At 45.6% G+C, this 1,153,433-nt stretch overlaps 1 protein-coding gene across 4 annotated transcripts; it reads right to left on the bottom strand.

The window, feature by feature from the left end:
* Positions 1-473,164: 473,164 nt before the first annotated feature.
* ODF2L (outer dense fiber of sperm tails 2 like) lies at positions 473,165-1,057,144 on the bottom strand. Of its 4 annotated transcripts, XM_069641685.1 has the most exons (16): positions 1,056,992-1,057,144; positions 992,041-992,168; positions 931,960-932,091; positions 859,432-859,506; positions 841,920-841,991; positions 786,087-786,203; positions 753,980-754,165; positions 736,816-736,925; positions 703,645-703,780; positions 675,399-675,509; positions 650,743-650,847; positions 530,662-530,820; positions 504,396-504,481; positions 504,148-504,310; positions 484,250-484,375; positions 473,666-473,895 (listed from the first exon to the last, which is right to left on the bottom strand). In XM_069641685.1, exons 2-16 carry the CDS (start codon positions 992,134-992,136, stop codon positions 473,767-473,769), a joined length of 1,803 nt encoding a protein of 600 aa, XP_069497786.1. In that variant the 5' UTR covers positions 992,137-992,168; positions 1,056,992-1,057,144; the 3' UTR covers positions 473,666-473,766. The 4 variants fall into 4 exon arrangements, with proteins under 4 accessions (XP_069497789.1, XP_069497786.1, XP_069497787.1 ...); XM_069641688.1 differs by lacking the exon at positions 530,662-530,820 and having other exon boundaries at positions 473,165-473,895; positions 1,056,992-1,057,127; XM_069641686.1 differs by lacking the exon at positions 931,960-932,091 and having other exon boundaries at positions 1,056,992-1,057,127.
* Between the last annotated feature and the right edge of the window lie 96,289 nt (positions 1,057,145-1,153,433).

The raw sequence follows: 1,153,433 nt of genomic DNA, 5'->3' as shown, positions 1-1,153,433 counted from the left end.
TCGCTTGGGGGGGTTGAGTCTAGAAGATTTGTCAGGGCCTCTAGGTCTATGTTCTTCCAGTTTCTTCCCTTGCTAGTATGGAGTAATGACTTTGATGATGTTGGGCGGGTTAGGGATTTGATGTAGAATGGTATTAAGTAATGGTTGCTCCATGCCATTGGTGTAGGTGGCAGGGATGTGCATAATCCTTCCCTGCAGAATATTGCATCCAGGGTGAGTCCGGCATCGTGGGTGGGTCCATTTATTATTTGCTTGAAATGCAGCATTTCTGGGAGTGCACAGATTGTGTTTGCTGTGGACTCTTTTTCTTTTTCAAACCATATGTTGGAGTCTCCCAGTATGACTAGGTTGTCATGGTGTGTTGATAGCATGGCAACCGCGTCTGCTAGTTTTGTTGCAAAATTGGGGCTGTAAGAAGGTGGTCTGTAGATCAGGAGGAATACTATGCTGGTTTGGTTGTTGAGTATCTCTTGAAGAGGAGGGATTCATGGTCTTCTGTGTTGGTTGCGATGAGCTGAGATGCTTGGATGTGTTCTTTGTGTATGACTGCGATTCCGCCTCCTCTTCAGTTCTCACGGTTGACGTGTATTGATTTATAATTGTCTGGTATTTCTTCATTCGTGATGGCTTTGTAGTTGTCTGATAACCAGGTTTCTGTGAGAAAGAGCAAGTCTGTGCCTCCTTCGCTTAGAAGGTCATGGATTTATATTGAGTGTTTTTCCATGGATCTGACATTGAGAATATTTCAGTGTAGTTTGTTTGATTTTCCTTTCAAGTTGTTGTTTGTATTGTTTGTTTGGCCTGGTGTGTTGGCAGATGGGTTTCCATAGCTGTTGCATTTTTCCTGGTTGAACCTGTTGGGCAGGGTGGTTCTTTGGTGATAAGTCTCTTCGTTGAGTAGATGGATAAGGTTTATGGTGGGGTTGGTTGGTTGGTTTTGGTTCGTTCTGGGTGTTAAATTGTGTAGGTAACAATCCGTTGTTTCAGTCTTTGGTGATATATGGCATGTAGAGGGTGATGGTTTCCAACTTCTCCCTTATTCTGGTTGGGATGTTGTCCATGGTGTAGCCCTGGTTGTGGTGCTTTATTAGTTGTCGTGTTGTATTTTGGTGTCCTGTTGAGGTCTGTATTTGTAACATTTGTTGGTTGTTGATTTGTTGCTGCTGTGCCATTTTTGCTTGCCACGTAGTCATATGTGGAGAGGTAGTGGGCAATGTAGTCTGTATTTGCTCTGTTCTTTGCTTGTCTCCTCAGGCTATCTGGACTGTTAATTGTCCAGTTTTTCAGACTTGTGGGGTCATGCTGGTCGGTACCTTCCTGATCGGTTTGGGTTTTCTTATTGTTTCTGTTGTCGTTTATGGCTTCTTTGTCTTTCTTGTGGCGAGGCATGATGTTTGGAATGTGGGATGTATTACTTTGAGTGGGCATCTGTTGTAATGTGTCTTGCTAGCTGTGGGGATGACATCACTGTACATGGAATGTAGTGAGGTCAGTGTGAGTGTTGGTGTGTTGTGATCTGAAGAGGATTCTATTCGGGGCAGTTGGAGGTATGCTGACTTGGATAGGACATGCCAATGTTTTGTTCCTGGCAATTGAACTACAACAAACCTACTTAATAACTTACCTGCTGGCTCGGGTGTTCATCAGCTTCCAAGTTATTACACTGGCGACGAGTTTGGGATCCTATTGAGGAGGGCACAGGCCAGAACCAGGAAACATTGCCCTCAAGTGGAGGAGAAGTCCAGAGTTGTTTAGCTGGACTGCGTGGGTTCCTTCAGCAGGCCGGGTGTTGCTGAACAAGAGAGCCTGGTCGGCACATAGGTCGTTGTGCAAAGTAGCTTTGAGCCCGCTCGGCACACAATTCGGTGTGCAGCGTTGTAATGGCATTTGGTTGACAGTTATGCTGAGGTGACCTCAGCAGACCAACAGGCTGGCTGTCCGTGCCCTGGATGGTGCTCATTCTGTTTTCCATCGGGCGGAGAGGAGGAAGGAAGGAGAGAGCGTTTCGTTTTCTCTAAGCCCACCGTTGCCCCTGTTGTTAAGTGGTGCAGCACTCTTCTGCGTGTGGTGTGCGGGAACAGGGGTTGGAGCTGAACCAGCAGGCCGGGTGGTGCTGGTTGTTGCCTCCATTCCTTCTCCCCGAGCACCCTATCAGTGATACGCTTTCTGTTAACGGGTACCCAGCGTCTTGACAGGGGCTCCGGTCTGCAGCCGGCTGTCCAGGAACAACAAGTGGTAGCCTGTCCCTGCGGTGCGCTGGTGCCATGCGGCGCTGTGTGTAGGGGGGGCTTAGGACCATGAAGAGTGTACCCCCCGGCGTGGCGTAGTGCCTTGTGCAGTTGGCGTCCCGTGCCTGTGGCCAAGGCGCTGATGTTGACACTCTGCTTCCCGTGTGTGGAATGATGACGTTGGGAAGTCATCAATGTGCGTTCCAGCGTGCTTTGCTGGAACGCAGGAGAGAGGAGTTCCTGGAATTTTGGGTGCGCGAGAGGCGCGCAGTTTCAGTAGGAATTTCCGTTTGTCCCTTGTTTGCTGTTGGGAGTTCTCGTCCCTCTGATGAGGGAAGCAACGTTGGGTGCTTTAATTCCGTGTCAGAGACACGCGGCGATGAGAATTTGTTATGCTGCAAGTGTTTTGGACAAGTCTCAGAGACACGCGGTGATGCGTGTTTGTTGTTCCGCAAGTTTATCAGGCCAGGTACTATGGAGTGGTTGCCTTCGCCCTGTGACTGGAGTTCTGGTACTGCGCGGGCCTGGAAGCTTGCGGCCATGCAGTTTGCTCAATCACTGCGGTCCGTTGTGAGGAGGAGGACGCTCCGGTTCAGCAAGAATATTTTTCACTAGTGATGTTTATTTGTTCGAATGCCGGTTGTGTTTTGGGTTGCAGTGTGTTTCATGTGCCAGTGTGAGTGAGAGTGATGCGCGCGCTGGATGTTTGGTGTGTGTCAGTGGCTGTCTGTTAGGGTTGTGATTGTTGTATGCAACAAGTGAGTCAGAGTTAGTGTTTTGTGCAATGTATTTTTCTGTACATGATTATCGATTTCTTCCAGGTGGACTGAACTTTTAGGGTTTGGACTTGTGGGTGGGGGCACTCACATGTTTTTAGCAGAGTAATGTCTGCATTAATCTGCCAAAGGCCTAACATTTTTTTTACAGGTCGGGTGCCATTTGGCTTGGATGGACTCATGGGTGGGGGTGTCCGCGGGTGATTATGGTTTATCGGGCAGTCATTTCAATCCAAAAATGCTTTAAGACATTTCTCATCCTAATTGTTCAGTTATGTTATGTCTTATCTTTGGTAGCACTGAATATGCATGTGAAAGTCAATGGGTCTCATTACACGGTAGGCGGTAGGGGTTTACCGGTACCGGTAAGGGCACCGGTACCCGTAAACCCCTACCGCCTTACTACGAGTTCCCTTTGCGGGACCCGACTTTAACGGCTGGTTTTACCAGCCGTTAAAGTTGGGTGCCACAAAGGGACCTTGGAGCTAATTACGGTACCGCAATTTGCAGTACAGTAATTAGCACCTTCCCCATTCCCATTATGCCCTATGGGGGCAAAAATGGGAATGGGGAAGAGCCTTGGTGAATGGGGAATTACCGCCCCCGCTCACCTTGGAGTAGGGCGGTAATTCCGCCATCCACCAAGGCGGACACGGTATGATACCGGCGGCAACCATGGCGCTAATAGCACCATGGTTACCGCCTACCGTGTAATGAGGCCCAATGTATCTTTTAGCAGATATGCATAAGGTGTGTGGAGGTGTATATGGAGAGTGGAGGTGATCTATCCTTAGTGTGTGTGTATGTTAGCCAGTGCTCCAGATAAGATTTTGAGGTGGGAGTATTTTACTCCCTATTTTTAAACTTTGAGCGTAAATGTGATTTCAAGAGAATAAAAATGAGTTTTCTCCTTTGCAAGAGAGTAAAATGTATGTGACATCCAGCCGACGTATGGAAATCATTGCTATGTGGCAGCCTTCTGCATTGTGACAGAATACACCTTTCCTTATTTCTCTAATGTTTTGCCATTTGATCTCTCCTGTATATATTTAAATGTTGAAAGTGTTCTGGCTTCTGTCAAATAACCTGACCTTTGCACTGCCTTCTACTCTCAACTTGTGTGTAAATGTACACAGGAAAATAATAAAGCTGTCGTATTTACAAGATTTTCATGCGTACAAACGCCTAGTACGCACCTTATCTGGAGGCCTGATGTTAGCTGTGCTATTGTTACAGCGTGCCTCTGTTTGGGGTTTCAATAGCAACATGCAAGGTGGGGCCATTGGGTAGGTCCCATGTTGGTGAAGAGTCCTGCTGTTTTGCAGGTGGTTGGACCATGGGTCCAAGGTGAGTAGTGTGGTGTCCTGCGTTCACGCAGGAGGCTGGACCTGGGGTCCAGGTATGTGGTAGGTGTGCTGCGGGGGGCAGTAGGCTGGACCTGGGGTCCAAGGTATGTAGTAGGTGTGCTGCGGGTGGCAGAAGGCTGGACCTGGGGTCCAAGGTATGTAGTAGATGTGCTGCGGGTGGCAGTAGGCTGGGCCTGGGGTCCAAGGTATGGAGTGGTGTGCTGCGGGGGCAGTAGGCTGGACCTGGGGTCCTAGGTGATTGGTAGGTGTACTGCGCTGTGCAGTAGGCTGGACATGGGGTCCGTGGTGGTTGGTGTGTGTCTGGTTTAGGTGGTTGGTCCTGGATGTGTTTCCGCATTCTTGCAGGTTGTGTTCTCACTGGTTCAGGGTTTTGTGGTGTTGTGGTCCCCTTAGGGGTGCTGTGGTGAACTGTTCTACGTTGTTGTGCTTGTTGTTTCTCTGGAAGAGCTGTGTGGTTTGTGCCCGGGGGTGGCAGCCCTGGTGTCCTAGGGGGCAGACTAGGACGGAAGGAGTTTTGTGCACTAAGGGATGAGGATTGTTAGGTAGTTTTTCATGTGGACGCTGGGGCGTGGCAGGACCTAGGTTCCAAGGGGCAGCTTGGAACAGGTGGAGGTGCTTAGTTTTTTATTTTTGTTTCTCGATGGTTGCCAGTTCTGTTCATGGGAGGAGTTAGCCCTTAGTAGATTGCGTTGGGTTCCTCACTGTTTTTGTTTATAGAGGGTGGAGTGGAATTGGTGTTGTAGTTGGGTGTTGGAGTTGGTGTTGGGTTTTGGTTGACACGGGGGTGTTGTGTTTCCCAATTGGCACAGTTGTTAGTATTCTGGGGGTGCCGTGTAGGTATTGTTGGGTTCTTATTCTTTTGATGGAGCACTTTCCTGTTTCCTAGATTTACCTTGTAGTGTCCAGGGTTTTGGTGTTCTCTGGGGGCAGTTCTTGTCGCCAGTGCTGTTACTAGTTGGTGCATTACGTGCTGGCCACACATATATGTGGGGGTTTTGTCTGGTGGTGGTTTTGGTGTGCAATTTCTCTGATTCCAATAAAGGAAAGGAGGGAGAAGTGTTGTAATGGTCTTGCTAGCTGAGAGGATGACTTCACTGTACATGGAATGTATTGAGGTCAGTGTGAGTGGAGAGTTGGTGTGTTGTGATCTGAAGAGGATTTTATTCGGGGCAGTTGGAGGTATGCTGACTTGGATAGGACATGCCAATGTTTTGTTCCTGGCAATTGAACTACAATAAACCTACTTAATAACTTACCTGCTGGCTCGGGTGTTCATCAGCTTCCAAGTTATTACAGCATCCTCTTTGGATTGGTGTATTTCCTGGTCCTTGGGGATCAGTCTTTGCTGTTTGCGGTTAGTTGTTGATTGTAGTTGGTGAGGTAATGGATAGTTGAGATCTCAGTTCGAAGACCTTTCATGGTTCAGTTTGTGTATTGCTCTTTCTATTTTGGCTCCTGTGGTGTTTTGTTATTTATCTTGCAGGTTATGGTTGTTATACCATAGGTAGTCCAACAGTGTGGATTTACAGTGTTTATTCATTGATCAGCATATGTGTCTGTGTGTTCTGTGCACTTGAATTCCAAGTGTAAACATGTGTTTTTGCATACTTATGTGTGCTTGGTTCCCTTCTTCTATTTCCCAGTCCAAAAAGAACCAGTTTCAGTCCACAATAATCAATCCATGTTGGTGTAATCGATTTCTGATGTTTCCCAGTCCAGATCAAAGGATGTCTGAGATACGGGCCAGTCTCAGGCACTGCAAATCACCTGCGGAAGCCAGAGTCTTGCATGTTAAAATGCTTTGTATATCACAAGTGCCAACTCTAAGCAACAAAACCTGGGGTATGCAATTAAGTAATTAAGATGATAGTTAGACATCTTTATTTATTTATTTATTTACTTATTTTTAATGTGATATAGTTTTATAAACAAAAACTTTACACATAATTCAACAAATATATACAAATAATCAGACAATTCCTTAATACCTAAATTCATCATCTTAAAACATAATCATCCAGGTAAGCTCAAAAAGTAAATAAGTCATACAAGAAATAAATAAAATGAAGAAGAGACAGTATATATAAACATTCTACTCTAAATAGAGTTTTTTGCTGTTTTGCCTGAATAAATTAAAGGCAGAACTCTACCCCTCAGATAAGACATTTTTGTTTAGAACATCCAATCACATACCTATAAACTTAACAGGTTACTGTTGCTCAATCTTTTGTCAGCAATACACCATACTCTGTATAGTGCTAGATGTAGGCTAGCATTTAAAGTATTCATGCACCCCTGCCAAAACTCATCTTCCTTAATAAAGTTTAGGTCATGAACGTAATTGGTATAATGCTTAATATATATGAGACCCAACTTAGGACACAGCATCAGGACATGCCTGGCAGTTTCAAGTGATACATTGTTTTTGCAGATCCGGCAGGAGCATTCGGCTTTAGGTATTTTTCGTTCCTGGCCGATCACCGATAGCACCGGTAGATGGTTAATACGTAGTAGTTATAGGAAGCGCCTTAGATTTTCTGATGGGCACACATTTCAGTATCTTTGAGGCTTTTTATATGTGTACAATATATGAGAGATGAATCGTAGCTTATCAAGCTCTCTAGATGCTCGAAGTTCGATTGCCAGTCCCATAATTTCAGATGCTCACCCACCTTAAACTTCAGATATTGGAAGTCTTTCCCCCACTCCGGGGGCCATCCTATTGTCCTAAATAATGTGGTCATTTCTACCAAGAGCTTAGACTGTGTCACGATTCCTGCCCCCAGTCCCCCGGCATATCAGGCTGGAGCCAGGTCACGGCCACCTAGTCGGCCCCTAAGGGCCTCTCCATCTCCCCAGACACCTACTTAGACTCAGACTTGGTGCCTTTGGCACCAAGCTCACACACAGACGTGAGATCCACTTAGTATTGGACTTGCAATGTATTATGGGGCAATGGATGCCCCCATGTAATTCAGTTCCTTGAACTGGATGAGCGGTCTAGTCTTTCAGGTGTGGCTCAGCCCAGGGATACCTGGGATACCTACAGACTATTTAAACCACACCCGGCCTGAGAAACATGCTTTGCATTTCTCTGCACCTGCAGCGTGAAACTCACCGTGCTCGGATCTCCTGAAGAGGCCCACTTCTTTCTTCAGCGCCAGCGGACCTGCAAGAATAAGAACTTTGTTGCCAATACCTACCTCGAAGAGCATCCAACTTCTGTCCAGCTCTTCGCAGTCTTGCGGATTCCTACGGCAGAGTCATCTCCATCTCGGCATGCCGCGCCCTACCAAAGGGGAGAAGAATAGAAGAAAAGACGTTAGTAAGCATTCTGCAATACTTAGCTCTCTCGAATTTGCAGATAGGGTTTAATCCTTACCTGAACTCCCGTCGATCGGACAACTTCTGCTCCGGACCATCCCGCCGATCTGAAAAAGGGGAAAAGACACATCAGGTTAGCGCTAAATATTCTCATCTCGCTTCCATGCTGGGTTAGTGCGGCACCTAAAAGTACACGGAAAAGACGAACATTGGTTAGTGCTAAGGAAGCCAATAAGCATCACGCTCCGCATTCTTACTTACTTCAGCAGCGCATCACCATCCTCAAGACCTTCATCACCTAAGGAAAGAAGACACAGTATTAAAGGGACTAGAGCCATCAGAACCTTTGTAAGACTCATTCCAATTACCGGTCGAGCTGAAGCCGCAGCAAGCCCCATCCGCCGGGCCCGTGCCAGTGAAGCAACTAGGCACCCTCCAGCCCGCATTACCCAACGCACCCCTGCATCAAAGGCAGGACGGAGAGCGCCCCACATCAAAAAACAAGGTGAGGAGAGGTCCGGGGGAAGGTTGGGACCCAGGGAAGAAAAGGGGGGCCAGACAAGCAAGACCAATAGGGTATTGACCTCTGATAATACTGTGTTTCAGGCCCAGTGCTTGGTTGAGCAAGTCCAGGGAAGGGTTCGAAGTGGACGGAAGTACGGACCGGCTGAGTGGCGTCCCTGTGGATATCAGGTGAGCATTACAGACTGTTTGTTCACACTGATGTCTTCTTTCATAGTCGTCAATAAAAAATTGGTGGAATTTATCTGCGTTTTAATGAAGAGTTCTGCTCTCCTTTTCAACACCATAGATTTCAGTGAGAATAAACCAAGCTCTAGTTTCAGAACTGCCATTGGTATACCTTGCGGTAATCCCAGTAGCTTCTGCCAAAACTTGCCATCTATTATCTGTAGCCAATCTAAATTAGCATTGACAAAGTCCTCAAGTCCATATATCACCATGGGCACCAAACATTGCATATATAGATGGCGAGCGACCCAAATGGAATATCCACTCTGGTTTCGGGAGAATTGACAGATCATGGCAGTTATCTGGGCTGCTTTTGTTTTACGGTTTTGATGCAGATATCCATATTTCTTTTAGAGTCAAATTCCACTCCCACATATCTGTATGACTGAGTATATTGTATTTCGTGGCCACTCACATGCATGCGAGGGTGGCTGATTTTCCCGTGGGAATAGAGAATTATTTCCATTTTACTATGATTACTAAATCATTTATTTCTGCATATTCCCAGAGCCGCTCCGCAGATCGTGAGAGACCACTAAATGTGTGGTCAAATATGACCAGATCATCCACGTATGCCATCATCAAGCAGTGTTGGGTGCCCAATTTCGGGGGTCAGTTATGAGGAGCTCGAATGAAGTCAGGGATGTCCGATACAAACAAGTTGTACAGTGTGGGTGCAGTGACACACCCCTGCTTCACCCCCCAGAGTTGTTTTATAGGTCTGGTGACAGATCCACTCCCATCTAATCTCAGCTGCACAGTGGTGTTACAGTGAAGGAGCTGTAAGTAGTGAAGCACCCCTCAGGGCACGCCATTCCTTTCAACTTCTTCCACAGTTTGTCCCCACTAACAACATCGAAAGCTGCCTTAAAATCCACATATAAGGCGTACAGTGGGGGGATATTGGGTTGTAGGGCTTTATCTCTTAGATTATTCATAATTAACAGATTATGGGAACTTGAGTATCCAGCTCTGAATCCGCTTTGGAAGCGGTCCAGGACCCCTATTCCTTCAGCCCAACTTTATAGTTTCTGCAATAAAAGAGAGGAGAACATTTTACCGGAGAAGTCCAACATAGACAGTAGTCTATAATTTCCCAGATCAGATCTGTTTCCTTTTTTAAATACTGGCACTAATATTGCCGTCTGCCATGTCTCAGGAATTCTCCCTTCCCTGAGGACCTTTTCAATTAAGATTTTCAATAGATTGGCCCAGAAAACAGGACTGTTTTTCATAACAGTGTTTGCAAGTCCATTGGGTCCCGGTGCACGGGAGGTCTTGAGCCTGGAAATTCTATTTAGGAGTTCTGCCACACTCACGGAAAAGGGAGGGGGACCTGCTTGACCGATGGTAGTGCTCCCATTATCTCCACTGCAGTCCCATTACGCTTCTCGAGAAAGCCTACCCATTCCTCAGCATTTATGGGGTTAATCTGTGGAGTCACCCTGCTACCCCTCACCTCTCCAAGCAGAGTCCAGATGTTACGAGTATTTCTCAAGCATATAACTTGACCGTCTTTTGCCAGCATTTGAGTTCTTTAGGCCAGGACCTATATTGATTCTTTAGTTCTCTTATCTTATTGGGGCGGCAATCAGGGACCTGGTAGTGGTCCTTATTTTGCGTATTTCCCTTCTGAGCGTGCGTTTACCATCTCTTATTACTTTATCATAAAATGGTACAGAACCTGGCTTCCTAATAGTGTATAATGACCTTTTAGTAGCATATTTGCCCGTGAAGGCCCAAATCCATCCCTCCATGTCCTCAGATGGCATGGAGCTGAATAGGTGATAGTGCCCTTTATCCCAGTCTTCACTGTCCTGACTTGCTCTTATGATGTTATTTTCAGACCATATTAATGCGTGGATGCTTGGTTTGTTAGAGTATTGCCAGTCAGTGTAGCCTGGGATGTGCACATAATGTTTTCGAGAGTCATGCTAAGAGCTTCGTGGTCGCTCCAATCGTTCTCCAGGACTTTCATGTCTGCTACCAAAGAGGCCACTTCGGCACTGGTACAGATATAAGCAAGTGTACAACACGCTCCTCCCGCCCTTCAGGTATATTTCCCGGGGCGGTCACTAAGAGTCCGTCCATTAATAATCTCAAGGTCTTTTTACCTCCTCATCACAGTTATTATGTTGCATGAGCGGGTGTAATGATTAATTATTAGTGGTTCCAATTTCCCCCTTGATTTGGCAGTTAAAGTCACCCGCCAATATAACAAAATTGCTTTCCGTTTCATTTCTCCATTCACTTAGTAGATTGTGCAGAGAATCTTGTATTCATTCTCTACCAGTCGCCCTATGGGGGTTATACAGATTGATCAATACCAATTTCACCCAATTATCTTGTATAGGTATAACCACCTCCACAGCATTGATATCGTCTTCAGAGTTTGTAGGGATTGCTCTAGAGATGAGTGATTTTTCTTCCCCAATCATCAAACCTCCATATGGTGTTCCAAAATGACCCTTTTTTGCTGAAGTGCGGTATATCTTATATCCATCTAACACAATGGGGGTGAGTAGCCACGTTTCTTGCAACATAAAAAGGGCATTATCCATAATGAGTGATAGTGAACCATTATTTACAATAAAATGTTTGAAACCCCTAGTGTTCCAGGTCAACAGTGAACAAGTTCAAGGTTTACTCATAACCTGAGGTAAAGCATCTGCTAACCATTTCAGGGTTTTCTGTATATCGCTCATTTGTACATGTTTCCCTGTTGTTAATGTGGGCTTATAGCTTTTATTGTTCTTGGGAAACTTAGGCTTCATGGAAACCAGCGGATCACCATCTTCCGGATTAACATCCATCCCCAGTCTCACCTGAGCTAGGCTGTTCTTGTGTTTCCGTATGATTCACAATGAAGCCAAGACTTTACAGTGTAGTGCAGTCACATTTGGGTTGGTAGTATGGAGAGGTTCCATAAATGAGAAATCTTCAGAGAGAATCACTCTAAGTTGTGGTATTAGATGTAATTTGGTGAGCACAGCCCCCGCGTTAGCCACTTGCCTTTTGTTTTCTGATTTAGGTTTTTCACTATGCAGATCTTATTCTCCACTCTATTTTGAAGTCAACACTCTCTTGACTGGAGCTTGATGCATTTCTTTGAGGCGTAGAAAATAGATTGTCTTTGATGATGGAATTTTCAGTGGAGGCCGAAACTTGGCTATCGTTACTAACAATAGATTTATTTTTAGATTTTTCCGGCAATATCCAGCTCGTTGGCGTCTCAGGGCCCTTTTTTTGCAGTTTCTGGGTCTTTGGGGCTCTTTTCATGGCTTTTCTGGATTTCTGCTGTAGGTTGGCTGTATTAGGTAGCGGGGAAGCCACCTCTATCGGTACATCTTTCATTGCTGCTCTCTTAGCCATCCTTCATTGTTTCTTTGTGAGATATATTCTTTGCTCTTCATTCTGAATCACAGGTATTTCAATGTTTTCTGGGGCCTCAGTGGTCCCCTGCTCCTTCTTTTTTGGGTTGTCAGGTTCACATATCAGACCTGGATCAGGTCGATTGAGCTGTAAAACAGTATTCACCTGAATTCATTGAGAATTATTTTTAGGGCAAACTGCAGTGAAAATATGGATACTGTAGGTCAACAATTGCAGCCGCATTGGACTGAGATAACTCATTGGTAGGATATTCTGCCTGATTCACTGAGTCCTCAGTATCAATCCGTAGATTAAGGGATTCAGACGAGCGACCGGTATTTAAGGCAGTGGGAATGCTATTTGCCTCCTGGAGAACCTGTGCCTCTACCGTGATAGCAACTGCTTTCTGAGGTAACTCCATTGAACTATTATTGGAAGTTAAGTTATTTTAGGTTGGCACCTTCGATCTCTGAATGGATAGACACAGATCTAACAAAGAGTTATTGACAATGTCTTCAAAGTTTGTCAAATCTAGTGGTTGACTCCCATTATGCAACGAAGGAGTTGTCTCTTCGGTGGGCTTATTCTGATGTGCAGATACAGTTTTTTGGAATAAATCAGGAATAGTGCCTTGTTCGCTCAAAGACGATTTCATAATTTCCCCTTCTTTTGACTTGTTTAACTTCGTGTTTGGTTTTTTTGTATTACCTTTTCTCAAATTGTAGTTCGCTTTTGCGCCACATGTTTTGGGGGCATGGTCGCTGTGAGCAACAGATAAGGTACAAATAAAACAAGTTGATGCTTCTATGTCAGACAGAGTGCGATGTATGCTGGTATTCACAATTGCACTAGCCAAGAACAAGCACAAGTGGGGGCGCTGCTCGCCCAAGGGAGTTGATCACACAAGGATGTTATACAGAGGCGGACTTCCATTGGCAGTGTTCGCTATATTGTGAGCGGGATCAAAGAGGATAATATCCCCTGCAGTCTCCCGTAAGTAACAATATGCACACAGATGATAATTAGTTAGCAGGCGGGCTTACCGTACCATAAAACACGGCTCCTTATTTCAATGTTCGTGTGTACCTCACAGATTTCAGTCACAGGGGGGGCTCCTTCCCAATCCTTCCCACAAGTGACCACAAAGGACCACTTGCCCTCCAACTTCTCCGCGCACGCTCCTCGCACCAAATGGGTAAATGTAGTCTCTGCTGGTGAGTCTGGTGTTTCGCTCCGCCTCCAATTAATGGCAACTGAAGAAATCTTGCACCACAACCACAAAGGACCACTTGCCCTCCCACTTCTCCGCGCGCACTCCGCGCACCAAATGGGTAAATGTAGTCTCTGCTGGTGAGTCTGGCGTTTCGCTCCGCCTCCAATTAATGGCAACTGAAGAAATCTTGCACCACAACCACAAAGGACCACTTGTTCCTCCCCCTTCTCTGCCAAAAACATCTTTACAATTACAAGTTAAATACTTTACGTCAATAAAATAATTTTGAACTGAACATGTCTATCAACAGTGTAACGGGCTCCAAAGGGGTGTATGCCTGGAATATCGTGGAGTAGTCGCATTCGCTCAGATGAGTACCTGTATTCTCAAGTGGGGCCTTGTCACGGACGCTTTTGAATGATATTAGGATTAGGGAAAAAAATTAGTGATGCAAAAAAACATATTCCTTGAATGCCTTTTTTGGCCTCGTGATTATAGGTTTACGAATCGGCACTAGGGCTAAACATGGCAAAAATTCAGTGAAAGCATACATATTTACACTAGTGCAATTTTCTCCTAGTGCTAATTCCATGCAGAATTGCACTTGTTCCAGTGCAAATTTCCTATCATGTGGCACTGCCACCATAAATAGAAAATTTGCATCAAAGTCATACATTTATCAATGTATTTTTTCGCACTGGCCCTATGATGTTGTCATGTAGCAGCTCAGCTTGTCACATACATACAGGGTTGCTCTGGGGCAAGCCAGGACTGGAAAGATGCCACCAGCAACAGGGACGTCATTTCACCAAAATGCCAGTGGTAGCGGAAGTGACATCACACGGCCCTTGACCTCTGAAAGAACAGGACCTTTCGCCCCTTGACAAAACAGGAAGTGGCCTCACATATCATTGTTTCTAAGTACACTATGAAAAATATGGTTAGAGTATCACTGTAAAGTTATATACATTGCATACAATAATGGCTCACCATATGTATCATTAATCTCAGGGCATATAGGTCTATATTACCAAATTACTGCGAATGCAAGCACACATCAAAGGCCAAATGAAAATGATGTGTTATTATAAAGCACTTACGCTTAAGCACTTTATATAGAACAAATATACATACAATATCACTCAACCTCTGTTGCTACTCATGTATCACCTCAGAAGGATGAAAGGCTGAGTTGAGGTGTTTAAGAACAGACTAAATCGGGGTCTCACCCCCTGAAGCGTGCCTGAAATAAACCTTTAATGAGTCTAGCAATTATTGTATAGAATTCCAGAAAGGCACATTATTTTTTATTCCAATTTTGTTTATTTAGGGTCACTGTTCAAAGTGATACACTGATGCAACCCCCTGTTTTTTTGTTTTGTTTTAAGGGGCCTATAAAAGAAAGCCAACCGCTCCAGAAACAAAGAGCCACATGGCACTGGCCACAGCCAGCCCAGGAGCTTACATTTAAATTAAATTTTTAAAAAAATCTTTTTTAGGGGTAGCAAGGGAGACCACAGGGTAGCAAGGGAGACCTCAGGAGTCTCTGATGCAACCCCTGGTGACCCCCAAATGACGCCCTTGACCAGCAAGAAACACCTGAATGCCCTTAATAGGCAACGCATGCTCAACAAATGGGGTGGGAAAGACAGTCCAACATCACTTTGCCTAAGGTGTATAAAATACTTCCACTGGCGTACCAGAAAAAAACAACAGCATTCAATCACACGTGATCAGATAATAATGATATCTATTTCTTAAATAGCGCACCCATGGGTCTCAAAGCACTGGACTAACAGATGACATAATTACTCCACTGCGTGGTACTCAAGTGATCGACCTCAGAAGGATGAAAGGCTGATTTGACCTTGCAAGGATTCGAACCTGCCACAGCTATCTGTCCAGCACATGTACATGAAGCCAAGTGAAAAATATATGAACCTCAATAGCTTACAGATGCATGAGGATCAGTGTCGGTGATATGAGAGGCATTAGACCACCTGGCCAAGACAAAAACAATCATGGGTGCCCCAAGGAATATCAAGGTATATTATGTTATCTTGGTTCCACTGGGAAATGCAATCCTGAACACCTACAACCCATGGAGGCCCCACCAAAAGTCTGTACAAGAGCCCAGGTGATTGACATGCTATATCCTGAGACATGATGGGAAACCCTTACACAGACACTTGTCATAAAGACACGCCTGTATATATTTCAAGTTCTTAGTAGAAATAATCGCACTCATCCCCGTCGTTAAAGAGAGAAAAGATATTGTTCATTAAGAGAAGATAACACATTTTGAATATGGTTCGTGAAATTGCATCTACGTTCATCTCTTTTCTCATACTTTGATAATGTTGTGTCTCTTAGACACGTGACATAGCGGTTTGTCACAGTTTAAAACACAGGCTTCACTTGGGTTTGAAGAAACCACATTATACGTGTGTAATGCATGTGCGTGGTATATTCAGACCATGGTGATTCTATATCTTGAAAATATAAATATCACGCCATGTATAGCAATTGAGACACTACTCATTACTTTTAGTCATAGCATGCATTTTGCACCAACTAAGACATCCTATCCTATCATTTATCGTTGCAAGAAATGTATCCAATATCTATCATTTTAAAATTGGATGCCTTGCAGAAATACATGTTGAAGTTGGGTTTCTAATTCAGCGGCATCCGCGAGGGTGGAGTTGTTAGGGGGAAAATAGCTTCTGCATGGTGGAGCGCCATTACCTCAAGCCCTAACAACAGACATCAGCATCTCGCATTGCAATTAAAAAAGCCTTTGAGCGGACTGCAATCTTTCAGGACCCAAATTACAGGAATGCCTTTCTCTTTTGGGGGTATGAAAATCCATAAAACATTTAGAAGTCAAGGTTAATTGCAAAGTGTTGGTTATAAGATGGACTGCTTAGAGTGTACATTGCTAGAGTGAGGCCATTTTGTAGATAATGTGTTGCTTGAACCTATGAGATTCCTATTGAACAGCCAATACCGCTTAAGGCACGGGATGTTAAAAGTTGAAGCGGAAAACCACATTTGTAAAGTGATGTTTGGGTATTGTGGGCAGCGGTATGCTGGCAGCTTGTTTGCCAGAAGGTATATTGGTCAGTGTTGTCTAGCCCATCACAGGAGAGGGGGCAGTGCTCCAGCTCCTTTTAGCCACCACTGTGAGTGACTTTTTCCCGGAGTGACAGGAGGGATAAAGTGGCTTGGACCTTTTCACTGTACTGTGGATTTGTACTGGGGATATCTGGATAAACCATACCCAGTGCAAGTGCACAGAACAGGTCTGTGAAGAATTGCCATCTGACACGGGAGTAGAAGCTCTGGCTGTTTTAATGTGTATTTAATCGAAAATGATGCAGGTAATTCCATATCAGAGAGAGTGGTCTGCGCAGGTTCAGTGGGCACAAATGCCCTGTTACCACTGTCCTGTGAAAACAGCCAAGTCATTGCAGCATAGGGGCTGCATTTAAGATATGCACCTGTGTTACCAAAACTATTGCTATGAGAGCTACTACCCTGGTAGCAGTTGTAAACTTTAAATGTAAGCCTTACCTGAATTGAAGGTATGGTGGCCAGAATCTCTGATATTTCTTAAAGCCATATTTAATTGATATCACATATGTTTCATCTCTGTGAGCTCAGCTCATCTGTGGAATAGTTATGTGTGTTCAATAACAATTCATCACTACCACAGCCTCTGCTGCTCATACACTGCCTGAAGTGACGCTTAATAACGCAATTTTGTTTATTTAATTAGTACTCCTCTTTAGTTTGAAGCACTTTCCCACTTATGTAAATGTTACCTTTGTAAGGCACTGGTTTTGCTATACACATTTTGTTTCTTTTTGTTTTGTCCCTGGTATATGTCCTAATATTTTTACACCATCATAAACTGGCTCACTACTTGTTCTCATCTTTATGCTATTGCACAGGTACCCTTAGTGGGAATGCTTCTGCCATCTGTAAATGTTTTATTGTATGTCATTTTCGTTCAAAATTGACATCACCATTCTTCAAATAAATACAAGTACAAATACAAATTGGGGGCAGTGATAACCAGTGAGATGTGCAGTGCATCTGCTGTGTGATGGTTCCGGACCTAGTGTTGCATGTATCTGCCATTTGTTTTCATCCAGCCGCTTCAGTGACGCTCTTGTTCCGTAGCAGAGGCTGAGCTCTTGTCATGTTCTGTGTATCCCTACACTGCTGATACATGCCTTTGTGCAGTCCTGTAGTTGTGTGTATTGATCTGCAGGCGCAGGGGTGCAGCATGCTGTGAGCCTGGAGGCCAGGTCTCGTGAATTGCATCTCATCTGACATGGGACAACATGGAATATTGACCAGTTGATGTTGCAGCTTTTGGGGCTTGTCCCCATCCAAACGGTGGTGCAGTGTCATTCCCAGGCACACTGTCTGTAGTCCTTTCACCTGCATCAGGACCAAGTGATACAGTCCTCCGTAAGTAAAGGTAAACAGAAGCAGCCTTTCCCAGGCAGCCAGCCAGTGTGGCTCATGTGGTTACTGTTAAAAAGAAGGTAACACTGGAAATAGCTTGTTGGAAAATTAAGCTTTCTAAATAGAGCCCAAAAGTATGTCGTGGTGACTGCAGAATGGCAATATGGTTCCACTTTCAAAGAGGTCCCTGAAACACAGTTAATTGAAGCGTAGAATGTCACCCACCTATATTGTAAGCCTCCAACACTTATAAAGAACGCATACCCTGTATTCATCTAAGGCACATGATTTTTAGATTGAGAGTAATTATGCTACCGAGAATTTCTTTAGGTTATTACCAAGGATAGTTTTGCATCCTTAGAGTGGAAATGTGAAGTTTAGCCATGCGTCACACTCAGATAGAATGATGAGATATAGCCAAGTGTTACACTTAGATAGAATTGTGACGTTTAGCCATGCATCACACTTAGATAGAATTGTGAGGTTTAACAATGTGTCACACTTGGTGTGAAAATATGAGTTTAGCCATGTGTCACACTCGCATAGAATTCTGAGATATAGCCATGCGTAACACTTAAGATAGATTTATGAGATTTAGCCATGCATCACACTTAGGGCCTCATCACGAGTCTGGCGGTAACTCTTAAATGCGGCGGTAGCACTATTACAGCCGCATTTAAGGGTCCGCCAGATCATAGCCTTGGTGGATTCACCCCAGCTCTGAATTTGCCAATTTTCACGCTATTACCGCCGGCGGAAAATCCGCCGGCGGTAAGAGTGTGAATTTTCCCCAATGGGGACTTCCGAATTACTGAATGGGCATAAAGGGGAATGGGCGCTATTAGCAGCAGTGTTACCGCCCAACTCGTGATGAGACCCTTAGACAGAATTGTGAGATTGAACCATGAGTCACATTTAGATAGAAATTTGTGAAGTTTTGCCATGTGTCACACTTGGAGTGAAAATGTGAAGTTTAGCCATGCGTCACACTTAGACAGAACTGTGAGATTTAAACCTGTGTCACACTTAGATAGAATTCTGAAGTTTAGCCATGGTTCACACTTAGATAGAATTGTGAAGATTAACCATGCGTCAGACTAAGACAGAAGAATTATGGAGATTAGCCAATTGACACAACAGATAGGACAGTTCAGATTAGCCACATAGAATAACTTAGCCAAATCACTAATCACCCGCTTCTCCCTGCTCAAACACACCACCCGAACAGTGTACATGCCCACTAGGCTAGGAAACCTATACCCTAACACAAACCCAACACAAGCAACACACACTTCCAACAAACAAACCTGGACACTGGACCTTACCCGTACGGACACAACAAGCCAGTGCACACAACCTTAAACACATAAAACACATACACACCCCAACAAAACAAACAGTCACAGAGAAACATCCCAGGCATTGGACCTTACCCTTATGGATACAACAAGCCAGTGCCAAAAAAACCTAAATACAAGCAGTCTACACATAAAACACAGAAACACCCCCGACACAACAAACAGGAATTGGACCTTACCCGTATGGATAGAACAAGCCAGTGAACGCAACCTACCATCTGCAAGCCAACACACACAGACACCAGTTTCCCCTGGTGGTTCTGGACCTATCCTGTCCTGCTTCCCTCACTAACCACCCGTGTCCTCTTTCTTACAGAGCCACGGGAGCGCCTGGAGACTGCCCATGGGTGGTATCGGTGTGTGGTATATAGGAATATAACGTAACATAATATCCATCCATTTGAATTAGAGATAGACTCCCTATTAGCAAGGAAGACACAGGAGAATTTCTGGCTGGGTAGGTATTCCGAAATGTACAGAAGGCCAGAAAAGGTAACACTGAATATTTGTAAAGTTATGTAATCAAGTACTTGACAACAGCATGCAGTAGCAGAGATTTGCAATGGCATTATTGTTGACGTAATCTTCATTTACTCCTGGAGAGGGATTATTCGATTCAAAGAGAATTTACAAGGAAGAGCACAGTATTCCTCCTGATTTACTCCTGGAAAGAAAAGAATAAGTGATGAGCTAGCTACATGTAATACAACTAGTAGAGAGACAATGCTAAGTCGGATGACCAAATTTAGAATGACACTGACAACACCCAGAACCGACCAGAGGAACTCTTACTACAACAAGAGAGACAACGCTAAGTCGAATAGGATACAAGCGACACCTATGAGGACAGAAATCAGCAACCCTAGCCAACTCCAGCCAACAACCTCACCCGCCCCATAATTGCTACCAGGTATCATACTTGTATAGAGTTGTGTGAATGTTAGCATTTGCCACACTTGAGCTAAGTTGTGGACATTGGCATGGGCATTGACCGTATGGAGTTATGAATGAAGGCAGGTGGCGGCCCTGGACGTAATTGCAAGCGTTGGCATGTGCCACGGTTCGAAGGGGCTGGGAGCGATAGCCTGCATAAACAACTGAATACGATGATGAATGCCAACCACCCGCCACATATGGATGGAGTAGCCTTGGCTAGTCAATGTCGCGCACGGACTGGATTGGGAATGCTCTCTGAGCCAGATTTGAAGGGACACACAAACGTGTGCCTGCCCCGCATACAGAGAGGTGTCACGTAGGGGGCCGAGGCCGAACTTGGGTAAGGGTATGAATGTGAGTGTATGCCATGTGTGAAAGGGGCTGTGAGTATCGGACAGCCCAGATCAGGACAGATACGCAGAGACACTCCCGCACCCCACCTGAAGAGAATACGAATATTCAGCACCTCACTTCTGGACAGCAATGCCAAGTAACCAATCCACTAACAATTTCACCCCTCTGCTTACACCTCTCAAACTCTAACCAAACACAACCACAAGCCTACAACACAACAATCCGCACAAACTTCACTAAACTAGAACAACAAAACAAACCACACATAGACTCGCACAACAGCACATGACGACTACCAACCGCAAAACACCCCAAGCCCAGCCAACGACCCACCGGGCTGAGGCCGCCAACAGCACATCACTGCTCTCTTGCACTTTTCCAGCTTATTCCCACTAACTCACCCACCCTTCCCTTTTTTTTCAGAGCCACCTGAGCACCAGTGGACCACTCTGGTGGTGATAGTGTGCGGTACAAATATCCTTTAACATTAACACTTATAAAGCACAAACCATGGACCCGTAGGCATTAGGGTGCTGACAAACAAAAAAGTAGTTCATTAGTATTGACCGATGGGGGAGTTCGGAGCAGATAAACTAGAAGAGGTGATTATGTGAACATCCAAGTTTTTCAACTTTTTCTTGAAAGGTTCCAGCTTATTCTGGCATCTAAGATCAAGGGGGAGGTCATTCCATGCTTTGGGCGCAGAAATATAAAAAGCTCCCCTTTCCGTCCTCTTGGTTCTGCATTTGGTAATCGTTAAACGTTTCTGATTACTTGATCTAAGAGATCTGCTGGTGACTTTTTCCATGATGAGATCCTGCAGATATTTGGGCATGATGCCGAGGGTACATTTAAACATGATCACCAGGAGGTGGAAGCGTACTCAGGTCTCCACCGGGAGCCAGTGCAGAGCTCTTCTGGCAGTCGAAACATGGTCTTGTCGAGAGAGACCTATGACCACCCTTACTGCTCCATTCTGAATAACTTGTAATCTGTTACCTTCTGTTTTGCTACATCCCGCTAAGAGACTGCAACAATAGTCTATTTTTGCACCTGCAACAGCTCCAGCTATTGTTTCAGCATTAGCGTGTGTGATGAGGAGTCTGAGGTGAGCTAAAAGTATGATATAGTAGGCCGCTGCTGAGATGCAGTCTCGATGCCAACCGCAGTGAAATAATTGACACAGGGCTACTAAAGTTATGATTGATTGTAGCATAGCAAGGACTGGAGGAAGGCCAGGTAACTAAGGGGCACCCCGCACCTGGCCGACCATTCTGCATGCTGCTAAGCAAAGTAGTAAAGCATGCATGGGGTTTGTGCCAACCCAATCACAATGGACCAAATAATCTAGGGTCCTATAGTTGGTAGAACCAATAGGACGTTGTACTTTTAGTGACGTCTACAGTAGTCATTTTGAAGGAAGGGTTTAGACGCCCACCTGACAGTGTTTATACAATCCCCTCGCTCTGTTACCATATACAGATATAGTACCTACAGTAAAGTTACCTTTTCCAAACCAATACAATTGCATGTTAACTTTTGAGTGTTACACGTCAATGATGATGAGTTTTGAGTATAAATGTTACAACTTGTATGAAGTTCGTTGGAGTTGAAGCGGGAAGGAAGATCACATCACTGCTGACATCCATAACTCCCCGTTTGTACTTGTCATTAAACGACTCCCTTTGCCAAACCGTTTGAGTTGTCCTTACTGATTGGTGTTGGAGTAATAAATCTGCACCCCCATCCATCTCACGGGTGCTGCTATCTTGTCTTAAGTGCTTCTTAGCAAACTCCGTCTCTATGGGCTGGTCGGGGGTCTCAGAGTACACCTGGTAGCAGAGGATGATTATCTATTATCGATTAGAATAAGACACCCATTGGCCGTCGACATAAAGTAACTCTAGGTCCTGGGCAATATCACAAATCCTTTCCCATTCGGCTGAGTAGACTGTGAAACTCCCCGTAGACAGTGGTAATGTAAAGAACAAAATCTGCAGAACGAGGCCTGAAGGGACCTGTGTTCCCCACATAACACCTTCCCACTCCTACGGGCAGCTGAACGGGAGAAAATCGGAAGAAGGTAGTGACGAAGGCGGTGATCCCGAGGGTCCAGAGAGGAAACATGCAAACGGTAAATGGAAAAGACTTACAGGGTAATTCATAGAATTTCACAGAAAAGTGTCGCAAGCGGCTGGCGCAGAGTGTCCGCGTGCGATTGTGTGCACCAGGCACGTACGCTAAAACCGATTTCCGCGCACAGCGTATTCATGGATTCCATGCTCCCAAACCAGCCGTGGCGCAGAGAATCGCAGCGACCCTGCAGCAGCGCCAGTAACGCCCCCAAGAACGCCCTCGCGCATGGAAAAGCCATCAACATCGCTAAATCATCGCAAAGGGCTGCCCTAACCCTGGACCAGTTTACAGGGCTGCCAAACAAGGAACGCAAAGCGGGCAACCTTCATATCAGGAGTACGCGTGAAGTTTTACATGCGATTAGCCAGGGTACGTGTATTACAGGGGTAAGCGGGAAGTTCAACACGCGATTGTCCAGGGCACGTGTAATACAGGGGTACGCGGGAAGTTCAACACGCGATTTGGCAGGGTACGTGAATTAAAGGGGTGCGTGGGAATTATCACACGCCATTTTGCTGGGTACGTGTATTACAGGGGTGCGTGGGAATTATCACACGCAATTAGGCTGGGTGGGTCCTCACAGGTGTTCCCTATACACCCTCCACGGCCCCTGCAGGCAGCCCACAAAACAGGGGACTACCCTGCACACCTGCTCATGTCCCCCTGCACCCCCACCCCCCCCGCCACCAGGGGCACCCTCCACCAGGCCCCCACTCATGTCTCCCAGCGTGCTACGTGTATTTCAGGGGTGCGCGGGAAGTTCCACACGCGAATAGCCTGGGCGCGTGTATTTCAGGGGTGCGTGGGAAGTTCCACACGCGAATAGCCTGAGCGCATGCATTTCAGGGGTGCGCGGGAAGTTTTACACGCGATTTCAGCAGGGTACGTGTATTTCAGGGGTGCGCGGGAATTCTCACACGCGATTTGGCTTGGTACGTGTATTACAGTGGAGCGTGGGAAGTTACACACGCGATTAGGCTGGGTGGGTCCTCACAGGTGTTCCCAGTACACCCTCCACGGCCCCTGCAGGCAGCCCACAAAACAGGGGACTACCCTGCACACCTGCTCATGTCCCCCTGCACCCCCACCCCCCAGCAGTGCAGGGGCAGCCTCCACCAGGCCCCCACCCATGTCTCCCACCACCCCCACCCCCCAGCAGTGCAGGGGCAGCCTCCACCAGGCCCCCACTCATGTCTCCCACCACCCCATCCCCCAGCAGTGCAGGGGCATCCTCCACCAGGCCCCCACCCATGTCTCCCACCACCCCCACCCCCCAGCCACCAGGGGCATCCTCCACCAGGCCCCCACCCATGTCTCCCACCACCCCCACCCCCCAGCCACCAGGGGCATCCTCCACCAGGCCCCCACCCATGTCTCCCACCACCCCCACCCCCCAGCCACCACGGGCAGCCTCCACCAGGGCCCCACCCATGTCTCCCACCACCCCCACCCCCCAGCAGTGCAGGGGCAGCCTCCACCAGGCCCCCACTCATGTCTCCCACCACCCCCACCCCCCAGCAGTGCAGGGGCAGCCTCCACCAGGCCCCCACTCATGTCTCCCACCACCCCCACCCCCCAGCCACCAGGGGCAGCCTCCACCAGGCCCCCACCCATGTCTCCCACCACCCCCACCCCCCAGCACTGTGGGGCACCTGCCAGCAGGCCCCCACCCATGTCACCCACCACCCCACCCCCCAGCAGTGCAGGGGCAGCCTCCACCAGGCCCCCACCCATGTCACCCACCACCCCCACCCCCCAGCAGTGCAGGGGCAGCCTCCACCAGGCCCCCACTCATGTCTCCCACCACCCCCACCCCCCAGCCACCAGGGGCACCCTCCACCAGGCCCCCACTCATGCCTGACTCATGTCTCCCACCACCCCCACCCCCCAGCAGTGCAGGGGCATCCTCCACCAGGCCCCCACCCATGTCTCCCACCACCCCCACCCCCCAGCAGTGCAGGGGCACCCTCCACCAGGCCCCCACCCATGTCTCCCACCACCCCCACCCCCCCAGCACCGTGGGGCACCTGCCAGCAGGCCCCACCCATGTCTCCCACCACCCCCACCCCCCAGCAGTGCAGGGGCAGCCTCCACCAGGCCCCCACTCATGTCTACCACCACACCCACCTCCCAGCAGTGCAGGGGCATCCTCCACCAGGCCCCCACCCATGTCTCCCACCACCCCCACCCCCCAGCCACCAGGGGCATCCTCCACCAGGCCCCCACCCATGTCTCCCACCACCCCCACCCCCCAGCCACCAGGGGCACCCTCCACCAGGCCCCCACCCATGTCCCCCACCACCCCCACCCCCAGCCACCAGGGGCAGCCTCCACCAGGCCCCCACCCATGTCTCCCACCACCCCCACCCCCAGCAGTGCAGGGGCAGCCTCCACCAGGCCCCCACTCATGTCTCTCACCACCCCCACCCCCCAGCAGTGCAGGGGCAGCCTCCACCAGGCCCCCACTCATGTCTCCCACCACCCCCACCCCCCAGCCACCAGGGGCACCCTCCACCAGGCCCCCACTCATGCCCGCCTCATGTCTCCCACCACCCCCACCCCCCAGCCACCAGGGGCATCCTCCACCAGGCCCCCACCCATGTCTCCCACCACCCCCACCCCCCAGCCACCAGGGGCACCCTCCACCAGGCCCCCACCCATGTCTCCCACCACCCCACCCCCCAGCCACCAGGGGCAGCCTCCACCAGGCCCCCACCCATGTCTCCCACCACCCCCACCCCCCAGCAGTGCAGGGGCATCCTCCACCAGGCCCCCACCCATGTCTCCCACCACCCCCACCCCCCAGCAGTGCAGGGGCACCCTCCACCAGGCCCCCACCCATGTCTCCCACCACCCCCACCCCCCAGCAGTGCAGGGGCATCCTCCACCAGGCCCCCACCCATGTCTCCCACCACCCCCACCCCCCAGCAGTGCAGGGGCAGCCTCCACCAGGCCCCCACTCATGTCTCCCACCACCCCCACCCCCCAGCCACCAGGGGCAGCCTCCACCAGGCCCCCACCCATGTCTCCCACCACCCCCACCCCCCAGCACTGTGGGGCACCTGCCAGCAGGCCCCCACCCATGTCACCCACCACCTCCACCCCCCAGCAGTGCAGGGGCAGCCTCCACCAGGGCCCCACTCATGTCTCCCACCACCCCCACCCCCCAGCCACCAGGGGCACCCTCCACCAGGCCCCCACTCATGCCCGACTCATGTCTCCCACCACCCCCACCTCCCAGCAGTGCAGGGGCATCCTCCACCAGGCCCCCACCCATGTCTCCCACCACCCCCAGCCCCCAGCAGTGCAGGGGCACCCTCCACCAGGCCCCCACCCATGTCTCCCACCACCCCCACGCACTGTGGGGCACCTGCCAGCAGGCCCCCACCCATGTCACCCACCACCCCCACCCCCCAGCAGTGCAGGGGCAGCCTCCACCAGGCCCCCACTCATGTCTCCCACCACCCCCACCCCCCAGCAGTGCAGGGGCAGCCTCCACCAGGCCCCCACTCATGTCTCCCACCACCCCCACCCCCCAGCAGTGCAGGGGCATCCTCCACCAGGCCCCCACCCATGTCTCCCACCACCCCCACCCCCCAGCAGTGCAGGGGCAGCCTCCACCAGGCCCCCACTTATGTCTCCCACCACCCCCACCCCCCAGCCACCAGGGGCAGCCTCCACCAGGCCCCCACCCATGTCTCCCACCACCCCCACCCCCCAGCACTGTGGGGCACCTGCCAGCAGGCCCCCACCCATGTCACCCACCACCCCCACCCCCCAGCAGTGCAGGGGCAGCCTCCACCAGGCCCACACTCATGTCCCCTATCACCCCCACCCCCCCCGCCACCAGGGGCACCCTCCACCAGGCCCCCACTCATGTCTCCCAGCGTGCTACGTGTATTTCAGGGGTGCGCGGGAAGTTCCACACGCGAATGGCCTGGGCGCGTGTATTTCAGGGGTGCGCGGGAAGTTCCACACGCGAATAGCCTGAGCGCATGCATTTCAGGGGTGCGCGGGAAGTTTTACACGCGATTTCAGCAGGGTACGTGTATTTCAGGGGTGCGCGGGAATTCTCACACGCGATTTGGCTTGGTACGTGTATTACAGTGGTGCGTGGGAAGTTACACACGCGATTAGGCTGGGTGGGTCCTCACAGGTGTTCCCTGTACACCCTCCACGGCCCCTGCAGGCAGCCCACAAAACAGGGGACTACCCTGCACACCTGCTCATGTCCCCCTGCACCCCCACCCCCCAGCAGTGCAGGGGCAGCCTCCACCAGGCCCCCACCCATGTCTCCCACCACCCCCACCCCCCAGCAGTGCAGGGGCAGCCTCCACCAGGCCCACACTCATGTCCCCTATCACACCCACCCCCCGCCACCAGGGGCACCCTCCACCAGGCCCCCACCCATGTCTCCCACCACCCCCACCCCCCAGCAGTGCAGGGGTAGCAGGCAGTCAGGCAGCAGCAGGTGGGAGCGTGCTCGGGGCTATGGGGGGGCAGTAGTTCGGCCTTCCGGGCAGGAGCGTGGTATTCCGTGTGCGTACGCGTGGCCAGCTTGGTACGGAGTGATTTGGCACGTGAAAATCCTGCATGTCAGCGTGAAAACCGAGGAAAGGCCCTCAGCGCGTAAGCGCGTCTGTGACGTGACCCACACAGGTGTTTCCCACACAGCACGTGATGACAGAGCACACGTGGAAAGACTGCACGTCAGAGTGTAATCGCGTGTGATTGGTGGAAATGGCCCTACACGCAGAAGTGACAAAGCGTGTGATTGGTGGAAATGGCCCTACACGCAGAAGTGACAAAGCGTGTAATTGGTGGAAATGGCCCTACACGCAGAAGTGACAAAGCATGTAATTGGTGGAAATGGCCCTAGCGCGTACACGCCGCGTAAGTGACGCTGGACGTGTGGGCCTGTATAAAAGGTACGTGTAGAACACGTTTTCCTTGTACGTGCTTTTCGTGGAGAGCGAGTGGGTGAATTCTGTACTTCTTGTCGTTTCACACGCGATTTACTTCACGGCGTTTCAAGTTCGTATTCCCTGTTACCTCTGACAGCTTTTTCTCTTTTTTCTCTTTTACTGGTTTACCTGGGCCTGTTCCCTCAAACAGTGTTCCCTTCTACTGTTGTCCTGTCTCCTCAGACAGCGTACAAATCTTCTTTTGGCGGGGGTGTTGCCAACCAAACGTGCTCCTTTTACACGCTCGTTTACCAGGCAGACGGTGAGTCACGCACGTATCTAACATCTGTGCTTGCCCCGTGTGTAGCCTACCCCTTCAGAGGTCATTCTAGGCTGCGTGTGACACGCATACGTTCATTCTTGTGTTACTGGGTGCCACAGCGTAGTGCAGGTTTTTCTTTCTGCACACGTGGTCTAGGAGGGGTTGCGTGCACGTCATCTCCCTTTTTTGGGGCTCCTGTGCGTAGCGTGACCCGTCATCTTTCCCCAGGGGTTACAATCAGCCCTGCAAGAGCACTAGGGTACAATTACTATCTGGTACCCAACCCCTTTGACCCCCAATTGCCCAGGACAATAGTTTACAGCCACTCCCATACGCACATTTACATCAGTGCCATGGCTGGGAGGCGAGGATTCCGTAAGGGTGGCAAAGGTGGAAGAGCCACAAGTGGTGGCCGTGGTGGATCCGGTAGGGGACGTGGTCGTTACTTGCAGGGTGAGCCTGTCCCCCCATGTGTGGAGGACCAGTCAAGGGCACCCATAATCCCCCCCCCCTCCCGTTGAGGCTGATGTGGCTGACACCATCCATGCTCAGCCCTTGTTGGACCAGCCCATTGTGGCACCAGATCTGGCTGACTCCATGGCTGACTTCCAGGTCAGCAGGCCTATGACACGTGCGCTGGTGCACGTTGATGTCACCATGCCACGTGCATCTGGGCCAGCAAGGTCATCTGCTGCACCAAGGAGGCAGGGCGGAGAGGCTGCAGGGGCAGCTGCGGCTCCATCCACCCCAGCCCTCACACACCCAGCCAGGACAGTGTCGGTCCTAGTCCATGCTGCTGACATTCCCCCTGACACCATCACACTAGAGCCAATGCCTGCACCAACTCCCATGCTGAGTGTGCAATCCCACACTCCTGATACAGAGTCCACCAGGGCTCCTGCCCCTAGTGTCCAGAGCGGCGCAGGACACTCAGGATCACCACCACCTTCCAAGCGGAAGAGGAAGAGTGCTCGTCCGGCACAGGCTGATGCCCCAGACACGGCTACACAGTCCGGCCCGTCCAGGAAGCCCAGCTTCACGGATGACGAACTGAATGCACTTGTCGAGTATGTGTCCGCACATGACAACGAGATGGTCATTGTTGCAGGATCCAAGACCACACCTGCACAACGCCAGGCACACTGGCAGACCGTTGCGGACATCGTAAGTGCCCTTGGAATTGTGAGGCACACAGCCAATGATTGCTATAAGCGCTGGAATGACCTAAAGCGCAGAGCAAAGAGTAAGCTGGCCTCAAGTCATGCCGCAACTCTAGTGACTGGAGGTGGGTCTCCAGTAGTAGACATGGAACTCACTCCACATGAGTCAGTCGCTGGGACCTACGTCACGGAGGAACAGATCCAAGGCGTGGGAGATCTGGCTGATTACGAGGCATTGTCCGGTGAGTGCACATGCATGTGTGTGTCATCCATGTGCATGGTGTGTGTGTGAGGGCTTCTGTTTGTGTGCCAGGTGAGAGTGTGTGCGCCTGAGTCGTATGGGTCAGCCATGTGCTTCATGCAATCCTTCCTGCGCAGCTGCATTTGGCCATAGCAGTATTCCTTCTGCCAATAGTAGACATCTAGCCCAACTGCACGCCAGTTGCCCTTGAAGTGTCACCTTGCCACAACATAGTTGCTTATTTTTCACTGTTCATTCAGTCAGATTGTTTGCATTCCCCCACTTTTACTAGGCATGTCGCTGTCCACTAGTCACATGTCTGACATGGCTATGGTAAAGTGGAGTGACTTTGTTACCTGGATATCATTTGTACACACATGTCCCTGTGCAATTGGACCATTTCAGACTGGCAGCTCCAGGTGAAAAATCTGACCTGTTAGAATTAGAAAAGCGATTACATGCGGGAACTGGACTGAATGAATAGGTGCTGCCCTCCTCTCCATCTTCACTCAATAGCAATGGTACATGCCATCTGTGTGATGGCATGTGTGTTTCACCTGGCAATCACAGGCCAATGTGTGATGCCACTGCCAGGCAGCATGCAGAAAATGTGTTCATCTTCCATCTTGGTGTCATCAGTGTGTGCCATTTGCCTGCACTTCATACGCAGTGAGGGTGCATGCATGGGAGGGTTTTAGTCATGTGGGACATGTGTCAATCAAGTACTGGTTCTCTTGCTTCTCAGCCCTCATTGTGTGCCATGGTGCTAATGCCTGTTTCCATTTCTTTGTTTTTATGTCTTTGCAGGGGAAGACGCACCTGATACTGCTGGGGTTGTGGAGATGGTGCAGACCCAGGAGGGGTCCGAGGGCCGACCAACCACCAGTGAGGGACGTGGTGTGGTGGTGGGGGAGAACCCACAAGTGCTGCAGGTCGTGCTCTCAAGGGGTGTCTCTGGCTGCACCTCCCCCGAGCTGTACTCAGGTGTTGATTTGGATGAGACCTACGTGCCGTCGCAGGTGAGTGTTCCAGGGAGGGATTCTGTTCTGTCTCACCCACCTGCACCAGGGTCAGAACCCTCCATGGGGATGTCAGTGTTGGCAGCTACGCCTTTGGTGGTTACGGATGCAGGGTCACACTCCGCGACATCTGATCCTGTTCCTGGGCCAGCAGATCAGAGGGGGAATGCAGTCCTGCAGCCTCAGGCAGTGCCGGCACAGCAAGGCGCAGTTCGCCTTGCCCCAGACAGGTGTGGTGCCCGCCGACGTGGTGGCCGTACGCCACCTGGCAATACCGCATGGGAGCAATCCATTTACGGTATGGCAACCCAACAGGCTGCATCATCCGAGATGATGGCTCAGGCCATGGATAGGGTGGCCACTTCCATTGTCCCCCCAGAAAGGCTGATGGAGCGACTAGAGCAGGCAACCGACTCCATCTGCCAGTCACACAGGGAGGACATGTTGGGGTCCAACAGGGACAGGCGGGCGGCACTGGCGACTCTGCAGGAGGCCATCTCCATTGAGTCCCAGGGCCACAGGGAAGCCCTGAGGCAGGAGCTCCTTCACCTCAGGACGACTCTTGTTGAGCTTGAGGCTTCAACACACCAAAGGACAGAACAGCAGCTGGAGCGTCTCACCCGTACGCTCTCAGCTGAGATGCAGGCAACGAGGGCGGAGGTCCGGGCATCCCGTGAGTTGTTGCATGGGGACCTCCGCACACTCATCCTCCAGAACCAGACCATACCGCATGCTTGCAGCCATGGAGGAGCAGACTAGGGCCTTGCGTGGGCTGCCTCCCATAGTGCAACCACCTCCGGATGCAGCTGCACAGGGTGATAATAGCGACAGCAGTGATACTCCCACAATAGGGTAGCCGTGTGGGCCATGAGCCCATGGAGGTGTTTTATTTTCCCAGGATCCACGCAGGTGGGTTCTGGTGTGCATCCTGTCCTCGGACCTCCTGGGTGGCCTCCCCAACCCCCCCCGGGCCCATCAATGGCCATTTTTGATTGTTTCTTATTTTTATTTTTATTTTTATTTATTTTATTCCCTATTTTTTTGGGACGATTTGTTGGCTTCCGTGGTTCCTGTGGGCATACGCTGCATTGTGGCTGGGCACATGCAGGCTTGTAATGTATTTGGTTCAGATGCTTGGGTTTGAGTCACACACACCCCTCCTGCTTCCCGTTTCCATGGGCTTGCAAAGGGTGTGCCCAAGTGACAGTGAATTACACAGTGACGTTGGACTCCCATGAGCTGTGTGGGCAGTCTGTAGTCAATACTGTGTATACATTCCTAGTGCATATTGCTGTTGTGTTGTACACTGCATGTTGCATTGATGTGTAACTCATCTTCTGTGTCTACCTCCCAATTTGCAGGTCCCTTCCTCATGTCTACACAAGGACCTCTAGTCTGGAGATGGGGTCCATGTTGGCAGCAGTGCACCTACAACTCTACATGCACAGTTGGTAGTGGTGGGAGTGCAGGCATTTCCAGGTGGTGAGACTACTAATATGTAACATTTGTGATGTCATGTTAATGGTAGTACGTGCTCAAGTATGTTGTTGGTCCGGCATTGCTGTGAGCATTTCAGGTGTTGCAGGTTTCTAATAGGGACACTGTACATAGTGACACTAGTGTCATGTTGTGGGGATTACTTTGTTTACCTGCAAATAGCATGACATGGCACGGTGTGTCGTGTGGCGGTGCTGGGGTTGGGTTGGCTGACATGGCACTGTCCTCTTGTTGCATTTTGCAAGTGGCTATTCATTTTAGCTGCTTGAATGTGTAACTTCACAAAACTGCATTGGTGGTGTCTGTGTGGGTAGGGATGCACACATTGTGACACTTCCAGGTGAACAATCTCAGGCTGATATGGTATTCACGGTTCATTCTCCAGACATTCAGGATCAGTGTCAGGTTGAGTCATCATTGATTGTCAGATGGAATGTGCCAGGGCAGTGTGCACTCCACAGGGGTGTGATTTCTATGTGAAGTAATTAGCCACTAGCTGTGTACGGGCTGCCTCCCCCCGTGCCCTTTCCCCTCCCATGCGCAGCGGCTGTGCATGTGGTTGGGGATGTGGGGCCACCACCATGTCCACGGCCAGGCCCCGGCGTGTTGCAACGTTGTGCAGGACACATGCTGCCACTATGATCCTGCACACTACTGGGGGAGCGTATAACAGCTGGCCGCCAGAACGGTCAAGGGAGCGAAAGCGTGACTTTAGCACTCGAATGTGCGCTCCACTATGCCCCGGGTCGTAATGTGGGCTGTGTTATATCTTACCTCGGGTGGCGTGGTGGGGTTCCGAATTGGCCTCATCATGTGGGGGCTGAGAGGGTAGGCACTGTCCCCTGTGGAGGTGGTGATTGGTATCATTGGTGGGGTTGTGACCTTGCTCAGTATCCAACATGCATGCATGTGCAGTGGCATACATACTCACCAAGCAGCCATGTATCGCCATGCCGCCCAGCTTCTAGGTCCCGGCTTAGGGTGGACATTCGGTAAATGAAGCTGTCGTGGGTGGACCCGGGATAGTTGGCATATACTGAGGTGATGATTCCCTTGGCATTACATGCTACCTGCACGTTGATGGAATGCCAGTGCTTGCGGTTCATATAGATGTGCTCAGATGCACTGGGGGGACGTAGAGCCACATGGGTGCAGTCGATGGCACCTAGCACTTTGGGGAATCGTGCCACACCGTAAAAATCCAGGGCGGCAGCATGCCTTTCTGCAGGTGTTCTGGGCAGGTATATGTGCCTGCGGACTGATGGGCGTGCAGTGATGATGTCCAAGACCTGGTGTAGGCAGCATGACTGGGTGGCCTGTGACACCCCACCCACTATGGCACTTGTCCGCTGAAATGATCCAGTGGCTAAGAAGTGCAGTACATTGAGGACCTTCTCCAGGGGGCTGAGTGCTTGAGAGCACAGGGTGGGTGATGTGAGGTCATCCTCCCACTCACTCACCAGGTCCAGTATTATGTGTGGTGGAAACCTGTACCTCCCATACACCTGGTCATCAGGCATCCCGAAAAGGCTGGTTCTGGGTGTGAATATTCTGGCCCTGACTATCCTCCTCCTCCTCCTTTGGTAGCCCACTGCCACTGCTGCTAGGAACGGTATGTTCATCCTGGCGTCTGAGCTTGTTATTGTTAAAGTGCGCAAATTTATGCTTTGCGTGTGTTCTAGGCGAGCGTGTGACCCACGCACCCCTGGAATCCAGTTCCCAGTCCAATAGCGTGTGGAAATTCACACGCACCATGGGATACAGGTGTGCTGACGTACTTGCGTGTGTAAGTGCCCGCGCACCCATGAAATACACGTACATAGGCCAATCGTGTGTACGCGCACTTTTGTCCAATTACACGCGATGACACTCTGACGTGCAGTATTTCCACGTGTGCTCCGTCATCACGTGGTGAGTGGGGAACACCCGTGCGGGTCACGTCACAGACGCGCTTACGCGCTGAGGGACTCTGGTCCAATAGAATCGCATATGCGTGCTGACGCGCTTACGCGCTAAGGGCCTTTCCTCGGATTTCACGCTGACGTGCAGGATTTTCACGTGCCAAATCACTCCGTATCAAGCTGGCCACGCGAAAACACATGGAAGACCACGCTCCTGCCCAGAAGGCCGAGTTACTGCCCCCCAGTGCCCCGAGTAGCCTCCCACGTGCCATCTGCTGCTGCCTGCCTGCCTGCCTGCCGGCTGCCACCGTGCCCTGCCATTTGGTGCCTGCACATCAGCCATCTGCAGGGGTCCAGTTGCTGTGTCCACCCCTGCTGGAACTGAAGACTCCCGACTGGGATTACATCGCTCCACAGCCCAGCCCCAGGACCCAGTTGCCCACCCACACCTGCCTCTGGGGTTGCCATGTCGGGCACTTCCACATCTGGCACCAGTGGCAACCCCAGGCCAGAGGGGCAGAGGGGCACCAGCTTCACTGCCACCGAAGTTGGTGTCCTGGTGGAGCATGTCCTGGGGCAGTATGATGCCCTCTTTGGATCGTCCCGCGCCAGCAAGGAAGGACGGGAGAGGATCTGGGCCGACTGTGTGGTTGCCATCAACGCGGAGGGGGTGGCAACCCGCAACGTCCTGAAGATCAAGAAGCGCTGGGAGGACTTGAGGTCCAGGACCCTTGTGAAGGCCCGGCGCCTCGTGGAGGGGGGCCGGGGCCGCATGAGTTCCATCCAGATGAGGGTCCTGGAACGCGTACGCCCAGCGCTCCACGCCCAGATCCTTGAGAGGGAGGCCCGTCTGGAGTTGAGCGGTAAGTGTCCAAGCATTACTGTGTGAGACAGGGCATGTTGCGGTGTGCTGGTTCTATGATACTTGCCTGTATGTGTGCCATAGGCCATGTATGATGTATGTGTGCAGGGACATCATGGTAATGCATGTGCGACCAGTGATGTGTGACCCACATGGTTGTTGCATGTGTTCAAATGCCGCATGGGGAGCCCTATGCAGATTTTGAACATGAGAGCATGCCAGTCTCTGTACCTGGACATGGGTGGGGGTGAGGGATGGGTGCTGATGCCAGGTACATATATGGTAGCCATGTCTGTGTGCCTGACCTGCGTGTCTATGACTTGTGCATGCCTTGGATGCATGACACATGTTTGTGACAATGCACAGATTCAGTGAAGCAGCCAAATTACCCTTGTATCCGCTGTGTTTGGTGTGTTTGGGGCCAGATGGATGTGACTGAGGTGAAGTGTGTGCACGTGATAGGCATGAGCCATGATGCATGTGAGTTACATATCATTGAATGTTTCAAGAGTCCATTGGACATGCATGGAAATGTCCATGGCATGCACCATGCCTGTTACTGTGTGTGTTTTGCCTGGACTGACCCATGTGTTGTGGAGGGACATGATGGAAGTGTACTTTGACAGTGGTGCTCATCTGCTATTGCTTCCTGTCTAGGGGACCATTGTACAGTGCCCCGATGCTTGTGTTCTTTGTCTCCCTCTACGCAGCGGCTAGTGAAGAAGAGGTCAGAGACGGCGCTGTGGAGCAAGGCGGCGGGGATGCCCCCACGGCTGCAGCGGAAGGGGTGGGTGAGCCCCCACAGGGGCCTGCTACGGTGGGAGACGGTGAGGAGCCATCCAGGTTGGTGGTTTGCACAGAGGAGGAGGAGGCCGCCACTGGGGCACACATGGGGCCTGGTGGGGGCATCCCTGCTGGTGCAAGTGGTGCAGTCCAGGGCCAGGGGCAGGAGGCAGCACAGGTCACCGTGGAGGGGCCTGTGCATGTAGCTGTCCATGACCCTGTGAGTGCACCACCATGCACCAGCAGGGATGCCCCGTCCCAGGCCCGTCCGCAGGTAGAGGGGATGTCCATGTCACCTGACTCCCCTCCACCTGCGGACGTGGGAACCCCTGGCCGTGTGGAGAAGGTCCTGATTGGGGTCGCGATGCGCACGGCTGTGATTCGTGATGCCGTGCGTTCTTCCCGGGAGGAGCACGCACGTCATCACGAAGTGCACCGTGCCGACGTGGCCCAATTGGGATCGGCCATGTTCGGGGGTTTGCTGCATGTGTTGGCCAATCTGGCGGCCCTCTCCTCCTCTGTGCAGGCTATACACCAGTTGTTCTCCTTGCCGTCTTCCGGCCCAGATGCCACCAGGGCCCCCTGTGGACCTGCCCCGACCAATGCAGCCAGCGCGGTGGGGATCCCATCCCTGCCACAGTTGGGAGTCGGAGGTCCAGCAGGGGTGGACAACACAGCAACTGGACCCCAACAGATGGAAGATGTGACAGCATCATCGGGCAGGGCACGTCCATGACGGCGTCGGTGGTTTCCATCAGCCTGGATGCCGTCGTGCTGGCAGAGGCAGTGGCGTCGGAGGCAGCAGCAGGCTCGACATGGGAGGCATCATGGCTCGGGGCCATCAAGATCAGAGGGGCAGGCATCGGCCGGATGGCAGGGGAACCCTGAGATGGTGGTGTCTTCCGTGTGGGAGCAGTTGGTCCAGCGGATAGGTGCGGAGCGGCAGCGGGCGGAAGAGGAGCGGCTCACCATCGTCAGGGCGGAGTTCTCCATGCGTCGGGCGTTGAGGCGGGCTGAGTGCCTCGAGGAAGCTCGCAGGGAGTTTGAGCTGAACATGGGGTTATCCCTGCGAGACCTTGGGGCCAGGACAGAGTCCCGCCTCCAGGACATCGACATGGAGTTCGATGATGCCCTGGCCAGCAACATCACCGAGTGAGCCGCAGGACTTGCCCGCCGCCTTTGTATATAGTTATTTAGTTAGTTAGTGTTAGGTTTCCTTTATTCATTTTTTTTTTTTGGACCGCTCGGACAATGGCCACTTTTTTGTATATATTTTTTTCATTAGGTAGTAGTAGGTTTCATTTATGGTGTTGGGCTCATGGACCCTGGAATATTCGTGTATATAGTTTGCTTTTTGAAGAAACATTTTTTTTATTAATTATTGTGTTCACCATGAGGAAATGGTTTTTCATTATTTTCCTTCCACATGATATTGCTTTGGACAACATTTGTTTTTGGATTACTTTGTTTTTTTTATTTTTACATTTGTTCTCGGACATGGACCATTTATTTTGTTATCCCCATTGTTGTATGTTTGATTTGTTTACTTATTTTTCATCTTTAATACATGTTTTTTTAACTTTCACTTGTGGTATTTTCTCATTGGTTTCATACATGTCATGATATGGGTTTTGACATTCACTTGCACCCATTGTGTATGTGTGTGTGATGGACATGTGTTCATTCACATACTTGCCATTGGGGTTGTATCATGTAATTGCATTCACTATGTGGGTGGATGCAATCCTTGCCTGGGTGTTTGTGCTGGGTATGCTGCCCATTACTGCCATGATTGAGTATCGTCAGGACCTGGAGGCAGGGGGACATGTGTGGGTGCCTGGTGGAGGCTGCCCACGCACTGCTGGGGGGTGGGGGTGGTGGGAGACATGGGTGGGGGCCTGGTGGAGGATGCCCCTGCACTGCTGGGGGGTGGGGGTGGTGGGAGACATGGGTGGGGGCCTGGTGGAGGCTGCCCATGCACTGCTGGGGGGTGGGGGTGGTGGGAGACATGGGTCGGGGCCTGGTGGAGGATGCCCCTGCACTGCTGGGGGGTGGGGGTGGTGGGAGACATGGGTGGGGGCCTGGTGGAGGCTGCCCCTGCACTGCTGGGGGGTGGGGGTGGTGGGAGACATGAGTGGGGGCCTGGTGGAGGGTGCCCCTGGATGGTGGGGGGTGGGGGTGGTGGGAGACATGCGTGGGGGCCTGGTGGAGGATGCCCATGCACTGCTGGGGGGTGGGGGTGGTGGGTGACATGGGTGGGGGCCTGGTGGAGGGTGCCCCTGGATGGTGGGGGTGGGGATGGTGGGTGACGTGAGTGACATGGGTGGGGGCCTGGTGGAGGGTGCCCCTGGTGGCTAGGGGGTGGGGGTGGTGGGAGACATGGGTGGGGGCCTGGTGGAGGATGCCCCTGCACTGCTGGGGGGTGGCGGTGGTGGGTGACATGGGTGGGGGCCTGGTGGAGGCTGCCCCTGCACTGCTGGGGGGTGGGGGTGATGGGAGACATGAGTGGGGGCCTGGTGGGGGCTGCCCCTGCACTGCTGGGGGGTGGGGGTGGTCGGAGACATGAGTGGGGGCCTGGTGGAGGCTGCCCCTGGTGGCTGGGGGGTGGGGGTGGTGGGAGACATGAGTGGGGGCCTGGTGGAGGGTGCCCATGGTGGCAGGGGGGTGGGGGTGGTGGGAGACATGAGTGGGGGCCTGGTGGAGGCTGCCCCTGCACTGCTGGGGGGTGGGGGTGGTGGGAGACATGGGTGGGGGCCTGGTGGAGGGTGCCCCTGGTGGCTCGGGGGTGGGGGTGGTGGGAGACATGGGTGGGGGCCTGGTGGAGGGTGCCCCTGGTGGCTTGGGGGTGGGGGTGGTGGGAGACATGGGTGGGGGCCTGCTGGCAGGTGACCCACAGTGCTGGGGGGTGGGGGTGGTGGGAGACATGGGTGGGGGCCTGGTGGAGGGTACCCCTGGTGACTGGGGGGGGTGGGGGTGGTGGGAGACATGAGTGGGGGCCTGGTGGAGGCTGCCCCTGCACTGCTGGGGGGTGGGGGTGGTGGGAGACATGAGTGGGGGCCTGGTGGAGGGTGCCCTGGATGGTGGGGGGTGGGGGTGGTGGGAGACATGAGTGGGGGCCTGGTGGAGGATGCCCATGCACTGCTGGGGGGTGGGGGTGGTGGGTGAAATGGGTGGGGGCCTGGTGGAGGGTGCCCCTGGTGGCTGGGGGGTGGGGGTGGTGTTAGACATGGGTGGGGGCCTGGTGGAGGATGCCCCTGCATTGCTGGGGGGTGGGGGTGATGGGTGACATGGGTGGGGGCCTGGTGGAGGGTGCCCCTGCACTGCTGGGGGGTGGGGGTGGTGGGAGATATGAGTGGGGGCCTGGTGGGGGCTGCCCCTGCACTGCTGGGGGGTGGGGTGGTGGGAGACATGGGTGGGGGCCTGGTGGAGGGTGCCCCTGGTGGCTGGGGGGTGGGGGTGGTGGGTGACATGGGTGGGGGCCTGGTGGAGGGTGCCCCTGGTGGCTGGGGGGTGGGGGTGGTGGGAGACATGGGTGGGGGCCTGGTGGAGGGTGCCCCTGGATGGTGGGGGGTGGGGGTGGTGGGAGACATGAGTGGGGGCCTGCTGGGGGCTGCCCCTGCACTGCTGGGGGGTGGGGGTGGTGGGAGACATGGGTGGGGGCCTGGTGGAGGGTGCCCCTGGTGGCTGGGGGGTGGGGGTGGTGGGAGACATGGGTGGGGGCCTGGTGGAGGGTGCCCCTGGTGACTGGGGGGGTGGGGGTGGTGGGAGACATGAGTGGGGGCCTGGTGGAGGCTGCCCCTGCACTGCTGGGGGGTGGGGGTGGTGGGAGACTTGAGTGGGGGCCTGGTGGAGGGTGCCCCTGGATGGTGGGGGGTGGGGGTGGTGGGAGACATGAGTGGGGGCCTGGTGGAGGATGCCCATACACTGCAGGGGGGTGGGGGTGGTGGGTGACATGGGTGGGGGCCTGGTGGAGGGTGCCCCTGGTGGCTGGGGGGTGGGGGTGGTGGGAGACATGGGTGGGGGCCTGGTGGAGGATGCCCCTGCACTGCTGGGGGGTGGGGGTGGTGGGTGACATGGGTGGGGGCCTGGTGGAGGGTGCCCCTGCACTGCTGGGGGGTGGGGGTGGTGGGAGACATGAGTGGGGGCCTGGTGGGGGCTGCCCCTGCACTGCTGGGGGGTGGGGGTGGTGGGAGACATGGGTGGGGGCCTGGTGGAGGGTGCCCCTGGTGGCTGGGGGGGTGGGGGTGGTGGGTGACATGGGTGGGGGCCTGGTGGAGGGTGCCCCTGGTGGCTGGGGGGTGGGGGTGGTGGGAGACATGGGTGGGGGCCTGGTGGAGGGTGCCCCTGGATGGTGTGGGGTGGGGGTGGTGGGTGACATGGGTGGGGGCCTGGTGGAGGCTGCCCCTGCACTGCTGGGGGGTGGGGGTGGTGGGAGACATGAGTGGGGGCCTGGTGGAGGGTGCCCCTGGATGGTGGGGGGTGGGGGTGTTGGGAGACATGAGTGGGGGCCTGGTGGAGGATGCCCATGCACTGCTGGGGGGTGGGGGTGGTGGGAGACATGGGTGGGGGCCTGGTGGAGGATGCCCCTGCACTGCTGGGGGTGGGGGTGGTGGGTGACATGGGTGGGGGCCTGGTGGAGGCTGCCCCTGCACTGCTGGGGGGTGGGGGTGGTGGGAGACATGAGTGGGGGCCTGGTGGGGGCTGCCCCTGCACTGCTGGGGGGTGGGGGTGGTGGGAGACATGAGTGGGGGCCTGGTGGAGGCTGCCCCTGGTGGCTGGGGGGTGGGGGTGGTGGGAGACATGAGTGGGGGCCTGGTGGAGGGTGCCAATGGTGGCAGGGGGGTGGGGGTGGTGGGAGACATGAGTGGGGGCCTGGTGGAGGCTGCCCCTGCACTGCTGGGGGTGGGGGTGGTGGGAGACATGAGTGTGGGCCTGGTGGGGGCTGCCCCTGCACTGCTGGGGGGTGGGGGTGGTGGGAGACATGGGTGGGGGCCTGGTGGAGGGTGCCCCTGGTGGCTGGGGGGTGGGGGTGGTGGGTGACATGGGTGGGGGCCTGGTGGAGGGTGCCCCTGGTGGCTGGGGGGTGGGGGTGGTGGGAGACATGGGTGGGGGCCTGCTGGCAGGTGCCCCACAGTGCTGGGGGGTGGGGGTGGTGGGAGACATGGGTGGGGGCCTGGTGGAGGGTGCCCCTGGTGACTGGGGGGGTGGGGGTGGTGGGAGACATGAGTGGGGGCCTGGTGGAGGCTGCCCCTGCACTGCTGGGGGGTGGGGGTGGTGGGAGACATGAGTGGGGGCCTGGTGGAGGCTGCCCCTGGTGGCTGGGGGGTGGGGGTGGTGGGAGACATGAGTGGGGGCCTGGTGGAGGGTGCCCATGGTGGCAGGGGGGTGGGGGTGGTGGGAGACAAGAGTGGGGGCCTGGTGGAGGCTGCCCCTGCACTGCTGGGGGGTGGGGGTGGTGGGAGACATGAGTGGGGGCCTGGTGGGGGCTGCCCCTGCACTGCTGGGGGGTGGGGGTGGTGGGAGACATGGGTGGGGGCCTGGTGGAGGGTGCCCCTGGTGGCTGGGGGGTGGGGGTGGTGGGTGACATGGGTGGGGGCCTGGTGGAGGCTGCCCCTGGTGGCTGGGGGGTGTGGGTGGTGGGAGACATGGGTGGGGGCCTGCTGGCAGGTGCCCCACAGTGCTGGGGGGTGGGGGTGATGGGAGACATGGGTGGGGGCCTGGTGGAGGGTGCCCCTGGTGACTGGGGGGGTGGGGGTGGTGGGAGACATGAGTGGGGGCCTGGTGGAGGGTGCCCCTGGTGGCTGGGGGTGGTGGGAGACATGGGTGGGGGCCTGCTGGCAGGTGCCCCACAGTGCTGGGGGTGGGGGTGGTGGGAGACATGGGTGGGGGCCTGGTGGAGGGTGCCCCTGGTGACTGGGGGGGTGGGGGTGGTGGGAGACATGAGTGGGGGCCTGGTGGAGGCTGCCCCTGCACTGCTGGGGGGTGGGGGTGGTGGGAGACATGAGTGGGGGCCTGGTGGAGGCTGCCCCTGGTGGCTGGGGGGTGGGGGTGGTGGGAGACATGAGTGGGGGCCTGGTGGAGGGTGCCCATGGTGGCAGGGGGGTGGGGGTGGTGGGAGACATGAGTGGGGGCCTGGTGGAGGCTGCCCCTGCACTGCTGGGGGGTGGGGGTGGTGGGAGACATGAGTGGGGGCCTGGTGGGGGCTGCCCCTGCACTGCTGGGGGGTGGGGGTGGTGGGAGACATGGGTGGGGGCCTGGTGGAGGGTGCCCCTGGTGGCTGGGGGGTGGGGGTGGTGGGTGACATGGGTGGGGGCCTGGTGGAGGGTGCCCCTGGTGGCTGGGGGGTGGGGGTGGTGGGAGACATGGGTGGGGGCCTGCTGGCAGGTGCCCCACAGTGCTGGGGGGTGGGGGTGGTGGGAGACATGGGTGGGGGCCTGGTGGAGGGTGCCCCTGGTGACTGGGGGGGTGGGGGTGGTGGGAGACATGAGTGGGGGCCTGGTGGAGGCTGCCCCTGCACTGCTGGGGGGTGGGGGTGGTGGGAGACATGGGTGGGGGCCTGGTGGAGGGTGCCCCTGGTGACTGGGGGGGTGGGGGTGGTGGGAGACATGAGCAGGTGTGCAGGGTAGTCCCCTGTTTTGTGGGCTGCCTGCAGGGGCCGTCGAGGGTGTACAGGGAACACCTGTGAGGACCCACCCAGCCTAATCGCGTGTGTAACTTCCCACGCACCCCTGTAATACACGTACCAAGCCAAATCGCGTGTGATAATTCCCGCGCACCCGTGAAATACACGCGCCCAGGCTATTCGCGTGTGGAACTTCCCGCGCACCCCTGAAATACACGCGCCCAGGCTATTCGAGTGTGGAACTTCCCGCGCACCCCTGAAACACACGCGCCCAGGCTATTCGTGTGTGGAACTTCCCGCGCACCCCTGAAATACACGTACCCTGCTGAAATCGCGTGTAAAACTTCCCGCGCACCCCTGAAATACACGCGCCCAGGCCATTCGCGTGTTAAACTTCCCGCGCACCCCTGAAATACACGCGCCCAGGCTATTTGCGTGTTAAACTTCCCGCGCACCCCTGAAATACACGCGCCCAGGCTATTCACGTGTGGAACTTCCCGCGCACCCCTGTAATACACGCGCCCAGGCTATTCGCGTGTGGAACTTCCCGCGCACCCCTGAAATACACGCGCCCAGGCTATTCGCGTGTGGAACTTCCCGCGCACCCCTGAAATACACGCGCCCAGGCTATTAGTGTGTGGAACTTCCCGCACACCCCTGAAATACACGTACCCTGCTGAAATCGCGTGTAAAACTTCCCGCGCACCCCTGAAATACACGCGCCCAGGCTATTCGCGTGTTAAACTTCCCACGCACCCCTGAAATACACGCGCCCAGGCTATTCGCGTTTGGAACTTCCCGCGCACCCCTGAAATACACGCGCCCAGGCTATTCGCGTGTGGAACTTCCCGCGCACCCCTGAAATACACGCGCCCAGGCTATTCGCGTGTGGAACTTCCCGCGCACCCCTGAAATACACGTACCCTGCTGAAATCGCGTGTGGGACTTCCCGCGCACCCCTGAAATGCACGTACCCTGATGGAATCGCGTGTGGAACTTCCCGCGCACCCCTGAAATACACCTACCCTGATGGAATCGCGTGTGGAACTTCCCGCGCACCCCTGAAATCCACGTACCCGGCCAAATCGCGTGTGAGACTTCCCGCGCACCCCGGTATACATGCACACATTTGTCCTGGAGGGCCACAGTATAGGACATTCATCATGGCAGTATATAGGTGCTATTTGTTGGCGCACCTTTTGGCGCACATTTCTTACAGCCGCAGAGACGCTACCGCCTGCTTTCTTGTGGCGGTCGTGTTTGTGCCTGTGCGCTGGTTTGAGCGTGCGCTTTTTTGCCCTATTCTATTCCATGAATACGTGTTGTAGGTGAGCGTGTGGGCGTTCCGCGCACTTGTGCCCTGTACTTCCCCCGTGACGCCCACGTTTTTGCAAGTTGTTCCCCATTCCGAGTGTTACGCCCGTGTTCCGCCTACTTTTGTTGCGTGTGCCGCGCTATGTGCGAATTTCGCTGTGGCCTGTGCGATTTTCGCTGTGACCTGGCGCACGCTGTTAGATGGCCTGTGCGCCAACATGCGCGGCACACTTTTTTATCGCACATCCGCTGGTTTTCTCACGCACGGACTTCCATGAATCGACGTGCGCTGCTTTTCGTGCGATTTTCGCACTTGCACTGCGATTTTCGCTATTCCACTGCGATTCGCACGTTTTTGCCCACTTGCGCCGCGCTAATTATTCCATGAATCGGCCTGAAAGTGTTTTGGCAAAAGTGCATGCTTTAGAACAAGTAAAGGGAAAAGGTAACGGAGGGAGGAGGTAAAACAAAATATAGCTAGAAGTAGAGAAGAATGTATATATATATATATAGGGGGAAGGGAATAATGACTCAAGAATAATTAAGCAGATAGAGAAAAGATACCGGGGCGGACACCCGAGAAAAGACAGGTTACTGGGGAGAACACCCGAGAAGAGCGAGGATTTGCCTTATTCCTACACTAATATAGCAGCTAGAAGAAACTTGTATCCAGAGTCCCAAATAAAGGGGAACAAATAGTCTACCACAGCCCACAAAAGGGATAAGTTTAAACTCCATGTCGGGGTAATTTTAGAGGCAGAGATACATGTGACCAGCTGGAGTTCGCCTAGTCTGTTAACGTCTGTCTTATATGTTCATTGTTGTGACGTCATAGGAAGGAACATTTTCCCTCAAGGAACTAGCATAAAAACTGTGCAATTGGATATTTGGCAGGTTGTATAAGATAACCTGATGTTTTTTTGTGCAAAATAGAAGATATGAAATGTTGTGAAAAAATTGGGATTGGAGCTTGGAGTGATTGGTGCTCGCTCATATTGTTGGAATTGTTTATATCACGTGAAGCTTTGACAAGCGTCATATAAAGGGAAAGGCAACAGATTTAAGCATGGAGGACATAACTCCACTAGCGCACCTTTGCAAACAGTTGCCGAAACATGCACCTAAGCTGAAAAAATACAGTGTAGAATGGGTTAAAAGAACCGCCCACAAAATGTTCATGCCTTGGCCACAGGGCGGGTCCTTATCTAAAGCTGTCTTGCAACACATGACAACATACTTGCACACCACATACACGGGCAAAAAGCTGGACAAACACCTGGCTATTCTAGAGCTTTGGAAAATGTATGAACAGGGAAAGGAAGAGAAGCAGCCAATCGATTGGATACTTAATGTATGCACAGAGGGCGGTCAGACGCCTACCGCGCCACACGCCCCATCTGAATTGGAAATTGAAAACAATAAGGAAGAAGGGTTATACCCGCAAAGGGAACTTAAAGCAGCCACGGGGTATAGTAATCCAGCGTATGAGTCACCTACACAAAGTAGTGATGAAAATCAAGGTAACGATAAAGATAAGGATATCACCTCCACAGTCCCAAGGGAAAAGGAGAGCTACGATGACGAAAGAAGGGACCAGACCCAGACAAGTGCATCTCTCGATAAGGGGAGAGAAGGTAAAAGATGGAAAGGAAGCGAAGATAGAACTGATGAAATAGCATTCACAAAGAACGAACGGATGGGAGGGCAGATTCTATTGAAACTCGATGGCAAAGGCATTGATGATGCGAAACAAAAGGAGAGGCTAGACAATGTACAGAGAAAGGAGAAAGAGAAAGAATTGAGAGATGGAAGAATAAGGAAAAAAATAGGCAATGAGAACAGTTATATCGTGAAAAGCAAGAAAGACATCTCGATCACAAACAGAGAGCAGCCAATGATCAAGAGAGAGAGGAGCAGCATAAATTAGAAGCGCAAAGAATACGAGAAAAAAGAATAAAGAGACGAAGCGATGAGGAAATCTGAAGGGCATCTGAACGTAGAAACGAAAAGAAAAAGGAAGAAGATAGGGTCAGAGAAGAGGCGTGGAAGCGCAAAGAATTCAATGACGATGTAGAATGTAAGCAAAGATAGAGAGCACGAGATTTATAATATCTGGAGAGAGAGGATAAGAAACCTGAGCCAGTAGTAGATTGGGAAGACATCGAAGAATTCTTTCCTGAGTACGATTCAGTACCAGGCATGTCTAGGGCAAATATTGAAGATGACTTCGACACCAGAGGCATCAGAGAAACGATCAATAGAATATATGATGAAATGGCGTTAGAACAAATACCCCATGGGAAGGGAGAAGACGAGTGCCTAGAGAGAACTAAAATTTATGACACTGAGGACGTCTCCCGCTGAAGTGGAAATAGAGAACTATCTCTGGATAGACTAGAGATAAGTAGGAACAAAGAAGACGCAAGAAGTTGCACGAGTTGCGGACAGACCATGTCCGACACAGAAAAGTAGGAGCGTGAGGAGAAGGAGGAAGAGAGAAGGCGTGAAAGACAATTCCCAAGGGGAAAAGGGATAAGATGGTCAGACACTAGTGAGTCCGCACTGAGGGCATCAGAGTTAGCCAAAACGTCAAACCAACATGAAGAAGCATCTCACGGTCAGAGTGGGGTGTCTCCACCGCCCTATGTGAGCAGCCTTAGAACATTTCCAGGCAGGCAGCGATGCAGGAATATTATCCCTGCAATAGACAGGAGAACAATGAGAGAAGAGAGAGAGAGAGCTATACATCCCGATTTCTGTTACTCGAGAAAGGGGGAGCAAGACCACAATATATTCCATGGCCACACATGGATCGAGAAAATTTGAAAAACAAGCTTCCAATGTTGACATCAGGAGCCGGAAAACGGATAAACGAGTTCGAAAAAATGACAGGAGGGAACACGTTAGCTATAGGGGATATCAAGGGTCTCATAATCGCCATACTTGGTGAGAGAGCAGACGATGTGTGGACACGGGACACAATTAATACCGCGCATGACGGGGCTCCATTTAACAATTGCAGAGCCGCGGTACGGAAAGCACTAAGAGTGCTTTACCCAGACACTTCCAATATGGGAGCTATAATGACATGAAAAATGAAGGAGTCAGAGGATCCGTTGATTTACATACAGAATTTTCAAGATGCGTGGGTACTCGAGAATCATGAATCTGGGGGAAATCTATACCAGTGTTCTACCATATATTGTGCCAAGGGCTGCCAGAGCTGGTACAGAAACAGCTCAAGAAACTGGTAGGAATCAAGGCTAAACCATGGTCAGAAATACAGCTGGCCATCGCACACTATTGCAGGCTACTGCAAGAAAAGAATCGCAAAAAGGAAGCTGCACGAAAGGGTGAAGAGGCAAAACTAGTGCAGAAGAAATTGTCAAAATATGCTCTTGAGGGAGCCATGATAACTAGCACAGCTGAATCGAGCATGCAGCAGGTCAATAATCCACAGCAGAATAATCGGGGCAATACAGGGTTCTAACCCAGGGGAAGAGGATCTAGGGGAAGAGGATGGCAGAGTAATCAAGGAGGCTTCCAGAATAATCAAGGAGGTTTTCAAAATATGCAAAATGGCAATCAAGATATGTCAAACGGGTAAATGATCAGACCGCCGCCAGTATGTTGGCTGTGTGGAATGACAGGGCACTTAGCTCACGTGATGCAAAACGGCCAAGGAATAGGAGCAGTCATGGTGTATCCACCATGGTGTATCCACCAGCATTTTTTCAGCAGGGAGTTGCACAGAATCACATGGTACAACAGCAAATACCACAAGCACAGCAAAACCCACAACCTCAAAATGTAGTGAGTTTTTCACAAGGACAGTCTCAACAGTCATCGATGCAATTGTCACAATTGTCACAAACGATGAACACAGGGCAGACTGTGAACCCTGGAATGGGGGGTAACACTGGGAATTGGGGAAATTCATCAGCACAAGGTGGGCCAAAACTATATATGGACTAGGATAGCTCACTGGGAACCCTGATGTGTTCTATCCTATCCGTGACACCAGGCCCTCACCGGGAACCTAGGGTGGATGTTGTTATAGGTGATAAAGAATATTCCTTCTTTGTTGACTTGGGTGCAACACGTTCGTGCATAAGTGAAGGAAAGTTTTCCTTGTCCGGTGATGCCATAAATACTCAGAGTTTCACAGGAGCTACAAGTCGTGTTCCTTTCACAACGGCACTTCCAGTCTCTATAGGAGAATGTGAAATGAATGTGCCTTTATTATATTCATGGCAGACCCCAGTAAATATTTTGGGTCGAGATCTAATCACAAAGTTAAATATGACAATCTCATTCACGGAGGGGGGCATAATATGTTCAACTCCAGGAATGCACTATTCAAACGTATGCAAAATGATTATAGCATACGCAAGACACACATGAGGAATACACCATTAGAGCCCAAAATATTTGCATATGGAATATGTATGTTAATGGCAGGGCTGCCAGGCCTTACAGACAAAACCATGAGGACCCTAGATGAATTTCTATTCAGACCAAGAATACCGATGCACGAGGAAAAGGGACAAGTATTTCCCTTGATGATACAAACAGCTGCAGTACGAGGGAAAATGGCTTTAAAAGCTGGTTATGATGATGGAGGCCAGCAATTGTGCTCAGTAATTGCCATTGAAGAAGGATACCGATTGACTGACATCACTGATGACGATCTGTTTGAAGAGCAAGCAGATATGGGAGAGACAATAGTGGAGGTGAGTCTCACCGTTTAGGTGAGAATGATCAAAAGCGAAGTGCCTCAGAGAAGGATGTTGGCACGGAACCGTCCTGAATATTTTGATGACGACATGGCCCGAGTGCCTGTCTCAGTATGGACTACAGGCTCCTATGACGTATGATTACTGAAAGGAGTTTGAGGGGTGAGAATCAAACTGAAGCCAAGCGTAATTCTTCCAAAAGCACAGCAATATCCCATGTCCAGGGAGGCAGATGAAGGAATGTTTAAGACAATTTCTGCTATGATGGAGCAATGCATTTTAGTGACGTCAGAGTCATCATGCAATACTGTAGTTTATCCGATCAAAAAATCAAAGGGAGTGTCTTGGAGGCTAATCCAGGATTTACGTCCAATAAATGATATTGTTGAGGCCGAGTTCCCTTTAGTCCCGAACCCGGCAACAGTTTAATGTAATATACCTGTTGAGGCAAAATGTTTCACAGTGATTGACTTGAAAAATGCATTTTTCTCAATCCCGTTGCACCGTGACTCACAAGACCTGACGTCATTCACATTCAGACAGATGCGTCTGAAAAGCACAAGGCTACCTCAGGGGTACTGTGAGTCTCCTTCTATTTTTAACAGAGTCCTGCAGATGGACCAAAGCAATATTGCATTAGAAAGCATTGTCCTGCAATATGTGGATGACATCTTAATATGCAGCACGACAGAGGAGCAATGCAGACACGATTCTGTTCAGCTATTGACTATACTGGCTGAGAAAGGATATAAGGTTGACAAGGAAAAACTACAATATTTTCAGCACGAAGTGCTGTACATAGGCCAGCTGATCTCGCATGAAGGAAAAAGAGTGACCCCAGAAAGGGCTGAAGCATAATGAACACGGCTAAGCCACACACGATAAAACTGATGCAGAGCTTCTTAGGCCTGTGCAACTATGTCAGCTACAGCTCTTACACCAAGTCTTTACTTCAGGCCTTAAAGAAGGCCCAAGTGATAAAAGAAAAAATGGAATGGTCTGAGACCATGGAGGAAGAATTTGCTGAACTCAAAAGAGCTATTTGCACGGCACCAGTTTTAGGGATTCCCAATTATGTAGAGGAATTTTACCTGTTCTCACACATGAATGGTAGCATTATGATGGCAGTGCTCAAGCAGAGAACCACGTTGGAATACAATCCACTGGCATATTATAGTGGAAATTTTGACCCAGTGATGAGAGGCCATTTCTCTTGTGAGCAAAGTCTAGCTGCCGCAGCGTTCGCTATTGAAATAGCTACTACCATTATAATGGGATGCTCCGTGACGTTGTACGTCGAGCACTCACTATTTTGCTATCCTAGAGAAGCCTAAGGGCACACTGACATCTCTGAGAGCTTCTGCTTATGAAGTGATCATATCGAATCCTTAAATTAAGGTAGTCAGATGCAAAATAGTGAACCCATCTATGTTCATAGCAGAGCCAGTCACTGAAGGAGAGCCAGTACATGACTGTGCGAACTATGAAGAATTCTATGATGAAATACCCAGAGTAAAAGAAAATGCTTTGGCAGAAGGAGAAAGTGTCTTTATTAACTGTTCTTCGAGAATTGATCAACATTATGGGCAAAAATATATAGGAGTCGCTGTAATGAAACACATCGCAAATGGAGAATTTCGAGTACTCCTTAGTGTGCGAATACCATCTCATTACTCAGCACAGGCTGCAGAATTAGTGGCATTGATAAATGCCATTGAGAATCACACAGACCAGGAAGTAATGTTGTACGGTGACATCCACAGTGCACGCAGGCTTAGCGCGCTGGAAGAGGAGGGGCTACCTCCGAGCAGACGGCACATCAGTGCAGCATGCAGCCTTATTGGACAGGCTGATCAAGGCACTACAGCTCCCAGTGGGCATAGCGGTCGTGAAATGCGCCGCCCACACAAAAAGGACAGATTTTATCTCACGCAGAAATCAAGCAGCAGACACGGAAGCCAAACGTATGGCATCCAAAGGTGAAATGATCATGCAAGTGGAAGTCACACATACAAATGAGAGGATGATGGTTGCGCGGACCACACCTGAAAGCTATAAAAATCTAGGACAAACACAGTTGATGGAACTCCAAGGGGAGGCATAACAGGAAGAGAAAAATCTTTGGAAACGGTGAGGGTGTTCTTTAAACCCCTCTGACAGCTTGTGGTGACAAGACAGCACTGGTAAACTGCTAATGCCTATAGAGCAGTTAAAAATAGCGCTGGAACAGTTACATTACCCAGCACACGTGACAAAAGAGAATCTACCGGCAACGCTTGCAGAAGACTGGTACATACCGAATTTAACCGAGCATGTTGCATTTTTTATAGTATAATCTGCCAAAAATTCACAGCTGGGCACACATTAACAGTAATGAGAGGAGTCATCCCGAGGCCAAATGGGCCTTTTCAGCACTTGCATGTCGATTACGTTGACATGATTCAAGTATGTAACGGGTACAGATACCTAATTGTGGTGGTGTGTCCATTCTCTAGACTGATAGAAGCAGGTCCATGCACACACCCAGACACTACCTGTGCAGCCACATTTTTAGTAAGAGGTATTTCCCAGGTGGGGCGTGTGTGGTCATGAGATCAGATAATGGGGCTCAATTTGTAAATGAGATTTTCGAACAGATTAGCTTGCTGCTTGGTATAAAGCACACGTTCTCTTTGGTGTATCATCCGCAAGGTAAACGGATCTGTCAGAAGCTCAATAGCTTATGAAAGGAAAGGATAGCCAAGTTGAAGCTTACTCTAAGAAAGGGATGGTTGCACTGCCTTCCCATGGCACTGTATGCACTCAGGAATCAACCTGGTTCCGACCATCATGTTATGCCACACAAAATAGCCACAGGAAGAAGAATGCGCACTCCCCTGACACCCCAAGACAGAGCTGGATGTGATGACCAGTCAACAGGAGAAATCCTAGGATCTGAAATGCAAAATTACCTAAATTGCACGACATCTTGCCTTACTGTAATTTCAGACCACCTGCAGCGAAGACGAAAAGGGTGCAGGGCAGCACAGAACACAGAAGGATATACTACTACAGGCACAGCTCAAGGACTTTGTGTACCATCCGTTTTCGCTAGAGATACCATCCTGGTAAAGAACCATATGAGAAAAAGGTGGGACGAGCCCAGATTTAACGGTCCCTTTACAGTGGGAGACTGTACTCCTTTCGCAGTGAAACTATTAAGGAGAAGAGCTTGAATTTTTCTGGGCGATATCAAACCCTACATTGGGGAAGGACCCCTGCCTGCAGCCCAGCATGAGGAGATTACGAGCGACGGGGAAGAACCACAGCATGTGCAGACAAGATCGATGACGAGGAAAAAGGACGCCTGAGCAACGACAAAGTAAAGACAAAGGAACTTTTGTGAGATAGTTGTGGTTCCACTTTGGACAAAAAAAAGAGGATAAGGACAGATAACATGGACACTCTGTGCATCCTGGTTGCAGGGTGAAGAAGAACATTGCATTTATAAACCACAACATAATCTGTTGACTTTCAACTTTGGATTGAGGCACACTAAAACTGTGATGAGAAAATAACATGCCAAATTTTGATCGAGGACACATACATTTCAAGAAAATACAGTACCCTGATTCCTTCCACACAGAGACTTTGTTCACAATTACCTATGGTGTCCCGCAGTAGCAGCATCATCAAAGACGTGGTGACATACTTCGATCTAGTGCTAAAATCATACCCGTTACTGGTGGGGTGGCTCACAAGTGTCACTGACTTTCCTGAAAACGAAAAGATCATAAAGAGACTGCTTACTGTGATCGCCAAGCAATTCCTACTACTTCCTGAGTACAGCGAGGAAAAGCCAGATGTCCCAAGCAAAGAAGGAAGTAAATGAGCTTGTCAATACTCTCCAGGCGCCATCTTTGTGTGGGAGATCTCGATCACACTGAAAAATAATATACATTGTTTACTAATTGAATACCAGTCAAGTAATGAGAAACTAATTACTTTGAAACAAATTTACAGAACCAGCCTTCGTAGGTTAAACACTTCCTACTGGTAGTTTGATTGGACCTGTGAGGTTGAAACAGCTTTGGGGACTAGGTCCCGTTAGGAGTGCAGCATATGGCTACCGGCTGGCAACAGCCGGTGTGTGTCTTGTGCTTCAGTTTCCTGAATCTCGAGTGGCCTCGACATTCTCCCTGCTGCACCTGAAGTTTAACTTAATTTAATCACACAGATTTCTAAAGACTTTTTGACCTAATTGCCTCTAGTGAATTCTACAATTGTATTGTGCCTCCCAGCCCATACTTTGAGCAAATAGTTCCAAACATCAGCAAGACAGGACAAATGTCCCTGTCACCAGAAGACAGCAGGTTGGCCAGCAACGTTTTCTTTCGGTTAATCACTGATTTTCCAGAGCTAGTGGGGAGACCTGTATGTTGTCGTCCTCACCTTCCTCAGAGATCCAGCTAATGCTATACAGATGGGCATGCTCTTGCATCGAATATTGATGCAGGTGGAACTCTCCAACCATCAGCAGAACTATTTGAGAAGATTTTAAACTTTCCACCGAGGGACAGATCGAGAGAACATTGCCAGAGATTTCCTTTCATATTTTCCATTGTCAAAGACAATGGGCCTCATCACGACTTTGGCGATAACCCTTAAATCCGGCGGTCGCGCTATTACCGCCGGATTTAAGGGTCTGCAAATCAGGAATTCGGCGGATTTCGCCCCAGCTCTTGGCTGGGGGGAAATCCACCAAAAATTAGCGCTATTACCGCTGGCGGTAAGAGCGCACATTTTCCCCATTGAGCCCAATGGAGAATGGGTCATTGCCGAATGGGCTCAATGGGGAATGGGGAATTACATTACCGCCGAACTCGTGATCTGGCGCTTTTAGCGCCGGGGAGTTCAGCAGTGGGGCTTATACCGCCAGCGGTAATACCGCCGGCGTTACCACTAAAGTCATGATCAAGCCCAATATGTCTTCAGGAATGAAGCAGATAAGAGGCATAGACTGGGAGCTGACATACTTTGAACATCCACAGTAAAGAGACTTGATGCATTATTGCTTGATGTTGACACTTCCCGTAGCCTAGTAAAGGAACTGTATTCCGAGATAATAGACAATTCATTATTCACAAGAGGGGGGACAAGTGTGCAACACCTGGAACCCACAACAAAGAATCTGAAAGACAATATTGTTGAAAGGAGTATAGTAAAATTTAACATTTTGGCGAATGATCGAGATGGGGATCCAGAGCAGCAACCTTGTCCTCCCGCAGGAGGAAAGACGTCCACGTTTCTCTGGAAGTAAATGATGCCGCCTGACCTACAGCGGCATAATGTATTTGTGTATTATATTCATCATTGTTTTACTGTCATTAACGATCAGAACTGCATTTCTTATTGGTGCATAAAGCGTTCCAATTCCAGTGCAGCTGGAGAGACACATGGGAAAAGCTGAATTAGTGGAGAAACAAAAGAAAGTAGAAAAGAAGCCAGCAGGAATAACGTTAATGAACATTCCTGATACAAGCCAAGAGAAGATTCTTGAATGAGCAGAACTGATAACAGATTCACCATGGCCGCTCACAGCCAGAGCCACGAAGAGACACGAGGAGGTGAAGAATAAAGTCACAGACATAGCATGGACAAAACCATATGTTCCAGTGAAAGGGACAAGTGCAAGCTCCACAATACGACCATTTACAGGACCAATGCCAGAGTGGATATGGGCACTGCTAATCAGGAAGAAAAAGATATATGAGGACAAGGAAAGGGCTGCCAGACGTTTGTCTACACAAATGGCGCAGATGAGAAGGCCTACACCATGGATCGGGATACCTGAGAATCCTCTAGTAAAAAGAGCCATACAGAAGCATTCAGGGATGTAGTTATAGCAAACTACAAGAAAACATTAAGAATCAAGAGAAGCATGCATGGAGATGACAGTGAACTAAACGATAACTAAACGATTACTTGGACAGCACAGCACATTTGGAAAACAACATTTGGTACCAGCACATCAAAGAAGTTGGAAGACGAAGTTCAGAGGGAGAATGCTTTGTTTGTGCACTCCTACCATATAGCATGGGGAAGTCCAAGATCTTCGTAGCTGTAGAAGTTGATGTCCAGACAGCACACTGCCTTTCACACATAGCTATGTGCAAAACTAGTGGGTAGTTCATGGGCAGTGATGCCTCACTGAAATAGGCAACTGAAACATCCTATCCCGATGAAGATGATTATGTTCAAGACATTAGGACAAGAAATAGAGCTCAAACTAGAAATCACATGATCAGGTATGAGAAACCTGGAATAAAAGGAGCTGAAATTAGATGGGAAGTAAATCAGAAGCTAAATGTCAAAGGGAAAACTCCAGAAGAATCTCAAAGTTGGAAGAACAGAGGCCAAATGCACATTTGGGGAACAGTGCTTTCACCAGATGGATGGGAAAAAGGAGTAGTGATTTGCAGGGTATGAATGATCCTCGGAGCCTGCGAAGAAGCAGTTGAAAATTGACAAAGACTATGCCAACCATTGTGGCCAAAGCTTGCAAAGCTACTTACATGGGTCGAAGACAGAGGAGGACCTTTACAGAAAGTACCACTGGAAATCTCAAAATTGTGCTTCAGGAACAATGGCACAAGAAAGATGGGAGAGGGATCAGAATTGTGGACACATTTTTGATGCCCCAGGCATGGAATATGGAACTGCAGTAATTATGGATCACTATTGTACATGTGGATCCAAAGCATACATCAGAGAAACTGGGAGGTATATTCACAATAGTGAATGTCCATGTTCCAGCTTTGGTGATCCCGAGAGGTGACTTTAATATTGACAGTTTCCCAAAAGCAGATGCTCATCTGAGAAAGAAGAGATCTGTGAAGCTGATGGCTCGAATGAAGAGGGAAAATTACTTCTCTGCCAAATCTGAAGAAGCCTTTCATGCAATCCCATATGAACACAGACTGTTTAGCCTCACCTCATCAGTGTTCCTGACAATCCTCATCCCAAGATTCCAAGTTGGAGCAAATACTAAATGGTTATAGACCATCAACTCCACCATAAAGGGATTGAAAGCAATTAAGGAAGAGTTAAGAGCAATTCGATTAATGACTCTTCAGAGCAGATATGTCCTTGACATGATCCTAGCTGTGGATGGAGGAGTTTGTGCAAAAATCGGAGAATCATGTTGCACATTTATACCTTCTCACGATGAGGAAAATGGAACTCTAACAGAAGCCATAGGTATGCTGACAAAACTTCAGAACCAAATGATTGACGAGACAGACGAAGTTGATGATAACAGTTGGTTTGGATCACTATTCTCATGGGTTCCACAATGGATGGCAGATGCATTTAAGTTCCTGGGAGCCCTGCTAGTGATAATATTGCTAGGATTTTGTATTACTAAGATAATAATGTCCCAGTGCCAGAAAACTGCAAAGAAAGCCATATGGATGAAGATTGAAGTCCAGCTAGGATGGAAACCCAAACACATGACTGACGAAGAAATAAGAGACTTCATGAAGGCCAGCATTCATGCACCTGAGGGAACAAAGTTTCTCTATCCCAGGAAGCATCGAAACTATATGGGAAGATGGGTTTACTGCAGCCCAAATGGACGATGTCAGTTGATGACATGGAACAAGGATGACCATGTGAGAACAGCAGGAAGTTTAAAAGGAGCAATAAAAATATGTACTCCAAAGAGACACTTCTTTTTTATTTTTATTTTTTTATGTTGGTTGGCTAAATTAAATTAACCATTCAAAACACATTTTTACATAAAACTTCAAATTACAAATTACATCACATCACATTTGGAAGAGACAATGGGCCTCATTACGAGTATGGAGGTAGCCATGGTGCTATTAGCGCCATGGCTGCCTCCATACCGCAATCCGGGCCCGGGTTCCTCGAATGAGGAATTACCGGGCCATCGCAACCTTGGCGGACCCGGTAATTCCCCGTCCGAGGAGCCCGGACCCGGTCCATCCCCATTCCCATTCGAGCCCCCATAGGGCTCAATGGGAATGGGGATGGAGCTAACAACGGTCCTGTTAATGACAGGCCCGTTGTTAGCTCACAGGTCCCCTCGCGGGACCCGGTAAGGACGCGTGGTTTTTGCAGGCGCCCATTGCGGGTCCCGCGAGGAGACCTTGTAGTAGGGCGGAACGGGTTTACCGGCACCTTTACCGGTGCCGGTAAACCCATTCCGCCAACCTTATAGTGAGGCCCAATGACAAATTAAGAAGAATCGAAAAAGAAAAACACAAGGAAAAAAAGGGAAAGGGATATAAGAATCAATACAACAGGATACTTAACAGGCTTAATTTGAACGTAAAACCACAAACAAAATAAAACCGAAGCATATATGACAATTATTAATCCAGAATAAAATCCTGAATAAAATAAGCTTAGGCAGCTACATGTTCTTCTAGGTACAATGTGAACAACTTGATCGCTAAATGATCAGTCTAAAGGCAGTACTAAGCTTAAAAATTGCATAGTGGCTATTCTTAATGAAATTTTAGGGGTAGCAAACATTCATACCATAGTTCATCATCTGAACGCATCATATAATGTGTTTGGTTTAACTTGTGGAGGACAATTTTCCTTTGTTTTCTCAAGGCAACACACACAATTAGTATGTGTTTTAATGTCTCTTCCATTCTGTCAATTTTACAAAACCAACAGTACAAAGCATCAACATGGATTAGACCCCTTCTCAATAAGATTTGATTAGTTGGCCATAGGTTCATGCAAAATTTTAGGATTGGACTTCTGAGTGTATATGACGGACACTTCAGTAAGTAGTCAGCTGTTTGACTAAATTTTTCATGACCAAAAGATGGTCTATCAAAGTTTCTTAGCAGTAAGCGTTTCTGTTGGGTATAGTGCCAATCTAGTTGATATAATTTAAGCTTGGCTTTAGATGGATTATTGAGCAGAAGGTCTATAGTGAATGTTAGCTTCAGACAGATCAGAGAGGACACTAGCTCTCCAGTTTGCTGGAAAAGAGTGTGGAGATAACAATAGATAGTTTGCCAATATTGTAAGCATATTATTTGCAGCAAGACCCAATAAACATTTGCGAAAAAGACAGCATCTCTTCCAGGACACTTGGATGTGGATTGAAAGAATGCACAGCTCGAACCGCAAGAGAGCATTCGGCGTTGAGTTGGGGAGTTTGAGCACTTTTTTCCAGAATTGGGCTTCCGCTCTATCCCAATACAATGGCTTTTGTCTCAGCACCATAGGTAATGATGGGGATTACCTTCTGTTGAAAAAAGGTTAATACATGTGCACAAGAAAATTTACCAAACTTAGCCTGGAGGACCTTGGCCTGGGATATTAAGGTGAAGATTTTGCCAGTTATGCTACATTTGTGGGTATTATTTGCAGGAGAATTACTAAATATAACACCAAGATATTTGTAGTCATTGACTAAGACCAGTTTTCGATTCTGAAGGAACCACTCAGTGTTTTGTTTGTTTCATTTGACTTTTTCCCAATTCGATGACTTGGGTTTTCTCCAAATTAAATGTTAGATTGTTTTTAGTAGCAAAGATTTCTAGTTGGTTAAGTAGATTCTGCAAGCCACTTGACATTTGTGAAATGAAACCAGGTCATCTGCATAGAGAAGCCATGCGATCACCTGGTTACCAAGCTTTGGCGCATCATTTATTACCTTCAAAAATTCAACTCCCAAATCAAGAATAAATAAATTAAACAGAGTTGAGGCTAGAATGCAGACTTGCTTAAGGCCGTGTTTGATATGCATTCATTTTGATAATAGTCCACTCAAGTTCAATTTGACCTGCATTGTGGTATTTGTATGGAGCAGATTTATAAGTGAAATAAGAGAATGTGGGCAGCCAAAACTCAGCAATTTGTTGATTAGTAGTTGGCGGTCCACAGAGTCAAACGCAACTCAAAAGTCTACAAAGGCCAAGTACAGAGGTTGCCATCTTGTTGCATAGGCAGCTTTAATAGCATTGAGCGTGGTAATATTAATAGCAGTGCCAAGGCCCACAACAAAGCCAGTTTCAAAGGGATCTCTGCGATTTTCACTAGTAGTCCAAATGTTAAGATCTCTCAAAATGATACGGCTAAAAATCTTCCCAGGTGCATCAAGAAGTGCTATGGGACGATAACTGGTCGGATTCGTGTGATCACCTTTTTATAAATTTGCACCACTAAAGCTTGGAACCAGCATGTCAGAATGCGTTGCTTTGCTTGTATGGAGACAAAGATGGTATATAGGATATTTGCCCACAATTCAGGGTGCTGTTTTAAAACAAAATTTGAGAGGCCATCCGGTCCAGAGGCTCTTGAAGAACTGGCCTTATTTATGTAAAATAACACATATTCTCGATCAAAATTGAGAATGAAAGGAATATTAGTTGGCCTGAACGGCACCCGATCGGAGCTGGTTTGTGGGAGAGCATAGATGTTTGTAAAGTATTCCACCTAACTTTTTTCTGATACACCGTTTATTTGGGAAGATAACTGAGAGCACGTTGTAAGCGAATTAATTAACTTCCAGAGAGGTGTTTTTTTCCTGAATTGTGTGCAACCACCGCTCACCATCCCTTTGTCTACGAAAAAGAGACTTCCTAAGTCTAATGGATTGGTCGAAGGCATGGGTTGGACATGCATTATTGGATATCTTGCCACTAGATATGCCAGGGGATGCAAATAAATACATTTTGTCATGATATTCCGTGGAATCATACCCCTGCTCTAGGAGGAGATGATGGTCCTCCACTAGGTCATGATTAAAAGCTTCTAAAGAAAAACTGGTCCAATGCAGTCTGTTGTGCTGAGGATTTATGGTCAAAACTCCCAAATGTCGCTGTCGAGATTGGCTTGAGCTTAAACCATGATTTCAGCCAATAGCATCAAGTGATCACTAGATGAAGAGGGCAAAATAGTGAACTTAGAGCTCCGACCAAATAACGCTCTATCAACATACACGTAGTCAATAGTTGCTTTATGTGAACTACTTGACCACGTATGGGAAGGAGGGATATCACTTTTAAATGCTCCATTCAACATAATCAGATCCCATGTTTCTACAAAGTGAGACCACAAGGTGACCCGTTCGGAGTTCTTCTCCTTGGATGCTGCAAATATGCGAATATTCAAATCTTCAGCAAGAATGATGTGCGCAATATTCAGAATAATAACAATCTCTTCCAAAAGTGAGTTAAGATCCTTAAAAAAAGTAGAGGTTGAAATCGCAGCAGGATTCCAATAGAGATTAATAACTGCAAATTCGAGTGTTTGGATCAAAATTATAGTGCATTGCATAAAAGAATTCAGAGGAGGAAGATCTACTAAGCTAGTCATGGTGGAAATATTAGAAATGGTTACAAGACCAGACATTGGTCTGCCTTTTGGCCTTTCAAAGCAGGAACCAGATGAACATGGTAATTGTCCCAAGATCGGGGTGACACTAACCAAGTTGCTTGTAGGAGCAATAGGTCAAAATTTGTTAGAATATAATTTGAATTATTCAGTAAGTGCTTATGGCCTCTGGTATTCCAGCTCAAAAATGCTATTTATATGTCAAAGGGCATTGGTCTTCTGATCCTAGATACGCATTCTTACAGCAACAACAATTGGTGGGTTTCGTAATAGACGCTACACTTTCACATTTTAGACCTGAGGGACGAGATCCAACATCGTTGACTCTTTCAGGCTGTTGCGAGATCTCAATTAAGGGACTTTCACTAGTAGTGGGTGTTAGTCTAAAACCAAGGCCAAAGAGCGAGGATCTTGCAGATCAAATGGTGTTGAGGATAACGCGTGATCTTATCCAGAGACAGGATACAGTTGAGTCCTTATCATCAAGAAATTCTACCTGCTCAATATCTCGTGAGGCGATATCTTCTAGTGCCGGAATGTCAGAAAATAACGCCATAATACTCTTTCTATTCATAATGAATACTGGGAAGGAGCCACTGCGATAGCTTATGAATATTGAGTAAGGTTGTGTAGACTTTCTGTTTTTGATGCCTGGTGGTACTAATGCCTCTCCTCTACCATGAGATACCTCATATGGAGGGTTTGCGTTCTCAACCTCTACTGGCGATTTAAATGTAACACTCTTGGAGCCCACCCTCTGATCTAAGGAAAGTAAGGGATCAGAGTGAGAGCCATGACTAAGTGATCTCATGGAAGACTTGAGAACCTTCTGTTCCAAAGTTAATGCTACTAGGCAGTCTTTGATAGAGGATAATATGTTATCCTGCGTATTCACTTGGGATGAGAGAGCATCAGTTGTTGAGGGAAAACTTTCTATGACTACAACATTCTTTTCACATGTGGGAGAGGAAATGGCTAATCCAGTGCCTGCTTGGGAGCTCTGCAAAGGAAATTTGGAAATAATAAGAACAGGTTGCATCAATGGATGAGTCACAACTGGCACTGGATGAAATTGGCGCATGTAATCATCCACGGCTTTTCTAAGTTCTTGTGTGTTATGCAATGGAACAAAGCATTCAGTACCATTTAGAGCAGTCCCCTTAGAGGACAGTGTGGGATAAGCCACAAAGGGTGGACTCTCGGGACCAGCTCCAAATTCTTCAACGGCCTGCACCAACTCATCCAAAGGAGAATGTGTTACAATCACCTTGTGACCCCGTTTTTTACAGTTTTCTTTCTTTTCTTGTGCCAAGTTAGAATATTTTTTGGTTATAGCATTGGAAGCTAACATAGAGCATCTAGCTGGCTTAGAAAGTGATTTGAAAAACTGTTTCAATTGACCATTAGAGCCCACTCCTTTGGATTTTTGATTTTTTTAATTTTTTATCTTCGAGTTATGTTCGGGCCCAGAGTTAGATGCATTCATCAGCCCTTTCTTAGCATTTTTGGCAAAGATGGTATACGCCTCTTTGCAAGGCGGTACCATTTTTGTTGTAGATGGTTCGTGAGCAATATTAGCTGCAGGTGGTTCCTGCATAATCATTGGAGTCGGTAACAGTGCTACCAGGGCCACCACCATGGGTAACTCACGAATGATACCTTCAACAAAGGGAACAGCAGCCATTAGACATTGTATTGCCTTGTCAACAGAGCATAACTCGGGCTGGGGTCGAGAATGCTCAATTGCCACTTTGAGCAGAGAAGTGATTTCTGGGATCTGGTTTATCAGCGAAGTGGCATCCCTACCATCAAAAGCCTGCCTCAGAGCCAGGGAATCAGTAATTGATTTTTGCCAAATGGCAGTTTCTATGAGGCTGTCTGCAATAGAATTTGCTTTGGAATCAAGAGCTTCAAATAATTTAGCCAAAGACATTATTGCGATGTTCATAACTTCAAAAGTTATCATATGGGATTCTCTTTGAGAAAGACCCCAAAGTCGCAGCAGAAATTTCTCGCGCTGGGCTTCTTCGGGTTGGTAGAATAAAAGAGATCGAGATATGCAATTCTGATGGGCTTACATTCAGAAGTAGTACGGGAGATCTAGAGAGGTCGTGAACATCTTCCCTGGCCGAGAAGCAGGAGTTTGATGAATGTAAATCAATAACAGCATCATCAACATTATGCGTACCACTTTTAGACTTATTTGATAAGGGTAACATGTTGCCTGAGCGAGCATTTTGCAGAATCATGGTATCAGATAACGAGATATTACAAGGCAGTTTGCAAGCCTTATTGCTGGCATTCAAATCCGATACTGACGGTGAACTCATTAAAGTAGGTTTTATAACAGAACATTCTTGATTAACGGGTATGGGCTGTGCCTCTACATTCGAGACACTTAAGTTTGTTAAATCCGGCATCTGCGGCATCTGTGGGGCGCAAAGAGGCGAACCCAAAGTCCCGAATGTCACCAGCCGGAATATTAGAGTGGCTGCATTTCCTCCCGGCTCGTTGGTCCAAGTTACAGCCTTTAGTAAGAGGACTAGAGGACTTTGGCGTTAGCCGAGGTCCTTCCCCACTCTGGGAATCACACAATGCAAGCAGTCGTGCAGGACAAGGCATATCAGTGCACAGTGTGTAAGTTTTTGCTCTTTTATTGACCATGGTGTGGCAAAGATAGAGCAGACAAGAGGAACGATGAAAAAAAAGAAGCGTTGGTGTACAAAATCACACACAATTTAACAGAAAAATACAGAAGAAAAGAATGAAAAAAAAAGAAAACCCCAATCAAGGAAACACCTCGCACCAAGCGCCATGGCGAAGCGGCAAAGCAGGACTTTCCAGGGCTTCCACAGGTGCGCTTCTTCAGACCATCATGTATAGAGACACTTCTTCAGACCATCATGTATAGATCCAGAAGATGAAGAAGGAATGAACCCAGGTGATTAATTGAAGTTGAATACAGAAGAACTGAGTAAAATTAATCCAAAGACAGAAGTGAAGGTGGTCCGCCCAGAGGGGGGAGTGTAGAGGAGGTCCCAAATAAAGCCTGCACTCCAATTGTCCATTTTGAAGTTCCAGGAACGTTTACACCGAGATATGTGATGTATGATGAGCAAATAAACCAGCAGAGAGCCGCAGTAGGGCTCTGCCGAGTACCTATTAGAAAAACAGCACTTATTGACGTACCAATACCAAGGAAACCATGGACAGTAAGTACCCATTAAGAAAACCTTATCAACAAATGAAACAAAATGAAGATCGCCTAAGTACAGTCCCGGAAGAAACCAAGAAGGCCTTAATAGAAGACGAATGGTGACATCACGAGGGCCCAGACTGACTTGCAGATAGAAGAAATGACAAGCAGAGAATAATGCAAAGAGACGAAACGCCACGAATAAGGATATCGTGAACTTAAAGTAAAAGAACAATGTCAAAATGGAAGAAGTTTAAGCTGTAAGCAAGATGAAGATATTCGACCAGTTTACACCTGTAAATATGCTTGGAACCACAAGAAAGCTAAGAAAACAGTGCGGTTTGCTTTGCTTAGTAGAAGAATAGTGCGGCAAGCGCTATTATATATAATCTACCTGAAACAAAGCACTTTATTATAAGTTTATTTATACTATGCACAAGAAGCAGAATCACCCAGGTTACTAAAGGCAATACGAGAAAAGCATCACATTTAAGCAAAAACGAGAAGAGACGGCTGAAACAAAACTCAGCAGAGGCAACTTGTGCCAGGAGAGCCAAGGTCATACCAATAGAAGAAACGAACAGTAGCTACATCTAATTGAAACTAAGAACAGAATATACTGCCTCTGAAAGGTCGAGATAAGAAGGAGAAAGCAGGTGGTGGGTGAAACGAAAATCAAATACACAAATTGATGGAAAAGCAGCAATTTAGTGTGTCTGAATCACGTGACCAGCTGAACTAAGGGGCACCCAGCACCTGGCCGACCATTCAGCATGCTTCTAAGCAAAGTAGAAAAGTATGCATAGGGTTGGTGCCAACCCAATCACAATGGACCAAATAATCTAGGGTCCTATAGTTAGTAGAACCAATAGGACGTCGTACTTTAAGTGACCTCTACAGTAGTCATTTTGAAGGAAGGGTTTAGACGCCCACCTGACAGTGTTTACCCAATCCCCTCACACCGTTACCATATACAGATATAGTACCTATAATAAAGTTACCTTTTCCTAACCAATGGAATGCATGTTAACTTTTGAGTGTTACACGTCAATGATGATGAGTTTTGAGTATAAATGTTACAACTTGCATGAAGTCCGTTGGTGTTGAAGCGAGAAGGAAGATCGCATCACTCCTGACATCCATAACTCCCCGTTTTTTTAATTTGTCATTAAGCGGACTCCCTTTCCCAAACCGTTTGAGTTGTCCTTATTGATTGGTGATGGAGTAATAAATCTGCACCCCCATCCATCTCACGGGTGCTGCTATCTTGTCTTAAAGTGCTTCTGAGCAAACTCCAACTCTATGGGCCGGTCGGGTGTCTCAGAGTACAACTACATCCCGAACATGATCACCAACCATGGGGACGACACACTGCGTTTCGTCTGCATAACTGATGAACATGATCCCTCCTGATCCAACAAGGAAAAGAAGGGAGCTATAAATATATTATAGAGGCAAGGGGAAATACAGGCTCCCTGCGGGACACCATATTCAACCAACACAGGGAAGGCCTCAGCCTCCTCAAAGAAAACTCTACTTTCTCTGTTATTCAAGAAAGACGCAATCCACCAAATCGCTGTTGGGGAGAAATTGGCCACTTCCTCCAACCTGGCGACCAGTATTATGTGGTCAACCAGGTCAAAAGCAGCTGTTAGGTCCAGAAGCATCAACATGGAAGAGAGACCTTGTCCATCCATTGAGGGTTGAGAGAGTGGGGGTAGATGGGTGGGGGTAGAGCGAGTGGGGCTAGGGTTGGTCAGTGGGGTAGAGAGAGGTGGTAGGGTGGTTGGGTGGGTGGTTTTAAATGGGAGTGGGGGTAGGTTGCATAGGTGGGGGTGGAGCGTGTGTTGGGGTAGAGCAAGTAGGGTGGGTTAGATGGGTGGGGGTTGATAGTCAGTGAGTGGGTTGCTGCGGTAGACAGAGTTGGGGTGGGGTCAGTGGAGGTAGAGACAGATGGGGTGGAGTGGGTGGGTGGGTAGGGTAGAGAGAATAGGGGTAGGATGAGTGGGTAGGGTTTGGAAGCGTGGGTGTATGGTTACAGAGATTGGGAGTAGAGTGGGTGGGGGTACAGAGAGTGGGAGTAGATTGGGTGGGGTTACAGAGAGTGAGGGTATGTCAGATGGGTGGGGCTGGAGAGAGTGGGGTGGTGTGGGAAGGTGGGGACAGAGAATGGGGTGGAGTGAGTGGATGGGATTGAGAAATTGGGATTAAGTTGAGTGGATGGGGTTGAGGTGGATGGGGATTGAGAGAGTGGGTGTGGGGTGTGTGGTTGGGGTAGAGAGAGGGGTTAAGGTGTGTGGGTGGGTGTAGAGAGACAGGGGGTATGGTTGGTGGGGGAGATAGAGTGAAGGTAGGTTGGGTGGATGGGGCGAGAGAGTAGGGTGGACTGGGTTGGTGGGGTAGATAAATCGGTGGTACAGTAGATAGAGCTGGGTGAGGTGGATGGTTGGCATAGAGAGTGTGGGGGGTGGAGTAGGGTGGGGTAGAGAGAGTGGGGGTAGGGTGAGCAGTTGGGGATAGAGCGAGTGTGGGTAGGGTGGGCGTGTGGGGGTAAAGACTGTGGGGATGTGGTGGGGGAATGATTGCTAGCAGAACGAAAGTGGGTTGTGGTGGGAGAGTGAGTGGGAGTAGCGAGAGTGGGGGTGGGTGGTGGTGATAGTTGGTTGGGGGTATAAAACATGAAGGATAAAGCAGCCTCGGGAGGGCTTGCCAAAGGTAGCCCAAAATAGCCCAAACAAAACCCAACCAGCACTTGTAATGGGGGTGGGTGGTTGGGGATAGAGATATACGGCACGGGGTGGGTGGGGTTAGAGAAAGTGGGGGTGGAGGTAGAGAGAGGGGGCCTGAAAGGGTGGCTGTCCTTGACTTGTGTAATGCAAACAAATACACCATACCACCAAATGAAAGGACTTTCATCCAAACAGATCTAAATGTAACTTTGCAAAAGAGATGGTATGAAAGAATAGCACCTTCATCAGGTCTCGCCTTCAATAGCTTTAAAGATGCGGGTGCATGTGTGTGTGCAATTGATGGAGACTGCATTGGTAATGTCAGTGTGGTCCTGTTTAACTTTTGACAAGGAACAGTTTGAAGAAAAGGAAACAGTAGAAAAAAAGGAACATCTGGAAACCACTGTATGAGGGTCTTGAGTTGTTACTTCCACAGAGTTGCCAGATATTATGACAACTATAAAATCCTCAAAGTTAACGGGAAATGAAGAACAATATATTTGTGCCAAAACCAACTGAAAATCAATCAAGGCATTCTATCACCTGGTTACATAGCCACAAAACCCAATGACGCATTGTTTCTAACTATGACCCGGGGTTGCAATCAGTAGGAGTATTGTTCACAGAATAAAAAATGGTACTTTGCAGAGTGAAGCTACATCCAAAGTGGATAGACAGTCATTATTTCAGCTGTTAGTTTCACAGAAAATAATTTCGGCCATGCCCCTCTCAAGGAAGACCATGTAGGAATTCCCGAAACATAAGATGATCTCTTCAGTAGATTTGACTGGCCCAGGATTACAGTCACATTAATAAAACTGTCAGACATATACTGTCTGTGCTATCCCAATGGATCATTGGCAAACTCTACCAGTTATCTACGTATCCTTAAAAACTATTTCAAAGGATATTGAAGAATCAATGAAGCCATCAAAAAGTGACTTTTGCTATCAGAAACCTTTCCCCCTCGATCTAATACTACCCAACGTATGTTAAAAGCCCTAATTCCAACTGGCCACAGGGGGCGCACGGATGAGGTTCTCCTCCGTGTGAGCTCCAGTCCTGAGGTCTGAGAAGAGGCATGAGCCCCTGCTTTTAGACCACCCCACGGAAGAAAAAGTGACCCGGTGTTATGTCAAGGTCCCCCCACACGGAAATAATCCCAGAAGAAATCGGCTATAGGAAGCTGCTGAAATCGTCGAGAGTTTGTGACGACATCAGAAGTTACATCCACATGAAACCAAAACTCAAATTGGCACCAGCTTCAAACTAAAAAGAAACCGTGCAGCGTACTTTACCACTGAACTTCCTAGCCCTGGATCCACTATGCACCCACTGCCACCGTTCGGTGACGTGAACCAGCTTCCCTGTGAACGGAGAGGTAAGCAGCGCTGCAGTGTTTGGTGTACCCCGGGATTTCTGGGACTGCGCCCCGGCACGGACTAGGAATCGCCCACAACGAAAACGGGTCAAGTACCCTTGCGCCCAGATGACAACAGACACTGGTCGATCCTCACCTCCACCATCAGAGTGGGGCCCCCCATATGGTCCAGCACCCCCAGGGATTTGGAACTACGCACCGCTCAGAGTCCGAGCGGTGCTGCTGAAGGAATTAACCGCTGAAGATACTACGCCAGACTGCGGGCCATCCCGGGGTGCACCGAAGGTAGCTCGGTCACAGCGGCTGATGAACGCAGTGAGTGAATCCTGTCTGCTCTCATCCGATTGCGGACAATATCAGACACTGTAGTGCCACCGATCCCCTAAAGGCCCCGAGCTGACTGGGTACCACGCCACGCAACAAAGCAGTGCCGCCGGGGTGTGAGATTATCGTGAGTCCAATGGTGTACAGACTCATTTAACAAGCCTTAATACAACAAGGGGTACCGCATGTTGACAGCCCCGCGCAGGCCCCTACAACAGTAAAGTGCGCCACACCACACCAATTAACAGAACCGCCTGGATCAAGGGAATGCAAACTCCCAACTGAGCACGACCACAAATTGAATTACGCACCACGCTTCGAATAATTGCACATCCACATCCCCACAGCAGCCCCGGCCTTACAGTGTGCGCCGTACCACGTGGACAGAAGCTATTATGGTGGCAACAACAGGACTTGTCTCTCCCAATGCATGAACTCCTAGAGAGTCTCGTGATTTAATGGCTGATCTCACAAGTGCCACCTAAGGAACATGCAAGAGGAGCACGTCTAACCCCTTAGCACTCAAATACCATTAAGCAGTTCAGATTCTAGTCCGTAACACATCAGCCGGCTCCAGTGAACAGGACAAATACAAATCCCCGCTCCCTTGCCATAGTGGAGAGAAGAACAAGTGAGAAAACGTGAACATCCACACTCCATGGGCAAGTACACTGCTCTGGAGGCTCCCAAGTGTTGAACTGTATGCTGGCACAAAAAACGTACACTCCTGTGATCACGAAGATGACACAGTAATCTCCCCCTGGAGAAACTAAAGCGTATGGGAGCCAAAAAGGCCACCCCAACCCACATTTACTTTCCATTGTTTCGCCTGAACCTATAATGATTGGCAATCTATTCAGAAGTCACCCCTCTATTCGGCCCTCATGGTCACCACATCTCTGACGGTCCTACACACAGAGAACCTTACTCCTGGAATCAGCTTGGAGGCTCCCGAAGAAATTGCTTTAGTGATTGCAGCACTGTAAGCTACGACCCACATCTAAGTTGACCACAGCAGCCCTCTCTAAGCACACAATCAGCAAGAATAACCAGTACGAATCAGGGCAGGCTCATCCCCTCACCCGATGGCCTAGCGACGTCCCTACCCTACCACGGACTCCCTACACTTCTTTCTACATCACCTGCAAGGATAGTTGGAACACCCTGGGAGGACGCAGGACAAGGGACAGGACACCCATCCCCATTGACCCTTCTGTCCTGGTCATCGCCCTCTCATAGTGGAGTAGTTCCACCACCTCATACCACCTGGGAAAATCGAAGTGTGACGAACACTGCAACACTCCTGCACACCAACCAGAATACCACAGTCTCCAGTGACCTGCACTTTGTGCCTATGAACACTAAAGAAAAACTTGCATCCTACAAGTTCTCACCACAGCGTGTCTCCAATGCTCCCTCTCCCATTATCGAGATGGCATCCTCAGGGACAGAAGCCACTGCAACTAAATCAGAGGTTGCGGACCTGCTATCCGAAATGAAGAGTATGCGGGTGGACATAAGTGGGAAGATCGACAAAATAAAACATAGGATCGGCAAAATGGAGGAAAGACTCGAGGAGGTGGAGCACAATCAGACCTCCTTATCCACACTGGAAACACAAATGGACGCCAGACTTGCAGATATCGATATGAGGGAAGAGCAATTCCGGCTGAAGGTCGATGACCTTGAAAATCGCGAACAACGCAATAACATTTGCATATTCAGCGGTCTGGAAAGGGAAGTAGAAACAGAATCGGACCTAAAGAGAACACTACATACAATCTTGAAATTACTGTTTGCCGATGACTCGGTAGATGAGCCTAAGCTTGACTGCATCCATCGGGATGGAGGTGCTGCGGGTGGCCCCAGAACAATATTAGCCCGATTTCATAATTATGCAGATAAAGCCCGGGTTTTGGAAAAGGCCAGGAATACCACCCAGATTGTCATAGACACAACCAGTATCTCTATCTACCAGGACCTCTCCTGCCTCACCCTAGCTATGAGGAGGAAAGGCCTCCGGCTGACCAAATTCCTGGAGGAAAAGACAATAAGATACCAGTGGAGTTACCCTTTCTCATTGACATTTGAATGGGAGGGAGCCACGATAAAACTGAAAACTGAAAGGGATATTAATGGTTGTATAACAGGCTTACTTGGCGCACAGGATGGACCCTCAGCCCCCACAGAAGGTGGTAATCGAGACATAGAATGGAGGATCAAAGGACCAAATCGCCAGAGAATTCTGGGTTCCCGGAAATGTAGGCGGATGGAACACTGAACTCTATCCTTGAAACAGAAGGCGTCAAAGCAGCTCCGGCTCACAAGGGCAATTGGTGGTAGTGCCTGAGAATCTCCCAAGTAAAGTTGGAAACAAACAGTTGATGCCTACAGCTGAAAATAATGTCTGAAAGTAAGACTATAGTGGATAACGAAAAAAACGTGAATTGGGGTGTGGGGGGTCTGCGGGGGCACATTTTTTATTAGAGGCGTTAGGTTTTACGGACCAAATAGGTATGGTCCTCACTGGTGGTCCGAGGTTAACTGGGTGAGGTTAACCCAGCTGGATCGGATGCCGCACAGGGGGGATGGGGGGAGGGGGGAAGTTGTGGGTGGGAATTGGTCACGGCAGGTAAGTACGCATATGTAAGCAGTGACACCCTTTTTGGAATTGGTATCCATTGGGTAGGGCCTTTGATGGTGTGTTTGATAAATGACAATGTTGATAATGGTGAATAGCTTAGCAACTAAATCTGGTTACATAAAAGCTGGCACCCTGAACGTGAAGGGCCTCAACTCCCCCACTAAAAGAATGCTGGTTTCTCGCGCATTTAAAAGAGCCAATCTAGATATACTCTTTTTACAGGAAACCAGATACACACGCGGAGAAAGTGAAAGGTAACATACACTAAAACAGGATGTGAATATTGGGGGTCTGGTCCCTTACGGAAGGCGGGGGTTGGTATCTTGATCAAGAAAAATCTCAGACTCAAAGTCATGAAGACCTGGTCTGACGTAGGGGGACGAGCCATTGTCTTGGTGGGAAGAATATGTAATACGACCCTCACTCTTTCATCCCTCTATTCTCCCAATACGGGACAATCCCTCTTTTACGGGGCATGATCCCAAAAGTCATGCTGGAGGCGGAAGGAGAGGTCATCCTAGGAGGTGATTTTAATATGTGGGCCGACCCCTCCCTTGATAGGCAAGCCAGCAATCCAGCATCTAGCGAACCAGTTGATGGAGGTCGTGCAGAGGTTAACCAAATGATGTCCCTATATGGATTGCATTATATATGGCGCCTCCTACACCCTCAACAACCAGGGTACACTTTTTACTCAGCACCACACACCACATACAAAAGAATAGAGTATATATACCTCACCGCTGGTCTAAAAGAGATGGTATCAGCCTCAGAGATCTCTCTGATCTCCTGGTCTGACCACGACATGGTTACTACTGAAATAAGCTTTTTGGCTTACCCGTATAGAAATTCGAAATGGTGGTGTAATGATTCATTTTGGAAAGACCTGGTATTTCATGAACAGTTGGAGAAAGAGATAGCGGAATACTTTGAGCAAAATGACACAGGAGAAGTCTCCAGAAACACAGTATGGGAAGCTCAGAAAGCAACCTGGAAAGGCATACTGATTAAAGAAGGGGCTGAGAAAAAAAGGGAGAGAGCTCTTATTGAAAACAGACTCCGAAAGGAAATACCGCATCTAGACTCCCGGGCACAATCCAATGAGGAGGATAGGAGAGATAGGATTTCTGAGGAAGTTCAAAAGAGAGAGGAACTCCGGTGTCTGGGGGAAGGCCAAGTCACTCGAAAGCTCCAATTCTTAAAGCAGAAACAGAATAAAAAAGGCGACAAGGCAGACGCCCTCCTAGCCACACGGTTGAGAAGACAATGAACCGAGCGTTGGATCTCGGTCATTGAGAGGAAACATGACTCCCCAGCTACAAATTCTAATAGTATACCTGAGACCTTTGCTGACTTTTACGAGCACCTGTAAAAATCAGAGACCACGCAGGGGTGGGAGGAAATGCACAATTATATAAACGAGATAAAAATACACAAACTCTCACTTGACGATACAGATTTCCCGATAACATCTGAAGAAATTGAGTCTGCCATCAAACGGTTACCCCTAGGAAAGGCCCCTGGAAACGACGGTTATTCCGCAGGATTTTAGAAAACCTTCCGCACGTCCCTTCTCCCATTCATGGTAAAACTGTTCAACCATATTCTTCAGACGGGAATAGCTCCAGAATCTTTCTTTCAGGCAATCATCTCTGTTAACCCCAAGGAAGGTAAAGACCCCAAACGATGTGCATCCTATCGCCCCATCTCCTTACTTAACATATACGCTAAAATGTACACACATGTACTAGCAGCAAGACTCGAAACACACATGCCAGCACTGATTCACTCCGACCAGGTCGGATTTATCTTAGGCCAACAAGGGGCTGACACCACCCGCTAAACTTTACACCTGATACACAAAGCCCAGAAAATGCTGAATGCCCCTTCTCTGCTGTCCATAGACGCAGAGAAAGCATTCAACAGAGTGGAATGGAACTTTTTAGAGGTAGTATTGTGCAAAATAGGACTTAGCCAAACATTTAGAGTAAAAGAGGTATATACTGCCCCACAGGCTTCTGTCATGGTAAACACTGAATATTCAAGGTGGTTCACTGTGGAAAGAGGTACAATGCAGGGGTGTCCTCTCTCTGCGATACTGTTCGCCCTTTTGCTTGAACAGCTGACCCATAAGCTTCGAGCCGATGTCCTGGTCGAAGGTTCATGGTAAAAAATATAAATTGTCCCTTTATGCTGACTGCTCCACATCCAGAACCCCCTGACTTGTTTGTTTGTTTGTTTATTTATTTATTGTGCGCACCGGACCCTGAGATATCAGGGCGCAAGAGAACAAGGAAATTTACAGCTTGGTCATAGATGTTACAAGTTACAGGTTATAGAGCACTTCTATTCCCAGAGCTATACAAGAGATCGAGACATACGGTGCACTATCGGGATTCAAAATAAACCGGTCCAAATCAACTCTGTTCCCCCTTCATGACCTCACTAGAGAATCTGCCGTAAAACTTGCGGGACTAGACTTGGTAATGGGAGGCTCAACACTACGTTATTTGGGGATCAACCTGTCATGACAAATAAACGATATGAATGATGTCAACTTCCCACAGCTTCTCACAGCATTCCACAGAGACCTTGAAAAATGGCGATCGCTCACAATTTCATGGATGGGGCGGCTGAATGCCATCAAAATGGTATACCTCTCTCGCTTCTTGTACCCCTTCCAGGTTCTCCCTCTGAAGGTTCCCGACACATTTTTCAGGGAAGTGAAAGGTGCTATACTACACTTTCTGTGGGAAGAAAAGAAACCGAGAATGTCATATAATGTCCTGATCCTCCCGAAAGATACATGTGGAGCGGGTCTCCCAGACTTGAAAATGTATTATCGGGCAGCACAATTGAGAGTGTTGAGTCCCCATTTGAGAAAATAGAAAGGATCTACAATGGGTCCAGCTAGATAACGACAACTTGACACCGGCCACAGTAGCTGAATGGTTGTGGGTCCCTAGGTCCAAACTCGAAGACTCGAAGACTCAAAGAACACCCCATACTTGGCACTATTTGGGATATATGGAAGGAGGGAGGAGACATGATGGGGATCACTACGTCGGCATCTCCTCTGAGCCACACATGGACGCCAGGAATCTGAGATGACATACCCGATCATTCCATGTTTCAGAAATGGTTTGACGCTGGCCTGGAGAGGATAGGACAACTTTGGAGAGGAGGAGTATTTCAAGTGTTGACAATCCTTGAACTAGAGGAGGCACACCAGATACATCCAATCTTGGTATTCCTTTATATACGGCTCAAAGGCATGATAACTAGCGAGAAGTGGCGCACTAAAATACAGAGAGAACTGACACCGTTTGAAAAACTCCTTGACACTCTTACTGAAACCAAGGGTCTGATAACGCTCATGTATTCAAGATTCAGTCACAAAACTCAAACAAAGATGGGAACAAGACTTTGGCAGGGAATTCGATCAGAGCACTTGGGCTAAAATTTGCAGGACACCCTCACAGGTATCGATTGCTGCACAATATACATTGCACGCTCTGAAATTGCTTCCTAGATGGCAGTACGATCCCTATAGGCTATCCAAAATGTTTCAAACTATGAGCCCTGTATGCTGGAGAGAATGTGGTAAACAATCCACTTATTGACACATGTGGTGGGACTGTCCCGAGTACAGATATATTGGAATGAAGTTCTGGGCTGGATAAAACAGGTTGATGGTATAACTAGGGAACTGTCACCTCTCCTTATATTGTTTGCGTTAGAGGAGAACGAGGATGGGGTGATTAAACTTGGTGGACTCGCAGCCCCACTGCTCCTTGCGGCGCAAGCTTGCCTGGTAATTAGATGGAAAGCTTCCATCCAAGAAAGAATGGTTAGGAGTAGGAGTAGCTACCAACATATGGACAATGGAGAGAATTACAGCTGCACTCCATGGAAGATCTAAGAAACATGAAACATTGAGGAATGCCTTTGCAAATACGTTTGATACTGAATCGATAAACCACCCAGTATGAATGGTCTCCAGACGTTTGATAAATCTTTCCTCTTGCGTCAATGTCCTCATGATAAGGTACCTCCAGCTATGGACACAATGCCACGCTTAAGACAATGATATACTATATCCAGTTTGACATGTCATGTAAGAATATAAATCTGCCCCTACAAGATCCAGTATTCCATGCTAAACAAGTTGACCAATTGATACCACTGTCCGACCAAAGGGGGGGTGGCGGGTGCGCTGGGGGGAAACGGGGAATGTTAAAAGGTTTCGGTATCATAAGTGTATACTGCGAAGTATAATATTTGGTTCTTGGTATTGATGTTCCACTTATCCCATAAATGTAATATCATTTCTTGTTGTGAAAATTAATAAAACCAAATTTGAAAAAAAAACCCTAATTCCATAGCTATCTTGTCTTTTATGAGTTTTCAACACAAAATGCTAACAAACCAAAACTTCAGATTCATGTGCAAAATTATCATGAACACCTTTTTACACTTCAAGATACTATGTCCATCTATGTTTTACATGCAAAGCGATAACTTAGTTAGGTTGTTTAAAAAATAATAAAGACACTTTAAGGGTTCTTCTGGAAAAAGTTGTAGGTATGGGTGGATGAAATTGGGATGCCCTCTTGCCTGGGCTTCGGTTTGCAGTGAGAAATACCCCACAAGCCTTCAGAGGATTTTCACCATTTGGGTGGGTAGTCTCTGGGAAAAACCGTGTAATGCCATAGACATTGTAAAACATCTTAGTATTAGAAGTGTTGAGGAAGTATTCGGACAAAAAAAATTGATTTGGTAAATTTGGTCTGAATACTCAGGAAAAAATTAAGCTGATAGAATGTTTAGCATAGAAAAATCTCATAAAAGCCCATAGGAAACAAAAGAACTCCAACAATTAAACGGCCCAACTGGGAACATGCTGGGAGGCCTAAACTAATGAGTACATCATCCAATCGGAAAAAGAGAATGTGAGTATTATTATTATTATTATTATTATTATTATTGTTATTATTATTATTGTTGTAGTATTTATTGAGCGCAGACCTAGCTTCAAGAAGCAATGGAGCACTTTACAGGGAAATACAACAGTATAGATGCATAATGGAGCGCTTTTCAGAAGTAACAACAGAACAGATATACAGCGGGGTGTGGGATAAAGAGGGGCATATAGATGGGGTACAGCTGTACCGGCTGGCAGGGAGTAAAGGTGACACGATGGGCTATGTGATGGTCTAGGGGTTGAGGTGGAGAGATTCCTTGAAGAGATGGGTCTTGTGTTCTTTTCTGAATTGTAGGAGCGTGGGGGCGAGTCTGATACCGAGGGGGAGGAGGTTCCATAGTCTTGGGGCTTAGGCAAAGAAGGCTTGTTTTCTGGTCCTTTCCTTTTTGCAGTGGTGGATTTCAAGTGTGCACATGTCCTGGCTTCTAGTTGTGCGCTGTCCGCCAGACATGCTGAGTTTCTCTGCAAGATTGCTGGGTGACTGCCTTATAGATGATGCAGCAAGACTTGAAGGTGATTTGTGCATGCAGTTCAAAGTCTGTGCAAAGTAATTATGTACTGCAAAAATGACTATGCTCTGACTTTGCAGAGACTTTGCAGAGACTTTGTACTACAGAAATACACTTTGCACTTTACCATGAATCAGGGTTTGTGTTGGCAGTGCAGTCACTTTTCAGCAGTGCAAAGTCACTTTGAACTGTGCAAAAAATTCCATCAGTCGGGCCCTTCATATATAAATAGGTTGGATTGTAATTATAATTAGGAAAAGATAATTGAACTAAAACAAATAACATAATAAATAATGTAGATGCTTCTTGCTAATGCAAATTCCAGTGGGTGATTTCCCTGGGTTTATCTTTGAGGGAGCATTTCGTGAGCCCCGCCTTGGACTTCATTGTTCTCTAAGCATACTCACTGAACAACACCAAAGAGCTAAAAGCAAGTAAAACATGTCAGTCATAAGTTAACACATTTTGAAGAAGGTCACTCAATGCACGCCAATCACCACCAACACCATTGCAGTCTTTGCAGAACTGGGATGCAGTGGAAGGAAATGGGAGCCTGCTTGTAGCTTGTGAGCTGATAGCTAGCAGGGGTCACTAAAGAAGCAGACATGTTTCTGCTGGCAGCTAAATGAAATATTTTCTGAGTTGGCAGAAACAATGTACAGTAGCTCTTACCCAGATAGCAACAAGATAAATCACCATTTTAGATGGAGAAAGGCAGTTGGCAAACAGGTGTTAAATGAAGTTAGTGAGTCACACTTTTACATTTGCTTAGAAGTTATGATGATGGGGAGGTCAAAGAAAGACACATTTGCATGACTACAGTGCACAACATAATAGACAATACTGTGCATCCGTCATCCGGCAAAAAATACTGTTCTTGACATGCCTGTGTAATCATACAATGTTTAGAAAATGTAAAGCATTGCACATGATAAAGAGGCATAGAAAAACAACTATGCATAGAAGAAGTCATTTGGACATTGGGTGTCATTACAGCATCCTTGTGGCTGACTTGGTCAGCAGAATTAGTGTCATATCAGCTGGTAAGATAGGTCAGTGGACTGAGAGCTCTCTCTTGCGATCTGTGTGTGATCTGCAGGTCACAGGTTCAAATTCTAGCAAGGCAAACTCAGCCTTACGTGAGTACCAACATTGGTTAAGTCATACGTGTGTGTAAATAGGTTCTATGTACACCGCTATGGTGAAAGAGCTATATAAATAACAAATCATTATCATGAGATCAGTCTGTCGGGAGGAATTACTGTCAAAACACATTACATTCTTCCAGTTTTCAGTGGAATTATTGTTACCACATGCTTATTTTAATGCATAGCATCTGGCACATTATTGGTTGTAACCTCTGCCCTACTACACGTTGGCCCATGTCAGCTCCTACACGAAGGGGCATGCCATAGTCTATTGCTTGGATGGTTTTTCAGAGGATCCTTTGAAAGGTCTGTTAAAAACGACATGTCAGTCAAGCACGTTTCATATGAATACATTATAGCAGCATCAAAGGCATAATGAGGCAGTATTGCCTCTGTCTGTGGACAGAAAGGCCTTAAAAAGGTAGGTGATAAGACCCCAGATTTGCTGATGACACCCAGATCCTCCTCCCCCTGTCAGGGGACTACGAAGAGGACACACATGCAATCAACAAAATCTACCTGACAATCCAGGCTTGGATGGCCACGTACCAATGATGGAAAGACTGAGATCCGTGTAGTAGGTTCACCAGCAATGCTAAAGAAGCTCTTTCCCGACTACTCCTCCTTCATGATTGATGGCATAAATATCCCAGTCCCAGCTTTGGATAAAACTCTTGGAGTGCACCTGGATGCAACACTCAAAACATGTCAACGCAATCGCCTGTTCAGCAGCCTACACCACCAAGCTCCTCAACGTAGCTAGGCAATCCCTCACACCGGAGAGCTGCCTCACTATCACACGAGCGGTAACGTGAGTTAGACTAGATTACTGTAATGCCCTCTTTGCGGGCACATCCAAGGAAACATCAGCAAATTACAGGTAATCCCAAACCATGCACTACGCTCAGCTTTCAACATCCCGAGAAGTGACCACATCTCAGCAGCAAGGAAGGAAGCGCACTGGCATCCTATTCAGGAAAGGATTATCTTTAAAGTCCTTACTATCACACACAAATGTCTCTCAAATAAAGCCCCAGAGTATCTGGCACAAAGACTCAGCAGATCCAACACCTAAGGTCAAAAGAGCCAGAGAAGCGGGTGTCAGCTTCCCAGCAGTAGCTGCCACCCATCGGAATGTCCTTCCTCCATCGCTAAAAGCAGAAGAATCCCACAAGACCTTCAGGAAAGCTTTAAAAACATGGCTCTATGCCTACAACATTGACCTTTGGTAGCAGTGAGTTTCAGAGACGCTCAGCTGAGTCGCTGGTTCTACCCTTGACACACTCTACTATCTCTACCTGTGCGATGGCCTGGGCTTTTTTAATTTTTTGAAATGAAAATTAATGATAAGGGATCAACCTCCGAAAATGTGTGAGGCCATTCTCTGCTTGCCGGAGGACAAAGGCACAGTCACGTGTACTCTGGGAGGACACAGCCTAAAGGCGCCGTCCTCCCCGGTCATGTTCAGCTGGAATGTGACAGCCACGGGTACATCAAAAGCATCTCAGAGGGTGAAAGTGACACCTTCCTCTGCCCATGGTCAGCCTAATTAAAATATCAAAGGCTCCAAGGATCTGACTCTCTATTGTCTAGTTTGGCTGGTGGAAGCACATACTGATGAGAGTTAATTAAGGCAAGCCTGAGGAAGGGGCTTGTTCAGCAGAAATGACAACGGGGAGGCAGGACTAAGACCTCTTGGATATGCAATGTGTCAACTTGAAGCTGGCTTCCACCCGCTGTCTGAAAGGCAGCGAATGGAATGCCTGGGTGCACTATTTACAGTAGGCAACCCCTGCAGAGAGAACCCCTTTCAGAGGGAAGAAGTATGTGATTTAAGGGAGACAGGAAGTCTGCTCTCATCACAAACTTCAAGGGAGACCTGCGCTTTGATCATGAGTCACAGAGAGCTCAGTTCACCAGCGAGACACTTTGATCTACAATAGACAGGAAGATGGGTGGGACTTAGGAGTACATGTTGTCACCCCTTACCTTTCCTGTTGCAAAGCACTCTGGTACTGACCTCACACATAACAGAAGATTGTTGATGGGGACCCAGAATAGATTCATTAAGGTAGGCTTAGCCTGCACCAATCACTGTGGCCCATTTGGCTTTAAAAGAGGGCTGAGCCCCTCACTTAGGAGATCATCTGACGACTTCGAAAGGAGTAAGAAGAAGGACTCATTTGGATCCTGGCTGGAGGTACAGTCTACCTTGCATCTTCTGCCAGTGAAGGAAGGTCAGGATTTCCAAGAGGGAAGCAAGATCTCTCCCATAAACATCTCCCAGGGAACAGAGGGAGATACCGGACTCAGAGGACCTGGCCAGCAGCTGCAGAACTGGTACCCAGCCAGCACACAGCATGCCCTGCTAGGTTCTGCCAGCAAGCTTCCTAGGCAGAAAGTGCCAAAGAGTCACTTAACAAAGGACAAGGCCGTTACCTGCAAACACTCTCCTCAGCTTTGGGCCGTCTGCCTTAAGGATGACACGAGCACTGCGAAGAAGCTAGGAGGAGTGGCACAACAAGTATCAACCGGCATTAATCTTTTAAGGACATTTTCGAGACTGTCGAGCCCTCTAACCGAGACCGGCCGCACCACTGACTGTTGTCATGCTGCCGTAACTAAAACCATCCAAGACGCCTCAACCAGCATTCGAGATCCGCCAACCAGCACAGAGATAACGCTTCTTGAACCCGAGCCACCATGTAGGCGAACATGCAGCTGTCCGTCCAGCCTCATTTGCCGAACTGCCTGTGACCTGATACCCACAGATATCTCCCATATTGAACTCTGTTGCAGGAGCTGCAAAGCATCCTGGAACCGACTTGACGCTGTTGAGAATCAAGATCATCTCAAGCACCAGGTACATTATGGTTCTGTCCCCCTGGTCCTTCTCCGAAGGACCCTAGTGACATTCACGACCCATTGCTCCCTTGATGCTGAAACAAAATAACCTTGAACAGTTAAGACTGATTGCTTTACTGACTACCCTCCTGTCAGTATCCAGAGTGCTTCCCTTTCCTTCGTGAAACTGTCTGTCCTCTATTGTCCTTTACAGGGTGGGTTCAATTGTGTAGTGTGCTAGAACTGTCTGTTGTGATAATAATAATAATAATAATAATAATAATAATAATAATAATAATAATAATAATAATAATAATAATAATAATAATAATGTAGATATTTTTATACAACCTTGAAAGAACATTCCCTATTATCATTGGGTAATAATTGTATTTTCGCAAAAAGTTGCAACTAACCAACGATCCACAACCTTGTGGAGATAAGCATGCCGATCTGTCCACGTAACCAAAATAGGACAAGGAAGTTTATAATTTACTTGTGTTAAAATCTGTTCGGATCACTTTGGGTGTCCTAGAGGTGTCAGGCTGATTGATGGTTTAGAAACCGATATTCATCCCTGGACCACTGGTGCCCCGGAAGTTGATTTGTCACACTTGAACCCTAGGAGGACTTTTTAATGTGTGCTTATAACCATAATAAAGATGTATTGGGATGCACCTCCAATGTCTTGTGCAAGTTGAATCCTTGTATGCTTCATGACATTTACTAACCTCATTTTCTATCCTACCTCCATCCACACCACATTTCCTCAAAGATCTCTAAGATACAAAATACACTCACAGCCCTTATCTCCCTTCACTGCTTTTTCTCACCTTCTATAATTCCTACTACAACTTGTACGTATGTATTCCTTCACCCTCACCTTTGTTACTGAGATGACCCCTATGCTTCAGACGGCCAATGGTAGGTATCCCAGTAGGCCTCCGTGCCCCTGAAACTATTAAAGCAATTGCATCTGTTCCCTGCTCCTATGAATCTCCTCTCTTCAAATTCTCCCTCTTCTGGGGTCTTTCTCACCTGTTTGAAAACTGCCACTGTTCTACCTATCCAAATAAAACCTTCTATGGACTCGAATCATCTGTTGTTTATCAACCTGTGTTGGGATTTCCTGCAGACAGTGCACAGCAACAACACACCATGTTTCCTTTAGTATCTTTCCAGAAAATTGAATTGTTCCTTTCGGAATGCAGTTTGCATATTGCAGTATTACGCTCTATTACACACTATGAGTTCAAATGCATTAGTGTGCATCTCATGGCTCTATGGTTTCTATACGTCTGCAACTGCTGCTGTGTACTTGAATCAATAACACAGTATGTGTTACCTTTTCAAACGTGCATTAGGATTTCATATTCTGTTTGCTTTCCATAGTGTGAACATGCATTTAAAGTACAGGTTCATGACAGTATGTTCTGTGTTCTCTAGCTGACCACAGTCGCAGATTGGCCTCTCAAGTTGGAGACATGTAATATGACGCGCAACACACAGCCATAAGGCCCTTGAGGTCTGCGCATATACATACACATACCATGCCCAGTTACAAGCTCCAGACGGCTGCTGGATCTAGTTTCCCTGTCCTTGCAGCCAAACTTTGGAACACCATACCCACCGCACTCAGAACAGAACCTTCCTTCCATTCCTTTAAGAAGACACCTAAATTATGGCTACATGAGCTTGAGGCATTTGCTTTGTCCATTTAACCACTTTCATCACAGCAATCCTGTTTAACCTTGTTTTCCCAGCCCCCTATTCGCATGGTACTGTATTTTACTTGCCTGTGATGTTTGCATCGGCACTGTTATTGTATGCTGTGACCTTCCCCTTGGGAATACTGCCTCTTGATTGTATGTAATCACTTTTTGCCTCCTGATTATATGGAACCACCACCTTTATTATGCGCCCAGATGCCCCAGGGCAAGGTGCGCAATGCAAATACAAATTATGTCTGATATAAACTGTTATAAACTGGCCCTCATCTTTGCATGGTAGTTTTTGTTGAAACATGTTATATACATGGGCTGTAATCCACGCTACCCAGATGGCTGCCATTACTGTCACTCTTAACTAAAACTGGCAGTTAACCACTTCTGCTGGTAAGCCACAAATCACCCTGTCCTGCTTTATTTGTATTGATAGCCACTAGATTGCGTCTTGCCTAATAGGTTGTAATAAATAGGTGTATGCTAATATAGTTCTGGCTGGCAAATCTCTGTGCACTTCTGCTGTTCAGACACCAGAGTAAGCATGTGAAATGTGTAAGAGGCCTGGAAACCTAGTATTTTCTTTTATAAAATGGCCATTTTTTTAGACAACTCTGTCAGTGCCTGGAGAAGATGCTGAGAATGTGAGCGGGGAATAAGTGCCATCAAGGCAGAGTGGGTGGAACAGAGAGGAATGCAATGGATGCTGTGTTTGGGAGATGATCAAGAGGATGAGTGCAGAGCACAGAAGGATGCTCAGCACAACAGATGAGCACCGTGGGTGTGTGTGCTTGGAAGACAGGGCATTGGTTGTGGGCAGCTAGAAGCGCTTTTCATGTTTTTATATTATTTGTCATGCAAGGGATAGTTCGGGTTTTGCTGGTGGAGGGCTGAGCATAGAATGGATTTAAATGTTCTTAACTGCTTCACACTGTAGACACATGGTCAAGCCACAGGCCAGCTGATAAAAGAGCTGTTTCCATAGTTGAGTAAATGCAGTTACCATGTGTCTTCTTCCCACGCTTAGCGGTTTCCTTTTCAAGTAAGATTATTTTAATTATTGCTCTTGCATAATAAGATAATTGAAACATCATATTAAATATCTCCCCTTATTCTAATGCTTGTGTGTTTCACATTTTATGAAATAAAACTACGTGAACAACATTGTCAAGTGTGAAAGAGGTATTCGCTGAAAAAAATATTCGAAACATAAGAGAGCTTCAATGGCTTATTTAGAGGTCACTGCACTCTCTCGAGGGTTCTGCAACAAGTTAGTTGCTCTGCTGCAAACATTTTTCAGTTCCAGTAAATGGGCTGTAAACTCTGGAATGCAGCATTTGGGCTCCATCTACAGGATTCCATAAAAAACGCATCACGTGCCTCTCGTTTATTCACTAGTCCACTACTCCAAAACATTAGAGCAAGTGGTATTGAACAGGACCGTCAAAACCTTGAAACACATCAACATTATGAAGCCCTTCAATAAGGGTTCTGGTGTTGCTTCTTCACTAAAACAACCCTCATCGATGTCGCCAATCTCCGCATGAACTCTATGTCTACCTTCTGCATCACAGACCTTCTTCTCTGAGGTGGGTCCTCACTCGAAATAGAGGTGCTTCACGAGCCCCCTAAAAAAGAAAACTTCAACACTCTTCCCATTTTTTAAAACTCCTTCCCTAATCTGGGTATAAAAACATCTCTGACTCACTGAGACCTTCTGCTTTGCCTATCACAGTCTGTGTAAGGGTCACCTGCGGCCCCACTCCAGCATGCCATAGGTAAGTAGTATTGCACTATTTGCCCATGACTGTGCATAGCTTTCGGCTGTACAAATGCTCTTACCTTGGAGGATATTCCATGGCCACTTGGACAGATGATTGTATGCATGACCCGCTCAAGCATGGGTGACTCCTAATATAGTGAGGGCTCATCGCTGCATGTCAGAAATGATTATCAGCAATTGTCTTCTTTCTAGAATATATGCTAATGGTTTCTGCTGCTCCGACACTGTGACTAAAATGTAGTGTTCTAGCAATCAAGGCATAGCAACCAATATTTTGTATGACCTTCTAGAATAAGGGTACTGCTGGACAAACCCTGTCTCCATCTTCTCCCCGCTCCCATATTAAGGCGAGGCTAACATTTCGAATATGTACCGGGGCCCCCAGTGGGTTACAGCAATGGTCTTGGTGGGTTTTAGGAGACATACCCTTCCTCAGAGAGTGGTACTGCTGGGCACACCGTCTTTCCTGTGTACTCCACCTAAATCTCGTGGAGCCCTTTTTTACTTAGAAACCGGCAATGCAGGGCACATCTATTCTCTTGAGCCTCCTTTGGATCATGTGGGTCCCGTTCTAGACTAAAAAGAGGCCAGCAATGCTGGGTAAATCTGTTCTTTGAATGCCTTATGCACATATACAGTCACTAATTAATTAATTCATTCATATCACATTGTTCTTGTTCGGCTGTTAAGCTATCAAAGTAAACACAAAACAGATAAAAACAGGATCCAAGTTGATGTGATCAAAAAACAAAAAAAGTCTGAAACATTTAAAATACAGTAAATGTATGGAATCACAAGGCAGTGCTAAAGTGCATTGTGGTTGATTACAGTATTCAGAAGGTTTAAATCTGAGAACCAGACAAACTCTTTATAAAGTGCAGTAAAGAGACATTTAGCCAAAAACAGTGTGATTACTCTGGAGTTGCACAATTTAAGAGACCTAATTGCCTCCTCTACAAATCTGACGACTAATTTCTTGAGATGAGGTCTAAGCCATTTTTGTCTTGATGTTGGGTACAATGGACAAAAAAAACAGAAAGTGAGCTACAGTTGGAGCGGTATTGGGACAGTGTGGGCAAAGATGCCGTACGCCCACCTTGAAGTCAAAGTGGCGAGAAGTACAATATCAAAGTAGAACCTAGTTAATATAGTTCTATATTCTGGATTATCATTCCAAATTAGAAATTGTTTGGTGACCCAATATATTTTGATGTGCGGAAAAGATCTTGTTTTGGTTCTAAATGATCTTGAAAGTAAAAAATATCCCTGGGTCCATTAATTTAAGGCAGCTTTTAAATTGGATTTGGTTGAATGGGAAAATACATAACCAAGATTGAAAACCTTAGATTTTATGAATTTTAGCCATTTCCAATTACTGCCCTTAAGATAGTTTGAAATGGACCACAACATTATTTCATAGAGAAGATACTTGTCCCAGAGACTTCAGATTTGTCTCATAGATGATTGGGAGGAGTGACACTTCTATATACATGGGCAACAGTTTCACACTTGCACGAATCAACAATAGCTCTATGAGTAACCTCTGCTCGGCCATACCCACAGACCCTAACTGTGAGTGGCCCTATAACTCCATGCAATAGGTGGCAGTATCCTGTGCAGTGGCTTTATATAAATAGCACTGTCCCCTGATTTATTCATGAGGAAAATTGTCACCTCTGCCCTTTGGTGCAGGATACTTTCTCACTGTTTTAGTTGATCATGCCATAGACTGTTGGGAAAATGCATCTGTTCTGTGTTATTTTGAGTAAGCCTAGGCACACACATTGAAATGTGGTCCTCAGACTCCATTTTGGTTACTTTTCTCACTTATGCAGTTTTCATGTCACCTGCAGAAAAATAATTGCAACCTGAAAGGCTGGTGAATGCATTTCTTTAAATAATGCTTAGCTAATGGAATTTACCAGCTCTGAGCCTTGAGCAAACAGACACGGACAGAAAGAGAGAGATGAAGAATACTTCATGTCTCTCTTTTTTTCTCCGGCTTGTCGAAGCTAATTGTGCAACCAATGTTTAGGAAACATGGCGTACCATGCACATCCTTGGTGGGGCTAATTAAAGTAGTGAGCCGAACGTGAAGTGTCCTTCTTGGAAGAAGGGTAAACAGAAAAGAGTGGCCAGGAATGTTTCTATGCGTTGGGAACAGGGTAAACCTTAGTGCTCTCAGACAGTAAATTATACAAAGGTGGCGCAGAGCGAGGTACCACATGTTGCCATGATAAATGCATGCGGTACTTGGGTCATAAAATATGTATCATTTCAGCAACCAAAGCCGTTTTGAAGTGTACTTAAGGCTGTCTGTCTCCCATATGAATGCCCAGTTTCTCTATGGCTGTTCGCAGACATAGCTGAACCTGAGACCTGCTTGAAGCGAGAATAACATATTGTTGTATATTTTTTTCATGACTGGTGTTTTCTTCATTTACTTGCAGTAACAGTAACAAAATAGTAGCCTCCTTACAAACGCTTTCTGAATCGGCAGCAATAAGTAAGTCATCAATGTATCGTACGAGTGTAGAAGTGGAAGGTAATTCCAGCATATCTTATTGCTCCTTGAGGGCCCTGCTGTGCTTTAAATGCTAGGACTCTCAGTGCACCCTTGTGGCATTCGTGTGAAAGTAAAGGAGTGTCCACCAAAGGGAAAAAGCAAACAAATACCTGCTATCTGGGTGAATGGGGTTGTCAATGACTGTGAAATGCATTGCCGTTGCAGGAATCATAATCAGAATAGTGGTGATGTCGGGAACAATGGGAAACTGTGCTGCTTCTACCCTGTTAATCGCTCGAAGATCAATAACAAAACGGTAAGGTAACACAACAGGGCTATTGCATGTGCTACCAGAGAGTTCTTCCATCACACCTTGATGTTTTAAATCAGAGACAATACTTTTAAGTGCTTGCTCACCATCAATTGAAACTTATATGCACACCCTGGTAATGAAAATAATCCATTAAACAGATCTGTACACCATTCAGAATAAAGGCAGGGCTTAATGTCCTTGCTTTGGAATGTTGACACACTATCCCTAATGTTTTAGAATTAATGATAGTTAAATTTAAATGCTTGCTGAACTTCTCCAAGATCTCGAGTTGTTTTTAAACCAGCCAGGGTTTCATATAGAATGGCAACATATCTGCATAGAGTAAAACCCCTATTTTCATGCTGTCAATCACTGGGATATCGCTCTTTGGACTTTGGAGCAACTTTGCCAGGTTGTTTATGTACATTAAGATCAGGGATGGTGTCAATACGCACCCCTGATTCCCTTGTGTATGGGGAAAAAGGCTTTCCTTTCACCATTTTGGCCATATCTGACTAGCCCAATGTTTTCAGAATGAAGAAACTGTGCTAGTCTCAGTAGAAGGGAAGAGATGCCTGATTCTCTTAGAACCTGCCATAATTTTGGTCTGGCAAACTTATCGAAGGCTGATCTAAATTCTACAACATAATAAGTCGAAATGCTCCTTTTTAGCAATAATAGATTTAAAAATTAAAGTGATGAGTATAAAAACGTGTTAGATTGTGCCTCTGATCCTCCACCTGAGCCAGATAGCATCTTGTGTTCATCAGCCTATTCCTCCAGCTGAGCCATATATTTTAGCGGCAGAATCAGGTACATTTATATAGCCGCCCTAGAGTTAAGGTGAGTCAGACTCCCATAGGAACCTTGAAAGATTCTATTGTTAATAACCTTTGATTTGAGTAACAGATTTGGCCGAAATCTTGAAGTTGGTTAGGGATGCGCGGGCCCACCCAGACTGCAAAGTTTCATAATGATCCAGTAAAAAATAGAAATGTTATTTAATAGACAGAAATACGTTTTCCAAAGTTGCAGCATACTTCCCATTCATTTTCCCATACACAAACAAGGTAATTTTTTGCTGTACCGCACAGCCCAAACAGCTAGATGGATTTGACCCAGGTCCAAAACAACTTAGACACAAAGTGCTTAAAAGAGGCCTTCATGTGGTTTGAGGCTATTCCATACAGTCATTTTTATAATATTTCATGGTGAAGGGAGTGCCCCCTTCTCAATAATAGATAGTTATATCTCGGGTAAATTGCCAAAATCAGGGTTTTTTTTAGAAATGAAAGGGCTGTCATCTTTCTTTTTTCTCAATGCGAGAGATAGCTGTGGCTATAGCCTAAGTTATGGGAAAAACAAATACATGAAAAAAGCCATTTGAGGGTTAAAAAAAATTCAAATGCCACCGGTCTGGAGGTGGTGGGTGACTAAAGGGGACCAAGTGAAATTTGGGAGTTGGTCTAGGGACTGAGTTTGCAACACAAAGCTTTTCTGAAACCCCAGCTATATCAGCAAATAGCCAACATCTCAAAGCAAACTGCGTCACAGTAACAGTGTGTGTTTCAGGGGAAAGGAAGAGGGCAGGGGAGGAGGTGGTCTAGGGAGCTGGCACAGATGATGGGGGCACTTCATGAGGGGCTGGTGGGAAATAAAGCATTTTATTTTGGCCTGTTTTCCAATATTCTTCACTACGGAAAATACAGATAGCTGTGGTTATCTGTAGTTTGATACCCGGGGTTATAGTTGTTTTTTTAACAATATTTTTACAGCTATAGTGACGTCAGCGGTGAAAAATCACTGGCCATGGCCTGTGACATGATAGCAATCCAGATCTCCCACCCATGCAGTAACCAGGACAGACACTGCCTAGCTTCAAAGTGAGGAAGGGGCCAGCCCACTGAGGCCATGTTGCCTGATAAATGAACCAACGGTACAAGACCACTTACAGAAACGGGCCAGCCCTTTCCTTGCTTTGAAGCTAAGCAGGGTCAGTCCTGGTTACTGCATGGATGGGTAACCAAACTGGTATCCAGATGTTTTTTTTAAGCGTGCAATTGTCAGTCCTTCAAAGTTTACACTCAGAGACAATTTTTTGCCTTTTGCTGAATTGCATTCTGGTATTTGTAGTCTCTCAGTCAATAATACAACAAAAACAGATATTTTTACAGCTACAGTGGGTTTCTCATCCATGCAGCAAGCAGGACCAACACTGTTTAGCTTCAAAGCAAAGAATGGGTCAGCCCCGTAAAGCCATGTAGGCTAATAAATGAGCTCACCTTACAAGACCACTTAGAGCAACATGGCCTAAGGGGGCTGGATCCTTCTTTGCTTTGAAACTAAGGGTTGGTACCAGTTCCCATTTGTTAATACCCCACTGGCATGCTCCAATATGGACTTTCCCAAATTTGAATTTCAGCCCATTACCAATACCCCAGTAAGGTACTCAGTCAATTAAAACCCACTAACTGTAAGGGGGATGTCTGTCCTAGCTCAACAGTTAACGAATGTGGAAACCAACTTGCTCCTCTCATTACTAAATTCATAAACCTTTCCTTTAAAAAAGTATTGTCCCCACTAACATCAAAAAGGCCTGAATTTACCCACTAATAAAAAAAACCTACTCTGGACGAGAACATGCCAGGAAATTACCGACCATCACTTACATTCCTTACTTGCTGAAGATACTTGACAAAGTGGCACAGCTACAGATTGAGGAGTTTCCGCTTAGACATAATGTTCTGGGGCTAAAGAACAATCTGGCTTCCGACGAGGTTACAGCACTGAGTCATCCCTTCTTGACCTGAAGACCAATATGGTTAACATCTTTGAAAAAGGGAACTCAGCTTTACTTGTGCTATTAGATCTGTCTGCAGCATTGAGCTTGTGGATCATCCCATCCTTGCGGACCGACTACGTAGCATGGCACACTTTTCCATTGCCGCAACGAGATGGGTTCAATCATTTTTGTCGGGCCGAACTGCAACAGTCTTCTTTCAGGACTCATTGGCAGAAGAGGTGCGGGTCTCCAGCAGTGTCCCGCAGGGATCCTGCGTATAACCAACGCTGTTTAATATCTTCATGCTCCCACTGTTCAAACAACTGGATGCAGCAGAGATCATTTATGCTAATTACGCTGATCATACGCAGTGCCTTGTGCCAATGTCAGATGACTATATCACTGACTCCACTGCTCTAAACTGCTGTATCTATGTGGAGATACAAGCATGGATGCAGGTGAATAGACTAGCAATCAACGACTTGAAGACTGAATTTATGGTTGTGGGTACAGCTCCCCAACTACAGAAACTTAGTCATAAATATTGCCAATTCATTATAGCAGGCTGTCTGATTAAAACACAACCCAAGTTCAAGACTCTGGGAGTCACCCTTGATCAGAACTTGCAAGCACATGTCAGCAGCCTAGTCTCCTGTTCCTCTTACTACCTCAAACCTTAAGCCCAGCACCAGACTTTTTGAGCAGCACCAACTAACTGCACCATGATTGCCCACACTTTCATAGAGGCCAAGCTGGACTATTGTGCTAGCCTTCTGCTGGGGGTAGGCAAAGGGGAATTATCCCAATTAAAGGTTGTTCCAAATAATGCTGTGTGCATTGGGATGGGCTTGGCAGGGCGAACCATGTCTTCTAAGCCAGAAGGGCATTGCACTGGCTGCCAGTGAATAGCTGTGTCCTGTTTCACGTGCATTTCAGAACACACCAATGCCTCTATGGCTTGGGTCCAGAACATCTGGCCAAACATCTTCTATGGTTGCCTGCTCACAGGATATTGCGCTCAAACAACACCTCTCTTTTGGTGACACGATGGTCCAAATGCTCCTGTTAGACAGGAGTGTAATTTCCACATGCAGCCCCGAAGTTATGCTCCTCTCAATCTACGAGCATGCTTATCCTTCTCTGTTTTTAAAAGGGGCTTGAAAACAGCTCTTTTTTATTGAGTCCCCTTTGCTTTAGAATGATCCCGGCTGTTTCTTTCCCTTCTTTTTCTGTTGAGTATGTACATCCTGTTTAGTGCCCCCATGCCCTCAGCTCTGTCTATGCGCTATATAAATAAAACATATTTTTTAAAATGGATGGGATACAGTCGTCAAACCTGTATAGCTTGTGGTTTTTTAGTTTGAAATATCTCATAACACACGGTATCCACATTATGTTGCCTTTTGCTGAATTGCATTCTGCTATTTGTAGTCTCCCAATCAAGATAGGGGGGATAGTGCCACACTTGTACACTGTTTGCCTAACATAGTTCTATAAGGATTTATATATTTGAGTGACACTGTGGTATATGTACTTTTCAAGTTATCTTTAAAAAGCAGAGTATTGTAGAAAGCCAGACATTGGTGTGAGGAGGGGAAACGATGAGAGGGCAAGTAAGTCATGAGTATTTTCCCACGATGTAGCAAGAGAGTGTGCAATCCTGAACACTGGTGCAGTTATTTACCCCCGAGTGTGGCTGCTTTTCAGGGCACAAGTAAAGGACACATGTGGGTGGACAGCATAACCTCTCTACAGAGGGCAGATGCAGAACCAAGTGTTTGGGTACCAGGATTTTACTCAGGTTGTCATGTTCTCAGTGCAGACACTTACTCACAAGCCAAAAAAGCACTTGTTTCATATTGGGACTTTGTTTTCCAGGGAATATTTTACCACAGATTGCCGAGAATAAAGGGTGAGTACCAGCACATATCCAGTGGCAGTTAATGGTATGATAGAAGTGTTTACAAAGTGCATTCTCTTTAACTTCATAGAATTTGTAAAATGTTACTGCTGTTTTTTGGGTGTTTTCAAAAGGGTATGGTTTGGTCATTTGAAAATGTGTTTTTAAAAAAAGAGTCTTTGGGGGTCATTACAAGTTTGGAGGTAGCCATGGTGCTAATAGCACAATGGCTAACCCCTTACCGCATTCCGGGTCCGGGTTTCTAAAATGAGGAATTACCGGGCCATTCCAACCTTGGAGGACCCAGTAATTCCTCATTCAAGGAACCCAGGCCCTGAACATCCCCATTCCCAATCGAGCCCCCATAGGGCTCAATGGGAATGGGGAGCATGCTAATAACGGGTCCGTTATAAGCATGCTGGTCCTTTAGCGGCTTCCACTAAGGGCGCCTGATAAAACCAGCCGCCCTTAGGAGGACCCGCTAAAGGACCTCGTAATGCGACTGTAAGGGGTTAGCGGCACCAGCACCTTTACCGGTGCCGTTAACCCCTTACCTCCAACCTCATAATGACCCCCTTTATCTTGCATTGTATGTTACTGTATGGTTATCTATAAGCGAAAAAAGTTAGCATTTATTTGTTCTTTTGTGTTGTTTTGGTAATCTCGGTGTGTAATTTGTAAAAATAATGCGTGCCAGGGTCAACATTTTTCTTTGGCAGTGTTTTGTGCTTTAAGACATTCACTCAAGTAGGAAATAGTCCTGTGGGCTGCACTGGTGTAAGATATTTATGACCTGCAGTAGTGTAAGGTAACCTTTCTTCTAGTCAGATTCTGTAAGCATGAGCCATAGAAGTGGAAGCATTAATCATATAGAATTGATTTGATCACCAGTGTAAGCTTTTGTCAAATCAAATGGTTGCAGTATGCACTTAAGCAGTGCCCACATCCCTCACATATAATGTATATAACATTGGCCCTAGTAGTTAAACCCATACTCATAAAGAACATTGGCACAAGAAAAAGAGGCACACTATGGGCTTTGGCAGTGCACAATCAGCTCACATATAACAGTTGCAATATGGGTTTGTTCTGTAGCTGCCCTCTTGTGGATTAAGTGTAGTCCTTTTAAACATTCCCTTAAATACAAAAGAGGTTTATGGGGTACACTAGTTTAAGGTAACCTTCCCTCAACACAGCCTTGTAAGCATGATCTATTTAAATGCAAGCATTTATCATATAGAATAGTTGTAATATCCAGTTTAAGGTTCTTTGAAATAGAATGGTTGCCTTTATCAGTGTTAAAAGTGCCATTCTGGTAAGGGGTTAGGATAGTGCTGAATATTTTTTCAGGTTTGAGTCTTGTGAGTTTGGTGGGCTAGCAGAGCAAGAGTCTTTGTCCTTAGTAGAATAGGGACAGCGTGACTAGTAGAAATACAGATATCTTCATTCTTTATATTCTTATTATTGAATTTCATTTGATCTTCAATTTATGGATTTTTTCTGTTTTCTGTTTTAGAAGAGTAGTTATGTATGGAGTAATTATATTTGTTTGTTTACAGCATTGCTGAATTAACACTAGAGGATGTGCAGAACATGCTAGGGAAGAAATATTTTTAAATGTAGAAGGTATACCTACGTGCTAAATGATATTTGTTACTGAGAACTATTATTCTTTGTTATATTTTACATAAACATAAACAATAAACTCACATAATGTAGACTGTTCTGTACTTTCTTGTGTCTGCTTCTCTTCAGCATCGCCCTTCCAAATTTCCTCCTCTGTGGGATCATTTTCTTTTAGCCAGTCCATGTAGTTGTCCATTGTAGGATGAGAGTAAAAACACGGCCTGCTACCTCACTTGTTACAATGAACAATGGAAAAACATTTCTTGATGAAAGAAGGTGGTATTTTCTCAATGTCCTTTCTGATTGGGTCTTTATTGTTTCTATGGTAGGCAAGTGCCAATAGGATGTCAAGTACCTCAGGTGCTCTTTAGCTACTGAACCTGTAAACCACTGTCATTTTTGATTGATGTTTGTATGTGCCAATTATAAATGAGATTATATTGCCTCATTATCTTAATGACCTACTTTAGGGCTAATTAGCATATTTAAATAATACATGAAGGCACATTTATTGGTTGGATTAAGCATGGGTTGCAACCTAATGCGTGTTTTAAACCACAAGACTGGATATGAAGAACAGTTTGCAGGAAAACATGTAATTGTGTATGGCGATCTCCTACAGTTAGCACCAGTCAATGGCCAAGCCATTTTCAAAATGCTAGGTTACAAAGAATGCTGTACCACCCTCAGCAGAATAGGGAACATTAGTATGCAAATCCATGCATACTCCCGAGTAGAGTCCAGTCTGCTCCAGTCTACTCTGTTTTTTTGGTTCACTTATTGAGGAGCTGCAGCTACGTGTCACTGCGACTTTAATTGGAGTGCCCTCCCTTCAAATAGAGACTCCCGGCGCGAAGCGCCGCGCGGAGTCCCGAGTAGAGTCCAGTCTGCTCCAGTCTACTCTGTTTTTTTGGTTCACTTATTGAGGAGCTGCAGCTACGTGTCACTGCGACTTTAATTGGAGTGCCCTCCCTTCAAATAGAGACTCCCGGCGCGAAGCGCCGCGCGGAGTCCCGAGTAGAGTCCAGTCTGCTCCAGTCTACTCTGTTTTTTTGGTTCACTTATTGAGGAGCTGCAGCTACGTGTCACTGCGACTTTAATTGGAGTGCCCTCCCTTCAAATAGAGACTCCCGGCGCGAAGCGCCGCGCGGAGTCCCGAGTAGAGTCCAGTCTGCTCCAGTCTACTCTGTTTTTTTGGTTCACTTATTGAGGAGCTGCAGCTACGTGTCACTGCGACTTTAATTGGAGTGCCCTCCCTTCAAATAGAGACTCCCGGCGCGAAGCGCCGTGCGGAGTCCTGAGTAGAGTCCAGTCTGCTCCAGTCTACTCTGTGTTTTTGGTTCACTTATTGAGGAGCTGCAGCTACGTGTCACTGCGACTTTAATTGGAGTGCCCTCCCTTCAAATAGAGACTCCCGGCGCGAAGCGCCGCGCGGAGCCCTGAGTAGAGTCCAGTCTGCTCCAGTCCGCTACAGGACGTGAAAGGGAGAGACTCATGGCGGTGGCTCCTGGCCCGCTCACTCGTCAAAAGACCATACTACAGCGACGGCAGCTCGATACAGCAAAGCCCCATGAGGAAAACAAGGTAAGCGGTTACAAAGAACACTTCCAAAGAAATATGTCGAGCGCTCAAGTAGTACTCCCTCTAGCTATACTAGCCGCTAGATGCCGTACTGAAGTATCTGAGACCGACATCATGTCGCCGCCTCTGTCTGTGGCACTATCGAAACAATGTGGCAGCAATAAAACAATGTCTAAAGAACTGCCAATGGAAGGAAACAATGCCTTAATTGCATCCCCGTTTGACATCACTGATACGGAATTACTAGAGGTTAGAAATCCGGAGTATGACATGAAAAGTATGTCGAAATTCTATTAAAATCGCCTCAAATTCCATCAAGTGAAATAAACCGGACAAGTAGCTTGTCTAATAGCCACCAAAATGTTTTCCATCCACCCGCGCCAATATTATCGCAGGAAGATAGGCTTGAATTAGAATTACAATTGCCCGTCGTGCCAGCGACACAATTTATCAAGCCAACAAATGCATCGGATTCAAGCTGCGAGTTACAAAGTGGCACAAACGGCATTTTAATTGACCTTATTTCAAATAATTGTGTCTCTTCTACTTGCATGAACTCGCCTGTAGCCGTTAATGAGCTGTGCAATAAAGCACTCAAAACAAACAGTAGCAGCTGTGCTTCTACGCTGTTGGAGAACACGCAGGCTGAGGCGTTAGACATACCATCTCAGAAGTTCCATTTGAACATGCAGGCACCGGCTGGCGCTAAGCCGCTTCCAAATGAATTAGCAGCTCGAGAAGCCCGTGAAGTCCGATTAACAGAGCGCTTAAAAATGGACTTTGAAGCAATGAAGGAGAGGTTAGATGAGAGTTTTGCTAAAAACTTTCCATCGCCATCCACCTCACAGTCATCGAGGTATGGAAAATTAAAGGAATTGCAATCAGCGGGAAATTTAAATGACGTCCACTTTAACAACTCGAAAGAACGCACAAGTACACCACATAGGAAACTAGCTATCCCGATGATTGCTAAGAGCATACCAACACCACCAAAAAACCTGGAAGGGAACCCAAAAGAAAATAACAGTGCAGCAATGCCGAAACCAAGGAGTGCAGTGTATCATGTTTCCTCACACACTGGTATAGAAACACAGATTGAGATGGAAAATGGAAATAGCCTCGAAAGCAATCTTTCCACTGCGGCAACTTTACAATTACATAATAATGTATTGGCAGCCACTACAATAGCCCTTACACCATTCACGAAACTATATGAGTCCTTACATGAAGCAATAAAGGACCAAGGAGTGATGATTGAAAATCTAATAACAAAATTAACGACAATGGAATCGATCAATCAGCATCTTCAAAATCGACTAGATATTGAAGCAGAAGCATCCCTAAAATGGCAAAATCGCTTGAGTGACATTGCAATTAAAGAACTGACGGATAAATCTGATTTGATAGAGGCAGTACTAGAGGGTACTAAATGGATCCGTCATAATGCAAGAAATTCGGCTGCAACAGAGCTGCAATCTAGTACTCACAATACTAAGTGTGAGATGAACTATGCTCCAGTATTACACAATTCAGAGAGTGCCTTCTCACATATTACGAAAAAAAAGAATAATCAGTTGATTGCAACTAGTGACTCGACACAGGGTTCATTAGAGACTATTCAGCTGGCTTCTGAAAGTGCAATGTCAAAAAAACACCAAGATCCACAAGGTGCTGCTAAAGTACTGTCTGCGATAGTTTTAAATCCCATCCAGCAAGAAAAGTCTTTAGCGCCGAGTGTTTCGCAGTCTGGAAATGAACCAGCTCAAGGACAATTAGAAACTGATAAATCCCAAACTGCTGTGGTTAATAATGAGCAAGTTCCAAGTCCAACTTTGAACACAAAAAAGTTGATCTCTTATGGGATATTTACCGGTTCTGCCAAAACTTTGGTGTCTGCTGAGAAGGTAATACCACAAGTGCAACAAAAGAAGATATCAAAATCAAGGGCAACTAAATCGAACGATACCCAGACGAGAAGGTCCAACAGCTCTAAGAAATTTATAAGGAACTTATCAACACCTCCGAAGGTGGGCCTCTTTGAACGTAATAAGAAGGCTCTAACACAGGCTACATCAAAACTCAGTAGTGAAACTAAGATTAGCAATCATGATTTCCATACAGAAGTACATAAGAAAAATCCCAACAAACGTCCAAGAGTTGAAGTGGATGACTAAATAGACTCTCAATCAAATGTGTCTGTTGATCTATGTGATCTATCCACCTATTCAGTGGACGAAGGAGAAGAGTCAGAGCTAGCAAACGAAACTAAAGACCAGTCACTCACATTTAGTAGACAATCATTGGTGATTGTGAATAACCCAACTTCACGGTCAAGTGAAGCGAGAAAACCTCTAGTAGAAGATGCAAAGTCATGTCAAGTCCGTCAAAAGGAGGCTTTCAATGGTTTGAATATCAGTAAATCAAACCTAAAAACAATTCCTTCATTAATAGACAGACAAAACGACTATAAGCCCTGTACTTTAAATCCAAAATTGACGCATGCACAGCAAAGGAAACAAGTTAAAAATTCAACAACCGAGAATCATCAGTGTAAGAATGATAATCAGAAAACTATGTGGAAATTAGAACTTGAAAACATATTGAGTAACAAAAATGAAGTAAATCTCAATCGAAGAAATGTAATGAAACTCTTACACTGCATTCCCTCACTGAGGACAATAACTTCGGAAGACATCTCGATTGTCGAATACGTGACAGAAAAACGCTCTGATTGGGTGAGGCTGCACATACAATCTCAAATAATCAAAAAAACTTTACTGGCAGCAAAAGATGAACTTCTTTTCTTTGGATTTGAGCTGTCATCTGAGATTGAATTCGGCTCAACTGACAACGTAAAAGCATTTCATGAGCATGATAATGACTCTTGGAAAGGAGAGAGACGACGAACCGAACAGAGTATAAGCAAATCAAAGTCACCAATAAAAAAATCGATCAGAACAGATGTCACACAAAAGAGAAGATCTGAGATCTCTACATCGAGGCAATTCAACCATCATTAGCAGCAAATAAAACAGAAGGAGGTCCGTTATTCTCTGATTTCTTGGAACACAAGGGGCTTCACACATTTATTTAATGAATTGCCCTTTTCACTCCGAGAAAATCTGGCAATCTGTCTGCAGGAAACATGGTTGCGAGAAGTTCCTATAAGAGATGGATATGAAATCCTGTTAAATCCGGCGGGAAAAAACTGTAAAGGTCGTCCGTATTCAGGGCTAGTGACGATGATAAACATCAATAATGTATGGAAAGTGATCAGAAGTGAAAATCCAAATTTATTTGTGCAGAGCACACTATTGCAAAGTACGCAAAAGAAATATATGAAGATCTCTCAACTATTGATCATAAACACATATTGGAATCCGGCCATGATCTCAACCAGTGCATTTATAACATCAGTAACATCAATAATTGATATTTGTATGGCCGACTCAACAGACCTGACAGTCATTATTTGTGGAGACCTGAACTTTTCATGGTTTGAAAATTCAAAATGGCCCTTGTTACATACGTCTAATTTAAAGACACAGAAGAAAGCCCATGGGCAACGCTGGAAATCCGAACTCGAACTGAGGAATTGTCAAATGTTAAATGGAAATGTCAGAGGAGACATCCCAGCGAGTTACACTTGGCATCGGAATAAATCATATAAAACATTAGACTATATTTGGTCCACAAAAAATTTGTTACGTAAAATTGATCAGCTGAGAATTATAAGAACGAAAAATAGCGATCATGACGCTCTTAAGTTAATCTGGAAGATGCCCAGTGAATTTTTGGCAGCATCACAAACAGGGAACCTGGAGATTAACCAAGGTGCGAATAGATTGAGAATCAGCAAACAACAGATAAATACTTCAAAAAAAACTCTAATGTCTGATGCGAGAATGCCAAGAAGTCAAATAAATTATGCTCCATTGCTTCAGCAATTTAAAATCAAGAAACAGGGAAATAAAATCATCTCACATTTGAACAAACATGTCTACAGTGCTACAATTAGTGCAGCTAAAAAAATATTGCACAAGGACATCAGAGGCCTGAAAAAAAAGCTAGGTACACAATCGTTCAATGCTATTAAAACAAGGAAACAAAAATATCGAAATTGGCTGAAGTCATTTGCCCTAATTCGAGATCAAGAAAGAGCAGAAACGATACTAAATTTCATTAAGAAACATAACACCAGAGAGATATGGACAATTCTAAACCAAGGATCGCTAAATCAAAATGCTATGATGGCAAATGGAATCAATTCAGATATGTGGGAGAACCACTATACATTGGTATTCAAAAAATCATCTAAAATTACAGTGCCAACTATACCAATGAAGAAGACTAAATGGAATGTTTGCGAATCATCGGAAGATATCCAGTTGGCAATTGAAAAGCTAAATAATTCAAGAGCAGCGGGCCCAGATGGCATTACAAATATCATGCTCAAAGAAAACAAGGAAGCATGGTCTCAATTCATTGAAGAAATCTTCGCAAGAATTGCCAACATAAGAGAATTGCCAAAATCATGGAGCACTGCGATTGTAGTTCCGATTTTCAAGAAGGGCAATCGGGACGACCCTGCCAACTATCGCCCGATTGCCCTTCTTGATACAATCGGAAAGATCTTCGCAACCTTTTTACAAAGAAAACTGACCAAATGGGCTTCTGATGCAGGGATTGTGGACCACCGTCAGACGGGCTTCACGCAAGGGGTTGGCACAGAATTAAATCTAACCCTATTAAATATATTAAAACTAGAAGCAATACAAAAATCAAAAAATCTATTCCTTGCTTTTGTTGACTTACGGCAAGCATTCGATAGTATTAATCGGAACTTGCTGTGGGACAAACTTCGGAAATGGTCCTGCCCAGCAGAATTACTCGATCCTGTAATGGCTTTACATGAGAACACAAGAATTAGTGTTCGCATCAACGCCCAAGGAGATCTTACAAATGAAATAGAAACCAAAAAAGGTGTAAAGCAAGGATGCCCTTTGGCAGCCACGCTGTTTAAATTATTCATGGCAGACTTACCTATATCAATGCAGAAAACAAAATGCTTTCCCCTGAAAATAAACGGGCAACAGATCAGCTGGGCCATTTATGCTGATGATTTGGTTCTGATTGATTCAACTCCAATCGGAATGCAAAGACTACTAAATTCGCTTCAATTGTATCTGCAAAAAAACGTTCTTGAGGTGAATGTAGCGAAAACAAAAATCCTGGTATTCGGCCCTCAGCAAGGACAAAGAAATAAAAACTTCAAATGGATAATTGATGGCGAACAAATTGAAATAACTTCCACCATACGCTATTTAGGAGTCCTATTTAACAAATCCATTCGTGAATGGGACTGGGCTCAACAACTAATCAGTCGTATGTGAATGCTGTCTCTCCAAGGAGCAAAGTTACATGCCGAATATGGGAAATTTTCGCTAATTCCAGTCTTGACCTTCTATACACAAAAAGTGGTGCCAATGACAACTTTTGGGAGTGAAGCTGCTTGGAATTTGAATCAAGACATCTGGCCACGTTTGGAAGGAATTTTTTGGCGGAAAATATTAAAACTACCGTCAAATATTTCTGTATTAGCTATTCGCTATGAGTTATCGATAGAATCCTTGTATGGAATAGTTCTGTGGAGATCGGCAGCATTATTGAGGAAAATGCACCTATCCACATCTTCCCTTCCATATCACATCTTGGCTTCAACCAAGGAATTCCCTCATGATGGTCTGATTAAGAGCTGGGCTGACAAAGTCAGAGCGATTCTGCATCAAGCGGATATTAAGTTAGAAATGCTTTTAAAGCTACCGCAAGTAGCCAAGAAAAAACTAAGATTATGGATTTGGATTCAAGACGAAGACAAACGAAATTGCTTGGCTTCCTCCATATATAATGGACCAGTGACCCATGGAATCGATATAACATCAAAATATCTAAAATGATTTCCTTCACGATATCATCGCGATCAGTTTCTAACATTAAAATTAAATCTCTATAAAACAAAGGAGATGCTATGGCTGAAACGTGATAAGGGAACTGATACTAATATATGTAGATTCTGTAAGACACACATTGAATCCTCCAAACACCTAATAATTGAATGTACGGAATTAAAAGACACAAGATCTCTCTTCCTAAATAAATTCATCCCGTTGACCGGAAATATGGAAGAGTGGTGGCTGACATTGTTATCTGGAAACAACACCAATTTAATCTGTGCAGCAATTAACTACATGGATAAGATTTTAACAACGGCCTAATATGTAGTAGTTAAAGACTCGAGCTGCACAAAGACTGAGACTTTTTCTTTTTCTGCTTCGTTGAAATTGATATTGTCCTATATAAATTTAAGAATGGATATGGTGAAATGTCTTTGCAAAAGATAAGCAAGATAGAGATGTAAATTGTAATAAAAGTTTAGTTAAACTATATGTTACAATAAAAAAAAAATAAAAAAATGCTTACATTCTAAAGAACATACAAATTGGTGTATTTACTGAAAATGGAAAATCATCTTTACAAAGTAGACTATTAAATTAATTGTGTGGACAAAAAACATCAGGCCCTGAAGTAATGCAAAATGTAACAGAAAAAATCACAATGGGCCTCATTAAGAATCAGGCGTTAAGGGGTTAACGGCGCCGTAAACGGCGCCGACCCTTAACGCCTGATTCCGAGGTCCCTTTGCGCCATGGTGAGTTTAACGCCTGCTTTTTGCAGGCGTTAAAATCCATGGTGCTAAGGGACCATGGTGCTAATTACGCCACCGTAATTTACGGTGGCGTAATTAGCGCCTTCCCCACTCCCATTATGCCCTATGGGGCAAAAATGGGAATGGGGAAGGGTAAAATGGGAAATGGGGATTTACCGCCCCACTCACCTTGGAATGGGGCGGTAAATCCGCCATCCACCATGGTGTAAACATAGTTTACACCATGGTGGTAAGGGTACGACCCAGGCGGTAACTTACCGCCTGGGTCGTAATGAGGCCCAATGTGTGTGTTTAATTGCATCCATATAAACTGTGTCAATTTAATGACAAAATGCTCTTAAAGGAAATGCATAGTCCACATAAGCTGCACAGAATAATTTGAAGTGTGTCGCATGACACTCCCTATTTGTTAACATGCAACTGCACGTCTTAATATCATAGACAAATCTGTATGAAACACAGTTGCATTGGAAAAGGTATTAGCTCTTTGTCAAAACTGAAGAGTAATACTAAGATGCAACCTTGACAGAGAGCAAGCTTCAATTCATGGAGCCATTAATTATTTAGAATATACTAATGCAAAACTAGGTTTGTAGTTACTTAAGTGCTTAGTGTAGTGGTGCTGTACCCATGAACAAAGTACAATGCTATTTAATTTGCTTTCAAATATTTATTTATTTTTAGATAAGTGAGTTAAGTTTTTTTTTCTCTAATGAGAAGTTTTTATTGTGAAATGTATGGCATTGTCTTAAACAGATGTAAAACTGTTTCAACTGAGAAGATCAGACATTCATAAGGAAATAAGGTATTCATGTTTCTGTACTGTACTGTCATTGTTTCATATATTGTACATATCTCAAATTACAAAATACACATATATGTACATTTGTAATTTATTTTTTAAATGTTCATAGCCGCTGCTACATGCAAAGTGATGTGATTGGTCGAACCACACATGCGTATAATAGGGGAAAAGACTGGTGTGCGTAACCACAACTACATTTCTCCCAATCCCAGCCTTCGTGATAGCCATGGATACAATTACAGCTATGCCAGTAGCCATGGGTACAGGGGATACCAAAACTGTGGCTATGAAGAGAATGTTAATAATGAAACATTTGTATTCATAGGTTTGGTAGGTAGTCCTATAAAGTTCTATTTTTAGATATATTGGCCCTCATTCCGAGTTTGGAGGTAATCATGGCGCTATTAGCACCATGACTACCTCCAATACCGGTACCGAGTCTGCCTTGGTTCAATGGGGATTTACCGGTCTATTCCGACCTTTGCGGGACCAGTAAATCCCCATTGAAAAAGCCATTCCCCAATCCCATTTGAGCCCCCATAGGGCTCAATGGGAAGGCGCTAATAACGGTACCGCAAATTGCGGTACCGTTATTAGCTCTAAAGTCCCTTAACGGGTCCCGTCCTTAACGCCCGGTAAAACCAGGCGTTAAGGAAGGGACCCGCTAAGGGAACTCGGAATAGGGCGCAAAGGGATTACAGGCACCGGTCTCCTTACCGGTGCCCGGTACCCCTTTGCTCCCAACTCGGAATGAGGGCCATTGTGTGCATTGTTTGTGCCAAGTTACTGTAACACTTTAATGAGTTTCTGTCCATGAATCATAAATATAACTGTAAACATTTTTAAAAGTTAAATAAGTATGCACAGTTTTTGTAAAAATAATTATTTGAGGGGGAATGCAAAACTGACTGAACAGAGAAGATGAGATATCCATCCAAAAATTAAGGTAAGCCATTAGGGTGAATATCTTTGTATAAAATCAACTATGGCTAGTCGTCTGTGAGTGTTATATAATATCTAGTGGGCACAGCCAAAGGACATGGCAATTGGCCATGGCTAAGAATCATGGCCATTGTTGTCGAAAACATCTATGGAATAATAAAACCCTTGAAATTCAAGGGAAACATTTTAGTTGCAGGGACATTATGGTGAGAATTGAATGCAACAAAACCACCGAAATTAGGCTAAATCCACTTTAACTTCATGCCCCCTGTTGTACAGCCTATGACCACAATGATGACATCACAGATGACAACACTAATTACATTACAACAGTAACGGCACTAAGCATGGACTTCAGCCATGGTCAGTGTGCATGGCCAAATATATTTTAACACATTAATTGGCCACTAATCATGGTTTTTGGCAATGGATACTGGCCACGGCCTTTAGCCGTGCCCACTGTATATTTTAAAACACTAACAGGCCACCAACCATAGCCTTTGGCCATCACCAGTGGCTATGGCTGTGTCCACAGTTTATTATATACACTAACCAGCAACTAGACATGGCCTTCAATCCAATAATGGCCAGTGGACATGGCCTTTGGATGTGCCCACTATAAAGTCTAACATATAAATGGGCCAATACACATGGCCTTTCACCATGGCCATTGGCTACATCCTTTGGCAATGCTGATTGTCTATTTTAAAATACTAACATGCCACTAGCTATGACCTTCGGCCATTGCCCTCTGTATATTATACAACACTAACAAGCAATTAGCCATGGCCTTTGGCCTTGCCCAGTGTCCATGGCCTTTGGCCTTACCCACTGTATATTATAAAATGCTAACAGGCCTCTCACCCTAGCTTTCAGACTTGGCCAGTGGGCATTGATTTTGGCCATGTCTACTGTATATTTTAAAACACTAACCAGTAAATATCCATGGCCTTTGGCCGTGCTGATTGTATATTCTAACATATTAATGGGCACTAGACATGGCCTTTAGCCATAGCCAGTGGCCATGCTTTTTGACCTTTCCCACTGTATATTTTACAACACTAACCGACCACAATCTGTTGCCTTTGGTGATAGCCAGTGACCACAGCCTTCGTCATGGCCAAGTCCAAGGCCTAAATTGTTATTAAGATAATCAAAGTTTTAATGAGATAACTGTTATCAGTGATGCCAACTGTAATGTTATCATTGTGGTCATAGGCTGCAAAAACAGGAGCGCGAATTAAGGTGGCTATAGCTGAATTTGGTTATAGGTCAAAGTATTGAATCAAAAGGATCGAATGACAAAAGGGTTGAATCAAAAGGACCGAAAACAAAAGGTTCAAAAAAATATATTTTTTTTTAACTTTTTTTGGGGGGGGGGGGTTACCCCCACCCCCTGTTTTTGTGGTAAAAAAACACTTTTTCTACCTAAACGAAAACCACCCAAAAAATATATAATTAAAAACAAATTCAAACCTTTTGTTTTCGATCCTATTGACTCTCACCTTTTGCATTCGATCCTTTTGTGTTCAATCCTTTAACCGGACACTGCTGAATTTCACTGGCTTTGTTGATTAAGTTCTCACCTTAACATCCCTGCAACTAAATGATTTGCCTTGCACATATATATAGTTACATATAGACATATAACGGATCATATGTTTCATACAAAACATGGTGCTCTCAGACCGTATAGGGTCTGTGTTGTTAATTTCACATGTGCCTGGAATTTATAATCTCAGGGTTTGTATATAAATATTTACAGTGTATGAATAGTCAACACCTGTCAAGCAAACAGCAGTGTTGGTCAGGTGATTGAGGCAGAGGCCACAATTCCTGGTTGTTTCTCCCAGAAGGTGACCTGAATATGGCTCAAACGGATCGATGTCCGATAGTCGGAAATTCTGGAGCCCAACAGGTCAATGGGTCTAAACCATCCGACAGTGCTACCATGTGCACTGAAGGTCCTTAATCAGTAACATGTCATGTATGGATGGGATGCAGAATAACTCTTACAACAAATAATCAGACCGACTCAGGAAGTTGGTAAAAGGTCTCATTCAACTGTTTTGTTATCAATTGTTTAAAACAGGGAGTTACAAGGGTCATCAACAGACGTTTGCTCGAGCTCTCAATGCATTTCATGAAAAATTACACTTAAGTACTGAAAATGCATCATTATTGACGTCATGCTACGTGGCAAATAATGAAAACCTGTTGTGGTTGGATCAAGGGGAAACATCTAAGTATACCTACTATATAGGAATGGGTTGTGATTGGGTCTCTACAGTCAGGTGGACACATTTTATATTATTTAATCAATATACCCTACGATATACCTGGAGAATTCTTTTGAGAGTTGGATATGAAGGCTATATCATTCCTATTGGGTGGTGGGAGGAACGGAATTGCTCTACGCACCTTACAAAGAGATTACAGCAAGGGCGGGATGAGAGTTCCCCACTTTGAATATTACTACTTGGAAGGAAAACTGCAGTTTGGTGTGAATTGGCTGGGAGATCAGGCGTCACAGGACACCTTGCTATTGCAACCAATGATAGGCCAATACTTTTTAAAAGAGGTGCTGTGGGTGAAAGGGGTTACATTGCCTAGACCATCTGGATTATTGAAACGATAGCCATTATCAGAAACCAGAGTGTGCTACAGGGCGCTATGGAGACGCTTGCATGAAGAGAGTGTGGGAGTGAAAGCTTGGAATGCACTGACAGAAACCATGTTTGCCTCAGACAGTGATGGACTTGATTAATGTATAGGCATGTACTGGTGATCCGCAGGATAGACTATCAAAGGCTGAATGTAAAACACTGTAATAGAATAGAAGTTGGGGAATATTTTGCATATGGGAGTCCAGCTTAATCAAGATGGCAAGGCAAGTGGTGGAGAGACATTGGCCCAAGGGAATTTTGAGTTGATGCACACCTATATGACTGTAATGATATAGTGAAGACCTGCCTATTGTGTTTCTATCTGTTGATGTTTAAAAGAAAAAGAAAAAGAAAAGTAGCATAAGTTAATTAGGCAGTGATGGCATATGTTAATGTGACTGGCAACATGATATTCTTTGGGTGAACACACACTAAGATAAGGGGGCAGCACTTGCATGAATCATTGTGACTAGCCTCATGATATTCTTTGGGTGCAAGCAACATAAGGGGGTAAAACTGGCCTGTATTGTTGTGAATGGGATATGCTTTGGGCAAAAGTAGCATGATGGAGGGGAGTCAACATTGGCATATATAGTTGTGACCAACCTCATAATATTCTGAGGGCACTACCAGGATGAATATGTATTTTACAGTGACAATGAGAGCAAATATTGTTGAGACAGTTCTGATGATATATGCTGGGCACAAAAAGTATGAAACTGTGTTATAAGATGTCAGTGCTGACATATACTGTGGCAAAGGCACATGGCTTTGTTTGGTGATGGCCTGCATTAAAATGTGTTGCAAAATGTTCCTGTGTACTGTGGGCAAAGTGGATTTTATTGAAATATTTCATTTGACCACCCAAATAACTGACAGCAAATGTTATGACTTTTCACAGACTTCAACCGTAACCAGTGTCACACAGTGCACCATTTTAATGCATTATTTTACTACATTTCTTGGGGGTGAACGCCATAATATTTGTGTTTGTTCTGGTCAGAAAAAACATTGATGTCCACTTTATAAATACACTAGTCACCACTAGACGTACCTGAGGGAATGTGGCATAATAGTTAAACAGGAAAGATGCATAGTGATTGCACATCTGTGCCTTCTCTTTTTGCTGTTGTATGTTCTGTGTGTACGAGATGAAGATAGTTGTAGTGCTGTGTTCTAGCACCTTCAAGCATCTCTTGTGCTAGATGGAATTATCGATAAAGATCTCAGACCAAATAACCAAACAGACTCAAAGAATATAGCAAAATACTACTTTATTCTCAGTTTAATAATGCAGGGTCAACTGGCAAACATCAGACGGATGCTTGCACACTCACACACAAATGTCATTACACAGAGGTCTTATACCACACTATGATGTCATCCTACATGGCAAACCATTAAACTTATTAGTGGGATGGATTGGTTAGGGGAACATATCTAGTGTATATGGGTTAGTACTTGATTGGTTGTCTCTTACCTGTAAGACACACCTCAAACTACCTCTGAATACATATAGTACTGATTACAGCAGATTGATCTATGCAACATTTTATAGCAGGTTGTCCAATAGACCCACTGATTGGTTGGTATTCTCACCCAACCTTGGACTCTCGGCTCGGCTAGCAGCACGTAAGGAAACTGAAACCCAGGTGCTTGAATCACGTCAGATTAATCTCTACTTTCCCAATTAGTCCATCATCTCTCATCAGAATGGCCATGACCCAAAGTTTCATGTCAGTAGTTGATCTTGTAGCCTGATCTCTTTTCTAACACATTCAAGGGAGTATTAGTGCATCACTATCTTCATCTGAGGCTTAATGAATAGCCCTCGTCTTCGACTTCTGAGTCATATGTGAAGAGACCATGAATTTTCCATTCTAGCCTCTTATTTACTGCTATTTGATTTATTTATACTGAGTGTCACTGCTCCTCTTGGCCTTTAGAGACGTTCTCACTCTACCATGTATAGACTTTGTACACTATTAATTGTCCACTACTTGGCTCTTGCAGATGTGTTCTTCTCTTTTAATCTAAGAGGAATATGTCTCATCCATGGTTTACCCATCTGCCTCCCTTTAAAATAGCATCCTTGATTCCAAGCCAACATAGACTGCTCTTTGTTTTGCACACAAAGCTGTTCTTCCAGTGTCTCCTGACTCTGCAACCCTGATCTGTTTCTAAGGTATTTGTATTGAATATTTATACAAGCCGGTGTCGTTTTCCCATCCTAGCCACATTCTATATTCCTCTATAGCAAGCTTCTATGTATCTTTTCTACCTAGCATTACTATATTCAGTTACATCGTCATTCTTAAGTATTTTCATATTGTTTCAGTATGGCTTTGTATTGCTTCGTTATGACATAATTATATCCACGTCAGGTTTCACGGAGTGTTCCATGATGTCCAATCGTGCCTGCTGACAATCTTCCATATGGCATCCTTCCATACTTTCAAAGTGAGGGTACATTCGATATGGTTGTCCTAGTGCATATCATCTCTTGTACACTGAATGCCGTACAGGCATAACACATGGAGTCTCACATAGGGCCCTTTATCTGCTGTTGCAGTATGATGGTGATGAGAGGACAGGAGGTAGAGAAAATGCATCCAACTGCTCCTCTACATTCCCCCCTCTGGTTGAGTCCACAACACATTCATACTTTCATTTCTTTGGGACCCATATCTTTGTCACCCCCCTCAGGAGGCCTACATTCCTTATATGTTCATCCACACTCCAGGTGATGTGGCAGCAATCTCCTGATGGTGGACAGAACATCCACCATCCTACATATATGTGATGCTCCTTAGGCTAGTAGAACTGTTTCTGCTCACCAGTTCTAGCATCTATATCAATCATGATCTTCATCCCAATAGCTTTCTTGGCTATCTTCTGGCATTGTTTCAAGATGATCCTTATGAAATAAAATCCAGGCAATACCAACACTAGTACTACTCCAAGTAATGTGAAGCAGATGGGGAGCAGGTGCAAGTGGATCTAGGTCACCTGGCCTAAGTCCCACCCACCCGGTGTATTCCTTCCTGCCTGCCGCTCTTTTTTACCACTTAGCAAGCCCCGCCCACCTGGTGCTTTCCTGCTTCCCGCTCTTTTTCACCACTTAGCAAGCCACGCCCACCTGGTGCCTTCCTGCTTGCCGCTGTGTTTCCCAATTTATGGAGCCCTCCAGCTTCTTTTCCTTTGCAAATGGGGAGCAGGTGCAAGTGGATCTAGGTACTCATGGTGGCCCTGAATCATGCTGTTCCCATCTTCATCTTGTATCCTGGCTTGCAACATTATGTGTTACTACTGACTTCTGCAATTGTATTCGCTCTCCACTCTTGCTTCTCCACTCTTTTTGACTGCTTACTCTCTGTTCTCTCCTCCTTTCCCTTCTCCCTTTTCCTATCTCCTGCCCTTACTTTATCAGAATTGTCCCTGGACCTAATATGATAGCAACCTCGTCTGTTTCCTCCACCCCCATTACTGTTTTTTTCCTCCCTACCACCCCTCCAGCACTATCTGAAATGTCGTCAGGCCTAGTATGATAGTCGCTTGTTTTGTTCCTCCCCCCCCTTTCTGCACCCCTCTCCCTCACCTTTTGTTTTTCTCTGCCTCTACCAGAAATGTCGTCAGGCCTAGTACGGTAGTCGCCTGTCTGTTTCCATTTCCTTCCCACTCTCCCCCTCCCTTCCTTATCTATGTTTTAGCTCTTGCACTATCTGAAATGTCGTCAGGCCGAGTACGATAGTTAATTTCCCATCCTTAATATTCATGGCCTGTAAGAATGTGGTTGTTTTTTCCCTTGTTCCCTCCCTTGCCTTGAAGCGCTTTGAAACACATTGTGTATAGGCGCTATATAAATAAACTATCATATCATATCATAAGGCATGTTCCAACCAAGTTGGAATCCATAAGAACAGCTATCCTCTTCGGTCTTGTCAATGTAATGCTCTTTCTTTGTATGCAGGGTTGGCCACATCGTTATTGCTTATATCAAAGTCCCACTGTCTTCATCATGGGCAGGTATAAATGTACAGTAAGAAGGCCCAATCTTGGTGCACACGCCCCTCTCCGTTGCTGTAATTAAGTCCAGGACATACCGGTTCTGGAGGGCCATAAGCAAGATCACCCTCAACTCTTTTACTTGTATTGTTGTATTGATCATTTGCAGCAGCTCCCATATGGTGATTTGCAGCCACTTGGTGTTCACTGCAGTCTGAATTTCTGGCATATATAGCTGTAAATATTGCTGCTGTTCATCTGAACAAATTATGCTCATCTGGAATTTTAAATAGGCTTCTATTGGTTTTCCTGAGAAGTAATAATCTCTCCTATGTCTGCTTCGATGAAATTATCTTTTCTTCCTCAGGTATGTTTCCATTTTTGGGAAGTCTGTAATCTGCAGGTCACTTTGTGGTACTACTAAGGCTGGTATGCTTAACAGCACCAATGAACAGAAATCCTCCCAATTTTGGTGGCAACTTTATATATGCTCTTGATCCACAGGACCAATAATAGTACATCTTGACTGCTGTTCCTTACTTCATGCCTGGTACTTCAAAAATGCAGCTACATGTGTGGTTTTCTCCAACGTTCACTATGCCATTATTTCTGAAACATAAAGACGCATTCTTCAGGGGTAGTATCTGCAATGGTCCTCCCTCATCGTTGACCCATGTCACCAATCTTGCAATCTTAGGCCATTGGATTTTGCATTCCTTTTCTGCATTTGCCACAACGACTTCCCATTGTCTGGTTAATGATGTTGCTTTGCACACAAACAATCCTTCAGCCCATCCTTCAGGAGTAAGCACTGTTCCTTACATTTGTAGCTGCCTCCTTCCCCAGCATTCTTTCATTTCCTTCCCATTCTCATCCTTGCTTTGTAACATCTTGTATTCCTCAGTCTTGCTTCCTGCTCTATTTATTCCAGGCTGTTCATATTTTTTACTTGATGCATTGTTTCTTGCTTCTCTCATCACTTTATGTCTTGTACATAATTGTCTTCTCTTTGAGATGTCACTTTATACACCAACACTATAGATGCTGTTCTGCCTTGAACTGTCCTCTGGTTAGGCAACGTGCAAGGTGTGACAGGCAATGTACCTTTTTAACATCTATTGCTATCAATATTTTAGAGGTTGCCAAAGCATAAGGTATAAGGGAACACCCATAGCAGCTTTCATCTGACATTCTCCTTCCCACCTTTTTCATGAGCTGATATCATAGGTTATTCTTTAAATGAGCCAAATTGTCAATATATATCTTTATACCTTCATGATTTTCCCCAGCATCCCTTTTAAATCAAAATAAATGCCTGGTAAGCTTATAGAAAAATGCTGTTTGTGCTTTCATCAGGGGCAACAGTAAATGTTTCATTGTCATTCACCATATCTGTATTGTTTCTTATGACCTCTCTAGATGTCATAATAATCAGGAGGAAAACACATATCATAATGCAGAATGGTGACAATTAATATTCCATGGAAACTCATCGATTGTTTTGATGGCAATGAGTCTCTTATATTCTGAAACCTCCTCTTTTTTGCTCAAACTTTTAATATGTAACTCTATAAATCTTTATGAATCACACCTTTATATCATGAACAATTATTGTAAAAATAATATGATTGTTGTTAGGATTTCCAAGAAATGTTATAATGTTATAACGTTGACCTCTCTTCTTATTTTTGTTGGATAAGACTGTAATATGTAGGTAAAAACAGCATCCAAGAATGTGCGTAATGTTATTGCAATGGGTAACATAAAGATGAAGATGAAGTGTGCTTTTCTTCTTTCTGCTCTGGTACTTCAATGCATTGTCTCTTGAGCTTAGTCTGTTTACTTCTTGTCAAATGTGAAAAGATATTGGTGTTTACTCTAGGGTGATGCTGTGTCCTTCACTTTCCTTTTCATTACTCTTAGTCAAGGAACCAGTCTGCATACGTGGAACTTCTTGCTTCACTGTGGGTAGTTGTAGGAGGGGTCAGGGTTTTAACTTTATATGGCTTGATGTTGTGCAAATGAGGCCAGGCTCTTCATCCCTCTAACTTGGCTGCTGTTGGTGTAACTTCTTCCAGCTCGTATGGACCTTCAGAGTGGGGAGTACTCCAAGTGCGTACAAACCTTCGTACCACAACCTGGTCTCCTGGGTATAAAATGTGTTGCTTTAACAAATCCTCTGCTTCAATGGGTTGATCATCTTTGTCGCTTCTCTTTGACCTCTAGGCCTGTAGAGATATGAATGAAACACTTGCAGTAATTGTTGTTAGGTTCTCATACATCTCATCACCTAATTTCTTTGGTACACTATGGGCATCCGTTTTTAACCTAGTTGGAGTAGGAAGGGCGGTTCTCATGTGGCGTCCACTCACCAACTCATGAGGAGTTAGATGGTGATCTGATCCAGGCTGGTTCCACAAAGCATATAAGGCTAATGCTAGGCAATGTAGTCATCCCTTTTTGAACGTTTTCTTGATCTTTGCAATCCTCTCCTTTAATAATCGGTTTAATCGTTCACAAAACTCATTCGCCTGTGGGTGATAAGCAGAAGAAAATGTATGCTTAATATCTGATAGGAGAACTGATAGTTTGAACAACTCATTTACAAAATGTGGTCCATTGTCAGACAGCAAAACCTCACACACACACCATTTTAGGAACACTTCATGCACAAGGAACTTGGAAGCATATGTGGCATCATGGTGTGTGCATGGACCTGCCTTGATCATCTAGAAAAAGGATATACCACACCCGGTATATATCTGTAACCGTTGCATGTCAGCAGCATATCTACATAGTCTATATGTAGGTGCTGAAATGGGCCATTGGGTCTAGGAATTGCTCCTCTCACTGTTCACAAAGTGTGCCCTGCATTACATTTCTGGCACACAATGCATATTACAATAAACTGAGCCTCAGGCTCTAACAAATTTGGCGAAAACCACTCTTCAGCTTTTGTAGCAGCTAGACTCTCTCGAGTCACATGCGCAGGGTAGTAGTGCTGCTCCAGCTTTACCATCAATAATGCTAGAGGCATAACTGTCTTTCCAGCGCTATCCTGTCTCCACATTGCCTCAGTGGGGGATAAAGAACACCCCCTCCTTTTCCATAAATCCTTTGTTTCTTGTGGTGCTCGCCCTTGTATCTCAATTAACTGGACAATAGACAGCATGTTAAAGCCCTCTTTTACCAACATGCATCGTCCTGTCGTTTGTTTAACACTTTCAATTTCAAAAATAGAAATGGTTGGAAAATAGGCTGCCTTTTTGGCTTCTTAATCTGTGGCTTTGTTCCAACAAGAAATTAAATCTGTCCATTTAGAATGTGCTGCACATTTTACGACTGCTAGAGTCAATGGTGGAGTGCTAGTCCTTCTATAGGTTTATCCAATAGGGCTGTATGGTGCACTGGTGTGTTGTTTGTGCAGAGGACGCCCCTCCTTTTCCAGTATGATAGACTTGCATGTACGGTTGACGTCACATAGGTGGAGTCAGAGTACAAGTCACTTCCTCATCTTCGAATCTCTGAAGTGCAGCGATAAGCGCCATCAATTCTGCAGCCTTTGCTGAACAATGCGAAGGCAATCTCGCGCTTGTCACTACTTCTATTAACCCTCTTGATTCAGCTTTACTACCGCTGATCCAGTATGCCTTTCATCAGTCGTTTGGTACATTTTTGAAGAACCATCAATAAAAACAACTTCATACATCTCAAGGGCATTTTCTCTAGCGTGGGGAATTCAAATACTTTTTCAGTATACGTTGTGCAATCATGTACATAGTCATCCTTTCCTACTGGTTCAACTATGAACCTCGCTGGGTTCACTGTCTTACATCTGACAATTTTAATTGCAGGATTCAATATTATTACCTCGTATCCTGATGCTCTTTGTGTGCTCAATGTACTTTTGGGTTTCTTTAAAATCGCAAATAATGCATGGTCAACAAATAATGTTGCTGAACACCCCAGGTTACACTTGAAGCTTTTTCAATTTGAATGCAGCAGCAGCTAAATACTACTCAAAATGATAATGCCCTTTCATAACTGGATCTAAAATCCTACTATAATAGACTAATGGTTTGTGTCCATGTCCTAATTTCTTTTTGGGTAACAATTGCTGTCATGACTTATCCATTTGAATGGGAAAATAAATACAATCCTTCATGATAATCTGGAATTCCTAACACAGGGACTTTACTGGTCACCTTTTCAACTCTTCAAATCCTTCAGTCATCTCATCTGTCCATATTATTTTACTCTTGCCAACCTGTGCTTCTTTAAGCCCTTTTAAAAGTGGTCAAGAATTGGTACTCCAATCGAAAACCCAGGTCCTGTAATAATGACATAGGCCTATAAATTGTTGCATTTCCCTCATTGTTTTGGGTTCTGATGTCTTCATAATTGCTTCTGCTCTTTCGGCGTTACTTTCCTCCCCTGATGAGAAATGAAGTGTCCTTTATACAAGTAGTGTATCTTCTATTTGTCCTCTTTATGTCCTTTCTCTGAGAGGATGGTTATAAGTTTAATTGAATCTTCAATACATCTTTCTTCTGTCTCACTACACACCAAAATGGCAGCCACATTTTGAACTATTGCACTCTCAAGCTGAACATTGCCTAAGTCCATCTGGAGGACTCTATTAAAGATCGAAGGGGACTCACAGTACACCTGAGGTAATCAACTATGTTTCAGGTTCATTGTTCTATATGAACAGGAAGTCAAATCCTGTGAGTCTTCATGAAGGCAAATTGAAAAGAACGCATTCTTTAAATTTATGACTATAAAATGATGGGATGCTGCACAATACTGCTGTGGGATTTGGAACTAGCGGAAACTCAGCTATGATGACATTGTTTAGAGGCCGAAGGTCCTGAATAAATGTCCACAACCCCACCATCAATTTTCTCAATGGGTACGCAGCCGTGTTACATGGAGAATCAGATGGTACCAATATTTCTTGATTCATCAAGGTGAAAATGGTCTCAAATATATCTTCATACGCCTCTCTGGACGTGGGGTATTGCTTTGCACTTGGCAAAAGTGCTCCTGGTTTAAGCGTGATTTTAACTACTCCTATTCCTTTTATAAGACCCACATCATATGGACGTGTGGTCCATAAAATCTTTGGCACTTCCTCTAAATCTTAACAGTAAAAATAATGGTTTGTTTTTACCAACGCCATTCTCTGTGGTATTTCTCTATTCTCTACTTTTATCCAATAAGTGAGATATATGAAAAATACTAATTCATCATATGAGTACTCATCCTTAAACAACTCCTTGTCTGTCAAACCGGTCAGCTTGTATCCTTCAATGAGAATTATTACTGTTCTCCATCCTCTTCCCTCATCATCTGTCCCATGAAGAACCACCCATTCCTATTTAACCACTGCTGTTTCTAATTCCAAGAGGATAATCTGCCCTTCTTCATTATCCATAGGGATTTCTGGTATGAACAAAAATTCCTAAGGTATTTTTATTATGGGCAACCACGATAATAAAACAGTCACTCCATATAAAAATACGTCTGGGTCCAAAGAGGTATCTGGTCATTCTATTGAAAGGCAAACCATCTAACACTAAACCATTGAATTTTATCCATCGAAATAGCATTCCATAGAATGGCCATTTCATTGAATAAAATTTGATGGAACCATCGAAATGTAATGTTAAGATTAGGGGTTAGATTAGGGTTAGAGTTGGGTTAGGGTTAGGGTTGGGGCTAGGGTTAGATTTAGGGTTACATTAGGGTTAGGGTTGGGGCTAGGGTTATCTTAAGGGTTACATTAGGGTTAGGGTTGAGGTAGGGTTGGGGCAAGGGTTAGATTAAGGGTTACATTAGGGTTAGGGTTGGGGGTTAAGGTTGGGGCTAGGGTTAGATTAAGGGTTACATTAGGGTTGGAGTGAGGGTTAAAGTAAGGGTTACATTAGGGTTAGGGTTAGGGTTGGGGCTAGGCATAGGTTTAGGGTTGGGGGCTAGGGTTGGATTAAGGGTTACATTGGGGTTAGGGTTATGGTTGGGGCTAGGGTTAGGGTAAGGGTTGGGGCTAGGGTTAGATTAAGGGTTAATTTAGGGTTAGGGTTTTGACTAGGATTAGATTAAGGGTTATATTAGGGTTAGGGTTAGGGTTGGGGGGTGGGCGTGGGGATTGGGAGAGGGTGGGGGAACACTCCCCAATATACAAAACAAAATTAAAATGTTACAAGGAGCTGGCCAGTGCAGACATTTCAGCACTGGGCAGTTCCATGTAACATTTTAAAGTTACAGAAAAAAGCATTGAAATGCTATCTCTTACATGTAAAGTTGCATTTCCATCGAAACCAGTCCATTTATATTTTCAACTGACTGGTTTTCGATAGAAAGGCACTTTTACATGTAAAAGATAGCCTGTCGATGCTTTGACATTGGATGTCTTCTATTTGATGGTTTGGTATGTCGATCCTTTATTTTCGATTCAATCACTATAAACCTTCCAAAGAGTACCCTTGTAATGCTTTCTGGCCTGTGCAGGCTAATATAAATTTGCTCGCATTCATATAATGTATCCCTGGAGTGGAACACACTATTCCTTCATCAGTAAAAGATATTGGGCCTCAAGTGTAGTGGTCTGGAAACAAGGGTGCCGGTATGCTTACCGGAACCCTTGTTTCCAGACCGCCACACTACGAGTCTGCCTGCAGGTGCTGTTGTTCCCAGCAAAGTCAGACCTGGCAGGCACAACGGCCCCTGCAGGCAGACCTTTCACAGAAGCACCAGCACCGTTAGCAATGGTGCCGCGCTTCCGTCTCCTCACTCCCATGGTGTCCTATGGGTCTCCATGGGAAAGGGGAGTTACCAAACCCACTGCCTGACTTCCCACGCCACCGGGACTTGTAATGTCCCAGAGGCAGCAGATTCTGTGTTACTGGGTCAGGGGCAACCTGCCGGTGGCATTGGTGGGTTACCGCCAACCTCGGAATGAGGGCCACGGTCATGTAAAATTTCATACTTAAGTCACACCCTAATAGGTTAACTGGCGTTTACCTAGAATATAATAATGGCAGAGACATGTTGTGTTCTCCTTTAGAAATTGGTAATTCATCTGTAAATGCAACTAAACTCATTGCCCCAGAGAATCCCTGCACATTCCTTGCAATACCTGGCATTGGGTATTTTCCCTCATGTACACAGGAACACGTTGCTCCACTGTCCACAAGAAATGAAAATGTCTTGCCTCCTATTGTCACCTTTACCTTTGGTTCCTCTTGGTGGTCTGGCGTCACTGACAATAATGAACACATCAGGTCGATGATAGTTCTCCTATTTGGGCTTTCCTATTGTGGATATAAATTCATCCCTGTACCTGTGAAAGGAGATCCTACTACCACAGTCACACTCCCTAATTTGGGTACAGGTGCTTGCTGGACGCCTGAAGTCATATTCCATTGTGGCACCATGGCCTGCTGTGTCAGTGCTTTCTGCATTTGTACCTGTTGTTCTTGAATGTGTACTACTTGCTGTGTTTGCCTTGGTGGCGATTGAATTTGTAATGGCACTTACTGCATTTGCTGTGGTTGCAGCGCATATGTCTGAAACTGTGTGTGATCTTGGACATAATATTCATGTGGTTTCCGTATTATATTATGGAGCATAGCCCAGCCCCCCTCTTGGGGCTTGCCAATTTTGCTGAATGCCCCCTCTGCTTCTACATGTTCTGGCCATGTGTCCTATTCTTCCGCAATTCCAGAATTGTTGTGGTTGTCCTCCATTAAACCATCCTCTTCTCTGAGGATTTTGAAATCCACACTGTCCTCCTCGTCCTCTTGGCCCAATTCCTCTTCCTCTTGGCCAGAAATTGTACCCACTCTGATATGTGGGATACACTATGTTGTTTTGCTGCACTGATTGCATCTCCTGTGTCACCCCACCTTCATTACTTGAATATAAAGGCTCCCTCTATGGCTGTTTTTGACAACTTCTTCTGAACTAACTTTGCTTCCTCCTGCTTTCTACTCACGGCTTTCTTCTTATTTTTTTCCTGCATTAATCGGCAGTGATGCATGATCGTCAATTGTATTACTGGCTATGGCTTTGCTTCCATTCCCACCTGTTTCTTCAGCTGCTGTTGCACTGGCTCAGGCAATCCCTGACACAAAATGTAGTAAAATAATACTACTGTTTTAGCCCACGGTTCACGCGTCTCAAGGCACCAGCGCTTTTTTAATATCTTGAATGTAAGCAACAGGGTCTTCATCCTCCCCCATTTTCATAGTTATAATCGCAATCATATCTGATACATCGGGGTATTGTACTATGGGCACACACCATATATGTGCCCTGCAATTATTAAATGGCACTCCATTGTATGTGATGTTTTGTGCAGTAACACCTTCATATCCTGCTCGCTTCCAAATGTCATCAGCTTTCTCGCCTAAGATTGCTGCTAGCAATCCTTTTATGTCACCTATAGCTGACATCATTCGTGATGTCATTCTCTCGAGTACATAAATCTATTTTTCCCACACTGGAAGTTAAAGTAATTTACATCTTAAATTGTCTTTATCCATTTGTGGCCACAGTATACATTGTGGTCATCATCTCCTTTTCTCTAATAATGGGAATTGTGAAAATCCCGGTCCATATTCATACCTGCCAATACTTCACATCTTGCAGACGGGGCTAGTCATGCCTGTTTGCCTCCGTCCTGATAGTGCCCTGAATCTGCTTACATAAGGCTGAGATACATCCCCTGCTCAGCAAAATCATGCGTGTGGTCGCTCAGTATATGGTGTCGATTCTGGTGTTCTTTCTTTGGGTTCCTCTAAATCGGTCCATTTGACCCCTTTTTCTACACCCAAATCTTTTGAAAATATGCATGTGCTTTCCCTTCACATGCTTTCATTTTCTTCCTTTTCTTCGTCTGCCATTATTATGGCCTAGCTTGTATGACTATTATCCTTTTCCACATCATCAGGACCTAGTCTACTTAATATGCTTGTTTGTTAACGTCATCTGACCTACCTCCAGTTATTCTCTAAAGAGATCCTTCTACGTTCTCTTGGGTGCTATGCCCTTCTTTATCCCTCATTCGCCTATATAAATCCCCACATCATTTTTCGCACCTTCGTTTTAAAAAATGTTTTTATTTTATTTTGTTTTTGGTAGTAAAAATTAATTTACACCTTTACAAAAGATTTTATCAAATAACATCTCTAAACACTTTCCATAACCAATATTAAAATAATATCTGTAGTATTTACATGGAACATAAAACAAAATACAAACAGACAAGTATATGCATTCACTACAAATTAAAAGAACGCAAGATAACCTAATCAAGCGTTACATTGCAATCTTCAACAGTTCATCACACAATTCATCAGAATACAATTTAAAACAAAAATTCAAACAAAGATGTGGGTTCAATTTCATTACAATACTAATGTCGTTTGAATTCCCAACACCACTTCACAAGATTCATTAGAGGGGGTCTGGCAACCGTTTGTTCCATAAACGAATCAGAATACTTGGTACAATACAAATCCCACCAAGGCTCAACCATGTTAAACCGAGATTACTTCAAGTTCATGATTACATTCAACCTGGTATCAGGCACAATAAACGCAGTTACAGTTCTTAATAAACACCTACATCACATATAGTTTTTGCAGCATACGAGATATCATTTAAAATTGAAAGATCATCCTCAATCATGTTTACAAGTCTCACTGTTGCCAACACTATTGGGGTGCACTGGCCCCACATGCAATGCAGCCAAATCATGGTACGCTCAAAATGAGACTTGGTCACCAAAAAAGAGCCTAAACAGAGGAGCCTTTGTTGCTCAAAATGATCGCAATACGTGAACAAGTGTTCAAGAGTTTCAGACTCCTCACAATTGGAACAAAACCTGCGTGGTCCCAACATCCCATCTCTTTTACCCCTGACCAGTTCTTAAATCGTGATCCTGTATGGATAAGATCCAACTGGAATCTCATGTATGTCCTTCTGGTGTTCTTATCCGGAAAACACAGGATATAGGGCAGACGTAGAAAAAAGGCATGTCTAAATTTAGCACATGTGCCAAATTATGAATAGCCTGCAATTAGGTCCAAATTACGGGCCCAGGCGTTCCTATAGAACCTAGATTTAGCTTTCCGTGTGGAGACAATTGCTGCTGTGACATGTTCAAAGTACTCAGAATTTCGGACATGCGCATTTTAAATTTTAAGATTGATTCTGGCTGGTCTGCTTGAAGCATTACCCTAAAGTCCTCATAAAGAGAATTTGGCTGTGGCAAGAGCATTTTGCAGTATGTGTTAACCATGCGCCATTCATGTTTATCCGCCAGGGGATATAAACCCAATTCATGTAACACAATGGCATTAGGCAAGTACCCAGGAAGACCCAACACTTTTTTCCAAATTTTCCCCTGCAATGTATTCAAGATAGGACCCATATTCAACAGAGAGACATCAAGACTATACAGTAGGATAGGTTCTACTTTCATAGTGTAAAAGTATAACAGAGGCATGAGAGAGTACCTACAGTACTTAGAGAAGATGATTCTCATCTGGGCAGACAAATAATGCAGCTTAACAGTCAATGTACTTCGCACTTTGCGAGGTACATACTGCTTGATATATGGTAACCCAAGTAGGTAATCTCTCCCATGATGACCATAGGTTTGAGATTTATAGCATACTTGAACCTCATGGGTTTCTTCTTCTTTGTAAAGGCTATTATATGGGATTTAGCTGAATTAATGGTCAAATTATTGAGCATACAGTAATCTTGAAAGATATTTAATTTATTCTGTAGCCCAAAGAGTACCTTATCAAACAGGATGACATCATCGGCAAATGCCAACCAATTCAAGCACAACTTGCCTAGATTAACTGGGAATACATTTTCTCCCTCCCAAATTTTCTCAATGTCCGCCAGGTAAAGATTGAAGAGTACTGTGGCCAAATTACAGCCTTGCTTCACACCAAGTTCCGTTGAGATACTATCAGACAATAGGCCCTCCGAGTTAATACGCACCTTGTACAATGTATTTTGGTGGAGTGCGGCAATTATTGCTACCAGCTTAGATGGAATACCATAGGACAGCATCTTCCGCCAAAGGCAGGTAGGCAAGACGCTATCAAATGCAGCTGATAAGTCTAAAGATGCCATATAGGCTGCTCCATTGGCCTGATTACGAGATGCTGACAATAGATGTCGAAGAATCGATGCATTAAGCTGCATGCCCATATCTTTCCGAAAGCCCACCTGAGCTTTGGAAAGAATTCCTGCATTAGTGACATACTTCTCCAATTCCCTCAAAACTAGACGTGCAAATATTTTGGTCGCGGTATCTATCAAGGCAATTGGCCTGAAGTTGACTGGGTCATTAAGAGCACCCTTTTTGTGAATGGGAATCATTATTGCCATAAGCCAGGAGGCAGGTATGTTACTCGTATGATATAATAGCTGATAGCGAGGCAATAGATATCTGGCCCAAAATGGGGGTCATCCTTGTAAACACAAGGCGGCAGTCCATCAGGACCTGTCGCTTTAGAGATCTTTAGTTGTGCAATCGCCCAAATTATGTCACTAAGCTCCCATGGACACTCAGACGGAATCTTCAAGTGTAAATTCTCCAACTCCAACCTTCTATGTGCTTCTGGCAGCTCATATATTTCTATGAAAAATTGCTGCCATACAGGACCAGATATAGTCGCAGTCATGCGCTCGTTCACCTTGCCTGAGGGATTTCTTAAAGTAAAGCACATTTCCCTGGTGTTTCTCTTGCAAAGATGTTCCAACATCTGTTAGTTTGCAAGGGTATGAACTGCATGACGCAACATTTTCGGTTTTGACTTGAAGCATGCCATAATGGAATTTTTTTGTATTTTATAGGCTGATGGGTTTATGATACGGTGTCGTACCAACCGAAGCTCTCTATTTTTGTGAGTTTTTAATATCGTAACCTCTGCCAGATATTTATGTGCAGCTTTTGGTGAATTAGTTCCAAGACAATCCTTAGATAAGCTCACTAGATGCTTATGAATCATCATCAAATTCAATTCATTCATTTTCTCCACATTGACGACAGATAAACAGTCATCGTTTGACACCAACATATCACTATGGACCAGGAACACCATTTTACGACAGATGCTAGGATGCCATCGGACAGACAAAGTATGCCTATCACTTTCCAACAGTGTTGCAGGCACCGAAAGTTCATACGGGTCAACCCCAATATGAAGATTCGTGTTGAGCATACGATGGTCGCTCAGACCCACATCCAAAATCACGATTGGGTCAAGCAGTCCTGAGCATGTCCCTGATGCGAGCATGTAATCGATCAGGGACAAACATTGTCCACGCTGCCAGGAGGCTTTAATGCTGTGAGGTGCAAATGAAATTGGGTAGATACCCCACGATTAAAAAAACCTAACCCACACTTTGCCTCTGCTAGAAGCCTGTTGGGCATATAGATGAGAATGATAGACCAGGGGATTAGTTCCATCTATTCCTAGGCAGGAATTCAAATCTCCACCAATTAAGAGTTCATGCTTAGGAAAATGCAATGAAACCTTCTCCAGCATTTGAGTTAGTTCCAATAGGACTAACTCCATTGGAACGGCACTGGGATTCCAGTAAATGGATAACAAAATCAAAGCAGGTAACTTACTACCGATGGTATAGATTTCCACCAGTATACATGTGTCCGACTTGTCCACTAATCTTGAGGACACCTTCAAGCTATTTTTTATAAGAATGGCGATGCACCACATGGGCGCTCAGACAAATGTTGTCGCGCATAAACATTGAATGCGGTGTAACCATCCAACAGAATGTCCTGCATCGCCATAGTTTCCTGCAACAGTAGGATATCAGGTCTAAGATGAGCCACAACCCGTTCATGCCAAGCCTTAAGATTTCTCACGCTGCAGCAATTCCAAGATGCGACGGCGATTCCTGACAGTTATGAGTTTGGGGATTCAGATTTCATTACGGCTGCCACTATAATCAGAGGCTCCAACCATGATAAACCGCTTAACACGTGCGTTAGCAAAGCCAATTGTTGTGTTAATTCGTTGGCATGGGCCTCATATCTGGCCGATGGCAAACCTACGGCCAGTTCTTTGGGTGTCGGGAGGATAAAGTCTAGAAACGCCCACGCGCTCTCCATATCTGGAAATAGACACGGGGAGAGCCCCAATAACTCAAAGTCGTCTGAGAAGTCCAGAATCAATTTGGTTATAATCTGTGAATGGACTCTACATAGCACTCTATGGTTGTTATGTGATGCTAATTTTACCCAGTCCAAATCCTTGGACGTCAGATTTCTTAGAGAGGGAATCTGGAAAAATGAGTTAATCAAAAACGACCTATTAATCCTGGCTAGGCCATTTATCTCCAGATTACTTACCCATCCAAGTATCTGTTTCATGTCCTTTGGGGTCTCAGAAATGGACAACATGTCTTGAGGGCTTTCTACAAAAGGTATCCTCCCAGTTATTTCCTCCTCAGGTATAACATGAGCCACCTGGGCCAAGGAAGCAGGCAGTTCCGAAGCCGATGCTTCTTTCCCCTCATGAGCAACCTTATCCACAGCGCCAACTTCTTGTGTCACCAAATGATTGTGGCAACCCTCACGCTTGATCCCAGCGGACAGAGGGGCTGTGCCCTTTTTTGGAGCACTTACACAATCCACTTCTTCCTGCATCCGAGCAGCCATTTTTTTGCTTTCAATTGTTGGAAAAAAACTATGAAACTGGGATTGTGATTTAGTAATCGGAGTCCTAGGTGACTTAACAGATGACACTTGTACATTGCCACTTTTCAGTGCCTTGATCTGAAGGTGTTTTTTGCTTTCCTCATTTAAGTCTAGGAGATCTAATGCTAGATCATCCAAACTCACACCCGATTTACCACTTACAGTGGGCGTGGGTTCCTTGAGAGACTGCGAGCCATTTTCCAACATAACTTTTTGCCACTTTCTCCTGACTAATTTTGGCTAAATTTAAGCGTTTTTGGGTTCTTAGGAAAGACTTCTTCACCTTTCGAGGAGTAAAGTGCCTTCCCTCTTGCTCTATAGTGCCCACAACCAGGTCACTTGTCGACAAATGCACCGAAGGCTCTTTGATTGGTTGAGCATCAATAATGTTCGTCAATACAGAGGGACTATCCGGTGTTTGGCCATCACTACTAGCAGACTCCGTTCCTCCACAGAGCCCTGTAGTTACTGCGGGCTGAGATTTAGTGACCATGTTAAACAATAGGTGTTCAACCTGAAGCAGCTGATCGTGGTGAAGTTTGGTTACTTCCATACTTCAGTAATGCCATTTTCAGTAACCTCTCTATTCATTCTTTGTAACACATGCAAATACAATCTTTGTGGTAACAGTATCTGTGAGGGCCCATTTTCCGTTTGGGTGCCCTGAGATCGTGAGACGGAGACAGAAGGAACTTATGGATGTTCACCGGCAACCTTGATCATCTTTTTTTCAAATTGTGAAAAATAGAATGCTTTTGATTGCTCCTCCGCAAGTATAAAACCTTCCAATTTGGAAATGTTTTCTTTCATAAAGGCCAAGGAGCCCTGCATTTCCCGTATAGAGCAATGAGTTAATTCATGGCCTTTATCAAGAAGGTTAAGTATACCCGAAATTACTGGGAAGTTGAAGGGCTCATTCGAAAGGTTATCAGAGGGAGAATCCTCAGGCGTCGAAGAAGCCCTTATGTTCCCCTTAGATACACCTAGGCCAACATCATCATTCCCCAGTGAAAAGGTCCCCAAATCCTGGGGCAAGAAGGCCCCGTATGTATGTGCACATCCTTCATGGGAATTTACTTGATCCAAAGGAATACCCCCTCCCATTCCCATCAAGGAAGACCCTGGAGGATTCCTTCTAGGTTCACTATGATCTTTAAAGCTATATTCATTAGGAAGGTGAAAGTGAACTTGTTCTCGGAACGGGAAAGACCTAGAGGCAGGTGAAGACGCGCCAAGAGAAAGCCTCATGCGTTTACCCAATTCACTCATAATTGTTGGAGCAAGCATAGATGTGTCGGATACATAGGCAAAACCCTCCTGTGCATGCAATAAAATACAATTGCTATCATGTACGTGGGACAGTTGACAATCCACCTGTCCATCATTCTCATTGGCATCTTGGACTGTAAAGGTGGGAAGGGGCTGGCACAAAGCCCCTCCCTCTATCCGAGTTTCTGTGCCAACCACCAATCCCACCGTTAAATTAGAACCAGGTACACCTTCCTGATCTAAAGGTACTAATACCACTTGTGCTGAAATTGACATTGATAATAACGATTTTTGGTTAGAAGGCAACAGGGGTAAGGTACTATTGCCTAGTTTATTCCCTGAGTTCTTGCCAGGGACCTTGGGGGGGGGTTGCTGACTTATTGCTGCTTCTCAAAGCGCGACTCATGGTCTATTCCTAAACTCCCGCTGGTGTAAAATGGAATTTTCACTCACTAATAATATGGTCCCTCCGCTAAAATTAACACAACTGTGTAGGTTGAAACAGATCATGCACTAAACATTGTCTTCCCACTTAAGCTGTCACAGACTCTTTTGCAAATGTTCCATCACGACTTCCCTGGTAATTTCACTCCTAGTACTAAGGTACTGTCTAATATTAATTCAGCACAGTGTAGTTTAGGTGCAGCAAGCTCAAAAGACAACGTGAAACAAAGCAGAGGGGAAACTCTGATTTTTGCACCTTAATCAGAATAAGTAAGCCAGCACTTAAGGACACTTTATCACACACACATAGATCTCATTCTCAATATAAAGTAAATGTCAATGCATACACTTCTGTGTGTATTGGCTCCAAAGTCAACAGGGCAAGAAGGATCACCACGACCTCCTATGCAGTGTGCAGTTAAAATAATCCACAATTCAAGCCCCACAGACTTGCCTAAGGAGCCCATCTCTGGCAGGTTCACAGGCCTAAAGCCCACAGTCACCCGACAGCGGGGAACACTGAAGAACAACCAGAGATCAAACGTGAAACAGATTCACAAAAAGAGCCCACCCCTGGCAGGTTCAAAGGCCTAAAGCCCGCAGTCGCCAGACACTGGGGAGTACTAAGAGCTCCAAATATTCTAGCGAGGACATATTCACACGCTATCAGCTGCACCTTATCCTAAATGGTGAGGGTTCAAAGGCCCAAGGCCCACAGTCACACTCTGGCTGAGAATAAGAGGGCACACTGCGAATTACAGTTCCAGCCACACGTTTCCGTTGCGTGTACACAAGGGTCAGTATACACACTTGCCCTCTGTGAAAGGAAGCTCAAACACACATTACCCTTAGATGGTCAGTAGAAGCTTTTAAGTCAAAGTACAAAAAAGAAAGAAGGAGGAAAGGGTTCAAAGGCCTATAGCCCGCAGTGACCCTTTAAAAATAGAAGCCTCCAAAATAACAACTAATTTCCTCCACAAAGGTTCAAAGGAACAACGCCCACAGTCACCTTATATGTGGATTGAGGGATAGCGCTTTTAGAGCAGAGATACGAGCACATAAGATCGGAGCTCCAACTTCAAACGTGCCACTTGGGCGTAACTTAATGCCAATATGTGCTGGACAAGCACGCGCGTGACAGCCACTGCTCAGCTTCTCCCAACACACACCAAAAAGGAAAAAATGGGAAAACACAAAGCAGACCTCCCTCAAATTGCGTTTAGACCTATGGGAACACACGAGAAATGTCGAGTTACAGGAAGTCTTTGAAATGCCACTGGTCACGAGAACACAGGGGGCAAACAGATGCTATATCCAGAAATAATGAACCAATGTCGAGCTGCGACAGTACCAAAGTCAGTTGTCCATGTTCTTGGGCATTTAGAGTCTTATCAATGTACCCGGAGGGGCTCCACAGCACCACTCCACCACCAAACATGAAACACACTGCTGACACACCGCGCAAGCGCGGTGTGTTTATGGACGCTGGTCCCAATCGGTGGAAATAGAAAGAGGACTGCGTGGATGTGGCCCAAAGTTAATTCAATCCTATGGCAACACAGAAGGCAGGGAACAAGGTCCTCTCCCACGGACACCACGAAACACACTGCTGACACACCGCGCCGTGCTCCGCGCCTGCGCTGTGTGTTTATGGGCAGCGGTCGCAATCGGTGGAAATAGAAAGAGGACTGCGTGGAAGTGGTCCAAAGTTAATTAAATCCTATGGCAACACAGAAGGCAGGGAACAAGGTCCTCTCCCACGGACACCACGAAACACACTGCTGACACACCGCGCCTGTGCGGTGTGTTTATGGATGCCGGCCCCAATCGGTGGAAATAGAAAGAGGACTGCGTGGAAGTGGTCCAAAGTTAATTCAATCCTATGGCAACACAGTAGGCAGGGAACAAGGTCCTCTCCCACGGATGCACGAAACACACTTCGCGCCTTCTGTATCTCGTGCATCAGCCCATGATGGTATTCTTGGTACTCCTTGCAGCTCCATGCAGGGCTGTTGTGATACTCGTTCTTCCTCAAGCCGTTTTTGTGCTTCGATCGGCACTATGCTTCTAAGACATAGTTAATCTATCTCATCGTCTTTTAGTCCCCTACTACTGCTCATTTGTTCTTCCCTTCTTCATTTCCCTTAGTTCATCTTTCCTGCACCTTCTTTGCAACCTACGTTCTTGCATTCTTAGTGCTTCTGCCTCCTCTTGCCTCTTCTCTACTAGTCTCTCATTTTCTTTCCTTGCCTCAAACCCTTTTTGTTCTTCCCTTCGCTTGCATTCTCTTTCTTTCTCTTCTTTATATGCTCTGTCTTCTTCCCTTTTCCCCGTTCTTCTCTCTTCTCTTTCTCGAACCCCATCAATGCCCTTGTCATCCAGCTTGAGTAATATCTGTCTTCCCATCCATTTTTTCTGTACTATTTTCATTCCCTTAGCTTTGTGTCATGAGGGCTGGAGGCTGGAAGCTTTGGTCCCGATGGAAGCACCATTAAACTACACATTACGGCACCTCCAGCGCCGTTCTAGTAGTTACGTTTTGGGAGCATTCATAACGAGGTTAGCCACGCCCCCTCAGTGCGTTGCAACTATCTTCGTTTCCTCGCTCCACTGTAGTCGTATACTTCAGTGCTCCTAGCGTTCTCCAGCCTCAGTTTCCTCTTTCCTTCTGCATTGCCTTCCCTTCTGATTCTTACCTACTTGTCCTCCTGACTTTCGCTCCGGTATTTGTCTGCCATCTTTACCGTCTTACCGTCTCCTATTCCCCCCCCCCCTTGCCCTTTCTCCTACACCTGGTATTTCACGAGTTCCGGTGTTTTTTTTTACCTTTCTAACGGCTCGGTGAGTTTTCTCCGTAGAGATTGGGGGATCCTTTCTCTTAGCCCATTTCCCTCCTCATTCTTTCTTTTACTGTCGTACTTTCACTGTTATTTTTGCTCCATCTGTTCGCCTACCTGAAGCCCTTCCTCTTTAGCTTCCTGTGTCACTGGCTTACCTTCCATCTGGATACCGGGTGGTTGGTGAGGGCTTCCCCTCCTGGTTATACAGTCTACATACTGGGGAAACTCCTGCCCAGCCTCTACTACGGAACATTCTAGGAAATCTCCGACTCAGCCTTTGCTTAAGTACAGTTTGCGGAATCTCAAGACCAAGACTTTGGACACTCCTCCTCTTTCGGTTTCGGAATTGAATGCTACTGGGGTTTTTTATGCCGCTGGCTTTTTCCCCATATAGGGCTGTAGAGGGAAGGTGCCATATATTATTGCAGTCTGTTTTCTAATAGCAACCATTGTGGCGCATTCCTGAAACAGACCCTATCTCTTCTCAAAAAAAGGATATTCCAAAGAGACAACAGAACTACCCGGATTGGAATTATCCTCCAGTGAATCAGACACCGAGATACAGGTGAGCTCCACTCTTGACAGATTGCAACGCCCAAAAATGGCCACGGCAGAACAAGTCCAGGAGCTAATAAACGCTGTACAGAACTTTTCCCTCGAACTGCAGGGAGTTAAGGCAGAGAACGCTGTTCTCCGTCAAATGGCAGTCGCCAGAGAAGCCCACCAGACGGATTTACCACCCTTGTCCTTGGCAGCAGGAAAGTTTGATGGTTCACCCAAAAAGGTTAAGGAATTCCTGGATGCTTGCATGATATACTTTACCTTCAGACCTACTACTTATACTCTAGATCGCACTCGGATAGGATTTCTCATATCCAACATGATCGGAAACGCCCTTGCGTGGGCAACTCCGTTGGTCACGTCCAACAATCCTGTCTTACAAGACTATCATGCATTCACAACCCTGCTACGCCAAACCTTTGAAAGACAAGAGATTGGATTCTCTGCTGGAGAAGCCTTGTTTGATATTAAACAAGGTTCGATGGACTTAATGTCTTATATTTCTACCTTCAAGAAGCTGGCGGCGGAAGCGGGCTGGCCAGACACAGTGCAATACACCGCATTCAGAAGAGGTCTGCACGACGACCTGAAAGACGAATTGGCACGAGTTCCTAGACCGGCGACATTAACCGACTTGTACACTTTAGTCCTACAGATAGATTATCGACTCATGGAAAGACGATCTGAGAAAAGAAAAAACCGAACTCTTTCTATCCCTGGACCGTCACCTGTTTCCACCCAGGGGTCACATCGCTCTGGTGAAGAACCCATGCAGATTGGTACGACCAGGGGTCCTCTTTCAACCACAGAAAGAAACCGACGGAAGGAAAAGGGCTTATGTATGTACTGCGCGTCAGAAACACACTTCCTCAGGGATTGCCCGGAGGTTCCCCCGAGACGTCGGGGAAACGACGGACCCCGGTCTTAGAAGGAGCCACTTACCGGGGTTCAGTGGAAGGCTCACATTGTGCTCAGACGTCAGGTGAAGACGCCCGACTTATGGTCCTTCAAGTGTCACTCCAGTGGAAGAACTGTCCAAAAAAGAACGCCTTAGCCCTCATTGACAGTGGGGCGGCTGGTAATTTCTTAGACATCAATTGGGCTAAACAAGAAGGTATTCACCTGGTAAAAAAGACAGAGGAACAAAAGGTGGAAGGGGTGGATGGCCGTCCCTTATGTTCAGGACCCATTGTACAAGCTGCAGTCGACATCACGGTATGCATATCTCTTCATCAGGAAACCCTCACCTTTGATGTGATAAAAGCAGCACATTTTCCCATAATATTAGGAATCCCTTGGCTTCGTAAACACAATCCTGATATTAACTGGTCCCTCAACACCTTAAAATTCGAATCGGAGTACTGCTTCCAACACTGCTGCTCTTCCAAACAGACGGAAGCAACCGTTATCTCTAGCCCATCAGGAACTTCTGGTTCCCTTCGAGTTCTTAACATTCACCCCATTTTTCATGAGTTTGCTGATGTGTTTGAGGATAGAATACCCAAAGACTTGCCCCCTCATCGGTCCGAAGATTGTGCTATCGATCTCGTTCCGGGTACCACTGTACCCTTTGGACGTATGTTCTCTTTAACCTTCCCAGAAAAACAAGCATTGAGGACATATCTAGATCAAAACCTCCAAAACGGATTGATTCGTCCTTCCAAGTCTCCAGCAGGGGCTTCCTTATTCTTTATAGCCAAGAAGGACACGAGTGAACTACGCCCATGTATAGACTATAGGGGCTTAAACAAGATCACAGTGAGAGATCGCTACCCGATGCCTTTGATAAAAGATATCTTGGAGGCAGTTGAAGGATCATGTATATTTAGCAAGCTAGACCTTAGGGGTGCTTATCATCTCTTAAGGGTCAAGACTGGGGACGAATGGAAGACGGCATTTCGTACACCCTTTGGATTGTAAGAATATCGAGTAATGCCCTTTGGCTTGGTCAATGCCCCAGCAGCCTTTCAGAGGTTTATGGATCATCTTTTTGCTGATCTCTTATTTGTCTCAGTTATAGTATACTTAGACGACATCCTGGTCTTTTCTTGTAACCCTATTCAACATCAGGGCCATCTCACTGAAGTTATGGAACGCTTGAGACGCCATCAACTCTTGGCTAAACCGGAAAAATGTGTGATTGCAGTAACTTCGGTTCCCTATCTAGGTTTTATCCTATCGGAACATGGTATTAAGATGGATCCTTAAAAGGTCTCAGCTATTCTCTCCTGGCCAGCCCCCTCTTCGGTAAGGGAGGTACAGGCCTTTTTGGGTCTTTCAAATTTCTACAGACGATTTATCGTCAACTTTTCTGAGCAGGTTCTTCCGATAACAGCTCTACTAAAGAAGGATGTTCCCTTTATTTGGAATCACAACGCAGAACAAGCGTTCCTAGGATTAAAAAAGGCGTTTTGTTCGGCTCCGATTCTCAAACAGCCAGACCAACGAAGGCCCTTCGTGGTTGAAACTGATGCATCTGCAGGGGCAATAGGGGCTGTTCTCAAACAAGAACACGATGGTAAGGAACACCCAATAGCCTATCTTTCTCGCACGCTTACGCCTAGCGAAAACAACTACTCTGTTATAGAGAAAGAGCTTCTGGCCATTAAGCAGGCATGTTCAGACTGGAGACATCTTCTCCAAGGGTCAAGACATCCATTTGAGATTCGCACAGATCATAGCAATCTCAAAGTACTACAACAAATGGAGTGTAAGAACACCCGACAAGCCCGATGGGCTTACTTCTTTGCCCAATATGATTTCTTTATTACCTACCTCCCGGGCAGTAAGAATGTCCTAGCGGATAGTCTATCTCGTAGCCCCTCCAGTTGGGTTAATCCACCCTTTAAGGGGGAACTTTTGTTACCTGAGGTCCGAATCGTCCATACAATCTCAAGGTTTCTACAGGACGTCAAGGAAGCAACTCAGGTTGCTATACTACCTCTTTCCAAGCCAGTTCAGGAGCAATTATGCAAGAAAGAAGGACTGTGGTTCTACAAAGGAAAGCTTTTCATTCCCAACACCAAGCTACAGTCACGAGTCCTTCATTGGGGTCATGAATCACGGATCGCAGGTCACAAGGGCTTAACAGCTACTTCTGACCTGATCAGACGAATGTTCTGGTGGCCTAACATGTTGTCTGACATTCATTTATATGTAGGGTCTTGTCCTATCTGCGCCAGGAGCAAGGGTCTGACTTCAAAACCTGCTGGTTTATTGCACCAACCTAAACTTCCTACAGCTCCGTGGGCACATGTCTCTACCGACTTTGTGGTAGATCTCCCTAAGTCTCAAGGATACTCAGCAATCATGGTAACCATAGACAGCTTCAGTAAGATGGGCCATTTCTCACCACTGAAAGGAGTGCCTTCTGCTCCGGAGATGGCGCAGGTATTTCTAAAAGACATTGTCCGACTCCATGGTATCCCAGAAACTATTCTTTCGGACAGAGGTTCCCAGTTCACTTCTACCTTTTGGAAAACCTTATGTGATCTACTGGGAATAGAACGGGCCCTCACTTCAGGTTACCATCCACAATCGAATGGACAGACGGAGCGTCTCAACGCCACTATGGAGCAGTATCTTCGCTGTTTTGTTAACGAACAACAAGATAACTGGGTCTCTCTTCTTCCAATGGCCGAGTTCTCGTATAACAATACCCTTCACTCGGCTATTAAAATGACACCTTTTTTTTTGTGTGTTTGGTCATCATCCCCGTTCTTTTCCCTTGGATGATATCCAGGCTTCATGTCTACCCACGATAGACTCTCTCTTGGAAAACATTACCAGAACACAGAAGAACTCTCTTATCAACCTACAGGAAAGTAGAGCTCGATCTAAACATCAAGCTGATACACATCGGATCCAGAATCCTGACTGGCAAGTAGGGGATAGAGTCTGGCTTTCAACCAGATACTTACCTCGTTGGACACATCCTTCTAAATTCTCTCCCAAATATCTAGGCCCTTATACCATCACTGCTCGCATTAATCCTGTGGCTTTTCGATTGAAACTCCCTTCTCAGCTCAGCAGAATTCATCCAGTCTTCCACTCTTCTCTGTTGAAAAAGTTCATCCCAGACCCACACCACAGGAAAAGAAGAACCTTTCATTTAAAGGACACTAATCCACAGGCAGACGAATATGAAGTGGAGAGGATAATAGATTCAAGATACTACAGAGGTCGACTCCAGTACCTAGTGAGATGGAAAGGTTATTCTCAAGCAGAGGATTCTTGGGAACCTGTGACTAATCTCTCAGCTCCCAGATGTGTGCGACAGTTTCACGCCCTCTATCCGGGTAAGCCTGGGGTCGGTACCCCAAGAAGGAGGCATACTGTCATGAGGGCTGGAGGCTGGAAGCTTTGGTCCCGATGGAAGCACCATTAAACTACACATTACGGCACCTCCAGCGCCGTTCTAGTAGTTACGTTTTGGGAGCATTCATAACGAGGTTAGCCACGCCCCCTCAGTGCGTTGCAACTTTCTTCGTTTCCTCGCTCCACTGTAGTCGTATACTTCAGTGCTCCTAGCGTTCTCCAGCCTCAGTTTCCTCTTTCCTTCTGCATTGCCTTCCCTTCTGATTCTTACCTACTTGTCCTCCTGACTTTCGCTCCGGTATTTGTCTGCCATCTTTACCGTCTTACCGTCTCCTATTCCTCCCCCCCCTTGCCCTTTCTCCTACACCTGGTATTTCACGAGTTCCGGTGTTTTTTTTTACCTTTCTAACGGCTCGGTGAGTTTTCTCCGTAGAGATTGGGGGATCCTTTCTCTTAGCCCATTTCCCTCCTCATTCTTTCTTTTACTGTCGTACTTTCACTGTTATTTTTGCTCCATCTGTTCGCCTACCTGAAGCCCTTCCTCTTTAGCTTCCTGTGTCACTGGCTTACCTTCCATCTGGATACCGGGTGGTTGGTGAGGGCTTCCCCTCCTGGTTATACAGTCTACATACTGGGGAAACTCCTGCCCAGCCTCTACTACGGAACATTCTAGGAAATCTCCGACTCAGCCTTTGCTTAAGTACAGTTTGCGGAATCTCAAGACCAAGACTTTGGACACTCCTCCTCTTTCGGTTTCGGAATTGAATGCTACTGGGGTTTTTTATGCCGCTGGCTTTTTCCCCATATAGGGCTGTAGAGGGAAGGTGCCATATATTATTGCAGTCTGTTTTCTAATAGCAACCATTGTGGCGCATTCCCGAAACAGACCCTATCTCTTCTCAAAAAAAGGATATTCCAAAGAGACAACAGAACTACCCGGATTGGAATTATCCTCCAGTGAATCAGACACCGAGATACAGGTGAGCTCCACTCTTGACACTTTGTCCTTTATTTCTTGCAGATTCTTTGCTTCTTCCTCCATTTCCATCTGCTTATCTTGTCTGTCCTTCCTCCCGTCATGCTGTTTACTTTCATCACGTGTCAAGAAATATTTGCATTCTCTGCTTTTACTCTCTTCCTCATTGACCTCACTGTTATAAGCAGGGGATCATATATCGGAATAACGTACCGCACCGCTGCTATCAAATCCTTTAAAGGATAAAATCTATTCTCCTCTGTGTCTACTCTCTTGTTTTCAGTAGGGGAAAAGGGAGCTGAAGGCACTTTATCTCCCCTTTATACTGATTAAGCATCCACTTCTTCTCCACTGGAACTTCTTTCTCAGTCTGGTACATCTTCCCTAGCTCTAAAACAGACAACCTTTTCTTTAGGTTCTTTCCCTTATATGTAGCATGCAAATACATAGTCATATGTCGCAATACTGTTTTTGATGGCAATCCATCCTAAGGCCACGGCATGAGTGTCTTATTAGTCGTGCTTCAAACACATTCCGAAAAATATTTCCTTATCTTAGCTTTGTATCTTCGCAATGTCCTGAATAAGTGTAGAAGAGGAGTGTCTCCCATGGTGACAAGTCGATTTCGACTATCTATACTTACCCTATTTTTTATTCTTCTCTTTATGGTATCACATATACCACACTGATCAATTTGAACAGACACCATCAATTGCTGCTTAAGTATCCAAAAATCTAAATATTTTATATGCTTTTAAATTGCTACACAATGATATTCTATGTGCTCCTTCATTTACACTTTCTGTCACATTTTAATATCTTATTGTTCTAACATTGATATTTTAAGAGTCCCATGTATTTGCTTCCTGTGATTTTTATACTTCTGATTGACGTCAATCTCTTGATCAAAAAATTGAAAAATCACCTTCATTTGTTACCATGATTTTATATCTACTAGTTTAAACACAACAAAAGCTTTACACCTGCATATTTATAACCCCTCACATTTAGTATTTTAACAAATGTTTCTGCTTACACCTTCCTTTCCTATCTTTAGTAAAAGTATCTCATCTAATTTTTGCCCCATTTTGGAGGTTGATACGCACTCTTCTTGATGGCTTTGCCTTAGGAATCCCTAACACCCCTATTAGGAGTCTTTTTAGTGTGTACCCGTGTGTCTCCTTGGAACTGGTATCTACTTCTCTTCTCTACTTCTCTTTATAATCCCCAGAAATCCTGTTATTTTTGTACATATATATATATTATTTACAACACAGTCCCTCCCCCTATTTTTGCCACTTTCCATTTTTTACTCACATCCGTGGCCCAGCTCGAGTCCCTCGGTATCGACTCTCCCTGAACCGACCAGTTTGTCTTCTGTTCACGGGGCACCTACAGGGACCGGACAGGAATTTCATCAAAGGGGGACCTGACAACCGTATCCTTTTACACGTTTATTGTTGCGCGCCGTTCTCCACAGGAAGCTCAGCGGTCTTCTAGCTAATGGTGGGAGCAGCCAAAAGTCCAAAGATCTGGATCTGGGCCTAGATCTACTTGATCTGAAAAATCCACTCTGCGACCAACATGTGCTCTAGCACCTTGAGGCGTCTCTTGTACCAGATGGAATTACCAGTAAAGCTCTCAGACCGAATGACCGGACAGACTCAAGGAATATGGCAAAGTACTACTTTATTCTAAGATTAATAAAGCATGGTCAACTGGCATACCTCAGACAAATGCTTGCGCACTGACACACACAGGAATTTTTGAGGGGAATATATCTACTTATAGAATGTATATGGGTTAGTACTTCATTGTCTGTCTCTTATCTGTAAGACACACCTCAAACCACCTCTAAATACATATAACGCTGATTATAGTGAACAAAATGGCAGTGGATTGGTCTATGCAATATTGTATAGCAGGCTGCCCCATAGACCCACAGATTGGTTGGCATTCTCACCCAAACTTGGACTCTCAGCTCAGCTAGCCGCACGTAAGGAAACCGAAACCCAGATGCTTAAATCACGTCAGATTACTCCCTAATTTCCCTACTTTCCCAATTAGTCCATCATCACTCATCAGACCGGACATGAGACAGAGTTTCCCATCTGTAGTTGACTTTGTAGCCTACTCTCTGTTTTAGGACATTCAAGGGAGTATAAGCACATCACTATCTTTATCCAAGGCTTAATGAATAGCCCTTGTTTTTTACTTCTGAGTCGCATGTGAAGAGACCACGGAATTGTCAATTTCCGCCTCTTATTTACTGCTATTTGATTTAATTATACAAGTGTCATTGCTCCTATTTGCCTCTAGAGACTTGCTCACTCTACCTTGTATAGACTTTATACACTTTTAATTGTCCAATACTTGGCTCTTGCAGATGTGTTCTCTTTTAATCTAAGAGAAATACACCTCATCCATGGTTTATCTGCCTTGCTCACTGTGTGCTTAGCAGCTATTCCTTAAAAATAGCATCCTAGATCCCAAGCCAAAAGAGACTCCTCTTTGTTTTGCATACAAAGCTGTTATTCCAGCGTCTACTGACTCTGCAACCCTGATCTGTTTCTGAGGTAGTTGAAGTGAATATTTACACACGCCTGCATCCATTATTCATCTATGGCCATCCTAGATGTCATATACTCCTCTATAGCAAGTTACTATGTATCTCTTCTACCTTGCGTTACTGCGTATTTACACTTATTGGTCAGCAAGTTCCTTTATCTTCTTTTTCATTCATGATTACTTAATGTTTCTCTTATCGCTTCAGTTGTATTGTCACTCATAAGTATTTTCATATTGTTTCAGTATGTCTTTGTATAGCTTCTTTCTGACATCACTCTAGCCACATCTGATTTCACTCAGCGCTCCATGTTGTCCAATGGAGCATGCTGACATCCTTCCATACGGCATCCTCCCACACTTTCAGTGCGAGGTCACATTTGATGCGTTGTCTGAGTGCATATAGTCTCTCGTACACTGGAAGCGGTAAGGCATAGCTCATGGAGTCTCACATAGGGCCCTTCTCCTGCTGTTCCAGTATGATGGCAGTGAGGGGGAGGGAGTTAGGGAAAATGTACCCAACTGCTCCTCTACAGTGCTGCCGTTGTTCTCAGTGGAAGAGGCTTGCAAAATAGCAGCACATGCTATACCATCTATGTGAGAAGAAAACGTGCTTTTCTGTGTCCCGTGCTCCTTCTGTTTCCTAAGGCCACATATAATGACACTCTGGTGTTGTACTTGTTGATGCCTGAGGGAAACTTAACGCTGTTACCTATTCCCTGCCTTTTGTTAAATGGGGAAGCTTGCAGTGCTCCTACCCAGCCTGTAGTATCTGGGCATGTGGGTTGGGGATGGTCATCTTGACTGATGTTCTTTATTTCCATTCTATTTGTTATGGCAAAATCTATATGGAGTGAGAGAAATATTATTTGGGATTTACTTTTACGATTACATAAAGTGAGTGCATCTGTGTTTCTAAAAAAAGCACAAAAAGCACACAAACACAGGATCTTGCATAGACGGTACCTTTAATAGGACAAATCATATTCTTGTATGCTAGCGTCCAAGACCACAGTCAGTAGAGGACAAAAATATGAGTTAGAGCCGAATAAAGGCATCATCGCCACATGATCCTGGGCCTCATTACAACCAAGGCAATAAGGGGTTAACGGCGCCGTAAAAGGTGGCAGCTCCGTTAACCCCTTACCGCCTAATTACGAGGTCCCTTTGCGGGTCCCCACCTTAACGGCTGGTTTTACCAGCCGTTAAGGAAGGAACCCGCAAAGAGGCTTTCGAGGTAATTACAGTACTGCAATTTGCGGTACCGTAATTACCGCCTTCCCCATTCCCATTGAGCCCTATGGGGGCAAAAATGGGAATGGGGAAGGACCAATAGAGAATGGGGAATTATCACCCCGCCAACCTTGGAATGGGGCGGTAATTCCGCCATCCACCATGGCGCAATCAGTAAAATACCGGCATCAACCATGGCGCTAATGGCGCCATGGTTAACGCCTGGGTCATAATGAGGCCCCCTGTGTTGTTTCTTGCAAACGGTAAAAAGTGACACACTTGACGTGATTCCAGCCACTTGTCAAAAGAAGGTTTTAAACAGTAGGAGTAAAGGGAATGTTGTAGGTCATTCAAACTTTGTGAAGTTCCTTGCACTGGTGCTGCATCCATTTCAAGCCCCCAATCATCTTCTTGACACCCTTTCCCCAGTTGTTGCTGCCGCCTTCTGCCCTCGCCCACACACATCCCCTCACCTACTCCCTGAACTCTCCATCCCTCGACACACTCACTTGCATCCTGCTGATATGATATGGCATTTGTAACGTGCCTATACACAAGTGTTTCCAGGTGTGAGGGCCAAGTGACGTTGAGATCGCACAAGTGCAGGGCAGGGGAAAAGTGCCAGGGGAAAGGGGAGGAGGCAGTGATGTACATGGGACCACAACAATAACAATGAGTGCGGCCAGCAGGTGGCAGGTGCAAGGGTAAGTGCAGACAGCAGGTGCCCAAAAGTGCAGGTAGGGGCACTTTAGGGTTACAGATCCAGACCCAAGTGCAAGGGTTGCCGGGAGGCAGTTCAGGGGTGCAAATGGGCATACGCCCTTCCCCAGCATGCCGAAATGCTAATATCTATTACCCCCCTCAGAAGGGGCTTTGCTTGTAACTTCATCCGCAGCACATTAGCACTCAGCAAACCCCCATGCTCAGGCCTCATGGTTTAAATATTTAGTCTTTTCATCCAACAGTTTCCTTTTGGCTTACTGCACAAAAACCCAGACTCATTTAAAAGTGGAAAAGGTCGCTTTAATGTGACAGGCCAAAGCTTACAATCAAAACGCTTAACTGGCTCCATGGCCTAACAAGCTAAAGACATATTTGAACAAACAATTAAATAACATAAACATTTCCATTTTCCCCCAACAATTAAATAATTAAATAACCAATTTCCTCCCTAATGATCCCTTGGATCCTACCGTCTCCTTGCCCCTTTTCCAGGCGTCCCGCTTTCTCCCAGGGGCCATGCCCCTCCAGGCTCAATACCTGTTCCCCCGGGGTGACCTGCTTGTGCAAACAGCGCCACCCCCTCCTTTCCCGTGTCATTCCCCCATTGTGCTTCCCTCCCCCCACATCAAAAGGGGCCATGCCCCCGGCGCCCCAACCCACTTCGACCCCTTTTAAACTCCCCTCTGCACCAAACTCACCCTTCCTATGACCTGCAGCCAGCCTGACCTGCCACATCAGCAACATATATTACACACAAACTTTCACAATGCCCTGACCTGTCACACGAAACTACCAAACCTACCCTCCTAACAGACCCCCAAAACCATAAAAAACTCCCCATGACATCTAGAAAACCCCCCGCATAATCCCATGAACAATGGACCACCCCTATTCCATAACTGACATTACCCTAAAACCAAAATGAAGGGGTGGGAGGGCGGGACAATCACCAAGTCCTAACCGTCGCCTGCCTCCCGAACCTTCCCTGATCCCTTAAGTACCCCTAAGGAGGCGCTCTGCATCCCCACGGCCACTCGCTGGCCGTGTGCAGCGCCAAAAAACTCCCCGGGGGGAAACGCTTCGCGTTCCCTCCGGGGCCCCCCTTTTGGCTTACTGCACAAAAACCCAGACTCATTTAAAAGTGGAAAAGGTTGCTTTAATGTGACAGGCCAAAGATTACAATCAAAACGCTTAACTGGCTCCATGGCCTAACAAGCTAAAGACATATTTGAACAAACAATTAAATAACTTAAACATTTCCATTTTCCCCCAACAATTAAATAATTAAATAACCAATTTCCTCCCTAATGATCCCTTGGATCCTACCGTCTCCTTGCCCCTTTTCCAGGCGTCCCGCTTTCTCCCAGGGGCCATGCCCCTCCAAGCTCAATACATGTTCCCCCGGGGTGACCTGCTTGTGCAAACAGCGCCACCCCCTACTTTCCCGTGTCATTCCCCCCATTGTGCTTCCCTCCCCACACATCAAAAGGGGCCATGCCCCCGGCACCAGAAAAACCCTCCCCCGAGGAGTTCTTTCTGCCCCAACCGCCCCCCCCCAACTTTTCTACCTCAAACTTTTTACCCATTCTCCCAGCCAAGCACCCAAGTCCGCCAGGTAGTGCTTATTCCCATACACGGACAAGTGTACCCCAACCTCTCTAAAGATAAGGAGACCCTCATATGTTATTTCCTTATGGTCCATGACCTACACTGCCACCGAGGCACAAAATTTTACCCTTTCTCTGTTTATCCCCTTCCTGGCCCGTTCTATTGCTCCCCCCTTCTCACTCCCCTCCACACTCCTCGCGGCAACAACTTAGTCCATACCACCACTGCTTGAGGCCACATTTCCCGCACCCCCCCTAAGTCCCTCTTCAATTTCCTTAGCAGAGCCAACCCCGTATCTCTCACCAGGTCATTCTCCCCTGCATGCATAATCACCACATCTGGAACCCCAAGCGTTCCCTCATCCCTGCCAATATAGGAAGCAGCTGATCCCACCGCAGGCCCCCCAACCCGTGCCGTCTCACCACCACTTCCTTGTAACTGTACCCCTGTTACCTTCCAAAACCCCTTTTCTCCACTTCCTTCCCAGCCCACTTAACAATTGAATGGCCAACAAATCAAAACTTGCGCCAACTCCCCTTCCTTTCGCGCAGCATCTGAAAAAGAAAATACAAAATCACTGACAAGTCAAAAATATTTCAACAACAGTTGGCCCACAAAGTCCTAACCACCTTTTCAACATCCCCATTATCAAACTCCCTGCCGTACCCCTTATATTTCCCAGACCTCCAACGTCCCAATCTTTTCACCTTGTCTTCTGAAAAACCCAGCCCGGTACCCTCAGATGCTGCGCCCATCCTAAAGTAATGAGTCCCAAAATCCTCTTCCTTTTCTCCCACTGCCACCAACTCCTTCCGCGATATCCCTAGCACCTGGAACTGGGCATAAGACCTTGCTCCCACGACCCAGCCGAACCCAAGAGCCCCTTCCCTTCTTATCCGTCTTAGACCTTTTAATCTTGATGTCTAAACCTTCTTCTGTAATTTGAACATCTTCCCATTGCAGTCCCCCTACCCCCCCTTTTCCCCCGACCAACTCAAAAACCCTGAAAGCCCCCAAACAATAACCATGTAAAAACAAGTCGCAAACAGCTCCCCTACAAGCAATAAACCATTTGTTCCACTTGTTGTGCCCAGTTTATTCCTTTACATTCCTGCATTGTCCCCGCTGCACCGGGGGCCCACGTGCACCCCCGTCCATGCAGGCCCTTTAATTTATTACTCCTCTCGCCATTGCACCAGGGGCCAAACCTGCACCCCCGTCCATGCAGTCCCTTCCATATAACTCTTCAAGCTCCTCGCATCCATTACCACCTTTTTCCTGCCTGCACCAGGGGCCCTAATGCACCCCCGTCCACGCAGGCCCCTTTTCTGCCTTACTCCTCTCCACCGCTGCACCAGGGGCCAAACCTGCGCCCCCGTCCATGCAGTTCCTTCCATATCACCATCTTCAAGCTACTTGCGTCCATTACCACCTGTTCCCACCTGCACCAGGGGGGCTAGTGTACCCCCGTTCATGCAGGCCCCCCTTTTTTTTTATTTATTTATTTATTTATTTATTTATTTTTTATTTACTCCTCTCCACCGCTGCACCAGGGGCCAAACCTGCGCCCCCGTCCATGCAGACCATTACACATAAATTCCTCTTCCAGCACCTCGCTTCTCTTTTCCACTTTTATTTTTTTTATTTTTTTTTATTTTTTTATTTTTTTTTTTTAATTTAGCTGCACCAGGGGCCCTAGTGCACCCCCGTCCATGCAGACCCAACTCCTCACTTCCCCCTGCTGCACCAGAGGCGCTCCCTCACCTCCGTCCATGCAGCCTGAAGCCTACTCACCTTGTCGTGCGGCAAGCGTGAGGGCTTCACCACCGTCGACCCTGCCCTCCAAACGACAGCTACCTCTCCCTTAACAATTTCCACCGTTACCTCCCCCCTGGGCCCTCCCCTACCTACGCATCTTCCTCCTCACCTTTCTCCTGCCCCCTTTAATTTGCTCCCAACAAACCTTTCATCAAACCTTGTGCCCCCCACCTCCTTTACGATAAACTGAGCCCGACCTACCAGCACACCCCAATTTACCTGGCATGCGGTCCTTCCCCCCACTTCCTTGCCCCGCTCCTCGCCCTGACCCACTGTCCCCTGCCTGAAAACAATCTGTAACCGGATGCCGACCCGCACACCTGCTGCACTCGTGTTTAAATTTGCACATCCACCCCGTGCAGCTTTCTTTATTGAACGCCCAACATGCTGTTGAGGGCTGTCCTCCGCCTCCTCCCCCACCCTCTCATGGGCGGGGCGACCAAGAAAGGGCCGGTAAGGCACAGGCAGCCCACTTGCTGTGTGTAATGTCGGGGCAGGCCTCGTTGGAGCCTTCCATTGCAGCCAAAGATCCATGTCTATCTCCCCCAGACCGCCTGACTATCCTCCGCCATTCTCGCTCTGAATTCCTCATCATAGCGTACCCAGGCCAAACCCCCAAAACTCGTGAAAGCCTTCCTAATTACGTCCATATATTTAAGCAGGGCCACGCAACGCTCCGGAAATTTTTCACAGTACACACTGGCATAAATAATAAACGCTGACGTCCAATTCTCAATAGTCACCGGGACCCTTGGGCGTGAAGCCAGTTCCCTCTCTTCCTCCTTAGACCCCTCCCTTGCTCTCACTTCCCTATGGAGCAATTTAAAGACATCCACAAATTCCCCTGCCTGAATCTTCTCCCTGGTCGCTGCCATCAAGTGCGCCCCCAATGGTTTTGTTATCCCCATGTATGGCCATTTTTTCTCCTTTCTTTTCACTTCACACTCCTTATCCTTTCCAGCTTGCACTTCGAGCACCAATGTCTCCACCACCTTGTCCGTTTGGACCTCCACTGAGCAAATGCTCTTTTCAACCCCCTCGGCTCCAATGGCCTGCACACCAACTTCCTTCCTTACACATTGAAAACCAGCCCGTTCCTCCCCTGTCCACCTATTTGTAACCCCTCTCTGCCATGCAGATGACCATTCCCTTTCCCACTCACCTCTTTCCACACCTGCCACCTGCGGCCTGGCGTCCACACCGGTGCTCCTCCTCTCCATTCTTAGAGGGCTCCTACTGCGGGGACAAAACATGTCAGCACACTCACCCAGCCAATAGTTCCCTTGACCCCTTTCACCCCGACCACCCTGCACTTCCCTTTCCCTATCCCACCTTGAACTTCCTCTCTCCTCCCCCCTTTCCCTTTCCGCCCTGTAATCTTCCAATTCCCATTGCCCCACATATTCCTCCCAACCAACTTCATCACCCCTTAAATACCATTGTGGATGCGAGCTCATGCCCGGGATGATTTGATGATCTTCTTGCGAGCCCGGGGCGTCCGCCCCGCCACTCCTTTGACGTCTTCTCAGCGGGGTTCTGGGAACCCCTGCCTGGTCCTCTTCTCTCGGGCGAGGCGTTCCGACCTCCACCCTGAAATCCTCATTGCTAGGGGCTGTGCTGCGCCCTCTAGGCTCTCCTTGCGCTGACTGAGGCGGGGCCGTACTGAAACCCTCAACCTCCACCTGACCAGCGGGGGCTGCGCAGCGCCCTCCCTCATACTAACCGGGGGGGCCGTTCCGCGCCCCACTCTAACCTCCTCACTTGAAGGGCACCTCTCCCTCCTTTTCCCATCTGCACTCTTCTGCAGGTATTTACCCCCTCTTACACTTTGCCCTGTCACCCCCCTCTGCACCCCTTCACTGGCCCCCTTCTTATTCCTCTGAGCCACCTCATGACCCGAAATCATTTCTCCCCCTGACGCCCTCCTGTCTATCCCCTTTCTCAACTTCCCGCCCCTAGTTTCCCAAACCTCCCCTCTCCCCGCCGATGGGGTGCAAGCCACCATTGCCGCGAGAGCCCCTTCTGCCGCTGCTCTACTCTGCGGCCTACCACCACTTATCTCCCCCTCCCCCATGGCCTCTCCGCCTGTGACCTCCCCTACTGCCCCTCCCACTGGGCCCCAGATGCCCTACTAATTATTTCCAAAGCCTCCCTCAGAGCCTCAGCATCAACCCGGCCCTTTTTGCCGGCTCTCTGGCCCACCATCGTGCACTACTAATCTGGATGTGCACGACAATATATATGCCCCCTGAAAATGAACCTAACAAGCCTAAGCCCCCGAGCCAAAACTACCCGTGGACCTATCTCCAAACTGAACAAACACTAGCTTTGAAACTAGCTTTTTTTTTTTTTTTTTAAATTTATTTATTTATTTATTTATTTTTTATAGACCTACTTATTCAATGAAATTAATACTCTTTTTATTTATTTATTTATTTATTATTATTATTTTTTTTTTATAAACCCCCCCCACTTCCAACCCCCTCTGCACCCGGATAGCCCCCCTTTTTCCCACTCCCTTACGAGCTGCTTCGCTCGAAAACCCCCCCACAGGGCCCCTCCACCCCCCTGCTCAAAAACCCTTTCCTTTCCTTAAACCCCCTATTCCTACTTTCTCTTTATTTTTATAATTTTTTTTTTTTTTTTTTAAATACTGCCCCCCACCCCGTCAACCCCGCTCCACCGCCCGCCCCCTAGTGGCCCCAACGCCGCACCGCAGTGTCTTCCTATCCTCAATGGGATCGTAACAGGGGGAGCGGTCCCTTTAAGAGGGCCGCTCTGCCCCCTCCCTGCTGCACGCCGGCACCGCACGTGAGGAAAAGAAGCCCAGCACACGCGGGCTCAACTAACCCACGGCTCCCCTCACCCGACAAACTGCGTCCCCACACTAAAGAGCCGCGGGGGCCGGCAACATCAATGCCGAGCCCTGCGGGCCCACACTGCGGCCGTCGAGAGAATGCCCGCCCAGCTCCCTCACTAGAAGACCCAACTGCTGCCTCGAACGGCCCGAACCACCCGCCCTGCTGAAAACCAACCCGCGGGCGGCGGCTCCGGTAAGGAGGGGGCGGGGGGGTACCTTATGTACGGTACCCCCGACTATTCGGGGCCCGCGACCCCCGCCCTCATTATATTTATATATATATTTTTTTTTTTTTTATGCGGCGCCGCCGACACTCTCCCTCGGCCCTTATCCTGGCCCCCCCTGCTATCCCCTACCTCACACACCTTGTTAGGCCCCGCTACAGGGAAGGCTCGGGAGCAGGCGACAGGACAATCACCAAGTCCTAACCGTCGCCTGCCTCCCGAACCTTCCCTGATCCCTTAAGTACCCCTAAGGAGGCGCTCTGCATCCCCACGGCCACTCGCTGGCCGTGTGCAGCGCCAAAAAACTCCCTGGGGGGAAACGCTTTGCGTTCCCCCCGGGGCCCCCCTTCTAATATCCAGTGGTGGACTGAAGTAAATGATGTACGTTTAGCACAGTACTGCCGAATTAGGCGTGATGCTTGCACTGAGCATGGGTGTACCCCACATTACAACCATTTTAATATTTTTAAAAGGTCTCCCAAAGGTCTTGATGCACATAGTGCAGTCCTTTCTATTGGGAAGCCTGCAGGGCGTTAGAGTTATGGCCCTGCCACCTCTCAAACTGTGTGAATAGTCTGCGTGGCTCTGATTGACAGCTGGAGACTTGGCGAGGAGAGTGACCGGCCATCCAGTCAGTGGCAGGAAAGCTGAGGCTACACACGCTGGTAGGAACACGTTTTGTGTATGTGTGTATGTATGTATGCATGCATGCATGCATCTGAGGAGCAGTGGCGTCGCCAGGAATCAAATTTAGGAGGGGCACAGAGGGGGCCAAAGACAAAAGTTGGGGGGCGCAGACAAAAGCAGGGGTAGAACATGGTCACTGCTCGTCTTAGGTAGGGGGGGGGCACAGGGTTTCACAGGGGGGCCGACCCCCCAGACCCTCCCCTAGTGACGCCACTGCTGAGGAGTCTCTGAGTGCACGCAAGTGAATGTGTCTATGTGTGAATGCTTCCAGATGTGAATGTGTGTGCATGAGAACGAACGCAGCGATATGTATGTGTGTTCAGAGGTGAGCACAGATGTGTGTGTGTGTGTGTGTGTGTGTGTGTGGGTGGGTGTAAGGTTGGATAGATAATGAATACTGGTCTATCTTGGCACACTCAGCGAGTGAATGTTTTCTTGCAATGTTTTAGCATTTTTATTGCTGGAATTATGGCCAAAGCCAATGGGAGTGCTCTTATCTGGGGCTACTGCTAAAAATTTCCACAGGCACTATGGCATTTTTACTTAACAGTTGCATTGAAGGCATTTTGGTTAAAATCGATGTCAGAGTGGTCTTATGTAGTAACACATTCTGATATTGGCACAGCTAGCTTGGACATGTTTCTGTCCTGTGACATCACAGTGATTATGAGCATAGCAAACATGAGTGTGTTCTTAGAGTGTCACTACTGGCAATATTGGGCAGAGCCAAATGAACATGTTTTGTTACACTGGCAGAAAACTAGCATATGTTGTGGGCCAGCATGAGCATGTCCTCCAACATTAGCAAATGTATTACATATATTGTGTGAAAAATGTGTTGGAAATTGCTTGTGTGTACTGCTGGTGGCCTGTCCTGTACTAAATATTTTCATTACCCTACAAAACCCATTGTAAAGGGCTCGATTCATGGAATGTTTTGCACGGTTCAAGCTTTGCACTGTCGACACAAACCCTGATTCATGGAACTGTGCAAAGTGTATTTTTACTGTGCACAATCCAAGTCAGTGCATAGGCATTTTTGCAGGACCAAATGACTTTGCACGGGCTTTGCACGGCAAAAATACACTTTGCACAGCTCCAGGAATCAGTGGAGTGTCGGCAGTGCAAGTCACTTTTCAGCAGTGCTAAGTCACTCTGAACTGGGCACAAAACTCCACGAATCTGCCCTTTGTTTTGAGAACGAATTTTTGAAAAAGAAAGGTACAATGCAGCATTTAAAGCCTTTTTTTCAAATGTTTCTTGGGTGTCCAACCACGCAAACTCCTCTTGGTTGGTCCGGACTCCCTCGCTCGTGTACATGCATGGGAAGTATTTGCGTGCATCCAGAGACAAACATTGTCCTGCTGCCAAAACCATCATTGTTGCCCACCATCCGTGGTGCAGTGAGGTGTGCATTTTGTCGAATGCCTACTGTATTGTTAGTATAGGGTCTGGGGCTCTTGCAGTATGAGTGAACGCGATGGACTTTTGTGGGCACAGTCTTTTCTCTACTACCACTGAATTATATCTCCAATGCACCACTGCACAGCAGACGTCCAGAACAGAACATTATAAGAGAGCCCACATGTTCAAGCCAAACTCTCATCCATTCAGCTTGCCAATCTATGATGAAAATCACACAAAAAAGTACGTTATCAATAAAAAAGGGGAGTACTTGCAGAGCGAAGTGCTTTCAACAACACATCCGCACAGCTGCAGTCCACATTTAGGTAGCCACAAAATGCCAGTGTATAAGCGCTGTGGTTATCCTGTGCTTATATCTGCTTGTTACTGGCTTCCCCGAGGATTAACTCATCAAATCATGCCTGTTACAAATGGCATATTCCGTCCAGGATTGCTTTGCTCCTCTGCCTGCAGTGAAGTATTCGAATGAGCTACAGTGAGCAGATCCTGGCGCACATCGACAGCAACAGTAGTAGGTCTCTGCTTGTTAGGCCTCCCCCCACCTCTCCCCCTAATGAACAGCTGATGCATTCCTGGCATAGCAGAAGTAGACTGCATTGAATAGCACACAGCAAGGGCATGGGAGATAAAAACAGATAATTCTGATTTACAGTCTCTTTTCCCGAGATCCAGCTACTGGCCTATGAGCGGTTGAGCAGCATATCCCTCTGCACATCTCGGTGGGCGCTTTAGAGACATTCCGAAGGGATGCGGTAAGCTTCGGCGTGCCATCAGGGGCGACCAACGTGAAATGGGTGATCAAACGCTTCCAGGCCGCAATCTGATCATCACTCAACGAAAATAACAAAAAAAAGGGTGAGTCGGAATAGCAGTAGAGCACAAGAATTGAAGACATGTCTTTGTATATTCTACAACAATGTTATGAGCACATTTTGATGTGCACACTTGAAGCCCTTCGTTTAAGAAATGCCACAATAGACGCCAATGTAATCCAGTGTCTAGGGACGTCTGCTTACATTTGCTGTGGATCTGACTGAGAGACTGAATGTTGACTAACCCCCTCCGCACTCAGGATATCCTTAAACAGAGTCACCTGTGTATGTATTGCCACAGGGTGACACCTGCGATCAAGAAATACACGCCTCATCAGGAGTTGGGCGGTAGCCCTTAAATGTGGCGGTAACCCATTATCACTGCATGTAAATATCCACACAAGCTCCAAGCTGAGGGTAAATGTGCCCGAAAAATCCTGATTTTTGACACAATTACCCTGCGTTAATTCTGCCAGCGGTAATTGCGCAGAACATTCCCCATTCGGTCCAATGGACCGAATGGGGAATGGGGATTTGCAGTTACCGCACAACCCGTGATCCGGCGGTAATACCGCCAGATGGTTGGGCAGTAACGTGTTGTATCTTGTGTGTTATAATACGGAAGGGAGTGCACGCGCGTCTCTTGCATGTTGGAATGTTGGCGCGTGGGATTGGGTGACATGCGTGTGTTCGGAGGTCGACAGTTAGAGAATGCCTGCCTGGTGGGGGATGCCGGTGTCTCTCCGATGTTACCAGCTTGTATCTTAATGACAATAAAGACACCAAAAAGTATCACCTATGTGTTTTACCTGAGTGCGGTCCCACATTATTACACTGGCGACGAGGATTTGTGCTGCTGCGGAGGTGGCAACAGAGCGGGAGAAGACATTGCCCTCCAGTTGAGTATCCCACCCGGCGGGGCACTGGGCCCTGTCCGTCATCTTTTGGAGTATTCTGTCTGGCTGCCTACAGCGGGGGCCACCGAGATTGCGGAGCCCCTGGGTCCAGTGCCGAGGGTCTAGGGCCGACGGATTGATTTAGGCCTGAGGAGCGTCCTGTGGCTGTAGCAGGGACCACCAGAGTAACGGAGTTCCTGGGACCAGTCCTAAGGGTCCAGCATTTGGATCTGCAGCAGGGGGCCACCGGAGTCACCGAGCCCCTGGGTCCAGTGCTGAGGGTCCGGCGCCTGCAACTGTAGCGGGTGTCATCAGAGTTGCAGAGCCCCCGGGTCCAGTGGTTAGTGTCCGACCTTCGGTACGGTGCTGGAGTCCTTATTTCATGTGGAGGAGAGCTGTTTGGAGTGGTGGCGTTGAGAGCTTCCCTGATCCACTTTTAGAGATTCTGCGTTGGCCCCGAGGAGTGCGTCTTTGCCCGGCAGTCCGGTACATACTTCAATTTCCCTCAGCTGTTGGGTGAGCGGCGGACTGTTTTGCACAGGCTACGGTGTTTGGGAAATGGCCGCGGGGTCTCCATAGGAAAACACGATCGACGCTGTGCTGGGGCCCGTTCAATGAGCATTGAGCCTGGCTGTTGTGGGGAGAAGAGCCAGTGGAAGTGCATGCGTTCAAGTGGAGCGCAACGCATGCCCTGCTTTGGAACGCAGGGTTGGTGCGTTCGTAATGTGCAGCAATGTGACAGGAGAGCCTGGGGGACGGCTGCGCATGGACAATAACATCGGGGCGGAGGTGTCGTATGGTGACTGCAGTATTAAGGAACGAGATGATCAAAGTGCGTGTACTCCTGAACGAGATAGTGAAGTTGTTGCATTTGTTCATGCTGCGAGGAAGAGGAGCCTTGAGCAGGACAGCGGTGGCAAGTACTGTTCACATGCAAAAAGAAAAAGTGATCATAGGTGTCGACGTGTGGGACGGAAGGTTGTCACAAGGGTGGTTATTGTGACAGATTTGTTTCCCTTCTTTCCGTTCTTAAGGAATTGGATCCGGATTTACACGATTTTTATGTGAGAATTAATGATCTTACGTTAGTTGATGATTAACGCTATTATATGCTATATCGTTGTGCGAGGCCGGTATGAGTGCGTGGAGTGTATTTGTGGCCTTTGTTGTACTTGTTTTTCGTATGGGCCTGTATGGATGAGTGATTGTATGTGGTGTTTGTGGCGCTGTCATGTGTCAATTAAGGTGTGCAAAGATATGATATTGTTTTGCATTGTATTTCTCTTGCAGGGGGCGATGGGGCTGATTTCCTCCAAAAGAGTTGGGACTTCCTCTAAAGGTGGGTCTTCCTCTAATTGAGGAAGTTATGTTATTTACATGTACCTTGATGTTGTCTTACAAGTGCGGTGGAGATCCTATTTTCTCAAAGTTTTTGGGAAGGGTTGGACTCGAGGGTGGTAATTTTGGAAGGGATTTGTTTCTAATATTTAAGAATGTTTTACCGTTTTGATTGTGTAACGGTTCTGTCATGCCCTTTGACATTGGGCTGGACTTCTAAGTGGCAACAATGGGGTCATGGAAGGTTGCTGAAAAGTTTTAAGTGCTTCTTTATCTTTCATGTAATTGTTCAGTGTCACACGAACATTTTCAGTGAGGTATGCTGAGTGTTTGCGCGTGTTGTTATGCCTGCATGGATATGTCCAAGGTAGGGAAGTGTGCACGAATTGAGTACTTCTAAGGCCGGATAGTTATGAGTAGTTCGGAGCGCCGGGCTGGTTCAGAATACTAGGGTACGGTTTTAGTGATGCAGGCTTCTATTTGCTGCGGTTGTAGTTCTGAATGCCGGTTAGTTTGGGTCAATGCATTGTGCGGCTATTGGTGTCCGCACTGTAGAGTTTAATTCCAGTTGTTTTTGGCTTTTTTGTGTTCGTTTTAGCTGTAGAGGGAGCACTTTGATGTGATGCTTTTTTTGCCCCTATAGATGGACGGGCAGATCTATTGGGTGTGAGTAATAAAGAGTTTCTCCATGGCGTGTAGGGTGCCGGCCACGCCTTGCACGTTTTAAAGGGGGAGTTTTTTTATTTTTGGGTTTCTGCATATTTTATTTTTGTGCAGGTGTTGTGGTGCGATGGTGGTGGAGTGGTCATAAGGTGTTTAGTACCTGGTCATATATGGTCAGTGTTCCGCTTAGTGCAAAAGGTGTGCACTGAGTGCTTTATATCTGCAGAAGGGTATAGTTGTGTTGTATAAGGTTTTCAGGTCAAGGGGTTGTTTAGCGTTTGATTTTCTTTCTACTTGGTGGTTGATGGGATCCATTTGTGGTGCTTGTTTTGGGCTTTGGATGGCCGGGAGGGTCCATTTGCCGGTTGGTTAGTGCCCTAGCGTGGCAGGCTGGAGGCCCGGGTGGGATGTGAAGTGTGCACTTTTGGCTTTTGGGTTGTGTTAGTTTTGTTTTTAGGGTGTGTCAGGTGTGGCAAACCTGTGCTCCGAGGAGCAGCTCGGGCTTGGTGGTAGTGCATAGTGTTAGCATCCTCGAGGGTCTTGGTTCCATTGGGGTTTGAGAAGTAGGAATAGGGTGCCTTGTGAGTTCTTAGTGTTCCCGGTGGTAGGTTGTTGGTTGTTGGTTGGTTGTTTTAGGTGGGCGTTGGTATGGTGAACGTGAGTGCTATAGGTTTTATCATTTTTGGTTGGTTGCTTTAGGCAGGCGTTGGTATGGTGATAGCTGAAAGTTTACTATCTGGTTAGGCTGATAGATAGCGGGGCATAAGGCCTTCTGGTATTCTATGGTGGGGTTCTGTTTGCAGCATTCTGTTTTGCGGGTTGTATACGTGTGTTGATTCAGTTTACAGGTGGTGTGCATAGCGTGGTGGCCACATGTGCATTTTCAGTTTAGCTTTGTCCTCTTTAGATCTTTGATGAATCTGAGGAAGGCGAAGTGTTGTATCTTGTGTGTTATAATACGGAAGGGAGTGCACGCGCGTCTCTTGCATGTTGGAATGTTGACACATGGATTGGGTGACGTTCGTGTGTTCGGAGGTCGACAGTTAGAGAATGCCTGCCGGGTGGGGGATGCCGGTGTCTCTCCAATGTTACCAGCTTGTATCTTAATGACAATAAAGACACCGAAAAGTATCACCTATGTGTCTTACCTGAGTGCAGTCCCACATTATTACATAACGCAAATAGAGTTGGGCGGGCTCCTGGTCGGGAGACCGCCCAACTCGGGATTTGGCCCACTGTCTTTTAATAATGGTTTTATTGCAAGGTTGGCCAACTCAAAATGAACCAGGATCATCCCAGACAAAAAATATGTCAGGATGGTGTTCTCCTTAGAAGGGTTGTGTCCCTTCTTCCTGTCCAATGGGCTTGTATTACAAAAGCATTTTTCAATGGGAAAAGCACATTGCCCATTCTCTTTTGTGAGATGCAAATAGCTAGGTTCCCCAGCCTCAGAAGCAAAGGTTTAAATTCAAACAGTCTAAAGGATGTTTCTTTATGTTGCAGGTTTTAGGGTGACATGAAGTCTTCTTCAAGGTCTGATCTAGATTAGCTGTTTCATGTGAGCAGGCATATTGGGGGGCATAACAACAGAAAAAGCTAAAGAGGGATATTTGGGGTCTGGCTGGACTTCCTTCTGATCTCTCATTCCCCACCCCCACCCCTTTGAACACAGCCTCCCAATGCATACTTCCCTTGACCTCTGGTCCTGCGTAGGACCAAAGGGGTCCACCACAACCTGCCTGTTAGGATAGAAGTCATGAGACCGCAAACAAAAGATGGGTATTGTAGAAGCCAGCTGTCACGGCCACCACTGCAAGTTCGATCTTATGGCGCCCACCTTTCCCTGTCCATTTCAGGGGGATTCCCCTGCATCCCACCTTCCACTGTATGGCCCAACTGCCCCATTTCTGCCACACCCTCTACTTACGTGTGCCAGCCCTTCTGCCTCCTCTGACGCTCTCCAGGCCACTACCATGGAAGCCTGATGTGCATTGCGCAATGTGTAAGTATCTTCCAGACTATTAACAGCTTGCTCTTTCTAGCTAGTTATTGCCTCTTGCTCTCCTTTGTATCCTTTTCCTTGCTGTCCTATATTCCTGGCTTGGCTGTCCTTCCAAACCATGAGGTTTTGCCCCGCCTCCTCCATACCTCTTTTAATATCACTTTCAAATCTTCCTTGTGGTTTTCTCTCTCTAGTCTCTTCGCCATTTTCCACTGATTGTATCTCCTCTTTTTCAGTACCAGTCAGTGATGTTTCGACTGCTTCCTCCTGCAGCCGAGCTCCTACTCTACTCTTGGCTTCCACTCTCCCATGCTAATGTTATTTTCTCCTCCTTCCACCTACCATCTGCTAATGTGGTCACCTCCTCTTCTACTCCCTTAATTCTTAACACCTCCTGCTTTCCTCTTACTCTCTCTCTCACTGTCTCACTCTGCTAGTTCCTTCTCCCTGGTTACTATTTTATATTGGATGGTCCCTTCCTCTGATGTCATCCCCTCAACCTTCACCTTAAATGCCACTGCATTCTTTTTTTCACTCTCACCCTCTGGCGTTACCTCCTTCGCCTTAAATTGCTTAAATATCAGCCCTTTCTTCTGCTCACTGCTGTTATTACTCCCCTCATTCTCTCCAAGCTCTGCTTCTTCCAGTACTCTCCATTCTTCATCCCTCTCCAAACACAAGTCTTCTGCTTTTGCAAGGCAAACAATCTAACAGAACATTGGTGTTTTTATGAGATTCAAGGGAGCCGGCCAAGTCTATAATTCACCTGCCCACCATTTCGGATCTTACTCTTTCTCCACTGGCCGTCAGAGGCGCTGCCTCTCCTTCACTGAGCTCTTCACTGTTCCCAGAATGTGTTTTGCTGGCCGTGTGTATATTTGGGCTATGCTTTGTCTCACTTGATCGGGGGAGGGACCGGGGGGCCGGGGGAAGAACTAGTACTATTGTATCATGGAAGGGAAATGCCTTGCTGGGGAATAATGTTGCTCAAACTGTTCTTTTTGCAGTGAATTGTCAGCATTCAGGAAATTGAAATCTCACAACCATGTTCCCATGATGAGTTCACAATGGGTCCCGCATACTGTCAGAGGGGAGTTCTTTAATGAGCTGGGAAAGGTATCAGAAGTCACTGAACACTCGTTTAAGACACGAGTGAGGAAAATGTCTCCCTAAAGAGAAAGCCTCTTTTGTCAATATTATGAATTTGGGTCTGATCAGGAAGAGTTTTGTGCTCTCTCAGTTTGGATGGGAGCGCACTGAGATTTCTCTGCATGGTATTCGAAGGGGTTTGGGTTAGAGAAGAGGTGTCAAGACTATCATTCCCTTCAGGTCTAGGGTAGTGGGGTAGGTCATGACTCAGAGATATGGTCTGAGTTGCTGCACAGTGAATATCAGCAGTCATAGGTTGAGTACAAAGGTGGGGTACAATGGAGACCCAACCCCTAATACAAAATCCAAAAGGCTAATCCCCAGAGCAAGACACTGTCAACGTATATATAAACATTTTCTGAAGTGCAGCATAATGTGCTATTGTACTGCATCAAAAATATGCTACTCAGGACTAGTTGTCACGGTTTTATAACACGTGTGGGGTACATTTACCAGCCCAGCAGAACTTCCCCTACATCACCAAACTGCATTCTCAGCTGTAACAAAAATAATGGCTGTGCTGTGTCTGCTGAGCACATATTCCCTAGCACCAAAACTGCATGTTGCAGTTACAGAAATAATGGCTGTGCTATCTCTGCCGAGCACATATGGGGCGATATGGAACATGAAACACCAAGAGAATGGCTGCAAGTATTTTCTTCATGTGCACCTAAGAAAATAATTCAAAGGCAGCGCTGCTATGCGGCCAGCTCAAAACGTCCCACTGAAAAAGAAAATGATCTGTGTTTAAAAGGACTTTGCACCGGTGCTATTTTCATCTTTTCAACATTACAGTTTGGTTCCAGTAAAACACATTCATGACCATCTATCTTCAGGATGAACACCATCAAAGGAGGGCTATTCCTCCCTAAAAGACATTATGTGTCAAGTAAAATCTCAGTTCAGGCTTACGGCAAGCATTTACTATTGCAACAGAGTAACACAGGCCAAACTCTGCACAAGAAGCCCTCTCTCTCGCTTTGCTTATTTCAGTTGACAAGAACCCTTGTGTTGAACAGATTCCTGGGTATTAGAAATTGACGTGAGCTATTGAAATGTTCAGAATAAAGAAGCGAGGAAAACTGCATTTGTAAAGTGACATCCATGAAAAATTAACCCACGTGTAAAACTGTGATTTTGCCAAGCAGGAAAATGCCTTTTGAAAGTGAGCATGACATTTGGCTTGGGGTTTGTAAGGACTGTTTACTTTTGGGAACAAAGCCGGCCCATATGTGTGAAAAGACCTTTCACATAAAGACATTTATTTCAGTAATCTAAAGAAGCAGTAATGTAACATTTTGACAGCTTGAATGTAATTTTTACGCCAATAAAATGAGACAAGGTGTGTTATCCTAGCATGTGGGGGACGCGAACAACAGTAAAGTGACATTTCTGTAAAAAAGCGTACATGACACGGTTATGAAACTTAAATGCAAATATGCCCGACGCTGTTAGGCTCATGTGTATCTATTTGTAGGATGTTTGATCAAATATTTTCCATAGAAATTGCAAAAGAATGCCAGGAGAACAAAGCAATATCACACAAACTTGGCGTATGGCCAGGAATTTTCCTTGTGAAATATGGAATCTTTTTTTTTTTGATGATGACATTTGTGAATATAAGTGTTTTGTGTCATAACTGATTTTGGCAAAAGTAAATTTGGTAGAACAAAGCACAATGTAAAAAACACCCATACTAAAACTGTGTCACTTCCTTCAGTCCAATCTGCTTACAGGGAGGCAGCGACATCCACAAACTGACCTAGCGCTTCTTAGATGTAGGTCTAGCTTAGTTCTGCCCACATAGTAAAAATCCTCTTATGTCATCAGGTTTATAAAAGGAGGATGCTTCGGGGGGTCAGGACATTCAGAAATCCAACATTCAAGAATCCTTCATTCAAAAATCAACTAACAGAGATCCAGACATCCCACAATCACCCTGCAAGATTCCAAATTCCAGTACCAGGCCAGAGGTAGCAGATCCAGGCAGAACCACTGATCCAGAAATAAAACCTTACAAAATCCCAATAATTCAGGGAGAGCCCAGCTGATGCACCACACTGTCATCTGTGACCATACCCCCGTTGCCCCGCTGTGTCCCTAGAGGAGAGCCCAGCTGTTGCCCAAGTGACCAGATCTTTGTCCCGGGTCCCAAGGCCCGGCTGCTTGTCCTAACTACCCCATTCAAGGGTTTTTTGTAAGTATTACCCCTCCCCAATATCAAAACGCTGCATCCTTTACTCTGCTACCTTTCCATTTGTCCAGCCCTATAAGAAACTCTATAAGAAATACTATAAGTGGCCTAGTAACTTCTTAAAATTGTTAGAATCCTCTGTGTATCCTGTTCTTGGAAAAATCCAAGTTAGTCTCAATGTGTTAGCGTAATTCTTTCCAACATATTCATTTATCTGTGTAAGTCCCTTGTATTATTTGAAGTAAATCAATTAATTTCTCAGTTGAAAATTCACATTCATTATTGTTGCTATTCAAAAACAACCATTTTGTGGAGTGTTTTTACTAATTATAGTCACTAAAATAGTTTCAGTAAACAAAGCATTTTTGCTAACAAAACCGAGTTTGGCCGCAAAATTGGTTCCCTTGAAAACCCTATTTTCCTTCCCTATCAAGAATCTCATACTGTCACCCATCAAAAGTCACCCTTTCACTTTCATATTATACATGTTATGTGCCTTTGTACCGTAGCATTAAAACCGATTTACGATTATGTCTGTTTAGCTAATTTTTGAAGCCGTTTTGCTATTTTAAACCTGTGAAACGAAGCAATTGCAAATTTGCCACATGTGATTCTTGCTGCACTGGTTTTTTCTTCCAAAGGCAGTTTCCTAAACGGTATGCCAATTGTTTAGTATCTTGCCTTGTTGCTTGCAAATTTTCTTGCTTCTTTGATTCAGCCACACACATTCTTGCCCCTTTTTACCAACCCCCAACCCTCCTTTTCTTCCTTCCCTCTTTTCTCACCTGATGAGGTCACTAGACAAGTCCGATCTACGAAAGCCTTGTAAAAACAAGTTCCTCCCTGTCCCTCTAAAACCATCAAGGACCACATTGACACCCTCGTTCCGGCCCTTGTCGATTTTTGCAACCTATCCTTTGCCTCAGGATCTTTCTCCTCCCCTCTGAATCACTCCCTTGTGCATCCTCTTCTCAAGAAACCCACAGCAGATCCTTCCTGTCCGGCTAACTATCGCGCAATTTCCATTACTCTCTTTCTGGGCAAACTCCTGGAAAAGCTGTCTCCATGATTACCAGTCTGGCTTCAGATTGGCCAGATGCACAGAAACTGCTCTCCTGAGCATCCGTGAAGATTTGCTCTCCTACCTTGACTCTAACATTCCCTCTGTCCTCATTTTACTTGATCTCCCTGCGGCCTTCGACACGGTCAACCATACCATCCTGCTCAACTGTCTCCTTGATAACCTGGGTATCACTAATCAGGCTCTGGCCTGGCTGACCTCTTTCCTCTCTGATCGACCCACCCAGGTCCAACTTGGGTCCTTCCTATCATCTATCTTCCTCTCTACCTGTGGTGTTCCCCAGGGGTCTAACCACTTGCACTGGCTTTTCAACCAATACCTGGCAACTCTCGCCCACTGCATTGCCAGGTTCTGCTAAAATTTCCAGTGCTACGCTGACAACACTCAACTCATTTTCAGGCTTCCTTCGGCCACCTCCTCTCCTTCTCTCATCTCCAATTGCCTAACTGCCATTCAAGATTGGTGTGCCACCAATGATCTTTGTCTGAATGCCAGTAAGACGTAGATCCTCCTCATCGACACACCTTCACCATCCTTTCCTCTAACTCTCTGGCCAGCCTCCCTTGGCCCTCCTCCTACCTCAACCTAGGAGATAAAGAACCTCTTGGTCAACTTCGACTCCACAATTTCGTTCTCTGCCCACATCTCTGAGTTCTAAAAAAAAAAGGCAAACCTCCTACTGCACCTTATCAGAGGCACTCTGCCTTTCCTCTCCTTCCCCCAGAAGCTCACTGTCTCCCAAGTGCTGGTTCTCTCTAGGTTGGACTATTGTAACATCCTCTTTCTAAATCTACCTGCCTCTACTCTCCGCCCTCTGCAACTAATCCAGAACAGAAGTGCGAGACTTGTCCTTGGACTCAAGCCCTGGGATCGTATCGCTCCAGCTCTGAAATCTCTCCATTGGCTCCCGGTGGATGCAAGGATAAAATTTGAAATGCTCTGCCTTGTCTACAAGGCTGTTTGGGGCATGGGTCCAAAATACCTTCAGCTATCCTTCCGCAAATACCACCCCTCTTGAGCTCTTTGCTCCTCTGCCTCTAACTCCCTCAGGGTCAGTCGTTTTTCAAAGAAACAAACTGGGGGTAGATCTCGGCTGGGGCCTCCCTCTGGAACAGCCTCCCTGCCACTCTAAAACATGAGAACCATCTCTGGTTCCGGAAGCACCTCAAGACCTTCCTATTTGCTTCTGCCTTCACTCCCCTTTCCCCTGCTGATCTGCGCTCTCTTGACACTGTGCTCCTGGCCACCCTCTGTCCCCTGGTCCCAGGTACCTGATCACCCTGCCACCCTCCTGCACTGCCTCCTGGTCACCCCTTGCACTGGGGACTGTATCTGTACCCACACAGTCCCTCCCCCACTTTTCTTTCCTTCTTTGTCTGCCCTTATCAGACTCACCCAGTCTGCTGCCGTAAACACAGCACTTGCCACTTGCTGGATGCATTACATCTGTTTATTGCCTCTATTATTGCCCCAAATGGCCATCCATCCACTAGGAGCCCGTCTCCTGCTGCTTCAACAACACACTGTGCACTCTGATCCTGTGTGCCCACCTGCTACACAATCACCGTTAATGCCCACACTGGGGCCTGGATCCCTCTACCATCTGCCCAGCATTTGCCTCTACATTTGCCCTAAGGTGAGCACCCTGCTGCCCATCTCATGTGCCTGCTTTGTAGCCGACGCCACTGCCGCCTGATCAGCTGTTTTTGTCATTTGGAAGCTGCGCCTGGCCCCAAAATGGCCAGCGGAAAGCAGCCTGAAACCGAGGCTCGCATCGGTTGCTAAGCAACCATTTGTGATTTATTGTTAAAACGTCCACTGGCAGGCGGAAGGAAGCCGGGCTCAGGAAGAAGACCAGGAAAAAGGCCTTGTTTGCCTGCTCTGCCCCCATTTGCCATCCATCCACCTGGAGTCAGAGAGGGGAGGAACCCGTCTCCTGCTGCATCAACAACACACCATGCACCCTGATCCTGTGTGCCCACCTGCTACACATCGCCGTCAATGCCCACACTGGGGCCTGGATCCCTCTACCATCTGCCCAGCATTTGTCTCTACATTTGCCCTAAGGTGAGCACCATGCTGCCCATCTCATGTGCCTGCATTGCAGCCGACGCCGCTGCTGCCTGATCAGCTGTTTTTGTAATTTGGAAGCCGCGCCTGGCCCCTGTGGGATGGATTTACCCATGCATCCAAGCCCTACCTCAAAACTGTGCAGTACTGACATGGAAAACATCATGATGGCCAGAGTTTCCCAGAAAATGTACAGGGAAATGCATGAAGAATAGGCTGCCAACCATTTTTGCCGATGTTATGGGCACAGAAGGGCACTGCCTAAAAACCCCATTGGACTACCCACACAGTAGCCTGAAACCATTGGGAATGGAAAGGCTGATTGCCAAAAGCCACATAGAATTGTTGGGGATTCATTTTCTTAAATCCCAAAAAGGGTGCAGTACCAGTACTCACCACTATCCAAAAGCCGGCGTTTTAAAACAACACCAGATTTTACTTTTTGTAAAACTGAATAAATGAACCCAAAGCAAGCCAAAGAAAGACTTACTGAGAGGTAGATCCAATGTAAAGTTATATTCTGAAGTGACTTGAAGGTTTATAACAAGACTGGCTGAGCTGTGGATTTCAGCAGTTTAAGTAAATTTGGACTGAAAGACACTAAAAATCTAAATGTTTAAAAGAAATGAGTGACCTACTTTGAGTGTCACATAGGTTGCAATTGTTTAAATGTCATAGTTTGAACTTAGAATCAGCATTCTAGCTGCATATGTAAAAAAATTGTCTTGACTTAAACTGGGGAACAAAAAGTGACATTTTATCTGAAACCTGGCTTAAGGAACTGAATTCTGCCCACCAGCCACCCCCATCAGGAGTGAAACTTGAGTCACAGCTGTGTTCCCAGGCCTATCTGCCTTTTGCTGGCCACACTAAGGATATGCCATCTCTCTGATAATTGAATTAAGGGGAGCCCCCACAGAATACAGGAGCTCTGAACAAAGCCCTGTCCTGACTCAGGCAAAGGTTTTATTACGGGGGCTGTAAAAGTAGCTTCCTCCTGAAGCAAAGGGGAGGAGCACTGCCTGTGAGAGCAAGCTGGCTTGGCAGAACTGGAAAAACCAGAAATTCAACCTTGTGCTGGGGGAAAACCACACCCCTTTGGGGCCAGAACATAACTCTAAAAAGATGAATAACTCATAGTACGGACTTGTGAAAATTATTTAAATGACACCATAATTCTTGTGATTTTTCTGCCCACATTTTAAGAGGTTTTTAGAACCGGTGGTATGTTCAGGGGGGTTTTAGCGGAAAAGAGGATATTACCCAAAATGTGTGCATGTGAAAAATCTGACACTTCATCAACTAATGTCCATACTCCTTGCGCACATGTGTGTAAATTTGGGGTAATGTCCGGTATTGCAAACCAGTTAAAAAGTGCAAAATATTGCCATTTCTGAATGCAAGCTCCCAGGAAGAGCAGAGTTTGCACAGGGGATACCTCCTGTGATATGTGAGGGGTGCATATGATTTTAAAACAATATGTACCTCTGCAAATATGTATTTGGTTCAAATCTAGATTTGTGTGCAAGTTGACAGGAGGAGTGGACTTTCTGCAGGCTGTAAAATGACATCACTCTGACACAACTTAGCTCCCCCAATCAGGGGAGAAATGAAAGCTTGGCCAATGATAAGTGGAGAGGGGTAGAGCCTAGTGATGCTGCACACACACCCATTTTGAAAACACATAAAAGCAGACAGACAGGACAGATAGGGACCTTCAAATCCATTTGCTGCGGGACGCTCTGCCGGGAAAATCCATACTTGCCTCCATCAACATCCAGAGATCCAGACTTCAAATCCCTCAATCTCCAGAATCCAGAAGCAGTGCTGTACCCAGAGAGAGAGAGCAGAGCTGACCCAGGCCAATGTTAGCAGAACCAAAGAGCTGAACCGGAGTCCAGTCCAAAACCTGACCAGATCCGTGGCGAGGCCCATTTAATTCAAGAATATAGTGTGAGTACATAGTAGACTGTGCAGAACCAATCTCTTAGTTAAAATAATATAATTCAATCTATTTAATCTAAGTAAAACTGTCTCCTAACTGTCACCTGTCATTTGTAAAGCTGTCACCTGTCATTTTCTAGTTGCAAGCTGCACTTGTCTTTTTTTGAACTTTAAAATTTCAAATCTGAAAAACGACCTTTATTTAATCGCCCATATCTCTGTGACCGTTTGTGCTAGAGACTTGCAGTAACTTTCCTCAGAAAGCTTAGAATCGTGGCTTTTCTAGGAACCTATAGTTTTGCCGCAATCGTGAAAAATGCACTCGCGAATTTACCGAGATTTGCAAATTTCTCCACGTGTAAAAATCTGCTGCTGCTTGCCTTTCAGTTGCCAAAAATTCGTTTAACCTGCTAGTTACATCCTAGATCCTTGCTAAAGTGAGCCTGGACTAATATTAACTTGATTTCACTCACCCTGAACCTCCTAGAGGGAATTAAAAGCATTTTAGCATATTTTTTTCTACATTGCCAGCACATTTAAAAGCATTTGGGCCTGTGTTTTCAACTTCTGTAGTCTAAGTTGCTGGGTGAACTGAATCACATTTGATTGCATTTCTGAGAACTGTGTGCCTTCCTTCCATTTCCTTGCATAGCATAAAAAGGGGGGGGTGAATGGTCCAAGAAAGTGATTACATTGTCTTTTGCTGAAATCCTATCAAGTTATTTTCTGTACTGCATTTCATTCCACATTGCATCCATCTGAAACCATAAAAGTATTGTTGCTATCTTATCCATTTCATGTCAACTCCTTAGTGATTATCAAGAAGTGTGCTAGTGCCAGATTCTCCGTTGTTAATCTTTATCATACCAGATTAAGTGTGATATCCAATTATTAATTTATTATAAAGCGTGATATAATATATATTGTTTAAGTTATCAAATAAACCTTTAAACTTGCAAAACAGAACTACTTCTTGGCTCAGTGGGGTCAGGGGGATTCCAAGGGAGGGGTGTTATATAGGGGTAGTCATCCAGAACGCATGAACTGGACATAAAGATATATCAATAAGGGTTTTCATTCAGTATTCTAGACTAGGCGTTGACTTGGCTGTAGTGCTGAATTGAATCCTCTTACACCCCAAAATGGGAGAGTTGCATCGGTTGCTAAGCAACCCATCATGATTTATTGTTAACACTTCCGCCGGCAGGCGGAGTAAGCCGGCCTCAGGAAGAAGGCCACGGAAAAGGCCTTGTTTGCTGTTGTTCGCTGGAGAGCGCCGCTTGTCGCCCAGTCCACTTGATAAAGCGAGCCTCTACAACAGCCTACAACTAAGGTACTGTCTCACTGTACTTGTTCGCCATACCATCACTGTACCGATTATCACCTGAGCATTAGACACACAAACTATAAGTTAGCCATTATGTCCGTAGTACCCCAACTACCCATTGTGCTACCTGTTTGGATCCATTGCTTTGCCGATACCTTGTAGTTACTGGATTTTACTGCATAGCTGATCCTAGTATTACTTCCAACTACTATTAATCAAATAAATCATTACTGTATACATTTCCAAGTCGCAGATAGGTGAAGCCAGCTAGCACTACTCACCTACCACAAGCAAACCTGCTATCAACCTCCGAGTGCCACTGATGATACGTTGCTCACTGCTAAATCTGGTAACAGCCCTTTGTAAGAGATCCTGTCCATTGTGCCAATTTTGAACCTGCCTACTGCTAGTAATTTTGCTCATTTTGCCAATTTTAAACCTGCCTACTGCTAGTAACTTTGCCCATTGTGCCAAATTTAAACCTGCCTACTGCTAGTAATGTTGCCCATTGTGCCAATTTTGAACCTGCCTACTGCTAGTAATTTTGCCCATTGTGCCAATTTTGAAACTGCCTACTGCTAATAATTTTGCCCATTGTGCCAATTTTGTACCTGCCTACTGCTAATAGTTTTTGCCATTGTGCCAATTTTTAACCTGCCTATGGTAGAGAGCCCACCTTCTGTGTTGCTTTGAGGTAGCCCATTGATATCTTGCCCTGAGTCAACTCTCGAACCAGCCTTACCCAGCCTACTGTCTCACCACCATGTCCTCATTCCATAGAGCTACTCTGGTCTTGGTCTCATTCTTCCCTTAATTCACTCAGTCACCCCAACCTACTCTCTACCACCTCTCCACCCACACTCAACCTCAGACCATCTAGTATAGCACTCTCAAACACTGTAACTAGTGACTCACTCAGCCCCCTCGAATGGCTTCATCATTTCGCCACACCACCAACACCTCTTATCCCTCTCTCAGTCCACGCCAGGAACCAGAGATTAGGCTCTTGCTTCCTCAACCACAAAGCCACCCCTATGTCTAAAAAACCTCATCTCAATACCAGTAGAGGTACAACTCATCCTCTCCCCCAAAACCAGATTACCACACCGCATAATGCGACCCCCAAAACCGGATTACCACACTGCATAATGCGACCCCGAAATTACCTAACACCACATCCTTTCAATATTAAAGGAGCCCTTATCAATGCTCTCTCCCTTGTTGCCCATGCCTCTGAGATCACTGACTTTATTATTGCAAACAGCCTAGACTTCCTGGCTGTTACAGAAATATGGCTTCATCAGGCAGCAGGGCCTGCACTCTCTCTAGCCCTACCTGAAGGCTATACCATTATCAGGGCAGATAGAACATCAGGCAAAGGCAGAGGAGTGACCTTCATTGTCAAAACCCAACTATCCCTCAGAGCCATTCCCCTTGCTAGCTTCCCTTCTGAAGAACTCCTATCAGTGAAACTAACTCTCGCACCCACCCAAACAATACTCTTGCTTCTTATCTACCACCAACCTGGCCGCTCTCCCTCCTTTGAGGAGGTCATCCTGAACCTCCTTTCCACCCATACCAAACTTGGATCCCAAACTATCCTCTTAAGAGATCTGAACCTCGGCCTCCAAGACCCTAATGACCATCATGCCCTAGCCGTGGACAACTCCATCTCTAATTTGGGCTTTATAGACAGAATCACAACACCCATCCATTCCAAAGGCAGAACACCAGACTGGGTATCTGACCTTAACTGCTCCATCTCCATTATCCAAAATGAACCTGTAGCCTGGTCAGAACATCATCTTATCCTATTCTCCATCCCTGGATCCTCTCCAGCCACAGCCACCTTAGCACCCCCCCTTGCTATCCAGAAACTGTCGCAACATAACTATTGACAGCCTCCAGCCTCTCATCAGCGACATCCTCAATGAGACTAAATTCAGTAACCTCGACCCGCCCAACTTGGTAGACCTCTACAATAACACTCTTAAATCTGCACTTGATATTGTGGCCCCTCTTAAACACAGGAAAGCCAAACCTTTGGCTCTCCTTAATAAATGGTTCACCCCCGAACTAAAGAGTCTGAGAAACACAAAAAGATCAGCTGAATCCACCTGCCGTAAATCCCCGTCCATCTTCAACAAAACTCCATTTATGTCAGCTTCTGCTATCTACAAAGCAGCTATTCTGTCTGCCAAAAAAGAAACCTACAACTCTAGAATCCATAATTCAAAATCCAGTACTAAGGAACTCTTCAGCATCCTAAAAGAGCTCAAATCCCCTGCTCCACCCACACAAGACTGCAATAAAGACGCACAGTGGTGCACTAAAATACAGCAAGCTCTCGCAGACAAAATCACTTTACTCCAAAATAAGATCAATGCTAAAAGGCAAGCCTCACCCTTGGCTCCCAGCCTGCCCCTGACCCAGTGAAAATCCCTCATCCACGCACTCCTTTCACCTTTTCACAAGCCACCTCCAAGGAAGTTGAAGACATCATAAAAAGTATGAAACCTTCTCATTGCCAAGGCGATATTTGCCCTGTCTCCGTGATTAAACAAGATGCCAAAGACTTAGCCCCCTTCATCACCACACTGATAAATTCCTCATTTGCCTCCAATCAAGTACCCTACAACCTCAAGGAAGCCTGGGTTATGCCTCTACTAAAAGAAAACAACCTCGACCGAAATGTCCCCACCAACTATAGGCCCATCAGCACCGTCCCGTCCCTTCTAAAAACTCTGGATCATGTGGCTTATCTGCAAATTCAGAAGCATCTAGAGGAGAATGAACTCCTTGGACTTAGACAATCAGGCTTCAGACCCAGACATGAAACTGAGAAAAGCCTCCTTGATCTAAAGATCCAAATGGACGAGGCGAAGGACAATGGTGAGTTAGCAATCATCTTACTCCTTGACTTATCTGCTGCCTTCTACCTCGTCGACCACCAAATTCTCATCAAACACCTTAACACAACAGCAACATTTTCCATTAATGCGTCTGCCTGGGTTAAATCTTTCTTATCAAATAGGACCACCAGAGTCTTCTCGCCGTCAGCTTCAGCATACCCCACACCAATACTCTGTGGCATCCCTCAGGGATCTTGTGTGTCACCCACACTTTGCAATATATTTACAAAGCTACTCTCCGACCGCCTGGTCAACTTGGGTGTCATCTACGCTAACTATGCAGATGACACCCAAGTCCGCATTCCACTATGGGCTGTTGCGACCATGATTCCAAACTGCTATACAACAACTATCTCGAAATCCAAGACTGGATGGCCACCAACAGTCTTTGCCTCAATGACAACAAGACAGAGTTGATGATCGTGGGTACTCAAGCACGAGGAGTAGACTCAACACTAGATACTCTTCCTTCGTCATTGACGGTAATATAATCAACTTCCCTAAAGAGATAAAAACACTCGGGGTCTACCTTGACTCATCTCTCTCTCTCAAAAAACAGGTAAACAGTGTAGCTTCCTCCACGGCCTATACCAATAAACTAATCTACAGTTGTAAAGCATACTTATACACAAGCAGCTGCCTAACGTTGGCTAGAGCACTTGTGCTTTCTAAACTCGATTACTGCAACACATTATTCTTGGGTTCATCTGAACATAATCTAAATAAACTCCAGGTACTCCAAAATAACTCTCTGAGAGCAGCTTTCAGCCTTCTCAGATCTTGCCATATTTCCTCTCACAGACAGAATGCCAACTGGCTACCCATCCGTGACAGAATCACATTACACACCTTGACCATCACACACAAATGCCTTACAAACTCATCCCGAAATACCTGGCAGACAAAATTTGTATACACCAACCCACATACACCACCAGATCATCTCACACCCACAACCTGGTGGTACCAAGATTCAATATAAAAACAGCCAGCGGAGCCAGCTTCCCAGTCCAAGCTGCCAAACAATGGAACTCTATACCCATCCCTCTCAGACAGGAACCCTCTTTCCTGACCTTTAAAGCCAGTATAAAAACTTGGCTGAGCAACAAGTCTCATCAATAAGAGGCCTCCACCATGCTAACTGACCATTGCCTATGTATGCTTCTGCTCATCTTTTGTTTGTCATACTACTGTATATTATCTTCTAGTGACCCACCTGTAACCAGGGTCCCCCTTGTTGTCTCTACACTGGATTGTAATAGGCCTGCCTTATCTGTATGTAACCATTACGTTTTTCAAACACCCAGTCAACTCAGGGTTTAGTGCGCCATATAAATAATAAATAAATACAAAATACAAATACAATTCATCTATTTATTTTTATTTATTTATTTGTATGTATTATTATTTATCTTTTCTCCTGTGCTCTGCACTTTCCACTCTCCCCCTTCCATGCACTTTTCCTCTTTCCCTCTCCCATGCATGTTCTAAATGTCACTGAGCCTAGTAAGATCATTGTTTTGTTCCAAACTGTTCCCCTCCCTTGCCAGGTTGCGCTCAGAAACACTTGTGTACAAGCACGATACAAATAGAATATCAATATCAAATATCAATATCCGATCAACCTCAATCTGATTTTTCCTCCTATTTAGGGATGGTAGGTCGGATTTTCAATCCGATTTTTGCATACTATACCTAACTCCTTGCTACTCCTCTGCGCCCACACAGAATTTTGTTAGCAGGCGTTTGAGGGGGTGTTGCAGAAGGAATGCTTAACTGTGGTGCCATTTAAAAGCATTAGCCAAAAGTAATCTTGCTTTCTTTCAATTGTGCATTGTGTATCTTAGGTTAGAAGGTTAAACTAAGTGTATTCTGTCATTTTCCTGTGTAATTATCACCACCCTGGTGATTTCTACCCTACACTGAATGTGTTTGATTTTATTCATAATTATAAATAAATGAATATTTCATTATTACACACCGGCCTGGTTCATGGTCCATTGCGACACAGGGTGTACGTTAAGGGGGGTGTGAGACGGGTTGGCTGCCTTCTTAAAGATTGAATCTGAATGAAACAAACTTAAAAGTGTTTTAATTGTGCGCTGCATCTATGGCCAGCAGAAAGAGTCCTGGTCTGGAGTGTGCCACATATTTAAAATCTTTAATACACGGCACACTGCAGCCAGGGACTCCTTCCCAGACAATGAACGTGGCGCACCAACATTTTTTTTTTACCTTTAATAAACCACGGATTTGTTTTGAGGAGGCCCCAACCTGTCTCGCACCCACCTTTTACAAAAACCCTGTGCCACAATGGATTAGGAACCAGGTCGGTGTGTATCAATACAATATTTATCAATTTATTATATAATGGACAAAAAATTCAAAATACAATTTTATAGCAAACACCAGTGTTGTGACACACAATGCAATGCTTCCTACAGAACAATTGGTCCAGAAATCCTACACAGTTCACATGAATCTTTAATGGCAAACAGGAAAAATAATGTTAAATCATGTGATAGTACTAAAGTTAAGCACCCCCCCTGCAACACTCACCCCCAAACATCAGCTAACTTAATTGCCTTTGGATGGAAGGCAGTGGCAAGGAGAAAGGATAATGAGAGAAAAATCGAATGTAGAATACCCGCCCACCACCCCAAGGTGGGAAGTCAGAAAAGAAAATGAAAACCTGATTTTTGAGCAAAACGGCAGAATAGGATTTGCTTGTGCCTCACAGCTCACAACCGCGGTGGGACAGCTAGAAAGGAAATTTGTGATGCTATGCTTGAGGAGATAAGGAAGCCAAAAGACTACTACTCAGCAGACCAGGGCAACATGAAAACAAGGTTGGAAAATCGATTTTGGGGAAGAAAGTCAATGCAAAAGAAAACCACACACAGCAAAATGGAAATTCGCTTTACACTGGAATTGTGATGACAGGCAGCTAAGAAAAAGGAAGAGCTGTCAGAATCAGAAATCAGTTTTAAGGACCAAAACAGAGGCACATAACAGATAGGATTCTAGAAGAAAAAAAGGATTGCTCTCAATGGAACTATGGTTTGGGTTTTTTAATGGGACAGATGCAAATTCGGGATTCAGTGGGTAAGGCACACAAGACACGGGCAAATTCGGTTTTCAGTGACTATGACCAATTCTATTGACTACATTTTAAAGACTATAGTTATTAAAGAAAGACACTGGACACAAAGGGGTTAATTTTGAAGTTTTACCAGCTCGCACCGTGAATTCCTTTATAGGGGAATTAATTGATTTACTTCAAAATTAGACTAAAGACTTACACAGACAACTGAAAGATTTATCAAAGGAATGCACTAACAAACCAAGACTCATACAGATTCTTCAATGGAAAGGTGAAAGAATGGGATTTCCTATGGGATTTTCTATGGGATTGATGTTACAAAGAGAGGAGTATGAAATTTGGGGCTGGGGTTGTTTGCTAATTACAAAGTAAGCCCTGGTGTGGGATTCAGGAAAGTCAGCGGGATCTCAGGACCCTCAGCACAGCTAGGCAAGGGTCTAGTCTCTGCACTCTCTTGGAAGGGATCAGCTGCCTCCTCTACGTCCTCCTCCTGTCTCCCCATATTTGTGTGTGTGTGTTTGCTCTGATCCTTGTGTCTAGTCCAGACCCTTCCTTTATACCCCAAATGACATCATTTATTTTACAATCTAGGGGAAGTACCGTATAATTACTCCTTCCATGGGATAGGACAGCCTACCATTCTTCCCTCTGCCCCCTGGCATCATTGGTTCAAGGGAGAGAGCATAATTTGTCTGTTTGCTCATTATGACAGTTCTTTATTTCTCAGGTCCACTTTTTAGCAAAACTGAGCTATGCATCATACCTTCAAACTTATACTAGTCACCACCATAAGGAGTAGATAGGCATTTTCAGGGGGGCACAGGGAATTAGACAGTCCGATCGCCAACACTGTGCAAGGTAGCATAGCCCTTTTGAGCATTTTTGCCTTTTTCATTAAATACTTAACAGTTACAATTCTGCAAATGATCAAGCATATCCATAATGTACATCTCCATCTTCCTACCGATTGTCATATTTATCCCATTTTAAAATCAGCCAGAAACAAGTCTTGACTGGCCATTTTAGTTCACAAAGTGCTAGGAAAATGCACTTAGTCTCTTAACATCCACCTGGAAATTGCATGGAAAAATAGCATAAAACAAAAATGTTTTCTTATTCTGAGTGCTGGGAAAAAATGCCTAAAATTAATCACTATTTTAGTGTCAATTTGGATGATGTCTCTCCCAGCTTGCAACAAAGAACTTTAATTGTACCCTTTGAAGTATGGCAGTTTGTCCTTCGGAGTGTGTGGTCAAGCACTAGCCACGCTTTGTATTCTTTGTCTTTCTGCTAGGACTGCCTGCTAGTCTGGAAGAACATGTAATTATCACACCCTCAGCAACCTCATATGTCATTGTTGGATAGTTCACTTATGAGTGTGACTTCCAGTGGGAGGCCAGGCTTCCAATTCAGCACAAAAACTGGTTTTACTAGTATTCTGAGCCTCTGCCAAGTTGATTGAAGCCTTGTGGCGGAAAAACGTAATATTCATGGCTTTGTAAGCCCCCACTCCCAACATATTCACTGACAATTCTGTGCAAGCAAAGCTACCCTTTTCACAGTGGTTTTTAAAATACGTTTTCCTTTTTCCTCTTTTACAGCCGTATTTCATCCAATGTTTGAAAATGCGGTTATGTAAGTCAGAAGATTCTTGAGGTTTATCCTTCATTAATGGGTTTGCATTTGTAGTTGATCCATAGACACGGAGGGGTATGCCACCTTTTCATTGATGTGACATGAAATGAAAAGTAAAAGCTAATCCGTATTTCATTAGTAATGTTTTGAGCACTGCGGTTTACATCAAAGGGAAAACAAAGCCGTGTCAAGTTGCATTTTTATGAAATCCTTGCTCCTCATGTGAATTAACAGTCGGACAAGGCCGTTTTCTTGATGTAGTGCATAACATTTTGTGATGCAGATGAAATGCAACAAACACAGGGCCATTTCCAATGCAGTGCATAACTTCTTGTTGTTCAGATGAAAGGAACAACAATTGTATGTCTGTTTTCCGGGATGCAGTGTTCACATGCTTGCCACCCATGTGCCAGAGAGAACACAACACAGCCATTTCTGGTGGCAATGTTTAAATGCGGTTTTTAGGGGAAGAATTTCTGTTAGGGCCTGTAAATGCACTCCACAGATTCCAACCCTGCTCTTCCGTGACTTTTTGTTGGGGAAGAGTAGGGCAGAGTGGGGTTTCTTTCGGGGGAATTCTCCTTCATCAGGGTGTGGTGCTCCAGGATCCCTTTCCATCTTAGCGTTGGAGATTGCGGCGCATAAACCTATTTCCTTCCTTCCCGTCCAGGTCCCTGGGGTGTCCCTCTCCAGGCTAAAATGTAAGGAAGTTATTTCTCTAATGGAAGATAAAAAACAACAAGTTTTAGTACTTTTTACTGACATGATTCACGGAAGATTTACAACAATGGAACAACGACACCAATAATGGTTGGAATTTTTATTACATTTTTATCTTTGTATTCTTTTTCCATATATCACTTTATTCCTCTTTTTCATTTTTATAACACCACCAAGAAAATGACTCCCCGTTATATAAATATACCTATGCTTCTAAATACTTCTGTCTGCTTTTCTCCTCCTTTCTTTTCATTTTTCTGATGGTTCCTCTACTCAGTTTTCATTTGGCTCATCAATCAGCTGCAAAGCGTGTCTGCGGTGACTGCTTTTCAACTGATTGATGTGGAACCATTTTTCTTCTGACAGTTCTCCTTTTGGATGCAGATCTTCTAGGCGACAGGTGAGATTTTGTCTACAATTTAAAGGGGCCCCGCAAGGGGGGAGGAATTTCCGCTCCTTGGTCTAGTTCTGCTGAAAATTGTACAAGTAGACCCTGTCTCCTACTTGATATTCTTTTTTAGTCGTTTTTAAATCATAGTGGGTTTTCATCCCCTCTGCCGATTTTTCCAGATTCCGCTGAGCATTCGCAAAAGCATGCTGAAGGTGTTTTCTCAGTTTCTCAATATATTCATGTGTTGTGGACACATTAATCAGTGTCTGCTCTTGTGTTCTGTAGAGCAGATGCTGGGGTAGCACCATTTTACGTGCAGTCATTAGCTCAAATGGAGACATTTTGGTTGCAGAAGATGGTGTAGACCTGAAGGCCATCAGGACAAGCAGTAGTCGGTTGTCACAACTAGGCCCAGAGTCTGCCACAAACTTTGTAAGAATGCTCACAATTGTTTTATTGTACCTCTCAACTCCTCCACTAGAGGCTAGGTGGTAGGCAATGTGGAGTTTTCCCTTTACCCCAAGTATCTCCCACATCTTTATCATCACCTCGCTGGTGAAGTGAGTTCCCCAGTCCGACTCAATCCTTTAGGGAAGGCTGACACGCTAGAAGATGTGGTCGATCATCAGGGCAGCTGCTGTTTCTGCCTTGAAATGTGCGTCCGGGAGTCATTCCACCCATTTGGTAAACATGCATGTTACTGTTAACATATACTTGATTCCCCTAGAGGAGCGAATCACGGGCCTGATGAAATCTACTTGTAAATCTGACCAAGGCAGTATCAACCCCCTTTTCTGGAGGGGAGCTTGGTGTGTGAGTGAACCTGGCTGAAATTGTGCAGACACAAGACACCCCTTCAAATATTGGTTGAGGTCCTGCCCCATGTGTGGCCAGTATGCAAACTGTGGCTAGTTTGAAACCGCTGATGACCGGCTGTGGCCGCATCAGGCTTCAGAATGAAGTAGGTACCACCCACTGGTCACATCCATAGATGATCTCCTTACCAACAAACCGTCTTGGATTAGAAACATTTTGGGGAACTTCATCAACACCCGGAGATCCTCTTTCCTGACATAATCGGTTTTGGTCAGAGGAAAATTCACGGGGTCTTCAATGTGTTGATAAAATTCCCAATAATCTGATCCCCTTTTTGTGCCATGATCAAATCAGCATCTGGGGTCTCCTTACTCCACTGAGCAGTTCAGAGGTCATTTTGGGTGAGTGTTTAAGACCTGGTGATGGCAGTGACCTGGATTTCCCCCAGCAGGGACTCGATCCCCCTGGATGGCTCCGGTTTTGGCCAACTGGTCAGCCAGGTAATTTCCGGTTTTGTCTATTCCCTCTTTTCTGGAATGACTCTCGATCTTTTTCGAGCAGATGGTCATCTCATTAGAGGTGACCAGATCATCAATGGTCTGTATTAGTTTGCCATGCTTGAGTGGATTATGGTTTGCACACAGCATGCCTCTGGGTTTTCAATTAATCAAGTGCTCCACGAACCCGTTCAGTACATAATCTGAATCAGTGATTATGATCAGTTCGTGGAGTCGATGTTGCATGGCAGTGAGGATGGCCTGGTGAAATGCCATGAACTCTGCCATCTGACTACTGCAGGGACTGATCTTTTACTCAGCGGAGGGCTCCGGGGCATCATTCACTCAGGCATTCCCAACGCCGGCTACCAGTTCCTTTCCCCGTTGTTGTCAACATGGTAGGAGCACCTGTCCACATAAACTGTGGGCACCCCCCGGCATGTATCTTCTTCATAGACTTTTTGTGGGGAATTGAGGTGCGCCTCCATGTTGTCTTGAATTATGAGACTTTCGTCCTCAAGACAGTTTTCTCAGGCACAATCATGCATGAGTAATGCTCACCTGGTATCCACAGGGAAGTCTTCCGACTTGGTTGGACCACTCCTGACCTGTACTCGCCTCCCCAGGGTTCTCATTCTGCCAAGGATCTTGTCTGAAATACAGGAGTTCTGGTTTAGCCCACAATCTCTTTCTCTTTGGGCCCACCTCCCTTGTGAACCCCAACGACCCCTTTAGAGTTTTCCTCACCTTGGATTTCATTAAGGTTCGCTCTCCGTCCTGCAATTCTGTGCAGGGGTGCTTTGTAAATGGGCGCTTCGCTGCCGAGTTGCTTCACTGGCGCAGCCCCGAGAGTCCAGACCTGCTGCAACTCTGTTCTTCAGGTAAGTCTATTGTTCTTAATTATTTGTCTGTAAAGGTAGTTGCCCTTATGAATGTCCTCCTTCTCTCATAGGTGTAGAAGGGATGATGAAGACGTCGAGCTGGTTGAGAGGGCGGTGCTCGAGATGGTAAGTGAATGCGCAGAGCGCGGCGCTATGTGCGCTTTTGCAGTTTGCTAACCTGTGTTATTCTTCTCTTGCAGGCTGCCGAGATGTTCTGGATCTTGAGCGGCCGGGCGGATGCTGAGCAATGAGTGGATGTTTTCCAGACTACCGATGAGAAGGTATGGGAGCTACCCGCTTTGCCTTTCTCTTGCAGGTTGATGGAGGCTGGCGCGGAATAAACTGACAGCGAGTTCCGCTCAGGTAAGCGTGCTTCCGAATGATGCTTGAATGAGGGATGTGAACCTTTACTAATATTGTCTTTCTCTTTCCTCCTCCAGGTTGCTGCTTTTCAGCAAGGACGAGCTTCAGAGGTGACACTGGAGCAGTCGACAGGAGCTGGATTGAAGCAGGTAAGGATGGCTAATGGTGTTCTTCTTCTCTTCCTTGCAAGTGCAGGCCAGGAATTCTGAGGACAGATCGCGGTGAACGTCACGCTGCGAGTGCAGAGCAACGCAAAGTGTGTGCTGCAGCTCGGGCGTGGCTTAAATAGCCTGCAGGTATCCCAGGTGCCTTCAGGCCTGACCACACCCTAGATGCTAGACCGCATGGTTCAGTTCTGAACTGAACCATGTGGGGGCAGCCATGTTGTTCCATTCCCATTGAGAGCTCCAGCTCCTTCTTCTGCCTTATGAGCCTGGCACCAAAGGTACCAGGACTGACTCCAGGAGAGTCTTGGGGGTCATGATTGGGCCTTTGAGGCCATGCAGGGACACTGTGATGCGGCCCAGAGCCCCGAGTACCAGGGCCTGGGGCTATGGCCATGACAGCATGTCAGCCAAACCTTGCGCAAGGAGACTCTGCTTGTTTTGGCCATATCTGACCTCCACAGGAAAGCCTTGCATGGACAGAATCCAGAAAGTAATTCTGGAATTACTCACATTCCCTGCCCGGATTCTGTCACTTTGGCGATATTGCAAAGGGTGGTCAGGAGTCTCGACGATGATGTGCTCCCCCTGGATGAACGGGTGGTCATTTTTCAATGCCCATACTGTTGCCAGGAATGCCTTCTCACAATTGTTGAATTTTTCCTCCAAAGAGGATAAAGTCTTACTTGCATAGGAGATGTTCAAGAACCCCGTCTCCAAGAACTACTGCTTGTTTTTGACGGGGTAAGCTAGACAAGGTGCTTGTGAGAGGCTTCTCTTCAGTTGTTTCACTACCTCGGCTTGTTCTGGACCCCACTCCCAGTTGACCCCAGCCTTTAGTAAATGGACCAGGGGTCTTGTGACCTCTGCATAATCCTCAAATAACTTTTTACTGTATTAGTAAGTCCAAGAAGGCTCCTTAGTTCATGCAGAGTGGTGGGGTCTTTCAGTTTTAATAATGATTCCACTTTTTTCACCTGGGGCCAGAGACCCTTAGCAGAGATTTCATGTCCAAAGAAGTTTACACATGTCCACCACCACTTTACATTATGAAAGGACAGTTTCACTCCGGAAACCTTCAACTGGGTCAGAACATAGTGGATTTCTGCTATGTGTTCTTCCACAGTTGAGCTTTTAATTAGGACATCGTCCACATAGGCCAGGTTACCCCTTTCACCCAAGTCAGACATGGCCTTATGCATAAAGATGTTAAATTAATTGCCGGAGTTTATATATCCGAAGGGAGTCTGGGTCCATATGTACTGCTGCCCTCCCCAAAGGTGAAGACCAGCTTGTACTGGTATCCATTGGTAAGGTCAATGGCGGAGTACACCTTTGACCCCTGGATCTTGGCCAGTCCCTGGTCAATGTCGGGAAGAGGCCATCAGGACATGTGGACCCATTTGTTCAGCTCCCTAAGGTCTGCGCATAGTCTCCATTGGCCATTAGGTTTGAGGATCCCCAGTACCGGATTGTTAATGGTACTGTGGACTGGATGAATTATCCCACAGGACTCTAGATTCTTTATGATTTCTGTAAGGGGCTCCATAGACGTGACAGGCAATCGATATTGCTTCCCGAATACGGAAGTTATCCCAGGGTCTGTGGGAATTGAGGTAGAAAATATTCTGATTGGCTATCGCCGGGGCTTTACCTGACCGGGAATCCCTCTTCTGGGATTCCTATCCTTTGTTCACGGTGAGGGGCGTGGCAGCCTCTCAGCCAATGAGGAGGCACGAAATGGGGCAATCCCCGCTCCAAGCCTCCACAGGGCTGGAGGCTGCCATCGTCCCCAGCTGGGGGTTCAGGTATGTATTTTCTTTCTTCGATGCCCCTCCCCTGCAAACTATCCCCTCACACTTAACTTATTTTTTCTCCTTTTTCGGGAGCGAACGCGCTGGGAACACTTCTATCCCCAGCGCGTCTGCTCCCGATGACTGCCATGGAAAGGGAAAACTGACTCTGTTTTCCTTTTCCCGGCGGCCATTTCTTTTGGGTTTTTTTCTGTTCATAAACGCTGGAGCATTTCAGAACAGAAAAAATGCTATTAGTACCCGGGTCTTGCGGGCCGGGGTACTAATAGCAATAAGCCCCTCGCTGACTCAGTAATGCCCCCATGGCTTAGGGCGTATTGCTTAATTGCTACTGCCCACTGTCAGGTCAGAGGCTTTCCTCTCCTGGTAGGTTAGTTTCTAGGGCAGGTCTTCACCTTCTTACAGTCACAACATGTTTTTGCCACACTGGTTGTCAGTATAATCGTTCAAAGTTAGACAATACTTGTGGCTGTAAAAGGGCTTTTATTATTATTATTATTATTATTATTATTATTATTATTATTATTATTATTATTATTATTATGATGAAGCTGTATGCAGTGTTTGTCAATCTGAAGATAGCATTCAATAGTGTCCCAAGACGCTTACCTGATGTCAGAGGAACAGGGGTTCAGGTCCTGGGTTCTTTTGGTCCAAATAGGTCCAAACATGCTTTGCCCTTTTCTGCAACTGCCCTTAATTTAGGATGCGCAGGTGAGAGACGTCCTTGATCCAAGAGTTAAGAAAGGGAAGGAAGGAGCAGGACTATAAAGATGGGTGGGTCTTAGGCCACATTTTAGCTACCTTCCACTTTTAAAATGCCAACTAATTAATGATGTGGATTTGCATTGGTTATTTACATCATGCGGTACATGGAAATCAATGCATTATGTAAAGAGTCCACATTTACCTCATCCAATTCTTTCTATGTCCCCCTATACGTTTTTTATCCAATGCAATTCCAACTCATAAATAAATGATGTTTTAAGCATGATTGGGCCGAAGGTGAAGCTAATATTTCGTCTTCGATGAATACAATACTGAAAATCTTCCACCTGGAATAAGAAGGATTTGGAGAAATGTTCAACCGTTTAGTCCAAGCAATCATTTGCAAGCCAGGGTTGTCAACTGGAGGCATGCCAATGTTGTGCGTGTGTCTGTGATGTAAAGCTATTCATGTTGCATGCTTAAAGAGATGTATAATAAAGGAAGGAATTCAACTACCTTCCATCACAGACAGCAAAAAACCCAAAATATCACCTGCGGAAAAGTGATTTTGAAATAAAGACAACGGTCCAAGTTTTAATGACCACATTGCAGCCAAAAATCAAAATAACATGCCTAATAACTTAGGGGAAGATATTTTTAAGCACTGGCAGTTCCCACAAAAAAGATGCAGTGAATGTTCTATTAACAGGGCTTGTATCTTGCAAACATTACGCATTGCCGCGTCGCAAGGATAGCACTGGGGCAACGTGCTGAGCACCACTGGTTCTTACCCCAGTCTTGCCCTTAGCAGTTGGACTTCGACATCAAGCACCGATATAAGAACCACATTGTTGTTTTAAATGACATACTGAACGCATAGCTTCACTGCTCGTGTAAATATGGAACGCAATCTGACATCAATTGCAGCAGAAAAAAGGAATAGCTGCATTCTTTTAATAAGAATTGAAAAATACATTATTCCAGAAGGAGGGCAGGCAGCCCTCTCTCCAATATTGCTGCCCTCCTCCATCACAATGGCTCATGCTGATTTGTAGCAGACAGGCAATTTCTGAAGACACAAAGAAATCAGCATATAAAGGTTACAAAACTATTTTTCTTGAGCTAAATGATATAACTCACTTATTGGTCACCCATTTGTGCATGCCACAAATTAAGTACTGAAAAGGCAGTAGGTTCAAATGAATTTCGATGGGTCATCTATTGCAATGACGGCAGCCAATAAGGTTATCCAGGATTTGGTGTCTAGGGAGTAACATGCCACACCTAATCCTATGGGTTGCCTAATAGAGGTGTAAGTATTTGAAGTCTTGGTCTGCCCGCTGTACTCATTCCCCATTGTACTTTCCTGGGCTCCGTACTCCTTTGAAACAAATGGCAGACTCTAAAGGATGGCCAGCAAGATTGGTGAAGCAATTCGAGTCACCTAGCACCACCATTATTATTTGGCCTAGAAGTAATTGGTGTGTGAGGAATCATTGCAGCAAATATTCTTTTGCAGGAATACTTCTCTGCACCCACTTCCTTCGTTCAATAGGTATAAGTTAGAAGAATTTATTTTTATTTGCAGCTATTTGCAGAAAAAGCACCATTTAACATGCTAATAATCACATATGCATAGTTAAATACAAAGGAAATCCGATTTGTGGGCATCTAATTGTGCAAAACCCCAACTTTGAGACGCTTGCACAGTTTTGTGGTATTCTTTACGAAGTATTTAAAGCGAAAGTCCTGCAACTTCACAAAGCCCTAATAATGATGCAAGAACCTGACATGGGTAACAAATAGCCCTACCTCTATTTCGTGAGTACCCATACGAGTGTCCCAAGAAGAAAGGGCCAAATAGTTGGGGAAGAACCCAAGGAGAGATCACCTGATTTCCCCTGAAACAGGTATCTGGGGAGTAGTGTTCACAGAGCCCATGAATTTGATTGGTTGTGTACTAAACCAAACTCCCTCTCTGGGCTGCCCTAAAGGCACTGGCCTGTCCAGCATTAAGCTTCCCAGCCCTGTTAGCTTCAGCTCAGTATTCTTTACTAGGAGACCCTAGTCTACAGCCCGTAACAAGGTGACTCAACTGGTGCCAGCACCGCCATCTAGGTAGGCTCACTGTATAGAACTACTGGTGGAGCCATGAGGTTTTTTGTAGGTTCAAGGCAATCAAAGCTACCTATGTCTCTGAACCACAGTTTATCAGCACAGAGGTCAGAGTAATACAGAGTAATACAAAGTGTCCTTCTCATTAATGAAAAATGTATATGAGAACATTGAAATATTACATTTCCTGACTAATGTCAATCCAAGTGCTCCACTGGTAAACTTCACAGAAGTAACAGGAATGTTTCAATTGATTTACTAAAATCAATTCTGCCAAAGTAAAATTGTAATCCCATGGTGAGGTCCCACCTCAGTAAACTAATTCCAATGTGTATTCCTCACAAGTGAATATTAAGATCCATCTAAACAATTATGTCCCTCCTATAATCAGGATTTTTCAATCCAAGGTGAACATCAGTTGCAAAGCTTTTAACGCCTATACCTTGAAAGAATGGCTTTGAATATTCAGTACTTTCAAAGAATATAGTCAAAGCCCATCAAAAAACCTAGATCCTTTTATATTCTTATCAATCTGATTTTTGATCTGAATGTAGGTCAGAGACCACAACCTCTCAGGTATTCTGAGATAAAGTGAGGATTCTGGATATGCAATGCCGTTTCTGTTGTGTAAAACCAAAACCATATGAGTTTTTTGAGTTTGACAAACATTTAAACCTTCCCAGAAGGTTCTTCATGGAGAGTTGAGTTTTGCCTGGAGTAAGAAAGTAGCCCTAAGCAAGGACGAAGGGGACCAGGCTACTGCGGCTACTGCTATCCCCCACAGAGCCATATAGCGTGCCCCAGTGACCTATTTCTAATGCTGTTGGAAAAGAATAAACAAAAAACTGTCAATCATTCTTAGGGGTGCTGGAGAGTATGGGGGTTGTGAAGAGAGGTCAGTGGTGGCAGTGTCGGATGAGGATTAGCTTGTTCACACTTTTGCTTCAGAAAACAACACAATTCTACGGGTAACATTTGGAGAATCTCACCCACGACTAAATGTGGACAGGGAAGTGTCTGTTTGGCATCGAACATGACTCACTGAGATTTGGTCTCTATTTACCTCATAAGGATGGCGAACTAGGGCCATGTTCTTGAATTAGTTATCCGAGTTTATTAGAAAAGTATGTCCATGTGGGATCTGTCAGATGTTGAACCGGCCCATGTCTGTTGGTGACTGCAGTAGGGGGTATCTTGTCTCTTGTGCTCTTAAACATCTGCTTGGCATGACTGGAGACATGCCCCATGGCTCAGGTATCCCAGTACATCACTATACTGATGATGCCCAGCCCCATCTTAAAGGGACCTAAGTTAGTGATATTCGCTTCCTGAAATTGCAAATTGGTTGTCTCAACCTGTTCTAAATCTGAATCCTGAAAAAGCAAATGGATTCTTATCCTTTCCTCGACTTCTTTCCCCACCATCTGTTCAAAACATTCACATCATTGTCCTCTGTGGGGATCTGGTCCAAACCTGCCCCTACAATGAGATCTCTGGGTCTAACATTTAACTGTCAGCTGAATATCAAATCTGTAAGGATATTTGGCGTGTTACAGCACAGAGTACAGCACTACTACACAGGTAGCAAACAGCACAGAGTACAGCACTACTACACAGGTAGCAAACAGCACAGAGTACAGCACTACTGCACAGGTAGCAATTTTTTTTTGCAGCACCACCACAAGGGTGCGGTGCATTGCTATATGTGTTACCAGATTAACAAGAAAAGACAGGCTATTCAGTCAAAAACGATTTTAACATATAAGATGCAAATCTATTCTTACAGTTAAAAGCACACGTGCTCATTTAAAAATGCACACTATTTTTCACCTGAAATGCCTATGGTGCGAGAGACACATTTGAAAATAACAACTAACATAACTTATAACTAACCTGACTAATGAAACATAATCCACTAATAAAAAAATGTGTCTCCACTGCAGAATTAGGCCTATTCTGAAAGTGAACTTTTAAACGCACATCCATTTTTTTTTCTGTTCTCTCTGCTGCCCTGTCCATATAACTACAGGAAGCAAATGGGCTCGAAAGAACAGGAAATCAGTTGGTTACAAAGTATTACTATAAAAATGAGCCATTGTGTAGAGAAGGAGGAGATGGCGTGATTAATTCTGATTGGAGCAGCGTCATAGCAAGTATCATGCTAGAGGGAGTGATCAGGTTTTTGCTGGGGGGAGTTTGAGGAAGAAGAAAGGCAGTCAAGATTTGGCAGAGCTGGAAGAAGGACCTTTCCCCTGGCTGGAGCATTCCTATCTGCAAAAGCTGAGAATTCCAGGCAATGACCCCGGTTTGAGAACGAAAAGCGTTCGTTTTCACTGGGGTTAATCTTCAAGGGAGCCACATTCAGAAAGAGAACAACTAAAGAGATAAGGTAATTACAGAAGTGTGGGAGCTTAGTGTGTACGAGAATATGCAGTCAGTGTAGGATTCCTGTGCATGCCTTAATCAAATGCTAATGTTGCAATTTGAGTTCTGTTCTCCGCCACTCTCTTTGCAGTGTGTCATAGACAAAGCTGTTACTGTGCTATTGTATTTATTTCTGTAAAGAATGAGATCGTGTTTAAATGCAACTTTTATAATACAGAAAAATATTTGAAAGCAGACGGGTGGTGTGTTTACTATTTACCATTACAATGCTGATGATGTGGGGAGATTTTTAAACAATGCAATGGTCATTTTAAGACAGATGTGTGCATGTCAGATTCAGTATGAACAGTTGTGAGTGACTGTAGCATAGCTCGTTGGAGGTACATGAGCCAACGGGAAGAGAGACTCTCTGGACATAGTTCCCTACCGTATATAAGGTAGTGGAAATTACCACAAAATTACCGCATATAGCTCTCTGTCGTAAATAAATCAGTGAGATTGCCCATGGTGGCACACTAACACTAATGCTAACATTGAAAATGTGGTATTCCTGAAATGTAGGCCTGAGGTCTCTCTAGTGATTACACGAAAAATCTAAGCAAAGATAAGGGATTCTGGACATTGGGGCCACCAATAAAACAAGGGAATAATGCTCACCAAAATACCACCAACCACGCCTACCAACCACGCATACCAAATATGCATGCCTGGGTGCTGAAATAGTGCATGTCCACTGTACTATTGTTGCACATGGCCAAATCTGAATACAAGGAGTGATTATTGCTAAGTTATTTTTCGGCGGTAATAAAATACCGTCAGGCCCCAAATCTCCACAAAATACCCTACATATTTATGGTGCGTTGCAGGCCAGGAAAGTAGAGTACCTACTGGGCGTGGCAAGCGTGTCTCACACTGCCATTTGCACATTAAAGGGAACCCATTTTATAATAGCAGTGTGCCACTAAAAACGAATTTCAGAATGTCACGAAGGGAAACCACATTCTCAGATCTAGTGCAATATTTAGAGGCAAAGTTATTTGCACATGGGAATTGGTCATCGAATAGCACGTTGGAATGGAGTAACCGCATTCAGGGTGAGGTGCAGAAAGAAAAATTAGACAATATTTTTGCAGAAGGCAGCATAATTCAGGTCTGCCTTACAAGATTATTGAATGCAGCCGATAAAAGTGCAGAGAAAGACTGTTTAATACGGCTATGCGGCAAAATATGGTTTATTTTAAACAAGTCCCTGCGAATGCAAGAGAATGATACTCAGCTAATTAACAGGTTAAAGACTGAATTAGAGGGGGCAAGTAAAAATCAGGAAATGTTGAGAGCAGAATTGGATGTATGCCAAAAAGACATGCAATTAAAATGCAGAGACTTTGATACTCAGTTATCCAAAAGCAAGAAACAATTTGAAGATAGTGAGCAAGAATTGGCACACTTAAAAGCCTTAGTGGATCACATTAGGCAGGATAAAGATGAGGTTGTTTCAGAAATGCAGATTTTACAAAAAGAACATTGTGAAAAAGAAGGTGATCTCCAGAGTGCAGAACAAGAAATGATTAAAATGATTCAAGAAAGAGACAAGAGAAATAAAGAGTTCAATGAATGCCAAATGCAAATGTGCGATATGCAGGAGGTGATTAATAAAATGAATGGGGAAAACAACTATTTGCAAGATGAAGCCAACAGACTCCTTAAAAGGTGTAAGGACTTAGAACAGCAAATGTGCATTCCCAGGTCCCAGGAGAGGCGGCAGGGTACCACATTCAATGGAGTGGAGGTGAATACTAGCTCTGCCCAAAGAGCTAGTGCTCCAGTGACTGGGCCGGTGACTGAACTTGGTTGCAGCGCCCTTGGGGGATTTGATACTCCCATTGGGGGCAGCCACCAATCTCATACACCTGAAAACAGGATTGAATCACAAAATAGTGCAATTCCATGCATTGCAACAAGTAGCCCCATAAAAATAATGAAATCCATTAAAGCCCTGATCAAACCATTTAAAAAGGGAGGTGAATGCTGCATTGAGGATCACTTAGAAGCGGTGCATGACATTTTTAAAGCACTCCAGATACCTAAGGAACAGTACAGACAATATTTTCATTTAACTTTAGATGCCCCGACGGCCAGCATCATAAGGGGATTAAATGAACAGCAGAATATGACATGGCTGGAGTTTGAAAAAGAAATTAGGCGTCATTTTTCTCCTTTTCAGTCATTGCAGGAGGCAAAGAAAGTCGCGTACACAATTACTGCTGGACCTAATATATCCCCTCGCCAATTTTTACAAGACTTAAAAAGAGCATTTTCTCGCTTTGATGCATCTTTTGACTCAAATTCCAATGAGTTTAAAACTGCATACTTCTATGGGCTACAGAAAGACATCATATCCCAATTGGTCCGTGAATTTGACCGTGACAAGTCCCTTGAATGGATTGTACATCAAAGCACAAAACTATATGAGGTACTCTATTGTCAGGGTAGAGAAAGTGATAAAATGAAAGATACTAGACCGAAATCTAAAGAACCCTCAGCCACAGTAATGGAAATCAGGTCAGCCAAAATGTCCCTTGAGTCTGCTCAAAGCCAAGGTAAAAATAATGTAACACCTGAACAAAGGGGTAATCAACAAAGATCGCCATTTCCTGTACCAATGTTCCAATCACATGATCCTAGTAATAGAGAGAGCTACATCAGCCCTAGGTATTTAGGGGACAGACCCCGGGTAGGATATCGGCCTGATATGGCAGGTATGAACAATAACCAGAGACAAAATCAAGATCAAAGAAATGATGGTCCCTACCAGTCATTGGGGACACAGAGCAGATTTGATCCCAGCACCATGATATATGGTAATCAGGATAGGCCCCGATATGTGGATCGATTTACTGATAATGGAAATCAACATAGGGGCCAGTACCCACAATCTGAGAGACAGGACATGAGGCAAAACGTGAACTACAGTCCACGCCAGTACAATGATTCCCCACCAGGGGACTATAATCAAAGGATGGGTGCAACCCGCTCCCCTCCACAAATGAATCAAGAGTTCAGAAACCATCCCAACCGACATCAATCACCTGAGAGGTATCAGAATAGATCCAATCAGGGGGAAAACAACCAATATCGACCTAGGCCACAGAAAGAGGATCCTAGAGAGATGGAAAGGTTCCAGTGCCTTGAGGCCCAAGTGAAAATGTTAGCTGAGCAAATAGGAAAGCTCTATACAGCGCAAAAACAACCTTCCAAAGAGGGGGCTGATGGCCATAGCAATGACCGGGGGGCTTCCGAAAAGTGACTAAGTACTCATGATAACTGCAGTGCCAAAATGACAGATTGCTCTAATATAATTTTGCATAACGACTCTGAGATGCCTAATGGATTAAAAATGAAAGTACCAGTAAATGAAATTGTGACAGAAAGTGCAAATACTTCTAAAAAAGAGGTACGGTTTAACTTAGAGCTAAATAAAACAGTAAAGATTTGCACAAATGAAAAAGAAACATTAGGAATTCCAAAAGACAAAGGAACAGATTTAAGAAAAATGACTCATGCATGGGGAATACCAGTGAACAGGGAGTAAGTGGGGATGCTAAAGCTCCTTCCCTGGGCAAGCAAAACAATGACCAAACACAGACAGAAAAAGGAAATACTCACAAGGAGGGTACAAGTCAATCACCTGAAGAATTCTTTGAGCCACATATTTTTGAAGAGGCTGAAAGGGCTGGTATTACACTAAATGATCACAAATGCACAGAATTAAAAAATGACAAATTGCTGAATGATGTTGTTACACATGTTCAGTTGGAGGATTGTAATGTGGTCTCTGATGTTACCCAGATGGATGGGCGAACAGTGGCCACACTCCAAAAAACCTCTGAACATGGAGAAATGAATAAAATCTCTCGCACAGAAATGGGTAAAAAGGAGGGAAAAATGTCTTTTCATTTACCAATGTGCTTAGCCAAAAGTGAAAAAGACCTGAGAAAGGTGAGCCCTGAAATCAGTAAGAATTCACATTTCTTATGTGTATTAGAGGAAGTTGAGGACAGATATTATGCACCCATCACTGTAGAAGAAAAATGCCACACCTTTGCTATGATTGACACTGGTGCACAGGCCACAATTATGTCCAAGGAGCTGGTAAAGAGTATCAATGAAGGGAGACCTCCACAGAGTCAGATCACAGTGAAGGAAAATCAAGGCCCAGTGCATAACTTTAATGGGGAGGGGGTGCCCATCATAGGTGTAACTGAGGTTGACATAAAAATAGAAAAGCATAGAATGAAACAAGAGGTATTGATCACATCTATTTGTGAAATTCCATTTCTGATGGGGACAGATTGCCTGAAAAGATTGTCTCCTCTCATAGATGGGGTGAATGGAGTGCTGTGGTCCTTAACCAAAAAACCATTGAGGCCTAAGAAACTAAAATCACAAAACAGCAATATAAATGAATGTCACACCGTTGCCAAAACAAATGATGCTGTGGAGGTATATCTCCAGAATAGCTGCATACCTAGTATCACTGTCATATTAATGTGTCAAGACAAAATACAGAGCGACAATGAAAAACTACCTGTACAAATATACTTGGACCCAAGGAAAGATTGGCAGACTGCCATAGATGAGCACACATTATGTTTTTATCTAAAAGAGAAAACGTGCAAACAGGATATTGCTCCTAAAACCGATTCAGAAAAACACATTACCACTCTGGCAGAAATACACATGGAAGATGAGCAACCATGGGTTCATGTTGGTATAAATGACTATCTTAAAACAATAAAAGCCACTTTAGCGCTTGGACATGAAAGGAGTTTCATTAATGAGAAATTGTTGCAAAAAAATTATGGAGAGGGAAGAAATCCCGAAATGTAGGATTAAAAACCAATATGTTTCTGGGTTGGACAGTCCAGACTTTGAAAACCGAATTGCAGGCAGATGCATGCTTAAAATTAGCATTGGGCAGAAAACAATTTACCATAATGTCTGGATAGTGAGTGGAGCACAAAATGAATTTTACATGGGAAATGACATCATGCACAGAATGTGTATGGTGTTAGATTTCCTTAATCAAAAAATATGGTCACGCCTAGGTGGTCCGGCACCTGAATTTGAAGACAAAAGAAGGGCTTATCATTGCGCACAACTGGTTCCTTATGCAATCGAATTACAAATGAGGAAAAATACTATTATTCCTGCATTTACAAAACAGTTTGCAATAACACTGAAATGCAAAAATGGACAGCAGATGAAAGGCTCTGATGCATTTGTATGCCTGAATGAGTCCATAAAACAGCAAGGCCTGGATTATGAATACATTCCATTGGTAGACATTGGTGAGGGATCTGTAAAAATCATGGTAAATAATAAAGGTTGTCAGGATATTCATTTAGAGGAAAACTCCCCATTAGGAATGGCCATACAAAAATCACATTATACAGCAGATTTAAATAACATGGTGATTGGGAATATTCCTGAAAAATATGTAGATGCCAAGGGCGAGTTGCCAGAACACCTGGACTCTCAGCCCAAACGAATATTTAAAATTCATTCTGTGTATCCTTATGATTCAAATGAGACGGTGTGCTGCCATCAAGAGGATTGCATAATATTTAATTTAAATGAAAATGAAACAGAAAATCAGCCCATTGAAGTGGAAGCTGATATGCCAAAATATTTAAAAGTGGCAGCTTTACAAAAAGACACAGCCACACAGTTAGAAGAAAGCGCCGAGATTCCCTTACCAGAAGATTTTCCAGAATTTTCAAAAATGGTAGAAGAGCAGGTCTCCTTAGCGGATGCATGTGAAAGCGATAAGGATAGGGACAACCTGAGGGAAATATTTATGGAGTTTAAGGCTGTATTTGCAAAAGATGCTTATGACTGTGGTTTAACTGATTTACATGTGGCCACACTACCAGAAGGGTGTAGCAGAAACCCAGTGTTTGTACGCCAGTATAGACTACCGCTGGCATGTTTAGAATAATTGGCAGAGATTATAAAAAATTTGGATTCACGGGGAATCATCAGGCCCATTCATAGCACATCCAATACACCTATTTTAGGTGTATTGAAGCCAAATGGTCAATGGCGGCTATGTGCAGACTTGAGAGAGTTAAATAAAAGAGTACCAATATCTAGATGGCCACTGCCATTCATTGATCAGGGCCTAGCTCAGATACATGGTTCAAATGTATTTACCACATTAGATCTCACCTCTGGATATTGGTGCGTGCCATTGGCAGAGGAGATACAGAATTTATTTTCCTTTACATTTGACAGGACTCAATATGCCTGGCTTAGAGCTCCGTTCGGGTACATCAATAGTGGGAGTGAATTTGGCATATTTTTGAGAAAGGCCATGCCGGATGCAGCGGAAAGAGGAACAATAGTTTATGTGGACGATGTCCTGATAAAAAATGAAAGTTTGAAAAGCCATTTTGATGAAATAAGACATGTACTTGGCCAATTGCAGAAAGCAGGCGCCAAAGTATCTTTGCAAAAAGCACAATGGTGCAAGAAAAAAGTGAACTTTCTAGGGCATGAAGTGACTGAACATGGGCTAAATCCACAAAAGAAGAAAATAGAGGCCATACAAAGATTAAAAGATCCTAAAAATGTGAAAGGAGTAAAAAGTTTATTAGGGATGACAGGCTATAACAGAAAGTTCATTGAGAATTATGCAGAAATCACTCAACCATTGACTAAACTGCTTAAACTAAATACTCCCTGGAGATGGGAAAAAGGGCAGTCTGATGCAGTGGCTAAATTAAAGGAATGTCTTGTAAAGGCACCATGTTTAGCATACCCCATAAAGGACAGGGATTTCTTTATAGAAATAGGTTTTTCTGAACATTGTATGTCAGCAGTGTTATCACAAAAACACGATTTGAATCACAAAACCATTGCATATGCAAGTAAGGCATTTTCCCAAGTTGAAATGAAATTTAATGAATGTGAAAAGGCCCTATTAACCACTGTGTGGGCGCTACAACAATTCCGCCCCATTGTTCAGGGAGAAAAGGTGATTATTGAAACAAATCATCAACCTTTGCAATTTTTAGAGAGTAAAAGAATTAGATAAGGCAATCTAGCGCAATCCAGAATCACTTCATGGACGCTGGCATTACAAGGTTTTCCCGTAGAAGTGAGATATGGACAAAATAAAAAGAGCCCAATTGCTCAAGGGTTAGCTGACTTACATGACTGTGCAGCTGAACAAATACCAAATGAAATGGAAGTGGAAACTAGTTTGCAGGAATTTGAACAATCACCACACAAAGCTTTTGATGAAAAAACATGCAAGGATTTGCCAACTGTATATGTGGATGGTTGTGCTTTTCACATTGAAAATGACAGTAATAAACAGTTAGTGGCAGGAATAGGAAATATCTGGTTGAAATGTGAAGGCGTCCCCAGTATAGGGGATAGGAGCAGTCAGGTGGTGGAATTGGCAGCCATTTATAAAGCAATTGCTACTGCAGTTGATAAAAAGTTCAGTGAAATTGTCCTGGTGACTGATTCTGACTATGCACGGAATAGCTTTGTGGAGTATTTGCCTGGTTGGAAAGCAAGAGGCATGGTTACATACAACAAAAAGCCACTTAAACATGGAAAAATGATACAAGCCATAGACAAATTGGTGTCAGAAAATAATTTAACAATATACTGGAGAAAAATTCGTGGGCATTTAAAAACACCAGGAGAGGATAAGGAGGGAAATGATAAGGCAGACCACCTGGCTAAGATTGGGGCTGTGATGGGAGAATTGCTACCTATTGATTATTTAATGGGTGAAATACAAATTGATGCAGTCACACGTTCTAAAGCACCAAAGGAGGTAGATCAACCGGTGGTGCAGTGGAGTCATGACACGCCAGACCAAGATTTGATTGAGGCACAAAAGAATGATCAAATTTTGGAAATCTATTATAATCATTTGATAGACCCCGAACAAAATCCTTTAACAGAAAATGATTGTATGGGAAAAGAAGAGTTGAGGGTGCTATTAAAGAACAAAACACGAATTAGATTACAGGATGGACTCATGATTAGAGAGTCCATAACAGGGCAAATACAGTGGGTAGTACCCCTTTCATTCAGAGGACTAATGCTACACCATGCACATGATGCCATAACTGCAGGCCATAGAGGTTCACAAAAAACATTAGAAATACTAAAAGATTATGCTTACTGGCCACATATGTCCCAAGATGTGGAATTATATACTAGAGGATGTCTAGTATGCGCCCAATTTAAACCTGCTTCACCAATGCATAGAGCACCATTGATGAAAAGAGGCCTAACTCTCCCATGGTCAGATTTGCAAATAGACTATGTAGGTCCTTTAAAAAGGTCGAGCAGGGGACACCGTTATATTTTGAGTGTGGTATGTTTGATGTCGAAGTGGATTGAATGCATTCCTGCACCAGATTGTAGTGCGCAAACAGCAGCCACATTGCTGGTGAACCATGTGTTCTCAAGGTTTGGGTTGCCACAAAGAATTGAGTCAGACAGAGGAAGTCATTTCACAAGTACTCTAATGAGTAAGGTATGGCAAATACTAGGTGTGAAAAGGAAACTACATATCGCATATCGGGCGGCGTCTTCAGGTACAGTTGAAAGAAGCAATAGGTCTGTTGTGGATATTTTAAAGAAATTTGTGGCAGAAGCAGGTTCCAGCTGGGATTTACGTTTACCGTTGGTTTTGATGGCAATCAGATCGACTCCTGCCAAAGCAACAGGTGTTAGCCCTCATGAGGTCTTGACAGGTAGGAAAATGGTGTTACCACAACACCTACTATACAGAACACATGAGCAAACTCTTGTGAGTGCATCCACAGTTCATGAATATATTGATGAACTGAGGAGGCATTTGCAACATGCATTTGCTTTTGTGCAGAGAAATCTGGAAAGAGCCGCTGACAGTGAAAAGTCTTATTATGACAAAAAGACATCAGTAAAGGAATACAGTGTAGGGGATCAGGTGTACAAGTTTCATTTTGGAAAAAGTAAACAGAAAAATTCTAAATTTCTAGCAGCCTGGCAGGGGCCATTTCGAATTATAGATAAGGTCTCTCCTGTGGTTTATAAAATTTTGAAAAATGAAGGTGAAACAGCAATAGAGCAGTTTGTCCATGTAAATCAAATCAAACCATGCCATCCCAGACATGAGATCAGGCAGCTTGAGCATGTAGAAACAGATAAAGTCCCTTGAACACAAAAAGAGAAAATAAATGGGTGTAATCAGGAGGCAGTGACAAAGAAGTTAAAAAAAAAAAGTTGATTGTTATGATGGTACATAAACACTGTAATATATGTAAAAATATATAATATAAATAAATAAATAAATAAATGCACATATAATGGAAGCTCATGGTTGGTGTGCAGAGAGAAAGTGTGTTAAATATTGAATATCTGCTTGTTTTCTTTTAACTTGTGTTTAATTTCAGAAAAAAAAAAAAAAAGGAAATATTTTTACCAAGCATGTTTTATTTTTGGCAAAAGGATGAAGTTAGTATTATGCTATGTACTTAATTTGTTTATTTTCTATTTTGATTTAGACAATTAACATTATTTGGTCGGAGGTTCCGGGATCAGAGCCCACGGGAGAGACGACGGAGTCCTGGAGTCCCCTGGATGAAGACCAAAAGATGCCTGCCTCCAGGTGGAGGTGAAGACAAGATAACCAGAATGCTGAAAAAGATGACTCCTATGGACCTAAGATTGCCAAGATGAAAGTGTACTCGAATGAACCAAATAACATCGCTGGTCGGGACATATCAGAGACAGACAAGAGTGCTGACATATGGAGTTCCACGTATTTATTATTTTCATTATTTATTTTAATTTGTTATATTAATTATTTGTTTTGGTTAGTTGTTTTATTTCATTGTTTTTAATTGACTTGAAAAATCTAAACTTAGAGTAATGCCACTTCCACTGAGAAGGCAAATGTAGAACATTTTGTAAACTAATGCACTCAGATGAATGTGTTGATTGCAAATTTTTCATTGATGCACATGAATATTCATTTTGTTGGATTGCTATATTGTAAAAGAAAAAAAGAGAGAACAAATTGTTTTTAGGAATTGGCTTGGATTATAGCCAAGTTCTAAAAACAAAAGGAGGGTATGTAAGGATATTTGGCGTGTTACAGCACAGAGTACAGCACTACTACACAGGTAGCAAACAGCACAGAGTACAGCACTACTACACAGGTAGCAAACAGCACAGAGTACAGCACTACTGCACAGGTAGCAATTTTTTTTTGCAGCACCACCACAAGGGTGCGGTGCATTGCTATATGTGTTACCAGATTAACAAGAAAAGACAGGCTATTCAGTCAAAAAGGATTTTAACATATAAGATGCAAATCTATTCTTACAGTTAAAAGCACACGTGCTCATTTAAAAATGCACACTATTTTTCACCTGAAATGCCTATGGTGCGAGAGACACATTTGAAAATAACAACTAACATAACTTATAACTAACCTGACTAATGAAACATAATCCACTAATAAAAAAATGTGTCTCCACTGCAGAATTAGGCCTATTCTGAAAGTGAACTTTTAAACGCACATCCATTTTTTTTTTCTGTTCTCTCTGCTGCCCTGTCCATATAACTACAGGAAGCAAATGGGCTCGAAAGAACAGGAAATCAGTTGGTTACAAAGTATTACTATAAAAATGAGCCATTGTGTAGAGAAGGAGGAGATGGCGTGATTAATTCTGATTGGAGCAGCGTCATAGCAAGTATCATGCTAGAGGGAGTGATCAGGTTTTTGCTGGGGGGAGTTTGAGGAAGAAGAAAGGCAGTCAAGATTTGGCAGAGCTGGAAGAAGGACCTTTCCCCTGGCTGGAGCATTCCTATCTGCAAAAGCTGAGAATTCCAGGCAATGACCCCGGTTTGAGAACGAAAAGCGTTCGTTTTCACTGGGGTTAATCTTCAAGGGAGCCACATTCAGAAAGAGAACAACTAAAGAGATAAGGTAATTACAGAAGTGTGGGAGCTTAGTGTGTACGAGAATATGCAGTCAGTGTAGGATTCCTGTGCATGCCTTAATCAAATGCTAATGTTGCAATTTGAGTTCTGTTCTCCGCCACTCTCTTTGCAGTGTGTCATAGACAAAGCTGTTACTGTGCTATTGTATTTATTTCTGTAAAGAATGAGATCGTGTTTAAATGCAACTTTTATAATACAGAAAAATATTTGAAAGCAGACGGGTGGTGTGTTTACTATTTACCATTACAATGCTGATGATGTGGGGAGATTTTTAAACAATGCAATGGTCGTTTTAAGACAGATGTGTGCATGTCAGATTCAGTATGAACAGTTGTGAGTGACTGTAGCATAGCTCGTTGGAGGTACATGAGCCAACGGGAAGAGAGACTCTCTGGACATAGTTCCCTACCGTATATAAGGTAGTGGAAATTACCACAAAATTACCGCATATAGCTCTCTGTCGTAAATAAGTCAGTGAGATTGCCCATGGTGGCACACTAACACTAATGCTAACATTGAAAATGTGGTATTCCTGAAATGTAGGCCTGAGGTCTCTCTAGTGATTACACGAAAAATCTAAGCAAAGATAAGGGATTCTGGACATTGGGGCCACCAATAAAATAAGGGAATAATGCTCACCAAAATACCACCAACCACGCCTACCAACCACACATACCAAATATGCATGCCTGGGTGCTGAAATAGTGCATGTCCACTGTACTATTGTTGCACATGGCCAAATCTGAATACAAGGAGTGATTATTGCTAAGTTATTTTTCGGCGGTAATAAAATACCGTCAGGCCCCAAATCTCCACAAAATACCCTACAAATCCCATATTGGCAAAATAGCCCAGTCCTGTTTTTATCAACTTTCTGTTTTAAAAAAATGTCTCGCTCTCTCTGCATTTCGTAACCACTCACCAGGCCCTGTTCATTTCCGGACTGGACAGTGGCAATGCGTTTCTAAATCATCTTCCTGGCTCTCCTATAACCCCTTCCAAATCTGTCTTGAACCCGGCGGCACACATTATCACTTGATCATGCAAATGTAATCACATCATGCCCGTTCTCCGCCATCACCACTGGTTGCCTATCCATATTGTCATTGACTATAATTAATGATGCATTACATTCTTTTGACAGACCAAATACCTTGATTAAAAACTGAAGAGGCTCTAGCATCGCCCACAGCGGAGACTGTATCCCACTTAATTTGCCTGGAATTCCCTTTCTCCCTATATAAGACTTATTTCATGATCGGTAGCACTTCAGTCATGCAATAAAAATAGCACAGTTTAAGAAATCCTTTTCTTGGTGATCCTCTGGGACTATAATTTTCTCTCTTTTGGTGGGGTTGCATTTGTTAGGGACCTGCTTTGCTATGCTATGCTTTGGGCTATTATATTGTAATGGTGTTATTTTTGATTTGTTTGTTCTTTGTTTATACCTGGTTATACTTGTTTCATTGAATGTGAATGTACATCACCTCATCACCATTTACTATTAGATAACGTTTAAGATTTCCCAAAATCACATCCCAAAAACTAGAGATCCAAAATCTAGAAGTTTCTAGATTTTTATATTCCAAAAAACAGCACACATTTAAATTATAGAACTCAAAACTTCTATTGCCCAGATTGTCTAAATGGTTGTTACAGATTTCTCTAACCAAAACAGTCTAAAAGCCCTTCACTTTGCTTCACATTACTTTACCTTAATTTTTATAACACACCAGATCACCCAAAGGTCTCAAGGGTCTTCACTTTTGATATTCTAAACAAGTTATTTTATGCAACCTTCTGTAAAACCTCAACTTACATATAAGTGGTGGCACTACTTGCTGTGCATTTTTAGGTTTTGCAACATGGTAGTTGTACGTTTGCTACTGTTGCACTTTCACTTCACCATTGGAGAACTGTATAATTAATCAAAGGTGAAATGGAAAGTTTATCAATGTTCCATTTTCCAGTTTACTACCAGTGACATCTTATTAGTTCTCGTGCAATTTCATTGTCTTCCCTCTGTGAAAAATCAAATTCTGTATGAAGAGAATCCATACTTCATATAAGTTATGGCTGTACAGGTCTTTTCTCACATTCTATATCAAAGAGAGAATAAATGATATCCATTTGTGGGAGTCATCGTATCTACACTCACAGTACATTATAATACATGCCAGTGGCCACGGCCAAATAGGTTTCTTTTGGGCCCACTAGCAATGGCCTTCAGCCATGGCCACTCTACGTGTTGCAACAATAGCTTTATTTGGGGCCCACTAGCCATGGACTTTGGCCTTTGACCGTGGCCACTGTACACGTTACACCAATACATTTCTTTGGGGCCCATGCACCAATAGGTATCTCTGTTGCTCACTAGCCATGGCATTCAGCCAAAACCAGTTGTTACAGCTGTTGCCGTGGCCACTCTTCATGTTGCACCAAAAGCTTTCTTTGGGGCTCTCCAGCCATGGATTTTGGTCTTGGCCACTTTACCTATTCAACAATAGATGTCTTTGGGGCCCACTAGCTATGGCCTTTGGCAAGGGAGAGGGGCCACAAACTTTGGCTGTGGTCAATGTACATGATGCACCAATACATTTCTTTGGGGCCCACTAGCCAAGGCCTTCGGCCACTGTAGATGTTGCACCAATAGATTTCTTTGGGGCCCACTAGCCATGGCTTCGGCCTTAGCCACAGTACTTCTTGCACCAATAGGTTTCTTTGGAGCTACATGCCATGGCCTTCGGCCAAGACCAGTGCCCATGGCCGTCGGCCTTGCCAACTGTACATGTTGCACCAATAGTTTTCCATTTTCAACTCCACCTCCTCAGAGGTATCCTTCCTTTCCTCACTTTTCCCCAAAAGCTCAATGTTTCTTGAGCTCTGGTTCTCTCTGGGCTGGACTATTGCAACAGTCTTTTCCTTAAACTACCTTCTTCCTCTCTCTGCCCCCTCCAGCTTATCAGAATAGGGCCGGAAGACTTATCCTTGGCCTCAAAGCCAGGGACTGTATCTCTCCAGCCCTAAAATCTCTCCACTGCACCCGGTTTCTGCAAGGATCAAATTGAAATCCACCTGCATCATCCATAAGGCTGTTTGGGCCAGGTACCATGCTATCTGCAAATTGCTCTCACCAAATACTCTCCATCAAGATCTTCACATTCTTCCGGCTCCAACTCTCTGGTAGGATATTTTTTTCCTCGGCTGGCACCCTCCTCTGGAAAAGCCTCCCCCTTCCTCTCCGTCTTGAGCCAAATCTCTTAAAATTCTGGAAGCTCCTCAAGACTTTCCTCTTTACCTCCTCCTTCCCCCTTGCCCTCTCGTGCTAAACCCCACAGTTGCTGAGATTGGTGGCATGTGCCCTTATGTGTCCTTATGGATCCTGGCCGTCCGTCCAATCACCTCAGCCTCTTCCTGGCCCCAGAACCTGCCTTTGGGCACACAGGCCTGCACTTATTGTATTGGCAGTGGACCACTCTTTACCAAGTGAGCTCTACCAGGCACTTACCTGTTGCCTGCATCTGACTCTTTGGCACTTCAAGTCGGACATGGTACAGGAGCATTCTCTGGCCTCTGAGAATCTTGTGGGGCAAGCCTGCGAGGGCTGTGTTGGAGTGGAGTTGAAGATGTGTCAGTCAAGTGTCAGTGAAGGGCCATAGTAAATATTATAGGAAATAACAGGCACATTTTTGTAACCTCTGCTTCTCTATGGGTGCAAAGAGTGAAGATTTGCTAATTGAGATTGTTACTCATGAAACAGTGTTGTCTGTTCAAACCATTTTCCAGTGCATTGAAAATCTTCAGGCATTTACATTCATATATTTTTCATGCATTTTCTGTCATAAAGTTTCCTGGCATCCTTGCAATTTACAGTCATTAGGGGTGTACTCTGGCTCTGAAAAGTGCTCACCAACGGGCGTGTAATTATTACATCTTCTGAAGATGCATCCACGTACATAGTTTCTGGACAGTTTCCCCAACATAGTAACCCCTCCGGGCATTTCATACAGACAATGAGATACACAACATTGCTGGATGCACATGACAAACCTCCTGTAATTATGCATTGCTGCTCTGTGTGGGGTATCTTGATTGTATTTGAACTGTAGATACATGGACAAACAAGACAACTTTTGTTTTTTCAGCGCATGGTTTAATTTTGTGTGATATATGTATTTGCTTCTTATCACCATTTCTTTGAAATTGGCTGCCTGTCTCAAAGCAAGCAGCAGCATTTAAGAGAAACCCTCACGCAATCCTTCATCGTGATGCAAATTGGTTTGTAGTTAATGAGCAATCTTGAAGAGGGATTCTAACTCTGGATTGTATGTGCACTCAATTATGGGATCTGTTTGCTCATTGTACCAGGAGGTTGCTGTGAGCGATCCTTATTGCACTGTGGACCTGGCAGTCCACAATTCTGCACTTTATTCATGGTTTAGGAACTCAAAACATAAATCTTGAACGTTGTTATGCATATGCATAAGCATATATAAATATAGGATATAATCATTAGAAGTTGTAGTATTTTCTCTGCACAGTTGTCTATGCGCCCACGAGGGGCCTAGCCGAACGGCAGTGTTAATTGAGATTCAAGAAAGCCAAATCCCTTTGTTACGTAGCCCACTGTATCTCAGAATACAAAATGGCAACTTTTCCCTCACTATCTGGCTACTCCAGAAACATAATGAACAAATATCCCTTTGTGGGAAATACTATTGCTAATCATGGCCTCATTGTCATGATCTAATGACATTCCGGACAATGGCCCTCGTTAGGACTCCGGCGCTAAACCATGGTGCTATTAGCACCATGGTCCATGCCGGAGTCCGCCATGGAGAAAGGGGAAATTACCACCCCATTCCAAGGTTAGCGGGGGGGGGTAATTCCCCCTTTCTGCATGACCCTTCCCCATTCCCATTTTTGCCCCATAGGGCTCAATGGGGAAGGTGGCAATTACAGCACCGCAAATTGCGGTACCATAATTGCCATCAAGGTCCCTTTGCGGGTCCCTACTTTAACGGCTGGAGCTGCAAAGGGACCTTGTAGTAAGGCGTTAAGGGGTTAACGGCGCTGCAGCCTTTTACAGCGCCGTTAACCCCTTAATTCTGGGGTCGTAATGACCCCAATGACTTATGTGAATGTAGTGATAGACCCCCAACAGCAGAAGCAATTAGGTGCCCGATGGAGCCCTCATGACGGAAGATGTATCCTAATTTTCTGCATTGGTTTCAATAACCATGTAAACTGGTGTATGTAAGTGTTGTGCCTTGAAGATAATCAACATTAAAATGAGCCAGTTCATTGATTAGTCGGTTTATAGGCAAGGTTTCAAATACATAGTTTTGAAATGCAATACTTTCGAAACAAAAGGATCGAGAAAAAAAATTCGAACGCACGTTTTTATTTTGGGAGGTGTCCCCCCCTAAACACCCGTTTTTTGGGGAAAACCCACTCATTTTTCATATACAAAACCCCAACAAAAAATACATTTAAAAAAAAGTATTTGAATTTTTGTTTTTCGATCCTTTCGTTTCGAAAGTATTGCATTTCTATACTATGTATTCGAAACTTTGACTGGACACCTGATTAGTCATATATGTTACTGTGTTGAGACGCTTGGCGCAGGTGCCTGCCTTATTACATCTGTTTCAGCACTCTCTGGCAGATGCCTAAACACTGAGAGGGGTGGGTGGACAAATATGACACTGGAAAGCTTCATTTCTTTTTTCCACTGCTCGATATTGTCACTGATGAGAGCTGCCAGGCACATAAGGGCTGTGAAGCGTGGGTAGAAGATAGAAAGTACACTATATTCTGTGAAGCATGCAGCCATTTTCGAGTAATATTGAAGTTGCCGTAGTCTTGGCTTTGACCAGTTGCATTACTGAGTCCATCGGCTGAACACAAAATTGCACCCCTGGGAGCCAAACTCACTTCTGGTCTGATATCTTTTCAGACTGAAGAAATTGATCCCAGCCATTTAATTCATACCCTGTTTCTAATCACAGGCTGTGCATGCCACAGAGGTGCAGATCCTTGAAGGAGTGCCTTCCACAGCTTCTCAAGTGAGCAGATTTGAATTATCTTGACATTCAGTGATTTCACAGATTGGCCCCAAGTATGGACACAACCCCAACCTAAATATACATAGAGGTACAATTCAATCCAATAGATCATATGCTTGACATTCCCAAGGCTGCAAAGAGCCATGGTTTGAAATACAGAAGGGATATCCCTTACATTGGTAGGAACATGGGAGAATAACTAGCACACAGGGGTGTTCCTACCAGTTGTCATTCAGCATCTATTTAGCAATTTCTTCATATGAAGCTGATTCAATACATAATGGCCTCTCATTCAACAAAATTGAGATTGTTAGGTGTGTTATTGGTGTCTTGATTTAATCAAGAGCATTTCATTTAGAGCATAAGTATCAATCATCATAGTGCATAATTTCACATCATTTTTTGAAAGAGTTCATTGTAGGTTTACACACAGACAAGATTCCCGAAGGAAGTGTGCAGGGACATAATACACTTCAGACTACATTGTATGTACATAATTCCGGAATTGATGTAAGAGGCAGAGAGAGTGGCACCTAAGTGAGCCAATAGTAATGGAGCTTTTGACAGAGTTTTGACAGTTAAATGCTCAAAGGTTCTGGTAAGGGAACCACTCATTATGCCCCAGGACTAGGGATTTTCCTTGGAAAATCTCTTTGGGGGCCTTGCCAATAGGTGGTGAGGGTGCTTCCCACATACAAAACAGATATTTATTTATATTCTGAATGTGTATGGTTTTTGCTCACAGTGCGTATGGGATTATCCCATGCAATAGTTAATGGTGATTTTAGGCATCTGTCAGAAAGTTGTAGAAAAGTGGCATTCAAATTTCAGGGCTGTACAGTGGGGGTTTGAGACTTTAAAAAGAGATTATGGTGACTTATTTTAATAGAAAATAAAGCAGTCATAGCTGGAGCAGGGTGGGCTGGGATACAGCATTTATAGTCAGGGGTGGGGGGGCTGGGAGGTCAGTATACACACGTTTAAATCCCACTGGTGTAAACTGAGAGATCAACTGAAGAATGCTACCAATTCTCTGCATACTCAATGCGTACATTTTAACAAAAGTGATAAACTGTTGATAGGAACAAAAGGGTGGAGTTGTCAAATGGTTACTTGCAATTTAAGCAGGATCATTATAACATTAAGGTGATTTACTTTTTGGAAGTGAACCCCACAGGCACCATAATCTGTGATTTTCTTCAGCACATCGCAACCCCTACACAACCTCCGTAGAGAAGGCCTATGTTAGAATTGCATATCGCAGCTCATCCATAATGGACGACAGGATGTCCATCCACCCATTTTGGACTAGCGTCACTAAGCGCTTCCTCGGCTGCTTGCCTGGGCCAGCTTGAACTGTCAATGGAAAACAATTTCCCTTTGACAGTTCATACCCCAGCGTGCATGCCCAATGGGTTATCCAAGGCAAGGGGTGCTTACTTCCCAGCCTTCCATGGTCCATTGGGGATGCTGGCTTCGGTACTGCAGCTCTGAATGTGTGAGGGGGCGCTCCTGTGCATCCCCACACATTTAGACCTGTCAGGGAGTCCTCCACGGGACGATCGGATGCCAGCCCTTGGTTCATGTTCATGCTGAGACAGAGCAGGAGAGCGTCAGGGGACCTGGTGGAGAAATTTTGGACCTGGGCAGCATGTAAGAAAATAAATGTGAGCGTGGATGCGTTAATGAAAGCATGTACGTTGGTGGGTGCATCGGAGGATGTGAGCATGAATGTCTATGGGTGCGTGCGTGAGTGTGCATTTGGGTGAAAAATGTACCTCCCTCCCCCACAGCACCAGCACAGTGAGTGGGCCCTTGATTTGGGGATGAATCAGAAGCCCGCTCAACAGCACCTTGAGTGACGCTCACTCTGCTGGTGAGTGGGCCTTCGATTTGGGTAACTAAATGGAGCAGAGGCCTGCTCACCAGCATGGTGAGGGGAGCTGGCTTTTTAATTTTGGGATTTATCAGAGGTCCGCTCACCGACACGGTGAGCAGCACTTAGAAGTGCTTAGAAAGGGGGGATTCTGGCACAAAGTGATATATAAGAGAATTAATTATTATTATATTTATTATTATTTCTGATGTCATTATTTCATTTTATATTATTCTGACTGTGCTTAAATGTTGCTATGTTGCATTGTGTCTTTTGGTGTTTCAGCGCATGATGTACTACGACACCAGGCTCATCACAGGCTATCTTTGCCTTTGAAGGCAGAATACTATTAGATAGCTCGCCTGGAGACAAACACATATCTGTCTCCAATCAACACATAATGGGATCACTGGTGGCATATTCCACCACAGACCTAACTCCTAGCCCAGAGCTTTTGGGAGCCCGTACCTTTTTTTCAACAGTACTTGTAAACTGACATTCAAAGTACAAATGACACTTGATGTGCCATTCCACCGTTGTACCCTCAGACAATTCTTCCCTTATTTCTCCTACTCTCACAGACACAGCAATCTTGGCTATCATCCTCTCCTGCTTAGAGTACGCCAATTTCCTCTATCTGGGTGCTTTCGCCTATCAACTCAGAAAGCTCGAGCAGGTCCAAACCTCTGCAGTCAGACTCCTCCTTGCCCTCTCACCCACAGAACACATCACTCCTGCCCTTAGAGTGCTACACTGGGTTCCTTCCTTTGAGCAGACGGGTGACCTACGAGGCCATGTGCATTACACACCATGCTCTCCACAAGGTAGGCCCTGAATTTCTCCAACACAAGCTCACACAGTACCAGCCCATCAGAAACCTTAGATCTGGCTCTGCAATCCTCCTTGTGCCCCCCCCCCCTCCTTCAATTCCACTAGAGTTGGAGGATCCACCTTCCCCGTTCAAGCTCCCATCCTGAGTAACTCCCTGTCACTCAATATCTGCTGCAATGATGACTACCTCTCCTTCAAAACCTGGTTATTCCCTCCAGAAACCTGCAATTGTTCCCCATTTCACACTAAGCTTCATGACACCTAGGTTTTGACACTGTCAGTGCCTCCCCAATATATTCCTCAGACCACGGTAAAGTATAATCGCGGAGCAGACAAGACGATCTGATTACATGACTACATCAACAGCAGAGATCCAAATGAGGCTCAAAGTATGCATTCATGAACCACTTTGGTGGACAAAGGCTGCAGGCACGGCCGTCTACCTGCATGCATCTGCCTCCATACACCAGACTGAAACACAAAGCACAACATCTCTGCCATCAGAATGCAGCTACATCTTATGACAAAAGAATTCAGTCTAGCTAGACACATAACAAGACTATCATACTTACGTACTCTCCTGACCACCTCTCAGCACCCACTACTACTCCCTATTTATATGGTACAAAGTATCTTGGCAAATTACTTCTGATTAATGTATTTCTTTATTCACATTGCTATCGGCCTAAATAGGAACAATTTGCATGTCACTACTTTCTCCATGGTATGGCACTAGACAGAAAACATACTGCCCATTAACAATGTTTTAGTTAAGCCGAGCACATGGTGACATATGATGGCATGCCTGGCTATGTTGAAGCATGTATATGCTTCTGTAGGCATCAAGGATATGATGTTAGTAGCAAAGTGGTTTGGATGATTACCTCTTGAAGGAGAGCAGTAATGGGAGCTGGCTTCAAATCACACTGCTGCCAATGCATTTTTGAAATGGCCTTTATTTTGTTACTTTTACAAGTACAGTAGAACAAACAACATATACTTTGGGTTGTAGTGCATATATGCTTGGAGTATCAGTTAGCCTCATGGAGTATTAGTCGTCTGTTCTATTCTTGTACAGACCAGATGACTAATACAGAACTCTAACCACCACTCCCAGGAACCATACCATGCCCGATGGGAACAGTGTTTGTGTGTTTTAGTGATAAATATTTGGGGTGCACAGATGGCACTGTAAATAGTCATATGTTAACCTCCTTCATATTTACGTTCAAATACATCCTTACAGAGTACCTCTGGTGTGACTAAGCTCTGCTTTCTTTGTTTTACACCCATAAAATAAAGACCATTCCTAGTTCACTAGGTTCATCATGTTCATATAGCTAGGTTTTTGCACAATGCCATTTTCAGCAGCTCAAGCCACTTGTTTTGATTGAAAATACTTTGTCAGTTTTCTGATCGCACCCTAATCTCAAGAGTCAATTCCAGCTATGAGGTAGCCACATAATACCAAAAGACACAATAGAAAAACATAAAAGTAACCTCTAAGGAGCCTCAAATAAATTGAAAAAAGCATAAGCAGGTTTTTCAATTCTGAACCGCAATACTTGCTTCAGCATAATGGATGTGTTTGGCTGCAGGAGCTGATGCATACTGGCTGTGATGTAGGTAAGTGAGCTGGGACAGTTTACAGATGGTGACTACTTCCCAGGGTTCCTTCAGGCTTTGTAGACATGCTGAGGCCAGTGCCTCAGTGTAGCAAGAGCTGGCGTTTAGCCTCTACCTGAGTTTACGTTATGAATGAATAAGGGCGCCATGGAAGGAGGTGCTGATGCTTCTTTTCAGAGTTACCACTGTCAGGAAAGAAGTCCCTGCCTGGTCCCTCTGGCATAGGTGGAAGAGGGTACCTACTTGTTGGTTATCTCCAGTAACATGCTGCTCTCCTGTCTCTTCTAATAGAACTAGAAACAATGGTCTACGGCTCCTTAAAGATGGCGTATCTCTCTCTGACACCAGAACTTCACAGTATGTACTGTATAACTGCCAGAGATGGTGAACGATATGCGTCGCTTCTGCGCAGATACTGGCGCTCTTGTATGCTTGTGTTTTGACTTCTTGCAAATTTCCCTGAGTTTAGTAAATTCCTCGACTCTCCCATTCTGCTTCTACACTTCCACCACTTTCTGCATCTACTCACGGAGCCACTGCTCCATTTTGCATGCTGCTGCCTTGTCAATTGGGGATCTATCTAGTTGCGCTTACCTCCAGTTGCTGCTTTCATTCTGCGCAGCTCTCCTGCAGCTAATTCCTATCTACAATCATGCTCTCCTGCAGCAGCTCCTCTTTCTTCAAGTTTGCCGCAGCTACTCTTCAACTCTGCATCCTCTGGTTCTCAGGTACGGGCACCCTCTCCACGTTGGCTCCATTCCATTGAACTGCTTATCCTCTCCTTTGTGCTCACCTGCTTATGGCCGATGATCCAAGAATTCTACTGGTCAGTAAGCTATCCCTTCTGGCAAAAATATGGATTTTGACATCTGCAGACTCCTGGAGCTTCCAGTTTGTATTTTTCCCACTTTAGAGCGTTTTCCCTGAGAGTGCAAGCCTTCCTGTTCCCATCAGGAGGCAGACGCTTTCTGGGGATTTCAACCAAAGGAACAGAAATCAGCCCAGCCATCAAGAAGAAAGTCAGTGGTTGCTTTAATTATCATTCAAACTATGGCAACTGCCATAAGAGACTTAGGCAACAACTATAACAAGCCAATGCATTTTCTATGTTATTTATGGCCTGCACTGCATGGGATGAAGGGCAACTCCATGAGGATTATATTAGCAGTGAGTGGGCCTCATTACAAGTGTACCGGTCCGGTAATAATGGTGGGCACAGCAGCCACGGTACGCAGACCGTAACGGAAGGACCGGTACCGTTAATAACGGTGCCGATGCTTCCGTGGTCCCCACTCACATAGAGTCTTATGGGAGTATGTGAATGCGGATTAACAGAATTACCGGCGTCTGACTTCCCAGCCACCGCAGTTGTAATAGTAATACCGGCGCCTGTAATTTCTTTCGGGTCTAGCGGCAACCCACCGGTATCAACGGCAGGGCTAAACGACAGACCTGTAATGAGGCCCAGTGTCTTTTATTTAATTTTTTCATTCTTTTTAGTAGGTAAGCAGGGCGAGACACTCAAGCAGGAGCGAATAAAGTTTTAGTACCGGAGCACATGTAGAACCAACAGAAGAGCAATCATTTTTGGATATCTTTCCAGTACACAATAGAGCTGATGACATATAGGAGCAAAAAGTAGAACCTATTTGTTTCAGGTCTTGTGAGCGCTCGACATCCAGGTGGCCGTGCTGGTCATGAGGCACTTGGAGTGTGGTTCATCTGAGCTGGGAGCACCAGGCTATATAGCAGCTGATCGTGGTAATGGTATTGTTTATTTATAAAGCACCTAGACAAAAGGCAAGTGTTTCAAAGGGCTCTTGTCCTCCATATACAGGATGCATCCATGACTACGAGGTTCTTCCATTCCTTTGCACAAGTGTTCTGGTCTGTGCTTTCGTAGGTGCTAATAGCAACTTCCAACTCATTTCCTTTGCCTTAAGCACTTCATCAATGCTGAAGTTAGCCAGTTTGGCCTGTTGCAGCTCAGTTCCTGTCAAATTGGTTAGCTCTGGCATGATCAGGCCAGTGACAGCACAGTATCCTTTCAAGGATCTCAGCGGCAGTCTCCCTAAGACAGTTCCTCAATCAAGCTCAGTCTGGATGTCAGCTTTATTCATGTGCACAGAGAGCCCACACTGCTGCTACTGGGACACATTCATGATCATTGGAGTCTTCTGCCTCAGGGTAAGGAGGTCATCAGGTGCATTCTGGTGATGCTGCTGACACCTGGGCAATACACCAGCCGGATGCTGTAAGCTGAGGGGGCAGCTTGCCAGCAATATGCGCTGGAGCCCAACTCATACGTTTGCCCGTTATATATATATATATATATATTACACAGCCACGGTGGTAGTGGCTGTGTAGTTATGGTTAAGTTGCTGTTTCCATAGGAAGCACACTTTTTGGGCGGATTATAACTTCGCTCCCCCTGGACAAATCCTCACCAAACTTTGCAAAAGAAGTATATGGGCCAATTTTTTTGAAAAGTTTGGTGATGTTTGGTTCAGGGGGGGAAAGTTATAGGGGAGTCCCAAAACGTCTTTTTTTTCCCATAGACTGAATGGGGGAAAAACTTTGCGCACGCCTACAGGCCAAACCGCTGGACGGATTTTCACCAAATTAGTGGCAGGGGCAGGGGCTTGGTCCCGAAAGCGTGCCTTTGTAAATTTGGTGACAATCCGTCCAGTAGTTTTCTTTAAAACGAACAAGAAGTAGGTCTAAAAAAATTAATGATATCTATATCCGCTCAGCGGTCACACTTCCCTGTTCGCTCCGCGGACAAGATAACAATTGGCTAAGGGGCTGGCGTCATGACCGTGGACACGTGACATCTCCGCCGATTGGCTGGAGTGAGGCGTGATGTGCGTCAGATTGTTTGGGTGCGCCCGACATCTTGGATCCACCGACAGCGCAGCGGTGAAATGCGGTTTTGGAAACTGTTTTGGTGTGTCAGAGTGCATGGGGAGGTTCAGAGAGTAAGAGATGGGTGAAATACTGTATTTGTTTAGGCAGCAGGTGTTAATGATGTATTCCATATGCCCGCCTTGTCTGGGATGTTTGTAAGTACTGGAAATGAGGGGTATCATAAGGATAGTACTTCAATCCGTGGTGTGCGCAGGCAACTTGAAACTGTTCTAAGGACACGCGTGGTGTTAGCGAACATTAAAATTGAGTACATGCCGTAGTTAAAAAAAAAATGTGTGATATGCTGCAGTGGTTGTGGCCAGGGCCTAGAGTCTTGGGTGCATGTCCGTAGGCCGTAGGCCGTTGGCCATACTCCCAAGACGCTAGGCCTGGCCACAAGCACCGCAGCATATCGCAGCAATAGATACACCCGTAGTATCGAACATCAATCAGGTGGTTGTGGGGAGGGCCTACAATCTTGGGTGCATGACCAAAGGCCATGCACACAAGACCAAATTTATACTTAGTGAAGTTACAAGCCACAATGGGTGCGGTATGCTGTGGTGGATGTGGCCAGGACATAGAGCCAAAGGCCATACACCCATGAACAAAGTTATAAGCACTGGAGTTATAAGCCAACATGGGTTTTATACAGTGCGGTGGTTGTGGGCAGGACATAGAGTTTTGGGTGCATGGCTGCAGGCCGTAGGCCATACACCCAAGAGTGTAGACCCTGCCTACAATCACTGCAGCATATCACTTTCATACATCACACCCATACAATTGATTATGTAGCTGGTAGGTGTGGGCAGGACCTAGAGTCCTGGGTGCAAATTGAGTACATGCTACAGTTAAAATGTTTCATTCTATGGGTGTGCTAATGATTTATAAGCCACCATGGGTGTAATATGCTGCGGTGGTTGTGGCCAGGGCCTAGAGTCTTGGTTGCATGGCCGTAGGTTGTAGGCCGTAGGGCATACTTCCAGGACTCTAGGCCCTGGCCACAACCATTGCAGCATATCACAGCAATAGATACACTCGTAGTGTCGGTTATCAATCGGATGGTTGTGGGGAGCGTGTACAGTCTTGGGTGCATGGCCAAAGGCCAAAGGCCATGCACCCAAGAACAAAGTTATAAGCACTGGAGTTATAAGCCACTATGGGTTTTATATATTGCACACCCATACACTCATGTGTCTGTGGCCTTACATTCAAGACTCTAGGCTCTGGCCATAAACACTGCAGCATATCACAGCTATAGATACATGCGTAGTATCAAACATCAATCAGGTGGTTGTGGGGAGGTCATGCTAAAGTGCATGAATGTGAGTCTTGGGTCCATGGCCAAAGGCCATGCATCAAAGATGAAATGTATACATACTGAAGATTTAAGCCACAATGGGTGTGATATGCTGCAGTGGTTGTGGGCAGGACCTAGAGTCTTGGGTGCATGGTTTTTCAATATTGCTTGTACTTCTTGAGATAGTACACCAACTCTAATACTTTTTAAAATGTGGCATAAGTGAGATATTCAGATTGACGCATGTTTTCTGTTAATTCTCTGTATTGGAAATGTTGCCAAAGGTTGACATTTTCTATGCTGCCAACAGTTTTACTGCAGAGTTGTGTCCTAAGGTTTTAGAAATAGGTTCACCTTTCACTGGTGTCAATTGTAGAAGATCTCCGAAAACAATAATGTGTTTCCCTGCAAATAGTTCTTCGTAGTTTGTTTTAAGTACTTCTTGCAATCTGAGGTGAATCAAAGCCACCATTAGATTGGAGACCATGCTCACTTCATCTATTAGTAGCATTTTCATTTGTTTTAATACTCTGCGTAGTTCCATTGCAGCTCCTGAAGAAAGTTTGTAATAGTCTAATTTGTTTTGGTGTTCTACTGGAAGGAGTAGTAATCGGTGTAAAGTGACACCGCCTATGTTGTAGGCAGCTAAACCTGTGGGGGCAGTTACAACAGCTGACAGTTTGTTGTTTGTCAATTGTTTAAGGAAGTTGCTGATGATTTTGAATAAGAATGTTTTACCTGACCCAGCCTCACCACTGACGTACCGCAGTATAGGTTTGTAATTTTGGCAGGTACATTCTTTATTTTCGTGTTGTACGCCATGTGCAATTTCTTTTGTTACTTCTTCAAAAATGGTGCGCTGATCTTTGTTAAGTTTTGCTTGTAGTACAGTAAAGTCTTCTACATTTTCTTCATAGTGACACGTGGTGTTTTCCACTTCTGGCACAGCTAATTCTGCCTCATTTGCTATTAGTGGCTGTCCTAGTGGTTCTTGACTTCCCTTTACAGAAGGTTGACTACTATCAGAAGTGTCCTTATCTAGTTGGTCCTGAAGTTCTTCTTCATGTTGCTGTTCATTGTGCAACATTGTATTGTACTGGGTAAAGTATCTTCATAGCAGTCATAGTTATCTAGTATCGCTTCCTCTTTTCTCCATGGTTTAAAAAGTTGTAGCAGTGACATGTAATATAGTTCTTTCTGTTGAGGAGTTTTTAATGACAATTTGACATGATTAATTAAGCTTCGTTTGGTAAGTTTCACTAAGCTGCCTTCACAATCTGTCACTCTATATCTACCTTTGCTTTCATCGGGTTTTATATTATTTTTGTATGCAAAGTTTTGAGCTATGTGGTATAGACACATGTTTTCCAAAGTGGTACTCCTGTTCGGATAGTATGTGTCCTGTAAATTGTTTTTTAATATGTCTTGTCTGTTGGGATCATTTCTGGCAATTGTTTCTATGTCTTCATATGATTTCAGAACTCTTTTTCTAGATTTAGCAGGACCAAGACATAGCCATACTATGTTTTCTGATTTTCCATACAAAGCAGTACCGGTTAAACAATCTGCCGCTTCATAGGTGCCACATTCTCTATGAGACAGCATTTTTATGCCTAGGGTGTACAATTTCTGAGATAGTTTTTTGTCTGATGATAGGTCATTCCACAGGTCGTGAAGCTCTGTTTTTTCTGCTTTTGTTAAGTAGGCTTTAACATATCGTGCAACTGCAATCGAATTGTCTGCAATGTACTGCACATCTATGTTTGCATTCCATAAGAGGGCAATGATTGCATTGTAATCATTGATATATTTTGATTTTTCTGTTCTTTTTATGTAATACGTGTTCTTAGGTGATTTACCTTTAACACTATGTTGATCTGAAGACATGAAGTTGTTCACTTCACCTGTTTTTGTAACTGGTCTAGGGAAACCAAAGTGGCATTTGGTGTAGTATTGTCCTTTGTATTTGCGACAGCAATATTTGCCACATTTGTGTCTTTGAAATTGTAAAATCTGTCCATGAAGGTCACTATGTGTCCGTTGTGAAGGGATTTCACAAGTGACATATTTTTGGATAAACTGCAAAACAGTGGCATCACTGTCCTGACAAAATTTAGGCACACCTTTGATCCATAATAGCATGTGAATATGTGGTTCTCCTCTGGCTTGGTATTCTTTTCTCCAAAAGAAGTGTTGCACTTCTCCGAGGGGAGGAACCGTTTTATTACAAATAAAGTGTAGCATAGCAATGAAACGATGATGGAAATATCTTGACACATTAACAGGATCTAGAGAACAAAGTTCTCCAGGTGTTAGTATATCTATGTTGGTTTTGTTGTTGTTTGCTATGTGTAGGAACTCATGTAAATCTTCCCATGCATACTCTGCACAACTTAATTTAACAAACCAAGTGGGTGGTCCAAGGTTTCTGATCATACAACGTACATCTCTGTGCCGTCGGAACCAGTATTCTTTCGTACCACGCATGTTTGCAAACGGATTTGTTATACTTAATTGTAAAACCTCATCTTTTTGTTGCACTTTTTGTATTAATTGCGTAGCTGACATATTTTGAAAGTGGGTTCCAGATTTCAATATGTGTGCAACTCCGTAACATAGGGTTGCTAGTTCACTTTCAAGGAGTAGGTGAAATATGTATTCCACATTTTGTCTAAATCTGGGATCGTGAGAATACGTTTGTAATGAGCAGTATTCTGATGCCGTAATCTGAGTGGGTCTATCATCGTATCTTCCGCCTTTGCCAGTAGGAAATAGCAGTGGAAAAGCACGTGCTTCTATACTTTTTTCCCATATGCTCATTGGTGACCCTTTGGTTTGTCGCATTTAGTATGTTTCTAGTACATCATCTATGCTCTCATTAGAATGAAATGGATGAATTGTGTAATAGTCCAAAAGAGTGGATAATGCAGCAGGATCCAGAAGTTCAAATTGACCAGTTTCTGATGACTCTTGAATTATTTCAGTTGTTTCTCTTAAGCTTTTTTCAATATTTATTTCTTTGTAGTATTTGTTATTGTCTTTCAGATATTGCAGGGCTTGTCTAACTTTATGTAAGTCCACCAGTTGTTGCCTGATTGTTTTGTCTTTTGTTGGTACACCATTTACTAAGACAATTAAAGAATGCTCTATTGGACGTTGCACTCCTAGAGTGTGCACATTTTGTGTCAGATCTAATGGCAAATAAACTACTTTACCACAAATGCCTTTCACCAATTCAGAGGGAGGTAACTTTGCTGTTTTTGGTTGCAGGCATATTATTGCTTGAAATGGGTGAACTGTTTGAAATATGATGCTCTCATACAAATTGAGTTGTTGCAGGGGTTTTGGTAGTGGGAATAATTCCAAATTATTTGTGATAGCACATGAAGGAGTTTGGTTGTTGTCCAGTTATGTAGTGCAGTAACTGCAACATATTAGGGGTTCACTTATTTGGCATGTGTTTTCTGCTAAAAGGTAGAGAGTTAATTCAAACCATTTGGAATCTTCATTGTCTTCTATTTTGTACGTTACGTCTATAGGTTTTGTGTTCCTTTTGTAAAACGTTCTGTGGCAACACACACACACACACATGGTTTGGTACTTCAGCCGATGTACTTTTAAATTTTAGTATTTCTTTTTTGTATGTGTGGAATAGAAGTTTGCTATGTGCAGAATTGTTGCTAGTCTGTGCTAAAACTATTGCATTTTGTAAGTGGCTTTCACTTCCAAAATATTTTCTCTGGATATGGTTGATTTCTTCTTGTAGGTATTTGGGTGTACCATGTAGAAGAGTGTTATTTAAATTGGCCAATTCTAAAGCTGGACTTTTAGCATAGTACAGTTTGTACACTAGATTTCTTACACTTGAATGATGTATTAATATTCTTTTGATATCATGGAAGGTGTTTTTGCAAATAGGTCCTGAAATGCAGGCTAATGAATGCCCTTGTAGTCCTGTGTATTTGCGTGCTGGACAGATATCCATATTTTGCAGCACTTTCAATTTGATTTTGTCTTTACCTTTCACATAATGATTGAGGAACTGATGTAAAGATTTGAAAGATGTGTTAGGAATGTTACACATTGAAGTGCACGGCCATTTGTACACTGGACGGTCTGGTTCAGTTGAATGGAGAGGTAATTCTGAGTTTTCAGGGGATACTTTTGTAAGCAGTGTTTCTTGTTGCATGATGGTATTATTGATTTTTTCATACCCTCGTCCACTGCTATGGATGGCAATTGTGTTTGTTTGATTTTGTTTATATGCTTCTTCATTAAAATATGGTTCTGTGGTCGTTGTGTGACTCCATTCACCTCCACAAATATGTAAGAAATTATTTTTGACATTCCGTTTATTGAGAAGTTTCTTTTGTAGTTTAGTACTTAGTTTTGTTAGTGGTTTCATTCTATTTAACACTAAAATAAATAACTTTCTTTTGAGAAGGATTGCACTGTCTACGAGAGCTTGTAGGATTTATTTTCTACGTTAGGTTTTAAAGGTTGCGGATGATTTCGCTCCTCTTATTAGATTCTGAAGGACTCTGTGGTGAAACATTTTTGCTAAAATACTTTTTTTACTATGGGTTCTTGTTACTATATCAGGATTCATAGGAGCATTGTTAGCAGTACTGGTAGCCTATTTTTTGTAAAGCGTTTTCTGTTTTGTGCCAAATTTTGATAGAGGAGCCAAAGTTTTGGTAGTTGAAGCTTTCTTTGCTGTGGCAAATGACTGTATGAGCTGTTTTGTTCCAACGTTCTCTACAAGCTCTGCTAGAGATGGATGCTTACTTTGGACACTTTTATTTTCATTTGCTCTATTTCTGCGTTCCTTTCTACGGACTTGCTTTTTGGTAGACATTTTTTGGGGTCTGTTGAAAAAAAGAAGGCATGGTTTGGTCTGTTGTACAATGTATGTGTGCTGTGTGCATGTTAATGTTAAAGGATATTTGTACCGCGCACTATCACCACCGGAGTAGTCCCTTGGTGCTCTGGTGGCTCTGAAAGAGGAGGGGAGGTTGAGTTAGTGGGAGGAAGCAGGAAAAGTGCAAGAGAGCAGTGATGTGCTGTTGGCGGCCTCAGCCCTGTGGGTCCGTTGGCTGGGCCAGGGGTGTTTGCGGCCCTTATTCGTTGTGTACTGTTGTGCAAGGCTATGTGTGTTTTTTGTTTTGTTGTTGTAATGTAGTGAAGTTTGTGCGGTTTGTTGTGCTGTAGGTTTTGGTTGTGTTTGGTTTGGAGTTTGAGAGGTGTATGCAGAAAGGGAAGTTGTTAGTAGGGTTGGTTAGTTTACGTCTCTATCCTGAATTGAAGCGTTCGGCTTTTTTTTTTTAGTCTCCCCTATTGCGGCTCTGTCCAGATCTGGGTCTGACTGGCATACAGGTTCCTTACTCCTCTAGCCCCCGCCTCTAACATGCTCTCTCATAGCTCCTCTTATCTTCCATTCATACTCCTGTGGCCATTGCACCTGCCAACGACAACCTCTCGGGTAGCGGGGTGATTGCATGAGTGCATGAGTTTGATGGGGAAGCTGTTTGTGGTGGTATGTGAATGTGCATTGGGCAGTTACAATGAGTTGTGAGGGCTATTTTTCTGTTTGTATATTACTACACTGTGCTTCAGATGAGAGTAGAAAGTGAGCTAGTTGTGAGGAGAAGCATTAATAGTAAACGTAATGGTATAACATTAAAACAGCTATTTGTTTTGTAGTAGTAACAAGTAGTAAAGCTTCTGTATGTTATTTGTGTTCCAAAAACACAGGGATTTCTGTGCCATTCTGCCTGTTATTCTTTGTTTAATAAATGGGGATTTGTGGGTAGAATGGTTCAGAAATCAATGTTTGTTTTGGTTTGCAAATTACATAAATAACCCACACAGTCTCTTTGAGGAACAGTAAGAATATAAAGGTAGTACTGTACTTACTTTTTTTGCGGAATGGCCAGGTTTCTTCGGATATGTTGTTTGCAATGTAGATGCTGGTGATTTTCAGGAGAGTAGTCTTCACTGCAATTGTAAAAGGAAGAAGTTAGTAACTTTGTGTGTTTAAAGCAGTGATGTTAATGTACACGTTCATTTTGCATCTTTCACCAGAGTATTCTCCTTTGATATCTCAACAAAGTGCATTTGTGCATTTTATTTCACTATGTGCAGCCTTTATATGTTATTTGCAGTATGTTAGTTCAACCTGCTTTGCAAATGAGCACAATATTCAGGTCATGAAATCCCCCTTTTTTTTAAGCTGTGTTTTCTATAGCACAGAGAGGTTTGTAAGTGATAGGTCATTATAATAGATGGGAAAAATTTGACTACTTTCATATTGTAAGTATGAATGCCAAAAATCGGGAGAACCTCAGAGGGAGTTGTCATCACAGCAATCAGGAACGTTTATGTTTCTCATACGATCGCATTAGAATTAGCAGTAATTTAGGCGGTAGACAGTAAAAAATGGTGACATTTTCTAATGGAAAATCGAGTTTTGCGCCTAAATCGGGAGGGTTGGTACATCTGTATAGGTTATATGGGAGACAGTAAGAAGTAGTGCAGTTTCTCAATGAACAATTGGAAGTCTTGCACTTAAAGGGGGGGCGTTGGTATGTATTGGCTATGTAGATTTAGTGGCATTAATTTGTTTAAATGAAATCATAAGGGTTGCACATGTTCTCTGAATAAAATATGCATACCTGTACTTTGTACTCATGCATGTGCGGATGCATGGAGCTGTAAGGAGAAATCTGCAACACTTGCACAGTAATTTTTGAAGTAGGTGCTTTGCAATGATATGCGATTTGGATTCAGAGTGATCAACAGTTCATTTGAAGTGTGGATTCTGATGACGGAGTTAGATGTAGAGATCTTGAATGTGATTGGTGGATGGTTGTGTGACTGCTTAGCTGTGTCCAATGAGGGAATGGAGTCGCGAGTGACGTGGAAAGGGTAGAAGGACTGGCTAAGAGTTACATGCCGCACATAGACCGCACTTGTCCGTGGGTAGGGCGTGGCACATACGGGGTTCTACAGCAAATCCAGCATGGAAAGGGGACTGTAGGCATCAGCCAATCAGATGTTAACATTGTTCATTTATGTCGAAAGACGGTGCGTGTAGTGATGATGGCAGAGGTGGAGACAGTCAGGGTGTTGGTGCTCAGAGATATTTTTGTCCGTGGTTTGCAGCACTATTCCGAAAGTAGGCATGTGGCACACAATTTCGATGTTAGAGGAGTGGAGGTGGTGTGGAGCGCTGCGACTGATTGCAATGTTGCGGCAATTCTCCAAGTTTGCAGAGATATGCGTAGGAGGACCAGTCCCTGTGTGGTAGTTTTGCACTACGTTGCTTGCCATTTGGGCTACATGACTTCACCTACTTTGTTGGAAGATTTGGTACAATTGGTGCAAGCGTTCATTAATAGTTAAAACCCAATAAAGATATTATAATATCTTTCCAACTGCGAAAGTAATTTTTTCTGCCTTACTCACTAGAGTAAAATGGGACAACAGTTCTGTTTTCTGTCCTGATCAAAGTATTGGGAGGTGTACCATTTTCTAATGTGGAAGTACACTGGCATGGAGTGCGTGGAATGAAGTGGCTGGACTTGGTACCTCTATGTGCTACTTTACAGACAGAGCGGCATCCTGATATTATTATCATTCATTGTGGAGGAAACCGTTTAGGACATGTCTCTGGAATTTGTTTGCAATTTGCAATGAAGGAAGGACTTGCGAAGGTCATGGACATGTTTCCAAATTGCCAAGTAGTTTTTTCCCCTATTGCACAAAGACAAATGGGGCTGCGTTCTTCTGCATTTGGTCCACAAATGGAGAACGCGAGGCACAATGTCAGTAAGGCCGTTTGTGCTTTGCTAAGAGCTGTTGGCATGTCCTCATTCCACAATGAAAACATTTGGTTTCGCAGCACTTTCATTTTTCGCAGAGATGAAGTCCATCTCACATATGCTGGCAATCAGATTTTTCTTTGAAATTTTCAAAATGCATTGCAACCTTTTTTGGATTTATAGTAACCTATTTGGCAATCTGTTTTTTCAAATCCACAGTTTTTGAAACACACAAATCACAACCAAAAGGCTCTTTTCAGAACCACCACTTACTCCCAGCGAAAAGTGCATTTGTTGTGCTCCGCTCGCACCCTCCATTATCGTGCGTCCTACGACTGTCTGCTGACTTTTTGAAAAATGCACGTGGGCCTACACCTGCCACTTGATAGTTTCATTGTTAAACTGAGAAAGGCGGCTTTGAAAAGAGCCTTTTTTGTAATTTTTGTTGTTTTCCATTTTTTTTTTTTTAACACACGACACACTAGAAGAGGAGGGTGAGGGAGGGTAAGGGAGACCAACCACGGGGATAAGAAAGAGCAGGTGGAGAGAGAAAGATGTAGGTTGGACTTTTCTTAGGTAGGGAGCAGTTCTTCTGGTGCTCCGTGACCGTAGTCTCAAAAGCACTTCGAAGGGTCTCCCCCCTGCAGAGTACTGCATCGCAGTACATACACAATATTGTGACCCTTGCAAGGTAACGGTCAAAAGCATTGCGAATGGCCTGTGAGGCAGCTGGAGGAATGCGCTCTCCCACAGGAGTGTCTCTTGTGGTGAGAGGATCGGACGCAGAGGATGCTGCGGAGGAACTCAACCTACTATGTTCTTCACATGGTACCACCTTGCGAATGTCCGCACTGTGGAACGAAGTTAGGTGTCGCTTCATGGTTGTCATACCAAAGCTGTATGCACCAGGTCTCCCGCGACTCAGCACCAAATCGCACTGGTTACACCTGACCTGGTTTGCACGTGCTTTTGGTACGTTACCACAAACGGTAAACAACCGCCACACCCACGACTCCCGGCGAGTGCTTGTAGTGCGGAGTTCCTCCACCTCATTCTCTTCTTCCTCTTCTTCCTCCCTCTCTACATCCTCAAGCCTATTTCCCTCTGCAGGCCCTTGGGGAGGTGGTGGTGGTGGAGAGTTTGGGGGTGGAGCTGAGGCTAACGAAGCAACAGCAGCCGTTAGGATTGGTCGGCTAATCTTCGCTACAGCAGTAAAGGCAGCACAACTCAATCTGTTATAGCGAGAAGTACAATGAAGATGAGCTTGGGGGTGTGGCTTTTTATAGGGGTGGAGGGGTGGAGGGGTGCGCCTCGTGACCATATTGATCACTCCAAAGCGTTGCAAAAATTCTAAACAATGCGTTGAAAGGTAGGGCCATTGTATGGGACATGTAAAATGGTGATTTTATACTGTAAAAGTATTTCCCATGTCTATATAACTTATTTTGAAATGTTGCGGAAGTACACAAACTGCGCAAATTAGGCCCCACGCTCAGCGTGGGTGTGGTCACATGATGACATTGTGAACACATCTGCAAAGGAAATGGGTGCCCGCTGGACACCACATGCAGCGTAACGGATGTGCGCATGCGCGCAGGTGTTCTACGGGCAGTGTTCGGGTCCTGAAACGAATTAAAAGTGCAACACAAGTGAGACGGACAGTTACGCACAGGCACAATGTTCGCAGTACTTATGGGTGTGATGCACATATGTGTAGATGTTCTGCTGACTGTACGGCCAGGTACAGTGTCCTTAGGACACCTCCATTTTGTTTGACTAAGGACATGCCAGCCTCCGTGCCTGTTCTACGGACAGTTCCGTCTTGGCTGCGGACGGTACGGACAGGTATAGTGTCGTTAGGACACTCCCATTTTGTTTATTTACAAACATCGTGAACAGCTGGTTTGTTTTAAAACCATGTTTTATCTTGGTTTTGACCAGTACCGAGAGGTAAAATGTCCTTAGGAGTTCCCCATTTTGTTCATTTATGGACAACGTGGACACCTGGTGCGTTCTAAGATTAGTTCCATCTTGGTTCCAAATGGTACGGGTAGGGATATTGCCCTTAGAACATCCATATTATATTGATTACAGCAGGTCGAACAGGCGCGCTGTCCGCAGACATTTTAACTCCTTTTTTAAAAACATTTTTTATCCAAATCATTCCACTACAACTAACATAAAAAATGTTCAATACACACACATACATCAATCAAGAGTAATAGAGGGGGAAGCAGATACTGAAACAAATATAGGGGAATTAGGGTTTAACACAGGCTGGTTGTGAGGGGATGATGGGATGGATGTTTCGTCAAAACTTTTATGTTCTTCTTGAGGGTTGGGGGATGGTTCACTAGGAAATGGAGAAGGGGGACAGGTACAGGTGTGGCAGTGATATCTTATTTTTCCTCTCACATATTCCTCCACAAATTGCCTTAATCTGTTAAAATTCTCATTTAGTATGTCCATTTTCTCTTCTATCCATTTCAGGCTGTCTTGCTCTGTGTCCTTTGGTGGACTTTCTTCTTTTTTTACCTGGTCTGTTAAAAATAAATATATATATATATATATATGTTAAATGCCCCTAAAATACTGAGTATTAAATTTGCTTATGCAGAGAAGGTGTACCATTATTATCGCTATCTTCCGATATTTCCTCATGCAGAGAATTCTCCTCCAGCCACTCCAAAGTACTGCACATTTCTGTGTCAAAACAACAGAAATACATTATTTTCTCTGCACCTTATACAAAAAAGTACACACACATAAGAAAAATGAAGTTCACTTACTATTTTCTTGTAATTTGTCTTCTTTGTGCTGTGTGCGTCTACCGTCACTCCTGGCTGCACAGTTTCTGTGAGGTAATTACGTTGGCGGCCTATCTTTTTTTGTTATGGTATAATCCATTTTATTCAACATGGTAATTAAATGAATGGGTAATGTGTGAGACGTGTAGTTTCGAATGGTTACTTATTACTACTTATAAATGTGTTTATGTGCTCCTTTTTAAACTTGTGCATTTTACATATGGCATAATAGAACAATTTCAGATACCCCCTGACTGTTTGGGTAGTGTTGATATCGTCCGTGCCTTTCAAATATCATTAGCAAGGGGGTTCTTTATGTTCTATGTTACATGTATATAAAGTAAGGGAATTATAGTACATATCTCCCAAATTCACATCAGGAAAGTGTATATTGAGTAAAAAAAACTTTTGTTAACGAGATGTTATGATTAAGTTGCCCTACTAAATAAACTATGAAATTCAGTAAAAAAAACTTTGCTAACGGGACGTTATGGTTAAGTTGCCCTACTAAAAACCTGTCAAATTCATCAGTGATGTCATCAATGACATGTGTAATGTCATCTTTGATGTCCTGGGTGTTAGTGTTGGCAGTGCACAGTGGTGCGGGCAGTTATGGTTGCTTAGCCTACCATAACTGGCGAATTTCAGGGGGTTTTCGGTTTTACTCCAAACCATAATGTCACGTTTGTAAAGTTTTTTTGGTGAATTTGACAGGTTTTTAGTAGTGCAACTTAACCATACGTCCCTTTAACAACGTTTTTTTACTGAATAAATATATATATATATATATATATATATATATATATATATATATATATATATATATATATATATATCTCATACCCATAAGATTTTGTCTATAAGGCTGTATTTATTTTGATAGAAACATCAAATGGTCTTATATGTAATTGTCTTGTTTTCATGGCAAATCAAATGATTAGCAAAGAACAAATGCAAATTGCACGTGACCCACTTCGGGTGCTGAAGAACTGATTTGTCAAAATAAATACAGCCGCATAGGCAAAATCTTATGGGTATGCACTGTGAAATTTGTACCCTCTTGAATAACCATTGGTAACTCTTTTGGTGAGCGCGGCAAGTAGAGGACATTTACCTTTTCCTGTCCTTAACCAATAGGTGACCTAGGGAAGTCACCAGATCCTTCACTATTGAAGCTCGGCATTTTTTAACCATCTGTATCCAATAATACACAAGTGAATGCGCACTCAAGATTAGGTTCCCTACCCAGTGATCTTCTTACTTATACAGATGGCTTGAAAAGTACACAAATCATAATGAACCAACTTGACAAATATAGAAATCCTTATAGAAATGTGTTAAGCAAAAAGCATATGATGGTAGATTAATTTGCCCCATCTGATTTCAAAGACTACAATTAACGCAAAGCAAGTGAACGTGAGCCTTATAATGTTCTGCAGGATTACAAATGTACTTTCATGACTTAAAGACAGAACAGAATATGGAGTTTCCAGATGAGCCTTTGTGCGAGTGGCTCTATGTCATTTCATCAACAGATTTCTTTTCGATGGTTTTTTGTGAATATTTTTCAATGAAAAAACTAGTCGAATATTTTTTTTTATTTTTGGGGGGTTCCCCCCTAAGCTCCCCACCCCTTATTGTTTCTTCTCTATTCCCGAACCCCCGAGCCCCTTATATGCACCCCCCACTGTATTTTTCTATGATTTTTTTCACATTGAAAAATTTTCGTAAAAAACCCATCAAAAAAAGTCTGGCGGTGAAAGGACGTTGTACCATGCAAATACGTAATATGTTGTGCCCCCCTTACCAAGAATCGCTATAGGTTTACATGCAGGTTGTGGGGGCACTTCTGCACTCCTCTAAGCTCGTTGAGGCACCAAGGGAGTGGCTGTTGGATAGTTTGGGAGGCTATTTCCATTGGGGTGGACAGAAATAACCAATGTTTAAGTGGTATGAAAGTTTGTAGGGAAATTAATTGCCTAACTCTTTTGGGGGTGCTTTGCGTTATGCTGTCTCCATGTTCTGTTATCACTGTTAATTTTGCTACTATCCTCTTCTATAGCATACCTGTGGACATCAGTTATGAAATTAGGCAATGCATCTTGGCATATGGCAAAATTACGCAATGGTATACTGTTGTTATCTATGAGCAATTGTAAAGTATCAAAAACAAACGTGCACGTTAATGTTCTTATTTGAAGTCTAGCCAAAGCAATTATACAACTTCGGCAATCTAAGAAAGTGATTGAAAACAATGCCTGCATGCTATACAGTTTTCGGACTAACAGTTATGGGACATAATGTTGTCAAATGTAGCATAACAGCTATGTGAGGACTGGAATGTTCCATGCCCTTTCAGTTCCTCTACACTGACGTGCTCTGCTGGGTAGCCAGTTAACTGATTGCTGAAAAACGTGCACTCTCTGATTAGAGGAATTCATTTTGATTGATCCAGAAATATACAAATATTCCGCAAACATATTCTTTGGGTTTAGCTAGAAAACCTATCTGGATTTGACTATTTGAGGGCTGATAAGCCCAGCCCACTTCTGACATCCCCTGTGACCTGTATTAGATCTTAGCGCTGCTATGTTGCACCGTGTGCCCCTGGGTTTTGTCTCTGTAATGGATTGCGGAGACCTCTGAAGATAGCGTGGGCATTGCTTGCGTCAAACATTCGAAATCCTTGCTGGAGATTATTTCCCACAAGAATGCAAACAAGATATGATATGTTATTTATAACGTACCCAGAGGTTTCTAAGCGTCGACCCGGGGATTGAACCTGTGTTGCTCCGTGTCGTCTTGCTTCCAAAGCGAGCACGTTGCCCCTAAGCTATCCTCCCGTGATGAAGCTATGTCTTTCCATTGCAGTGCCATAGGCTGGGGCAGTCCTTCAAAAGCATGCAGCTGGAAAGTGTTCGTTTAAAGGCAAACCTTAAATAGTGAACCATGTCAGGCAAACGTGTTCTGGCATATGTGTACGAATATGGAAAATGCAGTGAGTTTCAGGTGGGCAATGACGCGTGATTACAGGGAGAAAACTTGGGGAATGACCGTGATCTACTCAGTAGCCACGCGCTCATGCAGGTCCCTTGAATCATCAGAAGCAGCACTGCAGTAGTTCAAGTAAAAATAGAGTGGGCACATTATGGGGGCCAGTTCGACTGTCTAATTTGTTTTCAATAATGCTAGGAGCTTCTGTTTGAGGGATACTTGTATATATGCGATTTGAGGCGTATTGGCGAGTAGCGTGTTATAAATCATTGGTTTAAGCAGACAGACCTACTCTGTGGCCCACAAACTTGCCGCCCCTACAGGAGTGAAGCGCGGGATCTAGTGGTTGACCATGAATTGAGCTACTTGGGTTTCACGGATGGGGTGAAACCTGTAAGGCTCAACTCTGCGAGCGTCTTCATTTCAATATCATGCGCATTGTAGTCATGTGGACATTACATTTCCAAAGTGAGGCAAGTTATTTGCTTGTCATTTGTGAATTGGTCACTTTATGCTTACAAGGTATTCACAAAAGAAAGACTAGTGCTTAGTCAATGTGGTCGCAATTCATCTGTTTTTCAGCCATTCAAAATGTCAGTTTATTTGCCGCATCGCCAGTATTCTGATGTATTCCGGATCCAGCGAAACACTTTTGGTTTAGACAAATTTGAAATCCTCTAAAAGTAAGTTGTGTGTTCATCCCAGACTTGGAGCGCAATCTACAACCTGAATTCAGCGTTTACAATGAAAGCTTCATAGAGGTTTTCTAAGGTATGCATTGACAGACGTCCAGGGAAGGTTGTTACTGTATACGCTTGAGGCATGAAGAAAACGTTTAAAGCATGCAATACAGCACGCTTTTGTTGATATTCTGAAGGGCGCCAGTTAATTAAACATTAGCAATTACCTAACAGACTGGTAGCTATTATGCAAATAAAAGAACAATTTATTTCATTCCAAATCCAAGGCCGTCCAAGACACCCACTCAGTCACATAAAAACTCTATTCAATAAATATAGCCCTTATTACTATGCCAAAAAGCAAAGCTTTATTCGGCGAGCCTCTTCGTTCTCATTGCAGCATGTTCTTGTGGTTAGGCAATGAAAGATCCGGTTCCAAAAGTATTTTCCCTTCTCCCTGAAGTGAACGTGGTGGTAAGTTATGCTGATGACATTTTGGGATACAAGGGAAGGCCACTAAAGTCTCCCAAGGATTGCAGTCACATGCCTGTAAATGAGGAGACTGAGAATTGCAGCATGCGGCTCAGACGGCCACTTTGCTCGATTTTTAATATTGATATTATGGACCTATGTGATCAGGTTTCTTACATTTCCAGGTTTTTTTTTTATACAAAAGGGATAGCAAATATACGAAATAAATATCATGGATGTAATGGGTAATGAGGCATGGCCATAAGGAGTGCCATATTCTTGATATAGGGTGCGCCATAATATAAAGTAAGTATATTTGGAAGTCGAGTACTAACTCCACTAGTTTCATTTCATTAAATTTATAATGTGCTTTTCACCAAAAGCGCTGAACAAAATTTACACAAAAAGAGAAGAAGAGAGGAAAAAGCAGCATTAAGTGGAAAGAGACGACAAGTGAGGTACTTTCAAACTGAGATTGAAAAATGCAAGGAGACGTAGAAGAACGAGCAGAGAGGAAGAGAATTCAGGGGTTTAGGGGCTAGAAGAGCAAATGAATGGAAACGAGACGAAACACAAGGGGGTTTAGGAACAGTGAAAAGGAATAGATTCTGTGATCGAAGAGACTGAGAAGGAATGTAGAACGACACTAATGAAGAAAGATGGGGAGAGACAGACCATGGGTACATTTAAAAACAATTGATAAAGAAGACGTCATTCGAAAGGAAGAAATGAAATGGAGAGTAAGGAGGAAGTAATTGAGGAATGAGGGGGTAAATAAAAAAGGAGACGAACTGAGGAATTATAAACAGAGCAGAGAGGAAGACAATGTTAGGCAGATACACAAGCAGAGGAGATGAACTGTAGTCAATGCGAGAAACAAACAGGGAAGAGAGAAGAATTTTAGTAGCATGAAAAGAGAGGTAAGAACGAGCACGACTAATGCTGATAAGGGCACTGCGAAAGGAACGGGCAATAGAAGTCATATGGAGTGAGAAAGAGAGCAAAGGAGCCTAAATAACACCCATGTTATGCACAGATGAGGATGAGGAAAAAGGCAAAGAAAATGGAGGAAAGGAGAGGCATGGATGTGGAAGAATAGAACCTCAGTCTAAGAAGGGGTGAGGTGAAGAAAATGAGAAGACATCCACTTCTGAACGGCAGAAAGACAGTTCGACATGGTATCCGGTCATTGCATCGACAACCGAAGCATCGGCAGCCAAACCATCTAAAACAGAGCATCTTAAAAAAACAACATCTAATGCATTTTTTTTTAGACGGGCAGGGTCATGTCAACACAAATGTTTAGTTTAATAAAAATGGGTTTTAAAGGTTAAAGAAAGGGGTTGGGGGGCATTAAAAAAATAATAATACGCTAGATGCTTTTTTTAATGCTTTTTTTAGATGGTATGGCATTAGATGCTTTGGCTGTCAATGGAATAACTATAAACCGTTTGACACAGTAGAGTGAAGCATAAACTGGAAAGAAGAAAAGCAGAAAAAGATTTAAGTGTCATCTGCACACAGATGAAATGAGAGATTAAATGAGAAATTGAGAGCAGAGAGGGGGGGCAGTATAAAGAGAAAAAAGGAGATGACCAAGTACAAAGCCTTGAGGGACATCATAGGGGGTGAGGGGAGTAGAGCAGTGTCCAGCCGAGGTAACAGAGTAGGACTGCTGAGAAAGATAGGAGTGAAACCATTTAAGAACAGAACCAGAGAGGCCCAAAGTGGAAAGAGAATAGATAAGAAGAGAGAGATCAACAGTATTGAATGCTGCAGAAAGATCAAGAAGAATAAGGATAGATGAAAACCTGGAATGACAAGCAGACAGAAGAGAGTTAGAGACATACAAGGGGGCAGTCTCTGTGGAATGAGAAGGACGAAGACCTGATTGAAGTGGTGGGAGGAGAGAATGAAGATTCTGATAGCTAGCAACCTGAGCATAGGTGGCCCGCTCAAGCATTCTAGAGAGGAAAGGAAGAAGCGAGATAGGGTGAAAATTGGCAGAAATAGAGGGATCGCATGAAGCTTTCTTCAGGAGTGGGAGAATAAGTGCATGCTTAAAAGTAATAGGAAAGCAGGAATTTGAGAAAGAAAAATGAATACGAGAAATAAGATAAGGAAGAAGATGAGGTTAGAGCTGGGAAATAAGAGCAGAGGAAAGAAGATCAGAAGGGAAATCGTTAGGGTGATTGCAAGTGGGAAGAGCAGAGGCATCAGAGTCAGCAAGAGCAGAGAACGAGGAAAGAGTTTGAATATATTGTAGGAGAGGAGGAAGGTGGCGGAGTACCAGTGAGAGTAAAGGTAGAGCAAAGATTAGCTACTTTAGAATTAAAGTAGTTGGCAAAGTCACATGTGGTAAGTAATGAAAGAGTGGATGGGTCAGGAGATTTAGGAGAAAGGATATTGTGGAGACGTTGAAAGAGATGACGAGGGTGATGATAGTGGGAAACAGAGTTCCGAAAAGTATGATTACTTTGCAGCAAGTACAGCGGAATCAAAAGAGGAATGTAGAGATGAAAGCACAATAAGTCGATGGGAGACTGAGAATGTTTCTAGTGCAGCTCAGCTTTACGCAGACGGCAGCGGAGAGAGATGAGGTCAAGAGAAAGCCAAGGCTGGGAGATTTTTCGAGTAGGAGAAAAGGACCACAGAGGGAAGGCAGGATTAAGTACAGTCCACAAAATGGAATGCAGAGTGTTAGTAGCCGCATCAGAAGAGAGGGAAGAAAAGGTGGAAATAGATAGAAGAGAAGAATACAAAGAAGAAAGAAAAGAGGCAGAGTCAAAAGGACTAAGATTACAGCGAGTAAAGGTAGGCGGAGAGGATGAGGAAGGAGGCAGAGCAGGAGTATAGAGAGAAAAGGAAAGTAAACGATGGTCAGAAGCATAGAAGGGACACAAATACAACAGTAAAGAGGATGGAACTGAAGAGAAAATTAAATCAAGACAGGAACCAGACTGATGAGAGGGGGCTCGGGGATGAGAAAAATGCAAGTTCTATGGCCTTTTTTCCACACACACCCCTTAATGTACCCAGGTAACGTTAGAAGCAGTCATTTCCAAATACAGCAGAGAACACACACGAGCCTGGATGGGTTCTTCCCAATTCAATACCATTCAGGTGCAATACAATACTACACAAACACATGTGCCTCAGCAGACGAGTTGAGCAAAATAAAAAAGAAACCTTTTAGATCAAAAGTACTTGGGAGTTTCCTTAAATAATACCTTAGAAGAACGATCATCCTGCTGACTCTGCAAATAAAACAGTGACCATTTATGTTCCTAAATTATGGAGAATATAAATGAAATTTCAGTCAGATAGATACAAAATTCAACCTGGGCCTGAAAGTACGGAGAGGAACTATGGCTCAACCAATGTATCGAAATCGAGGGGGCACTTAAAACAGCGAAGAAAGAGTTTTTAGAAAACCTAGCTTTGGTGGAAGCCAAAGAAAAGCAAGCATTTTCCAAGCCAATGGTTTCAGCATTTGATGTTATTCACTTCATTTTACTTCGATAGGCAAGCATACAGTTAATACTTGGGCCATACATACCCAGTTACTCAAAAAGACTCTACGAATGTTTGCGTATACATGATATCAGTAATAGACATAGTACAAAGACTTCAGTTCACTGCGGAAAATGGAAGTCTTTATACTATGTTTATTACTAATGCCACATGTCAGCAAACACAAACTTGCAGACATCTTTAGAACTTGGTGATGGGAAGTGTGAGCTATGGTGAGCACGGATGGAGATAGGCAGGGGCAAGATAGAATTGAATCTGGGCACTGACAGGGACAAGTTAGAAATGCTTGGTAGGAGCAAGCAAGCAGGGGCAAGCTAGGGTGAGGGCAGGTAGTGTTGAGCTAGGAGGAAGAGTCTATAACCTTCCTCCTCAACTCCACTTACCACTGAGCCACAATTGTGTCATTCATTCTGTCAGACAAATGGCGTTCGCTACCTTCTTCACATAGTCAGCCATCTCCGCCTATTGCCATCTGCTCAACATCTGCCTAATTTAACTTTCTACAAAACCATGACTGATGAACTTCTCCTTAGCGTGCTGACCTACCACACGCTCAATCACCCCATTATCTTCCAATACTCCTTCCAATGCCTAAAACAATGTGTTATATACTTCTTTGTAATGGCGCGAGCAAGCAAGTAGATAATGTGAGTGGAGCAATATGCCATGAGGAGAAATAGCCAATTAAAACAGTGCAAACATTCACATTGTGATTTGCCAGGTTAGAGGTAAGAGGTGGCCAAACACTGCTGCACATCGGTTGCAAGGTGCCTGTGCAGAAGATCGTATCTACATGGCTTCTGGCCTCTCCTTCTTCAGGCCACTGCTTCGGTGGTAAAGAACTTGAACACAGGGATTATCTGGTCTTTATGAAGCTATATTTGGAAGACAGTGATGGGTGTGTGACATAAAGAGAGAGAGACTGACTTTGTGCAAGTGTTCTGAGAGACTGAGTGCGAGAGTTCTTCGCACTACAAGCAAATATGTGCCTCTGGGCAAGTCTACAAGTGTGTGTGCATGCTTGTGCCCTACTGGAACAGTGTGGAAAGCAGTATGGTGGTAATATGTGAACATGCACTCTGAGCTTTACCTGCCGAATGTGGAAATCTACACAATGGGCCTCATTACGAGGTGGGCGGTAACTGATTACCGGCACCGGTAAGGGCACCGGTGCCGGTAATCCCTTACCGCCCTACTACGAGTTACCTTTGCGGGTCCTTCCTTAACACCTGCTTTTTGCAGGCGTTAAGGACGGGACCCACAAAGGGACACCGGGGTCAATTTGCGGTACCGTTATTGCCGCCTTCCCCCCTTCCCATTGAGCCCTATGGGGGCTCAAATGGGAATGGGGAATGGCCCTGGTGAATGGGGAATTACCGGTCCCTCCGACCTCAGAATGGACCGGTAATTACTGCATTCACCAGGCCGGAGTCGGAAGGGTTTTGGAGGCAGCCATGGCGCTAATAGCGCCATGGCTACCTCCAACCTCGTAATGAGGCCCAATATGTGATTTCCTTCGGCGTGTAGACACTGGAATTATCGATAATAGCTCTACTGACTGAAGACTAAGGCCCTTATTAACAGAGCGTTTTTCAATGGGGTTTTGCCATTATAAAATGCTTCTCTGAATTAGGCACTAAGACTGTAAGATCTGTAACCTGCGGGTAGTCTTTACGCTGCACCATCTCTATTACAGGAAGCAGCCTCAGCACGGCTGGCACATTGAGCAGCCCTTGACTAATTGAGCATCTCCGGTCCATTCAAACAGCTAAATGGGCAGAATGGCATAGACTTATTTACAGCCCAGGCCTAGGACAGCAGGCATTTTATTTTCAATTTACTGGCTATTTTTTTTACAAATAAAGCCAATTGTGTTTCTCCCAGTCTGGCCGATCCACAACAATGCAAGTAATTTTGAGTTGTTAGCAGTCATTCCACTCAGACAGCCAAAGTCTTTGATGGCCAAACGTGTATATATGCTTGATATTTGCAAAAGATTTTTTGTTTTGTTTATTAAAAAAGGGAAATGCGTTCTAAACCCAGCGTGCTTTAGGTATTTATTGATTCAGTCACACACCTCATAGACATATATGACAGATATAAAGCTATTTGGTCATTCTTATCTTCCCAAAATGCTCTTTAATATGCAAAACAGCCAAAACCTCAGTGGTTTTATTGGTGCCACTTGACATTATCATTGGAGTTATTTCTAATCAATACACACATACCCTGTGTTAAGCAATTATTTTTGTATTTATATACACAACATGCATTTTTTTAAGCCACTGCAAAAAATGGGGTTTTCCCTTCAGAAAAGTAAAGGTTAAAAATGGTGCATAATTTTACAATATTAAAGGCATGGCTATACTTAAGTCAAGCACAGAGTTCCGATAGGTGGCCCTAAAAGGATGTTCAGAAGCATTAATTTCCCTCCCCAGCCCCACATTTCATAGGTCTGTGGCCGCCCAAAAAGTGTAAGCATGAAATAGATTGCAAAGAAGTTAAAATGGCGAAGAGTGAAATTGAACGCGCAAGTCCATCTAGAAACCTTTGAACGGATACCAAAAGTCTTAAAGTGGGTCCCAAAGGTACACACTGTTTCACAGCTGTAACAGTGTCCTGTAAAGATATCCATTCAGCCATCTTTACAGCAGCTGCTCAGTGCTAAGCAGGAAAATTGCATCCCTGCTGGGTTCATCATGTGTCTTTGATGACATTCTGCTACACACTCTGTACTACCAGGAGAACCAACTGAAAAGTATGTCACAGAATGCATTACCTAACTGTGATGCTTATGAGTAATCGTTACATTAATAATATTTCAAATACAAGTTGGATTGTTACTGTGAAACAGTACTTCAAATGACAGCAGGACATTTATATTGATACCCACACATCTCATAATGTTACTATGGATTTTACAGTCACACCAGCCATGTTAAATTACCTTAACCACAAACTGGCAACCCATAGCCTAAACTACACCCACATAGGTAATATTGTGCTGGAACTCCCGATCCATTGCTCACTTTTACTCTTGGAGTGTTGGGTATGTTGAACAATTGCACAAATAGCAATGATCAAAACAGTATGTACCACTTCATTTGTTATAGAAGGTGCTTGCATTGTGCAGCTACGAGGAATGCTGTTGCTGCCCACACCTGAATTGAATGTTCAGGGTCGCCCTTACTCCACCATGAGAATGCACAGCCAAAGATTCCAAGAACATTTTCCAACTGTCTTTACTCTACTGAAGTGTTTAGGCCCAGGCAGAGTTTACATATTTCACTTGTATTTTTCCCATATTTTAAGGGTGTTCCAGCCTATGGGATTGGAGGTACATCGGCTGCAGCAGGTAACTTGCCTTAGTTCCATTTGTCTCCCTGTTAACACCAGTGCTGTAACCATGAGAAAGGGGTTGTGTTCTTTTTATTCAACATTTTTATAAGGTGTGCCTCTACCACCTGCATATATTCCATCTGTAAACTTTACCATTTGACAAGACTGGATGTGGACATTTTGTTATGTTGCATTAATAATACAGACCAGTCTAGGTGCTTCTCATAGAGTGGCCAGCGGCAATTTGTGAGAGAAACCAGGTATTAGCATTGAAACCAAAATCCCTCATTCCAACCTTCTCTCAATTGTGTCCAGTTGGCAGAGAGCTTATGTTCTTATCGATTCCTGTAAAAAAAAAAAAGAAAATCGGATTTAACCAAAAGTAGAGAATTGGCCGTAACAATTACGCCTAGTGAGCTCAACTGTAGAACAAAGTGCCTTCCCCAATTCTTGTGCAGCAGAGGTCTGAAAGCATTCCTTTAAATAACATAACATAGAAAATGAAAGGCTTGAACTAATAGCGAGGAAGCAATAACGTCTAATCCCTGCAACCCTGCAACCTTAACATCCAAATAATAGTTTGAGGGTTGAAGGGGTGTTGTTTGGCCAACACGGACAGAGTTTGTTGAAGGGGTGGAATCTGGTGAAGGTGCAGAGTCTGGCAGAGGTGGAGTAAAGTTGGGGGGTGCACTCATTTGGACCTATGGAAGCAGAAAACCTAAATACACCACTGCAGACTTGCACATTAAAGCACATACTGCAAAGCACCCACATAGTATTGGCAACATCTGCAATTATGAGAGCAATACCCATTTGTAAATACAGGCTTTGTTTACATTTACAGTCATTTTCTGTTTAGAATATTTCTCTTCACGCTGCTCACAAGTCAATACATCCTGCACTTAATTTCGTAGATCTGTAAAACAATGTTTTTTCTTTGGAACGGAAGAACTCCCATAATCACAGCCTACTTCTTCTGTGGAAGGAGGGAGGCAACTGGGGTTATCTTCGAGTTTTTTACTTCATCTTCCTATAGTAATCGGTGCTGCACAAATCTTCCCTGCCACAGATGCAGATACATGGGGAAAACACAACTGTTACTGTTTTTACAAGGTTTATTTAACTTTTGAATGGAGGGGCATCTGCAAGGAAATAAGTACCTCTTTTAACCGGTGGGTGATACACTGCTCTCCTCCCCACCCATCACCCCTGCTACCCACTGAAAATGTGCTTCTCATGAACTAAGCCATTTATTTCCTTCCAGCCTGACAGAGGTGCAGATAAAATGATTTGTAACGGACATGTTTATAGTTGTTTTAGTCATTTTGTTATGGGCACAGGCTATTCTAGTTTAACTGCTTCAACATCAACATCCAACAGTCCCACCCCTCATCCAGGGACAAGAAACAAAATGTTTTTAATAATCATGCTTTTATTAAAATCAAATGGTGTTAAATGTCCTGGATCCTCAATACCTCCAACTCTCTCTTTGTAAATCACTTCCTACTCAAGCTCTTCGCTCCTCCACCTCCAACTCCCTCGGGGTCAGTCGCTGAAACAAGGCTGAAACACGTGTATGGGGTTGCTGTTGGTACTCTTGTTCAGAAGAGAATTGCCATAGCCATAGCATTTCGGTGCTGGACTGCCCATGTGGTCGGGACAAAGACTGATATGAAAATGGATATTTGCCATCTGTGAAAGGTGAAAGGTACAGTGAGCAAAAAGCAGATGGCTAGGAACTCTCAAAGTGGTTAATAACCACTGAACAGGTTATCATGCCGTGTTCTTTCGAGAGAGGGGCACCTGCTACCTTTTTTTGCATTTAACGAATTAGGCCTTTCCCAAAAAACATGCTTTTAAATAGGTGATTTTGCACTTCTTCATGAAAAAGCACATTTAAACTGAATCCTTTACATCAGAGTTTCCTCTACAGTACATATTTTATTCAGTACCAGTTCTACTCTTAAATGCTGATTTGTTTGCTGTCTGGAAGTAAGTATCCAGCCTTTATTTACAGTTTTCTCTGCACAGCTGAAATTGTTACATGTTTTGCGATTTTAGCCACATTTTTCCTGTGGAAATGAAAACAATGCTGCTGGGCTGCCTTTTTCATGAAGTACATTTCTTAGCTGCTGTCAGTCAATGAGGCCCGGCTTCTCTGGCCACACTGGATGATCTGTACCCTTTTAATTTCAATGGTTCACTGGAAAATTAATGGATCTAGCGCCAAAACAGCACTTTGAAGATTGCATAAACTGCATTTTAAAAGGCCTTTTCGGTTTTTAGCCCAATTCTGTGGCCTTGCTTCATGTTAAATGTAACAGCACCCACTGGCATTCTCCTGCAGTGGGATTTCTGTTATCACCCCCACTTTGACTGTGTGGCAATGGGTGTGCAGCCTTTTGTGATTGTGACCCACACGCAGTTTTCCAGATTGTTGCGTGCACAGGGGTTAGCGCATCAGTTTTGGCTGTTTCTTTCCACCTTGGGAAAGTGGTGCACATCGGCATGGGTAAAAATATCCCACATAGGCCCCCCCCCCGACTTTGGCTTGACTTCCAGTCGTGGGGAAGTCGGGCACGTGGGATTTTTTCTTTCTGTCCATGTGAAGACACTGGTTCCCTCTCCGATCATCAGTTGATGCAAAACACTCTCCTCACCAGCTCTGGTTGGAATGGGAAGATACTCCCATCTTCTCTTATGTTTTCTTTTCCAGTGTGGTGCAACACTCTGGATCTCTTGGGTTCTTCCTCCCGGGTCCCCGAGGAGGTCCTTCTTGGTGATTAGGTGTACTTGGTGCAATACTAGAAAAGAGAACATAACCCGGTTATGAAAATGTTCCCACTACTGTTCCCAGGGGGATTTCAGCAGTGGGAAAGACGGATGCATTTAATGACAATTTACAATATTCCCTGCATGCATTCAATAACAATTAAAAATATTCCTCGCATGTATTCAATGACAATTAAAAAAATTACCATGTTTCATCGTTCTCTCTCTCCAGGTTTCCATAGGCTCTTCTATTTGCCGCAAAGTGTGCTTGGGATGACAACTCTTTAGCTGGTTTATGTGGACCCACTTGTCTTCCCCTTCTGTCAAATTTCCCTTGGGGATGCGGACTCTGTAGGTGACTGGTGAGATTTTGTCCAACATTTCAAAAGGTCCCTGCAAGCTGGGCAAAAATGTGTACTTCTTGGCTTGGTTCTTTTGGAAATTGTACAAGTAGACCCTGTCTCCTACTTGATATTCCTTTTTGGTTGTTTTAAAGTCATAGTGGGTCTTCATACTATCTGCAGATCTTTCTAGATTCCGCTGAGCGTACACAAAAGCATGTTGAAGGTGTTTTCTCAGATTCTCAACATACTCATGAGTTGTGGAGGCATTTATTAAGGTCTACTCTTGGGTTCTATAGAGCAGATGCTGGGGTAGCACCATCCTTCGTCCAGTCATCAGCTCAAATGGAGACATTTTTGTTTCAGAAGAAGGGGTAGATCTGATGGCCATCAGGACAAGGGGTAATCAAATATACCAACTTGGCCCAGAGTCTGCCACAAACTTTTTAAATATGCTCACAATGGTTTTATCGTACCCTTCAACTCCACTGCTAGAGGACAGCGGTATGCAATGTGTAATTTCCTTTTTACCCCAAGTATCTCCCACATCTTTGTCCTCACTTCGCTGGTGAAGTGACTACCTCGGTCTGACTCAATCCTTTGGGGTAGTCCAAAATGCGAGAAGATGTGATTGATCATCAGGGCAGCTGCTGTTTCTGCCTTGCAATTTGGGGCCGGGAGACATTCCACCCATTTAGTAAACAAGTATGTTACAGTTAACATATACTTGTTACCTCTAGAGGAGCGAATCACGGGCCTGATGAAATCGACTTGCAAATCTGATCAAGGCAGTGTCATCCCCCTCTTTTGGAGGGGAGCACGGTGGGTGAGTGATGTTGGCTGAAATTGTGCACACACAAGACACCCCTTCAAGCATTGGTCGAGGTACTAGCCCATGTGTGGCCAGTATACAACCTCTCACAAGATTTATAATGTAGTATGAAACCCCTGATGACCGGCTGTGGCCGCATCATGGCCGTGACTTAGCATCAGGCTTCGGAATGAGGTAAGGCCCACCCACTGGTCACAGCCAGATATGGATCTCCTCACCAATAAACCGTCTTGGATTCGGAAGATTTCTGGACATTTCATCAACACTCGGAGGTCCTCCTTCCCGATGCAATCGCTATCCGTCAGGGGAAAGTTCTCAGGGTGCTCAATGTGTTGATAAAACTTACCAGTGATTAGATCCCCTTTTTGAGCTGTGATTAAATCAGCATCTGGGGTCTCCTTACTCCACTGGGCAGTTGAGAGTTCATTGTGAGCATTTGTCTGGGACCTAGTGATAGCAGTGACCTGGATTTCCCCCAACAGGCACTCGATATCAAGTAGATCCCCTTGTATGGCTCTGGTTTTGGCCAGCTGATCAGCTAAGTCATTTCCAGTAGATGGTCACCCCAATAGAGGTGACCAGTTCATCAATATTTTGTATTAATTTCCCACGTTTTAGTGGTTTGTTGTTAGCACATAGCATGCCTCTGGTTTTCCAATTAACCAGGTGCTCCACGAAACCATTCCGGACATAATCTGAATCAGAGATTATGACCAGTTCGTGGAGTTGGTGTTGGACAGCAGTGAAGATGGCTTGATGTACTGCCATCAGCTCTGCCACCTGACTACTGTGGGGACCGATTTTGTACCCAGCGGAGGTTCCTGGGCATCATTCAACCAGGCATTCCCCATCCCGACCACTAGTTACTTCTCCCCGTTGTTGTCAACATGGTAGGAGCACCACATAGACAGTGGGCATTCCTTCACACTTGTCTTCTTCATAGACCTTGTGTGGGGAATGGAGGTACACCTCCATGTTGTCCTTAATTTTAAGACTTTCGTCCTCGAGACAGTTTTCTTTGGCACAATCATGCAAGTCAGCCAGACCCTGAGCGAGGGGACTCTTCTTGTTTTGGCCATATCTGACCTCCACAGGAAAGACTTGCATTGACAGAATCCAGGAAGTAATTTGGGAATTACTTACATTTCCGGCCCGGATTCTGTCACTTTGAAGATATTGCAGAGGCTGGTGTGGAGTCTCCAATATGATGTGTTCCCCCTGGATGAACGGGTGGTAATTCTTCAATGCCCACACTGTTGCCAGGAGTGCCTTCTCACAATCGTTGAATTTTTCCTCTACAGAGGATAAAGTCTTACTTGCATAGGAGATGAATTTATTGACCTGGTCAACATATGGATCAGGGGTCTTGTGATCTCTGCATAATCCTCAATTAACTTTCTACTGTAATTAGTCAGTCCAAGGAGGCTCCTTAGCTCATGCAGAATTGTGGGGGTCTTTTAGTTTCAGCAGTGCTTCTACTTTCTTTTCCTGAGGACAGAGACCCACAGGAGTCTCATGCCCCAAGAAATTGTCAGGGTCCTGCACCACTGTGCCTTTTGGAAAGATAGTTTTGCTCCGGCAACCCTCAACTGTGTCAGAACATGACGGATCTCCACTATGTGTTCCTCTACAGTTGAGCATTTGATCAGAACATCATCTACATAGGCCAGGTTACCCCTTTCACACAAGTCGGGCATGGCCTTATGCAAGAAGATATTAAATTAATTGCCGGAGTTGATGTATCTGAAGGGAGTCTGGTTCCAAGTGTACTTCTGCCCCCCGAAGGTAAAGGCCAGCTTGTATTGGTCCTCCCTACTGACAGGTATGGTCCAGAACCTATTGGTCAGGTCAATGGCAGTGTATAGTTGTGACCCCTGGATCTGGGCCAGCCCTTGGTCAATGTAGGGAAGAGGCCATCTGGACGTGTGGACTCATTTGTTCAGCTTCCTTAGGTCAGCACAGAGTCTCCACTGGCCATTGGTTTTAAAATCTCCAGCACCGTATTATTAAAGGTGCTGTGGACTGGACGAAAAATCCCATGGGACTAGAGGTTTTTAATTATTTCTGTGAGGGCTCCATGGATGTAAGAGGCAAGTGATATTGCTTCACAAACACTGGAGTCATACCAGAGTCCGTGGGAATTTTTGCTGTATGGATTTCGGTGCGACCACAGTCATAGGAGTCCACCGCAAAGAGATCCTGAAAATCTAAGAAAACTTATTTCAACTTTTGATTTTGCTCCAGAGTCTCACAGGCATCAGCTAGTTTGTCTCTCCCTTCAACCATCTGCCTGAAGTCCGGAAAGACCACTGGCTTGGCTATCTCATCGGCCTCCTCCAGATGGGTGGAGAAGTCTCTGGTTAAAGTATTGACCTGGACTGAGGGTTCCAGGCAGGGAAGGCAGTCCTTGTGGACTTGGAAGATCACCTCATCCCTCCTGAAGTCACAGGTCACCTCTTCCTTACCATAAGGGCAGGAAGAGTACATCAGGAAATTCCCCCCTGCCGGGTGAAGATCCTGTCTGTTGTTGTGTCATTGTCGCTATCACTGTCAATTCAGTCATTGGGGATTGGTCCTATCAGTTCATTACCTAAATCTATGAAAAAATGTTGGTCATCAATTGCCATTCCAACAATGGTGCCTGTGCCCAGAGTGATACTCCTAAGGTCGCTGTTATCCACCACTATTGCAATGGTGTTGTGTTTTAGATTGACTAATGGTGTTGGGTTTAACCCCAACTCTTGCTGGTGGAGATGGGTGTTGAGGTGAACATATGCGTCAGGATTTTGCAGTTTCTGTCCTCTTTCAATTTTTACTTTAAGTGAGAATAGTTGGGTCCGTTCTGGGATGGTGACTTCCTCTCCAATTTGAACTTTAACTGCATACGGCAGCAGTTGAGCTGACCGAAATGCTTTCTCTGGATCATCAAAGTCCAGGACCAGGATTTGAAGTTTATCAGGTCCAAACTAATGGCAAAGCGATTGAGAATGTCACTGCCTAAATAAAATGTAGCAGGGACATCTCGCATGACGCAACAGTTATGTAATATGCTTTTGTTGCCCATCGAAATTTTGAGCATACTCTTGCTAGGCAGGAGATGTTTGGAATTGGGAGTTTCCATGCCCATTTCCCATTTGTCTATCAATTTAAAGGTCAGAATGGCTGGATCTCTTGGGAGTTTTCAGAACGTGGCTTCGCTGTTCAAGCTCTTAACGTTGTTCATGCACACTCAGGCGAGAGCAATGCCCTTCCCCTCATTTAACTGAATAGGGATAAACAACTGTTCTCCAATTTTCTGAAGTCAGCTAAACTTTGAGCTAGTTTCTCATCATTTTGGACTATGGAAGTGGGATTTTCTGATTGTGAATTGATATAGAATTTGAGAGTATTTCCTTCCAGTGTAGAATGCCACTTGAGACTGGAAGGAAGGTTGATTTTCAGAAATAGAGAGGAATTCCTATCACCTGTTTGTTGTCCTACAGCAATTACTGTCACGTCAGGGATTTGGTTGTTTTGAAAATGGAATTCAATATGATCCTGTTTTTGTTCAACCATGTGGCATGTGCCATTTAAACTAACATGGTTGACGCTATGTTTTAATTTTATTGGACGGTTAGTCTGGGTCCAGAGGATTTGTTTACACAGTCTATAAGGGGAGACAAATACAAATATATACAAATATACAATCTACGCAGGATGTCATTCCCCAGAAAACATGGTGTGCCCTCCGGAGTCACAACTATAACGGATTGTTTACCATGTGTCACCCAATTTTAATTTCTAAATCCGCAGTCCCCTCGACAGGAATTTTCTTCCAATCAAAGTTCTGGAGTTGTCCAGAAAGAGGAGTGAGAAGGATCTGGTATCTCTTCCCCCTTCCTGAATTCAGCTGATCAAAGGCTCTCTTTGACAGAAGAGTGGCTTGGGATCCAGTGTCAAAAATGTACATTGCCCTTGTACTTGGACTGGGGCATAAAATCTTCCCTCCTTCTCCTCAAGGGGGGAAAGTTAATGTGCATTTTGGGCCAGTTTGTGGGTTAGTTTCTTGATCCTTGCTTCTGACATTTGGGTAGTTTGGGCAGGATTCTGTGTGAGAGCTTGGGGATCTGTAAGAAAAATGTGGCAGTTGGATATTTGGGGAGTTTTGGGCTCCCCTGGTTCTGATTCTGGGCTGCCCCCCCCCTCCCCTTTTTGGAGGCAGTCACCAGAAAATGTTTGGGCAGTGTGGTTTTCCAAGCAATCATTCTGGGGTTTAATGGTGGGCGATTTTAACTCATACCCCACATTTATCCAGTCTTCACTAGGATCCCTCGGGACCCATTTTTCTTTGGGAGGAGTTCCCCCATCCCTGAAGGAGAAGATCCTTTTCCCAGATTCCTCTGAGGGCCACTCTCCTTTAAATTGGAGGACACTAACCGCCTCCACAAAATGGGTCTTTTTAGGCCCTTTATTTCTCCTACCCGCCCTCTGTTCCTTGGGTTGCAGACTTTCGGGGGCAGGAGATTTCAGTTCTGGTTCCTGGGTTTCCAGGGGCTTTTCAAAAGTGGGGAAGGAAGCTTCCTCTAAGGCTTTACACTCCTATTGCCCCCGTGCCTCCTCCTTTTGAACCAGTGAATTGTCAGAGTTCTCTCCCCGTCTTTGCTCTGGAGTACCAGGCCCTTTGTTTGTGGAGTTCTGAGCCGCCATGTTCATCTGAGGGTTCTGCTGAGCCCTCAACATGTCACCCAGATCCTGGGGCAAGTTCTGGACCTGGCGATCCAGTTGGGACACCCGCTCTGGCTGGTACGGGGGTCTCTGGTCCATCCTATGTGGATCATGGGAAGGGTAACTGTCCCTTCTCCCATAATAGCCAGCGTTGGGATAGTTCTGGTAACCCTCCACCCTTGGTCTCCCTCTCCCAGATTGGGCTGTCTGGGCTCAGGAAAGTGGGGAAAGAAAGGAGGGTTGTTTTGTGGGTTGAGGTTTTGCGGGTACCGGGGAAAGAAGCTCAACCCCGTATTTGGGTGATTACTGCCTTCCTGGGGAAAGTTAGGAGAGATGTTTCCTGGATTGGTAGATACCTGGTTGGATTCCTCCCCTTGGGCTGGGGGAGTCCACACATACCCCAGGATGGGTTTGTTGCCGTTGTATCAAGGGCTCATGTAGTCCGGGGAGTTAGGGGTCCCATTTGTGGGATTACCTCCCTGACTACCTGTCTGGGATTGGCCCGAGGGCCTTCTGGTTCTTTGGTTGGGTAATTGCTGTGCAGGTATATTTTTAGGCCCCCCCATCTGCAGATCTAAATTGGGGGCAACCTTCACCTCTGCCACCCTAGCAGCAGCAGGGGTGGCAGGTTTGGAGTTTTTATTGGTGTTTTTGTTCTCTACAGGTTTCTGCACTTCATAAATACGGGTCGCCTGTTCAATGACCCAGTCTAGTGATCTCTTCTCGTGAAAGTCCCTCACCAGCTGGGTCATGATGTATTTGGGGAGTGCATGGAAGAAGTAACTAACTAACTAGCAAAAAAAGTTTTTAAATAGCGCACACTCACCCAAAGGCCTCTGGGCACTCACAAAGACAAACAACATGCATAACACATAGGCTCATATGGGAAGAAAGTTGCTTAGGGTAGCGACTAACAGAATCATTAGGAGAGTGGCTGAGGTTAACAGGTGCCAGTGAGTGACTTTCGGCATCAAAGACAAATGTCTTAAGGCATTTTCTCAACTGTTGTAGTGTTGTACATTGTTTCAGATATAATGGAGGCATGTTCCATTTTTTTGGGGCCCAGACATCGAAACTTGCTTCACCTAGTTTCTTCAGGAAGGTGCGTGGTTGAACAAGTAGCATCTGACTATTGGAACGCAACATGTGCTTGGGGATGTCTGTTTTGATCCTTGATTTCAGGTATGCTGTGGCTTTGCCTGAAAGACATTTGAAGACTATCACTAGCCCTTTAAATTTCAGCCGTTGCTCAATAGAGAGCCAGTGTAGTTTTTTTCAATGATCGGTAATGTGGGATTGACGGCTTAGTCCACAAACCACTCGAACGGCTCCATTTTGTATTGTTTGAAGACTTCTGATGTTCCCTTTAGAGGTGCCTGTTAGGAGGCTATTGCAGTAGTCTAGTTTAGTATTAGCTATTGCTGCTGCAATAGACGCTCTGTTAGCTTCTGACAGATAGGGACGTATTTGCCACAAAAGTTGAGTGAAGAAGCTACATGATGATTTAAGGTAGGAAACATGTTTCTGGAATGTTAAATGGTCCTGGGGCAAGTTCACACCCAGAGCCTTCACATAATCAGATACAGGGATGCTATTCCCGCCTATTATAAAGGCCGTATAGCATGGGTCCAGTTTTTTTTTTATCCTATGAGGTGTGCTGATGACTAGCAACTCCGTTTTTTTGTCATTAAGGGCAAGGAAGTTAAGATCCATCCACTTCTGGATTGCCTCATAAATCTTACTTACAGCTAGGTCATCTTTATAGATCCCAGATAGTTTAATAACTATCTGGGTGTCATTGGCATAGTTTGCAAACTTAATACCCAAAGATTTTAACAGGTCACATAGACATTTAATATATATATTAAAAAGTAAGGGGGACAGGCATGATCCCTGAGGGACGCCACATGTGACGGGAACTTTCATAGACTGCGCACCCGGAAGTACCTCGAAGTATACTGTTTACTGTGGAGTCCCTGGATGAACACGCTTACGCCGCCCATGGAGGTTCCTGTCAGTGTGATCTTTACCGCAGCGAAGTGCTGACAAAAGGGAGGACGTCTATACAAGCAACACAGAAGTTGCCTGACCAAATTACGCTGTGATTGGCTTGGTTGCCCTAGCCCCGCCCCCGATCCCACCCCACAGCAGCTAGAAGTTCCCAGTGTGCAGCGCACACGCGCGCACACCCGGACGTACCTCGAAGTACACTGTTTACTGTGGAGTCCCTGGATGAACACGCTTACGCTGCCCGTGGAGGTTCCTGTCAGTGTGATCTTTACCGCGACAAAGTGCTGACAAAAGAGAGGACGTCTATACAAGCAACACAGAAGTTGCCTGACCAAGTAATTCTCCTCTCATGCTACTTTGAACTTGTTGATTGAATTGATTGAGTGCCCTCTGCTACACAGAGGATATTGAAGGATATTGAAGGAGACGCAGACGCTGCGTGTGTGTAAACTCTTTAGCCAATCCTTGCTAGCATCATGACACCCTCTCATTTCTTCTTTTGATTGTAGTTACGCTGTGATTGGCTTGGTCGCCTTAGCCCCGCCCCCGATCCCGCCCCACAGCAGCTAGAAGTTCCCAGTGTGCAGCGCACCCGTGCACGCACCTGAAGTACCTTGAAGTATACCGTTTAGTGTTAACTGTGAACGGTGAGTGGTAGGCAGCATACTGTTATAGACTACAACCCTTTCTATGATAGACTTTTTATTCATTAAGAGAACGTAGAATTCTCCCCTACTGTGGTAAGCAAAGTCTTAACACTTTCAGCAAAGACATGGAATTACGCTCCACAAAAAACATGTATGAGCAATGGTATGATCCAGGAAATGCTAAAATAAAACAAGCTCATGTAGAAAACTCTAATAATTTAAAGGCACCTAGAAATAGTGGAGCATGTAAACGCAAAATTATATCTCAACCTGGTCTCCTGACAGACTGTAAACTTGCTAAAATGACTACCTTCTTCAATAAAATAGAGCAACCAATGACCAAAGTGATGCGAGCAGCAACTCCATCTATGACTGCTAAAGAAATAGAATGCAGTACCTCTTAAATTATGAGCGAACTTTCCATAGTTTTTCCATGTATCAGTAGAAAACTACTGACGCAAGTGATACGTTCTACCATACCTGCTAACTCAGAGATGAATTCTACTGCCTTGGTTAAACCCAGTATAACTGAGAGTACCTACCCTGAAATTCCTACTGAGTATATTTTTGAAGAAAATGACAAAGAAATTATTGAATTTCTAAATCCTGGTGAGCGGTTTGAGATTGACCCAAACTCTGGATTCATTGTGATTGGTCAAACCTGTTTGGCCATTAGCAATAACATTCCAGAACTACGATTGGATAGCGCTCAAGAAAAGAAAGTCAGTACTAGTAAAATAGAGATACTAGATGAGACAAGTTTTATGAGCATGAATACAGAAGAGCTATTCCAAGCACTTGCAAATGTTCTAGTGACACTAGTTGAAACATTTGACTCTATAGAAAGTAAACTAGCAATACTTTGTTAATTATCGTATGACATTAGCACTAGAAATCAACACAAGGTCTGTGAGCAAAGTACAAATACTGAGAATGTAAGAGAAAAAGAAGAAATACAAGAAGAAGCAAAAAACAATGATTTAATCAGACCTAAGCAGCTAGATGAGTACAATAATGAATATAATGTGTTAGAACATCGTGCAACAATAAAGAAAAAAGGAGGAACTAAAGTGAAAAGTCAAAATCAAAGCTCTAAAAGACAAGTACAAATAAAAAAGAATGGCAAGAAAAAAAGCTATGGACAAGCAGCCATATATGGCACTTTTAAGTCTAAGCAAGTAAATAATGGATGTATAGTTGAGGTTCATCAAAGTGGCGAAATAAGCAATTATGATCCTGATGAGAATGTGAACAAAGAGATGGCTAGAATAAATAATTCTAAACAATTGTCAATGTCTAAAGAACCTAATTTTGCTGGAGATCATAAAGTCACAATACATGAAAATCCTAGGAAAAATAGCGTCAAAGCCATAAGTAAAAAAATGAAAAATGCTAGTGATGCAGATATTAGAGAGTTTTTTTCTAATCCTCTTAAGAAACAACTGAACAGAGCGAAAAAGAACTACCAGGTCCCCAAAAAAAGGCAGAGACGAAGAAATGTAAAAAACAGAAAAAAGGAGGGTCCCATTGATGATATACTAATCGATGTACATAAGCTTTATGAGAATACTATATGCTCACTGTTAGGCAGAAACCTGTGCAGTTCCATCTGGGACCACTGCAAAAGATTTAAGACTACAAGTGTTTGTCAGTAACCCCACTTGGTAGCAGTCCGTACCACACAGATTCACTTGGTAGCTGTGGCTGAGCAGTCAGACTTCCCTCAAGAAGAGTTAGGCAGTATACAGAGTATTCGCAATAGGTCAAAGGAGCACAATAGAACAAGTAAACACTGACCAGAGCTTGGTGTAAAAGAGATATATTTATTTATTTAAAACCACATCTAGTAAAACACACAGGCACTAAGGTTAAGCAGTTACGAAACAGGGTCACTAAAAGATATACACTCCCTTAAAAGAATATTAGACAAGTCTTAGGTAAAGCCCCACTTATTTTCAGACAGCGGTGAGCGCTTAACGCAGATGGCACTCTAATCATTCGTTTTAAAAAGGGAGAGAAAAGCAGAGTATAATTTGAAACAGATCCCAACACTTCCACAAGAATACAACAAGAGAGGAAGGCAAAGTAAAACCGTGAAGTTAGAGTTCAGGAGGCCGGATCCACTTTAAGAGGATCAGAACGAAATGTGTTCAAGGTCACACTTTTGCAGTGCACAAAAGTCTTGAAAGGGTTCAAAAAAGAGTTGGACCAGAGAAAGGGACCAGTTAGAAGGTCAAGGCGGCCAACCCAGTCCAGAAGGTTAAGGGATTATTATTACCTTGTAGCAATCTTTAGAAAGGGAGGCCTGGCGGACACAGTACCTTAAAGTGGTGAGAATACTCCAGCGGGGGCAGTTGCTCCTGGCAGCGGATGCAAGTCGGTGCTTCGTCCGGGGGAAGAGAGGATCTCGCTGGGGAGGAAGACAGGAGTCCATTGCACTGCCAGGGAAGAAACCAGCCGCGGAGTTCTCAGGTAAAAGGAGCGGTCCTTTGATTTGCGGTCCAGTGATAAGTGGCTGTCCGGTTGCCAGGCTGATTGGCATGGACAATTCGACCACAAGACCTCCGGGGATGCGAGGAAAAGAAGGTAAACTGGATGTGCCCACCAGTCAGGCGAAGAAGCCTCTCCAGCCGGGAGATCTTCTCTGTCATCGGGAAGTGGTGAGTCAGTTCCGCAGGGCTCCACTGATGGTGTCGTTGTGGTAGGTCAGCTCAGCTTCTCCCTTGTCGGATTCTCAGGTCCTGTGGTGACTTCTGAAGTTCCAGTCCCTAAAGCCCTGCTTTTATGCAGCACACCCCCATTCACTCAGCCTCGCTGTTAATCAAACATGCTAAATGGTGAGCCGGCCGGCTCACCACTTGGGCCAATCACACAAGAGTGCGACTTGAGTTACCAAGGTAACTCAGTCCAGGGTGCCTAAACCCCCTCCCACACACCCTGTGGTACCCAGACAGAGTGGCACCACTTTTGGAGGCTTCTGTGGAGAAGCCCGCCAAAAAGTGGAACAAAGGGCTCGACTTGGGTTGGAGTTCAGAAGAGAACATAAACGCCATTTTAGAATCGAATCCTGGCAAAAAATACCAACCGGCGAATTAGTATTAATTAAATTAACCGGTGGTATGTTCGAGGCTATGAGAATTAAATAATTAAAGTTGGTAGCCTCGAACAATGGGAAAATCCCATAGGGATATATTTGCGGTTGAATATAAAAAGTAGTATCCACTGCCACCAGCCAAAACTCGATCAGGGGGGACGGAGACGTGCCCCCTCGACTAATAGACCCTGGGGCAATCAAATTGCCCCAACCAGTACGTCCACAATATGATGGTTTGTACCGGTTTCTGTTAATAATTTGGGACTAGTAAAGCCAATGGTGACTTTACATGCCCTGGGAGACAGTAGTCATTCCCAGGGTATGGAGTCTATGGTGGGGTGTCACTATGACACCCCTGTGTCACTGCACGGAGGGTGCTGTGTAACACACATAGTAAAAACACATGAGGCCCTATGGAGTAAAGGACCCCATAGCCCATAAAACACATTAACTGTCAAAGGAACACCATAAATCATGTCCAAGAGTGGGAGAAAAAGAGTCTCACTCTTGGCAGGAGAAAAAAACAAACTCCAGAAATCCAGCAAAGCTGCTGGGGGACTCACTAGGTTAGGAAATTCAGCCTAAAGAGAGAATTCTCCCTAACACTCACCCCCCCCCCCCCAGACTAAGGGACAGGAGGATTTAATCCACTCCTGGATGAATCTCATACCTCTAGTCGATGACATACATCCTAGAGAGACCATCAGCAATTTGGTGGTGAGACCCTGACCTGTGCTCAATGGTGAAATCAAACCCTTGCAGGCAGATTGACCATCTCAATAGTTTTGGGTTTTCCCCTTTCATTTGCATTAACCATCTAAAGGGTTGGTGGTCAGTCTGAATGACAAAAGTAGAACCATACAAGTATGGCCTAAACATTTTCAGAGCCCACAAAACAGCAAAACACTCTTGTTCAATGGTTGCCCACCTTGTTTCAGGATCCTTCAATTTTCTACTGATGAAGCAAATGGGGTGCTCCCTACCTTTCCCATCCAGTTGACTGAGGACTGCACCTATTCCTATATTTGAAGCATATGTTTGCACAATGAAAGTTTGGTGGTAGTCAGGAGCTCTGCGTACTGGGGCTTGGCAAAGAGCCTTTTTCAGGGTTTCAAAGGCCTGATTGCATTCCTCATTCCACCTAACCTTTTTAGGGAATTTAGGAGAGGAGATGACATTCAGTGGAGAAGCTATGGACCCATAGTTCTCAATGAAATTCCTGTAATACCCAGTGAGGCCTAAGAAGGCTCTCACCTGAGTATGAGTAGTAGGTGTTGTCCAATTTTGCACAGCTTCAATCTTACTGGGCAAAGGCCTTATTTCTCCACCTCCTACCTCATGTCCAAGGTAGACCACTTTACTCTGTCCAGTCTGGCATTTACTCGCCTTTATGGTCAGATTGGCCTTTCCAAAACCCGGCAAAACATATCTTAGGTGGTCCATATGTTCTTCCCAGGAATTGCTAAACATTGCTATGTCATCCATGTATGCCATGCAGAAGTCCTCCATCCCAGTCAGAACCTGGTTTACCATCCTTTGAAATGTAGCAGGTGCATTTTTCAATGCACGAGGCATAACCTTAAACTGGTATAAGCCAACTGGGGTAGAAAATGCAGTTTTCTCCTTGGCATGGTCTGTCAGGGCTATTTGCCAATAGCCTGACGTCAAGTCAAATGTGCTCAGGAACTTGGCTGCACCAAGTCTATCCACCAACTCATCTGTCCTTGGCAAAGGGTGGGCATCAGTCTTAGTGACTGCATTAAGAGCTTGGTAATCCACACAGAATCTAAGTTCTTTAGATCCTGCCTTTGGTACTAACACAACTGGGCTAGACCATGGACTAGTAGAGGGCTCTATTGCCCCGAGATCAAGCATCTTGCTGACCTCACCTTTGATGTGGGTTCTTACATTTTCTAACATTCGATATCCTCTGCTCTTGACTGGCAGACAGTCACCAGTGAGTATGTCATGCTGTCCCCAAGGGGTTAAGCCTGGTGAAAGTGAGAACAGGGAGGCAAACTGATTCAACATGGATTTGCACTCTTCCTGTTGCTCAGGTGTCAGATTTGAAGAGAGATTTACTCCTTCAATCTTTTCGTCTAAAGGTAAGCCTCTGAGGAGATCAGGAAGAACTTCACTCTATTCTTCTTCCTCTGATGATGCTAGAAGCAAAGCTCCTACATCAGGTCTGGAGACATACGCTTTTAGTCTGTTGGTGTGGAAGACTGTTGGAGCCTCCTTGGGATTGCCCAAGTCCACCAGATAGTTGACCTCTCCAAGTTTACCCACAACTTTGAAGGGTCCCATCCATTTGTCTTGCAAGGCCCTCTGCCTTGTTGGAATCATAACGAGAACTAGCTGGTCCTGAGTAAACTCAACCATGTTAGCCTTTTGGTCATGCCAGTGCTTGACCAATGCTTGTCCAGCATTCAAGTTATCACTTGCTTCTGCCATCAGTTGTGACATTCTCCTTCGGAGGCCTATCACATAGTCAGTCACTCTGACTGGCTTGGGGGAAGGAGCACTCTCCAACCCCTCCTTGATCAGGGCCAATGGACCTCGGACCGGATGACCATAAAGAAGTTCAAAGGGAGAATAACCTACTCCCTCCTGAGGGACTTCTCTATAAGCAAAGAGAAGGCATGGCAGTAGAAGGTCCCACTTTCTGTTAAGGGGCCCTCTAAAGCACCTATCATGCTCATCATGGTACTGTTGAACCTTTCAACCATTCCATTTGTCTGAGGGTGGTATGCGGTTGAGAACTTGTAAGTAACTCCGCAGGTTTTCCACATGGCTTTCATGTAGTGGGACATACAATTCGACCCCCTGTCAGAGATTACATCCTTAGGAAACCCAACCCTGGTAAAAATACCAAGGAGGGCCTTAGACACAGCCGGAGCTGTAACAGTCCTCATAGGAATTGCCTCAGGGTACCTAGTAGCATGGTCTACTACAACAAGAATAAACCTGTTGCCTGAGGAGGTTGGAGGATCAAGGGGACTAACAATGTCAATCCCTACTCTCTCAAATGGGACTCCCACTACAGGGAGAGGCACTAAAGGTGCCACATTCTTGGAGCCAACCTTACCAGAAGTCTGGCAGGTGTGGCAGCTCCTGCAGTACTTATCTACTTCAGCCCCCATCTTTGCACAATAAAAGTAGAGTGAGAGCCTTTCCTTAGTCTTCTTGAAACTCAAGTGACCAGCCAAAGGAATCTCATGGGCTAACTGCAAGAACTGTGGTCTGTTCTCTTGGGGTACTACAAGTCATTTGTTGTCCCCAGGTGCAGACTCCGTTGGTTCACTGTAGAAGAGGCCATCTTCCCAGTGTAACCTATATTTCCCAGGCTCTTGCCCTTCAGCCTGAGCATCTGCCTGGTGGCGAAGACCTTGCAGAGTTGGACATTCTCTCTGTCCCTTACCAAAGTCTGCCCTGTTGGGTCCACCTTCTGCCAGTAAAGACTGCAGCTCAGGATGGTCAACAGGATCCAAATCTCCAATGAGTTCCTGGCCTTCCACTAGCTCTTCTTCAGAGTCTATTTCAACCACACAGGGTTGTACCTCCCTCTCAGCCTCAGCTGGAGGGGGAGTTACTGGTGTAACTTTGGACAACCTAGGGGAAGTCCTTGTTGGCTGCACTGGAGTGCTGGCTGTGAGGTTCTTTTTATATGTTTTAGGTTTCCCTTTTCCTTCTAGTTTCTTAGAGACAGCAGCTGACATCTCCAGCGGAGTAGGAGTGATCTCTTTCTTCATCACCTCCTTGGGAGTACCTCTCATGGTTCGCTCCCTTGCAGGTCTGGTGAGCTCCTGCAACCTTTTACTAGGAGGTCTGGGAGTATGTGACACTACTCCAAGAGTTTTTAAGTCATTACCCAGCAGAACCCTTCCTGGCACCTCACTTTGTATGCTGACAGGTATTTTCACAGTCATGTCATTACACTGGATGAGAACTGGTAATTGGGGAAGCATCTGCACAGGCCCTCAAGCTAACTTGGTGAGGCGTTTGGGTGCCTTAGCAACATCCTCAGCCTGAAAAAAAGATTTGTCCACCACAGTTATGCTGGCCCCAGTGTCCCTAATGGCAGGAGTCTCCTGACCATTCACCTGGACACTGCCCTTATAATACTCTTTAGTATTATCTGGGATAGAATTATAGACATCTAAGTTCTGTTGTTCCCACAACCCCAGAGACACTAAAGAAACACTGGCTGAGACTCCAATGGGTTCATCAGCCAGCAATAGAAAGTTTCCACTTGCCATTTCTACTTCCTCCTCTGGAGCGAAGGCTAAGGAGACAAGCTGGACCCCTGAAGGTTTACCCTTACATCTGGGATCACCTTTCACATGGTCAGTAGAGCCACAAACAAAGCATTTACCAAATGTTTTCTGGAATGGTGGCTTGTTCTGACTTCCTTCTGGTTTGGCACCAGGAGGTACACTAGCCTGATTTGGTTTCCCTTGTGGCTTACCCTTTTGGTTTTGTTTGGGGCCCTCTTTGGGATTGGAATTATTAGAATTCTCTTTGGAGTCCTTTTTTGGCTGTTTTCCCTCTTCCTTTTTCTGAGTAGCCCCAAAATCCTTGCGAGTGGCCCGGTTGGCAACCCATAAGTCAGCAGCCTTAGCTAATTTCCTGGAATCAAATTCCTTTGAATCAGCCAAGTGCTGTCTGAGCTCAGGAGAGCAGGCATCATAAATTGACTCCAACATTACAAGATTCTTCATTGCTTCGTAAGTGTTAACTCTGTAACACTTAATCCATCCCTCTACGTTTTTCAAACTTTCACTCACCCAGGTAGCCCAAGGGGTACCATCATGCTTTTTGAGGGTCCTAAACCTCTTAAGGTACTGGGAAGGGGTCTTCCCAAATCTAGCTATCAAAGCTAGTTTCACACATTCATAATCCTTCTTATCCACATCCCCCAACTCCATTACCACATCAGTTGCAACAGGGGGAAGCCTAGAGAACAACCAGGGAAGTAACTCATTCCCTGTGATGTCCTGGAGCCCATGATTATACTCAAACATTTGTAACCAATCCAACACATCCAACTAAGGCTCATAAATACCCACTAATTCCTTAGGCATCCAGGGCCTTTTGGGACTGGAACTCCTAGAGGAACCAGAGGAGAGAGAATCATTTTCCACAGACAACTTCTTCATTTCTAGTTCATGATTAAGCTCTATTTCTCTGAGTCTTAACTCAGCTTGCTTCTGCTCAGCCTGGGCATTCATTCTTCTGAACTCTAGCTCTTGGTTTCTTTCAGATTGAGCAATAAAACGTTTGTACTCTAATTCAAGCTTCATTTTTTCAAGTTCAAAATAAGTAGGGTTACATGTAGGACCTGGTATAGGCCGAGTAGGTACAGTAGGTAAGGCAGACAGAGGCTCAGAGTGGCTAACTTCATTAGGTTCACTTTCCTCTTCTGACTCATTATCAAGACTTTGATTCAGATCAATACCATCACTGTTTTCTACATTTGCTAGGGGGGTAGATTCCTCTGTACCTCCCAGACTTTGGTTTTCTAACAATCTTTCTATAGGTTCCATTTTCTTGCCCTTCTCAGAGAGATTCTTATGTCTACACAATACTTTTAAGCAATCAGCAGTTTTGGCAGACAATGATTCTAGGGTATAACTCTCCATAGCAGACATATTTAGAAAATCAGCTTTTTAGTGCTAAACTCTGTGGTTAGTTTTCCTAAAGTGTTCAAAAACCACTCTAAAGTGTATACTCAATACAAATCCCACCGCTGTACACCAGTGTTAGGCAGAAACCTGTGCAGTTCCCTCTGGGACCACTGCAAAAGATTTAAGACTACAGGTGTTTGTCAGTAAACCCACTTGGTAGCAGTCCGTACCACACAGATTTACTTGGTAGCTGTGGCTGAGCAGTCAGACTTCTCTCAGGAAGAGTTAGGCAGTATACAGAGTATTCACAATAGGTCAAAAGAGCACAGTAGAACAAGTCAACACTGACCAGAGCTTGGTGTAAAGAAGATATAATTATTTATTTAAAACCACATCTAGTAAAACACACAGGCACTAAGGTTAAGCAGTTAAGAAACACAGTCACTGAAAGATATACACTCCCTTAAAAGAATATTAGGCAAGTCTTAAGTAAAGCCCCACGTATTTTCAGACAGCGGTGAGCGCTTAACGCAGATGGCACTCTAATAATTCGCTTTAAAAAGGGAGAGAAAAGCAGAGTATAATTTGAAACAGATCCCAACACTTCCACAAGAACACAACAAGAGAGGAAGGCAAAGTAAAACTGTGAAGTTAGAGATCAGGAAGCCGGATCCACTTTAAGAGAATCAGAACGAAATGTGTTCAAGGTCACACGGTTGCAGTGCACACAAGTCTTGAAAGGGTTCAAAAAAGAGTTGGACCAAAGAAAGGGACCAGTTAGATGGTCAAGGCGGCCAGTCCAGTCCAGAATGTTAACGGATTATTATTACCTTGTAGCAATCTTTAGAAAGGGAGGCCTGGTGGACACAGTACCTTAAAGTGGTGAGAATACTCCAGCGGGGGAAGTTGCTCCTGGCAGCGGATGCAAGTCGGTGCTTCATCCGGGGGAAGAGAGGATCTCGTCGGGGAGGAAGACAGGAGTCCGTTGCACTGCCAGGGAAGAAACCAGCCGCGGACTTCTCAGGTAAAAGGAGCGGTCCTTTGATTTGCGGTCCAGTGGTAAGTGGCTATCCAGTTGCCGGGGTGCTTGGCACGGGCAATTCGACCACAAGTCCTCCGGGGATGCGAGGAAAAGAAGGTAAACTGGTTGTGCCCACCAGTCAGGGGAAGAAGCCTCTCCAGCCGGGAGATCTTCTCTGTCATCGGGAAGTGGTGAGTCGGTTCCGCAGGGCTCCACCGGTGGTGTCGTCGTGGTAGGTCGGCTCAGCTTCTCCCTCATTGGATTCTCAGGTCCTGTGGCGACTTCTGAAGTTCCAGTCCCCAAAGCCTTGCTTTTATGCAGCACACCCCCATTCACTCAGCCTAGCTGTCAATCAAACATGCTAAGTGGTGAGCCGGCCGGCTCACCAATTGGTCCATTCACACAAGAGTGCGACTTGAGTTACCAAGTCCAGGGTGCCTAAACCCCCTCCCACACCTCCTGTGGTACCCAGACAGAGTGGCACCACTTTTGGAGGCTTCTGTGGAGAAGCCCGCCAAAAAGTGGAACAAAGGGCTCGACTTGGGTTGGAGTCACAGAAGAGAACACCACCGCCATTTTAGAATCGAGTCCTGGCAAAAAATACCAACCAGCAAATTAATATTAATTAAATAAACCGGCGGTATGTTCGAGGTTATGAGAATTAAATAATTAAAGTTGGTAGCCTCGAACAATGGGAAAATCCCACAGGGATATATTCGCGGTCGGATATAAAAAGTAGTATCCACTGGCACCAGCCAAGACTCGATCAGGGGGGACGGAGACGTGCCCCCTCGACTAATAGACCCCAAGGCAATCGAATTGCCCCGACCAGTACATCCACAACATGATGGTTTGTACCGGTTTCTGTTAATAATTTGGGACTAGTAAAGCCAATGGTGACTTTACATGCCCTGGGAGACAGTAGTCAGTCCCAGGGTATGGAGTCTATGGTGGGGTGTCACTATGACACCCCTGTGTCACTGCACGGAGGGTGCTGTGTAACACACATAGTAAAAACACATGAGGCCCTATGGAGTAAAGGACCCCATAGCCCATAAAACACATTAACTGTCAAAGGAACACCATAAATCATGTCCAAGAGTGGGAGAAAAAGAGTCTCACTCTTGGCAGGAGAAAAAAACAAACTCCAGAAATCCAGCAAAGCTGCTGGGGGACTCACTAGGTTAGGAAATTCAGCCTAAAGAGAGACTTCTCCCTAACACTCACAAGGTGAAAATGGAAGAACAAATAAGATACAAGTAAATAAGAATGGGGAGGAAATGATTGAAAAACCAAGACAAACGAAGACAACTAATGAAAATGAGGAAAAAACAACCACACAAAAATGGGATGAATCGGGTGAGAGAAGACGGGTGATACAAATTGAAAAAATAGATACAGCCGATAATGTTGTCCTGAATAGAAGACAAATCCTTGCACTATGTTCTTCCATCGTCCCCTTGTGTACGATTGTCTCAGATGACTTTAAAATAGTAGATCAGCTGGTAAGCACTACTAGAACAGCCACAAATATATGGCGCTTTGAATGGTCAATACATGAATTTATATTGAGTCAAGGTAAATTGTTTGAGAAACTAGGATATACCTGTGAAGAAAGTTATATGTCAAAAGTAAAATATGAAAAAGAAAACTGTAGAAAAAAGGTTAAAATGAACAATCATGAGGGTAAAATGAATAATGTAGATGCAACAAATCATCAGATGACATGTGAAGAAATAGCCACTAGACCGATTGACAAAACAATCCCTGATGGATACTGGCAATGGCTCCCTGTAGCATTCAAATCCCACTTTGAAGCGAGTCCCTGATGAAAATGAACTTATACTATCTTGGAACAAGTGAGGGAATGCGCACTATACATCAGAAGATGGACTCTTAGACAATATAAATATGTTTAGAGATATCGCACTACAAGAAACTTGGATTGTAAAAGAATGTGAACTTGATGGGCGCAGTAATTTTACATGCAATGCTACTCAAGGACCTAGAGTTCGACCGAAAGGAGGACTAATGGTTTCCATCAAATCACTATGGACTGGAAATAAACATACTGAATCCACTAACATGGTATTAATAGTGACTGTTTCCTGCATTGCGTCAATTACAGAAAAATGTGTATTTATTAACATATACAATCCACCTGGCGGAAAACATAATAAAGAGAATATACTAACAACTGCTAAAATACTTGATGAATTTAGCAATAAAATCCCTATGATAATAGTGGGTGATCTAAACATAAAATTAAACTGCGAGTCTGAAGCGCTACTAGAACAACGGAACTCTGAACCTTTTGCTATACAAAATAGCTCTAGGGAAAGTAAGGCGTGGCTATCTTTATTAAATAAATATCATCTGACTGTACTAAATGGTAATACCTCTGGAGACAGTATGAAATATGTGACTAGAATATGTGGAAAGAGTATGAGCACCCTTGAATATTTGATTGTGAACATAAAAGCACAAGCGATAGTTACCGATATGATGGTAGTATGTACAGAAGAAAGTGACCACATGCCTCTATATCTTTTGCTAAAAGGGAAATTAATAATCAATAACCGATACCAATCGAACGGTGAGATTGGGGTAAATATGGCAGGTAACTATATTAAATGGAATCCCTCTAATATTTTAAAAGGCAACGCAAGCGCAATTCCGCTTTTAGATACTTTCAATGAGAAGTATGATAAAACTCCAATGAAATTAGAGAGTGATATCTTTGATGAATTTAAAGATGTAACAAATAAAATCCAGGCTAAAGTTATGGTAAAGCGTAAGTATAGATCAATAAATTAAAAATGGAATTTGACTCATCATAAGAAATTCGACAACAACATTCATATAAGAAAGAAACAGCTAAGGACAAATATTTGTGAATGTATAAATGAGAGTGCAAAAGATGGTACCGTGAAGATTCGTAACCTCAAGAGTCAATATAAGCGATGGAAAAATGGCCATCAGAAAAAGAAAAAAGGAGAGATATGGCTGAAAGTGGCCAATGCAGCAACAAATAAAAATGATCAAGAAATGTGGGCTATTATAAATAATAAGAAAGATAAAACTCTCCCGGTTAATTGTATTCCAGAGAGTAGCTGGAATGCTCATGTTAAAAAAACGTAACAATGAGGAAATGATCTGGAACGGAACGTATACTATTGCTTCACTGACAATACTAATTAAGACACTGCCTAAATCGAGAGCTGCAGGACCAGTTAGTACATGCAATGCCCTCTTGATGCAAACACCTGAAAGATGTGTAAAGGTGTTGTATATTCTATTTCAATGGATAGGTAAATTTGGAAAAGTTCCTGATTCATGGAAAGAGTATAATATTACCTATATATAAGAAAGGCCCATGCAAAGACCCAGGAAACTATAGAATGTAGCAATGCTTGATATCCCTGCAAAACTATTTGCAAAAATATTGTTAAATGAGTTAAATCAATGGATATCCAGCAATGCGATACTTCCCGATAATCATTCTGGATTTAGAGCAAAGTCATCAACATCACATAATATATCAATTTTAGTCAGTGCATTAGAATACTCTTGGAAGATTTGTAAACTGCCTATATATGTTGCCTATATAGATTTTTCCGCAGCATTTGATACGGTATCTCGTAACAAATTATGGAACAAATTGACAAAATGGGGTATCCCACATGCTCTGCTACATATGATACAACTATTATATCAGGACACATCTGTCAGAGTGCGTCTAGATATAGAAGGGAAATTGTCTGAAGCCATATCTACGACACGCGGTGTTAAACAAGGATGTACTTTAGCCGCAACACTGTTTAATTTATATTTAGCCGATATTTTAAGAAAAAAAGGTCCAACTAATGCTATGAATGATGTCAAATTGGGCGTAGCGAGGCTGGGTTGGCTTGGTTACGCTGATGATCTTCTATTAATAGAGTACACCCCGAAAGGACTACAAGAAAAATTGAATTAACTTGAAAGTTTTGCAAAAGCCAATGATTTAATTATCAATGATTTTGATAAAACCAAAATTATGATGTTTGACTATAAGATGATGAAGAGTAATAAAAACCCAATATGGCGGATAAATAAGAGACTGAAGTCGTAAATGAATACAAATATTTGGGTATCATCATAGACGACAAACTCAAATGGAAAAAGCATTGGAATGAAACTAAGAGGAAGTGCAAGATTGCTACGATGGTGTAAAGCACATTTATTGGAGGGCAGGGGAATATCTCTATCAGTACTGTGATGAAACTGTATTCTACAAAAATAGTAGCATGTTTGGTGTATGGTGCTGAAATATGGGGCTGCTATTTTAAATATGAAATCGAGAAATGTGAAGCAAATATTTTAAATCTTTTATTGAGGATGCCCAAAAATCTTAATTCACAAATGAGCAATTCTACACAGATGTAAGTAAGCAGCAGGTATTCAGGAATAAGAGCAGATTACAGTGTTTGAATATAATCTTCCCTCCCCAAACAAGAGAGAAAAGCATTTTTGGGAAATGTACACTTTTTAAAATGACAGTTGAAAATTGCTTTGTGAAACAATGAAAAGTGTGCAAAAATCCTTAAATTGAAAGAAATTCCTATGGGAACAACACTGAACAGGTTCTAACCAACATAAGCTTCAATATGATCAACAAAACACACTTTACATCAGAATGGATGTTAAGAAACACTTTGAATGGGAAAAGAGGCATGTAAACCTTTTGCAAAAATGTGAATTCGCGCCTAAATTTCACTATGCAATTATTAATAGAAATGGGTCAAATACACAGTTTCGCAATGCGGTTTTTGGTTGTGGATGTAGCTAAAGGTGTTAGGTTTAACTGAGAGTTGTAATTAAGTCTCTAGCTATACAATTGAAGAAGGTATGTAATTTTAATGAGAGGCGTTTTTGAAAAAATAGAACAGGGAAAAGCAGAAATTTGGTTTTAAAAACGACAGATTAGTTTTACTTAAACTATATTATTGACTAAGAAAAAGAGAATGCCACCCTTTAATCTCCACAGTTGCGCACGGTCACTTGTCACTCTGCATGTGGCGGATACTACGTTTTTTGGGATGGGAATTACTTTATTTAATCCAAATAACTAATGGTTTATGGTCTGATGAAACAAATGAGAGAAATTCAGTGCTAACACTAGGGATTACAAACAGGGTTGCAAAAATGGATCTGACAATATCAGAGGTTCTTAAATTAAAGAGAGGATGGGTTATAGATTAGGATAGGACAATGCAAATATACTATGGGTTACTAGGATTCGTATTGATACTTACAGTCCACTGTAATTCAAGATTGGACTGTTAGTTTCTGGTCATCACGGATCGGTCTACAGGCAGCAGGGTACCTCTGGTGGAATTGGATCAGCTGGGCGGTTCTGGTCAATTTGACGGCACCTCAGATGGGATTGGATTGGATTGGCCCTTCTGGTCACTGGACACTGTAGTTTAGCGGAATTGCGAGTTCAGCAGGCAAGCAGGAATTGTAGCAAGCCAGACTGGATCAGAATGATTCCCCTGAAGTTTGTTTTGGGATGGTTTCAGGATTTGAGCCTAGCTGAAAAGAGTTCAGCAAATGCTGGGCCTTGGTTTTGCAAAGTAGTCTGGAATCAGGACAAGAAGAAAAGTTCTGCAACAGGATGAAGAAGTCAGGATCAGAGCGTCACGCGGAAATCAGGATGTAGTCAGGAATCAGTGTGTGTCTGTGTGTGGTGACGTTCCTATATTTATCATGCCAAGTGACATCACTCAGTTTATGGTAGGGGCAGAATTTCAAACCACACTCGCACGGCTCCAAGGCGCATGCCTCTTTCTGGTTGGAAGTCAGAAAGAGCTGTCATATTTTATGATGTGATTTGGGAACTCCTATAATGATTTGAACCACAATGTAACTTTCCCATAAATACACCTTTATATAATTATGCCCTCTAATAAAATCAGACACCTACATTACATATTTTGTAAGTTATCCTGACATCTAACTCCCATCTCAGTGAGAGCTAGCTTTGTCGTTCTGTGAAATCTTGTCAATTTGAATCATAACAGTTTGGCCTAACAATTCCTAATTCAGTACATATCTGGGCAATTACCCCTAGAACACGGGTATACAATATTATATTTGCAGCATCAATAGTTTTGCCACAGTTATTCTTTTTGTGTAACTTTGGATCCTTATGTAGTACAGGGTTCACTCACGTCTTCACAGAAAGAGCATAAAATTAGATTTACAACTACCAATTTTTAGATTTCTCCTCCCTCATGTTGCAAAGTTCCAGGTTTTCAAAACTTAATCACTTAATCACGCATTTTAAACAACAAATATCTTTGAGCAGTTTTTTTTTCTTCTTTCAACTGGCAACAGCTGTCAAATTCCTTTGATCAGGGTAGGGGTCCAGAGGGAAGTTTTCTGCCCCTCCCCTGAAGGGATCTGTGCTCAGTCTGCCATTGTCTTTGGCTGGACCCCAGACGAATGTCTAATTAGTTCATTGTTCTAAATATGTGAGAACCTCCTGCAGCAATTAAGCCTTCCTGCTAGCATTGGAGTGTCAACATGAGGTGTCATCTTTCCCAGGCTGTGCACTGTCAAGTCAGAATTAATTATTTAATTAACTCCAGACTGGATTTTGGCTTTAAGATTCACCTAAATCTTTCATGTAAAACATAAAAATGAACACATTTTATAGAGGATTTTGACATTCAAAGATTTAGGCCTTTCCCAAAAACATGCTTTTAAACAGGTGATTTTGCACTTCTTCATGGAAAAAGCACATTTAAACTGAACCCTTTACATCAGAGTTTCCTCTGCAGTACACATTTTATTCAGCACCAGTTCTTCTCTTAAATGCTGAGATTTGTTTGCAGTCTGGAAGTAAGTATGCAGCCTCTGCTTTGAGTTTTCTCTGCAGAGCTGAAATTGTTACACATTTTGCCATTTTAGCCACATTTTTCCTGTGGAACTGAAAACAATGTTGCTGGGGTGCCTTTTTCATGAAGTACATTTCTTAGCTGCTGTCAGTCAATGAGGCCCGGCTTCTCTGGCCACAATGGATGATCTGTACCCTTTTAATTTAATGTTTTACTGGAAAACTAATGGATCTAGTGCCAAAACAGCACTTTGAAGATTGCAAAAGCTGAATTTTAAAAGGCACTTTCGGTTTTTAGCCCAAATCTTTGGCCTTGCTTCATGTTAAATCTAACAGCACCCACTGGCATTCTCCTGCAGTGAGAATTCTGTTGTCGCCCCCACTTTGACTGTGTGGCAGGGGTGTGCAGCCTTTTGTGATTGTGACCCACATGCAGTTTTGCAGATTTTTTGCATGCACTGGGGTTGGCGCGTCCATTTTGGCTGTTTCTTTTCACCTTGGTAAAGTGGTGCAGTGGGGCACATCAGCATAGGTAAAAATATCCCACACGTTTACTGCTATTCTTTGAATTTATAGGCACTATGATGCAAGAAGGAAAGTGCAAAGTTTCAAAGGTGGATACGAGAAAGAATACAGGTGTGCAAGAGATTTGAAAGAGGAATAGAGCAAGGGAGGAAGTGATTGAGAGAGGGTGCCATTGATGATGAGCTAGAGGAAATATGAGCAAGATTGAGAGAGTAAGGAATAAAGTGAAAGTGTGAGCGGGGAATGGGAGGGGTAGAGTTGGAATACAGAGTGGTAGGGTGCATGGGTGGGGTAAAAAGAGGGAGGAGGGTTGAGTAGAGAGTGGGTGGGGGTAGAGATAGTTGGGATGGGGTAGAGAGAGTGGAGGTGGTTTAGGTAAGGTAGAACGAGTGGGGTGGGTGGAAGTATACAGATGGTGGGTATATAGAGAGAGTTGGGGTCAGTGAGTAGGAGTAGAGAGGTTGGGGTAAAATAAGTGTGGGTAAAGATAACGAGGATAGGGTGGTTGAGTGTAGAGAGTGGGGGTAGGGTGGGTTAGTGGGGGTAGAGAGTGAGGGTATGGTCGAGGGACTGGGGGTATGAAGAGTAGGGGTAGGTTGGGTGGGTGGGAGTATAGAGGGTAGGGTAGAGAGATTGAGGGTGGTAGAGAGAGAGTGGGGTACAGATGGGGTAGTGAGAGTGCTGGTAGGGTGGGGCAGAGAGAGGTTGGGTGGGTGTAGAGAAAGTGGGGGATGGGTGGATGTTCACTGGGAATGTAGAGAGTGGGGAGGGTTCGTCGGGATAGGGTGGGTGGTGGAGGTAGAGAGTGTAGGGGTACAGTAGATGGGTGGAGGAAGACAGGGATAGGTTAAGGGTAGAGGGAGTGGAGGTGGGTGGTGATAGAGAGAGTGGAGGTGGGATGTGTGATGAAAACATCTGACTTCATGATCACAGACACATCTAGGCACATGGGGATAGGTCAAGGGGAACTCAGACAGATTGAACAGAGAATACAGGTGGGGTAGATTAATGAATTTGAATGTTAGGATTGATGAATCTCTGGGAGTGCAAACAGAGGATTATAAAGATAGATGACAGGGTAAGATCATGACGCTGGAGAGATGAATGGATGATTTTGATGCACTATACAGTAGCTTGGCTTACGCACTAGGCAGGGTATGTGAGCAAAAAGAATGCTCCTGATGGTAACAATTACCAGTGGTGGGTGTTAACTCAAAAAGGGATTTGCTCAGAAGTGATGTTGAACATCACTGTGAACTAATTAAGTGACACTTGTCATCTAGATTTAACTACCCGGAACTACATGTCATTCTGGTATAAATGCGTGGGAATGGCAAAAGAACACCCGGCAATGGGTGTTAGGAGCCCAGTTCATCTGGATCCAGGCATTGCTTTACAATAAACTGTGCTCTATCTCACTTCATACCTTTTTGGAGTCCCTCACAAGTTTCAGTGGTAGGTGTGGGGCTATTGTCACTGTGCATGTTGTGTAAGGGAGTCTTGCACTATCTATGTTGTTTGTGAGATGAGGTGCCACTGTCCATGCTGTGCCTGTGGTGCTTGATGGAGCCTTGCACAGGCCATGCTGTGTCTGGCCAATTCCAGGAAAGCTTGCAGTGTGCAAGTGATGCTTGCACTGCCGATAAAGTAACAGTTCTGTTTGATTGAACCAAGCACTGCTCAGTACAGAGCTGTTTTGGGCAAGCACAGGTTACCCTGCCCAAGCTATATTTTACTTCTTTCTGTACAGGGATAGCTTGCACTGTCCATGATAAATATGAAGTGGGGGTTAGCCCATAATATGCATGTTTTGCACATGGAGGGACACTGACACTGCCCGTCTTCCACTCTTCTTTAAAAATTAAAAATAAAAAGGGATGTAGAGCTAACGTTAAACCTTGACTCCATTTTCACAACCAATGAGGCATAAAACACTGAATTGACAAGTAATTGGAGAGAATAGAGCCCATGGCATCATGCAAGAGGGTCAGGAAGGGGTAGGAGCTCATAACATGGCAGATGGGATCTGAGAGACGGAAGAATAGACGGGGCCAATATGCATCAAGTGCTACCATCAGGGTTTATCACCAATTGTTTCTTCCATTCCTCTTCAGATAAAGACTACTACATCTCCCCCTAAATGAAAGTTTTAAACTGGTAAAATGTCCCTGCAACCCTACAATGGCAAAATGTAGCCAGAAATAGATGAAATGCAGAGAACATTTATATAGCCTTCCTTGTGAGGTGTTACCCATTGTGATCAAGGTAGTCCCGTGTTTTTATGATTAACTTTTTGGAAAATCTTGTCATCCTATGCTCACAACACCGAGCAGAAAAAAAAATACTGGACGCACAGCTCATCCCCCCAATATAGACCTCCTTTTCCGGGAACCAGGTTCTTTCTTCTGGAGTCAAGCGGTGCAAATTTGCATAGGAGGGATTATCTCTGAAGTTAAAGCTTGTCTTAATACGGCACGGTCAACATCACTTACTTTTCACTTCTTAAACTCCATTTCCCCACCACCAAGCCATAGTGTTACCACATGAGAAATTGCTAATGTCGGGACTAAGCACATACGTATTTTCTTTTTCCTTTGCTTGGAATGCAAAGGCACTGTAGTCATCTACCCTGCAATGAGATAACTTGAGCTCCCTGCATTGGTTGCAGGGGTGCTCTGAAGGACGACATTGGGGCCTTTCATATTTTTCAAATAGGGCTCTAAGGGCCCAACAGATCCCCATCTGTTGCTTTAATTGCATCTTTATGTTTCGTGGTAATGCAAATCACACCCTTCAAAAGACTAAATGAAGTCTACTTAGCAATGCGGTTGGCTCCGGCGATTGGGTTGCATGGCAACAAACACGAGGCCTCACAGTCTTAATCATTTGGTTCAAGTGAACAAACATTTCCCAGCCATCCAGAGGAAAATGCTGAACATATGAACTACATTCCTACTTATTCAGAATGCATGAACCTTTAGAATAGTTTTTAATTAAAGTTCTGATCTATGTACCTAGAAGTGCTTGTTATGGGTGTGTCCCGATTCATGCAACATACACTTGAACACCATATGAGGCAGAATTTAAGATGCACACAGGTTATTTATTAAGAAGTACCCCTCGGCGTGTTTAGTCTTTACAGTGGGTGAAGTGTGATGTTTTTGCAGGAGAGCATTTTTTGAACGGCGGTGTCATTAAAAGCTAAGGGAGGCATTGTACTTTGTGAAAGACTGTTATAGCATATTCCAATGCGGGTGACACCTTCTAAATTAGGCCCTTAATCCATTTTAGTCAGAAACAGCATGGCGAGAGGGAGTGCACTCACAATATAACAAAATAAACATCATTAGCTCTCTCTTCAAATGCTGAAAGAAAATGGCTGCGACCCTACAGTAGAGATACTTAAAAATCTGGAGGAACTATTGCAGAAAGCTGAGGAACTAGGTTGGATAAGCGAAAAAACAAGATCTTTTCTCACTAACAAGCATCCGAGAATACCTAACTTTTATACTCTGCCTAAGATACACAAACATTTAACCAAACCACCAGGCAGAACGATAGTCTCCGGTGTGGATAGCTTATTACAACCATTAGGGCAGTATATAGATCAATTCTTGCAACCACTCATCCAGAAAACTGATACCTATATCAAGGACACCACCCATTTCTTGGAGAAATTGAGAAGCAAAAAGCATACAGCGAACTCGATTATGTTCACCATTGACGTAAAGAGCTTATACACGTCTATCCCACACAACCTGGGCATGGATGCAATAGAATGGCTACTCCTTAAAGAAGGTGATCTGAAGGCAATAAAGGAATTCATTCTGGTATTACTACAGTTTATTTCAGAAAACTCTTATTTTCAATACAGGAACACATTTTTCATACAAACATCTGGTACAGCCCTGGGGGCCTCCATGGCGCCCGCATTTGCAAACACTTTTATGCATAAATTCAAAAAGGATCACATTTTGGATCATGCTATTTGGAGGAACTACATCTCGATGTGGGTGAGGTTTATTGATGATATTTTTGGGATATGGATTGGTACAGAGGACACCCTAAATGATTTTTTCATTTATCTGAATAGTATTGACCAACGGATACAATTCACACATGTGATCTCTAAAACAGAAATACATTTTTTGGATGTGGATATTCGAATTCGGAATAACAGTTTTTCGACTAATATCTACAGAAAAGAAACTGACCGTAATAATCTGCTACACCGCTTAAGCTTCCACCAGCCGAGTCTTATCAGAAACTTACCATTCAGCCAGATGATGAGAGTGAAACGAATTGTTAATGATCAAACAACATTTGAAAAAGAGATTGAGAACATGGGTGGAAGATTTGAAGCAAGAGGGTATAAACCCTTAGAGATAGAGGCAGCAAAAGAACGTTTGATGAAACCCCAGAGCAGGGTAACACAAATGAACAAAAAGGAACCAAATATAGTCTACGTTTCATGTCACTCTATACAAAGTAACAGGATCAAAAATGTGATTAAAAAGAACTGGTGCACGTTGACTAACGACATGCGAGTGGAACATCTGTTAGAGAACTGCCTACCTTTGCCTACGAAAGAAGTGCGAATCTAAGAGACAGACTGGTGAAAACAAGACCTGGAAAGAAACTGCTAGAGACAACAAGAAAAGGGACATACTCATGCTTGCATTGCAGTAACTGCAATTTTGTAACTAAAGGAGATACCATAGACCATCCACGTACAGGTGGAAAGATCAGACTAAAGCATTATGCGACATGTGATACACCAAATATAATTTATGGAATCAAATGCCCATTTGGCATGTATTATGTAGGTCAATCTAAGAGACCAGGAAAGTTACGATGGAACGAGCACAGTTCATTCATTCGGAACAACAATATAAATTCAGCTGTGGCAAGACATTGGAATTCAATGAAACACAACATCAGCCAGATGAGGATACAAGTTCTGGAAGTTATTCAACAACATAATGCTCATGAAGACCTGGGGAGAAAACTAAATCAACACAAGTCGTTTTGGATAGATCGACTTGACTCCCTGAGACCAGGGGGTATAAATGAAGAGATCAACTATGTGTGCTTTTTGTAGTCACCTATTGGTAACGTGTAACACACCTAATGGAACACCTTTAACAATTTTGCAAGCCTAATGCACTACCAACAAAGGGTCCACGTCATGTCGCGCAGGGAATCAACCCCCTGTGGGACGTAAGGCAGTGCCCTTGACTGCCAGCCAGTGGATCCGTGGTCTTGGAACAATAGAAATGTGATTCGAGCTGATGGACAATCGGAATGTAATTGTATATACATGCATACACGGTATATATAATGTAAGAGGCACACAGGCAAATAAGAGATTTTGACACTTAGTAACACTTGAGACAAACCCAGAATATCCGATTGGGGAATGAGATAGATCAGAGATAATATTTATGTGAAAAACATGAAGCAATGCATTGGTTTCCACTGTATGCAACACACACTTCATTACATGATTAGGAACACTACCTCGAAGGTCTATGCGCAAGCGCAGTACCCGTAATGTAGTGTGTCCCCAACACACATGCACGGTAGAGATTTACATCCTCAGTACACATATGAACTTTAGAATATCTACCTTTTTTGTCACCAATAACATTAAAATTAAATAAAGATAATGTCCGCGAGTGCTTATAGGCGTAAGGACTGAGGGAGGCCCTCTGGAGAATAGTATGGTGAGAAAACAAGAGATAGAAGCTTAAATGCATGCGCAGAAAAAATAGTGTTTTATAAATGCCACCAGCGACGGCGGCAGCTCCTTTTGAGCAGCCAGCGCGTCGGCACAGCACGTAGAGTAAGAGGTAAGAACTGAATGAGGGTCATGGAAATAGATCTTCTGAGGATAAGTAGAATACAATGATATGAGGTCCTAAACTCGAGCTTTTTAACCAACAGGGAAGTGTGTTGCTTAAGAGGAAACATAGCAGAGTGGGAATACACTCTGGATGATTAAAGGCGACCAGGTGGTAAACTAAAGCCATATTTATATACTTGAATACAGTGGCAAAATGATGAGATAATGTGTTACAATGAATTTCTCTTTTTTCCGTTTTATTCTAAATATTACCTTGGACTGCAACAATCATTGGGTATGAGCAACTCACTTATTTTTGTTGCATCTTATTCAAAAATGATGAATTGGGAATGAATTACATTAACGTATAATGTTGTGATGATGGGCTCTATATTGATGAAAAAACAGCAGTTTTAATAGCAGGGGCGTTGCTAAGGGGGGGCTAAGGGGGCTATAGCCCCTGATCTTTTGGTTGTACCCCCGGATAGAATCTCAGGAGCTACAGCCAAAAGACTAGCTAGCCCCCAGTCCCAACAGTTCCGACATCAGCTTAGCCCCGGGTCTTTTCCAGACCTAGCAACTCCCCTGGTTAATAGCCCTGATGATGGACGGATGTCCGAAATGCATTGGCTGATATTATGTGACACTGACGAGTCAGGGAATAAATAACGATATTTGAAAAACTACACAAGGAACTGTGAACTTATGATTTAAAAGCAAATTTAATATATGAAAGCGAGTTAATTGATTTGAATATTGTTTGGAACCCCGGAAAGGGTCTTGCGATTGAGCTCATCCAGGAACGAAAGCTGTTCGTTCCTACTTTTTTGGATTATGCTATAACCTTGTGCCTAGGCTAAAGGGTGAGCTCCCATACAAAGTGTGAGAAATAACTGAATTGGTGAACTACTTAAAAGACTCAGCGGTGCCCATCCTACCCCAAAATCCTGCGTTGGGGAAACAAACACAGACTGGAGACTCAATCACATCCTTCTGACATCACAAAACTGCAGATCCAATCAGGTACTGCTTACAACACAACCGACTAGAACAACATCCACAAATAAGTACATGGGCATTTTCAGAGACATTTTGGAACAAAACATAACCATAACTAACTTGTTTATTTGGAATACAAAATACAACAAAATATGTAACATAACTTAAAAGCTGAGGTAAACATTTTTTTAAAGCATCAATCAAGTCAAATAATGTTTTATTAACATTAACATATGGCATCTGCCATTTTGGAAGTAGACATTGCTGACAAATTCAGCACACAATACAAATGCAGGTAAAGGGTGCAAAAAGGGTGTGGTTTTGGGTGGACAATAGTATAGATTTGACTTACAGATGGGCATTAAATGGATGGGACACACAGACAAACAGCACAAATGCATTATCTTATGTCATCTGCATGTAACAGCATTCTAGACCCTCATTCAAAGCCCCTATTTTAAGCTCTTATGTTAATGCTCTTATTTTAATTACAATAATAGTTTACGCTTAAAGGTAGCACTTTCACAATTTGGTATAGTTGATTTATTTCAAAGAAGAACTGCTATTTACTTGAAAAGGTAGATGGGTGTTTGTGACAATGCATTAGTTAAACCTTAGCAGACACTTTAAATGGCAAGTATACGAATTACAAAATGCATTTTCATTTTAAAATATTAAAGAAATGTTATCTAATTTTTGCAATGTTGCAATTTTGCTAAAATCAGTCACTTAAGTAATGTCAACATTGAAAGGAATCTGCGTTTTACTAACAATGCTTGGGAGTGTTGACATATGGTTAAAACCTTAATTTCTGTGCGTTTTAATATTTGGAATGGGTGAAAACTGTTGGATTTAAAGTGTCATGTTATGTTTTACAGTGACAACTGATAAGGGAACCTGGCTCCACTCACAGATTTCTGGGATCCTATTTCCCCTACCCTCAACGCCATGTCCAGCTCCCTTTTTGCTATGAGCAGAGATGCACATTTGGGATATATATGCAGACTATAGTTTTTTATAGAGCAAGAATCTTGTAACCCCACTCTTAATTTGTAAAATCAAGCAAACCAGGGCTGACAGATCCTGCTAAAATGTCGCATCTGCAATCCCTGATAGTGTTGATTTAATAGTTCAGAACTTGAACATTGCACAATAGTTTATCAGCGCAATCAAGCAGAAAATGGGGTGGTCAGAGACATCCAGCTGTGGGGACTCATCTATATAGCGTTACAAGATAGTGGGAGTGCAAAGAGGATGGCACAAGGATATGGTGTCTTAAATGACAAAGGTGTACTCACAAAACATAAAAGTCTTCATTATGCTCCAACTTGTTGTGATCAAAAGAAAATAAAAGTATTTTACAAAGTCTGGGCATGTCTAACCCTGCATCAGTGTCCAGCACTTTTTCCATGAGTTGTGGGTGTTTGGGTTTCTAAACCCTCTTGTGTTTGTCCAGGGTGCAATCGTTGCAAGGCCTATGAGTCCCAGCCCAGTAGAACTCGTTAGATCTTTTAGAGTAGCTCTAGGCATTATTGGATCTTCCTCTAGATGGTGTCACTGTCTTAGGGTCTGCGATAGAGGCTCAGGGGATCAGTTCTCACCTGTCCACCTCCCTGCTCAAGGGTCCCCGCCCCACATTCATGCCGCACCAGTTCTTACCTCGTCTGAACTCTGCTATGGTCTATCCTGATCTACTTGAGTATCAGCAAGATATTTGTATATCATTCTACACTAATTCAAAAACTATATTGTAATGTTTCATCTCACACTAACTGCCAAAAAAACATAATGAAATATCAGAGGTATGATTTCAAAATACCAAAACCAATGCAATTTTTAATACAGTTTAATCATAAACAAATAATTTCTCTAAGGTTTTGAGATAAAACCACTTTATGGGCTTCTTCAAAGCCAGTGTTTTTAAGTAATATTGGTAACAAAGCTAAGGGACAGTAATACCAACCAATTCACAACAATCAATTGATCATTATTTGAGAGGAACAGGGAAAAGGGGAAGAAAATTAAGGTGAAACAACAGAAATTAACTCCCATTGCAAAGTGTGTATGCTACAGTTTGGTTTAATTCTATTTGAAAATCTATGGCCTGATTTACATAAAAACTTTTAAATGGGAAAGTCCCATTAAAAACATTCTTGTAAATCAGGCCCTTAATGTAATGTAACTCTTTTATTGCATATTATAATGAATTGTATTAGGGATGTCAGAGTACACTCCATCTATTCTCTATGGAGTCCTTTTGCATACTGTTCTCATGCACCTGGATATCAATGGCTGCCTGTGCTCCTATTAATTCAATTAACTTGGATGGCTGCTGCTTTGTATCCTAGGAATTGTTATCACATTCCTGTGTTCCATACACCAACAACTCACTTCCATGCGTCTGACCTTGGCACGTGCTACAAACTACTGCCTGGCCAGCTTCAAAGCTTCTTAAATAAATGTCTTTTTATGTATTTAGCAGCTCATCTGAGGCCTCTTTAACTTCTCCTGCAGACTCTGTGCTGGGAAAATGGTTGCATTCCTGTGCTTCTCGCCTCTATATTGATCTATATTTGTGTCTGATCATGTTAGATTCACCTTGTGTATCTGCCATAGGTTGGTTTCCCTGCCCGTCTATGCAGCATTTTACCTGCCTATAATTTCATCTGCCCTATCATTGTAGTGAGTCCCTCTCTTGGTATCCTGTAATCCTCATCCCTTCTATGCTATATGCAGCACAATACTTGTGCTTTCTGCTATATAACTGTGATCCCTACAAGTGTTGTGCAACATACCCAATTCCTTATGGCAGAAGACTCATAGGATGGTAGGGCTGCTTCAACTGGTATGGTTTCTCACCTGTATGATAATGGTGAGGACTAGGGGCAAGCATTGGTACTTGGATATGCATCCGAGTAGGGGCAGCAGGTGATCCCTGTATATTCATCTGCCCCATTGCACTATTTCTTTTAAAGGATACAACTTTATTATCTATGCATGGTAGTTGTGTCTCACTAGAGAGCTAGAATGCATCTCTAAATGGGTCAACCCTATGGAGAGGGTTACCTTTAAGGTTATGTGTCTCCCCCTTGTCTTCCCGGTGGTCATTGCTGTCTGTAGGGGTGGTTGGAGTGTGAATGCTCCTATGACTGTCACCTGGCTAGTCATGGGGATCTGTAGGAGTGTCCCATGTTTAAGTGCTCCTGTAATATCCTTTTTTGTGGTTATTGTGTTCATAAGACTGGCAGGGGTGTAATGGCTCCTGTGTCTGTCCCTCTGGTGATCAGCTGTGTCTGTAGGAACGGGTGGGCTGTACATACTCACATGATTGTCTCATACCTTAGTGCGAGGACCCAGTTGGTGTGGTCTGGGGATCCCCACACACCTCTTTCAGTTCCAGCATACAGTAGCTCGGGGCAGCCACCAGCTCTTTTGACCACCTTTCTGTTAGTTTCCAAGGTTAGGCAAAGCAATTAATTACAATACCCACAGTTTATGCCATTCCATGGTGGCATATCAGCTAGGCAATGGTGGGCTCCAGTACTCAATAATGTTTTCCAATGTTTTACCCTCATATGCCATTCAATGTACACTGCATAATACAAGATAAATTGACTTTCATGGCAGGTAGTACAGCCTAAATACTACCCCGCTCATTGACTGCACATTGGGTATCATTTCTTTGGTGTGGCTTCTTTGCCATATGCTATTTTCCAATCCTAGCGTGTCAATTTGTTTGTAATTATGTTTTCTCATGACCCTTTTTTCGTTTTTGTTTCATCCTTATTGGATTCTTGCTGCTCCTCCATTCCAGATCTCCTGTTACCCAGTTGCTGCTACCTTCAAGCATTGCTTCACCTGCATCTCCTGCCTACAGAAATGTTCCCATTCCTCAATACTTTAAACAAGCTCTGCTACTCAATAATGCAGCCAATGATGTCTATTCCTCATCCAGAACTAGAGGTAATCCAGAAACAGCAGTAATCTCCCAGCTTCAAGCTGCCTCACGGCTGGAGGCCGCCATCTTTCCCTGCCGGGGAACAAGGTAAGTGTGGTGCCCCAACCACTCGCCTCCCTCCTACCCTATCCACAGAATTCCCTCCCCACCACCACCCCCACTGACCTTCTTTAAAGTCCATTTCGGGAGCGGACGCGCTGGAAACACTTCTGTACCCAGCGTGTCCGATCCGGATCTGCGGCAGGCTGTAATGGAAAGGAAGAAGGGGCTATACGTAGTCCCTTCTTCCTTTCCATGGCAGTAATTAGTTTTGTTTACTTTTTTTAATGGGTGCCATGGAAAGAGCGAAGGAACTACCCGTAGTCCCTTCTCCCTTTTTCCATGGCAGCCATTTTTTTGTTGGCTTTTTTCAATGGTGCCATGAAAAGTGAAAACGGACTTCGTTTTCCCTTCCCCGGCAGCCATCTTTTTTACATGTTTTTTTCTGTTCCGAAACACTGGAGCATTTCGGAACAGAAACAAAAATACTTTTAGTACCCCGGTCTTACTGGTGAGGGTACTAATAGCAATAAGCCTCTCACAGGGGGGACATTACCACTTCAAGGTAATGCCCTGGGGCCCATAGTTACAGGGCCGAGTGAAGTGGTAATGCCCCCCCCTGTTCGGGGCTTATTGCTTAAATGGTGTAGAGCATTTGGGATTACGGTTGACAAAGATCCGTCCACCTATACTTATGCTTCCAAAATTACAGATTCTGCAACCCAATAATCACCTTAGAATGGACATTTTATCAAATTTCACATACTTGACTTTCCTTAACTGGTCACAAATTGACATGCACACTCAAAATCTGCTGCATCAACCTTAAGATTATGGTATTAGGCCAACTCGGCTTTTTGGCAGCTATGTTGGTTTTTACCAGCAGTCTCAATCGCAAAATATCTATATTTAAATATTCCAACCTTGTATTTTGTCTGCTTCCTTCTTTAGTTGCCGTATGAAAGCTTTAAACACACAGCTGTTTACATTGTACCTCCATTTTGCATCTGATGTTTTTTCTCGTATTCTGTATTTTTCGATGATATTTTGATCATGTTTCCTATGATTTTGTGCAATATTGCTATTGATACATTTGTCTCTTTTACATTGAACTAGATGTAAATGGCTCACCTTCATAGATTTTAAAATTCAATATTTAAAAAATAATGACAGGGGTTTACAATTCATAAAGATTTATGGACAATAGGGAAGGCCTTCTGTTAGGAGTTTTATGCAAGTTGCTGTCCATGACAAAACCTGGAAAAGCCCACCATAGGTGGCAGGGTTACACCTCTTTGTTTAGGCCTGCACCACCCAAAGCTTTGGTAGCAATTGCTGATAAGCCAGGCTTAGTCTACAGAGGGAGAAGGACTGTAGAGACGCACTTAGTACTTAGAGCATACGCTTAGTCCAAGGAAATACTGATACACTAGACGTTATATAAAATTAGTGATTTATTTCATATGCACTAGGGCAGTAGAAATAAGTTAGGTAAGTATTATTCACACAGTGATATCACAGTAGAATAAAAGCTAGCACACTTTAAAAACAAATGTAAGGTAGCACAAAGTGAGAGAAACTACTGATACCAACTCAGCAAATTCTAGATCAACTCTTATACCTCAGTTAACCACTGCTTAATCTTACAAAGTCCAACCGTATACTAGGTGACTCACACAGAGTCAAAGGGGACACTGGGGATCCAGAGGCCAAAATCTGAGAAGGAAGGAAGCAGGTAAGCAGCAGACAGAGCAGTCTATGAAGGTTTCTTTAGGTGTGCCAGTAAGTAACAGTTAGTTTTATCAAGTTAGGGGACCAATGGGCGGTTCACCCAATGGGACTTAGGATGCCCTGGAGGGGGGTGAAAGTAACAACTTAAATGCAGCCCTTCAGGAACACAAGAACAACGCAGCGAGGCCAAGATACGTACCTAGGTTTGGGACAGTACCTTTGCAATGACGAACTTGGTGCAGCAGGCTGGTCCCCAAGGTGAGGCAACAGTTGTCCCTGGTTCGGATTTCTCGGTTTGGTGGCTGAAGTAGTAACGTTGGAGGGAACAGATGGATGCACTCGAGTAGTGGGATGCCCAGCAGTTCCTCTTCGCAACACTGGTGCTTTGGAGCCCTTCACAGACTTCAGGTCAGTGATGGTTGTCATCTGATAGGCTTCTCTTCAGTTATTGGTGCACGAATCAGCTGAGGGGATGTCTAGGAGCAAGAAAGAGTCACTGCAGACCCAGAAGGATGTACACAAGGTTCAAGCCCCAAACTGCACTTCACAAAACATTGCACCACAAAATGGCACAGGTCACAAGGTATTTGGAGTTTGCAACCTAGGAATGCTGCAGCTCAATGCATGTGGTCATGACAATGATTCGGCTCACCAGTCCATGTGAGGGAGGCATCTTCAAGAGATCTTTCCTGTCACTCAGAATTTGGGCTTGAGTCTGCAGCAGTCAATCAACGGCTCTGGTGGTCGCTTGGAAGTTGCTGGCAAGTCCGTCTACAAATTCCTCTTTGGATCTTTAGTCCAGTGGTCGACTCTGAGGTTCACCTCCAGGACCCTTGCCTTTTATGCATGAAAACTGGCTAAGCCCACCAATCACAAGGCAAGCCTTTCACGCAAATCTGGGGTGGTTGTCCAAGGGAACAGCCAGCCTCCCAGTTTAAACTGGTACCAGGTAGGCACACGGCAGGACAAAGACCACAGAAGTTTCCGGTATCTTCCCCACTTCCTGTGCTTTCAGGCACTGATAGAGCCTTGGCGTGCTTTCAAAGGGAAGCCCATCAAACACAAAAGACCCTTCAAAAGCTCTCCTACCCAGGCAGGTATTTGAAGGAGAAAGTAAGAACATGTCATCATGAACAGGGATTAAAAAGGTACAGCCACCATTTTAGGCAGCATTTGACAAAAGTCCACAAAATGTTGTGCAAAAAGTACACTGCCCCCAGCCTGTCAGATGAACTCTTACCAGTAACTAAAATATTTCCCCTGAGCACTCAACATAAGGTAGGGTGTGCTGACCTCACAAAATAAAATACAGGAGCAAAAAAAAGGTGTCCCTCCTGCCCTGGTAACATGTGTTAACACACTTAAAATAAAAATGAAATCTGAAGGAGCTTCCAGCAACAATGCACAGAAGGTGCTGTGTGCTGCAACAATAAAATGTACATTGCCTAACTGCCCAAATTGTAGTGAGCCCAACTATGAGCCCGAATGGCTAAGCCTAAGCCCAAAGAGAATGCGGCGGGCTCAGGTCAACAGCCCCAAGGAGACAAAGGAAGCCTGCAGTTCTGTTGGAGCCGGGGGTAACCCCAAAAGTGGGTACCATGGCTAGCGATACCGGGGGCAAACACTGCACCACCCCAATGAGTAAAGAGGACATTGTGCAGTGCCTGATATTGTTTTAAGAAAAATTCATGGCAACTTTCCAAAAGCAGTTGGATCACTTAAGGAGGAGATTCAGCAATCAATTAAGGAAGCCAAGGCAGACTTCACCTAGATTCGGCAACAAACTGACATTAATGAAAGGGATTTAGCAGACAACGCCAGAACAAGTGGGGAGCTGTTAGAGGACCTCCGCAGAATGGCTACCAACTAGGAGCTGCAGTGCGAGGACTTGGAGAACTACTCCAGATGATCCAATATCAGAGTAAGGAACTACCCGTGGAAGTGGGAGATGGAGACCTGAGGAGGGGCATGCAAGGGATCCTCAGCGAACTGCTGCACAGACTAAACAAGGTACATTGCATAATCCCTAACAGATGCTGCCTAGTCGATGGCCCTGAGATATGGTCATGGCGCTGGCCAACTAACAACAACAAGAAACAATCCTCACTAATTTCTGGAAGAGGGGCCGTCTTGGGTGAAAGGAGTGGAGGACAGCTGTACCAGGATCCGGTGTTGTAAACCCTCCAAAAACACAAGGAAATGAGCCAAGTGAAGAGAGAACTCACTAAAAGAGGGGTGTGATACCTTCCCATTTGGACTGATCTTTCAATTGGAAGGCGCACAACAGCACATTACAATGCAGAGAGAGGCCTTGTCACTACTGCACCTAAAGGAGGAGGATTTGGACGCAAACACAGGAACGAACACACAGAAGAAGAATAAATCTTATCCAATGTTTGCAGAAACCTAGAGGTCCTAGAGCAAGTACCAACAAGTGTGACGCTGGAGGAGACGGTCCACCATGAGACTGGGGGAAGGTGTACAGGAGGCAACGATCTCGAAGGTTAAGAAGAGAGGGGGGAAGGGCTTCGTAGACAGCAAGGAAGAGATTGGTGCCAAATAGTAAGGTGGAGGAAGCTTCACAAAGAGAATTTTCCTCTCTGAGATGGGTTGTGGGTAGTTGAAGTTCTTTTTTGGGATCGGGGAGTGGGCAGTGGGCAGTGGGCTAGAGGGTAGCCCAGGGGGGATTTTCAAGTCAAGTGGCTGACCCTGAGCATCAGTTGCTCAGGACCCTTAGTGGTTTACCATGTCTCTAGCGGTAGGGAATTAGAGAATTTAGGGGTGATGGGGGTTGGGTGATATGAGGGGGCAGGGAGGGAAGGGGGTTCCAAGGATTCCAGGGAGGTGTCTCAGCTCGAGAGGTAGCACATAAGAAGAGTTGGATCAATGCAGCCATGCAGAGGTATGGGGTGGAGCGAATTAAGCATCCCAAGTACTACTGATATGGGGCTCAAAGTGGTCGTTCCGTCACAGAATATATGGGGACTTGACTACCCAGTCAAGTGAAAGAAAGTAGAACACCACTTTAGATACCACAATCCAGACTTAGTAACATTTCATGAGACTCACATAGAAAAGAGATATAGATAGGGGGTGAAGATGAAACACTACCAAACAGTTACCTAGCAAACAACTCAAGCACAATGGGTGGGGTGCCTATTGCATTTAAGAACACAGTGAATTTTAAGCTAACAAAAAAGCAGGACGACAAAAAAGGAAGAATCTTATTCCTTTGCGGCCACTTAGCTCAGGTTAAGTTTACAATTTCCACAGTGTATGCTCCCAATATGGGCAGAATGGGTTCTTAACATATTATAGCAGCTTTGGAAGAATTTGCAGAGGGGGAGGTGATTCTAACGGGGGACTGCAACCTGCCTTGGCAAGCTGAAATAGATAGGAGCGGAACCAGACTGGCAGGAAGTGGGAGAGGCCTCAAAGGACTTGATGGCAGCAATGCATAGGATCGTCCGAGAGCCTCAGGAAGGACTCTCTGCGGAGCAAAGCAAGAACATACATAGCTCTCCCCTGTCCACCATATCCTCTCTAGAATAGATTACATCCGACTATCGCCAGAATTTATGGGCAAAGTAACAGTAGCAGAAATAGGAATCATAACAGTGCCTGATCATGGTCCAGTAGGCATCGAATTGGACCTCCTGGTGGTGAAGAATATACTGTGGGGTTGGAGCTTCCCAGGGAGCTCCTTCAGGATCAAATGGTAATGGGGGAAAAAGAGCCTGAAATAGCAGAGTACTTCGGGAACAATCCTCCGAACGTAACATCTGAACGTACCAAATGGGACACCTTCAAGGCAGTGATTAGGGGAAAGATGATAGCTTTAAAGGCAGAAAGAGCCAAACTACTGAAGAGGCTTGAAAATGATCTCGACTAGGAGCTGAACATCAGAGAAAAGGCAGCAGCAGAACACCCACATTGGGAGGCACTGGGGGAATACAGGGGTCAAAAAGAGATGTTCCGAACCAAAATGGCAGAAAAAGCAATTTTAGCAACAAGGCAGCAATACTACTCACACAGGGCAATAAACAGGAAAAATGTTGACTAGTGCCCTGAGAGAAAAAAAGGCTTCTCTGGTAGTGGTCTGGCAGGGGTGAGGGTAGAGAGCAAGGCAGGGGTGAGAGTTGCCCAAACTATAGCTATCCAGAAGGACTTTCTCTCCTTCTATGACAAACTGTATGCAACAGAATGCCCAGAGCTAGAGGTCCAACGGGATTGCTTAAATTCAATCAACCTATCAAAACATACCCAGGTGGATAGTCTTCATCTGGAAGTGGATATCACATTTGAGGAGGTGAACAAGGCAAACTACCCCTGAATAAGTCTCTGGGTCCGGATAGCTTCCAGTCCATATTTTATAAGACTTTTAGGAACGTACTAGCTCCCATAATGGTGAAACTCTTTAAGACATTCCAAATGAAGGGGTCAATTGCCCCATCAATGGGGGAGGCCAAATTGATATTAATTCCTAAGCTGCAAAAGGACCCCGCAAAATGTGGGTCGTACCGGCCCATCGCGCTTATAAATAATGATGCAAAAAGGTATGCGAAGTAGCAAATAGTTTGGAATGCTTAATCCCCATCCTAATAGGAACAGATCAATCAGGGTTTGTGAGTGGCAGACAAACATTTGACAGTAACTGCAGGGTAGCCCATATAGTCAAAAAAGCAAATAAAACAGAGATCAAGGCAGCCCTATTGTTGCTTGATGCCATAAATGCATTCAACTGGATCGAATGGTCGTTCCTCTTTGCCACCATGGAAAATATGGGATTCGGCATGAACTTCCCAAAAATGGATTAGGTACAACTATGTATCACCATCAGTATGCTTGGCAATACACAGGTAACTGTCAGGGAGGATAGTCTGCAAAGAGGCACAAAACAAGGCCTCCCCCTATCCACGCTCATGTACATGATATTCTATGAACTGTTGCTGGTATGCATGAGGGCACTTCAGAGGGGTGCCCTTCAGGGCAAGGGTGCACAAGATCATGGCCTTCGCAGATGACATGTTGATGGTCCTCACTGATCTCTGTCGTCACTGCGGGTAGTTGTGGGAGAGCTGGAAAGGTTTCGCACCGTGGCAGGTCTCAACATAAATTTAGAAAAATTGGAAATCCTCAACCTGAATCTAGCGGGAGGTGCCCTTAAGGAGGCAAAGGAAAGTTTGCCATTTAAATGGCCTTAAGAAGGGATTAGATATTTGGCAGTCACCTTGATGAGAACCTTGGACTCACTGTACACATCTAACTATCCCCCGTTACTTGAAGAAGTGAAAAACGATCTGTACAAATGGAATACAATAAACATCTCCTGAATGTGTCAAATAGCGACAATCAAAATATTGATACTTCCCAAAGTGCTCTACCATTTTCAACCCCTGCCTATTCCTCTTCCCCCATCATTCTTCAAGGACATTTGAAAGTTGATGGGAGATTTTGTCTGGAAGGGGAGGAGACCTAGGGTATCAAGAACAGTGTTATGCTGCCCAAGAACAAGGAGGGTCTGGCCTTTCCCAACTTTGAAGCATACTATGAAGCCACCCAAATAAGAATGATAAGGGAGTGGTTCTTCTCAGCCCCGAACCAAATGTGGACAGCAATGGACAGAGCAATACTGGGGACACCCCAACACGAGGTACTATGGCTCACAGGTTTAGTGGAAGTACCTGGGAAGAGCTAGTCAGGAAGCGCCACCTATCTACCTTTCCTTCACCATTCACATCCCTTTTACGGAATAAGCTATTCCTCGCAGGGTGGGAGAACCAGGCATTGGACAAATGGGAGGAGGTAGGGTGTAGGAGGATCCGAGATCTTTTCCAGGGGCAATTGGTATGCTCATTTGTAGAGTGCAAAGAAGACTTCCAACTAACGGAAAATGGCTGACATCTATAATCAACCTGTGTCATTGGATCACTAACCCAGAAATTAAGTAGGCCGCTACTAGAGATTTCACTCCATTGGAGAAATATATCTTGATTCAATTAGGCACCAAACACCTCATATCATCTTTATATACTCTAATAGTGGAGCCCAGAACACACCACTACCTGCAGTATATAGAAAAATGGGAATCCACATATCAGGAAGAGCCAGACATGGGACAATGGGAGACGCTGTGGGCCTGATATCCCCAAACAGCAAGAGCAATGCAAATCAGAGAAATCTGGTATAACATGATGGTGAGTTGGCACTACACACCCACAAAGTTACATGCTATGAAGTGAACTCCAGTATACCAGCAGGGTGCTGGAGGGGATGCATGGTGAGTGGGGGGGGGGGGTATTGGCTGCATGTATCGTGGTCCTGCCTGAGGACCCGGGGGTTGTGGGAGGGGAAGGGAGCAGTGTTGCCCAAAATGCTGGGGTTCCCAATACCAGATGCAATCACCTTGCATTAATTAGGAATGTTGCCCCCAAATCGGGCCAGGGTAGGCTTTCAAGGGTGGACAGGAAACTTGTGGGGATCCTTTTATCCTCTGTACTGCTGCTCATCGCTAATAACTGGAAAAGTGCCAATGCCCTACCTATCAAGGGTGGGTGTGTAAGATTGGGAATTTGTTGCATTAGAGTGAATGACTCACTCACTCATTGTTGAATGATCTAGCACCGTTTCGGCAGGAGTGGGCTAAAATTCTGTCTTGCCTACATGACGATGGCATGCAACAATGGTGCCCACAAAGACTTCGACTCTTGGACTTGAGCTGAAGAGGGAGATTTGCCGCAAATGGTTAAATGGAAAGTTGCTGGAATCCTTGGGTGGAGGGAGGGAAGAGAGAAGAGGGAGTTTACAGCATTGCACTGGGAATAATGAAGGTATCATAGTTCTGCTGTTTTATGCTCTTTATTGGAAAACGAATAAATATAAATTTTAAAAAAAGTTAAACATATTTTCAGTTATTTTGCTGAACTGAAAAAAACGAAGGGCTTTGTGTGGTGATAAAATAATGATCGCACACAAGACTGCCTGCCACTACACGAGGCTTTGTAAAAAAGAAACACTGAGTAATTGCATCAATTGAAAATGTCAGGAATGATGAAATGCAGAAGCAATGCTTTGAGTGCAAAGCAGACTTATAAACGATGGAAACACACAACGGGCGCAACTACCCCATGCAAACAACACTCCCAATTGTCCAGATGAGGCTTAATTGAGATGTATGAGGGAACATGCCTTGACCTTTCAGTTTGTTTGTAACCTTTTCAACATTACATCACTAAACAAAATAAATGCAATCAAACATTCCATCGATGTTTTTGCTGTGAGGTCAACACATTTTATGACCTATCGCCACAACTGCCCGAGCATACCAATCCGTCCGATGGACGGACTTTGAGACTAAATTAAACCCTGCTTCCCTTTATACTCATTGTTTGCAGGGTCGGACTGCCCTATAGGGCAACTGGGCCATGCCCGAACCAAAAAGGGAAAATGCGAGTGGGGGCCCGTTTATTTGGGTCTGAGTGGTCCACTTTTTTGGCCAATAGTCTGATGAGTTACTTCACCATGCGCAGAGCAGTTTTGGCCAGTGTTACTGAATGCATAATGTTTAAAAACAGTCCCAAAAGGATTAATTACCATTTGCAGCTGTGGGCCACTTTTTCATTGGTGCCCGAGACAATTTTAAGCCCGAGTCTGACCCTGGTTGCCTGGCAGTAGAGTTGCTATCGAGACTGAAAACGCTGCATAGTAGTAAAACGGAGCAACATATCAAATGTTGTGTATTGTGGCATCTGTCGCAGTTGTTTTGGGTTATTTTTTTCTTATTTTTTTTTTTAATCCGCATTTGGTTTCCTATTTCGGCATTATTTAATAGTTGTGGTTATTCATAAAAACGACAAAATAACGAGAAAACCAGCCTATCCCCTATTCATATCCACTTAATGCAGCAAACAGGATGTGGCAAACAGGAAGTGCTAAAAGTGACTCAAGGGATTCAAATGACAACCCCAAGCGTTTGGATGGAGGTGCTTGCGCAATCCTGAACGCCTCATAGGTCCCGATTGAGGGACACCCTCCAAACTGTGCAACAATGGCTAAGGCAGCAAACCACAAAGGCCCGATGGCATAACTTGAAGTTGGGGAAATTTTGCCTCCCCATTTGCCTTTTGAACATCAGCTTTTGTCTAAAAATCATAAATGCTCCCTTCCCTCATGAACGTTAATACAATTTTGTCCATTGTTAAAAGAAATGGGTGCTGAGCAAACAAATGTTGCAAAAAACTATGTAAAAAGTGCCTAGTTACTTGACTGCCTTGTTTGTTGAGTAGATACCATCATTGAAATTGACGATTGTATTCATTCAGATAAAATTCTGAGTAAACTGCTCATAAAAAGAATACAACAAAGTGTCTTAAATTATCTTCCAGTAAAAAGTAATACTGATGTAAATTACTATAATTTTCTTTTATTGTATATGGTTAATAGAAAATATAACCCTTCACAAATCCAGCATAAAATACCAACTTTTAGTAAAGAGAAAAAAAAACTAAAAAAACAGTAAACAAGAAATCGTACAGTTTGCAACCGCCAAATCTTATCTATACAAAAAAGTTCACATTGTATTTAAAAATAAAGGAAACATTTTAAAGTTCTATTGTACAGTCCTCCAGCATCTTAACAACGGCAATCGTCTTTTTGTGTGAGTGTCCATCCGTCAAGCTTTCCCAGAGACGGTCTTGTGCCCAAAATGTTACCTCGGACATATATCTACTGAGAAATTGATGCCTTGAATTTCACGTACCCCCGCACTCCATCATCATATGTTTGATTATTTGATTTTCCGGCTTGGCACATGACTGGCATAGACTCACTGCGGAGACTCCCAATCCTCTTCTCGCCAAAATTCCCCCGTGTGTAAAATGTTCAACCTCAATCTGAAGAATTTATTCCTTATTCTCCAATCAGGGAATTTTATTAAGTATTTACTGAGAAAACCCCATTTCCTTTCCACTCTTTGAAAGGGATTAGGATGCGGCCCTGACCGTATTTTCTCTAGGGTCCTGATCCAATCCATTTCCTCCCATTTTTTTTTTGCCTTTAATGGGTTTTCCTCCAACAGTGATGAATCTATGTCTGCCCATTCCTGCCACTCCGTTGCCAATAAGACAAGACTCTCCAGCTGGTGAGAGTTGCCAGCCTCTAGATATTTTCTCATATCCGTGTATAAAGATTGATCATGAGAGAGCCTGATACAGTGGTACAAAATCAACAGTTTCCATTCCACTTGTGATTTTAATGATCTTAAACCAAGCTCAATTCTAATATTGTCCATTGATAGGCTCATTGGTAAGCCCAAAGCATGTTTCCAGACTAAACCTTCCCATTTATTCCATGCTGTATTCCACAGGTAAGGTTTAGCCTCTAACCCATATAATATGACATGAATAATTTTGGCCTGGTAAAACTTGGACATGTATGAATGAAAACTTGCCATTTTTCCAAAGGATTTTTTTCATCTGAGCTGCTAGGGGTTTTATTTTTCTCTCAAGGTAGGACTCCACCTTGCATTGTGACGGTGTGGCATAGATTTTATATCCCAGGTAAACCAATTCCTCCACCCTCGTAATTGCCTCCCCCTCTATTGACCAGCCGGGAAAAGCGATTTTCTTATTTATTTGCCTGAAAATCAACACCCTTGATTTATTAGAGTTCAGGGAGAGCCCATTTTCAACTGCGTAGTTGGTAATCCCATTTAGTAGATGTTGTAGTCCAATAGCTGTTTTATCTAGGACTACTACATCATCGGCGTAGGCCAGCCAAAATATTTTCTTGCCATTTAAGGAAGGACTGGCCAACGCCGCAAATGCCAAAAATTCCCCCATATCAGAAGTGTACAAATTAAAAAATAGCGTGGCCCCAAGGCAGCCTTGTCTAACTCCCCAGTTCACTCTCACAGGTTCTGATAGATGACCATCCGCATCTAATCTCACCCTAATATTGTTATCCTTATGGAATTCTATAAGCATCGCCAGGAGCCCTTCTGGGATGCCTTTTGCTCTCAATTTCCTCCACAACCTACCCCTGTCCACTTGGTCAAAAGCCCTAGAAAAATCTACCCAGGCCCCATGAAGTTGTTCACCTCCCTTACGCTGAGTTTTTTCACTCAGAAGATTTAAGGCAATGCCATTCACTGCCGTTGAGAGTCCCCTCCTAAACCAAGTTTGACATTGCGAGAGCATTCTAACTTTTTCTCCCATGCTTCCAGTTCCTCTAGCAAGATTTTCATAAAAATCTTGCTATCAATATCCAGCAAGGCGATGGGATGATAGTTTTTTGCCGCATCCCTATCGCCCCGCTTGAATAATGGGATAACTGTTGCAGTGCGCCAAGATGTCGGTAGTTTCTGAGCCAGAATTTCCCTAAAATGCCAATTGAGCAGTCTTGCCCAGAGCCTTCTAGAATGATGACTGATAATATTTCAGTAAATATAGGTGTGCAAGGGACGGGAGTGCCCATGAGGTTTGGACACTTGGTTTGTTTCTAAGGTTCTAAATGCAAGCAATGAGCTGAAGAGACGACACACGAATACGCTGGTTCAGGGCACTACATCCTCAACGGTCTGTGCACATGGGTCAGCAGCAGCATATGACTAGGTATACTGTAAAATGGGTCCCAGTTGGCTGGAGTGATGGGGGGAGGGGTTCATAGACATTATAGGGATGGTATGGTAGATGTTGTAGGTTTTAGTATTATCCAGAACGGTATAGATTTGCTTTAGGGGGCAAAGAGAAAGGGACAGTGGTATTTCAACCAGCAATAACAGTTGAGCTACAGGGTGGTCCTCAGGACGGTGAGAGATTAGCGGTGAGATCTTGGGTTGGGGTCAGGATGAAAGGGAATGAAGAGGTTAGCAGGATAGTGATGTTGAAATTGAGAGTCTAGTGCCTGGTTGAAGTCCATGAAGGCTTTCTGAAAAAAGAGGTGGTGGAGAAAAAGCTTTAAGGGAAGACCTGACTTTGGCAATATATGGGGCTAGCAAGCCAGGTTTAAATGTATATTTAATGTTGCGTATATAGGAGAAAGGAAAGCAAAGGTTTGGCAAACACAGAAAGTATACAAAGTAGTGGTCGTAGGGCACAGGATTGATGAAGGGGCAGAGTACAAGACAAAAACACTATATCAAGAGAGTTACCTTGAAGTGCCTGGAGGATTGTGGAGTAGAAACAAGGAGTAAGGAGTAGTCAGAGATGGAAGAGTGAAGTTGCAGGTGTTTGCAATTGGATACATTTCAAATGTGTATTTACTCATGAGTATAATCAGGGCCCTCAGAGGGTAGTGTAAGCAAAGCATGGTATCAACAGTAAGTACTAGTTCAAGAAGTGTGATTGGAGAGTAACACGAATGAAGACCACTGAGGCACATGGATTAAGGATTTGAAAGTAAGGTAGCCTGTGATATTGATTACATTATCGTTTATTTTTTTTAGCATCCATCTACTTTATTTGCCACACGCGAGGCTTCGAGCACGGACGTGGGGAATACACACCAAGTTACCTTATGACTTTGTGTTAGTCTTGCATGATTATTTGCAGTAGGTACGTTGTAATATTATAGTTGGGGAACCACATATGCACAATTGTAGATCACATAAGTACAAGAGAGTGATGTCGAGATGGACTATATGTTAACAGCATAATATGGTGCTGTGCAGCATACGCGGACAGCAGATTGGGTTTCAAGAGCTAGTGGTTTGTATCAATATGGTGATAGTTCCAAGGTGGACAATGGTATCCATTACTAATCTCAAACATTCGTGCATTTTTCTTTTTTGTTTTATAGTTTTTATTGAAGTATATCATGTACAGATATAAATTCATTATATCTACGGCATAATGCAGTAATCCATTGACTACAAAACCACTTAATGATCAACAGTTAAACAAATGTTGCTATATATAAAGGTTAAGAATATTCAGCTAGAGTACTGACTAGCAATAGAAAGATTGTAATAAGGCTTACTTAAACCACAATGAAGTATAGCCATATGTTATGCGCAACTTAGTGTGGAAACAATTCTGCATCCTTATATGTAGAAATGGGGGAGGACAAACGCATGACAAAGACATAACAAACACGAGAAGATGGGAGAGATTGGGGGAAGGGGGCTGAATAAGGACGAGAGGCACTTTTGCGATTAATATAAATATTCAATAATGTATCAGGTGTAATATTCATATATTAACAGATCTTTGGAGCATCCGAGGAGTGTTATACATTAGGCAAAATCACCTTCCATGTGTGGTTGCATTAAAGTGATCAAGATAACAAATGAAAAATGACCATTTAGCATTGTATTTAGGTATAGCATTGAGATTGTTAGCCATGCACAATTCCATCCGTTGTGTGAGACAAACGTTATTCCACCAGCTTTTGATGCACAATTAACGTGAGTTTTTCCAATTAGCAGTTATACTTTTCAGAGCAAGAGAAATAAAGAGATCATATAGCTTAGCAGCACCTGTTGGTAAATCGGTGTTAATAGCGAGGTTTACTAAAACAATATTCATGAAAGAAAGTGGAATGCGTGTTCAAAAGCGACAAATCTCACAAGTCTTATTTGGGATGTCTAGCAGAAACGAGCCTTATTGACACTTGGAGGATTTCTCATCCTACGCAACTAGATTACACCTTCGTGTATTTTTCGATCTCTCTTTTTTTTCTTGTTTTCTTTCTTTTGTGTTTAAATTTTTTATTGTATTTTGTATTTTGTATCTTCAATATCATTTGGGGCTAATTGGTCATGCTAATTGTATGCCGACAGGTGCGTTTATTCTATATTTTATTTGGAACTTGCGCATTCAATGTTGAATGAGACTACTTATTGAATGATTTCTTTGTCAACTAAAACATGGGGATATGGATGACTGATCTTTTTGACATTGTTTTTATGGAAATGGTCTTGGTTATGATATCCTTTGAACCATGGGATGATTACATTTTATTGAATGACGGGTTGTAAACGGGAATTAATTATTGTGCAGTTTCCTACTTATGTTGCGGGGTGGTGCATTTTCATTGTTAATGGATTACTAATGGTGGCTACGTGTTGTGATTTGTTTTAACCTGATCCGGACATTTTGGTTTCCTGTAACAAATTAGCCCGGGTAAATGGGTAAAAGATTGTTTGTTTGTAAACATAAGGAGCTACTGGCCCTGAAGATGGACCGAGGTTCTGAAATCCATTGGCGTTTCTAGTTTATATTGGCAAAGGCTGTGTAATACATTTGGGATTTTTTGAAAAACTATATATGGATTGGAGTATTATTTGTAATATAATTAAAACCCACTAAGAGAGTTGGATATAATAAGTCTATTATCCTCAACTAAATGTCAAATCTAGTTATCAAACTAGACTAAGGGAGTGCGAACTTGCACCAATGGTAACTTATACCTTGGTCCACAGTGCTATCAACAGTAAGACAGACACAAAGGACCACAGTTCAAAGGTGTTTTTTGAACCTCAACAAGGCTGTGATAAACGACTATCTAATCCTAAATCTACAGATGAGAGCAAGTTACGACCACCAAATAATAATAATGCAGTGCTAGTCGAGTCTCGTAAAAATAAAAGGGCCGATACTAAAAAACCTATTGCCAATCCTTACTGCTAAATACAGATAGCGTGGGGTAGTGTTCATGAAAAAGAAAGAAGTATTCACAAAATGATGTCAGGATTTTCAGGCCATTGGCCTCCCTTCCGTACATTTTCAGCACAGGACAGGCGGTTCACTCGAGAAAAGCACATACTCTGGCTTCTCTGGCACGAGGATACAGTTCCATTACCAGCATCAGGGCCTTTTGCGCCCGAGTCCCTTTACTTATGAAAGTCTCTTGATTCAGAGGGCCTGATGTACCAAAACAAAACACAAAGTTCCTTTCCTTTTATAAGTACTCAATTCAGGTGATTCACCCTGGATCCCCCTCAGCCGGGTTCAGATACCTTTTTATATCACAATCATTACTGTGGATCCCCCTCACCTGGGCTCATATCCCCCTTCTTACAATGTTCAGAGAATATTCTTTCACAGGTGATTCACGATTCACCCCGAATCCTTCTGAGCCGAGCTCAGCTCTTTCCTCTTACACAATTAGTCTCCCTCAGCCGGGCTCGGACCAATTTCAGTTTGCATTAAACTGTGGAAGACTTTTGAATGTGCACAGGGTTTAGCTTGACCCGTTGCAGGACCACTTCAATCTCAAATTTCTCTTTTCACAGTCGCCAACCAGTTGGAAACCTAACAGAGACCTTCGAATGAGCACCCACGTGAAGCCGGACCACACTGTTTACGGTATTTTTCATGGCCTCCAAAGTTCAGTCCCTCCTCTGGTTTTCAATTATATTTGCGTCGCTCGTCACATACGTTTCACACACTGTTTTCTTTAGATTTCTTCATACATTGTTGCTGCTTGCAACCTTGGGTTTAACAGAGGCTGGTTTGGTATCAGTCTCTCCAACTCACCGGCTGTGCTGTCTTTACTGGCACTGCTTTTTTGTAGGAGTCAAGTACAGTACCATGGCAGCAATCGCTCCACCCTGCCTTAGTTATCGGCATGGGAGAGCCCTGGACACTTCCGACGCACAATGCAGTTTTCTTGAGCTTTAGTCCCAGGTCTTAGGTTTCTTATTTTCCAAGGTTCACGAAAGTAACGGTCTGGAAACAGTCAAGGACACTTCCCTCCTTGCAACCCTTTCTGGTGTTGCCATCTTTCTCCTCATATTGAATTGCCATCTTGGAATGGCTGCCTCCTCGTGTGCTTTGCCTCGCTCAGAGTGTGTTTTCGTGGTCCGCCTTTTATCCGTGTGGGGAAGTGTGATGGAGGACTGAAGAACAAAACTGTGCATTGCCACACAGTAGCCCCATATGCACTCTAAAAGGGACAGAGTCCCAGATCAAACTTAAGAGATCTATCGTCCTAATATCCCAGAATGTGGGATATATACAGGAGTGTAGATTGTACCACAAATGTAATTGAATTCAGTAAGCTAAAAAATAAGACAGGAGAGTGGGTGGTTTTCAGTAATGCATAGTAAGACAGCCAGTATCAACTGACTTAGCTGTGCACACTTCAAAGGAAAATACCAATATGTATATAAAGTGTTTTTAATGCAGAACAAGATATAAAATAAATCTACTCTTTCCACAAACTGTGTTCATTTCTGACATGTACAATCCTTGTCAGGTATTTCAAAGCAACATCAAAACATATAACATATAACCCATTCAAATGTATATCCTCTTGTTAAGCAGAAGAATTCACTCCACATAATTTTCAAAATGCATGCATTAGAACACCATTAAATATGAAGTACCAAAACATAAGTACATTGAATGACCAGTGTTTACAACATACACAGTAGGCCATATAAAGAAAGTCCTATTAGTCCATGTAAGCAATCCTAAATAGCACCATTGGGTCTACTCTGTTGCCAACGCGTTTTAGATTTACAAATAATCCATCTTCAGGGCCATGATTGCTATTGGTTCCAAAATATCGAAATTTTCCACTATGTCGGAGCCTAAAGAATTATAAAGAAGATAATTATTAAGGGTTCAAAGTGTAAACTCAACTAGGTAAGTGTAATGGATGTCAGGTGTGTTTGTAATGATCAGTAACTGCCTGACCTTCCCCGGCCGTTGTATTGCGACATGTCAGGTATACGGCTCTAGTGTTAGTCCATTTTCGCTCAGGGTGAGCTGTCTGTGAGAAAGTGTTTATGTTGGGAAAGAGGGGGGATTAGTTCCTAAGTATCCTACGTCGGGAAAAAGGGTTACAGGGAAGGGGATACCGCGTCTCACCATACGGTGTGCCACTCCCACAAGACCCCTCATCCAGGGGATCCTCCTGCACTGGTCTACCCCTAGCAACTGGATCCAAAAGTGATGGCCATAGATCCCAGGGGACTAGTGGGTGAGACACTTTCTAGTTTATCACAGTAGATATTCTAGTAGAAAATCAAGGAGGGGAAAGAAGGAATGGAATGCATCAGCGATGTTCTATGTTGAGAGGGGTTGGTGGAAGATGACCTGAGATAGGTTCAAAGGAAGAGGGAGCTAAGAGGATGATTGCAGTGGTCATGCTAATCCTGGTTTAAATTCCACTCACATACTTAACCAGATAAGGAGAGTGGGAGAATGTAGCAGAATTGATGTGCAGAGCTTCAAGTCTTGCCCTGTTGTAAGGGTAATCATGTTTCTGTTGTGGCCATGATGGAGAGTTATGGGTGGTGGGAGTAAACATTTTCTTTAAGGAAATAGGTTTATTTTTAGAAAGATTACATTTCCGGATCCCAAAAGTGAGATAAATGGGAGGCCGAGGAAGAGGTGGCAAGATCAGCTACCCCGCAAAAGAGATGACACGGGTAAATTACGTTGGAGTGTGTGTGGGTGAAGAGAGTCGAAGTGCCTTTCATGAGGTAAGAGGAATGAGGGTGGGGTAAGTGGGAAGGAAGGATGAAGCAGTGGGAGAATGGTGAAGGGGAGCCTATCTAAAGCCCAGGTGAAGAGCAGTAAGCGGGGGACTTTGGGAATTAGAAAGCACATCGCACAGATGGTTGGTTAGTTAATAGAGGTTTATTAGATCAGGACTTGCATACTTAGTGAACAGCTGCAGTGACTGGCTGCCTGCTTGCCTCCGAGTTCTACAGGGCACCAGCCCCATGCCCCACCCAGTCCACCCCCTTCCTCGCACTTAGCATATGTACCCACTCCCACTGCACCCCATGCAATCCCTGGCACTTGCCCTCCTGGCTTCCCATTAGCATTTGCATAGCCCTTGTGGCCCTCTCCCCCCTCCTGCACACCCCCCTTTCGTTTGCACTTTCTCCTCTTTACTCTTCACTCCCCTTCCCATCTTTGTACTTTGCACCTCGCCCTACCAGCACTCCCCCGCCCCTTGCACTTCTTGGTACTGCACTTGCATGATCCAAATGTCACAAAGCCTAGTAGGACCATTATCGTTATCTTTCTCCCTTCCACACCCTCCCCCTTATTGTCTTGTGGCACCTTGAAACACCATTTGTTGTATCAAATCAAATATCCAATAAAATAAAATAAAATAGTAACAGCCTTAACAAAGACCCCGGGGCATTACCTGATGCTGTAATGACCCCCTGGCGAGGGGCATATTGTTATTAGTACCACAGCCCATTAGACCAGGTTACTAATAATGTTTTTTACGGTTGCGAGATGCTTCGCGTTGAAACCCTAATCTAACCCGAATTTAATCTAGGCTGGACTATTCCAGTGCTCTATTCTTCTATCTTCCATCTAAGCATCTACATTCCTTACAGATTGAGCACTATTCTGACTGATCTTTAAACTTTGAAGGCCTACGCTGCTTGGCCCCTCAGTATCTTGCTGCTAAAATGTAGCAATATGAACCATCTTGAGCTCTCTAGTCGGAGAATAAGCAACTACCATCTTCCAAATCTAAATCAATATATGACAGAACATTTTGGTTGATTGAGCCCTCCATTTGGAACCCACTGCCTCTTCAGTTGTACTCGCAAAATGTTTTGGGCCTTTTCAGAGATAACTAAAACTTTTCTGTTAGGGATATAGCAAGCTTATTTTAAGGCTATATTTTATAGTTGATGTTCCACCGGCAACTAGATGAAGTAATCCTGCATTGTGTGCTACATAAATGTGTGTAAACAAACAATCAAAATGATGTGGAAGGAAAGAGGTTTGGCCAACCCGGCGAACGTGCAAACGGATTCAACGCTTTGTCTGACTGCCCTTTACTTGCTTTTTGATTGGATAGACGTTCTAGCAGGTAACATTTGGGGAAGGGCCATTGGCAAGTGATTACCAGTGCCCCAATGGGCTGTGAATTTGCTGAGGTGCAAATGAATATGTGGTGCAGCTTCATTGCTTTTAGGGGAAGGGTCTATTCAGCTGCTTCTTTTGTTTTTGTGTTTGAGACTGGTCTAACAGCAAACCCTGGTGTATCCTGGATGCTGGTGGTTGGGTCCTGGTCCTGTGATTGGCTAGTAGCCAATGTGCAGTGCTGGTGCTGAGGAAGCGAATATATGGTGCTACTCCATTGCTCAAAGTGTCTTCTTCCAATGCTTCTTTTGTAGGATTGTAGGAAATGCTGCTCGGCATGATCTAGATGTTGACATCCTGGTCCCATTCACGTGGTTGACTGGTAACTATTGGGCTGCGCAAGCGCCTAGGTATCCATTATTCTGAGGTGCTTGTTACTCTGTAGTCTATGCATCTAGGAACCATATCTAGAGCTGTTACCGCAAAGTTAAAATAAAGAGTATTTTGTACTGGGTGAGACATCCATTTTCTATGCAATAGTTTTGTACCATTATATATTTGAGTACGCTCAAAACCCAAGGGAAGGTAGTGATGTCACATAGCTTGCCATACACACCAAGACAGGGATCTGCATCCTCTGGCTTGCCAGATGTTTTGGACTACAACTCACATGATCCCTCACCATTGACTAGTATGGGTGTAATTGATGAGAGTTGTAATCCAAACATCGGGCAAGCCAAAGGTTGCAGTGTTCTTTACTGAAATAAACATAAACCGTGTCCACAAAAAAAGTCCAATCCCAAAGCACATATTGAAAACTGGTATCAGGGTTCCAGAGATAAGTCCAATTGTAGTAGGAAGAGAGGAAATCACTGACATGTACCGCTTCCTAATGAGAAGAATGTCGAGAAGTGTAAATTGATAAAAATCACACTTTACAATAATGGTACAAAAGATACACTTAAGAGAAAAAGCCTGGCCGAATGACTTGCCATTGCAAGACTGATTGTATAACCCCACCCCAGTCCAAGCCGAAGAGAAAGATTGTGCACGGTTCATAAGATTAAATAATGTGCTTGTGTAACAGGCTGGTGTGGTAGATTGTTATCTTAACTCACTACCCTACAATAGAGCTGAGTTAATTCTATGTTTTCAAGTATGATATTTCATTTCTCTCATGAACTATTGATATATTTAAAGAATTTTTCTCACTATCTTTGTAAACCACTTAAGGTTTTATAGGTTTTTCTTCAAATAATATTTCAGTTCTATACCTTCCCTTCCCTATACTCCTATTGTGTTTTGGTTTACTTTGCCTTCTAATATCATCTGGCCTATGTTCTCCTTATCTCAGGAGTAGCCAGCAAAGGTGTTCAAGGTTTTACTTTTTCCTGATGGATCATTGCCGACTACTGACGAATGCGGACGGCAGCTTTGTAGCTCCTCTCTGCCGCTCGCTGACATCCTAAACTATCCTGACTTCTACCAACCTCGTAAACAGAGGCAGCAATGCAGGCAAGTGTGATGTGCCTCGATCCACAGCTGTGACAGCATGGGATTCAGTTGGCAGCGACCCACAGAGCAAACAAGTTCCAACATGGCTGCATTCCGTGCTTGTTGACAATCTGAACGCCGCATGATACTGGGCCTCCACATGCAAGACCGAGCGCCTTCAGTGAGCTTGGTGACCCTCCCTGCTCACCTGGGGGTGCTGGTGCATGGTTTGTCCCCCGGATGGAGATAGGGGACAGATGGCCCATTCTGTCTGACCTCATGGTGGCCCCCTCCCCTACTCCCATGCGATGATGGCCTAGAAAGGCACACGGTCCAAGGGACCATCTCTGCAGGCCTTTGTCCATGCCTACCCCTACCCCTTTCCCTTCCCTCCATTTGGCCTGTCTGAAGTGGACCTCTTGTTGGTGTAGGGGCATGGTGAGACTGCTAAATTTTGGTGGCTGGTGGGACTAACAAGAATTGGGCGAGGTGGCAGTGACAGGATCTGTGATTCTGAAAATAAAGAGTAGGACCCCCCTTGCCTAAAGGACATTACACTGCAACTTTGTCCCATGGCCTGAGGTGGCCCTCAATCGCCAGGAGAACCCTCCTTTTTTGTCACTGTGTGGGTCGGCATGGAGCACAGCAGGCCGCTGTGTGGAGTAGCAATCTGGAGACACATCAGGATGCTGCCATGTCTGGAAAAAAGGGGCCCCATACTGGATCCCAGCAACCTAAAAAGGAAAAATGTTTGATGCCTCTAGGTCGTACACAGCCTGCTGAGAAGGCATCCATTCCTCCTTCAGGCGTGGAGACCCAGAGGGGTGCAGAGGACAGAATTGCTGAGTTCTCATTCCTCCTTCGGACGTGGAGACCCAGAGGGGCGCAGAGGACAGAATTGCTGAGTTCTTAATGGCAGTAGAGAGCAGCCAGATGGCCTTTGAAGCCAAAATAGGTTCAATTGGTGAGGAATTAAATCTTGTCCATGCTGATATGCATAAGACCTGAGAAAAGCAGAAAGCCAGCGATTAAATGTTGATGGTCATTGAGGAGGAAGTTGTAACACCAAAGCAACAGATTCGGGACCAGGTGCAAACGACAAAGACATGATTGAGGAGGGTCGATCCAGTAGGAAAAGCCTATGCATAGTTAGGCTTTCGGAGGGTGCAGAAGGAGGTTTCATGGAGGTCTTTTTGGAGCGATGGACACAGGATAGTTTTGGCACTAAGGGCCTATTGCAATGGTTTGTGGTGGAGCATGCTCATAGAGTCCCATCACAGAAACCGTAAATGGAATCCAGGTCCAGACCCATAGTTTCTAGAATACTTAACTACTGTGATCGTTTTGTGCTCCTGCAGACAGCGAGATGGAAAGAGCCCATCTACATGGACAATACTTTGGTCGTTCTATTCCCAGATTATACAAAAAAGGTGCTACGACAACAGCAAGACTTTGAAGAAATTAAACGTGCTCAGACGGGTCATGAGATACAATACATGCTTTTGTGTCTGGCTAGGCTTAAGACCATCCATGGTGATAGCCACTGGTACTGCCAGAGGAGGCGTAGGACAAAACAGAGGGAAAGTGGACCACAAAGGTGGACAATGAAAGGATGGGTAACAAAAGGTATCTAAATTCGAGGAAAGGACACCGAAGATGCCAGCAGAGAGGAGAAGCTGGGGTTTATGTCACAGGAGCTGCAAAGGTCACGTTAGCGGGAGACGCCACTATGCAGTTTGCTGGAAAGGAAGGAGATGGATCGGTGGGTGGGGGAGGCAGTGATATTTCTGAGGGGGACATGCAGCAATTGCTTGAATGACCTCTGGAGTGAATGGCAGGGAGAATCCTGCTTGGCGGGTATTGTTGGGGTTACAAATGTTATGCTAACATACTGAGGTTGGGTTATGGATCACTGAAGGTGGGCTACATGCGGAAATGGGGCTCTTGTTCTTGCGCTTGAATGAACCGACGGTCCCACATCTCTGAGGCTAGACGCTCACTACATTGGCTTCCAGTTGAAGCACATATCACATTCAGACTTCTCATCATTACCTTCAAATGAAGATTGGCGAGCATGCCTATCTACCTTCAAGAGCATATCAAGGAGAAGCCTAACTGTATAAATCTTAGGTCCAGCAAACCTAACTTTATATTCCTGCCTAGATGCAAAACTAAGAAGGTACAGACGGGAGCCTTCTTTAGCGCTGCCCCCTCGACTTGGAACTTAATGCCACTGGCAATGTGAGGTCATTCCCCTCTATCCATTTTTTAGAAAGAGTTAAAGACCTTGCGCTTCCGCTGTTCAGGGCCTATAGGCCCTGGCGTATACTCCTGGATTCACTTCATCCCAATCGGTATTTCTTGCTCTACTTGTTTGCTTGTATCTTTGTCTGCACCCTCACGCCTAAGGCTTCATGGCAGTGCATTACAAATAAACTAAAGTAAAAGTAAAGGATTACCCTGCTTTGTGAGATATCCTAAGCATATGCTGATAGTTTTTCCAGTATGGTTTTCCCAGCACACCTTCAAGAATTGTGCAGGCATACATCCTTTGCTTATTAGGCCTCATCTGACTCCCAGTTATACTATTAAAGATATTAAAGTCATATTTGGAAAACTTAGAGCATCTTCAGCCAAGAGATCATACATGTATGGGCATGGGAGAATGACTTGTGAGATATGCATAACTTAGCATCAGCTTCTATGGGCATTTTTCGATTAGAGGTTTGAAGTTATTCCTTATTTTCTTATAATTCTATTTTTAGAGGAATACCCTTCTACATTTTTGGTTAACATGATATTCATGGATTAACCATCTTTCCACAATCAGAATATCCATCAAATTAGCGTTTTAGTCAAGAATTAGCCATTCTTCCAGTCATGTCTTACAACGCATCCTTTGTTCTTTAGCTATTTCTTGCTGGAGTCTCTCTGGCTAGACGGATTCCATGGAATTATAATTATAGGCCTTAGTTCTCATTCTCCCACCCTCTACAGGTCTCCCAATCACTTATCGGTCTTATAGCTATTCTTCAAAAAGCCCTAAATGTTCCTAGCAACCCTGGGAGAGCTCAATATCCCAATTACTTGCAGATGGTGGACAATAACCGCAATCACATTAAAAAGAAAAAGGCATTGCTTATAAGAAGGTTCAGAGAGAAGTACCACAAATAGAGGAACAAGACAAATATGAAGGGACAATATGTAGTACTAATGAAAATGGACACTGTGATCATGTCCCCTGTCTTATCTTGGGGACCCATGGTGGGGTGGTCAAAAGGGGAAGTGCTAGCCTAAGAAAGTGGCATCTGAGCCTGGACGAAATATATGGGGGGGTTCCAGATCACCCTCACTTGCTCCCCACACCAATTCGGGGTACAGTCACATGGATGCTTAGCTTCTGCCACATCTACAAATACAAAAAAAAACACCAAGGGTTTAGACACAAGGCAAGTGATACCACCACCAACCCTAAACATGCCAGGGACCCCCACAAGTTAAACAATAATACCCAAACCCCCTAAGGAGAAACCTTCTCGGGAGGCTGACACACTACGAGGGCCATCCAAGTCCCCTATTTAGACCCAAACATGCAGCTTAGAAATTGAAGCCCACCTGTATAATATAATAACGTTGCAACATTTCAAAGGGCCAGGCAAACGAGAAAATACATTTCCTTCCTAGGCACTGAGACGGAGAGAAACATTCTGCATTGTAATGCATACTCATGCAGTCTATGGAGGTGCGCGATTTCGCCCGAATAATGAATTAGTTCACAAGATCAAAGAGTAAACAAACCCCAGTCTCCCAGTATTACCAGCATTGCAAGGATCACAAAGTTACATCTCCCCCAACAAAGACACTGTAAATCGACCAGGCCATAATGCATACCAAAAACACTGTTATAAAAGAGAGATTGTGATTAAATGGCAACCCACCATTTAAGCAGGCCACCCCTTTTGCAAAAGATGTGAATCAAACTGACCTGTATCTCACTGCAATGTGAGATAAAAGAAGGAACAAAAAAGCAGGAAACACATCATGAAAAAAGTGGCAGCAAGGACATAGAGGGAAACAGGAGAATGTCCCAATGACAAAGAAGGCAAAGGAGTCTGGGAGCAAGACCAATTCTTTCGGTGTGATCACAGAGGCCAGATGGCTTATTTGAAGACTTGCCTAAACCAACAGAAGTGTAATTATTGTGGCTGCTGGGAACACTGCACTAGAGGGTGCATCAGGGAAAGTTAAGAACTACCCAAATACACCATTGTATGAGTTGGTAATGTGTGTCCAAGACAAAGAAGAAGTGGAGTATGATGTTGCAGGATGTTGTGCAGGAGTGAGCATTCTGATGAGGGTGGGAGACTCAGGTTTACAGTGTACCATAGATTCAGATGATGGGGCTGTGAAGCATATAGGAGTAGGGAGCTATACGAACATCTACAAAAGACAGACATTATCCCTGGGGCATAAACCAAGGAGTGCTGCTTAGACAATCTGCTTTGGTACAGTCTGAATACAAGGGACAAATGACAAAATAAATGCTCTACATAGTAGAGAAGAGCTTGCCTATGCAAGGTTCATGAGGCCAACATGCTCTCGAAGATAAATTAAACTCCGTGTTGAGAAAGCACTTAAGTGGAAGGAAGACGTCTCTTGAAGGTAGTAAGGTTCCCTGAGTTTTTCAATTGTGGCATATAAAGAGTGAAGTAGTATATTTTAGGATACATTTCAAGGATGATGCCATATTGCTAAAACATTTTATTGGTTCTTAGACAAAACATGCTAACAAAACAGTGGTTTGAGGGACATCTTACCCCACCTACCTTCACTGGTTGATACAACACACACTTTAATTAGTATAACAGGGTTCTTACACCTTAACTAGTTACATGTTTGCATAACTGCATAATAGATCAACTTGGTTCTAGTGTCCACAGGATGTCATTGCTAATTAAACCAACCCCACATCGCAGGCAGCACGTCAGTGGACTTCCTCCCAGTTCTGCCAGATTTTAGTGCTTTCTCAAGGCAGCCTCTTGCGGTGTATACTTTGTGCTCCATTGCGATGCATATGTCTACATCAGTGGTCCATTGCTCATAGTCTGGCGTTATAGCACAGCCCCACATCTACGCTATGTTTCTTTTGATCAGCGCGACAGTGGTGGAAGCAGCTTTTCGTACCGTGATAGTTCACCCTCATCTTCCATCCCCAGCAGGAGCAGTTTCGGATCCCTGGGAATCACTTTGCCCATGACTCTAGCTAACACGTTACAGCACGCTTGCAAATATTGTGGGATGTGAGTACATTCCCAGAGTATATGGAAGAAGGTTCCTTCCTCAGTTTTACAGCGCCGACATTTTGGATCAGTAGTTTTACCCCACCTGAATAGCGCCACTCTTGGGTAATATACCCGATGCAGTATTTTTAATTGGACTAGCCTGAGTCTGGCTGAAATAGCTATCTCCTGGGGGAACATCAACGAGTTGACCCATTTCTCTGGAAGTATGGCTCCCACATCTCTTTCCCATTTCACTTTTAGACTGGACAGTTCATTCGTGGCAAAGGAAGTTATGGCATTGTATAGCACCAATGTTACTTTGTGTTTAATTATTTCTGGGAATAGGTTGCGTTCCATTGGCGTGTATTCAGAAATGTCGTTCAGGGCAGGGAGGTGGGCCAGTAGTGCGTGTTTTAGCTGTGTGTAGTGATATTGTTCAGGTTGGGGGAGATTACATTGCTGTCTTTCACAACATCTCCTATTTTTAGTATTCCTTGGTTTAGCCAAGTGGACCATCTAGGGAGTTTGTTCACCTCTGGGAGGTTCCTGTTGTTCCATAGTGGTTGTGCTGTGGTTAGTTTTTTATCCCATCTGATATGTTTGTGTATGTCATCCCATATTTGCGTGATGTGTGATGACATAGTTGGGGTGGCCGATGTATTCTTTTCTCGATAGAGGTATCTCATAATGGGTCTTTCCAGCGCATCGGTTTCAGATAGTCTATTGTGTGGTAGTGAGATATCTCCATGGAGCTTGTCATTTACAACTGCCATCTGGCTGGCCCAGTAGTATGTCTGTAAACGGGGTAGCCCGATTCCACCTTCCCATATGGATCTTTGGAGGGTTGTGAGTGCCAGACGTGGGTGGCCCCCATCCCACAATTGTTTCCCAAGTTTTTGGTCAATTTTTCTAAACTTGGTGCAATGTATAGAGGGGCATTTTGTAGTATGTATAGGAAGCGGGGCAGGGCTATCATCTTAAAGAGTGCTGCTCTGCCTAGTAGTGTTAGCGGGAGGGATGTCCAATGTTGTACGTCTTCCAAGAGTCAATTCGTTACAGGATGCAGGTTTTTGGATACATAGTCATTGAGGTTATTTGTGACCTGTATACGCAGGTATCTGAAGTGTTCCTTTTCCACTCGATAGGGGCAGTCGGTTGGCATTATGTCTACCCCTTCTCCCAGCGGAAACAGTGTGGATTTAGACCAATTGACACACAGGCCGCTAAAGGTGCTGTACCTTTCTAACAGGCGTGTCATAGTGCTGTAGGATCTAATCAGGTCTTTCAAGTATATTAATAGATCGTCCGCATACAAGGACACTTTGTCTTCCCACCCGTCCACCCAACAAAAGCCCTCCCATGTCTTTGAGGATCTCAGCAATTCCGCTAGTGGTTCAATCGCCAGCGCAAAGATCAAGGCCGACAGAGGGCAGCCCTGTCTTGTCCCTTTCCCTAGTTCAAAGGGGGCTGATACCCATCCATTTACTCTCATTACTGCTTGCGGGGCGTTGTAAAGGAGTCTCACCCAGCTCATGAATTGTGGGCCAAAGCCCATACGATGCATTATCTCCCAAATCGACTCCCAGTGGACCGAATCAAAGGCCTTTTCGAAGTCCATGGCTAGCACGGCTAAGGGGCCCTGGAGAGTTGGTATCTTCTCTAACGCTGAGTGTAGCCTATGGATGTTCATCCGGATGGATCTCTGCGGCATGAATCTGCATTGTTCTGGGTGGAACAGCGTAGGTATGAACTGTTGTAATCAGTTGGCCAGCACCAACGCTCGTCTTCTGTAATTCACGTGTATATCTCTGTCTGTATATTATGCATGTATATAACGTTGCTCACGTTGTTTGTATATAACCTTTCTGTATATAAGCTGCTATATAAAATGTATATTTGTACAAGTTGCGCCCGGATGCTCTTGGGCCGGATGGTGCGCGTTACAAATAAACAAACAAACCTTTGCAAGTAGTTTGTCTTTGCTGTTTATAAGAGATCTAGGTCTATATGAGCTACACCTGTCCAGTGGTTTGTCTGGTTTTGGTATCACTATTATAGGGAAGAGGTTACCCCGAGCACGTGAGTCTTCATACATCCGCAACAGGTGCGGAGTTATCACGTTCGCACCTATCTTCTTCCATACTTCGATCGGGAAGCCGTTTGAACCCATGGTCTTGCCGGATTGTAATTCTGACATTGCGGTGGTTAACTCGTCCTCCGTGATGGCTTTTTCTAGCAGTTCTAGCTGGCCAGATTCAAGGGTTGGGAGTGTGTTGTCGTATGATAGAGGTGTCAATGGGGGCAGTCCCGGTCTGTCTCTAGTGGCCCCGAATCTTGGGTGGTAATTCCCCTCATTTGTCTAAGACCCTCATCCCTGCGTTCCAGCCATGCCAGCATTTTACCTGCTTTGTCCCCCATTTCATACAACGTGGCTCGCATTGCATTATGGACCTGCTTCACGTTGTCTAGCGCTATGTTTTGTAGCTGTTTCTGCGCCAACTGAAGCGCGCGGTGTGTTTCTGCTTGGTCACTAGTTAGATGTGCTGTCTCTGCATGAGTTACTTGTGTCTCGGCGTCGTGTAATGCTTTTAGGTGTTTCTTCCTGTGTGCCATGGACCAGGAGATAATTTCGCCCCTAAGCACAGTTTTATACGCCTCCCATAGTGTCACCGGATTGTCTACAGAGCCTGTGTTCAATTCAAAGTATGTCTTTGTGATGTTCTGGATTTGTTCTACCAGCTCTGGAAGCCTAAGTATTAGTTATTTAGTCGCCAGAGGAGTGGGGGTTTGGTCTGTTGGTGCTGATCCCCATTATCAGAGGTGAGTGGTCTGATATGCCTCTGGGAAGCAGTCACGCCTCATTCACTAGATGTAAATCCGCTGAGGGGAGAGAAGGGAGAAAGAAATAGTCTAAGCTTGATAGCGAGGTGTGGGCTCCGGAGTGATGTGAATATTCCCTCGTGTCAAGGTGTACGTTCTGCCATACATCTCGGAGTCCCAAAGCGTCAGTGAACGTATCGAGTTTAGAACGTGTGGCAGGGTTTCTATTGCGGAGGTGTGTGCGGTCAAGTACTGTACTCATGACTTCGTTGAAGTCTCCTCCGGTGATCATAAGGTCCGAGGAGTCTCCAGCAACTATAGGTGCGATGTCTTTAATTAAGGGGGACAGTAGATTAGGGGGTGCATAGACTGCTAGCATTGCAATGTTTCGTTCCCAGAGCGTCCCTGTTATGTATACAAATCTACCCCTGTGTCTTGAGTAACAGTGGTAAGAGTAAAGGGAAGCCTTTTATGTATTAGGATTAGTACCCCACGGGAGCCCATATTGAAACCGACATGTATCGCTACGCGGTAGTTGGTGCGCTTAAATAAAGAACAGTTTGAGCCACCAGATCGGTTTCGGTTAGAAACACGGCATCCGGCGAGTGGCGGTTTAACAGCTGTAATACTAGGCGCCTCTTAAGGCTGCTGCCAAGCCCATTTACATTCCAGGTCATAAATCATATGGTTCTGGTGTCATTTCTATTGGAGGTTATCGTTCTTTGTGGTAGGAACAGGACGTGACACATTGTGTTAGCTTACATGATGCCATATTGTGTGTTGCTATAGTGTTGGGTGGCATACTGTGTTTACAGGCAGTGGAGTCTGCGGGAGAGCCTGTTGGTTTACCATATCTCATTGATACATAGTCATGCCCTGCACCTCTTAGACCCAGTGTGAACTTAAACTGCACAACTTCAACACGAACATAAACACATAACCATCTTGCCCCCCACGCTATACTTCGCCCTTTTCGAAGCATCTGTCGCCTGAACCTTGAACTGATACTGATGCCAGCCAAAGTGGCTGGCAATCAGACTAACAAACCCCCCCTGTCTAGTGTGGTACATCAAAAGAACAAACCGTGGTGTGGGGGGCTGCCTTCGTGGCCACCACCATAAGGTCTTCCCTTCATTAACAGTTTGTGATGCTGCAGAACTAGTGGTTCATTGTTTGCTGTCAGCGGTTCTTTGCATTGCGAGGGTGTTCCGCCGGCTGTGGCAGTGGTTGTCTCTCTTGCCGTGCTCGTGGGTTTCTCTGTCTGCTGTTTCTCAATGTCCTCCAATACCCCCCCAATGTGTTGTTCTGCCCATCTCCAGGCCGCCTTTGGATCAGTGAAGTGAACCGTTGTTCCATTGTGATATATTTTTAGTTGGGCTGTGAACAGAAGGCCATATTTCACGTTAGGAGCCTGCAATTGTTTCTTTAGCTGGTCAAAGGACTGCCTCGCTTTTTGAACTTCCCTGGTCTAATCGGGGAAGAAGGCAATTCTCGCTCCATTGTAGGTCAGGGTGCCCTTAGCCCTTGCTCTCTGGAGTAGTGCGTCACGGTCTCTATAATTGAGGAGTTTGCCAATCACTGTTCGAGGCGGTGCAGCCAGGATCGGCTTTCCAGATGGAATGTGGTGCGCTCTCTCAATTGAGAAGAATTTTGAGAAGGAGTAAGGTTCGAACATGTCTGAGAGCCATTGCTCAAGGAAAATTTCCATGCTCGGGCCTTCCGTATTTTCGGGCAAGCCAAGGATTCTGACATTTTTGCGCCTTGATCGGCCTTCCCTTTCATCTACCCTTTCCGCCATTGCTTTTAGGTCTGCTTTGACTCTGTGTAGTTGTTGTAGCACTCTTATTCCTTCCTCCGCATCGGATTTGCGTTGCTCTACCTCCCCGATGCAAGACGTTAGCTTTTGTAGGTCATGACGTAGGAGAGACACGTCCATACTTATGCCATCCATCTTTTGCTCCATGGAGGCGCGGGAGTCTGCTATGGCTGCCATGATGTCCTTTTGGGAAAGTGTAGTCTCTAGGCCGGGGGCGTTGTTGATTGGTTCTGGTTCATCTAGGTTTTGCGTGGTATATTGATCCATTTTGGGCTGTACGTAGTACTTTTTCACCTTGTCTTTGCCCATGATTGGCGCAGGGTGTGTTAGTATCAGGTATCGTCAGTCCCTGATCGACAAGGCCTCTTCTCAATTTGTTGCACGTTTCCTGTTTGGCAGTGTTAATTTTAGGAGCAGGTCAGGCAGTCCCTCCTATCCGAGCTAGTCAAGCGTAGGGCGTGTTGGCTCCTTGCCCGCGTTCTATTATGCTGGCTGCAGGGATCAGTGGTGTGGTAGTCAATATGCCAGTGGGCAGTATATGGCTCCTCTTTCCTCTATATTTATTTTGTCCATCTACCAGGCGCAGGTCATTCACTTGGTTGTGCAAATGTTCTCAGCAATACTGTTGCTTATGTAGAGTTTGGTATGGTATGTAGAGTTTGGTATGGTTACATAAGCAATTCTGTTGCTTATGTAGAGTTTGGTATGGTATGTAGAGTTTGGTATGGTTACCGCCAGATAACCGTACATTCCAGTTTGTTTCACCAGGCCTTGCCTTCTGTGTCGTTGTCCTGCACAGCTGGGATTACGGCCTGGGATTTCAAGTCTCCTTGACAGACATATTGCTGGCCATTTCAAAACAATGTATTGTACTTCAGCACCACCAGTTGTTACGGGCCACTGTTTTACACAGAGTAAATGTTCCTAGGCACCAAGGCCTCCTTGTTGTGGCGGTATGAGGGGCAGATCCAAGCGGTGTAAGTGCACTGTCAACCACCCCAGAGCCACTCCAGGACAAACACACCAACTGCAGCGTTGCCCAGTATTCAGGCCCTCTGCTGCGTATGTTCATCAGGCACAGGACTATTTCCCCATCTTTCCGGTGTTCCGCCCCTCTACTCCAGGGCACCGCCGGTGTGCCGCAGTAACCGACCTAGGGAGGGCAGCGCGGGCCATCCGGAGATTAGCGCATGAAGCGGCCAAACGATGTGCGCCTTTCATGCAGTGTAGGGGTCTCCCAGCAAGCAGCCCCTCACCCTGGCAGGCGATCCTGGTGGCTCGTGGGGTGTATCTTTCCACAGGCTTCAGAGTGCTATTAGTCGCTGGGTGGGGCGCCTCCTATGCGTTCAGGTCTCTTACGTGCGTGGCAAGTTGGTTGCTTCTCGCAGTGGCATTCATGGACCTTCTTCCAAGCCATCTGCTTACATCTGGTGGAATACCAGCTCCACGCGGTCCGCTCAGCAGGCACGGCTTCAGAAGCTCCCAGTGCCCTCCCAGCCGCATCAACGCAGTTTTGTGATGGCACTAGCATGCTGTCCTTCTGGGCTGGCTCCACTCTCCCTGACGTGGTACAGTGCAGCTGCTGCTCTGTCTTCTGCCGCACAGGGGATGTCGGCTCGTCGGGTTGCAGTCACAGGCCCTCCCCCGCGGCCATTTTGGTTATAGGCTGCCGCAATGCTGTTTGTTTGTGAGGCGCTGGAGATTGAGCTAACGGGTGTCTACAGCATTCCCCCGCTCACGCTGGCCTCTTCAGATGTTCCGGTTTCCGTCGTTATTTTTTAGCACGGAATCAGAAACGAAAACAGGTTGTTTTATCAGGATGTCTTGTGGCGGGCACGGGAGCCGAGGGGACTCACGTCCTCATCGCTTCTCTGCTGGCCACACCCCCTAAGAATGATGCCATATTGGAAGTACATAAAGCAAGGAATATACCCAAAGACAGCAGGGATGAGGTTGAGAACAAATTGGGGTGGCTGGTGCGAGAGTGTATAATGAAATCAGTCAATGCTGCACTCTGGGTGGCACCAACAAGGGTGGCAACAAAGACCACTGACCAGATTAGGATTTGTGTGGACCCAAGAGATCTCAGAAAGCATATTGGGATAGGGAGGTTTTCATTGCCTTACATTACGTCCCTTTGCAACCCGAGTCAAGAAAACTGATCCCCTTTATTTATTTCTATTTTTATTCACAATCTTTTGTTGCCTGTACCTCTATATAAGAATGTCTTCAGGTTGGCACCAGCAGCCATGATATTCCAAATGTAAGGAATTCTCAGGTGGGCCTGCAGTATTTTGGTGTTTCCAGATGATGTTCAGATGTGGGGGAAAGATCTGAAAGAACATGATGACTGCATAGAAACAAACATTTAACGACAGCTGATTTACCACAGAGCAAAAAAGAGCATTTCTGGTACTGGCAGATGTGGCGAGTCAGAAGGACACCGTCTCTCAGATACTTTGGTTTATTCAAATGAAAAATGGAACACCTAACTTTCCCTTTATCTCTGGGTGGTACCTGACTATTTCAATAACTAAGGTGCTTGTCTATCAGTTTTGGATGTCCAAAAATAAACATGTCTGCTGTCCAAAGCTAGCCTAACTAACCCTACCACTAAGAAAACTAACTTAGGTAAGGAGAATGACTCCCTTTGCCTGAGAGTACTTCTAGTACCAGTCTTTAGTATACAATTTGCAAATAATACTCTTTGACTTATTTTGTTAGTATCTGTAATTCCCTTAAGGGAATGTTGCAATTCCTTTCTTCACCTTGGTTGCCTTTTGGCTCTTTCTTGGTCTGTCTGGGCTTTTGATCGTAAACCTGCTGAGGGAAAATAGTTTTTCTGCATTCCTCTGGTTTGCATCTGGTAAATGTCTGTAGGCTCTGAGCCCTCTCTCTCTTTGTCCTTAATAGTATGTTGTTCTGGTTCAGGATATCACTTTGTTTTCCTCTTTTACCAGTTTATTGGGTCCCACTGGTTCTCTCTCTTTTAGTCCAGTTTCTCCTCAAGTTTCTCCCTTGACTCATGATATTTGTTTCTACTTATTTGTGAGGTTAACTCTTTTTCATATATTCTACTGTGACGAGTTAACTCGTGGGTGCTAATGATTTTCTCTTGATTTACACTCTTGATGTTCATTTGTTCTCACAGTGAAATATATCTCCTGTTGTCTACTGTGACGAGGTGGCAGTGTATTACAATAATTGCAGCTTGATGCACATTCTTTATGGTTACTTTGGTTCAGAATTTACTCTCCTCTGTGTCTTATGCTGGGGCAAGTTCGTTGTATAATATGTGGATTCACTGAAGTCTCCCCATACCTCCCATTTGCCCAGTTACCTTCTTTCTTGGCAGGGAACTTTGCTGGAGGCTTTCGCTCTAGGTCTCCCTCCCTCTTGGTGTGTGTCACAAATGCTGTCTTCTCTACATTGATTGTGTTCTTGCTCTCTCTCCTTTTTATGTGTTGCTGCTGTCCTGGACCGCCCTCCTTAACACACTGTTCTTCTTGACTGTTGGCAGTCTCAGTGATGTTCCTCGCACCAAGGGTCCACCACAGATTGGCTCCCGTGGTCTCGCCACAAACCCTTTTTCAACTTGAGCTCCTGCCCTCTGGATTGCTGGTGTCTCAGGTACTCTGCAACTCTGACATCCTGACCAACTCCTGCAATCAAGTTTAAAACTTGTGGGATTCTCGCTCTCCACTCTCAAAAGGTGTAGCATAGCTTCAGGCCTCCCGACTACCTACACGTACTTTCCTCTCTCTCGTCTCCTGCTTCTCTCTCACTCCCTAGAAGCGCATTCTTAAATCTCCTTGTCCCAGTGAAGTGGACATCCTGATTTGAAGGGAAACAACCTTTCCTCCCAAGATAATGAAATCCCTTTGTAGTTTCTTCATCGCAGTCTTTACAATTCATATTTATTTGTGTGTAAACACATCCCATGTATATCATGGTGTGGCCAGCCTGAGGAGTTCCTCATGGGAATGGGAGTCTTTATCCCCTAAGGGGGAGTCTCTCCTGGTGAGGTCCCACTTGCCTCTACCCTTAGGGAGGCCATAACGGAGGGTGCTCACCTCCCTATTCTGACAGGAAGCGACTACCCTTTTGGAAGATTGGGGAGAAGGGATACATTCTCTCGTTAGTCACACAGAGTACTACTGGAAGTTTTTAGACACATTTTCAGACCGCACCTTCCCACTATGGAAGAACACGAAGAGTGATGGCAGCTTTGGTTGGAATGAGGAATGTTGCAAGTTCCTCAGGAAGAATAAAGATTAAATCTGTTAAGCCCCAGTGAGGTTTGGCACAAGCCATCCTTAATTATCATTTTAGACGTTAGTGTGAGTAGGCTGGAGGCAGCGCTCCTCCATATGCAAGTTGTCAAGGAAAACTTACATAATTTGCCTCCATAGCAGAAGTACAGTTAAGTGGTTATAGAATGAGAGCTCCTGGCACGTGTATGTCATGAGAAGGCATTGCAAAGGTGGTGCAAACCTAGAATGGATCAGAAGCCCATAAACTGAAGTATTTACCAAGACAGTCCTGGTAAAAGCATGTCTGCAGATTGAAGATATATTGAAGATTGATAAGAATTTGAGACCAGTCATCTACCCAGGAAGCAGAATTCTGTGGCAAATAGATTTCCTTGGCGGCAACTGGAAGATGAGCAAATGCAGGTGGATGGGAAGTGTGTGGCAAGAATAAAGAATATACAGACTCCACCCAAGCACTTACGTTACTTTGCAGCAAAACTCATCTTATGCTACAAAGTACTTGATGCTTGTATTAGTTATAAATTAGTAATATATGTAAAGTAAGTGCTCTTGTATAGACCCTGTATGCCACTATTGGTGGTTTCGCTGCACTTGGCTTTGGAAGAGAGAACGGGGGCAGGGTTTATTAGTGGGACGTTGGGAAAGGGAAACAACAATTTTGCTGATTAATGGGGTGGTTCCTGTGGCACCAGAGGGTGCCCTATGGGTGGCAGGCTTGCTGTCATGAAACATAGCTGGGGCAAGGGGAATATTTGAAAGGGAAGACACTGTGGAGTTCCTACAGACCTACAATGTCATCCTTTTGCAAGAGACCTGGGCATTGGATACCCCCCTCCTAGATGGGTATGTATCCTACGGGATATCAGCAAAGAAAAATGCTAGAGGCAGATGTTTTGGGTGTCTGGCCTTCTTGATCAAGGCCTCTTTAACCTGCAGGGTAAGGGTAGTTAAGACACATATGGACTACCTACAGCTGTTATGCATCTTCCCAAACCGGGGAGGACACGGCAGTGATCTTAAACCTTTATAATAGCCTGCATAAAGCAGAGGTGGATAGGCTGGAAACGCTCAAGGTTTTTTCCTGATGAGCTTTCAATAAATAGGAGGAATCGTACAGTGAACTGTACATGGGGAGGAGATTTTAACCTCACAATGGTTGTCAGACCACCTGAGGATCTGCTCGACCTGTTTGAGGATCGGTCACAGAACATCCCCTTCCCAACAATGAAAGATGACCTGGTATGTGCAAAGTGCCTGCGGGTGTGTATCCGGCTTATAGAAATGGGGGGATGCGCTCAGTAAACAGACTCAGGGGTCCCGATATACCAGGAAATTACACCTTTACTAATCACCAGGGCTCCTCTACCATAGATTACTTCTGCATCTCATTAGAGGTTTGGGACAGGATAGAGGGATGTGAAGTGTTGATGGACCCTAGTAGTGTCCACCACCCATTTAGCCTGAAAATGATTGGTGTTCTGGGGGTGGTGGGGAGGTGGGGGGGGGATTTGGCTACCAAGATAGCTTTGCGTGCATGGTAAAAAAACAAATGTCGTCTCCAACAGGAAAATCTAATAGGCAAGCATTTGGGATACTTACCTACAAATAGACACTATGGCAGAGAATATATCCCTCATCCATGGCATCCTAGATAGTAATGTGAATATAGGGCAGGTTGTGGAACTGTTCACAAAGTTACTGGGGGCACTGACTAAGGGCTTCATGGCACAGCCCAGTGGTTTGATGAGTCTTGTTCCCTTGCAAAGAAATCACTTCTGAGGATTTTGAAATCACCAACCAGCACGAGGGGGGAGATTCCTCATGCTAGAGCGAACTATCGCCTGGTGCTGGAGAGAAGGAAACACAAACTTGAAGAGGATGCTTGGGAGGGTTTCTTAGAAGCATCACGGCACAATGACCAGAAAGCTTTCTGGCAATTTGTGAAAGGGAGCCCAACACCCAGAGCAATGGTGAGGCCTAGAGGTACGCATCTGGAAGAGGCAGCTTGGGTGGAGTATTTTGGCAATCTGGAGGAGGAGTACTTGCAGAAAGGCACGGGAGAAGCTGCACCTCATTGCATTTTTGGGTGGAGAATGTTTTTCTCGGGCCATCACTCAATAGGCCTGTAACCAAGCCCTGGGTCTTGATGCTGTCTCTTTGGACCTGTTTCAGGATCAGTTAGACCTTTGGACCCTTTTGTTGACCATAGTGTTTAATGCTTGTATGGATTCGGGTTCTTTCCTACCTTCGTGGAAATCGACCATTATTTTTCCCATCTTAAAGAAAGGGGACCTTGCTAGTCCCACGTCTTATAGACCTATTTCCCTTTTAGACACATTCTTTAAAAATTTGGGAGGGTACTTCTGGGACACATTGAGTCCTGGTTATCGGAGAAGGTAGTTCTCTGAACAAAGTTGATTGATCGAAGCTGTGGGCCATGCTCAGGTCCATTGGATGCCCGGAGGAAGTTTTAGCTGTGTTACAAGAACTTCACAGGAAGAACCAGGCTTGTGTTCGCAGCGGTACTGGTGGACAATGCACTACGTGCTTCATGGTGGGATGTGTGGATTCATCAAGGCTGTGTTTTAGCCCCAATTTGTTTCACCTTGTACATCAATGGACTTTTAAAGGCACTGGTGGATAGGGGGGCAGACTTTCTGAATTTGGGGGAGAGGCCTTTTCCAGTCCTGGCCTACGCAGATGATACCGTGTTAATAGCCAGGACTCTCGGCGCCTTCCAGATCCTGATTTCCGCCTATGCAGCCTTTATGAAAAATCTGGGGCTTAAAATAAACACCATGCAATCAGCAGTAATGGGATGTGTGGAAAGAAAGAGGCCGGCGAAGATGTGTCCTATGATCTGCAACAGGGAGATAATCGCCAGAGTCAAGAGATTTGATTTTCTGGGGTTCAGATTCTCAGAGCAGTCATATAGACTACCCATATAAAAAAGAAATCAGTGAAGCTAAGCCAGCAAGTGGGAGCGATTTTGCGCTTTTTGTCCCGCTGTCAGGGTCAACCACTGGACATAGTATTAGAAGTCTACGAAGCACAGAGCAGGGCTGCGACCTTGTATGGAGCACCATTATGGGGTTTCCTAAAAGCTCCCGAGATTCAGTTCAAGAAGAATACGTTTTTCAGAAGGCTACTGGGACGCCTGGGATCCACTCCCTGTATCGCTCTTCATAGGGAACTAGGAATGGATTTCTGGGAGGACCAATAGGCCTTGGCTCCGATTACTTTTTGGCTTCATCTTTGGGTGAACGAACAAGCTAATCTATGTCACTTCATTATCAGGACGCTAATGGCAAGGGATAATTGGAGGGTGGAGGGTCTTTATGGACAAAGCTCTGTCCAGAAGTAATATTTGGGTAGTTTCCCCACCTGACAACCTGTTGACCATCAGACAAATGAGATCCTGCAAAATAATTTTGGGTCAGGCATTAAAGGAGAAAAGGGATTTTATGGAGTTTGCTACTAATTCGGACAGTGTACACGCAGTGATCAGTAGGGTGAAGGAGATCCAGCCCTATCTCCTCCAGGGTTCTAAAGGGGGAGATCATTGGCTGATCATGCATGCCAGATTGTACTGCCTAAAGCTAAGGGGAACAACAGCTAAATGGATTGGGTATTCTGATTCACCAGGATGCCCGGTGTGCGGGCAGATAGAGAGGACCTGAACCACCTCCTATTGTTCGGCCTAGCATACAACATTGTTAGAAGGTCCACTCTATTGCCGGTCCTTAGACCATCTAATATCCACTCCTATACGTCGACAGTGCTGTTTCTCTTGGCTGCGTACTCTGTATTGACAGTGTGGGCACTATTATCCTTTTTGAAAAGAGCCATGTATCAAATAAAGGGGAGCGTGGCCCAACTGAACTAAAATTAATGGTTATAATCCAGGTTAATGCATTGTGCACTTTAATCTATTGAATATGTGTTGGTTACTATGAATTGGCAGTATTTTTTTGTTCTTTTTTTTTTTTAGATGGAGTTGTGTTTCAAAATTGTCTTTTTAGATATGGACACCGTATTTTAAGTAAGAAGAAATTGCAAATTTTGATATGTAATGTGTTTTGTATTTTTATGTGTTTGATGGACTAACTGTTCTGACTAAACATATTGACTGACTGAGATATGAAACCCGAGGTGTTAATGGGTGCCAACTTACTTTCAATGGGTTTGGAGGAAGAAACTTGGGAGAATGTTATCCATAGGGAAGAGCCTAAGATCTGATAGACTACAGAGCATTGGGACTGGCTAGCCGCTGATGTGGGAGAATGCAACAGGGCTAAAGAGGAGAGCTTCAACGTGGCTCAGTTAGAGTTGATGTGCTAATGGCTAGAGCTTTAGTGGCTTTCTGTGGGAGGTTTGTGTGCGTAGTGTAAGGTAGAAAGAGCATATAGCATGGTTTTATCGAAGTAAATGAATCTGTGATAATTTACTTTACCAGGATCACTTTGTGGGGAAGTAAAAAAAATAAATAATAAGATATATATATATATTCAGTGAAAAAACTTTGTTAAAGGGACGTTATGGTTCCAAGTAAAACCGAAAAACCCCTGAAATTCGCCAGTTATGGTAAGCTAAGCAACCATAACTCGTGCCACCACTGTACACTGCTAAGACTAACACCCATTACATCACTGATGACATCATAAATGTCATTGATGACATCACTGATGACATCACCACACGTGTATTTACTTTTCATGAAATGTGTGTACAAGGGATTCTTATTATAAATATTGAGAAAAAACTGTCAAGGATCATTGGAATAAATATCATGAACTAATTAGTGTATTAAGCAATTCATTGATATAAATAGCATTGCATTATATTATGAAGTTCTATCCAGTATACTAAGCTACTCATGCAGAAACATAGGCATTGTGTGCAGCATATATGATGAAGGTACAATATTCATAATGTTGAAATGTTGAATAATGAAATGATAACTGTTTTCTTATTAGAGTTTTGCGTACTGTGAAATATGTAATAAATAACTAATAAAAGCCATGTATTACATAATTGCAATATTACAAACAAAACACAAAGAGACAATAACACATACAAATATGGGTATATGCAGGGAAGTGAAGTAAGCAAAAAAGCAGAAGTAGTAGCAGAAATAATTCATAACCTAACTGATTATCTTTATGCAAATACATGATTGCTCTGTTTCAAAGCTGCTATTTATCCTATGTACATTTATTACATGATGTGACTGGACCCTAAGGAAAGTAGTGTGAGTACAATGTATACAATTATGAGCATATAGAAGGAAAATACAGTAATAAAAAAACAACAGAACTATCAGAAAGTGCTGATAACTCTACTGATTATCTTCATGCACAGAAAGAATTGCTGTTTTTCAAGCTTGTGTCTTCCCATATGTATATGTTTCATATGATATTACTGGACCCTAAGGGAATTACTGTAAGAACATACTTGAAGGATAAGTCTACAAATTTAGTACGTTTACAATTTTTAGTTCATGACTGTTACTGAAGAAAACCATGTGGCCTACATGTGTCAGAAAAGGAAAAAAGAGGGAGACAGACATGTGATGTCATCAGTGATGTCATCAATGACATTTGTGATGTCATTTTTGATGTCGTGGGTGTTAGTCTTAAAAAAGTTTTTTCACTGAATTTCATAGGTGTTTAGTAGCGCAACTTAACCATAACGTCCCTTTAACAAGGTTTTTTCACTGAATTTCATAGGTTTTTAGTAGCGCAACTTGACAATAATAACTGACTTTATGTACATGTAAAATGGAACATACTGAACCCCCTCTACTGAATTTGATGTCCGTGAACTCTTTTAATGTCCGCGGACATGTTCGAACAACAGCACCACTACCCAAAAAGTCTGGGGGGGGTATGTTTAATTGTTATATCATAACATATGAACATTTTACAAAATCACAAACCAGTACACATACACATTATATGTAGTAACAAATAAGAAGTGTTACCCATATATATAACACACTAACCATTCATTTAAATACAATATTTTCTGAAATGGAATATACCAAAAGAAGAAAGATAGGCTTCCAACATGATTACCTCACAGAAACTCCACAACTAAGAACAACAGCAGATCTATACACCATTCAGAACACACCTTACCTGAAATAGTAAGTGTACTGTTTTTTACTCATATATGTTTTAAGCTTTCTGTATTACATACAAAAAAGAATGATATTATGTGTTTTTTCTCACAGAAATGTCTAGTACTCTGGAGTGGCTAGAGGAGCATTTCCCACATGAGGATATGTCAGAAGATAGTGAATCTAATAGTAGACACTTTACTATATAAACCAATTAATTAATATTATTTTATATACATTTAACATATATATTTTTTTTTGTACAGAACATACAAAAATTGAAAATACTAATGAAAAAGCTGTATTGGATAAGACTCTTCAGCACATAGAAGAAAAAATTGACCTACTCTTGCCAAATTTTAATAATTTAAAAAACTTTGTGGAGGATCACTTCAAACAAACAGCTACATACCATTGTCCCACATGTACCTGTCCCCCCTCACCATATCCCAGTCAATTATCCCCAAACCCTCTCCATGAACCAAAACGTTTTAATGAGACTTCATCCCTTCTTCACCTCATATAAATCCTATTGAAACCCCTAATTCTCCTGATTTTGTCTCAGTTTCTCCCTCACCTTCTCTGTCATAAATTTAACATACATGTAAAATAAAGTAAAATTATTATATTGTGTCCTAATTCATTTCTTGTTTTTTTTTTTTAAAAAGCAATTCAGTTGTCCGCGGACAGCGCGGGTGTCCTGAATGTCCGTAAAGAAATGAAAATGGAGGTGTCCTAAGAACACTATACTTGTCCGTACTATTCACTAGCAAGTTGAAACTGTTCTAAGAACACACGCGGTGTCCTGAAATAGTCGTCAATGGACGAAATGTGGGTGTCCTGACAACGCTGTCCATATTGTTCGCTGGCAAGATGAAAGTATTCTTAGAACATATTATGTGTCCTAAAATGTTTGTAAAGAAACAAAATGGAAGTGTCCTGAGGACGCTATGCCTATCCGTATTGTTCACAAGCAAGTTGAAACTGTTCTAAGAACACAGGCTTTGTCCTAAAATGTTCATAAAGAAACAAAATGGGAGTGTCCTTAGGACACTCTGCCTGTCCGTATTGTTCGCAGGCAAGTTGAAACTGTTCTAAGAACACATGCAGTGTCCTGAAATGTTCGTCAATGGACAAAATGTCGGTGTCCTGAGGACACTGTCCGTATTGTTCGCTGGCAAGATGAAAGTGTTCTTAGAACAAATTATGTATCCTGGGATGTTCGTAAATAAACAAAATGGGGGTATCCTGAGGACGCTATGCCTGGCCGTATTGTTCGCAGGCAAGTTGAAATTGTTCTAAGAACACAGGCTGTGTCCTTAAATGCTCATAAAGAAAGACAATAGGAGTTTCCTGAGGACGCTCTCCCTGTATGTATTTTTTGCAGGCAAGTTGAAACTGTTCTAAGAACACACGCAATGTCCTGATATGTTCGTCAATGCATAAAATGTGGGTGTCCTGACGACGCTGTCTGTATTGTTCGCTGGCAAGATGAAAGTGTTCTTAGAACATATTATGTGTCCTGGGATGTTCGTAAATAAACAAAATGGGGGTGTCTTGAGGATGCTATGCCTGTCCGTACTGTTCATAGGCAGGTTGAAACTGTTCTCAGAACACATCAAGTGTCCCGGAATGTTCGTAAATAAACAAAATGGGGATGTCCTGAGGGTGCTATGCCGGTCTGTATTGTTCGCAGACACGTTGAAACTGTTCTAAGAACAAACGCCTGTCCATAACTGTTTGTTTCACTTGTGACGCACTTTTAATCACTCCAGGAAACGAACAGTGTCCGTAGAACACCAACGCGCATGCGCAAAATAGTTTCAGTGCATTTGGTGTCCTGCGAACACCCGCTCCCTTCGCGGGCATGTTCGCAAAGCTATCATGTGACCGCGCCCACGATCAGCGTATGTTCTGATTGCGAACACTGTTCGTGTCCCCGAACAATTTAAAACTACATTTTCAAGTGATCTACAAAATTTTCCAACAAAAACTCACCATAGAACAAGTCCCACATAGTAATCCTGAGTTTCTACACACTTTTTGTGACTTTTAGAACCCTTTTTTCTGTTCGATCTGTCCGCGGACAGCGCGCATGTTCGCGAACCGCGCACAAGCACACCTTTAAAAGACCACGCCCAGAGCTCATTCCCGATGTGTTTCTGGCTATCCTACAGAGCACAGCACATTTTGCTGCCAATTTGCAGATTTCCATCACAAACTTGATGGCATCCGTGGCTCCACTACTGCCACCTGGTGCTGCATCTGCCTCAGCACCACCCCCAGCCCCTCCACCACCACCACCACCCCCCCAAGGGCCTGAAGAGGGGAACAGGAGTGAGGATGCACAGGAGGAAGAAGAGGATGATGAGAATGAGGTAGTGGAAGTCCCTACTACCAGCACTCGGCGTGAGTCTTGGGTGTGGCGGTTATTTACCATTCATGGTAATGGTCCTAAGGCGCGTGCGAACCAAGTCACCTGCAATGAGTGCAAAATGGTACTCAGTCATGGGAGGCATGGTTCATACAGCTTTGGGACAACTACCATGAAGCGACACCTAAAGTCATTCCACTCGGGGGTCGTTCGCACAGTTGTACCTTGCGAGGAGCGTAGCAGGTTGACTTCCTCTACTTCATCCTCTGTTTCCGATTCTGTCACCACAAGGAACACTCCTGTGGGACAGCGTATTCCTCAAGGTGCCTCACAGGCCATATACAATGCTGATGACCCTTACCTTTCGAGGGTCACAGTTGTGTGTATATACTGCAACGCAGTACTATGCAGGGGGAGAGACTTCGTAGCGCTTTTGAGGCTATAGTTTCAGAGCACAAAAAGGTCTGCTCACTACCCAAGTGAAACCCACTCTACATCTTCCTCTCTCAGCTCACCCTTTCTTATCCCTGTGGTTGGTGTCCCCCCTTACCCTCCTTTCCCCTCCTCTCCTAGTGTGTCTTGTATAAAAAAAAAAAAATTAAAACAACAAAAATCCAAAAAAAGGACTCTTTTCAGAGCCGCCTTTTACAGTTAAAAAATAGAAGTGAAAATAAATGAAGCAGGACTCTATTTTTTAGAAGTCCGGGACATCTAAAATTTTGGGGTGCTACCCTATCAAAACCATTGCAGTTTTATCTGGGAGGAAGTGGTGGCTCTGAAAAGAGCCTTTTGGTGGTGTTTATTTGTGTTTGAAAAATTTGAAATGCTCACCACCTACTGTAAAATGGATGCTGTAATTCCAAAAAAGGTTGCAATGCATTTTATACATTTCTCAAAGAAATCTGAGTGCCAGCATAAGTAAGATCGACTCCATCTCTGCGAAAAATGTATGTAGTACGAAGCATAATATTTTCATTGTGAAAAGAGGACATGCCAAAATCTCTTAGAAAGGCAAAACAGCCTTATTGACATTGCACCTTGCTTTCTCCATTTGTGGACCAAATGAAGAAGAACAAAGCCCCATTTGTCTCTGCGCAATCCGTGGAAAAATTACTTGAGAATTTGGAAACATGTCCATGACCTTCCCAAGTCCTTCTTTCATTGCAAATTGCAAAGAAATTCCAGACACATTTCCTAAACTGTTCCCTCCACAATGAATTACAATTATGTTTGGATGTTGCTCTGTCTCCAAAGTAGCACAGAGAGGTAGCAAGTCCAACCACTTAATTCCACATACTCAATGCCAGTGCACTTCCACATGTGGGAATCCAAGATCTACAGCTACTCCACAGCTTTCTGCATGCACCTTCAACCAATGTATCCACAAGTCTCCCAAAATCCAAACAATGTGTTTTTTGAAACACACAGCCATAGCTATCTGTTCTTCTCTCAGCAAAATGAATATCTGAGAAACTCTCTCCTGGCACAACACACCCACTAAACTTTCCTGACCAATCCCTTTCTCTGCTCATTCTCATTTGCATGGCTCCCCAACCCAAAAATCCCTGGATGTAACACCCGATATCCGCGGACTACCGGCATGTCCGCAGACATATCGTAACATGAACAGTCCTTCTACCATTCCCTTTTCACTTTCTGTGCCATTCCCTCATTGGATATAGCTAAGAAGTCACATGAACATCCACCAATCACATCCAAGACCTCTACATCTAACTGCATCATCATAGATCAGCACTTTAAATGTACTGTTAATCTCTCTGAGTACAAGTGTCATATCATTGGAAAGCACCTTCTACCAGAAATACTGTACAAGTCTCCAAGAATTCTACTTGCAGCTGCATGCATATCCATATGCATGAACACAAACTACAGGTATGCATATTTTCTATATGGTACATGTACAATTTTAATCGATTCATATCAACAGATTAACTGACGTTTAGCTTGTATAATCTATAAAATGAATTTACTGTCATTTTTTCCATCTCCTAAAATCAACTGTCACTTCCAAACCTATCTGCTATTTAATTTCTTTTTACACACACATTTCAAAGCATGTTGAACTAACATATTTAAAGTACAATATGAAGAGTTAACATACTCAAACAAAATTTCATGCACACAGTATGTTCAAAAATCAAACAACAATACTTGTACAAAAATGTAAACATTTATTTACTTATATTTATATGATGCATAAGCAGACCATGGCATTGAGGCGCTGTTACTTACAAGAGCTTAGTTACAGAAATAGTGGTATTCAATGGTACATTATGAATTCCACAAGGCATACAAATGATATTTTGGTTGGTACAGTTAGTCATTACAATACAGTGTATGCATTAAGAACATATGATATGTATTCAACTGGTGCAACACATTTTATGTGAATAAGATAGTTTTCATGATTTTGAGGAAGGCGCTGAGGGTCAATGTCAATTAAAAAAATCAACGTCTAAATTAAAAACAAGGAATTTTGTTTGTATATAGCATTATTTGTTTCCTTTACAATTGCAGTGAAGACCATTCTCCTGAAAAGAAGCAACCGAATATGAAGTACAAAGAACAACTAAGAAGAAACCTGCTCATTTCAGAAAAAAAGTAAGTTGAATACCACCATATTATTTGTACTATTATTCAAACACACTGTAAGGTTAATTCATGCTATTTCTGTGTCTAAAAATAGAGATTGTGCACCATTCTGTTTACAAATCCCCATTTCTTAAACAGAGATTTACAGGCAGAATGACACACAATTTCTTAGTTTTTCGACACACATATAACCCAACTCAACCCCTGGAATTTTGATATTATAGAACAAACAACTGTTTTAATTGTATACCATTAGATTTACTATTTCTACTTCTCCACACCACCAGCTTACTTTCTACTATCATCTGAACCCCAGTTTAGTAGCACATAAATTCAAGAATAGCCATCCCAACTAGTTGTAATTGCCCAATGCACAATCACACACCATTACATACATCTTTATTATCTTACTCACACACTCATGCAAACAGCACACATACATTAAGAACACCCCAACCCATACCTTCTTTATTTTTTTCAACAGACCCTAAATAATGCCTACCAAAAATCAAGTCCGTAGAAAGCAATGCAGAAACAGAGAAAATGAAAATAGAAGTGTCCAAAACAAGCATCCATCTCTAGCAGAATTTGTAAGAAAAGTTAAAACAAAACAACTAATACAGTCATTTAAAGAAACAAAACAAGCTTCAAGTACAGAAACGTTGCCTTCTCTATCAAAATGTAAAACAAACCACAGAACAATTAACAAACAATCAGCTACTACTACAGATAAAACTGCTCCTATAAATCTTGATATAGTGCAAACTAAGCATACCAAAAAAAAGTATTTTAGCAAAAATGTTCTGTCACAGAGTCCTGCAAAATCTTATAAAAACAGGAGAGAAATCAAACTCAACCCTTAAAACCTATCGTAGGAAATTAATCTTAGAAGCGTTGATAGACAGTTCAATCCTTCTCAAAAGAAAGTTATTTATTTTAGTGTTAAACAAAATAAAACCACTAACAAAACTAATGACTAAATTACAAAAAAGACTTCTCAATAAACAAAATGTCAACAGAAATAACTTCTTAAGTATCTGTGGAGGTGAATGGAGTCGCACTACGAGCACAGAACCATACTTTAATGAAGAAGCATACAAACAAAAGCAAAAAAATACAATTGCCATACATAGCAGTGGACGAGGTTATGAAAAAGTTAATAATACCATAATGGAACAAGAAATACTGCTTATAAAAATATCCCCAGAAAACTTAGAATTACCTCTCCATTCAACTGAATCAGAACGTCTAGTATACAAATGGCCATGCATGTCAATGCGTAACATTCCCAAAGAATCTTTCAAGTCTTTACGCCAATCCCTCAATCAATATGTGAAAGGCAAAGACAAAATGAAAATTAAACTACTGCAAAATATGGATACCTTTCCAGTGCGCAAGTACACAGGACTACAAGGACGTTCATTGGCCTGCATTTCAGGACCTAAATGCAAAATCACCTTACATTATATCAAAATGATATCAACACATCATTCAACTATAAGAAATCTAGTCTATAAACTGTACTATGCTAAAAGTCCTGCTTTAGAACTAGCCAATTTAAATAACATTCTTCTACATGGTACAGCAAAAGGCCTACTTGAAGAAATCGACTATATCAGGAAAAAATATTTTGCAAGTGAAAGCCACTTACAGAATGAAATAGCTTTAAAGCAAATTAGCAACAATTCTATGCATGGCAAACTTCTACTACACACATACAAAAAAGAAATACTGAAATTTAAAAGTACATCTGCTGAAATACCAATCCATGTGTGTGTTTGTTGCCATAGAACTTTCTATAAAAGTAACACAAAATCTGCAGACCTAACATAAAATAGAAAACAATGAAGATTCTAAATGGTTTGAATTAGCTCTCTACCTTGTAGCAGAAAACCAATACGAAATAACGGACCCCTTAATACTTTTGCAGTTACTGCACTACAAAACTTGACAACAACCAAACTCCTTCATGTGCTATCACAAATAATTTGGAATTATTTCCAATACCAAAACCCCTACAACAACCCAATTTATATGAGAGCATCATAATTCAAACAGTGCACCCCTTTCAAGCAATAATACGCCTTCAACCAAAAACAGCAAAATTACCTCCCTCTGAATTAGTGAAAGGTATACGTGGAAAAGTAGTGTATTTACCATTAAATTTAAAAGAAAATGTGCACACTGTAGGAGCGCAACGGCCAATGGAGCAATCTTTAATTATCTTAGTAAATGATGTACCTACAAAATACAACAGAAATTGGCAGATTTACATAAAGTTAGACAAGCTTTGCAATATCTAAAAGACAATAATGAATACTACAAAGAAATTAATATTGAATAAAACTTGAAGGATACCACTGAAATAATTCAAGAGACACAAGAAGCTGGTCAATTTGAGCTCCTAGACACTGCTACAATATCCAATACTTTAGACCATTATACAATTCACCCATTGCATTCTAATGACACCGTTGAAGATGCACTAGAAACGTGCCAAATGCGTCAAACAAAATGATCACCAATCAGCATATGGGAAAAAAGTATAGAAGCACGTGCTTCTCCCCTACTTTTTCCTACTGGCAAAGGAGGAAGGTACGATGATAGACCTATTCAAATAACAGCATCAGAATATCGCTCATTACAGATGTATTCTGAAGGTCCCAGATTAGACAAAATGTGGAATACATATTCCACCTACTCTGTGAAAGTGAACTAGCAACTTTATGTTACGGAGTTGCACACACATTAAAATCAGGATCCCACTTTCAAAATATGTCATCTACACAATTATTACAAAAAGTGCAACAAAAAGATGAGGTTTTATAATCAAATATTACAAATCTATTAGCAAATATGCGTGGTACTAAAGAATACTGGTTTCGACGTCATGGAGATGTACGTTGTATGATAGAAACCTTGGCCCACCCACTTGGTTTGTTACATTAAGTTGTGCAGAATATGCATGGGAAGATTTACATGATTTCCTACGCATATCAAACAAAAAGAAAACAAACATAGATATACTAAGACCTGGAGAACTTTGTTCTCTAGATCCTGTTAATGTTTCAAGATATTTTCACCATCGCTTCATTGCTATGCTACACTTTATTTGTAATAAAACTGCTCCTCCCCTTGAAGAAGTGCAACACTTCTTTTGGAGAAAACAATACCAAGCCAGAGGAGCACCACATATCCACATGCTTTTATGGATTAAAGATGCTCCTAAATTTGGTCAAGACAGTGACGTCACTGTTTTACAGTTTATTGAAAAATATGTCACTTGTCAAATTCCATCAGAAGCAACAAATAGTGATCTTCAAGCACAAATTTTACAATTTCAAAGACACAAATGTGGCAAATAGTGTCATCGGAAATACAAAAACAAAGAGAAATACTACACCAAATGCCGCTTTGGTTTCCCTAGACCGGTTACAAAAACAGGGCAAGTGAACAACTTCATGTCTTCAGTTAGACATATTACATAAAAAGAACAGAAGAAGAAAAATATATCAATGATTACAATGCAATCATTGCCCACTTATGGAATGCAAACATAGAGGTGCAGTACATTGCAGACATTTCCACTGCAGTTGCACAACATGTTACAGCATACTTAACCAAAGCAGAAAAAACAGAGCTACAAGACCTCGGGAATGACCTGTCATCAGACAAAACACTGTCTCAACAATTATACAGCTTGGGCATAAAAATGTTCTCCCATAGAGACTGTGGCTCCTATGAAGCAGACGATTGTTTAACTGGTACTGCTTTGTATGGACAATCTGAAAATATAGTATGGCTAAGTCTTGGTCCTGCTAAATCTAGAAAAAGAGTTCTAAAATCATATGAAGATATAGAAACAATAGCCAAACATGATCCCATGCTGGACACATACTACCCAAACAGAAGTACCACTTTGGAAACCATGTGTCTATACCACACAGCCCAAAACTTCACATACAAAAATAATATAAAACCCGATGATAAAAAAAAGGTAGATACAGAGTGGCAAATTCTGAAGGCAGCTTAGTAAAACTCACCAAACCAAATGTAATTAATCATATCAAATTGTCATTAAAGACTCCTCACATAAAGAACTATATTACATGTCCCTGCTACAACTCTTTAAACCATGGAGAAAAGAAGAAGAAATAATAGATAACTATGACTCCTATGAAGACGCTTTCAAAGCACAATGAACAGCAACACTGAGAAGAACTGCAGACCCAACTAGATAAGGACACTCCTGACAGTAGTCAACCTTCTCTAACAGGAAGTCAAGAACCAATGGGAGAGCCACTGATAACAAATGAGGCAGAATTAGCTATGACAGAAGTAGAAAACACCATGTGTCAGTATGAAGATAAAAAAGACTCAACTATACTACAATCAACACTAAACAATGAAAAACGTAGCATTTTTGAAGAAGTAACAAAAGAAATTGCACATGGTGTACAAAATGAAAACAAAGAATGCACCTGCCAAAATTACAAACCTATACTACTGTACGTCAGCGGTGAAGCTGGTTCTGGCAAAACATTCTTAATCAAAATCATCAGTAACTTCCTTCAACAATTGACAAACAACAAACTGTCAGCTGTTGTCACTGTCCCCACAGGTTTAGCTGCCTACAACATAGGCGGTGTCACTTTATACCGATTACTACTCCTGCCAGTAGAACACCAAAACAAATTAGACTATTACAAACTTTCTACAGAAGCTGCAATGGAACTACGCAGAGTATTAAAACATATGAAAATGCTACTAATAGATGAAGTGAGCATGGTCTCCAACCTAATGTTGGCCTTGATTCACCTCAGATTACAAGAAGTACTCAAAACAAACTATGAAGAGCTCTTTGGAGGAAAACACATTATTGTTTTCAGAGATCTTCAATTGACACCAGTGAAAGGTGAGCCTATTTTTAAAACCTTAGGACACAAACTCTGCTGTAAAACTGTTGGCAGCATTGGAAATGTCAACCTTTGGCAACATTTCCAATACAGAGAATTAACAGAAAACATGCGGCAATCTGAAGATCTCACTTATGCCAACATCTTAAAAAGTATTAGAGTTGGTATATTATCTCAAGAAGCACAAGCAATATTGAAAACCCTGCACACTCATGCACTTTATGGCCATAATGCATGTGCTACAGATGTTATGGAACAATTAGCCAACAAAAATATCAATTGTATGGCCTTAATGCCAACTCTTGCAAGCTGTTTCAAATTCAACTAAACAATGTTAAAAAAAGAAATTCAACCAATAATTGAAATTAGCGCCACAGACAAACTAGACATACATGGTATGACACTACCCATGTGTGAACAAGCCAAAACGAGACTAAATAGTTTAGAAAGTTCAATCTCCAAAACAGCTGGATTGGAAAAAATATTAAAATTATCCTTAAATTGCAGAGAAATGCTTAAACGTAATCTTGACGTGGATCAAGGACTAGTTAATGGAGCACTGGGTACAGTTGTTGGCTTTCAAACATACCCACGTGACAAAAATATTCAGTTTGTCAATATTCTCTTTGACGAACTTTCAGAAGTGAAAAGGATAGGACGCTCAACAGCTCGATTCCTTCTCTTCAAAGACATGTATGTATGAAGAGAACAATTTTCTCTAACTCTTGCATACGCAGTCACCATTCATAAATCACAGGGTCTTACACTAGACAAAGCATTGATAGACATTGGTAACACAGTCTTTAAAGAAGGCATGAGCTACGTAGCACTATCACGCTTACGTACACTTGACAGTCTATTTCTAATTAACTTTGATGCAAGTAAAGTGAACGCTGATATTCCCTGCATTTCAGAATACAATATACTTCGTTCACTATACACCCCCATCTAAAAACATATCCTATTCCACAAAAAGTAAAATGTTCTAAAAGAAAACTAAATCAAACAGAAATGCAACAGGATGTCACTGCAAATCCTCCAAAGAGATTAAAAGAAACTAATACTTCATCAAGTACCACAATCAAAAAAGAACCTATTAGGGAAAGTAAACCAGGTACTTCTTCAAAGAAGGAAAACAAACTCCAAAAAAAGCACTCAGATACAGAACTACCTGGTCCATTTAAACTTTCAAATGTAAATGGTGTAAGTTGCTATGCAAATGTAGCAATGAATATTCTATTTCAATTACCACAAATAGTTGACAACATTTACTTACACAGTACAGACCAATTGTGTTTTCAAATGTTAGTACTTCATAGAAATGCAACAAACAATCCTGACAGCACGTATAGTGTTTATGGAATAAGACAACAATTGGACTACTCTACTGGAATGTTGAAATTCACTATAAACTCACAGGAAGATCCAAAAGCATTTCTAATGTACTTACTACAAGTACTGGAAAACAAAAGCATACCTATAAATGAAATCTTCCAAATTTCACACGTGTGGAAACATACATGCACTCTGTGCAACAATGTGACACAAGAACAAATCCCCAATGAGCGCTTTGTGTATGTACCAATACCTAATTGTGAATCCGTTCCAATTCAGCAACTTGTACAAAATACAAACCATGATAGATTACGTACTACCTGCAATTCGGATAAACGCTCCACCTTACTAATACAAACACATAGTAAATACGTAATACTAATGCTTCTATGTTACAATGCAGATGGTACCAAAAACAACTGCAAGCTGACTGGATTCACACATGGTCAAGTATCACTTGGTAAAAAAACCTTCACAACAATAGGTATAATCTACCACGCAGGAGCCACAACCAATGCAGGTCACTATACTGCATATATAAAAAAGAATTGTGGAGGGTTCGAATGTAATGATAGTACTATTACTCTAAAGCAGAGATTACCTGCAAATCTTACAAACGCTTATTTTATCTTCTTAAAACCAAAATGTATTAATTAAACTGTACTTAAACATTAACTGAACTTTTATTAGAAAACTATAAACTGTTACAATATGCCAACAGCTATATAACTGCCCCAAGATTCTACAACAACTAAACAGATAAATGAATACCACTAAATTATATCAAAAAATAGACAGTTAGAATACGCCAAATGGTATCTAACTACCCCAAAATTTTACAATATCCGAACAGATAAATCAATACCACTTCATTATAATTTCTTAAAACCAAAATGTATTAACTAAACTGTACTTAAACATTAACTAAACTTCTATTAGAAAACTATAAACTGTTACAATATGCCAACAGCTATATAACTGCCCCAAGATTCTACAACAACTAAACAGATAAATGAATACCACTAAATTATATAAAAAAATAAACAGTTAGAATACACCAACTGGTATCTAACTACCCCAAGATTTTCAATAACCAAACAGATAAATCAATACCACTACATTATAACAAAAAATAGACTGTTAGAATATGTCAACAGGTATCTAACTGCTCCAAAAATCTGCAACAAAAAGATTTATCTTTGTGAAAACAAACAGACAAATAGACTGTAGCATAACAAAAACGTTTTTTTTTTTAATCCAAAATGGATTTTTTTTTCTCCCACAGACCCAATGATTTTACCAACAAACACAGAAACTGAGCAAATTGCACAGTACACTGGTTTGTAATCTACTAAATATGAGGGTAAACAAAATAATTGAAAATTCAATGTTATAAGTTGTTACAAAATACCAATACTAACATGATCTTTTCTTTTATCACAGAAATAACCAAGAAATACATGTACTCCAGTTACTAAACCAAACAGTAAATATATTATATTAAGTACAACCATAACAGCAAATCACACCCATAGTGACTTATAACTTTGTTGCCTTTAAATTTGATCTTGTCCATGCACCCAAGACTGTAGACCCTGCCCACAACCACCACAGCATATCACCCCCATAGTGGCTTATAACTTTGTTGCTTATAAATTTATTCTTGGGTCCAAAAGTTATAAGCCACTATGGGTGTGATATGCCGCGGTGGTTGTGGCCAGGGCACAGAGTACCCTGATGCTTGTGTTCTATGTCTCCCTCTACACAGCGGCAAGTGAAGAAGAGGGCGGAGACGGCGCTGTGGAGCAAAGCGGCGGGGATGCCCCCACGGCTGCAGCGGAAGGGGTGGGTGAGCCCCCACAGGGGCTTGCAACAGCGGAAGACGGTGTGGAGCCATCCAGGTTGGTGGTTTCCACAGAGGAGGAGGAGGCCGCTACTGAGGTGCACATGGGGCCTGGTGGGGGCATCCCTGCTGGTGCTAGTGGTGCAGTCCAGGGGCAGGAGGCAGCACAGTTTCCGTGGAGGGGCCTGTGTATGTCACTGTCCCTGACACTGTGACTGCACCACCATGCACCAGCAGGGATGCCCCATCCCAGGCCCGTCCGCAGGTAGGGGGGATGTCCATGTCATCTGACTCCCCTCCACCTGCGGACGAGGGGACCCGTGGCCGTATGGAGAAGGTCCAGATTGGTGTTGCGTTGCGCACGGGTGTCATTTGTGATGACGTGTATGCTTCCCGGGAGGAGCTTGCACGTCATCACGAAGAGCACCATGCCAACGTGGCCCAGTTGGGATCGGCCGTGGTCGGGGATTTCATATATGTGTCGACCAATCTGGCGGCCCTCTCCTCCTCTGTGGAGACTATACGCCAGTCGTTCTCCATGCCGTCTTCCGGATGCCACCAGGGCCCCCTGTGGATCCCATCCCCGCCACAGTCGGGAGTCAGAGGTCCAGCAGGGGTGGACACCACAGCAACTGGACCCCAGCAGATGGAGGATGTGCCGGCATCATTGGGCAGGGCAGGTGCACAACGGCGTCGGTGGTTTCCATCTGCCTGGATGCCGTCGTACTGGCAGAGGCAGTTGCGTCGGAGGCAGCAGCGGAGTCAACGTGGGAGGCATCAAGGCTCAGGGCAATCTACATCGGAGGGGCAGGCATCGGCCGGAGGGCAGGAGGACCCAGGACGGGAAGTGTCTTCCGTGTGGCAGCGGTTGGGCCAGCAGATAGGTGCGGAGCGGCGGCGGGCGGAAGAGGTGTGTCTCACGATGGTCAGGGCGGAGAACTCCATGCGGAGGGCCCTGAGGCGGGCCGAGTGCCTCGAGGGAATCCGCAGGGAGTTGGAGGAGGACATGTCGGCGTCCCTGCGGACCCTCTGGGCCATGGAACAGGAGTTCGATGATGCCCTGGTCCGGGACACCACGGAGTGAGCCGCTGGACTAGCCCACCGCCTTTGTATATAGTTAGTGTTAGGTTTTATTTTTTTTTTTTTAATTTGGGGCGCTTGGACTATGCCCCACTTTTTTGTATATAGTTATTAGTTAGGTAGTTTTTATTGTAGGTTTCATTTACATCTTTGGGATCATGGACCATGGATTTGCTCTTTGTACATAGTTTGACAGTGGATTTGTGGCCTTCATCTTTTATTATTTTTTTCACCATGGAGCAATGGATTTTCACTTTACTTTCCCTCTGGATTTGCTTTGTTGGACAGTGACTTTGGACACAATTTATTTACGGTTATTTTGGAGTCCCATTTTCGTTATTTATTATTGTTTTTGTGGACATGCTGTATTTTGATATTTGTTGCCATTATTGATTGTTTAGATTTCAATCACTTCATTTACAATGTAATACATTTTTGTTTCTTACTTCAATTTGTGGACTACTCTCATTGGTTTCATGCCTGTCAGAATGTGGGTTTTCACAGTCATGTGTTGCCATTGTGTGGGTCTGACGGATTTATACTCATGCGCATACTGCTTATTTGTTATCTATCATGTAATGGGTATTTCCATTTTGAATGGATGTAAAGCTTGGTTGGGTGTTTGGACTGGGGTGGCATGGGGTGTGATTTGGGTGGGCATGGGAGCCTGGGATCTGGATTGTGATGACGTGTTGGCTGGGGGACATGTGTGGGGGCCTGCTGGCAGGAGCCCCACACTGCTGGGGGTTGGGGGTGGTGGGAGACATGTGTGGGGGCCTGGTGGAGGGTGCCCCTGGCTGCTGGGGGGTGGGGGTGCAGGGGGACATGAGTGGGGGCCTGGTGGAGGGTGCCCCTGACTGCTGGGGGGTGGGGTGGTGGGAGACATGTGTGTGGGCCTGCTGGCAGGTGCCCCTGACTGCTGGGGGGTGGGGGTGGTGGGAGACATGTGTGGGGGCCTGGTGGAGGGTGCCCCTGGATGCTGGTGGGTGGGGGTGCAGGGGGACATGAGTGGGGGCCTGGTGGAGAGTGCCCCTGGCTGCTGGGGGGTGGGGGTACAGGGGGACATGAGTTGGACATGATTGGGGGCCTGGTGGAGGGTGTCCCTGGATGCTGGTGGGTGGGGGTGCAGGGGGACATGAGTGGGGGCCTGGTGGAGGGTGCCCCTGGCTGCTGGGGGGTGGGGGTGCAGGGTACCTGAGTGGGGGCCTGGTGGAGGGTGCCCCTGGCTGCTGGGGGGTGGGGGTGCAGGGGGACATGAGTGGGGGCCTGGTGGAGGGTGCCCCTGGCTGCTGGGGGGTGGGGTGCAGGGGGACATGAGTGGGGGCCTGGTGGAGGCTGCCCCTGGCTGCTGGGGGGTGGGGGGGGTGGGAGACATGAGTGGGGGTCTGGTGGAGGGTGCCCCTGGATGCTGGTGGGTGGGGGTGCAGGGGGACATGAGTTGGACATGAGTGGGGGCCTGGTGGAGGCTGCCCCTGACTGGTGGGGGTGGTGGGAAACATGAGTGGGGGCTTGGTGGAGGGTGCCCCTGACTGCTGGGGGGTGGGGGTGCAGGGGGACATGAGTGGGGGCCTGGTGGAGGGTGCCCCTGAATGCTGGGGGGTGGGGGTGGTGGGAGACATGAGTGGGGGCCTGGTGGAGGGTGCCCCTGGCTGCTGGTGGGTGGGGGTGCAGGGGGACATGTGTGTGGGCCTGCTGGCAGGTGCCCCTGACTGCTGTGGGGTGGGGGTGGTGGGAGACAGGTGTGGGGGCCTGGCGGAGGGTGCCCCTGGCTTCTGGGGGGTGGGGGTGCAGGGGGACCTGAGTGGGGGCCTGGTGGAGGCTGCCCCTGGCTGCTGGGGGGTGGGGGTGCAGGGGGACATGAGTGGGGGCCTGGTGGAGGGTGCCCCTGGCTGCTGGGGGCTGGGGTGCAGAGGGACATGAGTGGGGGCCTGGTGGAGGGTGCCCCTGACTGCTGGGGGGTGGGGGTGCAGGGGGACATGAGTGGGGGCCTGGTGGAGGGTGCCTCTGACTGCTGGGGGATGGGGGTGGTGGGAGACATGTGTGTGGGCCTGCTTGCAGGTGCCCCTGACTGCTGGGGGGTGGGGGTGGTGGGAGACATGTGTGGGGGCTTGGTGGAGGGTGCCCCTGGATGCTGGTGGGTGGGGGTGCAGGGGGACATGAGTGGGGGCCTGGTGGAGGGTGCCCCTGACTGCTGGGGGGTGGGGGTGCAGGGGGACATGAGTGGGGGCCTGGTGGAGGGTGCCCCTGACTGCTGGGGGGTGGGGGTGCAGGGGGACATGAGTGGGGGCCTGGTGGAGGGTGCCCCTGACTGCTGGGGGGTGGGGTGGTGGGAGACATGTGTGGGGGCCTGGTGGAGGGTGCCCCTGGATGCTGGTGGGTGGGGGTGCAGGGGGACATGAGTGGGGGCCTGGTGGAGGGTGCCCCTGACTGCTGGGGGGTGGGGGTGCAGGGGGACATGAGTGGGGGCCTGGTGGAGGGTGCCCCTGACTGCTGGGGGGTGGGGGTGCAGGGGGACATGAGTGGGGGCCTGGTGGAGGTTGCCCCTGACTGGTGGGGGTGGTGGGAGACATGTGTGGGGGCCTGGTGGAGGGTGCCCCTGGTTGCTGGTGGGCGGGGGTGCTGGGAGACATGCGTTGGTGATCTGTAGTGCAAGGTGACATGTGGGTTGGCTGGGGGGCATGGCCATGGTGGATGGGCTGCCTGCGGGACATGAGCAGGGGTGCAGGGTAGTCCCCTGTGGTGTGGGCTGCCTGCAGGGGCCGTGGAGGGTGTAGAGGGAACACCTGGGAGGACCCACACGGTCAATTCACGTGTAGTACTACCCGGCACCCCCGGAATCCACGTACCCTGCTGAAATTGCGTGTGGAACTTCCTGCGCACCCCGGAATACACGTACCCTGCAGAATTAGCGTGTGGAACATCACGCGCACCCCAGAATCCGCGTACCCTGCTGAAATCGCGTGTGGAACTTCCCGCGCGCCCCGGAATATACGTACCCAGGCCAATCGCCTGTGGGACTTCCCGCGCACCCCGGAATACACGTACCCAGGCCAATCGCGTGTGGGACTTCCCACGCACCCTGGAATACACGGACCCAGGCAATTCGCGTGTGGAACTTCCTGCGCACCCCGGAATACACGTACCCAGCCAATCGCGTGTGGGACTTCCCACGCACCCCGGAATACACGTACCCAGGCAAATCGCGTGTGGGACTTTCCGCGCACCCCAGAATACACGTACCCAGGCAAATCGCGTGTGGGACTTTCCGCGCAGCACAGAATACACGCACATGCTATTTTTCACACAGCGGGTGTCCATGTTTGTCGTATACCCCCCTTTGCACGTCATTTGTCTTAGAGGGCCACAGTATGTGACATTCATCATAGCTGTATATAGGTGCTTTTTGCTGGCGCACATTTTGGCGCACATTTATTTCAGGGGCAGGGACACTACCGCCTGCTTTCTTGTGGCGGACGTGTTTGGGCCTGTGTGCTGGTTTGACTGTGCGCTGGTTTGCCCTATTGGATTCCATGAATACGTGTTGTAGGCGAGCATGTGGGCGGTCTGCGCACTTGCCTCCTGTACTTCCCCCGTGACGCCCACATTTTGATGGGTTGTTTGTTGTGTGCGCCGCGCTATGTGCGATTTTGCTGTGGCCGTGGCGCACGCCGTTAGATATCCTGTGCGCCGGCGTGCGCGGCACACTTTTTCAGCGCACGGCCTTCCATGAATCGATGTGCGCTGGTTTCCCTGCGATTTTCGCACTTGCACTGCGATTTTCGCACTTTTACTGCGATTCCCACATTTTGGCACCTCTGCGCGGGAATTTTCGGCGCACATTAATTTCATGAATCGACGCCTTAATGTGTTTAATTGAATTGTCATAAATTGCACTGCATGTTTGGTTTGTATTGTTGTTCGGTTTGAATAAAAATAATTTTAAAAAAAATTAAAAAATAATAATCTTAAGGAATTGCAGTTCAAGGTCCCTTGTAGGAACAGGATGCTCAGTTCTCTGCGAATAGATGCTACAGGCGTAGAAGCCGGAAGGCCGAGAACTGTTCTCCAATAGTAAGCTTCGAGTTTAGGCCACATTTCTCACGGGAGCAGTATCATTGCCTCTGTACCGTAGGTTATGGCAGGGACAGCTTTCATTTTATAAAAGTCAATCGCTGGTATCGTTGAAAAGCGTCCTAGCTTTTGCTTGATTGCTTTTCCTTGTATAGCAAGTTTCCTGTTTTTTGTTCTTAGATGTTCTTGCATAGCTGTTTCTTTTTTGGTATTGTCAAGTGTGATGCCCAGGTACTTTAAGCTTTGGACTTTTTCGATCTCCGCCGATTAGAAGAACCATTTTAGTTTTTCAGTTTTCTTTGTTGTTTTTTCCAATGTGACTATTTTTGTTTTCCCTTTGTTTACTTCCAAGTTGTTGGTTGTTGTGTATACATGAAGGTTATCGAGTTGGCGCTGTAATCATATAGGCGTTTGGTCAATCAGTATGAGGATGTCGGCAGAGAGTAATCTGCTGATTTTGTGTTGACCCAACCACGGTGGAAACGATCTCGCAGAGGTTTCTGATGTTTGAAAGTCACCAAGATAGGCCAAAAAGAGTGCGGGGGCCAATGGGCACCCCTGCTTGACTCCCCTTTGGATCACAATAGTTTTTGATAGGGATCCTTGACAGTTTAGTCTGACTCGTACTGATGTGTTTGTGTGCAGAGATTTGATGGAGTTCAGTATGGCTTCGGGACAGGACCATTTATTCAGTTTACTCCATAGTAGGGACCTGTCAACTCTGTCGAACGTTTGAGAAAAGTCGATGAAGGCCAGATGTAGCCGGGGCCACCCTTCTAGCACTTTGGTTTTCAGAATGCTTATTAAGAGGATGTTAACTGCGGTTCCCAGGTTCTTTTTAAATCCAGATTGAAATGGATCGTTGCATGGAGCGTCGTGGCCCCATGTTTGGAACCTTTTCAGTAACATGGAGCCAAATAACTTTCCTATGGGGTCAAGAAGCGCTATGGGTCGATAATTTGCGGGATCATTGATGTCGCCCTTCTTGTATATTGGTATGATCGTAGCTGTAGTCCAAGAAGCAGGGATTGATTTTGATTCTGAGCATCTTGAGAATACTTGACTTATGAAAGTAGCCCAGGCTTCCGAGTGGGATATTAGGTCAATGTTTGTAATGCCTTCTGGTCCCGGTGCCCTTGAGTTTTTTAGATTGCTTATTAGATCGAGGATTTCTTCTTGGTTGCTGAGTTTAACCCAAGGGGTCTCTTGGCTTGCTGACGTAGGAAAATTCAGGCCCACAGGTAGTTTAAAAGTTTCCTTTATGTACTTTTCCCAGGTTACTTCGCCAATCACATTTTGGATGTTTGTGCTCCTGATGGATAGCTTAGAGTTTAACAATGACCAGAATTCTCTCACATTTTTTGTACAGATGGATCTCAGTGTGGCTTTGGAATCCTGTTGATATAGGGTTCTTTGATGTGATTTTAGCAAAGAGCAGTAGGTGGATTTTGCTTTCGCTTTGGCGGTTTTCGCTTAGTTTATGCCGAGTTTAGCTGCAAGTCTAGTGGCTTTTCGGTATTCTCGTCGTTTTTCTACTAGCAATGTATCGTACGAGTGCTTCACCGATGTAGAGGGTGGTCTCGTCTGGCCGTGCTTCTTGTATGTTGTTAACAGAGGGCCGTAGTCAGTCACGTACTCCTGTTCACTGGATTTGCCTTGTTGTGCTTGTTTAACAGATCTTTGATGTCTTTGACTGAGAGTCATAGTCTGTTTCCTTGTGCGTTTAGTTCAGGCTGATAGGTCAACATAACCACTGGGTCGTTTGTACTTTGCCACGATGCAATTAAAGGATTGTGGTCACTGGCCTTGGTTTGTTTCACCTCAAAGGGCGTGATCAGGTCCAAGAACGGTCACGAAATGAATATGTGGTCGATTGATGACTGAGACACGCCGTTGGACCAAGTCGATGGTCGGGACTGGTCAGGAAAAACCGAATCCAGACTTTGGAACTGTCTAGATTTCATTAGATCGTGCCACTGCATACCTCTGAGATCGGCCGGGGTCAAGGATTTTTTAGGTTTTTGTAGTGAGCATACAGCGTTTAGGTCTCCACAAATTAATATGCGTGTCAATGAGTGGGCTATTAAGATCTCATACATTTCTGATTCCATTTCTCTGAGGAAGGTTGACGGTTCTATTTTAGCTGGGTCCCAGTATGTGTTTAGGATAGCTAGGGGCATGCTTTGTTCTTTCTTATCACGGTCACTTTGGTGAGACCATTTTAGCAGTACTGCTAAAAGGTGTTGATTTGCACTTAAGACTTTTTCCAGCTTTAAACCATGTCCCATGCGGATAGCTGTCAAGAGGCCAGACAAAGGACGGCCTTTTGTGCTTTTTAGGGCCGGTGTCAAGGAGAGGTCGTACCCATCTAGAATTGGTAGTTTCGTTAGCTACGTTTCTTGTAGGCAAAGTATATCTTACTCACCAAGATGGATTTCATCCGGGGCGGTCAAGTGTTGAAAACCCCTGGTGTTCCAAGAACAAAGACGAATTGTGTGTCTAACTACTTCTGTTGGCTGCTGCTCTTTGAGGCTGTAGTCCGAGTTCTTGAGTTGCTATTTGGACTTCCTTAATGTAAGAGCTTTAGGAAGCCAGGCCCATAGGCCCATGGCAGTCGCCTTGGACGTGAGTGTGACCTGATCCAGTGACGTGGTTTGAACCAGTTGACTGAACGTTTTTTGCAGAACCTGCGACGATGGGCTACTGGTTGTAGTTGATCGGGTGTTGGTGTCGATATTTTGCCCTTTTTCGCCATCTTCTAGTTGGATTTGGCTTGACCCTTCGAGTATGATTTTTCACGATCAAAGGTAGTTTGGTCGTGCATTGCGGTAGAGTTGTGCTTGCTCTGATTTGGTATTACAGAGGAACGCTCCGTGTTTCTTCGATGGTTCTTTTGGGAGCTTTCTTTGCTTGGTGAATGCTGAGTTTGTGGCCTTTCATTTCCCCTTGAAGTGTGGGACTTACTGCGTGAATGTTCACTGATGTTGTTTGACTCGGTAATATCGTAACCCAGTCTCAGTAGTTCTCTAGCTTCTCTTCTTAATAGGTCTTTGATCGATGCTGATGTAATATGGAGGTAGGTTTGCACCCTCCCTTTCTTATGGCTCGGGTCAACGATCTTTAGGTCGTCAGTGTTTATTGTCCTCAGCTTTGGTACGTGGTTAAACAGGATTAGCACTGAACTTCGGTTTAGGATCACATTGTTGTGGTTTCCCTGGATTTGTTTTAGTTTAAGAACCCACCGCTGTTCTTGTGTGGAGTTGGAGATCTTACGATATTTTTCTGTTTTAGATCAGTAATGGGGTGCGGTTCTTCCTGATTTCCGGGAGTCGGTGTCAGATTTTGCCCTGGGAGTGGCTTTCTCTTGTATCTGGTGAGTCCGAGTGTGGTTTCTGTGTGGCGAGAGTCTAGGTCTGGAGTCTTTCGCCGTTTGAAAGGGAGACATTGTCAGACTTTGGTTTTTGCTCCAGTTTGCAGGCAAATGATCACTTATTTGCATTTGAGGTTTCTTCAAGTTTTGATTTATTTTATTACGATTTTCTTCTAGCATAAGGAAAAGTGAAGTTTGCTTTGGATTTACTTCTTCTAAGCTGTCAGCTGAGCTTTGAGGGAGCCCCACGAAAGTTACTGTTCTTCCAGGAGTTTCGGGTACTTCCTCGATAGGATCGTTCTGGGGACACTCATCGAGGTGTTGACTAATATTCATCAAGGGCTCCAGGGCCATGAATTCTTCAGTCGTTTTAGGAGATTGTGTATCCGCGCTTGGAATGATTGAGGCACTCTGGATTAAAGGAGGACTGGTATCTCTCCTTACAGGTGCGGGCCTTTCTCTACTCAAGTTCGTTTTGAGTTTACTCGAAGTTGCAAGTTGTTTCATGAGCTTCGTAACTTGTTTTTCACACTTTTTGTTTAAGTCCTTTTCTACTATATTTTTCTTGAAAATCAGTAAAGGATGGTCGGCACTTTGGCCCACAATGGTGTTTCCTGAGTCCGAGGGGATGGTGTCATCCACTACCAGCACCACTACCTTGCTCGCTCCTTTGACTTGAGTTGTTGTTGCCATTTTCATTTGAATTGCTTCGGTTTGGGTTTGTGATATTATTATCTAAATGGGATAGATCTAATTGAGGATAGGAGGATCTATCAATATTGTCAAAGAAGGATGTAGTGTTGTTATGGGAAATAGAGTTCTCAGCGGTGTATAGGTTAGTATAAAAGTTCTTAAAGCAGTTAGGAATCTCATTAGGATGATGAAATATGGTACCAGATGAGTCTTTAATATGGGAGATAAAGCATTTTTTCTTTTTTTGTTTCCAAGTAAGAGGCAAGTTGCTTTCCTGCTTTATTGGAAATTTGATAGATTTTCGTTTTATATTTAAGAATGGTTCCTGCTGCAAGATTAGTAATCTCCTTATTAATTAGAAAGCGTATGGCTAATACCTGATGAAGGTTAATATGGTTGGAGTCGCCATAATACTGTTGTTCAGCTAAGGTGAGCTGAGACTAAAGGTCATCCATATGTTTTTTGCGCATGGCTTTCTTTTTCCCTGAATAGGCCATAATATGACCTCTCAGAGCTGCCTTAAAAGCATCTCAATTATTTACAACTGATGTATCACAATCTAGCTTTTCAGCATAGAATAGTTGGATAAAAGATTCAACGGATAGGATAAATTGAGGATCTTGTAAGAGAAAATGATTACGTTTCCAACGAGATGATGGTTTATGTACGTCCGAAAGACTGAAGGATGTACACACTGGGGCGTGGTCGGATATAATTATATTTTCTATTTTAGAGTCAACAATGGAACCGGTAAGAATTTTGGAAGAGAAAATGTAATCTAGGCGGGAGAGGGTGTTATGTGGGGAAGAGTGGAAAGTATAGTCTAGTTATGTGGGATGTGATAATCTACATGTATCAATGAGGCCGGTTTGAGCTAAACAACCCAAAAAGGATTTGTGTGATTCATTGTTTTTGAATTGACAACTAGATGTTCTATCAAGAAAAGGATCAAGGACCTGATTCATATCCCCACATAAAATTAAGTTTGTGAAATTATTTTGAAGTATCAACTCTTTAATGGAAGACCAAAAATTGGGATTAGGGTTGGTGGGACCGTAAATGTTCAAAATGGTAAACAGTGTAGAGTCTATCTGTAGTTTGACCCACACCCATCTACCAACAGTATCAGAATCATGATCAAGAACTTTAAAGGATAATTTCTTGCTAATTAAAATAGCTACACCATTTTTCTTAGCAAAAGCGGGACTAGAAATGATTTATTTCACCCAGCGGGACTTCAATTTCAGCGCTTCCTTGTTGGAAAGATGTGTTTCTTGTATACAGGCTATGGAAGGTTTGAATTTGTTAAAATGAGAAATGACCTAACATCTCTTGATGGGGTTATTACAACCTTTGATGTTCCATGTGACACTTTAAAATCATTGTAATTGCTCAAGAATTATGATAATATAACCTAAAACCTTGTAAATGAACAACTTTGGTGCCAAAAATGGCATATTGAATCATGTAAATTCATAATGGGACTCAAGAGGGTGACACAATGGGTTGAGGGGAGGGAGGTGGGGGGTCCGATCATGAGATAATACTGAATGGTGTAAAACAATAAAACAGCAATGAGGATCATTGGATAAGGGAGACAACAGGTAAGTAATATAACAGGGATGGGCAACGCCCGCTGAGTCGTCAAAAAGAGAGCAAATTAAAAACGACTCAGGATAGAAGAAGGACGTAGTAGGGGCACCCGTCCCGAAAGTTATAGTAAGATAATAATCATTGCATCATACATATGATAAGAAGGCTTATGGGGGGGGAGTATAATTTAGTAATGGGCTATGTAGAGGTACCAGCTCGAGATGACATATCAATCCTTCAGATTTGATGGAACGAATGAAAGCTCTGAGGTCAGCTGGATCATCAAACATATTTGTACGACCTTCATGAGTTACTTTAAATGAGCAAGGGTGGTAAAGACCATATCTGATAAGTTGTTTTAATGCTGGACAGAAGGATTGAAAAAAAATTCTGTGCTGAGCAGTGCTTTTGGCAACATTTTGTGATATGTTTATCTTATTGCCATTCCAAATGAGGAGTTTGCGTTCCTTGGCGGCAGACAAGATGAGCTTAAGTTGGGAGTATTCCAGAAGACAAAAGATCAGCGTTCTGGACGAGGCTTTAGAGGATGTAGAGCTTTGTAATTTACCAATCCTGTGAGCCCTTTGTATGTTTATTACTAAATCAGGAGGTAAGTGGAGCAGGGTGGAGAGAATGTTTTGTAGAAAAGCAATGGTATTACTCACCTCTGAGCCCTCTGGCAAACCTGAAATGCAAAGATTGTTGCGTCGGTTGCGATTTTCTAAATCTTCATTATGTCTTTGGAGGTCTTTAATTGACTTTCGAGTAATACCACTCTAGGAGAAACTTCCTCAACAAAACCAACTCTTCTTTCCACTTCATCCATTCTATTTTCAAAGCTTTTCCATCTATCATCCAGTTGTTGCAATTTTTGATTAGTGGTCTTAATGAATGGTTTAAGTGACCTAATTTCAGATAAGATGATATCAATGTTAGGATCGGAGATTCCTTGCGGAGGAGGTGAGTCACTTTTGGGTCTCTTAAGGTTGGAAGCTGAGTTGTATGGTTCTTTGGTGGTTGTCATATTTTTCTTGTTGACAGCCATATTGTTTGCAGAGATATATAATATATAGATTTTTGGAGAATTTGACTGAGCGTATAGAAGTTGATACGCCCGAACGTGCTTATATTGACATAAGCACATACCAAAAATCAGTGATTCAAGGGGCTAAAGGAAGACTAGTTGAAGAGTCTTCTGGTCTTGGAAACCACAGCTCTGCAGATGTAGAATACCTCAGTTTACAGTTATTCCACCCATATTATGCATTATATTATGCATTAAGTGTTATTTCCGTTAAAAGAAATGAAATGCAAACACTAAAAAGTAATAAGGCGTAAACTGAGGAGTGATTTATGAAAAGTCATTAGCCATGTGGTCATGTGGTATCAGAAATAAATTCAGCAGAAGCTTGTTTCTTTTTCACAAATGTCCCCCAGTGTGCACTTTTAAGTTCAGGCAGGAAGGCTATTAAAAAATGACTATTGCACACTCAAATGTCTTTCAAAGCATCTTCCCATATGGCAGAACACAGAAAGAGTAAAAGACTGTTTGTCTAAATGTTGAGGTAAATGCCGGGTGCACTTTGATAAAATATTCAGAGTGCTATTAAATATTGAATAGTTTATTCTTAAAATAATATTGTTAACATATATCTTTGCCCTGTAAGTATCCAATGATTGATAAGGACGATTGTACAATTAAAAGAAAACGTTGTGTGAAGGCAGTTGAGACAAAAAAGTGATCCTGTACCTTTAAATGGTGTGGGTTTCTAAAGGCACGTCATATACCCTCCTCACCTTTTCCTTCTTTTCTATTTTTGTTCCCTCCTTGGCCAGCAGGCGGCTGCCTTGGGAAGAAGCAGCTGCCTAGGCCGCAGCCGGCACCTCTCCTGGAACACGCCACCGAAAGTCTCCACAGAGAAGGCGGGTACCCTCGTGGACAGTCACCGTAGGTGGACCTTCAGGGCATATGAAGTTCGAAACAAAGGGCAGCACGATGTCAGGAAAGCCGCCGGGGCATGCTCCAGAGTTCGCAGATGTAGCGGGAGTAAAAGGTAAGTAATATTATACACAGTTAATGTATAATGCCATTATATTTATTATGATGGGACAGAGCAGAGCCGCTACTCGTCAGGCCATGCCCCCCATTTTTAGACTTTTAATTTACATTCTAACTATAAAAACAGTGTGTAAAATGATGACTATGCACGGTCCAGTTTACATCCATTCAACCTTGCAGTCAATGGGGTAAATTACTATAAATGGTCTGTGGCAGCAGAGTCTTTGCTCAAGGGTGAGTGATTGTCATTACACCAATCATAGGTGTTCTAGCCTCTCAAATCTTCAAGACTACAATTAAAACTTCCAAAGCCTGACTCTCCTGGAAGTGCAAGTGCTGTTCAAAAACAAACAAATGAAAGTTACATTTTAATTGAAATAGAAACTCAGCAAAACCTGTCCCTGTGATAATCCAGATAGGTATTTAACTTCATGTAGCGCTACATACATAGTTCGCCCAACATCTAGGCACTGTGATTATTATACCTCAGTCGATACTCAGTTAACTGACCTCTGAAGGATGCTAGCAAATAAGATAGCTCAGCCAGTTGAGCATTCGCTGCTGCGGTCTGTACCTGATCTGTAGTTACAGGTTCGAATCCCGGCAAGACCGACTCAGCCTTCCATCCCTTCAAGGTCGATAAAGGAGTACCGATTTCGGTTTGGTGATAATTGTGATAAATATGTTCTATGTACAGTGCTTTGCCAAAAGGCTATATAAATAAACATTTGACCATGAGATTAGACATAGAATTTAGCATGGAGTCCTTGCCTCCCTGCACTGTTGGATCATAACATTGGCATACAATTATGTAGTAATAGATCCAGGAAATGAGGTCTTTCATTAAACATCAAAAGACAATTCTGCTATCGAACCTCAAAACACAAAATGCAATTCATGTTTGCTTTACTATGTAATTGGCTAGGTTTTTGTGTTTTCAACATTGAAATATATACAGGACAGATCAAATGGCCAGACATTAGAGAAATAATGAAAGGTGTACACTGTCCCAATGCAGAAAGTTGCCGCATAGTAATGATGTCCATACAGTTTTGCACACATCGGCTGGATGTCACCTACATTTTACTCTCTTGCAAAGGAGAAAAGTCATTTTCACTCTCTTAAAATCACATTTACTCTCAAAGTTTAAAATTCGGGAGTAAAATACTCCCACCTAAAATCTTATCTGGAGCACTGATCTTAGTGCCAATGCATGGGAGCCTAGCACTTAATTCCTCAGTAAGCTCTGCACACAGGGCACCAGAAAATTCATGTAAGACAGTGTCAGGGGCCTGACAGAAATCAGTGATTTTGGTGGTGTGCTTAGTACAGGGTGTCAGTTCTACAATGGCAACAGTCCGTTGTGGGCAGCCATATGATAGGTGCTGTGTGCTGTTGGAAGCTGACTCTAGTGTTACTGTCAAATCAATCTGATCCAATTCACCTCCCTTCCCCCCTATAGTGTTAGGGTCAGGTCGAATAGTGCAATTGTTTTCCACTTCTCCTTCAGAGGTGGTCATAAGCAGAGAAGATTCTGGGGCCATATTAGTTGCTTTTCGCATGACTGGCACGCTTAAAAGCCTGTGCCTTGGCAGCGGTACTTGCTCGACGCTTTGTTGTGACAGTCTATAACAAGCACTGTGAGGGATGGGGATCTATTGCGTCACTTGTAAACAGAGTATTTCACAGTTATGGGATTACCGGCCAATGTCGGCCCGATAATGCAAGGCGCCAAAGAAGGTAGGAGGGTTATCCATCTACGCCCTCATGCCCAAACAATGAAACACTCTGCACACATTGCGCACTTCTCATGGAGTGTGGTATATGTTGTCCTCCTCTTCCTCAAGCTGGTAGCAATTGAAATGGAAAAAACACTGTTGAATTCCAGTTCAATGCGCCAGCCACAGCCTCCACCGAAAACACTCTGCACACTCATAAAATGTATACAACCTGATAATGGAAAAATATCTAACCATTCCTCCTGGATATGCCATTCTAAGGTCTGACCGACTAGTTCAACCCGGCAGAGGAGTCACCATTGTCTCCAAACCCTCCATACCCATCCAAGCCTACTCTCTACCCGCCTCTGCAAGGCTACAACCTCTTAATCACCAAACTGGAACCAAGCCCCCCGAACCATTATCAATATCCTTCTCCTTTACCACCAGCCCAATAACCTCAACTCAACAGATACCAACATCCCTCATCTCCTCACACCACTCATCAAGCCGGACACTAAATTCATACTACTCAGAGACATCAATCTTGGATTTAATTTAAGGATAATGCTGACACGGGTGCCACTGCCCTTACCACCACACTACAATAGATGAACTTTGTCCAAGCAATCAGAACCCTCACGCACGTCAAAGGCCAGATCCATGACTGGATCCTGCACCTTAAGACTATTGTTACAGTCACCACCATTGACCCTGTTCCGTCGACAGACTAGTCCTTAATCCATTTCCTCCTACCACTAAAGTCCAGGAGGTGTGTAAAGACAGCATTCACCTCCCCATAACCTTGAGACACACTGGCCAATTTACAACAGAGCTCCCTGAAGCCACCATCACCTCCTTCCACGCAGCACAGCTCGACAGCAAATGACCCTGAAGCCAGTCTCACTGCCTAAACATCTTGCCATTACATATACTTGACCTCCATGAACCTCTCAAAATTACACTCCTAAAAAACCCACTAATCACAATTAGTTTACAGAAGAACTGATATACCTTCACAGACACAAAACGGCCCAATAGCACCTCTGGAGAACAAATCCCTTCACAGCACATAAAGAAGGTTTCTGCTTCACAGCTAAAATGTGCAAAGCTGCCAGCATTACCACCAAATCCAGCATTTACAATTCCAGAATCAGTGAGGCCAGCTACAACACCAAGGAGCTCTTCAAAGTCTTCAAAGAACTTGAATCCCCAGCACCCCCGTGGTCAGATTCCCTAAAGACAAAACTTGGTGTACAACCGTCCAATCAGCACTGACCAGCAAAAACGTCAAGTTGAGAAATATAACCATCCTTAAGAAAACCATGCTATCCTCAAATGTTGATTCTCCTCTTCCCCAAGAAAAACTCACTGTTGCCACCCCCTACTACTTTCCAATTCACCCAAGTCTCCCCTCATGACATCCATTCTATCATACAGCACCTGAAACCATCAAACTGGCTTTAGACCTATACACAGTAGGGAGGCTGGCCTACTTGACCATTAAGATCCAGCTTGACAGCCTTTTTGACTCCTCCTACTTGACCTCTTTGCAGTCTTTGATCTTGTCGACCATGACATTCTGTGCCAGCACTAAGTTCAATTTCTCCAGTGATGCCGCCAGCTGGATCAAATCCTTTCATAGCGAGCACTCCGCCAGTGTCTTCGTCGGCCCTGAAGCTGCCAACCCTATTCCCGTGCCTTATGGTGTCCCTCAGGGGCCCTGCATTTCACCAGTCCTATACAATATGTACACTAAACCCCTTTTTGACCACCTCTACAATCTCACTGGAAACTACACCCTTGTGTCTGCGAGCATGTTCCATGTCTATGGCATCATTCAGACATGGATAGCTGAACACTATCTCTGCCTGAAAAATGACAAGACAGAGCTCCTCATTGTAGGATCCCCACATCGGCTTAAACGCCTGCATGCAGCATTTGCATCCTTCTCCATCAATGACAATATCACTGTTGTCTCTAGTCATGTAAAAACCCTGGGCGTCTATCTACATGTGAAGCTATCCATGTACAGACATATTAAGGTCCTAGCCTCTTCAGCACCCTACACCACCAAGCTCATTAACCTCGGAGAAATGTCCTGTCCTCCGGCAATTTTGCTTCCCTTTATAGGGCCATCATTGGCAGCAAATTAGATTATTGTATTGCCATCCTTTCAGGAATGACCACCAAAAAATCTAGCTAAATTCCAACTGATTCAAAACAATGCCCTTTGGGCTGCCCAGGGCCTAACGCAAACTGACCACATATCCCAAGGTAGATGGGAGGCTCACTGGCTGCCAATCAAAGTCTACATCAAGTTTAAGATCTTATAGATAACCCACAGATGCATCCACAATTCTGCTCCTGCTTTCCTCTTTCAGCGCATCTCCAAAAGATCTAAACGTTGCTGTCTGCAATCCTCCTCCACCCTGGCGTTAGCCACACCCAGATACTCCAGAAAGAGAGTGGGGGAGCCCACTTTACTGTCACTGCTTCCACCATGTGGAATGTCCTCCCCCTCATCCAAGAAGAACCATTTTACCTAACCTTTAGAAAAACACTACAGACTTGGCTCTTCTACAAATATGACTCAGACTGCAAGCGGGTGCAATCTATGATTCCACCTCACCCTGCCTGCTTACCTTTCAACTGTTTCTTTTACTTCTGTGCCTTCATAAACTGTAATAGCACCATGATATTTCCGGGTCTGGGTGCTATCAAGAAATGCAATAAATAAATAACTAACTAAATTGCAATGAACGGTATGTTTAGAGTAGTTAGATACCCGTTAGCGAATTCTAACTGTATTGGATTTTATAGGTACTACTGTAGTACTATGGATGTATTATATAAGTATAAGTGTGATGGTATGCTTGAAGTGTATTGTAATGAAGGCTATATCTATTGTAGTTAGATACCCATTGGAGTGTTCTGTGTATTGTAGTGTAGTTTAATGAGAAAATGTGGGTTGCAAGAATATTAGGTATGCATTTTTTAGATTTGCTGGAACCTATTTTTTTGATTAATTGAAGTGTTGTTACATTCAAACCAACCACTGCATTTTTTGACATATGTAGTATAGTAGCCTGAAGTGGTTGTAGCATCAGTGTGGTATATTAGGCCTACTTGTGTGAAGATTTTCTTACCAAGAGATACTTGACCGTGTTTAAAGCTAGTGAGCTTGCAATTATTTTTGGTACCATCGACATTATACCTTATGACCATTACTATAACATATTGGCCATTTACATCTATTTGTATGCTGGGCCGATTATCTGAATTGCAAAAAGAGCATAATATGCCATAGTTTGCAGTTTGTAGAAGGTGGTAAAATAGAATGGATTCAGAAGTTGTTATAGATAGATACACAAATCATTTATTAGGTATGTGCTCTTGGTTGCAGAGAGTGAATGTATGTATCCACGCATATCAAATCTGGAAGATTTCATTTATAGGGATGTTTTTGTTTTTTAGTTCTTGTAGTAAGTACATTAGGATCTTTCTGTGTGTGTATAGTACATTTATTAATTCCTATCCAGTGTTCCAATTATTGCCTTATACCGGAGACACTGTAGGTGCTATCAGAATGATTTGTCACATTTTTATGAAGGGGGAGCATTTGCAAACACAACTGGTCTGAAACATTCAAGTAAAAGTTAACAATTAGTGGCAATTGGAAAAGAAGATTGATTGCTACAGTTACATAGCAATTTACTCCAGTTGTGTTCCGGAATGTAAATGGAACACAGAGTTTTTCCTCTGTATCCTTTCATGGGCCTGCAGTTGTTTTTGGACTAGAGAGATTGTTCTCTGTATCTTTTGATAGACCTGCAGTTGGTTTTGGACCAAAGAGTCTTGTGTTTCTATCATTTGATTGACTGCAGTCATTTGTTTTTTGGGTGGGATTGCAAGGAGATCTGCTATAGCTTCTGGTTTATTAGTTCTCTTTTTAACGGTTTTCTTTTTTGAGGCACATTGTACATAGCTAGAAGGGGGAGTACAGTACACGTAGCCTGTTATGTTCTAGGATACAAAGAATTTCAGCATTGACTTTTATCGCATCAGAATTAACTAGGAATTGACCATTGAGTGTACGGAGATGTGAACGTACTACGTAACTCAACCCTTATTCGAAGACTGTGCTGCCAATGTCCATCAGTGCATGGAGTTAGACCTTGCGACATGTGAATAGTGACAGCATATGCAAGAGATGGATACAATTGTTCTCTGCATACATGCATGTCTTTGAATAGAAGGAAACGTGGTATTGTGTGGCCTATTTTGTTAACTTCTGCAATGTTGTCAAAGTGGATCTTGACAAACTGAAGGTTGTTGTTGTGTGGATATTTTTGGAAGCCAACAACTGTACCAATTTCTCCATTGACTAAACATTGTTCTATGTTAGGTTTTAGAATTACTCTTCAGTTTAGACACAGAGTTAATCATTTTTCTAATCCAGCTTTATTGGGGATACATTTTTCTAAGCTATTTATTTGAGCTGTTGCTTGTTGACACATAGCAAGTGTCATGCCATGCACTTCTAGTTTGTCTGTGGAGCAGATACGCATTAGGGGTTCCATTTGTTTTTTCAACATATGTTTTTTGTCCATACAGCTCATGGATTACTCTACTTTTTTAAGATGGACCATTTCTAATGTTTTTTAAAATGTTAGCATAGGCTAGATCTGCAAACTGATTCATGTTTTAGGTCAGTTCACTGTATCAAAAATGCTGGCAGAGATGTATATTCCTAATGTGACCGAGTGTATTACAGCATAATTTGTATCCTAATGTTTTGAAAATGGGTTAGCCTTTTACTGGTGTTAACTGCAGGAGGTATTCCTGCACTCTGAGATTAATTAAAGCCAGCATGAGGCTGAAAACCATGCTTACTTCATCAACTAGGAGGACTTTGATTTGTTGCAGAATTCTGCGTACTTCAGTAGCAGCTTCTACTGACAACTTGTAGTATTCCAATGTGTTTTGGTGTTTTACTGGGAGGAAAAGTAGTGAGTTTAAAGTTACACCTCCCATGTTGTAGGCCTGTGGGGGCTGTTACAAACGCTGAAAGGTTATTTATTACACCTTGGAGACATCTCCTGATTATTTTAATTAAGAAGGTTTTGCCAGAACCAGCTCCACCACTTCATACAAGAGCAGAGGTTTATAATTTGTATAGCTACAAGTTTTAGTTTCATGTTTAAGTCCATGTTCAATTTGTTCAGTAACTTCCAGATAAATGGTGAGTTGTTCATCATTTAGTGATTTGAGTACTGACAAACCTTCTTCAGATTTTTTAGATTGATACATGGTGTGTTCTACTTCAGTCATGGCTATTTTGGCTTCATTTTGAAGGAGTGGTTCTCTCTAAGAGAAGTTTGACTGCCTTCAGGAGTATCTTTATCTAGTATAGTTTCAATGTCTTTCTCTTGTTGGCATTCACCAGCCAACATTTGTTTGTATTGTTTACAATTGGCATTTGTTATACTGCTTTTGTTTGCCAGCAGCTTCAAATGCGTCATGGTCACCTAATAATTCTTCTTCTTTTCTCCAAGGTTTGAAAGGTTGCATTAGGGCCCTGTAATAAAGTTCTCTATGTTGTCGAGATTCAAATGATAACTTTACATGATTAATTAGGCTGGTCTTGATAAGTTTTACTAGGCTCCCTTCACAAGTTGAGACTGAAATTTGCCAATTCTCTCATCTGGCATAACAATATTTTTGTAGTAGTAGTTTTGGGCTATGTCATACAGACACATGTTTTCCAAAACAGTACTGGATAGTATGTGCCAATTACATTGTTTTAAAAATGTTGTGGCACTTGTTTTTATCTCTTGGTAGGATTTTAGTACCCTTTTTCCGGATGAGGCTGGACCGAGGTTTAGCCAGACAATGTTTTCAGATGTGCCATTTAAGGCTCTACCTGGTAAACGATTCACATTATCAATGGGGCAGCATTTTGATACCAAAGCTGTACTATTTTTGCAAAAGGGTTTTGTTGGATGAAATGTCATCTCAAAGGTCTTTTAGCTCTGTTGTCGTGGCTTTGTTGAGATCTGACATCTCTTTCAACTGTAGTCGAATTGTCTGCAATATATTGAATGTCTATATTTGCAATCCACAAGAGGGCAATAATTGCATTGTAATCGTTGATGTACTTGGTTCACACTGTGTCTAACAGAAGACATCAAGCTATATGCATTTCCTTTGGTGGAAACCGGTCTAGGAAAGCGAAAGCAACATTTGGTATAGTATTTACCTTTGTTTTCATATTGAGCTCAGCAGTATTTGCCACACTTATGTTTTTGGAAGTACAAGGATTGTTTACGTAGGTCACTATGTGTGGTTTGTGAGGGGATGTCATAAGTAACATCACTGTCTAGATTGATGTTCTTTTCTGCAAAAGAAATATTCTACTTCTGTGAGTGGAGGGGTAGTTTTATTGCTGATGAAGTGCAGCGTGGCAATGAAGCAATGGTGAAAGTATCTTGAAACAGTTTCCGGGTGTTTGTATGTCTATTCCCCTTTTTTTTGGTTTACAGTGCCTAAGTGGTTTGCAGTGTGTAAGTAGTCATGGAGTCATCCGAAGCATATTCTTCAAAACTTACTTATAAACCATGTGGGTGGGCCTGGGTTCTGCAGCATACAACATACATCAGCCTGACGTCGGAACCAGTATTCTTTTGTACCACGCATGTTTGCCAAGAGATTTGTGATACTGGTCTGCAAAACCTCATCTTTGTCTTTTATCTTTTGAAGGAGTTGGGTAGCTGACATGTTTAAGAAATGAGAGCCTGTTTTTAACGTGTGTGCATCTCCATAACAGAGTTGCTATTTCACTTTCGAACAGGAGGTGGAAAATGTATTCTGCATTTTGTCTGAATCTTAGGTCTTCAGAATACATTCATAAAGAACAATATATTGATGCACTGATTTGTGTGTCTCTTTCATCATATATTCCTCCTTTTCCTGAAGGAAAGATTAGAGGAAAAAATTGTGTTTCTACACTTTTCTCCCATATGCTCATCGGAGATCCTTTGGCTTGACAAATTTTATATGTTTCTAATGCATCTTTTATGGTGTCTTTGGAATGTAATAGGTGAATAGTATACTGGTCTAAAATGTTGGCTGCAGTAACAGGATCCACAAGTTCAAATTGGCCAGTTTGTGGTTTCTCTTAGGTGTTCTTATATATTTATATCTCTGTAGTATGCATTTTTTTGTTTAAGATATAATAGGGCTTGTTGAGGTTTAAGTCAACTAGGTGTTGCCAATTATTTTTGTATTTTGTTTGGCACACAATTAACTAGTACAATCAAAGATTTCTATTGGCCGTCCTATGGCTAGAATTTCTATATGTTCTTCAAGATCTAATGGCAAATATACTACTTTGCCATGAATGCAGTTTTGGGTTGAAGGCGTATTATAGCTTGAAATGGGTGTACTATTTGAATTATGATGCTCTAATACAAGTTAAGTTGTTGGAGAGCTTTTAGAATTGGGAAGATGTGTAAGGTATTAGTGACAGCCCATGATGGTGTTTGGTTATTGTCAAGCTTTTTATTGCAGTATGCGCAAACTATTAAGGGGTCAGTTATTTTGTTTTTATTTTCTACTGTTTGATATAAAGCTAATTGGAACCATTGTCCTGTATTTTGTAGGCTATTTCTACTATGTTTGTACTCTTTTTGTTAAAAGTTCTGCAACAACAGACACATATTTTGTCTGGTATTTCAGCAGATCTGTTTTCAAACTTTGCCATTTCATTTTTTGCATGTGTTCGTAAGGATGACAGTATTTGTGAGGTGTTTGCTAATGTTTTTGTAAGTAAATGAATTATGTAAATGAACTTTAATTCTGAAATATTTACTTTGGATGTGTTCTATTTGTTGAAGGAGTTCTTTGGCTGTTCCATGTAGGAGAATGTTATTTAATTGTTGCATTTCTGGAGCAGGGCTTGTTGCATGCTACAATATATTGACAATGTTGGGCATAGTTAAATGTTGTGTTGCTAACATTTTGATGTGATGGAAAGTGATTTTGCAATCAGTTCCATAAATGCAGGTTAATCAATGTCTTGTGAGTAGAGTGTCTGGACTTGCTCCCTCCTAACTGTTAACATTGCCTGCCGCTTTTGACAGAGTCTTTCTCATTACCTGTTACCGGACACCCCTCCTCCTGCTTATGCTGGCACTGATAACCACCTGGCATAGAGGAGCATAGTGAGTAGTGTATGGACTTGCTCTCTGCCATCTGGGAACAGTGCCTGCTGCTGTTGATGGAGTCTTTCCTTGTTAACTGTTAACGGACACCACTCCTCCTGCTTACACTCGCACTGATAACCACCTGGCATAGCGAGTGAGTAGAGTGTCTGGACTTGCTCGCTGCTAACTGTGAACATTGCCTGCTGCTGTTAACAGAGTCTTTCCTCGCTACCTGTTACCAGACACCCCTCCTCCTGCTTATGCTGGCACTGATAACCACCTGGCATAGAGGAGCATAGTGAGTAGTGTTATGGACTTGCTCTCTGCCATCTGGGAACAGTGCCTTCTGCTGTTGGAGTCTTTCCTCGTTAACTGTTACCGGACACCCCTCCTCCTGCTTACGCTTGCACTGATAACCACCTGGCATAGCAGAGTGTCTGATGTCCGGTGGATTGGTGAGGTCGACGGTAAGGTGGAAGATCACAGGATACTCAGAAGTGTGAAAAGCCAGAAAGAAAATGATCTAACGTCGATGCTGCCAATCTGCAACTCGACAATAACATCTCATCGGGACTCCGAGCCCCAGGAGTCCCCGGTGGGTAAGATCAAGACATACATTTTGAATGTGGCTTTGCTTTCCTTGCCTACTGTGCAAGCTTTGATTTACGCCGTAACTCCCTGCCCCTCTCCATCCAAAGAACAAGAAATTACAGAGGACATAATTACAACTGCTCCCCAATGTGACCTTCAGACACCTGGACTGGAAAAGAGGTTTCGCCGCTGCCTCAATCAACTGACTTTCTCCGAGGGCACAGATTAGCTCGTCTCCTGGGACCCTGCGGCATCCCCTTAATTCCAACTAGTTGAACGCCTCGCAGAAGAACACGCTACACAACTTGAATGCCATTCCTCACATGGGTCCTCTTAATAAGAATACTCCACCTGATTTGGACATGGTACAAGGACAGAGTGAAGGGGAGAGTGCCGTAGGAGCTGAGGTAGAACCTCAGGACGCCCTTGTTGATTCCGAACTACACCTTGTGGGAGTAGTACACTCCGTGGAAGTCCAAGTCCATAGTGAATCGTGGACCCATGTGGACAGAACATCATCTATGCTGACACACACAGGGGTTGTACTTGAGAACACAACTGAGAGCGCAGTGTCGATCGCGCAACCTCACACTCTTGGGGGAACAAATACAGACAAGTTGCATTTGTGGCACAGTGTCCAACAAGAGGCCCACAGTTCTTCCACACAGAGGATTATTTTGGTTCTGCTAAGGGACCACTGGCTGAACTGACTACTTGCCAAACAGATAACGAGTGACCCACCATTGCAGAGAATATGAGTATGTTTCCTTTAAACAATCTAAAGAAAATGATGCGTGGTGTGTCAGTGGAACGCATGGCCACTAGAAATTTGGCCCTTATAACAACAACAAAATCAGTAAGCTTTGACCGTACCATAGAATACATAGAGAGGGCACTTCTACTGGTCCCAAAGTACCACTGATGTTTATGGCAAAGCCTGCTTTCTGTACAATCGACTTGAGTCCTGGCGACCTGTCTGACGCATAGCTTCTGCAGGGTTTGGAGTCCTTTGGGACTCAGTTGAAAGATCCCCTGGCTTGATTGAAGGAAGTGGGTTGAACGGGTAAATGAATAACACTGTATAATTTTTCCTCATTTGCTAACACACTGCTGCCAAAGGAACAGTCTCTGCCCAATGTGAATCAGTTGAATACTAGTCTTCCTTTTGACTGTTGTAATGCCCAACCACAGATGTTGGTATCTGAGCAGTGTCCTGACACCAGTGAAGAGCTGATGACAACTTGGCACAAACTCCAGCATTCACCACTATTGTGACGTTGAGGGACAAGGTGAACGCACAGGAATCAGCGTATGTCCAGTCAGACCCTGTGAGGTTCCCATTTGCATCTGCCACATCACTATCCAACTCAAAGGGAAAAAAAGTGGTCTATCATCTGCCGCTGATTAAACACAGCTGGGTAATGTTATGCAGAGCATCGGGTCAAGTGAGACGACCCTGGATTTGATTGAACAGGGTGTGAACAGCGGGCCTGAACTCCCAATGGTGAACTATGAACAGACAATCTTAAACGGACCCACCAACGATCAGCATTCCGGCCAACCACACACGAATCACCCGGCTAAGGAAGAAAAACTGGATTTGTTGTCTATTATGTCAACGATCACCATAGCCCTAGCGCCCTTCACTAAACTTTATGAACAATTGAATGATATGCTTAAGGACCATACAACGCTATTCACTATGACACACTCCAAACTTGTTTTCTTAGACTGCTATGTCACTGCAAATGAACATCAAACTTCTACAGACAACTCTCCCTGGGTCTTTGAAAACAGGAATCCTCAAGAAGAGCGTGATCCACGAGTCATGCGTTCTAATCCACACAGACACTAAATGTTGTTCAGTCGGTGGATCTAACAGGTGAACACACAGATCAAACAGGGAATAAGCACACACATTCCAGGGGACAAACTGAAATTGAGGGGCCTAAAAACAGACCTTGTATCTGCTCTGACCAAGCACTAGAAGTTTTCTCCATGGTGGAGGATGGAGGGTGTTCAAGTAAAAACCCGGCCTTTGCTATCTTTGGTCACAAGAGGACCATCTGGCTGAGCAGAAAGGATGCATTGGTGAGTAAACCCGGTACGGATAACCATCAATCGAGATCTAACTCAACTTACCCCCAGCATCAGAACTTCATGAAGATTGCCCCAAAACCAGCTCCAAGGAAGGCCCTATCAAAAACAAATAGCGTACTGAATACTGGCAACAGTGGCAATAAGGTGCTGTTGGTGGTCAGTACAGAAGAATCATTAGCCAAAGGCCCTACTGTGGAGCCTTAGAGTCCCTCTATACAAACACTAATGGACTTGTCTACCTACTCGCTGGATGATTCAATGGGCAGGCAGTACATGGAGACTGTGGCAGAGGACCTTGCAACAGGCTCGGTGGGTGAACTGCGGTCTCCAGGACCACCCATTGCCCGGTTAGCTTCACCTCCCTTCCTGACAATGTCAGAGAAGAGAACAAGAATTATTCCCAAAGAACAACATAAAGGGGAAAGTCACAGCAGCCAGGCTTTGGATCAATCCCCTTGGCCTTGTGGTGAAAGCTGGACCTCCGCCATGGATACTCAGAAAAAGGCTGCATTGCCAACAATGTACTTGAAGGATAAAGTAAAGTATGAATCCGTATTCAATCATCTTAACCGTACTGAGTGCACCAGCGAGAAATTAAGACAGATCGAGAATTCAAGAAATCATGAGCTGAGATGGGTTTATTCCACCCAAGACCCAAGAAGCACAGGGTCTAAAAACATACATTCTCGCTCTCAAATAGGAAAGAATATTGGATTGGGTTGACAATCTCATTCTCAATCACAGGAGCGTTCTTGAATTGAAACACTGTGTCCCAAATCTGAGGCAATTGGCATCTGCAGATTTAAAGATCATTGAATTTGGTGACGAGAGGTGGATGGACTCTAGCTACCTTCACATTGCTTCCCCCATTGTCAAATACTTGCTGACTAACGCAAAGGAAAGGCTCCTGATGTTGGGTTTTGACCTGACTACTGTACATTTCAAAGATCCCGAGCCAGTTCACCTAGTAGAAAATGTTTTACAGAGGGTCAGCCCAACTACTGACTCTGCAGGTGACAGAGTTGTCGGAGTTGTCACTGTAAGGGAAATATCACCTGAACGCTACTTGGACCCACTAGCTACAGGTAGGGTTCTCACTGGTCCAAGGTGTGAAAAAACCCACATGCAGCATATTTAATCCAGGCACGGGCTTTTTTGTGTGTTGCAGACATATTGTCCCAATGTGTTGTTTACTCACTGACTGGTGTATTGCCCACATTACCAAATCTCTGATGCTTTCTCCCATCAAAATCACACCAGCGTGACTTTCACACAAACTACCCTTTGGGATTCTTTACTCCTCCTTCTCCTCCTCCAAGGTGTCACCTGAGTGGATTAATCTTATCCACTCGCTGGTGTACCACCTGCCTCCTAGAACATCTGCTTCCACCCACCAAAGTCACGCAAATGTGACTCCTCCACCACCTGCCAGGAATTCCTAGCTCCGGTCTCTCCTTCCTATTGTGAAGCATAAACTGGATGCATTTTGTTTCCATCATGGCACATATGTGACTTGAGGTCACCTAAACACAGATTGTCTGATGTTTCCCTTCTGCCATCAACAATTACAGATATTTTTGGGGGTGTCCTACATCAGTTTATTCTCCTTTCCTAAATTCCCTGAACCCGAGCTCCAATGAAATATCCCACTTTAAGCAATGTGGTCCAACTATCAACAACTCTTAATTCTTTGTCCAAAGATTGAGGTTCTATTGAATAAAAAACACAGCCTACACAAATGGCATGGGATAACGGCTGGGTGACCCTCCACCGTAGCATAACTTGAGCAGTGCAGTCTATGTGACCTACCAAACTGTGCTCAGACGATAGCTGTATGGTCATGAATGCCTTGAAGAATTAGCCTTAATACTCCACTGTTCTTTGCTGGGAAATGACCTTTGCAATTTACCAAGCGAAGCAGGTGCATGCCTCCCTGATGCACACATACGGTGGCCCATTGGTCTGCAGACAAGTACTAACACAAATAATACCTCAACAAATACTTATTCTGCACCATAATCCATCTCGCCAGGATCTATATTCAAGACAACTGAGAAGTGACACTTCTTTAGGGTGGTATTTGCCATTATTTAGGGTTACACCTTTCAATACTTCAATGGTTTGCAAACCGGGCAATCCGGGCTTCCTATAGAATATGTGTGTGTGCTTTCCCTGTTCCCAGCCTTTCTGAGACATTGGGCCTCATTATGACCCTGGCGGTAGCCGTGCCCGTAGAAACGGCATGGCTTCTGCCGGAGTCATTTTTTTCAGGTGCATGGCAATGGGGAATTACCTGGGCATTGCAGCCCCGGTGGTCCCAGTAATTCCCTATTGCCAGGCGCCAACACAATTACTCCTCATTCGAGACCCATAGGAGTCAATGGGAATGGGGAGGACGATGGCACGGCCACCATTCATGATGGTGCCGGTGCTACCGTCAAAGTCTGGGAGCGGGTGCCGTTTCGCCCGCATAACTCGGAGCATTCTGGTCTGGTAACAACGGTGCCAGTAACTTACCGGCACTGTTACCGGACCGACATACTCATAATGAGGCCCATAATGAGGCCCATTGTCTGTGCCTACCGAACCCAACTATTTATTATATGCCCTATTTAACCTGGTGGACTTTTGAACTCTTCTCTGCCGCTTCAACCAATACCCCTTCCAAATCTGCACCACTAACACTGGTGTAGGAGAACCAGGATAGTAGTGAAGAGAAAGAGATAAAAGTAAAAGCGACACCACGGAGGCCACCAGGGGGCGCACAGGCAATGGCAGCCTGATTCGCAAGCTCCTCCTAAGGCCCGGTCGGTATGGGGTCTGAGCCCCCCCCCCCGAGACCCCTCCACGGAGCGCAAGCGAGTCGATCGATGTGGTGACCCCCCAGTGCCCCTGCGGGGCGAAGCAGCGGGGTCCGGGGACCGCCGGACGACGGAGTTCAGCGGGCGCGGCGGCTGTGGCGGGATCGTCGCAGGAGGCCGCGAGCACAGCCTGGGGAGGAGCGAGCGGACCCATCGGCGCTGGCCTTCACCTCCCCCTTCAGGAGGCGCGAGCCGGGACGCCTCGGGGTGAGGGGACTCCTGCCCGGAGCGGTCCCGGGGGTGGCCCCCCCCGCCACAACAGGAGCACCAAGGGAAGCCGTGGCCTGTCAGGTACGAGACACGGAGGGGGGCGGACCCGTTGAACCCCCCCCCGCTCCCCTTCACCGCCAGCAAGACCCTGCGCAGGACGTGGGCAGGACACCAGAGGCCCCCGCCGTTTCATCGGGGGCTGCGGCCCGCCGCCCTGTGGCCGCACAACGCGCCCCTCCCCCCATTCCAGGGGGCTCCCAAGGGGCTCGGCGGGACCCGCTTTCGCCCCCCCCGGGTGTGTGGCCCCCGCTGTGGGCAGGCGGGGCGTGTGCCCGCCCGGGGGCAGCTTGCAAGGAGCAACTAGAGTTCCCAGGAGGGGGGGGGGGGAGAGGACCTCAACGAAACAACACCAGCACACCACCCTGCAGACGCAAAAGCACCCCCCACCCATTCCAGAGGGGGAATATCGTGCAGCAAAAATACAAACGCGGTGCACGAGAGGTGCTGCGGTGGCCGCCCTGGGTGTGGGGCCCCCGTCTGAGGCTGGTGGGGCGAGTGCCCACCTGGGGGGCATCGGTCAAGGACCAGAAAGACCGCTCGGAAGGGGTGGGGACGGCATATCTTGCCAGGAGAGACCCCCAACGAAAAGACAGCAGCATTCCACACAGCGGAGGCAACAGCACCCCCCAAGGAAAAGGGTAGACCCCCTTACTCCCAGAGCTGCAGAAGAAGCTATGGCACAATCTTTCCAGAGGGTAAACGAGGAACTGGGCCTAACCGATACAATTCCTCTTCCCAGAGGGGGAATCCCTTCTTTCACCTATAGAGGGGAATCTCCTTCACCTCTAGAGGGGAATCGACCTTCTAGAAATAAAATCGAGGTGTACTGGAGGCGCTGTGGTGACTACCCGGGAAGTGAGGCCCCCGCCTGACGCTGGTGGGGCGAGTGCCTGCCCGGGGACAACCGCCAAGACCGAATAAAGGCGCGCAGCAGGATTGAGGGGCCCCACCGCCGGAGGGACACCAACGGTCCAGCGAGGTGAGCCCACGGTGAAGTGAGGTAACTTTCCCGACAGTGTGCCCGGGGGGCCAACCTAATGGACTGGCAGCAGAACCTGCAAAAATATCGATACCGAGACTCGGTCCCCCCCGTTATAGAACCACCCCACGGAGAGGGAATGGCCCATCTGGAACCCCCAGCACCCTCCACGGCCGCAATGGAGCGGGGATTTGCCTCCATACTGCAAGAGATCCGAGATATGCGGGCGGACATTGCCCAAAAGTTTGAAAAAATGGACCACCGGGTCGACAAAGTCGAGGACAGACTCCTTCAGGTCGAATCCAACCAATCTTCAGCGGCCACCCATGAAGTAGAGGTAAACATGAGGCTGGCTGCCCTGGAAAAAAGGGAGGAGGAGAGGTCAAGACAGATGGATGATTTCGAGAACAGGGAGCGGAGAAACAACCTCAGGATCTTCGGGGTCCCGGAGTCGGAGGGGGAGACGGAGAGGGAGCTGACCCGTGTGGTGCGTAACATAATTGCCCTCCTCTTCGAAGAAGAGATGACTACTGAACTCATATTTGATCGGGTACATAGAGCGGGAGGTCGAGCAGGAGGCCCCCGGTCGATTCTGGTGCGGTTCCATTACTACCTGGAGAAGACGCGAGTGTTGGAGGCCTCCAGGAAGGCCCAGGAGATCACATACAACAACTCCCAGGTCTCCATCTTCCAGGACCTCTCAGCATACACCCTGGCCAAGCGGAGGATGTGCCGCCCCCTCACGCAGTTGCTGAAGGAAAAAGGAGTGCGATACAGATGGGGCTTCCCCTTTTCCCTAACATTCGAGTACCTAGGCCAGAGAACGACATTGATTTCGGAGGAAGATATTAAGGGGGCTATCCAGGACTATGTCTCTGATCCAGCGCCCCGTCGGGAGCCACGGGGGCCGGCCAGGGTCGGAGCTGGAGACCCAGGCCCGCCGAGAGAAAGACGGAAAAAGTCAGGAGCGAGGAAATTCAGGAGAATGAATACGCCCTCCCCAAGGAAAGAAGGGCAGCAGAACGACTCTGAGGGGCAGTAGCTGGGCGGTCCCAGGGTGAACGTGGCCTATGGAGTTCACGGAGGGCACGGGTTTACCTGATGGTGAGAAGCCCGGCAAAAGATAGGAGAAGAGGAGGAAACTAGAATCCCCTCGCAAAGCAAGTTGGGTGAGCAAAATCGGGGAGGGGATCGAGGGGGGGGGGCTCATGATATTGTGCCTGTTAAAGATGGCCTGGCCGAGAGGGGCAGGCTGGTGGTCCGGCCAAAGTGCCAGTGATGGCTGAACTATCTGGCTGGACGCCGGGGCAGGGGGTGGGGGGATGGAAACAAGTTGGGGGTTGTTTGTTCGGGAAGGGGTTTGGGGGTCAGTTGGGGAAACATGTCAAAAGTGTCCATAAGTCAATTCATGGGGAGTTAGAAAGGAGAATTGTTGCGAGGCAGCCATCCGTTAGAATAGAATTCATAGACAATGGCTGATGGTCTGCCGGCCCTGGGGGTGGGCACCCTGAATGTTCGGGGCCAGAATACCCCATCTAAGAGATCCCTAATCTGCAGGGAGTTTAGGAGGGCTAAACTGGACCTTCTGTTTGTACAGGAAACGCACTGGGCAAGGGGAAAGGAGCCCCGGTTGCGGGGGGGGGGAATCGAGGAGGTCTTTCACGCTTCCCATAGGACCAAAAAGAGAGGGGTGGCCATCTTGGTAGCTAGAGATGCAGGGTTCGAGAAGGCAGAAATCCTAAAAGACCCGGAGGGAAGATACCTGTTGGTCCGGGGCACCCTACAGGGCTCCCCCCTCACTCTGGCTGTAGTATATGGCCCCAACGAAGGACAGGCCTTATTTTGGGAAACGGTGAGAGATAGGATCAGACTATTCGTGCGAGGTCCGCTAGTGCTAGGGGGGGACTTCAACATGGTCCTCGACCCGCTTATGGATAGGAAAAGGGTAGACCCCCTTACTCCCAGAGCTGCAGAAGAAGCTATGGCACAATCTTTCCAGAGGGTAAACGAGGAACTGGGCCTAACCGATACAATTCCTCTTCCCAGAGGGGGAATCCCTTCCTTCACCTATTATTCAGCTATACACAACTCTTTCTCCCGTATAGACTACGTCCTGGTAGAGGAGGCACTCAGTCCATATGTGTCAGGCTACAGAATAGACCCTGTACCCTGGTCAGACCATGATTTAGTCAAAGTCACAATAGCGATGGGGTGGTGCAGGGAACGCAGAGGGCGCTGGAAGTGCAACAACGCTCTGTTAAAGGATGAGGTCCTCTCTCAGGAGGTCTTGGACTCCATAACAGAGTTCTTTGACCTAAACGACAACGGGGAGGTAGCCACTCACACGCTTTGGGACGCCTTCAAGTCAACCCTGAGAGGGGTCCTTATAAAACTTGGGGCCCAGAAGAAAAGGGAGAGGGAGATTCAGGAGAAGGCTCTGAGGGATAGGATATCCCGCCTCCAACCAGCGAGTTCTCCGGGGCGCCCATTAGCAGGTGAACAGGTGGCCGCCCTCGAAGACTGCAGGCTACAGCTTAAAGACCTGCTCCTACATAAGACAGAAAGGTGTCTTCAACTAACTAAACAAAAATACTATGAGAAGGGGGACAGGGCGGACCAAATCCTAGCCTGGAAGTTGAGGGAGGTCCAGAGGAATAGAAGGGTGAGGGAGGTGAGGGACGCCCAGGGGCTTCTCGGCAACGACCCCCCCCATATTGGTGAGGCTTTCCGCCAATATTATACAGCTCTCTACTCCTCAGAATATGATGGAGATGATGCCCAGATAGACACCTTCCTTGACTCAATACAGATTCCATCCCTCTCAAGAGAAATGGCAGAAGGGATAGAGGGTCCGGTCACGGAGGATGAGGTGGACAAGGTGATCTCTGGGATGAGGGTGGGAACCTCCCCCGGGGAAGATGGCTTCACAGTTTTCTTTCATAAAAAGTTCCGGTCCTCTTTGATCCCATACTTAGTGAGGGTCTTTAACGAAGTGCTGGACGGGGCATACTCCCCGAGTCTATGATGGGAGCCGTGATAGCAGTCTTGCCCAAGGAGGGGAAGGACCCCTCGGAATGCTCCTCCTATCGGCCCATATCATTGTTAAATGTAGATGTGAAGATCCTGGCTAAGGTGGTGGGGAAAAGGCTGGAAGGCATAATGCCGAAGTTAATTCACGGGGACCAGGTGGGCTTCATAAGCGGGAGGCAGGGCTCAGATAACATCCGCAAGACCCTAGACCTGCTCCACTTTGCCCAATCATCGGAACTTGACGCTTGCGTCCTCTCACTGGACTCGGAGAAGGCCTTCGACCGGGTTGAGTGGCGCTATATGGAGCTTCTCCTTCAAAGAATGGGCTTTTGGACCCACATCATGAGCTGGGTAACTGCACTCTATAGAGCCCCCACAGCGAGGGTACAGGTAAACGGGACACTGTCTGGGTCATTCCCCCTCTCCCGAGGAACAAGGCAGGGGTGTCCACTCTCCCCCCTGATCTATGTCCTTACCATGGAAGCCCTGGCAATTGCGGTCAGAGCGCACCCGAACATTAGGGGAATAAGAAGGGGAGAGATAGAATTCAAACTTTCCCTGTTTGCGGATGACATTTTAGCCTACCTAGTGGATCCGGGTTCTTCCCTCCCCCCCCTCCTGGCCCTGGTGTCAGCATTTGGTCGATTCTCGGGCCTAAAAATAAATACTGCAAAATCAGTCCTGCTCCCAATGCGAATAATAGACCCGGTGCTCGACCCCCAGAATAGGTTCCACGGGATCAAGGTAGAGAAGGTCGCTATACGGTACTTGCGGGTTCTCCTCCCCAGAGATATGTCGAATCTGGGCTCCGCCAACTACGGTCCCATGATTGCAGAGATCACCGCGGGTATGGGGTAAAATGATTCTCTCGTGGTCTGGCCGAATGACGGCCGTCAAAATGAATGTCCTGCCACGACTCCTGTACCTATTCACAGCACTCCCGACCAGGGTCCCGGCCCAGAACTTCAAAGACCTACAATCGGGGGTCCGTGACTTCGTGTGGCAAGGCAAAACCCCGAGAACTGGAAGGGCCGTCCTGACCCTACCAAGGGAGGAGGGGGGATTCGGGCTGCCAGACTTTCACCTCTACTTCTGTGCTGCCCAACTGCGTGTCCTCCTGGAGCACATGAAAGAGGGGCTGAGAACGTACTGGTCCTACCTGGAGGACATGGACGCCCATCCCCACAAAGTCTGCGACCTCCTGTGGACGCCTCGCAGGGAAATACCAGGGCGTTTACGGGCCCACCCGACCCTGGGAGTCATATGGGACATTTGGAAGGAAGGCCCTCAGACTGCCCACCTCACCACATGGCCGTCTCCAATGTCATCCCTCTGGGGACACCCCATCAACCTGGGAGGAAAAGGGTTCAAACACTTCCAGATCTGGTCAGATAGGGGGATGGAATGGGCGGGGCAGATGTTCAGGGACGGTGAATTCTTACCTTATGAGGAGCTCAGTGAGGCACTGGGTCGTGACTCAATATCTATCTTCGAATACCTTCACCTGAAGGGCATCCTCTGTGACCCATCTTAGGGCACCAATTTGCGAAGACAGTTGACCCCCTTTGAGAAGCTCCTCGATTTGGCGGCCTCCAGGAAGGGGGCGGTTTCAAGTTTGTACAGGGTCCTAAACACGTACAACCTTCAGGGCAGGAGGAGTTTTCGCTTGTTCTGGGAAGGCCTGGCAGGTGCCGAAATCTCTGAGGATGATTGGGCCAGGATATTTAAAATTGCATTTCACGGAAATCTTTTCACCGCTGACATGGAACATAATTTTAAGATACTGCAGGGATGGCACAGAGACCCTGCAAAATTATCCAAGATGTTCCCGGGAGTGTCACCAAGGTGCCCGAGAGGGTGTGGGGAGACAGGGACCAGAGGCCACATGTGGTGGCACTGTGCGAAGGTTCAAACATATTGGGAGCAAGTGAGGGACTGGATGGAGGAAGTGAATGAGGTCCGCATACCACTTAATCCCCTGACGATGCTGTTGGGCCTCCCCCCAGAGGACACAGAGGTGCACCGATACCCTAGGATGTGGGAAACTATGTTAAGGGCTGGAAGAGTGGCTCTGGCCCAAAAATGGAAAAGCCCGGAAGCTCCCTCGAAGGAGGACTGGCTGAAAAAAGTCAAAAATATGTTTCTAATGGACAAATTGACGGCCATGGTAAATGACAAAACTAGCTCATTCCTCACGGACTGGTCGGGTGTCCAGCAATCCTGGGGATGGGATGTGCACTGAACCCATTGAGAGTCCCCCCACCCTGGAGATGAGGGGATTGACCCCCTTTTGAAGGTCAACCAAACTTGGGGCCCCAGGACCTGGGGAATGGCAGAAGCCAGCCAACTGATGTAGTGGTTATGCATCGCAACGACTCTATGACAAGGGAGACGGAGGCATCTCCGCGAATCTCCCAAGATGAATACACTGAACTGGACACGGGGAAGGGGGGGAATCTAGGGGTGGGGCGGGAGGGTGGGGGGGAGGGAGGGGGATCCACTGTTCTTTTTCCTTGTTTGCTTATTTGTAAAATTTAACATGCCAATAAAAACGGAAGTTTAAAAAAAAAAGCGACACCTCGATTCTCGCAGTGAGTCATCATTATGAAGGACTCACGGCTGTCCCTCAAGAAAGAAGCATTGAAGTGCTTGAACACATATTTCAGCTGGTGAATATATGTATGCTTCTCTGCCACTGCAGGCTTAAGTGTCTACCTCCAACCACTGTGGCCAGCCCTCGATATAAGCTGTGCCTTCTCACAGTTTAATGACCACAATTAAGAAAACACTAACCCAAATGATAACAAATAAATGTCTGGCTTCTCCTTGGTACTCTCTGGGCTCTGTGCATGCCACACAGAGGAACACTGCTACTGGGTCATCTGATCTGCAAAGCCTATAAGACACACCAAAAAGAATCTTATAATAGATAATCCCTCCCACAGATTCCCCATTTTAGGAAATATACAAACATTGAGAGCAAACTGATCTGAAATTTTGTTTCCACTCACCAGATGGCACCATATTGTTTGAAAGTTGGTGACATCCCTCCGTGATTTCTCGTGCTTGAAGTGATGTCATTTTCACTTATGATAGGGGGCATTTTCGTTCAGTTCCTTTTTTCACACATAGGAACATGCTTCTCCCAATGGCTTTCACCTTTTTTTTTTATCAAAACGACTAAATAGGATTTTAAAGGCTGCTGCTCTTGCCATCACTTGATGTTGGTGACGGTTCTGCATTGCTCATGCCTTTTTTGTCTGAGTAAAGACCATGACAGAGGAGTGGAGATCCGATTAGTCGAGGCACCTGAAGGCGTTGCATGTGTGGACTTTCGAGGCTCATGATAGCTTTTTCCACATCCACTCCTAAAGAAAATCTTCAGATGCCTCTTCCAAATCTTCACCCACCTATAACATTGGTGTAGATGAATTGGGCTAGAGGTGGAGCGAGGGGTAAAAGAGACCCCCATTCTCGCAATGAGTCATCATCCTCATCTGAGACTCACTCTTCTTCCACAGGAAAGAAGAATAGAAGACCCATTTCTCGATTGAAAGAAAAAACGTCACATGTGAGTAGCACCTCTCTCATCCCTAGGAGTGGGAGGCCTTCAAACAGGCAACGCTGAAGGTGTTCGAACAAGACCCATGGGCACCTGTGTTTAAGCCAGCTCCAATGGACAGTATTGGGCACACAAAAAATCCTTCTCTTACATCAGGAGGCTCAGGCCTGGATGTAAGTCCGGTGCTCCATCATCTGTGCATCCGTCATCAAACACCCCAAGGGAAAATTCATCAACACTGAGCCTATGAGCACAGAGCCTTTGCCCCCCTGATCAGAAATGCCAACTTTGGCGACACCAGCTCCATCGGCACAGACTTCATCAGCTCTGGTACTACTGGAGCACAGGCTATCTTTGGTGAATGAGAGTCATACTAAGGGGGCCCTAATTGAAGGTTTCAACGCCTTGCAAGATCCATTTTTATCTTGGTCACATGGGTGTAGGAGACCCATAAAATCTGGGGGGCACAGGGGACACCTTGGGGACTTTGCTACAGACACAAACACAGCGGCTGGGGGGGTGGTGGGGGAGTGCTTGTCCATAACCCATTTCCGGCCTGCTGTAAGAGATGCCCTGCATATGAAATTAACCAGAGCCCCATCCTGGTTTCATGTAATAATGTCCCCGCAAAAATATCTCCTGACAAAAATGTTGCAGTTTTTTGCAGAGACATTATTACATTGAACATGCGAGGGACAGGAGGTGGGCTAAAGATGGTAGGTAGGTGTATAGGATCAAGGAAACTTCAGCTGAACTGCAATCATCAATTCTGGAACTTAACTTATTGATTTTATGAAGAGCAGCAGTCAACTGAGGGTTCAGGGGTGTTAGTAGTTTCAGTAGCTTTGTTTAGTGATTTTAAGATATTGACACCACCCCCTTTTTATTTTTTTTATTTTTCCAGGGGGAGCAGGGGACATCCCCGCAACCAGCCCCCATACATAATGTCACCACATATAATGTCGGCAATGGCTTTTCCCAGCGACATTATGTATTGGGACATTATTACCCGATACCCCCATCCTCACAGAGAGCTTCCGCATTGGTTGTCTGTTATGGCATAATAATAATTTAGATGCATAGATAAATCCCTGCCTCATGTGTCAAGGGCCTCAGCAGTTTCTTGGCATGGGTAGCTATTAGGGTCCTGGCCGCCCTACCCAACCTTGCTTTTGCTAAAATGCACACACGCATTTTAAACTCCTCTGATGTATGTTTCCATACCTGGACTCCTGTCCCCCAAGGGCGTTCAACCCACAGCACGTTGGTACCATACCAATGGTGAAAGACGCTATACAAATGATAATGATGATGATGAAAAATGGCTCCTCCTACCCCTTCGCTACCTTGTCATTTTCTTGGGGCCACTTTCTTTGTGTTAAGAATCAAGTTCTCTCTTTTACTCTGTCGAATGTCTCCCTTTCAAGCAACCTAATCTTCTGCACATTTTCTAGTGATGAGATCAATGCACCTCATCGCCTTTAACATATGCCAGAAGGTGTGCTCCCTTGCCAGCAGGTGACATTCCGGTCTATGTAAATCACAGGTCAGCACTCTAGATAGGCAATACTAAGACAATCAAATCTACCAAATGGACACCTGGGCCAAAGTTAGAAAAGTAGCTACAACAAAAATAGTGCATGTAAAAAAGTCGTCCACATCTGACAGCAATTAGAGAGCTGCACCAGTATTACATCTAAAACTTGTTCTAGCCTACATCTGACATTCTCATTGCTTGCTTCCTCTTGAGTTAAACCTTGCAAGATCTGCAAGAATCCCCCAACACACCTCATTACAATATACCTGATAATGCACCATTGCATGCATGATCAATTAAAGAGTCTTCCGGCGCAGCACATGATTGTGCAACGTCACACTAGTCTGCGGTGAACTGAGATGCAGTATGGACACAAGCATTGACACAAAAATGGCGCTGATCCATGGTGTGCAACATTTTCCACACTGAATAAGACTAAAATACAGTTCTATTGTGCTGCCAATGGGTGATGCTCAACTTATAAACCACACACGTGAAATTGTACAATAGAGCCCTCATCCTCTTTATAGCTGGTCAAACAATAAATATTAAATACTGCATTAAAAAACATGCACAACACGCATGCACTGAACGATCAAGCATGGCCTGCCTCGCAAATATTCTTTAATGGCCATCAGTCCAGTGACTACCCTGGGGGCCGCTGAGGCAGTCAGTGGTTGAATTATAGGTTGCAATCGTGTTATTTTTAAATGCCAGGCCTTGAACGATTTTTCTGTAATGCAGTCAGTGGTGTGGTGATGAGATTCGAAAAATTAATCTCATAATGTAAAATAGGTGTACTGTCCACCTTTCCTAGTTTGAGATTATGTAGCAATTAGACGCGTTCTGATACATTGAAAACGTTGGATGAATTGGATGGCAGTATGTCTGTTCCCGTGCTTTTCTTGTGAATGAATGTGTGGCCATATTTTACATGCCTTCTTTGAGCTGATTATAAACTGATTTTTAACAGCCCTTAGAATGAGATTCACTCATAAAATAGCTCAGAATTCCACCAAGGGCCGGCATGAGCACGAGACGGGCTTCCTTTGAGAACGAAACGGCGCACTAGTGTACACAGCACTTGCATCTGCACACACTACGCCCTGGAGGTTCGCACTTACACCTCCGGCAGTCCCAGTCCGTGTAGCACTCAAAATTCCTAGCACTTCATCTTGCATCACCCATGAGCTCGGAATCCCCAGCACTTACCACCCCCTCTTCCCTCTTTTTTGTTGCACTTGCACGTTCTGAATACTCACAAGTCATAGTAATAATAATAATAATAATAATAGGTTTGTGCCTTCTATCTTTTTCCACCCACTGTTGTTAAATATTGTGTTTTTAATGTACTGCCCACCCTTCCTCCCTCCCTTGCCCTGTGGGCGCTTTGAAACAGTATTTATTTATTGCATAAGTGCCTAACAAGCAAACAATAAATAAATACATAAATAAAATAATTTTATACAAATGTGAAGTATCCCAGGCAGTGCGGTTGGAGGAGAAAAGATTCTGTGAGCTGCAAGGAATGCACGCTCATTCTGCATGACATTAATAAAAGAAAGAGAAAAACAATTGGAGTTTCTTGGAGTGCATTGCACATGAAGCTATTAAGACCCTCTTGGCTTCCCAGAGAGCTCCTCAAGAGATGTACAGCCCTGTCCTGCAAGAGCTTCTCTCCTGATCCCGGCCAGCTCTGGGGAGTAATGCCAAGGGTTTTCACACTCCTGCTTGCTATCATATGTAAACTGCCCATAGGTTCTGTTTGTGTGCGTGGTCACTGCCCTCAATCTGGGTCACTTTGAATTCCAAGGGAAGGGAACGGTCTGAGCTGGGTGTTCCCAAACAGCCCTTTAAGATGAGTAGCAATACCCTGGAGATGGATGGGAATGCAGATTTTATTCATACATCAATAATCAAGATGACACAAATAGCTTGGCAAAGTTTGTCGGTTTTAATGTCAAGTATCTAAAACAGGGAGTACAGCGAACATCAGCAATCGCTCAATACTCTGACTCTACTTACTATATAAAAAAGCTGGGCTTTTGTACCCAAAATTGGTCATCACTGACGTTTTGACCTGCGTCATTACCAATGAAAGCTGCATTTAGAAGTGCTACCAATAGCATCTGTGAAAGTTGATTATAGAAGTGTATCCAATAGACACTCTGGAAAGTCGCATTTAGAAGTTTGCCCAATAGCCTCTCTGGAAAATTGAATTTAGAAATGTGCCCAGTAGACGCTCTGTGAAAATTGCATTTAGAAGTGTACCCAATAGCCTCTGCGAGAGTTACACTTAGAAGTGTGCCCAGTAGCCTCACTGATAAATTGAATTTAGAAATGTTCCCAATAGCCTCTGTATGGAAAATTGTACTTAGAAGTTCGCCCGGTAGCCTCCCTGGGAAAGTTGATTTTAGAAGTTTGCACATTGAAAGAGCATATAACCACTCTTACCACACCCCACGCTTACCCTCCCCTTTACATCACCACTCAACTAGAACACAGTGATACTATGACACCATTCGGTATAACTGTTCTCATACGAACATCCGCCGCTTACTCCACATCATTCTTTGTAAACACTGCCGGTCTCACACCCCCGGCCAGGCGTTTTCCTCAGGCCTAACGCAGCCACATCCGTTCCGGATAAATCCTGCCTGAACGAACACATTCTCCTGATCTCTCAACCACCACACCTACCAATAAGAATCAGCTATCACACGTGTACCGCACGAGCTGCACACATATCCGGTGCACACATGCACCTTTTGACTCTCCCTACTCTCTCTACTGATCTGAACTTCGGTTCCCAAGGGCGTTCAACCTACCAGCGCCTTCAGACCATACCAATGGTATATAAGGCGCTATATAAGTGCAAAATAACAATAACAAATAACAATAACAATAACAATAACAAACTATAAAAACCTAACGGGAGGTGGGATAGTTATCAGGTGGGGCAACTAAGCCCTCCCTTCAAAATGGCCACTAAGAACGTCACTAAATGTACAATGTCCCATTAGCTACACCAGCTATAGGACCCCCAACTACATGGTCCCCTACAATTGGTTGGATTCTAACTCCCGTCAGAACTTTCCCACCTACGTTAGCAGCACGCAGACTGAACAACCAGGTGCGGGTGAGCTCGTTTTAGCACCACCTTCCCACAAATTAGCATATCATCCATCATCACCTCAATGGTCCAGAGTCAATTAGTGCTTTGAAGTTGGCCTTGAGTTTGTACTGTTCTCTGAGAATTTTTAAGGACTATGGGCACCAGCCGGCTTCCGTGCGTAGGTGTGATCATCTCGCTCATCCAACTTACTTCTATCACGTGACTGGGCACCATGAATTGAGCCTTTAATGTGTATTTGATTTTATTCTTCAATAGTCCTCTAGCGTCTTTTGTTTTTTCTTGACCTCTCTGAACAGGAGCTTCTGTTCTTTCACGTTAATTGTATCCAATGTCAACCAATTCCAGTTTGATAAGACCTTGGCTTTCTTGGCTCAGTAAACTCCTTAGCTGAACTTTTATTCTGTTTAATTCAATTGCTTTTCTCAACTGCGACACTAAAATGAGGCCTTCTTGCTTTGTTCAGTACTGCTTATATACATAGTGGAAACTTTCATCCTTTACTTGTCCATATGCTTCTCTAGAGCTATATATGTAAATGCTGGCGCTTGCAGCGGTCTAACTATTTCAAATTAGTACCCGGCACTCACATCCACGGGATTACACTGAAAGGTGATTGGCTCATTTCCGAGCCATACCTCAGTGTAATCCCGTGGACGCACGTACGTGCACTGCCTGCGTTCATTCCCGGCGAGGAGGTGTGGCTGCCCCTTAGCCAATGAGGAGGCTCGAAATTGGGCAATCCCCACTCTGAGCGTCCCCATGGCTGGAGGCTACCTTCGTCCCCCGCCGGGGACTAAGGTATTTTTTTTTTCCTCCACCCCTCTCCCCTGCAAACTATCCCCTCCCCGCCCTTCCAACCCCACTTACCTTCTTTTTTCTTCTTTTCACGGTAGCGAACGCACTGGAAACACTTCTGTTCCCAGTGTGTCTGCTCCTGATGGCTGCCATGGAAAGGGAAAATGGACTACGGCAGGCATTTTATTTAACTTTTTTTTTTCTGTTCCGAAATGCAGCAGCGTTTCGGAACAGAAAAAAATGCTATTAGTACCCCGGTCTAACGGGCCAGGGTACTAATGGCTATAAGCCCCCCGACAGCGGGCCAATACCTGGGAAGGTATTGGCCCGCTGCCTCGGGGCATATTGCCACAGCATGTGGTTAGCTTGATGATTGTTTTGCTGCTTGCATTTCATTGCATCTGTACACGTTTAAACTAAGTATCTTCATCAGGTCTGTGGCATAAGTCTCTTCATCTTGAACCCAAGATGTCACTCATCCTTGGTACTTCTTGGCTTTATAAATCGTTGGCCTCTCTGGTCCGGTTATCTTTCTATGTAGGTGTTGATTCAACTTTGTATGACGTCACCATTCATCTTTGCCATTTAGGGGCCAATTCATAGAATTCGGCGCAGAAGTGGCGCACGGTAGTCTGCGCCAGCCGCGTGCGCCGAAACACATTCAGGCGCACAGCGTATTCATGGATTCCAACATCCACAACCAGCCGTGGCGCAGAGTGGCGCAGCGACCCTGCAGCAGCGTCAGTTACGCCCCCAAGAACGCCCCTCGCGCAGGGAAAAGCCATCAAAATCCCCAATCCAGCGCAAAGGGCAGCAGCAAACGCAGAGCGGGGAGCGTGTATTTCAGGGGTGTGCGGGTGTTCCCACACGCGATAGGCCTGGGTACGTGTATTACAGGGGTGCGCGAGAAAATCTACACGCGATTGGCCTGGGTACGTGGATTGCAGGGGTGCACGAGAAATTCTACACGCGATTGGCCTGGGTACGTGTATTACAGGGGTGCGCGAGAAAATCTACACGCGATTGGCCTGGGTACGTGGATTTCAGGGGTGCGCGAGAAATTCCACACGCGATTGGCCTGGGTACGTGTATTACAGGGGTGCGCGAGAAAATCTACACGCGATTGGGCTGGGTACGTGGATTTCAGGGGTGCGCGAGAAATGCTACACGCGATTGGCCTGGGTACGTGGATTTCAGGGGTGCGCGAGAAATTCTACACGCGATTGGCCTGGGTACGTGGATTTCAGGGGTGCGCGAGAAATGCTACACGCGATTGGCCTGGGTACGTGGATTTCAGGGGTGCGCGAGAAATGCTACACGCGATTGGCCTGGGTACGTGGATTTCAGGGGTGCGCGAGAAATTCTACACGCGATTGGCCTGGGTACGTGTATTACAGGGGTGCGCGAGAAAATCTACACGCGATTGGCTGGGTGGCTGGGTACGTGGATTTCAAGGGTGCGCGAGAAATGCTACACGCGATTGGCCTGGGTACGTGTATTCCGGGGGTGCGCGAGAAATTCTACACGCGATTGGCCTGGGTACGTGTATTACAGGGGTGCGCGAGAAATCCTACACGCGATTGGGCCTGTGCGAGTGGGGCAGTGTATTACGTGGGTGTGCGGGAAGTTGAAGAGGTGAATTGCCAGTGTGGGTCCTCCCAGGTCTCCCCTCTACCCCCTCCACGACCTCTGCAGGCAGCCCACACCACAGGGGACTACCCTGCACCCCTGGTCATGTCCCGCAGGCAGCCCATCCACCATGGGCATGCCCCCCAGCCAAGCCACATGTCCCCTTGCACCCCCACCCCCCAGCACCGTGGGGCACCTGCCAGCAGGCCCCCAACCATGTCCCACTCATGTCCCCTTGCACCCCCACCCCCCAGCACTGTGGGGCACCTGCCAGCAGGCCCCCAACCATGTCCCCTTGCACCCCCACCCCCCAGCAGGCCCCCACTCATGTCCCCCTGCACCCCCACCCCCCAGCACTGTGGGGCACCTGCCAGCAGGCCCCCAACCATGTCCCACTCATGTCCCCTTGCACCCCCACCCCCCAGCAGGCCCCCACTCATGTACCCCTGCACCCCCACCCCCCAGCACTGTGGGGCACCTGCCAGCAGGCCCCCAACCATGTCCCACTCATGTCCCCTTGCACCCCCACCCCCCAGCAGGCCCCCACTCATGTCCCCCTGCACCCCCACCCCCCAGCACTGTGGGGCACCTGCCAGCAGGCCCCCAACCATGTCCCACTCATGTCCCCTTGCACCCCCACCCCCCAGCACTGTGGGGCACCTGCCAGCAGGCCCCCAACCATGTCCCCTTGCACCCCCACCCCCCAGCAGGCCCCCACTCATGTCCCCCTGCACCCCCACCCCCCAGCAGGCCCCCACTCATGTCCCCCTGCACCCCCACCCCCCAGCACTGTGGGGCACCTGCCAGCAGGCCCCCAACCATCTCCCCTTGCACCCCCAGCCCCCAGCACTGTGGGGCACCTGCCAGCAGGCCCCCAACCATGTCCCCTTGCACCCCCACCCCCCAGCAGGCCCCCACTCATGTCCCCCTGCACCCCCACCCCCCAGCAGGCCCCCACTCATGTCCCCCTGCACCCCCACCCCCCAGCACTGAGGGGCACCTGCCAGCAGGCCCCCAACCATGTCCCCTTGCACCCCCACCCCCCAGCACTGTGGGGCACCTGCCAGCAGGCCCCCAACCATGTCCCCTTGCACCCCCACCCCCCAGCAGGCCCCCACTCATGTCCCCCTGCACCCCCACCCCCCAGCAGGCCCCCACTCATGTCCCCCTGCACCCCCACCCCCCAGCACTGTGGGGCACCTGCCAGCAGGCCCCCAACCATGTCCCCTTGCACCCCCACCCCCCAGCACCGTGGGGCACCTGCCAGCAGGCCCCCGACCATGTCCCACTCATGTCCCCTTGCACCCCCACCCCACAGCACTGTGGGGCACCTGCCAGCAGGCCCCCAACCATGTCCCCTTGCACCGCCACCCCCCAGCAGGCCCCCACTCATGTCCCCCTGCACCCCCACCCCCCAGCACTGTGGGGCACCTGCCAGCAGGCCCCCAACCATGTCTCCTTGCACCCCCACCCCCAGCAGGCCCCCACTCATGTCCCCCTGCACCCCCACCCCCCAGCACTGTGGGGCACCTGCCAGCAGGCCCCCAACCATGTCCCCTTGCACCCCCACCCCCCAGCAGGCCCCCACTCATGTCCCCCTGCACCCCCACCCCCCAGCACTGTGGGGCACCTGCCAGCAGGCCCCCAACCATGTCCCCTTGCACCCCCACCCCCCAGCAGGCCCCCACTCATGTCCCCGTGCACCCCCACCCCCCAGCACTGTGGGGCACCTGCCAGCAGGCCCCCGACCATGTCCCCTTGCACCCCCACCCCCCTGCAGGCCCCCACTCATGTCCCCTTGCACCCCCACCCCCCAGCAGGCCCCCACTCATGTCCCCCTGCACCCCCACCCCCCAGCACTGTGGGGCACCTGCCAGCAGGCCCCCAACCATGTCCCACTCATGTCCCCTTGCACCCCCACCCCCCAGCACTGTGGGGCACCTGCCAGCAGGCCCCCAACCATGTCCCCTTGCACCCCCACCCCCCAGCAGGCCCCCACTCATGTCCCCCTGCACCCCCACCCCCCAGCACTGTGGGGCACCTGCCAGCAGGCCCCCAACCATGTCCCCTTGCACCCCCACCCCCCAGCAGGCCCCCACTCATGTCCCCCTGCCCCCAGGTCCTGACGAAACGCAATCATGGCAGTAATAGGCAGCATACCCAGCACAAACACCCAGCCAAGGATTGCATCCACCCACATAGTAGATGCAATTACATGATACAACCCCAATGGCAAGTATGTAAATGAACACATGTCTGTCACACACACATACACAATGGGTGCAAGTGAATGTCAAAACCCATATCATGACATGCATGAAACCAATGAGAAAATACCACAAATGTAAGTAATAAATATATGTATTAAAGATGAAAATGAAGTAAAGAAATAAAACACACAACAATGGGGATGACAAAACAAATGGTCCATGTCCGAGAACTAATAGAAAAAATCAAAAAACAAAGGAATCCAAAAACTAATGTAGTCCAAAGCAAAATAATGGGGGGAAAAAATAAGGAAAAACCATTGCCTCATGGTGAACACAAATATAAATCCAACAAATGTTTTCCAAACATCAAACTATGTACAAGAATATCCCAGAGTCAATGAGCCCAACACCATAAATGAAACCTACTACTACTAACTAATAAAAAAAATTTATACAGAAAAGTGGCCATTGTCCGAGCGGTCCAAAATAAACTTAAAAAATAAAGGAAACCTAACACTAACTAACTAAAGAACTATATACAATGGCAGCGGGCAAGTCCTGCGGCTCACTCTGTGATGTTGCCGGCCAGGGCATCATCGAACTCCATGTCGATGTCCCGGAGGCGGGACTCTGTCCTGGCCCCGAGGTCTCGCAGGGACAACCCCGTGTCCACCTCAAACTCCCTGCGAGCTTCCTCGAGGCACTCAGCCCGCCTCAACGCCCGACGCATGGAGAACTCCGCCCTGACCATGGTGAGCCGCTCCTCTTCCACCCGCTGCCGCTCCGCACCTATCCGCTGGACCAACTGCTCCCACACGGAAGACACTGCCATCCCAGGGTTCTCCTGCCCTCCGGCCGATGCCTGCCCCTCTGATCTTGATGGCCCCGAGCCATGATGCCTCCCACGTCGAGCCTGCTGCTGCCTCCGACGCCACTGCCTCTGCCAGCACGACGGCATCCAGGCTGATGGAATCCACCGATGCCGTCGTGCACGTGCCCTGCCAGATGATGCCGGCACATCCTCCATCTGCAGGGGGACAGTTGCTGGTGTGTCCACCCCTGCTGGACCTTCGACTCCCGACTGTGGCAGGGATGGGGTCCCCACCGAGCTGGCTGCGTTGGTCGGGGCAGGTCCACAGAGGGCCCTAGTGGCATCTGGGCCGGAAGACGGCATGGAGCACGACTGGCGCATAGCCTCCACAGAGGAGGAGAGGGTCGCCAGAAGGCCACACACATGTAGGAAACCCCCGACCATGGCGGCTCCCAAATGGTTCACGTACGCACGGTGCTCTTCGTGATGATGTGCATGCTCCTCCCGGGAAGCATGCACCTCATCACGAATGCCAGCCGTGCGCAACGCGAAACCAATCAGGACCCTCTCCACACGGCCAGGGGTCCCCTCGTCCGCAGGTAGAGGAGTGTCAGATGACATGGACATCTCCCCTACCTGCGGACGGGCCTGGGATGGGGCATCCCTGCTGGTGCATGGTGGTGCAGTCACAGTGTCAGGGACAGTGACATGCACAGGCACCTCCACGGTGACCTGTGCTGCCTCCTGCCCCTGGCCCTGGACTGCACCACTTGCACCAGCGGGGATGCCCCCACCAGGCCCCATGTGTGGCTCAGTAGCGGCCTCCTCCCCCTCTGTGGAAACCACCAACCTGGATGTCTCCACGCCGTCTTCCGCCGGTGCAAGCCCCTGTGGGGGCTCACCCACCCCTTCCGCTGCAGCCGTGGCGGCATCCCCGCCGCTCTGCTCCACAGCGCCTTCTCCGCCCTCTTCTTCACTTGCCACTGTGTAGAGGGAGACATAGAACACAAGCATCAGGGTACTGTACAATGGTCCCCTAGACAGGAAGCAACAGCAGATGAGTGGCACTGTCATACATCACTTCCATCATGTCCCTCCACAACACATGGGTCAGTGCAGGCAAAACACATACAGTAACAGGCATGGCGCATGCCATGGACATTGGCATACATGACCAAGGGACTCATGATTCATACAATGTTGGTTTTAAACTCACATGCATCATGGGTCTTGCCATCACATGCACACACCTCACCGTAGTTCCATCCATCTGGCCTCGTACACCACAGACGCAGTGGATACAAGGATGACTAGGCTGCATCAGTGAATCTGAACATTGTCACAGACATGTGTCATGCATCCATGGCATTTACAAGTCACAGACACGCAGGTCAGACACACACACATGGACACCATACGTGTACATGGGACCAGCACCCATCCCTCACCCCCACCCATGTCCAGGAACAGAGACTGCCATGCTTCCATGTGCCCATTCCGCACAGAGCCCCCCATGTTGCAATAGAACACATGCACCAACCATGTGGTTCACACATCACTGTACTCACATGCCTGACCATGATGTCCCTGCACACACACATACGTACATGGCCTATGTCACACATACAGGCAGGTATCAGACAACCAGCACACTGCAACATGCCCTGTCTCACACAGCAATGCTTGGCCACTTACCGGCCAACTCCAGATGGGTCTGCCTCCGAAGGATCTGGGCGTGGAGCGCTGGGTCTACGCGTTCCAGGACCCTCATCTGGATGTCACTCAGGCGTGCCCGGCCCCCCTCCGCGAGGCGCCGGGCCTTATTGAGGGTCCTGGACCTCAAGTCCTCCCAGCGCTTCTTGATGTGCTTGATGTCGCGGGTTGCCACCCCCTCCGCGTTGATGGCAACCACTACATCGTCCCAGATCCTCTCCCGTCCTTCCTTGTTGGCGCGTGGTCTTCCGAAGAGGGCATCATAATGCCCCAGGACATGCTCCACCAGGACACCAACTTCCTTCTGACTGAAGCTGGTGGCCCTCGGCCTCTCTGGCTGGGGGTCGCCACTGGTCTCAGATGGTGCTTGCCCCGACATGGCGACCCCCGAGGCAGGCGTGGGTGGGCAACTGGGTCCTGGGGCTGGGCTGTGGAGCGATGGTATCCCAGTCGGGAGTCTACTGTTCCAGCAGGGGTGGACACAGCAACTGGACCCCTGCAGATGGCTGATGTGCAGGCACCAAATGGCAGGGCACGGTGGCAGCAGGCAGGCAGGCAGGCAGCAGCAGATGGCACGTGGGAGGCTGCTCGGGGCACTGGGGGGCAGTGATTCGGCCTTCTGGGCAGGAGCGTGGTCTTCCGTGTGTATTCGCGTGGCCAGCTTGATACGGAGTGATTTGGCACGTGAAAAATCTGCACGTCAGCGTGTAATTCGAGGAAAGGCCCTTAGCGCGTAAGCGCGTCTGCACGCATACGCATTTTCATTGGACCAAAGGCCCTCAGCGCGTGAGCGCGTCTGTGACGTGACGTGCGAGGGTGTATCCCTCATTGCACGTGATGACAGAACACACGTGGATTTCAACCAATCGCGTGTGAATGTTCACGGCACCCCGGAACACACGTACCCAGGCTAATCGCGTGTGGAACTACCCGCGCACCCGGAAACACACGTACCCAGCCCAATCGCGTGTAGATTTTCTCGCGCACCCCTGTAATACACGTACCCAGGCCAATCGCGTGTAGAATTTCTCACGCACCCCTGAAATCCACGTACCCAGGCCAATCGCGTGTGGAACTACCCGCGCACCCGGAAACACACGTACCCAGGCTAATCGCGTGTGGAAAACGGCACGTCCGCGTGTAATGCGCGTAATCGCGCGTGAAAAACTGCACGTCTGCATGTGACGTGACGCGCGCGTGCGTTTCCCTCAGCACGGGTTAAAGGTGAGCGGGCCCAGCAGTTCGCTGTACGTGCCTTCCGTGGAGACCGACGTGTGTTGCTGCTTCCAGTTGTTTCGCGCGCCATCTACTTCACAGCTCTCAAGGACGTATCTCTTCTTTTGGCGGGGGTATTGGCTACGCGTGTTTTTCTGCATCGCGCTAGTCAGACGGTGAGTCGCAAACGCTCCTTTTCCCACTGCGGGTGCCCCTGTGTATTGCACCCATTTTCGATGTCATCGTAGCCTGCGTGTCCCACGCGTACGCGTTATTCGTGTTACTGGGTGCCACCGCGTACTGCGGGAGGTTAAATCCACGCACGTAGGCTGCAGGGTTGCGTGCACGGTTTTACTGCAGTTTTGGGGTGCCTGAGCATTGCGTGACCCGTCACCACATCACCGGGGTCACATACAGCCTTGCAGGTGCAGGGGGGCTGTTAACATCTTGCTTCCCACCCCCTTCACCCCAATTGCCCAGGTCAATTGTGCTGTACACCTCCCATTGGCACCACTCCACCTGTGCCAGCACTATTACATCTGTGCCATGGTTGGGAGGCCACCAAAGGTGAGGGGCGCCTCAGCTGGGCGTACTCCTCGTGGCGGGCGTGGTCGGGGACGTGGCCGTGGTGACCAGGGAGTAGGGGGACTCCAGGGTGTCCAGGGCAGCCACAGAGGGGGAAGAGGCAGGGGTGCACCACTTGAGCACAATGTTGTGCCATGTGTTGGTGCAGCCATGCCACCACCCCCTGTGGTTCCGGGGGATGCAGCTCCTGCATCTGGCACTGGCACCCGTATGACCCGGCAGTCCGTTCCATTGACTGCCACGGGCCCAAGGATAGTGGTAGCTGCAGGTGCAGCTGTGGACACCGCCACCCAGGCTCAGGGTCTGCCAGCGCAGGCTGCGTTGGCACTTGAAGAGCCCTTGGTAGATCTCCAACAGGCCAGGGGGGAAACCATAGGGGCACGCCGGGCTGCTCAGACCAAGACACGTGTCCCTGGGGCAGTCATGTCATCTGCTGCCCCGAACAGCCGGGTGTTGGCAAGTGCAGGGGCAGATGCACCCAACAGCACCCCGGTTGTGAGTCTGCCAACCAGGACCGTTGCGGCCAACCACCCTGCCACAGCTGATGTTGCTGCGCAGGGTCCATTAGTGGGCACCCAGCTGCCACTGACACAAGTCAGGCCTTTGGTAATCCCTCCACCTGCCACTCCCTCGGCTCAATCCACCGAACCCACTGGCCATACTGGTCAGGGCGGCATTAGCCAGCCAGGGTCTGCGCCACAGTCCAAGAGGAGGAAGGTTGCACCTGCAGCACAGGCTGGGACCCCACACACAGCCACGACCTCCTGCACGTCGAGGAAGAAGCCTTTCTGTAAGCAGGAACTGGACTTCCTCGTGGACTACGTGCGGGGACACAGCCGTGACATGCTAGTGGGTGCCAATAGTCAGACTACGGCTGCCCAACGTGACACCCACTGGAAGCATGTTGCGGAACATGTCAGTTCATTCGGCCATGAGGTGCGCACCACGCAGGAGTGCAAAAAGCGCTGGAATGACATCAAGCGCAGCACTAAGGCTAAGCGTGCCTCAAATTACAACTTGACTCTGGTGACTGGCGGTGGGCCTGCACCAGAGGAGGAAGAACTCACTCCGCATGAGGCTCTCGTTGCGGAGTTCATACCACCAGAATTGGTCGAAGGTGTGGGAGAGATTCTGGACTTTGATGCCCAGTCCAGTGAGTGTTGATGCGTAGTTGTTGAGGACGTGTGTGTTTCACTTGTGGGATGTGTTGTGCATGATTGCTGCTACATGTGACGTGTACATGGTTCTGATGTGTAAGTAATGCAATGCTACCGTCATGCATGTCTCCTCTGCCTGCATGCGGGACTCCATGTGGGCATGCTCCCTTGCCCCTCCTCCGCCACTCTGCACCCCAGTTCCACCTTTGCACTGGTCTGCTACATTCTTGCCAATGTGTAGTTTCTTGTTCATGTGTCCTGTGTAGATGCTAACTTCCAGCTTAGAAACTGCCAGACATATGCCGTGTGGTACAGCCTTAGTACTCGATGCAGGGTATCCCACTTGTACTGTGCATGGGTCAGATGTCCCGCAGGGACATGAGTGCCCATTCATGCTCCATGTGCATTGCACGCATGCCCCTATGTGTCCTTGACTGGATGATCACTGTAATATGAGTCCTTGGTTACATACATTGCCTGCCATATTATCGGCCTCCCCATGTCAACTGTGGCTCAGTCCTGCGTTGCACACATGTTTAGGCTCTGACAATCTGTGTGGCTCACAGGCCTCAGCCTGTTCAATGGCCAATGACTCTGTCCAACTCTTGTCGTGTCTTCTTCACACGTGGCCGCCCTCCGGATCTTCCATCATGTGTCCTGCCCACTGTCCCAGCATCATTTGCAGTGTTGTAATTTGAATCACATTAAGCTGTTGATGCCAGTCAACACTGCTTGTCAATACACAGGTGTATGGGCAGCCTTTTGATACCATGCTAGGCATCCCTGCTTTGGTACTGGGGTGGAGGGGTGCTTGGCTGCTAGACATGGTACACATTGAATACACAATGCACGTGATGTCTGAATTTGACATTGCACTGCCTTCACATTTCCTGGCACACACCATGGAGTGCTTGTACATGTAGGTAGTGAGTGGCGTACACATTTTCAGCACTGCATAGACCCACTTCCATGCAAACTGCCACCTTTCAACAGGTCTGATCACAGTAGCTATTCAAAGTAGACCCAGCATGCATGCCAGGTCATATGTTGTGTGTCACATGTCTGCCGGATGCCTTTGCTGTCGGTGTGTGTGTGTGTTGTGTGCTTCTGACATGTGTAGTGACCTTTTCCTCTCTATTTTTCAGGTGATGACGCAATGGATGCAGAGGATGGTGTTGTCATGCCAGACACAGGGTTGGTAAGACCACATCAACCCGGCACTAGTGGGGGTCGAGGGTTGGTAGGCCACGAAAACCCCCAAGTGCAGCAGTCCATCCTGTCTCTGGCTGCCTATGAGTCCAGCCTTGATGACGACTCTGACGTCCATGTTGAGTTGGATGAGCATCAAGTCCATGTGTCAGGGGTGAGTGATTCTGATGTGGACACTCCTCTGTCTGCGACACCTGCACTGAGGGATCAGACAGTCTTGGTTCCTCCGCCCGTGGTGGATCGGGACGCAGGGTCACCCTCCACACCAGTCACTGATGTGCCTGGGACATCACGTCGACGGGGGCATGTAGTCGTGCAGCCGCAGGTGGTGCCAACACAGAGAGGACCCCCGGTCCTTGGGTCCCGCAGGGGTCAAGCCCGGCAATGCGGTCGCCGCGCGCAACCGCTGTATACTGAGTGGGAGCAAGACATGACTGCCAATTCCGAACGGCAGGGGGCAGCAATGGAGAACATCGCTGAGAGCATGGAGCGTGTGGCCCGATCTGTGCTCCCCCCTGCTAGGCAGGTGCTTCTCCAGCAGCAGGCGGCACGGTCCAAGGCCCGCTCGCTCAGGCTGGGCATGGCGGCCTCAGACAGGGCACGCCAGGCTGAAATGTCGTCTCTGCATCAAGCAATTGCTGCTCACGCAGAGGCGCACATGGATGCGCTGAGGGAGGAGTATGCCTCCCTCAGATCCACTCTGGGTGTCCTTATGATGTCCCAGAGGCAGCAGGCAGAGGAGAGGTTTGCACAGCTTGAGCGCACCATCTCGGCTGAGCTACAGGCTTGCCAGGAGGTGCAGCGTTTGTCCAGCCAGGCCTTGCAGGAGGAACTCCGTGTTACACGTGCTACCTTGCAAGAGGAAGCACGTGTATCACGTGAGGTTCTGCATGCAGACCTATGTAACATCGCCACACAGAACCAGGCTCACCTGTCCGGCAGACTTGCTGCCGACGAGGGGCAAGCTGCGGCTAGGCATGGCCAGGCTACTGTGCCAGGTCCTCCTTCCCAGGATGAGCCAGACTTGGACGACCATCTATCTCCCACATAGGTCGTGCTGTGCAGGCGTTGAGCCCATGGAGGTATTTTTTTTTGGCTCAGCATCATCGCATGTGGATGTTGAGAAGCACCCTGTACCTCCCCCCTCCTGGGTGCCTCCCCTCCCCCCCGGGTCATATGTGGCCATTTTTGATTTTTCTTTTAGTTTAGTTAGTTAAGTTTCTGTTTGATAGTTAGTTTAAATAGGTAATGTAGGTTTTCCATAGTTAGTGTAATTAGTTAATAGTTGAGTTAGTTTAAAATTTGTAGTCTATTGTGCTTTTATGTGACAGTGCGGTGCCTTGTGGTTTTTGAAGGCATCCACTGTCTGTTCCAGCTGGGCCCTTCATGGTTGTCTTGTGTATGTGTTTGCTGCTTGGGTTCCTTGACTCACATATGCCACTCCTGCCTCCCTTATCCATGGGCTTGCAAGGATGGTTCGGTGTTACAGAATTTTACACAAGGGCTTTGGACTGTCATATCTGTGGCATGTCTGGTGCTTTGTGACTTGTGTTGACACCCCTAGTGGGGATGATTTAGGTGTAATTGTCCACTGTTCAGCTTTTGCTAGATGGGGTGTGTCATGATTAATGTGGACATTGATTGCTATGCATTGTGTATTATGACTCATATCTTTCCTGTACACGTGCCTGTTGCAATTCATGCTGTAGATAGTGTTCCACACTTTGGAAGTCAAAGACGGACTGATGGTGTGATTTGTGATGTGACTCTCTGACATGGTCAAGTAATGAGATGCCTGATGAGACACACACAGATCACTTTGATGCATTAATCATTTGTTTCATGCACTTTCTGCAGGGGGATGAGGCACCAGAGCACCTTTGCCAGCAGACATGGCCCATTGGACGACGGAATTCCTGACCCGTTTGTTGGTGCCCACATGCACATGTGTGCACGAGCAGAGCCACAGTGATTGCAGACCCACATCCTAGAACTGCTGACATGTTCCAAGGAACTCCAGGCAAGGTGAGCATCACAGGGGGGCCACGACACAGCAAAGCTTGCACCAGGCGAGTTGCACATGCAGGCTTAGTCACAGCACTGTGGGTGAGCTTAGACGAATATTGGTGTTGAAGCACACAATGCAGCTCAGATGTGTTTGTGGACTGATGGCTGTTGATAGTAGGGTTGTCTGGGACACATGCAGGGGCAGTGGCACATACCCTGCGGTACACCAAGGTTCATTGAGGCACTTGTATCAACCATGTAGCCTTCCGAGACATGGAAAGGGGCAGCTCACAGGGACATACAGCAAGGGACATACTTGGGTGCAGTGCATGTCTATTCCACGTACTTCATGATAAATGCACTGCCAACTTTGTTTTGGTCATGGTGGTACGCAACTTGCTCTGTAGTCATGGCTTGCCATATGGGTCTGTCTGCTTACCCAGGGAACATTGCATGTTGTGTGAATTGTGACACATTGGTGTTCCATTTGCCACGCACCCACCAGCGCCTGACTTACTGCATTGACTGTGTATGACCCGTCACAGGGGTGATGTTATATATGGGTACGAAGCATCGAGCACTGATTGGCTGTTTGTAGAGTAGTTTGTTGCTATGGGGCATGTTTTGTGTTGTGTTTTTGTGTAATTGGCACATACAGGTTGTTGACTGTGTCTCTCTTTGCAGCATTGCAGTGCTCCTGTAACCGGCCCTGAGAGTGCGCAGGCAGGAGGCCAGCACTCAAAACCAAAGCTAAGTGTCTTGTTGTTTTCCTTACAAACTGCCCTGCATAGGCTTGCTGTGGAGTGTACTGATGCATGGATGTATGTGTGGTCCTATTTGGTATGTTTTTTTCCCTAATCACCCGTGATCCTATGCAATTATGAAACCTGTGCCCTCTACCCGGTGTTCCTGCTTCCCGTGCCTATCCAAGCAACGTTCCCTGACCCTCTTTCCCCACTGGGGTTGCGGATGCCTGTGTAAGCCCCGAACTTGCAGGCGCCAAAACCCTAGAGGGGGTGGTTGGTTCGTACCACTCCTGAGACTGGACTACAGAAGGCCATGACAATGATGTCCAAGTTTGTTTGGATTGTGTATGTGTTCATGCAGGTTGTACATTTTCGTGCATTCCCTAGTTTCATGTGTCATTCCTCCTCCCCTCACCTGCCACTCATTCCAGTCATCCAGTGTGTCTACACCTGTCCCGACTGCATATCCCTGAACCTCATTCCCCACCATGATCTCAGGGGCCTGTGTGAGTTTGACCTTGCAGGCACCCGGGACATGGTGTGGGTGGTTGTTTCATGAGACTCCCGCGCCTGTACAGGGGACCTGTAACAGTACACATCCATTCATGGTGCATCATCCTATGTCATGTACCACACATGTCTCACATCCTGTCGTGACATTGTTCTGCTGTGCTACCTTGGTTGTTGCATCATTGTGGTAGTACTTGGCGTTTGTGAGGTACTGCTACGTCAAGTCATCTACTGGAGGGTGTTTGGGTTCGTTTTCATGCCTTGGATTTTGTGATTTTGGAAATGAGTGTGGATTCTGAGGGTTCAGGCATCTTTTTACACACAAGGTGGGAGATGGACACGAAGGGTAAAGGTGATCCTGTGGCCAGGTGGAAATGAGGGTTGGAGGCTCCATGACCCAGGTGCAGTTGTTCAGTGGGTCATAGTCATTTGCGCGGGAGGGGGAGGTTGTTGTTGATAGTTGCATTGCCCTGCAGTGTGATGGGAACTCTGACATTGTAATGTTGTTGTCCTATGTACATGTTGTGTTCTGCTGATCAATGCCTGTTCATGTGTTGTGTTTTCCTTTCAGGTGCGAGGGGATAGTTGTGGTTTGACATGCTGGGGTGTACACATGGTGGATGTTCACATGTGATGTGTAGGGAACACTGATGGTCACTTGAGTGCACATGCATATGTGGAGTGCATGTCCCTGCAGAACCACACACTTGCACTCGGATGCACTCCATGTACTCCCACCCTTGCATATCCACGTGTACACTGTTTGCCTTCTGGTGCCCACTGTGTCCCGGCAGCACATGTTCTGTGACCGATTATGGTTCCAGTACACGCCTAATTTGATGTTTGATGTAGTCTGTCACTTAGATGTGATGCTCGGGGTGTGCATCACACACAATGGCTGTTCACTGTGCTGTGCGCTGAGCAGTGTGATGCAGGAGTGGGACACTGCACACATGAGCTGCAGTGTTGATTTTGCAATGCATAATGTGCATATAGACAGGCATTCATTGTGATGTTACGTCTACGACTGTTGCAATGCATTTGGAAACGACTTATTTTGGGTGGGACATTTTGTTGGTCTGTCATTTCATCTGATTCCGGGTCAGGCATCATTGTCCGATGCCACTGTACATTTAGGACATGGCAATGTGTACCTTATCGTTACTGCGTCGGTGTATGGGTATTGCTTGCCATGTCATGTTGATGTTTGGGAGGGTTTGACTGACATGACAGTGATGGCCATGGCCTGTTTTGCAGGTGTGTGTGATGCACACCTTGCATGTCCAGGTCATCCGCTTCTCAGAGCAACTAGCTGGGGGTAGGTTTCTCTCCGCAGCTGGGCCCTCCCCCTGGAACAGACTTCCTGCCTGACTTGAACTTGAGGGGAACCATCTCCAGTTCTGGAAGCACCTCAAGACCTTCCTCTTTGCTTCTGCTTACTCTCTGCCTCTCCCTTGCAGAATTCTTCACTGGAACTGCACAGGAGCTGCTACTGGGACACTCTCACCAACCTCGGTCCCTGGCCCAGCCACTGTCCACTTGCACTGCCACCCTGGCAACCCCTGCACTGCAGTACTGTCTCTCTATCCCTACAGCCTTCCCTTCCCAGCACTTGTCTGCACTTACCTTTGCAGTTGCCACCAGGCGACCTATGTATTATTTTTTTGGCCTACTTCCCCTGTACTGGACTCCCCCCCCACCCTTCCCCTTGCACTTTTCCCTTCCCCCTACCCCTGCACTTGCACAATCTCAATGACACCTGGCCTAGTAGTACCGTTCTCTGTGTTCCCTTGTTCCCCCCCCCCTGCCTCATTGCGCCTTGGAATACTTGTGTATGGCCCATGTCATGTCACATGTCATATGTGTGCATTTTGGTTGCACAGGATAGCTTGTGTTTAAGTAGCTAGGGATGCAGACGATGTGGCACTTCCATGGCAACTATCTCAGGGTGGTAGGGTTGTGACAGTTGACTGTCACTTTGTCATCATCGATTGTCACCTGGTATGTGCCAGGCCTGTGTGCACTCCGCAGGGGTGGGAGTTTAGGTGAAAAATGTGGCCACAAGCTGGGTCCGGGCTTCCTCGCCACGTGCCCTGTCCCCTCCCATGGGCAGCGCCTGTGCCTGTGGTTGGGGATGTGGGGGCACCACCATGTCCACCGGGAGGCCCTGCCGTGTTGCAACATTGTGCAGGACACATGCTGCCACAATGATCCTGCACACTACTGGTGGTGCATAGAGTAGTTGCCCACCAGAGCGGTCAAGGGAGCGGAAACGTGACTTGAGCACTCCGAATGTGCGCTCCACTATGCCCCTGGTTGCAATATGGGCGGTGTTGTATCTTACCTGGGGTGGTGTGGTGGGGTTCCGGATTGGCGTCATCATGTGGTTGCTCAGAGGGTAGGCACTGTCCCCTGGGGAGGTGATAATAATTGAGATTATTAGGGTTGGGATATTTGTCTGTGTGTGACTTGCATGCATGTGCAAGGGCATTTGTACTGACCTAGGAGCCATGTGTCGCCATGCTGCCCAGCTTCCAGGGCCCGGCTCAGGGCGGACATTCTGTATATGAAACTGTCATGGGTGGAGCCAGGGTAGTTTGCATAGACAGAGGTGATGATTCCCTTTGCATCGCATACCACCTGTACATTGATGGAATGCCAGTGCTTGCGGTTTCGGTAGATGTGCTCAGTGGCCCTAGGTGGACGTAGGGCCACATGGGTGCAATCTATGGCACCGAGCACTTTAGGGAAGTGTGCCACCCTGAAAAAATCCAGGACAACGGCCTGCCTTTCTGCGGGTGTTCTGGGCATGTATATGTTCCTGCGGACTGAGGGGTGCGCTGTCATGATTGCCAGTACCTGGTGTAGGCAGCGTGACTGCGTGGCCTGTGAGACCCCCCCCACTATGGCAGTGGTCCGCTGAAACGACCCAGTGGCCAAAAAATGCAAGACATTGAGCAGCTTCTCCAAGGGGCTCAATGCTTGGGAGCAAAGGGTGGGGGATGTGAGGTCATCTTCCCACTCCCTGACCAGGTCTAGGATGATATGGGGTGGAAACCTATACCTGCCGTAGACCTGGTCGTCAGGCATCCCAAAAAGGCTTGTCCGTGGTGCAAAAATGCGTGCCCTGGCTATTCTCCTCCTCCTGCGGTGTCCCACGATCAGTGCAGCAACAAATGGGGCATTCATCGTCGCTGTATATACGCGTTTGTTGTTTGCGCGCACTTTTATGCTGTCCGCGGGACGACTCCGTGTGGGCGGACTCGTTGACGCCTGTGCACGTCTTTTGCCGTGCACGTGTTTCCCGTATTCGGGTGTCATCGCGTGTGATCGGAGGGGAGCGAGCGTACACGCGATTGGCCTGGGTACGTGGATTTCAGGGGTGCGCGAGAAATTCTACACGCGATTGGCCTGGGTACGTGTATTACAGGGGTGCGCGAGAAAATCTACACGCGATTGGGCTGGGTACGTGTGTTTCCGGGTGCGCGGGTAGTTCCACACGCGATTAGCCTGGGTACGTGTGTTCCGGGGTGCCGTGAACTTTCACACGCGATTGGTTGAAATCCACGTGTGTTCTGTCATCACGTGCAATGAGGGATACACCCTCGCACGTCACGTCACAGACGCGCTCACGCGCTGAGGGCCTTTGGTCCAATGAAAATGCTTATGCGTGCAGACGCGCTTAGGGCCTTTCCTCGAATTACACGCTGACGTGCAGATTTTTCACGTGCCAAATCACTCCGTATCAAGCTGGCCACGCGAATACACACGGAAGACCACGCTCCTGCCCAGAAGGCCGAATCACTGCCCCCCAGTGCCCCGAGCAGCCTCCCACGTGCCATCTGCTGCTGCCTGCCTGCCTGCCTGCCTGCTGCCACCGTGCCCTGCCATTTGGTGCCTGCACATCAGCCATCTGCAGGGGTCCAGTTGCTGTGTCCACCCCTGCTGGAACAGTAGACTCCCGACTGGGATACCATCGCTCCACAGCCCAGCCCCAGGACCCAGTTGCCCACCCACGCCTGCCTCGGGGGTCGCCATGTCGGGGAAGCACCATCTGAGACCAGTGGCGACCCCCAGCCAGAGAGGCAGAGGGCCACCAGCTTCAGTCAGAAGGAAGTTGGTGTCCTGGTGGAGCATGTCCTGGGGCATTATGATGCCCTCTTCGGAAGACCACGCGCCAACAAGGAAGGACGGGAGAGGATCTGGGACGATGTAGTGGTTGCCATCAACGCGGAGGGGGTGGCAACCCGCGACATCAAGCACATCAAGAAGCGCTGGGAGGACTTGAGGTCCAGGACCCTCAATAAGGCCCGGCACCTCGCGCAGGGGGGCCGGGCACGCCTGAGTGACATCCAGATGAGGGTCCTGGAACGCGTAGACCCAGCGCTCCACGCCCAGATCCTTCGGAGGCAGACCCATCTGGAGTTGGCCGGTAAGTGGCCAAGCATTGCTGTGTGAGACAGGGCATGTTGCAGTGTGCTGGTTGTCTGATACCTGCCTGTATGTGTGACATAGGCCATGTACGTATGTGTGTGTGCAGGGACATCATGGTCAGGCATGTGAGTACAGTGATGTGTGAACCACATGGTTGGTGCATGTGTTCTATTGCAACATGGGGGGCTCTGTGCGGAATGGACACATGGAAGCATGGCAGTCTCTGTTCCTGGACATGGGTGGGGGTGAGGGATGGGTGCTGGTCCCATGTACACGTATGGTGTCCATGTGTGTGTGTCTGACCTGCGTGTCTGTGACTTGTAAATGCCATGGATGCATGACACATGTCTGTGACAATGTTCAGATTCACTGATGCAGCCTAGTCATCCTTGTATACACTGCGTCTGTGGTGTACGAGGCCAGATGGATGGAACTACGGTGAGGTGTGTGCATGTGATGGCAAGACCCATGATGCATGTGAGTTTAAAACCAACATTGTATGAATCATGAGTCCCTTGGTCATGTATGCCAATGTCCATGGCATGCGCCATGCCTGTTACTGTATGTGTTTTGCCTGCACTGACCCATGTGTTGTGGAGGGACATGATGGAAGTGATGTATGACAGTGCCACTCATCTGCTGTTGCTTCCTGTCTAGGGGACCATTGTACAGTACCCTGATGCTTGTGTTCTATGTCTCCCTCTACACAGTGGCAAGTGAAGAAGAGGGCGGAGAAGGCGCTGTGGAGCAGAGCGGCGGGGATGCCGCCACGGCTGCAGCGAAAGGGGTGCACCGGCGGAAGACGGCGTGGAGACATCCAGGTTGGTGGTTTCCACAGAGGGGGAGGAGGCCGCTACTGAGCCACACATGGGGCCTGGTGGGGGCATCCCCGCTGGTGCAAGTGGTGCAGTCCAGGGCCAGGGGCAGGAGGCAGCACAGGTCGCCGTGGAGGTGCCTGTGCATGTCACTGTCCCTGACACTGTGACTGCACCACCATGCACCAGCAGGGATTCCCCATCCCAGGCCCGTCCGCAGGTAGGGGAGATGTCCATGTCATCTGACACTCCTCTACCTGCGGACGAGGGGACCCCTGGCCGTGTGGAGAGGGTCCTGATTGGTGTCACGTTGCGCACGGCTGGCATTCGTGATGAGGTGCATGCTTCCCGGGAGGAGCATGCACATCATCACGAAGAGCACCGTGCGTACGTGAACCATTTGGGAGCCGCCATGGTCGGGGGTTTCCTACATGTGTGTGGCCTTCTGGCGACCCTCTCCTCCTCTGTGGAGGCTATGCGCCAGTCGTGCTCCATGCCGTCTTCTGGCCCAGATGCCACCAGGGCCCCCTGTGGACCTGCCCCGACCAACGCAGCCAGCTCGGTGGGGACCCCATCCCTGCCACAGTCGGGAGTCGAAGGTCCAGCAGGGGTGGACACACCAGCAACTGTCCCCCTGCAGATGGAGGATGTGCCGGCATCATCTGGCAGGGCACGTGCACGACGGCATCGGTGGATTCCATCAGCCTGGATGCCGTCGTGCTGGCAGAGGCAGTGGCGTCGGAGGCAGCAGCAAACTCGACGTGGGAGGCATCATGGCTCGGGCCATCAAGATCAGAGGGGCAGGCATCGGCCGGAGGGCAGGAGAACCCTGGGATGGCAGTGTCTTCCGTGTGGGAGCAGTTGGTCCAACGGATAGGTGCGGAGCGGCATCGGGCGGAAAAGGAGCGGCTCACCATGGTCAGGGCGGAGTTCTCCATGCGTCGGGCATTGAGGCGGGCTGAGTGCCTCGAGGAAGCTCCCAGGGAGTTTGAGGTGGACACGGGGTTGTCCCTGCGAGACCTCGGGGCCAGGACAGAGTCCCGCCTCCGGGACATCGACATGGAGTTCGATGATGCCCTGGCCGGCAACATCACAGAGTGAGCCGCAGGACTTGCCCGCTGCCATTGTATATAGTTCTTTAGTTAGTTAGTGTTAGGTTTCCTTTATTTTTTAAGTTTTTTTTGGACCGCTCGGACAATGGCCACTTTTCTGTATATATTTTTTTTATTAGTTAGTAGTAGTAGGTTTCATTTATGGTGTTGGGCTCATGGACCCTGGGATATTCTTGTACATAGTTTGATGTTTGGAAAACATTTGTTGGATTTATATTTGTGTTCACCATGAGGCAATGGTTTTTCCTTATTTTTTCCCCCCATTATTTTGCTTTGGACTACATTAGTTTTTGGATTCCTTTGTTTTTTGATTTTTTCTATTAGTTCTCGGACATGGACCATTTGTTTTGTCATCCCCATTGTTGTGTGTTTTATTTCTTTACTTCATTTTCATCTTTAATACATATATTTATTACTTACATTTGTGGTATTTTCTCATTGGTTTCATGCATGTCATGATATGGGTTTTGACATTCACTTGCACCCATTGTGTATGTGTGTGTGACGGACATGTGTTCATTTACATACTTGCCATTGGGGTTGTATCATGTAATTGCATCTACTATGTGGGTGGATGCAATCCTTGGCTGGGTGTTTGTGCTGGGTATGCTGCCCATTACTGCCATGATTGCGTTTCGTCAGGACCTGGGGGCAGGGGGACATGAGTGGGGGCCTGCTGGGGGGTGGGGGTGCAAGGGGACATGGTTGGGGGCCTGCTGGCAGGTGCCCCACAGTGCTGGGGGGTGGGGGTGCAGGGGGACATGAGTGGGGGCCTGCTGGGGGGTGGGGGTGCAAGGGGACATGGTTGGGGGCCTGCTGGCAGGTGCCCCACAGTGCTGGGGGGTGGGGGTGCAAGGGGACATGAGTGGGACATGGTTGGGGGCCTGCTGGCAGGTGCCCCACAGTGCTGGGGGGTGGGGGTGCAGGGGGACATGAGTGGGGGCCTGCTGGGGGGTGGGGGTGCAAGGGGACATGAGTGGGGGCCTGCTGGGGGGTGGGGGTGCAAGGGGACATGGTTGGGGGCCTGCTGGCAGGTGCCCCACAGTGCTGGGGGGTGGGGGTGCAGGGGGACATGAGTGGGGGCCTGCTGGGGGGTGGGGGTGCAAGGGGACATGGTTGGGGGCCTGCTGGCAGGTGCCCCACAGTGCTGGGGGGTGGGGGTGCAGGGGGACATGAGTGGGGGCCTGCTGGGGGGTGGGGGTGCAAGGGGACATGGTTGGGGGCCTGCTGGCAGGTGCCCCACAGTGCTGGGGGGTGGGGGTGCAGGGGGACATGAGTGGGGGCCTGCTGGGGGGTGGGGGTGCAAGGGGACATGAGTGGGGGCCTGCTGGGGGGTGGGGGTGCAAGGGGACATGGTTGGGGGCCTGCTGGCAGGTGCCCCACAGTGCTGGGGGGTGGGGGTGCAGGGGGACATGAGTGGGGGCCTGCTGGGGGGTGGGGGTGCAAGGGGACATGGTTGGGGGCCTGCTGGCAGGTGCCCCACAGTGCTGGGGGGTGGGGGTGCAAGGGGACATGAGTGGGACATGGTTGGGGGCCTGCTGGCAGGTGCCCCACGGTGCTGGGGGGTGGGGGTGCAAGGGGACATGGTTGGGGGCCTGCTGGCAGGTGCCCCACAGTGCTGGGGGGTGGGGGTGCAGGGGGACATGAGTGGGGGCCTGCTGGGGGGTGGGGGTGCAGGGGGACATGAGTGGGGGCCTGCTGGGGGGTGGGGGTGCAAGGGGACATGGTTGGGGGCCTGCTGGCAGGTGCCCCACAGTGCTGGGGGGTGGGGGTGCAAGGGGACATGGTTGGGGGCCTGCTGGCAGGTGCCCCACAGTGCTGGGGGGTGGGGGTGCAGGGGGACATGAGTGGGGGCTTGCTGGGGGGTGGGGGTGCAGGGGGACATGAGTGGGGGCCTGCTGGGGGGTGGGGGTGCAAGGGGACATGGTTGGGGGCCTGCTGGCAGGTGCCCCACAGTGCTGGGGGGTGGGGGTGCAAGGGGACATGAGTGGGACATGGTTGGGGGCCTGCTGGCAGGTGCCCCACAGTGCTGGGGGGTGGGGGTGCAGGGGGACATGAGTGGGGGCCTGCTGGGGGGTGGGGGTGCAAGGGGACATGGTTGGGGGCCTGCTGGCAGGTGCCCCACAGTGCTGGGGGGTGGGGGTGCAGGGGGACATGAGTGGGGGCCTGCTGGGGGGTGGGGGTGCAAGGGGACATGGTTGGGGGCCTGCTGGCAGGTGCCCCACAGTGCTGGGGGTGGGGGTGCAGGGGGACATGAGTGGGGGCCTGCTGGGGGGTGGGGGTGCAAGGGGACATGAGTGGGACATGGTTGGGGGCCTGCTGGCAGGTGCCCCACAGTGCTGGGGGGTGGGGGTGCAGGGGGACATGAGTGGGGGCCTGCAGGGGGGTGGGGGTGCAAGGGGACATGGTTGGGGGCCTGCTGGCAGGTGCCCCACAGTGCTGGGGGGTGGGGGTGCAAGGGGACATGAGTGGGACATGGTTGGGGGCCTGCTGGCAGGTGCCCCACGGTGCTGGGGGGTGGGGGTGCAAGGGGACATGTGGCTTGGCTGGGGGGCATGCCCATGGTGGATGGGCTGCCTGCGGGACATGACCAGGGGTGCAGGGTAGTCCCCTGTGGTGTGGGCTGCCTGCAGAGGTCGTGGAGGGGGTAGAGGGGAGACCTGGGAGGACCCACACTGGCAATTCACCTCTTCAACTTCCCGCACACCCACGTAATACACTGCCCCACTCGCACAGGCCCAATCGCGTGTAGGATTTCTCGCGCACCCCTGTAATACACGTACCCAGGCCAATCGCGTGTAGCATTTCTCGCGCACCCCTGAAATCCACGTACCCAGCCCAATCGCGTGTAGATTTTCTCGCGCACCCCTGTAATACACGTACCCAGGCCAATCGCGTGTAGCATTTCTCGCGCACCCCTGAAATCCACGTACCCAGCCCAATCGCGTGTAGATTTTCTCACGCACCCCTGTAATACACGTACCCAGGCCAATCGCGTGTAGCATTTCTCGCGCACCCCTGAAATCCAGGTAGAGCGTGCCTTCACTCCCCTGGATTCGCCAGAGCAAAAGAACACTCCCAAGGACAAGTTCAAAGCCTTAATTGACAGCAGACCACTGAGGTGATGATATATGAATATGCTAACTGGTAGGAAGCTATGGTTAAGACTAGCTCACCAGCACCTGGAAGACCAGCCTGCTTGCTGCCAACATAGGTGGAAAAGTACTGAGGGAGGTTAGAGTGCCAACCAATTGTAGGGAGCCGCGTGATTAAGGGTCCTATAGTTTGTGTAGCCAATGGGATGTCATGTATTTAGTGATGTTCATAGTGACCTGTTTAAGGGGAAGGCTTAGTTGCTCCACCTGATGTTAAGAAACCTATCACTTTTCTTCACTCTCTCAGACTAGTATGGATCGTATTGCTTAGATGTTCCTTGAGAACCAATCACTTTCTTCACTAGGTTTTTGTAGTTTGCCGCATAGGATGACGTTAGTAAATACGTAGGTTGATGTCATCAATGACGATTTGTTGCTATAAAAGAATGCTTTTTTTGAAGATGCATTCAGAGACCTCACGCTGAGACTTCCGTTGGTGTCGATTGTACTCCCTCTTTTAGATAATTGATATTAAAACAGTGATCCTTTTGCCAACTACGTAAGATGTTTTGATTATTGATGTTTGAGTAACTTCTGCATCCCCATCCATCTCAAGGGTATTGCTACCTCGTCTTAAAGTGCTGGGGTCCACCAGTTCAAGAAATTAAGAGATAACTCAACAAAAGGAAAAATAAAAAGTATGTACAATTGATGCCATACGTTCACATTGAAGAATATAGAGAAAACGGACGTAGGGTATTCAAAGGGTTGGTTACAATTCTCGATTTTGATACTTATCACAGTAAAACATAAAAATTATATTAAAAACCTGTCCTCCTTACGTAGTGTAAGGTGGTCCTATAATAAAAGTAAGCACAATTGTTTCCCCATGTGGGACAAAATGAATATCAATGATGCCAATCAATATTTACAAATGGAAAGGGCTTGTTGATAGCCATCAATCTATGTCAAAAGACTGCAAGCATGTACATTAGTAAAATGCATGACGGTGTCAGTAAGAAAGTAAAACCAACACAAAAGAGAAATGCATACCTGCTCACCCAGGGCCGTGCCTGATTAAACAGATACCAGAACAAACCAAAGGGCATCTTCCTTATGAAATGTGATAATGGACAAGGCTGGATTTCATATTGCCAAAAGGACAAACAACATTTAATCAGGAAACACAGTATCATAACATAATACATTCATGCCTGTGATTTCACTAATCAAAGTATCAACAATCATTGTGTTACAAACATCTTGATAGGTGTTGGAGCCTCGTAAAAATCATATGGCATAACATGTCTGTTTATGTAAAATGAGGAACTGAGGTAGACATTTGTGAAATAATACACTATTGGGGAAACGGGATGCCTACAAAAAATTAAATGTGTCTCCGAAAGCTAAATTAAAGTATTGATAACCATGCATCTTTCACTACAATGCGCATGAATGTCCCATCAAAAGACACAAAACAATACATGGGAGCTCATTTTGGATGAGCTGTAAAGTTAATGAAAGTCATTAAAAAAACGGCTAATCCCATCCAATTATGGCCCAAGCAGAATTAGCTCCATGGTGTGAAACCTGTGGGTACTGAGTGGATTTCAATGATGCTGTGAACAATAAAGATGTCCCATTCGTCCCCTTTTAACATGAAAAGATCAAAATTAACCTTTGTCCTACGTTCAATCAATGACAAAAGTATTACTGCGGCAGATCTAGTCATACAAACAATAGTATTGATAAAATAATCGGTTGATGGCAATACACCAATCACAGAGTCCACGGATTAAAACAATGCACAAATAAGATCACCATGACTGCAAGATAATTATATTGCAAGATAAAACAGAACAGCATCAAACATTGCCTAGGACAAAGAGAATACAAATATGTGTGATAGAAGAATAGGATTGATAAAGTATAAACATACAGAATGTCAAAATAACAAAAGGTCATTGTGACATAACATAGCTGAACGACAAGTGACGTGTCAGTGGACTTGGGGAAAGTACCAGACATTGCAGTTTGTCTCTGTAGAAATTGTATAAAATGGGTCAAGACAGAGGGGGTCATTACGACCCTGGTGCTAAAGGGTTAACGGCGCCGTAAAAGGCTGCAGCGCCGTTAACCCCTTAGCGCCTAATTATGAGGTCCCTTTGCGGGACCCGACCTTAACGGCTGGTCCAGGGACCCGCAAAGGGACTTTCGAGGTAAGTACGGTACCGCAATTTGCAGTACCGTACTTACCGCCCCGCATTGCCATTATGCCCTATGGGGCGAAAATGGGAATGGGGAAGGGCCATGGTTAAATGGGGAAGTACCGCCCCGCCAACCTTGGAATGGGGTGGTACTTCTCCATTTCACCATGGCGGACTTGTTACAATACCGGCACCAACCATGGTGCTAATAGCGCAATGGTTTAGCGCCAGTGTTTTAATGAGGGCCAGAGTCATTAATATGACAACGGCAACAGAATAGACAACACACAGTAAATTCAAAATGATGTGCAAAGTGATTACAAAGGGTTTTTTGGAACCAAGAGCTCACAAAAAAAAAAGGCATCCAGTATTACTTGAAGAGTGGTTTGTTTCACCTACAGTACTTAAAAGGCCTTCATATGCTCCGTCTATGATAGAAAAGAGTGCAAGAGTAAACATTCTGAGCAGTGCTAGTTAGATGGCTTACTATGCATCTCTAATAAGGATAGTGACATTGGAAAGCTGAAAAGTGAGAAACGATGCATAGTAAAAAGTGCCACCGTAAATGAAAGAAATGTTTACATGCCGATTATTAGACAATTTATGGATGGATCACGTGCATTTGTATTAGGGGTCCACTACGGCTCGTAATAGATAAGTTACCAGTAATAGTCCAGAAAGGTACACACACCAGGGAACAAGAAATGCTGTTTATTACTGCTGGGCAAGCCCAAATGAAAGAGCACAGTGGAACAGAACTCGTTGATGAGGACTGACAAACGGGCTCACAAAGCACAGTACTTTTATACCATTAATAGAATGTGTGTAAAGTTAGAAACAGTTGAATTTCAAACTTCACATCTTCTCAGGTCTCATGAGACTGACTGGCTAGACTACATCATGCCCCTATAGCTAGACATATGTTGGTTAGACATGATTGGAGCCAGAAGACCTGCCCTCTCCTGGGTCATCCGCTCCCAGTGTGGCACGTAATTGCTTCCTGCTCCACCCCGCAAAGTTTGCAATTAGTAATGATATAATTGTGCTGACCTCCGGATCTTAATTCATCAGCCATTGGCTGCACCAGAAAGGAAGGAACACGAGACACCGAGAGCTGGTGGGAAGGGAGACATTTACATGGCACCTGCCTAGTGATAAACTTCGCAAACACTATTGTGGACACTCTGTGGACTTGTTACATTCCAAGTACACCAAAACCTACTGTCTGATTGGCTCTTCTTGGAGTGCCCCTCCATTCCACATCTTGTTACAATCCCCATTGGGCACAGGGAGATTTGAAACCGCCTTGGTGTTTTGTCTGGATTAGGTCGATTTCCCAAGCTCCCACGAATAGCTGTGGAACTGGCTCACCGGCCTTGATTGTAACACCTGGTGCTGTTCTCAGCGACATTGGTCTGCTGGAGATGAGAAGCCTGAATTCAGCTTCCCCCCCTCGCTTGGCTGTGTTGTACGGCGTGTGTGTTCAGAGCTGGCCTAAGGGGTATGGCCCACCTGCGGCGTCCCCATGAGTGTGCTTTACCTGTGGTTTTGCCTCCCTCACATTTATGTGCCAGCCAAGTTCCCTTGTGTACATATTGTGTTATTTACAGAGTCACCCCTCCCCCCCTGTTCACCTCCATGCTAGGTCCCTGGGGCTGGCCCCTTTGTTTCCCCCCCTGGGGGATGTCCCAGCCCACCACCCTTATTCCTGTAATTGGTAGGTGTGCCCCCCTGTCTAGTGCTGAATATGCAGCTTCATTGCACATTCTTCAAAAAATAAGAGGATAAAAGACCAAATAGAAATTATAGAAATGGAGGAAGTATCATACATTCAAAACATTGTACTACTTTGCTCTCACTCCTCTGTGTGTATGCTGAGAGGTAGTGAGAACAGCATTTGTCAGTAACCTACGAGTCTGTCTCAGATTACCCTTTTTAGTAAATTGATAAGACTTGCAAACCTAAGAGAAAAAACGCTTGCTGCACACATTGTATGATTACCTCTTACATCCACCATTACATCATTGGCACGGTTGTTAACTTCAGAGTGTGGAAATGCACAGTTAAGCAACCATTGTTGTACCAATGATTTGTCTTTTGGGAAAATGTGGAGCATAATGCCGGTTGTCTTCGCATGAATAGGGACATCACATCACAATGCAAAAAGGCATCTTTATTTGGGAAAAGAAGTTATAAAGAAAATGGGGGGTATTAATAAATTGCAAACTGGATGCGGACATTTGAATGAATACATCCGTTACATAGCTAAATAAAAAATGATATTTGAGTTATGGTCAAAAACAAAACTTTGTAGTCATTATTTGGTAGGAGCTAAAAGGGATGACAATTATTTAGGTTTATCAATAGAACCATCAACACAATATGAACAAAGACTAGAAATATCTGTATGGCGAAGATGGTAGGAGTGATTCAGAGATAAAGACCACATACTGGATGGTGATTTTTGTGAAGTCCAAAGAAGAGCAATGGGCCTTTAAGGATCAAATTAAATTTAATGGGCTGTATATGTTAAATGTGGGTGGCTGCAGGATGAACTCTCCTTTGAATAGTGTTGACAGTGTGGGGGTAGGAGTTACAATAAGGTAGAATGGCAATATGCCATCTCTATACTTAATAAGTGGGATGTGATATCATCAGTCGATTCAAGCCAACTTCAATTAACTAGTTAGAGAAATCATATATGTGTGTGCAGTTTTTGCAATGTCATACATGCCTGCATTGCTTTGGTTACTCAATTGAATGTGAAAAGAGGACAACTGTCATTTCTCCAAGACTAGTTAAACACCCACCTTGCCGTTTGTCAGATCCTTGCTAAATTAAATCTGCATTTTGAACTTCGAGAGGATGTCAAAATGATGTGAGAAGACAGCAGGACTGATGACATATGATTCTTTGGTCTGAATGTGTTCAAAGGATGAGCTTGAGACACTGTCTGTGGTGGCCATTACGGAAATGGCATATAAACCTTTCTTCCTTTGGTGAAAATTAACTGTGAAAGGAGGGCGTTTGTCACGCCCTCCATGTGCTAGTGTCACACCCACCTTTTCTGATCATTTCTACACTGAATCTACACTTTGAATTTGGAGATGGCGTCAAAACGATGTGAGGAGACGGGTTGCTTGTGCCAGCAGGACCGATTACATGCGTTTCATTTTTTGGACCTCCTTCAAAGGACTAGCTCAAGACATTGCCTCATCAGGAGTTCGGTGGAGTGGGAAAATGCGGCGGTAATGCTATTATCACTGCATTTACTGTCTCACTCAAGCCCTACCTAAAGAACATTTACCTCCAGCTCTGAGCATTTTCGGGACTTTTACCGCCTGCAGTATTTGTGCCAATGGTAATTGCGCCACCCATCCTCATTGGTTTCAATTGACCCAATGGGAATGGGGACTTACCGCCCTTCGCACAATTTGGAATCAGGCACAAATTGCACTGGACATAGTTGCAGTAACAGTAATTACATTTGGCAGTATCCCTGTGCAATTTGCGCCGGGATACCGCCCAAATGACGATGAAGTCCATTATGTCTGTGGATGCCATTACCGCAATGGAATGTAAACATGCATTCCTTTGTGTTGTCAATTGACTGTTAAAGGAGGGCTGTTGTCGCTTTCTCCAGGAATAGTGGCACATCATCCTTCTGAGATAGTTTGTAATACAATAAGCACTCTCTACTAAGGAGTAGGTGGTCTCAAAGACACCAAGTGAAGAACATATACCCTTGGCAGACAGGCCTGTTGAAGCATACTTCTTTTAATATGATTGTAACTATATAATTTGATGGCCCAAGGCTTTACAGTCTATCAGATGTTTGACGCTTCACTATTGATAACATACTGACAAGCATCTACAACAAACCCATAGAAGCTAGAGTAGATGTAAGGAACCAGGTACTTCCGACCTGCACCCAACCACACCACAGGGTTTGCATTTGCATCTCCAAAGTCTCACACATGACCCTACCCCACTTTTCCCTCACAGAGCCATGTGCAGCAAGGACACCTATAGTTACAGAAGGGAACTATACAATAGTGTTTACATTACATTTCAAGGGTGATATAAAGCTAATCAGAGCCTGACGATCCAGTTGTATGTACACAAATATATTTGAATATACAAAGATTGTCCCTGACAATATAGAGACAACATGTGGGCACTGGAATTTACTTACAAGCATTTTGAAACATGTTCATTTTTTTTTAAATGTATATTTTTTGAATTAGAATATGTTCTCTTGGCATGGAAGAAACCTAGCATCTTTGTGAAATAATGTAATGACGAAACAATGGCTTCTAATATTGGCTTTTGATGCAATGTCCGCTAGGTTCATGCCACTCTATATTTCTCAACATCTTGTTGACTAATGGATATTGTATTTTCAAATGTGTACATTGATAACCATGAGACAACTTGCTGAGGTGGCACCTTTTTTGGCAGATATGTACTGTAAGATGAATTGTGGATCATTGGCAAATTATCTCAAAAGGTGCTTCAGAGCAGAATAGAACAAACTGATATGAGCATAAGCAATTGGATATTAACTAACATTGGTAAGGTCATGCTTTGAAATGTGACATGTCTATGTGTACAATGTTACAGCATAAGATGTGTAATTATTGTTTAACAGTGTACCAAGCATCATGATGAGTTATTTTAAAAAGTAGTGTTTCTTTCATTTATAATATGTTATTTTTAAAAGCATGAGCACACAACAAAATGGCGACATGGGGCAAAACAATGACACTTTGGATGGAATAAAAAGCAAGCAAGTAATACATTTAAGACAATTTCTAAATGTGTATTTGAAATGTGTACAGCAACAAAAAAATCTTTAAAATAATATTGTGATTTTTTTATAAAAAAATGTTATACCCTGCTTAATTGGCTTTTATGTCAAGAAAACCTCTGTATGGACCAGTCACACTTGGAAACTCCTTGATGGCTAGTACAACACATGCTGGCATAACTCTATGGACTCTGACACCTAGTCTTCCGTGAATCCACCAAGTATAGTCTCTCTATGCCACAAGCCTGTACCATCCGCTCAAAAATTTGAAGTTGTACACTTGACAGAAGAGAACTGTAAAGCTTGATTTTTTAGGATTTCTTTTTAATGTTATACTCTGTTCGAAATGTGCAAAGCAAAAATACTGATCACCTGGTGTCGACAACAAACATATGTAGAATAAGCAATATAAAATGTAAATATGAGAGCATATGAATTAGTAGGGCAGAATAAAAATTAATATATTTTTAAGAAAAAGTCTATTTTGGGATTCTTTGTAAACAGACAATTTGAAAACTTATTGTAAAAAAGGTAATATAAGAATGAAAAATGGTTGATGATAAAGCACACATTATATACTAAAGATAGAAAGCACTTTAAATTGCTGGCCAATAATGTTAAACATATTGATTGTTGGTTAATATGTAAAATAAATAGACACCATACTCACTCATTACCGGTAATATGTAGACAAACAGTGCCAAGAAGTTCATGCACAAGGGCCAACAGCTTTCGAAGGCCCGTAGGTGTAAGGCATGCTGTCCTGAAATCACCTTGATAGTAGCACAATAATGGAGGCTAGACAGGTGGACTTTCCTCTGCAACATGAAGTTTCTTCCAATGTTGGCATCAGTTGACAACAATAGCAACGACATCCTTTGAAAACGTCTTCCACTAGGTTCTGGATCGGGTGACTTAACCTCTGTATCAGTGATCTCCTCCATTTCTTTATGGCTTTGCCTTGATTCCATACATGAACACCATAAATACCAGCCATGCTCGTTGTTGATGGACAAGAAAAAACAAAACTTGAAAAAAAAATTCAAAAATGTATTCCATTTAAATTCAGCAAGAATTCACAATTTGCTTACAATATAAAAAATAAAAGAAGTTAAGCTAATTGTGTGTATTACAAAAGCTTGCATTACAAAGGGACAAGAGATGATAATTGATTTTGACAACAATAAACTTTGAATTTGTCAGTGGTTTCATGGTGCCGAAAAGACATATTGGGTTAAAATCTAATTGACAAAATGAAATGTATTGACTATATAAGCCCATGGGGCCCAGCAGTTTATTCTAGCAGAAACAAATAAATAAACATTATTTTTGCACTGTAGCTGATGTTGGAGTTATTAGCAGTTTACCACAAATGATAATTCTAGTACGTCAGAAATAAGTTCAACAAACACTGAGTGACCCACAGCAATAATACTGATATCTGAGAAAGGCTTTATTGAAGGCTAAAACATCTTGCAAATTTACCTAACAGCACATGAATTCTCCATGTGGACAATACATTTAACAGAATCGTCCACGCAAATCATGAACAAGGGTGTGATTCTGCGGCAGATGATGTCCCAAGCAGGTCATGTACTATGTTTTATTGCTGCCAGAGCACTTTACCTTAACTTGATTGTGCTGGAGAATAGGTTATCACAAAATGACAGGTGGAAGCAGGATTGCTTGACGTATATTAATCATTTGAAATCTAAGTTATGCTGCGAGAAAAAAAAATGGAATGCATCAATATATGGTGGCAAATTTCATTAATGATTGCTCAATTTAAACACGTGGGGGAAAACTTCCCTTAAAAGGTTTGATATATCACAGTTAAGACTTTGGACCCATCAGCCTCTCCAGCAACATTTGCTTACTTTTCAGGAATGGCACGGTGTATGCCCTCCCAAACGAAAGCATCAAACACATTAATCCCACCAAAATGTTCAGTCCACTAGGAGAAGAGGCATGACAATCATCCTCTGGTGCCCATGTGATAACCTCAAAACCATCAAAATGTCTTCCTTTAATTGTGAATCAAGAGAAGCCTGTGGGGAGACAGGTTACACGATTGTGCACATGCCTGGCATAACAGATACAGACAAATGGCCCTTTCAGATGAAGGATGTAGGCTATTTGGTCTTTTTTTATGTAAAGGATTTACCCAAGTCCCCTGTGCCTCTCCTGCCCACAGCCTTTTCCAGAATCATTTCTCTACTTCAAGTGATTGCTCAGATTTTGTTAACAGGAGGTTTGTTTCTCCAGAGGAAGTCCTGAAAGGCTGGTATTCCTGTTACTTCCTGATACTCAAGAATGATTGAGGGCTTAGCTTAGATCGATCTTACACTTGAGGCACTTCAAGAGACCGCTCCAGGAGGTCTGAATCAAGATGGAGTTGCAGACTGGCTTGTATCTTTAGATATGCAGGATTCATACTTTCAGGTTCCTACCTACTGTACACATAAGAAATCACTTCATTTTGTGGTGGGAAGCTCATTACCAATGCTCCTACTAGGACTCACTTCGACTCCAAGAATATTCACGAAGGGCATGTGGTGGTGCCGGTCCACCTTCACAGAAAGAGGGTGCACATCTATCCCTCCCTTGATAATGTGTTTTTGCAAGACAAATAGGAAAAGGAGCCCTGCTGAAATTTGGGGTGACATGCAATCTTCTCCATGGTTTAGGATTTTCCATTAGTCTAAAACGTCCTGACTCCGTCCAAACACCTCCAATGTATATGGGAAGTCTTGGATGCAGACGAAGCCAGGTTTTCACTCCCCCAGAGCGAGTGGCAGGCATCCAGTGCATAGTAGCCCTCTTCCAGCCATATGGAAGGATGTTGGGGCTCATGGCATTGTGCATCTTTCCAGTCCCAGAAGCAAGACTGTGCATGCCATCACTACAATTGTCCCAGAGTAGCCATTGGGCCCAGTTCAACTGGGACATAAGACAGACCCCTGCACATGTCAACAAGCACCTGCTTTGGTGCAGAGCTATGACCAACCTTCAGTGGGGTGCCTGTGATAAAACTAGAATAAATTGTACAAATCGGATAACAGCTGGCTCAGGCTCTGTCAATACCAGGCTGAAAGGCCACCATATGAAGGGTTAATTATTCTGTCAGAAAGACTAGAGTAATGGATAAGACAATGATCCAATCAGGAAAGAGCTTCTGGGGAAATAATGGGCTTGTTTTATTTTACTGTGTTGCCAGGAGACAGAGGAGGAGGATTTGAAAGCTGACAGTTATGAGTGGGCCTACTGAAGAGATACGAGGGAGAAAAGAAAGACATTCCTGACTTTGAGATACTAGCGTTGTGCCGTTGCACTAAGATGAACATTAATAGATAAGTGGTTGTTTTAAGCGATTGTTATAAATCGCTACATAGTTTCTAGCAGATCGTGAGAAGGCTGAAGAAAACAGCTCGTGTTACGCACGGAGGTTTGAGACTACAACGCTCCGAGGCAGGACTGCGTAACTCATCGGATGTTAACAGCTGATCCGAGCTGTAACAGAGCCGATTGAAGTGAGAGGGAGAAGCCGAGCTGCCGCGCTCGGCTGAATAGCTGCACCAACCTGGGAGGGCGTTGTCGGAAGCAAGAGGTAGAAACCGAAGAGCAGCGCTCAAATAAACAGCTGATACGAACTGTGAGTTCGCGGACTGAAGTGAGAGGGAGAAGCCGAGGTGCCGCGCTCAGCTGAACAGCTGATACAAGTTGCGAGGGCGTTGTCGGAAGCAAGAGGGAGAAGCCGTGGAGCCGGGAGTACGCGGATTGAAGTGAAAGGGAGAAGCCGAGGTGCCTCGCTCGGCCAAACAGCTGATTCGAGCTGCGACAACATCGACTGAAGGAGGAGGGAAAAAACAGAGGAGCCGCGCTGGGCCCGACAGCGGATCTGAGGTACGGAATGAAGCCGAACTCCGTATGAGGAATAACGACACGAAAAGAAAGCAGGTTTGATCTGTTGAATGCTTGTGTGAATAAGAAGGAGAGATACATCTGAGAAGACTCCTTCTGATGGGATATAAGGAAAAATTATACTGAAACACAAAATAAAGAAAGAGACTCATATAAAAGAAGTCAAGTTATATATATAGAACTATAGACTTAAGGATTTTTTCTTGAACAGTTTCAAGGAATAACAAACTATAAAAACAAAACCCAAATACAAGTTATAAAGCAATGTTGCAAATAAGTTGAATGAGAACTTACCTGAAGAGCCTGAAGAGAACATATCAGTCTAACTGGAAGATTACCCTTACTACCAGAGCTTTCTTCAGGAGTAACAAAGTATCCTTTAATCTAAAAGAAAAGATAGTTTGATTGTTAATAAAAGTTGCTTAGGGAGCAAAGTTGACACTTACTTTCAGTCTCATTGTGGTTATTCACGTTTCTAACAATACTGTTTACCACAATTTGGTGTCAGAAGTGGGATCCAGTTGAACACCATGGAGGAACTCATTAAAACGTTAAGTGAAGGGCAACAACTGCTTCAACAAGCGTTGCAATTACAGAACCAACAAGCCCAAGCAGATAGACAAGCATTTCAACGGGCTATACAACTACAACAAGCACAGTTAATAGAAGCAACCAATGTACGTAGACATTCTCAAGTTCCATCGTCAGTTTTACAAAAATACTCAGTGGGAGAGGACCCAGCTCACTTCTTTGTGAACTTCGAAAGAGTGGCAAGAAATGCACAATGGCCAAATGACAGCTGGTGTCATTACATAGCACCCCTAATGACAGGTGAAATGCAGAGTGCATTCCAAGCGGCAAATCCAACGGGAGAGACACCTTATCTGGATATGAAACGAGTAGTTTTAGAACGCTTGGGTCATGATGAAGAAGCATATAGGATAAAATTTCTAGAGATCAAATTACAGACCGAAGAAACACCACGTCAGCTTTTCTATAGGGTCAAAGAACTAGGAGATAAATGGCTTCAGACTAGTTCCAGTACGGCTCATGAGATGTCTGAAAAAATTGTTATGCAACAATTTGTTGAAGCTCTTCCATTACCAATGCAACGCTGGGTCTGTCAACATCACCAACCCAGCCTGGTCGAAGCTGTTAACATCGCTTCGGCCTATCAAAAGGCTGGACAAGGCAGGATCATGTCGTATGTGGCCAACAACAAATCAAATGCTATTACACACTCGAATAACCCTTCTCTCAGACCAGCCACTATTACAAGATGGCCAAATTCAATGTTACGGAAATCAGAGTGGGAAACATCCAGAGTGAGGCCAACGAGTGAGAGTCCTGCAGGTATCAGATCTTCTACTACAGTGCCCAAAGGAATACAATGCTTCGACTGTGGGGAATGGGGACACCTGGCAAGAATGTGTCCCAAAAGAGTTAAAACGGAGCCTATGGACGTGGGAAACATGGAGATCTCTAAAGAAGGAGATTATCAAGAAGCAGCATCAGTTCCAAAATTCATCTTATTCTTATATCTGTGAAGCTGAAGTTGATGGAAAAGCTACAAGAGCCATGGTGGATACTGGCAGCTTACAAACAGTAGTAAGTACAAAACTTGTGGGGAATACCGGGGATCCAAGTAATCTAATTCCTATTTGTTGTGTCCATGGTGATGTAAAACCTTATCCTACCAAAGAGATTAGCTTAAAGGTGGCCGGGGAACAAATGGAGGTAAAGGCCGCTCTCATGCCCGTATTGCCAGAGCCTCTGCCGATTGGTCCCGATGTTCCTAATTTTTCACGAATCATAAAGAAAATAGAAGAAAGTTGGGTAAGAAAGGCCCCTTTTTCTGATGAAGTAATTCCTGTATCGTCCAACAAAGAAAAGAAAGGGAAATCTGAGTTAAGGAAGTTAAAGAAAGTCTGGGCAGAGAAAAACATTTGTCCCGTTGCAGTTAACTGGAAGATTGATGAAGGAGGTGATAGCTTCAGAATGGCACAAGAAGTCGACCCACTGTTATGAAATGCTAGGGCAGCTGTTCAGTCAGTTGTATCCGGAAATGGTCCAGGTTTTATTAAGGAAAAGGGATTATATTATCGGATCACTAAATATGCCGCCGGGGATACAGTAAAACAGCTATTAGTTCCCAAGAAATATTCTCAAACTGTTTTGGAAGTAGCACACCTGCAGATTGGCGAAGGTCATTTGGGAACCAAGAAGGCCACACAGAAGATTCTCACCAGATTTTATTGGCCAGGTCTATATACTCAAGCAGCCGGTCAAGTGGCACAGCGAGTAGAGCGCTCGCTTTGACATCAGTGCAGAGCCTGCGAACGCAGGTTCGAATCCCGGCAGCGCCAAACTCAGCGTTTCATCCTTCCGAGGTCGATAAATGAGCACCACACACCGTGGGTAATAATAAGCAGCGCTCAGATACCTAAGGGTTCGTAGCGCTATATAAATGCCAAATTATTATTATTATTATTATTATTATTATTAGCTCGGTTTTGCCAAGCTTGTACAGAGTGTCAGAAGAAAAATAAAGCAAATGTGAAGAAAGCCCCTCTACAGCCCATGCCAGTCGTATTGGAACCTTTTAATCGTATTGGGCTAGATATTGTAGGACCCTTGGAGCCCTCCTCTAGAGGCCACAAATACATATTGGTGATTGTCGACTATGCCACAAGGTACCCAGAGGCATTTCCGCTGAGGTCTACTACTGCCCAAAGTATATGTGATGCCCTGATACCCTTTATCAGTCGAGTGGGAATTCCCAAGGAGATTGTTACTAATCGAGGTTCCAATTTTATGTCAAATATCATGGAACAAGTTTGTAGAATCCTACAAATGAAACATTTAAAAACCGCTGTTTACCACCCTCAAACAGATGGCCTTGTAGAGAGGTACAATCAAACGATAAAACAAATGTTACGCAAAACAGAAGATCCGACAGGAAGAAATTGGGACAGGTTATTACCCTGGATACTTCTCACACTACGAAATACTCCACATTCTTCGACAGGGTTTTCACCATTTGAACTTCTCTTCGCAAGATCAGTGAGAACACTACTCGATGTTTTGAGAGAAAATTGGGAGGAAGAGCCTAGTCAAGAGATATCTCTAACTGAATATGCATGTCAACTCAGAGAAAGGGTAGAAAAGTTACAGAATATTGCCAAGGAAAATATGTTACAAGCTCAAGCAAAATAGGAACAATATTATAATCGAAATACCCAATTGAGAACATTCAATAATGGAGATAAAGTATTAGTGTTACTACCAACCTCTGAAAATAAAATGCTAGCCGCTTGGCGATGTCGGTATGAGATTGAAGAGGTTCTAGGTCCACTGACGTACAAGGTGAAACAAAATGACAGAAGATTCCCGACACAAAGTTATCATGTGAATCTACTTAAAAAGTGGATAGAGCCTATACCTACAGTCACAGTGATAAATACCAAGGAGATACCTATCGAACCATTTCCTCAATTAAAAGAACAACTGGGGCCAGAAGCGTTAAACATAAGTCAAGATCTATCTGAATTACAGAGAAAAGAACTCATAGATCTGGTAATGTCATGGGCGCTACTCCTGAGGGGCCAGGACTGGCCCAGCGCCCTCGGAAGCAGACCCGTCTTCCACTACTCCAGACCCAGCAGACCCCTACAGGGGCCAGGCTCATGAAGGGTTTCAGTCCCGGCGCCATAGGCGCCGGGCTCATATTGATAAACAGTGTAATAATGCTTGGGTGGACTTACCTGAGGCAGGCCATGCTGCATATTTACCCAGAAAAATCCAGTCTGGTTGAAGTCCCCAGCCATCAGGGCTGGGAGGAACTATTCCCTCCATTCAGGAACTATTTTCTTACCTGGGTGGAACCGGTGGAAGAACACACACTAGAAACACTTCTCTGCTATTTAAACCACGCCCGATGGAAAACACGTGCTTCGCGTTATTCTGCAGCAGCAGCAGGACGCTCACCGAGTCGGCTTCGGCATTCCAGGTCCAGAGTCATCTTCAGCTTCCACGCAGCAACCTGTGGATGAAGAAAGACACAAAACAATACTTACCAGATCCCGGAATCCAGTCACTGGCAAAACCTGCAAAGAATAAACATAAGGTTAGAAAAGTGCAACTCGCTCGCAGCCGCGCCCGCTTTCCTGATCCATCAGTGATTGCAACGGAGCTAACCGCGGCCTTCTCTTCGGCAGCTTCTCTGCACCTGAAAGGCAACGGACATAATTAAAAAGGGGTTCGGGTGAAGGCAGTCACATTCATCTTAACTTACCAGTTTTTGCACGCGCAGAAGCGGCCGCATCAACCGCAGCATCCCGGCACCTGAAAACTAGAAAAACGACATTATTAGATGTGCCATTAAAAGCGGCCAACGATCATTATACTTACGTGCATCGGCACGTGCAGTGGCAACGGATATAAAGCCCACAGCATCCCGGCACCTGAAAACTAGAAAAAGGACATTATTAGAGGTGCCATAAAAAGCGGCCAACGAACATTATACTTACGTGCATCGGCACGTGCAGTGGCAACGGAAAACTACGCCCACAGCATCCCGAGGCCTGAAACAAAGGAAAAGGGACATTATTGAGGTGCCCATCTTTTAAAGCCTAAAGACTACAGTATACTTACAGGCATCCACTCGTGCAGTAACGGCGGCATCGCTCTTCGGCATCCCAGCACCAGTGCCACAACTAAGGCCGCAAAAGACTTGAGCCTCAACACTGAACTCATCCAGTGACGTAACTGGAATCCACGCACCCCTGCACCAGACGCAGGATGGAGAGCTCAGCATTTATACGCCTAAGGTGAGAGCTCGCCGAGACCAGTAGAGAGCTAGGCTGTGGGAGAAACTGGCGATTGGTGGGAGAAGGAATCCCATCAAACGGTGATTAACCCTTTTTCTTCCACCTGCAGAAAACTTACCCTGCAAGTCAGACATTCGATAAGAGGAAGCCCAGTCCTGAGAGTTGTCCGAGCTCTACGCTTCTCAATTGAAGAAACGATAGCAGCCCAGCCGGGATCAGCACCTCCGCGGGAATCAGGTGAGCGTTACAGGTAAGCAGATTTTCAAAGACCTTTTCGTCACTCCCAGGGAGAACGGACATGACATGCCATCATATTGTAACACAACCTGGAGAAATAGTAAGAATAAGACCTTAGAGAATTCCAGAGTCAAAACTACAATCCATCAACAAAGAGATTAAAGAAATGTTGGAAATTGGGGTGATAGAACCTTCACATAGTGAGTGGTCATCACCCATAGTATTGGTGCCGAAACCTGATGGGACCACTCATTTTTGCATGGATTTTCGAAAATTGAATGAGATTTCCAAATTCGATGCCTATCCCATGCCACGGATAGAAGATTTACTGGACAATCTGGGCAAAGCTAAATTTTTGACAACCATAGATTTAACAAAAGGATACTGGCAAATACCTCTACATCCGAATGACAAAGAAAAAACTGCTTTTGCTACACCAGCAGGGTTATTTCAATTTACAGTATTGCCTTTTGGGTTGCATGGGGCACCAGCGACATTTCAAAGGCTGATGAATTCAATTCTTAGAGGACACGAAGATTATGCAGGATCATACCTTGATGATATCATTGTCTTCAGTCAGTCATGGCAAGATCATTTAACCCATTTGGAAACTATAATTCAATTATTACAGAGATCTGTTCTCCACATAAATCCTAAGAAAACTTTTGCAGCCAATTTCTACACTAGATATTTGGGATACTTTGTAGGGCAGGGTATGATTATACCACAAGAAGATAAATTGAAAGCTATAAACAATTTACAATTTCCTACGAACATTCGTCAAGTGCAAGCTTTTCTTGGTTTTATTGGATATTATAGAAGGTTCATCCCACATTTTTCAACTTTGGCAAACCCCCTGACCAATTTACTAAAAAAATCGTCATCAACAAAAAAAGAATGGTATTCAACTGAGACGGAGAATGCGTTTAATAACTTGAAAAATGTCTTTCAGAAAAAGCAGTTTTACAATGTCCAGATTTCTCAGCTCCATTCTACCTACACACAGATGTCTCTGGAACAAGTCTTGGAGCCGTCTTGTTCCAGAATCAAGGAGAATCGGAAAGACCAGTGCTTTTCATAAGCAGGAAGCTACTACCACATGAGATACACTATGCTATGATAGAAAAGGAGTGTCTTGCTGTGAAATGGGCTATAGAGGCATTACGATACTATTTATTAGGAAGAGAGTTCACACTTGTGACATTTCATGCTCCTCTTATATGGTTGGCTCGCAATAAAGACACCCATCCCCGAGTTCTGTAACGCTCACCTGATTCCCGCAGAGGCGCCGGTCTTGACTGGGTGAATGCCGTATCTTCAAAGGTGATGTGTAACACACGGTTGGCTCTTTGGGCTGGACCTCTGTGCACTGTATGTCTGACTCGAAGAGTAAGATGTCTGCAGATAGAAAATATGGGATTAATGAACTGGGGTTATTGGGTGCCTCTCTCCTCTTCCCTTTCTCTTCTCCTGTAGAACCCCAAAGGTTAACACCCTCACCTTAGGTAAGTGAACGCCGAGCTCTCCATCTGCCTCGGGGCAGGGTGCCGTAACCAGTTTCTTCACTGGATAAGGGTGCAGGCCTCTTGACCTCAGAGGACTGCTGTCCGTCGTTAACTGCACGAACAGTAAGTTCTGGGCACTTCAAATGTCTTAAAAGTCTTTTGTAATGATATCTCTTGTTTTGCAGGGTTCCGGCGATGGCGGATGGCGGGCTGATGAGAGTTGAGGATCGAACCCGCGTGAGGAATAGAAGCGCCTGGAAGCACGTAAGTAAGCGCTTATAGCCTGCTTCACGATGCGCACTAACTGTCCCTTTTATCTTGCAGGTACAAGTTCGGAGCTTTAGAGAAGCTGAAGGGTGCTGGAATACCCACTGGATTCGGCGTGGGAAGGAGTAATGGCACGTGAGTAATAAAGTTGCCCAATGTCTTTAAACGCACCTTCTTTTGTCTTTCAGATGCGGGATGCAGCGCCGAAGGCCTCCGGAGCGTGTGAAGAGCTGGTAAGCTTTTGTCTTTCAGATGCCGGAATGCAGTGCGAAGACCTCCGGAGCATGCGAAGAGTAGGTAAGCCTTTGTCTTTCAGATGCCGGAATGCAGCGCGAGGCGTTGGTGACAGCCGATGGACCAGGTAAGAGATGCGCTGCCACTGAAGACCGTAGTGCTAACCTGTTCTTTCTTTGTCTTTACAGGTGCTGCTGAAGACTGGATTCCAGGATGGTAAGCCTTTGTTCCCTTAGGCCCAGGATCAGAAGCAGAAGACACGATGAGCGTTCTGCTGCAGAGAATGCAGAATAACGCAAAGCAAGATTCATCCATCGGGTGTGGTTTAAATAGCCTCCTGTAGTGCTTAGGTGTCTCCTTCCACAGCCACGCCTAGGTAAGAAAAGAGTTCCTGCTTTCCAGAAGAGTTCCAGTGTTCTGAACCTAGGGAGTGGCTCCTGCCCCACCCAACAGGAAAAGTAGTCCCAAACAGAAGAGGATCAGGGGTTCAACTGGCAGGTAAGTAAGCAGCATGGTCTGCTGCAGGTAAGTCCACCCAAGCATTATGAGCCCGGCGCTTCCAGCGCTGGGACTGGGCATCTTTATGAGCCTGGTGCCACTGGCGCCAGGACAGGGTCCAAAAGGTCCCAATTGGGACTGGCTGGCACTCGGAACCGGGGTTATGGGTCTGCTTCCAAGGGAGTCAGGCAAGTCCTGATCTTTTGGAAGCAGAGATCATGACAAGTTCTGAGGTGGTTTCTGTCACTACAACCTTTTACATTCAAGACAATTCATCGTACAGGAAAATTAATGGCCCAGGCAGATTTCTTGTCCCGTAACAATTCCCTTCCCAAGCGTAAGGGACTAGGAGAGGGGGTGTGTGATAAAACTAGAATAAATTGTACAAATCGGATAACAGCTGGCTCAGGCTCTGTCAATACCAGGCTGAAAGGCCACCATATGAAGGGTTAAATATTCTGTCAGAAAGACTAGAGTAATGGATTAGACAATGATCCAATCAGGAAAGAGCTTCTGGGGAAATAATGGGCTTGTTTTGTTTTACTGTGTTGCCAGGAAACAGAGGAGGAGGATTTGAAGGCTGATAGTTATGAGTGGGCCTACTGAAGAGATACGAGGGAGAAAAAGACTTTCCTGACTTTGAGATACTAGCGTTGTGCCGTTGCACTAAGATGAACATTAATAGATAAGTGGTTGTTTTAAGCGATCGTTATAAATCGCTACATAGTTTCTAGCGGATCGTGAGAAGGCTGAAGAAAACGGCTCGTGTTATGCATGGCGGTTTGAGACTACAACGCTCCGAGGCAGGACTGCGTAACTCATCGGATGTCAACATCTGATCCGACCTGTAACAGAGCCGATTGAAGTGAGAGGGAGAAGCCGAGCTGCCGCGCTCCGCTGAACAGCTGAACCAAACTGAAAGGGCGTTGTCGGAAGCAAGAAGTAGAAACCGAAGAGCCGCGCTCGACTAAACAGCTGATACGAACTGTGAGTACGCGGACTGAAGTGAGAGGGAGAAGCTGAGGTGCCGCGCTCAGCTGAACAGCTGATACAAGTTGCGAGGGCGTTGTCGGAAGCAAGAGGGAGAAACCGTGGAGCCGGGAGTACGCGGATTGAAGTGAAAGGGAGAAGCCAAGGTGCCGCGCTCGGCCGAACAGCTGATTCGAACTGCGACAACATCGACTGAAGGAGGAGGGAGAAAACAGAGGAGCTGCGCTGGGCCCGACAGCGGATATGAGGTACGGAATGAAGCCGAACTCCGTATGAGGAATAACGACACGAAAAGAAAGCAGATTTAAATGCAGAGTTGAATGCTTGTGTGAATAAGAAGGGGAGATAAATCTGAGAAGACTCCTTCTGATGGGATATAAGGAAAAATTATACTGAAACACAAAATAAAGAAAGAGACTCATATAAAAGAAGTCAAGTTATATATATAGAACTATAGACTTAAGGATTTTTTCTTGAACAGTTTCAAGGAATAACAAACCATAAAAACAAAACCCAAATACAAGTTATAAAGCAATGTTGCAAATAAGGTGAATGAGAACTTACCTGAAGAGAACATTTCAGTCTAACTGGAAGATTACCCTTACTACTAGAGCTTTCTTCAGGAGTAACAACGTATCCTTTAATCTAAAAGAAAAGATAGTTTGATTGTTAATAAAAGTTGCTTCGGGAGCAAAGTTGACACTTACTTTCAGTCTCATTGTGGTTATTCACGTTTCTAACAATACTGTTTACCACAGTGCCCCATTCCAGTAGCTATGGCTGACAGTCACCTTGATCACTGACACATCCAGGATGGGATGGGGAGCTCATCTGCAGGATCCTTCAGTGAGTGGTCTGTGGGAAGGACAGGAAATGCCCTTCCACATCACCTTACCATAAATCAGGACAGTTCACCTTGCATTGAAATGTTTCCTACCATCAATCAGAGGTACGACAGTGCAGGTCCTATGGAAAACACATCCAGGATAAGGTGAATGTGACAGATTCTCACCACACAGGAAGTCTGAACACTCAGCAGCATTGAGATGACACTCCATATGGAGTCCATATCACCCCAGTGCTGCGCTCACTTCATTGGCTGCCAGTCTGCCAGCGTGTCCGCTTCAAGGCCCTGTGTATAGTCCATCGGGCTATCCACAGTCAAGGGGCCGAGTTTTTGCAGATAAAATTCTCCCACTATCTCCCAGAGAGGGACTTACGCTCATCCACTGCGGACCTTCTTGTTGTCCCAAGATACCATTGTGCTAGGGTTGGAGGCAGGACCTTCTCCATACCCGCGGCCACCCTCTGGAATGGTCTCACCTCTGCAACGAGGAAAATTCCCAATCATCTTGCCTTTAGAAGAGCGCTTAAGACCACTCTCCTCTATCACATTACTTTATGTGTCTGTGTAAACTGGTCAGCCCTCCCTCTTCAGGGCCGTGATGCCTTTGGACGACCGTGCGCTTTACAAGTGCAGATAACATAACATAACACAGGAGTGTCTCGCAAGTCCAAGGAGATCCGGTAGATCTTGGAGCAGATTGCCTCCATGTGGGGAATGCCCTCAGATTGATCTGTTCTTTTTTTTTTTACATCTTTATTGACAATTTTCAAACAAATACAACAAGAAAGGATAAAAGCATTATAAAGATGATCACATGAAGTATTTTCCAAAATAATTAATTAAAAATGAGCATCAAATAAGAAATACGACAGAGTAAACAAATCAATAAGAAATAATCATTAAACAAATATACTCGCATAGTAAAATGACCCAAAATCCATAAAACAACCACAGATAAAACAAACTAATAGACAACCAAAAAAAAACAAAAAAAAAACAAAAACAAACAAACAATCCACACCAAACAAACAAACCATTAACCAAATACACTCATACCTCACTTCCATCATCCTGAGTTATATCACCATACAAATCAGTAAAAGGTTTCCACAAAAACCAATATTCTTTTTCTTTACCCTGCTTCTTGGATAGAATCAATTCATATTCATATTGACCAGCTCAAAAAATTATTGCTGAACATTCCACTCCCTGGAGAAGGCCGCCCGTGAGGGTGGGGTAAGTCTCTTGTCAACACACTAGTGATCCCCCAGAGAGTACACTTTGGATTACAAGTTCCTTCCACTCTCACTGATTCCTCTGGAATTCAGGAAGTTGAAGCACAGCGGAGCAACCATGCTCTTGATTGCACTGGACTGGCCTTGGTGGACGTTTTAACCAGTAATGCTGGACATCCTGCTGTGTGAGATCTCTTTGAGGAGGTCCTTGGTGTGATGCTCTCTCTTAGGCAGCCAAGTCCATCAGCGCTTGTTGCTGGGGCAAGTTCTCCAGTTTGTTTGGACCCTTTGTTGTACCACACCTGCACAGTGTCATGCATGCAATCTGTGACCAATGTTGGCACAATAAAGGGTAATTATAGTGGCGCTTTCAATATTTAAGAGGTCACTTGAACAAGCTGCATAATTTTCATTCCCTATGATTCTAGACATCTTAAAAGGTCTGACAAATGTGTACCCACCAAAGGCATTTGTGGTGCCTCCATGGAATTGAACTTAATTCTTATTTGTTTTAATGGCTGCTCCATTTGAGCTAATGCGTTCATGCCCTTTAGGTCTCCTCTCATTCACAGTAGCTTTTCTAATCACCATGTCTTCTTTCAGACAAGCTTCAGAATTGCACCACCTCTCAGTGTCTCCTTCCTTTTTTGCTGTTCACTAAAGAGAAAGTGACTTTTAGAGGCAAGCCTATGATTTTTAGCAGCAGATTAATGTATCTGCTTTTTACCCCTCTTTCTCTCTCATCCAAGGAGGAAAAAGGAGTTCACTGTTTGGGTTGCAAGATGGCTCTGAAATTGTATCATTCTAGATCACATATACATAGGCTGGATGACCAACCCTTTGTGGAATTTGTAGGCCCTAAAAAGACAAGGGCAATTACCAATAAAGAGGTTTTGCTTTGTTTAAAGTCATTTTATGAACTTGCCCATAAGGATGTGCCAGAAGGGCAAATTGCTTACTCTACGAGAGGTTAAGCTGCAATTTCTGCCCTTCAAAGAATTGTCAACTTTCGAGACATTTTGCAGCAGCTAATTGGTCGTCTTTACATACCTTTACCAAATATTATGACTTAGACTGTTTGGCTAGAGAAGATTGTAGAGTTGGTAGGTCTGTACTTCAAAATGTCTTGTTCTAATGACTTCCCAGACAAATCCCACTTTCCATCCTGGTTGTTGGCTGATGCTTTGGTGATCTTTAACAAGACAGGAAATCCGGGGGAGGTATGCATCTGCTGTAAAGTTCTTTCTGATGGTCACAAGGAATCCTCCCACAGACTCCTGATCACTCTGCCTCCTGCCGCTCTCTGATAAGTACACATTATTGCAATAGAGTTGCAATACGTAATGGGCAGAACTGAAGGGAAATGGCTGCAGCAGCCCTGAGTATACAAGAAGATGGCATCACTTCTGCTGAAGAACGCGGTGTGCCCTGTGTTGGTGCAAGCCTTTCATCACAGGCCAATTTGCCACAATACTGTGGCCGTAGAGCCCCTTTTTTCACGGCCAAAGTGGCGCGACAGTCTACTCGGTGGTGCTCATTCGGTGCAAGGGTGATTTAAGTGCAGCTGCTGATATTCAGCAACTGTGCCGAATTCCCACTCACGTCAAACGGACATATATTTTAAAAAAACAAAGAACAATGTAACTAGATTCAGTGGGGTTTGAACACAAGTCTCTGGTCTAAAAGTCTTGAAAGTTAGCCACAAGAACAAACAGGCTTAAAAAGGCACATCTTTTATAATTGTCCTATATATGATTGCAAGGTACGTATAACTGTTGTACATTACAAACCTATACATTTCGTTTGGTCTCATGGCAAAGTGCCAAACCTTGAAAGCGCAGGCTCCGAAAACCACTTACCCTGCAATGATGTATACAAATAGAAAAACGTGCCGGTGTCAATAGACCCCTTCATTGATTATACATATAAACGTAGGGGTCTATTGGCACCGGCATGTTCGTATATAAAAACATTCTGGGAGCCAATCGCTCTCTGGCACCAATACATGCCTGCATCCAGCTTGCTACGGCCAACAGGATGCGCTGACAAGTGACCTGCGGTAATATAGCCAGGCCGAAATGCTCTGTGCCAAAACATCCTTCTTTATCAAGAACAGTGATGTTGCCAAACCTGAGAGCTTTACAGCACCACCTGGGGCCAGATTAGAGAAACTTTGCACTGGTGCAAATGTAATGTTGCATGTATTAACACTAGGGAAAAGTTTGTCCTATTTTTTAAAATGCTGGGATATATTTAAAAACCAGTGCACCATGAAAAGTGCAGTTTGGCATGATATAAGTACCAGGGCAAACATTGTCTTAGTGCAGAAAAGATAGAGCTGTCTCGCCAATCATTGTTTAGCACAACCCTTTAAGGGGTAATTATGCAACATTGATCTATGACATCACACTGCATGACATCTCACCAACTTTGCCTGTGGGACTTGTGAAATCCTAAATTGGACTGTCCACCTGCCTTGAACTACCTTTGGTTTCTCCTAGGTCAGCAGCAGAAGGCAAGGTTGACCAAGTCCTGCAGCAAACACCAATGCTCGACCAGCATATGAAATCAAGAGCAGACTGACCTAGGGCACCAGAAGTCTGTCAGTGACCACAGAGTGTGCAAGCCTGGATTAGATTAGCAGAAGACCCACTACACCTTTCAGCTGATGCCTGTGGACCAGAGCTAAAGCCATTGACCATAAGATGTCTGAGCTCCTGGAGGAGGCCCAGCCAAGTCTCTTTCAACCTATACTGGAGGACTATTTCCTCCCTCCTATCTCATTCTCTCTCTGACAGATCTCTGATCGTTCACCTTCTCCTCTCTCAATCATTCCACCTCCACTGAGTGGTTTCCTTTACCCTCCTATGTCCATACTCCCTCCACCTCTTTTCTTCTCGCTCTGGCCACCTCCATTCTCCTCATTAATTCCTCCTCCAACCCTAACTTCTGCCACTTCCTCCATTCTCACTCATTTCTCTGTCCGTCGCTAGCCTGCTCCATGAATCGTCTGTCACCTCCTTAAAACCACATCCTGGTTAGGGTGGCTAACCTTCCTAAAGGAACCTGGCTCCTCCCCTGGGGCTGTCATAATAGTAAGTGGGAATAAGTGTGTATGATAATTAGACTCACAGTGAGACTGGCAAAGCAGTTTCCATGTGATGTGTTCAGCGCAGCAATATAGACTAGGCCTACTTTAGGAGTTGACGCCATCTTGGCTGACAGTCAAAGGGCCCAATATCCATGGGCAGACGTCCATTGCACCCCCTTTGCCTTATTGAGAATGCTAACACATGCTCCACATGCCAGCCTGCCAGCAACCAGAATCACTATTTTCAAGGTTCTCTCCAAATCTCTCCTCCTCAGGCCACCTAACAAGGGAACCAAAAGTCGGGCAATATTATGGGCTTGCAGGTTCCCTAAAACAGGCATTTGAATAATGGCCAGGAATACATGAATCAGACACGTGACAGTCCTTGCCACGTATCTGAGATGAGGTGGGGTGAGGCGGTCCAGGGTGTCCCCCTTGTACCTTCTATGGGATCAGCATCAAGCCCCAATTAATTATGTCCAGAAATCTCCCCCAGGTCTGAATTTCAAATTAATAGTACCTCAAGAAGACCTGGGTTTCTGCCCCGGCCATAAACTCCAGACTATGTCCCAGGATGTTCAGCCCCAGGAAGAGGGTTAGCCCATCTCTAGAGTGCGATGCTTTACCAAATGCCAGCTAGACTTGTATAGCTCCAGGCGATCCTCCAGCACTTGCAGAGCAACTTCATCTGCAAAGATGGGATTTCTGGCTAGCTAACAGAAAAGCCAGCTCAGGGTGCATACAGGTCCATGCAAAGCACCAGTGGCAGTGGACTCCAACTGAGTGAACAATGCCTGATCCAAGACACCTGTTGCACCCTATCCGGCTCTCTGCAGCCCCCAGCATGGTGTTCTTATTGGTAGAGTTTGGCCCACCCGACCAGGATTGAGTGTTAATGAAAAGTCTCAGGAGGCAAAATGAATAGCCATCCTTGAAGGAGACCTTTCTTCCCACAATAATGCCCAAATCATCATCCTCAACCCTGGCTTTCACCGACATGGGTGCTGATGCCTGATCCGGGCCCCACAGAGACCTCCTAATTGTCTCTGAGCAGCCCATGAGAGTGTTGTGATTAGCAAAACATGCCCATGGGACTTGAGGTGTGGTTTGGTGAACAAATCACGACATAAAACATAATAACCACATATATACAGCACCTAAGTGACTGCCAGAAGTGTTGCTCATGTGATTGGGTCTATCTAACCCGAGTTTTCCTTTGATGTATTCTTATGAACGACAGTTTTCACACAAAACAACATAAGTGTAGGGCCCATGATGAGTATTTTTCACATTGCTGTTTCTTGACTTACTATTAGGGCCAGCCCTTCTTGAAGAATTTAGAATGTACCCATGGGGGTTGTATGGATCTAGTACGCTAATACATGTTTTGAGATTTGTAATAAAACTTTGAAAAGTGACACTTAGGTTGGGTATGATGGCGGTGCATCACAGGTATCCTGGGAAACCTTGTGCCAGACTTCTTGAAATTCTTGATAGTCTACTATTCCCCAGTATTTTAAAGGATGGCGCTTCTTTATCAAAACTGAAGGTTAATGGCCAGAAGGTTTTGGCTTAATCATGACCACTGGCATTGCTCTAGGCTACCCTCCAAATCAACATTTTTCAGCCGGTCATGCCATTACAGAAGGGGAAAGACCACATGCAATTCAGTCTCTCTCTCACCCCAAAAGGGTCAGTCCAGCCCAGCTTCTTGTTCACACCACTTCTACAAGAGACAACCCTTACACATTTTTCAGAGTCTACGTTTGTGCAGGTATTATTGAACCATGTTTGGTTCAGTTTCCCTTCTAGGATTTGTTTTCTGTTAAAACCTTTTTGGCTATCATAAGTCTGATCGTCAAAAGTTTGTTTTTCATGGCAGCCTTTTTAATCAAGGCCACCAGCTGAGAATTACCCTAGGTTTTCTGTTCTGGAATTCTCACTGTGTTAACGTTCTTATGGGTGTATCAGAGGAGTTCCTTGTTTAGTGTAGAGTACAAAAAAATAAGTTTGCTTGCAGTCAATGGCTGATGTCTGCCTCTGTTAAACAGTGGGATCGCAATGTGCTATTCATGTGTCCCTTGAATTCAGGGAGTGCATACGGTCATTACCTGGTTTTAGTGTGTGACCAAAGTATATGTCATATGTAGGTCATCCGACAGATTTGAGTGGGAGTTGACCATATGGTATTGTGACTCTACTTGCAGCTAGTTGTGTTTCATTGGGTTGTTTGTTCTCATTTCCGAAGTTATAGGATCTAGGGGCATATTGTGTTGAATCCCTACAGGCGTTTATGGATTCCCGTAACATAACGCTGCCCTCATTGTAGGTCTTGATGGCTTCATACCATCATCAAAAGGCAATTACTTTGCAGTGTGCGTTATATAAAGGACCCCACTCACTCGGTTGTGAGAGGCAAGGTACTTGTGCCAGGTGTTAACTACAGCTTCAAAGAACTCATCGGGTCAAATGAACTACTTATCATAGGCACTTAAGTACCGTAAGCCATTCATTGGCAGATCTGTTGAAAACAAACCAACGAGGAGCTTAAACTCTGAAAAAAGAACATGTGCCCCACCTTCTACAAAAAAACATAGGACGAAAGGCTCTGGCTCATGTAGGAAACAGATAATTGAACAACCTGATTCTGAGCCTGAGAAATCGAGAGAATCTTCCGGAATTCAGGAAACCGAATGAAGTAGCATTCACAACTAAAGATCAATAAAGACCCCAGTCCACACTGTAATCCCAGTAGTTCAGGGCTGTTAAGCTCCAATATGTTATAGAATGCACTTTAAGATATCATGAAGCGGACAGAACTGCTCCCTTTAGCCAAGACACCCCCCACCCCTTCGCTTTGGGTATCATGAAGGGGTTGGATACCAATAGGAGCAGAAATAGTCACCAATAAATAAAATGTTTGTTAGGGACACTCTCTATGTTTTATGTGCATGCCTGAGAGCAACATGTTTTCTTTTCACTACAGAGCATGTGCTCTTTCCCAATCCAAAACAGTTTTGTCTACTCAGTCTTATCAGTTTCAAATGCATTAAATTGTATTTCTGGGATACGGTAAGTAAGAGAAGGGAATCCCGGGGAACCATTGAAACACTTCAGATCACTGATGCGCTGATAGGCAGTACGAGTGATTGGGTAATGGGCTGGTCTGTCACATAAAGTTTGGCTTAGGTAGGAAGTGTCTACAGTGTGAATGTCAACAGTCTCGTATGACCTCACAAGCAATTGAGGGCAGGTGTTAACGCATCACACATCACATGCATTAATCCATAATAACGATATTACTTTTGTATTTCTTCTCATTACTTAAATATAGCGTAAGAGGCTGAAATAAAACAATTACAATGGGGCTTTACATCAGGTAATGCATTGCTTTTCTGGCGATAGAGAGTGTGGCAGGCAGGCCTGCTAGGGCTTCACCTGCTTCCATTTCCCTTTTGGATTCTGGAGGCTGAGAGGCATAGCAAGCATGCCGGAATATTTCTGAGAATGCTTCTTCCTGCGCAGGAGATGAACGCTGTCCTCCCAGTTAAAGGATGTGCTACGGCTCCTAAGGTAGGTCTCTGCCGTAGGAGTAACACCGCCATATAGACCCTTAGGAAGATCTAGCATCGCACTAGAGCACCTCTGGATTCAAAGGTCACCCTACACCTGCTGTGAGGATACCTCATTTAGGGCACCTATCTTGTCAGAATCTTCCGGTTATATTGATGATAACCAAAACATGAGAGCTTTGAAGACTAATTTGCATTGTCAGACAAGGAAGCCATGTTGTCTAGCAAGATTACTGGAATTTCCAGGAAGCTACATGAGCTAGCCAGTGCGTTATAAAAGATTAACCGTAAGAAAATCTAAATCGCCATTACCAAAAATGTGCTCAAGACAAGTGGGGTCACTTGTCTCTTAGCGATCAGAAAGGATACTGTCAATAATATGACCGGGACTGACCTTCCAACACCTGAAAGAAGCCCTTAACAGATGCTCATGTTGTGGTCTGACAAGTCAGAATTTCCAAGTGCTCCTGTATGTAACAGAGGGAACAACCAGCTTGAGCGTCCTGCATTAGCTCAAAATGAGCAGTTACCACTATTAATAATATCAGGTTTCTACTTAGCACCTCATGCCCGATTCTTCAGGCTCGTCAGGGCTATAATAAAGCTCTCATTCTCCCCAAATGAATGCTACACAATGTTGAAACCTTGCAAGGACGATTTATTGAGTCAGACTTGCTGAGATTTGCACTTGCAAAGCGCAGCCCTCCATCATGCAAGAGGCAAGTGTTTAAGCCGTCACTATTGCACACATGCACTGCACTGCATGACTATTCCAAAGCATTACTGAGGCCAACTCTAAATGAAAATGTGTTCCACTCGCAATTCTTCCCAACTGGATCGCAAGCAGAACGTCATCCAAAGGTTTGACTGCTCAGATCTTTACTGCACTAGTGAAAGACTAAGTTCCCTCATGGACTGCACAGTTACAGTATGGCCCCCACCTCCAGAGAGCCTTCATTATATCCCGTTTTGCCCAACACTTCTCTCCTTCCAACCCCCACACACATTTGGTGTGGGGTGGGGGGAATGCAAATTCGGTAATCCCACCCTGTTTCGGGAATTCATTTGTATTTTTTTTTTAAATGTACTGTTATTTCTCTGCTCATCTGAAAAAGGATGTCTCTAGATCATGCTGTAGACTTGGGGATCCATCAACATTTGACATTCTCAGAAACAGTACCTCTCTACTGAATCCTGTTTCCATCGCCCCAGCGTCTTGACCCACATCCATTATATGACAAGGACCATTTGTTAATTAGCCTGGTCACTGTGTATTTTCCTTTTTACATATTTTAGCTTTGGAAATTCCTGAATTAAATACTTTTATAAATGTTTCCATTGCTCTCCAAGGCATTTCTCTTACCTCTTTTCTGGAGCCCTGGAATGGAAGCATTGCCATGCTCTGCTACCAACATTTTGAGCCACACCGAGAGTAAATAGTATGCGTGCTGGATTTCGGTGGGGTCCTATTGCTCCAGCATCTAAAATACCTTCTCATTCATCTAACAACAGTAGCCCAGCAGTAAAGGGTGTGCTTTGACTGGACATTTAGGGCATGCTCCCGAGTTTTGAAATATTACCTCTAGTAATACCACCACACTCATTTGGCATTGCTGCATGCTGTAAATCACCGTAATTGGAAAGGTCAGCACAATTCTAAGTCAGGCAGACCCTCCCGTTATACCCCATTTTGGGATCATATAGGACTTAATGTTGATTATTTTTTATTGCCTATTGTGGTAGTTACTGCACCTGGTAATTATTGCATGAAGTAATGCTTTTGTGTAAGGTATTTGACTCGACACAAAAACAGACGAGATAGGGATTTGGAAACAGTTTCAGAGAGTGGTAAAGCATGCTGTATTCTACAATACCCATTAATTTACTGCTACCGCCATACTTATAAACAGGCCCTTCGTTTTAATTCAATGCATGCTTAATCTGAACAATAGGTTTTTAGCAGGAAGGTGTTGGATGCAACACAAACACCAAACACTCAAATATGCATTAAAGAAGTTCAAAATAAATTACATTTAAAATATATCAAATGCTTACAAACAATTTGATGCATGGAGAAGCAGTTTCCTGAAACATATATTATCACAAAAATGTAAAGATGCCAAAGTTGTCAAAATGGAATACATTCTGAACCTAATCATTTACTATAAAATTTGGTTCAAAATGCATAGGGCAGCCCATTTTGAGTGCGTGTGATTGCGCATATGGCAGGTAGAAGCCATAAAGCTTCTTGACAGACTGAGCCCTTTGAATCAATGAGTTGTTCACGGGCTCTGAACAGCACCGCTTTTGTTTTAAAGCTGAACTCAAAAAGGGACTTCGAGTTCGACAGCATGAATGGACTATTTTGATAGCCACTTCCTCCTCACACCAGAAGTGGAATGCGTACCTTCATTTCCTGATCTCTGCTGGACAGATAGGGTATTGTATGAACTGAATGAATAGAAAAACAACCCATCATGTCGTTGCCAAGCCAAACCTTCTGACAGGGGAAGCGTGGCAGACGGCTTGCCTTCTGAATATTCGCATACGATCCTTTACTACTTTTGTTTCCATCATCATGCAGCGAAGGTTTGAAAAATGCAGCCCCAAATGGAATACCAAGAGTGATTCCGTCGTTGTCATTCTTCATTGTGAACCATACATGGTTTATGGGTAGGGCTCTAAAGGAGGATTACGGCCTGTCACGACAGAAAGAGCATTAAATCAAGAATGTTCAACAAATAGTATGTGAGTGGCACAATCTTTGGACATGCATTGTTTACATCCCAACTCCAATGCCTTCTTACCGTAGATGATCTTCTGGGTAGTTCTGTGAAACTCCAATCCTTGCACAATTTCACAGTCCATGATATACTTTTTTTAAAATATTCAGTCCATTCTTATTTTCAACTTCAATTTGTCTCTGCCGCAAATCAAGATACTGCAGACACAACAGCCATTTTTGTTTCTTTCATTAGTGTTTTTGCATTACAATTCAGTTGTAGAGAAAATGGCTTACCTTCAGTAATGTTCTCTGTGGTGCATTAGTGCTTCCACAGATTACTGATTTTAGCAATCGCTTCCAGGTGCAAGTCTCGCTTCTGAAAAGTTTGCAGCCAGCAGGGTATGTGCTATGGCTCTGCAACAACTCTGCTCTATGGTGTTGGTGACCATGACTCAAAATCTGACATTATGGCTGATATATATGGAGCCGTCTGCACCATTGAAGAGGGATGGTCAGTATCTGCCTTCTGTTCCGGAAGACCCTTCAACCGGAAGAAGCACCAAAAGCAATATGGCCACAGATCATATGAACTAACATCAATTCCAACTGCTCCTACGATGAACAGCTACCATGAAAGATACCCTGTCAACAGGCCATATAACCCTGCAGCAGTACAAACTCTACCCATGGTGGACGAAGATCCACAAGAAGGAGCTGGAGACAGCTACATGGACAGGATTGACTAAAGTCGAGAAGCCATGCCACAAGTCGTTAGAGAAATCATGATGACATAGCTGTGTTAGACAGGAGGCACACGTGCCATCCGCACAATCGGGACATTCACGCACCAAACTACATGAAGAACACACGTGTACAGCTCTACGAGTTAGAGGACAGTGACATCAACATACTGTCTGCATGTTTATTATTTTGCCATTAAGCTCGGTACAGTAACGCAGGAAGGGCTCATGTAAATGCTTGCAGATGCTTAAATGTAAATAACCCCTTGGTATTACAGGAGCACTCGAGGGACCTGACAGCCAGGACACGCTAATATATGGACACTATGGAAGACACATGTAGTAGAAGCCAGACTATGACTTAGGAAATTTAGTAGGCCCTGATGGTCTCTAGAAACCTCAAGCCTAAGAGAATGCTGTGCAAGCAGAGCCACTTCAGCGGGAACAAAGCCGCTGCAAAGGTAGCAATGTTGCAAATGACATTCCGTATTCTGAACCCAAGTAACAAGGTCTGCGGGAGAGGCCCATTTCCTGCAGAATACAGAATAATTCAGAGCTACTGTGCTCGCAAACGTGGTCTCCAAGCACTTGATCTGGCCGAGCTGATGAAGTGCCAAGATCTGGTGGCGGGGAAGAGCACACCGTCTCACGGAGCAGACGGCGGTCACTACAAAATTGTTACAGCCAAGCTACAGTTCTGCGCTCGGAACGAAGTGTGCTCACAGCAGTAATGGTCCACACACTAACACGGACACATAGTTCCACCTTGCACACACATACCTGCACATGCACTGTTCACAAGTGCCTTGTGGGCTGGGAACAGAGTTTGTCCCAGGCTTGGGGGCCTGCGGCTCAATCAATCAAAATCCATAGCCCTAGGAGTGGATAGTGGAGGTCACTGACCAATCACAGGGTCTGCTCACTGTAACAATTCCAGAGCAATAGTTTTCGGGGATAGTCCAAGCCTGACACCTGACATCGCCTAGACCAATGATTTAATACCTGTAAGGGATCGTATAGGGGAACTAACACTCCTGAGGCTATCCGGAGTAGAGATTTTTTTAGAGAGGGGCCTAGAGAGTGACGTAAGTTGTGACATCAAAACTGGCCTGTGAGCCAGAGTTTGCTGAGACATGCATGGACTTCCCTCTGCGCACATGATCCCGGTGGTTTGTTGGCTGTAATAAAACTCTGTAGTACCTTGCTACTTGTGTGGATCCCGAGTTCTTTTGGGCCAAGGGAAGGAGCTAGGCCTTCCATGAGTTTGACATGCGCAGACTCCTAGCATGGCTCTGCTTGCCTGGGAGTTCACCCTAACAATTTGGAGGCACCGCTGATATCATTTGTCATGTCAGCCCGGCCAGAAGCTGCCTCCTTACCTGTCGAACCCGGAAGGCTGCAGGATCCTCGCGGGAATTGCGAGACAACCGGACAGCACAACCGGAGATAGGGCGTCGGGAGCCGTCTTGAGAATATATCCCACCCGCGGTCGCTGAGGAGTCCCCGCAGTCTAGAGGGGCGAGACTAGCAGTTGAGGGGGAGCCAGCAGCAGAGCAACACAGAACATAAGTAGTGGTTCACATAAAAAGCAATGTGTTATGTGGGTGGGTTAAATGTATGTAGGAGGAGGTGTAAATTGTGATAAATATTGGTAGTGAAGTTGTGGTAGCATGTGCATGTTGATAGGGATTTAAGTGGAGGTAGAAGTCCCTTTTCTATGTTAATGAAGCGTTTGGGTCGCGAGACAATGGGTTCTGGCGATAAGCAGGGACTATAGGCTCGATAGGCTTGGACTGTGTATAAATATATGTTTGGTATTCCTATGAGTTGGACGTTTTAGTTTGGAACATAGATGACGGATCCCTGTAAGGGTTAGCAGGAGCTATCCTAGATTGTGGAAGGTGTTTTAGCTAGTTAGGTTTCCTGGAGAGAGGCGTTTCACATGTTAGGTGATGCAACAGGTGCAGTTAAACATGAGAAATAAGGGGTTTCCTCCACCCTGGAGAGGTGGGAAGACAGCCGGGGGATTATTGGGGTTTGTGAGTGCTCAGTGTGGGGTTGGAGCAACGGGTCATTGTTTTGTGCGCATACACATTCTCTATTCCGCAGTTCGAACTTTAGCTTGGTGACATCACCCATAGGACGGTGTGTTATGATGGTGAGGAGCTTGCATTGTGGAATTAGGATTGGTAGAGGTGTGATTTAGTGGCGGTGCAGGGAAGACTGTTGAGGTGGTGTGCCGGACAACAGACATGCTGGTGAAGGCAGGGCTGCACACGAAGTGCGCCGTGGAAGGTGCAGAGCCGTGGAAGCTCGCACTAAGCAAAGTAATACATTATTGCATTATAACCTTTCTCCCCTGACAGCACAGTATCGAAACCCTTGACTAGAGTTCAGGTAAAAACGAAATTGTGATGTATTCATACAGTGGAACAGGGATCATGTATGGCGATTGGTAACAGCCATACAACATCTTTGTAAGACCCTGCCCCTGTATAAAGATAAAATAGTGAAATATAGCATGCAGTGGTCCAAAAGCATGGAAGGGAAAATAGCTAGACCATGGCCGCCTAACGGCAGTTTCTCCAAACACGTGCGCAATCCCTATTGACCCACTTACAGAGCACCTACAAGTGAAAGATATTAACTAACCGTATTGAAATATTTGAACTGGGGCGTAAGTTCCAGGAGGGCAGACCATGGATTATGAGCCAGCAGGAGGTGAAGGAGGAGGGATTGGATCCATCCGCCTCACCTCCTGCACCGCCTAGCATAATATCCGATGACGCAGAAGAAGAGCAGGGCATATACCCATAACGGGTACTAAAAGCAGCAGAGGGATACTCGAACCCTAGATATAAACCACCCCCATATGCCAAAAGCGAACAGCGAGGCATAGGGTCGGCGGCCTTCAGCTCCGAACTCGATGAAGAGGGGCTGCGGTGCATGAAAACAAAGGTTGCAGGAATGGGAACAGAAGATTGGATAGCTGCACAGATACTACTGACATTAAACGGGGCCACAATGGGAGCATCAGAGGGTTTAACAAAGGCAATAGAAAGCTTGGAATTGGGACACGGGTGTTGTGGAAGGGCAGCGCAGGTAGAAGAGGAGGAAATACTTCAAGGGGGTGAGGAAGCAAGACTAGAACGGGAGGACGTGGAATGGAAGAGAATTAGCAAAGGATTTGGAACTGTAGGAGATGGGATGGAGAGAGCACTTGGCAAGGTTGGAAAGGGAATGAAGGGACATAGTGGAGAGGGATACGAAGGAGGAAAGGCAAAGGAAAGAGTTGAAAAAGGAGAGGGAGGAAATAGAGAAGATGGGAGAAGAGGAAAAGGAGATGGAAATGGCATTATGGAGGAAGCAAATATTATTGCAGGCATCACCTAAGTATGAGGAGAAGTGGATGAAGCAGTTGAGATTGGAAAGGCGGACAAGGGAACGATATTGGGAGGGTGAAGAAGCGAGGGCATTAGAACAGGTCGGTGACCAAATTAAAGTAAAATTGGAGAGGAAAAGATGAGATGAGGAGAAACAAAGAGAAAGGGAAAGTGTAAATGTCCACAAGGGAGGGCCAGTAGGACACTGTGTGGCATAGGAGTGTGAGAGGAGGAGAATGCATGCAAATGAACAGACCTTGATCTCAATGCACCACACAAACTCAACCGAATCACATGGAAGCTAAAAGTTCAAATGGATTCTCTAGCCACATGGACAAAGAGTCCGACCATGATGACAACCACAGTGACAAAGAAAGGGAGGGCCCAGCAAGCTCTACCTGACAAGGACCGGTGAAGAAACTTCATGGGAGCGCAGGTCACAGGAACAGAGGGGTGCACAACACCGACAAACCAACCCAAGACGTAGCAGAAGGGACAGCCCCACAGGCACCATACAACTACAGGCTAAGGGATCTTCCAGGGCGTAGGAGTGATGGGACAATGATCACACAATCCAGGGGGCATTCGTGTCTCAGAGTGTTAGATAAAGATTTGGGGTAGTACCCTTTGGGTGTACTACAACGACCTTAGCCTCCTGGCAATAGGACCCAACCTTTGGAATAATGAACTACACAGGTTGGTAGAGTGGCTGAGCAGCCAGGCTTATCTCAAGAGGGGTCAATGTGAGCTGTGAGGAGTTTACACAAAGATTCACAGTAACAAGTATGCAAATAAACACTTATACTCAAGGTTTCCTGATAAAACAATTACTTATTTATTTACTGGTCAGTTGAATAGAAGGGAGCAACATACTAGTAACACACACATACCTTCAAAATACACACTCTTAGTTTCTAAATCATCAAACACCCATTGGGGATGAGACACAGACACTTCTTACACCCTCGGGAGACAAATAGTTAGGACACTGTGGACATTGATATATTACAGTTAGCATTTAGAATAGCACTGAGATGAGTGTCAAAGAAAAGGTTATTAGAACAAACAAAATATCACAAATATTCTTAAACAGGCAAATACTTTTGGACCCCCAAATGCAGAGTAAGTTAACCCCTTCCTGGAAGGATGCTGCAACACAATGTCAGAGGAGAGAAAAACAAGTTATAAAAGTCTTTGCACAATGTTTTAGGGCTCTTTGAAGAAAATGAAGAATCAACGTAGGGCCACAAGCTGTTAGACTTGTGAGTAGTAGAAGCAAATCTACAACAAGAGGTAAGTTCTCTTAGACTTTACAGTACCTTTAGTTAGAAGAAAAATGCAGCAGATGACTTCTGTTCCTGTGCAGCTCTACAGGTCCTGGTGTTCCTGGTCCTCAGTCATGGGGACAAGAGGGAGTACTTCTAGCCAACAGTAACCAGCAATCTTCAAACAAGTGGAAATTCAGTGTTGCAGCTCCTTGCGTCTACTGCAAATAGCACCACTGCGGTTCCTGGCTGTTGAGATGGGCTTTCCTTACATCTGGGGTCAAGCACTCTGTTGTGGTGGCTCAGGTTCAGTCAGTCCTGCTTCCTGGGAGTCCGGAGGATCTTCCTGGATCTCTTGGCCACTTTAAAAGCAATGCACACAAACTGGTGTTCCACTCCCAGACTCTTTTCAGTTCCAGCAGCCACTGCAGTGGAAGTGCAACCAGCTTCGAGAGGATGTCCAGGTGGCTTACTTCGGAGTTGATTGGTCCCACTAACTCAAGGGGGGAAGTCGTCCTTGCAGATATTCTCTAGTTGAAACGAAAGTGGAGTTTCAGCATAGCAGCAAGGCTTCACCGGGCAAACCATCTGTCCAGGAGTTGCAGCAGGCATCCTCTTCAAGTTCTTCTTCAGATTCCTTTGTTCAGTGGTCGACTCTGCCTTCCAAACCAAAAAGTCTCGCCTTTTGTGCAGGTTTCTCCCATTCATTCCAGACTAGCTGCCAGTCAAACAGCAGGGTGGCTGTCCTTGACGGACAGCCAGCTGGCCAATCACCTAAGAGTGCATTCCTGTCTACTAGGAGATTAGGTACAGGGAGTTTCGGGCACCTCCCTCACTTCCTGCCCCCACCAGACACCCTGGACCCAGAGGCAGTCTTCACTTGTGAATCCTGCCAAAGACAAACTGGCAGGAAACTGAAAGACAAACTGGAGAAAGGGACCAAACCGGGTTTGATGCGTAGAGTAAATCTCAAGAAGGACCTTTCCACAGAGAAATGGTGAAAAAAGAAGACCGGGGCCATTTTGACAAAAATGGCATCCAAGGGTGTGTTACTGCAGCTGCGGACGCAGCCCGCGGTAAAGACACACAACGGTAGTAAAAAGTAAAGCACTGCCACCAGCCATTAATCGTAGAAAAGGTAACATAAAAATGTTACATGAGAAGTTAGACAAAGAGGATACTAAGTAACCCCTCCAGCAACCTATTGTTAGATAGTGTATGCTGGGTCTAGAAAGTTACAAATGTAAGTAAAGTCAATTTCACTTTACTGCTCTTGTAAACAGTAGTTATCCAAGAGAAAGGTATTTAAACCTTTGGGGAAATCTGAAAGACTTCCCTGTGCCACTGCACTGAAGGTGCTGTGACACACAATGTAGAAAGATGTCTATGGAGTTTGTCAGACTCAAAAAACCAAAAAAAGCACAGTGTAAATATCATATGAAAATACATGAGACAGTGGGAAAAAGGGTCTCACTCTCTCCAGGTAACAAAGAAAAAGAGTTCAGCAAAAGAGCTGAGGGTCTCTAAGGTAGAGAGGAGTTAGCACATTTCTGAGTATACTCCCTAACATAGGGGGCGACCATCAGGGGCACAAGACACAACACCACAACTGACACACGCACCAGCGCAAATAGACATATGTGCAGAGGTTGAGGATGAGAGAGGGCCGATCCAGATACGACAGTACAGACAAACACCGGAAGAAAGGGCTGCATATTCACATATTCCATTATTGGAAAGGGGAGGGACCAGACCACAGTACGTTCCCTGGAGGTACACAGACAAGGAGAACATTGAATGTAGATTACCCTCACTAAGTGTAGGTTCAGGGCAATGGATTTATGAAATGGAGAAATAAATTACCGGCGGGACACAGGCTGGCAGTGGGTGAACGACATCTGGAAGATGGCAGGGTTCCCGGGGGTGACCACCCAAAACACAGCACAAGACGGGTCACCATTTGCACATTTCAGAGCCGCTGTACGGCAGGCACTGCAGACACAATACCCCGACACGTCAGACATAGGAGCAATCACGTAATGCAAGATGCAGGATGATGAGGATCCTGTCAATTAAATTCTAGAGATTTAAGAGCATTGTCGCCTCGAAAATTCGAGCGCCATGGATAAAACAGTAGCAATCTTTTATCATATCCTGATACAAGGATTACCAGAGCCAGTACAGAGAAACCTGAAAAAACTGGTAGGGATGGAAGCAAAGGCCTGTCCGGAAATATAACTCACTATAGTAAATCATTGCAGGTTATGGCAAGAAAAGGTAAAACAGAAGGCAGAAGAGAGGAAAGCAGATGAAGCAAAGTTAGTTCAAAAGAAATTGTCAAAATACACCCTAGAATGAGCATTAATAATGAGCCCCAGCACACAGACACAGACAACTACTTCCCAGCCACAGCCTCAGTATCAACCAGAGCAGCAATACAGCCCCATGGCAACCATGGGAGGAGGGTATATGTATGGGAAGGGGCGGGTACCAACAACATTTCCGAGGGAGGGGTTTGGACCACTATCACACCAATCCACAGTGGGGTTTCGGAGATACCAACAGCAAATGTCACAAGGACCAGGAGAAGGGTGAGGAGGATCCCCATGGCAAGCGAGAGAGCCACCCCAGTGTTGGACCTGTGGGCAGCTTGGACACATTTCCCGTGCATGCAGAAACAATGGGGCGTAACAAGGGTAGGGGGAGTAGGGGTACCATGGAGGGCAGAACGACTACTACACTCCAGACATGCCACAACAAGAACAGATGCAGAACGCACAGCAACAGATATCACTGACCCCACAGGCAAAGCCCCAACAGACACCACCCATGACAGCGCCAATCCAAAGGACAGTCCCCCAAATGCCATCGCCACTGCCCCAAAACTTACCGGTGGCATAACAACTAACACAAATATAGGACCATTCCCCAGAACCCATGAACACAATGGCAACGGTGCCAATATGACAGATGGGGAGTTACCATAGTGGGGGAACAACCCTTACACAGGGAATGGATTGTCATTGTACCCACAATAGGACAGCCCACAGACACACTTGTTGTCTCCCATCTTGTTGATCACACCAAATCCTGCAGAGGAACCTCACATAAGGGTGGTGATAGATGACAAAACGTTTTCCTTTCTTGTTGACACTGGGGCGATTAGTTCATGTATCCGGGAAGGGACATTTGCATTGTCAGGTGATGCCATGAACACTCCAGGATTCTCTGGGGCTCGAGAAGTGGCTCCCTTTACTGATAACATCTCCTTATCTGTATGAGATCACAACTTATCTTTACCCTTACTTTACTCTAAACAAGCACCTGTAAACATATTGGGACGCAACATAATGAGCAGACTAAACATGACCATCTTATTCACCGACAAGTGTATAGTATGCTCCACACCAGGAATGCACATGCTCACAGTAAGGCAAATTGTTCAGGCATATTGTGGGAAAATGGTACAGAGGGGGGAACCAATCGACCTCGAGCTGTTCTAGTATGGGACGGATAGGGCCATTGAATGGTTGCCAGTAATTGCAGGAAATGTATGGGGGAGAGCAGGTGAGCACTTATTCATGCCAGAGACACCATCAGATAAGAATGAAGGAACATTTGTATCTATTGACATCGAGGGGGTTGTGTCAAGGGAGGATTGGGCTACAGTGCATGCAATAGATGACCAGGGACAGGCACGGACAGCCATAATTGCAGTAGCAGAAGGATGCAGACTGACGCACGTGACAGATGAGGAGCTGTTTTCAGAAAGAGGTGAGGCAGAAATTATGTTGGAAATGAGTGTGCGCTTCTGGTTACACATCACATACATAGGGGTTGCACAGAAAATGGCAATGCACTGGAGGCACCACCACCATTCTGGGAGGAGGTTCTGGCCAAGGTACCCGACAGTTTATGGACTACAGGGCGGGTAAAGATTAAACTAAAGCGAGTTGCAATGTTACCACAGGTTAAACAATACCCCCTGACAAAAGAGGCAGATGAGGGAATTTATGAAACAACCAATGCCCTCATTGAAAGAGGCATTCTGGTATCATCAGAATCTCCATGCAACACTGCGGTGTACCCCGTGCACAAAACAACGGGGGGTCATGGCATTTTATACAAGATTTACTTCCTCTTAACCACATTGTAGAAGCAGAGTACCCTGTGGCCGCAAACCCTGCAATGATCCTATGTAGCATCCCAGCAGAGGCAACCTGTTGCACTGTTATTGACCTCAGAAATGCCTTTTTCTCAGTACCACCCAGACTCCCAAGATTTTACCAGCTTTATGTACCACAACCAGAAATTGAAACACACTAGGTTGCCGCAAGGATACTGTGAGTCACCATCTATCTTTAACAGAGTAATACAGGTGGACCCAGGGAATGACCAGACAGAAAGCACCGTTTTACAGTATGTAGATGACATACTCATCTGCAGCGAAACGGAGGAAGAGTGCAGAAAAGACTCAGTGCACATGCTCACAGTACTAACAGAAAATGGGTACAAGGTAGACCAGGCCAAACTTCAGTACTGTCAAAAGGCAGTGCTATATATTGGGCTGCTAATATCCAAATACGTTAGGCACATTGCCCCAAAAAGAGCCCATGCAAAACAGAACACACCACAACCCAAAACAGTGAGGGAGCCACAACAGTTACTTGGATTGTGTAATGACTGCAGAGCATGGGTTTTCAACTACAGCACTTATGTCCACTTCTAACTGCCCTCAAGGAAGCACAAAAAGGGGCAACACTGGGTTGGATGAGAGGAATGACGGAGGCATTTAACGAGCTGAAAGAAGCAATAAGCGCAGCACCAGTGTTAGGGACCCCAGATAACAAAAAGGAATTTTTCCTCTTTTCACACGCGGACGGTGTGGTTATGAAAGCAGTATTGACCCAAAAGACAAGCATGGGCCATAAGCCAATCGCTTATTACAGTAGACAACTTGACCCAGTAATGAAAGGACATTTTCTGTGCGAACAAAACTTGGCTGCTGCAGCCTTCGCAGTAGAAAGGGCTTCATAAATAACCATGGGGTGCACCACCACCCTGTATGTGGAACATGCCCTCTTTGCGATACTGCATAAGCCAAAGAGCACACTAACACACAGAGCATCAGGGTACGAGATAATACTATCAAGACCAGAATTGAAGATCGTGAGATGTAAAAACGTAAACCCAACACTATTCATAGCAGATGTCCACCAACCAGGAGAATGGGCTCATGAGTGTACCAAAAACATTGAGTTCTTCACTGAAACTCGTAAAGTAGAGGTAAACACACTTGAGGGGGGAGAGGTACTGTACATTGAGAGGTCTTCAACCATTGATCAAAGTGATGGGATCAGGTGAACTGGAGCTGCTGTAGTGAGAGTGAAGGAAGATTGGATAAGTGAGGTGGTTGAGAGTGCTCGTTTGCCTCCTCATTACTCAGCACAAGCAGCAGAACTAGTGGCACTAATATTGGCACTACAAAAAAGTGTAGGGAAGAGGGTGGCAATTTACTCAGATAGAGCTTATGCGACCTCTACAGCACATTCAGGATTGGCTCAGAAGGGGGTTCAGGAGGGCATATGGAACTCCTGTTAAGCACGCTCTGCTGTTAGAACTAATAGAAGTAATAACATACCCAGATGAACTAGCATTGGTGAAGTGCCAAGCACACACCAATGGGGAGGACCCAATCTCAAGGAGTAATGAAGCTGCAGACTATTAGGCTAAATGCACAACATATTTTGGAGAAATGTGGGAATTGAAGGAGAAGCAAAAGGAAGTGGGAGGGCTGAGACAGATGCTATTGAAGAACGGATACATTTACCTACCAGAAACACAGATAATGGAGCTACAGGCAGCGGCACCAAGAGATGAGAAGGAACTTTGGGTAAAGATAGGATGTTCAATGTCCCCTACTGATGCCCTATGGCAGCAAAACTACACCGGAAAGGTGGTCATGCCACTTACGTTACTGAAAACAGCATTACAACAATTGCATCATCCCATACACACAGGGAAAGAGGTAATTGCAGCATGCATTGGAGAATTATGGTTCTGTCCCGATAAAATGTCCATGTAGCATACTTTATTAGCAACTGTATGACATGCCAGCAGTTAACTATGGGGCACACACAGAGTGGTGAGAGGAACAATACTTAGACCCCAAGGCCTGTTTCTGCACCTTCATGTCAACTATGTGGACATGAACCAAGCATGCCAAGGCTAACGATACATGATTGGGATAGTATGCCCCTTCTCGAGATGGATAGAGAATGGCCCATGTTCTCATGCCGATGTCCTCCGAGCTGCAACATTTCTGGTCGGGGAAATAATCCCAAGATGGGGCGTTTGTGAGGTCCTGCGGTCTGACAAAGGCCATAACTTTGTCAATGAACTGTTCCAGTAGATCATAGAATTGGGAGTATTGCTGTGCCATGGGTTTATGTTGTGAGAAAACGGGTGGGTGGGTATTAATCCATGACCTACCCTTTAGTCAACCCAACATTGTTGCAATCAATGCTTCGATGAATGTCATCTCTAGTCCTGTTGACTAAACAGGTGGGATACCTGATGTAAGAAAAAAGAGAGAAAGACACACAGTCTGTATAAAAAAGTACAAAGTAGTTTTGTATTAGCAACATAAAACATCAAACAGAAAAATTGTTTGTAATCATTAAAGGCATGGGCAAATGAAAAGAAAATGAAGAAAAACACACACCTTTCGTACATTCATATTCCTTAATCATACGACATGTAGATTTCAAATTTTGGGCGGTGGTGTGGGGTCGAAGGGGAAGCATGCATAGAAGGAAATTGAAAAAAAGGGGGGGAAAAGACATAAAGTCGTGATAGCAGCAGGAGTGAGACAGAATCATTCCTGTCCTAACATGGTGCTATGAGCAAATCATTAGGCTAAACAACAATTTGATCACATTAGGGTTGGGAGTGTCATTTTGTTGCTCCCGTCAAAGGTCTAAGTTGAAAAATGCCAAAAAAATCTTGATGGCATTTTCCAGCACATAACTGCCCTGCTAGGAAAACAACACAAATTTGCCTGTTTGTACCACCCGCAAGCAAACGGGTGTGTGAACGCCTCAATGGTCTCCTGAAAGAGTGCATTGCAAAAACTCAGCAGAGCACAAAGAAGAGTTGGTTCCATTGCCTGCCCTTAGCATTGTTTGAATTAAGCAATAAGCCGGGGTCCAACCACCCTTTAACCCCCCACGAGGTAGTGAAAGGGCACCAAACAAACCTCCCATTGGCTCCACCTACAAGGGCTCTGAGGGATTGTGAGAATGCAGCAGAAGTATTGGGACAAGAAATATTTGAATACGTAACTTTGCTTGTTTCTAGCTCCTCTTTTATCTCTCGCCAGATACAGCAGACACAGGGGAGGCCGGAAGACTACCTACAAGAAGATTCCGGCAACCAGGAAGTACACAAAGAACCACCTGTTCAAATTGGGGACTGCGTCCTCCTGAAAAATGGCACCCGGCGCTGGAACGCGCCCCGCTTCACCGGTCTCCACATCGTCGAGGTGGTCACTGAGCGAGCAGTGAACCTACAAGGCAAGACCGCCTGGAACCACCTGCAAAACATCAAGCTCTACAAAGCATCGGCCTCACACCAACGCGCAACTACAGAAATCAATAGGTCCAACGCTGCATCAACAGACATCAACAAGAGAGCAAAAATGTCCCAAACACAACTGAACTAGAGACTACTGGACATCCTATGGTCAGGCGTCCCCAAGCCCCTGAAGTTAACACAGCAACACTGGTGCAACTTGACCCATGAAGAACATTTCCCCATCCCCAAGACATTCAGCTATCTAACTATTACCCTGCCTAAACTCCCTCCCATAAACTGGAACAATTCTGACAAATGCCCTTCAGTAATGTGATTTAACTTGTTCATTCCCCACGTACAATTCGTACTACTGACTACAGCAGTAACACTGTCTTAACATTTCTCCTTCCTCGCACATGCAGGGTTCTGCGGCTGTTGATGTGAATTGTACACAATTGCAAGCTTTAGGGAAATTCCTTGATGTTGCCTCCTATTGACCACCCTGAAGCATTCTCCAACCAATTCGTCCATGCTGTAAGAAGACCCCAACACTTTAGGCCACAATCCCTTGAAATGTACTTCCTAGTGTTTATAGAGTATTCAGCAAAACCATACCCACAGCTTGAACAGAGTGCATATCCTGTCCTGCCCACGATACAAAACTCCTCTATACAGAAAATATGGGAAGAGATCTTTGCATGGGCACTAAGTGATTATTTAGTATGCAGAGCTTAAGCATCTTACTTAGAAATACTAATACAAAAACGGCTTTTAATTCTATTTTCAGGCAGACAACTTCATCATCTCATTAGCTGCTCAATAGCGGCGTAAGTAACTATGGTGAAAGTAATATAAATTGTTATGCTTGTTGTGTGGTTCTTGTTAACTACTGGGCTCTTAGGCACTGCCTTCTAGTAGCTCTATTTTGCTTTGCATGTTACCGCTGTATCCCACACTAACATTTCCCCAACCCCAGCAGCAAGGACTACCATGTCAGGTGGAGTAGAAGACACTGATGATAAGGTAAGGAGAGGTAAGCGCAGTGTTGGCATAGACATCAAGGGAGTTGATGCATATCTCACGGACACAGCACATGTAACAAACAACATGTGGTATAAGCCCATGTTCAAAATTGGTAAGGATGCAACCAGGAAGAGCTGCTATGTCTGCTCATTGATCCCCCTATGCCATGAGCGCCTCCAAAACCTTCGTAGCAACAGATATACCAGCTGCAACAGCACAATGCCTGATGTACCTAGTGATGTTCCAAACACGAGGAAGATTCCATTGGAGAAAGCCAAATTAAGATGGATGTTCAAGGCGACCTTCCCATATGAGGACAACTATATCAAGATGTTACATATGATGAACAATTACTGGCAACTAAGTGAGGGGCTGCAGTACATAACGGAAGGGTTAGAAAAAGGGGAAACAAAGACGATCACACTTAAGCACATGCCTTGCAAGTGGGGAGCAAGAGAAATAGGAGAGCCAGGATGGCGGTAAAGAGCACAAATACTAATATATGGACAAGTATACACAGACGACGGCTGGGAGGACGGAGTGGTGGGAAGTAAAGCACTAACCCTAGCAAAGGCAGCAGTAAAAAAAAGTGCAAGAAGAAAACAACAAGTGCCTCAAGGAATGGGACAGGACCGCAAAGTTAGTAACATGGGAGGACAATGAAGCTGGAGCCATGCCAATCATTCCCCTTACAACACCAACATTATGCTATCAACACACTGGTGAAGAAGAAGTAGGAGAAAATGTTGGGTGCAAAAGAATAGAAGCAATACCAGATATGGGAGCAGAGACAGCAGTATAGATGGATCACTATTGGGCCTGTGGAGCAAAAGCGTATGACAAGCTGCCACATAACTGGGGAGGGGTATGCTCCCTAGCACGCGTCAACATGTCTTTCTTAGTGGTACCTAAGAAAGACATCAAGCTTGACAAATTCCCAAAGATGCAAGGTAACAGAAGGAAGAAAAGGGCACTGGACACTGCAGCAACTGGCCAAACAACAGCTCCCGACTAACACAAAGCACTCAGCAGAGTAAAGAGAGAAGGAAATTACTTATGGGGATGGTCTGAAGATGCATTAGATGAAGTACCACCATCTCACAGATTGTTCAGCAGAACGCAAGTGTTCTTCTCACTGCCATACCCCGGAGTACAAGCATACGCAAATGCCAAATGGCTTCAGATCACTCACTGGGAGCTGATGGTAAACAAACTCAGCGGTCAACAGGTTCAACACAATAAAGGAAGAGCTCAGAGCAGTAAGGTTGGTGGCACTACAGAATAGATATTTTTTGGATCTCCTCACAGCTATGGAAGGAGGGTTTTGTGCAAAAATAGGGAGTTCCTGTTGCACATTCATAACTGCCAATGACGAAGATAACGGGACACTCTCAGATGCTGTAGCACAATTGGTGCAGATGCACGCAAAGATGGAAGAAGAATCAAAGGGAACGGCAAAGAACCAGAGCTGGTTCGCCTATCTTTGGTCATGGATGCCCTCCTAACTAGCTGGTGGCCTGAAGGTGATAGTTGGAGGACTGATAATAGGAGCAGCATCTTTATGTGGAACAAATATATGCATTGGAAGATGCAAAAAGATGGCGGAAGAGGTGGTTGGAATGCAGCTGTTAATGGAGCTGGAAAATGGAGGAGCAATGGATGACATTATGAAGGAAAGAGAAAGACTAAAGCCCTCATTACGAGTCTGGCAGTAGAAGTGCCAGTAAATCCTGAAGGCTGCCGCTGGACCCGTAAACAATTACCTGCATCTGGCTTGCCGGTAACACAGGGGTATTAAAACCCCAGCTGCCAGAAAGTCAGGCTCCGGTACTATGTTCTTCCCCATTCCCATAGAGTCCCGCAGGACCCGATGGGAGTGGGAGCCACTGAAACACCAGCACCGTTGCTAACAGTGCCGTTGTTTCAGTGAAAGTCTACAGGCAGGGCAAACCTGGCGGGTGGAAAGGCAACCCACCTGCAGACTCGTAGTTTGCCGGTCTGGAAACAACAGTGCCGGTAAGCTCCCTGGCACCGCTGTTCCCAGACCGGCAAACTTGTAATGAGGGCCAGAAGATTGCAGAATCAGACATGTTCCCACTTGGAACGAAGGTAGAAATTCCACGCAACCCGAAGAAGAATGTGGGGAAGTGGGTCTATTGCAAACCAGAAGGTGGATGTGTCTACATGTACTGGTCCTTCGAAGAACATGTCAACTACTACGGGCACTTGGCAGGAATAACAAAGGTGTGGCACCCCATAGACGTCAGAAGAAACAATGGTGGTGTGGTCGACAAGTCGACCACAGGGGGGACTGAAGAGGGAAGGTCAGAATCTGCCTTACATCCCGGAAGACCCTCCAACCGGAAGAAGGACCAAAAGCAATATGGCCACCGATCATATGAACTAATATCAATTCCCACTGCTCTTATGATGAACAGCTACCACGAAAGATACCCTGTCAGCAGGCCCTGTAACCCTGCAGCAGTAGAAGCTCTACCCAGGGAGGACAAAGATACACAAGAAGGAGCTGGAAATAGCTACATGGACAGGATTGACTAACACGCAGAGAAGCCATGCCACAAGTTGTTAGAGACATCATGATGACATAGCTGCATTAGACAGGAAGCAGACGTGCCATTTGCACATTCGGGACATTCACACACCCAACTACACGAAGAACACACGTGTACAGCTCTACGAGTTAGAGGACAGTGACATCTAAATACTGGGCCTCATTACGAGTTTGCTGGTAAAAAAATTCAATGCCGGTAACGGTAGCACTGGCATGCCGGTAACAGTCCCCAAACCGTTGATTCTGGCATCCACAATGCTGCAGGCACCGGCACAGAGGATGCCGTAAATACTGGTACACACCGATGCCGGTAATACCGGCAGCAACGCCATCGCGCCAGAATGGGAAATGCACCAGTGACCATCTTTAAAAATGCAATCCATTCCAATCCTCAGCCTACAGCACCTGGACCAGAGAAGAGAGCAGTCAGGAAGGAAGCTGAGTAAGATGACAACGAGACAAGGCACAGTCTGTCACAGAAAGCCAAGGTTCAGCGACATAGAGCTCAATATGCTGGCTGACACCTTGGTCCAACACGCAGATGTTTTGTTTGCCGATCTGCGCCGGGCAGCCCAACTGCGCAAGAAAGCTGTGTGGGAGGAGGTTGCCCAAAAGGTATCTGTGGTGGGGACAACACACCAGACTGTCAGTGACTGCTGCAAGCGGCGGGATGATCTCCGGCTGCGGGTCCGCAACCTCCTCTCTGCTAATCGCAGCCATGGGCTGGGCACAGGAGGTGGACCACCATCCCCAATAAAACTGGCAACATGGTAGGAGACGTGCTGCACAGTAATGAACATGGAGGGAATCGAGGGTGTCGATGGCGCTGAGACAGGAGTCCCAACATCGGATGATTGCGAGTGATCCTTAGAGTAATACCAAAGTCACAACACACACCTCCAACCCCAACTTCAATGGCAAAGTCCAAATAGCAAGTAGATGAGAGCAAACACATTCCCCATCCCAACAAACCCCACTGACAAAACCCACATGAGTCCTCAATTGCCAACACAAGCACCATCTGCATGCGCGCACACACACACATACACATCACCGTACAGATGCAGGCCTGACCACTGTGCCATCTCATGGCACGGCGCACACATCACTACTGCCAATTGCACACCTGACCCACTCACCATTACCATGCATGCAGGGTAAACATCAATGCATCTACGCACATCGGCCCCACATCTAAACAACACATGGCACACAGCCCCTGAGGCATGGCCACAACACTCAAACCACAAGACACCTGTAGGCCACCCAACAAACAGCATGCACAACATGGCTGCATTAGAAGGATGCTCGAACACTGCACCCCCCATTCCTGTATGCACCATGCCTGCCCCTCCAACATGTCCATGAGAATGCTCAGGACTCTGAATGTACTAGCATCGATGTATGTAGGATGTATGGTGACCCATGACTGATGCCCTGCCTCACTGTTCCCCACAGGCACAGGAACAGACAGCGAGGCTGAACACCCAGGAGAGCAGCTGCACGTCAGAGCTGTGGTGATAACAATGCCTCCAGCCAAGGGCCTTCGACCTCAAGGGCAGGACAGAAGTGTGCCACAGCTTCCATGCCACAGCCCCCAGCCAAGAGGACATACAGGCTGCCCAGCAGGCCTAGCAGGAAAAACCTACCCCCACCAAGGCACCCCAGCAAAGACCCACTGCTGCCAGCAAGGCCCACCAGCCAAAAGCCACTCCTGGCATGAAGGCGCCATACAAAACAACCACATCTGGGGCACAGGAACCACTTCAGGTGGAAGAGCTGGGATAAACAGTGGCCAGTGACGTGGAAGAACCACAATCAGCGGCCACAAGTGAGCAGGGTGAGGTGGCCCAATCTGCCCAACACAGAGAGGAGGAGGTGGCAGACCCCCCAGACAACAGCATGCATGAGGACCACGAAAGTACGCCACCCATGCAGACAACCCCATGTGACTCTCCGGTACATAGCTCAGGTGGGCACAGCACAGTGGAGGACAGTGCCCCTGACAGCAACATGGAGGAAGCTGTGTACAGCCTCAGAAGTCCATACACCCCACCTCTCATGCAACCACCTGCTGCACAACACATCCATGATCTGGAGGGGCGGCTGTCACACCTGGAGGGGCGATAGTAGGCCATGCAGGACATGGTGAGGCCGTATGTGGCAGATGGTGAAGCAACATGCCAGCCCATGCAGGAAGGCTTGCAGGAGAATACAAGGATGGTGAGCTGGGCCATGTACCGTGTGGCCCGGCACATGCGGGAAGAGATGTTAGCCATGACCCAGGCCATCATGCAGTTGGTGACTGCTATGGTGGAGCAAAGGAATGCCAACACTAACCCCCAACCTGCTCCATCATCAAGCATGACACCGGCCAGTTCCACACACACAAGCCCGGTGTGTCGCTCCCTGCTATGATTGCGCTGTACAGACACTCGGCCCCCTCCTCCAAAAAGGGGGCGTGAGTAGTCGTACTCACATGTGCATGTTGGGAGGGAGCAGTGGTGAAGTTGTTGTGGGGGCAGTTGTGTGGGGGGTGGGATTGTTGGGGTTTGGGGTGCTGCGGTTGGGGTATTGGGTGTGAGGGCATATTGGGTGGTAGTGGGGTTGGGGGTTGTGGGGTTGGGGGTAGTGGGGTCAGTTTTGTTTGGATAGTGGTGCATGTTCAGCAATGGCAATATGTACATAGTTAATTTCTGTTCAATACAGCTGGTGTGAGCAAGGAAAACACATGACTGGACATTGCTTGAGTGTGTGTCAATTTAATTTTGAACAGTGCCCAGTGTGCCGCATTCCCGGTGCCTTGTGTTCCCCAGTCCATCAAAAGTATTGTGCAATCAAATCTTGGCATGCCGCACATCCTTCATGCACATTGTGCCGCAAGATATTTCCAGCATCTTCCCCGTCCTCATCTTCATTTTCAGGTTGCATCAGGTCCATGTCAGGGGGCAAGGGTACGTTGCACTGGATGCACATACCAACACTATCTTGCCCACCTTCTCTGGCCTGTAAATGAGTGCCCCACCCAACCTGCTGAGGCAACGAAACCGGGCCTTCAACAGGCCAACAGTCTGCTCAATCGTGACATGAGTGCATGCATGTGCATGGTTGTAGTGCTCTTCATGCCTGTTGACTGATGGGGGTCAGGAGCCATGGTTTCAGGGGATACCCAGCATCACCTGCATGGGTGCAATAGAACGTTTACTTGTGATTAATTCGGTCAATCCTTGTGAGCACTCCCTGTACAGTGTTCATGATTACACCCAACAGATCATTCATGACTGCACTTGATATGTTCCTTATACACAGACCCAGGTAAGTGTACTTAGGGATGACCCATGGTTGGGGGGGGGGGTGCTGGTCAAGTCACGTCTCGGGGACCTTTCCATCAGAAACAGCACTCACACAAATAAAGTCAAAAGGTCCATGATGTCCTCACATCTGATGGATGTGTTGCCAATGAAAATGGACTATGCATGTACAGTGCATAATGAAACAATTGCCTGAGGTGCTTCATGATACACAGTCAAATCATGCATTCGATTACTTGATGTCACCATATACATGTCCATCAACGCCATATGCCTAGGGCACATTTACATTGGTGGACTGGTCCGTCGGTGAAGGGTAACGTTTCTGTCATAAGGCTGGGTGAGTGGGTACTGGCATGGTGGAAATGAGGTACTGTGGATGAATCCTGCACCACTCAATCATATGTTACTGGTGGTAACTGATTGATGATTGCAATAGTTTCCATGCTTGACCCATTGCAATTGGAAGTGTCCCATTAAGTGTTTGGACAGGTAGACTGGTCTGCGTTGTATCAGTTGGATTTAGCTCATGTATTTCATGTATTGTGATTGCAGGGTGGTGCATTGTGGTACCTGTGGTTGATGTCTAATGATGTTCCTGATGCATGTGCTGGTGTGGGCACTGTGTATATTGCTTCCATGTATACACAGCTGTGTAGGCATGCCAAATCTGCATCCATTTACGCTGTGTCTCACATTCTGTTGAATTCACTAGGGTCACAGTTTTAGGCACGCATAATATTGTGTGTTTGGTATCGTTCCATGTGTGTGATATGTTGTTGTGCAGGTTTGGGAGGTAGAGGTGTTTAGGCGTGGTCCCTCATGCGACTTTGACTTCTATAGCCCAATGCAGTCTATCTGCACTTCATTGCATCCATGGTAATGCTCATGCCTATTTTCAGGGGTGATTATGGATTCATGCATGTGGTGTACACTTGTGTTGCTCATGCAAGCCATTCAGTGCTATGTGGCCCAGTCAGCAGTCAGGTTGCCTGTGCTTGTGGTTCCACCCTCCCCCCACAATCAACACCCCTCATGGCCCAGCCAGCAGTCAGGTTGCATGTGCTTGTGGTCCCCCCCGATCAACACCCCTCATGGCCCATCCAGCAGTCAGGTTGCCCGTGCTTGTGCCCCCCCCTTACCCCACAATCAACACCCCTCATGGCCCAGCCAGCAGTAAGGTTACCTGTGCTTGTGGTCCCCCCCACCCCAATCAACACCCCTCATGGCCCTGTGGTTAGACTCACCCAGCAGCAAGGTATGTTGTGCAGCGTGTCGTGCCATGTAGCGGGGGAAGCGTGGAGTTGCACAGAACCATGGCATCATGTGTGGAGCCCGGGACTCTTGCACAGCAATGCGTTATGATTTTGCTTGCATCGCACACCATCTGGACATTCAGGGAATGGTAGAGCTTTCTGTTGCAGTACACTACCTCCACAGCATGCCGGACTACCAGCTCCACATGGGTGCAGTCGAGGGCACCTAATACGTGTGGCATGCCTGCCAGTGCATAGAATGCTTTTTTGGTTGCATTCACCTCCTCTGCAATCCATGGTAAATTAATGTGGTCCCTTGTTGTTTCAAGAGGGCATCTAGCACCTGGTTGAGCACACGGGAGAAACATGGTTGTGAGATGCCATGCAGCTGCCCCACTGTGTGCTGGTAAGTGCCTCTGGCAAGGAAGAGTAGCATAGACACTACCTTCAGCAAGGGGGGGGAGGTGGCTGTCTGGATGATAATGAGGCTCACCAGGTCATCATGAATGAGGTCCACTATTGCGCATATGGTGTCCCTGTCCAGGCAGTACAGGGTGTGGATCTTTGCAGGGGTTAAATCAAATGGACTGGACCTTAGGCAAGCGATTGGTAGCTGCCTGCGGGGTACAACTGCCTGCACTGTTGGTATGTGCTGGCCCAGTCTCACCCTCCTTCTCCTCCTGCGCCTCCGCTGCATTCTCTGGTCACTGCCTGCTCAAGTAGTAGCAGTGCAGGCATGTCCTCCAGCCCCAGTATTGCAACTGCTAATGGTAGCATTGTGGATTTGGGAGGGGTGTGGTGTGAGGGAATGTTCCTTCTGTGCTGTGCCAGACTCCATTGCCTCCACCTGTGCTGATTGTGTGCACCTGTATCAGGTTTCTACTCAGCAGATTCCTATTAACGGCTTCCCCGCGATGCAGGTGTTAAAGGCATCATGGTATCCGTTCTTATCAGCATCTCCATGCCGGTAATTGCATGTCCATGCAACTCATAATGTGCTCTTCCTTGCGGCATGATGGTGTCACCGGACCACCAACCTTGTAATGAGGCCCACTGTCTGCATGTTTATTTATTTGCCATTAGGATTGCTACAGCAACGCAGGAACAAAAGAAGCAAGAAGGGCTCATGTAAATGCTTACAGATGCTTACAATCAAATAACCCCATAGTATGACAGGAGCACTCGAGGGACCCGACAGCCATGGCACGCTAACATATTGACACTATGGAAGACGCATATAGTAGAAGCCAGACTATGGCTTAGGAAATCTAGTAGGCCCTGATGGTCTTAGAGAAACTTCAAGCCTCACAGAATGCTGTGTAAGCAGAGCCACTGCAGCGAGCACGAAGCCGCTGCCAAGGTTGCAATGTTGCAAATGACATTCCGCACTCTGAAGCCAAGTAACACGTGCTGCAGGAGAGGCCCACTCCCAGCAGAATACAGAACAATTCAGAGCTCCTGTGCTCACAAACGTGGTCTCCAAGCATGTGATCCGGCTGAGCTGATGAAGTGCCAAGATCTGGTGGCTGGGAAGAGCACACTGCCTCACTGAACAAAATTGTTACAGTCAAGCTACAGTTCTGCGCTGGGAATGGAGCGCACTCACGGCAGTAATGGTTCACACACGGTTATGACACTGACACACAGTTGCACCTTGCAGACACAGTTGCACATGCACCGTTCACAGGTGCCTTGCGGACTGGGAACATAGTTTGTCCCAAGCTTTGGGGCCCGAGGCTCAACCAATCAAAATCCATGGGCCTAGGGGTGGATAGTAGGGGGTCACTGACCAATCACAGGATCTGCTCACTGTAACAATTCCAGAGTAAAGGTTTTCGGGGATAGTCCAAACCTGGCACCCGACATCGCCTAGTCCAATGATTGAATACCTATAAGGGATCGTATAGGGGAACTACCACCCTGACCCTAGCCAGAGTGGAGGTTTTGGAGAGGGGCCTAGAGAGTGACAAATTGTGACATCACATGTCATCAAAACTGGCCTGTGAGCCAGAATTCACTGAGACGTGCATGGACTTTCCTCTGCGCACATGATCCCGGTGGTTTGTTGGCTGTAATAAACCTCTGCAGTACCTTGCTACTTGTGTGAACCCCGAGTTCTTTTGGGCTAAGGGAAGGAGTAAGGCCAGCCATGAGTGCGACATCCGTGGACTCCTAGCGCGGCTCTGCATGCATGGGGGTTCACCGTAACACTGCCTAGGCTGCAGTTCTATCATTTTCTGGCTACTGGCATGTACTACTGAACCTCTTGGCCGCTTTCGACACAGTAGAGCACCAGATGCCTACATTGGCACATGGGATCAGCAACCTTGTGTTACACTGGTTTGACTCCTACCTCACCAATAACCAGATGTTTGTGCAGATGGACTCCTCTAGATTTCCAATGCTACTTGTCACCTTTGGTGTCCAGCAGGGTTTCATCCTCTCCCCACTGATCTTCAATCTATACATGGAACTGCTGAGAGCCCTCCTAGCCACACACAACATCCACATCCACTAAGTACGCAGACGACACACAGCTATACCTCAAGATCGACTCCAAAGACATCCATAGGCTCAAAGCCTGCCTTTCACTGATCCAGTCTTGGATGCCCAGTGCATACTTGAAGCGCAACCCCTCCAAGACCAAATTCCTACTCCTAACCAACAACACCAAACACCCAGACCTAGCTATCAACCATGATCTCTGAGGGCTTCACACCTGAGCTCACCTGCACCAAGTCCCTCGGGTTCCACATCGACAAACACCTATCCTTCAAGATACACATACCTAATAAAACTCAGACAGCTTGGTATCACCTCTCACTCCTGCAGAAAGTCAAACTCTTCCTCCCTCCGGACAGCTTTAGATCCACCATTCAAGCACTGGTCCTATCCCACCTTGACCCCACCTTGATTGGGACAATGCACTCCTTGAAGGCCTCCCATCGTCCTCCCTTGTGCCTCCCAGAAGTGTCCAACATGAGGCCACACACCTCATCAATGATCTACGCAGATGCAACCAGATCACACTGGCCCTAATCGACCTTCACTGGCTCCCACTGCATGCACTAATCACCTTCAAGTCTTGCTGCACCAGCTATAAGGCAGTTGCCCTCAAGTCACCCAGCTACCTTGCAGAGAAACTCGGCATCTCCGGCAAACAGTGCACCACCAGAAGCCAGGACAGGTCCAGACTGAAATCGAACACTTCAAAAAGGAAAGGACCAGACAACAAGCCTTCTCTGCTTAAACACGAAGACTGTGGAACCTCATCCCTGGCAGCATCAGACTCACCCTGACTCTCCTATTAAAAATAGAACTCAAGAGCAACCTCTTCAAGGAATGCAGAAGAAATTGCTGCAGGACCACTCCCAGCATAGTACTGAATGAAGGAAAGCTGTTTTGGTAATCCAGGGGCACTCCGAGGGCTCTTCTTCACAGGACTCTGAGCTGAAATCGAGAATGAATGTTCCCTCCACTACAAGGGTCAAAGCTCCTTCACAGGACTTCTGAAGAACCTACAAAACAGGGCTCTTCCAGGACAGCAGCAGAATTTGGTCACCGGGGTCTTCCAATGGGTTCACAGTCTTCTTACACATCTTGCAGCTGGACAGGATACTTGGCTCTTTAAGGCTTCTTCAAGGATCTCTGAAGAATGGGTGCAGGGTGCATCAGTGGCCGTCATCCAAAACAGCTTTCCTGGATCCAGTCCTCCGCTGTGAGGGGCCCTGCATTGAGTTTGTCTGCATTCTCCTTTTCTTATTCAAAAAGCAGGTAAGGGCTGAAACACTCACTAGCCAATCAAAGATCTGGCGCACACACACACACCCCAGCAGTGGTCCAATCAGGACCACTGGTGGCACATCTCATGCATACCATTCATATAAACTAAAACCAGTTTGTGGATTGGGAGCAGACAGTTCCAACCCACTTCCTGGCAGCAAACATACATGGCCCGGCATTAGCCTGCGAAAAGGCTCAGCTTTCACAGGCACTGAAGTCCATGAAAGGATTTTCCTGTCCTCACAGGAAAGGAAAAAGGGTTAGTGAAAACGATGGCTAAGGGACAAAAATGAAAAACCTTGTGGCACGGCCATGTTTGGACACTAGCCACAGCAGGTAGCCAAATGCACTAAGGCTAGCGGAAAACACACCAAAAAATAGCAATATGTAACTGCTGCCACCAGCTTGTCCCTTAGGCACACCTAAAGTAACCAAAAATCCTCTGAGTGTTAGTCTAGTGCAAAACAAAAAAGTGTACCCCATTGTACTGACAATGATAACAAGTTACCAAAAGTGATGACAATGTAACAAGACTAAGGGAAGCAATGGTTCATGGTACTGACAGCCTGATGGACATGTCAGTTTCCCCATAACAAATGAGCAAAAGCCAGCACTGCAAAAAGAGCAGGTCAGATTAAAAAATAATAGCAAACAGTTTGGGGGTCCATAAAAAATGAAAGGAAAAGTGCTGTAAAGAGAAATCCTGTCTAATAATAAGGCAGTAGTGTTTGCTGAATGTGTGCAAGCAAGCCCACAAAGCAAGCTGACAGATGTCTTCAAGAAGGACCCCTCCCTACAAAGCAGAGGATGCTGGGAGGCATCTGGTAAAACGAGCCCCAAGTCCTCCAAGCCCTTCATTGTTGGCTAGACCACAGCCTTCAGAAATGCTGAAGACAACCCCGCAGAACAGGGTCGGTTTGATATCAGGAAAGGTATCTAAAATTGTTTGTGGTTGGCAGCTGCGCCTGGCAAAGTTTCAAATTTAACGAATCACAAAGGATAGTCTTATTTCATATTTTCTTTCAGGAATTCTCCTTATTTATTGATAAAATATTCCAATTGCAATAACCAACAAAACGTCCAAAAACTTCAAATTGTGTACTTAATAACATTTCAATCATAAATGTCTCATAGTTCCTCTCATGAATGCCTCATTCCAATCATGAATGCCTCAACATGTGTTTCACCACTTAGTTAATGAGGATCATCAGGAGGATTTGCAAACATATTTTCATGTACTTGTAATTGGGTTGGAAATAGCAAAAAGAAATCTTCATTTTACTAAACAATATTTGATACATTTCTTATATCTATTGAACCATATTAAGTGTCTAGCACTCACCCAAAAAATAATAATTTATCAAGAAAATATCTGGGTTGTCTTCAATGACAAATAAGAGTATCTGAAAAGCATTACCAAAATCTTAATTATATTTGTTCACACATTACTGCCAAATAGAATTGCTCTGAAAAATAAAGATGCAGACCAAAAATGCAAAAGAGAATAGAGAACAGGCTACCCCTCCCTTCCACTCCCAAGGGGGTGTTCGGCAAAGGACCTATTCGAAGCTAGTGCTTGTTTGAGCTAGGTGATGAAGATCACACTCTCGGGACGTACAGGTAAACAAAGTTTAATTAAGAAAAAAACAGCATGTTAAAAAGGCAAAAGGACAAGGGTGTACTTTTGTCAAACAATATCAACATATATATACTTGTCACGTCATCGGTACTAAGTACATGATGAGTCAGTGTTGTAACAAATTCCAGACACATGTTTACTGTCGACACATTGTAAAATCAACCTTTGGACCTACATTTTTATATCTGGAGCCTGAAGATCACGTCCTTCTACGTGACCTCCCTTTTCAGGTAATTAATAGCCTGTCCTGCTAGTAGCTAATAAGTACTTATAACTGTAGCCCTATTACAATTATTCATCTCTATCAATCTCTTTATAGCCCCCACACGAGAGACCATTCCGAACTGTACGTGCAACAGTTGAAAATTACTCTTTCTTCCCAAGACGCCATTAACTGCCGATAGGTAAGGTGTTGACCTATTTTATCCTATCAACAACACCTTTCAGCAGGGGCATTATCACACTTTTTAATTCGACCATATGTTTTCACATTTTAGATCCATTCCTTACGCTTTTTCGTATGCAGCAACCTTCATGTTGTCCTGAAGAAAGTTCGGAGCACCTGAAAGCCATTCTTTCATTAAACGACTCTAACTGTTGCAATACCAAGATCCGAACCAGAAACACCAGTGTGTCGACAATAAAAAAGTGTCTGGAATTTGTTACAAAACATTGACTCATCATGTGCTTAGTACCTATGACATGACAAGTATATATATGTTGATATTGTTTGACAAAAGTACACCCTTGTCCTTTTGCCTTTTTAACATGCTGTTTTTTCTTAATTGAACTTTGTTTTACCCGTGCGTCCCGAAACTGTCAGTGTGATCTTGTACAGCTAGCTCAAACAAGCACTAGCTTCGAATAGCTCTTTTGTCAAACACTCTCTGGACGTGGAAGGGAGGGGTAACCTGTTATCTATTCTCTTTTGCATTTTTGGTCTGCATACTTATTTTTCACACCAATGGTATTTTGGCAGTAATGTGTGAACAAACATCCGATTATAATTAAGATTTTGGTAATGCTTTTCAGATACTCTTATTTGTCATTGAAGACAACCCAGATATTTTCTTGATGATAAATTATTATTTTTTGGGTGAGTGCTAGACACATAATATGTTTAAATAGATATACGAAATGTATCAAATATTGTTTAGTAAAATGAAGATTTCTTTTTGCTATTTTAACCCAATTACAATATTGCTTATTGTAATTGCTTTTTCATATATACAATTGCCCTCTAGAGCCAGGCATCCCGTCAACAAAAATGAGAGCTATCGCCCCATTATGTTTTTTCAGCAGACCAAAAATGGCATCATCTATTTCTATAAGGTGCCTCACCTTAGATTTATGGTATCTTGGTATGATATTCCAGGAAACAAGTGAAACTACGGAACACCATTCCTCGTGGATTCTGTGTTCTAAAATGGCAGGAGCTAATATATTTACATCAGTGACGCCATCACACTCATGTTATAACGCAATGTTGTCACATTAACACTCAATTTCAGCATCTATGTTTGAATGTTGTTGTATACCTAATTGCTTTTCTTTACCAACTCGTTATCATGAGACAATACTTTTCCAGTCTGCTTTTAACAATATAATCTTTTCCAAAATGTATATCTGAATGGTCTGATATCAGAAACAAGGAGTTACTCCCAATTCCGTTTCACTAGTAAAGAACAGACTACAAAAAGTGGCATCATAGCACATTCGCTATGTCTCTCCTCTAACTTCATTATTGAAAGATATATTTTTGTGGGTAACTCATGTTCTGTACAAATAATTTCTATATACTTTGTATATTCTGTCCCATTGTAATGTTGAATACATGAATAAACATGTGTCAGCAATTATTCGCGATGCACCTCATATTTTGTAAACCGGTTAAAAACAATATACCAATATAAAACATTTCAAAATTGATTTTATTATAGCTGAGAATAGAGGTAGGTAGAACTCTGTTTGATATCAGCCCTGCCAGCCCGAGCAGAAACAAAGTTGAAAAAGAGCTTGACATCCTTTCTTGTGTCTCTATTTTGAGAGACATAGGAAGTGAGAGCCCTTTTGGAGTCCAGACAATGGGCCTCATTATAAGTGTTCCAGTCTGGTAGTAACGGTGCCAGTAAGCTACCAGCACCGTTACTACCGGACTGGCAAACTACGAGTTCTGTGGGGGGGACCAGCACACACCCGCAGACATTGAGACATTTTGAATGGTGCTGGTGCTACCGTCCTCCCAATTCCCATTGAGTCCTATGGGGCTCAATGGGAATGGGGAGTAAATGTTACTGGCACCCGGCAATGGGGAATTACCGGGTCCGCAGGACTCATAATGAGGCCCAATGAAACCTCTCCTCCATCTTAGATGAATGGGGCAGTGGGAAGAATACCAGAAGATCCATCTTTTAGACTTGTGAATGTATGACACAACCTTGGGAGGATGGTCTCTTCTCAAAGTTATCTTCTACTTGGAGAAGGTGAGTGAAGTGAGTTTGAATGCATGATTCTGGAGTCACACGTCTACTGCATGGAGTTGATAGCATCCAGGAAAAGCACCTTAATGGTGGCACACATGCAACAGTTGAAACGGAACTAGCATCAACAATGTTACAGTAAGTTCAAATTACATGCAGGAACAAACTGTCATTTTGGAAACTTGTTCAATATCTCCCTCAAAATTGCACAACTGTAAGCATTGCAAAGTAGGAGCTCTATTCAGGAATTCTTTTAAACAATGAAATAGTGGCCAAGTAGCCTTCGTAGTGCCAATCAAACATCCTCTTGTGCCAAAGAAACCAAAACAATCACAAAGAAAAGAGTTAAGGCACAAAGGTTAAGTCTTTTCAGGTTTGAAGTGAAAGCTATGACTAGCACTTGTGACAGAAGGTTCCTCAGCAAAATAGGCGTGGATGAACGAAAAACCAAAAGGTTAACAAACTCTGATTACCATGTCCTTTTCATTTTGTCTGGAGCCGCAAAAGATAATGGTCGCTCCTTGCCTTCTTCAAATGTACTATGGTGAACCCGGGTTATAGAGAGAGGACAATTTTCTGGGTTCTACTAAACTATGTATACCAGAATCACCTCATTCAGCATCCTTAAACCAATTATGCCATTTGTATAGAAGGCAGAAAGTCTACTAATAGCCTTAAACATGTATTAATAAATACAAACTAAACATTCAGCCTCATTTTAAACAGGCACAGTGAGTAAAACCATTGGGTAAAATCGAGGTGTGAATGGTTTGCACCTTTGTTTTGTACTCCACTTCATGGTGCACATGGCCTACCTAATCTCTGTGCTTTACACCTTCATTTTTTCTCAAATTAACACCTATACAAAATGCTGTATGCAATGTTTGGAAGACATTACAACTTCATTTCCCATTGACTTTTACAGCTCTGAAATGCACCTGCTAGAGAGGTCACACAGTGGAGAGCCATACGCTACAGGTTGCACAATAGAAGGCCAACAGAGGATTATACTGCCAACTGCCAAGACGTGAATTTTAAAGAACAGCTCTGGCACACAGTATCTAGTTGTGCCACACGAGTTCGACAAATCCCATGCCAACAGGTCTGTCCTGCACATTTACATCCGGTCCAACTCGCACACATAGATATGAGCATCATCTGTCCATTTTCCACTATGGCAGCGTATGGCTACAAGCATGTCTCATGTTCATAGCCACAGAAAAGCCTGCTCCACAGACATTTTCACATAGGGTAGTAATGATTTGTACTGAAAAGGACTGACCATTATTACTATTGTTTTGGCTATCCGTGTGTTTTGCGGATAGTCCATTGGTCCTTGGCTCACAAGTCTTTTTTAGAATCTTATGAATCTCAGTGCCACTACAATGCTGCCCACACTTGCCCCTGCAACCCCACTGAGCAGGCCTTTACAGTCCACAAAAACCACTCTGATGCCTGCATCGGAGAGGTGGTGCATTTATGTAACAGCCTCAGAAAGTCAGCCTCATTATGGCTATGTGTTCCATGTTACATATCAATGCCATCAAGTTCGACGTGCCTCTTATCAATGAGAACGATAATAGCCCAGATTGAGATCATGGAGGCCATGCACATGATGATAGGCACCAGGGCCTTGGTAACAACAGGAGAACATGGATGGGCTAGTGCTGCTGGAGGAGGTGGCCAACAATCTCTTTCTATGAAGGGGACCCCTTTCTCTGTGTGAATTTTATGAAGGAAGGGAACAACACAAGGTTTTATTGAGGAGCGAAGGGGCGCGAAGGACGTTGCTGCCCCATCAGGGTTTGAGGCAAAGTAAAATAAAAAATACTAATGTGCGGTTCATCTTTTTAAAAGTAAAGTGTCCAGGTGGAGTCCAAAGAAACTAGGGTTTGTGGGAAACAGAGCTAAAAATGTGAGCTTTAGCATCAATTTGTCTAGGTTAAATTAGAATTGGAAGGCATGAAATTGCGGTCTGTGAGGTGGTGTGTGTGGGAAGTATAAAGTGGTCATACATTTAAAGTTGAGTCCATTAGTTGGGGAGAAGATTTCGGATCAGCAAGAATACTAGTGTTAGACTGAACCATTAAAGTTACAGTGTGGTGTGTCTGGGAATGAGGTTTCTTTAGTTGTGTCATTTTCCACTGGGAACCAGATATCTTACTGTTCTAGGTTCCGTTTTAATGTATTATTTATTTATTTGTTACATGCCGGAGCCCGATAGGCATCAGGGCGTGGTACAAAGACACAGAGACAGCAGGGGCACAGGACAAAGGAAAAACATAATAAGGACAGCTGCTCCTACTCAAATAAGATTGTCTTCAGTTGTTATCTGAAGGATAAGAGGTTTCTTTCCTGTCTTAGTGTCAAGGGGAGGCTGTTCCAGGTTTTGACTGCTATGATTGGGAAGGACCTTCCATTTTGTAAGAGGATTTGTCTTATTGGGGTAAATTCGGGATTTGGCAGTATTTTCCTTACCGTAATATTTTGGTGGTCAACTGGCCTTACATTTAGAGATAGCTTGGTATTACTCTATTTTGGTGATTATTTAATATTAGCTTGTGTTGGTGGTAATTTTAGCAGTATCTTTGTGGTATTTTCAGAATTACCTCATTTTTGTGGTATAGTGATCAGCATGTTTATTTATACTACAACCCCATCATAACAACAAACCTTTCCTTTCTATTAGAATGTCTTTTAGTCGCCTGTAGAGAGCCCCCAGACTTATGACACTTCAGAGAACCCAATGAGTTTATTCAGAACGCCATCTATAGTTTGTGGCTGATATTACTGGCTTATGTACATCCAGTAATTTAGGTGTCACCTCTGACACTGCCTTCTTTTTCAGCATGCTGGGAAGGGATCACACTCAACACTTACACACACTTTTCTACCTTACAGATATCTATTCACTTTTCCTTGCTTGCTATTTCAGATACAGTTGTAAATTGGTAAATGCTTTATTGCTCTGGTATAAACATCAAACACCTGTGATTCCCCTATATGTAAATCCTCTACAGACGCATGAATGACACCAAAATCCCAGCCTTTGTTTTTTGTTTTATATACTCTGTATTATGATAACAATTGTAAACAACAAAACATCTTACCACATGATATCACAGCATCACCTACAAAATATAAAAGAGAACAGAACAAACAAGCATATTGCAAGAAAGACGAATTTGATTATAATTACTTTCAACGTGGAGAGAAATAAACATACACTATTTTCTTTTTTCTAAACTCCCTGCACTGCCAATAAATTGTATCAACTCACATTCATCATTCCATTTTTACTCACTTGGCACTAACTCACCAAGGCCAGTGAAATCCGAAATTCCCGTACGACCTCGCTGCATTGCAGACCCAATGCCAAACTCCTTCACATGTGTGGAGAGCTGCAAGCTGGATAGGTTCGTGGCTAGCACTCAAACCCCCATGGAATTCATCAGATGTAGCACCGTCTGTCTCTCTGTCCCAGCACCCACTGAATCCTCCCTCCTGTTCATTTCTTAAGAAAACTCTAAGTCAGCCCTCTGTTGACGTGGAGCATCCACCTACAACCCTCAATCAGAACAACAAGAATGTGCCCTGTACCAGCTCTCATTTTTCAAGACAATGAAGATTTCAGCTGCAAAGCAACTGTTTCGGTTCTCCTTTCCTGTTGGTGCATATTTCTGCTCTCCACGAGAGAAAGAAAAACACTCACATAAACTGAGCGTGCATCTCTTCATGGAAAAATGCATTTCACACTGTGCACTTAAACATAGAATGCATTTCATTATGCACAAAAACGTCATTATAATGGTATAGGTTGAAATTAGAATATTAGCGATACAGTTAGTACAAGGTTAATTAGTTCCATATTTCTCACGCAGTTTGCACACTTGAAAAGATCCAATTTATAAAAATGTGCACCTCTTTATTTTGAAATGGCAGCACGCTGCGCTAAAATGTTTTATTTTACTAAATGTTCTGAGAAATTTGCCTGCTGGCTGTTACTGAAATAATGCCTACAGTTTGAAAACTGGGCCTGGCTGCATTTCCATGCTGCATATTGCAGGCTAGCAGTCAAATCCCCATATATATATCCTTACATACCCTCCTTTTTCCGACAATTCTGGCTAACAAACCCATAATTGGCGGAAACCCAAATTTTTCTTTTTTTTTTAAATGTATGCACATTGGGATATCTCTTATTTCCCATTGTTGCTAGTAGTATATTCAACATCCTCATCTTTATAGACAAAATAACCATACATCCACCCATCACCATCACCAACATTGCCAAACACATCATAGTGCGTTCCACCCAAGTTCCCCAATGAAACATATCTACCTCCATTACACCCAGACTACTAACCGTGATGTTATTCTTCCTCAGGTTCATCTTAATGGTGTGCTTTTCCTTATGACTCAACAAATATTCTACATCGGGATCAATTGGGAATGAGTCCCTTTGAAAAAACTCAATGTTTTCCACTTGGCTTTCCCAAATATCATTTTCAACATGGAAAAGGGTTAAAACCCCAACCGAGACAATTGTATCCTTCGGAACCTGTAGGTACAATACGTTATATTTCAACTGCTTGACAACAAATGTCCCATGATTCAAATGGGTAATTGTATAATTCTTCAAAGAGGTGCTGACCAACCACCTATTTTTACTAGCTTAGCTTGTGATAATTCCTCACTACCCGAATTGCTAATAACCACTTCACATCCCCCTGATACACCCGGGTCAGGTTTCAAACCACAGATAGTATCTGCAGCATTAGGAACAAATGGTTTACCTGGACACATGTAATTTTGTTCTTTAAACCTTATGCATGTGTCCAGATTTGGGATCAAGTAAACCTCAGGCTCCATGGAGTTTTAATTTTTATGTATTTCCCATCTTGCCAAAATCCCACTTTATGCACCCACTTAGTTTGGTAAATAAGTTCAGGAGCTATATATGGAATACACAGCAAGAATCCAATTTCCATTCTTTCCAAATTCACATATAGGGGCATTGCACTGCCCATTTCAAACACAATTTTAACCTGCATTACTTTAATTTCTCTTTTAGTGATTCTTGCCTTCATCTGATGAACAATTTCCTGGGAAACAAAATATAACGGTATATGTCCTTGAATTAATTGAGAAATTGCAGTTTGAACCTCTCTCATATAATCTGTTAACAACCTATCAAGAGGATTTACTATATTTATAATATCACATAACACCCGGTCATGTGTAATTATCACATTCGTGCTGTGCTGCAGAATTTCAGCCTGCTCATTTAGCAGGATAACAGTCTTATTGACAAATTTTACTTGCTCATCCAATCCACCTCTAATTCCATCCAAAGCCTTTTTGATCATGTCCAATTGTTGTGCTTTGGCACTCAATGTCCCTACTGAAATTGCATTACCTGTAGACATTGTAGTACCTATTACAGCTCCAATAATAGACATCACCCGAGAGACCACAAGCAATACTGCCCCTCTCTTTCCCCTCCTTTTCTTTATATCCGCTGAATTCACAAAGGTCTTTTCTAATTGCATCACCATGTCTCTTATTGTCTGCTTAGCATCCTCTTTCCTCAATTCTAGCCAATATCTGGTCTGATCAGCCACAAATACAGTTTTATTAATATATCTCTCAATCAAATTGTCAGGGTTTATGGGTACATACACATTCTGATAAATCAAACACCTGTTACCCATAATAAACCCAGGCGCTTCCTCCACTGCAATGCCAGATGCTGGTCCGGGCTCAATGATAACTTGTGCCAATGTGGCTTTAAGACCCACCACAATCAGTGTAATCATCATCCATGTTGCCGGTGCAACTGCCATTGTTATTCGTCCTGCAGACTTGGTTTTCGCCCTCACTCGGGACTTTCCTGGAACTTCCTCCTGTGGACTCCAGGAATCTGTCATCTCTCGTGTCCTCCGGTCCTGTGACCTCTGACCCCTATCAATATGTCAGTTAGTTGTGTCTAAATCAAATAGAAAAGGAACAGATTAAGTACATAGCACAATACCAATTTTACCCTTTCTACTACCTTGTCAAAAACAAAAATGTGGCTACCTGCAACTAAGCAATTGTTAGAGAGAAAACAATAAAATTTACATTTCACATTAGTATAGATCACAAACATTTTCATACAAAATACTTTAGCATATTGTACCATAGCAAGTTAACCTGATTCAGCATCTTCAATCAATGCATATTTCCACACTTTTTCCAAATGTGGTATTTTCATTTGCATTTATCTCCACACTAAACAATATATTCTCATGGCGTGGGACATATCCCTCCCTATCATTAGGTTACATGCATTATGAAATAGTTAACTGCATCTTTCTTTTTCATGTAATCAGTACATTTAACCTGTTTCTATCTGCTCAAGCCTCCTGACTTCATGTTTCGGATGACAGGGCTTAATTTGGTTAACATGAACAAATTGTTCTGTCACCATTTCACCCTCTGTCTTTAATATTTTATAGACTACCGGGGACACTTTATCCACTATTTCAAAAGGGCTTTGCCATGCCGCAAGAAATTTTGAGTTTTTATGCTTACCTTTTCCAAAATTAAACATATACCCGATCACCTATTTTATAATCTTTCACAGATGTCTTTTTATCATAGTATGACTTTGCACTATCAGCAGCTCTTTCCAAGTTACGCTGCACAGATGCAAATACAAGTTGTAAATGCTTTCTCAGTTCTTCCACGTACTCGTTAACTGCAGATGCACTCACAAGTGTCTGCTCATGTGGCCTGTATAATAAATGATGTGGCAGTATCATTTTCCTTCCTGTCAACACCTCATGAGGACTGATCTGTCGCTTTAGCAGGAGTCAATCTAATGGCCATCAATACTAAAGGTAATCGTAAATCCCAACTAGAACCTGCCTCCGTTACAAACTTCTTTAGTATCTCCATGACAGATCTGTTGCAATGTTCAACATTCCCAGAAGAGGTGGGCCGATATGCGATATGCAATTTCCTTTTTACCCCAATACCTGCCACACCTTGCTCATTAAGGTGCTCGTGAAATGACTTCCTCTGTCTGACTCTATTCTTTGTGGTAACCCAAATCTTGAAAATATGTGATTTACAAGCAATGTAGCTGCTGTTTGCGCACTACAATCTGGTGCAGGAATGCATTCTACCCATTTCGATATCAAACATACCACTGTCAAAATATAATGTTTTCCCCTACTCAATCTCTTTACAGGCCCTACATAGTCGATTTGTAAATCCGACCATGGAAGAGTTAAGCCTCTTTTCATCAATGGAGCTCTATGCATTGGTGAAGCAGGTTTAAATTGTGCACATACCAGACACCCACTGGTATATAATTCCACATCTTGGGACATTTATGGCCAGTAAGCATTATCTTTCAGCATTCTTTTGTGAACCTCTGTGTCCTGCAGTTACTGCATCATGTGCATGGTGTAACATTAGCCCTCTGAATGAAAGAGGGACCACCCACTGTATCTGCCCCGTTATGGATTCCCTGATCATTAGACAATCCTGTAGTTTAATTCATTTTTTACTCTTTAATAACACTCTCAACTCTTCTTTTCCTGTACAATCATTTTCAGTTAAAGAATTTTGTTCGGGGTCCATCAAATGATTGTAATAGACCCCCAATACAGGGTCATCTTTTTGTGCCTTAATCAGATCCTGATCTGGTGTATCATAACTCCATTGCACTACGGGTTGTTGAACCTCTTTTGGAGATTTAGAGCATGTAATTACATCTATTTGTATTTCACCAATTAAGTGTTCAATGGGCAACAATTCTCCCATAACAGCCCCAATCATGGCCAATTGATCTGCTTTATCATTTCCCTCTTTATCCTCTCCTGGTGTTTTCAAATATCCACACATTTTCCTCCAGTATACTGTTAAATCATTCTCTAACACTAATTTGTCTATAGCTTGTATCATTTTCCCATGTTTGAAGGGCTTTTTGTTATAAGTGAGCATGCCTCTTGCTTTCCAGCCAGGCAGATATTCTACAAAGCTATTTCATGCATAATCAGAATCAGTCACTAGGACAATTTCACTGAATTTGTTATCAACTGCAGTAGTAATTGCTTTATAAATGGCTGCCAACTCTGCTACCTGGCTACTCCTAGCCCCAATTCTCATTCCTATACTAGGAATGTCCTCACATCTCAACCAGACATTTCCTATCCCTGACACCAACTGTTCATTGCTGTCATTTTCAATGTGAAAAGCACATCCATCGACATATACAGTTGGTAATTCCTTGCATGTATTTTCATCAAACGCTTTGTGTGGTGATTGTTCAAACTCCTGCAAACTGGACTCCACCACTACTTCATCTGATACACATTCAGCTGCACAGTCATATAGCTCTGCCAACCCTTGAGCAATTGGGCTCTTTTTATTCTGGCCATATCTCACTTCTACAGGATGGCCCTGCAATGCCAATTTCCATGGAGTAATTCTGGACTGTGCTAGATTGCCTGACCTAATTCTTTTACTCTGTAAAAACTGCAATGGTTGATGATTTGTCTCAATGATCACCTTCTCCCCTTGGACAATGGGACGAAAATGTTGTAACGCCCATACAGTGGTCAGAAGAGCCTTTTCACATTCACTGAATTTAATTTCAACCTGAGAGAATGCCTTACTTGCATAAGCAATAGTTTTGTGGTTCAAATCATGTTTTTGAGAGAACACTGCTGACATACAATGCTCAGTGAATCCTATTTCTATAAAGAAATATTTGTTCTTTATCGGATAGGCCAAGCTTGGTGCCTTTATGAGCCATTCTTTCAATTTAGCAACTGCCTCAGATTGCTCCTTTTCCCATTTCCAGGGCATATTCAACTTCAATAGTTTAGTCAATGGTTGAGTGATTTCTGCATCATTTTCAATACATTTCCTGTTATATCCCGTCATTCCTAATAAACTTTTTAAACTTTTATGTTTCTAGGATCTTTACATTTCTCAATGGCCTACACCTTTTTCTTTTGTGGATTTAACCCATGTTCAGTTACTTCATGGCCTAGGAATGGAGTATTTTCTTACCTGTAACTCCATTTCTCCAGCGTTGGTATCTTTCATGGATTCACATGCTTAGAATATTCCCCATCGTCAGGCTGGGAACCCTCTGTATATTTATTAAGACGTTTTCAATAGGAAACATTTAGATACTTTAGTGTCCCATCTACGTCGTTTTGGGCTGCTTACGCATGACCCAATAGGACGTAGGGTATAAATAGCCCCGCCCCCGCGGCTCCCTTCAGATTTTAACCAAAGTAGTAGCAGCCTATAAGGTTTGCATTCAGGGGAGGCCAGCGGGTGCATGTGAATCCATGAAAGATTCCAATGCTGGAGAAATGGAGTTACAGGTAAGAAACTACTCCCTTCTCCAGCATTGGATCTTTCATGGATTCACATGCTTAGAATACATTATATAGCAGTACCCCTAACTTGCAGGTGTGTAATGCAAACCAAGATTATCGGAGCCGCACATGCAGTAGGCATAAGAAAAAAAAAACAATCACAGTACATTAACAATAAGCCCAATCATGGCATATTAACAAGAGAATACCCCCTCTGTGGGGCTTACCTTACTGAAACAGGTGTCGCAGGACTGCTCGTCCCATCTGCATATCCGCTGCATTCTGTTGCTACAGGCAATAATGGTGAGTAAATGTATGCGGCACCAACCAGGATGCCGCTTGACAGATGTCCACCAGTGGGATTCCAGACCACAATGCTGCCAATGACAAGGTGGATCTTGTTGAATGAGCCCTTGGACGTCTTTCTAGAGGCTTCCCTGCTTTAGAGTGACAAAAAGCAATAGTCAGCGACACCCAGCCAGCTAGTCCTTGCTTAGAGATCTGTTTTCCCTTCACTGAAGGCCCATAAACCACAAACAGTTGTCTCGCATGCCTAAACGCTCGAGTACAACTGAGGTAAAACTTCAGAGCTCTTTTGACATCCAACCTGTGGAGAGCTCTTTCCGATACCGAAGAGGCTGTCGCGAAGAATGTTGGCAGAACAATAGAAGAATGTTTGTGGAATGTAGTTGGAACTTTTGGTATGAAATGAGGGTTGGTTGCCAATACCACCTTGTCTTTGAAAAACCTCAAGTATGGGGGGTCAATGACCAATGTTTGCAATTCCGGAAGTCTTCTTGCTGAGGTGATAGCCACTAAAAAAGCCATTTTCCACGACAGAAACTTCAACGATGACGACGACATAGGCTCAAAAGGAACCTTCATTAGTGCTGCCAGTACCAGATTGAGACTTAGTTAGGAGTAAACTTTTTGACTGGAGGAAAGGTCCGGAATAAGCCTCTCAGGAAATGTTTAACCAGTCGATCGACAGAGATGAATGTCTTTTACGAGTAAATCTTGAAATGGCTGCCAAATGAACTTTTATGGAGGAGAAAGCTAATCCTCTCTCCGCTAAGTGCAGTAAATATGGAAGAACCTGTTCTGACTCAACGTTTAAGGGGTCCACTCCTGGTTGATCCCTGCATCACACACAAAATCTCTTCCACTTACATGCATATGAAGTGTTCGTGGACGGAGCTTGTGGTGCCTGTAAAATTTGTCCACACTCCGAGCAAAGGTTCAGGTCCCCAAATTCAGAGAAGTCAGGTGCCAGGCTGTCAGGCTGAGGGCATCCGGGTTGGGATGCCAAACTGCTCCTTTGTCTTGGGATAGAAGGTTCGGAATCTTGTGGAACCTCACTGGTTCTGTTATCGACAATTGGAGCAGGTCTGAGAACCATGACTGTCTCGCCCAGTAAGGAGCCACTACAAATACACGACATGGGTACCTGTGAATCCAATGGAGAGTCCGCCGGATGAGTGGAAACGGAGGGAACGCATACGCAAACTTGTTCATCCACGGGAAGGAGATTGCCTCCCCCAGCGAGCCGGGTTGTGGCCATCTGCTCGCGTAATGTCTGCACCTCTTGTTCTCTCGGGTTGCGAAAAGATCCAGGGAAGGATGACCCAACTTCTTGAAGATGTTTGCCAGTTGTTGATCATTCAATTCCCACTCGTGCAGTTGATTCCTGTGAGAGTCTGCTTGTACATTGCTCACTACTGGAAGATGGTAAACCATTATGCTTATCTCTTGCTCTAGCTCCCAATGCCATATTTCTTGAGCTTCTCTTGAGAGCGTCCTGGAACGAGTGCCCCCTTGCTTCCTGAGGTAGAACATTGTTGTTTTATCCGTTAATATTCTTACAACTGATCTCCGTATGCGTGCTAAAAAGGATTTCAGAGCCCAACATACTGCTCTTAACTCCAGAACGTTGATGTGAAGGGTCGACTCTGCCGGGGACCATTGACCTGAACTTGTAAGGATCCCAGATGAGCTCCCCATCCTTTCAGCGATGCATCCGTTACCACCGTCAATTGAAAATCCGGTTCCTGCAGGGGCATCCCTTTCATATGCCGGTCAAGTGGCACAGCGAGTAGAGCGCTCGCTTTGACATTGGTGCAGAGTCTGCTAACGCAGGTTCGGATCCCGGCGGGGCCAAACTCAGCCTTTCATCCTTCCGAGGTCGATAAATGAGCACCACACACCGTGGGTAATAATAAGCAGCGCTCAGATACCTCAGGGTTTGTAGCGCTATATAAATGCCAAATTATTATTTATTATTATTATCAAATTGTCCTAGAGCTGCCACCACTGAAGCTCTCGTAGAAGCTTGTTGCCTATGCTCAACTTGTCTGACCATAAGCCTCGACTTTGGGACCACCGCTCTGCCAGAAACTCTTGGGTTGGTCTCATGAAGAGGCGACAGTTGTTCACCAATGGAATACAGGATGCTATGGCCACTAGTAGCCACATGTATTTCCTGACTGACACTCTGGTGCCCAATTTCCACTTCTTTGCATTTTGTTTGAGTTTTTTTTTCTCCAAGGACGGCTTCACTAGCCCTGATTGAGTTTGGAATTCCGTTCCCAGAAATATCAAGCTCCTTGAGGGAGCTAAGGAGGATTTCTCGAAGTTGATTGCAAAGCCTAAATGCTGTAGAAGTTGCATGGTGGCCTCTAGACTTGCTTGTGTCCTCCTCGGCAACGAGCCCCTCACCAGCCAATCATCCAGGTAAGGGTAAACATGATGACCTTTTCTTCGTAGCCAAGCTGCCACTGGAGCCAAGCATTTTGTGAACGTCTAGTCCGAAAGGAAGCACTTTGAATTGGTAATGACTCTGACCAACTACGAACCTTAGAAACTTCCTGTGTCGTCGACGCATGGGTAGGTGGAAATATGCATCTTGTAGGTCTAACGACGCTAGGAAATTCCCTGGCTGTATGTATCGGATGACGACCTGAAGCGTAAGCTTTTTGAACTTCAGGCTTTGCAGAGTCTTGTGAGGGCCCGAAGGTCCAGAATGGGTCTCCACTTGCCGCTGGGTTTTTTTTACCACAAAGTAACAAGAGTAAACTCCCTGACCTCTCTCGGCCACTCGGCCACCGGAAAACAAATTCTATAGCCCCTTTTTGCAGCATAAGCACCACTTCTTGTTGTAATGTCCGAAGATGAGGTTGCGTCAAATACACAGTTGGAATTTGTGACGGCGTCCCCTTGAACTGCAAAGAGTGGCCTAGTCTTATTGTATCTAACACCCAACGGTCTGATGTTATTCTTACCCACTCATCAACGCGACGGGACACTGCCTCCCAGGACGTCCTGAAGCTCGTCATTGTTGGGACTTTGACTGCTTGCCTTTTGTGGACGACGAATATCCTCTCTTTCTTCTCGAAGCCTGGTAGTCTCGGCCTCTTCGCATTGCTTGGACAGCATGCCTATAACCTTGGGAGGAGTATGATGGCCTGCTGAAACTCCAGTCTCTGGATGCGGTAAATCAGGAATTCCCCGAAGCTCCGCGGAAGGGGCGAAAGGAGTGAAATGCTCTCCCGCTCTTGCCGTGTCTGTATCTTATTTCATACCTTTTAAGGCCTCGTCCACCTTCTCCCCAAACAACTGCTCACCCTCACATGGCATATAGAGCACCTTATACTGGACCTCCGGTCTAAAGTTAGTACATTTCAGCCAGGCTTGCCTTCTCAACACCACTCCGTTGTTTGTTTGCTTGAACCCGGATTCTGCTAAGTCCACGGCGATGTTGATCAAGTGGTTTGATGCCTCTTCCCCCTCACGGACCCGCAACATAGCTCCGGGAGGTGTTCCAGGATAGGGGCCAAACAATGCCACAGCTCACGGTCGTATCTTGCCATGATAGCCATCGAGTTAGCTGCTTTCACCGTCGTTGCTCCTACTGATAAGACCTTCTTACCAAAAGCATCCTGCCTTCTAGCCTCATTGTCCGGAGGTGTTGTACACTTATGCTGCAATCTGGCTTTTCTAGCAGCTGCCGCAGACACTACCGACTCCAGAGAGGGCTGAGAGGTTAAACATTTAGGTGTAGAAGCCGGGGCCTTCAATTTCTTTTCCAACCTGCCCTTTATTGCCAGTTCCGAAAATGGATGGCGCATGGTTCACAAGCCTTCCTGCCAGACGTGGTCCAGAATGGGCACCCAGAAGACTGACTTCCTCCTCTTCCCCATATGGTCAAATAAGAAGCATTCCTTCTTTTCTTCCTCTGGGGTCAGATCAAATTCAATACAGGCTTTGCCCATCATTGCATGAAAAGAGCCGATGTCATCTGGCAGCGACGGCTGAGCCGGACTTCTAGGCGCTTCTACTTCTGCTTCCGATTCCCATGTAGGATCTCTCGAAGGGGATGATGAAAAATCCGAAAAGGAATCTCTCGGCCCTTGTTCTGACTCTGAATCTTGCAATTCCCCTTCTTCCGGGTGTGAGCGAGGAGGCTCCTCGCTAACTGGATGGGAGGCTAGCGTGTCCGTCATTAACCGCGGAGCGGGACCTGGTTCGTCGTCGGCAGGCATCACCGGTATCCCTGTAGGAGTACCTACAGGGGGTAACCTCGCATCCAATTGGCTCAAAAGAGACTGCAGCATGGTCAACACCTGTAAGGATAATACTGAATGATGGTTTAACAAAGACGATGCAACGGGGACACTTTGCCCTCCCACAATCGTCGACGAGCCAACGCCCTGCAATCCCAGATCCGCTGGACCAACAATCTGTTCATGGTCTTCCTCCATTGACGATATTGAGAAAGCTGCTTCCTGCTGCAATAGGGTATCTGGCAAACCCGCATCGTACACCTCTAATTGCCAAGCCCTTGGAGGATCCACCGTCGATGATGTCAATGTGGAAGTCCTTTCAATCGTCGTTGCCGTAGTCGACAAAGCCACTGCAGGTATTGCCTGTGCCGGTGGTAATGATCCCGTTAATGACGGAACCCCTGTTGACGATGGTAGAGGCTGTGATGCAGGGTCTTTAGGCAATCCTACCTATTTTGAGTCAGATCTATGTTTCGTCGAGGTTCTACTCGAGGAAGACCTGTGATGGTCTCCTGAGGAGGAGGTCTTTAAAGGATCTTTCCCTTTTTTCGACAAAGATGAAGAAGACGACTTCCCTTGATGGTGATCTTGTTCATGTTTCGAAGAGGATTCTTTTGCTGGGTGTTTCTCTGAGGAACGTTTCTCTGTAGAATGTGGCTTCTTCGCCGGAGGCTCTGCAGACACCGCTCAGCGATGGACTACCGAAGATTTAGGCCTCGATGTCAGACTGTGTGCAGATCCTACCTCCGATGAAGGGTAGGTCCCCTCATTTAGCCACGTCACCAGACGCCTATTCCGATTTTTCAGCGTCTTCTGTGAGAAACCCTTACAAATCTCACAACTGTCTGCGGAGTGATGCGGGTGTAGACAATACAGACAATCTATGTGCCCATCTCCTTCGTAGACTTTCTTTAGTCCGCATGTGGCACACGGGCGGAACAACGCCTTTCCAGACATTGTAAAAGAAAGACTTGCGAAGAGTAGAATTCAACCTTGTACCGAGTAGAACAAACACGAGGTGCTCCCGCTAGTTTGGAGATGGTTGAAATCTGAAGGGAGTCGCGGGGGCGGGGCTATTTATACCCTACGTCCTATTGGGTCATGCGTAAGCAGCCCAAAAACAACGTAGATAGGACACTAAAGTGTCAAACTTTTTCCTATGGAAAACGTCTTAATAAATATACTGAGGATTCCCAGCCTGACGACGGGGAATATTCTAAGCATGTGAATCCATGAAAGATCCAATGCTGGAGAAATTCACCTTTTTCTTGCACCATTGGGCTTTCTGTAAAGATACTTTGGCACCCGCCTTTTGCAATTGATCAAGTACATGTCTAATTTCATCCAAATTACTTTTTAAGTTTTCATTTTTTATCAGGACATCGTCTACATAAACTATGGTTCCTCTTTCTGCCGCATCTGGCATAGCTTTTCTCAAAAATATGCCAAATTTGCTCCCACTATTAACATACCCAAATGGTGTTCTAGACCAAGTATATTGCGTTTTATCAAATGAAAATAAATTCTGAATGTCCTCTGCCAATAGCACACACCAGTACCCAGATGTAAGATCTAAAGTGCTAAATACCTTTGACCCATGAACCTGAGCAAGGCCTTGATCAATGAATGGAAGCGGCCATCTGACACTGGCACTCTTATTTAATTCCCTCAGGTCTGCACACAGACCCCATTGACCATTTGGCTTTCATACACTCAAAATGGGAGTGTTGGAGGTACTATGAATAGGTCTGATAATTCCCCTAGACTCCAAATTTTTAATTATCTCTGCCAATGACTCTAAGCATGCCAGTGGCAATCGATATTGGCGCGCAAATACTGGACTTCTACCACACCCCTCTGGTATTGTGGCAACATGTAAATCAGTTAGACTGCAATCATAGGCGTCTTTGGTGAAAACTTCCTTAAATTCCATAAATATTTTTCTCAATTCATTCTTACCCTCTTTGCTATCACAGGCATCTGCCAACAGAATCTGCTCCTCTTCCATTTCTGAAAATTCTGGGAAATCCTCCAATGGAGGAACCTCTGTGCTTTCTTCCAACTGGGTGGCTGTATCTCTCTGCAAAGCTGCCACATTTAAATATTTTGGCATATCAGCCTCTATTTCAATGTGCTTATTTCTCGTTTTATTTTCATTTAAGTCAAATACTATACAATTCTCCTGGTGACAGCATACTGTCTCATTGGAATTATAAGGGTATACAGATTGAATTTTCAACATCGGTTTAGGATGAGAATCCAGATATTCTGGCAACACACCCTGTGCATCTAGATATCTCACAGATATATTTCCATCACCATATTACTGAAATCGCAGTATAATGTGATTTTTGTATGGCCATTCCTAGCAAGGAATTCTCTTCTAAACGAATATCTTGACATCCTCTATTATCCACCATGATTTTGATGAAACCCTCCCCCACATCCATCAATGGGGTATATTCATAATCCAGCCCTTGCTGTTTCATGGATTCATTCAAGCACACAAATGCATCAGAATCCTTAATTTGATGTCCATTCTTGCGCTTTAGTGTTATATCAACCTGCCATGTTAATGCAGGAACAGTAATATCCTTCTTCACTTGTAGTTCAATTACATATGGCACCAATTGTGCACAATGATAAGCCTTTCATTTGTCTTCAAATTCGGGCACAGGCCCACTTAGCCGGGACCATGTTTTCTGATTAAGGAAATCTAACACCATGCACATCCTGTGCATGATATCATTGTCCAAATATAAATTATTTTGTGTTCCACTCACTATCCACACATTGTGATAGATGGTTTTTTGTCCAACATTAATCTTTAGGATACACCTTCCTATAATTCGATTTTCAAAATCTGGATTGTGCAAACCAGAGATGTATTGGTTTTTAATTCTAAATTTTCGGATCTCCTCCCTTTCCATTATTCTCTGCAGTAGCTTCTCACTAAGAAAACTCCTTTCCTGTTCAAGCGCCAAAATGGCTTTTATCATTTTAGAATGGTCATTTATACCAATATGAATACATTGTTGCTCATCTTCCATATGTATTTCAGCAAGAGTGGTGATGTGTTTTTCGGTGTCTGCTTTAGGGATGGTGTTCTGTTTGCACTTTTTCTCTTTTAAATAGAAGCACAATTGGTGTTCATCTATTTCAGTTTGCCATTTCTTCCTAGGATCCAAATAAATCTGCAGATTGTTTTTCTTTTTCACTTTGCATTTTGTCCTGACACATCAAAATAACGGTGACACTAGGTACACATCTATTCTGGAGTGACACTTCCACTGAATCATTCGATTTTGCAACAGTATGGCATTCATTTACGTTGCTGTTTTGTGACTATCTTCTTAGACCTTAATGTTTTTTTTGGTTAAAGACCACAGAACCCCATTTACCCCATCAATGAGTGGAGACAATCTTTTCAGGCAATCTGTTCCCATCAAGAATGGAACTTCACAAATAGATGTGATCAATACTTTCTGTTTCATTCTGTGTTTTCCTATCTTTATGTCAACTTCAGTGACACCTACGATAGGCACCTCCTCACCGTTAACATTATGTACTGGGCATTCACACTATCTCACTTTCATCTGATTCTGTGGAGATCTCCCTTCATTGATACTTTTTACCAATTCTTTGGACATGATTGTGGCCTGCGCACCGGTGTCAATCATTGAAAAGTATTGCACTTCTCTTCCACAGTAATGGGAGCATAATATCTGTCTTCAACTTCCTCTAATACAAACAAAAAGTGTGAATTTTTGCTGTTTTCAGGATTCACATTTCTCAGACCATTTTCACTCTTGGCTAAGCACATCAGTAAATGAAAGGACATTTTTCCCTACTTTCTGTCCATTTCCATTTGAGAAACCTTTACTCATCTCCCCATGTTCAGAAGTAATTTGGAGTGTGGCCACCATTTGCCCTTCCATCCGGGGATCATCAGAGTTCACACTGCAATTCTCCAACTGAACATGCATATAAACATCACCTGATAAGTTGTCATTTTCTGTTTCTGGGCATTTGTGGGTGTTTGGTATGATACCACTCTTTTTAATTTCTTCAAAAATCTGTGGCTCAAAGAACTCTTCAGGTGACTGATCTGTACCCTCCTTTTTAGTACTTAGCCTTCCTGCTTGTATTTTATTATCATTTTGATTGTCTAGGGAGGGTGTTCTAATATTCACATCTACTCCCTCATCAATTATTTTATCCGTGCATGAGTTGTCTTTCTTAAATCTGTCTCTTTGTTCCTTTGGAATTTCATGTTCTTCTCGTTTTCCTTTTTCATTTGTACATATTTCAACGCCAGGTGAATCCAAACCTCTTTGTTAGATGTGTTTGCAATTTCTGCCTCATGTTCATTTGCAGGTATTTTCGTTTTTAAATCATTAAACAGCTCAGGGTGTTTATGCAAAACCGGATCAGGGGAATCTGTCTTTTTATCATTGCAGGTGTTATGAATATTTAGTCATTTATTATCAGAAGCCACCAGGTCACTTCTATGACCTTCCGCCCCCTTCATTTGATGACTGTTTTTGAGCCGTACAGTTTTCGTACTTGTTCAGCCAACATTTTTACTTGGGCCTTGAGACACTGGAATCTTTCCATCTCTCTAGAATCTTCTCTTTGCGCCCTATGCCGGTACTGATTATTTTCCCCCTGGTTAAATATATTCTGCTATCTCTCAGGATAATGATTCCTATTTGAATTCTTTCTGAACTCTCGATTCATGTGGGGTGGGGAGCAGGGTGTACCTATTCTTTGATTGTAATTCCCTGCTGGCGGTGATCAATTGTATTGACATGGAGCATAGTTCATATTCTGTCTCATGTCCTGTCTATCATTTTGTGAGTACTGTCCCCTATGCTGATTCCCATTTTCAGTAAATCGACCCACATATCAGGGTCTGTCCTGGTTACCATATATCATGATGTTGGGGTCAAATCTGCTCTGTGTCCCCAATGTCTGGTAGGGACTATTAATTCTTTGATCTTGACTTTGTCTCCGATTATTGTTCATGCCTGACATATTGGGTGGATATCCTGCCTCCTAAGGTCTGTCTCCTAAGTACCTAGGGCTAATGTAACTCTCCCTATTACTAGGATCATGTGACTAAAACATTGGTGCAGAGGGTGGCAACCTTTGTGGGGTACCCCTCTGTTCGGGTGTCACATTATTTATGCCTGGACTTCGAGCGGACTCAAGTGACAATTAGCTGTTGCCGAGGACTCTTTAGATTTTGATCTCGTTACTTTCATTTTATCACTCTCTCTACCCTGACAATAGAGCACTTCATATAGTTTTGTACTTTGGTGCACAATCCATTCAAGGGACTTCTCACAATCAAATTCGTGGACTAACTGTGATATAATGTCTTTCTGCAAACCATAAAAATAGGCAGTTTTAAACTCATTGGAATTGGGATAAAAAGATACATCAAACCGAGAAAAAGCTCTTTTTAAGTCATGAAGAAATTGGCAAGGGGACGTATTTGGCCCAGCTGTAATAGTGTATACAACTTTCTTTAACTCCTGTAATGACTGGAATGGAGAAAAATTACGCCTAATCTCTTTTTCAAAATCTGCCCATGACTTGTTCTGCTGTTCATTTAATCCCGATGATGCTCGCTGTGGGAGCATCCAGAGTAAAGTGAAAGTATGGTCTGTATTGTTCCTTAGGTATGTGTAGGGCTTTAAATATATCGTGCAGTGCTTCCAAGTGGTCCTCTATACAGTACTCCCCTCCTTTTTTGAACGGTTTGATTAGGGCCTTGATTGACTTCATTATCTTGATAGGACTACTTGGCGCTATATTTGGGATTGCACTACTTTGTAGTTCAACCCTTGTCTCAGGTGTATGGGATTGGTGGCAACCCCCAATGGGTATGTCAAACCCCCCAAAGGCGCTGCAACCAAGCTCAGACACCGGCACAGCCACTGGGGCGCTATCTCCCTGTGTAGAAATGGAATTCACCTCAATCCCATTGAATGTGGTGCCCTGTCGCTTGTCCTGGGACCTGGAAATGCATATGTGCTGTTCCAAATCCTTGCACTTTTTAAGGAGTCGATCTGCCTCCTTACGCAAGTAATTGTTTTCATCGCCCATCTTATCACATTTTGCATATCACTCATTTGCATTTGACGTTCATTAAACTCTGTCTCGCTTGTCTCTTTCTTGAAACATTTTAGCTATCTCTTGTTCAACATTCTGAAGCTCGCATTCTTTCTCTAAATTCTTTTTGTAAAACTCGTATTTCTAAAATAGCCCCGTCTTTATCTTGTCTAATATGATCTACCAATCCTTTCAAGTGTTTTAATTCTTGATCACTGTCCTCAAACTGTTTTTTCCTTTGAGACAATTGAGTGTCGAATTCTTTACACTTTGATTGCATGTCCTTTTGACATACCTCCAGTTCTGCTTTTAACCTTTTCTCCTGTTCACTAGTTCCATCTAATTCGACTTTTAGTCTGCTAATTAGCCTGGCATCATGTTCTTGTATCTGCAGAGACCTATTTAAAATCAACCATGTTTTGGAACATAGCCGTATCAGACAATCTTTCTATGCAGGTTTGTCAGCAGCATTTAATAATCTCAGAAGAAAAACTTGAATTATGCTACCCTCTTCAAAAATGTTGTCCAATGGTTCTTTCTACTTCCCCATAGATACGGTCATGCCACTCTGTGGCATTATTTAATGACCATGTTCCATGTGCATACAATTTTGCCTCCAAATATTTCACCAACTCTGGGAATGTAGCATCAATTTGAGACATTCTGAGATTCACTTTCAGTGTCACATTGCTCTCACAAAATGAGTTCCCTTTAATGCATGTATGGTAGTGTGGAACACACTTGCAACACCCAGTAGACGCTCTACAGTCACTTTCCCGACCAACACACCATTCTTGTAAGAAGATTTGTCTTATTGGGGTAAATTCAGGGTTTGGCAGTATTTTCTTTACCATAATATTTTGGTGGTAAACTGGCCTTAGGTTTATAGATATGTTGGTATTACTCTATTTTGGTGATTATTTATTATTAGCTTGTGTTGGTGGTAATTTTAGCAGTATCTTACTTTGTGGTATTTTCAGAATTACCTCATTTTTGTGGTATAGCGATGAGCATGTTTTTTTTATACTACAACCCCGTCATAACAACACACCTTTCCTTTCTATTAGAATGTCTTTTAGTCGCCTGTATTAGAGTCCCCAGACTTATGACACTTCAGAGAACCCAATGAGTTTATTCAGAACGCCACCTATAGTTTGTGGCTGATATTACTGGCTTATGTACATCCAGTAATCTATGTGTCTCGTCTGACACTGCCTTCTTTTTCAGCATGCAAAGAAGGGATCACACTCACCACTTACACACACTTTTGTACCTTACAGATATCTATTCACTTTTTCTTGCTTGCTATTTCAGCTACAGTTGTAAATTGGTAAATGCTTTACTGCTCTGGTATAAACCTCAAACCCCTGTGATTCCCCTGTGTGGAAAGTATCCACAGACGCATGAATGACATCAAAAGCCCAGCCTTTGCTTTTTTTTTTAACTCCGTATTACAACAATTGTAAACAATACATCTTACCAGATGATATCACAGCATCACCTACAAAATATAAAAGAACAGAACAAACAAGCATATTGCAAGAACAACACATTTGATTATAATCACTTTAAACGGGGAGAGACATAAACATACAGTATTTTATTTTTTCTAACCTCCCCGCACTGCAAATAAATTGTATCAACTCACATTCATCATTCCACATTTCCCCACTGGGCAGTAACTTACCAAGGCCAGTGAAATCTGAAATTCCCGTACGACCTCGCTGCTTTGCAGACCCAATGCCAAATTCCTTTGCATGTGTGGGGAGCTGCCAGCTGTTTAAGTTTGTAACCAGCACTCAAACCCACATTGAATTCATCAGATGTAGCACCGTCTGTCTCTCTGTCCCAGCACCCACTGAATCCTCCCTCCTGTTAATTAAATAAGAAAACTCTAAGTCAGCCCTATGTTGACGTAGATCATCCACCTACAACCCCTACCAATCAGATCAACAAGAATGTGCCCTGTAACAGCCTTAATTTTTATTAAAGACAATGAAGATTTCAGCTGCAAAGCAACTGTTTCGGTTTTCCTTTCCTGTTGGTGCATATTTCTGCTCTCCATGGGAGAAAGAAAAACGCTCACATAAACTGAGCGTGCATCTCTTTATGGAAAAATTAATTTCACACTGTGCACTCAAACATAGAATGCATTTCATTGTGCACAAAAACTGCATTATACTGTTATACGTTGAAATCTGTATATTAGTAATACAGTTAGTACAACGTTAATTAGTTACGTATTTCTAATGCCGTTTGCACACGTGAAAACATCCAATTTATATAAATGTGCACCTCTGTACTTTAAAATGGCAGCACACTGTGCTTAAACCTTTTTTTTGTTTACTAAATGTTCTGAGAAATTTGCCTGCTGTGGCTGTTACTGAAATAATGCCTACAGTTTGAAAACTGGGCCTGGCATATATCCTTACAATTTCCATTTGCCCTTTTGAATTTTGGACATACCAGGAGTCTACTATCGCTAGATCCAAGTTACCAAGTTACAGATTGTTCTGAACATATTCTGAAAATTACATGACATGCCTGTGTGTGGAAAAACAAGGGGGTTCTGGGAGTTTCTCTACTACCGGCCTATATCCTGGGTTAGAGTCTCAACCAGAGTCTTTAGCTCACCATCCTTTCTCACAAGAGAAATTTCCACTATGTATCAGTCTTTGTCCTGCCCAAGGGCAGTCCAGCACCGGAATGCCTGCCAATTCACTTCTGAACAAGAGTACCAACAGCAACCCCAGACATCGCCACTGTCCTGCTATCTGCAGGACACTGGCAATCAGTGGAAGTAGAGGGCATGCATATAGACACATGTCCATCCATGGGAACGTGAAACCTTCCCTAAGGCAACAGCTTGGGCAAACCTGCTGGCGAAAGCATTGCACTTGGCATTCTCCACTTGTGGCAGGTGTGCAGTTCCCTGCTCAGCGAGTTGACAATCAAGTTTTGGATGCCTGGCAGATGAACCGGGGACAGGAACATCTTGTGGGCCAGGGCTCATTTCCGGCGGGAAGACCTGAACCATCTTTCCCTGGAGATTGAAGCGAAAGAACTGCAGAGGCCAGAATACAGATCTCAGTTCGAGAACATTGATGTGTAGTAATGTGTCAATTTCCCACAAGCTTTTGGCATGGTAGCTGCTGGTGTGCACTCTCCAGCCTTCCAATGAAGTGTCAGTGCTGACAGTGAACTGATGTGTAGGAGGATTGATGAGGTTGGCAGGCACTGGCCACCAGAGGAGAGAGCGAAGCGGAGGGGTGTGTGAGTGGCAACTTGTCCCATTTGCCTGGGACAAGCTTCCAACATGCATCCAAGAATTCTTGACAAGGTCTCCTCGGAATTTGACAGCACTGTATGAAGGGGATGCAAAAAGACATCATCCCGAGGAGAGATTTAAAAGAGCGGGCAGATGCTGACTGCTTAAAGTAATTTGGTCTTTGCAAGGATGGCTGCGACCCTGTCCACTGATGGGGTAGCCATGCAGAAAAACAATGTCCATTGATGCCCCAAGGAAAAGCATCTGCTGGGTAGGAGCGAAGCAGGATTTAGTGTGATTGACAGAGAATCCTAGAGAACAAACAGTGCAGCCTCGTGGTCACAGGGGCCAAGCATTTGGTTAAAAACCTTGGGTTCGACTTGAGGCTGAAAGGCAATGCCTTGAACTGATAGTGCTGGTCTGCAACAGTGTAATGGAGGAAATTACCTGTGGAGCCGAAGGATTGGAACATGGAAGTATGCGTCCTCCAAGTCATCTCCCGGCTGAAGTTGAGTAAGATTGTGAAGTGTAACCACCCTTAAAGTCTGTGAAAGGATGAAATTGTTTAATAGATGAAGGCCTAGGATTGGTCTACATCTGCCCGACTCCTTTCGTACTAGGAAATGCCCAGTAAATACACTGTTCCCCCACGTTCTACGGCTGCCTTCAAGATGAGGGAACAGACCTCATAATGAAAGATGGTATTCCACCTTTGTGGTTGGAGGAACATTGGGTGGCAGGATTTCAAATTTCAGGGTGTTTCCGTGCTGGAGTAAGGACAGAACCCATTTGTCCTTGGTGATGGCACTCCACTTGGTGAGGAAGTGGGAAAGATGCACTCTCACAGGCAGGGGAGTGGGGGGCTGGGTATGCAATTTGGTTAGGCCTTGGTGAACCTTGGTGCCACTGGTTGCCCTTTATGACTGAATTGTTTCTGTAGGTGTCTACAGAGGGATACATATTGGATCCATAACACTGAGATCAATAATACTGCCTATAGTCCTGGTTGGATCTTGAAACCTGGGTCTTTCATGAATGAAAGTACTGCCAGCATTGTTGTAGGGTACCTAAAGGCTGGGCAGTGTGGCCTGGAGAGTATAGTCAACCTTTTTGCAGAAGTGATTCTCACCATCAAAAGGCATTCCCACGATCTTAGATTGCACTTCCAGCCGGTGTCTATGTCCACTGCAACGGAAATTGCACCGTCAGAAGCAGCCTTACCCTCACAAAGAAGCTTAAAAGCCTCCTCATCATGCAGCATAACATCCAGAATGGGGCCTGCTTGGACCACAGTTCTTTCTTGTACCGGAACAGAATGACCAAGGAGTCGGCGGTTTTAATGGTTGTGGCCGCAGTGGAAATAATGACCTTACCAAAAGCATCCAGCTGCCTCCCATTTTCATCAGGTGGAAAGGCAGATAAGGAAGAAGGCTTGGCAAAACATTTGTGAGCAGCTGTGTAGACCACAGCATTCGGGCTGTGCTGGGTTTATAGGTAGTTGGGGAAACTGTCAGGGGCCCTGTATTAGTTCTCAAACCTGTTCCTTTTCAAAGGAACTGTAAAGGGGTTCTTCATAGTTAGGTGGCCATCCTCCCAGATGTAATAGAGTACAGAGAAAGAGAACATTCTTCCGTGCCTGTTCCTTGCAATAGTACAGGAAGCCTTCCTTCCTCTGCTCTTAAGGAATCAGATCAAACATTTGAGTAGCCTTGCACATAAGAGAATGTAAAGTATTAATCTTGTCAGGTGGGGACTCTCTGATGGGAGGATCATCAGGTTTGCCATACGCAGGTACAAGGTCATCAATCTCATCTGTTGTAGCATGAGTAGACACTCCACCCCGAGAAGTGTTGCCCTTAGCCTCTGCAGCTGAGAGATCAACAATAGGGTGCAATGGGGAAATGAGGCTATGGAATATAGGAGGAGTTGGTGGAGATGGCAGCTCTTGTGGAGGCAGCAGGACGAACCGCATCCGATACTACAATTCTGACATGAGAATCTGCAGAATAGAGCATGTGCCTATGGTTGACTGGGGGAGGTGCAGGTTGAGGGTCAGCCGGGGAGTTAGGAGCATGTGGAGACTGCATGATTAGAAGTGGTTGTACTGGTAGAGGCTGCACAGAAGTTAGTGACTAAAGGACTTCCCCACTCCTTCGTTATTCGAAAACATCGCTTCCGGGCCCTTGAAGAGTCTAAGTGTGACACATGGTTAATCGACACAGCTCTATCTAGAATTGACACATGGTTGAACTTCACAATTCTATCTAGGTGTGACGCAAGGTTAATTAATCTTCACAATTCTATCAAAGTCTGATTCTCTCACAATCATTGCCATAAAATTTCAAGTGTCCGGCATGCCCTAATGCCTCCTTGTAAATAGTGCCTTCAAATAATGTTCTAATCATCTTATCCATATATCTTCTTTAAACAACTTAATCTTTCTTTGTGATACAGGGGAGTGCTACCGGTTATTCACGGGGTCTCACTTCATTGTTGGTTCTGCATGCACTCAGCAGGTCTTCCTGCTTTCCTCCTCTCTGGTCTGTACAGCTCTGCAGATCTGTTGCTGTGGTGGTCGCAACGTGTTTTATGGACCACACTGTCCACCTTGGAGATGCCACGCTACCGCTGGATTCTTCCTGCTTCTGCAGCAAGTCGGGTTCCTCCCGTCTCACGTAATTCCGTTCAACCTCTCCTTCAGAGACCAACTGTCTCTCAATGCTTCGGGTATCACAGGTTTGAATTTCACGAGCCCTGCAGGACAGACACCTGCTTCCCTTGCTGCTCTCAAATACGTGTAGTCCCTCTTCAACCTTTACTTTATACTGCTGGGCACACCCCAGCATAACGTCAGTGGTTGTTGTCAAAGTCTGAAGTTATCTTCATGCCTCCTAGTGGCCACCTTGTCACAGTTCCTGGGTAATTCTTTCTACTGTTGTTCTGTATGCTTCTTTAGTTCTTCTTCATCTTAGTCCTATCTGGTTTTACAGAGACTTCACAATAACATACAGCAGTACTTTCAGGTTGGTAGGGAGGAGTCAATAGGCCCATGGCTTCTGGGAATAAGGGTTTAGGGAGGTATTTCACAGTATGGGAGTCCTTATCCCCATGAGGGGAGTCTCTCCCTATGAGGTCCTCACACTTTTTATCAACCCTCGGGGAACTATTGTGTAGCAGCATCACATCCGTAGCCTCATAGGGAAGGGATCACCTCTGGGGAGAAGTGATGAGATCCTGTCAATCTACACACCGACAAAGCACTTTACTATCTAGCAGTGTTTTGTCATGCAACATGAATATTCCCAAAAAAACAAAAGAGACCTCTATGTTCCTTCAGATTTAGCACAGTTTAACATTTTAGAATATATATCTTCTTCCCTCGGGTGAACCAGATTTGCATTCAATTAAAAGTTATGTTATGTTGATTTATACCGTGAACCAAGGGCAGTCTTCAGGCACTCACATGGCTCTGCAAGAAAGAGGACGGGTTTGTGAGTGAGGGAAGAATGATAGGATTGGTCCAGAAGCAGGAGAAACTGGCATCTGTGTGCGTTGCCTTGCAGATGGAAGGTTGCATAAAGTGTCTTGTTGTATATGTAAGGGTAAGGTCCAACGCCTGGGATGTTTCTATGTGACTTTTATGTTGGGGTGTGTGTGTGTGTCCTATATGTGTAGATTGGCAGGTATTGAAGGTTGTGCGCACTGGCTTGTTGTGTACGTACGGGATTAGGCCCAGTGTCGGGTGTGTGCGTGTGTGTGTGTGTGTGTGTGTGTGTGTGTGTAGGCGTGTGTAGTGTTTGGGTGGTGTGTTTGAGGAAGTAGAGCTTTGGCTACTCTGTAGCTAATCTACACAGTTGTATCTGTTGTGACAAATTACTAATCTCCACAATTCTATTTAAGTGTGATGCATGGTTAATCTTCTCAATTCTATCTAAGTGTGACACATGGTTAATCTTCTCAGTTCCATCTTGGTCTGGTGCATGGCTAAACTTCATAATTATCTCCAAGTGTGATGCATGGTAATCGACACAGCATCTAGAAGTGACGCATGGTTGAAATTCACAATTCTATCTAGGTGTGACGCAAGGTTAATTTTCACAATTCTATGTAAACGTGATTCTCTCACAATCATTGCCATAACATTTCAAGTGTGCAGTATGCACTAATGCCTCCTTGTAAATAATGCCTTCAAATAATGTTCTAATCATCTTGTCCATCTACCTTCTTTAAACATCTTAATCTTTCTTTGTGATATATACACCATACAACTATCCCAAAAATGTTTGCTACTGTCAATATTTACAACTTGTCAGGTACATGGTTCATGCTACAACAGTAAGCATTTACACATGAATATGGAACATACATATGTGGCAGCTATTAATGAGTCCAACTGATGAACTACCCTTAATCTTCATCCAGTTTTTAAACAGCTGCGTGTTTTAAATAAGTCTATGCCAGATTTCTATGTCTACCTACCCAAACACCCTAACATCGATTACCCTTTCACAATAAGTGTTTATGAAGATGCTTACATTGCAGTTTTATATTGGCTCTTTATTTAAAAACTAAAAATTCTTTCTTGGATGGAAAGTCGAGCATTTATGCGAATCACAATATTGCATATGAAAACAGTATAGTAAAAATGTAATTGTGCATGAAATTAAATCAAATAAAAAGGCAAAGGTAAAATAAATAAAAGGAATGAAAAAGAGCTGAAGGTTGCGCATTGTAAAAAGTATAATGTGTAGTTATTGAAAAATACTGAAACCTTATCCTGCATACATGTAAACAACATTTAACTCATTTCCTACAACAGGCTTGTAAGGTAGCTTAGTGTGTGAATGTATCAACAAGTCATTTATAAAGCCATGTAGTAGGACTGAACCTTGCATTCTTCTGAGACCCATTGAATTAGCAACTTAAAGGTAGGCTATTGGAATATCCATTATCCCACTTCTTTGCTGCAACCCAGTAGGTACTACGCATACAAACATTACAAGGACAAAGATTCCATCAGAGCTCATAAACTAAGACTGGAGTGTTTTGTGCTGCATTTATTGCAATAATTTAGAGATATCAAAACAAACATTTAATAAAAACGTATACTCTGATCTGATCCACTGTGCAAAACAATGTCATCCAAACATTGCTGCATAAGAGCTTTTCAGCAACTGCACATAATTCTGTATGTTCTGGTTTTTGCTTTCCGTTTGTTCTAGGAGGTGCTTCAGTCCTTTCAAACGCAGCTCATAATGTTTTTCACTCTGAAGGGAAAAAAACAAGCAGATGTAAACCCAAATAAAATGCTGCAGTTATTACACACTAACACTACCAAATGCATTATAAAGAACTTAACATGAAAGACTTCAAACATTTAGGAACTGTATTTCAATATACACCACGATTAATTATTAAAAGAGTATATAATCACTCCAAATTATTTTTGGGTGCAATAAAGAAGGAAATCCTTTTTTTATCTTTGATCTTTCTCAGTCTTTGCATTATACTTTACATTATCTATATGGGATATTCGTACAAAAAGGACTAATTTGGAATGGAACCTCCTTGACTGCCTATGTAGGTCACTACTGCCTAAATGAGGTGCCTCCAAAATAGATGGTTTGTCCTTATGGGACGTAAACAGAAATGATACTGAGTCACTGCTCTGCAAATGTTTTCTAAAAACATACTAAAAATCCTCACAGTAACCGACAGCATCCATGGTACCAGTTAGATGGCTCTGGACCAATACAGACAACAGCATGACTGGCGATTGAAACTGCCCCCGCGCAACGTAATGGTCGCAGTTGACCTTCGAAACAATAGATTCAAATTGGGAGAGGAGAGGAGATGTTGAGATTCAGGCATGAATGACCCTTGTAACAGTTTACCCTGACAGATGCTCAAAAGAAGAATTTTGAAACGGTGCAAGATCAGAAAAAAACTGTCAGTGATACAGTGGCCACGGGATATAGTATAGTTCTTGAGAAGATAATGTTGAATGCCAACAGAAAATGGAATCATCTGAAGAAATAGGTCAGTGTTTAATGATATGTATGCATACATTTTGATATAATTGTGGAATTGTTTAGTTATATGCAAGAGCCCAGGGAAGATGAAACTGTTGATGGATTTGTTGGAGTATGTGGTAACCGTTTGTGTCTGTTCAGTGTATTAATGTAATATGTGTCAGAGGTATTCAAATTGGTCAATTATTGTCGTAGTGGAGGTAAGGAGTCTAATAGATGTATTCGTAATGATAATGATTCAGGACACGTTAATCTCAGTTATGACAACTCTACACCTTTTCCATAGTCCCATTTCCTCCTTATATGTGGATAGATTATGTTCTATATGTTAATTTAAAATAGAATGCTGATGCATGTGTGACCACAACCTGATACCTCTTGGGGTTTTGGTGGCTCCTCAGCTGCATAGTGCATGCACAACTGTCCAATTTAAGGTCATGGGGTGCAGCTTGCTCCATACATACTTTCCATGAAGTCAAATTCAGAGTAATAACACACCCAAACAAAACTAGGAGAAGCAGAGGTACAGCTACAGTACACTGCATTTGTGAATTTGGGCAATCATAAGATTGAGGTTTATCAAATGTAACTCTAAATATGTAATTTACTGTATCAAATGTGTTTGCAATGCTTACTATATTGGTAGTACTACACGGCCACTTACAGTTTGCATTAGAGAACATCTCAGCACTGTTTCAAGTCAAGAGTCCAAATTTCCACTTGCGGTACATTGGCAGCATGTTAACCAATTAGACAACAAAAAAGATAAATGCTTTACAAGCTTAACGCAAGCTACACTGCCACGAAGAGGTGGCAACTGTGAACTGCTTTTGAGGCAGTTGGAGTTTGCCGAGTTCCTATAATGTCCTGCAATGGATGTTGTGGCTCTAGTATGCCATTTAAGTGATTTTAATTGTAATTGTTTATATCTATACTTTGGATGTGCAGTTTGATACATGGGAAAAATCAGAACCACATGCAGTGATATTCTCTTTATGTTAGTTTGTTATTGCAAGTTGATACATTTATGACAACTGTATCAGATAACTTTGCACCCAATAATTAATTGGGTTAATAGTCCAATTTATAGTATGTTCTCTGCAGTATCCGCATATCATCTGTTGGGAATATGTAATTCTACAAGTTCTCAAATTGTTCCTAAGTATTGGTCATGGTATGCTTATTGGTTTCATAGTCAATTGGACTCTGCATTATAGGCCTGGAGGCACGACAAGCCAGCCAACTAATAGTTATTCATTCAACATTGCCCAGTAGCTGTGGGGTGTGGAGAAGCCGCCAGACTCTGCCCCCGTGGCCATCAAGTGACAAATATCTTTGCAGCAATGAGTGCATTCATTAGATAAAGATACTGTATTCCACAGGGTGCTTGCCCCGGTTACAAGTGTACGTTTTTACTAATGCATAATCCGTACAAGGGCTACTGACCCATTCGAAGATGGCAGATATGCAAGATTGGGTGGGCGCTTCCACCTTTGGATGTCGTCAAACCCTTATAGCTTACTCGTTACATTGAGTGGATGCACAGTATTAGTTACAATCAGCTCAACAGCTCCGAGAGCTGATGTTATAGCTATTAGAAAGGCCACTTTCCATGACAAGAACTTCATCGACGATGTGGCCATTGGTTCAAAGGGTGTTTCCATTAACCCTGCTAGCACCATATTAAGGCTCCACGTTGGTGAAAAACGTTTAACCGGAGGGAACGTCCGGAACAAACCCCTCATGAAGTGTTTCACCAACCTGTCACTAAACAAGGGAGACGACTTCCTCATCCTCGTGAATCTAGAGATGGCCGTCAGGTGTACCTTTATTGATGAAAAAGATAATACGTTCTTCGCTAGGTGTAGCAGATACGGCAGAAGCTGTTCCGGAGTGACCCTTAGAGGTTGCACTCCTGTCAGTCCTTGACACCACGTACAGAACATTCTCCACTTACACTCGTACGACTTGTTGGTGGAAGGGGCTCGCGGTGCTTGCAGGATCCTCCGAGAGTCCGACAAAATGCTCAAGGCACCAAATTCCGAAAAGTCAGGAGCCAAGCTGTGAGATTGAGACTGTCTGGATTGTGATGCCACACTGTTCCCTCGTCCCGGGACAGGAGATTGGGAACCTTCGGCAACGTTATTGGTTGATCCACTGACAGGTGAAGCAGGTCGGAAAACCACGTCTGCCTCGGCCAACACGGTGCCACTAGGATGTCCCGGCACCTGTACCTGGATATCCACTGCAGAGTTCTCCGTATTAGAGGGAACAGAGGGAAGGCGTAGAGGAACTTGTCCGTCCACGGGAAGGAGAACGCTTCCCCCAGAGAGTCTTCCTGTGGCCACCTGCTGGCATACATTTCGCACTTCTTGTTCCTCTGCGTAGCGAAGAGATCCAGCAGAGGCCGTCCCCAATCCTCGAAGACCTTCGACAACTGAACGCTGTCTATCTCCCATTCGTGAATTTGGTCCATATTTCTGCTGAGCGAGTCCGCTTGCTCGTTCCGTACACCCGGAAGATGATGAGCTACGATGGATATATCGTGTTCAGAGCCCAAAGCCACACCTTCTGAGCCTCGGTGGAAAGGGTTCTGGATCGCGTGCCCCCTTGCTTCCTCAAGTAAAACATCGCCGTCGTGTTGTCTGTCAATATTCTCACTGTGGACCCTCTGATGTGTGGCAGGAACGACTTCAGGGCCCAGCGCACTGCTCTCAGTTCCAGAACGTTGATGTGCAGGAGAGATTCCCTCCAAGACCATCGACCTTGCGTTTGTGGAGTGCCCATGTGTGCTCCCCAGCCTGTCAGGGACGCGTCCGTCACCATGGTTAGCTGAAACTCCGGCTCCTGGAGGGGTACCCTTCTGGATATATTCTGGAATCTCTGCTACCACTGAAGAGCTAGTAGGAGCTTGTCGTCGTTGACGGTCAGTTTGTCCGACCAGAGCCCTTGGGCCTGCGTCCACCGGCCTGCCAGAAACACTTGAACCGGCCTCATGAACAGGCGGCAGTTGCCCACCAGAGGAATGCAGGACGCCATAGCGCCCAGAATTGACATATATTTTCTCACTGACAGTCTGGCATTGATTTTCAGCTGACCTGCCAATCGATTGAGTTTGGTGATTCTGTCGAGGGATGGTTTCACTAACCCTGACTGGGTCTCGAACTGTGCGCCCAGGAACACCAAACTTCTCGACGGCGTTAACGAGGATTTCTCGAGGTTTACCGCAAACCCCAGCCGTTGTAAGAGGTACATGGTGGCCTGCAAACTTGTGTGAGTCGACATAGGGGAGGACCCCCTCACCAACCAGTCGTCGAGATACGGGTATACATGATGGCCTTGCCTTCTCAGCCAGGCCACCACCGGGGCCAAACATTTCGTGAACGTTCTGGGGGAGGATTTCAGCCCAAAAGGAAGTACTGTGAACTGGTAGTGAGTCCGCCCTACCACAAACCTTAGGAACTCTTTGTGTCGCCGACACATCGGTATGTGGAAGTACGCATCCTGCAGGTCCAGAGACGCCAGAAAGTCCCCTTCTTGAACTGACCGGATCACTTCTTAGAACGTGAGCATCTTGAATTTTAGGCTTTTCAACGTTTTGTTTAGATTGCGCAGGTCTAGAATGGGACGCCACTTTCCATTTGGTTTTTTCACCACAAAGTATCAGGAATAAACCCCTTGACCCTTCTGTGACGACGGAACCAATTCTATAGCACCTTTTTGTAGCATAAGTGCTACTTCCTGCTGCAACATGCTCAGATGGGGTTGAGCTACAAACGCCGGTGGAATGTGCGGAGGGTTGCTTTTGAATTGCAGGGAATGTCCGTATCTTACAGTGTCCAACACCTATTGATCCGTTATTTGCTCCCATTCGTTGATGTAGCACAATACCCTGCCTCCCAGAACGTTCCAATGCCCGTCATTGCTGGTCCTTGGTCTGTTTATCCCTCGTCAACGACAAGTAACCTGTTCTCTTCTTGGGGGCCTGGTAGTCCCGCCGTCGTTTTGCCGCTTGAGAAGCCCGTCTGTATCCCTGGGAGGGGTATGCTGGCCTACTGAAGGATCTGTCTCTAGATGCCGTGAATCTGGAATTTCCCGATGCTCCCCTGAAGGGACGAAAAGACCGGAAACTTCACCCACTTTGGAGGGCCCCCAAGGAACGCGCCGTGTCCGAGTCCTCTTTCATGCCCTTCAGGGCCTCGTCCACCTTCTCGCCCAACAGAAGGTCTCCCTCAAAAGGCATATCCAGCACCTTGTATTGCACCTCCGGTCGGAAGTTGGTGCATTTCAGCCATGCTTGCCTTCGGAGAATCGCACTGTTATTCACCTGTTTAAACCCCGATTCCGCGAGGTCCACCGCGATGTTTATGACATGATTTGAGGCCTCTTCACCTTCCCTGACCAGTAACATCGCCGCCTTACGATGTTCTTCCGGAAGATGCTCCAGCATAGGAGCCAGTCAGTGCCACATCTCCCTGTCGTATCTGGCTACTATGGCCAGAGAATTGCCCGCTTTCACTGTGGTAGCACCTACCGACAACACGTTTTTGCCGAAAGCATCCTGTCTTCTCGCATCACTTTCCGGAGGGGGTTGTGCACTTGTGCTGGGTCCTCGCCTTTCTCGCCGCTGCTGCTGACACCACTGAGTCAGGAGTTGGTTGGGAGGAGAGACACTTGGGGGTAGCCTCTGGGGCCTTACATTTTTTCTCCAGATGACCTTTTATCGCCGGTTCCGAGAAAGGGTGGTGCATGGTCTGTAACCCCTCCTTCCACACATGATCCAGGATGGGTACTGAAAACACCAACCTTCTTCTCTATCCCATGTGGTCGAAAAGAAAACAGTCCTTTTTCTCCTCTTCCTGGGCCAGCCCGAATTCTGTACAAGCCTTGGCCATCATGGTGTGAAATGACCCAATGTCGTCCGGGGGAGACGGCTGAGCCGGGCTTTTCGGGGTTTCTAATTCCGCTTAAAACTCCCAGGTTGGATCCCTGGAGGGGGAAAGCGAGACATCCGATAAGGCTCTACTGTCCGAGTCTGAATCTATCAGCTCTCCTGCCTCGTGGCGTGGAGCCGAGAGGACTCCACCCGCAGGCACTGCCTTGGGGGTTGATGGAGGTGGCCGACGAGACGGGCCCGGGTCGTCGATGGCCGACCTAGCCGGAGTTGTTTGAGGTAGTCTCTCGTGCAGTGTCTTCAGCAACATTTGCAACATGGATAAGACCTCCAGCGACAAGAGTGACTGCGGATTGAGAAGAGGGGTAGAACCCGGAATGCTCCCGGAGAGAGGCCTGGTAATCCCTCGTAACCCGAGGTCTGCAGGGCCAGCTACTCTCACATCCTCATCTCCTGAGGACACTGACAAGGCCTCTTGCTGCAGTAGTGTCTCTGGGAAAACTGGGTCGTATACCTCAGGTCGCCAGGCCTCTTGCGGGATCTCCGTCGACGAAGCTAAAGCTGGCCCCATCGTCGACGTCGTTGTTACCGTCTGCGGTCCAAGAACGGTTGAGACCACTTGTGTCAGTGGCAGAGAAGTGGTCGATGACTGCCCTGCCGTCGACGTCGGCGGTGGTCGTGCAGGTCCTTGAGGCGTTCCCGCCTTTTCCGAACTCGACCTACGCTTCTCTGCATCTCAACTCGAGGTCGATCTATGATGATCGCCCGAGGAGGATTTTGATTTTTCTTTTCCGTCTTTCTTCGTCGAAGATGAGGATGACGAGGCTTTCTTCAACGAAGACTCCTTAGAATGGCTTCTCGATGATTCCTTCTCTGCCGGTCGTAATTTCTTCACCGGGGGTTCCGACCATGTCGAGCGGCGCGGGCCCCTGAAGATTTTGACACTGAGGCCACGCTGCGCGTGGAGCCCACCTCCGAAGGCGGGTATACCCCGCTCCATCGTTTAACCATGCCACAAGTCTTCGACTTCGATCTTTAAGAGTCTTCTGGGAGAAGCCCTTACAGATGTCGTACTTTTCTGCCGAATGATGAGGGTGTAGACAATATATGCAATCCATATGTCCGTCCCCCTCGTACACCTTCAACCCGCCCGTAGCGCACGGGCGTAACAGTGCTTTCCCTGACATCGGGAGAAAACTCCAACAGCACAACCTAGACAAAATAGTAGACTATACGAGGTGCTCCCACTACTTTGGAGATGGTTGAAATCTGAAGGGAGCCTCGGGGGCGGGGCATTTATACCGCTACGTCCTAGTGGGGCATGTGTGCGCGGCCACAAAACGACATAGATAGGACACAAAAGTGTCGAAAGTTTTCCTATGGGAAACGGCTTTATAAGCGTACTGAGGGTTCCCAGTCTGTCGACGGGGAATATTCTAAGCATGTGAATCCATGAAAGATCCAATGCTGGAGAAATTGCATTTCTCCATCTGTCAACAAACTTCTACTATGCCATATGTTAATTAGTTGAATTGAGTTAGCAATGATAGATTAAGTTGGATTAGCCCCAAGCATCAGGTAACAACCTGGAGCTTTAAAATGTTTTTGGGCCATTTGATTGTAATCTGGTTTATCCAAGACAACCATGTTAGCTCCTTTATCTGTCTCTTTAATGATCAGCGTCTAACTGTTCATTAGTTGTTTTAGAGCTCTTGATTCGGTGGCTTTAAGATTAGTTTTACCGATCACTTGTCCTTGATCTTCTAGTGCATGAAGATCGCCAATTACTTCCCTGTGGAAGGTGTTGATCACATTTTCGCCCGAGAAGTGAGGCGTGAACCTAGATTTTGGCGCAAACTCATGTGCATCAACTGTTGTCAAACTCATTAAGCAATTCTGCAACTCTTAATTCCGATTCATCTGCCCTGCCTTCCAATGACATTAACACTTGAGTTGTAGACAAGGTGTGCATGGATGTGTCCTCGGGAGACAAGCGTGTGTCTGGAGGGAGGAGAGAATTTCTTCAATTTTAGTTTACGTACACATTTAAACACATCAATCTGAATATCGATGTAATCATTGTATGACGATGGAGCAAAAGATAGACCTTTATTCAACACAGACATTTCTGAAGGTGTTAACTGGTGAGTCAATAGTCTGGTTGGTCTGTCTATGTTGCCATCTCAGGTGATTCAGCGTTCTAGTTGTTTATTAAGGCCGTTGCCTGGATTTACCAGCCCTCTACTCGACCCAATGGGACATTTTTGGCGCAATTACCGCACAGTAATACCTCCAGCGGTAACTGCACCGAAAATTGGCATTTTCTATGCGTGTTTACCCCCAGCTCTGAGCTGGAGGTAAACATGCCAGACTCGTGATAGGGCCAGGCCTTAATCGGCTGTAATATCATTACCGCTGCATTTAAGGGCCAACGCACAACTCATGTTCAGGCCTCTTTAATGCATTTATTTTGAAGAAACTAAGTTGCATTCACTAGTCAGCCGTTAGAAGTCAAGTCCAATAGGGACTTAGTGCTTTTAGTTTTTTTAAAACAATACTTGAATCTTTAGCATAATCTGTATGCATGTATATGAAGCCACATGAACAGATGATATTTCTGATCAAGAATATACAATTAAATACCATAGGGGAGAGCTAGAATTCTTGTGACACACCACAAGTGAAACTGCAAGTGTGGAAGATGAGGAGAGTAATGAGGCCATCAAGTTAATATTGGTGGCTTGAAGGCCTGCAACATATTTTAATCTGTGCAGGAACATAAACTGTAAATGTAGGTCAGAAACCTACAGCAGCAAAGTGTTTTGAAAGAAAATGCAGCTGTAATGTCCAAAAAGGGAACACAATATATTCCACAACATTTGCAGATAGGCCAAAATCGGATCAAGTGCCAAAGGCTGTGTACAGAAGACTGATGATGGTATACACAAGCCCCCCACCACGGTTGCAAGATTGCACTTTGTATTCCACTTGCTCATCTTCCACCCTACGCCCCCCCTTCCTGCTGCATGTTCCCCCATGCCCCTTCACCTGCTCCTCTCCAACAGCGTTCACCGTTCCCGCTAGTTACCTTTCCTGGCGCTCCTCCATATCAGTCAGTGCTCTGCAGTCTGCAGGGCTGAAACGCAACACACTGTGCGTCAGCCCAAGTATGGCACTCTTTTGTGTATCGCGCTTTAGGTCCGCAGACCACAATCGCCTAAAGCATTGAGTAGGGAGAATAGTAAAAGCAATAAAGCATGATGCTCACATACAACATGTGCAGTAAGAAAAGGCATGTAAACTCACCATTTAGAATGGTATGTCCTACTTTCCGTTCTATGAATTGAAATGTACCACTATAAGCAATTGATTTATCACCAAAAAAAACATACAAATTCCCAAAGAAATACAAATCGAGAGGAAATAAAATTAAGTGATTTTAATTAAATGTAAATTGTCATAAAAATGTTAAGAAAACCACAAATATAATGGAGACAACTATCAGCAACCGGAAAACAACACAAAATAGAACAGCATTAATGTTGAGTCAGCTTCTGGGCAGGCATGGATCGGAGAGGGAACATAACATACATCCACATATTCAGGAATAACAAATACCAACAAAACCATAAAGAAAAATAATTCTGTCCTTAAAACTCGATTTTAATCTGATCTTATTGTCTGAAAATGTATCGAAAATCCATGTTGTAAAGTAAAAACTGTGTATGCAAGATAAACATTATGAACATTGAGGACCCCCAGAGGTGTGGGGATACGATTTGTGTTGCGACATTCACCATAATGGTGCACAATGGCAATGATCATGTAGGAAGGTAAATGAAAATATGGGAAGAGTTTGGAGAAATATTTTAATACCTGAAGTGTCATTTGTCATGTGATTAAAGTCTGAGAGTTGTATTATTTTTCTTTAAATCATAGCAGACATTGGATAGGGAAAACCCACCCATTGGCTGTTGTAGTACATTTCTCAGCCCTGAGGTCTCCTCTGTTCAAGCATGCACGTTAGGACCACTGAGACAGCACTTTGAGGAGCTCTCAAGGGTACTGGGTGAAGGTCACTTGGGCGTCCATCTTGAATCCAGGCAGTTTGGACTAAATAAAACAATGGGCTCTTATTCATTGCCAGAAACGGGTTGGGGGCGGTGGCCCAGCTCCCATCATCTGAGAAGGTATATGCCGGATAGCGACCGACCCAGAAGATGAACCCTACCTGATGTGGGATCGAGATGGAAAACAAGGACAGACTAATGCGATAAACAATAAGAATTAGGACGTCATGGGGACCTGGGACAGGTCAAGCGGAAGTGGTGTATAATCAAAGGGGGCAGACCATGCAGGCATATAAGGAGAAGGTGAGTTGGAGGAGGGGTGGGTTAGATAGGGTGCCGGGCTAGTGGGGTGCTGTCCGTTTATTCAGTTTGTAACTTTGGAATAAAATGTTTCGCTTTGTCCATTCTCTATAAGACTACTAAGTCTTTTATTTAATTTTTGCATTGATAACATGAATTAAAAAAACTCATTACTTTTTTAATTGGATGTATTTATCCAGTTTACTGAATTGATAATAAATGTTATGTTTTCTGAAATTAAAGGGATTGTGACAAAATCTAATAAAGTACACCCAACTAAAAACACCACACAGACACTTGATTCTCAGTTATATGAATGACTTACAATGCTTAAAGTGCAGGCAATCTGTTTTTTCTCCTCTTTTCTCTTTCTCAGTTCAGTTTCGAGATCGGCCAGTCTCTTATTGATGGCTTGCTCCCTTGCAGCATTTTTTTCCTTTTCTGAAGACACCTGAAATGTCAAAAAAATGCTTAAACGAAACAGCCTTCTCCTGAAAGATTTTCTAACACCCAGCCGTACTGGATATAAACAGCATGTGAGTATTACATATTTTGATTGCAGGATCGATTTTGTCTGGAAATGCTAATGCCAGTGTAACTACAACAGAATTCTCATCACCAAGAAAGTGATACGGCCAAGAGCATGGTCAGGAATTACAGATGGATGAAACAGCTGCAGCCAGGTTGGCGGGTACCTGGCACACTATCGTCCTTATCTAGGAAAAGTTTGACCATTCTTTTTACGATCAGTGAATAAAGGAACATCGATTTTGTATCAAAACGGGCTCTAGCTTTTCTTATTTAAAAACATAAGCAAAGATTAAACAATCCACATTTCATTTCAAGGGTATCTGAAATAAATTAAGCCAACACTGAGAATTTTTTTGGTACAACTACGATCAGTGCTTGCATTTACTTTTTTGGGAGAGGAAGTATACCATTTATTTTTTTAAATTCAATCTGTATTTTGCAAGGTTTTCAAAAAGAACAAACAGATTGGGCCTCATTATGAGTCAGCCAGTCCGGAAACAACGGTGGCGGTAAATCAGCTTCCGCCGGACTCGTAATGAGGCCCATTTTCTCCCCCTTCTTTTTTAAATCTCTGAATAAAGATCTTTTATAAACGGTCCCGATCTGGCTGCTGAGAATGGTTGGAGGGAGTTCGGGAGATGTTCAAAGAAAATTAAAATACCACCAGCATGTTTAGGACACTTCTGAAGCTATTCAAATGAAAGTCATGCTGCAAACACTGCGCAATGCATGGCTGGCTTGCTTTTTCTAGACTTAAAACATCAAAACCAAAACATGGCATAACTGCACCACTGATTTCAATCCATGATGAAACCACATCTTTCTTTGTAGTTGGCTTCAGTGAGATAAATGATATTCCTAACCTCCTAACAGTGATACTTGCGATGCACACCTTCATTGTTTCAATGCTCAATATACGCTCTGTAATCTGAATGTTTAACTCAGTACTATAACTCCTTACACGCTACCCACAAAGCATGCTTCGAACTGTAGGTAATTTGTTCATCAAGTACAAGTTGGCACGTGCCATTGCACTATTGAACAACCAGTATGCATATGCCAGCAAGGTATGCCTTCAGACACAGGCAAACTCTTATGTGCACCCCATGCACTACCACTTCATATGTGTGAGTGCTAGAGCAAGGGACAATAACAAAACGGGACATAGAAAGGACTCTGGTGCGCATGTGTGAGACACAGTTAAAGTGGTGTCTAGGCAGGTAGATAGGTATCTAAGACAACGTTTAAGCATGATTGCTTACAGGAACTGAGGGTTTAAAACACTGCTTCTGTACTTGGGTTTTACATCCAGGAGAAACATGCTCATGCCGAAGTACATGCAAATAGGCACTTTAGGCCACTGTTTGTCTCTTATACCGGTCGAAATAGTGCTGACACTTGCGTCAATTTGTGATACATTCCAACACACGTGCAAGGTCCCCAATTGGAGGATCCGATGAGATGTTATTCTAGCCATTCTTCCAGGAAGTTGGAATAATAACCCAGAGAAGAATAGGCAATAGGAATCGTGATGCTAGTACTGGCTTGCAGTATACAGTTGGTTGTTAGTGTAATTTATCACATTAGGCGATTTATGTGTAAGAGGGCAACACCCCTGCTTATTTTGTTCAAGCATTTAAAGCTGGTTGACATGAGGCTGTCTAGGGGAGCGGTCTGTTTGACAGCAGATTGCAGAACTGGGAGCAGTGAAGGCACCGGGTTAACTGCCTAGCTCCAGCATATCCTATCCTGAAGATTTCCTGTAAGTCTGCACCTGCTGACGGACAAGGCAAAGAAGGCGACACAAGAACCAACTAGTAAGCCAAAAGGGATTAATCTTTTCCCCAGGAGATCATGGACAGTGTTCAAGTTTCTATCAGTGAATTCATAGAGACTGTCGTGGACATGAAGGCTGAGCAAGGTGAGATGTCCACCCTGGCTCTGGATTCTAGATCCTCTGTAGTGGTAGATATGGTGGTGTCTCTAGAAAAGACTGTAGAGTCCCTAACCATGCAGTTTGATATGAAAAGTTCTATAATATAGGTAATAAAAATAGATCTATAATATCAAATAATAAAAGGAATACAGAGCAGGAAAGCAACTACAGACGCAGTAACCTATGCATAACAGACTTTCCTCAAAAAGTAGAGGAAGGGAACCCCGATAGAGTTTTTGCAAATTATCCCCACAATTGTGAACTTGGGTCCGGTTAAAACATGGACTTTGAGAGGGAACCAGCTTCCCGGGAGCAAAACCTGTATGGTAAAGTTTTTGGTTACTTGTGATAGAGATGGTGGCCACGAAGGCAAGAGTTGACGGAGGACATATTGAGATATTCAATAGTTTTGTTCTTTAATTACTTCAGCAAAGCAGCGATGGCATCACGGAAACCCTTTATAGCATCCACTATGCTAGCCAGAGAAAAAGGGCACAAATTACTTGTTTAAGCAGCGTTTAAGCTGGTGGTGAATGGTGAAGGTTACCCAGACATAGCCTTTTCTGAAGGAGTTTGAACACATGAATTGACCAGGTTAGGGCCATTTGTCCAATGATAACGTCTAGGCATCTTCTTTAAATAGTGTAGGAGATGGGTATATAGATATCTATAGATCATTATAATGTATTCTTTCTTCAATCCCCCTATGACATGCCCCATTCCTTTTTTCTAGAATAGTACTGAGAGAGTGTTCTGTGCTGCAGTAAGGTTAACATACATGATGGTTTGCGCCTTGGTGGTAACAGGATGGGTCCCTGGATCTGGTGGTGTTGAACAGTAACTGCCCTGTTCTTTCATTACGCCAAAATACCTTGAAGAAGGAATGCAGGAAGGGATATATATATTCTCCCTATCCCTCTCCCTTGCTCCTTCTTAACATAAAGAGACAGATGGCACGCTCCTAGAGAGGCACAGCATCCTGACCCAGAGCCCTCTATTGGAGCCTACATCCTCCAACAGAGAAGATTATGGGAACTCAAGCAGTACAGTGGGAGTGGGGGACATGTACCTAGAGCCCTGGACCCCTTACCTGTCAGACATATACACAATGAAAGTCATCAGCGTGTTCTGCAATGTGGACTTTGGTGCATGGTGTGGGAGAGTGCAGGGTGGGGGAATCGTCTGGAACCTGTATCTCGCCTTTCGTCCTGGACTCAGACATATCAATGGCCACTGGACCCACAGAGACCTGAGGACACGATCATGGTATGCGGGTGACGTTACTGGTTTGGAGGGTCCACATTGGCAGCCACCTGCAACTTGTACCCTTGTCCACTGGATCAGTCAGAGGTTGGATGGCTTTGTTAGAAGTCTGGATGTAGTTTAAACTAGACTTTGTAGCTGAGAGATTTACTGCGCGAACACTGTGAAACTGGAGGCCTTCAGCAGCTCATTCACCTACCTTTATGCTATGCACCACCAAGGTTCTGGTTTGAAGATTATGCTTAGACAGATACTGCTTGATATGATATATGGCATTTATAACGTGCCTATACACAAGTGTTTCAAGGCGCAACGAGGCAAGGGAGGGGGACAAAGGGAAGACAGAGACAACAATCTTACTAAGCCAAGTGATATTGAGATCACTCAGGGGACAGGGGTGGGGAAAAGTGCGAGGGGAAATGGGAGGGGGGCAGTGCAGTATATGGGATCAAACAATATCAAGAAGTGTGGCCAACGGTTGGCAAGTGCAAGGGTAAGTGCAGAAAGCAGGTGTCCAAAGTGCAGGTAGGGGGACTGTAGGGTTGCAGATACAGACCGAATGTGCAAGAGTTGCCGGGGGGGGCAGTGCAGGTGTGCAACTGGGCGGGAAGGGGACCTGGCCCGAGATCAGTGCTTCCTGAACCGGAGATGGTTCTCCTCAAGTTTCACAGAGGCAGGGAGGCTGTTCTAAAGGGAGGCCCAGCCGAGGAAAGATCTACTACCAACTTGTTGCTTGGAGAAGCGGCTGACCTTGAGGGAGTTGGAGCCAGAGCAGCAAAGAGCTTGCGTAGGAAGGTATTTTACGCAGAGAGAGTTGGAGGTATTGAGGCCCCAGGCCTCAGAAGGCCTTGTGGACAATGCAGAGGGTCTTGAACTTAATTCTCACATCCACTGGGAGCCAGTGCAGAGGTTTCAGTGCTGGAGGGATACAATCCCTGGGCTTGAGGCCAAGGACAAGTCTTGCAGTCCTGTTCTGGATGAGTTGCAGAGGGCGGAGAGTAGAAGCAGGCAGATTTAGAAAGAAGCTGTTGCAGTAGTCCAGCCTAGCTAGAACCAGAGGTCTGGAGACAGAGAGCTTCTCGGGGAAGGAGAGGAAAGGAAGAATACCTCTGAGGAAGTGCAGTTGGTAGTGTGACTTCTTAGAGACATTAGCGATGTGAGGAGAAACAGAGTTGAAGATGACCCCGAGGTTCTTAGCCTCAAAGGTGGGAGTAGGAAGAGGGTCGAAGGGAGGCCGGCCAGAGAATGATAGGAAAGGAGGGTGCAGGTGTGCCGATGAGGAGAATCTTGGTCTTACTGGCATTAAGGCAGAGATCGTTGGCGGCACACCACTCCTGGATAGTAGACCGACAGTCAGAGATGAGAGAAGGAGAAGATGCGGCAGAAGGGAACCTGAACACAAGCTGAGTGTCATTCGCATAGCACTGTAAATTGGGGCAGAGAGCGACAATGCGGTGGGCAAGAGGTGCCAGGTATTGGTTGAACAGCCAGGGAGAGAGGTTAGACCCCTGGGGAACACCACAGGTAGAGACTGAGATAGAGGAGAGGAAGGACCCAAGTTGGACCTGGGAGGGTCTATCGGAGAGAAAAGAGGTCAGCCAGGCCAGGGCCTGATCGGTGATACCCAGGTTATCACGCAGCCGGTTGAGCAGGATGGCATGGTTGACCATGTCAAAGGCAGAAGAGAGATTGAGCAAGATCAGGACAGAGGGGAGATTAGAATCGAGATTAGAATCGAGGCTGGAGAGCAGGTCTTCACGGATGTTCAGGAGAGCAGTTTCTGTGCTTCTGGCTGAATGCTTCTGGGTGCTCTGAAGCCAGACTGATGGTCATGGAGACAACCAACAGATTCAGTATGAAGATTAAGCTGGGAGATGGGCAGCTTTTCCAGGAGTTTGCTCAGGAAAGGAATGATGGCGATCGGGCGATAGTTAGCCGGCAGGATGGGTCGGCTAAGGGTTTCTTGAGAAGAGGGTACACAAGAGAATGCTTCAGGGGGGAAGGGATGGCTCCAGTGGCAAAGGAGTGGTTGCAGATGTCAGCCAGGGCAGGAGCAAGGGCGTCAATGTGGTCCTTGATGGTTTTGGAAGAACAGGGGAGAACTTGTTTTGACTAGACTTTCGTAGATCGGACTTGTCTAGGAACCTCGTCAGGGGAGAAAAGAGGAAAGGCAGAGAAGGAGGGAGGAGAGGTGGCAAAAGGGAGACCAGATGTAGAGCAGAGAGTAGAGGGAGGAGGGGGAGGAGAGGATGAGAGAGTGGACAGGATGTCCTGAGTTTTAGAGATGAAAAGAAAAGCCAGGGCAGTGCAGAGGGCCTGGGAGGGGACAGGAGAGGTAGAGACTGCAGCAGGAGTGGCCAGCTCCTTCCATATTTTAAAGAGTACAGCCAAGTTGTTGGATGCCATACGGCCGAGTTGTTGGAGGCCGCAGAGAGGCAGGCTTGGATGTGGGCTCTCTTCTTGGTGCGGACAGAGAGCCGATATTGCCTTTGGGGCAGGCGGCAGGCCAGTTTCTCAGAGGATGCACAAAATACATGCCATTTCCTCTGATCAGTAACCCTGTACTTGCATTTAAGGGTGACGATGTCTGAGTCGTACCAGGAGTTGCACTTGGCTTTGGGCTTCAAGCAGGTCCTCATGACAGGGGCAAGAACATCATGAGTATCGGAGATAGCAGAGTGGAGCATGGAAGGGCTATGTCAGGTTATGAGTCAGCCAGAGGAGGAGGAGAGTAAGTGGTGGAGAAAGCCTCAACAGACACATGCTTCATAGGTCGGATAACCAAGAAGGTAGGTGGCAGTGCTGTAGTTGGCTTGGCCTGAGTGGTAGAGAGGGAGAGATGGGAGGAAAGGAGAAAGTGATCACTCCAGGAGAGAGGAGTGGTGAGAGGGAAAGAGGGAAAGGTCTGAGGAGATCAGAACATCCAGAGTGTTCCCTGCAGAGTGAGTCAGGTCGGAGGATAGAAAAAGAGAGAGAGTCGCAGAGGTTGCAAAAAAGTCCAAAGGAAGGACAGGAAGCATCCAGGTAGATCTTAAAGTCTCCAAGAAGGGGGAGTTGAGTGGTCGAGGCCAGGAGGGAGGAGGAGAGGTCTGCCCGCTTAGAGAGGAAAGAGGTGATCCGACTAGGTTGCCGATAGATAGTAGCCACAGCAAGAGAATGACCAGGAGAGAGAGAAATCCTGCAGATAAGACATTCAAAAGAGGAGTAGAGGAGTAGACCTGCATAGGAACGACAGAGGTAGGAATCGACTCCAGGAAGATCAGGGCTACACCCCCTCCTTAATGGCTGGGTCTGGGTGCAGAGGGGATCTTGTACCCATCAGGGAAGAGAGTGTCAAAGCTCGTGACAGAGCTGGCCGTGAACCATGTCTCGGTGAGACCGAGAACATCAAGGTCAAGTTCTTCCAGGAGGCGGCAGATGTCAGAGGAGTGTTTGACAGCTGAGCGAGAGTTGAGTGTGGCAAGATAGAGAAGGTGGCCATCCTTGAAAAACTTCTGGGGAGGGGTACAAAACAGAGGTATGCCCTGCAGAGGTGTAGAAGGAACCCGGGGGGGGCAGAAGAGAAAGGAGGAGAGGGCAAGGTAGCCAAGGAGGAGACAGAGGGGGGAGGTAAGGAAGCCGAGGAAGGGAGAGATGGGACAGCAGGAGAAGAAAGAAAATTGATGAAGCGCGGGAAGCATCTATCAAAGAGGAGAAGGTTGGCCTGTGGGCCTTGGACCGAGACAGTGCCATTCATCTAAACATTAATGATGCCCTTTGAGTAACGGAAGGGGGCCAGGAGGGCCTCCAACCGGGGGCCGCCATTAATGGGAGAAGATGAGAAAGGAGAAAGTACAGAGACCATATGAAGAGTCCAGAGGTCTGGCGATGGAATGGCAAAGCAGATGTCGGTGAGGGTTTGTCTGGAGGAAGCCCTGGTATAGATATCAGCGATAGGGAGGCCTGGGTTGGAGATCAGACTTAGTAAGGAGAGCACGATAGTCGATAGAGAAACAATTAGAAAAGATAGGAGAAACGGAGAGCACCATAGAGTAGATGCAGGAAGAGGAGAGATGAAGAGGCGGTAGGGAGGAGCGTAGGGGGGTAGAGACACTAGGGGACGACACAAGGAGGAGAGCAAGCAGACGAGACAGAGAGGGATGAGACAATGGTAGACAATTTACCAAGAACACAAGAGCTCAGGCAATAGTTAAGCAGTTTACTAAGAGGAACAATCTACTAAGAAGACAGGAACCAAAAACAAAAGGACAAAGTAGTTGAAAAATGTAAACCTGGAGGAAGGCTGAATGCAGCGGAACACACAGCAGTACAATGTAAGACAAGGCAGTCTGTGAGGCAAGACACAAAACCACTCCAAGAGCAGAAAAGTCGACGAATGATGACCGAGAGGAAGAAATACAACCGGACAACACAAGGCAGCATAATGCAAAAACAGGGCAGTCAGTGCGGTAAACAACAAAGCAATGTACAAAAGCAGAGAAATGGACAAGTGATAACCTAAAGGAGGGGAAAAAAAAACAGCAGAACACGGAACAGTAGGATAATCAAATGAACAGGGCAGTCAGTGAGGAAGAACAGAAGGGGGCGAGTGGGAGCACAAAGAGAAAAGAGAGGAGAACATGCGGTCCGGAAGAGCGAGGGAAATGCGGTCGGGGAGTAGCAAGGAAGTTGCGAGTAACACGCAATGGGTGCAGGAGGAAAAAGGTGGACGCAAGTGCGCAGTATTCACGGTCCGGGAGTAGTGAGGAAGCAGCGAGGGACACGCAATGGGTGCAGGAGGGATATGATATGGCATTTATAACACGCCTATACACAAGTGTTTCAAGGCGTGAAGGAAAAAAGGGGCATGAGGCAGATGCATGAACACACAGTCCGTGAGTAGCAAGGAAGTTGGGAGGAATACGCAATCAGGGAGTTGTGAGCGGCCACGCCATCAGGGGTGCGCCATTGCGAGCGAAACCAGGGTGGAAGTGCGAGGAACCACGCAGTCTAAGGGGTGCAGGCACGATCAAGGAGGGGGGGGGCGCTGGAGCACATGTGATCGCAGAATTTCGAGGGACGAGAAGTGTAGAGCAGCAAGCAAACTCCCCAACTTCCTACCTAGCGGCCGCAGACAGGAGCGTGAAAGTCTGCACTCACAGTCAACGCTGCAGACCCCTTTGTCGCCAAACACCTGTGACTCTCTACACCGCGGCCTTGTCCTGCAAGGGCTTTGCTGCAGAGGGTCAGAATCTTGGATTTTATAGGCTCGGTATCGTGGACGTAGCAAATGTGTTACGTGGAAAGAGGGCAGCGTCTCCTGAGAACCTGCGTCACTCAACACCGCGGCCTTATCCAGCGAGGGCTTGTCCTGCGAGGGCTGTTTGATGGAGGCGGTGTGTGTTTGTATGAAAGAGTGACCCATGAAAGGGGGCGGTGATGTTCTTGATAATCTGGCCCTGCATTTTACCTTAGCCTTTTTCTGATTTCAACTGCACTCTGGACCCTGCTTATGACAGAACTGGGAGGGTTGCCGACTCAGATCAACAAGCATCACATGCAGCTTTTTTTTTTTACCTTGCAAAACGTTTTTATTGGTCACACTTATGAGAATACATTAGACTAAACCTACAGGATTGCAGTTTTCTGAACATGATTGAAATATGTCCCAGGAGGATAGCTCAGTGGCAGCATGCTCGCCTTGGAAGCTAGACGACACGGAGCGACACAGGTTTGAATCCCGGGTCCGCGCTTAGAATCCTCTGGGTATTAAGTGCGTCATATCATACCATATCATGATCCATTTCTAGTATGCACAGGAAGCAATGCATAGCATTTGCTGATCAACCCAAACATTTAATGCCGTAGAGATATAATTCAGTACATTCAACCCATAAGTGTTACCTTCAATACTAGAGAGCAGAAAAGGAAAGAAAGTAAAGAAGAGAAAAGAGAAAGGAGATGGGGTACACAGATGAGGAAGGAAAGAGAGGTATTAAAGAAACCAAAATAAAACTTAACGAGAAGCATGCAAAGGGATGAGAGCAAGAGGAAACATGAGAGAATGACAAGGAAAGAAGAGGTAGTATGGATGGACAGGCAATGAATTGTCAAAGACGAGGTATTAAGCTCAACAATTGAATATATTAAGTCATTGCTGAACCTGAATACCTAGATGCAAAAACATTTACCATACAATCAACTGCTAAGCAGTACTGCAACCTAAGCGTTCGAAACTTGTCGACAGGTTGCAGATGTGCCCGGTACATCATGACCACGTAATCATGTCCCACTGTGGGAACTCTATTTCAATCCGGTTTTCCGCAATTATTGCCTATAGCATCCCCATGTATCTTGTTTAACTGATATCAGTTAAACAAGCAATTCACTGTTATCAGTTAAACAAGCAATTCACTGTTAACAGTTAATTGCAGAAGATGGGTCACTAGTTAAAGAAGAAGGCACTCAGTCGGTTGTACCTCTGAGCATTGCTGCTGCTGTCTGTGATCTCTTCAACAGGCTCCATAAGAAACCTCAGTAACACTGTAGTTGAATTTTGTCCAGGTTGTAGTGGGGAAGGAGGGGCACATTTTATGCACCCTCTCATTTCACTCCCTATATTAGTGTTACAAGCAGTTCTCTGATCATAATATACTCCCTTCTTGGAATCAAATGATTTTTCAGGAAGTACAAAAGCAATTAGCTTTACCAGTGGGGATACGGTTTAAGTTACTTACCTGTAACTCTTGTTCTCCAGTATGGGTCTGGCATGGATTCACATGCTCATGAATTTCCCCAGTCGTCAGGCTGGGAATCCTCAGTAAAAGAAAAAAACTGTTTCACTTTAGCTTTAAAACTGTATTTCTCCTCTAAATCAATCACTGTCCTCTGGGCCATACTGCCACCATCCGATGACAGTACTCTCCCTATGCTCCACCGTTGGTGGCCCTCTTCAGATTTGGTAAGCACGAAAAGTGGCCGTATGAGCCAAGAAGAGCCAAGAAGAGCCATAGAGGGGAAGGAGGGAGGGTTGTGCATGTGAATCCATGCCAAACCCAGGCTGGAGAACAAGAGTTACAGGTAAGTAACTTAAACCTTCATCAGCATGGGTTCTGGCATGGATTCACATGCTCATGAATAACGATTACACAGCAGTAAATATACACAAACAAAGGAGATGGCACCTCAAGTGAACAGGTTGCATAGCACCGCTTGGCCGACTAGGGACTAATCCCTGGAATCCCTGTTGATGCAGTAGAACCTCGTGAAGGTGTGCATGGACCTCCACAAAGCAGCCCTGCAGATGTCGAGCAGAGGCACACCAGAGAGAAACGCTGTCGTTGCTGCAATGGCTCTGGTGGAGTGTGCTCTTGACCGGCCTGAAAGAGGTCTGTTAGTCATTCAATGACAGTGCATGATGCAGCCAGAGAACCATCTGGAGATGGAAGCCTTCCACAAGGCCTTCCCGTGATTCACAGTACCAAAATTAAAGAACAACTGAGAAGTCTTCCGAAAACCCGGTGTGCGTGCCACGTAAAACTTCAAGGCATGAGCAACATCCCGCAAATGCAAGGCCCTCTCTGCTGGCGGCAACGGATTCAGGAAGAAGACAGACAACACCAAAGGCTCGTTAAGGTGGAACTCAGACGGCACTTTCGGTATAAATGTGGGGTGTGCATGCAGCACCACCTTTGTAGCGTGGAAGGATAAGTACATCTGTTTGCAGGACAGGGCCTGAACATCCCTGATCCGTCTGCCTGAGGTGATTGCCACGAGAAAAAACGTATTCCACGGGAGGAACTTTACAGGAACCTGATGCATTGGTTCAAAGGGTGCCCCCATGAGTTTAGTCAATACCACATTCAGTTCCCAAGCTGGAGCCGGAGCCTTCACTGGCAGAAAAGTCCTGAAGCAGCCCCTGATGAACTCCTGGATGAGTCTGTGAGACCACAGGGAAGGCCTATCCAGCGTTCTGGTGTAACAGAATATGGGGCAAGGTGAACATTGATAAGAGGCATGAGCCAGTCCAGCCTTGGCCAAGGAAAGCAGGTGTGTCAGGAGCTGCGTGGCCGTGACATGCAATGGGGTGATCTTCTGGGCACGGCACCATACAGAGAATCACTTCCATTTATGTCTGTAGCACTTTAACATGGAAGAGGCTCTGGCTTTGGCCAAGATGTCCTTACATTTCATTGGCAAAGGATAATGCCCAAATTCTAGGGCTGCAGGAGCCAGGCCCAGGGGTTCAGCGACGCTGGGTCGTGGTGTAGAAGATCCAAAAATTGCGGCAACCTGATGGGTGGTGCCTATGACAGGATTAGCAGGTCCGGATATCACATCTGTCACGACCATGTCAGAGTGACAAGTATCATCCTGCAATGACATTGTCGGAGTGTGTTGATCACTCGTAGCAGGAGTGGGAATGCACGGCAGGCATAAAGGAAGAGTCCCTCCCACAGGAACGAGAAAGCATCGGCTGAGGGAACCTGCTGGTGAACCTCTGACACTTGGAGTTTGTTGCCGTTGTGAAGAGGTCCATCTGGGGGGGGTGGGCTAACCCTATTCGCAGAACAGAAGATCCACTTGGTCCTGGTGAAGCTCCCACTAGTGGCAAGAATGTAGCTCCCTGCTAGCGAGTTTGCAATGGCATTTTATGTGCCTGTCAGGTGGAAAGGTGCTAGAGCTCCTGGGCCTCCTTTTAGAGAGCCAGAGAGCGCGTCCCACCCTGTTTCCAGATGTAGAACATGGTGGTGGTGTTGTCCGTGAAGATCCTCGTCACCTTTCCCGTAAGCTATGGCAGGAAGGACTTGAGGGCCCAGAAGACAGCCCGAAGCTCCAGGATGTTGATGTGAAGAGCCTTTTCTTCTGGCAGCCAGAGCCCTCTGGCATGCAACTGTCCGGTGTGGGCTCCCCAACCTTCCAGGGAAGCATACATGGTGACCGTCTCCTGGTACGGAGGTACTTGGACTGGAGCCCCTTCTGAGAGATGCCCGACCGCTGTGTCGCCGACTGAACTCCTCGTTGAGGGTGATCTTGTCCGCCCATGATTTTGAGACCTGCAGCCACCTCACATCGAGAACCTCCTGGGAGAGGTCTCATCTGCAGCGACTTGATGACTCGCACTGTAGCCGACTGTGCCACCGACAAGCGCTGTACCTTCCCCAGGATGCCTATCACCCTCTCTTCCGAGGGCGACATCAGACTGTAATGGCTCCAAGTAGGACTTCGGATCATTTATTGAAAATCCCAGATCAGTCAGCAGATAGATGCTTCTTGTCGTGTGCTTGCATGCCAACACGTAGGAGCTGGATCGGACGAGCCAGATAAGGGTAGACGTGGCTGCTCTCAAGTCGCAGGTGCGCTGCCACTAGAGCCAGGCACTTTGTAAAGACCTTTGGGACCGACTTCAGGCCTATGGAGAGAGCCTTGAACTGGCAGTGTTGTCCCTGTACCACGAACTGCAGGAATTTGCAGTGTTTCCGGTGGATGGGGATGTGGAAGTAGGTGTCCTCCAGATCCAGCAATGGCAGAAAGTCACCTTGTTCCAACTGGCCAAGCACATGCTGCAACCTGACCATTCTGAACTTCTTGGACTTCAAGTACTTGTTGAGGCGTCTCAGGTCCAGGATCGGCCTCCAGTCTTCTTTCGGACCAGAAATTATCTGGAGAACACTCCGGAGCCCCGGAAGCAGTGGGACAGGCTCTAATGCCCCCTTTTTTTAACATGGCGTGGTCCTCCTGCAGCAGTAGCGCCATGTGCTGTTCCTGTCGAGCCACAGGGGGAATACGGGGACACTTGCGTTGGAACTCCAAGGTGTGCCCCTGTCAGAGAGCATCCAGCACCCATCCGTCGGTGGTGATGGTCTCCCACACGCTGAGGAACCTTGCCAGCCGGCCTCCAACTGGGGTGCACAAGTGAGGGCCCGAGTCCACGGCCGGTTCAGGCCTATTTAGGTGTCGGGGACCTGGCCTCATTGCAACGCCAACTCTGTCCTCTGCTACCATATGCCTGTGGGCGGCCTCTGTGTGCCTATTGCGTTGTGGAGCAGGAAGGTTGCCAATAAGCGGTTTTATCTCCCTTGGAGGCCCTGCTAGGCTTTCCTCTCAAGGAACGAAAGGACGACGACCTACGGTGCTGCAGGGTACCCTGTGTCCGTCAATGGTTTTGCCAAAAAGGTTTTCACTATCAAATGGCATGTCCAACCCTTTGGACTGAACGTCCGGCCTGAAGTTGGTGGCTTTGAGCCCTCCGTGCTGCCGAAGAGACACTCTGTTGCCCATTTGTGAGAAACCTGTGTCTGCGATGTCCACTGCCACTGTAATGGCGTGGTCCGAGGCCACTTCTCCTTTATGGGAAAGCGCCAGAGCCTCCACTTTCTTATCGTCAGGTAAGAAGTTCAAAATAGGGCCAGTTTATACCATAGTTACTGGTCATAGTGGGGCAAAATGGTCAGGGCAATACCAGCTTTAATGGTGCTGGCAGCAGTGTAATGAATGTGTTTCCCCATTGCATCCAGTTTCTTCCCCTCTTGGTCTGGGGGCACCATGGACGATGACGGGTTCACCAACTGTTTTCTTGCCGCAGCTGAGACCACAGAGTCGGTGAAGGCTGGAACCTCAGGCAATTGGGGGCTGAGCCCGGGACCCTGTGTTCTTTCTTGAGTCTATCCCGCATGGGTGTCGCGGTGCTCGTGGTCTTCATATGGCCCATGCTCTCCTCCCAGATGTCGTCCAGCAAGGGTACGGAAATGTGGTCTTCCCCCTGGACTCATATCTTCATTTTTAATCTCCTCAGGTACCAGATGAAACCGTTCCAAGGACCTGGACATCATAGCATGAAACGTGCCAACCTCCTCCGGCGAAGAGGCCCTGTGAGGTTCACCCATGCCCAACAGTTCCCCGTCTGCTGGTACAAGGTCATCTGCCTCATTGGTGTTCGTGGCTGTACCCACCATATCCATTCCCATGTCAGTTTTACAGATCCAGATCCTCATTCAGAGTCAAATCCCAGGGTGGGGTGGAGGCAGAGTCGTCGGTTGACGTCTTGGCCCCAGTAGGTCCTTTGCCTTGGGCTTGCTCTGGGGTGGACTCTCGGGCTGTGGTGCTGGACAGTTCCTCGATGGTGCTGGGACCGGTGTCGGAGGCAGTCTCTGATGGATTTCCGAGACCAGCTTGTGCAGCGTTGTCAGTATGTCCAAGGACATGTCCCTCAGTTGAGGCGTGAAAAGAACGAGTGGTGGAGGTGCAGGACTTATGTGTCTTCTTCGGCGAGGTGGTGAACCGGGCTCTCTCCGTGGGAACCCCCCAGCGAGACAGGCCCATGGCCCCCTTTGTGGTCTGAAAAAATTGTCCTCGGGCAGTCCATCCTCGCCCTCGCCCAAGGTATAAATCTGCACCGGCTTCTCTGGGACAGCCTGCAGGCCTGTACCCTTCTTAGGGTTGGCCGGAGCCAGCGACCAGGGGAGCCGTCCCCATTTCAGGGTCCTTTACAGGCATCGCAGCAGATGCCTCCTGTCTTGGTGGCAGTGACACTCTAGGAGTAGCAGTCGTTGTGACCGTGGACACTGCCTCCGTAACCATTCCCCCCCATCGACAAAGAAGTAATGACCCCTGTGATCGAACTATAAGTACAGACAAAATACAAAGTTGACAGCCAGGTGGTCACCAATGAGGCAACTAATTATAGGTGTGCCTTAAGTGTTGAGATGGCTATTAGGCTGTATGCCGGCGCAGATGGCCTCGCAGACACAAGCCCTGGGTAATGGAAAGCAATGAAATTGTAAAATCTTAAGTTGGAACACAAGGGGGTATTCACATGTATTCTCTGCAAGGGGTTCTGTTAGGCAAGACTGTATGCAGTGCCCTGTGGGAGACTGCACCAGCCTTGTCCTCTTGGCAATAGTTAACCCAACCTTTGGTATAAGCATGTACTACACAAGTTGGTAGAGGGACTGAGCAGCCAGGCTTATCTCAAGAGGGGTCAATGTGAGCTGCAGGGTTGCAACAGAGTTTCACAGTGACAAGTATCCAAATAAACACTTACAATGAAGGTTTCTTGATTAAACAATTATTTATTAATTTAACAGTCAATTGAATAAGACTTCCTTATAAAGGGAGCAAAATATGTAACGCAACAATATATTTCAAAAATACACACTCTCAGTTTCAGTAAATACCCATTTGGGATGGCACAATGGCACTTCATGCACCCTGAGGGGACTTAAATAACACTGTCGATATAAATATATCACTGGCACATTTAGAGCAATGCTGAGTTTATTGTCAAATGGAAAAGGTTTAGGGAATAAAACAATTGTTAACAAATAATTTTAAGCAGGTAAGTACTTTTGAAACCCAATGCAAAGTAAATTAACCCTTTACCAGCTAAACAAGTTATAGAATGTGTGACTTTTGTTGAGGGATAGTTAAAGCACAATGTTAGAGTTTAGAAGAGTCTTTCAGGGAGCCAGGACAGCCAATGTCAATCGAGCAAAGTCTAGTGGAGCTGAGCACTTCTCGAAGGTAAGTAAAAAGTCTTGCACAATGTTTTAGAAGTCTTTGTAGAAAACAAAATCACTGTTGCGTCACAAGCTGGGAGGGCTGAAAGAGCAACCAAGACAAGTCTCAACTGAGAGGTAAGTACCCCTTAGTTTACAGTACCTTCGGTCTGAAGAAATTGGAACCAGCTGGCTTCTGTTTCAGTTGTAGTATGGCAGATCCTGTTGTTCCTGGGCCTCAGTTGTGGGGACAAGAGGGAGGATGTCTGGGGACTCCTGCAATACGGTTTGAAGTTTGGCAGCAGCAATGGCCAAACTTCAGATCTGCGGCACTTCACAGTTTCAACTTCTCGCAGATAGCACTACAATGGTTCTCGGATACCTATGGACTTTCCTCGCATCTGGGGTCCAGCACTCTGTTGAGGTGGCTCAGGCTTGGTCAGTCCTGCTTCATGGGAGTCCGGAGGATGTTCCTGGAGCTCAGGTCTGACTTAAAGACAACACACTCGATTCTGGTGTTCCTCTCCCTGGCAATCAGTTCCTGCAGCAGCAATGGAAGTACAGCCAGCTCCGAGAGGATTTCCAGATGAGTTTGTCTTGGGGTTGATTGGTCCCACCAACACAAGGGGAGAAGTCGTCTTTTGCAGGGCTTCTCTAGTCTAGGCGAATTCGGAGCTTCAGCAATGCAGCAGGGCTTCACCGGGCAAATCAACGGTCCAGGAGTTGCAGCAAGCTCTTCCAAGTTCTTCTTCGGATTCCTTCGTCCAGTGGTCGACTCTGCCTTCCAAGCAAAAGACCTTGCCTTTTATGTAGGTTTCTCCCATTCATTCGCAGCCTAGCTGTCACTCACACAACAGGGTGGCTGTCCTCCAAGGACAGCCAGCCAGCCAATCACCTTTGGGTGCATTCCTGTAAACAAGGGGCTAAAGCACAGGGAGTTTCGGGCACCTCCCACACGTCATGCCCTGGCAGACTCGCTGGAGCCAGAGGCGGGCTTCACTGGTGAATCCCACCAAAGACAAAATGAACAAAGGGACCAAACCTAGTAGGGCGTGCAGCGTAAATCTCAAGGACCTTTTCAACAAGAAATGGCGAAAAAAGAAGACCAGGGTCATTTTGACAAAATGGGCACCCATTGGTGCTTTACTGCAGTTGCTATTGCGGCCCGCGGTAGAAACACTCAATGGTAGAAAAAAGTAAATCACTGTCACCAGCCATTAATTGTAGAAAAGGTAGCATAAAAATGTTACATGAGAAACTAGGCAAAGGGGATACTAAGTAACCCCTCCAGCACCCTATTATAAGATAGTGTGTGGTGAGTCTAGAAAGTTACAAATATAAGTAAAGTCAATTTCACTTCACTGCTCTTGGAAACAGTAATTTAACCAAGACAAGGTATTTAAAACTTTGGGAAATCTGAGAGACTTCCCTGTGCCACAATATAAAAAGGGGATACCCGTGGAGTTTGTCAGACTCCAAAACCAAAAGAAACACACTGTTCAAATCAAACCAAAACACCTGGGTGAGAGGGAAAAGGGCTTACTCACTCCAAGGTTAAAATTAACAAGTCCCAAAGTTCGGCAAAAAGAACTGGGGGGCTCTAAGGAGGGATGAATTAAACACTAAAATGAAAAATCTCCCCAACAGGTTCAATGGGGTATTGTGAAAAATGATGTGTTTGCTTTACAGTAAAGCGGGCTAACCACGGAATGCCGCTGGTACGGATATCAGGTCCATCAAATAATGGCCAAAAATGGGATAATGGGTCGTCCCTATGGTGGGCTATTAGTGGGGTTACGGAACAGCATGAAGTAATCTAAGATAGATAAAAAGCTATGGGAAGGCTACATCCTTGTAGTAGAAAGGCATAGTGAAGTGGCGGAGGGAAGAAGACTGCTTCTACTAAATGTCTATGACGATACGGGAGGTGTAAAAACAGACAATATCTTTGCATGTAACTCAGATGCTTTGAGTGGCTGGTCTCTTATGGATGATTGGGATTATGTATTGTTGGTAGGAATTAAATAAATGTGTTTGTCAGAAGGTCTTGAAATGGTGTGAACATGGAAACAGAATTACTAGAGTTATGGCAGATTATATTCACCATGTAACACAGTCTTAAAGTATAACATTTGAGAGGACGAGACAAGATCCTAGAAGTAATCGAAAAAGTGATAACAATAGCCTGCCGGGCGATAAGTGGGATTCTAAGTAAAAGCAGAGTGAGCCGAAATTTAAACTTGAAGAAAAATAGACATTTTGAGTGAAAAAAAAGTTGAAATAGATAAGAGGTTGCAGATAATAAAAAGGATTTCCCTCATGTCCCAATTAAACAGGGAACACCTGTCAATTCAAGATTTCAGTGCTTAGATCCCAAGAGGTATCTCACTTTACTTCTCTAGATTCCATATTTCTAGATTAGACAACCAACTCTTTGCTTTACCCTTCTTAGGGACAGCAAAACCTACAATCGCCAAACAAACTACATTCAGGTCATTGGTCCTTTGTGTCAAAATGGGTTACGAATTGGCCATGAAGAAGTGCCTGACTGATTGCATGCATATAAGAGGACAAGCAGTGATTTCCACCTTGGAGAGAGGGGTTGCTTTTCAGGTCATTAATTGGCTAGCTAATTAGTCATCATTGCAGACTTTCACAAAACATTAACACTTAGACTCCAAAGCTGTGGAGGATGAGAAAATGGACAGGTCTGCCACACAAAATTAACTTATTCAACTTCATTACTGGGCTGTTTGTGCTTATGGCATGTTTTGGGTAATCTTTCATAAGATGAGTAAGCTGTGGGAGGAATGTATACATTAGAAGAACAATTGCCTAGCTCCAATAATGTTCTTTCTGATGGATGGATGGATGGATGGATGGATGGATGGATGACTCCTCCAACAAGTTCCTCATTGCTCACCCTCCTACACCACGATGACAGGCCTAAACACTTCATGTCATTGTCTTCAAAACATGTTTTAGGAGTGACAGCTCTGCCATTACTTACTGTTGCCTGTGATTGAAGGGTAGAACTGAAGGAAAACAGACCCGAACGCCCAGAACATATACAGAGATATCACTTATGGCACGGCGCACCACTAAGGAACAGTGATGAGGCGGACCACAGAGCTGCACAGTGCAATCTGCTGGCTGAGAAAACTTTACTTTTATTTTTATTTTTTAAATTATGCGGGGGGGGAACCCTACCTTAAGTACTACCTTAACTATCACCCTTACCCCACACCTATATTTTAGTAAAGTGTCCCCAAATTTTGAAGAAAATAGGTAAAGAAATTCAGCCATTTCTCCATTGGTTATTTTAAATTCGATCATTTCTACGGATTCCCAGCTTCCCAGTAATAAGATTCTCTGTTTAACATTTTCTAGAAAATACCCAAGATTTAGAACTCCTACGGATACCTTTTCAGTGCAGTGTGGGGTAGGGCAATGTTGGAAAGAAGAGAACCTGGCACATTCAAAAACGATAATGGGAATATCATGCATCATGCACGATGCAGATCAAGAAAACGGCACACTATGTTAGCATGGGGATTCTTGAGTGAAGCTGCAACATTCTTTGGTAATTAAATAGAGCATGGATGTTTAAAACAAGAAACACTAACGCATACATGATATGCAGCTGATAATGTACTTGGCACTGTTATGTTATGCATAACTTTGACAAGAAGACAATCTTAAAACATCGAAAGTAAAATCATAACTTAATAATATTGAATATTTAAACAGTCTTAGAAATCAAAAGCTCAGGAAAGAGCATTACAAATGAAACATGTACAATTACAGAGTCTTGTTTCTTACACTAGTATAGAGATTGAAGTTACCAACATGGGATCCAAACAAGAGAAACATGAGATGTTGTTAAACACTAAAGACAGGAAATTGTCATGTTCAATGTTGCCATATATACATTTTCCATAATCAAAAATATAACAGATTTTTTAAAGAATGTTTTAGAAGAAAGCTTCTTCAAATGTTGTTAAGATGTATGCATACCTGCTTCCTACCATCTTCCACAGCATTTTCCAGCAATCTTATTAAACCACAACATTCCTTTGATTTCTCTTCCAGCTGTAATGAACTACTACGAAGACTTTCCTCTTGGTGTGCAAGGTTGGTCTTAAGTTGTTGATTGTGTGCAAACATTTGCTCTACTTTTCTGTATTTAAAGAAAATTGAATAAGTAAAACACTCAAAATATAGTTACTTCACTTATACCGTAGATTTGTAAATGTGACTCATACTGGTTAAGATCCACCAATTTCTTCTGGATTCGACTGTTTTCCATCTCCAAAGTTTGGTTTTCTAAGAGAAAACTGTTGGTGTTTACCTAAATACAAAAGAAATTTAAACATTTACATAACAGTATTGCTCATGTGAAAACAAATTATTAAAAGCTAAATGAATTGAAGCAATTCTTGTCCGACAAAAAAGCGCAGATCATGTTTTGTTTTCTAATGCAGTGAAATCCATATTTTAAAAATGATGCTGATACCATTTATAAATGATGCAATCACCCATAATATTATTTATTGCACCATCTTCCTTCTTGCCTAACCGGTCTGGTTCCTGATCAACCGTACTCCCCTACTTAACAATAAAGTAAACTTCAGTTTTGAGCACACAAATTCACATTGAAATTATGATGGGATCCCTTCCCAATCCATGACTAAATGTGCTCACGAGTGTGCACTTCTAGTATTTTGCATCCTCCAGTTAAAGTCAACTTCTGTACTGCTTAAATGTAGCAACCAGGAATAACGGTTCTTCAAATCATGGAGGGTGTCCAAAAATTGGAAGTCAAAGCATAAATTCAGCAATGAGTTGATAAGTTTGGCAGCAAGTGATGTTGTATTAGTTTGAACCAAACAAAAGTGGCGATGAAATCTCAAAATAATGATCATGCAACTATTATCGGATTAGGAAATTGTTCTGCTGCTTTGTGGAGAATTTGATGTACAGTGACAAATCAATCATTAATAATATCACTTTTTTGTGTATTCAGGTCGGTTCCTTCCTACTTCTATGTGCTGTAATTGTGAGCGTTATTGTTACTTAGTGTTGCTTAAATAACCAACCTCAAAAGGACCCAGGCAGGCAGGGAATTAAACATGCGTCCTACAGGTTGTGAGACTAATATCTGGGGTGTAAACTTAACTTGAGGGAGTCTCAAAAGCCAAGGAATACAGACAGAAGCGTGGTTAAGAGGCCCACAGTGTTAAAACAGAAAACCATACTGAAGTGCATTTGTGAACATTTTGCTTTCGACAAGTTACCTGTTATGGTTTACAAGGACACACTGTCTGTTTAAGGGTATTTGTTTGATTGCTGAACATGTTTTGCTTTGCAGTGATTGTCTTTGCAGATATATAGGCATGGCATGGCGAAAACCGAAAGCACGGAAACGCAGCAAAATAAAGTTTTGTAACATCGGGATGTGAGCTCAGAGGGGTCAAATTCAATTGTAGAGTGCCAGGTTTGCATTCAAAAGTGCCTCTTCCGAGTGCTACCGCTGCTCTATGAACATTAACTGCATAATACATAGTGGCAGCGTGTGTATTTTTAAAGCGGTTAATGTCAGCACTTAGTGGAAGTGAGCCAGCTTGGCGATTCCAGCTAGCTACAGATTCCCTTGCCAATAATTTGTTAAGAAATTGTCTGTGTTTTTCAGCACATATTACAGGGGAAATTGGAAACAATGCCATACGACTAACATTTCTGTAGGTGAATATATGAAATATTGCAAGACTTCAGATGCTAGACTATAAAGAGGAGTGTGGAGTAAAACATCCATGGGCTTCGCCATCAGAAAACTGTAGGCCACGGCTTTAAATCTGCTAATTTTAGCTGAGTACCAGGAGATATTTTTGGTGTGGTGCACAGATGCTGTAATGTGAAACCTAGTGAGCCAAAATTATTAACAAAAAGGTCCAGATATTAGGTATGGCTTGCAGAGACTAACTGCCTGTAATTTATTTTGGGTACAACAAACACAACAGGCATGTTGCAAGGGAGACGTTCCAAGCCTAAGCCAAAGGAAGATTCATCTAGAATTACCCATTTCATTCAAAACATTATTGAGCAGGAATGACATTTGCAGACTTATCCAATTTGCCAAACACGTATAATACACCCTTTAGACTGTGTGGCAAACTAACACTGTGCCAATGTATTTTTAATACATGTCCCAGCACAAATGGCCAATCCATCCAATATATGTCAGTACAACATTAATAATGAGGAAAAAAGGTTTTTCTTAAACGAAAAGATTAACCGAACCAATTTTCTCAGTTACATTTTTAGGTACAAACTAAGCATTAAGATAACATTCAAGATTGAGTAAAACATGTTACACTGTGAAACTTTACATAACGTTTGGTATTCTGGCTCTGAAACTAGTTGCGCGCTAACATTCTGCATGAAGCTGTGCCAACATCAGCACTTTCTGCCTTTCTGTCAAAGCCATTTGCATCTTAATGCTTCCCATCATTTACCCACCCAACCTGCTATCCCTGCCACTCTTCTCTATATTCTACCACCTCACTGAAACTCTCTCGCCTTTCCTGCACCCCAATATTTCCTTCTGTGCAATAAGCTTTACTGACACAGACTTTACATACCCTGCACCAGGAAGGTGTTTTGCTCCGATTGATTCACCCCTCCTTCTCTCCCTTCTACAGGAGCATTAGCCACGCACCATCATAGCGTGTATGGGACCTGATACCAGCTTTTTGTACGAATTTCTTTACTCTCGTGGCAATATGAGTGATAATAGTAGCTATGAAATGCTGCATATTCAAAGAGCTCTGCAGCGGTGGTATTGACACACCAGGACATCTTGTAGCTTTATCTTGAATACAGTGGCAGGATCTTCAGGGTGCTCCACAGTTCTTGTGTCTCGGAATTAGTTGTAACCCAAGAAGCTGTGTTAGTACTTGCAAATGTTATCATGATCTGTGACCACAGCACATGGGATATCTATCAGTAGCGCGAAGACTGCTCCCACTAAGCACCCTTCAAACAAGTGGGATTCGTAAGCACCTTAAATTAGAGGGGATGATGAGGTGACAGCGACACGGACAGCAAAGCCTTTTTTTACAACACTAAGTGATCTGGTATGAGTGGCAGTTTGTAAATACACCTGCTTCAGAGATCATTGTCTAACCTGTGCGGTGTTGCATCAAACTGCAGTAAGGGCACGACTGACGTGCTAACATACCAGGAACAAGTTGATCTGCCTTTAGAAAGAAAAAGATAACGCAGACTTGGGTGATGCAGCCAATATTAACTGCATGAAAGTTCCAGTTTGGAAAAAGACAAGAGCCACAAAATAAATAAGAACCAAACAAGAAAAGAGACAGAGGAACGAGGAGGGGTAAGAGGAGAAAGGCCAAAAAGCCAACATGTCCCAGCAATTGAATGTCAGCTCGCTCACAAAGCACAACATAGGAACAGATGAGGACAACCCAATGCTGATCATAAATGTACCAGAAGGTACAACCATTAATGCCTTCGATAAAGTATTGGACAAACAACTCATGACCTGGAGGAACAATTATGAAAACTCCAACATGAGGCTCAAGACAACCTCACTCCACATATGCACCGAAAATTCCCCATTGGGTCCGATTGACCCAATGGGAATGGGCAGGAAGAGTTAGCGCCTAAGGCCCTGATCCCGCGGCAATACCGCCGGATGGGCGGGCGCTAACGCAAATAAAGTTAGGCCGTATCCCAACCGGGATACTGCCCAACTCGTGATGAGGCCCTGTGACAACTCCATTTACCTGCATTTTCACCACCATAAGGCATCTGCTCCCTCACAAAAAACGTTTGAAATATAGGACTTGTCTCCAACAATACTTCACAGCGTTGCCACCATAGACCAGAGATACGAGGGATATCCTCATAGGTTACTTGGCAGACAAAATGTATCCTTATTACCATAGCTATAAAATCATTATAAATATCAAACAAACAAGCAATTCCAGCAGTCAGATCATACTTAGCCAGAAGATCTGCCATTTTTTTTTAACAACCTTGTAACATGATCCGTGCAAAGTTAGAATTCACACTGAAGAACAAGGTGTTTCTCTATAACATGGAACTATTCCTACAAAACTTTGGGACCTAAATGGGAGCTGAAGCTGAATGAGTGCCTTTTTGCCAACCTAATCATGGGCAACTTCGAATGGAATCGGGTCCGCATTTCTTTCAAGAAAAAAACAGAAACTATCATGATATGGGTCTGATACTTTAAGGATTTACTGTGACATTGGAAGTGGTGAACACAGCAAAACAAAAGAGGTGATGGCTGGAAGGTTTAGAATGAATATTAACCTCTGCATTCCTCTGGGCAACGCTCCAGACCATTGTTCTTCGCCTTCGGTGAAAGACCATATGCAAATCAGACTTGGTGCCCCCCCAAAAGGGGCAGTCCAGCCCAAACTGCTTGGTCACATCCCTTCTACACGAGACCGCAAGCATCCCCAGACATGTTTCAGCCTCGTTGGGCCTAAACAGTGACAAGTAGCTTCAGTCTCTAGGCCCAGCAGGCACGGGACACACGTCATGGCATACGCCTACCACTCGGGGTGACTGAGCAATAGGTAGCCCAGGGCAATGCCAGTGGTTCAGATTTATTTAAAACCTTCCACCCATCACTTTTTTGTTGTAGTTTGTCTCCCTATGTGAGACAGTATGCCCAGACGTGGTTCCCTTGCTCACTGTGACATATGAAACCAACCTGCACCTCACTGTGGAGGCCCAACAAGGCCGAAACATGTCTGGGGTTGCTTGTGTTTCTGTGCAGAGGGGACATGGCCTAGCAGTTTGAGCTGGGCTTCTACCATTGGTGGCAGTACCTGACTGATTTGTATACGGCTGGACCCCTTTTGCAACCAATCACTTTTTGGGTTGTAGTTTTAGATGTAGACCTGATCCTATTAATAAAAGGTGTCAAAAACGACAATTAAAATTTGAATTCATCACCTACAATAGCAAAGACAGCCTGACGTTCCTACACATTTTCAGAAACTACAGAGCAAGTTTTTCACAAACCCTTGGCAACTAACTCCATACAGAGAACCGTGAATGCACATACGGCTAACCGGACTAAGAATAGTCCCTATGGTTAATTCCCAAGACATTGTACACTGGAAACCAATAACTATTACAATCATCACAAATAGTCAATGGGTTCCAAAAAAAGAGGATTCCAGAGAAATATCATTGATCGCACGAAAAGCAATGCAGATGGTTTCAACTGATCCTCTCAGACTGAAAAAAACAAAGCACATAACAGTGAAAATAACACCTTCAGATTGATTACTACAAACTCGCATCATAGTAGTAAAGGTTTCTTATACAGAAATAAAACTGGCCTCTCGTAAATCTGCACATGGACCTAAATAAACATGTATGCCAAACCCCATAAATCAAGTAGAAACGATACAGGAATCTAAAAAGTAAATTACATCCCAGCAAAATAACCTTAAGTAAAAAGTACTTGGCTACCAGCTCGGGGTGTCACGGTATTAGTTTTATGATGGTACGATAACCTTCTTGCCAAATGACGGTATATCATGGTTATCGCGGTATAGCAGGGCGAGTTAACTAATCTTAACAAATATTTTCTAAAAGGTCATAAATTGACAGATTTATCATCACAAACAAAACCAGGCACCCAGGGCCAGAATTGGGCTTTTCAACATACTTTCCACTGAAATGCCTTGCTTCCACCAAACACAAACACACGTGTGGAGAGGAGGAGGGGGGGGGAGAGCCCTGCTGCAACTGGCAAAGCAAACTGAATAGCTTTTCTTAAGTGGTCATTTAGGCTTTATGCTCCCCCACTGGCTACTGGTGAAGATGAACATGTTGCCATCTTGATAACCTGCATGCCACCGATCAATGGAGGCTGATGGTAGTATACGCTTGTGCGCATATACACACACAGACACACACACAGACACACACAGACGCACTCTCTTTACGTTACAGCCTTTTACGGGCCAAAAGGTGTTCAAGTACTCACGGACATGTTACCCTTTGGTATGGCAGCAGGGAATACCCACAGAGATGAGTGAATTTCGCAGTGTGACTTATTATATGTAAATTCAATGATAGAACCAGGGAAATCCCCCATTGCCATATGTTTAGAGAACATTATCCATTATAAATATATAAACCCCAAAGCCGCCAACCCAAAGTAAACCCTTTTCCTGCTTGGCACTGTATCTATTCTTCCTATTGCTAACATATTGATTTTGTGTCAAGCACGTGTGGTTTATGGAATGGCATTAAAAAGTGCTCCAACTGAAACTACTTGGCAGACGGCACATCCAACAGTGCAAGACCAAGACTGCGCAGCACTTGCTTACTGCAGCCTTTCCAAATCAGATTGAAAAGCACACTTTACGGTATGAACGGTATAAACAATGTGACGGTTATTATTGTTCAATTAAGTGGTTCACGGTATCTTTAACGGTATACCATGATTTTTCCCACCCACTAACAACGGTAGCTAAAAATCGGGGCAGCCATGTTTTTCAATATGGTGCCCCAGACCTATCGGTAAAAACAGACTCTGGTCATCTTTTTTCACCATTTCTCTTAGGAAAGGTCCTTCTTGTGTGTCTTTGCACGGCAAACCAGGTTTGACCCCTTTGTTTGTTGGCCTTTGGCGGGCTTCAGTGCTGAAGCCCTCCTCTGGCGCCTGAGTGTCTGGGATGGACAGGATGTGAAGGAGGTGCCTGAAACTCCCTTTGCTTAGTCTCCTAAGAGACCTGAATGCACTCTGGCGTTATTGGCTGGCTGACTGTCCGGCAAGGACAGCCACCCTGCTGTGTGAATGACAGCCAGGCTGGAATGAATGGGGAAAAACTGTTTAACAGTAGGTCTCTGGGACTTGGAAAGCAGTGTTGACCACTGGAACGAAAGAACCAAAGACGAGCTGAAGGAAGATGACTGCTGCACCTCCTGGACGACCGGTGTAGCCCTGCTGCAGGTCCGAATTGCCTGAAACTCCAATCGACAGAGAAGCCCTTCAAGGTTAACTTCTTCCCTTGAGTTTGGTGGGAACAACCAACTCGCAAGCCACCTGGACACCGTCTCCATCTGGTCGAATTTTCTTCAGAGTACTGTTGAAAACAGGATAGCGAGAGGGAAGGAAACCAGCTTGTGGACTTTAAGGAACTAACACCTTACACAGTCGTCTTTCTAAGCTTTTGGCCTCATCCCTGGGCAGTGCAAGAACCTCACAACGTCCTCCTTGTCCCCACGACAAGAAGCTCAAGAACAGCGAGATCTGCTTGAACTGCCAGGAACAACTGCCTCAGCTACAGCTTTTCTTCACTAAAAAGGTACTGTGCAAACGCGATCCGGAAATCTTTTCGGCCACTGAGAAAGTTTGTGAAACTTTCGACTTCGAAGGCTTGTCCTTCCCTAAACATTCGTCTAACTTTTCGCCTAGCCAAACTCTAAAAACCGTGGCAAAGACATAACCATTTACAATAAGAACTGTGCTATCCAATACAAAGACTCTGAACCATTGACTCTGGCCCAGGCCTATGAGATGAATTGCTGGTTGTAGTTTACTGAATCCCTTTGCACTGCCTATGCACATATTTGTGCTGCTAATTCTTATAACCTTGTCTTTTTACCCCTTTCAAAAGTATCTGATGTGCCATTTTGCTCCCACTTCAATGGCGTCAAACTTGCTCATTTACTTATCGGTGGTCTATTTGTGGTTTATTAGTGTGTGATATTGAGCTGCTCTTGCTAGTGTAATAATTTCAACCTGACTGTGTAAAAAAATGTATATTCTTTTACCAAGAAACCTTGAGTAAGTGTTTGTTTGAATCACGGTATTAGTTGGTCCTTTGTGTAACTTGTTCTACTGCTCACTTTACTCTTGAGATAAGTCTGGCTACTCTCTACCACTTTACTTTGTAGTACAGGCTTGTAACAAAGGTGAATTTGTACTTACACTTGTAGTCTTAATTGCATGTAGGGTTCCCAAAGGGTACTGCATGTGATTCTGCCTAACACAAACACCATTTACATACTGCTATAACCGTGCCACAACATTTACTTGGCAAGCAACAGAAGGAAAATCAGAATAGCAGAAGATCTAGCAGTAATTTTTCACCAATGACTCAAGCTAACCAATTGAGTATACCTTTGCAGCATTCCGCAACTGGAGCCACACATTACTCCAGCGCTTTTCCATTAAACGGTTCATGTTAACATCCTGTGGTGGTAAACAAGAACTCATAAAATGAAAGTAAAGACAGTAAAAGACAAGAAGGATAATTTATCTAGGCTGTGTCCAGAAAGGTCTCAACAGAGACATGAATTGAGTAAGTTGCTGATGGAATGACTTTACATCCAGTAATAATTCTGAATAATTTGTATTGTACTATGGTCTACAGTAGTCACTTGTTTCTGTTTCATTTTTCTCCACTTGTCCCTGCATGGCCACTTGCTCCTAGTATGGGGTCATGTTTACTATCCATGGCCTTTCCCTTACCCAGCATCTAGTTAATGCTGCCTTATACAGCCTAGAGCAGAGCTAGTCGACCTGCAGATAGCACAATTGGCTACTGAGGCAGCATTTGGAAGTATTTGCTTCCCCATTCCTGTAGCAGACACTCCTATGTCTCCCCTCGGTTTCTATAGATACACTGGGTGCTCCATGCTTCTACAGGAATAACACTAATGTACCACTGGCTGTGAGCAAATTTTCCATTGCATTAACGCTTTTCTTCTAATCTTCTTTCAAATTAACATAGACCTGTCTTTGCATACCAAAGCATTTTGATGTCCAGGCTAGTATCACTCATAGTATTCAGACCACTTAGTCTTTTGTTCCAATGTGTACATCCTGCCCCTGGATTTCTCTTTCAGAGTAATCATTTCCACTAGCTTTTGCTGTGCAATGTGGGACTGGTATTCACCACTTTACTGTTTCACCCACAAGACTGCAACTTGAGAAATTGATGTGCAAAACACGTTGGTGGAATAAATCAGCCTTCATAGTCAGCGGCAAGCAGCTGATTCTTTGGTTCTTCCGATTAAAAGAATAAAGAGCTGGTAAATACTCCCCCCCCACCTATTTTTAACTGTTCACAACCCACCAATCCCCTTATCTGCCCTTTCCCACCCCACCCAAAATTTCTAAGAGTTTTTTTCGCCAAAGTGGTTTTGTAAAAACACCCACTGAAAAAATGACTGTTGATGAAACAACGTTGTACCGGCTTGCTGATCTTAGGTTCATTTCTTGTTAGAATAAATCTGAGGGTGAAGTACACTTTTGCATAGCTAAGTTATAAGTAGACAGTAGTTCCAATCCCAAGAAGATGGCTGAGAGGGGGGCTATTGGACCTGCTGCAGTCAGGAGTGCACAACCTTCAAACAGCAGGTTATGAATCCAGTAAGATAATTTAGTATACCGTATGAAGGGAAGTGAGTACCCAGGGTTTCAGATAACATTTTTTGAAGTTGGAAGTAAAATGATTTTAAGGACACATTCTAAGCCTATGAAGCAATATCTTTTTGCAATCCCTGCTTCTTTACACCTAGTATTTAATGAACATTGAAAGATGCATTTTTACACTTCAGCTCAGGCGATAATCATGTCTGAGCTCTGTCAAAGTAAACAGAAACCACAACTATTTCCATAGGCCAAAATAAAGGCGAGAAATTGCAAATGGTACTGCTTCTGGCAGGTTTGGGGCAGATGGCTCAGTGCTGGGAAAATGAAAGTTTAAGTGAGAAAGGCACCTGAAAAATAAAATCACATTTTATGTACGATTTTCACCTCTTGGTCACTGCCATAACAAAAGTGCACCTGTGATATACAGAAAATCTCCTGTGAGATAGTAACCGACAAATGAAAAAGCACCACAAAGTATAAATATCCCAAGGGCCATGGAGTACATGAGATGTAAAGAGCATTAGTAGGAGTCTGTCTTTAAAAGCGTGATGGGGCCCAAATGTTTGAGAAGGATGACTTCCGCTTACTGAATAACACAACATGTGTTACCCCGGCTATGCAATCACCTACTACTTGCTTCTAAAATCGCAATGGCCCGACTTTGGAAAGACGAAAAGGGTCCCTCGATTGCCATATGGTGGGCCAAATGTTGGGACATAGCAGTAGCGGAAAAAATCACAGCGATACAAACTGACACCCTACCCCATTCCTGGATTACGCGGACAAAAATAAAACAATTAAAAAAAAGAAAATCGAGAAAATTGAAATTAATCATTGTTTGATTCGATAGAAAGTTGCTATTATATCAGATGGCATGTAAAGAACAATAATGTGTATGTTTTCTCTAAACGAACATGTTACTTGATTTCAAATGCAATACAGCTATTTGATAAGTAGATTTGTCTCAAATTACGTGTACCTTATTATAATATACGTTTTGTATTAGGATTAAATAAAATAGTTCTGAATATCATAGTTCACCTCCATGTCAACCCAGAGCAGTTTCCCTTTCACCTTAGGAATTCTCCTAGGGAATAGAGAGCGTCTTACTTGAACTGAACAGATATTTGAGTTATATGCAAACTTCAAAAACAAATGCACCCGTTAAAAACGACATCGTAAACTTTGTAGGGGCCCATAAGGTCGGCAAGATTTCCAAACAATGTAGAGGAAAATCAGGCCATCCACATCAATCTTACCCAAAATTCCTCATAAAGACCAGTTTACTCAAGTCATGAAACTAGATATGCAATGTTATTTGCAGTAAGATTGCATTAAATGTCCGGATTTATATAAAACAACCTCTGAAGGCTAGCTGCTAGGTTATCTGTGCTGGTCCACTGAGGACACCTTGTGGAAATAAATGGAATTTCTGCCAAGTGCATTTCTTATGAAATTACCACAAAACCCACATTTGGCCAATAACACCAAATGGAAAATCAAAAATTAATAGGAACCTGAAATCCATTGTTTTGTGCAGATTAAAGACTATTTCTTCATTTGTATTGACCACAATTATGAATAATATGCCACAGGTGTGTGTAATATGTTTCTGCATGCATTTCAGAGTCTCGATCCCGATGCTCTTGGTTTCATTAAGTTAATATATTTCTGTCAGGGGTTATAGGACACAACTAAATTGTTGAGGAGTAGTTAGCCCCAAACATTTTTCTAATAACAAGTTTAGAATTCATTGCCATCCAATGAAGATCACAGGGTGTCAGATTGGCGATGCTGACCAAAGGTAAACTTAATTTACTAATCAAAATATATCTTGCAGCTCCCTTATTTGAAACCTCTCCAAACACATCTGTGAAGGTAGAAGAAGGGGATAGGTTCATATGTTTCATAAGTGTTTATTTCCTATGTTGTTTTGTGGAGTATATTTACTCCCCTTTTCTTATGCCGGGAGTATTGCTGTTATTTAGGCAGTAAAATCACTTATATGCAGAAATGTGTGTACTATACAGGTGGCAGGTACAAATCACAGGGAACAAGTTAATCTGGTTGATATCCTTTCACCAGAGATGTGTGAAAAACCCAGGCGGCAAAGCCAGGTACACAATCTCTGAAAGAGAGAGGGAAGGAGAAATGAGACTGGGCCCATTCACCATTTGTCCTTCTTCGCAAGTGACAATAAGCTGTGTAGATTCAAGTCTTCATCAGGTTTCCGAGGCACCTGTTCCTTGGGATTCTGCAGTCCTCCTTCCTCTGTTATACTGTCTTTTACATATCAGCATTATGTGTCAATTTATATAGATATGGGTTTGGAGATTAGGACATGCATGCATCCCAAAATGTACCGCATCATTTGGAAGATTATTATCCAGTGCTTTCTTTTTTTTTTTCTTTACATTTTGGGACTTCTAGTTTAGCTTTTCATATTAAATTCAGAACTATACGTTTCACAATACTATGGGGAAAAGAAATGACGGGACAACCATTTCCATAAATGATAGAGGGTTTGTTGGCATCTAGGATTTAGAGAACAATTGGAGAGTCTGCATACAACAGTTACCAATTTGAGGTAAAAATCTGTGGTAAATAATTATGCCCCATAATTTTAAATATGTGTCACCTGCCACTGCTCTTTAGACTACATGAACAACGTCCAGGCAGAGGTGTTCAACCCTTCCAATGTGAAGCTTCCCTTGAGAAAATGTTTTTGAAGTCGGCCCGACCCGGCCATAGATGCCAATGGGCGGGTGATGGGGAGGGCACAGCTTCCCAGCGAACACCAACCATTGTCACAGCCGATGTGGGATCAGAAAGCATACAGAGACCCACTGCCCACACTCGAATGCATACCTTTTTATCTGTTGAGTATACAAAAACAGTGATATGAAATATGTTTTGCAAGGTGGTTCCATTGAAGTCAATATGAGGCATTGGTTTATTGGAAGAGTAAAAGGAGACCAGGAAAAGTGGCACCATGCCAATGAGGAAGAGCTGAGAGGTTTGATTGTGTGACGTAGGGAAATCTATTCTGAAGAAAAGTACTTCAAGAAAAGCACCATTTTAAAAACAAAGGCATGAGCTGCAGCCTTCACGCAGCATCTGAATAATGACATGCAACAGTAAAATGGGTGATGTTCGCAGTGTATAAAAAAAATATATATATGACCTTCTTTGATAAGGCACAAAAAGGAATTGTTGGGTTACATGAAAGAAACAAGCAAATATTTGTTAAAACTGAGAACTGCTGAATCTGAGATGAAAAGCACTGCAAGTCATAGGAGAAAAGGAAACACAAACAAACTTGGGCCTTGCATTGCGTTTATTTTCCTGTACAGCATTACGAATCAGTATTATGAAACCTACAGAATTAAAAAATGTGGAATAGAAGTTTAACAGCATATACATGTATAATGTTGCAGAAATGCAAAATCAGGGGGAAAGAAAATTTAGCTTTAAAAGTTGCAATGGCGATTGAAACCAATCTGAATGAAGCTAGGTCTGAACTGACAAATAGTATTCCAACTCACATCCTGCAGGAACAGATGAAGGAAGGGGATGTATTGATTTCTCAAGGAAGAAACCCTTTCAAAGATCAGAAACTAGTTCTCAAGAAGGCGGGCCCTGGGTTAAAATCAAATGGTATAAATTTACAGGCTGAATCTTTCTAGGAGCTTGGGCTTAAATACTTAAATATACAGTGAATTCATTCAAAGCATGGTCAGTAGTGATCTCTTCTCAAGTGATCACATCTCATCAGCCAGACTTTCCTGAAGGAAGGCATTTGAGACCTTTCAGGACCGAGTGCCTCATCTAATGGCACTCAGATGCTGGGACCACCCTATGGAGGCAGGGCTGAAGTAAAAAATAAACCCAGGTTAAACTACAAAAAACTTTTATCATGACCATAGGCCTCTTGTGTCATAAATAACCCAACTCCGGACCTACAGTATGGACACCCGATTTTCTGCTGCTTTCATGACTGCCATGAAATATTTTTTAAAGTGAAAGAGAGAAAACAATGCCTTTTGAATGTTAAATTGGGTTTCAATATTTCACTTATAACTATTAAAGGAAACCTTGTAGAGACTTAATAAAAAAAATATTCAGCTTGAAAATCCATATTATATGATCCTAAAATGATATTTGTGTAATGTTATGTGAATTATGCAACTAAGGCATATATGTATTTCCTAACACAGAATCAGCACATGCCAGTGATTCATATATCGTAACATCTGTGCTGGTGTGGCAATTACTCTGAGATTGAAAAATAATTTGTGTGCAAACGTATGAGTGAGTTAAAAGCCAAAATGTGTACATTGTTCGCCTTATATCCTACTGAGATGAAAATTGCATCCTTTGATTTGTGTAAATAAGAGCAATTAGGGGAATCGATCAGCAAACTGATGTGTAGAACATACCATTTCAGAAAGTTACTATTGTTTAATGCAGAAATCTCGAAGACATCAAAGCAAATGGGAGGAAAGCCAGATTTAGAAGTTACTCCCATCAGACTGCCCCCTTCATTAATGTGCCCATTGACTGTGGAGGGGTAGGTTTAACATTATATCACTTCTAGAACACTGTCCAATCACATACATTGACAAATTAGATTAGAAAAATTATACACACCTCAAAAGAGAGTGGTGTCTGCCCTATAAAAGTTCAAAAATAGATTCTGCGGAAGACACTCGACCACTCACTGACTGATGAAGAGGAAGGTGGAGACATCACACTGTGTGCATACAGAGAGAAATAGTATAATTGTCAGTCCTGGGTACACCATTAAGCAGAATCCTATTATTAGTGCTGAGTTGCTCAAGACAAAAAAGGGAGGGGGTGATTATTCGCTACCCATTTTCCCATTTTTAAGTTGCCCATTGAAAGTGAGAAAGGAACATTTTAGATGGAAATCCAATAGAAGCAAAAGTGACATGCCCATTGAGTGAGGTGGGAGGTATCTATTTTCAATAAAGGGGAAGTAGAGAGAATTATGTGGGCAGGGATGTTTTGATTTCATTAATTTTTTAACGAATTAAAGTCTTATCCTGGACCTCCATGCACTTTCTCAATGGTGAATGTGTTCCCACTATAAACTAAATGAAAAAATACATATAGTGATAGGACTGTTTACAGAAGTCTATTCAATTAAATGGAGCATAGAAAAGTGATGAGACCAGTATATTGATCATTTCTCATTGTATAGTACCATTTGACATTGGAAGTTCAAAGATGAGTACTTCATGGATATTCAACTTGTTTCCATAATTCTACTTTATTAATAAATAGACCTGTGCAACCCTGTGTGTTTCTTGTGCCGAAAGGTGAGGGAGGTTGTATGGAATCAATACTGTTAAATTGGGGGTCCAAAGTAAAAAAAGAAAAAAAAAAAAAAAAAAAAAAAAAAAAGAACGTTTATCAAATAATGGAGAAATTGGGCATGCCTGGTTTGGGGTGGGTTTTAAAGTTCTCCTGAATTAGCTTTCACCCAATTAAAACACTCACCCACTTTCCACCCTCCTTTCTAATCTAGTTCCTGACTTCTTCACAAGCTATACCTGGTTCTATCTATCCATTCATTTTGCTTTTGTTGCTGTTGAGTTTTCATTCTTTTTTACCTGTCATGACTCCTTCAATCTTTTTCCTGTACAAACACCTTTGCCCTTGGACGCCCTTCATTCTCATTCCCTCAGATTGTGGCTCTTCTCTCTCCTTGTTGCACCCTTCAGTTTCATATTTCCCTTCTACCTCCTGGCTCATTGCTTCTCTCCCCGCAATCTATTCATCCCTCTTGTTGTCTCTCCTTTCTATCCCCTTATTAGTCTGTGTCACACCTCCCTCCCATTCAGTCCCTTATTCTCCCCTCACCCTAATTCGGTCTCTCGGCTCACTTAACCTCAAATGTTTTCACTTGGCACTCTAGCACTGTGGATCTGCCTTTCTTATTTTTCTCTGCTCTAATTCTTATTCTGCCTCTCTTCTGACCCTTACACTCTTTCCCTTCTGTCCTTTGGTTGTTTCTCTTTAGTTTCTCTCCTTTTCTACTGTATCACTCTCCTGTTCCATCTCTTCTCTCGTATACCATTCAAGGCTGGTCTCTTCTCTCCTTCCCTCACCTCTCAATGTTCTACCCTTTTCCATCTCCCCTTTCAGTTCTTTCCTAATTATGTCTCCACCTCTATTTGTCTCCAAGGTCTTGATGTGCTACAATATAGGCAAGCACAAATACGCTACTTCTTGCAACATTGTCTGAAACTTTCTGAATTGCAGAAAGTATGCCACTTTGAGGAAGTGCATTTTTTATAGTTGTGCAGTTTGTTAAAGAATAAAGGAAAATGATTTATCAAACACTATTCTTAGGGTTCTGACTATGTGATGGGGCTGGAGTTTACCATGATGACAGAGGGAAAGGGATTTGATGTATGCAGGCAACATCACTGCATTCTAAAAGTATTTCTAATTGTTTCCCTTCAAACAGATCAATGATCAGTTGATATTATGCAAACATGTGGTTATGTCCTTGTCACCAAATCCATCCTCTCTCTGAACATGGGTCAAGATATCTCCTACATATATCTGGAGGATTTAGTCTGAAGTAAAATATTAAATCAAGCAATGGCTGGTTAAATATAAAACGTGAACGTTGTGGGATATTTTGACCCACTCAGCTGTGCTATGCTACATCATTTTGCTGCAGTGGTGCAAGACACAGCAAAATGGCTGCACTGACTCCTGTGTGCGCAAAGATCTCTAAACTGCATTTTTGCAACAACCAGAAAATGGCTGCACCACCCTGCCACACATATTTCAGGTGGGCTGGAACAGAGTACTCACTGCAGGAATGTGCCAGTGTGCTCTGCAACATTTAGCATGGAGTGAAGTGAAAAAGGCAGCATTACTTTGCTGAAAACTCAAAAAGCCTCTTTAAAATGACACCTTTTTCAACCTTAAAAGTGCTGTGTGGCGCTAAATCCATCCATTTACCATGAACCACTGTGGTTAGAAAGGCCCTGAAATGCCCAGGATCATCCATTGTGTCTCAGAGGAACCGGGCCTCATTTGAATGACAGCTCCTGTCAAAAGTATCTTTGAAGAATCAACCAGGGGCTTGGTTTTCATTTTATACAGGAAACACGTCTATTTTCTTTGCAAATGTATCAAGAATCAGATGTTCAGAGAAAGACTCTAAATAGATGCCTGTTAAATGTATCCATGCTGCAAACCAACTCCAGCACTCAAGAAAAGAACTATAGCTGCAGAAAGTGTGCATTTGCTGGAGATGAAAATCAAATTTAAAGAAATAGTCAAATGTGCTTTTCCTGACTGAAGAGAGAAAATCGCCTATTTAAAAGTAAATTGTTGGGTAAGGGCCTGCTTATTTAGCAATGTAAAAGGATTTGTTGCTGGTAAAAGTGCACCTATAAACTGTTTTGATTCCATAGGTTTAAGTCAAGATGTAAAATGAGAAATTAAAAGCTAAAACTCAGGCTAAATTGGCAAACTATATAAAATAAATTTAAAAAAAGCTTGCTCTGCCAGTTGCTAGCCCTGAGAAAGGTTGACTCCTCAAACTTCTGGAACAGGAAAGCGCTAATTGCTAGCTTGGAGGACTTTGAATGCACCAGGACAAAGGGACTGCCCCAGGTCATCAGACATTCGTCTTTGCTCCAGGCTGGGACAATAGCAGGCTGACACTCTCACCAGTCAAGTGTGAGGGGCAATAAAACCTTCAATCAAGAGAGAGGCATCCTGCTTCAAAGGAATTGACAGCTGCTTGCAGTTGGGGGAAAGGAAAAAAAATGGATCGAGTGACATTTGGTTTTAAAGGTTATTTGTAACTGAACTTTAAAAGACATTTAACGTTACAGCAAGAATGAGGAAAATATGAAAAAGTTTGTAGTCCTAAATCTAATTTTATGCTCTTTCTTTGAAAACTTGTTAGAACTCATTACTGCATAAGGAACAGAAGTTGTAAAAATTGACAGATTGTGGAGAAAGTATTGATACAAACATAACATTTGGTACACACATCCCGGGGTAAATGTGCATCTGTGTACAAAATTGGTGAATTTTAGGCCAAATCTTTCATGGTTAAAATTGCCAAAATGTAGCAGAAAGGCATAACCAGATCCCACAGACTTGGGGTTTGGATTGAAATATGACGCACAGAATATGTAACCTGTGTATCTCATTTTTTCAGCGGTTATAACTGCATGAATATGTATTTGTGGAAAAATTAGATTTTGGTTCCAGTGGCTAGGGGAGGTTTCTAGACATTGTAAAAGTCAACCCATGAAAATGACATCCATTTTCTGTGATCCAATCAGCTGTGGGCAAGGCGGAAACTATGCTCTGGCCCAATCCTAGCATTATGGGTGTGGGTAGTAAGCCTTCCCCTACCATATCCTGTAGTGATGTCATCTGGCAGGATAAATAAGGGCACCTGACAGCACACAAGACACACACCGATTCCTGACTTTCTTCCTGAATGCCTGCGTGGCGTCCTGTTCCCGATTTCTTCAACCCGATTAATCCCGATTCCAGATTTTCATTGCAAAGCCAAGGCCTATGCATTGCTGAACCCCTTTTCAGCTAGGCCTCAAATTCTAAAAAATCCCAAAAAACCAAGGGAAGCATCCAGATCCAGCCTGGCTTGCTACTAACTTGCCATCCCATTGATCTGTAGTATCCAGTAACCAGAAGAGCCAGTCCAGTGCAGTCCGGTGACCAGAACGGCCCAGCTGATCCTGTACTGCCAGATTTACCCAACTGTCCTTGGTTAGACCCGATCCGTGTGATGACCAGAAACCTTGATGGTCCAAAATCCTAAATTAAAGTGGACTAAGTATTAATAGGAATCGTAGAACACCATAGGATACCTTGCCTTGCCCTATCCCAATCTCTAAACCCTCCTATCCTTACCTTAATAACTTGTAACCTTGTCAGAATCCTTATTGAAATCCTGTCTTTGCTTTATCTTGCTAAGTGCCATTTCTTTAGTCATTTTTATCTTGTGCAAAGTCTAAACTATCAATCCTATTTCGAGTGCTCCGAATGGTTCCGCCAGGACGGGCGTGGGGGATCTGGGTTTGCAGTTATGAATCAACCCCAGAGCTTACTGTGTCCCTCTTTGGTAGTCTAGCCGGAATGCTCTAGTCTAAAGTAAAACTATAGTAAATATTTTCTTGTCCAAACTGAGTTTCTTTTCTGTTTTCACTACCCGATTTTTCTAAAAACGCCTCTCCTTCTACATTGCATATCTCCCTCAGTTTAATAGCTAGAGACCCATTTGAACTCTGGATTATACCTAAGGCCTATAGCTACATCCCACACAAAAAAACGCACTTTCACCCATTTTTATTAAAAAACATTTGGTTAATTTTAGGCGGGAATCAACATTTTTGCAAAGTTTTACATGTGTTATTTTTATTCTAAATTATTTTCAAACTTCCATTCAAGTTCGAATTGTTTACTTTTGCTCAAACTATTGCTTATGACTGTTAGTATCTTTCAAAAGTTGCTCCCTTAGAAACTTGTACTGATTTAGGGATCTTTGCAAATGTTCAGTGTTTTATCCAGCTATTTCCGAAATGTCATTTTAAACAGTGCGGTTTCACATCCGCTTTTCTCTCTTGTTTGGGGAGGGAAGGTTGGATTCGAATTCTGTTTTCTATTCCTTATTCCTGATTACCTGCTGCTTCCTTATATCTATTTAGAATTGCTTATTTGTGGGTTGAGGAATATTGCAGGGGGAAATCCTAACTTAAGTGCTATCTTTCCAAACAAGCCAAAAGTGTTCCATTTCTCTGGTGTTTTCTATTTGGTGTTGCTAAAGGGTTAATTTAAGTGCATTGTTCACATTCTTTTTTTTTTTAAATTTTTTATTTTGAGAATAAACAATACAAACCAAACTTGCAGCATTAAGTACAATAGACTCGTAAACATCAATTAACCCCCGTTACTGCACCCCAATCCCCTCCCCCCGCTCAAGAGCTTATCAACCTTTCGGTTCTGTATCCACTACGTGTGGCTGGGTGTCGCTTCCTTCCGAAGCTGCAGGGTCCACTGCCGTGCTAAACAGTCCTGTAATTAACATCCTCCAAGCCACCAGGTTACCTACATCTTCCTCCCCGCAATTGCTACATGCCTCCTGCCATACCACCGTTTCAGCCTCCGCCCATTTTTGCAAGTCCCGCCACCATACCTCTATCCGTGGCTTGTGGCATTGCTTCCAGCTCATGGCTATCCTTCTTTTAGCAAGCACATACGCCAGGTCCCTCAGTTTCCCAAGATGTTTAGTGTTCCGTGGTCTGGGAAACACTCCCAGCAGGCAGGCCCAGGCCGTATCTATGTGTAGCGGGACCCCTTTGTCTGCTAGTTTCCGTGCCACTTCCCCCCCAAAAAGCTTCAATCACTGGGCAGGACCAGAACATGTGTGTCATGTCTGCGTCTTCCTCATCGCATTTCGCACTTGCTTGTCTTTCTGCGTTCGCAAACTTGGATATTCTTTTCGGGGTCATATAGGCTCTATGCGTAATGTATAGCTGTATTTGATGCAATCTAGCATTCCTGGACACTTTCTTATGGTATCCCATGGCCCGTTCCCACATCCCATCGGTCAACTGCGCCCCCACCTCCGCTTCCCAGTCCAACCTCAAGTCCATCAAGTCCTTCCCCACCCGGGTCATCACCACCTCGTATAGTCTAGAGATCTCGTGCCCTCCCTCCGATATGTCATATATCGTTCCAATTAGAGCGTCTGGTTCTTCCGCCAGCACAGTCTCCGGCCAGGTTTTATGGATAGTCTGCACCAACGTAAGAGACGTAACATATTGGCCCCCATGCAACCCTATCTCTTCTCCCAGGTCTTCGAATTCTTTAATAGCCCCTTCTTGCCATATATCTCCCAATGTGGCCAGCCCAACCGGTTCCCAATAGGTCCTGATTATCATCCTAAGCTGGCTGTCTCCCTTAGTTAAGGCAACTAGCGGCACCTGTGGGGAACACGGGTACGGGCTCTTCATCAATTGACATGCTCTGTGCCACATCTTCCACCCAAGCAACAGCATACTCGGGCGTTCATTCAGTTCAAGTCTAGGAACCCAGATGATCTCTTTTAGGTAAAACGGGGGGCAGTCCTGCCCAACCAGCCTAGATTCAGGAGTTTCTTCATCAGAAAGCCATTTAGTTACATATTGCAATTGGCTGGCTACTTAATAGGCCTCAAAGTTCGGCAGCTTGATGCCCCCTCTATCATGGAAGTTCTGTAGCTTCCATAGCGCCACTCTATTGCGGGTGCCATGCCGCAGGAAGTCCCTACACATGCTGTTAAGTTTGGCAAAGAACTTCTTGGGTATCAGGTGTGGTATATTACTGAAAAAGTGCAACAGCCTAGGCAGGACCACCATCTTGAGCATCGCCCCCCGCCCCATCATCGCCAGCGACAGCTTCTCCCAAAACTTCATGTCCGTGCGGATTTTCTTCACAGCCACCTCCGTATTGTGCAAGTGTTCCCCCTCCACAGTATGATATACATCTATTCCGAGGTAGCGGAAAGAATCAGCTGCCCAAGGCACGGACAACACTGGCAATCGTTCCAGAGGGACTCCTGTGTAGCTCCCCAATGGAAACATGCTCGATTTTCGGGGGTTTACCGCTATGCCGGACAGTTCCGCATACTTTTCCATGACCTCTAAAATGTACTGGAGATTTTCCTCCGGATATTTTAAATACAGTAACAAATCATCAGCATATAAGGATATTAGGTGTTTCTCTCCTCCCACTTCAATGCCAACCAAGTCATATTGTTGTCTGAGGTACACTGCTAAAGGCTCCAGGGCTAGAATGTATAACATCGGGGACCAGGGGCACCATTGTCTGGTGCCTCTACTGAGTTGCCACCTCTTAGATATCACTGATCCCGTGCGCACTCTGGCCAGTGGTTCGCTGTACAACAATTCCGCCCACCTAACATAACCCGGCCCCATCCCGTATTCTTCCAGGGCCGCCAGCAACCATGGCCACCTTACCGAATCAAAACCCTTGACTGCATGTAGGGACACCACCACCATCTCTTCATCGCTTCTGTTCCCCTCTTCAATCACCCGGTGGAGTCGCCTGTGGTTGTGAGTTATATTTCAATTGGGGACATAGCCTGTCGGATCCGGGTGTATCAATTTACTGATGACCCTTCGTAGCCTATTAGCTAGGACCGCCGTCAGGATCTTGCTGTCCTGGTTCAACATTGACAGCGGCCTGTACGAGCCGCAGAAATGCCCGGGTTTGTTGGGCTTGGGGAGCTGTACGATTAGTGCTTCTCTAAGCGTATCCGGCAGCCGACCCTTCTCAAAAGACTCATTAAACATCTCTAGCATAGGGGGGAGTACCTCTGCCCTATATACTTTATAAAACTCGCCCGGGAATCCTTCCGTGCCCGGGGTCTTGCAGGTGGGCAGCTGTTTCACCACCTCCTCTAGTTCATCCAGGGTAATAGGTGCGTCTAGTTCCTCCGTTTCTTCATCACTAATCCTAGGTTGTTCCATGTCTTTTAATGTTTCTCTGATCACTTCCTGGTTTTCCCCTCCTCTGTCCTCATATAGTATTCTATAATAGTCAAAAAATGCCTCATTGACTCCTTCCTGGGTGTCAACCTCCTCCCCGTTCTCTCTAGTTATTATCCTAATCGGGGGCCTGGGGGTTTCGCTCTTATATAACCACGCCAGCAAGCGGCCAGTTTTGTCCCCACCCGCATGTTGCCTCTCGACATATTTTTTATAGTTAAGGTTGCAGAGCCTCTCCCAAAGCTCTGCACACCTCTGCTGCAGTTCGAGTACCAGTTCCGCGTCCCCTCCTGCCCTGTCGCTTTCACGCTCCAGTTGCTTCTCCGCCTTCTCTAGTTCTGTCAGGACCCCACCTTGCAGGCCCTTTGACTTGGAAATGGCAGTACCCCGCAACACAACCTTGAAAGCCTCCCAGAGTGTGCTCGCTGAATCCACACTGCCCGTGTTCACCTCAAAGTACTGCAAGATCGCATCCTTGATGTCCTCCCTGAAGACTGAGTCTCTAAGCGCCTCCGCACGGAGGCGCCACGCAGGTATCCGCGCCCTAGGGCGACAGTACTGCCAGGTCAGCACCAGGGGCGAGTGGTCCGACAGGACCCTTGCTCTATATTCTATTTGGGTGGTCTCTATGACCACATCTGGCGTGGCAAAAAAATAATCCAATCTCGTATGTAAGTGATGCGGAGCAGAGTAGTGAGAGTACTGCGTGGCATTAGGGTGTTTCAGTCTCTAAACATCCGCCAACCCAAAGTCCTCAAGTAATGCCTGTAATACCCTCGCCGCCGGGGTGGTCCGATCAATCTTCTCATCAGACCTGTCTGCCTTTGGGTCGAGCACGCAGTTAAAGTCCCCTCCCCAAATAATCGCTCCCCCCACGCATGCGCCCAGGTGAGTGCATAGGGTTCTGAAGTACGTGGCAGTGTTTTGGTTGGGGGCATATGTATTGATAATGCACACCTCTTTATTCTCTACCAAGGCCCTCAGCATGACCAGCCTGCCCTCCGTGTCCACTACCTCCTGTATGAGTCGGAGCAGAACATGCGGTGCCACCCAGATCAGCACTCCCCTAGCATAGGCAGAGTACGGAGAGCCCACTACTGTGCCTCTCCACTTTTTCCCCACCAGTTCCAATTTCTGTTGGGTCAGGTGTGTTTCCTGCAGCAGCGCAATGTCAATCCTCTGTCTTTTAAGGTACATCATGACCTTGTTCCTTTTTAAATAGCTGTCAAGTCCACTGACATTCCAGGTTACGATCTTAAGGTCTCCCATGGCACATGAGTATCTTCCTGCTTCCCATATAGCGACTCCCCTTTGCCCACGTGATACAGACAGCATCTCGTTCTAGTAGCTCCTCGTACCAGCTCAAACCCCCTTTAACTATGTACACAGCAAAACCCCAACTTCCCTCCCCTCCCCCCCGTCCCTTCCCCAACATCACACACCCCAACTGCTGCCCAGCTCCAGCCTCGGAGCTCAGGCACCCCCACATCTAGCCCCGCAAGCACCGATCGATGCACGGAGCTCAGTAGGGTGAGGTCGTCCTAATGGCCACCCAACTAAAACTATCGTGGGGTAAAAAGAATTGTTCCGTAAGGCTCCCGTTAAGTAAACATTAACCACAGTGCTCATGACAAACAGTGCAATCATCTGACCTTCTCTACCGAAGGCTTCGCAAACAACTATATTCAAGTCCCACGTGCCACGCCATCTTGCGACGCCATTTTCATGCCTCTCGTATCTCTTCCGAGCTCTTTCTCGTCCGAACTTCTGACTCCTGGGGGCATCCTTGTGCATCGACCTATCCCATGGCATCCTCCGGGGTCTCAAAAAATAGAGTTTTATGTGCATGAATGACCTTCAATTTTGCAGGATAAAGTAACATATTTGTGGCCCACCTCTCTCAATCTCCGCTTTACTGACCCAAAATTCATGCGGCTGCGCTGTACAGTCAGGGTATAATCCGGGTAAGCCGTGATGTTTGCCGCTCCTCGTGTGATCGTTCTTCCTTTTCGAAAGTGTTCCAGTATCCTCTCCCGGTCGCGGTAGTTGAGAATTTTAGCGATCATAGGCCTAGACGGGTTCCCCGGCGGCGGCCTCCTCGTTAGGGCTCTGTGTGCCCTTTCTACTGCAAATCCTTGTGATAGGGCTCCTCCGGGTATCGCTTGTAATAACATGGATTCAATGAATTCCATAGGGTCACGGTCCTCCATCCCCTCCGGCAGGCCCAAGATGCGGATGTTATTGCGACGGGCTCGTCCTTCCGCCTCCTCCGCTCTGCTCTCCAGGTTGCCCACTCTTTGTATCAGGGCGTGCAATTCGGCTTTATGGGAGGCGCAATCCACAGTATTCGGGCCGACTTCCTTCTCAAGAGACTCTGTGCGCTCCGCCAAGGCCCTGACATCTTGTCGGAGCAGGTTAACGTCCTCTTGGACCTCTCCGACCTTGAGGTCCAGCGCCGTTTTTAGTTCGGTGACGGCCAGTTCAAGCTTAGATTCCCAGGCCGCCCTTAGGTCCGCAATCGCCGCCAGGATTTCTTGGTTGGCGCCCAAAGTCATTGTGCCGCTCACTGCCAGCGCATCCCTGCTCTTGGTGGTGTCCTGGCCCGGGGACGTCCTAGTGAAGTCATCCAGGGTGGGCTGTTTCGCCTTCGGCCGCACCGGCCTATTCGACATGACCCAGGGAATCTGTAGTCTGCTCAAGTGACAAATGTGCACGCAGTGCGCCTCCTCCGCTGGGTCACCGTGCGGCTCACTTCTTCCTTTGTTTCGGACCCTGGTCGGCCATTTTGTGTCGTCCTTCGTCCCCGGTGTCCTTTATCTCATCCGCACCGATCTCCGTCGTCGTCACTCCTGCACCATCGAGAAGTTCACCATGCGTGGCCCACTCATTCACACACCGGCATGTGTTTCGTCAGTGGTCAGCGGTCCGTCCTAACGCACTTATTTGCCCGGATCGTTGCAGGATCTCGGGAGCTCCTCCAGAACGCGTCCTCCTACATGGTTCTCGTAGCCACGCCCCCATTGTTCACATTCTTATTTGTTATTGTCACCACATTGGGGATTGCTGCTCCCTATTAAAAAGTATGTTTGATTGGAATTTCAAATAAATAAATAAATATTACCTTTACAGCCAGCCTGATTCCTGGTCCATCGTTACCTGGGGTATTTGAAAAGAGGTGTGATATGAGTGGTGTATCACTCAAAATATTGAACCTATATATATAATAAAATAAGCATTTTGGTTGTGCGCTGCATAATATGCTGAGACCAGGGTGGATCGCCTGATTGAAATACTTAACGTGAGCACATCTATGGGTCCTTTCTGCGCTGCTGGTACAATAGATTAATTTGCATTACTTACCGCTAGATCCACGGAATTGCTGAGACTTTGGCAATCAGTATGCCCTAAGTGATGGTTTTGAATGCCACTAACTGATCAAGTAATATCGATGCTCATGCCACCGCCACAGCTTTAGAAATCTTTTATGATGTAGATTTGTGTTCTTGACCCAATAAGTCTCCTAACCACTGTAGTGCGGTGTAGGGCTTCGAATCCTCAAGGTTAAACTGTATTGTTGCAAACACACAAAGCTGGCGTAGAAATGAGGCAAAGAAACATGCACAGATTGTTAAAGTACATATTGGAGAAAGGGCTCATCTGTGGCTTTGTGCACATCTTCAATGTGACTGAGGGTTCTGAGATTAAAGAATCAGTCATTTGTCATACTACAGTTGCTAACTATTTAGGTAACTAAAAACGTATGTGTTTAAGAGAATATAATTACATAACATGACTAATGGAATTATGCAAACTTTAAGTTCCCAAGTCCTAAAACATTAAGTGCACTGTTTGTACATACAACTTCATACAGTTTTATTTCTATTTCAAGCTCACTGGAATATTTTTTTACCAGACTGATACACCTCTACATTTAAAATATAGAACCTAATACAAGTCAAATAAAATATATATGTTCTTAGATTTCCTTTTGACTCTTTAGAATAGCCAATTACCAAATTAAAACTCCCAAAATGGCAGATTTAACTACAATGCACCCCGATTTCCAGATTATGTGGTCATCTAAATAAAGAGCAAAGCAGTGTGAAAGCATAGTGTAACAAGTGTCAAATTTCTAGCACGATCCCAGGAAAGGTTACAGGGAACACTGGATGAGGATGACTTGTGTGCACTCATCTGGCAAAACTGTTAATCAAAGTTATGCAACGTTATTGTAGACAATTCACAGCATGGATTCTGAGTTCTAGCTAGCTACATGATCATCACCTCAAAATACACATAATAAAGAATAAAAGAAGCATGACTAAGCAGAAAACTGTACTTCCAATCTATGAGATGGGCGGCAGCTGGTGGGTAAGGCGGGAAGTGCAAGCATCAATTCTTAACAATATTTTTCTTTTTTTTAATTTGTTCTACGCGCTCTTAATCAATGCTTTAAGTAAAAAGTAAGCCCAATAAGTTGTCGTTTTTCAGCACCTGATTGGAAAGCTGTGCTAAAGTGTCTGACTGGCCTGCATATTTTTGCTTGGAGATCAGGAGACTTTCCTCACACTCCTGCAAACTCTGGTCAGCTGCTTCCAGCAAGCCAGGGATATGCTCGAGCTCTTTTAAGTGAGCGTCCATCTGGCCCAAGATCTGTGTGAGAGCATCACAAAAACAGGAGCAAAAACACAGCATGACCATTTAAAATGTCAACATCGTCAACGTAGTTTAAAAAATATATATAAAATGCGTAAACAGGATTAACTTTTAAAAACTCTGTCAACAAGAAAACAAACAGGCTATTAAGACACATAAAACATAATGTAGGTCTCAAGCTGGCTTGTTCTCAATGTGCCATCATGCTTGTTCTCACTGTGCTTTCATTAGAGGTGCGTAGAACTATTGTACATCTACAGCTGCTATGTATTTTGAGAAAATCATTCTAATTTCATTTTTCATACAGAGAGCGCAAAGGTATACCACAATGTGATATGTCCGGGGTCTGCAATCTTCGGCACTCCAGATGTTTTGGACTCCAACACCCATCCTCCCTAGTCAACATAATCAATGATGATGGATCATGGGCAATGTAGTCCAAAACATCTGGTGAGGTGCAGGTTACACACCCCTGTACTAGGCACAGCTGAATACCGAGTATACAAGCCCTTTAAAGTGATGCAAATCAGTGAATCAACTACATTGGCCAAGTTGGAAACTTGTGGGAATCTAAAAAAATAGGTGTTTAAATTGAAAAAAATATTCCCACCATACTGCTTTCGATGTAGGAAGGCAAAACATGCCAACATATTACAGTGTAGAGGATTTAACAACGCCAACAGCATTATGCAAATGTGTGCAGCAGAGATGTGGAGAATGGTTTAAGTTACTTACCTGTAACTATAAGTTTCCACAATGGGTCTGGCATGGATTCACATGCTCATGAACATTCCCTGTCGTCAGGCTGGGAATACTCGGTTAAAGAAAAAAGAACAGTTTCACTTTCACTCCAACACTGTACTTCTCCTCTAAACCAATCACTGTCCTCTGTGTCATACTGCCCCATCCAATGACAGGCCTCTCCCTAAGCCCCATCTCTGGCAGCCATCTTCAGATTAGGTAAGCAGGTAAAATGGCAATATGACTAAGAAGAGCCGCAGAGGGGCCGGAGGGATGTTTTGCATGAGAATCCATGCCAGACCCGTGCTGGAGAACAATAATTACAGGTAATTAACTTAAACCTTCTCCGGCTTGGGGTCTGGCATGGATTCACATGCTCATGGATAACAAACGCATAGCAGTACAACATTACACAACCATGGTAGGTATGAAGTTTCAACAGAAGCAATTAACACTTACCCCTGGAACAGACTCACCTCAAGCAAACAGGCTGTGTAGCAATGCCTGGCCAACTTTGGACTCCTCCCTGGAATCCCTGTCGACGCAGTAGAACTTTGTGAAGGTATGCGTGGACATCCATGTTGCAGCCCTGGAGCTGACAAGCAGGGGAACACCAGAAAGGAACACTGTCGTCGCAGCAATAGCTTTGGTGGAGTGGGCTCTCCGACAGCCCAGAAGAGGCCGATTCACCATTCAATGACAGTGCATGATGCAGTCGGAGAGCCACCTTGAAATGGATGCCTTGGACAAGGCCTTCCAATGGTTCACAGGATCAAAGTTCACAAACTACTGCAAAGTCTTCCGAAAACTGTGCGTGCTACGTAGAACTTCCAGTCACAAGCAATGTCCAGAGAATGCAAGGCCCTCTCTGCCGGCGACAAAGGCTTCAGGAAGAGAAAAGGCAATACCAAAGGTTCGTTGAGGTGGAATTCTGACAGAACCTTTGGCATGAAGGAAGGGTGTGTACGCAGTACCACCCTCGATTTGTGTAGAGTAAGATATGGTTGCTTACAGGATAGGGCCGGGATCTCACCCACATGTTTGGCAAAGGTGATGGCCACAAGAGAAGCTTGAGTGGGGCTTGATGTATAGGTTCAAAAGGTGCCCCCATCAGCCTCATCGGGATCATGTTGAGTTCCCATGCCGGGGGGCAGGAGCCTTCACCGGCGGGAAAGATCAGAAAAGCCCCTTGAGGAACTCCTTGACGAGCCCGTGGGACCATAGTGAGGATCTACCCGGGGATCTGGTGTAGTTTGAGATGGCTGCCAAGTGTTCCTTGATGGAAGAGTGAGTCAGTCCAGCCTTTGCCAAGAACAGCAAGTATGGAAGAATCTGTGAAGCTGTGACCCTCAGAGGGGTAATCTTCTGCGACCGGCACCACGTAGCAAAAGGCTTCCACTCATGGCCGTAGCACTTTAGAGTTGAAGATGCACTGGCCTAGGTGAGGACTTCCCTGCAGTCCACTGACGACTCATAACCTCCAAATTCTAAGGTTGCAGGAGCCATGCCTTTGGGCTCAGCGATCCTGGGTCGTGATGAAGTATTGCGCCCGCCTCTCTGGTAAGCAGATCCTGAAGTACCGGCAACTTGACTGGAGGCAACGCTAACAGGCTGAGCAGGTCCGGATACCAAAACTGCCTCGGCCACACCGGGGCGATGAGTATCATCTTGCATCAACACTGTCTGAGTGTGTTGATTACACATAGCAGGAGAGGAAACAGGGGGAAAAGAGTACAGAAACAGACCTTCCCATGGGAAGGAAAGCGCGTTCCCCAAGCTCTTTGGCTGATGGAATCTGCTGGCAAACCTCTGGCATTTGGAGTTAGCAAAAGATTGATTGGGAGTCTGCCACATTTGACGAACAGGCAGTCCACTGGATCCTGCTGAATTTCCCACTCGTGGCAGGATCGCAGGGAGTCTGTGATGGTGTTCTTGACGCCTGAAAGGTGGAGAGGAACGAAGAACATCCCCTGTACGATGGCCCGGTGCCACAAGTCTTGAGCTTCCTTGGAGAGCACTGGGGATCAAGTGCCCCCTTGCTTCCTGATGTAGAACGTGGTGGTGCTGTTCGTGAAGATTCTCACCACCTTGCGATTCAGAGACGGTAGGAAAGACTTGAGGTCCCAGAAGACTGCCATAGCTCCAGGAAGTTGATGTGCAGATCCTTCTCCAATGGAAGCCACAGACCTCTGGTGTGTAGACGTCCGGTGTGAGACCACCAACCTTTAAGCAAGGCGTCCGTGGTGACCGTCTCCTGGTATGGCAGGGTTTGAAATCCCACCATAAAAACAAAGGGACAAAAATGAGGTCCTGCAACAGTAACGGAGAAAAGGAAATGAAAAGAGATTGAATAAAAACTACGTATGAGGAGGAAAAATAATGAACTCCTCCTAGATTTTTGTAAAGGCTGATGTGAGCATGCTTTTTGTTCTGCTAAGTTGACAACAGAAGGCCACTAACCGGCCCCCTTGAGAACATAGACTAATTGCTGGTGCGCCAGATGTGCCTATCAGGACACAACCCCTTTTGTTACAGGGGGTTTGAAATCCCGTCCCCTGTGCAATGTGGGAGCGCACCCTCACCACTCTATCGCCAGAACTCTCGTTCAGAGGGATCTTGTCAGCAAACCATTCCAGACACCTGTATCCAATGTGCATCCAAGAATTCCTTTAGGGGTCGTATCTGCAACTAGCACAGATGGACGTTGTAGATGCAGGACGACATCATGGACGACATCATGCCCAGCAACGATTTAATAGCCTTGTGGCGGTCGTCGTCGCAGACCTAGAATGGCTGCTAGCCTCTCCTCCGAGGGCGACTCCAGGCAAGTCACCATGTTGATGAACAGCACGTCCTTTGATGGTGTCAAGCAGGACTTCGGATAGTTTACGGAGAATCCCAGCTCTGTCAGAAGTTGGACGGTCTCTTTCGTGTACTCTCCGTCCAGATCTCGAGAGCGGGCACATTTCAGCCAATTGTCCAGGTATGTGTATACGTGTATGCCCTGCAAATGCAGATGGGCCACCACCGGGGCCAGGCATTTCGTAAACACTCTTGGGGCATATTTCAAGCCGAACTATAGAGCCTTCAACTGGTAGTGCTGGCCTTGCACCACAAACCATAGGAACGTTTGATGATTCCTGTGGATGGGGACATGGAAGTACAAGTCCTCTAGGTCCATCAACGTCAAGAAATCCCCTTCCTCCAGTTGGCCGAGCACGTGCTGCAATGTGACCATCCAGAATTTTTGGGACTTCTGCTACTTGTTCAGACTACGCAGGTCCAGGATGGGTCTCCAACCGAGTCTTCTTTCTTACCAGGAAGTATCTTGAATAGACTCCTGAGCGCCAGAGGAGTTAGGGAACTCACTCTATCGTCCCTTTCCGTAACATGGTTCACACTTCTTCCAGGAGCTAAGGGATGTGGAGCTCCTGATGGGGAACCAGAGGAATACATGGGCACCTGCATTGTAACTCCAAGGTGTGCCCCTGGGTGAGAACGTCCAGCACCCATCTGTTGGTGGTGATCTTCCTCCACTCGCTGACGTCCCTTGTCAGCCGACCTCAATCCGTAATACACAAGTGAAAGCCTGAAGTTTTAGCCAGTTCAGGCTGGCTTGGGCGCTGGCGTCCTGCCCCAGCGGGCTAGGGCGACGCTGACCTCTGCTACCGTAGTCCTGGGAACCACCTAGGCTTTCTGCCTGGAGGACCAGTGAGGTTGTCTGTATGATATTGAGAATCCCTTGGATGATCTGCTTGAGCTACCCCTGGAGGAGCGAAAAGAAGACAAGCGATCCTATTGAAGAGTGCCAAGGGAATGTGCCATCTCTGTATTTGTCTTTATGGCTTGAAAGGATTCGTCAACCACCTTCCCCAACAGATTTTCCCAGTCGAATGGCATGTCCAGCACCTTTGCATGAACGTCCTGACGAAGGTTTGTGGCCTTCAACCATCCTGCTGCCTGCTGCAAAGGCAATATAGATTCTCTATCCGTGCCAAGAAAAGGGCCCACATTCAGGCACAGGTATCTGGCACATCCAACAACATGTATGAAGTCTTCAAGATCTGCAGGGAACTTGCCAACCCTTCCGCAATGTCCTCCTCCCCTATTCCTTCTCAGGTCCTCTGCAAAGCACTTGCCATTCACAAAAACCCAGGGCATCCTAACAGCCTTGTCACTCACTCTCCGAACCCATCCCTCAGCCCCTTGCCACCCATGTCCACTCACCCTCCTCATTCCTCCTTCCCCTACTTGTTAGGCAGAATTACATGCAGTACCCTTGGGGAACACTACACATAATTAAGACTACAGGTGTAAGCACAATCTCACCTTTGGTACAAGCCTGAACTACAGTAGCAGTGGCTGAGCAGAAAGACTTATCTCAAGAGGGATGTGAGCAGTACAAGATGTTACATAAAGGACTTGCAATCACAGTAGTTCAAACACTTACTCAAGGTTTCTTGTTAAAGGAATATGCATTTATTTACACATTTAGTTAGAAAACATTCCACTAGTAATAAGCAGCTCAATATCACACTATAATACACTACAGTACTAAACCAATAAGTTTCTGAACAAGTTAGGCTCCCCGGAAGTGGGAGCAAAATGGCACTTCAGTAACTTTCAAAAGGTGTAGAAAGACAAAGGTTATACGAATAAAGACACAGTTACTTTCATAGGCAGGGCAAATAGTTTCAGTTCACTACAAGAGGCAATTCAATTCAATAGGCCTGGGCCAAAGTCAATGGTTCAGTGTCTTGGATAGGATAGGACAGTTCTGGCAGTAAACAGTTAAGTCTTTGCTAACGTTCTTGGAAGTAGTTTGACAGAAAAAGAGTTATATGTCGGATTAGGAGCGAGTAAGACTCCAAAGTTGGGAAGGTTTCACAAACTTTCACCGGGGCAAAGAGGATCTATACCACATTTGCACAGTTCCTTATGGATGAAGAAAAGCTGTATCTGAGGCAGTTGTTCCCGGTAGTTCCTGCAGATCTCACTGTTCCTGAGCCTAAGCCGTGGGGACAAGAGGGAGGACGTCGGGAGGATCCTGCACCGCCCAGGGAAGGAGCCACCAGCTTGTCAAAATGTCAGTTGAAGGTGTGAGTGCTTTAAAGTCCACAATCTGGTATCCTTCTCACTAGCTTTCCGGTTTTCAACAGCACTCTGATGAAAATTCGACCAGTATGGAGATGGTTTTCAGGTGGATTGCGAGTTGGTTGTTCCCACCATCTCAAGGGAAGAAGTCGTCCTTGAAGGGCTTCTTTGTCGAGGGAGTTTCGGGCAATTTGGACCTGCAGCAGGGCTTCACCCGGCAAACCAACGGTCCAGGAGTTGCAGCAGTCGTCTTCCTTCAGCTCGTCTTCGGTTCTTTCGTTCCAGTGGTCGACTCTGCCTTCCAAGTCCCGGAACCTGCTTTAAAACAGTTTTCTCCCATTCCTTCCAGCCTAGCTGTCACTCACCCAGCAGGGTGGCTGTCCTTTCCAGACAGTCAACCAGCCAATCAATCAATCAAATCAATCAATCACGCCAGAGTGCATTCAGGTCTCCTAGGAGACGAAGCACAGAGAGTTTCGGGCATCTCCCTCACATCCTGTCCACCCCAGACCCTCAGGCGCCAGAGGAGGGCTTCAGCACTGAAGCCTGCCAAAGGCCAACGAACAAAGGGACCAAACCTGGTGTGGGGCGCATAGACAAACACTAGAAGGACCTTTCCACAAAGAAATGGCGAAAAAAGTCGATCAGAACCTGTTTTTACAGAGGGGGCTCAAACGCCACCTTGAAATACATGGCTCTGGTGTATTTTAGCTACCGGAGCTTTTAAACGGGTCGTGATCGGGTAATACTACTGCCACCAACCATTCTAAGAGGAAAGGGTAGCTTTTCAGGGCTACATACGTTTTCTAGGCATAGGGAATACTAGGTATTCCCTCCAGCATTCTGCTGTAAGGCAGTGTGTGCTGGGTCTAGTAATTTAAAAAGACTAGTAAAGTCAATTAACTTTGCATTCACTGGGAGACAGTAGTCAGTTCCAGAGAAGGTATTTAAACCTTGGGAAGTCTAAAAGACATCCCTGTGCCACTGCATTGACAGTGCTGTGTGACACAAGAAAAAGATGATGCCTATGCGTGGTCTAAAACTCAATATCCAAAAAACACAAAAAGTAAAACACACATCAGAATACATGAAAGAGTGGGCAAAAAGGCTCACACTCTTTCCAGGTGAAAATGAAAGTCCTGGAAATCCAGCAAAATTGCTGGGGTACTCAAACGGTAAGGGACATTAGCACATTTCTGAGAATTCTCCCTAACACTCGTCCCCCCCCGTTCTCCCCCCTGACTAAGGCACAGGAGGATTTAATCCACCCCTGGATGAATCTCCTTACTCCAATCGGTCAAACATCCAGGAGAGACCATCAGCATTTTGGTGGTGACACCTAGACCTGTGTTGAATGGTGAAATCAAACACTTGCAGGTTAATTGACCAGCTCAACAGTTTAGGGTTTTCCCCTTTCATTTGCATCAAACATCTCAAGGGTTGGTGGTCAGTCCGAAACACAAAAGCAGATCCATACAAGTATGGAATAAACTTTTTCAGTGACCACACAATAGCAAAACAGTCTCTTTCAATGGTTGCCTACCTTGTTCCAGGTTCCTTCAGCTTCCTGCTGATGAAGCAAATGGGGTGCTCTCTACCTTTCTCATCCAGCTGACTCAAAAATTCACCTATACCCGCATTGGAAGCACCTGTTTGCACAATGAAGGTTTGGTTGAAGTCAGGAGCTCTTAAGACTGGAGCTTGACAAGTGTCTTTCTTCAGTCTTTCAAATGCTTGAGTGCACTCCTCATTCCACCTGACCTTTTTGGGAAATTTGGGTGAGGAGATGACATTCAAGGGTGAAGCTGCGCTCCCATAGTTCTCTATGAAGTTCATATAGTAACCAGTGAGGCCTAAGAAGGCTCTCACTTGGGTTTGAGTAGTAAGGGTGGCCCAGTTTTGTACAGTTTGTACCTTGCTAGGCAATGGCCCAATTTCACCTTCTCCTACCTCATGTCCAAGGTAGACCACTTTACTCTGACCAATTTGACACTTACTTGCCTTTATGGTCAGATGGGCGTGCACAAGAGCCTGAAAAATATATCATAAGTGGTCAACATGTTCTTTCCAAGTAGGGCTGAACACTGCAATGTCATCCAAGTATGCCATGCAGAAGTCATCCATCCCATTCAGAACCTGATTAACCATCCTTTGGAATGTTGCAGGTGCATTCTTTAGTCCAAAAGACATTACCTTAAACTGGTAGAGGCCTGCTGGAGTGGAGAATGCAGTTTTCCCCTTGGCATGGTCTGTCAGTGCTATTAATAGCCTGATGTGAGATCACATGTAGAGAGGTACTTGACTGAACCAGGTTTGTCCACCAGTTCATCTGTCCTTGGTAAAGGATGGGCATCAGTCTTTGAGATTGCATTAAGAGCTCTATAGTCCACACAGAATCTCAACTCCTTGGATCCTGCCTTTGGCACTAGTACAATTGGACTAGAACATGGACTGGTAGATGGCGCTATTACCCCGAGATCAAGCATCTTGTTGACCGCTTCCTTTATGTGGGTTCTTACATGATGTGACATCCTGTAACCTCTGGTTTTAACAGGTAAACAGTCATCGGTGAGAATATTATGCTGGCCTGAAGGGGCCAAGCCTGGTGATAGTGAAAACAGGGAGGCAAACTGACTTAACAGAAATGTGCATTCCTCCTGTTGTTCCAGTGTCAGATTACAATATAGATTGACTCCCATCTTCTCATCTAAAGGCTGTCCTCTGAGTAGGTCAGGTAGAGGTTCACTCTCCTCTTCTTGAGCTGAAGCTAGAAGCAAAGCTCCCACTTCTGGTCTTGAGACGTAAGCTTTTAGACAGTTGGTGTGAAATACTCTGGGAGCCTCCTTATGATTGCCTAAGTCCACCAGATAGTTGACCTCTCCAAGTTTTCCCGCAACCTTGAAGGGTCCTATCCATTTGTACTGTAAGGCCCTCTGCCTTGTAGGTACCATAACTAAAACTTGCTAGTCTTCAGTAAACTCAACCATGTTGGCCTTCTGGTCATGCCAATGCTTCACCAGAGCCTGACCTGCTTTTAAGTTTTCTGAAGTTTCTGCCATCATGTGTGACATTCTCCTCCGGAGACCGATCACATAGTCAGTGACTCTCACTGGCTTGGGGGAAGGAGCACTATCCAACCCCTCCTTAATTAGGACCAAGGGACCTCTAACTGTATGGCCATAAAGAAGCTCAAAGGGACTAAATCCAATTCACTTCTCAGGGACTTCTCTATAAGCAAACAGAAGGCATGGCAGTAGAAGGTCCCACTTTCTTCTAAGGGGTTCCTCTAAAGCAGCTATCATGCTCTTCGTTGTACGGATAAACCTCTCTACTACTCCATTTGTCTGTGGATGGTAGGCAGTTGAGAACGTGGAAGTCACTCCACAGTTCTTCCACATGGCCTGCATGTAGTGGGACATAAAATTGGATCCCCTGTCAGAGATGACTTCCTTGGGAGAACCTACCCTAGTAAAAATACCAAGTAGGGCCTTAGCAACAGCCCGAGCTGTAACTGTCCTCATAGGTATGGCTTCAGGATACCTAGTAGCATGGTCTACTACAACCAGGATAAACATGTTGCCTGAAGCAGTTGGCGGGTCTAAGGGACCAACAATGTTGATTCCTACCCTCTCAAAAGGGATTCCCACCACTGGGAGAGGCACCCAGGGTGCCACATTCTTGGCTCCACTCTTGCCAGATGTCTGACAAGAGTGACAGCTCCTACAGAGTTTATCTACATCCGACCCCATTTTAGGCCAGTAGAAATACAGAGAAAGCCTTTCCTTGGTCTTCTTGAAACTCAAGTGACCAGCCAAAGGAATCTTATGGGCTAACGGTAGAAACTAGTGTCTGCTTTCCAGAGGCACTACAAGTGTTCTGTAGTCCCCTGGAATAGACTCAGTAGGTTCACTGTAGAAGAGGCCATCTTCCCAGTATAACCTATGCTTCCCTGGCTCTTGCCCTTCCAGCTGGGAAGCTGCCTGTTGGTGAAGACCTTCAAGAGTAGGGCACTCCCTTTAACCTCTGCTGAAGTCTGCCCTACAGGGTCCACCTTCTGCCAGTAAAAATTGCAGCTCAGGATGGTCTGCAGGATCCAGATCGCTAACAGGGGCAAGGTCTTCCTCCAGCTCTGATTCCTCAGCAGCGGATTCAACCATACTAGGTTGCTCCTCATACTCAGCCTCAGCTGGTGGAGGAGTCACAGGTGTGACTTTGGCCAGTCCTCTCGGGGATGTCCTTGTAAGTAGCACAGCAGGGCTGGCTTCTTCCTTGAGGTTTTAGGTTTCCCCTGGCCTTCCTGGTCTGCTCCTTTTTCCTTTTGCTGGGAGGCCTGGGGGTGGTTGATACAATTCCAAGAGTTTTTAAGCCATTCCCCAACAAGACTCTCCCAGGTACTTCACTCTGCACACTAACAGGTATCTTGACAGTCATGTCCTTGCACTGGATGAGAGCTGGTAACTGTGGAAGCATTTGGACAAGGCCTCCAGCAAGCTTAGAGAGGTATGTGGGTGCCTTAGCAACACCCTCTACCTTGAAAAAAGATTCATCCACTACAGTAATGCTGGCCCCAGTGTCTCTGATGGCAGGGGTCTCCTAACCATTCAAAAGAGCACTGTCTTTGTAATACTCTTTAGTATTGTCTGGGATGGAATTATAGACATCTACATTCTGTTGTTCCCACAGACCCAGGGACACTAAAGAAACACTGGCTGAGACATTCATGGGTTCCTCAGCCAGTAAGTGAAAGTTTCCACTTGCCATTTGTACTTCTTCCTCTGGAGAGAAGGCTAAGGAGACAGTGTGGATCCCTGAAGGTTTACCCTTTCATCTGGGATCCCCTTTCACATGGTCAGTTGACCCACACGCATAACATTTTCCAAATGTCTTTATGAATGGGGGTTTGGTCTGACCTCCCTCTGGCTTAGCACTAGAGGTTTCACTAGCCTGATTCGGTTTCCCAGTGGGCTTACCATTCTTATGTTTGTGGCCCTCTTTTGGATTGGAGGTGTTGGAATTCTCTTTGTTATCTTTCTTGTGCTGCTTTCCTTCATCCTTCTTCTGAGTAGCCCCAGAATCCTTGTGAGTAGCCCTGTTTGCAACCCACAAGTCAGCAACCTTAGCTAACTTCTTTGGACCAATTTCCTTAGAGTCAGCCAAGTGCTGTCTCAGCTCCGGAGAACAGGCATCATAGATAGATTCTAAGATTAACAGATTTCTCATGCCTTCATAAGTGTTAACTCTGTAAACTTTAACCCAATCATCTAAGTTTTTCAAACATTCACACACCGAGGAAGCTCAAGGGGTACCATCATGCTTTTTGAGGGCTCTAAACTAGCTTCACACTTTCATACTCCAACCGGTCTACTTCTCCCATCTCCATTTCAGCATCAGTTACAACCTGGGGTAGCCTAGACTAAAGCCAAGGAATCAGTGGATTCCCTGTGATTTCCTGAATCCCATAGTTATATTCAAAAGCGGCTAACCAATCCAAAATATAAAGCTTGACCTCATACATACTTACTGCATCTTTGGGCATGCAAGGCCTCTTAGGACTGGAAGACCTAGAAGACGCTGGGAGAGAACCATTCTCAAGGGACAATTTCTTCATTTCAAGAGCATGTTGTAATTCCATTTCCCTTAGTTAAAGTTCTTGATGCTTACTTGCAGTTTGGGCTTGAAGCCTTTTGAATTCTAAATCAAGTCTCATTCTGTCAAGAGAGCACTCTTCTGTAAGGCAGTGTGTGCTGGGTCTAGTAATTTAAAAAGACTAGTAAAGTCAATTTAACTTTCCATTCACTGGGAGACAGTAGTCAGTCCCAGAGAAGGTATTTAAACCATGGGAAGTCTAAAAGACATCCCTGTGACACTGCATTGAGGGTGCTGTGCGACACACAAGAAAAATATGCCTATGGAGTTGTCTAAAACTCCATGTCCAAAGAACACAAAAGTAAAACACACATCAAAATACATGAGAGTGGGGAAAAAAGGCTCACTCTTTCCAGGTGAAAATTTAAGTCCTAGAAATCCAGTAAAGTTGCTGGGGGTTTCAAAAGGGAAGGGAAATTAGCACATTTCTGAGAATTCTCCCTAATATTACTTCGCCCTTGTCCCACCAGAAGAAGTTACCAGAGTTGTCTGCTCCATGAAGGTCTCCTCCAAACAGGTTTCGCCTTGCTCATCCAGAACCATCAAGCACAGCATTAGCTTTCTCGCCCCGAATATCGGGAGGATAGCTCAGGCGCAACATGCTCGCCTTGGAAGCAAGACGACATGGAGCACCACAGGTTCGATCCCGGGTGCACGCTTAGAAACCTCTGGGTATTAAGTGCGTCATAAAAAACCTATCATATCATATAACCACTTCTTTGCTACGGGTTCTTTCCCCTCCTCCCTCAAGCACTCCCTTGTGCACCCCCTCCTTACAAAACTAACAGCAGACCCTTCCTGTCCAGCTAACTACTGCCCTATCTTTCTCACTCCCTTCCTTGTGAAACTGCTCGAGACGTTGGCCCTGTCACAATTCAACTCTCACAATGAACTTGTTGGCGGTCTCCAAGACCATCAATCTGGATCCAAGCATTCAGAGGCATGGAAACGGCTCTTCTGAACACTCGTGAAGAACTGCTCGCATGCCTGGATTCCATCTCCCCTGCTGTCCTCATCCTTCTTGATCTCTCCTCTGCATTCAACACGGTCAACCACTTTATCTTCATACAAAGGCTCCATGACACCCTTGGTATCCCGGAGCGGGCAATGGAGTGGCAGACCTCCTTCCTAGGTGACCTTCCTCCTGAATCATCAAGTGCAGCTTCTCCTTTCCTACTACCTTCTACACCTGTCATGTCCCCCAGGGCTCAGTTCCCTCACCTTGGCTCTTTAACATCTATCTTAATCAGTTGCCACTCCTCATCTCCCTTCTCCCCCAATTCCAGTGTTATGCTGATGACCCACAACTCTTTTTCAAACTTGGGGGATGCATCCAAGCAGCGAGGACGTTTCCTGCAAAGCTCTTGTGCGATGTGGCAAGATTCTCGTCAGAGAATCGTAAATACTGAACCCTAAGACTTATAATTGAAGGGGATTAGCGGAGAATACTGTGGGAACTTGTGGGCGCAATTTCAGAGTAAACTGACGCCAGGAAACGAAAAACGAGCCAGCCAAGTGGGGAATCCGAAAGCGCGTACGTCTACTCAAAATGGCGGTCGCCGCTGATGCTGGAGCCGACCCATCGGTGGTGTGCGAGACACGTGGATCGTGGCAGGAGTTAATCAGCGGTCGGGAGCTGGAGCATGATCATCCCGCTGTGCAAAAGTGGAGGAAGCGGATGAACGCTGCACAGTATCAGGCAGCTGAATTAAACATCCACGAAGCCCAGGCATAATTGCGGGACCGGCCGGAACGTGGAAATGTATCCCCATAGTCACAACTACGATTACTAAGGAGTACGCATGGAGGAGCATTAGCAGCATCAGCATGTTAAATAGTTACAGTGGGAATACATTGCACCATTAGCTGTAACCCCACAGCCTCCCATGCGCTGACAACACCGGTGAGGTGGCAAACACAGTGTGTGAGCCCGAAAGGAGAAGGGAGGAAGACCGTAGAGGCGGGGATCCCTAAGGAGCGTTGCAGTAAGACTGTGTACCCTAGATGAAACCAGGAGCCTGGAGCACAGCTGAGAAGCCGAAAGGAAGACAAAAACACTAATCCCCCCGAGGCACAACTCTCAACTGCAAAGGGGAAACACGGAGGCCCGTTAGGCAGCAGCAGCTTGGAATATAGATGCAGCACGAAAACACTGTGCCGACGGAGGAAGACTCGCGTCCTCCCATGCTATGACACACTGAGGTAGCAGACAGCATTTACTCGATCCTTGCAATGATAGGGAATGCAGACCATAGCAAAGCGGAACCCTGTGAAGGGCCGCCGTGAAGATCGTGCAGATGAGTAATAATCATGGGACCTGGGCGCAGCTGTGGGTCAGGCCAGAACATAGAAACAAGTCCCCAGTGGCACAACTACAAAAGAGAAATGGAAGGCAGGGATGAGCGGTAAGCTGTAGCGGCTGGGCAACATAGCTGCAGCAGGTACAATTCCGCACCGACAGCTGTAGTCCTACAGCCTCCCACAGGCTGGGAAACATTGATGCGAAGGGAAGCAGCATTCTTGTTGCTCCTTGCAAGATTAAAAACATAGGGGACTATATACAGTAAGCTCCCAAGTGAGAAGGCATATAGCGGGACACAACAAAATAGCACAAGGGGTGTGTGTGATACAGACGTTGCTGAGCCACAGAACGTGGGAACTATCATTAAGGCAGGCTGCCGCACATCAGGTATAACCCACAGTAGCAGAGAGACATATGACCAACAACCAAGCGTGGAATAGCAGATAGTACCACATCTACAGTGCCCCAAGCCAACTAACTGATGCGTATACAGTGACAAAATCATTGCCCAGGAGCAGCATATAACACAATCACAGGAGTGGCACACATGTCGGCTAAAGCACACAAGAACAAAACCAAACAAACCACGCTGGACACGTCTGCGAAAACGGCAAACAGAGGCGAAACCACAATCCAGACTGTTCCGGCACAAAACAGAGAGCCTGATCAAATGAAAGGAGACCAGCAGGTCCTAGCAGACATCGCGGTCCTGAAAGTTGACCTGGAAACTAAAACAGATGCTGTTCGCCTAGGTGTGAATCTCTTAAGACAAGATGTAAGAGCACTGGCCGAACTAACAGGGACCCTGGAGAAACAGGTAATAGAAAACGTGGCAGGTCTAAGGAATACCACAGCAGACATAATACTGCAACAACAAATGAGGAAATTGGAAGGAAGGGTTGAAGAAGCAGAACAACATCAGAATTATCTCAAGTATATGCTGTCGTATCCAGCGAGGTTGAAGATCATTTGTAATGGCAGGGCTATCTTCTTCGACATACTGGAGGAAGTACACAAGTGGATGGACACAGAAAACCTGCCGACATGTGCCGGAGAAAACCTGGCAGATACTGCAGATGCATGAACGGAACACCACGAGAGAGGCAATGGGAACACGAGAGGGCCGACACCAAATAGCCACAAGCAAAGGCCAATCCACTTGCAAGCAAATCTTTTGACGACAACCTCTTATAGTATTCAACAGCAGCGTAGACTCCAAGGAACAAGGAGCACGTTGCGCAAGAGCGCCCTTTACCCAAGACAAGTTTTTTTGTTTGGATACTATCAGTTATGTATCCACCCGCTGCTCTCCAGTCACCAGTGGAAGGACAACTGGCGCCGGAGAGAAAAGTGGGAAGGCATGAGCAAAAGGTACAGAGCTAGGCAATTGTTGGGGAGGGGCTGGTGAGGGAAGTTGGGGTGGGGAGGGATTTGGGTGATCAGCCTATAAAGCCATACAGTACATCCAAGAGAAAAACATAAGACTATCAGGACACACAGAGGAAGACACATGTGATGGGGGGATCTTAAGGTAGCCTCCTGGAATGTCAGGGGGCTTAACAGTTACATCAAACAGAATACGATAATGACATACCTACGCCGCCAAATGATAGACATATCGCTCCTACAAGCAACGCACCTTACAGAAGAGGTTAGCTGCTCTCTCTAAAAAAATGGTCTGGTACCACTGTGGGCTCGTCATACTATGCGTACGCTAGAGGAGTGTTGATATGGGTTGCTCCGACGGTACCCTTCCAGGTCCTTAAATCAGTTAAAAACAAAGAAGGCAGGATGGTGTTAGCACAAGGCTTCCTAGAGAAAAAAGAAACGTGCATCATCAACACATACGCCCCAAATCACGACACAGCTGCATACTTCCACTCCTTGTACCCTTGCATCGGCCTGTATAGAAGTTGCAAATTGATAATGGGGGAGACGTCAACTGCACATTAATTCCAAGGTTAGATAGATCGGATGATAATCTCACACACCCAGCCCCTGCAGCTAAATCCCTGAACACCCTGCTACAAGCACTCAACCTGACGGACATATGGAGAGCCCTTCACCCCCAGACACATGGATATTCACATTACACAGCACTGAAAGACCTGCTCACCAGAATAGACTGTCACGGGTGAGGAAACCCTAAGTGAATTCACAACTGTGGAATACAGAGCGCGAGTACTATCAGACCACGCACCGCTAATAGTCACTTGGTGCGTGCTCCCTCCCAGAATGCATATACTGACCTGGAAGAATGCTCAAACAGGAACCTGGCAGCGGGAGGAACCTGGCAACGGGGGTGTTGAATAGACCTGAGGGACCCCCACACAGGAGGGACAACAGTGCAAATCAGAGGTGCGCTACAAAGGCATGGTTTGGACGGGTGAAGAGTTGAGCGCTCACAGTGACGCCGATTGGGGTTGGAGAAGGTGAAACAGGGCCCACAACGCTACAGCACCTGCAACTCAACAATAACTCGGCACGGGAAGCACACAGCGCAGACACAGCACATCCCATATCTTTACCACCTCTCCCACCATGGTACAATACCACTCATGTAATGCCATATTGTTCATGTAAATTGTTCAATATATTGTTTTCTGATGCTTGACGCACATGTTGTTAATTCTTGTTATGTATTCTTATTGTCCTTATGTAAAGCGCTTTGGTGTAAAGCGCCATCTAAAACCTAATAACGTACAAATACAAAGATGCGCAGTGACCCCACACAGAAGAACCGAGACCCTAAATCTTGAAGCCAGAACCCAAAGAACAGACACAAGGATGCACAAACAAAACGCCTCACAGCAAGGCGCTAAATAGATCTGGGGGAACCCGCAAGGGAGAGAGAACACAAATTGGAGGTGAGCCTACCACCAGTACTGCACCCCTCATATAACCAAGTGACAGCGAAGCCTACAACAAAAAACAGAAAAGACGCTACGATCATGGCTTCCTTTAACGCTGCCAAACAGAAAGGACAGCCACACAACACCCCAGAAGGACAAACAGCACAGCCAGGCAAAGAAGCCACCACTAAAGAGGACCAAGTACTGGAAGCAATTGCAGCGCTAAGAGCTTTCATAGACACCAAGATAGGAGGAGATTAAATCCGACGTGCAGCTGACGAGGCAAGATGTCTGCAACCTCACAGAAAGCGTTACAATGGCAAAAACGGAACTAAAAGACGACAAACCACCAAAGAACTACAAAAGCGGATGACAGAGCTAGAAAGGAACAATGGGGCACTAGAAGCCCGGCGGAGGATACAGAAGGGTGCACCCGGAGCAACAACGTACGCCTGCTGGGAATCCCAGAAGGAATGAAGGATCCAACACGACGGACTTCGTGGAAAACTTGATACTACAGGAAATTGGGGCAGAAACATTGTCACAGGGGTTTGTAGTAGAAAGGGCACCCAGATCCCTGCAAAGGAGACCGCCGTTGGGCTCACACCCCCGCCTCATGATGGCAAAGATACTGAACTTTCACGACAGGGGGACCATCTTGAAATTCTCCAGAGAGGAAGGGGAGATCCATCGAGACAATGCCAACATAGCTATATACCCAGCCTACACTCCTGCAGTACAGAGGGCAAGGAATTAATTTGTGCCAATTAAGCTTCAACTCAGAAAACTGAACCTCAAGTACATGTTGATATACCCGTCTAGGCTCAAGGTACTTTACAAAGGACGAGCTGTTTTCTTGGACACGCCGGCGGCGGCCACAATGTGGTTGGAACATAACAACTTGGATGATGGACGATGGCGAAAACATGAAGAATAGCCAGCCCAGGAAAGGAATGGGGTGCGGGAGGGTCACAACAACAGCAAACCTGCGGAAGAGCGACACAGACTAATGAAGTACTTTGTATTATCAAATGGCAGGAGCAAAGCGGGAACCTCGAACAGAGCGAACAGACACAACCCACAAATTGGTAGGCGTCGGCCAGTTGCTGGTGCACCACAGCCCGCATGCTGAAGCCTGGATGGGCCAAGCAGATGCGGGGGCGCTCGAGCGTCACTGTTGGACAGTGGTAGCTGAGTGCAGTTTTTTTTTGTTTGGTTCGGAGTTTGTAACGGTTTGAATCCTACAAGGAGCGAGGTGTGTGCCAGGAAATGTATGAATGTGGTCTTACACAATTGGGCAGGGGCCGGGGCTACCCGGGGAGCAAAGCAACTGGGGAAGCCTGGGAGGGTAACTGGACACCAGGGGGGCAAGATAGCCTGGGGGGTGGATCCACATATTAAAATGGCCAACGATATTAGAGTACTGACATGGAATGTTCGAAGCCTGGCAACATGCATGCGCAGAAATCTGGTGAAATCCTTTATTAACAGGGAGAGGGTAGATATTGCGCTGTTACAGGAGACCCACCTGACCCAGAAGTCCATGGCTGCAGTAACGGCACACTGGGATGGGCACTGCTATGGTGCCCCCTACTAAAAATACACTAGGGCAGTGCTAACCTGGATAAGTCCGCCAATTCCATTCAAACTACTGAGCTTGGAGGCAGATCCGGAAGGCCGGTACCTAATAGTAAGAGGATGAATTTAACTGGTGGAAGTTTGCATAATAAATTTGTACATCCCCAACCATGGGATACTGAAACACCTAGACACACTAGGGGCCAAACTAGCCCAATGCTGAGAGAGTTTTATTATAAGGGGAGGTGACCTCAATTGTATTAGGGACTGGGAGCTGGACAGTTCTAAACCGACAGCAACCAAAAACGACTCTGCAACAGGGGCACTGAACGCACTAGTAGAAGCCCTGGACCTGGTATATGTGTGGAGAGAGCTACATCCCACAGACAAAGGTTACTCGTACTTCTCATCACCACACTCTCTACACACGAGAATCGACTACTTGTTTGTGGCCAAGGGCTACCAAGCACAAATGGAATTGGCACAGTATTTAGGTAGTTCAATATCAGACCACTCACCACTGCTGATGAATTGGAAAACACGGGGGCACAGACCGCCCATACCGCTGTGGCGCATGAGGACAGGTGCCCTAACAGATCTAGCCTTCACGAAGAGCTGCAAGACAAAATAGAGGAATATGTGGAAAAGAACGTAGGTAGAGTTGAAAGGTGGAGCACAGTCTGGGAGGCAATGAAAGTAGTGGTGAGGGGCAAGGCCATTGTGGGAGCGGGTGGCATACGGAAAACGCTGAGAGCTGAACTGGAGAAACTGGAATAGAAGATAAAACACAAATAGTCCGAGACAAGGGGGACAAGAGAGGAGGAGCTAGAGCTAGCATGGCTGCGAGGGGACTGCCAAGAAGCATGGGGAAGGCTATCTAAGTTCGATTACTCAGTGAAAACCGCAAAAACACATGCAGAGGGCGATAAGCCAGGCAGCCTGTTAGCGTGGCTATGTAGGAGAGAACACCCACAATCTCAAACCACGGAGATCCAAGATATAACAGGTACAACACGTAAATCACAACAGGAAATCAACGACACTTTCAGAGATTTCTACTCCCATCTCTACAGTCATGACCACCAGGTGCCACAAATCGACATATTAAACACACTGGACGAAATAGGCCTTCCCAAAATAGACTCATCACAACAGGAATCCTTAGAGGGCGAAATAATAGGGGATATCACATCACAGAGGCAATACGGTCACTTGCCTCTAGTAAAACACCGGGAAGCGACGGACTCCCCCCAGAGTTCTATAAAACATATGAAGCAACCCTGACACCGGTGTTGCTTGAGGTTTTCCGGGAGGCAGACACCAAAGGGGAACTGCCGGAATCCATGAGGGAAACCCTAGTTATACCGATACCTAAACCCGGGAAACCAATGGATAAATGTGACTAGTACCGCCCGCTAGCGATGCTGAACTACAACATCAAGATTCTAACCACCATACTGGCCAGGCGCCTGAACAGGATAATGGGGGGCCTGATACATAGTGACCAAAATGGCTTTATACCAGGGCGCAGCACAGCATTGAATTTACACAGACTACAACACATACTTGAGCAAACAGCTGCATCCAAAGAACAGTATGCCATACTCTTCCTGGATGGCACAAAAGCGTTTGACTCAATATATTGGGAATGGCTGGTGGCAACACTAAGGGAATTTAGATTTGGGGAGGGATTCATCCGATGGGTGCGAATATTATACACAAATCCAAAGGCTAGGGTTAAAACAGGGAGGATAGTGTCAGCAATCTGGGACATAAAGAGAGAGATGAGACATGAATGCTCACTATCCCCGATGCTGTATGTGCTGAGCCTTGAACCTATAGCAATATAGATGCTGGCATCTGTTTTGGGCGAACAGGACTCCTGCTGTCAATTTACGCGGACGATGTGATGCTGTACGTGAGAGATCCGCACCTGAATGTAACGGCGATCCTGGACATACTAGATAACTATGCCAAAGTGTCCGGAATCCATTTCAGCAAGACCAAATCCTGCATATTCCCGTTAGCGGGGCTGAGAGGGAGGAGTGTCAGCGAACTGCATGCAATGGGACTTAACTGGGAGGTGGACTTGTTTAAGTACTTGGGGGTTAACATTAGACATACACTGGAACAAATGCATGAAGACAACAGGGCTTGAGGAAGTCCATGAAATTGTGGTCGAAGCTGCCACTATCACTGTTAGGTAGTGTAGCCATCACCAAAATAATTTTTCTCTTCCGAGGTTCTTGTACTTCAACAACGTGCACTGCTATGTTGGGGCGTCCTTTTTCCGTTCCTTGGAGGTGCTGCTCCGAGAATGTTTGTGGGGCGCTAAACGCCACAGACTCTCACTAGCAATTTTATATCTACCATACAACAAGGGTGGGGTGAAATGGCCAAACCTCGAGAGGTACTACCTGGCAGCTCAGCCACGTAATTAAATGGCTGGCAGACAAGACTACCTTGGAAACAAACTTAATGCAACACCTGGTGGCTCCCATCAAACCATCAAACTAAAAGAAATACTGTGGATAACACATGAGGGCTCGAAACACATTCCACTGATGGTAACATTGGGAAGAAAGGTATGGAGGAGAGCGCAAACCTTACTGAAACTAGTAAGCCCCTACTCACCTGAGGTGCCGATAGCGGCAGACACATGCAAAGACAGCACAGATATGGCAGTGATAAGAAAATGGGAAGGGGATATACACATGGGGAGATGTATATGAAGATGGGGTCTGCAGGGAATTCGACTCAATGCAAAAAAAAAGAGGAGCTGCCGAGCGGGCAATTTCTCTGGTACCACAGAGTCAGAGAAATGGCCAAATAAAGGTGGGAGGGCTGGCCAGAGGAACCACAGGCGAGCCCACTGCTGACCCTGATGTACAATTTAAACGACGGCTGGAGGCCGACTTCTCGGCTGTACAGCATGCTGATAGACACACCCAACCCCAAGGGCACAGCACTGAAAGAACAATGGGAGAAAGACCTAGGTGCAAACATAATGGAGAAAGAATGGGAGAGAATACTGAGCTTTCCTAAGGCTGTATCAAGGAACCAGCGTTTCAAACTAATGCAACTGAATGTGCTGTATCGCACATACATGACCCAGCACAGATTAGCTATGTTTAACAAGGAAGCAAGTTCACAATGCCCGTGGTGCAAATGCGAGGATGCTGACCTGCTGCACATGTTCTGGGGGTGTGTGCATGTGCAAAGTTTCTGGGCACAGAGAGCTTGTAGGGAGGCTGGAGTAAAGAGGTATGAGTGGTCACTGAAAGAATGCCTGCTTGGTGCCTACCCCAGAATCAGCAAACACAAACATGTGGTGAGGTTTATGGACCTGGCATGCATTTTAGCCAAGATAACCATCGCCATGTCCTGGAAAACTGCTCTAGGCCACAATATGGATAATGGCATAAGGCATTCGAAAGGTGGGCAGAGGCGGAGGGAGCGAACAGATCAGAACCTGATGGTAATGATAAGTGTGTGGCATGGAAAGCATTGCTCTGGGACATGTTTCACCCATCTGATGACAAACCCCCATGAGTGCACCAACTAAGGCAGGAATCACCTGCGGTGTACCCAGCTAACCACCCCACGGCACCCAATCGACATTGGCCAACTGGAGATATGAGAAACAAAAAGGCTGAGCCCCAGACATTGAAGTGTTCGCCCCAACCGAGGTTATAAGTAACAAATGGCACGTGTAGGAAGTTGTTTGTTAGTGGTTATTTGTTGTTGTTAACCTAAATGTAGGCATGCAAAGTGGAAACTGAAATGCATGACTAATTATATAAATGCCAATAAAAACATGTAAAAATTAAATCTTAGATCCCCCACGGATGGGGCGACCTCAAAGGAATTTGACCTCTTCCCAGAGTGAGACCGCTCCTCGGAACGGCCGGTCCTTTGCGAGGCATGACCCTGCTCAGAGCACGGGGCAGAGGCCTTGTTCAAATTGAGCCATACTGCCAGTCTGCTATGCCCGTCTTTCATCGTCTTCTTTGAGATGCTCAGGCATATCTCGCACTCCACCTCCTTGTGGTCTGGGTGCAGTAAAGACATTGTAGTTGTTTTTCCTCCACAAAGACGTCCCGTAGCCCACATTTGGTGCAAGGCCTGAGAGAATCCTTCCCTCCTTTTTCTCCATCACGGCCACAGGGCGCGAAGTAGGCCCAAGATGGCCTTCGAGAAACTTTGACGAAGCTTAGTACTCGAGGGGCGCAAAACTTCACCGACAACGGATCCCCGTTGCTGGCTGATGAGGAAAGCCCACACAGGCTCTGGTGGAACAAGAATCATACTTTTCTGCAAAAAAAACATTCAAATAGCTCGGAGAGCAACTTGAGGACTACCAACACTGAAGCAGGCAGTACAAAATATGAAGATGGCTGCCAGAGGAGGGGCTTAGGGAGGAGACCGTCACTGGATGGGTGCAGTATGACCCAGAGGCAGTGATTGGTTTAGAGGAGGAGTACGGTTTTGGAGTGAAAGTGAAACTGTTTTATTTCCTTTACTGAGGATTCCTAGCCTGACGATGGAGAATGTTCAAGAGCATGTCAATCCATGCCAGAGAAGTGTGGGCTGGAATGGGTGAAGCCCCCTTTTCAGATCACATTGAGTGGCACTGTTACAGATCAATGCCAGTTTACCTGTTCTGTAAACTAGTTCTATTTCCTCAGGATTGGTGAGGTGTGGGATGTTCTGTGTGCATGGACGTGCAGCCGTAGTCTTGCCTTTCTATGAACAGTCAATCAGCTCCTTTGGGAGCATCAATATACAAATCCGTTAACCCAATTGTTGAACCAACAGAAACATCAAAATAATACAAACCTGCATTCAATTTAGTTGACTTGGGAGGGTCAAGTGAAGAAGACACTAAAATATTGTCTCACTAAAAAATGTACATTGATAATTGAGCAATCAACATTGTGTAAGAAACCATGGTGGCAACAGTAAAGACAGTTACGAGTGATCACATTTCAAGGGTGTTTATTGAACTTTCTAATAGGTGAAATAAATGCCTAATCTAAACCTAAATCTAAGATGGGAGCAAGCTGGTGTCTTGTCAAATAAAAAGGGGCCTATACTAAAAAATCTAAAAAATCTTTTGCCAATCCTCACTACTAAAGTACAAAAAGAGTAGGATAATGTTCACCAGAAAAGAAAGAAGTGTTCACAAAAAGATAAGTCAGGATGGTAAGGCACGTTTGAAGCATGGGACAAGGTGGGGCTCTCGAGCCTAGCACATTGCTTGGCCTCGTCAGCAAAAGGTCCACAGTTCAGTTCAATGATATCAAAAACCTTCAGAGGCTAAGTCTCCTCCTTGCAAAAGTATGTTGCTGTCACGGTACCTGCCCCCAGACACCAGGAACAGACCAACCAGCCCAGGGTATTGGCACCCATGGGGACCATCAAGGTCCCAAAGGATTCCCTAAGGGATTCCTGGACTCTGTCCTGGCACCGTTGGCGCCAGGCTCATGCTGCCATCTCAAGTAAGGCAGGTTTCAAAGGGAGAGAACCATGTGCAGACCCGTCTGAGGCAGACTGACGGGACTACTTTACCAAGGTACTACTTGCTAGGGTGTGGTTGGAGGGACTACTTTACCTGGGAACTACTTCATGAAGACTATATAAACCACGCCTTCAGTACAGAACACGCTTTGCATTATTCAGAACACGCTTTGCATTATTCTGCACTCCTGCAGCGTAACGCTCACTGTGTCTGCAAAGTCCAGGCCTGTCTTCAGCCACACCCGTCCCGTCCTCACGAGTTACCTGCAAGGAAGTAGAGAGAAGAGAACCGAACAAGACCCTTACCTGATGCTCCATCTCGGTCGCTCCAAGTCACCGCTTCTGCAGAGCTGCAAAGGAAAACCAGGTTAGCAGCGCAACGCTAAAGCTTACCAGAAGGCTGCTCATTCCAGCGATCCATAGAAGCACCATCACTCGATCACCGCTCCATCATCCGATCGCTGCTCCGGAGCTGCCGCATCTGTAGAAAACAAAGAAGACATCAGGTTAGCCACCCAGTGGGGGAAAGGCCTCATTCAGACTTTGAAATCTTGCGCAGCGCTGCTACGCACCTGAAGGCAGCCCTTCCTCGCGGCCCTGCAAGACATTACCACGCACTCTGCGCTTTGGATATAGCGCACCTGCAGAATACAAAAACAGGTTAGGTGCGCAGGGAACCAATACCGTGTGGAAAGATTATTGCATAATGCTGCCGTTAGACCGACCTTGGAAGCCAGCTACCATTTTCGGAAGGGACCCTGCTCCATATTCAGCACCGAGGGGAAACCTGTAAGGAAGAAGCACAGGAGTGAACTTTTGGCAACTTGAACTCTTAAGCAATCCATACCTTGGAATAAAGACTTACCCACTGAGTCACAGTTGTCTGGAACTCTGCAGGATCAGTGAAATAACTAGAACCTTGAACTACTACGCACCCCTGCACACAGTCGCAGGATGGAGAGTAAGCCATTCATAACATACAGGTGAGACATAGCAGAGGGGTGCAAGAAGAGGTCACGGGAGGCGGGAGTTGCCCTCGTCTTTATGGTTGGGTAACAATTGGTTTAACCTTTCAGGCAACCTGCTTTTGTGACGAAAAGGGGAATCAGAGGGGGACAGAAGGAACCACTCAACTCCGAACCCTCCAGCTCCGTTCGGCGACGGAGACCAGGTGAGCGTAACAGTTGCCTTAGAAGGCCTGTGGTGTTTCACAAAAGTTCACTCAGTGATCTTGCACATTGGGCGATTGTTCTTTGTCCTAAGGAGCTCCCTCCGGGGGAGGGGGGAGCCTCCTCACAGTTTGGGCTTCCCTCTGTCGGGTTCACTACAGCCTTTCTTTAACACAGTTCATGTATTTCTAATACACTTCAGGTTTTGCTCGTTCTCATCACAAAGCAGGTTTTTATTTCTCCTAGCATTCTTTCGGCATCCCGATGTCGGTTCACACTTGCCTCATTTCACAGTTCACGATCTTATTGGAAAGCGGGTGCTCTTTCCCCTAGCTTTCCTCTGTCAACAGTTCAGAGACTTTCGATTGTACAACGGATTTGACATAACCCTTGTAGGACCACTCTGACACCTTACGCCTCCTCTTTCTAGGGCCTTCTGGCTCTTGTAGTGTCAAAAACAGGTCCCGGTCAGTGTCTTTCAAATGCGCTCCCATGTGGCGCCGTACCCCTCTGCACCTGGACCTCAACTGGTCTTTCTTTAAAGTTCAAACACACACACAAGTTCTTCCTCTTGTAAACTCATTTCCTGCGTTTAAAATGTTGATACTTGCAACCATGGGCTCAATACAGTTCGGTTTACTATCAGCTTCGTCCGACTCACCGGCTGTGATGAACCCGTTGGCTCCTTTGTTCTTTTGCAGTCAAGAATAGTACCACGGTTGCCAGCTTGCCTCTCCGCCTGCGTTATCAATGCAAGAGACCTCTGTGTACAATTGCCCTCTGCTACTCTGCACGCCAGCTGTAACTCCCAGTTTTACGATTTCTCTTTCGGAGGCTTCGCGGGTCTGAGTTGAAAAGGCCAAGGACAATTCCCCCTTCGTCCTTCCAGGTCCCACCACCTTCTCCGTTCGAAATGCTGGTTTGGTGTAGCTGTCTCCTTGTGCGTTCAGCCTTGCTCGAAGTGTACTTTTGATCTCTGGCTTTTATCCCTGTGGGGAAGGTAAGGGGCTGCCACGTGTGCGTGATTATTGTCAATTGCCTGACTATGCCTGACACATGTGTTGGAACTTGTCAGGTAAACGGCTCTGGTGTTAGTCCGTTGTCTGTTACAGTGTAAGAAAGTGTTTGTGCAGGTAAATGGGGATCGGGGGGTAGAGCTTCTTAATAAACCCTCTGTGTCCCACTTCCATGCCCCAAACACACCTCACCAGGTGATACTCCCTCACTGGTCCACCCCCAGGAACTGGATCCAATAGCGATTGTTACGCTCACCTGACTCCCACGGAGGCGCAGGCCTGGTTTGGAGTGCTGTTGCCTCTTCTATGGTGAAGCGCAGGACTCGGAAGATGGACAGGACCGGACCTTCAAATCTGGATTGTCTGACTCGCAGAAATATCCTTCTGTGTGTGAAAAGGGAGTATTAACCTTTTTCGGGATAATGTGTAAGCCTCCCACTCCCTTCTCACCCTCCACGAAACCCTTCTGTGATTCCCCGTGAAGTCTCACCTTAGGGTCTGAAAGGATGAGCTCTCCATCCTGCTACTGATGCAGGGGCGCGTTGTAATCCAGTTACTTCACTGGATCATGGATTGTAGAGAGTTCAAGTTTGCTTGACCTTCCCGGTAAAGTACTGTGAGAATTCTGTTTATAAGTATGAGCCCGAAATAATAATTGTCCGTTGTCTCTATTTCAGGTGCAGAACAAAGATTCCGAGATGAGCAATGGAACCGACGAAGGAAACTCAGGTGAGTTGTTTGATGAGAGGTTCCTTTAGTGTCCTTGCATTAATGCACTAATGCTTGTGTCTTTTTTCCCCATAGGGGCCGGGGTTCGGAAATGCCGGAGATATGGCACCGACCCGAAGTGAAAGGTGCAGTTCCAGTAGATATCAGGTAAGTCTTAGCATTCGCTCACTAACGCTGATGTCTGGGTCCGGAAATGCCAGAATGCGGCACCGACTCGAAATGAAGTGGGAATGACCCAACAGGTAAGTCTTATGATGGCAAGGAACAAGTTACTTACCTGTAACTGTTGTTCTCCAGCATGGGTCTGGCATGGATTCACATGCTCATGAATATTCCCCGTCGTCAGGCTGGGAATCCTCGGTAAAGAAAAAACCAGTATCAGTTTTGTTTCTGATCTGTCTTTCGTAGTAATAACCAATCACTGGTCTCTGCGTCATACTGACCACAGCCAATGACTGCCCTCTACCTAAGCACCGCCTCTGGCAGCCATCTTCAGATTTGGAAGCACGTGAAGTGGCAGTATGACCAAGTGAAGAGCCGCAGAGGGGTAGGCGGGAGGGTTCGCATGTGAATCCATGCCAGACCCATGCTGGAGAACAACAGTTACAGGTAAGTAACTTGTTCCTTCTCCAGCATGGGGTCTGGCATGGATTCACATGCTCATGAATAAAGAATACATAGCAGTACACACATGCACAACCACGGGAGGTGGCAAAGGCTCAACATTAAGCATTGCATCAAACTCAACATTAAGCATTTTACCTCCCTACCAGGCTCATCTCAGGCGAACAGGTTGCGCAGCACTGCTTGGCCGACCCTGGACTCCTCCCTGGAATCCCGATCGACGCAGTAGAACTTCGTGAAGGTGTGCGTCGACCTCCACGTAGCAGCCCTGCATATGTCCAGCAGGGGCACACCAGAAAGGAACGCCGTGGTAGCTGCGATCGCTCTGGTGGAATGGGCTCTCGGACGCCCAGGCAGCGGTCGGTTTGCCAACCGATGACAGTACATGATACAGCCGGAGAGCCATCTGGAAATGGAAGCCTTCGAGAGAGCCTTCCCCCGATTGACAGGTCCAAAGTTCACAAAGAGTTGTGACGTCTTCCGAAAACATTTCGTGCGGTCCACGTAGAACTTCAGCGCTCTAGCCACATCCAGCGAGTGCAAAGTTCTCTCAGCCGGCGACGAAGGCGACGGGAAGAATATAGGCAACACCAAGGGTTCGTTGAGGTGGAAGTCCGACGGTACCTTGGGCATTAAGGAGGGGTGCGTCCTGAGCACTACCCTCGTGTTGTGAAAAGTCAAGTACGGGGCCTTGCAGGAAAGGGCCTGGATCTCTCCCACCCGTCGTGCGGAGGTGATGGCCACAAGAAACGCTGTTTTCCACGACAGAAACTTCAACGGGCCCCGAGTGCAGAGGCTCGAACGGAGGTCCCATGAGCTTGGTCAGCACCACGTTGAGCTCCCACGCCGGGGCCGCAGCCTTCACCGGCGGGAACGATCTGAACAGTCCCTTCATGAACTCTTTCACCAGACGATGAGACCACAAGGACGTCCGCCCCGTGGTTCTGGTGTATCGGGAGATCGCAGCAAGATGAATCTTGATGGACGCGTGTGCCAGCCCAGCTTTGGCCAGCGTCAGCAGGTACGGCAGTACTTGGGGAGCCATAATCCGTAGAGGGTTAATCTTCTGTGCGTGGCACCAGACAGAGAACCTCTTCCATTTGTGTCCGTAGCATTTAAGAGTCGAGGACGCCCTGGCCTTTGCAAGAACCTCTCTGCAGTCGGCCGGTATGTCGAATCCTCCAAACTCTAGCGCTGCAGGAGCCAGGCCTGCAAGTTCAGCGATTTCGGGTCGTGGTGGAGGATGGCGCCTCCTTCCCTGGAGAGCAGATCGGCGTCCACCGGCAGCTTGATTGGCGGGGACGCTGACAAGTCCAGAAGGTCCGGGAACCATATCTGCCTCGGCCACGCAGGTGCGACGAGGATCATCCTGCACCGTGACCTCTTGAGCTGGTTGACGAGCCGGATTAGCAGTGGCAAAGGAGGGAACGCGTAGAGGAACAGGCCCTCCCAGGGAAACGAGAAAGCATCGCCCATGCTCCTCGCCTGGGGAAACCTGCTGGCGAACCTCCGGCACTTGGAGTTCGTCGCCGTCGCGAACAGGTCGATCTGGGGTGTGCCCCACCGTCGGAAGAGGCGATCCACTAGATCCTGCCGTAGTTCCCACTCGTGGCACGAGTGCAGCTCCCTGCTGAGTGAGTCGGCGATGGTGTTTTTTATCCCTGCCAGATGAAACGGCACCAGAAACATCCCTTGGGCGACTGCCCAATGCCACAGGTCCTGCGCCTCCTTGGACAGTGCTGGGGACCTGGTTCCGCCCTGTTTCCTGATATAAAACATGGTGGTGGTGTTGTCGGTGAAGATCCTCACCACCTTGCCCTTGAGGGACGGAAGGAAGGACCTGAGGGCCCAAAACACTGCACGGAGCTCCAGGACGTTGATATGTAAGGATTTCTCCGTCGGGAGCCAAAGGCCTCTTGCGTGCAGATTTTCGGTGTGCGCTCCCCACCCTTCCAGGGAGGCATCCGTGGTCACTGTCTCCTGGTGGGCTGGGGTCTGGAAGTCCATGCCCGCCGTCAGATGCGCGCGGGTGCCCCACCACCGGATCGCTCGTCGGAAACTCTCGTCGAGTGTGACCCTTTCCTCGAAGCTGCCCGTCGTTTGGATCCAGCGCGCGTCCAGGAACTCCTGCAACGGGCGCATCCGGAGCCTGCACATGGGAATGAGGTAGATGCAGGAAGACATCATTCCGAGGAGGGACTTGATGGACCTCACCTTGGCCGCGTCGGCCACCAACATCCGCTGCACCTTGCCCAGGATGGTCCTGGTCCTCTCCTCCGACGGGGAGGCCAGAAGGGACACTGTGTTGAGCCTCGCTCCCAGAAACAGAGCGTCTTGCGCGGGTACCAGGTGGGATTTGGCGTAGTTCACAGAGAATCCCAGGTCCGTGAGAAGTTGGATGGTCCTTGCCGTGTGAACCAAGGCGAGCTCCCTTGTCTTGGCTCGGATGAGCCCGTCGTCCAGGTAGGGGTAGACGTGGATCCCTTCGCGGCACAGCTGCGCCGCCACCGGTGCGAGGCACTTGGTGAACACCCTGGGTGCTGACCGTAGTCCGAAGGGGAGGGCTTTGAACTGGTAATGACGCCCTTGGACCACAAACCTGAGGAATTTTCGGTGCCCCTTCAGGATGGGAATATGGAAGTAGGCATCCTCCAAATCCAACGACGACAGGAAGTCTCCTTCCTCCAGCTGACCCAGGACGTGCTGGAGGGTGACCATCCGGAACTTTTGCGCCTTGATGAACTTGTTCAGACGTCGCAGGTCCAGGATGGGGCGCCATCCCCCCGTCTTCTTATTCACGAGGAAGTATCTCGAGTAAACTCCGGAGCCCCGAAGCCTCTTTGGGACGAGTTTGATGGCGCCCTTCCTGAGCATCGCCTTTACCTCCAGGAGAAGTTGAGGGACGTGAAGTTCTTTCCTGGCCACGGGGGGGACGCGCGGACACTTTCTTTGAAACTCGAGCGCGTGGCCCCGGGCCAAGGCGTCCATCACCCAACGGTCGGTGGAGATGGACTCCCACACGCTGACGAAGCTCGCCAGCCGGCCTCCCACCGGGGTGCTTCGGTGGGGGCCCGACCCCACGGCCGGTTCAATCCTGCTTCGACGAGGCTTTGCCGCCTTGTCCTTGGCGACGACGGCGGGGTCCGCCAGACTTGCCTCGTCCTCTGTAGGCCTCCTGAGATGACGAGCGCGGGCCGCTTGACGGTAGGAGGAGAAACCGCCGCCGGAACCTTTGGAGGCGCACTTGCCTCCGCTGCTCCGAAAGGGCGTCCGTCGTTGTTGCAGAACTCCAAGGGCCCGGGCCGTCTCGGTGTCCGCTTTAATGGCCTGAAGGGAATCGTCCACTGTTTTCCCAAACAGGTTGTTCCCATCGAAGGGCATGTCCAGGACTCTGGTCTGAACGTCTTGACGGAAGTCCGTAGCCTTGAGCCATCCACGCCGCCTAAGGCAAACGCCGTTGCCCAACTGGCGGAACCCAGTGTCGGCGATGTCCGTCGCAACGGTAATGGCGTGGTCCGAAGCCACCTCACCTTCCTGCAGGATCTCCAGGGCCTCCGCCCTCTTGTCGTCCGGCAAGAAGTCCAGCAGGGGAGCCAGTTTGTACCAGAGCTCCCTGTCGTATCGGGCCACGATAGCCAAGGCGTTGGCAGCTTTAATCGTCGTCGCTGCAGACGAGATGACTCTGCGTCCCATAGCGTCCAATTTCTTTCCCTCGCCGTCCGGTGGGGAAGTCGAAGTGGAGGCCGCACCCCCCCCCCGCTTTTTTCCTGGCCGCCGCGGAGACGACGGAGTCCGGGGTAGGCTGCGCCCGGAGGCACAGGGGGGCCGTGTCCGGGACCCGGTACTTTTTCTCGTACCGGTCTCTTCTAGCTGGCGTCGTGGACGGGTTCTTGAGGAGGGTGAGGCCCTCATCCCAAATGTCGTCCAATAGAGGCACCGCGAGGACCGTCTTCCTCTTGGCCTCGCGCCGCTGATAAAGGAAACCTTCCTTCTTCTTCTCCTCAGGGCAGAGTTGGAAAAGCTCGGATGCCCTGGCGATCATTGAGGCAGAGTTGGGAAAGCTTGGATGCCCTGGCGATCATTGAGTGGAACGATCCAATCTCGTCGGGCGGAGAAGCCCTGGTGGGAGGCGACGATGGTACATCCTCGTCGTATACCTCGTCGTCCGTACCTGTCGCTGCCGTGTCAGTCCCCGTATCATCCCCTCGGGTGGATGGGGAGGAGGGCTGGAAGGGGCGCGACGGCTGAAAAGGAGGTGGAGGGTGGATCCTTCTTTTCTTGGTAGGGGGAACACCAGAAGGTCCCGGTTCTGGGTCCCCCGACGGGAGAGGTTCCGTCGGCAACGGTAGTCTCGTCCTTATCTCAGAGCATAAGGACTGTATAGCCAACAAAATGGCCGCCGAGTTGTCTCGCGGCGCTGGCAGAGGGGAATCCGACGGGCGATCAGGGGCCCAGTCGGTACCCTCGACGATGTCGTCGTCACCTGCGTCGGGATCCATCCCGACGGGCCGGTCTTCTTCCACGCCGAGGCCGTGGCTTAAGACTTCGACCAGCTCCTCCTCCGAGGTTGAGGCCGAATCTACGACGATGCCCTGCCCCCCTCTTTTTTTTCCCCACGGGGGATTTCACGGGGGTCCTATCGATGGGCACAAAAGAGGACTCCCTCCGAGGTGGCAGGGAGACTCTGAGCCCCGAGGTCGCCACCACTGGTGTAGCCTCCACAGGCTGAGCCAGGGCCGCCGCGACAGTTTCGATAGAGGGCTTGGCCGGATGGATTAAGGCCTTCACCACCTTAGGTGCGCTCACCGCCTTATCCTTGAGGGGGGGGGACACTGCCTCGCTCCCCCTCCGCCTTCGAGCTCGACCGGGGCCTCTCCAGGAGCTTCGCCGGGTGCTCGGCCTTCCTCTTACCCGACCCAGAGCGTTGGCTTGTGGTTGATGGTGCTGGGGAGGGTGCGCCCTGCCTGGCGCCCGTAGAGCCCGACCGTTCGGCGCTCCCGGTGCCAGCGGACTCGCGGTGCTTGGCCTTACGTTGGACCCCCGTCGCCGGGGCGTCCTCAAAGGTCTTAGAAGACCGCTCGGATTTCTTCCTCTTCTTCTCGCCGGACGGGCTCTTCCCTTCTAGCCAGTTGGCGAGACGTTGATGGCGGTCCTTCATGGTCCGCTCCGACATGTTGCCGCAAAACGCACAGTCCTTCTCCACGTGCGTCTTGTCCTCATGTAGGCAGTAAAGACAAAAAGAGTGTTCGTCCTCCTTGAAGACGTTCTGCAGCTGGCATCCAGGGCAGACCCTGAACAGCTTTCCGGGCGTCGAGCTTCCCTTCTCCTGGGCCATGACCGGGCCTGAGAAACTTCTGGAGTCCTCCAAAAGCGTAGCTCGATGAAATCTTCACCCTTGAGGGGCGCAGACGAATCCGACACGGGTCCCCGTTGATCGGATGGAGAGTCGGTGGAGCTTGAGGCTCTTTTGACCGAAAAAACGAAGTTTTTGAGAAAAAACGTGAAAAAAATAGCACTAACGCTCGAGAGCAATAGCACGAGGATCCCAACACATGAACGTGCGCTAAAAATCTGAAGATGGCTGCCAGAGGCGGTGCTTAGGTAGAGGACAGTCATTGGCTGTGGTCAGTATGACGCAGAGACCAGTGATTGGTTATTACTACGAAAGACAGATCAGAAACGAAACTGATACTGGTTTTTTCTTTACCGAGGATTCCCAGCCTGACGACGGGGAATATTCATGAGCATGTGAATCCATGCCAGACCCCATGCTGGAGAAATTAAGGTTTTCTTATTTTCTTCCATAGCTCACCTTTGTTCTTGTCTTTTTCTCCCTAGGCGCTGAAATGTGGTTGCGGATCCAAATGGTCGCTGATGAACATGGAGGCGCCTAGTAAAGGAGAGTGGAATGCGGCGCTGCAGCGATCGATGCGATGTGCTTTTAAAATGAATGTCTTCCTTTTCAGGATCGTCGGCGGAATGCGGATTTAGCAGGTAAGGACACTTCTTTCTCCTATTCTCTTCTCCCTTTGCAGGTGTTCCAGGATGCTGGCGGGCGTGGCAGAAGTCAGGATGCAGGAGCAGACACGGTGAGCGTCCAGCTGCTAGATGCAGAACAACGCGAAGCGTGAGCTGCTGCTTGGGCGTGGCTTAAATAGCCTTCAAAGTAGTTCCAGGCATGTATCCTTCCTCTCAGGTATGTATTCTTCCTCCGACCACACCTGTGTGGTTAAGTAGTCCCCAAAGAGAAAGTAGTCCCATTCAGGCCTCTAAATGGCCCGTATGTTGCAGCATGGTCTGCATCAGTTAAGTTTACACCAAGCACCTTTAAACACAAAGTCATCTTTTATAAGCCTGGCGCCTATGGCGCCAGGACTGTTGTCCAATATGAGCCTGGCGCCAAAGGCACCAGGACTGAGTCCAAAGGGCCCCTACTTGGGGCTGCTGAGACTTCCCTCTGGGACATGATGTCTGCCTCTGGGGTAGCTGGGCCTGGTCTGGCTCCTTGGAGGTAGGCATCATGACAGCGATGGCCGTGTCCTGGCCACCTGGACGACAGATCTCCGGGGACTAGCGGGTGAGACACCGTCAGGTGTCTCACAATTGTTACTACAAAAGCAGATTTGTTCTGAAGCAGTTCAATACAAGCCAATTGATATGCATCCTTTCTTTAGTAAAAGATTTGACCTTCACTATCATCTTCATTTACAAAGGGGAACATGCCACAATAGTTTACAGTTCAGATACTGGTGTACAGGCTATGTTATAGCATAGTATATGTGTTAAACAACTTGGGCAACAGGAATACACCCACAGATATGCCAGCTATCATGAGCTACGGAAACAAGGGCAGTTATCCAAGGCACACATATCTCAATCTGGAAGATGATGTGTCTGTGACAAATAAATATTACAGTCAATGGTCGACGCACTGAAGTTAATAAGAGTATCAAGATACATAGGATATCAAGATACAACCGGAAACATGAATTGAAAATACTTTTTGACCCGCATGATGGATTTGGCTGACATTTTGCAAACAAAACATTTGTCATGGGCCCCCACAGACTGGAAATTTTGGAAAAGATTAAACATTAAATAAAAAAATAAAAAAAACTCCCAATTCATTTTCCCATAGAGAAAAAGTCAAAATGAAGCTCCAGCGCACAACCAAAACTGCTGAACAGGATTGGACAAGGTACGAAAAAACTATGGTACATAGCGTTGACTCGATTTCCAGGAGAGATCTGGGGTTATTCCAGCAGAGAGGCAGACAGGTTTTTCAGAAATGAAAAAGCAGCCATTTTTTCCTCCCAAACTTATTACTGATAACTTTTGGCTTGCTGGATGGATTTGGATAAAATTCGCAAAACAAAACACTAGTTTCACAGTTTTCATCCCATTCATTTTCCCATAGAAAAAAATATTTTTTTTAACTGGTGTAATGTAAAAACCTCTGGTCAGATGGACCAAATAAGAAACAATTTGGTAACAAAGCATTGACTTAATTTCCTTGACTGTTTTGGGGGTAAATCCATCCAGTGCCCCCAGTTACTTATAACCTTTATATATATCGGTCTTCCATCGCGGAGAACATAAATGCATCACACGAACCAAACAGTGAAAAGAGATAATGGCCAGGAGAGTGTCATGGAGGAAATAAGCAATTGAGTGGAGTGGAGGGACCATGGAAAGAGGAGGGAGGGTGTTTGGTGACTGCCTGTGAGGCCAGGGAAGAGTTTTGGATTTTCAAGCATTATCGGGCGAATACTGGGGAAATCGCACGGCCATGGGTAGCTCACTACCACTGTATGTGTAGCTCGTGGCCACCTAGTGGGTCCAAAAGAAACTTATCGGGAAAGCGTGTACTGCCCGGTAGTGTTTTAAAATATACAGTGGGCACAGCCAAAGGTTGTGCTCATTAGTTGGGTCCAAGAGAAACATATTGGGGAACATTTAGAGTGTTTATAGGTGGCCTGGTCGTGTTTTAAAAATTATAAGTTATTCACTGTAGTGACTGACGTACTAGTCCCCTTTTCTCCATACTGCATGGGCGTCCCATAAAAAAACCTTTGTCCCCTTTAAATTTAGAGGCGCGAGGGGTGTGGTCCTGGGAGCATGCACTGCCATGACTCCGCCCTCCGGCGCCACACCTCAGTCCCCATTGACGCGTCGACAATAGTTAACATTGCCTAATGACACCAGTATTATTAGGGGAGAGGATGGTGGGACGTATGGAGGAAAGGGGACTAGTCCCGTCCCCTTTTCTCCATATTGCATTGGCGATTACAACTGAATGTAGCCCCAGGGTGGAGAGGAGACCCTCCTTAAGCAAATAGGCTCCTTAGGACTGCCTGTCTGAAAGCCGCATCAGATCTAGCGCTGGCATCCAAACAGTAATACTTGCAGAAAGCCGAGAGAGTGGCCCAAGTGGCCGCCCTGCTAATGACTTGCCAAGGGACATGGCGCTGGAATGCAATGGCCATTGCCTTGGCCCCCGACTGCGTGGGCGTGCATGTTCACCGGGAGTGGCTTTTGCTGGCCCTTGTATGCTTCTTTGATGGCCGAGAGCATCCCACAGGATAAGGAGGCCTTATAGGCTCTGCTCTTGATCCTCCGAAAGTCTCAAACGGGGCGTCCGATTTGCGGATGCCCTTGGTCCTTTTGTGGTAGAATTTCAGGGCACCGTTGTCATCCAGGCAGTGCAAAACTCACTGTGCCTCGTCCTTAGGATCGGCAAACAACATAGGAAGGACTATTTCCTCGTTCAAATGGAAAGCAGATGGCACCTTAGGCAGAAATGCTGGGTGTTTCCGCAGGACTACTTTGTCTCTGTGAAAGGTATTATATGGTTCTGAGGCGACCAGCGCCTGGATTTCGCTGACTCTGAGCAGAGGTGAGGCCGACTAGTAAGGCCGTCTTAATGGGGACTAGCCTAATATCTACGGTTGACATAGGCTCAAACGGTATGTGCGCCAGGGAGCCCAAGACTATGTTCAGGTCCCACACGGGGTGTGGCCTCTTGATGGGTGGGTAGAGCCTTGCGAGCCCTATCAAATGTTTCTTGGCGATTGGATATGAGGAGAAGACCCCCCTCCTATGAATTCCTGAAAGCCCCGATGGCCGCGAGGTAAGTGGGGCAGGTGTCCACTTACATGCCAGAGTGGTGCCTCCCTGCTTGTTGACATAGTACATGCTAGTCGAGTTATCTGTCTGGATGAGAACAACCTTGCCCCTGAGAAGTGGAAGGAATGCTCTGAGCGCTAGCCAGATAGCGTTCATCTCTAACCAATGGATGTGGTATTCCTGCTCCTTTCGAGTCCAGGTGCCGTGGACCGAGAGATCGTCCAGGGTGGCTCGTCAGCCCTTGAGCGAAGGAGTCAGTGGTGATTGTGACCACTGGGGTGGGAGGCGGGAAGGGCTTGCCCATCCGTAGGTTGCCGTCCCTGGACCACCATGTGAGGTCCGGTGGAGAGATGGAGGAATGTTGAGAGCCGTCCCTGGTTCCATGAGGCATCTAAGTGCAGCTGAATCCTCCTCATCCTCAGTCTCGTGTGTGCAAAGGCTAATAGGACCGCCGCTAAGAGACCCAGGAGATGCTGGTACCACCAGGCAGAGGTGACCTCTCTGCTGAGGAAGTGGGTGGTGGCCCTCTTGATGGCCGAGATCTTGTCCTCTGGCGGAAACACCTTCTTGGAGCACGTGTCCCAGATGAGACCCAAGAATGTCAGAGTCTGTATGGGCTGCAGCTGCGACTTCTTGAGATTGAACGAAAAGCCCAGATCGTGCAGTGTGTTCATAAGGGCATGGGAAGAGTGGTGAACCGCTTCCGGAGATGTAGCCCTGACGAGCCAGTCATTGAGGTATGGGTAGATGTGGAGGCCCTGCGCTCTGAGGAGGGCAGCCACAGTATTCAGGAGTTTGGTAAAGACCCTAGCGGCCGAGTTGAGGCCAAAAAGGAAGGACCTTGTATTGGAAATGGTAGCCCAAGATCCTGAACTGTAAGAAAGAAGGATGGGGCTGCCAAATCGGGACATGTAGGTACGCGCCCTTCAGATCCAGGGAGCACATTGAGGGAGTGGAGGGGAGGTGAGAGGAGAGGCTGGGATGGGATGGGTAGGCGGTACCCTGTGGATACTACAGAGAGGGTCCAGGGGTCTGCAAAATTCTGGCGCCAGAAATGTGCATGAGAGCAAGCATGCCCCCCTCTGGGGACATGTGGACCCGGAGGGGCGTGTCATGCGTTCTTTCCGTCAAAGGCTGTTGCGGAGGAGGGGGACTGGAAAAAGCCCTTACCCCCCCCCCTCCTTTTTGTTGAATGCGCCAATTTGGAGTCGGCAATTCCGTTCCTGGAAGCCACAGAACCCTCTGTACATATGGCCCTTGCCAGAGCGCTGCTGTGACTGGGTGTACGATTTGGGCGTGGTCTTTGTCAAGATGGATAAAGACTTGGCCGTTTGTGAGCTGTTTTTCTTTTGGTCCAGCTCCTCGTCTGTGGTGGAGTGGAAGAGGTCCCCCCTCTCGGACAGCAAGTCTAATATGCGTTCCTGGACGTCCGGATTGAATTTCGTTGCACGGAGCCAGGCTGTCCTTCTCATGTCCGTGGCGATACAGATGGCATGGCCAGAGGTGTCAATATGGGCACGGTGGACTACATGAGGTCCTGCACCACCAGCTTGGCCTCGGCAAGTCCCGCCTTGAAACGTGATTGGCTCTGCGTAGGGAGTTCCGGTAGGAAGTCCGCAATTTCCTGCCAGAACCTCTGGTTAGCGGCAGCCAGCATGGCATCGGCGTTGGCCTGACGAAGATGCAAGGATGCGTTGGAATACAGCTTCTTCCCGTAAGCCTCCAAGATCTTCTCCTCCTTGCCTAGCAGCATCGCAGAGGAGGAGGCTGAGGACGACTGAGGCTTGAAGTACAGTGATGCTGCAGCGATCACCAAGTGTGGTTGGGGATGGGCCGATAGCAAGAGTGTATCCCCCTCCATCTGCCTGTACTTGCTGTCCAGGCGTTGATTGACCGGCGTGGAAGAATGGAGCTTGAGCCAACCCTTTTTGGCCAGGGAGACATCGATCTGCAGTGTAATTCTGGCAGAGCAGCGTCACGAAGGGACTTCAGCAAGGACCCCCTCTGCCGGTTGCTCGACCTCGGGTTGAGGCAGGCCCAGGTACTCCGCCAGCCCTGCAAGAAGTTAGTGGAAGACTTTGGCTGGTGAGGGCGTGCCAGGGTCGTCCTCCTCATCCGTGTTCTGTGGGTCAGGAGGATCCTGCATCGGTGGAGGGGTATTGGGAGCCAGCGGCTGGGGTACCGGGACCGGAGGCTGTGGAGGAGGCTGGTACAGAACCGCCTGAGGGATGGGCTGGGGGGCCGGAGGCGGAGGCTATGCCGGGGCCGGCGGAAGAGCCTGAGGTGCTGGAAGCATTGGAGGGCGCACGTCCTTGATGGCATCCCTAAGGATAACCCCCATCCGAGGAGACTTAAGCCTGAGGAACCTCTCAAAGAACCTGTTTTCCCAGGCCAGATGAGAGGTAGGGGATATAGACGGGGGTATCAAGAGGCTGCTGGAGCCGCTGCATACCCTGCCCATACGGATGCAGCGGGAACCTGCGCTGTGCAAATGAAGGCTAGGCTGTAGGCCATGTACCTGGTTGAGGCCAGGTTTCTGTCCCGGTGGCCATTGTGTTGAACTGCCTGCCACGTCCTGCATCATGTTACTCGGCTCGCTGGGCCTAGCCTCCTCCAGGACTCTGGAGTGTGGATTGCGAGGCCTACTCTGCTCCTAGGGCCTAGACCCGGTAGGTGTGACACCCTCGGGGGCGGTAGAGCTGCGTTTAGGCACCCCTCGGACATAATCCCAGTACAAGGGCAGAGCCACTTGGTTGAGGACCCGGTATAAGAACCTTCTGGTCCCTCAACACTGTCACTGAGAGAATCTGAGGATCCCTCAGCCTGTAGGTCGGTAGCTGAAGCAGCATCAGTGCACATGTTGGTACGAGGACCTGAACGGTCCCTCCCACGCGGGAGAGTCCATGGGAAGGAGTCTTCCTTGCGGGATGCGATGGAAAATAGAGGCCCTACCTTGGGCCTAGAGCGATGTTTCATGAAGTCCTTGAGGTCCTCTGGAGGCGACTTCCAGAAGAGCTCCCTCCACCTGGCTAGTCTGTTCTTCAGCGACCTCGATGACAGGGTGTTGCACGCTGTATAAGCTTGCCAAAAGTGGTCTGGGTCAAGGCAACGTAGGCAGAGGGCATGGGGGTCTGAAGTTGGGAAAAGCCAGTTGCAGGATGGACACCTGCTGAACCCTGTGGAGGTCGACATGCACCAGGGAGGAGCGCGACGCATGAGGACCGAGTACCTGAATGATAAAAAAGACAAAAAAGAAGTATCCGCACGTGGAATTACATGGCCAAAGCCAAACCCAGGAGCGCTGGTGAATTTGGCCCGTTCACGTCGACGCAGAACAGGGGAGTGGGTTGTGGCGCCGCAGAGCAGAGTCAGGGCAGCGCATGCTCCCAGGCCCACACCTGACGTGCCTCTAAATTTAAAGGGGAAGAAGGTTTTTTCTGGTGAAAAAGGTTCTGTCTCCCGTCCCTTGGAAGTGACGCCCATGCAGTATGGAGGAAAGGGGACAGGACGTAAGAGTATATTTAGTTTGCACGGCCGAAGGCTGTGGCCACTGGGCATAGGTGAAGGCCATGGCCTGGTAGTGTTTTAAAATATACAGTGGGCACGGCTAAATGTCAGCCAACTAGTGAATGCAAAAGATGCATCATGGTTATGGCCAAAGGCCAGCCACCTAGTGGGTTCAAAAGAAACATATTGGGGGAACATGTACAGTGGGCACGCCCGAAGGCCATGCTCACTGGCCAGGGACGAAGGCCCTGGCTAGTGGTCCTGAAAGACATGTATAGTGGTCATGGCCTAAGGCAGTGGCCATCTATTGGGTCCAAAAAAAACATATTGGGAGAACATGTATGGTGGACACAGCCAAAGGCCGTGGCCAATGTCCAAGGTTAGTGGCCTGTAAAAAAAATGCTATGGTATAGAAAACCCTTGAAATTCACTGAAAGAAATTTAGTTGCAGGGATGTTAAGGTGAGCAATACATTGTAACAAAACATTATCAATTCAGGAAAAAAGTTGCAGGGGTGTATGATGAATCCTACGGGCTCCTCACTAACACCCTGCCTAAAGTCTCCTTCCAGGTGGCCAGGGAAAGGCAGACTATTCCTGATCCTGACCAAGCGGGTGGTGTTCTGTAGGAGAAACGCCTGGGAGGAGAAAGGGCCCAGGGAATGAGGGGAATCTGTGGGGTGAGACGTGGAATTTGTCTTCATCTAGGGAGGATAGCTCACAAATGCCAAAGTATATAATGGATTGTTGTCATAATAATCTGTCTATTCCACAAGTTGAACATCTTAATGTGGGTAAAACTAAACCAAAACCCTTTTGGCATAGAGTGATATAAAAACCCTTCTTAAACCTGGGAAATTCATACAGCTAAATGCTCCCCTAACCCCCAAAAGCCCTAACCCCTGAAAGCAAGCGTCCCCAAACAGCACGATCCTCCCCGCAATGAGAGACAATGAAGGACTCTCCCAAAATGGGAATAAGGCCAAGACAGAGTGCGGGTGAGCGTAAATGGGAGTTTATCAATCAGAATTGGGCATGCAAAGAACTCTGCAAACTCCGAGAGCGCTCTGTCTGACAATAGCAAAGACAGGCGTATATATCTACAAAAAACGTCATCAAAACCTACATACTATAGGGGGCACAAGTTCATTGGGATTGGGTGGCGACGACTAACTATAGGTGCTGCTGCGGTGTGGTTGGTCTTGGCTGGAGGACGTCACTGGTCACCCTCGTGGGTTGGGCTGGGCCTGGCAGGTCGACTTGAGTTCATCCGGGCGGTGTTGGTGTGCCAAGGCGGCTTGTGGCAGAGACGAATGCCTTTCCTGACTTACTTGCCCTCAGCCATGCACACCACAGTCATTCAGTCATTTACAGTTCTATTCTCTTTAGTAAATCTTTCAATAGGTTAATGCAACACAGGAGGAATGCACCTAGTGAGGGGTCTGGAGATAATATATCGAGGCCTGGTTACTCGTGATCTGTTGACCGGGACCGTAGGTTGAGGGGCTAAGCTTCGGGGACTGGGGTGGGTGGTACAAGTCATTCTGTCTTGTTAGAAGTGGTTATGGATGTTTCGCTGTGTGTTGTCAAAGTGTTGGGTGTCCTGATTGCACAGGGCCATAAGTCTGAGACAGTCCGGTGGGTTGTGGGGTTTACGAAGGGGTGCTTGAGTTTAAACTAAGGTTTACTGCTGTGCTGTAAATAATGCAGGTGGCTGGCCGCGGCCTTGGGTGCTGCAGTGGGGCTACAAGTCTTTGAAGCGGCTCCAGTCGGGTCGGGGGAGGCGTGATAACGCAGAGCGGGGCTCTGTTCTCATGTCTTGGCAGCCTTCTAAGGGAGGGAGGGGGATACATCGAGACCTTGTACGCTTTCACAAAGGTATCTCCCTCGTGTGTTGCCGAATATAGGAAAAGACATCGCAAACATTTGAATACTTTCTATAATACTTATTTAAAGTCACTTCAAAACATGCATTTAACCTTTGCTGGGTGCGTTTCGATTATACCCAGTCCGAGCACCATTTTTGTACATCATATTCTAGCAGCTACAGTGTTTTAGTTACATGCATATACATTCGTAGTAAATGAGGTAGTAGTTAGATCAGTGGAGTACATAGAAAACGACCCGCCACTGTACGTGACGGAGGTGGCATATGAGGGGCTCAGACATTCACACATGATAAGTGCACTCTCGCACATTCTTTACATGAGTTCATAGTATAGTTGCATCCGCTTTCTCGTGTACTCTTAGCAGCATTAGCTTTAGTTATGGCGCGAAACCATGTGAGGTAGGCTGCCTAGTGATACACGCAACGAACAGATCCCTGGAGCGTTCCTTTATCATTGGCATCCACCTGTAATGGTGCGAGCTCGCTGTAGCTTATATTATGGGAGCATACTCTCTCATTCTAATACATTCTACAGGCATTTGTATTTTGTGGAAGAAAGAAGTAAGGCAAGAGGTCTTGACACTAATATATACATATATATAAAGACTGTCTTCCATCAGAGGACCATTTTACTGTTCTTCCCATTGTTCAGGCCTGCTGGCCGGGTCAGGCTGATAGTGATGGTACACTGCGGGAGGTGAACTGCTACAATGTTAGCGTATTGCGCTAGTTCATGTCCGTCTTGTTCGTGGGAACGTGCTCGCAGCGGATCTGCCAGGGTGCTGCGGCAACAGGGATGTTCTCCAAGGGTGGGGGCCGCGCTACAGCGCGCTGAGCTCACACCATCTTCACCAGGCAAAGAATGGTTTCTGGGCCTAGCTAAATTTGTGTTGTAATCAATACATGTGGGCATTCGATACGTGTGGGCAATGTCTCCAGTGGGTGAGCCCTCCACCACCTGGGCCCGGGTGGCATGAGGGAATGCCCAATGGGCCATAGCCCTCACCTGGGGAAGAAACGCAGGCGAGAGGGGTCTCCTGGACCAGTCCTTCCCTACATTTCCCCCCTTTCGTTACTTAAGTAACGAATTCTTTAAATCCTCTATCCTCCTACATTCTGCTTCGTCCATCACCGCCTCATCCCATGCAGGAGTTCCTTTGATAGGCATCCATGCTCTGCACACCCCCCTTAAGCTCTCACCTCTCCTGGCGTATTCATCTGGAGTACACGTAAGATATATGCACCCACCATCTCCTTCCAAATCTACCCATACTTCCTCGTACCATTCTAGTATGCGGGGCTCTTTGATGGTGGTGTGCCAAAGCTTATCTACAATATCCTTGTCGTGGTACATGGGCACCAGTTGGTACCTGGGTGTGTTGTCTACCCCTGTTTGCACTTGTGCTTCTTGCATCGTTTTTATTGTACCGTGTGAGTTGCCCATTGTCACCATCATCATTGCACCATTTGGTACTGCGCTGGCACAGACTCGAAGACCCACTTGGCATAGGCAGAAAATCAAAAGGAGGAACACCACAGCTGGCATCAAAAATGTCATCGTTGTTCCAAGCCATGAGGGGACCCAGGAGAAGAGGGTATCGAACCATGTACTATCTTCTGCTCCGCCTTCCATCTTCATTTTTTCTCCTAGGTTGTGGACTGCTTCGATCACATGGGACAGGGAGCCGTTCTCTGCGTCTTCAGAAGGTACGAAAGTGCAGCAGGCACTTCCTATTTTTCGGCAAACACCGCCGTCCATCGCCGTCAACAGGTCCAGGACATACCTGTTTTGCATGGTCATCAGTCGCAAGGCTCTTAGCTCGACCTTTATTATGTTAAAACCTTCTTCAGTGTCGTTTGCCAGCTGAATTAATTCCCAACGGGTTATCTGGAGCCATTTTGCGTTAGCCCTTGCTTGGACAACTTGATACGAGCGAGGCAAAAAATGTTTCTGCTGAGCTGAATAATCGATATTTGTCTGGGATCTGAGCCAATAGTTCTGATGATGCCTTCGATATATAGTTTGATGCTCGTCTGTTGCGGGTCAGCACCTCTTCCTTGCTTCCAGAAGACAGGACATACATTTGTGGTTCTGCAGTTGGTTGGGCCACACTCTGCTGCATGCGCTCCTGTGTCCTTTGGTTCCCCTCGATGTGGCTTTCTGGTATTACCATTAGAGCTGAGTGCAGTGTGGCCATTGAGCAGCTGCCACTCCACGACGGGGGGAGGTGTAGGTATGCCTGGTTGCCACATACCCAATACGTGTCCATGAGGGCCGCTGTCCCTTTTCTTAGGTCTGGGATAGTGAGGGTTTTGTTGCACTTCTTGTTCGTCCCCATGGACGTTCTCCCCTCTCCTTTGAAACATAGTTCATAGTCTATTTCACTCTGCAACTTGAAAGGCTTTTCGATGGGCGTAACCCAGGTTAGTTTTGAAATGTGTTCTCTCCATACGGGTGTGCATGTTTCTTCTATCCATTGCAATTTCTCCGGTGCCACACCCCTCAGTGCTTCAGCTTTACACATTACTTCTTCGTTCTTCCACTTGTTATCAGAAAAAAGTGTCCCTTCGATTGCAAAAAATGGTTCTTTCAGACATACAACCCCTGACGGTTTTGGGTAGCACGTTTTCTCGTTCTGCAGCATTTGAAAAGTCACTTCATGTGCCTGGAAGGTGTTCTTAATTCTGCACAACGTGAGATGAAGGAGACATTGGGCATCTATAATCGGCAACTCTTTGGGTAACAGTACTTTGGGTGTACCTGATGCGTGAGGGATGAGGGAGCAAACATAACAGCTCTCGTTTGTTGTTTGTTTAGCTGTGGCACTCATGTCTGCATACCACTTATTTGTTTGGTGGGGGTGTTCCATCTTATCTAGACCTAGCCCATAGTACTCATCATACTTCCTCCTCCCTGCTTCCCTCTTCCGTCTATTGTTCTTATTCCTCATATACTTCCCGATTCCCTGGGCAAGGGACAACCTAGACCCCCCTATCTCATTCCCGCCCCCCTTCACCCAGTCATCATATAGTATTTCATGTGTTTCTCTCATTCTTTGATTCTCTATGGCCGTGGGGGCAGGTTGGCTGGTGGGGGTATTATACAACCAGGATATGGCAGAGGGGTTTCGGTCGTTTAAGCTGTGAGCATTGTAATTAGACATCTCAGGTGGGGACAGTGTGTTGTTTTGTTTTTCACCCTTTGGCCCTCCATCGTGTGAGATGACAACACTGGATGACGTAGTATAGTAGCCCCACACAAGTTTAGTTCCGTCCCATATCAAAAAATCACCTTCCCTTGTAGTTGCATTGACACTTGCAGTTGTATTGGTCCCAGTAGTTGTGTTGCTCCCTCCCCCCTCGTTCATCTCGATAGAGATGAACGCTATCAACCAGTATGTAACCAGACCAAATAATAATGTAAAAAACAATATAATGCACGCAGATAGTCCACATTCATACGAATATATACATTTCACAGTTAACCATTCTCTAATTCTAGTAAATCTATCCGTTGCAGGCCGCCCGTTAGATGCCATGGAAGCTCCTGTTTTAAGATATAAAAGTGCATTGAGTGCATACATGTAAACATTTTTGTTGGCACCATCAGTGCCAATATACATATGACGGGGAATGGAAGCGGGTGGCGATACGGGGAGGGGTATTCACAGACAAGGGTGTATACAAGCTCATAGTTTGGCATTTTATTCAAAATATATATATATATATTCACACTTAACAAGATGAAAGTTAAAACAAAATTTTCCCTTTTTTTTTTTTTTTTTTTTGCATCTTTATCAGTTGTGCATTTCTTAAAATTCAGTACCAGCACATACACGCAAGTTCATATTCAGTCATTCTGTTCAGTCGCAGCGTTTGCTGTTGTCTGTGCCTCCCCATCTACCTCCTCTTGTACGTTGCTATATGCCTTCCGTACATCGGTCAAGTGCACCCAGTACCTCAACCCTTTGACCTTTACCGCTGTAGGCGTGCAAAATATTACTTCATATGGGCCATGGAATCGTGGTGCATTCCACCGACGCACAAAACTTCTGACATATATCCAGTCGCCGGGCATTAGCTGTAGTTGTTGCCCTGGCTCCGTGTCAGCGCCTGTTGCGTTTCCCTCTTCTCTAGTGAAGGGTGGGGACAATTGCTTTGCTATCACGCGCGCTGCCCTTGTCAGTTTCTTTAAATAGTCTGTGAACTCATCTCCCAATATCGCGGCGCTTCTGTGAGCGTCTGAGTGTTCGCGCAGTGGTGAATGTGCTGTGTTCATCCGTCTCCCAGTCACGATCTCGTGCGGGGACAAATGGTGGTCTTTGCTTGGCTGGTTTCGTAACTCAAATAGCGCAAGCGGTAGGCAGTAAATCCAATTCTTTTTTAATGAAAAGCATAGTTTTGATAACCTGCCCTTCAACAGTCCGTTCATCTTTTCCACTACGCCGTTACTTTGAGGATGATAAATTGAGCATAATTTGTGTTTTATTCCCAACAATGTAGTCACTTCCTTAAAAAGCTCATTCACAAAATGAGTGCCATTGTCTGAGCGGATCACGTCACAAATTCCCCAGCGCGGGAATACTTCCCTTACTAGGAACTTGGCGGCGCTCTTGGCATCGGGGCGCGCGCAGGGTCCTGCTTCCACCCACCTTGAAAATGGGCACACGACCACGATCATGTACCGTGCGCCATTACACCTTTCCCCCATGTCTGCGTAATCTATGTGTAGTTCCTTGAATGGGCCAATGGGTTTAGGGATTGTTCCCCGGAGAGTGCGTAATGTCATCCCTGAATTGTATATTTGGCATGTTGTACATTCCATTGCCAATCGAGACACATGCTCCTGGAGACAGGGCACGAACCATTCTTCCTGTATTTCTGCTGCGATGTGTTGTTTGGTGTTATGTGCAGGGAAGTGTAGCTGTTGAAATGCAATCTCTAGTAGCTGAATTGGCATTACCACCTTCCCCGAGTTATTTTGCCTCCACAGCAGGTCTGTTCCTGACTTGCTGCACCCTCGCTTTGTCCACAATAGTTTTTCCTCTTCACTGGCTCCTTCTTGTAATTCTATTAGTTGTGGTACGGGCATCATATTATATCCTTCTGCGGGCTCGTTATTTCTCTTGTTCTTAATCATGTACTCACCTGTGTCATTTTTCTGAAAATAGGAAGCCTCCTTGGTGGCAGCGTCCGCTGCCGCGTTCCCTAAAGACACAACATCTGTGTTGGACGTATGTGCTTGGCACTTTACTATTGCTACTGCAGTGGGGTTTTGCAGGGCCTCAATTAACTCTTTTAACAATTCTGCATGCTGTACAGGTGTTCCATCTGCCCTCCTAAAGCCCCTCCGCCCCCATCTCGCTAGACCTCCATGTACTGTCGTTGTCATGTAAGCTGAGTCTGTGTATATCGTCACTGCACAACCCTTTGCTGCATGTAGTGCTTCTATTAGCGCAATCAGTTCTGCTGCCTGCGCGGAGTAATGTGATGGGAGGCGGTATTGTACCAGTGTTTCATACTCACCGTCTTCTAACCTCACCACTGCCATGCCAACGTGTTTTTCTCCCGTGTCCGCGTCAACTGATGCGGACCCATCCACAAAGTACACTTCCCCTTCGCTTAGAGCGTTCTCACACACCACTGTCTCCTCCCCGCTTCCTCCTGTGTAGGTTGCGCAATCGTGGTTCTGCATGTCTTCGAGCGTGCACGCTTCTGTAATGAATGTGGCAGGGTTCACTGTCTTGCATCTCACTATATGGATGTTGGCACTGGACAGTATAATCTCGTAGGCGGTCGCCCGCTGTGTGGTCAGTGTGCTTTTTGATCTCTCGAGTATTGCAAATAATGAATGTTCCACAAACAATGTCACAGAGCAGCCCATTACTATTGTGGCACTTTTCTCAATCGCGAACGCGGCTGCAGCGAGTGATTGCTCGCACGCGAAATGGCCCTGCATCACGGCATCTAAAGTGCCACTATAGTAAGCCAATGGCTTGTGTCCTAAGGATGTTTTTTGTGTCAGGACTGCTGTCTTCAGTGTTTCCTTGCAGTGTGAGAATAGGTAAAACTCGCGTCCATAATCAGGGTTTGCGAGTACTGGGGCGCTTGAAATCAACTCCTTTAGTGTTTGGAAGGAGGAACTCATCTCTTCCGTCCATTCCACCTTCCTGTTCTCCTGTTGGGCCACCTTTAGTGCTTGCAATAAGGGCCTGGTGTATGCTGCATAATCTAATATCCATGCTCGGCAGTAATTGCACATTCCCAAACATTTCTGCATGTCTTTTACTGTTGTGGGTTCTTGTACTGATCTTATGGCTTCTACCCTGTCTGGTATTATTCTTTTCCCATCTCTTGAAATCAGCTGTCCTAGGTACAGGACCTCTGTCAGACAGTATTGTAGCTTTCCCTTGTCCACTTTGTACCCCTTGTTGGCCAGCAAAGTCAATAATGTTATTGAATCTGTTCTGCATGTTTCTTCGTTTCGTGCGCAGACTAGTAAATCATCTACGTACTGAATAATGGTGCTCTCAACTGATAGGTTTCCTAAGTCTTCATGTAATACGCGGTTGAAGATGCTTGGGCTCTCGCAGTAACCCTGTGGTAATCTGCAATGCTCATACCTTTTACCCCCCAGTGTGAAGGCGGTGAGGTATCTACTCTCTTCAGTCAGGGGTATAGAGAAAAATGCGTTTTTCAAATCCACTACTGTGAAATGTGATGCCTCTTTCGGGATGCTGCATAGTATTGATGCGGGGTTCGGGACTAGAGGGAACTCCTTCTGAATTACATCATTGAGGGGGCGTAAGTCCTGTATCATCCTCCAAGGCCCCCCTTTTGCCTTTTTGATCGGATAAATACACGTGTTACATGGGGAGTTTGAAGGCACTATTATCCCTTGTGCTAGTAGGGCATTTATTGTCTCTTTTATCCCTTCTTCAGCTTCACGAGACAGAGGATACTGTTTAACTCGTGGTAAAATTGCTCCTTGCTTTAACTTTATTACCACAGGCTGTACTCCATGCAACAGTCCCACATCATGGGGGCCTGTTGTCCATAAGTTGTTTGGTACGAGCCTCATGTCGTCATCAAAAAACGACGGCGGTGCTCCTACCACTGTCATCAATTGGACGGGAGTCTCCCTTGCTTGTATTAAAATATCACAGGGCATCGCTATTTCCATCACTATTTCACCATCCCCTTCTGAGTCTGAAAAGAGATCCTCATCTGTTACCTCTCGCAGGGCGATGTTGGCGTTTGTGCATAGCACTGTGCGCCACTCACACCCTTCCTCGTCCACTCCGATCACAGCTATTCTTTTTGCTGACACTTGCACAGCGTGCAAATCTAACGATACCACTGATCCTGGTGCTGTGTTGGGGCATACTATGGGGCGGAAGAGGAACTCCGCCGGGATCCTCCAGTCCATGCTTCTGAGCTCGGGAATTATGAGGGCCAGAGTCTTCAGCCCTTTGATAAACATTTCCTCATTTTGCGGCAGTCCTCGTATTTCCTGCGTGGCTGTGTAGGCTTGTACTACCAACATTGCACGCAAGGGGCATATCCCGGGTGTGGAACACACTATCCCTCTCTCGGTAAATGATATGGTCATGTTGAGTTTACTCAGGAGATCCCTCCCTAGCAAGTTAATTGGGGAATGTTCGTAATACAATAAGGGTGCCTTCACAGTCTTACCCCCCACTGTTACATCCAAAGCTTCTGTGTAAGGAACTTCAACTACAGCCCCAGAGAACCCCTGCGTCTCTAACGTCCTGTTAGATAACGGGAATCGGCCCTCTCTGATACATGATTTCTCCGCTCCCGAATCAACCATGAATATAAACTGCTTGTCTCCTATCTGCGCCCCTACCAATGGTTCCTCTGCTGCATTGTAGGTGGTGGATAGAACTGGACACGCAAGTGTTCTCTGTGGGCTGTCCTATGCGGGGTATCTCGTCGCCCCTCCCTCATTAAAGACATTTCCGGAAACTACCGACATGCCGCTGTAAGGTGCTGGCGCGGGGGCCCCGTTTGCTGTTGTCGCGAAAGGGTTACCTGGCGTGTATTGCATACTGTCATTGTTTTGGGGGTGGTTCTGTGTCCTATACTGGTGTCCTTGTTGCTGGCCCGTGGTACCCTGGCCGGGGTTTCTTAGTTGTTGCTGTCCCATTGGGAGACCATATCGGCTTCCCAGGTGCGGATGACCATAAGTCTCCCCCTCCTGGAACCCAGTGTTTTGTCTACTTCTGCACTCCCTGGAGTAATGACCCCATCGTCCATAGTTCCAGCAACTCCCTTGGGGGCCCCTGGGACCCTGCCATCCATTTCCTCCCATTCCCCCATACCCCTGTCCACCTCCTCTCCGGCCCCTGTACCCACCTCGTCCCCCTCGAGGGGTCCACTCTTGCCACTGCGGGCTTCCACCTTGCTCCTGCTCAGTCCACTGCCGCTGTGCTGGTCCTGCCCAATTGGTCGCCACCCTTCCTTGGAGTGCTATCAGCCCCTCCTCCTCCTCATCTCCCTCTCTGCTGTGTGGGAGCGCGGCTACTGCTGCTGCAACCTTCACTAACTTTGACTGTACTAACTTCGCCTCGTCTGCCAATCTTTTCTGCGCCACCTCCTTCTCCCTCTCCTTTATTCTTTTACAATGGTGTACTATTATGCTCTGAATTTCTGGCCATCCCTTTGCTTCAATACCTGCTATCTTGTCAAGCGCCTTCTGCACTTCCTTTGGGAGCCCTCTCTTTATAATAAAATAAAATAAAGACGTCGATTGATACCAGGGCGTGCCCGTTTCTGCTCTCCACATCTCTTGGACCCGAAAAATATAATCCATAGCCTCTTCCCCGTCATTCATTGTACACTGCATCACTGACTGCAAGTCCGGTGTGTCTGGGAATGTTTCGCGTAAGGCATCCCACACCCTGGCACGCACCGTGTTAAAGGATGCCCCATCATGGCGGTCACAGTCTAACGTTACTTCCGGGAAACCGGCCTTAACCCATACCCTTTCAGCCTGGTCACCTACTGCTGATACTAGTAGACTTTTTACATCTCCTATGGCTAGGGGCACCCCGGCAGTATGTTTCTCAAAGGCATATATCCACTTACTTGCCCCTCCTGACAACGGGGGCAATAGCTTTAATAAATTGGCTTTATCCATCTGTGCCCATGGGATATAGTTAGGCCTCCCTCCTCCCCTGTGTATCAACGGGAGCTGTAGCCTTCCTTTTGTCGTTTCGTCCGGACCCGTTTGAGCCGTTAATGTCCCCAGTGATGCCATTTTTCCCACTCTGTTCCTTAGTCGCCCCGTCCATTCATCATCCAGAGTTCTCAGTGAACACGTACCTTCCTCCCCCTCGCTTCCCCCTCCTATCGTCATACTCAACCTGTCGCTTTCTTCTACCTCGTCTCTTATATCACACAGCAACTCTTCTCTAATTCCCCCCCGCCTTTCTTCGCTTGCAGCATCTCCCTCTCCGGGCCCTACTTCTATTATTCGCGTTGGTTCTTCCTCAATTCTGAACAAAATCTCGCCCTTTTTCCACCCCTCTTCGGGCTTTCTATTTTCACCTAGCGCTCTGGACGTACGTCCTGATCTAGTTGCATCTAGTGCCGTTCGTTCGCATATGTCTTTTATCCTCGAGAGCTCATCCTTTGCTATCGTTAATCTTGATTCTAAATCATCTGTGAGTTTCTCTATATCTACCCTTTGTGCGCCTGCCTGGGCTCGCTCCCTCGTGCTTTCGTATGGCAGAGGTGCCGTGGGCCGGAGGGGTGTGGTATCTCTCGGGGGAGGTATGTAAGTGGGATCACTGTACCCCTCTGCGGGCACAGGCTTCTTTATTATCGGGTACAAACTTATTACCTCTACTGGTGGCGCTACACTTGAGCCTTCTTTGACATCTTTTTGTATTAGCAATGGATTGTCTGTGGTGGACGGGAGATCAGGATTTAGTGCTGGTGTCTTAGGCGGTGGTATCTCTTCAAATAACCTCCAGAGATCTAATATTTCCCTCCTATTTTGCAGCTGCTTTCCTTTGTATTTTAGATAAATGCATGTGGCCACTGTATCCAGGACACTTTTATCAAACGACCCTCCCTCGGGCCAAATCTGAGGTAACCCCTCCCCCTTTAGCTCGGTCACCCATTGGTCGTGATATTTTTTAATCCGCTCCACGTATCCCGGGAGATTCTTACAAATATGTGATAAGGGTGTTTCAGCCCCCATCTCTGTGCCCTCCTAGTGCTGATGTGCCTAGTGTGTTTGCAACTACAATGTGAATGTAGTATCAATATTATTCTTTATATTTTACTTCACATTCAATGTTGAGTCCCTTTGGGCTCTCCCCCTCCCTGACTGCACAATACAAAACTGGCCGTACACAATTTCTATTATGTTTTTTTTGAGGGGCACATACAAGAGCCACCCATTCTTTGGTTTGACAATATCAGACTGGAAATCAAAAAGGTACTCACTCACTCCACTATATTGGCGTTATCTGAAGAGAGAAAAAACTTTTATCCGACCACACTTATCATGACCACTTAACTATTATGCACTTATAATCGCTCACACATTCACAACGTCAAAATCTCTTCTAGCACATACGAGGTGCACACACCTCTTGGCACCATTCACCATTCAAGCTGCCCTCCCTTTCCTCCCTAGCCGGCTGTCCCTAATCGCCTTATTTGAGTATCTAGATGCCCATATATATATAGATATTAACCCGTTTTCCCCTCCTTCTAATAGGACTCTGTTTCTCTTACTGTCTCCCCAAGTCTGTGCTAATCACAGTTCTTTATTCTCCCCCCCTACCCTTAAGAAAAGGAAAAAAGTAATAGCGGTCACTAATGTACTCTCAGTGTCCCCTTTTGCTGAACACTTTTATTTTATACTCCACTTCTTCATATATTCCCAGTACTAGTCAAGATAGCACTATGCGGCGCCGCCTTCCACCCCCTTTCGGAGCTAGGTTCCCATCACTTTTATCTCTTATTCACCTCTTAATCCTAATGGCCATATGCAAAGAAAAAGCAAGGAAAATTTAAGATGATCTTTAGTAGACCTGCGTACCCCCTCTTCGTTCCCTGTCCTACACTTCACTCCCCGCTCCCCTTAAGATCGCTCGCACTCAGTACTCACGTGCCCGTCTTGAACCGACACTCTCCGAAACTGGGTCCGTCCAGGCAGTGTCGCCGTCAGCTCAACAGTCAGCCCCGGCTCCGGCGAGCGGTACTCAAAGGGGATTTTTCAACCGGGATCCCGTACCCCCTCTCTATTGAGTGCGCACTTCTTAGTGTACCGGTCGCCGTTGGCGGGCAGCCTCCCGGAGCCGGCTCACCGTGTGTATCCCTTTTCGACCGGAGATTCTCGTGCCAAACGGGGACGGTTATAAGGAGTTTAGGAAGAAATAAAAATCACGCTATCGGGGTCACCACTGAAAGCAAGCGTCCCCAAACAGCACGATCCTCCCCGCAATGAGAGACAATGAAGGACTCTCCCAAAATGGGAATAAGGCCAAGACATAGTGCGGGTGAGCGTAAATGGGAGTTTATCAATCAGAATTGGGCATGCAAAGAACTCTGCAAACTCCGAGAGCGCTCTGTCTGACAATAGCAAAGACAGGCGTATATATCTACAAAAAACGTCATCAAAACCTACATACTATAGGGGGCACAAGTTCATTGGGATTGGGTGGCGACGACTAACTATAGGTGCTGCTGCGGTGTGGTTGGTCTTGGCTGGAGGACGTCACTGGTCACCCTCGTGGGTTGGGCTGGGCCTGGCAGGTCGACTTGAGTTCATCCGGGCGGTGTTGGTGTGCCAAGGCGGCTTGTGGCAGAGACGAATGCCTTTCCTGACTTACTTGCCCTCAGCCATGCACACCGCAGTCATTCAGTCATTTACAGTTCTATTCTCTTTAGTAAATCTTTCAATAGGTTAATGCAACACAGGAGGAATGCACCTTGTGAGGGGTCTGGAGATAATATATCGAGGCCTGGTTACTCGTGATCTGTTGACCGGGACCGTAGGTTGAGGGGCTAAGCTTCGGGGACTGGGGTGGGTGATACAAGTCATTCTGTCTTGTTAGAAGTGGTTATGGATGTTTCGCTGTGTGTTGTCAAAGTGTTGGGTGTCCTGATTGCACAGGGCCATAAGTCTGAGACAATCCGGTGGGTTGTGGGGTTTACGAAGGGGTGCTTGAGTTTAAACTAAGGTTTACTGCTGTGCTGTAAATAATGCAGGTGGCTGGCCGCGGCCTTGGGTGCTGCAGTGGGGCTACAAGTCTTTGAAGCGGCTCCAGTCGGGTCGGGGGAGGCGTGATAACGCAGAGCGGGGCTCTGTTCTCATGTCTTGGCAGCCTTCTAAGGGAGGGAGGGGGATACATCGAGACCTTGTACGCTTTCACAAAGGTATCTCCCTCGTGTGTTGCCGAATATAGGAAAAGACATCGCAAACATTTGAATACTTTCTATAATACTTATTTAAAGTCACTTCAAAACATGCATTTAACCTTTGCTGGGTGCGTTTCGATTATACCCAGTCCGAGCACCATTTTTGTACATCATATTCTAGCAGCTACAGTGTTTTAGTTACATGCATATACATTCGTAGTAAATGAGGTAGTAGTTAGATCAGTGGAGTACATAGAAAACGACCCGCCACTGTACGTGACGGAGGTGGCATATGAGGGGCTCAGACATTCACACATGATAAGTGCACTCTCGCACATTCTTTACATGAGTTCATAGTATAGTTGCATCCGCTTTCTCGTGTACTCTTAGCAGCATTAGCTTTAGTTATGGCGCGAAACCATGTGAGGTAGGCTGCCTAGTGATACACGCAACGAACAGATCCCTGGAGCGTTCCTTTATCATTGGCATCCACCTATAATGGTGCGAGCTCGCCGTAGCTTATATTATGGGAGCATACTCTCTCATTCTAATACATTCTACAGGCATTTGTATTTTGTGGAAGAAAGAAGTAAGGCAAGAGGTCTTGACACTAATATATACATATATATAAAGACTGTCTTCCATCAGAGGACCATTTTACTGTTCTTCCCATTGTTCAGGCCTGCTGGCCGGGTCAGGCTGATAGTGATGGTACACTGCGGGAGGTGAACTGCTACAATGTTAGCGTATTGCGCTAGTTCATGTCCGTCTTGTTCGTGGGAACGTGCTCGCAGCGGATCTGCCAGGGTGCTGCGGCAACAGGGATGTTCTCCAAGGGTGGGGGCCGCGCTACAGCGCGCTGAGCTCACACCATCTTCACCAGGCAAAGAATGGTTTCTGGGCCTAGCTAAATTTGTGTTGTAATCAATACATGTGGGCATTCGATACGTGTGGGCAATGTCTCCAGTGGGTGAGCCCTCCACCACCTGGGCCCGGGTGGCATGAGGGAACGCCCAATGGGCCATAGCCCTCACCTGGGGAAGAAACGCAGGCGAGAGGGGTCTCCTGGACCAGTCCTCCCCTACACCCCCAAAAGTGTATTGAAAGGAAGTTTATGAATAATAACGGTCTAAATTAAAAATAATGTTTTGCTCTTTTCAATCAAGTCTGACGACTGACCCTTATTACGTTTCTTTAGAAAATGTTATGGGGAACAGAAATAAAGTTAAAAGTGAAGAATAAGAAATCAGAAAAACAAACTCATTAGGGACTTCAGTTCCCATAATTCCCTAAGTACTGGGACGAGGAAGAGGGCTATGGAGGAACAATACAGCAGGAGTGGTCAATTCATTAATGTAAATGACCCACACCTGAGGGAGACTGGAAGGCTTAAAAGGCACCCTGAGGTGCAGGTATAAGGAAGAGAAAGAGAAGGAAGAAGCTGTTGTCAGAGCGAGCAGGAAGGGCATTGTAGACCGTGTATGCAGCCGAGATCGGGAGCGGAGGAGAGAGAAGATGCCGGTACCACTGTGAAGCCAAAGATAGTGGCTGGTCTGGAAATGCCTTCAGCTATCCCAATTGCAGAGGTCGTGCAGCGAGAAGCATGTGGAAGGGCGTGTGGAAGGCCCTTTGAAAACCTGTTGTGCAGAGGCTGCACAGCGGCAAGTGAAAGCAGCGAGCAAAGCTTTCCCACTCACAAAGTCTCCGGTGGCTGGTGTGCACCGGAGACTCTCAGGAGCAAAGGAAGCTCCAATAACAAGTGGTGTGGGCGAAGGCGGACCAGGAGATGTTCTCCGTGCCACGGTGAGCCACTGCAGCAGAAGATCTGCGAACGCCGAGAGGGTAGTAAACGTGTGGCTTACCCGGTGAGTTCAGAAAGTGAAAATGACACTGGAGCGCTCCAGTTTCACTCGTATGAGTGGAAGAAGTGTCAGTAGTACTTTTGAATACCAAACTATCAAAAAGCAGCAAAAGTGGTGTTCAGTGAAACAAGTGACTCTAAATTCAAGCATTTGAGTTTACGGAAAATCCAACAACATTGTTAAAAGCTAATGCATACAACCATTACGCAAGCCAAGAGAACCTAAAACCTAAGCAATACAAGCCCAACATATTTTTTTAAATTAACATTTTCTTAGGTTAATGCAACTTAACCCCTTCCTCTCTGCCCCCTGGCCACTTTCCCCCAGATCACATGGCTATGCAGTATGAAACCGCAGAGATAAATGAATGATTTCGACCACTCATTGTCCATGTCTCTGCATATCCAGGGTCCAAATGTTTTGTGAGCACCATTGTGTCGTATAATCCCCTTTCAAAAAGGCAATTTCTCCCCGGTCCCCCCTGGATTTGTCTACTTTTCCCCCATTTTCAACTTTTTGATCTTTCAGCAATACGGTCAATGACATTTTGCCCGGCAAGGCGGGGGAGGGGGAATTGCCAGACATCCTCATCAAAGCGTCTTTGTCTGTTCGTTCTGGTTATCACTTTGTCTCGGGTCCACTTGCCCAGTATGCACTACCCAGTGTTAATTCTCCCTTGTGTCACCCTTACGGCTCGCGTACCTGCTTTCCTCCTTCAACCCCAACAAAAAAGAAACAAACTCTTAACTATGCACGCTACCTCCCACCAACCACACATCCCCTCCAATAGTGCAGCCCTGTCTATCTCCACCACTGCATGGTTCCCATCAGCTCCCCAGTCCACTGTGTCCTAAGTTTCATGGGGCATGTCATCCAATAGTGCAAACACCCTTAGGACCAGTGCGTTCTACCCAGCAATGTCATCACTGGCTTCTTTTTGTCCCCTGAGCGCTGCTGTGTACCATACCACCGTCTCTGCCTCTGCCCATTTTTTCCAGGTCTCTCCACCAAGCTTCCACCCAGGGCCCCTCTGCTATTTTCGATGCCATGGCGATCTGGCGTTTAGCCAGGACGCGGATAAGATCTTTTATTCTGGCTAGTGGGGCATCAGTGCACCTTTGGTTGAACAGCCCCAATAAGCGGCCACTCATGCTTGTTTGTTTGTTTATTTTATTTATATTGCGCACCAGACCCTTAGGTTACCGGGCGCAGCAACAAGTATATGCGAAGCTTACAATGTTACAATGTTATATAAATGAATTTACAATATTACACCATATTTCACAAATTACAAGAATGTACAGATAAAGAGTTGCCGTATTTACATGAATGTACAGTTAACAATATACAGGATTAGCAGTAATAACCATAATGGTTGATGTCACGTCAGGGTGCATTAGGTAGGACTACACTTGTGAGTGTTCGCGTGTTAAGTCGTTGTTGGCGATAATGTGTTTGATAAGGTTCCTTCTGAAATGGGGGAAGGGTTGGTCAGCTCTTCGGTTAGGTGGCAGGGCGTTCCACAGGTTAGCAGCTTTCACAGGGAAGCAGACGCCACCAATTTTGGCAAGTCTGAATCTAGGTACTGCCAAACAATTGGAGTTGGCGAGTCTCATGGGTCTATTAGAAGTTTTTCTTTTTATTTTGTCCATCAAGTAGCTGGGAGCAGCATTATTTAAGGCCTTATGGGTTAATGAGATCATTTTTAGCTGGATTTTATTCTCAGTAGAGAGCCATTTATGTTGCCGCCTAGTCGAGGAGATATGCTCCCTCTTTTTTATTCCTAATGCAGCTCTGAGAGCATTATTTTGTAGAGTTTGAAGTCTTAGGGTAGTAGCTTTATTGGCGCTACTGTATAGGGCATTACAGTAGTCGAGTCGGGAAAGAATTAAGGCTCTAGCCAGGATTAGGCAGCTGGTATTGGACAGGAAGGGCTTGCCTGCTCTGATCAATTTACAGGTGTAAGCAGTGGTGGCGGCTAGGGAGTTTACCTGTTTAGTGAAGGACAGGGTAGAGTCGAGATAAAAACCAAGTGTTTTTACTTCCCTCGAGACTTTAATGGCATTTCCGTCTATGCTGAAGCCTGAGTAATCCGGGCCCAATTTGTTAATATTGGCTTGTGTGCCCAGAATGATCAACTCTGTCTTATCATCATTCAGGCAAAGACCGTGAGTGGCCATCCATGCCTGAATGATGAGATACACTCTATTCACCAACTCCTCATCCTCGCTGTGATCCCCAGAAAGTGGGAAGAGAATCTGTGTATCATCTGCATAGTTAGTGTAGGTGATACCGAGATTGTCCAGATCATCGAACAGAGGTTTGGTGAATATATTGTAAAGGGTCGGAGAGACGCAGGATCCCTGAGGGACTCCACAAGTAATGGGTATAGGGTCAGCTGCTGCCGAAGGGGAAAAGACTCTCATAGTTCTCTCACTCAGAAAGGATTCTATCCAACTGATAGCTTGGGTGGAGAAGTGAGCGGCAACGTCCAGGTGTTTGCAGAGGACTTTGTGGTCCACAAGATCAAACGCAGCTGAGAGATCTAGTAGGAGGAGGAGGGCTGTCTTACCCTGATCTCTCAGTTCGTCTATTTGGGCCTTTAAGTCAATCAGGGCTGTTTCCGTTCCGTGTAGTGGGCGGAAGCCAGATTGTCTAGATCCTAGTAGTTTGTGCTGTTCAAGGTAGTTTTGAATCTGTATATAGGCCACTTTGTCCAGGATCTTTAGCAGAAACGGAACTGTGGTGATTGGGCGGTAATTGGTGGGGATGAGAGGATCTAAAGTTTGCTTTTTAAGCAACGGGAGCACCCAGGATTGTTTTAGGTTAGCTGGGATGATGCCTGTGGAGAAGGATGCATTGACAAGTTTGGAGATAAATGGTGATAGGTCTCTGGCAGCGTCTTTTATTAGCTGTGCTGGGCAGATGTCACCTTTGCAGTTGGATGGTTTGAGGGTGAGGATGATTTTTTCAATCTCAAGTGTGGAAGTTTTAGTGAAGGAAAATTTGGTATGTTGAGGCATGTGGATCGCCTTAGGTGGTGACAGTGTAGGGAGTTTAAGCGAGTCTTTTTTCAGTTGAATTTTGTTTTGGAGGGTAGTAATTTTATTAGTTAGAGCATATTGGATGTCAGAACACCAGGTCTGATCTTTAGTGCAAGTGTCTGGTATGGCAATAGGTGACTCAAGTTCCTTTAGGATGGAGAAGAGTTCCTTCATACTTGATTTGGAGTTAGCGATACGATCGTTGTATGAGTTTTTCTTAGCCAGACAGACTGCGTTTTTGTATATGCATATCTATCCCTGCAATCCGGACTTTATCTGCTATGTCCTGCCAAAACTTGACAATCATTGGGTACGACCAAAACATCTGCATTATGTCTGCTTTCTCATTTGTGCACCTCAGGTATTTCTGCTCCTCTGCTCCCGTAAAGAGTGAGATAGCGTGTGGGGTCATGTAGGCCCTGTGTGTAACCTGCATCTGTATTAGCTTAAATCTAGCGTTTCGCGACACTTTCCTTGCGTACAACAAGACCGTAGCTCAGTCCCCTTCAGTAAAGGAGCACCCCACATCCCTTTCCCATTTGCCCTTTGTCTGGAGCTCTGGTTTACTCAGTGCCTTTAATATCAGTTCATATAGCCTGGAGATAATGTGGCCCCTTCCACTAGGTCATGTAGCATTTCCAGCATGGTGTCTCCAGTGATTCCCTTCCTGACTGCCGGCCACCTATTTGCTACCAACCTTGTAAACCTGTGATATGTGAAGAACTGCCCTCCCAGGATCCCATACTGCTCTGCCAGGTCAGCTTAGCTCCTCAATCCACATTTGTGAGTCAGGTCTCCCAGTTTGATTATCCTATGTGGTTCCCAGTGTTGCTTGATAGTATGGACCTCCTCGCGCAGCTTTGCTGCAGCTAGGGGTATGTTGTCAGAGTGCGGGTTCCGTTTCCCAACCATGTTCCCCATTCTGCGCCACAGTGCCCACCCCAGTGTCACCAACTGAGGCCCCCTCCCAAGCCCGTCTTCCTTCACCCAGAGCACATCCTTTAGGTAGTATGGTTTGACCCCTTCCCATAGCAGTTCTGAATCTACTGACTATTTGTCCGCCATCTAAGTCTATGATAAACTGCAGCTGCTCTCCACCCCCCCCCCCCTGGAGTATGCCTCGAAGTGCGGTACCCTGGCCCCCCGGTTTTGTAAACACAAGTACAATAGATATTGCGAAAGGAGAAAAGGGAGCAATGGAAGACGCAAGGGTTGTGAAATTTGCAATTCATGAGACCGGTCATTTGTGGTGTGACCCTGCTGCAGTCTCTCTACGCTTGCTCTGACTGGAGGAGGAGGAGGAGGAGGTGCCTGTCTCTCAGCAGGCCTGCCAAGATATTTAATCAGCAATGCAGCATGGAGCGTTGCACTGTTAGCAGAGTGATGTAAGAGTCGTCATTTGTGGTCCGTAGGGGACCGGATGGGGAGTGCGGATATTAAAGAAGTATCGTCATTTGGGATCATGGAATATTCAGACAGGTAAGCTGCAAATGCTCTTAATCTGTTGTGTCATCGCTGTCTGTATGCGGCTGCGAGGGGAGAATCGATAGATTGTATCCCGCATTATTAATTGTTTCCAGTGCTCAGCAGATCAAAGAGTCAAGTTTAATTCTAGTGCCCAGAACTCAGTACATACGGCTTGAGAGCATGGCACACGCTTGAGGCGTTTGTAATTGACTCCCAAGCAAAAGTCTGACTGGCCGGAGGCAGCATGCCAAGTGTAAGTAAATAACAAAGGCAGCGTGTGACTTTGCAGAAGCCATAGCCAAAATGACTTGCAGAAGTTAAACTATCAGCTGCACCGCCTCGGAGGTATTTTTCCTTTTTTCACTTTCCCCCAGATGTTCACTGTCTCTAGAGGTCTGGTCCCCTCTAAGCTGGACTATTGCAACAGCCTCTTTCTAAATCTTCCTGCCTCTACTCTTTGACCTTTACAACTTATCCAGAACAGGACTGCAAGCCTTGTCCTTGTCCTCAACCCCAGGGATCGTATCTCTGCAGCTCTGAAATCTCTTCACTGGCTCCCCGTGGCTGCAAGGATCAACTAACTTCAAGACCCTCTGCATCATCCACAAGGCTTTCTGCGGCCTGGCAGCCCTCCAATTATAACTTTCTCTTCCAAAACATCTTCCTTCTTGAGCTCTCCGCTCATCCACCTCCACCTCTCTGAGGGTCAGATACTTCTCCAAGCAGAAAGTTGGGGGCAGATTAATCTCCTTGGCTGGGGCCTCCCTCTGGAACAGCCTCCCTGCCTCTCTCAACTTGAGCAGAACCACCTCTGGATCCGGCAGCAACTCAAGAACTTCCTTTTCGCTTCCGCTTTCTCTCCTCATCTCCCCTGCTAATGCACCAGACTGCTCCACACACTGGTCACCTGGTCGCCCTTTGAACTCGGGCCCACGCTCCTGCATGTCCAGTTGCCTCCGGGCTCTCCAGCACTTAAGGGTCTGTATCTGCAATCCTACCATCCCTTCTCCCTGCACTTATGAGCCACCCGCTGGCTGCACTTGTGAGTTAACTGCACTTCCGCCTTCCCGTCTTCCTGGCACCACTACTCATCCCTCTTCTCTGCACTTGCGCGATCTGAATGAAACAAGGCCTAGTAAGATCGTTATTTTGTCCTCCCTTTGATTCCCCCCCCCCCTCCTTGTCTTGTTGCGCCCAGAAACACTTGTGTACAGGCACGTTATAAATGCCATATTATAGATCATGTCAACATATAGCATAGGGTTAAAATTCACTTGCTGCATCAGTGGCACACTTTTTTGGAATTGAAAAAAACGGCGGCAAATCACAGCCCTTGTTATAAGGAGGCTAAGGAGTTGGAAGCTTAATAAAGCTGAATAAAGCAGTGTACTACAGTGCATTTGTCGCTCCTTTAAGCTAGTGTTTACTGGCTTTGGAGAACGTGTGAACATAACTGTCTCTGCTTTCCAACAAATACTGCCCAAAAGAGTATTTGACTGTCGCCAGAAGGGAAAGGGAGCTAAGCCTGGTAAAACCCTACAGGGGCTGCAGGCACTCGAACTCTAGCACTCAGCCTCCAATCTAGCTACTGGTTCACAGCTGATGGCGGTAACAGTACCCATAATGCAAGAGGTACGGAAAAATTACTATGTTTTTTAAAGCCTCTTCTAAGAACCTCATTCCTGAAACCACTACAGCATTTGACCATGACACTGAAGCAGGTCCAGGAAATGCATCACGTGAGATTGACAACAATTCCTATGCATATCATTACAGAGGTTCAACAGTTACCCCGTTTAACTAGCCCCAAATTATCGGCCATAATTTTGACTGATGACAATATGATAAGCGATCAGGTGGTGGCTCCCGAAGCCTGCTAAAGACTTATGTTCCCCATGATTAACAGGGCTAATTGAGGTCTCCGTTTGTGAGGCTGATGGAGCCTCCAACGGGAGGAACTGTATGGGCTTAATGGTTCAATCTGCTTGGAGAAGAACAATGGTGTTACTCTCCAAAATGAAGCATATCATCTTTGCTCTAAAACTATTGCTAAAATTGTGCAACTTCATCTCCAATGAGACCCAGAAACACACGCACCTCCAGGAACAGATCTCTTTAAGTACTACAACGCACACTGCTGGCATAGCTCTGCCAGCCATAAATACAGTGAAGAGTTCAAACCAAATAAAGGTCATTATTGCTAGCCCCCCTCAATCCTCCGGTGACATTAGAGGCTATGGGAAACTACCACACCTAGAAGTCTAACCTTGTTAAATTCCATGCTGATCGGGAAGCACAAAAAGTAACAGATGAACCAGACTATGAGGAGGTAATATCAAGAAAAGGGGCACAGAGAGAAATGAATCAAGGAAAACAGCACCAGACAGGCAACCTTTAATTAACTAAATACAGGTGCCAACAAAGTGGCTATGTTGTGTGATACATCGAAGGGTGCAAAGAAAGCACCGAAAAAAGAATGCCAGATCAAGAAGCCTTAAGAAAAAGGAGGGCAATTTCATCTCATGGCTGATTAATTGTCAGACTGCTAAAGCTCAGCATAAAACAACTCGCGAAAATGTTGCGATTCCCTTGCAGGAAGAAGGTGGATCCGATTCTGACCTCTCGGAGCACGAGTTGGTTGAAATATCTATAAGGGACCCCACCACTAGAAGGGAGGTGGTTAGCACCTTAATATCGGATGGTCTAAAGTCTTCAACCGGGCACTCTGAGCTTAGATGTGGCCAATTGCCCCTTACCTCATTTACCATCTCCAGACTAATTTGAAGACAGCCATGTGCCCATAAATCGACACGTTCTACTGGATCTTTTTGGTAATCTTCCAGTGCTTTGTGTACTACATAGCAGTGAACTGGACTTTTTGGAACAGATAGAGGATTTTAGCTCCATAGTAACCAGGGTGCACTGCAAGGATTCTGAAGTTCCAGCCCTGGTTAGAAGAAATGGGACATCACGTCTAAAGTGAGGATATGACCTAGGTCAGATAGTAGTGAGGAGTGAGTGTCAGCAGTTACAGTGTAAACCCACTGGCATTACAGGGAATGCACATGTTCCAGGCATTGATTTGAAGGGCAAAGTTGTCCCTCTGTCCCAAAGGTTTCTGAAGTGGTGATGGCCAAAGCTCATTGGGAATAGCTTATGGCTTTTTTTTTTACCAGTTACCAGACAGCATTCCTAAAAGTTCTTTAACATTGTTCTCTCGGAATACTGGTGGTCACCATCACTTATTTCGGGAGGGTAGCTCGCTTAGGTTGTTTATTGACATGGACATAATATTAGTCCAGGAGACATGGTTGATGGGGGAGGTTATTTTTGATAGATATCTGTATTTTTTCAAAACGTCCAGAAAAGGTTATAAGGGTTGTCCATGCAGTGGCCTACTGGCCCTATTTTCTCATTTGTTGGGAGCTAGGGCGACCGTTATACCCATGTAAACCCCTAATTTCTGTTGGTGAATGCGGAGCTTCATGACTGTCAACATATGTTGGTGTTAAATCTTTATGTCCCTCGGGCGGCCAATCCAGTAAAGCGATCCAAATGGAGATCTACGAGTCTATCATCTCGGAGACAGCAAATTGTCACACATTGGAGTTAATTATTGGAGGAGATTTTATTTCCCCCTGTATAGACTATCCTGTAAATGAGAAATGTGAGGTGCTGGCAGTGTCAAAATAGTATAATTGCCCTAAATTAAGTGGCTCTGCACCCCTATGTTCTTCTTTTTGTTTTGATTTACGGTTACAAATGTTTAATCGTGTTATCATTGGGACGTTCCGCGGGCCAAGACTTTGCGTAATGGTCTGTCAATCAACCAATTCATATTTTTTGGGGAGCATGGCCTTGCATAACAAATAGAATTATGTGTATATTTCACTGATTTTAGTGATCATGCTACATTGAAGCTTAAGTTAAATGTACAACCCATGAAAGCCTTCGAACAGTGTGGGGGAGATGGAAGTGAATAGTATGTTGAAAAGAATAGGCTGGTCGGATAGAAACAGAGGCAATTACGCAATACAGGAGGGGCTTAAATAACGTATATAAAAACATTGACTGTCCTAATCAAATAAGAGTGGGCCAGTTCAATTATATCTTGTTATGTAGAAGGCACAGGACCTTTTTCAGATTGAGAGGCACCCTATTAAAAAAAAAAAAAGATCAGACAGGAGATTAGAAAGATGGTGAAAAAAGTCAAGTGTCGCTACTGAATAAAGAGGAACTGTCTCTCCTGCAGAATGTCAGCTTGGAGGGACCTGTATGAAGTCATCCGTACAAAAAGCCTGTGGCTGTTAGTAAGAACAATGGATCTCCGCCACAGTCCTCTATGGTTAAGGTTTAGGTTACTTACCTGTAACTACTGTGGGATGTTTTAACCCACCAGTCCATGCCCTGCAACATTACTGTGCACTGCTTGCATCAGAAACCTCAGAATGGCCGCTGGAAAGCATTATGCGTGCTAAAATCACCCAGAAGTGCACAGGAAAACCCGAAAAATAGGCCTCCAAACCACTTTTGCCTATGTCCGTGGTAACACAGGAGACCACTGCCAAAACACATCATTTGGCTGCCCACAGAGGAAAATTAAACTATTTGAAAAAGCAGTCCTGCATTGCAAGAGAAACAGAGCTGTTTAAAAATCCACTTTTCCTTGGCTGTGGAAAGTGCAAAAGTCATGGTTCCCAAACATCACAAGAGATCCAACCTCCTTGTTGGGTGTTAAACATCACTGTATATAAAGAATTCACCTAAGCACAATGTCAGCAGAAACATATTTATCAGAAGAAAATCCACATTTAAAGATGCTTGCTTGGAAGAATATGTCAAAAATGGGCGCAGTACCGCTACTCGCCTGTGTCAGAAGCTGGCGATTACTTAACCTGTCAATTTAAACTGATACATGAAATCAAAGTATGAAAAGGAAAGACTTGCTATCAGAAGCAATAGAGGTGGATACAATTCAAAACTATATTTTAAAAAGGCTGGAATTACAAAATTGGTGGATATATTTGTTAAAAATGTAATTTGTATTTTAGGATAAGACTATTTTAAACATTGTGTTAAAAGTTAAAGCCAGCTACACTGGGCTTCAAAGACATACCACACCTTCTCCCAAACAAAGGAATCTTTTCCCCTGCTCTCTGCTAAGGAACTGGCAGGGAGGTGAGAAAGGAAAAGGGAGGATCACTTTGGCCTGTTGCTCTGCTAGGAGACAAAAGACTCCCTTTGACTCAAAAGAAAAGCTATTTCGGGTGTAGGCTGAAACCAGATGCCAAAGTCAGTGAGGCCTGGGACTGCTCTCTAGCCCAGCCAAGACCTTGGAGGCGGAGACAAGCAGTTTTGTTTATTCAGAAAGCACAGACAATATCTTTTTGAAAAAGAATTATAGAAAATTGTGCCGAACTGGTAAAAATATGAAATTTAGAGGTTATTAAAATGAAAATGTTGCTCACAAGTAGAAACTACTGTGGAACTTGTGCGATATTCAGAGACAGAATTATCAAAATGTGGACTTTGTAGCAGTTGTGGTAATGTTAAAAATATGAAAATTTACAGGAATATGCCCAGATGGTATGTGCATGTATGTGAAAAAATTGGTACAGAACTGACACTGAGTAACTGACCAAAAGCGCAAAAAACTGTCATTTGTGAGCCAAAGTTCTCCAGAAGATGGGACTTTCACGGATGCGTGCCTTATTTAATTTGGGATGTAAATATGTAGTATTATAAATTAGTGATATTATAAATATGCTTTTTGTGAAAAATAAGATATACTGTACAGAAACAAAGGGGAGGGTTTTCTCCCTGGACCATAAACATGACACATCATGAGAGACTGTTGCTTCTCAAATCAGGGGAGAGGAAATTCTCTAACCTATCGGCTTCTTAGAGGGTTGGGCATAGTATAATCAGCCTACCCACCCCCTTGAGAAATACATAAATAGGGACCGTTGAGGGCCCAGACACACACACATTCACCCATCACTGATCTACTGGCAAAGCGCTCTGAAGGAGAAGCCAGATCCAGAATTATCCAGACTCCAGAACTATCCAGACTCCAGAACTATCCAGACTCCAGAACCCTGAAGCAAAAGGCCCAATCCAAAAAGCTGAAACCTTCTCAGCTGGCCTTTAGAATCGTGCAACCTGATTTTGACCCCAAACTTCCACAGGGCCCAACCAAGTCAACAGCCTGGCTGTGCCGTTTTGGCTGCTTCTTGCCAAGAACCCTTGCTAGAACCCAGAGATCCAAACCAGTAGAGCAGAGCTGTACCCAGAACCAACCCGTCAGATCCAGTCCAGGAAGCCGTGCAGACCAGAGTGCCTTGCTGAGAGCAGAACCAAGCGCCTGAATCCTGTACGGTGGCTAGCAGATTCCAGTCCAAAACCCTTGACCAAATCCTGACGGGCCTATTCCATTCCAAAGCCATAGTGATGAGTATTTAGCATAGAACTGTCCATAGCCATCTCTTAGTTTTAAGTAATCCTATCCAACCTATTCCAACATATCCAGAACTGCATTGTAGAATCTCTTGTCTATCCTGCCTCCTTCTCTCATCCAAATAGTCCTGTGATAATTGTAGTGATAAATTATCTTTGCGCTAAATATATTTGGTGAAGAGGGACAAGTGTCTTGGCGGACAAAAGTCACAGCAGAGGCGCCGCTGTTCTGGTGGCTGACCGTTGGGTATCTTGCATCTTCATAGCCCCTTAGTGTTAAGAAATCCTTGTTTGTAATCTTCAACAGCGCATCTCTCATTTGAAATCTTGACTTTTTTCTGAAAAATCGACCTTTACTAAAACCTCTAACTTCTAAACTGGAATTTAAATATCAAATTGAAGCTAACATCCTCAGCTTTCGAACAAACTAAGAACCGCACTCCACCTCCTTATAGTTTTCCTGTAATTGCATTTCTGGGCGCTGACAAGTTTGCCGCGATTCTGCATTTGGTTCAATTTCGTTCCATATAAAATTTCGATTTCTTGCATGCTATCTTTGAATTCAGCTTCCTATCTATTAGTCATTCCAACATCATTGCTAGGTCTACCTGAACCTACCCAAATCGACTCTCACTAGTTTTGAATCCCTTTTAGCGAATTAAAGTAATTTTAGCATTTTTCCCCATTCATTTCAAATCACATTCAAAAGCATTTGATCCGTTTTAAAATCATTCCTGTTTTCTCTAAGCTTGCTGGGGAATTGGGATTGAACTGCATTGTTGATTGTGTATTCCTGAAACCTGTGTGCCCTCATTCCATCTCTTCATATTGCATTAGTAATGGGGGGAAAGAGTGATTACATTGTCTTTGATTGAATTCATATCAAGTTTTATTTGTGTGCTGCATTAATTTCATATAATTTCATTGAACCCACACAAAGTTATTCTCTGCTACATTATTCTCATCACCCATACTCCTATTGATTAAAGAGATTGTTGTGATATCACTCATTGCTGATCAGTGTATAAATATTAATAAGTGTGATATCTAGATATTGTTCATATTCATAAAAGTGTGATATATATATATTGTTCAATTCATGGAATAAATCTTTTAACTTTGCAAAACAAACCTACTTCTTGGTTCAGTGAGACGGGGGGGGGCGATTCAAAGAGGGGGGCGTTATATAAGGGTACATCGTCCAGAAATAAAAGAACTTTTGACATATAAAAAATATAAATTAAGGGTTCCAGCTGGGCATCTCACGCTAGGCATTGACTTAGTTGGAGTGCTGGGTTGAAACCACTTACACTACTGTTCTCCAGTATGGGTCTGGCATGGATTCACATGCTCATAAATATTCCCTGTCGTCAGGCTAAGATTCCTCAGTAAAAGAAAAAAAAACAGTTTACTTTTCACTTTAAAACTGTATTTCTCCTCTAAATCAATCACTGTCCTCTGGGTCATACTGCCCATATCCAATGACAATACTCTCCATAAGCCCCGCCTCGGGCAGCCATCATTAGATTTGGTAAGCACGTAAAGTGGCAGTATGACCAAGAAGAGCTGCAAAGGGGCCAGAGGGAATGGAGGGTTCCATGTGGATACATGCCAGACCCATGCTGGAGAACAATAGTTACAGGAAAGTAACTTAAACCTTCTCCAGCATGGGGTCTGGCATTGATTCACATGCTCATGAATAACGAAAGCAAAGCAGTACAACATTACACAACTACGGGAGGTGGCAATCTTCCCATGGTTCACAGGACCGAAGTTCACAAACAATTGAGAAGTCTTCTGAATACTATTCATGCGTGTTACGTAGTACTTCAATGCACAAGCAAAGTCCAGCGAATGCATGGCCCTGTCCACCGGAGACGAAGGGGTCAGGAGAAAACAGGCAACATCAAGGGCTTATTGAGTAGGGATTCCGACTGAACCTTCGGCACGAATGAGGGGTGTGTATGCACTACCACCCTCAATTCTTGGAAAGTCAGATATGGTTGCTTGCAGGATAGGGCCTGGATCTCACCCACTCGTCTGGAAGAGGTGATGGCCACAAGGAAAGCCACTTCCCACAAGAGAAACTTGAGTGGTGCTTGATGCATAGATTCGAAAGGTGCCCCCATTAGCCTCGTCAGGAACACGTTGAGTTCCCATGCCAGGGCAGGAGCCTTCAATGTAAAAAAAAAAAAAGAAAAATCGGAAAAGCCCCTTGAGATGGTCGCCAGGTGTACCGTGAGCCAGTCCAGCTTTTGCCAAAGACAGAAAGTACGGAAGAATCTGTGGAGCTGTGACCCTCAGAGGGGTAATCTTCTGCGACTGGCACCACGTAGCAAAACATTTCCACTTATGGCCGTAACACTTTAGAGTTGACAACGCCCTGGCTTTGGAGAGGACTTTCTCTGCAGTCCGCTAGTAACTCATAACCTCCCAACTCTAAGGCTGCAACAGCCATGCCTTCAGGCTCAGCGACCCTGGGTCGTGATGAAGGATTGTGCCTCCCTCCCTAGTGAGCAGATCCGGAAGTACCTTCAATTTGAACGGAGGCAACGCTGATAGGCTGAGAAGGAGAACGCATCCCCAAAGCTCCTTGGTTGGTGGAATCTGCTAGCAAACCTCTGGCATTTGTAGTTCGCCTCCATGGCAAAAATATCAGGTGTCTCCCCCATTTGACGAACAGGCGGTCTACCTGATCCTGACGAAGTTCCCACTCGTGGCAGGAGCGCAGTTCCCTGCTGAAGGCGTCTTGACGCCTGCCAGGTGGAGAGGGAGGAGGAACATCCCCTGTCCGATGGCCCTCCAGAGATGGGAGAAAAGGCTTGAGGGCCCAGAACACTGCCTGTAGTTCCAGGATGTTGATGTGCAGATCCTTTTCCTCTGGAAGCCACAGACCTCTGGTGTGTAGACGTCTGGTGTGAGCCTCCCCACCCCCAACCTTCCAGCGAGGCATCCACGGTGCCTGTTTCCTGGTATGGCGGGGTCCGAAATCCCATCCACTGGGCGATGTGGGAGCGCACAAGCCACCACTCTATCGATCGTCAGAATTCCTTTTTAAGAGGGATCTTGTCCGTAAAACTCCCAGACACTTGTATCCAACATGCATCAATGAATTCCTGTATGGGTCCCATCTGCAACCTGCAGAGGCGGATGAGGTAGATGCAGGATGACGACATGCCCTGCAACGACTTGATGGCATGCGCTGTGGCCGTCTTCGCCAATGATAGTCGCTGCAGCGTCCCTTGAATGGCTGCTAGCCTCTCCTCTGAGGGCGATGGCATGCAAGCCACCGTGTTGAGTCTGGCGCCGAGGTACAGGGCGTTCTGCTATGGCGTTAAGCAGGACTTTGGATAGTTTACAGAGAATCCCAGTTCCATCAGCAGTCAGACAGTCTCCTTCGTGTGCTCGTCGGTCAGATCTCGAGAGCGGGCGCATATCAGCAAATAGTCCATGTACGGGTATATGTGAATGCCCTGCAGACGCAGGTTGGCCGACACTGGGGCCAGGCATTTTGTAAACACTCTTGGGGCCGATATCAAGCCGAAAGGTAGGGCCTTGAACTGGTAGTGTTGGCCTTGCACCACAAACCATAGGAACTTTCAATGTTTCCTGGGAATGGGGACATGGAAGTACGCGTTCTCTAGGTCCAATGACGTCAAGAAATCCCTTTCCTCCAGTTGGCCGAGCACATGCAGCAACGTGACCATCCTGAATTTTTGAGACTTCAGGTACTTATTTAGAAGGCGTAGGTCCAGGATGGGTCTCCAACCCCCTATCTTCTTTCCTACCAGAAAGTATCCGGAATAGACTCCGGAGCACCGGTGATGTTGGGAGACGAGCTCTATCACCCCTTTCCGTAACATGGCTCGCACTTCTTCCAGGAGCTGAGGGATGTGAAGCTCCTGACCGGGAATGGTGGAATACGTGGGCACCTGCGTTGAAACCCCAAGGGCGAGAGTGGCCAGCACTAACCAGTGATCTTCTTCCACTCGCTGACGAACCTCGTCATCCGGCCTCCCACTGTGGTGCACGAGTGAGGGCCCAAAGTCTTGGCCGGTTCAGGCTTGCTTGGGCGACCGGCACCGTGCCCTGTGGGCGACTGCGACGTTGACCTCCAAAGCGACCTCCGTAGGCTCACTCTGGAAGGTTGCCTGTATAATGTGGAGAATCCCTTTGATGATCTGCTTGATTTGCCCCTGGAGGAGTGAAAAGAAGATGTGCAATGCTGCTGAAGAGTGTCAAGGGAACGTGCCACCTACATATCTGTCTTTAAGGCTTGAAGGGATTCCTCTACCGCCTTCCTGAATATATTTTCTCCGTCGAAGGGCATGTCCAGCACCTTCGCATGAACGTCCTGACGGAGGTTTGTGGTCTTCAACCATCCCTGCCGACGAAGGCAGACTCTGTTTCCCATGTGCCGGAAGCCTGTGTCTGCCATGTCCACTGCCATTGTAATGGCATGATCCGACGCCACCTCCCCTTCCTGAAAGAGGGCAAGAGCTTCCATTGTCTTTTCGTCAGGGAGGAATTCCCGGATCAGGCCCACCTTGAACCAAAGCTCTGGTCATATCGGGCCAAGATAGCCAGAGCATTAGCCGCCTTGATCATGAATGCCACTGCGTAAATGGGATATGCGTGAAATTACCCAACACAAAAGTCAGACCTCCAAAAGCCCGATTTATTTTCTTCCGTTTTTCTGCAAATATATATGTGGGGGAAGATACCCCGCAACCCTCCACCTTACCCCTATACATCTTCATTTGTATTTCATTTATATAGCGCCTTACACCAAAGCGCTGTACATCAAAACAACATGATACATAAAACAATAACAGTGGAAGCAACTTACAATAATGAATCAGTCCAACAAAACAGTGAGAAGAGCAATTAAACAGGAGGGAAGAGGGGAAGAGGGAATGGGAGGGGGAGGAGGAGAAGGGGGAGGGAAGGGAAGAGGAAGGGAAGGGGAAAGGGATGAGAGTGGGGAGGAGGGAGAGAGGAAGGAGATGATCAAGGGGAGAGATGAAGGAGGGAGGGGGAGCAGGAGGGGGAAAGGGTTTCATGGCGGAGAATGGAGAAGGAGAGATTTAAGGAGTTCCAGCAAAAGTTAAAGGTTAAGGGTAAAAGTTATTCACTTTTACCATATATATATGTAAATATATATATACACAGTGTAAATGTCCCTTTTTCCCATGGCATCCATCTTACCCCCCTCGTTGTCCGGGGGAACTGATGAAGATGAAGCCGTGTTAGCCGACCTTTTCCTTGAGGCAGCTGACCCTGCCAAGTCCGGCAATGGTTGTGACCTCAAGCACTTGGGCGTGGAGTCCAGCACCCTATATTTCTTCTCCAAATTGTCTCGCTTAGTTGGAGCCATGCATGAGTTCTTCATGAGGGCTAGGCCTTCCTCCCAGATGTCGTCCAGAAGGGGCACCGCCATGACAGTCTTCCTTTTGGACTCTCATCGCTGATACAAGAAAACCTCTTTCTTTTTTATCTCGGGCATCAGCTGGAACTGCTCGGAGGCCCTGGAGATCATTGAGTGGAATGATCACACCTCGTCTAGTGTAGAGAATCTATGAGGGGCGCCCAGGTGCGGTGATTCATTGTCTGTCGGGATGAAGTCCTCCTCTTCATTGGTACAGTGGCCCTAGTGGTCGTGTCCGTACCAGTGTCCATGTGGGTATCCGAATCTGCTGGTGGAGTCGGGGCCTGACGATGTGGAGGCATCGGATGACGCTTTCTCTTCTTACGTGGAAGCTGATCAGGGGCCTGCTAGCAACCTTTGCTGGATCTCGGTCACCAGGGTGTGGAGAGTAGACAGGAGCTCCATGGATATGTCCCTTGGCTGCAGAGGGAACAATGGAGCACTAGGCCCTGTGCCGCCATCATCATCCTCATGGACAGTATGGACGGGCTTTCAGTCGTTGTCTGTGGATGAGATCTCCATCGTTTGAAGGCAAACCTTGGATGGTTGTTTTGGGGCTCCCCCATTTCCTCCCTGAGGGTACTGAACCGAGATCTGGGCCGGTGTCTTCCCCCCTGCAGGGGTGCTTGCAGCCTTAGCTACTACCTCGGCGGCGTGTCACGCCTTGGAGGTAGGGATACCCTTTGCGCCGTAGGACCCACCCTCATCGGATGGGCATCTACTGCCGCCGGGGTGGTCACAGCTAGTGTGGACAAAGTGGTCGACGAGGACATTGGCTTCGCCAGTTGAACCTGCTTGGGCTGCACGGCCTTCTACTCTTCCTCCGTCCTATGCTTTTCCGATTACTCCAGTAACTTGGCCGGGGTGGATGACATCCTCTTTGAGGAGGAGCTTGATGGCAGGCTGGCCATGGAGGCGGACGGCAATAGTGATAGTGGCCTATCTAAAGTGGGAACCGCGTTAGCGGGAACTCGGTGGAATCGGACTTGCAGTTCTTGTCCTCATCTTGGACCCCTACAGAAGGGGCGACCTCAAAGGACTTTGGTCTCTTCCCAGAGGGAGATTGTTCCTCGGACCGGTCGGTCCTGGGCGAGGCATGACCCTGCTAGGAGCATGAGGCAGAGGCCTTGTTTGAATTGAGCCATGCCACCAGCCTGCTATGCCTGTCTTTCTTTGTCTTCTTCAAGAAGCCCAGGCATATCTCGCACCCATCCTCGTTGTGGTCCAGGTGCAGGCAGTAAAGAAATTGTAGATATTTGTCCTCCACGAAGACGTTCCGTAGCCCGCATTTGGTGCAGTGCCTGAAGAGGGTCCTTCCCTCCTTTTTCTACTCCGTCATGGTCGGAGGGTGTGAAGTAGGACCAGGATGGCCTTCCAGAAACTTCAACGAATCTTCGCCCTTGAGGGGTGCAAAACTTCACCGACAACGGGTCCCCGTTGCGGGCCAACGAGGAAAGAGCACACAGACTCTGGTGGAAACAAAAATCAAACTTTACTGCAAAAAAACTTGGAAAAACCGTACAAATAGCTTGGAGAGTAACTCGAGGACTCCCAACACTGAAGCATCCTGTAAACATCTGAAGATGGCTGCCAGAGGCAGGGCTTAGAGAGAGGACTGTCAGTGGGTGGGGGCAGTATGACCCAGAGGACAGTGATTGGTTTAGAGGAGAAATACAGTTTTAAAGTGAAAGTGAAACTGTTTTTTCTTTTACTGAGGATTCCCAGCCTGCCGACAGGGAATATTCATGAGCATGTCAATCCATGCCAGACCCCATGCTTGAGATCTATGATTAATACCATTCCTAGTCATGTTTGGGAATAGTATCTATGCAGCAAATTTGTGTGAGGGTGACATATTACTCCGCTTACCAATACTTCATTGAATCTACGCTTGATAGAATACCAACCAAAGTATCCCGAAGTAAGTTGAAAATAAATCAAGAGCACCTGGCCTGCACAGTGTGCGTAAAATAGTTATGAGGGCTAACCCGGATCCCAGCAGACATACGGATAATCCTCTTTAGGAAAATCATGGAGGATGCTCAACTTCCAGATTCTTGGAAGGAATCTCGTTTTATCCCAATATTTAAGTGGGGTAAAACTGATGATCCTTTAAATTACAGGATACTATCTCTTCTGGATGGTGCTGTAGAGGAGCAGATGATGTCATCACTAGTGCCCGCCCACTCACCTCTGTCTTACTGGAAGCAAAACAGGAAGACTGTGCATGACACCAGGTATCATCCAAATACTGCACCAAAGATATCAGAGACGTTATGCACTCAGACAACCTTATTGATTGTACCCTTGCACTGACGTGGTTGAATGATGTCGGCATACAGCACTGGATATAGATTTCTTTTAAGTGCGAACCAATGAGAATAAAGTGATGTAATTAACGGAAGATAAAATGACATACAGAACGAAAATGGGAATAATTAAGGAATTATAATTTAACTGAAGTAACAAGAGAAGCATGCATACAGAGACGAAGAAACCATATATACAAAGAAGATAGGCCACCAGATGAGTAGTCAATGCATATACGCGGAAACGCAAGGTAGATGCGATAAACAGAAACAGGCTGCAGTAGAAATTATAACGAGAGGCAAGCACCCAGGATGGAAAGATGGACGTCTGATTTTATCAAAACTACCTCAGTCAAACCAAGGCCACAGATCAGAAACGCGGCAGAAAACAGCTTCTTGCAAGCAACAAAGAATATGTTTTGCTGAGACGAAGGATGACACAGCAAGACATAATTGGAAAGTACAAATGGAGTTTGAGAGAGCTTAAAAGCAGCACCAGTGGGTCTCATTAATTTGAGTGTGGCAAACACAGCTGAAATATGATTAATGCACTGAAAACATCGATTCTGTCATTGCTGGCTCTCAGGATCGTGAGCGGTCAGAAATGAGAGGTGGGCACAAATTTGTAGTATTCTCAACAATAGACATCTTTATTTAAAACAAAGGCGTGAATGAAGGCCTCTCTGTCCCCATTCTAAAGAGTTTCCCTACTTAGGAAACCAAAACTAAAGATCAGTATGTGTCGAGTAATCAGACTTATACAACTGTTCTTGTGTTCAAACCATATTAATCTGATCCTTATTATCAAATAATGATGTAAGGAAAAGGTCTTTAACTTATGTTTGGCAAAACGGGTTTACAAACAAACAAATAAATCCAACAGAAGTAGTTTCCTCCAAGGATATACGCTTGGATCCAGAGGGTGGTTCCCTTCCCCTGGATATTTAGGTAATGTGGCAAAAGAAAGGTCTCTTTCAACTAACAGTGCCTTGAGAGTGGCAAAAGTGTCTCTCTAAATTAACATTTCTTTGAGAATAACAAATGTGCTTCTCTCAAATAACCATTCCCTGAAAATGGCAAGAATGGCTCTGTCAAACATGTTTTTATGGATAACCAAAACTCTCTGGATACTTCCTGACCATATACCTTGTCAAATAAACAGTTTTAATAGGCCTCCTGCTATACTCTCCTTCCAGGTATCTTGCCACTCTTTATACAACTTAGCTGTATCTTCTGGTACACTTCCTTGCCTGGAATCCTCTGTCTGGGTCTTATAGATTCCCTCGTATACTCTCCTGACAGGTATTTAGTCTCCCACATGTTCACAGCCTGCAATCTTCCTTTCACCAGGATTTACTCTCAATTTCAATGCCAATTTAGTATCACACTGTTATATTGCTTCACATAATCTCTATTTCTTTTTACTTGAAGTACTACTTATTCCAACCTTCCCCACCTTGGCATCTCAGATGGGGGGAGGAGCGACTAGTAAAATTGCTGCTGCTGTGCTTATTTCTTCATCATTTGTTTGTTTAGGATGTAATTTTGTTTGAAGTTTCACTTGTTACAACTTTGCCCAACTTTGCCCATAAGGACATCTCTTATATGGAGACTTGTTCAAGTGCTGCGTTTGTGTTTTATTTGTTCAGTATTCAAATATTCTCGCTTGGTTTGTGTGAAGCCATCATGAAGTAAGACAGACAACAAATTCAAAATTCAAACATAAAATCTTTATTAACTCAAATGTCAGGATGGTGTAAGGCCTAACTTTCCCAATACTAAGGTGGGATTACCCTACCTAAATAAACTAAGAATAGTAAACTCAATTTAAATGCCTGTCTATGTCCAAAACCTATACTTGCCCTCACAACGAAAGCTAAACAATGTGTAGAGATGCCAGCAACCACAGAAACGGTGTTCAAACTAAAGTTCTGACCTTCTTCCAGCTCCTGACGGGCTCTTGGTTCCCATCCCGAAGTTCAAGATAGTTCCAACAAAATGGTCTTGAGGTTCACAACTTCAAGTTCAACACAGTTCCAAACAAAAAGGTCTCTGGTTCCTTTCTCCATGTAGGCAACTTTTCTGGCTTCAGATTCACAGTCAAATTAACTTGCGTATTTTGTCTTTTCTTTGTCACAACCTTAGGCCGATCAGCCTCAGCCTCATGATTCAAGGAAGGGTTCCTCAGTGTAGGCGCAGTTGTCGGACCACACGGTCCACCCATCACAAGTCACGCAACCAATAACCCTTGGCACTTTACATCAGTTCATTCTTTCTCACAGAACTTCCTTGACAACACAGGTTTCCTTTCTGCATCTGTCATAAGTCCAACTATGCTACTGGTTCACTTTAATGGCTTCTTACCTTTACCAATAAGTGACTCTGACACACTGTACTTCGTGGTATTTTCTTCTAGTTACGAGCTTCTTTTCACAATAGTCAATAGTGTTTTGCGTTTCACTTTGTTCGCAAATGCTGTCTCTTTAAATTCATCTTGTTTGATCAGTTTCTGCTTCATTCGTGCAATATTATTACATCTTTTCCTCAGTTCAGTATTCATAACTCATTCCATGTTTAGCAGCTTGTTCGGTATTCAATAGTTCATATTTGGTCTCCAGACCCATTTATCAGCATTCAAAGCTTAGTACGTGCTTGCCAACTTATTCAGTATTCAATAGTTCACATTTGGTCTCCTGACCCTTTTTCATATATTTTCATATATTCTTGCTTAACGGGCATCCGCTATTATACACCATGCCCCTGGAGCGCCCGGTCTGAGATTATTCTTGTCCGTCACTCACTGGTGAACGGCCGCTCCTCCGTGTACTCCGATTTTGCTCTTGGGTTCTAGATGGCTCTTCTGTTACTCCTGGGGAGCTCTGGCAAACAGCACTTGGTCTCTCCCGACCTTCCTGCAGTGGTCGGCTGCGTCAGGGAAGTCTCAGTGTTCCCCACTCGCAACGAGGAACACAATGAATTGGGATCTACACAGTTTCAGACCCTCTCACGCTTGCCTAGGCATCTTCCTGGCTTCTCTGCAGTTGGCGTCCTTTTCACCGGCCCATATTCTGCCTGTTCCACCTTTGATTTCCATGCGCTCCTGCCAAGCTGCTTCTTTCCTCTGCTGCTCTTTTCTCCTTTATACACCTGCAACCATTAAAAAGGTTGCAGGTGCGAGTACTTAGTTCCAATGCCTGACCATAGTTATTGGGACATGCCTGACCCTCACAACAGTGTTCAGGCCTCTTCTCCATTTCAGTACCAAAATGGTGAAATGACAAGTTAGTGGGCACTACTCTTAGTCGCCTCTTTCTCATCCCAGCACTACGATGATATGAATGAAGGGAAAGGAGGGAAAGTGAGGGCCACAGCCTATAAAAGGAAGGGGGAGGGTGTAGTTGGTTTTCATCAGAAAAGGGGGATACCATGCCTCGCCCATGGATATCCTCTCCCCAATCCCAAGGACCCCCCACCCAGGTGATCCTCCCTCGCACCTCCACCCCCAGGGTCAGGATCCAAAAGGGATGGCCTTTTCCTGCCCCACCTGAGAAGAGGATCCAAGGTGAGTAGGTGTAGGATACCCTCAGGTTTCTCACGGTTGCCGGTTCCCATGCCTGTCAGTAAGCTGAAGGGTCTCCTATGTCTCTGGGTGGACTCACCAGTGTTTCGGAGCCTTCCTGACCTGTGGCACATCATCACAATGAAGCTTCCTCTCCGGTATGACCTCCTTTGCTCTCCAGCCTCTCCCTCCAGCTCTCCTCGCTTCTACGCGCTCACCTGCTGGCTTCTCTCCACATCCACAACCAGAGACTGCTGCCTTCCAGCACGACTGCGTCTCCGGTAGCCCTCCTGCTGCCGGTGTTGAAACAGTCCTCCAGTGGTGCCTGCAGCGTCTCTCCTGATCCCGCGCCACGCCGGTCTGCGGCTCTTGAAATTGCGAGATGGTTTCTGGAAATACCTGCTTCCTCGATTGCCTCCAGCATGATCCCTTCCTGGACTGCTTCCTGCTTCAGCTGTTTCAGCAGTTTGAGTGCAGATGCTAAATTTAAATGTCCCACACACTCAAACATAAAAAAAAAAATGTCTGCACATTCACCTTTGAGCTTTCTTCAATCTGCATCGACTTCTTACTACTCTTCCTCGTCTCAGTACTTGAGGCTTTATGGGAGTTGGACTCCACAGAACTTCTAGAATTATATTGCTTAGAAACTTCACTCAAAAAATGTTTAGTAACATGGGATGTTAGGTTTGTGTTGTTGTTGTGTGATGTATGAATGGTATCCGGACTAAAGGGATTTTTAGAAAAAGGTTTCTGGGTTTTACACAGAGGACTTTACATGGTGCCAACAGGTCATCAAGAATTTAGGAATTGTGAGGTTTTCCTCTCTAGAAAGTGAAGAATACTGCGTGCCCCCTTGTCACCACCTCTCCCCGGCAGCCATCTCCTGCCACCTGATCCTCCCTTATAACACCACCCCAGGGCCAGCTAGAGACTGCGATCCCATGGCCACATGGGAGGAGATCTCTGCCCCAGAACCAGTGATGACTTCACAGCATTGATCACAGGATGCTCCGAGACCCGTTGCAGGAGGCTCTAAGACAAAGCCAAGTCCTTTCAGTCTCTGCTCTCCCAGGCTATGGAAGTTTGCAAGCAGAGTGGTAGGCCTTGGTTCGCCACAAGAGTCATCCCCAATATGCCCTGGGAGTGGGTAGGGAGAATAGCCTTCCTCTGCCTTGGAGCACTCCTTAAACTCAATGACTAAGGGCTTTGGGAAGACCCACTCTCACAAAAGAGGTCCAAATGAATTATTCCATAAGACCTGGATGATCCAAAAGTGCACCCCCTAGTGTGTGGCAGGCTTTTGTTATGTACTTGGCTCTTTGAAGCCAAGGTCACTCAGAGTTTACAGTGGGGAGATTCCAGTCCTGGTAAGGAGTGCATTGCCTTCCTCCCAGAGAGTCAATTGATGCATTAATTTTGCCCTTTGTCTTATTCACTGTAATGTAGACGGGCAAGTGCTTGAAATCCACATAGCCTCTCATACCCACAAAGCCCACCGTATTGCACTGCTATGCTACATATCTGATGTGGCTTTGATAATTATGTAAGCTCCCAACCACCATACCCAAATAGGTATACCCATGCCACCATGATAATTATATTGACAGAGTTGTAAACTAGCAGTGTAAACTAAATGCAACTGCTGTACTGAAGTGTATTGGGGGTCACCAGCAGTTGCCAAACAAGGCACAATTGACTTTTGAACCTGGTCTGTGCCACTGGAGAGCAGGATCTGCAAGATTAGGATACTGATGCAGCAGGGTCGAGGTGCACACTATGCTTTTGGCATGGAGTTTACTGAAAGGTGGGTTGGACTTTTACACCCATACCAGATGCCAGCTCCTGGTATGCTCAAAATATAGAATAACATTCCCTGAGAAAGCCCTAGCACTACAACTGCTGCAGAAATTGATTTGGGATGAATTCTCTAAACAACTAGCCAATCGGAAAATTATATAAACACGTTGTCCCCACAGCTTTTTGCACGCAAAAGTGGAGTAAACCTATGGGAAGAAAGGGCTCATGGAAGACAAAATAGAATTTTATTTGAAAATGTATAGAGCGCGAACTAAGGCCCAGAGGCATCTAGGTGCTAGACCGACAGCAGCACGACAACCAATGCTTCACACTCTTGCTTGAGGAAAAGAGAACTTAGTTAAAACAGATGGGTTTTCAGTGCTCTTCTAAAACAGCTCAACAAGTGTTCTCAGAGATAAAGGAAGAGCATTCCACAAACTGGGAGCCAAATCTAAAAAAGAGCGACCACGCATTTGCTTTCGCTGATATTTGGGGATCTTGAAAAGTAGGTGGGGTGCAGAGCGCGAATTTCTAGCTGGCAGTACCACAATGCAAAATACAGGAACTGTTAGAAGGTGGAAAGCAATTAAAACTTGGGGACAGTTCAAAAACAAGTTAGCATCAAGAGACACAATTTAGCATAACAAACTCTTTCACTAACTCTGACAAATAAACATTGCTTGAAAAAGCAACAGGCTTCATTATACCGATGACGTCAGTGATGTGCTCTGCTGGCGAGCTAGTAAAAAGAGAAATAGGTGTGGCTTTTGCAATTATTCGTTGCATTTTATATTTAACGAAATAAATGTGCGTTGGCCCCAAAAAGAATAGGCCCAGCTGAAACAACATGCTGAAGGGAGTGGTGGTCATCACGTGACTATCATGAGTTAAGATGTTAACCTCTGCTAGCGATGAAATACTTGTAACATTTTAACACACAGCCTGCTAAGTCCCAATTAACAGGGTTGTAAATTATGTACAACACAACGGTATAAAACCGAACAATCTGTTAACGACAGGGACATAAAGTAGGATAGTGCAAATTCAAAACTGAATGCACACATACATAAAGTGTTCTTGTGTAGGAAAGCACGTAATGCGTGATAGCCATTGTTTGCAGCAAGAGGAAAATAGTGTACCATGAATGAATCAACAGTCATATAAGCATGTTAGCAAAAACTACTGAAAGGCACATCCGATAGCGAAGCAGCCACCATGCCCATTTCCGTCTGCGGAACCTCTAGGCAACATTCACATCTTACCATTCACCTCTGGGACAACTGTAGCAGCTGCACTACACAGAGTGTAAATGCAAGTTTCATAATTAATAACAGAGTTAAAGTTCCATGCATACATGAAACCCTCCATTCAAGCAAGGCCAACAGTTACAAACTGTAGAAATATCACACAGCTAAATAAGCAATGTTTGGGGGCAGGGGTTGCTTGCAAAAAAGCAACATTCTCATGCCTTATATCATCATATCATTTTATATTTTCAACATCTAGTCCCCTTACACAAGGTACATTAAGCCTTTAATGATTTCATAGCCTTGTCTTGCACTACTCATTCCAGACTCGAAAAACACTCCTCAGTGGGATGAAGGGAAAGAGAGCTATGCAAGAAAGAGAAAGAATCGTGAATAGGCAGTTGATGTGGGAGGCACAAGGAAAGGGTATGTGGCGATGCTGAGAGTGAGTCACAATTGTAAAATGATAAGAATCACGACTGACTGGCTCAAATGAGTAAGTAATCTCCTTTTGGGGTCGACTTATTAGACATGCCACAAAAGAGCATGCACACTAACCACAGGGCACTTAGAGCTGCAAGGGAGAAGCCAGACGCGCAACGTTTAGTCTTTCTCACCACACACTTTGAAAATTGATTAAGCGAAATTGCCACGTGATCCACCATAGGCCATTGTGCATTGAATGCACCTTTATTTGCATTTAAACAAGGGAAGAACATAAAAGACAAATTGATACGCTCATTAAGAAGAAATTGCAACTTGCTGGAGCAAGCATGGACTTCTCTGCAGCATGGGGGCTATACGGTCAATGCCATTATAAGAATTAATCAAGCCAAGATATTACCAGTGAAAACACATGGAGCAGCAATGTGGGCGTTGAAAATGGCTAAGAAACTAGACAAAATTGAGAGCTGTGCTCTTAAAACGCTGCTTAAATTGCCACTTGCTACCCCCTATTGAATACGTTTACATAGAATTTAACATCTGTAAACTGAGCTCCACATTGATTGCTAGAGGTCTCAATTTCTACTGGAAATGTATGCATGCTCCTCCAGGCTCAATAGTGTGCGATATTGCAATAGGATTTCAATTGCGAGAGCATTTACTTACAGGGTGCGCACTTGCACCTATTTTTGCTCTTAAATATCACTTAGCCCCACTATTGTCTGCAAAATGTAATAGTGCGAATTATGTTCAGTATGAAAACCTAAAAAGACTATTTGTTAAGACATAGAATTGTGAGCAACATTTGGTGTACTTTGCTACAAAATACACCAATGGCTTTTATATAGCCTCTTTGCCCCATGCTATACTGAGACCTATTTATATCACTGCCTTACCAGGCAGTTCTGTGCAAATGCTTAAGAGTCAAATTGAATATGGCTGCCACAATGAAGAAAGTTGGTGCATGGCAGAAAATTCCAAGAAACGAACGTACTTGCAGGCTGGATGGAAAGCATGTGTTGGACACTACTGAACGCTTGATATTCTGTGGAAGTCTCAGTGATGTGTGCAATAAAACCCTTAGGGCTTATGGCAGACTGGAATTGTGTTCTTTGAATCCTTCTAATGATTGGGTCCATTTAATGGTGGGCAATAATCTTAATTTGAATGTTATGTTATTGAAATGTATAGAGTGCAGCCCACCCGTAGCTATCATGGCGCTAGGAGAGAGGGAGGCATTCATCTTTGAAACATCAGGAATCATCATTGTATTCGATTTTGGACATTTATATGTGATGTTTTTACTAACTTATTGGCTTAGTAATTATTGTATGATTGTGTGAAATCTTTCTTCCGATTTTTCTTGCAACTACTTTATGGATTTAATTTTTCTAAATTTCCTTTTCTTTCGTTTTGTATAATAATTGTTTTAGTCTCTTTGTAATAACGTCTTTACTTGAATATATTATTAATAAAAATATAGGGATATACACAGACTATATCAATAACTTCTGCATGTGGCTTGGAACCCATTCAAGGGCAATATAATGGCAGTAACTGTACATCATACCATTTCTCAACTAAACCTAATGAGATTCACTTTCCCAGTTTTAAATGGCCTCTTAGAACACATACTAACTGTTAATCCAAGAACTGCATGTATATGATCACCAGTCCATGTGACACACACTACATTGGAAAAATGCATGCTGCTACCAAACACACTGGGGTGCACGGCTCCCATAAGGACATAGTACCTACAATCCCCAAAAGTAAGTCATGACCTGGCGACTTGGTTTGTGGGTTTCATGTTTGTTTCCATTTCCATCCAGTCTTGAGTCTTCTGGGGTGTCGAAAAACAGGATCTTGTTTTTGTATATGACTCAAGCGTGCTGGGTATAGTAGCATGTATTTTAGGTTGGCTTTACATAGTCTGTCGTTCATTGTAAATAGAATGGCAGGAACGGGATCCAGACTAGATAGACTGCTGCAATATATGGACAGTGGACAAATTGTCCTGCTCATGCTTCTCGATCTCTCTGCCGCCTTCGACCTGGTGGACCATGCCTTGCGGGTCACCAGGTTGGAGGCGGTGGCAGGATTTTCAAGTTCGGTAGCATTTTGGGTTAAGTCTTTCCTTAGTAAGCGCCAATGTCGGGTAGGCAGTGCCGTGGCAGATGCAACACCCATTGAACTTATGCAGGGAGTATTACAAGGGGCTTGTCTGTCTCCAGTATTCTATAACATCTTTACTGTTCCTATCTTCGACTTCATGGAAGAAAACAAAATTGAGTTTACCATCTATGCAGCCGACACACAATGTGTCTTCCCCCTCACTGGCAACTTTGCGGAAGATGAGATCACGATTAACAGGATATACGGTCTAATTCAATGGTGGATGTGCAGCAATGGGCTTGCACTCAACACCAGCTAAACAGAGTTGAAGATGGTGGGCACAGAAGCTAAAACTCGGAAATTGGAGAGGGAATATGCACAGTTGCAAATTGATGCCTGTGCGATTAAAACGAAAACTAAGGGATCTATTTTTGACCACAATTAGAATATGAAGGCTCAGGTCAGCAGCCTGGTTTCATCAGCGTCATATTATATCAAGCTACTGACACATGCTCGTCCTTTTATCTCTAGAAAAACCACAGAGGTACTTGCAAGGACCTTAATGGGATCCAGACTTGATTATTGCAGTAGTCTGTTAGTAGGTCTACCCATAATACAAGTCAATCGCCTTGAAATTGTGCAGAACAACACTGAGAATTATCATGGATCGTAATAGACAGGACCATATTTCTGATGATAGGAGCAGCCTACATTGGCTCCCATGAAAGCCAGAATCGCCTTTCGACTTCTCCTAATCACGCACAAATGTCTGAAAAAAATGCCACCAGTATACCTGAAAGAAGTCTTAGAAGTGAAATCCAACGGACACAATTTGAGATAAAAAAACACCATGCAATTGAAAATTCTCGAACAAAGAAAAGGGTCTTTCTTTGCGGTAGCCCCCTATGTGTGAAACTCAATCCCTGTGAACCTGAGAGAGGAATTCTCTACACCTGCCTTCAAGAAGAAATTAAAAACCCACCTGTTTAGCTAGACCCTATGCCGACCTCTCGCCCAGGTTACCTAAATGTTGCAGACTGCTGTGCTCTGATTGACTGTCTCTCCATATGAACTGTTTCTTGTCTGTCTTTGTTGGCACCCTTAAGTCCCCGGGTCAGTGGTGTGCGATATAAATTGGTAAAGTAAAGTCACTGACTGTCAAACAAAATGTGACGGGAGAATCCATGTTTCGCTGTCTCACAAGGTTGGAGCAGAGATGGATAGTTAAAACCAATTTCCGTAGTGCAGACCTTAACTAGAATGTATAATGGCCTAATATTTTACCTTGATCTTGTTGCCAGTTGCAGTCTCACTACCCTGTACATAATACAATTGATTGCTGCTATCTTTTAGCACCAGCCTGAAAGATATGTCTCTTCTATAGGCTCAAATCCATTAATTTGCTGCATTTTGCACCAAGCTGCAGAATCACTGCCCCTCTTGTCCCACCTCGGGTGCCTTGCTCATGCCACCAGCTAAGTGTCAGCAGAGAGCTAGTCTTTCCAGCAATTACCTTTAGTCATAGCCTCAGATATCGCATTCTGAAAGGGTGTGACACTACATTACACGTGCAGATTTTTTCAGCGATCTAGTCTTCACCCCACTGAGATTTCCTCAATTCAGCCTACAGTTGCAGCTTTATTTGCCCTGCTTTCTGGATTCATTCTTTCTCTGCTGTAAGATGATATGGTACTTATGTTTACCTCAGCAACCAAAAGATCTGCAAACAGTCTTCTGAAAAGATTTAATTCGTATTTGTCCCGATGTTACAGCAGTTATATGTGCATTTCAAGACTCATTTTTATTGGCTCGAAGTAGCTGTATTGATCCGTTACATCCTTCACCTGAACACAATTTTGCATACAGCTGTGCAACTAAGCGTTATGAAATCTAAGCAACCAAGCATGATTAAGGGTGGGCCATGGCTAACCCCCATAGACTACAGTTGCGTCACACATGCAGTAAACATCTCCGGTGCTGGAAAACCGAAGATCTGCCCAAACAAGCGCAGGAAAGCAGACTTAAAAGTCCTGCGGAGAAGAGGACCCACTAAATCAAGATGGCGCTGTAGCGCAGTGCACATAACACAGAAGGCGAGCTGGGCGGAACATAAAAGCTCCACACAAAACCGGGAATACCAACACCCGGGTAAAAACTCGCAAACGGCCGGAGAACTGTGACACGGCCGAGGACAATAAGGGATGCCACAAAGAAACAGCAACACGATCAACGTGACGTGAGGCGGAGCACCCAGAGGCAAGACCTGGCCCAGAGCACAAGCGGCAGGAAGTAGGGGAGAGCAACTGCAGGCACGTGTGCTTGTAATAATGATCCCCTCAGCTAAAAAAGGTAGCAGGAGGCAAACATAGTGAAGAAGGCTCACCCGGCTGCGCAGAGAACCCAGTGGCTGAGAGAACAGCAGGGCGCCCAGCAGAAAACAGGAAGCTAGGTTACCAGGCAAACCCCGAACTCAGGGAGGAGAGGGCAGCAAACAGCCGGCAAACGGCAGGGACTGGGAATGGGGGAAAAGTGTGCCACAAGCCACACAGTGGCAACAACATTTAAAAGCAAAACACAGCAAGCACCTGCAGGTAGGGGCCAGGCCAGGAAATGACTGGGCACCCGAATTCATTATCAACTAGCAAATAGCCCTCACAACGAGACAAGAGGTAGACAACCCCATAAGGACATAAAATAACTGGGAAACCTGAGACCCGAGCACTACACAACAGTGTGCCATAAGCGCATGCAGCAAGCAGTCCTCCACATGCCTACAAAGAGCAACAAAAACAAGACCAAACAATCCACAATAGAGACATTTGCCAGAAAGACAGGAGGTGGGCAAGACTCAGACAGAACCACAGAGACACATTCAAACATGGAAGAGCAACAAGAAACCAACAAATACTTTCAGCTATCGCAACCCCGAAATCCGTGCTGGAAGCCAAACTAGATGCGTGATTATAGATCTAGGGCTCTGGGAACAAGATGTACGTTCACTGGCGGAAAGGACAGGGGCGTTAGAGAACAAGTGGTAGAGAATACAACACGTCTAAAACAAACAGCAGCTGACACCAGAACCCTACAACAAGTATAAAACCTGGAAGACAAGAGCGGATGATGCCGATGGTAGGGCCAAAGGAATAACGTAAGCATTATAGGCCTGTCGGACGGAGAGGAGGGGACAGACCCCACAACATACATTGAGAACATGCTACAACAAGAAATAGGGGCCGGGAACCTCAGTCAAGGATTTACAGTGGAACGGGCACATAGATTGCTAACCAGGAAACCGCCTCCAGGAGCGGCTCCAAGGCCCATAACAGTCAAAATCTACAAGGGCAGGGAAAAGATATTGGCCCATTTCTGAACAGGAGGCCCCATACAAAGAGCATCAGCCAAAATAACTGCGTATGCAGACTACACCCTGCTAGTACAGCGTAAAAGAATGCAATCGAATACGGTGAAAGACTACTTGAAGCCAACCTAAAATACATGCTACTATACCCGGGATGCTTGAAAGTCATATACAAAAACAAGATCCTGTTTTTCGACACCCCAGAAGACTCACAAGACTGGATGGAAATGGAGGGACTAGTGACACAACAAACATGAAACCCACAAACCAAGTCGACACCACCCAAGTGGCGGAGACCCAACAGGCGCAACAATGCCATGACTAAGCAGGAACGAAACATACCAAAAGAGGTTCGACAAAGAACGTATAAGTACAAAGAGAGACTGTCACCCCAAAAAACGTAGACCTTTAGGATACAAGTTCCAAAGTACCCACCTGCCACACACCAGACACCTATGTATTGTCCGTACGGTACATTGGAAGCATGCAGGAACGTCTGAGCATGCTATGTGTAGCTGGGCGACAGTTAAAAGTTGGAATAAATTTGGGGGGAGGGAAAAGATATACAGGTTGGTTTGTGCAACCTCGAACCGCACGTGTACCAAAGGACAATAATAGTCAGCAGATTAGAGGGCATCACCCATTAGACAAGACAGAAGTTTGCTAGAAATAAACTGACATTACCACACCACCAGGAGCAAGCATAGATGGCAACAGCACTTCGACCGATCACAAGGAATGTCCGTGGTCTAAATACCTACATTAAAAGGAACAGGGTGATGGCATACCTACGCATACAAAAGATAGACATTGCTCTACTGCAGGAGACAGACTTGACCAACGATAAGCAGAATACACTAGCTAAGAGATGGAATGGTACCATGGTGGCGTCCACATACTCAGCATATGCAAGAGGAGTGCTGGTCTCAATAGCACCCACAGTGCCCCTAGAAATTCTACACATGATCCCAGATGAGGGCAGAACGGTCTTAATTCATGGGGTTCTCGAAAACAAAGACATATGTATAATCAATACATACGCCCTGAATCAGGACGCCTCCACGTTCTTCAGAGCAATGTATGCCAGAATAGGTCCATATAGGAATTGCATCATGATATGGGTGGGGGGTGATTTTAACTGCATACGGGAACCACTGCTAGATAGACCAGACAGCAACCTAACATGCCCCACTCCCCCAGGCAAGACCTTAAACACATTATTACAATCATTTCGGCTGATAGACATATGGCAGGCACTAAACCCAAAGAAACTCCCATTACAGTGCCCCACATGACACACACCAGAATTGACTACTTCTTTACAGGCGCAGAAACAGCAGGAAAATTTATAGATGCAACATACAAAGCCAACGTACTATCAGACCATTCCCCCATCCGGATAGTGTGCAATAACACCGCCCAGAGCATGAATCCCAACATGGAAAGTGAGAGGTGAGGCCCGCCAAGATAAAGCGTTCAGAGAACACCTGAAAGGGAGCATAGATAGCGACTTCCATAACAATACAGGCAGCATAAAAACGGTGCGTACATTATGGGAAGCTTGTAAAGTAGTGATAAGAGGAGAAGTCATAACCAAATCAGGGGGGATACATGCAGATATCACAAGAGAATTACACAAAGCAGAAAAAGAACTGGAAGACAAAGAAAGAAACCGATCACACAAACAACTGCGCAATAGACGATCAGACTTATACAGGAATGCATGACACAATGGGATAGGTTAGGAAAATGTAATTATGCTAAACATATAGAGAAACAACACAAATCATTAGACAAACCTGGTAGACTCCTGGCGTGGCTCTACAAAAGCGATGCCAAACGAGAAATAATCCACACAATCCAAGACGCAACACACAACCAGAAATAAACAGGACCTTTCTTGATTACTACAAGGCCTTATACAAAGACACCAAAGAGGCACAAGCCCCTCAAATAGAAGAGGCTCTAATTAGAAACCCCAATCACTAAAGAGGAACTAATCCCCGCTATCAAAAGCCTGTCATCGCGCAACTCCCCAGGAGCAGACTGGTTGCCCAACAAGCTTTACAAAGCATGCACTGAGCAAATATCCCCCAACTGTTACTAAATGAAGCATATGAAACGGGCCCCCTCCCTAAATCTCTTAGAGAATCCATAATTGTGCCACTTCCCAAAGCAAATAAACGATCCACAGAATGTAGCTCATACAGACGGCTGTCAGTACTAAACCAGGACAGTAAAATACTAACTGCTTTACTAGACAACAGACTCAAACGAGTTTTAACAGATCTCATTCACCTAGACCAGACGGGCTATATACCAGCGAGAAAACAACATGGAACCTACGCAGACTACACCACATTATAGACAGACAGTAGTAACACATGGCAGAACCATTGCACAGTAGTTTCCCTGGATGCAATAAAAGCGTTTGACTCGATAAAATGGCATTGGCTCTTCGCCACACTAAAACAGTATGTCATAGGACCGAAATACAGCAGGTAGATACAGGTGCTTCACAGCTAACCTCTCGCCAGGGTCAAAACAGGACACCAATTCTCAAAATCAATGGCGAAAAAGGCACGAGGCAGGAATGTCCCCTGTCCCCAATGCTCTTTATTCTAGCCCTGGAGCCCATAGCAGATTTTCTCAGACAAGAATATGGAGAAGCAGGCTTTACAATACATGGAGTGCATCATATGGTATCAATGTATGCTGAAAATATCTGTTATACATACAAAACCCAGAAGAAAACATACAATTCATATTGTATGTACTAGACAGATTTGCAGAATTCTCGGGCATAACAATCAGCAGAGAAAAATCATATGTGTTCCCGCTGGCTGGACTGAGATACAAAAATGAAAACGCCTTAACCGCACTAGCAATATGCTGGAGCAGCAAATCATTAAAATACCTAGGCATAGACATTTATCATGACCCAAAAAAGGAACACCAACACAACACACAGCGGGCACTAGAAGCAGTGTCAAGGTCAATGGACTTCTAGACGTGCCTGCCTATTTCACTAATGGGAAGAGCAGAACTGTTGAAAATGGTAGTGCTCCCAAGAATGCTACACTACTTTACAAACATCCCGACTAATATACCCAAGACATTCTTCACAGCACTGAACGCGAAATGCAGGAGCTTCCTTTGGCAAAATAAAAGAAATAGACTTGCCCTATCCACACAACTCAGAGACCACATGCGGAAGGAGGAATTAAAGTGCCTGAATTTGAGCTCTATTTCTTGACTAGCCAACTTCAATTCGTCACGGGCTGGCTGTCAGACGAGCCGACACAAGACACCACAATCCTACAGCCGGCCATCAAACCCCTTTATCTAAAAATACTCACCTACGAAAACCACCGACAGCTAGTGAAAAAAGCTGTGTCAGAGAACCTGCAAATTACTAGGGTGGATGGCTCTGCACTCCCCACAAATCCCGCTGGTGACACTAGTGGCGGACAAACAACAAGGACGGTTGAACATACGCAAATACTGGGAACCATGTGGGGTGGCAACAATCAGTGACCGGTTTCAGGAAGAGGCGCTAATAGACTGACACTGGCAAAGCAAACAGGAGTACACCAAGGACAATACACAATGTATAACACAATGCTCAGATATATGAAAGAGAACTTGCCAATGCCCAATACGCAGCTCGAACCAAACAAAATGATAAGAAATATTATATGATGAGGGAGGGCACATGGTGTCCCGCAAGTACGAGCTGCTCCTTACACAGCGCGCATTCTTGGGAGAGAAAATAAAACAGGCCTGGGAACAAGACATGGGAGAATCGATCACGGACATAGCATGGTTAAGGGCACTATCACACCACAAACGGGTATCTAGAAACTCGAGATTTCAGCGAGTACAAATGTTTGTTACGCACAGAGCATACCTTACACCCCAGAAAATCTCGAATTTCAACAAAGCAGAGAAGCAATGCTGCCCAGAGTGCAGGCTAGAGAATGCCGGAATGACACATGTTCTGGCCCTGCCCGAAGGTGCATCAGTTCTGGGAAGCAACAGAGCACAAACTAGCACTATTATTAGGTATATTTCCAAGGCCCAGACAAGCAAAGCACATCAGCAAACTAAAGGACCTGGCGTATGCACTAGCAAAACACAGAATAGCCATTGGATGGAAGACTATAGAAGTTCCAGCAGTGTACCTTTGATGGAAAGACCTACAAAAGTGGACAATAGCGGAAATCTTAGTGTGGCACAGAGCCAACCACCGGGACCAAGCAGAAGAAGCAACGGTCATAACAGACTGAATAGCACTGACACAGGATCTATTCACAACCACCGCAGATGGGCCAGTGGACACAGGCCCCAGGACCGCACGAGAATGGCCATCAGTAGAGACTAATAATTGAAGCATGTATGAGCCGGGGAAGAAGTTGCACAAACAGTTAACAGTTACTCGTTGGGGGAAGGAGGGGTAGTTGGGGATCACAAACAGACAGTGTATAGATAACTGTACATCGCAAATACCATAATACTACCAAGATCGCTGAAGTGTACATCACAAGCTGTAAAGAAAAAATAAAAGAAACATTGTTTTTTAAAAAAAAAAAGCAATTTACTTTCCTTATGAAGCCAAGTTCTGATGTAACCCTTATCGTTTTGTGTGCATCACACACCCGCTAATTAGGTACTAATGCACCATAACTGTATTTCCATTAAATCCTTTACGTTTGAAGTCTCAACACAATCCGGTGGAGGTCTTCAGAATAATGTGTCCATAACCACACACTAGTGGCCATTTTTTCTTTTTTTTTAAATATATATATATTAAATGACTGCAGTCTCAACACAGAACAGTCGCACTGGGTTTTCTCCTTTCTCTCCCTTCTTGTACCCCATGAAAAGCGGGGATTGGTCTCATTATATTGGAATTAAACTTCTAATTTCCTCTTTCACTTTCTCAAGTTCACAATCATCTCCACAACTTTTTAAAAATGATTGATATTATGGTATTTACTGAGCACGGACCTAGCTTCAAGAAGCAACGGAGCGCTTTAGAGCGGTATACAATACAGATACATAACAGAGTGCTTTACAGAGATCTACAACATTACAGATGTATAACGCCACACTTTTCCGAGGTAACAGAACAGATATACAGTGGAGTGTGTGAGAAACCTGAGGCAATACTCCCAGGTTATTCCTGGGGATTTTAACATGTGGCCAGTTCAGGTGGCCAGGAGAGGGCCATCGCTCTTGGATCCCAACACTGGAGCGCACGAGAGAGGGAGGATCACCTGGGTAGTGGGTCCTTGGAGACTGTGAGAGGAGTGTCCTTGGGCGAGATGCGGTATCCCATTTTTCCAATGCACCCTACCAGATATTCCAGCAGTCTTTGGATCTGGATTTCTGGTCTAGGGGTGTCCTTACGATAGGAAAGTGGTATTGATGTTGCTTTTCTCTTCCCCTTCTCAATGTTAGGGTATGATGTGTCAAATCTTCTCCTTATTTATCACGATGATGATAACAAGAGGTTGGTGGTTTTGTCTCTTTCACTCAGGTACCCTGAAAGGATGAGGTTAACAGGGAAGGAAAACATTGGGTCTCACCGTAGTTTAGATTAGAGGGACGGGGATAAAACAGTGTCGTAATTAGAAAAGGGAGTTGCTGCCCTGGGGTTTTATATTTCCTTCGAGGATGAATATTTCTCTGAAGGTTTTGGGATGAGGCAGGACATGCATGGCAATACCCTACGACAGTAGAAGGAGGCTAGAGCTAGAAAAGTGGTGATATCATGGCTCGCTCTTGGGCCCTCCTCACGTGTCTGCCCCCAAGGTTGGGATCCAAAAGCTTTGGTCAACTGCTAAGAAGATCACTGGGAGAGAGGGAGGATCACCTGGGTAGTGGGTCCTTGGAGACTGTGAGAGGAGTGTCCTTGGGCGAGATGCGGTATCCCATTTTTCCAATGCACCCTACCAGATATTCCAGCAGTCTTTGGATCTGGATTTCTGGTCTAGGGGTGTCCTTACGATAGGAAAGTGGTATTGATGTTGCTTTTCTCTTCCCCTTCTCAATGTTAGGGTATGATGTGTCAAATCTTCTCCCTATTTATCACGATGATGATAACAAGAGGTTGGTGGTTTTGTCTCTTTCACTCAGGTACCCTGAAAGGATGAGGTTAACAGGGAAGGAAAACATTGGGTCTCACCGTAGTTTAGATTAGAGGGACGGGGATAAAACAGTGTCGTAATTAGAAAAGGGAGTTGCTGCCCTGGGGTTTTATATTTCCTTCGAGGATGAATATTTCTCTGAAGGTTTTGGGATGAGGCAGGACATGCATGGCAATACCCTACGACAGTAGAAGGAGGCTAGAGCTAGAAAAGTGGTGATATCATGGCTCGCTCTTGGGCCCTCCTCACGTGTCTGCCCCCAAGGTTGGGATCCAAAAGCTTTGGTCAACTGCTAAGAAGATCACTGGGGAGTAGGCAGGGAAAGACCCTTACGTTTTTCACACTATAGAGAAACAAGCTGTGCCAATTTTTTTTTCTCTCTCTCTTTCTCTTTCTCTTTCTCTTTCTCTCTCTCTCTCTCTCTCTCTCTCTCTCTCTCTCTCTCTCTCTCTCTCTCTCCTTCTCCCCCTCCCCCTCCCACTCCCCCCCCCCCCAGCCTGAGCACCTTAACAACGTCCAAACACATTTCTTTTATCAGCAGTAGAGGCTTTCCAATGCATGATAGAACATTTCCAACTGAAAGACCTCACACGGTGCCAGTTACCTTGCTAATCTATGATAGTTAAATTGAGCAACACAAAGCACCATTTCAAAGATGTGTTTATGTCTACTAGCCTGATATGCAAAAAAAAAAGCCCAACGATGTCACAAACTATGGAGGAGTGAACCACCTGCTTCACAGACAATGCTAATATGAAGGTGATATCTGTAGGGGAGGACTGGTCCAGGAGACCCCTCTCGCCTGCGTTTCTTCCCCAGGTGAGGGCTATGGCCCATTGGGCGTTCCCTCATGCCACCCGGGCCCAGGTGGTGGAGGGCTCACCCACTGGAGACATTGCCCACACGTATCGAGTGCCCACATGTATTGATTACAACACAAATTTAGCTAGGCCCAGAAACCATTCTTTGCCCGGTAAAGATGGTGTGAGCTCAGCGCACTGTAGCGCGGCCCCCACCCTTGGAGAACATCCCTGTTGCCGCAGCACCCTGGCAGATCCGCTGCGAGCACGTTCCCACGAACAAGACGGACATGAGCTAGCGCAATACGCTAACATTGTAACAGTTCACCTCCCGCAGTGTACTATCACTATCAGCATGACCCGGCCAGCAGGCCTGAACAATGAGAAGAACGGCAAAATGGTCATCTGATGGCAGACAGTCTTTATATATATGTACCTCCCATGGTTTTGCACCATAACTAAAGCTAATGCTGCTAGAATACACGAGAAAGCGAATGCAACTATACTATGAACTCATGTAAAGGATGCGCGAGAATGCACTTATAATGTGTGTATGTCTAAGCCCCTTATGTGCCACCACCGCCACATACAGTGGCGGGTCGTTTTCTATGTACTCCACTGATCTAACTACTACCTCATTTACTGCGAATGTATATGCATGTAACTAAAACACTGCAGCTGCTAGAATATAACGTACAAATATGGTGCTCAGACTGGGTATAATCGAGACGCATCCAGCAAAGGTTAAATGCATGTTTTGAAGTGATTTTAAATACGTATTATAGAAAGTATTCAAATGTTTGCGATGTCTTTACCTATATTCGGCAACACACGAGGGAGATACCTTTGTGAATGCGTACAAGGTCTCGATGTATCCCCCTCCCTCCCTGCGAAGGCTGCCAAGACATGAAAACAGAGCCCCGCTCTGCGTTATCACGCCTCCCCCGACCCGACTGGAGCCGCTTCAAAGACTTGTAGCCCCACTGCAGCACCCAAGGCCGCGGCCAGCCACCTGCATTATTTACAGCACAGCAGTAAACCTTTGTCTAAACTCAAGCGCCCCCTCGTAAACCCCACAACCCACCGGACTGTCTCAGACTTATGGCCCTGTGCAATCAGGACACCCAACACTTTGACAACACACAGCGAAACATCCATAACCACTTCTAACAAGACAGAAAGACCTGTACCACCGGCCCTAGTCCCCGAAGCTTAGCCCCTCGACCTGTGGTCCCGGTCAACAGATCACGAGTAACCAGGCCTCGATATATTACCTCCAGACCCCTCACAAGGTGCATTCCTCCTGTGTTGCATTAACCTATAAAATAACCTATTGGAAGATTTACTAAAGAGAGTAACACTGTAAATGACTGAATGACTGCGGTGTGCATGGCCGAGGGCAAGTAAGTCAGAAAAGGCATTCATCTCTGCCACAGGCAGCATTGGCACACCAACACCGCCCGGATGAACTCAAGCCGACCTGCCAGGCCCAGCCCAACCCACGAGGGTGACCAATGACGTCCTTCAGCCAAGACCAATCACGCCGCAGCAGCACCTATAGTTAGTCGTCGCCACCCAATCCCAATGAACTTGTGCCCCCTATAGTATGTAGGTTTTGATGACGTTTTTTGTAAATATATACTCCTGTCTTTGCTATTGTCAGACAGAGCGCTCTCGGAGTTTGCAGAGTTCTTTGCATGCCCAATTCTGATTGATAAACTCCCATTTACGCTCACCCGCACTCTGTCTTGGCCTTATTCCCATTTTGGGAGAGTCCTTCATGGTCTCTCATTGCGGGGAGGATCGTGCTGTTTGGGGACGCTTGCTTTCAGTGGTGACCCCGATAGCGTGATTTTTATTTCTTCCTAACTCCTTATAACCGTCTCCTTTTTGGCACGAGAATCTCCGGTCGAAAAGGGATACGCACGGTGAGCCGGCTCCGGGAGGCTGCCCGCCAACGGCGACCGGTACACTAAGAAGTGCGCACTCAATAGAGAGGGGGTACGGGATCCCGGTTGAAAAATCCCCTTTGAGTACCGCTCGCCGGAGCCGGGGCTGACTGTTGAGCTGACGGCGACACTGCCTGGACGGACCCAGTTTCGGAGACTATCGGTTCAAGACGGGCACGTGAGTACTGAGTGCGAGCGATCTTAAAGGGAGCGGGGAGTGAAGTGTAGGACAGGAAACGAAGAGGGGGTACGCAGATCTACTAAGGATCATCTTAAATTTTCCTTGCTTTTTCTTTGCATATGGCCATTAGGATTAAGAGGTGAATAAGAGATAAAAGTGACGGGAACCTAGCTCCGAAAGGGGGTGGAAGGCGGCGCCGCATAGTGCTATCTTGACTAGTACTGGGAATATATGAAGAAGTGGAGTATAAAATAAAAGTGTTCAGCAAAAGGGGACACAGAGTACATTAGTGACCGCTATTACTTTTTTCCTTTCTTAGGGGTAGGGGGGGGAGAATAAAGAACTGTGATTAGCACAAACTTAGGGAGACAGTAAGAGAAAAAGAGTCCTATTAGAGGGGGGAAAAACAGGTTAATATCTACATATATATATACGCATCTAGATATTTAAATAAGACGAACAGGGACAGCCGGCTAGGGAGGAAAGGGAGGGCAGCTTGAATGGTGAATGGTGCCAAGAGGTGTGTGCACCTCGTATGTGATAGAAGAGATTTTGATGTTGTGAATATGTGAGCGGTCATAAATGCATAATAGTTAAATGGTTATGATAAGTGTGGTCGGATAAAAATTTTTATAGTGAAGTGAGTGAGTACCTTTTTGATTTCCAGGTTGACATTGTCACAATAAAGCATGGGTTGCTCTTGTATGTGCCCCTCAAAGAGTGCAGAATAGGCATTGTGTACGGCCATTTTTGTATTGTGCAGTCAGGGAGGGGAAGAACCCAAAGGGACCCAACATCGAGTGTGAAGTAAAATTTAAAGGATAATATTGATACTACATTTACATTGTAGTTGCAAACACACTGAGACACACCAGCATTAGGAGGGCACAGAGATGGGGGCTGAAACACCCTTATCACATATTTGTAAGAATCTCCCGGGATACGTGGAGCGGATTAAAAAATATCACAACCAATGGGTGACCGAACTAAAGGGGGAGGGGTTACCTCAGATTTGGCCCGAGGGAGGGTCGTTTGATAAGTGTCCTGGATACGGTGGTCACATGCATTTTTCTAAAATACAAAGGAAAGCAGCTGCAAAATAGGAGGGAAATATTGGATCTCTGGAGGTTATTTGAAGAGATACCACCGCCTAAGACACCAGCACTAAATGCTGATCTCCCGTCCACCACAGACAATCCATTACTAATACAAAGAGATGTCAAAGAAGGCTCAAGTGTAACGCCACCAGTAGAGGTAATAAGTTTGTACCCGATAATAAAGAAGCCTGTGCCCGCAGAGGGGTACAGTGACCCCACTTACATACCTCCCCCTAAAGATGATACACCCCACCGCCCCACGGCACCTCCGCCATATGAAAGCACGAGGGAGCGAGCCCAGGCAGGCGCACAAAGGGTAAATATAGAAAAACTCACAGATGATTTAGAATCAAGACTGACGATAGCAAAGAATGAGCTCTCGAGGATAAAAGACATATGCGACCGAACAGCACTAGATGGAACTAGATCAGGGCGTACGTCCGGAGCGCCAGGTGAAAATAGAAAGCCCGAAGAGGGGTGGAAAAAGGGCGAGATTCTGTTCAGAATTGAGGAAGAACCAACTCGAATAATAGAAGTAGGGCCCAGAGAGGGAGATGTTGTAAGCGAAGAAAGGCTTGGGGGAATTAGAGAGGAATTGCTGTGTGATATAAGGGATGAAGTAGAAGAAAGCGACAGGTTGAGTATGGCGATGGGAGGGGGAAGCGAAGGAGAGGAAGGTACGTGTTCACTGAGAACCCTGGATGATGAGTGGACGGGGCGACTAAGGAACAGAGTGGGAAAAATGGCATCACTGGGAACATCAGCAGCCAAAACGGGTCCGGACGGCACGACAAAGGGAAGGCTACAGCTCCCGTTGATACACAGGGGAGGAGGGAGGCCTAACTATATCCCATGGGCGCAGATGGATAAAGCCAATTTATCAAAGCTATTGCCCCCGTTTTCAGGGGGGGCAAGTAAGTGGATATATGCCTTTGAGAAACATACTGCCGGGGTACCCCTAGCCATAGGAGATGTAAAAAGTCTACTTGTATCAGCAGTGGGCGATCAGGCTGAAAGGGTATGGGTTAAGGCCGGTTTCCCGGGAGTAACGTTAGACTGTGACCGCCATGATGGGGCATCCTTTAACACAGTGCGTGCCAGGGTGTGGGATGCCTTACGCGAAACATTCCCAGACACACCGGACTTGCAGTCAGTGATGCAGTGTACAATGAATGACGGGGAGGAGGCTATGGATTACATTTTTCGGGTCCAAGAGATGTGGAGAGCAGAAACGGGCACGCCCTGGTATCAATCGACATCTTTGTTTTATTTTATTATAAAGAGAGGGCTCCCAAAGGAAGTGCAGAAGGCGCTTGACAAGATAGCAGGTATTGAAGCAAAGAGATGGCCAGAAATTCAGAGCATAATAGTACACCATTGTAAACGAATCAAGGAGAGGGAGAAGGAGGTGGCGCAGAAAAGATTGGCAGACGAGGCGAAGTTAGTACAGTCAAAGTTAGTGAAGGTTGCAGCAGCAGTAGCCGCGCTCCCACACAGTAGAGAGGGAGATGATGAGGAGGAGGGGCTGATAGCACTCCAAGGAAGGGTGGCGACCAATTGGGCAGGAACAGCACAGCGGCAGTGGACTGAGCACGAGCAAGGTGGAAGTCCGCAGTGGCAAGAGTGGACCCCTCGAGGGGGACGAGGTGGGTACAGGGGCCGGAGAGGAGGCGGACAGGGGTATGGGGGAATGGGAGGGAATGGATGGCAGGGTCCCAGGGGCCCCCAGGGGAGTTGCTGGAACTGTGGACGATGGGGACATTACTCCAGGGAGTGCAGAAGTAGACAAAACAATGGGCTCCAAGAGGAGGAGAATTATGGTCATCCACACCCGGGAAGCCCATATGGTCTCCCAATGGGACAGCAGCAACTAAGAAACCCCGGCCAGGGTATCACGGGCCAGCAACAGGGACACCAGTATAGGACACAGAACCACCCCCAAAACAATGACAGTATGCAATACACGCCAGGTAACCCTTTCGCGACAACAGCAAGCGGGGCCCCCGTGCCAGCACCTTACAGCGGCATGTCGGTAGTTTCAGGGAATGTCTTTAGTGAGGGAGGGGCGACGAGATACCCCGCATAGGACAGCCCACAGAGAACGCTTGCGTGTCCAGTTCTATCCACCACCTACAATGCAGCAGAGGAACCATTGGTAGGGGCGCAGATAGGAGACAAGCAGTTTATATTCATGGTTGATTCGGGAGCGGAGAAATCATGTATCAGAGAAGGCCGATTCCCGTTATCTAACAGGAAGTTAGAGACGCAGGGGTTCTCTGGGGCTGTAGTTGAAGTTCCTTACACAGAAGCTTTGGATGTAACAGTGGGGGGTAAGACTGTGAAGGCACCCTTATTGTATTACGAACATTCCCCAATTAACTTGCTAGGGAGGGATCTCCTGAGTAAACTCAACATGACCATATCATTTACCGAGAGAGGGATAGTGTGTTCCACACCCGGGATATGCCCCTTGCGTGCGATGTTGGTAGTGCAAGCCTACACAACCACGCAAGAAATACGAGGGCTGCCACAACATGAGGAAATGTTTATCAAAGGGCTGAAGACTCTGGCCCTCATAATTCCCGAGCTAAGAAGCATGGACTGGAGGATTCCGGCGGAGTTCCTCTTCCGCCCCATAGTATGTCCCAACACAGCACCAGGATCAGTGGTATCGTTAGGCTTGCACGCTGTGCAAGTGTCAGCCAAGAGAATCGCTGTGATTGGAGTGGACGAGGAAGGGTGTGAGTGGCGCACAGTGCTGTGCACAAACGCCAACATCGCCCTGCGAGAGGTAACAGATGAGGATCTCTTTTCAGACACGGAAGGGGATGGTGAGATAGTAATGGAAATAGCGATGCCCTGTGACATTTTAATACAAGCAAGGGAAACCCCCGTCCAATTGATGACAGTGGTAGGAGCACCAACGTCCTTTTTTGATGATGACATGAGGCTCGTACCAAACAACTTATGGACAACAGGCCCCCATGATGTGGGACTGTTGCATGGAGTACAGCCTGTGGTAATAAAGCTAAAGCAAGGAGCAATTTTACCACGAGTTAAACAGTATCCTCTGTCTCGTGAAGCTGAAGAAGGGATAAAAGAGACAATAAATGCCCTACTAGCACAAGGGATAATAGTGCCTTCAAACTCCCCATGTAACACTTGTATTTATCCAATCAAAAAAGCAAAAGGGGGGTCTTGGAGGATGATACAGGACTTACGCCCCCTCAATGATGTAATTCAGAAGGAGTTCCCTCTAGTCCCGAACCCCGCATCAATACTATGCAGCATCCCGAAAGAGGCATCACATTTCACAGTAGTGGATTTGAAAAACGCATTTTTCTCTATACCCCTAGCTGAAGAGAGTAGATACCTTACTGCCTTCACACTGGGGGGTAAAAGATATGAACATTGCAGATTACCACAAGGGTACTGCGAGAGCCCAAGCATCTTCAACCGCGTATTACATGAAGACCTAGGAAACCTATCAGTTGAGAGCACCATTATTCAGTACGTAGACGATTTACTAGTCTGCGCACGAAACGAAGAGAGATGCAGAACAGATTCCATATCATTACTGACTTTGCTGGCCAACAAGGGGTACAAAGTGGACAAGGGAAAGCTACAATACTGTCTGACAGAGGTCCTGTACCTAGGACAGCTGATTTCAAGAGATGGGAAAAGAATAATACCAGACAGGGTAGAAGCCATAAGATCAGTAAGAGAACCCACAACAGTAAAAGACATGCAGAAATTTTTGGGAATGTGCAATTACTGCCGAGCATGGATATTAGATTATGCGGCATACACCAGGCCCCTATTACAAGCATTAAAGGTGGCCCAACAGGAGAACAGGAAGATGGAATGGACGGAAGAGATGAGTTCCTCTTTCCAGACATTAAAAGATTTGATTTCAAGCGCCCCAGTACTCGCAAACCCTGATTATGGACGCGAGTTTTACCTATTCTCACACTGCAAAGAAACACTGATGACAGCAGTTCTGACACAAAAAACGTCCTTAGGACACAAGCCATTGGCTTACTATAGTGGCACTTTAGATGCCGTGATGCAGGGCCATTTCGCGTGCGAGCAATCACTCGCTGCAGCCGCGTTCGCGATTGAGAAAAGTGCCACCATAGTAATGGGTTGCCCGGTAACATTGTTTGTGGAACATTCATTATTTGCAATACTTGAGAGATCAAAAAGCACACTGAACACACAGCGGGTGACCGCCTACGAGATTATACTGTCCAGTGCCAACATCCATATAGTGAGATGCAAGACAGTGAACCCCGCCACATTCATTACAGAAGCGTGCACGCTCGAAGACATGCAGAACCACGATTGCGCAACCTACACAGGAGAAAGAGGGGAGGAGACAGTGGTGTGTGAGAACGCTCTAAGCGAGGGGGAAGTGTACTTTGTGGATGGGTCCGCATCAATTGACGTGGACACGGGAGAAAAACACGTTGGCATGGCAGTGGTGAGGTTAGAAGACGGTGAGTATGAAACACTGGTACAATACCGTCTCCCATCACATTACTCCGCACAGGCAGCAGAACTGATTGCGCTCATAGAAGCACTACATGCAGCAAAGGGTTGTGCAGTGACGATATACACAGACTCAGCTTACATGACAACGACAGTACATGGAGGACTGGCAAGATGGGGGCGTAGGGGATTTAGGCGGGCAGACGGAACACCAGTACAGCATGCAGAATTGTTGAAAGAGTTAATTGAGGCCCTGCAAAACCCTACAGCAGTAGCAATAGTAAAGTGCCAAGCACATACATCCAACACAGATGTTGTGTCTTTAGGGAACGCGGCAGCGGACGCTGCCGCCAAGGAGGCTTCCTATTTTCAGAAAAATGACACAGGTGAATACATGCTTAAGGACAAAACAACCGAAGAGCCCCCAGAGGGATATAATATGATGCCCATACCACAAATAATAGAATTGCAGGAAGGAGCCAGTGCAGAGGAAAAACTATTGTGGACAAAGCGAGGGTGCAGCAAGTCAGGAACAGACCTGCTGTGGCGGCAAAATAACTCGGGGAAAGTGGTAATGCCAATACAGCTATTAGAAGTTGCATTTCAACAGCTACACTTCCCTGCACATAACACCAAACAACACATTGCAGCAGAAATACAGGAAGAATGGTTCGTGCCCTGTCTACAGGAGCATGTGTCTCGATTGGCAATGGAATGTACAACATGCCAAATATACAATTTAGGGATGACATTAGGCACTCTACGGGGAACAATTCCTAAACCCATTGGCCCATTCAAGGAACTGCATATAGATTACGCAGACATGGGGGAAAGGTGTAATGGTGCACGGTACATGATCGTGGTTGTGTGCCCATTCTCAAGGTGGGTGGAAGCAGGACCTTGCGCACGACCGGATGCCAAGAGCGCCGCCAAGTTCCTAGTAAGAGAAGTATTGCCACGCTGGGGAATTTGTGACGTGATTCGCTCAGACAACGGCACTCATTTTGTGAATGAGCTTTTTAAGGAAGTCACTACATTATTGGGAATAAGACACAAATTATGTTCGATTTATCATCCTCAAAGTAATGGCGTAGTGGAACAGATGAACGGACTGTTGAAGGGCAGGCTATCAAAACTATGCTTCTCATTAAAGAAGAATTGGATTTACTGCCTACCGCTTGCGCTATTTGAGTTACGAAATCAGCCAAGCAAAGACCACCATTTGTCCCCGCACGAGATCGTGACTGGAAGACGGATGAACACAGCACACTCGCCACTGCGCGAACACTCAGACGCTCAAAGAAGCGCCGCGATATTGGGAGATGAGTTCACAGATTATTTAAAGAAATTGACAAGGGCAGCGCGCGTGATATCAAAGCAACTCTCCCCACCCTTCACTAGAGAAGAGGGAAATGTAACAGGCGCTGTTACGGAGCCGGGGCAACAGCTACAGCTGATGCCAGGCGACTGGATTTATGTCAGAAGCTTTGTACGTCGGTGGAATGCACCACGATTCCATGGCCCATACGAAGTAATATTTTGTACGCCCACGGCAGTGAAGGTTAAGGGATTGAGGTACTGGGTGCACTTGACCGACGTACGGAAAGCATATAGCAACGTACAAGAGGAGGTAGATGGGGAGGCACAGACAACAGCAAACAATGCAACTGAGCAGAATGACTGAATATGAACTTATGTGTATGTGCTGGTGCTAAACTTGAATAAGTGCACAACTGATAAAGATATTAACTTTTACCTGGTTGAGTGTATATACAAATATACATATATAAGTGTGGTTAATGGAATGCCAAATTATAGCCTGTATACACCCTTGTCTGTGAATACCCCTCCCTGTCTCCCCACCCCTTTCCATTCCCCGTCACATGTATATTGGCACTGATGGTGCTAACAAAATGTTTACATGTATGCACTCAATGCACTTTTATATCTTAAAACAGGAGCTTCCATGGCATCTAACGGGCGGCCTGCAACGGATAGATTTACTAGAATTAGAGAGTGGTTAACTGTGAAATGTATATATTCGTATGAATGTGGACTATCTGCGTGCATTATATTGTTTTTTACATTATTATTTGGTCTGGTTACATACTGGTTCATAGCGTTCATCTCTATCGAGATGAACGAGGGGGGAGGGAGCAACACAACTACTGGGACCAATACAACTGCCAGTGTCAATGCAACTACACGGGAAGGTGATTTTTTGATATGGGACGGTACTAAACTTGTGTGGGGCTACTATACTACGTCATCCACTGTTGTCATCTCACAAGATGGAGGGCCAGAGGGTAAAAGGCAAAATAACACACTGTCCCCACCTGAGATGTCTAATTACAATGCTCACAGCTTAAACGACCGAAACCCCTCTGCCATATCCTGGTTGTATAATACCCCCACCAGCCAACCTGCCCCCACGGCCATAGAGAATCAAAGAATGAGAGAAACACATGAAATATTATATGATGACTGGGTGAAGGGGGGCGGGAATGAGAAAGGGGGGTCTAGTTTGTCCCTTGCCCAGGGAATCGGGAAGTATATGAGGAATAAGAACAATAGACGGAAGAGGGAAGCAGGGAGGAGGAAGTATGATGAGTACTATGGGCTAGGTCTAGATAAGATGGAAGACCCACGACACCCCCACCAAACAAATAAGTGGTATGCAGACATGAGTGCCACAGCTAAACAAACAACAAACGAGAGCTGTTATGTTTGCTCCCTCATCCCTCACGCATCAGGTACACCCAAAGTACTGTTACCCAAAGAGTTGCCGATTATAGATGCCCAGTGTCTCCTTCATCTCACGTTGTGCAGAATTAAGAACACCTTCCAGGCACATGAAGTGACTTTTCAAATGCTGCAGAACGAGAAAACTTGCTACCCAAAACCATCAGGGGTTGTATGTCTGAAAGAACCATTTTTTGCAATCGAAGGGACACTTTTTTCTGATAACAAGTGGAAAAACGAAGAAGTAATGTGTAAAGCTGAAGCACTGAGGGGTGTGGCACCGGAGAAATTGCAATGGATAGAAGAAACGTGCACACCCGTATGGAAGGAACACATTTCAAAACTAACCTGGGTTACGCCCATCGAAAAGCCCTTCAAGTTGCAGAATGAAATAGACTATGAACTATGTTTCAAAGGAGAGGGGAGAACGTCCATGGGGACGAACAAGAAGTGCAACAAAACCCTCACTATCCCAGACCTAAGAAAAGGGACAGCGGCCCTTATGGACACGTATTGGGTATGTGGCAACCAGGCATACCTACACCTCCCCCCGTCATGGAGTGGCAGCTGTTCAATGGCCACACTGCACTCAGCTCTAATGGTAATACCAGAAAGCCACATCGATGGGAGCCAAAGGACACAGGAGCACATGCAGCAGAGTGTGGCCCAACCAACATCAGAGTCACAAATATATGTCCTGTCTTCTGGAAGCAAGGGAGAGGTGCTGACCCGTAACAGACGAGCATCAAACTATATATCAAAGGCATCATCAGAACTATTGGCTCAGATCCCAGACAAATATCGATTATTCAGCTCAGCAGAAACAATTTTTGCCTCGCTCGTATCAAGTGTTCAAGCAAGGGCTAACGCAAAATGGCTCCAGATAACCCGTTGGGAATTAATTCAGCTGGCAAACAACACTGAAGAAGGTTTTAACATAATAAAGGTCGAACTAAGAGCCTTGCGACTGATGACCATGCAAAACAGGTATGTCCTGGACCTGTTGACGGCGATGGACGGCGGTGTTTGCCGAAAAATAGGAAGTGCCTGCTGCACTTTCGTACCTTCTGAAGACGCAGAGAACGGCTCCCTGTCCCATGTGATCGAAGCAGTCCACAACCTAGGAGAAAAAATGAAGATGGAAGGCGGAGCAGAAGATAGTACATGGTTCGATAACATCTTCTCCTGGGTCCCCTCATGGCTTGGAACAACGATGAAATTTTTGATGCCAGCTGTGGTGTTCCTCCTTTTGATTTTCTGCCTATGCCAGGTGGGTCTTCGAGTCTGTGCTAACGTAGTACCAAATGGTGCAATGATGATGGTGACAATGGGCAACTCACACGGTACAATAAAAACGATGCAAGAAGCACAAGTACAAACAGGGGTAGACAACACACCCAGGTACCAACTGGTGCCCATGTACCACGACAAGGATATTGTAGATAAGCTGTGGCACACCACCATCAAAGAGCCCCGCATACTAGAATGGTACGAGGAAGTATGGGTAGATTTGGAAGGAGATGGTGGGTGCATATATCTCACGTGTACTCCAGATGAATACGCCAGGAGAGGTGAGAGCTTAAGGGGGGTGTGCAGAGCATGGATGCCTATCAAAGGAACTCCTGCATGGGATGAGGCGGTGATGGACGAAGCAGAATGTAGGAGGATAGAGGATTTAAAGAATTCGTTACTTAAGTAACGAAAGGGGGGAAATGTAGGGGAGGACTGGTCCAGGAGACCCCTCTCGCCTGCGTTTCTTCCCCAGGTGAGGGCTATGGCCCATTGGGCGTTCCCTCATGCCACCCGGGCCCAGGTGGTGGAGGGCTCACCCACTGGAGACATTGCCCACACGTATCGAGTGCCCACATGTATTGATTACAACACAAATTTAGCTAGGCCCAGAAACCATTCTTTGCCCGGTAAAGATGGTGTGAGCTCAGCGCACTGTAGCGCGGCCCCCACCCTTGGAGAACATCCCTGTTGCCGCAGCACCCTGGCAGATCCGCTGCGAGCACGTTCCCACGAACAAGACGGACATGAGCTAGCGCAATACGCTAACATTGTAACAGTTCACCTCCCGCAGTGTACTATCACTATCAGCATGACCCGGCCAGCAGGCCTGAACAATGAGAAGAACGGCAAAATGGTCATCTGATGGCAGACAGTCTTTATATATATGTACCTCCCATGGTTTTGCACCATAACTAAAGCTAATGCTGCTAGAATACACGAGAAAGCGAATGCAACTATACTATGAACTCATGTAAAGGATGCGCGAGAATGCACTTATAATGTGTATATGTCTAAGCCCCTTATGTGCCACCACCGTCACGTACAGTGGCGGGTCGTTTTCTATGTACTCCACTGATCTAACTACTACCTCATTTACTGCGAATGTATATGCATGTAACTAAAACACTGCAGCTGCTAGAATATAACGTACAAATATGGTGCTCAGACTGGGTATAATCGAGACGCATCCAGCAAAGGTTAAATGCATGTTTTGAAGTGATTTTAAATACGTATTATAGAAAGTATTCAAATGTTTGCGATGTCTTTACCTATATTCGGCAACACACGAGGGAGATACCTTTGTGAATGCGTACAAGGTCTCGATGTATCCCCCTCCCTCCCTGCGAAGGCTGCCAAGACATGAAAACAGAGCCCCGCTCTGCGTTATCACGCCTCCCCCGACCCGACTGGAGCCGCTTCAAAGACTTGTAGCCCCACTGCAGCACCCAAGGCCGCGGCCAGCCACCTGCATTATTTACAGCACAGCAGTAAACCTTTGTCTAAACTCAAGCAACCCCACCGGACTGTCTCAGACTTATGGCCCTGTGCAATCCGGACACCCAACACTTTGACAACACACAGCGAAACATCCATAACCACTTCTAACAAGACAGAAAGACCTGTACCACCCGCCCCAGTCCCCGAAGCTTAGCCCCTCGACCTGTGGTCCCGGTCAACAGATCACGAGTAACCAGGCCTCGATATATTACCTCCAGACCCCTCACAAGGTGCATTCCTCCTGTGTTGCATTAACCTATAAAATAACCTATTGGAAGATTTACTAAAGAGAGTAACACTGTAAATGACTGAATGACTGCGGTGTGCATGGCCGAGGGCAAGTAAGTCAGAAAAGGCATTCATCTCTGCCACAGGCAGCATTGGCACACCAACACCGCCCGGATGAACTCAAGCCGACCTGCCAGGCCCAGCCCAACCCACGAGGGTGACCAATGACGTCCTTCAGCCAAGACCAACCACGCCGCAGCAGCACCTATAGTTAGTCGTCGCCACCCAATCCCAATGAACTTGTGCCCCCTATAGTATGTAGGTTTTGATGACGTTTTTTGTAAATATATACGCCTGTCTTTGCTATTGTCAGACAGAGCGCTCTCGGAGTTTGCAGAGTTCTTTGCATGCCCAATTCTGATTGATAAACTCCCATTTACGCTCACCCGCACTCTGTCTTGGCCTTATTCCCATTTTGGGAGAGTCCTTCATTGTCTCTCATTGCGGGGAGGATCGTGCTGTTTGGGGACGCTTGCTTTCATATCTCATGAGAACCCTACCAGTTAATTAATTCTAATGTATAATAACAGAAATCATTAATCTCCTGGAGAATCAGAAAGGAATTCTTGATAAGTCAAGGCGGAGGTAGAATATTCATCCATAAAACTATATAATTCATCAATCGAAACCATCTTTGTGGGGCAAAAGGAAAAAAAATTGTACAAGACAATATGTTACATAAGCAATCATGGGGCAAAACATGCCTAGAAATAAGAAGCTACCAATGCAGTCAGCCCATGATGTCACAGCACCAATCTGGGCAACTACATAAAAGCACTGTACAGTAAGTGTGTAAAAACCGCATGAGCAAACGTTCCTCCTCTCAGCGTCATCAAAAAAACACAAAGATGGCTTCTGCCCTTATTAACAGGACAGGAGTAAAGGAGTCCTTCCTTACTTTGGTGCAATGTCAGGAGCAGTGAAATGGCCAGCGAGCTCTAGATGAGGTGCCCGCTATCCCCTTTCAGAAGCCATCCTCGGGGAGCCTGTGTTTTCATGTCCAAGGACTGTAAGGAAGGCATGGTATCAACAGTAAGATAGACACATGTGACCACAGTTCAAGTGTTTTTATTGAAACTTGCACAAGGGTGTGATAAACGGCTATCTAAACCTATATCTACACATGGTAGAAAGCTACGACCATCAAATAATAATAATGCAGTCCTAGTGCAGTCTTGTCAAAATAAAAGGGCCTATACTAAAAAACCTATTGCCAATCCTTACCACTAATTTACAAATAATTTGGGGTAATGTTCATGAAAAAGAAAGACGTGTTCACAAAATAATATGTAAGGATGCTCTGGACGTTGGCCTCCCATATTTTCAGCATGGGGCAAGGCGGGTCACTTGAGCAAAGCACACACTCTGGTTTCTGCGGCACAAGGCTACAGTTCCATTTTCCAAGTTCAGGACCTTCTGTGTTCAAGTTTCTTCATTTCTTGCTAGTCTCTTGAAGCAGGGGCCTGCTGTGCCAAAAACAACACGCACATGTTTTTTCCTATTTCCAATGTTTCATTTGGGTATTCGCCCTGGATCCCCCTCTTCCGGGCTCAGATACCTTTCAAAACAAGGTTCAGAGGATTATTTTTCGGTGACGATCGGTTCACCCCAGATCCCCCTCTGCGGGGCTCAGATCCCTTTCTTTAATACAATCAGTCTCCCTCAGCCGGGCTCAGACCAATTGCGAAGTACATTAAACTATTGAAGACTTTCGAATGAGCACAGGGTTTATCTTGACCCGTTGCATGTCCACTTCAATCTCAATATTTATTTCTCTCACACTCTGCATCAGTTGGTTACCTAACAGTCTTTCGAATAAGCACGCACGTATGTGGTGCCAGACCACTCTGTCTATGGAATCTTTTCCTGGCCTCCCAAAGTTCAAACAACAACTATTTGTTTTCAATTGTCTTCGCATCGCTAATCCGAAACGCCTCGATCACTTATCTTCATGCAATGTTCCTGCTTGCAACCTTGGTTGAAAACACAAGCTGGTTTGGTATCAGAGTCTCTGACTCACTGGCCATACTGTCTTTTCTGACGCCACATTGTAGGAGCCAATGACAGTAGCATGGTGGCAATCGATCCTCCCCACATTGGTTATTGATGCAGGAGAGACCCGGGTACCTCCGCACTGTGTAGGTATGATCAGCCTTAGTTCCTGGTCTTCGGTTTCTTACTTTCCAAAGCTCATGAAAGCAACAGTCTTTACAGGTCAAGGGTAACTCCCTCTTTGCAACCCTCTCTGGGCTTGCCGTTTTTCTCCTTGTATTAAACTGCCATCTTGGAACTGTGGTTTCCTTGTGTGTTTTGCCTCGCTCAGAGTGTGCTTTCATGCTGGCCTTTTGTGTGGGGAAGTGTGATGGTAGTCAGGTGTGTGTAATTATCCATAATTGATCTTACCTGACCATAGTGTTGGGACATAAGGTATTACGGCTCTGGTGTTAGTCCGTTGTCGCTCCTGGTGAACTGTCCGTGAGAAGATGTTTGTGTCAGGAAAGGGGGAGGGTTGAGTTCCTATGTATCCTACCTGGTAGGATGGGGGAAAAGGTGTTACAAGGAAGTGGATACTGCGTCTCACCCTCCAGCTTCCCACTTCCACTCCCCGAAGACCCTTCATCCAGGTGATCCTCCCGCACTGGTCCTCCCAGGAACTGGATCCAAAAATGATGGCCGTGTCCTGGCCACCTGGATGACAGATCCCTGGGGACTAGTGGGTGAGACACCTTTAGACACCTTCGGGACCTAAACAGTTGCAGATGGTCATTGTGCTGAAAATATGTTAAGATTTACTTGAACCAAATAAGGGTGGTTTATTCGACATCCTATGCTGCACGATATAGTCTGTACTACACTGGAAACAATACTCCAACACCCACGACCTGGAATATTATAAACAAAAAACAGCTTTCAGTCGCGCTATCCACTTGGACCCCCGAATATAGTATTCTACACAAGAGTAAGGTATTTATAAGTGCAGGGAATAACTTACAGTCACAACTAGATTTGTTGGTATTACTTGCCCATTCATGCCTTCTCTTACAATACACCATTCAACCCACCCACCATCCCTCCTAATAGACACTCAATTCAAATTACCCAGCCTTATTTCAGAAATGTTCATATTCCGATGGTCAATTGTAACTGTTTCCCACTAACCTAAGATGTTTGCTGTTAATACATGTTTTACGGTAAGAACTGGCCACCCCACCCTACTACTGAAACGTGAACCTCAAAAACAAAAAAAGCAGCCATGCCCTTCTTCAACCATATCAAGTACAGACTTTTGGGAATGTGAACACTCATTATGTATTACCAGTTCCCAAAAGAGGATGTCTGGTGGCACTGTACACATTTCAGATTATAAACAACAAATGACAGAGCACAAAAAACGGATGAAGCATAAATACTGCATGATAAAAAACTTTTACAGTCCCAGCCCTTATGCGTATGCTGTAGAGAGCATACACCCAACGTGAACACAAGCTCTGAAACGCCAATTATCTTCAAACACCCAAAAAGAAAACATCAGCCATGCTAAATTGCACAATGCTCTCTTAAGTCTCCCAAAAAGTACTTCGACAAATCGAAAGTAGATACTTGACTCTCAGTTTCATGATCTCTTCTACACTTCAACGGGAGAAAAAGGAGGTATAACATGAGAAGCTATGCACACTGTACAATGGTACAATGCCTAACTGCAGTTGAAGTGTCACAGCACCAGACAGACAGGAGAACACGCAGACCCCGATAGAAGCCGGTGCCAGGGGCAGAGTCAGCACAGGAAATAATAAAGATCACTAAAACAGTAAAATAAAGACCCAGCTATTCTGCACTTAGGGCTAGAAGAGTGGGAATGTGGAAAATTACCATTTCCTTATCCTGAGGCGCAGACTCGCTCCATACATGTGGGGCAAACTGGGAGGGTGGAGGGGGAGAGAGAGGACAAACCTATTTCATTAAGACAGTTCTATGTTCTTAAATCGCCAGGTTTTTTGCAGAATATTTCCAGCAATTGAAATGTTTTTATTTGGTGGTTCCCCGCCCAACCCCTCCCTCCGTATTATATAGTCATTAATCCCCACACGCCTCCAACACTTACTCACCCCGAGCCTATATTTTTCGATGAGATTTTTCAGCCAAAGGTTTTGGGAAAAAACTCAGCAAAAAAAGCCTGCTGATGTAACATTGTTGTACATATTAAGACAATTTCCCTCCCAAAATTGGCATCTTGATCAGTATGGGAGCCTAGACAATAGTGATTTCTGGAGGTATGAACCGAAGCCCAGGTCGCCGCCTGGCAAATGTCCAACGCTGGCACCTCCTCTGCAATACTAAAGTAGCTGCAAGTCCCCTTGTGTAGCAGGGCTATAGGCTGCAAGGCATTTCTTTTCCAGCAAAGGCTTAACAGGTAGCAAAGGGAGTATTACACTTTCAACCTCTCTGCTGACAGAACACTCTATGGGAGCTTTTTTCTATAGAAGCTTGCATCTCATATAGGACTAAGTGGCTGGCAGTGATGATTGTCATGGAGGAGGGTGATCTGGGGGATTTTTTTTAGGAGGTGTGACAGTGTTTGAAGCACCTACACACCAAAAGAAGTAGATGGTCTCCCTACATTGCAGTCGAGTAAGGTGAGGATACTGCAACAAGGTTTTAAAGCTGAGGAGGACAGTATCATTGGAGGGTTGAATTTGTATGATCCTCCAGTCCTTCCTGGGTAGGTATAGGATCTTTGTACGAACCTCAGCGCCGAAGGGACTTTTACTTCTATGTACATAAGAGAAAGCAGAGTTCAAAAGGTGTCACATTAAAGTGGCGTTATGTACCCATTCCACGGGTAGCACAGGGAGGTAACGGCCCCAACCCGAGCGAAGTGGCAACCCCGGGTGCTAAAAAAACTGATGTTCCTTCCACGCGCATCCCGTTGTAGGAAGGAAAGTCCTTTACCAACATGCCCGCCATGGAAAGGAACGGCAGGGCACTGTACGGAGCCCCTCTTTCCTTTCCATGGCGGCCGTGTGAAGCTGAGATGGAGGTGTAGCAGCAAGGGCCACCACAGCCAAAATAAGGTAAGTGAGGGGGCGGGGGATAATAAAGAATAAACTGAGTCAGAGGGTGGGAGGGAAGGTATTCGGCGGGGAGAGCCGGCCATCAGGTGGCTTGGAACGTGGGCTTCTACCGGCAGTTCAAGCCTGTGTTCCTACCCACCCGATTGGCAGGCTCCCCTGCCCGGGGTGTTAATGTAAGGATTTTTTTTGTTGCTTGGCTATAAACCCCTCTATCTGGCCACTCCAGATCCTAATCTCTATGAACACTACAAATTTCATTTTCTTGGTATTTTAGTTTGCATTTTGTAAAAATATCCTCTCCATAGATGGACTCACAAAGGCAGGGTTGCTCAGTAATTCGGAAAAAGGTCTGTTCGCACAACCTTTTGTCCTTTTGTATTATATTGTAATTGTATTATTTTGTATTACTTAAAGGGCACCATGCTGCCATCGTTGCACAATAATTTGACAGATCGTTGGAGATATACATAGAATGCTATATTAAAGAACCTTTGAAAATAATGATGTTTCATTTTGGTTTCATTGTTCTACAGCAGGATCTACAGCAGGAAAACTGGATAAGTGCACCATTCAGAATACTTGTCATTATCTTATTACTTGACTTGTCATTTTATCACAAATATCTCTATAGCACCAGCTGCTTCCTCATCATATTTGTGACCTGTTGGGCCTCTTCGAACTTCTGATAGGCAGTAGCAGGACATTTAAGGAATGAGCTTTCAGCCAGTGCTGCTGTTGATTCAAAGTAATTTAAAACCCAGTCTTTATGGGTCAGTTCAAATGGGAATTCCTGTTGTATGTATGAAACTCCACGGAGAAGGTAACTGCAACCTTGTCATGGTAGCTAGTGAGAGGCGGAAATTATTAATAAAATGCTGCATTTTTCTGGCACTTCTCACTTAAACTTAAAACAGTCTCCACATCTCATTTTCTCCCTACTGTATTTGTATTTTGTATTGTATTGTATTTTATATAGCGCCTTCACAATATCACAGGCTACAGTAGACAAATAATTATAAAATAGATCAGAACATCGATTCTTACTGGTAGCAGGCAACAAGAAGAGTTTTTAAAGAGAGATGGAAAAGAGAGTAGTCAGTGATAGAGCGGATGGAGGGTGGAAGAATGTTCCAGTGTAAAGGAGCAAGAAGCGAAAAAATCGAAACCAGGGAGTGAGCACATGGAGGACGAAGGACATTCAGTCTAAAGAGAGAAGAGCAAAGAGAGTGAGATGGAGAATAGAACCATAAGAGTGTAGCAAGATAGTCGGGTGTGAGCTGATAGAGATTTAAAAACTAAAACAGAGAAAGCGAAATTTGAGTTGAGAGTGAAAGGGAAAGAAAGAGAGGCCAGAGAAGAGATAGAATCTCAATAGGAAAGAAGACAGAGTAGGAAAACAGAAGAATTATAGATTGATTTCAAGGGAGCAAGACGAGGGGATGGGAAGCCAAACAGTGGGGGAGCAATAGAAGAGATGTGAAAAGATTAAAGAGGGTATGAGCAGTTTGGTGGCTTGAAAGGTGAGGAATGGATGAACTTTACAAACGTTATGAAGATAAAAGCGGCAGGAACGAGAAGTGAGAGAGATGTAATGAGCAAAAGTAAGATTAGAGTCAAAGTAGAGGCCAAGGTTGTGGGCTGTAGAAGAAATAGATTAGAGGGTGGAAAGGAGACGAAAGGCGGTGGTAGATGAGGAGGCAGAGTATTAGCAGGGAAGAATAGAACATGTCTTTCCTGCGTTTAAAGTGAGGAAGTGAGAGGCCATCCACGATTTGATAGCAGAAAGTCAGGCTGTAAGGGTATGATGGATTTCAGGAGTGAAAGATGAGAAGGATAGAAAAAGTTGAGTGTCGTCAGCGTAAAAGTGATGAGGGAGACCAAAAGGAGGAGATTATAGCTGCGACCCTACACTAAACCATCTGCCCCACACTTGAAAGAAGCAGGGCAGTTTCTCGGCATACGTTTGCTTTGGATAAATCATTTTGGGTTTCATTTATGCTGACAGATGTAATAAATCAGTTTTGTTTCTTCACAGTTTTCTCAGGGTAGCATAAATATGCAGCCAAACGCTTACTCTCAAGTAGGTCTTGTGAGGAAAGAGGGATTCTCCCTCACCTTAGTAGAAGACCAAATAAAGACAAAATCAGAATCAGACAAAATATTCCAACCTTTAAAAAAAATGATGTATTGAGACAAAAGGCATGTAGAACAACAGCTGTACACCTCATATAAATCTCACTTTCCTAGGAAAACTAACATGTAAAAAGGTTTGACCTTATCCTGGTGCCAGCTGACAATTCGGTTATTTGTCATTTTATAAATGGGTGAAATTTCAATGGGTTTTTTTCCAAGTATTTTTTACTGAAAAAACGAAATCGAAATTGATTTATTTTTCTAACTCCCCCCCCCATAAAATTTAGATTAGTTTTTTTGGTAAAATGTAGTTGGGGGAGACATCGAAATTTCACCCATCGATGAAATAACGCAATGCTGACAATTCATACATGCAACAGGAAATTGGTTGCAATAATTTGCTTAAACTATAAAAAGATCCATTTGATTGTTTACAGAGCCGTGCGTTTACCCTTCAGTAAAATCAAGAATTAGTAGCTTTGATCTTCTACACGTAGGTTTGTATATAGCCAATAAGAATTAATGGATCAAAACAAGCCAGTTAGCGAGGTTTCGACCAAACTGAAAGGGCAATCAGAAAGTACAGCATTTTTAGCGGGTGAAATGGGGTTCACAGGCCCTTCAGACGCAAATGTCCCCAAATCATCTTCAGTTCGCCACAACGCATTTCACAATTCTATGTAAGAACTGAATCTTAACAATCCTGGTAGAAATTGCAGGTAAAGGCAAGTGGCTAATCAAGGACACAGCCTCGTCTCAACACACTGTACATTTTTAGCTTGTGGGAAGGGCGCTGGTTTTTGGATGACAATTACTCTCAACGAGATGTAGTGCTTAAGTGAAGGACAGGTAGCTAGGGATGGCAAGCGGTGAGACCGTGTTAGAAACATTTTGTTCGCTCTTTCTTTAAATGGCCAATTTGTAAAAATGTAATTTTTATTGTGTTTTAAATATTTAGGCTCTTGGTTTAACTGGTGGTGACTGGGGAACTTCTTGTTGCACTGTCCTTTTTCTGTAAAACATACCTGGCATTATTACGCATCTATCAGTAGCAGTGTGGTATTTCTTTAATTTGTATTCTGACACGCGTAATTGCGTGTCATTCATTCATCTGTGTGACTTCCTGCATGGCATTTATGTGCTGGAGGGAGTGTCCGTTCAGCGGATGCGGCGGGCCTGCAGTGCGCTAAAGGCAAGCCCGTCTGTGCCGTCCGTGTGGATGTGATGTCGTTTCCATCTCCTGAGCTTATTGAGTGCTCCTGAGGCATTATACTCTCATTGAGCGGCTTCTTTTTGCTCCTTTCGATGTGGATTGGCCAATCGGGTTTCTCGATTCATGCGGTCCGGTGCCCGTACTTCAGCCTCAGGAGACTGGAATTGTAATGGGCAATAAGACAGCTCTCTCATCTGAAGAGCCCTAATTGGTCTGCCACTTCTTTGACTGGCTTCCTGATTAACGCTAGATCTGATGTAGCGCATTGTGACGATATTTACACTCGTTTAGAAGGTCTTTCTCCTGAATTTTCTGTGTGTGTCTGATCTGGATATGGTGCAGACGATACCCTCTAAAATATATTATTTTGCATCAGGATAGACCCCTCAAACCCACACTATAGGGGGTGGACAGCCCCGATGTATTTGCTATCAATTAACCGCTCCTCAGTTCCTTTGATGCATACGTTGCTGTGTTAACTTTATTTTGTTAGGCTTCATCCTTCACTGAATGTATCTATACACATTTTGCTAATGTATTGTCCCCCATCCCATTCCCTAGCTAATCTTGTTGGTGAGTTTGCTGAACTGGTTCCGGACCTGGCACTTAATTACCCAAAACGTATTCTTATGGGTGATTTTAACATGTGGCCTATTGATTCCCATGCCAAAACGTAACTGCTCTCTTGGCTGATTCTTCTTTATATTCATGTAACTAGCTTCCTACTCATGAACATGTTTCATTTGATCGTTTCAGAGAAAGGTTTGGCAGCTACGTTTAAGCCTGTTCCTGTCCTTTGGTCAGATAATTTTCTGCTCCCCTTCACTATATCTCTTCCATTTTCTTCTCGTTGACACCCCACTGCCCCCCTGCAAATCTTTTCAACTTCAACGCCACTGTGTCAGATAATTTGGCTTCTATAGCAAATCATTTGCTTTCCTGTACATAGCGTTTTATTGTGACAGATGAGCAAGAGCCCTGCTCAGCACTTGTTAACGCGATGATGTACTGGCCGCGGTTAAATCCTCGGTTAGCCACTCCTTGGTTTTCATCTAGCCTTTGGACACTCAAACAAGCCTGTCATCGTACTGAGCGTAAATAACTTATGAAATATGACTTTTTCACTAAGTCTGTCTATAAACATGCTTTATTGGATTATCAGGATTCAATTAAAATGGCAAAAGCCCAGTTTCATGCAGATCGCATTGTAGCAGCCTCCTGCTCCTCTCGTGAACTATTTTGAGTGGCTAAGGAGCTTTCGGCTCTACCTCTTCCTGTATCTGATGCCTCAAGTACACAAGCCCCATGTGATGACAATAGCACTTTTTATTGAAAAGATTCATAAGATTTGACTGTCTATTTTGACTAGTAACTCTTGCCCCTCAAATTTCACACAAATGCTACAGTTCCCTACTATGCAAAATTCTGGTAGTCCGTTTCAGTTTGAGCAAGTTACTGGTGAAGTGTTGGCTTCTCTAAACTTAAATTAGCATCCCCTGTGGACCCAATTCCTTTCTATGTTATTCAGGCTCTCCCCATAGACATCCTGCTGTACACAGCAGCACTTCATCATTGTTGAACTACTGGCGAGATTCCTTCTCCTTTAAAATATGCAGTGGTTTCTCCCCTTTGAATAAGCCTCATTTGAACCCTGCCTTGGTAGCAACTTATCGCCCCATTTCTCTTCTGTCGGTTCTTCTGAAATTCATGGAAGCTAATGTTACTCTGCAATTTTAAAATTTTCTTGAATTCCAGCACCAGCTTCACCCTTTTCAATTCCCGCTTCAGACCACTTATGGGTATTGAATGAGTGATGATTTCCATTTTGGACGATCTTGCTCGGCTTCAAGACCACAGAGAGATGGGAGTTTTGATTCTCCTAGACCTCTCTGCGGCCTTTGATACTTTTGTGTTGTCTGGAAAAGGCAGGTATTTCTTTTCTTTTTGACCGCTTTCAAACTGTGTCTCTTCCTCCTTTTAAATCTGCCTTAGTGGTCTTGACATGTGGTGTTCCAAAGGGTTCTGCTCTGCCTCCTCTTACCTTTAATCTGTTCCTGCAACCTTTAGCTGATTCAATAGTACAACATGGAGAGCATTTTTTCACTTATGCAGGGGATACACAGGTCCTTTTTTCGTCTTAACTCTCCTATGGCTGACCTTCCATCTAAACTAGGAAATTGTTTGCCTTCTATTGGTGATTGAATGGCTAGGAATTGGTTAAAGTTGAATGGGGACAAAACAGATTCTTGTGGTCCATTTCCCCACTTCTAATTCATCTTGGAGTGCTGACTGGCCAGCTTCTCTGTGGCCTTGCCCTACTCCTGCTGAATCGGTGAAAAGGTTGCAAGTCAAGCTTCTTCCATGCGGCTCCAGAAAAGCTCAAATCTCCTCTGTCTGTCATGCTGGCGTTGCCAAATTGAAGATACTGAGGAGGATTCTGCCTTTTCTTCCTCCCGAGCCTTCTGCCAAGGTAGTCTTCTATGATGGGTTCCCTGGATTTTTGCAATGGTATCTACCTCTACTAACCATCTTTTTTGGTCCAGCGGTTGAAGATCCTGCAAAACTCAGCAGCTCGACTGGCTCCGAGGGCTCGTGGCTCTCATTGCCGGGGTCCTCTACGTCAGCTGTAGTGGCTTCCTAGCAACAGCTGGATTGTCTTTATGATACTGTGCATCACGCACCTTGAAATTCACAATGCCAGTGAAAATTATCTTCATTCTAAACTGACCCTTTACAGGCCTGCCAGCATTCTCTGCTCTTCTTCACAAACTTTGTTGAAATTTCTGAATACCACAGGGCCTGGGCAGGGGGACGTTCTTTCTCGTTCCTGGCCCCCACTCTGTGGAATTCCCTTCCTGTTTATCTTCGAGATACTGTAAACCATCTCCATTTTTGAAAGCTTTTGAACAGATCATTTTAAATTCTGGCTGTCTCTTTACGGCCTCCAAACTTGTCTGTCAGTTTAGTGCCTGGATGCCTTCAGGGCTTAGATAACGCTTTATTAATGTATATACCTTCTATACCTAGGGGATCAATCTCAAAGGAAGAGATATTTTTACATTATAGGCTTCATTTAACCATCTTCCAAGTGGCATCAGATCAATGAAAAAAAAGGTTAAAGGAATGCTCTGCAGTTCTGCCTATTTCCATGGTAACAAAGTACACAGTCATGAGAGTGCCCAAGCAAAAATCAAGTTTGGAAGAATGGTAAGTTGTTCACCATGCACTGATGCTTCAGCAGCAGTATTTTGAAAAATATCTTCCTAGAATCAGCAGAGTTAATATAGGTTTATGGCTATCTGTATGAAACGCTCCATGAAATATGTCAAAATCCCCATTACTGGAAAATGGCGCATGGAAGCAAAGTGTTCCACAATAAATAGAACACCATGAGAATTAAGATGGAGACACTGGTGAAGCACAATAACTCATTTTCTATGAATATATAAAGGGAATTGCAGATAAAGAGCAGGAAATAGAGCAAAGACCAGGTTCAATGGGACAGAGAGAAAAGGGCGAACAATGTAGAGAGAGAAAGTAGTATGTGGGAGGGCAAGACAAGGGAGAACAACCATTTCAAACTCGGCAAGCCATCATAGTGTATTCCACAGAAACCATATTTATGTTTTCAAAATGCTACAATTTGACAAGACATCTTGGGTGGGGATGAAGTGCACAAAATGTATTACAACATATTTTAGGAAGGGAAAATAGATTTACATGAGCTACCTTTTCAGTACCCAAGTCTTTGTTTTCTGAAATCTGCATGTTTTCATTTAAGACTTTTTCAAATCGGCATTTTAACTTCTCTGTTTCAGTCTGTATTTTATGAAACTGGGGATAAAGTTAAACAATGTTAATTCTATTTGCCAACAAGAAGCATGTTTCTTTTTAGGAAGGCATTGTGAAATGAGTATTCTGAAACATTTATTCAAACAATAACAAATCTGCATTATCACACCAAAGACAAATTGCTTTGCAATTAACACATTAAATTTGAAATTTAATAAACTGAAAGGCCAGCCAAAAAAGTAAGAAAAAGGTCAGTAAAAAAAGCAATAAGAAAGAATTATGTCTGTCAAAATAAAGAAAAAAAGTTGTCAAACCTGCTATCATACAATATATGGCCAGATGTATGTTTGTCTGATGCAGTCATGCGCAGCAGAAACTGCCCGTCTACATGGGTTTTCACACTAGTTCATTATAATCAAGCAGTGGACAAGACTATTGGTGGCACTTACAGTACTTCTCATTGATATTTCAAATATCAGCCAATACGAAATGGAACTTAACTTCACTGTGGCATGATACTCTGCACCTCAGCGAGCCGGCTCCTGCACATTTATTTCTTTTTAGCCATCACATAAATGCCTAAAAGCAAGCAAAGCAAACCTCTCCACATTGTTGTTGCACTAGAATCTAAAGCCATCAACTATTCATACATTTTTATTTGAGCAATACCCGACATGTGGCAATGTTGACTGTCCTGCAGGGTAGGCACTCAGTGACATTCCGAAGATGGGGACATGTGCCATGCTTAAGCCTATATATGCTTAGAAATGCTTGTATATGCTTAATGGCCACATCATTTATACTATAAAGGTTTGAACACTCAACTTAAAAGGGGGGAGCAGCCATGGGAGCCGGTTTGTACCCTCTCCAAGACTGCCTTTTTCATGCTAAAGTTTGACCTGGACCTAAAAATCCAGTGATCGATTACAATCTACACTTTTACTTGAACAGATTTGCACAGTACAAGATATAAACATATGGTTGGATTAATAGCAGATGAAGAAGGAGGAAGTAAAGAGACCACATTGAAAATGGCAAGGATTACATAAGGCCATCATTGAACACTCATGGCATGAAGTTGCTGCTGTAGCAACAACCATCCCGTCATAGCCCAGAAATTTGAAAACTACACATTAAAAAGAATCCTAAATCAAACAACAAAAATAGCATTGGTTGTCTGAAGAGACCCAGCACCGGGACAGAATGGAGTACTCCTGGTAGAGATCCCCCTTGGCTACCAAAGCCGTCAGATACCAAAGTTACAGGGTCGGGTTTACAATGTATTTGAATTAATATGATAAATTAAATAATGTTAGAAAATAATAGGCATACAAGAACATTATAAATTGTATCCAAAAATCCACGCAACCATTTAAGACGACTGTACTACTTGCTCTAGTCAAAATGTTGGGAAATGGAACACCCCTGTTTGAATCCAGTTCTCAGATTTGAGGAGGAATTATTAAAATGTTCTTCATAAAAGAAATCAGAAAATGGCCTACAATTAAAACAAAATAATTATGACAGAACTGGTGTACACATTTTCATTTTACATCGGAACCAAGATGGCTACTGCTGGGGACAAAGTAAAGCAAAATCAAGCCATTGGCAGGCGTTACTGTAAAGACGTCTTTAGAAACAATATGCCCCATATACAAAAATGATTACTGATAATTGCCGGTCTGCACAACATCAAAGAAAAAGATCCCTACTCGTCAAGGGGCAACAGACTTTCAAAGGCAGAATGTAACAGGTGGCACGATTATAGTACCGAGTTTGCCCGTTCCCTTTATGAGCACTGGTCATCTAGTAGGGATCTGGGTGAGTAAGAGTTAGGCCTACGTTAGCTGCCCTCGAGTACTGATGCCATGCCCAGGTCTGCATTAGTATTAAATGTCTAATGTATATTTAGTGTTTGTAGTCAAGAAAAAACAGCATTCATTGTGTGTCCACATTACATATCTCGTTAAATGCCTGAAACAGAGTAGACCCATTCCTGATGTAAAATCCGACCAAGGACTGAGTGAAAGAGAGAATTGCCCTGGATGCAGGCCAACCAAGAAGGAAAGCAGTACAGGAGACAGTCCAGCCCACGAAAATCAAAAAGGTGGAGAAGAGAACGCTCCAGCGAAGCCAAAAGATGTCATCCTCTGGAGACAAAAAGCAGGCGGCGGGAGTCCTTTGCACGGTGGTGTGGAGATGGTCGTGAACGTGGCTAGAGGTTGTAGAGCGGTGGCGGGACCATGAGAAGGAGGACCGCACAGTCCTGCAACAGCGCCTACACCTCGGGCCTGGGGAGCATGGACGACGAATGTGGAGAAGAAGCCACAGAGACTAGGAATGAAGCAAGACCCCGGGAAGAAGCGGCAGAGCGTCCTGAAGCCAGTTTAGGTAACTGGTGTAACCGGGGAACCGATAGGGGCTGAAAGCTTGAGAATACATACAAGTTATTTCGAAATGCTGAATGCAAGTTAATTGTACTTGATACAAGTAATCTTCCTCGTGGCATTACTTGGCAGGACAGTAAACCAAGTGGGCCTAGAGGAAAGTAAGGGTTTGGAACCAAACAAACCGCTATTGTCAAAACTGTCTCATTTCCCAGAACTATTGCAATGTCAGCCATAGTTCATTATGAATAAATGTACCAATGATCGTAAATTGTGAAAATTGGGTAATTAATCAGTAAGCGTTCTACAGCTTGAGTAGATTTATTGCATAGCACAAAATGTCTTTTGAATGAATGGATTACATTTATCCTGTGTGAATAAAGTTTAATGTGAAGTGCACAAGTTATTTCCTCCAGTAAGAATTCGGAAACATTTCCAGGTATCTGGCTCGGAATACCATTTGTTTGTCTTACATGGAAAGACTTTTATGGAGTTTATAACTGTGCATCTTCTTTATAGTGTTTATCAAATCTCTCTGAAACAAAACTTGTTTAGTTTGCATTGGACTTGCACTCAACATTCTCAGTTTGGTCAATATCACTTAGGATGGATTCACTCAAGTCTGCACATTTCTTCTGAGTGCCTAAACCCTTTTAGCGTGTACTTTCTTTTAAGTCAATACAAACCGAATTTTCCCAAGAGTTCAATATATTTCTATAAAACGAAAGAACTTTCCAATTAAACCAACCGTTTACTGATGTTAAGCCCAGCTCGTATCTCAATGCAACAAGTGGGATAAAATTGGGAAGGGTAAGTGACTTTTTCCAGTTTTCCAGGTAATAGCTTCAATTCCGTGAGAGTCAATAAGTCTGGATAGATGACACATTTCCTCTCCATAAAGTAGTGATGGAATCACTTTTACCCCATAAAAGTCAATACGTGGAAGAAGTGAGAATATACAGTATCTGTTGAAGATTCTCTTCATCTGAGCAGCAAACTGAGTTGCCTTGCCCCTTAATCTCATAGCTAATAGTTTTGTTTTTGCAGTAGCATGTAGATTAAAACCTAGATGGGTTAAGTGAGCTACTAGGTATTTACCAATTTTCCAATTATAACCATAGTGTTTGTTGTCTTGCACATCTAGGAAAATTGGTATTCATGTTATTAGGATTGATTAAGATCTCATTAGAAGCTTCATATCTACTGATGGCATCAATAAGGTACTGTAAACCCAACTGAGTGTAATCCAGCTGGATAACATCATCATCATATGGTAAACAGTGGATACTAGCAGGCGCAGATACAATGGCTATTTGAGCCTTCGTCTCCCTCTCCAGGTACAAGAAAAAGGTGGTACATCCAGCTTAACGGAACCCTTACGGGTCGCTGATTACATATCCTAAAAGCTGATAAAGAGGAGCGAGATCCAGCAAAGTATCTAATAAAACCACATTTGATCTCCCAGTGAACATGACCAAGGAAATGGACAGACTGTCCGCGATGCAGTGATACCAAAATGGCGGGCACAGGGCTGCAGTCCCAGTGATCCTAGGGAAGCGACACAACAGCGCCTGTACCGGACCATGTAGAAGGGCACAAGAATTTCTCAGCACTCCCACAGAGAAGAGCTCCTCCGGTTCCGGCAGCGCCACGGGCGGAGCAACCCCCAAGAAACAAGGTGCCAGCATAACGCTCGGTAAGCAGAGAACACATTCTTTTCACATTCAGCGCCAGCCCACAACTCCCCTTAAAGTCGTGCTGCCCCTTGTAAGGAATAGCAGCGGGCGCGGAACAAAAGGAAGGCACTCTGCATTGCACACAGCAGGCCCACCCGCTGGGAAGCACTGGCCATTGCTCACAGCCCCATCCATGCTCGGCTGCTCGCCACCTCCCTCTGAGCCAACAGGGAGTTTGGAGAGATCTATAAAAGAATGTAGGCAGTGTTGTGACAGCGCAGAGAAGCGCGTGGGATCCAACCACACTGAAAGCAGCATGAAAGGAGGAAAAGCAGAACACTACTGAATGTGGGAGATGATTTAGTTTGTTTGACTTAGCTGCAGTGAAACACTCACATTAGGGCCTTTAAGCTCTACAAACTGCACTATCTCCCAGGGAAAAACATCCCCTGTAACTCCGCAGCTCCTGCCCTGAGAAATTACAAGACCAATGTAAAGCGTAATAGTGCATCAAGAGTGACAAAAGAGCCCCTCCTATGTGACATCAACAGTGTATTAAAGACTTCAGTGTCCGTCCCTTCGACGAGAGCAACAAGATGTTGCGCAAAGGTTAACTCTGACAGGCGACCGCACCTCTCTCCCCAGCCGAGAACCGATAGGCAAAGCAAACACTTTGAATTGCCCAGGCGAAGTTCACCCGCACGACAGAGGAGAAGAGATGCCACAGGTAAGGAGAGCGGGGGGGGACCAGGGACCTCACGCAAACAGGCGCGGCTTGCTGCACCCTTCCCCGCCTCCATGTCCGGCCCTCTGCTTTCTCTGGAGCCACGGCACAGCATGCACTGCGACCTCCCAGGGCACACAACAATAAAGTTTAGTGAAGCAGCTAACTGATTAATCCGGAGCATGTGTGCTGCCGGTGCTGCACTACACATGAGGTCCCCTTGGCAGCCCATGGGAGACGTGCCATAGGCGTGCACCACAACCTGTGCTGATAAGCACATTACACGCCGTTCCAGAGACGCTCCCTCCAGGGGGCACACAGCTGCGCGAACAGTGAGGGGACAGCCTCCGCTGCACCGTGCCTTCCCATCCAGGTTTGCTTCCTCCCCGCCTCACAGATCAGTTTAGCTCACGGAAGAAACATATGCCAGCTTCTCTACTCCTGCCACCAAGCTGAGGAACAGCACGTGCACCCTCTTGCTCCCTCCCCCTGTCGTGTACCATAGGAAAGCAGGATCTGGGGACACATCACTCTCTGCTCCAAGGCAATCTAGTAATGCACAAGATCTGTGAAGACTCAAGAAGTGTGGAGATACCGGCCCGAAACTGGGAGAATTTCCAGATCCTCCCTAGCTTCCCATGGGCCACTTAAATCTAGACCCCCCACACCACCTGACGCCCTTCTGCCCGCCGAGCAGCATCACAACACCAAGCAACGCCTGACAGCAGGAGGCCACACCCACCAGCCTGGCTGTCATCCCGCTCGCCGCGGCTTGTAAGATCCGTCTCCAGGCCAGCCGCAGCAAAGTGTGATAACTGTCTGCAGCAGTTTCGTGCATAAAGGGCTCTCAGGCATGCAGCGTCCCACCCGCCTGCTCCTTCCGTTTTCCTCCACAATAACCCGTCCCGCCGCCTGGCCTTCCCTCAAAGTACTGTGCTTAATCACCATGACCATCTCCACACTCAACAGTCCTTCACCCTCCCTAACCCCAGACAGTCCACCGCCCCAACTAGTCACTACAACCTCATCTACACCCAACTTGTTGACACTTCCAACATCATTGACCTTGCCTTATGGAATGCAAGGTCTCTATGCAACAAGACCGCTGCTGTTTTGGACCTATTCCTAAGTCTAAATCTTCACTTCCTCTGCGTTACTGAAACATGGATCCCTCCCCAAAATACTACAGTTCCTGCATCACTTACTTCCTCCTTTTCTTCATTCGCCCATGTTCCCCGCACCACCGGACATAGCGGTGGCATTGGACTACTATATCACCCGAAGTACCTATCTGTTCCCTGTCTAGTACCTCTACCAGACTTTCCCTCCTTCGAATACATGTACAAAATGTTCACCTCACCGCATGCTATATCCTTTCTCATTATCTACCGCCCAGCTGGCCCACTAGGGTCTTTCTACGAAGACAATGACCACCTCCTAGGTCACATCTCACCCAGTCCCACACCACTGATCATGCTTGGTGACTTTAACCTCCATCTCTCACCTAACTTACCCCTTCCTCTCAATACTTGACTCCTACCTACTTACCTCTCTCCCTACTCCATCCACTCACACTTCCGGCACCGCTCTTGATCTAATCTATATTTCTTCTTTCACTGCCTCCTCTGTACCTGACTGCAATAGCTATTTGTCCGACCATTCTTTACTCCCCGTCTCGCTTACCCCTCACTCCCCCTCCCATTCCCCCGTCCCTCCACTTTCTTCTCCCGATGCGACCTGCGCAACTTTAAATCCTCACTTTTCTACGACACCTGCACCAACTCCCTTCCCCTCTCACTCATTTTTCCATTCCCTCTAAGAACGAGGCTACATCCACTCTTTCCTCCTCCCTCACCTCCAGTCTTGACCAACTCTACCCTCTCACCTCCTTCCGCCGCACCCGCAAACCCGCCCAACCATGGCTCTCTCCTCATCTCTCATCTATGCGCTGCCTCCTCTGCCACTTTGAAAGACGCTGGCACAAGCACCACTCTCCAGCCAACCAGGCTACTTGCTTCTCCTACCACACTCTCTATGACAACTGCATTAAATCTGCCAAACAAACTTACGTTTCAGACCTTCTCCACACTCAATCTACTCACTCTCGGTGCATCTTTCAAACCCTGACTCGCCTTCTCTCTCCTCCCACTCCTAACCCTTCTATTGCTTCACCTCCATCAGCGACTGATCTCGCTAACTTCTTCTCCTATAAAGTACACACTCTACGTCAAGATATTCTACAATTCCCCTAATATATTCCCCCTCTCCATCTTTCCCAACCCCCTCCACCACTGTTTCTAACTTCACTCCTGTCTCAGACTCTGAAGTCTCCCTTCACCTGTCCGAAACTCACCCTACCGCTGCCCCTGTCGATCCTCTTCCCACTTCTCTCATTCCTAAAGTCTACCCGCTCCTGGTACCTTTCCTTACCTCCTTTTTCAACATCTGTCTTGCTACTTCTACCTTTCCATCTGCCTTTAAGCACGAAATCCTCATTCCCATCCTGGTATCAAACTTTCGCCCCATTTCCCTCTTACCTTTCCTATCCAAGCTCCTTGAATGCCTTGTTTACTCCCAACTCTAGCACACGTCTCTAATCTATCTCTTCTCCCTCCTACTCAATCAGGGTTCCACCCCCACCACTCCACTGAAACTGCTTTTACCTCCGTCCTTAACTCCCTTCCTTACAGCCTGCTACTCCAAACACTCTTCTGTCTTTATTCTTCTTGACCTATCTGCCGCCTTTGACACAGTAGACCACTCTTTACGTCTTGAATCTCTCTCCTCCTTTGGCTTCAGTGGTTTTGTCCTTGCCTGGTTCACTTCTCATCTATCTAACGACACCGTTGCCGTTTCTTGGTGCGGCTGTACCTCTCCTTTCCCTCTCGCCCACCGCGTCCCCCAAGGCTCTGTACTTGGCCCTTTTCCCTTCTCTTTGTACACCTCCCTTCTTGCTCCTATCATCTCTTCCTTTGGAGTATCTCACCACTTCTATGCTGACGACACTCAGCTTTTTCTCTCCTTCTCATCCTTCACCCCTGACATTCATCACAAACTCTCATCCTGCCTCACTGCCATCAAATCCAGGATGACCTCCCACTTTCTTACCCTGAACGCTGGGAAAACTGCAGTTGTATTTTTTCCCACTACTGTCCTCCCGCCTCCTTCTCCTTCTCCTCCTCCTCCTCCTTCCATTCGCTTCCCCCCCCTCTGCCCGCTATCTCGGTCTCCACTTTGACACTAATCTCTCCTTTCCTCACCATATCTCTTAATTCCCGGGCCTGTCGCTTCCATCTATACAACATACGCAAAATTCATCTCTTCCTTACTTTCAACGCCACTAAGCATCTAATATCTTCCTCAATCTTCTCTTGACTTTTCTATTGCTCTGTTCTCTTCTTTGGCCTTCCTTCCTGACGTCTAGCCCCTCTTAAATCAATCTACCATTCTTCCATCCATTCTCTCTGTCTCCTTTCGCATCAGGACTCTATCTCTTAATCCCTTACCTCACTGGGATGGCTCTCCTTTCACTCTCAACTCAAGAACTTCTTCTTCCCCTCCTTCTCCTTCTCTTTCTCCTTCTTCTAAAACGCACCTACTTCAGTCACCTGCCTGACTGTTACCGGCTGATTCTGAACACCGCCCCACACTGTGCAAGTTTGTATTACTGTTTCTTTGTAAATTGTTCTGCATATTGTTCTCTGCCACATGTTTCTAAAAATGAACTCACATTGATCATGTTATGTATTGCATATTGTTCTCTGTAAAACGCTTTAGTTAAAAATGCTATATAAAACTCAATACAAATACAAATACTAAATGTGAGAATTTTAGACTTTGCAAATGCCGAGTCTGCCAGTGAGACTCTAAGGTCTGAAAGGTAAAGGTTGAACAGGAAGGGAAGAACACAACCCTGACAAAGTTCTCTATGGGTTTGAAACTCATTAAACTACCCTGCTGTGCAACCTCACCTGTAGACATGTATCCCCATGCAAATGCACTAGAATAATCAATAATGAGTCAGGAACATTCCATTCTTTTAGCCTCGACCAGAGCAATGCTCTGTTTACTGTGTCTAATGCTTAAGTAAAATACTCTGATGACATATAAAGAGGCATTGCCTCTTTAGACCAAGCTTTTTCCTGAGGCCAGCTCATAAGGAAACCATTTAATGTGGTCACCATTCCTTTCACGAACCCTGTTTGGAACTTACTTAATCTACCTACCGATAAAGCCCACAGTTCCAACTCCTGCAGGATGATTGAAGCAAAGATTGTACTATCAGCATCTATGAGGACTACAGGGTGGTAGTTTACAGCGTTCAAGTGGCCACCTCTTGTGGATCGGGATAATGATCAATCTTTTCCAAGTTCTGGGAATGGATTTGGTAGTTAATACATTATTAAACAATAAAAACACATTCACCCACTGAGCTGGGTCACTTAAGAATGAGGTTACTGAGGCCATTAGGTCCTGACGCTTTTGAGTTTGAGGATTTTTTTTATGAGGTTTCCAATATCTTCAGGATCAAACTTTAATCGCCAATTAGATTTGAGATTTTGACTAACAAGACTCCATTCAGACCGTCTTTATAAGGTCAGGCATGTTGATCTCCCAAGCTTTCTTAGCTATAGAATTGTGTTGTGAATCTTCTTGACTTGAGGTTATCTCATTTATCAAATTCCAGATATTGCGTGTATTTTTGGTAACAATGGTTTGAAGCATAAATTCTAGAGGGAGATGGATCCTGGGTTGGATAACCTAGAAAATTGGAAGGACCTCATGTGTGTGTCAACATGTTTTGTTTCTAACATTTGTATTCAATTCAAAACAAGATATTGAATATAATGAACTGTATTTCTTTCTTATAAAAACAATTCCTTGTGAATTCTGCATAAAGTTCACAGAGTGATATTTATTCCAGAGACACAGGGAATCAATGTTGTTCAATGCATTTCGATCCGTGGACTGTCTTCAAGGACCAGATTGTAAACAAATCAACAAATAACTTTTGCAACTTAATATGCACTATATACAATCTTCTTACTGTGTTGAATAATGATAGCAATTACACCTTTTGACCTGCCTGTTGTGTCCTACTTCTAAGAGTGATAATATCTTCCTGAGCTTCCTGTAAACTTTCTGCTTGCTTGGTAAGGATCTGTTTCTCAAATCCTAAAAATATGTAAATTATTCTTAGTAAACCTATGCAGACATTTGTACATACAAATACATAGGGCCTCATCACGAGTTGGGATGTATCCCAGCTGTAAAAGCGCCCGATTAATAGCCTTAGCACCCAGCGGTATTACCACCAGATCATGGGTTGGGAGTTAACAGTAAATCCCCATTGGGTCCATTGGAACCAATGGGGCATTTTCGGTGCTAATACTGCGGGCTAATACAGCCGGCAGTAATACCGCTGAAAACAGGGCGCTAAAGGGGATTTTCACCTCCAGCAAAAAGCTGGAGGTAAACAGTCCATTTAGCGCCCAACTCGTGATAGGGCCAGCCCTTAAATGCAGCGGTAATACTGTTACTTCTGCATTTAAGGGCTCCAGCACAACTCGTGATGAGGCCCATAGTATTTAGAGAGGGTTCCTACCTGTCTTTTTGGTACCTTCACATGATCCACAATAGTGTGTCCTGTTGCTCCTGAAATAAGTGCAATTACATTATACTGTTCCCCCATTTGTGTCTTAAGATTCTATTTCGCTGCTTGGAACATTCTTGTTCCACTTACCAGTTAGATTCCTGGCATCTGTTCCACACCAGCAGATCGGCTGCCTAAGCTGATCTCTAGTGTGTACCTGGCTTTATTCATGAAATGGCACCTGCAGAGGCATTGTGATTTCTTTTGTTTCCATTCGTTCATGCAAAATTTTTCCTCCAATGCCTTACAAACCATCTTTTGTTCACATCTATATAATCTCTGTCTTGTCTAATTCACCACTGGTATCCATGTAATGATAAAGGTCTATCTAACAGTTAACTGCTTATGTACACTATGTACATAGTGTTATTGAAAATCATATTCTCGCATGATTGAACAAGTGAACACGTATGTATCATACAATAAACATGTGTAATTTATAAATTGGATTTGTTGGTTACAAACTTTTTATTTCTTTTTCCTTATTTTTCTCGTTAGTCTTCACAATAACTAACAGTTGAGCTAAGGTGTGACAAAGATAATTTCTTTCTTTATGCAAGACCTCACATTTCATTGCGATTGCTGTGGATCTAATGGTTAGTATTGTTTTCATAAATCTTCACTTTGATTCACAATTCAACCAATATACAACATAGATATACTTTTTTTCTTTTGCTAATCATGTCTTTTCCCTTCATTGGCTACACTGTGAGCATTAGTGGTTGCCACGCTCGGGTTCTTCTTTTCAAATATGTCTTTTCCTTTTCACAGAACACCACAGTTTGTTTGCTTTGGTGCAAATAGGATTGATTATTATTACCAATACAAACAATCTCTACTTTTCAAGTACTGTTCTCTTTTTACACAAAATGCATGTTCAGCTAGTGTGCATTACCTCTCAAATAGAGCAAGCAAAATTGCAATCTTCGTTCATTCCACTTGTCCAAAGGGAATTCAATGGGTTTCTCTCTGGTCAAGTAATTTGGTAATGTTGCAATCTCCTGATCTTTTTTCTACTATTTTTAAGACCTGAAGTCTCATTTGAGAGATTTGGTGCTTTGCTGCTTTAAAATGTCATGCTACTGGTTATTTGGTATTCCCGGTGCATATGTTAGAGCCCTGCTCGTTCCACCATAGATTTGCCTTACATGTAGACTGCCCAACTTAGTACTTCCCGCATGGGCATTTAAATTATGTTGCTGCTGTCACAGGTGCCAAATGATTTCAGATCAATCTTTTTGCCCAAATTCGGGTGGAATACCATGCTTCGTTTTAGAATAAAACTACAGTTTGAGCATTGGAAGCATGGGAAGGTTCTGCATCCGTTTGTTTTTGAGGGGTCAGCAATGCAAGGAGGACAACTGTTTGATATTTGTTCAAAATATGCCATTTTCTTAGGATAGAAACGATATAAAAATACCTCACTTCCCTTACTCTGCTGTGGGTTTCCCTACCTAACCAAACTAAAGGGAAACATAACACAGGAGCTCTGGCCCTCACACTAAACATCAAATACAAAAAAAGATATGGCATTTCAAAACATCAATAATATTCAGAGTGTCTTGATAACATTTGAACAACCTGCATAAACCACCCTTCCCCAGGATTCAAGGTTTATTAGGTTTCAATGTTCATCAAAAGAATATAAGGAAATCGACATAGGTAGCAAAGTCTGAGTTCAGTTCTTAAAAAGCCAATATTAAGTAAAGCTCCGTCAACCACCGTTCCGACAACAACAAAAGTTCTTGTTGGTGAAATCAAGACTTTCCACTTTCTAAGAATAGCATCAATGTTATTCTCAGCCACCATGATCTTTTTACCAGGTCCCCAAGAAGACTTGACAAAGTTCAAAAGAAATACAACTTCTAGAATGCTACAAAAACAGTAATGATTTGTCTAATCAGGTTAGAATTGACAGTATGTATATTTGTCAGGATGACATCTCAGTTCTGTTGCTTCTATTTCAACAACTTCACTTCTATCACAGTTTACCATGAGGAGATTCTCCTTAGCCTCACAGTACTTGACTTCATTTGAACTACTGAAATCTTGCATCTACTGCCAAACAGATATACCACCACAGCTTCAGTATTTTGTATTTTAAATGACAGGTTTTGACAAGATTCCTTTAAGGTACTGCAAACCTTCAAATAGGCAAGGCACTCTTCATCTGAAAATCTCTCTTTAAAAGTGGCAGCCTCTGTGCCTCTCTTGTCTGTATGCCACCATAGTAACAACCCAAGATTGCCTTGTGGACCCACTTCATTCTTTCTACACCAGTCAATGGCAATATAGGTTGAGTCAATTTTAATAATGTTTATAAGCAACAAGATTTTCCTTCCCCAGCATGGCCTTCACCTCTCTGCTACTGTTAGCCACATAATCTCCCAGAAGCTTGGTGCCACTCCCTTGGCCTCAGGTAATGCTAGTTCACATGTTTTTTAGGCAGGTTGAACTTCTACTCGGCTCACAGTAATTACTATTTTCTGGCTTTGAGAAAGGCTGTTTTCAATCTCATAAAGGGAATACTCGTGGCTTGGGCCATGCTTGTGCTCTCTCCAAATGCAGCTAAAGTGTTTAAACACTTAACTTCTGTCATGAACAATGATAGTTTGTTTGAATAAAGAGGTAACTTTCACTCTTCACTTGGAAAACTAAACTAGACACAATCCTCCACAAGTTTTATTAGCTTTAAGTGTTTAACAATGGTATTACACAATGTTCATTCTGCTCAATGATAGACATGCGACCATTTCTTCTTTAAGATTAAGGGCTTAACAATGTTTTTCAGTAGCATTTGCTTTCAGGCGAGTAAAAGAGACATTTCCAATCACAGGCAAGTGCTACTTTCCATTGTTCACTTATTAGGAATACAACAAACAACTTCAGCTGGCTTCTGCTTCTAATCGAAAGAAGATTAAACTGGATACTGTTGCCGACAGTGCACGCGCAAGGAATCAGAATGTCAGGTTTGACTCACCGGCTTCTGTGATCTTTGTTCTGTGGGTTGCTCGACTTCTACGACTTCGGGTACAACCTCTACTGGTTCTGGCTTCACAGGGACCCACACCACACCCTTCCGCTCAGAAGGGGTCTCCGGGCCAGCCACTCTATTAAGGAGCCCCACTCGCTCCTGAAACCAGTGACACGCCCAAAGCTCCTCGCTTGTGTCTTTGCCACGTTTCCTGCACAGTAACCATGGCAATCAGGGTCACATGGGGAAAGACCGCCCCCTGTGCACTTAAAAAGTTTGGATGAACAGGACCCTCTCAGAACAAGCAGGTGAAATCTGCTGCATCCACGTTCTGGCATCCCTCTGGTTCTCCCACTTCTGCTTTGTTTGCTAACACTGTGCATTCTTCTTTCTGCCTCTGCTACTATTGCATGCACTCCAGTCACAGTTCCAGCTCCTTCTTATTGCATGCACCTGAGGGGGCCTTTTATGCCTCCCAGGTTCCTTCAGGTGTGGGCTGTTAAACTTAATTGCCTGACTAATGCTACCACATAACTTTTCAGTCCTCTTTCTTGTCCCAGTACTCATGGGATTATGGGACTTGTAGTCCCCAAAAACAGTTATTTGCTTGATTTTAAGGGTAGATTTACTTCCCTTAAAGTCATTTAAAAATGAAGCTTTAGAATTTGTTGTTACAGAGGAAGACAATTTATCTAAGGCAACATTTCTAGATTCCTCTACATTATACCTTTGGGAGTAATTAGGGTGTTTATCCTAAAATACCTTGAAGAATTGTTCCATTGGTAAGGCTTGCTCAGATTTTATGATACTTGTGCCCAGAACTGCAGATCTTACATGTGGGTCAGGGACATTACAATTACAATAGGCCATTACCTTCCCTTTCAAAGGATACATACTGTGTCTCATTGCACAGGATCTCCTCACCACCCTTGGCCTTCTCTTCTCACAGGTGATCCTCCCACAGTGCACCACCCCTAAGGCCAGGATCATGAAGCGTCTGCCTTTCCCTGGTCACCTGGGAGGGTTTCAGTGAGGGATCCATAGGATTCTTCAGACATTTGTCTGATGTTCTTCTTCTGTATGTGAAAACTGGTGGCTCACTATATAATTTACCCAGTGTTCTGTCTCGTGATGCCATTGTTTTTGTATAATCTTGTTGATTCTATTGCTTTGTGTGGAGTACTTAGAGACGTATATTAATGGGGGTTGTGTACTCTTCATTGATTTACTCAAAATGGCTACCCTTGGGATGTCTTCTGCTTTGTTCAATTAATCTAATCTCCAATTAGTGGTATCCTTGACCCTGTCCGACATCTCTTTCAATTGCCTAGTGCAGTCTGAGTCATCTTCTACAATCTTTTTGATTCTAAGAAATTGGCCATATGGTAAGTTCCTTATGGTGTTCAGTGGGTGGAAATGTCTGTGTAATAGATTGTTTCTGTCTGTGGGTTTTTGGAGTAGAGTGGTTTGTAACTTGTTGTTGGTGTGTATCACTGTTACATCTAAAAAAATGTGTGTGATGGTGAATTGTATGTGGTCATCAATAATGTTTAGGTAGATACTAAACAGGTAAAACTCTTTTTCTGTGTCAGTTCAAATTCCAAAATTTGAATAAATACCAATAAATAAAGTTAAAAAAAATATATATATGCAAGTTCAATTGTCTCAAAGTTATCAAACGCAGGCACAGGACTTCATGAAACAACTTCAGAACATGTGCAAGGTTTAGGGTAATGGTATTCTCCGAGTGTAAAAGAAACTCCAATATAAATTGATGTGCAAACTCCTTGTTAACATTTCTATTTTGGATCTGAGTCATTCCGTCAGTGCCATGAAACTTTTCCTGTGTAGTATTAGGGATGGAATGAGAGTTCTGAGAGTTGATGAGCAATACATAGGGGCATTTTCCCTGTTTAAGATTCGACTGAGCATAGGATTGTATCTGTTTGTACCTCCTTGTATGAGTCTGGGCCCCTTATAGTCGCAGTCAGCATTACAGCAAAATCAAATTCAGTTATATCCACTGAAAATGCTCAGTCAGCTCGGTGTTTGATAGATTATTGCCATTTTACTTGGTGACTCTTTTAAAGTTAACTTTACATACTAAACTGTGATTAAATCAGTCTTGCACACATGCTCTTTTACCGAGTACCTTAATCGACATCAAGCTCCTTACAAGCCGCCTGTTCTTTAAGATGGAGGTTTTGTAAACATGTTCTTGAGCTGTGCTGGTTTGATCTGCCCTTTCTGACGTTTTTTGATTCCCTACTAGCCTTTTTGGGTGCCGTTGAATTTTTAATAGGTTTAGTGCTCACTACAGTTCCATTTGGTATAGTTGCGTCAGGGGAATCGCCAACCTGAACAGGAGTTTTAGTCACTTTCCGTTCATTTGGACCATCTATGATTTTCCGGACTGAACTGGTGTTTGTACTCCTCAAGAAATGATCAACCATTTCTATTTTTTTTCCACTTAATGACATGGTGTATGATCTTATTTCTGCCTTAATGTTATCATGAAGCGAAACAAATGAACTCCACACCAAGTTAAAAGCTGAGATAGCAATCTAAAAGTGAATGCACTGTCTATCGAAATCTCGAAGTCAGGAGGACACATTGAACTCACGAAAGAGAGTGGGTCTTCTTTCAGACCCAAATGTTCAGTTAAAAAAGGAGGGCATATCCTCCATTTCTAATTAACCATGGAACCCAGGATGACATTCTTGTTTAAGACTGCCTTATTAAGACAGGGCGCATTTTAGGGTTCCGTTTCAAGATCCAAGTCCAGAAGAGTCACGTTATTAATCAAATTCCTCTTGTCCTTAGCTGTCGCTCTAGAGTTCATTGTAGGTCGCACTTCGGTGCTTGTTCCAGAAGTAGGATAAAAATCTGTGATCTTCTGAGCTACACCTTTTTTTAGATGTTTTACTGTTTGACCCACTAAATTGCATATTTAGGGGGCGATACACTATAGAACTATTATGGGAACTATTATGGGCCAGCGTTACCTTTACCACCCCCATTTAGCTCAAGAAGCTAGACAGATTTGAGTATAGGGCTAGTTTGAAGTACTGGGTTTTCATCAGTTTCCACAATTGAGCGACGGACCAAGGTGGAAGGATCATGAGTCAGGCTCCTGTCAGCTGTAGGATTTAAAAAGACTTCCTCGTCTCCTATTGCTTGGTTTTGTGGGAGATGCATGGAAATAGCCAGTAGACCTTCATCAGAAACCAATTTAGTCCTTAGTTTATACATTTCCAAACGACTTCCTTACTGTATGTTAAATTTTGAGTATATTCCATCACGCCCCACCTCGACCTGCCTCAAACGGTAACACTCAGCCACACCCCACGGTGCTCTGCGCAAGGAGGGTGCTTTTATCCTTGTTGGTGCTGCAGCGTAAAAGGCACTCCCTCCAACGATCGCCAAGAATTAAAGGGTCTGGTATAGCAAAACACTGCTGTTACTGCTTCAAGCTGTAGCGCTCAGCTGCACTCAGTTTTCATATTATATTGTATTAATGCACATTGAGGACTCTTTTTAGCATTAACTTGGCTGTATCTTTTGGTTTAGATTGCCACTTTAAATCTGGTCATGCTAAATGCATAGATAGTCCTTAGCATTCTGTACTGTGATAGCTAATTGCGTCTGGCTTTTAGCCGGTGCTTTAAGGAATGCCCCCATGGTTTCTGGCTTGGTGACTGGTGAGCCAATTGGAGGACGTGAAACCTTCTAACGCTGCATTAGTCCCAACATTTTATTCTGACAGCAAAGGTAACTTCCTTCATTCTTCAAGACTAGCTTTGCAAAGTTAACCAGTTTGGGCTTCACATGGCCCTGTTAGGACTCAGATTCCAGTTGAGCTAAAAAGCCCAAAGTGATGAATGAATATTTTCCATCACTATAAAAGGGAATGTCTCTTTAAATTAATTATTTAATATGGGGCCCTATAATAAATTCATATAGAACAGTTTGCTTATTTTGTTATCCCACATGTTCATATTTCTACCATCAACATATTTACTATTTTTATTATCTCCTATATTCCTTATACAGCAAATGGGCTGAGAGGCCCCAGCACCACTAGAGGCACTCAATCCAGCGGCCTAAGGCTGCCCGTAGAGGTCAGATGAGCCACAAATATTAACTAGTGAGTGAGCGACTACTGGTTGATTCTGTGACCCTGTACAAGCTTAATTAATAAACTCAGTTAGGGACATTCTGCCCAGGAGAGTCCAACTAAAGGTGGAAGTTGTAGGGTATCATTAATGTAGATTTCAATTGCCTGTAAGCCTGGCTTGCTGCTTGCTTCTAACCCAAAGTAATGGCGTTTGAGTTCTCCTTTGTATTATTTCGTACAATAATTCCCAATCCTATGCTCCTTGCTCTACCCACACAATTACCACTCTCCTCTTCTGTTTTCCCAAATGATTTGACCTAATTAATTTTACTAACATGTGCACAGAGGAGGCTGCAAGCCTTTGACTCTCCTCTTCTGTTCCCCTATAGGATCTGATCTAATGGACTCAATCATTCTTTCAACATATAGGGCCTCATTACGACCCTGGCGTTAACCATGGCGCTGTTAGCGCCATGGTTGATGCCGGTATTTTACCAACTCCGCCATGATGAATGGCGGAATTACCGCCCCATTCCAAGGTTGGCGGGGCGGTAATTCCCCATTCACCATTGGTCCTTCCCCATTCACATTTTTGCCCCCATAGGGCTCAATGGGAATGTGGAAGGCGATAATAACGGTACCACAAATTGCGGTACCGTAATTACCTCAAAAGTCCCTTTGCGGGTTCCTTCCTTATCGGCTGGTAAAACCAGCCGTTAAGGTCGGGATCCGCAAAGGGACCTCATAATTAGGCAGTAAGGGTTTAATGGCGGAACACCTTTTACGGCACCGTTAACCACTTACCGCCTGGGTCGTAATGAGGCCCATAGTCTATTTTTTGAGACAAGCTCAACAATTGTGAGTTTGCTTGTAACTTGATTGCTACCAGAGCCCTTAGCAGGTCTAAATTCTGTTTAATCTTTGTAAAGCACTTACACTCTAAAGCAAATATTCGTATCCGATTAATTTGCTGTTTTTAATCATGAACTTGTTGGTTAATATTTGTACTTTCATGGTTGATTAACCAACATAAAGTTTACCATGATGACAATTACCACAATTATCCCCCACTTCCTACCCATGCCTGAACTCTACAGCAACTTTTCAAAAAACATCAGGAGAAAACAAAGCTGCTCTCTTACCAAAAAACACCCAATCACCACCCTCAGGACACATCAAACCGGATTCCACCTCCCCTATCATGAGCTACTTGCCTACCATCAGGCTAACCAACCCACGCTAATACAGTCACCAAAATTCCAACTATACTGGGATTTTATCACAATCTGCCCAAACTACACTCACTAATTCCAACAACTCGCATTCAAACACCTTCACCAACACTCAAAATCTGACCAAGCAAAAAGTCATCCAACAGACTAGGCCAGTGGTAGTCAAACTTGTTCATGATGCTGAGCCCCCCCTCTATACCTTTAGTAGAAATAATGTTTCTGCCCCCCACCCCTCAAAACCCTACTTAAGGGGCCCAAAGGATGTGCAGATTTTCGACTCATTAGATTTTCCATTAAAAGCAGTCACATTATTCTTTTATATTATTAAAATCAATCATTTCAAACCCTTTTCAAGAGTCTTGGGATCTCCCGGGACATACTTAGGGGGGGAACCCCATTTTGAAGAATACGGGACTAGACAAAAAGCACACCCTACCTAACAAGTACCAATCTCATACCGGGCCTAACTCATATTGATTGAATTAATGCTATATCACCAATGAAAAATGCACATCACACCTCAGCTCTGATACAAGACTTTAATCTTGATGTATTGGCTATCACAGAAACATGTTGTACAGACAATAACATAAGAACACTAAATAATCTTGTTCACAAGGACTTTGCTATTAAAATACTACACAGGACCCATGAAAAGTCAGAGGTACGGTACTGCAATAAAACAAGAAAAGGTGCATAATTTACAATCGCTACTAACCATTAAAAGATATTTAACTCTTGGTGAGTAAGAAATTGTGTGCTGTGTGTATAAATAGAATTAAGGAGGCAAGTTTTTTCTGTGTGGCTGGCTAGTAGCTTGCAACTTTAATTTGTGCTCCCTGAGACAAGACATACACCATACTTACTGTCACCACCATCGTAACAAATCAACTTTGAGAGCTTTGTAATCAAACTCGTATTAACCCTTATACTGCCCTAACATTTGTCATCTACAGACCTTCGGGCCACAACCCACTGTGACGAATCCCAGGATGTCGTCTCTGCTTCTATGGGGGAAGCCCCTTTCCATTAGGCCAGGGAGGCAAGGCCGCTCCAGACAGTCCCTCTGGGGTTGGTACTCAGTGGGTGGATCTCATGGGAAGGCAAACCTCCTATGGGACGAGGGACGACACCTTGGGAGATACACAGATCCCAACCTCCCTCACCCTGTTACCTTGCACAAGACATAACCCCACATACTTCCATGCATGTTTGTAGAGTAGACAAGGACGAGGAAGAGCAACAACTATCTAGTGTGGAGGGAAGACCTCACAACAGGGACGAGGAAGAGGCATGGCTCCATATGGCAGGTTCTACAGAACTAAGATGCACAGGCTAGATGCCATAGAACAGCTAATGCTGTTTGGTTAATAAAAAGGGAAGAAATACTGCGAACCAAGAGGCCCATCCAGTCGGACGCCGACAGCTGTGCAGGACAAGGGACGCCAAGAGCACTTATAATGGGACGCTTACACGATCGCATCAGCATCCCTAGAGGCACTGTCGCAGACAAACGACTGTGAGAGGCAGGACCCTGAGCTCCCATCCAGCGAGGAAGCCTGGATCACACGAAGAAGGTGAGATGTGCAGCTCACAGGCTGGACGTCAGCACAGTGCCACAAGCTGTGGAAGCAGCAAGGAGAAGTCGTGGAAGCCTTAGGCACACATGAGCAGCAGAGAATAACCGGGAAGCTCTCCAGAGAGGTCAGGGAGAACAGGACAGCTGGAGGGAAGAACAGACGGAGGCAGGAACATGAATGCGAGTGTGGTATGCGCACCCATTTACCAAATCACAACTTCTGTGCCACGCCTCATAATCACAGTACCTGGCAGGAGAGTACACCAAGTTGGCTGTGACCAACAGAAGAGTAGCAGTAGTAGTAGTAGTGGAAACAAAACAAGAAGAGTACAATTAAGGTGAGTCTGGGATTCACGCCCACATGCAGAGAGCCAAAGCAATCTTCATGTGCACAGCACCTGGCAGGAGAGTACACCAGGTCGGCTGTGACCAACACAACAGTATTAGTTAAATAAGGAAAACCTATGGTTGGAAAATATAGAGAAGGCAAACCATTGAATACAAAGACCCTCATTCAACATTCAGAGGGTATGATGATCTGGAAGTAAGGTTGTTCTTTAGCACCAAGACTCTCATTGACCATTAGGAGGGCAAGACAACCTGGGAATAAGGGTGTCCTTCATTGGGGTTTATTTGTTGTACCATTTTGTAACTTTGTTTTTTAAAGCAGAGCAGAACTTTGAGACTAAAGAAAGACCCCTTTTTCACATTAGTTTAAGTTCTTAGAGTGAGGGCTGGAAATAGGATTATTAGACTTATTTATTTTTACTATCCTGACTAACTCCTTAGTATATCATTTTGAGGCAGTGAAACCCCTCGTAGTATTAGAGTAAGGAAGGTATTTCCCCAACCCTTATTTGTTTAATAAGTCTCTGATAACAACCGTGCCACTTGTGTGTCAATCTCCTCCTTCCACAACCAAACACCACACTTCCAAAATAAATGAGACTCGTTTCTTTCTAACCTCTCCTCCAGCATAAATGCATGTCTCATCCTAAGCAATATCAAGATCCGACTGGATTCTCAGAACAACACTGTCATACTCCTTACACAACACCCTATCTGCCCATTACATGAACCTCTTCTCGCTCAAGGCCCCACACACCAGAAAGGGCATTATATTGAAATCATCTTATCTTCAGATCTCAGATCTCCCTCTCCCCAAACCAACATCTTTTGCACTAGCACAAGACCACCATTACCTCACTACCACCTCGGCACATAACACTCCCTCCATCTCGCCCACAAAATAAAACCTGGAACATGTCCTTCAGATCAATGAAAAACCTCACCCCACAAAACTTCAGAAAAACCATCAACGACTAATCACTCTCAAACTCCATACAACACGTCACCACTCCCACAGACATCTTACAAACATGTACCATGAAATGTCCACCACACTTGACACCATCGCTTCCATAACACGTCGACCCAAACCACCAGAAAAAGATCCAACAACTGGTTTGACTCTCATGTAAACCTCCATAAATGTGCATTAAAAAAAAACAGAATGCAAATGAAGAAAAACCAACTCCGAAAAGGACGTTAATTCTTAAACTCCTCTCATGAGGAAATGGCTTGATGCTCAATAAGAAAAAGAAATGCTTCTACGAATGCACCGTCACCAGAGCTAAATCCCAAACAGCTAAACTCTTCCAAATCACCAACCCTGAAACCTTGAACAACCTTGTTATATCACTGAAGACTGGGCTGACAATACAGCTCTAGCTTTCCTAAGATAATCCAGAAGACTATACACAATTACAACCTTAACAACCCTTTAACAATCCCACTGATCAACACCACCATCAGTCCCCCTACATTCAAAGCCTTCAAACCTGCTTCAGCATGGGAGATAGAAAATATAATAATGAACCTGAATGTACTCAAACTCCATCAGACCCTTCCCCTGCCTCCATAATCAAAGACAATATATCCCTACTAGCCCCCCACATAGCACAACTCGGCAATAACTCATTCCGAACTGGCTCATGCACCACAGAGCAAAGTTAGCAATAGGTAAGACAACTGAAAAAGTTTAATCTCGCTGAAAAGTACCCAGCAAACTATAGATCAATCTCTAATCTACCATACCTCTTTGAGAAACTAGTATGCAACTAACTTATTCAATTCTGAGAACACACAACCTCCTTCACAACAATCAATCCGGTTTCAGATCCCATAGAAGCAGTCAAACCACGCAAACATGTGAGAAAACACACCTTACTTGCACTGGTTAACAACAGTCCTACCTGCCTGATCGTTCTAGACCTCTCTTCAGCGTTTGACCGTCAGTCACCCACACCTCTTAAACATATACATTTCCCCCTAGGCATACAAGACTCTGACCTTAAATGAATTGAGACTCTTCTCCAAAACCACAAACCACAATCCCAAGGGCAGTTACTCAAGGAGTGCTTCAGGGATCCTCCTTATTGCCCAGTGCTCTTCAATTTCTATTTCAAGCCTCTCACACACAATAATGAACAATTCAAACCCACATTTCAAAGATATGCACATGACACGCAACTTGCCTTCTTCATTTGACAAATGACTTCAAACCATACAAAAATGGATGTCCCAAAACAACATATGTTTCAAACCCAGCAAGACAGAGCTCATGGTCTTCAGCATCCACCACATTCACCACCTTCCTTTTATATAGCCTGCTGATATAGAAACCCCTCCTTCCCCTACTTCAGAAACAGAACCTGGAAATAGTCAAATACACCGAGCTATCTCTTAAACCACATATGAAATACCCCACCATAGAAACAAACTACCTCACCAAAGATCATCACCACCAATGCCCTAACACTCTCCAAACTAGAATACTGCAATTCTCTCGTTATGGGTCTGTCTACAGAAAACCTAATATCGCTCCAACTCATCAACAATAAAACTGTAAGACGCATACTAAACCTCAATACTTATGACTGTATCACTCGAGCTCTAAAAACACACACCTGGTTATCGATCAAAACGAAAATGGAACTGAAAATCCTAAACAGTATCCACTATTCTAGCCCCTCATGCCTTCAATCATTCCTTAAGCTTGCCATTCCAGGCAGATACCAACAGTAATCAAACAAGTCAAATTTCGGTACAAAAACAGGCAAATCATTCTCATCCAGTGCCCCCACCTTATGTAACAAACCATCAGAGTACTTCTGACAAGAACCCAAGTTCAACAACTTCATAAAATGATCAAAAGACTTGTACACTGCCAACCTTCAATCACAAACCTAAGACACTACTTGCTTCAACCATCATACACCTAACACTTCACCTGCATAACTCCACTTCTTCTTTCATCCGAACACCAACTTCTTTTAACTAGAAAAGCACTTCGACACCCCAGACGCTGTTCCTTACCTTCTCTCCTACCACCTTGGTAACACTTTTCCACTCACCCCTCCTCTTCCACCTGCCATCTCCATTTCACCACCATAGCGATTACCTAATATGCACACATAGATCACATAGTACGTTTTCCTCTTCATTAAAAAGCACTTTCTCATTGCCAACCCAACCCTTCCTTCATCGCTCTTTTGCCTGCCTGCCCGCCTACTCCTATCTCCTTCTCTATGTCTACTTGTCAATTCCGAAACATATTCTTGTGCCTTGAAAGTATTTGGACCCTAACCCTAATTAATGGTCAATGGTCTGTACATGCTTTCACATATTGGTTGCGACTGGATGACTTTGGCGGCTTGAAGCACTCATGTGATCCGATGCCTGTATATTATTAATCAATCTTTTACAACATGCTTGTTACCCGAGACCAGTCTCTAAGGGCGGGACCGGGATTCAAACCTGCATTGTTCTGCATTGTATTGCTGCCAAGATAAGCGTGTTGCCCCTGAGCTATATAAGACAGCAGTAAAGACAAATAAAATAAAGAGTTTCCGTGAGGTTTCCTGCATGAATGAGAACCTTTTGTAATGTTATCGCTGGAGCTGAGCCAAGATACCTAGAGAGAACCATGGGTACCTTAGATAGTCCTTGAATCACAGACGACTGTGAACAGTGTGACTTAGGTGTAGCAGAAGCTTGGTTGAAGCATATCAACTATACATTTAATCTTCCCCATCAAACCTATCCACATGTTCAAATGGAGCCGGAAAGAGAACAGTGACATTACCAGTAATATCTGCAACTTTGCATTAGGCTCTCCAAAGAGTTATTAATTTATTAATTGTAATCTTCTTACATTTGTTGTTACAACAATGTAACTGCATTTCTTACCTGTGTTTCATATTGTTCAACAAAGGATTTCTCTTGCTTTAATTTTTCTTGAAGGTCTGTGCATTCACTCTCAACAGATGAAATATCGTCCTCCATCTTATCAATTGAAGCCTGTATTTCAGAATATGATTAAATATAATGAGCCGTCTTCAAATAGTATTATTAGTATTATTATCCGAAAACAAATCAGTACGTTCAAATCAAGTTCAAATCAAGTCAAGTATGTTATAACATGACAAACAATGCTGAAAGAAGACTACACTGTTTCAACCCAAGTTTCTGAATGAATCACTAAAACATGTATATGTTTCATTTTGTAGCAATGTATTCTTGCTTAATCTCACAGGAAAATCAATTTGAAAACTACTATTTATTTAAAAGCATAATATGGTTAGGAAGTGAAGCATTTTCTACATCAATATGATCGGAAATAATATTACAATATTACATCAAAATCTAAATAAACATTACAATTATTGGCAATGCATTAACATATAATACAAAACAAAATTACTTCCGATATTCATTTAGTTTTATTGTGATCTGTTGCCATAAATCCACAATAGCTAAACAAAGACACATCATTACCCATTAGATTACTTATTTAAAACTGTAAAAGGGAATGTTCAGTCATTTACCAAACACCTTGTCTTTATTCTACCAAAAACAGACAAATAAAAATGAGATTATATTGGATGCCTAACTCGCATGCTGCCTTAAGATAGACACGTGGATTTCCTAGTGTAGTTTCAGAAATGTCCATGGTATCTAGTAAGTTCCATCACAAATTACTAAATATTCTTGATTTTCTCTTCAGTAAAGACAATAGGTATGTTTGGATAAAGACCTTTGATGATAAAATGTTCATGCATTTCCCCGGCAAATACTTTGTACTCCAATATTGAACAATATTTTTTTACCATATCTTACATTTAATTTTTCCATATCTCAATATCTTGCGTCAGTCATTGAACTGTCCAGGAAATATCTAGTTAATACATGGTCAGGAGCTACGTCAAAATCTGCTCCGACATCCTGTGACATCATGGCCAGATTTTATATCCACTAACCTGCAACCTACAATTCCACAATTGCTAATTCACAATCACTCCCTGTATACTCTATGTGACAATACAACAGGAACCATATAATTCCATGCTCATGACTAATGCAGCTCCACACACATGTGTAATCTTATGCACATGTCGTGCTACTCAAAGCATTAAGGTGTGAGCATCAGCAATGTCATCAACCTAACATGGACAAGCACCCATTTCTGTAAAATGTATTTCGATTACAAAATGTAATTCTACATTAGGTGGTCATCACCACTTTAAACCCCCATCACATAGCGTCTGAGCACATCATTCTGGACAAGAAACATGCAGGGATTTCAAAACTCTAATGTCTTTAATTAAAAACATGAAAGGTGGAATCAAAGCAAAGGTGGTCTCCAGCTTTATGCAGGGGAAATCACTACGATGTTACAGCTTATATACAAAAAACGAAAATGACCTGCCTGCATCAATCTCACTATTTCTCACATACAAACACTTATTTCCTTGATCAATTCCATCTAAATATTACGTTTTAAATAGCACAGACAGCCTAATTACACTTCTGTTGCTTGCCGGTTAAAACATCAAAAATATCTCGAAATTACACTTGAAATCACGTTTGCAACTGATGCAGCGCTTTACTTTCCCCAATGACAATAGCAATTTGTATAATCGGAGCACTGTTGCATTTCTTACATTTCCTTGCATAAACGTGGGGCTGTGGGTTTCTAACATATGTGCAGATTACACTATGGTTATATTTGAATTCAACATTTTTTGGATTAGAGAAATAATCCTTTTAATATAGAATGCAAAGAGTATTTTTAACAAGCCACAAAACCTGGAAATCTTTTTTAGATTGCATTGCAAAGATATAAATACCCCTGCCCTTTCAAATGACATATGAACCACACTGTATCATTTTCAAAATAAGGGGTTACCCTGGGATTTATATTAACACTATTTTCTGGGGAATAGAATTGATTCATTTTAACTTGCTTTCAATTTCAAATTTATTTAAAATAATAATGGCCTTCACTGACCATATATTATCAAACTGAGGCCATGGGTCTAATAGCACTTCGGGTACTTTTTGATTACTACTAATTCATATTACACTGTCAGAGCAGCCTTTTTTACAGCATGCTTACAATGGAAAATGTGCGTTTTGTAAAGGCAATCTCTCTCAAACCAGAATACAATGAAATAAGGACTTAACTCACCCTATCAAACTACAATTTCCGATTCTCTTTCCCTGAATAGTACTTTATCAATCCCTCACTCTATGCGCAGGAATTGCATGTTTTGTATGCACAATAAAGTCTCATTGCAGATCCTGGAGAATTTCTTTCAACATCACTATCCTGAACTTGTCCTTCCTCATGAACTTGTTCAAGGCCCTAAGATCCAGGATAGGACAGAGCCCTCTTCATTTCTTGGGTACCAGAAATTAACAATAATACCAGCCCAATCCTTTCACCTCAGGGGGTAACTCTTTCACTGCACCCTTAAAACGCAGGGCCCTCGGTTCTTCCTGGAGCTCCTTCTCTGGCTGCTGGAGAGGTGCGGGCCTGTCTGGAGGTCTTTTTAAGAAAGGCAGTCAATACGCCCCCATCTGACAAGCTGCAAAGCCCAGGCATCAGAGGTTATTTCCTACCACTTGCACCAGTGCATAGAAACCCCCCTCCTCCAACTGGAGAACTCAAAGCAGTTTAACAAGCACTGCTGCCCCTGCTGTTGAAGTCTGTTGGCCCTTATGGGCTCCTGTGCCCCATCCGGAATGTGAGAAACGCCTCTAGCCCTGCTTGGCCAGTTGCAGCTGTGCTTTGCTTCCAAAGGGAACATAATGCCTGTAGCCCCTCCCTCTAGAGGAGAAGCGGAAGGACTGTTTGGCAGGCAAACCCTAAAGACTTCACAGCTAGTTTTCAATCTTTACATTTTTCAAAAGTTTTGTTGGCTTTTGGCCAAAAAGGTGTTTGCCATCAAATGCCATGTCCAGGACCTTGACGTGAACGTTAGGGGGAAAAAAATCAGAGCTGTGGAGGTATGCTGCCCTCCTCAGCACTCTGGAAGTTTCCATGGCACGACTCACGCAATCAACAGTGTTGAGATCCTCCTGTAGGGCCTGGCAAGTGTAAGGGTGCAGAAGTAGACTCAGGACAAAAAGGTGGCATGTGTGCTGCTATAGACTTTTATTAAACTAAAAATATGGAGAAACCATACCTGTGCTATAACTAAGAGGGGGTTCCCTACCTCAAGCAAAACTAAAGATGTCAGAATGTCCGTAAAAAGTATAACCTCCACTGTCCTATGTTCTAAACCTATTTCTGTCCCTTATACTTCAACAGAAATCCTATAAATAAAAAGTGCTTTTGGAATCATCCACATTCGCTCTACCCTCACTCTTCCTCATTATAGTCTCATCTGCCCGATATACATAACTATAATTTATGTGGAAATTAGTAGAAACAAGAGGAGAAAGAGAGGATTGGGCATTTGAGTCCTATATGTAGGCTGGGTGACTCATGTTTTACAGCATGGTGGTATGTGTGTACTGCATTTTCCATGGACAGTCCTCACTTCTCCCAGAGAGTGAGTCTCCGCCCATGGAATCCTCCCACTGAGTGCCACCCCCAGTTGGACTATCGGTAGTGGCCTCACCTCCGTGGCCCCATGGGAAGCATAACCTTCCCAGGTAGAAATGACAATTTCGAGGGATTTGTCACATACTCTTCCACTAAAGTCGCTGGCTTCCTCATTTTCTAAGGGAAATCAGGATAGAAAATCAGCATTTCCTTGATCCTTTCCCCTTTCAGTGTTCAACAGAGAAATAGAAGTGTGGAAGATGGAGCAACCAGCGCATCACACAGGTTTTTGTCTCTTTCCGGATGCTCAACTAAGTGAGAGGGGGTGTGATCAGTGAACAATCTAAATCGGCTTCCTGTGAGATAGTAGCTTAGCTATCCTACTGCCCAATTGTTTGCTAAAGTCTCCAACTCAATGGCACCATAGTTACATTCCAGAGGGAACAGTTTTCAGGAGATATAAAGTACATGATGCTCAATGCCTTCATATTCCTGTGGCAATACTGCCACAAGTCCAACCTTTCATGCATCGGTCTGTAAAAGGAACCCTTTTCTGAAATTAGGGACCTTTAGTACTGGTTTATTACACCAAATGGCTTTGAGGGGGTTTAAACAGGCCTGATCTTCCTTTTGACATTTTAGCTGTTGGTATTTAGTGTTCTGTAGCTTACGCTTAAGAACCTCCGGGTATTAAGCGTGTTATAAATAACCTATCATGGAACTGTGCGAAAAGACTGAACTTTACTGACTGACTTTACCAAAAGTCCAAAAAAATGCCACCAAAGGTTCGAACACCAAAAGTTTGAACCTTTGGAGGCATGCATTTTAGGTAAGTAAAAAAACAAAAAACAAAGACTGCAGGGTTGTTACAGTATAGTGAGTAGGGGTTGGGGGTGCAGGGGGAAGGGACACCCCCGCTGCACACACGAGGAAGAAAAAACAGGGGCTGTGGGGGTGTTCCCTGCAACACCCCGCTCACTATAATTTACAGTATTGGTGAGCGGGGGTTGTGGGGGAAACCCCTGCAGCAGCCCATAAAAAAAAAAAAGAAAAGGACCCTGCAGCGCCGGTTCTCGATCACGGAAGTGAAAGGGAACTGGCGCTGCAGGTACACAGCGTGAAGAAAAGGTAAGTAGGGTTTGGATATGTTGGGGGTGTGGGTGGGGGTGTGTTGAGGGCGTGGGTGGGTGTGTCGTGGGTGTGTGGGTATGTAGTGGTTTGCAGTGTATGTTCGAACATTTTGAGGTGCGTACATTTCTCATGCGAACTTTTCCATCACAGGAAAATCACGCAGATCCACCTATCAGATCATCTCTGTTAAAGGGGCTATAATGGTAGAATAATTGGGGATGAATCTTCTGTAGTAACCCACTAATCTTAAAAAGGCCTTTAAATCTCTGTTTTTGGTTCTGAGGTTTCCTGGAACGCCTGCACATTTTTGTTTGCGGTTCCTAAAAAAGAAACATAGATAACGTCCTGCAGACTGTGTGAGATGGCAATTTTTGAGGTACGCTCTGAGGCCTGCTTGTCTCAATGCCTGAATTACTTTATGTAGGGGAACGATATGCTCTCCCCAAGTTTTCCTATGGATGACAATGTCGTCAAGGTAGACGCAGCAAAATTCAGAGAAAGGAGAAAGGATTTGGTCCATAACTGTCTGAAAAGTAGCCATGGCTCGATGGAGTCCAAAAGGGAGGACTTTGAAATTAAATAAACCTCTAAGGGTGGAAAAAGCGGTCTCCTCTTGGTCCGCTGGATTTAACAGCAACTGCCAATAGCCCTTAATGAGAAAAATCGTGGAAAGATAAACTGCATTTTCCAGGTAATTGATTAGCGCATCTATCCTCAGCATGGGATAGTTGTCCAATTGAGATATTGTATTGAGCTTTCGAAAGTCAATGCAGAATCGCCACGATTGATCAGGTCTAGCCACTAGGACTATTGGCAATGACCAGGGACTTTGAGAGGGTTTGATATCTGAAGCCAACATCTTCTCCACCTCTTGAAGAACTATTTATTTATGAATTTCAGGATTTCGGTAGGGATTTAAGTTAATAACCTTACCGGGAGGAGTGTGTTTCTAATGAAAGATTTGTTTCACTCTTCCTGGTTCCTCACTCAAGCTATCAGGGAAAGCTTTTATCAGATCCAGTATGTCTTTTTGGTGAAAAGAGGGAAGGTCTGATGGAGTACAGCTGTAGTTCTCGGGTTCTTTGGATAGAAGACTAGCCATTACAACAGAGGGTTGTTCTACGGGGGTCTCTCACCATTCTTTCAACAAATATACGTGACATATCTGGGTCTTATTTCTATTGTCAGATTGGTCAATGCAGTAATTACATGGTCCTGTGTGTTCTACCACTTCATATGGCCCATGCCAGCGAGAGAGAATTGGATTATCTGAAGTGGGAAGCGATGCAAGGACCTTCTGTCCAAAAGAAAATGAGAAAGCTATTGCTTTCTTATCATAGTGAGGTTTTTTTTTGTTTTTGTGCTTTGGATAAATGGTAATGAGCAATTTCTAACTGAGGAACTCCCTCTGAGCTGTTATCTCCCCTACATAATATTCCTTGTTTAAGGAAACAGAAGGGACTTCTATTCTATTCTAACAAATGTTTATATAACTTGGGGAAGACACATGCCCCCTTGTACTGAATGAGAAGGAGAGGTTGCAACTAAGTCCTAGCAGGAGACTATACCAGGTGGACTGTGGATCTAGGATTTGCACCCAAATTGTGTAAAGGAACTGTACAAGAGAACCTGGCAGGGGAGTATACCAGGTGTCTTGTGCTCTGAGACACGCACCCAAATTGTGTAAATGAACTGTACAAGACAATTTGGCAGGGGAGTACAACCAGTGTTTTGCAAGTCTGGGACCCGTACCCAAGTGGTGTTATCATGGAAGGAGAATCCTAAAAAAGACCTACGCCCTTAAGATTTCAATCGTATTAAATGTGGAAAAAGACCTGGTGAAGGGAGTCGTTTCCCCTGGAGTGAATTGCAACACAAGAAGGGAGTTATTCTCTTGGGCTATAAAGAACATTTTCTTTGGTGGAGAGAATCCTGAGAAATGGTGTCAATCCATTTGGATCTGTGAACATCATCTATTTGGAACTTTTGTTGGAGTTGTACCTTTTTGTTGAATTTGAACATTTGCGCACTTTCTAAGCGAAAGACAGTACCCTTAATATCAGAGTTAGTTTTAGAATGCAAGAGCTAGGATAGGATTTTGGACACAGGACATGTTTACTTTGGGCATCTTGACAGACTCTTAGTTTTGGTTGAGGTAGTTTATACCAATCACCATGAGGCAGAATTATATTAATTTTCATTTTACATTTTGTGTCACTATTGACATAGATTTGTTTTAACATGAAAATGCACCGAACTGAAATGCTGCGTTTCTCCACTTGGGGGCCTCAGTTCTACAGCACAGATTACCCAAATTTCATGAGTGATTTTTACAAGTCCAGATATGTCCTGTGAATAACATCTCGTGCTGGTCCCATGGCTCAAGTGAACCGACCTTTCTGAGGTGTTCGAGAGAAGATTGATATGATGGGGCTCTTTTGGTTTTCTCTTAATATTGTTATTATTATTACGGTATTTATTGAGCGCGGGCCTAGCTTCGAGAAGCAATGGGGCGCTTTACAGAGGTATATAACATGACAGATCCATAACGGCTACAGCTGTAAAGGGTGGCGGGGAGGGCGGTGTAGGGCGAGTCAGGTGTTGAGGAGAGGTGGGTCTTGAGTTCTTTCGTGAATTGTAGTAGCATGGAGAAAGTCTGATGATGATGGGGACGTAGTCTTGGGGCGTAGTGTAAGAGGATTCAATTCAGCACTACAGCCAAGTCAACGCCTAGTCTAGAATACTGAATGAAAACCCTTATTGATATATCTTTATGTCCAGTTCATGCGTTCTGGATGACTACCCCTATATAACACCCCTCTCTTGGAATCCTCCTGACCCCACTGAGCCAAGAAGTAGTTCTGTTTTGCAAGTTAAAAGGTTTATTTGATAATTTAAACAATAGATATATATATCACACTTTATAATAAATTAATAATTGAATATCACACTTAATCTGAGATGATAAAGATTAACAACGGAGAATCTGGCACTAGCGCACTGCTTGATAATCACTAATGAGTTGACATGAAATGGATAAGATAGCAAAAATACTTTTATGGTTTCAAATGGATGCAATGTGGAATGAAATGCAGTACAGAAAATAACTTGATAGGATTTCAGCAAAACAATGTAATCACTTTTCTCTGGCAAGCCCCTCCCCCCTTTATGCAATGCAAGGAAATGGAAGGGAAGCACACAGTTCTCAGAAATGCAATCAAATGAAATTCAGTTCACCCCAGCAAGCTTAGAGTACAGATCGGAGTTTTAAACACAGGCACAAAATGCTTTTATATGTGCTGGCAATGAAATGAAAAATATGCTAAAATGCTTTTAATTCCCTCTAGAGGTTCAGGGTGAGTGGTATCAAGTTAATATTAGTCCAGGCTCACTTTAGCAAGGATCTAGGAGTAATTGGTAGGTTAAACGAATTTTTGGCAAGTGAAAGCAAGAAAACTGCTGTTTCACACGTTGAGAAATTTGCAAATCGCGGCAAATTCGCGAGTGCGTTTTCCACGATTGCGGTTCTAGGTTCGTAGAAAAGCCACGATTCCCAGCTTTCTGAAGAAAGTTACTGCAAGTCTCTAGCACAAACGGTCACGGAGATATGAGCGATTAAATAAAGGTCGTTTTTCAGATTTGAAATTTTAAAGTTCAAAAAGACAAGTGCAGCTTGCAACTAGAAAATGACAGATGACAGCTTTACAAATGACAGGTGACAGTTAGGAGACAGTTCTACTTAGATTAAAATAGGATTGAATTATATTATTTTAACTAGGAGATTGGTTCTGCACAGTTCTGCTATGTACTCACAATATATTTAGAAATATGCCTTGCCACGGATCTGGTCAGGTTTTGGACTGCACTCCGGTTCAGCTCTCTCTGGTTTTGGATACTGCTCTGCTTTCTCTGGGTCTTTCTGCACAGCTTTCTCTGGAGATTGATGGAGGTAAAGTATGGATTTTCCCGGCAGAGCTTCCAGCTGCAAATGGATTTGAAGGTCCCTATCTGTCCTGTCTGTCTGCTTTTATCTGTTTTTAAAATGGGTGTGTGTGCAGCATCACTAGGCTCTACCCCTCTCCACTTATCATTGGCCAAGCTTTCATTTCTCCCCTGATTGGGGGAGCTAAGTTGTGTCAGAATGATGTCATTTTACAGCCTGCAGAAAGTCCACTCCTCCTGTCAACTTGCACACAAATCTAGATTTGAACCAAATACATATTTGCAGAGGTACATATTGTTTTAAAATTACACGCACCCATCACATATCACAGGAGGTATACCCTGTCCAAATCTGCTCTTCCTGAGAGCTTGCATTCAGAAATGGCAATATTTTGCACTTTTCAACTGGTTTGCAATACCGGACATTAACCCAAATTTACACACATGTGCGCAAGGAGTATGGACATTAGTTGATGAAGTGTCAGATTTTTCACATGCACACATTTTGAGTAATATCCTCTTTTCCGCTAAAACCCCCCTGAACATGCCACCGGTTCTAAAAACCTCTTAAAATGTGGGCAGAAAAATCACAAGAATTATGGTATCATTTATAAAATTTTCACATGTCCGTACTATGAGTTATTCATCTTTGTAGAGTTAGGTTCTGGCCCCAAAGGGGTGTGGTTTCCCCCCAGCACAAGGTTGAATTTCTGTTTTTTCCAGTTCTGCCAAGCCAGCTTGCTCTCACAGGCAGTGCTCCTCCCCTTTACTTCCAGGAGGAAGCTACATTTACGACATCTGCCATAAACCATCTGCCTGGGTCAGGACAGGGCTTTGTTCAGAGCTCCTGTATTCTTTGGGGGCTCCCCTTAATTCAATTATCAGAGAGATGGCATATTCTTAGTGTGGCCAGCAAAAGGCAGATAGGCCTGGGAACACAGCTGTGACTCAAGTTTCACTCCTGATGGGGGTAGTTGCCAGGCAGAATTCAGTTCCTTAAGCCAGGTTTCAGATAAAATGTCACTTTTTGTTACCCAGTTTAAGTCAAGACATTTTTTTACATATGCAGCTAGAATGCTGATTCTAAGTTTAAAACTATGACATTTAATCAATTGCAACCTATGTGACTCTCAAAGTAGGTCACTTATTTATTTTAAACATTTAGATTTTTAGTGTCTTTCAGTCCAAATTTACTTAAACTGCTGAAATCCACAGCTCAGCCAGTCTTGTATAAACCTTCAAGTCACTTCAGAATATAACTTTACATTGGATCCACCTCTCAGTAAGTCTTTCTTTGGCTTGCCTTGGGTTCATTTATTCAGTTTTACACAAAAAAAGTAAAATCTGGTGTTGTTTTAAAACGCCGGCTTTTGGATAGTGGTGAGTACTGGTACTGCACCCCTTTTTGGGATTTAAGAAAATGAATTCCCAACAGTTATGGGTTTGCTTTTGGCAATCAGCATTGCCATTCCCAATGGTTTCAGACTACTGTGTGGGTAGTCCAATGGTGGTTTTAGGCAGTGTCCTTCTGTGCCCATAACATCGGCAAAAATGAGCGGCAGCCTATTCTTCATGCATTTCCCTGTGCATTTTCTGGGAAGCTCTGGCCATCATGATGTTTTCCATGTCAGTACTGCACAGTTTTGAGGTAGGGCTTGGATGCGTGGATAAAAACATCCCACAGTAGGCAGAAAAGACTTGCTTTCTGGTCCTTTCCTTTTTGTGGCTGCAGATTTCAAGTCTGCACATGTCCTGACTTCTAGTGGTGCACTGTCTGCCGGAGATGCCAAGTTTCTCCGAGAGGTAGCTGGGGGACTTTAGGGTGACTACTTTATAGATGATGCATCAAGGCTTGAAGGTGATTTATGCGTGCAGTGGTAGCCAGTGAAGGTAGGGGTGATGTAGTCGTGTCTGCGTAGTCCCTTGATGAGGTATGCAGTCGTTTGTAGGACTCTTCTCAGGGGCACAACGGAGGACGGCGGGAGGCCTTCGAGATGTGCATTGCCCCCATCGAGTTGGGATAGGACAGTGCTTAAAGAGTGGATCTAAAGCTGTCCGCACGGGGGAAGGGCTTGGCTTTCCACAGGAGGGAGAGCTGAAACCAAGCTGTCGAGTTTTCTTAGCTATGTGTGTCTTGCAGGAGAGGTGTTTGTCGATGTGGAACCCGAGTGACTTGGCAGAGGAGGTGAGCTTGGGTTTCAAGCCTCAGATTTCATGGTTGATAGCCTGGTCTGTATGCCTGGGTGTTCACTATTGTTGGTGAGGAGTAGGACTTCGGTCTTGCAGGAGTTGAGCTTCAAGTATGCACTGAACATCCAAGAATGGATCAGCGAGAGGCAGGATTTGAGCCTATGGATGTCCTTTATGGAGTTGATCTTCAGTTATAACTGTGTGTCATCAGCGTATTGTTGGACGTGGATGTTGCGCGTGGCTAGGAGGACACAAGGGGATTTGCATACGGACAACACGCATCGTGATAGCGAGTTCGGGAGAGTGATGACAGAACCGACGCACAAATAAACAGCCGCGATCTGGAAACTTGACCTGTATTTCGTGGACATTACTTGTCAGAACCCAGAGGAGACAACAAGGCTAATCTATTTTCAACATCCAGGGTCACCCGTCTGTCCCAGCCTCAAGACACACAAAGGAGGTGGTAAAGTACATACTCCCGCCTTCTTTGTCAAAATGCAACATGTTGGTATGTAAATTACTAGATCTACCTTCTGTTGAAAATACCAAAAGACTGTCCTGAAGAAAGCGGTCATAACAAACACGTTGCCGCTGAAACCGGTAAAACCGGTAGACAGTAATTGCTACAATTTAGAGATACCAATTTAATTTTGTATCTATGAGCAATTTTCTACTTTACCCCACTAGTTGCAGTAACAACAAGACCTAGGAAAAAGACATAGTGGAGTATGTTTTGTCTTTATGTTGGTTTATAACACAGTTTCCAAGTTTTCACAACTTGTGCTTGTGTCTTTCTTTTAAACTTCGGTGCATGGGGTCTACATACAATCCCTGGGTCATTAAAGTTATGTATAACCCAGTGGATGCTTGTATACTAAACCACTGAAGCACAAACATTTTATCTGGCTATTTGTCTCTTCCAATACAGACACATAGTGGAAGAGAGTGGTTGATGGGCATGATTAAAAAAAGGCTGAATGCTTTACAACAACTAGAAGTAAATAGTTTTTCTTATTATTCTGTCCCGTTTGTAGGCGATACACCAGCACTACATAGGGACAGATGAGTCTAGGAGGAAGGGATATTTAGAATTCAACTCCATCCTTTTCTGTCCTCCTCCACAGCCTTGTTACTGCTGGCGGTGAAATACACAGCAGTTGTTAGTTCTGAAAAATAACCCTCCCCTCAACCACAGTAATGTTTTCCAAAAAAACAGATTGTTTGCCTGGTTTTGGAAAACAGACTTTGTTTTGGTTTTTCACTAAATCGCATTACAGTTGGCACTTGCCCCACTTTTCGTGTTACCAAGTACATAAAATAAGGGCATTTCCCTGTTAACTTACTGCTTTGCCCCCCTATCTTTTGTGAAGGGCTCTTAGAGGCTCCATGTATAGATAGAAGATCACAGGGGAGAGGATGGAACCCTGCGGGACTCCACATGTGACGGATAGCATTGGCTATATAGAGGAGTCCCATCTGAACAAACTGCTGGTGGTTGGCGAGGTAAGACTTGAACCAGCGTAAGACAACGTTGCTTATCCCCATGCTCCGGTGTAGGGTGTCTAAGTGGCTGGTGGTCTACCCTGTTGAAAGCGGCCGAGAGGTCGAGGAGAACCAGGAGGCACGGGTGGCTGTCGTCGACCACCTGTAGTTGCTGTCTCCATGCTTCATCTGGGTCTGAACCTGGATTGGTAGGTTAGAAGGAGATTGTTGTGTCAATATGTTGTTACAGTTGTGTGGCTACCACTTTCTCAAAGATCTTACATAGGAAGGGAAGAAGGATGATGGGGCGATAGTTACCTAGGTTGTCAGGATCCAGAGTCTGTTTATTTAGTAGAGGAACTTGTCCTGTTTTAGGATAGATGGGAAGGTGCCTTGGGTTAGGGAGCTGTTGATGATCTATAGGTAGGGATGGAGAGCTTCTGTGAGGAGGATCTTGAGGATGGATGCTGGGAGGATGCAGTCTGTATACAATCTGGCTTTCAGGGCGGCCAGGGTTTCTACCAGGTCCTCTGTCGAGAGTGCCTTGAATGTTGTCTAGGGTGTGGAGATTTAGTGAGGATGGACGTGAGATAGGTCTGTGGATGAAGCGCTGGTATCTATGTGCCGGCAAATCTTGCTGATTTTGTTGATGAAGGTGATGATGGAGGTTCATTTTTTGATGGAGTGTGGTATGGCAGGGTTGGGTAGCAGGTTGACGCAGGGCTTGACTTCTGTGAAGAGGGCTGTGCTTTTTTTTTTCCGCTTCTGCTATGGTATTCGGATAGTAGGAGGCCTTGGATGTGTTGATTAGTTGTTGGCGGGTTGCTCAAGGAGCACAAGGTCGCATGCAGTCCTGGAGCAATGCCAAGTTCTCTCGTTTCCTTGTGACTCTTGTTGAGATTGAGTTCTTGAGTGTGACGGTTTCAGTTTGCAGGTGCGTTGTTTCAGAAACACGTCTCGGCCGATGGAGGCTGAGAGGGTGGCGTTGCGTGCTTCCAGTAAAAGAGTCGCAGTTCGGTTGGGGGTGTTCGGTTCACGCAAGGTGGAGTTTGGCAAGGTCTTCCATGAGGGATTTCACCAGAAAGTTCTTAAAGGTCCTGAAGATTTGTCTGTTGGGTTCCTGCTGCAAGTGCTTGACTGCAGTGGTGTTCAGGATGTTGAAAGGCACGGCTAGTGCTCAGACCAGTCAAGCGGGAGAAGAGAGCTGCAGTGGAGGGAAGACAGTGCAGTGATGATTAGGTCGAGGATGTTACCGTTCTCGTGTGTTGGGTCTTTTGTGTGCTGCGTGAGGCTGAGGGTGTGGAGAAGGCCAAGGAGAGCTTCCTTCATTGGTCTGGTGGCCTTGTTGCGTGGGAGGTTGAATTCGCCAAGGAAGATGTTAGCGTGCGTGAGGGACATGGTGGTGACTGGGTCGGTGAAGTCACTGATGAAGGCAGTGTTGGGTTTTGGTAGTCTGTAGATGAGATTGAAGGTGACTGTGTACATCAGGGAGAGCGGGAAGTGGCAGGAGAGGACTTTGAAGGAGCCAATGTTGTTTATGTCAAGTCAGGTTCAGGGCCACAAGGTCTTGTGGAAGACTGTGAGGCCTCTGCCTGTCTTGTTCGGCCGGTCTCTGTGTTAGACGCTGTAGCCGTTGGGGACAAGGATGTCTTGTATGTGGGTGGAAGTGGGTGTCAGCCAGTTCTCTGAGATGACAATAAGGTCACCGATGTCTGCTGCATGTGTGATAGCTGAGCAGACGTTGGCGAGCCTCCCCTTCTGTGTTGTGGATGGTAAGGCGGTGCTGATGGACATGGGGCTGATGTGGGTGAGATTGCTGCATTGCGCAGTCCATGCCTTAGAGGAGGGGCGATGTCGTTGATGTTGGCATTGATGTCTGGTAATGGTGGAGATGGCCTGGGGGGGAGAAAACATATTTTGGCGAATGCTTGCCTGTTGTCTGAGCAGGGGTTCGGGCCCAGTGTACTCCTGGTCTAAACGGGCCCTGCTCTATTTTTTGTACAAACAGGAATTGCCCTATTCTTCATCTGCCCTTCACTTTGGAGGCCCGGGCATGAGACGCCCTTGATCTCAGAGTTATGAGCAGAAAGGAAGAGGCAGGGGTAAGAAGGTGGGTGGGGCTTAGGCCACATGACATAGATCCACTTGCACTTGCTCACCAACTGCAAAGGAAAAGAGGCTGAAGGGCTGCTTAAGTAGGGAAAAGGGGCAGCAAGCAGGAAGGTATCAACAGCTTAAAGTGATTGACAGGTGGGCAGGGCTTATGCCACATGACCTAGATCCACTTGCATCTGCTCAACAACTGCACCTAATGCGCTCTCATATTAGTTGGACATCTGGCCAAGATTATTGTGCCTTGCAAAGTCCAGGGTCATTTTCAATGGGTTCATTTGCTTTTGAAGCTCCCATAAATGCAGGCCTGAGTTTTTAATGAGAAAAATATACCATTGAAGTCTGAAACTCCGAATGTTTAAGCCTATTCTGTCAGAGTAATCTTTCAACGATTTCCCAGGGTAGGGGCTAGCCTGCTTGAGTTCAGAAGCAGGTCAACTTAAAGTCGGCAAAGTAAATGGGGAAATGCATTCGCAGGTTTTTCAAATCACCAAACATATGTCTTTTCAAATCGTGTGCAGAGGTAATATATTAATTTGAATCAGTTCAATGTGTCAATATGGCTTTGTACAGTAATCCCGCAATTGTTGGAAAAATACAGCTTTGCATAAAAGAAAGCTTTTGAATTTCTGGAAATACCTAGTTGTATTTTGTACTTGGTAGATCATTTGAAAACACAGTAACATTCTGGGGAATTACAGGATTATTCATTTAACGTCTTCAAAAGGAATAATTTAGTAGAAGTTACTTCTTTTGCTGAAGTTACATTTGAGACATCTGGGTATTTATACTCCTTGGATGTGATGACATGTTCCGCAGCAACATGGATAGTTATTGTGCTTTCAGTGCTGCCTCTCAAGGAAGCAAATGGCTGAGAGAAATGTGTTCTTACAGCACCTCAAGCATTTAATTGAGGGTGCCTACATGTCTTGCGTTAGGTGCAATTCATTATAACAGTTGAATCAGATATGTCACACTCGAAGAAACAGTGCAACATGTCAGCACCTTTTACTGCATTACTCTGAAACTTGAGGAGATCCATCTCCTGTTCCGGAAGCACCTCAAAACCTTCCTCTTTGCTTCTGCCTTCGCCTGCGCTCTCCCCCGCTGATCTGGTCTCTCTCGGCACCGTGCACCTGGCCTACCCTCCGTCTTCTGGGCCCAGGTACTTGCTCACACTGCCACCCACCTGCACTGCCTCCAGGCCACTCCTCGCACTGGGGACTGTATCTGCACCCATACAGTTCCCCCACCCTTTTTTCTTCCTGCACTTTCAGACATACCCGGCCTGCTGCCTTAATCCCAGCACTTGCCACTTGCTGGCTGCACTACCATTGTTTGTTGCCTTTACTATTTATTTAATATTTGTTCTTTATCTGTTTCTCCTCTGTTCCGCACTTTCCACTGCCCCCCTCCCATGCACTTTTCCCTTTGTGTGTTCTCAATGTCACTAGGCCTAGTAAGATCGTTGTTTTTGTTCTCCCCTGTTCCCCTCCCTTTGCCTTGTCGCACTCTGAAACACTTGTGTACAAACCCAATATAAATAAAATCAATAACCTGCATACTTACCGTGCCTTTTTATACTCCCCACATCGCCATAGCACCAACAGAGGACTTTGTGTATGTAATTTGGAGGATACTTCAGTCCTCTGTCTTTCTTTGAAGGCTTTGCCCAACCTTGTCTGTTCCCAACGGAAAAAGACCCATCTGCGACACAGAGAAATGTCTGCTTAACAGGGACCTGAGCTGAATACCAAAGCACACATACAGGATAACAATTCCCTGGGCATCAGACAAACGCTTTGTGAGGATCAGCCACAGAGAAATGTCCCGAGCGATCAAATGCACTTGTTGAAGATGGTCTTGAAAGATATGACAAAGGGGGCACCACTGAGGAGAAGCATTTAAATAATTAGTAAAAATACCAATTAGAATGAAGTGAAAAGCCAGAAAGATAGCTGACGCATAACCTGCTCGCCTTTGGAACGGTCATTGGTGACAGCCTCATGGGTTCTATCCCCCGGCCCAGCCAACTCAGCCCTTCACTCCCCGAAACTCCCATGTGATAAAAAGAGTACCACACTGTAGGTAATAATGATGTTAATAAGTACCATTAGTTAAGAAGCACTCTGGAACTAGAATTTCTGCTGAGTGCCTCTATAATAAAAACACCAAAAAAGAACAATGAAGGGGTGGTACCCTTAAGGGGATGGGCAGTGGCAAGTCAATGTAAAACTCCCAGAAGAAAGGACGAAACAGAGCAACAGTAAATCTAGACCCAGTGCTGGGGAGTGGGTAGGGGGGCAAGTCAAAGCAGGGTCCCTAACGCATTCCTGTTAGACTCATTGGAAAGCTATTTTGAACTTTCATTTGATTAATAACCATTTCATTTAGCAAAAATAGACTTGTATTCTTTCTTTCTCATATAAAAATCTCATATTGCGTTATTTGTATACATACAATGTCAAAAGCACAACATAAAAATAGAAGACAAATATTATGAATGGACTGCTCTGTAGTCACATAGTGCCATCGTAACAAATCCTAAATCCTCAAAACAAGACCATAACAAGACCAACAAACAGCAGTGTCTGTTTTACAATCTAATATTCGTGTACGAAAAACATCCCACAAAAAAACTTGCTAACATACCAAGAAGAATCAACCTACAGTCCCAAAACATAAGAATGTACCCCCAACACATTTCAATACACCCCGTGTAGTGCTATTTGAAAAACCTACAGACTGTGCACTAATTCCAACTAAATGCTGTTAATGGTTGCAGGTCTTTCTCATGTGTAAACCCGAGTTTTGGCTGAATGGGCATATTTCTTCACACAGCCCAGCTTTCTTTAGGGCATATCACATTTCATTGGAGGAGGTATTTGCAAGCATATGCACAGATGTATCTACAAAAATTGAATGTGTCATGGAGAGTACCACAATACATACATTTGCCAGCAAACACAACAATGTGAATCAAAAGAAGAAAGTGAAAATATTCTCTTTTTAAAAAGAAATTTGCGATGTTGAAAACAGTTTTAACAATCCTTTCACGGCACCAGGTGGAACCACCACCACACTCACGTAACAGCAAGGCCATCTCACAACCTCCACCAGAAGTGACAGTGCCGAGGGTATAAGTAGTGCCACCAGCACCAGACATAAGAGTTCCCCAGGCACTTGCAGCCACAGGAGGACTTAGAGCATTGCTTAGTGACAGAGGAGGGTGGTGGATAAGGACTCTAAAGAGGAGACATTTGGCCTCATTACGAGTCTGCTGGTCCGGACTTAACGTTGCCAGTATAACCATAGCGGCACCGTTTCCGCGATCGCCAAATTCTGACCTATGAATCCGGAAATACCACTACCATAAACCGCCACTGTGGAGTTAAAGCACCCGTAAACTTCGCTGGCTGGGAAACCCCCCCAGTTACTGGCAATACGTAACACTGTGCGCATTACGAGTATCATGGACATAAAAACACCGCCACAAAATTTGTGTAAAAACCGTGAACATGACGTTAAACAGTGCCTGGTCAGCTGAATCAGGCAACAGGTGCACCAAATGAGCCCAGCTGGACTCAGCAGCCCACTGGGAGCCTACAAAAGGCCCACACCCAGGCCAACTCCAAACACAACTATGCAGGCAGCAGCTCTAACAGCATTGGGACTGGGGCTATTGAACATGGTGGCAGTAATGGGGCAGAGGAGGATGAGCCGGAGGCGGAGGAGGCGTAGGTGGCAGTTAGCAAACCCTGTACCCATGGCAAACCCAATTGTGCAGCCGGCACGATCCCAAAGGCAGCCTGCAATACTCCGCATCAGGGCCTCACCCTGGAACCTGACACCAGGACAGATCCACACAATAAATCGGCTGGACCGTCCAACAATCATGTACATCACCACCATGATAGAGGACGACATCAGCAGCAACATTGGCATTACCACTGCAATCCCCCCCCTCCTGAAGGTGGTGTCGGTACTGCATTTTTTTGGCACAGGAACTTATTAGCACACAGTTGGTGAGCTGTACGGGCTCTCACAACCCCGTTTTTTCAGAAATATTGGTACAGGTACTGGATGCCCTGCTGCGCCATGTGTCAGAACACATCGCCCTACCCCGTACCCTTGCCCAGGTCAATGCCACCAAGTTGGCCTTCAATGCCATTGCGGCCATGCCAAATTGCATAGGTGCAGTAGACTGCACCCACATAGAGCTGACAGTACCACATGCAATCGAGATGGTGCACTGCAATAGGAAATAGTACCACTCACTGAATGTACAGATGGTATGTAATGCCGGAAAAGTGATAACACATTGCTGCGCACGTTTCCCAGGCTCAACACATGACTCAATGGTCCTGCGGAATTCGACATTGCCACGGTACATGGAACGCTACGCTGGACAAAGCACATGGCTATTGGGTGAGTACAACTGGCAATGCACAGGCTCTGTGGAAGGGGTGCGTGTCCAGGGCAATGGCCTATGTGAGTGGGCTGCTACGACTGCACATGCATCACCCCCCACCCATGTAATGGACAGTCAGCACAACCCACACATCACAAAGCTACATATGACAGGTTGCCACAGTGTGCCCATACACACCTTGCCAAATGAGACACAACCAATACTACCACAAGCCCATACAACTGGAGCCACTCAATACATCCACCCACACTATGCACCACCGCCCCCCACCCCAATGTACATGAGACATCCTGCATCGACCACATCATCACAGTCAATTCATTGACTCCACCATGTGTGTACATCACTCGCAATGCCATACTTACCAACCACTATTGTCCGCAAGGGCAACTACATATGCATAGCAATTCGTTGGTCAATGCCCAAATGCCAAAGTCGAGAACAATGACCCAGGAATGGTAATCACCCGCTTGTCCAACCACTGCTTGGCACATATGGATGACTGAATGATGACACAAGATTGCATTGCATTGCATCTGATCAAGACATGATACCACAAACGCTGACATGTCCCCCACATTTACATCCCAAGTAGGTGATGCTGGATATGCACTCACACCATGGCTGATGAGGCCAAGGAACAGGCATGAGGAGGCGTACAACAGGGCACACGTCCGCACACGTGGCATGATTGAGTGGACATTTGGCCTACTGAAGGCCAGGTTCCGCTGCTTGAGCAGATCTGGCGGATCACTACTCTACAGTCCAGTGAAGACGGGTAAAATGACGCTCGTGTGTGCCATGTTGCACAATCTGTGCATGCGCAGGAACATTCCGCTGTCCCCAGACACAGAGGACGATGATGGTGATGAAATGGGGATGTGATGGCTCCGCCTCCTCCTGGGGGTGCACAAGATGGCCAACCAGCATGGGATACACTCATTCGCATTTACTTTTCAGAGACTGCACATTGACAGCATTGCATGGATACGACGATGCCAGTTAATAAATGAATTGAAAGCAAATTAAATGATGGATGTCCATTCATTAATGATTTTCTCTAAGATGATATATTTTAAACAAAAAAGGGAAGAAGATGCATTGGGTAGGGAAGCTTACACCCGTGCCCACCCACCCCCCCAAACGTACCCACACCCAACCAGGCCCAAAATCACTAACCCCCTAATGGACCTCCCCCACCACCTAAACATACCCTCCCCCTTACACCCTGTATGTCCATGAATGTCTCCTGCACTGCCAAAACACACATGGCATTATTTGCGTGTGCGCTTCTGCGCATGGGCATCCTTGCCTGAGGAGCCTGTCAGGCGACTTGAACGCCTCCGTGGGCTGGCAGTGGTGGAGCTAGATGGGGTGGTGCTTGTGGATGGCACTGTTGCTGTCATTGTTGGCATACGTCCCAGATACGCCTGCTGGGCAAGCAACATGGACTCTGCTATGGTGGACGTGTTGCCCTCCCGGACATGGTGTGCCAAGGTCACAATGGTGGTGGCAAACTGTCCAATGGCCCTGGAGATCCGACGCACAGATGTACTATAACTCTCCCTCTGCAGCCTGGCCTCCTCCCGCTGCAGCCTGGACTCTTCTAGCTGCCATTCAACTAGCTGGGTAAGGGTGGCCTGCTGATCCTCCATCCGCTGCATACGGGCATTCAGCTTAGCCATGGAGGGGGTTGGCTACCTCATGGGACTATGCAGTGATGGGGGGGGCTGAACTGGAGGTCTTGGAGGGATGATAGGTCATCCAGGTTGGGCACCTCCCCCTGTGGCCCTACATCAGCCTGCTGGGCTGGGGCACTGTTGTCCCTGCCTGCAGCCTCCTCCGCAGTGCAGATGTCCTCAGGGATGGGATCTGTTGGCATGATGGGTGAGCATCGCACTTGTGTGGCAGCAGACAGCATGGGGATGGTGGTGTTGGCTGGTACATCCGTGCCAGCTGCAGCTGGTGGCTGAGTTGCAGAGCAGCTTGGTCCTCCTCCTGGGTAGGGGTGCTGGGTTGCCCACGTGCAGGTGCACGTTGCCTCGCCTGTTGGGCGTTGTCGCTGTCACTTGAAATGGCTGTGGGGACAAAGAGGGCATGCTATTAGGTGTGTGCTGGTACCTGATGGGTCCATCACAGGGATCAGACAAGTTGATCAGTGAGCATTTGCATTTACACGCATATGACTGTTGATTGCCATGTATTGTGGGGGTGTTGCTTATCGTCTGGGTCATGAATGGGTCCTTTGGTGCACTCCTGCACTGACTGGGGGGGGGTGTGAATGGGTCCTTTGTGGCCCTCCTGCACTGACTCGGGGGTGGGGGTTGTGAATGGGTCCTTTGGGTCACTCTTGGGCTCAACAAGTACTCATGGCATTGTAATGTGTGCACTTACCAGCATCTGCAGGTGGGCTCACTCCTGCCTCTGCATCGCCAATTGCATGTATTGCCTCAAGGTGGAGGACACTGCTGCAGCGCTCCTCCCATGTCTGTAGTCTTAGTGGTGAAGCAGGCCCCCACCTGTGCCACTGCTGCGCTGCCTGTGTGCAGCAATTGGGTTTCGCACCCTCAGTCTGAGGTCGTTCCACCTCTTGTGGCAGTCCTTCATGCTGCGTGTTGTGACACCCACAGCTGTGCACGCTGCCCACACCTCCTTTCTACGCTGCTGGGTTGCACGGCGTTGGTCAGCGCTGAACAGCATTTCGGCATGCTGCACAATGTGGTCCACTAGTATAGTCAGCTCTGCCTCGCTGAAGCGCTGTTTCCGTCTGTGCAGTGATCCTGGCTGCCATGGTGGTGGTCCTTTTGCCTTCTCAGAGTGGTGATTTGGCCTGTGCTGACTCTGGATGGCAGTGGATTGTGGTTTATATAATGGCCGCCTCTCTCTTTCCAGTTTTCGCAGACATGGTATTTCAGTGAGGACGGCGGCGGACACCGTTTTTAAACTGCTTTTGGGGCAGTATGTTCATTTCCGTGAGCGTTTACGTGGTGACAGTGACACTGTTTCCGCGTCGGTGTGGTGCGCGCGACCGACAGGCAATAATCGGCCGCTCTTTCCGCAAACTTGCGGACGCGGAAACTATCACCGTCGTCATGGAATCACCGCATTTCGGACCGGCGGACTCGTAATGAGGTCCATTGTATCAATCAGAACCAACATTAACCATAAGAACAGAACTTCATTTGTTCTTCTAATGTATACCATCATCTCTGCAGGTTTGTTACTTTTGAAAGATTCATACAGCAATACCTAAAAACTTAGGAACTAGTAAACTCTGATGCAGCAGCACAATTAAAATAAACTCAAACTCTAAACCAAAGATATGCTGAACTACCTATCTCCTACACAAAGCCTCATCCCTAGTGTCTGAACCCAAACAGTAGTCTTTCACAAACTTGTGCATAGCTGACCAAGTTTCCACCCTGCAGGTCTCCTGAATCAGTAGCCCTCTCAGAAAGGCAGGCATGCTGCAAGATCCCTGGCAGACTATGCAACAATCCCTTACATGGGTTATATTATGCACAATCTTGTGGCAAGCTCTTTTACATGTCACAATGCATGCAGAGGTAGCTGGTTGGTCTCATCCACGCATGGCCAAAAGCCAAAATCCTTTGCCTGTCCATTCTGCAATCATCTGATCTAGCGATGTAATGACTGCATCCTTCTCAGGGTCCAGCCAACGAAACCTATCCTCAACTTTGGAGGACGCAGCAGGGAAACGAATACTAGAATTTGAACTGACTGTTTAATATGGAATTTGCCAAGCACTCTGGGTAGAAAAGATGGCATCACCTCGTCTCTTGTAAATACTGTGCAACACCTGTTAGCAGACAGCCTGTAGCATAGTAACATGTCTCATTGATGTTATTGTCAACAAAAAGGCTGTTTTCAGAGTCAGAAACTTGAAGTCGCAATTGTGCATCTGCAGAAAAGATGGAGACATCAATTGTGTCAGCATCAAACTTAAGTCCTAGTGTGTCTGGATTTGGAGCAGAGCTCTAAATAGGGCATTTTCATCACTATGTATGTAGCAGCTGTTGTGTAACGCTTGCTCCACACTACAACCTTTTGAGGGAGGCCATCAAGCAGTTTAGTTGGTAAGATGCATCCCTGAGCGAGGTTCTCCCTCAGGTGTACCTGCTTGAGCTCATCCTTGCCAACAGGGCGGGGGCCAGTGCCTTGGCAGGTGATGCTGATGCAGCACAGCTGGCGAAGGTTCTGCTTTAAACAATGCAAGGCAATCCATGGGAAACTACATTTAAAGCTAATATCTGTTGGCTTCCATTATAACCCATGTAAAAGTGGCTGCTTTTCATTGGAAAGTCTCAGGGGAATATGAATCAAGCGAACATCACAAGCCCTCTGGGAATGTCATGATTGACAGCATCTGTAGTCTGTACATCACGGATGCCCATTGAAAGCTTTGTGAGCAGTGCAAATACAGCCTACAAAGAGGAGACTGTGGCACACCCTCCTCATTGAATCCAACTGGTGGTCTGCTGTCGGTTCCTGTTGATCACCCATATGTATTCAAGATGCCACACAGATGATTGATACCAATCTACTAGACAGTTACCCTGTGGGAACGGAGGATGATTTGTTACAGTATTGGTGCAGGGGATCGTCCTTCTGGTCAAGTGCTCTTCTGATAGTGGCTGTTTAATTGCAAAGCAGTCCCTCCCCAACGGTGTGTAGCGCGAGGGACATTTTAGTGTGGTGGAGGCTATTGTTGCTAACCACAGAAGAAGCATTTGAGTGCTGCATGTTGAACAAATGGTATTAATACAAATTAACAGTAATGTCATTGTGGAAGACTATGGAGCAATATCCTCCCATAGCCAACACGCCATGATGATTTCTTACCCGGTACATGTCAGAAAGAGGAACATGGAGCAGGGTTGCCGGGAGGATAGCACAGCCGCAGCGTGCGCGTTTTGGAAGCAAGACGACACAAAGCAACAACAGGTTCGATCCCCGGGTCCGCGCTTAGAAACCTCTGAGTGTTTAAGCGCGTTATAAATACGTAACTAAGACAAAGAAAAAACACAACTAAGAAAAACTAACAATTCCTGTAACAGCGCCTCGATGCCAGCGGGCTGTGTGAGCGCTTTATAAAAAAAAATAAAAATAAAAAAGGGTTGTTTTGAGGCAGGTGTGATTGGGAAATAGCTCTCACGCTTCCCCGTGAAATGCATGACGCGGTCAACTGGTCCAGTTTTCTTTGCTGCAATTCTTGGACTTGTATTTTTCTTAAATTTAAAAGTGGAAGAAAAAGCTACAAGCCGTAGAATTCAATCGAAACAAATATTTTCCCATGCATGGCGAGGGAAAAAACGTGACAGCTATGTGGACAGCTGCACTAGTGAGGCCTCACCAGTTTTGGTTTCACAGATGCTGGGACTGGAAGTAAACAGAAGGGCTACGCCTCCTGTGTTTTCCTTATAGGGCTACAACATGCTTAGGCACATCATGACACCGTGGCAGACTCACAAGCACAAGCCTAGTGTTTGGTCAGGTAAAATAAATAAATAACTTTAAAAAAATCCATTTGTTGGAAGCCACAAGTTGTCCCAAAGGATGAGTCTTCACTCTTCCACCAAAAATGACCCAAATGTTCCATCCTTGGCCAAAAGAGTAGAGTTAACACGTCTATGAATGGAGGAATGGCGACCCTCAATAATAGGAAACAACAACGTTCCCCAGGGCACAGTGAAGGAAGGGTGAGAGGGGTGGAGTCCATTGCCTTTGAAGACTCATGGTGCTGGCCTAGAAAAAAGCAGTCCTTTACATCTTCAAATCAGTTAATCTCTAAGAGCAGCAGAAGACTTCAAACCCAAAAACGGAGTCGGAGGGGGGGGGAGAAAGAGAAAGAGAAAGATAGAGAGATGAGAAAGAGGGTGAGGGAGAGAGAGAGAGTGGGGATTAAGAGAGCAGGAGAGGATGAAAGACGAAGGGAAAGGGGGTGGGGGAGAGGAGAGTGAGAGGGGAGAGGAAATGGGAGAGGGCGATAATAGAGGGTGTGTGTGGGTCGCTCCCTCTCGCTCTACCTTTGTGGTGCCATTTCCGCTGGGTTCCTAGCAAAGACATTGTTTGCTATATGACTGCACTGAGCTACATTATCTATGCCACGCCCGATTTTGAAGTGCAACACTATTTAGATTTGGTCTGCGACTCCTGTTATGTTATGCTATAGCATGTCATGTTTTAAGCTGTAGAAACATGTTGTGTAAAGTCTTGTTCTGCTGGGATCAATGTGTTCTTTTCCCAAAGTTAGGTCACGTTAACTCGAACGTACCTGAGTGCTACCATATGTACTCATTCATGCCTTCTTCCATTTACACTAGTATAATAGGTCATGTTATATTATGTTGAGGTTTGATTATAATGTTTTGCTTTAAATGTCAAATTTTCAAGCACCTTTGAAGCTGCCATAAGACAGCAGGTAGAAACCCCATGAACACGCACACAAAAAAACCCACAAGGGTAAACTAGGAAATCGAATCTGTTAACTAGAACATACACCCCTGTTTTGACCTAACTTCCGCATGACGCCCTCTATTAACAGGACACAGTAACTATAGCCAAAGGTGAGCATGCAAGTCAAAAGCGGGATTATGTAAATGAACTCCCATAAGCATCCAGCCTAAGCGGAAGAGGATTCCTGCCTCAAAGACCAATGTAAACATTACCTTAAAGGCACTCGCAGGACAAAAAGGCCAGACTGGGGCTTCTGATGCCAAAGTCATCATGTTTGAAATCCCACCGGAGTTAAATATGCCATATTTTCTTCCTACTTTCCCATATATAGAACCTGGACGTTCGTGGCTCAGAGGAATGAATAGAGAGGCGTTTCACACTGCTTTCTTGGGCATAGTTTATGCATGCTTTCGCTCACTATGACACTGTGGAAGGCACAGGAGTATGAACACGGCTAAACCATATACAAAATGTTTGCTGTTTTTAACATTTTGCGCATACTACTTGTTCTTGCTGGCTTTTCAGGGAGCTGTTGCAACACTTGGCAAATTCGGATTTCTATGATACAACCCCTGCCAAAATGTGTTGGGGGCCTAGGGAAGTAAACAGAAGGGCTTTGTCGCCTGTGTTTTCTTTGTCATGGATTCAACATGCCCCAGCTCACCATGCAGGGAGTACATTCCAGACATACCCCCTTTCTCCTTTCAGCGCTGTGCTCCTGAGAATACAACTGGTTCAATTGTACACATAGCTCTTCCACGTTTTCCTTCTCATACCTTCCCTATCCATCTATCACCCTCATCCCAACTATCTGTCCTACTTTGCTCCTCCCTACCACTACTGAATGTTCCATCCTATGTCCTTTGTCTTCTTTGGCACTCAAGTGTGCTTCGATGGCATGAACTATGGCAGTATGCGCTATACAAATGCAAGTAATGGTTTTTAAACCTTAGCCTCATGACGGTCATACCACCCGTCATATTCCCCCAAATGGTGTAGCCACCTCTGGCTCGCAGGTTTTTTCAAATGGCGCAACAACCCACTAAAAGTTCTCAGGTTTTTTCAGTCGCATTCATTCTAAAACGCTTTCAAAATCTCCCACTAAATGTTTCCTAAAGTTCACCAGCTCTCCCACATGCCACTGCCCCTCTGCGGGAGGTGAGTCTCTCTGTGAGGCCAGTTCATCACTCATGACTCACGCTCGGAAACACTTGTGTATGGGAGCGATACAAAAAAAAATATATCATGACTGTCTCATAGCTTCCCCTCCAACAAAGCGCCCTAGAGCTGGAAGATTGGTGAAGCACCAGGCTGCCTGTAATCACCAAGTAGCTCACCTCACCCAGCTAACAGGCTGCCTACAATACAGGCAGTAGGTGCCTCCATGCATCATGATGTAGTTGCAGAGGTCTTGCCAAAAGACGGGCCCCGTCAGTGGTGCACCTCTGATGGCCCAACCTTCTCCCCTATTCCTTTCATTGATGTCCTCACCAATGCCTCAGTATCCTCCCCAACTGACTCAGAGTGCCATAAGAACATCAAAAGGGAATTGGCAAAGGTGTTTTAGAACAATGTGTGAGCACACACAGAGAACCCAAAAGTGTGAAAGATCAAATCAGCCCAAAAACAAAAGCATAACCCCAATTTGTAAATACATACTAAAGTTTACCAATACAAGGATACTGCTTTAGGATATTCTACAGTGCAGACTGGCTGCACAAACTTCAACAAATTCATCAAATCAGCTGGGAGGGATGCAATTGGATAAACTTTACAAATAAACCTGCGATTTGTGGCACATAATGAATCCTCACACGAGGCCTCGCAGTTCAAATAGGGTGGTTTGTTGATAAAAAAAATGATATGACTTTCTTTAGAATACATGAGAACAGTATGTTTGAAAATGTTAAAAACTACCATAAGCAGATAACCAATAAATAAATGTGCGTTGTGCATGCACAACACAAATATGTATACTCTTCAAATAGGCTGTAAGGATGCATTTGAAATGGAGCAAAACATTCACTAAATAGCAACATGAAGAGACTTTTAGACCAAAGGCCAGCTCTTTTCAAGTGCCGATGTCCACAAATCAGCATCCAAATCAGCATCCATTTGTATGTGTTCTAAATATAATTCTTAATGTGCGAGTGAGGGAATTTGAACACATTTAAACCAATATGGATGGATTTGGACGACTTATATTGTCGACTAATTCAACAATTACTTTTTTGTGTTTACAACTGAATGTCAGTTCCCCCCACCTCTCCCACTTCGTTGTGTTCATTTTAAATTCCCTTTTTTTTCTCCCTCCTGTATTTGTGGTCTTGCTTCTATACATGAAACATGGTTTTCATTTGTAATCTTTTCTTATATAACTATTTGCCTTAACCAATTACATGCCATTAACTATGCATTTATATTTCTAGTAAATGGTATTAGCTTATTTTGTATTAATTTCCAATTTAACATGTTTCTCTACTATTGTAGATGATACTACTATTGTTTTATGTTTGTATTATCTCAACAAATGAACTATAGAAAAAAAACATTTGAATACGACAAAATATTTTAAAATGAAATCTAAAATAATTAGTGTGACCAATGGAATTGTCAGTATTTCTGTAAATACAATATTGCATTCGGTTGTGGTACACATGAAATTTTCTGTAGGAGAGGAGGCCTGTAATACGGGTGTGTGATAGAATGTTATGCAGTAGGATGACTGTGGTAAACAAGACAGGAGTTTGAAACCTCCAAAACACAAAGTCAGTGGCTATATCAAAAATAAGTTAACATGTATATGCTGTTGGATCAATCAATATTGTACTCACCTTTAACCTTCCATTTTCCTGATTAAGATATTCATTTTCTGAATTCACATCTTGCCATTTTCTGAGTAGTTCTTCCTTGGACTTCAAAGAATAGTCTCTGCTTTTCTGCATGCATGTCAATGTATCTGCGATTTGTCTAATAAAATAACCCATGAAAAAAGCTTAGTTTTCATAATTTTCAGGGGAGCAGACTGTCGTAGTTTTTTTTATAAGAACAAAATAAGCTTCTATACAATGAAGCATACACCCCAACAGTACCCAGCAATCTTTAATAATCTACCGCATGAAAGGTTATTCATTGTAACAAAATCTAAAAGTGATTGTCACTGAATCCCGCCCTCACTGCTCAATATTACTGTTAGAAATACCACAAAAGGTACAAATAACAGCCAAGGAGGGCAGAATATTAACCAGCAGAGAAAAAAGCCTGGTTTACACTGAAATAAAGCATTGAAGATAAGAGTTACAGGTAAGTATGGCCATTTCGGAAACGTTGCTCACCGTAGGGAAACTGGTAGTCTAAGTCCATAGCGCCCTTTCCTCCGTACTCCTGGAACATCCCTCGGAATGGGGACAGGACCGGAGCATATTGCAAAGCAGCTCCACGCGTGGTACCTCCTCTGCGCACCTTACTCAACTGTCAGTCCCTTTGTTAAGTCAGATTTGGGAAGTTATTCGCAGGGAAGGTAGGAGGTTTTATGAAGGAAGGGGGACTATGGACAAAGAGGACCAGTGTCACTATGGGTGAGTAACCTTTCTGTACTCTTACGTCCTTTCCTCCATACTCATGGGAGATTATAAAGAACCTTAAGTAAGGATATAAAAAGTGCACTTGGAGTATAACCCACAAATAGGTTCTTCAGCAAAGCTTTTCCAAAAACTGCACCGCTTCTGGAACATGTGTGGAGTAGCCCAAATTGCTGCCTTACAGATATTCAGGATCTGTATGTGTCGTTGGAAGGCTACACCAAATAAGCATGCAGCCCTTTCGGTCTAGTCTTCTTTTGGAATGTTTATGCTTCCAAAATAGTGGAAACTGCCCAGTGTGCTATGGAGGCCGATACCCCATAGATTACAAATAACCGCATCCCTTTGTGGAGATCTTTTGTTCCAACTAAGTAGAATTTCAATACCCTGGCAACGTCCAAGGTGTGTAGTACCTATTCAGCCTCTGTAGTTGGGCTTGAAAACAAAACAGGCAGTGATAGTTTGATTGAATTGAAAATTACTGACCACCTTTGGCAGGAATCCTGGCTTGGTCTTCCGGAAACCTTTGTCCCTATGAAAAATGATAGACAGGTCCTTTCCGTCACGTGTTTCTCAGGGTTATCCATTTTAAGTCAGTCGATGCCAGTGGGTCAAAAGGCTTGTTCATGAGTTTATGTAACACAATGTTCAGATCTCGCAGACTATTTTCTCCTCTTCTTGTATCGCTAGGCATCTATGGCCGCTAAGTATGTTTCCCATGAGTCCATCGAAACTCTGCCAGCTCTAGAATTAATGATAGCAGATCATTCTGTGTGGCTTCTCTGGGGTCTTCCGTGCTGTGCACACACCAATGGCAAAAACCTGCCCATTTGCTCGAGTATGGGGATTTTGGGCTACCCTTCCTGGCTGCTTTTATGAAAGCCATAAATTGCCAGTCAGATAGCACAGTGAGGTAAGTGCTTGCCCCGATAGCTGTGTGCAGCCTGGCAGGTTTGAATCCCAGCAGTGCCAATTCAGCCTTTTATCCTTCCGAGGTCGATAAATTGAGTACCACTCTGTGGGATAATAATGTCTTCTGTTATTTCAGTGCTCTAAGGCCTATGGGTGTCTAGCGCAATACAACAAATACATTATTATTTATCAGAGAGTCCTAGATGCCTGTAAGCATAGCCCTCAGGGAACAGACTGCTAAGGACAGTTGTTGAGGGTCGGGGTGGAGAATCATTCCTCGTTGTTGCTGGAGTTTGTCTGCCCAATCTGGTAGCCATCGCGGCAGTTGACACTTCACGTCATATACATCCGAAAAAACAGAATCTCTTTGACCATAAAAGGGCCACGAGAATCATGCGATAGCCCTCTGTCAGTTTCAATTCATGCAGTACTTTTGGAATTAGAGTAAATGCTGGAACGCAAAAAACGTCTGCCCGCCAGAAGGAAGAAGACTGCTCCCAAAGAATCCAGGCCTTTACCCTTCAATGAAGCATACAGGGTACATTACCTGTTCTTTTGTCTTGCAAAGAGGTCTACCATGGGAGTGCTCCATTTCTGGAATATTGGCAGTAAATCTTTCTGATTGACACATATGGGAGATCCCATGACTCAGTGCATCCGCCCTGATGTTTTCTCCCGAAAGGTGGGAGAATATTGGAGAGATGGCATGCTCCAGACACCAGTTCCAGATCTCCACTGCCAGAAAGCAAAGTGACTGATCTTGTTTCCGGTTGTTCGTTCAGGTATAATGTTGCAGTGGCTTTGTCTGCGTTAATCAAAACCCTGTGTCCAACCAGTATTGGTAAAAAGACTTCCATGCTCACAAAAAATGAATTTAGTTCCAGGTAATTTATGTGCTTGCCCTGGTCTTAGACAGCCAATAGCTCGTTACCCTCCAGATGATCCAGTGTCAGCCTCAGCCTGCCATGGATGGATCTGCTGCCAATGTCTGAAGGAATTTGCAGAGAAAACAGCCTGTTGAACTATTAGTGCAACAGAGTCCTTCAGCTGAGAGGGAGTGTAACACTGAATTTGCCTTTCATCCAAATATCGGCAGATGCATACACCTTGCAGGCGAAGGTGTGACATGAAAGCATCCGACATCTTTGTGAAGACCCTTGGGACAAATTCAGCCTAAAAGGAAGAACTTTGTACTGCAAGTGCAAATCCTGGATGAAAAATCTGACGCAATTCCAATATGAAGGTCAGATCGGAATAAGCATTTTGGAGGCTTAAAGGTTGAGAGCACACAGCCAATCTCCCTGCTACAGGGCTGAGATGATCTCTTCCCCGTTTCTCGATCTTGAACCTCTCTGTAGGGTGATCGTTGAAACCGGTTAGATCAAGGGTAGTCCTCCACCCAGCCCTTCTTTGGAAGCACAAAGAAGCATGAGAAGTAACCTTGTAAGAGGTTCTCCATCTGTTCTATTGCATCCAGTTTTTTCAATTTCAATAATCCTTTTATTAGGTTTGATGAAAGTTGTAGGCGAAGGGGGGAGAAGGGACGGGAAGTAGGTAGTCTTATTCTACCAATGATAAGGTCAAAGGGTCTGAGGTAATTGCTCTCTATGATGTCAAGTGGAGGCTTATTCTTCTGCCCACACATGTTGAATGGTGCTGGGCCATCGGAACGTCCAACCTTAGGCTTGTATGTTGGTCTTGGCGTCATGCTTAGGTGGCTATTTCCATTTTTTCTTTTTTTCTTTGCAGGGGTACCTGTGATTCCTGACCCTCCCCTCCCGGTCTCTGCATTGATTTTGTGACAAGAAACCTCTGACATGCTGGTGGTACGTTGAGCATTCTGCTGAAAAAGAGTAGAGGCTCAGGCACTTGTTTGTAACAGTAATCAATTGTTTTGTGTGCAGTTATGTGGTTTTCACCATACCTTTTTTGCCTCAGAAAGAATGTCTTGTTGAAAGGGAATGCATATCTCATTTTCTTGTGAAGTTGTCCGCTAGTACCCCACTTTCTGTGGTGGTATACCCAGAACAGGGAGCTGTAAAATGTCTGATGTCCCAGACGGTGTCCTGGAACATTGTATGCGAGGATGTTCCCTTCCCTCTATTCCTCCTACGCTTCCGCATCGGTATCTGGTTGACGAAACAGTGCTATCGTGCCTCACAGCATCTAATGTGTGGGACGATGAATCAGGGGTTGCAGAAGGCTGTTGTGAACTAGTGGTGGAAACCTGCTTGGGTAGCATCTCCTTTATGAAATCTTTAAAGTATACGTGTATGTCCTAACCCTGTAGGAATGGTTTGAAGCGGGTCACAAGTGACTTGTCTCCTTGTTCAGAAAGACTTTTGTGGACCATGTCAGTAGAATAAAAGGGATGTTGGGGTGGGGTCTGAGTTGTAAATCACCTATAGCAGTGCTGTATGGGGGGCTGTTTGCCAGTAAGGCAAGCCCGTATATATGCCTCTTGTCATAGCTGTCCACAATACATGTGGTTCAAACTGAGACTTTGAGACCTGTTGCACTGCCGTTTGCTTTACACGAGTCATGGTCGTGGGTCAAAAGGCTAGATTTTCCTTCTCTTCCTCAGGTGCTTTCTCTAGGAGGCTAAGACATGCCTCTTTTGTGGTTCCCCCATTTTCTTGACCCTGAAGTGGAGGCCCATGCTTTTTGATGTCCCCAAATGTAAACCTATGTATTATACCTGTACCTCTTTCTTCACACCGTGGTTGTTATCTACTTGCTGTGCCCAGTGCGCACAATATGGCCTTCTGTCCTGTCCTCTGTGCTCTTTGGATTGGGGCAACGCCGGGGCATCATGAATTTACAGATGAGGCCTGGGCATGGAATCCTCCAAATGTCCTCCCATGCTCGTATTGGCACAGGCCTGCAGTACTTTCATTGGTATTGTACAATTAGAAGCGTGCTCCCACCCATGCCCAGGACATTCGGTACTTCACTGGGTGCAGCGTGAATATGTGCACAACCAGGAGCCTCCCCCTTTCCAGAACATTTAGGCGGTGGCACTTCAACTGGATTGTCGCAGCAATCTCTTTGAAGGTCCGAGGGCCAGAGCCTGGTACACTCTGCTGAAATGGATGGGAAAGGGTTCAGTCAATCCCTTCCATGTGGGAGGATACCCTGTAGAGTAATACTCATATGGGATGCCCTTAAAAAATTAAATTAGCTTTCCTTAAATATTGACGCAATATTTGTCCTCAACATTGAGGTGCCTAACTAAGGCTGTCTCCCACCGCGCACTCCTGTTTCAGTGTGCCCAACACAAGAGGGGGACACATGCTGCAAGTACACCACACGTGCCTACAACTAAACAAAACGCATTCAGGTCAAGCAGGGGAAAAACCCAACATGCTAGGGTGTTACTGGGTCAACTGATGCCCTGGGGCCTAAGTCACAGGCCTGAGCATGAACACCCCAGGCATTACCTGGCCTGGTACTGTCCCTGCACGGAGGGGTTTATTGCTATTAGCAACCAGGCGTGCTTTCTGGGGTGGTAATAGTTCTTTAAGTTGAGAAACATCATGGTTGCCGTTTAAAAATTTTACAAAACTACAAAAAACAAGATAGCCGCCATGGACAAGGGAGAAGGGAACTACACAAAGTCCCTTCTCGCTTTACCTTTCCAAGGCCGCAGCAGGGATACACAAATATACAATTGGATCCTGACACCTTTAGAGTGTCTCCAAACATTGATTTATTTGTCCAGGGAGGACATCACCCATAAGAGCCCTCTCAAAACGCGAACCCCGAAGGTGAGGCATAAAATTTGATTTCTAAACCATGAAACAACCTAAATGAGACCGTCAATTTACTGAGTATATGATATATTGGCACAAATAGTATGTCCGAGAATGCAGCCACCTTCAGACAATAAGAGTGAACATTTCGACTCTTACTGATGCTTCTCTCATTGTACCATTCCCTAATGTGTATTTCACAACACATTTTGATCTAAAATCCTGCATTAGCCTATTGCTCAATGGCCCATATTCACTATACGTTCTTCGACGTACTATTTGTACCTATATATCATATGCTCAGCTAATATATCATATGCTCAGCCAATCAATGGTCTCGTTAAATTGGTATCATGGCTTGGGGATTCGAATATTGGACCTCACCTTGGAGACGGTCTATAGGTGTCAATCTCTGTTCCTGACGTCCCATTGGCTCTACTCTCTATAGGACCCTAGATTACATGGCCCACTATGATTGGGTTGGCATCGATCCCGCACATACTTTTCCACTTGCACTTAGCAGCATGCAGAATAATTAACAGGTGCAGGGATTAAGTCTGCACCCCAGCTTCCCTCCAATTTATGTTACAATCATTCATCACCTCAGTGGCCGTGTGTCATTTACAGCTTTGTAGTTTGGCATTGAGTCTGCTTCTTGGTCTGAGAAAGTTAAGGATTATGGGTACGCAAGGCTCCATGCATAGGTGTGAAAGTCTCATCCCTTTCTGCCTGCCTTGCCACGTGACTAGGACACTGTTAAATCGGCATATTCTTCATGCATTTTCATGTATTTGATTTACTTCTGCCAGTCTTCTACCATCTGTGGCTTATCTCGACCTTGCTTAACAGGAGACTCAGTAATTTTTTCTCTTTAGTTGTAGGCATTGCTAGCCTATTCCAGTCTGATACGACCGTGGCTTCTTTGCATGGTTACCTTCAGCTTAGTTTCTCTCCGTCTTTAATTCATGATTTGTTTGCTGCAGCCCTTTCCTCTTGAAATCTTTAGTAATCTGTATTCAATTCTGCTCATGTGCATAGTGGATTTTCACTCATCTATAAAAGTGCTTTTGAGGTAGATATATGTAGGTAGATATATGACGTTTACAGTGGCCAGTTAGAAGGAAGGGCTTAGTTGCCCCACCTGACATTATCCAATCCCCTCTCCCCGTTACCATATACAGATATAGTACCTATGTTAAAGTTAACTCCCTATAGCCAATCAAGTTGCATGCTAGGTTTTTAAGATTACACGTCAATGATTCCGAATTTTTGGTATAAATGTTGTGTTTTTGCTGATATTAGTTGGAGTCTAAGCTAGAAGAAAGATCGAGCAGTTGCTGATGTTCATTGAACTCCCCGTTTTCTGTACTTGTCATTAAACAGACTCCCTTTGACAAACTATTGAGTTGTCATTATTATTTGATGCAAGAGTACAAATCTGCACCCCCATCTATCTCGAGGGTACTGCTGCTCCTCTTAAAGGGCCGTTTGGAGACCCCCAGTCTTATGGGCCGTCTGGGGTCCATCCAGTTCACTTGATAGCAGAGATTAGATGGTTAGATTAGATAAGACACCCTTTGACCGTCGACATAAGTAACTTCAGGTCCTCTGCAATATCACAAGTCCTTTGCAATCCGGCTGATAGAACGAGAAGCTCCCCGTAGATAGTGGCTAGTTTAAATATAAACCATGCAGGTCAGAAGGAACCTTTGCTTTACCCCAAGAATCCCTTCCCACTTCTACGAGCAGCCTATCGGACGAGCAGCACGGAAAGGAGATAACGAAGGCGGCAATCCCAAGCGTCCGGAGAGGAAAAAAATGCAAATGGTGAGTGAAAAAGACTGAATGCTTTAGCAAACAAATTGCAGGCCTTGAAACAAGTAAGGGAAGTTATTGGAGGGAGGTGGGACAAAAATAACGTCAGAGTAAGAGTATAATGTATATATAAGGGGAAAATATTGACTCGAGGGTGGCCGAGCAATAGAGAGAGATACCAGGAGTAACCGAGGTAGAGAGTATACGCCCATTTTTCCTAGGTTTTAAAAGAGCGCTAGAAGAAGCCTTCATTTAAGGTCCTGCATTGATAAGATGACATAAAAGACCAGAATCGATTGAAGACGATCTGAAAGAAATGGGCTTAAATTCCATGTCGGAATACAAATAGGGGCAGAATGCATCTGAGGAAGCAGATGGCATGAGATTTGTGTAGCCGGCCGGAGTCTATCTGGTCCGTTTCATGTTTTTTATTTATGACATCAGAAGGTAAAAATAAAAATCAAAATAGCATGAAAATTGCACAATTGTGATACTAATATGTTGGATGGCATGTATTGATGGTTGTAGTTAACAAAAGTAAAAGTGATTTTTTTTGTTGAAAAAACAGGATTGGAACTTGCTACGATTGGTGCTCGCTCATATTGTTGATCTTGGGTGTGAAACGTAAAGCATAATAAAGTGTTTATAGAAGAGAAGATAAATATGTTAAGTACGGAAGACATTACCCCCTTGGCGCACATGTGCAAACAACTGCCGAAAGCATGCACCTAAGCTTAAACAGTACAGTGCAGAATGGGTTAAAGGTACCGCAAACAAAATGTTTAGGCCATGGCTCCAGGAAGGATCGCTATCTAAAACGGTCCTGCAGCACATGACGACATCTGTACGCCACGTACACGGGCAAAAAGTTAGACAAACGGCAACCTAGTTTAGAGCTTTGGAAGATGTATCAACAAGAAAAGGAGGAGGAGCCACTGTTAGATTGGATACTGAATATATGCACAGAGGGGGATAAAGAGAACTTCTGCACCACCCGCCCTATCTGAAACGAAAAGCGAAGCTAGTAAAGACGAAGGATTATACCCGTTGAGCGAACTTAAAGCAGCCACGGGATATAGCAACTCAGCATGAGTCACCTTCGCAAAGTAGTGACGAAAGCCTAGAGAAAGACAGAGACACACATATTACCTCCAAAGTCCAGAGGGATAAGGAGAAGCACAAAAAGGAAAAAGGGAATCAAACACAAGCAAGAACATCTCTAGATACGGGAAGAGAGAAAATATGATGGAAAGGAGATGAGGATAGGACTGATGAGATGGCATTCACACAGAAGGAATGGATGGGAGGTCAGATTTTATTGAAGCTCGATGGTAAAGGCATTGAGGATATGAGACAGAAAGGAGAACGGGACGAATCAGAGGAGGGAAAAGGAAAACCGATCAAGAGACAAAGAGGCGAAGAAAAAGGATAGACAGAAACGAGAGCAGTTATAGCATGACAAACAGGTCAGAAAACAGGAAAAGGCAGAAGAACAGAGAAAACAGGGTCATAATCAGAGAACAGCTGATGATTGAGAATAGAACAAATGAGGATTAAAGAAGAACAAAAGATACACGAGAAGAGAATAAAAAGACGAAGGGATGAGGAAATACAAAGGGCAACTGATGCGAGGAAACAAGAAGGCTATGACAGGGCCAGAGAGGATGCGAGGAAGCCTAGAGAGTTTGATGACGACTTAGAACGTAAGCGAAGACAGAGCACGGGATCTTGCATATCTGGAAAGAGATTAAAAAACCTGATCCAGTAGTAGGCTGGGAAGATATAGACGAATTCTTCCCCAAGTACAATTTAGTACCAAGCACGTCCAGGGCAAATGTTGAAGTTGACTTCGACACCAGAAGCATCGGGGAGACAATCGATAGAATATATGATGAGATAGGGTTAAAACAGATATCCCAAGGGAAAGGAGAGGATGGGCGTCTGGAGAGCACTCAGTTGTACGATACTGAGGAAGCCTCACGAAGTAGCAGAAATAGAGAGCTATCATTAGATAGAATAACCCTAACCAGAAATGAGGAGGATGAGAGAAGTTGCATGAGTTGGGCACAGACAATATCGGACGTAGAAAGAGGAGAATGTGAAGAAGGAGAAGACGAGAGAAGACGCGAAAAACGCTTCTCTAGGGGAAAGGGAGTAAGATGGTCAGATTCTAGTGGGTCTGCACCTAAGAAATCAGAGTCAGCCACACCATCAGAGTGGCATGAAGGAGTATCATATGGTCAGAGGGGGGTGTCGCCACCTCCCTATGTGAGCAGACTAAGGACATTGCCAGGTAGACGGCGATGCAGGAATATTACCCCTGCGGTAGACAGAAAAATGATGAGAGAGGAAAAAGTGTGTCATGTGTCACAGGGATATTAAGTGTCCTTTAATCACCATACTTGGTAATCGACGATGTGTGGGCACGAGCAGGTTACCCTGGAGTGACTACAGTTAATAACGCGCATGATGGAGCATTGTTTAACAATTGCAGAATCGCGGTATGCAAAGCGCTTCGTGTGCTATACCCGGACACTTCTGATATGGGAGCTTTAATGTCACGCAAGATGAAGGAGTCAGGTGATCATTTGCTTTACAGTCATAATTTCCAAGACGCCTGGGTGCTGGAAAATCATGAATCTTGGGGGAAATCTACACCCGTGTTTTACCATATACTGTGACAAGGGCTGCCAGAGGAGGTACAGAAGCAGCTCAAGAAATTGGTAGGGATTGAGACAAAGCCATGGTCTGAAATACAGTTGACCATCACGCACTACTGCAGGCGGCTGCAAGAAAAGAATTGCAAAAAAGATGCTGCACGAAAAGGTGAAGAGGCTAAATTGGTGCAGAAAATAATTATCAAAGTATCCATGAGGGGGCAATGATAATTAATACAGACGAATCAAACATGCAGCAGGCCAATAATCAAAGGCAGTTTGATCAAAGCAATAATGGCCTTTACCCAAGGGGGAGAGGCTTTTGAGGAAGAGGATGGAAGAGTAATCAGGAAGGTTTTCAAAACAATCAATGTGGTTTTCAAAATATGCAAAATGGAAACCAGGGTATGCAAAATGGGAAAATAATCAGACCACCGCCAACATGTATAAGTCCAGGTATGGTGCAACAGTTCGCAAGAGGAGGGATGGCGAATCCATCTGCATTCTCGCAGCAGGGTAGAAATGGAGTCGTGCAGAATCACGGGGTGCAGCAGCAAGCGTCAGGAGTACAGCAAATTTTTGCAACCACAGAATGTGACAAGTTTTCCACAGGGACAGTATCAACAGTCACCAATGCAACTGTCACAAACAACAAGTACAGGACAGATGCTGAATTCAGGAATGAGAAATGCCACAAGTGACGGGGAAAATCCGTTCACTCAGAATGGGACAAGATTATACATAGTCTAGGACAGCTCACTTGGAGACCTGATGTGTTCTATCCTATCAGTGACATGGAACCCTCATGAGGAACCAAGGGTAGATGTCTGTATAGGGGATAAAGAATATTCGTTCTTAGTTGACACTGGTGCGACACGCTCATGTATATACGTGAAGGTAAGTTTTCTTTGTCCGCCGATGCCATAAATACTCAGGGCTTCACAGGAGCAACAAGTCGTGTTGCTTTTACCAAAAAACTTCGTCTCCATAGGAGAATGTGACATGAATGTACCACTGCTATATTCAAGGCAAGCCCCAGTGACTATATTGGGACAAGACCTAATGACAAAGCTAAACATGACTATCTCGTTCACCGAGAAGGGCATATTATCTTCGACTGCAGGAATGCATTATTTGAGCGTATGCGAAATGATTAGAGCATACGCAGGTCAAATGGCTATGAGAGCTATTCCATTGGAACCAGAAATAGTGCGCATATTAAATGTCATGGCTACCAGGCCTTGCAGACAAAACCATGAGAACCCCAGTTGAGTTTTTATTCAGACCATGAATACCTATGCATGAGGAAAAGGGAAGGGTGTTTCCCCTGACAATACAAACTGCCATAGTGCGAGGAAAAATGGCTCTGCTTGAAGGTTGTGATGATGAAGGCAGACAATGGTGTGCAGTTATGGCCATTGGGGAAGGTTACATATTGACTGACGTCACTGATGACGATCCGTTTGAAGAACAAACAGGTGAAGATGAGATGACAGTTGAGGTTAATCTCATCTATATGGTGAAAATGATCAAAAGAGAAGTGCGATGATGCTGGCACAAAAACGTCCTGAATACTTTGATGATGACATGGCAAAGGTGCCTGTCTCAGTATGGACTACAGGCCCCTATGACGTAGGCTTACTGAAAGGAGTCGGAGAAGTAAAGATCAAATTGAAGCCAGGAGCAATTCTACCAAAAGCACAACAGTATCCAATGTCTAGGGAAGCAGATGAAGGGATTTTTAAGACACTTTCTGCCATGATGGAGCAGGGCATCTTGGTGACTTCAGAGTTGTCATGCAATACTGCGGTTTATCTGATTAAAAAATAAATAAATAAATAATCGAAAGGGAGTGTCTTGGCGTTTAATCCAAGATGTACGACCAATAAACCAGCTAGTCGAGGCAGAGTTCCCTCCAGTCCCTAACCCATCCACGATCCTTTGTAATATACCTGCTGAAGCGGGTTTTTCTCAATCCCATTGCACAAAGACTCACAAGATTTGACATCATTTACGTTCAGACAAGTCTGCCTGAAAAGCACAAGGCTGCCTCAAGGGTAGTGCGAGTCGCCTTCAGACAACAAGTCCTGCAGATGGACCTGAGCAATATCGCATTAGAGAGTGTTGTCTTACAAAACGTGGATGACATTCTAATTTGCATCACGACAGAGGAAAAGTGCAGACACGATTCTATTCAGCAATTGACTATAGTGGCTGAGAAAGGATATAAAGTTGACAAATAAGTTACAATATTGTCAACAAGCTCTTGGCGAGATAGGCCAGCTGATTTCACATGAGGGGGAAAAAGGTTTCCCCTGAAAGAGCCGAGGCCATTTTAAAGACGGCCAAATCACACACGATTTAACAAATGCAGGTTTTCTCAGATTATGCAATTATGTCAGGGCATGGGTCTTTGACTACAGTTCCTATATCAGACCCTTGTTACAAGCTTTGAAGAAAGCACAAGCAACGAAAGAAAAAATCGTGTGGATCGAGACCACGGAAGAAGTGTTTGTTGAGTTAAAGAAGGACATTTACACGGCACCAGTTTTAGGGATTGCAGAGGAATTCTACCCGTTTTCACACACAAATGGCAGTTATGTCAGCAGTACTCACAAAGTGAACCACATTGAGGTACAAGCCCCTTGCATACTACAGCAGGAATTTGGACCCAGTGATGAGGGGTCACTTCCCGTGCGGACAAAGTTTAGATGCCGCAGCAATCGCCATAGAGAAGGCTACAACCATTGTGATGGGGTGCCCAATGACGTTATTTGTCGAGCACGCATTATTTGCCATTTTGGAGAAACCCAAAGGCACGTTGACATATCAAATCCAACAATTAAAATTGTTAGATGCAAAATAGGGAACCCAGCTATGTTTATAGTAGAGCCAGTCACTGGAGGAGAGCCAATACACAATTGCGCAAACTATGAAGAATTTTATGAGATTCCAAGAGTGAAAGAAAATGCATTGGCTGAAGGAGAAATCGTCTTCGTTGATGGTTCTTCGAGGATTGAACAAAATGATGGACAAAGATATACAGGCGCCGCTGTGGTGAAGCACATGGAAAATGGGGAATTTCGAGTACTCATCAGTGCACAATTACCCTCACACTATTCACACAAGCTTCAGAGTTATTGTCGTTGATACTCGCACTCGAGAATCAAGCAGACCAGGAAGTGCCAGTATACAGTGACTCCGCCTATGTGACATCAACAGTGCACGCAGGCTTAGCACGCAGGAAAAGGCTACCTCAGAGCGGACGGCACGCCAGTGCAGCATGCAGCCTTATTGGACAGGCTCATTAAGGTACTACAGCTCCCAGTGGGCGTAGCCGCCCACATGAGAGGGACAGATTTTGTCTCGCGTGGAAATTAAGCAGCAGACACTGAAGCCAAGCGTGTGGCAGCCAAAGATGTTAATAATGAGTGTGGAAATAACTGATGTGCATGAGAGAATGACTGTTGCACGAAGCGAGCCTAAAGGCTATATAAATTTGTCAATAACTCAATTAGTAGAGCTCCAAGGAAAGGCACCACAGGAGAGAAGAGCTTACACAAGCGAAGAGGGTGTTCTTTAAACCCCTCTGAATGCTTGTGGTGACAAGACAGCACTGGTAAACTGGTGATGCCTCTAGCCCTATTAAAGATAGCACTGGAACAGTTACACTATCCAGCGCACATGACAAAGGAGAATCTAGCAGCAACAATTGCTGAAGACTGGTTCATACAGAACTTGGCAGAACACATTGCATTTATGGTGAACTGTATAATTTGTCAGCAGTTCACGGCTGGGCATACACTATGTGTAATTGGAGGATTTATTCCAAGGCCTAATGGGACTTTTCAGCACTTGCATATCGACTAGGTTGATACGATTCAAGTATGTAACTAATACAGGTATCCAATTGTTGTGGTGTTTCCATTCTCTAGATGGATATAAGCAGGCCCATTTACACACCCAGACTCTACCTGTGCGGCCAAATTCTTGGTGAGGGAGGCGTTTCCCAGATGGAGAGTGTGTGAAGTCATGTGGTCAGACAATGGTCCTCATTTTGTTAATGCAGTATTTGAACAGATTAGTGTGCTGCTTGGTATAAAGCACAGGTTTTCTTCGGCGTATCATCCTCAAGGGAACGGTAAATGCGAGAAGCTCAAATGCTTGGTAAAGGAAAGGATAGCCAAGTTAAAGATTACTCTGAAGCCAGCCTGCTTCTGACCATCATCTCAAGCCGCACAAAATCATGACAGGCAGAAGGATGCGCACGCCATTGACACCTCAACATAGAGCTAGATGTGATGCCCAGCCAACAGAAGTGCTAGGATTGGAAATGCAAAACTACTTGAATTGCATGACATCTTGTCTTACTGTCATTTCAGGACAGCAGCAGCGACGACAAGAAGGGTGCAGGGCAGCACAGAACACAGAGGGAGATACTACAACACAGCCAGTTCCAAAATTACACCTTCCTCCCATATTCCCTGGGGACACAGTCCAGGTGAGAAACCACATAAGAAAAAAATGGGATGAGCCGAGGTTCAACGGTGTAACGCTCACCTGATTCCCGTAGAGGCGCCGGTCTTGACTGGGCGTATACCGTATCTTCAAAGGTGATGTGTAACACACGGCTGGCTCTTTGGGCTGGACCTCTGTGCACTGTATGTCTGGCTCAAAGGGTAAGATGTCTGCAGATAGAAAATGTGGGATTAATGAACTGGGTTATTGAATGTCTCTCTCTTCTTCCCTTTCTCTTCTCCTGTAGAACCCCAAAGGTTAACGCTCTCACCTTAGGTAAGTGAACGCCGTGCTCTCCATCTGCCTCGAGGCAGGGTGCTGTAACCAGTTTCTTCACTGGATAAGGGGAGCAGGCCTCTTGACTTCAGAGGACTGCTGTCCGTCGTTTACTGCACGAACGGTAAGTTTCGAGTAATTCTAATGTCTTTAAAGTCTTTAGTAATGATGTCTCTTGTTTTGCAGGGTTCCGGCGATGGCGGATGGCGGGCTGAAGTGAGTTGAAGATGGAGCCCGTGTGATGAATAGAAGCGCCTGGAAGCACGTAAGTAAGCGCTTGTTGCCTGCTTCACGATGCACTCTAACTGTCTTTTTATTTCGCAGGTACAAGTTCGGGGCGGCTGCAGGGTGCCGGAATACCCACTGGGTTAGATGTGGAAAGGAGTAATGGCACGTGAGTATTAAAGTTCCCCAATGTCTTTAAACGCACCTTGTTTTGTCTTTCAGATGCGGGATGCAGCGCCGAAGGCCTCCGGAGCGTGCGAAGAGTTGGTAAGCTTTTGTCTTTCAGATGCCGGAATGCAGTGTGAAGACCTCCGGAGCGCACGAAGAGTAGGTAAGCCTTTGTCTTTCAGATGCCGGAATGCAGGGCGAGGCGTTGGTGACAGCCGATGGACCAGGTAAGTGAAGAGCTGTCACTGAAGACCGTAATGCTAACCTGTTCTTTCTTGTCTTTATAGGTGTTGCTGAAGACTGGATTCAGAATGGTAAGCCTTTTTCCTTAGGCCCAGGATCAGATGCAGAAGACACGATGAGCGTTCTGCTGCTGAGGATGCAGAATAACGCAAAGCAAGATTCATCCATCGGGTGTGGTTTAAATAGCCTCCTGTAGTGGTTAGGTGTCTCCTTCCACAGCCACGCCTAAGAAAAGAGTTCCTGCTTTCCAGAAGAGTTCCAGTGTTCTGAATCTAGGGAGTGGCTCCTGCCCCACCCAACAGGAAAAGTAGTTCCAAACAGAAGAGGATCAGAGACTCAACTGGCAGGCAAGTAAGCAGCATGGTCTGCTGCAGGTAAGTCCACCCAAGCATTATGAGCCCGGCGCTTCCAGTGCTGGGACTGGGCATATTTATGAGCCTGGTGCCACTGGCGCCAGGACTGGGTCCAAAAGGTCCCAATTGGGACTGGTTGGCACTCGGAACCTGGGTTATGGATCTGCTTCCAAGGGAGTTGGGAAAACCCTGACCTTTTGGAAGCAGAGATCATGACAGTACCCCCCCCTCAAGGCCCCTCCCAAACCGGGCTTCTCCGGGGGTTTTGGCTTGTCAGGAAATGTTCGGTGAAATCTTTTGATTAGGCGAGGAGCGTGTACATATTCAGCAGGTTCCCAGGATCTCTCTTGGGGGCCGTAGCCTTTCCAGTCAATTAGGTAGAATAGTTTAGATTTGGAGATCTTGGAGTCCAGAATGCTTTTGACTTCAAACTCGAGTTCTCCATCAACTAGGATAGGTTTTGGAGATTTGGTTAGTCGGGTTTGAGGTTGCACGGGTTTTAATAGAGAGACGTGGAAGACCGGATGTATCTTCATGTGCGGGAGCAAGTCCAACTTGACCGCTACTGGGTTTACTATGGTAGTGATGGAATAGGGACCAAGGTATCTTGGGTTGAATGTGCGTGGCCCTTTTAGAGGTAGATATTTGGTGGATAACCAGACTTGATCCCCTACTTGATATTGAGGGGCTTCCTTCCGATGTTGATCTGCTCCTTTCTTGTATTGTTCTTTAGCCCTTTGAAGGTGAGAAACAGCTTCCTTAAAGGCTTGGGTGATTGTAGAATGCAGGTAGTCTACTGCTGGTGTTTCAAGATCTTGGAGGGGATCCAACTCCGAGGTTCGAGGGTGACTGCCGTACAAAAGAAAAAACAGGGTTTTCCCAGTTCCCGAATGGACAGAGTTATTGTAGGCATATTCGGCTATCCAAAGGATGTCTTTCCAAGTTTTTTCAGTTTGTTGCAGCATGCAGCGTGAATACTGTTCCAGAGTTTGATTGGTCCTCTCGGTTTGTCCGTCGGTCTGAGGGTGGTGACTGGTCGATAGTCTCACATCAATTTGAGCCGACCGACAGCAACTTCGCCAAAAATGAGAAATAAATTGACTACCTCGATCCGAAATTAGAACCGAAGGAAAACCGTGCAGTCGGACGATGTTTTCGAGAAATTCTCGGGCCAGAGTTGCTGCTGTTGGCAAGCCTTTGAGCGGAATGAAATGCGCCATCTTGGAGAATAAGTCCACGATTACTAGAATCGTATTGTATACGGAGCATGGAGGTAGATCGGTGATGAAGTCCATAGAAAGCGTATGCCAAGAGCGAGGTGGGATGTCAATAGGGCGTAAGAGGCCTGCTGGTCTTTCCTTTTGACTCTTGTTTTGGGCGCATACTCCACAGGACATTATAAAGTCTCTGATATCTTTTTTCCAAGACGGCCACCAGAAGTAGCGCTTGATCTTTTCTGAGGTCTTGGCTATACCGGGATGTCCTTCCATTAAAGAATCGTGATAACAAGAGATTACTTTTTTCTGTAAATCTGTGCTGAGTAGGTATAATCGTTCTTGGAAATACAATAAGTTGTCCTTTACTGCAAAGTCCTTTCCCTGCAGATGCCAATTCTGTATGTCTGCTGGAGTTACAAGTTGCCTGGCTTTATCCTTAACTTCCTCTATGGATTCTGTGGCGATTACACCCAGAATTCTTTGTTCGGGAATGATTGGTACAGGTTTAGGGTTGATCAAGTGTTCTTCCACTCCCATCCGAGAAAGGGCATCAGCTTTACCGTTTTTTGTACCAGGTCGATAGGTAATTATGAAGTCAAACTCGGCAAAGAATAATGCCCAACGGAGTTGTCTAGAGGATTGGGCTTTTGCGGTTTTCAAATATTGCAGGTTTCGGTGATCCGTAATCACAGTAACGGTGTGTCGGGCCCCCAGCAGATAATGCCGCCAAGCCTTAAAGGCAGACTTGATAGCCAGAAGTTCCTTGTCAGTAATCGTGTAATTGATTTCAGGAGGTGAGAATTTGCGAGACCAAAATGCCACGGGATGCAACTGATTGGTTACCGGGTCCTTTTGTGATAGAACTGCCCCCATGGCAAGGCTTGAAGCATCAGTTTCCACGATGTAGGGGAGTTCGGGGAGAGGGTGTTTTAAGATTGGTGCAGAGATAAATTTAGTCTTCAAACCCTGGAAAGCTTTTTCCGCCTCGGTAGACCATTCAAAACGTTTGTTTTTCTTTAACAAGGCAGTGATGGGCTGGACTATTCGAGAGAATTCGGGGATAAACCTGCGGTAAAAGTTAGCGAAGCCTGACATGCTTTGCACACCTTTTACGGAGGATGGTGATGGCCATTTGAGAACTGCATCGACCTTCTTTGAATCCATACGCACTCCGCCAGGTGATAATATGAATCCCAAGAATTCAACTTCAGTCACGTTGAAAACACATTTTTCCAACTTAGCGAAAAGTTTGTGTTGACGCAATCTTTCGAGGATCATTTTCACGTGTTTCCGATGTTCAGATTCCGATGAAGAATAAACGAGGATGTCGTCAATGTAAACAAAAACACACACATCTATGAGCTCTCTGAGGACATCGTTCATAAAATATTGAAAGGCGGCCGGGGCATTACAAAGTCCGAAGGGCATGACCTGATATTCAAATAGCCCATACTTGGTGCGGAAGGCCGTCTTCCATTCATCGCCCTCTTTTACTCGTACCAAGTGGTAAGCTCCTCTAAGATCCAGCTTTGTATATATGCATGCTTTTCTGTCTTGGTCCAGGAGTTCAGGGATCAAAGGTAACGGATATCTATTCTTAACGGTGATCTGGTTCAGGGAGCGATAATCTATACAAGTTCTAAGGTCTCCTTCCTTTTTTGGAACTAAGAACAAAGCTGAAGAAGCAGGGGACTTGGAAGGACGAATAAACCCATTTGCCAGGTATTGATCCAGGTATTGTCGAAGATGAAGGTTCTCAGGCTCGGTGAGGGCATAAATTCTACTACAAGGAGGAGTAGATCCAGGTATCAGGTCGATCTGGCAGTCATAAGACCTATGAGGAGGTAGAGAGTTAGCCTGATCCTTCCGGAAAACATCTTGGTATTCTAGGTATTCGGGAGGTAACTGGGGAGTCTCTGAAGAAATTGCTGCCAGTGCAACACCAGGTGGAGGGTGACAAGTAGAGACACATTCTGGAAACTGGACCGTTCTTGCTCGCCAATCGATCAGAGGATTGTGTTTCTCTAACCAAGGTATTCCTAGAATAATCTGAAACTGAGGGGCCTTGATCACATCGAACACGATCTTCTCATGGTGTCCATCTTGACTTACTAGCATCACCTCTTGAGTGGTATGCGTTACTGGCCCGGAGGCTATCTCCGTACCATCCACCGTAGTAATGACGTCCTTTACAGCCTTGGGACAAAGAGTTAGATTCATCCTCAAAACCATTTCATGATCCACATAATTGCCGATGGCACCGCTGTCGACGTAAGCTTCAATTGCATGTAATCGATCCGGATTATCAGGGCTAATGAGGACCATAGGTATCACGAAATGCAAGGTCACGGAACTGGTTTTCACGCTCGGCAAGAGGACCTCTATTCTTGTCGGGCGAGGTCGTTTCCCTGCTCAGAGTTTGTAACTTTGGTAACTGCAGCTCCTACTGCCTTCTTGGCAGGTTTCACCGGACAGTCTCGAAGAAAGTGCCCTGAGTTTCCGCAATAGAGGCATAATTGCAACTGTTTTCTCCTTTCCCGCTCCTTTTGTGTTAGAGGACCTTTCAGACCCCCTTTTTGCATGGGTTCCCCGGAGTCTACTCCTTTGGAAGGAGTTGGCGGTTTGGAAAATACTTGAGCATCAAACTTGGAACGATCGGCCTTCCTGTTCTGCAGTCTGTGATCTATTTGAACGACTAAGTCTATATAGTCCGAACAATCTTGTGGGGGATTCACTACTTGGGCTAACACATCTTTGAGCTCTCCGCGTAGACTTCTATAAAACAGCGTAATCCTTTTGTCCTCAGGCCAGTGAGTTTCCACTATCAGTCTGTTGAAAGACGCAATATAAGCCAAAAGGTCTTGATTACCTTGTCGCAATGAAAGAAGCTCATTGTCCAAGGCCTGCCCCTGTGAATGTCTTGCGAACAGTTTGTCCATACTGAGCTGAAAAGCTTGAAAATCATGGAGGACCGGATCATCTTGATTTACTAGAGGGATCGACCAGTCTGCCGCATTGCCACTAAGGTACGAAAGCACGAAAGCTACTTTAGCTTGATCAGTTGGAAAGGCTGCTGGCCGGCATAAGAAATGCAACCGGCACTGATTGATAAATACTGCAAACCTCTTTGGGTCACCAGAAAATCGTTCGGGCGGAGCCAGAGGTACATTCCCAGGTAGGTTGATCTGCACTGGATTCATAGAGGATGTAGAAGGAAGATTTCCCCCAGATGCGGGTAACGGGGTCTGTCCGGCTTGTGACTGTAGCAATTGTCTAGCGAAATCATCTGTTCGCTCCTTGGAAATAATCAGTTCCCTTCTTAGAGCGTTCGTTTCCTGAAGGGCTGCATGCACTTCTGCCCTTAGTTCCCCAAGTAACTGGGCTAGCTGGTCGGTATCCGAGGTTTCCATAGCGCCTGGACGGGAGTTTTGTGGTGGGCTTTGCGTTCTGTAACGCTCACCTGATTCCCGTAGAGGCGCCGGTCTTGACTGGGCGTATACCGTATCTTCAAATGTGATGTGCAACACACGGCTGGCTCTTTGGGCTGGACCTCTGTGCACTGTATGTCTGGCTCGAAGGGTAAGATGTCTGCAGATAGAAAATGTGGGATTAATGAACTGGGTTATTGAATGTCTCTCTCTTCTTCCCTTTCTCTTCTCCTGTAGAACCCCAAAGGTTAACGCTCTCACCTTAGGTAAGTGAACGCCGTGCTCTCCATCTGCCTCGAGGCAGGGTGCTGTAACCAGTTTCTTCACTGGATAAGGGGAGCAGGCCTCTTGACTTCAGAGGACTGCTGTCCGTCGTTTACTGCACGAACGGTAAGTTTCGAGTAATTCTAATGTCTTTAAAGTCTTTAGTAATGATGTCTCTTGTTTTGCAGGGTTCCGGCAATGGCGGATGGCGGGCTGAAGTGAGTTGAAGATGGAGCCCGTGTGATGAATAGAAGCGCCTGGAAGCACGTAAGTAAGCGCTTGTTGCCTGCTTCACGATGCACTCTAACTGTCTTTTTATTTTGCAGGTACAAGTTCGGGGCGGCTGCAGGGTGCCGGAATACCCACTGGTTTAGATGTGGAAAGGAGTAATGGCACGTGAGTATTAAAGTTCCCCAATGTCTTTAAACGCACCTTGTTTTGTCTTTCAGATGCGGGATGCAGCGCCGAAGGCCTCCGGAGCGTGCGAAGAGTTGGTAAGCTTTTGTCTTTCAGATGCCGGAATGCAGTGTGAAGACCTCCGGAGCGCACGAAGAGTAGGTAAGCCTTTGTCTTTCAGATGCCGGAATGCAGCGCGAGGCGTTGGTGACAGCCGATGGACCAGGTAAGTGAAGAGCTGTCACTGAAGACCGTAATGCTAACCTGTTCTTTCTTGTCTTTATAGGTGTTGCTGAAGACTGGATTCAGAATGGTAAGCCTTTTTCCTTAGGCCCAGGATCAGATGCAGAAGACACGATGAGCGTTCTGCTGCTGAGGATGCAGAATAACGCAAAGCAAGATTCATCCATCGGGTGTGGTTTAAATAGCCTCCTGTAGTGGTTAGGTGTCTCCTTCCACAGCCACGCCTAAGAAAAGAGTTCCTGCTTTCCAGAAGAGTTCCAGTGTTCTGAATCTAGGGAGTGGCTCCTGCCCCACCCAACAGGAAAAGTAGTTCCAAACAGAAGAGGATCAGAGACTCAACTGGCAGGCAAGTAAGCAGCATGGTCTGCTGCAGGTAAGTCCACCCAAGCATTATGAGCCCGGCGCTTCCAGCGCTGGGACTGGGCATATTTATGAGCCTGGTGCCACTGGCGCCAGGACTGGGTCCAAAAGGTCCCAATTGGGACTGGTTGGCACTCGGAACCTGGGTTATGGATCTGCTTCCAAGGGAGTTGGGAAAACCCTGACCTTTTGGAAGCAGAGATCATGACAAACGGCCCCTTTAGAGTGGAGGATGTTACACCCTCTGCAGTCAAACTACAGGGAAGATGAGCTTAGATCTTTTTGGGCAGCATTAAGCCATACATCGGATAAGACCCTCTGCCCGCACCCCACCGCGTAGAGACTACAGACGACGGGGAAGAACCACAGCATGTGCAGACGAGATCCATGACGATGAAGGACGCATGACCAACAAAACAGAGACAAGGAACATTTTGTGCAAGTTGTGTCTTAATTTGGACACTACCTTTGAGCAAAATAAGGGATAAAGGACATAAAAACACAGACACTCGGTTCATCCTAGTTGCAGAGTGAAGAAGAATTGCATGTATAGGCCACAAAAATAGCTTGCTAATTTTGGATTTTTGGACTGAGGCACACTGAAGCCTTGAAAAGAAAGCATATGCCAGATTGTGATTGAGGATACGTAAATTGGAAGAGAATACAGTATCCCGACTCTTTCAATACAGGAGCCTTATTTGGACTTACGGTGTCACGCAATAGCGACCTCACCATTGACATTCTGATCTATTTCAAGTTAGTATTGAGGTCATTGGTGGGAAGAATCACAAGCATAACAGAGTTTCTTCAAGATCCTGAAAACGAAAAGACAATAAGGAGGCTGCTCATAGTGATTGCAGAGCAGTTTCTATTGCTTCTGGAATACAGCAAGGACAAGACAAATGTCCCTGTTATGAGAAGATAGCAGACTAGCTAGTAACATTTTCTTTCGCTTAATTGAAGACTTTCCAGAACTTGTGGGGAGACATGCCAGTGTTGATGTCCTCACCTTCATTAGAGGCCCAGCGAACTCTGTACAGAGGAGTATGCTACTGCATGGTATCATAATGCAGGTCGAATTTTATAATCAGCAGAAGATTCAGCGGAGAAGATTGTAAAACTTTCCTTCGAGGGTCAGATCGTGAAGGTGTTGCCAAGGACTTCAGTTTTGTTTATGCTGACAAAGGAACGACATATCATCTGGAGCGAAACAGATAAGAGACATTGACTGGGAACTGGTCTATTTTGAACACGCAAATTAAAAAACTTGCTGAACTGACTGCCTCATTTGGAACTTTCGTTTTTTGGGAAAGGAACTGTTTCCAGAGACAAGAGACAGTCCAGTATTCATTCGGACAAGGAGGATAATCAGTCTAGCATGTGTAATCTGCAAACAGACAGTAGAATCCAGATAAAAATGGCAAACGTTAGTATGTATCAAAAGTTAGTTTGCTTCCTTAAATGATCGAGATGGGAAACTACAGCAGTAACGATGTCCTCCCTCATGAGGTGAGACGTACATATTGGCCAAGGAACAAATGCTGTAAGCTCACTTACAAATGTATTACTTACATATGCATAGTATTCTTCATCATATTACTGTCATTGACGATTAGAACTGCATTTCTATTGGTGCACCCACCTAATGATGTATGCATGCAGCCTAAAAAGGTACCCAGACCTTACATAGTCATTCCAGTTCCTAGAAAGAATGACAGAGTGACTGAACTTTGGATGGATGTGATAAATAATGACACATGCACGAAACGTGGGGTAACACATGAATTGCAACGCCAGAGACAGGGTTGGCAAAGTAAACCCGAGAAGGGGTCGAGGGAAGGTACACCTACACAAATAATGAGAATACACACACCTGGTCTAGTGCAAATAAGGTCAGAATCACATTCCGGCAAACAGGGTAAGCTTGGACAAACAATGATGAGAAGTTCCACACCAGGAGAAGTTGAGAGGCAGATTGAGAAAGCTGAACTTTTAGAGAGACAAAAGACTCTAGAAAATGAGCTAACAGAGACAGCACCGACAAGCACGCCTGACCCAGTGATGAAGAGGTCAAACTTAAATCCTGCAAGACAATCAAGTGCTGAGATACTGGCAGAATCCATATGGACAATTATAAACAGAGCCAGAAAAAAACAGAAAGATAAAGGAAGACTTACCGAACCCTCTCCTACTCAAATAGTACAGATGAAAATGCCTGAATCATTTATGAAGATACCTGAGAATCTCCAAGCAAGAAGAAGACATACAGATGTGTTTAAGGATGTGGCTTTAGCAAACTACAGGAAGACCTTAAGAATTAGAAGGAGCACACAAGAAGACAATAATGAATTGAACGATTACTTGGATAGCACAACACACTTGGGAAACAACATATGGTACCAACACATGAAGGAAGTTGGAAAACGAACTTCAGAGGAAGAATGCATTGTGTGTGCACTCCTACCTTACAGCACAGGGAAGTCAAAAATCTTTGTAGCTGTTGAAGTAGATGTGCAGACAGCACACTGTCGGTCACACATAGCAATGTGCAAGACCGGAGGTCAGTTCATGGGAAATGATGCTTCACTCAAATAGGCAACTGAAGCAACTGATCCAGATGAAGATGATTATGTACCAGACATAAAGACAACAAACAACAGCAAAACAAAAAACATTGTGATAAGATATGAAAACCCTGGAGTTAAAGGTGCAGAAATCAGAAGAGAAACAAACAAAAAACTGAACGTCAAAGGGAAATCTCCAGAAGAAGCGCGAAGATGGAATAACAGAGGTCAAATGCAAATCTGGGGAACAGTGCTTTCACCAGACGGGTGGGAGAAAGGAGTCGTGATCTGCAGAGCATGGATGCTCATTGGACACTATAAGGAAACCATTGAAAATGCACAGATGGTACGCAAAACATTATGGCAGAGACGCAAGACTGCCAACAATGGTCGAAGATAGAGGAGGACCCCTACAGATAGTGCCACTGGAGAATTCCAAACTGCGCTTCAGAAACAATGGTACAAGAAAAATGGGAAAAAATCAGAACTGTGGACGAATTTGTCGATGCTACGGGAATGACACATGGTACTGCAGTGATAATGGATCATTATTGGGCATGTGGATCCAAAGTATATATTAAGTTGCCAAAGGATTGGGGAGGTATATGCACATTGCAGAAAGTGCATGTTCCAGCGTTGGTGATTCCGAAAGGTGACCTGAATATTGTCAGTTTCCCGAAAGGAGATGCTCACATGAGGAAGAAGAGATGTGTGGAACTGATGAGCCGAATGAAGAGAGAGAGAATTACTTCTCTGCTAAATCAGAAGAAGCCTTTCATGCAATCCCATATGAACACATGCTGTTCAGCTTGACCTCATCAGTGTTCACGACAATCCTGAAGCCAAGAGTTCAGGTTGGAGCAAATACTAAATGGTTGCAGATAACCAGATGGGAGTCACTGCAGACCATCAACACGACCATAAAAGGATTCAATGCAATCAAAGAAGAGTTAAGAGCAATCAGACTGATGATGCTCCAGAAGAACAAGTTACTCTCTTACCTGGTAACGTTCTTTTGATGGGATGGTTCGACGATGTATTCCATATCTATGACAGTAATTACCACAGCTGTGCTGCTTCGGAAAATCTTTCAGCATCTGCGTCGATGACGTCGATATGCTGTCCTCGAGGGCCTCCGTCGAACCGATGTCACCAGATGTTATAAGCAGGACGCACGTAGCCTCAGTTGTATTTTTTTCCCCAGAACGTGTGGCACCAATCTTCTGCCAGTATGACCACAGAAAGCCTTGCGGAAACGTAAGCTGCAATCACATAAGAAATTCTATAGCAGGGCAGGTTGGGAGGGAGCGATATGGAATATGTCGTCGGACAATCAACCCATCGAAAGAACGTTACCAGGTAAGAGTAACTTGTTCTTCGAGGGGATTGGGTCCTCCGACATATTCCATATGTATGACAGACTCCCAAAGCAGTACCAACGTATGGAGGAGAGAAATATAATTTAGAATATAGAAATTTAGAATGCCCAATCAAATTGCAGAGTAAAGGACCGCCTTGCCGAAGGCCAGATCCTGCCCATGGATAGAATCTAAGGAGTAGTGTCGTACAAAAGTATGGACCGAAGCCCATGTCGCTGCTTCACAGATGTTACAAATAGGAACACCCCTCTGCAGGGCAGTAGACGCAGCCATACCCGTAGTAGAATGGGCCTGTAATCCTACCGGAGGGTCCTTATCCGCCAGGCGATCACATTCAGAAATTGCCAAGATAATCCATCTAGACAAAGTCTGCTTAGTCACAGCTTGTCCCAAACGCCTTCCAACGTAACCAATAAAGAGCTGATCGTCCACTCTGACCCGGGACATGTGTGAAATGTAGCAACTCTCCTAGGATCCAACCTATGGAGCCTCTCCTCTTCCTTACCAGGATGTGGAGGAGGATAAAATGCCAGAAGAACAACCTTCTGGCTTAAATGAAATTCCGACACCACCTTCGGAAGAAAGGAAGGACACACTCTAAGGACAACCCTGTCCTTATGAAACACAGTGAAGGGTGGCTTAACAAAGTGCCTGCAACTCACTCACTCTGCGAGCGGAAGTGACCGCAACTAAAAACACAGTTTTAGGGGTTAACAGCCTCAAAGGACAAGAATGTAAAGGCTCAAACAGAGTCCCCATCAGGAATTCCAGAATAAGGTTCAAATCCCAACCAGGCACCTGGAAAGGTGACGGCGGAAACACATTAGTGAGTCCTTTGAGAAACTGAGAAATTAAAGGAATTTTGAAATAGGAACACTCCTCAGACGAATGCTTAAATATAGACAGCGCCGCCAGCCAACCTTTAACAGTACCCACTTGCAAGCCCCTGTGGGCCAATAAAAGCAAAAAAAGACAGAACCACAGGAATGCCACATGAAAAAGGATCCACATTCTGAACCCCGCACCAGTCGCAGCACTTTCTCCAACGGCAATGGTACAAGGAAAGGTACGCCGGCCGTCTGGCCGAAAGCAACACCTCCATCACGTCTTCAGGGAGGTCCCAATCCTTGTACCTCAACCTTTCAGAAGCCAAGCGTGAAGGTTGAGGGACCTGACCTCTGGATGGAGATCCTGCCCCCCTCCCGTGAGAGCAGATCGTCTCGGTAGGGAAGACGACGTGGAGGGCAGATGGACAAGTCGAGAAGGTCCGGGTACCATGTCCTCTGGGCCCATGACGGAGCAAGGAGGAACACCTGGGAACCGAACCTCTGTAGCCTCCGTAGCACTTGCGGGATGCCGGGGACTGGAGGAAACACGTACAGCAGTGGGAAAGACCACTCCACCACAAACGCGTCTCCTAAGGCTCCTTTTGGAGGAAATTCCCTCAAGCAGAACCTTTCGCACTTCCGGTTGACACTGGAGGTGAAGAGATCCACTTGAGGGGTCCCCCAAAGGGTGAAGATCTCCAAGAGAATCTCATGAGCCAGCTCCCACTCGTGAGAGATCGTGCTCTGCCGGCTCAGAGTGTCCACCGTCTCGTTTTCGTCTCCGGCCAGATGAACTGCCGAGATCGAAACTTCCTGCTGGATGGTGCAGAACCCGAGCTGCATCGCCTCCCTGAACAGAGGAAATGACCCTGCCCCCCGTTTTTGTTGAAGTAGTGCAGGGCCACTGTGTTGTCAGTCAGAATCACGACATTCTTCCCTCGCACAGTCGGCAGAAAAGCCTTCAGGGCAAGCCTGACGGCCCGCAGCTCCAACAGATTGATATTGAGTCTGGACTCTGATGGAGACCAACTACCGCTGACTCAACTCTTTGGCATGAGCTCCCCATCCAGTGAGGGATGCGTCCGTCAGGATCGTCATCTCAGACCAGGGCAGCCAAAATGGAGCCCCCCTCATCAGATTGCCTTCAATGGCCCACCACATAAGGTCCTGGGCGACCGAGGACGGCACCTGAACGGGGTCCGACATCCTGCCAGAGGACTGTGACCACTGGAGCTTGAGGGCCCATTGCAGAGATCTCATCCGCAACCTGGCCGCTGGCACCAGAAGAATGCAGGATGCCATGAGGCAGAGCAACCTCAAGAACTCGAACACCGGGAGCGTCTGAGCAAGTTGAAACTTGTGCACCATCTGCTGCATGTGAAGAGCCCTCACCTGGGGAGGGAAACACTGCCCCAGGGATGTGTCGAGCACTGCTCCGATGTACTGGAGCCGCTGTGTTGGCGTCAAGTGGGACGACTTTAAGTTGAGGGAGAAGCCCAGCTTGTGAAGGGAGTGGCAGGTTACGGACAGATGATCCAGGACCTGCTCGGGTGAGCGCGCCCTGATCAACCAATCGTCCAGATAGGGGTAGACGTGAATCCCCCCTTTCCTGAGATACGCTGCCACCACCACCATGAGCTTGGTGAAGACCCTCGGGGCAGAGGTCAATCCGAACAGCAGGACCCAAAACTGAAAGTGCGAGTCGCCAACCGCGAACCTCAGGTACTTCTTGTGCTTGGGATGGATCGGCACATGAAAATAAGCGTCCTTGAGGTCGAGAGAGTTGAAGGGCCTGGAGGACTTGAGAAAGAGTAATCATCTTGAACTTGTCCTTCCTAAGGAGTTTGTTCAAACCGCGCAAGTCCATAATGGGTCTCAATCCCTCGTCTTTCTTCAAAATCAAAAAATAAGGGGCATACCATCCCTTGTTCCTCTCCGCTACAGGCACCAGTTCTATGGCGCCTTCCTCCAGCAGGGACTGAATTTCTTGTGCAAGAAGCGGATCCGGACTCTTCAAAGAGAGATTCCCTGGTGGATTGTCGTGAGGCCTCTGCCGGAAAGGAAGACAGTAGCCGTGGGCTATGATCTCCAGAACCCACACATCTGAAGTAATGGCAGACCATTCTACAAGATGCTGCACCGGCCTTCCCCCAACCGGAGAAGCATGGGCCTCATGACTGAGCTGAAGAGGCTGCGGCAGTGCCTGAGGGCAAAGAGGCAACTGCTCGAGCGGCCTTGGCACCTCGAGTACCTTTGTTTTCCACCTCTGGCACTCCTACAATTGCCCCTTTGACTTGCAGCTCCTCTCGATTTACTAAAGGACGAGTAATATTGAAAGGAACCTCCCCTCCATTACTGTCCCCTAGGACTAAAGGCAGAGGTTGGCGAACTGCAGCGCCCAATGACTTCGCTGCAGCTTTGGAGGTCTGCAACCTCTCAAGACTCTCATCAGCCTTGTTGCCAAAAAGATGTTCACCATCAAAGGGCATGTTGAGGAGCTGGGCTTGCACATCCGGAGCAAACCCCGACTTCCACAACCACGCAAACCTGCGTTTTATGGTGCTCGCCGCCATGGACCAGCTGACGCAATCAACCATGTCTAGACCCGACTGAACGGATTCACACATGGCATCCTTGCCATCCTTCACAACAGCAAGGAAACCATCTCGTTCCTCCCCTTCGGGAATATGATCAGCCGCTAAGGAAATACAATTCTACAGAGTGTGCTTGAAACGAGACAAGGCACAAACGGAGTTGGCAGCCTGAAGCGCCATACCCCCAGAAGAAAACACCTTCTTCGCCCAACCATCAAAACATTTGTCGTCCCTAGCAGGAGGGATGGTAGGGTACGACGCCTGCTTTGCAGGGGCCGTAGCCGCCTGCACAACCAAACTTTCCAGAGTGGGGTGCATGGTCAAGTAGCAGGGGTCGCCACTGGCCTTGGCGATATTTCTTCAGCAAGGACTTGCTCACTGCCGGGTGACTCTCCGGAGAAGTCCAAGCCGCATCCACCCTTCTCTGCAAGGCCATATGGGTCAGTTGGTGGAACTTGGTCCAGGTTATCAGTCAGGTCCTTCTGCTGAGAATCCCCAGGGTGGGCAGACCAACCCAGATCATCTGTGACCCTCGACATGAGGCGGCGGTATGAGGAGTCGGCATGCGTGCCATGCTCTGGCCTACCAAACTCCACCTCTGGAGAGGTGTCCAGACCACTGGCGTCGTGCAACGACTGACGCAGTTCCTCAAGTTGACTATGAGCAGAAACAATGTCATCTGGAACCTCTGCAGGAACCTCACCTTCCTCAGACCCCTCATCCACCTCAGAAATATAATCCAGAGGCTGGAAGGAGGGTACAGAAAAAGGAACAAAGACATGTTTAGCCTTGGCCAGAGCCTTTCTGGGGGTTCCACCATGCCACGGGGTACCCCCGACAAATCCCGCCTCGAAAGGCGTCGACGGAATCGATAGAGCATGGCGCCAACAGCATCGACGGCTTCGACACAGGCCTCGAGGGTGGAGCCCCGAGCGTGTCTCTCGACAGTCTAGGCGCCGATGGAGTCAATGACTTCCTCGGAGCCGGAGCCTCGAGAGAGAGTCCGTCGACGACCTCGGCGCTGCAGGCGTCGATGTCTTCTTTGAAGACTTAACAGGTTCTCGCGGTCTCGAGGGCGTCGATGACCGGGAACTGGAACGGGCATGTCTAGAGCGACCATCCTTGTCCGACCGGGACCTCGAAGGCGCCCAGTGGTCGCGATGACCGCTCGAGCCCGAAAGCGTACAAGCAGCGTCTCTAGAAACAGGTTCAAAGAACCAAAAGAACAGGATTCAGTAGAATCGTGGCGCGCCGAGATCTCCGAAGCGAACACGTTCGCGGAAAAAATGGAACTGAGGCTACGGGCATCGTGCGTCCTACTTATAACATCCGGTGACGTCGGCTCGACGGAGGCCCTCGAGAACAGCGTATCGACATCGACGCAGAAAGATTTTCCGAAGCAGCACAGCTGAGGTGATTACTGTCATAGATATGGAATACGTTGGAGGACCCAATCCCCCCCCAAACAGATATGTATTGGACATGATCACAGCTATGGATGGAGGCGTTTGTGCAAAAATCTGAGAATCATGTTGCACATTTACACCATCTCACGACTGACAAAACTACTTAATAAGATGATTGTTGAAGTTGACGATGAAAGTTGGTTTGGATCACTGTTTTCATGGGTTCCACAATGGATGGGAGATGCATTCAAGTTCCTAGGAGCCCTATTGGTGATGATATTGCTTGGATTCTGTGTCATCAAGAAAATAATCTCTCAGTGCCAGAAAACTGCGAAAAAGGCCAGAAGGATGAAAATCATGATTGATGTCGAGTCAGGTTGGAAGCCCAAGGACCCGACTGATGAAGAAATAAGAGACTTTGTGAAGGCCAGCATTTATGCACCAGAAGGAACAAAGTTTCAGTATCCTAAGAAACATAAAAAGTATGTTGGAAAATTGATCTATCTATCCAAGTGGTGAAATGTGAACTAATGACATGGAACAAAGACGAGCACATAAGAACAGCAGGATATTTAAAGGGAGTGATAAAGATATGGACCCCCAAGTAACAGTTCTGCAGACCTAGAGGTCTAGATCCAGAGGATGACAGAAAAGTGAAGAAGTAAGAGTGGTTGATGAATCGCCCAGAGGGGGGAGTGAAGAGGAAGTGCCAAGTGTCATCCACACTCCAACCACCCCCTTCAAAGTGCCAAAATATGTGACGTATCAAGAACAGATAAACTAGCAGAGAGCCGCAGTAGGACTCTGCCCAGTGCCTATTAGAATAACAGCACCTATTGAAGTACCGACACCCAAGCAAACCTGGACAGTAAGGTACCCACTGAGAAATCCATATCTACAGACACTGCAAAAGGATGTTTGTCAGAATGGGATATCCACCCTCATTTTGACAAGAACCCCGTGACGGGGGACATATTATGGATGGTAAACGTATGCCATGTAAAGCAAGGGGATATCATAAGTACTTGCTGGTAGGTGTGTGCTGTGTTATATTGCAGGAGCCTTGGAAGGCGATTACCTTCAGAATAACAGCACCCATTGAAATACCGACACTCAAGCAAACCTGGACAGTAAGGTACCCACTGAGAAATCCATTGAAGAATCCATACCTACAGACACAGCAAAATGATGTTCGTCAGAATGGGATACCCGAAGAAGCCAAGAAGATACTAAAAGACGACGACTGGCAACGTCATGCGAGATTGGACTGACGCACATATAGAGTATATAATGGCCTAAGAATGTTGATAAAGAGACAAAACATCATAGATAAGTGACATCTTGAGCCTAAGGTGAAACAGTTGATTTCAAGAAGAAGAAACGTATGCCATATGCACGATGAAGGCATTAAGCCAGTTTAAACGTGTACATACACAAGAAACCGCAAGAGCAAAGAAATCTTGAAGCTTGCTCATGCTTAGTAGTAAAATAGATTGCTGCAAGTGCCAACTACATATATCTACCTCAAAAGCACTTTTATAGATGAGTGAAAATCCACTACGCACGTGAGCAGAATTGAATAGAGGTTACTAAAGGTTTCAAGAGGAGAGGACCGCAGCAAACAAATCAAGTAATAAAGACGGAGAGAAACTCAGCTGAAGGTAACCATGCAAAGAAGCCAAGGTTGTATCAGGCTGGAATAGGCTAGCAATGCCAACAATTAAAGAGAAAATATAACAGTCTCATGTTCAGCAAGGTCGAGATAAGCCACAGATGGTAGAAGACTGGCAGAAGTAAATCAAATACACGAAAATGCATGAAGAAGAGGGCGATTTCACAGTGTCCTTTTCACGTGGCAAGGCAGGCAGAAAGGGATGAGACTTTCACACCTACGCACGGAGCCTTGCCGTACCCATACTCCTTAACTTTCTCAGACCAAGAAGCAGATTCAAGGCCAAACTACAAAGCAGTAATTGACACACGGCCACTGAGGTGATGAATGGTTGTAACATAAATTGGAGGGAAGTTGGGGTGCAGACTTACTCACTGCACCCGGCTAATTATTCCGCATGCTGCTAAGTGCAAGTGGAAAAGTATGTGTGGGATTGATGCCAACCCAATCATAGTGGGCCATGTAATCTAGGCTCCTATAGAGAGTAGAGCCACTGGGGCGTCGTACTTTTAGTGACGTTTACAGTGGCCAGTTTTAAGGAAGGGCTTAGTTGCCCTACCTGACATTATTATCCAATCCTCTCTCCCCATTAGCATATACAGATATAGTACCCATGTTAAAGTTACCTTCCTATAACCAATCAAGTTGCATGTTAGGTTTTTAAGATTACACATCAATGATGACTAGTTTTTGGTATAACTGTTGTGTTTTTGCTGATATTAGTTGGAGTTTAAGAGAGAAGGAAGATGGAGCGGTTGCTGATGTTCACTGAACTCCCCATTTTCTGTACTTGTCATTAAACGTACTCCCTTTGCCAAAATATTGAGTTGTCATTATTATTTGATGCAAAAGTACAAATCTGCATCCCCATCTATCTTGAGGGTGCTGCTGCTCATCTTAAAGGGCAGTTTGGAGACCCCCTAGTCTTATGGGCCCACTGGAGTCCATCCGGTTCAAACTCAGGCCTTGCCCAGCGGCTTGTGGGCCTGCAATGGGGAAACGTGTTCAATGGTCCTGGCCACATGTGGTCTACAAATGAGATTGGATAACTTGTACATTTAAACCTGTATTGTTATAAATAATTCTTAAATGTTGATTTTTATATTTTACTCATGTTAGTTGTTAATGCGAGGCAACCCCAGCACTTTTACTTACTGATTTAGAGCTTCCACCTTGATTTCCAGGGCTGTTCTTTCTTCTACAGCCAACTCATAATGACTTTTCCAGACATTATTTGCTGAAAGAACCTCACTTAGGTGAACATCCTGAAGAATAAAACAAAAACAGTAATACCCGAAATATCAGTGGCTACGTGGTTGGATAAATGCACAAATTGTAATATTTAAATAGCAATAAATTGTTTTATTCTGCCCATATGCAATTAGTGTACATATCTAAAAATTAATGTGGCTAAAAGGCCAATTTCCAAAACTCTCCAAACGTCAGGTCCCATCTCTAATCATCAAGGTTTTGTGGGAATAAACAATTTCCTAATAAAAACACAAATGTATCAATATTTGCTGTTATAAACATTTGCATTTTTTATTCATGTTCACATTGGTAGAAGTATATTACAATCAATATGAAAGGTGCTCATTCAGTGGTTTTGGTTTTTGTTTCTAAATCAAAGTATAATTTGCTGATTAAACATACTCTTATTCATAGATGTTAAGCCGACAGCACAGGGTTCTGGGGAAAGGCAGATGATCAGATACCATTGGATTAGATAACTGGTGGGCATTTTTGCCAACATCTGCAGCCTGATAAGGCGAGGCAGCAACAGAACAAAGTAAGCAAAACTATTCTTTAACATGCAGTATCTGGGCTAAAACTGGACATCTGACCTTGAGCCAACATTCAGTTTGTGAAATGTACAAGATATATAAAACAGGCCATACCATGTTCCACAAAAGGGTACATGGTGCTGCAAAACAGCTACGTGTTTGACAGACCCTTGTAAATGGGCAAACTGTAATAAGCATTAAACAACCCAATGTACACAAAGGGCCTGTAATGCCTGCTTGCTTGATGATGAGTCACCCGATTTATGGGCTTCATCACGAGTAATATAGCCGGGATACCTGCCAGAGCAAATAAAGCTACCGCTACTCGGTCCAGAGGTATCAGCGCAGGATCACGAACAGCGGTTGGCCGTTTATTGCCCATTCTCCATTAGTCCATTAGACTGAATGGAATTTTCCTGGTGCTATTAGCACTGGCGCAATTAGCGCTGGGCTAATAGCACCCCAAACTGGCAGAAAGCAGAATGTTTACCTCCAGCAAAAAGCTGGAGGTAAAACTCCACACTTTCCGCCTAACCCATAATAGGGCTAGCCCTTAAATGCAGCGGTAATCGCGTTACGGACGCATTTAAGGGCTACCAGCCAACTCATGTTGAGGCCCAAAGAATCAAATTGGATTTCCTTATGGTCTTTGTACCACTAAATCTTGGGAGGACTTTCCAAAATGAAGTCTGTGGTGGATTCTATTGTTTGTTACTGAAGAGTAGTTTTGAAAGACAAGTTCAAATTATTTTTTTTGACTAAAATGGAATTTGGATAACACTTCAGGTACAAAAGCTAGATATACGTTTCAAAGAAGATTATCTTGGTACATAAATACAAAAAAAGAATGCAGCCCAGCTGGGAGTCTCCGACTTCCTGTATTAGTAAATGGTGGCCAAATCACAAGTGCAAAAGTCAAGCTAGACACCAGCAGCTGCCCAGGCAAAACAAATAAAACCTAGATAACAGGATCCTTGGAAAGTGTTTGAAGTCGGAACTTTAACCATCCGCTTCCACATGATAATCTGACAGTCGTCAGAGGAGTCCAATAACTTCCAAGTTAAAAAGAGATAACACATGATCATGAAAAACTAACTGAACTGCTCAGGAACCAGGCTGCTACAACAAGCAATGAAAGGGCAGGGCTGCAAAACCTAACCCGCGTTCAAAAAACACAGATAGGCCAGATGGGGAAAGAAATTAGAGGCCCTTCTACCAAGTCTGAAAAGTCAGAAACCTAGAGCCAGTTAATCCTGAAATGTGCCATCAGAAGATGTTGAGTTTTTAATCATCCTTGGGATCAGAGGTGTGTCAGGCAATGCATACAGTAAGATGACACTCCAACACAGTTTGTAAAATGCCTCTCAATGTCGCTGTAAGAGAGGCCAAAATGTTTTGCCTTCTGAAGCATTTGTGCACCAAACCTATGGAGGAAGGAAAGCTACCACTGGATTAAGTTTCAATTTTGGGTAAATTGGTAAAAGGAGGTCATTTATATCAGCCTCGTCAACAACTCCACTGCTAAGGAAAATGTTTAGGGTATGAGTACTGACATGATAGCTGTGTTTACAAAATAGTGACACTTGGGAAAAAAGATCTTCAACTAAAAAGGCCTACCAATTCCCTTGAATCTGAGCTAAATATGTTAATTGAAGAGGAGGCAAAAATATTTATTTTGGACTGTTCTTGAAGTTTCTGATGGCAGAGTCATAACATCTTATACATACACAAAGATAGATATCTCAAGTGACAGCTAAACAATAAGCAAGGGTTGGGATTAATCCAGAGTCCCGTAGCATATTGTACATTAATTATTCTCATCCTGAGGATCCTATGACCACTAACCTTGACCTAGATTGTAAAGCCCAGTAAGCATGAACAAAGCTAGTTTGAAAGTGAAAAGAGCTCACAGAGTACTGTGCCTTCTTCCCAAGAATGATGATCCTGTCTCTGATGTAGATCAAGGTGTTGTATTAAAGGTGCTAATTCAGCGCCAGATAGGGGGGCATACCTACCACCTTTGAGACTAAGCAAGGGTGGACAGGCACCTTCTAAGGGGGAAAAACAAGGATATCCAAACTACAGTCCGGGGAAACCCTATTCTGAAACACATGACCAACACCCTGCGAGCCAGGGATGAGGGAGACGGAGCTCAAGCTCCACATCACAGGCAGACTGAAGCAGCTAAGACAACCCTGGGTGATGTAATTGCAGGGCGGAAAGACAATCCAGCAGGCACACGTGGGTAGAGGAGAAGTGGAATTGAACCAGTGAACTGTTCACATGGCCACAAAGGCCCATCGGCTGGTGGCTATGGGAAAGGGACACTGGATGGAGTGGCATTCCTGGGAGGACCAATCAAATGGTAACTCCGTGTTTCTGGGAGGTGACCAGCCTTCAGAGTATCCACCACAGGGTATGCAAATACCATTTTCCAGCAGGTACTGTGTGAATGTCTCCCTTCCCACTAGAAGCAAAGTGTCTTGTGTTCCGTTCTCAATGGTGCTGACCAATGGCAGTATAATAAAATTCTGGCGGTCAGTACAGATGTTATTTTACTAATTGCAAATTGTCCCTGGGAGGGGTGAGAAGCGATGTGGTACCACATGAGGAGGCGACGAGTTGGGATACTGTTGAACAGTTTAACAATCATGTTTCACTAACATACGTACAGCACTTAGGATATGACGTAGTCTAATCAATGAGATTATGAAAAACATCAAAAACATGAACATACTAAAATGCAACTGCTTCTAAGTGCCTTGAAGCACAGCTTTGCCGCAATTCCTGTCCTACTGCTTCTGTGCCTCGTGGAGTTCTGGAACTCATCATCAACAAACTGGTATATTTTGACAACAAGCGACTAATAACATTGTGGACACGTTAATACTAGTGCAATGTTATAATTACGTCCTCTGATCTTTATTTAGGGATATTTTGTTTAGTTTGACCTTGGCTCCGCCTCCTTCTTGTGGAAGTCTTCAAAAATGTGGGCGCGCACGCACCAGCACGCCCTCAACAAAGCAAAGCACCTGCGAAGCGCCGCTTTGCTGCGGTGTCGCGCTTGATTAGTGCTGGTACTTCACATATTTATTGTGTCTCCCTATATTCCTTTGGGAGCTAATAGAATAGTGAATCTGGTATCCATGAGATGCAGCACTTATACGCTAAGATCAGATATGTCGTCGTCAGTCACTGAGCCTTCTCGGAGCACAAAGCGAAAGCACTCTGATTCGTCTGTAATCCGACGTCAGTCTATGCAAGCGTGCTCAATGCCCGATCAGCAATCAAATCGAAGACTATCGACAGAATTAAACTGTGTGCAAATTCTGATATACGCACGTTTTGTCGTGAGAAGACTAATGACGGGGAGATGACCTAGAAGTGCTCTACAACTCTTCTAATTAACATCATTCTACAACCGTGTCAGGTCGAACCGGACGCAATAAGAACGGAAGAACAATCTATACACAAACATGCTCTGGCTATCGATGTGGCTTTAAGTGCCGAATATACTGAAGTGAAAGATTTGAAAAATGCATGCACTAATTCTTTAAATAGTAAAATGAACAATGCGGGTCAACACTGCCAAATACCTCTCTGTCTGATAGCATGGTCTTACAGGGAGACCTAATAGTACCGGTGCTAAAAGATAACCAGGTAACATCACAAAATTCTACTATAGATATGGCCGAGATTGATCTTGAATGCAATGGCTTATGCTTTTCTCTACAAGATAGATCAGAAAAATGGTCATGTTCGCCTGATATGTTCATGGACCTAAGCCATAGAGCTATGGATCTTGCTGCATCGTACATTGCTCTGACACCTCGAAAATGTGATCCTTTGGCTATTCTGGCCGTGGCCGACTCTTCAAACAAACTAGTCGAGATCACGTTGAATGCGTTAAATAGGACTCTGAATAGTATAGTTAAATTATTCGAGTCCTTGGATTACAAAATGACGGGGAAGCCTCTCAGATGGCGTTGGTATTAGCCTGGCAAAAAAAACACAAACTATATCTGGGTGGTAAGTTGGGAAGCACATCCTTTGGACTCGGGATCGGTCCGGCTTCCAATCCCTATGGTTGAAGACAGTGAACCGGTGAAAGTGATTGTTGATCTGTCCTTGAAGAAGGATGATAATGTGATGAATTATACTCCTGTTCATATGATCAATAATGTCATCACAGTTTTGTCTGCAGAGACAACACTGTTGACACAAGCAACATGTAATTTCACTTCTCCAGTAAAACAAGAATATATTTTTGCAAAAGCCACAAACATTCCATCAAAGACAATGATTACAAAGCAAAAATAACTGCCCTACAACCAAAAAAATTAATTTAAAAAAAGTGCAAACCGTTAAATTGGATTCTAATTACGCAACAATACTTTTTTTAAAAATCAATAAAACTTCCCAGGAAAAGTTCAATTCTCCCTTCTAATACGGTAGCAAAGAAATATAATTTACTGAGCATTGCACGAAAAAATAAAACCGCTGACAAAAATACTTTAGAGACATTCACCATATGCTCCGTTGGAGTACTTGATTAAGGCAGTTAATGATTTACAAGGAAATGAAAAACTACTCCGATAATAAATGAGCAAATTACGAACTTGATAACACTATCGAATGCAGAAACTGAGTGTGCTGCGTTGGCTTTACATCGTCAAGAAATTCTTAAAGAGGTTGATGCGTATATGGCTAGTTTCAAGCCTTCTACTTATTTAAACGCTCCACTTCTACCTTTTAAGAATAAATCTGTTGCGGGATTCCATGGATTCTTGAATTTTGTGATTTTGTGAATAGATAGGCTTTTACTCAAGACCACTTTGTTTTGGCCATCCCTTTGTGTGGATCATGAACATTTTACAGACATGGGCGGGGTAGCCAACAAAGGCATGCTCGGTTTTAGTTTAAGCTGACTGGAGTAGACTGTTCTTCCAGACTTCTGAATCCGATTCGTCTGGCCACCAAAATCTTTGCCAGCTGCCTGTTGTGTAATTGTTGGGCTAGCGTTGGCCAGCCCCTCTGTGAATGCAGTGTTAGTGGAAGGTCCAGTGCATGATTGGCGCCTTGAAACACCTTTTGCTCTATGCGTGCATTATAAATACCCAATAAATGAAAGGAATGCTTCGGATCATTCCAGATTCTTACCTTAAGACTGCTGGATAGGTTGCTGATGATCCTGATTTGGAAGTACCGGCTGGACCCTGCCCATGCATTTTTCGCATTCCAGGATAGTAGAAACCCACCCAGTGCTTTTTCTTCAATATTTGCTATCTTTTTACCAGTTTGGACTAGCTGTACTTACTGGGCTCTTCCTCGTCTGAAGTTGGAGGGCCCATGATACCATCCTTCTAGCTCAAGAGCCTAAGACAGTGGACACCTTCTTGTCTTCGTGGCTTGGAAAAAGTGACCTGCTGCTACTTTGCCTCATGTCTGTCGTGGTACAAATTGGGTCTCCTCCAGCTGTTGCCTCCGTCATGGGACCATTGTCTTGCCGGGTGGCTGTACCCTGCTTGTTCTTTGGACTGACCAGGGTCCTTTTCTAGGTTCTTCTGTGCTTCTGCTACAGTCTACATCTCTACAGAGTCTTCAACCTCCTGGTTCATTTCTCTACAGGCGTCTTCTTCGTTGGGCCTTCTTCACGTAGAGATTTGCTATGTCGTGGGTTTGAGTTACTCTACTCCGAACCCCTAGCCGTCACTAGCTAGACCAAAACCAAACATCCAAGCTGACCTCTGCTCCCGCCATTCCGTGGCCAAATTCGGAGAACCATTACCCACGAGTACCTATCCCCGGGTCCTGGAGTCAAGGACCCCATAGAGGGTTGAGTTCGCATGGGGGCCATTGGTAAAGGAATAGTGAAACTTTGAAGACTCAACCCCTAATTTTTGATGATCGGAGTGCATCTTACGCTGACTTTGGAAGGAACAAGTTACTTACCTGTAACTGTTGTTCTCCAGCATGGGTCTGGCATGGATTCACATGCTCATGAATATTCCCCGTCGTCAGGCTGGGAATCCTCGGTAAAGAAAAAACCAGTATCCGTTTCGTTTCTGATCTGTCTTTCGTAATAGTAACCAATCACTGATCTCTGTGTCATACTGACCACAGCCAATGACTGCCCTCTACCTAAGCCCCGCCTCTGGCAGCCATCTTCAGATTTGGTAGCACGTGAAGTGGCAGTATGACCAAGTGAAGAGCCGCAGAGGGGTAGGCGGGAGGGTTCGCATGTGAATCCATGCCAGACCCATGCTGGAGAACAACAGTTACAGGTAAGTAACTTGTTCCTTCTCCAGCATGGGGTCTGGCATGGATTCACATGTTCATGAATAAAGAATACATAGCAGTACACACATGCACAACCACGGGAGGTGGCAAAGGCTCAACATTAAGCATTACATCAAACTCAACATTAAGCAAATCTTACCTCCTCACCAGGCTCACCTTAGGCGAACAGGTTGCGCAGCACTGCTTGGCCGACCCTGGACTCCTCCCTGGAATCCCGATCGACGCAGTAGAATTTCGTGAAGGTGTGCGTCGACCTCCACGTAGCAGCCCTGCAGATGTCCAGCAAGGGCACACCAGATAGGAACGCGTGGTAGCTGCGATCGCTCTGGTGGAATGGGCTCTCGGACGGCCAGGCAGAGGTCGGTTTGCCAACCGATGACAGTACATGATACAGCCGGAGAGCCATCTGGAAATGGAAGCCTTCGAGAGAGCCTTCCCCTGATTGACAGGTCCAAAATTCACAAAGAGTTGTGACGTCTTCCGAAAACACTTTGTGCGGTCCACGTAGAACTTCAGCGCTCTAGCCACATCCAGCGAGTGCAAAGTCCTTTCAGCCGGCGACGAAGGCGACGGGAAGAAACCAGGCAACACCAAGGGTTCGTTGAGGTGGAAGTCCGACGGCACCTTGGGCATGAAGGAGGGGTGCGTCCTGAGCACTACCCTTGTGTCGTGAAAAGTCAAGTACGGGGCCTTGCAGGAAAGGGCCTGGATCTCTCCCACCCGTCGTGCGTAGGTGATGGCCACAAGAAACGCTGTTTTCCACGACAAGAACTTCAACAGTGCCGAGTGCAGAGGCTCGAACGGACGTCCCATGAGCTTGGTCAGCACCACGTTGAGCTCCCACGCCGGGGCCGGAGCCTTCAACGGCGGGAACGATCTGAACAGTCCCTTCATGAACTCTTTCACCAGAGGATGAGACCACAAAGACGTCCGCCCGTGGTTCTGGTGTATCGTGAGATCGCAGCAAGATGAATCTTGAGCGACGCGTGCGCCAGTCCAGCTTTGGCCAGCGTCAGTAGGTACGGCAGTACTTGGGGAGCCGTAATCCGTAGAGGGTTAATCTTCTGTGCATGGCACCGGACAGAGAACCTCTTCCATTTGTGTCCGTGGCATTTAAGAGTTGAGGACGCCCTGGCCTTTGCAAGAACCTCTCTGCAGTCGGCCGGTATGTCGTATCCTCCAAACTCTAACGCTGCAGGAGCCAGGCCTGCAAGTTCAGGGACTTCGGGTCGTGATGGAGGATGGCGCCTCCTTCCCTGGAGAGAAGATCCGCGTCCACTGGCAGCTTCATTGACGGGGACGCTGACAAGTCCAGAAGGTCCGGGAACCACATCTGCCTCGGCCACGCAGGTGCGACGAGGATCATCCTGCACCGTGACCTCTTGGGCTGGTTGATGAGCCGGATCAGCAATGGCAATGGAGGGAACGCGTATAGAAACAGGCCCTTCCAGGGGAACGAGAAAGCATCGTCCATGCTCCTCGGCTGGGGAAACCTGCTGGCGAACCTCCGGCACTTGGAGTTTGTCGCCGTCGCGAACAGATCGATCTGGGGTGTGCCCCACCGTCGGAAAAGACGGTCCACTAGATCCTGTCGTAGTTCCCACTCGTGGCACGAGCGCAGCTCCCTGCTGAGTGAGTCGGCGATGGTGTTTTTTATCCCTGCCAGATGAAACGGCACCAGAAACCTCCCTTGGGCGACGGCCCAATGCCACAGATCCTGCGCCTCCCTGGACAGGGCTGGGGTGGGAAGGGTGGGGAGCGCACGGAAGGGTGGGGAGCGCACACCGAAAATCTGCACGCGAGAGGCCTTTGGCTCCCGACGGAGAAGTCCCTCCATATCAATGTCCTGGAGCTCCGTGCAGTGTTTTGGGCCCTCAGGTCCTTCCTTCCGTCCCTCAAGGGCAAGGTGGTGAGGATCTTCACCGACAACACCACCACCATGTTCTACATCAGGAAACAGGGCGGAACCAGGTGGGACTTGGTGTAGTTTATGGAGAATCCCAGGTCCGTGAGAAGTTGGACGGTCCTTGCCGTGTGCTCCACGGCGAGCTCCTTCGTCTTTGCTCGGATGAGCCAGTTGTCCAGGTAGGGGTAGACGTGGATCCGCTCTCGGCGCAGCTGCGCCGCCACCGGTGCGAGGCACTTGGTGAACACCCTGGGTGCCGACCTCAGTCCGAAGGGAAGGGCTCTGAACTGATAGTGACGCCCTTGGACCACGAACCTGAGAAACTTTCAGTGTCCCTTTAGGATGGGGATATGGAAGTAGGCAAATCCAACGACGACAGGAAATCGCCCTCCTCCAGCTGACCCAGGACGTGTTGGAGGGTGACCATCCGGAACTTCTGTGCCTTGATGAATTTGTTCAGTCGTCGTAGGTCCAGGATGGGACGCCATCCTCCCGTCTTCTTCTTCACGAGGAAGTATCTTGAGTAAACTCCGGAGCCCCGAAGCCTCTTTGGGACGAGCTCGATGGCGCCCTTCTTGAGCATCGCCTTTACCTCCAAGAGAAGTTGAGGGACGTGACGTTCTTTCCTGGACACAGGGGGGACGCGCGGGCACCTCTTTAGAAACTTGAGCGCGTGACCCTGGGCTAGGGCGTCCAGCACCCAACGGTCGGTGGAGATGGACTCCCACACGCTGACGAAGCTCGCCAGCCGGCCTCCCACCGGGGTGCTTCGGTGGGGGCCCGACCCCACGGCCGGTTCAGTCCTGCTTCGACGAGGCTTTGCCGCCTTGACCTCCTTGGCGACGACGGCGGGGTCCGCCTGACTTGCCTTGTCCCCTGTAAGCTTCCTGCGACGACGAACGGGCCGCTTGACGGTAGGTGGAAAATCCGCCGCCGGAACCTTTGGAGGCACCCTGTTTGCCTCCGCCGCTCGGAAAGGGCAGCCGCCGTTGCTGGAGACCCCCAAGAGCCCGGACCGTCTCCGTGTCTGCCTTGATGGCTTGAAGGGAATCGTCCACTGTTTTCCCAAACAGGTTGTTTCCGTCGAACGGCATGTCCAAGACTCTGGTCTGCACGTCCTGACGGAAGTCAGAAGCCTTGAGCCATCCACGCCGTTGCCCAACTGGCGAAATCCAGTGTCAGCGATGTCCGTCGCAATCGTAATGACGTGGTCCGACGCCACCTCTCCTTCCTGCAAGATCTCTAGGGCTTCCGCCCTCTTGTCGTCCGGTAGGAAGTCCAGCAGGGGGGCCAGTTTGTACCACAACTCCCTGTCGTAGCGGGCTACGATAGCCAAGGCGTTGGCCACCTTAATCGTCGTCGCTGCAGACGAGATGACCCTGCATTCCATCGTATCTAATTTCTTTCCTCGCCATCCGGCGGGGAGGTCGACGTAGAGGCCGCGCCCCCCCCCCCGCTTTCTTCCTGGCCGCCGCAGAGACGACCGAGTCCGGGGTCGGCTGTGCCCGAAGGCACAAGGGGGCCGCGTCCGGGACCTGGTACTTCTTCTCGTACCGATCCCTTCTCGCCGGCGTCGTGGTTGGGTTCTTGAGGAGGGCGAGGCCCTCATCCCAAATATCGTCCAGTAGAGGCACGGAGAGGACCGTCTTCCCCTTGGCCTCGCGCCGTTGATAAAGGAAACCTTCCTTCTTCTTCTCTTCCGGGCAGAGCTGAAAAAGCTTGGATGCCCTGGCGATCATGGAGTGAAACGATCCAATCTCGTCGGGTGGGGAAGCCCGGGTGGGAGGTGACGACGGCAGATCCTCGTCGTAGACCTCGTCGTCTGTACCCGTCGCGGCCGTGTCAGTCCCTCTATCATCCCCACGAGTCGTGGACGGGGAGGAGGGCTGAACAGGTCGCGATGGCTGAAAAGGAGGTGGAGGATGAATCCTTCTTCTCTTAGGGGGAGGGCTCCCAGAAGGGCCTGGCTCCGGGTCCCCCGTCGGGAGCGGTTCCTCCGCTGGTGGTAACGGCAGTCTCGTCCTTATCTCCGAGCATAAGGACTGTATAGCCAACAAAATGGCCGCCGAGGTGTCTTGCGGCACTGGTTGAGGGGAGTCCGACGGGCGGTCAGGGGCCCCGTCGGCACCCTCGACGTTATCGTCGTCTCCTATGTCGGGATCCCTCCCGACAGGCTGGTCTTCTTCCACGCCAACGCCGTGGCTTAAGACTTCGATCAGTTCTTCCTCAGAGGTTGAGGCCGAATCCACGATGACCTCCTGCCCCCCCTTTTTCTTCTCGTCGGAGGTTTCACGGGGGTCCTGTCGATGGGCACCAAAGAGGACTCCCTCCGCGGTGGCAGGGAGACTCTGAGCCCCGAGGTCGCCACCACTGGTGTAGCCTCCACAGGCTGAGCCAGGGCCGCCGCGACTGTCTCGATAGAGGCCTTGGCCGGATGGATTAAGGCTTTCACCACCTTAGGTGCGCTCACCGCCTTCTCCTTGGGGGGAGGGTCACTGCCTCGCTCTCCCTCCGATGGGGCCTTCAAGCTCGACCGGGGCCTCTCCAGGAGCTTCGCCGGGTGCTCGGCCTTCCTCTTACCCGAACCAGAGCGTTGGCTCGTGGTTGATGGTGCCGGGGAGGAGGCGCCCTGCCTGGCGCCCGTAGAGCCTGACCGTTCGGCGCTCCCGGTGCCAGCGGACTCGCAGTGCTTGGCCTTGTGTTGGACCCCCGTCGCCGGGGCATCCTCAAAGGTCTTAGAAGACTGCTCGGATTTCTTCTTCTTCTTCTCGCCTGACGGGCTCTTCCCTTCCAGCCAGTTGGCGAGACGTTGATGGCGGTCCTTCATGGTCCGCTCCGACATATTGCCGCAAAACGCACAGTCCTTCTCCACATGCGTCTTGTCCTCATGTAGGCAGTAAAGACAAAAGAAGTGTTCGTCCTCCTTAAAGACATTCTGAAGCTGGCATCCAGGGCAGACCCTGAACAGCTTTCCGGGCGTCGAGCTTCCCTTTTCCTGGGCCATGTCCGAGATGGGCCTGAGAAACTTCTGGAGTCCTCCAAAAGCGTGGCTCGACAAAATCTTCCCCCTTGAGGGGCGTAGACGAATCCGACACGGGTCCCCGTTGATCGGATGAAGAAACGGTGGAGCTTGAGGCTCTTTTGACCGAAAAATCGAAGTTTTTGAGAAAAAAACGTGAAAAAAATAGCACTAACGCTCGAGAGCAATAGCACGAGGATCCCAACACTTGAACGTGCGGTAAAAATCTGAAGATGGCTGCCAGAGGCGGGGCTTAGGTAGAGGGCAGTCATTGGCTGTGGTCAGTATGACGCAGAGATCAGTGATTGGTTACTACTACGAAAGACAGATCAGAAACAAAACTGATACTGGTTTTTTCTTTATCGAGGATTCCCAGCCTGACGACGGGGAATATTCATGAGCATGTGAATCCATGCCAGACCCCATGCTGGAGAACTAGTTATTTTTGGACGGTTTGTTCTCGAACAGTGGGTTGGACTTCTTCTTTGGAACTCCCTTGGGCTTGCCTTCTAGTTAGTTGCCTCTCATGTTGCACCTGCAGAGAAAATGGGAGAATTGACCTCACTATAACCCCAAGCAGAACTGCAGCATTTGTCCCTTTGATTCCTATAGAAGAGCTTCTAGAATCTCCTTATACCGATGCAAATAAAGGTACTTATCTGAACAAAGACATTTTTCTCTGGTCGCACATAAGGATTGAAGTTTCTTGAACAAACACTAATTTTAACATCTGTCTCTGATTTATTATTTAGTTTGATTAAATAAATCACTGCCATTCATTCCATGCCATTGGACATGATGGTTATAGTAATCACTTGTTTCTATTTCTAAGTGGTGACCTATTCCGGACTAGTAGTGGCAATTCTTTACTCATTTTAGTGTGTTTTGTTGGCCAATTTACGAAAATGCTGTAACCCTGTTCTTCCTTCTTCTAGAACCCATATAGACCTAGTACTCCATTGTTGGCGAGTCTTCTATATTGTGTTCCTTGGAGTGAGGTGAAATCTACAACATGTGTTCTTGGTGGTGTGCAGGTTAGGTTTTCGTTTTTGGTGGAGAGGTGGTGTGTTAAATTGCTGTGTTTTGGTTGTGAAGGGAAGGAAGTGTTATGAGTGGACTTGAATGTGCAGAGTTTGAATGATGCCAGTGACTGTGCGATGTCATGTGCAGAATGTTGGTTGAGTTGAAATGTTGTCTAGTGACACGCACCCCTGTTTAACACCCCATTCGATTGGAATTGGGGTAGATAATTCATCATGGCCATTTAATCTAACTCACAGCTCATTTTTATCATGCACTAATTGACAAGCACCAAGAAGCTGCTTCGGCAACTGCAGTCTTTCTAATTGTGCCCATAATTTAGAGCGATCAATAACATCAAAGGCTGCAGTAAAATAGATAAAGCGGACATAAAGATTGGATTAAGGAATTCAATTTTAAGATGTTAAATCCTGTAGACATCCGTTTGTGGAATCCGGTCTGGAATCAGCTGAGGACTTGGTATCCACAATCCATTTATTTATACTTTGCAAGATGCAAATAGAAAATATTTTACTTGCAACATCCATCGAGTGTGTCTATACTTGCCCGGCTCCACTCTATTCCCCTTCTTGTAAACTGGAATAACGTTCGCCTGCTGCCAGGACCTAGGAACACAATTACTATTGACAACCTTTGTAAATAAGCCCACTGGAATGTTGGCTCATAAGTCGGCAGTCGCATAACCGCATTTGAGACCTCGTTGGTCTACATCCTACATCCCTTTAGGCCCTTAATAATCTCCACAATTCCCTCTTTATCGAAGTCAATATTAGCCATGCTCATGGGTTGCAACAATCCCGGGGCAGGTGTCCTGTACGTTTTCTGCAAGTAGGTAACCCAACTATTACCATCAATAAAGCACATTGTGGCATTAGAAGACGCAGGATGCTTTTTATTAAATATGTGTTAAAGCCTCTTAATGTCCCCCTTTATTAGGGTCTAATGTAACTCGTCATAGTAGCCAACTTTCGATAACGCTTGACCGATTTTTCAAGCTCTTTATTTCTCTTGATTTAGAACATGTATTGAGAGTTAACTGATTATTCTTACACCTTGGCCGAGACGTTTTTCTTCTTTATTCGCTCCATTGTAAGGATGAACATGATTCTGAACAAGCTTAATAAAAAAGGAGTTTGCTATAGTAAGACATTTCCAGATCATGGAGCTAAACCAATCCACTATCTCATCGGCAGACATTAGATATTCAAATGCTCTATCAATTGTATGCATGTAATCTGTTACGGCCCTTACATTTCTATCTGTCCAGCCTATTCCATTAAAACCATCAATTATCTGGACAGCACCTACTTTGTCCATCCGTCTATTTTCAGATTTTTAACCTTAGAATGGCATGGTAACTAAAGCTATTGAAGACCGGCACCTCTAGGTCTGCAACTATACACAAGGACTCACTCCTCAAAAAATAATCAATTGTTCAAGACATGGCCCCATTACACCACGTCTTAGCTGGTGAAGTACCATCAGTGCTAGCCTCTCATCATACATCGTCGTTGTTTCTGCAGTGTCCAGGGAATGACTCCCTTCCATTGACCACCTTTGGTTTTGATCCACGAGACACACGGTCAAGGTGCATGGCTTCCTACCCCTGATCTCCCTTAGCTTTCTGGTACACAACACCAAGGGATATGGCTTTCGTCCCCTGGTCTCTAGCCATAGCTCTCGAAGGCTGGGGTATCGACTCTCTTTTGTGGGCCCTTCTCCAGATTTTCAATGCAGTTCATAAAGTCAGGTGAATGACTCCCTTCCCTTGGCCTTTCTCAGGCTTTTCATGCAGTTCACAACGCAAAGGCAATGGCTCCCTTCCACTTTCCTTTCCAATACATTTGCATAGTTCTGTGGTTGAGGGTCCCAGACCCAAGTTTTTCTGAGCTCCTGCTCAGGCAGACCTGTCTTCTCACCTGCCAGGTACTGTGATTATGATGAGGGTTAGTGATCCCCTTCTCCCTTGATGGTGGGTCCCAGACCCTTCTTGATTCTTCAAAAGTTGCTGCTGTTATACTGGGTTCACTACCTCTTGGCTCCATTTACTTAAGGCAATCTCTGTATTTCTAAAGGGGTCCCAGACCCTGGTGTTATTGGGCTTCCTGTGCCCTTCTGGCTTCCCCCAACAACCCTGTTACCTTTGGGTTTGTTGCTGGGTCTTCCAAGCCCGCACAGAGCGCTACTGGCTTCCTCAGTGGCTGCGCCGGCACCGCAGCGATGAAAGATGGGCAGCTGGAGGCTCTCTCCTCATCTGCCCAATTCGGTGTCTTCCTCCCACCTGGTTTCCATTTCTCCAGCTCTCTGGCCTGTCTGCTGATTACAGACTGAAAAGGGACGCCCCTTTGGCAACTCTCGCATCCCCATCTATGCTCCCCCCCTCTGCGGGTGCTGCTGCGGCGGCTCAGCAGTGTGTCCTGCTCGGCTGGCTGTGCGTCTCCAAGACATGTGGTCAGCCTGATTCTGGTGTGCTCAGCTCAATCATTCCACCACGGACGGACTAGGGATGCTTCCAACTCCCAGGCAGAGTCCACAGAAGATTCTTCGGTTCCTCTTCCTTTTTTCCGAATCTCGCAGTTCTTCCAGGCAGGGCTCAACTTCTCCTTCTGGAGTCCTCCTCTTATTTCTACTGTGGTTTCTCCAATGAGCATTCTCAAACCACTAGAAGGCTCATTGTTCTTGTCAGAAGTGCTCTTCATGGCTACGCATCCTCTCCTTGTACAGGTACCTATCTCATTACTCACCCTGAGATCTACTAGGTTCTTCTTCATCCCAGTAGTTTGCTCCTTTTGAACCTGACTGATACAGGGGACAACCAGATAGGGGTAGAATAGGGAAGGTTTTCTGGGGGTGTGCAATACTGCGTTCTCCCCAGATAGTCACCCCTAGTCTCATAGGCGGGGATCCCTCCCCATGAAATCCACCCGCCGAGTACCACTCCCAGGGAGACTATCATGTAGCGGTCTCATCTCCCTGGGAAGGGGATCCCCCTAGAAGAGAATGGACAACATCCAAGGATACGTCACAATGGTCTTTGCACAAGCAACGTGCAAATAAGTTGAGGACAACTGTCAGACACATATCCTTTGGAATGATGGCAGCTACAAAAAAAGTCCAAAGAGATGAAAGAAACAAGCAAAACACATCACAGTTAGTGAAAGCAGTCCATTTAAAAAAAGCCAAATGAGGTGAGGCACATCTCGTTTATTCAGGTATGCATGCACAGTAACATGTTGTGCACGACTTTGTAATAACAGTTTTCCGTTCCACCGCAAGGCAGCCAAATGATTAAGCCATAAATACACCAAATGACAATCCAATAGAACAGGGGTCTATAGAGCAGATTGTAGGGGTCAACATGTGGATCTCTGGGTGCTTTGGACTACAACTCCCCTTAGCCCTCTCCATTGATCTTGCTGACTAGGGTTGATGAGTTGTAGTCCATAACATCAAAAAAGCCAAAAGATGGCAGACCTCTGCTATAGAGACAAATGGAAGTAAACCTAGGTTTCTCATCAGGTCTGCAGGTGTCAACAAGTAGTTTGTACTCTGCTGGTGGGTTTGTGAGGGGATCCTGGCCTAGCCCATGTATTTGACTTCAGCTGCTAAGTAATTTCTCTGTCTGGGCCTTTACTAGGATGAGACTCCTGACAAGCTCACAAAATGCTCAGTCATCTGCTTCAGTTCGATCTACAAGGCCCAGCAGAGTGGCCATGGAACATTGACTTGGTTACAATAGCAGAAGCACAGAGACGTAGCACAAAAAGCTTCTGATGGGAAAGCACATATGCATGATCCATGCGGTCTAATGAAATGTAAAATGGTGGAAACTACAACTTACTGTTTTCTCATCATCCAGTTGAAAGCTTCCAAAAGCTGGTGAGATTAATGCATAAGAATGAAGACACTTGAGAATTTGAATGATATTAGTAGGCTAATTGACAAAAGCATCGCTCACTGTAGATTTCTTTACTGTATGGTCCGTCTATAATCTTGTGGAAATTGTTTCGGATCATAGGGCAAGTATTTGACATTCTTAAACAATCAGTTACCTATTCTGGAATAAAGGTTTGGTATTTAGCACAAACACCTGCTACACTTTGTAGTCAATTAACTGCAATCCTAAATTGAATATGTGAAGAAGTTTACCATTTTATTTAAAGCATGACAGGTGGATTCATTGCCTCAAAATACGATCAATCTTCAATAGTGTTAAATTTTTTAAACGGATAAATACAATTATAGATTTACAAGTACTGTACTACATACCTTTTCTCTAATCTGCGAAGTTACCATTCCTTTAGCTGCTTCTAAGTGGTGTGCTCTTTTTCTTAGAACTTTTATAGAATTCTTCAAGGCTTCCGTCTCATTTGAACTTTTTTTCTTTACAGCAACAATCTTGCGTTTAAGATCTTTAATTTCCAACTTCTGTCCAGAGAGCTTTGCTTTAAGATTCTGTGGTGAATTGAATAGGAATTTCAGCATTTGTTTTGATCATCTATTACATAATAAATACAAGAAGATCTGCCAATGTATTCATGTTTCCATTTTCTGGCATTTTATGGTAGCTGTTGTTATTTCTCCACAAAGAGACACAATTGTAGGATGTCGTATGCATTTTGCATTACATGAAAAGAATTCTCTTGTCAAATAATATTTCAAGCAAGCCTATGTTTCAGCTATACCAGAACACAATTTTTGAAATGGCAGAAGTTCTGTGGTCATTCTTGTCTTCCCAAAAGTAATCTGATTTAATACAAACCGGGCCGGAGGGATATTTTATAAAGAGCACAACAGGAGCACAGCAGGAGTGTACCATATTACCCATCTTGGAAAGACAATCTTCTATCAAGAAAATAATGTATATGGTTATATGAGATTTTAATTGTGTGTTTTTCTTAGTAAGGAAGGTGTTAACTTCCAATGCATATTATAGTCATAAAGAAAATGTTATACTTGGAAATGAATATGGTAAAATTTCAAAAAGGAACAGTTTCTGAAGTTAGTACAATTAAGTCATTTCCTTTTTTAAAAGAGCTTCTTTAACTACAATACATACATGTTTCTCTCCAGAAATCTCCCACCTTCCTGTAAAGGGTCACGCTCACATTAAAACCAATGATCTGGTTCTTCTGCAAGCAGCAACGCAATGTGTAAAGTTGTGCGCTGGCGAAATTCGAGGAGAACACACGCAATAATAATTTATGTTAAGTACCAAGTCTGCTACCCACCTCGGTGGATGCCTTTATCGCTACTGCTCTTACTATACTTTTAACCATAAAAAAATACAGCACCACCTTCAAGATGTGTTTTTTCTCTGGACAGAGTCTTTCACTTCCTATGATAGTTACAAGCAGGGCTCCAGATAAGATTTAACACCATACATGTGGAAGTTTCTGTTCAAATGATTTTTCAACGAGTAAAAAATAATTTGCATTGCCAATCGAGGTACTTTAAAGGTGAGAAGAAATATACTTAGATCAGATACCTTATCATAATCTATACCTATTTCCGCCTAATAATTCCGGCCTAACCAAAGAAGCCTTTTTCCATTAAAGTTTCTCTTCAGTTCAGGAAAAGTTATTAGTGCTACTTCCTGTGCCACTGATCCAGAAATATCAGTGGAACTTTATTGGTGGATGCATGAGGTAGACTCATGTGTCCATTGTTTCATATTTTTTTATGAACATAGTTCTTTTTTTGTTAAGACTATTTGCCAGTTTTTAGGTATTAAAAGGGGCTGGTACTTGCTGATCTATAGGGCTGGTTATGAGTTAGTTGTGCCACTGCTCTTCTCTGAGGTCAATGTGATGTTAATGAGAAGTAGTGACACAGGAATTCTGATTACCATTCCCTGGTGCAGCAATTTTAATGCATTTATTTTCCTGACACAAAGGAGAAACATGTTCTACTATCCCTTGTATCACCTCGGAGGGAGGGTTTGCATGTGAATCCATGCCAGACCCATGCTGGAGAACAATAGTTACAGGTAAGTAACGTGTTCCTTCTCCAGCATGGCGTCTGGCATGGATTCACATGCTCATGAATAACGAATACACAGCAGTACCACATTACACAACCACGGGAGGTGGCAAGGCTCAACAGAAGCAATTAACTCTTACCTCGGGAACAGACTCGCCTTAAGCAAACAGGTGCATAACACTGCTTGGCCGACTCTGGACTCCTCCGTGGAATCCCTGTCGATGCAGTAGAACCTCGTGAAAGTGTGTGTGGACCTCCACGTAACAGCCCACCTCCACGTAACAGCTCTGTAGATGTCCAGCAGGGGCACACCAGACGGGAACTCTGTCGTCGCAGCGATCGCTCTGGTGGAGTGGGCTCTCGGACGGACTGGCAGCAGTTGGTTCGCCAACCAGTGACAATGCATGATGCAGCCAGAGAGCCACCTTGAAATGGAAGCCTTGGACAAGGCCTTCCCATGGTTCACAGGACCAAAGTACCTTTCATGCGCGCGTCACATAGAACTTCAAGGCACGTGTAACGTCCAGCAACAGGTAACACCAAAAGCTCATTGAGGTGGAATTCCGACAGAACCTTCGTCATGAAAGAGTGGTGTGTCCGCAGCACCACTCTCGATTCGTGGAAAGTCAGGTATGGTTGCTTGCAGGATAGGGCCTGGATCTCAGCCACCCTCCTGGCAGAGGTGATGGCCACAAGGAAAGCCGTTTTCCACGAGGGGAACTTGAGTGGGGCCTGATGTATAGGCTGAAGGCCCCCCCCCCCCCCATCAGTTTTGTCAGAACCAAGTTGAGTTCCCACGGTGGGGCAGGAGCCTTCACCGGCAGGAAAGATAGAAAAAGTCCTTTGAGAAATTCCTTGGAGACCACAGTGAAGATCTTCCTGGAGACCTGGTGTAGCGGGAGATAGCACATGCTTCTATCAAGGTGCATCTGGTGGCTAAGCAGGCCTTGGCTAAATAGAACATGTATGGTAGAATTTGCAGGGCTGTCGCCTTCAGCGGGGTAATCTTCTGTGACTGGCAGCATATAGCAAAATGCTTCCACTTGTGACCATAGCACTTCAAAGTCGGCGACGCCCTGGCCTTGGCAAGGATTTCTCTGCAGTCCGCAGGCAACTAGTATCCACCAAACTCTAGGGCTACAGGAGCCAAGCCCTCAGGTTCACCGATCCTGGGCTGTGAAGCAGGATTGCTCTCCTTCTCTGGTGAGAAAATCCGGAACCACCAGCAGCTTGACTGGGGGTGAGACCGCCAGAGGCCAAACGGGCACTGGAAGGGGAAGATCTTTCCCTGTCAAGGCGGCCAAATATTGGAATGGGTTACCAGTGACCCTGAGACAAGAAGGGAATTACCTCAGTTTCAGGAAGGCTCTGAAAACGTTCTTATTCCAATAGTTTCAAAGTATCACAGTGTCTCCACAGCGTTGAGGAGACACTATAAACCCCCGAGAGTCCTCTACTGTGATTTGAACTTCTCTGCGCTCCCCGTGCCCTGATGCCTGCGGGTTTATGGCGTGTTATAAGCACAAAGACATCGACATAGACTGAGAAGGTCCGGGTACCAAATAGGTCTCGGCCATGCCGGGGCGATAAGGATCCTCCTGCATTGCAATTCTGAGTGTGTTGATGATTAGTAGCTAGAGAGGCAACAGAGGAAATGCATGGAAGGAGAATGCATCCCCTATGCTTCTCGGTTGGTGGAGTCTCCTGGCAAACTTCTGGCCCCACTTGAGGAAGATGCAGTCCACCTGGTCCTGCCGTAGTTCCCACTCGTGGCAGAAACGCAACTCCCTGCTGAGGGAATCTGCAATGATATTCTTGACTCCTGCTAGGTGAAGAGGAACGAGGAACATTTCTCGTCTGACGACCCAGCGCCACAAGTCCTGCACTTCCTTGGAGACCGCTGGGGATCGAGTGCCTCCTCTTTCCTGATGTAGAACATTGTGGTGGTGTTGTGCGTGAAGATCCTCACCACCTTGCCCTTTAGAGATGGAAGTAACGATTTGAGGGTCCAGAACACTGCCCGTAGCTCCAGGATGTTTATATGGAGATCCTTCTCCTCCCACAACCCCAGGCCTCTGGCATGCAGATGTCCTGTGTGGGCTCCGCAGCCTTGCAGTGAAGTGTCTGGTGACCCTTTCCTGGTATGGAGGGTTTTGAAACCCTGTGCCCCGGGCGATGTTGGAGCAAATGCCCCACCACCCTATCGGCCGATGGAGCTCCTTGTTGAGCGGGATCTTTTCTGTGAAGTTTCTGGACACCTGTATCCCGTGAGCATACAGACCTGAAGAGGTTGCATCTGTAACCTGCAGAGCCGGAAGAGGTAGATGCAGGACGACATCATGCCGAGCAACGACTTGATGGTTCTCACTGTGGCGGTCTTCATCGACAACAGCACCTGCACCTTCCCTTGAATGGCTGCTGCCCTTTCCTCTGAGGCTGACGCCAGGCAGAACACCATATTGAATCTGGCTCCTAGAAACAGCGCGTTCTGCGATGTTGTCAACCAGGACTTTGGATAGTTGATGGAGAATCCCAGATCAGTCAGTAGCTGGACGATCGCCTCCGTGTGTCCAACAGCCAACTCTCACAAGTGGGGATGGATGAACCAGTCGTCGAGGTACGGGTATATGTGTATACCCTGCAGATGTAGATGGGCCGGCACCGGTGCCAGGCACTTCATGAACACTCGGGGGACCTTGAACTGGTAGTGCTGGCCCTTCACTACAAAACACAGAAAACTTTTATGTGCCTTGTGAATGGGGAAGTGGAAATAGCCATCCTCCAGGTCCAGCAACGTCAGGAAGTCTCCGTCCACCACTTGGCCCGAGCACCTGCTGCAACATGACTGTCAGGGTTGCACACCGATACCTGGCGCAGGAGTGGATGTACCAACTACCCCCACACTGGTCTTGATACCTGCAAGACGAAGCTTACGCAGGCCTTCGCGACCAGGGCAGGGAAAGAGGGTTAGGGTCTCGTTGATTGGATAGGTTGGGGGATTGTGGGAAAACCGGGAAAAGGAGTAGGGCGAGGTAATGGGTAGGTAGAGGGAAATTGGGTGAGGTTCAACTGCTGCACACCTTCATTGTCATAACACACCACATGATAATTCCTGCAGAGTCTGCAGGCTAGACCACTCAGTACACTTTCTGAAGTGTGAATCACATAAGCAACATTTGACCCCTTTGAGCGGTTCAATTGGCAGTGGGTAACCACTGTCACAGGTAAACTAGCATGCAACACTTAGCTTGGGTTCATTGTCCGGTCCGAGTGCTCGGTCCTTGGGAAGCTGTCAGTCTGTGCTGCGTCTCCGAAAACGGTGTGGACTGGTCACGTCTTCCGCTACAAAGAAAAGGTATGTGTTATTCCAGGTCACACATACGCACGGTCATTCACTCCATGCCGCATTCATACTTTCTTCCCCAGGCGCCTAACAGGTCGTTAGAAACGCGTCAGCGCGAGCTTCGCCGCGCGTGGCTTGGGGCGTGGGTAAACTTCGCCGCGCGTGGCTTGGGGCGCGGGTATTCTCCTTTTTATGGTGCCAATGTTGCGCTCCTCATTCCTGCATGACTCGCGCTGCTAAACACTTTTGTCCCCGGGCCTGTACTTATCTCGTATGCCGGCGCAGGGGCGAGCGTTATGGACTGGGAGACTGTGCCCCCTGCGCTTCCCAAAACTCTCTCTACGGGCTCTCTTAGGATAGAGTATTGCGTGGCTTGGGTTCCCCGGATATGCGTCCCACACTTATCTGAGTTTCGGCGAGGGGCCAGACTCTCAATCAGGCGGGGCGGGGCCCCTCGCACGGGTTTTCCTACGGAGCTCGGTGTCTCACGTCCTCCTCCACAGCGATCTCGAGCACAAGCCCCGTGTCGGTGTTCTCGCGCATGCGCGTTGGGGCGTACCACGCCCGATCTGCTTCCTGATTGGCTGTCTGTGCGCGAGGCATGCTGGGAAGTGTAGTCTCGATGCACTTGCAACGCCTGCAGCCTACAGGGAGGACAAAGCAGTCTCCTGTATGGCAGCACCCTTCCCCATCCCACCTGAACACCACACACATTCACTACACGTGGCCCATAGTGCAGGACACCCACCAGTTTCTTCACTACAGGTGCCACCGCATGCCTTGCTGCATGCTTTTTGCGTGCCCCCCCAGGTCTGCCCCTGACAATGACCATCCTGAACTCTGGAACTTGGGTTTAGGATGGGCCTCCAGCCCCCGGTCTTCTTTCTGACCAGAAAAGTATCTGGAATAGACTCTGGAGCCCCAGACCCATTGGGGAACTAGCTCTATCGCCCCTTTACGCAGCATTGCCCTTACCTCTTTGAGGAGCTGAGGAATGTGCTGCTCCCGATGGGTAACCGAAGGGATCCACGGACACCTGCGTTGAAACTTCAGGGTGTGTCCCTGGGCGAGAGAGTCCAACACCCATCTGTCGGTGGTGATCCTCTTCCACTCGCTGATGAACCTCGGCAGCTGGCCGCCCACCATGGTGCATGCGTGGGGGCCTGGCATCCCAGCCAGTTCAGGCCTTTTTCAGAGCCAATGTCATGCTCTGCGGGCGACGGCGATGGTGTCCTCCACTACAGTATACCTGGGAACAGCCTCTGTAGGCTTCCTGTGTTATGGATCTGGAAGGCTGATGGTACGAAGAGGAGAAACCTTTGGAAGACCTGCTCGACTTTCTCATGGAGGAACAAAAATTAGAGTGCTGCTGCTGGAGAGTCCCTAATGAACGGCCGTCTGTGTATCCACCTTGATGGCTTGGATGGACTCGTCGACGACCTTCCCAAACAAGTTTTCTCCATTGAAGGGCATGTCCAACACCTTCACCTGGACTTCCTGCTGGAAAATTTGTGGCCGTCACCCAGCCTTGCCGACAAAGGCAGACACCGTTCCCCATCTGCCGGAACCCCATGTTGGTGACGTCCAAGGCCACTGTAATTACATGATCAGACACAACTTTCCCCTACTGGAAAAGAGTGATTGCCTCCATCCTCTTATCGTCTGGGAGGAACTGCAGAACCTGACCCAGCTTGTACCACAGCTCCCTGTCATACCTGGCTAGGATCGCCAGTGCACTGGCCACCTTGACCGTGGACGCTGCAGTGTAAATCACCTTCCTTCCCATGTCGTCCAGCTTCTTCCCCTCGCTTTCCGGAAGGACTGAAGATGACACTGGAATCTACCACTCCGGAGGAGCAGGAGCTCCTATCTCCACTGCAGGAGCATTGCTACCCCTAGGAGAAGAAGCTGGAGCTTCCTCCTACCCTGAAGTAAGCCCGTGGGCTTAATCAACCGCACTGGAAGTTCGCTGTATATTTCACTGAAAAGCGCTGTTCTTTGCACATTAACTTCCACATGCTGAAATTACATCTACCTGCTCTCTGATATCCACGTTTGCTTCATCCGTTGATGCGCCCCCATAAAAGGATGCACGTGGGCATCTACTGTAAGATGGCCGTCCAGTAGCACCAAGCTTCCATCTCTGCCTCACTTCCACCCGGCCCCGTCGACTGCGACCATTGGTCTCTCTTGCCCATTAGAGAGCCAATTTATTATTATTTATTCGTATTTGTAGAGCGTGCAACAGCGCAAAGGCATCGTGGCGCTTGTTACAGTGAGTGATCAGAGCTTAGTTACATAGAACAGCAGACAGGCATACATATTGTACAATTAGTACAGAACAGTTTGTAAAGCACATGGAAATGGTGGACGCTTACAAGTGGTGGGAAAGTAGAGCACGGTTAGTTAAAGAGAGCAGTTTTAAGTTTTTTTTCGAAAGGCAGGGAGAGAAGTTTCTGCTCTGAGGCCAGTGTGAACCGCATTCCAGAGCTTGGGGTATAGATATGGGAAGCCTATTCCTCCTGCTTTGGCTCTGTTGATGCGAGGTACGGGTCATTTGGTTGGTGTAGCATGTTCTGGTAGGCCTTATTGAGATAGATCTGGATATTGTGTCTGAAAAGAAGGACGGTGCTGTAAGGTTAATGCATTTGTGTGTGGACGTGAGAATTTTGAATGTGATACAGTCCTTGACTGGGAGCCAGTGAACAGTTTTTCTTGCTTGCGAGATGTGGTCTCTTTTCTGTATGCTTAAGGCTGCTCTTAGTGAGTTATTTTGGGTGATTTTGAGTCTGTTTATGTTTTTTATGGAGGTGCCGTATAGGAGTGCATTGCAGTAATCAAGCTTGGCCCCTATGGTGGCTCTGACTATTGAGAGACAGTTGTCCTTTGTTAGGTAAGGTTTTATGGAGTTAATGAGTTTGGTACTTAGGGCGGAGGCAGAGACAATAGAGCGGACTTGTTTGTTCATGGACAGTGTAGCATCAATGTGGACACCTAAAGTCTTAACAGAGTATAGGACTGGGATGATGCAGTTGTCAATGTTGAAGTTGGAATAGAGACAGTCTAGTTTGGTTAGAGTGTATTTTTGGCCAAGAATAAGAATCTCAATCTTGTTCCCGTTGAGACATAGGCCATTTGTGGCCATCCAGGCTTGGATAGTGGAGTAGATTTGCCGTACGGCTGTGATGTCTTGGTGATATGAGCCTGTTAGAGGAAGGAGCACTTGGCTATTATCAGTATAGTTTGTGTATGCGATCCCAAGTGCATCAAGTTTATCAAAAAGGGGCTTTGTGAAGAGATTGTAAAGCGTTGGGGCAGTACAAGATCCCTGTGGGACACCACTGTGAATGATGGTGGGGGCTGCATTTGCTATGTTTTAGAAGACTTTCATTGCTTTGCCTTCTATGAAAGAGGTGATCCAGGAAGCTGCTTGGTCGGAAAAGTGTGCAGCATGTGTGAGGTGTGCAGTGAGGGTTTTGTAATCCACAAGATTGAACGCCGCTGAGAGGTCTAGGAGGAGGAAGACGGCGGGCTTGCCTTTGTCCAAGATTTGCGTGATTTTATTTTTTAGGTCTAACAGGGCAGTTTCTGTTCCGTGCCCTTTGCGAAATCCAGACTGTCTTTTTCCTACGGTGGAGTTGGTTTCTAGGTAATGTTGGATCTGGCTGTGAGTGGCATTGTCTAATATTTTAAGAAGAAACAGGACGGTTGTTATGGGCCGGTAGTTGTTAGGCTGGGAGGGGTCTAGTGTTGGCTTTTTTAAAAGAGGACGCACCCACGTCTCTGAGGCTGTCGGGGACAATACCGGATTTAGATGAGGAGTTGATGAAGGCGGTCAGCAGTGGAGTAAGTGGCTCGGCACACTCCTTAATGATCTTGGGGGGGCATACATCACCCTTACATTGCGATGGTTTGAGGTGTTTGAGGATGTCTATGATTTCTGCTTCTGGGATGTCTTTAAATGCAAATTTAGTGACGTTGATAGATTTGTGTTTGGGCAGGGTCTGTATTGGCTGGTTCTGGTTCTCTAGGGCTTTATAATGGTCTAGAATTTTGTTTTGTAGAAGGTCTATTTTTTTAGCATAGCCGCTTGTATGCGAGTGCACCATGCTTCATCTTTAAAGATTTCATCCGTGCAGATAGAAGGATCTGTGAGTTAATCAAAGATGGTAAAGAGTTCTTTGGATTGGGAGTTGGTGTCGGATATTCAGCGATTATATACTTTGGATTTGGCAGTGAAAATGTCGTCTTTGTACTTTTTGGCAATTGTTTTGAAATTTTCTTTAGCGGTGCCACAGGGGTTAGCCTACCATCCTGCATTGCGGTATTGCCCCTACATTGCTGTACTCATGACTCATGCTATTAGGTAAAGCCTCTACTAGCCCGTTCCTGCTCCCTACTGCTTCATCTCTTAGTGTCTATATGCGCCTGCCTACACCTGCCTTGCATGTACCCCTAATTGCTACCTCACGGCACTATCCGCTGAGCGTACTCCTAAATCCAGGCACTGTCCCATTGCAACTTAGCCCTAGTGTGTTGCAGACCTGCATTGTGTAGCCGTGCGCCCAGACCATGATCACCTGGCTTACACTCACCATGTTCCCTTTCTGCATCATGCCGGACAATGTACACTGTACTGGCAACATCCTCATAACCGTCAACAACGGCCTAGCCAATCTTGGCTGTCCTAGGCACTACCCGATCCCCTGCCCCACGCCCCTCCTACCCGCCCAGCTGCCTTTTCCACCTAACCACCACTCTCACCTTACTCCAGCCGGAGATAACAGCTCCCCAGCCATCGTGACCCCTAACAAAACTCTGATTCACTGTACATTCAGTGCTCCATCTCTCACTGTGCTCCCCATACTGAAATTTCCAGAACCCCCACGCTCTACCATCCCAGACATCACTGCCCGTAACAACAGACTAGGCACTAGGCTGCCCCTCACAAATAGCATCCCCCCTGCCAAATTTAACACCAAAACCTCAAAGAAACCAAAGACCCCCCAAAGAGCCCGCCCCACTTTCCTTAAAAGGAGCCCTACTCAATGCCAGCTCCCTGGCTGCACACCCCACAGAAATTGCTGACACCATTCTAACCCATTATCTTGACTTCCTTGCCCTAACGGAAACATGGCTACACGAGGCCTCAGGACCACACTTATCGCTAGCCATTCCTGTCAACTACTCCATCCTTAGAGCTGACAGACCTAATGGCAAGGGAGGAGGCATATCATTCATCTCCAAAACACCACTAGGCTGCAGACTAGTCACCACCCTATCTCTTAAATCATGTGAGTTACTCACAATCAAGCTACAAACATCCCCCACAAGTACGATCACACCGCACTTTATATACAGACCCCCAGGCCCTCCTGGAACCTTCGAAAAAGACATTACAGCGCTCATCACTGAAAACTCCAAGCCACTAGCACAAATTATTATCCTTGGCGACTTCAATCTAGGCTACAATGACCCCAAGGACGCACCAGCTGCATCCTTAGCAAACGCCCTAACTGAGCATGGACTTGCTCAACTCAGTATCACACCGACTCACCAGAAAGGCAGAATTGTCGACTGGGTAGCAACTCTTAACTGCAACACCACCTGTAAGGACCCCCAACCTCTAACATGGACGGATCACTACCTTATCCCACTTGAAATTCACTTCAACCAGTCCACGCCTAAGAAATACCCCCTGCACCAGCTTGCCCAACCAGAAACAAACGCAACATCACTGCCGAAGCACTATTACCTCTGGTCCTACCTACCCTTAACGCTCTACCGGACAATGCTGACCTTAACCTCCTAGTTGACACCTTCAACAATTCCATGGCTACCGCCATCGATACCATTGCCCCTTTGAAACTACGCAAAAGTAAACCAATAAACCACTTGAATTCGTGGTACACTCCCGAACTCAAAATACTCAGGAAAAACAAAGCTAAACTAGAACTACTATGGAAAACCAACCCATCACCTGTAAACAAATCCAATTTAAATAACACCTCCGCACTATACAAAAGTGAGATTATTCGCACCAAAAAAGATGCCTATAACGTAAGGATTAACCAGGCAGGTTCTTCCACCAAAGAATTATTTAAAATTCTAAAGGAGCTAGAAAACCCTAATCCCCTCCCAGACAACTGCTCAAAAGACAAACCCTGGTGCACTAGCATCCAGAATGCCCTCAACAATAAAATCACAGGGCTCTAGACCAAAATTGAGGACAAACGTCAACAACTCTTCAGCAACAAAACCACTAACCTTCGCTTAGGCCCACCAACACCGATCAAACCCAATATAGGCTTCACCTTTAAGAAATTAACTATCCTAGAAGTCCAAAAAATCATTACTTCCCTAAAACCTTCTAATTGCAAAGGGGACAGCTGCCCCGCCCAAATAATAAAAGACGCTGCCAGAGACCTCTCCCCTTTTATCACTAAGCTAATCAACCTGTCATTTGCGAACAACTCTGTCCCCAACAACCTAAAACAATCTTGGGTGCTCCTAAAAAAAACAATCCCTAGACCCAGCCATACCAACCAACTATAGACCCATCACCACTGTCCCTTTTCTGCTAAAAACTCTGGACAGAGTTGCCTACATCCAGATTCAGGAGAACCTGGAATCTAATCAACTGCTTGGGATACGTCAATCTGGCTTCAGACCTCAACATGGAACTGAAACCGCTCTGGTTGACCTCAAAAGCCAGATTGACGAAATCAAAGACAAAGGCAATGCAGCAATCCTACTGCTCTTAGACCTCTCGGCGGCCTTCGATTTAGTCGACCACGAAATCCTATGCAACCACCTATCTATCGCAGCCCACTTCTCCTTCTCCTTCTCCGCCTGGATACAATCCTTCCTGGCGAATAGAACCATGTGAGTCTTCTCAACTACAGCCTCTGCTGACCCCATCCCCATTACCTGTGGAGTCCCTCAAGGCTCCTGTGTCTCCCCCACCCTGTACAATATATTTACAAAGCCCCTATTCGACAAACTGGACCGTCTGGGTGTCACCTACACCAACTATGCAGATGACACCCAGATCCTCCTCACCATCTCAGGCAACTACAACGCGGACGTCACCCGGATCAACGAAATCTTCTCCATCATTCAGTCATGGATGGCCACCCACGGACTCTACCTGAATGATGAGAAGGCGGAGCTTCTCCTGGTCGGCTCTCCCCATAACCTGTCTAAACTCAGTCCTAGCTACAAGAATATTATCATAGACGGTAACACCATCCCTATTGCTAAAGGTGTGAAAACCTTAGGCTTTCACCTCGATGCCAACACCAACCTCTCCAAACAAATCAACTCAACTGCCTCGGCCACTGCCTATACGGGCAAGCTAATCAGGGCTAGCAGATCCTTCCTATCCCCCGACAGCTGCCTCACTCTGGCCAGAGCACTCATTCAATCCAAACTAGACTATTGCAACAGCCTGTACTTAGGAGCCAACCTATCCGTAACTAACAAACTCCAGGTTCTCCAGAACAATGCTCTGCGTGCAGCACTGAACATCTCAAGGCGTGCGCATATCTCCACTACCAGGAAAGCGTGTAAATGTCTCTCCATACAGCAAAAAATCGACCTCAAAACTATCTGCCTCACCTACAAGGCCTTAAACAACCTAGCCCCACCATACCTCTCTAACAAATTAACTTTAAAACCCACATCCGGAACCACCAGATCTTCCAACTCCCTATGCCTGTTAGTGCCCAGATTTGCCTTAAAAAGAGCAGGAGGTGCCAGCTTCACTGTACTAGCCTCCCAACTCTGGAACACCCTACCACTCAACATTAAAACCACCAAGTCCTTCCCTATCTTTAGGAAACTTGTTATAGGCTGGTTACTGAACAAAGAGTAGCTTTTTAACCTCATCTCTAAACTCTAACAGCCGTAACCATACCTGTATTATACGTAAATTGCTGTACGTTGTAAAACTCTTTGATGTACTTTGTAACTGCAAATGCTCTTTGTAACTTGATGTACTCTGTAACTGTAAATGCTTATCTTATGCCTGTAACCGATTCCTTAAGCGCCCTTCTACCCACGGGTCCGGAGCGCTCTACAAATAAATAAACAAACAAACAATCTTTAAGCGCCACGCAATTGTTGTTACATAACGTTTGGAGCTCTTCTGTGAACCAAGAGTTTGAGTGCAATTACTTTTTTTCCTTCTTGTTTTCTAGTGGGGCAATGGTGTTGACTGCAAGAGTAATGGTGTCCTTAAATATATTCGCCAAGATGTTTGGGTCTTGCGAGAAAGGAGGTGCTAGGCACGGGAGGTCAAGATAGGGTCGGAGGTTATCACAGTTAGCTTTTTTGCGCTTCTTGCTAGAGTTGCAGGTGCATGTGTGGTAGTTTTAGTACTTGGGGCAGTGGGGATGGTGAATTGTATACAATTATGGTCTGTTCATGTATAGACATTGTTAGAAGTGATGGTGGAGTCACAATTGTGGTCGACTACCCAGTCAAGGGTGCAGCCTTTGGCGTGAGTAGGGGTCATAATCTTCTGGGAGAAACCCAGATCTGTGAGGTCCTTGGTGAAAGAGGTAGTGGCTTTATCATTGGGGTCATTGAATCCTAGGTTGAGGTCGCCTAGGAGTAGGGTTTTAGTGTTTTTTAAAATATTTTCACTGAGTAAATGGGTGACATGTCCTTGAAAGTCTGCCGGGAGTCCTGGGGGCCGGTAAATGACATGAATATTTATGGTGCTTTTGGGTGAAAGTGACAGTTTGGCCGATAAGATGTCTGCATTACCCTCCCAATGATGGGGTATGGGCCTAAAACGTAGGGCATCTTTGAAAATCAGAGCTACCCCCGCTCCTATTTTAGCGGGTCTATCCCGTCTGCTGATAGAGTAACCTACGGGTAGGAATAAAGTGATGGTCGGGCCAGATGCCTCGTGTAGCCAAGTTTCAGTGATGGCTATTATATCTAGGTCATGGTTTAAGATAAGGTCATTTACTTCAAGAGCATGGGCGGTAAGCGAGCGGACACTGGGCAGGGTGCATTTGTAGTGCGGTGCAGGGTTATTTCTGTTTGGTTGCGACTGTTTGGCTGGTGTGGAATTATATGTTTTAATAGGGTTGAGTGCAGGCTTAATGTTGGGTGGCAGCGTAGTACTGGAATTAGGGGTGTGCAAGCTAAGGTGACGAGTGTTAGGTCTAATAGAGGTACGAGTTACTAGTGTAAGGTTTCTGTGTGTTGCATGTGTAGGAAGGGTGGTGATGTGAATGGGCAGAGTGCGTGTTCTGAGTCTGAGGAGTCTGGAGTGGCAATTGGGTGTGTGCGTGAGTGCATGCATAGTATATTGAGAGGGATGGTCGGGCATGAGAATGTTGGTCATGGTGCGATTAGTTAGACTAAAGGAGTTTGGACATTTGAAGGGATACATCCTGGCATAAAGCAGTATGATATTAAGCATGAGTAATGTGCCTAGCATGCTAAGATAGTGGAGCGTGGTACACATACTGAGCAGGAGATCAGGGTACAGTGAACATTTAAGCTAATTCAAAACATGCTTAGCTAGTGACGCTTGGGCTATTTCAAAACACGTTTCACAAATTACAATTGGGCTATTTCAGACAAGCATAGCTAATAAGAGATAGGCTATTCCAGAATACGTTTGGCAATGACACATGGACTATTTCCAGACACGCTTAGCTAAATACAGGTTAAAGGTGGCAGCTCTGTGATGCTGGAAATGCATCAGAGGGACAGGGCCTCTGAATCCTTGTCCTTTACTGCTTTTTATCGTGTGTTCTGTCGTGTTTTCTGCCCAGGTGTCCATGTGGGACTCCTGGCAGTGCAGCTCTCTCTTTTGGTTTGGTGAACAGACCCATGGGATACCCTTATGGCACCCATGGGTAGGGGTACAACCCTGTGCCCCTAGTGTATGTTTTTGGGCACCTGTGGGTGGACCACAGAGCAGGGTATGGGCTGGTGGCAGCTCCATGCTGAATTTTGACAGGTGCTCTGGGTGTCCTCCATTTTGGGATACCCAGGCCCTGCCATTGGGATCAGTTGATTCCTGATAGGAAACAAGATGTCCCCTGTGGCCTCTTGCTTTCTATTGCCTGTTACCTTGTTTTCCCAAAGTCCTGGGAAGCCCTGACTCTGTCCATTCCCCCTGACTGGCTGTTGGGTGGAAGTTCCATATATGGTGTTGTTGTGAAGGCCCAGCTAGACTGACTGGAGCCTTCCCAGTGACTGTATGTTGTGGGTACCTCCTGTGGGTGGGACCTGGGTGAATGACCAATATACACTCCTTGTTGTGGTTGTCTGGTTTCTGGCATGAGAGACAAAGACTGAGACAGCCCTGCCCGAAACTGGCCTGAATGCAGTGTGTAGTGTTGAATGGCTGGGTACTTGTCCCAATCCACATACCTTGTTGTGAGTGTCTGAAAGGGAGGAGTGTGGCCTGAATGCACTGTGTGCCTGATTGGCTGACTGACTGCATGAATGCCCTTCTGTATGATTGGCTGCTGAGTGTGTGCCAGCAGTGTGGATGAGAGACAGAATAGTATATCTGGGGACCTCTCACCACTGGTAATTGTTCGGAAGCGTTCTGGAGTTGAGTCTCCACTCTAAGAGTAACTGGAACTGCTGATCCTCGACGTCCAGCTGGAAGAAGAAGACTTGCTGTTGCATTTGCTTCGACCGATCCGAAGGCTGCCGAAATCGTCGAGGACTGACCCGAGAGAGGACCTGGTAAGGCGCCCTCTTCCCTTGCTCCGAGGGACCATCGAGCACCACTCCACCTTCACCGAAGCGCCCTGGAGGTCAGACCCTCGAAAGGCTGCCGACCCGAGACGGGACCGCCGAGGAGATCGAAGTGAAGCACCCGGACATCGCCGCCGTCGAAGTCCATTGCCGTCGACCAGGGTTCGCAGGTTTGTGTAACCGCTGGAGGCCCATCGAAGTTGTGTTGCCCCGCCGTGGGAACCACTTGACGCCGTGCCGCCGACGACCGGAGCCGTCCGCTCCTTGCCTAAGAACATTTGAATCGAAGGACTCCCTCGTCCGCACCGTCGACCGATTTATCCTGCCGGAGAAAGTCGAGGACGACCAACGCGCCGAGGAGAAACCTACCGGTGGGTTTCCCGCCACCCGAAGACCACCAAGACTCGAACGGCTCGACGACCTTGCTGGGCCTCCGTTTCCACAATCTTTGCGGTCCAGAAATATTGTCACCGAGGTGCCCCGCACGCCTCTGCCTTGCAGGACGCCGACGCTCCGACGCCGAAGAGCACCGCTCGGACGAAGCTGCCGCCTCATCGACGCCGTTCTACCCTGTTTGTTGTCGGACGTTCGACGCCCCGCGTCTCCCGCTTGAAAGGGAAGGCATTCAAGAAGGGCCGTCGATTTCCCGACGCCGAACGCCGAGTTCATCGACGGACGTTCGACGCCCCGTGTCTCCCGCTTGAAAGGGAAGGCATTCAAGAAGGGCCATCGATTCCCTGCCGCCGAACGCCGAGTTCCTTGACGCTTCTCGACGCCTCTCGACGATCCGTGACTCCCGCTTGAAAGGGGGTTGCTCAAGAAGGATCTGTCGACGCCTCTTCGAAGAACTCGACTCCACCAGGTACATTGGGGGGGTAAAAACATTATAGGAGGGAATAAGACTTGCAGAATAATATATGGACTGGGCTTGTGCTATATCTTTATTTTACAGGTTGCCCAGGTGGGGGGATCTCCACACAGAACTGTGTCTAGTGGTAGGGGCCAGTATTCTGCCTATTGCTCAACCATCTTATTTTCTCTCCTCTATCTATTGCTGGTTTCACTCTATTGATCTGTGTGACATTGTTACAGTATTGTTGATGCACTTTAATGAGATCTAATACAAAGGGTGGTACCACTTTAGAATTGTATATATTTGCCATTGTTGATTTTCCTGAGTACAAAGTGAGTTATTATGATAAGTGTACATAACCTTGAATATTGATTATATAAAGACTGTGTTCTAACCAATACAGTGTGTGGACATTCCTTTGTGGGGGCTTGGGGACTACACTGTACTTAAGAACCAGCCTGCATCACCTCCTGAGAAGCTAGGCCTTGATTGCTCGTCCATTGCTACCGTAATAGAGAATCTTGGCTGGGGTCTTCTGTGCCTCTCTTCTACCATATAGAGAGCAGAAGTACAGACACCCCCCACCGGTCCTTTACAAGCTCTGAGAAGAAACTATAGATAACGCTAATGTGAGTACCGAAGCAGGGCCGGACGCGGCATCGCAGCTACTTTACATTCCGTACATAGTAAGGTAACAGAAGGTTTATTTGTTGGTCTAATGGTAAAAACCTGATTGGATTGTCCGTTAGAAATGCTGTTTTGTGGAAATACAGTATTTGGTGCCTATAGCATTATGCAATTCTATAGAGCGTATGTATGCGTCTGGCACTACAATCATACAGTATGTGAGGACTGCAAGTAAAACGGGTGCATAGAGCAAGAAGCAAAGAACAAACAACGGTAATTAATTCAATTTAACACAGTACATAAGGCAGTACCAACGGGTAGCAGTAGCAACCTAGTTTAGTGCAAGGTGCGGAGAGGCAGTGTAATGCTTAAAGGGAACAAAGTCAACGTGATACGCGGGCCTTGCAGTAGGGCGAGTTCACCACACACTTTGGGTGAATGATCACAAAGTCTCAGGAACGTTCAAAAAAGGGGGTTTGCTTACCACACAGGGGACTCAACAGGCTGTGAATGGGGTGTTAGAAAGTTGAAGTCACAAACTAAGTACCCTGGCTCTGTCAGCTCTGGACAGCTGGACCAATCACACACTGGAAGGCGTGAGCCGGCATCTCTCACCAAAGCCGTCAAACAAAGGCTGACTTTCTGTCTCAGCCTGTCCCGGCGTTCCCCTGCCATCTGCCAGGAATCCTGCCCCTCAATGGACTACCTTTCCCGGAATATCATCAACTGCAGGTATTGTGACTCCCCCTTGTAAGCGCCACAAGCCATCTGCACAAGCCCTCCCTCCAGCCCACATGTATAACCGTGCATCAACGTATCAGTCTATGCGCCTCCCTCCAGTCACACTCTGTTACCAGCTCCACCATGTCTCTAACTGAGCTCCAGAGCTCCGCCCCTTAGACCTGGTGCCTGAGACTACCTATGTGAATACCACTGTCTCTCGCACTGCTGACTTGTATCCTCAGCACCTGCCTGCTGATCTACTTTCTGTTACGTTACCTGCTACATCCACCTGTCTATTAGCCTTACTAAATTCTACTGGCCCACGCCAGCTGATTAGCCCACTATACTACTTGCACTATCTGCTCTCTCAAAATTTGCTATGCCTCTTGCATCTGCCTGCCCATTAACCTGCTGATTTGTAATGGTCCATCCCTGTTAATTAGCCTATTACCCACGATATCGGCTTACTGATTTGTAAGTCGCCTATGAGTGTTGATTATCATCTACCTGTGGATTGTAATTCGCCTATGCGTGCTGATTATTATCTATCTGCTGACTCGAAGTCTGCCATGCCTGTCTATTGACCGGCTGATATGTAATGGCCCACGCCAGTTAATTAGGCTATTACCCTGGTATCAGCCTAATGACTTGTAATTCAGTTATGCATGTTGACTACCCTACTGCCTATGGCACCAGCTTGATTACTAGCCATGTCGACTTACTACGGCCCTTGCCTGATGATTAACCCACTGCCTATTGTATTTGCTTGGTAACTTGCAATTGTCCATATGCATTTCCGAGCACCAGCCCCCATCCGACACCAGCCAGGGCTGTAGAATGTTTCTATCTATGCCAGTACGTCCTCAGACCATACACCGGTATGATACATACCTTTACTAATGCACATTGCATGGCACAAACGATCAATATGAAAATGAACTTTCCTAGCCTATGCTGTTCTAGAATACTCTGTATGAGCGTCTACTTAGCTACATACACTACATTTACTACAACCCCTTTGCTTCTGGAGGCCTCATCTCTGCCTAGATCATCGTTAGCAATAGCTTGCACATCCATAACTAGGTCCAACCCCCTCCCAATGGACATTAGGATCAAACCAACGTTCTTCCTCCCACCACTCAGAGTTAATCATGCTATCAAACTTACACCCTTCCTACCCCCATTGAAACTAAGATGCCCCAACGGCAACAGTAATCCAGCCCCACTGCCCACAGTCCACATGGACATCAACAGGACAGAGGAAGCCCCTGCTAGCAACAGCCAAAATATCACAGACCTGTACACCTTAACTGCCACCCCGAACTCACCATGCCCTACTCCATGGAGAAATACTAGACTAGGTAGATCGTACCACCCTCCCATTATCGCTACATCCATCAACAACCTCATGCCTAGCTCTGCCAAACAAATGCAAATTAAATGCAAAAGTGCACCTAATGCTGTACGTGAGACCACACCACCTATAACTCCCACTATTAACACTAGTACCACCATCTCCGGAGAACTGATCAAAGCCAGATCCTTAGTCGCCAATGCAAGTGAAATTGCTGACTTGATCATAGATAGGAACTTGGACTTCCTGGCAATAACTGAGATCTGGTTACATGCTGCAGCTGGCCCTTCACTCCTCATTGCCACACCTGACAACTACGCTATTCTCAGATCTGACAGAGAATCTACTAAACGGGGGGGTATTGCCTTCATTGCTAGGGACTCGGTCAACCTTAGAGCCTTCCATCATGTCTCCACCTCATCCTGTGAACTACTGACCACTTAATTGCCACTTTCCACATCGCAAACCTTGACCATTCACCTTATCTATCGCCCTCCTGGCCCCTAAGGGTCCTTCGAAGATGACATTAACAATATCATCACAACTAATACCAAACCCTCCTCCCAAAATCTACTCCTTGGTGATTTCAACCTAGGATTCAATGACCCACTCAGCCCTACTCCTAGCCAACTTCCTATCTTAACTAGGTCTTACCCAAAGAGTCTTCCTTCGCACTAATGACAAAGGTGGAACCTTGGATTGGCTAGCAGACCTTAACTGCCCAACTAATATAACGGCTTTTGAACCATTACCCTGGACAGACCATAGCTTACTTACCTTCACTCTCCTAAACTGCACTCCGCCAGCAACCACCAAAACCACAGCACCTCCTATTCCAACCAGAAATAAGCAAAAACATTACTGTCAACAACCTCAGGCCTTTTCCAGAGCCCCTACTGGCAGCCTCACTACCATCTAACCCTGAGGAACTAGTGGAATTGTACAAGAATACCATCAACTCAGCCATAGATTATATTGCACCCCTAAAAATGTGCAAAAGTAAACCTACGGCCCACGTGAACTCTTGGTTCACCCCTAAACTAAAAGAGCTCTGGAAAGAAAAAAGGAAGCACAAATCCTTATGGAAACATAACCTTTCTACCATTAACAAAGAAATCCTACTAAAAATCACTACCAACTATAAAGAGGCAAGCCTTACAGCCAAGCGCAACTCCTACAACGAAAGGATCGATGAAGCCAGTTCAAGCACCCGCAAATTCTTTATCATACTCCGGGAACTTGAATCACCCGCCCTGCAAACTGACCTCTGTGTCAAGGACCAATCTTGGTGCACTAAAATCCAGGAAGCACTAGCCAATAAAATTGCCCCTCTTCAAAAGAAAATCACTGATAAACACTCACTGCCACCTACAAAACTGATGCTAAGACTCCCATCACTACCGAACGCTTTAAGTTTACACCAGTATCTCCCTACGAGGTACTAAAAAATATAGCGTCTCTCAAACCATCTGTCATGAAAAGCCTCTAGGCGCTTGCAGTAACCTGCACTCGCACTAACCTACTGAGCTATCTTGTGTGTATTAGAGCTTATTCGAAGCATGGAGGAAAATGCTGAAACCAGCCCGGCCTCTCGATCTGAGTGAGCCAGCATGCTTGCGAGGGGTTAACTGCGAAGGCCCTTCAAGACATGAACATTTGGTTTACATGAAGGCCTGCACAGCTTGTAGGAGCCAGGCACAGCCAGCCTCTTCTGCGCTCTGCGAAGTCAGGTGCACTGATAATACAGGAATGTAGAAAGGGCTTCCCACAACAACGTGCACTGAGCCTGAGAGCCAAGACTGACAGTAACTTTCCAGGGGAAAACAGGTTTGGTCCCTGGAAGGCTGAGCCTAGAAGCTTCTCGAAGAGCTGGTACGTCAGTGATTGACGTGCAGTCCCTAATAAGAGAACTATACCTGGGCCAGTGAGGCAGGGACTCATCCTGGGCTGTTGGTGAAACGCGCGCACGAAGAGGAACAGCGCCTGGACGACCAGCCGTGCACCATCTGGCCCGAGACTCCTAACATCACATCCCCGCTCTGATGCAGGCCTGTGGGGGGCTTGGCCAGTCCTCCCCACCTCTCACAGGAGGAGGGGAGGACTGGCGAGGGTCCTGAGTGTGATCCAATCATATCTCCATCTACAATATCTAGGAGCGTAAGATAAATAATTGCATATTCATCTGTGACTGACAATTGGTATTATTCAGCTTGCACTTTGATTCCCATATTATTGTAAAATGCTGCTTAGTTCTCATTAGACACTGTAGTAATAAATGCAAGCATCATATATTCTGTGTGATTGGCTTTCTTCCAGACTGAGTTCACCGTGCTTTGCATAAGTACTTACTTGTGTGGGAAGGTGATTAGGAGTGATTGCACTAAGGGCTGGCCCCAGGGGAGGGTGCAGGTTCCCCCTTTTCACTACACCATCAAACTGCCAAGGAGACTCCTGCCCTGCGGCTGTCATCAAGGAAGCAGCGGCCATCCTCCTTCCATACCTGCACCGTGCCTTTCCTGCTGAAGATTATAGACAAAGCTGCTTATAATTAAATACAAAACTTCCTAGAGACTAACAAATCTCTAGGTCTCCGTCAATCAGGCTTTAGGCCTCAACACGGCACTGACACAGCCTTGATTGGCCTAAAAATGCAAATAGACGACCTTAAAGATAAAGGAAATTCAGCACTCCTACTCCTTCTGGACCCGTCAGCCGTGTTCGACTTGGTCGGCTATAATATCCTTTGCAACCACCTCTCCACCACATCACACCTCACCAGAAGCCACCGCTTGGATCAAACAATTCCTAAGCAACAGGTAGACGAGTGTTGTCTGCGGCCACAGATGCAGAGCCTATCCCCATTACATGCAGAGTCCCACAAAGATCATGCATATCTCCTACCATGTACAAAGCCTTTACCAAACCATTGTTTAATGATCTAGATCATCTGGGTGTCACCTACACAAACTATGAGGATGACACCCAGATCCTTATTCCCCTGACAGGTGACTATGCCAAGGACCTAGCCCCGATTAACAGAATCTACCTCATCATTCAGGCATGGATGGCCACACATGGCCTCTGCCTGAATGATGAAAAAAACAGAACTCCTCCTCCTAGCCACTCCCATCAACATTTCCAAAATGGGCGAACCATACCGTTCATTCAATATTGATGGCAACATCATAAAAGTCGCCAGTGAAACAAAAACGCTAGGCTTTTACCTAGATTCCTCCTTAAACTTAAGAAAACAGTTCAGTGCCAATGCTTCGGCAAGCGCCTATACCTTCAAACGTATCTGAGCATGCAAACCTTTACTCTCCACTCAAAGCTGTACGATGCTGGCCAGAGTCCTAATATTGTCAAAACTTGACTACTGGAATGGTCTATATCTTGGAGCCAATAAATACATTACCAAAAAATTGCAGATTCTGCAAAATAAGGCACTTAGGACAGCCTTGAGCATTCCTTGCAAACAACACATCTCCGCCATTAGAAAAGACCATAACTGTATCTCTATTAAAGAAAAAATTCAATTTAAAACTGCATCTCTCACCTACAAATGCCTTAACAACGCTGCCCCACAATACCTCTCCGACAAGTTCACCCCGAAACAATACTCCAGACTTACCAGATCAGCCAGTATGGGCCTTCTACAAGTGCCCAGATATAAACTTCAAAAAGCAGGAGGTAATAGCTTCCCTGTCCAGAGCGCCCTACTCTGGAACTCTCTCCCCTCTAACTTCAGAACCAGCCCATCCCTCTCCAGCTTCACTCAAAATGAAAAATTGGCTTATTTCAAACAATGACCCTTAAGAGGGCCCTAGCCTTTACCATGTATATATGTATCAATATGCTTCTGCGCTTATCTATGTCTGCCTTTATTACCTTCTTTGCAATCACTATGAATATCCTTGAAACCATAATTGTACATCCTGTTTGATTCCTGAATGTATAGTCTATTTTTACCTTGAAATTATGATATTGTACTGTATGTTTATCTTTGCCTGTGTAACCAAGAAATTAGCATCATCTTGTACTGCGCCTAGATACCTTCGGGTGAGGCGCACATTATAAATAAACAAACCAAACCAAACTAGGATATGTTGGCCGACGGTTTCCTCGCGGCCGCAGACACCAACAAATCTGTAGATGGTTGTGACCTCAAGCACTTAGGTAAGGAGTCCGGCACCTGATACTTCTTCTCCAGTCTACCCTGTTTGGCTGGAGCCCTGCAAGGGTTCTTCAAGAGGGCCACGCCCTCATACCACACTTCGTCCAGAAGTGACACCGCCATGATTGTCTTCATCCTGGACTCGCGCCTCTGGTACAACAAACCTTCCTTCCTGGTTTGTTCAGACACAAGCTGAAAAAGTTCGGAGGCTCTGGCCATCATGGAATGGAACGGCCCCACCTCGTCCTGTGGGGACGCCCGAGGTGGTGCATCCAAATGCGGAGACTCGCCACCCGCTGCAAAGATATGGTCATTGTCATCCGTGGTTGTGGTCTTGTCCGTTCCCGTACCTGTGTCTGGGTCTGCTGGGGGAGAGAGGGCCCGACGCAGATGTGGAGGGTGTAATGGGGGCGTCGGATGATGATTCCTCCTATTAGTTGGGGGCTGATTGGGTGTCTGGGGGGGCACAGGAACCAGGCCCGGTGGCATCATCTTCTGAATCTCTGACAGCAAGGTGTGAAGTGTCAAACAGAATGTCCAGAGACACATCCCTCAGCTGACCTGGCGTGGTCGGAAAACTGGGCCCTGCGCTGTCATCTCTGTGTCGATATCACCTCCGTCGTCCTCCTCTTCCATGTCCTTGCGGACCGTGTGCAAGGACTCCTGGTCCTAGTTGTCTGTGGATGAGACCTCCATGGCTTGCCATGGCTTGGAAGGGCTGTTTAGGGGCTTCCCTGCAACACCCATTTTTTCCCCAGAAGTGGTGCTTGAACCCAGGGCCTGAGCCGGTTTCACCATTCTGGCGTGCCAGCAGACTTTGCCAAAGTCACTGCAGCGGTTTCGTGCCTAGAGGGCAAGTATACTGTCTGTGCTGCAAGGGCTACCTTCACAGGGTCAGCTCCCTTACCTGTCGTTAGCAGCTGCCACCAACTCTATCATCAACAAAGTTTTAGCCTGTGCCGTTTGGGCCTGCTTCGGCAGTTCAGCTTTCTTCTCCGTCCGCGGACTCTCAGATTTCTCCTGCAGTTTAGCCGGGGTAGATTTCCTTTTTGAGGATGAGCTCGATTGCCGGCTGGCAATGAAGGCTGAGGGTGACGTTGATATCACCCTATCCACCTTGGTACCCGCTTCAATTGGGAACCCGGTGGACTCAGACTTGCGGTTCTTGGCCTGGCCTTGGGCCCCCGTGGATGAGATGCCATCAAAGGACTTAGAAGACCACTCCTCGGACCGGCCGGTCCCTGGTGAGGCATAACCCTGACCGGGGTATGGGGCAAATGCCTTAGGGTTAAGCCACGCCGCCAGTCTACTGTGCCTGTCCTTTGTCATCTTCTTGGAGAACCCCAAACATATCTCGCACTGCACCGCCTTATGGTTCGTGGGTGTAAGCAGTAGAGCCATTGTAGGTACTGGTCTTCCACAAACACGTTCCGTAGCCCGCACTTAGACCTTCCCTCCTTCTACTCCGTCATGATGACCTTCTGGAAACTTCGAGGATCTTTGCCATTAAGGGGCGCTGAAATTCACCAAAGACGGATCCCCGCTGTTGGCAGATGGAGAAAAGAGAACATAGAAGTAGCTAGTAGCGTAAACTCGAGTACTCCCAACACTGAAGCGTGCAGTAAAAATCTGAAGATGGCTGCCAGAGGAGGGGCCTAGGGAGAGGGCTGTCATTGGATGGGGACAGTATGATCCAGAGGACAGTGACTGGTTTAAAGGAGAAATACAGTTTGTAATGGAAAGTGAAACTGTTTTTCTTTTACCAGGGATTCCCACCTGACGCAGGGGAATATTTACCAGTCCACCGCATCTTTCGACTCGGTGCTGCCTCCATCATTTTCTTCGTCGAAACCCAGCACCTGGGGGGAAAACAAAAGGAACAACAAGGTGAGCCAAGAAAAACAACAAGGACAATCTCTTGGCCACCATAGGCTTACCTGCTTTTCCACCGGAGGTATTATTCTTTAATTCGCTGTATCTTCCTATGCCGCACCTATAAAGGGAGAGAAAACAGCAAGTTAAACTCATGCAACTTTTACCGGACAGTGTTTGGTAATACAGACTCTTACCTGAACGCCATCAGCTGCCTCCAGGCAAAATTCTTTTGGCCCCAGCTGCAACCCAACGAGGGAATGGAACAAGAGTGAACATCGGACATTTTGAACTCTTTGAACTTTATAGACACTGGAGTCAATATTCCTCCGGAACTCCTCCAGTACCTTCAACCCAGTGAAGTAACTGGTATCTACGCGCCCCTGCATGCCATGCAGGATGGAGAGCTCATCATTTAAAAACATAAGGTGAGGTTACCAAAAGGGAATATCGGAGGTGATTAGTGGGGAGAACGAGAACTGTTGGGGGGCCATCACTAAAGTCCACGGGTGGCTAAATCCCTTTCTCCACTTGCAGGAGAATACTTCTACGAGTCCAGCAGACAAGATTAGGCGGGCCAGTCCAGACTGTCATCTCTTCACTACGCATCACGTTGGTGTAGACCGCAGCTGTCCGGGTCCGATCGACGCCCCTGTGGGAACCAGGTGGGTGTAACAGATACTCAATATTGCCACTGAAATCACTTTGTGTTGAACTGAATAGGACTTGATCCAGGGGAAGGAGTTACAACCCTGGTCACGAGGAGTGCTTGCTAAATCCTATAATTTAAACCTTCATTTTGTTTGTAGAATTGAGGGAAACCAAATGTCCTTGTATTTTTTGTTGTATGTATTATTGTAAGGGTCAGAGACTTTTTGGACACTAGGTCTCCTTTCTTTAGTTTTAGTTTGTTAGGTAGGGACATCCTCGTTAGGATAGGGAAAGATTGGCATTTATGTCACCCCTTTTATGTCACCCCTTTTACTTTAATAAACGGCAAACACTGAGAAAGCCATATCTGTGTGTCAGTCTCGAAATTCTGACCCCTTACAAGATGTAAGGGGTCAGAAAAATTAAAATGGTAAGGTAAGGTAAGGGGACAAAAAAATAAAAATGGTAATAGCAAAGACGGAAACAAACATGGAAAATCTGATGGTAAATCCACTGAAGATAAAGCAGGAGCTGGTAACCCTGGATTGGATAAAAACAATAGAAGAAACAAGATCCACAAGACTAAGGAACACTTTTCTTATAGTCGACAAAAACATAGGTTCACTGCCAAAATACCTTGAAAAATTTCCGGATGAAAATGTTAGAAGTAACTTCCTCAGAGCAAGAATGAATGTTCTACTGACAGGGGAAATTCTGAACACTCGGAAACAATCAGTAAAAACAGTGATTTATTGCAAAGACTGTGCAATTCCAGGAAACCAAACTTTAAAACATCTGCTTACCGAATGCAAGGGAATGTGGAACCTGCGTGTGAAAAAACTAGGAAGATTCGTAGAGAGAGCCGAATGGCTAACATCAGAGAACACATGGCATCGATTAATTGCAGGACACGAGACCCAGATAACGGCGGCAGTGGTGAACTTTCTTCATTCCCTTCATCTGTTTTAGAGGAATAAGAGCTACTGTCTCTCCCCTCCCCTAGAGGGGTTGTAAATCTGTTTATTTTAAATCATTGACTCTAAAAAAGAGCAATTTTTTCTTTACTTTTCCTTTTATTTTTTTGTTTGTGTTTTTTTACTACGTGATACAAAAGATTGTAAAGGTTTCTTTTTCATGTCAGTAGATAGAAAATGTAGACCATACACAAAAAAACAAACAAAAAAAAGATGTTTTTCCAGCTTCCTTTGTGCCTCTGCAGTCACTCGCCTGCTTCCCTTCGGTCCCGGAATCTAGAACGCTGCCTTCTCGACCTGCCGAGCGCCCAGGTCCTCTGTCGTGGCTCCCAGCGTCTCTCCCTTTGACGTGGTGGCATTCCTCGCTCTGCCACACTGGTATGTAATCACTGTGTTTGCGAGCCTTAGAACAGGAGCCCACGTCTTCTTCTGTGCTGCCTCTCTCAATAGTGCACCGAGTTTAAATGTCCCACGCACAGGTGCTTTGGAAAAAAACAACTAAAAAGCATGTTGTATTTCAATTTCTTGGTACCTTGTTCAAACCCCATCATCCTCCTTGTCTCAGTACTTGGAGAATTCTGGGAATTGAAGTCCACTGGTGTTGTTGAACATATGGTATTTAATATTTCAGAAAAAAAGGGTGTTGTGTCGGAGCTTTGTGCGTTTGTGTCACAGGTGGGTGTTCGACCAGAAAAATATGAAGAGATTGCTTTACTTCTTCCAAAAGGAGGAAACAAGCAGTTCACAGTATGCCATTAGGGTCTTGGTAGAAGATGGTTTTCTTCATGGGAAAGGGGGAAGATACAGAGTCTCATCCAATGAAGTCATGACATCTCCCCGGTAGTTGTCTCCTCCCATATGATCCTCCCTCATAAAGCCACCCCAAGGGTCAGGATCAGCTAGCGGCTGCAGTGCCCTGGCTACATGGGAGGAGGTCATCGCCGGGGAATCTGTGATGACTCCATTCGATTCATCACATTACAGACATTATTTTCTCTACAGATAGGAACTTTTGCTTGGTACTGCAGCAGATCTTGAAGTCCAACATTGGTTTATAAAGTATATTAGAACGACCTATAAAACATATAGCCAATATATTTCTGGAAAGTGCTGAAGGATGCACCTTTTAATACAGTGTTGGAAAAGAATAAAAGCTGTCACTGCCAAACTCCCTTCAGAGATGATAGCTCACTAAAAACACATGGTCACAAAACTGCTTACCTCTGTAGTGAGTTGAGCATATGGGAAATAAAAAAACAAAGCCTTTCCATGCAGAGAAATAAAACGTGACCCATAAATGATGCCTGTGGAATGCCCAATGGAAAGTGGGCGGCTATGAGGAAGTGTTAAGAGTTTCGGGAGATGAAGGAGCAGTCAGAGAAATAAGAATCACTGTGGTCTATTTGATGTGCCTAGAAGAAAGGGGGAGGGGAAGCTTAGAAGAGGGAAAGATGACCCACTGTGTCAACAGAGAGAGAGTTTGAGTACATTGAGGATGGAGGTGAGCATTTGTAAGAAGGTTGGAAATATGAATCAGGGCAATGCCTGCTTAAGAGTCTGGATTTGGGCAGTTGCACAGAGCATAACACACGCAAGGATTCGGGAAAGGCGGGGCATAATAAACACAAGTCTGTAGATAGAGGGCATTTTATGGTCAGGAGTAGGTTTTGTCAAGATGGGTATGACTGGCCACCTTATAGGATGCTGGGAAAATGACAATTGTGAGCAACGTTGTAGAAGGAAGGAGAAGTGGCGATAACAGTTGACCGATGAGAGCTTTGCTCATTCAGGTTACAAAAGTATTTGATGGAGGGAAGGATGGATTTGGCTGTGTGAGCTCATTGTGGTTTGTAAGGGGTAGGGGGATGCGGGGGGAGTGTAAGTGTGATAGGGACCACAAAGTAGGGGCGGGTAGAAGTGGGGTAGTCAGACAGTTTGTCCTGTATTTTTGTGATTTACAAGAAGTAGAAAGCCAAGTCATATGCTGAGAGGTTGAGTGAATTTTGGGGGGCACTGTGGTCTGTAGGATCATGGACAACTTACAATGGAGTAAGAGGACAGTGGATATGAGATCAATGTAGTAAGAATTATACCAGAGTCAAGAGCAGTGATGAGGTCAAGGGACAGCATGCAATACCCAAGTAGCTTAGTTGCAAATGCATGTTAGTCTGGATACTGAATGTCAAAAGGAGGTAACTAAAGCTGTATCTAACTCTGCAAAGGCAAGTTTGAAAAGGTGGGCAAATGAAGGAGGCTAGAGCTTTTTACACAGCCCAATTACAGGGCCATGAAGACGGGCATAAATTGCAGAAGCCCTGGCTTGGGACCCTTCTCATGTGGCCAGGGAAAGGCATGTGTTTCCTGATCCCGACCCTCTGGGTGGTGTTTTGCAGGAGGATGAAATGGGGGGAGGCAGGTCAGGAGGAAACCCCTTTCTCAACCCCACTGTTCTAATGGCTTATTGTAAAATAGAAGAAGAAAACCTAACTTTGCCATTCAGGACTTCAAGTCCCATAATTCCTTAAATACTGGGATGAAGAAGAGTGCTCAAAAAGTACAATGCTGAGGAGTGGTCAAATCATTAATGGAAATTACCCACACCTCGGAGAGACAGGCAGGCTTAAAAAAGGCCTCTCACGTGCAGGCTATTAGAGAGAATCAGAGTAAGAAGGAGAATGATAAGCAGTGTGGTTTGTGCAGGCAGCCCAGGCAGAAGCTGAAGGTGAGAGAAGACGCTGGGACCACTGTGTGGCAGAGATCTGCCACCGGTCCTGAGAGGGTCTGTGTCTCTCAAATCCTGAAGTGCAAAGGCTGTGCAGTGGGTAAAGAAGGAGAGGGAAGCTTTTGTTCCCAGGAGGCTGTTTCTAGTGGCTGGTATGCAGCCGAGAGCCCTGAGGCTGTCTCCGGCGGCTGGCGTGCACCAGAGGGCTACAGGAGCAGAAGGAGCTCCAGTAGCAGGTGGCATGGGCAGACTACGAGTAGTAGCTTGCCGGGTCTCATGGAGCGACAAAAGCAGAAGTCATGTGAGCAGCGAGGGTACCCGAGGCGCATGTCTTACCAGGCGAGTTCACATGCTGTTAGTGACCCCAGAGCGCTTCGCACCCGCTCGTGTGTCCAAGGCAGGCATTCAGAAAGAGAGCACCACTCGCGTATGAGTGAAAGCGGCTCTGAAAGTAACGAAAATATTGAAAAGCAGCTAACACAGCACTTGCGTAGGAGTGAAAGTGGTTCTCAAAGCAGTTTTGAATATCGGACTATTGAATAGCAGCGAAAGTCTTATATAACAAAACCAAATGACTAACTTAAAATGCGGGAGGCCATGCAAAGCCCCGCAACCCAATGGGGTGATCTTGTTGAGAAATAATAGCCACCAGTATTGCCTAAGCCAAAAGCAACTAACATCAAGGCAAATACAATCCAAAAGACATTTCCAACAGCAGATGGCGGGTAATGAAAGGTCCCTCAGTTGTGTAACTCGTTGCCCATATTTTATACAACATGTTTTGAAAGCTGGTATGAACTCACATTGCCAAAGCCAAGGGAGAAGCAGGATAAGACCCTGAGCATGCCAGTATTTGGTTTCTTGTGCAGCGGGGAAACAAGAGTGTAAAAAAAGGCTGCCCTACTGTAAAAAGATATTCTCAAGGAGTGGTACATTATTTACAAAAGAGTATTAAAGAGCACTAATGTGCATCTTGTTTTCCCTAAAGAGTTTTTAAAGGTTTTGAAGCTACAAACTGTTGAATACTGTGAAGCTGTTGTGAATCTTTTGTCTGTTGACCTTAACCACAAAAGCATTTGTGAAAAGTTGTTTGGGCAGGGGAGTACCCAGATGGCAAACATTTGGAGGAGTAGGCCTGGCATGGAAGTAGACCAGGAGTGAACTGAAGTAGTAGGCTCGACATGGGAGTAAACCAGGTGGACGTCGAAGAAGTGCTACAAAGTGGTCGTGACAGAGACAATGGCCCTCATTAGGACCCTGGCGTTAAGGGGTTAACGGCGCCATAAAAAGTGTGGTGCCATTAAACCCTTAATGCCTGACTAAGAGGTCCCTTTGCGGGACCCGACCTTAACAGCTGGTCTAGACCAGCCGTTAAAGTAGGGGCCCACAAAGGGACTCTCGAGGTAAGTACGGAACCGCAATTTGCGGTACCGTACTTACCGCCTTCCCCATTCCCATTATGCCCTATGGGGCAAGAAAGGGAATGGGGAAGGGCCATGGTGGCATGGGGAATTACCGCCCCGCCAACCTTGGAATGGGATGGTAATTACCCATTCCGCCATGGCGGACTCCGGCATCGACCATGGTGCTTCCGCCGGAGTCCTAATGAGGGCCATTGTATGTGCTTATGTTGCAGAGGGAATAGCTGTGCAAAGCTGTTACCAAGAAGTTGCATTTCTTTAGAAATTATCAGTTGTGGCAAATCATCCAGATCAAGACAATTATTGTTGCCTTTGATGAATAGCGAAGTTGTCCTTTATCTAAGGAGGATCAATCGTACAAGGAAGAGGAAGTACCTTCTATTTTCTTTGTTGAATCATTGGAGTATTGGTAGTTTCTGTTGACTAACTGAAGTTGCAAAGAACTATGTTAGAACTTTGTTGCAAACCTGGATTTCCTGATTTTCTTTTCTTGAACTGTGAAACAGAATTCTGCTTAAAATCTGGGTAAGGGGAATTCACCCAGATTCGGAGAGAGATTGTGTTGCAATACGAAAGTCACTTATTGTTTTGAACTGCCATGCATTTCCCTACTTATTTATAATATGTATAAGTGTGAGGGAAAGATATCCTTCCTTAGAGTGTTTCCGTTTATTTAACCTTCTAATTTAATCAAATGGCATTTGTTGAGAAAACTTCAGAGTTACCAGCCTCACATTTCTGACCCCTCACAATTATTTTTTGATGATGGATGAGGGTGTAGGAAGCAAGAGTGAAGTTGGTACAGAGATAGTGAAAAGAATGAGTATGTGATCAGAAGGAGATATGTTCACAGACAGGGAAGAGGTGTGAAGTGTTGAGGACGGTAATGGGCATGGTCACCGCATTTTGCATAGAACTTTACTTAATTTTAATCAAACATTACCATTATTTTTGTTGTCATGTTATAATTTTCACCATCCTTTTTTTCAATTTGGCGTTGCAGGTGGGAATGTGTTTCTTCTACAAACTTTGATCGTCGACTGGCTGCTACTGCATTATCCTATAAGAGAACAAATAACATGTAGAAATTAAATTATTCTGTCCAACTGTCGATCATAAAAGGTATATTTATATGCAGTTTGTTTTAATGTTTTATTTGTTCAGCGATTGTGCCAATGCATTTCTTTGATGTGTAATGTTTAATTTAGATGCCATAAAAGAAACCACACATCTTTCTGATGATATCTGAAACTAGATAAAACATGTTCTTCTCCAAGTGTAGTTGAACATTATTTATCTAAACAAGTTTGACTCCATAGTGTTTTAATAATAAACTAAAAAGGCTATTTCATGTGCGCCCCTTTTCCCTCCAAGCTCAAAAACATGGTGCCCACATTTCTCAACTTTGATTTTTCGTTCTCCACCATGTGTATGGTTGTACCATTGAGAAAGAATGAAAGTGCCCTCCAAACTTTGATTTAAAATTATAGAAAACTCATTGTAGTGTGTTATGGTGCAGGCTGGGATACTGTACATTACCCACAGAGATAACGTCTGCAGTTACCCACAGACAGAGATCCACATTTCATGATAAAACTGGCTGAGTCGCAAAACATTAAACTTGTGTGTGTCTCAATGTATGTGTGAAAGTTTCATGGTCTTCACGTTCTAAATGTCCTGGACTACTCAGATGGAATTAACTATACAGCAATAGGTTATTTTTTTAAAAAATATGTTTATTTTAAACCAAGGCAGAGTGTCAACAATACAACGTAAACAGGCTTTGTACACAAGTCCAAAGGCAATAAAAATCCCTTCCAATCCTCCAACCATCTCCCTCCCCAGCCCAAAGTTAGAGATGTTGCTCAGTAGTTTGTGCTCTGCCTCCATTCCGGTCGCGTCTCCCTCTCAGGAAGCGTCCCCGTCCCCCAGGGTCCACCGGATGTTGGTAGGCTTATAAGTCAATGCTGGGAATTTTAGATCATATTCCAACATTGGGGCCCAAGTGTTCTGAAAGCGATGGAGGACCCCAGCCTTTGCTGCTGTTACCTTCTCCGCGATCAGGATGTGCCATATTTTCCCCCACCACAGGGACATGAAGGGGCCCTCTGGCTATCACTATTTTGCCGGCCATGAGGCATTGAGTTAGTAGTTTGGCTCGGCTTCCAGAGCGCGGGTAGGTCTCGTGGACTGGGACCCCCAGAAGGATGGGTCCAGGCTCTAGGGGGAGGGCTGTTTATCTGTTCAATGGTGGTTAAGCATGACTTCTAGAATTGTTGAATTTTTGGACATCTCCACCACATGTGAAAGAAGGAGCCCGGTCTGCCACACCCCTTCCAGCAGGTGTGGTCAAGAGAGTGGTTCATGTGATGAAGCCTGAGAGGGGAATAATACCAGCGCAGCAGCAGCAGTATGCGCACTCTCTGTTGGTAAATCAGGTGGAGGATGCATGTGCTCGGTTCCAAATGTCCACCGAAGTTTGGTCCTTGATCGAGTGTCCCAAATTCGCTTCCCACTGGGCCATGCATCGGGTTTTTGAAATGAGAAAGTCCACTAGGAATCGCCTGTATAGAGTGGAGCTCCTGCCCTGAATTGGGAGGTCCTTGAGGGTTAGCTCGAGGAGGGGTGAGAGGGCGTGTGGCTGCTTGGAGAGTTTGTGGGTGAGAGCACCAGTGCCGAAGCTGAATGTATGTGAATCTGTCCCTTTGCTGGAGCTGGAACTTCTCCTTGCCTTGTGCAAACGTGCAAGGAAGATCTCCCACATACAGCTGACCTAGGGTCTCGAGGCCTCTTGCAATCCAGTTCTGGAAGTTCCAGGGGTTCGTTCTGGGTGAGAAGGTCGGGTTATGGAAAATCAGAGCTAGGGGGCTCAGGCCCCTCAGGATTCCCTTATGTTTCAGCACCCAGTCCCAGGAGTTCAGGGTGTACTTGGTCACCAGCAGGAGTCCATCCCAGCACTCCCTGAGAGAGGGTGGTATGTGTGGAAGGAACCGCAGGGGGAGCAGTAGCCGTAATTGTTCCAATTCTACCCATCTGGGGCGATCAGTGGATATTTACCAAGCACGGATGTGTGCCAATTGCGGTGCCACCCTGTAGGATCGCAGGTCGGGGACCCCCAGTCCGCCCAATCTTGCGTTGGCCAACATTGTTTTTGAGGGGATCCTGGCCTTCTTTCCCCTCCAGATGAATTGGAGCATTTTCCTCTGTAGGTTGCGGAGTGCGGGGGCAGCTATCGCAACAGGGAGGGAGGAGCAGGAGTAGAGAAACCTTGGGAGCAAGTTCATTTTACAGGCCGTTATGCGCCCCATCATGGAGATTTCCTGGGTCGCACAGTGTTTCAAGTCGTCTTATATTTCTTTAAAGAGCCGGGGAAAGTTTGTTTGGTATGTGTCTTTCGGGTTCGCAGGTATGTAGACCCCCAAGTAGGGAATCGCCCTTGCCCTCCATGTGATCGGGCACATCTGGATCAATGTCTCCTGATCCTCTGAGGAGAGATCCACCCTCAGGACCACCGATTTATTGAAGTTGATAGAAAAACCAGTGACCTCCCCACAGCTAGTTATTTCAGCCAAAGCATGTTTTAGTGAGGAGCGGGCCTCCGAGATTGTGAGCAGCATGTCATCTGCATATAGGGTGATTTTATTTTGGGATGGGCCGACCTGGGGACTCTTGATCTGGTCATTCAGTCTGATTTTCTGGGCGAAGGGGTCCATGATAAGTGCAAATAGCAGCGGGGACAACGGGAAGCCCTGTCTGGTACCGCTGGTCAGGGGAATTGGGGCAGAGAGCGAGCCATTGATCCTTAGAAAGGTTTTAGGTGATTTGTAATTGGCCAGGACCATCGCTCGGTATGCCGGGCCAAACCCAAAGGCCTCCAGGGCGAGGCTCATGAAAGACCAATCCACCTTGTCGAATGACTTGGTGGCATCTAGGGCCATTAACACTTGTCCCTTAGATCCCCTAGAAGAAAGGTCCACAAGATCCAGGGTTCTGCAGATATGATCTCCCGCCAATCTGTTCCTAATAAAGCCTGCTTGGTCAGGGTGGATTACCTCAGGTAATATGCGTGCCAGGCGGTTAGCGAGGATTTTGGAATACGGGTTAGCATCAATGTTCAGCAAGGCTATTGGCCTATAGGTGGCCGGATCTCTCAGGTCTTTCCCTGGCTTGGGGAGGTGAACTGTGGTCGATTCCTGCATTGGGGAGTCATTGTGTCTGTTTCCCTAAAGGAGTTGAAAAGCGTTACCAGGGGGAGGACCAATTGGGGTTTGAAGATTTTATAGAATCTGGAGGAGAATCTGTCCGGACCCAGGGCCTGAGATTTAAGGGGTTTAATAGCTTCCTCAACCTCCTCACCTGTGATTGGTGTTTCTAGGTTCTCCTTGGCCGAATGGAGTAGCCGGGGGAGGGACGCTTCTTGTAGATATTTTCTTTGCTTAATCTGGTCTCGTGGAGGCGCTGTCATGACCTGAACCATGTGGTCCGCCGCTAGCTGTTGCTTCTTTGATTCCGCGTATTGTATAACTCCACGTGGATCAGGGAGCCCTATAATGGTGCTGCTACGCTTTGCCTTAGCTAGCTTGGCCACCAGCAGCTTGTTCGCCTTGTTGTTCTTCCCGTAACAGAATTGTTTAGCTTTGGTCAAAAGCTGCGCTGTGTGTTCGGCGTAGTGGGCCTCTAGTTTCTTTCTGGTGATACGGATGGCTCGCTGTTTCTTGGGGGACCAGCCCTTTTCATTGTGGGCTCCCTCTGCTGTTTTAAGTTCTTCTTCAAGGGCCAAACGGGCCTGTCATCTGTTTCGATGTAACTTTAACTGGTGGGGGGGGGGAATCTCAAGGATTACCGGGGCATGATCAGACAGGATCCGTGGTCCGATAGACACTTCGTTGGCGTAGGCAAGCATCTGGGGGGACGTCAAGAGGAGATCAATCCTTGAAAAAGTTAGATGCACATAAGAATAGAAGGAGTAGTCTTTTTCGGCGGGAGGAAGTATTCGCCAAGAGTCCACTACGTCCAGGGATCTGAACAGGTGCAGGAGGCTGAGTGCCTGAGTGAAGTCTCCGGGGGTGGGAGGATGAGATTTGTCTTTTGAGGAGTCTGGTACTCCGTTGAAGTGTCCCCCAATTATAACTTGGCCCTCTGTGAGGGGAGCGAGGGAGGAACCCAACGAGTCATAGAAGGCTGCTTGCCCGGAATTAGGGGCATATACTGATACAAAAGTGCAAAGGTCTACCAGCAGTAGGCATTTGACTGCCACAAATGGGCCTTCCGGGCAAGTTTTTGATTCCAGGACCTGGGGGTTCAAACCCCTCCTGAAAAGAATCGCTGTGCGCCCCTTTTTAGAGCCGCCTGAGGCGAAAAGCTGAAGCGGGTAGAGTTGGGAGCGGAGGCGCCCGTAGTCTGCTGGAATTAGTTGGTTTTCCTGAAGTAGGGCCACCCTGCATCTTCATCTTACAGCTTTTTTAGTATCGACTTCCGTTTGGCGGGGGAGTTTAGGCCATTGACATGGAGGGTGAGAAATGTCGAGGTCTGATGCTCCTGGGCTAGGTCCCCCCTCGTTGCTGCATCTGGGGTGGGGGCGGAGGGGAGTGAGTTAACCGCCATCTTGAGGAAAGGCTATGAATGTGTCACTCTGCTCTTGGGGTTTTGGAACAAGCCCCCAACGGGGGTGTAACTTTAACGGGTGGGGGTGGGGGTGGCAACATTGTGGGTACAGCCGCTCCCCTAGCCAAACAGGCCACTTGAGAAAATAGTCTGGGATTCCAAGGACTCATAGGTGGTATGTACCTTGGAAATGGGCATGAGACGTGAGTGGGGCCTGCTGCATTGATTATGAACGTTCTTAACTTGGGTCAGGATCAGTGAAGTTTTGTCGAGCTTGGGCTGGGGGGTCTATAAGGACACAGGGACAAAAGCCACCGGCTGCTGTCCAGCCCCAGCCTACCTTCTTCTGTTGCTTCTTGGCACCTTTGACCAGTAGGATCGTCTGGGTTTCGGGAGGGAGGCAGCTCTCACGTCAGGGGTATGCTCGTGGCTTGGCGAGGTAGAATCTTCGGGCGAAGATGGATGCATCCTTTTGTTAGCATCTATGAGGTGGTTGATTTTGCGCTTAAAGGAGAACTGCAGGGCGGCCGGGAATCGCCATCTGTATCGGATTTGAGGTTCCTGCAAGAAGAGGGTCAGAGGCTGGAGAGAGTTCCTCTTCTGAAGTGTAAGAAGTGAGAGGTCCTGATAGATCTGGAGAGGCGAACCCTGGAAGGAGAACTCATGTTGAGAGCGGCTGATTGTTGATAGTGCCTCCTTTGTGGTATAAAAATGTACTCTAGTTATGACGTCGGGGGGAGGTCTGAATCAACACCCTGAGGTGGGCGCAGTCTGTGAGTGCGGTCCAAGAGGAGTTGGGATTTTTCCAGTAGTGGGAGGAGGGATTGGAAGACGTTCCCCACATTTCTGCCAGATTTTTGTCTGGGACAGAGGTTGGAATCCCCCAAAATCCGAGGTTGTTGCGCCGGGCCCTGTTTTCATGATCCTCTTGTTTGAATTTGAGGATTTCACACGGTGTCCAGTCATTTGGTCGACTACAAACTGGTCGACGTCATTTGGTCGAAAACCAAATGGTCGATTTTTTTTTTTTTATTTATATATGTGTTTTGTGGGTTTTCGTGTAGAAAAAAAAAAAAGAAAGAAAAAAGGAGTTGGGGGGGGGAACCCCCCCCCAAAAAAAAGGGCTAAAAATAAAAAAAAAAAATTCGACCATTTGGTTTTCGACCAAATTGATTCGACCAGTTGTCCAGTCGACCAATTGTTTTCGACCAAATGACTGGCAACCTTTCACACCTGTGCTGAAGGGTTCTAATCGAGTGTTAGACTTCCCCCAGTGTGGTATCATGGTCCCGGGAGCAGTTGTCCACCTCCCTCAGCCTCTCTTCCATCAAAGTCACTCTTTGATCGGTCTGTTCCAGCTTGGTAGTGAGCTCTGTCATGCAGGATCTAAATTCAGATTGGATATTGGCCATAAAAGCCTGTATGTCCTCTTTGGTGGCAAGGGCTTCTCTCTCCTCTTGGGATTTATGTGGGGTAAGTTTGGGAGGGTCGTGCTTCTTCCCCTTGTCGGTCGACGTAAACATAGTGGCGATGTCTGAGTTTTTGCCAGCTTTCAGTCGCTTTGCCATTGCGCCAAGTGGAGTTTTAGGGCAGGTGGGCCAGTAATCACTCAGGAAGGTAAAGTGGGGGAGACTGTTAATTGAGGTCAGGGAAAACAGGTTATTTAGGGGGGGGGGCTCTCACCTCCTTGATCAATCCCTGCAGTGGTTGAGGTTTCCGTAGTTTGAGACCTCCCAGAGCGAAGTGCAGAAGGGTTTTGGCTCTCCCAGTGCGGCGTGGGATTGTAGTGTCGCCTCTGGTCTCTGGTTTAGGGGGAGGGGAATCGCAGAGTGGGCCGGGGTGCCCCAGGAAAGAAGTGGAGGAGGTTGGGCAAAGCCAAACAGTCACAGGTGCACTCCCATTCAGTGCGGCCTCAGGGCGGAGTGTGGGTGCCCAGTTCTAGGTGAGCGCTGGTTGCAGTAAGGATCCTTTACAAAGACCCCATCTTGTGGTAGCTTACATGTGAGGCTGGAGGAGCTGCAGGCACTGGGGGCCCTGTATGGGAGCTGGGGTCAGCTGCAACCAGGAGCTGGTGCTGGGTAGTTGTCGAGATGGAGAAATGCTGGCTAGATCAGTTGTGGGGTTGCCAGGGGTTTTAGCCCAGTGTGTAGCACCCGGGCCCACGCCAGCAGCCCCGGAGCGTCAGCAGCGGTCTGAGCCCAGGGAATTGAGCATTGCTGTATTAGTCCAGCGCCCCGTGGGGGGGGCGCGAGGGGAGTGGGATGCCACCGCTCCTCCGTGGCCCTTGGAGTGAGGTGGGTTGTTGGAGCATGAGGCAGGGGGGCCACACCATGCCGCCCCGGGGCTTTGATGTGCCCCCAATGATCCACGTACCTGGGGTTACCGCAAGGGCCCCTCTCCGTCATGTGGCGAGTCGCCACCAGGGCTGGGGCTCTCCGTGCGTGTCATGCGTTGCGCTGGGTCCGGAGCTGGAGGGCCCGGGATGGCTATTGGGTCCAGCGGGGTTCCCAACGGGGGTTGCAGCTCCTCGACAAGCTTGCAACGACTTGGTATGGGTTCTGCTTGCTCCATCCGCCATTTTGGGAGGAGGCAGCGGAGGGGCCGCAAAGTTCAGATTATCGTTGTGCAGCTTCCCGGTGGTCGCCAGCCCCTATTTTCATCTCTTTATGAGGCGCTGGACTTCCGACCACCCAGGCAGGATTTTGGCCGCATGTTAGGCGGTGGTACTTCACTAAACCGCTGAAGCAGCGGGCCTGTCGCGGAGGCCTCTAAGAGAGTGTCTGCATTGCCGGTGCTCCAGGCCACGCCCCCCAACAGGTTATCTTAAAGATTGGAGCTAATGTGTTGATCTCAGTGAGAGACGAGCACATCCCTATCTTGAGATAGGTGGATAATTGTGAAGGACAATGCTCCAGTAGGTATTACTTAAAGAACACATGCTAGACACTTCCCACTATCGCATATCACGCAACATAGATAGAAATGCATGCCATCATTCTTTCTTGTAGCACAAGATCATCAATCTGCTAATATAGTAGGCTGTATCCTCCATAATTCAAAGATTATAAATTACTCACTGTAGTGACTAACATACTCTTAGTCCATAGTCCCCTTTCCTCCATACTGTATGGGCATCCCTTCCAAGGGATGGGAGACAGAACCTTTTTCATCAGAAGAAACCTTCTTCCCCTTTAAATTTAGAAGCGCGCGGGGGTGCGGCCCAGGGAGCATGTGCTGCCCTGACTCCGCCCTCCGGCGCCACACCTCAGTCCCCATTGACGCGTCGATAATCGATTTAACATTGCCTAATGACACCAGTATTAGGGGGGAGGTTGGTGGGGCGTATGGAGCAAAGGGGACTATGGACTAAGAGTACGTTAGTCACTACAGTTAGCTACTTATAATTACTCTTACGTCCCGTCCCCTTTCCTCCATACTGTATGGGCGATTACAACTGATTGTAGCCCCAGGGTGGGGAGGAGACCCTCCTTAAGCAAATAGGTTCCTGAGAACCGCCTGTCCGAAAGCCGCATCAGATCTAGAGCAGGCACCCAAACAGTAATGCTTGCAGAAAGCAGAGGGAGAGACCCAAATGGCAACCCTACTTATGGCTTGCCAAGGGACATGGTGCTGGAATGTGATGGCCGTTGCCTTGGCCCCGACTGCGTGGGCATGCAAGTTGGCCGGGAGCAGCCAGTGCTGGCCCTCATATGCTTCTTTGATGGCAGAGACCATCCAGCGGGATATGGAAGCCTTAGAGGCCTGATAGCCTGTTCCTGAGACTCTGAAAGTGACATACAGGGTGTCCGATTTGCAGAAGCCCTTGGTCCTGTCCAAGTAGAATTTCAGGGTACACCTGACATCCAGGGAGTGCAGCACGCTCTGTCCTTCGTTCTTAGGATCGGGGAAAAATGTAGGAAGGACTATTTCCTCATTCAAGTGGAAAGCAGACGGAACCTTGGGCAGAAATGCCGGGTGTGTCCACAGGACTACCATGTCCTTGTGAAAGGTGGTATATGGCTCAGAGGCGACCAGCGCCTGGATTTCGCTGACACTATGAGCCGAGGTAAGGCTGACTAGTAAGGGCGTCTTGATGGTGACCAACCTGATGTCCACGGATGCCATTGGCTTGAACGGTTTGTGCGCCAGTGCGCACAAGACTATGTTAAGGTCTCACACAAGGTGCGGTCATTTGACAAGCGGGTAGAGCCTTGCGAGGCCCGTCACATGTTTCTTAACGATAGGGATGGAGGAGGAGAAAATGCCCTCCTCCAAGTTCCTGTAAGCCCCAATGGCTGCGAGGTATGTGCGGCAGGTGTCCACTTGCACGCCTGAATGAGCAAGGTGTGCCGAAAAGGAGAGCATGTCGTCCAAGGTGCACCCCAGGGGGTCGATTCCAGTGGCAGAATCTGGTCTATTTGCTTTTGTGTTGGGCCCTGGTAGCTTTGCTCCTGGCGCCCTATATGATCTCCAGATTAGCCTGTGAGAGGCTAAGGTGCCGAAGAGTTACCTGCACAGGTACCACGCTGTGAGGGCTAGGTTCCCTGGCGCAGGGTGGATGACTCTGCCCCCCTGCTGTGCCAGAAGATGTGCTGGGCCCATCGGGAGGTGAATTGGGGGCACTTCCGAGAAATTGAGCAGCTCAGAAAACCATGGCCTGGCCGGCCACCATGGAGCTATTAGAATGAGGAGTTGGCAGAAAGGCGAAGGCTTTCATGCATGTCCACTGGAGGTGAAATGCGTTGTGCATAGAGCCGGGGCCCTGACTTTGCCAGGATGCGAACTGGGGACACTTCTTGTTGTGCCAGGTGGCAAAGAGATTGTTTAGCTGACACTCTTAATTGTCCGCTTTCATTTTGTTGATACCAGTTCAGTTGGTGACTCCATTGGAGATACTGGCTCCTCTGTTTCCTCCCTGCCACCTTCTTCTCCCGTATCACAGGAGGGAGGAGCCAACCATACAAACTCCTCTATGGTGGACTGGGAGAGAGGCATGTCATCTAGAGCATTGTAAAAGGTGTGCGCCAACTCTGCCAACACCATTCCATGCTCTATTGGGGTATTTGTGGCCTGATTGCCAATTGATATGGTTGCCAAGTTTGTCTCTACATTAACTAAGTGAGTGTTCAGCGTAGTCGCATTCAATTTGATAGCACTTCAAATGATTGTGTGTTGGCTTAACTCTGCTTTAATTTGTTCCAATGATTGTGTGACATTTGTGTTGATTGCATTTTTTTTTTAAAGTCCACTAGAGAGGAGTCACAGCATTCCACATCCTTGGTCCTTTCTAAAAGGATGCCAGAGGGGACCTGGACTTCCCCTTTCAATAATTCAAAGACGTTCACTAGTGAACTTAAAGGAATAGTTTGCTAAAAATGTTTATTGTCCCGATCATTCGGGCATGTATTTTTAAGCATACTGTAATCGATCTTTACATTTTTTCCTATGCATCTTACCTTAGTTTTCCTCACTTTTACATATGGGAAAACAACGGGTTGGGTGCCGCCATCTTGTGCTAATCTTATCCGTTGATGCATCGCCCTACGTTCAAGTGCCCTTGCGGTAAGAATACAGATTGCCCGCCCCTCAAACTGACATCACTAGTCCAAACGATATGCTCCACCCATTTTCATGACATTCATGGCCAGTGTAGTCAAAACGTGCAACGTCATTACCCATACCATAACGTTACTTAACGCAGAACCAGGAAGATAAACACACACATCCTCTCACAGAGCATAACTTTTCTTTCGTGTCCCAAATACGAGAGCAAAACATTCTTTTTTAAGATAAAACATCAATAGTTTGCAATGTAAGCTTTTATTTTTCAAAGAACGCTCACAAGAGATTAAGTCCACGAAATGAACAATACATTTTTGCAATACAAGTTATAGATAGCGAACACTGCATGTTTCGAATGTTGTTTATAACCTCCACATGATACGGCGATTGTGATCAGCAATAGATCAAGCAATCCTTGTACTCCAATTTTTGTGTGTCCATATGTTACACCAGCAAAACGTTCTAATGACGCACATGGTATTCCATTCATGAGAAGATATGGATTGTTTGCACTTTCAAGTGCAACGCTTTCGCATCATCACGTTTTGACTACAGAACGATGACAGGTTGCTCCTTATTGCTGGTATTGCCAAAGGGCAGATTGGTCCCTTTCGGTCGTCCCACATAACAGTGATCAAATAAGCACTGTTGATGAATATCCGCCAATGTTGGTTGAAGAATCCATCAACGGTAGCAGAAAAAATATTGGCATACACAGAACGGCAAAATATAGCTGTGCAGAAAACAGAATAAAATACTATATTTTAGTAGCCGTTCTGTAATCGGAACTAACAAATTACCGTACAATTCAGAACCGTATAAAACCTAATCATAAACACAAACCACACAGGAGGTACACACACGACAACATTGGGGGACTATTTGAGACCACGACGTTCATGAAAGTTTAGCGCTGTGAAGTAGGTATAGCTCCCAATGGGATGGAGAACCAGATGCACTAGCTTCACATAGCGGGCTCTACCAGAAAATCATGGCAGCAATAGTAACGTTTTATGTTGAACCACAGACAGATGGTATTGTAATGGAACTGGTAAGATTAGTGATCCAAAAGAGAACCCAGTGCCCACGGAAAAGGTTCAGCCCCCGCCCCGACTCTTAGCCTCCCCTTTATCGTGCTCAAGGATGCAATGGTGACAGCACAACAGGATATTACACGGACCAAAGTGGTCTGGATATCATTAGGCTGCATACAGGTTGTGGGTCTTAATCTTCACAATATGGTTCACGTAACAACCCATAACTCTGCACCGAACATATTGGTGTGCAAGGCCAGTAATCAATACGTCCCAAAAATCATACCTCTAGTCACTCCTCTTTAAAACTGTATCTAAATAGCAATCATTACTAGACAGATAAACCTTGAGTTATGCACTTGGTTTCTTATAGCGTGCGGTATAAAAATCATTCAACATAACATAACGTACTGTGTCAATTCTTTGGTCAAATCGCACTTTTGAACGTCGCTGAATTAGTCATTATGCACTCTGCACCCATTCTGTTTTTAATTGCACAAATATTATATATAGTTGAAACTCTTTAGGGTGTTACATTGGCTTATTCCCAAGCGCCCACAAATAACCGAAAAGGATGACAAATGACTCCCTTTACAATGTTCAGAAACTCCACATCTTTTGGTTTATTATGAGATATTCTGGTGCCCTTTGTGAAACACGTGTTTCGATGACTAAATCATCTTTTTCAAATCAGGGCTATTCGTATTACAAAAAGGTTTTTATAATTTGATAATTTACACGTTAAGCACATACCATGATATTCCCATATTGACAACATGAGAGTCATTGATTTATCAAGTAAAAAACATTCAAGTCAACGAATTTTTGAAATCAGAAATACACAAATTAAAAACGATGAAATAAAATTAAATTAAAGAATGGCCATTTTAGAGAGGGATGAAGGGTAGGAGTGTTAGGGATTGAAAAAAACAATTAGATAAGAAAAAAGAGAAAATGGTAAGTTAAACCACAAATTAACTTAAGGTTAAATTTCACTAGTACTTTTCAAATAATAAAAACAGGTGTTCAAATAATGGTCCATACACTTCTTGATTTTTATATTTTATTATTTATTTTTGTTATTCTTCTTGATTTACTTTTAATTATTATGGTATCAGGTACTAAGCACACATCCTTACCTAATTGCACTGTTGCCCACTAGTATTCTTAATGTCATGTGAATAATTTCATGGGTTAAATCCCAGATCCATCTACAACATTGTTGGGAAGAATGTACATCCTGTTGTGTGTTTACATTAACCAAATTTGTACTGGCTTACATTTCTTAATTCTCATAGTTCCCATAAAGAAAGAGTAAAAATCTTTAAATGGTTAGAAAAGTATTCTATGAGCAATTTTTTCCCCCCTTTTTCCCTTGTTGTTGTAGGCTGGCCTCCACGGTAAGCACAGCAAATTGAGAGTGTTAAATTTACAGGCTTCGGTTTTCTTGCGTTTTAAGCACACACTTTAGTAATTGTTCAGAAATGTTCCACGTGTTCCCGCGTCTGCGAGATAAACCAGACCCCTTCGTATTTCTAGCCCCCCCATGAGCGGGCTTAACTTTCCTTCACTGCGTCCCGTGCCAAAATGTCCTTGTGTTTACGGCGTCTCCACCAGACTATTGTATGCTACGCTGTGGTTGGCTGGCAACTCAGTCTCGTTTCACTGTAGTTGCCCGCGGCCATATTGGAGTGGGAGAACTAACAGATTTCACATGTTTTCCCATGGTTCCGATCCTGAATTCACCTCTTTAGTTGCAAAGAGTGATCCAATGTACAATGTACAGTTACTAATTTGGCATTTGTTGAAAATAATAGCCTAATAGTTGCCTGTTACTTTTCTTTTTATTTTAATAGGTTACTAATGCTAGTTAATACCGCATGATCTATAGCCCTTTCTCAATTACTGGTACCGCGGCTATGTTCCTGGGCTGCTCAAAATTACGGTCTTGTTTAATAAAGTATTTCAGTTCTAGTCCCTGCGATATATTATGAATGGATTTTATGTCTACGCTTTTCTGTAAATGTGTGAAAACCTGTCTGATAGCACATACGACTTCCCTGATACCATATATCCCTTACTTTGTCAGTTCCAGTTGAAGGTAGTTCTTTATTCTTCAATACAAATTAATTGATATATTCTCTAAGTCTGTATTCATGGTTAACACAAAGCAATTTATACATTTGCACATTTTCTAATTATTAAAACATGCTTGTTCTCAATCCGCAAATTCAACAAATACATTTTCAGTCAATGCTCTTCTCAGTGCGTGAACTCGCATATTATTCAAAAAAAAGGAGGCCATCTCATTGTCTGTGTTGAGGCCTTTCATTACAGCTCGAAATTTGCAAATTAGTTCAGCTTCTTGTTGCCTAAGTTTTAGTTCTTGGTCCCCGCCTCTTGGGCCTAAGGTTACTTTTTTCAGGCCAACAAATCTCAACGCTTTTTTATCATCCATCTGATGTTTCTTCTGCCAGTGTTGGGCTAGTGGTAGGTTTGTTGCTTGACTTCCAATGATTGATAGGTGTTCCCGTATTCTAATTCTGAGTTCCCTGATGGTACTACCAATGTATATTTCTCCACATTGGCAAATGATGGCATACACCACATATTTTGTCTTGCAATTTAAATAATCAGCAATTCTTAGTGTGACACCATACATGTCCTTAAAGGTTGTGGAATTGTCCAATGCATACTTGCACATTGTGCAGGTGCCACATTTGTAGAAGCCTTTAGGAAGTGCTGGAAGCCATGTTATTGTATTATCCTTTTTCGGCTCTGGAAGAAGTGAAGGACTCAGAAATGTTTTAATCGTTCTTGCCCGTTTGTAGATTATAGTTGGGTTGTCATCAATGTATTTCTTCACATTCGGATCCAAATGGAGTAAATACCAATTTTTCTTTAGAATTTTCCTCAGAACTTTGTTATCAGCACAGTAGGTAGTAATGAAGCTTATTTTTTCCTCTTTAACCAATTTTGTGTTAGTGGCTAAGGTACTTTCTCTGTCTAATTTCATAGCTTTGGGCCTGATCACGACTTTGGCGGTAACGCCGGCGGTATTACCGACGGCGGTACTAGCCCTACCGCCGAACTCCCGGCGCTAATAGTGTCGGAGCACGAGTTCGGCGGTAATGGAATTCCTCATTCCCCATTGAGCCCATTCGGACATGCCCCATTCCCCATTGGGCTCAATGGGGAAAATTCACGCTCTTACCGCCGGCGGATTTCCCGCCAGTGGAAATAACGCGCATTTTCGGCGGATTTCCCCCCAGCCAAGAGCTGGGGCGAAATCCGCTGAAGTCCTGATTTGGCGGACCCTTAAATCCGGCAGTAATAGTGAGACCGCCGGATTTAAGGGTTACCGCCAAAGTCGTGATGAGGCCCTTTCTCTTGTGCTTTCGCTATCGTTGTCTTGCCATATCACCTCCTTCTGAATCTTTGCGTTAGTAATTTGCATTCTTCTTTGAAAGTTGTTTGTTCAGTACAATTCCTATGGGCTCTGATGAATTCTCCCTTTGGTATGTTTCTGATTACTGCGTTATGATGGCAGCTTGTAGCATATAGGGTTGAGTTGGCCTCTGTGCTCTTCCTAAAGGTTTTTGTTTTAACTGAGTTGTCTGAAATGTAAATGTTCAGATCTAAGAAATCAATTTCTTTTCCACTGGCAATGCCAGTAAATTCAATTCCCATCTCATTGGCATTAGCTCTTTTCCTGAAATTCTCTAGTTCTTCTTCTTTCCCTCTCCAAATCAATAAACATTGTCTATGTAACGTATCCATAATATCACATTGGATTCATAAGATTCATCTGTGTAAATGTGTTTGTCTTCATACATAGCCATTGTTAGGTTGGCAAGCACCTGGGCATACTTGATCCCCATCGCTACCCCTCGGGTTTGTCTAAAGAAATTTCCATTGAATACAAATACATTGTTCTGTAAGGTGAGTAGTAACATTTCTTTTAGCATATTTATTGATTGAAAATGAGAAGCTGTTTCTTTTGAAAAAATATAGTCTATGGTTTCTATGGCAGTATCGTGTCTAATGGAGGTGTAAAGGGATCTTACGTCCCACGTGGCTAATAGGTAGCCCTCTTGCCATTTTATTGTGATAGTTTATTGATTGCCGATGTTGTGTCTCTTAAATATGATTTAGTTTGAGTTGCCAAGGGTCTTAAAATATCATCAATGTATTGTGCCATGTTCATAGTCGCCCAGCCAATTCCGCGTACTACTACTAAGTAATACCAGCAATATAACCAAGGGCGCTGAGGTCCAGCAACAGGACAACCCCACCGAAAGAGTTCCTCGAAAGATATACTATTATATATAGTTGAGCTTACATAATTTCAGGAAGTTCCATTCTCTCCGTGTCATGCTGACTAACCCTTGCGAACAACAGATCACGGAAATGGAAAAAAAATCTTTGTATGTCCACTTTCAATACAGTAAATTTTATAATTTTTTTGTGGGTATTCGACACATTGTGTCCTTCAAACAGTTGTTGACTTTCGCTGAAGGCCAAATAAGAATAGCATCCTGTTTTCAGTGACTGCAGCCAGAGACGGGTAGGTTTCGATTTTGTGAAAGAATGCCCCATAAAAAATAAAAAGAACTGGCCTGGCCAAGACACTGCTTTCGGCAAGCGGTTCAAAAAACCAAGGACAGTTACAAACAACTATGCAAAATATGTTTCGCCACAGGAATGCAAGAACAATCAAGAAAGGTATGTGTTGCTGCTACTTCCGGCGATATATCATCTTTGTAAGAAAATTCAATCGAAACCCCGCCTCTCCCAGCACTGTTTCATGGCACAAAGCGCAGAATTTGTGGGCCAGTGTGACGGTATCTCTTCCTCCCTTCCCCCCGGCACCAGCCCGCAAGCCTCCCAGGGGCCTGCCATATTGCTGTAGGCTTGGCATATCATCATAGTTTTCACAATTTAATTTATGAGAGACTTGACCTTCGGTCCATGGAGGGAGGAGCCCAGCTGACCCACATGGGAATCGACAGACGGCTGAGAAACAAACCAATTGTAGCCTAGCATCCCCTAGGGAGCAGGATCATGTATACAGTCTTACCAATCAACTGTGCAGGTTCAGACCCTATATGTGATGTCATTACTGATGCTGTTTCCTCTCAAAAGGCAACAACTTTAATTCTGCTTATATTTTTTGTATTCTGTACAGTTAAACATTGTTATTCTTGGAAGCTATCGCTTGGCTTCTTTCCCTAGAGGGCTGTATTCATTCTGGCGAGAGCGTAACAGGGGACTGCCTTCAATTTCACAGCGCTTACTATAATTCATGCATGTCCATTCATACTCCCTTGCGCACCTGAGGCAGCACTCTCTACCATCATGCGAGATAGGTGACGGTAAGGCTATTAGCGGGCGGTATTCTGGCAGTAATACCGCCCAACTCGTGATGAGGAGGGGTGGTAGTGATCGGAAGCCCACAATGAGCACACATAGCAATGAACCACAAATGACTCTTAGACAAGTGTAAATGAAAGATATCTATACATTTATTGTCGACAGGACCAATAGATACAAGTAAACTTTACTTATGCGAAAACAGTTACCACACACAATACTCTACTATACATCATGTTTACAATATGCTTACTAATGTGAAAAATAAGGAAAACACAGCCACATCCTGTAAAGAGAAGGGTTGCTTAACACACTAGCAGGGAGCTTTAGACAATTTTTTGGAGTTGTTCCCTAACGAAAAGTCCAGCCCTAAGAAGTGGGTAGCCTTGGGCTCAACAGTGCAGTAGTGCGTCAAAGCGCACTATAGTGCCGGTGAAGCAAAAATCGGGTCTTTTTGGGAAGGCTGTAGAAAGTCAGGAAGGGGCCTGAGGCGATGAAGAATTGGTTCCCACTATTCAAGTCGGATGTGTCCTTGGCGGCAGAACGATTTTCAAAAGGTGAGAATAGCTGGGGAGGACAGGCTAACCCAGCCAACATCGTGTGTAAAAGGTACCCCTTGTGCTGGTGGGAAACCGTCAAGAAATGCAAGGGCTTGATCCAAGTAGCCAACTGGAGCCGTGGGAAAGATTTCATGTCTGCAATGACATTCTTCTTACCGCTTTCCATTGCCCTATCATAAAACGTATTGTCGACAGGACACACCTCCACTTCGTCCGCATAAAAAATATATATCTTACTGGAACGACTTATTATATTTGATAAGGGGTGGCTGTTAGGACAGTTTTTCTGAAGTCCAACTAAGGGCTTACTATAACCATTCAACTGAGGCAGTCCAAGACTCCACTCTTAGTATAAGGCTGTGCCACCTGAGTTCAGGGTAGCGTAGACAGAGCAGCCAGGCTTATCTTGGGAGGGAGAGAGGGCTGTAGAATCACTACAAATGACATTTTAATATAAACAGTCCAAAGAAACACTGAAACACTATGTATTATAAAATGAAATGGTTTATTACAATACAAGCAGGCCCGGATAAATCTTGGGGGAAATGAGTACTATCACATTATATATGACCACATTTATAAGAACACAACACTATGCTTGAAGGCACACCCACCAAAGTATATTACCTTATTTGGAACACCTAGGAGTTCTTGGGAAGTCAAAACCAATAATTACTTTTAGATGACTTTTAGTAGACCCTTTCAGTTGTACCGTGACGCTCAGCAAGAAATCACAGTCATTTCAAATGGACAATATACTTTTCTGATGTAGTGAAACACAGATACTAGGCACAGTATAAACCTATAACTCTGATTCAGGATAACACAGTTATTCTAGGGGAGTTGGACCTTGGGATGTAATATTCAATTACAGTTCCTTTTCAGTTCACAGACTAAGGGAAGCAATAACTCTACCTTATTTTGGGATAACGCAGTTACACTGAAGGTAAGTTAAACCTATACACATTTTACAGGAGCTATAAGCAACTTAAAGGCAGGTGTAACTTAAGACTCTGTGTCCGTCTAAAACAGACCAGGGAAAGCAAAACCCAGTGTTACACTTTAGGAATGACTCAAGGTTATTCTAGATAGGTAAAAGCTAAGGCAGACTTATTCTGGACAGGCCAATAGCCAGGCAGGGGAAGCAAAACCCAGTTGGTGGACACTTATACAAGTATCCTACCAGGAATAATAAAGTGAAACCAACAGCATTACTTGTGTAGAAGAGGCACTACCAATTCACAGGTAAATAAAATAACCTCATATCTACTTTTCAGAATGGCAGAACATTTCTAGGCAAGTAAAGTAACCTTTTATATAAGGTGGGGGGGTAGAGGCTCCTAATCTCACTTAATAAAATATTAAAAGGGATCCAAAGATCCTTTCTACCCTTGGGAACTGCAGCTCACTCAAGGTTAGCCAGAGAAAGTTAAAAGTGGAGCCCCTAGGGCAACCCAGCAACAACAGGCTCTTATTGCAAAAAAGTTGTCAAAGAGGATACATTTGAAAATACACCATGGAGAGCCCAAAGAAATCTCACCCATAAAAAGAGTAAAATATTTTGAGTGTGTGGAAAAAAGGTTGCCACTCACAGAGGTAAAGGGAAAAATAATCCACCAGTAAAGCGAAAAGTTCTGGGGTTGACACAGGTCAGGAAGATTTATCATTACTATGAAAATCTTACCTAACAGGGGACATCAGCGCAGGTGCCATGGATTACAAGTGTGCATGGGGTTTGGGTCTAGCAGAGGGTTTGACAGACACCAAGCCTCATTGTACCCTTCATAGATGGGAAATACCCATTTGCATATCAGTATTTCTCCCAACCAAATGGGCAGTCCAGCACCAAAGTGCTATGGCAATTCTCTTCTGAACAATAGTACCAATAGCAACCCCAGACACATAGGATAAGCAATATAAATGAAGGAAAGGTAAAAGATATACATACATTAATTCATCACAAACCCAATTATATCGACGCTAATAAATACTTTGTAATATATTATCTCGCATTGTAATTGCAAGTGTAATAGCATTAGATTGTTTGTGTCATTTAAATATGGAAGTCAACCTTCCAACAAGTACTCATTTTTGCCATGTTTTGTGGCCTCCGAACAAAATCAGGATCCATTCCACGAGTATGCATGGCCAATACAGTTAATGTCAGATCTTTCACAAATTCAAAATCCATTTTCTGGTATAGTGGCTCAGCCACCCATTGTTTGCCTTGCTTTGCAAAGACCATGAGGTAACAAAGCATCCCAAATGTTCCTGCATTTTTCACGTGTTCCCTCCCAAAGTTCTTGTTGTGCGTAAGTACAGCAACTCTTGTGCTGGCCTCCAAACCGTCTATGCCGAAATGCAACCTTTTGGGCCTGTACTTTAGGCACATATTATGGAACACCTCCACATCTCGAGTATAAAATAATTTGGTGAGTCCTTTCAGGTCTCTTGAAAGCATTTTATCATACACAATCTTCTCAAATGTTTTGTGTGGAGGGGAACAGGGCACCAACCACTTCTTCTTGCGTTCCTGCTCATTCGATAAAGGTCCATGTACACATTTGTGGAAATGTTGGTTTTCTGTCCATTAATGAACGCCATTTTTTAAGTAGAATTTCTAAAGATCCTTCACAGGTTTTGGTGCTCCACCAAAGATGGTTGCTGATAGACTGAGACCACTTTAAAAGGTTTTCCAAATCTTTTTATTTTCCAGCAGCTGTAATTTTTTATTGATTTGGCATCGAGCCATACATTAAATTGATGCTGAATGTGTGGAAACTGCTCTTGCATGGCCTTGGCTATTGAAACATGCTGGTCAGTGGCTATCAGGTCTATTTGCATTCCCCTGGATTCCAGATGTTCAATGGATTTAAGGACACCATGTTTCTACATGGCCACAGACGATGTACATTCAGACACCTGCACGATGACCAAACTCACAATTTTTATTCTTACTTTCCAGGTCTTCAAAGTGGTATGTGCAGTACTACCGGAAAATGCTGGACTATCACACTGTACGTCGCCAGCTAGCCTGAAATGTTTGCCGGAGAATGTACTGTCCATCAACATCTGTTCGAGTTTCCAGGCATGACTAATAGCAGAGAATAAGAATTCCCTTTGATAGTTGTAGTACTGGGTTTTAGCAAGGGGCTCAAGTCCCACAAATTGACAGAAACTGAAATCTTACTGAAAAAGCTGCTGAACAAAGTAGATTTCCAGCAAGAACTTTGCTGAGCATCGGTTGAGCAGACAATGAAAATGTATTATGGAGGTGGACACAGCTGGCCTGCATTTTCAGGTTGGTGCCTTGTAATGCACAAGACACATTCAACAATGCTACCCGCATATGTTCCCTCTTAATGTATGATCACTTTAGCATTTGTACAATCTCTAGCAAGCAGTTGTCGAATACATTGTATTTTTGCTCCTTTAATAGCCAATTGTCCTGCACTACTGTGTTTTGCGACTCAACGGTGGTGGACAATTCGCCGAAACTAGTCAAACTGAAGTCGAGATCTTGTGCAAATTCCTCAGTCAATTTCGAAGCTTCAGCCTCTGTTAGTTCAGGCTGTGAAATTGCTGCATTAATTGGAGAAACAGTTAACATTGAATGTTTGTTGGGTGAATTTTTATTTTTTAAATTAACTTTTCATTGGCATTTCTTTAAACATTAACAGTTCCAATCAAGAAAGAATCCCCAAGCCCCTGCTCCCGCCTCCACTCCCCTTGGTTCGAGAGTAGTCCCAAATGTGGCATTTAATAATTACAGTATGTTCTGTGTTCGATGTCTGAGTAAGTGTGCTGGCCGAAGGTCTTTAAACCCCTCTTAGATCTCCTTCTCCGAGGCGTTCAACTATCCCCAGGAGCCACATAGCCCGAGGGCACCATACCACTCTTGCCCCATCCATCAGGTACCCCAGAAGGGTAGCCCAGTCCGTGGAGAATCGAATGTGGTCCCCTTGAATGGAGTACGGGAGCCACTCCATTGCCAACAAGCTCTACATTATTGCCACTCATTTGTTGTCCTGAGTGGGGTCCCTTGCCTTCAATTTCATGGCCCAAGACCAGAGCCACCGCCATCATCATTATCGCATAGAGCTTCCGTTCCGCCTTGGTTTTGATTGATTTGAGTGACCCCCCACCAGACCTATGAGCACAAGGCCCTTGTGCCCCCTGAGGTCAGTTGCTAGGACTTGAATAGCCGCTTCTAGGACTCCCTCCCTGTATTTCTTCATTTTCAGGCATTCCCACCATTTGTGCTCCCAAGTGCCCTCCGCTCAGCAGTCCCTCCAACAGAAGTGCGATGCCCCTGAGAGGGTGTAGCTTGTGTCAAAGGGTTTGTGAGCAATTGCACTGCATCTTCATTGTCCTCAGTTTTATCTGGTTGAGTTTGCACAAAGTAGCAATGGTGCATGGTGACTTTGTCCGGTTCGCAAGTGAGATTGCATTCATTTTCCGGCCACTGGACATATAAATCACAAATCTGAATTTTGACTGAACCACGCGGCGCCTCAATTTGTAGTTGCTCCATTGTGAAATCCATTTGGCAAGCGACATCTTTGGTTTCAGTTGTTTGAGTCGTTATTCTCCTCATCCTTCTGGGACTCTAACAGATTCATAGAAAAACATGCTCAATGTATAGCACACATACAGAAGATATGATTTTCCAACTAAAAACATAATAGGACTAAAACATCCACTTAATAACTTCTCCAAATCAAACTCATTTGTTTGTTACCCTGGTTTTCTTAATTTCCTTTGAAACCATGGCATTCTCTTAGATGACGGCAACATCAAGCTGAAAAAATAAATGTTTTATATGGTTTAAATCAAGCAAAATTCATTTCCAACTCGACGGACTTCAAAACATTACAACATTATAAAAATGTACTCCCAATCCAATGTGATGCCCAGTTGTATTTCATATTAGGTTATGTATACCCCTGGCCCATGTTCCTCTTCTAATTCCACATCTTGAGTATATTCCTTGGAGAGAATAATCATTAAAAAAGAAATGTCAATCGTACTGAAATGTCAAATGTCTCATCGCACAGAGCACTTCCACACAAAGCAGTTTAAAATTATTACGAACCATATACTATAAGGTTTGTTGTTGCAACACAAATAGAACATTCGTATGAACATACCCCTGAAAACAGTGTACGTGATTTGGTCATAATATACATTTCACCTGACAACCTTATGAGATGACACATGGACTTGATCTGAGATCACCTTGCAAAACATAGGGATTATAATGATTCTTCAAAAGAAGTTTGCTTTGTAATATATTCTGCATTAGAGAGGAAGTGTAACGTTAGAACCAAAATCAGAAAATTTTGAAACAGTGCAAGGTTACATGCATTTCAGTCTCAAAGTATATCTTTTTTAGGATTTACTTTCGTTCTAGCCCAGAAACTAAGTATGCATACATAATACAGTACTTGTTTTAATATGGTCGAAAAAGCGAAATGAACCTGAACAAATTTGATGCAGATGATGGTACATACAGAGAAACACCCATACATGCCACTTTGTGTAAATAACCAATACTATACTTAATCATATTCAATATATTGAAATTTCAAGCATAACACATGCACGTATTGTTGATTCTCATATAAAGGACTAGTAGAATATAATTACTTGATAGGCGAGTGAGGTTGATGTTGACACCGGTAATTGATGCAGAATCTTGCTCCTTCATTTTCAGTACATTGTCAGAGAATAGTAAAATGGAAAAGGTAAATTAGTATTAGAAATGTGACCACATCCAACGCTCTCAATTATCATTTTGTGCAAGTCGGTAGGGCTCACCATTGGGATACTAGACATGTCTGTGGTTTTGTCACTTGTGAGGGTCTGTGCTTCCATCAGTGTGCTCTACGTAAAGATGCACATGTCAACCAACACATTTTGAAAACATTATGCAACTTTTAAAGGGCACTATGGAGATTTTTACTGAGGGTCACATTTCACTGATTTATTAGAGGCTCCCGAAAGCAGGGATAAAGTATATTGAAGTGAAACATTTTAAAATTCTGGTGATTCGGGTAACTGTGGAAACTTATACAAATTTGATGGAAATAAACACAGAAAACTCTAAAGCGTTCATGGAGTTACCTTTTCAATACACTACTTTAAATAAACCAAGAGATCATGGAGAATACATATTTATACAGACCATCGTCCTACATACCAACAAACCTAACAAATTCATCGTCCAACACTCACCTGAGCCAGCGTGTGCCGAAATTGAGTCGGAATTGCATTTGCAAGCAATTTACAAAGAATTCTGGGTCGACACTTTTTTGTGTACTTGGATTGTTTGTACATATCGTCAGTAAAGTGCAGGATACAGACGCAAATCAATTGGCCCTCATGTCTCCCAAGACAGCCTGGGCTCTACTTTCAGATCAAAATACATCAAACATTCGATAATGGTGAAGTCTTTGAGATAAATGAACATTAGAATACTGGGTACATTAGGTGGAAATCGATAGAAATGTTTACAGCAGCGATCGATGAACATAGAGAAGCAAATAGGTGACCTACCTTTACTTGGACGAACAAATGAGCCGGTTGAAGCAAGCAGGGGAACAAGTAGCCGTGGAACTGGTATCCGGGGAACAGGTATCTCTATGACGATATACCTTGTCGATCTCAGAGATGTTCTCCTGGTAAATGTCAAGGTGTTTATAAAGGCTTAGAAAAGTGGGTGTGTATGTCAATGTGTGACATGTTTGTTGACACCCACTCAGCTTTGATGCCAATGTTTCAGATCTGCCATACCCAACCATGCCCCTTGCGAGCGCACAGGCATTGGCCTGCCAGTAATGCCTATAGGGCAATAGGGCCAGGGTTCAACCACAACAAAATGCTTGTGTGGGTCATTTATTTTAATGAAATTGGGCAACTTTTTTGGGCCATGCGGCTAGCAGTAATGAATACTGTTGCTGAATACATATTTTTATTAATGCACAATTTCCATCAGCGTTTCATCAAAATACTCACCTTTGGGTAATATTCAAATGCTGTCCGAAAAAGAATGAATGGCGACTTCGAACTGTGTGCCACATTTTCATTGGTGCCCACGACAAACCTGTGGCCCAGTACGACCCTGTTCACAGGTGCAAACTGCCATTGATACTAGGGAGGAGGATGCATGGGGACGAGGTGAGTGCAAAAGTCCTGGAACACTGCTCAATGGACAAAAACATATGTTGATTGCAGGGACATGGGGGCCTCATTACGACCCTGGCGGTCCGGAAATAACAGTGGCGGTAAACCCGCCGCCACCGTTGTTTCCGGACCGCCTGATCCCGACCCCTGCAGGCGGGAGGTGATGTTCCCGCCAGGTCTGACCTGGCGGGTTTAACAGCGCCCGCCTGCAGGCGGTCGAGGAAACACCGGCAGCATTACGAGATGCTGCCGGTGTTTCCATGATCCCGATTCCCATTGAGTCCCATAGGACTCAATGGGAATGGGGATTTACACCATTCCGCCTCCGTGATTCCCGGAAAACCGGGGTTGTAATGCCCCGGTAATTCCGGGAATCACGGAGGCGGAATGGTAATACGAGTCTGGCGGTAACCAGGCGGTTTTACCGCCGCGGTTACCGCCGGACTCGTAATGAGGCCCATGGTCTTGAAGAGGGGAGTCAGGAGACACTGGGTCTGGTCTGCCTATGTGGACAACGGATATCACATGATATGGGAGGATAGTTGCAGCCACATCAGCATGACGTGGAGGCATGGGGACACAAGTAGTCAACAAGAAAGGAGGTTGGAAATCACATTGTTTCACAAGATGTATAAGACCAAAGCCAACATAAGTAATATCCGAAAACAGATAAGAAAACCCTACAAATCAGCATATATCGTGGGGCATTCCTTTGTGGGTAGGACAGGAAAGTGGACAAAAGAGTCAAGAAGCAAACTACCACATCCTGGTGGGAGCAGTCTATTCTGACCCAGAGCGTTTCCACAAAAATGGAACACACCTATCAGTAAATGTTACCTTCTCCCCCCCGCCACCGCCAGCACTATCTGAAATGTCATCAGGCCTAGTACGATAGTCGCTTGTTTTGTTCCTCCCCTTCCTTTCTGCACCCCTCTCCCTCACCTTTTGTTTTTCTCCAGCTCTACCAGAAATGTCACCAGGGCTAGTACGGTCGTCGCCTGTCAGTTTCCATTTCCTTCACACACTCCTCCTCCCTTCCTTATCTATGTCTTGGCTCTTGCACTATTTGACATGTCGTCAGGCCGAGAACGATAGTTAATTTCACATCCTTACTGTTCACGGCCTGTAAGAATGTCATTGTATTTTCCCGTGTTTCCTCCCTTGCCTTGAATCGCTTTGAAACACTTTGCGCCTAATTCACAGAGCATTTTCCAATGGGGTTTTGCCATTATAAAACACTTCTGTGAATTAGGCCAAGTGTATAGGCGCTATATAAACTATCATATCATTATTCCAAACATGGATTTAAAACATACAAGCAACAAGGGTGTGCGAATAGAGCTTTAGGAGAGCAAGGGTCTTTTGTGTAAACACGAGTGGCCTTGGACCCACTCAGTTGTAGCAGCATGGGCCTGGAAGGAAGCTGTCATCAAGCACAAGAGTGCTCACCAGACAAGATGTAGGTCCCCAACAAATAGACCCGAGAGACCACAATGGGGGCAGTTAGTGAGCAAAGGAGGCCCAGTTCCTGTTACACGGTCTAAGTGCCCAAAAAGTTCTGAACTATGATAACGTTGCACACCTGTTCATTTGTGACATAAACACAGTAATCTTGGTTGGTTTATTATTGTTATGTTTAACCCTTTAAGTGCCAAGGACGAGGTATCTCGTCCTTGGAAGTGCACACGCAGTGCCAAGGACGAGATAGCTCGTCCTTTTCGGCACCTTGTTTTGAGCGATCCCTGCAAAGCAGGCATCGCTCAAAACTGTAATCCAACCCCCGGGCTATGTGAGGGGGAGGTCCCCCCTCACTGCCCGGGGGTTGGATTTCCTTCAGTTTCACGCCGACGTGCGTGACGCATGTCCGCGTGAAACGGAAAGTAATTCCACCGCAGCAGCCATTTTCGGCTGCTGCGTTGGAGAGAGAAGGTGAGTGCCCTTCTTGTTCCGCCTCGATCTCCGGCTGTATTTCAAGCCGGAGATCGAGGCGGGGATCGTTGGAAAGGGGAGATCTTCCCCTTTCCAACGGTACCCATTGTGTGGCTTTGCTGCCCGCGGATCGGGCACAGGGCGCCTCGATCCGCGGGCAGCAACGTCACGGATCAAACGAAGATCCTTTTGTGACGCGTGGGGGGGGGGCTGCTTACTAGGTAAGCGGCCCCCTTCCCCCGTGGCCCCAAAGCATGGGGCCACAGCGCCAGGGACCCCTGGGGGCAGATGATCACTGCCCCCAGGGGTGGGGAAAAAAAAAAAAAAATGGGAAGGAGGGAGTTGGGTGGGGGTTTTGGGCCCTGGGGCCCACTGGGCCACCAGGGATTGACCTAAAAGTGGTGTCCCTGGAAAGGGGACTTTCTCCCCTTTCCAGGGACACCACTCATATGCCGCATTGCTGGTCACGGATCAGCGCAGAGCGCTGATCCGTGACCAGCAACCCACTGAACCACCATGGATCTGTTTGTGAGTTGGGGGGGAGGGGGGCTGCTGCAGGTAAGCAGCCCTCTCCCCCCCCGCCCCCAAAGCATGGGGACACATGAAAATGAACCCTGGGGGCAGATGGCTGACCATCTGCCCCCAGGGAAATGTATAAAACAAAACATGATAATAATCCGAGGGATGGGGGGAGGTGGGAGGGGGTTTGGGCTCCTGGGGCCCACTAGGCCACCAGGGATTGAGCAAAAAGTGGTGTCCCTGGAAAGGGGACTTTCTCCCCTTTCCAAGGACACCACATATGAGGCATTGCTGGTCACAGATCGGCGCAGAGCGCTCGATCCGTGACCAGCAACCCACTAGACCACCATGGATCTCTTTGTGAGGTGGGGGGGGGAGGGGGCTGCTTCAAGTAAGCAGCCCTCTCCCCCCTCCCGACCCCAAAGCATGGGGGCACGTGCATGTGAACCCTGGGGCAGATGGCTGACCATCTGCCCCAAGGGAATGTAAAATAAAAAAAAAAATTTGAAATGATGGGAAACGGGGGTGGGGGAAGGGGTGGGGGCCACTAGCCACCATGGATTTTTTTACTGAATGAAAGGGGGGGTGTACCGAAGTAGAAAGGGGGCACCCCTTGCAACCCTCCCTGGGGGCAGATATCTGCTCCTAGGAAGGGGCACCTGACCCCAGGGAGGGATGCATGAGGTGAGGCCCCCCCTATCTGCGCCCAGGGAGGGTTGCATGAGGTGGGGCCCTCCATTTGGGGTGGGGGGGTTGAGGGCCACCCCCCGTTGTGGTACATCATGCGCTGCCAATTTAGGGTGGCCCTCAGCCCCCCCCCTAAAAAGCAGCCTGTGATTTTGTATATTTTCTTTTGTTTACCCAAGTTGGCTTGGTGCAGATGGGCCCATTAGTGTGGCTATCTGCCCCCAGGGTGCCCAAACCCTACTGCCCCATCTATTGGGGGTCCTGCCCCACCTTTTGGGGTGCCCCCCCACCCCACCCCCAATGGCTGGGGGACACACCTCATGCAGGCCTCCCTGGGCCTCCTCCAAACGGCTGCGTGAGGTACACCCCACCTCCATTAGGGGTGAGGGGGGAGAGGGCCACCCCAAAAGGTGGGGCGGGACCCCCAATAGATGGGGCAGTAGGGTTTGGGCACCCTGGGGGCAGATAGCCACACTAATGTGGCCATCTGCACCAAGCAAAGTTGGGTAAACAAAAAAAAAATATACAAAATCACAGGCTGCTTTTTAGGGGGGGCTGAGGGCCACCCTAAATTGGCAGCACATGATGTACCGCAACGGGGGGTGGCCCTCAACCCCCCCCACCCCAAATGGAGGGCCCCACCTCATGCAACCCTCCCTGGGGGCAGATATCTGCTCCTAGGAAGGGGCATCTGACCCCAGGGAGGGATGCATGAGGTGAGGCCCCCCCTATCTGCGCCCAGGGAGGGTTGCATGAGGTGGGGCCCTCCATTTGGGGTGGGGGGGGTTGAGGGCCACCCCCCGTTGCGGTACATCATGTGCTGCCAATTTAGGGTGGCCCTCAGCCCCCCCTAAAAAGCAGCCTGTGATTTTGTATATTTTTTTTTTGTTTACCCAACTTTGCTTGGTGCAGATGGCCACATTAGTGTGGCTATCTGCCCCCAGGGTGCCCAAACCCTACTGCCCCATCTATTGGGGGTCCTGCCCCACCTTTTGGGGTGGCCCTCTCCCCCCTCACCCCAAATGGGGGTGAGGTGTACCTCACGCAGCCGTTTGGAGGAGGCCCAGGGAGGCCTGCATGAGGTGTGTCCCCCAGCCATTTGGGGTGAGGGGAGAGAGGGCCCCCAAAAATGGTGGGGCAGGACCCCAATAGATGGGGCAGTAGGGTTTGGGCACCCCGGCGCCAGATTGGCACACCAATGTGACCCTCTGCACCAAGGGGAGTTGGGTTACCAAAGGAAAAAAATGAAAATGGTGGAACGCTTTTTAGGGGGGGCGGTGGGGCACTGTGATGCTGGAAATGCATCTGAGGGACAGGGCCTCTGAATCCTTGTCCTTTTTCTGTTTCTACCGTGTGTTCTGTCATGTTTTCTGCCCAGGAGTCCATGTGGGACTCCTGGCAGTGCAGCTCTCTCTTTTGGTTTGGTGAACAGACCCATGGGATACCCTTATGGCACCCATGGGTAGGGGTACAACCCTGTGCCCCTAGTGTATGTTTTTGGGCACCTGTGGGTGGCCCACAGAGCAGGGTATGGGCTGGTGGCAGCTCCATGCTGAATCTGCCAGGTGCTCTGAGTGTCCTCCATTTTGGGACACCCAGGCCCTGCCATTGGGATCAGTTGATTCCTGATAGAAACAAGATGGCCCCTGTGGCCTCTTGCTTTCTATTGCCTGTGGTCTTGTTTTTCCCAAAGTCCTGGGAAGCCCTGACTCTGTCCCTTCCCCCTGACTGGCTGTTGGGTGGAAGTTCCATATATGGTGTTGTTGTGAAGGCCCAGCTAGACTGACTGGAGCCTTCCCACTGACTGTATGTTGTGGGTACCTCCTGTGGGTGGGACCTGGGTGAATGGAGTGGGTGACCAATATGCACTCCTTGTTGTGGTTGTCTGGTTTCTGGCATGTGAGACAAAGACTGAGACAGCCCTGCCCGAAACTGGCCTGAATGCAGTGTGTAGTGTTGAATGGCTGGGTACTTGTCCCAATCCACATTCCTTGTTGTGAGTGTCTGAAAGGGAGGAGTGTGGCCTGAATGCACTGTGTGCCTGATTGGCTGACTGACTGCACGAATGCCCTGCAGTATGATTGGCTGCTGAGTGTGTGTCAGCAGCGTGGATGAGAGAGAGGATAGTATATCTGGGGACCTCTCACCACTGCAAAAGTGTTCAGAAGGGACCTTTGGTTGAGAAGCGACCATTGTGCTCCTAAAGCAGCCAGGGAGCTGAGTCTCCACTCTACGAGTAACTGGAACTGCTGATCCTCGACGTCCAGCTGGAAGAAGAAGATTTGCTGTGGCATTTGCTTCGACCGATCCGAAGGCTGACGAGATCGTCGAGGGCTGACCCGAGAGAGGACCTGGTAAGGCGCCCTCTTCCCGTGCTCCGAGGGACCATCGAGCACCGCTCCATCTTCGACGAAGCGCCCTGGAAGACAGATCCTCGAAAGGCTGTCGACCCGAGACGGGACCGCCGAGGAGATAGAAGTGAAGCACCCGGACATCGACGCCGTCGAAGTCCATTGCCGTCGACCAGGGTTCGCAGGTTTGGGGAACCGCTGGAGGCCCGTCGAAGTTGTGTTGCCCAGCCGTGGGAACCACTTGACGCCGTGCCGCCAACGACCGGAGCCGTCCGCTCCTTTGCCTAAGAACATCCAATCGAAGGACTCTCTCGACCGCTTCATCGACCTCTTATCCTGCCGGAGAAAGTCGAGGACGACCAACGCGCCGAGGAGAAACCTGCCGGTGGGTTTCCCGCCACCCGACGACCTCAAAGACTCGGACGACTCGACGCCCTTGCTGGGCTCCCGTCTCTACAATCTTTGCGGTCCAGAACTATTGTCATCGAGGTGCCCCACACACCTCCGCCTTGCAGGACGCCGACGCCCCGACGCCGACGAGCACCGCTCGGACGAAGCTGCCGCCTCTTCGACATCGTTCTACCTCGTTTGTCGACGGACGTTCGACGCCCCGTGCCTCCCGCTTGAAAGGGAAGGCATTCAAGAAGGGCCGTCGATTCCCCGTCGCCGAACAGCGAGTCCCTCGACGTTTGTCGACGCCTTTTCGAGGAACTCGACTCCACCAGGTACATTGGGGGGGTAAAAACATTATAGGGGAAAATAAGACTTGCAGAGCAATATATGGACTGGGCTTGTGCTATATCTTTCTTTACAGGTTGCCCAGGTGGGGGGGATCTCCACACAGAACTGTGCCTAGTGGTAGGGGTCAGTATTCTGCCTATTGCTCAACCATCTTATTTTCTCTCCTCTCTCTATTGCTGGTTTCACTCTATTGGTCTGTGTGATATTGTACAGTATTGTTCATGCACTTCAATGAGATCTAGGGTGGTACCACTTTAGAATTGTAAATATTTGTCATTGTAGATTTTGCCAGAGTACAAAGTGAGTTATCATGATAAATGTACATAACCTTAACTTTTGATTATATAAAGACTGTGTTCTAACCAATACAGAGTGTGGATATTCCTTTGTGGGGGCTTGGGGATACACTGTACTTAAGAACCAGCCTGCATCACCTCCTGAGAAGCTAGGCCTTGATTGCTCGACCATTGCTACCGAATAGAGAATCTTGGCTGGGGTCTACTGTGCCTCCCCTCCACCATATAGGGAGCGGAAGTACAGACACCCCCCACCGGTCGTTGAGATCCGTTCTCTCACACCCCAAAGGGTCAGGGAATTTTCTAATGGGATGAGGCGTTGACCCCCTCCCCCCCACCCGCAATGGAGTGGGTGCCAAGTCATGCAGCCCTTCCTGGGACCAGATATCTGCTCCTAGGAACGGCGCCTGAGCCCAGGGAGGAGTGCAGGACAACCCCCCCCTCCCTATCTGCCCCCGGGGAGGGCTACATTTTGCTGGTGTGACCGTAGGTAACACATGTTCTTTGTTTTGTTTACAGCTTTTTCTACCCGAGCAGCTGCAACGTTATGTGAGTACTGTTTTTTATTATTCTATGGTTAGGGCCCACTGTCAGTGGGGTGGGTGAGACTGGGGCTGGATTGTTGGTGGTGTGGGTGGGAATGGCCCGTCTGGGCAGATCACCTCCAACTGTCCTGGAGTTGCGGCTGGGCTGCATTACAGCTTTTCCCTTCGGGGAGGTATTGGCACACTGCCGAGACTCCTTGGTGGGGAGAAGCTGTAACGCAGGGCAGCCAGGGCTCCAGCAAAGTCGGCGGTAATATCCCTGGCCTTGGGCACCCTTCTCCCATGTGGGTCTTTGCTGGTGGTTCTGGGTATTACATTCTGGGCCGATTTGCGTAAGGCAGACCTCTGTGGATTCCCACGGGTGTCCTCTTTTGGGAAATGCATGGGGTTCCCTGTTTCCCTTGCTGGCTGCGACACCCTAGGCCCAAATCTGTAGGTTGCCCACATGAACAAAATGGGCAGTGGCGAATGGCTTGGGGTTCCCAGTCGGTTACCCTTTTCCTTTTGCGCCCCCGGTAGGTGCACACACACGTGAGGTACCGTTTTCATCGGGACACGTGTGGGGACACGGGAAGGTAGGCCACGTGTTGTTGGCGGTGTGTTTCGGTGGGTGGCCAGAGCGAAATGTCTGAGAATTGTCTTCATTTCCGGCCAATTTCAGAGACATTTCCCCGTGTCCACTCACCGAAACACGTCGCCAACAGCAGATGTCATACCTTCTTGTGTTCCCACAGGTGTCCCGACGAAAAAGGTACCTCGCATGTGTGGGTGCACCTACCGGGGGCGCAAAAGGAAAAGGGTAACCCGCTGGTAACCCCAAGCCTTTCGCCACAGCACAATTTGTTCATGTGGGCAACCTACAGATTTGGGCCTAGGGTGTCCAAGCCAGCAAGGAAAACGGGGAACCCCATGCATTTCCCAAAAGAGGACACCCGTGGGAAAGCACAGAGGTCTGATTTGCGCGAAGCGGGCCAGAATTTATTACCCAGAACCGCAGACGAGTAACTGGAACTGCTGATCCTCAACGTCTAGCTGGAAGAAGAAGACTTGCTGTGGCATTTGCTTCGACCGATCCGAAGGCTGACGAGATCGTCGAGGGCTGACCCGAGAGAGGACCTGGTAAGGCGCCCTCTTCCCGTGCTCCGAGGGACCATCGAGCACCGCTCCATCTTCGACCGAAGCGCCCTGGAAGACAGACCCCTGAAAGGTTGTCGACCCGAGACGGGACCGCCGAGGAGATCGAAGTGAAGCACCCTGACATCGACGCCGTCGAAGTCCATTGCCGTCGACCAGGGTTCGCAGGTTTGTGGAACCGCTGGAGGCCCGTCGAAGTTGTGTTGCCCAGCCGTGGGAACCACTTGACGCCGTGCCGCCGACGACCGGAGCCGTCCGCTCCTTTGCCTAAGAACATTCAATCGAAGGACTCTCTCGACCGCATTGCCGACCGCTTATCCTGCCGGAGAAAGTCGAGGCCGACCAACGCGCCGAGGAGAAACCTGCCGGTGGGTTTCCCGCCACCCAACGACCTCAAAGACTTGGACGATTCGACGCCCTTGTTGGGTTTCCGTCCCTACAATCTCTGCGGTCCAGAACTATTGTCATCGAGGTGCCCCGCACACCTCCGCCTTGCAGGATGCCGACGTCTCGACGCCGACGAGCACCGCTCGGACGAAGCTGCCGCCTCTTCGACATCGTTCTACCTTGTTTGTCGACGGACGTTCGATGCCCCGTGCCTCCCGCCTGAAAGGGAAGGCATTCAAGAAGGGCCATCGATTCCCCGTCGCCGAACAGCGTGTCCCTCGACGTTGTCGACGCCTTCGAGGAGCTCGACTCCACCAGGTACATTGGGGGGGTAAAAACATTATAGGAGAGAATAAGACTTGCAGAGCAATACATGGACTGGGCTTGCGCTATATCTTTCTTTACAGGTTGCCCAGGTGGGGGGATCTCCACACAGAACTGTGCCCAGTGGTAGGGGCCAGTATCTTGCCTATTCCTCCACCAAATTATTTTCTCTCCTCTCTCTATTGCTGGTTTCACTCTATTGGTCTGTGTGACATTGTACAGTATTGTTCATGCACTTCAATGAGATCTAGGGTGGTACCACTTTAGGATTGTAAATATTTGTCATTGTAGATTTTGCCGGAGTACAAATTGAGTTATCATGATGAATGTACATAACTTTAACTATTGATTATATAAAGACTGTGTTCTAAACCAATACAGAGTGTGGAAATTCCTTTGTGGGGGCTTGGAGATACACTGTACTTAAGAACCAGCCTGCATCACCTCCTGAGAAGCTAGGCCTTGATTGCTCGACCATTGCTACCGAATAGAGAATCTTGGCTGGGGTCTCCTGTGCCTCTCCTCCACCATATAGGGAGCAGAAGTACAGACACCCCCCACCGGTCGTTGAGATCCGTTCTCTCACAACGCCCCCAACAACACATGGCCTACCGTCCCGCGTTCCCACAGGTGTCCCGATGAAAACGGTACCTCACATACATGGGTGCACCTACCTGGCCGGCAAGGGGCAAGCCGAAAACGCAAGCAACCCCCAGTCTGTTTGCAGAGGGGAATCTCAGCCATTCTGCCGACCAGCACAACATACAGATATGGGCCTCGGGTGTCCAAGCCACCAAGGAAAACAGGGAGCCCCATGCATTTCCGAAAAGAGGACACCCGTGGGAATCCGCAGAGGTGTGATTTGCGCACATCGCCCCAGATTTTATTACCCAGACACCCCCGCAAAGTCCGTTTTTTCCCCCACATTTCGGACTTTGCAGGGGTGTCTGGGTAAAAAAACCTGGGGCGATGTGCGCAAATCACACCTCTGCGGATTCCGACGGGTGTCCTCTTTTCGGAAATGCATGGGGCTCCCTGTTTTCCTCGGTGGCTTGGACACCCGAGGCCCATATCTGTATGTTGTGCCGGTCGGCAGAATGGCTGAGATTCCCCTCTGCAAACAGACTGGGGGTTGCTTGCGTTTTCGGTTTGCCCCTTGCCGGCCAGGTAAGTGCACCCACGCATGTGAGGTACCGTTTTCATCGGGACACCTGTGGGAACGCGGGACGGTAGGCCATGTGTTGTTGGGGGCGTGTTTCGATGGGTGCGTCGAGCGAAATGTGCGGAAAATGTGTTTTTTCCCCCACATTTCGGACTTTGCAGGGGTGTCTGGGTAAAAAAACCTGGGGCGATGTGCGCAAATCACACCTCTGCAGATTCCCACGGGTGTCCTCTTTTCGGAAATGCATGGGGCTCCCTGTTTTCCTCGGTGGCTTGGACACCCGAGCCCCATATCTGTATGTTGTGCCGGTCGGCAGAATGGCTGAGATTCCCCTCCGCAAACAGACTGGGGGTTGCTTGCGTTTTCGGCTTGCCCCTTGCCGGCCAGGTAGGTGCACCCACACATGTGAGGTACCGTTTTCATCGGGACACCTGTGGGAACGCGGGACGGTAGGCCATGTGTTGTTGGGGGCGTGTTTCGATGGGTGCGTCGAGCGAAATGTGCGGAAAAAGCGTTTTTTCCCCCACATTTCGGACTTTGCAGGGGTGTCTGGGTAAAAAAACCTGGGGCGATGTGCGCAAATCACACCTCTGCGGATTCCCACGGGTGTCCTCTTTTCGGAAATGCATGGGGCTCCCTGTTTTCCTCGGTGGCTTGGACACCCGAGGCCCATATCTGTATGTTGTGCCGGTCGGCAGAATGGCTGAGATTCCCCTCTGCAAACAGACTGGGGGTTGCTTGCGTTTTCGGCTTGCCCCTTGCCGGCCAGGTAGGTGCACCCACGCATGTGAGGTACCGTTTTCATCGGGACACCTGTGGGAACGCGGGACGGTAGGCCATGTGTTGTTGGGGGCGTGTTTCGATGGGTGCGTCGAGCGAAATGTGCGGAAAAAGCGTTTTTTCCCCCACATTTCGGACTTTGCAGGGGTGTCTGGGTAAAAAAACCTGGGGCGATGTGCGCAAATGACACCTCTGCGGATTCCCACGGGTGTCCTCTTTTCGGAAATGCATGGGGCTCCCTGTTTTCCTCGGTGGCTTGGACACCCGAGGCCCATATCTGTATGTTGTGCCGGTCGGCAGAATGGCTGAGATTCCCCTCTGCAAACAGACTGGGGGTTGCTTGCGTTTTCGGCTTGCCCCTTGCCGGCCAGGTAGGTGCACCCACGCATGTGAGGTACCGTTTTCATCGGGACACCTGTGGGAACGCGGGACGGTAGGCCATGTGTTGTTGGGGGCGTGTTTCAATGGGTGCGTCGAGCGAAATGTGCGGAAAAAGCGTTTTTTCCCCCACATTTCGGACTTTGCAGGGGTGTCTGGGTAAAAAAACCTGGGGCGATGTGCGCAAATCACACCTCTGCGGATTCCCACGGGTGTCCTCTTTTCGGAAATGCATGGGGCTCCCTGTTTTCCTTGGACACCCGAGGCCCATATCTGTATGTTGTGCCGGTCGGCAGAATGGCTGAGATTCCCCTCTGCAAACAGACTGGGGGTTGCTTGTGTTTTCGGCTTGCCCCTTGCCGGCCAGGTAGGTGCACCCACGCATGTGAGGTACCGTTTTCATCGGGACACCTGTGGGAACGCGGGACGGTAGGCCATGTGTTGTTGGGGGCATGTTTCGATGGGTGCGTCGAGCGAAATGTGCGGAAAAAGCGTTTTTTCCCCCACATTTCGGACATTGCAGGGGTGTCTGGGTAAAAAAACCTGGGGCGATGTGCGCAAATCACACCTCTGCGGATTCCCACGGGTGTCCTCTTTTCGGAAATGCATGGGGTTCCCTGTTTTCCTCGGTGGCTTGGACACCCGAGGCCCATATCTGTACATTGTGCCGGTCGGCAGAATGTCTGAGATTTCCCTCTGAAAACAGACTTGGGGTTACTTGTGTTTTAGGCTTTCCCCTTGGCGGCCAGGTAGGTGCACCCACACATGTGAGGTACCGTTTTCATCGGGACACCTGTGGGAACGCGGGACGGTAGGCCATGTGTTGTTGGGGGCGTGTTTCGATGGGTGAGTCGAGCCAAATGTGAGGAAAATGCGTATTTTTTCCCACATTTCGGACTTTGCGGGGGTGTCTGGGTAATAAATTCTGGGGCGATTTGGGCATATCATACCTCTGCGGATTCCCACGGATGTCCTCTTTTCGGAAATGCATGGGGTTCCCTGTTTTCCTCGGTGGCTTGGACACCCGAGGCCCATATCTGTATGATGTGAGAGTGTGACATTTCCGGTGTGAAAACAGACTTGGGGTTACTTGTGTTTTAGGCTTTCCCCTTGGCGGCCAGGTAGGTGCACCCACACATGTGAGGTACCGTTTTCATCGGGACACCTGTGGGAACGCGTGACGGTAGGCCATGTGTTGTTGGGGGCGTGTTTCGATGGGTGCGTCGAGCGAAATGTGCGGAAAAAGCATTTTTTTCCCCACATTTCGGACTTTGCAGGGGTGTCTGGGTAATAAATTCTGGGGCGATTTGGGCATATCATACCTCTGCGGATTCCCACGGGTGTCCTCTTTTCGGAAATGCATGGGGTTCCCTGTTTTCCTCGGTGGCTTGGACACCCGAGGCCCATATCTGTCCATTGTGCCGGTCGGCAGAATGTCTGAGATTTCGCTCTGAAAACAGACTTGGGGTTACTTGTGTTTTAGGCTTTCCCCTTGGCGGCCAGGTAGGTGCACCCACACATGTGAGGTACCGTTTTCATCGGGACACCTGTGGGAACGCGGGACGGTAGGCCATGTGTTGTTGGGGGCGTGTTTCGATGGGTGAGTCGAGCGAAATGTGAGGAAAATGCGTATTTTTTCCCACATTTCGGACTTTGCGGGGGTGTCTGGGTAATAAATTCCGGGGCGGTTTGGGCATATCATACCTGTGCGGATTCCCACGGATGTCCTCTTTCCGGAAATGCATGGGGTTCCCTGTTTTCCTCGGTGGCTTGGACACCCGAGGCCCATATCTGTACATTGTGCCGGTCGGCAGAATGTCTGAGATTTCCCTCTGAAAAGAGACTTGGGGTTACTTGTGTTTTCGGCTTTCCCCTTGGCGGCCAGGTAGGTGCACCCACACATGTGAGGTACCGTTTTCATCGGGACACCTGTGGGAACGCGGGAAAGTAGGCCATGTGTTGTTGGGGCGTGTTTCGATGGATGAGTCGAGCGAAATGTGAGGAAAATGCGTATTTTTTCCCACATTTCGGACTTTGCGGGGGTGTCTGGGTAATAAATTCTGGGGCGATTTGGGCATATCATACCTCTGCGGATTCCCACGGGTGTCCTCTTTTCGGAAATGCATGGGGTTCCCTGTTTTCCTCGGTGGCTTGGACACCCGAGGCCCATATCTGTATGATGTGAGAGTGTGACATTTCCGGTGTGAAAACAGACTTGGGGTTACTTGTGTTTTAGGCTTTCCCCTTGGCGGCCAGGTAGGTGCACCCACACATGTGAGGTACCGTTTTCATCGGGACACCTGTGGGAACGCGTGACGGTAGGCCATGTGTTGTTGGGGGCGTGTTTCGATGGGTGCAGCGAGCGAAATGTGCGGAAAAAGCGTTTTTTTCCCCACATTTCGGACTTTGCAGGGGTGTCTGGGTAATAAATTCTGGGGCAATTTGGGCATATCATACCTCTGCGGATTCCCAGGGGTGTCCTCTTTTCGGAAATGCATGGGGTTCCCTGTTTTCCTCTGTGGCTTGGACACCCGAGGCCCATATCTGTACATTGTGCCGGTCGGCAGAATGTCTGAGATTTCCCTCTGAAAACAGACTTGGGGTTACTTGTGTTTTAGGCTTTCCCCTTGGCGGCCAGGTAGGTGCACCCACACATGTGAGGTACCGTTTTCATCGGGACACCTGTGGGAACGCGGGACGGTAGGCCATGTGTTGTTGGGGGCGTGTTTCGATGGGTGCGTCGAGCGAAATGTGCGGAAAAAGCGTTTTTTCCCCCACATTTCGGACTTTGCAGGGGTGTCTGGGTAAAAAAACCTGGGGCGATGTGCGCAAATCACACCTCTGCGGATTCCCACGGGTGTCCTCTTTTCGGAAATGCATGGGGCTCCCTGTTTTCCTTGGTGGCTTGGACACCCGAGGCCCATATCTGTATGTTGTGCCCGTCGGCAGAATGGCTGAGATTCCCCTCTGCAAACAGACTGGGGGTTGCTTGCGTTTTCGGCTTGCCCCTTGCCGGCCAGGTAGGTGCACCCACGCATGTGAGGTACCGTTTTCATCGGGACACCTGTGGGAACGCGGGACGGTAGGCCATGTGTTGTTGGGGGCGTGTTTCGATTGGGTGCGTCGAGCGAAATGTGCGGAAAAAGCTTTTTTTCCCCCACATTTCGGACTTTGCAGGGGTGTCTGGGTAAAAAAACCTGGGGCAATGTGCGCAAATCACACCTCTGAGGATTCCCACGGGTGTCCTCTTTTCGGAAATGCATGGGGCTCCCTGTTTTCCTCGGTGGCTTGGACACCCGAGGCCCATATCTGTACGTTGTGCCAGTCGGCAGAATGGCTGAGATTCCCCTCTGCAAACAGACTTGGGGTTACTTGTGTTTTAGGCTTTCCCCTTGGCGGCCAGGTAGGTGCACCCACACATGTGAGGTACCGTTTTCATCGGGACACCTGTGGGAACGCGGGACGGTAGGCCATGTGTTGTTGGGGGCGTGTTTCGATGGGTGAGTCGAGCCAAATGTGAGGAAAATGCGTATTTTTTCCCACATTTCGGACTTTGCGGGGGTGTCTGGGTAATAAATTCTGGGGCGATTTGGGCATATCATACCTCTGCGGATTCCCACGGGTGTCCTCTTTTCGGAAATGCATGGGGTTCCCTGTTTTCCTCGGTGGCTTGGACACCCGAGGCCCATATCTGTACATTGTGCTGGTCGGCAGAATGTCTGAGATTTCCCTCTGAAAACAGACTTGGGGTTACTTGTGTTTTAGGCTTTCCCCTTGGCGGCCAGGTAGGTGCACCCACACATGTGAGGTACCGTTTTCATCGGGACACCTGTGGGAACGCGTGACGGTAGGCCATGTGTTGTTGGGGGCGTGTTTCGATGGGTGCGTCGAGCGAAATGTGCGGAAAAAGCATTTTTTTCCCCACATTTCGGACTTTGCAGGGGTGTCTGGGTAATAAATTCTGGGGCGATTTGGGCATATCATACCTCTGCGGATTCCCACGGGTGTCCTCTTTTCGGAAATGCATGGGGTTCCCTGTTTTCCTCGGTGGCTTGGACACCCGAGGCCCATATCTGTACATTGTGCTGGTCGGCAGAATGTCTGAGATTTCCCTCTGAAAACAGACTTGGGGTTACTTGTGTTTTAGGCTTTCCCCTTGGCGGCCAGTTAGGTGCACCCACACATGTGAGGTACCGTTTTCATCGGGACACCTGTGGGAACGCGGGACGGTAGGCCATGTGTTGTTGGGGGCGTGTTTCGATGGGTGAGTCGAGCGAAATGTGAGGAAAATGCGTATTTTTTCCCACATTTCGGACTTTGCGGGGGTGTCTGGGTAATAAATTCTGGGGCGATTTGGGCATATCATACCTCTGCAGATTCCCACGGGTGTCCTCTTTCCGGAAATGCATGGGGTTCCCTGTTTTCCTCGGTGGCTTGGACACCCGAGGCCCATATCTGTACATTGTGCCGGTCGGCAGAATGTCTGAGATTTCCCTCTGAAAACAGACTTGGGGTTACTTGTGTTTTAGGCTTTCCCCTTGGCGGCCAGGTAGGTGCACCCACACATGTGAGGTACCATTTTCATCGGGACCCCTGTGAGAACGCGTGACGGTAGGCCATGTGTTGTTGGGGGCGTGTTTCGATGAGTGAGCCGAGCGAAATGTGTGGAAATTGCGTATTTTTTCCCACATTTCGGACTTTGCGGGGGTGTCTGGGTAATAAAATCTGGGGCAATTTGGGCATATCATACCTTTGCGGATTCCCACGAGTGTCCTCTTTTCGGAAATGCATGGGGTTCCCAGTTTTCCTCGGTGGCTTGGACACCCGAGGCCCATATCTGTATGATGTGAGAGTGTGACATTTACGGTGTGAAAACGGACTTGGGGTTACTTGTGTTTTAGGCTTTCCCCTTGGCGGCCAGGTAGGTGCACCCACACATGTGAGGTACCGTTTTCATCGGGACAACTGTGGGAACGCGGGACGGTAGGCCATGTGTTGTGTTTGTGTGGTTTTCATTACGTTTTGACCCATTTGCTGGAGCCCTTTGTCTCACAATCCTTTCTTTTCCCAAATGTGACCTACATTTAGTCGCTGCTTTAGCCACCATACACTTTTGTAACCTGCACAAGTCACCTACCCTTGAAAAGGTCTGCCTGTGCTCTTTCAAAAAATGTATGGCTGCCGTTCCTCACCACATTGGTTTTCCCAATTTACACATGCTAAGTGCGTCTGGTCAGGCCGTGAGCGTAAAACTCCTGTGTACCATGGCTCAGTGTTTGGCTTGTGGTATTGCTTGTTTTGTACAAACACTACAAAAATGGTATGCTCTCCTAACTGCAAGAGTCGGGGGAATGTAGTGGAGCATTGCTTTTCTCAAAATTCATAGAAGCCATTGCCGTACCAAGCCAACCATGTCCAACACATACCTTTTTTTCAGTCATTTTCCCGCTTTTCCCCCATTCGATGGCAGTTTCCCCTACCTAGTTGTTGGCTGACCTATGCAAATCACCCCTTCCTAAACTTGGAATTTTGTCTACTTTTCAGAAATATATGCCTTTCTGTCCTCCAATTTGGCTTTCCTGCCTTTTTCTTCCATTCCGTCCATGCATGTCCAATTGGCAAAAATGGCAAAAATCGCCTACCTCTCACCAAACGGTTGATAACCCCATCAAAATATTTTTTTTCCATTTCCACTCAACCTGTTCCTGAAAGCCAACACATTGGGGAACTCAGCACAGCAAACCATTTGTTCCTAGCTCTTAAAAGGAAAAAACCACAGGCTTCTTTGTACATCATTTTATTGGCATTTTTTGTAAAAACCCAAAATTTTCGCACATTTTCCTTATTTTCTCTCACCCCCCTACAGCAACCTGGGATTCCTGGGTGGCGTTACGACCGCCTACATGTGGGAAAAAAAGGAGCCAAATTTGGCCGAGATATCTCATGTAACGAAAAAGTTACAAGCCATTGAATGGCCACATACCAAAATCACCAAAAAAGGCTCTGGCACTGGGGAGAAATACCCATGGCACTTAAAGGGTTAATAAAAGGCACAGACTATTATTTTTAACACAACAACAAAGTCTGCATAATTTTGTATGATGCATAATGTATATTTTCAATGCTACACAGAGCCTAGCGATTCCACAGCTTGTGGCACCTTGAGCATCCACACCCTCCCAGCTGCTTTGCAAGCACATGGTCTTAGGTGTGAACTGCCATCGATACTGTGGAGGGGGGAGGGGGATGGCTGGACTTGAAGAGGGGAGTCTGGAGACACTGTCTGGGGAGGCCTTTGAAGTGTACATGGTGTTGGCAACTTGAGTGTTCCCACCCACCCAGCCCCCTTGGGAGAGCAAAGCAAAGTCACAGGTGTGAACTGCCATTGATACTGGAGAGTGCATGGATGGGCAGGAGGGAAGTGCAAAAGGCCCCAAACCCTGCTACAGGGACACAAACCTATGTTTATTGCAGGGGAGAGGGTCTTGAAGAGGGTATTCTGGAGGATCCCTTTGAGTTTTACATGGTGTTTGGAACCTTGAGCGTTCCCACCCACCACACTACTGGAGATGGGATGGATGGGGACGAGGTGAGCGCAAAAGCGCCCCAACCATTCTTTCATGACCCTCAGACGATTGAGCGTGTTCTTGACTCACTGATAAATTCAAACAACTATTCGTATATGCTCATTTGTATTTTATTTTATTTGTTGATGGCACAAACTAAAAATTGTATACTTGTGGTTGCAGCATAGTGTGTGAAAATCCCCTGTACTGTCTGCTGCCACTGGGTAATTTGGCGCGAATGGCTCGAACAACACAAGCGGGTATTAGTCGTCGAACGCGGAATACAAGCCTCCCATAAAGCCAACATGTAAACAAATGGTAGGCCACCAGTCTGTACCACCTGTGAAAGAGAAACAAATATTTTAATTGAATGAACCAGACAAGTGTACCACCTTAGTCGAAAAATGCATCTTAAATTCTATGGCATAGTTGCCCTTAGAAAAGTAACTTCCTGGAAAAATTTACTTGGGCTTGAAGTGTTGATAGATTACAAAAGTCAACACCCATTCAAGCCAGAACAGTTTGTCAGTGATCGATCAAAAATTACGACAATGGAGGAGAACAACATGAAATGTTAGTCGTCTCAGTGGTGAAAATTACATCACATCTAGAGTATACTTACTCGTTACTTGGATTGCGAGGGTGAACTGTTGTGTGAAGTTCAAGCATAAGCACCATCATAATCCTCGACACGGACCTTGTGAGGGAGGCTGACCTCTGCAGCTCAGTAACGGATAGCAGTGGTTTGTCTTCTTCGGCAATGTAGGCTGAGCATCCAGAGTTTTCTTGGCATCCAGAGTTTTCTTAGCAGCAGGAGTTCTCCAACTCGGTTGGCATTAACTTGCAACGACTGCAGGTACACTAGGGGGAAACGTCTTCCATGCGACTAGGCTCAGGCTCATTCTCCTGTGATTCATCTTCTAAACTATCCTCTGATTCCACATAGTTTCTGCTTCTTTCTCTTTCAATTAGTTCCTCTTCGGAATACTCAGGCTCGTATTGGTAGGGCTGTATTGTTGCCATTATACGACAAATATTTAAATAAAACAAAAGTACCTCAGTTCTGATAGTATAAGGAACAAGTTACTTACCTGTAACTGTTGTTCTCCAGCATGGGTCTGGCATGGATTCACATGCTCATGAATATTCCCGGTCGTCAGGCTGGGAATCCTCGGTAAAGAAAAAAATCAGTATCAGTTTCGTTTCTGATCTGTCTTACGTAGTAGTAACCAATCACTGATCTCTGCGTCATACTGACCACAGCCAATGACTGCCCTCTACCTAAGCCCCGCCTCTGGCAGCCATCTTCAGATTTGGTAGCACGTGAAGTGGCAGTATGACCAAGTGAAGAGCCGCAGAGGGGTAGGCGGGAGGGTTCGCATGTGATTCTATGCCAGACCCATGCTGGAGAACAACAGTTACAGGTAAGTAACTTGTTCCTTCTCCAGCATGGGGTCTGGCATGGATTCACATGCTCATGAATAAAGAAAACATAGCAGTACACACATGCACAACCACGGGAGGTGGCAAAGGCTCAACATTAAGCATTACATCAAACTCAATATCAAGCAATTCTTACCTCCTCACCAGGCTCACCTTAGGCGAACAGGTTGCGCAGCACTGCTTGGCCGACCCTGGACTCCTCTCTGGAATCCCGATCGACGCAGTAGAATTTCATGAAGGTGTGCGTCGACCTCCACGTAGCAGCCCTGCAGATGTCCAGCAAGGGCACACCAGATAGGAACGCCGTGGTAGCTGCGATCACTCTGGTGGAATGGGCTCTCGGACGGCCAGGCAGCGGTCGGTTTGCCAACCGATGACAGTACATGATACAGCCGGAGAGCCATCTGGAAATGGAAGCCTTCGAGAGAGCCTTCCCCTGATTGACAGGTCCAAAGTTCACAAAGAGTTGTGACGTCTTCCGGAAACACTTTGTGCCGTCCACGTAGAACTTCAGCGCTCTAGCCACATCCAGCGAGTGCAAAGTCCTTTCAGCCGGCGACGAAGGCGACAGGAAGAAACCAGGCAACACCAAGGGTTCGTTGAGGTGGAAGTCCGACGGCACCTCGGGCATGAAGGAGGGGTGCATCCTGAGCACTACCCTTGTGTCGTGAAAAGTCAAGTACGGGGCCTTGCAAGAAAGGGCCTGGATCTCTCCCACCTGTCGTGTGGAGGTGATGGCCACAAGAAACGCTGTTTTCCACGACAAGAACTTCAACGGAGCCGAGTGCAGAGGCTCGAACGGAGGTCCCATGAGCTTGGTCAGCACCACGTTGAGCTCCCACGCCGGGGCCGGAGCCTTCACCGGCGGGAACGATCTGAACAGTCCCTTCATGAACTCTTTCACCAGACGATGAGACCACAAAGACGTCCGCCCCGTGGTTCTGGTGTATCGGGAGATCGCAGCAAGATGAATCTTGATGGACGCGTGCGCCAGTCCAGCTTTGGCCAGCGTCAGTAGGTACGGCAGTACTTGGGGAGCCATAATCCGTAGAGGGTTAATCTTCTGTGCGTGGCACCAGACAGAGAACCTCTTCCATTTGTGTCCGTAGCATTTAAGAGTTGAGGACGCCCTGGCCTTTGCAAGAACCTCGCTGCAGTCGGCCGGTATGTTGTATCCTCCAAACTCTAACGCTGCAGGAGCCAGGCCTGCAAGCTCAGCGACTTCAGGTCGTGATGGAGGATGGCGCCTCCTTCCCTGGAGAGAAGATCCGCGTCCACTGGCAGCTTGATTGACGGGGACGCTGACAAGTCCAGAAGGTCCGGGAACCATATCTGCCTCAGCCACGCAGGTGCGACGAGGATCATCCTGCACCGTGACCTCTTGAGCTGGTTGATGAGCCGGATCAGCAATGGCAATGGAGGGAACGCGTATAGTAACAGGCCCTCCCAGGGGAACGAGAAAGCATCGCCCATGCTCCTCGGCTGGGGAAACCTGCTGGCGAACCTCCGGCACTTGGAGTTCGTCGCCGTCGCGAACAGATCGATCTGGGGTGTGCCCCACCGTCGGAAGAGGCGGTCCACTAGATCCTGTCGTAGTTCCCACTCGTGGCACGAGCGCAGCTCCCTGCTGAGTGAGTCGGCGATGGTGTTTTTTATCCCTGCCAGATGAAACGGCACCAGAAACATCCCTTGGGCGACGGCCCAATGCCACAGATCCTGCGCCTCCATGGACAGGGCTGGGGACCTGGTTCCGCCCCGTTTCCTGATGTAGAACATGGTGGTGGTGTTGTTGGTGAAGATCCTCACCACCTTGCCCTTGAGGGACGGAAGAAAGGACCTGAGGGCCCAAAACACTGCACGGAGCTCCAGGACGTTGATATGGAGGGACTTCTCCGTCGGGAGCCAAAGTCCTCTCGTGTGCAGATTTTCGGTGTGCGCTCCCCACCCTTCCAGGGAGGCATCCGTGGTCACTGTCTCCTGGTGGCCGGGGGTCTGGAAGTCCATGCCCGCCGACAGAAGCGCGCGGGTTCCCCACCACCGGATCGCTCGTCGGAAACTCTCGTCGAGTGTGATCCTCTCCTCGAAGCTGCCCGTCGTCTGGATCCAGCGCGCATCCAGGAACTCCTGCAAAGGGCGCATCCGGAGCCTGCACAGGCGGATGAGGTAAATGCAAGAAGACATCATTCCGAGGAGGGACTTGATGGACCTCACTCTGGCCGCGTCTGCAACCAGCATCCGCTGCACCTTGCCCAAGATGGCCCTCGTCCTTTCCTCCGACGGAGAGGCCAGAAGCGACACTGTGTCAAGCTTCGCTCCCAGAAACAGTGCGTCTTGCGCGGGCACCAGGTGGGACTTGGCGTAGTTTATGGAGAATCCCAGGTCCGTGAGAAGTTGGACAGTCCTTACCGTTTGCTCCACGGCGAGCTCCTTCGTCTTCGCTCGGATGAGCCAGTTGTCCAGGTAGGGGTAGACGTGGATCCCCTCTCGGCGCAGCTGCGCCGCCACCGGTGCGAGGCACTTGGTGAACAACCTGGGTGCCGACCTCAGTCCGAAGGGAAGGGCTCTGAACTGGTAGTGACGCCTTTGGACCACGAACCTGAGAAACTTTCGGTGTCCCTTTAGGATGGGAATATGGAAGTAGGCATCCTCCAAATCCAACGACAACAGGAAATCGCCCTCCTCCAGCTGACCCAGGACGTGTTGGAGGGTGACCATCCGGAACTTCTGTGCCTTGATGAATTTGTTCAGTCGTCGTAGGTCCAGGATGGGACGCCATCCTCCCGTCTTCTTCTTCACGAGGAAGTATCTTGAGTAAACTCTGGAGCCCCGAAGCCTCTTTGGGACGAGCTCGATGGTGCCCTTCTTGAGCATCGCCTTTACCTCCAAGAGAAGTTGAGGGACGTGATGTTCTTTCCTGGCCACAGGGGGGACGCGCGAGCACCTCTGTAGAAACTCGAGCGCGTGACCCTGAGCTAGGGCGTCCAGCACCCAACAGTCGGTGGAGATGGACTCCCACACGCTGACGAGGCTCGCCAGCTGGCCTCCCACCGGGGTGCTTCGGTGGGGGCCCCACCCCACGGCCGGTTCAGTGCTGCTTCGACAAGGCTTTGCCGCCTTGTCCTCCTTGGCGACTGACTTGCCTCGTCCCCTGTAAGCTTCCTGCGACGACGAACGAGCCGCTTGACGGTAGGTGGAAAATCCGCCGCCGGAACCTTTGGAGGCACCCGGTTTGCCTCCGCCGCTCCGAAAGGGCGGCCGCCGTTGCTGGAGAACCCCAAGAGCCCGGGCCGTCTCCGTGTCTGCCTTGATGGCTTGAAGGGAATCGTCCACTGTTTTCCCAAACAGGTTGTTTCCGTCGAACGGCATGTCCAAGACTCTGGTCTGCACGTCCTGATGGAAGTCAGTAGCCTGGAGTCATCCACGCCGCCTAAGGCACACGCCGTTGCCCAACTGGCGAAATCCAGTGTCAGCGATGTCCGTCGCAATCGTGATGGCGTGGTCCGACGCCACCTCTCCTTCCTGCAAGGTCTCTAGGGCTTCCGCCCTCTTGTCGTCCGGTAGGAAGTCCAGCAGGGGGGCCAGTTTGTACCACAACTCCCTGTCATAGTGGGCTACGATAGCCAAGGCGTTGGCCGCCTTAATCGTCCTTGCTGCAGACGAGATGACTCTGCGTCCCATCGTATCTAATTTCTTTCCCTCGCCGTCCGGCGGGGAGGTCGACGTAGAGGCCGCGCCCCCCGCTTTCTTCCTGGCCGCCGCGGAGACGACCGAGTCCGGGGTCGGCTGTGCCCGAAGGCACAAGGGGGCCGCGTCCGGGACCCGGTACTTCTTCTCGTACCGATCCCTTATAGCCGGCGTCGTGGATGGGTTCTTGAGGAGGGTGAGACCCTCATCCCAAATATCGTCCAGTAGAGGTACAGAGAGGACCGTCTTCCTCTTGGCCTCGCGCCGTTGATAAAGGAAACCTTCCTTCTTCTTCTCTTCCGGGCAGAGCTGGAAAAGCTCGGATGCCCTGGCGATCATGGAGTGAAACGATCCAATCTCGTCGGGCGGGGAAGCCCGGGTGGGAGGTGACGACGGAAGATCCTCGTCGTAAACCTCGTCGTCCGTACCCGTCGCGGCCGTGTCAGTCCCCGTATCATCCCCACGAGTCGTGGACGGGGAGGAGGGCTGAACAGGGCGCGATGGCTAAAAAGGAGGTGGAGGATGAATCCTTCTTCTCTTAGGGGGAGGGCTCCCAGAAGGGCCTGGCTCCGGGTCCCCCGTCGGGAGCGGTTCCTCCGCTGGTGGTAACGGTAGTCTCGTCCTTATCTCCAAGCATAAGGACTGTATAGCCAACAAAATGGCCGCTGAGTTGTCTTGCGGCATTGGTTGAGGGGAGTCCGACGGGCGGTCAGGGGCCCCGTCGGCACCCTCGACGTTATCGTCATCTCCTACGTCGGTGTCCCTCCCGACAGGCTGGTCTTCTTCCACGCCAACGCCGTGGCTTAAGACTTCGATCAGCTCTTCCTCAGAGGTTGGGGCCGAATCCACGACGACCTCCTGCCCCCCTTTTTCTTCTCCGTCAGAGGTTTCTCGGGGGTCCTGTCGATGGGCATAAAAGAGGACTCCCTCCGCGGTGGCAGGGAGACTCTGAGCCCCGAGGTCGCCACCACTGGTGTAGCCTCCACAGGCTGAGCCAGGGCCGCCGCGACTGTCTCGATAGAGGCCTTGGCCGGATGGATTAAGGCTTTCACCACCTTAGGTGCGCTCACCGCCTTCTCCTTGGGGGGAGGGTCACTGCCTCGCTCCCCCTCCGATGGGGCATTCGAGCTCGACCAGGGTCTCTCCAGGAGCTTCGCCGGGTGCTCGGCCTTCCTCTTACCTGAACCAGAGCGTTGGCTCGTGGTTGATGGTGCCGGGGAGGATGCGCCCTGCCTGGCGCCTGTAGAGCCCGACCGTTCGGCGCTCCCGGTGCCAGCGGACTCGCGGTACTTGGCCTTGTGTTGGACCTCTGTCGCCGGGGCGTCCTCAAAGGTCTTAGAAGACTGCTCGGACTTCTTCTTCTTCTCGCCTGACGGGCTCTTCCCTTCCAGCCAGTTGGCGAGACGTTGATGGCGGTCCTTCATGGTCCGCTCCGACATATTGCCGCAAAACGCACAGTCCTTCTCCACGTGCGTCTTGTCCTCATGTAGGCAGTAAAGACAAAGGGAGTGTTCGTCCTCCTTAAAGACATTCTGAAGCTGGCATCCAGGGCAGACCCTGAACAGCTTTCCGGGCGTTGAGCTTCCCTTCTCCTGGGCCATGTCCGAGATGGGCCTGAGAAACTTCTGGAGTCCTCCAAAAGCGTGGCTCGACGGACTCTTCACCCTTGAGGGGCGTAGACGAATCCGACACGGGTCCCCGTTGATCGGATGAAGAAACGGTGGAGCTTGAGGCTCTTTTGACCGAAAAATCGAAGTTTTTTGTGAAAAAATAGCACTAACGCTCGAGAGCAATAGCACGAGGATCCCAACACTTGAACGTGCGGTAAAAATCTGAAGATGGCTGCCAGAGGCGGGGCTTAGGTAGAGGGCAGTCATTGGCTGTGGTCAGTATGACGCAGAGATCAGTGATTGGTTACTACTACGAAAGACAGATCAGAAACGAAACTGATACTGATTTTTTTCTTTACCGAGGATTCCCAGCCTGACGACAGGGAATATTCATGAGCATGTGAATCCATGCCAGACCCCATGCTGGAGAAGTACCTGTTTGCGAGGCATCATACTATGGAATATAGCTGAACAGAGCAATAACGAGTCATGGGCGATCGAAACTAAATACAGGGATACGATTGAAAAAGCAATGTTGTCTGCTCAGAAAGGGTCAGTTTATACTTGTTGAGGAAAGAAGCGTACTGGCATTTCCATGGAGACAAGTCAATAGCTTGCGCACAGAGAATGTTGACACGAGACGTGCATTGGCGTTGTGAAAAGGGGCAGTCAGTTTGAGGGGCCGGCCATCTGTATTCTTGCCGCAAGGGCACTTGAACTGAGGGCGATGCATCAACGGATAAGATTAGCACAAGATGGCGGCGCCCAACCCATTTTCTTCGCATGTGTAAAAGTGAGGGATACTAAGGTAAGATACAAAGGAATTTTTATTAAGATCGATTACAGTATGCTTAAAAATACATGCCTGAACGACAATACGATTTTTGAGCGAACTATTCCTTTAACACGTAGTACAAGGCAGTTAAAAGTAATTTCAAAGAAGGCGATTGTTGTGTTGGAAAAGGCAGTTTCATGGCACCAATAACCATGTCAGCTCGATCCTATGTTTCAAATGTGGCTCCCACAGCCAGCATCACCGAAATGGATCGCAAAGTAAGCTTGGTCATCGAAACGGCAAGTGCTGAGGGATTTTCCCCTTGAGTTAACCCTGCTTGCTTCAACTCCAGGTTTTCATCCGAGAAGGCCTCCGCCATGCTTAAAGTCCCCAAACTTAGGCTATGCCCTTCAGAGAAAAAGTCTGTTATTTTCTGCTTATCGAGCATGCCGAGAGGGCAAAATCATTTGATGCCAGTAAAGCCTACCATGGCATTCCTCTCTCCAATAATGCACTTGAAGCTGTATTTGGCAAGAGGCCCCCGTTAGCCCCCATGGTAGCAAGTACATTTCTGGCCATTGATACCGGTTGTTTTGCCCTAGTTGCCTTTCCTGCTTCTCCCGCAGGTGCGATATAGTCAATTACAATGGCCCAGGTGTCATCACCAAGGCAACCACTACATAAATTATACATTATATCCACTTTTGAACAGTTGGGTTATATGGCCTTCAGTCAAAACTCTAGCTTCCTATTTTCCTTGCCCACCGCCTCCCTCTCCCCCTGCACGTCTCAAACCTGATGTTCCAATTCTCCCAGGATATCAAGCCTAATCTCTCTCCCTCCCTCACCTATGGCACGACACTTGCTTGTCTCTTTCACCTGAAATCACTCTTTCACTTGGCCTCTAGAATGCACAACAACATCTGCAAATCTACATTGCTACGTCAACTCTTTAGCACCCTCAATTTTCACTTCTTGCCATCATAGAAACATGCATATGCTCTCTTCACTTTGCTATGCCATCAGCTCTCCACAGACTCTGCTACCTATTCCCACGTTTCCTGACGTGCTGGGAAGAGTGGGGATCATTATCCATAATGCCCTCACGATTGCCCCCCGAACACCTAAGGAATCCGCACATCCTCTTCAATATGGCAATATTTAACACTTCAATTCCTCCAACTGCTCTTTCTGTTCTGCTTCTTCATTAACCCCCCTGGCCCTCAATACTCGTTTCCTGACCACACCCTTCCCTTTGAGTCACTTCCCCCAGACAACACAATTGTCATGCTGGGGGACTTTAATCTGCTCAAGCCTTCCGCAGCCACCTGCCATGAGCTTAACTATCTGACCACTCCCTCTACTCCCTCCATGACCAGCCTACCCACTCTGGTGGGAACTCTTGACCTTGTCTTTCTCTCTACTTCACTTTCCTCCTCTGACCTCTACTTTGACCCCTTTCACTCAGCTAACTCCATTGTTTACGTTAATGGTTCTTCTCTTCCCTTCCACCCTCAACTCCTCCTCTCCTTTCCTCAATGACCAAGAGAAAATTTAAGCAAGATTCTATGGCCCCTTACCTCAATGATTTTCCATTAACCAGGTTATTTTCTCACTTTTCGCTATGCACTTATAACTCCCTTTTACCAGCAGCGTCCTGCATGCACATTCACACCTTCCAGCCCCCATTCCACAATCCCGGATGGCCTCTGAGATGCGAAAACCTGAAAGCAAACATGTGCCGTGACCTACAATACCGGCGCAAAACCCAAACACCCATCCTAAACCTAGCCTTCAAAAATACCATTGCCCCACTCTCCTCTGCACTGCAACCAAATCCTCCTAACCCATAAATAATCTCATCCTATCCCCATCACCTCTGCAAACATTCATCTACTTTGCAAGCTTTGCTCACATCCCCCGGCCAAGCAGTATCCATTGCCTCCTTTCAGTCTAATGACTTTGCTCACTTCATTTCCTCCCAAAACCTCAAAAAATGTATGACTGTCACAGTCCTCTTACCGCTCATCCACCTTTTCATTACCTCTCACTGTGCCCCTTCTGCTCGACTACCCTCCCCTCTACCTTGCTTATTGAATTAGCACCCATACTTTGCAGGACCAAACCATCCTGTGCTCCTATTAATCAGTTTACTACTCAAACTGTCAAACACTTAGTGCCAATCACCTATCCTCAAATCTAAGCTGTTTAACCTCTCTTCACTGGACTCTTCCTGCCTCCTTCAACTCTGCAACTGTCCAACCCCTGTTGAAGAAACTCTCTGCTGACCCAACCTGGTGCACTATCACCCGGTTTCCCTACTGCCATATTATTCAAAAAGTCCTCGAGTGGGTGTCCTAACCATATGACTAAGGGCCTCCTCACAGGTTGGGCGGAGCGATACGAATGCAGTGGTAATCGCGTTACTGCTGCATTACCGTTTCCACCCAATCCAGAGTTTGGTCGGACGGTTGGTGATTTACCTCCAGCTTTTACTTGGAGGTAACTCTAGCCATTTTCCGCCCATTTGCAGCACTATTAAAATGTCCCATTGGGTCCAGTGGACCTCCCCACGCTCCAATGGGGATCCTGCACTAATTGCGCTGGACCGAGCTGTGGTAATGCTATTAGCACTGGGCGATAACCCGGTGCATTTACCGCCAGGATACCAACAAACCTCTGATGAGGCACTCCGTATCTTAAGGGTAGTGGGATTGGACAATCACATGAATCTGGCTTCCATAGTAAACACTTTACCAAAACTGACTCATACATGTCTCCAACTTTCTCTCTGATGCTCACCACTCAAAACTCTCGTATACTAATCTCTACTGCTTTTGATAATGGTGACCACTCATCCCATATTTAATCTCCAGGATCTTCAGTTTTGCAAATCACCTCTAGCCTGGATTGCCTCCAACCACAAAGGTTACCACTTTAATATCTCCTGGGATTCTCAAATCTGACCCTATACCCTTTGCTGTTGACATCCTCAAATGAGCAGTCCTTGGACCTGTGCTCTACTCACTCTGTATCTGTCCTAAGTAGGCATATGTTTTCCCTAGGCTTTCATTAAGGTCTCTTTCCGGATGATGCTATTTTTCGCCTTTCCCTCCTTTGCCCCAGCAATCCTGGAACAGATTACAAATTCTCTCCCTGCAATCTGTAACTGGATAGCTCACATTCGACTCATGCTGAACTCTTTGAAAATTGAAGTCTTCATTCTCCTGACTTCCACCCCAGCTCTTCCTTCCCCCTCTCTCTTCTTCCCAACTGACATTCTTGCTCCCTCACCTAAGGCTCGCAACTTTGGGGTCCTCTTTGATAGCGACCTCTGAGTGCTGCAATTCATCACTAGTACCACCTCGGCTACTCGCATAATGCCCCATTTCTTTCCTCGACACTACGAAAAATCAAAACTCTACCATCCTATTGAGCAAACTCGACTGCTCATGCCTACTCTCAGGAGGATAGCTCAGGGTCACTGTGTTCGCCTTAGAAGCAAGATGACATGGAGCAACACAGGTTCGATCCCCAGGTCTGCGCTTAGAAACCTCTGGGTATTAAGCGCATTATAAATAACATATCAAATAAATAACATATCATCATACTCCTTAGCCTTTCTCCCTCTAGACAAAGTACTCAACTTTGATAACTGCATTCTCTACAACCCAATCAGATCCTCCTCCACTGCCTCCTACCAACATCATTCTGATTGGCTTTCCAAGCACACACCCACCTCCTTTTCAAGTTTCTTCTGCTTGTCTAGGAAGCCATTAATTTGTCTTGCTCTTCGTTACTCAACTGACAAAAATCTTTGTCTAGCCACCATTTCATTCCCTCCACTCCTCTGCACTTAACCTCCATTTCCCATAATCCCTGTGCCTCCTCTTGTTTCTGCTCTTACTCCCAACTGGCCTGCTCTGAGGGAACCCACTGTCCATCCCAATCAAAGGCAGCCCGACTGTGGAGCTCTTCAAAGCTCAGCTTAAACTTCCCCTACTGAACAAAGAGGGAGCTCCCTCTCCAACCATCTAATCTACCCGACCCCACCACTCCCTCAAGTGCGGTATAATAATGTTGATCTATACGGTACTCATACATAGCTTTTCACCACTTACCCACCTACGATAATGTTACCTTTATAAGTCACCTTTTTTATTTTGGCCCTGGTCGAAGTCCCACCTTCCCCCCAGTTCTTCAAACTGGCTCACCACTTATTCTCATCTTTGTGCTATTGGCACCCTTCTTGGGAATGTCTCTGCCACCTGTACATGAGTTAATCGAAATATTATCTGGTTGACGTTGACACCCCTGTTCTTCAATTAAATACAAATACAAAAACGAAGCAGATGTTAACAAACAGGCTCCCCAAATAAATGGGAAATGGGATAACATGCTCCACCCAACCATTGTAAGGTTGCCACAATCCAATTCAAACTGTAGCTGTTACAGACTCTTCTATGCCATCGTACTGCATATTTGCTCCGACCAGCTACCTCTGGTGCAATGAAGTGTAGACCTCCCTCTATTTGCTATTGTTACTATATGCCCCGGTTTGTTTTAGCAGATCTAAACCTCTCTCCCTTTAATAGGGATTTATAAGTAGATGTCCCCTTTTTCATAGTTTCCCTGCTCCCCCCCCCCTTGCAATGCCTCTTGCTATATGTCCCTTTTATCCTACTTCGAACTTGAGTACTATGAAAGGGTGGACTGGTGGGCACTGTACAAATCACCAGTAAAATAAAATAAAACCCGACTATTAACTTCCATTTTGTCATGCAAGTTATGTATTCTCAGCATGTTAAGCATGGAAATACTGTGACTTTACAAAAACTGCAAGGATGTTCACATTTTCAAGGAAAATGTGTTTTTTTTAAAATAAGCAATTATTGATAAAAATGTGACTTTTCTGACTTTAATTCAAAGTAAACGCGATTGGTAAACTCATAACATCTAAATCAATCACAGTGTCCCTTTAAAATGGGATTGTCATCTGAAGGTAGGCCGTTCCCAAAATGTTTAACCATCAAATACACCTTAAACATCGTATATAGGGATAACCGGTGCAGTGGGGTGGCAATACATTTTGAGGGACGCGGAGGAGGACTTCCATGTAAACGATCTCAAAACGGTAAAACCTGGTCATGCATCTACTAATTTTGCCTGGAAAATCTCTTTCATCTGAGTGATGGATCTGCTATACGAGTAGGGGGGGGGGTTCAACTGCTGGAGAGTTTAGAAAATATATAAACATACAATTTAGACTTCAAATAGATATAAAGTGGGAAGGTTATAGAAGAGTTCCACAAATAATGTGAAAGGAAACAGCTTAAAAGTGCATTCTTTGTGAGGCAGTACAGCCCAAAAAGGACTATGGGGTACAGAGTGGGCTCTCTCCATTATATATTCCAATGACACTAACGGGACCACCCTGCAACTGCGAACCATTAAATATGAGGATGCATTTTTTTTTAAATAATATTTATTTATGGCATATAATGCCCAAAACCAGGGTATCACTGCGTTTGTTCCAATCAGCAAAACTAGAGGTTAGTACATACAGGGGGAGAGGAGAGAAAATGAAGCATAGTCAGTTACATTTATGACATATTTGTCAAAGAGCCAGATTTTAAAACGTTTTTTGAAAGCCATGTAGGACTGTTCATTTCTAATGGCAGAGTGTTCCATAGAATGAGGGCAGTAACTGCGAAGCTAGCGCCTACCGCCCTTTAACTCTTATAGCAGGGAACATCCAGAGAGATGCTGGAGCTGGATCTCGGGGCACGTCTTGGTGTTTTCTGAGTGATGCATGTTATCGATTGTTTTTCTGGATCAGATTCTACTTTGCCTCAAATAACCTGGCCAGACAATGGGATGGCCTGCCCACAGGATTTTAAATTTAAGGATAACGCATTACGGTAAATATTGGCACATGATGTAAAAACGTAAAGCACAGCAGGCACATAAGATTGACAGCTTGAATAGAGTATTGTCAATAGCAGTACATTCTCAGAGTGAAAACCATGTGCATGTTTTTAAAAGCATGGATCGAAAGGGGCACCACTCACTGTGCATATGAAATACGTTGTTTGCACGGTTAAAAATGCGTGTTGTAAACTCTTAGGAGAGAAAATAATACTATACCTTCTCCTTTTGAATATGAAGGGAAGCTTCTTGCATTTTCATTTCTTTTTCCTGCAATGCCTGGATTAGTTTCTAAATAGAATTAATGAAACGATTATCATGCAGAAACGTTTTGGATTTACTTTATCAACACCAGTTTTACTTTGATTTGTTAAACATGTCATGAGATTCACAATGAGTTTGAATGAAATATAAAGCAAGGGAAATATGTATAAATGTGTTGATCACAGATGGTGGCCTGCTTCCCTGTTGTCAAATATGGACCAGTTGAGTGATTTGTGTTAGGATTGGAGGTGAAAATCACTTTTTAATAAAAGATACTAGAAATAATATCACATTGATTATCACCACAATGGTGATCACAATGACAAGTGAAGTTTATGGTTGTGCATGAATTCATTTCTTAACAATGACACATATGACTAGATGCAAGTTAAAAAAAAAGAATAATTCTATTTTTCGTTCCCATGGCACAAAATATCAGCTCTCAAAAATATAATGGAAATATTTCAGAAACTGGTTCTAAATCGCTGGAGCAATTTGTTGACTGACCTCAAAGCCAGAAACCATAATTTTTAGAATGCTTTATATTTCCAAAACCTGTGTCCTCAGATTTCCAACCAAAAATGTGACAGTGATAGACATTTAATTTCCGGTCTCTGTAGCCAATGAACCAATGAACCAATGATTTGCTTCAGGCTGGGCACGCCCTGCTCTGCTGGGGGTGTTCCCTGCACAAGACAATTTCCTGGGAACGCTTTTTTTTATGTCAAATGATACAAAACAATGCAACTTCAGATCAACTTCTAATAACAGCATTATATGGTAAAACGTAATACACAATTACAACTGATAATACATTCTGAACCGCAGTCAAAGGATACTACTTAGTTGGTATCTAGAAGTCTTATTAGCTTCTGTTTACATGTAAAGCATTTAGTGTGGGTGTGCTCGCTCCAATGGGTATGTATACACCAAATAGGTCGAGCTGGTATAGTTGGAGAAAGTATAAGTTAGTGCACTGGGTTTAAAAAGTTCAATTAAGACTACTAATTAAAGTGGCGCCAAAAGTCAAACATCAAGAACTGCATACAGACATCTAGTGACCTGCAATCCCGCTTTTCCATTATACACTGCTCATAAATAGTTAAGGAAAGTCTCTGCACATCTGTGGCATCTCGAAACACTAACATAGAAAACACTGTTTGAAAGCATTTACACATGCGTATGGAGCTTTTCTTTTCCTATAAACAAAAATGAGAAAAACTATTTCTTTAGTGTAACTAAGTACAATAGATACATATTGCTGTTGCCGAAATAAAAGAAACTAAAGAAGAACGATTGGTGGGCACTATAAACCAGAAGTAGAACTCTCAAGTTAAGGGAGACAGACATGTTGCTCTAACAAGCCATCAATTAGTGAAGTAGCAGCCAGTTTATTTTTTTATTTAATCTTGTTATCTTGTAGTCATGAAGAGGACGGTACAGAACACAAAGAAAGCAAATTGTATGATCTCAGCAGTTTAATCAGAGGTTTTAAAAAAGTGTGTTGAGTAACAATACCTGGATGGTTCCATTCAGTGTATGAGATTGGTGTTCACGGGAAAAATAATTGTTTACAAGGATACCACCATCAAAAATAAAGCAAGAGGGGTTTGCCTTTATCTTTATGAGTTGTGTATAAAGAATGATCCAGTCACCTCGTTTTTTAGGTCCCCCCTGACTAAAAGGCTTCCAGGTTTGAGCTTGCTTCACTCGCGGTACAGGTTAGGGTTTTGAGGGAGGAACACCTATTTGTAGGGAGCTAAAACAAGAAAGAGTGTCAAAGGGAAACAGTCAAAGGGTAGATGGCTACATTAAATCCAGTGAAGAACATGCTCTATAAAAAGGACATAATGTCCTGCATCCAATACCTATTCTAAATATAATTGGTCTGAGCATCCATCCAGGACAATATTTACTAAGTCACTCACAGCCTCAGTGAGTTTAAAACACTCCAGCAAACTAATTTTTATTCACCGTTGTCCTAGTCTGGTCTTTGCCTTTGCTGATACGTTGGTCTTTGAGTCTGAATTTGTCTTTTTCATTCCATTGGTCCTGATCTTTGACTTTCTCATTGGCTTTTCAGGCCAGCCTTTCCTTGCAGTGTCCTGGAGGGCGCAATGGCCTGGACATTGTTACTGTTGTAACTCTTTTGCCTGAAGAGTCTCAGTCTTTGATACATTTGGGTAGGATTTTAGTTCTCCACACAGTACAAGCCATTTAGTTGCCCTGGAGGCGCTGTGGCAACACCAGAATCTGGGTTGTCACATCCAGCTGGCAATTACCTTGCTCATAACCTCATGACGAGGCTCCTGCCAGCCTCACGTCCTAGGTTCTCATCAGGCTCTTTACTATAGCTCCTCCTCTTGACCTCTACTGTCCAAACTTGAGGGCTACAAGGCTCTGCCCACTAAGGTTGACTCTTCAACTAGCTCGCCCACTTGTCAGTGCCAAATCAGGTTCAAGCATGGCCTTTCCATTCTCTTTCTGTTCATCATAACTCTCTTCTAGGAATGCCATCCTAATACCCACCCAATGAAGGGATTTTTGTCTCTTTACAAATGGTTTAACTGATTAATTGATCTACTAAGCATTCCGATTGGTAGGCACGTTATCCCCATAACTACCATTGTTTGTTATAGGTCACCGCTGAACAGATTCACTTCCTCCCCATGTATCGTTCATCAAATTGCCCTCAAGTTCCTGGGTGTTGTGCTTGATTTAAAAAATGATATCAGCTTGTCCTCTAGCCCCCACATTACAAGTTTTAGAATCCCTGGCCACCATACTGTGACTCAGGTAGCTCTGAGATGATGGTGTCCTGAGCATGTGTCTCAGCTACCCTACTCAGCCTGAAGTGACCAGGACAGGACATTTGGGCTTGGCCGTTTCAACGCCAGCCATTTTGCCGCACCCTGTTGGCCGCAGCCAGAAGGGCGCAGGGACCTTTGGGCGCGGGACGTTTTGGTGCTGGCCAGAGCCTCCCTGGCTGCATTCGGAGTAGGAGCTGCGGGGCACGAGAGGCGAAAGACAACGAGCAATTGAGAGGTAATATTGGGTGTCATTTTGGGGGGCGGGTGGTTGCAGATTTCCCAAGGTGCCAGTAAGTGTGGGCAGTGAATGGCAAGGAGAGTGAGCTTTTAGCAGAGGTTGGCAATGATAGGTTCTACTGGGTAGGGTTGCCGCAGGCCGCCTTGCGCTCGGAGTGCTTTAACGCATGCTGGCAGTGAGAGGCAGACAGCAGACTGGGCAGAAAAAGTGTAATCTGAACAGAGGAGTCTCCCTGCACACAGTATTTAACCCTTTCACCCCCAAGAGGCAACAGTGCGACTAAAAAGCACAGGATTTCACATTAATAGCAGAGAAACCGGCCACAGGGTGCCAAAGGTGTATGTGCGCCAACAATTGGCTTCTATTTTACCTATGCCCTCCCCCGGCCGGTACACACCCCAATGTTATACTCCCCTCTACCAGATTCCCCAAATGCACTGCAGCATCTCCTGCCATCTGCCATGCTGACCGTCCTCGCCTTCCTCAGCTCCGCTTGACAACATGCCATGCTTACACTGCCCCTGCCAACGGTGCCCCTGTGCCCTGCCATCAGGGAAAGATTGCCATTCTCTAAGTGTAGAGCACCCTGCTCCAGCTTTAAATCGAGTCCACATGTCCGTGCCCTTGCGGGATATCCCATCCTGACCAACCATACAACGTCCGTCTCCTATGCCATGACAGACTCTCTGCAATGCCAGTCCGCAAACCATGCCAGCTCATCTGCATAGCAGTCCCATGTGAAATATGACACCAACTACTATGTCAGCTTTTGTGTCATGCAGTCTCTTATTACTATGCCAGTCCCAGTACCATGCCACTACTCTAGCATGGCAATCTAATGTGCCATGCCAGACCCTGTGCCATCTGTACCATATGATCGTGCCATGCCGAGGATTTACTGTCAGCTTGACAGTCCTTATACCCAGAGCAGCCCCATGTTCTATAGTCCCCCATGTAATGGCAACCCATGTACTATGTTAGACTTTGTTGCTATGTCAGCTGCCGAACCATGCCGGACATGTGCACTGTGCCAGCTTAATGACCATGCGATCCCCTTGGGCCGTGCTAGCCTCGGGTGCTGAGCCAGATCTACGCAGAGATAAAAGACTGACCTGTGCGGACTCTGTACCATGCTGCGCCCAGGACCACGCCAACCATGCTGTGTGCCTAGAAAGGGTAACCTCAGGACTTGCAATATCCTGTGCACCGTTCATACCTCATCATGTGCAAGTCAGTGCCACAGCCTGCAATGACAGCATAATGTCCCCCAGTGCCCTGTGGCTGCTGGAGACAGCCGCTCTGCACCTCACCTAAAGCAGTTGCCGGTACAGGATGTTTCTGAGTGACAATTTTGCACAAGGGTCGTTTGCACATCAGCTGCAATGTCAACTGTGTCCAAACGACCCTTGCACCAAAAAGCTCACGCGGCACTGGCCTTCATGCCACTTTGGCCATGCTAAAAGGGGCTCTGCGGACAAGTGGAACACAAAAACAGCCGGCACCGAAACAGCCGCGCCATAACTGGGTGTACCGTGAAGTGACTCCCTCTATTTTCTGTGCATCCTAGTGGAGAGTGAGCTTCACACAATGTGTTTCGAGCTAGTGGTGATGTGTTCTTCATTCTTCTCAGGTTTCCTGTCTGGGCTCGGGCAATCTGACAATTTGTCACAGAAATTTCCAGCAGGAATGCATGGCCAGGAACAAAAACCATGCAGCAAATCGGAGTTTGAATGCTGGGGCATATTTTCTTTCACAAGAGGAAAGTGGTTGTTCCTAGTCAGACCAATCTGTATCATTAGACACCTGTCATACAGTATTTTCCTCTACACCACCTGTACTTTCTGCTACATTTCGGTGTGGTGGCCTGTTAGCTTCGCCTGAGGTGCTCACAATAAATGTTGCATTTCCTACCGTAAAACACCTGCAGGAGACTGGTCCCCACAGAATTCCATTTTTGATACTCTTGATGCTCTTGCCCAAGTCATGAGGATCCGTTTGAAGTCCAAAACCAAGTGCAATTCCTGGTTTGACTCCGACCTAGCTACACTAAAACGTAAGTGTAGAGCGGCTGAGAGGAAATGGAGGGCTTCTTGTTCATCCTCCGACAAACTGGCATGCCCCCTGCTCCAAAGCTAATACCGACTCTCTGTCTTCACTAAGAGAGTCCACATTCAAGCCTGTGTCTCTATGGCATCCAACAACTCGGCTGAACTCTAAAAACTGTAAGGATCTGGCCAATCCTGCTGCAGTCTCTACCCCTCCTGTTGCCTCCCAGGCTCTTTGCAATGACCTTGCCTCTCACTTTATCTCAAAACCCCAGGACATCCTGTCCACCCTCTCCTCCCTTGATGGATCTCTCCATGGCCACCAGTCTGGCTTCAGAGCTGGCAGAAGCACAGAAGCAGCTCTACTGAACATCCGTGAAGATCTGCTCTCCAACCTTGACTCCAACATTCCCTCTGTTTTCATCCTACTCGAACTCTCTTCTGCCTTCGACACAGTCAACCATACCATCCTGCTCAACCGTCTCCGTGATAACCTGGGTATCACCGATCAGACTCTGGCCTGGCTGACCACTTTCCTCTCTGATCGACCCTCCCAGGTCCAACTTGGGTCCTTCCTATCATCTATCTGCCTCTCTACCTGTGGTGTTCCCCAGGGGTCAAACCTCTCGTCCTGGCTTTTCAACCAATACCTGGCAACTCTCGCCCACTGCATTGCCATTTTCTGCTCAAATTTCCAGTGCTTCGTTGACGACAACTCATTTTCAGGCTGTCCTCAGCCACCTCCTCTCTCTCATCTTCGATTGCTTAACTGCCATTCAAGATTGGTGTGCCGCCAACAATCTTTGTCTGAATGCCAGCAAGACGGAGATCCTCATCGGCATACCTTCACCATCCTTTCCCCCTTACTCCTTGGCTTGCCTCCCTTGGCCCTCCTCCTACCCCCACCTGCGATGTATAATAAGAACCTTGCGGTCATCCTTGACTCCACACTTTACTTCTTCGCCCACATCTCTGATGTCTCTAAAAAGCCAAACTTCCTACTGCACCTCCTCAGAGGTACTCTGTCTTTCCTCTCCTTCCCCCAGAAGCTCACTGTGTCCCAAGCTCTGGTTCTGTCTAGGTTGGACTATTGTAACAGCCTCTTTCTATTTCTACCTGCCGCTACTCTACGCCATCTGCAACTAATCCAGAACAGGACTGCAAGACTTGTCCTTGGCCTCAAGCCCTGAGATCGTATCTCTCCAGCTCTGAAATCTCTTCATTGGCTCTGAGTGGATGCAATGATTAAATTCAAAACCTTCTGCATTTTCCACTAGGCTTTCTGGGGCTCTGGGTCCAAAATACCTTCAGCTATCTCTGCACAAATACCTACCCTCTCGAGCTCTTTGCTTCTCTACCTCCAACTCCCTTGCGGTCAGTCGTTTTTCAAAGAAACAAGCTGGGGGTAGATCTCCGTCTTCGGCTGGGGCCTCCCTCTGGAACAGCCTCCCTGCCACTCTAAAACTTCAACAGACCATCTCTGGTTCCGGAAGCACCTCAAGACCTTCCTCTTTACTTCTGCCTTTGCCCTCCTGTCCCCTGCTGATCTGTTCTCTCTCGGCACCGTGCACCTGGCCACCCTCTGTCCTCTGGGCCCAGGTACCTGCTCACCCTGCCACCCTCCCGCACTGCTTCCAGGCCTCCCCTTGCACTCGGGTCTGTATCTCTACCCATACAGCCCCCCAATTTTTCTTCCTGCACTTAACAGACCTACCCTGTCCGCTGCCTTAAACCCAGCACTTGCCACTTGCTGGCTGCACTACCACTGTTTGTTGCCTTTATTATTTATAAATTTATTATTATTGATCTGTTTCTCCTTTGGTCCGCACTTTCCACTTCTCTCTTGCATGCACTTTTCCCCTCCCCTCTCCCATGCACTTGCGCGTTTTCAATTTCACTGGGCCTAGTAAGATCGTTGTTTTGTTCTCCCCTGTTCTCCTCCCTTGCCTTGTCGCGCTCTGAAACACTTGTGTACAAGCGCAATAGAAATAAAACATCAATTCAATTCAAATCATTGGCGCTGCAAAAAACGTTCTTGATGCACCAGTTGCACCCACAACATACGTCAGCATTCCCACTGTAAACCCATTTCTAGAATTTGCACACAAAATATTGGCCAGCAGCCCCCTTATAAATTCCCTTCTTGATGCAATACCCAAAACATATACCAGCATTCCCACTGTAAGCTCACTGATACTGCACTCTATATTTGACAGTTTGCATTGTAAATCACTTACAAAATGGGGTGCGGCACAACCACTCTCCCAAAAGCAGGCATGTATGGTACTCACAAAAATACATGCGCTGTTACATCTGGGTCCCTTGTCTGCCCGGTACGGTCCACAATTGCCAATTCCTTTGTTTCCAGACGCCTGGCTTCCCCTGTTTGGCAACGCTGGAGGTGGTTGCCTAGGAGACGTTTACCTGCTTCACTGCCCGTAGTACGAAGGCGTCTTGCAAGGCACGTCAGGAATCGGCTGACATCGACAAGCCTCCACTGACTCTGCCCCTTGCCGTACAGTTAAATGCGTATGAACTTCAGCGAACGCTGCTTCTAATTGTAGCTTTATATACATTTTCGATTCTACGTATCCTGTTTCCGGAGTCTCGGACTGCCTTTTCGACTTGCCTTTGTCTAATTCCTTGTCTGATCCCATCGAACGTTGACAAACCGGAATGCCTACGGACTTCTCTGCTTAACATTTGGACTAGACTGTTAGTGACTTCAATTCAGCACTCCAACTAAGTCAATGCCTTGTCTGGGATGCCCAAGGGAAGCCCTTATTTATATATTTCTATGACAAGTTCATAAACCTGGATGATAAACCCTTATATAACGCCCCTCCCCGACCTCACTGAGCCAAGAAGTAGGTTTGTTTTGCAAATTAAAAGATTTATTGAAAAATTAAACAAGATATATATCACACTTTTATAAATAAATTAATATTTGATAGCACACTAATGAATATGACAGTGATCAACAATGGATACTATTACACTAGCACACTTTTTTAATTACTTAGGAGTTGGTGTAGGAAGGGTAAGGTAGCAGAGAATACTTTTATGGTTTCAAGGAAAAGCAATGATGGAAAGAATGCAGCACAGAAATAAACTGATATGGTTTCAACAAGAGATAAGATGATCACTTTTTCTTTAGACAATTCACTCCCCCCCATGCAATATAAGGAGATGGAAGGGGAGCACACAGTTTTCAGGAATACAATCAAATGCAATACAAATTCCAGTTCCCCCCTAGCAAGCTTAGAGCTACCGGTATGCTTTTATATAGTCAAAAATGCTTTTAAATGTGATTCGTAATGAAGTGAAAAATATGCTAAAAATGATTATAATTCCCTATAGGAGATTCAGGGTGGGTGATAGCTACTTAAGATTGGTTCAGGTCAACACAATCAGTGATTCATGAATGATTATCAGGTTGAAAACAGAGTTCAGCAGTTGCAAGCAAAAGGACAGCTATTTTTGGCAGGTGGAGAAATTGAGTCAAATTGCAATTCGCTGCACTTTTTCCGAGTGCGTCGATCGCAATTACGGAAAAACCATAAGGAATAGTGGGGCTTGTTGGAAAGCTTAGGTTCTTAGCTTTAAAATGAAAGTTAAGTCCCGCTTCTAGGACATGCGGTTCAAAAGATAGACGATTTAGTGGAGGTAGATTCTCAGAAATAAAGTAAGATTCAAATGACAAAATTACACTTTCACAGGTTTGAAATCACAGAATGGACACATGATTTCTATGCAGTTCTAAATAGGTTGAAATGGATGGGATGAGATTATTTTAGACTAAGAGATTGGTTCTGCACAGTTCTGGCTGGATACTCACACTATAAATTTGAACTAGGCCGTCAAGATCTGGTCAACAGGTTTAGACTGAACTTCTGGTGGGTGGTTCTGAAGTCACAGCTATCTTGGTCAGCTCTGCTCTGCTGATCTGGATCTCTGGACCTGGCAAAAGTTCTTGTCACTGCACAGCGGTCTGGTTCTGGCACTGCGGTCTAGTCTGGGTCTATGGTCCCGGCAAAAGTTCTTGGCAAAGAAGCAGAAACAGCACAGCCCGGCTGTTTTATTCTGATGTGCCCCTTGGAAGTCTGGGGTAAAATCCGTTTGCAAGATTGTAAGGCCAGCTGAGAATACTTTTAGCTTGCAGTAGGCCTTCTGCTTCAAAGTTCTGGAATCTGGAGTCGTCCGTCAAAGTGCTTCGCAAGAAATCAGTTTGAAGTGGGAAGTGAATGTCCCTACCTGGGTCTCAGTGGCTCTTTTTATGTCTTTTGAAAGTGGGTGGGAAGGCTAACTTTCGATGCCCAACCCTCTAAGGATCCTGATAGGTTAGAGGATTTTCCGTCCTTTAACTAGATAACTGAGTTTTGAGTCAGAGTGATGCTACCCTTTTACAATCTATTGAAGAAACACCCCTTTGCTTTTACTTTAGAACCCAATTTTTCAAAATCAAACCTGTTTCCCAGATACACAAGTGGTTCATAATACATGTATACATCACAGATGAATTTAAGACAGTTCTCTGTTCAAGCCCCATGTTCCTGCAAGCTTGGGTTCAGAAACGACAACAGTTTGCGCTTTTAGTGGGTTTTGCCATGGTCGGTTCGGCATCAAATTTTACACAGACCTGCAACCCCTCCCTGAGCACATTACAATAGGTTTTCAATTCTCTAGTGTGAGCACAGTGTCTGTAGTATTAATAAATTGCGTTCGGTCTCAAAACATCATACAGAGTCCTAACACCTCTTAGAATGTGCACAGAAAAATCACAGGAATAATGATATTATTTATATGCTTTTGACAATTTCGTACTATGAATTATCCATCTTCTTAAAATTATGCTCTGGCCGAGATGGGCGTGTTTAGATCCCAAAGCACATGGGGGAATTCCTTGTTCGTCCCAGCCTCTAAGCTCAGCTGGCTCACAAGAGGCAGTGCCCCTCCCAGTTCATTCCAAGAGGAAGCCATTTATGACCCCCTGATTTAGCAATTGCTTTAAGCCAAGGGAAGCTCATTGTTCTGTTTACCTGCAGTCCCAGGCACCCCTCCCCTGATTCAATCGGAGAGGTGTGATCTCCTTTTGGTTTGGGCAGCAGAGGTTTCCCATGTACAGAGGCCTCTGAACTTTTAATTAAATCAGACTGCCTTCTGGTATAGCCCTGGGAACAGTAGGTGTGGAGAATTCTCATTGACAAGCAAGGTTTTGAAGTCCCAGCTGACTCCGGTTCCTTTTCAGCTTCTGAAATACAGGTCCCCTGTCAGAGTTTAGATCGCTAGCGCAGTGTCAAACACCGGTACTGCACCCATTTTTTTGCAGCTGTCTTGAATTAATGCATTTTTTAAAAAAAGGGTTTTATTTTATAGCATATGATCCTTGCTAACATTGTATTGATGTGAATTCTGCAGTAGGGTAATGTAGAACACCCCACCAGAAGTTGGATTTTTTTGTTTGGTGGTTTTGTGCCCATGATTTTAGCAATTTTTGACATCAATTAAAACGGATTTTGAACAGCACCATATTCCTTTGCACTGATTTCGCTCTGTGTGCAGCCAAAGGATAGGGTCTGGCATTGGACTCCTGTATTAACTATCTTGCAATGTTTGAAATATGCATTTTGAGCTTGCATTCAGAGAAACAAAGGTGATTTCAAAGCGCTTTTTGAGCTAACAGGTACTGCTGTTTTTCCTTTGGCACCACGTTTCACTCATGGCTCTTCTGGCCCATCATGTTCGCACTGGTGGGTGGCAGGTCAGGCGACCATTTTCGTGTGCGCAAAACCGTGTGGTTTTCCTGGATTCTGGTGCAAATGTGGGCTTTTCGCCCATCTTGGATTTTCTAAGCCCACAGCACCAACTGTTGCAGCATAATAACTCGAACATGGTTCAATACACCTGACAAGACGCTCTAACTTGTTCGGTTCCAGGACGCCCGCGGAATTCTTGTGTTCTGTCACACATTCCTACAGCGGTCCTCGCTCGATATTTGCTTGGGGAACCTAACCAGCTTCTTCTAATTGACCGGCTCGCTGATCCCCGCATTTCCCGCATGCACGTGCTGGATGCAAAACGTTACGGCGCTGTGCACACTCAAGGACATTTTCTACAGGTGAGCCAGCGTTCAACCTCCTATTGAACCAACCTGAACCTCCTATTGAACAAACCACACCTTTTCCGATTGCTGAACCTTGTTGCCTGTATTATGGACTTGCACTATATTGGAATCCTCCACTTCCATTGAACTCTGTTAACCACCTGGGACTCTATTGGATCCTACATATATGCATCTCATAAATGCTCTGCTGTCTATGCACCACCCAGAGGCTAGTAGCGACCCTTGTTCCGCCCGGGGAGATACCCTTTATGAACCTACCTGTTTGTTATTTTCTCTTTTCGTTGAACAGCTCATTATCTGGTACAGGGTAAGTCCTTATGGTGGGACTGTACTATCAATAGTGGGTATCTCTCGGTATAGTGGGGTGACTGTTCTTGTATTTCCTTAGGTTCAGCCTTTCTATGCCAACTACACCAGTTACCAGGTACATCTGGCTAACTTTTGTTTTGTGCATCTGAAATCATTTCCGTCTTGTATGTTAATCCATTGTCCTTTCATTTGCACCATTTGGTGTGGCAGTGTGGGTGTTCCCCGCTGTTTAGGGTAATCATCCTCTCTATCTGTTATCATCCAACGGAGGAGAGGCATATTACCAAAAAGAGTATCCTCAAGTTGCGGAGGACTGGTTCTGGGTATCCCACAAGGGATCCATCCCAGCATAGGCTCAATAGAGGTGTTTCCGAGTGGCTCCCTTGTGTCAGTTGACTCTGGGTATTTCTGAGCAACGCCCCAGCCTGTTCAGCTTGGTAGGGAGTAACAGAATTAGAAGCCGCAAAAAAACAGTAGTGCCTCAATGGAGCTTACTGAGCTTTTGGCACAGATCATGCAGATGATGGCACTGAGAGCTGATATGGCCGCCGCCCAAGACAACCTACAACAACGCAGTGATGTATTATAGGCCTTGGTGACTACGCCAGGCCAACAGGGGGCAGAGGCTTCAGAGGCTACTGCCTCTGGTTCAGGGTTTCCTCCGCCTCGACAGGAAGCCACATTTGTGGTGGTCTCCACACAATTCCCTCTGGCCCCACCAGAAAGGTTCTTGGGGATCCCAAACAATATTGTACGTTTGTTAATCAATGCAAACTGCATTTTCTGTGTAGACCCTCTTCTTTTCCTACTTCTACCACCAAGGCTGCCTTTGTTTTATCACACCTGCGGGGACTGCAGCTGCCTGGGCTAACCCCCTGTTGCAATCCAACAGCCATGTTCTATACAATTGTGACGCCCTGCTATCAGCCATGAGTAGAGTGTTCGATACCAGATACACCACTCAGGCTTCGGATCTGGAGCTTCTCAAACTGATTGGCCCGAGGAGAAGAAGTCCGTTTTCTACCAGGGTGTATCAGAGGATTTGAAGGACACTCTTTCTATGGTCCCTGTAGTACCAACTGCATTTGGTGAATTATTGGATATGGTGCTCCAGATTGATGCCCGTAGAGCAGAAAGGTGGGGCGAGAAAAGACCAATAGTACCCCTGAATGTTTCCCGATACTGCGAACACTCCAGTTTGCGCTCCTGTACTGCGGTTCCTCTGATCATCTCCTTCCTGAATGTCGTAAAAACCGAAGAAGAAGGCGGGAAACACCAGATCCCACAAGTAGATAGGAAAATTAGTATTGGAGTCTTTTGTCACCAATCAAGTCGTTCTGTTTCATCTTCCGATTACCTTCAACGCTATCATCAAATTCCCCATTCCCTGCCTCAGCAGTCATCAACTCAGGAGCTACTGGGAACTATATTGATCAACACTTTGCTATTACCTCTGAAATCACGCTGGTTTCTTAAGCTCAGCCTGAACCGGTTAGTGCAGTCGATTGTTATGCTCTTGTATCGGCCTGGTTACGCAACATACAGGGCCCATTATGTGTATCTCTGAAGGGCATTCGGAAGAAATCACATTTGATGTGATCAAAGCCCTAGAGTATAAGGGAATTTTGGGGATTCCCTGGCTCCAGTTTTATAATACTGCCATTGATTGGGCCTTGGGTCTTATTCAATTCCCATCGACTGTGTGTAACAGTCAGCCTTTCACTACCCTGAGGATCACCCCCTGTAAAGTCCTGTCCACCCTTTCGTCCTGCATTGGAGCAGTCACGACTGCACCAGCAGTCCGGATACCATCCGAGTACACCGATTATTCTGATGCCTTCGACAAGGGCATGGCTGAAATGCTTCCTCCACATAGCATCTACGATTGCCCCATAGATTTGGTACCCAGAGCTAAAATACTGTCAAAAAGAGTCTACTCTTTGTCCCTTAAGGAAGACGAAGTACTAAAAGAGCATCTGGACAAAGCTCTGGCTATGGGTTTTATACGTCCTTCCAAGTCTCCTGCAGCTTCTCTCTTTTTTGTACCAAAGAAAGAGGGTGACCTAAGGCCTTGCATAAACTAGAGGGCATTGAATGAGGTAACCGTGAAGAATCAGTACCCTTTCCCTTTGATATCGGTACTGAACGATCAGTTGGGGAGACCTCAGGTGTTTACCAAATTGGACCTCTGGGGAGCTTAAACCTGGTACGGTACTGGCAACTATGATACAGATGTACAACGCGTGAAACCAAACTAAGAAAACCTCAAAGCTAAAAGTATCCCTACAGAAGGGGAAGCCGATTTGAGAAAACTGCAAAATGCTGCAAGTGGGATAATCCACAGAGAGGGGAAAACCGAACTGAGAAGCCCACAAGGGGTGAAAACAGAAAGCATTCCAAAAAGGGGTGAATGCAAAACAGAAAGCCGAATGATTGAGAGGCCAGCGAGCAGACGAGAGGCTGCTAATCAGAATGCATGACAAAGGGTACATACAGAACAAGAAACGGATGGCCTAAAGGGTCCGACAGCTTAAATCAGGCTAAGAAAGACAAGCAAAGCAATGTGTTTGCCAAGAATTGTGTTTGCAAAGAACAGAAAAGTACCAAACCAGGATTACGCCAAGCTGGAGAAGAACTGTTTGAACCTTTAAGATGCTTTTGCACTGAGCTTACGAAAAACCTTTTCTAGGAGTTAAAAGAACCTTCATTTGAGAACCTGTAACAGGCCAGCGCCTAAGAGACACAGAACTAACATATAAAGCAGGTGGAGGTCGGAAACCAGTCACTGAAGCCAAGGTATAGTGAATCTTAACTGACTTAGGCTGCGTTATATATTGTTTTGTTTTGTGCTAGGGAAAGCATAGGTTAGAATACATTTTACGGACAGCGTTTACAGAGACATCCTGACTAGCCCCAGTTTTGTTATTTTCTTTATAGTTAGGGGCCCATCATCGTTGATATAGGGCCAGTTGAGGTTTCCTTTCCTTTAATAAACACAGTTGAACCATATCTACATGCCCGTCTCCTGTGTCTGACGTACCACAGCATACACAAACACACACATTCTAGCTTGTGTACATACACATACAAACGCACACTCAGCATAACATTCAATATATATTATACACACTTTCCAAGCAGGGATTCCCTCTTCTCTCTGATCTTGGGCAGCATCATTCAGAGAATCTGGCACAGCAAAAGGTATTGCCTGGCCACAATCTCAAATTGGTTGCAAAGCAACCAGCGAGCAGAGCCTGAGTGGAACAGCCCACCTCACTGAGAGGACAACAGCACCAATTCTAAATGTATATTTTTTCAAACCAGGCACGGAAGGGGGTCGGGCGGAGACCGGTGGGGATGCTGAGAAGTGGCACAAGGTGGTTTGCTAAGCCACTCTACCCACATTTTTATGTGAGTAAGGACTGAGGAAAGGGCAGAGAATATGAGATTTTATAACAAGGATTGTTACACAAAACCTTTGTGTCTGTATTTATAGGGGGTAAAAGTAACAGTTCTTTTAACATGAACCATCAGTAGCTCCTTAACTATATAACCAATTGCTTACTGGGTTGTCAGAAATGGAAACCCACATGGGTGGGACGAAACTGAACTACAAATGAATATTTCTCCTCTGTGAAAATTGGTGAGCTAAAATATGATTCTAGACCCTTGTGAGTGGGAAACTACCCATACAACAGGTTATCGGCCGTGTTCGTTCTCAGTAAAAAGGCAACCTGCCCTTTGTATAAATGTTTAGAGCCTTGGGATTTCACACTAAGGAACTTAAATTAATCCAGAGGTGGATCCCTTGCTCACTGTGCTTAGAGAGGCACAGCTTCACCTCACTGATGTGGCCCAACAAGCCCGAAACATGTGTCTGGGGTTGCTGTTGGTACTCTTGTTCAGAGGAAAATTGCCTAGCATTTCGTTTCTCGACTGACCTTGTCGTTGGAACCAGACTGATTTGTAAATGGTTATTTTTCCTATATGAAAAGTACAGGGAGCTAAAACGTGGTTGCAGACCCTCCTGAATGGGAACCTGCCATGTCCATTCTCGGTAGAGAGGCTCCCAGAGCTTTGTATAACCATTTCCAAGTAGACCTCAACCAAATCTAGCCCAACAGCATGTTGACTAAGCAACATCAGTGCCATGGGTATAACATATTTGTCCCTGGATAGGAGACAGGAAGTACAATGGAACACATTCAAACATGTCATTTAGAGAGTTTGGATGATATTAGTAAAACCTGCAGTATTTTGAAAACACTGCCGGCTTTACCTCACACCCAATTACAGGTAGGTAAATATTGGTAATGGAAAGTTCTTTTGTTGCACAGCATGAGATGTACCTCTGAATTAAATGCACCATATGTTAATCATTTATTAAAGTTTGTATTCCTTCATAATTGCGATTTCATACACTTTTTATTGTTTTGTTGTGTATCAGGTTATGGCCTGCTACGAACAGTTGTTTTTATAATCTGGCTCTTAGAGCACAATTGTAATGCCATTGCACATGTGCAAAACCATTTTCAGAGAATCAGATAGTTCCATATTGTGTTAAAATCAGGGTTTTGTCTTCAGGCAAGATTTCCTACATCAAAAAATGATCTCCAAATGGCAGTTTTCTTGAAGGAACAGCATAATATACCAGAAAACAAATTGCTAAATGCAAGAGATCTGTCAAATAATGCTGAGCATATGTGGCATTAGGTCACACACAAAGGGATCAGAGTTTGTAAACAAAGTAAGGAAGAACGAAACGCAAGTGTGGGTGTCCTTGGGGAAACAGAGGTCCCTTTAATTTCCTTGCTGGGTTGATGATAATGTATTCTACCACCAATATGTCACCTTCTGGCCAATTCAGTGGCTGGAAGAGGCAGAGTTATCGCTATATTACATAGCCATAGCCCTGCCTCTATTGCATCTATGCCCCATTAAATCAACCGCTGAATATAGGAAGGGAACAGATTTTAGTTTTAGAGGTAGGTAGCATAGCAGGGACAAGAAGGTGTCAGTAGAGAGACCAGGGCCCAGCCGGGCAGGAGTTCCTATGCAGTCACTCTCTTGGAATGATATTGAGCATAAAGCATTCCCCCTGCATGAAGGATTGGATGGAATCTGAGAGTTGCTCCACCCTTGAGAGATCAACGGTAGGGAGAGATGCCCTCACAATGTCCTAAACGAGCGCTCTCCACACTGAGCTGGTGACCAGATGGAAAAGCTGAAGCAAGGGGGAAGCAAATATTTGCTTAACACATACTCTGTTAAGATATTATCAGGGTGTAAACTTTGCACTCACCACTAGCCAGGGGCTAGTGATATTTGACTCTTGGCAAGTGAGGCATGCTATGCTGTGTTTATGTATAGAATTGAGGTGGAGAGACTTATTTATAGCTGGCAGGTAGCTTGCAATTTGAATATTTGCCCCCCTGATATTATAAACACACATTGTACTTAAGTTCTTAAAGATTTAACAGTTCTTAGAACAAACATATGCATCCTAAATTGGGAGACAGGAGGTGCGCGTGACCACAGGTCCTAGGAATCTGTGGCCTAAACATTCTTTTTGGAGAGGGCATTCAGTGACCCCAAGTTGGATGGAACAAAGGTTCAGTGTTTAAGAGAAGCAGGTGATCTAGGAGTTACATAATTTTTTGAAGGAGTAAGACCTACCCTTCTTTCATCAAACACTATGTTGTATGCAATGTGTGTGCTCAAGCATGACTAACAATTAAGGTGAAATGTTAGCTGATTAGCCCATTTTAAGTTGAGAAGATAAACGCTCTGTTCTTTTACACCATCAACTGAAACTAACATGGCAACTAAATGCTGTTAATGGAATAAGTCAGCATAATTAGGCAAGCAATATTTTATATAAGCCTAGGGAATGTCAATTACCCAACACCCAAATCATAACATTTGCAAAGAGTATACTTACAGCATTTTCAGATTCATCCTCGAGCACCATATCCAGCAAAACCTCAACATACTTAATTGTCTCTTCCATGTTAGACTGTAAATTGAATAATAGGACACAATTAAAAACTAATTTGTTTAGTGGGTAAGCGCAAGCAATTCTTTCAAATTATACATTTTTTGTTTAAAAATGTAAATTAGCCAAACAAATAATTTCTGCACTGAACATGAATGCTCTGCTTAAATTGTCTCAGGATATAATGATATTCGTACCAAGGAGAATATAGTCTTGCTAGTCTTTTACAATGCGCAAGATGAATACTATGGTGGGCCTAGTTTACAATTGTATGCATAGGGATTTTAGACAACGCTGCATTATAAAGAAGATCTTTTATTGTTGCGAACTTGGAGCAGGAAGCAGGAGTTTAAGTTGATCTCTGCACCCATTTGGACTCCATTGAGATTCTGAGGCCTACAAACCTATGGACTTAGCTCTGGGTCACTGGAACATGATAACAACATCCTTAAACCATAATGTAGCCCAGTGCTGAGTGGCGGGGAGGGGCCTGACCCCCAAACCCATGTGCAATGTAAATTGTACCGGAAGACCGATTTTATTAAAAGAGCACACAAAAGCAGACACATATACTTGAAGCCTACAGGCCCAGTCTTAGAAATAGTGGGTTAAAGTGGGATGGGGAATATCTTTTCTTTCGCCTAAGCATGCAGTTTTTTCCAGCACCGTGCAGACATCTGGAGCAAAGAATAGGCCTAGTGGAATCTGTGAATTATTCACAACTGGAGGTAATGCATTACATTATGAACTAATAGTGTAAGGAAAATGAAGGATGCAAATGAAAATCCACATTGAAAAATAAAATATATGAACTGCATCCTGTGCTCAACATGTGAAAGAAACAAGAGAGGAAATGTTGCAATGTCAGAAGACTAGCTACAACAAAAGTGTGAATGTTCACATTAAATGAAAAGGTACACAAAATACATCTGTTCAATTACATAGAACAGCACAGCAATCTGTACTAAAGATGGAGAACAGTCAATCTGAGATGAAAAGTGCAGCATTTTATAGAATAGTACAAAATATAAAAAAGAATTGAGGCCTACATTATTTATCCATGAAACACACAGATGCTAGTAGTGCAAGTTTTATCTATAGGAGCCCAATTTCAAACATGTTATAATGCCACTGGTTAAATGACAACATAAAACTTGGAAATGTGGAAAAGAACGAGAAAGTAAAAGCTACATTTGTGAATGAAACCGCTACTTTGGGCTAGAAAGTAAAATTACATTTGATCTGACTCCAGCCACAGTACTGGAGAGATGTTTTGCCAATGAAATGTAACCATCAGCAGCTGGGCTATAAACTGTATGACCTTGCCCGGATTACTAAAGGACCAAATGTTTGCTTTGTTCCCAAAGACAGGGCTTGAAAGGAAATAAAATGCTACTCAATCTCCATTTGTCACTGGATCTATGCAACAATTCCCCAAAAATACATCTACATTGTGGAAAACTTGGTTTACAGCAGACTTCACAAAAAATAATCAGCAGCTCTTAACAAACAAGGTATTCTATTAAGGATGAAAATAACACTAACTCACATGGAATCTGGCATTTGAGACTGCCATCTCAAGAACATTCTGACAGAGTCCTATGACAACCACCCTCTAAGGGGTCATATACAGCTCAGCTCTGAGGCTCAAAGGGACAGACATCATATGGTCTTTCGCCAGACTAGCAATTGGAAATATCATACATATTTTGTGAACTCATCACATGGGAAGGAAATCAATGTTTAAATGTACACATGGGATCACATGTTCTTAAATATCATTATATAGGAATGTTGTAGCAACTTCCTTTTAAAAAAGGAATTGTTCAGGGTGTAAATCTATCACCTATTTTTGGGATATTTGTTAATTATGCAAAGTATAGAAATGTAGATATTTTTGCACAGAAACGTCACATCTATCATAGCCATATATCCTAGGGTCCGTGCTGGCTAGACCTACATTCTGAGATGGGAATATAATATTTATGTGAAAGTATCAGAATAAAAGAAAAAAATCTGTCACATGCACATCACACGTTCTGCTGTGATGAGACTACCATTATTTGATCCATCCGAGCGAGAGCAATCTGGAAAGCTAATTAGTAACTAATCACAAATGTGTCACAGACTATTTTAGGAAATCCCACGTGTTAAATGTATAAATCTCCAAGATGACATCACATCAAATGGGTGGGAAAATGGGTTTAGTAGTTACTCCCATTAGATGCCCTCCTCATTAATAAGAGTACAAAGGAGATGGTTTAGTTTTATGCCACTTTTGGAATACTGTCCAATCACATAAAATGTCCAATCAAAATAGAGAAATGATACACACCTCTAAAGGGAGTAGTTTTAAATCTATAAATGTCCAAACCTATAGATTGAAGGAGACTCACTCACTGATGGACTGACTGAAAGAAGGAGCCAGGAGCTAGACACAAGAACAGGAGGGGGAATAGAATAGTTTGCTTTCCTTTGGAAACATATTAGAGTGCTGGCAGACCCTTGTAAGAGAAGTATAACAAAGTTAATCAGTGTAGCGACTACGCCCAGTCCATCATCCGCTTTTCTCCATACTTTTGGGACATTCGGTGCTACGGGACGGGAGCACTTTTTGAAGCATGCAAAAATATTTGTTTCCTTTTATTGTTACACAGGGCCACCGTGCGTGGCTGTAGCCCTGCCGTCCTGAGCCCCACTCAGCGCTTTGCCCTTTAATCTTTTTCTATCGCCCAAGTCAAAGGATAAATTAGCAAATAGAGGAAACTTTTTAGAAGGGAAGGCGGTCGTATGGAGGAAAGGGGGCTATGGACTAGGAGTAAGGTAGTCACTATGGTGAGTAACTTTGTTATACTCCTACGTCCCATCCTCTTTCCTCCGTACTTTTGGGGGATTCCCAAACATTGATCTATGAAGTGGGTGAATGAAAATCATTTACAAAAAAAGGTTTTTGAGCACTGCCTCGCCAAACTGGACATCAGCCTGGGAACTTCGAGCAAGGCAATAGTGCTTACAGAAAGCCAAAGGTGAAGACCATGTAGCTGCTTTGGCAATGGTCTCCCCAAAGGCACATATTTTTGAAAAATAGCGACAGCTGCCGCTTTCCCTTGCACTATATGTGTGTGGATGCCTTTAGGAGCTTGCAGGCCTTGTACTGTATAAGCTTCCGCTATACACAAAGCAACACAACGTGAGATGAAGCCTTGGAGGCAGGGGTTCCTTTTGGATTACCAAAGGTAACAGAGTAGAGAAGAGGCTCTGAGGTCGGAGGAAAAAGATGAAGAAGCCCAGCAAAATGTCTCTTTATGACCGGATGTGTAAGAGTGAAAGAGCAATTATCAGTGCTAAGGTATGCCTCAATGGCAGACAAATAAGTTCTGCATGACAAAATATGCATGCTCATGGCCGCTAGATGTGAATTGAACGGACAGTCAATAGAAGCCTGACTAGGGTCAAGCTGTGTGGCAAGGCACCAGTGACAGAATTGAAGCCATTCGCTTCTGTACTGGGCTCTTGATGAAGGTGTGCGTGCTGTCTGACTTGTACGCATATTGCCTTCTGAGAGACTAAACTGCGCTAATGATTTAAACTCAGGAACCATGGTGCTAAGCGGAAGGATTGTGGGGAGGGTGACACACGTGTTGATTGTTCTGGTGCCGAATATTGGGTATTTGCAGCAGTCGGATCAGATTGAGTATTGACAGGTGCTGAAGTTCTGAGAACCAGAACCTGACTGGCCACAAAGGAGCTATGAACAGCAGAGTGCAATTGCTGGCACTCCTGAGTTTCCAGAACGACCAATGAATTAAGGGCAGAGGAGGAGAGGTATACGCTAGTATGTTGGCCCACTGAATCTCAACCGCATCCCACATGGATGATGCACATAGCCCCTCTCTTGATGGAGGCGAAGCACAGAAGCTTTTTTTTTGGCTGAAGCCACAAACAGGTCCACTGTCGGAGTGCTCCACTGCGAGAAAATATGCATGCTCATGGCCGCTAGATGTGAATTGAACGGACAGTCAATAACCTTGAAAAGAACATTCTTGTTGATTTCCCACTCGTGGTTCGCTATAGACTGGTGGCTGAGGGAATCCACTGCAATATTGTTCTGCCCCAGAATATGCACTGCCTGTAGCCGGATATTGTTTTGCACTGGCCATTCCCAAATCTGGATAGCTAGACTGACAAGTGGGGGAGCTCTGGTACCTCCCAGTTTGTTCACATAGAACATAGCTAACCGATTTGTCTGTGTGTTTTCTCACTACCTTGCTGACAATGGAAGGCCGAAATGCTTTCAACCCCAGAAACAATGCCAAGACCTCGAGGCAATTGATATGAGACATCCTGTCCCGAGGTATCCATAGGTCAAAAACTTCCAGACGATTCAGCGCAGCTCACCAGCCCAGAAGGGAGGAGTCCGTCGTTATTGTGACTTGCGGTGAAGGCTCCTGAAAGGAGGCTCCCACTGAGAGATTGACAGGAGTTGACCACCATTGAAGATACACCTGCAAAGAAGAGGGGATTGCTATCATTTGGGAGTTTCGGTCTGAAGCTTGAGACCAATCGCTCCATAGCGTTAGTTGCGTGTGCCTCATCTTTAGCCTTGCCAGAGGAAGAGCCAGAACACATGAGGCCATGAGGCCCAGAAGCCTTTGAAACCAGCAGGCTGACCTGTTGGATGAGCTGAGAAACAGTTGGCAAGTGACTGACAAGTCCGTTATCCTGGACTCCGATAGAAAGATTTTGGCTTTGATGGTATGCCAGCGGAAACCTAGGAAAATCAGGAAATCAGGTTTTGAGAAACCGTCGACGACTTCGACAGTCCAGGTTGGAACAGTAGTTTGAGAAGGGATTGAAGATTGTTTGCTGCAGTCTGTTGACAGTGAGTTTAAAGAAGCCAGTTGTCTAAATATCGATAGAAGTGGATACCCTGGAGCCAGAGGAAAGCTGCAATGACCACTATCATCTTTGTAAAGACCTGTGGTGCTGAACTGAGATCAAAAGGGAGGACTTGATATTGGAAATGTTCCATCCCTATCGAGAAGCTAAGTAATTTGCAGAGCTGAGGCCACATTAGGATATGCATATAAGCATCCTGGAGATCTACCACGCTGAGCCAGCCGCCCTTCCGAAGAGAGGACCGTATCTGGTTGGGCGTGATCATCTTGAATTTCTCTTGGGGAAGGGAAAGGTTGAAATTGGACAGCTCTAGGAATAGTGCGCAGGCCAGCCTGGTTTGTTTGGGCACTGTGAAAAGACAGTAATCAAATCCATCCCTTGTTCCGATTGGAGGGACATGCTCCACCGCCGTGAGGTCCAAGAGGTTCTGCACCTCAGTCACGAGAGAAGGAGACCCTGTCTGATGTAAAGGGGGGGTGAGAAGGTGGGGTATCTGGAGGGGGAAGCAAAAAAACCCAAGCCGGTGACGGGGGAAAAACCCACTGGTCGTCTGTTATGGTCCTCCATGCCTCCAGATGAGACAAAATCTTTCTCCCACTGGAGACTCGTGGGACCGATGAGAAACATCATTTTGTAGATTCATCTGAGGCAAGGGCTCCTGCAGGCAAAGAGGAGGCCGAGGACTGGGAGAATAGCCGGCCGCCTTTTCTCTGCTGTTAGCTCGAGACCCACTGTAGGAACAATCTGCCTGGTGCACTCTTTGGTCTTGAAACCCTATGAGTGTAGGTTTCAGATGGAGCAGGTTTCGCTCAGACAGACAAAAGACTTGGCTGTTAGCGTACTCGCTTTGGTTTTTCCACAAGTATGCCCTCACTATTTGACCGACTTAGCTGAAGCTCTGAATTGGCAAACACTTTTTTCTGATACAGTCGAGGATCTTGTCTTCTTTTGACAATACCTGTAAGGCAGCGGTGGAGGAGGAGGAAGACGGTTTAGATTGAAGCGTAGCCACCGCCAGTACTGTAGAGGAAGGAAGTGGACAGGAAGCTAAAGGAATGTCTTCTGATGACTGTAGTTTATATCGAGCGTTAATTTTTCTGTTAATGTGATGCCCGGTATGGGTTTTCTCCCAAATTTTGCAAGCTTCAGCAAGCACGTCTTTTCGAAGAAACAGACGTGGGCACTCTTGTGCCTTTAAGGTTAGGGCTCCCGAGAGAGCACCCTCCTGCAGGCCTGGAGGATCCGGAGTTGGAATGTCTAGCAACGCCACTGAATCCAACACCCTGCCATGGAACACTCTGATGGAATGGGGAGGGTTCTCATTATCTTCGTCCATTTGTCCCTTATCCTTTTTGGCAGCAATAAAGGATTTCTGCTATCCAGGCTGGGCAATGAAAAAGACGGTTCAGCCCCCATACCAGGTTCTCCTGACGCAGTTGTCGATTTGGAGCCACCTGACAAAATGTCCACCTCTGACCGTGTAGATTGGGTCGCCATTTTGTCACTCCCTGTGGAGATCTGCATCACAGGCTTATTTGAGGCCATTGGTACCACAGAAATTACAGGAACTTTCGAGTCAATTTTAGCCTTTTGTGAGGGTACCTTGGCAGAGCCGGTACCAGAAGAGTTAGGACTTTTGCACACCTTTTTTGCCCCCTGAGCAGAACCAGTGTGGAGTTTAGCCCCATTGATGGGAAACCTCAGGCTGAACCGCAGTGTTACGACTCCCAAAATGGAGGCCCTCAGTTCTGCTGGTTTTCTTATTAGCCCCTATTTGGGGATCCTCGGGAGCGAGCCCAGTAAGGTGAGCGTCATTCGGGGGAACCTCGAGGAAAAACTTGGTACGTTTAGCCCCTGACTGGGGATCCTCAGGAGTTAGCCCGGTAGAATATACCCTGGATTGGGGACGTTCTGGGTGACCCTGGTACCCTTAGCTCCTTGATGTGGAACCTTGGAGACTACTCTGGTATCCAGGTTAGATCCCTTTAGGGATACCTCAGGGTGAACCCTGCTAATGCTAGAGCCGTTACGGCCCCTCCCAGCACCAGATGACCTCGGGAAGGAGTCACTGAGCAGGGGTGCCCTGAAAAGTAGAAAACCCACCGGACGATTCCTCTCCGTGTTGATGAACTGTTGAAGGTGAGCAGGAGGTAACTGCTGGAACACGTCCTTCCACCTGACAAGCCTACGTTGAAGTGCCCAAACATATAGTGAGTTACAGTAGAGACAGGAATCCCACTGATGTTCTGGGCCCAAACATACTAGACAAAGACAATGAGGATCCGCCTTAGCAAAATGACGCTGGCAAGAATAACAGGGCACGAAGCCCTGATGCTCCAGCATAAACGGAGATGAAGATGACCAAGGAACTGGAGCAGGAAGATTTGAAGGACAAGATGGGGGAAAAAAAATCCCCACAAGTGCGTCCAACCACAACCGCGCAGAGAAAAGGACTGACGTGCAATGTGCTTGAGGGGGATGGGGCGAGCTCAGGAAGGCAGGGCTACAGCCGCGCACGGTGGCCCCCACGTAAAAATAAAAGAAGGCCAAAATTATTTTTGGATGCTTCAAAAACTGCTCCGGTCCCATCACATAGGACAGAATGTCCCAAAAGTATGGAGGAAAGGTGACGAGCATTGGAGTATATGGAATTCATCCTCAGGAGGCCTTCCTTCGTCGGAAAGGAAACAGACAGGCCCAATACAGAAGAGCAAATCTAGGCAGTGGAGGGGAGCTGACCCATCTTGATGACTGATGACCACTGGTTACTAAAAGGGGAGAATTGAACCCACCTGAACACACTTGTCTGAGACAGCCAAACAAAATGTTATTATAATGCGAAGGGGAAATACAATTTGGTGGGGAGGTACACTGTAAAGTGGAACAGATTACATCACAGACCCTCTTATGTGTGAACGTACTGAGGGGCGGAGGGTATATCAATTGACTGTACATGGAAATTAGTAAATATTACAGAAGTGTTAGTGCTTTTGGAAACTTTGGATTAGATCAAATAGACCCAAATGGTGTGTATATTGGGAGATCCAGGACTACATTTCTGTGCAATGGCCAAGTACAAAATGGGAGCCATATAATATCTCACTTGCACATACCTATAGAAAGGTAACTAATGTTATTCCCTGTCACATCATTGAGCAGGGTCCTAATACTAGCTCTAAACAACTTAAGCAAATAGGGAGAGTGTTTTTAACTGCCATCCACTTTTTCCCATTTTAAATTGCGCTTTGAAAAATGACGAATTGACACTTTTTAGACAGTGATGCACTAGAAAGAGAATTGAAGGGAATCAATGTTAAAGTGGTGTCTCCCGGGTTCATAAAAAGAACTTTGTTTAATAAATGAAAATTGGCAAGGCCTAATTTGGGCTGGGTGGAAAATTCCTCCAAACTACATGTGATGTCATGAATGAGGTTTGTGATGGCATCTTTGATGTCATGGGTGTTAGTCCTTGCAGTGCACACTGGTGGCACGAGTTATGATTGCTTGGCTTACCTTAACTGTCGAATTCTTTTTTTTTTTTTCCTCGGTTTTACCTGTAACCATAACGTCCCTGTAACAATGTTTTTCCATTGAATTTCATAGGTTTTTGCTAGTGCAACTTAACCATAACGTCCCTTTAACAATGTTTTTGTTAGTGAATTTCATAGGTTTTAGTAGGTCACTGTAAGCAGAACGTTCCTTTTGCATAGCGTTTTCTGTAAAGAGGATAGGTATTTGGTATGGCAACATAACGTCCCGTTAACAACAGTTTATTACTGATTCCTTGGCTGCCCTCATGATAAACATGTGGAAAGGGCAAATTGCCTGGTGTATCCATATGCGCTACCCCTTACTTTTCCGAATAGTGTTGGTGTATCGTACCAATTACAGATGTGCATAGTAAATGTTGTTTAGTATGTCAGGAGGCTCTCTTTTTGTGTTAACAGTGCATGATAAATCTGTGCTGCACACTACTGGCAGAGAGGACTACAGATGAGCAATAAGGACATTTCCTAAGGACACTGCACCTGGTTGGCGTATGTGCAATCACACTGCAACTATCCGTAGAACTACATTAGTGGCCGCATGACCGCATCTTCAAATGCACTTTTAAGTAGTTGTGGAAGCGCACGCGTTTCCGTTCCACACCTAGACCCATGCATAGGTAATCCACTGTATGCTGGTTACACCGCCCCCGTCGCCAGCCCTATGGATTCATGCAGTAGGCTACTGCATTTAAAGTACTACTGCCGACTTCGTGGGTGGCTCTGCAAACCTACCAATGTGTGGCTAAAATACTCCTAACTGTATATCGGTCACTGGTAAACTAGGAACAGCAACCTGCAGTGTCACGTGGGCGTGTTAAATGACGCATTACTTTGATTTATCTGCTGCCTGCCTTTCCATGACCAGTGAAACAGATACATTGTGTCTGCACTCAGCAGTGTGACGGAAAGTATTAAGAGGTCGCCTGCCGGTCGTGCAGTTGAATAAAACATGTAACTGCATGTGGGACAGTTTGTACTAAGTCTGCAAAAAGGCAAAGCTGGTACACCTTCCTCATGCACATAATAGTGCATGTAAAGGCAAGTAAGTAAACATCAGAATAAGCAGAGCGCAAACAACCTTAGTGGTGGTTGGAAAAGTGCTGTAGCTGCATGGGTCGCACAGAATAAATGGCTTCCTGCTGCACATAATGAAGCTGTCTTTCGCGTTGTTGTAAACATTCTTGTATTCCACAATGTATGTATATCCATGAATGCTACCCCTAACACTAATGGCGTAGCATAAAGTTTTTGCACTGCATGTGACAACAACTGAAATGAAAGCACAAGGGACCAGTGGGCAGGCTACCGGCCTTCCAACAATTACATAGGGTACTTTCATGTACACCATTTCCCACATCTGCTACGGGCAACAAAAGGGGCACTCGTGTAGGGCAAAGGAGCTGTAAAACAACCTTTGCAAACCATATGCCGCGCTACAGACCCTTACCCGGTAAAGGGCAGTGTATTGTGCATGTACTGCAACACGCTACTGTACAGAGGTGGGAACGTTCCTTATGGGAGCATTACAATGACTGGTGCCTATGTATGTGAATGCCACCCAATAATTCAGTCTCCCGGCACGTCCCCTATAGTATCCAGGCAGGTGCTACCCCTTCTGTACCGGACATTTCCTGCCGTTTCTTCTGTGGCGTGTGTGAGAACACCATAATACATGAAAATGAAGTGGGAAAGGAAAAAAAGGTAAATAAAGAAAGCACCTTTCACAGATCCACAACGGAATTTCCAATGCATGCATGCAGGGCGGGAGGCGTGGCAGTTTGGTAAACACTGTAGTTCAATCGGTTAAAAAGGGGGTCGCTGTACTAAGAGGATTTTTGTTGCAGAACGTTTTCAAGAGAGTCGCAGCGCAACACTAACTACAAAAAATATCACTACTTTCAAGAAGGGCACCATGCCAATTTAGATGGGGTGTGCAAAAATCAGGATGGCTGGCATAGTAAGATGAACGTTATACCTGGGAAAAGGTATTTGTGCTGTGAAACGTCATTTTCCCATGGGCGAAGTATGTAATTGGCACATGTTGAACAAAGACACAAATACACTTCTTTGCAATGTACCGCGCCGTCTGCATTCATGGACCAAATAGAAAATGACGCTGCCACATCGGTGGCTGCATGATGCGATAGAAACTTATGCAAGAGATCAGAAACAAACAAATGAACTGGGCAAGTGCCTCCTTCATTGCAAATGACACAAACTTGTGTAACATGCTGTGCAATTTTCCCTGCACAATGAACAATAATAATATTGGCATGATTGCGTATCACCAAAGTGTCACTCAGAGAGACCATAAATCAGGCACTTCATTGTAGCTACTCCATAGCACTACAGATGCACATGATAGATTGCAAAACGAGTAGTCACTGCACAGTGTTTTCCATTCACTTTCAGTCAATGTATGTCGGAATCTCCTAAAACCTGCATGCTGTGCCTCGTGAAACACAGCCATAACCGCACCCTCTGCATTTCTGTCGACAAATACACCGTGTAGCAGAGTCTGTCCGTACACACCACACCCACAAACTTTATTGCCCAATCCCATAACCTCTGCAGGCCCATTTCTATGGGCATCATCTGCAAAAGGGGCATATGTAACACGTGCCACCCTGCAACTATCCTGAGATTGACAGACTTTTCGTGCTGGGCACTTGCAGGAGTGGGGGGAATAACTTTCAACCAGGGGAGCGGACGTCGTTAGTTGTGGGGGCTCTTAAAAGAACTTTTTTTTTTTTAAAGGTGCTTCCCTGAAACACTTTTCTTTACAGTTTTCATACATAAATGTGTGTTTTCAACATCAGCTCACATTCTTACAATAGGGTCTTCAGTGCAGTGTGTAGATTGTGAAACATTTAATTGCCACTGTGCGACAGACATGCCATTTGCCTTGAAAAGGTGTATGTATCGCGAACCAACGTTCTCATGCTCCAGGAGAACATCCCAGCAGCACTCAAGAAGTCACACATGCTTCTGTTGATGAGAACCCTTCCGACCTCTGACTGGCGACAGGAATCATAGGAATACTTCCACACTATTCTCAGGGGTATACATGAGAAAAGCACCTTGGCAGTAGGAAAAATGTGCTGCACTGCTTTCATCATAATATTCAGTTGACAGAACACACAGGAACAAGGCATGTAAACCATAGAGAAGGCTCCATAGTGCACAATCACAACACGTACAGTTGCTGAAGAGGCCACACGTCGACATTCTACAAGCAATCTGCCGAAACAGCATGCTTCGATACTACATCACAAAGCGTCCACTCCCTCTAAACCGAAATAGCCAGACAAGTCTTCTTGGAGGGCATACACGCCCAGATCTTCCGCAAAGCCATCATTCACGACAAAAACTGTGCGTCTTGCCATGTTTGCCAGCTGCAGTAGACAAAGTAATGGAAAAAGTGAATGCTGCACTTTCCTGTGACACACACCCAGAGCACCTGATTGGCCAAAGGCCATACTCCCATTCCCATTGACCACCATGGTGATAAGCGCAAAATGTGCCATGTGCCTTTCCCCAGTGACCGCGAAGGCAGCACCCTGGAAAAGCAGGAGGACTCCTCCCCATTGGTGCTCTTTCCTGTGATGTACACCCTGAGCACCACCTGATAGGACAATCACTACAGTCCCATTTCCATAGGCCAGCGTGGTGAGACGAGCCAAATGTGGCACTTGTGGGTCCCCAAGTACGTCGAGGGCTGGGCACAAGTGAAGCAGGAGTCCCTCTTTCTATTGCCGCACACCCTAAGCATCTGATTGCACAATCCCCACAGTTTCATTTGCATGGCCGCCACCCGCAAAATCCCCGGATGTGGCTTTCGTGCTGCGTGCAGGCATAGGGGAATAACTTGCAACCAGGGTAGGGGTAATTCGTGGTAAGGGGCGACTTTAAAAGAGCCATTTTTCTTTTTTAGTTGCTTCTACAGAAACACCTTTCTTTCGGTTCCTATTAGCTTTTGTGTTTTCTTGTGCTCACATTAGTACAGTAAACTCTTCACCGCATCCTGTAGATGAGCATACGAAACTGCATTGCCAATGAGTGACAACAAAATGCCATTTTCTTGGAAAAAATCTGCATTTCCACAACTAATGAGGTCATTGTTGCAAAAGAACATTCCACAAGCGGACAAAAAAGTATACATGCTTCTGTTGATGAGACACCTTCCTGCGTCTGGCGCAGAACATCCATGAGCACTGGGCCATAATCTTCGTGGTATTATGGAAGAGAAAAGCACCTTGGCGGTGGGAAAAAGCGTCCTCACGACATCCAGCAATCTCCTCAGTCTACGGAACAAATCTAAGCAAGACAGGTAACCCATATGCATGCCGCCGTAATGGATGACAATAACATCTACTACACGAAAAGTGGCAAGGTCTGTGCAAAGTGCATGCTTATCAGCGAAATTGCACTCATACACAGCGTTCCACAATGTGTCTACTCCTCCCAAAACAAAAGTGCTGGCATAGTTGTGCAGATCTATGTTTGTTTATTGCACTTATAAGGCGCACCAGACCCAAGAGTAGCAGGGCGCAGACGGATATGCAAAGCTTACATATGCTACAAATATACAGGCAATATAAGAAATGTCAACATACACATAAAATAATACAATATAATATAATAAACAGGACTAAGTTACACGGAGAGGCGGAGTAATTTACATCTTGGTAGTTGAAGCTATACACAATTTACAATCTAGCAGCAGGCTAAAATACCAATGTTTCAGAGGAGAACTCATCCTCAGTCAGGTTCAGGTGAGTAATCATGTTCTTTCTGAATAAAAAGTAGGGGAGGTCAGCTCTCAACTGGTGTGGCAGGGAGTTCCAATCTTAGACAATTTGAATCTGGGTACTAACAAGCAATTAGTATTGATAGTTCTGGACGGTCTACTGGAAGTTCTTCTGGATATTCTGTCAGTTAGGTAGCTCTGTGCCACATTGTGTAAGTGCTTTATGTGTCAAGGAGGCGAACTTTAGTTGTATTTTGTTGTGGGTCGATAACCACTTATGATGACGTCTGATAGCAGAGATATGCACTCTTTTGTTGATGCCTAGTGCAGCTCTTATGGCATTGTTTTGTAGTATTTGGAGTTTTTGGATGATGGTTTTATTAGCACTACTGTAGAGGGCGTTGCAGTAGTCTAATCTTGATAGAATTAGTGCTCTGGCCAGTATAAGGCCGCTGTCGTTGGAAAGGAAGGGCCTGCCTGCTCTAACCAGCTTACAAGTGTAGGCTGTGGTAGAAGCCAGAGAGTTTAGTTGTTTAGTAAAGGACATCATTGCATCCAGGTAGAAACCAAGAGTTTTTACCTCCTTGGAGACAATGGTATTATTACCGTCAATGATGAAATAGGCATATTCATGCCCTAGTTTGGAGATGTTGGAAGGGGAGCCAAGGATTATCAACTGTCTTGTCATCATTCAGGCATAGGCCGTGAGTGCCCATCCATGCCTGAATGATGAGATGATAGATTCTATTCACCAACACCAGGTCCCTGCCATGATCCCCGGAAAGTGGGAGGAGAATCTGAGTGTCATCTGCGTTGGTAGTGTAGTGACACCCAGAAGGTCCAAATCAACGAACAGTGGCTTGGTGAATATATTGTAGAGAGTGGGGGACACACAAGAACCCTGAGGGACCCCACACATGATAGGAGTGGGATCCGTAGCTGCAGAGGGTGAGAAGACTCTGCTAGTTCTTTCGCTTAGGAAGGATTCTATCCATTTAACAGTGCCTATAGAGAAGTGGGCTGCTGTATCAAGATGACTACAAAGGACCGTATGATCGACCAAGTCGAATGCAGCTGAGAGATCGAGTAGCAGCAATAATGCTGTTTTCCCTTGGACTCTCAGCTCATCGATCTGTGTCTCCAGGTCTATCAGTGCAGTCCCGTGTAATTGTCGGAATCCTGATTGACAGACCCCTAGGAGTTTGTGCTGATCGAGGTGTTTTTGGATCTGCAAATATGCAATTTTATCCAAGATTTTGAGAAGAAATGGTACTGTTGTGATGGGGCGGTAATTGGTAGCGATAAGTGGGTCTAAGGTTTGCTTCTTGAGAAGTGGAAGTCCCCAGACTTGTTTCAAATTAGCTGGGACGGTGCCGGAAGCAAAGGAGGCGTTAATCAGTTTGGAGATGAAGGGGGAGAGGTCTCTTGCAGCCTCTTTTATGATATACGCTGGGCAGATGTCGCCTTTAGAGTTAGACTGTTTAAGAGAGAGGATAGTTTTTTCCACCTCAAGGATTGTTGTTTTAGTGAAGCAGAATGTGGTATTTGGATCGGAGATATTTGCATTTGGTGGAGGGTGGTGGTTGCTTGAGATAAGTTCAGTCTTTCTTGTTTTTTATTTTAGTTTGGAGGGTGTTAATTTTATTGGTTAGTGCTTGTTGTATCTTTGAGCACCAATTCTTGTCTTTAATGCAGATATCGCGGGGAGAGATAGGGGACTCTAGCTCTTTTAGGATTGAGAATAATTCTTTCATACTAGAGTTGGACTTGGCTATCCGTTCATTGTAGGAGTTTCTTTTTGCCTGGCAGATTTCTTTTTTATAGTGTGCTGCAGTGGACGCTAGCTTCTTTTTGTTTTCATGTGAGGGGCAAAGGCGCCAGTCAGTTTCGCATTTTCTTTTTAATAGTCGCAAGTCCCTTAAGTGTGGAGTGAACCACTTGTTGAGGTGTAGTTTAGCTTTGCTAGCTCTCAGTGAGAGGGGCGACTTTGTCCAAGATGGAGAGCATTATCTTGTTATATTCATGCACCATCGTACTTGGGTCCAGGTTGTCTGACAGAGTTTAGAATGGGTAGAATATTAGGGATCACACTGTCCACTGTTATATTCTTTTTATAGCCTGATTAGACAGGGTGGCACTTCTTGGGGAGCTACGAGTTTTTGTCTGGTAGTGGAGAGTGTCAAGGACACGAGGAAATGGTCAGTCCAAGATAAGGGAGAGAAAGAGGAAATAGTAGCTGTACAATTGTGGTCGGCTACCCAATCCATGGTTCTACCCTCGGTGTTGGTAGGAGCGTTCACCTTTTGGGTTAATCCTAATGCATTGAGGGAGTTTACTATTTGCACAGCCTGATTGTCCGAACGGATCCTTCAGGCCCAAGTTAAAATTTCCAAGCAACAGTACTTGGGAGGTAGGTTTGAAATTACAAGCAATTAGGTTATGCAGATCCTCTTCAAAGGTGGCAATAGGACCAGGGGGTCTGTAAACTATATGCATGGTGAGTGATTTAGTGCTAGCTTGATAGAAAGGTATTCACATAATTGCAGGTCCTGTGGGGCTACTAGTCTCAACGACAAACTCTCTCTAGATTTGATAGCTATTCCGCCGCCTCGAGAGCCATCTCTGTCTTGTCTGGGAATAGTGTATTCTTCTGGGATAGCTAACGTGAGTGCAGTTCCTGCGGCCTTGTGTAACCAAGATTCGGCTATGGTTGGAAATCTAGGCTGTCTTCTGTGATTAGGTCAACTATGTCGATAGCATGGGCCACCAGTGACCTAGCATTAAGGAGAGCTCCTTTTAGGGGTAGATTATCTTCTTTAGTTGTAGTTAGGCAAGTGATAGGGCTATTAGCGGCTAATGCCTTGGAGTGGAGTATGGGAGTGAGTATCGGAAATGCTACAGGTGGGAAGAGTAGTGGGCCATTTGGCGCTAGTGGTTGTCGTAGTGTGGTAACAATTCGTTTTCTTATTGGAAGGTGGTAGCGATCTAGTAAGAGGCTTGTACACTTTAGGGAGTCTGCTACGTAGTTTAAGATTTCTAATGTACGTAGCACAAGGGACCATAGTATATTCTCCTGTGAGCTGGTAGTTAGGATGGGCAAGAATACTAGGCTTGGGTGTCATGTTAGTGGAGGTCTGAGGGCGTGATTTCTTCTGAGCTAGGAGGGTAGCGTAAGGGTAGGCTACTAAACTAATGAGCAGCTGAAGAATGGTAGGTCTCATAAGGATATAAAGGATGTGGCGCCTGGCATATTAGTGGTAGGAAGTGGGTCGCAGTAGGCCAGTTCAACTTTAGCTAAATGGGCCTGAGACACGATATGCACGGTACAAAGAATGTTCTAAAACAAATCAGGATATGCAAATTCAACTTTCAACTTTGGCTGTGGGGGCCTGTAACACAGTATGCATGTGCACTGAGTGCTCTAGGACACAAGAGATAGGGGTATTATGGTACAGGGCAATGAGGCCAAGTAGTAGTGCAGGGCTCAGGCTAAATGGAAATAATGGTTATAAGGCTTCACAAGAGCTAAGTATTGAATGCAATGGTATCGTAGTAAGCAAATCCAAATGGTATAGTCTAAGTACAGTTCGTGCAGCATTACAAACATAATCAGGAAGGTACATTACAGTATCAGAGTGAGTGAAAGCAGTCTGGGTTGAACGCAGATCAAATGATATGCACAAATCAGAGATGCGCCAGTATGCTAAGGTCAATGCACAGGCAGGCTAATATCAGCAATGCACAGGTAGGCTGAAAGCAAATATGCTAGAATCAGAGGTGCGCCAGTATGCTAAGGTCAATGCACAAGCAGACTAATATCACCAATGCACAGGTAATTGAGAGAAGATATGCTAGAATCAGAGATGCCCCAGTATGCTAAGGTCAATGCACAGGCAGGCTAATATCAGCAATGCACAGGTAGGCTGAAAGCAAATATGCTATCTAAGACAGAGGAATCACCTACAGTCAACACAATGCGTTTCACCATGTCAGCCACCCTCAGTACACAGAGTATAATGTACAAAAGTTTAACCTCCCCTTCCTGTTGACCACACCCACACTACCTGATTGGGTAATCCCCACACTGCCATGGCAATTGGGCAAGGTGGTGTAAAGGGAAGATTTTGGCACGTGCGCCTCCCAAAGTAGCGTGAGGGCTGCACCCGTGTAAAGCTGGAGCAGTCCTTCTTCCCTTTGCACTATCTTCTCTGCAGCTGTACTTCATTGGGTTACGCGTAAATAGGCACAGACGCATCCACCAATCATGAAATTTGGTGAAAATCCATCCAGTAGTTTTTTTTTTTAAAATAACCAAAAAGTAGGTCTCAAAACATTAGTAATATTTATGTCCACTCCATGGACACACCTCACTGTTCGCTCCGCGAACAGGACACTGATTGGCTAATCGGCTTGCGTCATGTTCGCGGAAATGGGACGTGCTCACTGACTGGTTGGAGTGAAGCGTGAGGTGCATCAGATTTTTGGAAACGACCGCCATCTTGGATTCGTGGACAGCGACTGGTGTCTGCGGACATCGCAGTAAAAACATATTAAAACATACAACATTGCACTTGTCAAACTTATCAAATAATCTCTGGGGAGGTGAGGGGTGATGAGGATGGGATGGGATATGGCTGCAAGAAGCAAAAAAATGTGTGTTTTTAACCGCGAAAGTCCGCGAACCGTCCTGATGTTCGCGAACAGTCCTGTGAAGTTCGCGGACACCTCTGAATTACAGGGTTGGTGAAAAGCAGTTCTTGGATGGCTTATAACTTTGGCGCCACTTCATGAAACTGCATGAGAGTTTGCAATTATATTCCTGACCTGACCCTGCATGTCTTTGCAACGTTTGGTGGGATTTTGGCAAGAGGGGGCAAAATTAGAGGGGGCTCCCAAAATAATGTAAAGGCTTATATATGAGGTGCAATTTGACGAATCTACACTTAATTTGGCAAACTGATGATAGATCTAGATATGAATGCTTTTGCGAAGTTTGGTGGTATTTTGTCAAGAGGGGGCAGAATTAGAGGGGGGGGTCCCAGAATATTTTAAAGGCTTATGAATGTGGTGCCATTTGACAAATCTACGCAAAGGTTTACGAAAAGATTATAGATCTAGATATACATGTTTTCGTAAAGTCTGAATGGATTTTGTCAAGTGGGGGCTAGATTATATGACGATTGTATGTGCATACATTTGACACTTTTCAAAAAATAAAACATGGGTGGATTTCCAGTGAACCTGTGTAAGGAGCATTGAGAATGACCTGAAAGCATGGTTTTGCAAATGTGGCTTTTTTTTGTTGACAAGTGTCATAATGTGGGTTCAAAAAATAGTGATATACCTTTGGTGACTGAGGTGTAGCCTGTGGCCAGGGGCATTGGCCAGATTGTGCGGGTCATGGAATAAGGTCATGATCTGGACAATCTGGCTACTGGCCATGACCACGAGGGACAAAACATGTGGTTAAATTGGCCATGTCCACCTGGGACTGGCTTTGTGGTAAATGTATTTAAAATTGGGATAGATTTGAAAAGGGAGAAAAATGTGCTTGTGGTAATATGGTTATAGAGTTCTCTTTTTGCCTTCTGAAGGCTGCCATGAAAAGCGAAGAGGGGCCCTGTATGGATGACATTTGTGATGTCATCTTTGATGTCCTGAGTGTTAGTTTTAGCAGTGCACGTGGTGGCTTAAGTTATGGTTACTTAGCTTACCATAACTGGCGAATTTCTGGGGGTTTTTGGTTTTACTTGTAACCATAACGTCCCTTTCACCAAGAGATATATATATATATATACTGTGCGTATGTCCGCAAAAGGACAAAGACAACATCAACACTACCCAAACACTCAGGGGGTATCTTAAAATGTTCTATCATGCCATATAAACGCAGCACACATTCAAAAAGCAGCACAGAAACACATTATATGTAATAATAAATAAGAAGTGGAACCTATACATATATCTAACACATCAACCATCCATTTAAATGCCATATATACTAAAATGGAATATACCAAAACAAAAAAGATATGCCTCCAACATAATTACCTCACAGAAACTGCACAGCTAGGAGCAACAGTAGATTTACACAATATAAGAATACAACTTACCAGAAACTAGTAAGTAAACTTCATTTTTCTTATATATTTCTAAACTTTTTATATTAGGTACACTAAAATTAATATAGTTTTGTTTTTTACACAGAAATGTGCAGTACTTGGAATGGCTTGAGGAAAATTTCCCACGGGAGGAAATGCCTGAAGACAGTAATACTAATGGTAGACACTTCTCTTTATAAGCAAAATAAAAATCATTACTTTATGTGCACTTAACATTATATATATATTTTTTTTACCAGACAATACAAACATTGAAAATAATACACCAAAAGACACATTGGAAAATACTCTGCAGGGCATGAAACATAAAATGGACATGCTCATGGAAAATTTCAATCTTTTGAAACATTTTGTGGAGGACCACATAAAAGAAAACATTAAATACCATTATCCCACATGCACCTGCTCCCCCTCTCCATGTCCCAGTCAACTATCCCCAAATCCTTAACACCAAGAAAAACGTTTTGATGAGACTTCCATCCCTTCATCCCCTCCCATCCCATCCTCTCCAAAACCCTCATTCCCCTGTATTTGTATCCGTATCTGCTTCCACCTCTCTTTCATAAATTGTGTATCTGTATATATTAAAAAAAAAATATTATGTGTCTTTTAATTCAATCCTTTGTGTCTTATTTTTTTTAAAACTCAGTTGGGGGTGTCCGTGGACAGCACGCCTGTCCGGAATGTCCGTAATTAACAAAATGGGGGTGTCCTAAGAACACTATGCCTGTCCATACCATTAGCAACTAAGATGGAACTTAGTTGCTAATGGTACGGTGTCCGGGATGTCCGTAAATGAACAAAATGGGGGAGTCCTAAGGACACTATACCTGTCCGTACCGTTCGCAGGAAAGTTGAACATCTACGCACATGCGCACCACACCCATAAATCCTGCGAACATCGCGCCTGTCCGTAACTGTCCGTCTCATTTGTGTCGCACGTTTAATTTGTTTGAGGACCCGAACAATGTCGGTAGAACACCCGCGCGCATGCACAGGACCGTTCCCGTGCATTTGGTGTCCTGCGGACACCCGTTCCCTTCGCGGACGTGTTCCTGACGTCATCATGTGAACACACTCACGCTGAGCGTGTGTCTTAATTTGCGGACACTGTCCGGTTACCCAACATTTTAAAAGAACTTTTTCAGACAATCCAAATTATTTTACAGTAAAAATTCACCGTTGCACATGTCCCAGACAATGGCCCTGGCTTTCCACATACTTTATTTGGAACTTTTACCTTTTTGGGATGTTCGAACTGTCCGCGAAGCACACCCCCCACCCCTACAAAAGGCCACACCCCAGAGCTGATCTTCATTGTACTTCTGGCTATTGCAGATTGACTTTTGCTGCCTTTGCTGCTCTTGCTGAGATTATCTGATCAACCCTGATGGCATCCATGGCTGCTGTTGCTACATCTGCCTCAGCACCACCCCCAAACCCTCCACCACCACCTCCCCAATGGTCTGCAGAGGGGAACAGGCGTGAGGATGAAGAGGATGAGGTAGAGGAACTCCCTACTACCAGCACTCGCTGGGAGTCTTGGGTGTGGCGGTTGTTTACCATTCATGGTAACGTACAAAAAGCACATGTGAACAAGGTCACCTGCAAACAGTGCAAAATGGTGCTGAGTCGTGGGAGACGTGGTTCGTACAGCTTTGGTACGACCTCCATGAAGCGACACCTAACGTCATTCCAGAGTGGGGCCATTCGCAAGGTTGTACCTTGTGATCAACGTAGTAGGTTGAATTCCTCTACCACATCCTCCGTTTCCGCTCCTCTCACCACAAGAGACGCTCCTGTGGGAGAGCGCATCCCTCCAGCTGCCTCACAGGCCATTCACAATGCTGTTGACCCTTACCTTTCGAGGGTCACAATATTGTGTATGTACTTCGACGCAGTACTCTGCAGGGGGAGAGTTTTCGAAGTGCTTTTGAGACTATGGTCACGGAGCACCAGAAGACCTGCTCCCTACCTAAGTAAGGCCCACCCTACATCTTCCTCTCTCCACCTGCCTAGTGTGTCGTGTGTAAAAAACAAAAGAAAATATTAAAAAACGAAAATAAAAAAAGGCTCTTTTCAGAGCCGCCTTTCACAGTTTAAAAATAGAAGTGACAAATAGCCAGTCCAGGGCCTGTGCATTTTTTGAAAGTGCGCGGACAGTGCTAGGACATATAAAGTTTTAGGGTGCTTCCCTAGCAAAACCACTGCACTTTTCTCAGGGAGGAAGGGGTGGCTAAGAAAAGAGCCTTTTGGTGGTGGATTTGTGTGTTTGAAAAACTTGAAATTGTCAACATCTACTGCAAAATAGATGACAGTAATTCCAAAAAAGGTCATAATGCATTTTGTACATTTCTCAGAAAAATCTGATAGCCAGCATAAGTAAGATGGACTCCATCTCTGCGAAAAATGTATGTGCTACGAAACATAATATTTTCATTGTGAAAAGAGGACATGCCAACATCTCTTAGAAAGGCACAAACAGCCTTACTGACATTGCGCCGCGCTTTCTCCATTTGTGGACCAAATGAAGAAGAACGCAGCCACATTTGTCTTTGCGCAATACGAGAAAAAATTACTTGGGAGTTTGGAAACATTTCCAAGACCTTCCCAAGTCCTTCTTTCTTGCAAATTGCAAAGAAATTCCAGACACATGTCCTAAACTGTTCCTTCGACAATTAATTATAATTATGTCTGGATGATGCTCTGTCTCCAAACTAGCCACTTCATTCCACGCACTCCATGCCAGTGCACTTCCACTGGAGGGAATCCAAGATCTGCAGCTACTCCACAGCGTTCTGCATGCACCTTCAACCAATGTATCCATGAGTCTGCCAAAATCCAGATAATCTGTTTTCGGAAACACACAGCCATAGCCATCTGTTCTCTCAGGAAAGAGACATTCTGACAAACTCTCCCCTTACACGACACACCCGGTAAACTTTACTGACCAATCCCTAGATCTGCTCATTCGCATTTGCATACCTCTCCACCCCAAAACCCCTGTATGTAATACGCGATGTCCGTGGACTACCGCCATGTCCGTGTACATATCGAAAATCTGAGAGTGGTGAATGTAAATTTAAATACTGTGCCCCATTTCCCCTTTGAGGTTGGTTCTGAAAAGAACCATGTTTTTAGATTTTTTTGGAGCTGCTTGACACACACCTGTTATTTTTTATTTTTTTGGGGGGGTTTTCTTCTTACTTTACTACTAAAATCTTCACATAACCTTCTCCAAAGCAACCCTTATATTCCAAAACAGCATGGCATTTCCCAAAAAAGATAAGGAAATGCGATCTTCTTCAAAATTAACAGCATATCTGGAATCAATATTCTCACTATTACAGAAAAACATACCAGCTCTAAGCATGAAACCACACATGCCTCGGTTGATTGCACACCTACCAATGTTTTGCTGAGGACAAAAAACAGAACTATTGTCCCATATTGCCCTAGGTAGTAATCCAGAAAAAGTTACTTTGGCATTTGGAAGGATGTTCATTAATGCTTGAACCAAGTGTTCCAAATCTGCCAACAAAGTAGCGGCACTGATGTACCCCAAATGGAAAGCACCATAGTGCAAAACTACCAGATGCGGACTGTTCATCCTGCCCATATCTTCACAAACTTGTACAATTGCATGTATATTGCAATCAGGCAGAGTGCACCAAACCACCTCCACTCCTTTAACATCGAAATTGTTTGCCACATGCCTGCATTGAGCATACTGCAGTAAACCATGCACAAACATATCTCCAAGCACCAACACCCTGACTTTCTTCATCTCTGGCATCTTCACTGCACACAGTCCCTTTCAACACAAGTCCATAGCATCTGATTTGGCTGATCCCTATAGTCCCCTTTCCATGCTGGATTTGCTGGAAAACCCCGGATGTGGCGCACCCTATCCGCGGATAGCCGCGGTGTCAGCGAAGCACGTAACTCTTAGCCAGCCCTTCTACCCTTTCCACATCACTCTCGGTGCCATTCCCTTATTGGATACAGCTAAGCAGTCCCACAACCATCCACCAATCACATCCAAGACCTCTACATCTAACCCATCATCAGAATTCCGCACTTCAAATGTATTGTTGATCACTCTGAGTACAAGTCTCATATCATTGGAAAGCACGTACTACAAAAAAAATCTCTACAAATCTCCAAGATTACTACTTATAGCTGCATGCATATCCACATGCATGAATACAAAATACAGGTATGCATATTTTATTCAGAGTACATGTACAACTCTTATGAATGTATATAAACGGAGTAATGCCACGAAACATGCATAACCAATAAAATGGCCTTATTGCAATTTTTCCCATCTACTATAATCAAGTGTCACTTCGAAACCAGTCTACTATCTACAACACAGCTTTAAAAAACTAAGTGAATGTCATACACTTAGAATTCCACTCATTAGAAAACCATGTTACATAGTCAAATGAAATGCATGCATACACTATGTTCAGCTATCAAACAAGAATACTACTACAAAACCATAAAAATCAACTTCTAAATTAACATCAGTGCTATAAACACACAAAATGACTGACTTCTTTCTTTTACAATTGCAGTGAAGACCACACTCCTGAAAATCAGCAGCATCTGAACTACAAACAACAGAAACCAGCTCATTCCACAAAAAAGAGTAAGTACAATACTACCTTATGTTAAGGGACTTCAATTCAGCACTCCCACTAAGTCAATGCCGAGTCTGGGATGCCCAAGGGAAGCCCTTATTTATATATTTTTATGACAAGTTATAATCAGGATGATAAACCCTTATATAACGCCCCTCTCTTTGAATCCCCCTGACCTCACTGAGCCAAGAAGTAGGTTTGTTTTGCAATTTACAAATTTATTGGAAAATTAAACAAGATATATATATATCACACTTTTATAAATAAATTAATATTTGATAACACACTTATGTAGATAATGTTTATCAACAATGGATCCTAGCACACTTTTTATCAGTTAGGAGTTGGTACAGAAAGGATAAAATAGCTGAGAATGCTTTAGGAGTTGGTACAGAAAGGATAAAATAGCTGAGAATGCTTTATGGTTTCAAGGAAGAGTAATGGTGGAAAGGAATGCAGTACAGAAATAAACTGATATGGTTTCAACAAGAGATAATATAATCACTTTTCCCCTTTGTGGCAATTCACTCCCCCCTATGCAATATAAAGAGATGGAAGGAAAGCACACAGTTTTCAGGATTACAATCACAATACAATAGGAATTTCAGTTCCCCCCCCTAGCAAGCTTAGAACACAGGGATGATTTTAAACACAGGCAAAATACTTAAATGTGATTTGCAAAGAAGTGAAAATATGCTAAAAATGATTTTAATTCCCTATAGGCGATTCAGGGTAGGTGACAGCTACTTTGAATTAGTTCAGGTCAACACTATCCATGATTCATGAGGGATTCTCCGGTTGAAAACGAGTTTCAGCAATGCAAAGCAAAAGACAGGTATTTTTTTACAAGTAATGAAATTCAGCTAGTTGCAATTCACGGCACTTTTTCCGAGCACGATTACGGAAAAACTATAAAGAGTAGAAAGGCTTGTTGGAAAGCTTAGATTCTTAGCTTTAAAATGAAAGTTAAATCTTGTTCCCAGCACACGCGGTTCCAAAGATACAGACAATTTAGTGGAGGTAGATTTTCAGCAATGAAATTTTAAAGTTCAGAATGACAAATGACACTTTTACAGGTTTAATCACAGAAGGGACACACAATTTCTATGATGCAGTTCTGGACAGGTTAAAATTGTTTGAATCAGATTATTTTAGACTAAGAGATTGGTTCTCGCACAGTTTTCCGGATACTCACTCCTAGTCTTGGAAGGAATGGGCCTCCGTCACTGTTCTGGTCAACAAGTTTAGCTGCGGTTCTCTCGCCACGGACGGTCTCTGGTACCGATTCTGCTCACAGCGATCTCGGTCAGCTCTGCTCTGCTGGTCTGGATCTCTGGTTCTGGCAAAAGTTCTTGGCACTGCATACAGCTCTGCTTTCTGGGTGTTTCTGGCACAAGGTTCTAGGCCAGAATCAAACAGCTTGCCCGGCTGTTGAATAGTTTGGTTAGGTTGCTGGATTCTGAGGCCTGCTGAGAAGGATTCAGCTTTTGGACTAGGCCTCTCTGCTGCAAGTTCTGAAATCTGGAGTCTGGTTTTCCAAGTTCTGGTTCTGGAGTCTTATGAATATTGTCTGGTCCGGCAAAATGCTTCGCAAAAAATCAGTTTGAAGTGGAAAGTGAATGTCCCTACCTGGGTCCCAGTGGCTCCTTTTAGGTCTTTAGAAAATGGGTGTGTGCGTGGGCATAACTAAGCCTGCCCCTCACAACTTATCATTGGCCAAGCTCTCCTCTCTCACTTGATTGGGGGAAGGAAATGGAGTGTCATCGTGATGAGGTAAGTTTATGGGTCAGAGGATCCTCCCCTTGTCAATTTGCACACACATCTATTTTTGATCCTAATACCTATTTATCGATGTACAATTTTTCTAATATTATATGTCCAGTTAACATATCTTCTGTAGCACCAAATCATCCGATCCCTGTCTTTGTAAGATGTTGTGTCCACTTCTGACAGAATTCTGCCCTTTTCATCAAGAACACAACCTCTAAACCTTTCAAGAATTTACACACATGTGCAAGGAGTATGGGCATCAGATGATAAAAGTGTCAGATTTTTAACATACAGACATTTGGAGTAATACCTTATTTTCCGCCACTACCCCCAGAACATACCACCGAGTCCTAACACCTCTTAAAATGTGCACAGAAAAATCACAAGAATAAATGATATTATTAAATAATTTTGACAATTTCGTACTATGAATTATCCATCTTTTTAAAATGATGCTCTGGCCCAGATGGGTGTGGTTTAGGTTCCAAAGCACATGGGGGGATTTCTGTCTGTCCCCGTCTCCAGCTCAGGTGGCTCCCAGAAGCACTGCTCCTCCCAGTTTCTTCCAAGAGGAAGCCATTTACGACCCCCCCCTAATTTAACATTTGCCTGAGCCAAGGAAAGGTCATTGTTCTGTTCCCTGCAGCCCCAGGTACCCCCACCCCTAATTCAATCAGAGAGGTGTGATCTCCTTTTGGTGGTGCAGCAGAAGGGAGGCCAGGCCTGGGAATGCAGTTGCTGGGCAAGTTTCCACTCCTGTCGGGGGTAGTTGTCAGGCAGAATTCAATCTCTTCAAGCCAGGCTTCAGCTAAATGTCACTTTTGTTCAAGTTTTCTTCATTCAAATCAAACTTACAATTTTTACACACGTAACTAGAACGCTGATTCTAAGTACAAAACTATGACATTTAAACAGTTGCAACCTATTTATTTATTTTAAACATTTCGATATTAGTGGCTTTAAATCCAATTTCACTTGAGCTGCTGGCATCCACAGCTCAGCCAGTTTTGTTATTTAGGCTCTTCATCTTTCCAGATTTTGTATGCACACAAGACTTCATTCTGCCAGATGTCTACTGGTGTTCAGTGAGATTTTTGAATATCTTGCAATGTTTGAAATAGGCATTTTGAGCTTGCATTTCAGAGAAACAAATGTGATTTCAAAGCGCTTTTTAAGCTAACAGGCACTGCTGTTTTTCCTTTGGCACCACGTTTCACTCATGGCGCTTCTGGCCCATCACGCTCGCACTGGTGGGTGGCAGGTCAGACGACCATTTTGGTGTGCGCAAAACCGCGCAGTGTTCCTGGATTCTGGTGCAAATGTGGGCTTATCGGCCATCTTGGATTTTCTAAGCCCACAGCACCAAATATTGTAGCATAATAATTCAAACGTGGGTCTAGACACTCAACACTTAATATTCTTACTGTTACTCAAAAACACGGTGTAGTTAATTCATGTAATTTGCGCACTAAAAAACAGATTTCTGAACCATTCTGCCCACAAATCCAATTTATGATACAGTGATTAGCAGGCAGAATGGCACACAAGTCCCTCTTTTTTGGAACACAAATAACATAACTCAACCCCTAGAATGTCAAAACAAAGAACAGTTTTAATTTTATACCATTAAATGTACTATTAGTGCTTCTCCTACCACTAGCTCAGTTTCTACTGTCATCTGAACTGCAGTATAGTAACACACAAATAGCCTTCCCAACTAATTGTAGCTGCCCAATGCACAATCACACACCACCACATACATCTTTACCATCATACTCAGACACTCATGCACATAGCACACATACATTGCAGAACGGCCCAACCCATACCTTCTTTTTTTTTCCAACAGACCCCAAAGAATGCCTACCAAAAAGCAAGTCCGTAGAAAGCAACGCAGAAACAGAGCAAATAAAAATAAAAGTGTCCAAAATAAGCATCCATCTCTAGCAGAGTTTGTACAAAAAGGTCAAACAAAACAGCTAATACAGTTATTTAGCAAAACAAAACAAGCTTCCAGTACAGAAACTTTGCCTCCTCCATCAAAATGTAAAACGAAACAGAAAAAGATTAATAAGAATTCAGCTACCACGACTGCTAAAACTGCTTCTATAAATCTTGATATACTAGCAAGTAACCATACCAAAAAAAGTATGTTAGCAAAAATGTTCCGCCACAGAGTCTTTCAGAATCTTATAAAAACAGGAGACAAATCATGCACAACCCTTAAAACCTACCGTAGAAAATTAATCTTAAAAGCTTTGATAGGCAGTGCAATACTTCTCAAAAGAAAGTTATTTATTTTAGTGTTAAACAGAATGAAACCACTAACAAAACTAACTACTAAATTACAAAAAAAAGACTTCTCAATAAACTCAGAATTACCTCTCCATTCAACTGAACCAGAACATCCAGTATACAAATGGCCATGCACGTCAATGTGTAACATTCCCAAAAAATCTTTCAAATCTTTACGCCAGTTCCTCAATCAGTATGTGAAAGGCAAAGACAAAATCAAAATTAAAGTGCTGCAAAATATGGATACCTGTCCAGTGTGCAAATACACAGGACTACAAGGACATTCATTAGCCTGCATTTCCGGACCAATTTGCAAAAGCACCTTCCATCATATCAAAATGATATCAACACATCATTCAACTATAAGAAATCTATTCTATAAACTATACTATGCTAAACGTCCTGCTTTAGCACTAGACAATTTAAATAACATTCTTCTACATGGTACGGCCAAAGACCTACTCGAAGAAATCGACCATATCCAGAAAAAATATTTTGGAAGTGAAAGCCACTAAAATGCAGTAGCTTTACAACAGACTAGCAACAATTATACACATGGCAACCTTCTACTACACACATACAAAAAAGAAATACTAAAATGTAAAAGTACATCCGCTGAAGCACCAAACCATGTGTGTATGTGTTGCCGCAGAACTTTTTATAAAAGTAACACAAAAACTATAGACATAACATACAAAATAGAAGACAAGGAAGATTCCAAATGGTTTGAATTAGCTCTCTACCGTATAGCCGAAAAAAAATATGAAATAACTGACCCCTTAATACTTTGCAGTTACAGCACTACAAAACTTGACAACAACCAAACTCCTTCACGTGCTATAACAAATAACTTGGAATTATTCCCATTACCAAAACCCCTGCAACAACTCAATTTATACGAGAGCATCATAATTCAAACAGTGCACCCATTTCAAGCAATAATACGCCTTCAACCAAAAACAGCTAAATTACCTCCCTCTGAATTGATGAAAGGCATTTGTGGCAAAGTAGTTTATTTACCATTAGATCTTAAAGAAAATGTGCACACACTGGGAGTGCAACGTCCAATAGAGCAATCTTTAATTGTCTCAGTAAATGGTGTACCTACAAAAGACAAAATAATTTAGCAACAACTCGTAGACTTACATAAAGTTAGACAAGCCATGCAATATCTAAAAGACAATAATGAATACTACAAAGAAATAAATATTGAAGAAAACTTAAGGGAAACAACTGAAATAATTCAAGAGTCATCAGAAACTGGTCAATTTGAACTTCTGGATCCTGCTACAGTATCCAATATTTTAGACCATTATACAATTCATCCATTACACTCTATTAACACCATAGATGATGCACTAGAAACGTACTAAATGCGACAAACCAAAGGATCACCAATCAGCATATGGGAAAAAAGTATAGAAGCATGTGCTTTTCCTCTACTGTTTCCTACTGGCAAATGAGGAAAGTGCGATGATAGACCTATTCAGATAACAGCATCAGAATACCGCTCGTTACGAATGTATTCTGAAGATCCCAGATTTAGACAAAATGTGGAATACATATTCCACCTACTCTTTGAAAGTGAACGAGCAACTCTATGTTACGGAGTTGCACACACATTGAAATCAGGAACCCACTTTCAAAATATGTCAGCTACGCAATTAATACAAAAAGTGCAGGAAAAATATGAGGTTTTACAATCAAGCATTACAAATCTGTCAGCAAACATGCGTGGTACGAACGAGTACTGGTTCCGACGTCACGGAGATGTATGTTGTATGATAAGAAACCTTGGCCCACCCACTTGCTTTGTTACATTAAGTTGTGCAGAATATGCATGGGAATATTTACATGATTTCCTACACATATCAAATAAAAACAAACCAAACAGATATACTAACCTGGAGAACTTTGCTCTCTAGATCGTGTTAATGTTTCAAGATATTTCCATCATCGTTTCATTGCTATGCTACACTTTATTTGTACTAAAACTGTTCCTCCCCACGGAGAAGTGCAACACTTCTTTTGGAGTAAAGAATACCAAGCCAGAGGAGCACCACATATCCACATGCTTTTATGGATTAAAGATTCTCCTAAATTTGGTCAAGACAGTGATGCCACTGTGTTACAGTTTATCGAAAAATATGTCACTTGTGAAATTCCATCGGAAGCAACAAATAGTGATCTTCATGCACAAATTGTACAATTTCAAAGACACGAATGTGGCAAATATTGTCGTCGCAAATACAAAAACAAAGGGAAATACTACACCAACAGAAACAGGTGAAGTGAACAACTTCATGTCTTCAGTTAGACATAGTGTTAAAGGTAAATCACCTAAGAACACATATTACATAAAAAATCAGAAGCAAAATATATCAATGATTACAATGCAATCATTGCCCTCCTCTGGAATTCAAACATAGATGTGCAGTACATTGCAGACAATTCCACTGCAGTTGCACGATATTTTACAGCCTACTTAACAAAAGCAGAAAAAACAGAGCTTCAAGACCTCTGGAATGACCTATCATCGGACAATCACTATCCCAGAAATTGTACAGCTTAAGCATAAAAATGCTCTCTCATAGAGAATGTGGCTCCTATGAAGCTGCAGATCGTTTAACCGGTACTTCTTTGTATGGAAAATCTGAAAATCTAGTATGGCTAAGTCTTGGTCCTGCTAAATCTAGAAAAATAGTTCTCAAATCATAAAACAACATAGAAACAATAGCCAAAAATGATCCCAACAGCCAAGACATTTTGAAAAACAATATACTAGACACATGCTACCCAAACAGGAGTACCACTTTGGAAACCATGTGTCTATACCACATAGCCCAAAACTTCACATACAAAAATAATATAAAACCCGTTGAAAAAAAAGGTAGATATAGAGTGACAAATTGTGAAGGTAGATTAGTGAAGCTTACCAAACGAAGCTTAATTAATCATATCAAATTGTCATTAAAAACTCCTCAATATAAAGAACTAGATTACATGTCCCTGCTACAACATTTTAAACCATGGAGAAAAGAAGAATAGATACTAGAAAACTATGACTCTTATGAAGACGCTTTCAAAGCAAATGAAAGCACTATCACCGATGTAAACTTTACACAGTACAAAACAATGTTGCACAATGAACAGCAACACAAAGAACTCCAGGCCCAACTAGATAAGGACACTCCCGACAGTAGTCAACCTTCTGTAACAGGAAGCCAAGAACCACTGGGACAGCCACTAATAGCAAATGAGGCAGAATTAGCTATGACAGATGTAGAGAACACCATGTGTCACTATGAAGAAGATACAGAAGACTTAACTGTACTACAATCAAAATTGAACAAAGAGCAGCGTACCATTTTTCAAGAAGTAACAAAACAAACTGCACATGGTGTAGAACATGAAAATAAAGAATGTACCTACCAAAATTATACACCTATACTACTATACGTCAGTGGTGAAGCTGGTTCAGGCAAAACATTCTTAAACAAAATCATCAGCAAGTTCCTTCAACAATTGACAAACAACGAATGGTCAGCTGTTGTAACTGCCCCCAAAGGTTTAGCTGCCTACAACATAGGCGGTGTCACTTAACACTGATTACTACTCCTTCCAGTAGAACACCAAAACAAATTAGAATATTAAACATTTTCTACAGAAGCTGCAATGGAACTACGCAGAGTGTTAAAACAAATGTAAATGCTACTATCAGATGAAGTGAGCATGGTCTTCAACCTAATGTTGGCTTTGATTCACCTCAGATTGCAAGAAGTACTTAAAACAAACTACGAAGAGCTCTTTGGAGGAAAACACATTATTGTTTTCGGAGATCTTCTTCAATTGACACCAGTGAAAGGTGAACCTATTTTTAAAAGCTTAGGACACAAACTCTGCTGTAAAACTGTTGGCAGCATGGGAAATGTCAACCTTTGGCAACATTTCCAATACAGAGAATTAACAGAAAACATGCGCCAATCTGCAGACCTCACTTACGCCAACATTTTAAAAGTATTAGAGTTGGTGTACTATCTCAAGAAGCACAAGCAATATTAAAAACCCGGCACATCCATGCACTTTATGGCCATAACTCATGTGCTACTGATGTCATGGAACAATTAGCACACAAAAATGTCATTTATATGTCCTTAATGCCAACTCTTGCAAGCTGTTCCAAATTAAATGAAACCATGTTGAAAAAAGAAATTCAACCAATAATTGAAATTTGCTCCACAGACAAACTGGACGTACATGGTATGACACTACCCATGTGTCAACAAACCACAACAAGACTAAATACCTTAGAAAATTCTATCTCCAACAGAGCTGGTTTGGAGAAAATATAAAAATTATCCTTAAACTGTAGAGTAATGCTTAAACGTAACCTTGACGTGGAGCAAGGACTAGTGAATGGAGCACTGGGTACAGTTGTTGGCTTTCAAACATACCCACGTGACAACAACATTCAGTTTGTCAATTTTCTCTTTGACAAACTTTCAGAAGTAAAAAGGATAAGGCTCCCAACATCTCGATTCCTTCTCTTCAAAGACATGTATGTACTCAGAGAACAATTTTCTCCAACTCCAGCATATGCAGTCGCCACTCACAGATCACAAGGTCTTACCCTAGACAAAGCATTAATAGATATTGGGAACACAGTCTTTAAAGAAGGCATGAGCTACGTAGCACCATCACGCTTACGTACACTTGACGGTCTATTTCTAATCAACTTTGATGCAAGTAAAGTAAACACTGATATTCCTTGCATTTTAGAATACAACAGACTATTTTCACTATACACCCCCATCTAAAAACATATCCGGTTCCACAAAAAGGAAAACGTTGTAAAAGAAAACTAATTCAAACAGAAATGCAACAGGATCTCACTGCAAATCCTCCAAAGAGAGTAAAAGAAGCTAATACTTCATCAATTACCACAACCAAAGAAGAACCTATTACTCAAAGTAACTCCGGTACTTCTTCAAAGAAGCAACACACACTCCGAAAAAATGACTTGGACACAGAACTATCTGGTCCATTCAAATTTTCAAATATAACTGGTGTAAGTTGCTACGCAAATGTAGCAATGAATATTCAATTTCAATTGCCACCAATTGACATTTACTTACACAGTACAGACCAATTGTGTTTGCAAATGTCAGCCCTTCATAGAAACTCAACAAATAATCCTGACAACACATATAGTGATCATGGAATAAGACAAGAATTGGACTACTGTGCTGGAATGGTGAAATTCACTATAAACTCACAAGAAGATCCACAAGAATTTCTACTGTACTTACTACATTTCATACATGTGGATACATACATGCAGTCTCTGCAACAACGTGGCACAGGAACAAATCCCTAATGAGCGCTTCGTGTATGTATCCATACCCAATTGTGAATCCGTTCCATTTCAGCAACTTGTACAAAATGCAAACCATGGTAGATTATGTACTACCTGCAATTCAGATAATCGCTCCACCTTACTAATACAAACAAAGTAAATACGTAAAACTAATGATTCTACATTACAATGCAGATTGTACCAAAAACGACTGCAAGCTGACTGGATTCACACATGGTCAAGTATCACTTGGTAAGAAAACCTTCACAACAATAGGTATAATCTACCACGCAGGAGCCACAAACAAAGCAGGTCACTACACTGCATATATATAAAAAAGAAATGTGGATGGTTCGAATGTAATGATAGTACCATTACTCTAAAGCAGAGATTACCAGCAAATCTTACAAACGCTTAATCTTCTTTAAACCAAAATTTAATAACTAATATGTACTTAAACATTAACAAAACTTCAATTAAAAAACTATAAACAGTTAGAATACGCCAACAGGTATTGAACTGCTCCAAAAATCTGCAACAAGCCAACAGATAGAACATTAGCTAGAAAAAACAAGTGAACACTGAAAACAAACAGACTTTAGCATAACAAAAAGAACTTTTTTTTTAATCCAACATGGATGTTTTTTCCCAAAGACCCAATGATTTAAAAAACAAACACGGAAAGTGACCAAATTGCACAGTACACTGGTTTGTAAACTACTAAATATGAGGGTCCAAAAAAAAAGCTGAAATGTCTATTTTGCGATGTAATAAGTCTTTATAAATGACCTACACTAACATGATCTTTTCTTTTATCACAGACATTGAAAAAGAATATGTGCTCCAGTTACCCAACTCATGAAAAAATATATCCAACCACAAAAAAATCAAACAGTAAGTATATTCTAATTGAACGCATAAATACTGCTGCAGAACAGAACCATTAAAGCAAACATCTAACCATACACCACAATACAAAATGTTTACTTCCATGGATATGTTATACTGCTGTGCTTGTTACCAAACTCTACAATCTTAATGACATGACGTAGCCAAAACTTCACATACAAACTATACAAATCAAACAGTAAACAAAGTGTAGATTTGCAAATATTTGATAGATATTCGATTCTATGGGTGTGATCTATGGGTGTGATATGCTGCGGTGGTTGTGGCCAGGGCCTAGAGTCTTGGGTGCATGCCCTTCGGCCTTCGGCCATGCACCCAAGACTCTAGGCCCTGGCCACAACCAACGCAGCATATCACACCCACAGATCACCCCCATAGAATCAAACATTTAAACTGTCTATATGGGCCCACCGATAATCACACTTTTTGCAAAGTTTGGTGAGAATTCATCCAGGGAGAGTGAAGTTATAAGCCAACTTCGGTGCATATAACTTCGCTCTTGGGTGCATGGCCTTTGGGTGCATGCCTTTGGCCATGCACCCAAGATTGCAAGGGAGTCCGGAGGATCTTCCTGGAGCTCTTGGCCAGCTTAAAAGCAACGCACACAAACTGGTGTTCCTCTCCCTGGTGTTTCGGTTTCCAGCAGCAACTCTGTGGAAATTAAACCTGCTCCTAGAGGATATCCTCTAGGGCCTTTGGCCATGCACCCAAGACCCTAGGCCCTGGACACAACCACTGCAGCATATCACACCCATAGAATCAAACATTTTAACTGTGCCATATGGGCATTTTTTATGTCCGCGGACACCGCGCGTGTCCTTCAAACTGTTTCAACTTGCCTGCGGACAGCACGGACAGGAATACTGTCCTTAGGACACCCTTCATTTTGACTAATTACGGACATCCCGGACAGCCTGGTCATGGAAAATACATCAGAGGCACCTCCCACCTAAACAAATACAGTATTTGACCCATCTCTTACTCCCCAAACCTCCCCAAGCACTCTTGAACACCAAAACACTCCCCAAAACTGCATTTTGCCTCTGTTCGCTGCCACGCTGTCGGCGGATCGAAGATGGCGGGCGCATCGAACAATCCGACGCACTTCACGCTCTTCACCATCCAATCAGCGAACATGTCAGATGTCCGCGGACATGACGCAAGCCGATTAGCCAATCGGTGTCCTGTCCGCGGAGCGAACAGGGAAGTGTGTCCGCGAGACCTACTTTTTGATCATTTAAAAAACAACTACTGGACGGATTTTCACCAAATTTACAAAAGCACGCTTTCGAGACCAAGCCGCTGCTCCTGTCGCAAATTTGGTGAAAATCTGTCCAGCCGTTTGGGCTGTAGGCATGCGCAGTTTTTTCCCCATTCAGTCTATTGGAAAAAAAGAAATGTTGGGACCCCCCCCTATAACTTTGCCCCCCCGGACCAAACCTCACTAATCTTTGCAAAAAAAATGAGGGTGGGCCATATACCTTTTTTGCAAAGTTTGGTGAGGATTCGTCCAGGTAGAGCGATGGTATAAGCCACCCAAAAAGTGCTCTTCCTATGGGATTAGCCAGTTAACCATAACTAAACAGCCACTACCGTGGCTGTGTAAAATATAAATATATATATATGAGAAAAACTGACGAGGGCAGTGTGGACTGCACTCTGGGTCGGGAGATGCCAAATGAAAATGAACTCCGAGTCGAATGACTAGCAGTTTTTGTTAATAAATCATTCAACAGCAGAGGCAGGACAATATACGGACAGGGACAGAGTCCTGTATAAAGCGTTTCGTGCTCACGCAGTGCTTGTTCACATGAAAGGAGCATCACAGAATGGGCTTAGTAGTACACCAATAGTCCTTCCTCAAAGTTTACAGTTGATGCTGGTATACAAAGACAAACGTGCAAAGCAGGCAGACATCTTGAAATAGAGAAACATGTATTATATATATATATATATATATATATATATATATATATATATATATATATATATATATATATATATATATATATACACATTACTCACCATAATCGTATTTCTGATGCTTGTATCTGCTTAGATTCACATGCTGTGCATAGGCCGACATCTAGTGGAAGCTGCAGAGTATTACAGTTTGTTCTTCGAAACTCGAAAATGGGCGTCGACACAGGGCGTGCCAGTAATACTATCCCTAGTGTGACATCCACTGTACCCAAGATCCCTCACGCGTCTAGGATCCTCAGATTGCATTTTTTTTTCTGACATGAGGTAGCATGAGGAGTAGCGTGAGTACAGATAATCCAAGCAGATAGATAGAAAGGTAAGAGTACAAGCAACCATGCGCCTTCTCTCAGAGGGGAGGAAGGGTGGGTCGCATGTGAATCTAAGCAGATACAAGCATCAGAAATACGATTACAGTGAGTAATGTATCCCTTCTGAGGCTTGTGGAATCTGCTTAGATCACATGCTGTGCATAAATTAGCGAGCAGTACCTGAAGAAGGAGGTGGGATGCGAGAAGGGTCATGAGCAAATAAGTGTCTTAGAACCGCTTGTCCCACTTGTGTATCTGCCTTGGAATGGGTGTCAATGCAGTAATGTTGAGTAAAAGTGTGAATAGAGCTCCAAGTAGCTGCTTTGCAAATGGTGTCAAGGGGTACATTTGCAATGAAAGCCAGAGTGGCCCCAATGCCTCTAGTAGAGTGGGCTCTTGGCGTGAAAGGCAGAGTTCTTTCAGAGAGTGAGTAACAAAGCTGGCTACAGTTAATAATCCACTTCGAGATGGCACCTTTATAGACGCGATCCCCCTCTCTGCCTGTAGCTACGGAGACAAACAGTTGATCTGTTTTCCTTAGCGGTCTGGTTTTATTTACATAGTAGAGGACCGCCCTACGCACATCTAGGGTGTATAGTTTCACCTCAGCCGAGCTTTGAGGGTCCTGGAAGAAAGCGGAAGCTCGATGGACTGGTTTACGTGGAATTTAGAACCTAGGGTGTGTGCGTAAAACCAGTTTGTCTTTATGGACAGTAAAGAAGGGATCCTGCACTGACAGAGCTTGAATTTCACTGACCCTTCTTATAGAATTAATAGCTACTAAGAAGGTTGTTTTATAAGTCAGGTGTTTGAGACTGCTTTTATGCATGGGCTCGAAAGGGGGGCCCATGAGCTTAGATAGCACCACATTGAGGTCTCACCCTGGTGGTGGGTTTGAAATAGTAGGGTGAAGTCTCTTTCCTCCTTCCATGAAGGCTTTAACTACTGGTACTTTCCACCACGAGACCTTGTTATGGGAAGTGGTGTATGCCGACCGGGCTGCCAGGTGTACTTTCAGTGAGTTAAAAACCAACCCTGCATCTAGCAGGTGGAGCATGTATGTAACAATAGTGGAAGGAGTGCAATCAACTGGGTTGATTTGTCTACTCTGGCACCAGATAACGAATCTCTTCCACTTGTCAAAGTAACAGTGCCTTGTGTTTGGTTTCCTAGATTCCTTTAGGATGTCCATACACCTCTGTGGTAAATTGAGTTGTCCAAACTCTATGACCTCAGGAGCCATGCTGCCAGGTTCATTAAGTTGGGTTGCTGATGCACTGTTTGACCTTGGTGCTGGGACAGTAGGTTGTACCAGGCTGGAGGTTTGATGGGCTCGCACACCGCCATCCTGCGTAGGTGTGGGAACCACGGTTGTCTTGCCCACATGGGAGCAACTAGGACGAGCGTCATCGACTCTCCGTTCATCTTGTTGACCACCTTCCTGATGAGGAGTTGGTGGAAAAGCGTACGCAAACATCCCTGACCAGTTCATCCACAGGGCGTTCCCCTGGGAGTCTGGTTGGGGGAACCTGGATGCAAATCCTGGGCATTGTCTGTTTTCGCTTATGGCGAATAAGTCTATAGTGGGGAAACCCCACTGAGAGAAGATATCTTCTACGACCTCTCTGTGTAGAACCCATTTGTGTTCCTCTGGGAGGGAGGGAGTCTCTGCTCAGAGCATCCGCTAGGGAATTGAGCTCCCCTGGAACATGTTGTGATGACAGGAAGATGTTCCGTCTGAGTGCCCATATCCAGATTTTCTGGGCAAGCTTGGACAGATTTGGCGAACGAGTCCCTCCTTGCTTGTTCAGGTAGAACATGGCTGTTGTGCTGTCCGTCCGGATTTGCACTGACAGGTTTAGTAGGTGGGGTTTGAACGCTTGAAGCGCTCTGAATACTGCCAGAAGCTCTAGCAGGTTGATGTGGTTCTTGGCCACTGAGGGAGACCAGAGACCCTGAGCTGTGTGGTGGAGATGGTGAGCTCCCCACCCCGTCAGATATGCATCGGTAGCGACTACTGCCTGTACTTCGGGATCATAAAAGGGTTTTCCCTGTGCAAGATTCTCTCTTGTCCACCAGTGAAGGCTTTGTACTAGTGTTGGCAAAACGACCACTAGATCGTCCCACTGACCACTTGCCTGAGACCACTGTTTCGCCAACCATTCCTGCATGGGACGCATGCGCAGGCGCGCGTGGTGGACCAGGTAAATACATGACGCCATCATGCCCAGCAAACGCATTGCTTTGCGTACCGTTATTTTGCAGTAGTATATTCTGAATTCTTTACTCTGAAGGAAATGTCAACCCCTCTTGAGTATCTAGGATTGCTCCTAGGAACTGTTTGGAGGTGCTTGGCACCAGGCTTGACTTTTTCTCGTTGATTGAGATACCCAACTTGTGGAGGAGGTCGATAGTCCTTTGAATGTTTGTTCTGCAAATTACTGGGGTTTGCCCCGTTATGAGCCAGTCGTCCAGATAAGGGTACACCGAGATTGCCTCCCTGCGTAGGTGTGCAGCCGCCACCGCCAGTACCTTGGGGAATACCCTTGGTGCCGAAGCTATCCCGAAGGGCAGTACCTTGAACTGGTAGTGCCGACTGTCCACCTTGAAGCGCAAGTACCTTCTGTGCGCTGGGAACATGGAAATATGAAAATAGGCATCTTTCATATCCAAGATTGCCATGTAATCCTCCTTTTTTAGGAGGGGGATTACCTCTTGCAGCGTAGTCATACGAAGCTTTTGGGGCTTGACATATTTGTTGGCAGGCCGTAAGTCCAATACTGGACGCATTGTCAAATCTTTTTTTGGCACAAGGAAGTAAGCTGAATAAATACCCTTGTTTACCTGGTGTCCCGGGACGAGTTCTATCGCGTCCTTTGCTAGCAGATTGGCGATCTCCTCGAGGAGAATCTTCTGATGTTCTAAAGAGTGTACTCTTTGTCGTGGAGGATGGTTCCGGGGACGCTGCAGTAGTTCTATGCAGTAGCCTGCGGATACTGTTGACAGCACCCATCTGTCTGATGTGATCCCTTCCCAAGCCTGGGTGAAGTTGGAAATGCGTCCCCCTACTGGACTCCCTTCATTTTGCATGAGAAGGGACCCCGAACTGAGCGTCACTGCTTTGGTGGAGGCGTGCCGCCTCTTTTACTGGGGCTGCCTCTGCCTTTACCACGTCCTCTCCTATTACCCCTGCCGTAACCCTGGGTAGACTGTTGGCTGTTGTTCCACTGTGTACCCTGCCCCTGGGAATGGTTTGATCCTCTCTGGGAATTTTGGCTGCGTGGACGATGAAAATTACTATTCCCTCTCTGGTTAGGGGGTTTATTGGTTAACTGGCCAAGGGACTGGAGTGTCTCGTATTCGTCCTTGGTATTCTTCAGCGCGTCCTCGACCGCCTTACCAAACAACAGATCGGCTTCCACCGGTTTGTCCAACAATGATGCCTGGGTTTCTGCCTTAAAACCAGACTGCCGTAACCACGCATGTCTCTTGATAACAGTACCTTCTGCTATCAATCTGCCTGCGTTGTCCGCGGCGTCAAAAGTTGCTTTTAAAATGCAACCAGACAAGGCTCTACCCTCTGCGGAAATTCGTGCTAACTGGCCCTTTAAGGGTTCTGGTGTAGAGGCTATGAGTGGCGCAACTTCTTCCCACTGATGGCAGTTGTAGCTGGCCAACAGGGTGGTGGAGTTTGCAATCCTTGCCCGATAGGCGGACGTTGAGGCTACCTTCCTGCCGAAACCATATAGTTTTTTGCTCTCCTTGTCTGGAGGAGCTTCGGACGATGACAAGGGTGTTCCAGCCATCTTACGAGTGTTAGTGACAACTAGGGAGAGTCTGGCTTCAGATGTCCTCTTATATAGAGAGGGTCAGACTGGGCTGCCCTGAAAAGATTTTCAACTCTGGGATTGACTGCTCTGGTGAGGTTCGGGTTCACCAGGGACGGGTCTATTCTTCGCTGAATAGACTTAAGGATAGGGATGGTCTGGGCAACAGGCCTCCTTTCTCCAACTAACTCCTCGGCGAAGTCCCTCTCTTCCTGGACACCGTGGGTGTCAATATGGAAATGTTCTTCTGCTCGTGCGGGAACCTCATTCAGGAGGGGTTGGTTATCGACAGGGGAGTCGGTAACCGGGGCTTCCTTCTCTACCGGGGAATCTACTCTGTAGGTTTCAGGGTCTTCCTCTTCCTCTTCTTGGTCCTCATCCCCATAGTAGCCCGTCCCGGTTTGCTCTACTATCATGCCAAAATCTTGGTCCTCACCAAAGGAAGTCTCTCCTTGATACAGTGAGTATGGCTGTGAGTATGGTTGTACCTCGAAGGGGTCTGTAGACCTCATCGGTGTCTCAAACCAGGGCTTCTTACTCAGGGGGATAGGATCATTAGAGCCTGATGGTGTAGCCCCTTGTGGATTATATGAAAGGAAATGGTCTGGATTTTTATCGTAAAAGTCTGCCAAAGAAGACATCCTTGACATGACCCTATCTATGTCATCACATGACCATTTTTTGGAACTGGGAATGACTCTCTCAGAAAGTCTAGGAGATTTATCTTGAGTAGATTTGCTGGTTTTAGAAATATCAGCAGACCTGGTCTTGTCTGTTTGTTTAGGAGGAGAGGAGTGTTTCACAGGTGTGGGAGAGTGCAGGGGCTGCTTCTTCTGCTGTTTTCCCCCCTACCCGGGAGTGGAAAAGTGTTTTCCCTGTCCCTTTGTGGTTCCGGAGGTTTTCGACGCCTGGCGTCGAGGATCGGGGGTAGAGTCCCTGTCCTTCGAACGTGGGGACGTGCTGATCTTGTCTGCGGGCTCCGACTCCTGGAGAGCGGCCTGGGGGTGGAAGTCGTTTTCGTCCTCCGACGATCGAACTTCTGTTAGCCTAGGGAGCAAGGCACTCTTGGCAAGAGTGGATGATTGCCTGGAGTCATGCGGCGATCTCGATCGAGAACGCCCAGAGGACACCGATTCGGACCGTTCTGTTTGTGCCTCTTTCCGAGAACTCGACGTCGTCGAGTCTCGGTTAGACTTCGTGTGTTTTGTGTGAGTGGTGTGTGAAGCGCTTGTGTCGCCAGGGGTCTTCCCCATAGCCGCCCTGTCGGACGACCTTCCGAGGTTGGGGACCTGCACTCGGCTGTCTTTCGACGCCGTAATGCCCTCGCCGTCCGAAAGCACGGCGTCGCTGCCATCGCTGAAGGTGCCCTCCGCTGCCATGGCCGCCTGCCTGGCGTGGTGGGTCCAACGCTTCGTCGAACGGTCCTTAAGTGTCTTAGGTTTAAACCTACTACACGCTCTGCAGTTCGCTTCGGGGTGGTCCCTCGGCAAGAAGAGATTGCACGTAGCGTGCCTGTTTTCCCAAGGGTATTTGCGATTGCACTTGGGGCAGAATTGAAAAGGGGTACCCTCCATACGCACCTTGAGGCAGCGGGCTGGTAAGTGTAGGAAATGTATAAGGTGTACCTATATACCAAGAGTGTAGAGTATGTGCAACCCCCCACTTTCCCTACTTGCAGGGCCGAGGCCAGAGGCCCTCCAAGCCCCGGGCCGAGGCCAGAGGCCTTCCGAGGCCCAAATCCGTCGTGCAGCAGCCGACGGTCGATTTCTTCTCCAAGCCGGCGTTGAGTGTCGAAGTTCGACGTTGGGATGGGGAAAGGATGTAATTAATCAATATTTTAGCAAAAGTATGGCTAAGGCCAGGGGACTCCGCAAAATGCTTCCGACCAGTATGGTGGAAAAACACAATCTGAGGATCCAAGACATGTGAGGGATCTTGGGTACAGTGGACGTCACACTAGGGATAGTGTTACTGGCACGCCCTGTGTCGACGCCCATTTTCGAGTTTCGAAAAACAAACTGTAATACTCTGCAGCTTCCACTAGATGTCGGCCTATGCACAGCATGTGATCTAAGCAGATTCCACAAGCCTCAGAAATATATATATATACACATACATACATAGACAGTGCCTGCGGTAGCGGGACGGAAGTTATGGTCAAGTTGCTCAAGCAATAGGAAGAGCATTTTTTTTGGCAGCTTATAACTTTGCGCCCTCCCCCACCCAAGACAAATCCTCACCAAACTTTGCAAAAAAATGTACATGGCCCCCTCGGGAATCACCCTGCGAAGTGGGGTGCAGTTTTGTCAAGGAGGAGCAAAGTTATAGAGGGTCCAACATTTGTAGAAATCCTCATAGACGAAATGGAAACAATGTTTTGCTCACGCCTACAACCCAAACCGCTGGAGAGATTTTCACCAAATTTGCGCCAGGAGCAGTGTCTTGCTCCCGAAAGCGTGCTTTTGTACATTTGGTGTTAATCCATCCAGTAGATTTTTAAAAAACAGGCAAAAAGGAGGTGCAAAAACATTGTTGATATATGGGTCTGGTAAGCGAACCCACTTCACTATTCGTTTCGAGCACACCTCTGGACCAATCAGTGGCCGGCGTGAGGTCTGCGGACATCGGAAGCGCCCACTGATTGGATGCTGAAAAATTTGAGGTATGTCATATTTTTCAGACTGGTCGCCATGTTGGATCCCAGACAGGGGACGTTGTCTTTGGATAGCGCAGTGGGGGAAAAGTCTGGAAAACACATTTGGGTTTATTTAATGGTTGAAAGAGGGAGTGGAGTGAAGATAATAGGAGCGGTTTCTATAGTTGAAAAAGGGGTGTGCAGGTGCCACCGAGTCAGTGGTCACTTCTTATTGCCCGCGGACATTATCTGGATGGCAGGGGGTTCTGGCTGACTTTTGTTATTTGAAGGTGTATTGTACGTACTTGATGTATGGTTTAAATCTATTGTGGTGGTTGGGTCTAGTGGCCAGATTTTTGGGGCCATGACCACTGGCAACACATACTATAGTGATATAGCTATAGAATTATACGTAATGTAGGAGGAGTATGCAGTATTTGGAATATGGTGGAATGATAATATTAAAGTGTATATGGTATTTATGACTGTAGTACAATTGAGGATACTGCTCCTTGATGTCTCGTCCACCTTTCATACAGTGAACCATTGCATCCTTATTTAACGGTTACATGATAACTTTAGCATCATGGATTGGGCACTGGACTGGCTCATCTGTTTTCCTCACTAACCACCCTTCTGAGCCGCAACTGGGCTGTTTGTACTCCACCCCCTCACTGTGTACCTGCAGAGTAACCCAGGGTTTTATGCTATCATTGTCGTAATAACATATCTATTTTCTCCTTCGGGCTCACCTGATGTCTTTCTTCTTTTCACATTTCCAGTGTTAGGTTAATGGCACACAGATTTCTTTAAACTTCCCTACACTAATTTTTTCTCCTCGTTTACGCCCGATTGTCTGACCGGAATTGAGGCATTGTGTGCGACTAACAATCTCTGTCTTGATGCAGTAAGACAGAGCTCTTTCCTATTTTCGACACCCGTACCCTGCCTTTATCTGCGATCCTCTGGTTTAGGTCTTTGGGCCGTCTACCAGTCTATGAGGCTAAAAACATTGGTGTTATCTTTAAGTGTTCTCTCTTTTACTCCTTACATTTTGGAGCTTCTAAAGAAGGCCCATGGTTTGAGCGTGACCTCCTTACATGCATTGCACCGTTCCTTCCCTTCCCCCAGAGGCTCACTGTCTGTAGAGCCCTGGTACTGTGTAGGCTTTACTACTGCAACAGCCTCTTCCTTAATCTCCCCATGTGTTGTCTATACCCCCTTTGGCTAATCTAGAATAGGGCTGCAAAACCTATCCTTTACCTGAAGCCCAGGGATAGTATCCCTGCAGCCCGAAAAGAATACTTTAGATCCTGCTAATTGCAAGGACTATAATTTGTCGAACGCATTGCTTGTTGAAACAGAGAGTGGGAGGCATGTCTCTGTCTTTGGCTGGTGCCTCTCTTTCAGACAGTATTCCTGCTACGTTTATACTTGAGCTGGACTTCAAGTTCCGAAAACACTTGGAAACTGTGCTTTTGTGTTCCTGTTTTACTTTATCCCTTCCCTGATAATTCATACCACTGCCACTGACACTGACGGCTTGGTCCCTCATATACCTCATAGGTTCCAGGCCCTATATGCAGTCAACACCAGTACACCCCTCCACCCTTCAGCAATGCTGTTGCAGGTGTACCAACAGACGGCTGTGTACCACACCTTTCGGAGTCCTTTACGATAGCAGGTAGTTAGTGGCCTCCCATTTTGGTATGTTTTGGTACTTTCTGTATGGGCTTTTTATGAGCAGTTGCTAATCCCTACTCCTCTTTCCATTCATGCACTTCTTTTACTGCGCAATGTATATCTGCATTTATAGCAGCAGTGTGTACAATTATTTTCGATAAGCAAACAAACAATTGTCCATTATTTCCATTAGCGTAGTAGAAGATGCTAATAGGAATGTTGGAGAATCCTATTGAGTCTATACTGAAAAAGTAAAGTAGATTGAGTCTATAGGCTTATATGTTTTACTTCTATTTTTTATTTTTTTTAATGGTGAAAGGTGGTTCCTACAGGAACCTTTTTTTGGGTGTTTGTTTATTATTCTAATTATTATTGTTTGCAGGGAAACCAGGAAGTAAGGTGGGAGGGAAGTAATGGAAGGGGCAGCAAGCACAGCTATGGAGGGGCAGGAGAACAGGGGAAGATGTTGGGCTGCATTAAATCTAAGATAGGGGGCCCGTGTTTCTCATGATCCTTGATTGCAGCCTCTAAAGCACTTTGAAACTGCCCCCCCTACAAAGTGGTGTGTTGCAGTATACACAGAGTACAGTGGACTTCGAAAGAGACGGATCACCAGCCTCTTTAATAGCTTGCAAGGTAGCTGGTGGGATCTTGTGGCCCACAAGAGTAGCCTATGTGGTGGCAGTATTGGTTGAGGAAGATGAGGTGGAGGAAGACAGCCTACTACTTCCTGAGAAAGGAACATCCTTTCTCAGAGTTACCTGGTGGTTGGATTTGGTGTGGCGGCGCATGGAGCCGGTTCTGTAGGAGTACTGCCCAGGTTATCCGCGACTGAGTACATAGCTTTAGCCTTTGGTACACCCCCAATGGTGGTAAAGAACTGCCACAACCATGATTCTCTATGGGTGCTAGAGATAGGCCTTTCCTCTTCCTCCACCATAGAGACCCCCAGCAACTTTGCTGGATTTTGAGGACTTGATTTATTTTAACCTGACCCTTTTTCCACACTCTCTCAAGTATTTTAATGTGATTGTGCACACTTTGTTTCTTTTGGTTGTGGAGTCTAACAAACTCCATAGGCATCATCTTTTACATTGTGTCACACAGCACATTCAGTGCAGTGACACAGGGAAGTCTTTCAGATTTCCCAAAGGTTTAACTTCCTTCTCTGGGATAAACTACTGTTTCCCAGAGCAGCAAAGTGAGATTGACTTCACTTACCATTGTAAATTTATAGACCCAGCACACATCTTACAATAGAGTGCTGGAGGGGTTATCTAGTATTCCCTTTGTATCTTTGTCTAGCTTCCCATGTAACATTTTATCACTGAATGGCTGGTGGCAGTGGTTTCGTTTGAACTACCATGGTGTGCGTTTACTGCAAGCAGCTACAGTAAAGCACCCACTGGAGCCATCTTTGTCAAAATGGCCCCCGGTCTTCTTTTTTTGCCATTTCTTTGTGCAAAGGTCCTTCTTGAGATTTACTCTGCATGCCAAACCAAGGTTTGGTCTCTTTGTTCATTTTGCCTTTGGGGGGATTCACAAGTGGAGCCCACCTCTGGCTCCAGAGTGTCTGGGGGTAGGCAGGAAGTGAGGGAGGTGCCTGAAACACCCTGTGCTTAGTCTCCTAGAAGACCCAAATGCACTCTGTGGTGATTGGCCAGCTGACTGTCCGGCAAGGGTGACTGCTGGGTGAGTGACAGCTAGGCTGGAATGAATGGGAGAGAACTGAATAAAAGGGGAGTCTTTTGGATTGGAAGGCAGAGTCGACCACTGGACGAAGAAACCGAAGAAGAACTTGAAGAGGACACCTGCAACTCCTGGACCGTTGGTTTGCCCGGTGAAGCCCTGCTGCACTGCTGAAATGCCAATTGGCATCGAAAGAGAAGCCCCTGCACGGACAACTTCTCCCCTTCAGATGGTGAGACCAATCAACTCCCTAGTAAGCCACCTGGACATCCATCTCAGAGCTGAGTGAATTTCCACAGAGTTGCTGCTGGAAACCGTATAGCCAGGGAGAGGAACACCAGATTGTGTGCACTGCTTTTAAGCTGGCCTTGAGCTTTTGGAAGATCCTCCGGACTCCCAAGAAGCAGGACTGACCGAGCCTGAGCCCCCTCAACAGAGCGCGGACCCCAGAAGCAAGGAAAGTCCATCTCTACAGCCAGGAACCCCGGTGTTGCTATTTGCTGTACACGCGAGGAGCTGATACACTGAACAGCCACTGAAAGTGAAGTTTGTCGGTTGCAAGTTTTGACCGTCCGAGTGCATTGCAGGAGTCCCCCGATGTCCTCCCCACGGCTGAGGCCCAGGAACAGTGAGATCTGCAGAGCTGCACAGGAACAGAAATCATCTGCTACATTTGTTTCTTCATTTCTAAGGTACTGTAAAAAGTCAGAGAACTTACCTCCTACTGTAGAGTGTTTGCAACTTCTACAACTCGCAAGTCTAATCAGCTTGTGGCCCTACATTTGATTCTTCTTTTCATCAAAGACTCCTAAGAACTTGTGCAAACACCTTTGCATTTACTTACCAGAAGTGCTTCATTCTATCCAACACTTTTGCCCATTGAATTTGGCTTAGCCTTTTGAATTGTATGACTCTTCTTGGAGGATCCAAATTTGCCTGCTTAAGAAAATGTGTGGTCTCTTGTTGTTTTAATAACTTTTTCTTTTGCCATCGTCTAAGAGTATTCTAAATGCCAACAGTAAGATATTAATGTCCCCAGAACCCTAGTTATTGAAGTCACCTGTGGATGTAGGTTGTGTCTCCGGGCCATCCTAAAAAAGGGTCTTTACTGATTTAGAAACTAAGAGTGTACATTATTGAAGTGTATTTGTGTGTTACTATTATATCGCTCCCTTCTGAAAAAGGCTTATTCTGACTGATAAATTAATAATTGTTTATGCAAGAAACCTTCGGTCTAAGAGTACCTGTAACTGTAAATCTCGGTTTAACTACATCACAGCTCACATTGGCCCCTCTTGAGATAAGCCTGGCTGCTCAACACACTACCAAAACCGTGTAGGACAAGCTCATACCAAAGGTTGGGTTTCCTATACCTGTTGTCAGAGTAGTGTGTAGTGGTCCCAGTGGGTACTGCATACAAACTTTGCCTAATACCTCTACCTCATCTTCCTGGTCCTCTTGATTGTTTTCTGAATTATTGTGCTTCTTCCGTTGTCTAGGCCCTCCAGCTGGTGCCGGTAGTGGTGTTTGCTCCTGTGGAGTAGGGATGGCAATAGCTGATGCCATTTTTTAAAAAGAAATAGCAGTTCTGCTAATATTCTTGCAAGCATGTGCTGTGTCCTAGATTGAAAACAGACGATAAGAAAATAAATAAGTGTAGGAGCTGTGCAAGGGTACATTTTCAGTTTATGGAAATGCAGATTCAAACTGTTCGTGAAGCACAGACCTGTTCACAATGTGCAGATGTGTTTGCGAACACGTCATCATGCTGCATGCATGTGCATGGTTACGTGACACTGCAGTGACGTCAGATGTTCGCAAACACAAAATCAGTGGAAAAAGTTGCAAAAAGCGCATACAAGTGTTAAAAATGTTGTTAGGAAGTTGGGAATGCTACAGTTTTAAGTTAAAACTTTGTACATTGGTTGAAAATGCAGCTATATTGGGGGCAAGTATTATATTAATAAGTTGTAGCAAATTAAGGTGCACTGATAAAAACCCATGAAATTCAGTGAACCTACTTTGTTAAAGGCACATTATGGTTAATTTGCACTAATATAAACCTATGAAATTCAGTGAAAAAACGTTGTTAAAAGTACGTTATGGTTACAAGTAAAACCAAAAACCCCCAGAAATTCGCCAGTTATGGTAAACTAAGCAACCATAACTCACGCCATCACTGTGCACTGATAAGACTAAAACCCAGTACATGAAAGAAGACATCACAAATGTCATTGATGACATCACTGATGACATCATATGTCAAATTAATTCTGATGAAGTCACTAGAAGGGGTTGTGCATACAATGTTGTAAAAATTATGGCTTACCGTTGTTATTTCCAATGGGGGTAAGATGTATGGATGGAACCCAATAAACCCCTGGGACTTGATGCGTTTGGTTTTCCTTGAAACAGATGCAAACACAATGTCACGATTCGAACACTGGGGGACCAGCTCGTAAAACCTGATCCTGCTCCAGGTACGCACAGTGGGGTGGCCCCAGATAAACAACTCACCAATTATTTTCCGCTCAACGTACTAATATGGAGACACACGTAAAAATGCACTTGTTAATAAAAAAAAAGTAATAATACATACACATAGGAAATATGTGCAGCATGAATCAAAGAAGCACAGTCTTTTGTATCTGGTTATATTAGTCAGTAAAATAATGAAAGCAAGTCTATCACAATTTAGTCTATTGTGAAACTTCAAATGAATAGCCAACAATACAAGACTTACTACAAACAAGAACTGGAAATTGTTGCAGTTCAGAATGGCGGTGTGCTTAATCCTGGTTTTAGCTCTGTGCCGCGTCTGCAAGATAGTCTTGTTGCAGACGCAGCACACAGAGGAAACCAGGATTAAGCAGACCGGCACTCTGAACTGCAACAATTTCAAGTATAGCGTTTACAAGGATTAACAGCACAGACACAGGGCTATATTGCATCCACTGACCAAAACCAGGAAGTATGATTCCTAACTGCCACAGTGGATCAGGAACTCTTAAAATGTCCATACCATGCCAGGAGCCAGCATCCGGTGCAAAGGTTAAAGTGGACATTTGACAATTCAGTCTCCAGAAGAGCCACAATGAAGGGCACATAATATAGTCACGGACACAACAAGCGAAAAGATAGACGTCAAGCCAAATTGCAGGGCTTATAGATAGGCCAATAAAGCCAAACGCTTACTAATAATAAAAGAAGGCTGACTGGTTATAAGGAAATAATATGAAGGGATAAAAAGTATCCCTAGTAAGTATAGGTATAAGAGTTGAACAACCTCTACCCCGCTGTGGAAGGTGTATTGCTAACATTGTACGGCTCTTGGCAGCATGGAGAAGTAAGGACTTGCCACTTACTAAAGGCAAGCACGGCACACATCACCAGAGTACAGCAAATTGTAGATTAGGTTTGAGAAGGGTTACTAGCCCCTGAAGAAGTTCAATCGATTGATTCTAACTACAAAAGAACAACACATGTTGGGCACATGATGGATGTATGGATCTCTAAAATGATCTAGAGAACCATTGTAAGTTTTGTACATTAGGTAGGGCTTGTAACCAGTAGTCAAAGGACTTTATATTGGTTATTAAATGTGTTTTAAATGGTTTGATTTATTTAATGCTGTCTTGTTTATATGTACTATACCTTCATGACAAACCAAAGAGTGAGATTGTTTTTATTGATTGATAATGCATTGAATTCTAATGAGTAAACTAATTTAGTGTACCCTACCTATACTAGCAGTCCAGGCTGGTTTGTCGTCTAAGAAGGGTTAAGGGAGCTTGAGAAGCCAGAACAGCATAAACCTCTCGAAGGGTCACTGGGGCCCACAAAAACTAAGAGCCAGAAGCAGAGAAGGTTACCCTAAAGACCTAAGTGAGATATTAGGTCAGGAGAACCCAAAGGACCCACAGGGGAACAATAAGAAGAGGGAAAAGCAGATATTACAGGAGCACAGAAGCACCCAACAGTTGGTAGAAGTAGGGAGAGATCGACCAAGTGGGTGGAAAGAGATTTTCCTTTTAGGTCTTACCAAGTGGTTGGGATGGTTTAGTGGATAGGTTTGAACCCAGGACTATTTTTATTTTTGACTATAGATGAGTACCTTGGTTTATTTTGGTTAGGAAGGGAAATCCCTTTTAGTAGTTGAGTCAGTGAGGTGTTTTCTTTTAATTTAAATAAAACTACATTCCAGCATGTACTCTGGTCCAAATCTTTCTTCTAGCCTGCCACAAAGGGGACACATTTGTTTAGGGTTAGCCAGGATTGATTGCTCTTACCAGCCTTAGAATGTGTCTCCCACTGCAACGGAAGCCATTTTGACCAATGATTGAGATGCCATTAGAAACTGTTGTCTTCAGGGAAACCAGGCAACGTTTAAACAGAGTTTCAGATGGGGAGTCTGCGATATGGGTGAGAATTTTCCTACCTCAACCGGAGGTACCCATTTAGAGAACTGCAGCTCTGAAGATTGATAATAGGCCACTGCACAGGAAAACCTTGGCTCAGGCAGGGGTCCTATGAACAAAGTACAAGATTAGGGAATGTGAAATGCTCCAGATATGGAATTTTTGGAGCATGTGTGTCTGACTGAGACGCCAACAATATATCACTGGTTTAACACTACCTCTGCTGCTTCTCACGACTTTTACAGGAAGCCACGAGAGTCTGAATTCATGTCTGAATTCAAGATCATAAACAAGGAGATGTGATTTGTGGAATGTGCAAGCTCATTTAAAGAGAACATTTACTTTATCCTTAGGAGAAAAAAAAGAAAAAGTGTGCTTATTTAGGTTTCATCGGTCACCTTCGATGATGCACAGTCGTGGTCTTGTGGATAGCGATACTTGCTGGGGATGTGGAAAGGTGTGTGGGTCCTTGGTCCTCAAGCTTAGTGAATTCCTGTTTTGGGGAGAAGTATGGATATGCGTGGAGCTGATTGTTGGGTGTGAGTTCCTAAGAACCGCTTATATGTTCTTGCTGGGGTATTGCCAGACACAAACGGTCTTCTTGTGGGAGCTAAGTACTGGATGTTTAAAGCTCTGATTGCTGCAAAAAGGGAGAAACACAAGGTTTGGAAGTCGGATAGAAAACCATCTTGTAATGAGTGGTTGAAGGGTCTCATCTCTCTGTCCATGCTAAAGAAAAGGTTGCTTACCACAATTGAGGTTGTGTAGGGAAATGCAAGGCTAGGTCAATGATTTTTAGGTTTTCTTTCCATCTCTCCTCCTCCTCACCTTTTCGATACCGCCCACTTTCCTATACCACTTTTCCTCTTTCCAGGTCATTGTTGTACCATTGTATGGGTATCCAGTGATGCCTATTTGTTTCCCCATACTGGTCAAAAGACATGGTTAAAATAGCCCCACCCAAGATCTGCAGGGCTAGTTGTGACAAAGCTGATGCTATACAGATTCCCAGAATGCTGGCGTATATCATAGTTGGATGAAAGCGCAGTCTGAGCTTGCATCCAAACCGCTGCTGGTGTGACATTCTTTGGTTAGCAGTACTTTTGGCTTGGGCCTGCTGACCTCTGAAACAGACTGTCTCCTGGTTTAGCCACTGACCTGTGTAAATTAAATTACTTTTGGGTCATCATTACAAGGACCTGGGAGTGATATTGTAAGGTCTTCCAGACCTGAAGGAGTTTTACAAACATATTCAAAGGGAAGTTTCCCAGACCATTGAGAAGGAACAAATAAGTAAGGACACCTAGAATGTCCATCTCTCACAGAGGTGAAGTCCGGAACAGATCCACGAAACTCAATTACAGATCCAAAAAGACTACAGGGAACCCCCAATATCTCCCCAATAAGCCCAGAGAATTACCTTCCCCACCATGAAGTGGACAATTATTATTTAAAGGACATTTAATATTCCGGGGACAGAGAAGCCCAACTCTCCCTTTGTGCAACAACAAGACACACAGAAGGCTCCACTTGGTCCCAATTTACAAGGAGAATGAGGAAAGGGAAACTCAATTTCTCCACGGCTACAAATACAGAACAGTGTATTGCGGCCAATACCTCAATTGAATCAAAGTTAGAAACACACACAACACACAAATCTCAGGAGAAAAAACCAGGTTACTCACCGTAGTGACCACCTTACTCCTAGCCTATAGTCCCCTTTCCTCCATACTTATGGGACATTCCTCTGTCCTGTGGGACGGGACCGGAGCACTTTGTAAAAAGCATCAGATTTTTCAAAAATGTGTCCTTCCTCTCTTTTTACGGGGGGCACTGCACGCGTCGTAACCCGCCCTTCTTAGCTCCGCCCAGCGCATTGCCCATCAGTCCTTTTCTATCGCCAGGTTAGAAACCTTTAAGCAATAATAGAGGAACCTTATTAGAGGGGATGGCGGGCGGGCATATACAGGAAAGGGGACTATGAACTAGGAGTAAGGTGGTCACTACGGTGAGTAACCTGGTTATACTCATACGTCCCGTCCCCTTTCCTCCATACTTATGGGGGATTCCCAAGCACTCCCTACATGAACTATGGGTGGATGGAAGCCCCTTTACTGAAAAAGGATTTTCAGCACGGCCTGCCCAAACGGAGCATCAGATCTGGAGCTCAAATCCAAGCAGTAATGTTTACAAAAAGCCAATGGGGAGGCCCAAGTAGCCGCTTTCGCAATGGTCTCCCAGGTGACATACTTTGGAAAGGCACCAGCAGCTGCTTTGCCTCGTACCAGATGTGCATGAATCCCTTTAGGAGGCTGTAGGCCCTGAACAGTGTAAGACTCTGAAATACAGGCAGCAATCCATCTGGAGATCGTCGCTTTGGAGGCCCGCTTGCCTTGCGGGCTGCCAAAGGTCACCAAAAGTTGAGAAGAACTCCTAAGTTCAGAAGTTCTGTCCAGATAGAACTTAAGAGAGGTAAGACACATTTTTGAAAAATGTCATGCTTTTTACAAAGTGCTCTGGTCGCGTTCCACAGGACGGAGGAATGTCCCGTAAGTATGGAGGAAAGGGGACGGGATGTAGGAGTAAAGGGTAACTTAAATTTCCCAACACCCAAAAGTACAGTATAAACATGCAAACTATCCTGTTGAGTACAGGAGACAGCCAGAACAGACTCCAAGAAGGGGACAGAGGTATGTTCTGCAGCCAAAGGAGTCCAGTCCCGGGGTGAGGGGAGGGGCAACAGAGCAGCTCAAAGCCACACAATCAAGAAGTCAAATATGTTTACTGTCCCAGAGTGAGAACTACAAAGCTAAAGTAGTGTTCTCCGCGTCAATCAACTAAGTGGGCCCAGCTTCTAGGACCCCCATTCAGTCCTAGCGACAGTTATTGTGTTCACCTCCACATTTTATGTCCTCCAAGACCTTTCTTACAGTGATTCTTAGGACCAGTCTCAGGCTCTGTGATAGGTCCTCTAGTTTCTGGTTTTCTGGGATAATGGCTTTGGTGAGTGTTTCTCTTTGGCCTGCTTTGCTCTGGTCTACATCTTCCAGCCTGCACCTACCTTCAATGTTCTATGGCAAGGCGTTTGTAAAGACCTTGCCTCGCCATTCATTTTATCCACCTTTCATGGTATTTTTTTTTTTTTATCTACATCTTTGCAATGGGGTTTTTCAAATACTGTGGCAACCATGTTAATGCCAGAAAGAAGGTTCACCATTATGCTGGCCAAGTTCTGATCCACGTTCTTCAGACCTAGTGCCTAGGTTTAAATAACATGTCCAAAACATGGATATACATGGATCGGCTGGTTGTATCTCACTTGGGTCTGCTTTTAAGCACTTTACTAGTTCTTGCTGTGAAATACAGGTTTGGGTGGTGGGCACTGCAGATGCAGAATGCTCCTCATTCACCCGTCCAGTTCCTATGAAAATATGAACCACAATCTCATACTGCAAATATCTGCTTTAGAAATTGTTTTATTATTTATTTGCTTCAAAAATAAATGTGATTATTTGATCACAATACCTTTTTAGTTTTGGGAAAATATTAGGATGTTTGTCACGCAATTCCGACCAGCAGCAGCGTACTGTAAACTCAGATTGAATCACTTCCAATTGTAAATGTTGATCCTTTCCATCTCCAATTTCAGGTCATATCAGATTTTATTTTACCGTCTTGCCCTACACAGCCACATCTGTAACATGCCATTGAAATGCAATACATACTGTTCACAGTAAGAGAAATTTCAAGAAGTAGAAAGGTGTGGGAAAGACTTAATCCAAGAGTTGCACAAATCCTAGTAATTTATAACATATTTAACAAGCATGTATGAACCTTTGAGCATATTGCACTCTGCATCTCCCTGCCTAAAAAGGTTTTTCCATTAAGTGATTTGTCAACCATTTTTATAATCAACTTCTTCCCAAAGATGTACCTGCTTTGGAAGTCAGACTGTTTGCTTTCCATATGCCCACTAATAACCAAAGTCGTGTTTGTAGTTAGACAGCATGAACTCCTTCTAAAATTAATATAAAATCAGCTAAAGTGACTTGAGAAAAGATGGAGAAAGACAGGCAACAATTGGTTATACATAAATTTAGCAATTTTTGAATATAATTGATAATGTTTGAGAACAGTGGTAGGTACAGATGGTGTTGAAAAGTACGGCCAAGTGCAGTTATATAAGGACTGGAGTGAGGACGATTGCATTACTGTGGAGCTCTGTTGTGGTGAACCCGTTAACGAAGTGGAGGATGCGTCAATGAGGTGTTTAAATACACCCACAGGAAGTCACGCAAGCAAATTGCTGCCAAGCACAGGTACAGCAGTTGGTGCGAAGGAGCGCAAGGAACACAGTGACTGCAGGGAGAAAGAAGTTGCTGGCCACAGGTAAGCCGAGGACTGATAGGTAAGAAAAGAAAGAAAGATAAGCTAAGCAGTAACTCAAATGTGTACCTCGATAAGCAAATTAACTCTATGCTGCCGGAGCTGCTGAAGCCCAGGGCAGACATCCAAAATGGAATCTACACCTGCTAGTTTAGGGAACAGACTTCAAGGGGCTGGCTTGAGCAAGAGGAAAAAAAATCACAGATTTCTTTCATTCTGATGATTCTCTCCTAGTCAAGGAGGCTGAGAATAATAATTTGATCATCCAATATCAGAAAAACAAGGACAAGTTGATTAGTCTGTCAAGGTTAAGGGAGATGGAATATCTGGTGGAGTTTTTAGAGACAAATTGCAAAATGCACCAATGAAGGCGTTGGACGATTGGGCAAGGCTACCGGTATCTTCGTCGCTTGGGCGAGGAAAACTGCTCTGATATAGATGCTAATCTCTGGGCTTTGAAGCTACTGTCCTGAAACTAGAGGAGTAACAAGAACTGGATGAAAGGGGGAAAGCTCGTAAGTTGGAACACCACGAGCATCCTTTACAGGCATGTAATATAAAATGTAAGGAAGGCTACCTGAGATACAGGAATAGTTTGTTTATTAACATGTATGTTCCTCAAATACAAGGTACATTAAGGATAATCATGCATACGTTGTTGATAGTTAAATAAGAGTGGTTAAGTTTTTCATAATATGTTGTGTAGACTTAAATTAAAAATGTCTGGGTTTCATTAATGCAGTGGCGGTTTTAATTATTGAAGCGCAAGGTTATTACATAAAACCTGAAATCTTCAAGGAAGATGCTGGGCAAAGTTCTTTGCAGATTAGAGTTTTGTGAGAAACCCGAAGACGTTGCCACATATACTGTCTTTGGATCCCTTTCTCTAGGGAAATGCCATTGTTCTTGGACCCCGACCCTGGGATTGGAGATGCGAGGGAGGATCACATGTGTGGCGGGTCTTTGGGGATTGGGCAGCCCGGAGGGAGACGCAGTACTTCCCTGTTTTCAGCCCATAATGAACCTGTAGTCCCAGAGGTTTTGTGGGATACTATCCCATTTCCTTCGGTCAAGATAGCATTAGGAAGAATTATAAACCTTGGAGATGCCCACAGGTGCGACATGGTAATACTGACCAACCTAACCCTCCCCCGACCTATATGGGTTATTGCAAGAACTCTCCCCCCATTTCCCCACATTTGACATTTAAAAGTAATGGGATGAGGAAGAGGAGACAGAGTAATAAACACTATACCTTCATTTTACTATTCTGGTACTGGGCGAAATAAGATGCCTGCAGAGAGTCAGGCATGTCTATTTAATCATAGTCAGGGCAAACCCAAGTAAGGACAGGCACCTACAACCTGTTAACTGGTTGCAGGCGTATGAAATGAGGGTCCGAGCAACAGGGAGGCTGCGTGGGAGAGACCAGCAGAGGAGCCCTTCATGTGTGGAGGCAGCCGTGGTGGGTACAGAGCAGAAGCCAGGCCGTCGGCAGAGATGCCAGGAACTTGTGTGGCCCAGGACAAGTGGGCCGTATCGTGGTCACAGGCATGGGAGCCTCCAGCATAAAGCGTGAGCAGCAGGAGCTGCGGGTGCATCCAGAGGAGAGGAGATGCCGTCCGCATTGGAGAAAAACCTCTCCAATTGCCGATAGCAGGGAAGACTGCCTGGCAGGTGAGCAGGGCTTGCAACAGAAAGGAAGATGCAACGGCCGTCGGAAGGAGCTGCAATGAGCCGTTGAGTGTCAGGGAGAATACCTGGGCACCGGGGCACTCCTACTAAACTAGGGATGATTAACAGTCTTTGAAAACAAGTGCAACAAATGTTTATCGAATGATGAACCAAACAGAAATTTGACACTACATATAGCAAATGCATTATAAATACCGAACTGCATGCAAGCTTAAAAATGAGCATAACAAATGCATCGTAATTAATGAACTCAAAGGAAATTTAAGACCAAGTCTAATTAATGCATTTTAAACGCTGAATTGAAAGAAAAGGGGAAATTAACCATATCAGAAATATATTGAATACCGAACTGAATGAAACCTTGAAATTACATATATTGAATACTGAATACACTAAACACTTTATGGGCAAAGTAAATCTCGAAAGACAAATACTTTTTTGAGTGAATCCAAGGCGGCAAGGCCCTAGACTGGCAAGAAGTGTGTGACACATGATGGCACAATCAAGAGGTTGATGAAGCGAAGCCAAAGAAGCCCATAAAGGCAAGAGGCCAACAAAGTAGAATTAAGTGAAAGTGACTTGGTACACAGGGGCAGGAGCTGAAGAATCTGTATAACCCGAGAATCTAGGGATCCTGGTTGCGCGACCTGTGATGGCTGGACTGTGTGGTCTAACAACTTCGCCTAGACCAATGTGCCCTGAATGAGGAGAAACAAAGACATTGTGATATTTTGGAAATACTGAAATAAACTTGGCAGAGTTAAAATCTTGGTGCAGGGAACCCCCGAGACTTAAGGAACTACGCGTGTTATCTTGAAGACGGAGCCTCAAGACCTCTTTACTTTGTGAACTGTTGCTTGGAGCTTGGGAAAGGGAACCCCAGAACTATTTGGAATTGTGTTACATTGTATGTGAGAAAGGTAATCTAAAGATATTTTGTGGAACTTTTTTGCATTTGGGAAAGGGGAGGTGAAAGAAAGCCGAGAGCTGGAAAAAGCTCAGAACATTATGTTTAACACTGTTTATTTTGTTAGTAACATCCCTACAGATAGGTAAGATGTCTGGGCAAGAGTAGGTTTTTGGACACAGACTCAGACTTTCCTTAGTTTTGTTCATGTAGGGAAATCCCACTGTAGCATAGGGGAAGTTAGGCCTTCTACCATCCTGACAATTAAGGTAACAAACACCTTTTATTTGAACTTTAAGTCTGTTGTCTGTGTCTTGCTTCATGTTTGTCTTCACAGTTTATACATGTAGAATGGTTGTTCACCCAACGATATCCCGGGCAAGCATACCAGGAACGATGAGAGAACCGGAATCAACAGTATTTTACTTCATCACATTCTAAAGTTTACTAGACTAGGTATCAACACAAAATATGCGTTATAATCCATATAGTTATCACACTTTCTTGTCTTTGGAAATCAAATGGGTTTGGGCGGAAGCCCAAATATTGAGAACAATTGGGGGCTTATGTCAAAATGTACAACGTAGAAAGGTAAATTGGTCCTCAAATAGCGAATCAGCTTTTAATACATTTCTTCTTCTATTTTATGGGGAATGATAACCTCGAGAGGGAAAAAGTGGAGAGTTTTCTGGGCAGTATAAAGGACCTGGTGTTGTTTTCTCTGCAAAACATGACAGATCCCCCCTGGACATACTTTGAGAAAGCTTGTGACCAGGTTTGGGACCCAGTATAAACAGGCAGAAATGAATACAAAGAAAAGAACTGACAAAGCAGATTGTGGAATCGTAAGCCGGACAACAAAAACTAAACGGAAACGTGATTAAAGAAACAATTACTAAAGTGTTACGTTGCTTTTGGAAATTACTAAATAGCAGAGAAGAGAACAAAAATAAATTACAAAAGTTGCCATTGGGGAAAAATGATGGATGGATTTTTCAGGCCTTTCAAATGTTCTAGAATACAAGAATCCTGGTCCTATTTGGAGCGGGAAAAAATGTATATCTCCACAGAAGAAATAGTTGAAGTAATTACAAGAATGAAAAATTCAAGAGCTCCTGGCCCCGATGGTCTCCCAAATGTAATATTAAAGGCTAGACCTACATTTTGGGCACCTTTGCTTAGATCAATGTTTAATCTAATAATAGACTCTGCAAATATATTCCCATCTTGAACAAAGGCCAGAAGAAAGGGCATGGATACTATCGCCTAATTGCACTGCAGCATGTAATCAGCAAGGTTTTTGCATCCATCATCTAGGAAAGACTACAAAGATGCACATTTCTTAAAGATATATTTTGCCCTTTCAAATGGTTTTCAGGAAAGCATATGTGAAAACGTACTATCTTAGCCCTGAATAACCCTTGAAAAACATTCAAATCTCCAAACGGGCCTCCTCTATTTGTAGCCTTTACAGATTATTCAGCAGCATTCAATAAGGTATGTAGAGACTGCCTCTGGCAAAAACTAGGTGTACTTTGTGGCTCCTAGATGGTTCAAATGAGTCATTGGATTACATATGGAAAGGGGGGTTAAAAGCAGGTTGGACAAGGAGAATAACTACTCCAAAAATAAATACCCATTGACAGTTGAAAAAGGGTTGCATGGTTGCACCCTTTTATTTAATCTTTACTTCTTGTATCTGAAAGACAATCTTCAGGAGGCGAATCTTACTCAACCAAAGATAGAGAATTAACAAGTGGCCTGCATGTTGTATGCAGATGACATTATTTAAATGGACCGCATAGAGAGGGGGCTACAATTGGCAGTTCATGTAAGTTTCATCTCCAAGTTAATCTCTCTAAAACAAAAATGATGAGGTTTGTTATAAATAATCGAAGACGGAAACATACTTGTTCTTGTGAATCGCTGCCATTGGAGCCAGTGATAGAGTATAGATATTTGGGAGTTATATTACATATTAGGAAACAAAATTATTGAACGGAAGGATTAAATGTGGCTATTTCATATAAACAAAAATGTACCCCAGTAGTGCAATATGGGCTAGAAGCTGTCACAACGGATATGAGCAGGTGGTTAGAGGGATTAGAAGGGAGCTATTGGAGAAAGGCCCTGGGGCTGGCTAGTTCAACCCCAATTGGTCTGATTAGAAGTGAACTGGGACTGACCTAGCTGACTACAGAGGCAAACATAAGGATCCTTTTTCCAAGATGTCTATTATCAGAAACAAACATATTAGTTGGAATGTTAAAAACGGGGTTCCTAAGGAAGGAATACAAATTACCAACTTGAATTATATAAGACATCAATATAATTATTTTTTAGAGAAATTTAATTTTCCCGATATTATAATGAACCCCTTACTTCTCAAATAATGTGTATGAAGGAAAAAGCTAAGTTATGGCTCATGCTAAGGAATATTATAAATATTATCCCTCATATGTATATCCAACCCTATATGAAGCTCCTTCGCCGGCGGCAGCAGCTGCTCCTTTCCTTAAATGGCTGCTAGCCTCTCCTCCAAGGGCGACGCCAACCACATTTTTGAGTCTGGCGCCGAGGAACAGAGGGTTCTGCGATGGTGTTAAGCAGGACTTTAGATAGCTGACAGAGAATCACAGATCTGTCAATAATCGGACAGTCGCCTTTGTGTGTTCATCGGCCAGCTACCGCAGGCGGGTACATTTCAGCCAAACGTCCAGGTATAGGTATATGTGTATGCGCTGCAGACGTATATGGGCCACCACCGGTGCCAGGAAATTTGTGAACACTCTTGGGTCTGACTTCAAGCTGAATGGTAAGGTCTAGAACTGTCAGTGCTGGCCCTGAACCGCAAAACAGACATTTTCAATGTTTCTTGTGAATGGGTACGCAGAAATAGGCGTCCTCCAGGTCAAACAATGTCTAGAAATCCTCTCTTTCTAATTGGCCGAGCAACTGTTGTAACGTGATCATCCTGATTTTTTGGGATTGTATGGATTTGTTCAGACGGCGTAGTTCCAGGATGGGTCACCAGCCCTCTGTCTTCTTTCTGACCAAAAAGTATCTGGAATAGACTCTAAAGCCCCAGAGCTGTTGGGGAACAAGCTCTATCGCCCCTTTCCGTGACGTAGCTCGCACCTCTTTCAGGAGCTGATGGATGTGCTGCTCCTGCCAGGGAACCGGCATAATACGGGACATCTGCGTTGGAACTCCAAGGTATGCCCCTGGGCGAGAGCATCCAGCCATCTGTCGGTGGTGATCTTCCTCCACTCGCTGACGAACCTCGTCAGCCGGCTTCCCACCGCGGTGCACCAGTGGGGGCCCGACGACTTGGCCAGTTCAGGCTTGCTTGGGCGCTGGCGTCCTGCCCCGCGGGTGACGCTGTCCTCTGCTACCGTAGGTCTGGGAGCGGCACCTGTAGGCTTCTTGCTCTGAGGAGCAGGATGCAGATAAACCCTTTGATGACCAGCTCGATTTTACCCTGGAGGAGCGAAAAGAAGACGAGCAGTGCTGCTGAAGAGTGCCCAGGGAACGTGCAGTCTCCGTATCTGTTTTGATGGCCTGGAGGGACTCATCGACCGCCTTCGCTTGGCCCTCCTGATGAAAGTTAGTGGCCTTCATTCATCCTGCCGATGAAGGCAGACACCATTCCCCATTGGCCGGAAACCCGCATCAGTGACGTTCACGCCACTGTGATGGCATGGTCCGATGCCACCTCCCTTCCTAAAAGAGGGTAAGGGCTTCCATCTTCTTACCATCTGGGAGGAGCTCCAGGATCGGTCCTAGCGTGTACCACAATTCCATGTCGTGCCTGGCTAGGATCACCAAGGCGTTAGCTGCCTTGATTGTGGGCGCTGCCGTGTAGAGCACTTTCTTCCCCATGGCATCCATCCTTTTTCCCTTGCTGTCCGGAGGGACTAAAAATGATGAGGCCAGGTTAGCCATCTGTTTCCTCACTACAGCCAACACCACCGAGTCCGGTGGTGGTTGCGACCTCAGGCACTTGGGTGCAGAGTCCGGCACCCTATACTTCTTCTCCAGCCTATCCCGCTTGGCTGGAGCCATGCAAGGGATCTTCATGAGGGCCAGGACCTCCTCCCAAATATCAGCCAGAAAAGGCACTGCCAAGATAGTCTTCCTTTTGGCCTCTCGCCTTTGACACAGGAAGCCCTCCTTCTTGGCTTCCTTGGGCACCAGCTGGAATAGTTTGTAGCACCTGGCGATCATAGAGTGGAACAATCCCCACCCGTCTGTTGGGGAAACTATGAGGAGCATCCAAATGTGGCGACTCGTTGTCCGCTGGGACCAAGTCTTGGTCTTCGTCTGTACTCGTGGCCTTATTCGTCCAGGTACCCATCTACGGGTCTGCTGGAGGAGTTGGGCCCGAGATGGTGGAGGAGGTTTATACGGGGACGTTAGATAACGCTTCCTCTTTTTAGGCAGATGCTGATCAGGAGCATGATGAACTCCGGGTGCCCGTGCCGGGGGACACTTTCGCTGGATCTCCAACACCAAGGTGTGGAGAGCCGACAGAATGTCCCTCGGCTGAGAAGTTAAGGAAGGAAAACTAGGCCCTGCATCACTGTCGTCCTCGTGGATCGTATGCACAGACTCTTGATTGTCGTTGTCCGTGGATGAGACATCCATAGGTTGAACGGCGACATGGGAAGACTGTACCGGGGCATCCTCCTCACCCCCCCACCACCTTTTTTCCTCCCTGAGGGGTCTGAACCAGGACCTGGGCCGGTACCTTTACCCCCTCTGCAGTGCCTGCAGCCTTTGTCAAAGCCTCTGCAGTAGTATCGCATTGTGGGGGCAGGGACACTTTCTGCGCTGCGGGAGCAACCCTCATAGGAACAGCGCCCGTAGATGCCGTAGTAGTAGCAGACGTCGAAGTCGCAGACAAGGACTTTGTCTTTGCCGGCTGAGCCTCCTTAGGCTGCGCGGCCTTCTTCTCCTCTACTGTCCTAGACTTGGCAGATATCTCCCGTAGCTTAACCGGGGTGGAGGACTTCTTCTTTGAAGAGGAGCTCGATAGTAGACTGGCAATGGAGGCGGAAGGCGATGCTGATCGCACCCTGTCCAATTTGGGACCCGGATGAGCAGTGAAGCTGGTGGACTCAGGCTTGTGGATCTTGGCCTTATCTTGGACCCCCACGGATGGGGCAACCTCAGAAAAGGACTCTTCGGATCGGCCGGTACTAGAAGAGATTTCACCCTGCTCGGAGCATGGGGCAGAAGCCGCGTTAGAGTTAAGCAGCATGCCACCAGCTTACTATGCCTTTCTTTCGTTGTTTTCTTAGAGAAACTGAGGGATATTTCGCACTCTAAACTTCTTATGGTCAAGGTGTAGACAGTAGAGGCATTGTAGGTGGTTGTCGTCCACAAACACATTCTGTAGCATGCATTGGGTGAATGGGATTGGACTTTCCTTTCATCTCTCGTTAAATACATCATTTCATTGAAATGTTCCAGTTTGCACACTCTGCATTTTTCACTTGCTTCTGTGGGTATCACTCTACGGTTCTCCACCGATTGCTCCTCTCTCTTGTGTCCCCGGTGTGCTCTACTGCCAGAGAATTTTACTCCTTTCTCACGGATTACAAAAAGCAGTATAATTCTTCCATTGTATGTATTAGTTTGACACTTTCCCAACTTCAGGTTTCCTTCCCTTCCCACTCCTGGTTTACACTCTTACCAGGATGTCACACGGTTTCAAAAAGTTCACTTCTCCTGGTTTGCTCTCCTGCCAGGGCTTTTCCATTCTCCAACTACTTTCTTTGTTATCCACAAAACAATCTTTTCTAAATATTGGGTCACCAACCCTTTCTCATTACAGTTAGTTTCTACTTTCACTTCTTCCTTTAGATATGGGATCCTTGACCCTTTTCCAGCAATGTTTGCACTCACACCAATTCTTGTTTTTATACATGTCTAATATTGCTTGCATCCGAAACAACTTCTTCAATGGGATTACTGTCATGACCCTTGCCCATGACCCTCACTGGCAAGTCAGCCTTTCAGTTAGAGCCAGGTCAAAGGCATTAAAACCTCACCCAAGATTCTCTTGGAGTCAGTCCTGGTGCCTTTGGCGCCAGGTTCATAACCATCATGAAGACCAACATTAGAATGGGACTATTTACTTGGGACTATTTAACTTGCGGAGGGGGGGGGGGGTTCAGCCAACATGGAGGCACACACATAGCTCAGTTACAAGGAACAGAGCTATGCGGTCTAAAGGGTCGAGAGTGCAAATCATCCAACCAGGGCTGGGTGGCATCCCTGTGGATACAAGGTGAGCGTAACAGGTCTACCATATATAGTGTAGAAAGGGGTTTGTCCAGTGCTGGTGTGTAATGAATTATTATAGGCATATTCAGCTATCCATAACAAGTCCTTCCAATTTCTTTCCACTTGATGTAACATGCAACGTAAGTATTGCTCGAAGGTTTGGTTTGTTCTCTGTTTGGCCATCTGTTTGAGGATGGTGACTTGTGGATAGTTGAATGTCAATTTGGGCCATTGAATAGCTCCCCATATCCCTGGCTGGCCGTATTGCAGTGCTCAAGATGACTGTTCTGCCCAAGCTCCTTTACATTTTCTGCAACGTCCCCATCTGGCCGGGCAGATCATTTTTCGATAACCTCAGATCCATGGTTATAACCTTTGTGTGGAACGGGGGGGCGAGCAGGATAAGCTGGGCCAAGTTGGTCGAACCTTATGATAAGGGGGGCTTCGCGGCCCCGGACTTCGAACTATATTGGCAAGTAGCACAAGCCCAATACGCGAAATTCTGGCAAAACCCCCTGGACACGACACCACATGTATCCATAGAACGCCGCTCAGTCCGCCCAACAGACTTGCGCTCAGTCATCTACTCGAAAAGACACAGAGATGACTGCAAATTTGACCCAACCACATGCACGATTACAGCATGGAAAGCTATCATCAAGCGACTGGACATAGATGTCCCGTATGACTCACAAGCTCCGCTTTGGAACTTCCCAGACATCGCACCCACGTACGATACTGGCATTCAAAGAAGTTGGCTCCCAGAATATGAGTTCACAATGAAATCCATGTTCCCAAACGGTAAATTTGTAACTCCCGAAGAGTTTGCAGAATCGGTCGGCGAGACTCCCCTAAAAACCTTGCAGTTCCACAGAATGAAAGCAGCGTTCAAGAAGCGCTGGCCCACATTTCCAGACGAACCTCCAGAGCACGCATGTTTTCAATCCTTACACTCCCATTCTGGCATAGGGGTGTCCAAACTGTATACCTTGGTCCAGACCCACACAGACGCCTTGAGTACCATCAAGTCAGCATGGGAAAAAGATATGGGCACTGTCATCGAGGCGGGAAAATGGTCCAGATACTGTCTCCTGTCCAAAAAGGTATCGTTAAGCGCGGGCTTAAGACTAATACAGTTCAAGATCCTGAACAGATTACACTTCACCCCGGCAAAAATGGCGAAGTGCTACACCAATGTGCCCGACACCTGCCCAAAGTGCCACACCCCCGGCGCAGACTCCTACCATATGTACTGGGAATGCCCTTTCATAGCAAAATTCTGGCGGGAAGTAGCAACCACCCTAGAAGGCATTACACAAATCCCTGCTAATCTTAACCCCCCGAAATACCTGTTTGGAGACATCGGAAAGGTGCCCGAAAAAATTAGGAGACTGTTCAATGTCGCCTGTGCAGTCGCTAAGAAATGCATCCTGCAGAAGTGGAAAAGTACACAGCCTCCGACATTGGAGCAGTTTCTCTCCACACTGATATATGTGAATGAATGTGAGGAAAAGTATGTGGGACTGTTACCTACCCCATGCAAACCAAAGGACATCTGGGCACCGCTCAGGAAGTACCTAACCGAAAATTCCTCGGATTCAGAAAGCTCTGATGATAACAGTGCGAACGAACTTTAAGGTGTCTTAAACCTGTATGGTGCCCTACTTCTTCCCATACATACTCTTATAGATGTACGCCCAGGCCATTAACTGTTAAAATTACGATGCCAATTGGTAACAATTGATACGGATTTGGATGAATATAACATGGTTGTAAAGTATATATGTAATTCATGATGTGACAGCTGTGATGTGCAACAAAAATAAAGTTTTTAAAAAAAAAAAAAATTTGGGCCATTGAACAGCATTTCCTCCAGAAGTTAGATACAAACTGACTACCTCGATCTGTGATCAAGACCAATGGAAAGCCATATAGCCGTATGATTTCCTCCAGGGATACTTTTGATAAATTGGATGCATTTGGAAGACCCTTAAAAGGAATAAAGTGTGCCATTTTAGAGAACAAGTGTACAACTACCAAGATGGTGTTGAATCCTTGACTGGGAGGTAGATCTGTAATGAGATCAAGGGACAGTGTGTGCCATGGTGCGGGAGGAATTTCCAATGGTTGGAGAAGACCAGCTGGTTTCTGCTTTTGGGACTTGTTTTGTGCACACACACCGCAAGATTGGATACATTTAAGGATATCTTTAAGCCATGTGGGCCACCCACCAATGGTTTTGTTTTACTTTAGCTAGAGTTTTGGCAATTCCAGGATGACCTTCAATCAGAGAGTTGTGATAACCCGAAATAACCTGCTCTTGTAAATCTTTACTTGGCAAGTATAGACTGTTCCTAAAATATGGTAACTGGTCTTTAATGGTGTAAAGTTCTCCTTGAGTATACCACTCATGTGAGAAAGTGGGATCCATTAAGAGTTGAATCTTGTTTTGGAGTTCACCCTGTGTCAATGTTGTCGTAAGACCCAGGAGTTTGTCTTCTGGAATGATGGCTACTGGATCTGGAGTTATGTATACCTTTTCATCAACAGCCATGCGGGACAAGGCGTTAGCCTTTCTGTTTCAGACTCCTGGCCGGTAGGTGATCACATAGTCATTCAGCGAAGAAAAGACCACACCGCATTTGACAGGATGATTGAGCCTTCGCTGTTTTTAGGTATTGCAGGTTTCGATGATCAGTTATGACCATGACAGTATGTCTAGCACCAAGGATATAGTGTTGCCATGCCTTGAAAGCAGATTTTATAGCCAAGAGTTATTTGTCTGTGATAGCATAGTTGAGTTCGGGAAGTGAGAATTTTCGTGACCAGAAGGCCACAGGGTGTAACTGGCCAGTTCCTGGGTCCCTTTGTGATAGTGGCATCCGTTTCAACTATATAAGGGAGGTCTGGGCGAGGGTGCCGTAGAACTGGAGCAGAAGTGAATTTTTTCTTAAGTTCTTGAAAGGCCTTCTCTGTTTCTTCGTTTTTCCTCAATAGTGATGTAATTGGATGCACTATTTGGGAAAAATCTGGGATGAATCAGCGGTAAAAGTTTGCAAAGCCCAACATACTCTGGATTCCTTTAAATGAAGTTGGTGACAGCCAGTTAAGAATGGCATCTACCTTGTGCCTATCCATTCCGATACCTTTTGGTGTGAAGATAAAACCGAGGAAATCCACTTTGGTGACATGAAAAGAGCATTTTTCGAGTTTAGCATACAGTTTATGTTAGCAGAGTTTAGTAAGGACGGAGCGGACATGCCTGACATGGTCTTCTTTTGTATAAGAATACACTAAGATGTCATCAATGTAAACCAGGGCACAAACGTTGATTAACTCTCACAAAACACCATTCATAAAGTACTGGAATGCAGCAGGAGCATTGCAAAGTCCAAAAGGCATTACCTGGTATTCATACAAGCCGTATTTGGTACGAAAGACGGTTTTCCATTAGTCTCCTTTCTTCACTCAAAGAAGATGGTACACCCTCCCTAAGGTCCAGTTTGGTATAGAATTGGGTGTATTTGACTTGATCCAATAATTCAGGAATAAGGGGCGGTGGAAAACGTTTTTTTACTGTGATCTGGTTTAATGCACGACAGTCGATGCAAGTCCTCAAATCTCTTTCCTTCTTTGGTATGAAGAATAAGGGACTGGCTGCCGGTGATTTAGATGGGCGGATAAATCCATTTGCCAGGTACTGATCAAGATAAGATTTCAAATGGAGGTTTTCTGGTTCCGTAAGTGCATAGATTCGGCCACAAGGAATTTGGGCACCAGGTATGAGGTCAATCTGACAATCATAGGGCCTGTGGTAGAGTATTGGCTTGTTCTTTCTGGAACACATCCTGAAAATCTTGGTGTTCATTTGGTAGAGTACTAGTCACACCTAGTACAATTGCCGCCGTACTGGGAGTAGCAGATGTACATAAGTCTGTTTTCCCCTTTTCTTAGTAATAACAGGTGCGAGCACAATCATCGGAAAAGGCCAACTTCTTGGCACGCCAATCTATTAGAGGGTTGTGAGCTACCAACCATGGCGTGCCTAAGATTAGTCAAAACTGAGGAGCATTGATGAGATCGAATGCAACAGATTCTCAGTGTCCATCCTGGCACAGTAGGGTTAGTGCGGCTGTACATTCGGTTACTTGTCTGGAAGCTATTTCTGTCCCATCAACAGTACAAACTTTTTCAGTAGTCGACTTAGAGCATAAGGGAAGCCCCAGCTCTGCTGCCAGATCTTGGTCTACATAATTCCCAACTGCTCTGCAGTCTATGTATGCGTCGACAGCATACATCCGAGACGGTGGTTGTTGATTTATTCAAAATTACTGGTAATGCAAAGTGTGAGGTCTGTGGCTCATCATTCTCGCTCGACAAGCAGACCTCTACGCTTGCCGGGCTTGGTAGTTTTCCGACTCCTTGTTATTATCATCCTTCTCTGTGGCACCAACAGTTCTCCTTGGTGGTTTCACTGGACATTCTTTGAGGAAGTGGCCAGATTTTCCACAATGTAAGCATAATTGCTGTTGCCTTCTCTTGACTCTTTCAGTTTTAGTTAAAGGGGGCTGTACACCTCCGATTTGCATGGGTTCTACCGTGTTTTCCAATGTACGTGGAACATTATCCTTTGACCGGACATGCACAGCTCGAGCGTCTAACCTTATCCGGTGCGCTTTTCGGTTTTGTAATCTGTGATCTAATTGCACCACAAGGTTGATGAATTCTCCACAGTCTTTAGGTGGGTTAACCACTTGAGCAAGGACATCCTTTAGTTCCCCTTGTAGACCCCGATGAAATAGTGTGGTCCTTATTTCCTCAGGCCACCCAGCTTCAACGACTAGTCTGTTAAATGTTGCTATATATGTAAGCAAGTCTTGACTTCCTTGACGGAGTGACAAAAGTTTGTTGTCGAATGCTTGGCCTTGGGTATGACGAGCAAAGAGTTTTTCCATTTCCATCTGGAAACCCCCAAAGTCATGCAACAACGGGTTATCCTGACTTACCAATGGTACCGACCAATCCGCCGCACTGCCACTCAGATATGACATGACAAAAGCAACCCACGCTTGGTCGTTAGGAAAAAGTCCCAGGTCTGCAAAGGAAATGAAGACGACACTAGTTCATGAACGTTGCGTACTTTTTGGGGTCCCCTGTAAATCATTCAGGTGGAGCTAAAGGAACTGCCCCAGGAAGGGTTATTTGTACTGGATTGGTGGAAGAGGTTGGTACAGGTGCTGGCAGAATGTTACCAGGCAATGTGGTCTGTCCTGCCTGTAATTGAAGCAATTGTCTACTTATTTCGTCGGTACGATCCTTAGTAACAATCAAATCCCTCCTAAGAGCGTTGGTTTCTTGCCTGGCTGAATGTACTTCAGCGCGTAACTGTCCCAACAACTGAACTAACTGGTCAGTCTCTGAAGTCTCCATGACGCCCAAGTGGATAATATTATTCAGGCGTTGCGTTCTGTTACACTCAGCTGGTATCCATGGGGATGCCACCCAGCCCTGGTTGGATGATTTGCACTCTCGAACCCTCTCCCGGTCCCTTGGTAAGGCCTCTGGTTAAATATGGGTCTGCAATATAGGAGAGCTGGATTCAATACCAGATTATCTTAATGTTTTCCCACCTCCCTTGGCCTCAACTCCTTCCTCCCCTTGGGCTTTCTCCTCACCTTAATATTGTAAGGTGGATTCTCCGTCCTGCTCCTCATGGCAGGGGCGCGTAGATGTGGGGGGCGAGCAGTGACCAAGTTACTTCACTGGTGCAAGCCCCCTGTGGGAATCCAGGCCTGCTGCTTTACAGTCTTTATATGCAGTACTTATGTTCCTCTTAGTTCAAATAATAATGTCTTGCTTCTTTCCTTTTAGGTATGGAAAGGTATTTTGGTGTTGTCATGCAGTTTGAAGATGAGCATGGGCCGGTAGGCGAAAGCACGGTGTGCGCGATGCTGTCTGGTGAGTAATGCGCGATGCGTGGTGCGGTTTCACCTTTTATATTGCTAACCTGTGTCTTTTCTCTCCTTGCAGGTTGCGGTGTTCCTCGCCGAGCGCCGTAACGTTCCAGCAATGATACTGACCAGAAGAGGACTACCCAGGTAAGTATTGTGTGGCTTTCTTCATTCGGGAGGAAACGTGAGTAAACGCTTACTAATGCTGTCTTTCTTTCTCCTCTTTCCAGGTTATGGTATTCCAGGATGCATGCAGTGCCGGATGATGGAGTTCGTACCTTCAGGTGAGTGGAACTGAAGTCAGCGGTGGATTGAAGTCTGGATACTGTTCCAGGTAGGTTTCGTAGTGTTCTTTCCCTCTCTGCAGATCCTTGGTTTCAGGTAAGCTGGCATCAAAGAACTGGACACAGTGAGAGTTACGCTGACCACAGCAGAATAACGCAAAGCATGTTCTGCTGTTTGGGTGTGGTTTAAATAGTCTCAGGTAAAGTAGTCCAGGTAAAATAGTCCCGGGCCTGCCTTTCCTTTTTTATTCTGTTTTCTTGTAGACTTGGATCACTTTCCTACCAATCCTTAGTGCAGGTCCATGTGTGTGCGAGTCCCAGACTCGCCTTTCCGGCTTTATTCCCTCTTTTTTGTAGACTTGGTTCACTCTCCTGCCAAGCCGTAGTACAAGTCCATGTACGATTTTGGTGTAAGTCCCAGACTTGCCTTTCTGGCTTTTGCAACAACCTTCTTGAGGTTTCTGAGACTCTCTGGATTCTTGTGTACCTTGTGTTGTGGCTTACACAAGTTCGGACTCCCTTGAGGCAGCTGGGCTCACTCGCGATATTCCGGTAACTTTCTGGAGCTTCCGTCACCTTACAGCGTCTCTGCAGGTTTCTTGGCGTGGGACGCCGTGCTGGTACACTTTTGCAGTGCCCCGGTCTTTGGGTCAACTGGAGTCTTGGTCCACTTCTACGCCGCACGGTCCTCGCGTCCTGTCCCTGTCCCAGACTCTCTTTTTGCACAGCATCTTGGTCAGTGTACGTCAAGCTTGTGTTGGCTCTCGCGGTTCCTCCTACGAGGGCTTGACAAACCGTCAAGTCCTTTTTTGGTTTTTATCTTACTTCTGCCAATCACGGTTTGTGAACCAATATACTGGTGAAAGTGGTTCCAATGAGTACTCAGCATTGCTCCGCATTCCCAACTCGTCTCAGTACTTGGTGAGTATTTAGATGGTAACTCACTAGTACTACTCATCTTAGTACTCTCTATTTGAGTTGCCTTAGCAAAGTAGATGGGTATGAGGGTAAGTGTGAAGAGGAATGAGGAGAGGCAAGGTGGGGTAGTTCTGGAAAGGGACACGAGGGTCTTGTGCTGGGTGGCAATAACGCATTCTCCCAATGTGGTCTTCATTGGTCCCAAAGGGGGTTTCCCCTTCCATGAGATCCATGCGCTGAGTTCCACCCCCAGGGGGTCTATCGAGTAGCGTCCTCAGCACACTTGCCTCATGGGAATGGGCTTCCCAGTCAACCAGTGTCCCCTAACTGGGAGTAATATAGCTCTAGGTTCTGGCGCGCTAAATAGTTCCCAGTTCGTAACAATTATGAACCCTTCAACAGGTTTGAAAAAAACACTAATTCAACAGTCAAGGCTTGCAAAAGAAATGCAAGCTTTAAATGAATATGTTGACTGCAACCCATTAAATACATTGGCAGTAGATTTACCAATAGTGTGTTGGCAAAATATGACCTGGCATGAAGGTTACAGTATATTGGGGTCATGATGCAACAAATAGTATTTCGATTTTAAAAGTACTATGAATCACATCGAAGTTAGCTGGTAGTTTAAATGTGAATCATCTGTTCGCTTTCTGTATTGTATTTTCCCTTCAGTCTATCCCCAGTACATACACAACAAGCCTGCCACTGGCTGCATGAGGTGCTAAATAATAGCAATGCATATCACATAACGTTTTCTGCCAAGGATCTAAATTCCGTGGCAGCAACGCAACTATGAAAAACGCGAAAAGAAAGCAATCATGTTTATGTCATAAATGTTACATTTACATTTCAAAATTGTTAGCATTGCTCGCAATTCTGTAATATATAACGATTTAGATAAATACATTTTCACTTTGTATGTTTTATCTCATAACAAGAAATACAACTTGTATGCACACAACTCAACGCTTCTCTTAAAGGGCAGGCACTATTATATTTTCCAAATGGTGTTTCAGCAGCAGGGGTATTGTATGAAGAGTTCACTGTCACGAGCAGTAAATGACACATTATTAAATTTCCCAAGTGCAGCATAAAAGTACACAGGTTGGCAAACTAAATAAATATAGCAGTTACTTATGTCTTTGAGGCATTACAGTCTTCCACTCACGGTTAAAACATGGCGTTCGTGTTAACATACCTTTGAATAGGCAGTAGCATTAAGTAGCTGCTCGATGGCCCACCGTAGATTTCTGAAAGACTCAAGCTCTTCCAACAACATATCTTTTTGTTTAGAAATCTTCAGAAAGTCTGATGTAGAAAGATGAAAAGCCTAATAAAATATAAAACCACAAATATAAAACATCTGTCACCCTAAAAATTGAATTCATTCTTTTTATTAGCACAATTCAACTATACATAGCCATCAGTCACAAAAAGTAAACTGGCCTTCTGTGAGCACTGTAGCACATTGTGAAGAGAGGCCTGCACACGTTTGTTATTCAGCAAGCACGGCGCAGCACAGAAGAATAAACCCGAACCTCTAACTTCGGGATAGCAACAGCGCCACCAAGTGAACTGTAACAAACTATAGTTAGGGAGCTAAAGACGGATGCGTATGTAGTTCTGTCACACAGCTCCAGCTCAAAGGCGATCAGCTATTGGTCTTATGCTTCCAAACTATTCTAGAACTCCAGGCAATCATCAGGAAGAACAGTGCGTCTCAACATAAAAGCCCACCTCTCCATGTAATTTTGAATACAGAGTAAAACACAAAGTGCAGGAGTAATTTTGGACCGTGCTAAAATATCCAGACTGCACGTGTGCACGGGGCCCAAAGTTCATGAACAAGCACTGTCTTCTAGCAAGCATGTCAATTCTAATACAACTACAGAAAGTGACAACAGCCGGCTAATCTGACAGGAAGGGAATGTAAATCGTGTTGAGGGGATAGTTGTCGCAGCTTGCAGATTGTGGGTTTATATGCCATCAGGACAGGAACAGATGTGCAAATACCCGAGTTGGAAAAACTAAGTACCATTAAATTGAGTCATAAAAAACAATGTGTTCCTTACATAAAAAATTCAAAAAACTGAGGTGGGGTCCTAGTTTCTTTTCAGAAATCTATGTCTAATGTAACAAGATGTAATCATGAAACTAAGTGAAATATGTTTAACTGTGGTGTAGGACCCTCCCAAGTGTGTTGTCTTTAAGGGGATGTGTCCCTCCCCTGTGTATTGCCCTTTTAACATGGGCCATCATGGCCCAGGCTAATAAAAGGAGGTTCTGCAGACACGTGCAGCAGAACGGCTGCAGACTCCAGAGGAGGAACGACTGGGTCGTGTCTCATTTCATGTAGGCTGCAGGCCTACACGTGGAGGCACAGTCCTGCATGCGCTGATGCCGTGGAACCCTCGTGCCAGGACGGTGGCAGAGTTCTGCATGGTCAGGGGCATTGCAGGCTGTGCCCCCAACCCCATTGGTGCTGGTGTCTGGTAGCACCATGGGGCCTGCCGGATTTCCAGGGCAGGCGGCCCCAAACCCCCACAGGCACTGTGCCTGTCGTGTGCTCATGGTTGCAGCACTAGGCACTAGGGGGGGGGGGCTGCCGTATGTCAATGGCAGGCCACCCACAACAAGAACAGTCTGACATGATTTTTGCCAATTGTAGTAAAACACCTACAAAAACAGGTTGTTGTTCTTCAAATACTCACTAGTGTATATGGCTCCCAAAGGCTATGAATTACATGTAGTCGCTTACACTCTGGCTTGAAGCTATAAATAAAAGGAAATGTTCATTGTCACGTTACAATGTGTTGTGACGTCACCACTTGCTTATGCCAATGTCACATGTTGGGCCACAATAAAAGAGCCAAGCGGTCTCCCGCTCGGCAGTTACAGTGACACCTAAAGCTGTGTCTGTGTGATTATTGCCGCGCTGGGTCCAACGCAGGCCATGGGCCCATTGGGCGAGCCCACCAGCAGAGGCACCACTGTAATGGCGGCGACTGGAGACCATGCAGGCGGCCGGTCACCCGTTAGAAAGAAAAAGAAGAGTGTAAGAATGTTGGTTTGTTACCATAGTTACATCTTCGTATATGATTCCAGAATGTTGATGGAATCATATACGAAGATGTGGCTCAGCTGAGAGGTCCGTGTCGGGGGCTCCTCCGATTAAACCTACGAATATACGAAAATATATATGCGTCACTTTCTTTAATATATATAGCGAATTCACAACAATTGGCGACGAGGATGCAGGTCAGTGGAGGGAGCCCCCGGACAGGAAGAAAAGACGTGATGACGGTTGATTGGGGTAAAGGTCGATTTGAGTCAGCTTCTGTGCCGCATTAAATGAGCTCCTGGGTCACATGAATGATGATGAACGTGTGAGCGGCATCAGGAAGCAGTGCCAGCACGTGAGGGGAATGAAGTAATCACCTTACCAAAGTTATCGAGGAAGCGCAAGAGGCGCGATCAACCGTCGTAGGAGGCTAGAGTAAAGGACCCTAGTACGTGAGTTGCGTGTGGCCATTTTGAAAAAACATTTTTTTTTTAATACGATCGTGTTACGGCGATCAGCTGTTTATACAGAGAACGCATGAAGGAGATAAACGGAAGGAGATTAATCAAATGCTTTTAGGTGCACGGCATCTCTGACTTTGAATTGTGTTGAGTTGGACAGTAAGTAAAAAAAAAAAAAAAAAAAAAAAAAAAAAAATTTTTGTGTAAACAGCAGATGTTACTTAACAAAGAAATATACTAAATATTTGGAAGATACGACATATGAGTAGGGTGTTACATACTATTCATCATCAAGCTTTAGCCATGCAAAACACGGCTGCTCCAATGAAATTTTTGTCGACTCCTGGTAATCCAACGTGCCCTTGGGAGCAGTGGCAGGACAACTTTCAGGTGTATTTGAGAGCGATTGGTGGAGCTAAATTTAATGATGATCAGAAGGAAGCTACTATATTACACTGTATTGGCACAGAGGCTTTAAGGATATTTAGATCATTACCTGATCTTGAACAAGATGAAGAAACATGGGGTGAAGCGTCCAGTGGGTCAAGAAAGTATGACATTGCAGTTGCTAAACTGAACAAACATTTTGGTAATAAGACCAACATTGTTTTGGAAAGATACAGATTTTTCACAAGAAAACAGGGCAAAGAGGAAAGTATTGATTCATATGTAGCTGCGTTGAGAGGACTAATGGCCACATGTGCTTTCACTGGAGTCACGGATGAATATTTGAGAGATCAGATAGTGTTACATGTGGCTGACCCGCGCATTCAGCAACGACTGTGGCAGGCGAAAAATCCCACACTGGAAAAAACGGTGGAGATAGCCAGGTCAATGGAAATGGGTGAAAAATGTATGAGAGAGGTTCAAAGTAAACCAGAGTTCACGGGAATTAAGTCCGTCCAAGGAATAGATGATGAACAACAAAACGACCAGGAAGAGAGATTGATTGCCATGGTCAAGAGAATGGTCAGGACAGAGACATCTGGTGGTTACAGACAAGAAGGAGGTGGTGCATTCAAGCAAAGTAATAAGTGTACATGTTGTGGATGGAGCAAACATGAAAACACGGAAAAGGAGTGTCCAGCATTCTCAGCAGAGTGTTTTAGGTGTGGACATACTGGACATTTTGGAAAGATGTGTCGCACCAACAGAGGAAGAAGCAGATTTAATGGCAGATTTGGAAGGACTACCGGTCGATTTTATAGAAGCAGGAATGCAACTACCATGGGTGTGAGAGCTGTCGAGGAAATTGCTGATTCCAGAAATTTGGTAGCAATAACAGATCGGGCAGAAGATAGAATCCAGATACTTACTGTCACACCAAGAGATGATGGAGTAGGATCTTGGGTTCCTATGGATATTGATGATGTAACGTTACAAGTGATGGTAGATACAGGTTCACCTTATACTATGGTGGATGTACAGACGTATGTAAATGTTTTGAAGAAGAAGATGGAAGATTTACAGATGACGAACACTAGAGCAACAGGTTATGGAAAGACTCCTATCAATATTATAGGCTATGTTTGGGTGAAATTGAGATTTGAAGGACGCAAGACATACTGCAGATTGTATGTGGCGGAGGATGGTTTTTCAATTGTAGGATGGTGGGAGCAAGCTGCATTGAATATAAAAATTCATCCAGGAGAAAGTGTACCTATTTTGAGCATCTCGGAAAAGGTGTGTGACAATGCAGAGAGTTTGACAAAAACTTTTCCAGATGTCTTCAATGATAAGATTGGTTTGCTTAAAGGATTTGAGCATCGCATTATTCTCAAACGAGGTGTGACACCAGTTGTACATAAAGTGAGAAGTATACCCATTGGCACCAGAGATGCATTAAAGGCGGAATTGGAGAAACTATGCAAACAGGATGTCATTGAACCAATTGAAAGTTCAGAATGGTTATCGCCTATTGTATTGATTAAAAAGACGGATGGATCCATCAGGATGTGTGTCGATTTAAGAGATTTAAATGTCAACATATGGATTGATCGACATCCTTTACCGAATATTGGAGAGATGTTATCCACCATGAGTCCAGCAAAATTTTTTTCGACTTTAGATTTATCGTCGGCCTACCATCAGGTGGTACTTGAGGAGGGATCGAGACATTTGACATCTTTTGTGACGCCGTTAGGGGCTTTTAGGTACAAAAGAATGCCGTTTGGGTTAGCTTCGGCTGCGGCAGTGTTTCAGAGGTTAATGCATCATCTGTTTGAAGGTCTACAAGGAGTGTATTATTTCCAGGACGATATTTTGGTGTCAGGAAATTCTCAAGAGGAGCATGATGCAAAATTGTTAGCTGTGCTACAAATGTTACAGCAGAAGGGAATGACGCTCAAGATTGAAAAATGTAAAATAAAGCAAACTGAAGTGACATACTTGGGTCATCGAATAAGTGATAAAGGCATCATGCCTAAAGAATCTTTAGTGGACACCATTCTTAAAATAGCAGAACCAAATAATAAAGACCAGTTGAGGAGTTTTTTGGGTCTCACAGAATATTATTCCAAGTTTATTGATCATTACTCTGATAACACTGAAAACATGAGGAAGTTAATGTGCAAAGGAATGAAATATGTTTGGTCAGAAGAATGCAAAAAAGAATTTGAAAAAGTAAAGACTATGATTAATAAAGCACCAGCTTTGAAAATGTTTGACTCAAGAGCCAGGACAAGAATAGCAGTGGATGCAAGCAATGTAGGTTTGGGTGGTATTTTGGAACAAGTTCAAAATGGAGAAGTGGTTCCCATAGCTTTTGCATCAAGGACATTAAGAGGAGCCGAGCGAGGTTATTCGACAATAGAAAAAGAAGCACTTGGAGTAAAATGGATATTGGAACATTTTAAGAGTCTTATTTGGGGAATTCCCGTAGATGTAAGAACTGATCATAAGCCTCTTGTTCATATATTGAACGCAAAAAATTCCCACATGATGTCACCACGTATAAGAAGATGGACTTTGATTATTATGCAATTTAATGTGACCATAAAGTACACTCCGGGAAAGTTTAATGTTGTTGCGGACTGTTTCTCTAGATTGCCATGTGATAATAATCTAGACAACGGTGAGGATGAACAAGGGTTCAGAGAGGAACAGAGCATGGATTGTATTATAGCTCAAGTGCATCCCAGTTTTTCGAAAAAAGATTGGATGGAAGCAACAGACAATGATATGGAACAAGAGATGTTGAGGAAGGCTATTGAAGCTGGTTGGAGAGAAACTGATAACAAGTTGAGCCAATGGGAAAGATTTAAGGATGAAATGTCCAGTGATGAAATATGTGTGTACAGAGGAGATCGTATAATACCACCCACCGTTTTAAGGAAAAGAATCATGGACATTGCACACGAGGGCCATGTGGGTAGAATGTTGACGAAAAGAAGAGTAAGAGAAGCTTACTGGTGGCCCAACATGTGGAGTGATATGGAAGCCTTGGTTAAAAATTGTACTGCTTGTGCTGTAAGCGACAAAAGCAAATCTGTACGAGTAACCCCATTACAACCTGTGGACATTCCTGTTACTGTATGGACTAAATTGGCTATCGATATAGCTGGTCCATATGAATCTTTGGAGTGTCAGAAGATCTATCTTATGGTGTTAGTTGATTATACATCCAAGTGGGTGGAATGTGGCATAGCAGAGGAGTCAGTGACAGCTGTTAAAATAGTGAAGTTTTTGGATGAGATATTTAGTAGAGAAGGAGACCCGCAAGAAATTGTGTCAGATAATGGAGCCCAGTTCATGTCGTCAGAGATACAAGGATTTTTAAGAGACAGATCTATCAAACACAATACTACAGCGTTATACCACCCAATGGGTAATGGGCTGGTAGAAAGAATGAATCGTTTCATTAAAGGTATATTACAGTTAGCCTGTGCAAATGGGTTACCATGGAAGGAGACACTTAAAGAAGCTCTCACTACATATAAGGTCACACCACATTCAATTACCGAGGAGGTGCCATTTACATTGATGAGAGGGAGACTTTTCACCAATAGGTTGAGGCCTGCGTGGATGATGAGCAATGAAAGTAAAAAAAAAATTAACATGGATGACATTGTGGACAAGGTGAAAAAGAAACAAGAGAAATATAAAAGTTATTATGACAAGCAGAGAAACGTTCAAGAGAGTACTATCAGGAAAGGTGATATAGTTAGAGTGAGGGAACCAACACGTGTGATGAAAGGAGAGTCCAAGTTTCGTGCTCCACAGAAAGTTATGGAGTGCTCAAGAAAGTCTGTGATACTGGAAGATGGCAAGAAATGGTCATGTGATGATATTGTGTTGGCAAAGGAGAAGGAAGTGATAAAATATGGAGAAGATGATTTGGTTGCAGGAAAAGGAAAGTTACAAGAAAAAAAAATACAGAAAGGTCCAATGGAAGAGGAAAAAGACAGTTCACAGTCAGGATCAAAATGTAGAAAAAGAATATGGAATTACAAACAAGACTATGTATACTATTGAAGATTGCAACATAGTGATATTTTCAAGATTTACTGATCTGGAAAACATTGAAGAAATTGTATCCTTTTTATTGGTTATTAAGACATAGAGTGATGTTCAATGTTAATAATGTCAGTGTTCTAGTTTAAATTAATAGAAAACCTTTGAGTGTATACAATACATATTTTTTTGTTTAGAAAGGGAGATGTAAGAATGTTGGTTTGTTACCATAGTTACATCTTCGTATATGATTCCAGAATGTTGATGGAATCATATACGAAGATGTGGCTCAGCTGAGAGGTCCGTGTCGGGGGCTCCTCTGATTAAACCTACGAATATACGAAAATATATATGCGTCACTTTCTTTAATATATATAGCGAATTCACAACAAAGAGGAATGAAGGACGGTGCGGAACCCTGGAGGGCTGTACTGGGAGCCTCGACCAGGACTTATGCCGCCCCCTGGGAGGACCGTGGCAGTACCGGCCTCCTCTTCGTCGAACCCTGCAGGTAGGGGGAAATAGGGTATGAAAATGTGAATCTCGTGCCAAATGGAGTCAGAGAGGGCCACCGCCACCAGCATCACTATACTCCCGCATGGGGCGGGAGTGCACGATGGAGCCTCGCCACGCAGAGAACTGTTTTTTTTATTTTTTAAAACGGACAATATTTAAATGTCCTCTCCCTAGGGAGTGAAGCGGCTCACCGTGGGGTGGCAATGAACGATGAACGTCTCCCACCTGTGGGAGATGTAAGGGTGGTGCAGAACGCCGCAGCCATTAGCAACATATCTCCTGCCTGGGGGGGAGATGCAGTGAGACCCGCTGAAGCCACCACCAACGCGAGTGAACTGTGGGGAGAGCAGGTGGCTCAACTTGGCCAGAGTCGCAAACCAGGTTTTTAATTTTTTTTTTTTAAAACACTCACTTCCGGATTGACAGTACAGCGCGCTCTCTGCCAACATAGAAAAAACCCGTAAGTCTCCCGCTTGGGGGAACAGGAAGCGGCCGTGCATAGGAAGGAGCAGCATGCCCTTTGCATGCAAGCCATATGCTCCGGATACATTGGCCATAATACCCCTCACTGGGGGAGAGCAGGCAGCCCATGCTGCCGCATTGACTCTGAAGACTCCGCCTGAGTGAGAGGAGCTGCCAATGCTGCTCCACCAAAAGGATATACTCCTGCATGGGGGAGAGCAGGCGGCCCATGCCGCAACAAGGACATTTAGTGCTTCTGCCTGTGGGAGAGCAGGTCGCCCATGCCGCCACAAGGACATGTGTCACTCCTGCCTGGGGGAGAGCAGGCGGACCATGATGCCACAGGGACAAGTGGACTCCTGCCTGGATGAAGACTGGTGGCCCATGACATTGCTAAAGGCCCCTGCCTGGCGTACAAGCCGGAGAGGCACTCTGGCCCACTGGACACTTGAAGCAGGAGCTCCCATCAGAGAGAGGTGTACCGCCTCTCGAAGTAGTTGCTCCAGTCAGGGGGAGAGTGGCACCGCCTCAAACAAGGCACTCCCATTGGGTTGAGTGATGCACTGCCCAATGCAGTTCCTCCCTGGGGGAGAGGCATGGGAGTAGAAGCATGGCTTGGCAAGACCCCGCGCCACTGTAGCTTTTGCAGGAAGCCACAACTGCGATCCTGCCTATCCCTGCGGCCAATTGGCCAGGAGTAGGTCATGCACTGGGACACGGCCCCAACACTAAAAAAAAGAAGAGCGGCATGGCAGGAACCGTTGCCGCAGTGGCTGTACCCCGGAACCCATGACAGCGAGGTAATACTACCACCTAGAAGGGAGCCCGCAGATGGCACGTGATGGACTGCTGCCCATCCTCCACCCAAGCACCACAAATCCCTTCCATGACGCTGGCATGACCGTGGCTCTCCCCAAAGATAGTGCTTGTGCGGTCAGGCAGAAGATGGGCATGAAATGGTATTAAGTGGTATGATATTGTTTATTTGTAAAGCGCCTATAAACAAGGCAAGTGCTCAAGGACGGAGGGAACAAGAGGCGAAAAACAACAGTCATTCAGAGCCGTTGAATCTCTGAACGATACAAGTCTGCTCAGGCTGAGTAAGTGCATAAATACAATGAACAGTGTAGATAACAGCAAAAAGGCTCAACAACGATTCTGCAGTTTTTTGAAGAGCATAGAGGCGTCACCATGCAGGAGGGGAGACAGGGAAGAAAAAAGAGATGATCATGAAAGGAAGCAAAGTCAATATTGCCTTTGAAGGAGGCGGCAGGCCAGGCCAGATGGTCCGCCTGACGCATTCCATTTCAGCTCCGCTGCCCTACACTTGCGTTAGAGGTCAGCCAGATCAGAGTCGTACCAAGAGTGGTCCTTTTTTAAGGCTTCAGTCAGACCCTGATGACAGGGACAAGAGTGTCAAGGTGTTGGAGATAGAGGGATTGAAGTTGCAGAGGGATGGGATGGGAGTCAGCCGCAGGAGTAGGGGAGTAGGTGTAGGCAAAGGCAGCTACTGTCAATCTTTTCATGGGTCTGGTGACTTTGAATCTGAGTGGCCGTGCCGATGCAAGAGGAGAGGAGAACTTCAAGTGTGAGGAGAGAAAAGAGTGGTCTGTCCAAAAGAGAAAGGCAGTAGGAGGGATAGACAGAGGGATGTCAGTAGAGATGAGTGCATCCAAAGTCTTGCCCGCTGTCTGCGTGGAGCCCAAAGGTAAGATAGAGAGGGAGAGGGAATTGCAAAGGTTGCAGAAAGGTCCTGAGGAGTCGGGTGAGTCCAGATGGATGTTGAGGTCACCCAACAAGAGGAGTTAAGAGAAGGAGGAGAGTTGAGAGGAGGCAAGGTCAGCCCATTCTGAGAGGAAGAGAGTGGATTGTCCTGGTGGCCGATAGAAGGTGGCCATAAGGAGAGAGGATTTAGGATAGAGTAAGAGCCTGCAGACTAGGCATTCAAAAGAGGAGTAGGCCTGAGTGAGGATGATGGATACAGGCGTCTAAGGCTGAAAAAGCGTCTGGGTGAAAACAGGCAGCCGTCAGCCCCTGCCTGGGAGAGAAGAATGGCTGCTAAGGCTTCACACAAGCCACCACAGTGACTCTGCCTATCCTTGCAGCCAACAGGCCAGGAGCGGGTCAAGCAGCGGGGTACCTCCCCACCACCGCCAACACCAGAAAGCAGTGCGGCAAGTTCCACCAAACAGAACTCCTGCCTGTGGGGAGACCACAAGTGGACAACAGCATCAGCCAAGCTGAGGCTCTCCCTGAAGAGAGTGGTTGTGTGGCGGGGAAAAGGCAAGCAAGGAAAAACTCCTGACTAGGGGAGCCTGGCCACGGTGCAGCCCTTGCTGCCGCTGTACCGCTGTCATGATCTCTGCTTCCAAAAGGTCAGGACTCACCCAACTCCCTTGGAAGCAGACCCATAACTCAGGTTCCGAGTGCCAACCAGTCCCAATTGGGACCTTTTGGACCCTGTCCTGGCGCCAGTGGCACCAGGCTCATAAATATGCCCAGTCCCAGCGCTGGAAGCGCCGGGCTCATAATGCTTGGGTGGACGTACCTGCAGCAGACCATGCTGCTTACTTACCTGCCAGTTGAGCCTCTGATCCTCTTCTGTTTGGGACTACTTTTCCTGTTGGGTGGGGCAGGAGCCACTCCCTAGGTTCAGAACACTGGAACTCTTCTGGAAAGCAGGAACTCTTTTCTTACCTAGGCGAGGCTGTGGAAGGAGACACCTAAGCACAACTGGAGGCTATTTAAACCACTTAAATGGGGAGGAAACCCGGTATACGTTTAACTAAGATAGGTTAGCAACGTATACTCTGTCTAAGTCCGGGAGGACAAAGATCCGTGTTTAAAGAGGAGACAAAGCTATAGTGTAGATGCCACACATATATACAGAGCTCCCATTGGGAGAGCCACAAAAGGACCAGTCGTGGTTAAAATGATAAACATCAGATTTAATAGAATTATGACCTAAAAAGTGATTAAATAGTACTCTGTACTGGCACCAGAGTTAAGTTTTTTGACATACTGATTCTAATTACTGTAGAGTACGTTGCACTTTCTGTAAAGCGTACCTATTGATGTTGAGTGTATCCCTGTTTTTGATACACTGTCAATTAGCTAATTCTAGCTTATCACGTAACGACTGTTTGATATATGTTTAAATGTTTATGAATTGTATGTACTGTGGACCACACTATTTAATCACTTTTTAGGTCATAATTCTATTAAATCTGATGTTTATCATTTTAACCACGACTGGTCCTTTTGTGGCTCTCCCAATGGGAGCTCTTTATATGTGTGGCATCTACACTATAGCTCTGTCTCCTCTTTAAACACGGCTATTTAAACCACACCCGATGGATGAATCTTGCTTTGCGTTATTCTGCATCCTCTGCAGCAGAACGCTCATCGTGTCTTCTGCATCTGATCCTGGGCCTAAGGGAAAAAGGCTTACCATCCTGAATCCAGTCTTCAGCAACACCTATAAAGACAAGAAAGAACAGGTTAGCACTACGGTCTTCAGTGACAGCGCATCTCTTACCTGGTCCATCAGCTGTCACCAACGCCTCGCGCTGCATTCCGGCATCTGAAAGACAAAGGCTTACCTACTCTTCGCGTGCTCCGGAGGTCTTCGCACTGCATTCCGGCATCTGAAAGACAAAAGCTTACCAACTCTTCGCACGCTCCGGAGGCCTTCGGCGCTGCATCCCGCATCTGAAAGACAAAAGAAGGTGCGTTTAAAGACATTGGGTAACTTTATTACTCACGTGCCATTACTCCTTCCCACGCCGAACCCAGTGGGTATTCCGGCACCCTTCAGCAGCTCCGAACTTGTACCTGCAAGATAAAAGGACAGTTAGTGCGCATCGTGAAGCAAGCAACAAGCGCTTACCTACGTGCTTCCAGGCGCTTCTATTCCTCACACGGGTTCCATCCTCAACTCACTTCAGCCCGTCATCCGCCATCGCCGGAACCCTGCAAAACAAGAGACATCATTACAAAAGACTTTTAAAGACATTTGAAATACTCGGAACTTACCGTTCGTGCAGTAAACGACGGACAGCAGTCCTCTGAGGTCAAGAGGCCTGCACCCTTATCCAGTGAAGAAACTGGTTACGGCACCCTGCCCCGAGGCAGATGGAGAGCTCGGCGTTCACTTACCTAAGGTGAGAGCGTTAACCTTTGGGGTTCTACAGGAGAAGAGAAAGGGAAGAAGAGAGAGACACCCAATAACCCCAGTTCATTAATCCCATATTTTCTATCTGCAGACATCTTACTCTTCGAGTCAGACATACAGTGCACAGAGGTCCAGCCCAAAGAGCCAACCGTGTGTTACACATCACCTTTGAAGATACGGTATTCGCCCAGTCAAGACCGGCGCCTCTGCGGGAATCAGGTGAGCGTTACAACCAACAGAAGTTCAAGGTAACACACAGAGGGAAGAGATGAGCACTGCGCAGCTTCGGTCACTGTACGCGCCGACTCAAGCAGAGGGAACCTCAACAGGAAGAGAATGCCGCCACCGCGGTAGCAAGGAAGAACTCTCACCTGAAGGGGAAACCTGGGCATGGCTCTGCCTGTGCCGTTCAGCGGTACCAAACCTGGTGAGCGACGCCAGTAAAGTGTCCTCCCCTTTCCCCTATCCGCATGGGGGAAGAGGGTGCCTGAAAGACTCCAGATTACGGTCTTCCACAAGGGACAAACACCACTCGGGCCTACTGGAGGACCATCCTGCAGTAGACTGGCCAGAGACCTGCTGGCAAGACAACAGCCCATTTGGCCCCCGGTATTTCTTGCGGGCGCCTCTGTCGGCTAGTGGAGCGTACTCCACCATGGGTGAATGGACAAAGGGAGACTGCCCCGCGATCATCTACCGATGTGGCCCTGGTATCCCCGGTGCTGCTTTTCCAGTCAGTGGGGCCATCCCCACCTCCATATTGGACTAATAAAGCTTTTAAGATCTAAGATCCAAAAGGTGCGTTACCAAACAATGTATGTATGAGAATAACAATGCCTCCGAATGACACACAAAGTCGGAGCCAGTTCTCTAGTGGTTGTAACACATGCTATCTTAAATGTTTAGTTTAGTTTGGTTTATTGTTTGCGTGTTAGGTGCTTAGACAGCAAATACATTCTGTTTCAAAGAGCCCACAGGGTAACAGGGAGGGGACATGGGATTGCAGTACAAGTAAAATATACAAACAAAATACAGTGGAGGAAGGGACGGCCAAACCTACTATGCCTTGTGAGTATTCAAAACGTGCAAGTGCAGCAAGGAGGAGGGCAGTGGGGTCGGTGCTGGGGTGTCCGTGCTCGAGGGTGAGCCACAGATAAAGTGCAAGGTATGGTAACTGCTATGCGGCAAGGGGCTACTCTGGATGGAAAAGTCTAGTCTCCAGTGCGGAGGGTGTGCCGAGGCAAGTGCTGAAGGTAGAAAGAAGATGGGGAGATTGGGTGTGAGTGGGCACGGGCCCAGAGGATGCATAAGGGTCCAAGACACCAATCACAGCAACTGTGAAATTTGCAGAGGAGGGAAGAAGGGAAGGAGGAGGAAAATATGAAAGTCACAAGGTGCTTTCAAACTTAAGAAGGTCCTGCTAAAGACGCAGGAGGGAGGAAGAGGCTGTCCATAGGAGGGATCCAGCTGAGGAAAGCGAACAAGCTCCTGCTCTCTGGTTAGCTAAACACTTTACACACAGTTAGCTGGTGCCAGAGGAACATAGGAGGTCTAAAAGGAGAGTATTTTGTAAAAGAGAGTTGCAGATAGTGTGGTCTCCGGCCCCAGACTGCCTTCTGGATGATGCACAGGCATTTGAATTTTATCCGTGCAGCAACCGAGAGCCAGTGGAGACTTTTTAGGGAAGGAGAGATGCAGTCCCTGGGTTTAAGGCCAAGGATACGTCTCGCTGATCTACTCTGGATTAGCTGAAGGGGTCGCCAAGTGCAAGAATGTAGATTGAGGAGAAAACTGTTCCAATAGTCAAGCCTCTGGAAACATTGAGCTTCTGGGGGGAAGTGAGAAAAATGAGAATTCCTTTTTGAAGGAAGAGGTGTGCGAGAAGTTCCACACGCGATTGGCCTGGGAGCGTGTATTTCAGGGGTGCGCGAGAAGTTCCACACGCGATCGGGCCTGGGGGAGCGTGTGCGTGTATTCCAGAGGTGCGCGAGAAGTTCCACACGCGATTGGCCTGTGTACGCGATTCCATTGGACCAAAGGCCCTGACAGCGCAGGCGTGTCTGTGACGTGACACGCGCGGGCGTGTCCCTATACCCAGGGGAATGTTACAAGACCAAAAACTGCACGTCAGCCCGCGTAAATGGAGGATAGTGCCTCAGTGCGTATACGCAAGTGACGTTGGACGTGTGGTGCGGTTTAAAAGGTGCGTGTAGTACGTCATTTCCTTGTACGTGCTTCCCGTGAGAGCGAGTGGGTGAAATCTGTACTTCTTGTCGGTTCACACGCGATTTACTTCACAGCGTCTCTAGTTCGTACTCCCTGTTACCTCTGTCAGTATTTTTCTGATTTTCTCTTCGACCTGTTTCCCCAAACAGCGTTGACTTCTCCTTTTGTCCTGTTTCCTCAGACAGAGTACAATTCTTCTTTTGGCGGGGGTGTTGCCAACGCGCACACGCGTGTATTTTTCACGCTCTTTTCCCAGGCAGACGGTGAGTCGCGCACGTATTTACCAACTGTGCTACCCCCGTGTGTAGCGTACCCCTTCAGAGGTCATTGTAGACTGCGTGTGACACGCATACGTTCATTTTTGTGTTTCTGGGTGCCACAGCGTAGTGCAGGTTCCTTTTCCCACGCACGTGGTCTACGAGGGGTCGCGTGCACGTCATTTTCTGTTTTTGGGGTGCCTGTGTGTTGCGTGACCCGTCATCTTTTCCCAGGGGTTCCATACAGCCTTGCTAGAGCACTTGGGTACGAATTCCATCTAGTACCCTACTCCTTTGACCCCCAATTGCCCAGGACAATTGTCCACTGCAACTCCCATACACACAACTCCATCAGTGCCATGGCTGGGAGGCGAGCAAGTGGTAAGGGTGGCAAAGGTGGCCGAGCCTGAAGAGGTGGACGTGGTGGGCGCGGTAGGGACGTGGCCAGGATTTGTAGACTCCCCCTACCCCCCCACGTGTGGAGGACCAGTTAGGGACACACACCCCCCCCCCCATGGTTGAGGGAAACGTGGCTGACACCATCCCTGCTCAGCCCTAGTTGGACCGGCCCGTTGTGGCACCTGACCTAGCGCAGGGTGACTCCCAGGCTGACTTCCAGGTCGCCAAGTCTAGGCCACGGGTGGCGGCGCAAGCCAGTGTCACCAGGCCACGTGGTACAGGGGCAGCCATGTCATCTGCTGCCCTGAGTAGGCGGGGTGTGGAGGCTGCAGGGGCAGCTGCAGCTCCGTCCACCCCAGCTCTGACTCCCCCAGCAAGGACAGTGTTGGTCCCGGTACATCAGACTGAGGTTCCCCCTGCCATCATCACACTTCAGCTAATGCCTGCAGAAAGTCATGTGGTCAGTGTGCCATTGCACACTACTACTACGCAGTCCACCTTTGCTCCTGCCCCTAGTGTCCAGAGCGGCGTAGGGCACTCCGGATCCCCACCACCCACAAAAAGAAAGAGGAAGAGTGCTCGTCCAGTACAGGCTGATGACCCCGACACGGCTACACGGTCCGGCACGCCAAGGAAGTCTAGCTTCAATGATGCCGAACTGGATGCACTTGTGCAGTATGTGTCCGAACATGACGCCGAAATGTTGGTCACTTCAGGGTGTAGGATTACACCTGCTCGACGTCAGGCACACTGGCAGTCCATGGCGGACAGCATAAGTGCCCTTGGGTTTATGAGGCACACAGCTGTTGAGTGCTACAAGCGCTGGAACGACCTTAAGCGTAGGGCTAAGAAAAAGCTGGCCTCAAGTCATGCCGCAAATCTGTTGACTGGAGGTGGGTCTCCACAAGAGGACATATAACTCACTCTACATGAGCATGTTGCTGGGACCTACGTCACAGAGGAGCAGATCCAAGGTGTGGGAGAACTGCAAGATTACGAGGCATTGTCCGGTGTGTGCACATGCATGTGTGTGTGATCCATGTGTATGTTGTTTGTGGGAGGGGTTATGGTTGAGTGCCAGGTCAGGGTGTGTGTGCCTGAGTGTTTTGGCCCACCCATGTGCCTCATCCAATGCATTCGGCGCCCCGGGATTTGGGTATTACAGTATCCCTTCTGGCCACAGCAGGCGTTTTGCACTACATCGCGCCAGTTGCCCTTGAAGTGGCATCTTGCTACAACATTGTTCCGTATTTAGCTGTGTTCATTCAGGCTGATTGTAGGAATTCACCGGTTCTACTGCGCATCACTCTGCCCTATTGTCACATATATGACATGCCTATGGTACATGCCATCTGTGATGGCATGTGTCATGTATGTGTATTGGACATGCCACTCACAGGCCAATGTGTGATGGCACTGCTAGCCAGAATGCAGCTGATGTGTTGCTCTCCCATCTTGGGGTCATCAGTGTCTGACATTTTCCTCCCCTTCCAACTCATGGACAGTGCATGCATGGGAGGGTTATAGTCATGTGGGACATGTGTAAATCAAGTACTGGTACTGTAGCTTGTCTGGCCTAATAGCGTGCCATGGTGCTAATGCCTGTTCCCATTTTTTGTCTTTCATGTTTTTGCAGAGGATGACGCACCTGATGCTGTTGAGGGAGAGGAGATGTGCAGGCCCAGGAGGGATCTGAAGCACGACCAGGCACCAGTGTGGGACGTGGTTTGGTGGTGGGGGAGAACCCTCTCTTGCTGCAGGCCATACTGTCCAGGGGTGTCCCTGGCTGCACCTCCCCGGAACTCTTTTCAGGTGTTGATTCGGATGAGGCCTATGTGGATTCGCAGGTATGTGTTCATGGAAGGGATACTGTTCTGTCCGACCCACCTGCACCAGGGGTAGAGCCCACTATGGGGATGTCAGTGTTGGTAGGTGCGCCTGTGGTGGTTACGGATGCAGGGCCACACTCCGCAACATCTGATCCTGTTCCTGTGCCAGCAGTTCAGAGGGGAAATGCAGTCCTGCAGCCTCAGGCAGTGCCGACACAGCAAGGCGCAGTTCGCCTTGCCCCAGACAGGTGTGGTGCCCGCCAATGCGGTGGCCGTCTGCCACCAGGCAATACCTCATGGGAGCAATCCATTTACGGTATGGTCAACCAACAGGCAGCATCATCAGAAATGATTGCTCAAGCCATGGAGAGGGTGGCCACTTCCATTGTCCCCCCAGAAAGGCAGATGGAGCTACTACAGCAGGCAACAGACTCCATTTGCCAATCAGTCAGGGAGGACATGTTGGCGTCCAACAGGGACAGACAGGCGGCCCTGGACAATCTGAGGGAATCAATTTCTATAGATGCCCAGGGACAGAAGGAAGCCCTGAGGGGAGAGGTCCGGCACCTCAGGCAGACTCTTGTGGACCTTGAGGCTTCCACTGGCACCAGGACGGAACAACTGCTGGAGTGTGTCACCCGTACGCTCTCAGCAGAGATGCAGGCAACTCGGGCGGAGGTCCGGGCAACACATCGGGTGTTGCATGGGGATCTCCGCACCATATCCCTCCAGAACGAGGCCTTCCAGACCCGCATGCTTGCTGCCATGGAGGACCAAACTAGGGCTTTGCGTGGGCTGCCTCCCATAGCACCACCACCTCCTGTGGCAGCAGCAGCAAAGGTTGAGGAGAGCGAATCCAGCAGTGAATCTCCCACTATTTAGTAGCCGTGCAGGCCATGAGCCCATGGAGGTGTTTTTTTTTCGCAACATTCACGCAGGTGGCTGTTGGTGGGCACCCTGTCCTCGGACCTCCTGGGTGGCCTACCCCACCCCCTCTGGCCCACACATGGCCATTTTTGATTTTTGTTTTTTTGTTGCAGTGTGTTGCCTTGTGTGGCTCCCGTGGGCATCCACTGTATTCCGGCTGGGCACATGCAGGCTTGTCCAGAGTTTGGGTTAGATGCATGGGTTTGTGAGACACACACCCCTCCTGCTTCCCGTTTCCATGCGCTTGCAAAGGGTGTGCCCAAGTGACAGTGAATTACACAGTGATGTTGGACTCCCATGAGCCATGTGGGCAGTCTGTAGTCAATACTGTGTATACATTCCTAGTGCATATTGTTGTTGTATTGTGCACTGCATGGTGTATTGATGTGTGCTTGTGCATCCATGTCTCCCTCCTAATTTGCAGGTTCATTCCTCATGTCTTCACAAGGCCGTCCACTTTGGAGATGGAGCTCATGTTGTGAGCAGTTGACTTCCAGATGTGCGTGGCAACAACACTGTACAGTTGGAGGTGGCAGATGTGCTGGCATTCTCATGTTGCAAGACTACGTATCCTTTGCCTTAGTACTGTCATGTTTATGCTATGTCGATTGTATTGTGGTAAGTATTTGGTCATGTGTGTTGTTGTTTCTACATTAATGTGGGCATATTGTGTGTGGCCAGTTTCCATTAGGGACACTGTACTTTGTGACACGTCTCATGTTTGGGGGATGACTTTGTTTGCTCTCACATGGCATGTCATGCCATGGTGTGTTGGGTGGCGGTGCTGGGGAGGGGTTGGGTGACATGGCGCTGTTGTCATGTTGTGTCTTGCAAGGGGGTAATGATTTTAGCAGCATAGAAGTGTGTCTTTTGAACACAGCATTGGTGGTGTTTGTGTAGGTAGGGAAGCACACAATGGAACACTTCCAGATGTACAAACTCAGGCTGGTATGGTTGTGACAGTTGACTGTCCATTGACACATCATAATTGTCAGTTACAATCATCATTGATTGTCAGCTGGTATGTGCCAGGGCTGTGTGCACTCCACAGGGGTGTGATTTTATGTGAAGTAATTAGCTGCGTACGGGCTGCCTCACCCTGTGCCCTTTCCCCTCCCATGCGCAGTGGGCATGCATGTGGTTGGGGATGTGGGGGCACCACCATGTCCACGGCCAGGCCCCGGCGTGTTGCAACGTTGTGCAGGACACATGCTGCCACTATGATCCTGCACACTACTGGGAGAGCGTATAACAGCTGCCCGCCAGAACGGTCAAGGGAGCGGAAGCGTGCAATGTGGGCTGTGTTGCATCTTACCTGGGGTGGCGTGGTGGGGTTCCGAATTGGCGTCATCATGTGGGTGCTGAGAGGGTAGGCACTGTCCCCTGGGGAGGTGGTGATGGGTATCATCAGTGGGGTTGTGACATTACTCAGTATCTGACATGCATGCATGCGCAGTGGCATTTATACTCACCGAGCAGCCATGTATCGCCATGACGCCCAGCTTCTATGTGCCGGTTTAGGGTAGACATTCTGTAGATGAAACCGTCGGTGGTGGAGCCTGGATAGTTGGCGTATACTGAGGTGATGATTCCCTTGGCATCACATACTACCTGGGCGTTGATGGAATGCCAGTGCTTGCGGTTTCTATAGATGTGCTCAGTTGCCCTGGGGGGGACGTAGAGCCACATGGGTGCAATCAATGGCACCTAGCACTTTGGGGAATTGTGCCACCCTGTAGAAATCCTGGGCAACAGCCTGCCTTTCTGCATGTGTTCTTGGCAGGTATATGTGCCTGCGGCCCGATGGGCGTGCAGTGATGATGGCCAAGACCTGGTGTAGGCAGCGTGACTGCGTGGCCTGTGACACCCCCCCCGCTATGGCACTTGTCCGCTGAAATGATCCAGTGGCCAGGAAGTGCAGTACATTGAGGACCTTCTCCAGGAGGCTGAGTGCTTGGGAGCACACGGTGGTTGATGTGAGGTCATCCTCCCACTCACTGACCAGGTTGAGTATTATGTGAGGTGGAAACCTGTACCTCCCATACACATGGTCATCAGGCATCCCAAAAAGGCTGGTTCTGGGTGTAAAAATTCTGGCCCGGACTATCCTCCTCCTCCGGAATCCCACGGCCACTGCTGCTAGGAACGGTATGTTCATCCTGGCGTCTGAGCTTGTTTGTTGTTTGCGTGCACTTTTATGCTGTGCGGGTGGACGTACACCTACTTACTGCTGGCGTACGTGTTTCCGGATTGGCCACGTTCGTTTCCATGAATACGTGTTGTAGGCGAGCGTGTAAAACTTCCCGGGCAGCCCTGGAATACCCGCACCCAGCCCAATAGCATGTGGAACTTCTCACGCACCCCTGAAATACACGCACACGTTCCCCAGGCCCGATCGCGTGTGGAACTTCTCGCGCACCTCTGAACTACACGCGCCCAGGCCAATTGCGTGTGGAACTTCTCGCGCACCTCTAAACTACACGCGCCCAGGCCAATCGCGTGTGGAACTTCTCGCGCACCTCTGAAATACACGCACACGCTCCCCCAGGCCCGATCGCGTGTGGAACTTCTCGCGCACCCCTGAAATACACGCACACGCTCCCCCAGGCCCGATCGCGTGTGGAACTTCTCGCGCACCCCTGAAATACACGCACACGCTCCCCCAGGCCAGATCGCATGTGAAACTTCTAGCGCACGCGTGTTCCCGAAATATGCGTTCCCCGCTTTGCGTTTGCTGTTTGCTAGTCCGGTAAACTGGTACAGGGTTGGCACGGCCCTTCGCGATGGTTTTGCGATCTTGATGGCTTTTCCTTGTGCAAGGGCGTTCTTGGGGGCGTAACTGGCGCTGCTGCAGGGTCGCTGCGCCACTCAGCGCCACGTCTGCTTTTGGAGGCGAGAATCCATGAATACGCTGAGCGCGGAAATTGATTTTATCGCACGCGGCTGGCGCAGACATTCGCACGGGCATGCTGTGCGCCAGCCGCGTGCAACACTTTTGAGAGGAATTACATGAATCGGCCTGTGAGTGTCATCTGCATAAAGAAGAGTTGAGTGTCATCTGCATAACACTGGAAGTTGGGGGAGAAGGAGGAGATGAAGAGTGCCAGCTGAGCAAGGATGTTATGTTAATAATAGTTAGGTAGAGGTAAATGTTAATCATTTGTTTGCCTTTACCCTTATCATGGGATTTTGTGACGTCTGCACTGGCTCATGCCAATGTCACATGTTGGGGCCTCGTGTGAGGACATGTGGCCCGCTCTGATAAAAGAGGCGAGCAATCTCCCGCTCGGCAGTTACAGCAACACCTAAAGCCGTGTCTGTGCGTTTATTGCCATTCTCCGTCCAGCGCAGGCCATGGGCCCACCGGGCCACCGCACCAGCAGAGGAACCACAGTAGTGGCAGGGACCGGAGACCCCGATTCCCCATAACACAATGCACACTGTCAGTTTCCATCGGTTGTAAAATCATTTTGCCAACAAGGAAAACACAGTATTTAAAAGGCCCACAAGATGGCCGCTGCCACCACAGATGACGGTACAAGAGGCTGTGAAATCGCACACTTTCTGATGGAAGTAGAATGAAAACCAATATTTTTTTTTTTAACCTTGAAAGACATCTTTTTGAATGGGTAATACCGAACGGTAACCCACCCTTAACTGACAGGGTTGCGCCATAAAACCCCACTCTTGTGCAAAGATCTCTAGGACTGACAGGCCAATAAAGTTCACGTTTGCCACCTATGATGAGATGCCATTAAATATTTAGCAGCACTCCTTTTGCTCAATGTGATGCTGGGAATGCATCGGAGGGACAGGGCCTCCGTATCCTTGTCCTTTACTGCTTTTTATCATGTGTTCGGTCGTGTTTTCCGCGCAGGAGTTCATGTGGGACTCCTGGCGGTGCAGCTCTCTCTCTTTTGGTTTGGTGAACGGACCCGTGGGATACCCTTATGGCACCCATGGGTGGGGGTACAACCCTGTGCCCTAGTGTAGGTTTTTGGGCATCTGTGGGTGGCCCACAGAGCAGGGTATGGGCTGGTGGCAGCTCCATGCTAAATTTGACAGGTGCGCGGAGTATGCTCTGTTTTGGGGGTACCCCGGCCCTGCCATTGGGATCAGTTGATTCCTGATGGAAAATAAGATGGCCCCTGTGGCCTCTTGCTTTCTATTACCTATTAACTTGTTTCCCGAAGTCCTGGGAAGCCCCGACTCTGTCCCTTCCCCCTGACTGGCTGTTGGGTGGAAATGCCATATAGGGAGTTGTTGTGAAGGCCCGGCCAGACTAGCTGGAGCCTTCCCGGTGATGTATGTGGTGGGTACCTCCTGTGGGTGGGACCTGGGTGAATTAGAGTGTGTGACGAATATGCATTCTGTGTTGTGGATGTCTAGTATCTGGTGGTTGACACAATGACCGAGACAGCCCTGCCCGAAAACGGTATGAATGCAGCTTGGAGTGTTGAATGGCTCGGTACTTGTCCCAATACACATAAGTTGTTGTGAGTGTCTGGAGAGAAGTGAATGGCTTGAATACCTCGTGTGCCTGATTGGCTGCCTGCCTGCATGAATGCCCTTAGTCGTGATTGGATGCTTGAGTGTGACCCAGTGGAATGAATGGGAGATCAACAGAATATTTGGGGACCTCTCACTGCTAGGAATCGTGTTCAGAAGCTGAAGTCCACTACAATGAGTAACTGGAGTAACTGAAGCTTGACCTTGAAGCCCCGCTGGACGAGAAGTGCTGTTGCTCTCCTTCACAATCTGAAAGCTGCTGGGTCTCCAAGGACTGACCCAGAGAAGACCTGGTAAGGCACCCTCTTCCCGAGATACGAGGGACCATCGTGCACAGCTGATCTTTGCCAAAGCTCCCTGGTAGACAGACCTTCAACAGGCTGCCGACCCGAGACGGGGACTGCCGCGGAATCTCAAAGAGAAGCACCCGGACTGTTGTCCACCACTGTCGACGACCGCCGTCGCCGACCGGAGACGCCGTGCTCCCGTTTGCCTAAGAACTTCATTTGATCATCGGACGCTCTCGTCTGCATCGTCGCCCGCTTCATCCCGCTGGAGAAGGCCCGACCGTCGACGCGCCGAGGAGCATCCACCGGTGGGTTTCCCGCCACCTAAGGACCACGGAGATGGCGACGACTCGACGCCCTTGCTGGGCCACAGTTCTTCATCATCTCTTTGCGGTCCAGAACTATCATCACCAAGGTGCCCCGCATGCCTCTTCCTTGCAGGACGCCAACGCTCTGTCGTCGACGAGCACCGCTAGGAACGAAGCTGCCACTTCACTGCCGTAGTTCAACCTGTTCGCCGTCGGACGTTCGACGACCCGTGACTCCTGCCTTAAAGGGAGGGCACTCAAGAAGGGCCGTCGATTCCCCGACACCGAACACCGAGTTCCTCAATGCCTCTCGACGATCCGTGGCTGCTGCTTTAAAGGGAGTCACTCAAGAAGGATCGGTCGACGCATCTTCGGAGAACTCTACTCCACCAGGTACATTGGGAGGGTAAAACCTTAATAGGAGGAACTAAGACTATGGAACAATATATGGACTGGGCTTGTGCTATATATCTTTATTTACAGGTTGCCCAGGTGGGGGGGGATCTCCACACAGAGCTCTGTCTAGGTAATGAGGCCAGCATCCTGCCTATTGTTTCAACCATTTTACGTTCCTGCCTATCTCTATTGCTGGTTTCCTCGTTATTGATCTGTGTGACATTTTAACTGTACAGTTGATGCACTTTAATGAGATTCGATAACATTGGTGGTACCACTTTACAATTGTATATATTTATCATTATTGACTTCCGAGTACAAAGTGCGTTATTGTGATCGTGTACATACCTTTGAATATTAATTATATAAAGACTGTGTTTTCAGTAATACAGTGTGTGGACATTCCTTTGTGGGGGTTCGGGGACTACACTGTACTTAAGAACCAGCCTGCATCACCTCCTGAGAAGCTAGGCCTTGATTGCTCGTCCATTGCTACCTTATAGAGAATCTTGGCTGGGGTCCTCTGTGCCTCTCCTCTACCATATAGAGAGCAGAAGTACAGACACCCCCTACCAGTCTTTATATGCCCCTCCTCAGCATAGGCCAGAATATGTGATGGTAGCCAAGGTAAAAGGTAGCTAACCTAAAGAATCATCCTGTGAGGGTGAGAAGGCGACATCATGGCCGGCTGAACACAGTATGCATTCCCGTGGTCCTCACAAAGACAGTTTAGTTGACAGATAGTACCACAAGCTGCAAACGTCTTTGCAGACCCTTACTTTTCGGCAGCTTAAGTATCAGTGCTGTCTCAAAGGCAAAATCTAAAACTACTACGCGGCTACCCACACCTGGGGTTAACTTTAAAATAGACAACGCTTTTAATTCCTTGGTTGCCACCATGCATTCTGCGATTAGGGAAATTTGCTGGAAGAGTTATAATAAACATAACTTGTAGCCTTTAGAAGGAAAGTAGCAGTACAAATAAAGTGCACTATAAAAAGAGCTCAGCGCTTTCTCAGCAGTTAGTACCACATACTGGGCTAAAAGCTTGAGGGGCAGAGGAAGGAGAACGAGCCACAGGGGAATAGTCCTAACAGCACTGGTTTGCTATGTAGTGCTCACCAGGAAGAGACCAGGTCAAAAGCAGAGCAGAGAACCTGCTACACGTTATATTTCGGAAAACAGGGAAGGCCATATAGGGAGAGTGGCTCAGGAGTATTTATTTATTGGTCATTTGTAATGCGCACTATACAGCAAAAATTTGTTTCGAGGTGCATCAAGACAAGGGGGGATAGGGAAAAAGGAATAGGGTACAAATCAAAAACAACAAAAAAACAAAAATGTTCTTAAAAGGTCTTGCAAAGGGCTATATCTCAAAGAATGAGACCAGATCAAGTGGAACAGCAAAGAACAGGCTGTGGACTAGATTGAGCCAAGGTAAATCTTCTCTGGCCTACTGGTTAGCTTTCCCGCCAGGATGGATTGGGGAACACCATACACCCCAACCCAGACCACCTGAAAGAGATCCATTAAGCTCAGGGTTGTCCAACTCCAGGCCTCGAGGGATGGATTCATGTCAGGTTTTCAGGAAACCTCCCCTTAATATTCCTGAGATAAATTTGCAAACATTGATTATTAATGAGGGATATCCGGAAATATCCGAAAACCTGTCAGGATGCCGGCCCTCGAGGCCCAGAGTTGGACAACCAGGCCACCTGTAAGAGAATTCATGAACATGAACTTGCTACCTTGCCGACCAGCGAAATACATTAACTTCTGAGAACTAACAACCACTATGCCCCTGGGCTAGAGAGTGTTACAGGTTAAACAAAATACACACCACTCATGATTCTTATTGCAAGGTGCAACATAAGGTGTGTCCCATAACAATTTGTAATAGAAGTCTGTTGGTTTGCTAATTAAAATTGATATTTTTTTTGCACAGCTGGTGAATTAAATTACTCTGTTTGATGAAAACACAGATCACCCTGCAATCCTCTCTTGCCCACAGGGCTCTTGCCACCCTCTTTTATCTGTTCACTGCAAGTTCAAAGGGGCTAAAGGAGAGAGTCCAACAGTAATCATGTTCTCCACTCAATTCCAAAGGCCTGTGTGTGGGTCCTTGCAAAGAAAAATTATTTCTATTTCAAATAATTGCAAAGCAAAAGTAATCAAGAAGATATTTTTATTAAGTCCTCCTGTTCCTTTCCTAACAATTTAAGTTGTTATGTAATGCACAATTAAAGTACTTCTACTGTAAAACACTGCATCTTCTCAATTTCTATCAATAAAGTTTAGGTTAGTACAGCAACATCTCATAGTGTCAATTTATTTTTGAAGAGGAAGGTGCATCATAAGGACGAGTTAACACTTTTGAAAATGTCCATAATTACAAGGTCAAATGCTTTTAATGGAATACCTATATCTGTGACCTGTTGCTTCATACCAGCTCCTTGAAAGTGAGATATCTGCAAACTCCAATATTCCACATAGTTTGCCCAGTTCTCTGCTTGCTACACTGTCCACCCTGCTTGGTCTTAGTTTCTTTCCTCTTAGGATATGTAGGATTATTTAGCGTGTTTTTGGAGTGCAGCACCACTGCATGAGATCAATGTATTGCTATAATGCAGTACAAGCAATTGCACCATATTTTATTTCTCCTGAAATGCCTCTCTTGCAGGAGACACATTAGAGGATTAATGAACTAATATAATTAACAGTACTAACATGATCCTAATCAAATAACATCATAATGTGTTCTCCAGTGCAACATGAGGTGGAAAGGACAGGCTATGAAAGTCATTTAAACGTGCACTTGGATTAATTTTTTTTCTTTGTTCACTGTGTTAGCTGGATGCGAAATCTGCATGCCAGGAAATGAGTAGATACAGTTTCTAAACCGTATAAGCCAAGCCATTGTTAAAAGAGGAGGATAGGTTATTGTGCATTTTCATTGGTGACACGTCATCTTAAGGGCTGTAACAGAGGTCTCTTGGTACATTTCGGGGAGGAAGAAAGGCAGAGGACATTTAACCAGCTCCGGGGAAGACCTGGCTGGAGTTTCTATGGGGTTTCCTGATTGAGAGGTGCCGTCCCAGTCCATTGCTACTTTCCCAGACTGAAGATTCCAGTCAATAAGCACCGGCTTGAGAGACCGCAGATCAGAACTGCATGTCCTCACTGGGGCGCTTTGAAGGAAAGCCTTGAGCCATTTAAAGAAAGCGGGGAGTTTGCGTGCTAAACGGCTACAACTCGCTGGTAATTATCTTGTATGAAAGTGAGGGTGCGGTATGTGCATGAGACCTATTTTAGACAGGCAGCGTAGCGATAGCTTTTCACTGTGTTCAAATGACACATTTTAATGTTGCCAGCTGAAGGCAAAACAAACGATGTAATTTTTTCTCTCTCTTGTGCAAATATGAAATGAAATTCGTAGTGTTCTTGCATTTGGTCTTTCTCATGTTTTTATTTCAGAAGAGGATTGTCTCACGAATGGTAATGTATCATTGTAAAATCAAATTGTGATAACACAGTCTGCCTAAGAGTATTTTTGTTTGTTTCATTTGGTGTCTAAAAAAAATATTATGCCATAGAGGGAATGATGTTTAAAGCGGCAAGTTTCTATGCAGATAAAGTAATGTTATGAGCAATTATAAATAGCTGTGTGCGTGGTTCCACTCAGTGTGTATATATGTGTGTGTGATTTCTGAGTGGGACATAATGAAATAGTTTGCTGGACGTATATGAGTCAGCAGAAAGAGAGGCTTCTGGAAATAGTTTCACTAATGTAAATAAATTAGTGATTATACCACATGTTATTGTGAATACTTTATGGAAGCATAGCTCACTGGTGTAGATAAATCAGTGATAAAAGCCATAAGTGGCATTCCATATGAAAATGTGGTGTTCTTGAATAATGTAGTAGCCTGAGGCCTCTAGAGATCACAAGAACAGTCTAAACAAAAGAAAGGGGTTTTGTATGTTGGGGCCACAAATAAAACAAAGAAATTATGCTCATCACTATACCACAACGAAATGCATACCAACTAAATGTATCTGTGTACTGAAATAATGCATATCCACTATATTACTATAATACCAAACCCAATCTGAATGCAAGGAGTGATTATTGCTGAATTACTTTATTTTTGGCGGTAAGAAAATACCGCTAGGCCCCACATCTACACAAAATACCCTACAGTAATGAATACACAATACTAACTCGATGTTTATGCAAAGCAGTGATCAATAGTTCCATCCAGTCTGTACATCCATAGACCTACTGAAATACCATACACTGTAAATAGTCTCCAGATCTCGCATTTCCCCATGATTATAATCTCATCATATATACCACCCGAAGGAAAGAGCTGGCCAATCAGTAGGCCATGAAGGCAAGTGGAATCCGCAAGCAGCCCTCTGCCCAGCCTTCAACTTGTACTTAGAGGCGGTGCCCCAGACTGCCTATCCACTGGAGAACCTCAGCCTGACCCAATGCCCCACCAGAGTCATCCAGCCTGCCCCACTGTTCACTCACCGGTACAACCTCTGGCCCACCACCAGTTCCTGGAAATAGTTATTTCCAAACACAGACATGTGTTATTTCTTTTTAAGGGAAGCATGCATTGTGCAAAGCCTGGTTTCCTTAAAATGAATAGAAAGCACCCCAGATGGAATCTCAGAGTGCCAATAATAATAAATGCTGCTTTTGTGGACAAGCAGGACTCGAATGCTGCCCTTGGAACTACCTGACTCGGCTTCAGGGCCATTTTTGGCCCTCCCCTCACGTGAAAGTGCTATTTGACACTATTGTGAAAACATTGATATGGATGACAGGCAATGGCCATCCTGTCTACCTTAAGTTGACAATTAACCTTCAAGCTGCAACACCATACTACGTACTTCGCTCGAGATATGACTTTCCTTTAACATTGTAAACCCTTTGATTCATGAAACTTCTGAACTACTCACCCAGCAAATTATGTGGCAATAATACAGTATACAGGACACCAGTGCCCTGTGCAGCACCAACCACACCCAGCTGCACAGAGCCTTGCACAGAGAATGGTTTTCAGAGGCTTTTTATCATATCTATTTAAACATTCATGCAGCTAAACTTTATATTTTACAGACAGTCATCTCACCAATGTATTACTTAACAGGTACACAAAAAACTGTATTGTTGCCCCTGTTGTGTCTTGGGTACAATTAACGTCTGTTGACATAAAAAATAGGAGTACAAAATTGCTAATCAATAAAATTGTAAATCGGCAAACTATGCTATCCATTTTTTAAAACAAATTCACGCCTTGTATTGCCACAGACTGGGACCTGTATTATATCTGGAATTTGTACACAGAAGCATTAGTAACTCCCAGACCACCAACCATAATAAACATCATCACACCTACTTGTGTGGTTGAGAAGCAGGGTCTACATTTTACATTGAAGCCAATGTGCTCTAGCACCTTGAAGTGAGAAAGCATAAACCTGCTCCTCTACATTCCCCCGTCTGGATGAATCTTTGACCAAATTCTCTTCTTCAGCCTCCATCTTTTCTTCAAGCTGTCTTTTCTTTGGGTCCATATCTTTGTCTCCCCCCTCAGGTGACCTGCATTCTTTATATGTTCATCCATACTCCTGGTCATGTGGTAGCAATCTACAGATGGTGAACAGAACCTCCAACATCCTACATATTTGTTATTATCCTTGGGGTAGAACTTTGTTCCTGGAGGTACAAGGGTACTTTTCATTATATTCTCATGGGTACTGGGTTCATTCTGCACTTGCTCTCCAGTTTCAGTATCTATATCAATCACTATATTCCAACAGCCTTCTTGGTTGTCTTCTGGCATTGTCCCAAGATGATCCTTTGAAGACAAAATCCTAACAATACAAACACTAATATTGCTCCAAGTAACTTGAAGGCATTCGCCAGCCAGATTGGAATCCATGAAAACAGAGATGTAAACCAATCATCCTCCTTAGTTTCATCTACTTAATCCGCCATCTTCGTGTGCATGGTTGACAACATTGTTATTGCTTCTGTCAGGATTCCATTTTCTCCATCATGGGCAGGTGTAAATGTACAGCAAGCGGGCCCGACCTTGGCGCACACGTGTCCTTCCATTGCTGTGATTAATGCCAGGACATACATGTCTGGAGGGCCATAAACCTAATTGCTCTCAATTCTTCTCTGATTGCATTAAATCCTTTTATTGTCCTTTTGATTGCCTGCAGCAGCTCCCATCTGTTAATCTGCAACCACTTGGCGTTCAGCACAGTCCGAATTCCAGGCAGGAAGATAGCTGTAAAGATCACGTTTGTATTGCTGAGCAGCTTATGCTGGAATATCATGATATGCTTCTACTGATTTTGCAGAGAAATACTTCTCTCTCTTTTGTCGCTGTCTACTGAATGACCTTCTCTTCCTCAGGTGTGCTTTCATCTCTGGGAAATCTGTTATTTTTAAGTAAATATGTGGTATTACCAAGGCTGGTATACTTATCAGTACCAATGAACACACTCCTCCCCATGTTGGTGGCAATTTCATATATGCTCTTGATCCACAGGCCCAATAGTGGTCCATCAGGACCTCTGTTCCTTCCTTCATGCGTCGGACGTCAACAACGCGGCCACACTTGAGATTTTCTCCAACTTTGAGTGTGCCATTATTTCTGAAACATAAGGAAGCATTCTTCAGGGGTAGTATTTGCAAGGGTAACCACTCAACGTTAACCCATGTTAACAATCTTGCAGACTTGCGCCATTGGTCTTTGCATTCTTTCTCTGCGTTTGTTACAACTTCTTCCGATTGTCCTGTTAATGCTAGTGTTTTCTACACAACCAATCCATCAGCTCATCCTTCAGGAGTGAGCACTGCTCCTTTAATGTGTTGCTGGCCTCTTTCCCAGCATTCTCCTCTTTCCCCTCACTCTTGTTTTCACATTGGAGCATCTTATTCTTTTTATTCAAGCTCCATTTATTCCAGGCTGTTCATATTTGATGCTTTGTCTCTTTGTTTTCTCTTGACTTTATATCTTGTACATAATAGTCTTTACTTTGAGACGTCTTTTTATTCAGTCGTATATAATGGATGCTGTTCTGCTTTGGAATTGTCCTGTTGTCAGGCAAAGTTCAAGGTGCGTCAGGCAATGTGCATTTTTTTCTGCTGCTATGAATATTTTAAATGTTCCCAAGGTTTAAGGGAACACACATAACAACTTTCATCTGACGTTCATCTCCCCACCTTTTTCATGTGCTGATACCATAGTTTATTGTTTAAATGAGCCGAATTGTTAAGATAGGTATTTATATTTTTATGGTTCTCCTCAATATCCCTTTTAAATCGGGACCTTAGATGTTTAGTTATATTAAAGAAAAAGCTGCCTGTGCTTCTGGTGGGAAAACTAGTAGTCGTTTCATTAACATCCTCCATATCTGTATTGTCTTTTTTGCCATCTCTAAACATCATCATAATAAGGAGGAAAACACAAATCATCATGCAAAATGATATCACAATTATTACTCAATGAAAAATTATTGACTTTCTGGATAGTAGTGAATTTCAGAAATTTTGAAACCCTTCCATTTTGTTTTTAACTTCAATATGCAAATCTGTTATTTCCTTTTGGACCACACGTTTATTCTAAAAATGATACGATTTTTCTTTGGATTACTGAGAAATGTCACTATATTCGCGTATCGTCTTATTAGAGCTGGATAATGCTGGATTATGTAGGACAAAACAACATATAAGAGTGTGTGTATAGTGTCTACAGGTATGTTGAAAGATGAAATGTGCTTCTTTTCTTCTGGCTTCGGTTCTTCTGTCCCATTGCTCCGTGACCCGATCTAGAAAAAAGAAAAGTTCCCAGGATAACTTTTTATTCATTGTCAAATTTGTAACTATTGATCCCTTCTGTAAGGTGCTATTATGTGCTAATCATTCTTCTTGTCCTTACTTCTAGGTCATCGTACGAGTCAGCATGTGCATAATTACTTCTCTTGCTTCACGGCGGGCAGCTGCAGGAGGTATCAGTGTTTCTCCTTTGTATGGCTTGATATCATGTAAATGCAACCAGGCTTACCGCCCTTTTAACTTTACTGCGGTGGGCCTAACGTCCTCCACCTGGTAAGAACCTTCAAAATGAGGTGTGCTCCAGGTACAAAGAAATGTACGTACTAGGACCTGATCTGCTGGATACAAAACAGGCGGTGAAAGTAAATCCTCTAGATCATTGGGTTGATTGTCTTTACTGCTTCTTTTTGACCCCTCCCTTCTGTTTTTGACCTGCTGCGACTTGAAAGAAATACTTGCAGTCATTGTTGTTAGGTAATCGTGCATCTCATCACCTAATGCCTTTGCTACACTGTGGGCATCAGTTCTTACCATTATTAGAGGAGCAAGTGGGGTTCTCAAACAGCGTCCAGTCACCAACTCATGAGGTGTTAGATGGTGATCTGAGGCAGGCTGATTTCTCAGGGCACATAGGGCAAGCGGGAGGCAATGCAGACATCCCTTTAATAATGTTATTTTGAGCTTTGCTATTCTTTAGTTTAATAGTCAGTTTCATCTCTCACAGACAACATTCACATGTAGGTGATAAGTGGAAGAAAACTTGTGCTTAGTACCCAATAGGAAAACTATTTGTTCAAACATCTCATTTACAAAATGCAGTCCACTGTCAGACCGCAAAACCTTGCACACCCCCCACCTGGGGAACACCTTGCGCACAAGGAACTTGGCGGCATATGAGGCATCAGGGTACGTGCATGGCCCTGCCTCAATCCATCTACAAAAAGGACATACTACAACCAGCATATATCTGTAGCCGTTGCATGTCTGTAACATATCCACATACTCTATATGTAGATGCTGAAATGGGCCATTGGGTCTAAAAATTGCTACTCTTAGTGTTCGCAGTGTGCCCTCCAGTACATTTCTGGCACACAATGCAATTTACAGTAAACTGCGCCTCATGTTCTAACAGATTGGGCGAGAACCATTCTTCTGCAATTGCAGCAGCAAGAGTCTCGAGTCGTGTGTGCTCGGTAGTGAAGCTGCTCCAGCGCTACTCTCAACAATAATAGATGCATAACTTGCTTCCCGGTGCTATGTGCACTCCAAAATGCCGCAGTGGGGGATTCAGAACACCCCTGCTTTCTCCATAGATCCTGTTCTTCTTGTGGGGCTCGACCATGTATCTCAATTAACTGGACAATAGCCAACATGTTAAAGCCCTCCTTTGCCAACATGCATCATCCTGCCATCGGTTTAACATCTTTTACTACAAGACTGGACAAGGGTTGAAAAATTTCTGCTTTTTATGGCCTCTGAAGTCTGCGGCTTTGTTTCCGCATGAGATTAAATCTGTTCTTTAGGAATCTGCACTGCATTTTCTAAATGCTAGGGTCAATGGGAGACTTAATGCTTCTATAAGCCTATCCAATAGAGCTGCATGAGGTATTTGAGGGCCCTCTGCGCAGAGGAAGCCTGTCCTTTTCCAACGTGACAAACCTGCATGTACATCTGATGTTACATAGACCAGGCCAGAGTACACAGTCACTTCCTCATCCTCACACCTCTGCAGCAGTTCGATGAGCGCAACTAATTCTGCAGCCTGTGCTGAATAATTCGAAGACAATCGCATACTTGTCACTACATCAAATTCACCCTCGCAATTCAACTTTACTACTCCTGCTCCAGTATGCTTTTGCCCAGTTTTCTGGTCAATTCTTGATGACCCATCAATAAAAGCAACGTCCCCCACTCCCGAGGGCATTTTCTCTAGCCTGGGGAATATCATTATAGCATTCAGTATACATTGTGCAATCATGTACATAATCATCCTCGCCTACTGGTTCTGCTATAAACATTGCTGGATTTACTGTCTTACATCTAACAATTTTGATCTCATTGTTGGAAATAATCACCTCATTCCCTGTTGCTCTTTGTGTAGTCAATGTTCTTTTGTGTTTCTCTAAAATCACAAATAATGCATATTCTACAAATAACGTTATTGGACACTCACATTGTTATGTTAAATGTTTATTTGTACCGCGCACCGTCACCAACAGAGTTGGTCCCCAGGCGCTCTGGCAGATCTGCAAAACGATAAGGCGGGATGGGTTAGTAAGGTGAAGAGGGAGTAGGATAGTGACGGGTGGTGTACTGTTGGCAGCTTCAACTCAGTATACACCCTGTGCTGAGCTTTGGTACGAGTATCGGATCGATGTCCGTCCTTGTGTGCTGTTGGTGCGGCTTATGTGTTGTTGCGGTGTGGTGAAGTGCATGTGGCTTGCGGTTTAAGAGGTGGTTGTGTGAGTTTTTTGAGTGAGTTAACTATACAGAGAGTGTGCGCTTTTTTGTTAGTGAGTTATATGATTAGGAACTAATCTTCACAGTATGCTTAAAATGCCATGATTTCACGGGTCCTTCATGGAGAGGCCCTTGTACCACAGTAAGCTCTGTTTCAGCATACAATGGGCCAGTGTGTATACCACCCCTAGGTTTGAGTGCCCAGCCATTTCGTGGAGAGGTCTGGACTTCACAATAAACTAACTCATCATACAGCATGCAAAGACGAAGGCTATCCCTAGATACGTCAGTCCTGCATAGTGGGAGAAAGGTCTAGGCTCCACAGTGGGTGGGCTTCAGCATATAACGGACAGAGACATAGGCACATCCAGACTTGGGAGACCTGCCTAATGGGGGAGGAGGGACATTCAACATTCCATCCAATGCTGCACATGCCACCATTCATAACTCTAAATGCGTCACTTGTCAATCCTTACAACTCCATGCAGGCGTGGCACCTGCCAAACATCCACCATACAATTGAGATCTGTCGCAAGCCAACATCCACAATCCCATCCAGACACGGCACATGCCACCATTCACATTTACAAGTGTGCTGTTTGTGAGTTTCCACAGCTCTGGCCAGGTCTTCAGTCTTCACTGTCCTCCTCTTGTGCGTATAGCTCATTGTACCGTATGAGGAGTCGTGGACTGCATTCCCTCAGCTCTGTTTGTATTCGATTCCTTGTTGGGAACCGGGATTGGTTTCTACATTCATTGTTGTGTTAGCGGTGTGTGTGTTAGCGGTGTGTGGTCTTTGGTTGCGCATTGAAGAGCCAGGATTTGAGCAGTTTCCTGAATAGTAGATGGTTTCTTGTGTTCCGTATATCCTTTGGTAAGTCATTTCAAGTTTTTCGGAGCCTGGTGAGAGAAAGAGGATCCTCCAAGTTTTCTTTTGTTGTAGGGTTTCGGTTCCACGCAGATGTCGTTGCTTGATCTGAGCGTTCTTGTTGGCTGATGTAGGCGTAATTTATCCCAGAGGAATTCAGCGCCTTGGTTGTGTATTGTTCTGTGCATGATGCAGATTGATTTGAATTTTATTAGTTGTTTTATTGGTAGCCAGTATAGTATTTTTAGTGCTGGTGTGATGTGTTCTCTTCAGGATAGTTTGAGAAGGAGTCTGGCTGCCACATTTTGAATGCGTTATAGTTTTTTTAGTAGTAGTTCAGGCATACCCAGGTATAGGCTATTGGCATAATCTACTCTCGACATTACGAGAGCTATGATGCTAAGTGTTTTGTTGGTGAATGATAGGAATAGTATGATCATTTTTACCGCTCGCAGGAGAAAGAAGCATTTCTTAAGTAGAGCATTTACTTGTGGCTCTAGAGTGAGCTTGCTGGACCCCAAGTTTTTTTGTTTTTACAATCGCTGATGGTACTGGGGTCGTACCGAGTTCTTTTGGCCAAGGGATGTAGTTGTCTCCTCTGTTTTTGTGACAATCCTTATCTCTGTTTTGCCTGGGTTAATTTTGAGGTGGTTCAAGTTCATTCAGTCGAATATATATCACAAAGGCAGTTCTCTAGTTTTGTTTTCTCTTCTCGGGAGTCTTGTATTTTGAAGATTATTTTGTGTGTCGTCGGCGTAGTTGTAGCAGGAGAGGCCGTGTCTTTTGATGATTTTGATTAATAGGTATAGGTAGATGTTGAATAAGAGCAGGGAGAAAGATGATCCTTGGGGTACTCCACATGTGGAGTCTCTTAGGTTGGACTTGAAAAGTTTCATACATCCGTTCTGTTTGTTAGGAGCCATTTGATCCTTAATAGAGTGGTGTCTGTTATTCCCAGTCCTTCTAATCTCGTTATGAGGATGTCGTGGTTGACACTGTCGAATGCTGCGGATAGGTCTAGAAGTATCAAGGCAGTATTGTTGTTCGAGTCTGCGTTTGTTTTTAGGTCATCCCATATAGAGAGGAGAGCTGATTCCGTTCCTCTCATTGGCCTGAAGCCAACTTGTGCCTGTTCTAGTAAGCACTGCTCTTCTATGAATTCCTGGGTTGTTTTGTAAACGTACGTTTCTAGCAGTTTCGCTACGTATGGGATATTGGAGATGGGACTGTAGTTGGATAAGTCCTTTATGTTTCCTGCTGTGTCTTTGAGTTGCAGCCTGATGTATGCCGATTTGAAGGCCTGTGGTACTTTACCTGTTGCAATGAAAAGGTCGAAGACCTTCCTATGGTATTCCATGGGAATTCCTTGTATGAGAATAGATTTGTATATGTCCGGGGGGCAGGGGTATTTGGGAGAGCCTGATTTGTTGCTTTGATTTACCAGTTCGACGAATGTCTCTACTGATATTTCTGGAAAGTTTTATAGTTTGTTCGGATGTTCCTCGTGAGGATAGGTGGGGTCTGTAGTGGGATTGCATGGTCTGTTTTGTATGGTTTGTTGGATGGTAATGATTTTATTTTTGAAGTGGTCTCCTATGTAATTACAAAGTTTCGCCAAAGGAATTTGCGTGTTGTTGCATCCAGGTGGGTTTTTTATTGCGTTTATGATTTTGAAGAGTTCTTTTTGGGTGTTTGGTGCTTTGAAAATACGTTTATCATAGTGTTTCCTCCTCTTAGCTTTTTGTATTTCCTATTTGTATGAGCGGATCTGTTGCAGAAATGTCAGTTTGTTTGCAGCGTTGTTGTTGATCATGGTGATGGCGGGAAGTTGGGACTAGGTTTCCCCGGTGTGGATTGATCAATAATGGAAGGCAGTGCTTAACACTAGAATTAGGCTTGGGCGGGGGCCCTGTTTCACACAGTCTCAGACGGGTGTGCAAGTGGCTCATTTTGGGACTCCCTGGTAGCTAGACGAGGTCTGGGTTTAAGGGAGTAATAATTTAGCGCCCAGAACTCAGGCGACTGGACAGCGGGAGGTGCCTGACTTCAGGTGGTGATTGAGACACAGCTGGATATGAGGATCCTGTATAGTGGAGTATCAGGGACCTGTATAGTGGGAGAGAGGCATTTGCCTAGCAGAACAATTGAGTACAATACTAAGCACAGCTACATTTGAGAGTCCTGTATAGTGGGAGAGAGGCCTAGGCCTAGCAGAGCAGTCGAATACAACACTAAGCAGAACAATTGAGTACAATACTGAGCACAGCTTGATTTGAGAGTCCTGTATACTGGGAGAGAGAAGCCTAGGCCTAGCAGAGCAGTTGAGTACAACACTAAGCAGAACAATTGAGTACAATACTAATCACAACTAGATTTGAGAGTCCTGTATAGGGTATCGGGTAATAAAAGCGGGCAAACATGTTGCTGGTGTCCCCCGCTCTCCTTAAATGGTATAATGCGTCCAGGGGTTGTGGAGGTGTCCCCCGCATCCTTTACATGATTGTGGCAGCAAAACCACAGCTTTTTTGCCGCGATATTTTGTATTCACAGCCATTTTTTCCGTGATTTTATGACATCATTGTGGGATAGAAACCATGCCTAGCAGAACAACTGAGTAAAGTACTAAGCACAGCTAGATTGGAGAGTCCTGTATAGTGGGAGAGAGGCCTAGGCCTAGCAGAGCAGATGAGTTCAACAAAAAGCCGAACAATTGAGTACAATACTAAGCACAGCTTGATTTGAGAGTCCTGTATGGTGGGAGAGAGGCCTAGGCCTAGCAGGGTAGTTCAGTGCAATACTAAATGCAGTTGGAATTAACAGAGTGGGAGCGAGGGGGGCAGTGGAAATAATCACAGTGCTTTAGATAGATTTGCTAAGCAGCTAGGCTTCCACGGTAGAGTAATTGCTCTACTTCCTACCTAGGCCACTCTTATATGTACTTAGTCGTAGTAGCTGCTGGTTGGCGGCTGGCCACTGGCTTCCCCTGCTGACACCGGCGGACACGATCTGGAGCCTCCTCTGTTGGAGACGCCCTTTGCCTTGGGGCCCTTAGCAGCATGGGCTGCCTGGCAGGGGACTGTCCTGCAGAAGTCACTTAAGACCGTGGTGGAAAGCCAATCAGGGGAGGTGGGCGGGAAGAGAGCAGAAGGACGCAGCAGCAATGTGGAGGGAGCCGGGGGCTCACAGAAAACACCAGGCAATATATTTAGGAAGGCCCAGAGGGATCAAGACACTTTCTACTCACCTGCACTGCCCGGAAGCAAAAGGTGAGCACAACGAGGTGCCGGGGCATAGTTGGAACCTGGAAATGGGAAGCCAATCAGGGGAGGTGGGCGGAAGGGGAGGCGGGTGGTCGGAGGAGAGCATAAGGATGCAGCCGAAAGGTGGAGGGAACCGGGGGCTCACAGAAAACACCAGGCAATATATTCAAGAAGGCCCAGAGGGATCAAGGCACTTTCCACCCACCTGCACTGCCCGGAAAGCAAAAGTGACATGCACGGCGAGGTGCCAGGGCCTAGTTGGAACAAGGAAATGGAAGGCCAATCAGGGGAGATGGGTGGGAGGGGAGGCGGGCAAGAAGAGGAGAGCATAAGGACGCGCAGCAACGTGGAGGGAGCCGGGGGCTCACAGAAAACACCAGGCAATATATTTAAGAAGGCCCAGAGGGATCAAGGCACTTTCCACTCACCTGCACTGCCCGGAAGCAAAGGTGGTGTGCACGGCGAAGTGCCGGGGCTGGGGCCTAGTTGGAACCAAGAAATGGGAGGCCAATCAGGGGAGTCGGTGGGAGGGGAGGCAGGCATTAGGAGGAAAGCAGAAGGATGCAGCAGCAATGTGGAGGGAATGTGGGATATATTTACCCACCCAGCAGTACTTCCTCACATCATCCGGCTGCACTTCAGCAGTTAACAGCAAAATAGCTGCGCGGGCTCCTTGGCTCTCCATTGCTACGAACATCAAAACTGCGTTTTACAGCTACAAAATGATGGCTGCACCATCTTCCCAAGCAACTATTGGGCAGGATGCAACAAGGGGGCACACTGAGAAAGCCTGCCAGTGTGTTTCTTACATGCACCAAGAAGAAAATTGAGAAGCAGCACTGCTTTGCTGCTTGATCCACATTCCTCTTGAAAAAGGAAGTATTTGGCCTTTATAACGATGGCGCCCTGAAGCTATTTCCATCTGTTCAAACATCACACTGCTTTCATCAATGAGGCCCTGCCATGCCCACCCATATCCAGATTGTGCTCCAGCAAAATAGAACATTAATACCACAATTGTACAAATGTGCCATTTATGTCAAAACTGGATTTTTGCTAAAGTAACTGTGGGATGATACTATGCATTGTAAAGCCAAATCGTTAAGCTAATGTCATGTCCCTGTAAGGATATTTAGCGTGTTACAGCACAGAGTACAACACTACTACACAGGTAGCAAACAGCACAGAGTACAGCACTACTACACAGGTAGCAAACAGCACAGAGTACAGCACTACTACACAGGTAGCAAACAGCACAGAGTACAGCACTACTACACAGGTAGCAATTTTTTTCGCAGCACCACCACAAGGGTGCAGTGCATTGCTATATGGGTTACCAGATTAACAAGGAAAGACAGGCTATTCAGTCAAAAACGATTTTAACATATAAGATGCAAATCTATTTTTACAGTTAAAAGCACACGTGCTCATTTAAAAATGCACACTATTTTTCACCTGAAATGCCTATGGTGCGAGAGACACATTTGAAAATTAACAGCTAACCTATTAACCATTAACCTGACTAATAAAACCTTATTTAACATAACCCACTAATAAAATGTGTTCTCCACTGCAGAATTAGGCATACTCTGAAAACCATTTAAATGTGTGTGCAGATTTTTTTTCTTCTCTTCTCTGCGTGATTCTCCGTGTTTTTGTGCACAGTAACTGCAGGAAGAAGGAAGTCAGATTTGCAACAATTGCAAATGTATAAGCGAAGCTATTGTTGAAGAGTAGGAGGATGAGAGATGATGGATTTCATTGGGACACGTCATACAGAGGGCTGAGAGGAAAGTTTTAGTGGGCAGTAACGGGGAAAAAGAGGAGACATTTTTTCTGCACTACTGGGGAGAAGACCTGGCTGTGAGGCTCCTGACTGAATGCAGATTCCTGTGTCCTGCTGCAGTCGAGATTGGGGAGAGCTGAAAGAAGGACCTTTCCACTGGCTGAGGCATTCCTATCTGCAAAAGCTGAGAATTCCAGGCAATGACCCCGGTTTGAGAAGGCAAGCGTTCCTTTTTGCTGGAGTTAATCCAAGGGAGCCACATTCACAAAGAGAACAGCCAAAGAGAACAACTAAAAAGATAAGGTAATGAGAAGTGTGGGAGCCGAGTGTGTACGGTAATATGCAGTCAGTGTAGGATTCCTGTGCATGCCTTAATCAAATGCTATTGTTGCAATTTGAGTTCTGTTCTCCGCCACGCTCTTTGCAGTGTGTCATAGACAATGCTTTTACTGTACCATTTTATTTATTTCTGTAAAGAGTGAGATCGTGTTTAAATACAACTTTTATAATACAGAAAAATATTTGAAAACAGACGGGTGATGTTTATTGTTTACCATTACAATGCTGATGATGTGGGGAGATTTTTAAACAGTGCAATGGTCATTTTAAGACAGATGTGTGCATGTCAGAATAAGTATGAATAATTGTGAGTGACTGTAGCATAGCTCGTTGGAGGTACATGAGCCAACGGGAAGAGAGAGACTCTCTGAACATAGCTACCTACCGTATATAAGGTAGTGGAAATTACCACAAGACTACCATATATAGCTCTCTGTCGTAAATAAGTCAGTGAGTTCGCCCATGGTGGCACACCAACACTATCACTGGAAAATGTGGTATTCCTAGAATGCAGGTCTGAGGTCTCTCTAGTGATCACACGAAAAATCTAAGCAAAGATAAGGGATTCTGGACATTGGGGCCACAAATAAAACAAGGGAATTATGCTCACCAAAGTACCACCAACCACGTATACCAAATATGCAGGTCTGGGTGCTGAAATAATGCATGTCCATTGTATTATTGTTGCACATGGCCAAATCTGAATACAAAGAGTGATTATTGCTAAGTTATTTTTCGGCGGTAATAAAATACCATCAGGCCCCAAATCTCCACAAAATACCCTACATATTTATGGTGCGTTGCAGGCCGGGAAAGTGATCATAGAGTACCTACTGGGCGTGGCAAGTGTGTCTCACACTGCCATTTGCACATTAAAGGGAACCCATTTTATAATAGCAGTGTGCCACTAAAAACGAATTTCAGAATGTCACAAAGGGAAACCACATTCTCAGATCTAGTGCAATATTTAGAGGCAAAGTTATTTGCACATGGGAATTGGTCTTCGAATAGCACGTTAGAATGGAGTAACCGCATTCAGGGTGAGGTGCAGAAAGAAAAACTAGACAATATTTTTGCAGAAGGCAGCATAATTCAGGTCTGCCTTACAAGATTATTGAATGCAGCTGATAAAAGTGCAGAGAAAGACTGTTTAATACGGCTATGCGGCAAAATATGGTTTATTTTAAACAAGTCCCTGCGAATGCAAGAGAATGATACTCAGCTAATTAACAGGTTAAAGACTGAATTAGAGGGGGCAAGTAAAAATCAGGAAATGTTGAGAGCAGAATTGGATGTATGCCAAAAAGACATGCAATTAAAATGCAGAGACTTTGATACTCAGTTATCCAAAAGCAAGAAACAATTTGAAGATAGTGAGCAAGAATTGGCACACTTAAAAGCCTTAGTGGATCACATTAGGCAGGATAAAGATGAGGTTGTTTCAGAAATGCAGATTTTACAAAAAGAACATTGTGAAAAAGAAGGTGATCTCCAGAGTGCAGAACAAGAAATGATTAAAATGATCCAAGAAAGAGACAAGAGAAATAAAGAGTTCAATGAATGCCAAATGCAAATGTGCAAAATGCAGGAGGTGATTAATAAAATGAGTGATGAAAATAATTATTTGCATGATGAAGCCAACAGACTCCTTAAAAAGTGTAAGGACTTAGAACAGCAAATGTGCATTCCCAGGTCCCAGGAGAGGCGGCAGGGTACCACATTCAATGGAGTGGAGGTGAATTCTAGCTCTGCCCAAAGAGCTAGTGCCCCAGTGACTGGGCCGGTGACTGAACTTGGTTGCAGCGCCCTTGGGGGATTTGATACTCCCATTGGGGGCAGTCACCAATCTCATACACCTGAAAACAGGATTGACTCACAAAATAGTGCAATTCCATGCATTGCAACAAGTAGCCCCATAAAAATAATGAAATCCATTAAAGCCCTGATCAAACCATTTAAAAAGGGAGGTGAATGCTGCATTGAGGATCACTTAGAAGCGGTGCATGACATTTTTAAAGCACTCCAGATACCTAGGGAACAGTACAGACAATATTTTCATTTAACTTTAGATGCCCCGACGGCCAGCATCATAAGGGGATTAAATGAACAGCAGAATATGACATGGCTGGAGTTTGAAAAAGAAATTAGGCGTCATTTTTCTCCTTTTCAGTCATTGCAGGAGGCAAAGAAAGTCGCGTACACAATTACTGCTGGACCTAATACATCCCCTCGCCAATTTTTACAAGACTTAAAAAGAGCATTCTCTCGCTTTGATGTATCTTTTGACTCAAATTCCAATGAGTTTAAAACTGCATACTTCTATGGGCTACAGAAAGACATCATATCCCAATTGGTCCGTGAATTTGACCGTGACAAGTCCCTTGAATGGATTGTACATCAAAGCACAAAGCTATATGAGGTACTCTATTGTCAGGGTAGAGAAAGTGATAAAATGAAAGATACCAGGCCTAAATCTAAAGAACCCTCAGCCACAGTAATGGAAATCAGGTCAGCCAAAATGTTCTTTGAGTCTGCTCAAAGTCAAGGTAAAAATAATGTGACACCTGAACAAAGGGGTAATCAACAAAGATCGCCATTTCCTGTACCAATGTTCCAATCACATGATCCTAGTAATAGAGAGAGCTACATCAGCCCTAGATATTTAGGGGATAGACCCCGGGTAAGATACCGGTCTGATATGGCAGGTATGAACAATAACCAGAGACAAAATCAAGATCAAAGAAATGATGGTCCCTACCAGTCATTTGGGGACACAGAGCAGATTTGATCCCAGCACCATGATATATGGTAATCAGGATAGGCCCCGATATGTGGATCGATTTACTGATAATGGAAATCAACATAGGGGCCAGTACCCACAATCTGAGAGACAGGACATGAGGCAAAACGTGAACTACAGTCCACGCCAGTACAATGATTCCCCACCAGGGGACTATAATCAAAGGATGGGTGCAACCCGCTCCCCTCCACAAATGAATCAAGAGTTCAGAAACCATCCCAACCGGTATCAATCACCTGAGAGGTATCAGAATAGATCCAATCAGGGGGAAAACAACCAATATCGACCTAGGCCACAGAAAGAGGATCCTAGAGAGATGGAAAGGTTCCAGTGCCTTGAGGCCCAAGTGAAAATGTTAGCTGAGCAAATAGGAAAGCTCTATACAGCGCAAAAACAACCTTCCAAAGAGGGGGCTGATGGCCATAGCAATGACCGGGGGGCTTCCGAAAAGTGACTAAGTACTCATGATAATCGCAGTGCCAAAATGACAGATTGCTCTGATATAATTTTGCATAACAACTCTGAGATGCCTAATGGATTAAAAATGAAAGTACCAGTAAATGAAATTGTGACAGAAAGTGCAAATATTTCTAAAAAAGAGGTACGGTTTAGCTTAGAGCTAAATAAAACAGTAAAGATTTGCACAAATGAAAAAGAAACATTAGGAATTCCAAAAGAACAAAGGAACAAATTTAAGAAAAATGACTCATGCATGGGGAATACCAGTGAACAGGGAGTAAGTGGGGATGCCATAGCTCCTTCCCTGGGCAAGCAAAACAATGACCAAACACAGACAGAAAAAGGAAATACTCACAAGGAGGGTACAAGTCAATCACCTGAAGAATTCTTTGAGCCACATATTTTTGAAGAGACTGAAAGGGCTGGTATTACACTAAATGATCACAAATGCACAGAATTAAAAAATGACAAATTGCTGAATGATGTTGTTACACATGTTCAGTTGGAAGGTTGTAATGTGGTCTCTGATGTTACCCAGATGGATGGGCGAACAGTGGCCACACTCCAAAAAACCTCTGAACATGGAGAAATGAATAAAATATCTCGCACAGAAATGGGTAAAAAGGAGGGAAAAATGTCTTTTCATTTACCAATGTGCTTAGCCAAAAGTGAAAAAGACCTGAGAAAGGTGAGCCCTGAAATCAGTAAGAATTCACATTTCTTATGTGTATTGGAGGAAGTTGAGGACAGATATTATGCACCCATCACTGTAGAAGAAAAATGCCACACCTTCGCTATGATTGACACTGGCGCACAGGCCACAATTGTGTCCAAGGAGCTGGTAAAGAGTATCAATGAAGGGAGGCCTCCACAGAGTCAGATCACAGTGAAGGCAAATCAAGGCCCAGTGCATAACTTTAATGGGGAGGAGGTGCCCATCATAGGTGTAACTGAGGTTGACATAAAAATAGGAAAGCACAGAATGAAACAAGAGGTATTGATCACATCTATTTGTGAAATTCCATTTCTGATGGGGACAGATTGCCTGAAAAGATTGTCTCCTCTCATAGATGGGGTGAATGGAGTGCTGTGGTCCTTAACCAAAAAACCATTGAGGCCTAAGAAACTAAAATCACAAAACAGCAATATAAAAGAATGTCACACCGTTGCCAAAACAAATGATGCTGTGGAGGTATATCTCCAGAATAGCTGCATACCTAGTGTCACTGTTATATTAATGTGTCAAGACAAAGATCAGAGCGACAATGAAAAACTACCTGTACAAATATACTTGGACCCAAGGAAAGATTGGCAGACTGCCATAGATGAGCACACATTACGTTTCTATTTAAAAGAGAAAACATGCAAACAGAATATTGTTCCTAAAACAGATTCAGAAAAACACATTACCACTCTGGCAGAAATACACATGGAAGATGAGCAACCATGGGTTCATGTTGGTATAAATGATTATCTTAAAACAATAAAAGCCACTTTAGCACTTGAACATGAAAGGAGTTTCATTAATGAGAAATTGTTGCAAAAAATTATGGAGAGGGAAGAAATCCCGAAATTTAGGATTAAAAACCAATATGTTTCTGGGTTGGACAGTCCAGACTTTGAAAACCGAATTGCAGGCAGATGCATGCTTAAAATTAGCATTGGTCAGAAAACAATTTACCATAATATATGGATAGTGAGTGGAGCACAAAATGAATTTTACATGGGCAATGACATCATGCACAGAATGTGTATGGTGTTAGATTTCCTTAATCAAAAAATATGGTCACGCCTAGGTGGTCCGGCACCTGAATTTGAAGACAAAAGAAGGGCTTATCATTGTGCACAACTGGTTCCTTATGCAGTCGAATTACAAATGAGGAAAAATACTATTATTCCTGCATTTACAAAACAGTTTGCAATAACACTGAAATGCAAAAATGGGCAGCAGATGAAAGGCTCTGATGCATTTGTATGCCTGAATGAATCCATAAAACAGCAAGGCCTGGATTATGAATACATTCCATTGGTAGACATTGGTGAGGGATCTGTAAAAATCATGGTAAATAATAAAGGTTGTCAGGATATTCATTTAGAGGAAAACTCCCCATTAGGAATGGCCATACAAAAATCACATTATACGGCAGATTTAAATAACATGGTGATTGGGAATATTCCTGAAAAATATGTAGATGCCAAGGGCGAGTTGCCAGAACACCTGGACTCTCAGCCCAAAGGAATATTTAAAATTCATTCTGTGTATCCTTATGATTCAAATGAGACAGTGTGCTGCCATCAAGAGGATTGCATAATATTTAATTTAAATGAAAATGAAACAGGAAATCAGCCCCTTGAAGTGGAAGCTGATATGCCAAAATATTTAAAAGTGGCAGCTCTACAAAAAGATACAGCCACACAGTTAGAGGAAAGCGCTGAGATTCCTTTACCAGAAGAGTTTCCAGAATTTTCCAGAATGGTAGAAGAGCAGATCTCCTTAGCGACTGCATGTGACAGCGATGAGGATCGAAACAACCTGAGGGAAATATTTATGGAGTTTAAGGATGTATTTGCAAAAGATGCTTATGATTGTGGTTTAACTGATTTACATGTGGCCACACTACCAGAAGGTTGTAGCAGAAATCCAGTGTTTGTACGCCAGTATAGACTACCGCTGGCATGTTTAGAATCATTGGCAGAGATTATTAAAAATTTGGAATCACGGGGAATAATCAGGCCCATTCATAGCACATCCAATACGCCTATTTTAGGTGTGTTAAAGCCAAATGGTCAATGGCGGCTGTGTGCAGACTTAAGAGAGTTAAATAAAAGAGTACCAGTATCTAGATGGCCACTACCATTCATTGATCAGGGCCTAGCTCAGATACATGGTTCAAATGTATTTACCACGTTAGATCTCACATCTGGATATTGGTGTGTGCCATTGGCAGAGGAGATACAACACTTATTTTCCTTTACATTTGACAGGACTCAATATGCCTGGCTTAGAGCTCCGTTCGGGTACATCAATAGTGGGAGTGAATTTGGCATATTTTTGAGAAAGGCCATGCCGGATGCAGCGGAAAGAGGAACAATAGTTTATGTGGATGATGTCCTGATAAAAAATGAAAGCCTAAAAAGCCATTTTGATGAAATAAGACATGTACTTGGCCAATTGCAGAAAGCAGGCGCCAAAGTATCTTTGCAAAAAGCACAATGGTGCAAGAAAAAAGTGAACTTTCTAGGGCATGAAGTGACTGAACATGGGCTAAATCCACAAAGGAAGAAAATAGAGGCCATACAAAGATTAAAAGATCCTAAAAATGTGAAAGGAGTAAAAAGTTTATTAGGGATGACAGGCTATAACAGAAAGTTAATTGAGAATTATGCAGAAATCACTCAACCATTGACTAAACTGCTTAAACTAAATACTCCCTGGAGATGGGAAAGAGAGCAGTCTGATGCAGTGGCTAGATTGAAGGAATGTCTTGTAAAGGCACCATGTTTAGCATACCCCATACAGGACAGGGATTTCTTTATAGAAATAGGTTTTTCTGAACATTGTATGTCAGCAGTGTTATCACAAAAACACGATTTGAATCACAAAACCATTGCATATGCAAGTAAGGCATTTTCCCAAGTTGAAATGAAATTTAATGAATGTGAAAAGGCCCTATTAACCACTGTGTGGGCGCTACAACATTTCCGCCCCATTGTTCAGGGAGAAAAGGTGATTATTGAAACAAATCATCAACCTTTGCAATTTTTAGAGAGTAAAAGAATTAGATCAGGCAATCTAGCGCAATCCAGAATCACTTCATGGACGCTGGCATTACAAGGTTTTCCCATAGAAGTGAGATATGGACAAAATAAAAAGAGCCCAATTGCTCAAGGGTTAGCTGACTTACATGACTGTGCAGCTGAACAAATACCAAATGAAATGGAAGTGGAAACTAGTTTGCAGGAATTTGAACAATCACCACACAAAGCTTTTGATGAAAAAACATGTAAGGATTTGCCAACTGTATATGTGGATGGTTGTGCTTTTCACATTGAAAATGACAGTAATAAACAGTTAGTGGCAGGAATAGGAAATGTCTGGTTGAAATGTGAAGGCGTCCCCAGTATAGGGATGAGGATTGGAGATAGGAGCAGTCAGGTGGCGGAATTGGCAGCCATTTATAAAGCAATTGCTACTGCAGTTGATAAAAAGTTCAGTGAAATTGTCCTGGTGACTGATTCTGACTATGCACGGAATAGCTTTGTGGAGTATTTGCCTGGTTGGAAAGCAAGAGGCATGGTTACATACAACAAAAAGCCACTTAAACATGGAAAAATGATACAAGCCATAGACAAATTGGTGTCAGAAAATAATTTAACAATATACTGGAGAAAAATTCGTGGGCATTTAAAAACACCAGGAGAGGATAAGGAGGGAAATGATAAGGCAGACCATCTGGCTAAGATTGGGGCTGTGATGGGAGAATTGCTACATATTGATTATTTAATGGGTGAAATACAAATTGATGCAGTGACACGTTCTAAAGCACCAAAGGAGGTAGATCAACCGGTGGTGCAGTGGAGTCATGACACGCCAGACCAAGATTTGATTGAGGCACAAAAGAATGATCAAATTTTGGGAATCTATTATAATCATTTGATAGATCCTGAACAAAATCCTTTAACAGAAAATGATTGTATGGGAAAAGAAGAGTTGAGGGTGTTATTAAAGAACAAAACACGAATTAGATTACAGGATGGACTCATGATAAGAGAGTCCATAACAGGGCAAATACAGTGGGTAGTACCCCTTTCATTCAGAGGACTAATGCTACACCATGCACATGATGCCATAACTGCAGGCCATAGAGGTTCACAAAAAACATTAGAAATACTAAAAGATTATGCTTACTGGCCACATATGTCCCAAGATGTGGAATTATATACTAGAGGATGTCTAGTATGCGCCCAATTTAAACCTGCTTCACCAATGCATAGAGCACCATTGATGCAAAGAGGCCTAACTCTCCCATGGTCAGATTTGCAAATAGACTATGTAGGTCCTTTAAAAAGGTCGAGCAGGGGACACCGTTATATTTTGAGTGTGGTATGTTTGATGTCAAAGTAGATTGAATGCATTCCTGCACCAGATTGTAGTGCGCAAACAGCAGCCACATTGCTGGTGAACCATGTGTTCTCAAGGTTTGGGTTACCACAAAGAATTGAGTCAGACAGAGGAAGTCATTTCACAAGTACTCTAATGAGTAAGGTATGGCAAATACTAGGTGTAAAAAGGAAACTACATATCGCATATCAGGCGGCGTCTTCAGGTACAGTTGAAAGAAGCAATAGGTCTGTTGTGGATATTTTAAAGAAATTTGTGGCAGAAGCAGGTTCCAGCTGGGATTTACGTTTACCGTTGGTTCTGATGGCAATCAGGTCGACTCCTGCCAAAGCAACAGGTGTTAGCCCCCATGAGGTCTTGACAGGTAGGAAAATGGTGTTACCACAACACCTACTATACAGAACACATGAGCAAACTCTAGTGAGTGCATCCACAGTTCATGAATATATTGATGAACTGAGGAGGCATTTGCAACATGCATTTGCTTTTGTGCAGAGAAATCTGGAAAGAGCTGCTGACAGTGCAAAGTCATATTATGATAAAAAGACATCAGTAAAGGAATACAGTGTAGGGGATCAGGTGTACAAGTTTCATTTTGGAAAAAGTAAACAGAAAAATTCTAAATTTCTAGCGGCCTGGCAGGGGCCATTTCGAATTATAGATAAGGTCTCTCCTGTAGTGTATAAAATTTTGAAAAATGAAGGTGAAACAGCAATAGAGCAGTTTGTCCATGTAAATCAAATCAAACCATGCCATCCCAGGCATGAGATCAGGCAGCTTGAGCATGTAGAAACAGATAGAGTCCCTTGAGAAAATAAATGGGTGTAATCAGGAGGCAGTGACAAAGATGTTAAAAAAAAGTTGATTGTTATGATGGCACATAAACACTGTAATATATGTAAAAATATATAATATAAATAAATAAATAAATAAATAAATGCACATATAACGGAAGCTCGTGGTTGGTGTGCAGAGAGAAAGTGTATTAAATATTGAATGCTGTTTTATATATGCTTGTTTTCTTTTAACTTGTATTTGATTTCAGAAAAAAAAACAGAAAAAAATATAAACGAAATATTTTTACCAAGCATGTTTTATTTTTGGCAAAAGGATGAAGTTAGTATTGTGCTATGTACTTAATCTGTTTATTTTCTATTTTGATTTAGACAATTAACATTATTTGATCGGAGGTTCCGAGATCAGAGCCCACGGGAGAGACGATGGAGTCCTGGAGTCCCCTGGATGAAGACCAAAAGATGCCTGCCTCCAGGTGGAGGTGAAGACAAAATAACAGGAATGCCAAAAGAGATGACTGCTGTGGATTCAAGATTGCCAAGATGAAAGAATACTCGAATGAACCGAATAACATCGCTGGTCGGGACATACCAAAAGAGACAAAACAGAGGTTCCGGCATATGAAGTTCCACGTATTTATTATTTTAATTGTTTATTTTAATTTGTTATATTAATTATTTGTTTTAGTTAGTTGTTTTATTTCGTTGTTTTTACTTGACTTGGGAAATTTAAACTTAAAGTAATGCCACTTCCACTGAGAAGGCGAATGTGGAACATTTTATGAACTGATGGACTCAGATGAAATGTTGATTGCAAAATTTTCATTGATGCACATGAATATTCATTTTGTTGGATTGTTATATTGTAAAATAAAAAAAAAAAAACAAGTTGTTTTTAGGAATTGGCTTGGATTATAGCCAAGTTCTAAAAACAAAAGGAGGGTATATGTAAGGATATTTAGCGTGTTACAGCACAGAGTACAACACTACTACACAGGTAGCAAACAGCACAGAGTACAGCACTACTACACAGGTAGCAAACAGCACAGAGTACAGCACTACTACACAGGTAGCAAACAGCACAGAGTACAGCACTACTACACAGGTAGCAATTTTTTTCGCAGCACCACCACAAGGGTGCAGTGCATTGCTATATGGGTTACCAGATTAACAAGGAAAGACAGGCTATTCAGTCAAAAACGATTTTAACATATAAGATGCAAATCTATTTTTACAGTTAAAAGCACACGTGCTCATTTAAAAATGCACACTATTTTTCACCTGAAATGCCTATGGTGCGAGAGACACATTTGAAAATTAACAGCTAACCTATTAACCATTAACCTGACTAATAAAACCTTATTTAACATAACCCACTAATAAAATGTGTTCTCCACTGCAGAATTAGGCATACTCTGAAAACCATTTAAATGTGTGTGCAGATTTTTTTTTCTTCTCTTCTCTGCCTGATTCTCCGTGTTTTTGTGCACAGTAACTGCAGGAAGAAGGAAGTCAGATTTGCAACAATTGCAAATGTATAAGCGAAGCTATTGTTGAAGAGTAGGAGGATGAGAGATGATGGATTTCATTGGGACACGTCATACAGAGGGCTGAGAGGAAAGTTTTAGTGGGCAGTAACGGGGAAAAAGAGAGGAGACATTTTTTCTGCACTACTGGGGAGAAGACCTGGCTGTGGGGCTCCTGACTGAATGCAGATTCCTGTGTCCTGCTGCAGTCGAGATTGGGGAGAGCTGAAAGAAGGACCTTTCCACTGGCTGAGGCATTCCTATCTGCAAAAGCTGAGAATTCCAGGCAATGACCCCGGTTTGAGAAGGCAAGCGTTCCTTTTTGCTGGAGTTAATCCAAGGGAGCCACATTCACAAAGAGAACAGCCAAAGAGAACAAATAAAAAGATAAGGTAATGAGAAGTGTGGGAGCTGAGTGTGTACGGTAATATGCAGTCAGTGTAGGATTCCTGTGCATGCCTTAATCAAATGCTATTGTTGCAATTTGAGTTCTGTTCTCCGCCACGCTCTTTGCAGTGTGTCATAGACAATGCTTTTACTGTACCATTTTATTTATTTCTGTAAAGAGTGAGATCGTGTTTAAATACAACTTTTATAATACAGAAAAATATTTGAAAACAGACGGGTGATGTTTATTGTTTACCATTACAATGCTGATGATGTGGGGAGATTTTTAAACAGTGCAATGGTCATTTTAAGACAGATGTGTGCATGTCAGAATCAGTATGAATAATTGTGAGTGACTGTAGCATAGCTCGTTGGAGGTACATGAGCCAACGGGAAGAGAGACTCTCTGAACATAGCTACCTACCGTATATAAGGTAGTGGAAATTACCACAAGACTACCATATATAGCTCTCTGTCGTAAATAAGTCAGTGAGTTCGCCCATGGTGGCACACCAACACTATCACTGGAAAATGTGGTATTCCTAGAATGCAGGTCTGAGGTCTCTCTAGTGATCACACGAAAAATCTAAGCAAAGATAAGGGATTCTGGACATTGGGGCCACAAATAAAACAAGGGAATTATGCTCACCAAAGTACCACCAACCACGTATACCAAATATGCAGGTCTGGGTGCTGAAATAATGCATGTTCATTGTATTATTGTTGCACATGGCCAAATCTGAATACAAAGAGTGATTATTGCTAAGTTATTTTTCGGCGGTAATAAAATACCATCAGGCCCCAAATCTCCACAAAATACCCTACACCCTTAAAGTCCAACCAGCTGACAGCAATGCGGTAACAATCCTCCCTGGCCAATCCAGTTGTTAGAGGCATGGCTGGCCTAAGCTGGCATCACCATATAATTCTATGATGTCACCATGCCTTTTAAATAAGGATGGCGGACAGAACTGTAGGACACTCTCTTCTGAATTTTCCAGTGCCTGCATTTCCAGATATTCCACCTTCACTCCCTCAAGATTCCAGACCCCACTGCCAGAAAAGGGATAATTGGCCCAGGCCTTCCTATCCAGGCAGAACTACCCTTCAGCACTAAAACCCCATAACAAAATCCCACTAACGTCAGGGAGAAAGGGGAAAGGTGGCTTTGGGATCCTCCAGTGCCGTCTGTTTGGCCTGCTTACCCGCTCCAGCCAGCTGAGGCGTTGCTGTGCCGTGACCAGACCTTTGACCAACCGTCTTTTGCCAGGAGAGCACACTATCCGGTGACCAGAACCTTTTGAACACAGAACCCGGTTGGCTGTCCTAAATTCCAAACTCAAGTGCTGATTGTGAGTATTTCCCCCTCCCATAGTAACATATAGCATACCCCATGTTGACCCCTTTGTCTTTGCCCTATTTTCTAAGTAATCCTATCCATACCCCAATAATTTTTCTAAACTGTTCTAATTGTCTGTGCACCCGGTCCTTGTTTTTCTAGTGTTAGCGCAATTCTTTAATTCACTTCATCTTGCAACTCCTTAGCAATATTAGGAATAATTTAAATTAATTTCCACATAGATCTGAACGCGGGTGAAAGGGTTATGTTGCAAATTAACCCGGGATCGTACCGTGTCTTTCTTTAACAATTTAGTCTGAATAATCTAGTTTAACTAAAACCTGTCCTTTTTCTTTCTAAACAGATTTCCTCCCTTTAACAGCTTTATTCTTTCCAAAACTGATCCTCCTATTATCTTGCAAATCTCATCCAGTTCTTCCACTATAGCCCTTCTTTCACTTATATATTGGCCCTGTGATGTGCATCTATCCCCCAGCCCAAAAATCGCATTTGAATTCAGAGTATTTCACACGTTTTCCGGAAAAAACGTTTTTGACATTTAAAACTGCAAACTAAAAAAATGCAACTTTTCCATGTGCGATTCACTGCACTGTGTTTTCAATTTCAACCTGCTTTGTGAACTGTATGCCTTTTGTGATACCTTGCCTGATAGTTGCTAGTGGTATAACATCCCTGATACTGTGGTAAAACATATGTACATCATTATTTAATTACACATATAATTAATTATTTGTTACAATCTGAGAGTCATTTTAGGCCATTGCAAAGGGTTTTTGCATCTTATTTTGTGAGGGAAGGTCGGTTTATGATTCCGTTTGCTGCCTCATATTCCTGACTACCAGCTGCTTCCTTCTATCCACTCCGAATTAGATTAATTGTGGGTTGCGGGAACATTGCAGGGGGAAATCTTAACTCTGGTGCTATCTATCCTAATTCAAGAAGTGCTTCTCTTCAATTGTGCTTTTGACATGTGCTTGTAGAAGGTTACCCAAGTGTATTTCAGTGGTTTTCATTGTAATTATCACCCCACTGGTGATTGCTGCCCCATATAAAAATGGTGTGATTTTATTTGAAATTAAAATAAATATTGTGTTACCACCCACCGGCCTGGTTCATGGTCCATTGTGACCCGGGGTATTTGTAAAAAAGGGGGTGTGAGACGGGTCGGGTATCAGCTCAATTTGAATTTGTTGAAAGTAAAGAAAAAGCATTCTAATTGCGCCCTACATCTAAGGCTGAGGGTGTAGGTCCTGGTCTGGTGTGTGATGCCTGATTGGAATCCTTCACAAGAGCCGGGGGGTGGAGGCTCACAGAAAACACCAGGCAATATATTTAAGAAGGCCCAGAGGGATCAAGGCACTTTCCACTCACCTGCGCTACCCGGAAGCAAAGGTGGCGTGCACAGAGAGATGCCAGGGCCTAGTTGGAACCAGATAATGGGAAGCCAATCAGGGGAGGTGGCGCAGAGTCCAATCATGTCTGCGTGGGGAGATTTTTTCATGTTAGACGATCGCAAATGCTAATTATTTTGCATCGTAAAAAAAATCTATATTTTGCGGGCAGTTCTTTGACAGTGCCTATTCATGAAGTTATGTTCCACGTTCTCTTTGAATTTGCTGTCCCAGCTATGTTACTTATTGCACTCAGAGGGCGAAAGAAGTGAAGAATCTCCTAAAAAGGCAATACGAGTGTACCCATGCACCAAATCGCCGGGGACCGGAGTTATTCTATTTATGGTTTATACGACGCACCCTCGTTCGTGGTAAAGAGGGCGATTGGCCGTGGCATCTGCAGTAGAGCAGAGGGTTGCATAGTGAGTGGCGGACCTTGCTAGACAAGAGTTGCACGGTGTTCAGGCAACTGGTATAGTTGCAACATTTTATTTTTCTTTGGGAAGAGTTTATTCGGGTATATGCACGCACGTATTTGTGAGTGGCAGCAGCTTACTTTTCAAGTGTTGCGAAAAGTGATCGTAGTGTTTGTTTCATGTGGCTGTGGAAGGGACGGAAGAGCAAGAGCCAAATGAACAGGTAGATAGCGCAAAGCTGCGTAGCGCGAGTTGCTGATACAGTTGAGCAAGGAAAGGAGTAAGCACTTTTTCTAAAGTACCAATATAGGGCATTGTTGTTAAGGTGGTGGGCCTGTGGAGAAGCCCATTGTGTGCCAGAATTGAGGGTGTGGTGTGAAAGGGCGGGCCTGTTGAGAGGGCCAGAGTGAATGAAATTAGGGCAATCAAGTGAAATGGTAAGTATAAACGCTGAGTGAGTGGGAGTGTTTGAAGGGAAAGTGTAATTTTAAAAGATTAAATTAATAAAGGGAAGGGAGAAGTAAGGAGAGAAGAACATTTGAAAGGAAAGGAATAAGGCAGAGACAATGACATCCTATTGGATGGATGCTCATCTAACCACGTGTAGAAAATTACCCCATCTAGCGACAAAAATATCAAAGTATCATTTTGAATGGGTGCACAACACAGTGGGCAAGTGTTATAAAGAATGGCTCGGAGAGGGAACGTTCAATAAAGATATTATAGAAAGTATGTACACATATTTGGCAGCTACATGCAAAGGAGCAAAACTTAAGACAGGACATTCTGGGGCTTTGGAAATTGTACGAAGAGAACGAGATAGAAACTGAAAAAGGGAAGGAGGACGAGGAGCAGAGAAGTGCACCGCCACCACCCTATATGATATACCAGTTATTAAAAGCAGCTGCAGGTTATACAAATCCTAAACAAGTGTCTCAAGACATGGAAAGAAAACATCAAAAGAAAGACGAGGACAACACAAGCATTTTCGGCAAGGACGAGAAAGGGAAGAGGAAATATTTAAATGACATTAAAAAAAAAAAAGAGTGCGCAGCAACAACTTGACAGTGTGGCAGAAAAAGCTATAGAAATGGAAATAGAGGAGAGAGGGAAAGAACACGAGAAGGGAGCCAATGAACAGGGGTGGACAGCAGGATGCATCATTTTTAAAATGGATAAGTGGGGACGGTACTCGGACCATACTGGAACGGACACGGCAGACAAAGGGCACATCATATCGAACTGGGAGGACAGCGGTGACAGCGATCATGGCAATGACAACATAGAGAGACACAGTCTGACAGACAAGAGAAGCAAAAGGAAAAGAGATGAGAGAGAAGAGTAAAAAAAAAGAAGAATCACTAGGTGACTGGGGAAATCGCCTCTGAAGCAGGAAAACCAGAATAGCGGTAGCAAAATGACACAAATGCCCCTTTTAAAGAAAGCGAGGGGCGAGGTTCACTACATACCATGGCAGACAATGGACAGGCACAATTTAGTTACAGTTTATCTTCATTAATGGCGGGGCAAGCAAGTGGATTTATGTTTTTGAGAAAGAGACAGCGGGAATCCCATTGGCCATAGGAAATATAAAAAGTTTGTTGGCAGTCTTAGACGGGAAGAGAAGTGTCAAAATATGGCAACAGGCTGGATGCTTCGGGGGATAAATTTAGCTCCAATATACACGATGGAGCACCCTTTAACAATTATCGAGCACATGTTTGGAAGGCTCTGAGGGAGTTATATCCAGACGCGTCAGACATGGGGTCCATCTTGGCTGGAAAATTAAGCCTGATGAGGACCCTGTGGAATACATACGGTCTATACAGGAAATGTTGACACAGGAAAATAAACAGTCATGGGACGAGAAATACCTTTGTTTTACCACATCTTAGTGAAGGGGCTCCCCGCAGATGTGAAGGTCTCTTTAGAAACGATTGTGGGCATTCGGCTAAGGGGTGTTCTCAGATACAGGCGACAATTATACACTATTGCAAAAGGAGGTTGGAAAAGGATAAGGAAACAGTCGATAATGCTACCAAGGCAGAGAACAAATTAGTACAGAAAAAACTGGTGAAAATATACATGGAGGGAACAGAGTTTACAGGGCCAGTAGTGGTTCCACAAGTTCAGCAAGGGGGCTTTCAGTGGCCAAGGTAATGCAGCCAGGAGGTTACACACAACCAGCAGCGGGGAGCGGTACAGATGCAACAGCAACCAGCATTCATAAACGTGCAGCAGCTGGGAGTTATGTAGGCAGGCAGAGGGAATGGGTACATGGGCCAGTATCAGATGGGGGGGTGAAGCATTCAATGCACGTGGAAGGGGAATGAAATACAGGGGAATGACTCCACGTTTTCGGAGTGCAGTGCTTTGCATGTGGGAATTTTTGACATTTTGCATCAACATGCCCAATCATTGCACAGGCAGGGCAACCACAACAGACATATATGCAGCAGACTCCACAGCAGATGCAGATAAAGCTGAAGCAACAGCAAGTACAGATACAGCCCAATCAGACTCAGGGTATTACTACCCAAGGACAAGTGCAGGTACACAATGGTTAAATAACAGGAACTCAAGGTATAGTGAACATACTTCAGGCACAAGCACAGACACAAACACCCGAAGGGGTAACAATACTGTTGCAGAACACCATACCCCGATACAATGGAGTGACAAATGTGGGTGGTAAACCACTTGTGTCATCCACAAACACATTTTCCCAATAGAGTTGCTGTAAGGAACTCATGGTGGCAACAGTAAAGACAAAGACGAGTGATCAAAATTCAAGGGTGTTTATTAAACTGTATGCAGGGGTGAGAAAAAACGCCTAAACTAAACCTAAAGCTAAGATGGGAGCAAGCTACGATCATCAAATAATAATAATAATAATAATAAGGCATTCACAGTAGCGTCTTGACAAATAAAAAACGGCCTATACTAAAAAGTAATATTGGCAATCCTTACCACTAAGTTACAAAAAGAGTGTGGGATAATGTTCACCAGAAAAGAAAGAAGTGTTCACAAAATGATAAGTCAGGATAGTTTGGTGGGGTCTCCCTTCCCCACGTTTTTAGCACAGGATTAGGCGGGACTCCTAAGCCTCTTTTGGCTTGGAGCTCTTGCAGCATGGTCTGCATCAGGTAAGTTTGCAGCATGGTCTGCATCAGGTAAGTTTTAATCTATGAGCCTGGCGCCTATGGCGACTGACTCTCCATATGAGCTTGGCACCATAGACGCCAGGACTGTTATTTTATGCGCGCCCTCCTCAAGTGCCTCACTGAACTCACCGGCCATCGCAGAATCTTCACATTTCACTGCATCCTCCTGCAGGTTCCCGCCGCACTCCGGCACCTAAGGAGAAGACAAGAACAGCAAGGTGAGCCAAGGGAAAACACAGAGGAATACCCCCCATAGACTTACCTGATTTTACCACCGGGGGTACTATTCTTCTTCACGGGTTGGCGCAGCTTCCACTGCATCCTAGCCGAACCCCGGCCCATAAGGGGAAACAAAAGGACAGCAAGGTGAAACAAGGGACTAACAAGGGGAACCCTCTTCACCACAAAAGACTTAGCTGATTTTACCGCCGGAGGCATTATTCCCGAGACTTCATACTTTCTCTCAGCGCCTGAATAAGGGAGAAAGCAACAGGTTACATATGGACATTATTTTATCGAACTGTGTTGGATAATACAAATCCTTACCAGAACATTACCGGTTGCCACGAGGAACTCTTCAGTAGGGTCAAGCTGCAACCTGCAAGGAATCGGACAAGAGTGAAAGTCAGACATTTGAACTCTTACGAACTACATACTCAGAGTCAATATTGTTCTGGAACTCACCAATTCCTTCGAGCCAGTAAAGCAACTGGTTATCTACGCGCCCCTGCTCTCAATGCAGGATGGAGAGCTCACCTTTTCAAACCATCAGGTGAGACTATAAGAGGGGACATCAAAGGTGATCAGTGGGGAGATCAGGGGGTGTGGGGGGGTTAACGCTCAACTCCATGGGTGGTTAATTCCCTTTCTCCATTTGCAGAAGAATATTTCTGTGGGCCAAGCAAACGAAGCTAGGTGGGCCAGTCCAGTCCTTCATCTCGGCACTACGTGTCACATTGGTGAAGACCACAGCTGTACAGTTCAGATCGACGCCCCTGTTGGAGCCAGGTGAGCGTAACACCATCTTGTACCACAGCTCCCTGTCGTACCGGGCCAGGATTGCAAGAACATTCGCTGCCTTGACCGTCATTGCTGCCGAGTAATCACCCTTCTACCTGTGGCGTCCAACTTCTTCCCCTCACTGTCCAGGGGAACAGAAGCCAAAGATGATGGATTCGAGGACTTCTTCCTTGCAGCCACCAAGACCACCGAGTCTGGGAGGGCTGCGACTGCCGGCACTGGGGTGCAGACTCTGGTAACTGGTATTTCTTCTCCAGCCAGTCTCTTTTCACCGGGGCTGAGGCGGGATTCCTAAGCAGCGCCAGGCCCTCATCCCAGACGTCGTCCAGGAGCGGCACTGCCAGAATGGTCTTCCTCTTCCCCTCTCAGTGCTGTTAAAGAGAACCATCCTTCTTGGTCTCCTCTGGAGTCAGCTGCAAGAGCTCAGACGTGCAGGCATCCATGGCATTGAACCATTCCACTTCGTCCGGTGGACGGGGAGCTGCTGTCGGCGTCCGTGTCCGTCACCGCTGTGTCCGTCCACCTATACCTAGTGGGGGAGGGTATATGAGGCAGTTGATGAGGAGACATGGGGTGCCGTTTACTCTTCTTCGCCGTGGAGGCACTAGCACCGGTGGGAGGAAAGGCCACTCTGGCGTCGGGTCAGCTCCTTTTGCCTTCGAGAGGGCGGCCACCACGAGCTCGATTGTCGAGGACGACTTCTCCTGGCCCATGTGGGCCTTCAGGGGTAGGTCGGCCTTAGGCTCCTCTGGCTTCTCTGCAGTTTCCCAGGGTTAGCCAATTTCCTCTTCGAAGAGGAGCTGGAGCGACGGCTTAAGACGGAGGCAGACGGCGAAGATGAGCACGCCATGCTTGCCGCGGGACCCGCTTGCGCAGGGATCCCGACGGAAATTGACTCGCAGTGCTTGGCCTTGTCTTGAGCCACCATGGATGTAGCGCCCTCAAAGGACTTAGAAGCCTGCTCCTCAGACCGGCCGGTCTTGGGTGAGGCATGCGTTTGCTTACCACTGTGCTGATCCTTGATGGTTTGTTTGGTGAATCCCAGGCAAATTTCACAATCAGCTTCCTTGCGATCCGGATGGAGACAGAGGCACTGGGAGTGTTAGTCCCCCACAAACACATTACTCAATCCACAGCTGGAGCAGAACTTGAAGAGAGAACCTCTGTCATCCTTCTCCAACATGGTCCGGCGTGCAGTGTAGGCCCAATGGCCTACTGGAATGTTCGATGAATTCTCAACGATTCTTGCCCTTGAGGGGCGATGAAGACACCGACAAACGGATCCCTACTTCCCGGTCAAAGGAACAAAGGAGCCCACGGGCTCTATTTGACAAAAATGTGAACTTTTTTACCAAAAAAGCGTGAAAACGTAGAACACTCTTGGAGCAAACCAGGAGGACTCCCAACACTTGAACGTGCAGTAAAAATCTGAAGATGGCTGCCAGAGGAGGGGCTTATGGAGAGGGCAGTCAATGGCTGGGGGCAGCATGACCCAGACCACAGTGATTGGTTTATAGGAGAAAGACAGTTTGCAAGTGAAAGTGAAACCGTTTTTTCTTTTACTGAGGATTAACGGCCCGACGACGGGGAGTATTCATGAGCATGCAAATCCATGCCAGACCCCTTTCTGGAGAAAAATTAGTAAAAATACTCATGCCGTATACCACGTGCGTCTAAAGCCCAAGGCAAATGACCTCTGAAGGTCGAAACATGTGTCGGCAAAACTAATAAACACTTGTTACAATCTACAAATCAACATACTGGAAGCCTTATTAGAGAAACCACTCTAGTAGCAAGTACATAGCGCGAATGTGGATGGTCTCAAACCACTTTCTGGATAATAATAACACTGATTATATGCAGCATGCTTTGGGAGAATATGACAGTGAGTGAAAACAATGTAAGAAAGAAATAGTATTTATAGACTGGACACATTTGGATAATGTACAAGTTCTTGTCGGCAATTAAAAGAACAAAACATGTAGAATTGTTTTAGACTTACAACTGGCATTTCAACCACAGCATCTTTGATTGCTAACGAGAGGATCTCTGCTGCATTGGTTGCTCGCTCTGCTTCGTAAATTTTTGCCAACAACATGCTTGATTAGGTCTGTGATTTTTCCTGAAATCCTACAGTAATGACAAGAAAAAAAAAAGGTTTACACAGACGATTTCAACTTTGAATAAACCCAGCAGATCTTCATGACACGTGATTAGTTGAAACACATTTAGGGAGCAAATGAACGTCAGTTTTAAAAAATATGGTGATCAAAATTACATTTCTTTTGAATTACTAGATAAAATGGCCACTACAAACCTATGCACAAAAACGAAATAACAAGCAAGATGTGCAATGCAAATCTTCACACAATCACTTATAAAAGTCCAATGACTACACTTATTTAATGATTACACCAAAAAGGTAACCATATAGTAGTGTAATCAAAAAGTAACCTTATGGTTACTCTACCAAACATAGCCCATGGTTTTATAATTCACAGAAACTAGTATCCCCCGTCACCTTGGGGTAAGGTCGGAAACTGCTTCTCAAACCGGTTTTGACCAAAATACTTGCACATGCAATAATATATAGTTTGTGACCACACTCTTTTTCCTGTTTTGGAGCACATATTTGCCGTAATCCCCAAAAGTACTTTAGGTAATATATTAACATAGAATTTGCAGCAGGGTGAGCAGAAACAAGCCATGTACTTTGTTTACAGAAGTCGCCAACAAAGGTACATTTCAGCCTACATTTAAATGCTCAACCGTTTCTCAATATTTTGCAAGAACCCCAAGCAAGGGATAATGTGAAAGGGGGTGGGGGGAGGAGCATTGGATAGTCAGCGCCTAAGGCAAACAACATTCAAAGGAGTTCCTGGACAAATTGCAGATCGCTCCTTTATAAACATTGTGAGGGTAGTTACTACAGAATGAGTGCAAGTTAGCTCAAATGGCCTTGTTGCAAATGCCTCGGTTGTTAATTATCAACAGAACGCTACTGATGGTATATTTCTTCTTTTGAAGTGAACAGAAATGTTCTAGACAGGCGATGATCAATGCATATGGTGAGCTACAAGAAGCAATCCACCATGCAATGAGGGTTATGACAGGTAATTTTCCAGTTTCACACCCTTCACAGATGTCGCAACTCTGGTCCGCAGAATTAAAATGTAGGGTATCAGTCAAGATAAAATGTGAGGGCATATGTTATGCACATCTGCAAAAGTGGGACAATAGTTAGGAAACAGGCAACCTTAAACAAAAGTTCCAGGAGCTTCCCGGTGTGTCTTATTCCCATTATGCAAACAAGAAAAGATATCTTACATGAGAGAATCTTGAGCTTGCAAGACACCATTGGTTCTAATGGAATATAGGAAAGGGAGAAGGATGAAAGAAGCAAAGAAGATTTTCTAGGAATACCTGGATAAATTGCATATAAGCATTGTAGGAAGCTCCTGCACCCTGCCCATAGTATACCACTGTACAATTCATGCATCGCAGCTCATATAGCTTAACTACAAATGCCTTCAACTGATATTTGCCTAGAGAATGACACTGAAGCAGTCTGTTTTCTGGTAATACAAGGGGTTTGATAGGGTTCTATTTTGGCACCCCTACTGTTAATCCTGTTTAGAAACAGGATGGGGAGCCATTTGTTAAAATATATTTGAAGCCAACACATTACTAATTGCTAAAACAAAACTATCCTTGCTGGGCCTCTTGGAAAGTTGTATTCACTTGTGCTATTTGCATGGCCTAAAGGTTAATGCTACTAAGTCAAACGTGATGATTGTGGGAACGCAGAAACCCCTGTAAGTGATTTCAATCCGGCACCCACCTAAGTCAACGCCTGGCATGTAATGCACAACTGAAATCCTTGTTTATTTTTGTCTAAAAGTTCTTTATTCTGAACGAGATACCACTCATATCACGCCCTTCTCCTGGAACACCCCCCCCCCCAGTCACAATGAACCAGGAATCAGGCTGGTTTGCAAAGTTAAATATTTATGTATTTACAATTCAATCACACTATGTTTTAATGGGTACACAATAATCACCAATGGGGTGATGTAACACTGAATAATCTCTTTAATACAAAAGGAGTAATAGTGAGCAAAACAATTCAGCACAGAAAGAATATTTTTGTGTGCGTATTCAGATCAGATAGCACTGTGGTTACTAGTTCCCCCTGCACACCCCTCAACCACCAATAGGTAATATAAAGGGATAGGAGGAGAGAACAGGTATTCAGGAATGGCAGAATTCAAACAGAATATCAATCCCAATTTCCCCCAGCAATCACAAGAGAAAAACGGAACTGGCTGTCAAGCTGTCAGACTGGCTTTTAAAATTATCTTGAGAATGGATTGGGTGAAAACACTAAATATGGTCAAAATTGATGAAATTGCTATAAATTCTTATGGGAGCCACTTTGGATAGTTGCACACAAACACAAGCAATGATTTAATACCAAGAAACAATTTGAAATCTTAAAATTAACACGTATAAGAATTTCCCTAAATGGAAATTAGCGGCAAACTTTGCACTGCGCGATAACCGTATGGATTTGGAATGCGGTTTTTGATGCAAATTAAAGCTGTGGATGTTAGCTACAAGCAGACGTTGAAATTGTTTCTAGCGTAAAAATGGAGGGAGTTGACGTTTTAGTGGAGGTCGTTTTTCCGAGAACGGAAAACAGGAATGTACTTTTAAAATGACAAAAGGATTTCTTACACTAGAGGATGACTATGAATAAACGAATACCACACAGGAACACAGCCACTTGATTAGGATGACTGCCTGCAGAGGAGCTTGCCTTCAGATGAAAAAAAAAATCAGTGAAAAGATAGTTTTAGCAATACTAGTACAGGAGGAAAATAGGATGGTTTGGCTAGAGAGTTCAGACAATTCAAAACTACTCCTAACAACACAGGTTCTGAATACCAGATAGGATAGGTTAAAGATAGGGATTAGACTAAGCAAAGTACATATGCTAATGACACAGTTCTTTCTATAGATACTCCCTTTTTAAACGGACCGTCAGGATTCTGGTCCATCAAGATTGTGGTCAGGGAACTGAATCTGGTTTTAGGACAGACAGCTGGGCACATCAGATTGGGCAGTTTAAAGGCGCTCTGATCACGGCACCGGACTGGATTGGGTCTGCAAGGCGCCCTGGTCACAGCACGGCACAGGATTGGATCTGCCCTTCTTGGTTATGATGGAATTTATTTTCAGCAGGCAACCAGTACAGCGCAGCCCGGCTGTATGTGATGCTTCCCTTTAGGTTTGTGGGGTTCTGGTTCTGGAATTTGAAGCCTAGCTGAAAATGGTTCAGCTATGCAATGGGCCTTTCTGCTTTGCCAAGTTTCTGGAATCTGGAGCAAGGAAGATGTAGAGTTCAGCAGCAGGGTGCTCTGCCAGTATCAGGATAGTGAGTGAATCTGTCTGTGTTTAACAGTGGTGAGCTGTCTCTATTTATGCTATGATAAAGAGGGGGTGTGGGTTGGTTTATCCTAAGCTCGGCCCTTTGGCAGGTGATTGGATCAGAGTCTACTCTCTGCCTTGATAGGAGGAGAGAAACAGTGTGTCACCTTTATGGTGTGAGTTTATGAGGCTGAGAATCCACCCCTAGTCCCTTGAACACAAAATCTACTTTTGGCACAATCCATATTTACACATGTGCAACCTCTATAACAATCCCATATACAGATTACATATTTTGTGTAGCAGCTACTCCTCAAAACCCCGTAGCTGTGGGATCTTGTGTCTGCTTTTCACAGAATTTTGCCCTTTTCATCAGGACACAATATCCGATTTATAAGCAAATTTCTACAAGTGTGCGCGTATAACATGGGCATAAGTGTATAGTTTCATACTTCTGGCAGAAATACATTTGGTGTAAAATCACATTTCCTGCCGTTTCTTTCCAGAATAGGTCACACGATGTTGCCGTCTCTTGAAACGTGCAGCCAAAATTTAGATTCACAAATCTGTTACGTTTGTATTTTTGACAATTTTAAGTGGCAAGTTATAAGTCTTTAAGCAAAATGTTCTTTGTGAATGTTCAGACACAGATGGTTGTTCGGGTCCGCCTCTTTCTGTCTCCCTGCAGTTCAAGAGCAGTCTCCTCCCTGTTTGCTCTTAGCACAGGCCATTTACGACAGTCCTCACACCTCGCATTTCCTTAGTAGCAGCTGTTCATTGTTCCCTTTGGCCTCTGTAGACCAGGTTCTTTCCAACCCTATAATTACCGCTTTGGTGGGATTTCCTGCTGGGGGCAGAGCCTTTTCTCTGTGAGGAAAGCTGTTATTCCAGTTCGGTAGCTTTAGCCAAGCATATTTTAATTGGTACTTCTTCTTGAAATTTCCTTTAGCATACAACAATCTTGTGGGATCAAATCACAGCTAAATACTTTTTCAAGGTTTCAAACCATGGGATCAAACCAATTACAAGATGGGTTACTCTCAATAACCGGCCTCTTAGATTGCAAACATTTGATTTCAGTTTATACATGTTTAAAGTTTAATCAGGCAGGCTCCTGACAGCGGTCATTCAGGCGGCTCAGGGTACTGCACCCAGATTTTGACAGATCCACAGGCAGGCCCCCTTTGCTGTGGAAATGCCTTTATGCTTTCAGCTTTCATTGTAAATTCACAATGATTTCTTACACTAAGTGAATTGTAGCAACCAGCAAGAATTTTGGATGTTTGAGGGTGTTTTGTACTGGCATTCTGCAGTTTCAGCAACAAAGAAAAAGTGATTTAAAGCAAGATTTTGGGGTTTAATTTAGCAAAGCACTGCTTTTTCCTTCTGTACTCCATTTTCAATTGTTGTGGAGCCCAGTGACATATTTCAGGAATGATATCTGGGTTCCACCACTGACAACATGCGAGGCATATTTGGGCAACCATCTTTTTTGTGCTTGGCAAAGCGTTATTTTCAGGGGTTTTGGCACGCACAAGGGTTTTGCAGCCATTTTGATGTTTCTGGCACCATCATAACACAGTGATGCCGCATATCAGAGCAAAAAGTGGGTCAAAAACATCCCACACCCCCATAATTAAAATATTCTATAAATGGAAGTTGAGACAAGATAACAAGCACATGTGACTACTTGGCGTTCAGCTTTTCCTCCAACTTAGCACAGGCCTCATAAAAAGAAAAAAAAAAATAGATTATATTTAGAGAATCAACTGGAGGACTCTTCGCACTCCAACGTCTAAGTGGAGCCTCAGTCAGATCTAAATCTCTAGCTCAGCTGGTATATGTGGTGGGAATTTGGGGTGTCAGTGGGAGGACGAGATTTGGGAGCATGCAAAGTTTCTTCTTAAAATGTTTGCTGGTAGTACCCAAAACGGTGGCAAACAAAATTGTAATCAGGTAGGTGAACCTTAGAAATGTGAAAGGGATTCGGAGGACAAAACCTTTAAAGCAATAGGTAAAGTTATGGGGCAATCAAAGCAAACTCTTTGTCGGCATGTTAGTTCAAGAGGGAGTTACACTCCACTCAGGCCGGACTCAAGGCCAGCTGGTTGCAACACATGAAACTGGTCTGGACAGAATTAGTACACAATGCTTTGCTGAGTCAACTACAATGCAAGGAAATGCGAGTGCATCAATAAAGCAAACCCTGAAACTATAACCCAGCGTTGGGCAAACACTCTTGATAAATGTACTTGCAACTTATATAATAAGGGACAGTTTTCTCACCTATTTGGACTCCATTGTTAAAGGAGGACAGAAACTCAAGATTGTAGGAATTGCCATCTGGCAAAAGTGCAAAGCCCTGGCTTTTTTTGAGTTTAGTACTTAAAATGATGCAGGTGATTCCTTCTGCAAATGGATGATCTGCAAACCAGATCCCCCTTTGTCGCAATTCAATGCCAAAAGCATAGTGCACTTGTGCACTGCTGCCTCAGTAGACTGATCCACAGCACCCGCTCTGCTCGTGGTGCAGAGCAGCTTTAAAGGTCACAAGAGGTCCACTCGACCGCCGCGACAGCAGAGTCACTGCAGCACAGGGGCGACATTCAAGATATGCCCCCAGTACCCAAACTATGATGTTCATGAGTACCCATTGCTGGTGGTAGGGTACTCTCTAACAGTAAGATATGCCAGAGTTTAGGCATAAGGGATGGCGATACCTAAAATCCGTGGCCGCCACATCCCAATTGATATTTCACAGGTGTCAGCTCTGCTGTGGAAGGGAATGTCTATTCGGGTCAGATGGTCCAATACTGCCACACGGCAGGACAGAAACCCAGAGGACCCAGCCTCACTTTGATTCTTTCTGTGAGGGCGGTAACCTCCTTCCCCAGAGATAGCCACACAAGAGGCAACTGTCCTGAACTCAGGTATCAAAGGAGCACACCCATTCAGAAGGAGTAGCTTCACACCAGGGTGCTGCATGTCTTAAGGTCTTTGTTGTTAGTTGGAAGGAACGGGGTGGAGTAGGATAGGCAGGAGGGCTCTAGACACTGGAATAAGTCTTCCACCATCTTGTTTCTCACTGTCTCCTATTCCCTTTCCCTGTCCCGTCTCCTCCACTTCATTTAGAGAAAAGCACTTTGGTTGTAAGATCAACAGGGCGAAGTCCACTCCAACCAGGAACAGGGATTGGTCTGCTAAAGCAGGCTAGCTTTGAATCAATCACCTGAGGACTTGTGCCCTTAAAAAGAGTCTTGCACAACTTCAGGAGAATTCTCTCAGTTCCTCCAGGATCCTTTAAGGCCGAAGAGACATTCTGAACATTCTCACATGGACTTCCTCGGGGACAGTTGCACTGTCCAAAGCCCTCTACCGGAGGTGAAGAAGGAGCCGTCCAAGACAGAAGCAACATCTGTCCACTAAGCACTCCCAGGGAACATTAGGAGTGACCAGTGCTGTGGACCAGGACCATCCATTCTGCAATGGATCTTTTGTGAAAGAAGAACAGACCCTGAACTGGAGTATGCGGTTCTCGAGTCCTTTGCGAAGGCCTCACAGCCACTGGAGGGCAGACCAGCTGAAGTTCCCTGTTCTCGCACATCAAATTGGTTGCTCCGTGTTCCACGCATACTGAACAATAGGGAAGGCACTGGTGCTGGTGCCTGCGTTCCTCCAACCAGCCAAACTATTTCACTGGTTCTAATCCAGCTCTACACTGCATCACGTCCTAGCAAAGCATGTCATCTGTTATGCTGAAGCAAACTTAACCGAATCTCTGGAGGGTCATTTGCCGACTAACAGGAGGTTACAACCACAGCTTGGACCAGATACCCGGAGAACCGCCGCCTCACTGATTGCATATTGACGCACCCTCGATCACCACTTCAACGACTGTCACCTGCCGAATGGAATCGCTGGAGTGTCACTCGCTGACCTCTCCCAGAGGACAAAGTCTGACTCGGCCTAGCCAACTGAAGCATTGTTAGGACCGCCTGACCGGCATCACTGAACCGCTACCGTTCAGCTGAACACAGCAACCAAATTCAACCATACTCAATGCCTACTTGCTCCCAAGACATCCTATGTGCCCGATTGAGCCTGATCAGCTTGCATCAAAGTTCGAACCCAGGTCTGATGCGTCAACCCACCAAGAACTGAATCCAGGTACTGAGACACTGAACTACACCCACAGTCCACTGGGATCCTAGAGATGGGTTAGGTCACAATTGCTCCTGCTTTCAACCCAATATCCTTTTTATGATGGTACCTTACCTACCACCCCTGGAAAAACGCGTGATACTTTCTTCAGTCTGTTGAATCTTCTCTGTTTTTTCCTTTGGAGTGGGTTTTTGTATTGTAATCTCTCTTTGTTCTACTTGTAGATGGTGTGTTTTATTAAAGTATTTATATTTGTATAGAAACTTGATTGGACATTCTCTTTATTTGGGACCGTGATACTGTGTTGTTTGGGTCAGTACTGGTACGCCTTCACAACCCTCTTAAGAGTAAAGCCTTTCCATCGGCCGGCGTTAACAACAAAAGGCGAACAAGGTATTGTCATGGATTAATAGTCATATTAATGGTCGTATTAAGACAAGTTGGCTCAGACCAGGCGAGTTTAAGCAAGAGAAGTGTGAGGAGAGTATTAAACACACCCGTTCACTTCTAATACAGGAGCCGCTTTCAAGAAACAGGCATCGACACATGCTCTAAAGAGCAGAAGCTGCATTGACCACACACTGAAGCATAGACAGCAAAGAATAAGTGCATAATCTGTCCCTTGACTCTAAACAAATGCGATGAACATGGTTTGATACTTTCCTCTTTCTAACCACAGGATAGCAGCTTCTTGTCTTCAACGGCGAAGTTTCGCACCTGGCACATCAGATAAGAGGCCAAAGGCAGGGAACACCATGCCAAAATAGAAGTACACGGGTGCACATAAGCCAACCAGAAGTGACAGCTTCCTGTTGTAAATGAGCTTGTAGCAGGGTCAAGAGATGCTTCTGCACTGATGAGCACTTTTGAACAGGAAGCATGATATGCAGTTAAAGTGTCCAAAGCAATTGTCGCGCCTAAACCCCTTCAGAAAATAAAATGCATCCAATATAATGGCATTTGAAATAGGCCAGAAAAGAATACCGCGCCTTGCATGGTGGTCAAGCGGAAGCTCATGCATTCTAATGGAAATAATCAAGAAGCAAAGACAGTGCCCATCACTTGAGTTTTCACATAGGTAAATCATGGGTGCAATGCAAAGCTAAGCTCAAGAGCAGGTCCAGACTGTAGACATTCTGTCCAGGCCAAGGAAATGACGCACATAGTACATGTAGACTAAGTCACGCAGGTTAATATAAAAAGCACAACAGACTAAGGCTAAAGGAGAATTCCGCAGCAGGCAGCCACGAGCAAACCAGGAGATCGTGGGGAGCTGGGAAGAGCAGTCGATAGCAGGTCAGAGTAACAGAACAGCAAGGCCTGGGAATCATGAGTTTCAAGTGTGTTGGCTGAACTTTTTTTGCATATGTTAGACTGATGCTTTATTATGTCACTCCACTCCCGAACATACCATAGCATAGCTCAGACAACATATCATGAACCCCATGATTGCTCCAGCGGGTGTGTTAAAAATGATGAATTGTACTTAATCTTTGTTAGATGCCAATTATGTTTTTAGCTTATGCAATAACGCTTTCCATATATATGATAGTATGCTATGTTATTATGGCTCTCATTATAGCAGGCATAATGATGATCAAAGGTGGTAGAGAACAGAAGTGATAATAAATATTTTGACTTGCTACCTTCAAGTGTCAGCTTCATATGTTTGAGTAATGCTTCATAATAAGGTCTGTTTGAGTCACAATGAACTACACAATATTTTCTGGCTGCATTTTTGTCAAGTATGAATGCAGAACTCAGGGAACTGTCAAAAGTGCTAGGCCGAACCCCTGAGGCACCTCTCATCATAACTCAAAACTTGTGATTCTGTGCCCACCCCACACAGCCCTGCCTAGGTGTTGAGGGGGGCGGGCAGGGAATCACGCCCTAAGGGGCAATCAAGTCAGAATATCTCTTGATGGTCCCCATTTTATGTTTATGATTGCATTTTGGTATGTGAAGTGTGAGGGCTGAGTGGGCCAGTATACCCATACTTATCCATGTACTCATGCAAGGCAGAATCTAGTTAGAGTAGTTGGCTTTTACAGAGGTCAGTACTTTTTGGTTTTGATGGGCATCCTGACGAGCATCCAAGTATTATCTGTTGAGGCAGGAATAACCCCTCTAGAGATAGGGAAAGACGGGTTTATATTCTTTGAGTTATTAATAAATGTATATAGCCAAAATGAGAATACTTAATGCACCTCCTTACTCAGTCGTGCCAAAGCTGGCACACAATGCTTAAATCAAGAGTATCCAGGAGAATAGGCTCATTCGGGTCAGTCTCCACATCTTTCTTCCTACACCAGACATCCAACACCACCCAGTGATCATCCTAAAATGGAACCCAGAAGAGTAAAAACTCATAGTACCTCATGACCTCCACTTTCTGCCCATTAGCAGCAACAGTTCAGTGTAGCCTTAAAAATCAAATAACAGGACACATGAAAAGCCTCAAACTAACTCTGCCTTCGAGAACTAACCAACTCACCTTTCAATATATCTTCACACTAGGCACACAGACCCCACAAAAGCAACTCTTTCTGACTGCTATCATTAACTCCAATCACATTACCCACACTGGAGTAGACTAAACGGCCTGCTACATCTTTAGATTAATTCCATCGCCCCAGCAAATGCAGTGCCTTTGTGCCACTGATGTCACCTAAAACATCTTTGGCTTTCCCTCTGGCTAAAACATATATCCAAGTGTCACTGACCCAAACCATGTAGAACTATACTGGCACTCGGGATTCTAGTATTTCCCACCTGCACTTAACATCACAGGTCTCGAACCTGCATCTCGGTGTACCCAACTAACTTCCCAACTCTTTTTTTTTTGTGCAAAACCACACATCAAGAAGGCATCACTTGACATAAAAGTGTACTGTAAACCAGATAAAATGTGACCCTGGGTTGAGCAGCATGTGCTACTCTAGAGATTGTGGGAAGAGAGAAATGGGATTTAAAAATAAATTACACACACAAAGAAAAGGGCACACATAGAAAACAGTCCATTCCAGTATAAAGCCACTGATGGAAAGCAGTGAATTAACTACGAATTAGAGAGAGCAGGGCCAGACACCAATTACAGTTCTACTTGTGCGCTTTTTATTCAATGAGCAGTCTCTTGTAGAACGTTCAGTTTTCATATGGTGGATTCAGACATGGTTGTGAAAAGGAGGGAGGCCGATTGTAGAAATCAGTAGTAAAGCAGAGTTAAGGGAAGACCCAGGTGCATACACATTTCTACAATGCCCCACGTTCACGTCAGCGGCTTGCCTTCCCCAGTCTTTTTCTCTTGTAGATGCCCAGTATCAGTAATTTAATTGGTATTGTGACGGAGAAAGGGGACAGAGTGTGCATTGTGAGGAGGAAGTGACTATGTGACGAATTGGGTTCTGCCGTGCAGCAATACAAGGATATGTAGAGGCTAAAAAGCCCACTCAGCCCTCACACTGCTACAAATCAAGAGAACACAATCTTAAAGGTAAAATAGGCACAGTTAACGGATATATCTCCTTTTTCTTTTGTGGTATCATGGGTCGAGAGAAAGCTATGCTCTTAAGAGGGCTGTGGATAGTATCCAGTAGTGACCCCAACAACACAGAAATACAGTCCAAAATGAAGGCAATGACCTATCAAAGTAGAGATACTTTAATAAAACATACCATCGGCAAAAATAACTAAATAGAAAAGCACTATAAAAACCCATCTCTGTGGAAGAACAGAGAAGATGCAACAGATAGAAGAATGTAGCACTCTGTGCATCAATACAGGGCTTAAAGTAAAATTATAAACCATAAAAAGGATGTGTCTTTAAACTAAAAATGTGCACAAGTGACTTACCCAGTCTCTAGAGCCACAAATGGACCAAGGGTGTAGTTATTTGCCAATAGTGCCTTGTTTCAGGACTTGGCGGGTTATTGGCGTCCAGCCTTGCTTCAAGCAGTGGTGCACCCAGTTGGGGGATCAGTTTGGGTACGTTGGATAGTGTGGGACCAAACAACAAGCAGGCGTCGAGGAGGTTTAAATGCAGTAGCATTCAGCGATGCAGAAGTGGGATACATTTACCCCCTCAGCAGTACTTCCCCACATCACAAAGCTGCACTTCAGCAGAACCAGCTAAATGGCTGCACTGGCTCCTTTGAGCACCAAGGCCTTGCATCAAAACTGCATTTTTCAGCTATACAAGGATGCTGCACTGTTTTTCCAAGCACCATTGGGCAAGTTGGAACAGAGAGCAACTCGAGAAAGGCTGCCAGGGTGTGTTATTGCGTGTACAAAGAAGCAAAGTGAAAAGCTGCACTGCTTTGCTGCTAGCCCAACGTTTCCCATGGAAAAGGTCAAATATTTTACATTTAAAATGATGCCACTCTGATGCTCTTTTCATCTGTCCTACATTACTCTGCTTTCATCAGTGAGGCTCTGCCAGGCCCATCCATATTCAGATTGTGCCCCAGCAGAAGAAGGCATTATTCCTGAATGGCAGGCTGTGTCAGACCAAGTCTGAGAATTTAACAGAAGCTTTACTTTCAGCTGCACAGAAAAACGCTTGACTTTTGGGCTGCAAAATGTCAAAAATCACTGCTTCAAAAGAAACCCTAGCTCTAAAGGCATATGTCAATTTCAGTGGACTTGTGTCTTAAACAGATTGCTGTATAAGTGAAACTGACTAGGGCTGCAAAACAATGCTGGAAAGTCAGAAGGAAGAGAAAGCCTTTTGAAATGGTCAGCCCAGCAGACTTCACCATGAGTTAAAATGCGCTTTTGCAAATAAGGAAAACTGCCTGTTTTAAAAGTGTAATGTTGAAAGAAGGCACTGTCTTGGCCTAGCAATGTCAAGGGGGTTTTGCTGGGAAACATATGGGATGTTTTATTTCAATAGGCTTGCTTACGATTCAGAACAAAATAAAATGAAATAAATAATTAAATGCAGTAGCTGGACTGTGGAAGCTGCAGAACAGGTTTTTCTGCTGGCTAAACTGAGGCCTTCCCCCAAAAGGAGCCACCATAAATTTCTGGGACACATGCATGTTAATTGCTTTGAATGGACCAAGAGAAATAAATATCACATGCTCATCAGACATTTGTCTGGGCTTCAGCTTGAGACAATAGATCTGGGACACCTACGTGTGAAGTGGGGGAAGTGACAATAAACATTCAATCAAACTGGGAAAACCCCATGGCCACCCTGGGCTGAACTGACAGTTGGTGGTAGCCTGGAAAGACATGACCATATTTGGAGGACAAAGGCCTCAAAATACTATTTGATGAACAAACGTTTGACAGTTAATTCTGTAACCGGAGAGCGCAGAAGTGTAAAAGTTGGACAGTTTAAGTGTAATTTTGGTGGCTTTTAAACAAGACGTGTTAGCCCTCACTGGCATATTGTGGACAGAAATGGCAGAGAATTGGACATTCTGAGGAAAGTGCATACGAGCCCATTTTGAAATAAAAAATTGACATGCCTCATGACTATATATATACAGACAGGTATAAAGTTATAGAATTTTAGGTAAAATTATTTCATTGAAAAACCGTGAAAAACTATTACACAGACGAAACAAAGTCCTACAGCTGTGAGAATTGGACTACAATGTTCTACGTGAAATGTGTAATCTGCCTTTGTAATTTGTTAAAGTGCCACAACAGTACAAATGTGTAATTTACGTTAAAGACTGATTTTAGCAAAAGTAACTGTGGAATGATCCTATGCATTATAAAGCACACATCATAGATCTGACATCATGCCCCTGAAACCCAACCGGCAGACAGCAAGGCAGTAAAAATCATCCCTGACCAATCCAGTTGTAGAGGCATGCCCAGACTGAACCTGCCCCACCATATAATTCTATGATGTCACCATGCCTTATAAATAAGAGAGGCTGACCGAACTCTACACACTCTCTCCTGAATTTCCAGCGCCTCTGTATCGTGACATTACAGATCCACCTTTGCAAGATTCCAGACTCTACTGCCAGGCCAACGCATAGCTGATCCTATCCCAGCAAGGCCATCGATACAGAAATTCCAATAACAAAGGGGAAAGCTGCTGTACCCTTTTGGGAAGCATCCTGTGACCAGACTGGCTTTTTGCCCACTCCCTGCATGCCCGCTGTATCCTCACCATCATCCAGTGACCAGACTTTCCCAGCTGTTTGCTGTTAGAAGAGCTTGCCTTCCTGTGACCAGATCAATCCCCAAACTCAAATGCAGATTGTGAGTATTTCCCCATCCCATAGCCACACATAGTCTACCCCATCTTGATAATTTGTCTTTGTTCTATTCCCTGATAAATCCTATACTTGCCTTGGTAACTTGTTTAAGACTGTTAGAATTCTCTGTGCACCCTGTCCTTGATTTTCTAGTGTTAGCACAATTCTTTCATTTCTTTCTGTCTTGCATAGATCCTTAGTCATATTTTGCATAATTTAATTAATTTCCACATAGAGACATCCGGCATGAGGTGGTTAATGCGGCCGCTTAACCTGTTTCATGAGCAGCGTTATTTTATTGATAATCTAGCTTAAGTAAAACTTGTCCTTTCTTTCAAAACCGATTTTCACATCTTAAACTGCTTCTATGTTCCTAAAATCAAACCTCATTCCATCTTGAAAATCTCATTTAATGCTTCAGCTATAGTCACTCTTTCACTTCCATATTGTCCCTGTGATGTGCATCTATCACCCAGCCTAAAAACCGCTTTCCGTTTCTGTGTTTTTCACCCATTTAAAAAAAAAAGGTTTTTGACATTTAAAGCTGAAAAAGAGAAAAATTCAACTTTTCCATGTATGATTTGACTGCACTGTGTTTTCAATTTCAACCTGCTTTGTGAACTGTATGCCTTTTGTGATACCTTACCTTCTTGTTGCTAGTGATATAACCAGGCGTCCAGATAAGGTGCATACTAGGCCTTTTTACGCATGAAAATCTTGTAAATACGACAGCTTTATTATTTTCCTATGTACATTTACACACAAGTTAAGAGTAGAGGCCAGTGCACAGGTCAGGTAACTTGACAGAAGCCAGAAGGCTTCTTTTAATCTTAATCTACATGGATGTAATTGCAAGCCATGGTTAAATGCCTCTGAAACAGAATGTATTTAAGCCTTTAGCAAAAAGAAACTGCACACTGTGATAAAAGTTATGGTTTATTTCCATTCATCTTCTGCTGTGTTACTGCTCGTGGAGCTAACAGAAGCACTGTGCATATTTATTTTCCTAGCATTTTAGGATTGTAAAATTGAGAATTCATATTTTGTAACATTATGCTTTTTTCCAGTGAAGGCAAACTAGTATTGCACAATTGTATTTTTCTGAGTTCCTGTGCTCTGTGCATAATCATGCAGAGGCAAATCATTTTTACATTTATAATTAAATGTACACTCTAATTATAAAAGCAGTGTGTAAAATGAGTATGCACGGACTAGTTTACATTCATTCAACCTTGCAGTCAATGGGGGTACATCACTATAAATGGTCAGTGGCAGCTGAGTCTTTGCTCAAGGTTGAGTGATTGTCATTACACCAATCACAGGTGTTCTAGCCTCTAGAATCTTCAAGACCACAATTAAAACATCCGAAACATGACTCTCCAGGAAGTTACATTTGTAAATGAAATAGAAACTCAGCAAAACCTGTCCCTGTGATAATCCAGATGGGTATTTAACTTTATCTAGCGCTTCATACATGGTTTGTCCAACATCTAGGCACTGTGATTATTATACCTCAGTCGATACTCAGTTAACCGACCTCTGAAGAATATTAGCCAATAATATAGCTCAGCCGGTTAAACACTTGTTGCTGCATCTGTGTGTGATCTGTAGGTTGCAGGTTCAAATCCCGGCAAGGCCTACTCAGCCTTTCATCCTTTCAAGGTCGATAAAGGAGTACTGACTTCGGTTTGGTAATAATTGTGATAAATATTTTCTATGTGCAGCGCTTTGCCATAAGTGCTATATAAATAACTATTTGACCATGAGATTAGATTTATAATTCAGCATGGAGTCCTTGCTTCTCTACACTGTTGTATCATAACATTGGCATACCATTAGGTAGTAATAGCTCCAGGAAATGAGGACTTTCATTAAACATCAAAAGACAATTCTGCTACCATACCTCAAAACACACAATACAATTCATGCTTGCTTTACTATGTAATTGGATAGGTTTTTGTGTTTTCAACATTTAAATATATACAGTAGAGATAGAATGGCCAGACCTTAGAGAAATAATGAAAGGTCTATTCTGTCACAATGCAGGAAGCTGCCGCTAGGTAATGATTTCCATACAGTTTTTGCACACGTCGGCTGGATGTCACATATATTTTACTCTCTTGCACAAGCAGGAGAAAAGTCATTTTTACTCTCTTAAAATCACATTTACTCTCAAATTTTTAAAATAGGGAGTAAAATACTCACACCTCAAAATCTTATCTGGAGCACTGGATATAACATCCCTGATACTGTGATAAATATGTACATCATTATTTAACCACACATATAATTAATTATTTATTAAAATCCGAGTGACATTTTAGGCCATTGCAAAGGGTTTAAAATCTGTTTTTGCCTCTTATTTTGTGAGGGAAGTTCAGATTTTGACTCTGTTTGCTACCTCATATCCCTGGCTACCTGCTGCTTCTTGTGGGTTGAGCAAACAGTGCAGGGGGAGACCTTGGGTGCTATCTATCCTAATTGAAAAAGAGCTCCTATTCATTCGTGCTTTGGATATGTTCTTGTAGAAGGTTACTGTCAGTCGGTATTCTGTAGACTGTGAAATAATACACTGAGCCTGAAAGTATGTTTTGTTTGTAACAATTCTTTTTATTAACTATAACTTTCTCTGTTTGCAGGTAAAAACTCTCCTGATGACCTTGTCTGGAAAATGGCTTCATGCAGAAGAGCAGTGTTTTCCCCAGGTAAGTCTTTAAGAATTACTTTCACAAGTTCTCAAAGTCGTTCTTATAGTCTGTTATCACAACTCTCTCCTTACTTTCTTTCAACTCTTTTCTGTCTTCCCTCGTAAGTAATATTTGTTCCTTGTTTGCAAAACTATTTCAGACTCTCTCTTTGTTATTTCTTTCCTTTACCTTTCTTTCTTTCTTGTATAGCTTGTAAACCCTCCTTTGCTTTAATCTCTTTTCCTGCTCTGTAATATTGTCAATATTTATAATACTTCTCATGTGATCTCACACCTTGGTATGTGCTGTGACTTTCTTTCTTCCTTATCTCTTTTCTGGATAAATCTAACTTATTTACAACATTAACTGCCAACGTTTTCATACGCGCTTAATAACACATAATGCAAGTTCTTTTACATTGAACTTATAGTCTTCTGTATTTCGTCTTGTAATATAGCCTTTTGGCACTTCACTCCGCCATACGTAGTCCTCCTGTCATTTTATATGACTACTGTTGCGTTATAATCATAAACAAAACGTTCGTACCTCAGTGCTGCTTTCACATTGTTATGGGCGTAGCTTATGGGCGTCAGCGACACTGTTATTAGCCTCCTCACCAGGAACCTCTCTTTTGATTTCGGAATCGCAACTCCACTCTCTCATTCAACTTTTCCCCTCCTCCTGTCTCACAAAGGCTCTGCAAGACACCAGCTGTCTTCAAGTGTCGGCCCCTCCTCTCCAGGCGGACACCAGGGTAATACGCCTCTCGGGATACGAACGGCTCTTCGTAGTCGTCTCTCGTCGCGTCGGCCGTCTTCACAGGTCTTTAGACCTTCGGATCAACTCTTTGGCGCAACGCGCACTAACTATAACGACAAAACTAGTAACAGACTTCCTTGCCAGCATTAGGTAACATGCCCATTCATAACAGACATTTTCCGTTTCTTCCTCCTGAGTTTCCTAGCAACCAGAACCAAACCAAAGAAATATCAACACTTACATCTCCGTTAGTGATTGGTTACTGTCAATCATTCCTTGCAGCTGGCAAACAAAGTTAACCCTTTGTTGCCCTGTTTTACCTGGTATTGCCAGAGCCTGATTGTATATCCACTGGTTTTCCTACATCAGATTTGTCACAGTTACCCAAGTGTATTTCAGTGGTTTTCACTGTAATCATCACTCCATTGGCGATTGCTGCCCAACATAAAAATGGTGTGATTTCCTTTGAAATTAAAATAAATAAATACTGTATTCTCCTCAAATAGCCTGGTTCATGGTCCATTGTGACCCGGGGTATTTGTAAAAAGGGGGTTGTGGGACAGGTTGAGTATCGGCTCAATTTGAATTTGTTGAAAATAAAGAAAAAGTATTCTAATTGAGCGCTATATCGTAGGCTAAGGGCAAGAGTCCTGATGCAGCGTGTGCGACGCCCGGTTAGAATCCTTCACACAGATCATTTTGCTCAAGAAGATCTGTTAGAGATCAAGCTGGGTCAGTTTGTTACAGCTAATAAAGGTTGATGAGTGAACCTCCAACGGTTTAAGTCAGCATGCAGCGATAGTCGAAACAGTGATCCTGTTTTGATGTGTGTTCTTTTCGGAGAAGCAGCAATTCGATGGAGAGTTGGGTAGAGTCAAGATGTAACCCCTAATTTGAGTCGGCAAGTGATTTGCCAGCAGTTCGAGCTGGGTCCCGGTGTTGAGCAGTTAATTTGAGCCTAGCAGCTAACTGGCTCGCCAAGGGCAGGATGCTGCGTTGATTGGGCTTGAGATGCAGACACTGTAATTCGAAGGTTCGGAGGAGTGCTGAAGAGAAGCACCAACGGGATGCCTTGGCATAGAATGCGGCTGGATGTCAGTTCAACCAGCATCAAGATGGCAGAACAGGGAGCTTTAGCTGATCTGGTGCTCCAGATGCTGTGAGACCCACTTCAGGGGCTCGAGGACAGGATGAGTATTCAGGTCCGGTTCTCCTTACCTTGCAAGATTGTAGTGCAGGGTGTAGGTCCTGGTCCGCAGCAAGAGTCATCCCCCATATGACCTGGGAGTGGTTAGGTGGCAGCGCGTTGTTCTGCCTCTTTACCTCAGTAGTTGAGGGCTTTGGAAAGTACAACTCACCCAAAAGAGGTCCAATTAATCCTTCTCAGGTGCATGCTCAAGAGTGAATCAAAGAAGTAGGAGACCCATTCTCTAAAAGGTAAAACTCCACAGGTGACTTGACTAAAGCTACCCTGCTTTAGGTGTCCAATCCCTGCTCCTGGAATCAGTGGACTTTGCTTTCTGACATCACACTCAAAATGAGTTGTGTTATAGGATGTAGAAGGGACAGGAAGGACAGAGGTAGAGACACCTTCCTCCAGTTGTCAAGAGCTCCCCCTGCCTACACTAATCCAGCCCCCGCACTTCTCAATAGGATCAAAGGCAGTTTGGGATGGGCCGCTACCATTGGTTGCAGTAACTGACTGATTTGGCTATGGCTGGACCCCTTTTGCAATGGCGCAGAAGGGCTAAAAAACAGTGCTCTGGTAGGTTGCCCAAAGCAATGCCAGCACTTCAGATTCATTCAAAACCTTCCACCCATCACTTTTGTGGTTATAGTTTGTCTCACTATGTGAGAGAGGGTATGTCCAGATTAGGGGTGTCACGGTGTTAGTTTTTTGACGGTACAATAACCTTCTTGCCAAATGACGGTATATCATGGTTATCGCGGTATAGTAGGAGGAGTTAACTAATTTTAACAAATATTTTCTAAAAGGTCATAAATTGTCAGATTTATCATCACAAACAAAACCAGGGCCAGAATTGGGCTTTTCAACATACTTTCCACTGAAATGCCACCCCTTGCTTCCACCAAACACAAACACACGTGTGGAGTGGAGGAGGGGGGGAGCCCTGCTGCGACTGGCAAAGCAAACTGAATAGCGTTCCTTAAGTGGTTATTTAGGCTTTTAGCTCCCCCACTGGCTACTGGTGAAGATGAACATGTTGCCATCTTGATAACCTACATGCCACAGATCAATGGAGTTTGATGGTAGTATATGTTCTCTCCCTCGCTCCCTCTCTCCCTCTCGTTTACTTCCGGGCCAAAAGGTGTTCAGTAATCACAGACATGTTACCCTTTGGTATGGCAGCAGGGAATACCCACATAGATTAGTACATTTCGCAGTGTGACTTATATGTAAATTCAATGATGGAACCAGGGACATCCCCCATCTTCATATGTTTAGAAAACATTATCCATTATAAATATATAAACCCCAAAGCCGCCAACCCAAAGTCCCGGGAGGATAGCTCAGCGGCAACATGCGTGCCTTGGAAGCAAGACGGCACGAAGCAACACAGGTTCGATTTCCCTGGGTCAGCGCTTAGAAACCTCTGGGTGTTTAAGCGTGTTATAAATACACAAATTACACAACTAAATAAACAATTTCTTTAACACCGCCTTGATGCCCGCAGGCTGTGTGAGCGCTTTAAAAAAAAAGTAAACCCTTTTCCTTCTTGGCACTGTATTTATTCTTCCTATTGCTAACATATTGATTTTGTGTCAGGCACGTGTGGTTTATGGAATGGCATTAAAAACTGCTGAAACTACTTGGCAGACGGCACATCCAACAGTGCAAGACCAAGACTGTGCAGCACTTGCTAACGGCAGCCTTTCCAAATCAGATTGAAAAGCACACTTAACGGTATACCGGTATAAACAATGTGACGGTTATTATTGTTCAATTAAGTGGTTCACAGTATCTTTAACGGTATACCGTAATACCGTTACATCCCTAGTCCAGATGTGGGTCCCTTGCTCGCTGTGCCATAGGGAACCAAGCTGCACCTCTCTGAGGAGGCCCCAACAAGGTCGAAACATGTCTGGGTTTGCTTGTGTTTCCGTGCAGAGGGGACCTGGTCTAGCAGTTTGGGCTGGTCTGCTATCGTTGGTGGCAGTACTTGACTGATTTGCATATGGCTGGACCCCTTATGCAATAGCAAAGACAGGCTAACAAACAGTGTCGTGGAAGGTTGCCCAGAGCAGTGCCAGTGGTTCAGATTCATTCAAAACCTTCCACCCATAACTTTTGTGGTTATATTTTGAAATGCAGCACCCTGGTGTGAGGCCAAGTTTTTTGTAAATGGGTGTGCCCTTTGATTCCTGTTCCCAGGTCACTTCCTGAGTGGCAGTCTCCTGAGAAGGGCGTTATATACCTTACAAAGTAACAAACAGGGGCAATTCCCCCCCTCCCCCAGACTACAGTCCCACAGGAGTGGCAAGGTCCAGCATGCCTCGGGAGAAACAGATAATCCTTCCACAGCTGAGCATGTAGTTGACAAATAGATGATATCAAATTGCTGTGTCTTGTAATAATGACAGATACCATTGACTATACCATAACTCAGGCATGGCCTATATTTAAAGATTTCCCTGCCACTAGGAGGGTAGGAATTATAGGGTTATGGCACAAGGATGCAGATCTTCAATTCAGCCCCTGTGCTGCAGAGAAGTTGCCGTCAGTGCAGCTGTTAAAAGGGCACGTGTGACCTCTGAAACTGCTCTGTGCCACTGATGTGCAGATCAGCATACTGATGCAGCAGGGACAAGTCTACACTAAGCTTTTGGCATGGTGCCCATGAAAGGGCAATATGATCAGCGGATTACCCACTCAGAGATGGAATTACCTGCATAATTTTATAAATAAAAAATTGTTTAGGGACTTTTAGCAAAGATGTCAAAGAGTACCTGTAAAAAAAAGGTGGAGGCATCACATCCCAGAGGCCAATTAACTGAACAACTTCTCATGCATTAGTCATTCTTGTTTTAGCTCACATTCACTGCATACGATGTATAGAATTAATGCAGTTTCCCCAATCGTGCGAGTACTCGTGCATGACAAGGAGGGGGTGAGACCAGTCACCTAATTGAGGTGCAAGATTTACCGCTCATTGGATGGGGGCGTCAGGTCGCCGACCAAGTAGTATTCCACAATTCATGAGAGAACGCATATGACAAACGGACACATTTACGGATATTCTCCCAGGAAAGGAATCCACACAAGTCCCAGACATCCCAACAGAAGCACAGAATTCCTTCAAGAAGACACTTTTACACTCTTTGCGCATCCAGGAAGTGGAGATTTGCACTTACCGACTGCATGATACACAACCCTGAGAACTTACAGCCTCGTTAATGCTCTATTTCAGAAGTCTAGTCCTCAGACTGCATCGCAAATACATGACACCTAAGCAGTGCCAAAGAATTTGCTTCCATAATGAGAAGGCTCAACCCTTTCCAAGTCCTCTTACTTTGTCTTGATTGGTTTTCCCGCCCTAAGTGGTGTTTGTGCATGGCAGGCTTTGCTTCAGGAATACTGCATGATTCAATCTCTTTAGACCAGTGTAAAATTAGAATCCGCGCCCGTAGCTACACAGCCAAACCCCTGGTTTAACATCAAGACTGGTTTTACATACATTGGTAGGCATTGTCCATCCAGATTCAACACCTACGGATCATTGAAAGCCAATGCTAGCTGCTTTGTTGGACACTGCAATAAGAGCATCGTAAACAGAACCACAAGATCCTCAACACCAAAGCTGGTTTAAGGTTTAGGTTGCACATCTGCCCTCAGACAGGTTTTAGGCCATAATGGGACATCACATTATGGGCATTGCAATGATGCAACACGTAGCCACCGTCTAGAAAAAAAAAACAATCGTCCCGAGTATGTTGCATGCATGTACTAGGACACTCGCCCGGGTCGGTTTTCGATGGCAAAACATGCTAAAAGCCTGGATTACTAAAATCATATCTATGAAAGACGTTTTGAAGAAAGGGAGAGCTGCACAGGGAGGGTGGATCTGGTTTGCAAAACTGTACCTTTTTACTTTTTGCACCTTTGAAACTTGATCAGTGGCGTCACCAGATGACTTGCTGAATCAAGCCACGCTAAAAGCAGAAACCTGGAGAAAAATGCCCATAGCCACAGAAAAACGCCTGCAGTCCATTTGAGTGGTTGAAAACGCCTGGGAAAGGAAGGCACGACAGTGGGAATGGAAGGCGATATCGGGTATCGACAGAGTCAGGCAGACACCCGAGGGCTCATGGTGCCACAGGAAAATAAGTTCGCTTGGATAAGGCATGCACACATCTGACAAATATGGAGGATGCTGGAATGAACAAAAGAGTAAATAAATGTGCAGTAAATGACTAAAAGCATTATAAATATTAAAATACGAATTTCTATGTTTAAGATGAATCAAAGGCTATAGAGTGAATCTTCTACAATAAAGTAATCTGATTTGTATCTTCTGCATTGTGGTTTCTAAATTGCCTGTCGCAAATAGCTCGGCATTACGGAAAAAAAGATAAACATGCATGATGAATAATGCGCTTACAAATAAACACATGGAACTACCACGCAAATAAATTAAAATAAATGCGTCCACTGCATGTTAGGGCTTGTTTGAAGACTGACCGCATTTGTATTAGTTTGTAGAGACCAATTTCCTTCAAGCACCACTGTTAATGTCTTGCTGACATCTAGTGGCTTGGTTTCATAATGTCGGCACACCAATTTCGCGCAGATTCATTTGGGGCCAGATTATCTAACATTTGCACTTCTGGTAAACAAATGCTTAGATTATACGCGATGAATCAAACCGGTTTTGTCACAACCAGTATTATCTAAAATTGTTTGCACTAGATCAACAATATACCTGACTATTGTATGCACTATATTTGTACCATAAAATAAAAAAGACACGTTTACTTCATTTCTTTTCATGTTATGCTACACACAATGTCGTTTTGCTCTAGTGAACATTTTTTTTCAAACATACGGATTGGGGCTAAATCTATTTGCTCCATTCCGTATTATCGAACCAGCAAAATTGGTGTTAAATTAATTTGCTCCATTTTTGTTTTTGTTTTTGCACAAGGGTAAACTTTAGATAATATGGCCCTTGGAGTCTAATCTACAAACGCTATTAAATGACAACGAAATGTGGCCACCCAAAATAGTGCATCCTTTTGATGTTTCAATAATTGTCCTCCTGGCATACCAGAGTCCTAATTATTTAGATTCCAGCACTGGAGACGGAGATTGTTACCACAGCAAAGCTTAAAAACAAAGTTTAAACCACAGAATGTATTCCAGCTCCTTACTACTCTAAAGAATCCTTCACCACTTCCTGAGCAATTATTGCCTTTCCCAGTTTAAGCAAAGCCTGCCACATATGCCGGGAAGGAAGGACTGGCAAATCGGGAAGGATTAAAAGTCATATCCAATAAATACCATATGGAATAAAACATTGGCTCCAACCTCCCTCCTCGCCACAGAGCTAACCAAAGGATAACAGTCAGCAGTCCCACGGACTTGATTCAAGAACCAGACACACAGGCTCACTGCCAGCTTTTGTTCCCTCACATGTCTTTCCTTCAGTCTTACTGCGCGGCCTCCCCCGATACAGTTACGGGGACTACTGTTGTTCCTGATTTTCCAATCAGATAGGTGGGTCCTCTGTCCATCTCTCGGTCGTTGACCTGTCAGGGAAAACAGACTTACACTTCAGTTTGTAGCAAAGACAGAGACAGCCTTGTCTTGCAAAAGAAAGAACAAACAGACATCGTCACCGCACTGACCGTAGCAACCTAACCTGCCCTAAAGTCCTTCGCTCTTACATACCAATAACCTTCTAAAGCAGCGTCTTGGGCCTATGCGGTGGGAAGAGGGCTTCCGTTCCTACAATAGTCCGTCGCCTATGCAGGTGAGGGATCACAAGACAAAGCACACTACTTGCTCGCGCCAAAGAGGCTTACTGACCAGGCTCTCATGACACTACCTCGTACTCCTGTTGCATGTGAACCCCTCCTGGGAGCATGGTAGCTCCCAGGATGTTGTAATGGGTCACGTGGCAGTAGCCACGCGACCAACACAATAAAAGAGGCGAGCCGCTTCCGGCTCGCCAGTCACTCCCATCCTGGCTCCAGCGTCGTTCCTGTTCTGCACCAGGCTGGTGCTGCGCTGTGTGTGCTGGGCCTACGGACGGGGCCCAGCTTAAGGACGGTGCCCCTGCCGGGCAACGCCGTCCGGACGGTGCCCCTGCCGGGCAACGCCGTCCCTGTGGGTCCCCCAGCCATGTGAGGCGGGTTGGGGTTGCGACCCCGGCCTGGGTGCCCCCAGAGCCGGGGCCGCGGTAAGCCGGTTGCCAGCCGGCCATGTGTGGAGCTCCGGTGCCCCGGAGCGGGTGGGATGAGCCCCCACCCCTGAGTATGCGGCATGGGCGCCGCCAAGTGTCGATGCTGTCGGGTGCCACCCGACCCGAGTACGGGGCCGCCCGGTGATCCGGGACGGCCCCCAACAATGGCGACGAGGAACGGGCCTTTGCGTGCCCCGAAAGATCTTGGTGTGGCGGGCCCATCTACATCTGGGCCCGCGGAGAAGTGTTGGCGGGATGGAGGAAGTCCGCGGCTGGGCCGCAATGAGGTGAGGTGGCCCCGGAAGGCGCGTGCGTGCTGCGCCCCTCCCCCACCTTGGATGTGGACTCTGCCGCGGCGGGGGGAGGGGAGACGCATGGGCGGCGTCGGCCGCAAGAGGAAGAGGGCCCCTACCATCAGCGGCAGGAGCGGGGATGCTGGCTTTTCCTTTCCCCTGCGTGAGAGGGCCCGCGGCATCGGCCGCGGTGAGGAGGCGCTGCCCCTCCCCCACCCGCGATGAGGAGAAGCCGCGGCGTCGGCCGCAAGAGGCTGTGTTCCCCCTTGTTCCCGTGGGGGGAGGGATGATGTGCGGCGTCGGCCGCAAGAGGCAGAGGCCCTGCCCCTCCCCCACCTGTAAGCCGAGGGGACAGGGGGCGGCCAACTGCGCCGGGGGAAAAAAAAAAAATAAATAAACAACGATGCGGGCCCAACTCCACTGGGCCCGCAAGGCAATAGGGAGCCGCTTCCCACCCATGAGGAGGGGGAGTGCCGGCGGCGTCGGCCGCCACGAGGAGCGGCTAACGGCGCCGCAGGAGGGAGGATGCCGGTTCCCCTCCCCAAAGAGCGCTGGTGCGGCTCACATCGCCGCGGGAAAAGAGAACGAGGCGGGCCCAACACCAGCTGGGCCCGCAAGGAAAACATGGTGGGCGAGCGGCCCGCCCGTCCCCCGAGGGAGACGGAAGAAGCCTGCGGCGTCGGCCGCGTGGGTGGCCCTCCCCCCATCGTGGACATCTCCCCGGCATCAGAGAGAGGGGAGAAAAGATGATGCAGGCCCGATTCCAACGGGGCCTGCAAAAAGGGAACAAAGGCAGCGGGCCCAACACCAGCTGGGCTCGCAAGGACACGAGAGAGGAGGTGCACTGAGGGGTGTCGGCCCATACAAGTGGACCTAGCCGATGTGGCCCCTGGGCCTCCCCAGGTGCGGCTTTGCCGGTGTTTTGTGTGATCGTAGTAACTGTCCTAAATGAACTCTGGTGAGGGTGCGAGCTGGTTTCCGGCGACTCCATACTGAAGATGGACATCATGAGTGACATTCCCCGGAAGACTGTGAGCCGGCAGACATGGACTTGCTTAAAAATGGTCCAGTTAGTGGGCAATGTTGTGTGGTGCGCACCTGTAGGCTCGGAGTGCTTTATGTGGTGCCAGTACCCCCAGTGGTGCTGTTTAGTGACATGAAACCACTCACCCAGGTTAATAAAGGGTGTATTAGTAGAGTGGTTGTAGGAGTAATAGTGGGCAAGTAGCGGTATGTGTTTGCTTTGTTGTTCATTAAAAAATGGAGTGGTGTTGCATGTGAACCCCTCCTGGGAGCATGGTAGCTCCCAGGATGTTGTAATGGGTCACGTGGCAGTAGCCACGCGACCAACACAATAAAAGAGGCGAGCCGCTTCCGGCTCGCCAGTCACTCCCATCCTGGCTCCAGCGTCGTTCCTGTTCTGCACCAGGCTGGTGCTGCGCTGTGTGTGCTGGGCCTACGGACGGGGCCCAGCTTAAGGACGGTGCCCCTGCCGGGCAACGCCGTCCGGACGGTGCCCCTGCCGGGCAACGCCGTCCCTGTGGGTCCCCCAGCCATGTGAGGCGGGTTGGGGTTGCGACCCCGGCCTGGGTGCCCCCAGAGCCGGGGCCGCGGTAAGCCGGTTGCCAGCCGGCCATGTGTGGAGCTCCGGTGCCCCGGAGCGGGTGGGATGAGCCCCCACCCCTGAGTATGCGGCATGGGCGCCGCCAAGTGTCGATGCTGTCGGGTGCCACCCGACCCGAGTACGGGGCCGCCCGGTGATCCGGGACGGCCCCCAACAACTCCCTCACACTCCTTGTGTGCGTCCTGCTTTGTACAAGGTGCTTGCGCCACATGCTAACAAAAGTCCTTGGCATGGAAAAGTGACGGACAACAGATTTTGAGTTCCGGTCCGCGCATGTCAAATGGCACAATATGAACAAGCATCGTCAAAGCCAAACACCTAGACAATAAAAGTGCAACTAAATGAGACTGCCATCGAAGAAAACACTGTTAAAATAGGCGTGAAACATCTCATCATCTATGAATCCACTTTAAACACTAGGAGCATACACATTATTTTTCAACCACATTCCCCACCTTTTCCACTAACACAATACTTAACCACATATCTTGTCCCTTGCCATGTCAAATACAAAAAGGGTTTACCTGGGAACAATCCCCTTAGGACATTCTAAAAATAGATTCTCCTCAAGGTCTCAATTTCTTTCTCTATCAGGGTGCAGAATTTGCACACGCCACTAACTAGTAAAATGTGATTCTTGGCAAGTAAGAAATGGTGTGCAGTGTGTATGTACAGAATTGAGGTGGTGAGTGACTTCTATATGACTGGAGAGTAGCTTGCAACTTGAATTTTGCTCCTTGCTCTACTTCAGCATCAGAACCAAATCCTTGTCGAATCTGCTCAGCCGTCTAGAGGAATAAACTCTAATGCTATTCCACCTTCTACATGTACAGCAACATATCATTACACCTGCTAACAAAACAGAATCAGACTTTAAATGGCAGCAGTGACTTGTTTTTGTTTCAGTTATCATGCATATGACATTAGAAAGAATGCACAGGATGGAATATGAGTCAATGACATATGAAAAGTCATTTTTCTGTGCCAAATCCTATTTCTAACACATGGAACTGTTTTTTCCCCTCACCAGTCTACTTTACCGGTGGTAAGATTTTGAGGAGATGTTCATACCTACGTGCTAGCTACTGGGTCCAATTTCCTTAATACTTCAGGTTTTAGACTTCCCATCTCTGGCCTTTCAACTGGGCATACATTATTTACCTTGATGTTTGTTCTATGATCATGTTCATCCAAATACAACTACAGGTCCTGAGCAGCTCTATACCTTGGAAGGTGCATCCTATAGCCAATACCTCCTGACTATTCCAATTTCTTACCAGCATTAACTGTCCTCTAGCTAACCTACTAAGACATTGCTGCTGTGGAGGCTGAAAGGGTCATAATAACCAATTGGTGCTTAATCCTATCCACAGATCAGAGGTGATTTTTGGGGTACTTTTTAGGTAACAGGCTGGCGATCCCAGGGCTTTCACTTCCGAAACCTGTCTGTAAGTCACATAGTCAAAACTGCAGCCAACCCACAGATCAGGTAAGATTTGACTGGTCTGCACCAGACACCATCGACAAGTCAGATGGCTTGGGAGGTGCACACATTCCTCAAAATCTTTGCTATATTTCCACATCTTCGTCTAGGGCCAAAAACCTTCGGGGATCCCAGAATTCCTGATTAGCGCTTGCAGATAGGAGTGATACGGCACATTTTCATGGATGCTTACACGCTGGACATTAAGGAAGTCTTGAACTTCCCCACCAGGAAAGACCCATCTCCTGGGGAGCTCCACTTTTGTAATGTTCCCGATAGATGTTGATAACAGTCGCTTTGTGGTCGAAGTGCAGAGCTGATCCTCAGCTCAGATATTTGCAGAAGTGTTTGTTATTTGAGACCCACTGATAAGGCAAGTGGCTCTTTCTTATTGACCAAAACGTTCACTAAGAGATTGCCCCAGATACAGACTTCACATTGCCCTTTGTCCTCACTACTCTTTGTGATTTCGATGGAACCACTGGCAGAGGCAATAAGACCAGATGATAAGATTGTTGGAATTAATTATAATGGAGGTTGTCAAAAGCTCTGGCTATACACCGATGATCTGCTAGTGTTTATTCAAGACCTCACATCATCAATCTCGGCACTGATGAAGTCGATTGAGGAATTTGGCTTGATATCAAATTATAAGATACATTTGTCCAAATCAGAGGCACTGCCCTGCACTTACTGAACAGGCAGTATACTGACAAGGAACTCTGGCTTCAGATGGTGCCCATTCAAGATGAAATACTTGGGCATATGGATCACAAAGAATATTGGGGAAATGATGAGCCTAAATATGGACCTGACAATGCAAAAAATAATATTGGAAATTGAACAATGGGAGCAGCTCAATCTGACAATAGGAGGCAAGGTAAACACTACAAAGATGATGCTAACACCAAAAATAACCTATGTCCTGAATATGCCCCCCTCCTCCCCAGTCGGTGCTCCAGATAAGATTTGGAAGTGGGAGTATTTTACTCCCTATTTTTTAAAGTTGCGAGTAAAATAATTTTTTGGAGAGTAAAATTGTTAGTCCAATTCCAATGAGAGTATTTTATAAGTAAGTAAAAATATGATTTAACTGAAACATGGAAATGTTTTGTGTAATATTTCTTTATTTGCACCTAGTTATTCATACACATTAAAAGATACAGGTTTACTTCTTCCAATCAGGCAGTTAAAATAGTAGTTTCTTCCTGTGGTACAACGTGCATTACTGGTCCAAACATATCCATGAAGCTGTGAGGGTGAAAGCAGGGGCACAAGATTCTATAGGTCTATTTCCTGTTTTTTTGTTGGGCGTATGTTTACTCAATTTTAATTTTATGGGAGTATTTGCCAATTTTTAGTGGGTAAAAGTGGCTGATACACACCTTATCTGTAGGGCTGCTCCCGGTGAAGAAATCAATATAGAGGAAGGTGGATAGCATACTCCAATCTTTTCTATGGAATAAAAAGTTTCCATGACTGAAACTGTGGAACCTACAACTACAGGCTGACACAGGAGAATTGAACATTCCTAACTTGGAACGTTACCATCAAGCGTTCACGCTGCGAATTGTTATGCCATTCATAGTAGAAAAAGAAGATGAATGGGCATTTGCTGAGGCAAATGGGGCAGGTCCGTTGAACACATGGGCGATCCTATCAACTTCCACTATAGACTGTGGGACTCGCTCCCTTAATGGAATTTTTGAGATCTACCTGGAGGGCATATGAAGTTACATCGAAGTTGAGACCAGGTAGAACCAGCACTTCCTCAATATGGCTGAATTCAGTAATCAAGATAAATAACAAAACTATATTCTGGATAAGTTGGTTCGCTGCTGGTATCAAGAAAATCAAAGATTTATTTGAAGGAGAAAGGTGGAAAACATTCTGAGAGCTGAACGTAAAATACAACTTGACTGACTGCATGTATGGAGAATATAGGAGTTTGAAAAGGGCAGTGAATATGCCGACAGACAATTGAGAGTTAATGAATACTATTAAGAACATAGGCAGTAACGAAAACATGGCATCTAAGATGTACAACATGTTAAGCAGGTTCTCAGAAGGGAATACCAAGATCCTAGATACATGGACGGCATGCCTGAAAGAAGAAATGACGCAAAATAGATGGGAATCGTTGTGTGGAAACATCAAAAGAATTCTTTTAAACATAGGAGAGACAGTACGTCAAGTTAAGATCCTGAACAGAGTGTTTTGGACACTGGCTCGAATGCATATGCAAGGTTCAATTATGAAAGACATTTGTTGGGGTTGTGGTCATGCTCAAGGAACAATGGAACACATGTTCTGGGAGTGTCACAAGGTGAGGAATTTATGGAGTGGCGTTGCCGTTCTGATGAACAGAGTGCTGAAGGAGAATCTAGATTTTGACTTTGAGACACTGATCCTGGGGGAAACCACCATACTGGAGGACTTGGACCACCATCAAATAACCTTGGTTTTAAAAGGGTTTTAGTAGCAAAAAAAACGAATCTTGCGAAATTGGAAGTCAAAAAGTTTTTTGACATGGAATACTTAGATGGAAGAAATGTACACTACTTGCAACATTGAAAAGGTGTTTTTTTCCAATGAAAAAGAAAGTCATTGTTTCAAAGAATTTGGAGGTCCTTCTTGAGTTTGGATCTGGACTGAACATGTGTCCCACTGAGAAGTTTGCTGCTAAGATAAGTAACTCTTTCTGATATTCCATATTTGTTTAAACTGGTTGTGTAGGTTTATATATACATTGAGTATTGTTATTTGATTAATGTGAATCTGAATATTGAATGTTATTATTCATTCGTGTCTTTTTTTAATTGTTTTTATTTTTGTTCTCTGTCTTCCTACCTTACTTCAATGTTAGGTATGGTCATTACATCAAAATTGATTGTTGGGTGTAGGTCTAAGGTATATACAGTGTTTTAAAATTGGGGGATTTTAGGTATACATCTGTAAGTTATTGTTGTTTGCCTATTTGTTGGACATTTTTGAATAAAAAAGTTTAAAAAAAAAAAAGAAAAAATATGAAAGTGCTGTATTTGCTCCATCCCACACTCTATGCCACCAGACCCCGGACACCTCTGAGACTAACACTTGTCTCTATTGAGCTAGATGAATGACTGAAGCCCTCATGAAGGTTGAGAACTGAAGTTACCTGAAAGGCAGACAAGGGTAATGAAAAAGTGGCAGTTCCTAAAGATGCATTCACAAGAGTATACCTATTTAGCTCACTAACCATCTCATTCCACAATGACTGGAGCGATATTGTTGTCACATGTCCTTTATAGCATCGGATACAGGTGCCTACCCAACAGGTACCTTCAGGGGACTAATCCCATGAATTAGCATACCATCAGAATAGCAATACACGTAGGGTCAGTTTACGTATATCCTCTTCCACACCATCTTGTTTCTGATAGGGTCACCATGTCCACTGCTTCAGGGAAATCAAGCCTCCTTCTCGATTTCTGCCAGGCCATCAGATGCAGCGTGAGATCCCATACAGATATGGGTGTTTCTAGTGTGAGAGAGTTACCTTTTGGCTCTTGAGTGCATGTTTAAATTGGTGTGATCTGTGTGTATACCGCCATATTAATTGTGCACTGTACATTGAGTATTTGGAACATCTAATTTTGGTAATCGGCACTGTTGGGTGAACAAAGCATTTCGCGAAACATTTAGTGATCGCCAGGTTTACATTGTCGGCAACAGTAGCAAAAAGCTGTCTGTCTTTCATCTTTGAACAAAAGAAATTCCTCATATCCATCTGGATACAAATTTTAGTTAGATCCTTTGATAAGCTCAATTATTTATTCTGTAACAGGATATTCACCCGCATCTGCTCTGCTCTCTACTTAACGTAACTCATCTGCGTCTTGAGACGTACACCTACAGTGTATTTGTGTTTCTGTAGTTCGCTGGAACTACAAGTCCCGACATAACCGGACTTAAAACGACGTCAGCGGCACATTAGCGCGGCACGTTTCCAAGGCCCATTATTTCCGGTTTGCGTCTGAATTGCCAGCGCAGACATTGCCTCCCACAAAGGTAAGATCCGGTGTTATCGGCATATGGCATATTGGCAATGCTAGTGGCCATGAGTTCCTCCAAAAAAAAAAAAGACTCATTCTAAACAAATATCTACAAACCGGGTTGATGCCAAGCGCGGGTCATAGTATAGACCACCCACTAGTGGTTGGACCAGTTTCTCTGATTAACAGATTGTCTGGCTATTTGGAGAGTTACCAGGTGATGAAGCCCGTACTCCCTATTGGCCCTGCGCACATTTATGAGACCCTACCCACATTTCTGAGACAACCAGCACTGACAACCCCTTGTCAACTATTAGTGTTGAACAATCGAAGGTAATTGTACTTGGAGATCTGAATATGGAGTTTAATGACCCTAATGATCCTGTGGCAAGATCTGTGAAAGCAACCCCGGAAGGGTTGATTTCCTGCAACACATCCTGCAACCACCCCACACTGGTGGTAAAATCCTAAACTGGGTTGTATCCCATGGTTTAATAATGGACAACGTTACGGTTAACCCCTGTCCGTGGTCTGACCTTTCCTTCATTCTTTTTCAGCTGCCCAAGGTAATGCTTCCTGAAAAAAAGAGAAGTGCACCGGTGAAGACTCTCTGCCACAATTTGCGTAAACTGACCCCAATGCTCATTGCGCCCCTTCTTCACCCCTGTAGTGGACAATCTCCCCTGCTTGGACTCTGCATCCAAACTTGCGTCAGCCTATGAAAATATGATGTCATTGGAAGTTAAAAGCTTGGCACCGCTGAAACAAAGACTGGTAAAAACTAGTCGTCCAAACCATGGTATTTGGCGGACATCCATAAATTAAAAGCTGTGAAACAAAGCGTTTAAAAGATGGCAAAAATCTCCCATTCAAGAAAATAAGGATAGTTCCACAGCAGCAGAAAACAAATCATAAAATTGCTATTTTTGAAGCAAAGAAGCTGTTCTATGAGACAAGGATTAAGGGGGCCTCCTCCAACTCTCTGAAGCGGTTCAAGATCTTGAGAGAATTAAAGGACCCATGCCCTCCTTCCTCTTCGCTCAAGAAAGACGCATAGTGGTGTCTGAGCATACAAAACTCCCTGGGTCTCTAGGTTGAGAATATCCAAACCAACATCGCAGCGAATTTGATTTCCATGCCGGATAATATTCCTGCATGTAGATCTGGAAAACAAACTGCGCATCTACCTCGATTTGTATTTTTCCTGAAGTGACTGATGCTGTTCTATTAGAAATATTAGAAAAACTGAAGTCGACAATTTACAAGAGTGACTTCTGCCCTGCGGTAACTGTCAAATTCTGCGCTAGTCTCCTTGCCGCTGTGATCAATAAATTAGTCAATCTATCCTTCAAAGAAAGCTATATCCTTACGTCCATTAAACAGGCCTGGATGCCCCTTTACTGAAAAAAACCCTCCTTGGATCCAACAGCGGCTAGCAATTATCGCCCCATAACCAAAACACCCTTACTTCTGAAAATCCTGGATAAAATTGTTCACCCAAAAATCCAAGTTGTTTGGGCTGTCATAACATCTTAGGCCCAAAACAGTCAGGTGTGAGAAGTCATTCTGATGCTTATGGACCGAACAGCAAAATTTGATCTGGTTGATCATCCCACACTGGTAACCAGGCTGCAAGAATCCGCCGTTTTCTCCCATGAACCCTGAAGCTGGGTTTTGCCCTTCCTGTCTGATGGAATGGTCAAAGTGTACAGTGAGGAGGCAACTCCAGCAGGATTTGTACTTCCTGTGGTGTTCCATAGGGATCATGTATGCCGCTTACGCTGTTTAACATCTTTACTTTGCCTCTTTTTGAAATGCTGGACTCAAAAGGAGTAATATTAGCAAACTATGCAGATGACACCCAGTGTCTTATTCCCCTTACGGGTAACTATGCAAATGACTCCAGGACAATAAACACCACCTATTACCATATACATAGATGGACGCTGCTAAATGGGCTAGCGCTTAACAACTCAAAAACGGAAATTATGATTGTGGGCACAACACACAGGCTTCATAATTTAGACCCAGCATACCATTGTTTCAAAGTGGCTGAATGCTTACTCAAATCCCTACCTAAAGTCAAGGCCTTGGGTGTCATCTCAAACCAAGAGCTGAGCATGAAAGCTCATATTAGCCAGCTAGTCATACTACCTGAAGCTCTTAGCTCTAATTTGCCCTTTTCTTAACCCAAGCAGCTGTGCCACAGTGGCTTGAGCCATTATCGGGTAACATCTAGATTACTGTTCAAGCCTATTGCAAGGCTTGGATCAGGGAGAACTTAATGGCCTTCCGGTGGTCCAAAACAACACAGTTGTGTGGTTTGCACAAATCTGACCACGTATCTATGCCTGGAAATCGCTGAATTGACTCCCCATTTGGAAACTAATCATGTTGCGTACAATTTGTATCGCGCACACCTGTCTCTTTGGGACAAGTCCTGTTTATCTTTCCTCTGCTGGGTTGGCTTCCAGTTAGACATATTTAAGGTCCAACAATTCTGGCCTCCTGCTTATTCCAAAGGCTAAACCTTCATTTGTACTGGAAGGATGCTTCCCAATGACAGCCCCTCACCTCGAAATGCATTACCACCGGATTTGAGATCTTGTCCCTCACTGGTGTCCTTCAAACGCAGACTCAAGACCCTTCTGTTCGAATGAACTGTGTATCCCATCTTACTTTCCTCTGAAGATTAGCTCTTGATGACAATTCCACTCTGTGTTACTGGTTGTATGTCCTGTCCGCGCTTCTATGCCCAAGGGCTATGTTGCAGCACATTACAAATAAAATAAATAAAAATAAATGAAGACACTTGAATAATGCAGTTGGTACCATTTTATAATTCATTCTTTGTACCTACCATCATCTATAAAATGCAGAGCAGACAAACAATAGGAAAACAGCTCAAATCAGTGTAATGGTTTATGCCAATTCAATTCATATGGGACAGTTGGTACCAGAACAGTGACGGGGGCGCAAATTTGATGAGGGCACAGCAGTCATCGGGGGGTCAGTTAATGCTAAGAGTTCAGCATAACCCACATTGGACAGCTAATTGGGAAGTGCATGACAGAGGTGTACAACCTGTCCCACTTTACATTTGGCAGGGGAAGCAAAAAACCCCAGGAGCAGGTCAACCCTTTAACACCCATGTGCCTCCCTACCAGGACATCATATAACATCTATGATACCAGGGCTGAGATTCCAAATTCAACATCTTGACTATGTTAGTCAAATTAACCCTTCTTGTTGATCCCAACAGTATCTGCATCCACACTTGCTCTTCCAAGTCCCAATGGTTGGGGGGTGGCGGGGGTCACACTGTCCCAGTGTGCACCCCTCTGCCCTTTATTTGTTACGTTTCTTTTTGGGCACGTACCCTTTCATTTGAATATTTTAATCACTTCATTTTAGATGCATTCTGTCTTTCAGATGCCTCCTGCTGCTTTGGGACAATCTTCCCCTTCCTTCATTCTAAGTGGCCAACCGAACCAGATCAAAGGTACCTTTGAGCAGAAGCCACTGTCACATCGTGCCATGCCTCTATGTATTATTACATAGCACGGTTATATTTCTTAATCATAAAAAGAGACGGTGTTCCATTTGGCGAGATGGGGACTTGCTTAAACTGTTTGGTCCCATCTAGGTCTGTGGCTTTAGTTTTTTCCTGCAGAGTCCTCAAATGCTCATGATGCAGGTGCACAACACCACTACTATCTGAGTGGCCCTTAAAAGGAGGAGATTCGGGGTGCCTATGACTGCACTAAGGGGTCCTGACAGGAATAAATATTCACCTTCCATGTGCACCATCTGTCCCCATTTAATTCAGACCTTATTGGTGTACATTCACAAAATCACCACTTGCGGTCAGCCTCCTCCCAGTGACTTTGAAATGCGACTACTTACCTCAGTTAGGCACCCAGAGTGGTTTTGGAGAAAGCTATCTCCTAGCGCTACTCCCACAGAGCCCGACATCTGTGAGTCTTTGGACTAGTATTCTATCCACTAGAACAGTCAAGGAAACCAGGCTCACACTTGAGTTTGGGTAGGTAGCAAAGACAGAGGCAGCTTTATTTGTCTTGCAAGGCAAAGCACAGACATCTTCACAGCGCTGAAACTGACTGCAACAATCTGACCCGCCCTTCAGTCCTCTGCTCTTATAGGTCATTATCAGGTGGCAGATACAAAACCTACTAGGAACCTTCTAGAATTCATAGCCTTAGACCTCCACAGTGGAAAGAGGACCCCAACAACTGCCTCCAAACCTTCCTACAATAGTCTGTTAGCGACACAGGTGACATGCAATGACCAATCCCTCTGCATGCTCATGCCGGAGGGGTTTACTGACCCCGCCTCACACGACACATCTTTGTATCCTCTCACGCAGTCGATTTGTGTATTCTGATTTGCACTAGTACCGTGCATCACATGTTCAAAAAGGTCTGCACATGTCAAATAATATATATAAACAAGCATTGTCAAAGCCAAATACTTAAAACTACAAAAGTGCAATCCAATCTGTCCACTATTAAAGAAATGACTGTTAGAAGAGGGATAAAACAACAACTGATTATCCAGGAATTCACATTAAAATCTTTACACACAGTATGTCAACATAACAGAACAATTTTCCACCCACAAAAGGGATCGGTCAATTCCTCCATGGCCCATGTTATGTTAGGTTATGTTATGTTAGAAGGATTTATAGAGCGCACGCACGCCCAAAGGCATCATGGTGCTGAGAAAACCAGGACAGTTTAGCAGAAGCAGAAGGGGCATACTAAAAGAGGAAGGTTTTTATTTTCCTCCGAAAGGCCAGGTGATCAACAGTCTTCCGAACGTCAAGAGGAAGTTCATTCCAGGCCTCAGCGGCCACAACGGAAAAGGCACGACCGCCAGTGCGGGTGCGCCTAAACCAGGGAACAACTAGTAAAAGATCAGAGTGGGAACGCAGAGCGCGGCTAGGAATATAGCGCACAGATTTTGCTTGCAGATACTCGGCCCCAATGCCATGGAAAGTCCGATGGACCATGCACATAGATTTAAACATGATCTGCGCCTCCACAGGGAGCCAGTGGCGTTGTCTCAACAGAGGAGACGTGTGTACCAAATGATGGGCGAGGAATGAATCTTGATGGTGCATTTTGAAGAAGTTGCAACCGCCTCAGAAGGTACAGGGGCCGACCCAAATAGAGTGAGTTACAATAGTCGACTCCACTTAAGACTAGGGCGGCAACCACAAGCGCTTGGGAAGCAGTTGGAACAAAAGGAAGAACTTTCCTTAGGACCCGAAGTTTAAAATCGCCAGTCCTACACACTGCTGCCACCTGATCCGCCATGGTCAAGGAGGCAGCGATTTTTATAACCGGGTTTCTTACTGATGTAACAGGCCTAGGGAGTGGGCCCAGGGAGGAGGGCCAGTAATCATTGGTCCAATACAAATGGGGGGAGGTGGTGCCTACAACCAGGACCTCTGTTTTAATGGCGTTTAACTTGAGCCAATTTGAGGTCATCCAACCTCCTTGCTCCTCCAGACAGTTCCTTAAGCGAGCTGCTGTGTATCACTGAGAATAAAATCGAAATCCATGTGACTGAAGAAGAACCAGCAAGAGTCTAATTTAAACAATAAACAAAATGGGGGACAGTGCAGAGCCCTGATGGGACCCCAAAAGAGATAGAAACGGGGGTGGATCGAAAAAGGGGAGGGGATACTGATTCCGAGCGATCAGTCAAGAAAGCAGCGAACCAGCTGAGAACTTGGCCTGACAAGCCAGCAGCAGATAATCGGGACGTCAGGGTAGAATGATCAACAGTGTCAAAAGCCGCCGAAAGATCTAATAACAGGACGGCTCCGACACCACCCTGATCGACCAGACATATCAGAACATCTAATACTGAGTTCAGGATGGATTCCGTACCTCTTCCTGGCCGAAAGCCAGATTGAAACTTATAGAAGTATTGAGAGAACTCAAGAAATGTAGATAGAAGGGGAGATACCAAAGCTTCCAAGACTTTCATGAGAAACGGCAGTAAGGAGATAGGCCATAGTTGGCAAGTACTGCAGGATCAGTCAAAGGCTTTTTCAGCAGCGGTATGACCAAAGCACGTTTGAGTGAGGAGGGAATCACTACAGTGGAGAAGGAAAGATTTATTGCAGAGGTGATGTGATATCAAGTCACCAGAGGTTTCCCTCATGAGAGCTAAAGGTAGATCATCTGCAGGGAAAGCTGACTTCAAGCGCTGAATAGCCAGGAGAACATCAGACCGTGAGAAAACAGGGAAGGTGGACCAAGTCCCTGTAGCAGAAGGGGTTCAAGCTGATTCTTATTAACGGCAAAGGCCCTAGCCTCCTCATCTATGGTATCTCGAATAGCTGATATTTTATCCACAAGAAATAAGAAGCGGACAAGGAGTCACATAATACAAGGGAAGGTCGCACCAATGGAAGGCTAGATTTAGGGGTTGCAAGTGATTGTACTAAATCAAATATAGCTTTAGGCTTATTTAAAGCCTCCTCTACGGTGTGAATAAATTAAGCTTTCTTTACATTAATGATAGCTATAGGATATATGCAGAGAGTACTCCGAAAGTCAGTTTTAGCTTTGCATGAATACGTAACACGCCATTTTCGCTTGGCTTGTCTACACTGGAGTTTAAGAATACAAAGTTTGGTGGTAAACCAGGGTTCAGAAGGGCGGCACCTTTGTTTAAGTAATTTTATAGGAGCCAATAGGTCAGCCGTAGCTGTGTATGCCTCTTCTAAGGTATGCAGGGAGCAGTGGTCAACCTGACCACAGTGAGCTAACAAGGAGGTGGTAAACTCATGGTTACTGATCCCATGCCAGCTCTGTTTGAAAACAGCTTGTTTAGGTCAGGCAGAGGGAGGGATCTTATTTAAATAGGAGAAGGGCACAAGAAAACGATCTGACCAGGCCACTTGGATAGGAGAAGTGACGTTAATAAAACGGTCAGAGCCAAAAATCAGGTCAAGAGTATTTCCATGTATATGAGTGGGATGTGTAACCCTCTGAGGGAGACCTAAGTCTGACATCATGGCCATGAAATTAGCTGCTTGACCTACAGTAGGAGAGGTCAGGGGCAGATATTCTTGGCCCATATTCTTCCCCTATGGGTCACCACCCTAAAGAGTGGTTATATATTTCTGTGCCATCATGTTTTCTTCTCTTATTTCTTGCATGTAGAGCACTGCTCCTTACCAAACCTATAGCAATCAATACTCCAGTGCCACTGTTCCATCAATAAAACTTTACATTTTGCTTATCACTATGGCATCAACATCCCAACTAGGTTCCCGTGTCTAACTTCTGGAACCTGCAAATTTATAGCGAATAACCAACCCGGGACATTTAGACTTCTCCATCTTATTGGACCTCCTCAGGACCTCTCCTTGGGTAATGTTTCTGGCCTTGCAACCACTGACAACCAGCAAATACTTAAAGGCACACCACAGTTCACACTCACCCACTTGTGGACAACAGCAACCCTCAAACTGTCGGCATCTTCAAATCAAACAACAACCATGCACTGATCCATCTACTCCGCTCAGGCTGCATGAAATAGTTTATGTTATAGTTTATGTTACTAGAATTTGAACCCATGCCACTACCATTTGCATGGTCTCCAGGCACCCTGGCAGATCTTAAAGAGTGGATTGGTTTAACTAAACAGTAGGAGAAGTAAAGTGCACGTTTGCAGTGCTTTATGCTGAGGTTACAGCTCGGAAGCACCCTCAGCTCTGTGTGCACGATTGCTTTCGAGGTATAATATGTTAGAACCTATGAGGGCTTTCTATTCAGAAAGGAACTGTCATGCTTGCAGTGTGGATGTGCCTTGTCCAGAAGCTGGGTGTGACAGTTGATTTTAGAGGGGTAGAGTTGTGCTTCTTGGAATCACGCGAGAGGGTATTGAAAGCCATGTGAGATGGCTAGTTTAAGTTTGCGTGCACAGAGTTAAGGTGGGGAAATTGAGCTTAGGCTTTAGGGAAGGGCATTGAACCACGAGTTTCTGGGTCAGCTGTAAGTTCATGGTGTCACAATTGGTTGCATGGTGGTGTTTTGATATTCAAAGTAGAGGGAGGAGGGAGGAATGTTCTTGTTATTTTGGTGTAGCCCACCGGTATTGTCACATTATAGCCATTGATTTCAGTCTTCAAGCAAAGTGGGTTGGGTTTCAGCAGAGGGCTGAGAGCCGGTGTGGCATTCCCTTAGGATGTGTCTGTGTGTTGCAGTGATTGATTGAGCTTTGCCATTTCAGCTGTTTGTCGGGTGTTGGGTAGATTCTGTTGGTTATGCATCGAGAAGCAGGTTTATAACTTTTTCTTTAATTCAAGATGGTCCTGTAATATGCAGATTTCTCTTCATAGCAAGATCTAAAGTTTGACAATTGTAAAAAAACAGAGCCTCCATGCCTTTCTCTATTGAATATACTAGTTTTTATTAGCATTTCTGGAATTTAGATCCTAGAAATGGTTGGTAAAGGGAGCTTTGGCTTTGGATAAGTTTTGCACCGTGACCTTGGCAGGCTCTGTGACTTGCGAGTTCTTGAATTGAAGCCACTGCACTGCACTTGTTCCGTGTGCTTCCTCCTGTTCAGTCGCAGTAGTCGTCTGTCCACTGTGTTTTGAATTGTTGAGAGAACTAGAAAAATGACCGACAGCATTCCCATCCCTGTATCAGCGGGCAAAGTTACAATCTACTAGTTGGGCTTAAAAAAAGAAATCACTTGCCACCTTAATTCTACAAATGCACACAGCACACAATTTCTCACTCGCAAAGAGTCAATTATCATTAGCCATTGGCTAGTGTACTTTTTAAGCCCCGTCTATAGGACTATATGATGAGGAGTATAGGGTGGTTGTATTGCGCTTTTTTATACTTTGTTAGGATGACGTAATATTTATAAAGATCCCATGTGACACACTACACCAGAATATGTTTGATTATGGAATGTATGCATTTATTTATTTATTGGGAATTTATAATGTGCATATACACGTGTTTCAAGGCGCAACAAGGCAAGGGGGAGGGGTGAACAGGGAAGACAAGAAAAAAACGGTCCTACTAGGCCTTGGGACATTTGGATCATGAAAGTGCAGTAACAAAAAGTGCAGGGGAGTGTTAGGGAGAATTCTCATAAATGGCCGATTCCCCTTACCCAATGAGTCCCTCAGCAGCTTTGCTGGATTTCTAGGATTTATTTTTTTCACCTGGTAAGTGTAAGAGTGTGAGCCTTTTTCCCACTCTTACATGTGTTTTGCTGTGTGTATTTTCACTTTTTGTGTGATCTTGAGCACTGGAGCCTCACCTACTCCATGGCCTCATATTTTCATGTGTGTTACACAGCACCTTCAGTGCAGTGACACAGGGATGTCCTTTAGACTTCCCACTGACTCAATTTTTCTGGGGCTGACTACTGTCCCCAGAAAAGGGTAAAGTTGCCATTATCTTTACTTTAGTCACTTTAAAATACAGACCCAGTCCACCTCATCTTACATGGAGTACTGGAAAGGGTTAATTCTTACCCCTTTTTGTCTGTGTCTTTTGGAGCCTTGTTAAGCTCCCTTTACATCAAGACTTGGCTGGTGGCAGTGTTATCTACCCTAACTTTTCTACCACGATTATCTTATATAAACGTGGCAATGTTTTAGGCTATTATATTAGCCTCAAACATTAACCCCCTTGACCAAATACATTTTATTTTTGCTCCGGCTGGGTTTATTCGCCATTTCTTTTTGTTAAAGTCTTTGTGTTTTTCTCTGCGCGCCAAACCGGGGATGATTCCTTTGTTCGCTGTCTTTTGGCGGGCTTCTACACAGAAGCCCTCCTTAAGGCGCCTGAAAGTCTAGGTAGGCAGGATGTGAGGGAGGGATCTTCGGACCCCTGCCATGGGTTCCCTTGGCAACCCAAGTCGCACTCCTGTTTGACTGGCTGAGGGGACTGTCCTTTCCAGTCACCACTGAACGCAAGAACTAACGAGGAGCTGACAGAAGACGACCCCTACAATGACTGAAGCGCCCAGTCAAGCCCTGCTGCAGGTCCGAATCTGCAGGTCCGAATCTTCAGAATCCGATGATCGAGAAGATCTTCCAGGAAACTTCTTCCCTTCAGCTGGTGGGACCAACCAGTTCGCCCAAACTACAAGCCAGGACCCCTCCTCTGGTTGAATTTGCTGTACAGAGCTACAGTGGGCTGGATAGCCAGGAAGGTCGGACCCTGCTTGGGTTTTAAGGAGCACACCTTTTATTTGTTTTGCTCTGCTGCTGGCTTCTTCCCTGGGCGGCGCAGGACCCTCCAAACTTCCTACTACGTGTCAGTCCGACAGTCGCTTCAGGAACCGGGAGCATGCAGGAACCGCCAGGAACGTCCGCCTCAGCTACAGCTCCCTCTCCATTTTAAGGTACTGTGCAAATCCGGTTGTCCGTTTCGTTCAACCGCAGTGAAAGCGTTTGAAATCTTTCTCCAATCTGAGGGCTTGTCCTTCTCTTCTCTTTGAACTAACTTTATTATCAACCAACCTCATCCGCAATCTGTGCCACAAACTTTACCGCGAACTACCCTGAACTGTGTGATCTTGAGCAAAAGACTTTTGACCCATTGACTTTGGCCTTAAGCCTTTTCTAGCTGATCACCTCAATGAAGTTCCTCTTGTTCAATTGCCCCGAGTACCTACCTGTTGATTTGATTTAATTTCTAATAACTTTGACTTTCCCCTCCCTTTTAAATTGCTCGAGTGCCATTTTGCTCACACTTTATTTTGTGAGCTTAACTTGTCTGGAATTTAAGGGAAGTGGTGTGGTGTATTTATGATTGTGATTTTTAACTTGCTTATAATAGTGAAATGTTATACAACTGTTGAGTAAATAAATATATATTCTTTTACTTGAAAACCTTGAGTCAGTGTTTGCCTGAATCATAGTAATTGCTGTCCTTTGCGTAACTATTTGATACTGCTCACTTACTCTTGAGATAAGTCTGGCTGCTCTGCTACTGCTACCAGTTTTAACTGTGTAGTACAGGCTTGTACCAAAGGTGAAATTGCACTGTCACTTGTAGTCTTAATTGTGTGTGGTGTTCCCAAAGGGTACTGCATATAATTCTGCCTAAAAGGGAGAAGGGAGGGGCGAATGCTGGTGTTGGGGGAGAGGTGGTCTATACCGCCCCCCTATTCATTCCCGCACGAAATGGACCCCACTTCTTCCAAAGGGGGGAGGCGTCCTAGCTGTTTCTTTATGTGCTCCATGCAAAGTAATGGCGAACAAGCAGACAAATAACCAGACCTTTGGTGGAACAGGGAGACTCCATTTTGTGACACACTGAACGCCATCTTTTGCTATGCCCGAAAATGATCTCTAAATGCCACCTCTCTCATGCCCAGCGCCTCATAGACAGCCAGCCCTGGCCCCCTCCACCTCCCTGCCAGTTCCGCACAAACCCATTTCTCACGGAAGTCCAGCCATGTATTGTTGCAAATGTTTAATATGTTTTCCTGGGAGATGAGCTCACTGCCCTGTGTGTGACCGGAGCAGGCCCAAGCCTGTGTGCCCACCTGTCTCCACAAACCTGGCTATGCTCCCTCGACCCCCACCCCGCCAAATCACAGCTCACTGAGCCGATGCTCCTCAAACTCATTGATGCAGATACACATCTAACCCCTCACAGTGACCAGATGGAACACCCACCAAAACATTAATCCTATGACCCAATATAGCCACTGTAGAAACACCACATGTCGATTGGTATCATGAGGCATCAGGTAGATCAAAACCTCCCAAGATGGGCACCTGGGCCTGGGCACCGTGTTTCATGGGTCCCTGAAACCAAGTGGTAAGAGGACCATATACCTGTAAGTGAACACTAAAGCATCCCCATTTATGTCAACCTTTTATGATGGTCATTTGTCTCATGTTCTCAGATCCTGTTATTGTAAATAGATAGTTAATTATGTAGCATTTGTGGCAGCCTGACCTTCACCTCACGGAGAGGAGCCCAGCTGACCCACGTGCCGCCGGATGAACACCCGAGCGACAGCCAATCCGACGTGGGGTCGTCTGCTATGCCAAATATAATGTATCCATATGTCACGCCAATCGTATTACAGAATTATGTACCTATAATGAATCGTCACTAGTGACGATTCTTAAACTTATAATGTGCTGCCCATGTAATGTTTGGCAGAGCGCTCTCAGGGCAGCTGTTCCACTTGCAATCCATCTCCTGGTCTCATTCTCTAGCGAGGTGTGTCCATTATTTGGCTTTTTTGATATCGTGTTGGCGAATGCGTGCCTTCCTTTGGTGACCAGTCCGACGTGATATTCCTCGACGTCCCCATACTGCGGCAACATCCCGGGCTTCCACATAAGGGCCGCACCCACCTACAGCTGACCAGTCTCTAAAAACGCGTACCCTCGTGAGCAGGTTCTGTGGGTCCCGGCTTTGCGAATACCCAACTGCTCGTCGGAGCCAGGCGTGGTCAGGACGGGAAGGCCCCCACTTGTGGATAGACCACGAACCGGGGCTCTCGGAATACCACAGGCACGCGAGTATTGATTGCAAGGGCAATTGAAAGATGGAAAGGGGGGGGGGGTGGAGCAGATTAATTAAAGGGAATGCGTAAGGGCTGGGCTGGATGTGATACGGGAAACTAGCTTCGTGAGGGGTTAGAAGGCGGTACCGCAGTGCACTGTCCCGACCAGTGCTGGATATGAGTGAGGAAAAGGAAAAAGTAGGAGCCTCGTATAATTAGTAGGCTCGGAATTATTAGTGGTCGTTATTTTAGTTTGTTATCATAGCTGTGTTATTTTAGTGTTTTATAAATCTGTGGAGATAGGCCCAGGAGGTGCGGAGGTGATGTGAATGTTGAATGAGTGAGGGGAAGGTTATGCTCTAAACAAAAGTGGGACACGGCGTTAGGGAATATATTAAGGTTTATGTTATTTGTTTCATGTTGTTGGTCTTTCCATCAGTTTGTGTTGTAAAATGTTCAATGGTTAATGTTTTCATTTGTCCATCATGACAATGCATAAGTAATGATTTAAAGTGCAAAATTGAAAACTGATCGACATACCAAAAAGATTAAGATTTAAAAAGGTAATAGTGAACAGGGGTAGTAGAAAGGGATCCTGTGACCACATGAGGATGGATATGCCAAGCTCACATATTTGCAAGCACCTCTCTCTGTACAGTGACAGAATAAGAAAGTATCTCGGGCAATGGATGACAGAGATTAAAGGGGAGGTGTCACCTCAGGTTTGGCCGGAAGAGGGGTCTTTTGATAAGTAGTACTGGACCATGTAGCAACCTCCTTAATGGCTAAACATAAGGGAAATATGCTTAAAAATAGATGGGAAGTGATGAATTTGTGGCAGATGTTTGAAGAAACGCCCCCCACAAATAACAAAGAATAAGAATCAGAGCCCCCAGCAGAGTCAAACAATGAGGTAGGAGAGAAGGGCAAAGAATGTGAAGAACCAAAGAAATTATACCCACTGCTTACAAGGCCTGCCAAGGGGTATTGCGGCCCAATATACATGCCAGAGGCAAATGCACCAGTGATTCCAGTCACCGCACCGGCCCCTCTGTATGTTCCATCAAATACAAATGCTACCCTCATAGGTCCATATGTCCCATCAAACACAACTCCTGCCCCCCATAGGGCCAACCACTCAAGATTTAGAAATATTACTGACAAATACCCAAGCAGAGTTGTCCCGATTGCAAACGTTGTGCGAAACAATGCCGCTACAGGGAGGAGGACAACCACTGTTACCACCCCCATTAATGAGATCCTCTGTACTACCAGAAGATGTGGAAATCTGGAATGTGGATGTGGAAATGGAAATCTGGGGATTTCCTGTTCCGAATAGATAGAGCCCCTCTGGGTGAATGGGAAGGGGAGCTAGCGAGTGTGGGATATGACACGATAGCCTCAGAGAGGGAAGAGGAATGTTGGAGTGACTTTGATGACTCAGACGAAGGGGCAGTACAGGGAACACAGGCGATCTCATGGGCAACTCCACAAGTAACAACTAGAAGAAGGATGGGAGGGAAGGCTCAGAAACAGGCTAGGGAGAATCGCATTGGCTAAAAAGAAAGGAGTAAAGGTAAGTAAGGGGAACGTGAGGTCAAAGCTGCAGATGCCTCTCATCCACAAGGGAGCGGGACAACGCCATTATGTGCCTTGGGCCCTGAAGGACAAAAGTAACTTACTCAAGGCCCTCCCACCACTCTGGGGGGAAAAGGGGGGGAATGGATATATGCATTAGAGAAAAATACAGCAGGGGTCTCATTGGCTACAGGAGATATCAAAAGCCTCTTAGTATCAGCAGTAGGCGATCAGGCAGACTCAGTGTGGCTGAAAGCGGGGTTCCCGACAGTGAACACGGGTAATGATAGGCATGGCGGGGCATCCTTTAATAACGTGAGAACACAGGTATGGGATTCACTGTAGAGGTCCTTCCCTGACACCCCAGATTTACACTCAGTGATGCAATGCACTATGGGGGGGCGAGGAAGATGCTGCGCAGTTCATTCTCCGGGTGCACGAGATGTGGTCTGGCAGAGACCGGCACGGCCTGGGACCAATCCACCTCCCAGTTCTATTTCATTATCAAAAGAGGACTCCCGAAGGAGGTACAGAAGGCCCTTGATAAAATTGCTGGGATAGAAGCGAAGGGATGGCCAGAAATACAAAGCATTATAGTACACCACTGCAGAAGGATCAAAGAAAGGGAAAAAGAAACAGTCCAGAGGAGATTAGCAGATGAGGCAAAGCTTGTACAGAGCAAGTTGGTGAAGGTCAAAGAAGTAACTGCAGCACCACCCCCAGAGCAGCAAGAAGGAGGGGAAGGGCCAGTGGCAATACAGGCTAGAATGGCAGCAGCATGGGCAGACAACGGCCAGGGACAGTGGGGTGGAGAAGAACCATATATGGGACCCCAGTGGCAAGGAAGAACCGCACGAGGAAGAGGTAGGTATCGAGGGCAATGGGAAGGAGGAGGATATGGAGGGCAAGTACCAAGGGGGGGGGGGACCAGGACCCTGTTGGTCGTGTGGGAGATGTGGCCATTTTGCAAGGGAATGCCGTAGCCGTCCACTGGCTAATTACCAGAATAATCAGAGATACAGTAATGAACAACAGTACAGCCACTCACACCCAGGCACCCCGTATGGCTTGCCCATGAACAACATGAGCAACCTGACCACAGACAGATACCAGGACACAATGCACATAGACACCCGCTGCACTGCACTCAGCCTGACCTACCCGCCAAAACTAAGTGACACATACACACGCAAACCCCTTTGCCACCATCGCAAATGGTGCACCAGCACCCTATCCGGGAACGTGTGTGCTCAGTGATAGCATCTTCTCTTGACCGGGGACAGGCACCCACCCAGATTAGGAGAGCCCACAGAGAGCCCTTGCGTGTCCAGTCCTATCAACTACCTTACGCCCAGACGAGGGACCACTGGTGGGGGCAGAGATAGGAAACAAACAGTTCATCTTTATGGTGGACTCTGGGGCGGAGAAATCATGTCTATGTGAAGGCAATTTTTCCGCAATCTGGCAAAAATCTCGAGATGCAGGGATACTCTGGGGCTGTAGTCACGGTTCATTACACTAAAGATTTGGATGTTAAGATAGGGGGGGGGGAGAACAGTGCGAGCACCCCTACTTTATCATGAATATTCCCCTGTACATTTTTATTGGGAAGAGATCTCCTCAGTAAACTCAACATGACCAAGCATTCACAGACCAGGGCATAGTGTGTTCTACCCCAGGCATGTGCCCCCTCCGAGTGATGTTGCTAATACAAACTATAGCGAAAGAAACACTGTTGCTGGGGGTTCTGACCAATGCTGATATGTTCATTTATGGCATACAGGTTTTGGCGAGAGTAGTGCCAGAAATCGCACGAAAAGAGTGGAGAGTATCCTCTGATTTTTTTTCCCGCCCATTGGCCATCCCCAAAATATTGCCTGGTACAGTCCCATCATTAGATCTACAAGGCATACAAGTGTCAGCAAAGCACATTGTGGCAATTGGCCTGGGAACGCATGGGTGCGAGTGGCGAACAGTGCTTTGTATACACCCAAGCATAGCTCTGTGCAAATTGACAGACGAAGAATTGATCAGTGACACTGTTGGGGAAATAATGGAAATATGCATGCCATGTGACAATGATACAAAACAGACGACTAACAAATCACCTCCTGTCCATTGTCAATGCACCACCGTTATTTTGCAATACGGATTTACAGCAGGTACCACCAAATGTATGGACCACAAACCCACAGGACATTGGGTTGTTAAAAGAAGTCACCCCAGTAAGAATAAAACTCAAACCCAGAGCAATATTACCACGGGTCAGACAATACCCCCTGTCAAGAGAAGCAGAGGAGGGAATAAAAGAAACCATATATGCACTAATGCAGCAGGGCATTATAGTAGGTTCCAACTCCCCATGCAACACTGCGATTTGTCTAATTAAGAAAGCCTAAGGGGGGGTTGTGGTGTATGGTGCAAGACCTTCGCCCATTGAATGACATTTTCCAAAAAGAGTTCCCACTTGTTCCAAACCCAGCATCCATTCTGTGCAGTATTCCAAAGCAGGCCACACATTTCACTGTGATGACCTAAAAAAAAGGCCTTTTTCTCAGGGTCCCTTGCCCGGACTCTCAGTATATAACTGCCTTCACCCTGGGGGCTGGGGGGGAGATATGAGCACTGTCAATTTCCCCAGGGATACTACAAAAGCCCAAGCATCTTCAACAGAGTACTGCACGAAGATCTCAGCAATATTGATGTTCAAAGCACCATCATTCAATACGTTGATGATCTCTTAATATGTAGTGTGGGGGAAGACTATCCTATTGCTCAAGATGTTGGCCCACAAGGGATACAAGGTAGACAAGAACAAACTACAGTATTGTTTGACCGAGGTATTGTACTTAGGCCAACTGATCTCCAAAGATGGCAAAATAATCATACCAGACAGCAGTTGCAGTGCGTGCTCCAGCCAGACCCCACACAGTGAAGGATATGCACAAATTCCTTGGCATATGTAACTATTGTAGAGCATGGATACTAGATTATGCCGCCTATACCCGACCATTACTACAAGGTTTAAAGGAAGCTCAAAAGGACGACAGTGCAATCACATGGACACCTGACATGCACACTGAGTTCACAACACTGAAATAACTATTATCTTCGGCTCCCTTCCTAGCGACATCAGATTATGAACGATAATTTTTCCTATTCTCGCATTCCAATGGAACACTGATGACAGCAGTACTGACTCAAAAGACATCCTTGCGCCACAAGCCACTAGCTTACTACAGCAGCACACTGGACTCGGTAATGCATTTTGCTTGCGAACAAGCTCTTGCAGCTGCTACCTTCGCAATTGAGAAAATCTCAACAATTGTGATGGTTTCTCCGTCACATTGTTCGTGGAACACTCCTTGTTTGCCATTCTTGAGCGATCAAAGCCCACCCTCCCAACACAGAGAGCAACAGCGTATGAAATAATCATCTCAAGCCCAAGGATCCACCTAGTACATTGCGAAACGGTAAACGCAGCCACATTTCTCACATAGCTATGTACAGTAGAAGACAAAAAAAAACATGATTGTGCCACTTATGAAGGAGAAGGAGACAACATTCCCAAAGCAATTGAGAATGCCTTAGAAGAGGAAGGGGTGCATTTTGTAGATGGGTCAGCATCTATTTATCCGGAAACAGGTGAGAAACATGTGGATGCAGCGGTAGTGAGAATGGAAGAAGGGGAGTATGAGACCCTGGTTCAGAAATGATTACCAATGCATTACTCTGCACAAGCAGCTGAATACGTAGCTCTGATTGAAGCACTGCATGCAGCTAAAGAATTTCCAGCAGCAATATACTCTGATTCAGCATACGTAACAACCACAGTACTTGCTGGGTTGTCTAGACAGAGAAGAAGGGGATTCAGAAGGGCTGATGCGTCCCCCGTACAACATGAAGACTTATTAAATGAATTAACAAGAGCACTTGCAGAACCATCAGTAGTAGCCCTAGTAAAATACCAAGCCCACACGAACAACAACGAGATATCACTGGGAAAGGCAGCTGCAGATGCTGCAGCAAAACAGGCCGCATACTTTCAAAAACCAATGAATACAGAGTGTGTGCTAAAAGGTTAACAGGAGGAGAGGGAGAGCGGGTATAATGCACTGCCAATAGCGCAAATAACTGAACTCCAAAGGAAAGCCACACCCGCAAAACAAGACCTATGGTTAAAACGAGGATGCACTCAGTCGCCCACCGATATACTGTGGAGACAAGAATCAACAGGGAGGTAGTGATGCCTGTAGAACTATTACAAATAGCGTTCCAACAATTACACTTTCCTGCTCACACCAAAAAACAGCATATTGCTGCAGACATCCAGGAGGACTGGTTTGTTACGAACCTCCAATAGTACCTCATTAAAATGTCCATTGAGTGTGTCACGTGTCGAATGTACAATTCAGGAATGAACCTTAGAATACTACGAGGAACACTGCCGCGCCCCATCGGACCTTTCCGTGAACTGCACATTGACTACGCAGACATGGGAGAAGGGTGCAATGGAGCAAGATACTTAATAGTGGTGGTCTGTCCCTTTTCGTGTTGGGTGGAAGCAGGACCTTGTGCCCACCCAAACGCAAAGTGCGCAGCAACATTTCTAGTACGAGAGGTCTTCTCACGTTGGGGAATATGTGATGTCATACGCTCCGACAATGGAACACATTTCGTTAATGACCTTTTCAAGGAAGTAACAGCATTGTAGGGATAAATGTGGTCGATTTATCACCCACAAGCAAACAGAAAGGCAGAAAAAAGAAACAGCCTCCTTAAAAGCAGATTGTCCAAATGATGCCACATTCTCTAAAAGAATTGGGTCTACTGTTTACCGCTAGCGCTATTCCAATTGGGCTCACAGCCCAGCCAAGACCACCATTTGTTTCCCCATGAAATAATAACTGGGAGGCGCATGCAAACACTGCTGTCGACAGTAAGGAGTGCATCTGATGCACACAGAACAGCAGCAGTACTAGGGGATGAGTTTAAAGAATATCTGACTCAACTCAAATGCGCAGTGCGGTGCATCGCTAAACAGATTGTTTCACTTTCTCATGTGAATGGTGGTGCAGACACCACAATGCTAGCACCAGACAGCCCTGCTCAGCCCCTAATGCAAGGTGAGCTTGTCAATGTCAGGAGTTTCGTTAGAAAATGGAACTCCCCATGATTTCACGGTCCCTACGAGGTGATCTATTGTATCCCCGGAACTGTAAAACTGAAGGGATTACGGTACTGAATCCACCTGTCGGACATCAGGAAAGCACACAATAGTGTAGTGTAAGATTCAACAGGGAGCGGGAAAGATGTAGCTACATAAAGTGAAATGTATAGTAGCGTATAAGGAATTAACAGCAGAAGAATACAATGTAAATATGAGTGAAATGTTATGTTATCTATTACTTGGAATGTTATTCTCTGCCTTCCTATATTTCCTTTCATCTCTTTTCTTACATTATCTCAATATAACTTTATACTATAAATCTCACTTGTTTTATTATTTTTCAAATAAGCTCCACCCTGCTGTCGCGCCCAGCTATGCCTTATTAAGCCCCGACCCCATTTCTATCCTTTCTCTGCAGGTGTAACAACGATGGAGCCGACACCTCTAAATACGGAAACCAAGTTGGATAGCGTTAGGAATAGAATAAGTGCTACCAGATCATATAGGTATGAATGTGGCCTCAATTGTGTAACAATCATTTTTACATTAATCATGTTTGGATTAGGTCTATATTGGGGGGGCGGTTTTTATATGGGGGACCCACATAAAAGAGGGGGGAGGGTACAGTGGAGAGAGAACAGCACTGCATCTTTAAACTTAACCAACTTGCACAAAAATCTGACCAATCGAACATGTGTAATGGCATTTCAATCTCAGAGAAAGCACAAATGTTGAATAAGATGACAAAGCACATCCCATGCACCAAATGGTAAACTGTTAGACCATACCACGTCTCCCCCAGGCCATACCCCGTCCCCCCCACAGATAGCCTGTGTTTAAGTGATTTATTAACTGTACAACCACACAAGCCATCTACCTCACAAAGTGTAATATTTCCTAACGTATTTATTTCTAAAGAGACTAAAAATATTGAAATGATAGATGCCTCTTCTACCTCCAACTTCTATGCAGCAAGCACTGAATGAGTATACCATCTTGAATGATCAACAGACTGTGCCTCCACAATATAGCATGCAATATTTAAGAGTAAACAACGATAATGTTTTATGTAACGCTACTAAAGCCAGTATTTGCAAAAGCCAGTTCCTTTATCTGCTACCAGACAATATGTACACAATGTGTGTGACAGAGAGAAATGGTGGAGAATGATGGCAGAAACAAACCTACCCCTCTCACGTAGTAGGAGGGGGAGGAGGGACATACACCCACACAAATATGATGCTTATCATGGGTTAGGACTTGATAAAATGGGAGGTTTCAACTTTCCAGGACAGACCAATAGCTGGTATTCTGGCATGAGTGCCACGGGAAGGCAAGCCACTAATGGAAGCTGTTATGTCTGCTCCCTGATACCCCATGCCTCAGGAACGCCCAAAGTGTTGGTACCACAGGAAGTCCCACTATTAGAAACACAATGTCTCATTCATCTCGCGCTGTGCAGTATAAGGAGCACCTTCCAGGCACACACAGTAACATTAACACTCATTTTTGGGTGAGGGAGAGAGTTTGAAGGGTGATTTTGTCATTAGTGGAGAGCCATCTAAACTGTCTTCGTACGTGTGAAATGTGCTCTCTCCGAGCGATCCCACGAGCGGATCTCAAGGCGTTATTTTGTAGTCTGGATTTTCTTGATAATGCATATATTAGCTCCTAAATAAAGTGCATTACAGTAATCCAATTTTGACAGGACAAAGGCCCTTGCCAAGATCAGACAGTTGTTTTGAGAGAGAAAGGGTTTGCATGCTGTAATTAGCTGACATGGATCGCCGCTCTTGAAAAACCAATCAAGGTACAGGCAGAAACGTATGGCCTCTGCTTCTACAGTGAAGGGCGAACAGCAGTGGGGTCGGATACACGCTGGAACAGGACAATAATCCTCCCTCCTCTCCGAAAAGAACAGCAGCACTCATGGTCTATTATTGCATGTGTGGCACCTCCTGCCATCGTGGAGGGGCTACTGCTTGCTTGTGACACTGCATTCCGCACTGCTGGTGATACCTGAAGAGCACTTAAAGGGGGGGGGTCACTGCTGGCTGATGAACAATTCGCAATGCACCGAATTCGCAATGCACAATTCGCAATGTAGCTGTTGGCTTTGCAACTTGCAAAGCCAACAGCTACATTCACTGAATACCTCCCTTTTTCCATATCCTGCCTGAGCCAGAGCAACATGATTGTCTGTTCCAAAAGAGGCGCTCCAACTAAATCTCGCAGAAATCATCTGACCTCCTTGCACAGATACCTGATGAATACAAGCTTTTCAATTCGGCAGAGACATTTTTTGCATCATTGGTACCCAGCATCCAGATAAGAACAAACGCCAAATGGCTCCATATTGTGCGTTGGGAGCTGATCCAACTGGCGAATGACACAGAAGAAGGGCTCAACGTCATCAAGGTAGAACTAAGAGCCCTGCGGCTGATGACGATGCAGAACCGATATGTCATCAACCGCCTCACTGCAATGGAGGGAGGGTTTTCTGAAAAACCGGGAGTGCATGTTGCACATTCATACCTTCCTCAGACGCTGATAACGGGACACTTTCACACGTGATTGTGGCAGTACATAAACTAGGAGTGCGAATGAGGAAGGAGGGTGGGGTGCAAAACTCAGACTGTTTTTCCATGGCATTCCACTGGGTACCATCATGGTTGGAGACTGCAATGAAGATGCAGATTCCAATCATCGTGTTCTTTTTACTGATTTTCTGTGTGTGCCAGTGAGGGCTACAATGCTGCACTGAGGCGGTTCCCCATGGTGCGAGGATGATGGTAACTATCAGTACTAAACATGGGGATGACACGAAAATGTCACCTGGTACTAAAAATGCACAAATGCAAACTGGGGAAGTGATTAACCCAAATATCGTATGGTAGCTGTATACAAAACAGGGGTTGTGATGGACAATTTATGACATACAACCACTAAGGAACCTCAAGATCTGGAAAACTACAAGGAGGTATGGGTCGACCTGGCCGGGGATGGGGGTTGTATTTATATGACATGTACTCCTGAAGAATATGCTCGAAGGGGAGAGAGTTTAAAAAGTGTATGCCGTGCGCGGAGGCCAATAAAAGGTAGTCCAGCATGGGATGAGGCGGTAAATGCGGATGAGGAACGTGGAGGTACTGGACAGGGATATTCGTTACTTTAGGAGTAAAGAAAGGGGGAGAAAGGGGGGTGTTGGGGGAGAGGAGGCCCCTCCTATTCATTCCCGCGCAAAATGGACCCCACTTGTACCAAAGGGGGGGGAAGACGTCCCCACTGTTTCTTTGTGTGCTCCATGAGAAATAATGGCGAACAAGCAGACAAATAACCAGACCTTTGGTCGAACAGGGAGACTCCATTGTGTGACGCACTGAACGCCATATTTTGATAGGCCTGAAAATGATCTCTAAATGCTGCCTCTCCCATGCCCAGCGCCTCACACAGACAGCCAGCCCTGGCCCCCTCCACCTCCCTGCCAGCTCTGCACAAACCTAGTTCTCACCCAAGTCCAGCCATGTAAAGTTGCGAATGTTTAGTATCTTTTCATGTTAGATGAGCTCACTGCCCTGTGTGTGACCGGAGCAGGCCTAAGCCTGTGTGCCCATCTGTCTCCACAAACCTGGCTATGCTCCCTCGAACCCCACCCTGCCAATCACAGCTCACTGAGCTAATGCCCCTCAAACTCTTTGATGCAGATACACATCTAACCCCTCACAGTGACCAGATGGAACACCCACCAAAACCTTAATCCTATGAAGTAATATATCCATTGTAGAATCAACACATGTCGATTCGTATCATGAGGCATCTGGTAGATCAAAACCTCCCAAGTTGGTCACCTGGGCCTGGGCACAGTGTTTTAAGGGTCCCTCAGACCACCATATACCCGTCAGTTAACTCTAAGGCAACCCCATTTATGTCAACCTTTTACGATTGTCATTTGTCTCATGCTCTCAGATCCTGTTATTGTAGATAGTTAGTTAGTTATGTAGCATGTGTGGCAACTGACCTTCAACTCACGGAGATGAGCCCAGTTGACCAACGTGCCGCCGGATGAACACCCGAGCGACAGCCAATCCGACGTGGTCATCCCCTATACCAAATATAATGTATACATATGTCACACCAATCGTATTACAGAATTATGTACCTATACTGAATTGTGAAAAGTGACGATTCTTACAATTATAATGTGCTGCCCATGTAATGTTTGCCAGAGCGCCCTCAGGGCAGCAGAGTTCTTTGCGTGCACAATTTATTCTATAAAACTTTGTTCCACTTGCAGTCCATCTCCTGGTCTCATTCCCTCGCGGGGTGTGTCCATTATTTGGCTTTTTTGGTATTGTATTGGGGAATGGGCGCCTTCATTGGTCATGGCGGAGGGACCCATGGATTAAATGAGTGCCAGGGGAGGTCAGGTGGACAGAGCCAGGGGAATGCAGAGAGTGCAGGCGAAAGGAGGTCCATGAGCTAAGTGTTAGAGGAGGGACTGGAAGGGCTCAAGCGGTGCAGGCACAGCCGGCCTAGTGCAGGGGAGGGGGCCTGGAAGGGCAAGTGCGCATGGGGGGGGAATACAGGGAGGACTTAGTGCAGGGGTAGACTGGTCGAGGAGTCAATCAAGAGGCAGCGGGGGAATTTTGCATGGGGGGGAAATCGGAAGAAAAAAGGAGGGCCTTGCGAAGCTTCCGGAACTTAAGGAGATTCGGCTCAAGTCTTAGAGGGGCAGGGAGGCCATTCCAGGAGGAGGCACCTGCGGAGGAAAGAGATCTACCTCTCACTCTCTGCTTGGAAAACAACTGATCTGCATAGAGTTGGAACTAGAAGACCGAAGGGCTCTAGCAGGGAGGTATTTAGAGAGAGAGTTAGATGTAGCGGGTTCCCAGGCCCCATAAAGCTTTGTGGATGGTGCAGAGGGTCTTGAACTTGATCCTTGCAGCAACCGGGAGCCAATGGAGATATTTTAGGGCGTAGAGATGCAGTCCCTGGGCTTAAGGCCAAGGATATGTTTTGCAGTTCTATTCTGGATTAGTTGAAGGGGGTGAAGGGAGGAGTTAGGCAGATTGAGGAAGAAGCTGTTGCAGTAGTCTAGCATGAGAGGACCTGAGCTCTGCAAATATTGAGTTTCTGGGGCAAGGTGAGGAAAGGGAGAATGCCTCTGAGGAGGTGCAGTTGAAAGTGGGCTGTCTTGGCAAGGTCTGTGATGTGATGCGAGAAGGAGAGAGAGGAGTCGAAGGGGACACCAAGGTTTTTTGCCTCACAGGAGGGTGAAAGGAGGGCGGCCAGAGTGTAGATGGGAAGGAGAGAGTTGGGGTCCCAATGAGAAGGATTTCAGTCTTTCTGTCATTAAGGCAGAGATTTTTAGCAGTGCACCAAGGCTGTTAGCAGACAGACAGTCAGGAATGAGAGAGGAAGAGGATGAGGCAGAGGAGGGAAGTTTGAAGGAGAGCCAAGTCTCGTCCACATAACACAAAGTTAGGAGAAAAAGCGAAGATCAAATGGGCTAGAGGGTGTAAGGAACTCATGGTGGCAACAGTAATGACAGACACAAGTGATCACAATTCAAGGGTGTTTATTAAACTGTATACGCGGGTTGGAAAAACACCTAGTCTGAACCTTAATCTAAGATGGGAGCAAGCTATGGCCATCAAATAATAATAAGGCAGTCCTAGAGGCATCTGGTCAAATAAAAGAGCCCATACTAAGAAAAACCTATTGCTAGTCCTTAAAACTAAATACAAAATGGTGTGTGATAGGATTCACAGGAAAGGGAGAATTGTTCACAAATAATAAGTCATAATGCGGTAGTCTGGGTCTCCCTAAACCAGGTTTTGACCACGGGACAAGGTGGGATTCTGGAGCACAGAACAAGCTCAAGCGTTCCCAGCAAGAGCCTACAGTTCCGCTCTCAGGTATCAGGACCTTCGGTGGTTAAGTCTCTGTTCTACAAAACGTCTCACGCCTCAGAGTACCTGATATGTTCCAAAAATATTAAAGAAAAGTTATTTTCTGCTTGCACATTAGTTGATGCTTGGATTCCCCTCTTCTGGGCTCAGACCCTTCTCAAATGTTAGCCTCCCTCCGTCGGGTTCACTACGGCTTTCAAATCAAAATCACTACTGGCATTCGCAAATCTTAATGTCCTTTTAAACAGTTCACTGTGGACATCCCTCCGTCGGGTTCACTCTTGCCAACTTTTGCCAATCACACAATTCCTTGCACTTTCTTACGATGCACGATTCACTTTGCTTAGCTTTATAATCATCTGCCGGTCAAAGACTTTTGACTGTACAGAGGATTTTACTAGACTCCTGTATGACCACTTTGACCCCTCTCGCACGCCTTTCCTAACGCCTACTGATAACGGTAGTTTCAACAATATGGCAATCAGCCACAGTTTCCCCCGAGTAAGCACCCATGTGGTGGCTGACCCTCAGTAGCTGGTTTTCTGCCATTGCATTAACAGTTCTTTGTACTTTCAATTAGCCGTTTGCTACTTTTGTTCAACACAAGTTTGGTTTCTTACCGGCTCTCCCCTTGACTCACCGGCTGTGATGAACCACTTGTCTTGTCTCAGAAGTCAAGGACAGTACCACGGTGGCAAGCGTCTCTCCCCGGCTTGGTTATCAGCAGAGGAGGGCCCTGTGTACTGTTGAAATCTGCTGCAACACACGTCGGCTATTGTTGGCGGTCTTAACATTCCTTCCACAGAGGTTGCGCGGGCCTGTGTTGGAAAGGGCAAGGTTGTGTCTCTCCTTGTCACCCTTTCAGTTGTGGCCGCCTTTCTCCTCCTCTTGCACTGCCGTGCTGGTTTAGCTCTCTCGTCATGCGGTCTGCCTTGCTCGTATTGTGCTCCACCTTTTATCCCTATGGGGAAAGGGCCGTCAGGTATGTGTGATTCTGGTCAATTGCCTGACTTTGCCTGACCCTTGTGTTGGGACATGTCGGGTAAACAGCTCTGATGTTTGTCCGTCGTCTTTTGTGGTTTGCTGAAAGTGTTAGTGTCGGAAAAGGGGGACAGGGCAGAGTGTTCAAGTATCATACATGTTAGGATGGGGAAAAGGTGTTATAAGAAGGGGAATACCGCGTCTCACTGGTCAGTGTCCCACTTCCACTCCCAGAGGACCCCCCATTCAGGTGATTCTTCCTAACTGGTCCACCCCCAGGAACTGAATCCAATATGGCCACCTGGATGATAGATCCCCATGGACTAGTCAGGGAGACACTGAGTTTTCTCACAAGGGGCAAGGTAGATGTTGAAAAGCCAAGGTGAGAGGATAAAGCCCTGAGGGACACCACACCTGGAGAGTGATATGGAGGAGAGGAAAGGGCCCAGTTGAACCTGGGAAGGTCAGAGAGAAAAGAGGTCAACCATGTCACAATTTTGTTCACAACGCAATCCAAGTCGCTATGTCATACTGCACTGTTATCTGTCGGTCATACTTCAATATGCACTGCTATGTGGAATATTGATTTGTTTTCTTTTGGATCAATACTGTAGACTACCCCGGACTAAAAAGGTACAAACAAAATCTGTGTGTATTTTATGCATATTTATAGAGTGCTTTATGCCAAAGTGCATAAAAAGACAATAAAAACGGTACAAATCATGTGTGATAGTAAGGTTGGTGAAACTAAGAACAAAGAATAGCCCATTATATGGCAACAAAATTGAGGATAGTAAGAAAGAGAGCAGAGAGGTGGATGAAGTGCATTCCAGTGCTGGGGTGAAAGCAATGAAAAAGATTGAAAACAAGAGCAAGGAGGACAAGAAATTGAAAGAATAAAATGTCTGAGAATGGATATAAATGAGGAAAGAAGGGGGCAAGGTTATGAAGAGATTTAAATACAAACCAAAAATTTAAGAGCAGTAGGCTATGCAACAGAAAGCAATGATGAGAAGTCTTGAGAAATGGAGTCACGAGAAGATAGAGAAAACAGAGATGAATAGATGAGTTATAGACAGAGGGAAAAGGACTGATATTAATGGCAGGGAAACTAAGGCGGGGACAGGAAAAAGAGAAAATGAGCAAAGAGAAAGTATCTTAGTGGAGTAAAAAGAAAGAAAAGTCCTGGCTTTCCGAATATTAAAGAGGTGGAAATGGCAGGAACGAGAGAACACAGAGAAACGAGGTACCCACCCACCTGTACTTAGGCCACAGCCCCTAACTAGAGCCACCCCTCGGCTGTGGGGGCCTGGCAAATGCGCTGCTCCTAGGCAGTGGGAGCCAAGCATAAGAGCTGGGGTGCACTGGTATCATACCTCCACAGGCATCCTTTTATCCACGTGACTCCTTGAATGAAAGGGCAGCCTGCTGGGGGTTAGCTCCTCTCAACGGTCAACCATGCCATCTTGCTCAATAGTCTCCGTGATAACCTGGTTATCACGGGTCAGGCCCTGGTGTACTGACTTCTTTCCTCTCTGATGAACCCTCCCAGGTCCAACTTGGGTCCTTCCTCTCCTCTATCTCTATCTCTACCTGTGGTGTTCCCCAGGGGTCTAAGCTGTCTCTCTGGCTGTTTAACCAATACCTGGTACATCTTGCCACCACATTGCTGCGCTCTCCCCCTACTTCCAGTGCTATGCGGATGACACTCAGCTCATTTACAGGGTACCCTCTGCCTCCTCTTCTCCCTCTCTCATCTCTGTCTGTCCGCCATCCAGAAATGGTGTGTTGCCAATGATCTCTGCCTTAATGCCAGTAAGACTGAGATTCTCCTGATCGGCACACCAGCTCCCTCCTTTCCTGTCACTCTCTGGCTGGCCTCTCTTGGCCCTCTTCATGCGCCCACCTGTGAGGCTAAACAGCTTGGGGTTATCTTCGACTCCACACTCTCCTTCTCTCTTCACATCTCCGACGTCTACCAGCTGCAACTCCTCAAAGGTAGTCTTACTTTCCTCTCCTACCCCAAGAAGCTCACTGTCTCCAGAGCTCTGGTACTCTCTCGACTGGACTATTGCAATAGCCTCTTTCTGAATCTGCCTGCCTCTACTCTCCGCCCTCTGCAGTTTATCCAAAACAGGACTGCAAGACTTGTCCTTGGCCTCAAGCCCAGGCATCGTATCTCTCCAGGACTGAAATCTCTGCTCTGGCTACCAGTGACTGCGAGGATTAAGTTCAAAAGCCTATGCACTGTCCACAAGGCCTTCTGGGGCATGGGGCCTCAATACCTTCAACTCTCTCTTCCTAAATTTATTCTTTCTCAAGCTCTTCGCTCATCCGCCTCCAACTCCCTCAAGGTCAGTCACTTCTCCAAGCAACGAGTTGGTGGTAGGTATCTCACTTCGGCTGGCGCCTCCATCTGGAACAGCCTCCCTGCCTCACTGAAACTTGAGGAGAACCTGGAAGCACCTCAAAACCTTTCTCTTTGCTTCTGCTTTTTTTCCTCCTCGCCAATGCTGAGCCCCTTGGCTGAAACTGCACTGGTTACCTGACCTCCCTCTGATTACGGACCCAGGTCCCCTCCACCCCCAGTCGCACACCTGCACTGCCTTCCTGGCTACCCCCTGTACTCGGGACTGTCTCTGCATCCCTGCATTCCCACTACCAGCACTTGACACCGGATGTCTGCACTTCACGCCTTGAAATACTTGTGTATATGCGTGTTATAAATGCCAAATCATATCATATATCATATCATTAAAAAACAAAAAGAGCTAGGGCGTCCAGCCTCTCCTTTTGTATCTTAATGAACAGAGCTGACCCCGACTAGGCAGCCAGTTTAGCCAAAGAGCTGCCTGCTGGTGTCAGCACTTCTGATAAGGAAAAGAGAGAGGCACCAGCCCATGCTTTCCTTTTTTTCTAATCAGAAGTGCTGACACGTTCAGGCAGTCCTTTATCCACGAACGGCTCTTTGACTTGTAGGGAAATGTAACAGGAAATATGTTTCCCTATTCTGAATGTCAACAAGGGTAGCTCCACATTTCATCATCCACATTTTAGCAGAGGTCTGAATTTTAACTAGGGCCAAGGGTGTGAGACTCATATGTGTGACTCATGTGTGAGACTCAGGCTGAATCTAATATATGCCAATGTTGGGAATGCACAGAACACATGCTAGAAAAGAATCACTGCTCCACGGTACCACAGTTGTGGGCTGAATTACACTAAAAATAAAACTAACATACTAATTTACCTTATCCATTTAACATATAACAGATTCCCATACTAACATTTACTGCAAACCAGTCCATGCCGGTTATATAAACTTGGTGCAGATTGATGGAAATGCATTGTAGTTTGGAAATTAAATAAACTAAATGTGCAGGCTTAAAGCTGCGCTGTGTCTGAATGGGGATGTGACAAATCAGAAGTGTGGAATGCGAGATCTGCTCTGCCAAAGACATTGCATTGTTTTAAAACTTTCTGAGCAGGAAGACAGGACTTAGATGTAGCTATTATTCCTGCTGCTAAGCGTGAGGATGAACACAGTCGGAACATTCTTGAATTGGCTGACTGACAAAAAGGGAGGTGGTTTTAATGACACAAGGTCTTAGAAAAAGGCTTGCAGCAGAAAGGACTGGGTCACTCACTCACTGACTTCTGGAGCTGGCAGCTGTCTAAATAGGGTTCATGTCAGGCTCTCTTTTCGTCTGGCTGACTTTGGGAGCAGAAAGGATGGTAAAGGCTTCGTTCCAGGCAAAAAGGGAGTGGCCCAGATAAGAGTTCTTCTGTCCAACAACTATGGGGTTGCTAGCAGTTCAAGACACACACACAATTAAAGATTTCTTTTGTAAGTTCAGTCAATTTGAGGAGCGAGCTGATGAGTGATTGTTTAATGTTATTGTAGAGTGGGTAAGTCATTCATTTGTAGGTGCTGCAGTGACATTTTAAACATGTATCTTAAACTGTGTTCATGTCTTTTCAAGTTTTGTTGTGATAAAACCCATATGTGACAGAAGCCAATGCTCTGCCAATTATTGTTGCGAAGTGCAAGGACAATGTTGGCATTATCGCAAATAGAATGTTTTGACACCCATTGCAGGAAAGGCTTCACTTATGTTTGAATTACAACGTGGATGCACATGTCATTCTGTGTAACATGCATATTTCTAACTTATGATAAAGCATAACAATTTCGAAAAAGGTGAAGTAGCCTCACTGTACTTATTCTGTACTCTGCTTTATTGGGTTTGCATACAGAGAGATGCAGAACGTGTAGTAAAATTTAAAAGCCACGTTGGTCATTGTAAATTGTGTTACTCAGAGGCTCTGAATGAATGTTTGTGATTAGTTAACATGGTAAATGTATTCCGAGGTGCAAGCCAAAAGGGCATTATGTTGTATTATACATAAGATACAACGGGAGGGGGTGAGTTAATTGTTTAGAATGTACTAAGTCCAGTCTTTGATTACCGTTCATATTTCCGGTAAAAGAACCAATTATCAGACGGTTCTCTGAAGTTCGGCTCACCACTATACCCAAAATATCACGAAGTACCAAAAATATCACTATTACACAAAAATACCACGAGATATCATAAATATAGCCAAAAATATCTCCAACCAACTAAATGGGCTGCTTGTTGGGGTTTGCCGTATCTGGGGTAAGTCGGTGTGAGGGTGGGATCCACAGCAGGGGCTCGCTCAGCTTGGGAGTCCTTTTTGGCGACTGCCAGGGCACCACCCATGTTATTCCCACCCCACTTACAGCCCCGAGTAAAAGTATGGTACACTTTTGGTCATCTGCTGCTACGAGTTAAGTGTATTTCTCACACAGAACAATCTGATTGAAAATAATATACGCATAAAATAAACTTGGCTTAGCTATGGGTTTCTTTGGCACCCCAATAAAGCAAAAATATATCTGGCTTCCAACGCTCCCGACTGAGCATGGGTGTTCCAATAATTGAATGTTTACCTAGCATACACTTAACTAAGTGCTGCTTCAAAAGTGTATCCTTTCCTAGAGTGTGAATATATATGCCAGACTTACAAAGCAGCCTTGTGGTTGGAGCTTTTGGGCATGTGTAGCAAACACAAACAAAGTTATGGGTTTAAAAAGGCTTGGAAAAAAACCTTTCACCTGAAATTAGAAAGAAGAAAAAGCCATTTCAGCCAAGTCACACTTGCCACTAGTAACCACCAACCACAAGTCTGCCAAAACTATATACTACATTGATGATCCCTATTTAGGGTGAAACCGGTATGAAGTTGTCTCCTGACTTGAGAAATCCCTGTCTTGGATTGATAAAGCCATGTATAAAATAGAACTGCCCTGTAAAACGGAGGCCATTTCCTACAGCAAAAGGCTTCCATTTGAGCTAATTTGCATACCCACAATGCCTTGCTGAGGTGGCTCTGAACCGGTGATGAACTTCCAGCGATGGTTACTAGGGGGCGCTGTGGCATGTGTGACTTGGCTCAAATGGCTTCATCTTTCACTTTTTAGGTTAAAGGGTTTTTTCAAGCCTTTGTAAGCTCACCATTACTGTTGGTGTTTTCTAAAAGTACATATACTTCCTCCTGCCGTTTCCAACTCTTTAATATTCGGAAAGCAAGGACTTTTCATTCTTTTCGTGCCACTAACATACTTGTCACTGTGCTCCTTATCTCTTGTCTATTTTATGTTTCAGTCGCATCCTTGGTCCCCCTGCTACTCACTTCAGTCCTTTTCGCTCGGTTTAGAATTCATCTATTCATCTCCTCGTTTTTTGACAATCAGAAAGTGTGAGAATGCACAAAAGATGTGTATCCTTTTCTCACACACCACAACTTAAACTAATTCAAATAGTTATGTTCCACAATTGTCAGTTTAGAAGCTCGCATGAAAAGAGCTTTGCGACTATTATGAGTTACGTTTCCTAAATAGCACTAAAGAATCATGTCCTTAAATGGAATATAACGAATGCATAGAATGCAAAGCTAAACAAGACAGTGTTTTGCAGATTGTGTGTTGGAGCTCGCTATCCGGCAAAACATCCAGCAACACATAATCTCTCCAAAAACCTCTGTCCATAAATAGCATGTAATACATCAAATGAAAATCTAAAAAAAAAAAAACAGTTCTGTGCTGATTGTGTGTTGGGGGTGGCTATCAAGGGGAAGCAAAACATACAGAAACATCAAATCTCTACCATGGCATATCTGCGAATTGAGGATCTGGAGTTCAAAAAGTGTTATTGTATTTTCAACAGAGATAACAGTAGTAGACATTACAAATCTAATGTCAAGACCCTCACAGATGGAGATAATATGTCAAAGTAAAATGTCAAAGTAAGAAAGTATACACAGAAGTAAAAGACGAGGCACAGAGGGAGCCACAATATGCTAAGAGAATGCATAGAATATTAGAAAAAGAACACATTAACGATAATCACATCATATCTTGGACCCCACAATAAAAGCACTCGAAAACACCTCACCCCATGTCTCCCGCCCAACAGCCATACCCCAACAGCCATAACAAAATATACCATCTCGTCCCTATGGAGCCCTATAGACTAATCTCCTAGCACCCCAGAGTCCCGTGACGGCCTCATCGCCTGTCAGATTGCCACTCTGCCAGCAACCATATGTGACAAAACACCGGTACTTACTGTGCAAGAAAGAGTCTAGTTTCAGCAGTTCCTTGCCTCATGTGCTGCCTCTTCACTTTGAGCCCACTCCAGGTGTATGTTCGCTTTGTAAGATTCACCTCTGCATAACAAAGTTAATTCCACTAAAACCAAGCGCCACCTTTGCCCGTTCCTATGATGTGTCAGAGAAGCCGACAAGACGCACGTGACCTGACGCGCTAGACACGTGATGTAAACATCGTTGCCAAGGCGGAACAAGGAGAAGCCACTGTTGTCAAGGTGCGTCTGAGATAAGCTAAGGTTTCTACCTCCACCGCTGGGCCAGCTACGCGAGAGCGGGATCTAGGGCGGGCTGCCTGCTTGTTAATCGCGCCCTCTGGTGTTTTTTTCTGAATCGGAGTCACAAGACAGGGTTGTCACCGGGTTCGGTGGTGCGCTAGGCAAAACATGTGCTGCAAGCCCCTTCATATATTTTTTTTTAACGGGCCCAGGTGCACCACCAACAGGAGAAATGAGAATTCTCCTTTGAGCTGCGACTGGATGAAGCCGAATTGTGTTAGTTAAGACAGCAAATAAAAGAATATAAAGCAACGTGCAAGCTAAAAATCAGTGCACAAGCTACTGGTTGTGAATAGGAATTATTTGATTACTTGCTGTTAATAGCTTCATCACTCATATTTATACTTATCCTTGTCGCAGTACTTACCTAAGGCACCAGCTCCATGACACATACATGCCGGCATGCCCCATCACACTTCCAAGATGCTAATCCTTTGCTGGTTTTAACTTTGCATTATGTGGCAATCAATGCAGGACTAAACATCTGAGAATGCAAAGTTAAAACGAGCATTAACAAAGGCAATAGTTTTGGGGTGTGTTGCATGGTAACTTTATCACGGAAGGAAGGAATGAGAAATTATAGCATGGGAGGGAATGAATGGCAGCACCACAAGGTGAGGGAAGCACTGTGGCAGGATGTATAAGAAATAAATGTCACCACGAGGGAGAATGAATAAATCCAATAGATGAAAGCTAGGAGAACAACAGTACACAGAAGCATTGTATAAGGAGTGACAACTTAGAGGTAAAGGAGCAACAGCGCACAGGGGAAGGAGGGACAGTGCTGGCGAGAGGAGCAATAGTGCAAGGTGGAAGAACAACAGCACACGGGAAGTGCAACAGCCCAAGGGGGAGAGTGATAGCACAAGGAGGGGAGGAGTGACGGCACAAGGGGCAGGAATGACAGCACAAGGAGGAAGGAGCAAGAAGGAGAGAGTGCGGAGGAAGGAGGGACAACGCAGGAGGCAGAAGGGACGGCACAGGGGAGAGGGATAGTGCAAGGTGGGAGGAGGGAAAGCACAAGGGGAGGGCCAGTTCAAAGGACAGGAATGCCAGCACAAGGGGGTCAGCGCAAGGGAAGGAGGCGATACAGCGCAAGGGGAGGAGAAGGGACAGCGCAAGGGGGAAGGAGCGACAGCTTAAGGGGGCATGAGTGACACTGCAAAAGGGTAAGGAATGACAGCAAGGGGAAGGGTTGACAGCGCAGGGGGAAAGAGCGACAGCGCAAGGGGAGGAGGTATAGCGCAAGAGGGTAGGAGGGATAACGCAAGGGAGGAGGGGGGACAGCACAAGGGGGAGGAGCAACAGCACAAGTGGGAAGTGAAATCTGTTGTTTGTATTATAATTGCTGCCTTTGGTCGTAGTCCTATATTGTAGTTTTAATCTCAATGTGATTTCTTACAAGGACACCTATACATATACAGGTGTCAGTGGCACTGCCCCTCTCCAATGTACTACAACCTTGTTTTATTGGAGAGGTGCAGTACAACTGACAGCATACATATGTCCTCATAAGAAATCACATTGAGATTTCTTGAGGACATCTGTATGTTGTGAATAGTTCTGTACCTCTCCCCCCACCAAAAAAAAGAAACCTACATGTAGACCAGTGACCAGGAAAGTAGCCCAAATATAGCCCAACCCCCTCTGCCCGGTTTTTCTACATTAGCCTCTTGCTGACAATAAAGGATTAATAGCTTTTAAGTGGACCTGGTGTTTTAGCCCCCTGCTGGTTGGCAGCCTCGGCACCTATTTAACACCAAGGGAGATGGTCTGATGTACGTATCAACAAACATTTTAATTTCAAAGACATGTGCATAAAGTATCCCAAACACTTGCGCACTCGGCTTTTTTGTAGTACTCTTTAAAAAAAAAAGCAAAAAAGTATTATTTTCATGTGACTAATATGTTACACTAGTGGAATCTAGACTGAAATCGATCAGCGGAAGGAAAAGGTCACAAAACACTAATTTTTAAAACAACAAGAGCTCGCTTTTGCAAATTGCCAAATAAGCACATATGGGATGCTTTAACAAACAGAGAACTTCTATTGTATACCTACCGAGCTTGTAAAATCAATTCTTTAGATGTTTCACACACTATCAAGGGAAAGATTTGCAAATTAGTATTCGATGTACAGCAAACGTACACCTGCCTCGCCTTCTGCTGAGGTTCCAGAAAAGCAAGATCTTCTAGTGGCCAGTAGAAAAAGCTTCAAGCGTTTGCGAACTCATTTTCTTTAAAACACAAACACTGAATACATTCAATAATGCAACACTGGGATTAGAATTCCTCCCAGAACTAATTCATGAATAAACTAATCGATCAAATAAGTCCTAAAGAATTAATGATATATTACAACAAATATAACATAATGCAATCATCATCAAAACATCTTCGTCCAAGCTATACATTCAACAGGATACACAAAACGGTAACACAACACTAAAATACAAAAAAAAATGAAAGAAAAAAAAAGAAAATACAGGCAGGAGAGACATCACTAACACAAACACTTTACACTTGTACAATGAATAGACAGACCTTACCCTTACCCAGAATTCCTCTCACCAATTTAAGTCACATGCAGTGTAATCGAACTGTCACCCACCATATAAACTATTAAAGGATGTCCAGAGTTCTAAATAATTATCTTCTTGATTTTGTTTCTGAAAGAAAATCTTCTCAAAGTCTGACAGTATCTGCACATCACTCACCCAGTTCTCCACCTGCAGTATTTTCCATGTTTTCCACAACTTCAGAATTTGTTCTGCCGCCACTACCTGCACTTTTTCAATCCATTCACGATACTGTTTAGCAATTCTATACCTTCCTCTGCTGGACAATAAAAGTGTTTGCAAAGGCATTATAAGAAAGTTCACTGATAGTATTGTGTCCATTCTGTCCAATACGTTCCCCCAAATTCCTTTGACTTAGAACAATTCCACAACATATGTATAAGGGGGCCCCTCTCCTTTCAACATCCCCAACAAACGTCACTGTCAATGAAACCCAAGCCATGCATACGCACCAGAGTCCAGTATAAGCGTCCCAAAATCTTCTGATGTGTGAGTCTCTAGTTCAGATCCAATTTACTCCTAAAACCTACCTGCCTTATTTTCTCCCACTCCCTATCTATAATTTCACATTCCAAATCTTCTTCCCATGCCCCCTCAATTTTCCCCAAGATTCAATAATGAAAGGATCCATAGGCATTAAGTTAAGATATGTAGATACCATCCGTGGCAATGAAGCAAATATAGCACATCCTGCCGGCTCATTCACTATTAGTATAGATAACATGTCCAATCTCTGTAATAAAAGGGTTTCAAAGGATATATATATTTTTTTAACTTAGCAACATCCCCACCATGGTAGCATTATTCGTGCTTTTATGGGAGAGAAATTGTTAACACCTGTGTTGTTGATGCAGGAAGGGAACATATTTTAGTTTTTTTCCAACCATATGAAAGCATTTGTATGTTAGATAATATCTGGTTTCTTGTCATGAATAACGCCATAAAGGAGGGGACTATTTCCATCACCAGGTTGTTGGGTGTCCTGACCCACGTTTAAGCTATCATGCTACAACATTTGGTGCTGTGGGCTTAGAAAATTCGAGATGGCGGAAAACCCACATGTGCGCCGAAATCCAGGAAAGCTGCGCAGTTTGTGCGCACACCAAAATGGGTGCCTCACTTGCCACCCACCAGTGCGAGAATGAAAGGCCGGGTTGCCAAAGGAAAAACAGTAGCGCCGGTTAGCTTCAAAGCGCTTTAAAATCACCATTGGACTACCCGCACAGTAGTCTGAAACCATTGGGAATGGCAATGCTGATTGCCAAATGCAACCTAGAATTGTTGGGAATTCATTTTCTTAAATCCCAAAAATGGGTGCAGTACCAGTACTCACCACTATCCAAAAGCCGGCAGTTTAAAACCACCCTGTGTTTCTCTGAAGGCAGGCTCAAACTGTCTATTTTAAACATTGCAACACATCTAAAAACTCACTGGACACCAGCAGACATTTGGTAGAATGGAGTTTTGTGTGCCTACAAAATCTGGGAAATGAAGAGCCCAGAACAATGCTTATAACAAAACTGGCTGAGCTATGGAGTCAGCAGTTTAAGTTGCACTGGATTTAAAGACACTAAAATCGAAAATGTTTAGATTAAATGAGTGACCTATGTTTGGTATCACATGCCTTTGTAACTGTTGAAATGTCATAGTTTTGCACTTAGAATCAGCATCCTAGCTGCATGTGTAAAATTGCAAGTTAAGTTAAAAAGCAACAAAAAACCTGCTAGTTAGCTGAAGGTCTGGCTTAAGGAACTTGATTTTGCTTGGCAGCTACCCCCATCAGGAGTGAAACTTGAGTCACCACTGTGTTCCCAGGCCAACCTTCCTTTTGCTGCCCACACTAAGGATATGCCATCTATCTGATAATTGAATTACCTGTGCTCTGCAGGAGAGTGAACAAAGCCCTCTTCACTCAGGCAAAGGTTTTATTACGCAGTCGTAAAATGTAGCTTCCTCTTGGCAGGAGCTGGGAGGGGCACCGCCTGTGAGAGCAAGCTGGCTTGGCAGAACTGGATTAACCAGTATTTCCACCTTGTGCTGAGAGGAAACCACACCCCTATGGAGCCAGAACATAACTTTAAAAAGATGGATCATTCATAGAGCGGACATGTGAAAATTTTATAAATGATACCATAATTCTTGTGATTTTTCTGCCCACAGTTTAAGAGGTTTTAAGAACCGGTGGTATGTTCAGGGGGGTTTTAGCGGAAAAATGGATATTACTCTAACTGTATGCATGTTAAAAATCTGAAACTTCTTCAGTTAATGTCCATACTCCCTGCACACATGTATGTAAAGTTGGGTCAATGTCAGAAATTGAAAAATCAGTTAAAAAGTGAAATATGTGCCATTTCTGAATGCAAGCTCTTAGAAACAGCAGATTTGGACAGAGACATGGCTAAATTCAGCCACACCATGTATATGTAATTTCAAGCAACTGTGTAACTGTGAAATATGTCTTTTATTATCAAATATAGAATATGTGCAATCTGACAGAGGAGTGTCCTATCTGCAAGCCATAAAATGACATCCCTCTGACTCACAGTTCATTCCCCAATCAAATGATAAATGGAAGTTTGACCAATTAGAAGCTGAGAGAGAGGTAGGGTCAGTGATGCTAGAACACACCCACATTCTAAACACATAAAAGCAGACAGACAGGACAGATAGGGACCTTCAATTCCATTTGCTGCAACGCGCTCTGCCGGACCATACAACATCCAGAGATCCAGACTTTACCTCCATCAAACCTCCAGAGAGCCAAACTAGAGACTTCAATCTATCCAGAACTAGAGACCAGACCAGAGGGAGAAAGCAGTGCTGTACCCAGAGAGAAAGCAGTGCTGTGCCCAGAGAGAGACCCGAGCCCAGTCCAAAACCCTGACCAGATCCATGGCGAGGCCCATTTCACTCAAGAATATAGTGTGAGTACCTAGAAAACTGTGCAGAACCAATCTCTTAGTTAAAATAATATAATTCAATCTATTTAATCTAAGTAGAACTGCCTCCTAACTGTCACCTGTCATTTGTAAAGCTGTCACTTGTCATTTTCTAGTCGCAAGCTGCACTTGTCTTTTTGAACTTTAAAATTTCAAATCTGAAAAACGACCTTCACAAAATCGCTCATATCTCCGCAACCGTTTGTGCTAGAGACTTGCAATAACTTTTATTTGAAAGCTTAGAATCTCAGCTTTGAATCGCACCTAGAACCGCATTCCTACCCCTTATAGTTTTACCGCAATCGCGGAACACGCATCCGCGAATTTTGCCGCGATTTGCAAATTTCTTCACATGTAAAAACTGCTGCTGCTTGCCTTCCATTTGCCAGAAATTCGTTTAACCTGCTAACTATCCCTGCCCCATTGCTAGTGTGAGCCTGGACTAATATTAACTAGATACCACTCACCCTGAACCTCTGAAAGGGAATTAAAAAGCATTTCCAGCGTATTTCTCATCCATTGCTAGCACATATCAAAGCATTTGGGCCTGTGTTTTCAAAACTCCTATCTGTGTTTTAAACTTCTGTTGTCTAAGCTTGGGGGGGATTGAACTGATTACATTGATTGCATTTCTGAGAACTGCGTGCTTTCCTCCCATTCCCTTGCATTGCATAAAGAGGGGGGGAGTGAATAGCCAGAGAAAAGTGATTACATTGTTTTGTTGAAATCATATTGAGTATTTTCTATACTGCATTTCATTCATTGAATATTGCATCCACCTGAACCCTATAAAGCATTTTCTACCACATTATACTTCTGTACCTATTTACCAGTGTGCTACCTTATCCATTTCATCTCAACTCCTTAGTAATTATAAAGAAGTGTGCTAGTGCCAGATTCTCCGTTGTTGATCTTTATCATATCAGATTAAGTGTGCTATTCAATTATTAATTTATTATAAAGTGTGATATATATATATTTTAAATTATCAAATAAACCTTTTAAACTTGCAAAACAGAACTACTTCTTGGCTCAGTGGGGTCAGGGGGATTCCAAGAGAGGGGTGTTATATAGGGGTAGTCATCCAGAACGCATGAACAGGACATAAAGATATATCAATAAGGGTTTTCATTCAGTATTCTAGACTAGGCGTTAACTTAGCTGTAGTGCTGAATTGAATCCTCTTACAAATTGGGGGCTCGAGCCGGACGTTTGGGTTAGAATACCACTTGTGCAGCTTAATACAGTGTGCTAACTGACGGGATACATACATCCAGTCGGATCACCACGCTGCATTACGCTGTGAAGCATTCCTCAAAAGGGACACTCCAAGAAAAGTTCTGTTCTGCAAAAATAAAATACAAACTTCTGTAAGTCAGGACAGAGACCAATCTCTAGAATGACGACCTTAGTAGACATGAAAATAGCCAGAGAGCACCTCTTGCATAAGCTATTTGTGAGAGGTGAATGGACTGAACAGGGCCAGGATGCGTGGTTGCAGGCCATTACACAACAGGTCACTGAAACAGGGTCAGATATATATAGAGATCAGGGTCCCTTACATGTGGCCCTGAGTGAACTATATATGGCTCCTAAAGCCAAAGAGGAACACAATAAGATTGCCAGGATAGCGGCATACCTGTACCTATATATGGGAGACATGCAGGATAGATGTGCTGAAAGCCAAAATCTGGCAAATAGGCAACAGATGGCGTTAGAGAAGGTCCAATCTGACCTGGTCTCTTCTGAGCAGAGGCTACAGAGGAGCCAGGAGTCAGAAGATGATAGTAGGCAGCACATCATTAAAATAAAGAAGGATATGGATGTGCTGCAACAGGAAAAGGTAGAACAGGATACCAGATTTCTGGCCTTGCAGAAGGAATACCAAGAAGGTTTGGACTCCCTACTGCAAAACCAGAAAAAGCTGGAGCAACAACTGGACTTCAACAGGGTATGTGCTGAGCAGGTAGTCACCCTGCAAGGCCACCTAGATAGAGTGAAGGCAGAGAGCAACAAACTAATTCTGAAAGACCTGGATACCCAGGCAGAGTTTGATCAGGAGCGCCAGAATGCTGGTGCCTTCCAAAGGCAAAGGGACGACCTGGCAGCACAGATGCAGGCTCTCAGTCAGGAAAGGGATACCTTAGGCCAGGAAGTCTGCCATTTAAAAAGAAAAATGGAAGAAAATCACCTGACCCACCAGGGACTGGGTGACCTCCAAAAAGAACACCAGAACTTGCTAGAGCACACCAGGAGGGTGGAGGATGCTCTAGCAAGAAAGGAGCAGGCCAATAGGGACACAGCTCAGGAGGTAAACCTCCTGCAGCAAAGACTGGCCCAGTTCTCCAGGACCAACCAGGAAGCACAGAGGGAAAATGAGGCCCTCTGTCAACACAATGATAGGCTCCAACAACAGGTAGCGATGCAGGAGAGACTGATAGAGTCTAGTAAGGCCTTGACTGAGGAACTGAAAGCACAAATGCAGGCTCTTGCATTGCAACAGGGAGCAGGGGCGGATAGAGATGAGGTCCGCTGGGAAAGAGAGACTCCTGACCATAACCGCAGGAGCCCTAACATCAGGGGCCTTCATCTCCCCCAGTCCCTGGACTCTACCACCCCCATGTCCCCTGGCGCACATGAGCACAGGGCCACAGGGATGGCAGATTACTATCCAGCTAAGAGTATGGGGCTCATAGGCCAGTACCACTCAGGAATTGAGGGGTGGGCATCCGGGTATGGGCACCCAAGTACAGTACAGTTCAATGGGGAACCCCAGGAGAGTAGGCCCATTAAGGGCATCCTGAAAACCTCTGCCCAGTTAGGTCAGTGGAGGGGGTACCCATCAAATCCTGGCAGCAAGGAGGAATCTGAAGACGACTCTGAACTGCGCAGGACACAGGAGACCAGGTCCCCACATTCTGCCAGCCATTCCCAGGCTCGCAGAATCCGGGAAAACCTGGAAGAACAGACGGGAACCTCTGGGAGCAGTGCCTCTGAGTCCGAGGAAGAATGGACAAGGGTTACCCGAACCAAAAAGGCCAATAAGGCAAAAAGGGCCTTGCTTAAGGACCCCTTAAAGCAGATTAAGGCGATCAGGAGCGTCATCACGCCTTACCATAAGAACGCTAAGTATTCTGTTTGGGAGCACTTAGAGTTGTTTGAACAAATGATGGAGACTTTCCATTTGAAGGACAGCCAAAGCTGTATTCAATATGTAAAGTGGACATTCTCCCCGGAATACTCCAGTTTCTTTGCGGGGCTGGAGGACCAAAATCATTTAAGATGGTCCACATATAAGGCGGCCATCCTGAAACATTTTTCTGTTCACAGAAATCCTCAAGAGGCTCGCAAGGCAGCCTACAATTTGCAATGTGGGGAGGATCAGGCCCCACAAGAATTTGTGCAGGAGTTAAAGCGTGCTTTTGCACAGACCACAAGAAGGGTGCGCACGGATAGCAGGGAATTTATAAATACGTTTTTCCATGCCTTGCCCAAATATATCATGACCCAGCTCGTGAGGGATTTTCACGAGAAAAGATCTTTAGACTGGGTCATTGAACAGGCTACCCGGATCTATGAGGTGCAGAAACCGATAGATAGCAAAAGTAATGCCCAGAAAAACCCCAAAGCCAACAGCACCCCTGCTGCTGCCAAGGTGGCAGAGGTAAAGGTCACCCCCGTTTTGGATTTGGAGATGGGGGGGCCTAAAAACCTGCCTGCACCTAATAATGCTAGGCCCAGGAGGTCCTCGGGTCAGTCACAGACAGGGAGCCAAGGAGGCAGCCCCACAAATGGGGTCCCTCGCTCTCCTGATTATGTAAATCCCCGTTACAAGGGAAATCGACCCATCCTGGGTTATGTGTGGACTCCTCCAGCCCAAGGGGGGGGATCCAGACAAGTACCTAACCCAGGGAACTTCCCTCCAAACTTCCCACAGGAGGGCAGAAATTCTCTAAACCCTGGGCAGAACTTTTTCCCCAGATATCCACCCGACTTTCAGCCCCAAAACCATCCATCCTTCTTTCGCCAATTCCCTGAGCCCAGACCACTGAATCCGGGAGAGGGGAGGCCAAGGGTGGAGGGGTACCCAAATCTTCCCAACCCGGGGTATTACCAGAGGAGGGACAGCTACCCTTCCCGGGATCAGCCCAGGGGAGAAAACAGGGCGCCGTATCAGCCTGAGCGGGTTTCCCAGTTAGAGCGCCAGGTTCAAAACATGGCGCGGGACCTGGGTCACATACTGAGGGCTCAGCAGAACCCTCAGATGGGCGTGCCGGCGCAGAACGCACCCAACTCTGGACCTGGTGCTCCAGAACAATGACGGGGGCAGCACCCCGATAACTCACCGGTTCCCAGGGAGGAGGCACAAAGGGAAGGGGGGTGTAACGCCTTGGGGGAAGCTTCCTTCCTCACTTGTAAACAGCCCCTGGAAACCCAGGAACCGGAAACGAAATCTCTTGCCCCTGAAAGTCTGCCTCCTAAGGAGCAGAGGGGGGGTAGGAGAAACAAAAGACCCAAACAGACTCAGTTTGAGGAGGAGGTACAGATCTTCCAATTTGAGGGAGAGGGATCCTCAGAGGATCCTGGGAAAAGGATCTTCTCCTTCAGAGAGGGGGGAACTCCCCCCAAAGAAAAATGGGTCCCTAGGGATGCAAATCCAGACTGGGGAGATGTGGAGACTGAGCTACCGCCGCCCACCATCTCATCCCAGAACCAACAGCAAGAAAATCCCCTGGTTCAAACCCATCCTGGGGACTGCCTCCAAAAAGGGGGGGGCAGCCCAGAACCGGAACCAGGGGAACCCACAATGGCTCTGATCTCCAGTTGCCAACTGTTTCTTTCAGATTCCCAAGACTCTCCACAGAATTCTGCCCAAATCTCTTCGCTAGCAATGTCCAAAACCAGAAAATTAGCCCACCAGTTGTCCAAAAATGTACATTATCTGTGCCCCCTTGAGGAGAAGGAGGGAAGATATTATGCCCCGGTACAAGTACAGGGACAGGGTACAATTTTGGCACTGGTGGACACTGGATCTCAAGCTACCCTTCTGTCCAGAAGGGCCTTTGATGAACTGAATGCAGGAAGGGGAGAGAATTACCAAATTCCTCTCACCTCTCTTCCTGGACAACTGCAGAACTTTGACGGGAAGGAAATTCCCGTCGAGGGGACGGCAGACTTGGACATTAAAATTGGGCGACATAAGTTGAAACACCCGGTCATAGTTGTGACCCCAGAGGGCACCCCTTGTTTACTAGGGAATGACCTCCTGAGAAGGTTGTCACCCCTAATAGATTGTGTAAACAAGGTCCTCTGGACCCAGACTAGCCGACCAATAAAATTAAAACAGAGTGTCAACCATGTTAGTTTAAACGGCACCTGCCACATGGTTGAACAAAAATCTGACCAAGTAGAATTTCACTTCCAGAATAGCCAAATTCCAGACGTGACAGTAATAGCAGTAGGACAACAGACTGGTGATGGGGGGTCCTCTCTATTTCTGAAAATCAACCTTCCTTCCAGTTTAAGGTGGTATTCCACACTGGAAGGAAACACTCTGAAATTCTATACTAATCCACAATCAGAAACTACCACTTCTATAGTCCAGGAAGATGTGAAATCAGCTCAGAGCCTGGCTGATATTCAGCAAATTGGAGAGCAGTTGTTCATCCCTGTTCAGTTAAATGATGGGAAGGACTCTGTTCTCGCTCGAGTGTGTGTGAACAACGGTAAGAGCTTCATCAGCGAAGCCATGTTTCGCCAACTCCCAAAAGATCCAGCCATTCCCACCTTCAAACTGATAGACAAATGGGAAATGGACCTGGAAGCACCTAATTCCAAACATCTCCTGCCAAGCAGGTGTATGCTCAAAATCTCCATTGGCAACAAGAGCATAGTCCACAATTGTTGGGTCGTGCGAGACGTCCCTGCCGCCTTTTACTTAGGCAGTGACATTCTCAATCGCTTTGCCATTAGTTTGGACCTAATAAACTTCAAAGCTTGGTCCCGATTAGCGGATAATCCCATGGGCTTTGATGATCCAGAAAAAGCATTTAGGTCAGCTCAATTGCTACCTTATGCAGTTGAAATTCAGGTTAAAGAGGAAGTCACCATCCCAGAAAGGACCCGACAATTCTCCCTGGAAGTGAAAGTTAAAAGGGGACAAGAGTTGAAAAACCCTGATGCTTACATACATCTAAATGCTTCTCTCCAACAGCAAGGGTTGGGGGTAAACCCAACACCATTAGTCAACATAGAACATGACACCATTCCAATAGAGGTGGATAACAGCGACTTAAAGAGTATTACTCTAGCCGCAGGCACCATTATTGGAATGGCGGTTGATGACCGACATTTCTCCATTGATCTTGTAAATAAACTGTTAGGACCAATCCCCAAGGACTGTGTTGACAGTGACAGTGAGGACAATACAACACCAGACAGGATTTTCACCCGGCATGGGGGGAACTTCCTGGTGTACACTTCCTGCCCCTATGGTAAGGAAGATGTGACGTGTGACTTCAGGAGGGATGAGGTGATTTTCCAGGTGCATGAGGGCTGCCTTTCCCACCTGAAGCCTCCGGTCCAAATCAGCACTCTGACCAGGGACTTCTCCACCCAGCTGGAGGAGGCCGCGGAGATAGCCAAACCAGAAGTCTTTCCAGGCTTCAGGCAGATGGTGGAAGAGAGAGTCAACCTAGCTGATGCCTGTGTGACTCTGGAACAAAAGCAAAAGTTGAAACAAGTTTTCTTGGATTTCCAAGATCTCTTTGCGGTAGACTCATATGACTGTGGTCGCACTGACATCCACACAACAACAATCCCCACGGACCCTGGCATGACTCCTGTGTTTGTGAAGCAATATCGCTTGCCTCTCGCATCCATGGAGTCCCTTACTGAAATAATTAAGAACCTTGAGTCCCGGGGAATAATCCGTCCAGTCCACAGCACCTTCAATAACCCGGTGCTGGGAATATTGAAGCCGAACGGCCAGTGGAGACTCTGTGCTGACCTTAGGGAGCTCAACAAACGGGTCCATACTTCCCGATGGCCTCTGCCCTACATTGACCAAGGGCTGGCCCAGATCCAGGGGTCACAGGTATTCACTGCAATAGACCTGACCAATGGATACTGGACTGTGCCTGTCAGTAGGGAGGACCAATACAAGCTGGCTTTTACCTTTGGGGGCCAGCAGTACACCTGGACCCGGACTCCCTTCGGATACCTCAACTCCGGCAATGAATTCAACATTTTTCTACACAAGGCCATGCCTGACTTGGGTGCAAGGGGTAACCTGGCTTATGTAGATGATGTCCTCATCAAAAGTTCATCTGTGGAGGAACACATAGCGGAGATCCGTTATGTTCTGACCCAGTTGAGGGCCGCCGGAGCAAAACTTTCCTTTCAAAAAGCACAGTGGTGTAGAACCCGTGTTAATTTCTTGGGGCATGAGATTACTCCTCAGGGTCTCTGTCCCCAGGAAAAGAAAGTGGAAGCACTTCAGAAACTGAAAGACCCCACAACTCTGCGGGAACTAAGGAGCCTCCTTGGACTGACTAATTACAGCAGAAAGTTCATTGAGGGCTACGCAGAGATCACCAGACCCCTGATTCATCTCCTGAAGGGGGGGGTCAAGTGGGAATGGGGTCCAGAACAAGCCGAGGCGGTAAAACAACTCAAAAGAAGCCTCTCACAAGCGCCTTGCCTAGCTTACCCTGTCAGAAACAAGGAGTTCTTCCTGGAGACAGGGTTCTCTAATACGTGCTTGACGGCAGTATTATACCAAAAGCATGACAAGGTCAATAAAGTAATCTCCTATGCGAGCAAAACTTTATCCTCTGTGGAGGAGAAATTCAACGATTGTGAGAAGGCACTCCTGGCAACGGTGTGGGCATTGAAGAATTACCGCCCGTTTATCCAGGGGCAACACATCATAGTGGAGACTCCACACCAGCCTCTGCAATATCTCCAAAGTGACAGAATCCGGGCCGGAAATGTGAGTAATTCCCGAATTACTTCCTGGATTCTGTCAATGCAAGGCTTTCCTGTGGAGGTCAGATATGGCCAAAACAAGAAGAGTCCCCTCGCGCAAGGTCTGGCTGACTTGCATGATTGTGCCAGAGAAAACTGTCTCGAGGACGAAAGTCTAAAAATAAAGGACAACATGGAGGCATACCTTAATTCCCTCCACAAAGTCTTTGAAGAGGACAAGTGTGAGGGAATGCCCACTGTCTATGTGGATGGATGCTCTTACCATGTTGACAACAACGGGGAGAAAGAACTGGTGGCTGGCGTAGGGAATGCATGGGTGAATGAGTCCCCAGAACCCTCTGCTGGATACAAAATTGGTCCCCGAAGTAGTCAGGTGGCAGAATTGATGGCTGTGCATCAGGCCATCCTCACTGCTGTCCAGCATCAACTCCACGAACTGGTCATAATCACAGATTCGGATTATGTACGGAACGGGTTCGTGGAGCACCTGGTTAATTGGAAAACCAGAGGCATGTTATGTGCTAACAACAAACCCTTGAAACATGGGAAGTTGATCCAAAACATTGATGATCTGGTCACATCGAATGGGATGACCATCTACTGGAAAAAGATCAAGGGTCATTCCAAAGTAGAGGGACCAGACAAAACTGGAAATGACTTAGCTGATCAGCTGGCCAAAACCGGGGTCATCCAAGGGGATCTAATTGAGATTGAGTCCCTGTTGGGGGAAATCCAGGTCACTACCATCACTAGGTCCCAGACAAATGCTCACAACGACCTTTCAATTGCACAATGGAGTAAGGAGACCCCTGATGCTGATTTGATTACTGCTCAGAAGGGGGATCCAATTATTGGTAAATTTTACCAGCACCTTGAGGACCCTGAGAACTTTCCCCTGACGGATACCGATTACATTGGGAAAGAGGACCTAAGAGTGTTGATGAAATGTCCAAAAATGTTCCGAATCCAAGACGGTTTGCTGGTAAGGAAATCCAAAACTGGCCACGATCAGTGGGTGGTTCCTACCTCATTCCGAAGCCTGATGTTAAGTCACGCCCATGATGCGGCCACCGCCGGTCATAGGGGATTTCACACAACATTGGAAATCTTAAGAGAGGTTGCATACTCACCACACATGGGGCAGGACCTCGACCAATACTTGAAGGGGTGTCTTGTGTGTGCACAATTTCAGCCATCATCCCTTACGCACCGGGCGCCTTTACAAAAGAGGGGGATGACACTGCCATGGTCAGATTTACAAATCGACTTTGTAGGCCCTGTGATTCGCTCGGCTAGGGGGAATAAGTACATGTTGACCGTGACATGCTTGTTTACCAAGTGGGTGGAATGTCTCCCAGCCCCAAATTGCAAGGCAGAAACTGCAGCTGCCTTGATGATTAACCACATCTTTTCCCGTTTTGGTCTACCTCAAAGGATTGAGTCAGACAGAGGTAGCCACTTCACCAGTGAAGTAATGACAAAGATGTGGGAGATACTGGGGGTCAAGAGAAAGCTGCATATTGCTTATAGACCAGCTTCTTCTGGGGCAGTAGAGAGATATAACCGGACAATTGTGAGCATATTAAAGAAGTTTGTGGCAGATTCTGGGCCAAGTTGGGATATCCGATTACCTCTGGTCCTAATGGCCATCAGATCTACCCCTTCATCTGCAACCAAAATGTCACCATTTGAGTTGATGACTGGGCGCAAGATGGTGCTTCCTCAGCATTTGCTCTACAGGACCCAAGAGCAGACACTGATAAATGCCTCCACTACTCATGAGTATGTGGAGAATTTAAGGAAACACCTCCAACATGCTTTTGCTTATGCTCAGCGGAATCTAGAAAGATCAGCTGATGGCATGAAGACCCATTATGACCTGAAAACTTCCAGGAAGGAATATCAGGTGGGAGACCGGGTCTATCTATACAACTTCCAAAGGAACCAGGCCAAGCAGCGCAAATTTTTGCCTACATGGAAGGGACCCTTTGAGATCGTCGATAAGATCTCCCCTGTGGCCTACAAGATCCGCATCCCCAAAGGCGGTTCGGCAGAGGGGGAAGACAAGTGGGTCCACATAAACCAGTTGAAATGTTGCCATCCCAGGCACACTCTGCAACAACTGGAGGAATCCTCTGGAATCCTAGCGGGTACTCTATCAGACTAATTCAGTTCCAATCATAAAACATACCACATCTAGTCTCTAACATACTGTGATTTGTATGAAACTGTCTCTTAGTCATACTGTTTTTATTAAAATAAGAATGTAATGTTTCGTTATGATAAAATGCATATGCTGCCCCACTATCTCAACAGTGGTGGAAAAAAAAAATCGTCTATGAGTAGATATTGCCGCTTTTGCTTTATCATCCTAGGAGAGATGAAACCATGAAGAATGACCAAGAAGGACGATCCGGAGACCGGGAACGAAGATCCAATGGGCCCAGTGGACCGCCCAATACTCCCATCAGGACCGGCGAGGAGAACCGATCGATCCGACCGGATGGAGAAGAAGATGCTGAACTGCGCCATCTACAGAAGAGGAAGAAGATTATGCGGACAGACCGGTGCGTGGGTCAAAACCCTTGGGCACGCGACTCCCCATCGACTCAAATTCAATGTGCAGTTGCGTGGGGGGGCTTGTTGGGTGTCCTGACCCACGTTTAAGCTATCATGCTACAACATTTGGTGCTGTGGGCTTAGAAAATTCGAGATGGCGGAAAACCCACATGTGCGCCGAAATCCAGGAAAGCTGCGCAGTTTGTGCGCACACCAAAATGGGTGCCTCACTTGCCACCCACCAGTGCGAGAATGAAAGGCCGGGTTGCCAAAGGAAAAACAGTAGCGCCGGTTAGCTTCAAAGCGCTTTAAAATCACCATTGGACTACCCGCACAGTAGTCTGAAACCATTGGGAATGGCAATGCTGATTGCCAAATGCAACCTAGAATTGTTGGGAATTCATTTTCTTAAATCCCAAAAATGGGTGCAGTACCAGTACTCACCACTATCCAAAAGCCGGCAGTTTAAAACCACCCTGTGTTTCTCTGAAGGCAGGCTCAAACTGTCTATTTTAAACATTGCAACACATCTAAAAACTCACTGGACACCAGCAGACATTTGGTAGAATGGAGTTTTGTGTGCCTACAAAATCTGGGAAATGAAGAGCCCAGAACAATGCTTATAACAAAACTGGCTGAGCTATGGAGTCAGCAGTTTAAGTTGCACTGGATTTAAAGACACTAAAATCGAAAATGTTTAGATTAAATGAGTGACCTATGTTTGGTATCACATGCCTTTGTAACTGTTGAAATGTCATAGTTTTGCACTTAGAATCAGCATCCTAGCTGCATGTGTAAAATTGCAAGTTAAGTTAAAAAGCAACAAAAAACCTGCTAGTTAGCTGAAGGTCTGGCTTAAGGAACTTGATTTTGCTTGGCAGCTACCCCCATCAGGAGTGAAACTTGAGTCACCACTGTGTTCCCAGGCCAACCTTCCTTTTGCTGCCCACACTAAGGATATGCCATCTATCTGATAATTGAATTACCTGTGCTCTGCAGGAGAGTGAACAAAGCCCTCTTCACTCAGGCAAAGGTTTTATTACGCAGTCGTAAAATGTAGCTTCCTCTTGGCAGGAGCTGGGAGGGGCACCGCCTGTGAGAGCAAGCTGGCTTGGCAGAACTGGATTAACCAGTATTTCCACCTTGTGCTGAGAGGAAACCACACCCCTTTGGAGCCAGAACATAACTTTAAAAAGATGGATCATTCATAGAGCGGACATGTGAAAATTTTATAAATGATACCATAATTCTTGTGATTTTTCTGCCCACAGTTTAAGAGGTTTTTAGAACCGGTGGTATGTTCAGGGGGGTTTTAGCGGAAAAATGGATATTACTCTAACTGTATGCATGTTAAAAATCTGAAACTTCTTCAGTTAATGTCCATACTCCCTGCACACATGTATGTAAAGTTGGGTCAATGTCAGAAATTGAAAAATCAGTTAAAAAGTGAAATATGTGCCATTTCTGAATGCAAGCTCTTAGAAACAGCAGATTTGGACAGAGACATGGCTAAATTCAGCCACACCATGTATATGTAATTTCAAGCAACTGTGTAACTGTGAAATATGTCTTTTATTATCAAATATAGAATATGTGCAATCTGACAGAGGAGTGTCCTATCTGCAAGCCATAAAATGACATCCCTCTGACTCACAGTTCATTCCCCAATCAAATGATAAATGGAAGTTTGACCAATTAGAAGCTGAGAGAGAGGTAGGGTCAGTGATGCTAGAACACACCCACATTCTAAACACATAAAAGCAGACAGACAGGACAGATAGGGACCTTCAATTCCATTTGCTGCAACGCGCTCTGCCGGACCATACAACATCCAGAGATCCAGACTTTACCTCCATCAAACCTCCAGAGAGCCAAACTAGAGACTTCAATCTATCCAGAACTAGAGACCAGACCAGAGGGAGAAAGCAGTGCTGTACCCAGAGAGAAAGCAGTGCTGTGCCCAGAGAGAGACCCGAGCCCAGTCCAAAACCCTGACCAGATCCATGGCGAGGCCCATTTCACTCAAGAATATAGTGTGAGTACCTAGAAAACTGTGCAGAACCAATCTCTTAGTTAAAATAATATAATTCAATCTATTTAATCTAAGTAGAACTGCCTCCTAACTGTCACCTGTCATTTGTAAAGCTGTCACTTGTCATTTTCTAGTCGCAAGCTGCACTTGTCTTTTTGAACTTTAAAATTTCAAATCTGAAAAACGACCTTCACAAAATCGCTCATATCTCCGCAACCGTTTGTGCTAGAGACTTGCAATAACTTTTATTTGAAAGCTTAGAATCTTAGCTTTGAATCGCACCTAGAACCGCATTCCTACCCCTTATAGTTTTACCGCAATCGCGGAACACGCATCCGCGAATTTTGCCGCGATTTGCAAATTTCTTCACATGTAAAAACTGCTGCTGCTTGCCTTCCATTTGCCAGAAATTCGTTTAACCTGCTAACTATCCCTGCCCCATTGCTAGTGTGAGCCTGGACTAATATTAACTAGATACCACTCACCCTGAACCTCTGAAAGGGAATTAAAAAGCATTTCCAGCGTATTTCTCATCCATTGCTAGCACATATCAAAGCATTTGGGCCTGTGTTTTCAAAACTCCTATCTGTGTTTTAAACTTCTGTTGTCTAAGCTTGGGGGGGATTGAACTGATTACATTGATTGCATTTCTGAGAACTGCGTGCTTTCCTCCCATTCCCTTGCATTGCATAAAGAGGGGGGGAGTGAATAGCCAGAGAAAAGTGATTACATTGTTTTGTTGAAATCATATTGAGTATTTTCTATACTGCATTTCATTCATTGAATATTGCATCCACCTGAACCCTATAAAGCATTTTCTACCACATTATACTTCTGTACCTATTTACCAGTGTGCTACCTTATCCATTTCATCTCAACTCCTTAGTAATTATAAAGAAGTGTGCTAGTGCCAGATTCTCCGTTGTTGATCTTTATCATATCAGATTAAGTGTGCTATTCAATTATTAATTTATTATAAAGTGTGATATATATATATTTTAAATTATCAAATAAACCTTTTAAACTTGCAAAACAGAACTACTTCTTGGCTCAGTGGGGTCAGGGGGATTCCAAGAGAGGGGTGTTATATAGGGGTAGTCATCCAGAACGCATGAACAGGACATAAAGATATATCAATAAGGGTTTTCATTCAGTATTCTAGACTAGGCGTTAACTTAGCTGTAGTGCTGAATTGAATCCTCTTACAAGGTGCAAATGAAGAATGCAGAAAAGTGTGTCTGTATGTAAATGAAAATGTCTTTATATAATAGGATTTGCCCATGACACATCACGTAATGTCGTCTTGAAAACACTGCAAAGTTAAAACATAGCAGATCTGTAAGGTCGGGGACTAGATTGCTATTAACCACACAAAAGAGAAAAATACATGTATGTAAGAGACATGTTTGGCCAAAACAGAATTGTTTGGGAATGAGAAAGAAAAATGGTGACAGTAGAAAATAAACATTATGCTAAGGAAAAAAGCAAACGCTGGCACCAACTGATAAAAAATCACAGTCACCTACATGTAGTCCACCGCGGCCAGGAAAGTAGCCCAAATATGGCACAACTGCTATGGCTGCGGAAAGAAAGATCACTACATGGCCCCACAGTGCCCACTTTGAAACTGACACAGTACTCGTGATTGGGAGAAATTTAGTTAAACAAGCTGCTATTGGATTATATCGGTGTAATGTAACAAGAAATAACATTAGCATGTTGGTCAAAAATTCCACAGCATCTCCATTTGTCATGCCAACCACAAGGCCAGCTTTCCGGCACCCCCATACACTTGCTCTTCTCTGTAGCAATGGTGTTGGCAATATTTTGGTGTCTGTGCCACCAAAATGCACCAAAAACAACCAGGACTGGAATAGTATATCCCAAATGGAATGGAACACTTTGGCATGTATGATGACAGAGCCTTAAACAACTTTTTTAGTCCCGCCCCTCTCCCTGGAGGTATAGAAGCCCAACTACCCACAATCCCTCAGTTTATATAATAGGATCATGGGCCAATCCATACCAGGAGAGTGAGACAGTTTGTCAATACTATGATGAGGAAGAGTAGAACTAGGAGTAATGAAGATTATGGGCAAGTAATCCAATCATCATCTGCATGTCCCTCTTCCTCCTCCCAGTACTTTCCTTTGAGGTATATCAAGTCTGTAATTGGAAGAGGCTCATGACAAACCACACATACCAAAGAGTATGCTGTCACCTGACCACCACTATGTTTATTTAAGGAAACTTCCTAATAGTAATCAGCCTAATTCCCACCAGACATTAATATACCTGTAGGGAATGTTCCCCCTGATAGTCAACATTCAGTTCGTAATGTCTTATGAAAGTGTTTGGATCCCCAAGTTGCTGCCCTGCAAATCTACTGGAGGGAAACCCCTTGTGCTCTTGCCCAGCAATCAGCCATGTCCCCGGTTCATTGCCCCTAAACCATGGGCAGAATAGGACACCCTGCAACATCATATTCCAGAGAAGTCACTGTATGAATCTATTTACTAATGGTTACCACCAATTCGTTTCTGCCTATCTGAAGGCCCACATTTCACAAAAGATGATCTGACTATCTGTTAGTGCCTGTATGTGCTAATTATACCAGGACTTGATATTTGATGCCCAAGGAGTGCCATTACTCTTCCTCTGAGAAGGGGAGGCAGGATTCTGAAAGAAAGAGGGTAGAACCAAACTTAGAAACCACCTTCAGAACAAAGGTAGGTCTCATATTACCACCAGCACCTCAGAAAGGATAGACAGGTGGGAGGTTTGCACATTAAGGCACTAGTTTCTCTCAATCTAGGAGCTGGATTCATGGCAATAAAAAAAAAACGTCTTCGAAAGGCATGACATTTCTAATTTCACTGAACACCAGGGTTTCAAACGGAGGAGCTTGAAATGACCTGAGAACTATACCTCCGGCTGAGTGCTCCACCTGCCTTTCAAAAGAGAAACATTTTAATAACCTATTGACCAAATCTTCCTCCTTTTTAGACTCCTACTAATATTCCCTAATGGCCTGAACCACAGCCCAATGGGCCCTTATAGATGACACAGTCAATCGTTTCTGGAAACATTACTGAAGGAACTGTCGTCCTCTGGAATACTATATTCCAAAGGAAAAATTCCTCCCAATGAACACCAGGAGGAGAAATGTGTCCAGTATCTTTTGTACAATGTTAGGGTTGAGGGCCATCTAACCTTCTATAGTGAAGTGAAAAAGCCACTGGCCTGGAAACCCCCAGCATTATCAGAACACTCCTGTCAGCCTCCAAACTAACCATTGAATTAGCCCCAGGCCCATGAAGCAGGCTAACTTTCGAAAAGGGAACAGACACCTTGCGATCACCCATGGTGGTTCTAACACCATCTACAAAACGACTGGGAACCATTCCTTTCTGGACTAAAAAGAGACTACCGGGAGTACCTCCACCATCTCCCTCACCATCTTTGCCACCACACTGGGAGTTAGAGATATCAAGGGAAAGGCATAGATCAACACCCGGGCCACCGAAAAACAAAGCATTGTGACGAATCCTGTGAAAACCTCACAGAATCCCTGCCTAAAGCCTCCTACCTGATCCTGACCCTGGGGGTGGTATTAGCCAGGTGGATCACATTGGAGAAGAAGGCCCCTAGAGGAACAGGAGGATTCCATTACAAGAGACACAGTATGTATCTTCTTCAGAGAGACAGATTTCTACAATCCCTGAATATTTAAAGGCTTGTTGCCAGAGTAAGACTCCCCTTCATACAGTTAGCCATATTGATGGTAGTGAAAGCTATCATATGCAATAAGAGAACAATATATGTGGAAATCAGAACTTTAATACCCAGACTTCTGAAGAACATAACTCTCCCTTAAATCAGGGCCAAACTTTGACGGTGTATTCAATACCCAGAGTAATTCCAATAAGTACTGGGACGAGGAAGAGGGACTCAAAGGCTCTAAACTGCAGCATGGAGTATATTAGTTCTAATGACCCACACCTGGACTTTTGAATACATAAGGCCCCATCAGGTGCAGGCCATTAGGACAGCAACACAGAATTGTAGAAGTCACCAGCAGCAGTTGCAGTGGAGGAAGAAGGGAGATGCCGCTATTGTTAATGCAGATGTCGGTCCTGAGAGAGTCTCCAAAACTGAATGAGCGGTAAGAGGCATGGTAGCAAGCTTTCCCCCTGGAGAGAGATGCTCTCCAAATTGTGTACTGTGCCTTAGTAGCTATCGAGCACCAGAGTGCGCTGGGAGTGAGAGAAACTTCTTCCCCGGTTGGCGCGGGCCGTGGGAAACCAAAAGCAGGATAGCGTTTGAGAGACAGCAGATGAAGCAGACGAAGCGTGGTGGCGGATAGAGCGGACACGTTCGCAGACACTAGTGAGTTTACCATTGACAAGCAATCCTGGTATGCTCCGTAATCGACCAATGGCCACTGAAAGCACTTTTGAATACTGAACTAATATAAGGAAATCACATTGGCATAATCAGAACTTGGTAAACAGACAAGAACATAAAGATTGCAAGCATTGCTAAGTCATACTATTGCCAAGCCAAAGAGGGGGCAGCACTTAAGCAGGCTAACTATAACCCCCATTTCCAAGGTAAATGAGGGGAAATACTGAAGCCAACCAGTTACAACCACCATAGCCAAAGTAAAGAGGGGCCAACTCTTCAGACAGCATGTAGACCATATTGGCTAAACAACAAGAGAGCATTGTTACAGAGGGATTGCAACAATTTTTGCCAGAATAAGAAAGAGGCAGTAGTTGAAGAAGACATTAACAACCATTCTCAAAGACAAAGAATGGCAAGTGTGCTAAAGAAACATTGTCAGAAGTTACCAAATGTAAAAGTGGTAAAACAAGAGTGGCAGGAGGGACACCCTCCTGATAGAGAGTATCAAGGATGAGAGAAGTATAACCTGCATTGCATGTGGCAAATACAACAGTGGAATAAACAGCATCAATGTGTCTCATGTCTTCCCACAGGAAGTTGGCAATTTGTATGTCCTTGAAAGTTAAAGACTGTTTCATGAAAGGTTTAACACCCATCACAGAGTACTTGGAGTAGTGTTAGGAGCTTTTAGTCATAGCAGGGGAGTATAACAGGGCAGGGGCCTTTTAGCGGTAGTCCTGGCAGGTTATTGGACCAGGGAGAAGTCATTTGAAGTACTGCATTGTGGTAGAAGGTTATGGAGATGAGGAAGTGGCAAGGTCATTAAAGTGTTTCATGAATTGTTATGGAATCATCCTGACAAAGCATTGCTGTTGATGCAGAAGAATTAGAAACATGTTTTGTTTCCCAAAGAGAAGGTGTGTTGTACCTTTGCTATAAGTGAAGATATAAAGACTAGTTGTCTAACTGAACTGTTGGTCAAAGTCCAAGTGAAAGTCTTTTGGAGCAAAAAGAACTTTATGAATCAAACTTGGCTACAAAAAAGAACCTGCTTATTTGAACTTTTGAGTGAAGATCCTGCTTTGAATATGGGGAAGGGGAACCGGCCCAGGTTACAAGGATATATAGTTATTAGGCCAATATTGAACTTAGCTGTTACTTCTGTTATATTTGAATTGCCATATATTTCCTATATGAGTATGATGTATGTATACGAGTGAGCGACAGATTCCTTTTGTTAGAGTGCTTTCCTTTAATTTATTTTGATAGGCAGGGAAAATCCTCGTTAGGTTAGGGATAGTGAGGCATTTTTCAAACCCTTTTGAGTTCATAAGATGGCATCTTGTGAAAATCCTTTACCAAGTTGTCTGCCTCATATTTCTGACCCCTCACATAGTTCACACTCCAGACACCCTGGGACTGAAATCTTTGGCAGAAGGTGCTTAACTAAGCCATAGCAGGAAGAGCAAATAAGTCTATCAAGGGAATTTACTGAATATGTCCTGAAAAACCCCAGGACTGAGAGCTAGCTCCTGCGTATTCACAAAGATCCTGCTAAAGATTTTTGCCACGACATTCTCCACTCTGTAAATATGCACATCCTGTAAGGAAATGAGATTCTCCTTGGCCAGATACCAATTGTTGCTGCCAACAGTGCCAATTCCATAGAAGTTAAGCCCATGTAGGGGGAGAGGTGGCATTGTCCCACCCCCTTACCATTCCCGCATTGAATAGACCTCGTGTGAGCTAAAGGGGGAACTGCCCCCACCCCCATGCTGAACATTCACACGAACTAACATTAGCAAATATGCGTATAACAAAGCCTATACGAATGTTTAGGAACTCCATTTTGTATTACATTAGATGCCATCTTTCACTAGGCCCTGAAAATCATCCCTCTGTAACTCCAGCTCTCCCTTCCCCCGCTCCTCCCACAGACAGCACAAGCTGCCGCCACCCCCTGTCAGTTCGGCGCGAGCCTTGTTCTCATGGAAGTCCAGCCATTCCCTGTTGCAAATGTTTAGTATCTTTTTGTACCAGATGAGCTCATTGCACTGTGTGTGTGACTGGAGCAAGCCTCAGCTCATGTACCCATCCATCTCCACTAACCTGCCCGTGCTCCCTCAACCCCAACCCCTGCCAGGCCATGGTCCACTGATCCCTCACCATCCACTCTCTTTGATACAGATACACATCTGACCCCCTCACACTGACCATTCCAGGACATCCACCATAGACTTAATACTGTGCACCAATATATTCTCCCTAAAGCTAACACCTGTTCAGTCGTATCATGAGGCATCAGGTAGATCAAAACCCACAGGCAGAGACTCCTGGAATACATCTGCCAATGGTCTCTAAAGTACCCCCATTCATGTAGTGATTTTTATGTCTGCCATTATTCTCTCTGTGCCAGTTCCTGTTGTTTAGTTTAGGTTAGTCACTAATGTGTCTTATTTGGCCTGACCTTCACTCCGGAGATGAGCCGAGCAGACCCCTGTGTGCATGGAACAGCTGGGAGCAACGACCAATTAGCATTCTGCCTCCCTTGTAGTGTTGACTGTGCCAAAGGCTTCTTCCCAATCAATGCTAAGATTTGTATCGTATATGAAAACGTCATCACTGACGATGTGTGTCCTTTTAATGTGCTGCCCGTGTATTGCTTGGCAGAGCGCTCTCGGGCAGCATAGTTCTCTGCATGCACAATTTATCTTATACATTTGTTTTACTTGCAATTTATCTCCTTGTCTCATTCCCCTCCGGGGTGTGTCCATTAGTTTGTCTATTGAATATTACATGCCTTGTTGGGAGTGTGCCTTTATTTGGTGACCCCTCTAGCGTGATATTCCTCGAGACCCCAATAATTGTAGCGAGATCCAGGGTTTTCCCAGAGGGGCCACCGCCACCTATGACTGACACGTCCGCAAACAAAACACATACACAGATTAAAACAGTTATCGTGGGTTGCGGCTTTGCGAATACCCCGCTGCTCACCTCAGCCGAGTGCGGTCACGAGTAGGAGACCCAGGTTTTGTGGATAGACCACGAATGGAGGGAAGAACACAGGCATGTGAGTATTGATTGCAAGGGGAAACAAACAAGGGGAAGTGGGAACATTTGGAGCAGATTGATTGAAGGGAACACGCAAGGGTTGGATGTGAATGAAGAAAGTGATTGTGTGAAACAAAGCACTTTTTCTTTTCCATGGCCATTAGGTTTTTTTTTTATATAAAGAAGAATAAGGTGATAAGATAGAGGAGAAATGGGAACCTAGCTCTGAAAGGTTCCATGTCTAAAAATCACGGCAAAAATAGCTGTGGATAGAAAATATTGCTGCAAAAATGCCATGATTTTGCTGCTACAATCATGTAAAGTCTATGGGGGACACCCTCACAACCCCCAGACCCATTATACCATTTAGAGGGAGCGGGGGACACCCCTGTATCCCCTGCTCCCCTTAAATGGTATAATGGGGTACACCTTTACTGGGTCAAACCACAGCATTTTTGCCTGGATTTTTTTACCGCCAATATTTTTGCCGCAATTTTATTACCTGATACCGCAGTGCGCTGTCCCGACCAGTGCAGGACATAAGTGAAAAGGAAAAAAGTAGGAGCCTCGTATAAGAAGTGGACTCTGGAACCAGTTGTTATTGTAGCCTGGTGTTTCAGCATATTATTTTAGTATTCTATAAATATGTGGAGGTAGGCCCAGTGGGGGCAGAGGTGATGTGAGTGTGGAGTGAGTAAGGTAGGGGTTAAGGCTCTAAATAGAGGGTGGCGGGGTATTAGTGAATATATTAATATTTATGTTTTTTGTTCAGTGTTATTGGTCTATTTGTTTGTTTTGTGAAGTGTTCAATGATTCATGTTTTATGTATTTGTCCTGAAAATGAAAATGTATCAGTAATATATTAAGGTGAAGGAAACTAGATTGTCATTGATAATACCAGAAATTAAAATTTGAAGATTGACATTGGGAGGGGGAGGACAAGTGGGTCCTTTTGGAGCGTGGGGATGGATACCCCACTGGCACATATTTGTAAGCACCTCCCCTTGTATAGTCAACGAATAAAAAAGTACCACGTTCAGTGGGTAACGGAAACAAAGGGGGAGGGATCACCTCATGCTTGGCCAGAAGAAGGGTCATTTGATAAGGGAATACTAGACCTTGTATCAACTTATTTAATGGCAAAAAATAAGGGCAAGCAGCTCCAAAATAGACGAGAAGTGTTAGATTTGTGGAACATGTTTGAGGAAACACCCACCACAAATAACAGGGGAAAAGAAAATGGGTTGCCCACAGACATGAAAAATGTGGAAAAGGGGTCAGGAAAAGGGGACGAAGAGCCCAAAAAGATATGACCATTGCTCACAAGACCTAAAGAGGGATATTCAGACCCAGCCTATATACCAGGGGGAAGCACACCGGCAACACCTGGCATAGCCCCCCCCCACCTCTACCTTATGTCCCTTCCACAGTCATGCCCACCCCCGTAGGACCATCTACTCAGGACCTTGAAATAGCACTAAAATCCACTCGAACAGAACTGGCCCAATTAAGAGCCATGTGTGAGACAACAGAGCCATCGGGGGAAGGGCCACTGCCACTACCCAGCAAAAGCTCCTCTCTCCTGCCAGAAGACAAATGGAAATCGGGGGACTTCCTCTTTTGAATAGACAGAGCACCAATAAAAACAGTATGAGTTTAAAGAGAGGGGGAGGTAGAAAGTGTAGGATATGACTCAGTGGCTTCAGAAAGGGATGAGGAATGTTGGAACAATTTCTTCGAATGTGAAGAGGGAGGATGAATACAGCAAGTACAATGGATCTCCCAAGGGTGACAGAGGAAGGAGAGGGATGGGAAAATAGGCTCTGAAACAGAATGGGAAGAAAAGCATTGGCAAAAAAGAAGGGAACAAAAGTAAATTGTGGAAAGGTAAGACCAAAATTACAAATGCCCCTTATTCATAAAGGAGCAGGACGAACCCTCTTTTGTGCCCTGGGCCCTAATGGATAAAAACCTCATCAAATCCCTCTCCCCACTCACTGCAGGTGCGGGAAAATGGATTTACACATTTGAAAAGAACACTGCAGGGGTTCCCCTAGCCATAGGGGATATTAAAAGCCTTCTGGTATCAGCCGTAGGAGATCAATCAGACTCAGTGTGGGTGAAGGCAGGGTTCCCGGGTGCCACCACAGGAAACAATACACATGATGGGGCATCTTTTAATAATGTCTGTGCACAAGTGTGGGATGCCCTGCAGAGAACCTTCCCAGATACCCCCGATTTACACTCTATAATGCAATGCACTATTAGGGATGAGGAAGATGCTGTGCAGTTCATTCTTCAGGTGCAGGAGATGTGGCGTGTTTAGACGGGCACTGTCTGGGACCAATCCACCTCCTATTTTATTTATCACTAAGCGAGGACTCCCAAAGGAAGTACAGAAGGCCCTTGACAAAATAGCTGTGATAGAAGCCAAGGGATGGCCAGAAATTCAGAGCATTATAGTACACCATTGCAGGGGGATCAAAGAGAGAGAAAAAGAAACAATGCAGAGGAGATGAGCAGAAGAAGCGAAACTTAGAAGGTCGCGGCAGTAACAGCAGTGCCACCCACAGAACAGCAGGGAGAAGAAGGAGGAGGAGCAGTGTCGGTAGCAATACAGGCAAGGATGGCTGTGGAATGGGCAGACAACCGGCAAGAGCAGTGGGGAGGAGATCCGCAATACATGGGACCACAGTGGCAAGGAAGACCCGCAAGCGGACAAGGTGGGTTCTGGGGACAAATGGGAGGGGGCCATAGGGGGCAAGGGCCGAGAGGGGGAAGACAAGGGCAGTGTTTGTCATGCGGGATGTGGAGGCACTTCTCACAGGAATGATGCAGCAGACAGGGAGGGAACTATCAGTACCAACAGCCACAATATACTTAGCCCCAGTATGGCCACCTCCACTCAGGTAGCCCATACAGCCTTCCCAAAGGAAGTAATGAGGAGGATGAACAACCAGACAGCCGACCAATACCGGTTTACAATACCCTCCGACACCACACACACTGCATGCAGTCGCGCCCAAGCCGCCCCAATCAAATGACACATTGGCACGCCAACCCATTTGCCACCACAGCTAATGGTGCGCCTGCTCAGTGTCAACGAACATGTGTGCTCAGTAAAAATATTTTCTCTTGCCCCGGAACTGACACCCACCCCGACTAGGACAGCCCACAGAGAGCATTTGCGTGTCCAGTCCTATCCAATACCTTACGTCCAGACAAGGAACCACTGGTGGGGGCAGAGATAGGGAACAAGCAGTTCATCTTTATGGTGGACTCCGGGGCGGAGAAATCATGTCTATGTGAAGGTAGTTTTCTGTTATGTGGCAAAAGTCTTGAGATGCAGGGATTCTCTGTGGTCACGGTTCCTTACACAGAAGATTTTGGGTGTTACAATAGGGGGAAAACAATATGGGCACCCCTACTTTATCATGAAGATTACCCCGTGAACTTATTGGGGCAGAACTTACTAAGCAAGTTAAACATGACTATAGCATTCACAGACAGGGGGGTCGTTGTTACGCTCACCTGGTATCCATGGGGACACCCTTATGCCCTGGTTGCCGGATTCACCCTGGACCCTTCCCGATTCCGGATGGTGCCTTCTATGGCGGTTGGGCCTGAAAACACAGGAGGACTGGACTTAGGAACAGATTTTGTTTTCTCCCACCAGCCCCCTGTACTCGATCTGATGGCCCACTCCTCACCTTGTTGTGATGTCTGGCGTGCTCTCCGTCCTGCCTTCTGTGCAGGGGCGCATAGTTTTCTGCAGGTTGGAGCGACCGAGTTAACTTCACTGGTGCTAACCCATTCAAGTGTCTTTAAGGAGGTAAGTCTGGTTATAGCAGTCTTAAAATGTCCTTGCTTTCCTTTCTCGCTATTAATGTCTTTTCTTTATTTATTCCTCCTTAGGTGCACGGAGCTTCGGTGGATGCGCTGCTTGGATCAGGCTCCTCCCAGGATGATGTATGCAGGAGCGTATGATGTATGGTAGGTTAAGCGCAAAGTGCGGCGCGGTAATGTCTTTTCTTGCTAACCTGTATTCTTTATTCCTTTTCAGGTTGCGATGGTCTTTCTGGGCGTGTGAAGATTTCCGGAGCGGAACCGGCCAAGACATGCCCAGCCGGGTGAGGATTTCATGATTACTGCCGTAAATGCTGTGAGTGACCTGTTTTAACATTGTCCTTCTTTCTCTCTCCCTCCAGGTGCTTCGTTCCTGTGCATGAGTGGTGTCCTGATGATGCTGTCGACTGGATGGAAAACCGCGAGCAGCAGGAATCGATGGATGGAAAGTTGCAGGTAAGCAGAGACTGCTAATGATGTTCTTTTGTCTCCTCTGCAGGTCTGCTGTTAAAGGATCGCCGGGTGCTGGTCTCTGGACACGATGAGCGTCACGCTGCTGGCTGCACAATAACGTGAAGCACGTTCTGTAACTTGGGTGTGGTTTATATAGCCCTCTGTAAAGTAGTCCAGGTAAAGTAGTCCGGGCTAGCGCACAGTATAGTTCTTAGGTACTAGACTGTGTGGGTGCCTCCATGTTGGCTGCAGGCCATCACAGAAAAAGTAGTGCCTTCAAGACAATGGGCCTCATCACACGGTAGGTGGTAAGGGATTACCGGCACCGGTAAGGTCACCGGTGCCGGTAATCCCTTACCACCCTATTCCGAAGTCCCTTAGCGGTTCCCTTCCTCAACGCCTGGTTTTACCAGACGTTATGGATGGGACGCGTTAAGGGACTTCAGAGCTAATAACGGTACCGCAAATTGCGGTACCGTTATTAGCTCCATCCCCATTCCCATTGAGCCCTATGGGGGCTTGAATGGGAATGAGGAATGGTTCCTGGAATGGGGACTTACCAGGTCCTCCAAGGTTGGAATGACCCAGTAAGTCCCTATTTCGGGAACCTGGACCCGGAATGCGGTAAGGGGGTAGCCATGGTGCTAATAGCACCATGGCTACCTCCTACCGCGTAATGAGGCCCAATGTCCCAACCTGAACATGAGCCTGGTGCCAAAGGCACCAGGACTGACTCCAGGAGAGTCCATGATGATAATGCAAGGCCCTTGGGGCCCCAAGTGAACCCTGAGTCCTAACCCTACCTGGCATGTGACCATGCCAGTGGGGTTTTGGGTCACAGGTCGTGACAGTCGTCTGCTCAATTCCAGGAATGTGCCCCCTCCGAGCCATGCTGCTAAAACACACTATGGTAAATGAAAAAAAGGTGAGAGGAGAACCTACGAATGCAGACCTGTTTGTTTATGGAATACAAGTGTTAGCAAGAGCAGTGCCAGAATTAACACAAAAAGAATGGAGAGTGCCTTCTGATTATGTGTTTGCCCAGTAGCCACCCCCGAGGTAGTACCCGGTACTATTCTCTCTCTCGATCTACAGATAGTAGAAGTGTCAGCAAGATGTATTGTAGTAATTGGTCTGGATAACCATGGGTGTGAGTGGCGTACAGTATTGTGCATGGGTCCAAATGTATCATTGAGAGAACTAACAGACGAAGAGCTGTTCACTGACAAAGACACTGATGGGGAGATCATACTAGAAATTTCATGCCCTGCGACATAATGGTACAGTACAGAGGAGTAACAAACCCCCTCACGGCCATTGTCAGTGCACCACCATCCTTCTGTGACACGGACTTGCAGCACGCACCGCCATATTTATGGACTACAAACCTCCACAATGTGGGATTGTTAAGAAAAGTGAACCCTTTAAAAAATAAAACTTAAACCAGGTGCTATCCTGCCTCGAGTGAGACAGTATCCATTGTCCAGGGAGGCAGAGGTAGATATAAGAGAAACGATACATTCACTACTGCAACAGGGTATCACTGTCCCCTCAACCTCCCCATGTAACACTGCAGTGTACCCCAACAAAAAATCGAAAGGGGGGTCATGACCGAAGACCTCTGCCCACTAAACGATATTGTCCAAAAAAGAGTTTCCTCTTGTCCCGAATCTGGCATCCATTTTTTGTAGCATCCCAAAACAAGCAACACACTTTACCGTGGTGGACCTGAAAAATGCCTTTTTCTCAATACCCTTTGACCCAGAATCACAATACCTCCCAGCATTCACACTAGGGGGGAGGAGATATGAGCACAGGCGATTGCCCCAGGGGTATTGTGAGAGCCAAACATTTTCAACAGAATATTGCACGAAGACCTCGCCAATATTGATGTACAATGCTCCATCATTCAGTACGTAGATGACCTTCTAGTATGTAGTGAAGGAGAAGAGAACTGCCAGAGAGATTCTGTCACCCTCCTCAAATTACTGGCCCAGAAGGGGTACAAGGTGGACAAAGGTAAATTGCAGTATTGTCTGACTGGGGTTCTGTACTTGGGCCAATTGATTTCCAAAGATGGCAAGAGAATAATACCTGACAGTGCGGCAACAGTGCGTGCCACAGCCAGACCACATACTGTGAAGGACATGCAGAAATTTCTCAGTATCTGCAATTACTGCAGGGCATGGATATTACAGTATACCGCCTAAACATGACCCCTATTACAAGGGTTATAAGACGCACAAAAAGACAAGACACCCATCACCTGGACACCTGAAATGCATACTGCTTTTGAAACACTAAAATAACTGATAAGTACAGCCCCAGTTTTGACCACCGCTGATTATAAATGGGAATATTTCCTGTTCTCCCACTCAAATGTAACACTCATGATCGCAGTGTTGAACCAAAAAACATCCTTGGGCCATAAACCTCTAGCGTACTACAGTGGCACACTTGATTCAGTGATGCAAGGACATTTTCTTTCGAACAAGCTCTTGCAGCTGCTGCCTTCACAATAAAAAATAGCTCAACAATCATGATGGGGTGCTCCGTCACTCCCTGTTTGCCATACTTGAAAGGTCCAAATCCACACTCACCACCCAGAGCATATGAAATTATCATCTCAAGCCCTAATGTTCCCATAGTACGCTGTAAAACAGTGAACCCAGCAACATTCCTCAAAGAGCCATGCAAAAGATATGCAAGATCATGACTGTGGCACATACGAGGGAGAAGGGGATGACATTCCTAAAGCTAGCAAGAATGCACTGGAAGAGGGAGAGGTGTATTTTGTTGATGGGTCGGCATCCATTTGCCCAGAAACTGGTGAGAAGCACGTTGGGACAGCAGTAGCCAGGATAGAGGAGTGAGAGTATGAGGTTCTGGTACAGAAGCGTTTATCAGTGCATTATTCAGCACAAGCAGCAGAATTAGTGGCACTGATTGAAGCACTATGCGCAGCAAAAGGATGTGCAGTAACCTGATCAGCATACATAACCACTGCGGTACATGCTGGACTGTCAAGATGGAGAAGGGGGGGTTTTAGAAGAGCTGATGGGTCCTCTGTATAGCATGCAAGCTTATTGAATGAATTGATCGAAGCACTAACAGAGCCCTCAGTAGTGGCCCTAGTAAATTGCCATGCCCATACCCACAATAATGATGAAATATCTCTGGGGAATGCAGTGGCAGATGCCGCTGCCAAAGAAGCAGCCTTTCTCCTAAAACCAATGCAGGCAGAGTGCATGATAGTGATGAATCAAGAAGACCCCAAAGCAGACATGTATCATACACTGCCCACCCAGATGTGAAATGTGCAGCTACATTTTTTGTCAGGGAAGTGTTCCTGCATTGGGGATTATGTGATGTCATACGATCTGACAACGGAACACATTTTGTAAATGTCTTGTTCAAAGAAGTAACAGCCTTATTAGGAATGAAACATAAGATGTGCTCAATTTACCACCTGCAAGCAAATGGAGTGGTCGAGAAAATCAACGGTCTCCTCAAAAACATCTAAATGATGTCACTCCTTAAAAAAGAATTGGGTGTATTGCTTACCGTTGGCCTTGTTCCAACTACTCACCCAACCCAGCAAGGACCACCACTTGTCCCCCCATGAAATAGTGACTGGTCAACGCATGCAAATGCCACTGTCACCAGCAAGAAATATGTCTGATGCACGTCCATGAGAAGTGACCTTGGAAGTGGCCTGTTGTGCCTGGGACTCTTGCAGAACAAGATGTTCTTGCCATTAACCTTCAATGCTGAACGAAATTACATTGGATTAACTGGCCATGCCCCCAGCATCATAGAACGCTACAAAAACAGCTGCGCACACAACGAAATTACATTGGACTAACTGGTGAATATACATATAATATATAATATACATAACGTTGGACAAGTATAGTATCATATAACACACCTGCCATACATGCCAAATAAGACTTTAAAATGCTATTTTTATATATTGATTTAGGCCATTCCCCCAGCATCATAGAACGCTACAAAAACAGCCGCGCGTGCGCCCATGCACGCGCAGCCTTGAGAAGTGGCCTTGGAAGTGGCCTGTTGTGCCTGTTTGGCCTGGTTGGCCTTGTGGGATTGTAATATGCACGCAAATGTGGTTTGGTCAATGAAGTACTTGGTAAATTTTCATGACAAAGTGAGCTGTGTGCCAGTTTAACGTTTCTGTTTGAATCTGTGTGACTAACAGCCCTTCCATGTTAAGAACAAAGCCATGCCTTCGAACAAACTTGATAAGGCAAAACAAATTTACATAGCAGTGCCGGTGACTCATATATCTACACGAATGAGTGTTGCACATGCAGTGGCTGTGACACTGCCTGGATCTCCAGATACAGATGATGACCTTTTGGAATGTGCGCAAATGTGCTCATTAGTCCAAAAGACAGCTATTTCCTTGCTAATTGAGGAAAAAATGGATGATTTACCTGAAAGTACACAATCATTGTTTGGTGAAGAACGGCATGTTGATGGTGTTAACCAAGATGAAAGTATTATGGATCCTGCAGTAAAAGAAATTAATGAAAGCTATTTATATGCCGACACAGCCCCGATTTTTAGTACAGGGGAAATAACATTGTTGGGTCTAACGCAACATTTTGACCAAAGTGAGGAGTGTCATGTCAAAACAGTGTCAAACAGTGAATGTGGTAAAACGTGCAATAAAATAATGCCCTGCAATATTGAAATAAACACCCTGATGCTGTCAGAATTGAAAACACACTCAAGAACTCTCAATGAACCAGTGATGGCAATGATAGCGTTACCTGAATTATGCAGGAAAGTAGTTGAAGAATTACGAACTAAGCTTAAGCATAGTCCGTTAGTACAAAATAGAAATAGCAATGAAAATATAGATAATACAGTGGATTCAGTTGTCCTAATTGAGAATGAGATGTGTGGCTCAGCTGTTAGCGGAGAAGTATTAACTACCACAGAAAATTTACAGATTGAACCAATACCTGATAGTAGTAAGGATGAGCGTGTTACAACAATAAGTGATGAAGACACCTCACACTTTATCGCAAAATTAACTAAAAAAAAGAAAAAAATTAAGAAAGAAATTAGTTCGCGCAGCGAGGGGTGCTAATGTATCCCCGCGTACGTTTATGTGAACAATCGATATTCCTGATGCCTTGGAAGAAAGACCGAATGATAAAGGAGGTGGGAATTATAGCATCTATCCCATTAAAAATGGTTTAGCACCCAATGAACAATTTAGAAAACTTGAAGCTAATAATATAGAATATTCATGTGGTGTAATACAACCAGAGTATATTGAAGGTACTACAACATTGTCTGAAGCGTTGAAGAATAAGGCAAACTCAGCAAGGATAGACAGCAACTTACGTGCTTTAGAACGTGGAGTGAAGGATATCTTTGATATTTTCAAGTATCCAGACGCTCCATCCCGACTAAACATTCCCATTTCTGTCGGGCCTCTGGGTGTTGCTGTATTGAATGAACCAAATAAAGTTATTGAAATTAATAGTGTGGCTAGTGAAATGTTAAGGGAGCCAATTAAGATTGATAAAAACCCAGTGACATATGTAATGATGACGCAATTTGGTGCACTGGTAGATGAAGACAAAAAAGATGGGAAATGTAATCTAAAAAATACAGCAGCTGACAAACAGTTAACTAAAGTATCCGTTAGTTTATTAATAGAGAATTTCTTGAATAAAAAACAACACGATTCCATACAACTTTTTCCCAGTATTTCTGATGAGAAGACAGAACTTGGTAATCATGAAAGAATCACTTACATAAATAAAGAGGTGGAATCCTTACAAATGTATAATATGCACGTCCAAGATTTGTCTATGCCTAGTACATTGAGTGGAAGCCAAATGCAGAGGGGGGCTAAAGAGAATAATATTATGTCTGAAGCTAATATTTGGGATAAAGGCAGTAAAACGATGGCACCAACTAATCTCAGACACCCTGCTTTTCCTAATGAGCCTAGTCTCGTGATGTACTATGCGTTCGATGAGGGAGGTCCACGTTCTCTAAATAGGCAGTATATATTAAACCTTTTTAGTGACATTAAGGAATTGAGTTTGATAGCATCTGCTGATATACTATTCATAATGAAAAGTTTGATTATGTTAGGTTGGTAATTGTTTCACCACTAGTGAGGTCTTTGATATCGAAGGAGGTAGGTGCCCTGCAGAAAAGAGGATTTGATGTAATCCCATATCAAGACCTACCAAGTTATCAAGTCACACATGGTAAGATTGAAGTAAGCAACCAGCATATTCGAAGTAGGGAACACAAATGCAGTGGGCCTTCTGTCAACTCTAGTCAAGATGGTGGAGCCCTGGCAGCTGCAGAAGCAAGGTCGCACTTGACTGATATGCAGGAGTGGCGATCGCTTGCACTCTCCTTGAGAGAGTCCATCGAGAAATTAAAAGAGAAATTAAAAGCTGTGAAGGAATGACTTCAGCAAAGATACACCGTACAGCCTTGTCTCTTGGAACACTAGAGGATGCTCAGTGGTAAATAACAAAATTGTGAAACTATTAGAACAGTATGATTTTGTATTATTACAAGAGACATGGAATGTAGGCAGTCTGATATGGGACGTGTTTGGTGTGATCAATTTGCACGCAAAAAAAAGTATAAGGGGGCGCCCTAGTGGTGGACTTGCCTTGGCCTACCGCTCAGATACAGATATAACAATGGTATCTAACCAATTGTTATCAGATTGTGCGATAATTGGTACTTACAAATTAAAAACAAATATACAGCAAATTAACTTAATGCTGATGAATATATATTGCAATACTGCAACCCATAACAGTGATCAGCTCATCAAATTGCTGACTCTGCATCTGCCTCTAATAAAGTATACAGAGGAAGTCTATGGCTAGAATTTATGGACAGTTGTGGTATGCAACCCAAGTTTAATAATACCCCAACCTGGTATGCTAGAGGTCTCAATTCAATATTAGATTATATATTTGTGAGTAGTCAACTTCAGGATGTTATGAGTACCATGAAAGTGCGTAGAATGGATGTCAGTGGTCATGCCATGATATCAATTGACTTTCCCTGGGTAAAGACAAGGATGGGTGAGAGTTATTGCGACGAGAGAATTGAGGTGGGTTCATCTGGTACTAAAGCCAAATGGACACCACACAATCTAGCCAAATTAAATACCATGATGATGCAAGATTATACATCATATTCACTTGAAATGAAAATGGAAACATATTCTGGGAAGGGCCTTAATGATTATGTTGGCTTAATGCTACAATATGCATCAGTCGTGAAACCATTACATCAAGGAACCATAAAAAGCTTTTCTCACACATTTGATTTAGAGGTGAAATGTTGGAAAGTGCATTTGAGAAAGGATGTGCGTAGCTTAAAGAAGATAAACTTAACTTCAGAAGAAGTATTAAAAAAAATAAAGTACTGTAAAGAAAAATATAAAAATGGGATACTAGCACATCGTGTAAGTATGGCTCAAAAAGATGGTGAGGCAATGATATCTGCAATGTATGGTGGTAATTCTAGAAATGTTTGGTCAATTATTAACAGTACTGAGGTAACACAGATGCAGTTGACAACAAATCCAATAGCTGCAAACGTGTGGATGAATCACTTTGAGAATTTATATAGACGTCCTGATGAAGATGTCCTAGTTGAATATAGATGCTCCTCAGAGTGGGCACTGAATATATCAGTTAGCAATATCTTAAGACAGATACGGAAATCCAAGTCCTCAACTACGCCAGGCCCAAACAATCTATCATATGTCACACTGAAATATAACGCAGTAATGTGGGCTGGAATATTGAATTGTATGTGTGGCGATATTATAGGTGTGGAAACGATCCCTGAATCATGGAAAATGTCATATGTCTTATTAATTTTCAAGAAGGGTAAATCTCCTTTGCCCCTTGAACTATCGCCCGATCATGATGACCAATGTAGAATCTAAGATCTTTGCAGCCATAGTATTAGAGAATCGGAATACTTGGATTGATGGAAACACAATATTAGATCTCAGACAAATTGGTTTTAGGAGGGCAATGGGAACAGATGTGGGAGGGCTGATTGTAGCCAACCTACAGCGTAAGGCTAGAGCTAAAGGAAAGCAATCACTATTCAGTGCCTCCATGGACCTGACAATGGCATTTGACATGGTAGATAGGAATACTCTTTGGAAAATCTTGCAAGATCTAGTTATTGATAAAGGCCTACTTGAGCTTATAATACTCTTATGTTCAGACACAGTTATGAGAGTACGCCTTAACAATAGGGGTTTATTGTCAGATGTAATTCAAACGATTCTAAGCGATCTGACCGCGGCTGATTTTGCCGTGGCTGGAATGTTCTCATGAGAAAGGTGCGAACTACCAAAAGTTTGCACATTTCTCATGCAAACACACTTATATACTATGGGGGCTGCAGGGGTTTCCCCCGCAACCCCCCGCTCACTATACTCTAAGGTATAGTGAGCGGGGTGTTGCGGGGGAAACCCCTGCAGCCCCGTTTTATTTTCTTCTTTTTTTTTGTTGAGGGTGTGCTGTGGGGGTGTCCCCCACAACACCCCGCTCGCTATGCCACACAGTATAGTGAGCGGGGTGTTGCGGGAGTTTGAACCTTTGGTGGTAGCATTTTTCGGTCATTTTGTACGGTCGGACCTTTTTTTCGGTCTGATCGTACAAAACCATTCAAACATATATTGGCTTGCATCAGCGATGCACGCTAGTGGCAACCCTTTTGAACTTATATGTATCACAAGCTGGAAAGGTTTTGAATTTGAGTGGTTTGATAGCACCAAAGATAAGTGTCATACCTGTTAAATGGGTTGCATACGCGGACAACTTTCTTTTGTTTGATGGAACCAAGGTAGGATTACAAAGATTGATAGTCTCATTTGAGGAATTCATCAAAGAAAGGAAACTCTTGATAAATCTGAGCAAAACTGTGATATTCCATACTGGAGTGTCAAATATTAGACCAGAAACACTAACATGGGTATGTGGTGGATTGAGAATAAAAAAACAATCAGTCCTGAAATACCTAGGTTACTTATATGTAAGTGCACAAACACTTGGTTTCATAAAAAACAGCCTAAAGGCGAAAGCGTCTGCAACTGCAAACCAACTGAAAGCAATAGAAAGGAAATATGGGAGATTTACACTAACGCCATGCATTCTATTCTACCGGATGAAAGCAATTCCACGTTTGTCTTATGGTTCAGAGTTTTTTCAGGAAGAGCTACTTCCCTATTTAAAGAAAATTGAAGCATGTGTATGGCATAAAGTTTTGTTCTTTCTTCCAAAATTTATAACAATAGAGATGATACGTTACAAATTTGGACTGTCTTCATTAAAAAGCATTATGTATTGGAAGAAGTTATCATTTTTGAGAAAATGTCTGGTGTCAGAAAAAAAACTCTATGTATTATTATTTGGGGATTGATCTAGATGGGTCATTTATGGTCAGTCTTAAAAAAGTATATGATAATATTTTATTGGATTTAGGGTTATCCCTTGAAATTCTCATAAAAAAATCCTGGTAAGGTCAAAGACCTTTAAAAAGCACATGACTGGTTAAAAATAATGCTGTCATTCTAAATTCAAATCTGTATTCACAAGTAATATCCTTTTGGAAATGGAAACCTGCACCCGAAAAATATGTAGAAAAATACCCTTCTCGGACCTTTAGGAATGCAACAATGAGATTTAGGTTTAATGTACTACATACAAATGAGATTATGAACATTCGTGCTAAAAAGGTTGAGGAGATGAAATATTGTAGGCATTGCAAAATAATTGGGGTGAAGGAATCAGTTATTAATTTGCTATTGATTTGTCCAAACCTCATGACGCAGAGGATCGAATACTTTTCCCTATTTGTTAATGACACCTCTTATGTGCATAGGGATCTTCTATGGTATGAGATACTTCATTGTAACTCAGTAGTTCTGAAAATACAAGTTAATGGATTTTTGAGGGTGATATGCAGCTTGAAATGAAAAATAATGATAACATAATCAATTCTGTATAAAATATGAGAAAAAGTATAAATCTGGGAAGAAACAGTATTGAATTTGTTTTGACATATTAAGAGAATGAGGGGAGAAAGAAATTAACAGAATAGATTTTTTTAAGTATTTGGGTAAAAAGATTAGTAATATTTGCAAGTTAAGAACAACTTTTTTATTCGATTTATGTAATTGATTTTATATTAAAATTTTGATATGTTGTTGATTGAATTTTGTAAAGGTTTAGATAAACTGTATACAATAATAAAAATAATACAAAAAACATATGTCTGATGCACACAGAACATCTGCAGTATTAGGTGCAGAGTATAAAGAATATATGACAAAACTTCCTTGAGCAGTAAGATGCATTGCAAAGCAGATTGCCCCACCATTCACCAGAGAAAACGAAACAGACACAGCCACTGCGGCAGCAGACAGCCCAATAAAACCACTAATGCCTGCAGAATTAGTATATGTCCGTAGCTTTGTGAGAAAGTGGACCTCTCCAAGATTTCATGGCCCCTATGAAGTAATTTATTGTACGCCTTCAGCAGTAAAGGTAAAGGGGCCATTTATCAGATGTTAGAAAAGCGCACGATAGTGTAGCACCAGAAACACCTCAAGAGACTGAAAGAGAAGCAGCAGTGCCTTAGACACAATTTATGAGTACAGAAAAGACAGAATGATGAAAGTGAGATGTAAATATACAAAAAATAAATGATTATATTTATGAGTATAGTAAAAGTGTAAATATTGTTGTCTCTTGTTGTCCCCTGTTCCATGCTTTTCTTCTCATCTTACTTTTCTCATATCTTATTCAATTTTCAAACTTTAGTAACCCCCATCCCGTTATGTCCTTTTCAATAGGTTCAACAGTGGTGGAAACAATGCCACTTGCAACTGAAATTAGTCAGCTAGATAGCAATTGGAGTAGGATAAGTGCAACTAGGGTTTACAGCTATGAATGTGGCCTCAATTTTGTAGCAATTGTGTTTACTTAGGCAATATTAGGTTTAGGCGTTTATTTGAGTGCATCTTTTATTTTATCTTTTCATATAAAAGAAGGAGGGAGGGGGTAAAACTAACATGGGATCATAAAACATTCTCAAACCTCACAACCTTACACACAAATGTAACTAAAGTGACCCTGGGGTATAGAGCATTTGTAAATAATGAAAATAAGGGTATGTTTGATGTACAAAATGTTATGGTACCAACACCCACTATGTTCTCAGTACTGTCAGCTACCTCACAAACTGCACATTTACACCTTCTTCAGAGCATGTTGAGGCGGTAGGGGTGCCCAACAGACAGCTACTGGCACCCCCACCAACAGATGAAGCACCCCCCATCTTTGACATCCTGACTGAGGACAAGCTGCAAGACAAAGTGTCCCACAGAAAGAGGGCATCCAATTACCTCTCCAAGGGCTCTTCAAACCTCCTTGCAGAAATTCCAGACAAATATAAACTGTTCAGCTCAGCGGAGACATTCTTTACATCACTCGTTCCCAGCATCCAAGCACGAGCAAATGCCAAATGGCTCCAAATTGTTTGTTGGGAGCTCATCCAACTGGTAAACGACACAGAGGAGTGGTTCAACCTCATCAAGGGGGAACTAAGAGCACTTTGACTGATGACCATGCAGAACCAGTACCTTTTGGACCTCCTCACAGCAATGGAAGGCATTGTTTGCCGAAAAATTGGAGGTTCATGTTGCACATTTACACCTTCTTCAGATGCTGAAAATGGGACAATTTTGCACGTGATCGCTGCAGTACACGAAATTGGAGTGAGAATGAAAAAGGAAGGAGGGGTGCAACCAAGCGCTCATTCAGCATGGCTTTTGACTGGGTACCTTTCTGGCTTGGAACTGTAATGAAAATGCTGGTCCCCATCATCGTCTTCCTCCTGTTGATCTTCTGTGTGTGCCAGTTAGGAGTTTGTTGTTGTGCAAAGGCGGTTCTTAGTACTGCGATGATGATGGTGACTATTGGTAATAGAAATAGCAATAACAAAGTGCCTCATGATACTAGGGAAGCTCAAATACAAACTGGTGAAAGTGATTATCCCAAATACTGCGTGGTGGCAATATACCACACAGGGGATGAGGTAGACAACTTATATCACACTGCTATCAAATAACCGCAGGACTCTGAAAATTATGAAGAAGTGTGGATAGATTTAGATGGGGATGGGGGATGTATTTACATGGCATGCACTCCTGAAGAATGTGCACGTTGTGGGGAAAGTTTGAGAAGTATGTGTAGAGCATGGATGCCCATAAAAGGTACCCCGCCTAGGATGAAGCAGTAAAGAGGCCTGAAGAATGCAGACGTACTGGGGGGAGGGTATACATTACTTTAGGAGTAATGTAAGGGGGAATGTTGGGGGAGAGGTGGCATTGTCCCACCCCCTTACGATTTCTGCAGTGAATAGACTATGTATGAGCTAAGGGGGGAGCTGCCCCCACCCACATGTCGAAGATTTGCACAAACTCCAGCTCTCCCTTCCCAGCGCTCCCCCTTTCCCTCTCACCCTCTGGCCACCCTTCCATGGGTCCCCTCCCCTCATTCTCTTTTGAGGCTCAAAACCTTTGCTTCATCTTCGGCTACTCTCTCTCCTACTCTCCTCACATCGCGGACCTTGCCAAGAAGGCCCATTTTCAGCTGCACCTCCTCAGAGGCATTCTCCTTTTCCTCTCTTTCTCCCAGAAACTCAATGGGCCTCATTACGGGTGCAGATGTAACCCTGCCAGTGAAACCGGTGGGTTGCCACCAGGCCCGTAAAGAATGACCAGAATCTGACTTCCCGGTAACCCCTGGGGTATGACAAGACTGACGGCTGTGAAGTCAGGCGCCGGCAATTCTGGACTCCATGGGAGTGGGAACCACGGAGTGGGAGCTGTCTTTGACAGCTTGCCTACCATGGCCGCTGTGTCCGACAGGGTCTGGCCTGTCAGGCACAGCGTCTCCAGCAGCAATATTGTTGTTTGCATAATAAGGCTTCAGACAGGATTTGGGATAACGGTACTTTTTGTGAGGTGTTTAAGTTATATAGAGACGTAAGGCAGGGCTGTCCCTTATCACCTCTTTTGGTCAATATTGTACTAGAGCCATGATTGCGCTTATTCATCAGAATATGGATATTCAAGGATTGAAAATAGGGCACTCTGAAGTTAAAGTGTTGGCTTATGCAAATTATTTGGTGGTTGCACTTTTGCACCCTCGGGTGTTCTGTCCTATTTAAAGAGCATTTTTGATGAGGTTGGGATGTTATTTGGCCAAAAGATGAACTGGACGAAAAGTGAAAATTTCTGTTAACAGACAATTGCTCTATGAATGATTTTGAAGGATGGAATTGTAAATGACCAGATGAAAGGGTTACCTATATGGGGATTACCTTGGTAAGAGATTTAAAAAGATTGTGGAGGTTAATGTGGAGAAAGGAAAGATGTTGATAAATATATGGGGCAAATTTAGTGTGATAAAGACGTCTTCATTACCAAAGATATTATACATTATCCGGTAATTACCTTTGCCTTTCTGAAAGAAATTACTAAATGGGATAAAGTTTTCAAGGATTTTCTGTGGGAGGATAAAAAAACTAAAAGGATTCCTCATTATATCCTGGTTCGTGATGTCAGGCATGGAGGTCTTGGATATCCGGATCTGGGTAAATATTGTAGAGGCTTTGTTCTTAAGATGGCAGCATTGTTCTTTACACAAAATGATGTGAACTTACCATTCTGGGTGGATATGAAAGCTTGGGTGATATCACCCTTCCGTCCTGCAACTTGTATTCTATGTGTAAGATGCCACTACTTAATCATTTTTTATCCTCTGTACGAATGACTAGTAACATGCTATTTTAATGGTTTAAGGATATAATGAGTATAGGTGATCTTTTTGAAGAAGATCAGATTGTTAGTTTTGTGAGATTGTGGAATAAATATGGATTGTTTAGGAGGGATAGACAACAATGTGTGGATTTAAAATCTTTGTGTCAGAGGATTGATATGACTATTGTCCCGTTGTCTGATATAACTGGGCCCCTTAAGATCTATGACAGCCCTCCTCAGATGGTGTTGACTTTCCTTAGACTCATGCCGGTTGGTTCTGAGATTACTGATGGATGGGATCGTTTGAGGTCAACGTGGTCTACTGAGTTGAATTGTGAGTTGTCACAGTGCGAGTGGAAAAAGGCGACTAAGGAGGCAACCTTCATGAAGTTACGACTGATACGGCAGAACATTTTAAGTAGGTTGTATTGGATTATATAGAAAAAGTGTTTGTAAGGTCTCCAAGACGATGATCATTGCTAGGGGTGTGGAGATGGAGGGGGGACTCTGTTGCACATGTTATGAGGGTGTTCAATGGTTGAGGTGTTTTGGAGAGAAGTCTTTGAATGAATTGAATTATTCATGAACACAGATATTTCAAGATACTGAAGAGGAGTAGACCCCCCCCCCCTCTTTAGTGATAGACAGGTGAAAATGTTAAATCCTTCCTGTCTAACAGTGTAAAAGTCTGAAGTATTGTCCAATGAGGCAGCCCTTATTATATTACATTAGAAAACAGGTGACACTGCACACACTTATTTAGGAAAACACAAAACATAAAGAAATGCTTACATCGCGCAACATAATTAGCACAGAATATAGATTTCTGATATAGAATATGGGCCAGCAAAAGGCAGACATTTATCCAAAAATGAATGTCACATAATGTATTAAAAATAAACTGCAGTTTTAAAGCACCTGGAAATGTAGAAGTGTTGAACAAACAGAAGATATACTGCTGTGTGCAAACTAAGGAAGGTAGTCCACTGGGCAGATTCCAATATGCAGTGATTCAGCAGTTTAAATAGCAGAATATAATATTTTTCAACCGTGTTGCTTACAAATGAAGCTGGCATAAAATCAGAGAAAAGATAAGCCAGGCGCGGTAACCAATATAAAGCCAGACAGCTTATCTATGTCTTTGACACAGTGTGCTAAGAAGTCTGAAGCAATGTGTCATTTCCAAAACCTGTTTCTCCAGTTTTAAGGTTGCGAAATATATCTTGTGATTTAGAAAAAGTGGAAAACACCTAGTCATGATGATTAGCATAAATTATTTAATTATGACAGAAAATGATCCTGTGTTTCAGGAAGTTTTTTTTATGTCCAATGGAAACCAAGTGATGTATTTGACCTTTAAGTAAATTGGCCAATCAAAATAGAAGGTTCATATTAGCATACAATTATTATGCAATTGTTGCCACCTTGCGATATATGTTTTCCTGCCTGTGAGACAGGGGATTAAACAAGATGTTCCCAGCCAGCTGCCTGTGTGTGTCTTTCTTGCATGGTTTATATTTATTTCCAGGGAAGGTTGGCAGTAAGGAGTTATGGCTAGGAACTGGCCTCTTTAACATATGGCCGACCACGAGCCGACACTTTGAATCTTTTTTGCGAGATTAAAGCAACAAGAGCGTAAGGTCTTTTCTGATGATATGTGGTGATATACGGCACTGCACAGTGTGGAGACATGTGCAGGAACCAAGCTGAACTCATTCAATCAAAACAGATGTCTGGTGGTGTGTCCTTTTCAACACTCCACATTGCAAAACTCAGAAGTCATATTTAGGGTAAAGTATGAAATTGTGCCGGCAACAAAGAACTAAATGGGAAAATTGCATTGCATAAAATATATAAGTGTGAGCATCGGGGGTGCAACGGTAAGCCAGCTAGTGTATTATATATATAAGCCAAGATGAAGCATGAGTGTCACACCCCAAAATGGAGTAAAATTTGAGATGAGTTACCTCCATTATAGAAGATGATGGGATAAAACTGCTCTATTATTAAGTGCAGTTCATTTTTTGGGAGGGTGTATCTTTGTCAATTTGAAATATTTAAAGAAGTTGTGTTTTGTCATGTACCAGCGATGTTTTGTGATGCATCATTCATTATGTGTTTAACCTAAAGAAAGCAATCTTTTCTTTTTTTGTGTCAAAGGAGTACATTGGTTTTTTTTTTAAAAGGAAATGCAGTTTTACTCATGACGTCCTGAAAAATAGGGCAACACTTTTGACCAGGGAAGACAGTTTTAATTGAATAATCTAGGCAATAACTCGGCTTTGTATTTTTATAATCTTAAATTGCAGATGAAGCAGGTTTGAAAGAGACAGCGTCTTTTCCATGCTGATAGTCAGTGTATTGTGAAAATTGTAGTTGTGCCAAGCAGAGCGGCAGAGATAATATTTCTTTGCTGTGCATGTGCGGGGCAGAAACACTCTTTTCAAAATGAAGGTTGTTCATGGGCTGCATTTGTAGAAGATAACATTGCTGTGTTGTCAGACTTCAGAGAAGAACTTTGGTAAAGAGAAAAAAAAACAGTATTGCATTTCTCTTTTTGTTCCCAAGCTCCTAAATTCAAAGGATGTGGGTTTTTTATGTGCGCGAAAGATAAAAGATCAAGCCACATTCCTTAAATGAAAGAGGCAAACAGGGGCTGAACGATTGCAAGTATTTAGTTCCCCACATTGAAGAGACAAGAGGCATGGATTTGTAGAAACTTAGTATTGGAGTGTAAATTGAGGCCAGTTCCTTTAGAAGCCGTTGAGTCACAGATGCCAGTAGGGCTGGGGATGTTTGGAGAAAAGATGGGAAATGTTTAAATGTGTTTAAATGATCAGTAGGAGTATTTGATGATTCATAATACATGCTGACACAAAAGGAGTTGTTTCAAAATATGGGTAATGTAAAGCGCCTTGCAGCTATGTAAATATCTGAGCATATACACAATAAGTAATGTTAAAATGAATTATGAGGGAAATGTATTTTGCTTTTGCTAGCAGTTAATAGGTTTTAGTTTAAATATGAAACAAGATGACAAGTTTGAAAAAAACAGTATTGGTGGACCTTTTAAATGAGACAGGGAATACGTGGCATAGATGTATTTATGTATAGGATCCTTGAATATATGATTAAAAGGTTAATTTTAAAAAGATACATCTTTTTAAATGGTGTGATCTGAGGCATACAAAACAAAATGTGTACATGCGATTAGAATGAATAGGAATGATTAGTAGTTTTTTTAAAAAGCAGTAATATGGTGTATATAATTTCAAAGTGATTTTGGACTGACATTGTTTGTAGAGAGAGTATTAGAACACGTGTGGTCATATATTTTGAAAACATTTATTTTTAATATAGAGCTTTAAGTGAAGCAGGGGATTGGTGCCACTATTATGGAAAAGGTATTTTAGAGCCAGAACTCATTAACTTAACTTTCAGTGTTAGGGTTTATTATGAGACATATCTGTAATAATGGTGTTCTTTGAGTAGTGGATGTCGGTTTTAGTTTGATTCAGCAACACCAGCTGAAGCAATTCTTGATTGAATATTTTTTAAAGAAAAGAAAAAGAGATTTTTTTGTTATGCGTTATGTTGTGATGGTGCACTTGGGACGTCTTTGAGTGAGATATATGGGGTTGTGAGGTGTGTGAACCCCTGTTTTTTGGTTTGGTAAGGGTCTATATTTTTGAGTATTTTTGTTTTGGCCAAAATGTATGTTTGACTAACCATATTTTGAGCAACATTTTTTTCACACTACATTGTGTCCCCTGCATTACCCATATATGGATCACATTGGTCCCATTAGATCATTTTTTCAAAATTACACAAGCCATTTCCCGTTTTGAGGTTTTATTAGTTATAGTGGATTTTTTGGAGTTATGCCAAATACTTCTTTTTTAAAAAGGACCTGAACATAGATATTATCAGGGTAATTCATGGAATTAATGTGCGCTGAAAAGGAGAGCGCAAGCGTGAAAATCTCTGCACACGTGTGCTAAAGCCACTCACGCAGCCGTTTGTCGATTCATGGAATGCGATTCATGGAAAAGGTGCTCAATGTGCTGCATTTCTTGGCTACTGGGTCATTTCAGTGGAGAAGTGCCATAGTTGGGGGGGTCTCACAGGCCATGCAGTCACGCTGCCTACACCAGGTGTTGGCGATCATGACTGCACGCCCCTCAGTCCGCAGGCACATATACATGCCCAGAACACCTGCAGAAAGGCACACCATGGTCCAGGACTTTTACGGGGTGGCACACTTCCCCAAAGTGCTAGGTGCCATTGATTGCACCCATGTAGCTCTACGTCCTCCCAGGGCCACTGAGCACATCTATCAAAACCGCGAGCACTGGCATTCCATAAACGTGCAGGTTGTATGTGATGCCAAGGGAATCATCACCTCAGTATATGCCAACTATCCAGGGTCCAGCCATGATAGTTTATATTCAGAATGTCACCCCTAAAACGGGACCTGGAAGGTGGGAGGCATGGCGACACATGGCTCATTGGTGAGTAGAAATGCCTCTGCACATGCATGCATGTCAGACACTGAGAAATGGGAAAACCCAACTGATGACAGCCATTATGACCTCCCCAGGGGACAGTGCCTACCCTCTGAGCACCTACATGATGACGCCAATACGGAACCCCACCACACCACCCCAGGTAAGATACAACACAGCCCATATTGCAACCCGGGGCATAGTGGAGCGCATATTTGGAGTGCTCAAGTCACATTTTCGCTCCCTTGACCGCTCTGGTGGGCAGCTGCTACATGCGCCCCCAGTAGTGTGCAGGATCATAGTGGCAGCATGTGTTCTGCACAACATTGCAACCTGGCGGGGCGTGCCGGTGGATATGGTGGGTCCCCAACCACATGCACGTCCACTGAGCATGGGAGGGGAAAGGGCACGTGGTGGGGCAGCCCGTACCGAGCTTGTGGCAAATTTCTTCACTTCAAATCCCACCCCTGCAGAGTACCAGCTGACAATTGATGATGATGACAAAAGGGACGGTCAACTGTCACAACCATACCACCCTGAGATTGTTTTCCTGAAAGTGCTACATTGTGTGCATCCCTAGCTACTTAAACAGACCCAATGCTGTGTCAGTAAAAGGCACACATTCATGCAGCATGAAGGACTACCCCCTTGCAAAATAGTACACCCAAATATTGGCATGTCACCCAACCCCTCCCTAACCCCATCTTAGCTACCCAACACACCATGGCATGACATGCAATGTGAATGCAACCAAATGAATGCACAACACATGACACAAATGTCACAAAGTGCACCGTCCCAAATGGAAACAGGCCAGAGATAATTCCCTCTCGCCAGTGAAAAAGAAACAGCACACATGAACAAATACTTACCAGCAAGACAAAACATTAATACAGGACCCAAAAGTGGCAACGTATGACAGTAAAAAATGAAAGTAGTGCAAGTGTCACAAACTGACAAAGGCAGCACATCGACCCCTTCCATCTCCAGTGTGTTGTTGGTAGGTAAATGTGGCAGTGTACTGCATACAACATGAACTGCATCTGCAATGGAGACAGGCTAGTTAAGACATGAAGAAGCTACATGCAGATATGCATAATGGCCTGTATGGAATACAATATACAAATCAACCATGCAGTGGAGAAATCATCACCAATCCCCACTAGGGGTGTATACACAGTTTGGACTACAGACTGTCCACACAAATTATGGAAGCCTAATGCCTCTCTGTAAGTTACTGTCACTTGGTCACACACTTGCGAGCCCATGGAAAGGGGAAGCAGGAGTGGCATATGTGTCAGAAACCCAAGTTTCAAACCCAAACACAGGACAAGCCTGCATGTGCCCAGCTGGAACACAAAGTGGATGCCTACAGGAGCCACACAAAGCAACACACTGTAACATGAATGTACAATCTGAAATAAAATAGTTATCAACAAAAAAGGAAATGTAAATTTAAAAAATGAAAAGAAAAATAAAAAAAAAATGTAAATGAAAAGTAAAACAAAAAAAATCTAATTAAAAATGAAAATGTAAAATACTAATTAAAATGCAAAAATGAAAAACAAAAAATCAAATGAAAATGAAAAATTCAAATGAAACATGAAAAGAAAATGAAAATGAAAAGAATAAACAGAAAAAAATCTAAAGAAAAAATTCTAATTTAAAATGAAAAATCTGAATCAAATATGAAGAAAAAAAAATCTGAAATAAAAAAACAATAAAACAACATTAAAATGAAAAATACAAATGAAAAATAAAAATTAAAATGAAAAATGAAAAGGAAAAATGAAAAAGAAAATTCAAAAATGACCATGGGTCAACCAAGGGGCGGGGGGCACCACCCAGGAGGGAGGAGGTACACGGTGCACCCCAACACCCACATGCATGGATGGTGATAAACAAAACCCCTCCATGGGCTCATGACCTGCACGGCTACCCGATATTGGGAGAACTGCCTTCGCTGTCGTCACCCTCTGGTGGTACATTAGAAGGTGTGCGTGGTATGGGAGGCAGACCACGCAAAGCCCTGGCATGCTCCTTCATGGCAGCAAGCATACGGGTCTGAAAGGTTTGGTTCTGCAGGATGATGTTCCGGAGATCCCCATGCAGCACCTCACGGGTAGCACGGACCTCTGCCTGCAAGGCCTCACATGATGCCCGGATCTCCTCATGGGTTGCCTGGAGCTCAGCTGAGATTGTGCATGTTAGCTGCTCCAGCTGCTGTTCTGACCTGACACCTCAAGTGCACCCAGAGTATCTCTGAGGGACCTGTGTTCTAACCTCAGGGTATCCCTGTGGTCCTGTGACTCTGCAGATATGGCTGTGTGCAGAGTCTCCCGTTCAGCCCATTGGTCCCTGTTGGACGCCAACATGTCCTCCCTGTGTGAGCGGCACGTAGACTCTGTTGCCTTCTACTGGAGGGATAATGGAAGTGGCCACCCTATCCACGGCCTGAGCCATCATCTCACACAATGCCCCCTGTTGTGCTGCAATAGTATACATGGAGTTCCCCCACACAGTATTGCCTGGTGGCGCACTGCCACCGCGTTGGCAGACACCACACCTGTTTGGGCCAAGGTGATGTGCACCTTGCTGTGCTGGCACTGCCTGAGGCAGCAGGACTGCATTCCTCCTTTGATCTGCTGGCCCAGGAACAGGAGCAAATATAGTGGAGTGTGACCCTGCATCCATAACCGCCACAGGCGGACATCCCAACACTGAAAGGCCCATTGAGGGGTCTACCCACAGTGCAGGTGCATTGGTCAGAGCAGCATCCCTGCAAGAAACACTCACCTGCAACGGGACCTTTGTCTCAATGTCTGATTTAGGACTTGAGCCATAGAGGTAATCGGAGGTGTACCCAGAGACACCCGTGGACAGGATGGTCTGTAGGACTAATGGTTTTTCCTACACCCCCACCCCTCGTCCTTCACTGGTGCCTGGTTGGGGCTCTGAGTACTCCTGCTCCTGCACCATCTCCTCCTCCTCAACAGCATCTAGTGCCTCATCACCTGCACAAAGATAAAACAAAAGTAATGAAAACAGGCATGAACCCATAGCCGACACACATAGGCATCACAAAATACACATATTGAATACATTAAAGACACATGTCACACATGACACTAACTCTGGCATGCATGCACTGGCAATTAAGTGGAAGGGGACCCTAAAAGTAGACACTGAGGACTCCAAAATGGAAAAGCAACACATGTGCTGGATGATGCATAGCACCTGCATTACAAATTAGCCTGTGAGTGGCATGGACAATACACAAACATGACACATGCCAGCACACAGATGGCACGTATCATAGCCATGGCAGAATTGACAAGAACACCCAGATGGTAGTAAATCAGTACTGTCCCCCATTCATGTAAGACGCACATCATGAAATAGAACATGCAAAAGAGTGTGACAAAACACACACGTGTCACATGCTGCAACAAAGCCAGTATTTACTAATACAGTGATGGTAGGCACATGGATACATCAATGGTAGGTCACTTGGACATGACACAAGTCAATTGTCATGTTGAACATTCAAACCGGGCTTCGAAGTGATCGTGTGCAAGGCATGTGTAGGTGCACAAAAGTCAATCAGCCTGATTGATGAAATCATTCCCATAAAAAGTTAACAAATGTGGGACATTGTGGGGTAAAATCTATGTCTGAAGTATGGTGAATTTGGGGCAGAACGGCACACAAATGTGTGTTTATCAATCAAATGATTCCATCAATCAGGCAGAATAAAAAGAAAAACAGTATTAACAATGTTGTTGGCTTGATGCCAGTTGAAGGGCAAGTGCAGTCATCAGGTGCAAAGTGTTTACTGAGGTCAGTAGGGATACTGTGAAACCCAAACCCAAGGGCGGGGGATGGTTTGGAGGCACCACATGGGTGACCTATAGCAGTCATTACTACACAGCCTGACCTGGCACTCCATCGGAACACATCACCCAAGCAACATAGACATGGTTTGCACACACACACATGGCCACTCACCGTACATTGCCTCAAGATCTGGGAGGTCTCCCACGCCTTGGATCTGATCCTCTGCGATGAACCCTCCAGCAATTGTCTCATGTTCTGTGAGTTCATCCTCCTCTGGTGGAGACCCACTGCCAGTCACCAGAGTAGAGGCATAATTGGAAGCCAGCTTGTTTTTTGCTCGGCGTTTGAGGTCATTCCACCGCTTTGAGCAATCATCAGCTATGTGCTTCACAAATCCAAGGGAACTAATCTGGTCCGCGATGCACTGCCAGTGGGCCCTACGTTGAGCAGTCGTAGTCTTGCACCCTGCAGTCACCAGCATGTCGCTGTCATGGGTCAACATGGAGCCCACAAGTGCGTCTAGTTCCACATCATTGAAACTCTGCTTCATTGACATGCCGGAGGGGCGAGACGTGTCTGGGTCCCAGCCTGTTCCGCAAGAGAAGGCTTCTTCCTCTTGAGAGGTGGTGCGGACCCTGAGTGGCTTACGCCGCTCTGTTCGGTAGGGGCTGAAGCATAGATGGACTGGGCACTGGAAGCAGGCAATGGCACGATGACCAAAGATCTCACTGCAGGCATTGGCTGCTGGGTGCTGTTGCCAGGACCAAGCAGCACAACTGCCTTGGTGTGATGGTCTGGGACCAACACTGTCCCGGCTGGGTGACTCAGAGCTGGGGTGGATTGAGCTTAAGCTGCCCCTGCAGCCTCCTCACCCTGGCTACTTGGGGCACCAAATGACATTGCTGCCCCAGATCCATGTGGCCTGTTGGCAGCAACTTTCACCGCCACACATGGCTTGACTTTGTGACACGGAAGTCGGCCTGTGAGTCATCCCGTGCTAGTTCTGTGACCAATCTGGGCTTAGTTAACAGGGCCTGAGCTGGGATGGTGTCAGCTGCATCTCCCCGACCCATAGGTGTCCCTGATTGGTCCTCCACACACTGGCCTCTTGGGCCACCCTGCTCAATCTGGCCATGTCCCCTACTGCGGACACCTCTCGGAGGTCGGGAACCTTTGCCTCCCTTAGCACTTGGTCGCCTCTCAACCATGGCACAGATGTTCTTGTGCGAATGGGAGGTGCAGTGAACAATTGTCCTGGGCAATTGGGGTGAAAGGGACAGGGTACTAGATGGAATACGTACCCCTGTGCTCTAGCAAGGCAGTCTGTGACCCCTGGGGGAAGATGACAGGTCACGCAACGCTCAGGAACCCCGTAAACAAAATTTAACGTGCACGTGACCCCTTGGTAGCCCACATGCATGGAATTAAGGACCTGCAGTACGCTGTGGCACCCAGAAACACAAAAAAAGCATACGCGTGTTAAACACAGGCTACAATGACCTCTGAATGGGTACGTGACACATGGGAGCAACCACAGTGGAAAAATATGTGCGTGACTCACCGCCTGCCTGGAAAAAGAACGTGAAAAAGAAGCACATGGGTGCGTTGGCAACACCCCCGCCAAAAGAAGAATTGAACGCTGTCTGAGTAAACAAGCAGTACGAACTGCAACCGTTGTGAAGTAATCACGTGTGAACCGACAAGAAGTACAAGAATCACCTGCGCGCTCTCCACAAAAAACACGTACAAGAAAATGGCATCCTACACATACCTTTAAACCCTGCCCACAGAACGCCCATGCGTGCCATGTCACTTACGCGCTTATGTGCTAAGGGTCTTTCCTCCAAATACACGCAGCGACACCCGGACGTGCTGATTCACTAAGCACCTGTGCGGAGGGAAAAGCCTGTGCATGTCACGTCACTTACACGCTTATGTGCTAAGGGCCTTTCCTCGAATTACATGCTGACGTGCTGTTGTTTCACATGCCAAATCCCTCCGTATCAAGCTGTGCCATGCGACAACACATGGAAGACTACACTCCTGCCCAGAAGGCCATTTTCCTGCCCCCCCAAGTCCCAAACTGACTCCCACTAGCCATCTGCTGCTGCCTGCCTGCTGGCCATGTGCCCTGCTATTTGGTGCCTGCACATCAGCCATCTGCAGGAGTCCAGTTGCTGTGACCACCCCTGCTGAAACAGAAGTCTCCCGACTGCTGTTCCATCGCTCCACAGCCCAGCACCAGGACCCAGTTGCCCACCCACACCTGCCTTGGCGGTTGCCATGACGAACACCATGGGAGACCACTGGCAACCCCCAGCCAGAGAGGCAGAGGGCTGCCAGCTTCACAGCAGGAGAGGTTGGCATCCTGGTGGAGCAAGTCCTGGTGCATTATGATGCCCTCTATGGAAGAACACGCGATGACAAGGATGGACGGGAGAGGATCTGACTGGACATCGTGGTTGCCATCAACGTGTAGGGGGTGGCAACCCACGACCTACCACATGTCCGTAAGTGCTAGGAGGACTTCAGGTCCAGGACCCTCAGGAAGGATCAGCGCCCCTTGGAAGCATTGGATGTAGTGAGGTGCCAGGTCCACCTTACCACCACCGACATGAGGGTCCTGGAACGTATTAACCCAGCGCTTCACCTCCAGTTCCTCGAAAAGGGAGACCGGTCAGGAGTCAAGCGGTAAGTGTCCATGCGTACTTATTGGAAGCAGTACATGTTGAGGTGTGCCAGGAGTGTGCATCTTGGACATATGTGTGAAAAGGGCCATGTATGGATGTGTATGTGCAGGGACATGACTGTGCAGCATGTGAGTCCAGTCATGTGTGATGCACATCAATGGTGTATGTGTTCCAAAGCATGATGCACAACTGCATGTGGAGATGCACACATGTTAGCATTTCTGTGTATGTACTATGGCATGGTTGGGGTGTGACACATGGATGCTGGTTATGATATGATATGATATGATATTTTATTTGTATCGCGCTCGTACACAAGTGTTTTAGAGCACGGCTAGGCAAAGAAGGGGAACAAGGGAGAACACAGCACAACATAAAAACGATCTTACTAGGCCCAGTGACATTGAGAACGCGCAAGTGCATGGGGAAGGGAAAAGGGAAAAAGTGCATGGAAGGGGGAGAGTGGAAAGTGCAGAAGCCGAGGAGCGCAGATAAATAAAATAAATAGAAAATTGAGGCAAACTGTGGTAGTGCAGCCAGCAAGTGGCAAGTGCTGTGTTTAAGGCAGCAGACTGGGTAAGTCTGAATAAGTGCAGAAAAGAAGAAAAATGGGGGGGGCTGTATGGGTACAGATACAGTCCCCAGTGCAAGGGTTGCCCAGGAGGCAGTGCAGGAAGGTGGCAGGGTGAGCAGGTACCTGGGCCCAGGGGACAGAGGGTGGCCAGGTGCACAGTGCCAAGAGAGCAGATCAGCAGGGGAGAAGGGGAGCGAAGGCAGAAGCAAAGAGTAAGGTTTTGAGGTGCTTCCGGAACCGGAGATGGTTTTCCTCAAGTTTTAGAGTGGCAGGGAAATTGTTCCAGAGGGGGGCCCCAGCCGAAAATAGAGATCTACCCCCAGCTCGTTTCTTTGAAAAAAACGACTGACCCTGAGGGAATTAGAGGTAGAGGAGCAAAGAGTTTGAGAGGGGAGGTATTTGCGGAGGGATAGCTGAAGGTATTTTGGACCCAGGCCCCAGAAAGCCTTGTGGACAATGCAGAGGGTTTTGAATTTAATCCTTGCATCCACTGGAAGCCAATGGAGAGATTTCAAAGCTGGAGAGATACGATCCCAGGGCTTGAGGCCAAGGACAAGTCTTGCAGTCCTGTTCTGGATAAGCTGTAGAGGGCAGAGAGTAGAGGCAGCTAGATTTAGAAAGAGGCTGTTACAATAGTCCAAGCTTGAGAGAACCAGAGCTGGGATACCATGAGCTTCTGGGGGAAGGAGAGGAAAGGCAGAATACCTTTGAGGAGGTGCAGTCGGACGTTTGACTTTTTAGAGACATTAGAGATATGGGCCGAGCAGGAAAGTGTGGAGTCAAAGATGACGCCAAGGTTCTTAGCCTCGCACATAGGGGTAGGAGGAGGGCCAAGGGAGGCCGGCCAGAGAGTGAGGGAAAAGGATGGAGATGGTGTGCCGATGAGGCAGATCTCCATCTTGCTGGCATTCAGACAAAGATCATTGGCTGCACACCAATTTTGAATGGCAGTTAGGCAGTCAGAGATGAGAGAGGGAGAGGAGCGGGCCGAGGGCAGCCAGAAAATGAGTTGAGTGTCATCAGCGTAGCACTGTAAATTTGAGCAGAAAATGGCAATGCAGTGAGTGAGAGTTGCCAGGTATTCATTGAAAAGCCAGGGTGAGAGGTTAGACCCCTGGAGAACCCCACAGGTGGAGAGGAAGATAGATGATAGGAAAGACCCCAGTTGGACCTGGGAGGGTCGATCAGAGAGGAAAGAGATCAGCCAGACCAGAGCCTGAGCAGTGATACCCAGATTATCACGGAGACGGTTGAGCAGGATGGTGTGGTTGACCGTGTCGAAGGCAGAAGAGAGATCAAGAAGGATGAGGACAGAGGGAATGTTAGAATCAAGGTTGGAGAGCAGATCTTCACGGATGTTGAGGAGAGCAGTTTCCATGCTTCTGGCTGCTCTGAAGCCAGACTCGTGGTCATGGAGACAACCAACAGAATCTGAATGAAGGTTAAGCTGAGAGATGGCCAGCTTTTCCAGGAGTTTGCCCAGAAAGGGGGTAATGGAAATTGGGCGATAGTTTGCCGGATAGGAAGGATTAGCTGTGGGTTCCTTGACAAGAGGATGCACAAGGGAGTGCTTCAGAGGGGAGGGGAGCGATCCTGAGGCAAATGAGTGGTTGCAAAAATCAGCGAGGGCAGGAGCGAGGGTGTCAATGTGGTCCTTGATGGTTTTGGAGGAACATGATTAACCTGTTTTGATGAGGCTTTCATAGGTCGGACTTGTCTAGCGACCTCGTCAGGGGAGAAAATAGGAAAGGAAGAGAAGGATGGTGAGGGGGTGCTTAAAGGGGGGTCTCCAAGCGCAGACTGAGAGGGCATATGAGAGGGAGGGAAGGCGTTGGTGGACAGGATGTCCTGGGTTTTAGAGATAAAGTGCGAGGCAAGGGCATTGCAGAGAGCCTGGGAGGCAAGAGGAGGGGAGGAGACTGCTGCAGGGTTGGCACGCTCCTTGCACCTTCATGTATGTGCATGGCGTACATGTGCGTGTGTGTGTTTGACATGTGTGCGGCTTTGATATGCCATAGATGCATGTGACACAGACATGTAGGAACCCAATTGGCAGATGTGACATAGTTGCCAATGATTGCACTGTGACAGGTGGTGGAGATGTACAGATGCATGTCTGTCTGGTGGCATGTGTGCATGTGTTGGGCACTCCCCATTTTGCTCGTGACGTCATGCCAATCTTCGGATGTTCATGCTCGTGTGTGTGTATGGATGCTGCTGCCTGCTGCATGATTACTGTTAATTTGTGCATGTGTGTGGGTTCTAATGATATGAGTGTTGGGGAGTGTGATGTTTGACACTGCCACTTATGTGCAACTGTCATGTGTGTATCCGACCATTGTACAGTGCCCTGATGCCTGTGTTCTGTCTCTCCCTGTCTGCAGCGTCAACTGATGAAGAGGGCAGAAACAGTGCTGTGGAGCACAGCAGCAGGGATCCCACCGCCAGCCGGAGACGCACGGCCCAGGTCCCATCCCACGTAGTGATCTCTTCCGGGAGTGAGGAGTCTGGTGCTGTGTCCATAGCCGCAGCTGCCGAGGGGAGGTCCAAGAGGCAGAGTTTGCTGGTGGACTCCTCGGCAGCAGTAGGGGCAGCTGAATACCCACAGGGGCCTAAGGAGGAAGCTGGCACGGAGTCATCCAGGTTGGTGGGGGGATCGGTTGAGGTGGAGGCTGTGGAAGGGCCACACACGGGGCCTGGAGGGGGGATTCCACTGGTGCTAGTGGTGCAGTCCAGGGGCAGGGACAGGAGGCAGCACAGGCCACCGTGGAGGTGCCTGTGTGTAATCCTGTCCCCGATCCTGTGACTGCATCATCAGGGCACCAGCAGAGATGCCTCGTCCAGACCCGTTTTCAGTGAGGGGATGCGCATACAACAACTGGCCTTCCTCTCCCTGCGGACGTTGCAATCCGTGATCGGATTGAGCCTGTCCTAGCTGGGGTGGCGTTGCGCCAACGTGGGATTGGGGATGACGTGCAGGGTTCTCGTCTGGACAATGCATGTCATTTTGAATCCCTCTTTGGACGTGTCGACCTACTAGGACAGGTCGTCGGGACTGGGTTCATCCGTGTGTTGGAACTTCTTGCAACCCTCTCCTCAACTGAACCCCCTATGCGCCAGTCATACTCCGTGCCATCTTCCCGCCCAAGTATCACCTATTACCTGGGCCCCCTGTGGAGCTGCCCCTGAGCCAGGGGCCAGGCTGTTGGGGGACACATCCCTGCCACAGTCGGGAGTCAGAGGTCAAGCAGGGGTGGACCAACTGGACCCCAGCAGATGGAGGACGTGCAGGCATCATCAAGCAGGGCACATGCACGGCGGCACCAGAGGATTCCATCAGCCTGGAGGCCGTTGTGGTGCCAGTGGGAGTTGCATTGGAGGCAGCAGTAGGCTCAGTGTGGGAGTGATCATGGCTCGGGGCCTTCAACATCCCTCGGGCAGGCATCGGCCGGCGGGCAGGAGGAACCAGGATTGGGAGTGTCTTCCATGTGGCAGTGGTTGGGCCAGCAGATAGATGCGGAACGGCGGCGGGCAGAGGAGGCATGGCTCACAATGGTCAGAGTGGAGAACTCCATGCGCCGGGCGTTGAGGCGGGCTGAGTGCCTCGAGGCAACTCGCAGGGAGTTGGAAAAGGCCATGGCTGCATCCCTGCGAGACCTCTGGGCCAGGGAATAGGCCCGCCTCTGGGACTTTGAAGTGGATTTCGATGATCCCCTGGCCCGGACATCAATGAGTGAGCCGTCGGACTACACCGCCGCCTTTGTATATAGTAATTTAGGATTAGGTTTCATTTGGTTTTTATTATTATTTGGAGTCCACAGACTTTGCTTCACTTTTTGTATATAGTTGTATTTTTGATAGGGTTTTAGGTAGGTTTCAGTTTTTTGGGGATACTGGACTCTTCAGACTATTGATATCATTATTACAGACTTGTACATACTTTATTAGAATTTTCACATGGAGTAATTTTTTTTATGATTTTCATCTTGGCCTTTATTTCTATGGACTTTGGTTATGGACCACTTTTTTTTCTTCATGTTTTGGATTTTTATTTTTACTTGGATTTCACTATCTTTTTCATATTGCTTTCATTTTTACTTTATTTGCATGTCTGATTTTCATATTCATTTGTTTTAATTTTTAATACATATCATTATTCTTCATTCTTGATGTGGTCTCCTATGATTTCATTTGTGCATGTCTCCATTGCCAGTGTCTCAGTCTTGTGTTGCCACTGTGTGGCTTGGTAAGACATTTGTTGATGGGCATGCTGGTTCGTTTCAGACTATCATGGAATGGGTGATTGGGAGGGAGTGGGTGCAGTGGATTGTTGGGTGTTTGTACTGGGGGAGAGGGTGTGGGATTTGGGTTGGCATTAGGGCATGGATCTGTTTAGTTATGACGTGGTTTTTTGGGGGACATGAGTCAGGGCCTGCTGGCAGGTTGCCGTCAATGGGGGTGGGGGACATGAGTCGGGGCCTGCTGGGAGGTTGCCGTCAATGGGGGTGGGGTGGGGGACATGAGTCGGGGCCTGCTGGCAGGTTGCCATCACTGGGGATGGGGTGGGGGACATGAGTCGGGGCCTGCTGGCAGGTTGCCGTCGATGGAGGTGGGGCGGGGGACATGATTCGGGGCCTGCTGGCAGGTTGCCATCACTGGGGATGGGGTGGGGGACATGAGTCAGGGTCTGCTGGAATACACATACCCTGCTCGCGCCAGGACAATCGCATATGAAACTGCACACGCACCCCCGGAATACGCGTACCCCGCTCGCGCCAGGCCAATTGCGTGTACAACTCCCCGCTCACCCCTGGAATACGCATACCCCGCTCGTGCCAGCCCAATTGCGTGGAAAACTCCCCACGTACCCCCAGAATTCACGTACCCCGCTCGCGCCAGAACAATTGTGTGTGAAACTGCACGCGCACCCCTGGAATATGCATACCCCACTCGCGCCAGGCCAATCACGTGTGAAACTGCATGCGCACCCCGGAATACGCATACACCGCTCGCGCCAGGCCAATCGTGTGGAAAACTCCCTGCGCACTCCCAGAATACGTGTAACCCGCTCGCGCCAGGCCAATCACGTGGAACACTCCCGTGCACCCCCAGAATATGCGTACCCCGATCGCGCCAGTACATTCGCGTGTGAAAATGCATGCCCACCCCCGGAATACGCGTACCCCGCTCACGCCAGGCCAATCGCATGGAAAACTCCCCGCGCACCCCCGGAATACGCGTACCCCGCTCGCACCAAGCCAATCATGCGGAAAAATGCACGCGCACCCCGGAATAAACGTACCCCGTTCGCGCCAGGCCAATCACGTGGAAAACTCCCTGCGCACCCCCGGAATACACATAAATCGCTCACGCCGTGCCAATCGCGTGTGAAACTGCACGCGCACCCCCAGAATACGCGTATCCCACTCGCACCAGGCCAATTGCGTGGAAAACTCCCTGCACACCCCCGGAATATGCGTACCACACTTGCGCCAGCCCAATCGCGTGTGAAACTGCACGTGCACCCCTCGGAATACACGTACCCCACTCGTACCAGGCCAATCGCATGTGGAACTGCACGCACACCCCTGAAATACGCACAGGCAGCCATCCACCCTCCCCAAGCCTTGCAGGCAGACCATGACCCGCAGGCAGCCCATAACCCCAGACCATGACCCGCAGGCAGCTCATCCACCCTCCCCATGCCCCGCAGGCAGCCCATCCACCATGACCAAGACCCGCAGGCAGCCCATCCACCCTGGGCTTGCCCCGCAGGCAGCCCATCCACCCTCCCCATGGCCCGCAGGCAGCCCATCCACCATGACCATGACCTGCAGTCCGCCCATCACCCCAGACCATGACCCGCAGGCAGCCCATCACCCCTGGGCATGCCCCGCAGGCAGCCCATCACCCCAGACCATGACCTGCAGGCAGCCTTCACCACAGTGGGGACATTTTGCATGCAATTTGCCTGGTGCAGGCGGAGTATGCGTATTCAAGGGGGTGTGCAGGGGGAATTTCACGCGTTTTGGTTGCCGCGAGCGGGGTACCCATATTCAAGGGTGTGCGCAAGTACATTTTCACGCGTTTTGGCTGCCGTGAGCAGGGTACGCGTAGTTTTTCACGCGATTACAGTGTAGCGGCCCTGTAAGCTTGTCCAGGGTTAGAGTGGCCCTTTGCGACGTATTGGGGATTTCGATAGCTTTTCCTTGTGCAAGGGGCGTTCTTGGGGGCGTAACTGGCACTGCGAGATGTTTGCTGCGCCAATGCTCAAGATGGCCTGGGAAATCCATGAATACGCGGTGCACCAGAATGCTGTTTAGCGCACACGGCTGGCGCGCGCTCCCTCTCTGCGCTGCTCGCGTGCACTGCTTCTGCGCTGAATTCTATGAGTTACCCCCTAAATTAGCACAGTTCAGAGCCCCCTGACTTTCAATGAGACCATCGATGCTCAACTCATTAGTATTTTGTTAATGACCTATGTAATATTTAAATATGTACACTTCAGCATAAGCCATGATATAAGGAGTCACTGTGCTAATGAATATGAATACCATATATTCTGACAATGCAAACATTCCTCTTAAAAAACAAGAAATAGATCAGTTAGACAGACACAATCAACAAAGGTGAGGCATTCTGTCTATAAAATACAATTCTAGAATGAGAAGCCTCAGGAGGTAAACCAATATGTAGCCTTGTCACTTGATGCATTTCGGTCAATGGACCTTCATCAGAAGTGTTGAGGGCTACAAACCAAACAGAATGTGGTATATACATTAAGACTATTTCAAATGTTCTGACTCACAAAGCTTCAATCCTTCACCCAGTTAAGAGACATGCCCACCTCAACCTTTTGTAGTAATATGGGTCGAGGGAAGGATATGCTCTCAAGAGGGGTGTGAATGTGGCTCAGTAGTAACCGAAACAGCAAAGTATAACAGTTCAAAATAAAGGAATGCCCAATCACGGTTCTTTAAAAATATATGTTTTAATCAAGCACACCATGCAAAATAATAACCAACTAGAAAACACTATAAACCCCGAACGCTGTAGAAGGAATACAGAATATGCAAAGATAGCATAGATGTAGCACTCTGGTTGATGAGACAGGGATGCAGGCAAGTAAAGACCACAATGTTCAAAAAGGATATTTCTTGAGTTTGCAAAAGGGATTAAAATGACCTGGCAAGTCTTCAGGGCCCAATGATGGACCAAGCTGGCAGTTAACAGTCAATAGCACATTTCTACAGATCTTGGTGGTCCAGCAGTGCCAAACCAGACTTCTTGGAGCCTGTGCAAAGATTGGGAGAGTGCAAAAGGCAGCAATAGATGAAGGGGCCCCTGAGGGCCCCTCGTATGTGGAAACAAGGCACAATAACCACACACGAACTGATACGCCAGACACAAGGTTGTATTCCCAAAATCTAGGGTTTATTGCAAAACAAATAGTCCCAGTTGGCCAAATGGACCCATGCCCCGCGACGTGTGTCTAACAGACCTCAGGCGACGCAAGAGAGTAAAAATCGTACATCAGTTACATATACACAAAATTAGAATCTTATAATCAGTAATGACACATTTGACACATTCAATGCCGCCCCTAATTCATTCCCTTTGAAGTGGAGGCGATGATTGACCATGGTGACGAATATGACACTTTAGATCACCATATTTAGTAACAGTTTGCAATCTCGAATTTATAGACACTATTCTTTATTTGTGAGAACACAGCGCTTCTGTTTTCATGGACAAGCTGTGCGTAGGGGGACTGGCACATTCCAGGCCTTACTATCTCCTGGTTTCAATTCACGCTCTAGAGGTCAGCTTGCTCACCGGGGCCTCACAGTGCTCAGAAGGGGGGCCGTAAAGAAGAACATAATTCATACCCTTTAATATTAGTTTTGTGCATTGCTATTCTTTTAAGGAGACTCATTGGCATCCGTGTACTAATTAAAATGCCTTGCTCCTTGCCTTCAAGGATATGTGCGGGAGGAAACCGGGCATTTCTGTCTGGCTCTTCAGCGTAATGTTTCAACATGTCTTTAGTAACCTTGGACCATTGAAGCGGAATAATATCTACAGCAAAGCAGTTTTACATGAGGCAAAGTAGCAGCGTTAGAGAGAACAGAGATATAAAACAAAATGGAGATTCTGGTCATCCTAAAATGGCTGCACTCTAGTTGAGCTAGTAACTATGTAATGACTAATGAGCATATATTCTTAACATTTTAAATGAGGCGGTTGGTCTTCAGCCAACCAATTATCCTGCATTGCCTTCCGTTCGAGGGGTGTCTAATTTTCCTAGACTGATAAACCCTCCTCTTGGCCGTATGCCAAATGCCTCATCCATACATTGTATCTTCCTCCGACTAAGTGTTTAGATCAGACTCGAAATCTGATTCGAACTCTGACTCATATACACTCGTTGTCTCCTCCTTATTGTTATCAATATCGATCGCCATGAATTCTTTAATGGTTTTGGATTCATTACTATTGTGAGTGTTTGATTTAGTAATGTTTTTTCGTTCTACCATTTGTACACATTCCTCACTAATTTCAGTAAATACTATGGGGAGACAATGTATGCAACAACATGTCACGAATATTCCTAAAATTGCTATTAAGATTGCAAATAGCTTCCATCCCCAGGACCGCAACACTTCCCAGAACCAGGAGCTTATTTTCAATTCCCAGCCTCCTTCAGGGGGGTGAAGATCAGAGCTTAAAACGTGCAATTTTCTTATTGCTTTTAAAATCGTGGGGGAGGAGTCACTTACAAATATGCAACACGCTGATCCCACAATTTTGCAAACACCGCGATCAACTAAGATTATATCAAGGGCCATTCTATTTTGTAATGACATCACTACACTATCTAATTCCTTTTTCCTCATGAGTCATGTTATATATTATGTTGGTGGTTCCCTTTATTGTCTCTTCTAATATTCTGGACAGTCGTCTTATATTATAAAAGTTTATTTCTTGGCCCCAAAATGGTATAAATGATTTTGCTATATCCTCTACAATCAACCCGTCCTCAATATTCCGGCGAGGTCGTAACCTAGTCAATTTGGCTATATCTGCTGTTTATGAAAGAAACACCCCAGGAAACAGAAAGCCTAAATAGCAAGTACCTCCCCAGTTTCTAGGTAACCAAGGATATGCTGTTTCTCCACATATGAAGTACACAGGATCTCCCACATATATTGGTTCCACTTCTTTATCAAGGAATGCTATGTTTTTACAACCAGTGAATGTCCCCATCTGAAAAAAGCCCTTTTTCTGTAAACAAAAAGGGACCGAACGTGGATTATAATTTACTGTATAGGAAGGGGGCGTCGCATCCTTGTTTCCTTCTGGGTTCATATGAAACGTGATCACAGATGATTTATAAGGCATAGACAATCTATCCTGTGGCATTATTGCTGGTGTAATTAATCGTCTTTTATGGAATATGGAGCAACCCACCAGTTTCATAATCACTTCCTTGAATTCATTCATGTTTGTTTTGTCTAGTTGACCAGTTTCACTTCCGTTCCATTTCCCATAATATAAGGCACTCAGAGAGGCATAGCATGCAGAGGTCAATGGCAGGGGCTGTACATACCATCCTATTCCCTTACCACCATGCTGGGGCAAGTGGGCACAAACCCAACAGTTGTTTTTTCTTAGTATTGAGTGTGTCATGTTCATTATCAATAGTGATGTGTTGTTCCCATACTCTTCCCTATGTCTCTCTTCCATTGGGGATAGGGTATAGGAAATCACATGAACTGGGCTTTCCGTCGTGGAAATGTTCACAAAAGGCAAAAGTACCTCCAAAGGGTACATTTCCTCCAAGTACCACAATACTGATACGGTTAGTATTGGGGCTAATATACTCATTATAAACTTTATTATTCTTAGGCCCAGCATACACTTCTTCCGACCATGTCCTTTTTTCACCTTTCTATGTACTGCGTTTAACTCATTATCAACATTGGTGCAGGAGGGGACGTTTGCTGGTTCCGGTACCTTCTCTCGTCCTTCTTCTTCCACCGTGCTCGTCGTGAATATCTCCTGTCGATGCGCTTCTTGGGTACGAATACGCGTACCCCACTTTGCCAGGCCAATCACGTGTGAAACTGCATGCGCACCCCCGGAATACGCGTACACCGCTCGTGCCAGGCCAATGTATAGGAGGATAGGTCCAATAGACCCCCTCCCCTGCACCCCTACCCCTTGTGGAGTCCATGGCTCGTCAGGGACCCCCCTGCCACCACGGCCCAAGTGGCGGGTGGACCACTGGCTGACACATTGACCAAACGTGCTGTATTAAACTAGGCCCTGGAAACCATTTTGTGAAACCAGAATGACATGAGCCCCTGTGCGCCGCAGCATGACCCCCACCCTTGGAGAGTTCTCACTTGTCCCTGTGGCCGCAGCTCCCTGGCAGATCCGCTGAGAGCCCGTTCCCACGACACAGACGGACATGAGCTAGTGTTAGAAGCAAACACTGTAACATTCACCTTTCGCAGTGTATCACTGTCCACTGTATGACTAGGCCAGCAGGGCCAGGGTGGAAAAGAACTGTAAAATGGTCCCCCGACAAAAGTAGAGACCCTAAATACCAATATGCAAACTGCCTGTGATGAAACTCTTTTCTCCATGACCTTTTGATAAAATATGTAAACTCCATTAAGATGGCAGAGTGCGTGTTCATGTGGCATCCTGGTTGAAATACCTATATCCCCTTAGCTATGTGCAAATGGTAGAGGGGTCCCGGGTTCTATGTTATATGTTTCTCCGAGAAGAATGTACTCCACGGGCCTATGCCATAACTGAACTAATGCTGCTAGAGTGCAACGGAAATCAAGTGCAACTGCATTGGGAGCTCATGTAAATTGTGTAGGAAAGCGCATAGAATGTATTCGAATATTCAAGCTCACCATGTCAATGCCATCTGTCTTATTGGCCAGTTGTTCCTGCGCACTCCACCAACCTTAATACTACCTTGCTTATCATATATGCATAGAGTGTAACAAAATATTGTGGTTGTTAAATACTTAACATAGAGTTATCAATAGCAAAATTGGTATTGGTAACGCATTTGAAATGGCCATGTAAAGGTACTAACAATGTAGAAATGTAAGCTATTTAAAAAGACTCAATGAGTATTGTACATTATATGAATGTTTATGCCTTTTTATATAATCTGCAACACACAAGGAGAATACCATTGTGGGCATATCCAAGGCCATTTCCCCTCCCTCCCCATTGAAGCCTGCCAGACGAAAGGAAAAGGCCCGGGCTGCTCTGCCTCACCTCCCCCAATTCGGCTGGAGCCGTTTCAAGCATTCACGTCCCCCCGCAGCTCACATGGCCACGCCCTGCCACCTGAATTATTTACAACCCAGCAGTAAACCCCGGCCATAAACGCAGGCCAGAGGTGCCCTGTCCTAGACTCCACGACCCACCAGTTCACCCCAGGTTAATGACCCCTGTAAAATTAGGACACCCAATATTATAGCAACACTGTAGGAACACATTCATATTGACTTCTAATGAGACATGAAAACTTGGACAGCTCGCCCCTTGCCCTGAGACCTAACCTCGTGACATATGATACCCGGCCAACAGGATGATGGTAACCATGTATTGATGTATCCCCAAAGGACCCCACTCTAGGTGCATTCCTCCTGTGTTGCATTAACCTGTAGAATAACCTATTGTAGGATTTACAGGGAAAGATAATATTGTGGTATTGAATGAATGGGGTGTGCGTGGCCATTAGGGCAGAAAGCCAAGGAAGACGTTCATCACTGACACTGGCCACGCCTGGCACCGCAGCACCGCCCAGATGAGCCCAGCTGAGCTGCCCGTCCCACGTTGGCACCCCGTGACGTCCACCAACCACGGCGTTACAAATCACAGCTGCACCTATAGTTAGTCGTCGCCACCAATCCCCACGAACATGTGCCCCCTATAGTGTGTAGGCTCTTATGACGCGTTTTGTAAATATATACGCCTGTCTTTGCTACTGTCAGACAGAGCACTCTCGGAGTTTGCAGAGTCCTTTGCATGCCCTATTTTGACTTATATAAACTCCCATTAAGCTCACCCGCACTTTGTCTTAGCCTTATTCCCATCTTGGGAGAGTCCATTACTGCCTCTCATTGTGGGGAGGGTCGTGCTATCTGGGGACACTCGTCTTCAGTGGTGACCCCGACAGCGTGATTATTTTTCTTAATATATCCCTACCGTCCCCTTTCGCACGAAAATCTCTGGTCGAAAAGGGATACGCACAGTGCGCCGGCTCCGGTAAGCTGCCCGCCAACGGCGACCGGTACGCTTAGAAGTGCGCACTCAACAGAGAGAGGGTACGGGATCCTGGTAGAAAAATCCCCTTTGAGTACCGCTCGCCGGGGCTGACCATTGAGCGTGCGGCAGCGCTGCCTGGTCGGACCCAGTTCGGAGACTGTCAGTTCAAGACGGGCACGTGAGTATTAAGTGTGAGCGACCATAAAGGGAGCAGGGGAGGAAAACAGGACAGGGAACAAGGTCATTTAAAAAGGGACTCTTTGGGAATACTAAGAACCACTCTAGACTTTCTTTACTTTTTCTTTGCAAATGGCCATTAGGATCAAGAGGTGAAAAGAGATAAAGAGACGGGAACCTAGCTCCGCAAGGGTGTAGAAGGCGGCGCTGTATAGTGCTATCTTGACTAGTACTGGGAATATATGAAGAAGTCAAAAATAAGATAAAGGTGTCTGGTAAAAAAGGGAGACACAGTGAATACATTAGTAACTGCTATTCTTTCTATTCTTCTCTCTGAGTTTATGGGGAAAAAACAGGGTTAGTACTGAAAAAAAAAAGAAAAAAAAAAGGAGAAGATAACCTAAGTAAAAAGACGAGTTTATATCAAAACTAAGAAAGAAGAAGACAACTAGGGAGGGAGGAAAAGGAGTTGAACTGTGAATAGAGTGTTGCTTGTTGGTGTATATGCATCATGTGTGTCAAAAACATAGTTTCTTGAGACGAATATGGAATAATGGTAAAATGTGCAGAATTATGGTGTGGTCATGGTAAGTGTGACCAGAAGAAATTTTATGGGGATGAGCCTGATGCAGTAAACTGTCTATTTTCTTTTTAATATATGTGCTGGAGATATTGGTAGTGCACAAAAGGTGGTTTGCTCTTGTATGTGCCCCCTAAACTATACAGAGTATAAGCTGTGTACACCCACTCCCATATTGCCCAGGTGGTGAAAACACACAGGCCCCTACACGCAGATATATATATATATATATATATATAGTGATATATAGGGCAACTACACACCATGGGGGCAGAAACACCCCTGGCCCATATTTGTAAGAATCTACCTGGGTATGCTGAACGTATTAAGAAATATCACGATCAGTGGATTACAGAACTAAAGAGGGAAGGGTTACCCCAAATATGGCCAGAAGGCGGATCGTTTGACAAGAGTGTCCTAGATATGGTAGCAACATGCATTTGTATAAAATACAAGGGGAAGCAGTTACATAATAGGAGAGAAATATAAGTTCTATGGAGATTGTTTGAAGAAGTGCCCCCTCCCAAAAAAAGAGAGCTGGGAACTGATTTGCCATCTACCACTGATAATCCATTGCTGATACCTGAAGACGACAAGGTGTCGCAAGAAGGGGGACCACCAGTAGAAGTAACTAGATTGTACCCAATATTGAATAAACCAGTGCCCGCAGAAGGATATAGCGACCCCACATATGTGCCCCCAACAACAGTCCCTACGACCCGAGGGCCAACTGCACCCCCACCGTATGAGAGCCATAGACAGCGCGACCAGGTAAGTAGACCCACAGTAAATATAGAGAAACTAACAGAAGACTTAGAGTCTAGGCTCTCCATAGCAAAAGATGAGCTCTCGAGGATAAAAAGCATATGTGAACAGAGTGGGGCTAACGCTACTCGGTCAGAGCTGACAACAATAACACAGGGTCATGATAAGACAATTGAGGAAGGGTGGAGGAAGGGGGAGATACTGTTCAGAATACAAGAAGAACCAACACGAATAATTGAACTAGAGGAAAGGGAGGAGCATACTGACGATGAGATGATGGCCACAGGAGGTAGAGAGGAACTATGGTGCGATATAGAAGAGGACTCAGAGGAAGGTGACAGATTAAGTATGGCGATGGGAGGAGGAAATGAGGGGATGGATGGTGCATGTTCGAGAAGAACAATGGAAGAAGAATGGACAGGACGACTAAGGAATAGGTTGGGGAAAATGGCTCCACTACGAAAGAAAGGAAAGAAGGTGAGTACAGGCAAGGCAACAAAGGGGAGGTTACAACTCCCACTAATACACAAGGGAGGAGGGAGGCCGAATTACATACCCTGGGCTCAGATGGACAAGGCCATTTTGTTAAAGCTATTGCCACCGCTATCAGGAGGGGCAAGCAAGTGGATATATGCATTTGAGAAACACACAGCCGGGGTACCACTAGCAATAGGTGATGTGAAAAGTCTGCTAGTATCGGCAGTTGGGGATCAAGCTGATAGAGTATGGGTAAAGGCTGGCTTCCCGGGGGTAACGTTAGACTGCGATCGCCATGTTGGAGCCTATTTTAACACAGTACGTGCAAGGGTGTGGGACGCATTAAGAGAAACATTTCCAGACACCCCAGATTTGCAGTCTGTCATGCAATGTACAATGAATGATGGAGAAGATGCTATGGATTACATTTTGCGGGTCCAGGAGATGTGGAGAGCGAAAACGGGCACGCCCTGGTATCAGTCAACCTCATTATTTTACTTCATAATAAAGAGGGGGCTCCCTAAAGAAGTACAAAAAGCACTTGACAAAATTGCAGGCATTGAAGCGAAAGGGTGGCCCGAAATACAGAGCATAATAGTTCACCACTGTAAAAGGATAAAGGAGAGGGAAAAGGAAATAGCGCAAAAAAGATTGGCAGACGAGGCAAAGTTAGTACAAACACAACTGGTGAAGGTCGCTGCAGCGGTAGCCACTCTCCCACACAACAGGGAGGGAGAAGAGGAGGAGGAGGGGCTGGTAGCAATACAGGGGAGGATGGCAACAAATTGGGCAGGAGCAGGGCAACCACAGTGGAACGAGCAGGAGCAGAACGGAGGTCCGCAGTGGCAAGATTGGACCCCTCGAGGGGGACGAGGTGGGTACAGGGGTCGCAGAGGGGGTGGACAAGGATACGGGGGAAACGGAGGGTGTTGATGGCAGGGTCCCAGAGGTGCGCAGGGAAGTTGTTGGAACTGCGGGAGGTGGGGACACTTTTCTTGAGAGTGCAGGAGTAGACCGAACAACGGATCTCAAGAGATGGAACAATATGGTAACCCCCACCCGGGAAGCCCATACGGTCTTCCAATGGGACGACAACAGAGGGAACAAGAACAGGGGTATGCAGAGCAAAGACAAGCACAACATTATAGAACACAGAATCACCCACAAAACAACGAAAATATGCAATACACCCCAGGCAACCCCTTCGCAACGAGTGCCAATGGAGCACCAGCCCCAGCCCCCTATAGTGGTGTGTCAGTAGTTTCAGGAAATGTCTTCAGTCAGGGGGGAACAATGAGACAACCAGCATAGGACAGCCCTAAGAGAACACTTGCGTGTCCTGTTCTATCTACCACCTACGATGCAGCGGAGGAACCATTGGTAGGGGCGCAGATAGGAGACAAGCAGTTCATATTTATGGTGGATTCGGGAGCCGAGAAATCATGTATCCGTGAAGGCCGGTTTCCGTTATCTAACCGGAAGTTAGAGACACGGGGGTTCTCTGGGGCTGTAATTGAAGTTCCTTAAACAGAAGATTTGGATGTGACAGTGGGGGGTAAAACGGTAAAGACACCCTTACTTTATTATGAACAATCACCAATAAACCTGCTTGGAAGGGACCTTCTCAGCAAGCTTAACATGACAATATCGTTCACAGAAAGAGGAATAGTGTGCTCAACCCCAGGAATATGCCCATTGCGCATAATGCTAGTGGTACACACCCAACCAACAGCACCAGAAATACGCGGCATGCCATTGGACAAAGAATGTTTATTGAAGGATTAAAAACACTGGCCCAAGTAGTACCCGAGCTAAAGAAGTTAGAGTGGAGGGTACCAGCAGAATTCATCTTCCGCCCAATAGTACGCCCAGACATAGCACCAGGTTCAGTGGTATCCTTAGACCTGCATGCTGTGCAAGTATCAGCTAAAAGGATTGCAGTAATTGGGATGGACATAGATGGGTGTGAATGACGCACTGTACTGTGCATCAATGCTGATATCGCCCTACGTGACTTGTCCGATGAGGATCTCTTTTCTGATTCAGAGAGTGATGGCGAAATAATAATGGAAATAGCAATACCATGTGACATTTTAATTCAAACAAGACAAGTGCCCGTCCAGTTGATGGCAGTGGTGGGAGCACCACCGCCATTTTTTGATGATGACATGAGACTGGTGCCACACAATCTGTGGACAACAGGCCCCCATGATGTAGGGTTGTTGCATGGAGTAACACCAGTAGTAAAACTCAAACCAGGGGCAATTGTGCCCCGACTGAAGCAATACCCATTGTCCCGCGAAGCTGAGGAAGGGATAAAAGAGACAGTAAGTGCATTGCTAGCACAGGGGATAATAGTGCCCTCAAACTCCCCATGCAACACTTGTATCTATCCGATCAAAAAAGCAAAGGGAGAGGCTTGGAGGATGATCCAAGATCTACGCCCCCTAAATGACGTCATACAAAAAGAATTTCCTTTGGTCCCGAACCCTGCATCCATACTGTGCAGTATCCCAAAGACGGCATCACATTTCACAGTAGTTGATTTGAAAAATGCATTTTTCTCCATCCCCTTGGCAGAAGAAAGCAGATACTTGACAGCATTCATACTAGGGGGGAGGAGATATGAGCATTGCAGGTTACCACAGGGGTACTGTGAGAGTCCCAGCATATTCAACCGCATACTACACGAAGACCTGGGTAATCTAACAGTTGAAAGCACAATCATTCAGTACGTAGACGATTTGCTCATCTGCGCACGGAATGAGGAGATATGCAGAAGAGACTTGGTTACCCTCTTGACACTGCTGGCCCATAAAGGGTACAAAGTGGACAAAGGGAAACTACAATACTGTCAGCCAGAAGTGCTGTACCTGGGGCAGCTGATATCCAAGGATGGGAAAAGAATAATACCTGACAGAGTGGAAGCAATAAGGTCAGTGAGAGAACCAACCACAGTGAAAGAGATGCAAAAATTCCTAGGAATGTGTAACTATTGCAGAGCCTGGATACTAGATTATGCAGCCTACACCAGACCCTTGCTGCAAGCGCTCAAAGAGGCCCAGCAAGAAAACAAGAAAATAGAATGGTCAAAAGAAATGAGTGACTCGTTTGGGTCACTAAAAGAGCTGATTTCGAGTGCTCCAGTACTCGCCAATCCTGACTATGGGCGCACATTTTACAGGTTTTCACATTGCAAGGGGACTCTTATGACAGCTGTGCTGACACAAAAGACTTCCCTAGGACACAAACCATTGGCTTACTATAGCAGCACATTGGATGCAGTAATGCAAGGCCACTTCGCGTGCGTGCAGTCTCTCGCTGCTGCCGCTTTCGCCATTGAGAAAAGTGCCACAATAGTAATGGGGTGCCCTGTGACATTGTTTGTGGATCACTCATTGTTTGCAATACTGGAAAGATAAAAAAGTACACTGACTACACAGCGAGCAACTGCCTATGAGATAATATTGTCCAGCGCCAACATTCACGTAGTGAGGTGCAGGACAGTAAACCGAGCAACATTCATCACAGAACCGTGCACACTAGAAGACATGCAAGAACACAATTGTACAACATACACAGGAGAAACAGGGGAGGGCACGGTGGTGTGTGAAAATGCCCTGAGCGAGGGAGAGGTGTACTTTGTAGATGGGTCAGCATCAATTGACATGGACACAGGAGAGAAACATGTGGGACTAGCAGTAGTGAGGCTAGAAGAAGGTGAGTATGAAGTGTTAGTACAATACCGCCTTCCATCCCATTTCTCAGCCCAAGCAGCAGAACTTATCGCCCTAATAGAAGCATTACATGCAGCTAAGGGATGTGCAGTGATGATATATACAGATTCAGCTTACATGACGACCACCGTACACGGAGGTCTAGCCCGGTGGGGGCGGAGAGGGTGGGACCCCAGTACAGCATGCCGAACTGTTGAAGGAATTAATTGAAGCTCTAAAAGGCCCAAAAATGGTAGCAATAGTGAAATGCCAAGCACATACGTCCAACACCAACGTTGTGTCTTTGGGGAACGCGGCAGCAGACGCTGCTGCCAAGGAGGCTTCGTATTTTGAAAGACATGGAACAGGTGAGTACTTATTGCAGCACCAGACGAACGAAGAACTTCCAGAAGGATATAATGCAATGCCCATATCACAAATACTAGAGCTGCAGGAAAGTGCAAGTGGGGAAGAAAAAGTGTTGTGGGAAAAGAGGGGTTGCAGCCAATCGGCAACAGATTTATTGTGGCGCCAAAATAACTCAGGAAAAGTAGTGATGCCCATCAAACTGTTAGAAATAGCATTTCAGCAATTACACTTTCCAGCGCACAATACTAAACAACACATTGCGGCAGAGATACAGGAAGATTGGTTCGTGCCATGTCTCCAGGAGCATATATTCAGGTTGACAATGGAGTGCACGACTTGCCAAATATATAACTCCGGGATGACCCTACGGACACTCAGGGGGACAATTCCAAAACCAACAGGGCCCTTCAGAGAACTGCATATTGATTATGCAGACATGGGGGAGAGGTGTAATGGGGCACGCTACATGATAGTGGTTGTATATCCATTCTCCAGGTGGGTGGAAGCGGGTCCATGTGCGCGCCCTGATGCTAAGAGCGCTGCAAAGTTCCGAGTGAGGGAAGTGTTCCCACGCTGGGGAATTTGTGACGTAATTCGCTCAGACAACGGCACTCATTTTGTGAACAAACTCTTCAAGGAAGTGACTGCATTATTGGGAATAAAGCATAAACTCTGCGCGATTTATCATCGCCAAAGTAACGTTATTGTTGAGAAGATGAACGGCCTGTTAAAAGGAAGATTGCCTAAATTGTGTTTTTCGTTAAAGAAAAACTGGATCTACTGCCTACCGCTTGCACTGTTTGAGCTGAGGAATCAGCCGAGCAAGGATCATCATCTGTCCCCGCACGAAATTGTGATGGGAAGACGGATGCACACAGCACATTCCCCACTGTGCCAACACTCAGATGCACACAGAAGCGCCACAATATGAGGAGATGAATTCACAGATTACCTAAAGAAGCTAACTAGGGCAGCGCGTGCAATTTCAAGGCAACTCTCACCACCATTTACAAGGGAAGAAGGGATCACAACGGTGTCCTTTATGGAACCAGACACACAAGTACAATTAATGCCAGGAGAGTTCAATTATGTCCGGAGCTTTGTGCGCCGGTGGAATGCCCCAAGGTTCCATGGCCCATACGAGGTAGTTTTTTGTACACCCACAGCTGTGAAGGTGAAGGGACTCAGATACTGGACACACTTGACAGATGTGCGAAATGCATACAATAGTGTGCGGGAAGAAGTGGATGAGGAGGCACAGACAACAGCAAACAAAAATGATGGAAGTGATAAGTAAAGAAGAATGAATGAATGGAGGAGTGTAACTGGTAAATTAAGATGTTAATGAAACAATTCTATTACAGTTTATTGATTGAGATAAAAGAGAAAAATTAATAATGAAAAAAAATAAAAAATGTTTAATTAAAAATAATGGTGTAAGATATATGTATTTTCTTTTCCCTTCTCTGTGCACCCCTCTCCCCCCACCCAACCACCTCCCTTTCTATGACTTCCTGGTACACACAGTACCAACAAAAATGTTTACATGCACATACTTAATGCACTTTTATATTTTAAACTGGAACTACCATGGCAACAAACGGGCAGCCCGCAACGAATAGATTGATTAGATGTAGAAATGATTTAGCTGAAAGGTGTAGATATTCGTATGAGTGTGGATTGTCTGTATGCATTACATTATTTTTTACAATACTGTTTTGCTTGGCTACCTATTGGTTTATATCGTTCATCTCTATCGAGATGAACGAGGGGGGAGGGAATGATGGGACTAATGTAACAAATCAAAAACAACTGCGAATACTAAAGAAGGTGATTTTTTGGTGTGGGACGGATCTAAACTTGTATGGGGATATAACAGCTACCTCGCCACATGGAAGACTGCAGGATAAAATGCAAGATAGCACAACTTCCCCGCCGAATGCTTCCCCGCCAAATGTCTCCGATTACAAAGCCCACAGTTTAAATGATCACAACCCTTCCGTTATGTCATGGCTGTACAACACCCCCACCACCGCGCCCACACATGTAACCACCCCCACAACAGAGAACACATTGCCTGATAGAATAAAGAAAGAGAATGAGGAGATGGCAGTGAAATACGCAGCATTATATGATGAATGGGAAAAGGGGGGTGGAGGGAAGAAAGGGGGGTCTAGACTGCTCCTCACCTGTGAAGCCAGGAGATATTTTAGAAATAATAGGAGGAAAAGGGAGGTGGGAAGTAGAAAATACGACGAGTATTACGGGTTGGGACTGGACAAGAAGGAAGACCCATGACACTCCCATCAGACAAATAAATGGTATGCAGACATGAGTGCAACCGCAAAACAAACAACAAATGAGAGTTGCTATGTCTGCTCCCTTATTCCCCATGCTTCAGGTACAACCAAAGTGTTGCTACCAAAAGAACTGCCTATTGTGGATGCCCAATGTCTCATGTTGTGCAGAATTAGGAACACCTTCCAGGCACACAAGGTAACTTTTAAAATGCTGCAGAATGAGAAGACCTGTTACCCGAAAGCGGAAGGAGTAATATGTTTGGAAGAACCATTTTTCATAATAAAAGGGACCTTATTTTCAGAAAATAAGTGGAAAGATGAAGAAATAATGTGCAAAGCGGAGGCGCTGCGAGGTGTGACACCAGAAAAACTGCAGTGGATAGACAAGACATGTACACCAGTATGGAAGGACCACATCTCAAAATTGACCTGGGTGACTGCCATTGAAAAGCCCTTCAAACTGCAGAAGGAAATAAACTATGAAGTGTGTTTCAAGGGAGACGGGAAGACTAGAATGGGGGTAAACAAAAACTGCAACAAGACCCTCACAATCCCGGATATGAGAAAAGTGACAGCGGCACTCATGGACACTTACTGGGTATGTGGAAGCCAGGCATACCTGCACCTCCCACAATCCTGGAGCGGCGTCTGCTCATTGGCCACCCTACATTCTGCACTAATGGTGATACCAGAGAGCCACATTGGTGGGAGCAGGAAAATGAGAGAGACGCCTCGGGAGAATGATGCACAACCAACTGCAGAGTCACAACTATATGTCCTGTCTTCTGGCAATAAGAGGGAGATGCTGTCTTGGAACAGACGCTCGTCGAACTACATATCAAAAGCATCCTCAGAACTACTGGCACAGATCCCAGACAGATATCGATTGTTCAGTTCTGCAGAGACTTTCTTCGCCTCACTCATCCCCAGCTTCCAGGCACGGGCAAATGCGAAATGGCTCCAAATCACATGCTGGGAGCTGATGCAGTCGGCGAATGACACTGAAGAAGGGTTTAACGTAATAAAAGTGGAGCTGAGAGCACTGCGGCTAATGACCATGCAGAATATGTATATTTTAGACCTATTAACAGCGATGGACGGAGGTGTTTGCCGAAAAATTGGAAGTGCCTGCTGCACATTCGTACCTTCTGAAGATGCAGATAATGGTACCTTATCCCATGTGATCGAAGCAGTACATAACCTAGGAGAGAGGATGAAAACGGAAGGTGGAGCCGAAGCAAGCACATGGTTCGACAACCTCTTCTCCTGGGTCCCGTCATGGTTGGGAATGACTGTCAAATTGCTGATGCCCATGGTGGTGTTACTCCTTTTTATTTTTTGTATGTGCCAGGTGGGTCTTCGATGTTGTGCAAACGCAGTACCAAATGGTGCGATGATGATGGTGACAATGGGCAATACTCGTGGTGCAATACAAAATGTGCAGGAGGTGGAGGTGCAAACAGGAGAAGAAAACACACCAAAATTCCAGATGGTGCCCATATACCACAGTGGGGATGTAGTAGACAGGCACACCACAATTAAAGAACCTCATGAACTCGAGTGGTATAAGGAGGTGTGGGTGGATTTGGAAGGGGACGGGGACTGTATTTATATATGACCTGTACACCAGACGAGTGTGCTAGAAGAGGGGAAAGCCTGCGAGGGGTATGTAGGGCATGGATGCCCATAGAAGGCACCCCTGCGTGGGATGAGGCAGTAGCTGAAGAAAAGGAACGCCAGAGGTTGAGGCAGTTACAGTATTTGTTACTTAAGTAACGAAAGGGGGGAAATGTATGGGAGGATAGGTCCAAGAGACCCCCCTCCCCTGCAGCGCCCCCCCCCCCTTGTGGAGTCCATGGCTCGTCAGGGACCCACCTGCCACCAGGGCCCAGGTGGCGGGTGGACCACTGGCTGACACATTGACCAAACGTGTTGTATTAAACTAGGCCCTGGAAACCATTTTGTGAAACCAGAATGACATGAGCCCCTGTGCGCCGCAGCACAGCCCCCACCCTTGGAGAGTTCTCACTTGTCCCTGTGGCCGCAGCTCCCTGGCAGATCCACTGAGAGCCCGTTCCCACGACACAGACGGACATGAGCTAGTGTTAGAAGCAAACACTGTAACATTCACCTTCCGCAGTGTATCACTGTCCATTGTATGACCCGGCCAGCAGGGCCAGGGTGGAAAAGAACTGTAAAATGGTCCCCCGACAAAAGTAGAGGCCCTAAATACCAACATGCAAACAGCCTGTGATGAAACTCTTTTCTCCATGACCTTTTGATAAAATATGTAAACTCCATGAAGATGGCAGAGTGCTTGTTCATGTGGCATCCTAGTTGAAATACCTATATCCCCTTAGCTATGTGCAAATGGTAGAAGGGTCCGGGGTTCTATGTTATATGTTTCACCGAGAAGAATGTACTCCACGGCCCTATGCCATAACTGAACTAATGCTGCTAATGACTTCTAACGAGACATGAAAACTTGGACAGCTCACCCCTTGCCCTGAGACCTAACCTCGTGACCTATGATACCCGGCCAACAGGATGATGGTAACCATGTATTGATGTATCACCAAAGGACCCCACTCTAGGTGCATTCCTCCTGTGTTGCATTAACCTGTAGAATAACCTATTGTAGGATTTACAGGGAAAGATAATATTGTGGTATTGAATAAATGGGGTGTTCGTGGCCCTTAGGGCAGAAAGCCAAGGAGGACGTTCATCACTGACACTGGCCACGCCTGGCACTGCCCGGATGAGCCCAGCTGACCTGCCCGCCCCACGTTGGCACCCTGTGACGTCCACCAACCACGGCGTAACACATCACAGCTGTACCTATAGTTAGTCGTCGCCACCCAATCCCCACGAACATGTGCCCCCTATGGTGTGTAGGCTCTTATGACGTGTTTTATAAATATAAATGCCTGTCTTTGCTACTGTCAGACAGAGCGCTCTTGGAGTTTGCAGAGTCCTTTGCATGCCCTATTTTGACTTATATAAACTCCCATTAAGCTCACTTGCACTTTGTCTTAGCCTTATTCCCATCTTGGGAGAGTCGATTACTGCCTCTCATTGTGGGGAGGGTCGTGCTATCTGGGGACGCTTGCCTTCACAATCATGTAGAAAACTCCCTGCGCACCCCCGGAATATGCATACCCCGCTCGCTCCAGGCCAATCGTGTGGAAAACTGCACGCGCAGCCCGGTATACACGTACCCCACTCGCGCCAGGCCAATCGGGTGGAACACTCCCTGTGCACCCCCGGAATATGCGTACCCCGCTCGCGCCAGTACAATCGCGTGTGAAAATGCATGCGTACCCCTGGAATACGCGTATCCCGCTCGCGCCAGGCCAATCACATGGAAAACTCCCCGTGCACCCCTGGAATACGCGTACCCCGCTCGCGCCAGGCCAATCGCATGGAAAACTCCCCGCGCACCCCCGGAATACGCGTACCCCGCTTGCGCCAGGCCAATCGCATGGAAAACTCCCTGCGCACCCCCAGAATACACATACATCGTTCACGCCAGGCCAATCGCGTGTGAAACTGCATGCGCACTCCCAGATTATGCGTAACCCACCCGCACCAGGCCAATCGCGTGGAAAACTCCCTGCACACCCCCGGAATATGCGTACCCCACTCGCGTCAGGCCAATCACGTGGAAAACTCCCTGCGCACCCCTCGGAATACACGTACCCCACTCGTGCCATGCCAATCGAATGTGGAACTGCACGCACACCCCCGGAATACGCACAGGCAGCCATCCACCCTCCCCATGCCTTGCAGGCAGCCCATGACCCGCAGGCAGCCCATGACCCCAGACAATGACCCGCAGGCAGCTCATCCACCCTCCCCATGGGCCGCAGGCAGCCCATCCACCATGACCATGACCTGCAGTCCGCCCATCACCCCAGACCATGACCCGCAGGCCGCCCATCACCCCAGACCATGACCTGCAGGCAGCCCACACCACAGTGTGGACATTTTGCATGCAATTTGCCTGGCGCAGGCGGAGTATGCGTATTCAAGGGGGTGTGTAGGGAGAATTTCACACGTTTTGGTTGCCGCGAGCGGGGTACCCATATTCAAGGGTGTGCGCGAGTACATTTTCACGCATTTTGGCTGCCGTGAGCAGAGTACGCGTAGTTTTTCATGCGATTACAGTGTTGCGGCCCTGTAAGCTGGTCCAGGGTTAGCGCGGCCCTTTACGACTTATTGGGGATTTCAATGGCTTTTCCTTGTGCAAGGGGCGTTCTTGGGGGCGTAACTGGCACTGCGAGATGTTTGCTGCGCCAATGCTCAAGATGGCTTGGGAAATCCATGAATACGCGGTGCGCCAGAATGCTGTTTAGCGCACCCGGCTGGTGCACGCTCCCTCTCTGCGCTGCTCGCATGCGCTGCTTTTGCGCTGAATTCTATGAATTACCCCCTAAATTAGCACAGTTCAGAGCCCTCCGACTTTCAATGAAACCATCGATGCTCAACTCATTAGTATTTTGTTAATGACCTATGTAATATTTAAATATGTACACTTCACATAAGCCATGAAATAAGGAGTCACTGCGCTAATGAATATGAATACCATATATTCTGACAATGCAAACATTCATCTTAAAAAACAAGAAATAGATCAGTTAGACAGACACAATCAACAAAGGTGAGGCATTCTGTCTATAAAATACAATTCTAGAATGAGAAGCCTCAGGAGGTAAACCAATATGCAGCCTTGTCACTTGATGCATTTCAGTCAATGGACCTTCATCAGAAGTGTTGAGGGCTACAAACCAAACAGAATGTGGTATATACATTAAGACCATTTCAAATGTTCTGACTCAAAAAACTTCACTCCTTCACCCAGTTAAGAGACATGCCCACCTCCACGTTTTGTAGTAATATGGGTCGAGGGAAGGATATGCTCTCAAGAGGGGTGTGAATGTGGCTCAGTAGCACCGAAACAGCAAAGTATAACAGTCCAAAATAAAGGAATGCCCAATCACAGTTCTTTAAAAATATATGTTTTAATCAAGCACACCATGCAGAATAATAACCAACTAGAAAACACTGTAAACCCCCAACTCTGTAGACGGAATACAGAATATGCAAAGATAGCATAGATGTAGCATTCTGGTTAATGAGACAGGGAGGCAGGCAAGTAAAGACCACAATGTTCAAAAAGGATATTTCTTGAGTCTGCAAAAGGGATTAAAATGACCTGGCCAGTCTTCAGGGCCCAATGATGGACCAAGCTGGCAGTTAACAGTCAATTGCACATTTTTACAGATCGTGGTGGTCCAGCAGTGCCAAACCAGACTTCTTGGAGCCTGTGCAAAGATTGGGAGAGTACAAAAGGCAGCAATAGATGAAGGGGCCCCTGAGGGACCCTGGGATGTGGAAACAAGACACAATCACCACACACAAACTGATACGCCAGACATGAGGTTGTATTCCCAAAATCTAGGGTTTATTGCAAAACAAATAGTCCCAATTGGCCAAATGGTCCCATGCCCCGCGACGTGTGTCTAACAGACCTCGGGCGACGCAAGAGAGTGAAAATAGTACATCAGTCACATATATACAAAATTAGCATCTTATAATCAGTAATGACACATTTGACACATTCGATGCCACCCCTAATTCATTCCCTTTGAAGTGGAGGCGATGATTGACCATGGTGACGAATATGACACTTTAGATCACCATATTTAGTAACAGTTTGCAATCTCGAATTTATAGACACTATTCTTTATTTGTGAGAACACAGCGCTTCTGTTTTCATGGACAAGCTGCGCGTAGGGGGACTGGCACATTCCAGGCCTTACTATCTCCTGGTTTCGATTCATGCTCTAGAGGTCAGCTTGCTCTCCGGGGCCTAACAGTTCTCAGAAGGGGGGCCATAAAGAAGAACATAATTCATACCCATTAATATTAGTTTCCTGCATTTCTATTCTTTTAAGGAGACTCACTGGCATCCGTGTACTGATTAAAATGCCTTGCTCCTTGCCTTCAAGGATATGTGCGGGCGGGAACCGGGCATTTCTGTCTGGCTCTCCAGCGTAATGTTTCAACATGTCTTTAGTAACCTTGTACCATTGAAGCAGAATAATATCTACAGCAAAGCAGTTTTACATGAGGCAAAGTAGCAGCGTTAGAGAGAACAGAGATAGAAAACAAAATGGCGATTCTGGTCATCCTAAAATGGCCACACTCTAGTTGAGCTAGTAACTATGCAATGACTAGTGAGCATATATTCTTAACCCTTTAAATGAGGCGGTTGGTCTTCAGCCAACCAATTATCCTGCATTGCCTTCCGTTCGAGGGGTGTCTAATTTTCCTAGACTGATAAACCCTCCTCTTGGCCGTATGCCAAATGCCTCATCCATACATTGAATCTTCCTCCGACTAAGTGTTTAGATCAGACTCAAAATCTGATTCGAACTGACTCATATACACTCGTTGTCTCCTCCTTATTGTTATCAATATCGATCGCCATGAATTCTTTAATGGTTTTGGATTCATTACTATTGTGAGTGTTTGATTTAGTAATGTTTTTTCGTTCTACCATTTGTACACATTCCTCACTAATTTCAGTGAATACTATGGGGAGACAATGTATGCAACAACATGTCACGAATATTCCTAAAATTGCTGCTAAGATTGCAAATAGCTTCCATCCCCAGGAACGCAACACTTCCCAGAACCAGGAGCTTATTTTCAATTCCCAGCCTCCTTCAGGGGGGTAAAGATCAGAGCTTAATACGTGCAATGTTCTTATTGCTTCGAAAATCGTGGGCGAGGAGTCACTTAGAAATACGCAACACGCTGATCCCACAATTTTGCAAACACTGCGACCAACTAAGATTATATCAAGGGCCATTCTATTTTGTAGTGACATCAATCTAATTCCTTTTTCCTCATGAGTCATGTTATATAATATGTCGGTTGTTCCATTTATTGTCTCTTCTAATATTCTGGACAGTCGTCTTATATTATAAGAGTTTATTTCTTGGCCCCAAAATGGTATAAATGATTTTGATATATCCTCTACAATCAACCCGTCCTCAATATTCCGGCGAGTTCGTGACCTAGTCCATTTGGCTATATCTGCTGTTTTTGAAAGAAACACCCCAGGAGACAGAAAGCCTAAATAGCAAGTACCTCCCCAGTTTCTAGGTAACCAAGGATATGCTTTTTCTCCACATATGAAGTGCTGAGGATCTCCCACATATATTGGTTCGTCTTCTTTATCAAGGAATGCTATGTTTTTGCAACCAGTGAATGTTCCCATCTGAAAAAAGCCCTTTTTCTGTAAACAAAAAGGGACCGAACGTGGATTATAATTTACTGTATAGGAAGGGGGCATCGCATCCTTGTTTCCTTCTGGGTTCATATGAAACCTGATCACAGATGATTTATAAGGCATAGACAATCTATCCTGTGGCATTATTGCTGGTGTAATTAATCGTCTTTTATGGAATATGGAGCAACCCACCGGTTTCATGATCACTTCCTCGAATTCATTCATGTTTGTTTTGTCTAGTTGACCAGTTTCACTTCCGTTATATTTCCCATAATATAAGGCACTCAGAGAGGCATAGCATGCAGAGGTCAATGGCAGGGGCTGTACATACCATCCTATTCCCTTACCACCATGCTGGGGCAAGTGGGTACAAACCCAACAGTAGTTTTTTCTTAGTATTGAGTGTGTCAGGTTCATTATCAATAGTAATGTGTTGTTCCCATACCCTTCCCTATGTCTCTCTTCCATTGGGGATAGGGTATAGGAAATCACATGAACTGGGCTTTCCGTCGTGGAAATGTTCACAAAAGGCAAAAGTACCTCCCAAGGGTACATTTCCTCCAAGTACCACAATACTGATACGGTTAGTATTGGGGCTAATATACTCATTCTAAACATTATTATTGTTAGGCCCAGCATACACTTCTTCTGACCATGTCCTTTTTTCACCTTTCTATGTACTGCATTTAACTCATTATCAACATTGGTGCAGGAGGGGACGTTTGCTGGTTCCGGCATCTTCTCTCGTCCTTCTTCTTCCACCGTGCTCGTCGTGAATATCTCCTGTCGATGCGCTTCTTGGAATGTTAGAGAGTTCGATAAATGTCTACAGTCTTTCCATGCCAGTTCTTATCAGCCTGGATTGCTTAGTCGCTTGGCAAGATCGCCGTGCATTCGCACATTGCTCTAGAGTTTCAGAGCAGTTGCTTTTGTACCATGTGCGCCCCGCTTGTCCGCTAGCGTTCCAGACACATGGATTTAGCACCGAGGAGTTGCGTTCATTGAGCTGTCTGGTTAGCACAACCCTCACGCCACCCTCCTCTAGGCCTCTGGTTACTACTTCATCCGAGAATAAGAAACAGAGGGAATAAAATCACAGAAAGATGAAGGTGTGATCACTCCTTTTTTCTGCTCCGTAGGTTATACCGATTTGCTCCCGGTATCGTGTGGTCGACAAATAGTGCGGGTGCACTTCCGGTCTCAAGCTTGGAGTCAGCCTGGGGCGCAATGGCAGATGATGATGGGCGCCCAGGCAACGATGCAGGCTGTGGCGCAACAGAAGATGGTGGGCACCACAGAGGTATACGCTTGATGTCGGCTAGCAGTGATGCAGAATCTGCTGGACAACGTTGGGGCACTCTTTTCCCTTGCTCTTTTATGGCAATCTCATGAGGCTTTGTTTCAGGATCAGGCAGTTTCTGTGGCCAAGAACTGGCAATTGTATTTTTCGTTTCTGGAACCGCTGTCTCTTTCTGGTCGTTCTCCCGATCAGTCAAAGTGTCAAGTGGTGGTGGGACTTTCTTGGCGTGCGTGGCATGTATCCACGCCTTTCGTCCATCCACCCGTATTGCCATCTGCGTAGTCAGGAGGATCTGGTGGGGCCCATGCCACCTGGGTGCTAATGATGTTTTCTGTTCAAAATTTTTCACTAGCACCCAGTTTCCTGGCTCCAATGCGTGTCTTGGGCCAGTGTATTTTTTGGGCAGCGCCTCCTCTACCTGCTGATGAATCAAACACAGTTTTTTCATTAACATATTACAATAGATGCTGAGTACAGGATGTTCCACTTCCTTCAGCCTTTTCTGCTGAGATGCACACCAAAAATTTGCGGGTCTCCCCATGATAATTCCGTACGGGGAGAGCCCAGTTCTTGCCTGTACAGATGTTTGCATACACAGTAACGCTATTGGCAATTCATCTACCCAACTTAGCTTGCTACCTGCACAGATCTTGCTAATCTTGGACTTCAAGATTCCATTGTGGCGTTTAATAAGGCTGGCCGACATCGGATGTCTCGAACAATGGAATCGTTTCTCAATCTGTAAACCTGTGCAAATTTGCAGTATTACTGCACATACAAAATGCGGACCATTGTCCGACCATATGACACGGGGCAGACCAAAGCGAGAGAAATACTCCTTTAGCATCACTTTTGCCATGCTCATGGCAGTGCAGTCTTTCAATGGATACGCTTCCACCCACTTGCTGAACGCACATATGACCACTAGAACATACTTCAAGTTTTGGCAACTCTCCATTTCTATGAAATCCAAATGGATCACCTCAAATGGCATAGAGGGAGGGCCAAAACTGCCTTTTGGAGTCACTGTTCCCTTCCCCACATTGTGTTGTAGGCACGTGATACAATTCTGTACCAACCTCTCGGCATTCTTTTTTATGAGTGGATTTTCCCAGACTGTGGCTAGATGTTGAATTATTTTCTTTGCACAAATATGGGTGGGACTGTGAGCCATTGTAACCATTGCATTTACATAGGCATTTGGCAACATCCAATTCCCGCTATTCTTGTCCACCCAACAACCCTCCAGATCCAATTCTGCAGAGCCCTCAGCCCACCCTTGTATTTCATCGACAGTGGCTTCCGCCTGCATCTCTTTGACAGTGACAATTCCATTTTCTATCATACAGGGTACTTCCTCTGACTGTACTGTTAACATTTTTGTATTCAAATCAGTGACAGTTTGTTTCGCAATTCTGTCTGCAAATGTGTTTCCCTCTCCCACCTTGCATGTCACCTTTTTATGTGCTTCACATTTTACTATTGCCAAGTGCTTTGGACACCTAAGTGCAGACAGCAATCGTACAATCAAAGGGCCATGTTGGATTCTAGCCCCATGTGATGTTAGAAAACCTCTCTCGGCCCACAGTCAACCAAAATTATGAACCACGCCAAAGGTGTATTGGCTGTCAGTGTATATGTTCACGCTTAGATTTTCAGAAATTTCACAGGCTCTCGTTAAGGCAAGTATTTCCGCAGCTTGGGCGGAGTTGTAGGGAATTCTTTTACTCTCTACAATGCTTTTTAACCTGGTGATGGCATATGCAGCAGTTAATGTGCCGTCAGGTAATTTAAAGTAGGAACCGTCACAATACAGTTCTCCATCTGGTTCCTTTAGTGGAGTATCACTCAAATTAATTCTCCCTTTTGTTTCCTCCTCAGTAACCATTAAACAATCATGGGGGGGTTATTCATTTCCACCAATGTCTTCCTCGGGCATTGGCATCAGTTCTGCTGGATTCAAAGCGCTACACCTCATAATTTCAATGTGGGATGCGAACAGCACTATTTCATATCTAGTTAATTTAGCAGAGGTGAGGTGTTGCATCTGCGTTCTATTGAGTAGAACGTCTATGGCATGTGGCACCATCAAAATTAAAGTGTGCCCCAATACCATCCCTTTTGTTTGTTTCACTGATGCAGCAGCCGCTGCAACAGCTTGCAAACATTGTGGTAGTGAACGCACTACAGGGTGCAGTGCAGAAGAAAAATAACCACATGGCCTATTTCTTCCACCTTGTTCCTGTGTTAAAACAGATAACGCGCATCCTTCATTCTCATGCACAAACAACCTGAAAACGTTTTCATAATTTGTCGTGCCCAAAACTGGAGCAGAACACATTACAGTCTTGAGCAAATCAAGTGCTTTCTGACATTCTTCATTCCATTGCAATGGCATCACTACATCCTTTTTTGTCAACTCCACCATTGGCTTCACAATTAACGCAAAATTCGCAATCCACTGACGACAATAAGAACCATGCCAATTATAGCTCTGACTCCTTTCTGTGTCTTCGGAATAGGCATACCAGAAATGCTCTCTATTCTCTCTGGCGTTAGTCTTCTCCCTTCTTTTGAGAGTAGGGAACTCAAATAAGCTACCTCCTTCAGACAATACTGAAATTTCTTTAAGCTTGCTTTATGGCCATGCACAGCTAGATGGGTCAATAACAAGACAGTACTTTTTTGACAAATCTCTTCCGTGTCAGCAGCAATTAACAAGTCGTCAATGTACTGGAGCAATACACAGCCTGTCGGAAGTTCTAACGTGTCTAGCTGTTCTTTTAATGCTCTACTGTATATACTCGGACTTTCAGTGTAGCCTTGTGGAATGCGTGTGAATGTGAATGATCTCCCTCCTAACGTGAAGGCGAACAAATATCTGCTTTCCTTGTGTACTGGAATGATGAAGAAAGCATTCTTAAAATCAATAACACTAAAGTATTCTGCTGAAGCAGGAATCATGGTCAAAATTGTGGTAACATGTGGCACTAACGGGAATTGGGGATCTACTACTTTGTTTAATGCACGCAAATCAATTATGAAACGGTATGACACCTCATTACCCCCTTTCTTATAGACTGGAAGAATGGGGCTGTTGCATGTGCTGCCTGTAATCTCTTCAATCACTCCCAATTTCACCAAATCAGAAACAATACTTTTCAATCCTTTCTCTCCTTCTGCTGAAATGTTATACTACGGGATGCGTGGTAACTTTACTCCTTCTTTTAAAACAATTTTCACTGGCTCTATCTCCAAGCATCCCACATCATTGTCATTCACTGTCCAAATACAAGTTGGCACCTCACTCAATTCCCCTGTTAAAGGTTTAGTCACAAATTCAGATGTTGGCATATTCTGAGGAGAAATAGTCAAGAATACCCCGTCTGGTGTACAGTGGATAACTGCGCTTAGTTTGTTCAATAAATTTAATCCCAGGAGATTTTCTCCACAATTCTCTGTTAAAAGAAATGGACAATGTTCAGTAAAAGGCCCTATTGTCACTGCTACTGATTTGGACTCGGGATTTATTACCGGGGTACCTGTAAACCCTACTGAGATATTTTGTCGCCCTGACAGAGGTATATCTGGAACCAAGTGATGGTCTATCGAGCACTTCTGTGCCCCTGTATCTACGAGGAATCTATGCTCTTCATTCCCGACTTTCATCTCTACGTAGAGTCCTTTCTGTTTCACGGGAATGGACACTGGTTCCGACCCCTGTCGTGGGCTGTCCTATTGCGGTAACAACACATCATCCGAAGTGTAGTCACTGCTATTATTGTAATATGCACCCGATTGAGTATCAAACATTTTCCCGCCTCTTCCTCTATTTCCATTTTGTATACCCTGCTGATTTTGACTCTGGGTAAAAGTAGTTTGATTCGGAGCCTGGCCTTGATTCTGTGCACCATTCCCTTGATTATTCTGGTGCAGTTGCATATGGTTTCTGTTGTGTCCATTTGTTCCTGGGTGCCCTCTGTGCTGCCTTCTCTGACCATACCCGCCTTTATTTTGCAAGTGTGGACATTGCGCTCGCCAGTGTCTTTCCTCTCTGCAATACACACATTGATTTAATCCCAAAGGCCCAGCATGTTTAAATTATTCCTGCCATGTGCATTTCCCCTTCCCCTGTTGTGTCCCGATACTTGCTGGAGTAACACCCTTGTTTTCAAATTTGTTCTATCCTTCGCTTCTCTTTCTTTCTCTGTATTTACTCGATTCTCGTAATATTGGGCCATGTCCAATACTTCTCCTAGCGTTTTTGCTTGCCATGCACTTTCTGATGTCATTATTAAATTTTGAATCGGGAGTATTAATCCTCTCACATATTTATCAACAAATAACCTTTTTCCCGCTTCCGTGCTTACATCCTGCCTGCTGAAATCTGTAAATACCTCTTCGAATCTGTTAAAATAGTCTGTAGCCAGCTCGTCCTTACCTTGAACACACTGAGTAAATTTTTCCCATTGAATTCTTTTCTCTGGGACAATTTCTTTCAATCTTTGTACTATTCGTGCCGGCAATGCTATCATATTCGGCCCTGGCTTCGCACCCACTCCTTATGCCACCCATAATTCATTCCCTTTGAAGTGGAGGCGATGATTGACCATGGTGACGAATATGACACTTTAGATCACCCACCCCACCTTATCATTTACAGATCCGCCAGAGCACCTGGGGACCAATTCCGTCGGTGACTGTGCGCGGTACAAATACCTTTAACATTTAACATTTAACATTAACATATTTAGTAACAGTTTGCAATCTCAAATTTATAGACACTATTCTTTATTTGTGAGAACACAGCGCTTCTGTTTTCATGGACAAGCTGCACGTAGGGGGACTGGCACATTCCAGGCCTTACTATCTCCTGGTTTCGATTCATGCTCTAGAGGTCAGCTTGCTCTCCGGGGCCTCACAGTGCTCAGAAGGGGGGCCGTAAAGAAGAACATAATTCATACCCTTTAAAATTAGTTTTGTGCATTGCTATTCTTTTAAGGAGACTCACTGGCATCCGTGTACTGATTAAAATGCCTTTCTCCTTGCCTTCAAGGATATGTGCGGGAGGGAACCGGGCTTTTCTGTCTGGCTCTCAAGCATGAAGTTTCAACATGTCTGTAGTAACCTTGGACCATTGAAGCGGAATAATATCTACAGCAAAGCAGTTTTACATGAGGCAAAGTAGCAGCGTTAGAGAGAACAGAGAGAGAAAACAAAATGGCAATTCTGGTCATCTTAAAATGGCTGCACTCTAGTTGAGCTAGTAACTATGTAATGACTAATGAGCATATATTCTTAACACTTTAAATGAGGTGGTTGGTCTTCGGCCAACCAATTATCCTGCATTGCCTTCCGTTCGAGGGGTGTCTAATTTTCCTAGACTGACATAGAGAGTCCTGGTGGTTCAAATGTGTGAAACGGTTCTGGAAACATGGATCCAAGAAGTTCAGTGGAGAACACTAATAAGATACCCGGTCTTGGCTCTCAGGGTGCTGCTATTCCCAATCCAGGGGCTTGGGGCAAGAAGAGTCCTTTTCTTGTGCTCCCAAACACGGGGGAGCCTGGCACACAACATCAGAGGTCCTTCAACATGGCAAGGTCCTGGGTACCACTGTGGTGGGCCGAGAGGTAGGTCTTGCTCCAGTATCAGGCAACTTCTCAGGTTGCTGAGAGCCCCACTCCAGGAATTTGGGGACAAGATGGGTCCTTACACTTGGGATCCCAAACACAGGGGAGGCTGGCACACAACTGAAGGGGTCCTTCCACACAGTGAATTCATGGGTACTGCTGTGGCTGGCAGAGGCACAGGTCTTGTTACAGAGGCAGGTTCACACCCAGTGGCACTGTGGATGGTTGGGAGACAGAGTTCACCTCTGCCTTAGAACACCTGCCTACACCTCACAACTGGAGAACTCTGGAAAGTCCTGCTCTCCCAGCAGGATCCAAATGAAATCTTCTTCAAGGGTTGGTGTCATCTGGTAAAATCAGGCAATATGGTGACCACATCAACATTTTCCCGCTTTCATTGCAATACACCAGATGATATATCTATCACCCAGGTCTAGCAAACTGACATTTATTTTGTTAGAAGGAAAGAGACCTCCACCCGCCTTCCAGGCCATTGGTTCTTGGTGTATCAGGAATATTATCTGGGCCTTAAAGCTGCCCATCTTTAACTTTAATTTCTGTTGCTTGGAACAATTATCTACCTGGTATCTAAGGGTATCTGTACATTAGGGACTGAGCATGCTCATATTAAGACCCACACCTCCTCTTCTAAAATTCCCTCGAAACAAGAAGCAAGACGTCGTTTGGACTCCAGTCATGTAACAGATGTTACAATCATGTAACACTCACGGACAAATCATTAGGCTTCGGCAAATGTGTATATATGGTTCAAGCTCACAAACATGTTAATGTTATGGTGATTACTGTGAAAAATGAAATGAACACCAATCCCAGTGCACATTGTCAAATATAAAGCTCTGTGATCATTCTTATAGTTCAACATGTTCATTTGATTGTACGCACATTGATTTAATCCCAAATGCCCTCCATGCATGTTTAAATTACTCCTGCCATGTGCATTTCCCTTTCCCCTGTTGTGTCCCAATACTTGCTGGAGTAACACCCCTGTTTTCAAATTTGTTCTATCCTTCGCTTCTCTTTCTTCCTCGGTATTTACTCGTTTCTCGTAATATTGGGCCATGTGTAATACTTCTACTAGCGTTTTTGCTTGCCATGCACTTTCTGATTATTACATTTTGAATCGGGAGTATTAATCCTCTCACATATTTATCAACAAATAACCTTTTTCCTGCTTCCGTGCTTACATCCTGCCCGCTGAAATCTGTAATTACCTCTTCGAATCTGTTAAAATAGTCTGTAGCCAGGTCGTCCTTACCTTGAACACACAGAGTCAATTTGTCCCATTGAATTCTTTTCTCTGGGACAATTTCTTTCAATCTTTGTACTATTCGTGCCGGCAATGCTATCATATTCGGCCCTGGCTTCGCACCCACTCCTTTATCTTTATCCTCCTGTATTAAATTTGCCCAAGTGGCGCCATAGGCTGTCTCATCATCTACCTTCCTTATTCGTTTCCATATGTCCGCTGGCAGAATTACGGGGAATATTAGATCTATATTACCCATAGTGAACACTGAGGATTGCAATAAGACTCTACTTCTTTATAGAAACCCGATGGATTTTTCTGTATGTCAGGGATCGTTTGTTTTATATTATTCACTTCCTGTCTAGAGAAGGGGACGTGCACATATTGGGCTGTGTAATGTGCTGGAATTACCTGAGCTGGCGTAGTGCCTACCGCGGGAGTCTCTACCTTTGGTACAAAGGTAGGGGGTACTTCTCTCATGGGGAATGCCACACTCACTGTTCCTCTCCCTTCTCTCATATGCAACAATTTCCCAGATTGAGGGATAAGGCCGTTTCTCCCGTCCCTCGTTCCATTGCCCTCTTATACACTGCCATTGTCTCGGGGGGGCTGGCTTTCTCCTCGCTTGTATCCAGGGATGTCATTTGGGAGTCGCAACTGCGACCCCTGAGGTCTCCTTTGCTACCCCTGTGGTCTCCCTTGCTACCCCTAAAAAAATGTAAACACATTTTTTTTCTTTAAATGTAAGCCCATGGACTGTGTGTCAAATGACATCACTTCCTGTGATGTCATCAGAGGTCAAGGGTCATGTGATGTCACTTCCGCTACCGCTGCATTTTGGTGAAATGACATCCCTGCTTATATCTCTGTTTATCAGATATTCAACCATCGTCTGCAGTGCTTTCCTTTTCATCGGTAAAGAATATTCATCAAATATTCCATGTATTTCCATTGCGGGAATACTAGGATCTGAAATCCACTTTAGCGCTTCACGTGTGCATATTTTTAGTACACCACTACACCACTAACCTGACCTGGTAGCGGCAAAGATTTCTGCATATAAGGTCCCGCCGCTTTCTTCCTAGCTCTCTCAATATCCTTCCCCCTATACCCGGGTGTGGCAAATACTTCGGAATATTCCTCATCAAGTTCATTCTTAAGCTCAAACAGTCTGCTCACATGCTCTTTTATTTCTTTATCTCTCCCTCTACAATGAGCTAATGCATTCAAATCTAACAATTGTTGCTGTGGTAACTTCCCAATTAACTTTTTCCATTGTGCTGACAAACATCCCCCATGCATTCCAACAATACCTGTCTCTCGTTCCTTCTGAAGTCATACAGTGACGCTAGCGTGGATGCCCCATCATTCTCGTCTATATACATTTCCGTCTGATCTTGAAGCTCACACTTTCTCTCCTTCCTGATCGCGCTGCGGGTCACTCTCACACATTCACTTTGCTCAATTTCGCTCATTAGGGGGGCAGTCGGGACAGAGGCACCCTCTTGGCCACGAGGTACGGAGAGGGCAGTGAGAGTGAGAGATGTCTGTTGGGGCTGTGATAATTGCGAAACACTCGGGGCTGGTTGACTAGTGGGCAGTGCAATTACTGATGCAGCCTGTGGCCATGCTGGGGTTGGGAGGGGCTGAGCAATGGGACGGGGTTGGATGACAATTACTGACGTAGTCTTTTTAGTCTCTCCCCTCGGGCCTTGTTTTGTTTCGGTTAATATTTTGTTTATTAATTCGTCTGATGAGTGTAACTCTCTCTCTGGATATATTTTTTCAATATTCAATTGATCACGTCTATTTGACTTCCTCAAACTATTACTCCACTCCTCCTCCTCCTTTTCCTCAGCTTTGTCCGCTTTTGACTTATGCCTGCGCGCATGTTTCTCTCTACTTCTAGATAGGAGCATTGCTTCCCTCCTCCAGTCCCTAAGGATATCAAGTGCCGCAGGGCGTGCTTTCTTACTTATCAAAACCTTTTCCAGGTTATCTATCCGATCCATCTCAAAACTACCATTACTCGGACACTGAAAATCTTCCTGCTTTCTGGTTTGCTTATGCCAAATTTCACAAAACATTATTGCTGCCATACCATACTTTACATACATATCATAAGCCGGCGTTTCTCCCGGAGGCGCGACCTGGCCAGTTTCCAAAGATTGTTCGCCGCAGCGGAAAAATCCCGCTAAGGTGGACAATACCCCAGGCATGTTTTAACCTTACCCTTGGCTAGTCAAACTTACTCTGGGTGTTTGATTTTGCAAAATCAACTCTCAACCAATATCAGGATCACTTACGAATCGGGGCACGACTCACCTGATTAGTCAATTTGTCTTTTCAAGACACAATTCGTCCATATACTGACGCAACCAATGACGTTGTGTCTGCGTATCTTGGCTCGGCCTCGTTTTGGGACCCTCGGCCCCTTGTTCACTGGCCGGGGACATCCGTCAGGGATGAGCTGTGTTCATATCTGCAGCAAGGAATCTCATCACTTACGCAGGGCGCCCCGAACACCTCTTGATCCCGTCCTTGCCATTCTTACTGCCTTCCTTATTTTGCAACGTACACGATGGAACAAGTGGGGGAGGGTCCCTATTCAGGCGCCATCTTGAAGGGGCCCCTGAGGCACAATCACCACACACTAACTAATAAGCCAGACACAAGGTTGTATTCCCAAAATCTAGGGTTTATTGCAAAACAAATAGTCTCAGTTGGCCAAATGGTCCCATGCCACGCGACGTGTGTCTAACAGACCTCGAGGGACGCAAGCGATTGAAAATCGTTCATCAGTTACATATATACAAAATGAGCATCTTATAATCAGTAATGACACATTTGACACATTCGATTCCGCCCCTAATTCATTCCCTTTGAAGTGGAGGTGATGATTGACCATGGTGACGAATATGACACTTTAGATCACCATATTTAGTAACAGTTTGCAATCTCAAATTTATAGACACTATTCTTTATTTGTGAGAACACAGCGGTTCTGTTTTCATGGACAAGCTGCGCATAGCGGGACTGGCACATTCCAGGCCTTACTATCTCCTGGTTTCGATTCACGCTCCAGAGGTCAGGTTGCTCTCCGGGACATCACAGTGCTCAGAAGGGGGGCCGTAAAGAAGAACATAATTCATACCCTTTAATATTAGTTTCGTGCATTGCTATTCTTTTAAGGAGACTCACTGGTATCCGTGTACTTATTAAAATGCCTTGCTCCTTGCCTTCAAGGATATGTGCGGGGAGGGAACCGGGCATTTCTGTCTGGCTCTCCAGCGTAAAGTTTCAACATGTCTTTAGTAATCTTGGACCATTGAAGCGGAATAATATCTACAGCAAAGCAGTTCTACATGAGGCAAAGTAGCAGCGTTAGAGAGAACAGAGAGAGAAAACAAAATGGCAATTCTGGTCATCTTAAAATGGCCGCACTCTAGTTGAGCTAGTAACTATCTAATGACTAAAGAGCATATATTCTTAACACTTTAAATGAGGCGGTTGGTCTTCGGCCAACCAATTATCCTGCATTGCCTTCCGTTCGAGGGGTGTCTAATTTTCCTAGACTGACATAGAGGGTCCTGGTGGTTCAAACGTGTGAGACGGTTCTGGAAACACGGATCCAAGAAGTTCAATGGAGAACAATAATAAGATACCCGGTCTTGGCTCTCAGGGTGCTGCTATTCCCAATCCAGGGGCTTGGGACAAGAAGAGTCCTTTTCTTGTGCTCCCAAACACGGGGGAGCCTGGCACACAACATCAGAGGTCCTTCAACATGGCATGGTCCTGGGTACCACTGTGGTGGGCCGAGAGGTAGGTCTTGCTCCAGTATCAGGCCACTTCTCAGGTTGCTGAGAGCCCCACTCCAGGAATTTGGGGACAAGATGGGTCCTTACACTTGGGATCCCAAACACAGGGGAGGCTGGCACACAACTGAAGGGGTCCTTCCACACAGTGAATTCATGGGTACTGCTGTGGCTGGCAGAGGCACAGGTCTTGTTACAGAGGCAGGTTCACACCCAGTGGCACTGTGGATGGTTGGGAGACAGAGTTCACCTCTGCCTTAGAACACCTGCCTACACCTCACAAATGGAGAACTCTGGAAAGTCCTGCTCTCCCAGCAGGATCCAAATGAAATCTTCTTCAAGGGTTGGTGTCATCTGGTAAAATCAGGCAATATGGTGACCACATCAACATTTTCCCGCTTTCATTGCAATACACCAGATGATATATCTATCACCCAGGTCTAGCAAACTGACATTTATTTTGTTAGAAGGAAAGAGACCTCCACCCGCCTTCCAGGCCATTGGTTCTTGGTGTATCAGGAATATTATCTGGGCCTTAAAGCTGCCCATCTTTAACTTTAATTTCTGTTGCTTGGAACAATTATCTACCTGGTATCTAAGGGTATCTGTACATTAGGGACTGAGCATGCTCATATTAAGACCCACACCTCCTCTTCTAAAATTCCCTCGAAACAAGAAGCAAGACGTCGTTTGGACTCCAGTCATGTAACAGATGTTACAGCCATGTAACACTCACGGACAAATCATTAGGCTTCGGCAAATGTGTATATATGGTTCAAGCTCA

The sequence above is a fragment of the Ambystoma mexicanum genome, chromosome 1q, assembly GCF_040938575.1.
Source record: "Ambystoma mexicanum isolate Mex_15411 chromosome 1q, UKY_AmexF1_1, whole genome shotgun sequence".
Classification (NCBI taxonomy): Eukaryota; Metazoa; Chordata; class Amphibia; order Caudata; family Ambystomatidae; genus Ambystoma; species Ambystoma mexicanum.
Note: the sequence above shows the minus strand (reverse complement) of the source record. Positions and strands in the feature narration are given on the sequence as shown.

Excerpts from the sequence above, each read along its gene's own strand:
- ODF2L (XM_069641685.1), bottom strand. The coding sequence starts at position 992,136 with ATGTTGTTGGCAAAAATTTACGAAGCAGAGCGAGCAACCAATGCAGCA. Across the intron at positions 786,204-841,919 it reads TTCATATTCAAAAGGAGAAG|GATAATGCAGTAGCAGCCAG; the intron begins GTATAGTATTAT and ends GTTCTCTTATAG. Across the intron at positions 650,848-675,398 it reads TTGAACAATATGAAACACAG|TTTCATAAAATACAGACTGA; the intron begins GTAAGAAATGCA and ends CTTTATCCCCAG.